Below are 1,153,433 nucleotides of genomic sequence, written 5' to 3'. Positions count from 1 at the left end.
GAGACACAGTGCTCCCAGGGGAACTCTTAGAAACGGCTTGTGCCTACCCTGTACTCCAGAACTATTAGACCTTAGCACCATTATTTTTGTTATAAATCTTCTCGAATGATTCTCATGCCTGCCACCAGTCTTGAGAACTTCCACTGAAGTGGAGAAAGGTGATCTGGGGAGTTAAATTTATCCAGGAATCTTCCCCAAAACAACAAAAAGTTCCACTCTGAAAATGGAATGATATGAGGAAAACAGCAATTATTTGTGAGTTAATCTTGTTGCCAGCTCATTAGGAATTGGGATCGCTATGGAACTGTACCTCTGGGTGTGTCTGTAAGGGTCTTTTCAGACAATCTGATTTTAAGGCCAATCTGGTCTGCAGAATGAATTCCAGGACAAGTGGAGTGATGTATTGAGACAGTGTCTTAGTTAGGTTTCTACTGTTAGGAAGAGATATCGTGACCATGACAACTTTTGTAAAGGAAAACATTTAATTAGGTGGTTTATAGTTTTAGAGGTTTGGTCCATTATCATCATGGCAGGTATGGTAGTTTGAATGTAACTGGTCCCCATAAGCTCATAGGAAGTGGCACTATTAGGAGGTGTGGCTTCGTTGGAGTAGGAAGTGTGTCACTGTGGAAACAGACTTTGAGGTCTCATATATGCTCAAGGCAGCCCATTGTTTCAGTTCACTTCCTGTTTCCTGTGGGATCAAGATGTAGATTTCTCAGCTCCTCCTTCAGCGCTATGTGTGCCTGCATGTCACCATACCTCCCCATGATAATAGACTAAACCTCTGAAACTATAAGCCACCCCAATTAAATACTTTTCTTAATAAGAGCTCCTAAGGCCATGGTGTCTCTTCATAGCAGTAGAAGCCCCAAGACAACAGTTGGCCTGGGGTGTTGCTGTGATCGGCCTGACCATGCTTTTGTTTGAAGGAATATGGACCGTGGGACTGTGGATTAGAAAATCAGTTGAACACTTTAAGTGCTGCCTAATGGGTCATCCTCGTAGAAGCATGGAAGACAGTGGTGTTGAGGGTGATTTGAACCATGGGTGCCTGGATCAAGAGGTTTCAGAAAAGAATATTAATATGTGACCTAGAGATCATTCTTGTGATATTTCAATGAAGAATGTGCCTGTTTTTTGCCCTTGTCTGAAGAGTCTGCCTGAGGCTAAAGTGAGGAGTTTTGGATTAATTGCATTGGCTAAATTAATCTAAAAACAGCCTAGTATAGACTCTGTCATGTGGATAATCTTCATTAGTAGTAACTAATGAAGTAATGAAAAGGAGCAAGCTCAGAAAGGAAAAATACACAATTTGAGGAGAAAAGGAGCACCAGGAAGTAGAATAAAGTTAAGTCCTGTGTTCAAGAAGATAAATGGATTAAGAAATAGAATAAAGGGAGTTGTGACCTCAAGGCAAGATCCCACCAGCTAAGCTTCCAATTTGCCCACATTTTGGAATGGTAGTGTAGATTCTGTGCCAGTATGTGTTTCAAGTATGTGATCTGTTTTTTGATTTTGATTTTATGGGGTATTACTTTGAACTTGGGACTTTAAACATTACTAATACTATGTTAGACTATGGGGACTTTTGAAGTTAGACTGTATGAATTTTGAATTATGATATTGTTACAAGTTTATGTCTACCAGGGAGTAGTATGTGGTTGTGGCCCCCAAAAGCTTAGGATGTGGTACCATTAGGAGGTGTGGCCTTGTTGAAGGAAGTGTGTCACTATGAAGATAGGCATTGAGGTCTCATAAATGCTCAAGCCACACCCAGTGAAAAGACTTGGTAACTCAGCATGCAGTTCTAAGAACTGTTTTAAAAGTATGTGTGTGGGGGAGGGTGAGCTCATCTGGCATGGTTCCTTACACCCTTCTTATGTCTGGTGCATCAGAAAGCTGGGAGCTGGGGGCTATGCTTAGCCCCTTATGCACCTGACTATCAACCCTGTGCTTCTTCTCAGAGGTGAGGTCTTAGGAGGTGTGACTCTTGAGTTGAATATAGACACCAATCACATAGAATTGATTTCTTATAAAGTCAAGTAGGTTCTCTTACAATTCTTCACATTAGCTAAGAGACTAAGTGTTTCTGCACTAATCAGTGCCCTAGGGAAATGCCAGCTTCTTCCTGTGCATAGCAAGCTGGATTTGATTAAAGTCACAAGATACTACTTTCATCATCAAGGACATTTGTAGTCATGGAGAACTAGATCCCTGTGAGAATCAAGTTCCAGTGGTGCAGAAGTTCAGGTATTGGATGTCAGCAGTTCTTGTGGGAGATTCGCTTCATCTTGCTGGGAATCTCATTTTTGCTTTCGTTCCTTAGTCTGCAAAGAATTAGAAAAACCACTTATTTTTTCCTAAGGAATTTCTGACCAGTTCCAGGAGCCTCATGACATGTACATAATGAGCCATATTGTAGCACTCTAATTGTAATTAGAGCTAATAAGAGGGCACTTAAGTCTATGTAAATATCATACAGGAAATACTGATTTCCAGTAGTTATTTCTGTCTGTCTGGTGTCAGAGGGTCACAGAAGCCCATCAAGGGAGTGGGTCACTATGGACAATAAAATAAATCAATATTAAATATGACCAAAGTGCAAAAGGAACATCCTCATGTCCATATTTATATAAACACATAAATCATTGGGCAAAAATGACAATCTGTTGAGCAGAACACTAAATCCCTTATAGAGCCGCCTCATCCCAAGGGTGTTCCTCATCCCAAGGAAGTGGGTGTTCCTCCCCACTCTGTAACTTTGCACAGTGGCTTCCTCTCAGAGTGCAGTTTGCATGGGAAGAAAGAGAAATTAATGAAGACACCTGAGCAGCTAATCAGGACCTGTTCACATCTGCTGTGCAAGGCCACACTGACAGTATATCCATCCACTGACAAGAAGACGACCCTCTGCCTTTATGATTTTCCTCCCTAAGATCCACAGCCCCAGGATAATAATGGGACAACAGGGGACAATTCAAAGAGAAGAATGTCACAAAACATAGCACAAATCCTCTTTAAAATTCTAGTGTTATAAAAAAAACAAGAGATTCAAGAAACTGCAGGGATGGTTCGGTGGCATCCCTCTGCCCTCACCCCAATAGTCTCTCTGTAGTAGATTGTAGGTACAGAGACGTATAACTGGTCCAATCGCTGAGCTCTAAATGGGTCATTTATATCACATCTCCTCCCCACAAGGCTCAGGGATCATCACAGAAGGGGGAGCAGAAACTTTGTAAGAGCCAGTGGTGTGTACATCTGTAGAGAAACAGTTTCTGCCAGACGTGAGAGTGCACTGCACACACACAAATGCACTGCATGCATGCGACCTGCACTAGATCAAGCCAGTCAAAACCCTCGTTTGGATGGGGAGAACCTCATAAATCCCACCCCTCGCTGAGGAGCTGTCAGCAAGTTACGGTTACTGCGGGGTGAAGAGTAAGTTTTCTGCAAGGATGTGACCCCTGAAAGGCTACCCACGCTCCAGAAGATTGTCCTGTACCTACGTGCACACAGGCGCCACTAAATGGATTCAGTGGGTTCAAACACACACACACACACACACACACACACACACAGAGTTGGGAGATAAGATTGGTAGGAGGGATGGGGAGAAACTGGAGAGGAAGTGATGGGGAGTAGATTTTCTCAAACACATTATATGCACGTAAGAAATCATCAAACAGTTAAAAAACCGGAAACTGTCACTGCCTAGAGAAAACATGATGACAGAATATAATGCAGTATTCTGGCTGGAATCCTAGAGCAGGAAAAGAGCATAGGTCAGAGGGTGTGAGGACCCCTGAATGAAGTGTGGGCTCAGCTAATTATGACGCATCAGTTCTGGCTTCTAACTGTAGCCAGTACCAGTGGAAGACAGCATGATGGAAGAACTCTGAAAATTAAAAACACGTCTAAAAGTTGTTTAAAAATAAAGGTAAGCTTATGTAATGTGTTTGTTCTCAGAGAAGACAAGAATGGTAAAAGCACCTACTGTGCACTGGCACCTCACTGTGTGCTGAGGTTTATGTAGCTGTCTTTAATGACAAGCAAGATGGGAAAACAGTTGGAAGTAAGGGAGCATCATTTCCTGAAAATCTGATTCAAATTTAATTTACTTATAAGAACATAGGTAAATAATGAAAATAATATAGATTAGAAGAAACAGAATTATTTTATAATGGTATTAATGGAGATATTTTAATGAACATCATTAAAAAAATAGAAATATTAAAGACAGACTTAAGTTGAAGCTATAGGAAAGAAATCTTTCAGAAAAGCAAAAAGGCCCATAAACACCAAACAAGAAAGATGGAGATGGAAAACAACTTATAAGTCATTAGAGTAGTTTCCTGAGTAGAGAGAGAACTTAAAAACACATTAGAAAACTGGCCAACTAGGCCGAAAGAACAGTCAGCATTGCCAACTAACATCTACAGTGAGAAGCCTGTCAGTGGCTCTCATTCAAGTGATAATATACACACTTTCATGCAGTAAAAGAAAAACAAAGTGCTCCAAACACCCCAGAGTCCCAAAGACCTAGTGTCTCTGGTGGTACCCTGAGAAAATGAGGGTGCACACAAAGAAGATGCAGGACGCAGGATGGAGCAACTCAGCCATGTGGTAGCGGAAATCCTCCATGCCCAGCCTGGACCCTGTGCCCTTAGGTTTCTGTGTGGCCTGGTTTCAAGTGTAGTCACCTGCTGAACTGCAGGACAGTTGTCACCAACTTACACAACCTTCCCGGAATACCATGCCTGCTAAGGACGTGGTAAGAACTTTACAGATAGTGGAGATAGCTGGTGGCTCTTCATATCGTCAATATATCGAGAAGAAAATATGACAAGCTACCAATAGGATGTGATCTGAGCATTCAGAAAGCCTGGGGTGGATACCGAGGGATTACGTGACCAGGTGGCTCGCCGTGCAGTCTTTGCTGTCAAGCCCTCCGAGCCATTAGCTTGCACAGACACGGCAATATCCCATTATACAGTGAGTGGGGGCCAAGCTTGTGACCAGCCAAGAGTGTGCCTGGAGGGGACAACTAAATTATGTCAGCTGACACCCAGCTCCACCCATTACCCAACTTGTTACAGCAATGTCTCTCCCTTAGGACACATCTACGACCTCACAGAAGGGCTCCTATAAACATCTGTCAGAAGATAGAATTTACAGTGCAGATTCATAGATGCCTAGTCTCTGAGCTGAAAGAAGAATGCTTATGCCAAGCAGTCCCTTTCACTGATGGCCATGAAGATATCAGACAGGGGAAGCTGGCTCGTGGGAAGAGCTTCAGGAAGCCCCTCTGGCCATGTGCAGACAGACAGGGTGAGTTGGGTGGATTCCAACCCTGCAGATGTGCCCGGTGATCTGACCATGTCCTCTCCACTGCCTTCCAGCTGCTTAGTGCCTGTGCGGCTGCCACTCTGGCCAAAGCAACCCAGGTTTGCACAGGTGTGCCCCTAAGAGGAGGACTAGTCTACAAACCAGGTATACAGGACCTTTCTCCCACAGTGACCACAAACATGTGATTGGCTTCTAGATGTTTTGTTTAGAGGTGTCTACAGATTATCCTGCTGTTGGTAGGCCACAGGCAGCTGTGCCTCTGCTTGGCCCTTGAAGTCACTGATCCTAGAGAGAGAGAGGGTCATTAGCCAGTGAGTGCCCCACAAACCTGGTGTGATGTGGGATTCCCCTCTGTATGCTGGGAATATCATTGGTTAATAAAGAAACTGTCTAGAACCCATGATAGGGCAGAAAAGAGCTAGGCAGGGGAAAGTAAACTAAATGTTAGGAGAAGGAAGGTGGAGTTTAGAGAAGCCATGGAGCCGCTGCCAGAGACAGACATGCTGAAACCACACTGGAAATGGGTTAATAGTAGATGTAAGAACTAGCTAACAATACACTTGGGTGATTGGCCAAGCAGTGATTTAAATAATATAGTTTCTGTGTGATTATTTCAAGAGTCCTGGCGGCTGGAAAAACAAGCAAGCGGCTTCTTACTACGCTGGTGTTCACCCTGGAAGACATCTGGACAAGCTTCCAGAGTTGGCTGAGCAGGTCTGAACTCCACCCACACATAAGAATAACTGACCTGCAGTGCCCTGTATTGAGTGCCTTCCCTTCCCTGTCTCGTCTGCCTTCCCATACTGGACTCTTTTACCACCCAAATAACCATGTGCATTTAGACCCGTGTTTCAGAGTCTGTTTCTAAAGGAATATGGTAAATTACCTTAGTAGTTTTAATTCTAGGACTTAGCCTCAAGCTATGTAATAGTGTTCCACGTTATAATACATGGGACAGTAGAAGGCTATAGAGACAACTCTGTTCCCAAATGATTATCTTGTCCGTCGATGTCATGGCTGTAGTGTGGGTACATTCTCAGTATCCACACATGCAGACTGTATCTCTACCATGGAGTGACACAATACTGCACTCACATCTGTGCCCAAAGTCATATGCTCTTTCAAATAATATAAATATTATCAGGTGCTTATGATTCAGGCAATAAGGTACTCCATACATAGTAACTTGATCCTCAAAATACTCACTTAAAGTTGCTATTCCTCATTTCACACAAAGGAAAATCGGAGCATGTGGAGGCTAACTAGATTTGTAAGACTGAGGAGAACAGATCTGAGTGCAGACTCACGGCTCATTCTCTCCCCACTCTCTCTGCATGAACATCTACTGGTCTGCTCACCGAAGCTCCGTTTGCTAACAGGTGCCTGTCAGTAGGAGGATGGCTATGTAAGTTAAGGTACTCCACATCGTAAAGTGTTCACAGCTGTTGTGAATAAGATTGGCACACTTATATTGAGAGAATCCCAGGAAATTCCAAAGTGAATAAAAGTCAGGCACAAATATAAAAGAATAAAATGGACCCATAGGTCATCAAGGACAATAAGGTTCAGAAAGACAGCTGTCTAATGTCATCTCACACATGTGGAATCTCACGGGGAGATAATAAAAGTAAAAACAGGCTGTTTAGGAAAATTAAGAGATCACAACAAGGGAAGGAGCACAAAGAATAAGTAAGGTTGATCAAGGCACATCATATGTATGTAATAAAATATCCAGAAGTTTATTATTCTGTGTAATCAATCTGTGCTATTATATATGGGGACAAGATAAAACTGCTGGTAGGGTACAAACCTTAAGTTATCAAAGTATATATGAATCAACATGAAAAGAACAATCCACTGTATCCAGAAGAGTCTCAAACCCCTGAGAACATTGTACCATTAACCCATTCAGGCAGAAGCATGTTTGAGAGGTGACAGACCTCAGGATGGGACCTCACCATGATGGAGATATGTAGTCAATTTTATTAGAAGCATGGTGGAGTTAGGTTTTATGAAGCCTCAGGTGTTCATGAAGAACCCGTTTCTCTTCCTCAGCTTAATTCCTTGCTCCATACAAAACAACCAAAATCAAGATTGGGTCTGGTCTGGCTTGTGAAATGTGCTGCTCACTCCCACGTATCTTAGCTGTTCAGGAAATCTGGGTAAATTTTGCTTTATATGGTTTCTTGTTAACAACATATTATGCTGTCTGCTGATGGCAAGTTATTGCCCGTCAATCTGGATTCAGCCTCAGCCAAATAAACGTTTGAGAAAGAAACTCTTGAAGGAAATCCTGAGTCCCTGAAGAATATCCTGTGTCCATCATAAAGGATATTTAAGTGTGGGAAATAGGATATCCTGTGTCTACGTGTGGAGAAAGAAGGAGAGTCATGACCCTGGAAATCCCAATGGACGTTCTCCCCAGTTCCTTTAGAACAAAACTTGCAGAGTTTCTCATGGGCAGAGTGTCTCCTGGAACAACGGCTACTCACCCTTCCTCCAAGGGTTAGTTTGCTTTGGGGCAACAGCAAAATGCCTGGAGCTAAAAGTACCTCCCAACTTTCTTCAAGTTGTGCCTAAGGATGTAGTAGAGACATTTGGAACAGTGCAGGACCCATGCCACACCTTCTCCAACAAGGCCACACCTTCTACTCCTTACCAACTGGGGACCAAGTATTCCAACATAGGTGCATATGGGGACTGTTCACATTTAAATCACCTCAGTTACAAGAACTCCTGGTAATAATCGAAAACCCATTGTTGTCATTATAAACAATGGGTGTGAGCACTAATAGGTGCACAGGCCCCTCCCACACCTGTTATGGTACAGACACTGGGTTGGAGACTTATTTACGGTATGATAATCTCTTTTTCTGGCTCAAAGAGTTTATAGCATTAAACAACAATAAAATGATTACTAAAGAATTAATTACAAATACAGTTTATAGCATTGCATTAAATAGCCTTTGTAACATTTAAATTGAGGACACTATGGCAGTACCTCAATTTTTATGAGATGTATAGCTTGATTTTAAAAAGTTGTGTTTTTAATAAAGAAAAATTGGCCAAGAGTAGTGGCAACACACCTTTAATCCCAGCATCTGGGAAGTGAAGGCGGATGGATCTCTGTGAGTTAGAGGTCAGCCTGGTCTACATAGTGAGTGAGTTCAGGGACACCCAGAATATCATAGTGAGGTCCTGTCTCAAAAAAGCCAAATTAATGATGATGATGATGATGATGAAAGAAAATACTATGTCATAATTTCCAAATTTCAAGTCCAAATTGGCCAAATTTAAGGACATCAAATTTTGATTGATACAGCAAGGTGATGAGACAGTTTAAGCTGGTAGACCAGTCACTCGTCTCTTCTTCCAATTGGTCCAGGCAGTGCTTGTTGTCCCTAGGGGCTCTGTTCTTGCAGGGGATGTTTAGCCAGGGTGATGGGGTTCAGTGGGTTTGGGTGGCAGAGTGGGTCCAACGGGTGGGACAGTGGTGGAGAAGCCTGCCATCAGGACTCTTACCTGGGCTCATAGGGCCTCACAGAGACTGAACCAACAACCAGGGAGACTGCATGGGACTGACCAAGGCACACTGCATGTATTTTACAGTTGTGTAACTTGGTCTTCTTGTGGGGTTCCTACCAGTGGAAGCTGGGACTGTCTGTAACTCTTTTACTCATACTGAGTTGCCTTGCCCAGTTTTAATACATGGGAAAGTGCTTAGTCTTAGTGCAGCTTGATATGCTATGTTTTGTTGATAGTTTTGGGAGATCTGCCCTTTCCTAAACAAAAAGAGAAGAGAAGTGGACTGGGGGTGGGAACAGAGTGGGGTGGGAGGGAGGGACTGGGAGGAGAGGAAGGGGGCAATTGTGGTTGGGATGTAATATATATATATATATATATATATATATATATATATAATATAAAGGCGATATACATAAAACATTTCATGTTCTGGGAAACAGAGGATCTGGAAGCAGTCTCTCTGGCATTTTTAGTGGCCAGGCCAAGGTCAGCAGCGTAAGGACTAACACCCCTTGATGTGCTTCATTCCTAGCCTCTTCCGTGACATCCACCCTCAAGGGGCATTTTCCCATTTGCCTTTGAACAACAAGAGCTGTGCCTTTCGTATCCGTTCTTCTGTTGTCTGCTGTGAGGGCTCAGGAAAGATGAGTGTCAGTGAAACTGTGAAGTTAAGTCTATCAGCTTCTCTTTCATGTCCTGCTTTTCTCCCCACCTCCACCTCTTCTTCTCTTACTCTTCTACCTCACCGCTTTCTCCTTTTCCTCATCTCCTCTCCCTCTCTCTCATTCCCTCTGTCCCTTTTCTCTTTCTCTCCTTCATACTCCCACCCCCTGACCTCTCTCATACCTAGTTCTCAAGCAGAATGGGACTAGGTACAGGTATAATTTGATCCTTATTCTGGCCTTTGATGTTGACCTTATAATTTTTTTTTCCCCGCCCCGTTGACCTTATAATTTAGGTAAAATTATGTAAAACACCAAAAGTGTAGGTGGGGAGAGGAGGAAAATAAAGTAATTAAAATTAAATGAGTAATAATGGAAAACTGGTGACATATTGACCACATCACTAACTTAGTCTTGGCCACCCTGGTTAATCAATCACCTTGTGACACAGATGGTATTGAAATAGCATCTCTCACCCTCAGTCAGGTCCAGTGGTGAGCTGGAAAATGAGTAAGGAGATAATTCCCTCTGAGTTCCCAGAAGTCCCAAGGAAGCGTCCTTATCTCAGCTGCCCTTTGAGTTCCTGGTAACTGAGGAATAAATAATGCTTTCCACTCCCAGGACTTTATTTAGTCTTCAAGAACTCCAGCAGAAAGAGGAGGGAAGGCTTTTGCATGAGTTTCTCTACAGGGGATCAGATGGTTGGATCATATGGGTAAATGAAATGTGGCAAGAAGCAAGGATGCTGACTTCTCATGCAGGTTGGAGGACACTCTTCATCTGCTATTGAAGACCTGTTTCACATCTTCTGACTTTGGGACCCAATCACATTTATATCCAAAGATCAGGCCAGCTGTTCACTACAGTCTGTTTTGCTGTAGTCGGGGAACTATGGTGCCTGAGTAGGGGAGACAGAGCTGACTCCACATCTGGGTATAGATCACCTTGCACGGCCCTGCCTCGGTGAACCTGAGCATCTAGAGTGCCTCCTTGGGCATTGTACCTATCCTAAGTCTTGATGTGTTTGACTTTCTCTTCTTCATGTCTAACCCATAAGCAAAGATTTAACCTCATTCCCCCATCTTAACCCCATTCCTTAATACCTACGCACTTACCTATTATTGTATGTTTCCTTTATCATGTGTCTTATATTTAATGTCATCTTTCCATTACATTATTATTTACTTCCATGGCCATGCATCCCATCACTGAATTATGGACTCCTAAGGGGCAGAGATGTGTTCTTGTGCCTCTGATTCTTGCTATCTCATCTCATTTGTATTAGAGTTCAGCAAAGAGTTGACAGAGCATAGATGGATGGATGCCCATTGTCCCTCAGGAACCCTGTGAGTCTCCCTTGCCTCTGCAAAGCCTTGCGTTCTATTAGTCTAAGACAGGAATAATCTGCCTCTCTCTCTCTCAGTTCTCACATTTTATTTACTGCTTGTTGCTGTCATCGACTTCTCTGTTATTTGGTTTAATTTGATCTACCCTGTTAGGAAAGCTCTGTCTTCTCTTGACATCATCTTCGTGTGTAGTTCTGGGTTTTGTAAAGGTCTCTTATTGGAATAGGTACACATTGACTTTCTCCCTCCACCAGTAGACAGTCCAGAGGTGGCTTCAGACCCACATCTGCAGAGACAAAATAGACAGGTTTCGGAGTCAGGAAGGGTGAGCAGCTAAGAGGCTTGAGAACTCAGGTGGTGCTTCCTGGTTTTGAAGATACTCATCCTTCACATTTTTGCCTTCAGGGTCTCCTGGAAATAATAATTTCAGAAAGCATGGTGAATTTTTATAGTTCTTTTGTTTTTAACTAAGTACATAGGGATGAGTTCATTTTTGGTACATACCCACTGCACACTGTACAGGGTTTCATAAGATGGTCTCTTCAACTGTAACAACCTTTCTCACACTCTTCCAACCACCTCCCCAATTCCTATTCCTTTGAGTTTCCTTCTTCCCCATCTCCTGCTTGCTTTCATGAACTACAATCTGTGTGATTTTTATGTATCTTTATAAAAATAAGAGGAAACATTTGATGATGATGTTTCTGAGTCTGTTTTATTTTGGGTGAATGTGATGCTGCTTTACCCCACCCACACTCCTAAAGGGGGCAATAGCTCCAGATCCTGGAAATAGCCAATGCAACATCTTTGAGAGATGACTGAAAATTTAAGACAGGTTCTCAGTGTTGAAATCAACGGTCACCTGGAAGAGCATGTTGACTCTAGATACTGAGGATCAGACCTGTAAGCATCTCATCTTCCTCACAGTGACAACAACTGTACCTTCCATGGAGAACTTCTATGTTTTAGACTCAGGCCAATCTCACAGAAGTTCTTATTTATGTCACTTCACAACACCATGAAGCAAGTATCACCTATAGATGAGAAAAGTAAAGCACAGAAGTGTTCAATAATTTACTCAATGTTGTGTAGTTATCACATCAACACAGGTGATACAACATGGGGTATTATCACAGGGCCCAATTCAATCATGATCAAAGCTCACAATGGAAAATCAACTTCCTTTCAAGGACCTATTGTGAGTGTGATTGACCCACACTTGTCACAGTGGCTGTAAACATGACTTTATTCACCCTAATTCATCCAGGCAGAGAGAAACACATGCAACCAATTCTTAATTATCTAGAAAAGGAAACTCAGGAGACTGCACACTGAACTAATCACAAAGCAAGGTAATACCTGCTAACCCCAGCCAACACTGACTAGAGCTGGAAAATTAGCTCATCAAATTATCTCTCTTCTGCCATCCTATACCTCTGAGAATAATGACCGCGAGGAACGTATATCAATGTCAACATGTTGAAGCATGAAGGAAACACACATGAAGGAAGCTTGGTGTTCTGAGCTTCCCTTCAGGGTTATAGCCACTTAAGCTGAGGAAATGCCGTTTGGCAAAGACAACCTTCTGACAGATTCCCTGGCTGCACTGTTTTTCCTCAACTCTGCACTTGGGGACCTTGGTACGCCATTTCCATATTGGCAAAGCACCTGTTTACCCCCAACGTAACTTTAAAGCTGCAAACTATAACCGTGCACATGATCAAGTGTAAGGACACACAGGCCTCTTTACAGACGTGTGATTCAGATCCCGTGCTTACTGATGTAAAGATAGACATGTGTGGTCACTACATAAGATAGTCTGTCACCCAAAACGTGTGAAGTATGCATTGCAAAACGCTCTCCAGAATGCTTCTAGTAATGAAACTATCATAAGAGAAGTTGGTGGAGTTTCTTACAAGCCAGTGGTTCTTACCCTTCCTAGTGCTGCGAACTTTTAATACTGTTCCTCATGTTGTGGTGACCTCAACCATAGAATTATTGTTGCTTCTTCAAAACTGTGATTTTGCTACTGTAATGAATCATAATGTAAATATATGTTTTCTGGATGGTCTTAGTCAACCCTCATCAATGGATTGTTTGATCCCCAAAGGGGTCTAGACCTATAGGCTGAGAACTGCTGTTTGTCTCTGCCATTGAAATGAAGACTTCCTCTGGGTGACTTCCTCCAGCCTGATAGATCTAGACTTTCTCTCACTGGCTCTTTGAGATGCATTTTGACCACTAGACCAAAGAGACCTATCTCTCACACAAAACATCATTAAAGTTAAATGTGGTTTATATTTTAGAGGGGAAAGGAGAAAACTGCCTACAGTAAAGCCACAAAAATGCCTCAGTCTTAAAATAAAGCAGATTCGAGGCAAACAGTTTAACGAGTGATTGAAGAAAAGCACAGTAAAGGCCGAAATCATCCATAGTCCAGCAGTCCAAACATCTTCTCACTAACTTCCCTTTGGTTTGTCTTACATATGTAGAATGCAGCAGTGTGTCTTTGTCCTTTTTGCCTGCTCTTTCTCTTTCTGCTCAGTTCTTATAAACAGAAATCACAATAAATATATCATCTAGCTATTTAGTGTATTTTAGCTTAAGTTGGAAATAGAACCTGGACCTGTGCCTTAGTGGAAAGACTGTCTGGATTAGTTGAATTGATTTTTAACTTTGAGCATAAAACACTCACAAGTAAGTTCTGTGTTGAGCATGTCCTTGTTGGTAATATTTATCCTTGGCTTAATTGTTTGTTTTATTTTCAACTTGTCATTATATTTTACAAATAAGAAGGGCATCAGAAGATACCTTTTGTGAGGCATGGTATTAGTACCCAGGATATCTAGGATTACCTTTGGTCATTCAGAGTCTACCTGCACAGGTGTTTTCAGTGGTGTTGATGGGCATAGTTACTACAGAGAGTGAAGCCTTGAGGTGAATGAATGACATCTAGGACATTTGAGGAAACTTCTAAAGAAGGAAGGCACACCTAGGCTTCAGTCTTTACCAGGCTGAAAAGAATGGAAAGCAAGCTAGGAAGAGGAAAAACAAAATCTCCAAGGTGTGTGTTTTCCAAGAAGAGGGCAATAGCAGCAATGTCAGGGCAATGTTCTGGATGGGTGTTCTCTGGTGTTCTGGATGGGTGTTCTCTGGTGTTCTGGATGGGTGTTCTCTGGTGTTCTGGATGGGTGTTCTCTGGTGTTCTGGATGGGTGTTCTCTGATATTCTGAATGGGTGTTCTCTGGTTCCAGATGGATGTTCTCTGGTGTTCTGGATGAGTATTCTCTGGTGTTCTGAATGGGTGTTCTCTGGTGTTCTGGATGGGTGTTTTCTGGTGTTCTGGGTAGGTGTTCTCTGGTGTTCTGGGTGGGTGTTCTCTGGTGTTCTGAATGGGTGTTCTCTGGTGTTCTGGGTGGGTGTTCTCTGGTGTTCTAAATAGGTTTCTCCAGTGTTCCAAATGGATGTTCTCTGGTGTTCTGGATGGCTGTTCTCCAGTGTTCTGGATGGGTGTTCTCTGGTTTTCTGAATGGGTGTTCTCCAGTGCTCTGGATGATGGCAGGGAGAACAAGGCAACATGGAGAACAGGCACTGTGGTGCTTCATTCTCTAATGACTCATGACTGAATCAAACAACAGAGCATTAACTATAGCTGGACTCTACCCAGGGACTTCACTCCCATAGTGTAGTTCCAGAATTCAAAACATTTAAACTCTGTAAACTTCTCATAGCAGAAGAAGAGAGACTGAGTAGATAAAATCCAATTGAGGAACAGAAGGAGAAGATTTCACTCCAAAGTACACACAAAGTGGCACTGCCTTTGTAGGTTCTTCAGCTAGACAGTAGAGAGAAACCAATCTGCAGGATTTTAGGAAGCTGGGTTTCAGTTTCAAACCACATGGGAGAAGAGAACAGAGGAAGCTTAGAGTCTGCACAGGTATTAAGTACTAAGTTAATGTTTCTTGAGTATTAAGTCATGCTTGTCATAGTGAGACTGTGTTATTTGAAAGGTGTCAGGGACGACCCCACCTGCCAGGAATATCTACTGTACACTTAGCATAGTCCTCAAAATTACACCATGGCAGAGTCATGTGAGGACTTGTCTCACACGGATTACTGGATAACAAGTCCCCTATCAACTAAAATCTAAGAAAGTTGATAGCTGACAATTAGTTGAAAGTAACATCTCTATCAGGAAAGAGAAGGATAAAAGACCAAACAAATGAAATAAAATAAAAATACACTTTCAGAAGATCTTATCCAAGATGCATCTTCCCATTTTACATGTTTGACCAGGGCTCCTTTGGCCCCAAACACGGTTGGGATCATTTAATGATACAGTTTGAGGTTAGAGATTGGTATTGGCATCAGAGTAGAACAGAAATGACTGTTATTATAAACACGTTAAGGTTCAGAGGAGGGGGATTAGCAGGCGCATCATGGTAGCTGCAAGATGAGGCTGGGATTGGTGTGCAGTAAGCTGCTGTGGGAATTATTTATTGTCACTAAAGAGACTTTAAATTCTATTTTTAACATAGCATGCAATGTTCCTAATAAACCACAGGACATCAATTATTTACATGCCATTAAGAAGTAAACATTTGAATGTCTGCAACTTAAGTTAGTACTTATAATGTCGCATGAATCACCAAGACTGAAGAGACTCTGAAGCCATCATCACTTATGAGCTTAGGACAGTGTCATTTAAGCCATCATGTCTCTGAGTAAGTCATCACAAACCATGCTACTTTAAAGCACTCACCCAAACATACAGAAACCAGAAGGCGGAACAAGTGGTGGTGGGGGGAAGAGGAGGCAGATGATGGGAGGAGGAGAAAGAGGAGGGATAGAAAAAGGAGGAGGGAGAGGACGATGAGGAGGAGGAAGAGGGAGAGAAACAGGAGGGGAAAGAAGAAGAGGGGAGGAGGAGGAGGAGGAGGAGGAGGAGAGAAAGAGGAGTGGGAGGAAGAGAAGGAGAGAATGAGGAGGGGAAAGGAGACGGGGAAAGAGTGGGAGGAAGAGGAAGATGACGAAGGGAACGAGGAGATTTATCTTACAAGAGAGTCCTTTCTAAGTCACGTTACTCTTTTCAGATCTTGGTACTTAGCAGGGGATGACTGTTGCTTCCTCAAGCACCAAGACAGAACAAGGCTGGAGTAAGTCTTCTGCCTTCCCCCTCCATCTCTCAAAATTCTCTAGGTTAGATTCACCACTTGTTTTCTGTTTTGTACAAGAGAAAAAGAACAAATTTGTTGGCAGATTTCCTAGCAGGTTCTGGTTATTGTTTGGACAATTTCTTTAAGGCCCTGAGTTATTCTTGGTAACAATAAAATGGGTGTTATTGTCTCGTTTTTTCTTTATGGAAAAAATGAGATTTAATAGAATCACTTTCTAGTTGATAAAAGAGAGGTTTGGGAGAAAGTGCATGAAGCAGAGATATTTCCTGCAAGCTAGATTAGGACCAGTACACAAGACAGCACTAGAATTTCAGCAGAAAACAGTATTCTTGTCTACAGTCCTGCTTAATTTTATGATTAAATGAAACGCTTGAACTTGGTAGACTGTGTTTCACTTAAACACACTTTGACTTTGTTTCTGGTGGATGGGAATGGAGGGTTTTATAGACATCTTTGAGAACATGACTGTATTTATGGACTTCATTCCTAACAAAAAGTCAATCACAAACTTGACCTCAAATCACTTCACAGGGTTCTCAACCCCCTAATGTCCATATAGAGACACACAACAAGGGCTTTACCTACTGATCCAACCTTCCGGCAAGTGTTCTGTTCTCTCTTACCTTAGAGACTAGGAAGTTAATTCTACGATTTCATTCCCACCATGTGGGGTGTTCTAGCATCTGAAGTGCTCCCCACAGGCCCTATTTTGTGGAGCAGAGCCCTTTCCAAGGGTATAGTCCAGTATAGCCACCACGTGAAGAACTGCTCTGTACCCCACTCACACACAACCCCACCGGGTGCTTCTCCAATGCAGTGAGCCAAATTAACCCTTTCTGCCCCTAAATCATCCATGCCATGGTTCCGGACATGAGAAACACGTAAGTACACGGGGTAAGTCAATGCTAGTTTGAATGTAGGATATGGACCTTTAAATATGAGATGAAGTATGACAGCTTGAAGCCAAACCAACAGCTCAAACACTACATAGGATGAATTGTTTTGAGAAACTATTTGTACTCTTTATTTGAAACAAAAAAAGAATAGAGAAGGATTATAAAGAATATTTTAAACTTTTTATTTTATTTATAAGACAATGCCATGTTACTCACGCTGACCTTAAACTCCCTATAGCAAAGGATGAGTGTGAAGATCTGGTCCTCTTGCCTCACACCCAACTGGAGATTAAGCCAAGGTCTGTGCATACTAGGCAAAACCTCTACCACTAACGTTACACCTCCAGGTTTAAAGAATGTCTTATTTAAAACACTTTATGGTATTAAAAAGAGAAAATCAAAACTCAGAAGAGTGAAAAAGAATTAATACCCAAGAATCAGTGCCGAAACATCTTGGAATTGATGTCAGGTTGGATGACTAAAAGATGCAATGACCACAGGGGCTTTCATCACAACTCAAACATAATTTGTAGGTGATGTTTGCTAAGTTATGATGGTTTACATAATGTACCGTACTAATCCTCTCCGAAAAAGTTATTTGGGGAAATACTTGATAACAGTGCTATTTTAAAATATTTACATTTCTTTGTATTAACATCATCTAAAATGTCAAACTTCCTCTAACATCAGGACAGTGTGTAGGGTTTTGATATTTTTCATTAACAGTCATTTGTGACCGTTCTCTAGATCACATGGCTGTCTCTGCACACATGACTGTCTTTACTGCAGCACTAAACCCTTACTCCTGCCCTCATTTGAGCAGGGTATGGAAAGTACACGTTTAATTGGGTCATGGCTTTAAGAAGGAAGCTGCTGCTATCCAGGATGCCATAGAGGGAGGAAGTGACCTCCTCTATGTGGGGGGAGGAAGTGACCTCCTCTATGTGGAGGGAGGAAGTACCCATCTCTCTGTAGAAGGAGGAAGTTGGCACCTCTATATGGAGAGAGGACATACCCACCTCTACTTTGTGTACTTATTGTTTGTTATTTTATTTTCAAATTCCTTTTCTATTTCTTTGACCTTATTTTTCACTTCTCTGTTCTCTTTTTCCTTTTCAGTGAGTTCTTATCAGAGCAGGTTTAACCCTTAGACATGCATTTCATGAGGACACCTGCTCATGGCAGTAGGGCACAGACAGTAAGAAAACCCTCTTGGCGACTTATCTTATTGTAATATTTGAATCTCAGACTTTTAAAGGCATGCATTTTCTCTTTTTTATATTAAATGATTGGAAAATAGCTAAAACTCTGACTTGTGATTAGACATACTTAAACTGTCCCTTTTGACTCAAAAGCCGTTCTGTTTAGACTTAGCATAAGAGTTTTGAGGCATTGCCATTCTCAGAGTCTGTGGGCACCGTGGAAGTCATCACACTTCTGGTCACTGTAAATTTTATTTTTTCTTTCATGAAAATCTGATTCTGTATTGGATAAGCCATCTAGATCCTTCCAAGGCCTCAAACTCACTGTGTTTTGCACTGAGCCCTCTCCCATCCGTTCCCCTTCAGTAACATTGCTAAAATATTATTGCCCAAGCCAGAAACTGTGGGTTTATAGAATCTCCCTTTCCACACCTCCTCCTAAGACATCAGTAGTGGCCCCAAGATCTCTACTACTGAATGTCACTTTCTCTGGTTCAAAATTAACAAAAACGCCCAGCTTGCCAGCAGGGTGGCAGTAACACACACCTTTAATCCCAGCACTTGGGAGGCAGAGGCAGGCGGGTCTCTGTGAGTTCAAGACAGCCTAGTCTACAAAAATTAACAAAGACATCTCTGGGGATCATGTCTCTGCTTTGAATCTTGCTCTATGAACCTGTCTCCATGTGCTAGCAGCAATATATTTAAAATTTAAAAAGAGGTGGGTGGAGTACCTCTTGCCTGCTGGCAACCCAAGCACCACTCAGAAGCTGTGGAGGAGGAAAGCCTACCTTCATTCACACTTGTTGGTTCAACAACTGCCTTAATTGCCCTTATAACTTCATCTCTTTACTAGTCTCTTTCTCTCATGTGTCCTAAGCTCCACCAAACCAAACCAGCATTCCGAGCTCAACCATGCATGCTCTTGTTTTTATGCCTTTGTTTCTGCTCTTCTGTCTGTGGGAACATACCCTCCCTGCATAACCCTTCAAGATTACTACCCTGGAAATTTCCTCCCGTCCCTTGTTTGGGCTAAATTCTATACCCCCCCCCAAACTTCATACTGTGTAAGAAAGCACTAGACAGAGCTATATATAAAAAGAATGGCTTGAACTGATGGAATTGTGGTTAGACAGGACTGAGGTCCTGAAGAGGCTCACGTGGGGACATGTGGCATTCTTCAGATGTTACCCAGGTGTCTCAGGGAAGGAGACGGCTTTGGGGATTCACGTTCCCGATGTAGCTGAGTATACCCCAGCCAGTTGTGGAGTTCATGGGTAGGAAGTCAACCACAAGTGTCTCTGACTGTGGCTTCATTTGGAGATAGGGCCTTCAAGGAGGTAATGGAAGTTAAATGAGGTCTGACTGCTATCCTCATAAAAAGTTAATTTGGACACAGAGACCCACAGAAGATGGATGGGCACGGGGTATGGAGAGAAGGCAACCCTCTAAGCCAAGGACAATTCACAGAGGGAACCGGACATGTTGACATTTGATCTTAGACTTCAGCCTCCATGGTGGTGGGAAGCACCCGGCCTGTGATATTCTGTGGTGCAGCTACATTAGCTCACAAAACCCCCGGGGGAGCATTGATCCTCTCTGCAGCTCAGTGTCCCCAAATTTCCCTGTTCCCACTCACTGGTGTCCTTGTTGGACTCCTTGACTAGCCTGTAGCTGTGGGAGAAGCTTCCTTAACCCCTGACCAGTGAAGACATTCAGTGCTGAGGTCCCTTTCACTGTCTACCTCATCTATACATCTGGCCTGGGTGCCAGACAGTACTGATTTGACAATCAGGGGCCATGTTGGAGTCTCTGCCTGCCTCTCCGCACACTTCCTGAGTTGAGAAGATGAAGGTCAGCTTCCTAGCAGCAAGTTCTTTCTAGTAGAGGTGTTGATTGTTGCAGTCAGTTCCTTCTGGGTGTTTTCGTCAACATTCTGTTTCTGGGTAGAAAGTCTAAGGTGAGCATACCCTAAGCTGGAACTTCCACACCCAGGGATGGCTTTATACACAAGCTCTGTGCCCTGTTTGGGTGGTTTGACTAATAAAATTCTATTTCACAAAATTTGAATCAAGAACTAGAGAAGCTAATATGTATCTCTCCAGGATTGTGGGGGCAATTCTGAGCATTTGAGAAGTAGCAACACCTGACTGTAGGGAGGCATACATATCGCTCTGCAGAGAAAGTGCAGAAGTAACTCCGATAGGGGAGGAAGAAGAAGGGGGACTCACTTTTGTTCTGAGGCATCACACTTCCTGCTCTCATATTCCATCAGATTCTTCGAACAAATCTTACTTTGCTGTAAGCTACTGCAATGGCTTTCCATTACTGGCTTAAGTCCATTGTTTGGTATAGCTGATATCTGAGACTTTGAACACCTGATGAATTCTCCCAGGAGTCTGATAACTTAATTTCAGATGTTCTTTTTAGGTCACTTTACTTTGCACCACCAGGTTAGCTAGGACCAAAGCTGGGGCAAGTGATCAGCTCACAAAGAATTTATGGCCCATGCTGAATCAGTATTTTCATCAGTAACATTTAGAGGAAGTACTGAGAAACTGTAACAAGTGGAAATCCTTCTGAAACTGTTTAGTGGTCAGGGTGGCAGCCTAGAGCAGGGACTTGATTTTCTTTGTCTTTATCCAGTGTTCATATTCTGATACCCGCGTGTCACTGCATGTCTAATTCACGTAACTTGAGCTGAAAACCAAGACAGTCCTAGCACCCTGGAGGGACTGGTCACAGTGACGACTGCTGCCGGTGTTTGGAAATGCACACCCATCCATCCCTCACTCCCTGGGTCTCCAGGCCACTGTAACTTTGTGAAAAGCCACACATAATGTTTTTAGTCTGTGATATTTACACATATACACATAGTAGCTTTGCATGATTTGACTTGTAACAGGTTTTTTTTTGTTTTGTTTTGTTTTTTAAATAACAAAGCTTTGCATTCTCAAATGCTGGTGATAGCAAGCAGTTTAGCTATGCATTGCTATGATGACTTCTGTTCCATATCCAATTGAAAAGAAAAACTCACAAGCAAGAAAAATTCATAACAGAAAGAGCCATATTTACCATTTGAATTACTATTTGTGAAAACATTTATGGAAGAAAAACTTAGAACTCTGAAAACCCCCTTCCTCGATACACGTCTAACATGTTTCTCTTGGTGCAACTGAAAAATCTACTGTCTATCTCTCATTGTTGATTTCTTGAAAGTTGCGGAGCACTAAATATTAAGTTAAGATAGAGGTGGAGGAGGCTGGAAAGACGGCTCATCTGTTAAGAGTGCTTCCTGCTCTTCGAGAACCCGAATTCCAGTCCCAGTACCTGTCTGGTGGCTCAGCACTGCCTACAGCTCTAGTTCCGGTGAATCCGATGTTTTTTTTCTGTCCTTTGAGGGGGCGCATACACATTCTCTCTCTCTCTCTCTCTCTCTCTCTCTCTCTCTCTCTCTCTCTCTCTCTCACACACACACACACACACACACACACACAAGCAAACAAACACATCCTAGGGCTGGAAAGCTGCAGAGGTTAGGTGCACTGGCTGCTCTTCCAGACAAACAGTTCTATTCCTAGCATCCACATGGTGGCTCACAACCATCCATACCACCAGTTCCTGGGGGTTTGACACCCTCTTCTGATGGCCTTGGGCACTGCACACACATGGTGCACAGGCGTGGTAAAAACTCCAGATACATAAAATAAGAATAAAACAAATCTTAAAAACACAAGTCTTATTTTAAAAGGTGGAGGTGGATTTAGTAATACAAAGTCAGAAATTTTAAGCATACAGTGAACACTGAAATGGGTTTGTAGAAGGGACATTATGAAAAGACCTTCAGGTAGGCTGTATTTCCATTGAGACAGTGTCTAAACTGAGGTAAAAGAAACAAGGAATCTTGGGATGGTATTGCCCTGTGACTCCCCTGACGCCTTACCAGGGAAGATTCCTGAGGTCTCTCATTTGCAGACTGATGCCTCTACTTGAATCTTCCCCTTCAAAACCCATACTGTACAACGGGAGCTATAAGCACGATCTCTGGGTTTGTACTATGAGGCTCTAAGTCCCCACTTCCACCACACACTGCTTTGAAATCTAGACAGTTACTCCTTTGCTTGCCATGCAGATACCTGGAAAATTCTTGAGACAGGCACTGTTTGAAACTTTATTATTTTAATCTTAGAAGAAAGAAAAAGAAAGAGAAAGAAGGAACCCGATGTGTGTCTCTCAGCTCACAAGTGAGTAGATACAGAAGGAGCAGCAGGCAGCTCCATTCCTGAGTGTGTGCTCCTTGTCCTTACACAGTCTCTTGTGCTAAAGCATGAGAGACAATCAGACAATTGTGCTTCCTCCTGGCTATAGGTCACTAACTTCAGATAGTTTCTGTGCAACTGGCTATCAGGTGGGGCCTGGGTGCTCACGGGGGGGAGAGGGGGGCTGTCCTGCCAACATGACTTTCTAAGGCTGTTTACACACCTGGATTTTTTCTCTCGCTTTTCCACCTGACTTTCCTGTTTTCAGCTGTGTGTCCCAGACCTCTCCCAGCTCATTTGGCTGGGGTCCTGCCTGTCTTCAGTGCTCAGGTGTGCATGGTCACAGGTCTTGTTTGTCCGGACTTGCTGTACTTTATTGATTTTCAGAGTGAGTTTCTCTGTGTCCTTGAGCTGTCCTCCATTCAAATATAGCAGATGGAGATGTATTTTCGCTGTTTTCTAAGTGCTGTTATGGGCACCCCAACTCTTTTACATTCTTTTCTAGAACTCAGCTGGGACTGCTAATGCTTACACCACAGAATCCAGCTATGGCCATAACGGAAGCCACAGGACTGCAGCCCAGCAGAACTTCACAACTCTGGATAGAGCTGCATGCTTGAATTAAAACATTTCTTAGAGTAACTTCAAATGCATCTCTAGTTTGTCCATGGAGCTGATCTATGTTTTTTTTTTGTGTGTGTGTGTGGGGGGGTAAAGTGTGGAAAGAAAGTTTTCTATGTGGGAGAGTTTTACATACACACAGAAAAACACACATACATGCACACACATACACACACATTCACACAAGCGCACACACATATACACACATGCATGCACACAAGCATATAAACATAAACATATACATACACGCACACATACATGTGCACACACATGCATACAAACACACATATACACACATGCACACGTACATATTTGCATATATACATGCATACATACAAACACATACACACATCTACAGACAGAAATGCAGAAGACAGAAATTCTCGCAAAATCCTGGGAACAGCCCCATTCCCCGGGGATCAGCTGTCTTTCCTTATGAAGTGTTTCATAACGTCCTGTGTACAAAGTACACCCAACTCTTCCCTTCTGCTACAAATTGTTTTCTGATGTAAAATTATATAAATAGTATTAAACAAACCCCACACCTCTGTGTTTTCCGAAGGGATTAAGGACCTCCTCTAGAAATGTCCTATAAAATCAGAATTGAGACCCTGAGGAGATAAGATTATTCCAGACAAAGTGGCAGGAGACTCTAAATCAGAGCCAAGAATTGGAAGTGGTTGAGGAGTGAGTTCAGGGGAATCATGTAGTTGGATGGATGCTAAAGACTCGGGTGGATTTTAAAGCTGCCAAGACTAGCCAAAGAGTCTTGCTGATTTTAGCCAGACTGATCAGATCTGAGTCAGTTTGTTAATACTTTCTCTTCCTATTTAAAACAACTGAGAAATGAATATATACACTGAAGAGACTGCTGATAAAAATTCAGAAACCAAAAATGAATTAAAATTCTGACAAAAAGTACTAAATTTGCAATGAAGGTTTAACAGTTAATCATTTTAGACACATCAGAATCAACTGATAGCTAGTGTCTTGATTTACAAAGAGAAAAAACAAACTTAATAAATAGCATAAACTGTTAGGAGTTATTAACAGGTGTCATGTACAAAAGGTGTGCCGTACTTATGAAATTTAAATATTTTAGCTCTCAGTGGAACTGAGGCTAACTTTGTGATTTTGTGCATTTGATTTTCTTACATTCTTTAAGTCTGAGTTTGGCTTTGTTGGAAAGCAGCGATTGTCAATGTAGCATCTGCTTCCCTACCAGGGTGGAAAAATCTACTTGATGAGTTTCTGATGAGAAACTTGTGGTTGGGAAAGGTAAGAAGTCAGCCGGAAGTGGTGGCGCACACCTTTAATCGCAGCACTCTGGAGGCGGAGGAGGCGGATCTCTGGGAGTTTGAGGCCAGCCTGGGCTGCAGAGAGGAGTAGTCCCACAGTAGTCGCAGCCTGGGCTACAGAGAGAAGTAGTCCCACAGTCTTGCTAAGCTCTTCATGCTCCACTCCTTTATCTGGGGTCTGCCTCTTCAGGTAGAGGAACAAATGGAGACAGACTTTCCTGTCCCACCAGCCAGTTCCTAAATAACTATACAGATTAATAGAAATGGGCCAATTTAAGATGTAAGAGTTAGCTAGAAATATGCCTAAGCAAATGGTCAAACAATATTGTAATTAATATAGTTTCTGTGTGAATATTTTGGGTCTGGGGAACCAGGAAATAAACAAGCAGTCTTCACCTACAAGAAAAATATTTAATTTTTTAATTATTTAGTCTTTAACTCCATAAAATACTCCAGAAAGGTGCAATATTACCTAACAACTGGGACATCTGGCTGCCTGGACAGTCACCCAATATTCTTCTATAATATTGGGGCATCCAATTTTGGCCTACGGGCCTAATTATATCTGATGGACATTTTTGAGAAGCAGGGAATTTTGAAGGACTGTCCTACCATGTCTTGGCAAAGGTTGACAGTCACTTTCTTTTGTAGCCTGCTGGTCCAGTTTGGGCCGTATACTGCCAGCAATTGAAGAAAGGATAGTTTCTTGTCCATATGGTTAGCTTTTGCCATAAAGGAAGCAATCTCCATACAAAGGTTCTTTGATGCCCATTCTCTTTTGAAGTAGATTGGTACTGTCAGAAGCAGATGTGTCTTGCTGTCAAGAAATGTCTAAGGTTATTAAACATCTTAAATGCCATATTTTGTAGGTATTTGAAGTATTTAAAGACCATCTAGCTATCTAAATATATCTCTTTAACTTTGAAAGCATACCTAATCTGACTACTAACCTGTATTTTTAAGTGAGTTGCATAAGCAGAAAGCCAAAAGAGTAGAAACATACATACAGTATAGCAATGTAAAATATTTTGAGATTATGGATGTTTTTTGGATTAAAATTGATTCAATAATCTACCTTTCCCCCTTTCCTTTCTAGATCATATCCCCCTTTTTTTTCCTTTAGAAAGAGATCTTTGAAATTAACTCTTCTGTTTAAATTTTAACTATTCATTTGAAAAGAAACCTTTGTAGTTCTCAGTGAACTTCAAAAAGACATCACTGCTGGGGCAACAGTTTCTATAACAACACTATCCCCATCTTTGCTAAATAAAGGTCAACATAGGCTTTATAGATTTTGGAAAGATAAGTATTTTGCAACTTCAGGATTTGGAGTTAGAATATGCTAGACCTGCCCAAAAAATTTAGATACTTAGTTTAAAAATCCATGGCCTTGGTTTATTGGAAGGGTCAACAAATTGACCAAGCATTCCAGATACTTTTCTTCTACACAAAATACATTAAAGTACTCCTAAATTTCTTCCAGTTGGGGTTGTAATATCACCATGTATCTGAACATTTTCCTGCTGCCCATGCATACATCTTGTCAACTCAGAACCCACCCTGCCCCTACCCTAGGCCTGAACTGGGTTGTAAGTGACCAACTTGTTTATGCAGCTTTGCTAAAGAATTTGCCCAGATCTGCCCCTGTTCAGAACAGCCCTGGTTGCTGATCTGCTGCCCTTGGCCGAGTTGCTCGGCCCTGAGGTAAGTGGGCTTGGAGTTGCTGTTGCTCATCCTTATTCTGTGTTTCTGGTGAGATTCGGTGTGGATTCACAATGCTCAGGACATTACATCTCTCCTTGTCCTCAGCCCACGAGAGTTTTGTCTTTCCCATCTGGCACATATACTTTCTCTCAAGTTGGCAGGGTACGTAGCGTATGGTGCTGATCCATTCTGGAGTTTGCCCTTGCCACACGAAGATGCCTAGCGAGGTCTGACAACCTCTCTTGTGTGCTTAGGTTTGAATGGCCCTGGTTTAACGTGTTCTTATGCCCCTCCTGCCCTCTGAGCTGAATCTTCTCATTTGTAAAACTGTCAGGGCACTGGACTGGGCAGGTCTTTAGAGAAGATTTGAGGACACTTGTATTTGCTACAAGTGCCACGGGATATTGACAGGGACTTCACAGGGCCATGAGGGGAGGGGATACTATTGCCGTGTGACTGTGGGGTCCTAAGAAGTAACAGAGCCCCTCATCTGCTCTTCATATTGGTCCTCACGGCCGTCGGCAGAGCCCATGCAAGCTGTGCTGCAGGGAAATGATGCCAGCTCATGGCTTTTAAATCACCCACTTCACACAGAGTAAGTGGAAAAGTTCAGACCCCAAACTATAGACCTCTGGTGTCAATCATATTATCCTCTCTCTACCCTTACTATTGAATTTTCTTTGTGTCTAGACAAGAAAATTCAATATTGTCTGGGAAGTATTTTACTCTCAGGGAGCAAAGACAGTTCTCGTTAGTCACGTAGTGGGAAAGTGTAATTCTGTTTTCTATATTTATCCAATGGCTTAAAAAACAAAATGAACAAAAGGGGGAAAATAAACTATAGTTTCTTAAAATGATATGAATGGGGTAGTGTCCATCAGGGATCTATATTGTAGCCAGTAAGAAAGAAAGGATAGAAATGGAGAAGTCTGTTCAAAATCTCACCATTTCTTTAAAGAATTATGGATGTATTCTCATGACTGATGCACTTCTAATGGCTTTAAAACAGGAAGTAAGATAGCATCCAAACTAATTAAAAGTTAGTAAGTTTTAAATATTAGGAAGACCTTGAAAGTTACTCTCAAAATGGGACTTGGGCTCAGACATGGGAGTGGCAATCCTGTGACCTCAGTACCCAGGGACTGGGGCAGAGAGTCTTGAGTTCATGGTCAGTCTGAACGACACAGTGAGACCTTGCCTCAAAACAGACAGAGGAGTTTGGAGTCAGGCAAGTGGGCTCACATTCTTACTGCATCGTGTAAAGCCACTGACCTCGGGAGACGAAATGGGTCAGACCCCCGAGTCAGAGACAGATCCTGAAGTAGAAGTTTCCAGCAACGACCCCCTGGAAGGGTGGCAATTAGGGAGAGAGCGGCCATGAACCATCTATTCAATGGGATTTAAAATGCGGAATTGTGTGGTTTTGGAGACTCCCTGTTTCAAGTAATATAGAACAGATTTCATTCATTTAATAATCAAAGGAAGAAAGAAAGGGAGGTGGAGACAGAAAGAGAGAGGGGCTTTTCTTTTTTTTTTTTTGGTTTTTCGAGACAGGGTTTCTCTGTGGTTTTGGAGCCTGTCCTGGAACTAGCTCTGTAGATCAGGCTGGTCTCGAACTCACAGAGATCTGCCTGCCTCTGCCTCCCGAGTGCTGGGATTAAAGGAGAGAGGGGCTTTTCTGACCCCATCTGGGAAGGGTACTGACTAGAGTTTTTGCTGTTTTTGCCATCTATAGGAGGGATGTCCACGGCACTCAGTGCACACCCTCCCCCACACTTTTGGGGAAGGCCACTTTGAAGAATTTATTTGCTCATCTTTTGCTTTTTAGTATGTGGTGTTGGAAATGGAACCCAGGGCCTTTCACATGCTAGGCAAATGCTCTACCCCCGAGGGGCAGCTACAGCCCCAACTCTTGGCTCACCCCGGTATCAGAGTATTGCCAGCTGGTATGGGGCCAACGCAGTGACGACTGGGAACACAGAAGGACACGTAGATATAGAAAGAACTTTATGAATATTGCTCAAAGCGTCTTTATTTTTCTGAAAACACTTGCATCCATTTTTAGAACACAGTACATGTATTTCCAACTGAGATTTTTGTTTTAAAAGTGGGGGGCAGAGCACATAAATGTGCTAAAATGGAGAACAGCTGAAAGTCTTACAGCCACACACTGAGTCAGGTGAGACCAGCAGTGTGTGCGTTAGACAGGGAGAGCTGTTTTCAGTGTGGCTCTCAGTGGCTCTCAGTGGTCACCAAGGCCTCAGGAGGAATTGTTGTTGGAGGCTGCAGGGTCTGGGAGAGGAGCTGATCAAACTCCTGAAGAGACTCGGACCTGTGAATGCAGTTCAGGTGTGAAGAGGTGCAGAACTGTAAACTGTAACCCCAAACAGCTAGAGAAAACAAGGCCAAATTGGGCCTCCACAGCTCTGCATCCGGCAACAACCACACACCCAGAGCCCTGTGTGAAAGATTTTACAGCTCTTTAGTTGTCCTTTTTGAAGTATGTGACATCAGTTTCCCTTAGACTGTAGCCCTACGCGAGACTATGGCTCTGACCTAGACCCTGTCATGCAGAAATCTGACATTTAAAGTTGTGAGATGAACTCGAGTTGAAAACTTAACTCCTCTAAAAATGTCTAGAGTTTTCCATCTTCCCCAGCATGGAACACTCTTAGTTTGATTTGGTCATTTAAAATCTGGCATAAACAACACAAGCATCTTTCTATCACATGTTTATGAAATGTGTATGACTTATTTTTTTTATAGAGTAATACTCCAAGTATTTTGGAGTCAGATGTCTGATTACTTTTGAATTGCCTATCTAAATTGCAACCAGGGCTGACGTAGATTGCTGGGATTTTTTACGCCGTGCCTACATCCAATCTTCACGGCAAGGGCTGTGAAACACAATTGGTCCTTCAGTGAAGAGCTTCATTCTCCCTTCCTGAGTCCTAATGACGCTGTAAGTGCATACACCAGGATGATGTAGGCAAGGCCATAATCAAGTTTTGCCAAAGCTATGTAACGAGGGAACCTTTGAGCAAGGAGGCTGTGAGATGTGAAATGTTAAGGCAGAGTGTGATGTACTTACGTCACAGCATGTTACCCAGGCTGGGACAGGCCGCAGGACAAATGGTAGGAGTCAACCATGCCAGAACCTTGGTCTTGGAATTTTGGTCTCCAATACTGTGAGGCTAAGTTGTCCCTGTTTAAATTACTCTGTGGTCCCTTGTCCCCGCAGTCACAGAAAGCTAAGCACCTTTCCCTTTGAGACTAGCAGATACCCCTGCCACATTGTGGGTCCCTCTCTGTTTCCACTGTACTCTAAACCAGAATGTTTGCTATCAATGACCTCAAGAGTCATTCTCAAAACCCAGGGTCATTTTACAAATGGGCGTCGCTCCTCCTGGCCTTGGCCTTCCAAAGGCAAAGAAAGGAGGACGATACAGCTTCTCCTCCTTTTGAAAACCCTCAAAAAGGTGTAGCTATGCTACCTATGTATTCTAATGTTGAGAGCCATGTGATGGAGGTGAGAGCCCATACCTACAGCGACCAGAGCTGGTGGGTGCTCCAGTGCATCAAAGGATGTCAGCTGGGAAATTAGGGTAGGGAAATAAGAAGTCTCTTTGATGTTGAGGTGAGAGAGGATGTTACAGATTAGTTAAAAGAGACATGCCAAAGTGAAGCCACTCCTTACAAAACAGAAAGGGAGGCACTGATGCCAGGAGGGCAGCGTGCAGTTCCTTGACTTGAGGCCTTTCCTCGAGGAATCTTCAGCCATTCCCAACTTCCTGCTCTCAGAGTCATATATGACAGTGGAGGGGATTGGAGCTAGTTCTTGTGCACAGACAGCTGATGGCTACCCCACCACCCTGCCGGTCACCTGGAGTTTCTCATGCACAGGCTGCTGGTGAGCACTGTGAGAAGCTATTACTCAGTAGCTCTGAAGTAGGACCTTCCAGCCAGTGCTGAGGTGCTGGCTGAAGTATAATACAAAGATATTTTCAAGGAAAGAAGCTCAGTTAGAGTGTGCAGTGGTAGAGGGCTTGCCTAATTAGCAATCAAACCCTGGCTCAATAAAAAAAGAAAAAGCTGAACTGGAGAGGTGACTCAGATGTTAAAGGCTAGGCTTACAAGCAAAACAGGAAAAGGTTCCTTGAGGGAGTGGTTTCTTTACCTGACACACGAGTTAGGGTTTTCACATAGGGATGAGGTTGGAGCCCCCAGTGTGTAGGGATAGTAGGTGCAAGTTGCCCTCACTAGAGAGCAAGATGAAGATGAAAGACACAGATGGTAGAAACACCATGGACCACATTTCTGCTTTGAATTTTATCCTGAATCTCACGGGAGAACAATGTAAGGTTAAGAAAGGAGACAAGTGCGTTTTCAGTTTGTGAACAAATGTGACTGTGGCAGCTGATACAGAAGATGGTCTGGGGGTCCAAGATCAAAAGCCAGGCCCTGTAATTCAGGTGGGGAATGAAGGATGCTTAGATTGAATCCTGTGGTAAAGATGGAACCGAGAGATGCGTAGAACGGAGTCTTCATTCTGTGAGCTCGAGGAAACACAAATGAGTTTGATCTTTCCTTCCTTTTCTAAGACCTCCTACCTCTCCCTATTTCCTTAGAACGACATTTATTTAATATTGCTTAGAAACCTCTTTCATATCCTTTATCACCAAAGCCCAGGAACCTTCCCCCCACACCTTAGAACACTCAGTGAGTCTTTTTTTTATAGAGACAGGTTGTCAAACCATACTTAGAAGTCTTCCACATTTTATCATCCTCCTTGATTTAATCTTCAATGTTACTGGGAGCCCTTGCTTTTTTTATGTTGAGATTTCAGAGATGTGGTTTATCTGTACACATTTCATTTCCTCTCCCCTCCCTGGGCTGTGCATTTCAGTGCTTGTTGCTCAGCTCTTGCTTTAAATGTGTAGGCAGAATCGTATTTGCTTTCCCCAAGTGCGGCTCCACATAGGAGAATTTGGCATTTGAGCCAAACGTTAAATCGATAAACCATTTCTGTCAATCACCAAAGAAGTAAACTGAACAGTGACACTGGCTGATGTGCTTATTTCTGAGAAGGAACCCTACACACTAGCCTAAGCCCTCTCCAAGTGTTATCTCAGATGCAGGTTGTGCTCCGCTTATCCTCTACGCCTTATGTCCTCTGCCTTCCGTGGCTTGTAGGACCCATGCCTAGGGAAGGCACAAACCTTGGTGAATGGTCTCTTACATGTAGGCTCACGTTTATTTCACTTTCTATTAGGATAGTCACTCCCTATTAAAACATATTTATAATTGTTCTCTGTAAGAAGTCTAGTGACGTCATTGGTTTGCTCAAACCTAAATAAAGTCTGTCCCAAATGGCCCAGAGAGGGCATGTGTAAATCATGTTGGCAAGTTCTCATGGGTGTTCACTCTGGAGCAGACTGCACAAGCTGCTTGTTCTCTCCATGGCAGACCCAAGCTTGTTTATGTCAAGAGTCCTCCAACAGGCCCTGCCCTATCCTGTGTCAAGCTGTTCCCTGGCTCTACGATGGGAAGAAAGAAAAACACTGTGCCCTTAAAAACTTCATTTCCAGCCAAGGTTAGTATTGTCTATCCCATAATATAAAATTGTCTACGGTGAGGATGGGACGCTCATCCATAGAGAGAAAGCTCATTAGGAACTCCAGCTGACTGCCTCAGCTTCCCAGTCAGTGCCTGATAGCTGCGGTAACCATCCAATTTAGTCACGGCATCTTTCTGATACTTGCTCTTTCACTTGGAAGTCACACCCGAGGGGACACTCTGCCCTGCCTGGAACTCACTTGGGAACTCCATCTGGCTGCCTCAGCAGGGCTTCTTCAGTCTCCCTCTGCTGGGTGTTTTCAGCCCCAATTTGATGATGTTGCCTTTTCTTGCTGTCTCAATTGTGCTCCTCCAGTCATCCCTGCCAGATGCTGCGAGCATTGAATCCGATGTCGGCTGCTGCTTCTCTCTAGATGCTACTAACTATCGACTCCTTTACCTTCTCTTGCTACAAACTCAATAAACTCATTCGAAACCCAAAGCACGGTTCTTGTAGATCATTCTCTATGCTGGGTAGGCAGGGAGCACACAGAGCTTAGTGCCAATTAAATGTCACACGGTGACAGCTCAGGGGCTTCGGCACCACTCCCATGTGCTACAGTCAGATCACAGACAACTATGTCTTTACTGGTCCCTTCTATTGGATCCCAAGACACACAAAGGCCAGGTCCTGGAAACCCACAATGTGGCCAGTATTCAAAAGCAACTATAAAGGATATCAGAATGGGCTTCACACAAATTATCTTTATATAAAAAACATTTCATTTAATAAAAACCAAGCCTTAGGACATAGATAAAACAAGAACCACTTATATTTACAGTATTGTCTAGACATTAAAAATCAACAGAACAGTTAGTAAACTGCAGATTCCTGAAACACATAAGCACGAATCAAGACAAGGACATAGTCACGTCATTATAGCAAGTAAAATATAGTGAACAGAGCCTTAAGATGCCCACACTGTGACAGTTATCTTAACACGCCCCAAATACAGTCCTAAACATTGAGGGTATGGGAAGACTGTGCCGTTATAAATATATTCTATACACTTCTATAGCTTTCGCTTCATCTTTATCTTAATTTTCAGCTTTTCTTATAAATAATAAAAGAGCAGATCAATTAAAGTCTGAATTTTCTGTATCTTGTAGACTCCTATATAACTACAAGGCGCATATCTACATGCACCTGTACAAGGCAATGGATCTGCTTTTCTCTTCTCTCCTGTGGAGATTGGGACACATACAGTTTTGAATGAAAGCCCCATCTCCGAATGCCAGCGCAGCTGCTTTCTCCAGGCCTGGCTCTTACAGCAGGCTTGGCAGCCTTTCCCGTTATCCTGGCTCACATCACAGAGCCAGCCTCGTGGACTTTTCTTTGCCCGTTTTCATTCACACTGGTTTGTGCTGGTGCAAGAAGACAGCACTGGATATTGGACTTTTCAGTAACTCCTTTCCTCCAGTGCAAATGCCAGAGGGCTAAAGTGATGCAAAACATACTACATGCAATACACACAGGATATGTTCGATATATGTAACACGTGATATGTCACACACGGTAGCTTACATATTTGTTACATTATATAAAGAACCATACACATAATACATGGAGTATCTTACACAAATATATTTCATATAGCTAAAAGACTCCGTTGCATATATGTGAAAAGGGGCAAGAACTCGTGTCTGCACATCCACTTAGCACATTAATGTTACACAATTTCACGTGTTTAACCCATAAGTATTATGGTTGGTGTTATAATTGGTTTAAAACCACTGATCAACTCCGCTTCCCTATATGCTGTGTGTTGGGGCAGCAGCTCAGTGGAGCTCAGTGGTTTATTGGGAGGATTGGCCCTTGTGTCAGCCCCGTTACATCATGAGAGTGTTTACTGATGACACCGAGGACAAGGACCTTAGAGCTGATTCACGCGTCTCTGAACCACAGCACGAGTGCACGGTGCAGCAGAATCTGCTCTGCAGTAGGTGTTTTCCCCGAACAAAAAGGCGAAGGGTCCTTTGGATTCCACTCAGCTTTGTTGGGAACCTAAACCTGCACTAAAAACTAAAGCCTGTTTTTTAAAAGCAGCACCAGGCGTATTTTACACAGACCACATACTTTTTCTCTCGGAGTTTAGGCGAGTCACGAAAGGGCCAGTCTGGTGTCTGGACATCACCTTTGTCAAACTTTTTTTTTTTTTTCAGTTGCCTCATTATCACTTACGTCCACAAAAGGAGCTTTACACCCTCGTGTTGAACTGAGTGTGATTAGATCGCTTGGATACAGACACAAAAATCAGAAAGTTAATAATGGTGATATGGAAGCAGCTTCCCACCGAAGTTTTTCTGATTACAGACTGTAGTCCTGTACATAAATGTCACCCTGCTGATAATTAAGTAGCTCAACAGCAACTTTCTAGATGTCTGATAACACAGAGCTAAGAGATAGATAAAGACAATATAGGAAAGGGGAAAAACCACAGAGAGTGAAAGCGTTTAAGGCAGTGTGCTATGATGCTGTGGGCTCCATGTAACATCAGGATGAGGATGCAGATATGAATTGTCCAAGGACAAGGAGAGAACACATGGGGCGTTCTGCAACGGTAGAACTGATTCCGAGGTCTTATAGATACTAACACATGGGTTTGAAGTGGATTCTGTCCACGGCATTCAACTCCAGGCAGTAAGGAAGTCAGATTGAAGTTGAAACTGAGAGCTCATAGTAAGTACTTGAAGATAATTCTGAACAATGAATTAATCAGTCAATGCTTACTGATCTGACACATTGCATATGCTTCACAGAGGTCATCACAATAACCCTACAGGAAGCATTGTTTTCAGCTCATGCGTAGGATAATTTGAGACCCAGTGATATGTAATAAAGCTTTCTCAAGGGCACAGACAGGGCCTGTGCGTGGTGTATGGCGAGTCAAGTCCAACTTTGTTTCAAAGCCCATGATCCTGCTACATCACCTGGTCCTGTAAGTGGGGTGTCATTGCAGCAAACCTTAAGTGATGTCCTGACGGGGAACACTGTCCAGACCTCGGCCTGTGGAGATGAAATAGTAGAGAACAGCTAGACACCCATGGCAGTGAGCGGTGGACATTCTCGTGGTGGCATTTACCCTGCACTCAGTGGTGGTCACTGAGCTTAACTCTCAGAAGTGCGTGGTAAAAATGACCGGCTAACGGCTACTGAAAACTGTTGTAAAAACAGATCAAAATGAAGCTGTGGGAGTTGACAGCGGATTCACAGACCACACCACTTAGTTACAGGTAGACAGAGTGCACCCAGTACAGGCTCCGAGTGCGAAACAACAGATCCCAGAGTCTCATCTTTTCCTGAGACGCCCACGGAGGTGACAGCGTGGTGCTGTGAGTGCCTAGGCAGACACTGAATATCTGCTGAACTAAGGGAACTGGGGCTGGGGAAAGAAATCCAGAGGGCAGGTTGAGGAAAGAAAAAGAGGCTGTTGGGTTTACAAGCAGGTAAAGGTGTTGGACGCTGTTAAAGAACTCAGATAGTTTTTAAAGTTCACTATTTCAATATAGACGAAATTATTTTATTTCATAAAAAGTCACAGACTTAGTTAGATGTAGAATAACTGATAAATAATTTAAAATCTTATTAATTTTTCCCTTTTTGTGTGTGCTGCCTGAGAACAAATTGTGAGAAATCTTAAGTCGATGTTGACTCAGAAGTAAGATTGAACTGGAACCATAGCTGGCTGTATCTGGTTTTCCTTTTTATGGCTTTAACTGAACATTTAGTCATCTAGCCTTGGAACTGTTAGTGACACTTGGAAGGCCCCTTAGCTGAACGGCTCCCTTTAAAAGCAGAGAGACAATGTTGCAATTCGTGAATTACTGAAGGGCCTATCCCCAGAAGCCTCGCTGAGGACACACAGCTCTGTGGTGTCCCATGCCAGCTTGGCACAACACTGTTTGCACAATACCCCGCTTTCTCATGTGGCTTTTTTTTTTTTTTTTTAAATCTCGTTAAACTCATAGTTTATTATATGGACAATTGCTCTCAACACCTGAATGATTTCTTGTTAAAAAGTTACGTTGCCTTTTCAAACTTATGTAGAAGAATCAAACTGCTAAAACACGTGACTACGTGACTACGTCCCAGCCCAGCTGGAGTTGGAGACACTGCTGTACCAAGTCCGTCTGTCCTGCTCACCAGATGAGTCTGTGCAGTTCTGCCCTACTTATCAAGTGCAGGCTCCCAGTCCTTCACGGGGGCCAATCAGCATCCAGAAGTTCCGGGTCTCCGTGTGTTTAATGACAAAAAAAAAAATTAAAACCTGTGGCCCAAAGAAGGAAAAAAATCCAAAATATTCTATTATCTTTCTCAGGGGGAAGAAATTCACAGACGCAGGGAAGCAGGGACCGCAGTGAAAGTCCACCTTGGGTGTTTGTCATCTGTCAAAACACAGAGAGACCTGTAAGTACAGTGGGAATGATTATTAACATGTTTGTGCATAGAGTAAAAGTAACATATAAATAAGAAATGCATATGCCATCTATAGCCGAAACACATGTGGGTAGAAATTAGGTGTGCTTTGTAAATAAGGTCACTTACGGGTACGTCAAATACAGATTGTCTTGCATACAGCAAGTCTCAAGGAGTATATAACTGTTACATTCTAAATTCTATTCTTTTTTTTTTTTTTTTTTTTTTTTGGTTTTTCGAGACAGGGTTTCTCTGTGGTTTTGGAGCCTGTCCTGGAACTAGCTCTTGTAGACCAGGCTGGCCTCGAACTCACAGAGATCCGCCTGCCTCTGCCTCCCGAGTGCTGGGATTAAAGGCGTGCGCCACCACCGCCCGGTTCTCTAAATTCTATTCTATTCTATTCTAAAATAAGGAGCCCCCTGTAAAACGCAGCCTTTCTCGTATCAGCTAAGTTCTTCTGCCAGATTTTAAGGTAATGCGCCGTGCTGGTCAGAGTGAAGCGACTCAGTTTCTCACTGACAGAATTTCAAATCTTTAATTCTTTTAGAAAGCATTTTGACTGCACATGGTTTTCAAGAACATTATATACTATGCACCACAAGCTCCTTCAAAGCCTTCTTAAGCTAAAATAAAACACAAGTATATATATATAAAAAAAGCAATCTCATAGCTAGGTATGATGTCTCAAGCTTGTAATTCCAGCACTCAGGAGCCTAAGAAAAGAGAATCCAGAGTTCAAAGCAACATAAAGTGTTTGAGATGAGCCAGGACTGCAAAACACCCTATTGAACAAACACCACCACCACCCTAGCCAACTAAACAAAGCACTGACAGCAACAGCAACAACAAATCCCTCCACATTTGGGCTTCCAGTTATAGCACCAATACTTACATGGTACCCAAGGTGACTGCAAATTCTGGGTGAGGGAGCTACAGTGTGCTCCTTGATAAACTCTTGGGTACAGCATATATTAACTTTCTAACGTGTTTTCAAATAGTCTGAGAAGTGCATGTTTTACATCAAAGAAATGAGAATAAGATTCAAAAAAAGCACAAGTAACAAATGCCTAAAAATCCATGCAACAAATATACCAGATGAAATTTTTAGGAGTACAGAGAGAGACTGGAAGGACAGCTCAGCTGTTGGAAGCACTGTCTGCTACTGCAGAGGACCTGGATTCAGTTCCCCAGGGCTGATATTGGGTGTCTCACCATCGCCAGTCACTCCAGCTCCAGGGGATCTTATGCCCTCTACTGGTCTCTGTGGGCATCTGCACTCACACGTGCGCGCATGCGCGCGCGCGCGCGCGCGCGCGCACACACACACACACACACACACACACACACGGTTTAAAAAGTGCCAAAAGAAGAAAAGTATATTAGAAAGAATGAAAAGGACTGTAAGTCTTGATGACTTGATGGCTCTCTGGAGCTGAGGAACTAGAGCCCAGCAATCACCCTCTCCTGGGTTATTGGCTTATTTGTTGCTGCTGAGGAGGGAGCCCACCCCTGAACATGCTAGGCCAGCACTCCACCACTGGGCCAAATCCCCAGAGTTTCCCATTTTTTCCACTTTCCAAGGTCTCTATGCACAGCCTGGCATAATTTTTTATCTCTTTAAATAAGGCAAAACTATAGTCAAATTTATTTTAAAAATTAAAGACAAGGGCCTAGGGAATTGATTTAGGGTTATGATTTCTTGCTGTGCAAAAACATGACAAGAGTTTAGAACTCAGCACATACAGAACAAGCCAGGAATACTACACATCCCCGTGCCCTCACAGAACAAGCCAGGAATACTACACATCCCCATGCCCTCATTAGGCCTTACTGATTCCAGCCTAGCCAAGAGGACATGAGCTGCAAGTTCAGGGAGAGATCCTACCTTAAAGGAATGAGTAAAGTACCTGGAGAGATGGTGCAGAGGTGAGGGAGGAATCAGTAAGGATGATAGGGGAGGACACTCATTACCCTCTTTTGGCTTCCATATGCAAATATAGATAGACAGGCACACAGACAGACATCTACACACAGAGACACATGCACAGACATATAAACACACTAACAAAATAAATGATATTTTTAAAAGCCTTAAGGTGAAACTAGCAAAAAAAAAAAGAGGTGGAAATAAGTTACTCTCTGTCTTCCCTTCATGCTCTGTAACAAGGAAGAACAGAGTCACGGTATGCCTGGGTGTGCATATTTGATCTCACAGATGCTAAATGAAGGGCACATGTGCATAAGTTTGGTACCCACAGAGAGAAGAGTCAGATCCCTGGAGGTGGAATTGCGGGCAGCTGTGAGTTGCCTAACATGGATGCTGAGAACTGAGCCCAGGTCCACCCACAAGAGGTGCCAGTGCTCTTAGCCACTGAGCCTTCTCCCCAGCTCCAGCCTTACGGCCTGTAAGCTTTCCTAGAGTCCACCAGCGTATTCTTGCTGGACTAGTTTCCAGCTTCATGGACAAACATACTCAGTTATTTCCTTTGTAAAACTGAACCAGTTCTCTCTCCGTTACCACAACCAGGAGGTGATAAATGGCAGAGATATTAAGCTCTTGAACGTCCACATTCACAGTAACACCATGTACTGAGAAGAGGTTACTTTTCACATCCAGAAAACCAGAGAATGAAATACAGTGAGCACACTGGCTTTCTACTTGCTTGATAAGCCGAGTGTGTTGTCTTTAAAAACAGTGAAACCCTTTTCTTCACATCCTCTCTTTTGGACATAGGTTACAGAGTACAATCAAGTTGGCTGACTTCATTCAGTCCGCCCATGGCTTTGGAGTCCCTAACAGACACACGGAAGACAGTGTTACGGGGGAGAACTGATGTTCTAAATTTAACAGCGTCAACCACGCATCTTGCTCTTCATTTTGCTCTGTTTTCCAGAGTGTTTGTTCACTGGAGGACACATTTCATACAAATCAAATCAAATCCAAAGGGGGAACTGAGAGCATGCCGGCCATGTGGCCAAGACATTGGGTTCTGGTGTCTAATTAAAACACTGACTCGGTCGTAAAACACTTATTATGCATCTTGTTATGAGCGCTCAACGGAGGGGTAGAGGAGCTGATTTGTCGTAAGTCCAAGCTGGAACCAGTCTCTGAAAGGAGGTGTCTGAAGGGTTTCACAAAAGAAAGCCTCTCTGTTGAGTTTGGCTTTCCTGGATCAAAATGTGTGTGTGTGTGTGTGTGTGTGTGTAGGTCAGGGGAAAATCTTGAGTGCTGGTCCTTAGGTAACTTCCCCCTTTTGATTGAGACAGTGTCTCTCATTGTCCAGGCTAGCTGGCCAGTGAACTCCAGGGATTCCACTGTCTCCCTCCTCCCATCTTTCTATCACTGAGATTACAGGTGCACACCACACCCGGCTTTTAGCTTGGGTTCTGGGTGTTGAACCAAGGTCCTCATGCTTGAGGCAAGCTCTCACAGACTGAGCCATCTCAGTCTTTGCCTTTTGATTCTCAGAGGCATTTTTGCCTTTGCATCAGTAGATAGACCCGAGTCAAGGACGAAAGCTTTTCAGTCAAGCTGGCTGCCCCTCCGTCTTACCTTTCCAGCTGGTCACTCCACATCAGAGCCGAGGAACCTGGGCGGGGCAGGGAGGTGGAGCTGGAAGCATAGTTGGTGTGGTTCCTGATCTGTGGACAGACAGAGGTGTCAGAGGACAGAGCTACTCTTGGGTTCTTTGTCTCAGGTGATGTTCCCTCAAACGTGTTGACAGGAAGCCAAAGCCCACACATTGACTACAGTGGGCATGGTAAAGAAGAAACGTGCTTTAGACTGTCTTCCCAAGACCATCACTCTCCTACCATCACGCTAAGAATGTGAGACACTCTGCTTCCTCCATATCCACGTGTGAAATGATTTCTGTCTCTAGAGGGGTTACTAAGCACTTGTTCAACCCTGAATAAAATGTAATACACTCTGAAAACATAGTTCACATTAATGCATTTATCAGTAACGTTCTTACAAGAAAAAGCAGAATGGAATGAAGTTGTCGCAATAAAAAAAAAAAATCCAGAAAGAAATGAAGTTGTTTTGCTACCCAGAGCATTGGTCTCAAAGTCACCAAGACTAACTGGGACAGCACACCTGTGTGAGACACATGACATTGCTCAGCTTGCCAGGTGAACTGGGTGAGCGTAGCCTTCCCACTCCAGCTGTGTTAAGGAAATGTTGGAGCCCGTGGAGTGGATCCATTCTACCTTGACCAAAGGTCAGAGAGGTCAGGCCTACTCCTGTTCCTTGAAGGTTATGGCAGGAGAACTGACTGACCCAGGGTATAACTACCTACAGGATGTTTGGCCTAGGGTGTGGTCACTGCACGTCCTGCCTAAACAACAGAATACTTAATTTAGGATGTTTTGGGTATTGAAGAGGTAATTTGCTCTTTGTTCTTTGTATCTCGGTAACGAAGTCATTTGCCTCCTCCCTCTGCTTTTGGAGTGGGGTGTATAAACCATATGGAAAATAAATGCAGGCAAATTCAATATTCACTGAGTTTCCCTCCAGACTCTATTCTGTGTCTCTGTCTGTTTCTTTTGTATCTCTGTTTTGTCTGCCTGACATCTCTAGTACACACGCTCCTACCCTGCAGTGTACACACCCATCGAGGCTGGACCCCAACGGATGTTGCCCCAGCATGGGACCCCAACGTGGAAATGGGTGAGCTTATACGGAAAGTGAACCTGGATACCTAGGGCATGCACGGCATCTTTCTCACAGTGCAGAGAAAACAGAAGATTGGCGACAGTGTTCATTCAAACACAACACTGGGTCAGTGGTCAGACTAGGGAGCAAGCAGTGTGCAAGGCCTCCCATCCTCCTTTTATTCTTGTAGGGAAAGAAAACCCTTCTTCCATCTGGGGTAGGTGTATACGCAGTCATCTGCATCATCTGTGTATGATGTAGTCACGCCAACCGCCTGTGTGCATGCGCTAGGCAGGTTTTTTAAAACTGGACGGGCCATCTCCCTCTCTCTCTGCGCACCGATTCCCCAGGCCTGTTACACACCCTCTCTAATAATCCCCTAAGTGGGTTTGTTGCTTGTTTTGTGGTTCTTTCTCTCTCATTCCAGGTAATTTTATTGGTGCCATGACTCGGATGGGGCTCGTGCATGCACACAGGGGCTTAGCTGAGTCGTATGTGGATGTAACCACGCATGCATGCATGTGGGTCACACAGGGGCCGTTTAACATTCAGGCACTTCTGCTGAGGGCTTGTCTGCACGTGCATGGCTCTAGAATCCAGAAGTGCAGCCCTATTTGTGACTGAATAATTACAGTAGGTTCTGGCCTTAGTTGGCCTTGCTGATCCTCCTGTTGCCAGTCAAATAATGGTCCTTAATTAGAGCCCTGCTTCATGATGTAAACACATTGGAGCCTGCCACATTGGTCGACCACATCCTAGCGGTGGGCAATCAGAATCTGGTATCAAGCAGCAGAATGGGAACATTTCTGTGTGGGGCTGGGACAGTGTGTACTAGTCCTTGTCTATCCATCCAGGCCTACAACTCATGCATCAGTCATGAACCTAACATGAGCCACTGACTTGGAACAGTAAGGTATCAGGGAGAACACATCAGTTGTAATACGTGGTTAGGACAGCAGTCATGGGTGCTACCATGAGTGGGGGAGAAGGGTAAAAACTTCCTTCCACTTCTTCCCAATTCTGTTGTAAATTCCCATAAAAATAAGTCTGAAGTAGTTCTATATTTGAATGATGGATGGTCTAGCCTAATAAATGGTTTTTCAGGTAATGATTTATCTTCCATATTTTTCTTCTCTCAAGCATGCCCTCTATGAAAAGACAAATTATCAGTAAGTCCTAAAGATCTGTCAGTTTTTGTTGTAATCAGCTAGAGCTCTGATACACCCAAGTGCCACCAGGTGGTTATAGCCATCCCTGCTCCGCTCCCTCAACCTGTTATAGGATTGGTGTGTGAAGTGAGGATGAAGGATGCTAGCTGCACCTTTCAGTAAGCATCTGCACGGCACACTGTGCGCGGTTAGCAGTGACACAGGCTGAGGCTCTGTGCAGCAACAGGAAGGACTTCAGAAAGGAAGCCGGCCATCAGCCAGCACCAGATGAGCCCTGTGGCAAGTTATGCTTAGCTGCAAGTGGGAAGGGTGCCTGTTTTAAGAATGGGGCACTCTGGGAAGAGTGTCTCATGAAAAACAGCCTTCTCTGACCACTGTGATCCATTCCTCTCAGCTAGAGGTTAAGCTTTTAGACTATGTTGAGAAGTGGTGTTTAAAAGTTCATTAGCGCTTGGGAGGCAGAGGCTGGAGATTGGAAGTGTATGACCAGCCTGGGATTTAGGATAGGGGAGAATTATAAAGTGGAAGCATCCTCTTGAAGCTTTCCCTGCTTTTAATATCATTTCATGTTTAACTCCTCAAATGCACCACCTCCCACAACACCTCCAAAATGGTACAGTTAGCTGCAAATAGACCTCTTAGATACTTCCGCTCTCCACAGCGGAACTCAACCTTTGTATTGACAGAGGGCTTCCTAGAACTAAGCCCCTCAGTCTGACTTCCAGTAATCTCATAGGGTGGCAAAGTGTTTCCCCCACCATTAAATGCAATGTACCCTTTCCTCTCTGAGTAGAGAGCCCAAAGTTCCAGTCAGGTGTGACTTGTGAAGATACATGAAGGACATGTTTAAGAACCCAGGTGAGTCCCATGTGCATGCACGCGAGTGGGAGGTCGACTTCCATGTGGTAACTGTGGCAAGAGTGTCAGCATACCAGTCCCTTGACACAGCCAGTGCTGGGTCTCCTCCGTGGGTGGCCTGAGGAGCCTGTGGCTGCTGGGGGTTTGAGGGGTGACTGACACCTCTATTTGTGGATCTGATAATAGATTAGAAAAACCCTACCGAATACTCAGAGACTATTTGCAATTATACCAGACAGTAATCTTGGAACTTAACCATCATTTTATTTTCACAGGATCCTATAGAAAGAACATCACCCCCATGACAGCTGGAAGTAAATCTAGAAGACAATGTCCCCTAACCCAACAAAGTTTGCCCTCAGGGTTAGGGACATCATTTAGGGGTTGATTATAATTTGTATAGGGTTGGGGATGGGGAGAATTATGTAAACTCAGGGATCTCTTTTTTTTTTAAAGAGGAAATTGGATGGGATAATAGATAAGTGTGAGCTTACTCACACTAATAATAATAGTGAGTAATAGAGTGAATACTTGTGAGCTATTATTTATAGGCACTTACATTGGTATAGATTTTTGTATATTGATACAAACTTAAATTATATTGAATATGTTCCTATTTTAGTCTACAATATTTGTATATCTAGGCAAAGTTATTTTGTCATATTGTATCCATGCATGCTTCTACCTCTGCTTAAGACATTTTGTATAATATTAATACAATTTTAGGATACATTTATCATATTACAATATACATTTCTACCTCTGATCAAGATACTTAAACATTATTTACATGTTGAGATCATTGTCCTCATTTGTTGCACAGTTTTTTAAAGATTGTTTAATATTTTAATATGAAGTCTTAAAGTTATATAGGTATTAAGATTCATTGGTCAATAGTCATCCATGCTTGTCATACTTATAGTTAGACTAATCAGGTTCTTTTGATACATAGAGATTTATTCTGCATAGATAGGTAATCTTCAACCAGTTCAAAGAGCTGTAGAATATGGCATTTAAATAACTTAGGGTTCTATTGAAGAGAGACACAATTGCTCCTGGCAGCACTGATCTGTTACCAAGAGAATGTTGAGCACCAAAGACACTCCACTCGGAGCTTGTTTACGTCTTGACAAAACTGGCCTTTGGGCAAGGAACTGCCCATGCATCCACCACTGACAAAATGCATGATGTCTGGACAGGACAAGCAGGATACAAGAAAAAAAGACTGTCAAATCTTGCCAAGACAGGGTAAGACAACAGTTTTGAAAAATTTCCTGCCTCTAAAAATGGTCAATTACTCTAGGCCTTAGCCAAAGTTGGTTGCTCCAATGTTGCAAATAAGACTTTGGGTGCTTGCCCAGGTAGCCAGTTGTCTCTGACATTTGTTGCAAATTTTGGAAGTTGCTTGATTGCACTTCCTGCTTACTCAAGTAATATTATTTCTCTTCTTGGGCCTTGATGAGGTTGAAGACTAGATAGATGTAATTAACTTTCCTCCCATGACTTGGCCAAGTTATTTATATATAAGACTTAAACTCCTTAGGCTAGGATAATTATTGAAACATTTATCACATGTTTCTTGCTTGATATTGTTTATACTGGTTGTAATTCTAATTTTTATACCTGATATTTGTTCTTATTGCATATAATTTTGTATTAGGCTTAGAAATTTCTTATTTAAACAAAAGGGAGGTGCTGTAGGAACTCCCCCCACCAGTGGCAGTTAAGTCACCCACCCACTTGGGTGTGGCCTCTTTTCCTGTATATGCCTATGTAAGGCGTTTGTCCCGCCTCTTTTCTGGCTGTGGGATTCGGTTGCTGTTCCCTGTTCCAGCAGAGGGTTGTGATCTGTGAGTCTACTCCTAAATAAATATCCCTCTATTATACTCACTTCTGAGCTAGTGTGGGATTTCTCTTAAGCATCTTTCTTCTTGTTTGCTCTGCCTCTGTGGGCTGAACCCCGTGCTAGTCTGTCTGTGAGATGCTGTAGTTCAAGGACCCTGTGTGCATGGACTCCTTAACTAACTGACTTATTCCATCCTGGTCCTGGCATCTCAGGGCTGGGACAGTCTACACAGAGGTCTAGGACTCATGTAAACATTAGCTTCATGTTTTGAAGAGGCCTGAGAGGAAACTTGTAGAATTCTCTCCTGTTGTCCCTAGTCACCTGTATTCTTATTACAATTATGCTCTCCCATAGCTGCCCACCCCTCTTCTGCCTCCTGTTCACTAGCCCCTTTCAAACCCTTCTAAATATGAATTATTCTCTTTGATTCCTTCCCTGAAAAACCATAATCATAATGTACTTTTCCTCTGGTAAGCATCGTTCTAAGCATTTTACCAATCTTAATTCATTTAAATATCACCGTCTTCCCGTGAGATGGGAGGAACTGAAACACAGAGAAGTAACCCAGGGTCACCGACAGGATGTGCAGAGTTGGATTCAAGCCACACAGGGATAATGATACACTACCAGTCTATAGCTAATATCACGGATGTGTTACTTCCTCTAACTCCCTCTCTGGATTTCACTCAATGTTAATAAAAGTCGATCTGCTAGTAACTTTCAGTATTTATTGCCATTTCTGGTGCTGCAGCTGTCAAGCTAAGTATGCCTGTTTTGTGGATTAAGCTCTAACATTTATGAACTCGGCTCTCCCTTTTTATATAGAAATAGCAAAACTTCATTATCTGGAATGAAGACATTGTCCTGAGGAGGGAATACGGTAAATTTTATTTATATGACACTTAAAAGAGAAATTAGCCATTTGATCAATTAGTAATTAATAACTAAATATACATGATAGAGATGGAATTGAAGGGAAATGTAGGTACTTTAGGATACTGACATGGAAAAACAAACCCCTCATGGCCAGTGGCTTTTCATAATTGAGACAGTAATATACAGGTACACACACACACACACACACACACACAAGAATGTATGGCATGGTAGAGAGTCCATTGGGAAGACAAGAAACAGTAGAAAGGGGATCTAATTGCAGGAGAAGAGAGCACAGTGGAGCCTGTCTTCACCCCGAATTGGAACTCGCAGCTCATCCTTAGGGAGAGTCTGCTCTTAGTCACAGGGCCAACTACTCAGAGCAGGGCGGTGATCCTGTGAGTAAGCAAAACTGCACTTTTCACAGCTAGAAGGAGCTTTGGGGATCACGGAATCCAGCGCCTTTACACATGGGGATGTGAAGCCAAGTTGTTTTTATGGTAACAAAGCTGGATTTTAGTAAAGGTTTGTCCAGAAGCCAGTTTCCTCATTTTTGTTCCACATGAAGCCCAAGAATAGATCAGCAGATTTCATCTACTTATAAACAGCCCAGAGCATAAATTGTCCAGTATAAAAGAGAAAGGAGAGAGCAGAGGAGGGGAGGGGAGGTATGGAAAAGAGAATGTGAATTAATGACCAGAATGAAAGCTGACCGGGGACCTGGCCCAGGGCTATTGTCATCAGCTCCAGATGTCCATCGGTTTTTGTTTGTCGATGCCTCTGAGTGTCTAGCCTCTAGGATACTGCAGCCTGATTACTCCAGGGTATTCAAATGAGTGGTCTTGTGTTTTCACCTAGTATCTGTACGCAGACATTATTAGCTCCACTCACACGCAAATGTTGCTGATCATGGCGCTTCAGTGAAGTAAGGGAGTTGCTCAAATCTAGATCAAGAACCACAGCCTCATGGGCTCTGCTGCTCTCTGCAGAGGTTAAGGTAATGGAATAGTTTACAGTGAGAATAGGGATGGTAAGTCACCCCAGGCAAGGAACAGCCTCTTGTCAGGTTTGTTAACTCTATCCTGGTCTTTCTGGAGTGAAGTTATCATTCTGGCCCACTCTACATCGAGACCACTTCAAACCCCTCAGAGCTTCCCTGCTCCTTCCTGCTCTTTTCAGAACCCAGATCACTCTGAGAGGGAACAAGAGGGCCTCCCATGCAAGGGCCTTGGCCCTGGCTGCTGACTCCAGACAGATCAACATTCCTCTCCGTCATGGAGTGTCTGGAAGCGCACAGCCTCTTTCACAGTTCCATATGCTTCCCTTGTTTCCCCGTTTTGTGACTCCAGGACCACTACTTGAATCTGGGTGTATCCAGTGGTATTCTGTGCTTTTGCAAAAACACTAATGTGCATTCTAAACAGAATAAATCGTCATTATGCTTCTCGTATTAACATAAGTTCACGATGCCCTGAGATCTTAGAGAGGGGGATCTATAAAAGTGATTTAGGAGATCTGGGGCTTCCTGGGAAATGGAAAGAAGGATGGTGAGGAGGACTGCAGAAGAAGGGCTAAGTTCTTAAAGGCACAGTGGCAGGCCTGAGCCAGCACTGCCTGCGACAGGGGCCATTTCACAATGTCCTAAGATTGAGAGAGGTGGATGGTGCCTGGTGAAGCACAACACCTCCCCTCCATGTGAGCCCAAGACTTTCACACACATTTGAGGGCCACATGTAATAATTAGCTGTAAAAGTCTGAGGAGGAAGAAAGTCCAAGGTGACGTCAATTATCTTGTAGGAGGAGCCCCTGGGAAAAGGCTGGGGAAAGCCATCACCTTTGACCTGTGTGACCACACCTGGACTGCTTGCTTTCATACCAGGACCATGGAACCTGATGCTGAGCATGGCTCTCATCCCAGAGCTGTCTTCACTTTGCATTGTGAAGTAGGAGACTTGGTGTTCTCCTTGAAAACCACAGCATCGTCGCAGAAAGCAAAGGAAGCTGCTTGTTAGTGCCCAAAGCTGTGAGCAGCCCTGTGTGGAACTGCCAGAGGCAGGGGATTCTCTGAGAAGAAGTCAACAGTTGTTCCCACAGAGTTTGATAAGTATCTGTAGACACTATACTTCCACACTGCAGTGAGTTTTCACTTCCTCTTCAAGTGGTTATTTTCCAGGAGTATATGCATGCCTTATTTGAACATTAAGTCATTTAAAAATCCATATTCCAAAATAGTGAAAGAAAAAAATAAGAACATTAAAAATACTTATTCCAAATGATTAGCCCTGAAATTATATACATACAAGTCACTCTAAATAGACTAAGGTTATATATGTGTGTTCACATATGTGTGTGAACTTATATATTAATAACAAAGAAAAAGAGATCATGATTTCAAGAGAGAGCGAGGACAGGGAAATAGGAAGGGGTAAAGGGAGAAAAAGGAAAGGGAAAATTATACTTTAATTTTAAAAGCCAACAACAAAAATTTAATGCAGTATCTAAAGCAAGCTTGCTATAATGGAATAATCTCAGTTTAACAAAAATTGAAGGAATTAATTTGAACATTACCCTAATTTTTAAAATGTCAACAGGCAAAAAATAAAACAGAATAAAATACATCCATATGCTAACTGACAAGTTGAAATGATTCTTATCTTTTAAATATTTGTCTGTGCACGGGGGTGGAATACATGTCTGTGTGTCACATATGTACCTGGTGCCCTTGAAGACTTAGACAAGGGTATCGGATCCCCCAGAACTGGAGTTACAGCTGTGAGCCTCCACATGGGTCCTGAGGACAGAACTTGGGTCCTCTGCAAGAGCGGCCAGTGCTCTTAGCTGCTGAGCGATCTCTACAGCATCAATTCTGTTTCAAAAAGAGAAATCCTGCTGGGGCATCTCTTCCTCCATAAACCATGGCACATTTTCAGTTCCTTCTTCATGTTCCCTGCACCATCATGCGGACACAGGCTCCTTCAGAAAGCAGCTTGTGTTTTGTTGCCTCCGGTCTTTGTTATCCTTGCCCACATCCATCCCCGTTTAAGAAAGCCAGCAAGCAGTGTTTCCCCCATGGATCCCGTCCAGACGCCTCTCAGTGCTGAACTGTGTCCTGAAAGTGTGAGGCCAATAAATCTTCTCCTCCCTCAAACTGCTGTTTCTTACAATGGCAGAGTAGAAACTAGAACACGCCATATGATTGTGTGTAAGCCTGAAAGGGTTGGACTGTCTGAATTGCTCGGAACAAAACTGAGAGTGTGGCCCAAGGTAAGTGCTCAGGAGAGTTAGCCAATCCCTTTCAGCTGTGTTGGATACGGTATTTATTACCCTGCCCACAATTCTAGAATCCTGTAAGGGATAGTCCGTAGCCATCACATCGGCTGAAGGGGTAACCATGAGTCTCCCTATATATTTTGTATAAGGATTCTGTCCACTGCTGCCCAATCGGACTACACAGGCATGCACAACCAAGTCATAAGTTAGTCAGTGACCTATGACCTTGTCAATCAAGCAGCAAATTGTTGATGCTGGTTCTTATTGGTAGTCAACCTGAAGAAAGAAACCGTTGAGAGGTCCATGAGGGAGTTTCTAGATTGGGTAAATTAGGGAGGGGAGACCCATCTTGGCTGCGGGTGGCACCATCCACGGACAAGAACAAAACAAGCTGACTGTGGATGCAATGTGACCTCACATTCCTGCCACGGTGACTGTCATAGTTTGGATGTGAAATGTCCACCTGGGGCTGAGGTATCATCAGAATCTTTGGTCCCAGCATCAGTTTTAGGAGCCTGATGAGCTTCAGGAGGGAGGGCAAGGCTGGCATGGTTGGGTCATGAAGGTGTCTCAAGGTTTCGCGTCCTCTCAAACCATGAACCAAACTAATCCTTCTTCCCAGGAGCTGCTTTCTATTTGGTTTTGGTCACAAAAACAAGAGAAGTAACTGACCAGAGAGCCTAGTGACTCACAGCCTAGCTATCGACTTTCTTAGTTACTTTTTTTGGCAAACCTGGAAGTACAGGGCTCAGGCAGAACTGGGGACATGCCCAATCAGCCCCACAAGAAGGCCCAGGTCCAAAAGGTTACACAGCCTTCCATAATTGTATTTTGTTTGCTTATTTGTTTTCTAAAGAGAGAGGGAAAGAAAAGGCATAGAGTTGGGGGGATAGGGAGAATCTTGGAGGACCTGGATGAGGAAAAATCATGATCAGAATATACTGCATGAATTCAGTAAAGGAAAAAAAATATTACTGTTCCCTGCTCTCCCACATGTAAACACCTTTGGACTGTAACCAGAGGGAAAGGAAAAGTATGTGTAGCTGAAGTGCCAAGGGAAGAAATTGCAGACAAAGACCCTACTTACGCTGAGTGACAAGCAGGGAAACGATGTCCTCCATCCAGGACGGGTGCGTCAACATCAAACGACATGAGCGTGTGAGGGAGGCAAGACCAGGAACCCCAAAGAAGAGGAAGGAAGGCTCTAAGCCTTTGAGGACACGCAGCAGCAAGGTGTCTTGGTGTTTGTGTGTGAGGTAAAGGGGAAGTTGATGAGGATGCTCTCATCTCTCCTGGCTTCCTTGAAGTCCTTTGGGATTAGGGAAGGGACAGAAAGCTGGTGGATAGAGACCAGCATAGGGACGCTGTGGTTAGGGTCAAAGAGTTGTCCTAGCAGAGGCAGTGTTCCTACAGGTGAGGAACCCAAAGCAGTATCTAGACTCTAGAAGGAAAAGGTTGCGCTTGCAGTGACTTCTATACCAGAAGGAGGACGGTAGTCGGAGTTGAGTCCACAGGACCTGGGATTCCTGATGTGTAAGGAAGTGACCCTCAGTTTACCACAACTCCCTTGCTTTCACAAACAGGAATCACCTGTGGGTAGGTTACACTGGTCTGATTGGCTGAACCAGGTCTACCTGTGGGCAACCTTCTCTCCTCTAACAGGTAGTATGGAGTATGTAACAGCCTGCGCCTTCACACTGGTACCATCTAGCAAGGGAAGGGAGAAAGGGAGAAACAAAAAAAAAAAAGAGAGAGAGAAAGAGAGAGTACCTTCAACTGTAAGTTTTGGAACCCACTGTGTTGCTCTCCTGCCTCCCAGGCCCTACCACATCAGTGGAGAACACAGATCAGTGCTGATTGGTGGTGATGTTGCATTCTACACAACAAATATAGAAATAGACATTTAAAAGCTGCTAAAATCACACTCATTTTACAATCAGTCTTGTTACAGTCATAGCAAACCCTAAGTTGTGGAGGATGTGTGCAACACCTCCCTCCTACTAGTTAGCAGAAAGGAAGAAACAGACGCCATCAACTCTGAATAAATACAGCAACTGCCCTTATACATTTGTAAACATTGACCTTTCCCCCAACTTAATGCATTACAAAAACAATCAGAAAGAAATCCAAAACAAAATTAAAATCTCTGCCCAAAATGAAAAATAAAAAAAAGCCACACTATTTCCAAACAAACTAGGAATGTAGAAACAGAGACAAATAGAAGTATACATAAATTGTATAAATTGTCACCCAAAAGTCTATTGAGGATCTCTTTGCAATTTCCTATGGTAAACAGATCACAGGAAATTCAGCTCAGACAAGAAGCAAACAACCCCAAGGCTCTTATTTATCACCAAGTCAGTAGCTGAGAGGCTCAAAGAAGATTAAAGGCTGTCGTGAACATGGTAATGTGTGAGAGCCATGGATTTCCTGATAAATCAATCCTTATCTTTAGGTCGGAGCAGGTTTGATTAATACCACTGCGCTTGTATACACTGGAGGGTTTCCTAGTCCCTGATGCAGGCGCTGCAGTCAGCAGAAGTGACCCCTGTGGTTCCTATGTGCATCATAATCACCCACAAGACAAATACTTCAGCCTCATGATGAAGGTCAACTCAATCAGCTCTTGCTGATAACATATTCTATGCAAAAGATGTTGTCCAGGCAGTAAAAACATTTTGACTCAATAACAAGAAAATTGTTGCAATTTGTTCATGATTAAAGTGATCATTATACAGCATACACCCTATGGGTTGATTGGTTATGATAAGTCTAAACGCAGGGCACCCCCATTTCTCTTGGGTAACAGAGTCACCCAAAGAACAGTCAACACAACACCAGTTCCAGCATGGGTATCTGGAATCTGACCCAGAAGAGAGATTTCTCAGTTTTAAATACAAAACAATGCAGTAAATCATCATTGACTGGTATTTCACAGTCTGAATGTCACAATAACTATAACCCTCAGGCAGAGTCTGAACAGATTCTTTGACGTTTACTAACTCACACAGAGAACAGGCATCAGAAGGTCACTCCCAATCCTGGCACAATATTTAAGGATTGTGGCTCCTGCAGCTACTCTCCCTTCTGTGTAACAGAACCCATTACTAGCTGGATACCAACTAACACATTGCATTCCCAGATCTCTGTGGTAGGTGTGGCTATGTGAGGAAATTCTGGCCAGTTATATGTAAGCAGAAGTGGTGGGACTTCTGTAAAGTCATAAAGAGAAGAGGCACGCTTTTCTTGACTTCCTCCTCCCTACCAGAAAGTAGACTGATAGCTGGTACTCAAGCAGTTGTATTGGACCATGAGGCAGTAATTGAGAGTGGCAGCTAGAAATAGCTTCATTTCTGATGACCAGGAAATGGCCAGATCAGTCCGGGGCTACCTACAACCAGCATTTATCTGTGCATCAGGGAAACATCTTTCAGTCATTCTTTTCTTTCCTCTCAGTTTTAAAATTTTGTAGAGAAGTCTGCAGGATGTGTTTTAAGAGAGCAGTGTGTGGGGGACTATATGAACTGCATAATATGGTTGGCAATAAAGCGTCTCACACAATCATTTCTTTGGACAACGGGAGAATTAGCTAGTTTTGAAAAGTTACTTGAGTGAAATGTGTGACTTAGTGATTGAAATCTAAATGCCAGACATAACAAATTCCTCTCAAGCAGAATCAAACACTCAGGCATTTTAGAGAACAGAATTCATTTTGTAGCATTGAATAATTATCAACTGTCATTAAAATGACCTAGAGCTACAAAGCATTAAAGGACCTTCTGTTGACAGTTCAGTATCTGCATTACTGAACCCATCGATAGGCACCACCCACAGATAATAGGGAGTCAATGAGGACACACACTCCTTTGTCCCTGAAGAGTTGGACTGTAGCAGAACACAACCTGATGCAATTCCACTCTACAGACAGTGAAGGTTGGAGAAAAATCTGATTTAATGGGAAGTAGAATATTGACATCCATGTTGGAGGACTCTGGTAGATTTTAGGGACGCCCTCCCAACAGGCACCTAGGTGGCCCAACTGCCTTGGGATTAACCTTAATCATGAAAGTCACCTGATTTAAACTCTACTTAGCCCCCACTATCTACTTACTCATATACACACTGACACACACAAACACAGACATAAACACAGGCACACTCAGATACAAACATGCACACACACAGTTATACAGGTACACACACATAGACACATGTATATACAGAGACATACATCTATGCACACACACAGAGGCGCACACATATAAAGATAAACATAAACACAAAACTCACATATATAGACACAAAGACACACAAACATATAGATATATATGTACACAGATTTAAACGTAGACACACACAGATGCACACAGGTATAGATACCGACAGACAAGGGAACACACAGATACACATACATACACAAACACAGACACACACAAAGGTACTCACAGATAGACACAGATACATGCATGGACAGACACACAGACACACACGCTTGCTCCTTTCCAATATGACTTAGGAAAATTCAGCTCTAAAGAATACAAACTTGCCACAATCCTATAGATTTCTTGAGCACAGTGCCCTTGACCTGGGGCTGTCTACTGCCGCATGCAGCCACAAAAGTCTGAAAGTCTGTGTTTAACCCTGTGGACACACTTCATAGCAAGATCCCAAAGTTTGCCCCCTTCTCCACACTTCATTGAACTGGAACAGACCTAGAGCCCTCAGAAAAGAGGCCACTGTTCAGTGAACAAGGAAACTTGCTTCATTTTTTTCCCACCAGTTTCCCTTAGGGCTCAGATAAAGGATGGGTAATTTAAATGTTCACCCTGTACAGTGGATAAGGCACACCAGAGGCCCCAGATTAAATACCGGCTCTTGGATACAGCCAGGCTTGAGGAGAGACTTTCAAGGACCAGCATTTCAAAGGGATTGATGATGGTGGCTGTCTCTGAACAGCATCACATCATTTCCCTCTCTGTGCTTTCTCCACTGTTGGGATTTCACACATGAATATATGTTGTATATGTAATGAAAAGTATAAACAAGCCTATTTCTATTTTGGGAAAATATTTAAGCTCTAAGCATAATGAATAAACACCAAAACAGTTTTGAAGAATCAGACAATCTTTGATTGGTATGTGTGCTGACAAAGTTCGGTTCCTGGGGATGGAGTTCCACATTAACCATGTCCATTAAAGATTTATGGAGACTTAAAGAAACCAAACAATCCATTTGTAATTAAATTGGTAATCCAACCCTACACAAACCAGATATCCCCATACATATCCCTTCCTTTACAGAAACAAAACCAGGGCAGAAGTGGGGTCTTAAAGGATTGTTTAGAATCCAAATGCTATGAGACTTGTGATTGCTTCCATCCTAATCAAACCCATTTAATGGCCTTTTATTATGTTATTCTCAAATGCAATGTGGTCCAACATTCTTTGATAGTTCGATTTGCTAATTAATCCATCCCTAGACAAACACAAAAAGAATGATCCTGTGTGCATACAAAGTATTGCTTTGCTTTTATCGTGATAGGTCTGTTGATGATTTTATACATGAATTAATGGCAACAATTAGAATGCATAAGTACTTTATCAAGAGGCCAGCCTGTGTGCCAACAGGTTTGCCTCTCTAAAATAATGCAGTTCCTGTAAACTAGAATTCATGAACCTAGTGTCCCTTGGCAGAGAAGGAGGTTGAGGGGTGTGTGTGTGTGTCTGTCTGTCTGTCTGTAGCAGAGGTGGATGTCATGCCAATCTGCCCAGCTAGTACTGAGCAAAGGTCAGTCAACCTGACAGGAGAGACTGGTGTGCCTAAGATGGGGAGTGTGAGTCGAGTTCTGCAGAGGGAAACAGAAACAGGAACTTCTCAAATGACCATTTTTGAATTGTTACATAGTTTCTTATCTCACAAAGACAGATTGAAACTTGAATTATAGCCCAAGCAAGGTGGCTCTAATGTTTGTAATCTCAGCCCTTGAGAGCCTGAGGTGGGAGGGTCACCAGCACCAGTCAGTCTGGGCTAGATAGCAATAGTTTGATAAATAAAATAAAATTAAGATCTCAGATATGCATGTTTTGATGTTTCCTATAAATTCTCCTACTTTCTATGGAGCTGGTCCACATCCGTTCTCTCCTCTCTTATTCTGAGGTGGGTGAGGACAGTGGTGAATACACTTAGCTTCATTTGAAGACTGGAGACCACTTGTCTTCTAAGCTTTGCTTCAATGCCAATAACTTACAAAAATGAAGCAACCTTACTGTGTGCTTATGTTCGCATTATTTCATGTAATTCTTACAATAAATGTGTTCTTATATAAAACTGTTACATCCACTCATAGCCAAATTCAAGATTAGAGAAATGACATTTGACTAAGATCACCCAGTGAGTAAATTAACGAAGCTAATTTTATGCTCCATGCTCTCAAAGACAACATTGCATGTTTAGGTCTCTGAAGACAACAGCAAGACATGAGTCCTGGAGTCAGGATATCTTTCTTCATGCGACTGTGCGGTATGATGGATTTCTCAGGTTTGCTCCACTGCAGCTGCCTCTTCTTCCCCCTCTGCTAAGCAGCAATACCCCCTCCAAATTGGTGCTCCCTCACTCTTCAAAAGATTTATATCTCTTTCTTTAATTATCACAGCTGCCCTATATGACAAATGCAAGTATCTCACTTCTTCCTACAAAAATCTTACGAGCATTTACACCGCTTCTTTCAAATCCCATTGTTATTACCTCAAGTTTGAATCTTAGATGATCCCCAAAGACATGTTTTCATTGTCATGGAGGTTCGCTGAATGAAACACTTCCCTTCCAAACACAGTCCCCACCAGTCAACTGGCATCCTGCTTGCCTCTTGCCTCTAGGATATTCTTCTCTTCCCAACGGTGGTGCTAGGAAAATGTGAAGGGTGTTAATGCTGAGTCTGCCTTTCCTTAGTCAGAGAGATGCAAGACTGTGCTTTCTTCAATGAAACCATGAGGTTCAGTCTTTCCTTGCTACTTCAATTTTTTTAACCATTGTCTTATTAAATCCTGCTCCCATAAGATGAGGTCCATCAATTATTATATAATTTAAAAATTATATAATTACTGATAACTATCATGAAGACTTCTAGACGCCATATCCAATGCAAACTGCATAGAAGCTGGCCAGCAGAGGGAAATCATCACTAATTTTCCCCTAAGCAGCTCATTTAATTTGGTTTAATTAACTCTAGGCTGATAAAAACAAAATTTTAAATAAATATAAGAAATGTGTTAAAGCCACTCGAAATAAACTTCCCTGGGTTCCCAAGATGCCTGAGAACTTCAGCTTATGTTGAAGTAGTCAAAAGCTATCATAAAAAATGAGATCAGCTATAGATTCCAATGTGTACCGATTTTCAACTCACTAACACTCTGGGTAGCTTGCCTTCAGAATTCACTGAGCAATAACAGCAGAAATTGAGTTTAGAGATGTTGAAATTTTATTCCCTTGAGAAAAAAAAATGTTCTCCACTGGTCTAGTCAGTGTGACCAGGGGACAGGAGAGCAATGTGCTGAGACAGCGGGAGAATAAAACGCTAAACACACCAACAGGGAAAGGAAAACTCAAAAAGAGAGCCAGGAGTTATTTCTCTTTCTCAAAGACAAAATACAGTCTGCACCCAAAATTGCATTTTGCAGGAAGAAGTGAGAACGAGTTTCAAAATTTGGCAGAGGGGATGATTTCACTGCTGACAGGGGCTGGCTCTCCTATCTTCAGTCCTGAATGCCACCCTGTAAATACGAGGCTAAGCCTTTGCTTTTCAGCTTCTCAGCAAGTCTGCTCCCAAGCTAAAGACTGGAGATGCAAAGAACACAGGGTTGGGAGAGAGATGTGGTCTTGAATAAAACAATTGTGACAAACATAGCTTCTGCAAAACCCACAGGCCTGGGCAGGAAGTGCCTGCCACTTCTGCCAACCACCCACCACCTCCGGCAGGTCTCCCGTCCACTGCTCACGCATCTAGCAAGGAAGAGCCCCGCAGTTTGCAGCTCTGTGCAAATGCTCAGATTAGACGTATGGGCATACCAGTTTTTGATGAGAGTCTTGTTTGCTGGTCTAATAATCAATCCTGTTGAAAAAGCTGGCTCCTTGTGTCTGCAGAAGATGGGTCTGGCTTTTCAGAATGTCTCAGCTTCAGTGGAGTCAAAGACTTCCTTCAGCAGAGCTTCTGAGAACGCCTCTACCTTCTACCCTCAGAGGTAGACTCAGAGCTTCAGAAAATGCCTATAGCTGCAATCCTTTGGGGAGGGATTACGTGATATTTAAGATGAGAATAGGTGTGAACCCCAGCACTGCTCCCATTCCATCTGTGGACATGGTTGGGTATTTACTTCTAGTGACCCTCAGACTCCTCCAGCACATCCTGATGATAGACCTACCTCGTCTATAGGCACAGGGTCTGCAGGCCCGTGAATAACATCATGAAATGGCGTCTACACTGTCATTATCATTGCTGTTCCATTTGTGTGCATTCATTTGAAGATTCCCAGGAATGCTAAATTTTGTTCACTTATGTTTTGTGATAGGGTCCTACAGTCCAGTCTAGTTTCAACTTCAAATCCAGCTACCTCAGCCTCTCCAGTGCTGGGATGACATCCATCTGCCACCATGCCCAACTGAGAGTTTGGCTCTTGACACATTTTCCTAACGAGAAGCCCGTTTTGAAAGCAAATGTGATAAAAATAGTGGATGATTTAAAAATTAAGACATGGTGTCCAGAGAACAGGGAATTCAATAAAGAGAGATAGAAGGATGGACTAAAAATGTATTCTTAAAAAGAGATAAAAGGATGGATTAAAACTGTACTACAAAGAGAGAATGGATAGGAGACAGCCGTGGTCAGTGTGTGGTGTTTGATGATGTCAGCATAAGCAAGCAACACACACATTAGTCAGAAATAAGCTATTGATAGAGGCCAGGAAGGAACAGTGTGGCGGTGTGGGGCTAGGGTGGGACTGCAGGCCTCACGGTGAGCCTCACAGTGAGCCTCTGGCACTATTTGATTTCTGTAAACCATATTTATTGGCACATTTGTTGCCCATAGTGAAGGGCTTTAGAAACATAACTTCAGGAACACCATGTATTTTGACCAGATTTATCTCACAACATCCCTTTCCTCTGAGTTTTTCTTAAGAATTTATACATTTATGCCGGGTGGTGGTGGCACACGCCTTTAATCCCAGCACTGGGGGAGGCCGAGGCAGACAGGTCTTTGTGAGTTCAAGGCCAGCCTGGTCTACAAGAGCTAGATCCAGGACAGGCTCAAACAACAACAACAACAACAACACTACAGAGAAACACTGTCTCAAAAAAACAAACAAACAAAAAAAGGAATTTGTACATTTACCAAAAATTATTTAAGAAAAAACATATTTAGAAAAATCACACGATGAGTTATAATGGACAGATCACACACACAGAGGAATACACAAATGTGGTGTATTTCCATGACCTAGTTTCTGAGGTGCGTTTTCTCAGGCATAAACACACATGAGGACACACACACATATGCATGGACATGCACACACATGCATGCACATGAATAGAGTATGCAGCATCTGACAACTGAAAATGCAGGACTGGGAAGTGTGGCTGGATCTGGAGTCAAAGCATTGTCTTAGCTAACAGAAGGCCCTAGTGTTCCAGAACCACGCAGCTGGGTTGTAAAGGAGGTCAGCATCTTACAGCTCTGAGGGTGGGAACTAAAAACCATCCTGAAGGGAAAGCAACCAAACCATGTGCTGTCCTTGCTCTGTCTCCTATGAGTTGCTACGATATGTTTGTGTTGTGTAACTGGGGAAGAAAATTCATGACATTTTCAGAGACTAAGAGTTTCCTCATTTTTTGGTGTGAAGATGGTTCATACGTGTATGAAGTCCCAACTTTATGGATAAATCCAAAAGAAATGAAGCATCTTTTCTAAGAGGACTTAAGTGTTCTAGTGAGAATGTGAGTGCCTAACCCTGACAGGAGAAGCTGCCGGGTGAGCTTGAGATGGGACCGGTTACAGATAGTTCTCCAGTGGGAATGGCTACAGTTAGTTCTCTGGTGGGAACAGCTACGGTTAGTTCTCCGGTGGGAACAGCTACGTTAGTTCTCCGGTGGGAACAGCTACGGTTAGTTCTCTGGTGGGAACAGCTACGGTTAGTTCTCTGGTGGGAACAGCTATGGTTAGTTCTCTGGTGGGAATGTCTACGGTTAGTTCTCTGGTGGGAATGTCTACGGTTAGTTCTCTGGTGGTAACAGCTATGGTTAGTTCTCTGGTGGGAATGGCTATGGTTCGTTATCCGGTAGTAACAGCTACAGTTAGTTATCCGGTGGTGCTCCTCTAGTGAGAGGAGGGTGATAGGGCAACAGCAGCCACCAGAATAGCATTCTTAGCAGTATCTGAGACCTCAGCCTAATAATCGTGGCTTGGCTGGAAAATTCAGGTTCAAAAAGACTCATTGACTTATCAAGAACCAATAAGCAGTAAATAACCAGTCCAATGGTTAGACTCCTCTCTGACTCTTTGCCCAGTATGGGAGACTTCCTCTTTTACTTCTGCTCACAAAAACTTAGAAATCATTTTTTGCAAAATGGTTTTATTTGAAGAATAGTTTAGAATACTTTAAATTATTAATCTTCTGAACAGATTGTATCAGGAATACCAAAACGGCCACGGAACAGGGAAACCTGCTGATGAACAAGCCTAGTTAAGGATGTACAGCACTTAGGTTAGTAATCACTCTCAGCCATATATTAATATTTCTATGATAATTTTCAGTAAGAATTACTTTTGTTACCATGCCCCATAATTTGGAAAATTACGATGTTAGGAGAAGTTTTTACATGGCCATGAAATACCAGCAGGCAATCATTTTCCTCCGAAAGTGACCTTTGGGGAATCTTTTATAAACCACTGGCCCTTGAGAATCCCCATGCAATGTCAAACACACGCTTGTACAGCTGTGTGAGTCTGCACACACATCCTAAATGCAGAGTCTGCACACACATCCTAAATACAGCCCACTTCTGTATTAGAGAGCAATTTCTAATTGATGCGATTTTTTTATAAGGCTCTAAGATTTCATTTCCATCTTCATTTATGAAGCAAGAGCAACGCAGAGATAAATTTCACAAAGCACTCCATTCTTTTTCCCAGAGAAGCTCAGACCATAAAATATGGTGCAACTCTCTACTGAAGGCAACAGCTCAGTGTGAAAGGTTGGCCCAGGGCTTGACCGATTTTACATTTGCAAGGACATCTGTGGGCTGTGCCCATGCAAAGATTCGACCGCTAGGTCATTTCTGCTGCCTGCATTTGAAATAGCAGTGCTATGCGCAGCTGGGGTTCACACAGAAGTAGCAATAGCTCTGTGTTCGCTTTACCTCTTAATAACATGGAGCTACATTCTCATCGTTAGCCTGTTTGTGTGTAGACTGTACTCAGGACCAGACCTCGGCTTCTCATTGAATTCTGAATATCATCCTAAGTCTTTCTTGCTGGAAGAAAAGCACACAGGAAAAAGCAAAAGAATCCTCTTTGTGTTAAGGCAAATGAGCCATTGGATAACGTTTACTTAAAAAAAAGAATTGTTTCAAGAGATTACCCATGGAGGACGATGCTCTCCAGACAAGCACAAAGCCCTGCATTTGGTTCCCAGCACCAGAAAGGAGAGAGAGCGAGCGAGAGAGCAAGAGTGAGAGCGCGAGAGAGAGACAAAGAGAGAGCGAGAGAGCTAGAGCGAGAGCGAGCGAGAGACGGAGACAGACAGACAGAGAGAGAACTTGGTTCTGCTCAGATCAGCTCTTCCTAGGGGGGGCCATGCAGCAGCAGTTTCTAAGTGACAGTAGCTTGGCGAAGTCACTTTACCCTGCGTGTTCCTGTCTGCTCCCATGGGTACGGATGGAGACCATCATGGGGTGTCCATGTCCACCAGGAAGTAACTCGGTTACAGCTTCAGCTTTGTTTATAAAACAGGAAAATTCACTCAGTCCCTGACTCATGAAGAAATTCAGTGAGATCCCTTCACCACGTACTTTCAAGGAAGTCCAGAGATGCTCAGTTATGGTAATAGAGTCAGCACTGTGTTCTATATGATACATCTCAGAAGTCCTCTTACTGTGCACAAGGAGGGGATCGAACTTGCAATCAAAGCATTTAGTAGAAATTCTGTGTTTGAAGGACCCAGCCTAGGCAACTCACTCACTGACCTTTCTTTAGTATCCACTGCCTGTGACAGAGATTGCCTTCCGAGGAAATGCATGTTCTGTACTTCAGTCATGGGCACCAGGCAGATGAGAGACCCCTTAAAGAATGGCTCTACAAGGACCCCCTAGGAAACGTGTCCTTAATTACAGAGACTCATATCAGCGATCGCTTGTAAGACATCAGAATAGATGTCGGGGCGTCAACAGAAAGACAATACTCCTGAGAAAGCGTACCTCTTCTTCTGTAGGCTTGCAAGCTTATGGAAGCTGGTCAGACCACTCTGAAGCCGGTCAGACCACTGTGACCCAGGCATTGTTGATGTGGTGTTGCTGCAGTTTTGTGCAGCCACACACACACACACACACACACACACACACACACACTCCAGTGCTTGGCTTCAGGGAACAGCACCACAAGGGACACAGACCCACCTGCATCCACGGTCCCTTCTTCAAAGCCCAGGTTTCTATTGGGGTCCAACATGTCCTCCTGGTCTAACTGGCAAAGCCCGAGAATAATGTTTCTTGCCCTTGTTAGGGGCATATTGCTGGCATGCTGTGAGTGAAGGCCAGAAGGCTGCATAATAAGCCGACTAAAAAAGCCAAAATCTGCCCCAGTGTCTGCAGTACCCAGCTGAGTGGCCTGGTCACTTCTTCTGTCTGACAAATACAAAGAGAAGGGTGGGTCTAGTTAGAATCAGTCTGATAACCTCGGAAGCTGTAAGTTTTGGGAGACATGAGGTGAAAAGTTCTCTAAATCCTCTCTCCAGGCTAGCAGAGTCTGCTTCTCCAAAACACAATGAAACGTTGCCCGTTGATTCACAGGGCTCACATGTCACGGTGACGTTGTCATCAAAATTGCTCCCTTCCTTTCTCTGGATTGTAAGTGCAAAGCCTGAACTAGAGTCTACTGCAAAGTCTGTGCGTGTGTGTGTGTGTGTGTGTGTGTGTGAGTCTCTGTGTGTGTCTATGCATGAGTGCCTGTGTGTGTGTTTCTGTGTGTGACTCTGTGTGTTCTCTGTATCTGTATCTGCTGCCTGCCTGTCTTTCTCTCTGTGTGTGAGTGCATATATGTGCATATATGTGCCAGGGTTGCATGTGGAGATCTGATGACAGTCTCCTGGAGCTGTTCCTCCCTCTACCATGTGGATCTCCAATCCCCCTATCTGCTCAGCCATCCCACTATACACCCCCCAAAACCTGAATTTTTAAAAAATGAATCCTGGTATTTCACCACCTACAGAGCTCAATGTGAGACAGGTACACATTCTCATCAACACTAGGGACTGTTAGGCAAAAGCTCTGATATGCACAAGGACTGTTCTTACCTCAGGGGCCAGTGTTTACAGCAGAATCCGCAAGAGCAAGGAATTTATGAATGGGGTTTTGTGTTAAAAACAGCAATCTGGAGGTTACAACAGAGAGAGAGAATATACTGAAAATGCGGACAGAGCATCTCTCCAGTGTGGAAAGAATTAGTGATGTTCTGCACAGGGTTCTGGAATCAGAATCAAAACCGACCAGTCGTTCCAACAGGACATGGCTGTTCCAGGACACTGAGCTTTTATCTGACCAAGCAGAACAAGTAGGAAATCAGAAAGATACCATAGTAAAGAAGATATCCCAGACAAGAAAACATTCCTGTGATCTAGAAATAAAGACAGGGACATTTCAGATCATTTGTTTTATTTTCCATTGACAGACTCCATAAATAACAGGCATTTATTAAATACACAGAGAAGCTGTCCTTGGATGCAGTCATAACTCTGATATACATCTCATACATTCATTCTCTGTCTACATAATATCGAGTATCGACTGTAAAACACATGAAAGGTATATTTAAATACACTGCAGAGAAACACCCAAAAAGCTTACACAAGGTGGTAAGACGCATTTTCCTGCATTGCTGAGCATGTGGGGAGGACGCAGTGAGGAGAGTGGGGAACTCCCTGTTTGCGCTCTGCAGTGGAGCTTCAAGTGCCGATGTGGCCAGAACCACACACCAGATTGTGGGATTGTGTTTCTTGGTTGTGAGCCGACCACAGTAATTGCTGTGACAATAGGTTCAGTCCTCCAACTCTTTCCCTCTTCCTCCTTCCCTCCCTCCATCCCTCCCTCCCTCCCTCTCTCTCATTTAGTGATTATCTGAGTGAATAAGTTTATCATTTTCTTTTACAAAAACAAGTCCAGGCCACACCTCCTTGTCTTCAGGGTGAGCAGTGTGTAAGGGTAAATGAAGTCCATTCCTGTCTCTGCCTCTGAGTCAGCCTTAAAAGACCAAGAATTTTAACGGGTTGCAGTGGACAACTCTCCGTACTATCTCCATGTTCTCCACTCTCACCCCACACCCACATGGCTACCCTTTCTAAACCACCAAGAATCTTGAAGAGTATGTAAATTGCATACATCTCCCCTGGCTTCTCAATAAATCTTGATTTTTCCAGAATCTAAAAACTATGCAAGGAAACACACACACCAACAAATGTAAAAGAACAAAGTTTTCTTATTTCCATCTCTGGTTTGCTCTCAAGCCTGAAGTGCTATTGAATGACTGAATAATTTTTATGCTGGGAAGTCTGACAGCCAGTGACTAATTTAGGGCCCCAACCAATAACACTGTGAAAACCATTGGTAAAATAAAGAATCAAATCCATCTAAAGTTCAAGCAACAGGATACAGCCAAGGTGCCACCAGTTCGGGTCCTGCCTATGAATTTTTAGTCTTAATATATGGGACATTTTATAATATTTTGCTATAACTCAGTCAAGAGATCTTTTATGAGATAAAGAAGAATTAAGCAGAAATATGCATATACTTTCATTTCAGAATAGTTTAAACCTATTGTGATTAAACATATTTGTTTAAAATATCTTGGTATACAGCATTAGGCAAATTTGATAAATCTCATTGTTTTGGTGGTGTTGTTTTTTGAGATGCAGTCTCTGTGTTGCCTGGCTGGCAGGAAATCACCCCTTAAGCCAGAGTAGCTTCAATTTGGGGTGATCATCTGGCCTCTACTTCTGTAGTCTGAGAAGTTACAGTAACACATTTTGCTTCTCCAACTGAAGATATTTGCAAAGTCCATTTTATTTGAAACATTAACTCTTTGTATTTGACAACGTATCGTCTCTGGCATCTATGACATAACATGAAGCCTAAATTCATTTGAAAACCATAGACACTTATTAATTTTAAATGCGTCTCTACATTTAATTCACTTGTTCTTTCTGTGCGGTTTTTTTGAGATTCTAATGAATACTTTCAAGTTCAGAAAAGAGCTATAATCTATGCATGCATTCTTATTCCTGTGGATACATATGCATGACAAACCAGCTGTCTGGGAGTAAACTTCAAGGCCAGTTAATCAAACTCAGAGATCGAGATGCCACCTTCTGCTGGCAGAAGCCCCCTTTCTCCACAGCACATCACTGAACTCCAACCATCCCAAGCTGAGACTGTGGAGGATTTTTACTTCCTATCCAATTGTTTCTCAGATAACAAAACTTACAGTTTCTTCCCTTTCTGACTCCTTTTCAAGCTTGGTCAAAAACAGCCACTCATTTACTTCTGCTATGGAACCCTTGGGCAGGAATGGGTTTCGTAGCCAAGGGTACATTTCAGCCTGATCTGTGTTTGCAGCTTGATGAAAAATGATGTCCTTTTGCTAGTCGTCTCTTTACCAGCTGAAGATGCATCCTCTAGACAATGAATACAGATGGCACGTACCATACAACCATACAGCAAACTTTTCTAAGGGCAGAGCTCTGTTTACTCAACTAAATAAGAAGCCATTTGCCTTAAGGCTGGACAAGCTGTAACAGATGTGTCATCTGCCCCAAGAGTGAGCAGAAGTTTTTGGCAGAATCTCATTCACTCTTCCACTGTACAAGGTTTATTGGAAAGTCCTATATTCCAGATGCTACAGTAAGTGAAAGTGAAAGGTAAGTCAGGGAAGCAGCAACAAAATTACATTTCACCACTCAAATCCAGCAGTGTGTATCTACTTCATCATAGAAGGTCTCAGAACACTTCAAAGGCAAACAAAGCCTCTTTTGGATACAGTTGTTTGAGGATGGGGGAGGATAATGTTGTCCTATACTCTATGAAACATATCTAAGAGAGATTTTTATAACAAGGCTAGTATATATAGCCCTATATTTATGTCTTTGTTTTAACATCTGGATTATGGAGCCATCCCGGGTGGTGACAGCACCTCCACTAGACTTTATATTCTGACTCACTTTTATGTGATCATTTAGACTAATTATCCTAATTCATCCAGGCCAGTGGGCATAATTGACCTAACAGATACATTGTAACAGTTACAATCAACTGTCATCCAGACTGGTACTAACCACAAAGAAAATGCCACTATGTAAGAAGCAGAAAGAAATCCCAAGCTTTGAAGAAACTAGGGAGCAATAAAGTACAAATCAAAATCTTCACATTAACTGGCAAAATTATTGAACTGGCAAAATGGGGGTGTGTGACAAAGAATAAAGGCAGTAAATGGGATGGTCCTGAAGGAGCCCAGTCTTTGTGGGGTAACTTTTAACCCTTCAAATCCCAAAGCTTCTGGTTGTAATTGACCTGTGCCACAAGAAGACACTAAGCCAAAGCGTCAAGCCGTGTGCCCTTATAGCGGTGTGAAAAGCCAATCCAGCAGCAGAACTGTGTAATAGCATTCACCAAGGGCAGGGCAAGGGGGAAGAGAAGCCATCATTAATATTCCTATCTTATAAGAAAGCTGGCACGAAAACATCTCTATTTAGTTTCTATATTCCTGTTGGCTCTAGAATGAGAATTGGTATTTAAAGACCAGAGAACATTAGTTGGAACAGTTCTCAATCCAGTCTTTAGGTAGCATTCTGAAATGTAGCTTCCTGACTCTCATAGATTAGCTATGACTCTCCCCCGGACTTCTGAGAATGCAAAATGTATTCAAAGGAAAGAACATTCAGCAATGGGTGGACAGAAACTTTTGTATTTGGAAAAGTGGAACCAGTTCTTATATAGTTAAGGAGTAAACTCCCTGACCAACCCAACCAAAAGTTAAGTTTTGTAGGGTTATGAGTTAACAATGTATTGAACAATATTTAATATTTAAATAGCATCAAAGCAACACATTTGTGGATAGTGGATAGCTTATACACTTTTAAAAACACAACTAGATTCTTTAAAATTTGAGTGAAAAAATGGAGGAAGCAAAAGTCACAGAAACAATGATGAAAGAGAACACAACCAATGTTGTTGGACAAAACAAATCTCTATGGCCTGGTCCCCTACCCAAGGGTTTACACTCCAAACTCCCCACACACAGTGTGCTGTGACAGCAACTCTCTGTACCCCAAGTAGCTCAAGGTCATTTATCATAAGTGTTTCAACACATAAATAACCCCATATTCAGCCACAAATGGCAGAGACTCAAACTGCTAGACTAATATTAACAGATTTTCCTCTGTTTGTATTTCAAGATTTTGGCACAAAAGGGATTATCTATGCTCCTCAGACCATCCAGCTTTATATCAAAAATTCCATTCCAAAGCATAAACAGCAGCATACCACAGATGCCGCGGTCCGAGGGATATTGGCTGCAAAAGCTGTGTGCACATTGGCTATGTTCACTTTCACGGCCCTGACTGTACGATTTCGTTAGACAATGAGATGGGCTGCCCTTTCTGTACATCGCTAGAGCAGCTGGAGACGGCATTTGCTACCTGACAGAACTTCCGAAGAAGGATCTTTCTTAGCAGCAGATAAACCCAGGGGTCCAGGATCTGGTTCAGCGAAGCCAGGCGAACTGCAATGAGGAAGGAGTTGCATTCTCTCTCCTTTCCCATCTGTGTCTTGCAGTGCTCAACGGACGTTTGATTGAAGATCATTCTCAGCATCATTATCTAAGAAAGAAGGACAAACAGTTGTTGTCGTGAAGCTTGACAAGGTCACAGGCATTTCTGCAGAGGACTCCACGCAGGCCGTCTGCATAACCTCACTGCTAAATCGAGGGTCAGTCCAGACACAGTAACAGAATCCCACTCCGAGTTCAGGCCGTTCTACAGATTTTCCCACATTTTGGGCAATTTGACATAATGTAGTTTTGTAAAACATGTAGGTTCTCGGGTTCTTGGCTTTTGAAACTTAAAAAACCTGGGTATAACAGATCTCAAAATCAACCAAATTCATAGTAGGTTTGAAGCCAAATGAGACCTAATACTTGAGCAATAATGAATACACAGTAAGTATAATATTCCAGTAATTCTAACTAAAATCTATCATTGAAGAAAAATTAGAATGAGTAGAAAAATACAACCACATTACTGTGATTCCCATTGTTGTTTTTTGTTTCTCTAATATGGAATCGTGGGAAGTTATTCATACACATTTAGTGCATAAAAATTGTGATTATTACCGTTTCCCTTTTACAGTTACAGAACACATGATTTAATGATGTGAAATGGCTGAGCCAAACTCAAATTTAAGCTCATTAAACTACAGGCTGTGGGGTTGCAGAGATGGCTCAGAGGCTGCGAATGTTGGCTGCTCTTCCAGAAGACTTGGGTTTGATTCCCAGCACCCACATAGCAGCTCACAGCCATTGGTAACTCCATTTCTAGAGGATCCAGCATCCTGTTTGCTCTCTTTAGACACTGCACACGTGTACAATACATACATGCAGGCAAAGTACTTGCTCACATACAGTAGATATAAAAAACTTCATCATACATGGTATTTTATTTTTATTTTTGGGGGGAGGGGGGTCCATCTACATGTTAAAACAAACTCCAGGATGGTGGGCATTTGGGTCTAGACCAATATTTAGCAGATAGCAGACAGACATCCAGCAGATGCTTATATTTGAAGGACTATATTATAAAATACATATATGAATACAACACTATGGTGCATAAGCAAATATATTTATATTTGAATTAATAGGCCTATTAATTAATATTTGTTATTTTCATATGAAGAAAAATGTAAGGGTTCTGATGTTCAAAATCATTACTCATCAGAAAAACACAAATGGAGGAGAAAGAAGCATTTCATACCCACAAGACTTAGTGGCCACTAAAAGAGTTACTGAGCGGTGGTGCAAAGAGGATCCCTCCACCCTATCCCACTCCCCCCACCCCTGCACACAGGGGGATCAGGGATGAACCCAGGAGCAAGCACAAAAAGAGCAATTTGCCTTTATTTCTTCAGCCCAGGAATGCTAACCACACCACTGGGCCTTTCTGAGCAGAAGTGATGTGTGTCACCATCCCTGACAGAGCTGTTTACATTCAAAACTCCAGTTAATTAACATAGGCAAAGACAGGGGCTGCTTCACCTGCCTAGACTATATAGCTCCTGATCATGTCCTCACAAGGTGTCTTAGCATGGTTTCTATTGCTTTGGTGAAGCCCCATGACCAAAAGCTGGGGAAGGAAAGGGTTGGAAAGGGTTTATTTGGCCTAGACTTCCACCTGAAGGAAGTCAGGACATCACTGAAGGAAGTCAGGACAGAAACTGAAGCAGGGCAGGAACCTGGAGGCTAAAGCTGCTATAGCGTCCTCTGACACCACATTTGAGTGGTAGCTCACATAAGCCAACATTCACTTATATATAACACACTCGCACACACACACACACAGCCTTGCTGCTTATCCACTTTTCCCCAAGAGGAGTCCCAGTGAGGGCCCAGCATCAATAGCATAGCAGAAGCCAGAGGCCTCAGACCAGACCAACGACTCTCTGAAATGCACACTTGCAAGTAAGGATACACGGACAAAAGGGTTTATGTGTGACTCACAGTGTCACACTACAGTTTCCATGACGAGATTGATTCTTTCCTTCTCTCTTTTCTCTTAAGTGTGGTGGGGGCGGCTGCAAGGGCAGAGGGTGGATACAAAGGGACTGGGAAATGAATGGGGTGGAGACGCATGGTGTGAAAGACACAAAGTCTAAGGAAAATGAAATAAATGTGGCTGTGCAAATTATAAGCATGTGGCTTGTGTTCTCTGCTCACAGGACGTGTCTGTGGACACGACCTCTCTTGGGGTTCACCGTGCTGTGGGTGTTCTGTTGGAATGTCCCGGATTTAATTAGACATTCCTTAACAATCCAAAGACTCCCAACCGCACATTCTCTTTCACAACACTTGAGAGTCTCCCCTACACTGTTGCCTCACCCTGCGCAGCGCCTTTCACTCTGACCACAGTCTCACCCCCGTTCATGGCCCTCGCACACACGTTTAAGTGGGAGCAGTAAGGGTCACCGAGGCTGGTCCAGCCATGCAGTGAATGTCTGTGTTTTCTGGAGCTCCTGTCTGCAGCATCAACACATGTTACGGTGCTGGACCTGGTTTTTTAGAGAGGCAACTCAGTTCTTAGATGAGATCGAGAGGGTGGAGTTGCCGTGTGTCATCTGTCTGGCGTCCCGCCGCCCCTTGTCCTGTCCTGTCCAGTGCTATCCCTGCCCCCCATTCCCCCCACGCTGTACTGGGATGGGGGAGTGAGAGGTACCAGGTCCTGTCCTAGCTGTGAGGATGCAGCCTGAACTGAAGACAGGCATCTGTAAGACAGAAAACTGGCTTTCATGAGGATCTAAACCAGGAAGCTTCGGGACCTTGGCGTTCCCAGTCTCCAGAACCATGGAAATGCACACCTGTCATTTAAGGTACAGCATCTTAAACTGTGGGGTGTGACCCCATATGAAAACTGGTGCAGACATTGGAGATTCTTCAATAAGCTATTAATAATTTGCCTTATGACCCAGCTGTACCAAACCTGGGCATACACCCAGAGGCCTCAATATCCTGCTATATAGGCGCCCACAGACACCCACTTATCCATGTTCATCACTGTTCTACTCTTAATAACAAAGGCATGAAAACAGCCTGTATGTCTGTCAGCTGATGAACAGATAGTGAAAAACATGTTAAATATCCATGATGGAATTTTATTTAGCTGTAAAGAGAAACTGTTATTATATTGGCAGATAAACGGAAATGGAAAACATTATACCAAGTAAGGTCACCCAGGCCCAGAAAGGCAAATGCTGCATCTTCTATCTTATATGAGGGGCCCAGCTTCGAATCTTCATATTTATGTGTTTAACGTGGAGTACTGGTAATTACCAGTAACTAGAAAGGGGCCATGGGGAGAGTGGGCGAGTAAACATGAGTGATATGAAGAGGGAAGGGGATAAATGCGGAGGGAAGGCAGGAGGGAAGGGGGTGGGAAGGTGGGGCACGGGAATGGGGCACACAAACTAAGGGTGTTTGGAAGAAGCATAAGTGTCCTAAAATGTATACGTATATAGGAAAGGGTGTGGTTGGAGCCACCTACACGAAGGGCTAGGGGACGATATTCCTCCGACCACAGCTACCAAAGAGCCCAGCACCAGGTGCAAGAAACTTCCTGTTGAGTTGCTGCTCAGGAGGAGGTGTCCTAGAAGCTACCCACACAATCACCATCCCCTGTGTTATCGGGAAGAGCTTGAGGACTTATTGATAAGGATACCACTTGCTAGGTTCCTTGTACCTTAAACTGGTTAGTGGTTGGTAATTTCCCACTGGCAATGCAGTGGTTATAAAATTATGAGTACATTCTCTAAGCAATAGCTGGTACCCAGGCAGGCGCACCAGCTCTTCCCAGGAATGATGTGCTAGAACACACGGATAATTGGAGTTGAAGGCAGCGCCCATACTGCTCCATCTCCAGCTGACTGTAGACAAGGGAGCTGGGCCTCAGACGCCACCTCTGGAATAAGAGTGCCCGCTGGCATCTGCCTGTGGGTTTCCTTACACTCAAGGAGCGAATCTGTGATGGTGATATTTTTCTTAAACCATTCAGACTTTGAGAGAAAACTTGAGTATGCATCTACGACTTCTGGTAGAACCAATTGATGCAGTTTTGCTCTTTGCTCAGGGGAGAAGGAACACAGAAAGCATATTCATCTCATAAAGAAGGGATTTTATTTTTTCTTTTTAACCAAATATATACATATGTGTGTGTTTGTATTGTATATATACATGCATATTGTATGTACATAAATATACATAGGATATGTACATATATATGTTTGAATATATATGTTTAACCACACACACACACATATATAAGTATATATATATGTATGCTTTGATCACTGCTCTTTCTGAGCAGCCACACATAACATGGGATCTGGCCAAGGGAGTAACGTGGCAGCATCCAAGGTTCTTTGCCTCTCCCCTGAGTGTTGGCTGGAAGGAGAAATCTCTACACTATAAATGCAGGAACAGAACAGAAAGAAAGCAGTGACTTTTATGTTCGCCCCTGGTCATAGCCAGGTGGGACTCTTGCAACAATCTCAAGGGAAAACAGTCTGCTCCTACCCCATGGCCCTGCTCTTTTATGGATGTGAACACAAGCCAGCAAGAGTAGTCTTCATATTATGCACTTGGGTTTTACTCTGAGAGAATTTCAGAACTAACCCTCATGGTTCAATAATGCCTTGCCTTGAGTTGTCGGCTAATTGTACCGTTGAAGTTGACAGATGAGCACACCCAGACAAACTAATTTGCGTAGCGGAGATTAAAACTGACAAGCCGGTCTTAGGCGCCATGATGGGACATTTACACATCCTTACTTCATTCCTAATGTAATTCTTTAAGAGAAATTTCCCCGCAAGCCAATTTTTATCTATGATGTTTTGCTCTGGGTTCAGTTGGGCTGCAGCAGAGCAACCTGCTCCACTGGAAATCCCCTGCCCTTTGATGAACACGTTGTGCTGAAACCAGTTTGGGCCGTTTCAAGCACCTAATTGCATGGTGTGAAGGATTGCTGGAGGGTTGGGAAAGAGTGACGGCTTCTCCAAGCTGCCGCTCTGCTCTCTAGCTGGTTCAGGTCACCTCTGGGTCCCACTCTTTCTGGAGCTCCCCTTGCAATTATCACGGCGACACACCACTCCCAAACACTGAAAACAAGGTTGGCAGTGCCCCCCTCCCTTCTATTGCCAGCTTCAGGAGCATCCTCTGCTCCCTGAGTTTTGCAAACCACCAGCTGAACTAGAGACCCTGTATACAGCCATCTGGTTGGACACTCTCTGATTAATTCTGGAATAAAGTTGGAAGACAAAAGAGAATTGATTTGGAAAAGAAAATAAAGACAAAGGAAGAAGCTATGAAGTGAAAATCAATTCCTCATGAGAGAAACTTTACATCTTTGGGGTAAATAAAGGAGAAATACAAAATCCAAAGACTGTAAGTGAGTACTCATGAAGCTATGGGAAAGGTGGTCTCAGGAGCAGAACTGTAGGCTGTAGGCTGCCTAAGAGTTAAAGTCCTTTCATAGGTCAGATCCAGTTCTGATTGCAGCTCAGGACAGGCAATTAGTTTGGATCACACAATTCCTCTTCTCTGATGCAGGGCTCACATCTTTTCCTGGCAGTGAACTTTCAAAGGCGACAGCAGGGAATCATGTTGACCTTCAGCCTGTACAGTGCACCTGCTTCCGGCCCAGGGTTCTGTCCCTGGAAGGCACAGGCTTCTACAGCAGAATCCTTGACATTCAGAGACAGCACAGTTCAGGAGAGGGGACATGCGGGAACAAACATGTCCTCGTGTCCTAGTTCCTTTTTTATTGTGACAAAGCACTGACCAAAACCGGCTTGGGGAGGAGAGGTCTTACAGGTCCCAATCCATCGCCAACGGAAACCAGAGCAGGTGCTCAAGGCAGGAACCAGTGAGAAACGCTGCTCTGTGGAGTGGCGCTTCAGGTCTGTCTCCAGGTTCTTGACTTTCTTATTTCTTTAAATATAATTTAAATAAAACCAAAAATATTCAACTCTGCCATTGCCCACCCAAAGAAACATAGTCGTGCTTAAAAGAAAGAATTGAAAATGTGGGTTAATTTAATATGCAGAATCCTGACATCAACATAAAAATGTATAATTTTAAAAGCCTAACTTTGGAAAAGTAGACACTACGTGTGTGTGTGTGTACGTGTGTGTCTGTGTGTGTATGTATGTGTGTGTGGTAATGTGTGTGTCTGTGTGTCTCTGTGTGTGTATGTGTGTGTCTCTGTGTGTGTATATGTGTGTCTCTGGGTGTGTATGTGTGTCTCTCTGTGTGTCTGTGTGTGTCTGTGTGTGTGTCTGTGTGTGTGTTGTGTGTATATGTGTGTCTGGGTGTGTGTGTGTTTGTGTGTGTAGGTACAAATGTGTCATGGTTGCATGTGAAGGTCAGAGGAGAACCCTGGTCATTAGTCCTTGCTTCCCGTTTTGTTACAGACAGGTCTTTGTTGATCAGCCTTGTGTATCCCAGGCCAGCTTTCCTGTGAGCATCCAGAAATTCTCCATTCTCTGCCTCCCATCTCACTGTGGAGTGCACATCACTGGGGTTGAGCACACATGCTCCTGTGCTTGGCTTTTCCTGGATTCAAGGGATCTGAGCTCAAGCCATCATGCTAACCAAGCCCACACGTGATCGCTCTAGTCCTAAAAATGACTTTCGTTGGGTACATAATGTATATTTGCTCTAACACTGCCATTTAAAACCAGGCTTTGGAGACAAACAGCATGAAGAAATATTCAGGGTGTGGGAACAGAAGACACACTGCGACTGTAATCAGTTAAGAATAAATTTCTGTGTATAGAAACAAAGTATTAGAAGGAGTTACCAGTGAGCAAAAATTGTCGATTTCTATTATCTTTTCTGTGTTTTTGTGGTTTCTCAAACTCTCTACAGCAAACGTATTATTTTTATATTTAGAATACTAGTGTTCAATTTAGAATATTGTTAGATTACTAAGCTCTATAAAACAATCTAGTAACCTAGTGAAAAATTAATGCTTGCTCCTGTCTAAAACGATAATGTGAGCATTTTTGTTTGAATTATATGCAGCCAATGGCTGTATAATTTAACAATTAATAAGAAAACACTTTAGTTTGTAAAAAAAAAATTGGCTTAGCCAATGTATTCATTAGGGTTCACTAGGGCAAAGGACTTCTTCTGGTACATATTGGCGTCGGTTACCACCACAGCAAACTAACGCATCTCTTCCCATGCTGTGGTCATGGGTTAGTGATCGGATTTCTTTTACTTTATTAATTGTTTAGGCGAGGTGGACTGGCCAACAAGTTCCAGGGATCCTCCTGCCTCTCCCTCCCCATACAAGCCCAGGTTGCTGTGCCCAGCTTTTATGTCAGAGTGGGTGATCTGAACTCAGGTCCTCCTGCTTCAACAGCAAGCATTTCACCAACTTGAGCTATCTTCTTGGCCATTGGTATTGCATACAAAGGGATAGGTTTACTTACAGCATTTTCCAAAACTTTTTTTTCTAACCTGATTGGACAACACCATTATTTAACTTTGTGTCAAAAAGACAGGGTCTACACTGTGGGACACCTTCATCTTACAGGAGGATGTAGGTAGACATGGAGTCACCTCTAGGTTCACAGTCCCACCTGCCCCCCACAATCCCTTCAGCTCCTCCACATCCATCCTCCAGGGGCATTACATAAGCTGACCTTGTCTCCCCTCCAGGGCATTTCCTGTCTGTGCTCCTGGAACACCTCCATCTGGAATCCAGAACATTTTACCCCACTTTCTAAGTCCCTCAGAAAAACAGAATTTCACTCTGTTTTTGGATTTCCAGCTACCATTTCAACATGCCTTGATTTCTGCTGACTTATCCTTGCCTTTGGACCTTAGAGCATGGGTTCCTAGTTCTGGGAAGTCCCTCCTCCTGCTTTGCTTGAGTAGTTTTGCCTCGATTCTGTAAGGACGTGAAACACCAGTCTATCTGGCAGGCCAAAAGCCAGCCTTGCTGTAGCCCGAGCCGAGGCTGATACAGAACCCTCTGACTCTGTTTCCCTTTCATTGAACCTTTTCTGATGCCGTTTGCTTTTTTTAACTGGTCTATTTATTTTAATTGTAAAAACATTTGCTCATCAACAATGTTTTCAGATTCCTGGCGTGTGAGTGTTTGAGTTTCAGGAACAATGATTCAGTATTTCCAAGAGTTCTCATAGTTTTCAAAATTATGACATTTTACATATTCTCCTGACAGTCTTCACTCTCTATAATTTGTATAGCTAAATCCCCGTTTAAAGAATGAAATACACTATTTGGAAACTTCAGACAAGTAATAGTGGTTCACGCCTTTAATTCCAGCACTCAGGAAGGCAGAGGCAGTTGGATCTCTTTGAGTTCAAGGCCAACTGGTCTATAAAGTAAATTCCAGGACAGTCAGGGCTACATAGAGAAACCTTGTCTCAAAAAACAAACAAATGAAGAATAAGGAAGAGGAGAAGGAGAGGGGAAGGAGAAGGAGAAGAAGGAGAAGCAGAAGTAGAAGGGGGAGGAGGAGAAGGAGAAGAAGAAGGAGGAGGAGGAGAAGGAGGAGGAGGAGGAGGAGGAGGAGGAGGAAGAAGAAGAAGAAGAAGAAGAAGAAGAAGAAGAAGAAGAAGAAGAAGAAGAAGAAGAAGAAGAAGAAGAAGAAGAGGAGGAGGAGGAGGAAAGAAGAAAAGCAACAGCCTCGTACATGTATCATGGCAAAGACTCGCACAACAGCATACTTTGTAGACAATAAATACTTTTAAATTTACAAATGACTGATAGCCAAGGGTACAGTGTGTAATCTCCATTTTTGTGGTAAAGAGTCTGGGGTTTTAATCTAAGAATCAACCTCACATTTAGCTTCCTAACTCCCTCCTTCTCTCTCTCCCCTTTTTCTTTCCTCCTTTCTTTCTGAGTCACAGTCAATCGAGATTCAGATGGACTTATTCAGATGCACCTCTTCCTATCACTCATAATTTTAAACAGAATCTTCTGGGATTCAAATCACAGCAGCAGTAGTGACATGAAGCGGATGGACTCCGACTGATGAATAAGAAAAAAGTATATGCTTAAAATAAAATATCTTGAGTCATTAGAAGAATTTCTGTTTTCTGTTCATTTGTTAGCACTTTCTCCAAACATATACCCCAAGGAAAAAGCAGAAGACACACTGTGTATTCTACGATACTGTCCTTAGTATGGATGCTTGCTGTACAATCTTAGTACTCCATGTCAGCATCCTTCTACTGCCGGGAGAGTGCTGTGCATGAGTCCAATACTCACGTACAACCAAGACCGCTATTACAACAAATATTGACATGGCTACAGAGCCTGGGGAGTGACACATCGCCTCGTCTGCTCTGTTCTTATAACAAGATCTCACAGATTAGCTTACTGTGGTAGTTTGAATGTCAATGGACCCCATAGGCTCATAGGTTTCGTTGTTCGGTTCCCAGTTGGTTGGACTATTTAGGGGAGATTAGGAGCTATGGCCTTGGAGGAAGTGTGTCACTGGTGTGGACTTTGAGGTTTAAAACCCCACATCAAGAGGCCCAGGCTCTCCCTCAATCTTCCCCCTCTCTCTGTCTCCTGCTTGTGGATCAGATGTGATCTCTCAGATCCTTCTCCAGTATCGGCCATGCTCCTCACCATGATGACCATGGACTAGCACACTGAAACTGCAAGCCAGTCCCCAATTAAATGCTTCCACTTATAACTTGCCTTGGTCATGGCGTTTCACCACAGCAATAGAAAAGTAACCAAGACAGCCACTCATAAGCACTAGCCTGGTGATCTGTGGTTTGGGGCTAGGAAGTTTAAGGGCACTGTGCTAAAATCTAGAGAAGATGTAAGGAAGGCAAATGAAGTCATTCCAGTCAGAGAAGAAGCCCTGCTCCTTTCTATCAGGAACCTAGTAATGTCATGATCCAGCTTTAATCAATCAGGAGGTTGGTCCCTCAGACTAACCCTCTGTAATTCCACCTAAATGCTGTTACAGTGGCAACACGGATTTCAGAAGGGCATTCATACCACAGTATCCACCCTCAGAAGTCAACTGGCTTGCAAATCTTCCTGCCAGAGTTAGGCTTCTAGTCATTAAGGATATTGGAACTTCTAGACTCCATAGTAATTCATTTTCTTTTTCCCAACACCAAACACATCCTCATGGAATTGACCATTTCGCTCATAATAACTCTGGTCATGTTGATTGTAAGCAGGAGCTAAGCTATCCTTCAAGGTCAAATCCACAGCTTAAGGGGCTGAAAGTATCTCAGTGGCTGATTTTCCCTAATGCTAAAAGGCTCTGTGGCCTGACAGGAGGGGACCCTCGGTCTCTAGTGCTTCCTTCATTCTGTTAATTGGATGGGACTAGCTGCTGGCAAATGTTTTTAGTGCTCTGTCTCCTCGTGGGGACATTGGAGACACCAGCCTCAGAGATGCCTATTCACTCACAGGTTGGGAGTGTCTGGTAATCTGAGTGTCAGTTAGACTTTGGGCAAAACCTGTGTGCTGGTTGCTGTCTATTGTGCTTGTATATTATGAGAAAGGCATTAACGTGTCTTCATTGCCATCATGCAGGTGTATAAACTCAAGTGAGGAGGAGTGTGGCCATGACACACAATGGATGAACATCACCTGCTGTGTCCCTCACGGGTGCCTGTCCTTTCTTAGTCATCATCCTCTAAGATGTCATGCCCTTGCTGTCTGTCAGTCTTTCCTTCTGGTCTCTACATGGGTGTCAGGTGGAAACCAAGTGTCATTTGGTATTTCCATACAAATAGTTTGTCACAGGGGGAAAGAGCCGCTTATTGGTTCCTGGCTGCCCAGCCAGGACGTAACCACACTGTTTGACCAATAGCTTAAGTATATTTCTGGCTAAACTCATATCCTAAACTAACCCATCTCTATTATTTTGTATATCACCACGTGGCTGTGGCTTACCAGGTAAAATTCCGACCAGCGTCTGTCACTGGCAGCTCTATGGCATCTTTCTCTAACTCCGCCTTCCTCCTCCCATGCTATAGGCCAAGCCAGTTCTTTATTCATTGACCAATAAAAGCAACACATAGACAGAAGGACCTCCCACGCCAATAGTAAACTTTAGGTGCTCATGGAAACTCTTGTTTGTTTTCCAGGAAATCTGACTTTAAGACATCACTTAAAGTATGATCAGCACTTGATTTTATGCCAGGTTTGAGAAACTTAAGAACGATTAAAATGCTATATTTCATAGAAGATGGGCATTTTCAATGAATCTCCATCTATGTTTGCTGTCTTGGTGAGTCTTTCTCTGGTCCATTGGCTTACCAGAGTTAATATCATTTAGTTCAGCAGCAACATAGCCTTCACGCAGAAGGTGGTACAAGAGGGAGACAGTTATTCTCCCAAACTCTGACTCCCCAAGGATCCCACCATGAAAGCAAAGATCCATCACCTGAGTCCATTATCTCTTTCTCTCCTTAGAGATGAACTCTGCAATCCATTCTCCCCACAGTACTTATCCTCTCAAAACAGAGCGTAAGCACGCAATTACAAAACTATCCTTGCTATTATCTCAATGAAAATGCTTCTGGAGAACTCGTTTTAAGTTGTAACATCGGTATTTTCAGGAATGGCTTTGCAGGACTAGGGGATAGAAGATTTGGACATATCTGACCTTACGCGAGCAGAATTTCATATTTCTCTAAAGAGACTTATAGACTAGAATAACAAGCAACTAATGTGAGCCGCACCATGCATTTCAGCCTTCTGGTAGACTCGTCTTCAATGTACCTGAATGTTAATTTCAGCATGTATTGATTCTAAAATGTACTGAGATGTTTTGCATTTTGCTTTTTTGTATCCTGGTCATAGGGATGTGTTTAGGTCAGGAATAACACACTGATCAATGAACAATAGCAACAAAACCCTCTAAGTAGTCGGTTGTGGTGGTTCATGTCTTGAATTCCAGCACTTGGGAGACAGACAGGAAGACCTCTGTGGGCTAGAGGGTAATATATAGAAAATTACAGGAAAGCCAGGGCTACAGGATAGAGCTGTCTAAAAAAAAAAAAAGAAGAAGAAGAAGAAGAGGAAAATGAAAGAAAGAAAGGAAAAAAACCCCAACTTTCAAAACCTTTTACAAATAGTTTAATTCATCCTTGACAGTTCATATATGTACATAATGCATTTTTATTGTGTTCACCCATTGTCCTCTCTCACCAACTCATTCCAGGCCTTCTTCCTAACAAGTCTCTGCCCCAATTTCATGTCTTTTTTTTTTGTTGTTATTTTGTTTTGGTTTTTGATTTTTTGAGACAGGGTCTCTCTATAGCCCTGGCTGTCCTGGAATTTGCTGTATAGACCAAGCTGACCTAGAACTCACAGATATCTGTCTGCCGCTGCCTCCCAAGGGCTGGGATTAAAGGTGTGTGCCACCACCATCCAGTTTCATGTTGTTTTATTTAAATGGCCCACCGAGTTTTATTAGGATTGCTTACATGAGCATGGGTGTGTTTTCACATTACCCATTGAGATAAAGTCCTTCACGGAAGCTGAAGCTTGTTAAGGAGATAGTGTCCTTCACAGAACCTGAAGCTTGCTCACTTTGGCTGGGCTGGTATCCAGAGAGCTTCAGCTATCCTCCTGTCTCCAATCCCACCCCTATCCCTGGGGTCGCAGACACACAGTCACACTGGGCCTTCTCCTGGGTTCACAGGAGTCGACCGCAGATCCCCAAGTTTGCACAGCAAAGCTCTTGTGCCATGAATCATCTTTCCAGCACAGATTATTCAGTTTGGGAGATTAGCCGAGAAGCCTATGCTGGCTACCCTCTGCCCATAGAAGGTCATGGTTGCAACAGATAGCTACAAGAGCAACATACAGGGAACCTTCTCAGCCTCTGCCAAGAAGCATTCTCCATCTGCTGTCTTTATTGTTTCGCTGTTACTGAATCTCCCGCTCTTTTGCCATCCCCAGAGCACCTTTCTAGACCTCCTCTTCATTTTTCATTCTGTGGATTCCAGGCATTGGGACAGCTGTTTTCTATTGTTCTCACTGCTGCTTCTAATTAAGTCCTCCCTGTTACAAAAGTCACATTGTTTCTCCCCTGCTTATCTATCCTGAAGGTATTTTTTTGTCTTTCTAAGAGCTTTGATTCCATGTAACAAATTGGAAACATTAGTAACCACTACAAAAACAGTATACTATAGTTAACGTGCTCATGACCTCAGGTGGCAACTGCATGGTCATTCATTAGCACAAGTCTAATTAGTGCTTTGGAATAAAAGCTGTGGTTTGGGTCACTAAATACCATTTATGGGGTGTAGGCCTTAAAGCATGCTGTTTAGTCAGAAAATTAAAAAAAAGATGAAAGCATTGCTGCCATGTTTCAGGATTAATACCAATATTGAAAACCACCCAGTACAAGTGAAACTCTGAGTGGGGATGTGTCGATGACCTTCGACTCCAACCCTTGCCTCCTTTCAGGGTGTTACAACCCCCTTCTTCATTTATCCCACAGGCGATATGGAGTGGCTGTTATGGCCACACAGATACATCATCAGTTATGCTCCACTCTTAAGCAATTTATACTTTACAATGAGCCAGATAAACACAAGAATATTGACAAGAAGGAAACTATGTAGCTTGCTTGCTAATTGCAAAGGCAATAAAGCTAGATAGGTTAGATATGAAGGCTGGCTTTGCCTTTTTTTTTAGCTTTGTGACCTGGAAAAGTGCCTTAGTATTGAAAAATTATTTCTTCATCTGTATACATGGTGTGGTTGACAAGACAAAGAGGCTGTGTCCAAATGTGTAGTTCTGGCCCTCTAAAGCAAGCGCTGGCCAGCAGAAGGTGCTCTCTTCATTGTCAAGGCAAATATACCTGCCTCTAAGGAGTAGAGGGTGAGGGCATGCCAATCACTCCCCAGGTGAAGGAGGAAAAAACAAAAACAGCTGGTAGTTTGGAGGATTTGGGAAGAGGAAGAGTTCATATGTCTCTGTGTGAAGACGTGTGAGTTATTCTTAGAGTTACAAGTCTTATGAATGAAACACGGGACAGGGCTTCTCTGTAGTTTTGGAGCCTATCCTGGAACTAGCTCTTATAGACCAGACTGGCCTCGAACTCACAGAGATCCACCTGCCTGTGCCTCTTGAGTGCTGGATTTAAAGGCATGTGCCACCACGGCACAGTGGAAATAGAACCTTTTAACGAAATACTGATAGACAAAACTTCCATCACCCTCTACGGGAATTTTCACAATATGTTTCTGAGAAACCTGTGCTGCTAAGACTATCATCGGTTAACAAATTGCTGGATATCCCAGAAAGTCTTTACATGGTGGCTTGCTGGACTGGACAGGTTTTGTGATTTTATTTCACTGTATTCTTCCTGATGAAGTGATCTGAAAGTGTTTAAGCAAGATAATCATACAATGACTGATGAGACAGGGTGTACAGAAGTGTCTGGTCCACTGATTGCTGGATGTTTGATCCAGAAAGGACTGTAATTTGAAACTTCATGAGTGCAGCTGAAAACCATGGGAATGGGAACTCCGAATTTGTCTTTGTGAAGGTTAAATCAGATACCATGAAAGGCAATTCCCTTAAACTGATGGAGAATCGCTCGGCATACAGGAGTCTTTTCTTCCTGCCTTGCCTCTCTTCACAGTCCTCTGCTACTTCGTGTCTCCAGCAATACACATACTCCAATGCTAATAATGTTTCTGAGTGTTGTAATAGACTCGATGGTAGAAAAGAACTCTGTCTATTATTGTGATAAACACCCTTTAGGAAATTTCCTTTTCCTCCATTCCAGATCAGAGGCAGGGTGCCTGGTGCTTCTGCTGACCCCTTGGCATGGCCATGTCTACCCCAAATCTTCAGGAACGCTTGCTCATCAGCATTGTGCGGCAAACATTGTCTGCCAGGGGAGCCTACATGGTCAGCAGCAGCCCAGCCTCCAGCTTCTTGCTGAATCCCGAGTCCCACATCGTCCCAAGATCCCATTGTTTGCTGGCTAAAGCCAAGTCCAGGGAGGAGACTGGGGCTCTAAAGAGCAGATTTTTCTGTCTCCTGGCATTGATCAGTAGCATAATTTAATTGGAAGTGGATGCCAGAGGGAAGAGCTTCAGAATTTCCCTCATATCTTGTGTAGAACGAAAGTTAACGTTAAGAAATTTACTTTTGGATCCAGGCTAATCTTGGAGGAGGCCACTATCCCTAAATAATGTTTAAAAATCTGCCGTCCAGAATGCTGGCCTCGGCACAACCGCTAATGTATCAAGAGAATACAGACTACAGGATTCTCTTTGTGGAAAAATCAAGAACTTTTCTCCTTTACTGACCTCCTCTCTGTGGCACTTAAGGATTAGTTTTGAGCATTTAGAGGCTCACCGCTGACCTCTTGATAAACTCCACTCAGTTCAGGAAGATTCTCAAGCTGAACCCCTTCGTCATAGCTTTGCAAAACTCATGCAAGTCTTTGAAGACGATGAGGGGTAGTGAGACATTTTGTCATCTCTAACTGTCTCCTGGGAAAGAGCAAAACATAAGGGGGATAAGGGGGGAGGGAGGGAGGGAGGGAGAAGGAGAGAGAGAGAAAGAGAGAGAGAGAAAGAGAGCTAGAGAAAGAGGGGGGGAATGGGTCTATGGTGTTTAAATGGTGCTTAAGGACTACATAGTCACTGAAATACTGTATTGCTGTGGAAACAATAAAGCTCCACTTGCAGACGGTAAGGTAAATATAAGCCTAGAGACGTGAAGCTGTAAGCAAAGCTGGGGCTGGCTCCTGAGAGCAGGGACTAAACTGGGGATTTGGACACTTGGCAATGCACCAAAGTCAGAGATACATGAGGAAGGCTGTCTCCAGCCACTTCAGCAACTGACAACCCTTGCTGTTCCTGGAGCCAAGCTTGTGACGTGGCCCCTAAGTTTGCCCTGTTTGCCTAAAGTGGTTCTCAATAGCTCCTGTTGTTTGCAGTCTCACAATGCTGATTCGAGATGTATGGGATATGAACCTGTGAATCATCCCCCACTTGGAAAAAAGTGGGTGATCCTGACAGCTAGCTTCATCACAGATGCAATGAACAGTTCCAGCTGAGGTCTGGCTTGCAGATGCACTCGGTCTGGACCTTATGCGGAGGAACAAGTGTCTTAGGACAGAGTATGTTTTGTAAGTAAACTGTGCTAGCCTGCATGTTTCTGAGGGACTGTTCTGAGTCAGGCCTCAGAAGGGGAACATCACCCCCCCCCACACACACACACACCAAATGCCCAAAGGCTTAGCAACCATGAGCTCTCAGGGAGTGGGAAAGCCATTTGGGGAGAGCTGGCCACCTCCCCTCCAGAGGCCCAATGAGGTGGCATGGGCTCAGCTCTAGTCACAAGTCACAGTCAGCTGACTGGGATAGAGGAGCTGAAGAGCTGTGGTAATTAATTCACTGCTCACAAGCGCTTGTGTATACGCTGTCTCCACTCCATGCCTCCCTGCTTCTGCCGCCCCTACCACCTGGACACAGCAGCCTTCTCACTGCTTTGACTACCCTAGTCTTGCTTTCTGCAGTCCGGTCTCCACTGCTGCCACCTAAACTCCATCTCCTGGCTTCAACCCTTCCAATGGTTCCCAGTTCTTAGGCGGTGTAGAAATGAGCCCTCCACTTTGGTCTCAGTCCAGTCGTGATAGCTTTCTGCATCTGGAACGCACTCTCTGCGTCTGGAACGCACCGAGGAAGAGTGCTCCCACAGCCTAGAGCTCTGGTTCCCAATAAAAGCGACCGAAGACAGGGACGGGTTTCTCTCGATTCATGGTTTAAGGGCACCATTCATCACAGTAGGAAGGAGGATGGCCGGAGCACATAGGGCATCAGGAAGCCAGCGCTAGCCATCCAATCACTCCCTCCGTTTCTCCTTTTCATTCAGTTCAGGACTCCAGTCCATGAGCGAGAGCCACTCACATTCAGAGCGGGTCTTGCCTCTTTAGGAAAAACTCTGGGAATACCTCAAAGACACACTCAGAGTTGTGTCTTCTAGAAGATTCCAAATCCACTCAAGCTGACAATGAAGATGGACCATCTCGCTTTAGAATTTCCAGTCTTTTTGGTCTAGCTTAGACGTGACTTTCACAGACATTTTCCCTGAAAGCTCAGCCCAAGAAGTCTTACTTCCTACACTTCACGTCGTGTGCCTTTACTCACGTCTGTCACAGTGAGTGGGTTCTCAGCTCCATTTCATGAAAAGTGACTATGGAGAATAATATCAGTCTCAAGACAGCCTCAAGTTTCTCCAGAGACCCACAGTGGAGGCTACAATTCTACAAACACAAGGTTCATGGGGTCGCTCTACCAGGCTGTAGGACAGTAACTCACACACAATTGATGTGGGATTCCCCTTTGCATGCCGTGAATATGTTTTATTGCCATTGCTTAATAAAGAAACTATTTTGGCCTGTGGCAGGAAAGAATATAGCTAGGCAGGAACACTAAACTGAATGCAGGGAGAAAGAGGCAGAGTCAGGAGACAACATGCAGCTGCCCAAGAAGCAAGATGTGAGGACAAACCATTAGCCTCATGGTAAAATACAAAACAACTAAAATGGGCTAATTGAAGATGTAAGAGTTAGTTAATAAAAAGCTAATAGACCAAAGAGTATGTAATTAATATTAAGCCTCAGAGTGGTTATTTTGTAAGCGGCTTTGGGAGCAGGCGGGCAGAGAATGCCCAGTGCAGTAGGACCAGCAGGATGGAGCAATATTTGTAGAAATACACAGTCAGTGTGAATGCCTGCAAACTGGAAGCCTTGCCCACAGAAAGATCCCCTCTTGGGAGGGGATCCCCAAGAGTCATGTGACTTTCAGGTGCCAAAGTTTTGTGAGGAAAACAAAGCCATGTACTTTAAAAATGAAGACAGTGCACTCTCCTGAAGTCACATCTACAGTGTCCAGAAGGGACTGAGAATTGGCTTCGTCTGGGTCGCCTCTCTATCGCAAAGGAAGATTCTGCTCTGAGGCCCTCTTGGATTTTTCCGGTTTGAACCAGCTGCGTCCGTTTCCTTCTTGCCAGGAGTTGAGGAATGTGACTCAGAGTCCTGTGTTTAGGTGGCTGGAATGTGCGTTCCCTACTTGCACGTTTCTCAAAAGGACAGCTCTTCCAGTCCAGGAGCAGCTGCCCTGCTGAAAGCGCTGGTCTTTACACCCCACACTGTCAGGTCTTTGCATCTTACCATACAACGCCCCAATTGCTCAACCTACAGCAATAAGTGCTGAGGATTCTTAATATGAAAAGAAAAAGTTACCTTTGTCCTATAAAACCAAGGAATAGTATCCAAAACCAAGGGTGGGAGCAGATTCTGAATCAGCTGGTTTAGGGCAAAGGAGATTTTTCTATCAGAAAGAACAACCCAGGAAGCCCATGCTGGCTGAGTGGGCCTGGCCATGGCCTCCCAGCTTGACCTTAGCTCCCTTGTATCTCTTGAACTGCAGGTATTGATGCCCACCACTTGGTGGAGGTTGTAAGACATTTGGAAACTCTTTTGTGCAAACCATCTGGCACAGTGCTCAGGTCTGATAATTCCATTTTATTCTTGAAAAGTAGCAAACACTGTCTAAGGAAAGGCATTCACGCAAAGCTTGATTTTCACCAAGAATATCCCAGAAAGAGGTCAAAGAGATGCTTGGCTTTCCGATGTGGTCTCCCTGAGTTCTGGGAACAAAGAGGCAACACAACTTACCCAGAAAGCAATGGGGATTCTCATTCCTAACTCCACAGCCACCTGCCAAGGTACCTGCCCCTTTGGTCCAACTTGACCACGATGTGTCTTGACATTCCATGACTTGGTTTCCCCACTGTGGCCCCCCTGTCGTCCACACTGTGCCAAATGGCTCTCCTTTCATCTTTTACAGAAACTCTTAAGGGAAAAGGGATTCCTCTAATTGCTTTCTCTGTATTTCTCTATTGTCAGACTTGAGGGCAAGGATGTCAGCCTCTAATGCACCAGGGTATCCTCCGTCCTCAGTTCACACCACTGCCTTACTCAAAGATCTACAAGGCTGAGTGTGCTAGGTTACAGGAATAAGTATAGCAGTCTACCAAAAGCTTCATGAATGAAGACGATGTGTGAACCTTACCCTTACCACCATGGCTATGATGGAGTTGGGCAGGATGCACTTGAACACCATAATGTCTACGACAAAATAATACCTCCTAGAGCTGGGTAGTTGCCTAACCCTTGCCCCTATGAAGCAGCCTCCTGACTGCGTATCTCACTAGAACCATCAATGTGTGGGGGGCGGGTAGTAAGTGTTCATAGATACTCACAGAGAGACTGGATAAAAGACTGCAGCCTTGTCCATGACATGTAGACTTCACTGCTTCTCCCTTAGAAATATGCTAGACACCTTCTCCTTTGTGCCCAACACTGTGCCCATAGCAGGGACACATTGGTCTGTTTAGTGCCACAGGAAGTCAGAACTGAAGAGAAGGTCAGAATGGACGGCGATTTTGTCTCACTGGTGAGAAGAGGGAAGAGCAGCAAGATAAAGCGGCTTCCGACGCGTGACAAAGGAAATAGATGAGTGTTTTTGTGGGCCCCTGCATTGTACACTGGCCTGGGGCTGCAGGGGAAATGAGACCTCTGTGATCTGCCAGGAGCCTGGTCAGATAAAGTAGCAGGCAGCAAGAGTTACCAGGGGATTTCATACACCAAGATAGTCTCCATTTTGAGGATTCCCATCAAGGCATCTTTTTTAAATTTCTCATTCTCATCTTGAACAATGTACCTCTTTCCCCCCTCCCAAAATTTTCTATTTCAACATGTACCTCTTTTTCCTCCCCAAATTTTCTATTTATTTCTTACTTATTAATTTTGAGAATTTCCTTGTTTTTGTTTTTTGACAGAGACTACAGCTTTTTCTCTTTAGCTCAGGCTGGTTTGGTACTCACGGTAATGCTTCTGCCTTCACCTCCCAAGTGTTAGGATCTCAGGTGCAAGCCAAGATATCTGGCTTCAAGTTTGCAAGCCTCACACCAGTAACAGCAATATATCCTCAACTGTGAAATGCACTCAGTCTTCAGAGAGACCATAAGACATGGCAATCATAAGAAATCTACTTTTAAGAAACTACAAAAGCAACAGAGTGTGCATTTTAAAACCTGCTTTTTTTCCATTAATAATTGCTGAACACAGTGGGCTTCCAACTCCAACATGACCTGTATTTTATGGCATGGATTTTGCCAGAATTAATAACCACCTTCCTTCCTTCCTTCCTTCCTTCCTTCCTTCCTTCCTTCCTTCCTTCCTTCCTTCCTTCCTTCCTTTCCTTTCCTTTCCTTTCCTTTCCTTTCCTTTTTCTCTTTTTTTTTCCCCCCAGAATTAGGTGGTAAATGATCAAGTTTACCTTTCTGTGTCTGCTCCTATTTTTCACTTTTGGTCCTTTACTGACATGAAGTCTGCACTGGTGAAGCAATGTGTAAACTCTTAGTGAAGAGATCCACCCCTAAGAACCCCTCCTCCGGGCTGCTGTCCAGGGACTATCTGAGCATACCACAGAACATGCTTTCTCCGCTCTGCAAATGATACCATGTGCTGGAAGTGCCTGGTCAGCACCAGAAACAGTGAAACTCGAGCTCCCCACACTTGGTTAGACTTAAGCCTCATACTAATTCAGCTCTGGGTTTTGAGTCAGCAGAGAGGCTCAGTTTGGCCCTGCTGCCTGTGACTATCTGCAGAGATATCTCTACAGGCTCCACCCCGAGAAGTCTGCAAAAGAGCCTGGCCTAGACAACAGCCAGCTGCACAAAGTGAAGTCAGGTCTCTGTGTAAAGAATCCCTGACTAGAGAAATTCCCAGGAATCGACAAGGATGGCCCCAGCTAAGACCCTAAGTGATAAAGGAGAGGGGGCCTGAACTGGCCTTGCCCTGTATTCAGACTGATGAATACCTTAAATATCCATAGAACCTTCATCCAGCAATGGATAAAAAGAGAGGCAGAGACCCACATCAGAGCACTGGACTGAGCTCCCAAGGGTCAATTGAAGGGTGTGGGGAATAAAAGTATGAGCAAAGAGGTCAAGACCATGATGGTTACACTCAATGAAACAGTCTATCCGAGCTAATGGGAGCTCACCAACTCCAGCCAGACAAACATAGGACCAATCTAGTCCCTCTGAATGTGGTTGACAGTTGCCTGGCTGGGGCGGACTGAGGAGCCACTGGCAGTGGCACTAGGATTTATCCCTACTGCATGTACTGGCTTTTTGGGAACCCATTCTCTTTGGGTGAATGCCTTGCTCAACCTAGATATAATAGGGAGGGCCTTGGACCTTCCCCAAAGCAATGTGCCTTACCCTCTCTAAGGAGTGGATGGGGGTGGGGTGTGGAGGGATTGGGAGGAGGGGAGGCAGTGGGAACTTGGATTGGTATGTATACTGAAAAAAGAATCCCTGACTATAAAAAAGCCCCACAAGGTGTGGAAGCAGAGAATGCAGAAACTCACCTCCAGCCCAGAGAAGGGCTGCTGAAGCAGGAGGATGGGCTGCAGATGAGCCCTCCTGCTCTCACAAGCATGAGGAGAGCACAGGGTTGTGATGATCCCTTTTCCACTAGAGAGGCAACTGGACTCTAGCAAGCTTTAAGGAAAGGGAGGTCCTGACAATTGTCCAGGGACGAGAGAATGAAAGGGGTTGTCAGCTCTGGATGTAGCGAGGAAAGGGATCATGAGTCACATGTACAACGTGCGCAGAATTTGGTGTTTCTCTTTACATGCAACATGTGCGCACAGAATTCGGTGCTTCTCTTACTTTAATGCAACATGTGCGCACAGAATTCGGTGCTTCTCTTTACATGCAACATGTGCACACAGAATTCGGTGTTTCTCTTACTTTAATGCAACATGGATGCTCATAATTCAGTGCTTTTCTTACTTTTGTCTCTTTTTGGAAATGGTAGATTTTCTATCATGTTTTCTGTTTTGTTTTGAGTTGTAAAACACAAACTCCATATTTTCAGGTTTGCAACAATAACAGGGATGATGATGTCCTACAAGGCAGGATATTGAAGAGAATGCTGTCATTCAGTGAGACATCGTGGTGACATCCTTTATGGAAGAAAGCCACCAGCTTGCCAGGCTCAGAATAAAGCACCACGCACTGCATGTCCGCTATTTTCACACGCACCTGCCTAACTTTTCATTACAATCCTGTAAAATGGGCTGGCATTCTTATCCCTGTTTCAAGGTAAAGAGGGAAAGAAAGGAAAATAGTCCTACAGGTAGGTGCCAATCACTTGCCTGAAATGTGCTGAGGAGGAGCATGAAACCAAGAAAGGGGAGAGCTCCTTTAATGGTGGCCTCTCACTGGCTGGATCCGCAGCCCGAGAGGATCTGTGGAGTGGGCGACAGGTGGAAAAACAGGACGCGGCTCTATGTAAAGATGGCAGCAGGCAAGTTCTCCAGCTGTCCGGCTTCCCCCACGTGCCCCACTAAAAAAGCCGCTGTCCTTCTGCCTCATCTTGAAAGAGTGAATAATTGCATTCCTGCATTACTGTGGTATACTTACTTAGGTCAAGACCTCAGGAAAACCCGCTTCCCATCTTTATCTATGGAAGTTAGCATCTCGGAGAAAGTGGGAATTTAAGAGCCATGGCTGGTGGGAGGACAGTCTAATCAGCCCTGTTACCTCCAGGATGAGGAATCATGGGAGGGAGGAGGCAGCCTCAGAGCCCAGATGGAGACAAAAAGTTAGATCCCCCGCATGGTTATAAAACACTGCACCTGCTGAAGGTCTGGATGACTTCCTACTGCCCTGGAGGGCAGTGTTAGGGCCGAGAAGGGAAGCTCTGCCCTAGATGCTTCCACAAAACCCTGCTGCACCACAGAGCAGCCCCAGGTGTGTTCCCGACTGTTAGCCCTGTGTGGCTGACCTTTGCAGTTTTTCGGTGAGAAAGGCTGGTGGCTCACAGCTCTGCGTTCTGTGGACACCCGACCCCCTCAGATGTTCAAGGAGCACTGAGTTACTGCATTCTCACAAACCCCAAATTTAAATGTCTACATCTTTAGTTCTGATTTATCTCAATCTTTTGGTTATATTGGCCTCCAGCTGTATGGTTCAGAGAACTCTCTCCCTCCTATGTACTCAGCCCCATGGGCACACAGCATGGAACCCAACTGTCCCTTGTCCAAACTGCAAACCTGGATGCAATGAACGGTGATTCTCCCAAACGAAAGCACTCAGCCCCAAGAACACTACCCTGGCAGAAGGGCCACCTCTGTGCAGTGCAGATCAGAAGGCACAAGGCTCCCCATGCTGTGGTTGAGGCTAGAAATCCCAGGCTTCAGGCAAGCAAGCAGCAAGCAAACCACAACCAAAACCGAAAGTAAAGTCAGAGGTGGTTCTAATTCCATGGAAGATGGTCACTGAATTTTGGTGTTGCAGGAGCTGGGGACAGTCTTAGAGTACTCAGGCTGCTCGTAAATCCCTGCAACAACGCTTGGGATTCCATCCAGGAAGCAGGATCTTCTTTTCCTTTAGCTAACCAGCCTTCCCGCTCAGTCTATCCTAACAATAAAGTGACAGCCAGCCTCACCATCTCCAGCCCTCATATATCCACACGCCAGAGTCCTGCTAGTAATTGTTTTCCCAATCTCCACACATGGGGTTCTGCTGCTTGTCACCCAAGGGGGGGGGGGTCTTCATTCTGTCATCTGGGTACAAACTAGTAAGTTTGGGTCTGGGGAGATTTTACATGCATCCCCTTAATCTACTGTGCACATCGTCCTCACTGACTGTGCTTCAGAACACACTAAGGTCAGCCACGAGATTAAGCCATGCCATGGGACCTCTGAAAAAGGCATGAATTCCCGCCTATCCTGCATCGTGGTTTTTTTAGTTGTTTCACTCATAAGTGTGGAAGTTTACTTCTCTGAGAAAAAAAACAACTTAGGTGTATGGGTGTTCTGCCTGCACACACAAATACACATACACGCACACACACACACATGGAGATACACAGAGAGAGAGAGAGAGAGAGAGAGAGAGAGAGAGAGAGAGAGAGAGAAAGGGAGAGAGAGAGAGGGAGGGAGGGAGAGAGAGAGACAGACAGACAGACAGACAGACAGACATACCAGTGCTCAGAATAAGAAAGAAAGATGGGGGAGGGAAAGAGAGAACCAAACAGTATATTATATTGAAGTAAACCCTAAAATGTAATGAATTTTGAGTACTCTCACTTCATAAAACAAATTATAGCCAAATCTTCCTAAGGTGCATATCTGAATTTTTATTTCTCCTTGTGCACCATCCAAACATGGAAGGATCTACAAGTAGAGATAATTTGGGGTTGGCAAAATATTTTTACATGCTGTAGAATCATATTGTCACCTAAAATAATCTACTAAGTCAAATATCTCTTGTATCTTATTAAAACAAATGCCAGTTAAAATACGTCTCTACTGAAGTATTCCTGAGGATGTGTGGACACCGAGCAGCAATGTGGCTAACCCAGGAATGAGGAAAAACACTTCCAGGCTTCTGTGTCCAGCCCCAAGGCTGAGGACGAGCAGCTGTTTGCTTATCAGACCTCATCCTTCATAGCATCCGTAGCTTTGGGTTTATTCTTTAGTGGCTGCAGTATTGGTCACATTTCTTTGGGGGATATCAGGCTACAAAAATATAAAGTGTCTTCCTGGCCTTGTCTGAACAACATCCTAAGGGTTCCTGTGTCTAGGAATCTGAGGATCATGTCAAATCACTGGACTACTACTTGGTGGGCAGGGCTCACGAAAGATTTTTAAAAAATCGTAATCAGTCAAGAGGTTGCCGAGTCAACTGGCTGATGCCAACGAAATGACAGTTTGATGCCCACTAATACAGACTAAACGCAGCCCCGTTACCCAGCAGGGCACTTCTTACTGATTTCATCACCTTGACAGCTTCACGTCTTGTAATCTGCAAAGCTTCTAAGTGGGAGAAGCTCTGTCTTTCCCTAGGACATATGTGGTGGTAAGGAACGGCAGCTGTGCTTTGCTCTGGAGGGGGACAGCCTGTTCATTCTTTCCCTACAAGATGCTGCTTCTAATCTGTTCTGTAACAGTAGCAATTATTATCAGAGAAGCTTCAAAACAAGATAAACTTACAGTCAGATAGAATAGGGGTAACTAGATCAGTATCCTATGAACAATTTCTCTAAAGACAATAAGAATCCCACATTTTACTCGTCGTTAGAAAATATGCAGACGGCTTCTTAGGGTGACAGGTACAGGTGAAAATACAGATCACAGGGTTCTTGTAACCCCCTCGCCTACCAAAAACTCTAAATTTGTACCATAGCTCTTTCTGACACTGTGCTGATAGATATTTTGATGTTACACCAAAGAAATGTAAATGATTTTTTGCTTTTCTGCGTCTATTCTAGGACGGGGAGGGTGGTTGTGTGGGAAAAGCACATGTCACAGCATGAGGTGAGGACCAGAGTTTGGACCACCAGCATCCAGATAACTAGTTGCGCAGGCGTGGTGACCAGGGCAACCCAAGTGCACGGTAGGCAGAGGAGTCAGCAAGCTGAACTAACCAAAGAAGAGAGCTCTGGGTTCCAGGGAGAGACCCTGCTTCATAAGGTGAAACATGACCAGAGAAGACGACATCAGCCTCTGGCCTCCACAAGCAAAGGCACCAAACAGTGCATGGGCACACCGCCACGTGTGTGCTCTCACTCACATACATGTGAATGTGTACCACACATACACACACAGAAATACACAAAATTGCCTGTTTCAAAACTGAGTTTCTCCTCTGGTATGATCTCATGTTGAATTCAATTAAATCGTTTTGTGAGAAATGAACTTTTAAAGTGTTAGCTAAAATGCTAACACTTCGGATCGTCCTGTGGCCAGCCGCCCCATTCTTGTGTGGAAACAGCACCTCTATGCACTGGACCATAGGGCGGGATTCCTGACTCCGGACAGTTGTGATAGGTTGGGAAAGTGTTTGCCTTTAAAGCTATGCTTTAAACTTCAGTGAAGTGTTTATTCTTGGATCTTCGTCTTCCTCTGCTTGGCTACCTACACCTCATTCCTCAACCAAGGCAGTAAATGTCTAAAATTGGTGCTGGTTCTGGTAAACATGATGATGACATCAGCCTGTGTTCCAGCTCCAGAACAGTGACCACTCAGCCACTTGTGGCCAGTTAGGTCCCAGCAGCACTGCCTCGTTTACACAGGCTCCCGGACAGTCACCATGGGCTTCTCAAAGGCTTGCTTTGTCACGATCAGGGATCAGGGGAGGGTGGAGGAAAAGTAGAACCACAGAGCTGTTTCAAGGGAGATCTAACATCAGGTCGCACTGCAATATAACATCCCTGACTTCACTGAACTGTACATATATGATAACTGGCGTGCTAAACGTTGTGAAAAGCTGTGCGTGTGTGTGTGTGTGTGTGTGTGTGTGTGTGTAATGGATAGCAATTGCCCACACCGTGGGGCTGCTGCTCTGCTCATCTGTTAAGTCAGGTTGCCTGCATCCTAAGTAAGCATCCATTCTTTGCCAATTAGCAAACCGCCCTTAACCACAGAAGTTTCTAGCTACAAGTGCCCCAGAAGAAAACCTCAAAAACACCATGTGAGAGTAAGGGATAGGGATCATGCGGAAGCACCGCTTCCTCTGGCTAGTTCTTTGATGGACGGTGTGGGGAGCCAGGGACTGAGGCATCCTTACCCCCTGTCTCTGGGATCACATAGATTTGTCCTTAGGAGGACAAGAAGACCCCAGTGATAGCTCGCAAAAGGGAGGGTGTTACCAGGCCGAGAGTCCTCCACTGTGGTGTACACACTGTCTACTGGCTTTCCAGAGGTAGAGACGACTGTGCCTTCCCACTCTTCCCCACAGACAGTAGCTAACTGAGGAAGGACCTTTAGCGTCTGTGCAGAACTACAAGGAGCCAAGGTTAGCTGTGGAATGGAGGGGCGGCGGAGCACCTGAAGCCCTAAGAGCGGGGACCTGCCAGGCTCTTGGGTACTGAACTTTGTTTTGCAGCAGAAAATCGAGTTCAGGATTAGAACTAAAACACGGGTCGTTCCACTAAAGTTATCACATCCGTGTTCATAACGCAGGGGGCAAATGTCAGGCTTCACTGGCCCTGAGACGCCCCTATAGACCTCTGCGCCCAGGTTGTCCACACTTTCATGTGCTCCTGAAAGGTCCGGGCAGGCTGGCACTTGCAAGCTCCACAAGCAGCTGAGACGCTCGGCTGGAGGTTGCCACCCGAAGCTGCAGGAGCAGTGGCCTGGCCAGCACTCGGGGTGCCACACACTTTCAAAAGTTTCCATTTAGCGCTCGTCGCTACTAACGCTCCACCCTCACAACTACTTACCAATAGTGGAGACCAGCAGACAGACAGCACACACATGATTCCCATGAGTTGGATGGCGGTCTCGGTGGTAATCCGTCCCCACTGGGCGCTGGACTGCGAGGCGGCGGCTTTGGCCCGGCAGCGGGATACTAGGGCTTTGATGGTCGCCAGGTTGCAGGCAAAGGTGACTATCAGAGACAGCAGCCCCAGGCATGCAAAGGCGGAGGCGAAGGCCACGTTGCCCGGCTCGCGCGCAGGGTCGGTCTCGTTGCCCACGGGCCCGGTGCTAATGAAGCACCACGTGCCGGGCCACTGCACGCTGTAGCGGCCCACCCCCAGCACCGGCAGCAGTGCGAAGGCGAGCACCGCCAGCCACACGCCTAGCAGCACCGCGCGCGTGGCGCGAGTCTTCATGTGGCTGGCATACCAGTGCGGCGCACGGATGGCCAGCGCACGCTCCACGGCCATGGCACTGGCCACCAGGAGCGAGGACAGCCCGAACACCGTCATGGCCAGCCCGAAGAAGGTGCATAAGCGCCCTGACGGATCGAGATGCTCCCAGCGCCGCTGCGACAGGTACACGAGGATGACCACCGGGCTAGTCAAGAGCTGCCCCACCATGTCGGTGAGCGCCAGCCATCCAATGCACAGCAGGAAAGACTTCTTGCGCTTGCTCTCGCGGCGCCGGTAGCTGCGCGACACTAGCAGCATGGCCAGCGCGTTTCCCACGAAGCCGGTGACCATCATGGTAATGGGGAAGGCCACGGACACCGAGCCGCAGTCCTCCGCAGCGCTTGACAAGTTGCTGCGCGTTTCGGCGGAGCGACCCGGAGGCCACATGCCGGCCGGAGTAGCGGGGCCGCGGAAAGGCTCGCGGGGCGAGGGTCTCCTGGTTCAGGTGCGGGGAAGCGGCGCGCGCGGGGCGACGGCGCGGGCTCGGGCTCTGCTCTCCATCACCCGCCGCCGCCCGCGCCCGGCTGCGGGGTCTCTGCAGGCGCCGCCCGACGCTGCGCGAGGCTCCACCCGCGGCTGAGAGCCCGAGGGGCGGTGCCGCGCGTGGGCAGGCTGAGGGCGGTGTCGGCCGGGATCACCTGGTGCAACGCCCCTCGGCCACACTCAATAGCTCCGGGGCACTTCCCGCGTCCAACTCTATAAAGCGCTCAACCGGTTCCACGTCTGACACCGAAGAAAAGTAAGGGCGAACAATGCTAATTTCTAATCACGTTTGACTGCCATTGAATTCTTTTTGTATTTGTTTTATTTAGGAAAAATAATACTTAACAATGAGACCCACAGCTGAAAAGAATAGGGATGAGCTTGCGTTTTAAGTCCTCTTCATATTCATACTGCCTTATTTACTTTGAACCAATTCCAAATTCATATTGGAGAAGTGTTTTTCTAGGATAATGTCAGTTTAAAAGTTTAACAACAGCTGACGTCATTCTTGGATGTAAAAGCAAGCAAGCACATGGATGAGAGTACACACTAAATTCACGTTTCCAGCACCGAGTGAAATTCTAGTATGAAAATTTTAAGAGCATTTCAGAATTCATTCATCAAAGAAAATAATGCCATCCTATAGTTAAGTAAAAAAAATTATATTTATTAATAGAATCATAAATTAAACTCTATTAATTTGTAATATTAATTTAATATTTATATAATCTCCCTCTCTATCCCCTGTCCCACCGTGTGCGCTTGCGTGTGTGTGTGTGTGTGTGTGTGTATTTGTGTGTGTGTTTGCATGGAGGTCGGATTTCAACACTGTGACTCCTGGTGACTATCTCCCCACACCCAAACAATGGGGTAATAGCACTGCAGCTAGGTTTTTACTCAGGTGTTGGGAAATCTCAATTCAGGTCTTCATGTTTTCATGGCTAGCAACTCTTATTTACCGAGCCATCTCCCCAGGTCCCAAAGCTTACTGAGAATGCCCACAGTGTCTCTTCTTCATCTTAACTAAGTTTCAGTAACCCTTTCCTGTTACAGCATTTTTCTATCCCTAATTATCTACTTTTTAGCTGTTCATCTTGCAAATAAACAACTTTGAGTCTCTGATGGTTGGCTTCCTGTTGGCACTTTTTGCTATCTGCAAGAGTTGGCTGAGTTCATCTGAAACAACACTCCCCTCTAGTGACTGAAAGGCTAACATGCACTCAAAAACTTTTAACCTTCATTGCTGTGGCTCTATAATAAATAGAGTTTGATGTCAGGGATGGTGATGCCTCCGGAAGTTCCTTAGAGAATAGTAGAGAATTGTTTTGGCTACTTCTGGGTTTTTCCATATGAAGTTGAGTATTGTTCTTTTGATGTCTGTGAAGAATTGTGTTGGGATTTTGATGGGGATTGTATTGAATCTGTTGATTGCTTTCGATAGGATTACCATTTTTACTATGTTGACCCTACCTATCCAAGGGTGTGGGAGATCTTTCCACTTTATGCTATCTTCCGCAATTTCTTTTTTCAAAGACTTAAATTTCTTGTCGTACAGGTCTTTCATTTTGTTGGTTAGTGTTACCCCAAGATATTTTATGTTATTTGTGGCTATTGTAAGTGGTGGTGTTTCTCTGATTTTTTTTTCTCTGCCCTTTATCATTTGCATATAGGATGGCTACTGATTTTTCTTTCTTTTTTTTTTTTCTCTTTGAGTTGATTTTGTGTCCTTCATCCAGCAATCGATGAAAGCAGATACAGACTACAGTGAAGTACTAGGCTGAGCTACCGGAGACTAGTTAAAGAGAATGAGGAGTGATAATATGAGTGGAGAGGTATGATGTGGGTATGATGGTGATACCCACAGAAACGGCTGATCTGAGCTAGTGAGATCTCACTGACTCTGGACTGATAGCAGGGGAACCTACATAGGACCAAACTAGGCACATTGAATGTGGAAGACAGTTATGAGGCTTGGGCAGTCTGTGGGACCAGGATTTATCCCTAGTGCTTGAACATCTAGGAGCCCATCCCTATGGAGAAATATCAGTCTAGATATTGGGGGGGGGGGCTTGGTCTTGCCTTGAAGTGAAGTGTCAGACTTTGTTGACTCCCCATGGGAAGCCTACCCTTTCTGAGGATGGGGGAGGGGTGGGAGGAAGGGTGAGGTGAGAGGAGAGGGAGTGGGAATGGGGATAGCTATGTAAAATAAGAAAAGTGTATTAAAATTTTCTTAATAAAAAAAGAAAAAAATAATCTTGTGTGGGTATATGTGTAAATGTGTTCATGTGTGTATGGATGCCCATGACTGTGGAGGCCCAGGGACAATCTGGGGTATCATTCCCAGCAATGCTGTTTGTAGTGATATTTCATTTGTATTTTAATAAATAGAGTTTGCCTGAAGATCAGCCCTGCTGGTCAGCTTTACAGACCAGATAGTGGTGACACATATTTTTAATCTCAGTAGCCACACTAGTTTGCCATAGAAACTGGGCAGTAGTAATGCATGTCTTTAATCCCAGTCCTACAGAGGAATATAAAATGGGAAGAGACAGTCTCATTCTGAGGATTCCTGGAGGCAGAATCATCATTTCGAACTGAGGTAGAGGTTAAGAGCCAGTGACTGGCTATTTTGCTTTTCTGACCTTCAGGTTGAACCTCAATTTCTGTCTCTGGGTTTTTATTAATCGCGCTACAGCTGTTCACTTCCTTTGAGGCTGGGTCTCTCATTACCTGGAGCTCACCAATTGGGGTAGAATGACAGTGAACTTCAGGGGGTTTTGTCTCCCGTCCCCCAGTGCTGGATTTATAAACCCACACCACTAGACAGAGCATGTCCACATGGGCTTTGGGGATTGAGCTCAGCCTTGTACTTGAAAGGACACCATCCCCTTCCTCGTTAAGGACAGTTTGCCAATGGTCACTATCTGCTTTTCTTAGGGAATATGATTTCTTTCTTAGAAATTTAGTCATTAGTAACAGTAATCATTGCCCTCACCCCGAGTTCACAAACTTGCATCTCTGATTTGCCAACAAACCAGCAGAGACTGAAATTAAAGGGCCGTATTTTCATGTTTCAAAAAATTTCAAGCTTATATTCACTATCATCATATTTTAACATTTAATGTATACGAACTTAATTCATATTGAACTTCTATAGTAACACTAGCCTCAGAACTAGACCCATTGCCTGTGGAGAACCTACAGTTAGTACTGAAGTGTATTTTTCATTCTTCGCCCATTTGGTGAGCACTCACTGGGCACCTGGTCTGTCAGATACTGTCTTAGTCTTAGAGATACCAATCAACACATTGAAGTTTCTACAATTATCAAATTTAACATTAAACCCTTGATTTTCAAAAGCCCCACGAAGTAAGGGAAGGATTCAGATCCCAGAGGCTTTTGTCTTTGTAGAGTGATTTGTTCTGGAGGTGGCATCCTATAACTTAGTGATTATACATTGTAGTGACTCTGGATTGCACTTGCTTCCTCCTGTGGACACTTGGCTGTCCCACTGGGAATTCCTGTCCTGAGGTTCACACCTCTATCTCTTTCTCTCAGACCTGCTTTTATGGCTGTGTTCACTGTAGATGTATTTGCTCTATGCTTCTGTAATTTGCTGGTCAGTGATGGGGACCACATTCTCTGGTTCTGATTCTAAGGGTACTTCTTTCAATCTCCTGCCATGTCCTGAATTGCCCATGGTGGGTAGACACTCCTTTAGAACCATCCATGCTGTAGACATAGTCAACAACTTAACCATGTCAGGTCTGGCTTGTGACTGCTCAGTACTTGTGTTTCTCCTTCATGGAGTCTCTGCTCTTTGGACAAAGTTGAGCTGTGAAACATGGATCAGTGTGGGTTCTTTTGCATTTCTTCTGTGGGCCCAATTGTGAGAATCTCTTGTTAAATCTGTGACTTCAGTACTGGCACCTTTCACCTGTAAGGCTATGTCTTCCTTGGCCCTGCTGTCCAGAGTGTTCTCATGAAGGTTGAGCAGCAGCCTCATTCTAATAACGGTTCTCAGTCCCAGGCTTCCCCTTTTCTTTTAAAATTAACCCCATTTTGTCTTGAATAAAATTTAATTTAAATATTTTTGATATTTAAAAACTAACATTTATTGGCATCTTCAAGGCAGTGTGATATTGGCATACAGAGACATTGCTCTTGTTAAAGCATCAAAACGTCTTGTGATGGTTTCAGAAGTAAAGCATATATATCCTTGAGCATACACTATTCTATCCCAAGTACATGGAAGGAACTAAGGTAGATATAAAAGTCAGTGAATGTTCTACAACTATACAAATGAAATAGATATGAGTATGAACTCTTTATTACATATACACACACCACAGTAATTCAATGTTTTTTTGTCACAGATGTTAAAAAGAACAGTCTCCAACAAATGCTACTATGAAGTTGATTATGGTACTGCACAATTGCAATCTCAGCACTGGTGAGGCTGAAGCAGGGGAATTTCCATGAGTTTGAGGACTCTGGTGAAGGCCATGTGACAAGATCATGTCTGAGATAACAAACCCCTGGATCAAAACAGATTATCTGCGTAGAAATAAAAAATAAATGAGCCTTCCTACACATAGAATGAATAAAGATTTAAATGCATGTTTGAGGGCTAGAGAGATGGCTCAATGGTTAAGAGCACTGGTTGCTCTTCCAGAGGTCCTGAGTTCAAGTCCCAGCAACCACATGGTGGCTCATAACCATCTAGAATAAGATCTGGTGCCCTATTCTGGCATGTAGCCATACATATAGGCAGAATGTTGTATATACAATAAATAATCTTTAAATGCATGTTTGAACTATAAATCTATACTAAAACAAAAACATTTTCATAACTCTTCAACAACTCTAGGAGAAGCCCTGTCACATATTTTTAGTAGCATATGATCACCCCTTTTGGCCAATAACTCTGAAAATCTTTCATCCTTCTTGAATGCTAATAATCTGACCAATTATTTCTGAATGTTTGGTAATTTATTTTTACTGCCAATTTAGTATTTAGTTGCCTAGAAGACACACCTTTGGGTATGTCTGTAAGGGTGTTTCTAGAGGATTAACTAGGGATGGAAAACTGGCTCTGAGTGCAGGCAGCTCTACCTACTGAGGGCCCTGATAGAAATGGGAGAGGAAGCCAGCAGATCTAGGAGCATTAATCTGCTTCCTGACTGTGGAATCATTGTGACCAGCTGCCTTGCACATCTGCCAGGGTGACCGCACTGCACAATGGACTGTTTCCCCACCCCACCCCAAACAAACAAAAGCTGTTGTGTGCTGGAGTGGCTAAACTGGAAGGTGGATCTGCCAATCCTGTTGGAGGCCAAATTAAGACAAGTTCCTCGGATGCTAGATGCTAAGATCTGATGTTTGCCCTGCTGAGTTTTGGTCCCACTTTTATCCAGTTTCCCGTATGTCTCCTTCCTCCCTTTTAGAATGTGAATGTTTATTCTGTGCTGAATATTGGAAATATTTTAACTTACATTTTGATTTTTGTAAGGTATGGTGATTTGAATAGGAATGTTCCCCCATCGACTCATTTGAATGCTTAGCCCATAGGGAGTGACCTATTAGTTTTGCCTTGTTGGAGTAGGTGTGGTCTTGCTGGAAGAAGTGTGTCACTGTGGGGCTAGATTTCGAGGTCCCGTATGCCAAGCTAGGCCTAGTGTCAATTTCACTTCTGCTGCCTGCAGATAAGGATGTAAAACTATCAATTCCTGAAAAACAGTAACTGTCTCAAACCAGAAGAGAACAAAATATTTAAGCAGTATTCTTGGTTGGTTCCTGGTATAGAAAACAGACATAACTGTAAATTAGTGAAACCTTATTAAATCTGGTTTAATAATACTGGTTTCTTAGACATTACCTATGTACTTATAAATAAAACTGGATGAGGGCATAGGGAACTCTATTGTGAGACAATATTTTTGTACACTGTAAGATGTGTCTCTGCCCAAGGCACCTTCTGTTGGTTTAATAGTTGAATGGCCAATAGCTAGGCAGGAGAGAACAGGCAGGATTGGCAGGAAAGAGAGGAACTCTGGGAAGAGGTGGGAGACACTAGCGTGACACTGACAGGAAGTCAGACATATAAAATGGAGAGGTAAGCCACATGGCAGAACCCAGATGAATAAAAATAAAGTTAAAAATAAATTTAAGTTAAAAGAGCTAGTTGGGAACAAGCCTAAGTTAAACCCAAACTTTCATAATTAGTAAGTCTCCACGTCATTATTTGGGAGGGGGCTGACGATCCAAGAAAGTCTGACAAAAAAAGACCTGCTACAATTTGTGTCCAATGTACATGTAAATCCACACAGAACCTGAGAAAGTTGCAAAAAGTTCTAAACATGGAGCCAGACACGGTCTTGCAATTACTGCAGATTCTCATGCATTCTTGCAGCTTGGGGACATACAGAGGCATGGCTTCTTTAAGAGGCTTTGCTGTTCAGCTGTGCATTTGAGCTGTCAGCTTGCTACTTGATGCTAGGAAACCCAGACTCAGCAATTTCCCAGAGCTGGGACAGCTTGGTGTGGCTGGCATTGTTAGGTCAAATGTGGTAGGGTCAGTCACCAGCACCATGTGCTCGTGGAGCCAGGCAGTAGGTGTTCTAGCTGTTTAAGATTTGTCTCCCATGGTCAGAGACTGCTATAGGTGCATGGCTGCAGACATGCAAAAAATCAGGCCCAAACAGAAAGAAACCTCTTAAATAGAATGTTTAAAATGTGCTTGGGTGCTGAAGAAACTGGGTAAGACAGTCATAGAAAAAGTTTAAAAATAATAGTCTTTTAAGAGAAAGTAAAGTAATATAAAGTCATGTAAGGATGAGAAATACACAGGGCATCTGGATCCTCTTTGGTGCTTTGTTGACTTTGAAGTTTTAAAATGCTAATGAACGAAAAACCAGCATCTGCTGATACTGGATTGTGGGGGAAACTACTGTATTAAACCAACCTACGTATTTTAAGGAAGTCCTAACTTTATAAAGGAAGTCTGAAAATGTGTTGCATCAAGGGAGAGGTATATAAGGTTAGAGGCATAAAAGCTTAAGTTGTTTATCTAAGAAAATAAGCTTTAAAGATATTTTTAGGTTGCAATACAAATTATGATAAAAAGTGGTTTAGGAAATCTTTAATAAAAAAATAGTGGTTTAGGTATAAAACTTTGGAATCAAGATAGGATTTCTTCAAATTTGCCAAATACAAATCAGCCATTGTAAATGTAATTTTTTTTTCTGATAACTGTTCTTATTATAGTTTTACTGTGTTGGAGTTAAAAATCTTTTTTAGACAAAATGAAGGAAATGACAGTTGATATATAAAATTTGAATTCAGTCACCAATCATTGCCTTGACTCAGAGTAATCATTGATTTCTGTTGGAGTAGCTAAAATATGGTCTTGATTTTCATGAAAATTCTTATGGTAAGTATGATCTGGACATGGTCTGCTATGGTAAGTTGTCAGCTCTAAAGAATCTATAACCACTTGGGTTAACAGTCCTTCTGGATGTCTACTGGAGATTAACCTGATCACCTTAACTGTTGGGTAAAGACTCATCCTAATTATGGATGCGGCAATTTGCTAAGCCAGGAATTCTCAAGAAAGGGAACTAAGTAGCAGCAGGCCCTGTGGCTTTTTGTTCATTCTCTGTGCTACTAGCTGCTTTGAGATCGTGCTGCCCTGTCTGGCTATATATTGAATTCCATGAAGCTACTGTTAGGATATTTTTTAACCACAAAGACAGAAAAAGTCTATATTCCTTAATAAGTACTTGGGATAGTGTATAGGTCATTTTGCAGTGTTCTTCAGCAACTTAGGGCAGATCAGTTGGTGGTAGTTTTCATAAACCTTCTGTCCTTTTCTACTTAATTACATCAAAAAGAAATCTGTATTTACCTTGCCTTGTTGTAGCTAACTTTTGCTTTATGTTCTGAAGGTAAAGATGTGTACCATGAAATGCCCTTCAATTGATTGATCTTTTATTATTCACAACTTCCAAATACACTTCAGAAGCCAACTCATTTTTTTCTTCAGATTTTTTTCTCTTCCCTCTTACTTAGAACCCATTTCCATACAGTTTAGCAGACAGGCACAACTTTTCATTAACTGAGGTGTTTGCATCATCACTACCAATACTGTTTGGCTTTACCCAAAATACGTTTCTCTGCTGTACTTCTTTTCAGAGTATGCAGGATTACCTCATCCACAGGTTCATTACCTTTTGATTCCATTTCGAGGTCGATTTGGGGCTCAGTGTAAATTAGCTTACATTCAAGATGAGCTGGATCACAGTACCATACAGCCAAAGTACAAAGCTTACAAAAGCATATTTCAACTTCTCCCTTCCTCAATGGCATGTTGCATACTTTACTAGTACATATGAAATCTACCACAGATTATGCTTGCTAAACATGAAAACTCAATGACAAAAGAGTATTTCACAGGCTTTTTCAGAGACCTAGTGGTGAATTTTTTTAGCTCTTTAATAGTAGTACCACATCTACACTGTATTTTAAATTGCATGCTTGGCTTGCCTTGCATCTGCTCAATCAGCTATTATCCTCTTTAAAGACCATCTTTCTCTATTGCTGGCTTCATTACACTTTTATTATTCCATTAGCGACACTGGGTTTTATCTATTACTAATTTGTCCAGTAGCTTGGGAGCACTTATCCTGGTATCTTTCATTGTCTTACAAAGTCACATATAGCAACTATTGTATCTGCAGGCAGCAGGGTCCAAACTCCTGATAACACACATATCAGGCAAGGCTTCTTTGAAGCAGTCTCCTAACTCTACTGATAAAGGTCCCACTCACACCATTTGACAGTTCTTCCACCTACTTTCCTTTCCGCTGGAAAAGCGAAACACATCAATGGACACATAAGCCAACCTGAAAGAATTCTCAATGACCAAATATAAAACAAGTGACAAGTGTAGGCATGTGAAGAGATGAGCAGATGGAAAAAGTCTGAATAACACCTCCAACAAGAGGTACATTTTGCCATTTCTTTACTGGTTAAATACACTTATTTAAGAATGCTAAGGGAAAGGATCAAAATGCCCTAACTAAATGCTGAGGTTAACATTCCCAGGGAATGTAGGCTTCATAGACCAGAAGGGAATGCCTTCCCTGTGGTGTTCTTTTAAACCTAAAGCCCTAGTCCAAAGGGAGAAAAACAAGCCTAACCCAGTGGGAGTAGGAAATAGTTATATGTGGTGGCTTGAATAAAAACGGCCCCACAGATTTACAGGGAGTGGAATTACTGGAGCCATGACCTTGTTGGAATTGTCACCAGGAGCATGGGCTTTGAGACTTCAGCCACTGAAGTCTGGCCTAGTGTCTGTTACCTGAGGATTCATTAATATGTAGAACTCTTGGCTTCTCCAGCACCATATCTGCCCCCACACTGCCATGCTCCCTAACACGATGACAATGGATTGAACCTCTTAATTATAAGATAGCGGGTATATAAGAAAGCTAGCTGAGCGCAGGGCCGCCAGTGAGGAGATCGTAAGCAAGCAATTCTGCCTTCGGGTTACTGCCCTCCCTCCTAAATTGCTTTTGTTCAGAATGTTTTATCACAGCAACTGAGATTAAACTAAAATTGGGAGCCATTTTTCTTCAGCAAGCTAGTTGTTGGTAGGCTGAACCATGCTCATGCAGCAGTGACTGGATTGTGGGTTATTTTTAAGAGAAGGCATGAAGGTGGGAAGGGATCAGGTTAGTAGGGTTCAGGAACTCGTGGGTGGATGTGGTCAAAATCCTTGCATATATGTATGAAAACTAAATAAAAAATATTAATAAAAGAAAAAGCAAACAAAAGACATTAACTCACTTATTTCTTAGTCCTAACAAACATGGACCCACAGTATCAGGAAGTATTGGAAATGGGAAAGTAGCTTATGTATACAATCTTTGCAACTTTTCTATGAACGCAGTTATCCCAAAAATGCCTACTTACTTAAAGCTTCTTTACCAAGTTATTATCCTAAAAATATGTGAACAGTTGGTTTACTAATTGTAGATGTTAATTTGTTTTTTATAAGAAATAATACTGAAATTTGTCATTAGACTTGGCTCTTCTGGTTCCCACAAACAAGTTTTTAATTGCATTGTTTTAATCTTACATGACTGCTGTAGTCTGGCTGGTGAGATGGCTCAATGGGTAAAAGTACTGGTCATCCAACAATCTAGGACCAACCATGAAAGTGCAGAGAATGGACTCCAAAGTTGATCTCTGGCTTTCACTTCCATACTGTGGCAGAATGTGTACCCCACTGCCTCATACACATCAATAACAGAAACAAAAAAGTGTTTGCTATTTTCCAAAAATAATATAACTTCCAGGTCAATAAAACCATGATGGCATTCTTATTTTAAAACATTTAACACCTGGGTCAAAACAAAAAAACAACAAAATTCCCTCCTTATCCTCTACCAGATTCTGCAATAGTGGTCCTGAGTATCAGGCAACCAGGAGAAACAGATTGGCAGCAAGCACCCAATCATCTTCCCACCTGTGAATAGATGGCCTTGTACTGACAGCTTGTTCTGAATTACACTGTTGAATGGTAATTCTAGGACACTGATATTCTCTAACGGACCCCAGAAAGTGAAGTCTGCAGTGTCCTGGTAGTAAGTAAACACAGATGCAGATTCTGAGTAACATCCCTAAGCAGTTACCATGTTTGTTATGTCTGAAAGCAAGGATGATAAAGCGATCAGAAAAAAGCATAAACAATTAACAACAAAAGAAAAACCACTATGATCTTAGAAGTGAACATTCATTCAACCAGAGCTTAAAATTTTCTAGTTTATTTCTAATAACCAACACTTGATGCTTGACTCACAGATTTTATTTACATTTGTCTACAGTGTCATTTCCTTATGAAATGAACTAGTACAGCTCAATTAAACCAAATCAAATCATAATCATCTGAATTGTTTGTAAACTCCTATTAGCTAAATTTATAATCTTATATTTGCCTAGTACAGCCCAAGTGTTAAATACAGAAAGCACAAGAACAAACGAAGGCTAACACGTCGGATCTAGAAGATCTGGGCAACTGAGAAAGTCGACTTTTGAGAAGTCTGAGGCACAATTACAAGAGAGTAAGAGTTTGTGTGCAACCTACAGTAAATGCAGCAAGGAAAATAAGACAAAAAACACAGGAAAGCTTGTAAAAATATTACGAAAATATTTCTACATACGATATTCTGTTTTTATCTTTAGATCAATTGAGGTGAAAAACACTTTAAAATAAAAACATTTTGTTTGATCTATCTCTAAACATCTTAGAATGCTTTACTTATTTAAACTGCAGCAGACAATACTAAGGGAGAAACAGGAACCACAATTCCTGTAACAAGGAGCTCCAGCACAATTGCTGGTCCCTTGTATACTTACCTTGTTTTGCTGCGGGAGAGACTGTTAGGAGAAACCTTTCAACTTTTAAACCAGAGAACAAAATGGATCTCAAGTGACCAGATTTTAATTTTAGAAATAAAACTCTGAAAGCATTTTAAGCCATATGTTTTTTCAGGTGAAAAAAAAAAAAAACTTTCCTTAAATCATGCAGAAATAAGGATTCTGTTACTTAGATATCTACAGTGTTGGAAAAAAAAAAATCAGACATCTCAAGGCAAATCACTTAAATTCGCGTCTCTGTCAGCCTGTCACTGAGAAATAGGCTTCAAAAGCTTTCTTCAGTTTGCTCATTAACTATGATTTGGCCTTTTTTAAACCTTTATCAATCAAGCACAATGTTTGTTAACTAGATTTTAAAATACCCTATTTCTTAAACTTTTATTTCAGAGACATTCTGAATCAGGATGGCTAACCTACTCCTCTGCGAGTGCTAGCATCTGTCCTCTTGCGTTAGAAGTGGTGCCGAGCTGATGAGATAAGGATTCTAAGGCACCCTCAGTAGAGAGAACTCAAAGTTCCCGGTTGTCAGCTTTGTGATGTAGTTGATTTCTGGTAAGAAATTACCGGCACAAGTAAACAACATAACCGGGTTGACCACTCCTCCCATATGAACATGAATTGGTTATTCCAATAAGTTTATTAGCCTTGCCCACGTGTCTGGAGTCCAGGCAAGCCCAGGCAACCCTGTCTCAGTCAATAGGACATTTAGAAATGAAAAGGACAAAGAAACCAAGGACTCAGTTACAGCTGTCTTTAAACGAAGCGAATGGTTGTAATAATGAATAGAGAGCATTTGTCTGGGGAACAGTATGGCTTAAAATGCAATTTACTTCAATTTCACAAATAAACACAGTTGTACTGTTTTGAAAAGCAATAAAGGCATGCACCTCTACTAGCAAATGTAGTAGCACTTCTGACCAAATGAGACATCAACTTCCTAAAAAATATGCTTCATGCACTGTATTCAATGTTTTTAAAGATGTAAATTTTAATACATTATTTCTTTTTTGAACTTGAACGGGAACCAGAATGGGTTGATCCAGAAGACGACCTGTGGTGCCTGTAAGACACAAGAAGAGCAGCACAATATGTAAACAGCACTGAGCCGAGCAAACACCAGAAAAGAGCAGAGCAAACACTAGGTATCTCGATGCTGGCAGGAGTAATTAAACCTAGGATGGCTGATATACACTTTTGGATGTGAGCTCAGAATTGATGTGATTTTAACTCAAAACTCTCTACAAGTTAAGCATAAACACTCGCTTCAAATATAGCCACCTCTCAATTATTCCAGGAACGAAGGGGAAGCCCTGAAAAAAGCCTGCAATCATACACATGTACAAGAAAAGCGTATAATGAAATCACACCAGGTCTCTATGCACACAGCAGGTTTCTGGTGTATGAGAAGTACACTCAAAGCAGTGAGGTTTTGGAAGTCTAGATCACATAAGGTGACTGTAGAATTAGCTAAGTGCTAGAGTCATGCAGCCAATGTGAGTAAGTCAGTATCAACCTGGGCAAAGTGGTGGTGGTCTGCAGGGGCTGGCCCTGGGCTCAGGGTTGTTTAATGTTTTCACCAATCACCTGGCTTATGAAATAGAGAACATGTGAATTAAGTTTAGATGATAACAATGGGGGTTTATATGTGGCTAAGATAAAAATTTGTAGAAGTGGTAAGAAGGCATCAGAATGAATTTCACTTAAGTACAGAGTAATTTTCTTATAAAGAAACAATGTACAGAAAGAAGACTGGGCATAATCTTGAAGTCCAGGTATCAAGGATATCTAACTCTTTGAGAGCAGGAATAACATAATCCCTACCCACTGACCCTGGCCGTCACCAGACTCTATTGATCATTCTTTTCTTTCACAAGCTGAGAAGATATGGAAAATTTGCTAAGATTACAAATGCAGCTACAAATCATAAGATATTGAGAACCAAGAGAAAATTAGTGAAACCGAGTAATCAACTCTGTTGCAGGCTGACTATGCGCATGACAAGTGCATTGTAGGTACAGGCAGGCACCCAGTGAAAGTCCTTTGCAAAAGAGAAAAAATAGATCTGGATGGCAAGAAGAAAGAGGTGCTAACTACAAGGAGTAATTTCCAAGGACATAAGAGTCACTTGCTATGGAAACACACTTATATATATGTATTTAAATGATAGATTCCAATGATCTTGCAAGTTAATCCTGATTAGGTCCCCTAGAATCCCTACCATTTTGAGTATTTAATTTAAATAACAAACACATAAGTTATTTCAACACACAGCTTTTGGATTTCAATCTTTGAGAACACATAAATAACCGAGAGTTAGCTATAATAATATATACATGGAAATAAAAATTCAAACAATAAAATGCTCAGCGAATAGTCTGTCCCGTAAGTTTTTCTAAAGTTATTAACAAGCTAAACAAGTAATTTGATTTCTGAAGTTTAAAGATGAAAAATATAATTTAAATAACAAAGGAGAAAGAAACCTAACCCTTGCTTAGAAAGTCCATCTACTCAATACACGTAAGAACACCCATTCTTATGCTACAGAAACCCAAACCTTTCGGGTGACCGTGATCTCGTTCGTCTTTTTTTGCGAACGGCGGGTGAAGAAGGTCTAGAGCGACTCCTCTTCCTGTCTCTCTCAGGAGATGATGAAGAACTCGAGTAAGATCTTTTTCTTGGGGAGGAAGAGCCCCTGTGGGACCTGGAGCTGGATCTTCATTGATTGAGAGACAAAGCAGACGTTTCATTAAGGGCAGAAGTGCAGACTGTCCAGTTCCCAAAAGCAAACAGGACTGTGACTATGAGAGCTTTGTAAGAAAGAATACTTACTGCTTACTCAGCAGAAGACTTCTGGGTCAACCTTCAACATGTTCTATTTATACACAACCACTTTATCTTTTAAAAAATTCTAAATATTTACCCCTTGTAATTAAAAAGCAGCTTACGGAATTATGACAGAATAATTTTATAATTGCTTATAGCTTTACAACTGAAAGTATATAATTAGTGAAATCAAGACATAACTTCAATTCTGTAACTTCATGGTCAGAAATCAGATCCTTCCATTTTGGGAAAATCCACACTATGTAAAATCTACTGAGGACAATGAACTTAACTTCTTACAGGTAAGATGCAGCAGAGAATCCAGGGACACAGCCCAGAAAGACAGAACACTATGTTGTAAGTAGTCAAAGAAAATGGCAGCTTTAAAACTTGGTTTGTGCTTAGATCTGTGCCATGAAACATGAAGTTTTGACATTCACGTTTTAGGTGGAAGTAGATGTAAAAATTTTTAAATGCAAATCTATCTTCATTTACATATTGTGGTTGAAGGAATTTAGCTCAAACTTCCCAAAAAATTCACCTTTGGGCTTAAAATAAAATGAGAAAGCCCAAAAGGAGAATTCTTTGGAAAGTTGTAAGCAATTAAAATGTTTGGGAAGGATATGAAGGCCTACAGTTCCCAAAGGGACCCACCGAGACTCAAGGGTTTGAAGGAAGCCCCGACATGTCAAGACACATAAGAAAGCACCTTTGCTCTACTGTACTGGCTCAGTGAGGGCACGCACCACTCTCCTCCTCAGTGGGACTCAACGGTAGTTGCCCTCAAACGCTAGAATGGACTCAAGTAAGTGAACCTTTCTCCAGAAGAGCTGTTAGGAAACTTCAATGTGAATTCCCACAAGTGGGATTTTAGAGGCTTTCGTGTTAATGCTGCGTGCCTGCAGTAGACAACAATACAGTGACTTAACATAAAGGCAGCATATTTTGATGAAGTACAGAAAATTTTTTCAAGAAAGCAAAAAACTAGCGTTTCAATTGCTTCTTTACCAATCATTTCCCTTTGATATCTGAATAAACACAACTGAAATGTTTACAGCACGGCTTATATCACATATGAGCTAACATCCTATTTGACTTAAGTTTTAAGAGGGATGATTGTAACACAGATAACTTGTAACAGTCTTTAAAGTCAAGGAGACACTCAGTAGAAACTGAGATAAAAATGGCAAAGCAGTTTCTGTAAACAGCTGCCTGTAAAAAAATCTATTCTGAAAACTGCATACTGGATTGGTCTTCCTTTTTTGTTTTGGCAACAATGCATCATTTGTATGTCAAATTTAATTAACGACTGCAAACATAAACTTACTACACTAGCTGCCTGGTGGAGTAACTTGGCCTCACCTCCCCACATTACACATCTTGGCTATGGATGTCCTGGCACACACTGTGAGGTGAGACTGAGCCCAGGCAAGGGCACCAGCTTCCTAGTGCTAAAATACAATTGCAAATAGAAGCCGTGATGAGGGAAAGCAGCAGAGCCTTCGGGAGCCTTAAGTACTTTCCTCTCTGCCTTACAGAGAGGGGCTACCTCATTCACCTTGATTTCGAACCACGGGATCTGGAATGTTCTCTGGAACCGGAGTGAGACCTTGACTGCGAGCTGGAAGAGCTTCTTGAACGGGACCTGGAACAACACGGAAGCATTTTTTTCCCTAGGACATTTTTGAGCTCTGTGATATGAACACTGAAAAAAAGACATATTAAAAGTGCATTTTTCACATAAAAGATATCTATGCAAGATTTTTCCAAGCAAAATACTCAAAACAAGGTTTCTTATAATAAAGATTAAGCTTAAAACAAAACAGAACAGAACACAGTGCTGACTTTCTGCACCAGATCAAATCTAAGGCTCCTAGACCGGAACACGACTGCTGCAGCACACCTTTGACGGTCACTCCACCTGTTTGTCCTGGAGAACTAAAGATAACGAACCTAGCAGTGCTCTACATTAATTATGTTACTGGCAAGAGCATAGCCCAGGAAATATAAGATTTATAGTCTGAAAACCACAGTGACATCTCTGACACCATCTTGTTTGTCCCCACAATGGAAACTGTCACACTTTTATCTCAAAATTATTCTTTTTTCTTCTTCTTCTTTTTTTTTTTTTGATTTTTGAGACAGGGTTTCTCCGTAGCTTTTGGTTCCTGTCCTGGAACTAGCTCTTGTAGACCAGGCTGGCCTCGAACTCAGAGATCCGCCTGTCTCTGCCTCCCGAGTGCTGGGATTAAAGGCGTGCGCCACCACCGCCCAGCAAAATTATTCTGTTTTAAGGAAAGGGAGGGATTTGAGTTGAGCCTAGGGCCCCATATATGCTAATAAAGCTGTATCACTGATGTATATTCCCCAGCCTTCAAAATTACTCAAATAATATTGTTAAGCTGTATAGTACTAATTTAAGTAGTTGGTAACACATTTTATTCTTACATATGTTTAAAAATAATTAGTCATTAATTCTCAACTGTATAATACACTTTTTATTACTAAATACATATTAACAACAACCTAACATCCTGCTTTAATTTCTGGTTACTTGAGAAGCATTAAGTACCCAATGGCTAGATTTCTTCCTTTATTCAGAAGAATACCAAAATAAATTATCAGAAATTTTGCAAGTGTCATTAATGGCCAGATATCTCCAGCTAAACCTCTAACATACTGAAACAAATATCCACTTCATAATGTCTGAACATATGCTATCTACTTAAGTATATATCACTTACACAGTGCTTTTGAACTTAAGTTATTCTAGTCAAAGCCAAGAGGGTGACACAGAACAAGCAACTTCTAAGATTTGAAATTTCTGAAAATACAGGGCAGTATCTGTAGGGTACAAAGATAAAGTCTAGCTAAGGTGACTTGACTGAAATATTTAAAATAAAAGGCGTATTTAAGTAAAATAAGGTTATAAGTAGAAAGTTAGATACTGACATTTTGACTGGTGTTACCCTTGGCCTGCACCCGTTTACCTGGACCTGGACCTTGAACTTGAGGGGGAGGATGAGCGTGATGAAGATCTCGAGTGAGATGATCGAGACTTTGAGCGACTCCGCCTATTGGCTTTCTTTTTGTTACTGTCTTCTTCTTCACTGGCATCAAGATTATATTTTGAGAGATCAGCATCATCTTCATCCTCATCCTAATAAAATTTTAATTCTATTTAGATATTTACATATTAAAAATAGATGAATCTTCATTATACAGGACATTATCAGATGGAATCTGTTACCAAATGTTTCAATGTAAACTTGTTTTCCATCTGAGGGTTCACCTACTAAACTCATTTGATAGAACCGACTTGAGAACTGGGCAGACAGTCTAGACAAGATCCTAGAAGCTACCCCACTGGCTCTCAAAATATAACAAACTGTCAGCAATTCTTAATTTTGGCTTGAGTTCTTAGTCCACCACTACCAGTCTTAGTTTGGAACACCATTTTCTCATCTCTCTGCTACAATAACAATTTGCTTGGTTCTGTGCCACTAACACTTCAAGGTGCTAATCACATTGAAAAATAGGCACCCACTCTTCCATCAGCTTGGCTTAGAAGACTAAAAGATTTAATATACAATAAAGAGATAGACACGTGCCATTTGTTTCTTAAAACACAAAACCCTTACATTCTAAGGTCTGGACTTAAGATAGCTGGACCATAAACTCATACTATGGCGCACTCCTTAACTCTTTACCTCAAGACACCACCCTCCACCACCACCACCCAAGCAAGATAGTGCTGCAATGGTCCAGGTGTCACAAGAGGTACCCTGAGCTTCAGAACAGTTCCAGTAAGATAAAGGGGAATGAGGGCAGGGTCGTTACCTCATCCAGCTTATACTTAGACAGATCTTCATCCTCATCCTCTTCTTCTCCCTCTGATTCTTTATCTTCGACTTCCTTTAATATAGATGCAGGACCAACTGCCTTCCCCCTGTATTTTTTCTTTTTACGTCCAAACTAGAGAAAAACAAATAAAAAATATGTCTTTAGGCTGAAACACATGAAAATCATTTTATTTTCTAACACTATTTGTGTCCATGTGGAAAGACAGATGTTGAAATTTGAGCTTGTAAGCCCCTGCACTTGCAGGTGGAGATGGAGGATCCCTTACTGGCCAGCCAAACCAGCCAACAGTTAAGTTCTAGGTTCAATGAGAGAACCTGTCTCCAAAAACAAGGTAAAGATACCAATAGAGGAAGACCTCCAGTATCAACCTTACAGCTTCTACAGATGCACAAATATGGGCACATACACGGCTACTACAATGCACTCATGCAAGAGCACGTGTGCGCACACATACATACACACAGCTCTTCTGAATTCCAGGTTATCCTATTTATTTTTGATCATTTCTCTAACATAAAATGTAGTTTGTACACATCTATTGAGAGCTTACCTCATCATACTCCCCATCAGATTCTTCTCTTTCTATATATTCAACATTTTCTCTTTCATTAAAACCACCTCCATATCCTTTAAAAAGAGGGCATAAATTGCTGTAACAACTCAAATAACAAAATTTGTATGCTCATACTATTCCCAACTAACAGAAAATGAAAATCTAATCAATGGTAGTTGTTTATGTAAATAATAATTAGTAATCTTTTACAAGTTAAAAATTCTGATAGAGAATAAGTCAGATCTACTTTAGCTGTAAAACCACAGTAGAACTTACAGACCTTTCCAATTTAAACATTTCCTATGACAGGTCACTCATGAAAAATATATGCAGAACATCTTCTGCTATGACAAAGTTTTAGACAGAGTTTCCTCTCCAGTATAACTCTTCTCATAAGAACCAGAATTAAACTCAATATTTATCTGACAACGCAGAGTTTGAAGGTAGGGTTAAGATGAACCATCCAACCGAGGAGGGCACATCCTGGTGTGGGCAGCACTAATCACAAGATACAAAACTCTTCAAGGGACCAGGTCTTAGGGGGAAATCACAAACCCAGCTGGGATATAATGAATTGACAATTACCCAACAATGTAAAATAAGTAACTTTATAGGAAGGTCAAAAATATCACATCTGGAAAAAACAAGTTTGGGTATTACAGTACATCTATTGTTACTTAAGACTTTGGCTTCAGAAGAAAACAAAGGCAAGAGAGAGGGCCCAAGGTAGATCTTTAAGGTGGAACACAGAATATAGCAAGAAACACAGAGCACTGAGAGGAAGGAGATAAAGTAGAACTTGCAGAAGGCAAAGCTGCCTCTGGAAGTTAAGAGGTGGAACCCCAGGAAAGAAGAAAAAAACCACCGAGAATGTTATATAGTAAGTGTCTTACATATTAAGAATTAAAAACAAACAAGCAAGCAAGCAAAGTGGGGAAAGAAAAGCTGGAAGGACTTGATTAAAAAAAAAAAATTGATCTACCACTAGGCCCCTGGTCCCCAGAAACCAAACAGGGGCAGTGGTGTGAAATTAGTGAGAAAAGGCAAACAGGGGAACAGTTTTACCAACTTAAGAGCCTCTCATGCTGAGTATGAACACTGTGACAAAATCACATCTCAAGGAGATAACAGTTAACTGCTGGCAATGGAAAATTACATTCTGCCAGAGGCTCACCATCAACACACAGAAACAACAGTAGTCAACAACTGGCAAAAACCATCTACACAATGACGAGGCTTTGGGACCTGTTCCCCAAAGTCCAATAGCGGACACAAGTATAAAGAGTTTATGATGTTCGCACAAAAGGCGCCACAGACTTGAGTCACAGGACATGGAGCTATCAAGCTGGTGCTGATCTGAAAGTTTTATTCTTACCGGCTAATTTCATAGTGGCAGAAGTTCCTACACTCACTATCCAAGGAAGAAAAATAATCAACAGTCTTACTCAGCTGCAAACCCTGCTAATCATAATGAGAGGCTTTTTTTCCAGATATGCCCTGTGGTGCAACAGCAACACAATGTTATGGGGACCATGGTCTGATAGGATTCACAGTTCTCTCTAGCAGACAAGCAAAAAACCCCATGGCTCGGTACACAGGACCTGGGGAGAGCCTGATACAATTACTCTGCTATATGGACAAGAGAACATGTGGAGGGCTTCCCTTTGAGCGGCACATACCACATCCTTCCCCCTAAGGCCCAGTGATCACCAAAGAGGGATGGAAAGACTAAGTGCCAAAGGGAGTGCAGCACACGGTAGCAGAACAGTTATTTGATGGACCCAGCTGCACAGCTGAACTATGGACTCGCAGTGGTTCTGACTGTGGACACACTTTCACAAGATCAAGCCGCCAAAGTCCAGCATGGATTGGGGAGGGGCTGTTACTGCCGGCTGCTAGGAAACAAGGGCCCACTGGGCGTCACCAATGCTCCAGGAGACCCATATACATACAGTCAGCACTAACGGTGCTCAGTGGTTTAAAAAGGAAAGAGAGAGCACACGAGGCTGAGGAGTTAGGAGAGGAACTGGAGGTGAGGGAATGTCCGGCCTGTGAATTCCATCAAAACACAAAGGCACATGTGAAATTTGCAAACAAAACTTCAACAACAACAAAAAAGAATTTACATCTTATGCTCTGTAACTTGTAGTTTTAAAGTTTTTCTGGTAATTTAGAAATGTGACGAAGACTATGAATAACCTTTTAAGTTTTACAGGATGCCTTTAAAGGTGTTCTTTACCTATCTGTCACACTAGGACACATCTAAGCTAGGAGAGGGAGGCAGAAAAGCATTTCTGAGTACCCTACGATTCCAAATGCTAGGGCAGGCTGCCTAACACTATTTCATAAACCCAGTGAATAAACCAGGTGTGGTGGTTCATGCTTGTAATAGTAGCACACAGGAGGGTGAGGCCAAAGCTATTACTGGTTATACACTAAGTCTGAGTCCAACTAAGGCTACAAACAGAACACACACACAAAACAAACCAAAGAGAAGACAAATTCCTTTTTCTCCCCTGTGCTCTCTTGAGAAGGTAGTAACTTCCTTTAGAAATTGCAATTAGAACGTGGCTCTATTTACCTGTTCTTTCTTCTAGCTTAGCATACTTTGGAGTATTACACATGTTACACTCCGATCTTCTGGCCCAATTCACATTACTGCAACTATAATTGTAAAAAAAAAAAAAAATAACATCAGAAGGCTCCCAAACATTGAAGAAATATTATTAAAAGAAATAACTAGAACCAAGCAATGTTCATAAGAAGTAATGAAAATTAAAAAACAAAACACAACATTGTTCTAGAGAACATGGATTCCCAGAACAGCCTGAAGTATGTAGGCAGAGAACAAAATCTATTCAATATAAATAATAGTTCGAGAAGTGACATAACTAGAGATTCGGCTACCTAGGGGAAAAACACTAATTAAAGATCCCATTATTTATCATCTCTGAATCCACCTTACAAATATGGTTACTGTTCTTATTCCCCTCTGAGGACCCCTTTGCAGTACACTAAATCCACTGACTTACATTTGTTTCTTAACAATTTACTTGCATAGATTCAAGGTCTATCTATAGGACCAGCGCTTTATCTAAGATGCTTTTCTTTTTTATATATGTAGGATTATCTATATTCTATAAAATGTGGAGACTGGAAAAATCAATACAAAATGAAATCTAAATTTGAAAGACAAAAATATTAAGAAACTTAACAAGAACCACTTTTCATGGGAGGCAATTTATGCATCTCAAGTGACTTTCATATTATAAAGAGGCAATTATCACTAACAGGAAGTAGACTACTGGGGTGCTGTCAATGTCCCCATCCCTTTGGTTATCAGCTCATAAACACTCCACCACAGAAACAATTGGTAATACCCCTGAAAGATAAACATTTCCTTTTCACTATAATTAAGATGAAGACCAATAAAGCTGCGGCTGAAAAGGATACATTGTCTTGTCATGGAATTAGTAAGAGTTCATCGTATTAACGAATGGTGATGGAAGTATCTTTACTGTGGTAACAGACAGCAATCTGAAGCACATACGTTTTGCATTGCCAGTCATTTGCACTAAACAAGCCCCGGCTCTTCTCTGCCAGTGTCTTTCCTATTTCTGTGCCCCCAGCTTTCATCATCTTGGCCTCAGTTGTTTTCTCTCGACCACATCTGTTACAGCTTGTTCTCCTAGCGAAGTTCACATTTCCGCACCTGCAAATAAAATGAGAAACACGTAAAGAAGTGATTCCTAAATGTTAAAACTGTCTTCACGACACCCTGGAACACAGAACAAGCTTACCCTATCATGTTCATCAGCATCGTTTGAGAGAAACAAGGACTGGATAAAAATCTCAACCTTGTATTTTCAACGACAGTAACCACTTCGGGATTTAAACCTTTCTACCTCCAGACTAGCACGTGTCATTAGCTACATTAAACTCCCCTGTTCCAAAGTGCCATCTGACTCTTCCTCAACAACTAAGGTACCAGAGATGGAAAAAGAACACCGAATTAACTCTCAGTTAAAGCTGTGATGAACTTTAGAAGCACAATCCTAGGGATGGACCCACCAGGAAACAACAGGTACAGAGGGGCTCCGGAGAACTGATGAAATGTCCTTTCAGAGGTAGGATGTGGGATGATAAGAGAAAACAGAGTATGTTAACTAAAAGTATACATTAAACAGTAAAGAAATTTGAGTAGTATAGTGTTTATCAAACCTAAAACATAACGAAAACCAAATCAAACCACAACCAATGAAGTCAAACCTTAAACACTAAAGATTTTATATTTTATATACTTATAAGACCTTACTTACTGATTACCAGTTAATGCATGTTAGATGCTCCAAATAGCATTTAATGTTTAAGAAAAACAAGGGACCACCCGATTTAAAAAAATGAATGTCAATGGAAGTGTAACACTAAATTGAACGACACCATCCAAATTTTAGGTTGCTTTTCTGTTAAAAAAAAAAATACACAAGATCCGAGTAACCCTAAAAATATGTTCTGAAAAAAATGTTTCCCTGACTTATATATTCAGTAGAACATTTTGTTTCTGTCAATGAGTTTAGGTGCACAGAACTACGAACGAAGTGTCCTCCCGAAATATCTGGGCTGGGTTTTCAGTAAGAACACAGAGAGCACATTTTCTACAAGTCACGGAAGGCACCAAGTCAGAAGCTGGTGTCCTGATCTCTGAATGGTTCCAAAGTGTCACGCCGTTCGTCTGCTAGACGGTTATCAATCAGGTGAATGTGAGCGTCGTCATTTCCTTGCTCTCCACTCACACTACCTATGTTATTTCGGTGTTTAACTGTAAGCGAGCGGAGGGGCTTCAAGTTAGACGCTCGGCAGCGGAGAGAACTGGCAGGACACCCGGGCTTCCTCCAGCTTTGGCTCTGGCTAAGAGCACGAGCTGGTACATCCCGGAAGATTTCCACCGCCACCAGCCGAATACTCCGGCTTCACAGCCACGTACGCGCCCTGGCCTCTGCCTCCGGGAAGGAGGGTGCGGGGAAAAAAAAAAAAAAAAGCCAAAGTCACTGGGAAGGCTCGGCAGGCCCGAGAGCAGCCCCGGCGGCTCCCGGGCCGGAACGGAGGGCGCAGTGCAGCGGCCGAGCTCGGAGGAGGGCGACCGAGCGCAGAGCGCCGAGCTCAGGGCGGGGGTCACGTGCGGCCCGCCCGCGACCCGCTCAAGGCCGGCGGCGACCGTCCCGCCGTCCCCTACCCAGGCCGTAAGCCCCGCCGCCGCCTTCACGAGGGCCGCCCTCGGCCCCACGCCGCCCCGCCGCGCTCACTTCTTGTCCGGGCAGATCCAGTCCCCGTCACTGACTCGGAAATTCTTGGTCGACATCGTGGACGCCAGCAGCACAGCCGCCCGCAGCGACGTCCCCGACCGGAGCCGCGGGGCCTCGCGCCGGGCTGCCCGCGCGCCGCCGGACCCGCCCTCCGCTGTTGGGGGGGGGAGGGGTCAGACGACGAAGGCCACCCGGGCCGCGAGCCTGCCGCCGCCGTGAAGAAACGACGCCCGAGACCCCGTCGCTCGGCCCGAGGCTCTGTCCCGAGGAGGCCTCGCCGCGTTCCTGATCAGGCGCTGAGGAGACAGCCCAGCCTGGTGGCGATTGCGGCGTCGCGGGCGCGGCGGAGTGTCCCGTAGACTTAAAGGACCCCGGAGCGATGCGCTTCCGTTTCCGGGGTGGGGCTAGGGTCGCGGAGGAGGAAGTGACTCGGCGGGGCTCGGAAGCATGGGCTTTGGCGTTGCCTAGGGTTCACTGGGGCGAGCGATAAGGTGGGCGGTTCGAGTCTTTGGAGAAGATATTTTGAGTTTTGAACAGGATGTGAGACTAGTTCAGGGCGCCCTGGGTTTCACTGTGTCGTCCAAGCCTGCCCCGAACCTCCCTTAATCTTCCGTAGGCCACGCCATCACACCAGGTGTTTCTCCTGTTAGGTCCAGCTGGCTTCGAAATCTGCGTAGCCAGGCTGCTTAGTATTTTACTAGAAAAGTCGTATTAATAAACGAAAGCAACTCTCTTCTTTGGGATGTTGTTTAAAAACTTAGCTTTTAAAATATGTAATCTGTGTAAGAGATGCCTGGCACAGGCTTATCGAAAGGGAGCTATCCGAAGGTTTTTAGAAATAGGACATTGCCAGTAGTGGTAACGATTACCGGTGTCTTCTGATGCCACCCCACTATCTCTCTCCAGTCTTAACGCTGGCCCTTACTTTGAATTTATTCTCTCGCTTTTTAAAAGATTTAGTTAATGCACCGTATGCTTACTTTTTTTTAAGTGAGAAATAGGAATAATTTGCTGTTAGAGAGGGTGGTTTATAGTTCGGCATGGTTTCTGAGTCTGCAGGTCGTTGCACGTAGCTTACATTTGTTTCAGTTACACGTACAGCTGCCACGTCTTTGTGACAGTTAACTCCCCAACCCCACCCACACCTTGTTGCTGTAATTAACCCTCATGTGAACATTCTTAAGCTAACCCCCAAGCCCTATGTTTGCCACTGTAATCAGCACACGTGAACATTCTTAATGCACAAATTCTGCCACTTACATGAGAAAGGTTTTCTAGCATGTAGCTTATGTCTAGGAGAAAAACCGTTAAGCTATGTTTTGGTTTTAATGTCTAACACCTTTGATAATTGTAATATCTTGAACACCTCAGTTGAAAACTTGGTTATCTTTTTATTTTGACAGTTCTTCACATCTTCCCAGTTATTTTGTATTGTATAATCATTGATTTTTTTTCCTGATTTTTTTATCCTGGGTAATGTGGAATTTTTATTTCCTTTTAGCAAGCAATCCTTGCGTTGGCATCACAGGCTCAGTCTTGCGTGTGAGTACTGGTTCTATATCAGTTGACTCCTCTGAGTATTGCTGTGCTTTAAAAAATTTTTTTACATGTATGGGTGTTTCGTCTGCATGTATGTCTGTGCAACGCATGCATGCTGTGTGCCCTCAGGTCAGGAGTAGGCGTGAATCCCCTGGAACTGGAGTTACAGATGGTTCTGAGCTCGGAGCTGTCAGCACTCTGAACCACTGAGCTGTCTCTTCAGCCCCTGCTGTGCTGCTCTCTTGAGTCTGACCTGTACCTAAGCACTTGGATTGTTTGGGTACCTTAGCAGTACTTTTAGCTGTAGTTTATTACATGAATCATTCCCATCCTGCTTTGATTTGTTCTGCACACACTCAGTTGAGATGTGAGTGCAGAACATCAGTGAGTGTGAGTTCATACTAGATTTGGAGGACATGCTTTTCCATCTTTTTTTTTTTTTTTTTTTTTTTTTTTTTTTTTTAGATTCTGCTCACGTACTCTGTCTTGCAGTGCTATTTTTTTCTGGTCATTTTGTAAGAAATAAAATGTTTCCCTTGAAGTTTTGGCAGCTTGTCATAGCTATAGCATTTGATCAGGGTCCTAACATAAGGTGAAGTGGTGAGGGAAAAGAGAACGGTATGGGATTTTTTTTTCCTTCACACTTAAGACTACAGAGATTTTCTTTCCTTGTTTTTATATAGAAATATAATTTCTCCTATACTCTCACTCTTTGGATGGGAGGAGAGCTGTGAAGCAGTTTAGTATTTCCTTACAAACTGGTAGCTCACAAATGTGTCTTTCCCCAGTTCATATGCCTAGAAAAAGAGTATTAATTAATTATTACAGATTGTGTTGTTACTACAGACTTCCTAGCTGCCCAGTCAGCTACAAGAAAGAAAAGGAAATGAAACAACTGTCAACGAACCCATACCACTAAGTTCTGGCCCTCTCTGCTGCTATTTGCCCATTTTTATTTCTTTCTTGGTGTCCTCAGATAAGGAAGGGCTTTGAGTATTTTATCCAGGTTTTCCTTGTGATCAATGGGAAAGAGAATTAACAGTGGGCCTGCCCCATCCTCTGTTGCTGCGAGTCAGGGAATTACAAATTAAACCATAATGAGGTGCTAGTACTCATCTATCAAAGTGAACAAAGGAAAGCTCAGGTAGTCCAGGAGTTAGGATGACTAGAGTCCCCGTGGACTGCAGGCCGCGTGTTCCTTCATATGGTACCCAGGGTAGTAACAATGAGATAGCATGAAAGTGGAGGACTTAATCTCTACAGTGTACAGTGTCGCTAAGCTATGGTGCTCAGTCAGTTAGGTATAGTCAATGTGTTTTCAGCTTACGATTGGTTTGTTATATGATATTTTCAATCCAGTGAACTTTATGCAACCTCAGAACAAGTCAAGTAGCATTTTTTTTCCCCTCTGGAAAATACTTGTCACACTCTACTAAAATCTGAACAAATGCATCTGAACTATGACCCTGAAACTCCTCAGGGTGTTCCCTAAGTCCTACAAATTTTTATACTGAAGATGCAAATAACAGTGTTCATAACTTCATTATTCATGATGTTTCCAGTTGGAAGTTTTCTGCCGTTCTAATGGTAGTCAGAGTAAAGAAATAATCATATAGTTGTTTAGTGAACTACAACATGCAGCAGTAAGAGTGACATTGAAGCCACAGTGAACACTGATTGTCAACCGAAATACAATATTGAACTGGTAAATCCAGACACAAAATGGAAAAGTCTATATCATTCCATTTATGTTAAGTTCAGTAACTTCAGAGTTAGTCTCCCACAGCGCTTACCATTGAGAACTGGAGATAGTGACTGAGGCTAGTAAAATGGCATGTAGTTACTGTAATAAAGGAGGGAGTGTAGCTGGTAAAGCTCTGGGAGAGTCAAATCAGCCGAAAAGTGGAGACGGATTTTTCTGTCCCTCCTGCCAGCTCCCAGATCACAACATGAGACCTTGTTAATTATAAAAGTTCAGCCAATAGCTTAGGCTTGTTACTAACTAGCTCTTACAACATAATTCATTTTTATCAATCTTCTTTTTGTCTTGTGGCTTTATTACCTTTACTCTGTCCTGCCCACGCTGCTTCCTTTTCATCTGGCTGGCGACTCCCCTCTTCGTCTTTCCAGTGTCCTGTGTGTCTGAAAATCCTGCCTAACTGTTGGCTGTTTAGTTTTCTATTAAACCAATGAGAATGACACATCTTCACAGTGTACAAAAAGATTACTCCACAACAGAAGAGTCCTTTACAGTGAGTCTGGGATAGAATAAGTACAGTTGAAGAGTATGTCTGCCAGTAATGGCAGCAGGTGAGTTCAAAGACCATAGGGGCTTTTCAGGGAGGGCCATTCCTAGAGTAGAGAGTGAATTTCTTTGTATTAGCATGAAAGAAAAACCTAACTACCCATTATTTTTATTCTAATTTTTTGATTAGTAATTTTGTCCCATCTCCTGGGTACACTTAACCTATCATGGTCAAACATTCAGAGTGAATTATCCATGCAAGTTACTCATACATGAAGCTATATTTATTGATTGATAAATAATCATGCAGACAAGCAAATCTTGGTCCCTAAGAGGTTAATCAGGTATGGTGGACACATCTGAGATTGTGAACTTACATAATAAAAAAATCTGTCTTTATTTACTCTGTTAGGGCTCTCTCTACTTGCCAAGAACCAACAACAGAATATATGCTTTAACCCCTGCCCCCAAAGCCAAACCAAAACAGACCAAAGAGCTGGGGAGGTGTGTTGTGAAAGGTAGCCTCGTGGAATGCTGAGGCGGAAGTATCGCTCAGGTCTGAAAAGGGCTAAGAGAAGCTCCTGTGTTTCAATAGCACATTCATCTAAGACAACTGTTTCTGTCCTTAGTTTACAACATTCTCAGGCTGCACTACAATGCTTAGACCCGAGCAAGCAGGCTCTTAGCTTGTCCTGACCCCATGTGCGCTTTGGAAAACCTTCCTTGTAGAGATCCTGGTCTCCTGTGTCTTGGGCCACACTAAACTTGGTCCTGTGTGGGTCCTATGTGATAGGAATCCTGGTGTCTTTCATTACCCATGGTGGTAGTGATGGGGCACTTAGGTTGTGAGGTTCTCCAGATGCTCTCTTGTGTATGGTTCCAGCAGATGGTCCGCAAGCTCTGGGGCTGGCTTCTGTGAGGTGAATTAGTGATGCTTGGCCATGGCAGGCCCTGGAGGGAGGCTTGATTAAAGTTCCCACTCACCCAGGGCAGAAGTTGTTTTTTTTTTTGTTTTTTTTTTTTTTTATTTGATGGGATCATACAAGTTTGGACCACTGATGTGGTGCTGATTGACTGATTGATAAGTGATATATTAAGAGGAGTGTATAGTGGACAGGCCACTATACACTTTCTATGAAACACGATTAATAAAAACTCAGAGACTGATATCGGGGTTCAACCTGAAGATCCAAAAAGCAAAACAGCCAGCCACTGACTCTTACCCTGAAATGGCGATCCTGCCTCCAGGAATCTCAGAAGGAGACTGAGTGAAAGCTGTCTCCTCCCGTTTTACAGTCCTCTCTAGGTCTTAGATTAAAGGCGTGCACCACAGTTTCAGTGGCAGACTAGTGTGGCTATTGGGATTAAAGGTGTGTGTCACATTGCCTGGTCTGTAAGGCTGACCAGCGGGGCTGTTTTACTCTCTGATCCTCAGGCAAGCTTTATTTATTAAAATACAAACGATCTTTGGACCTGAAGTCACCTTTGTGAGGTTGTGTGGACTCTCCTCTTTCCCCAAGGGAAATACAGGTAGTCATAGGTCCCTTTAATTTGCCCCACTGCCGTTATTTCTGCATCCAGGGCTGCAAGTGGCATGCTGGGTAGCATTTTTTTTTTTTAATGGTTTTTCTTGTCTCTTCCCAGGGCGTTTCCTGACTGTGGTAGTACAAAATCAGCTTGCCCCTTTCAGCCATACCTTTTCTTGCTTTTAATTGTCGCAGTATCTCCCTGCTCTCCTAGGTGGTTGAAAGTCTTGTTCAAATGATGGGCATTCCTTACCTCAATAAGAAAATGCTTCCTCACCTGCCTAGGGCCCCTCACCTGTCCTTACTGCTGGTAACTGTGGAGAGAGCCAGGCTCCCAGTTGGCATTGCAGTGTTCAAATTCCAGGGTTGCCGTGAGGAAGGCCCAGAAGGGTCAGGAGACGATGTGGATGGAAGATGGATTGCCCTGTAAATGTAAACACTACACATTCTATAAAGACCAACAATTATGTTTTTCTTCATTTTATGGTGACACTTGTGTTTGTGGTCCTCTTCCACAAGTTCCTTGACAGTGTTCTGGAGGCCATTGTAAAGTGGCTCACAGACTGCACAGTGGATGTTGTGGCGTATGTGTAGTGACTCAGTAGGCACTGAGCAGATGGCATCAGAGAACCCAAGAGGCAAAGTAGCTGTACTGTCTAACTAAGAGACTGTAAGAGGGTGTCACTGGATAACACTGTCACCATCTTCTCCTTGCAATAAGGGCTGTGACATTAACCAGGAATGGTATTTCCAACAAAACATAAACAGGTTCCTTCTGGGAATGGGGAAAATTTTCATGTGTACTGACTCAATAAATAGAATAGCCATGCAGTGTGTTTTTCTTACCCCACACATTTATCAATGAGTTGGTACACCTCAGGTGGGCCTTATAGCTTGTAATTACTTTTATAATCAAATTGTTGTTAGAGAGCTCTCCTCCCGACGTCTTGGATGTCCTCATAGCATTGCTGGGCAAGGCACGTCTGTTAAACAGTCTGCACTCCTCGTTCGTTCAGACTTCAGTGCAGTATCTTCCCTGTAACTATATTTCCAAAGGTTCTGCTTGCTCTGGTTGGTCTCTGTGAGCACCTGTGACCCAGTTGGTTATGGTATTCAGGGCCACAATAGCCGCTAGGCAGTGCCATTTGAGAAAAACCACGCAGGGAGAGGTAGCTTGTTTTGTTTTAATTAATTGATCTTTGTGTTTGTGTGCTGAATAGCACAAAAATTTAATCTCACAGTTTATGTGACTGAGAAGGTTGGGAGGGGCTTAGTTGGTTTTCTGCTCAGTGTCTCACCATGCAGCTATCAAGCCGGCTGCAGCAGCTGTGCTGGCGGCAAAGTCATGGGTGAGTAGCTATCTCATGTGTTTGTGCCCCACATTGGGCGCAAGGTGATGTGCTTATCTAATTATCCTTATCAGTAAAAGACCAGGAGTCAGATATCAGGTAAGAACCTGAAAGATCAGAGAAGCAGCTGAGCAGCCCCCAGTGGCTTCCTACCTCTTCCATCCCTTCCTCTAAAAAGGGCCGAAATCTCCCCTAAGCCATGCATTAACTACTTCAGGCCTCTAAAACCTCTGATGTTAACCTTGGTCAGCTAGTGGCTAGCTCTACCCTCTGATTCAAAGCAAACTTTGTCAGAATGCAATCAAAACATCACACTACAGTGTAGATTTGTAGTTGCAATCCCAGCTGAAGCTTGGAGTCTTTTTCTGAGCTATTCTGGTTTTTGGTTTTATAGAACTCTGAATACTGAGGACATTGTTTTCTTTGCAGATTCTGGCCAGGGCTTTCTCGCAGCTCCTAGAGACGGACATCAGCCGTGCATCATGTGGCCCTCTGAAAGCATGGAGCTTATTGCTCCGAAGCCAACAGGAGAGCTTCTCCCAATTCTGCTACTATTGCTGTTGCAGCTGCTTACAACAGCTATTATTGTTGCTAGAGTCTTATATTCTATGTGACATCACAGGCGAAATGATTCTACTCTGTTTGCTGTATTACATAACCCAATAAAAGGAGGGACATCTCGTTATACTCCTAAGTGTGTCAGGAATCTTAAGAGCCATTTTTAGGTCTCACCAGCCATGGTTCTTGAATGGGTAACTGCTGTCAGCACATGGAATCCTTCTTAAACATTCTTTTGGGAACAGCCACTAGTTTATTAGTGTACAAGTATGAATTTCCAATGTGAATCTACATCGACACTCATGTCTCACAGACTTCAAAGGGACATCTCTGAGCATGTTTTGTCATACAGAGTTTTCATTACAATTTAAAATAAATGTACTATAAGAAATGATTGAACAGTGTGTATTTAATGTAACTTATAATTGACATTTCAGAAAGTCACTGATAGGAGACTGGAATGCACACACATGCACACATACTTCATAACCCTTCAACTTAACAGCGTTTTCTCATTCTCTAGGAATCATTGGTGAAATTTATTTGCCAGCTGGTGTTTCAGAGTCTTTTATAAATTAATTATAGTATTTACTAGCCGTGCGGAGGTGAAGAAATCTAATTAGGTCAAGGAGGCTGTCCCTGCTGGAGACCCAAAAGCAAAGCCGGGAAGGTGTCAACTGCAGATCCCTGTTGTGCTCTCGTGAGTACATGTTTAGGGGGTGGGTAGTGGAACAGCAGAAATAATACATAAAAGTTTACAATAAAAATAGTTTTGATGAAAATGATTGAAGTTGTCCATCAGTAAATGAACAAACAGACAAAATTCGAAAACCTTTTCACTGACCAAGGCCTTCTCAGGTGTTCTGTTACAGTGTAAGAACTGGATGTACAATGCTAAACGCATAGCCATGAATTTACTCCCTTGATCATTGAACAGAGCTGGTTGTGGTAGGTAAAGAGGATTGTATCACAGTCTCCTAAAGGAGCGCAAAGGTGGCAAACACGTCTGTATAAGCGTGAGAGAACTGGGTTTTAGGCAGACTTAAGGGTAGGGGAGGAAAAGCATTGATGTTACTCCATCACAAGTCTCAGAACTTAGTCAGACAAACTTTAAAGGGTTGGGAAAGGAGCAAGGTCACAAGAACACAGAGCAGGTGTGGGGCGCTGATCCTGGAGGCATTGCCTGGTTGCTGAGCCTTTTCCCACAGCTCCCATCCTCTGACAATGTTCTCTCTCTCTCTCTCTCTCTCTCTCTCTCTCTCTCTCTCTCTCTCTCTCTCTCTCTCTCTGAGAGACCTTTGAGAAAACTCATTCATAGTAAATAACCTAGTTTAGCATTTACATTCTTATAAGGGATTTCCAAGTTATCAGAAATAAAGTCTCAAAATCGGGGGTCAAAACCCTCAAAATTTACTGGTGTTTGTCGTCAATATAAATGAATGGCTAAGGGCCTGAGTAAGACACTGGGGAGTGAGGGGGACTGTGCCAGACTATTTGAGGACATGAAAACCTGGAAACAAATGCTGTTTCAGCTGAAGCAAAAGTGCCCGCTGGATGATTATATCAGGCCATTAGTTGCCCCTGTATCCTGCCTTTAAAGTTAAGCTATGTTTCGAATTTTGTGGTAGAGAAACGGATCCAAGAACAGGAGACAGTGTGACAAGCCCTGCATACAATATTCTTCCTTCACCTGAATCTGTTGGGGGGAGGTTCTGGCCAGCATCCTTCCAGCTCACTGTCTCACAGGCCCCCAGTATCTGGCCCGCCTTCCTGTCTATTACTGCTATTTGTTTTTCGTTTGCTGTAACCTGAGAGCATCAGAACAGATATGGAGACTTTTTGCAGACAGAAACTACAGGGAATAGATGAACTAACTGTGGGGCTTCACACCATCAGTGCTCTCCAGCTTCTCGTCTGTGCGGGAGCTGTGTGGTCAGCTCCCGCTGAGACCCTGCCTGCTCTAGCATGTCTCCAGGCAGTTCACACTTCTTTAGCCTCAGGCACAGTTTTGGATTTTGGGGCCCATGAAGCACAGTCAGAATATCTAGTCCCCTAATGAGGAAGAGGAAAATTAGCTTCTCCATAGGCCATTCACTTTCTTTCCTAGAAGGGTACCCTAGGGAAAAGAAAAGCAAGCTGACAGCCGGGTTGAATCCTTTGGTCAACAGAAAACCCTGCTAAATGGAAAAATAGTTTTAAAAAGGAGGTTTTGTCTTGTTTTTCTAACACCATCCTGAAGGGGTCCCCTGGAGCAAGGATTAGTGTTGAGAGATATTTGATTGCACTGCGAAACTCCGAGACTGTTAAAAAAATTAACTTTGGATTGGGCGTGGAACCAGCAAGTAGTTGACAGGATTTAGCCATAGAGAGAATGGAGGAGCCAGGAACACAGATGAGTGATGCACAGGAAGCAGTAGGGAGGGACTTAGAGATTCCTGGTCATTTTGGTTTGCGATGAGTGGAGAGACACTTCTCTTGTTGGGTCTTCAGGTGGTTGCTTCTCGACTTCTCTGACTCCAGAGTCTTTAGAGCAATAGAGAGTTAAAACCCACATTTGGGGGCCTTGACCAAAATGGTACTGGTAGAACGAAAAATCCCACCAGAGTGCTGACTCTGAGGCCTCGGGGCCCAGATGGAAGTTAAAATATCAGCAGACTTAGGTGTGGCTACTAAGCCGACAGAGAAACAGCAGCTTAGTTCTAGTCAGTAAGTATGGAATCTGTTGTCCCGTGCAGCATGGCTTTCCTGGAGGATGTCGTAGGATGTCACAGCACTGTACACCTCTAGATGTAAAATGGAGATGTTTCAGAAATCACATGCTTCCATCTTGTGAGACAGTGCAAAACCTCTACAGAAAACTCGTACATTATCATAGATCATAGGAAGGTAGGATCTGGAAGCCACCTTCTACACTCCAGAACTTTCTCTGCTCTGTCTTTGTCTCTTGGCTGCTAGCACTCCTGAAATGCTTAGTAAAGTTTGAGGCTGTCTCTGATTTTGCAAGATTGACTTGAAGGAAATACCAGTCAGATTGTAGAATTTGTTTGGGAACATTGGGAGAGTTCTGAAGTTCTGTCTTCAGTGGAATTGCTAAGCTGATACATGCGATTGTGAAACCTACTTTCTAGAGCGTTTACTCACAGAAGAAGCTATGCAGAGACAGTAAAGCTAATAAATTAAATCAAGGGAAGGAGAGAAGGGGGCTTGAATACAGCTCTTGAATTTCTGAATTTAGCTTTGCATAAGTCATGTCTGCTAACCAAAATAGGAGTGTTGAATATTTAGTATAGCACACACTCAGTAATAACCCCTGTAATACTTGTGTTAACAGGTAGACATCTGTACCAATCTGTTTGGGTTCTAACCCAAGCTGTACTGCCCATTGTTTGAGTGACTGATCCTGATCAGGTTATATAATGTCTCAGGATCATCTGTAATAAAAAGAGAATAATGATAGCATCCGCTTCCTAATGTGGTTTGAGGTTTCATTGCCAAGGTCCCTCTAAAGTAATAAAGGCAACAGCAGGCGAACAGCACACAGCCAATAAACCTGAGCTGCCGGTACCTCTCTCAGCGTCAACCCCTGCCAGTGGAGAAAGTGATTATGTCTGCTTGTCCGGGCTGAAGTGTGGTAAAATGTGACGGTGCTCATGGAAATAGCTAGTCAGTGGTGGGCACCTGATAAATGCTGGCTTTCGTTTCCTGTTTTTGATTCAGTAGACAATGCAGAAGTTTATGATGCTTTGGGGTTACAGCATGAATGCCAACCTCATCTGTGTGTGATTACAGGACAGAAAAGATAGATGGAATTTTACCAGTGACACGTATTAAACACTGTTCACTCAATGGACTAATTCATTGTCTGGTTTTCTTCTCAAAGTAGCTTCATCAAGAAATATCCAATAATTTTTAGTTCTTTTGATTCTGGTCACAGATAGGGCGATTTACTCTCTGCAAAGAAAGATGGAGAAATAGGTTATTTTCCAAGTTTTTGGTGGCAAACCTTGACACACAGCCTGCAGGAGCTGCAGGAAGGTGCTGTCAATCACAGGGTAGTCAGGGAGCTCAGGACTCATTACTTCTGGTTTACTTCCAAGACTTACACCCGCAGCTTTCTAATGAGCATGCCCTTTGGAGACAGTTGGCACTCTGCAAGGTGCACGCCTCACTGAGCTGCTTCTTGTTTCAACTAACTTGTCTTCATGGCTCTGTTGGTCAAAGTCTTAAATGATGTGAGAGCCTTTGCTAAGGCTATAATTGGCTGAAACAGTTTTTAACTGGTCTACAGGAGCACACACTGATGGAACTGGTCTTCAGAAGCACACGTTGCAGGACAAAGAATGTCAGGATTCGGGACATTGTTAACAAAGAGCTGGGGGGGGGGATCTTCAAGGCGTTCATTGAAGAGAGAAGTTTATAGCAGATAATAAGATGTAATAGGCAAGAAGTCCAGCAGGTGGCAGCTTAGTAACATATAATCACAGGTCGTTGTGGGAACTTGGTGTTCAGGCTCTTAGAAAAATCTCAAACTATGTATCTTAAACATTGCGTATTTATTGTAAGTTTGTGTGTGTGTGTGTAAAAGTTAGCACATACCATCTCTACCTATGATTTATGCTAGTTTAGAAAATCAGAATTGTCATGTGAAGTAACTCAGCTGAAGGGACATTGACGTTTTCTTAAATTTTCTACTGTATTTTGAAACACATATATGTATTTTTCATGTTAAAAAGATGGCAAACTTGAAATCATTTCTCAAGAAAAATGACATTGTAACCAACGATCACTTTGAGAACTTGGCTATCCTGAGCAATGAGTGTTTGCAGAGGTTTTCTCTTACATGTACCTGTATCTTGATTTCATCGTCATTATTTTGTGTGTGTCATAGTTTAAGAACATTTTTTTAAATTAAAACATGTTTATTATTTGATAATTCTGTACATGCATATTTTATTTTAACCATATTGAACCTCTCTCCTCCCCCAGTTCCTCTCAGATTATACCCTGCACTTCTCAACCCCTTCCAAACTTTGTGTCTGTACACACACACACACACACACACACACACACACACACACACACTCTACCACATTCAGGTTGTGCTGCTCATACACCTATAGGACAGACTATCCACTGGACTGTAGTCTACCTATTAGGGTCCACATCCTTGCAGAAAACTGACTCTCCGTCCCCCAGAAGTCATCCATGTCAGTAGTCCATCAACTTGGGATGGAGGCTGGCAAGGCTCCTCCTCTATGAAACGTTGGCCGTTTTAAGGATGTAAAGATCTTGTGGAAGGAACCACAGCTGCTCTGAGTTCATAAGTCTAGTGGTCCTGTTGTGTTCGGGAGACACTGTTTTACTCATGTTCTCCCTGACCTTATGCTCTTATAATCTTTCTACTCCCTCTTCCAAATTTGTCCCTCAGCTCTTTTGGGTGAATCCGTGACATAGATGTGACTTTGTGACTAGGCACCCACAGACATTTATCCTCTGCACTTTGACCAGTTGTCAGTTTCTGAGTCAACTGCCATCTACTGTCCAAAGAAACTTCATTGATAAGACCTGAGAGCTGAACTAATCTATGGGCAGAGAGATAAGAATTTAAGGGGTGGTATGTTGCTATGTCCACTGAACAAATAAATAAAAGTAGGAGCCTATGACCTCCCACACAATGAGTTCTTGGCCAGATTTATAGTATCCGGCAGACACCCTTGACTAACAGCTTGAGGGGAGATGTGTCACAGTGGGTATGGGTCTTTTTATTTATCAAGCTAAGGTCACTAGGGCAAGCATTGCCACTTTTGTAAGGTAACTCAAATTAAACACATATATGCATCTATCACGTATATACATACACACACACACATGCACACATGCAGTTTATAGAATAGTAGACTTCCTTTTGGCTTCAGTATTAGTGATCCCTCTGCCCCACCCTCTCTTTCCTTTGCTCCACTCTCCCTCCCTTCAGCACACTTAAACTTCCCTCCCCATTTTATCTCCTTTATCCTTTATCTCACCCATTTTATTCTCCCTCCTCCCTTTAGGTCTTTCTTCCCTATCAATGGCCCGTTCTTCTTTCCTGTATTCTACAGGGCTCCAAGTTGCACACACAGATCCAAAGATTCCATGGTAGGATCCACACATGAGTGATAATTGTTGTTAATGTTTAATGATAAAGGGCAGCATTAAGTTACAGGTCCTTCGTTTGTTCATTCATCTCGACAGACATTTATGAACCATCTCACATGCACTGAAGACTGTAGCAACCATGGCAGGGACTGTTAATGCACAATGAATACCTCACTATGTGCATCTCTTAGAAGGAGCTCGAGTTATGAAGACAGACGAGCAAATTAATGGTTATACATAGAGTGATAAGGGCTATGACATGTTTGTATATGACTATGGAAAAACACACAAAGGAGCAGTCTGTGCCACTTGGGATTCTGTGGTGACAACAAATTAGAAATCACATTTGAGGTAGGCCTTGGATTAGAGCAGGAATTCTCATAAGACAAGAGACAGTTCAGGTTGTAGGAAAGGAAACATGCAGAGGCAAGAAAGCATGTGAAATGTGATAGTGTAAGACAGGAGAAAGCAAGAAGACATGGGTAAGACAGGGGAAGGCAGGAAGACATGGGTAAGACAGGGGAAGGCAAGAAGACTTGGGTAAGACAGGGCAAGGCAGGAAGACGTGGGTAAGACAGGGGAAGGCAAGGGGACATGGGTAAGACAGGGGAAGGCAAGAAGACATGGGTAAGACAGAGGAAGGCCAGGGGACATGGGTAAGACAGGGGAAGGCAGGAAGACATGGCTAAGACAGGGAAGGCAGGAAGACATGGGTAAGGCAGGGGAAGGCAAGGGGACATGGGTAAGACAGGGGAAGGCAAGGGGATATGGGTAAGACAGGGGAAGGCAGGAAGACATGGGTAAGGCAAGGGAAGGCAAGGGGACATGGGTAAGACAGGGGAAGGCAAGGGGACATGGGTAAGACAGGGGAAGGCAGGAAGACATGGGTAAGGCAAGGGAAGGCAAGCGGACATGGGTAAGACGGGGAAGGCAAGGGGATATGGGTAAGACAGGGGAAGGCAGGAAGACATGGGTAAGGCAGGGGAAGGCAGGAAGACATGGGTAAGACAGGGGAAGGCAACCAGTAAAGACTGTAGACATCAAACACTGATGAGCTTGCAGGGCTGCTCAAGGAAATAGGGAGCTAGTGACAAGCCCTGAATGTGTTTCAAAGGAGATGGCCTGGTACATGCATTGAAGAAGTTATCCCTGGGCATAGTGTGAAAGTTAGTCTGTTCTAGTAATGGGTAGCACGTGGTATGTTCGGGTCCTGTAGCATCACCATGGAATGATAGTGGAGAAAGACAGATGTTAGGATGAGTTTTTAGAAACTGAAATGACAAATCTTGATGGTCAGTTGCCAGGGAAAGGCAGAAATTAAGGAGAAAAGTCAAGATAAACTTAGCTAGGTCTAGATCACATGATTAATTTGAAGTTTAGATAGGCGTTTACTGGATCATGTTCAAAAGTTTCTGAAAATCATAACATGAGGCTCTCCAAAGTCGTTGCCAGTGGAAATGCCGTGAACTTTTGTGTCCTCAGACCATATGCTTGGTTCTAATCCCTGCACAATGGTGTTTAGATTGAGGAGGTAATTAGGATTGATGTTGTCATGGGTTCTCACAAGGGGATTAGTGTCTTTACAAGAAGAGGCCAGACAGACAGCTTTCCCTCTAACATGTCAGGATCCAGCAAGAAGGCAGCTGCCAAAAGCAGGCCCTTGCCAGAACTGGAATCGACTCGTACAGTAACCCTGCATTTCCAGCCTCCAGAACTGAAGTCATGAGATGTGTGCTATTTGTCACAACAGGCTGAGCTGAAGAGACTAGAATTATCAAGCTGTTAAGGACTCATGAAGGCCATACAATCTCTGACTGATTCTGAAATCTAACCTCTTCACTGTTCTGCATTTAGTTCTGTATCTGGTCCAGGGAATACAGGAGGAAAAGCACTTTTTTTTTTTTTTTTTTTTTTTTTTTAGGGAGGATAATGTGTTCTTTAACATCTTGAGGCTGAAGGACCTTGTGGGTTAGGCAGTAGATATATTCAGAAGCAAGCTGGAAATAACAATCTAGTTTTGAATCTCAGGAAATAAACAGAGGTCAGAAAGTTAAGGTTTAGGAGAAGTGAACAAAGTCAGAATAGCAACCCTGAAGGCCCAGGAAGTAGACTTAAAGTGAGAAGAGAAGGGAAGAAAATTGTTCTGAAAATTCCTGAGGCTGTGTAGCGGGAGGGGTCAGTGGGGGATACTGAGAGGGATCACGTAGATAGGAGGAGAACTCCTTGTAACTGTGGCACGCATCCACACAAGCCTGAGAAGAGTTGCTTTCTCTCCTGTGGCCACATGTTGAGTAGAAACTTGGACCAGATTCTTAACTGTCTGATGTTTCTGTAGGAGCCTTATTATAACTTAAATTTCTCATCTACAGTCTCTTCACATCGAATTTCCCTCCACATAGATTGTGTAGTCATTTGAGGCTGCAAGCTCACACCTCTTCCGTGATCCTCCAACCCTCCCATGAACTCCTGGGCGATATGTGAGCCAGTTTCACTCCCACCATCTTCATGTCTCTGTGAAAGCTCAACTTATGGAATGTGTTTGAAATTCCCATGGCAGAGCACGTATTTCTTCCGCTCGCCCACTGACTTCATTCACAACATACTTTAGTTGCATTATCGATATCCTGTCACTCAACAATGCCCCCCATCAAACATCTCACATTCAAGAAGGAAGCATGCATCCACGTATGATTAGTAAAACGATGGTGGCGTATTACAGGTGCGGTGATGTAGGAAGTTAGAGCGGTTGTGCCTGAGTTGAAATGGGAACCATCATTTAGAAGTTTAAGTTTTAAATTCTGATCCTCAGAGCAGGCATTGAGTACAGATAGAGCAGGTCTCACTGTCGAGGGCCTGTGCTGTCTTTATTCTGCCCAGCCTCTCCTGTGCTCTTAGAAAATTTTATCAGCCCATTCCCTCTGTGGACATACAATCTCATCACGTTTTCAGCTTTGTGCTTCGTAGATCATTTTTCTACCTCACCAAGACAGTCAGTGTTACACACTTTTACATCTCTGCCTCAAGGTCGTTTGCTCGCATGGCCTTGCTGATCTCATCACTGTGGTAAAGTGTACCTGACCTCCCACCTCCTCTGAGGTGACTTGCAGCTCTCATCATCATTATCTTCTGCCCTTCTGACACAGTCACTCTGCTTTCTTGACTTTTGCTCCTGTCCCCAAACTTCTACCCCTGGCTAGATGTTGCTCAGAAATTATGCCATTTATTATATGCTCGGCTTCTGTCTTTTTACAAGTTTCCTTTCCCTCCAAAGCATGTGAAAGTATTCTCTATCCCAGATACATCCGTGTTCTCTCGTACCCTTTGCCTAATCCTCCTTCGTTCATGTTTACTCCTTAACAGCCTGGCGCTTGACTTCAGGTCTTGACTGAACAATAACTGCTCAATGCACACACTACGCATGTGTGTGTGTGTCCGATTTTCTAGTTGTGTGTTTGTTTTCTCGTTTCCATACTGTGGTAGAGTTTTCGTCTCCATCTTACTTGTAGTGGAAGATGGAGTACAAATCCAGTCACAAGGAACCTGCCCTTAGAGCAGTGGGAGTTGGCTTGGCCATACTCACGTGAGGGGTGAGGCCGACAAAATGCCTTTCAAAGCTCAATTGCATTTCCTTGACATTTGATTTTCAGAGCCTGTGCTGCATCATGGGTCAGTGAGTTGAATATCCCTGTCTCCCTCTTTGCTTACGGCTGCTTCTTATGGTATAGGCACACTTAGGGAGTGGTCCCATGCATACTAATCATCATTATTTTATGACCTGTGCAAAACATGGTGCTTAGTTGGTCCAGGGGAATCAAAGACTTTAGAGTCTAGACTTTCCCCTACGATAGACAGATTTCCAAAACAGAAACTTGGCACAGAGGAAGTGATGGGAGTTTTTTTATGGATTGTAGAGATGAATATTTTTATAGGTGACACAGGGAATTTCTTGCACACACACATAAAATATATTTCTGATATTTTAAAATATATTTGTTATTACTTTTTGAATTTTTCTGTGTCTGAGTGCTTGTCTGGATGTATGCTTGTGCACCACCTGTGTGCCTGGTGCCAGAAGAGGAGTTAGATCCCTGGCATTGGAGTTAAAAGTGGTTGTGAGCCACCATGTGGATGTTAGGAGCGAACCCTGGTTGTTTGGAAGAGCAGCAAAGCGTCTCACTGCTGAACTGTCTCTCCAAACCCTGTTTCGGATATTTTAAATCAAGTATGCAATCCATTGTTACGGCTGAGAATGTTCTAACATTCTGACTATTGTGCTATTGTTATTGAAAGGAAAATACAGTCTACAAATCAGGACAGCAATTCACAGGATTTGTTTTCTATGGTAAATCTCATGTTAGAGTGTTTAAATGCAGTCTACCTATAAAAACACACTAAACTCACGAGGAGTTTGGACCATAGCAAGAAAGCTAGCTACTGACTGAACCTCACTGTATGTGACTTTCATCTTGTAGCCTGTAAGCTCATTTAACAGTAGAGGGGCTGGGATCTCAGTCTCTCCACCCCTTTGGGAACTTGCTCTCTAACATTGACATTCACTACAGTCAACCTGATGCTAAAATGAACCATTATCCCACAACACTGCCGTGCCTTCCATTCTCCTCACACCCCAGAGCCTGGCTGATGCTTCCTTTGGGTCGTACATGCACACACAAAGCACTTCATCAACAATTCTCTGCATTTTCTGTTAAATTGTGCTTACTCTTCTTATAGGAATTTTCCCCTAGGTCCTTTTTTTTTTTCAAATAATATATAAAGTATTTGAGGTAAACTAAAACTTTGTAATAAGAAACTCTGTGACTATAAAAATTGAAAAAAGAATATTGAAGCACAATTTGGAAAAATTATAAAGCAAAAAAACTAGTCTTAATATTAAAATCAAAATCTCCAAGAGGCAGTGCTCCTTAAGTTGGGCTTCTTTGGTGCCTACTCCACAAAGTAGATATTTTACTATCAGAATTATAATAAAGCAGAGCTGCTGGGGAGCTGGTTCTGATGGTAAAGAAGATCTGAGTTCAAATCCCTCACATCTGCATGAAGAGTTGAGCTGCTCACCTGTCATCCCACAGTAGAAGAAGGCAGAAACAGGAAAGTCCCTGGAGCTTGTTGGTCAGCAAGAATAGACAGCCAGTGAGCTTCAGACTCGGGGAGAGACTATGCCTCAAAAATAAAGTGCGGAAACAATTGAGAAAGTTAAACTGACCTACTAAGTTAAAAAATTCCTAAATTATGTTCCTTGGAAGTTTTATCTCTTATACACACACACACACACACACACACACACACACACACACACACACACACAGAGTGTAAGTCTTGGTCTTTACTCCTGGATATTTAGTTTTCATAGAAACTATCTCTTATACTTGTTTACTTAGAAGTCTCAATTTTTTTCTTTCTTTGAGACAGGATTTCTCTGTGTAGTCCTGGCTGTCTTGAAACTCACTTTGTAAACTGGGCTGGACTCAAACTCAGAGATCCATTGTCTCTGCCTCCCAAGTGCTGGGATTAAAGGTGTGCACCACCACCGCCTGGAAGAAGTGCCTGTTTTTTTCTTTTACTGAAAATGAGTGCTTTCTCTTCAAGCCTTATACTATTGCATTGTAGAATTCTTGAGTTACTAGAAAGTTTTAAGGGCAACTTCAATAAAAAGCTTGGCATATTTTTATTATATAGATAATAGATTAATTAAAAGTTACATGTTTGCAGTTTAATGAAATCATCACTTTTTAAAAATTATTTCCACTCTTTGACAATTTCATGCGCACACGGGCACACACACTGAATTTTATTTATTTTCATACTGTTTTCCTCTCTCATACTGCCTTCTGCTGTAACTGGCCTTTTCCTCAAGAAGTCACCCCCCATTCCATGTCTTTTTGGTGTGTGTGACCCACTGAGTTTAATTATGTTTCATTCATTCACTAATTAGCTTAATTAGGGTTGTCTGCATGAGCGTGGTTGGGAGGCTTTTTACCCGAGCATGGGCAACGTTGCAGTGGCTCTACCACTGAGGAAAGTTACCTTGTTTCCCTCAGATGCCATTAATTGCCAGCTGTCCTCCTGGGCAGGGTGACCCTCATGAGCCTTCCCCTCGGTGATGACATCTTGTCTGGTAACCCCAGCTGTACTAAGTTCACCAGGGCGGAGGCCATGTTACACACAAAGACTGTGTTTCACAGTAGCCCCTCTCCCTGCAGCTTTCCTGCAGTGCTCCCCAAGCCCTGCAGTGAGTGATCTCAACATCCCCTTTAGGGCCAAGCGCTCCACTGTCCTGTAGTCGCAGCTCTTACACCATACAAAAGTCTCTATATTGACTGTCCCACAATAACAAGATGCTTCTGTGATGAAGGCTAATAACTTTGTTTGGAGGGACATCTAAAGAGCTGTTTACCTTCAAAAATACAACCAACCTTTAAGTACCTGTGAACTGTCATTGTTTTTTAGAGCTCCTGTTTTCTGGAGTGATCGCATTACAATAAAATATGTATTCATAGGTTACGTGTGTGTGAGTGCCTGTGTGTGCATGTGTGTGTGTGTGTGTGAATGAGACGTGGAATCCTAGCCAAGTAAATGAGACCAATCAGAAGGATTTTGGCGAAAAATTGTAGTGAAAACATTGTCAGAAAAGCACTAAATTCTCTGTGAAAGTGACTCAGCTACATGTGTGAAGGTTGGGCACTGCCATTTTTCAGCATGTCTTGTACCTACTACCATCACCTCTCCTTCCTGTGTGTTCCCTGGTGGAAGATCCCTTTCCTGCGTCTTTGAAGTCAGGCTTCTGAGAAACCTTGTCAGGACATCGTAGGAGGGAGCACTGAGGCGTCTGGCTGTGGTTCCCTGACATGAGGACCTCCGCTGGAGCTCTGCCTGTGCTGTGTGCTCAGAACTGGCCCTGCAGCAAGCTTGCAGAGTGTGCTGGTGTTACCAACCTGCTGTGCTCTAACTATGGGGACTGTCGCTCCTGAGGCTTCCCGTCTTCATCAGCACTGTGCCTTCTTAGGTCTCTACAAACCACGTGTGTTCTACAGACTCAAGCCAAGCCCTCTGTGAGTGCTGCACGGTCTGCAGCCAGAAAGGCTTCTGTCCTGCTATAGCTCTCCCCACTGCTGTCTGCCTGCTTCTGACCTGACCTGCACTGGAGCCCTACATTTGGAGTGCACAGCAGTTCTGGTTTGGGGAAAATCAGTTCCTTTCAGGGTCACATCTATTCATTCATTCATTCATTCATTCATTCATTCATTATATCTCAACCACAGTTTCCCCTCCCTCTTCTCCTTCCAGACATTCCATCCACCCCATCCCACCCCACCCCACCCCATTCACTCCTCCCAGGGAGATCAAGCAGCCTTGCATCTCAAGTTGCAGGAAGCCTAGGCACCTTTTCTCCTATTAAGGCTGGACCAGGCAACCCTGTAGGAGTGGGTCCCAAAAGCAGGCAGCAGAGTCAGAGAAGCAGAGCCTGCTTCTACTGTTTGGAGTTCCATAAGACCAAAATACAAAGCTGTAACGTGTACAGAGAGCCTATTTCAGTCTTAGGGCTACATCTTAAAGGGTCTTAGACAGCCTTGGAGTGGGGGGGGTCTTTGCCAATTTGTCCTTGCACTCTCCTTCAGCCCAAGGGCACCAATGAAGTCTGCTTATATCTCATAGTTATTCCCTTATCGTAGCTGACAATTTGTTGTGCGGAGCTTTCCTTGTTTTTCTCTCAGCGTGGCTTGTTTCCAGACTGGATCTAGGCTGAAAGATTTGGTGTCAGGCTTCCAAATGTATTGCTGGGATCACTGTCCTCCTGGCTTTGTGCCCCCTGGGTTGTAGCCAGCTTAGCCAAACTCCTTTCATGTGGTTTCACATTTATTTATTTTATGACTTTGATGAGGTCAACATTCCTTTTTCACAGAAGCCACAAATTCCAGCAGTTTGCCTTGGGTTCCATGCATACCACACACCCACAGTGTGAGCCGAGGTCTGGACTTCTTCCTCTCTGCTGATCTGGACTCTGTGAGAACCACATTTCAGGGCATGCTACTTACAACTCACGGCTTCTAGCATTGGATTTTACATCAGTTTTACAACAGAGCTTTACTGTTGCAAGTGGCATTAACTCACCCTAAATCAAAGAGAATTTACTGGCTCATGACCCCGAGAAATCCACAGGTGAACCTGGATTTGTGTGCTGTTCGATTCTGAGCTCAGATGATATTCAGAGGCTCCCCAGGGCTGCCCATCTTCCCATGCTGACTTTCCACATGAACACAAAGGACAGAATAGCTCCAGGCTTCTGAGCTTCAGGCACAAAGCAGTCAAGCCAGAGTTTCCCTTTTCCTGAAGTAGATGTCTCAAGGGTTGCTATCGTAAGGTCTGAGTTAGGAGGTCAGTTGGGATGCTGTTATGGTCAGCTCCTAAGAATAATGTGGCAATAGACTAGCTAATCAGAGGTACTAGAAATGGTGGAGTTGAGGTATTAATTCTGTAGCATGTGTCTCCAAGCAGCAAGGTTGTCAGTGAGCAAAGTGTGAAGTTGATGCAGTTATCACGCTTATACTTAGGTAGCGATCGGGATAAAATCTTAGTGGACCTGAGAAGGTGGAGGAATTTCACTGAGACTGTTTTGATTCTGAAAGACACTACTTGACTTATTAAGCCACTTACCAGCCTAGTGTTTGAATTTTTGACCCTTGTTATCTTCCAAGACTAATTTTCACTGTTGGTGTTGGAAGATCATTCTTGGAACATGTGGGGTCTTTCTGGGAAGGAAGACCTAGGGCAGTGATGGGCAGTTAAACCTCCTCTCCCTCAGTGAACTCGGTCTGAAGAGAAGCCTTGCTGCTACCCAGACCTGACAGTCATGGTGTAAGGAGTAACTATGGTTTGGACTCACCTGGTCTGGTAGTTCGGGGAGCCTCAGTTATACAGTTGTGAACATGATTCTGTCAGTTATACAGTTGTGGTGAACATGATGCTGGTCTGGGTGTTCTCCTATTACACTGTCATGAACTGTGTTTTCTCCTGTTTTCACAGAGCACTCACAGTTTAGAGACAAGTGCAGAGGGGGGCACAGATCTGCCCCAGGACCAGCACCCACCTTACCTGAATCACGTCGCAGCCCAGGTGTGTTATTGCTCTGGCTGATTTATTTGTAGACACTCCTGGGTTGCCTGTCTAGAGGAGCCTGTGCAATTATCCTGTGGCCTCATGTGCATTTCAGTACAGCCTTTCAGATAGAGGCTTGGTTTAATATCTTTAGTGATATTTCATCTGCCGCTGTATCTGGAAAAGTATGACTACTCATTAAACTGTTTATATTGCTTCTTCCAATGGGATGGCTTTGACAAATGCTTCATCTTAAATTTGTTCTTTCCAGGACTGTGACTGTGCTTTCATAGCTCACGGGTGACACTAACAAGAAACAGAATTAATAGTATCTTATATCTCCAGCTACTTTAAAATTTACAAAGCACTTTTTACATCCATTATCCTCCATTGCTTCATGAGTGAGGTGTTATTACTTTGTTTCACAGATCAAGAAATGCAGGCTCAAGGACATACACAGTGTCACAGCTACTGGCTTGTGGAGATCAAATCCGATTTCCTAGTGTGAGGCTCAGTGCCATTTGGCAGTGACTCTGCCGTGATTGTCTTTCGTATCTGGCTGCCGATTTCCCTATTATCCTTCCACTGTTAATCAGAAATACATTCTTGCCAGGTGAGGATTACGTGTATATTGAGTACATAGCATTTGACAACAACAGCAATTCTCAGAATTAGCAGGTTAATTTACTAACTGAACGCAGCCACACATTCGTCTTCTTGTGTAAACTGTGCCTCTTACTGTCTTTCCATTTACCTCAGTAATCCTTGGACAGTGTCAGCGTAACTCTCTGGGCAGTTCGGGTTTGGCCAATGTGACTGAACACCTGTCATGGCTCCTATGTGGCACTCTTAAGAGCTGTTACCTTGGCCTGACTATGTCATTCGAGAGTTGGCTTTCATCCTAGTCTAAGAATAAAGTCAACACACATGCGACAGTTTTTCTCAATCCTTTTCTTTGAAAATAGAGTCTTCTCTCACACAATTCCTCCTGATCACAGTTTCCCCTCTGTCCACTCCTCCAAGCCCTCCCCGTCTCCCCTCACTCCAGGATCCACTTAGTATCCATCTAACTTCAGAAAAGAGCAGGCCTCCATGCGACAACAACGAAGCATGGCAAAACAAAATACAACCAGAGAAGGGATTAATTTGGTAATAGAGTCACAGGCTCGGAATAGAGAAACATTGCAAGGTGGTCCTGCTCTCCTTGGCGTGGGGATCCTCTCTATCTTCCATGGAGTAGTAGCCAGCTTCTCTGCTGTGATCTCTGAGAATAGTCCCTCGTCCCACTCAGTAGCCCTCACTTAGGATTCATTTCTGTCAGCACTGCATGGTTTTCTCTGCTGCCTGAGGCTCAGTTGTAAAAGCCAGTCGAGGTCCTGCCGCACCAGCAGCAAGGGTCCTGATGAGACCTGTGCTGGATGGGGCACAGCAGTCGGCTTTCTCCCCTGAGAGACTTCGCCTCTATTTCCTGCTTTCAAATTCTTTAAATGAATCGCCCTGGCTTTTCTTAGTACCAAACCGAGTCTCCATCAATTCTGCGCATGACAATCAACTAGGGAATGTTTTCAGAATGAGAATTTTCAGACTCGCCCTCCTGAAGCGTGTAATTTAGCTGCATAGAGTGGCACATGAAGCCAGATGACAGCACATTTCAGGGGGCAGAGATGCAAGCAGAGTCCACGCTGGACTGAAAACTCGTGTTCAGATGCTAGAACTCAGATTAAGGTGGAGAGGATTACCCAGTGACTCCCAAAGGTGTGAACCTCAATTCCTCCCCTCGTTCAGCAAGCCAGCCACAGACATTAATATATACACTGTGAGCACGGGGGTGATAATGTCCTCAAGACTGAGGCAGAGAAATCACATCTGGATTCCTATGTCTCGTGCGTGGCAGGCATTTTCAACAGCCTTAAAAATAAATGGACAGGTGCCTACGCTGTATGTCTCTGTGTTCCATATTCCTCCAAAGTTTACAGTCTGGAAGTTTTTTATTATAGGCATGTTACTTCCTACTGGTTAAAAACAAAAATAAAAGCAAAACCAGTAGTCTCCGCTCTAGTTGGTTGGGTTTAGAAAAATAATAATATTGAGTCACACTAATCTTTCGGATTTGAAGAAAAAAGTTCTGAGTTTTACTTCTCACTTGGCTCACAGATACACACAGATGCAGTAGGGCACCTGCAGGGCTGGGGAGGACGTGAAGAGGTTCAGAAGCATCATTTTGGAGAGTGCAGGAAAACAAGTTTATGTGAAATTAGTCTCAAACTTCATGATTTTAAAAGTTATTTTAATATAAATAACTGATCTTAAATTTGAAGATACCCTTATATCCCTTTTTATTGACCTCTACAATTTCTCATTCTAAACTTAAATAATTATAAAATGTACAATCTATGCAATTCCTAACACAAAAACTTATCTTTTGAAAAGAGTCTGTTTAGGATTAATCAAAGTCCAGGTTAAAACACTTCAACAGATTCATCTGTAACAGGCATTGTATATTCCCTCTGCCTAAAAGTCCTTTAGGGATCTTCGCCTTCCTGCTGTAGAAAATGTGTGCCCATGAAAAGGAAATTAAACTCTGTGACCATGACAAGTAGACGCTAACATTTCTTCTGAATTAAAACTTCAGTATACTTAAATAACACACAATCTAAACCACCTAAATACTCTTGAATTCGGATAAAGATAAAAGTGTATTTCAAACATCCATCCATCGTTCTGACAGTCGGGCTATTTTTGTTCAATAAACATATGCCTCTGAATATCACTTATTGCTAGAAGGAGACAATGACAGCATCAATCTATTCCACTTCTTTTTTGTGGATATAAGATCCGAGAAGATGCATTTCCATAAATAAGTAGCTAGGAGTGGAGCATCGGTTTAGCAGAGCCACTCAAGCCGTTGAGCTCCTTCCAAGTTCTATGCCCACAATCACATCACTATCTATCATCAAAATTATTTTTAATGATCTACCAGCTGTCAGCTCAATTAGGACTTCTTTCAACTTTATTAAAGACAAAGAACTGAAACAATTTCAGAGCCATTATTCAGTTATTAGAGTCGTTTTCTTTCTCAGCACAGTTCCAATATTTTGAGCCGTACTACTGTTTGCAGTTAGAGATTTTCCCACTTGCTGTCAACATCCATTAGTAAAGTGGCCAAGGGTACGATACACTCCACCCCCTCCCCCTTTTTAAGTGTGACAAAGACAGGAGCAGCCAGCATGAGTATTCTCAGGAACGCATCTTAAGTTCATAATACCGAAGTTATATTTTTGAAATCACTCACACATCCAGAGTGTACAGATTGCAGTTTGAAATATGCTGGTCTGAGTACAGCCCCTTAGAAGACAGTCATTACTCATGTGTGAAAACAGACAACTGGGAGCCTGTAGAGTCAAGATCTCCTTTCCCAGGCTCCTCAGCATGCGCTGTTGCAAGTAGAACCTGTCCTTCCTTGTTTTGGACTTGGGTGTCGGCTGTGTCTGTGATGTTGAATGGCTGGCTCATGAGGCTAGGTCATTAAAGGAAAGTTCTGTCTAGTCTTGGAGACATACTGCACAAAAGCCAACCTGCAAAGCAAGGATGCCAAAACTCTTTTAAGTAATACTTTTCCTCCTGCTCCTTTTGTATCGACACTCCCTTCCCCCTCACCAATTAAGGGTCCCCTTTCCCCCCTTTCTTCTTCCTATCACTTAAATCCTGGTATCCCCCCTCTAATGTTCTTCCCATTGTCCTTTTTTACTTGCCTGGTTTCTTCTGTTCTTCCAGGCCATAGACTCACATCTGAAGATTTGGAGCTAGGAGCTCCAGATGGGAGAGAACATGCTACACTTGGCTTTATGGTTCTAGGTGTCCCTACTCAATATGATGGGTTTTGGTCCCATTCATTTACCTGCAAAGTTTATGATTTTGTTTTCCTTTACTGCTGAATGGTATTCCATAGTGTGTTGGCGGAGGCTGCTCATTCAGTTCCTGGCTGCCCAGACCTGAAATAATCCCTCAGAAACAACATTAATTAAAATATCACTTGGCCAATCACTTAAGTGTATTGCTAGCTAGCTCTTATATCTTAAATCAACCCATTTCTATTATTTTATATTTTACTATGAGTCTCGTGGCCTACAGACAAGGTTCAGTCTGGCAGTTTATGTCCTTCTCCTGTGGCGGCTACACGGCATCTCACTGACTCTGCCTTATTTCTCCCTGCATTCAGTTTTGTTTTCCCACCTAGAGAGAGCTCTATTCTGCCCTATCATGAGCCAAAGCAACTTCTTTATTCATTAACCAATAAAAGAAACACATATACAGAAGGACTTCCCACACCAATAGTGTATATGTACCACATTTTCTTTATCCATTTCTTGGTTTTAGGACATTTGGGTTGTTCCCATTTCCTAGCTATTGTGAATCAATGAACATGGTTGAGCAGGTATTCTAAATCTTCGGGTATGTGCCATGGAATGGTATAGCTGGATCAGATGGTACATTTATTTTTAACTTTTTGAGAATTCTCCACACTGATTTCCATATTGGCTACACCAGTTTCAATCCCAATAACAGCAAATGAGGGTTCCATTATCTCAACATTCTCTTCAGCATTTGTTGTTGGTTGTTTTGGTGCTCCTAGACATTCTGATTAATCTTAAAGTTCTGATTGCACTTTTCCAATTGCTAAGGACAGTGAAATTTTTTTATATATTTATTGACCAATTTTTTTGAGAAGTCTCTTTTTAGATCCCAGGATTATTTTTTAATTAATCAATTTATTTTCTAAAAAACACTTTTTCATTTTACATATCAATTCCAGTTCCCACTCCATCCCTTCCTCCCAACCCCCTCCACTTTCCCTCACAACCTACCCCACATCCTCTCCTCAGGGAGGGTAAGTCTTCCAATGGGGAGTCACCAAAGTCTAGCACATTGCTTTGAGCCAGGACCAAGGCCCTCCCCACTATATCTAGGCTGAGCAAGGTACTCATCCAAAAAGAATTGGTTCCAAAAGTCAGTAAAAGCATAGAGATAAATCCTGGCCTCACTGCCAGTGGCCCCCCAGTCCGCCCCAGCCATGCAGCTGTCACCCACATTCAAGGGGCCCAGTTTGGCTCCCCCACTGTCAGACTAGAGTCGGTAAATTCCCATTAGCTCAGGTAAGCTGTTTCAGTGAGATCTTTTTTATGTGTAGCTTTTGAACTTTTTTTGAGTCTTTACAGTCTGGATATTAGTCTTCTGTGGATGATACGTAGCTGACAAGACTGCCACCTGTCCTGTGGGCTTCCTCTTCACCGTGTTGACTGTTTCTCTAGCTGTGTCACGGATTTTTAGTTTTATGAAGTTCCCCTTTGTCAGTTTCTGGCCTTAATTCCTGGGCAAATGAAGCCCTATTCAGAAGGTACATCTGTTTCTTTTTTTTTTTTTTTCTTTTTTTTTTTTGGTTTTTCGAGACAGGGTTTCTCTGTGTTTTTGGAGCCTGTCCTGGACTAGCTCTTGTAGACCAGGCTGGTCTCGAACTCACAGAGATCCGCCTGCCTCTGCCTCCCAAGTGCTGGGATTAAAGGCGTGCGCCACCACCGCCCGGCGGTACATCTGTTTCTTGTAGGGTATTACCTATGTTTTCTTCTAGAATTTTCAGCTTTCACATTTAGGTCTTTGATCAATTTGGAGTTTATTTTTGTGCAAAGTGACAGATACTAGTCAAATTTAATTGATTCTATGTTCACAACTTAATTAAAATGCAGCCAGGGATAGACTTTTATATTAGAAATATTTTTTCCTTAGAATTCAGAAAGCCTTTTCTCTTAGCTTTTTTAGCTTTATATACTACGGTCTAGGAAATCCAAGATTAAGGAACTATGGGTGTATCCGTGGGACAGTGTCATGATTGTTAACTGATTTAGGTGGACCTAGCCTGCTGTGGGTGGCAACATTACTATGGGTGGTCCTGGGCTGTAGACGGAAGCTAGCTATACATGAGGCTTTGAGGGAGCTGATAAGTAGCATTCCTTCATGGTTTCTGCTTGAGTTCCTTCCCTGACTTCCCTGGACTATGACCTGAAGTGTAAGTCAAATCAACCCTTCCATCCTGTTAGCAGCTTTTGCTCATGGTGTTTCCACAGCGAAAGGATGAAGCCGGGACACCCTGCTTTGCTAGGTTCTGCCATCTCTTCCTGCAGTTGTTCAGCCTGACGCTCACTTGGATGTCTGATGATTGGTTTCCATTTATGAAATTTTTTGTGTCTTATCCTTCATGTTTTGAAACTTATGAGGGGCTTTGATATTGGTCTTTTAATCATGTACTGTGTTCAACTTCAGTGGTAAGCTTGCAGTATGAAAAGTTATTTTTATTATTTCTGAAAACAGTTGTTTTTTTTTGTTAAGTTTGGTAACTTTTTCTTTCTTATAAACTTCTTTTTTTAAGATTTATTTTTTTATTATGTATACAATCTTCTGTCTGTCTGTATGCTTGCTGGCCAGAAGAGGGCACCAGATCTCATCTCATTACAGATGGTTGTGAGCCACCATGTGGTTGCTGGGAATTGGACTCAGGACCTCTGGAAGAGCAGTCAGTGCTCTTAACCTCTGAGCCATCTCTCCAGCCCTCTCATAAACTTCTAGTTGGATGTTGGGCCTCCAGCAACAATTACAATTGCCTGATTTAAAATTATATATTTGTTTTTCTACTTTCCATTCCTTTTCCTTTACATTTTCAGAAGAACATCCTTAAATTTATCACCTATCTTTTTATTGACTATTTTCAATATTATTTAAAAATTACCATAACTATTTCTTTTCTTCAAGCCTTTTTCCTCCTCCTCCTCCTCTTCTAGTTTAATAATCATTCTGATGCTATCGATACACTGATTACTCTTATCCCCCTAGAGATATTTGAAATGTAGAGAGAATTTCTGATTACCTTATTTTCTCTGATTTTTCCCATTCTTTTCCTTTACTTTAATTTATGTATTTATTTCTAGAAACTACTTCCTCGTATCTCTTCATGCTTTGGCATTTAAACCTGTTTGAGGTAGAAAGATCTGAGTAGAAATTTCTGGTTCTCTGTGTGGAGGGAGCTCGTGGACGACTGCAGAGCCATCTGCTTTGCAGGGGGAGGAGAGCTCTACAATGTCAGCTCAGTGGATATTTTCTCTCAGGCCTCTAAGTTTCCCTGCTGGAGAGTCTTCCACTTTTCCTGGAGGGCAGAACCCAGCTGGGTTCGTTTGGACAAATTGGTTTGTTGCTCCCTGGGGTTGGGCGTGCCAGTGTTTAGTATGAAGCATATTTTATCACTACCTCCAAAACAGGCTTCATTCCTAGAGTCAATGCCATTGTTTTGGGGACCTGTATGCTGCATTCTTGGTCATCTTTCACACCATCCAGAAGACACACACATTTACACATTCACACACACAAGTACACTCTCATACCCACTTATATGCACACTCCCATGCACACACTGCCCTGCCTCCCATGGCAGAGACCCATGGGAAAGCAGTTGGCAAGGAAGCCTGTCAGATGCAGTACTCAGGCTCCAAGCCATGCTGTGATACAGAGGAAATTCCAGAAGGCTGGGAAGGCTTCGGGGAGCCAAATGACTCCCAGCCAAGGCAGACGTTCTAAAGGAAAAAGCAGCAACTGACTTGTGAATCTTACTTTCCACGAAGGCACGTCTACCTGGCATTTCCTCCCAGCGAGACACATTTCTAAACACATTGTGGGTTTTTTCTTTTCTTAATAGTCAGGGAGACTTTGAGAATAAAGTCTGAACTGCTTGTAGCTCCGAGGTCTGGTACCTTTCCAGTTGTGGAGAAAATGTTACTGGGTGATGATATTTCATTGATTATTTTAGCATTTTCAGCACTTTTCTCACACGGGCTGTTTTTATTGACATTTGCAGAAATTAGAGCAAGCATATCAACTTAACAGGTTGCTAAATGGGATTTTCCCATTGTCTCAGATTTTGGGTGAGGTTTAAAAAGTGAGTTTAAGAGTTGTTAACTTCAAGGCAGGCAGTGGTGGTGCACCCCTTTAATCCCAGCACTTGGGAGGCTGAGGCAGGTGAATGTCTGTCGGTTTGAGGTCAGCCTGGTCTACAGAGCAATTTGCAGGATAGCCAAGGATTCTCTTGTGAGAATCCCTGTCTCCAAAAGTCAAAATAAGGAAAAGAAAAAAAAGTTGCTAAATGCCTCATATTCTAAGATCACTGCCAAGGCACCAAAATTAGTTTCAGAAATGGCTGAGGTCCAGAGGCCTAGGACTGGGGCCAAGGCTGTCAGTATAACCTGTATGCCTCTCCCACCTCATAGTGTCCTCCTCTGGCCCCAGCACGCAGGTGAGTGGAAGTTGAGCAGGTTTCCTCCTTGGGTTTTGTTTTGTTTGTTTGAGGCTCGGTCTCTGTGTAGGCTAGGTTAGTCTTGAATCCACAAATTCTCCTGTCTCCACTTTCTGAGTTCCGGGATTATAAATCCACACTAGTCCACATTTTTCCTTCTGAAACTTGATTATTAAGGTATTTTTTTAGATGAAATATGTGTATTTTTACTACTTAAGCAGATGGCGAATAGAATCCTGATGATCAGCTTGTAATCCTAGAAAACAAACGTGTGTGAGTGTGTTGTCTGGTTCATGGTAGACACCTATGGGCTTCACTGTGAGACCTATCCAAAATCGCTTTGGAAATGAAAACTGTCTTCAGATGCTTGTTTTGAAAAGGTTCCTCAATATTTTTCATTTTAACAAAAGCTGGTTTATTGTTTTTTAATGCAGCTTGATGGGATTTAAATTCCCTCTTTGTCCTCATATTAGAGCTGCAGACACAGAAGCATTCCAGGAAATAACCTTTCTAGACTAACATGGTATCTGACTAGATGGACCAAAAGCTCTTGTTTTGGAGAAGTTCAGTCCAGGCAATTGAAACAGGATGGCAGACTGTGTTCTAGGAAGGCCACTCTAACCATTAGCCAGTCTCCTAAGCAGTTTTTAAAAACACAGTGCAAAATAAAGGAAAGGTTGTACGTTTTTACAGTCAGGATGCTCATTCCACCCACTCATCGGCTCTGTAAGGATTCAGCATTATGATCTGTAGTTCATAGGACAGACAGCTGAGGCCCAGAGGATCTAGGGAGTCTGTCTACCTCCCCCGTGTCAGTCATGGCAGAGGTACGTTGTAAACACATTGCGCTCGACTCTCTGGCTCATAACCCTGATCACCACTTTCCTCTGATGGCTGGGAAATGTCTTTGTCCAGGATAAAAGGTGTCTTTCAGATGAATCTTTGGAAAATAAATGTCTATGCTTTGCAAGGGGGGCTTACAGTTTGGCACTCCACACTCCTTCGTAGAGGTTTAGATGCCCCCAAGTCACTCCAGATGGTGCTGTGGCTATTGTGTTTACTATTGGGTCTGATCATTCTCTGGTGAGAACAGTGACTCACTTTGTGTGTACATGTATGTGTGTGTACACACATATACACATACATATGTGTATATATGTATATGTAAATGTATATATATACACACATGAGACCTATGATTGACTTGTTGTTGGAAACAAATTTTAAAATGTTGTAATAAAGCTGGGTGGGGTGGTGCACGCCTTTGATCCCAGCACTCAGGAGGCAGAGGAAGGCGGATCTCTGTGAGTTTGAGGCCAGCATGGTCTAGAAAAAAAACTTCCAGGACAGTCAATGTTGTTATACAGAAAAAATCCTGTCTGAGAAATCACACACACACACACTCATCATGTTTTAATAAGTGGACACAGGCTATTTTGAAAGGACTGAAAACCCCGGATCAGGTGTATTTCTACTCTCTATTCTACATACATCTGTGATTTCATCAGGATATTGTTTTGCTTTGGAATAGTGAATGGAGTTATCTTTACTTTAATAGTGAATGTGGTGAGTGCCAGGCGAGAAAGCCAGCTGAAACGCTGTCACAGATTCCTTTGTTTTCCTGACAGGAGGTGTCCTGTTCTCTCCATTCCCAATGTATGGAGTGTGAACTGATAAACAGTTGGGAGATGAAGCTGTCAGTCACCATTAGTACACTCAAGCAATTATCTTTTCTGACGGCTCGCGATGTTAGCCATGAAATTTAGGTTCTGAGTTGTGGAAGCAAAGAAAAAGTAAATAATAATGATAATAATGATGATGGTGATAACACAGATGTGATCAAAGACGGAATAAGGAGTAGGAAAATCAAGGGCTGCAAAATAGGGAGAATGACTTTCTGGTATTTTAGAGACCATTAAAGAAAACAGAGCGAGAGAGAGGTGGACCAGGCTCCTAACGCGATGGAAACCAAAGCAAAGCCTGCAGGGAGACTAAGGATGATGAAGCGATATTTGCGGCCACAAGCAGCAGCTCCTGGATTTTCCACTTTGGCTTCTCTCCCACTGTATATCTCTTGCCGTTTTTGGTCCTGTGGGAGCTCCATGCTTGTTTTTGAGGTGCAGCTAAGGACGGGTGAGTGGAGTATACATCTTATTTAAGTTCAGCAGGGGTTACATCTCTGTATTTCTCATCGTAACTGCCTCCTCACTGTGGCACAGCCGTGCCTCCAGACACATCATGTGGTCAACTTGATGAGTGCGGTTACTCCCTGGTTGTGGCCAGAGACGAACAAGTATGTGACATGAGTACATCTTCAGACTCTGAGTGAGCCTTGAAGGCACCGGTGTACGCAATAGAACCAAGGTTTGAAATGAGCAGAGCTAGCAGCTAGTCTACGGAATATCTTTCTTGTATACACACACACACACACATATATAAATAAATAAAACTATATATATAAAACTGTGATTGGATTCCTCAACTCCTATTAGTCAATATCCTCACCTGTCAGGCACATACTTAATAATGCACCATGAAAAAAATTATATTCTTGCCTTTAAGAAGAGATAGGGTTTATATAAAATAGAATCTACCAGAATGGTTACAAGCCAGCTTGCCTCCAACCTGAGGCTGAAGATAGGTGGGGCAGGAGTGACAGAACTTTGGAGGTGCACGGCCGGGACCTGGTTTTCATCTGTGGACGACTGTCTGCACTTGAACGTGGGATGGGCCACTGATGGAGTATTGTCAGCATGATGGCAGGAGGTGAGCTTACAGTTCTCAGAACAATGAACTGCACCCAAAAATGCCTTCGCAAGGAAGCCAGAATGGAGACAACAGCTTGGTGGGATGCAGAAATGGGAGACCTTGGAAGACAGCAGGAGGGTCATTCATATTCCATACACTTCTGCCCACACTGTCACATCCCACTACAGAGCAGATGTCCCAATTCATCTGACACTGTATCGCCAAACCCTGACCTAGTGCTGGGAGGGAGTCTCCCATGCTCACAGGCTACCCATGGGCTGGTCCCTGTGGAAGCAAGGCCCAACATGCAGCACCTTGACTCACTATAAAGACTATGCAGTCATGTGTGCTTCCTGCTTAAAAGTATGCCTTGGACAACTGAGAAGAGTTCAAGGAGCGCCAACGCCCGGAGTTCATACACAACAAACTCTCCCAAACTGTAAAGGGAGGCTGAATTATTTAGGACCTTGCCAATCCATTTAATCAGGAAAACTGGATCTCTCTCTGTCACATTTAAAGAAAGATCCTTACTGAAGACAGGGTGTCCTATTTTTTTTCTTTTGGTTGCCTGAGGAATTAAAAGAAAGTCTAATTTAGGAAAGCTTTTCTGTCTTAAGAAAAATCAAACTCTCAGTATGTTGGAAAGCATCTTTGAAAAGTGATCTTTATCTGCATTGCAATTTTATTGAAAATATGAAATATTGAGATGTTATGCATTTAATTTACAGTCTACCCACTCTATAGAAATAACATTACAATATATGTTAAACCTAGTGATTTGTTTTTCTCCTAAAGATGAATAAATTATCCTTGGGCAGTTGCCTAATGGAGGGAAAACACCTCAACTTTGTATCCAAGCTATAGTTTGGAAGAAGAGTTCATTTTAAATCTGATCTCTAAATTTGGTAATTGATTGAATGCTGTGATTAAACAGGATATTTCCAAAGATACTCAGGACACAGATGAGCTTCTCATTCTGTTTTTAATTAGTTGCACGGTCTACTAATGTCCCAAGGCTTTTCTGTTTATATTCCCTTGAGATTTACAGCATATGTTGAAACTGACAAAGGCACAGTAGTTTTTCTGGGTGTGGTTGGGAGGACATGGGAGATTAGCATGATGGCCAATGACAAGATAGTAAAAATATAAGTTGTAATGAGGAACATTATATTCTCAAATGGCCTCTCCACTTAAGAGTGGGTTTTTTGCTTATTTCAGACTCCCCATTTGGTTGTCCACTGGATGGGATTTTGTCTTTATTTTAATATTATTATTTTTTCTTTCTCATCTGAAATGCAATGTAGTGTTTTGTTGATCCACTTTCTGGACTGATCTTTTATTGACCTGACCTTTTTTTATAAAGTAGAGAATCTCTTTTTCCTTTCTCTTCTTGCCTGACTGATGCGATTTCTCCTGCTTTAGCTTTTATTTTGAAAGGTGGTTGAACCAAGATGAGCATATCTGTCTTCCTTCCCCAGATTGGTCTTCAGACAGTAGTTTTTATCCTGGCACCCTTTGCCTCCAGCCATATGATGTAACTGCAGTCAGCAGTGAGGTAGTCACACACTCATCTCCTCACTACTCTCCCCAGCATGGGCCATCACACAACAGGCCCACACTTCTGCATTGTTCCTCCAGTTTCTCCTCAACTCATCCTGTTTACCCTGCATCATTAGCTCACTCCTCTCTAAAGGTGATATTTTACAGAAAACACAAGCTGTAAAATAAAATGGATAAATTCCTTTAAAGTTCATGAATAAAATTGCTCCTTGAGAGACATCACTCATAAGATGAAAACGTAACCTATTTGCAAAGGACTGCTAGACATATTAACAGGTTTTTAACTCAATAAAAAACCATAATCCAACAAGAAAGTAGATAGAAGATTTGATTAATACTTGGTAAGGAAGATCTACAATGACATCACTAATCATAAAGATAGTGAAGATTAAGACCATGATGAGTCGTTAGTGTGATTGGACATGCTTACGTTATTGTAAAAATGAAAACTATCAAACGTCCTAAGTGTTCAGCAGGTGCAGTGGCTGGGATGCTCTGACAGCATTGGTGGGAACACATATTGCTTAGTTCAGAAAGCAGCTTGGCAATGTGAACAAATGCATGCCCTCAGACTGAGAAATTCCACTCCTCATCTTCCACGCAAGAGGAAGAAAAGTACATCCCAAATTATTACCATTGATGATGATAGCTGAGAAAAAGATAGAGGGGGATGGGGAAGCAAGACTTCTAATGAACCTGATCCAAATAAACATCCGTTATTGCTGAGTAAGAATACCATGCTACCTCCATGCTCTCCAGTCCTACTGCGCAACAGCAAGGAAGGCCCATGGCTCATCTTAGAACATCCTGCTGGGTCCAAGAAGCCAGACAGGAATCTGTGCTGTGCAATCTCATTTACACCACGTTTTTAGGGAAGGTAAAACTGTAACAATGGGAAGCAGATCCGTGAGCAGGGGAATTGCAGGGCCCAAGAGCACTAGGGAGCTCTGGGAAGATGGAGTATTCTACAGGCTGCGTGTGGTTATGACCACCCACTTTATACACTGGTCAGAATCTATTCAACTGCATCTTTAAACCAGTCTGTTTTTTGCTAAGTTTCTCCTTCCTTTAGCTGTTTTGATAAAGGGATTCTTATCATGGATAATTTGAGAAACCACAAAATACAATGTGTAAAAGAGAATTCATTTTACTGTTGTTTTTAGAATAGGATCATAATATAATTGCACAAGAAGTGCAAGATCAGTCTGTGCAGCCCAGTGGATGCCCACACATGTGAGATGGTGACTAAACCCTAACGTATCACTGCCCACCCCTGCCTGCTACCAGATACCCCTGTGACGTGACAACACAACTTAGCTTCTGGATTCTTGATGTTTAACTGTCGGTTCTGTGGGATTACATGGAAGCTTCATTCCATACTTGGGTCCTTGAGCTGCAAAACACTGGGCAGGGTTTGTTCATTCATTGTCTGAAAGCTCTCTCTGTATTGTTTACAGTATCGATTGCTGTTCAGTGCCCCTGGGATCAGTGCAATGGTCTTGTTTTCATCCCTGTAATCTCTGCTATCTTTCTCTTTCCCTTGCTTAGTGTTGTGACTAGGGGGTTGTTGATTTTACTGATTTTTAAAGCTACATTTTGGTTTGTTGATTTATTTTTTACCGTTGATCTCTTGTTTATAAGTTGTGTCTTCATTTTCATTAGCTACATATTTAAACTTTTTCTTGAGATTTATCATTTGAGTCTCCTAGTCAGGCAATGCCCTAGCAGAGACTTTCCCTGCATTAAAAGGGTTTCATGATGGAAACACTCTTAACATATGATCAGTGAAAGTGGTTAACACAGTGTTTGGAATTTAAACCCATATTGTTATTGTCTTCCAGGACTATTGTGTAGGAGCTTTCCATTCTTTTTTTTATTGACTTTATTGAGCTCTACATTTTTCTTTGCTTCACTCCCTATCTTTCCCTCCATTTCAACCCTCTCCCATGGTTCCCATGCTCCCAATTTACTCAGGAGATCTTGTATTTTTCTACTTCCCATATAGATTAGATCCATCTATGTCTCTCATAGGGTCCTCATTGTTGTCTAGGTTCTCTGGAATTGTGAATTGTAGGCTGGTTTTCTTTGCTTTATATCTAAAACCCACTTATGAGTGAGTACATGATGATGTTTGTCTTTCGGGGTCTGAGTTACCTCACTCAGTATGATGTTTTCTAGATCCATCCATTTGCCTGCAAATTTCAAGATGTCATTATTTTTTCTACTGTATAGTACTCCATTGTGTAAATGTACCACATTTTCCTTATTCATTCTTCAGTGGAGGGGCATTTAGGTTGTTTCCATGTTCTGGCTATGACAAACAATGCTGCTATGAACATAGTTGAGCACATGTCCTTGTGGCACGATTGAGCATCCTTTGGGTATATACCCCAAAGTGGTATTGCTGGGTCTTGAGGTAGGTTTTTTCCTAATTTTCTGAGAAATCACTATACTGATATCCAAAGGGGCTGTGCCAGTTTGCAGTCCCACCAGCAATGCAGGAGGAGAGGATGTGGGGTAAAGGGAGCTTTTCTTCTTGCTAGCCTGCATTTAATGGAGTTACCAAAGTCATTTCTCCCAGTGGACCAGCCCCAGGCAAGGAGATCTCAGCTGAGATTCCTCCTACCCACATGACTCTTTACGATCTTAATGGTTTTCCCTGGGGCTGTAGTTCAGTGAAGGAACAACAACGAAGAAGCCCATCGAGTTTTAGTCTGGGTAGCTTTTCTCTTCTAGTAAGAATGGAATGAGGACTTTCAAGCTCAGCCTGATATGGTGTTGGGAATAAAACTGTGGTCTTCTAGAAGAGCAGCAAATATGTTTAACTGTTGAGCCATCTCCTTTTAACAGCCTTGCCTTATTGCTGATTTTATTAACAATTAGACTTGTCATTAATTAATCTGGCAAATCCTAACAGCTCCCTATCTGGAGAGACGGACTTGGACCAGACTTCTGCTTTCTGTGTGTATTTACTTCTCTGTCCTCCATTCTGAGAGTCACTGATGCTTTGTTTAGGTGATTTTGTGCCTTGTGATGCAGGGTTGATGAACTCAGCTGAGCTTGATGCATTGGATTCCTTTTTTTTTTTTGCTTGGACTTTAATGCTATCAGAACTTCTACAGCAAATATATTGATTATATTCCACTGCAATCTGCAAAAACACTCAATTCTCCTGAAAAATATAAACCAAATAGAACAGATGGATGAGACTTTTTTATTGTTGTTGGATTTCACTACTTGCCTGTACCTGGCTAATATCCGTATTCCAACGAGTTCCATCACAACACATCACTAATTCTGACACTTCTTATGGAATAAGAACATTCTTATCTCAACCCTACAGGTAGGGAGCTAGGGATGGAGGCTGGCTGCCTTGGTCAAGGTCAGTAAGTGAACTGAAAGTGTGGTTGGCCAGGATACAGCCTAGGTCTCTTGATCTTGGGGCCCACGTGCTGGCCTCACTCTGCCATCAGCAAGTGATTGACCCCACTGTCATCATAGCTGGCAGAAGACTCCTGGGCCAATGTCATTTCTGTGACTTTTATATGAATTATGTTGCCATCCAGCCAACTTTGCAGCAAAGCAGTATTTTCAGAATATGGAAAAAAAATTTCTGTAAAATGCTTTTTAAAAGATAACATAGATGGGGTAAAAGAATTCATAAAAAAATATCAAATCTTACAAGACATAGCTTCACAATAACAAAATAACTCAAATGTGCTTCAAAATGGAGCTGAAAACATCCACGATGTACATACCCCACCGCCCATTATAGATGTGTGAGGCCAAACCAATCTTTCTTTGGAGCATGTCAATTATAAATTCCACTGTAAATATTATGTCCTCACATAAGCTCACTTGGTTTAGTGAAAATATTTATTATGGTCCCAATGTAAAATATCTCCGCAGTGTTTGTAGTTCCTTCATGACCAGGGTGTGGCTGGAAGGAGGTGAGTCACAGGGGAGGCCTTTGGGGACTGTAGCAGGTTCCGCCCTGGTCTGAGCTAGCTGCTGAGATAGGAGGACCCCCAGCCCAGAACATGGTTTTTCTCTCTCATATTGCTGGGAATTCTGCCCATCTGCACCCTGCAGTGTCTTCAAAAGTGCCACCAGAACCCTCTTTTGCTTTGGCTTCTCATTCTTTGTCACTTAGATTATTCACGACAACGCCAGCCTGACTAAGCAAATCTCCTGATCTACTGTTCCCACCACCTCAGAGCTCACAGGGTGGAAAGGGCCATTCTGAAGAAGGGGTGAAGAGAAAGAGCTTTTAGCAAGCCACTAGCGAGGCTGTTAACCTTAACTAGAGCTCCTGAGGGTCCTGGGTGACTTGGTTTAGCTCCTCAGCTAAATCAGGTGTGGTAACAGCTTGATCCAGTGCTGAATGGAGACCTCATGACTGAGGACTTGTTACAACATTTCTGGACTTTCAGAGTTTAGGTCATAATATTCTCTAGTGGAGAAGACTGATTTTTACTTTAGTCTTTTTACTCAGTACTTCATGAAAAGCTTCTCTATCTCCTCCATTTATCTGTCTGTCTATTATCTATCTATCTATCATCTATCTATCTATCTATCTATCTATCTATCTATCTATCTATCTATCATCTATTTATCTATCATCTGTCTGTCTGTCTATCTATCTATCTATCTATCTATCTATCTATCTATCTATCTATCTAATCTATTTATCTATCATCTGTCTGTCTATCTATCTATCATCTATCTATCTATCTATCTATCTATCTATCTATCTCATCTATTTATCTATCATCTATCTATCTATCTATCATCTATCTATCTATCTATCTATCTATCTATCTATCTATCTATCATCTATTTATCTATCATCTGTCTGTCTGTCTATCTATCTATCTATCTATCTATCTATCTATCTATCTATCTAATCTATTTATCTATCATCTGTCTGTCTATCTATCTATTATCTATCTATCTATCTATCTATCTATCTATCTATCTATCTATCTCATCTATTTATCTATCATCTATCATCTGTCTGTCTGTCTATCTATCTATCTATCTATCTATCTATCTATCTATCATCATCATCATCATCACCTATCATCTGTCTGTCTATCTATCTATCTATCTATCTATCTATCTATCTATCTATCTATCTCTATATCTATCTATCTATCTATCTATCTATCTATCTATCTATCTATCTATCTATCTATCATCTATCATCTGTCTGTCTATCTCTATATCTATCTATCATCTATCATCTGTCTGTCTATCTCTATATCTATCTATCATCTGTCTATCTATCTCTATCTCTATCATCTATCATCTGTCTGTCTGTCTATCTATCTATCTATCTATCATCTATCTATCCATCCATTTGTTAATTTATTTAGCACATCTGTGTGGAACAACACTGTGTGGAGGCCAGGTGGCAAGCACTTTTACCTAATGAGCCATTTTGCCAGCTCTAAAAGCTTATTTGCAATGTTTTTGTTATTTATTAAGGGCAAATGGGTAGCATCTTTATATAGCATCCACATGAATCAAATAATCTCTGGATGAAGGAGTTTAGAAAATGGCCTCAGGAACAGAGAATAGTAAAGGGCTGGCCCTGGAAATGAATTCACAGGATGGCAACAATAGCATAAGCCAAGAAGAAAAACGTGAATGAAGTGTCAGAGTAAAGGGGGCACTGTACCAATTAGGGCTGGCGTGGATTGGGCATCTCAGAACCGAAAGATTGATCGGACCTGGCACACCACTGCAGAAACTGAGCAGTACCAGGGCCTGCCATCTACCAGTTGGAGACTAGAGGAAACCAGTGATGTAATCAGCCTAGGTACCATGACCTGGAAACCAAAGAGCTGGTAATGTCACCAGTCCAAAGACAGGAGAAATCAGGTGGTGAGATGTTCTATCCTAGGTGAGGAGAAGGTAGAGGGGGTCAGTTTCTTCATGTCCCCTTTGTTTTACTCAGGCTTTCAGTGATCTGGGTGGTGCTGCTTTGGTTCTGAGATGTGCTGAAGGCTTCCATCCTGGTCTGGTGCTATGGATTTGGAGTGGAAGCTGTAAGAGGTGGGGCCTAGTGTGAGAAATTCAGGTCATTAGGAACCTGCACTTGAAGAGAGTTTTTGAATTTTGGTATCTTCTTCATTCTGCTTTCTTTGACTTTCTGGGCGTGAAGTAAGCAGATGTTTGCTGCACACTTCTGAGGCGTGAAATCTAATTGGCCCTAATAATAAAATCCCGGAGTCAGATATAGGGGTCAATGCTGAAGGTCAGAGAAGCAGAGCAGCCTGCCACTAGTTCTTACCTCTACTTAGGACCAAAGGGCCAATTCATCTCTATGAATCCTCAGATTGAATACGCTGAGCTCCTGTCTCTTCCTTCCTTACATTTCTCTCACTGTCGAGCTACATCCCTTCCTGTCTCTACTTTCCTAGAGCTGGGATTAAAGGCATGCGACTCCCAAGTACTGGAATTAAAGGTGTCAGCCACCATCACCTGGCTCTGTTTCTCTTTTAGGGCGGTTCAATCTTGTATAGCCCAGGGTGGCCTCGAACTCAGAGATCCATCTGCCTCTGCCTCCCGAGTGCTGGTATTAAAGGTGTGTGCCACCACTGCCTGACTTCTATGGCTAGCTAGTGGCATAGTTCTACACTCCGATCTTCAGGCAGTCTTTATTTGTTAGATCACAAAAAATCATCACCAAATACTTCTGCCATGAGATGCTGCCTTTCAGAGACTTGAAAACAATAGGACCAGTCCATTGTGGACTAGAACTTCTAACAGTCTGGGTAAAAATAAACCTCTCTTTCTAAATTACTTACCTCAGGCATTTTCTTATAGTAACAGAAAATAAATTAAGAGAAGCCAATCTACTCTGAAGGTTCCACCAATTTTGCCTCTCACTCAAGTGTCCTCATAGATGCACACATGTAGAAATCATGTTTGATCTGGACACTCCACAACCCACTCAGGTTGATATGTGAGTTCCAAAGCCCACCCTTTGTTAGCACACACACACACACACACACACACACACACACATTTCTTTAACCATACATAGCCTCCAAGTTAATTCAGTAACCTCATGGCATCACCCAGATGATACAAATGTCCTGTGTGAGTTAAACATGTAGAACCCTTCTCCCAGAAGCAAAAGCAGAGTCCTTACGTGGTGGTCACTTCTCTATTTGATGTCTGTAAATTAGTTACTACAGTGAAAAATTAACAATACTTAAATTATGTGGACATAAAACTTTAAACATGCCATGTTACATGATGATTGGCCAAGAGAAGACAGTAAACACACACAACTTTACACACCAGCAGGGCTTGATTGTGAGCCGCTGGCCAACAGAATACCGTTCTTTCTTCAGGCTGCCACAAGAGGAACTTATTACAGTTGTGTTGGGAAGTGTAAGTGATGTGTGTAAAAGGATTGCCTTGCTCTCTCCAGGAGTCTCTCTCTTTGGCTTGCAGATGGTCACCCTTCTTCTGTGTCTGCTCTTGGCTTTTCCTCTGGCACACACATCTAGGGTTTCTCTGTGCAATCTGATGGGCTTGTCAGGTTGGGTTAGGGTCAACTACCTTTCTAAAGGGCCTGTCTCTGACTGCAGCCATGTTTAAGGTACAGGGGTGATGTCTTCAGTCTTGGGATTTGTGGGGAGTATGATTTCCTCTGTATCACAGTGTGGCAGATCTTTGTAAGACAACACAGGCTTTTTCCTTACCGTGGGTTATTTCCTCCTTAACTGAGAAGCAGTGATGGGTGGCAGCTAAGGCTGGGACTCAGACCAGCAATGCGGGTTGATGCTGGTCACACTGTTCACTAGGTTTGCATCTAAAACAAGTATCTCAGCTTCCATGTACAGAAACTAGAGGTGCCAACAATAATTATTTCCATGGATTGTTGAGAAGTTTAGGTGGGCAAATACACATAACATGTTCGTGAAAAGCACACAATGCATTCTCAGTAAGTGTGAAGTTTAAAAAAGAAATCACAAAATCGGTCTTAAAATCCTATACTTTCATACCCATACAGGATAGTGCTCATAAATAAGGATTTGTATTCTGTAGAGTTGTCCCCATTTTTCATCAAATGTCATAATCAGAAAGAAAGATGTATAGTTCGAGATGAATACCACGGCTACTGTTTGTGCCACTCGCTGTTCACACGCTCCCACGCGGCGTACATCTGCCTGACCATCTGTGTTTCTAAAATAAACCCAGTGGTATTTCAGACACCTAATATTGTTAATAATGAGAGCTCTTTCTCTTGCTTCTGTGGTGATAACTTCACGCTTCAGCCCACTGCTCCATAGGCCTCGGCTGCCTTGTCCACCCCTCCCCCCCTTACTTACTAACATACAATGTTAGCTGTGTGGTCGGTTGGCCACTTGGCACTTCCCACATCTTAAGTCATTCAGTTCTTACAACAGTCCCTGACATAGATACTATTCTCTCCGCTTTACAGATGTGCAAACTGAGGGTAAGTCACCTGCTCTTCACATCGCAAGTCAACCATGGGGCCATCAACAGACCTATGAAATCCTGGTCATGTTTTAATTCTGGGTACTCTATTTTCATTGGCACATAGAATACCACAGCCACATATAGCCAAAGGACATTTCGGTCAATGACAGATCACATGTTCAACAGTGGTGCCTTAAGATTACAGTGGACACTGTCATCATTTCCTAATAGTGCCACTCCTCCGGGCCAAGCATTCAAACACATGAGACTATGGAGCCATCCCTATTCAACCACCAAAGTTGTATTTGCTATGACGCTCCCATGCTGAAGATGACCCAAGACCTCACCATTCTGGATGTCATGGCTGTATCATTGTGCCTAGTATTCAGCGACATCGTGGCTCGTGGAGATCCAAACCATGAAACCCACCACAGGCCCCATCTTATATGCCTCTTAGGCAAGCAAAGAGTCACCCACAGCTTCATTACTGCTGGAAATCAAGCCAATACCCTCCTTCTTGAAAATGTTCACCATCCCATCTTTCTTTCACAGAGGAACTTGGCATGCGGAGGCGTTCACAGGAGGCCTTCCTAGGAGGTGTGTTAGGGGGCTGTGGACCCCCAGACAGTGAATTTCCTGTAAACAACTTGTTATGCTTGCAACTGCTCTGGGCAAAACAACTTGTTTTCCTGTGTTTGCAGCTGCTCTGAGCACGAGATCCTGATGGCAGGGGAGTGGTTTCTGGTGGGTTTGGCTGGGGCGTGGCTATCAGTTAAGGATCCCTGTATGAACTGCCCTGGAACACAATAAAGAGGGCATTTTTGTTTCAAGGATGACCCGTGTCCCCATGTCTCTGTCTGTGCGTGTATGTGTTTAAATCTCCAGCTCCCTTTCCAGGCTCATGTCCTGTCCCATAGTGCAGGCGCTACAGAGGTGGTCACCCATCAGTTTTGATACCATTTTTATTTGTTGGTAAGCAATCTTCTTTGAAGAGTGTTTCTGACACAGTTGAAGGAAGAATTGAGTCTTTAGGGAAGGTATGAGCTTGTAGCTGGAATCTGCAAAAGCAGGGGATGGCTTATCCACACTGGTGATGGAAGAGACATCTTCCGTGAAGGTTCGTGATTTGGACAGTACTCCTAAATTATTGATTATCACAATGAGCAAAGGTCTCTCTCAGCCTAGTACCTGTTCACTCTTAGAAGTTCAAAGTCTTAGAACAGCATTGTCTTGAAGCCTTTAAAGGGCATCTTGGACATCTTAGAGAAGAGGACGGATGACCTTGTGTCCCTGCCTGTGTGCAGACCCTGACCTTGTGTGTGAGTGTAGGAACTGTGTGAAGGATTCTGCCTGGCAGGAGGGAAGAGGGGTGACAGTGACAGCAGCATGGTTTACTTAATATGCTGCTCTGTCTCTCAGGCACATCAGGGCAAATCTTTTGTTATTCTGCTTGTTCCCCCTGACAAGGGTGTGATGGGACAGTGTGGTAGGGAACGGCATGACTCTTTAAAAGAACACTTACCATTTATAACTTTTAAACTTGAATTAATGCCATGAAGAGTATATTTGTTTTAACCTATTGACTCTTAGCACTTACACACTGCTGGCAAGATCCATCTGCGGGTACGGAACCTGGAATCCCTCGCGGTTTGTTAATGTGTCTCACTGCAACATTTTGAATGCCATTGTGAATTAAACACAGTAGTATCATCTTATATTCCATTTTGAGATCTTAAAGTTGACATTTGCTTTTTGCATATAAATTTCATTTAAAAAAACCTGGCCGAGTGCTGAGTGCTACTCTGCCTTGCACACCTATGCTTCTCCACCAAACACATCTATGTCATTTTAATCTTTTCCTTAAAACCCCAAACAGTAACTTGGGGACAGTCATTTCTTCATAAATATATATCAGGGAAGAGGAGATGCCTCTGTTAGGAGATATTTAAAAGGTAAATATAGTTGTCACTTTTAGGACAGCCTCCAAATAAAACTTCAAGCTTAATGACAATTGGTCCCAGCTGACTTAAGTGTTGCCTCCATCCACCGACTGCTTAACAACTCCTGTCTGTTGGAGCCTGTCTAAGAGGAGCTGGGAACATGTGCAGAGCGAGGGCTCCACACTCCAGTTCAGCCCTTATCTCACCATAACATCAGCCTAAGTGGGTCTAATTCAAGCACTTTTAACTGCATTTGACACAGTGTTGCTTGATCTCATGCTGAAGGGAAATTCATCCTCTTTAATGTCTCTGGCCTGCTTTTATTTTGTAAACCGGTAGAGTAACTGCACAAGTTTGGTTCACATGCTGAAGGTGGATAGGGTTCCTGTTCTGAAGACCGTGGACTTTCCTTACCTGATAGCAGAAGGTAGCTATGTGTGTGTGCGTGTGTGTCTACTTGTGTACAAGTGAGGGTGTACATTTGTGCATATATACATGTGGAGGGCAGAGGACAACCCCTGGTATTGGTCCTCACAGAATTCCACTGGCCTGGAATCTCGCTGGGAAGGCTGCTCTGGGCCTCGGCTTCCCATCTTGCCATCTCAGGAATACCATGTTCACCATTACGCCCAGGTTGAGTGTGAGTCATAGAGATCAGAACTGAGGTCCACATTGTTGGAGGCAAGAGTTTTGCAGGCTGAGCTGTAACCCAGACTAAAGTTTAGCTTTTGTTCTTGACAAGTGACCTTAGGGAGTCCTGATTCATAGATCAGCTTGACTCATTCAGTTAATTTGGAAAAGTGCCTACCATGTGGTCTGAAGTATTGAAGACATTGAAGGGGCAATGGCAAGCAGAACAGACTAGGCTCAAGCTCACACAGCTCATGCTCTGGTGGGGGCGGGGACCAGGTTCAAACTCGGTTCTGATGGAGCAGAGACCCAAGTTCAGGCTGTCATACAGTCATGTGCTGATGGGCTGGGAGACTAAGCGCAAAACTCTGTGAGCAAAGAAGAGGGTTATTAAGGAATAGTTAAGGCAGGGTTCAAACAGAGGCTTTGAGTCTGGTTAGAGTTGACACTGGTAATCAGTGTGACAGGATCTGGAATCACTTAGGGAATATGCCTCTGGGCACATTTGTGGCAGAGATTCTAGGCTGGGTTAAAGGTCCTTGGCTGACTAAAGGGGAGAAAGTGAGCCGGGCACCAGCATCCATCCCTCCTGCTTCCTGACTGCAGACACAATCAGCTGCCTCACACTCTGCCTCAGGACTCCCCTGCCATGGTGGACGCTGCCCTTGAACTGTGAGCCAGAATAAACTCTCCCTCCTTAAGTTGCTTCTTTCATGTTTTGTCACCGTGGTGAGAGGCACCGCAACACCCATTGACCAGGATGGCTGAGCTCCACGTAGCAGCCCTTGCTTACATGAAACCTGCTTCTCGCTAAACCTCCATCGTCACTAGAACTCTAGCGATTGCAGCCGGAGTTCTGCTCAGAGATCGTGGGAGAGCAGCGGCATGAATGCAAACACAATCTCTAAACACTCGCCCCTCACTCGCGCCTCACGGCAAGTCCTTAGCACTCCAGTACAGCTGTCTTGGGCTGTTAAGAATGTCACCATCTCTGCCTCCTGCAAGCTCCTTAGATTTTATTAGGGCAAATCAGCTCTAGTATAAAAACCATTTCTGTGGTTTGATTTTCCCCATCTCCTGTCAATGCTACTATAAAAGCTATTTTCACAAAGCTCATCACTTAAATCCTAACTTCTGAAGCTCATTCACCCGCTGTATCCTTAGGTAGCTCATCAAAAGATGCCGTGAATTGACCTGCAAAACGATTAGCGATTCATCAGACTGTTGCCTCACACTTAGAAATCAAAGCCATTTAGAGTCAATTAGTTATGATGCATATAAATACTGAAGTAATCTCACATTATGCAAAACCTTCCTCAACCTTAGAAAAAATATAATTTTATGGGCTTTATTTTCAAGTTTATTTAAATAAGAAACAATAAATAAAAGCATATTTCAGAAGGTTGTTTATTGCATGCAGCTGAAACAGTAAAGCCTGCAGATAGTCGAGGCAGCAAGGTTCACATAGATTAGGGAAACACGGTATTTTGTGCTGAAGACGGCCAAGAAGTCAGGAACATGTTGAAGAAGGGAGTGTGGTCCAGTCCCCTTGTCACAGGGCTGGAAGAGTCAAGGATAGCAATGCCTCCTAACTGCCTCAAAAGAAAAACATTGAATTCCAGAGCCAAGAAAACACAAAGGGCAGGTCAAGCCAAAACAGTTTTCTAGGGTTATGGACTTGAGATATTTTTACAATGGAAATTTTCTTAGTGAACGGATTTCATAGGATGTCCTTTAGTTTAATTTGTGTGTGTGTAGTATGAACATGTGTACTTATTCCTGTGTGCACGTGCATGTGGGTACATGTACGTGTGCGTGTGTTTACAGGCCAGAGGTGTGGGTGTCAGCTGTCTTCTTCGTTTCTGTTTTCTTTGTCTTCTTGAGGCAAGGTCTCTCAGTGAACCTGAAACTCAGTTTCACAAGACAGAACTCAAATCCTATGCTTGCTTGACACTTAACTGAGTCATCTCCCAGCCCCAGGAGTTCCTTTAAAATGTGCAGAAGATACATCCAAGAATGTGAGCTGTTTTTGCAAGTATAGAATGAAAATACAGTATTAGAACCAAAAGGAGAAGCCCTCTCCTACCCTCCTGTCATTGAAACCACTTGAAGAAATCTTAACCAGTACTGTGGATGAGTGGAGAGGGCACTGTAAGCTTCACAACCTGACGTAAAATCAAGGTATGGCCAACTATATCACAATAGAGAAAAACGCAGGAAAATCAGTGAAGCCACGAAATATGATTATAAATTTCAGTGGGAGGACAAAGGGTGAATGAACATTTAAAAAAATCAAGAATGGTGCTGGTGACACAGAATTCTATGGTGCTGGAGCAGCAAGATGGGGTGAGCATGAGAAACAGTGAGGTCAAGCAGGAGGAAGAAGTATGTAGTAGTTAACTCCAGAAATGATCGCGAGGGTTTCTGTGTCCAGATGTAGCACTGTAGAATAACTGTCTCCGATGAGGACCACATCCTGAATGTTCCATGCTGGTATGGTTGTTCCTCAACCCAAGGCAATGTCACCATCACCATGGAGAAGGTCAAGGGGCCAAAGAGTGAATGAGGAAAATGTAAACTGCCCACTTCTGGTTGTTTCTTCCAGGAAGTGACACATGACTTCATTTTCATTCTTTTGACCAAAGGAAGTCACAGGACTGTGTCATGAGCAGCAAGTGCAGTCTCTGGTGTCTAGGAACAATGATTTCCATGCGCGTGTTTGAGAACTAGGCTAACTGATTAGTGCCAAATGGTTATCCCTGAAAATTTACATACAAGTAATATTTTATGGACTGAGCAGGTTATATTATGAATATACATATAAACACACATTTATGCATTCTGTAACAACTGGTGAAAGAAGAGGCCATGAACTTGAAGGAGAGGAGGGAGGGATCTATGAGAGAGTTTGGAGGGAGGAAAGGGAAGGGAGGAATGTAATTGTGAGATAATCTCAAACAATAAAAAACAAAGAACCAGGCTAACAAGTGTGGGTGACTGAAGAAGGCTTTAGCACAGGTCCTGGATGTGTTTGGAACACAATTTTAAGAGAAGCCAAGTGCCTCCCAGATCAGTGTGATGTGTAGGGGCAACCATGACCCCACTGAACGTTTGATGTGTGAAACAGCAAAAGGGAGGAATCTACGCAGCACATCTTCTGATGCGGAGTTCCCGGCCCCACTTTCTTCCGTACAGGAAGTGTGCTGACTGATTTCACAATATGACTTCCTTCACACCCAGTGGTATGCACTCTAAATGATTTAGCTGTATGAACAATGTTGCAAGACTGTTTGGGACCTTGTTTGGATCTGGATGTTCCGAGACAAAGGTGTGGTGGTTTGAATGAAAAGGGTTCCCGCAGGCTGAGAAGCTTCATCACCAGGAACTGTGTGGAAGGGGTTAGATGTGGCCTTGTTGGAGAATGCGTGTCACTGGGAGTGGGCTGAGACTTTAAGAGCCTCTTCCAGGCCCAGTCTCTTGCCTAAAGATCAGGATGTAAGTACTCAGCTCCATGCCTGTCTGCCTGTTCCCACACATCTTGCCATGGTGATGACGGACTAAACCTCTGACCTGTAAACAAGCCTTAACTAAATGCTTCCTTCTGAAGAGTTGCCCTTGGTCATGGTGTCTTTCACTTTAATAGGACAGAGACTAAGACAAAGGTTTTATTTTATATTCAGTAACAACTGTCAATTCCCAAGAATGGTTCTCAGCATTGGTGCCCATCACAGCTGTTTGAACCTGAAAGAGCACACGTGAACTCTACCACAATGTATTCTATGTATTCTATCAGAATCTCAGTGGGTGTGATGTGTGCACAGAACTTTGGGAGGTTTGTGGGGCACATTGTAATTGGCATTACAGTTTGACAGACACTGGTCTTCAAAGCATTCATGGCTTAAGGAAGACAGAGAGGCCAGGCCACCTCAAGGGGACCTATGTTCAAATCTTTCACCCCAATTCCAAGAAAGTAGATATTGGCATATGGGTGGTGGAGAGTTCAATTTAATACGAGGGAATAGGGAAAAGAACTTGGAGGTGTTTGGAGTTCCAACGAGTGGTCTGGGTAAAAGGTTAAAATCAAAGAATAGTGTTTGGCATTATTATTTTGGTGAAAAAGATAGAATCCATGTTTTTTTTTTTTTTTTTTTTTTTTTTTGTTTTGTACTATAAGTCATCCTGGTTAGTCTAGAGACTAGTGAGCAGTTAGGCAGGAGAGACAAAAGGTGGATCTGTTCTCTTTCATATGCATCGAAGTTGGTACATTTTAGGTGACATTTCGAAGGTGAATGGAGCCTTCTGTATGCAAACTTTGGTGAGGAAATGTTAAAGGAAGCTGTGTCGAACCAGGAAGTGTTGGTATACAATGCTGGCTTTTAAATGCTTTGCTGCCAACCAGTGTGAAGCCCAGTGTCACTGCCAACCTGAGGTAGAATGCAGCTCACCTCTGAAATAACCTTCTATCCCACTGCCGTGAGCAGCAGAGAATTCCTGAGAGCACCAAATGCCGAGTTCACTTTATAGCGTGGAATCGGTCAGAAGTGTGAGCAGGACCTGCCGTGGGCCTTGGGTGACCAAGAGCACCCTGTGCTTGGGTGGGAAAGAGTAAAGCAGCACGGAACGATCTGAATGCTCAGCTCTGGGCTTGCCAGGGGCGTTCCATGCAGCATCCCACCTAATCTCTGTAATCACCCTCCTGGGCCAGAGTTATTAACCCCATTCTTCAAAACAGAAAATCAAAGCAGAGAGATGAAATAGATGGTTGCTCTAATTGTCCACTTGACACAACCTAGAGTCATGAGAGGAAAACCTCACTTGAGGAATGGCCTAGGTCAGACTGACCTGTGGGCGTGTCTGTGGCGGGGGTTGTCTGTGGTGGACAGCCCCAGGCAGGTGGTCCTGGGCTGTGTCAGAAAGCTACCAGAGCGTGAGCCTAGGGAATGATCCAGAAAGCAGTGTCCTCTGTGCTCTGACTGAAGTTCTTGTCCTGACTTTCTTCAACATAGCCTGGATGTGTCAACCAAATAAAGTCTTTCTCCACAAGTTTGTTTTGGTCAGAGTGTTCTTTAATCACACCAACAAAATGGGACTAGGACAGTCATGAAAGGAGAATTTGAACCCTGGTCTGAAAGCCTCAGAAGCCAAGCATTTGCTGCCATAATGCATTGTTAGGAAGAGAAAAAGAGAATACACAGAATCTAACATCATGGTGCTGTTGTCCCTAGGACTTCCCCAACACTCTGTGCTTTTATTAGATTGCATCAGCAGCATCAACGTAATGCAGGACAGTTCCAGCTTCAGAATTAGGCACAAGTATTTACTAATCCAGGAAGAAATTACGATAAATTCCCAAACCAGCTTTTATCTACAGGCCGAAGTGGGTGTGAGTAAGCATGAGTAAACTGTGGCGTGGTGACCCAGGAGAGTTTTAGAACAACTGGGGAGCATACGCTGGAGGTCCATCTGAGAGTTAAAATAGGTGCCAGAAAATACCCCTGCATGGTTGGTAAATGGGCCTGGCTACAGACATGCCAGCTTTCTCCAGCTTTCCATAAAGGTAGCATTTTCTCACTAGTCTTCTCTTGAAGCTATTTCAGAGCCTTCTGTCTTCAGATGCATTATATCATGGCCAACATCATCCAAGCCCAGCAGGGACACCCTCACAGTGTAGGTTGCTTTTGGCATTGATCAGCTTTCTGTCACCATGAAAAATACTTGGCATAATTAACTTTTAAGGAGGAAAGGCATGCCATGACTTTAGAAATGCCCTCTAGAAGCCACTCATCCCCATCAGTTTGGGCCTAAGGTGCTACAGCCATCTTGGTGGGACTGTCGATGAGAGAAGGTCTGTCTACTTCATGGTTGCCTAGAAGCAAAGAGAGGATGAGGGGAGACTTAGGGTCCCAAATATCCTCTTCAAGGGCATGTCATAAGCATAGGACCTAAATTATGCCCTAAACACAAGACCTAAATACATGCCTCAAACACAAGACCTAAATACATCTAAATACATGCCTCAAACACAGGACAGTGACTACACCTACGTCCTGTAGGTTCCACCCACTCTCGTTAGCATCATGAGCGTATACCCGAGCCTTCAATGTGTGGGTTCATCAGGATCAGTCCAGAGCTCACCCATATCATCTCCTGTAAAACTTTTACCTATCCTTCCTCTGACCTAGAGACCGAAGCTGACAGTGTTGTTTAGGTAGGGTGTCGCATGACTGGATGAGCAGCAGTCCCATTTTTACCTTTGGGATAGTCTCAAATCCTCCTCTTTGACCTAGTCACTTGGTAACTAGTCGCTCTGAGGAGCTCTAGAAGCTTTGCCAGTGAGACCGTATCAGAATTGTGAACTGTATTCAAGACCAGAATGGAGGTGTGGAAAAAATGCTCTCACTGGAGCAATATACTGGATTTTTTTCTAAATAGGATCACATGACAATATGTGCATGGTTCTTGTAAGTGCCATGTGATAGGTCCAAGTTGTGACTGCAGACAGACTTAGGTCCAACTCAACTCCTGCTTGTGCTGCATGCCTAAGTTTGTGCATCTGATCTTACACAACTGTGGTTCAATGTCTTTGTCCTTCAGCACTGGAAGACTATGGGGTTGGGGTGGGCATCTCTAACACTGTGTACACTTTATCCTCCCCTGACAAGAATGGTACCCACTTTAGCATGTCTGAGTGTCCTGCATTGGGTACCAGGCGGTCTTCCTGAGACAATATTCCTTACCTTCTCTGAGAGGTTTCTAATCAGTGTCTGATTCTGGTCGGTGACACTCCTATGTTCTCCCTGGATAATCTTAGCTTGTGCTTGCTCCGTGATGGCCATTCCTCTGATTAATGGGGTCACTCCTTTCACCTTGCCTGGGGGCTCTTCAAGTGTTCTCCCTGTTGGTGGTACATGGAAGACAAAAGTGGCAAGCATCCAAAGAAATCACAATGGAAATACGGAAAAATGCTGTAGGTTCAACAGGAGACATGGTTGAAGAAGGATGTTCCTCCGTTTATATTATAAAATTTTGAACAATGAATTTAATTATCAGATAATGAATTATGATACATATCTCTCTCAGAATTCTGGGTTAAAACCTCATCTGTGACCATCATCCCTGAAACATGCTTTGAGAGAGTCACCGGAAGCCAATATTCACAGGTGGCGCGATGAACGATGGCATTATTACATGACTAATGATGTAACCAACATTAAATAAATGGCATTGGGGAGCTGTAGAGGCAAGAAGATCTATCATGTTTCACCTCAAAAGGCACAAAAGAGTCCGGCACTGTGAGAAATAATAGCTTTGGTACATTTTTCTCTTACCTAGGAGATGTGAAATTAACTTGGGTAAGAGCAATCAAAACAAGAAACACAGGAAGTGTATTTCTTGACTTGACTAAGATGATCTGATTGGGCCTGGACACAGTAAAGAATCTTCCCATGCTCCAGTGAGATAGAAAGAAAGATGTTTCTCCCATCTCTGATGTTCTGAAGATAGGTAACTATAGACAACATGGACTTGTGAATTTCTAAACACATTTGAACGTTAGGTTGCCTCATTGTGTATAAGGAGTATCTCACAATGGTAACACACAATTCTGCCTCCTGGGTGTGACTGAATAGTCCTGGATGGAGCTAGAAACATCACAAGAACTGATACATGGCACGAGCAAAATACACAGTGCTGTACCCATCTTGTTATAAAAACAAATGCTTTTGGAGAGAATCACTGACACCTGATCAGTAAGATGAGGCATGGGATGAAGAAAGAATCACCAGTCATAGATCAGGGGAGCCAGTTGGAAGCAGGACTCTCAGTGCCAGGAGTAAAACTACAACGTCATCATTGTGAGCATTCCGTATGCACAGTGCTCAGCGTCAGCTGAAAGAAACGAGGTGCAGCAATAGCCCAGACCCTGCTTACCTCTCCTGATGGGAGTGAACCACAGCACAGAATACTGACAACGTGAGATCATTCACAATGTCGCATTAGCTTTGTGTTTCAATCTCTTTCACAACTGCTCTTCATAAACCCGCTAATGAGGAGTAAATTAGACTGACAGGTTTTACTGCAGTCTGCTTCTTGGGCTAGTCTTTAGAGAAAGGGACTAGGCTGTAGTCCTCATGGACAGCACATCGTGGTGGGACTAAAGTGGCTGGAGTTAGTCTGAGCTGTGCAGTCCATCGTCTGTGTGGCCCTGGGCAAGGAGAGCAGATGGATGAGCTGTTCACAGACATCTCCCAGGTGTACCCACTCCAGGTCCAGGTGGGACCAGTTGACCAGGTAAGCCTCGAACCTTCCAGAGACCAATGTGTAGAGAGATAACTGGAAGATGTCCTGAGAAAGTTGTTATAAAGTCACAAGCAAAGGACTGTGGGAGTCCAGGGCATGGGTTGGTATTACACAGGGAGAGCACTGACAAGGCTATAATATGTCCTTATATCTGTAGTACAAGCCACTCAAGTCAATTTCCACATTTTCAGGTAACATTGAAAATAGAGAAAAAGCACAGATGAGATTAGCCTCAATGTGTCTTATTAAACCTCATAGGCAATGGATACAAACTGCATTTCAATGTTTAATGTATTCCAAGTTCTTCATTGATGAGATAGCTTATGGTCTCAGTTTGGAGGAACCACAAGTCTTGTCAGTAGGGTCATTGGTGCACAGAGCATCTTGAACACCACTGAATCTGCACATCTTTCCCAGAGGCCTCCAGTGCATGTGCTTGTTCAGTAAGGACTCCAGGTTTAATGTGGGGGACACACAGAAAAGGCCTGGAGACTTCAGTGTTGGGTAGTCCTGTGCTAGTTCCTGCCTTCACAGACTCACACTGGGCAGGCTCCAAGATCCTGGAGGACTCTATATTATGTAAAAGAACTCTTATTATTTCAGGCCATCTCCAAATTGGGGAGTATCGGTGAATCAGATCAATAGGAGTTATCTGTTGAAATCAAACCAGCCATTGTGCTTCAGGATTCTCTCAGGAGGGTGTCACACAGCTCTGTCCTGGCTGTGTATCACTGCCATCTGTGCAAAGTGAAGGACATCTTTTAATGACTCTTTCCATATTTACCAAGCAGAAGCTCATTGAGAGGGGCCCAGACCTCTCATTTATATACCCTAGGAAATGCTGTGTGTAGGCAGACATTTGGAAGACGATCCCTTGCAGACTCCCAGGGATGTCTGGGGCTGCTGCTTTCTCTGGACAGACTTCGTAGTGGTGCACCACCAAGGGCTGCATGGTTGATGGTTTCTGCAATCCTGATTTGATATGTGGGGCTATGTCTTCTTACCAAGTGTGTGGACTTGTTATTTACTATGTCTGAGTCTCTGTTTCCTCATCAGAAAAATGGGGAATTCAACACCTATCTCTGCTCACAGTGGACTGGAGCTCATCTTCGTTCTTTCTTGTGGTCACCACTCTTCAGGAGCTCAGATAGTCTGTGGCTCTACAGCAAATGACTCAAAACTAATCCTCCAATTTTCCCTACTTTTCTAACTTGGCTGATTGTACCAACCTTTCTACATAGCATCTCACTGATTCCTGACAGGCTCACCTGTCATAACTCCCTTCACCCCGGTGTCTAAAGCCAGTTTATAATTCACTGCGGAAAAACAGAAACGTCACACAAGTGTCTGAACATTAAGGCTGTAGGCTTTGCTGTTGTCTTCAGGAGTGAGTCTCACCAGCTAGTGATGATTCCAGAATCTGCTCATGTCTTTCAGATTACATATTCCCATTCCACTCATTTCTTGCCTGAATTATTTCCGGAGCTCTTTCCTCTTTTCCTTGCTCTCTTCCTCCCTTCCCACTCACTCTGTCTGCTCTCAAGAGTAGCTTCAAAATCTCAGCTCTGTTTCAGATGCCTCCCTTCCCAGAGTAAAGCCAAGTCCTTAAAAACATTTGTTACACAGGCTTTCTCTCTGGAGCTTTGTATCCTTTTCATAGGGAGTCTGATGCTGTGTCCACTTAACCTACTAATAATAGTGTGTTCACCTCTACACCCTGTGATTCTCCTACAGATCTACTGCACCAGGCGTGTGTCCTTCCTTGCACGGGACCTTAAACCACTCAGAAAGAAAGTGGTTGCCCCTGTAACATTAGTGCAAGTATTGCATCTTTGGACATATATTGTTGTTCCCGTTGCTACTGTAGCCCACAGGTTCACATCGGATTAAGACTGTTGATGACTTTTCTCTTTCGGCAGCCTACGTAGCACCTTTTTTCAGTCCTAGGAAAGCTTTGTGGTCAGCACCAACTTAATTTCATCATGTCCTGTGACCGTTGTGTATGGTGTTTTTGGTAATGGGTCTTACCACCAAATCCAGGTAGGTAACCAAGAGCAAAGGCTGTATTATTTGGGGATAGTGTCTCTGGGATTAACATTTTGAGTTGAGTTATACCACACAGACAAGCAGATATCTTAAGAGAATATTTACCTGGGACATTGAATTCTTATTCCTATGGTACTTGTGCTGACTCAAATTTGTGCTTACATTCCCATTTTCTTTCTCCTACTGGACATTTGTTGAACCCCTTGGTCTTCCATCTCTAGGAATGTTCCTCCTCATGACTCACATGGTTGTAGAAGAAGCTGTTTGTGTTAGTAAAGTATGATCTTATCCCTGTAAATGTGTTGGGATTGGGGGTGAATGTCTTCATCACAAACACTCTTCTGTAGAGTTGTGACTTGGAGCTAAGAGAGCTGAGCAACATGTATGCAGGAACTTCTTGAGTATATGCAGGTACTGAATTACATTTGTAAAAGGAAACCCTAACCTCTGAATCTACCAATGTGACATAAATGGGAACTTCTCAAGGACAGTAAATTAAATGGGGAGGTCTACAGAACAAAGGAAACTCAGCACAAGGAAATGATGCTCCCAGGACATGAGGAAGCAGAACAGACCTGATGGCAGCCACGTTTCTTTTTTCTTCAGCCACTACTCACAGTTCCTTGTCCCGACTTTTTCAAAAATCCTTAAGTAATCTTACAGTAAGTCTCCAAATTAGTTGCTGTTGGATTTTATTACTTGCAGTCAAAAGGATCTCAATCAATGCATGTGTAATTCAGAGAGATTTCATTTGTAAATAAGCTTTTCCCTGGGGAATTTTTCATATTTGAAGATATAAACCTCTTGTATTGTCTAGTTTAGCAATACTTAAGCCAAACAGCTTACTTTCCAGGACCTAGAACAAACCATTTGTGTGAAACTTGAGAGAGACTGTGTATCTGTAAATATTTTTTAAAAGTTTGTTATCACTAGAACTTCTCCAAGTAGCTCAGCTTATTCAGAGGCATTTGCACAGGAGCCCCTTCTGAGCTGTTTCAGTAACTGGCAGCACAGAAGAACTCTCTGTAGACTGGAGGAACACACACATGTATGAGGCACCAAAGCTTTCTCAGGAATTTGGTGAGACATCCAAACATCACGTTAAAAGTTAGGAGGAGACAGTAATGGGGCAGATATTTGTAACCCACACACTTAGGAGGCTGAGCAGGAGGTTGCAGATTTTGAGGAAGTATGTGGTCTAAAAACAGTAAAAGCAAAACAAAATAATCGATAGCAAGACAATAAAACAAGAGTGGAGGACTGTGTGGAGAGTGCTGCCTCCAGTGGCTCAGGGGAGTGAGATTACGGAGAGACAAGTGCACTGACTTTTGTTAGATGGAGACAGGTGGTCTACCTAACTGCAGCAAGCCTAGGTGAGGCTTCCCTGTTGAGCACTCACCTAGCTTCCTTCTCGTCTCTCCACTGGACTGTGGGGTCTCTGAGAGCAATAATCATTTTGAATCCTTAAAACGTGCCATTTGCTATGCTTGGTGGAGAGAAGCAGTCAATAAACGTATTCCACATGAATGGATATGTGCAGCTTTGTGAGCACGCCACACACAGGATGGAGCAGGAGGGCCATTCTCTGTTTCTATGATGTTAAAGGCTATCAATAGTGAATGTTCTTGCAGTTTTACTCTTACATTAATGTAACTAGCTGGTCTCATGTTTCTTCCTGTTTGATTTGACTAGCAAATTCTCTCTTTTGCTCTCTTCATCCAACAAAGAAACAAACAAAAATAGTTTGACTGATTGGCCCATCTTTTCCCATTAGACCACACAGGTCATTGAGTATGTGGGTGTCAATCATGCAGAACTACATGAAGGTTCTGGAGTCCATGCAGCATGATCTAGATTGAGACAGTTTTACTTAGAAGAGAGAGACAATGAGTGATCCTTTTAGACTTTTCTTCCAAACAATAGCCTATGTATAAATGAAACAAAGCCATCCTATCTCATTAATTTTGGCCCATTAGAGTTTAGTAGAGAATCCTCAGTGAATCAGTAGATAAGCTGGCCAACCGGGATAGAAATTCTGGTTGATAGATCAATGTGTTCAACCTAAAATCTGGCTTTACACCCATAAGATAATCTTTTTGTTTCACTCATCTTCCATGTTTTCTACTCCCTGTTTTCTGAAAAAGAACGTTTTTTTTTCTAGATAAAAATATCCTCACCATTTTGCATAATGATAAAAACATCAATGACATTCAGAACTCACACATTAGTGTATGGTCAGTCTTTCACTTTCCTGGCTATGTTTGACCTCTCCATCGACATAAGCACATGAGTTCACACTCTGGCGTTATGGCTCTGGGTATGAGGGACCCCATGCTTTCAGGTAACTCATTGGAAGTCTCCTCCCAAGACCACCATTGTGGGGAGGGACTCCATGGGGCCACTGACTGTGAGTGAGTACCTATGGCTTTTAGAGAGGCTTATGGGATGCTACGATGAGGTGAAGAGGAGGCTGGGCTGCCCTTTGACACACTGAGGAACACTTGAAATCCATCAGGCAAGCTACTTCTGCTCCACAGTTCTTGAGTAACTTTTATTTTTTTGTTACAAAGTCTCATGTATTGTATTCTAAGTTGGCTTCAGATTTGCTATGTAAACAAAGATGGCTGGGTGGTGGTACCCACACCTTTAATCCCAGCACTAGGGTGGCAGAGGCAAGTGATCTCTGTAAGTTCAAGGATAGCCTGGTCTACAAGATCTAGTTCCAGGAAGGGCTCCAAAGCTACAGAGGAACTCTGTCTTGAAAACAAACAAACAAACAACAACAAACCCAAAGACGACTTTGAACTTTTGGTTCTCCCACCTTACCTCCTGAGTTCTGCATCTTCGGTGTGCCATTACACCCAGTTCATACGGTGCTAGAGACTGAACATTTGCTAGGTAACCACTTGAACAACTGAGCATCCTCTGTCCCTTTGGGTGATTTTTACAAATTCACCTTGTAGGTCTACTGCCAATAAGAAAGCAAAACCAGTTTCTTTAACCTTGGCCCGAGGCAGCTTGGTCTGGGGTTTCGGTGTTTGTTTGACTAACATTTTACAGTTCTGTTTGACTATGTTTGAACACTGCTGCTTCCTGAATCTTGCTGTGTAGACAGACTCAGGGTAAGACAATCATCCTGCGCCACTTCTGCTCGAACTGAGATGTAGAAAGGATGGAGTTAGGATTCTCCCCAGTCTACTGTAACACGGGACAGTGGCGCGAGGCTTAGGTTAGGCTTTTATGAGGATAATTTGCACCCCCTTGACTGTACTCTATGACTATAGATGCCCTGCTGGAACAGTGCTGTGGATTGATTTTTGTTTTGAGTTGCGTTCTTCTGTTTTGATTTTGAAAGATTTACAAATGAGGACATCAAGGCATTTCTCTTCTCCGAGTTCTGCATTTCCTGTTTTACACCATCATCTGCACTAGATGTAAGTAAGCTGAGCAGCAGATGGGGTGTTTCTCACAGGTAGATATTTTAGCTAGTATTTACCTTTTAAAACAAGGTAGGGCAGAGGAGCTTTTCTATGAAAACAAGATCTCAGGCAATTTAATCTCATTTTATCCTCACAGGCGATTTTTGGTGTAATAGTGTTGGCTTTATTTTTGTACTAAATAAATTGAAAAGGAAGTGTAAAAATACTGTTTATGAGAATATATATATATACATATATATATAGTATACATATCATAAAGATACAGAATGATACATTTCACAAATGGAAAAATCTATATAAACAGTCCTACTCTGAACATAAAATATTAATTTGGTATGTTCAGAGACCTGTCAACTTCTCTCTAATCTCTGCTCTTCTCTCCAGAGGACACCAGTTCATACCCAGAATCATTCTTGGCTGTTGTTCTTTCTTGCATGAACCTTAGAGCATATGCTGTTTGTGTCATGGTTCTTTATCCAGTATTTTGTGAATTTCACACTTATTATTTCATATGGTTTAAAATGGATTGTTTTTGTTGTTCTGTAGTGTTTCACTGAATGACTATATCACAATTTTTTATCCATTTCACCTCATGCTATTTAAAAAATTGGTTTAAACTTCTGGACAAATGCTCTCAAATTTGAAAGAACAAAATTCTCATGGCAGAAAAATAAGTGTGGTTAACATACGGGGAAAGAGTTCCTTACTTAGCTCTTGCAGTTTTGTTTCGGATGCACGTGTATGTCAGAGCAGTGAAAGACTTGTCAACTGTTTGAAGGGGTTCAGTGTAACGTCAGCATTCAGCTCCTGATTAGCATTCAGGCTCAGGGCCATTATCATGGCCCACTGACCGTCCTGTGCTAAGAAGCACCAGGCTGGTGTCTCACTCGCTCTGACTCTTCTGACAGTCCTCAGCAGGACTGTGTTGATCTCATGCTGTGGGATAATGCTCTTGTACACTGTAAAGATTTGTCACTCATATTGGTTTAATTAAATGCTGATTGGCTAGTCACCAGACTGAGAGAATTCTGGCAAGAGGAAAGGCAGAGACACAGTTATAAGTCAGACACAGAGGAAGCAAGATGAGATACCTTACTGAGAGAAGATACCAAGCCAAGTGGCTAAACATAGACAAGAATTATGGGTTAATTTAAGTTGTAAGAGCTAATTAATAATAAGCCTGAGCTAGTAGGCCAAACAGTTTATAATTAATATAAGCCTCTGTGTGTTTCTTTGGGACTGAACAGTTGTGGGACCAGGCGGGACAGAAACTTTCATCTATTGTTTTTATTATTATCACTATTATTTTGCTGTTGAGTTGTAGACATCCCACATATGGTTTTGTTATCAATGACTGATCATATACATGGTTTTCAGTGTTTCCGCCCCATGCCTTTTCTGTAATATCTCAGCTGTGTTTGTCAGGTCCATGTATGAAGCTTTTCACTTGCATTTTCTTTGAGGAGTTTCACAATTTCTATTCTTGTATCTAAAATTTTAATATGTTTTTGTGTGTGACATGAACACAGCATTAAATTTCATTGTTTTGTATGTAAATATTTAATCTTCCCAGAACGCTCAGTTACAAAACAAAACAAGCTAATCCTGCCATGCTCAATATGGTGAATAAATCTGGAAGATATTATGGTAAATGAAATCAGCCAACCCCAGAAGGATGGATACAGCAAGATCCCCTGCATATGAAGTATCAGAACAACCAAATCAAGAAACAAGAAGGGGAAAGGGACAGCTGGACTGGCCGTGGAAAGCAAGGAGTTCCATGGGTGCAAGGTTCAGTTGGTGAGGTGAGTAACTTGTGTAGACCTTCTGGGTGGTGAAGTTTTCCTTCTCAACAGTGAGCCATGAATTTAAAACTTTAGGAGTTGGGTTTCATTGTAAGTGAACTCACATAAAACATGTATGAGGAATGAAGTAATTAATAAGTCAATTAATTAATTATCCTACATGTAGAGATACGCATGAGGGTCTGGGCCAGAATCCAAACCCAAATACTGTGTTCTTACTATAACTTGTTCAATCCACCTTGATAAATGAAAGCTATAACTCATTACGGAATTCATAGGCGCATAGAATCCTAGGAAAACATACCAAAGAGACATCACTGGGGTGGGGGACACTTAGAACAGAGCTTAGTTTCCAAAGATCAGAAGAGGAGTTACCTGTGCTGAAGCATTGACTGTGGAGTTGAATTCGTGGCCCAGAGCTGATGCATCCTCACCAGGCTGAGTGACACCATTTCTGAGCTCAACCTGTTGAGACCTTCACGGTTTCTCTGTCTTTCTAGGTCTCTGAGTTCCACTGTCTAGATATAAGTGGTGGATTTACAGACAAATAGAAGCAACGCATAATAAGTAAAGCAAAGTTCTGTTTTGCCTCCTAAGTATTGACAGTTTATAGAGTACGGGTAGAATCAGATGCAGACGGCTATGTGTCCAGCAGATGTCAGCATCGGGCTGCTTCTATTCATCCAGTGGCCTCCATGTTGTCGTCGAAGAATTGTCAATATTCATGGCAGAGCGTACTGAGATGCGAAATAGCAGGTGCAGCGAATCTATGGCAAGGATGCATTTGAGGGTGAAGGATTCAATATTCCATCCTCTAAGCAAACAACTGTATATAAAACCCCATCTGTAGCCTTAAAGCTGTGTCCATTAAAAAAATCAATTTATTTCAAAATACCAGTATTCTATTTTGTAGATGATAGCTTTATACAATTAGGTGACAAAATGGATTAAAGCCATTGACAGAAATATAACTATCTGAGTAATTTTAGATCGCATCTGCTTAAACCAGAAAGAAACACGGAAGGATTCAAAGGGTCTCTTTAGGATATAATTTGAACCATAAACTTTTTGGCAAAATGAGTTTTTTAAAGTCACTCTTCCCTTCTCAATACGAAGAATCTCGATCATTTGGAGAAGATTGAAATATGGTAAAATGCACCAATGAAGCCAAGTGGATTGCTGGCCAACCTCAGGTGAAATGTTATTTGTATAATCCATACCCTACTGGATTGTTTTACAGGTGGTCAGCACATAGAACAGACATGTCCCCAATCACGTCTCAGTCCATGGCTGTGCAAGATCAGACCTTGCACCAGACATAAGTTGACTACATTATTCCTTAATTGGGGAGTCTGATGGGTGCAGCTTATGTGAGTTACTGTATTTAAGCCTATAGCTGTCCATAGAGCATCCTCATATGGACACTAAGAACCAAAGAGGCAGAGTGGCCGGCAGGAGGCTCCAGGGTGGGCATGGGGCACCAGTTTGCTTTCCCTGGCCCCTTATTTTAGAACAAAAGACATGAGAAAATTCTACTGTTATTTCCAGAGGGAACTAAAAGTTGTCCTTGCACCCAAGGACCTTAGATGAAAGGATAATTGAGTGAGCAGAAGCAGTGATCATACCTCAAATGGCATTTTTCAACTCCAGAAGCTATGGTACTCCTGGGGTGTAGATCAGGAACACTTGGTTTATCCAGCACCTTTATACCTCCTATACACTGAGCTACTTCTTATTTGAAAATTCTTCCAGAAATCATGTGAACCAAACTCAGAAATAAGTTTCATGACTGGAAGCATTTCATTAGTAAATAGGATCCAAAGTCAAAGTGATATGTTTTATTTTTTTTCCTTTTCTTAAATTTGAGGATAACTCTATCTTAATATTTACCAAACGCTAGTAGTGTCTGTATTACAGTTGTCTCAAGGATTAGGATTCAGAAGATTGGGTGGCCTAAAGAAAAGAAAAATCAACAGTAAAAGCATCAATTTCAAGGCACAAAACCAAAGGAACGGCTGCTCTATTCTATAACCACAGTGTCTCACCATGAGACCAGGAACATGCACTCTGTCACTGTGATGAATGTGATTTCAGCCCTGTAAGAGAACCACATTAGATAGTTCATACAGAAATCAAAACCATAACCACAACCCCATCTACAGTCTGTCCTCGTGCACAAACCCTTAACAGTGTGCAGTGACTCCATTCAAAGTGAGTGACTGACCTGAGGCATTAGCAATGTGTATATACAGTCATTAATATGTTCAAAATGACATTAAAAGCCTGGTCCACTTCACATTTTGTTAGGTGCATTCAATGGTCATGCAATGCATCGCTTTCTAGAAATGATGGCTTTGTCAATCTTTTTCTTACTTTTGTCTGAATGATGGCAAAGAAGGTCCTTCTTTATGGACACTATGCCGTATTCTCAACCACCTCTTTTCATCTCCTTGGGGCACTGCCGGGAAACACATTAGGTCATAACTCAGTACTGGAGGGAAATTCTGATGATGAACCTTACTTTCCCAGAGACTCGCTGACATTAATCTGCCATATGTGATCACTGTGTGTGAGATTGAAGATGGTATTTCAGGTCTGTGTACCAGAACAAGCCCATCACAGGACTCCCTCAAACCATGGGAGTTATGTCTCTCAAAGCCTCAGGCAGCAGCAGGAGTAGTGGGTAGGTTCCAGGGACGACAATTACCTGTCTTCCAGTTCATTGTGCCAGGATCAGTGACAAAAATTATTTTGTATTTCCTGGGTTTCTGTGGTCTGGATTTGTCACATCTGTGGGAGGAAGAAAATGTGCTTTAAGACCTGAGAATATTTGCATTTGTATTAACTAGAAAGCATTCAAAATGATACCTTTGGCACACATTCAACACCTCAGTGTTTGCATGCCCAGGAAGAAGAGTGTGGGTGGAAAGATGGGAGATGGTCGGTTGTATGGTACTCGCTACCCTTTGTGTGATAGGCTTTAGAAACAAACCAACTTCACATCTGAATGAACTCATGTGAATTTTTTAAAGACTTATTTTATAGGCTTTAAACATTTAACACCTAGGTTTTCTGAATCTGAGTCTATTCATTTATCCCGTTCTAAACAATAATATATATATCAGGTATGTGTGTGTGTGTGTGTGTGTGTGTGTGTAGTCATGGATATTTGTGTATAGGTTCTTCTGTGTGCTTGTGTGTTGCATTGTGGTATGTGTTTGTGTAGGCCAGAGTCAATCTTTGATGTGTCATCCTTCAGGAGCTGCCAAACTTGTATTTTGAGGTAAATCTCTCACTAGCACCTAGGACTCACCCATCAGGCTAGGGTGACTGGCCGACTGGCTGGCTGGTGAACCTCATGGATTCTCCTGTCTCCATCCATCTCCCAGCATTGAGATTGCAAGTGTGCACCACAAAGCCCTGAGGGATGAACTCAGATCCTCATGAAAACACCTTACCAACTGAGCCATCTCCCCAGCTACCAACATGAATATTTCAAGAACTTCACCAATCTTATCTTGTTATATATATATGGCACTTTCTTTTGAGTTCGAAACCCACAAATTGACAGAATATTAGAGACTTGGGAGTTAAGACTTCTAGAAATCAAATATTTCTTACTTGGATATAGTACAAATTCTAATTCGTATTAATAATACAAACCTAGAATCGGATATAGGGGTTAATGCTAAAGATCAGAGAAGCAAACCAGCCAGCCATTGGAGAGTTCTTTACCTCAACCAATGCTCAGTCCGAAGGAGCAATCCTCTTCAGACTGTCTTGTTGTGTGATGTTTTACTCTTAGTTTTTTGAGGGGCCTACCACCCAGCTCTCAAATAAATCATACACAGAGGTTTATTCTTAGTTATGAATGCTTGGTCTTAGCTTGGCTTTCTTCTTGCCAGCTTTTCTTAAATTATCCCGAATACCTTTTGCCTCTGGGCTTTTAATTTTCTCTATTTTTGTATACCTTTCTTTGCTTCTTTCTTCATGGCTTGCTGTGTAGCTGGGTGGCTGGGCCCTGATGTCCTCCTCTCCTTGTTCTCTTGTTTCTCCTCATTCTCTCACCTCCCAGAGGTCTTTTATTTGTAGTTTTTGCCTGCTAGGCCCACCTATCCTTGCTACTGCCTCACTCTTGGCTATTTTTCTCTTTATTAGAACCATCAGGTGTTTTAGACAGGCACAATAACACAGCTTCACAGAGTTAAAGAAATGCAGTGCAAGCAAAAGTCACACACCTGAAAATAATATTCTCCAATGCTGTCTTCTCAGACTTCATCCTCAGACTGCAACTGTTTCCACCATACCTCAGACTACACTGCTTTCCTGTCTCCTCCCACCTTATATTCCTCTCTCTGCCCAGCCATATCACTTCTGTCTCCACCTCCCTAGTGCTGGGATTAAAGGCATAGGATCCCAAGTGCTGCGCTCACCTTTATGTGAGCTCTCTTTCTCTCTCTTTTAGATTAGAGTCAATCTTGTGTAACCCAGGTGGTCTTTAACTAATAGAGATCCCTCTTCCTCTGTCTCCTGAGTCCTAGGATTAAAGATATGTGCCACCACTGACTGGCAGCTAGTGGCTTAGTTCTGCACTGTGGTGTTGTCCTTCCTTGTCCCACAGCCATTTAGTCCCAAATAAACACACAGAGGTCTACATTAATTATAAACGGATTGGTCTATTAGCTCAGGCTTCTTATTAACTCTTATAACTTATATTAGCTTATAATTCTTATCTATGTTAGCCACGTGGCTTGGTACCTTTTTTGGTGAGGCAGTCACATCTTGCTTGCTCTGTGTTTGGGTGATGCTTGCAGACTGAAACTTCCCTCTTCCCAGAATTCTCATTGCCCCACCTCTACTTCCTGCCTGGTCACCTGCCTACACTTCCTGCCTGTGTTTATTTAAAATACAAGTGACAGGGTACAGACCATTGTCTCACAGCACTCTGGTCTTCAGGCAAGCTTTATTTGTTAAAATTCAAACAAAATATCACAATACTTGGAGAATGAATTCTGCTTTTTATATTGGATTTTAGTCAGCTTCTCACATTCTTGCTCAATGATGGATATTGAGTATGAGGTTGATGACAATGATTGGTTGTAATGGATGTAATCTCAAAGAGAATATGGGTCAGAGCCCATTGTCTCACTGCTATCCAGAGAATCATACAGATACTGTTGTCTGTTGGGATGTAATCTCTAGGATCAGTCTGTTTTTAGTGTTAACCAAAGTGGCCTCAAAAGTTTTTTTTTGTTGTATGCATATGTGTATGCATATGTGTCTGTGTTTGTAAATCAATCTGTGTGTGTGCATGTGTGTGTACTATGTATGTATGTGTATGTATGTGTGGTGTCTGTGCATGTGTGCTTATGTGTGTGTATATTGGTCTTTGTGTGTATGCATGTGTGTGCGTGTATTGTGTGTTGGGGTGAGGAGGGGCGGTTCAGGACGTCTATGTGAAATGTATTCATCATAAAAACAAAAGGTACCGGCATACCTTTAATTTGGCACTAATTTTTTAAAAAACTTGATTTTCTTTGCAAATCTTCTGTCAGTACTTCACAATAATGAACAAGTGGTTGACTTCCACACAGGAGTCCAGGTGGCTGTAGTAGCTTGTTATGGGTGTGCCTTTATAATCCTGAAGTTTCTATTTAGGATAACAACGAAAATGAATATGTTTTAAATACATTTTTGCCATGCTTTTCAAACGTTGTTTTGAAAACGACAAACGGTAAAGTATTCACCTTGCTGTGGCTCTTTTGCATGGTTGGTTCTGACAAGGCGCCCTTCCTTAACACCCCGCTTCTCTCTCTTCTCTCCCTCTGCCCCTCCATTCCCCTCCACTTTCTCTCTGTAGAGCTCATTATGACAGCAGCCAGGAGACCTGGCTCTCAAAGCCAGCACTCTAATAAGCACCAAAGGGCTGTTCTAAGAACAGACACAATCCTGCATGGTGGATGCAGGGGTGGAAGCCTGTTTTGAATTTTTCCTGTGTATGTTCTTTAACAACACCTGGAGATTGTCTCCTGGGTTTAAATGAGACCAATCACATCTCCACCTGTGATAAACACCTCAGATCACTTTGGAATCATTTTAATGTGAACATGAGATATTTATTTACTAAAAGGATAAAGCAATGCTGCCTGACTGTTACTATTATTCATTTAAAATACAAAGAGTAGGTGACTTTTTTTTATTAAAAATAAAAACGGACAATTACTCACTAAATAGTAAACAGTGATTAGAGCTTTACTGTCAAGTGTAAGGCAACCGTGTGTGGACTGCTTTCGGGCCCCAGTCAGGGATGAACTAGAGGCCCAGATGTCATTGTTGGGAAATGAAATATATTCTAGAGTCAGTCATATGGGGTCCGTAGGCTGCCAAGAACACTCCATGTCAACTGTCACATGGGCCTTCAAAGCACGAAGGTGGTGAAGGGAGACCCCTCCCCCACCAGCAGGCCATGGTGCTTCTTAAATAAAGGAAGCAGATTTCAGACACTGCTGTGTTTGGTTTTGGGAATCCTTCTTAATAACAACAGTGAATAGCCATTAACTTTTTCACTTTAAGTCAGTCTTCCCATCTGAGTATTGTAAAATCCTATGGGAAACTTTGCAACTTTAAGTACCACAAATCCTTAATCCTTTGCAATAAAAATGCAGTCTCTCAAACAACATTCAGCAAAATCATAGTCCCCTGTTACAGTTCTGTTTGCCCTGAAATTGTGGTGGTCTCCTGTACGTTTCTTAATCATCCACCCTCAAGCTTTATGCCAAGAGACTTCACTGCTTGCACAGCTTCCTGAGAATGAAGCTTTATGGAGATATAGATTTTTCTCACAAAGAAATGAACAGTAATTAACTTTAATTAACAGTAATTAATTAATAAAAATATGAAGTAATTAAATACCTTACTATTCTGTCTCTTGAGTTATTCTGAGTGTATGCATCAAATATAAAGTTTCTTAGCCCCAAGGAAGGTTCTACACCCATGACTTAAGTTAGTTCAGGGGCCTATTCACTATTCATATTTTACCCATGGACCAACAAACTTGAAATGTAAATTTTTTGAGTTTTTGAATATAAGAGACAGAATAGACATCCATGATCCTGTAGAGAGACATGTCTTCCGTAGTACAGAAAGCAGCCAAGCAGCTCCCAGACCTTCTCTTCCCAGAAGACTGTGACACCAAGCATCAATTAGAAGTCATTTCACTTAGTTAAGCTCACATTTTATGACACTGACGTGTTTAAAGTTGTTGACAGGTATCATACTTGGGGACTTTTCAGAGGTTGCGTGGACCTCAGACTATCGCCTGTACACATGTTCTCCCACGCATGTGGTGTATGATGCATGTGGTGTATGGCTCAGACGCTGCCAACACTGAACCCCATGCTCATTGCCATTGTGGCTGTTTTTAGCTTGGTGCTGAGGATGGTGATTCTGTGTCCTGCAGTTGGGATTCCTCTAAAAGTAACTTTCTCCAGAGCCAAAGACTCAAGGGTAATTCACTCCTCAGTGGATCCCAGGAAACACTCTATGGAGATGAAAAAGGCATTAGACAAAGCCAGTGTGTAAAAGTCCAGCTTCATCAAGCAAGTTACCATTATTCGTAGTTGGGCAACTGTGGGGACACGTGGAACATGTATCCCAGAATTAGCCCCTTATCTGTTCTGTCCTGTAGGTCCTTGTTACAGGTGCCTCTGTGGTTCATTAATTCCCCCGTACATCTGGCCAGCCCTCGTGCATAAGCCCGGGATAGGGTGACAGCTGCTTCTCGGAGAGGACAGTCAAATGTGTACCACATATGGGAGGTCACAGACAGCATCTGCCACCCTAGGTCAGAGAGAAAAGGTTCAAAGACCTTGGCTCCATTTGGTATCACGATAAAATCATAGTTTATATCTAGGTTAAGTCTCACAGCCAGATTATAAGGCAAATGTTACATAGAGCAGAATTGCCTTAGGAAATATATAAAGATGATGTCTTTTTAGATATGGGTACATAGATTTCAATGGATCCAACTTCTGGGTTCATGCTCAGGATGGGCACACAGTACTGTTTCTCCCCCTGAGTTTTGATGAGGGACTTGTCTTCCATATGGGAGCAATGTTATGTGAAGAGAATTCTATATTTGAACACTAAGATCACACTCATTTTTTGAGATGCCCATGAGACTTGAGACTGAAGAAACACCGAAAGTCTTGTTTTTCACACTTAATTTAGGACGTGATTCTTGGGTGTGTGACAAGTAGAATCACCCTCACTGCTTGACTTCTTTCTCCAGAGGAATGAAGTTAATTAGATGTGATTTAAATATGCGTATAGTGTGACTTTTATATATATAAAGACCAAACTTAATAGGATCATCAATGGTTCACTCTGCGGATGCAATTGGAAAAAGTTGTGTGCTTGGGGGTGGAATGGAATGGATTCTAATCACTTCAGCTATTAATAACAATCAATTAAAGCTCTTTTTGACAGCATAAATTCAAGAACTAAGCATGTATAAAGGTTTAGCCGCTAAGAGGTAAACGTTAGACTCTGCTCTTCCGGATGTAGCAGAAGGATTAGGAATTCAAGCAGTGTTCATTTCCAGTGAGATGTGGAAGCAACCGCAGATTTTAAGGCAAATCTTATTTCCACGAATGGACATTAGGGGAAAGATAACCAGACTGGAGCAGCAGTAGCAGAGAAAATGAAGAGAGGCAATCAAAGAGGGTAACACTTCATATGCTCAGCACCTCAAGAGTGACCCTGTTGACCTGCTGTTCAGAAGGGGAACCTAAATTGTTTTAAGGAGAAAGATCCTCACATAACTGCCCAATAGCTTGCACCATCCTCAGCAGTTGATATGTACTCTGCTAGCTAATTTGTATCCCGGGTGGATTATTAGGACAATGGGGTGCACATCACATAGAGGTTGAGATGTTTGCTTTGCCCCTTGCAGTATTTCCAGGTCCCAGAGCAATGCTTCTCAAAATGTGGGTTGAGACACTTTGGGGGCCGAATGACCCTTTCATAGGGGTCACCTTTGGAAAACACAGATATTTACATTATGATTCATAAGAGTAGTAAAATGTGTGGCTGGGGGTCATCTCATCATGAGGAACTAGGAAGGCTGAGAACCACATACCAGAGCAATGTCTGATGTGCAGGGGGGGAATTAATAGCTTTTGGCTGGTGTGCTAAGGAGACACCTTGCCGAGTTCCCCACCCCCCTCTGTTCTAGGGGCTTCTTTTGAAAGACGTCAGCACCTGGGTATGGAAAATGAGATTCTGGGATCTTTAACCCAGTGAATTAATGCAATGTGGAAAAGCTACAGTGGGTCATGGGGAAAAAGGTTCTGTGAGAGGAAATAAAAGATTCGGTTTTCCAAATTCATCGTTGGTCTTTAGTGAAGGTGGTTCTGCAAGGATGTGAGATGGAACCTGAAGGCATTTTGCTCCCTCTGGGCGTGTCTCCAGACCTCTGTGTTCTGTGCCAATCTAATGTGCACCACCTTTTAAAAACTGTCATTTTAAACAACTCTCTCTTTTAAAAATTCTCTTCATTTTTTGAGATTATAGTTGCAGCATTTCTAAATTCCTTCCCTGCCCTCATTTCCAGTTCTCCTACACACTCTTTATTGCTCTTTATCAAATTCGTGGCCTCTTTTGTCCATCAATTATTTTTACATGCATATATGCACATGCATGTAAATACATATATATTCCTTGATATAATCTGTTTAGTTTGCATAGTGATATGCAAAGTCCTTCTGTATATGTGTTGCATTTATTGGTTAATGAATAAAGAAGCTGCTTTGGCCTGTGATAGGACAGAATAGAGCTATGAGGGAAAACTAAACTGAATGCTGGGAGAAAGAAGGTGGAATCAAGGAGAAGCCATGTAGTGCCTCTGGGGACAGACATACCAAAACCTTACTGGTAAGCCACAGCCAGGTGGTGACACAGATTAATAGAAATGGGTTAAGTTAAGATGTAAGAGTTAGCCAGAAATACGCTTAAGCTATTGGCCAAACAGTATTGCAAATAATATAGTTTCCGGGTGATTATTTGAGGTCTGGGCAACCGGGAATGAACAGGGGCTTCCTACTACAGCATAGTATTACTTTTATGTATGTTTTCAGGGCTACAATTGGCACTGGATAACCAATTGATATGATCTTCCATGGAGAAGAATATTTCTGGCAAATGCCATTATTTTTGCATCCTTTTGACTTTTGAGATAACTGTCCAGGACCTACGCTCAAGGGAGGTGACTGAGTGAGCTCTCTAGCCACTTTCTAGCTTGCACAGAGATACTGCCCATGAGGAGGAAGTGTTAAACTTCAGGCAGGCTCTGTCTTAGAGGTTTCCTGCTATTGTACCTCAGCTCTACCTTCTGCCTGGGGAATGCAACTCCTCCTCGGTGAGGCCTCTCTGGCTTAGGAGCTCTTCTTAGGCTCTGGCCGCCCAGTACTTACCGTGCTGTGCAGTGACACCATGGTGATGCTTCATGTCCCCCAGGCTGGAGATCACTGCAAACAGTTGACTCCAGGCTCACTATTTTGGATTCTCCAGAACTCAGCATCTGTCTTATAATGGTATGCAAAATGGAAAGAGTGATCTAGAACCTTGGACCTGAGTTCAGGCTTGAGTATATGCACTATCCGGGGGTATGCCTTTGTCCCAGGTCAGAAACCTGTATCCATGCCTCCTCTAGTTCATGTATTGGTAACAGTCCTTCTGCTTCTGTCTCAGCAGTGATGATGGGAACTGATGCTTTGAAGTACCTCAGTGTCTTGAAGCCTTCACCTCGCCTATAGAAATAAGATCGGTAGCTTCCTAAGACTTAAAATAGTGGAACTTTTCTATTTTAATTGTTGTCTGAACTTAGCTATGTGTGCTTTGGTTTCATGGTTTTTTTTTTTTTTCCTTTTGAAACATGGTCACCTGCCACGTGTTACCTGGACTTGTCAAAAAATAAATAAATAAATAAAGGGCAAAGGAATGTTAACAGTGTGGGAAGGACGGAGAGATTCTCTGAGTTTTCAATCTTAATGCCAGTTGGTGACACAGACAGAGTGGGCCCATGAGCTCAGCTTGCTTTAATAAATAGATAATTAATTTTAACACTTAGAACATTTCTTCATTTCTTAACGGCTGTCAGGATTTGTTATGAGTAATGCTAATATCAGATATGGCGGTGGCTGAAAGACAGGCCCAGTTCTCAATTCCACATGTGCCCTCTGGTTCTTTACTACATCCTGGCTGGGGCCGCATTGTTGGAGGGGCTTCTCTACCCTTGATTGTGTCTTTCCTTGTTCAGCGACTTGCAGGTAAAAAGCCCAGTGTACTGTCCCTAAATATAAACCAGAAAGGCTTTGAATGCTTCTGTTTCCTCGAGGACACCCATCAGCACCACAGAAGATGCTCTTCAGGAGGAGGGACATTCCGTGACTCTGCATTCCCTCGTCTGACAGCAGCCTTCAGCAGTATCAGCCACCGCAGCTCGAATTGGGAGCACTTCTGCTCCCAGGCCAAGGCAGCGGCCCTTACTGCTGATGTTCAGCTCTGGCTTCCACACACAAGCATGGATACACACACACACAAACACACACACACACACACACCCCAAAAACAAAACTCAAATTCAAAAGTCATCTTATGCAGAAAACCATCACAGTTACATGCAGAATAATGTTTACCCTGATCCCCTGGCCTCCCTGTGGCCCATGAAGACTGGCAGGCAGAGGGACCCATCACTCTTTGACTTGGGAAGTAGCCAGGGCAGGATTTCCAGGGGAGGCTGAGAGTTATACTGAGTCTTAGAGGAGAGCATGGATGATATACTGAGTACTCAGTAAAAGCGGCTTTCTTTCCTATCTCCTTCACAAGTCATGAGAATAAACGTTACTTACTGCCCATCGAGAACTTTCTGGGACACAGAGCATGGACAACTTCCCCGCCTTCTTTCTATGACACAGGAAAGAATTGTTGACTCCTGTTGAGGGGAGGGTGACTTCTGCGGTTTGTTTATAGTTGCTCAGCATAATTCCACCCCAAACAGTGTGCTTTCGGGTGTCTCAAATCTCCAGTTGCTGTTTACTTATGATGAGAATTTACAGTGAGTTCTGTTATCAACTAATCCGACCTGCCGAGACGCACCACACTGGACATTCCCAGACACGCCTTTGCTCCCCGGAGGGGAAGCTGTGAGGGTAGACTGGTAATCTCTGTAACAGGATCAGCATGGGGGAGATTGATCACACCTAGGAAAGTGACCTCTTTGAGGAACTTTGCAAAAGGCACACCTTTCCTGTTGATTGATTACACATCAGGGGGACCAGCCCTGGCTGAGAGGCTCAGTGTGTGACTCACCTTCTGCTGGCACATGCACTTTTTTCAGTTGGTGGTGTTCATGCAAGATTGATGTGGAGCAGCTGTGGTCGGAAGGGCCCAGAAATTCATACCATGAAAACACAGCCAGCTTTGAAAGGAGAAAGGAAAGGAGATTTATTATCCACAAGCACAATTACAATAAGCTCTGTTTAAAATGACGATTAAATTTTAATAAACCTATAGAGGGTGGTCCTCTTTGCTGAGAAAGGGAGCGAGGTGGATTCACGGTAGAAAGTCTGCTTCCATCTACATCCTGATACACAGCTCTAGATCCACGTCAGTGGCTGTCTTGATTCTCCAAGTCTCATTCCAGACCACAGCTCCCGTTTTTCCATAGAAAGTCTACTTACCAAGGCTGCCTCCACTTCCCACGCCACATCACCAGGGTCAGCATCTAACCAGCGGCTGCTTCCTCTTCCCTCTCTGGAAGTTGATATGGTCTCCGTAGCCTCACCTACCCGCTCTTCTTCTGCCTACGGCCATGAACACAGGTGAGTGTGTCCAGGTGGTCTGGGTTCCGTGACTCCACAGTGCAGGGATCCTTGCCTCATTGGCCAGCTCCCTCAAGGGGTCATCTCTCCCTCCATCACTTCAGCTGCACAGTTCTGAAATGTTAACTCTGACCACATGTTCCCTTCCTCTCCTCTCCTAGAGTCTCCTGCTGTAACTGTTCACAGATCTGGCCCGGAAGTCCTTGGTCTACTCCCTTTCCTCATTCTCTTCCCTCCGTCAGCCCCTCCTGCTGTCCTTTTCTGCTCCCAATTTGTTGTTTTTTCCTCACATCCTCTGTTTTGCTTTCCAACACCTCAGCCATGTGGAAACCTTCAACTTTAGATCCATCTGATATCACTTTCTTTTCTTTCACTCTGCTTAGGGGCTAAGCATTAAAATTAAAAAACAAACAAACACCAGATCTCAATTCTGGAAATCAGCTTGGTTTGTCTGTCATCAACAGCAATCAACTCTGTGTTTTCCCAGTTCCTGTGGGCGGTGCCATCTGACTCCCCACCTAAGGATTTCTCATCACCTGTGCTGGATAGTTTTATGTCTACTTGACACAGCTAGAGTTATGTGTAGGATGGAAACCTCAATTGAGAAAACATCTCCATAAGATCTAGCTACTAGATCAAGCTCAGGCTGCCATAATAAACTACCAGACGTGGAGTGACTTAACAAAAGTTCAAGGTTACGGCAGGAGGAGCTGGGGGAAGACTTTCTCCAGGCTTGTTAATGGTCGCTATGCCCCTCCCCACATCATGGTCATTTATCTAAACATACACACATTTCCTCTTCCAGGGAGACATCATCTCTAGGTAAAAGTTCCACCTTCATGATCTCACTTAATAACCTCCCAATGATGGCACCATCAAAGACAGTGGCACAGGGGGACTGGAATTTCAACAAGTGGATTATGGGGGAGAGAGTGCAGTCCACAGCAGACTCTAAGTTGGACCAAACAGTTAAAATGTAAGTCCCAAGTTCAATTAAAGCAAATACTTTACAAAACAATATTACTTTTGAAAGGAGAAAGAATAAGTTACGTGTGAAGATAGAAACACCCCATGTGTTGGTTCTTCAAGGAAGGCTGAGCAGCTAAGTGTTGTCTGCTGATGGGCTCAGCATTAGACCATTAGTGCTTTTCTGCAGAAAGCCTCTTGTTCGGGGTTCCTCAGTTCCTAGGGTGGCCAAAGTTCAGAGGCATAAGGGATGGCTGTTTGGAAATGGCAGACTGCTGTGAGACAATGGTCTTTTTATCCTGTCATTTGTATTATTTTTAATAAAATGCTGATTGCTCAGTATCCAGGCAGAAAGAAGCGGCAACAAGAATTCTGGAAAGAGGATTCAGCAGTCAGCAGTTGTGACCCAGATGCAGAGGAAGCAAGATGTGATTGCCTTGCTGAATAAGGTACCGAGTCATGTGGCTAAGACAGACAAGAATAATGGGCTAATATAAGTTATAAGAGTTAATAAGAAGCCTGAGATACTACGCCACTCAGTTTATAATTAATGTAGACCTCTGTGTGTATTTCTTTGGGACTGAACGTTGCAGGACCAGGCAGGACAGAAAACTTCTGTTAACAGCAGATGGTGATGCTGGAGATTTCCCAGTGGTTTTAGGACCTTCCCTCAGCCTCTGCTTTCTGAAGAATTTAGCCTACGACTGGTTTAATTCAGTGTCACATGACTTATTGTTACATACTTATAGAGGATGATCAAACACCAAAGAATGCAGCCACTTCTGCATCTTCACTAACACCGGTGTTGCAGCCTGCTTCACTGGACTTAGCTATGTTTCCAAGAATTCTGCATTTTTAGTGCAAAAACTCACTGTGGTGATATTTTGTTTCTGAGAAACAAAGCTTGCCTGGAGATCAGAAGGCAGAACTAGTCATCGGTCAACCATAGAGGCCACAGTGGTGGCACACACCTTTCATCCCAGCACTTGGGAAGGTGAAGCAGAAAGACCAAGGTCACCCTGGACCACACAAGATTGAATAAGTCTGAAAGAGAAGCAGAGCTGGGCAGTGTATATGTGCCACACCTTCTTTATCCATTCTTCTATTGAGGGGCACCGAGGTTGTTTCCAGGTTCTGGCTATTACAAATAGTGCTGCTATGAATATAGTTGAATAAATGCTTTTGTAGTATGATTGGGCATCTCTTGGGTATATTCCCAAGAGTGGAATTGCTGGATTCTGAGGTAGGTTGACTCCCAGTTTCCCGATCAGGTAGATTTATGACCCACCATCTCACATTGTAACCTGTTATCTGTGAGTGACGAGGATATTTAAGATCAGCTCTCTCAGCCAAATTCAGACACACAATGTATCTCTACTAAGTCTACACAGCACCCTGTCAAAAGTCTGTGTTAGTTATCTATCCTACAACTGACAGCTTGGGTCCTTTGATTACCACATCTGCATTGGCCCCTACTCCTAAATCCTATAACTGTTTTCTCTGTTATCTTCACGTTGATGTCTTCAGATCTCACACGTAAGTGAGATCTCACAGTATGTACCTTTCTGCTCAAGTTTCCACCCATAGTAACACCTTCTGGGCTCATCCATGCTGTTACAAATAACAGGCTTTCTTTTTTCTTTTCTGAGGCTAAAAGATATTCGATTGCATTCACACATATTTCCTTGTGATAGTTCCTCTATCCACTTATTTGTGGACTGGTACTTAGGCTGTCTTTACCCCTGTGAACGGTATTACAATGAGCATAGTGGGGAAACTACTTCTTTGAGGTAACAATCATATTCCTTTGGATAGACATACATGGGATTGAGATGGCAAGAGAATGTGGTATTTCTGTTTCCAGTATTTGGGAAAGTTCTCTATTGGAAACTTGCATTGACATTCATTGCACACACCTTTAGTCTTTGAGGGTAGTTTAACATTGTCCTCTATCCTCTTCCTCAGGTTCTTTTGTCTTTTATGAAATTACCCATGCTGAAGAGTCTAAGACAAATTGTTTTGCCAAATGGACTTATATTCATACTTGTTTCTGGTTATTTCTTTATAATTAGTTAGTATTAATGGATAGCATTGTGTCTCTTTGACAGTGTTAATGAGCAGAAAGTCTTTCCACAATAAAGACTTATTTACATGAAGCAGGTTTTGGTAAAGATTTACAAAGATGGAAGCTCACTCTCTCACATCTGAAGTTCTTTGTTTTATTTCTCAGTTTCCCTCCTCAAGTCATTCCACCACATCCCTTGATAACATGATGGGGACCTTGTCAGAAGATCTGGGGACAGTGAACTTATAAATGGGCATCCTTCCCCAATGGAAATGCTTGACTTTTAAAGTAACATCAAGTAATCTTATCTTTATATTGTGGCTGTCTTTCATCTGATGGCATGCAGTCTGATTAAAGATACTTGTATCTTTTCACCATGGATTTGAGCGTGTCTGACCTCCTGCGACCTGAGATATTGCTTGCATCTGCACATGTCCTCCACAGTATTTAGGAAGTCAAAGATCAGATGGGCATCCACATCACATAGATCCTTTGTGTCCCTAGAGACCTGTGAAGCAAACCTTAAGAGGGTGAGAGATACCACAGTGCAGATTGCACCTGTGGCCTGCACCAAAGTCAGGGCTACAAGGATGCTGCAGATGATCAAGGAGATGAAAAGTGGAAGCATGCATGGTTGCATGTGTGCCTCAACCTCCTGACCATCCCTTCCCAATGCCAGTGGTCTATTTAGTTTTTATTTTCATTAAGTTTTTTTTTATTTATTTTACATCCAAACCACGGTTTCCTCCTCCCTCTTCTACTCCAGTTCCTTCCCCCCACATCCCCTCTGCACCCCGAATCCACTCCTCTGTTTTTGTTCTGAAAGGGGCAGGCCTCCCATGGGTGTCAACAAAGCACGGCATATTAAATTGAGGAAGGACTAAGGTTCTTCCTTTGTATTAAGGCTGGACAAAGCAACATGGTAAGAGGAACAGGCTCCCAAAAGCCAGCCAAAGCGTTGGGGAAAGGCCCTGATCCCTCTGCTAGGAGTCCAGCAGGTAGACCAAGCTGTACAACGATCACACATATGTAGAAGACCCAGGTCTGTCTCATTCGGACTCCCTAGCTGTCAGTGCAGAGTCTGTGAGTTCCTATTAGTGCAGGTTAGTTGCTTCTGTGGGTTCCCTTGTGATGACCTTGACCTTCCTGGCTCATACGAGAGCTCCGGTCAGTATGTGGTTGTGTATTTCTGCATCTGTTTCCATCAATTCCTGGATGAAGGTTCTCTAATTGCAATTAGGGAAGTCATCAATCAGATTACTGGAGACGGCTAGTTCAGGCACCCTCTCCATTGATGCTCGGAGAGACTGAGTTGGACTCAGTCATTTTGGATTCAAACTTCTGACTTTTCCCTTCTATGGATATCTGAGGTTGGACATAATACTTATTAATCAGAGGATCTTTCCTCATCTCATAGATGGGATAACAGCCCCTACACTGTGAAGCTGGAATAGATGCCCTATTCCTTGTTCTAGTAAATATCAGACACACAGCATGTACTTAATCAGTATAAAGGAACCTTTCTATGGTGTTTGCAATGTACAGATAACATTCATGTTACATTACATTTAAGTCTTGCAAAAACTACAGTGATAAGTGGATTGGTAATATTAGCAGATTGCCAAGTCATGTGTGTACAGAGGATCACCTGTGACACTCATCCTGTTCACTAAACTCCCAAGAATTCATTGAGTCATGGCATAGTGTTATCTTCCTGCAGGAATTGGTTTAATATCCCTCAAGTAGACCAATGGCTGCATACTCTATGCAAATACCGACATCACTGAAAGGAAACCCTCAACTCCAAATCAAAGAAAAATAAATCATCGAATGGAATTGTAAGAAACGATATTTCTTAGATGTAAACAATTATATCAACACCATATCACAGAAGACATGGCCTTCCAGTGTGTCTGCAGACCAAACTGCCATTCCTTTGTCTTTTCTAAGAACTACAAGATAGTATCAGGAACGTGAGTATTGTGTCCTAGATCGACTTGGCAGTTTTTCATGCTTATAACAGAATCAGCTGCTGTTCTACTTGGCTCACTGTGTACTTGTTTATACAAAGAGGAACTAATTAATTATTCAAGCGGTTAACTATTTTAGTACATATATACTGGTCTATACTTCTGTAAAATTGTTGTATCTACATGGTTTTTAAATCTACCAAAAGATATATATGTATGTGTATATATATAAATTATTAACCAAGTCTCAACTGTGTTTTTGTCCTGTGTTCAGCCTGAAAGGAGACATAGCTAAAGTGATTGCCATTCATCAAGGACAACACAAATAGATAAAGATGTAATTAAATGTACAAAGCACAGTGACAGCTCATGACAAATGCCACAGAGTAAGATGCTCACATTGTCTCAGGACCCCAGAGCATTGGGTTGGGTAGAGAGCTACTTCTACCGTAGCTGTCGGAGTCAATAATGATGTGTCACCTCCATAACAGGGAACAGCCACTCTGTGAGATGTGCTCATTGGGTGCTTCTCACCCGTAGTCCTTTCTCTGTTGCTAGGAGGGAGTTTCCTCTCGAGAAAGCGGAAATGACTCTAATCCAGGCTGACGCTGCCTTGCTTTTCAGATGGAAAGTTTTGGGTTATGTGACTTCTGAAAGATTCATCAAGCTGCCCACCTTTGAATTGGCACCAAATGAAATAATTGTTTTCATAGCAGGTTTTAGGTCTCTTGATTTGCTTTTTAGATAGGATAAAGATGGTATTGGATGAGGGTGCTCACTGCAAATCAGGTGTCAGAGAAGCATGTTCTGAGGGCTGGGGTTGCAGCTCCGTGGATGAACACTCAGCTTTTGTGTGCAAGGGAAGAAAGTATTCTGGTGTCTGGACAGAGGTGATCCCTTCCGTATGATTTTTTTTCTTCAATCACGCACTTCGATAATCTGCCAAAAAATTAGGATTTCTGTGTTGCAGTTCTTAAGAGTTTATCAAATACTTTCGAGGATTGCCTAAGCTGTCTAGCAGGGAAAATAGGGTGTGCAGCCTTTGCTTCTGAGAGATGGGGAAATGGAGGAAAGGCTTATTCAGTTCACCAACAACTATATAGAGAGGAGGGCTGAGCTGAGAGCAAACCTCACTCAGGCTCCCAAGCCCAGCTCCACACAGTGCCTCTCAAATGCCATGGGCTCAGGGTCTCTACCCCACTTCCCCCAACCCACCTATCCTCTTATTCCCTTTCTCTCTGCTTTCTTTATGTCCACACTGTGTTCTCTACCCCAATCCACACCTGTCCTCTTTTTTTATTCTCCTTCATGATCATCTGCTTGGGGTGTGTGACTACATCGACACTTGCCAGATAAGGGCAGGGACCTCCATCAAGCTGTCCCACCACATGGTTTGAACCGGGTCTCTAACTTACAGAAGCATGTGGGGTGTGAGGTCACCTTGTAAATAATAAATTAGCATATGGGAAACATAAGGCACCTTCTATTTCCATACCCATGCTCTCTATCTCTTTAAAATTAGCACTTGTTGAGATTTGTGTTTGAAAGTATTTTTGGAAATAACGGGTGCAGGCAAGAGCTTGAATAGCATGCAGCCCCATCTCTCCAGAGTTCTGGAATCAGTTCCCCTGGAGCGAGCAACTCCTTTCCCCATCTGTGCATTTGGTCCCCAGACACCAGTGCACTGCCAGGAAAGGGAGATTCACTTCAGGAGCCTCCATCCTCTGAACACAAAGCCACTGGACACAGAGTGAGAAAAGCGTCTGGATTCTGAATACAAGGTTGTGCACCCTCAGGTCCTGGATGAACGGTTGTTTCTCAGAGATAGGTTTACTGCTAGGTAAAGAGCCTGGACCAAGACATGGCTCTGAGACACTGTAGGCACCGTCTGTAACTACAGAGCCTGTTCCTGGCCCTTGGGTAGATGGGAATTGTGTTCCTGCTTTTCTTTCATTGCTCTCGGCAATGACATGAGAAAACAGATGTTTTCCAGGACTGAGGAATGATAGACCAAATTGCTATAATAATGTTGCTTTACCATTCCATTCTGGGCCATTAAGTGCCATTAAGCACACCATGTGCCTTGTGTTTTCCCTGTGCTGTGACACAACTGCCCAGGCACTGTTTCTTCTCCTTCAAGCTCGTCATTTGAGTCAATGGAAGTGTGAAATTTATTTCCAGGTCACTTGTGGAGGAGACCACAAGGTTGTTGGCTCTCATCGAGATGCATGGCTGCGGAAGTTGAGACACAGAGCAGAAAGAGGAGAGATGATTCCCACTACACTGTTTAAACAGTTCCCCCGTGGTTCTACCTTCAGCTCTGTTCTGCTTTCAATTTAAACATTCTCTAGTAGGCAACTGAGGTTTGCTTGTCTCTTGGGTTGTTTTCACCGTTCTCTCCCCTTGCATAGGCACTTAGTTCCCGTTAGTGATAATGGTTGCTGTTCATATATAGTGCCCAATAACAATAATGGAAGCTCTTCCTGTGCATCCACAGGCTGTGTTCTCAGTGCTGGGACATCTTCAGAAAGACAACCCCTTCCCTGGCATTTGCTATTATCAGGTCTTTACCGTGATGACAGTTCGTGCTGTCAGGAGTGACCATGGTATAAGACTCTACAGCTTTTCCATGGGGAACCCGCACAACAGACTAAAGAGTCTAGGTTTAGAGTGTGTGTGTGTTTGTGTGTGTATTGTGTGTTGTGTGTGTGTGTGTGTGTGTGAGAGAGAGAGAGAGAGAGAGAGAGTAAAACAAATTTAAGCAAAAACTTGTTAAGAAATATAAAACAGATCCAAATCCTTTAATTCAGGGCCAAGAGCTGGCTGAGTCAAAAACTTTAAGGCTTGTAATTAGGGCAGATAATATTGCCTCCTTCAGGGTAATAAATAGCACAGATTTGAACAGATGGAGAAAATAATCCATTAAAATATAACAGAGTGCTATTTATGCAGCAGTAACGACATCTCTGCAGATACACGTGCCTCAACCCATAGAGACTATTTCTACCACAACGCGTTGCTGAAAAATGGTGGGCCAAGGGTGATTTTACAAGGGGCATGAATCACCAGCTCATTACACTTAGAACGAGCTATGCAGAAAGAGAATGATTCATCACTGTTTGTAGGAGTGTCGGATGGACTGGCATCGATGCATCTCAGCGGTCTGAGCATTCACCTCTGCTGCAAGCATTTCCCCAATGTCTGATCATAGGAAGTCTCAGGCCTCTGGTCTTGGGGAGGTGGGTCAAGCATTGGGGTCTGGGTGCTTCGGAGGGACCCACCTGTGCTCAGATGTTGCTCCTGCCTTCAGGGACCTTTTCCCACTTCTGAACCCATGCCATCTCGTTTCTGAGGTGAGGATTTTAATTCTCAGCTTGTGGTTGTTGTGAGGATTAAATGATATCGAAAACTGCATTCGTAGAATTGTTATCAGCAATTACTTTTTTCAGGGAGATAAACTCCTGCAGCACTAGAGAGAGCCAGATCACAGGAACACCAGTTGTCCTAATGTGTTGTATATTTTAAAACGCAATTTTAATTTTAATTGTTTAATTGTAGACATGCCTGTCATAGCCCCTGCTTCTGTTTTCAGGGAAAGATCCACATAATATTCCCAGGGAAGACATCCCAATACTTAGGTTGATGCCTGTCCTCTGCTCTACCCACTAAGTGATACCTTGTATCTCCTCTCTCTCCGCACTGTCATTGTGATATTGAAAAGGCAAGAGATTTCTAAACAGTGAAGTTCTTGAAAATTTGTCCCATCATCCCTCAGCTCCTGTGGGGAATGGTTACCAAGAGTCCCCTCCCTGCCTGCGACGATACTCCCTTCCCATATGCAGAGCAAGACAGCATCTAAATCCAACCCATCCACAAGCTCTATATGCTGTCCATCATCTTTGGTTTATTTGTAATCCCGAATACAATGTCAGCACAACATGAAGAGTTATGAAACTGCATTGTGTGTGGGAACAACAAGAAAATATCAGTGCTTAATAAAGATGCTTAGTAAAACATAAAAAAAATGTTTTCTAGCATTACTTAGTTGAACTCATGGACGTGGAACTTATGGGAACAGACGGAACTAACTTTGTGTGTGTGTGTATATATGTATATATATATATATGTTTTTATACATACATATACATATATCATGACGTGTCATATATAACACATAAATAACACACACATATACATATGCATATATGTATTTAGTTACTCCCTTAGAGATATTGAGCTGTCATTTAAAAATATTGATTGAAACTGGGCATGGTGACACACAACTTTAATCCCAGCACTTGGAAGGCAGAGGTAGGTGGATCTCTGAGTTTGAGGCCAGTCTTGTCTACAGAGCGAGTTTCAGGACAGCCAGAGTTACACACAGGGAAACCCTATTTTGATAAACCAAGACTCTACCTATGTAACTCATGGAGATCCTCATGTCTGAGCCTTTGGGCTGCTGTGACTATAGTTGTGGGACATCATGCCTGACTATTCAGTTCACATTTGGTCACTTAGCATCTGATAGTGGGAAGGTGGCTACAGGCGTGACGTTTGGTCTCTGTAAGCCCGAGTCTCTCAACCCATCATACGAGGACTGTATTATGTCAAGGTTAACTTGAGCAAATTAAATTTCAAATAACACAAGAGCACCTTCAGTAGCCCTGATTATCTAAAGGAGTTCTTGAGATTGGAGCAGCAGCCTTGAGAAGGTCCCAGCTTCAGCTGATGAGGAAATTGGGTGAATGAATAAAGGGTTGTGAATGAGGACGGTTCTAGAAGGTGGCAAAGGGCAGGCATTCTACTGGTTACTTCTTCTTTTCTGTTTGTTTGTTTAGGCCAGCATCACCAGCTGTAACCAGAGCAATCTAAATTTTAGAGGGTGCCCCTGAGTTTGGAAGGGTAAAGCTTATCTTGAGAACTTCTCTGCTTGGTCCCAGGACAGATAGAGAATAGACAGAGAATAACCACTTTCTCATGGCAGTGCCTACCATTAAACCCCTCAGTTTCGGAGAGATGGATTTTATTTTCTAGCAGGAAAATTGCATTTATCGGCAGTGATTGGGTTTTTCCTTTTCTGACATGTCTATTTGTTGATCAGGAGTTATCAAGTTGATAAACAGCTTCTACATTTGATACAGTCTGTTTTAAAGGTTTGTAAAAGAGTTAGAGTTTTCTTTTAGGAAATATTCAATTTATACTTTTCTGGTTATTCATTGAAAACACTGAATGTAGCTTTTGCATCTGTGAGTTCAGGCTTCTGACTATAGCTCACAGGATTCTGCATGTTATTGCTGTGTGTTCTGACCTGCTCAGGAGGAGATAGGGTCCCTCCGAGACAAGTAATTGCTACCCCATCTCCTTGTTTTACCTTCTGACTTTTTAAAATTAAATTTTGTTCAGACAAGCTCTCACTGCATAGCCCCTGCTGGCCTGGAACTTGCTGGGTAGATAGGCTGATCTGGATCACTGACCAGCGCACAGGAGGCGATCCATTTTCTGTGGGGTTGTGTCTACTTCATGGCACAAGAAACCACCTCAGTCTGCTGGACGGATGCAGGGGTGAGACTTGCCTTTCCCATGAACTGTGTAGACATGTCAGTTAAGTTCCACAACCCACTTCCCCTCCACAGCACTGACTTCCCAGCTTTCTGTAGACTATGTTGTTGGTCTCAGGTAAATGCAGTGAAGCCTACATTTGACAACTGCGTTTGCCTTGTTCCAGCAGCTTTGCCCAGTTAGGGCTTTGCTCTAGTGAAGGTCACTGAATTCCAGCCCTTGCAGGCAGACAGAAAGTCCAGCCAGCTGCATCCGACCCCAGAGGTGTGCACTGACCCTTCCTCTGACCCATCCGACCCCACAAGTGTGCACTGACCCTTCTTCTGAACTATTTGACTTCCACTTTCAGATCCTTTGGCACCAGAGCACAGATATTTTTAACTTGTGGCACATAGTAAATGTTGGAAGCCTAATAAGTTCATAATAGTCTTCTATCTTTTGTTTGTTTCAAATTTCTTCATACTATTTAACAACTGTTTTACTTCCTCTCTAATTTATGAGTGTTGTGTTGTAGATCATTATTTTCACTGTGTAAAGGTGTGTTACATTTGTTTACGCTGCAGAATATTACTTCAACTGTGTAAAGGTGTGTTACATTTGTTTATGCTGCAATTTTTTTAAAGTTGTAAGAATGTTTTGAATGCAGATGAGAGAATGACAGCTTCTGATTGACATGAGACTGTAACAGGGACTGCTGAATTAAACCAGCCTAGACACTTTAGGAATGCCTTAACTTTAAAATGGAGTTAAAAATTGTATTGCTCTGAGGAAGAGGCTATGCTTTTGTTTCCACAGGAAGTGAAAGGCTGTGGGTTCATCCAAGGTTGGTAGAGATCAGGTTTGACTGGGAGAGATCCCCTGAAAATCTTGGCTACAGACATAAAGAAATAACCCTAGAAAACTCCAAGAGAGCTGATGTGTATTTTTTTACCTGCTCAAATATAAAACAAAAAAATAATCTTTGGCTGCTTGTGTACAAATCACAACCCATGTTTGTGTTAATGTAGATATGTATGTTACCTTTGAAAGTTTGGAGGTTTTCATAGCAGGTGGACCACACACCAGTGACAAGGGGTAGCCTAGGTGATCCATCCTCTCAGAGTTCTGTACACAGAATAACTCTGAGGCTGCTGCCTGAAATGGTCCAGCCCTACAGACTGTTCCATCCAAGACTGTAAAGCCTTGTGCTTTCCCATTGCACAGGGACTGGACAACAAATGTTATAGCAAGTTTCCTTCGGAATCAGGTTTACTAAAAAGGTGCCTTCACCCACAGACAACAAGCCGTCAAGAGAACACAATGCCCATACTCCCATGTAATGGGTGATTTTTGGTAGGTAATGAATGTTTATCATCACTTTGTGGGAATAAAGGAATATAGGATAAAAAGACATCTATTAAACTCAAATATTTTGCATTGGTTTGGATAGTTGTATAGTGATACAAATTTAAAGTTATTTTTGTTTTACTGTATATGTTTCTAATCTTGTTTAAGGTATTATACCTATGCAATTCCTTTAAAATATAATTATAGTTAAGAAATGCAAGTTAGTAGTTAGTCATCTATAATAATGAAATTTGTAGTCATATTGTTATGTTTTCAAGGTTAAATAGATATATTTAGATACATGGTTTTCAACACTTCTGTATGCTGTATTTGTTTAATGATGTAAGGATGTGTTTCATTATGTAAAGATGCTTGCATTTGTTTCACCTTGCCTGCCTAAGGCACCTGACTGGTCTAATAAAGAGAATGTCCAAAAGCTAGGCAGAGAAAGGACAGGCAGAGATGGTGAGCAGAGAGAATAAGTCAGAAGAGAAATTCAGGCTCAAACAGAGTGAGAGGGAAAGAAGAAGGGGAGGAGAAAGAGGGGGAACATGCCCAAGAAGTCAGGCAGCCATCAACAGGGCAGACATGAGAATCAGTGAAAATATAGATATACAGAAGAACAGAAATGTAAAAAGCCCCAAGGCAAAAGGTAGATAAGGAGAAACTGGTTAACTTGAGTTAGAAGAGCTGGACAGAAATGAGTCTAAGCTAGGCTGAGCATTCATAACTAAGAAGTCTCTGTGTCATGATTTGGGAGCTGGTTGGTAGCCCAAAAGAAAAAGCCTGGTCCATTGCATGTTTTACATTCATTTACTTATGGTGTACTGTATGTAGCGCGGGAGACTCTGCTCCCTCCTTCTACCACTGAGTTCCAGAGTAGAACTCATGCCATACTTGACAGCCAGAGTCCCACCCTTGTGTTCCTCTCCAGGATTTCCTAGAGGGGTTGCACAGCCCATGCTGCAGAGTGGTGTGCTGTGGCGGGGTCCCCATATTGCTTTCCTTGCCACCATTAACTCTTTTTCTGATAATTTCCCAAATGTTTTGCTCATTTTGAATTCAATTAACAAGGCAACCTCTTCCCCTAGGAAAGTGTCCTTAGTTCTTGATTTATTTAGATATAACCACATCATTAGAGATTTAAGAAATACAACAAGTATGAATGACAATAATTTATGCTTTGTGTGGATTTCTTCCCAATGTGATGTTTAAAATATTTCATAGAATACATTTAAAGTCATTTCCTTGGATATTTTCTTGAGTGTTTCCTAATCAATCTCAGTTAATTTTATACATGAGTAAGATGAGACAAACTTTCATTTAAAGAATTTTTATTTATACAATTAGGGGGCTGTAGGGGGCTGGAGAGATGGCTCAATGGTTAAGAGCACTGACTGCTCTTCCAGAGGTCCTGAGTTCAATTCCCAGCAACCACATGGTGGCTCACAACCATCTGTAATGAGATCTGGCGCCCTCCTCTGGCATGTGGGCATACATGGAGGCAGAATGTTGTATACATAATAAATAAATAAATCTTAAAAAAGTAGACTGTACAACAGCTGGGAGAAAACTCAACATGAAGAATTAAAATACCCTAAATAGAAGGATTACCTGCTTTCTAATAGCTTCTTTGGTTTCAAAATTTCTTCTGAATTTGATCACTGGGGGAAAAGACACAGCTGCCTCAAGGCCTTGGCACCCTGAAGTCAGATTCACCTCTGGGGTTGCTTCTGTCAATCCTGAAGTGGGCCACCTTGGACAATATATTTAATGGTCCTGCCCTGAGATTTCTCTTGTGTGGAATGGTCTATCACAGCTGTATCTACTTTCATGTGAGATTTCTATGTTTTAAACAGTGTTAGTGGACAACAGCACCTGGCACAGATCAAGCACATGCTGAAAACTGTAGAGAGAACCTCTCAGTCAGCCCCAAATCAGATGCTCTTGTTTCTACATGCTGACTAATGCCACATCAACAGTAACTCCTTCTGAGTCGGGAGCCTGCGCCTTATTAACTGAACTGCTTCCTGGTGTCTGCAGGACTTCATGTGAACTAGGGGAAAATGTGGAAGGTTTGATCATAATCAACACCATAAGGAAACCATGAACTTGTGCTATCTGAAGCCTTAATGTTGAGTGCAGCCTTCTGCAGAGTGGAGGCAGCAGGTGAGTCTGTCCTGAACTCAGCTTCTGGTCAAAGACTCAAGCACGATATCATAACCAGATGCCATGGATACAGTGGCAGGGGAACATTCCAGAAGGAGACAGAAGTCTAACACTCTTCATCTGCAGCTTATTTGTTCATCTGTCTAGTGATTGTTGGGGACCTTTTGCGATCTTAGCACTGTTGATGCCTAAATAAACAACATTACGAGAAGGGGCAGAATCACCTGCTGTGGAGCCGAGATGCATAAAGATAGGTACTCAGAAAGAGCAGGGAGGATGGCAGAAAACAGAGCAAGGGCAAGAGGGAGCACCTTAGATACAGCCAAGCGGAGTCTCTTTAAATGAGGGTTATTTAAAATAAATAGGGAAGAAGGGGGTACAGCTGAGTTCTGAAAGAAAGAGCCCATTAAAGTGGAGGCTGATGTGGGCACACTGGAGACGAGAGCCCCGGAGGCATGCTAATATTCTGTCACCCCTTGGAATGGATATTTAAAAAAATGACTTGCTCAATATTTATTTCTGTGGGCCGGGGGGAAATTGACTTTTCTATTAAGAAAAATTATATGCAAAACACATTCAGTTAGTAATTCGCCTCAGCTGGGTCAAAGCAGGGGTGACTGTGGAGCTATTCAACAAAATGTTCCCGGTTTTCTTCTCATTCTTCAGTGTGCTTGCATTTTCAACTAGGGAACTTTTTGGCTGCTGCATTAAAAATGAACAGTTTGATAATGAAACAAATTACTGGCCACTGATAAACACCACCGTGTTACAGGTTATTTGGTTTTAAAATCCAGCTTCGTGTCAGCTTTCAACAGTCACTATAGGTTTGTTTTGCTGAAATACTAATGAGTACGTTTTGGGGGACTAGTGGGATATTTTTATTGACTTTTAGGGGTGATAGTTTCTTTCCCAGAAGCAATGCCAAAGTCAATTTTGTTAGAAGCAAGTGGAGACTTACGTTAGCACCACAGCTTGTCTAGACCCTCAATCAAGTTCTTAAATAAAGGTCCTGGGTGATGGTGGGAACTGGGTAAGTGGAGCCTGGCTCTCAAGGTCCTTATGTGGTGTGATTGGATTTTTGCCATAGGAAACCTGAGACCCCTGAAGGGTGTGGAACAGAAATACTGAAACAAATCTTATAGAAGGATCTTGTCTGCCTCAGAGTGGCCCAATCGCTGAGGGGAAGCTGGATCTTTAAAGGGAAGATTTCTGAGAGGATCTTTGGAATAAAGGAGGGAAGAAATGTCAGTAGGTGACACGAGGAGTCCAGATGTTTTGATGCAGGGTGCTGTGACCAGAGGAGGGCGTCATTGGGTGGAAACTGTAAGCTGGTAGCAAAGCTCCAACTCCCACATGGGAGTTCAAAGCAAGACTCCAGTCTGTATTGTATGTATGTGTGCTAAGATGATAAACCCCCAGAGGGTTCTTACAGGAGCCCTGTGGTGGACTGGACATGCCAGGTGAAAACTGGGTGAGATCTAGAATTACCTGGGTGTCAGGTTCTGAACGTTCTGGGGAGATCATTATGTTAACTGAAGTGGGAAGACCCACACACTGTAGGTGGCACCGTTATGTGGGTGGGATCCTTGGCTGTATAATAAGCAGGAGATGAGTTTTCATCATTTATTTGCTTCCAATAATAGATGTGATGGGACCTAGGCTCTAGCTGCTATACCTTTTTTGCAGTGATGCACCAGAACCTCCCCCTGTGAGCCTAAGTAACCCTCCCTTTCCCAGGTGCTTTTCCCAGGTCCCTTTTGTCATTAATTTGTAATTAAGACAGACTTTCAGGAGAAAGCGAAGAGGAAGAGAGATGAGTAGAGGAAGTTCTAGGTTCTGAGAGGATGTGGGTACTCAAGGGACTCTCTGTCTGAGGACTTCAAGGCTCACATCCCTGTATCAACAGATTAAAAGAACCGGAGAGACTAGAGCATTAAGAGCAGACAATGGTCAAGCATTGTACATACTCAGTCTTTGCTTTCCTTCACAGAGAAGCCAGAATTGGTCAACGGCACATGATCTTTCCTGCCTCTGATCTAAATGACAGGGACTTTCTGCTCCATCCATCAGGTTCAACCCATTGCATGTTCAATGACATCTTTACGGTTTGGTGCCATGGTAAAATATTCCCCATTTTAATGTGTTCAGATGCATTGCTTTCCATGTCAGAACCCCACTCTACCTTCAAATCCTGCCTCCTCAGGATATTCTCTACCACACCCTTCCATAGCTTTCTCCACTTCCTTTATAACTCTTGGCATTGCGATTAATCATTTTGGAAATGATATCTTCACATTTGTCTTCAAGAGCAGATTGTAACCCACTCTCCTGGTCTGTTTTCTAATCCTGTGATGCATGCAATGACTGTAGTAGCTTAAATGGGAATGGCTCTATAGCCCCACTTACTTGTGTGCTTAGTCCCCAGCTGATGAAATGTTTGGGAAGGATTAGGAGGTGTGGCCTTGTTGGAGGAGGTGTGTCACTGGGAGTGTGCTTTGGAGTTTCAAAAGCTCACACCCATCTCAGTCTTCCCTCTGTCTGCTGCCTGTGGATCAGGACTTTAAGTTCTCAGCTCCTGCTCCAGTTCAGTGCTTGTCTGTTTCCTGACATGATGGCTAAGGGCTAATGCTGTGAAACTGTACTATAGGCTTTCTTTAGAGAATCACTGTGGTCATAGGGACTCTTCATGAGAGAAGGAGAACTAAGACAGTGACCAAAAGCAACTCAAGGAGGAAAAGAATTTATTGTATTTTGCAGTCTATCATGAAGGGAAGTCAGGATGAGAATTAAAGGCAGGAACTTGGAGGCATGAACTGAAGCAGAGGCCATGGAAGATGTATGTGGCTTACAGGCTTGCTACCCATGGCTCTCTCAGTTTTCTTCCTCTTCCTCCTTCTCCTTCCCTCCTCCTCCTCCTCCTTCTCCTTCTTCTTCTAAAAATATGCATCTGGTGGCTGTGGAGTGGTAGCACATGCCTCTAATCCCAGCACTTAGGAGGCAGAGGCAGGTGGATTTCTATGAGTTCAAGGCCAGCCTGGTCTACAGAATGAGTTCCAAGACAGGCACCAAAGCTACACAGAGAAACCCTGTCTCGAAAAACAAACAAAACAAAACATGTGTATGAGTATTCCACTGTATATATGTGCATATGCCACATGTGTGCCTGGTGCCTGGGAAGGCCAGGAGAGAACGTAGGATCCTCTGGAACTGTAGTTACAGATAATTGTGATATGACACATGGCTGCTAGGAATTGAACCCATGTCCTCTGGAAGAGTAGCCAGTGTTTTTAAGTAATGAGCCACTTCTCCGGTCCCCCAGTTTGCTCTCTTTCCATAAACCCAGGGGTGGAACTGCCTATATAGCATGCTGGACCCTTCCACACCAATCATTAAACCAGAAATGCTGCACAGACTTCCTACAGGTAATTGACCAACGTCATTTTCTCAGCTGAGGTTTCCTTCACCCAGATGTCTCTCTTTTGTGTCAAGTTGACAGAAAAAAACCAGTACAGTCACCGTGAAGGTCCTGGGTTTGCTTATTTTTGGTCTTTCACCAGTGTAGTGTATGACTTGTGTCTGTCTCCAATAAATACTTCTTGAGGGAATAGCTGAATCCTTGGATATTTTCATATACATTGTAGTCATGATTTTTTCCTTAATATTCCTTTCCCTGGACAGGGCCTAGGGCACCATCACAAAAAGCAAGCACCTCTGGGTATGGCCTTTTCCCTGCAGACATTATTTTGAATCAGTGTTCAGCCGCTTGTTTCATTTGAGCAGAATGTCTCCTCTATATCACAAAGAACAAGTGGATGGCTAAGACAGAAATGTACCCCAATCTCAAGTTTTCATACTGAGAAGAGAGTGGGCACAATACTGTATTTCTTATTTTAAATTAATTAAATCTCCAAATGCAGATATTCCTGAGCCTAAGAAAGATATTGGTCAGAGAGTTTGTTAATATGGGTAATTTTTCCTGAGATGGCAAAGTTTCTCTTTGAAACTTGGTGACTCTGTCCCTGGCACCAGCGGATGACAACTTCGGCTGCTCCTTGGCAGACTTTGGGCCATGGTTTGTGACTTCAGCTTCTCAGAGCTTCCAGCTTGTCCCACATGGTCAGAGTTTGAATAGAGGGCATTGCTGTCCCTGTGTGAAGCCAAGAGAGATAGGAGGTTCCCCATGGGGTGAAATAGGAGTTTTCTCATGATCTGTGTTCTTCCACATCCACAGCCAGCAGTCATATGAAGAACATGGGTAGTGAAGAGGAGGCCTTTAAAGGAGGTGGACTTTGTTTTGCATACCAGCTGCTTCCAATCTTTGTCACAGATGTGTTTAGAGTGAGACTGTTGCTGCACCTGATGAATTTGCCGCACATAAAAATGAGAAACTAATGGACAAAAGGTCTATTGTAAAAGTGATAGTGGAATACTTAAATAAAATTTAAACATAATATCACACAGGCAATTGACCACAATCCTGTTTTCTATTACCTATTTCGAATCATGTCTCATGGAAAGGGGCATTGTGTATTGTAGACATTGTTCTGTCTGAAATTTGCGGATTATAAAGTATTGTGGCCTATTTGAATAAATCAAATCCTCTAGCTCTGTAATTGGAAAATCGCACAATGCGGCAATACTGAGCCAACAAGTTTTTACATATTCCCATCACAGTTCATTGCCCATCCTGTCAGAGATAAAAGACAAATACTGACAAATACTCAGAGAAATGGGAAGTGAAAAGTTGGTTTTATCCAGAAGTCCCTCAGACGTCTAATTACACAGAATGCCACATGCTCTAACTCATTAGCAAAGAGATAGGATTTCATTTGCTCTCCAGACAATTTGTGCTCTGGAGGGTTTGTCAAGGGAGCCACTAGGTAGAGAATCACAGGTACAGGGTTCTTGAAGCAAGAGAGAAACTGAACTCCAAATGGTCTTTATATTCAGAATATGGTTTTTGGATCAAATCTTGTTTAGTTAATTTATATTCTGATTAGAAATTTGTTCTGATAATTCTGATTTAATTGAGTCCTTTCTACCAAAGACATTTCCAAGAATGCTTCAGGTCTCCTGTCTACCATGGGCCCCATCGAGCTACAACCTTCCATGTCTATCTGGTTAGTGTGAGAATTCATGTAGGAAGATTCTCACAGGGAAGGACATACAGATTCCTCAGGATTGCTTCCCCTTTCTTCTGGGTTTGTGGGGCCCTGGCGTGCTGCCCATTCAGACACTGCTGCGTCCACAGACTCTATTTCTGCTTTTTCTAGCTTCGCCTTCCCGAGATTTTGCTGACTTGGCAGTTTTCAACTCTATGCATTTCCTTTTGCTCAACAAAACCAGTTTAAGCACCTTCCCCATTCGGTCACAGAAGGAAGATGTTTAGACGGAAAGAGCCTGAGAAATTGAGAACTATAAAATTATTTATAGAATGAGGCAGGTTCCTAACAACATTGGAGTGTAATGTTGTCAACATAATTCATCCACTAGGGATAAATATCATTCCCACAGGTATAATGTTTCCAGGGATGAATTTCTTGGACTAGGCTCAGCTGAGAGAGGGAGGAGGCTGCCAATATTCTTCCTACTCACAGTCTACAAATCTTGGGAGAACAATTTTGTTTTATTATTTTATTCATTGTCCTGTGTAATTTAGATTTCAATGCTGAAGATGCCACTTTTTAATGGACAAGGATGAATAGCTGTTCCCTTACAGTTTGACAAATTACAGCTAAGTGGGTTAGTTGGTCTGAGCCTGTTTCGTGTGTACGGGGTGGGGGTGGGGGCGGCTGTGAACTAAGTGTGAATTGTTCTCAGTTGTAAAGAAATCGTACTTAGTCTAGAGAAAAAAATTCTACCATCTAGTATTGTGCAGTTTGCTGACTCTTGCCTTAAAACAACTGAAACAGGGATAAGGGCTTGGCTTAATGATGGCATCTGAACCCAAATAAATCCCTACACCCCAAACAAATTATCAAAAATTGAGAATATAAAAATTCAAGAATTTTCTGTCCTTTATGGGATCTCATGCATATTAACTTACAAACTTCTTAAAAACTAATGAAAGAGTTAAGAGATCCCCATTTTAGGAATGAGAAAACCAAGACAGAAGGGATTAAAATTATGTATGTTTTGGTTTTTGGAGTCTAGTCACCGATTATTCTCTTGTCACAAATTGTTTTAGCCAGTGCCACCTCGGACATTGGTCTTCAAGTCAAACTGGATGGTAGTTAAGTGTTGCTCATGTGTGAGGTGAGGGATATGTAGTCTTACAATCATGGGAAAGACACCATTACCACATAGGAATGGGCAAAATGATGCCCTGATCACAGCAAGGTCATCAGTGTCATACCCCTTTCCATTTCCTCACTCCTGGGGAGTCACCTGACTGGGTGGTGGCTCTCCCCATGGCCATTTATTCTCCACTGGAGTTTCATATCTTATGGTCCTTTATGAGTCCTTGCTCTAGAAATTCATGCCTGGATGCTCAAGATTTGAAATAACTATGATTGAAACTGCAAAATATTCCTCAGAACTGTTGGAGGACTTCAAGGGATTCAAGATCAACTGTAGATATGTTTGTCTTTTGAAAGGTTAGTCTCAGGCATATCCCTGCTGTAGAACAATCTTTGTACATTGTAAATATGTATTACTCTCATTGGTTAATAAAATAGCTGACTGGCCAATAGCTGGACAGGTAGAGGTTAGGTGGGACTTGAAGATAAAAAGTGAAGAAGAAGAAGAGAAAAAAAGTCTCAGGAGTCATGAGGAGATACAGAGAGAAGCAAGATGAACTTGCCATGTTGAAAAAAGGTACCACTATGTGGCAGAGTATAGATATGCAATATGGGTTAATTTAAAATATAAGAGCTAGTTAGTAATAAGCCTGAGCTATCAGCCAAACATTTATAATTGATAATAAGTAATTTGGGAGCTAGTTGGCAGGACAGAGCTGACCAGTGGTTCAGACAGAAAACCTCCGCCTACATATTTCTAAATAGTCAGGGGGCTGATCTTTTCTGATAACATTTTTTTTCTTATTATCTGTATTAGTTCCCTTCCTGGTAACAGTAACTTAAGGAAGAAATGATTCCTTTGGCAGATACCTCCAGGGTACAGTCCATCATGGCAGGGGAGTCCTGGAGTTAGGATGCCAAGGCAGCTGGACCCTTTGTACCTGCTGTCATGGAGCAGGAGATGAAAGTGCTCCACTCCCTTTCTCCATTATCAGTCCTGGCTCCAACCCATGGGATAGAGCTGCCTCTACTTGGTTAGGGTTTTCACTCCTCAGTTTATTAAATGTAGAAAACCACTCAGGCTAGTTTCTCAGAGACTCTAAGACCAATCAAGGTGACAAGTTTAACCATCATACAACTGATCTCTGCCTGTCCATTCAGTAAGAAGCTGGTTTCTCATACGTAGTCTGCACCCCTGATACCATCTTCTCTGATGTCCCCATTACATGTCATCCTTTTCCAGGGACCCACAGTCTGAACACAGTCAGGACTCCCTTGGCAATACCCTTTCTTTTATGGATATAAAGACGAAAGAGCTTGGAGATGACAGGTAGCGTTAATGTGGGGGCCGCTTTGAAGTCCTTAAAGGCCTGTTCATGTTCCTCAGTCTGTTTCAAAGGGGTGTTGCCCCTGACAATAGTAGAGTACAGGGTTTGGCAATTTCAGCAAACTCAGGTATCCAAAGGTGGCAATGGCAATATTCAAGGACTCCCATAAATCCCTTAACTTGTTTTTTGGTGGTTGGAGTTGGGATTTGCAGTATGGCTGCTATGTGGGCCTGGGACAGCAGTCTTTGCCCTTCTCTCAGGTCACATCCCAAGTATGTAACCCTGGGTGAGCAAATTTGAGCTTTATTTTTAGAAACGTTATAGCCTACATGGGTTAGAGATTCTAAAAAGGCCTCTGGTGGCTCTCAAGCAGTCCTCATCTTTAGCAGCCAATAATTGTTTGCATATTGAATCAAGGTTACCCCAGGGTACTTACTCCAGAAAAGACTTAAGTCCTGGTCGAGTGCTTCATTGAAGACGGTGGGAGAGTTTTTGAACCATGGAGTCAGCATGGTCAAGGCTAGTTGTCCTAATAGTCTCAGTTCAGGGTCAGCCCACTCAGATGCAAAAATGGGTTGACTTGATCTTGACAGAGGGATGGAGAAGAATGAGTCTTTTAAGTCCAACACAGTGTAAACTTTATCCTCCGGTAGTAACGAAGTGAGAAAAGTACAGTTAGGTATATGGATTCAAGGAAAAATTGGGTAAATGGATTCTTCCCTCTTACTTACTTTCCTCAAGTCTTGTACTTGTCTAGTCTTGAGTTCTAGACCGACTGGCAAGGAATAAGCATGCCTGTTTCAAAGGGGTACCTGATGTGAATCTTAATCCCTTCCCTACTTTTGAACTGATGAATATTGCTTGGCTCAAATGGGCATTTCCTCAGATATTAGCTGCACGATGATGGGTGAAACATGTTTTGTCAAGCCAGGAGGATTGTTCTCTGCCAGAATTGTAGGATTTTCCTAGATCATGAGATTTGTTCTTTCTTTCCCCTTCCAGGAAATGGGTTAGATTTGGGAGAAGCAGATATTCCTTGTTTATTTGGGCAAGTTATAGTTAAAGCCTTAGCAGGCATTAACTACTCCCAATGGCAACCTGGGAGATTCCTGAGAATGGTATTGTTGCCTGGAACTTGTTCAAGAGGTCCTGCCTTGAATAAAGGAATGAGTTACCTGTTCTTGTCCTAGGTTAGCAGTCTGGTCAGTGGTCCATTTGTATTCTTTGACATCCGCTGTTGCCCCCATATTTCCGCTGTTTGGTTGGTAAGGAGTCCCAAGGGCCCTTGTAATACTGAATGAGTATCTCCTGTATCCACCAGAAATTTTACAGGTTGGCCCCCTAAGGTGAAGACTACCATAGGCTCCTGGGGGCGTAGGTTGAAGGAGCCTTGGCTTCACTAATCCTCCATAGCTAGGTTTGGTTTGGCTTGGGAGAGAGCTACCTGTTTCTGGCATGGATATTCATTTTTCCAGTGACCAATTTCTCTGCTGTAGGTGCATTGACCAATTTGTAAAGGTCTCCTCTTTTTATCATGGTGTTGATGGGCAGAGCTGAAAGTGGCTGGGACTTGTATTGCAGTCGTAGGGGGCATGCTCCATGTTCTTTATCAGAAGATCTTCCTTTCTGCGCCTGACACCAAACACTTTCTGGGCTATTTCCTCATAGTTCTGACCTGTTCTTTCTTGCAATCCCCTCCATATTTTGTATCTTTCTACATATGTCAGGGTTTGGCTGAATAATAAAGGTCAGGTTAAGAGCCTTGGGATTTGCCAGATCTTCTGGGTGTATAGGAGTGTGTAACTGATAGGTGTTCAGGAGGTGCTGCAGCAAACCTGAAGCCAATTCACATCTGTTATATAGGCCAGTAGACTTTCTGCTCTCAGAACCTGGTGCCATTCACTGAGTGACATGCTACCTCTCTGTATTGTAGTCCCATTGGGGTCTCCTTGGCAGAGCCCTGTCCATCACCTCTGCCCTCTGCTCTCAGTCACTGAAGCTATTCCAGGGAGTGCTTCAGCTGCTTTCATGGAAATCTTTTCCCTTTCTTTGGTAGTGAAGAGAGTACTGGGAGATGACTGAAGAAAAGATGAAATCAATTAGAGAAATTAAGGAATTGGGACTAGTGCCGTAAGTGGGGTCTGATTCTTCCATTTGTAGAGATCTGTGGTGGAGAAAGGGACATACAGGTAGTGATGGTCAGAAAAAGGCTGTAGGGGAGCAAGGACCAAAGGAGGTGTCACCCCAGAACCAGAATTGGAGGAGAGGTTGAGAGGGCCAGATGGGACTCCCTGTTGAGTTCAGAGAGGGGGAAACAGGGAGACATATGGAAGAGTTGGGGAAGGAGAGGAGATAGGCATGTTTAGAACTTGGTTGGGTGGCTTGAATCTCACTGGGGCCTCCAGAAAATATTAATCCCATTGGAGATAATAAGACCACTAACACAATTTGAGCCAAATTTGAAGCAAGCTTGATTTTTATTGGAATGCATCCAAGAGACTACCTTCTAAGTCAGGTTAAAGAGAGCAGTCTCACCTGGTGGTGGCTCACGCCTTTAATCCTAATTAGTAATCAGGAGGCAGAGACAGGTGGATCTCGGTGAGTTTGAGGTCAGCCTAGTTCCAGGACAAGCTCCAAAGCCACAGAGAAACTTGTCTTGAAAAACAAAAACAAAAAAGAAAGAAAAAAAAATAGAACAGTCTTGGTCCCATGTCTTGGATCCCTTCTAAGGAGCAAAATCATGAGTAGTTTATAGAAGAGAGACAATGGGGCAATAAGAAAATACAGAAAAAAAAGTAAAAACAAAAAATAAAATCATGTGATTACCCTGTGATTAGGGAGGGTTCAAGGAGGATCAGGGAGGGTAAGGGTATTTTCAAAAACAAGTCAAGGTCATAGGTTGGGGAAGGTCAGATTCCAGGAAACAGAGAGCAACTGGGCTTTTACAGTAATAGAAACTAATGTTTTAACAATACAGCATAATGGCTCCTTCCTTCATTGCTGAGTCAGGCAGGTTCCTCGCTATATCCAATATTGGTAAGTAGAATCCATCAAAATTTTTGTGGCCAGCAAATAAATACGAGAGCACACCAGCAGGTTTCTAGCAGTCATGCTTTATCTTATTTCTTTAACTCTTTGGGAGGTCTTTCCATCGTCTCTGAAATTATGACAGAAAGAGTATGCAAGCAGGAGCCATAGCAGAAAACATTTGGGCAAATACTGTATTTCTTTTTGTCCCAAGAATAGGTAGAAGCCTGTGCAGTGGGAGGAGAAGAAGAGGCATAAAGAGTATACCATGATGTCACGGTCAGGCGAGTCTAGCATCCCCAGTGGCTAACCCCAGGGGTCACCAGGACTTCTTATGGCCGAAGCTTGGCATCTCCAATCTCTACTCTAATTTAGAGTGGTGCCTATCAATTATTTAGGCAGCTCTTCAGAATCCCTCCCCGAGGTTTTGTTTAGTTTTTAATTGATCCAGCCAGAGGGAGTCTTTATTTTCATGGCCCAGAGTAGGCTCTGTCCACACGAAAGAACTAGCATAAATATAACTGTAGATCAGTGAATGGCAGAAAACAAGTAGTTCACTTAGAAGGTTAGCATTTAAAGAGTTTTACACGTGTTTGAAGTCTTGACAAGCTTAGGAGAAAGAATTCACAAAAGATAGCAGCAGCAGCTTTACCATTGAAGAGCTGAAGGGTCAAGGGGAGGGGGAGGTCCTCCCTTTACCTCAGGAGGGGGTCAGGGATCATGTGATAGCAGCTAGTTTCAGCAATCCACCCTCACTTCTCCCTAACCCTCTGAACTTCCTAAAGTCAGTTCCTGCCATGACTGTTTATTTTAGGAAAGAAATATCATACAGCTATAAACTGTCTCTCACAGGATTTGACCTAGAGAAGTCCTTCTCTGTTCTGGTGGAGAGGGGCCAGTTCTTCAGTTTCCGACCTACTAAGTACGAACACTGTCGTAAAATTAATAAAAGCAAACAATAGAGAAGAAACAGGCATGCAAACAAAAGCCGTGAGTGTTTTCCCAGATTTGTGTGATTAGATTCATAGAGACAGAATCACTCTGAAAATACTGCAAAACACAGTCATGCAGCTTGTAAAGTCTGTTCTCAGGAACATTTGACAGATCATACAGCAGGGCCCAGCAGTGGCATTTAGACAGGAGACCACAGCAGGATAAAACAAAACCACAAAAAGGGACATGAGCAGTGTCACCAAAGGCTGATGTTCACTTTTCTTTATCAGCGTTCTTAGAAACACAACAAATTCCTGGTTTGATATAAATACCACAGGTAAATCCCTTCAAAGTCCACAGCAGACTCCTGCACAGTACAGGTTCTGAGAAGCCTAGCATTGAAAAGTCTCCGTTTAAAGCAAGCATTTCTCAAGCTTATGTAACTAATGCTTCTATTTATTTGTTTGTTTTATGGAATTAAAAGCCATTATGAGCTTTGAGAACTATCAGGATACACAGACTCCCGCCTAAGGAGGGACACTGTTCTCTTGACAGTATTCCTAATTTTATGCATCTATGAAATGTTCAGAATTAGACCTGTCATCAAAGATCGTCAATTTCTTAAAAGCAAACTTGTTTAAACTGATTTTTGCATTTTATATTCTCCACTTTGTATGCATGCTGTACTGGGGAAGAATCGAGTCAGATATTTGTCAGTGCAGCAATTTCCTAATTCCTCATTATCATTTCGTTGCATAGGAAACCTGTGATTTAAAGATAACCTCAAATATATCAGTAAAGGCTTGTCTGTTGGCAAGCTTCGTCCGTGTCCAATTCTGAAAATTTATCTTTTCTTAACTGTCTTTGAAAACAGAACTGTTGAAATAGCAGTAAAGGATACACCATTCACATCAAGCCAGGAATAAACCAGTGTGTGGCTCACTTGCTCAGAGGAAAAGCTCTCAGGTCAGGTGGAAGTGCTCGGGCCAGTGGGGGCAGAGGACAAACCTTGGCAACCAAGTTCAACCAGTCAACGTGGGGAGGCAGTTGGAGGATGTTTGGCTCCAATTCTGCCAGTTACATCTTAATACCCAAATCCTCCGGGAACAGTCTTGGTATAAAACCTTCAACACACTTCATCTTAAGTCTCTTTTGGGCTGCTGTAACTGTTACTTGAGACTGAGTAATTTATGAGCATCATAAATTATTTTCTTACAGTTTTGGAATCTAGGTGTGGGCAGGCTCTGTACATAGTCAGGATCCCACTCTGCTTGGCATGTGGAACGCTGTACTCCTTGGGGGTTGTCACTGTTCCCCAATATAGCAGAGACTGAAGGGAAGGAACACTCTCAAAAGCCCCTCCCTTGTGACAGAGTGGGCATCAAAATGTTTTAAAATAGATTTTCCCATTCCCTTTCCTCCCTCTCTCTAACCCATGTAACCCATCCTGCTCGCTCAAATTTATGGCTTTTATTCATTAATTGTTACACACACACGAATATATATATATATATATATATATATATATATATATATAACATGTTTTAAAGTCAAGAAATTATCTTCTATAGCTGGAGGCTTTGTATTCTATTCGCCTAAATTTCTCTTGTATACCCAATGCGTTTATACTAGTGGCTGGAGATACATGGCCAACCATAGAAACCTCTTTTGTTGTCTATAGCCTAAACTAGAAATTCTATTAAGATTTTTTTAAATTTTGATTTGTTGTGGTTTGAACCCAAAATGTTCTCTGCAAACTCATATTTCAAATGCTTGGTCCCTAGCAGGTAGCACTATTTTGTGGGACTGTGGAACCTTTTGGAGTTGGGGTGTCTGACAGGAAGAAAATGGGTCTCTAATCTGCATTCTGTTTTCTGTCCTTCATGACGTGAAGCTTTTACTCCATGGTCCCATTGCCATGAACTCCAGAGTCTCCCTGCCATGGTGGGCAGAGCCTTCTGAAACTAAGAGGCAAAATGAATGCTTCCCCCTAAGCTTTCCATATCAGGTGTTATGGTCACAGTGCCACAAAAAGAAACTGATGTAGTTTTCAAAAATATCACACTGATATAACAATTTCCCCCATGCTCAGAAAGACCATTTTAGGGGCACAACAATCTTGCACTTTATTGGCCCCTATTAAGTAATACTCTTAGTTTATTTAGGCACCTAGGAGTCTGTAGGAAGCTGGAGAAAGTGTGTTTATTTACCTGAGTATGTGACATGTAAGGACGTGTGAATCCTTAGATCAAAGGGGTGAAAGATTATATGGTAGCGATTGTTGCGGGAGAATTATCCACACTGCTACCCTACTGTGCCAATAAAGCCACCTTGAATCACAAATGGAGTCAATGATGGCTGGCCAGGATCAGCCATAGAGTTGTTGAAAGACTGAGAAAGTCAAAGAGAGAGGGACAGGAGAAGAGAAGGAAATTTCTGGGGCTTTGGATGGGAAAAACATGGAGAGTAGGGTTAGGGCCATTATGATTCAGGTCAAAAATAAAAATTATATGCTATTCTCATGGTATTAGAATTTTCCAGAGCATCTTAATATAGTCACTGCCTGTCAATATGCTAAAGAGTTGTTGTACATATTGAACCAGTAAACTTACTCCAGATTATTCACAATTAACTCTGTATTTATTCAATTACAAAAAATAACCAGGAATAGAAATTTTATAACCCTTACCTTTTGCTTAGACAAAAGGTGAAAATATTGTGGGAGAATTGTTCCCATTGTCACCCCACTGTGCCAGCGATTGGCTGACTAGGATAAACCATAGAGTTTTTGGAGGACTGAGGGGGTTGAAGAGAGAGTCATAGGAAGAGAGAAGGAGGGGCTGAGGGGAGATTTCCAGAGGTTTTGGATGGGAAAAGTGTGGAGAGTAGGGTCAGCCAATTTCCCCTCCTTTGTCTCTTGAATTTATCAGGTTTTTGTCTCAATTTCTGATTCCTGGGTTTTGTTACTACTAGAACAGTTTAGGAAAATGCCGTTAGTGATTTGATCACCCACAGCACGGAAACTGTGGAATGACACTTCCACAGTAAGAAATGGCATCATTTAAGGGCAGAGTGTTTGTAATGAAGAGTATAATCCTCAGTAACCAGCTTGTATGCGATGGTGGGGGGGATGATAGCTAATTTTCTACTGCAAATACTCCCATCATGGCTACTTTCAGAAGCAAACACAAGGCCAATGAGCAGTGTTAGGAAAAATGTCTTCATTATCAAGGTGCTCTCTTGCCATGAAGGAGAAACAGACTCAGAAGCTCTGACAGCGATATAGTATAACCAGATACATAGATAGTAATGTGCTTTTAGTAGGTATTCGCAACCTTTAACTTTTTAAAGTTAGCTCTGGATGTCAGACTCAGGTCTTACAGCTAGCTACCTTGCTACACACTTTTCTACCAGCTGAGCCATCTTCTAGCCATTCCTACATTTTTAAATATGACATTTAATTGTAAGCTTATATAAATTTTTACTAACAGGTATGTTTGACATACAGCCTGGAACATTCCTGAAAATGGTTGTCTTATGTGGGATTCCCCTCTGTATGTTATGAATATGTTTTGTTGGCATTGATTAATAAGGAAACTGCTTTCAGCCAGTGGCTTAACAGAATATAACCAGACTGGAAAAGATATATATATATATAAAGAGAAGGCAGAGTCAAGGAGAGAGGCCATGTAGCCGCTGGAGAATAAGATGCCTATGCGTCTCGTGGTAAAATATAAAATAATAGAAATGAGTTAATTTAAGATTTAAGAGCTAGTTAGGAATATGTTGGAATCATTGGCTAAACAGTGTTGCAATTAATACAGTTTCCTGTGTTATTATTTTGGGTCTGGGCAGCCAGGGAATGAACAAGCAGCCCTTAAATGGGTCCTCATGTGTCCCTGGGTAAGAACACAAGGCTGAGGTTGGTTGGATATGATTGAGAGTCTGCTGTTTGGACCTGTGCTGCCAGGGGAAGTCTCCTTTTCTTTTTTACACCTTAGTTTTCTTGTGTTGGAGATGAGAGCAGAAAGTGAGCCTTTGGGTTGTCTTGAGCATTAAATTGCATTGATCAAAACTGCTCTCCCTAGAAAGTGCGATTCCAATGCTAAATATTTTATACAACCCATGCTGGAACAGTGCTATGATGCCTCTTTTTCTTTTTTATTAACGAAGGACATGCGTCTTCATCGGCCTGTGCTCTGCTCCACATAATGATGCGATTTACATAATTCAAGGGAAGAGAGGTTTTCTTAAAGGGTGAAGACCATGTTATCACTGAGAACAAATATCTTTCCTCAGGATGTATTTGGTTTGGTTCCAGCAAGGATTGCTTTTGCTCTTAGAGTTAGAAATGTAAAGAAGGTCCTAATTATGGAGGAATTTATCATTTCTTGAGACCAGAGACCCACAGGTTCCTGAGTCTGATTTCTTCATAGTTAAGATGTGAGCAGAAACAAAGATCACATTAGAAAACGGAAGGGGTGGCATGAGGATGTTGTCAGGGAACACGATGAGGAGCATAGAATCAACACAGAGGAACCCAGTGCAGGGTTCTGTTCCTGGGTGTTGGGCTGTTTCCACAGTTACAGACTGTGCTTCTCATAGATTTTACACTTGGCTTGTGAAATCAGTAAACAAATATTCCTTATATACTGGTGAGTCTGGTTATTTGATGATTCCCCCTTTCCCTGCATTCAGGTTTATGGCTCAGGACATAGCTAATGTATCACCATTGAAAAGTGTTTGGATATCAAGGACCTAATGGGAAGTCCTGTGATTGTGTGTGTAGCCTGGAAGGGGACTTGGTGACTCTGGCCCCTTCCTCTCTCTCTTTCTTCCAGGACATGTGTTGATGTTTCTCCTGCCACATTCTTGTGATCATTGCCACCCCCTCCCCTGCTTCACCCACCAGAGGAAAAAAAATTAGCAGTTGTCTGACTCATTGAGCTGAACTGAAGCCTCTATACAATGAGCTAATATAAACCTTTCATCTTTGTAATCTTCACAACCATTTAATTATAATGACAGCAATTTGACTAATATGAACCTACTATGTGTTATATCTGGAGAATAATAGGAAGGACACTTGATACTAGTGAACAGAGAATGACCCTCATCTGCACTGAGCTTGAATCTACTGGGAAAAATGGATTATTAGCAGCTAAATTGATAAAATAATAATTGCAAGCAGCAACAGGTGCTTCAAAGAAGAAAGATTTTTGTAAGATTGTGAAGGACTTTATCTTCTAAGAGCAATGAATATCACTGAACAAGTTTAAAGATGCCTTGGACTTTGGCATCAATTTTGAGTGAAGAATTGGTTGGAGGGAGGGAGCACTCTTGGATGCACAGAGCATTGATAAGAAACTATTGTCATGATCCAAGAACAGTTTCACAATGAGCTGTGCCAGTGTGACCACCAGAGACACAAAACCAAGTTGAGGGAGACTCAGACAAAGGCGCTGGAAACAGGAAAGGTGACTCAATTAGCTTCAACAGTTTTGTAAACAACTCGCGTGTTACCATAGAAATTATATCCAGAGGCTTACTCAAGAAGCAAGATATTTTTGTGTAGGTGCCTACCAGCAGCTTAGAAAGACATCTAGAAAAATCTCGCAAGGTTTTTTATTTGTGTTAATTTGTGAAAACATGGCAGCTATTTACCATACCCGACTCCATATCTCCTTTGCTGCATACCCCTGAGGAGTCTGTACATTTTGGATATGGAGGCAGAAGGAAGTTTGACTGGGTATGGTTGGGCTCAGCGATTTTAAGTTACGACAAGCTGCTTTTGCCCTGTGGAGGACTAATGCCCCAGAGAACTCCACCCCACACAAGGACAGGTTAGAAGTATAACGTTGTGTGAAGGTGCCCTCCAGCATCAGCCAGAGAGATACTGCAAGATACTGCGAGAGTCAGGCTTAAACACGTGGGAAGCTGGGCTATGGAAAGCTCTTTTAATCTCAGTGCTATGGAATAATTCGTCTGTACACTGTGAATATATATTACTCTCATTGGTTAGTAAAGAATTGATTGGTGAGTAGCCAGGCAGGAAGTATAGGTGGGACAGTCACACTGAGAATAATGAGGAGAGGGTGTAATCAGGGGTGGGGGGTTGCCAGAAGACACAGAGGGAGCAAGACATGCTGGAGGACAGGTAAAGAAGTCATGTGGCAGTACACAGATGAACAGAAATGGGTTAACTTCAGATGTAAGAGCTAATTAGTAATAAGCCTGAGCTATTGACTGAACATTTACAATTAGCATTAAGTCTCTCAATGGTTATTTGAGAGGAGCTGTGGCACAGAAACTTTCACCTATATATCAGACATGAGCAATGGTTCTGGTGACAGAATTTCATGAATATTTACCAATAATAAAACATCCATATTATAAGGAACCTTAATCTACATAATTTATTTTTAGCTCAATGCAATAGAGTTGTCATTTGAAAGGAACATTTTAATTTAATAGGGAGGGCTTAGTGGTAGCCAGAGACATAAGCGGAAATGAGCAAAGTGGATGTGATATCACCATTTTGAAAATTCTATCATAATATTACAGTAGGAGCAATGACCTCACTGTAGAGATTATAGAGAAAGAGAAAGAAATCAGACTATGAAGATTTAGATGTTAGTGATGTCATTCACACTTGGGAGGCTGAGGCAGGAAGACGGAAGGGTTAAGTCCAGCCTGAGCTGTGTGAACAGGTCTGTTTCAGGCAATAAAGAGAGAAAGGAGAGATGAAGAAACAACAAATGAAAGGGCATCTCACTAAAATTATGAGGGTTGTGAAGATGGGACACCCCTTCACAAAAAAGCAGGCCACTAACCTCCCTAAATCAGAAAAACTAGTAAAGTAAAGCAGAATTTTATGATCATGAAAAGCTACCATGCTGTTTTGGTGAAGGAATCTTGTTTATAAGCACAATGACCTCTTATTATGGTATGTCCTGTTGAGAAATGATTTTACTCAACCCTGCCTAAAAGTATAAACATATATTTCAAAATTATTTCCAATAACTTGCTAGAAAACCAGAGTCTAGATGGATGGAAGCGCTACCCAGACAGACATTCATGAACAACAGTAGGGATGCCTGTGGACCCAGACTGGTTCTTCCCACAAGAATAGTCTCATCTATTGTGTTTAAGTTTCTTTTTAAAAAATGTGTGTTTTTACATTTTTATGCATGTGTGCAGGTGCCTGTGGAGGCCAGAAATAAGCAAAGATCCCCAGGAGCTTTTGTGAGCTGCCTGATATGAGTGCTGGGGTCTGAACCTCATGATTGAGCAGCAAGGACTCTTACATGCTGAGCCCTCTCTCTACCTCCTGGTTAGTTTGCTTTTAAGGACACAGGCTAGGGGTGCTTCCTTTGAGAGAAGAGCGTCCCTGCTGGATGTGTAGAACTAGATCTCCTAAAGTCCCAGGGACTCTGCAGTGCACATGAAATCCTTATTTACTGGGATCACAGGTAAAGCAAACACAATGTCTCTCACCTGTAGCTTGTCCTGTGTAATAGATAAGCAGGGAAGAGTATCTGGTACGAGAATTAACACATTCTAAAGTGGAGCACACTCTGTCAGAAGAAATATAAAGACTGGATTTCTTCAAATTAATAAATTTGATCCCATTTTTAATTCACAGTTATGAAAATGTCAAAATTTAGATGTTAACACACCCCACACAATTCAAGAATTATTGCTAATTATAAAATTATATGAGAAATGAACTAGTTGTTATGCCCAAATCCGGGAAGTCCTGCATAAGCCAACAAGGAAACCAAGAGTCCTGTATGTAAAAGCAAAGAGCCTTTATTTTAATCAAGTGTGCAAACTCAGACATGTCCAACGTATTGGAATATCTGGAGAGCTCCGAGCTCAATTATAAATGCGTTTTTATAGTAATAAAGGTGGGGGTGAGGGGCCTCTGCGGTTCAGAACCCCTGATTGGCTGACATTTGTCTAGGGTGTCCTGGTGAATGTGCCCTGACAGGTGTTTCTATCTACAGTGATTGGAATGCCAGGCATTTCCTTTAAATGCTCTGCTCTTGGGTGGGGGTTGGTTATCTCAGCTTATGGTTCTCCCCCCCCCCCCCCCCCCCCCGCACCAGGTATTGCTTCAGGGTAAACTACTGAGACTTGGGCCTCTTATTAAATTTATTGAGGGCCAGAGTTCTACTCTGGCAGGTGATAATGGTTGGAAGTAAAGAATTTCCTTTAGGTGACCTGTGCATTCTTACCTTATCATGCCCCCGCCCCACACACCCTAGTAAACATAAAGACACAAATGTCAGGTCAGTGTTTCAGAACTGAACACAAAACTGAATTGTAAACTCCAACTTGAATAACTTTAAAAAACTCTCGTATATACGTGGAAAATGCCTGTGAGACAGGGGTTGCAGCTTAGAAGGAAGGAGAGAGCTCATTCCAGCCTGCTGTGCAAGGCTGGAATCATCCCTGACCAACCCAGATAAAACAGAAGAAGAAAGAGGAGGAGAGGAAGGAGGACGAAAAGGGGGAAGTTCTGTAATTTTTAAGTTCAAAACAATGAACAAACTTAGAAGTCAGCTACCAGCTATTGGAAGCTGAAGCTGTAGTGTGCATCTCGGAACCTGTTCAGAGAGGTGGGGGTGCGGGGTAGAGAGTGAGGGGTGGGGAAGGGCTGGTTCCCTAGTTCCTGAGGAGCCTGCAAGCTCACTGGCATCTGGCTGCTCAGTCCCTTCCCTATCAGAGGTGGTAAGGAAAACCTGTGACTTGTTCTGAAATTGCTGACGGCTTCAGTTTCAACAGGCATGCTTTCTTTCAAGATTTACTCTATAGATGAAGTATTTCAAACAAGGAAATGTTGAATCAGTTTATATTTTTTCCACCAAGTCTCAATATAAAAGAATTTCTGTCATTATAAAGAGGCTTGAGCTTTACATGATTGATAGTTTTTAAAATCTACTTTTTCCCTCCTAAAAGTTTTATGTAACAAGCTGATCTAAACAGCTGATGAAGCTTGATATGCCATTTTAACCATGCTATTGAAGGCATTCTGAAACGTTTCAATAAAACAAGCAAGAAAATACAGCCTCTTGATTGGGGAGTATGCAAGATGCACCATATTTTAACATCTAAGTTTTTTTTTTTTAAAGTATTGAAAGAAAATCTTGAGAAAAACTTCAAGGAATCTGACAATAGCTGAAGGATGCCGTTCGCAGAAGATTCTCATACTGAGAGGAAAGGCAGAGCCCCCACTGTCAGCCCAAGGCCCTTGAGGGTCGGCTGACATGCTCCACATTTGAACCAATTCCTCTCCCCAGCTCATCTCAGATGCTGGGCAAAATGACCGTTAAGAGCAATTGCCCCAGGATGGAAACCAAACTCACCTCTTTCCTTCCAGACAGTGACTGTCACGGTGCCAGCAGGACCCTCTGACACAGACTGAGGTCATTGCCAGCCTGGTCAGTTACTGACTGCACCTTCTTAGCCATACACTGTTGTGTTGTGGTCCATACATAAGGGAAGGTAGAGCTTCCTGTGGTTGACTATCCTTCATGCCACAACCCTCCCACTGCCCCTACTCCCTCCTCAGGCTCCCCCTCACAGGAGCTCCTCCTGCTTTCATCTTGTCATTCTCTGTCATTGCCTCCTCCTGCGGAGACCTCTTCTTCCCCTTTCTACTTTCATGTCATATATCTGACTATGAAAGCGTAAGTCTAGATGCCACATCCATGGGGAACAGGCACAGCTTGTCTCTGAGTGAGTTCTGGACTTCATACACACCTTCTGCTGCTAAAACGATGTGTTGAAGGACCTCCAATCTCAGAGGAAAGAGCTCTTCCAGAGCATTCCATTATATGGAGACAACACAGTCCACCAGAGAAGAGGCTGGTATGACTGATCTAAAGCACACAGGGAATGCGTTAGGAAGGGCGCAGGTCGGGACTTGAAGTAGGCTTTTCACAACCCTCTTTCTGAGCTAGCAGACCTTTGTAGGGAATGGCCCTGAATCTGCTCCCATCAACCAGAACAATAAAACCTGCAGCAGCATGGCAGGGTCTCTTGGGTCCATCTCAGTCCTCTTTGTGTGCCTGCAGCCGGTTCTTGCTCCGTGCTCTTTTGCAGGAGGCTTCTTTTGGCGCATAGTGAGAGACATAGACTTAAGAGCTTCTGTATACATGTTTCTGCCTGGTTATAATTTTATTTAATCTTTGTCAAACTAGTACCTTCATACATTCCAATGAATACTTTTTGGTATTAAATCATGAATATTTCTTCATTCTCTCAGTCCCCTTAAAATATAGCCACACCAGCAATAACTTCTGTGTGTAAGAAATTAGCGCTTGAGGCGATAAGATTCCTCAGTGGGATAGGGGCTTGTCACCCAGCCTGATGCCCTAGATCTCTAGGATCCACACGGTGGGAAGGGAGCCCAGCCCTGAAAGCTGTCCTCTCACCCAGTGAATAAGTAAAATGTAATCAGTTGAAAAGAATTTAAAAGATAGGTCAGTATTTGGGGACCAACACGGTTTTAGACCTCTCTACCATATTCTGACTCTGGTGTTCACCGTCTGGAAGGACACCACTACTTGGCAGTCAGCCACTTGCTATGGGCTGCGGCTCTGAATGTAATAATTTGTCTGACATTCTTTCTTTGGTTACTGTCCACCCCTTTCAGGTTAGTCAGCCTCCAGACAAACTTAGAAATTTATACTGTGCTCCAGGCTCATATCAGAGAAACGGGGAGACCCTGAAGTTTCCCTCATCAAATTGAATACGTGCTATATAGGTAAAAATAGCTACGGTTAATTATAAACTTAAATTGCAGTTAAAAATCAGTTCCTGCAATATTATAGAAACCAGGGCGAATATCTGAGAGAAAGAAAAAAATAGATCAGGAACTGCCATGAAATTCACAAAATGAACATAATTCTGCAATTGAGGCTGCCCCACTGAGTTCCCTGCAGTGCTGCTGTCCTCAGGTATGTGAAATAATTAGGATTTCCTATGCAAAAGCATTTGCAGACTCCTGGGATGCACCTGGCAGACTAGGGGAGTATGAGCTGAACGCTTTGTTTCCTGAGTGCAGAAAGGACTTGATAAGGAGCCTATGCAGTGTGGTCACGGAGTGTGAGAGGAGGAGGTACGTACGGGGGAGCCTTTACAGCTTCATTCAGTCCGCCTGACACGTAGGTGCTCAGTAAATACAGTTCTGTCAGTTGAACTGAGCTGTACTGATTATGCCCATATAAGAGGCCACAGTGAGATAGCATGCTGTGTCTTGTCTCTCAGCACTCTGGTGACGGACAGATGGAACTCTCTGGAGCTAACTCGTCATTGAACATGCCTTCATTCAAACACTTAGCTTGTTCTCCTGAATGCTGAAATCTGTGTCCCACCTCATTTCTGACACATAACTGGCTTATTTAATTTCACTAATTTGGTGAATAAGTTAGCGGCTTGGTGCTTCCTGGGGAAAGGTGAATAGATGTCCATTTACCCAACACAGGGTACCAAGGACAACCAAAGGAATGTTTCCTTTCCAATCTGCCATGCTGGACCTAGGACCACTGTTGACTGCGCTAGCTTCAGCTTCCTTACCCAGTCCCAAAGGCTGCATCCCAGAAGCACAGCTTGCAGGCAGCTCCACAGAAGACTCTTCACCCTCACACCGTATTCATTGCTTGTATAACCTCCGGTGAGGCCCTCTTAAATCCTGTCTTGATTTTAGCTTCCTGGGGGAATCTCATGAGTGTTCCTCTTCCAGGAGGGAATGTTTCAATCCAGAGGGGAAAAAAACCCTACAAAATATACTCAAAATAAGTTATATGACCTTACTTCTTCATTTAACATTTAGAATAATTTATTAAAAAACTTTGACACTGAATACAACCCCATTTAATGTATCTGAACCCATCACTTTATAGTTATGCAAGCCAAGACACATTTCCTAGCATGCATATATCAAAGTTTTCTTTGTTACATAACAAATTGCCACAAAATTAGAGGCTTAAAGAGCCCACATCACTATGGTCCATGTTCCCGTGGACTTCATGGAAGACGAGGATTGCCAGGTAGGGGGTCTGGCAGACTGTAATGAAAGTTTCTGCTTGGGTTTGGTTCTCATCAACCCTTCCTAGGTAGGGATCTGGTTACAGAGTTTATCAGGTTTTGATGAAACAGTGAACATCTTGTTTTTAAAAATGAAATTAGGAAGAAGGCACAGATAGCCCTGGAAAAAAAATTTTACAATGTGAACACCTGGTATGCAGTGCAGAAATCCGAGGGGCTCAAGCTCAGGTCAATTGTTTTGCATGAGGTTATGTTAAACACCAGTTCATGTTCCCTTTTCATTGCGATAAGCAAGAGCAACTTTCAGAGATCATTAGGGACCTTGATAGGTGCTTCTGCCCTTGGCATGCGGAACACGAGGGCCTGAAATTGCCATCCCTAACCAGTGCCTACGGATTTCTATTACAGAAGTTCATCCACTCGTTCATTCATCGGGTTTTTATGCTTTCCTCGAGGGAGGAATTGTCCCTCGTGATGTCTCATCGTGAGCAAACAAGGACCTCAGTTCCGACGGGCATCTCCAGCGTGTCCTGGAGCACTGCTCCTTCAAGTCCCTCGGAATCTAAAGACCTCTCTGTCTTGTCAACAGGGACAGTAGTTAGGATGATATTAGTCGTCAAAACCTCTGTGATGTAGAACTCTGTATCTGAACCTTCTTACCCCTTCTCAAGTTCCCCAGTGTTCTAAGGAGACCGGCCACAACTACCTCATCAGCTGTGCACAGTCCACTTCCTCTTTAAGGGCTGCTGACAATTCTCCAGCTCCTCTTCAGCCTTTTCTTGTCTATTCCTCCGTGGGACTCTTTGATGAAACCATCCACTCATGGAGAAAGGTAACCTGTGACACGTGTGAAGCTCCTGCCTCATCACTCTTAATTTTTATTCTCGGTCCCGGCATAATTACAGTGACAACAGTCACATTTGCTGTGGAAAATAAAGGCAGGGGAGGGGGATTTGCCTTTGTATGATTACATGTGGATTTAACCAGTGTGTAATTTCTACTTTAAGTTTTCAGGAACTTGAGAGCATGGCCTCCATGTTATACACTTTTCAACCCCTTCCAAACCAGCAGAATTGCATATTTATGAACTTATGTATTTCTCATGGATTATTGTTGACCTTCTGCTGCCTGCTAGACACTGAATAGGTTCCAGGGCTAAGTGCTGTGATTTGGGAATCAGAACCTGAGGTCCAATGCTAGGCCTGTACTGGTTCTGAACAGGGTGTGCTCCCCTGAGAGTCAAGGTCTTTGCTTCCTCACCAGCTAAACAGTGAGATGTGGAATCAATCAGAGTTCATGTCCCACTCCCTCCCCTGCTGCTTAGCTGACCTTCTGTAAGTTAATTCATACAAAATGTCTCATTTTCTTAAGTTGTTCTTTGACTAATTGTTAATAAGTTTCTTATTTTAATCTCCGTGCTTGGCATTCAAATCACAATCACCCTGGGACTCCGTGAAGATGGCTCCAGAATCCCTGGGTGGCAAAATTTGTAGGTGTTTAAGTATTACATAAAATGGCACACTATCTTCACATAATCTACTATCCTCTTAAGTGCCTTAACTTTTATCTGTATTATTTATAGCATGTAATTACAATATACATGCTACGGAAATGCCCAATGTAGTATGCATGGCATGTGACTATTTATTATGCCATATTATTTATGCAAAAATGAACAGAACAGATCTGGACACTACACATGTTTGTATACTTTATACATGTATGCACATGCATACTTTAACTTTTATCTGTATTATTATTTATAGCACGTGATACAATATACATGCTATGTAAAGGCCGAAGGTTATATGCATGGTATGGGAATATTTACTATGCCATATTGTTTATGGAATAGTGTCCAGAACAGATCTGGACACTACACACATGTTTGGTACAAAATATACCCATGTCCATGCACACACAGTAGTCTTTGTTGAATTGAATTTCAGAACATGGAACCTGCAGGTTGGTGGGCCGTCTATGGGGTCTTCCCTTTCCTTGGGGGTCATTAGCTACTGGCCAGTGAAGGCAAGAGAGCAGAAGCAGTGAATGACAGAAAATACTTCCGGAAATCAGCTTCAGAGAAACAGCTCATCTCATTGTTTCAGGGGTGAGGTGTATCAGATTCTCAGGTTACAGACAGGAAGGGTTTACTAGTCATGACACAGCACCTAATTATCATAGGGGCAGGAGGAAGAGGTGGAATTTAGGGCCGAGTCATACAAGGAGCACTGTGCAGGGTCATCCTCCAAGTAAGGCCAGGCATCTGGGCTTAGAAACACTCTCCAAACAAGGTCAGGTAGAGAAGGGGCTGAGAGCTATCCAGACACAGTGAACTGTGTCTTAAATGCAGGATTCTACAAACGGCCATCTACACACAACAGCTTAAAGCAAGATCCCCATGATCTGGCTGCTCCCTGGCTACCACGCTCTAGTCTGCCTCTTCTTCACTGACTTCAGAGTCTTGAATCTAACAAGCCAGGCACTTCCCCAGTCATTATGCCAGTGTCTCTGAAATGACTTAGTCACCAAGATCTTCTTGTCCGACTTCAGCAGTGGTGACCCTGCTTCTATCTTCTAGCCAGCCTGTCCTTCTGACCATGTTCATTACATGACACATTTATGCTTAGAATTATTTTATTTTATTTGTTTGTTTGTTTGTTTTTGTCAGGGTTTCAAACAGCCCAGTCGGCCAGAACTGACTCTGGAATCCAGTTTGGCTTGAACTCCTGACTCTTCTGCTTCTGCCTCACAGGTTTGGGGCTCCAGTTAAGTGGTCCTTTATCTGATGGCGTGTTTATCATCTATTTCTTTTGCTGGAAGGAAAGTGTGATGTTCGCCAATCTCTTTGCTTGCCTGGAACATTCTTCAACCAAAACAAGTGCTCCCCAAACAGGATTGGCAACATCAGCAAGGAAAAATGCTTCACAGGTTGTTGGAAGAATTAAAGGAAGTTTAGTGTCTGGAAGAGTATGTGATGATTGAGGGTGGCTGTTATTGCTGTTAATGAAAGATGGGCAGAAACGTCTAAGCCTCTGCCAGGAGGATGTGCATTTGGCAAATCAAGTCTGGCAATGAAGAGGGCAGAATAGGGCTGCCTGATAGGGCTCTGTGATGTGAGGCCACGAAAACGTCTTAGGAAGTCCTTACACAATCTCTTCATTACTACTGAACATTCTGAAGAAGGACTTCTGGAAACAAGAACAACATAAGATCTGAGGGCGGAGCCCATTCTAGTCCTTCAAATCTGAATTTCATGTTACTTTCAGAGTTGAAGACCGCTCACAACGGAGAAGGGCTTACGAGCACTGGCCCTTGTATTTTTGTTGCCTCTGTCTCCTGCTCCAGAAGAGTGGCAGAAAAAGAAACATGTGATGAAGAACACACCTATGATTTCAGGACCATCTCCCCTCCCTGCGCTGGTACCCAGGAAGGATTTTGGGGGCATAGACCTCCCATAAGTCTCCCTGAGGCCTTCCCAAACTGGCCCAAATCAAAGCCAGGCTAAGTGTTGTGTGTGTGTGTGTGTGTCCTACTATGGAAGTAGACTCATCTTCTGGCCTCTTATAGCCTTCCCTTACACAGACATTAGAGCAGTCCTTCCCATCTTGAAGTCATGTGCTTGGTTTTACACATTGCATATTTACCTCCAAAGACTGCACCATTCTTCTCCCGAAGAATCTTTTCTGTCATGATAATTTTGTGCTTAGGAAATGCTTTCTTTTTAAAATATCTGCAGGGCTCTCTGTGGTGAGCAAAAGTGCTCTCCCAAACTTCCTGATGAGGATCCTTATCCATAACATTTCCATGCTGTAACTTTCAGCTGGAGCAAAGCAGGCTTTACTTTTTCCACCAGGGGCTTCCCATCTTAGCATATGAAAACTCCCACCCAGAGGGTATGAAAACTCCCTCCTGGAGCGAGCTGCTGCAGGAGCCTTTTCCTTGCTGATCTCTCCCACATGGGGCATGTGCACCAGCAGGGGCCAAATAAGAACCTGAATTGTATTTGAAAATATGGAAATTGACAAAGCGATAGTTTGGTGTTTTGCAGAGAATGGACTCCTGCGGGGGGTGTGTGTCATCTCTTGACATTTTAAGATTGTTAGCTCTGCATCCACACAAGCTAGACGATCACACAGAGTAAGTGTGATGAGACCCTGGTGGTGACCTTGCTGACCATGATCCTCTGAACGTGGAAGAGTCACTGAGAATCTGTGCTGAGGCTGTGAGAGGCTTAATGGGCCACTTGAAAGAATGCAGGGAGAGGAGCGGCTGTGTGAAGTCTGGGTAAACAATGCTTTCAGTCAATTAACCTTTAGAAGGAGTGAGATTGGCCATAGCCACCAGGTCTCTTCAGATTATCAGGCAATAGATTTCCTATGAGTGACTTCACAAAGAGTTCTCCTGCCTCGGAAGAAGCTTAAGAGAAAAATCCCACAAAAAGAGGATGTATATCTGCCAGGACAGATTTCAGGTGGTAATTACTACAATAATTATCACACCTTCTGGAGCAGACAGTGGACAAACAGCAAAATAAAAGCAGGCAATATCAGAGAAGGTGAGGGGCAGGCGATGGCAGCTGAGAATCACTTGGCGTGTAATGAGAACTTTCATGTTCATTATCTTATTAATTCACACAACAAATACAAAGATAATGAGCATGTAACAGAGACAAGAGGTGTGGATCAGAGGGATGCTTTTCTGAGGCCACATTCTGAACCACAATATCTGTTCTACTGAAGGGTTGGTTCTGTTGCTGTGATGTGACAGCGTGGAAAGGAACTTAGGGAGTAAGAGACACTTCATCATGGAAGGTAGTTAGGACAGGAACCTGGAGGCAGGAACTGATGGAGAGGTCAAGGAGGGGTGCTGCTTATTGGCTTGTTCCTTATGGCTTGCTCAATCTGCTTTCTTATAGAACCCGAGACTACACCAGCCCAGGGGTGGTACTATCCACTGTTGCCTGGGCTCTCTCACATCTGTGGTCAATCAAAAAAATGAACCACAGGCCAATCTGATAAAGGCTTTTCCTCGGCTGACACTCTGGCTGTCGAGATGACAAATCTGGCTAGCACACTATCCTCTTTCTTCTGTCTGCCCACTCCGCAGCTCAGAGAGCTGATGGGACTGTTTATCTTTCCTACATCCCCTGAATCCAGCAAAGGATAGGGCCATGATGCCTTGTATGTGACCCCTTTTTAAGCCCACCACCTCACAGCTTCCTTCCATCTTTCAATGGCAAGAAAGTTCAGGCAGTGAAGAAAAACCCACCCGTCGCAAAAATGTACATTGACTATATATTTCACACAGACAAATTGGGGGATCTTTTATGTGTGTATCTCTATTGAGGATTCATTCCCTGTGGTTCCCAAATGCAGAGACTACTTTCAGAGGATTAAACCCCACTGACCTCTTTAAAAATTGTTATTTTTATATTTTTCATGGTAAATCATCCAAGACTGAAAGAAGCAACCTTGGAGAGTGAAAGCTTCAGTCATTGGATATTTGAGTTTGTGTCCCCTCCCCCCCCATTCTACGTGAACAGTGAGCTACCGTGATAGCACCCTAAGATTCCAATAGTGGGCACAGCCCAGCGTGGGAGATGCCTGTGTCCTGGCAGGGATGGCAGCCTTCTTGTTCCTCCCGACGCTTGGCCCTCCCGCACCTTCCTCTCACTCTCCTTTAGCTAACCACAGACGTCAAGACACATATGTATTCTTAGGATAAACAGTTTACATTTTTTTATTGGCAGAAGGCATCCTGAACAGAACCTTGTCTTGAACAGGCCTTGTTGTTTTGGCTGCACCTGTCTGTCTATATGTATGTCATTGGCTCGTGTATGGGAAAATATTTTGACACCATTTCTCTCTCTCTCTCTCTCTCTCTCTCTCTCTCTCTCTCTCTCTCTCTCTCTCTCTCTCTCTCTTTGACTTCTTGAATCATTTTATTACCAGGATGACTGCTCTCCAGGGTTCTGTATAGCTCTTGGTACTTGTGTTTTTCTGCTCCTGGATTTCTAAAAAAATCTCTTTTTGTAAATGGAAATAATATGGAAGTGACTTATTCAGTCTGGTTTTCAAGGCCCATTCTGTATAGTTGCTGCATCTGAATCTTCAAGCGCACACATTTAAGACAAATCAAATTTAGATTCCTATTGTAAGACTCAAATAAGCCAGTCTTTTTCATAGCTGAGTCAGGTCATCCAGGGAAGCAGACTCCCTGGCCTATGAGATTCTCTAATGTGTTTTTTTCCATCGACAATGGATGAACAGAGCGAAGGAGGCATCGTATGTGCTCGGGTGACACCTCCTTGCCACTCTCACTGTTGGGCAGAGATTTTAGATGGAAAAGCAGCCATCAGGATGTGAACTTATGGAATAGATTTTAGAAGCTTCCATCTGTTCGATCACTTACATTCAGATGCTAAAATCAGCTGCTCTCACAGGGCAGCGCCCGCCCTTGGAGATGGGGCATGTTCTCACCCATGGTACAGCATATGTTCTGGGCCCCATCACCGTCCATTCTGATGAATCACTTCTGCTTCATTTGTGTGTATGTATTTTGTGTTTATGTATTTTTTATATCACTTGTCAAAGGCCAACTTTCTGAACTCAGTCCTTGCTTCCCCTGAGGATCCTGGAATAGTGATCTCAGGTGATTAGATTCAGAGAAAGTGCCTTGACATGCTGAGATTCCTTCTTACAGGTTTTGGAAAAGCTTCTGTCTGATGGGACATTTAATAGTCCAACACAGAAAAGCCCAAAGACCTGTCTTAGTTTTCCTCTGGTGTGAGGAGGCACCAATGACCAAGGCAGCTTCTTTTAAACGTGTTTACCTGGGGGCTTACTTACAGATTCAGAGATCATTGGGATGGAAAGCAGACAGGCATGACACCGGAGCTGTAGCTGACAGCTCACATTTTATCTGCAAGTTGGAGGCAGAGAGAGACTGGGCTTGGTGTGGGCTCTTGAAACCTCAGTAACACATCTTCTCCAAGGTCACACTCCTAATCCTTCTCATGCAGTTCTACCAACTGGGGTAGAAAATATTAAAATACATGAGCTGATGGGGCAGTTCTCATTTGAGCTTCCACAGGACCAGAGCTGTGTTGACCAGTCAGTCTCCCACATGGTCTCCTGGAAGCACCTTGGCAGCCACTGCTGCTAGGGAACATTCAGAGAGGCCGCCGGGAGGGTGCTTGACATTTGGCCTATAGAAAATTCAGGAAATGGAAGTGCACAGAGATTTTTATCAGGTTTTACTGGAGCTGCATTTGCTATAGTTGCAAGATTTCAGAAGTATTTCCTAAGACATCGATCTTATCCAGACGAGCCCATTTTAAATTGGACTCATTAAATCATTTTCTGTCACAGCCAACAGCTGTGCGGAGGCTCGTTAACAAATGAAAAACGAGCCTTTCGGACTTGTTTACTTTATATGGATGCCTTTTTTTTTTTTAAATTTAGTATGTCTTTTTTTATTGTTGTTTCTTCTTTTCTCAGATAACACATCCGCACAGGGATATTGTTACACTATTACCTGTAAGAATAAAAAGTGTGGATGTTGGAGATGCTCTCCCTGTTAGCTTTTGTTTACATTGTTTTGGCAGTACTGGAGCAGAGAATCTGAGCCTGCCTTCTCCTTTAAAGAAGGGAGCCAGTTGGAACCTCATTTACCTTGCTAAAAAACTCAAGAAAACACCAGATCCTTGGCAGGAAACAAGGAATGATGATTCCACATACATGTCTGAAGTTTTTTCCTCCAAGACCTGGGTTGGGACGGTTGCTGATCAGGGCTTTTTCTCATTACCTCCTCCATTAATCAACCCTTGTGAGATGCTTTTGGTAATGTGGTGTTTCCCTTCACTACCTGTGATAAATTAATCTGGGTTTGATGTTAGCCTTGAAGGTTCTGTTGCCCTTGGGTTCTTACTTTTTTTTTTTTTTTTTTTTTTTTTTTTTTTTTTTAGAAGAAACACATGCTTACTGCTAGCTCCATTCCTCCTTTCAACCTTTGCTCTCAAGTGGTTAAAAGGCTGTGGCCTCAACTCAGACATGTTTTCAGTGGGAAGAGAGGTCTTCTCTAGGACACTGGAAATTCTTTGGAGAACCCCACTTCCTCTTCTGGCCTCTGCACTCATGTGCCCACATACAAAAACATGTGCACAAAACTGGAAATAAAGCTTAAAAGAGAACTGATCACCTCCTCTTGGTTTGAAGCTCATATGGGTGGTTTTAGTGTACTTGATGGTGGATAGGGATGCTTTGTGTTCATATTGTAGGAAGGAACATCCGTGCATATGGTACCAACAGCTTGATATGTGCAGTGGTAGCAGTTTGTTTGCTCTGAGTCAGCCCTCCAACCTGGTGATGCCAACCAAAGAGGACATGAGGGAGATGTGTGTGTGTGTGTGTGTGTGTGTGTTGTATTTAGAGGTGATGAGGGAAAGGCAACATACCATGAGCCTCAAGAGCATTCTAGAAGGATTAGCTGTTTTGTGCCTTTTTGTGCATAGCCTTCTGGCTGGAGATGAGACACAGTGGTTTATTTTGACAGTGTATTAGCCTTCCACCTTATTGTATCTCAGTCTTTCTGAACAAAATAGCTTCAAAATTTGAGTCCTCTATTCACTGGTATTTGTGATGATGAATGGTAAGAATCTGCTGTTCTGGTTACATATTGTGGGGTGTCTCCTACATTAGAGGAGATAGACTTTCAACTTCAAAGTCATACATGCCCTTCTTATCTCTCTGTTCCCAGTGTTTACCAACACTTTTTGATGCAATGTAAGCTCACTGCTTGAATGACAAATAGATCATACAGAGAATTTTTCTGTCCTTCTCTATTGACTTAGAAAGGAAAATTTGTTTGAAAATGATAATTACAGACTACCCAAATAGTATAAAGAGGAAATTGCCAGTTAGTCCTAGCTTCTTGAAAAGGTCTTATGAGTGAAGATTTTGGTCTGTGGTTTTAAAGTTTGGGTTCTTTCTGAATTTGAATTCTTTCACCTTTTGGGTTGAAAATAAACACTGCATTTCCCATGGCATTTCAGGGAATGAACTTGGTAATTCCTGGCAGTGCTATTTTGCTCTTTGAAGGCATTCAACAGCAAACACATGCCTGGGAATAAATATCACCATGCTTGAGAGTTCTATCAGGATTCGGTGCTGGCATCAGGAGAAGAAAGACCGGACTTGGCAGTTTCTCATTGACCTGCCTCATGATACCACTCTGTTTGATTTTAATGGTCCCAGCTGCCATTCTGGCCGTCTAGGGGTTAACTGCTTAGTTGAGATATTGTACAATGGGTTAGAAAAGGCTCCTTACCTTCATGCTCTTTCTGTGAAAGAAAATGCAATAGTGGATGGGTCAATCACCCTCAACTCACAAGTGGCTGTGAGAGCACAGAGCAATGAAGACTTGTTCAGAGGAACCAAGAGACTGTGGGAAACACAGCATCTCAAACTCCAGGGAATATTATTCTTCCATTTCAGCACATTCTCTGTAGCTGGAGGGAGATGGTTAAAGGAAGCTTGGCTCAGGACCAAGACCAAGTTCTCAGCACAACGGAGATGTGTTTGCTCCAGAGGGAAAAAGGGCAGGAAATAAGAGACAGAGACAGAGGAAGAAGGGAAAAGGAACAAGGAGAAGGAAAAGGGTATTTGTTCAGGGAGTGAAAGGCAAAGGACAGCCTCTGGATAGAGAGAAGACCCACATGGCCTTCAGGCAAATGGTAGTTTATAAAAGAGAAAAGGGAAACCCTGTGTTAGGATGAGTTGGTTAATTTTATTTGGACGTATTAATCTGGATTACCAAAAGGGGAATTTTGATGGATGCTGTGGGATAATGCTCTTGTACACTGTAACAATTTCTCTCTTGTGTTGGTTTAATGAAACACTGATTGGCCAGTAGTATGCAGGAAGTATAGGTGGGGTGACCAGACTAGGAGAATTCTGGGAAAAGGAAAGGCAGAGATGTAGTTGTAAGCCAGATGCAGAGGAAGCAAGATGAGACTGCCTTACTGAGAAAAGGTACAAAGCCACATGGCTAAACATGGGTAAGAATTATGGGTTAATGTAAGTTGTAAGAGCTAGTTAATAATAAGCCTGAGTATTAGAGCAAACAGTTCATAATTAATATAAACCTCTGTGTGTTTATTTGGGACTGAATGGTTATGAGACCAGGAAGGATAGAAACTTCTGCCAAAGCTGGATTTGAATACTTGGATAGCTAGCTCTTGGTGGTCATCCTTAGGAAGTGGCCAAATAATGGGGTAGACTTTAGTGGCTAGCTTTAGGAATGTAATCTAATGGTTTGGCAAGATAATGGGAATGGAGGAGAAGGGCAAAAGGTAAAAATTGTCAGCACCATGTTTGCCATGTAAAGTTCTTCAAAGGGCACTGTGTTTTGTTGTGTTGTTGGCGTTTTAAGGACCCTTGTTCCTTCTAATCTCTCTGCCTCAGAGTGCTGGGGTTGAGTACACACACACACACCCTTATGATGAGCTCATGGCAAAGTCTACACAGTACATTTATCTGGATGAATGCTTGCAAAACTGATTAATAGCAGAACGGGCTCCGACTGATCTGAGCAATAAGCAATGGCTTCCCAGTTAGCAGCCGTCCTGAGGACCCACAAGTGTGTGGCATAAATCACTACAGTATTCCCTAAAGGAGCTTCAAAGCTTCTCTTACTGTCTTATTAAAAGGTGCCATTTACAATTTAGTAACATAATCGGAACACTCATTAATGTAACACTTAAAAAATCAGAAATCAATTACATGTGTGAATATGTGGAGTTAATGATTGGCATTAAAGGGACAGGTTGTCCCTTCATCAGCTCATGTTAAAGACAGAAAGAGGACAATGTGGATACTTTTAGGTGAAAAGGTGAACAGAAAGCCACTTGACGACACATCTGGTTCTCACCTGCTCCTGGGTCTGCATTTCTTGCTGGGTTTTGCTTTCATAAGTGATGCTCAGGTGTAGGACAGGAGGCCACAGAGTGAGGGTCACCTCACCAGCACCCTGTGATTCCTTGGCCTCAAAGTTTCCCCCAAGGCAGAGCCTTCTAAAGGGTGACTTTGGAACTGAATTTGAACCACAGCTAGATTCTTATTAGTACTCTGACTTTGAGCAAAGACCTTAAATTCGCTGACATTTGACTTTTTTTTTTTTTATCTATAAAACAGAAGTAATGATTACCATCTTGCAGGGAGCTTGTAAGGATTAAGTAGGATGTAAAAATTCCTTTTGTATTATAAAGGTTGGTCTCCAAAGAGAAACCTTGCACAGAGCGTAATTACAGGAGTGCACTGTACAGGGAGTCGCGTCCTGAGAATGTTCTACCGTGTAATGGAAGAGCCAAGGAGCCTCAGGGAAGGTTTCTAAAACTTGGTGGATTGCATTGGCAGGCTAACACTAGAGAGGAGTCCAGACTCTGAATTTCCCTGCTTTCAGGAAACCAGAACTACAACCAGCATGTCTGGGTGAGTCGTGGTGCAGACCAACACTCCTAAAAGGAGACAGAGAAGAGATTTCCTATTTCATTCTCATCCCACCCCTAACATCCTCAGCTGGGACCCAGCAGATACTGAAACTTGCTGGAGAGGATTCTGAGAAGGCAGGGCATATGGACTCCGATCACATAGGGGCTGGGTGTTGTCCACGTAGCCTTAAAGCTTGTGCCTGATTGAGGTGACATTTCCCTCAGAGGAGTCTTCTAGATCCCCAATTTTTATTGTAACTGCAGCAGATTCATGTGAACAGCAGGCACCCCAAACATTTGATCACATTGGGAGTTAGAATGTCTTCTACAAAACAGTACCACTTAAAAAATGTGGCTTCCCAGGTCTCCAACAGCTGGCGTTCATAGTTTACATGTCTGACTTTTCTACCTTATGCAGGTCATCAAAACCCACTGTGTCTGAGAGTGAAAACAAAACAGATAAATGTGTGACTTTACAGGCAAGCCAGGGTTTTTTTTTTTTTTTGGTGAAGTGCACAGTGAATGTTCCATGTGCAACCATAAATGTCTTTCTGATGTCAACTGCAATTCTGTGGAGCGGATGAAAGCCTTATATGTTGTCTCTGGCTGATATGTAACCCACTGCATCACAGCAACAACGAGGTGACTGCAGCCGGGCACAGTTCATAGTAGTTTTCAGTTCCTGCCCTGGCTCATGTAGCCTGCTGTAGCTCGAATTCTAATTGATCTTAACAATAAAAATTTGAAGTCAGATATTAGGGGGTGAAAGCTGGGAGATCAGAGTAGCAGAGCAGTCAGTCACTTGAGAGTTCTCACCTCTACCAATGTTCAGACCAAGTGGGTGATCCTGTCCCTACAATCCTCAGACTGCATGCTGTCTCCACGAAACCTCAGACTAAATCTGAACTCCTGTTTCCTCCTGCCTTATATTCCTCTCTCCACCCAGCCATATCCCTTCCTGTCTCCACCTCCCTAGTGCTGGGATTAAATGCATTTGACTCCCAAGTACTGGAATTAAAGGTGTGAGCCACTACTATCCAGCTGTTTCTCTTTTAGACTGGATCAATTTCACGTAGCCCTGCATGGCCTTGAACTCACAGAGATCCATCTGTTCTGTCTCCGAGTGCTGGGATTAAAGGTGCATGCCACCACTGCCTGGCCTCTATGGCTAACTAGTGGCTTAACTCTGCATTCTGATCTTCAGGTAGCTTTATCCATTAAAACACAAACAGCCTGGCAAACCCATGTGCTGAATACCAGCTTGCTGCTCCCAAAGGTGCCCCTTGCAGCTGGGTCCTTGCTTGCCATTTTCCAGAGCTCCTTCCAAAGCCGCATTTCCTGGTACTCTTCACTGGGCATTCCCCCCCCCCCCCCACGCCTCTCCAGTGTTTGTCCTTCTCTGGGCCATAACTTGACCCAAGCTGATGTTTAAGGTAAGCCTGGCTTATCTTTTTTTCTAGACTGTAAACACCTTGGGACCAAAGTCTTCGTCAATTCTTGTTTTTTAAAATGTTTTTTAAAATTTCCTATAAATTTTAAATGTATTTCTATGCATTTAATAAGACTTTAAGAATACTGGTTTGAAATTTGAAATGCAAATCTCATTGTAAAAATTATGTCAATGTCTTAAAATTTGATTACATGGAATCACAACATTTTTAGTCTAAATTTAATATATACTTAACAACTTGTCTGTCTCTAAGTGAAGAAGACCCACAATGTCTTTGGTTATTATTAGCATGACAGGAAATAAAGAAGACATCTGCTTAAGAGGCATTCCTGCAGAACTCAGGCTGAACTTGAAGCAGAGATCAGCAACTGAGCAGGAAGTGAACAGAGACCTGGCCTCCAAAGCTCTTACCTGGAGGATCGTCACGTGACCAGTGGGGCGACCGTGGTTCTCAAAGCCCTTTTCCCATCCCCTGTCTGGCTCTGGGCTGAGAAGCTGGGTCTATGATTTCTGAAGATTTGACTTTGAGACCAACACACATTTCCAGGTAACAAACAGTAATTTCTCGGCATCACAAGGAGGAATGAGAACGGGTTATTTCTTCATCCTGTTCACTCTGTGGCTGCATCAGCAGGGAGAAGAATGAAGCAAATCCCCTTTTCTGCACACGGTGCACATGGCGGGCTGCACCGTCTCACAGAGAAAAGGAAAACACTGGAGACAATGGCTGAGTGGTAAAGAGCACTTGCTTTTGCAGAGGACCCGGGTTTAGCTCCAGTCATACACATGGTGGTACATACTGTCCTATTACTCCAGTCCCAGAGGATCTGATGCTCTCTCCTCGCCTCCACAGGTACCTGCAATGCAGCGCACACACAGAGACATAAAAACACATAGATAATAAAAGTACAACTTTTAAAAATATAGAAGGATGCAGGAATAAGTGTTTTAAAAAAAGTAAGCAAGGATGGAGCCACATAATAGATGCTAACAAATATTCGCTTAGTAAGTGGTAATTATTGCTCTAAATCTAGCCCTTGGTGAGTACACGCTAGTTCATAGTTATAAAATGACCCAAAGAAGCATTAAGAACTAATCAAGCCCAGCAGTGGTGGTACACGCCTTTAATCCCAGTACCTGGGAAGCAGAGGCAGATGGATCTTGAGGCCAGCCTGGTCTACAGAGAAAGTTCAAGGACAGCCAGGGCTACACAGAGAAACCCTGTCTCAGAAAAAAAAAAAAAAAAAAAAAGCTAATCAAAATACGTTTGGGGGCATTCCAGGATCCTGTCCATCATGTAATGTAAATAACACATTAAGTAACACAAAGTTACTTTTATTCACAAAAGTACCTATCAGGAGGGCTTTTGGTTTTCAGAACCGGAGCCTCACTATGCTAGGGAGAGCCCTGTTACTGAGGAACATGCCCAGTCCTATGTACTGGGGAACTGAATGTTGCGGTTGTAGATGTGCTTTGTCCAAAGACAATCAGTAGATAGTCAGGACTCCAATTCCAGGCTGGGTACTAAACACAGAGTGGCCCTCTGAAGCTGGTTTCTCTCAGGATGATGCACAGAATTCTCTACACATCCCTGCCACATGCTTATCTTGTCTTCTCGACACCACAAGAGTCCGCCTTCGTCCAGCTGTGATCGTTGACCTGTCCACACGGTCATCACCACAACACTGACGATTGCAGCCTCATACAAACACAAATTCAGATGCTTCTGGAAAACAAATAGGTTTCATAGGCGCAGCGCACAGTTCTGTTTTACTTGACAGCTTTTCCTTTGCTGCTTTCGTAATGACCAAACCCTGAAACTTACATCAGACACCCGGAAACCAAGGGTCACAGAGGCCTCTCACGTGGTCAGGATACCAGAATCACGCTGTTTCAGGCAAGGGCTCAGACCCAGGTAATTACAGAGGTGATTCCTAGGATGTTAAGGAACACTGCCCTCAAAATGTGTGAGAAGGTAGATCTTAGTGGTTTACCCCTTTCCAGAACGTGGCTGTTGGATAGTGATGATTCTTGAGTTTTCAGGGACATCGTGCCAATTGTCCCTTGTAGCTTTCATGATTATTAGGCAAAAGCACAAGAACTATGAGTTTGCCTTTCTGAGTGAGTCTCTAGGTGGTTTAGTGTGGCTCACCTGGAGAGGATATAGGAGTGAGTTGTAGTAAGCCTAAACAAGCTACAGCAGAAATTGAAATAGTTGTCTGTGGCTCAAACTGTGTCCCTGGATTAAGCTAAAATATCACCAGTGTCCTTGAGGAGACAACAGGAGAGTTGTAATCTCAGATTTAACCCTCTCTGCCCCCAGTGACCTCTGTACGGAAAGGAGGGAACCAATACCTCCTGAGGAAATTCCAGTGAGCAGGGCATGCAATCCAGGGCAGCAATAAAATAAAGGCGAGGGAAAATTATTTGCTCTCTAAATTATAAAATTATGAAAAGCTGTTGTCAGGGAAGTGACCCTCCTCGCAGAGTAACAAAGCCTGCTTGGCTCTCCTTCCCAGTTTGCCCTGAGTAAGCCGAGCTAACACTGTTTCCAGACACACACTTTATTGTTTATTTCTATAACTGGTGAATAAATAACTCTTCCCGAAGTCTGCGTGGCCTTATTTAGTACGTACATATTAACGCCTTAAATTACATTTCTGCTGCATATCCAATGAGTACACCAATAAAATCACAGTCTCTTCAATGACCTTGAGCCTGAACCTCAGTCCTTCACGGGCAGAACTTAAGACTGAATGTAGAACAGGCATGGGAAAGATGGCCCAGGAATAGACGATTCAAGGCATACACTTATCTCTGGGAATATATGTTCCTGAAATGTTAATATTTAAATGCACACTTTCCGAAAGAGGCACTCTCCAATACTCTGTCAGCTAACAAAGTTTTGCAAGCTGCCAATCTATCAGTCAGATCGCTTGACTAAGCTAATGTCTGTAAGAGTGACCGCCAATCCCTAGACCCTTGATTCTCCAGCATGATTTCCATGGACAGCCAGAACCCACATGCAATCTTCTGAGTGCTGGGAAGAGAGGTGAAAGGTGAGACCGAGTGACTGGTTCTAGAACTGCAAAGGTGCACAAGGGCCAGGGACAGGAGCTGCAAAACCAAGAACCCAGTGTCAGAGACGCCAGCTTTGGTTTCTAGGACTGATGACTGGTCTGACAGGTGGAGGCATTGAAGCCCCTCTAATGTTTGGTACTGCACCATCTGATGGAGCTACTCCCCAGGAGTAGGGGAGGAGGTGCCGAGGCTTGGTTTGCGACTGATGCAGCACACAGTAGGTCCTGAGTTTAAATCACACTTGTTACTCAAACCAACAAAAGCTGGAACTGAGGCAGCTCTGAGGTGGAGATGCTTTTGTTTCTGCAGTATTCTTTCTGATGCCCCCTAAGTCATTGCCCCTCAGCTCCCAGAAATCCCTGGGAAGGAAAAGAGCCACTCTGCAGAGACTCCTGCTGGGGAAGCAATACAGGAGTGTGTGTGTGTGTGTGTGTGTGTGTACAGGCGTGTGTAGCACACGTGCATGCGTCTGTCTTCCCTTGCATTAAAGCCAGCGATAAGCGTGATTTCCCATTTTTTCCCAGCCTGACACTTACACTGGGGGATTTGAAAAGTGAGCAGATAAAGAAGCACTTTCTTGGTAGCTGGTTTTAGTCCGTCTGCTGTTTTGAAGAAAATGACAACAGAGACAACAGAATAAGAGAAAAGGATGTTTTCCAATTATTTGCATTTAGCTAAAACACCATTAAAAAACCTGCAAGTTATGTTCTGTTTAAGATTGAAGCAGACAAGATGGAAATAGAACAAGAAATAAATTAACAAGATCTATATTTGTCAAAGAGGAAGGAGACAGAAGAGAAGGAGTGAACATTTTGGGTACTAATGTGTTCTGCTTCTAGAAAATTCTGAACTAAAACCTCACTGACTATTTCAGACCTAAAAGGGTGGCAAAATTATTTTGTATGACAGCAGCTTCATTTGACCGCAGGACTCACAACTTTTCATAGATTAAGGTTACAGATGTTGGAATTTTGCCTATCAAAAATACCTTACTGACACTGTCTCAGATTTATAATAGATAGTAATCTTGGGAATCATGAATGAGAAATCATAATTTCTTGGAAAGAATGATTAACCACCGTTTTCTTATTTTCCCTACATGCTGGTTTAAATAATGTTATATGACCACAATAATAAGTAGTGAATTCTTTTTTAAATTACATTTTTAAAAAATTTACTGGCATCATAAAACAAGTTTGGGGATCTTTCTTCCTTTTATTATTTATTTACTTATTAGCTTTTTCTATACAGGGTTTGTTTGTTTAGCCTTGGCTGTCCCAGCTCTGTAGACTAGGGTGACCTTGAACTCATAAAGATCTGTCTGCCCCTGTCTCCCATCGATTAAAGGTGTGTGCAACAATGACCCAGCTGACTTTTCTTCTTCTACCCAATGGAATAATGTGAGAAATATCTGTTAATCCTTTGAGGTTCTTGTAGAACCCAGAGTTCGTCTCATCCTGGGCCTTTTTCTTTACTTAGTCAGGGGATCTTTTATTTTCCTTACCTAGTCAGGGGATCTTTTATTAGTGTCTTTGTCTCATAGCTGACTATGGAACTGTTCAAATTATTTATTGCATCTTGGTTTAATTTTGGCACATTGTATGCATCTAAAAATTCTTCCGTTTCTGTTAGATTTTCTAATTTCACAGAACACAACTTTTTAAAGTATCCTTCTGAATTTCTGTACTTCATTGGTATCTGCTGTAACCTTCTCCTCCTCCTCCCCTCCCCCCTCTCCCCTTCTTCTTCTTCTTCTTCTTCTTCTTCTTCTTCTTCTTCTTCTTCTTCTTCTTCTTCTTCTTCTTCTTCTTCTTCTTCTTCTTCTTCTTCTTCTTTCTTCTTCTCCTTCTCCTTCTCCTTCTCCTTCTTCTTCTTCTTCTGTCACAATACTTTATTTTGGGGCATACCTCAGAGCCCAGTTACCAAAACATAATGTCAATGACAAAACACCAGACACATAGTTCATAAAGAAAACCCCAGATCCCAGAGGCACCTCCATGCCACTATAGCCGTGTGATCCCCATAAAGGTGCTAAAGCAACCACAGGTGCTAAGGTAGACTGTCCAATAGGGATCCCGGGAAAATGATATGTATTTGAAAGATCAAAATTGGATCCCGAGTTTAGTATGAACACAACTCAGCTCAAAGTAGGTACTAATTTTCTTTCTTTCTTTCTTTCTTTCTTTCTTTCTTTCTTTCTTTCTTTCTTTCTTTCTTTCTTCCTCTCTCTCTCTCTCTCTCTCTCTCTCTCTCTCTCTCTCTTCCTTCTTCCCTTCCTTTCATTTGTTTTGCTTTTCAAGACAGGGTTTCTCTATGTAGCCTTGGCTGTCCTGGAACTTGCTCTGTAGACCAGGCTGGCCTGAAAGTCACATAGATACACTTGCCTCTGCCTCCAGAGCGCTGGAATTAAAACCATGTGCCACCACTACCCTTCAGTCAGTTCTTAATTCTAAATGTGAGTTTTGAGTAGGTGAAATAACTAGAAGAAAACAGAGGGGACCTCTGTTAGACATTCAGATAGGTCATAACATTCTAGATACGACTATAAGAACACAGGAAAACCACACAAATGACATATCATGGCTCTCCATTGAAAAACTGTCCTTTAGTCTCCGGTGAGGCTGAGCAGTTGGCTACAACTCTAGAAGATCATAACTGGAACCAACAATGACGGCAATGACATCAGGATCACCGATTCCTTCATTTGTACACTACAGGCACAAATCAATGGTAAGCAGAGAAAAGTTCTAGACAAATTAACGGACCCTCTGCTATTGCTATTGCTGTTACTAGATTGCACACAGTGTGTATGAGCATCTGTAGAGGATTGAGATCGTGAATACATCTACACGTTTTCTGATCTGGTACTTTGCCCTGGAAGTAGAGTGCTTTATGTTACATTCTCTTTGAGAGATGAAATCAAATGATAGTTAGCTCGAAGCCTTGTTATTGGTGTTCAAAGGTAGAGAGGAGTACCCTTAGGAAAGGATCCGCATGGGTTCTTGGACATGACTATTGGTTATAGTTTTTTTTTTTTTTTTCTGAGCTCTACAATTTTCTCTGCTCCCCTCCCTGCCTCTCCTCTCCCCTTCAGCCCTCTCTCAAGGTCCTCATGCTTTCAATTTACTCAGGAGATCTTGTGTTTTTCTATTTCCCATGTAGATATTAGATCTATGATGTCTCTCTTAAGGTCCTCAATGTTGTCTAGGTTCTCTGGGATTGTGATTTGTGGGCTGGTTTTCTTTGCTTTATGTTTAAAAACTATTTATGAGTGAGTACGTGTGATAATTGTCTTTCTGGGTCTGGGTGTCCTCTTCTTTTCTTTTACTTGACTCTGTAAACTTTCCTTTCCAGCTTCCTTCATTGTGCCCTGTAGACTTCATTGCATCAACTCCAGGAGATTCCTTCAGTGACTCAGTTATGCTAACTTCCATGTGTTTATAGTCTTCCTGTAGGTTTTATTATGTTGATGTCTGCTTTTTTCCACCATTTTCTTATTTTTTTGAGAATTTCTTTGTGTGCTAATATGTGACCAGTTTTGGAGAAAGTTCCTCAGACTGGAAGAAAGATGTCTATTCTTTATTGGTTGTGTGTAATGTCCTGTGCAACCCTGGTAGGTCCACTTTCTTATGACACCATTTGATTGATTTCTGTTTAGTTTTGTCCAGGGGACCTGTCTACTGAGGAGAACAGAGGCTAAAGGAACCCATTATAACCATATTTGGATTTGTCTGTGTTTTATTTTTCCTCTGATAGATTCTTTTTGAGTTGGATATACACGTATTTGGTACATAGCCTTTTGTTCTGTTATTCCTATAATGAGATGAAGTAGATTACTTCTTAGCTTTTTTTGACTGATTTTGGCTTGAAGTTGATTTTATTAGTTATTAGAATGGCCATTCATACTTTTCATTAACTTCGGAAAATACTTTTTCATCCCCTTACCCGAAGAGAATCTGTTCTTGGTGGTGAGGTGTATTTCTTGGAGGCAGAAGAAAGATGGATTCTGTTTTCTGGTCCATTTGTTAGTCCATGATTTTCATATATTGACCCATCCCTGCATCTCTGGGATGATGCCTACTTGACCATAGTCAATAATATTTTTGATGTGTTCTTAGTTTCAGTTTGCAAGTATTTTACTGAGTAATTTTGTATCTGTGTTCATAAGAGGAATTGGTCTGTCATTTTCTTTTTTTGTTGGGTCTTCATGTTGTTTGGATACCAAGGTAAATGTGACCTCAGAGAATGAATTGGGCAGTGTTTCATCTGTTTCTATTGTGTGGAGTGGATTTTAATTTTTGTTGTCTTCTAGATTTGATGACACCTCTGTGGTCCCTTAGTCCCTTAAAGAACATGTGCAAAAGTGTACTCCATTTCAAGTACAGGCTTTGAAAGAAATGGAGGGTAGATTCCTGTTCCTCCATGGGCCTCTCTTGATCTTATTCCTGAATTTCCATATGTTTAAAGGTCCTGAAGAGTGATGGGGAGGCCAGAAAGGCCTCTGACATAAAGAAGTCACCTCCAGACAGGAGAGAGAGTCACCCATCACAGATCAGCCATAGCTGTGAAGAAACTTTGGAATCAACTTTCTCTTGCTGTTCTGTGACTTTAATGAAGTACCTGCACTTTTGTGTTGTTGTATTGTTGTGTGTTTCTGTGTGTCTGGACTGAATAGTTCCCTCCCTGGGGTCATCTGGGAGACCTGAGGCCTGGAAGCACCTGCTAAGTCCTCCAACTGCTCAGGGAAGCTTCTTGCTTACTGCAACAGGTGCTCACAAACCTACACAGATGTCTCTCCACACTCCCCAGTTTGCCTGTGTCTCAGAAGCTCACAATAAAGTCTATAAGTTTATCTACATTTAGGGCTCATTATGGAGGTAGCTGATAGGCTTGGGGGAGGGGCTGGCTTGTAGACCTAGGGAGGAGCAGATGCTTGTCAATACAGCATCTTTGGTAGAAGCTGCATTTAGAGGGGTGGACTCAACAGATTTGCTCAAACAAGAGGTAGATGAAGCCACAGTTAGAGCTAAGTATGGAGCAGATACTAGGAGGCCAGGGCATGGAACAGCACTGGGCCATTGGATAGAATCAGAGAATCTGAACTATGCTGGATGGATGGATGCTGGAACAGTAGACAATGAACAGATAGCTGCAGTAGGTCATTCGCGAAGCAAGAGTGAGGAATGAGAGAAGTGGAGGACCCAACACTACTCTACTATTAGATAGACAATGACATCATTGAGGGATGCAGGAAACAAGACCAAGGAACATGAGATAGATCTGCATTTGGGAGCAGCTTCCTGGAGCAGGTTGCTGTGTTGTGCGGAATTTTATTGGCATGGGAGAAACACCAAGGGTGGTGGCAGATGAAGAGTTAATGCTGTAGATAGCTAAGAATAGAATATGGAGAATGTTGTAAGCCTGGGCATGAAGAGGATGAAGGGAAAAATAAGGGGTAAAGCAGAAGGGGAGAGATCTGGCACTGTGTGCTTTGTGGAATTAGGAAATTGTATCTCAGAGATATTACCCACTGAAGGGATACCCTAAGAGTAGGGTTATCACTGACTAAGTCTTAGTGAGTAGGACAAAAAGAAGGTCATTGCTAGTCTGTGCTCATTCACAGTATGTAGGAACACATCTGAGTATCAGAAACCATCATACATGAGGATATTGGCCATGCAGTTGCATGTCCTAGTGGCTCAAGGAGGAGATCTGCTCTTAACACCTCAGACCAACCTGAAGAAATGAACACAATGATCAACAATGGCCAGGGATGATATGGCACACCACAGCCACCCACTTTGTTCTTGACACTGTCTGAGGCAACTGCTTGGGGGGGCGGGGAGACTTCAGGGGAGCAGTTGTGTAAGAGACAGACATGTGTAGGAGACAAGCTCCCCCAGCAGGCTTTACCACGTATGCACCTTGTGGCTGTGACTGAGATGTTCCTGCCTTGGGACTGCAATGCAACCATGTCTGAGATTCTAGGTGTGGGCAGCCAAGCAGTTAGCAGTCAGGGGATACTGGTACCAGGCATGACTCCCTTGGGTGATGATCCCTTCAGCCTGACTGAGAACCTGCCAGGCATAGGGCTCCTGCTGGCTCACTCAGCTGTGTTGCTATTTGGGAAAAGACCCAGTTTCTTCTCCTTGGTCCCTTGCCACGCCCTGCATAGGACCTGCTGTGCTTCTGAGGAACTTAGGGAGGGAATCTGGGGCCTTGCTCGTGTTCTTCTGCACCTGTCCTTTCCTTAAAACACACAGAAACTCGATTACTTCACAGAAATCCCACTCTGCCCTTCATTTTTGTCTTCCTGGGGTTTCAGGAAACAATCCCATGCTGTTGCTTCCTGTTCTATCAGGTGCACCGTAGGGAGGTGAGCAGGCTGGGCTGAGGAAGGACCCACACCTGCTTGTTGTTCAAATGTGGAAAACGGAGGAAAAGGCCACTTGTAATTTCCATCATGTAGCCTTTGAGTAGCTTTGCTTTTCTTGCAAATGATGTTTTAGCTGGTTTTCAAACCTCACCAAAGCAGAATTTATTAACATTTTCTCTCTTCATTTTTAAATTAAGCCTTTGTTTTCAAATACACACGAGACATCTGAATCTATTAACCAAAATATATAGATGCTATCATGAGTACATTATAAGTAAATCTCAAACAAATGACCCTAAAGACACAGGAGAACAGCCTGATAAAAATCAACCAAAAAAATTCAAAAGTGTCTCTCCTGAATGAAAAGAAAAGCTAACTAACTAGTAATTAAAAAACCTTGGCTTGAAAAACCAAAAAAAAAAAAAAAAAAAACCAAAAAAACAAAACAAAACAAAAAAAAAAAACCTTGGGCAGAGTAAGTAGCCCTAGCTGGAGGGTTAAAGTCCAGTGGGTTCTCTACAGTGTTTTTAAATAAGAGAAGCATTAGCAAGTAAAGAAGCCCTAGGAGATATGCAGAATTAGGTGGGAAACAGGACGATTTCCTTGTTTATAATGGGGAAGAGAAGGGTGGTTTCCCTGTTCGTTACTCACATCCCTAGCTGCTTTCATTAAAGCTGAGCTGCTTTCAGCGTTTGCAAGGATTTTTCACTTCTGATAAGAGCCCTCTTTCCCTTCTCCAATTCATGGCGGCACAATGGAATGGAATCTTAGAAAGTGTCTGATTTTAAAAAATGATATTTTAACTTGACATTCTGCAAAATAATAATTTTTCCATGATTTTTCTTTTTATTTTGCTTGCTTGTTCCCCCTCTACATCTCCTCCTTCCCTGCCGTCTTTTTCCTTTTGTTTTTTAGCAGATTTATTTTTTGTTATGCACATCTGTGTCTGTGTATGTGCACATGAGTGCAGTGTGGACAGAGGTAGGAAGAGGGCATCAGATCACCTGGAGCCAGAGCTAGAGGCAGTCAGGTACTGTCCAAGTTGGGTGTTGGGAAGTGAATGCGGATCTTCTTCAAGAGCAGCACCTGCTCCCAGCAGCCTATCTATCTGTCTCTCCAGACCCTTAGACTCTTATTTCATGTTTTTAAAAAGGCTCTTGGGATAAAGCACAGGCTGACAGGAGCAGGAACTCATCAGCTCCAGGGCTTTTATGTTCTTGTGTCTGGGACGGGTTATTAAAGGAGGAGTTTAGAGGTGACCAGACCTCAATGACAAAGGATGGAAAAGGGCTAAATAAAGACCACAGTGACCTTTTATATGTCATCAGCACAACACTCCCTTCTTCAAAGTTCCTATACTCCCATCCCTTGGCTGGTCGACTGCAGGCTACCCATCCTTCCCCCTGATGCCCCTTTGCCAACCTCTGGAACATTCTTCCCTACAGTTCTGGGTTCTTCTGCCTCAACCCTGCCTGGACACCCTTAGTGTTAGAGTTGTATATGCTAGAACAGTTTTGTTTAACGTTTTAACTCTACAAATGTTGGTTGGGGCTTCACATTTTCTGGGCACTACAAGCAGAATTCAGTTAAAAAACAAAAACAAGTAAAATAAAACTACCTTTTTGTTCTATGCCAAAAGCTACCAGCAAAGCAATTTTCTCGTCAAAATCATGTGAGATTATAACTTCTTTCTGTTTCTCCTGCTGAAATACTTTATCATAAACATATTTTCACTTTTGACAAAAGAAAATAGGTTTAATTCTCACCGCTGACAACTTCGGAGCTTCTTCTGAGGCTCTTGGATTTGTTTGCGTGTGGCTGCTTAGTCTCTCAGTGTGCTCAGCTCTGGAGGGAACCTCTGGTCTTCAGCCCTCCCCACTGCCCCTTGCATTATTCTGTTTCTTTCTTTTCTAGACATTTTGCTGAGAACTCACCTGACTATTGATGGGCATGGTCTCAGGGTCTAAATTCCATTGATCTTTCTAGCCTTTTATCAGATGCCAACAACAGTCACACTAGAGACTGTTTTACCCAGTGCCTCGGTGGACGGCTGAGGACTCTGGATGCTTGCTTAGAATGTGTAGAAGGAAGAAAGCAACATCTGTTACATGAGGTGGGATGTAGAATGAATAATACAAATCCAGAGGCAGAAAATGGGGTTCAACCCCCAAACCAGAAAAACAAAGCAGCCAATTTACTAGAGAAGTCTTACCTCTACCCAGGCTGGGTGACCACAAACTAAACAGCCTAAGGCCCTCTCTCCTCCCAGTTTAGATTCCCTCTGGTGCTGGGATTTAAGGTGTGTGACTCCCTAGGACAAAGTGTGAGCCACCACCACCTGGGTTTGTTTTTGCATGGATGTTGTGTAGCCCAGGGTGGTCTTGAACTCACAGAGATCCATCTGCCTGTCTCCCAAATCCTGGGTTTAAAGGTGTGCGTCACCATTGCCTGACCTCTAGTGGCTTTAGTTTTGCCTCTGGCCTTCAGGCAAGATTTATTTATCAAGATACAAATAATATACCTCTACAGGGTATCACACCCCAAGCTACACGCCAGCTGGCCATTAGAAAGGGACCACACAGCCAGGACGACAAGAGGCTGGCTTGTTTCTTAGCACTGACCATAGTGGTGACTGTTGCATAAATATGAGGAAGCCTATTATCACACAATTCTTCAGGAGCAAATGGCTCCCAGGCAGCGTGGTTGTTTCCCCTCTGCAGAATACACTAGTGTTGAGTTCAATGAGAAAGGCAGGGAGGTGAGGCTGATTCCTCACTTCCAGCCTCTGTTTAGATGCTTGCAATTCATTTTTCTGAGATCACCTGAGGCCGTACTTCATCAGCTGGAATGGGAAGCAGCAAGCAGGCAGCAGCTCCTTCTCTGGGATCCAACTTCTCAGCCTACCCCACTCCTCCTTTCGGAATCTCCCTTCTACCTCCTAATAATTAGCACATGTCAACGTTCAGATTTTATTACTAGCCATAGAATTAGGGGTCTACTTCTAAACATTTTTGTTGTTGTTGCTGTGGTTGATTGTATCTGCTGGTTTAGGCCTTTCGTATCAATTGTGTGTTCTGCCCCAAAGCGTGTAGCCTTTAAAACCACAGTGCACTTTGCTAGCACGTGTTGAGTAAAAGACAGGAGATGAGGCTTGTTTTCCATTCTGCTGGGCTTATACAGTCACTTCAAAATTCTGATAATTTTCCATCATGTCCTGCAAGATTTAGTCATTTGTGTAATTATTTTCTACTATATTAAAAAAAAAGTCAGATAGGATATTGATTTACCTTTGATGACTTGGATACCTCAGAAAATACCACAATATTCAGTGTCTTGATTCTGGAATGCAAAGTTATTCTAGACAGTGAGGATCCAAAGAAACAACCCATACAGAATCTCTGATTTTCAGGATCACTAGGCTCTGTCTTGTTCTCATACACACACTAAAGATCCATGGCTGAGAAAGCATTCTGCTCAAGTGTGAGCTGACAGACTTACATGGCAAAAAGAAGGGAAGTTGTTTTCAGCTAATCCAAACGTTGTTTTTAGAAAAGACTTATTTGGTCTATCTATCTATCTATCTATCTATCTATCTATCTATCTATCTATCATCTATCTATCATCAATCTCTCTCTCTCTCTCTCTCTCTCTCTCTCTCTCTCTCTCTCTCTCTCTCTGTCTTTACCTATCTATCATCTATCTATTCATCTATCATCTATCTTCAACCTGATCTATCTATCTATCTATCTATCTATCTATCTATCTATCTATCTATCATTTGTCATCTATCTATCTATCTATCTATCTATCTATCTATCTATCTATCATCTCTCTCTATCTATATCTCGTTCTCTCTCTCTCTTTCTCTCTATCATCTATCATGTGTATGCATGTGTTCCTGTGTGAATATATGTGCATCACAAACATGTGGATGGCAGTTAGAAGGCATCAGATTCTCTAGAACTGTAATTATAGGTGCTTTTAAGCCACGTGGATGGGTACTGAGAACTAAACCATGGTTTTCCACAAAAGTAATAAATTCTCTTAACCACTGAGTCCTCAATCCAGACATTGGGGGTGGACTGTAAATTAAGTGAATAGTAAATGCAATCTGTACTGATGGCTATTTGAAAATGTTGTTTTACCTGAGTTTTAGATAAAAGTTGCTAGATGAAATCTAGAGAAAGGTTGCTGTACTACAGACCCAAGAATAGAATTCATAATTTTGGTACTCTATAAATACTACAAATTGTTTATTGGAAATGATAACAAAGAACTGTTCAGCCATTGGCCATGTAGCAGTACTAGACAGAAAAATAAATAGCCATGACTTTAAGAACTTAAAAGAGAATCAGAAGTCAGGGTGAAACACTGAAGGACAATCAGTACATGACATCCCTAAGCCCATTTTCTCAGAAGAAAAGCACAGTTACATTTTGTAGACTTTGATTTTGGGACAGGACCCACTAAGTGCACCTGATGACTGGATCCTGACTTAGTTACTTTTCTATTGCTGTGATAAAATACAATAACCAAGGCAAGAGTTTAGATGGATTTGTATATTCAGAAGGTTTAGAGTTCATGATAGCAGAGAAAAGGTAGCAACATGATAGCAACAGAACATGCTAAGAGCTCACATCTCAACTGCAAGCCGAAGGTGGAGAACACACTGGGAATGACATGAGCCCCCTCCCCCAGTGACCCATCCAACAAGGCCACACCTCCTAATCCTTCCCAAGCAGTTCCATCAACCGAGTACATAGTATTCAAGCATATGAGCCTATGGGAGGCATTCTAATTCAAATCACAAGTCAGAACTGAGCTGTGAGGGAAACACCACAGAGATTGAGGAGTCAGCTGCTGGGGTGATGACTTCACCTCTTGACTTCAGAGCTCTAAAAGCCCATGATGCCTTGCACCTGCACTGAGGTACTGCATGTCTAGAGTGGCTGTCACAGGGCCAGGACTCTGCTGTGGTGGTGCTAACACCTTCGTGGAGGTAACATCTCCGTTATGTGTTTGGGCATCATTGTGGGTCCTCAACCAGGAGTTTCTCCCTCAGCCTCCACTGAGATCAGTCTAATGGGAGGAATTCTGGATGACATTAAAGTTCCTTGTGTGGTCCTCTATGGCTCATCTGTACCTCTGTGTTCTCTCCACCTTACTTTCTATACCGACAAGAAAGTTTCCATCCTGATTTTAAAATTTAATTTTTATACATAAACATTTTAGTTTGTGTATAGCTCCTTAAACACTCACTAGATATAAATATTATTTTATATGGTGCTATTTATAGATGAAGGACAGTATCCTCTAAGTATCCACTTTCTCCTTATGTAGGTATTTTTATGTGCTTAGCTTTGCCAGCTCAAAAGGTACCTGGGCTGTTTTATTAGACGTCAGGTTGATCCTCTCTAGTGATTACTGAGGTAAACCATCTGAGAGAAATTCTTGGCAAATATTCTATTTTATCCCTCACTTTTAATATTAATGTTGGTGTGTTATTTTGTAATATTCTGGCAATATTTTGTTTCCTGTTACATTTTGTTGTAAATATGCCTTCCAGGTCTGAGTCAGGCCTCATCTTTAAATGTCTTTTGACTCATAAAGCTCAAAAGTGATGAGGTCACCAAATTTAGCTATAATTCTTCTGTGGCTCTGTGTCCTCTAAAAAGTTTTCTCTCCTGAAATTATGATAGCCTCCATGTAACCCTCTAGAAGTTCTACAGCTTTGGTTCTTATATAAGGTTGTATATCAGTTGGTGTAATCAGAGAAGCAATGTCGCTAAAATTGCTACAGAGTAAGGGGTTCATTTAGGAATCTTACCTGTGTCATTAGGGAGACTGATAAATTAGTCTACATCTGATTCTGAGTTCAAAGGCACAGGGAAGCTATGGAGGGGAGGTAGGAGAGGGGGAGGGAACAGAATGGGAGGGGGAGCACAGGGAGAGCAAGGGGGAGGGGAGGGACAGGAGGGGAGGTAGGAGAAAGGGGGAGGGAACCGACAAGAGAAAGGGAAGGGAGGGTAGGAGAGGGGAGAAAGAGGGAAGGAAGATAAGAGAAAAGGGTAGGGAGGTGGGAAGGGGAGAGAGGGAAGGCAGGCAGGAGAAAGGCAGAAGGAGGGAGGGGAGGTCAGGAGGAAGGATCAGGTGAAAGTTCTCACTGTAAGGAACCATCTCTCATGGATGCCTTCAGTTCTCAGTGGGTCAGCACTGGTTTTGCTACATCTCCAAGCCTCTAGTCCTTTAGGTAAGGGTGTCCTAAAGGAGATAAGGCAGTCACCCCTCCACAGAGTTTCAGGGAGGAAGGTAGAGGGGGCTGTCTGATGGGATTTGGGTGCCATCTCTGCCACTCCCTTGCCTATAAGGCTGGCCGAGCAGGGACCGTAGATGGGCCTGACTCACGGTGTCCTCTGGCTTCAGGCAGCGATAGGGCACTGCTGCTTTCTTTGTCTCTGCCGTCTTGGTGTCCAGACTTAACTACCAGGAAACTACAATAAAGGAATTCTGGGTAATAGTTTGGCGTAACCATGTCTGGCTTTATAAAACCATTCATGAGATTTATCCTGTGTATTTAAATGCTAAATAAATTATTTTCCAGATACTGAATGTTTTATTTTATGCCCCACTCATCTGCAAATCCATTTTTGTCTAACATTAATATTCACCTGGGGGGTGGAGAGATGATTCTGAAGATAAGTTCCCAAAACTCACACTGGAGTCTCATAACTGAAATGGATCTGATGCGCTCTTCTGGCCTCCTTGAAAACTCACATGCGTGTACACACACACACACACACATACACACACACTACACACACTTTAAAAGAAAAAAGCTCACTATATTTGTCCTTCTGTGTTTATGCTTACTTATTGATTTCTGTGCTTTTAAATCTATCCTACCTTCTTAAAAAGCTTTATTTTTAAAAATGTTTGCTCATGTGTATGTCTGTCTATGTGCGGGCCTGACTGCGGTGCTCGTGGAGGCCGGAAGAGGACAACAGGGACCCTGAACCAGGAGTTACAGGTGGCTGTGAGCCGCTGACATGGGAATGGAACCCTGTCCTCTGGAAGAGCAGGAAGCCCTCGTAACCCCTGAGCCATCTCTCCAGCCCCATCTGTGTGACCTTTAAAACGCTGCTTTATAAATGCAACACTTTCAGTAACAAGTGCTGAATATTGATTTTCAAATATGTGCAAGACTTTCAGTGTGTAGAACAAATTATTTCAAAGATTTATTTTTACCTTATAGACACATATGTAATAAAAAGCAACAAAACCATGTTTGTTACAAATTTTTACGAATTTTTATCCTGAAGTATACCTTCATGCACTCTAATAAACAATTTGAAAATAATTTACAGGAGAGTCTATGTTTCATGCTCACAGCAACCACTGGATTTGGAGATTGGCCATGTTTTACTAATGCCACATCATTTGCAGCTGCTGAAAATGCATGTTTATGAAGGGCCGTACTTTGCTTCAAGCTTGGACCTGATAAATTGTCTGTGGTCCACTCAGTGTATCCTTTTAAGTGTTAAGCATCACTTTGAAAGCGTGGCATGCTGACCCCCTTTGTATCTCGAGATGCAATTAAAAATAATGGCCTAAATATTCATGTCGTGGAGAAAGTTGGCAGCCTGATTCCAGTGCTACCCATTTGACCTCTTTTGTGGCTTGCAGGAGTGCGGCTTGTTTTTAAATGGATGGCATGTTCAAGATCTGAAGTCACGCCATCTCCCCCTGACAATTACTAAGATAAAGAAGGAAAGTTTCACGAAGAGAGATTTCCAGCCGAGCTACTGTTCGCCAATCAATAACCCCCAGTCTCCCACAATGTAAATAAGTGGGGAGCCCATCTCCAGGGACTGTCCTGAGTCCCTGTCCACCAATCAATACCCTCCTGTCCTCCATGATATAAAGATGCTAGAAGCCCATCTCAAGGAACTGGGCCAAGGCCGGCTTTGCAAAAACAGAGGATTTTTTTTTTTTTAATTGAGTAAACAGTCCACGAAGAAAAAGTGTTTTGTAGTTCTTCATAGCGCCTCTGGGTGTTAAAAATGAGGTTGTAGACGGAATTTATTAAACATGTTAGAAGAGAGGACTTTGAATGTTTCCCTATATGGACACCATACATGTTTAAGAAGGATTATGCTAATACCCTAATATGATTATTGCTCATTGTGAATGTGAATTGAAGTGTCATATTGTACTTTGTAAGTATGTAAAATTACACATCAATCAGAAGAAAAGAGAAGAAAGCAAAGCATGCTGGGTCATGCCTTAATCCTAGCATTTGGGCATGGAGACAGGAGGCATCCTCAGCTATATAGTGAAATGAGGGCTAACATGGGCTATGTGATGGAAGAAAATCTGCCCAAGGGTTGTTACCCTAGAACCCTGGAGCGTTCTGGTTAAACGTCGTTCATCTCAAAGTTTCTGGTCATTTGTTTAATGCAAACCACTTTATTCTCACCCCTTTTCTTTTTTTATGGTTCACCATGACTTAAATGTATTTCTTGTTTGGTTTCTGATCATATGAATAAAGCTTAGGTCCAGACCAGCTTACGTGTTTCCAGTTTACCTATCTAGATAACTCCAAAAATTAGCACAGTGAATGGTTGCTTAATAAATATAATGAACTGATGGAAAAGGACGAGCAAATAACTGGTGTTGTTAACTGGGAAGTAGTTTATGTTTTTTAATTGCAGCAGTATGAAACATCACTGCAGCGGGAACCTTAGTGCCAAAGAAAGCCCTGCGTAGACGTGGGCAGCTTCTAGAACCCTTGGGCGACTGAGCTCAGGCAGGCTTAGAACTCCCTCTGTAGCCGGGATGACCTTGGCAGTGCAGTAGCCCTCTTGCCTCAGCCTCCCCATGCTGGAATTACAGAACCACAGGCTTGAGATGCCATTACTGGCAACCTGAGCTTCATAAAACTATTGTTTTCTTTGATTACCCTCTTCCATCCCTCTTCTTGTCCTCCATTTTAATTTTGAGTGGTCCAAAATTTGATCTCATGGTCCAGATGCCGTTTTCCTAACTGTGTCATTGTTTGATATTTGAAGAAACAAAAAAACAAATCCACCGAATTCTGGTAGGTTCTATAGCGTCCTCGCATCTGTCTTGTCAGCTTTTTCTAACAGCAAAAGACATACTGCTCCATCTTGATTTCATTCCCCTACTTAACTATCAGACACAGTCTTCCTACATAAGAGAAGGCAAAAGCTTTGCTGAAACTGCCTTCTACTGCAAGGTAGGAGCTCTATCCTCTGATAGCTGATATGCTTTCTTCTGTTCTTTAAGTGCCCATGTGGCCTCCTCAAGGCCACGTGCATCCTCCCTTCCCAGGGTATGTGCAACTCATCGATACTGATGCTCTCCTCAAGGCCCCCGATCTCTCAGTCCCGGCACAAGTACACACTAGTACGTGGTGTTTAGTGACGCATCTGTCTCCCAGCTTCACAGTTTAAAGCAACGGAAAACACACATTATCTTGCTTCTCAGCAAATAAGAAGAGAGATTCATTTTGGGGGCATGGAAGATCATTATTCTGTTGCTGAAAGACGTTTATTTATTTAATTCCTTTTAGATAACCTGGCTGGTATCCCAGACTGGCCTAAAACTGTGGTTCTCCTACTTCAGCTTCCAGAGTATCTGTGGTAATGGATGCGTTGCCAATGCCTGCCTTTAGGATGATACTTAAATTTCTCCTGAGAATTGGAATATTTGTAGCCATAGAGGTATATGAATTATAGTGAATTATTTTAGATCCGTTTTTTCCGTAGGAAGAAAGTCAGAGAAATGCAAAAGTTTTGTTTGTCAAGAACTAGAGAGACACAGGTATTATTCAAGATTAAACTTTATAACTTTAGATGAACTTTAAAAATATTCAGTGTTCATTTTGTGTGCATGGATGTTAGATGAGCTCTTGATGATTCTGTCTGTTTTGGCTGAAGGAAAGCAGCAGGGATCATTTGCTAAGAACTATCTAGTGGTCGACTGAGAGAATGGCCAGGAGTTCAATGCAGTTTTTTTGATTCTGGATTTGGTCATCGCAGATGAGGGCATGGATAGGATGGACTGGAATGATGCGGATAACCTAATTAATTAAATTTAGCGGCCTCTTTGAAGAGGGAGTGCAAGGCTGGTCTTTTGTTTCTCTCTCGAAGCTGAGACGCCCTGCAGGAGCTGAATAAGAACAATAGATAGTTCAGGCTCATCTCATCTGCACTTCCATCTGATGGAAAGGGAAGATTTAATTAAAGCTGGACTTCATTCAAAAGGAGGGACTATTGATGCAGGCGTAATGAAGCTGCTTTCCCAGGGTGCATGGGTCAGGCATTCCTCCCTTTATTGTGTTTTACCTTTAATATTCCTGATTGCATATTCATAACAAACTATAAATTTTCTACCTCTGTACCAGGTGTTATTCATCAGCATCAGTGAAGAGCTCTCTAATAATATTCCACCTTTAGAAATCTCCAGAACCTTTTTCTTCCCTAATCATTCTCATTTTTTTAATCAAGTAGTAGATAAGAAATCATTTTCATTTTTTGCAAAAAGTGTGTGTTACAAAGTTAAATAGTGTTCTGTGTTTATTTTTCTTTCATCAAAATAAAAATTAAGTAACTATGGATGCAACTAATTAGTCCTCTTACTTCCACAAGGAAGAGTTACTAAAAACAAATAAAAACCCTGGAGATGTATATAGCAATTTGAATTGTTTGAAGGCATGGAGTAGAATTGTAAAGAAAAATATTAAGTAATAATACAACTAGATCAAATGATAATGCCTTTTAATTGAGGTAATCTTGTCAGAAAATACCTGTATCTAATAACTGTGATGCAGTGCATGCTTTCTCTGGCTGCTTGGCTGGGGCTGGGGCTGGGCTGCCCTCCAGGTCTTTCAAGGTAGACTGTTGGTTGTTTATTGTTTTCTTCTCTATCCCTGGTCCTCCCCCTGCAAGTCATCTTCATGAGAATTTCCTAATTTAGTACTCGGGGGTTTTAATGATTTAATTTGGGGCAAAACACATGTAAAGGGACAAGACAAAGTACTCATAGTCTCCCCAATTTTTCTTTACATCCCCATTACGTTTGACTCCCTCATAATCAACACGATGATGCCATTCCCAGTGAACATGTCTGTTTTGAACTTTGTAAATTTGGCCCTACTTTTCGATTAGGAATATTTCTTAGAAGGCTATAGTTATGAATGTTTGAGAAGAACATTAATGAGTACATAGTAATTGGTCTTGTTAGCTTAAAATTGACTTAGCATTTGATTTTAGACATGTTCCCTTGGCTGTATTAAAATAAGACAATTATTTCTCTAAAACATACATCTTTATTGTAGAATGTGTATGTATGTGTGTGTGTTAAATGTAAAGAAAAATGGGGGAAGACGTGAGAATTTTTTTCTCTTCAGAGAGATCCTTTCCTATTGATTCTTAAGGTTTAATCAAGTAAGGAGGTCCCTCCCGTAGATGTGTCTGAATTACATAGACTCCAGTTTAATATCTTTCGACGTCATAGTGATGTCTTTTGGTCATATCCTTTGGCCGGTAAGACATCAGCAGGATGACACAATTTAAACTCTACCTCCACGATGAGGCAGCAGACCCAGATGGTTGTCTTTGGGAGCTTGGGTGCTATGTGTTTAGAAGGTCCTGCTCACATGCTGGAGATATAGGTCCAATGGACAGGCTTTCAGTGAAGCAAAATTGCAGGGTGCCTTGCAGAAGTAAGAATAATTAAAGCCACAGTCATCTCAGTGTCAAGGGCCAATGTGTGAGAAAGTGTCTGGAGCCTTCCATCAGCTTGTTCTGCTCTCTATAGCCCTAGAGTGAGCCCAGTGGTCAGAGCAACACAAGCTCCTAGGGCTTGTAAAATAACGAAAAATAATGTTTTTTGTTTTAAGTTTTGTGTTTATTATATGTAAAAATCCTGTAAAATGTTTATTTTAGGCTTCTAGGACGATTTCCTTTTTCACCTAAAGTCATTGTTATGTAAAAACCAAAATGCATACTGCATTCACTCTACAAAATAATTCATTTTCAAAGTATGTGAAAACAGACGTTAAAGTGTGGACTTGAGACCCTTTTCATAACCTTTTCTTCACCGAGATACATTAACTGTAATGAAACCGTTTGGTAGAACTCAAGTCATTCTTCATAGTATTAATTTGATCCGTGAGAAGTGAAGTGCTATGCAAATGTCTGCTTTACCTCCTCAGAATGGTCACCAAAGGATGTATATCCTAAACTGGAGGAATAATGCCAGGCTGTGACTCGGGTCCATCAGTCAAATCCTGACCTTTTGTAATCTTCAAAAACAAACAAAAACCAAACCAACAACCACAGCAAAAACTTCTGCTCATAGAAATTGCGATTGTGTTGAATAATTCTCAGATGGTGGAGGAGTCCCGAAGTGTAGGGTTGGCTGCACCTGGGGCGGGAAGCATTCAGCTGTGTGCCCGTTCATGGTACAGCCCTGCCAGTGCCGTCATACAATTTAATTGTAAATTCACATCATGTAAAGGCTATGCATGTTAAATATACAAAAGCAAATGCTATGTGTACTTAAGGTTATACTCACTAAACACCTAAGTCCTCTAGAGCGATGAAAAATAGTCTCAGTTACAATTAGTATTTCTATTATTTGGAACAAGATTTTATAGTGTTTTATTATTCTAAAAGAAATATTATAGAGTTTAAAAACATGTCTGTATATCTTGGGATAACCACTTAGCTATTTTTATCCTGTTCATGAATAAGATTGATTACTCTAATTTGTATCTGTTGTTTTCTTCTTAACAGTTTTCTCTACTCTGATTTTTTTTTTTTTTTGTGTGTGTGTTTTCTTGAACAGCACAACCTGGTAAACAGGTCTTTACAGATCTTTGAAAGGTGATCAATTCTTTGAATTTTAGTTTGTTAAGTGACATAATAGATTCAAACTGTTTGCTTTGAAATATGTCTTTCTATAGTTGTGGAGCCTGGGTACTGAAAAGAAGCCAGCATATCTAGCCTGGTATTGTGTTCGGTGTTGCTAGGATAGTTACTCAAAAAGATGCTTATTGAACTGGGGAGGTGGTTCAGATCCTTAGCCAAAGAAAAGCTAAGTGTGGTAATGTGTTTCTGGGCTGACTAGTTCTATATCAACTTGATACAAACTAAAGTCACCTGGTAAGAAGGACCCTTAATTGAGAAAATGCCTTCATGCAATTAGTCCATGATTAAGCCAAGAGGAGAAGCCAGTAAGCAGTGTTCCTCCATGGACTCTGCTTCAGTTCCTGCCTCCAGGTCCCTGACTTCGGCTCTTTTTAAAAATATAACATTTATTGGTTATTTGGGAATTTTACATAATGCCCCCAAATCACCCTTACTTCCCAGTCTTTTTAGGTCCGCCCTTGTCCTTGTTCCACCCCTTCCCCCCCAAAAAAAAGAAGAGAAGGAAAAAGAGTCAAGTCTCTTGCCAACCCTAAAATGGCTCCCTTAATTAAGATATATACTTCCCTGCTCCCATATCCACCCTTCCTCCATCCCAGCCATCCCATTCCCCCAAGCTCTCCCCATCCTCCCCTTCTCACTTCTCTCTCGCCATCGCCCCTTACCTCCACTCCCCACTCCCAAGCTCCCAATTTTTGCCTGGCAATCTTGTCTACTTCCAATATCCAGGAGGATAACTATATGTTTTCAGGATCAACCTACCCCAGGATCCAGCAATACCGCTCTTGGGAATATACCCAAGAGATGCCCTATCATACTACAAAAGCATTTGTCCAACTATGTTCATAGCAGCATTATTTGTAATAGCCAGAACTGGAAACAACCTAGATGCCCCTCAATGGGAGAATGGATAAAGAAAGTGTGGAATATATACGCATTAGAATACTACTCAGCGGTAAAAAACAATGACATCTTGAATTTTGCATGCAAATGGATGGAAATAGAAAACACTATCCTGAGTGAGGTAACCCAGACCCCAAAAGATGAATATGGTATGTACTCACTCATAAGTGGATTCTAGCCATAAATAAAGGACATTGAGCCTATAATTCATGATCATAGAGAAGCAAACGTATTATTTTTAAAGTATTAAAAAAACACCAAACCATGGTTACAGAGTACATGCAGCCGTTTTTCTTGTTTTGAAGCATCCGTCGGACACAACGCACCCAGCAGGGACTGCTGCTGGAAGTGTATTTGTGGATGTGAAGCAGATGGCTTGGAGTTCACTCTTCTCTTCTGTGTAGCATTGTTTGTGTCAGAATCCAAGCTGTACCATTTTCAAGATTTAGTGAAGAAAATATTCCACAAAATACTCTTAACTACTGAAATGTTTTTTAAAAAATGTTTCATTAGGAAGATTGAATATTTCTGGGTCTTAAGCAATACAAGGAGGCTTTTGGAGTTTCTGTAGCTCTAGTAGTTGATATGAGAAAGCTTATTTACATGTAACAATGGGAATTTTGACAGAATATAACATGGTATTTTGGGGGCTAGACAAAGTCATCTCACGCTAATATCAATATTTAGTTGAGACCTTTCCAACAATAATGTCCATAATCAGTAATATATGAGTGAAACTTGAATTTTTAAGGACATTTTCCCGTAGAACAGCAGCTCCTTTGTTGTCAAGTTGCAATATCTTTTTGTTGATTTTCATGTTCTTGACATTTCAAGTCTTTGTGCCCAAGCTAGACAAATGACAGATCCACAAAGGTCTTTCCCTTGCTTGGTAACCACCCTAACGACACTGTGTACCCAGTGAGGGTCAGAGCTGAGGAGGGCATGGGGTGTGTGCAGTGCTGACAGAGAGCCCTGTCTTAGAAGGTTAATAGTAGCTGTGAAGCTGGCGGTGAAAAATCAAGGCCAATGCCTAGAATAATGCCTTAAAGTTCATTACATGGCACGGTGCCCTTCACTGCCCAATTAGAAGGAAGCGTAGCCCGTCTCTACACTGCTGACATGGATTCCGTTTAAGGAACAGCTATCTTTCTCCTTGAGATGTTCCTGGAGTTAGGTGAGGTGTTTGTCCATCCTACATTTGACAGTGCAAGGAGGTTCGCTTGTTATGAACAGTTGTTTCTATAGACAGAAAACTCCTCCCATTGTTTCTCATGTGACTGCAGCCATGAGCTCAGAAAGGTCAGTGTAGAGAGATATAAAAACAGCTGAGATGAAGTAAGTGTGCCTTTCGATAATAATCTTGACTCTTGCTGTCCAAACTCAGCAGTGATATCCCACTCTAGATATAGACTGCTTCTTATACAAAAAGGTGTCAATTTTCCATGATGGTTGTCATGTAACCCCAGTTCTCAAGGCTGCCTGACTAAAGTGAATGATCCTGCTTCAAACCCTCCCCACAAACAATAATAACACTCAAAAAAAATTAGTCTTCTGATTCACTAGTTGAATTGTTATAAACATCCAGAGGATTAAATTAGCCAAGATTCTGCCTTGTGAGTTGTGAATCTCTTGGAATGGTGGAGTCTCACTCATATGAGAGCCCCTCTTAAAGCATAGCACTCTCTGGAGGCCTCGGTCCTTACCGCCTTCATGCACGTGACTCCAGGTTCTGGCCTGGGGAGCAGGGCAGAGGCTTGATGATGTTTCCTCCTCTTCTGAGTCACTGGGATCCCGAGTCTTTGCTTTATCATCATGGTTACCTCCTTATTGAATCTTGGCTCTTTTTCTCTGCTCTCCTTGGCACAGCATAGGTGTTCATTCTGAACTGGCACACTCCCTCCTGGAGGAGGAAGAGAGCGCATATAATTCAGAAAATGAACAAAACTCTGAACCTCTGGAAGTTCATGAAGTTAGAGATTCACAGGGGTGCTCCTCAGAGCACACTGAGAAAGGAACTGTGGGGAGAGGAGTCTCCAGTGGACTGTCTGCCAGGTCAACAGGGTGCTCCAGGGTGGAAGATTTTATACATTGCTACCTATTTTAGTCATCCGGCTGTCTGAGTCACAGGATCTCCTGTAAAAACCCAAACAAGCTCGTTGGCTATCCACACTGTCACTGGTGCCATGTTTGGGGTAAATAAATGTCCCTCAACATCTCTGTTCTTGTCATTGCAAGAAGAATCTCACAGAGTACACTTCTAAACAAGTACTACCTCACTCCCAAGTCTTGCATTAAACATTTTTATGACAAGTCCGTGTTTTTGCTTATACTCTTGGAAGAAATAAAATTTTGTAATGAAAAAACATAATAAACCTTCTTGATTTCTGTAGTGCGACTTGGAAAAATGCTGGGTGGTTCACAGTAACAAGCAAGGGTGTTTGTTACATTAAACATATCTGTAGGGGAAAAATGATGGCCTTCCTTTTTAGATCTTCAAGGAAGTGCAGCCACCATTTCGGTAAAATGGGGGCATGTTGTTTAATTTTATACTTGGCAGGGAAGACTGGATCTCAGTCTGGTTATCTGATACAAGCTATTGCAATATCCATTAAAAAGTCGTTCTGCTAATGACAAAGAACGTGAAAACGCTCCTTCGTTTACAAATGATGAAGTGCTTGTGATTATCCCATTAGCCGGACTCCAAGCAGTTTTTATTTTGTGTGCTTTTAAGAAAATAATCTACTGTTAATTCAAGACCAGCCTCTCCTGGACATCTGCGAGAATTCTGCAACAGGAATGCTTTTATTGTCTTAATGGTGGTAATTAATCAATCTTTTTAAGGTGCTCAATTCAGACTTGATTTTTACAATGGAATTGATGAGAATTAACATTATAATTGAAACATAAAAATATAGCTGGCATCAAAACTAATTTGTAGCTTACTGTTTCATTAGACTTTTTAGTAATGATAACAAAAAAATTGAAAAAGTTCCCTTTAATGGTCTTAATTCATGTTATGATTTTAGTTTTAAATCTGATTGGCATGAGATAAGGGTCGTTATTGCAAAGTGAGATGGTCTTTATCTTTCTCCTATCTATTTTAAAACTGAGGATGTTTGATACTGAGAGTTTTGGGGTGTGTGGGGAAAATGTGGTGATCTAGGTTTGTGCCATGGTGCTGTGGAAAAGGTAGCACTGAACCTCCAGTTAAATTTCAAAATTTACATTTCAATTTCACTTGTTGATATATTTCACTGTCTGTGTAGAGACGTAACAAAGCAGAAAGCATGCCACTTTAAATGCTACATAATCACCACTCCACCAGCGTTCCCCAGAGAAGAAAGAATGGCGTGTGAGCTGACTGCTATGTATTTTGCCTTTTAGTTGTTGCGCCCAACAGTGAAAATCATACTACAGTTATGAAGTCTTTTTTATAAAGATCCAAGTTTTACGTCAATTCTAAGTCATGTTTATAAAAGAAGACCATGGGTCTTAAAATTATATAGATGAATATTTAATGTTATAATTGCATGGTATTCATGTGGCATTTATTACATCATGTTTTCATTGTGTTACTTTTCTTAAATGCTAACAGAAAATTGCACACAGAATACACAGTGGCAGCTTGGGAGAAGAGCGGAGCTGAGTGTGTGCATTGGCAAGGACTTCTGGATTATTTTCCAGATGTCAGCTCAAAATAACAAGTGTGTAGTCTGCATTCCAAACTCTTTGTTTCTAAAAATTAATTTTAAGACGAAGAACCACATAATGATTCATTTAGAAATGAAAACCATGGGGAGTAGACTGTCCACTGCTCAAATCAACCAGAAAAACTCTTTTCTAAAGAACAACTTAAGAAACCAGGGAAGAAAGAGTGTGGGAACAGTGAAGGCTCGACTTGCTGTCACAGGGTGTGGGCTGTGTTGGTGTGGAATCACAAAAGTGGTGCTTTCATCCGTGAGAGGTTCTGAAAACTGGTAGGCTCATGAGTCTGGACACTGCTGGAGCATGGTCAAGACAGCTGAGCACACTGGGGTGCTGGTGGTAGTTGTGGTGGTAGTGATTGTGGTGGTGGCAGTGGCCTCTGTCGGTCTCCATCCTTGACAAGTCAGCTGGCCTGGGAACTGTTTGTCATCATCCTTAATAAGATGAGGGCAGAGGTCAAGTGTGGGCATTCATAGCACCTTAGCTTTGTGGCGAAGTCTAAATGTGACCAGTGGGAGTTTTGTCACTGAAAAAAAATGAAAATATTTTAATTGGATAATTAAAATAATCGAACTGTCTTATGTATATCTTACTTTGCATTTTTGTTTCATTTTGTAACAAGTGATTTTCATCACATTCCAATATAGTGGTGATCACAGTATTGGAAATGAAGAGAGACATAAAGAGATAAAGACAGAGACACAGTGAGAAAGTTCTCACTATAGACGGTTTTGAGAAGAGCTAATCTAATGCCAAACATTGACTTTCCTGGAACCTTCAAGTCCTAGTCCTAGTGGATGTGTCAGGGTTGTCAACACTGAAACCCTGGTTAGCTGGCTTTAGGCAAGATGTTGCTATGGTAACAATGGGAATTGCTAACCCCGTAGTTCATCATTTCTCCCCAACTAATTTCGGGTAGAGTTTACCCTGCAGTGATGGTGGGAAGTGCCAGATGGAATCTGGAGCCCCTAGTCTAGGGTAGTTCTCTCTTCCCAGCTCATCGCTGGGGCTCCATGTCTGTGGCATTGAGTGTGTAGACTGTAGTGAAGACCAAGGACTTTCCAAGGGCCTGACACAGTAAGGATGAGGAAAACATGTTTTCCTCCTTTCCTGGTTGAGCATGCATACAATGGTCAGAGCTGAAACTGACTCAAATAATCCCAACTAACAACTTCTACAAATGCCAGTTTCTGAGGGACACTTGTGGTAGAAATGCTATGTTTTCTTGCTTTTTAATTTTTTTTTAAGGCAGATTGCTAAGAATACACAACTGAAGGAAAGATCGAAATCTGTCAGACTTTTTTTCCTGCCTGCTAAGCTCTACTGGAAAGCCGTGACAATGGACAGGGATAATATCATAAGCCGCGGCTACGATCTCATCAATGAAACAATATATAATGATCAGGGGGCAAGCTGTGTGCTAATGACAGAGTCATCCATGCAGTCTGGAACAGCCACATGGGGTGAGGAGTCACATCCTACTGCTCCTCACCTATTTATAACTCAATTATCTGGTGTTGCTGGTAAGGGGGGCTGTTTTCTGATTGAACCATAGCTGAGCTATGCTGATGGCAAGAATAAAACCTGTACAAATGCGTTTATCGGTCGTCTTACGTCTGACTCTGCAGCCTGTGCGTTTGCTTCACCAAGGAACTGGATTAAATGAAGTGTTTGCTTTCTTTTACTTCCTGCGTATGGGAGGATGCCGAAATCCGGTGACCCCTGTAAGAAGGTGGCTGCTCCATCTGGTCGAGGAATGATTAGCTCTGCTGAAAGAGATGCTGTTGGCTACTGTCATTACTATATTTGACGCCCACAGGAGTGTTGGTGCTGGGCACAGTCCCCACCCATTTCTTCAGTGGCTCACTGGACCCGGAGGTGGGCAAATGTTCATTTCCATTAGTTCAAGTACTGTGTTTCCCTTTAGTCTATTGTATGTTTGGGCACACGTGTAATACAGATTTTATTTTAAAATTTTATGTAACTATATAAAATCTAGGATCCACAAATGCTATAAAAATTGACATTTATGTTTCTGATACTGAATTTGCTTAGCATCTCCAGGTGCATCCATTTTCTGACAAGGGATAGGACTTCATTCTTCTTTAAGGCCGACACACACCCCACTGTTTGCATAATTTATTTCCTTTCCCATCCTTCACTGATGGGCACCAAGGTTGGGTCTACAGCTTAGCCCTTATGAGTGAGCAAGTGCTCCATGGTGTATTGACTTAGAGTCTTTTAGATGAGTGTGCAATGTGTACAGTTGGGTCATGTGGTAGCTGATGAAGAAAACAAATGATGACACATGCTGGGGGTGAAAGAACAAGATAGAGCTCTTACACCTGTTCGTGGGGACATAAACTAGTTAGCACAAAGGGTCCTCAATGACAGAAATGGGCTTCACATATTTAACAGCAACTGAACAACCTGCCAGTTTTAATATTTTTCTATCCTATAAGATTATTTGACTGTGAAGCTGAGTAGCAGCTGCAGGGCACTTGAGAGATTGGAATGCCCTGGAGAAGGGTTTTTTCCAAGAACAGGGCGGCCACTCAAGTGCCTTGTGCCATGGCACTCTGAGAAGCCGTTTCTCTCCGAGGCACACAGTGTGACTTTGGTCTCATATAGCTCAGCTGGAGGAAATGCTGTAAAGCTTGCCATACAAACAGATCTTCAGAGGCACTAGCGTCTGATCCACAGAGGAAACTGCCTTAGTTGGCCATGGGTAATTAGCGCCAGTTAAATAATGACTCATTCATCAAGCCTTAAATTAGAATACATTTAAATAATTTTGTGTTGTGAAAGTGCTTAATACATTAAATAAACGATTTCTAAGTCCTTTAAAGTTTACTTAAAATTCCCCAAGACATAAAACACTAATAAGGAGCAATGTTGGAAACCTGGATCCATTACCAGACTGATAAATGAATCAGCTAATCGAAAGTTTGGAAGATTTTTAAAGCAAGTACTTATTTATGTTAAGCTTTGCTCTACCAAATTCAATGGGAAGGCCAGCATTTGATACAACTAAAAAAGTCACTTAGTGTACTCTAGATGTTAATGAACCACACGCCAAGTCATGGCCTCAGTTAGGTTGTAGCTCTGGTATCGCTGGTATCAGAATCTGGTTCTGTTTTTTTTTTGGCTTTGTGCTCACAGCAAACAGCTTGACAGAGGAGTCATGGAGTACAAAAGAGGTACATATGCCCAGGGTAGGGAATGGACTTGGTGGGGGAGTGGCCATCAATTTAGTGCCCCCTCCCCGCCCCCGGGTTCTTTTGTGTGTATATGTGTGTGTTTTGGTTTTTTGAGACAGGGTAGCTCGAAACCTGTAGCTTTGGAACCTGTTCTGGAACTAGCTCTTGTAGAACAGGTTGGCCTCGAACTCATGGAGATCCACTTGCCTCTGCCTCCCGAGTGCTGGGATTAAAGCCCCCGCTTCCCCCTTCTTACCCTCAATGTCTGCACCATAACAGGGCATCTGCTACAGTGACGGTGGGTCTTGGAAAGCTCATGGTGACCTGTACCCATCATGTAGCAGCATACCAAAAAAACATTGCTTCCCTGAAGCTTCACTCCCTGCCTGTTCCCACCAACCTCTGGGACTTATGCAATTTCACGGGTTCTTTCTTCTGGAAGAAGAATCCATTACATTTGGCCTTTTGTGATTTATTTCTCTCACTTGAAAATTTTCATTTAACTCTCCTTTATATTTCTTTGTGACTGGATAACGTGTGTGTGTGTGTGTGTGTACATGTGTGTGTACTTAGAGGTGAAATGAAAAAGTTGGATGTGGTACCTTAGGAGCTGTGTATGAGCAATGGAGTCCCAGTGGTCTTCCTGTTTCTGCCTCCCTAGGAAGGGGATTACAGCATGAGTCACCTCCAGTTTGTCTGTTATTTTTAAATAGATGATTGTGATTTGTTGGAATGATAATTTGGTATTCAATTTTCACAGATGCCATTGAGCTAATGATACTGATTTGAAATATGGCACACACAAAAAATTGTTCCAACTTCTTTCAAAAGTTTGCCCATGACATCTAAACTGTAAAACTTGTTCAAACATCATTTTCATTTTAAACATCATCTTCATCCTAAGCAAAGTACCTGGTATCGACTGAAGTTTGGTGCATTAACGTGAAAACTGTGATGGCCTCTTAATCAGACCATGTGCAATAATTAATTGTCTCATGCCTTGACTGGAAACAATGGAATAAAACAGCATTCTGTATTTACTCTTTCATTTGCGAAAAGGTTCATATTGGGTTAAAAATGCAATTACATTTTATAGCAACGAAATGATTTCAACAGGACTGTTAAATCACCTCACGATGTAACCAGGGCATTTTACTGCTAGCAACAGCTTGTTTTGCAATTATCACATGGGACATTTTTCCTAAACTCTAATTCCAATAGATATTGGTTTAATTTATCAGAATTTCCCATTATAGAGTTTCCAGGTAGCTCGTCAAGTTATTACTCAGACACAATGGTGTCTGGGTCCTTAAGTATTCCAGACTGAATGAACAGAGAAGAACAGAATCATATCTCATCCTAATGGAAGCAGCGAAGCTTCTTTCACGGCTTCCTGGGGGAGGCCACGGTGGTCCATGCTCAGCTCTCTGTTTGTGTAGCTAGTTAATCCAGAGGAAGCATTCATTAACTCTAATTTTTAAAGTCTGTCTATCTTTAATGTTCTCTTTTAAGATCACATGATACCTAGAACTCAAGAAGTAGAAGGAGGACCCAAATATTCTCTTAAGTTTACATCGATAAATACCCCCAAGTGCAGAGACTTGTACATTCCTCTCTCTTCCAACTTCTCTGCTGTTTCATTCTGTATGTAATACGTATGGGACAGGAAACTTATGTGGTTGCTTCTAGTGCCTGTTTCACACCGATTGCCATGGGTGTGGTGGAAATGATGCAGGTTTGCCATTGTCTGTTATTTTTTACAGTTACAGAAGTCCAAAGTGACAAGTGGGTTTAACTGGGCTGACCTCAGGTACTGTTAAGGTTTTTCTTCCCTGGAACTCGGGGGGAAGCTGTTTACCAGATTTCTAAACAGCATTAAAGTAAGAACATAAAACAAATTAAGTGGTAGCATCTTGTTTCAAATTTCAAGTTTTTTTTTTAACCAAAAACTCATGATCAGACTGAGTTTCAATGATTCAGAAGTTGGACACTGGTATTGTAGGTTTTAATACAGAATAATTTTAAATTCACTAACGCGGATGAAGTCAATGAAGAACCCACTGCGACCTGACTCTTCATCTCTGGTCTCTATAAACACTGGCCTGGAAGTCACATATGACAAGTATCTTGTCACCTCAGGAAAAGCTTTGTCAGTGTAAGTTCCTGACATCTGTGACAGATTCCATGGGAGAAGAGCGGGTCACTCTCCCTCAGAAGGTGAAGTTGCTGACAAAGACCTCTAGGGGCCGGGATGAAGCAGCAGGTTGGGATTTGAAGGTCAGCCTTGCAAGGTTCAATACTACCCCATGCACACTTGAATGAATTCTTTTGCTCTGTTTGCCCACTACAGTAAGTTCCTGAGTCCCCTAGAGGTAATAATTTACAACTAACTCAATGTGGCTGAGATACCAGCCCTCAGCAGGCTGAAGTGAACTGGGTCAGCCTCATGATTATCTTAGAAATGTTAGGATTTGCAAATACCTCTTAGGAATGAAATGTAGATTGGCAGGATGGTGAATTGTTTGGCCTGCTTTAAACTGGATTTTCACCTGCCCAAGCCTTAGAATCTTTATTTCACACGATCCCTCTTAGGAGATTGTAGGGAAAAGTGAAAGAAATTGCCCATGATTTGTAAGGACCACAGCCCAAATACTACCATTTCAACGAACAATTCAACATTATTCTGTAACTTTAATCCAGAGCTGATGTGGGATTCCCCTCTGTATGCTGTGAATACCATTGGTTAATAAAGAAACTGTCTTAGGCCTGTGACAGGACAGAGTAGAGCTGAGTGGGGAAAACTAAACTGGATGCTGGAAGAAAGGAGGTGGAGTCAGGGAGAAGCCATGGAGCCACTGCCAGAGACAGATGTGCTGGAACCTTGCCAGTAGGCCACACTCCACATGGTAAAATATAAAATAATGGAAATGGGTTAAATTAAGAAGTAAAAGCTAGCCAATAAGAATTTAGAGCTAATAGACCAAGCAGTGATTTAATTAATACAGTTTCTGTGAGGTTATTTTGGGGTATGGGTGGCTGGGAAACGAACAGCCTCCTACTACACAGAGCCAGACCATAGTCAAGTTTGTGCTCAAGAAGAAAAAAAAAACAGTTTAAACTTTTCTTTCAATTATAGAAACTTACAAGCCAGAAGTAGCTGTTATTTTTAAGACACCAGTGTTTAGGTAGAGAACTCCAAGAAGAAAGAAAAGTAATAACCCTGATTTTGTTGTTAGAAGTAGGCAAAGAGACAAGATGTTCTTAAATTTCATTAACAAAATATGTGCATTGAAGAGTTCAGAATTTCAATTCACTAAACTTTGGCTTTCATACTGAAGTCAGCTTTTGCTTTCACAGAGCATAAATTTAAAAGATATTTGCTTACAGAAGTTGACTCTAATAGGCAATCTGCGTCATTTTGATGCCAGGTGCAGATATTTTTACGGTTAGTACTGCATCTAAGTAGAAAGTGAGATTCTAGATTGAATGTGAGTATTGGTGTGGTGTGAACACCTGAGTGTGAATCTCAGTGTGGTGAGTGTGCATCTTGGTGTGGTGTGAACAACAAAGTGTGCGTTTTGCTGTGGTATGAACACTTGAGCGTGTGTTTTGGTGTGGTGTGAACACTTGAGTGTGAGTCTCGGTGTGTTCTTAGTCAAAGAATGGCATCAGGGAAGCAGAGGGAGACATGAGGTGGTGTCAGCCCAGGATCCAGAATCCTCTGGGGCTTGTTCTTACGTAGAAAATAGCCATTTCTCCCTCCCCATTTTCTTGCTGTAGTTTCCTTTCTGTTGCTGTGACAAACCCCTGGAAAGAAGCAATTTAGAGGGGGCAGGGTCTGTTTGGCTTCTGATTCCAGCCCATCATTCTGGAAGGCAAGGTAGGAACTTGAAGCAACTAGTGCAGTGTAATAGCTGATGCGTGGATACTTATCCATGAAGCTCACTTCCCTTGCTTTCTAGTCCAGGCTAGGCTCCATGAAATCATGCATCCACATTCATGTTGATCTTCTCACTTCAGTTAACAAAATCAAGACCCATCTCTCACTGAGGTTCTCCTCCAGGTAACTCTAGATTGTGTCTGTATGGACCGTTAAAACAAACATCAGAACTGTGCTTACTGTGAGGTGCCTGGGTGCCGTCCTGTACCAGACCCATCTCCTTCCTTGTCCTTTTGATCAAGTGGAAAGGTCACTCTCAAGTTTGTCATGAAGACTGTTTTTCCCCATATGCCAGAGTCAGTTCAGTATCTTTTTATCATATGTAATAATGCTGTGGGGGAAGATAGGGCGGTTCCCATTGCTAGCATAGAGTGGAGCCCTTAATACCAGCAGCAAGGCAGCTGGGACAGGGTGGCCTGTCTGTGCAGAGCTGGGCTTTCACACTTCTTCCTCATGATGCTGAGTTTTGCTGTGCTCTTCAGACTCTGATCCTTGTGGCTAATGTAGCCATGAAAACCGATATTTAGACAAAGAAAGGATGTGGGAGATGCCATTGTTCTTTGTGCCAATGGTGGACTGCTCTGGAGAGTCATCTCAGTATAAACACCATGGGGGAGAAAAGTTACGGGTCGCTATGAGGCCACCTGTGGGTGCCTGTGAGTTTCTATTGTAGGTTTTGTAACTACATAGTTTGACTCTCTTAAAGCATGTTTATAATTTATCTTCATAGGGCACAAGCTACACTTCTTTCTGCCGAGAAACATATGAACCTCTTAGGTGGATGGAGATCCTTGAATGTGCATTCTTCGGAGAAAATGGCTGCTATTCATCTCAAGTTTATGTTGTCCCCAATGATAACTTTTAGTGACAAATGGAACTTTCTAGAGAAATGTCACCAGAAACTGTACTGAACACTGATATAAAATGCTTAGTTAATTAATGAGAAGCTGCAACTGCAGTAGGCATATGTCTGGTATTCCAATTTTAACTTCGGAAAGAAAAGTTTTGTGACAAATTCTTGTTATACTTAGCGTACCATGTAATTTTACTTAATCTGTAGTGATGTTTTCAAATATTAAACAGTGCTTGGCTTGACCCATGTCAGATAAATTTCACAACTAGTACTCTAACAATGTAAAAAGTAGGCTGTTTCAGGGTTTGTTTTAGCTCCTCCTTCTGGATACTCCTTCCTCTCCTCTTAGATACTAAATGTTGCCTACTTATTTCTAGTTACACTTGAGTTTGTATATCTATAAATAATATGCACACATGGTCCATGCTAACACTGAAAACTGTCATTTGTAGTGATGTATTTATCCACTCTGCAGTTTTCTGTTGAGGGGAAATCTTCCATGTTCACTTTTTACCTCATCAAAAATCAATCAGAAGATTATTAGGAACCTTAACAACACATGTTTTCCTGTAAATAGTCAAGCTATTGATCTTGATTTGTGTTAAAACATCTTGTCAATATTTCCATTTTCATCAACAAATTAGTATCAGTTCTCAAACAGTTCTCAATGGTTTCTGCTGGATGTTTTTAGAGGCTATTTTAAATCAACTTCACTCTTTCTCTTCTGCACTGATTTAAAATCCCACTTTCACATTCCACTCAAGTATTTATGTGTCCACCTAGGATGGCTCCTTCAAAGTTGGCAGGATTGCCTTTCATGCCACCCACAAGGTCCATGTCTGTTAACCTTAGCAGAGCTGTGTGGCTATGAGAATGCTCTTCTTGGATCTGTCGGTAGGCACATGGGTACATCAGATAAAAGCAGTCAACAAGTCTAGAAACTTGGCCAACTGGAAGTTCATGAGTGGTAGCATAAGTGTATCTGTTACCTGCTGTTTGTCAGATGCCCTGGTGTTGACATCATCAGTGAAGCTGCTGGGCAGACAGGGGCAGTGTAAGCGGCAGAGTCTAGAATATGTTCTCTCGGCACCAGAAACATGCCGTTTGTATCCTTTCATTTGCAGAACTAATTACATAGGTATTGGGATCTAAAAGAACTTACAGCTATCCCGTTCACATGTCAGCCCTAATTAAGACCCATCTCAAAGTTATTAAAATCGGGCCCAGCTGTTTGACATCTCTTTCAATAGTTCACCTTTAGATAAAAAACACTGTACTTTGTAATTTTTTTTCCATTTTTACTTTTTGTTGTCTAATTAATAGGAACTGTTAATTTGGAGAGATGAATTTAAAAATGAAATGAAGAGTATAGTCTTTGTGTAATTCCCTAAAGATTTTCCCATGCCATAATCAAGGTGAAAAATGCTTATTGAAAATGTTCTGCCTGACAGAATTATGTATTTAAAACCACGAATTCTGTGGTAGCTAGGTTAAATAAAGTGTAGAATGAGGATAAAGTAAAATAGGGTTGGTAGATGACTTAGATAAAATGCTTGCTGTGCAAGTGTGAGAGCTGGAGTTCAGACAGCTTGTACAAGATGAACAGTCAGGGTGGCCCTCCTGCAGTCCCAGCTCTCTAGAGGCAGAGGCAGGGCATTCCCAGAGTTAGCAGGACAGCTTGGCTCATCAACCAGTGAAAGATCCTGCCCCAGCACAGATGTGTAGAGCATGAGGAAGACAGCTGAGGTCAACCTCTGTTATGCACATGCACACATGCATGTACAACCACATACAGGGGCACATACTTATGCATACACATGTGTACTCACACATATGAACGTGCACACACATGTATACACAAACATCAGCTACATATCACACTTACATATACACATGCACACACAAGCACACACAGATATGCACATACCACATACCACTACATATACAAATAAAGAAAAAAGAATTTGGGAGCCACTTCTTGTTCATTTTTCTGTAGTCAAAAGGAACAAGCTATGTGTGTCTAGTATGAGTCTCCAGGAAATGCATTCACATCTTAGCTTGTCCTGGTCATCTTTCTGCTAAAATGCTACTAGGTACTAGAAGCTTGACCCTTCTACATTGGAGTCCATGCATGGGACTCTAACTCCCTGACATCCTCCAGCTTTTCCTCCATCTCTGTCTACTCTTGACTTCTGCAGGAAGAATTCTGAGTTCCAGTGATTTGTATGAAGATGGAAGAGTGCTTGAATTAATGGTTTTATCCTTTCATTAAATAAAGTAAACATTGTCATAGAAAGTATTATTATTTTACTTCTTAGTCATCCCTGTAAGGACCATAGCTGACTTCTGTGTTCTCATGAATCATCTTATTTTTTAAATATTCACTTTCCGCACATCCTTGTTTAATCCTCAGATTTCTTAATATTTGTACAATGGAAATTGTGCCATTAACTCTTCATAGATGATGACATCATAGAGTAAAGAAAACTGATTCGCAGGGCTGTTATGGAAAGCATGGGGAAGAAGCATTTGCATACCATGTGAATCAAAATCTGCGCCAAAAACATAAGGCATGAGGAATTATTTCTGTCCCTCCAAAGACACTTTTTTCCCATGTTGCCATTGGCAGTGAGGACAATTCTCAGAAGCTGTTTTCATACTATCATCATGACAACCTTGTCTCTCTGTCACCAAATACTAAAGTTAAATTCAACTCCAGCCCATAATAATCCTTCAGATTTAATCGTTGCAGCAGAAGATAGCCAGATCCATAGCCAAACTGCGTCTCAGCCTTTCTTGAAGATGGGTGTGCTCACGGGACCACGGTCTGGCTCACCAGACCATAGGCCATAGAGGAAGGGACATCTCCCACTTCCAGGTCTTAATCAAGAGATGAACAAAGTGAGGAAACAAAGAAAAAGAAGGTGGAAAATGTGACCCTCACTATCTGTCTATAGCAAGAGAGAAAGCTGGCATGGTTGGCAAGGCTACTCAGTGAGGTTGCTCTATTGTTATGCGCTTCTGCAGGCTGTGTGCTGACGCTGTGTGCACAGGAAGTTGGATCCACATTTGAGCTTAACAGGGAGGTTTTGTGTTTACTAAGATACTAAACTTGAATCTGGTACAATTACCAGAAAGGACTTTAGGGGAAAGAAACCTATAAGGCAAAGGGAAATGGCTATTTAGTGACAGAACAGATTAGGTAAATCTGACCAAACCTCTAACTTGCAGCCTTATTTGGAAGCAGGTGTTGCTGATAGTGTGTGTGTGAACTCCCACGAGTCATGAACAGGTCACAGGCCGTACCTCAGATTCATACATGAAAAGCTTCATCCTGCTTTCTCTTCCCTCTCTTTGACTTTGCAGTTAGATAATGTCAGTTTAAACACACATTCAAAGAAGTCAGAGCTATATGCTGGAATCCTACAAGGGGAGGGAACCTCTGACTTCATCTTTGATGAAGCGTTCTGTAACAGGTGGTCTTAGTTTGGGTTTCTATTGCTGCAAAAAAACCCCACCATGGCCAAAAAGCAAGTTGGGGAGGAAAGGGTTTATTCAGCTTACACTTCCATATTGCTGTTCATCACCAAAGGAAGTCAGGACAGGAACTTAAGTGGGCAGGAATCTGGAGGCAGGAGCTGATGCAGAGGCCATGGAGGAGTGCTGCTTATTGGCTTTACATGGTTTGCTCAGCCTGCATTTTTATAAAACCCAGGATCACCAGCCCAGGGCAGCTCCACCCACAATGGGCTGGGCTGGGCCCTCCCGCACTGATCACTAATTGAGAAAATGCCTTGTAGCTGGAAGCATTATGGAAGTATTCTCTCAGTTGAGGCTCCTTCCTTTCTGATGAAACGGCAGTGTTACATGCAAGGTCAATCACGGAGGTCTGTGTAATTTTTTCATTAGGGTAAGCAATGCCAATTAGAGACGTGAATGCAAATGAAATGGGAGATTGATGAGGCTCAGCTGAGTAGGGCTTTACAGACACTAGAAAGAGACTTGAGAACATCTTTCAGGGCAAGAACACTGACATCTGCTAACCTCCAGGCTGGCTCTCTGCATGTCCACACTCTAGCTAGAACTCCAGCCTGGGCAGAAGGGGCTTGAGTATTTACACTCCAAGGACTGCACTTTGTCATGCTATTTAGAGATAAAGTAGAAAATATTAAGAAATGAGCAAACAAACATTAAGAGGAATGATCAGAAAGATAAGCATGCAGGCTCCATGGGGGCCAGGAGAGTGTGGGCTGTGGTGGCTCCCACTGCTGTCAGTGGAAGAAAAAAGTTTGAGAACTTGTGATTAGATTTATCACAGTTCAAATTGGAGACAATGCTGAGTTTTGCCCAAGGGGTAATGACAGTAGCCTGACTGGAGTGGATTCCATGGGATTGAGGATAAAGAGTTGTGCATTCAGGGACATAAGGGTGGCACACAGGCCATGCATTAAAATAAACTTCACTCTCTTGACATGTGTTGGTCCAAAGGAAGAGTCCAGATTAGGTTTTCCAAATATTTATTACAGTTCACAAGGGCCAGGAACTGCTACATCCCAAGATCTAACATTTGATGTCACCTCTTCTGTGAAATTCCTCCTGTCTTCCAGATGGTTGGTTGATCACTGTTCTCTGTCCCCAATATTTCATATGCACATTTCCAGAGCTATTTTGCATTGGAATCATTTGTTTATACACACATCCCTCTGATTCCACACAGAGAGCCCCTCTTTACCCATCAGCCCACTGTCATTTAGAGTGAATTCCACAGGTGCAGTGTTGGAGGGGATGGATGAGCCTCACATTGTAAGCCCGTCTAAAGGACACAGGGCAACCCAGATGGGAAACATGAAGTGTTAGGGGTGAGAGGTACGTGTGCTGTTCTCAAGATAAAAATCCAAGGTAAAAACCCAGTGTGTTAGGGAGACAGGGAGGCCTGTTCTCTAAATGCAGCTTTCTGTTGTCTTTATCGATATAAAACAAAGACAAGAAGCTACCACCCAATAATCTCGGCTTCACATGACCACGTTCACATCTGCCCTCTTCTCACTGTGGCATTCATCCACACCAACTCACCATAAATAATAGCAGAGAATCCAGGTGAAGGCATGGAAATCTGCAATTTGGCTCATACAAATGTTTTAGACTTCTTTGTCTTCCAAATGCCCCAGCCCTCAAACTAACATGTCTGTAGCTTCGCTTTGAAAAGAAAATTGACAGAAAATATGAAGCTGCTGTGTGGAGATATTTTTCTTTTTCCCCTCATTGGTGTTTTGCCTATATATATGTCTGTGTGAGCATGTCAGATCTTGGAATTACAGACAGTTGCTTGCTGCTGTGTGGGTGCTGGGAGTTGAACCCGGGTACTCTGGAAGAGCAGTCAGTGTTCTTAACCTCTGAGCCATCTCTCCATGCCCCCAAAGATACTTTCCTAAAGTGATTTTTTTCTTTATGAATTTGAAAGTTGAAAGTTTTCATCTATGTGATTTTATTCTCTAATAAAAATAAGTTATTAAACTTATAAAACCCTTTCTGACCTCAAAGCCAAACTGCTCCAGAGAAAGGCCTTTCCAGGGCCTCGGGTATGACTTCGTGGTTAAAAGCACTGGCAACTCTTACGGAAGACCTCAGGTTTCTCTTCCCAGCCACATGGTGGTGAACAAACATATGTGATGCACAGATACATGCAGACAAAAGAGACATACATGCATACGCACACGCACGCACACATACACGCATGCATGCACCTAACACTATGCTCATTTTGTCTGTTTATACATCTATCAATCTATTTATATATCTACCTACTCATCTATCTATCATCTATCTATCTATCCATCTATTTATTATCTATCTACTATCTATCTATCTATCTATCTATCTGTCATCTATCTAGCTACCTGGTAGTTAACTATTTAAATATTTTTGCAATTAAAAAATGTCTTTATAAGATGCTAACTTTATAATTTCTATCAGTTTTTTTCAAGTTTACATCACATAAAATGTAACATTAGGATGAGGTGCTCAATATATTTATTTGAAGAGCAAAGAATTTGTATATAGAAAACACTAAGCCTATAGGAATCACTGAATCTTTTTCTCCAATTATGGTTTAGGAAATTGTTATTAAATGATGGAGAAGCAAATATGGAATGGCTTTCTGTGTTCTATCTACTGCACATCCATGTGATCTTGGGGATAAGTTATGAATAGATAAATAGTAACACAGGTGGACGTGTTTGGAAATGTGTGTGCATATCTTCTAACAAGAAAGGGCTACTATCTCCATCTCTAAAGCTCGCCAAAGTCATAGGGAAATGGAAGTTTGATCTCTTTCATTATCTCTCAATGAACTGTCTCCATATGTCCTTTAGAAGGAGGTAGGACGACTGACTGATTAAGATCTAATTTCAGGTGAATCAGCAAACTTTTAAGGAGTCAAGGAGTGATATGACATAAAACAATGGCGTCACTGCGTTTACTGACTGTAAACGTGGAAACTGAAGCCACTTTGCAAAGAGAAGCCATTGCCTTCACTCACACAGAGGCACACCACTTGCACACCCCTCGTTCTGATCCTCTGTTCCTCTATTCCCTCCTCCCTTCCCTCTTCCCCTTCCTCTGTCTCCATCCCTTACCAAGTCCCATCCTCATGTCCTCTGTCTTCCCGCCCTCTTCAGCCTGTCACTCTTCACTCTTTGGTCTTAAGGAGAACTTGAATGAGAGAAGCTGCTGCTTTTGTCTCCGTGTTTACAGCTGGGTCTGCCAGGCCACTAAATCACCCTTGATTATCTCTGAGTGAATGAATGATTGCCACAAGAACATTCCAAGTGTCGGAGAGAAATTAAGTCAGTTTTCAGCCTGTGTTGATCAGGGTTTTCTAGAGGAACAGAACTGATAGGATTAATCTATCTGTCTGTCTGTTGGTCTGTCTGTCTAAAGGGGGATTTATTAGAGTGGCTTACTGGCTGTGGTCCAGCTAGTTCAACAATGACTTACCAACAGAAAGTCCAAGTATCCATACTTGTTAGGTCCACAATGCTGGATGTCTTAATGGGATTTCAGGCTCTAATGCCAGTGAAGGATTGGAGTTTCTGGTGAGAGCCAGAGCAAGCAGGCAAAGAGAGCAAGCTTCCTTCTTCTGTGTCCTGTACATAGGATGCCAGCAGAAGGTGTGGTCCAGATTAGAGGTGGGTTTTTCCACCTCAGAAAAATTATATTAAAAGAAGGTCTTTCTATCTCAAAAGATCCGGATTAAGGAAAACCAGGGGTGGGGAGTGGGAGTGGGTTGGGGGAGAGGGGAGGTGGGTGGAATCTAGTAGGGGTGGAGGGAGGAGGAACTGTGGTTGGGCTATATTATACGAGAGAAGAATCTATTTTCAATGAAGAAAAAAGGTCCCTCACAACTGTATCCAGTAGCTAGGGTTTGAGTCAATTCCAAATGTAGTCATGTTGACAACCAAGAATAGCCACCACACAGTCTAACAGTTAAAAGAATTTCCAATACACAGCAGTGTTTCTGAGATGCTGCTGGTCTGGGAATGAGTTCATCCTGACAACAGAGCAGTAACAGGAGGCCTTGGGTTAGTTATGTACAAACTAGAAAGCTCTGTTGCCACACTGCGAGGATTGAATTGTGAGAAAACACACTGCTTCATCTGTAACTTAGATCTATACGTTTCCAAAAAAAAAAAAAATCCCCATTCAAAATGAAACAAAAACACAAACTCATTCTCCCTTCTTTACACCATTTCAAGGCATTTGACAGAAGACATCCCGAACATAAGCCAGTTGTCTAACCAACAGGAGAGACATATTTCCAGAAACAAAGTTGATTCCAATTTTTTTGAAAAGTGTGTTTTCTCCATGTCAGAACTGAGAGCAGGTGCTGCCTTCTGATTAATTAAGTCACAAGATGTTCCTCATGCTAAAGTCTGAGAAAGGAAGTAGAAACAGAAGCTGCGGTTTGCATGGTTGTGAGTTTTTTTATTCATTCACTTACCTATCTATGTATCTATGTATCTATGTATTTAATCTATCTATCTATCTATCTATCTATCTATCTATCTATCTATCTATCTATCTATCTATCTATCTATCTATCTATCTTCTATCTATCTGAAATTACCCAGAATTCCACATGCCACATGCTCTGCTTGCTAGCTTGTCTTCTAGACCATTGAGGGCAGTGTGATTTTTTTTTGTGTGTGTAAATTTTGCAAAGGACAACAGCGTGAAACAGTTTCAAGTTTCTACTAATCACTTCTTAAGGAGACTATTATAAAGAGCCATTGACCCCATTTTTGCCAGGTCATTTGTCAACTGTGTTACAGGGAGATGTGGAATTTCTAGGCAACCATTATCTCCATCAATGAAGCTACTTAGCAAGCCAAACAGGATTTCTATGGCCCTACTAGGTGTGGTAGAAGAACCAGGAACCTTTGTTCTTTATTGTTACCCTGGTACAATCTTCAAGGACTATTTTCTAAGTTCTCTGAGTTAAATCCCCACACTCTTGTAGGAATTCACTGCACCTGCTGTACTTGTTTAAACACAACTCTGATCTGCAGGAAGTGTGGATCGGCCTTGGTTAGTGTTAAGTTAATGTTTCGAGTGTAAAAACGTCAAAATTTTTAACAAAGCTATTGAATTACCAGTTCCACCAAGTAACTTCCTAATGCTTTTAGTAATCCACTTGACAGGAAGGAGGGGAGCACCTGGGTGGACCCCGCGTCCTTCTGTGGCTCATGCCAACTTGGAACACATGGGCTCATCAGTCCCATCAGCCAGCAGCCTCTCAGCTCCTGTGAAGGAAGCCTGCAATATCCTCAACAGTGCACTGGAATGTGGGTAAAGAAGTCATGCTATCTCATCTGTTACTCCATGTTTCTTGTTGATGTAAAATAATTACTTCATTAAGAGCTAGATGTCCTCACATACAACTGCCCCCAGAAGAACTTACCTCTCCTTCCTTCCTTCCTTCCTTCCTTCCTTCCTTCCTTCCTTCCTTCCTTCCTTCCTTCCTTCCTTCCTTCCTTCCTTCCTTCCTTCCTTTTTGTAAACAGAGCAGGCCCATGAAGTGATGTAGTCCCTGTAAATTGTTTTTAAACCCCTTTCCAACCACTTTCCAAATGCTCCAGACCTGAGCACTAAGTGGTGGCTTACAAAATATACAAACCAAAGAGTCATTAGAATACAGGGACTTGGAGTGTCAGATATATGAATAACCTAGATTTTGGTTTGTCAGTTACTGAAACTGAGATTATATTTTCAAAGCTCAAATATTGGCAATTTATTTAATTGAACTGCTTTGATAATTTTTTTTTTTGAGCCAGAGTCTCACTATGTAGACCACTCTAGCCTCGAACTCGGAGAGATCTGCCTGCCTGTGCCTACCCAGCACAAGGAATAAAGGTATGTGCCACCATGCCCAGCTGCTTTAAAATGTCATATCTCATAACTTTAGGGAAAATGTTGTTGCTGTGAATATGCCTGTGTAATTTAGTCATTAACACCACCGCTCACCCAACTCCGATTTATGGGGTCTCTGAACTTTTCCCGACATTTGAATTCTTCAAAGTTTTATATAAAAGATGTTGAACCTCTGTTATATGCAGTAGCAGCCGCTCCTACAGATCATGGTTCACAATTCACCTGGACTCTCTTCACTCCAAAGTATCCATTAGCATTCATTACTCACTCCTGTCATAAGCACATTAATGGAAGTCATTTTGACTATGGAGGTGTGTGTCTTTGGACTGTCCTGTTATCTGGCTGTTATATCTCTCTCCAACTCCCTCAATAGAGAATTAACATGTTCACTCTTTACATGCACAAAACCATGTTTTTTATGACTTCTAAATAAAAGTGACATCTGTGGGATTTGCAACACACTCATATTTTGAGGAGAAAGCATAAATATATTCCCCATATTGCATATAGGATGTATTTAAGCCTCAGACCTCATGGGAGCTTTGGAAAATGGAATAGCTTGTAACCAATATATGCATCCACAAATAAATCTATATATGCATGTATAAATAGGGATATTTATCTAGATGCTTGTGATGTATCTTTTCTTGTTTGGGTGCTATTGGGGAGGGACACGCATTGGAGAGGTTTGCAATCCACACATATCTCCAGCATTCCATTTAGTAGACTGTCTGTCTCCAGCCACATGAGACAATAATGGTGTTTTCTCCCTTAGATTATTTGAAAGCATTGTGAAAGCCAAGGCATTGATGTCTGTTGAATGTCCTTAGGAGAAGCGAAGCACTGTGGTCCATTTTAATATGCCTTGGATGGATTTAAAGCTCACCAATTTGTAGGTAAACATGAAGCCAGGTCACCTGTTTTTCCAGAACCTGGCTTGTCTCTCACTTCTGGTTTAATTTAGGGATGGAAATTACAGTCTGCCATGTGAGTTATGAGATACATCAGAGAGAAATGTGAGATCTAGAGCTTGACACGTTAGATAAGGCTGTGAGTTATATGGATCATCTAGAGCTCCAGGACACGTTAGATAAGGCTGTGAGTTACACAGATCACTGAGCCCACGTAAAGTGTAAACTGAATGACAGGGTGGGGATTGATTGGGGGTTGTGTATAGGGGAATTTGCCTGGGGCTATTAATACCATGTAATCAGCAAGATGCTACCTCCCTCAAGTTCTCAGCCAATGGGAAGAGGGAGCAGAGAATTGTGATTAGGGCTTTAGTAGAGCTGGTGCCCAACCATGCAGGATGCTAGAATAAACTGACCTGATTACACTACTGAGTCTCCAGAGCTCTTACTGTGAATCTCAGTTCTGACAATATAAAACACAAGATGGGTGTTAGGCCAGAGAGACTGTTGCTGAGGATGGGTATCTTGTTCTTGGAGCTGGTGGTGCTTCTAGAGGAAGGCATTGACGCTGTTTGTTGTATTTCCCGACTCCTCGGGTTTGCTTGCCAGTTTGGTATATGAATTCCTACACACGTTCCGGAGTCTGGAGTCATCTGGCGAAAGTGTCTGTGAGTAGGGAAGCATCCACACACTTCTTAGGGATAAAGGACATCCTTCTGGTACTTGAACATCTTAGATGAACTATCCTCGGAATTATGTTCTTTTACTGTCCTCACATTTCGATAGCTGAAGTGAGTGTTTATTTCCTGCTATGTGCGGGTAGTATTGAAAGTGTAGGTGTTCTTACCTGCTGTATTCTTGACATTGTAATCTCAGGCTAGGTGCTTGCAGCTTCTGTTTCCCTTGCATAATTGAATTCAGGACAAACATCCAAAGGGTGAGAAAACGAATTAGAGGGAAATCAGACATGTTAGTGTGCCCCACTTTTTGTGGGAGGCAAGGTTTGATGATGTATTCCCAGAACCACAGTGATAAACGTATTTCTCAGTAGCCTATTAAACCAAGAGGGGATCCTTGTCATGATTTGATGTTTTGTTTGACCCTTTACATAGTTCCAATTTATCTGTAGTTTGTTAATGAGTATTTTAGTGTGTGTGTGCATGCACACACATGTCTGTGTGCATGTGTATGGGTATCTGCATGTAAATTCAGTACCTGAGGAGGGTAAAGGAGGGTATCAGGTCCTTTGAAGCTAGAATTACGGACAGCTGTGAGACATCCATTTGGGTGCTGGTCATCAAACTTGGGTCCTCCATAAGATCAAGTTCTTAACTGCTCAGCCATCTTTCCAGCCCCAACATTCCAGTTTAGTTTGTTGTAACCAGAGATAGGCAGACTTAGGGAAGAGTGCTTAAGTCCCTCTTGTGGAATGGCCTCATTTGCATATTGTAGTATCCATAGACCAGGTTTTGTTTAGAAAGCAAGATGTGTAAAGAGATTTTATTTAGATGCTCTAAGGGGTGTTACCTTATACTTATATTTCTTAAGAAACCAGGGGATCTCCTACAGGCATTTGGCTTGTCAGTTTGCATGACCGTTGGATTTTATCCCCAGACTTTACCCAGAGACTTGTGCCACTTCAAGTAAAAAGATTATAGAATGATATATCTCCAAAAATGATTTTTGGACAGATGAAATGCATATTGTCAGACTTTTAGGGAATCATAATAGATCCAGTGTGGAGCCCTTGAGAGCCATAGCATCCAAGCTCTCATACCGTGTTGGTATGCAGTGCAAAACAGATGTGAGACCGTGGGGCAGCAGCCTGAGCTACCATGTATTCATTTCTCTAAAACTTAAAGAGTTTACAATGAGTCAAATACATATTTTAATTGATAAACTGACTTTATATTCACCTATTGGAAACAGTACAACATATTTTACATCAGATTATGAAATATGGATTTTTACTAAAGACAGGAAGGGTGTTTTCCAGTCTTTAAAGTAAGTACATTTCAGAGGATCTTAAGGCAATACCATTTATCCATATTCATATCTATTGAAATACTGTACACCCACACACTTCAATAAATAGTTAGAAACCTGACCTCTTTTTTAAATCATTTCTTGATTTCAAAAAAAACACAATTTTTTTATTGAAAAGATTAAATAGGTAACTTTCAGCTGTGTTACAAAGCTAAGCACAATGGGTAAATTAACAATTATTCAGTAATTTGACCAATATCATTGATTGATTTTGATAGTTCAGTTGCTCAGAGTGTTCAAACTTCACAGATTGGGGTACTTGTTTATATATGTGCAGTTTTGTCCTGAATTATCTGGGTACTTCTTTACTCTCCAATCTACTTTCTAGACATAGCATAACTATTATGAGAAGATAATTTTTCAGTCAAGTTATGAACCTCAAAATGACTTTATATTTGAAATACTTTCTGTCAAATCTCAGTGTCTGCACAAAGAACTCAGTAATCTGGCCTGGGCAGTACTGATCACTAAGTGAATTCTGACCAGCAGGATCTCGGGGCATAACAAGACTTAGGTTTGTAATACGGTCATTGGGAAAAAAATTAGGCCATCTTCAGTTAAACCAAGAAGGCAGACCAGCAGATTCATCATCATCAGAACAATCTGGCTCTCCCTCGCTCCCCCTCCTGTCTCTTCCCTTCTTTCAGTCTTTTTTTTCCCCCTTATGTCCCACTATTTTTTCTTCTTCTCCTCCTTCTTATTTCTCAATCACAATTTTCTTTCCTTCTTCCTTTGAAAATTTGGGGGCAACAAAAGGAATCCCACAGATGGGTATTGTGGAAAACACAATGCTCAAGTGAACAGCTAAAAAACCGTATAGATCAGAAGATAAATTAACTTCGTAAAACTGCTGTTCTGAAATTGCAACAATCTTGTACAGTCAGGACTGATAAAATGAAGCAATCAGACATTTCAGGTGCCTGTAAATGTAAAACCACCTACTTGAACATTATATGCAATACATCCACACAAAAAGCAAATACTGTAGCCTTATTTGAACAATACTGAACTCATAAATACTCATGATTTCACTCTGTCCAGGAGCCTAAGGACTATGCCGCTGTAACACAGAAAAACATAGTGGATGCCTCCTCTATTAAAATGTCACTCAAGAAAGTCTCTTCTAACATAAAGGCAAATACATGTAGCTACTGAGCTATGACTGTCCTTTGTCACACTCTATGGGAAAAACACCGGACTCCACGAATTCGGAATCATGACGACACTTAGAACTAATTATTTGGTTCATCTGTATTTTTATACCTCAGTTTACCTCACATGTACCCTACACACCTTACAAAGAGGAGGCATTTTTATCTCTAGGGAAACGGTCACTGTATAATACGCATTCTCCATCTTTCTGTCTCCCAGCACAGTGGTGCAGGTGGCCAACACTCCGTGGTAGCACCGCTGTCTTAAGAAGTAGGTTACTGTGGACTGCGCTACGTTAAAGCTGCAATACAAAGAAAGCATTTGCTGCTTGCTCACTAATTCCACAAAGAACATTTTTTTTAGTAGCAAATCAGCTAGAAATTTAAACGCCATATTTTTCAAAACTCACTTTTAATACACCAGTTGAAATGACACAAATTTATTACAGCTACTAAATTTAATTGCAGAATGCCACATTATTGCCATTTCATGGGAAGACTGTGTATTTATGTCCCCTCACTTATGATTCATTTTCCTAACTAAAACAGATTTATGGTGTCTTTTGGGGTCTAAATTTTATTTAGAAAAAATAATCACCATTTTAAAGCCATCCTTCTAGGGCAAAACATGAACTATCTAAAATAATCACTGTGAAATTTCTTGCACGTGGTTTTGAGAGTAGGTCTATAGTCAGTGTGTGCAGAAGGTCACCGTAGAAACTTCGGCGTGCTGAAACTAGCACCTTCACCAGATCTGAAAAATGGCTTTCAAGGCTCTGGCCTTTCTTTGGTCAAAAGCAAGACCATGAGCCTATTCCTGTAATATAATAGTTAGACTAACAGCATTTCCTCCAAAAATGTAATTTTGTTCTTTAAATAGAAAAAATGTAATATTCACAATCATCCAGTGGCTAACATATCCCATGATGCCCTCCTTCTGGTGTGTCCATCTGGTCACATCTCACGTGTGTCTCACAGGATGCAGGGGAGCATGGTTACATCCTCAGTTTTAGCGTCCGTTCAAATGGAAATGACTACCAAGATTTTGGTGAAGAATTAGATCCTTCAGGGCTGATCTGTTTTGCACCAAATGCACAGTATGTGTTAAAATGCATCTTGGAATTTTAAAGAACAGAACATGCATTTCTATCAACCGAATGACAGAAAATCAGGTGGAAAATTAGTGTCTCTGTCATCCTAACTTACTGATGTCAAAACCAGATTGATCTGAGCCTTCACCACCCCGAATTAGTGGGTGATAGGACCGCAGGTCCATGTGGAGAAGCTGTCTTGGGACATCAGCTTGCCTTGGTGCAGGAGATTGTTGCATTACTAGGGGCCTTTTGAACAGGCTGTGCTGTCCTTTGACGGCTCAGACTTTCCCACAGGGGCCCTAACGTTTTGCCTCAACTTCAACTATGCTGTTTCATCAAGAAAACTGAGATGCTGTGGGCAAAGTTCTTAGGCTTAGCTTATCGGTGTAATTTACTTTTGCTTCCAAATTGCAAGGTTTAGGAAAACATTATGTGTTTGTCAGAGACAAAGAGAGGATTATTTTGTGAAGGCACACCCATGCTGAACTTAGAAGGAGAAGCACAGCGAGTTATATTACAAGGCTCATTTCCAAAACCTGGATGTCATGCGAGCAGGGACATCTAGATATGTGTTATATTTTGAAGAAATGATTTGAAGGCAATATTATTTGATTTTTTTATCAAAAAAAGAAAAAATGCATCTTTGTAAATGTGGGTTGACTCTTATTGAAATTGGGCACTGAACCCTTGTATTGCGGCCTTAAAGAATCGTGTGTTCACTGCAATATTTGTCATGTAAACTACAGCCGGAAGCCTGGCAGACCACGACTGAACGCTTTGAAAAGTTGTAGATTACAAACATGAAATCACAATTAATATCCTCTAAAAGTAAGTTCAGAGCTTTCACATCTTAAAAAAGGACAAGGTGCAGTGCTTCACAAGGTCGTGTGTCTAATCAAAAGGAGAGGAGAATGAAAGTATTTACACAACCAGCGATTGCACAGACGGCGTCACCCTCGTACAGACAGCCGATTGTATCCCACGCTGCGTCCAGCCAACCGCACCAGATTGGATCCAGCATCAGCACTCTCGGAGACTCCTTAAAAGCCTTTCATGGGTCTTTAAATTCACTGTAGGACGGCGTTCTTTAGGTAGGATATACTGATGACCGAGGACAGTGTCAACACAAGGCTCCAGCAAGAGAAGAGGTCGCAGGCGCTCCCAGTAATTCCATACTGGGCTGTGCTTGGAGCTGGAAAGGAATGGAAAAGATTCAGTCAACGATAGCTCTCATCATCTGGTGTTCTTGACCATTGCCAAATAGCAGTGAATGTTTTGGGGGTGGTGTTGGGGGCAGAAAGGGTTAGGCTCACAGGGCCTATTTGGATTAGCCTCTTGAGGTTCCCTTTCTCAAGGGCCGAAGAGTAATGATATAGTCCACCTGGTAGAGCTGTGGTGTGAACTGGAGACAAAACACACCACACTGGTGTAAACCGGAGATGAAGCACATCACACTGGACCAGAACGCTGCTGGAACCAACCAAAGCTAATTGACACTCTTACTCCTCTTACATGTATTGTATTTGTATTCATGGGCAATGTTCACTTATGCATTTATCTCAAGAGGCATTCATCCATCAGCCAAATGCTACCATTAAATGCTAGAAAAACAAAAACAAGCAAACAAACAGAACAGATTCTCCTTTCCAAAGACTTGGTTTTACATGTACGAGCACATAAAGACACTTAAAAAACTGTAAATATTATTACAATACCATGCAATAATAGGCTTGCATATGCAAATTATACTGATAGAAAAGTATCTTATGAAGCTGCCTGGGCAAGGAGAGTTGCTTTTTAAAAGTTTTATCAAAGGGAACCACTCTTTGGATGCAGTAAGTAACATCCTAACACTATGAAGAAAGAGACTATGGCAAGAAGCTGGAATCTTGACATAGGTAAGTCTTGCTGGGCCATGAAGTTCAAGGCCTGAAAAAGGTGGTTTTGGAAATACAGCTCCAGGCAAGGTAATGGGGCCCATGATGACACAGCTCAGCACAACTGAATGCACACATTAGAAATGGATAGGTTGCATGGGTACATTAGAAAGCACAGCGTGACACACAAGCCCCGAAAAGCCACCAGGCTTAGGGCATAACTGTTGTCCGCCAAGCAGGTCCACTACAGCTCCCAGGAAGGACATTGTTGTTGGCTGTGTGGATCATGCTCTTCTTGAAATGGCTTTACGAGTGCTTGGACTGGCTTGGGACTAATTCTTGTTCATCACCATATAATAGGGGAACGTGTCTGCAGCTTGCTTCTAACTGCCTTCTGATGATGAAAGCTGCATTACAAGTCCTACATTCTTGTTGAAGTGGAATTCTGTAATAAAGATTGTCTACATTTCATCCCCAAGTCTACATCTCAATCCCAGGAACAGTCTCCATTGCTCTGAGTTTGAGTCACCAGCAGTACAGTTTGAATGAAATCTTCATAAAGGTCTAGGTTGCCATGGAACGGGAACAATTATGTTCTTATACTTCTAAGAAACTATAGTGGCTGAGGGAGACACTGGCTTCCCACAGGGGGAGGGCAATGTGGAGAGTGTTGGTTCTTAGGGACCGAGTGTTGGAGGTGTAAGCAGAGAACATGATGCCAAAGCAGCTACTGAGTTGAGTCTATCCCAAGACGGTGTTTTTAATGAAAAGAGGAGTAACCCAAGTGTGCTGCTAACAGAGCTTTTCCATGTGTGATACTTAAGATAGCTAACATAAAAGTCATGGAAATCCTTATTTTCTCTTGATGAAGATCTAGAAGAGAATCTTAAAGTATCATTACTTAATTGCTAGCCTACTTGAGAGTTTTTTTTTTATTTTTTTTTATTTTTTTTGTCATGACGTATTAAGGAAGGATCCACAGAGTGAATGATGCTCAGAGGCCTGTCTGTTAACTCGCATATCAAAGCATTCTTGTCTAACTTTTGGCCAGCCTTTCTGTGCAGCATCAAATAACATCCTCTACAGGCCCACTAACATTCTTCATTGAAAATACTTGCTTGTGGGCTGGAGAGATGGCTCAGAGGTTAAGAGCACTGACTGTTCTTCCAGAGGTCCTGAGTTCAATTCCCAGCAACCACATGATGGCTCACAACCATCTGTAATGAGATCTGGCGCCCTCTTCTGGTGTGTGGGAAGCAGAATGTTGTACACATAATAAATAAATTAAAACAACAACAACAACAAAAAAAAACGTTTAAAAAAAGAAAAAATGGAGCACTGGACTGAAGTCTCACGATCCAAAGGAGGAGCAGAAGGAGAGTGAGCACGAGCAAGGAACTCAGGACTGCGAGGGGTGCACCCACACACTGAGGCAATGGGGATGTTCTATCGGGAACTCACCAAGGCCAGCTGGCCGGGGACTGAAAAAGCATGGGACAAAACCGGTCTCGCTGAACATAATGGACAATGAGGACTACTGAGAACTGAAGAACAATGGCAATGGGTTCTTGATCCTATTGCACGTAATGGCTTTGTGGGAGCCCAGGTAGTTTGGATGCTCACCTTAATAGACCTGGATGGAGGTGGGTGGTCCTTGGACCTCCCACAGGGCAGAGAAACCTGCTTGCTCTTTGGGCTGAGGAGGAAGGAAGACTTGATTGGGGGAGGGGGAGGGAATGGGAGGTGGTGGCGGGGAAGAGGCAGAAATCTTTAATAATTAAATTAATTAATTAATAAAAAAAAGAAAAAAAAAGAAAGTACTTGCTTGTATGTTTATTTATAGCATCATTGGTATTTCATTTATATTTCTATTGCTCAAAAGAATCTGGGCACATAACAGATGCCCAAGAAATGCTCAATGTACAGTTTCAATGTGTACTTCGACCTTACATTTGCTCTCTTCTGAATCAGGATATGTGTTTATGTCCTAGATCATAACTGTATGCTCTTCCCTTCATTCATTCAGTAGTTTTTATTGAATCAGGCACTAAAGAAAATATTAAGTGTCTGGGATATAATGGTAAATTGCTATAGCCACGGCCCTGGGATTAGTTAGTTCTATGTACATCCCTATTTTGGTGTCTATCTGCGATGCCATCTTTCTTCCTAATGCCCCATTTATTGTTTAGCTACATCACCTTTTTTTTCTTAAACATGACATGCATTTTTAAATCAAATCAACTAGTTTATAATTAAAACAACATTCTTTTACACACCCTTCATGGCACATAGCAATGCACTTTTTACTTTACTCGTGAATGAAATAGCATGTTTCTTCTAGAATAAAACAGAGGCTGGCTGTCTCCTTGTCTGCAGAATAGCTACAATCAAAAAGGCAAAAATGGAGGGCAGTTAGCCAAGGACTTTGAGGCATCATTCCTAACTGTTCATGATGATGTTGCCATTCAAATCTCAAATGTCACCTTAGATCAAGCCCCAAATCTCTTTTCCTCTCTCTCATGCTAGGATTGATGCACACAAAAGCAACATGCAGACAAAGATATGTAGACTCAATTCTCTCCTTCAAGAAACAGTGCTTGTTCTGGCACTAGTGAGGTGGCTCAGAGGGTAAAAGTTCTCGCTGCCAAGGCTGATGACCCAAGTTCAGACTCTGAGACCCACATGGCAGAAGGAGGGAACAGATTCCTGTAAATTGTCTTCTGACCTCCACACTTGTTATGTGGAATGTGAGTGCACACACACACACACACACACACACACACACACACACACTGAACACACACACAAATATAAAAAAAATCAAGCTTACTGCCATCACTCATTAATCTTAATACATCTGCATTGAACATACTTAATTTTATTAATAATGAGTGCAGAGGCATACAAGATGCATTCGAGGGGACACTCAGGCTTAGTCTTACATAGACCTGTGCAGCTTAGACTTTTTTCCTAGCACACCACCTAGTCAATCACACAAGAGGAGACCTGCAAGTCATAAGAATTTCACTGCAAAAGACAGTGAGTGGGCCACAGAGGGTTGGCATTGACCTAGAGTCTGTTGGGTCACCTAGGGTGCTTCTGGTTTAGTGAAGGATGCTGCAGCTTACTAAGAGAGAGGCCAAATGATCAGAGGCTGAGCTGGGTTGTGGAAAGGGCTCTTATTTATGTGAGCAGCCATGCGAGGGGCCATCTGTTAAAAATCATGATTTTATGACTAGGGTTGGCAGATTTGCTGCAGGAAGAAAGAGTTCAAGGATACTTTGACTTAAAATCTTCATGACTCTTAGTGGGAATTCTCCTGGGGAAAGCCAAAGCTTTCCTCTTTCTCCACCTCCTTTACTTCCACATCTTTCTTCCGATTTTTTTTCTTGATGGTAAACAGACAGGGCCTTACTAGGTCTAAGTCAAAGCTATGGTCCAGTATAAGGACCATAGGCCTCTTTTCTCTGGTTATATCTGGCTCAGACACACACTGAGTGCCTGTCACTCAAGCCTTTTTCTGAAGACATGGGCTGACTTATCACCTCTTGCCGTGTGCACAGGCTGCAGCATTAAGCCTGCACCCTTATGCCCTTCTCATCATCAAATACCAAACGCCGCCTCCTGTCCTCATCAGACTTTCTGCTCAGCTCATACCCTGCCACAGAGCAGGAACATTGCACTTCATTGCTACCCTATATGTGTTAAAACACTGTTTTAACAAAAATCCTCTCTATTCTATCATATAAAAACCAGCAACTCTTTGAGTTTGTTTTCTTGGGTTCTTGGATTTTATTTTAAAATGTGCCCATTAGCCTGGCTCACTTCCCCACACTACAGGTGGGGCCCATTCTGCTCTAGATTCCCACTTTGCTATAGATTCCAGCACATGGGGTTTCAGAGAGCCATCCTAGTATGGCCACTCTCAGGCAGGGAGAGAAGTGTCCAGCTTGCATGGTGTGTGAACTTGGTGTCTTTCCTCTGGTGTGACCAAAAGACCTGTCCTAGGTTCTAGCTCACCCCACAGCATATCTGACTCGAATGGTCATAAACAATCACTTTAGCTATTTTGTTTTATTTTCAGCCTTAGTGGTTTTTCTCTTGTATTGCTCTAGTCTTTACTACAAGAAAAGAGCAGATGTAAGTGAAAAATATTTAGTTTTGGTTGAATACTAATTTACCCGCCCAGGCAATTTTCTTAACTTACAGAAACAGCTTTGAGTAGATGTTTAAGATTCATGTGGTAACCTTGGGATTACTTAAGTCATATGAATTCTGCTTCTGCAAGACAAAACTGGCCTCCACTTATATATTCCGGAGGAAGCTACACCTTAGTGGGAACCGAATGATTTACACCCAGTTAGGTCTCATACAAAGGAGAATGAAGAATGGGGACCAGAAGTAGAGCATCCATTAGACACAGAAAAACCAGATTCCATTGGGTATGTCACCCTGAGAGCATGACTCTGCCTCATCACACAGTGCAGCGCTTACTCAGAAGATATCGTTCTCCTGTCCTAACCCATGTTCACACCTTACGCCACCGGCGGGTGCAGGGATAGCTGGAGGCTGTGATTACAGCTGCGCACCACACGGCCAGCTAAACGAGGCTTCTCACATTTCACCTGATAGTTGTGGCACCTTGACCTCCTAAACCAACAATGTACGTCTTGCGCCGTGGAACCTCCGGGACCTTCTAGTGAAGAAGGAGGCTTAAAAGAAATCCCATACTAGCCCAGAATTGAGAATAATATTTATTTAGGGGTAGACTCACAAGTCACAATCCTCTGCTGGAACAAAGAACAGCAACTAAGCCGGGCGGTGGTGACGCACGCCTTTAATCCCAGCACTTGGGAGGCAGAGGCAGGCGGATCTCTGTGAGTTCGAGACCAGCCTGGTCTACAGAGCTCGTTCCAGGCCAGGCTCCAAAACCACAGAGAAACCCTGTCTCGAAAAACCAAAAAAAAAAAAAAAGAACAGCAACTGAATCCCGCAGCCGGAAAAGAGGCTGGACGTGTGCTTTACATCAGCATAAATAGAATAAGAGGCCACACCCAAGTAGGCATGTAACTTAAAGGCTACTGGCAGTAGGAATTCCTACAGCATTCTGGACATTGGTGTTAGGGAATTGAATTCTACCACTGTAGTATAGTGGCTGTGTGGTGGAGCTAAAAATGGCCACATTTCCAGGACTAGTTTTACCCAACACAACATCATTATATACCACATTCTGCTCTTGGGCATGCAAAGACTCACATACCATGTACCACTTTGTAAATAACTCTTAGTTTGGTAGAGTATAGCCTAATTTACAAGTCCTAATTCACCACAGAGAGTTCTGTAGTGTCTAACAAGGTAATACAAGAAAGAGATATATGGCCACTGATTCCCAACATTCTCCTCCTGTGTAGAAGGAATTGGGTTGACAAGTTTGGGTTGGTGTATTTTTTTTTTTATAGTAGGGGCCTTCGGTCATAGGAGAAGCTCCCAATGCTTTAGATTTTTGTTTTCAAAGTGTCCTTGTGGTCAGCAGGTAATTTTCCCTACAGAAAGCCTCAGTATTAGTTACTTTTGTGTCTCTATGGCAGAACCTGAGAACATCTTAAGGAAGGAGGGTTCAGCTCATGGTGGAAGAGGGACTAGACTCTGCTCATGGTGACCAGAGATTCTGATGGAAGGCAGTGCATCATGGCAGTGTATCAGAAGACAGAGAAAACAGTCAGAACCTGGGGAGCTCTGAAGGGAACCAGAGCAACCTTCCACACAGCCCCAAAGTCAATGACCAAGTAAGTGCTCGGGACAGAAGCCTGTGGGAGACTTCCAGATTCCTATGGGACTGTCTGTATTCTGTATGCTGCACTGAAACAACGTGGAGAGGGTTGGGGGAAATCACCTCATTCCTCTCTATTCCTCTCCTCCTGAGCACAGAATTGTCCTCCCAGCTTGTTTCTGGCTTTGACTATATTATTGTGTTTCAGATCACTGTCCTTGAATCCCCATCTGCCAAAGTTCCTGCTGTATCATCCAGTCTCCCAAGTCTCTCTGACACAGTGGTTTTAAACACAAATCCATCTGCATTATTGCCCAGATTCAGATATATGTCCATTTGTAGATAAATATTTTTATCTGCTCAGAGTCACAGGAAACTCCCAGTCTGTCACCTCTAATGTGGGATAAAGAGAATTAAAAAACAATCAACTAACCTTAGACAGGTTCTGCTTATTCTATCCATTCTAGACATGCAAGTAAAATCTCAAGAGTTTAAATTTCTCCACAACATCCTCTATTTAGGCTTGTTTTTGTTTACTTCCCAAGAACCAGAAGTAATGTATGTGGACATGCTAGCTCTGGTGTGAAGTAATGTATGTGGACATGCTAGCTCTACATAATAGACATATGAAGTGTCTATCAGTGTAGGCTGCTTCGCATAATCCTAAGTGGCTCTGAAACTGGCTTGGTCCAATTTTGCAACCTTATGCATCTCAGATTGGCTTGCAAACATTTTTTCTAACTGTGCTGGGCATATTTTGCCGTGTGTATATATGTGTCTGAAATGCAGTCTTTATTGTACACATACAAAAGATAATATAATTGTATTTTGTACTTCAGTATATAGGCTTGAGTTTGGGTCTTTAAGTCACGATCTTGCTTAAAAACAAAAACAAACAAAAGAAGACTTTACAGAGATGAAAATAGAAGCCCAGCTATGTTCTTAAGGTCACCGACCATCCTGCCACCGAGCTGTGTCTTCACTGCTTTTGTGGGAAGAGTTGGTAGAAAATTCAAACTGGCAAAGAATTTTTCAAATTTATGGTATTTTAAAGATTCTTTCTCTATATACTTATGGCTTTTGGGATATGAAATTATTTAGGTTATTATATAGTGTTCTGAACATGGAGTCTTAATGATGACACTATCTTCCTTATTATATTTTATTCTTGACATCGCGTGGTAGGACTTTCCAATCCAAACCGTGTCCTGTTCTGGGATCAAGAGCTTCATAAGGTTTGATTTTGATAGTATTTTCCTTTTTAATGTATCCTTCACCTTCTGTGTTACTTGTGGCTTGTCAAAATCCAGGAAGGGCAAGTGACAACCTGAACTGTGGTTCTAATTTATTTAAATGGTTCCCCTCTTCACGCACAAGATAGACATTCCGCTTTTCCTAGTGACTTTGCAATAGTTTCAGCATGTTTTGGTTACTGAAAATGTCCTAATACCATCTAAACAGTGTGTGGGAAACCTGAGGTCTGAATGGTGTATAGGGAATCTGCAGGCTAAATGGTGTGTGGGGACTTTGAGGTCACCTGGAACCTTTTAGTACACCTCTTCAGCCTGGCCCCCGTCTGTGCCACCCCATTCTACAGGAGACACACATGAGAACACTCTCCACGTCATTACAGCCAGACTCCGTCTGGACCGAGTTTCTGCATCCCTCTCCACTGCCACTTGAAAACATGGCTAGACTGTTCCAGAAATCTAAGGAGTTCACCTGCTACAGCCCTACAGCCATATGGACAAGGCTGGTGGGGGTTCAGCGCTGTGCTCGTGTCACACGGAGGTGAGTGGATTCCGTGTTTCCACCTCTGTGCACGTTCCACGAGTCACATCCTATGATGACTGGAATCAGCCTGCTGCCCCAGCCACCCCTGCACCATGACCTGCCCTTTCTACTCCCACACATCTGCTTTAGGAGAAGGCCTGTGTTTCTGGAAAGCAAGAGCCTTATTTAATTTACGTCTGATCAAGTGCTCGGTGATATCAAGCATTTATAACAGGGAACAGATGCTTTAACTTTTGCATCTCGTGTAGTTTTGCCACAGATCTCAAGCAACAGAGTGGAGACAGCACTGTTGAGAGCTCAGGACTTAGGAGGTAATCAACAGTAAAGAGGAGAGTCCTGTTTTTCTGGTTGTCTGTATGGCCTACAGTTGTCATACCCAAAACACACAGCAAACACTCACAGGAGAAACACTGGAGACTCACTGTTGTCTATGATCCCGTTGGAATATGTGAGTAAGGAGTGGAGACCAAGCATATCCCATTTCTCTGCTTTCTTGGCTGACTGTAGAGGAAATGGCTACTGGTGTTGTGACGGTCAAACCAGAAAACTAAGTACCATGGTGCTTAGCTAATGGCAGCTCTCAATATTTCAATATTAAATATCATCGATATTTAAACCAGAAGGATCCACGATGCCCTCCCATGACTCCCGGAGAGATATCTGCTTTCTGGAACGCAGTCTTATGTAACAGAAAGGTCTGGAAGTTTGAGAAAGCAGCAGTCACACAGAAATGTCTTTCAGAACTGTGCAGATGTCTCCCAGGCCAGGCTTGTACCTGTGATCTTCAATGCCTTCTCTGGAAGCTTTGCATCCTGATTGCAACTTTCATGCTTTCTCTCTCTGGCTGTCCCTCAGTGTAAAGTTTATACCTTGCTTTCCTTTCTTCTTATCTTCCCTGGTGGCATTGACAGTGAGCATGTGTGAAAAATATAACTGTTCTCTGTATGTCTGCTTTTACCATTTGCATCTCGCCTCAATCTCATCGACTGAGTGCTTTAGCTGTTGCCATGTCAACCGGCTGTATGTGGTACGTGGAGCAGGCATTTGAAGTCAACTCACATGGTTCTTCAGAGGCTCCAGAAGAATGGAGCCTGGTTACCACAGCAAGAACCAGTCCAGCAACACAGTTCTGAAATGGCTTTTATTTCTTCATTTCACTGAGTCTAGTTTCCTGCCTGTGTGACTTAAAATCCTTCCTGAGTTGTTCATCTTGGGAAACATTGGAGTAATCTCCAACTGTAAGCTCTACACAGTCACTTGAGAAGGGAGTCTCAGTGAGCGATTGACCAGACCATATTTGCCCTAGAGTGCATCTTTGGGACAACGTCTTGATCATTATTGATGCAAGAAGGTCCAGTCAACTGTGAGTCACACCATCGTCTGGGCAGATGGTCCAACAGTGTGTGAGCCTGTGTGTGAGCCAGAGGGTAGCGTGTGAGCCTGCGTGGGAGCCAGAGGGTAGCGTGTGAGCCTGCGTGGGAGCCAGAGGGTAGCGTGTGAGCCTGCGTGGGAGCCAGAGGGTAGCGTGTGAGCCTGCGTGGGAGCCATAGGGTAGCGTGTGAGCCTGCATGGGAGCCAGAGGGTAGCGTGTGAGCCTGTGTGGGAGCCAGCGTGTAGTGTGTGAGCCTGCGTGGGAACCAGCCAGCACTATCCTCCACAGTTTCTGCTTCAGTCTCCTTGAGGTCCTGTCCTCCATTATGAACTATGACCTGGAAGTATAAACCAAACAAATCTTTCCTTCTCCTAAATTGTCTTTAGTCAGAAACACAGCAACAAAATGAAACTAGAACAGGGATCCTTAGATGAAGACACTGCTCTTGCATGACAAATAGGAAAACGATCCACGATAAACACTGTCTGTTGCACCTTCGTATCCTGCCCGATGTATGGTGCACCACACACAGTAGGGATAGAGTAAACTGATTTTGTGTAACTCAATCAATTGAAATAAACAATTATCTGCCCCTTGACAACAGTCTATTGACTAAAGATAATCTTCAGAGCAACCTCGTTTTATGAGGTCTACATTAACAATGCCTTTAGTGGGCACATGCTCTCAGTCATAATGACAGAGTCTTAAAATTTTAATTAAATCTTATTTTTCCTCATAGACTTTATCCCAAGAACATCACCCACTGTTTTACGCTGCATCTCTTTGGTTCCTGCTACCCCAGCAACATTGAATAATGAAAAATCCTGTCTCTTGCTGTATTTCTTAAATATTTAAAGGCACTCATGGTCCTTATACTTTTTATGACTCCAACCATAAAATGCTCCCTTCCCACAACTTTCAAATGCCAGTGCTTCAAGGCTCCTTCTGCCTACAGCCATGCGACTTGTAAGACAGGAAATACAGTAGTTAGGGAGGGAACTTGGAAGCACATGTGGGAGTCAAGTTAGGCAATTCTCATCCAAAGAAGGGGCAGAGAGGAAAAGAAGAGAAGATCCACTTTTTCCAAGGCCCGCAGTGGACGGGCTCACACTGTGGACTGCAGCTGGTTTCTGTGTGTCAACTGCAAACAGAGCTTATATGTAGCTCGTGGTTTCCATGGACGATGGTCAGGATTTAGTAACAATAAAAGGGCCTGCCTTTGTAAGCTTCTGTACTGAGATGTCAGAACTCTGAGCTGTCTTTGTGGATATTCAAACTTGGGGGTTTCCAGCACTATTTAGAAGCTGTCCAACACGTCCGACATCAGGTCTTCCTGGCTCCTGCCTTGAGCTATGTACCTATGATTCTTTAGTCACAGACCATTAAGAAAATCCATGATCTTTTATGGGTTTGTTTCATTGAGAGCTGCCTTTACTTTAGGGTTTGTTCAATTATCATTCACCTAAATGTGTACCTTTAAGCCTAAAATTTGGAAATTGGGCTTTAGACTTATACCAGAAAAATCTTCTATTAAAAAATGGCTGCTTTTGATAACTGTGATCACACTATGTGTTTGCCGGGTGCTTACTTGTGCACTCTGAGCCTGGCTCTGTGCCTGCTGTTGAATGTATGGAGACAGGCCAGATTCTTTCTTGACTTTAAGGAACTTGAACATCACCAGAATAAAACACGCTTCACTAGAAGAAAAGGTGTCATTTAACCCAAGCCATGTGTTACCAGAATTCTAGAGTGGAGATAAACTCTGAATCTATCCTTTGTCAAAGTACAACTAAACCAGAAATCTAACAAGTAAAACACATTCTAGACTCAGGTCCTGTCAAAGCCATCATGAGTTCTGGAGTGGAAAGGCAATCAGTGTCTGTCTGAACTTGGGGTGTGACATCCTTCCCGGTCTGCTGCACGGCCTATACTAACTTATTTAGCATCTTATTTTAGCCTTTCACCACGCTTATTGTTTTTAATATTAAATGCTGGTAAATAAATCTTAAAGTATCTCTAAATCTAATATGATCAAAGTAATTTCCATCTTGTAAATTATCCATCAGATGCATCTTTAGGGATTTTAAACTATAAATAAAATATAAAATGAGTTTGTTCTGTATATTTATCTCTTCCCGCTGAATTCAGCTTGGACCTTTCAGCATCTCAAACACAGGAAGCCAGGGACAAGTCTTTCCTGGTCAGGTAAAAGCAACAGCTGAAGAGCCATCCTATTAGACTTTTCCTGTTCTTGATTGTCAGGAAGAACTGTCTTTGTATTGGAGTAGGTCAGGGGCACTGTCCTGACTGTCTGATTCATCTGTCTCTGAAGTCCAACAAGACCTGATCCCCAAAGTCAGCATGGTGTGCACAGCCTACAGGAGATGCGGCTGTGTTTCATGTTTGTTGTTTTCGAGTGAAGGAGAAACTTTGTTTTATTATTCATGTTGGAGGTCATGATGTGAGAAGCTGAAGAATGGGAAAGGATTAGGGGAATGTTCTATTCTTGGGAGGAGAACATAGGTGTGTCAATTTGGCTTAATTGCTGCATTTTCCACCTCCCAGCACAGCCACCTGTAAGGAGTGTCTGAGTGCAATCCTTCTGAAGCCAGAGCCAAGTTTAAACTCTGTGTTCTAGTGTTCTAATATGCTCCTCATTCCCCACTCACTTTAACTAACCTCATCTTTAGAGGGAGCATTTGAAACCATACATGTTCAAAGGTATTTCCAAAGTCCCCTGTTAGGTTTAGTTGCAAGACTTAAAAGCATCAAATATTTTGGGATATTCTCAGAAACAAGTCATTATAAAAAGGTTCGGATTACATCTTTGCATTTGAGTTAACTCTTTTAAATCATGAAATTAGACTTTTTTTTCCTTCACCAGGAAGGGAAAAGATGTTAAATGTTAGCAATCATCAAATCACCAAAGATAACAGATGTAAAAAGGATACATTTCCACCCCCACCACAGATAAAGGATCTAAGAAGAGTACAAGACACCCTGGAAATTTCCCAACAACCTTCTTGAAATTTCCTTTGATAGTAAGCTATTTGTTGTCTGTAGTATTTAAGTCACTCTTTGAATAGTCTCCTAGAAAGAGGGTGGTTGTGCATCTCTTGCCGTGTTTAAGCATCATGGCACCTGTCTGCTTCCAAAGAGACAGTAGAAATGGAGCTTCTCATCAGGTCCTGTTCCTGCTTATGCAGACTAATTTTTTTTTTTAAATTTTAATTTAACAGTGGAAACAAATTCCAGTTCCCGCATCTCTTTGGCATAGTTTGTTGTCCTGTGCATGATGTATAAAAATGGCATCAATGTCAATTGTTACGGACCTGGCTTATCTGTGTACCGCTCTGATCAAATTGACAGGGTTCAGAGTCTTTGATGAGATTCATAAACTGACTAGTTCAATATCCCTCAATTGGTCATTATAGTTTTAGCAATTGTTCTTGAGATTTCTATAGAGCAATTCCTTCTTCCTTCTCTTTTCTTTTTGCTTTTGTTTTTTATCCTCTAGGCTCTTTCTGTCAGAAATGCTAAGGGAAGGCTCTAATATCAAGTACAAAGTCTCTTAGCGGACCAAGCACATCACAGGTTGAGTTTTACCCCAGCAGCTGAGGGCCTTGCTCAGGAGAGGCCTCCCTGCATTGCTGTCACTGACCCTGAAGAGGAAGGCGGTGTGAAGGTACCTGAGAAGAGTTTTGCTGCTGAAAGTCTGAGAAGATGAGAAGAAAAAGCGAGTACGGAAAGATTGCCTTGGGAAGTTGGGAGACAGGAGGTCCATGATTGAAAACTCTATCAGAAACAAGCACACTCATTTTTTATCCCTGTAATTACAACTTTTCATGCTGGGCCTTCTGAGTTCCTATCCATTACTAGGTAGGTTACTAAGCTGTGTGAGCCTACTAAGTGTAATGTCTTTGAAAGCCCTGAAAAACAGCACACTCTATTGAATTGTACATGGATGGACATTAGAGGTTTAGCGGAGAATTCTGCCACTAGTATAAACCTGCTTTTATATCTTCATCACTGAATCATGAAAATAAATCTATTTTAAAGATATCCAGCTATTTTAAAGATAAAAACAAAGCTACAAACTTCATGGAAGAATAGCAAATTTTCACTTCTTTGGTGCCAGTTTGTTTGAGGATGTTGCTTCTCAGTTGCTCCACTATGGAGGAGAGACTGTGGTCATTTTCTAGGGGGTGAGGCAGAAATGCTGGGAAAACTGGGCTCCTTTATATTTTATTCCTGGGGAGACAAATTGTCTGTGTGTAGTACAGAGGTGAGATAGCTGTCACATCACAGTTACTACACTTTAAAGCAGGGTCTATGAAGCACACTGCAAAACAAATGATGCTAGTTCTGACTTCACGGACACACCACTCTCCTCGTCCACTTCTTCATCCTCCTCCTCTTCTTTTCTTTTTTCTTCTCTTTCTTCTCCTCATCTTCTTCCTTTTCCTTCTCTTTCTTATTTGCCAAAATAGGCTCATATAGAAAATTTTAAATATAAAATAATTAAGAACAGCAAAACGCTGAAGTACAGTGAACCTCAAATTTCTACCCCCACAAAGAGGTCACTGACGCTTTTAAGTTGCTGTGACTAAGGACAGCATTTGTATCCATCTTTACATATAAAGTTTGTAAAAGGATCTGATCCTAGTGTGGAATTCTCAGATGCTGATAAGTGGGACTCTGGGTCAAGGGCATTCCTTAGGAATGGACCTGGTCCCCTGTCTCTCTGACAGCGTTTTGACTTTTAGTCTCTAGCTCCAGCTACCTAAGGAGGAATGGTCCATTTTCAGAGATGCCTATGTGAGGAAGCTGATCCCTCCCCTTTTCTCAAAGTCAGCTTAGATGTCAGCAATTACAGGGAAACTAGGACCCTAGTCCCACAGCCACATGGAACTAGATCCTGACAGCAGTCACAGTGAGCAGGACAGTGAGCCCACAGGCAGGAGCAGATCTGATCAAACTGAGCAGATTGCCTGTGCTGATGTAAGAAGGCCTGGGCATGATGTGAATGGATGCACCTCTGGAGTGACAGCAGAAAGGGCAGAAGCTCAAGGTCATCTCCAGCTACATAGCACATTCCAGGTCAGCCTGGGCTACATGAGACCTCATTACCACACAGTACACAGTAGCTCTTGGCTGTCAGAAGGAAGTGTTTCAACAGACGGCCAATTCTGAGCAATTCTTCCTATACCAGGAGGTCTCAGTACCTTAGAAAGCGTGGCAGGACAGATGTTCTTGTGGTTTAAATAATGCCCCATAGTCAGGGATTTTTTTAGATAGCATCCCATAATTCCAGGCTGTATCTATCACTCATCTTTTCTACAAACCTTTCCCCACCCATGAAAGTGATATCAGAGACTCAGATCAAGCCAATGTTCCAATGAAAAGAAGCAATCGCCAGCCACTTACAAAGCCAAGCTTACTCTGGTCCCTCACCATGCCCTGGAAGACAGAATGTTTCCATATACACACATGCTTTGCACAGAATTCAGAGAGGAAGCTTGACTTAAACCCCATAAACCCTCACATTCCTGCTCCATGTAATAAACCCATATCTGAACTTTTCTCAAAGAGAAACTAACTAATCCTGGTCAGGACATAGTCATGCTTGTTTTTCTAATTCTTTATTTTTTTTTGTTAGATAGCAAATACAGATTATATAAAAAATACAGCACCGTGACAAAGTTGTGCAAACAGAATTGAAAAAGAATGACATAAAGGATAGTCAAGCATGGAGCTCACAACACATAGGCAAAAATCAGGACAGAAATCAAACATTCCCAGAGGCTCACGATTGAATAAGAGGGTCCTGGGGATCCCAGCACTCCCTCCTCTTTCCCTAGCCATCACAAGCCTATAACTAAAAGATGCTCCACTTGGACCACGTATTGTTAACAGCAACTAAAGCATCCATTTACAGAGTGAAAGAGAGAAGGCCCTCAGCTCACTTCACACACACACACACACACACACACACACACACACACACACACTAGAAAGACTCATTCTTCCTGCGAAACCTCAAGTTCAACGTGGTATCTAAATCATCTCGCTATTTCAGCTGCTCTTTAACGCTTCTGGCAGGAATAGAACAGGGATGGAATGAAGGAGTGCAGCTTGGATCCCAGTGTTCCTGCCACGTAAGATAACAGCACATAAACCTCACAGAGAGACGTACGGAATCAACCTAAATCTTTTTACGTAGAGGTAAAATGTGGCCTTCTTTAGAATTGTTGCTTTTGATCATAGCAGTGATTACTAAATCACCATGACGAATGAGCTCATAGTTTGAGAAGTTAAATTAGAAGACAATACACTTCTCTGTAGGTGGCCTTTCATCTCATCATAATAAACACTCTTCCCAAACATAAAAGATACTCTCGACAGCAGAGTTCTGTAAGCAAGCAGAAAATTATGTAAATCTGATTTTCTTACTGCGTGCTTGCTGTCTCTTTAAGATTACCAAATCTGATTCAGGTCTGTAAACACAAAAGCTCTGGATCCAAGATACATTAGCTTCGCAAACACTCAGAATGAGAACAGGTATTTTTCGAGGTGTCACTGAAAAAATCCTATCAGCTTTCAAAAGCTAACAAATCAATGGTTGTGTGAGATGAAGAAAAAAAACAAACCAAAACACAGCATCACCTCTTAACTTATCATAGGCTTAATTGCCTCTTCATTGCCCTCCAATGCGTTAACAGTAGGCACAGCACCTGCTTTGAAAGCCACCCTCAAAGGCACACCAGTTAGGAGCTGCGCTCACCTTCTCCCCAGCTCCTGCACCTAGCGGCTCATATTTAACTGGGGTTTGCTGTCCTCATTAATCTGAAATGTCACCCCTGCCTGGGCAGGGGCACATGTGTGGGATCAGGTATCTCTCTGAGACTCTTCTCATGTATGGAGTTCCCTGCAGAGTGGAGGAGATGGACAGGGAACCAGAGACACGAGTTTGCATCATTGATCACCGAGCAGAAGGGCTTCTTCTCAGCCTCCCTTTGCTCTGGAGAAGAAAGCCTTTTGGTGCTTATGTTAATCCATTCAGTTTTATGCTATTTTAGTCCCAAACCAACATATTCTAACTGATTTTGAAATTTGTGTCTCATATTTTGTATTCCTCTAACACTAACCTCTTACGATGCATTTACAGGAAGGCAAAGATACCTATATCCTTTTGTATTCCTATGAACTGCTGATAAAGTACATTAGTCAATCAGTTTAAACTGTACTGAAATTTCTAGCTCTGTTTTAGTTAATACAAAGACATAATGTTTCTTTTTCTTGAGACTTGTGGGAAAAGAAAGCCAATGTTCTCACTCCTGGTGTTACCAATGTGGTTAAATGTGTGTTAAGGAAAACATTCTTATTCAGTAAACTCAGGAAGCAATACACATAAATCTGGTTCCATATTAATGAATTGTGCCAACTGTAAGATGAGACTGTGACATTCTAATTTGAACATTCTGGAATTTAAATTACTAGACACATAATGGCATGCACAGAACACGTAAAGATAGAACACTGAGCATGGTGTGGTGTCCAGTGCCAGAGACAGCAACCTGCAGACATCAGGACATAGCAATGAGAGATAGTTCTCATGCGTGATGTGTACATTCGTATATGGGGCATAGAAAGAGCAACACCAGACACACCCACATCCACACACATGCACAACAGTAAACACACACACACACACACACACACACACACACACATATATGTGTGCCTACTCTTCAGACACAGACAAGGGGGGGATTGGGACTCACAAGATGGATCTGGATAGTCCCAGAATGTGAGTCTCAGGGTGGTTCTCCAGATCATGGCAAGAGCCTCCCATGTTCACTGCCGAAGGAAGGGTGGGGGGAAGGTCTGCCCTGGTGCATAGACTTCTGTCAAGGGGCCTGGAAGTCGAGGGCCACGGCTATTCTGTGGGCTTGAGTCCCATCTGATAAGTGTGTGTACACTACCACATTTCAGGCCCATGCTTCACAAAACAATCCAAAACAAAAGCTGGCTCATTTTCATTTGCCCATAACATTTCCCTGTGTCAGGTCAGTGAGGATAAACTTTAATAAACCTGGGTATCAGGCATAATTTTAATGCATGTTCAATGGAGAGAAGATGTAGGGAGATGGATGATTGATTGATTGGAGGCAGCTGACATTAAGAACAGATCAACCAGGCAGCTGGTCTTACAGAAACTTTTACTCAAATACTAGTCTAAGAATTCTGCATATATACACGTATTTATGCATCAAAATTCCATGTACAGACAGGGAATATTGAGATATGGGGGTCATAGATTTAATCCATCCATTGTAACACTGAGATCTCTGTCTTTTAATACTCTTAATATGCTGGTTTCTCAAGGAGAAGCAAAAAAATATAAAAACCTTAAAAAGCAAAAGTAAGGGCTGGAGAGATGGCTCAGTGGTTAAGAGCGCTGCCTGCTCTTCCAAAGGTCCCGAGTTCAATTTCCAGCAACCACATGGTGGCTCACAACCATCTGTAATGGGGTCTGGTGCCCTCTTCCGGCCTTCAGGCATACACACAGGCAGAATATTGTATACATAATAAATAAATAAATAAATAAATAAATATTTTTTTATAAAAGCAAGAGTAAGACTTTCTGTGCATCCCACTTCCTTTTCCATTGCTGTGATACGTGACCCTCGCAATAAGCAACTGAGTGGGGAATGGATTGATGACAGTGCACAATCTGAATTCCATCCATCACTGTAGGGATGCCACAGTGACAGCGGCATGAAGCCTCTGGCAACATCACACCCACAATGGAGCAGGGAGAAATGCAGGCATGCCTACTTGTTTGTGTGTCAGTCAGTTTCCTCACTCAACTGCAGTCCAGGATCACCTGCTTAGGAAATGACGCCGCCTGCAGTGGACAGGATCTTCCCACATCAGTTCACTTAGGACAATGCCCCATAGACCTGCTCACGAGTCAGCCCAATGCAGGCAGTCCCTCACTGAGATTCTTTCCCAGGTAACTCTGGGTTTTGTTATGTTGACAAAGACAATCATAGTATTGGGTAATTTAGGAAAACTTTTGATAAACAAATATAATCCAGTTATTTCCAGTGAACTTAAACTTGGTGAAAAATGGTTTCCTAAGTAGAAGGAAACCCACACTTTGTATTTAAATTGGTTTATGTGCTGTAGAAGATTTTCTTAGTTTGCAAAAAATGTACAGTTAAAAACAAAAGGAAAGATCTAAAAGTTGACCTCAAGGTTTAAATTGCATTTCGTCTTAATTCAAATACACAGGGGAGTGCAGGATGAAGTCCTCACTGATGAGAGGCTATGTAAAACTTCTCTTTGCTGACAGCCAGAGTCACCACTCAGAGTCAGCGGCCTCTAAGTTGTCAGCCCAGTCACCCATGAGAAACTCCCCATCTGTTAGGTCCTCTGTACAGTCTGGTCCAGTCCACTTTTTTCTTACCCTGGGAACTTTCCAGCCTGTTCTGAAACAAAGTTCACTCTCCTCTGCAGTCAGACAAATGGTAGCCATTAAAAGGTTGCAAGAATAACAAACCATGGCCACAGCTGAGGGAGCCCGCCCATCTTAATGACCACATCTTTGTGAGGACAGCATTTGAAGATATTTTCCTTGGACTAAGGAAATGGTTCAGAAGAAGAGGTCCTTGCCTTGCAAGTCCGAAGACCTGAGTTTGATTCCCAGAATGTCCATTTTATAAAAAGCTTTCCATGAAAGCACTAAGAATTATTTATTCTAGAATTTTAGATCCACTATAAATGGATCAAGAACAAGGAAAAAATATATTAAAAGTAGGGAATATATTTACCTGAAAAAGCTTCCTCATAAAGTTCATTATGAAACTTTACAATTCATTGTCTATGAATTGTGCAGTACAAGCTAATAGAGAGACAGGAAGTTAGCGACCCGTGGCTCGGGGCTATGAGAAATGTGGGATTGGGGACATTTACAGTGAAATAGTTCTTTTGCAGGTGACATTCCACATTAAATGCTGGGGATGTTTGCATAGCTTCATGACTGTGTTCACCAGATTGTATTTTTTAGCGGGTGAATTATATGTGCATCGTACTCAATAAAACCACAGCCCCTGCATATGGAAAACTATGAGATGGCCCCTATCCATTAGAAGTCACAGTGATGGCACTGTTCCTGGCTCATGCCTAGTGCTTATACAAGTTTGTTTAGAGCACTTAAGAGCTCCCTGTCCACTTGGTGTTGGTGGATCATCACGTCTACACAGGTATTCATGTGTTTTGTAGTTGGAAAAATGTGAGTATGAGGGTCCGGCCAAGTGTGAGATATTTGGAAAGAAGGAGGCTCTTTGTCTAAGCTTTAATTAAAAGTTTGGCTGGCATGTACTCGAAGCTGCTGCCAAACCAGGGATCCCTGATTAAAATGAAGGATGGATTCCTATCAAGGTAAAAGTAGGAGAACTAAATGGAATATGGATTTCATATTTTAATTATATTTTATTTCTATCTTTTTCTATGGTACTTGGAATTGTACTTAGCTCTGTGTATGTCAGTTAAGTACTCTGAACCAAATCGTATCCTCAGCCCTGAGCATCCATTTCAACAAACAACAGGCTTTCAAGGCGTGGGTAAGATTCAAGTCAACAGGATCTTCCTTTTGGAGAGGCTTTCTCACAGGGGCTGCATGCCTTGCAGCACATGTTGGCTGAGTATGGTTCTGGTAACTATGACCGCTGCTTTGCACTTCTAACCATGCAGCTACTAAACCATGTAACACAGTGAGGTTTACTGGCGACAGACAAAGCCATGTAAACTGTCTGGAGGGATTTGAAGGCAAACAAGTGTTTCCTTCCAAGCCTTTAGTAAATGATTGCTAGGCTAGCAGTGTACAAATACAATATTGCAGGTGTCCTCATATCTGGGGTTGTGCGCAAATTTGACATGGGGAAATTAATAGATCTTTTGCAAAGATACTTCAGTTTGCATCTTATGAGAGAATCCATCAGCACCGGGACCTCTTTCCCTTGTGAAGCATTTCTACCTAGTTACGAGGACACTTCAGGAATGATGAGTTCCGGAACCTTCATTTTTTGCATGATGTTGAAACAGTACTTTGCATAATAATAAGCTCCCTAAGCAAACATAATCATCCTCATCCCACTGAAAGGAGGGATGAAGAACTTCTTTCAAGGCAATAAAGAAAGACTTTTATGTGTATATGTTTTTTTTTCTTTATTTTTTTTTTTTAGGCTGATGAATTACATAAGCACAGTAGAATTTTATAGTGTCTTGAAGATTCAGAGACCATAGTTCTAAGTTAAGGGTCTGTTGTGAACTGGTGAACCCCAAGCTTACAATTCTGGCTGATGAGAAAGCCTAAAACTTCCATATTATCTTTCACAAGAGAAATGAGGCCATGTAGTCATGAGATAACCTGACACCAGTTAGTGAGTGTCCTCTTTGTCAAAGCCTGAGTGTGTTGAACCCATAGGTTGGGGGGTTGGCTGGTCAGTGATGGCACAGTGGAGCAGAGTCCATTGGCGTGTAAAGGAATGAGGAGCAGTGATGGCCAGAGACACACATGGATAGGTTCGGACTCCCATGTTTTCACCACCCTTAGGCTGTCACTCACAACAGCATCAAAGTCCCCCACAGCTTTTCAAAGTGAGCACATTCACAAATTCTACTTTTTTCTAATCTCCATTCTTTATTGTGTTCTTATCACTTATTTTATTCCTTTGTGGACAACAAGCATCCTATTTTCTCAGCAACATACAAGGCAGCAGGAGATTATGAGTGAGTCTGTATGTATTCAAAGATCGACTTACTTGACAGGCCCCCACACTTCAAAAGGCTCCTGGAAGAGAGATGCTCAGGCAGGAACAAAGATGGGAGGTGTCGACTACAAATTATCAAGGGTTTCTTGTGTTCAAATAGATGCTGAGGCATTGCCTATTCTTGGGTGCACTTTGCAGTACATGAATGCATGTACCCAAGATGGCTGCACATGCTTACCTTTGAAATTTTAAGAAAAAGGGCTCTGCTCAGGGATTCTTATATCAGCCAATCTGACAGTCCCCTGCCCCTTCCCCCACCCCCACCCCTCACTTTGGTTTGTTCTTTTTTTTTTTTTTTTTTTCACTCTCTTGCCCTTGTTTAGAACTTGTTTGAGCTTCATTCGGAAGGGATCTGTGTGTCACCCATCATGTGATGTGCAGTGCTCTGTCCCAGGAAGCACTCAACATTTAATACCTTCATGGCACTACATTGTACTTTATTCCATGAGTAAATTATTATATGCTTTAGTCAACGTAGCCGATGATTTACTGTGGGTTGAGAAATTATAAACACATTCTAAGTTATTTTGTACATTTGTCTAATTGACTTTCTGTATGTAATTCACATTGCTAGCAACTAAATCTAAGATAGAGAGTTAAAGTCATTGCCCTTGCATGAATAAGGTGTCATTCTGATAAGTGATATGTTCCCAGAATGCTAATTATACTAATTATCAGTGAAGAAAAGTATAGCTGGCCTCTGATACATCAAACGTCTCAATAGTAATATACACATTGATGTTAATTCTCATGTATTTTTAAAGTGAAATCACTGTATGTCTCACTAATTCCTTCAGATCTCACCATTCACGTAGTCCAGGCACCAACAGCATTGGCAGCAGTTGGAGCTTGTAGGAAGGGACAAGGTTCAGGTCTCATTCAGATGTTTGCATATGGATCTGCATTTTAACAAGATCCCCAGATGGTTCAGAAGACCATCAAGGTTTGAGAGACCTGGCATTGGTCTGAATTTCTGTTATTGGAACTAGAAATGCCATATTTGTGGACAGTAGTCTTATGTCCATGTTTTGATTGGCCCTATAACCTCAATCAACTTGGCTGATGCAGGTGGGCAGCTTCGTGAGGCTTTGAATATTAATATTCTCAAATGATCAGAGTCATGGAAACTTAACAGTCATCCAGGTTTTAGAACAGGACAAGGCAGTCAGTTAAAGGAAGCAACTGTGGGTTGTTCACTTTGTGTGTTGTGTCTGCATTGCTGCTCAGGAACAGGCAAATGCATCTAGTATCTGCAGTTTTGTCCAGGAGACATGTTTCTAGAAGTTATCGGCATGACTGTGTCTTAGCATGTGGTCATGCACAAGACCAGCATGTAGGCAGGTCAATAATTATTTTAGGTAAAGTGAAGATAGTAACCAATTTGAAATCTATGTGGCTGAGCACACAGAGACGAATTAGAAGCCAATAAATTCACAGACATTCATATGCCATTCAGATGTATATGATGGTATGATGTGGCAGATGCTTGTGGCTCAAGGCTCAGTTTTCCCTTTATCTGTAGTCTTCCCCATGCACCTTTGAGGACCCTTCCATGGAGAGAAGTGTGTGCTTTTTTGACTCAAAATTTAGTTTAGCCACAAGGCTTTCTTTGGCTAAAGACATGACATAGAAATTAGAACTTTCACTTCTCCATCTCAGCCACATGGAGAAGCACAGTCTGGAAGGTCAACAATTCCATGAATTCATGTTTTTTTTTTTCCAACCTCCATTGAAAGCTTACTTATTTTATTCATCAAATGCCCTGTGTGTTTTCCACATTTCAAATTCCTTGTGTGAGTTGCTTCCCTACAGGAAGCCTTTGCTAAACACTTTGGGTCTTTGAGACCTGCCATCTCCTTATTTGTCATCTTGCTTATTTGACTTTTGGCAAATTTCTTGCTTTCTAATGTCTTTCATTCTAAATCTACATAAATTCTCTTCCATTAGTTATGAGTGATTTCCCCAGTTACAGTGTGGCTGGGGGTCAGAGGTCATCCCTTATACGTCTGCCACCTATGATCCTTTGGCACTAGTATGTCATAGACACCCAATACTTATTACTTTGAGGAGGTGTCAAAGGCAAATGTAAGAGAATGTATGGATTTGTGGCCACCCCATCACGTCCTGAGTGAAATTATTAAATCACTGCGCTTACAGACATAGTTGAGCTGGAAACCTGCTTCATAGCTCAGATTGTCTCCAGAGAAAGCTTGCAGTGGGCTGAACCTTGTCTAATCTTGATAGGAATTTTTTTGTGTGATAAAGATATTTTCCTTTTCTGATGATCACAAGTAATCCCCTTCTGACTTGTACAGTTTACAGAAGATGATAACCTACAGCTGACTTGTGGTCAGCTCTTGTACATCTCCTAGCTTTTGTCGGCACATCTGACTCTCAGGATAAAAAGACCGTGAGTGAAAAGTTCATTTTGATTTTTGTGTTAAAGCTGACAGAGACAAGATGCTTGTCCATACTGATTCACATACATCTTTAATTCCACCTGTCAGCATCATTTCCGTGTTTGATTCTTGGATCAATAATTACAGGTAACTGTCTCACTAAGGAATATAAAATAATGTCTTTTTTCTCCTGTATCATTATCAAATTTAATCATAGGATCCACAGTTTTCCCCAAACTAGGGATTTGCTTTTTATATATTTTGAGGATATAAGGATTGTTATGACCAGAGAATATGAAGATTCCATGTCATTTGTAGCTATGGTGTCAATACCGAACTCTACCATTACCATGCAAATGTATTCATAGGCAATATGCAAATGAACAGGCATAGCTATGTCCAGTAAAATTTATTTATGAGCACTGAAACTGTAATCTCATATAATTTTCAAGTGTCATGGGATATTATTCTTCTTTTGATTTTTAAAAAGCATTAAAATGTAAAACCTATTTTTATCTCAAGAGCCATGCAGAAACAGAAGAGGGATGGATGGGTACCTGCCTGCTTATTAATTTACATGTTATCTGTGGCCACTTTCGTGTGACCATTTCAGAGCTGAGTCTTTGCAGAAGTGTTGCATATTTGTCACTGATGCCTTAAGACCTGAAGAGGTAAAGTATTTGCCATTTGGCTTTAGGAGAAAAGTTTGCCGCTTTCTGGTCTAGATACTGATGCCCATTGGTGTTCACCTGCCCTGCCGTGGGGAGTACAATGGAGAAGTAAAATGGTGGAGTATGATGGTAAGACCCCCCCGACACCCCCCCCCCCCGACAAAATCGTGATCACAAGCTCAGATGGCTGTGCTCTGAGCTGCTGCATGGACCATGATCCCAGGCTTTAAGGAGTTACAGCACAGTCTGGCAACCTGTGTGACTCTGCTCTCTCCCTGTTTACACTCATTGACAGGAAGTATATATGTATCTGTATAGCCACACAGGAGCATGGTTCATGAGTGTAGCACTCCACCAACGTGACTTTCAAATGCTCTGACGTCTGAACCAGATTGATGTGGGATTCCCCTCTATACGCTGTGAATATGATTTATTACCATTAGTTAATAAAGAAGCTGCTTCGGCCTATAGCAGGGTAGAATATAGCCAGGTTGGAAGCCTATAGCAGGGCAGAATATAACTAGGCTGGAAGAGATATTCAGAGAGAGTGTGCAGAGTCAGGGAGATGCCATATAGCTGCAGAAGGAGACGGGCACGGGAACCTTACCCAGTAAGCCACAGCCTCGTGGCGAAACACAGAATAATAGAAATGGGTTATTCTAAGATATAAGCGCTAGTCAATAAGAAACCTGAGCTAATAAGTTGAACAGTGTTGTAATTAATATAGTTTCTGTGTGATTATTCAGGTCGGAGTGGCCTGGAAACGCAGGAGTAGTCTCCTAGTCTCCCTCTATACCAGATGAGAAGGCAAGGTGAGGGTGTCCACAGACACTAATATTTGCCTGCATGTTACTGGTCACATTCCTCAGCAACATATTAAAGTTGGAGAATAACCTAGAAGTTAAGACATCAGCTCATTAAAAATATAAAAATAATCTGGGTTGCTGAGATGGTCTTAAAGCAATGGCAATTAATGCCAGTAATATAATTGCAAAGTCTGGAATTGTTTGAAGAAATCCAATGATAAAAATCTAAAATGTTGTTCCGCTCCCAGTTAGCTGAGGACTGATGGCTTCTTAGGAACAGGCTGTGGACTATAAAATCCTGACACAGTAATGGCAGGAAGGAAAGGATCCATGTGGTCCTCACACAGATGATGGAGAGTTCTAGGGAATCCTCCAAAGGTGACAAATTCACCTCAACTGTGGATCCTAGTGGTGAAACACATTTAAAATGCTGGGAGAAAAAGACCAAGGAAATGTTCACAAATAAAGGCAGAAACCCCTGACAGGCTTTTTCTTATGCTGCAGCAAGCAGGTTCATGGTGAAAACCTGTGGGGACAAGCCCAGTGGCCAAGCCACACTCAGCATCCTGGAGTCGCCTCTGCTTCCCAAGCCAGGAGGCAACATCTTCCTGGTGTAAGCCCGCAGTGCAAAACCCCAGTCACCGAAGGTCCCAGAGTCCTATGACAAGAATCGTAAGAGAGGACAGAGACCACATCACACCTGAGCTTCAAGTTCTCCCTCACACTTTTACACACTAAATTAACCATGCATAAGAAACTGCCAAAATGGCCCTGAGATGAAGACTCCTAGTGTTTTTAAAAATCAAAGCAACTCAGAAACTGAAATTTGAATTGTACTGCCACAAGACAAGCTTCAAACCCATTAGGAGACCCTTTCTGTCTCCTTCCAGAAGCTGCACTGCCTCGATGGAGGCCAAAGCCATTGTAAATCATTTCTCAGAAGCCCATGGGACAGAGGGCACAGGAGGCATCCCTGTGGCTTGTGTGCCAAATGGATTCTGTTTGTCCTAAGAAAACAGAGAGAACACAGCTGGAGCTCCCCCGACACTCTAGAAACACGGAAAATACACCACATTTTGCTAAATGTCAGAGGATGGTGAATTATTCCGGGGAATGGGGAGGCCATCCTGGGCGGCAGGCTCATTATTTTGAGGTGAGAAGAATTGATTTTGACAACGCTGGCTTTTAAGACTTGTGGATTCTACTACCCAGGAGATGCAGTTCAGAACAGACATGTGGGACATGGGTCAGTTCTTTACGACCAATTTAAGGGGCTACAGATTTAGCTGACAGGCTTGAATTTTAATTAAAGATAAGGCCATTAGGCTGGTGTATATCTGTGAGAGAAGCTGGCCACTTGCATTCTTATATTCAAGGTTTCTTTTTTCTAGTTTTTAAAATACACACTTTTAAATTGCAGCATGACAGAAAAGTACACAGAGTGTAAGAATACAGCTTGATAATTGTCACAAAGGAAATGCTACCACACCCTTCAGCTGTAACAAAGGAAATGCTACCACACCCTTCAGCTGTAACAAAGGAAATGCTACCACACCCTTCAGCTGTAACAAAGGAAATGCTACCACACCCTTCAGCTGTAACAAAGGAAATGCTACCACACCCTCCAGTTGTCACTTCTTTTCCTTCTAGTAACTTCTATTCCAAGAAGAAACTACGGTGCTAATTTTGTCTCCGTTCAAAACTTCAGCAAATGGGACCAACCCCATGGCAGTTTGTCTGTACTGAGGCTGAGCTATGCAGAGCTATTCTAACCATTGCACTTAACTCTGGAGACTTCCTGTTGTAGGAACCCTGGGGCATGGAGTGGCTAGTTCATAGGCAGGAGCACATGTCCTTGAACGGTTATAGAATGTTTTAGTAAAGTTCAGGGTTGTTTGGATCTCATTTTTCACTTTAGACTATTCCGTAATGAGAAAAACAAAGATTTCAGGAAAAACAGTGCAATCACGAGGCGCCCAGCTGAGCCACAGGTTTCTGCCTGCTCATGGCGCTGAGGGTGGTGACGCTAGGCAGTGAGTCATCACCAGCGCTCTGTCCCACACTGGTGTGCACATGCGAATTGTAACATGAGCTTTATGGCAAGTGTTTAAATTTCCTTTAAAATAGTATATTTCGTATCCAATTATACCATTGAATTATACGTTAATCCTATTTCACATTCTAATAAAAAAATTTCATAAAATAATGAATCTCAAGTGGTTTGATTTTCGAAAGTGAAAATTTTCACTATATGTTTCAGGGCAGAGCCATGGTCATATTATACAGGGCTCTAGGATCATTGAGGCCTTCTATCTCCAGAACTGAGAGGGACTTGAAATTAGCCCTGATGAGATATATAAAACTCATTCTAAAGTCTTAGGATAATTCTTCCCTATTACACTGAAAGTAGTTGCAATTTTATCACAAGGTGACAAAGCCATTGCAATCTGACAACTGTCAGGTTATAAGTCCCTCCCCCCCCATGGGTGTGTCTGTGTACACCCTCATGGTTACACACAGGTAATCACCAGAGCCACCCTCTGCTAGTTTAAATATTCAATCGGATGGCTGCTTTCCATTCCCTTAGTCATCTCATGATCTAAGGTGCATGGGGAGGGGCTCTCAGGGGATGGGAGAGGAGATAGCATTTACTAGTATATAAAGAAATAATGGAACAAGAAGGGTTAAATGGAGGTGGGGGAGTAGAGGGCAGGGTGGAGTAAGTAACGTGGGGGAGGATTAAAATCTCTAGACAGCTTTTGATGAAACACCCACCCACCCCCCCCCACACACACACGTATATGTGCGCACACAAGAGAGAGATAAAATGGAGTTACCCTATACAGGACGATAATGTGCCTATTAAACACCAGATGTTAACAAATAAAAAACCCAATATTAGAAATGGGTTAATTGTTTTGGTGCCATTGGGCCATAATTCTGCAGTTATCTCCACTGCTCTAGGTCACTGTTCAGAACATGGTGGTATAAGGAAGACTCCATTGCTGACTTTACCACATCTTTGATTGAGTCTAGAACATGGTGAAATCAGGACAGCCTTGACCTGGGCACTTACTCCTTATGGTTAGCCTTCATGCTGCTGGAAGGTGCTATACACACACCACCGGAGAATAAAAGCTCTCATCACTTTAACCCAGCTATGAACTCTGAATGCACATTAATTGCAGGCCTGGAAAGACATGGCCAACAGTGGCACAAGCCTCAGGGGAGTAAACAACCACTCTATGACTGGATTTAAGTCCTGTTCTACAAGATGAAACCCATCTGTACCTGGCAACATTGTTGGGCTAAGAAGCTGTGAGTGGACATATCGTAGGCCCTGGGGAGAACATATCAGTATGGTACAGAATACATGTAATAGTAAACTGACTCTTAATGACTTAGCCTTGTAACACTAGATAAGTGAACTTCTCAGCCTTCACCAGAGAAGCTTCTATTTGTGGCAGATGGTGATAAACACAGAGACTCAGAACTGGCCAAGGCGCAGAGAACAGCAGACCCCAGAATGCTCAGCATTAAAGGGAACATATATACAGTAAATATACTATATATGTACTGTACCCTTCCCCAACACTCAGAGATCATTGCAAAAGAGGGGGTGGAATATTTGAGAAGCACAAATTAGTCTTCTTGAAGGGATTTTTTTTAAAAGGACATAAAGTTAGGTGGGTTAGGAAGAGGGGCTGTACCTGGGAAGAGCTGTGGGAGGAAGGTATGATCACAGCATATTGTGCAAAACTGGAGACTCTCGAAGAACAAATAAAACTAAGAAAATAGTGATGTAGATCACGATGATGCTCAGAAGTAATCCCTAGCTTTTGTAACTAAAATACCAGAGGTTTTCAGTGACTGCTCTGGACCTAGAAGGGTTGGCACTGAAATATGCTATGAGCTATTTTAAATGTGTTCAGAGAAGACAATGCCATGAAGGCACATGCCACAGCCCCGAGTGATTGTTAGAGCCGTGTTCCTGCCTCAGGACCATGTGAGGTGTATGCCCATTGCCTCCTCAATGAGATTCAGAAGGTTTTTCTGACTAAAGTCCCCATGTAAGTATTTCCTGGTTTGCAGATTAAATTATGAGATTTCTGGGGGGGCGGATAATGAATTATTAATGATAAAAAATAGATCCCATTTACACAAAATGACTTGGAAGTATACATAAAATAATTGCAAGAGAAACACAAAAGATAACAGTGCTGACTCTGGGTGCAACGCCACTTGTGCTAACAGCTGCTGTAAAACTGTCTGCAGTGGATTTATTTGGGCATCACAAACACAGGAAGAGCCCTTTGGCTTCCAAGAAGATGAAATAACACATAAGTTGTGAATACCTTAGTTTTATTCCTATAATTGAAAGTATTTCACCAGTTCAAGAAGTATTTATGAGGCAAATTACTGGAAGAGTGCAGAATTAAATTCAGTTTTATATGGCACCTTTCATACCCCAAGTATCTCAATAGCTTTTGGAAAGTACAGCAGCCTGGTAACAAGCAAACAATATGACCTGCAGAGGTCATTATACATCTGGGGGGCAGGTGGTACAGGCGTAGGTTCAGAGCCTGGCTTTATGGATACAGCATATTTTCTGATTCCTCCCTTAGTGTTACTATGACATCCTTACAGGTCTGTGTGAGCTTGCACCATGGACAGTTAGGGAGGTGCCAAAGCTTTGCATGGTACAATCTGTAAGTGGGATTCACTTCTGGCATTTCTATACTAGCAAGCTATTTTAGCTACTTAATTGGTTTGGGAAGTCCTTCTGTATATGTGTTGCTTTTATTGGTTGATAAATAAAGAAGCTGGCTTGGCCTGTGATAGGGCAGAGTAGAGCTAGGAAGGAAAAACTAAACTGAATGCTGGGCAGAGTGGTTAGACGCCATGTAGCTGCCAGAGGAGAAAGATGTGAGCTGCTAGCTGGAACCTTGTCAGCCTCGTGGTAAACATAAAATAATGGAAATGGGTTAATTCTAGATGTAAGAGCAAGAGATAGCAAATATGCTTAAGTTATTGGCCAAATGGTATTGCAAATAATATAATTTCTGTGTGGATATTTAGGGATTCTGGACTCTGGACAGCTGGATAATGAACAAGCAGCCTCCCCCAACACTTATTATTAAGGATTTACTTTTTAATCATGTGTATGTATTTGTCTATGCATATGCGATCAGAAGAGGAGACATTTGATCCTCTGGAGCTGGGGTGTACATGGTCATAAACCACAAAATGTGTGTGGATACAGAGAACTGAGCTCAGTCCTCTGCAAGAACAGCAAGGGCTCCTAACTGCTGAGCCATCTCTGCTCCCTTGAGTTTCAATTTAGGCACTGACTTTGAAATTATCCCATTTCTGGCCCTGTGGAAAGTGTGTTATTTTGCCCCAAACTTAATTTAATGTCAAATGCCATCTTGAACCCAGAACATGAGGAAGTTCACAGTTACTTTCAGGAGAAGACAATATTGGAATTTCTATACATACATGGTGAAGAAATGGAAAAGCCAGATGTGCGCGCACACACACAGGGAGACACACACATCATCTTGTTTCTCCTGGTTGGAGAAGGTCCTAGAAGAACACTGTCACTGCTGTGGTGTTAATGTCTTGTGTGCTGCTTGCTGGAGATTGACAGTGCAGTCAGAAGAGGTGTAGACAGGACAGATCAGATACAGGTTGCCTAGGACTTTGTCTAAAGCAACATGAAAGTCTCCTGCACTGGGGACCCACTTAGACCTGGGCAAAGTGGGATGCTGGTCTCTGCCTTGCTGCTCCCATGGAAACCACTGGAACATTTTCCTCCCAAGGCTTTGGAGACTTATTCCCTCTCACCCTGGGGTGGTTTGAATGGGAATGGCCCCCATAGGCTCATATGTTTGAATGCTTAGTTAGCAGAGGGTGGAACTATATGGGAAGGATTCCTTAGAGGAGACATGTCCCTGGGAGTGTGCTCTGAGGTTTCCAAAGTACACACAAGTCTTAGTCTCTCTCTTTCTCTCTCTCTCTCTCTCTCTCTCTCTCTCTCTCTCTCTCTCTCTCTCTCTTTCTCTGTCTGCCTGGGAGTCAGGATGTAAAGTTCTCAGCTATTGTTCCAGGGCCATGTTTGCCTGCTCCCCACCATCATGATCATGAATGACCCTTCTGAAACTATAAACAAATGCCAATTAAAGGCTTTCTTTTATAAGAATTGCCTTAGCCATGGTATCTCTTTACAGCATCAGAACAGCAGAACAGTGACTAAGACATTCCTTCCCTTTCTTCTCCCTTCCTAATTGTGATAGCCAGATGCTTTAAACCTCTCAGAGGGTAAACAAATAGTTCTAGAGTACTGGAAAAGGAAGTGGGATTTCATATCCAGAGAACTTTTTAGCATGCTCTTGCTTTGCAGATGCAACAAGAGAATGAACATTTCAGAGGCAGGAGGATAATGTTCTGTCTGTTCTATCCTACTATGTAGGTTCTTGTCAATCAAACTCATGTCACGAAACTTGGGCTGTAAGCATCTTTATCTGTAGACCTATCTTGCTGGCCACATAGTTTTAAATCCTCACAATAAATGTGTGGAATTGGATGTGGTTTTATTTTATGAAAAAGGAAATGAAAGTTTAGATAATCTACCTTATCACCAAGCACACAGACAATGTTGCCCAGTGTTTGCAGACTGCAGAGCTGGTGTCCGGTGCTTGTCCCACTAGCTTACTCTAAAGAGTTCAGGCTCCTTCCTGACCCAGATGCCTTAATGCCTTGGAAGAAGAGAACTCAACAACACCATCACATGGTCCAGCTACAGGTCTGGTTGCTCCCAGAAGCCTTTGCATCCTGTAAACGACCTGAGTCCCCATGTTATCTGCACAGTCCCTGTGTCTCCACATTGTATTTTGTTCTGTTTTAATCTGCTCATGTCTTGCAGGCTTTCAAGTTCTTTGATGATTGCAACTGAGTTACATGTTTAGCAATAAGCCTCGAAATCCAGCACACCACAGCATTCTATAAACAGGTTCTCATTAAATATTCATTTTACTTGGCAAATGTTGCATTCTACATGTTGTTATTCAGTTTGCTACCTTGTTGCTCAGTTTTGATATGGCTCTAATCACACAGAAGTCAGAAATGTCAGGGGGTTGGGACTTCGGGATCCAGTTCCTACCTCATGGTATAGAACATGGGGGGCAGAGCACAGTCACCAAGCAAAGGAGACTCCAAGGAATGGCTTCACCTTATTCCTGGTAATAAGAGACACATTTTCCTAGGGCCAATTTCAAGTGTTAGTCAAATACATCTCTGTCATAGAATTATATTAGGTTCAGAGCTTGGCCATTTGTTGCTTAAATGACTTTTGCTTTTCTTTATCATGCCTCAGTATCTCCTAATATCCATCGGCCCCATGTGTCTCTGACAGAGTTATCTTTTCTCTGCCGCTTTGAACAAGTCGTCTCATTACTCAGAGCCTTCCCCTGACGCGCAAATGTCACCAGCTCACAGACTTCAAGCCTCAAGTTCTTTATCAGCTCTGAACATTTTCTTTCTTTTTGCTTCTTACTGTTTGGGTGCTGTGGTTAAGTAAAATAATAAGCCCTACCTCCTTCACCTTTGAGTCATTACCCTGAAAATACTGCCTCAACTAACTGACACCTTAACTCTAAACATCAGTTCTGAGATTTTGAAACCATAAGGTCTTCCCTGACCCTCACTAAAGAGAGCAGCAACACATTCTCCCTGAAGACCCCAAGCCAATCCAAGACAAGAGAAACCTTAGTTTCTTTTTATAGGGTTTATACTTATAAAGATGTGGCTTCAACAGCCCACCCATGAACCTCACCTGACAGTAACCATAGATGATTGGTCTGGCCTCACTTTTGTCTTCCTGCTCCCCTTTCATGCATGACCCAGGCAGCCTTTCCCTGAGCCAAGCTGAGAGTCCATATTTCCCCTGTTAGAGGCCAGGGCCAACAACACTCACTGAGAAGATAGGTTTCAGGTTGAAAGAACCTGTCTATTGATGGCAGCTGTGTCAGCATTTGAGGAGCGCTTGGAGGAGAGTGAAATTCAGGGATGGGGAACAGAACCTGGATTTCCTCTGAACTTGTTGCTAGACATGGCCAGACTCTACACTCTTCTTTTTCTAGTTCTTCAGAGTCCCCTTCGTGGGAGAGAATCAATCTAAAAAAGATTCAAGTCATAGCTAAGCTGCCACAGTAAGGAAAAAAATAGCAGAATGAGATTTGAACTCTTCTGTGACACCGAATTCTCATTGTCCTGTTTCACCATCCTTCATGCTGGAATTATGAGGCCTTAGGGAACAAACTCAGGTTTGTACGTGGTACATAAAGTGAGCTCAACCCTAGCCCCCTACACCCTGTTTTGGGGTGACAGGGATATTTTACTTTTGTATGTGTGTCAGTGTTTATTTTCACTATCTGTATAGACACACTATAAACACATAGTTCGTGATAGCTTATAAATTAATACTCAAGAAGAAAGTAAGATGGAATTGCTTTCAGAAGTCAGGCATTTGGGGCATACATAAAGGTTAGTTTTTTCTTTCTGTCAAGTAGACAACAGACCAGTCTAGTAAGAATTCATGGAGAGGCCCCAAGTTGGCCACAGTGTGACGGTAACCTGCCTATACCTGCCAGTTTCAGGTGTCAAAACTGAAAACTGGACACGAGATGAAACCTAGGTGCTCTGAGGCCATCACTCATCATTTGTGGACTTCAGGTGACAGTGATGCCTCAGGAGTAATTGCTAATTGAGTCCCTTGTTTCTCAGTGTGCTGAAAGTAAGTCATTTTTAACAAAGCAATTTTAACGAATTATTTCAGTTTAGTAGAATTTTTTTCTCATTTGCATTTTGACAAATATTTGTGAGTAGTATGGATAATTAGAAGCTGCATTTTCCAAAACCACTGGAAATCTCAACTAAGGATCAAACATTTGTGGCTTTTGACCATTTATAAAATATTATCCTGTTTGAAGCAAATTGCATGTCAACATTATTGCAGTCTGACCAAGGGGGATCTCCAGTGTGTCCTCAGGTTATTTACAGCATATTAGAGCTGTGGTCATCATTAATGTCCTTGTAAATCAAGCTCATTGGCTTTTTACTAGTTAAAAGGAATTGTATAGCAGATAGGTAATACATTGTTACAATATTCTAGTAAACTGGGAGAAGTTCATACATTGTTACAATCTTCTAGTAAACTGGGAGACTTACATTGTTACAATAGTCTAGTAAACTGGGAAACATATATTGTTACTTTTTAGTCTAGTAAACTGGGAGACCTACATTGTTACTTTTTAGTCTAGTAAACTGGGAGACATACATTGTTACAATAGTCTAGTAAATGCCAGAGGTTTAGTACGCTTAGTTAGTATGCCTTCATCTGAGGATGAACACCTCTGGTTGTTTTCCTATAGACTAAAATCAGAAAAGGTTATGAAATAATATCATATAATGATAATCTTAACAACTTTAAGTGACTTGGCAACTTTTTCCTCTTTTCTAAATAACCAGAGAGGAGAGGTTGTATATATTATAGTTGAGTCTTTTTTCTGTGCTTTAAGGATTCATGTTTACTATTTTCACCCTGTGCTGATGTGTGCATCTGTCTGTGGGTTTTACAGTGTGTGTAGGGGCCTGGCAGACCAAAGGCATCAACCAATGTTAATAGTCTTAATACCAAAACCAAATAAGGATTATTCTAAGATGGCGTCATCCCTGACATGGAGAAAAATATCTTGTGAAGAGACCTGGAATGAAAGCATCCCCCCTCCCTGGAGGGTGTGTGGTTCAGTTTGGAGGGGACCTGTGCTGTATGTGCTTCATCTGTGCTGCGATAGACAATGAGGCAGAAGGGCACCACCTAAGTCAGAGCTGTAAAACAGCTCCACAACCCATGGCACACGAGATTTGTCTAATTTATATTTCTTATGAAACTACCCTCACATTATGTGGTTGCCAGCATAAATAATAAAGCATGTTACTTAAGCAATTTTACATTTACTGTATTGGTGAGTAAATGCAACGGCCACCCTTATTCTCAAACAATAAAACCTACCCAGCCTTCTCATGAAAGATGATTGCATATGCAGTAAAAACCATAACTCATCAAAAGTTTAGCTATTTTCTCTTAAGATGGAAGAACATTTTTGCTTGAACACCGAACGTGACATTAAATATTCATGGAGCTGAATAGAGTTTAAAGACTCGCTGGAACTCTTAAATTCTTTTCAACTAGATGGAAACTCTTTGAACCAGCTAGGTAGAGGCTTCTGTGAATCCGAAGCTGGGACAGGACGTGGAGGATTGCTCAGCGCTCTTCAGGCTCCAGTCATCAGGATCGATTCTCCTGAAAAGCCCAACATCCTTTCAAAGTGATTCATGATAACAGCCTCCGTTTGGGTCAAACAGCATTTAACCGCTTGTAAATTTTAATTAAAAGATTTGTCACTTGAACACATAGTTTGTCATCTTGCAACTAAGCGATGTGTCTTTATCGGAAAATGACTCCGGGGAAGGCATTTGTCTAATTTGTCATCTGGTCACCCATTAAGATAATTTGGTTGTTGCACAGGAAGAGTTAAAATTTGTGAAATAGAGCCCACTGTTTTTTGTAAGCAGGACGACAGTGGAAACTACTTAAAAAACATAATTTGTGCGCTAATTAAATTCTAATAAGCACCTTACTTCTGGTTATTTTTCATTAACAGATGTTTAACTTTCTCAGTAGAGAAAAATTCTTCAGAATCTGCAGGGGAACAGGTGGCTGCCCAAGTAGCAGAAAGTGGAATTAGAATTATCTAGAGAGAAGAAACAAACTCTGATCTGAGGCACTCAGCCCACTGCAAACCGAGCTGAAAATCTGCAGCTTGGGACACAATCAGAGGGGATCCGACGGCCCAAAAGGGACAACTGAGGAACGAGCTGAGAAGGCGATGGAGGTTGAACTTCTTCCTCTAAATTAGTGTATATGTATATGAGGTAAAAATGAAGACATTAAAATGCACTAATTTCAAAAGTAACACGAAAAGACTTGGGATTTTTAAGCCAGTTGGGCTAAATCAAGTTAGCTGCCTCTTTATACATAGGGTAGATGTTTTTCTCTATCGAAAAATTAGATATAAAGTATATATTTTCAAGGAACTTTAAAATGAAATCTGCTTTTGTTGTGTCTCGAGTGCCTGTTCCCACTCTGCACGTCCTCTCCCATCGGCCTTCTGCCCACCTTCACACCCAGTCCTCCGCGGCCCCCAGCCTTTTGCCCACCTTCACACCCAGTCCTCCGCGGCCCTCAGCCTTCTGCCCACCTTCACACCCGGTCCTCTGCGGCCCCCAGCTCTAAGTTCTTGTCCTCCCTCTGGTCGCACAGCTTAAGCTCACTCTGCATCTACTCGGTGCTCACTTGGTGCCCACTCCACACCCACCTGGCACCCACTATGAATCCACTCTGCACCACCTCATATCCATCAGAACCCATTCTGCATGCACTCCGCACGCACTCCGCACGTACTCCGCACATATTCCCCACAGCACGCACTCCACACCCACTCCGCAACACTCTACTCGCACTCCGCACGCACTCCACACCCACTCCGCATGCACTCCACACCCACTCCGCACACACTCCACACCCACTCCACATGGACTGCACACCCACTCTGAATCCACTCCACTGGCTGCAGGTCCCAGTTCTTTCAAATAATCCTGCTCCCTGTGAGGCAGTGGTGGTCATTTTCATTCAAACTACCACATGGCAGATAATAAATAATCATTGTTTATATTTACTCAAGCAAACTATTAGGTAAAGTTATCTCTCTGAATACTTGTTCATTTATGAGTATAGAATGTAAACACGAGTGTGTGTTTAAGTACATGTGGTGTAGGTCATGGAATCAATAACCCTGTGATGGCTTGAATGACAATAGCCCCGTAAACTTGGTCCCTGGTCATTGGAACTACTCAGAGGAGGTGTGTCATTGTGGCCACACCATTCCCAGTGAGCTCTCTCTCACTCTCGTGTGTTCCCCCATTCCCTCCTCCCCCTCCCTCTCAACTCTCATGGTTGTTTACTTCACATGTAAACTTCACAACCATGTAAACGTCATGGTTCTTTACTCAGTTACTGCTCCAGTACCATGCCATCCTGCTAGCCACAAACTCACATTATTCCATTATGGTGATGGACTAATCCTCTGAAGCTGTAAACAAGCCCCCAATAAAACACTTCCAATAAAATATTGTCTCTTCATACCAATAGAACAGTAACCATGACAGAGATTGATACCAGGACAGGCCTGACTTCGCTGCTTCTTAGTGGAATGCAGACTTTGTGACTTTGGACCAGAAAAGTGGCTGAAGGCTTTACATGGGCCCTAACGAGCCATCCTAATAGGAACATGGAAGACAGTAGTGTTAAGAGCAATGTAAACTATTGTTCCCAGCTAAGCAAACAATAGTGACTGGGATAGAGATAACTCTTGTTATATTTTTGTGAAGATGTGGCTGCTTTTTCTCTTTTTTGAAAAGATGCTTGAGGCTAAATTGAAGTGTTTTTGGATTGATATCTTTGGCAAAGGGGATTTCAAGACAGCTAGTATAGATAGTGTCATGTGATCACGAGGTGGTTGAATTGTCTAGGAAGGATTAGGAGGTGTGGGCTTTCTGGAGGAGTTATGTAACTGGGGGTGGGCTTTGAGTTTTCAAAAGCCCACATTCAATCCAGTCTTTCTCTGTCTGCAACTTTCAGATTAGAAGTAAACTTTAAGCTACTCTTTTAGGACCATGCCTGCCACCACACCCCCTTCCATGATGATCATGGACCAATTAATTCTTTGAAACTATAAGCAAATCCCCACTGAAACGCTTGCTTTTCCTAGTCATTTGGTCAAGGCGTCTATTCACAGCAGTGTGTGGGAAGACCATACTTTTTTTTTAAATAAACATTCATAAATTATTCCTTGTATAGCCTGGTCTAACTTGAAAATAATAATTAGGTGCTGGATGGGTTCTCATTTGAGTGGCAGGAAGAGAATGTGAAGAACATCCTGAAGTCTTCACAGATAGGAGCAGCCACCCCCTCTTTGTGAATATCTGCCTTTTCTACTCTCAACTACCAGTTTTGGTAATAAAAATTAAAATTCAAGAAAATAAGATACAATTATTGTTGTGCCAAAAGATGCCTGGTTTTGATGTTGGGCTGTGCTAATGTCCTTAACCTTCTGTGGTCTACCAGCTCTGAGATATGGCAATAATGTCATTTTGGGGAAACTTGGGTTACAATGTATCTTTATGACCCCCTGAGGACTGGAAACAGGTCAGCTTGGGTTACAATGTATCTGCCTGACCCCCTGAAGACTGGAAACATTGTAACTGTCAGCCTTGTGTTACAATGTATCTGTGTGACCCCTAATGGCTAGAAACAGGTCAGCCTTGGGTTACAATGTATCTGCCTGACCCCCTGAAGACTGGAAACCTTATAACCATCAACCTTGTGTTACAATGTATCTGTGTGACCCCTAATGGCTGGAAACAGGTCAGCCTTGGGTTACAATGTATCTGCCTGACCCATTGAAGACTGGAAACAGGTCAGCCATGCTGAGAGTCATGAGGCTGCCTGAACGAGTCATCACAGTCAGGTGAGCCTCCAGGGCTGGCACAGCTCCCGGTGGGCTGGGAAGGTGACACTGGGAAGGCTTCTGGGGGAGGAAGCAAGAGGAGACTCACCCATGAACTTTCGCTGGATGAAGCCTGCTGTCCTTCGCTGGACTGATTTTACAGATTAAATTTTGTTTCTCCATTCATGTGTCTGGGAGTGGGTTTGCGCACAAGAATGCCGGTGCTGACAGATGCCAGAGGAGGGCAGCAAGGCCCCCACAACTGGCTCTACAGATGGTTGTTGTATTCCTCATGGTTTCTGGGTACAGAACCCTGGTCCTCTAGAACCGGTGGTAGTCTTTACTGTAGAACCATCTTTCCTATTCTCCTTTTCATGTGCGTTCACCAGCTGTAATAAACTGTACCCACTGACTCGGATTCCAGTGAGTCCTATAAAGGATTTTAGTGAGTTGCTAAACCAAGGGTCCAATAGGGATCCTCCAAAGTTATTCAGGCAAAAAAACTTTCATAGTTTCTGATCATGCCTGGAAGGAGAAGGAGTCCCTTCACAGAGCATGTCTATAAGGAGTGAGGGTTTCTCTGTACTAACTTGATATAAATCATTTAATTTGAGCCAAGCTTTTGGTGAACAGCCCATATACTAAAAAAACTGCTTGATTCATTCAGCTTAAGAAATATTAAAAACAGGCAGTGCTACTTAATGGTGGTGATAAGAGCCACATTTTGAAGACTGCTTTGTGTGTTTTTGCAGTAAATTTTGTTGGTATTCACTGGAAATCCTATCTTTAGGGCAGAGAACTTGGCAGGTACTTCTGTTCATCAGGGTCCTTGACAACTGGGCATGAAAAGCTATTTTTTTTTTTGCCTTTCACAGGGGCTGGTGACAGTGCCTTAATTGTCTCCCTGGAGACTGCAGAGTGTTGAAGGCAGGTTAGCAACTGTCTCCTCCAGAGTTATGCTCATGCTGGCTTCCTCTGCTGTCATTGCCTGAAGCGAACACCCTCCCTGCACTGGGGCAAAGCCTTCTTCCCACCTCTAGCTCAGTCCTGTCTAGAGAATGGAGGTGTCTAATCACCTCAGTGTAATTGCTGCAGCTGGTGGCAGTGATCCTCGGGGAAGGTAGGACTAGCAGGAGACTGAGCCCTCACTGGAATTCCAGAGCCTTCTGCTTGTCCTTTGGGTCTCCTATGGGTGACTGGAGCTCATTGCCTTTGTGTCTTGCATACATTTTGACACTTGTCACAGACATCTTAGAGAAAGATGTGGGAGTCATCCCCGTGACCAGATAATGATGGTATTTATAGAAAGTTTCTTTCAGAATCCACAGAGGTAAAGATTAACACCTGTAGGGAGCCTGAGGGTGTGAGACGTAAAAGTCACTGAAGCTGTCAAGACCCTTGCTGCTGAACTGCAGCCTCCACGGGTCCCACAAGACGAATGTATGCTTTCTCCCTGTGTCCCATTTTGCTTTGTTCTAGAACACAACATTCACTCTATTGATCCCTTTTGCTACAAAAGACACGATTACTGCAGCTAAGAGGCAAATGTTCAGCTTTGCATGCACATCACTGGGCTACTGCAGCTGGCCCTGCACAGCCTGGAGAGCCTGGGAGGGTGGTCCTTTCATGATCATCCTTCCAGATCTCGGGTTTGAGGCAAATCCTAGAAAGCAAAATCTAAAAGTCCTAGCATGATGTTTAGGGCATTTCATGACCTGGCCCATGAGATCCCTTTTCAGCCTGGAGAAAAATAATGCAGTCTGTGGAGCATCTGCCGATATATTGACTGGCCACCACCTACAGCATCTGTGGATATACTGGCTTGCACCCTAGCTTGGGATGCTTTTAGAGGCCGTTAGTCTGGCCTCCAGAGGAGGTTCTTGTGGCTATCTTAGTCCTGAGATCCAGTTACTCAGGGTTTTTTAACACTTGCTTGGAAACTCAGCTCTCCTGCTCAAAAGGTTGTGTAGGAAAGACCCTTCTCCCTGTTCCCTCTGCCTATGGTAAGCAGTTAATGAGCAGGAAAACAAAAGACACCATCAGCATCTCACCAAGGCCAGCTGGACAAAAGCCAGATGCCCTCCCATCCAATGGGATCAATCTGGAAAACAAAGCTATCAACAAAGTGGATCTCACCTGCTTGTTTGTCTTCTAGGCAGACTAAATATTTAATAGGAATCTAGGCATTATTTATTCACTTTTATTAGATCTTTCTGTCTTCCAACCTTGCATTGTGATGGGCAATTAAGATAAACACATGCTCACGGAAGAGCCATTTTCACATCAATCCTGGTCAAGTTGAGCAATGGCTTAAGCAGTTCTGCGGGCAAGCTTTATTTGCTGTGGCTTGGATGATCTGTACCCTCTCACTCAGGAGAAAATCAGACTCTTGTAGGTAAGGATTCCTTTCCGGTGCTCACATGCATTTACTATTGCCTTTGGTTTCCTTGTCTACAGAGGGCTTCTGTTTATTAAAATCTGTTGCCTTGCTTGATATACTGTACATATTTATGAGTGTCCGGGCTCATGTAGATTTAACTTGGATATAGAATGTTCCAGTAGGATTCACTTAAAAATATTTTCAACTCTTTGTAATGATCAAAATTGGGTAAGTAAAATTGGAAATACAAAAATGATTCAAACACTTTTCAGACAATTAAATAAAGACACTGGACCCATTCAGACTGACAGTGATTACAGCCAACACCCACTGGGTTTCTATGCCCTGTCCACCATTGTTATTTACTCTCTCTTCCTTTTGTTTACTTATTTATGTATTTGTTTTGAGGCAGGGATGGGCTAGAATTCACTACAAAGATCAGACTGGCCTCACACTCCAAAAGTTCCAGCTGCCTTCCATGGCCAAGTGCTGAACTGAAGGCCTGCAGCACCACACTGGATGCTTGTGTCTCTTTGAGATGGGGTCTTACATAGCACAGTCTGTTGTATTAACCCAGCATAACACTGAATGCCTGGTCCTCTTGCCTCTGCCGTCAGAGTTCTGGGATTTTAAACCTGTCCTACCACATCCAGGTTTTACTCTTTTAACAAACTGACATAGCCAATAGTACATTAAAAAAAATCTGCAGTCTAATAATCGTGGATATTTATGGGCTAAAGTGTGGTAGTTCAATGCATGTGTGCATGATGGAATCAATCAAACTGTAATCTTCCACACATGGCCCCTCACACCTTCTTTTCTTCCACAAGCCTCTAGGGAACAGGTGTCCCTTCTGTCCAACATCAGGCCAGGGCCACCCCATTCACTACAGCGTTTGCATGCATTTACGAAGCTCTTCTCGGCGCATCCCCACCTTCTGCTCCTATAGCCCCGATTCTGCTTCTGTTTCAGTGAAACTGCATAAGTGTAAGACCACGTTGACTGCTTCATCTCATGTCTACTGGGGTGTGAGTCACACTGCAGGTGTGAAGAGCAACGCACAGTGTCTGCCCCACAGTTTCTTGGTCTATTTGACCACTGGCGTCTTGTTGGCTCTGTTTTGGATTCTGGAAACTTATGAGCGTTTATGTGGTTTGATAACAACTAAGCAAAATGGGCGAAATCATACTCACCCATTGCCTTTATGTAATTCTCCTACTTCCTCCTCCCTTGTTCTGCAATAGTGCCTGCTGCTCTTTGCCTGAATGTGGTCCTTTTTATTGTCTGGTAATCTCTGCAGAGAGACCATGAGGACCCCGTCTACATTTGCTGCTCTTATCAAAGCGCTCAGTGAGGTTGGCACAGGTGGGCGTCAATGCCTGATTGCTAACGGAATGAATGGAATTGAGGACCAGAGAGGAAAACACCCACTGTCAGAAACAGGTAGAGTTCCAAGAATTCCCAGCCAGTCAGGACTATATAGAAAGGCCCTGACTCAGAAACAAAACAAACAAACAACATAAAACAAACAACCCCTCTTAACCCCCCAAATGAACAAAACCAGGAATCATGCCCACACTGGCAACACTGTATCTTTGGTAGCAGACCACAGAGCCTCTTGGGAACAATGAGAGTGGAGTGTTTTTCCTAGATGCTGGTGAATGAAACAGGAGCTTGCAGAGGCCAGACAACGTACTTGAACATCATGTATTAGGACCAGAGTGGAGATGGTTACATCCTTTCTCATGAAGCTCCTTCCATCACAGCTTAATTCCTTTATTTCAGTAATAAAATGGGCAACATTATTAAAGGGCAATCTTCCCCATCACTGTTTTGTGTGATTATTTCAGGTAACAAATTCTGCTTCATAAGTGAATGAGGTATGCATCCTTATTAAGCCTTTCTCAGAAAAGGAGGTTGATGTGGCTTTAGTTTAGTTGGCAGACTGCTTGACAAGCAAGTACCAAGTCCTGACACAATCTTCAGCACATGTAAGCCAGGCATGGTGGGATACCCTGTATCCCCAGTACTCAGGAGGTGGAAGCAGATGGATCAGAAATTCCAGGTCACCTTTAGCTGCATAATTAGTTTGCGGTCCATCTAAGCTACATTACACCGTCTCTCAAAACAAAACAAAACAAAACCTACGATAAAACAAATGGCAGCAGCAAAGCTAGTCAGGGGCTGTCTTTGGGCCAGTGTTAGTGGAATCTCAGATGATAAAGGCAACCCTTCCAGTGTGGTCCTGTCCTGCCTTTCCCGAGTCACCCTGAGAGCCTCGGCATAGAGTTGGGGTTCAGAGACAGAACATCTACCTGAATTACTAAAGAAGTCTGATAGGAAAAGCTCGCAGAGACAGCCCTGTAACAATGGACATCTTTCCTCCATTATGACAGTCTTTGCTTGCTGTGACCTTTCTTCTTGTTGGTCCACATACTCAGAGGACCTGAGTGAGGCTGTCTTTCCCCATGGGTTTCTTTCCATTGTACCATGAATCAAACAAAGCAGCGCTTGAAGCAGCTCAGAGCATTGTTGACATAACTAGTCCAGGTATCCCTACCAGTGAGCACGTTTTCTGGTGTCAGTAAACATTCTCTAGACACGCACTCAGACACTGACTGTGTTTGTGTGAAAGGCTGCTTTGTGATCTTTGACTTGCTGGCCCCTTAATTTCCATGGTTCATCTGGTGAAGACAGGGCCCTTAGCAGCTCCAAAGGTGAAATCCATAGCCGTGCTTCTGGCTTACAATGCCCCAATCTTCTCTCCACATTTTTTTCTTTTCACTCACCGAGGCTTATTTTCTCTCTGGCTTTATATCTTTAGTGGGGGTGGGGTTTCCAGATTCTGAAGCCCCCAGATCTAGTTTCTACAGCCAACCTGAAGTCAGGGCTGGCACAGTCACTCAGTGTCAGAATATGATTGTTAACATGGGGAGGAAAACACCTGCCATAGATCATCTTTCTAAGCAAAATAGAAAAATTGTTAGGTGCCAAGAGACAGCAAAGGAAGGTTTACTAAGCTCTCTGTCTCTTTTGTAATTAAGAAATATGTGTCAAGCAGAAGTTACCATTTTAAACAAATCCGAGAACTGAATGATAAGCCTCAGCCATTTTTATGTTTGATTTTCTATTTTTAATTTTCATTTTAGTTTCTTTTATACGGGGATTTTTTTTTATACTTGGAGGGTGTTTTGAGGTTACTTATTATAAATGAAAATCTTTTCATATAAATGATTTCCAAGCCTCAAGTAGAAGGAATGAAGAGGGGACAGAGAGAAGTCACGTTTTTGGGGTTTGTGGTCTGATGTTATGCCACATCCAGAGGGGTTAGGCAAGCAAGGGCCTGAAGTACACAGGAGCTGTGTAGCAACTTGGGCATGTGCTGTAGACTATAGGTAAGCGACGGGAAGTGGGAGGTCACAGAGTAGAGACCCAGGCGTGATCTATCCTTGGACCTGTGCAGAAGTCACCTTGAGTGGGAGGCAGCAGGCAAGGGAAAGGCAATGAAATGATCATGGGATTTGTTGGTTTGTGGCTGTTGCAAGGTCTCTGGCCTCTGTTCCAAGTGAAGTGAGCAGTTCTGAGGATCTGTGAGACAGGAATGGGGTGATAGATGTCAGGTTTAGAACTGGGTACTGACTTCAGAGACACGGCAGAAGTGATCTGAGACCCCATCAAGAAACACCAGAGCCACAGATGACAGAGAGTAGAAACCACAGCGTGTCTCAGCCTCCACTGAGGTTCGGACTCCAACTCAAAATTATTTGTGGGTTGTGGGTTCATATTCAGTGTGAATTGCTATCTATGGTGGAGTGTGCCAGGCATCGCTGGCAAGGAGTGTGGGCACTCAGAGGGAAAGGGCCCAGCTGTGATGACAGTGCCACTATCTGTGTTCTGTTAGGTGACCAACAGTGTCTGGCTTTCAGGTTTAATGGATAACCTAAACAGAGTTTCCTCATCTTTAATAGCAATTCTTGTAACAATGATTTCAGAGGTCACTCTCATGTAGGACGTCATTCACTGTAGTTTTTACTTCTTTGTAGTACAAAGAAAAAAACCCCAGAAAGCTACAGATTATAATTTATATTGGAAAGTATCAAAGTTGGAAATCATGTGGGTGCTCCTCTTTCTTTTCCTTCCTCCCTCCCTTTCTTCCTTCATTTCTTTTCTTCCCTTCATTTGTTCTTCCTCCCTCTCGTCTCCCATCTTTTTCCTTCCTTCCTTCCTTCCTTCCTTCCTTCCTTCCTTCCTTCCTTCCTTCCTTCCTTCCTTCCTTCCTTCCTCTCTCTTGAGAATTGATCAACTATTCCTGTACCCTCTAGGTCATGACTTTGGACACTGACCCCTGGGGGGAATGGTTTTCCAATATGAAGCATCTACCCTATCTCAGCTTCCCACATAGAGATGTGGCACTGATTTCCAGGGTGATTTGCCCCCTCTAAAGATGACTTTGTTTGGACACATGGATGAAATAGGAGCCATGTATTAACTTCTAGAACCATCCAGGTATAATTTGCCCTTCATACAATGTTTTGTTTTTCACACCCCAGCGGCAAGTTATTTTATTCATGGTTATTGTCTCTAACCCTTAGACAAACTAGAATATCCACGGCTCTGTATATAAGAGAGCCTGGAAATGCTTTTCTCAAAATAGGGATCATTTGCATTTAGTTGGCAGTGTAAATTTATCTTTCTGTATAATGCTTGCTCCATCTTAAAAAGGCAATATCATAAATGAGATTATCCCTTCAGAAAGCAATCCCAGACTGGAATAAATCATGATCAGGAAACCTTACAAATGGCCTTTAGTATAATGGATATTACCCGAAAGTGTGTGCAACTGAAGTGTTCAAAACAAGAATTTATTGCTGGGTTCTCAGTGTGGGCTTCCCCTGGATTTGTCTTCACCCAGGGGTCTTAGTAACCTCCCACCATTTTGCATCTGAGAGAGCTGGTAGAGGGTCTCAACCACAATCTCCCAGTTCAACTCCCTTCTCAGAGAAGGAGACACTGAAGGCTACGGATACTCAGAAAAACACAGTCAATGGGGAGAGGAAACCCCGAGAGCATTTTATGGCCACTATGATGAGCTCCACATTTCCCTGGGACACTAGAATCTTTCCTTAGTTGTTCCATAACTAGACATGAAAGGACACCAAGAAATGCAGGGGCTAATGGACCTCTTGCCTCTGACTGCATCCTCTGCATCTAATATTTTTCTTGATTGTTTTGATTTTCTAACAGATTTTTTATTTTAGAGAAGTTTCTTGTTTCAAACCAAATCAAGAGGAAAGTAGAGAAATTTCCCATGTGCTCACAGTACACATACACATGCAGCCCTCCCCACAGATCTGCCTGTTCTGGTGCTTCACAGTTTATGGTTCCCTCATACGTCATGGTCACATCAATTCCAAATCTCCATCAGAAGTCACGTCAGTGCAACACACGCTGTTGGTCTGGGCAGGTGCAGCAACATGTATGATCACATATGTGTGATCACATCCATCCTCTCTTATGCTTTCTCAGCCCCTGCCCTTCTATGCATGCAGCTCATTTGTTTTGGGGGGATTGATCAACAGCCTACTGTCTGGGTGCGACATAGTTTATCATCTGTGAGTGGATTCCCACTTGTCTCCAACATTGATTAATCATGAAGAAAACTGCTTCATACGTGTTAAAGATGTCACGTAGGCAGTGTGGAAGTCTTTTGTGAATATTCTCAAGAGATCAGTGGGTGGATTTTAATTTACTTTTATGAAGCCCTGTCAAGCTGCCTCCCAGGGTGACCAGGCCATTTGTACCCTCAGCCATCAGTGAGTGTTTGTGTTGGTCTACGTCTTGTCTGCACTTGGAATAGACAGGTTTTGAACTGTGATCATGATAACAGGTGCACATTTACTCTGTATTCCTGATGACATATAGTTTGGATCATCTTTTCATGCAACTCCTTTGGTGTGTGTGTGTGTGTAGTGTCAGTCCCTTTTATAAAAGGTGATACTTTTCATGGCTAAATTAAAAATAATATTATTTTTGCAAGAATTTCTTTATCTGATATGTACTTTTTCAAAATTTATCCATCTACTCTCAATCATATATGTAGTGTCCAGCATGAGGGAAGATTACACCTTCCCCATCTCTTCCAATGTGGGGAGAACAAGAGGGTGTTGGGGCCTCCTCCGTGGCCCACACTTGTCATGGGAAAGCACATTGTCAAAGGAGGAGGCAGACATTCAAGTCAAACATACCATGTGGTACTGCAGATCTAACTAACTAGCAAGGCTATTTTTCTTTTATTTTAGCATGAGATCATTCTTTTAAATGCATGGCTAATATGCATAGACATTTTAAATAATGTTGAGGCAACAATGGGGCCCCTACCCTGGAGGGTATTTAAAAGCCCTCTGCCAGTGGTTTTCCCTTGTGTCCAAGAAAACCACTTGCAGCATGGGACCAAGTTCCAAGCAAGGGTCTTTTATCCAACTCACCATTGTTGTCTAAACAGTGACTATTTATTATTATTATTATAAATTATTATTATTATTATTATCCTCCCAGAAGCACACAGTCACTAAATTCTTGAGTTGCTCCTTATCCCCACTGTGTTGAGACAAAGAGTGCAGAGACAGTGGTCAGATGGACAGCTGTACTGAGTGTCTCATGTAGCATGGAGGCTTCACAGTGGTGAGAGCCTTGAGTGACCCAGCTCTACAGAGACAGAAATGCCAGAGGAAGAAACAAAGCTGTAGGGAGTTTTATGTCTTTTAAGTTATTTGAAATGAAAGACTTTCCACCAAATACCAAGTTTTTCCAGCAACAAGAGCAACTTATAATTTTAGGAAGAAATAATAGCAGCCCAGAGAGGAAAATCAGAAATTTTTGATGAAATTGTCCGACAAGGTAACTCCTGGGGGCTTGGATTCAAGAAGTTCCCCGAGGAGACTCATAAGTTACAGGTCCAGTTCCCCCAAACAGTTGTGTCTGGCAGGGCTGCAGGAAGTGGGTGAGTCATGGTGGTGCTGATCAGTCTGCTGTGTTCTTAATTGATCTGCTATTGGGATATAATGGCTATGTTGAAGGGACCTTCTAGAGGGTCTGTCAGGGGTAAAGTGGGGGCTGCATTTTGCTTCAGTTCCTTCCCTCCATTGTTGCTTCTGGGCTGCTATGGGCTGAGTGGGGTCCAGAGCACACTTCTGTGATGCACTCCTTTTCTGCAGGTCCAAAGTCACAGTGACTGTGGAGTGGGAGTCAAGGGAACCTTCCTCTTTCCTAGTTGTTTCTCTTGGGGGTTTTGTCACAGCATCAGGAAGCAGGGTAGGCATACCCATTCTTTGTTTGATATCACGGAGCATCAGGTGAACCCTCTTCTTCATCAAGGGCAGAGGCATCTCTGCTTGGTTTCCTCATGGTCTCCCTCAGGCAGAGGAGTTTCTGAGGTATCTGCAGCCTCCAAGACAATCTCTCTCCTCACCTGCCCTTTGCTTTCCTCAGTCTCTCTGGTCATTTTGTTTGCAGAGATTTTGACACATGGTCATGCTAAATTCTTGAGCGGCTATTCACCTTGCATCCCTGGCCTTTGGGTCTCTGTGTGTTCACACACCACTCCACACTATCCCTACATCAGCCAAACTGAGTTACAATGGAAATAGTGGGCCAAAAAGTAAATATTGCAGATTTATGAATGGCAAAGTTTAGCTTAGAAGCAAAGTTCAACTACTTTGTTGTGAACTACATACATACATTCTGTTAAGAATGAGTGAATTTTCCTTTTGTAAGGATAAGGAAAGTTACCTTGGATCTCAGAAAACTTTATTCATTCACTAATGTTTATTATAATAAAATAAATTTGTGTTGACTGTTCTATTCTCTGCACTTGAAATAGCATTTTAATGAAATACATTAAATGTATATTTACACATAAATGAAGGTGCAGCACAACATACAACATGTTAGCTAACTTGACACTTTATATAGCATCTCTGTTTTCCTTGTTTTCTAGTCACTGGAAAATTAAAACAAAACATCATTTCCTTATTTCATTGCAGTTATGTTTCTGGGCCTGGCTAATGTTTTACAAATCAAAACTTCATATAAGATTCAAACTCAGGACTTCCAAGAGAGGTGGGCAGAGTGCTGTGTGCCCCCTCCCCCTTGGGCATGGGATAGTTCTGAGTTCTTAGGGATGGTTACTTCTTGCTGACTCAAGACTTTCTAGAGAAAGGAGTTTTCCTGATGCCTGGAGCATCCTGATGTTGGGTGAGGATTGCATGGGTGTGCCTGCTGGGAACATGGTCCTAGAGAGTAGGGTCCTCCTGGCCCAGTTTGATACCACCACAGACCTAACATCTGGCCAGTTGGGTCCAATAAATTGTCTTTTTCTGCTTGGGAGACAAGAGCAGTTTTGTAATAATCATGCTGTCATTTGAGTTGGAGGTCCTGAGTGACTTTGGATCTTCCTGAAACTATTTTATTCCCTGGAGCCCAGTCATTCTTAAATGTGACTGTGACTTTTGACCTCATTGTCACTTGGTAGATCAGAGAATCAGATGGTTCATCAAATGTTTGTCTAATTAACTAATTCTGTTCACCATCTTTACTGTGGCTTCCCATGCACTGCCCTGATTCCCAAGTTCATGAGTCCCTCTTGTCTTCAAACACCCTTCACATCACGTTAACTCATCTCAGACAACTGTCTTTTGCTTAGAGCCATTGGTGCCACCAGAAATGCTGAGTTCAAGAGTCACTAAAAGTTGAGATCCTTTCTTACACCCCCATAAAGACGGCATGGTACAATTGAACAAAACTATAAAATGTGGAAAGAAATGGACCCAGATTTAGAAACTGGCTTCACCATTATACCACGTGTGGATATTTCCAAGAAAGCGGTTGAAGCTTTTCCAGTTTGTTTTGTGAGAACCACAAGCTTTTGTGATGTTTAGGTGTCATGCTGTCTATGAACACTGGGCACACTGATGGAGGTGGGTCTTGTATTAATCTGTTGCTTTCATTGGTTAATTAATAAAGAAACTGCCTAGGCCCATTTGATAGGCCAACTCTTAGGTGGGCGGAGTAGACAGAACAGAATGCGGGGAGAAAGAAGCCGAATCAAGGAGTCGCCGTGATTCTCCCACTCCAGACAGACGCAGGTTAAGATCTTTCCCGGTAAGCCAGCTCGTGGTGCTACACAGAATATTAGAAATGGGTTAGATCAATATGTAAGAGCTAGCCAATAAGAGGCTAGAGCTAATGGGCCAAGCAGTGTTTAAAAGAATACAGTTTCTGTGTAATTATTTCGGGGCATAAGCTAGCCATGCGGGCGGCTGGGTGCTGGGGACGCAGCCCCGCCGCTCATATTACAACAAAACACTTCTGCAGAATTGCTTCTCAATTTGTCTTACTGGAAAGAACATTTTCTTCTGGCTTAAGCCAGCTAGAGTTGGGTTTCTCCATTGTTTGTTGTCCACAGCAAGTGTTCCATGAAGCTCTGAGCCTAGTGTCTGGCCTTGGCATCTAGCCAACTGGTGTTTATTAAAGGAGGATTACATTTGGCAACATTGCAGACATGAAGAAACACAAAGGCATTCACATTTACGCGTGCTTAAGATGATAACTGTGGAGGGATGTGCTGGGGCAGGAGATGAGAAGAGGAAGTTCCAGACCCCTTCCGACTTGATCTTTGAGAACACAAAAGACTCACAGTGATGCCAGTCATCCCTGAATGACACAGCTCAGCCTATCCGTATTTCCAGTTGTGGTTAAACGTTCTTCACCCCTAAAAGACTGCATCTTCAATATGTGAGAATAGGGCTCCCATCAAATATGGAGGAAAACAGAAAAAAATAAAAACAATCTGTATATTTCTTTCTGTCAGCATTCTTGCAGGCAGAATGTGATTTGACCGTTTGTTTCACAGGACACTGTGATTTGAACACAGCTGCTCTCTGAAATTCTAACTGCTGAGCCATCATCTCCAAAGGTGAGGCCTCTGCAGGGCTCTGAGGATACAAGCTCAGGACTGGAGCTAATGAACTGAAAGAAGTTTCTCTGAGTAGTGCCATCCCTGTCACTGCTACTTGAGCACACAACACTGAAAGAATCCACTCATATGGAAAGACCAGCCCTTACCAGGTGCCAAAGCTGCTGGTACATGACTTGCTCTATTTGAACTTCACCTCACTCATGGTATTCTGTTATAGCACAGGATCAGGTGAACACACAGGGCACAGATGGAATACGGGATCATAGGCTTCAGGCTTTTCAGGTGTTAAGTGTCCTCCTGGGAGAACGCTCCTCACGGGAGGGATTTACCTACGTCTGTGAGTGCCTCTTTGTAATAGAACACTCTAAATAATTTACAGGATCAGTGCCCATCAATAGAACTTTATTAAAACACTGCACGTCGTCTCCCCATCCTGATACCACACTCTTCATCAGCCAGTTCATCCATCTTGGATGGTGTCTCTCCCTCTGAATGTCCCCAGTTTCTCCAGTTCCATCAGCTCTTTCTGTTCCCGGGGGCTCTTGACTCCCTGTGCTTATCTCAATATTCTCCTGTGTTCAGAGTCATGGTTTCTCTCAGACTTTTATTTATGAATAATTTAGTACATAATATGTACTAAACACACACACACACACACACATATATATGGTTATATATATATAAGAGGATGTGCAAAGTTTTATAAAGGATCTCACCATTGGTTTTGAGTCAGACATTTACACAAACTGGTAAAAACCATCGTGAAAATTTTCCAGCAAAGCAGCCACCTTCATGAGGGCACAGCCTGAGTTGTTTCTCACCTGCTCCCTACCAATCTACCTTCCTTTCACTCTCACTATGTTCAAGAAAGAACTCACCATCTGCCCTGAAAAAAAAATTATTCTCACTGTGACATCCTGTCTCTGCTAGGGGTTTCCTGACTAGCCTCCTCACCAGAGTGTGGGGCTTGATGCCTTGGAATTTTCTGCACATTTGAACACCTGTAAATGCTTAATCACTTTTCTTTTTAAAAACAACTCTCATCTTGCTTGTCATCATTTTCTATCACTTGCCTCTCAAACTGGATCAACCTGTGTGCATGTCCCTGCTAATGCTGCGCTGTCCTAGGGGACATTGCAACCTCAAGCCAATTCTACACATTCTGGGATACCAATGAATTCAGCCTAATGCAAAACCATAAACTTATAACCTCACATGATATTTTAAAAATTTAATTGCATGATTGTTTTTGAGTGTGACCTTTGTAGATGACAATATAATGTCAAAAGGTTGTAGATACCACAAAGAAATCTCTATGAATCATTCCTCTGTGTAGAATAGCTGTACACAACCCGAGTATTTACCGATGGGAAGTCTAGTTTCTAAAAGTTTCTCCTTTAGTTACAGATTATTTTAACTGGTGAAATATCCTCCTAATTGGGTAATTCTGCACCTTTCCTGCTCTGCTTGTCTCCTCAGAAGCATATTAACTTTGTTAAAGTATTAAACTTTATGCTTTAAAGAAAACTAGTTCATGTCTTGAACTCAAATGCAGAAGTGTCTTCTTCCCTGCTTTCCTCCTTGTTGTATGTGGACAGGACTTCCCACTGTCCAACTGTATGCTAACCATTCTCCTGTCTCTGCTCCCAGTAGTGCAGCTATGGGCATGCATGGCCATAACTGGCTTCTTACCCAGGTGATAGGAATTCAAACTAAGCTTCAGATGCTTGTAGGGCAAAAGCTTTTACTCCCCGAGCCAGCTCCCCAGTCCTTAGATAATGAATTTCAGATTTTAGTTTCTGGGTTGCCTCCCTGTTGGTATTTTAGACCTGCCAGTGTTGTGAAGAACGTGGCATCTGTGGGGCTGCCATGATGACTCAGTAGGAAAAGGAGTTTGCAGCTAAGCCTGTTGACCTAAGAGTGACACTAGGGACCCACATGGTGGAAAGAGGGAACCAAGAGAACTGAATCTTACTCATTGTCCCTAGATCCACTTCCAAGATAGATGAATGCAACGCTAATTAATTAATTATTGCTGTCAGGAAATAAAGGAGCCACTTCCGGTATTCTTTCTATATAACTCTTATCATCCTATTCCCTTCCCAAATTCAACAGTCTTAAGTGTTCCCAGGTTTTGTTTCTCCCAAGCAATGCTAGTTTGGCCAAGCCTCACTTGATGTCCTAGGCCACCCAGCATCCATGTCCACTCTAGCTGAGCTCACTATCTCTTCACTAAGTACATTTGACTTTGGCAGAGGTGGAAACATCTCCTCAGCTTCTCCGTATTGATTCCCTCACATCCTGAGTGGCTTCTCTGAAAGGACATCTCTTCACAGTGCCTTGATCCCCTTTTATTTCCTTTACAGCATCACTTGAGAAGGTAAGGAGAGGGCTTTGGTTTCACTGCAGGGAAAACCAGACTGTTGCCTATGTCTGCAGGAAGGCATTCTCTAGTCCTCATGTTCCCCTTCTGATGGTGTTGTTTTTATCAGGGTCTTTGGCCTCCAGGCTAACATGTGGCTGTCAGTGAGCACCCTCTCTACAACTGTATCAGCACCGACATTGTAAATAATCTACAGTTGAAGGCCCTGGCCCTAATGAGGGGTGGAAACTCAAGGGCAGCCACATGGGGCACTGAGACTCAGTACAAATGCTGGACACTGACTGTGATATCTCATTTTCTGATCTTTGTTCTGTGATAAGTGAAGAGAGAAGCTTATGCTAGTGTCTGGAGTGCAGGGAGACTCAGGGTTCAGTCTTCACATGGCCTAGGTAGCAACCATCAAACTCATAGCGTAGATGCACAATCCCACTTTGATCACCAGGATGCACCTGTGTCATTCGTATTAGATTCCTTCATTGTTGCAGAATATTTGCTTAAGTATGTAAAGACGTGTTGTTGTTTCACCTTGCCTGCCTAAGGCACCTGACTGGTCTAATAAAAAGCTGAATGGCCAATAGTGAGGGAGGAGATATATAAGTGGCATTTCCAGGCAGGAGTAAGGAGGAGGAGGAATTTAGGCTGGGGAGGAGAGAAAGAAAAGGATAAAAGAAACAAGGAGACAATAGGGGCCAACCAGACACAGAGAAAGCAGAAAAGTAAGATATACAGAATTAAAGAAAGGTAAAAAGCCCCAAGGTCAAATTTAGATGAATATAAATAGGTTAAAATAAGTTAAAGAGCCAGTTGGAACAAGCCTAAGCTAAGGTCAAACATTCATAATTCTCCATGTCTTTATCTGGGAGATGGTTGGTGGCCCAAAGAAAATTCCAACTACCCTACATTACACGTTATTATCAAGAATGAACAACTATATTAATCTTATTAAACATCAGAAGCTTGTAGAAGATGCAGCCCATTGGAGGTAAATTACTAGGTAGAAATCACACCAAACGATCAACAAACTTTAAATTTTGTAAGATGGAAAAGACATAATCTACGAATTTCTGAACTCAGGAGTTTCATAGTTGACCTTGGACATCAACTTGACAGGATTTAAAGTCACCATGGGAACAAGCCCCTGGACATGTCTGTCAGTGCATTTTTAGGCAGTTAATTGAGGTTCAATTACCTTGCCTAACTGTGGGTAGTCTATCCTATAGTCTGGAGTCCCAAACAAATACAAAAGAAAAAGCAAGGTGAGGACCAGTGTTCATCTATTCCCTGGCTGCGGATGCAGAGTAACCTCAGGTCCCTTCCCCATATGATGGGCTGTGTGAGTCTACATATCCAACTCTCCATGCTCCCTGGCTGTGGATGCAGTGTGACCCCAGACCCCTTGCTTATATGATGGACCATGTGAGTCTACACATCCACCACGATGGACTGCATGCGCCTACACATGCAGCTGTGCTTGTGAAAACCAAGCATTATCTTGACATCTTCAATCGTATTTCCCAAGAAGACCTTGCTTTAAATGAAACAGTTATTCAGCCAGCATTTACTGAGCTCGAGCTACCACTCCCCAGGGATGAATGCCTGATTGATGTGTGTGAGAATCTCTTTGCCACTTGTCTGTATGTGACATAAAATTATTCCAGAGACTTCGTGCTTAGGAAGGAGGTCTCTCTTTTTCCATATCTCACAGTTGTGGCTGACTAGAGGAGTCTGACAGCTTGGGACCTGTGATGATAGTTTGCCTTGTAATTGTAATTTTTCCGACTTCTTTTTCCATAAACAGAGTTTGGCTCTCATAGCAAGGGATAATTCTAAGTCATGTGACACACCCTAAAACAGTGAGAGAAAACAAAGTGTTGTACGAGCCAAGCAGTGCAGGAGCAGAGCTCAGGACCAGGAGGGAATGGAGAGTCTGAGGCCAGAAGTGGGTTCGTGCTGACCTGGGACCAGCTGTGGGACAGTCGCAGCAGTTTTAAAGTCTTCGGATAGGAAATGCTGACGGATCTGGGTTTGGCTTCAATGCAGCAGCAGTTGGGAGGGAAGAGGATGGAGAGGATGGGGTGAATGTGGACCAAATTCTGATATCCTTTCCTTGTCAAACACATCCTGTCTTCTTGGAGTTACTCTGACTTCTTCGTAGATGATGAGGAGACATAGATTCATAGTCTTTTGTGTCTTGGACTATGATGATTATGACTGCATTCTTTTTTTCTAATCTAAATGTGCTTTCAACAAAGAAAAGCATCTGAAGTAGGCATCCTGGGGCCGCTGAAAGACCCTAAATTGGAATAGTTTTATAAAAATGAATATTTGATTATCTTCTATTCTGTTCACATGACAGGGAGATGTGCAGTAACAAGGCACAGATTCATTATCTACCACCAGGGGAACCTGTCAGGGGAACCAGCGTACAAGCTTCCCATCAGAGAAACTCCACATCACACTACCCTTCACAGCCCCTTAAACTGCCTGCGACTTTGCGAACATCTCTTCCCAACACCGGAGAGGAGAGCCAATCAAAACAATGCATCAAGACTCTATGTGCTTAATCTGGGTTTTCTTTAACACTAACTTCAAGGGATCAGACAACCAAAGTATGATGTGTCTGGTTTCCATGACTCTGGCATCCCATGTTATCAAGAACGGGCGAGAAAGCTTTTAATATCAAAAATGCCAATCACCAATGGAGTTCTAGCTAAAGTGGTATCTGCTAGATCTTGATTGAACAGGGGGCTGATGAACCAACTGATGTTGCCTCGTTCCTGTTTTCAAGTACACACACACACACACACACACAGAGAGAGAGAGAGAGAGAGAGAGAGAGAGAGAGAGAGAGAGAGAGAGAGAACATCTTCTTTCTGACCACAAGAACTGTGTGAACACTGAACACTGCAAGAATTATTGGCCATCTTTGTAGTTTTCTCTTCTCAAACCATCTTCTGAAATACTATATGTGTAACTGAAAATCACAAAGTTTCTGAATTGCTTTTAAGAAGAAACAATACCATTCTATACTTTTAGACCCTTTTCTGGCAGCAGGATTTTGAATCTATTCTTATGAATAAATTACTGTCAGTGCAGTTGATTCCTGGGGGGGGGATGATTTGTTGGTTCTCTAAATTTCATCTTTTAAGAACTCATGTTCCTCCTCTACATATATAAGCTATGGGTCATAAAAAGATAAATAAAGAATTAAATAGAAGCATAAAATATTTGGAGGTAAGAACACATGCAGTGTAGGGAAGAGTGTGATGTACACACCTAACAAATATCTCAAGATCTTAAACAAAACCCCTGCAGTCCCCAAGTTCTTGCTAGAGCACTTTTTACTATGTGTTAATATCTGGTTGTCTTCAAGGTGGGTATGTAATTCTATATGTCTGGGTCTTGTCAAGACAGCAAGCACCCACCTTATAGCTCCATCCTTCCCAGAGACAAACTATAGTTAAAACCTGTTGTTCATGAGCATGGGCTGTCACTAAAACCAAACCACAAAATACAGGAACAGAAGCACACAGCACACTCTAACAGCCTAGAGGTAGTCCTCACCCCAGGATCCCTTCCTTGGGAGGGTCCAGCAAGTCTCTGCTCCCATTATGATGAAGTGTACGGCCTTCAGACTCACGGCATTGTAAAACACACCAGAATATCCTCCAGACTAAGAAGGTTCTAGCAAGGAAGCCTGTGTGCTGAATGGTTGACATCCATGGGTCTATTAAGTTACAAAGTGAAAACGAACATCTCATCATCATACAGACCTGGTCTGCAGTCATCAGGGAGCAGCTGTTCATTCTCCCTGCTTGTCTACTGCCCTAAAGAGGGACGGCTGGGGTCTGCAGCTCCTGCCTGCAGCCCTGCCAAAACCGAGAGATGGGAAGCACAGCCGTGAAAGGTCCAGGCTTGGCTCCCTTTGTCTGTAAATTATGGGAATGCAACTCCTCCAGCTGCTCTGGCTACCTGTCCTCTGCCAGAGCCCCCCAACCCCCCACTTTTGTATCTTCTGCCCAATGGGTCTGGCCATTCGTCTCCAAAAGCTAATGTGTAGCTGATCACAGAATGTGCCAAGCCCAATCAGTGTGCTTACTCATGGCCACTCATGAGCTCATTCGCCGTAATCACAGGAGACCCTGGGGTCATCCCTCAACCACAGGGACACTCAGTGGAGAGAACGTGGATGCCTTTCCCCAGCTGCCTGCCAGGTCTCTTGGCTTCCATTATTCTCATCATTTGGATGTAGCTGATTGTGCTCAAAGTTGTTTCAAAGGCAAATGAGTTCCTCCCTGTATAAGTCTTTGGTTGACAGCTGCTTTTGAGGCCGCAGAATAAACAAGAGACCAGAGACACCACAGGATCCAGACCTCCTTTGTTTCTCTGTCATATTCCAAAATCTATGTGGTGTTAGTTTTAAACAAGAGTTTGTTTTATGTTGGAGAAATGAACTTTCCTTGGGTGACTATCAGCGCAGTCTCTTAGAATCAGGGCTTGACTTGACTTCTGATGTCTCTCTCTCTCTCTCTCTCTCTCTCTCTCTCTGTTGTGTGTCAGAGCAGTCTCTTAGAATCAGGGCTTGACTTGACTTCTGACGCTTCTCTCTCTCTCTCTCTCTCTCTCTGTTGGTGTGTGTGTGTGTGTGTGAGCAGTCTCTTAGAATCAGGGCTTGACTTGACTTCTGATGCTTCTCTCTCTCTCTCTCTCTCTCTCTCTCTCTGTTGGTGTGTGTGTTTGAGAGAGTGCATTTGTCTCTCTCTGTGTATGAACGTGTGTGAGTGTGAGAGAGAATGTGTGAGTTTATAAATAGAGGTCAGGTGTCTTTCTCTACTGTCCTTCACCCTACTTTATGGGAGAATCTCTTCCTGAACCTGGCCTTGTCGTGTTGGTTATACAGGCCTGTCGGTAAGCCCAACAATCCTTCTGTGATCCCCTGTCCCACCAGGGCTTGCCTGACAAACTCATACCACCGGGCCTCACTTTCACTTGGGTGCTGGGGAACTGAACCCTGACTCTCCTGCCTGTGCAGTAGGCACATTATCCACCAGCCTGCCATGTTTACAGTTTTTAAATTTTGAAATCTCTCCAGAAATGGAGCCACTTGTTATATCTCAATCCCCACTCGAGGATTGAGGCTCAGTACTTTTGGAAATGTACAAGACCCACATTGGAGAAGGAAAAACAAAGTTTCTACCCCAAGGCTCTCCATGTGAGGGTGGTGAGAGTCTCCAATTTTTGGTGTAGATAGTCACTGCCAGTCAAGGTGTTTAGACACACAGATAAAATTTTGACAATCTCTCATCTGTCATCATCTACTACTGAGAGAGGAATAAACAGCCCACGAAAACAAATAATGCAGTGCGTTTTACTGAAATAAATAAAAATTAATCAAGATGTTTTTCCATCATAAACTCCAAGTCAGCATATGTGTGGGCCACAACTGTCCATCATGGCTCCTACTGTCTTATTAACTCAATGACTGTAGAATTCACAAACAATAGCATTCTTTCCATAGAAGTAGGATTCGATTTGAAATGTATACTTTGGAGTCTTAATGGTCAACAGAGGAAATTGTGAATTTAGAAGCCAAGAATCCAATGCAACGAGACTCGGTTGGGCTGGAGTTGGGCTCAGCCTGGGAAAGTGCTGACTGTGTGAGCCTGGTGACTGAGTTTGAATCACCCAAATCCACATAAAAGCTGGCTTCAGGACAGTGAACCTACAGAATGGAAGGCAGAAACAGCATCTAGCTGGCCTGGTGTGTGCTGCGGCAGAGACCCTGTGTCATGAAGGTGAGGGCTATAACCCTAGGTTCCCTCTGACCTGCATGTAGAAGTATGATGTGGGATTCCCCTCTGTATGCTGTGAATAGGTTTTATTACCTTTGGTTAATATAGAAACTATTTTGGTCAATGACTTAGCAGAGTAAAGCCAGAAGGAAATCAGAATGTAGCTCGAGAGGGAATAGGCGGAGTTAGAGATGCCATGTAGCTGCCAAAGGAGAAAGACACCTACCAGTAGGCCACAGCCTTGTGGTGATACATGGATTGATAGGAATCAGTTAATTTAAGATATAAGAGCTATCTAGAAATATGCCTGAGACATTGGGCTAAACAGTATTAATTAATAGAGTTTCTGTGTGATTATTCGGGTCTGGGCAGCTGGGAAATGAATAAACAGTCTCTGTTTACAGATGTACATGGCTACATTCACAGAGCATACATCCTTCAACACACACACACAGACCTGCAGAACAAAGTCAACGACCTGAGCTAATACAAACGAGACAGTTCTGTAATAATTCCCTCCTTCAGTGCCACTCCAAACATGCCACCAGGGCCTTTGTTTCGCTTTCCAAAGGGGAATGCTTGAATTCATCCATGATGAGGGAAAGATGATTTTATTTAAATTTCAGGTTTATTATAAGCTTGAATATATAGTTAGGTCCACACTGTGGTTATTGGAGCAGAGGTCAAGTCTCCCAGCAAGGAAGCGCAATGAGTGTCTGAAGGCTAGCGCACAGTCTCCAGAGGCCATAATTTAGCTGTAAAACTCCTACAGCTGGTAACAGTGTAAAAATGAGTCTAGGACCAAAGTTTGGACCTGGCAGGTGATTACAGGTAGAAGCAATGGTGTACTTTTGAGTTGCGCCTTGGAGGGCAGGGGATAAAATGAAGACAGCATTTTGACTCTTTTGTAGTTATTTTTTTTTTAACTCCAGTTGACTCCAGCATACACTAAATACATTACCTTCTGCAAAACTAGTTGTTAGATAATGAGGGTTTGTACTTGCCATGTCAGCGAGCTTAGAGAATCCCATGTACAATAAAATTTTCCAGGTCTCTTTATTTTGGGGTGTGAAACTTGCACCTTTAAGACAATGATGCAGAATTCTAGGCCCCGGAGTCTATTTAGCCAATAAAGCCATATTTGTTAAAATGCTCTACAAAAGGGGCATGTTTGTGAGATACACTAACTCTCTTGTGCGCCAGGTAGCCTTTGCTCCAAAATTGTGCATGTGTGTTGCTTCAATTGCTCATTGCAGGGTTAGCCCCACAGGGTGGGAAAGGAAGTCTCCATGCACGTGGCAGTCTTGATGGGCCAGTCTGTATACTGAAGCAATATTTTTAACATATTTTTCTATGTAGCTCATGGCTGGCTCTGTCATAATGAATTTTTCTGATAAGAACTGCAGTTATGGTCATGTTGACATGAACTGAAATCAGAGTGGCGTGTCCTTTTCCTAATATTCTTAGGCTTGCAAAGTATTAGCAGCTGTGTTTTCACTGAGGAGACAGAGGCCTATCAACCCACTGTTCAAAAACAACATAGTGAAAAAATTAATAAGGATTTCCCTTCTTTCTATACACTCAAACTGGCCAGATTATCAGGGTTCATATTATAACTTCATAGTATAGTATATTCTGCCAATATAGGTAAATTATTGAAAATGTGTTGGAAGTTGGAATTATTAAAATTTTAGAGGAAAGCAATTGACATATTCAACTAGCAAGGAACTCGCTAAGGTACCACGTTGTTCTTTATTCTCAGACCCAAATGGTAAGTTCCTCCTCAAAATACAAACATTTCCTCTTCTGAGAATAGTCAAGTGTTTAGATAGTTTTTATTTACACTAAAATGTAGCGTTGCTTATGTAAAATGATCTCCACTGAGAATATTAATGTGAAAAAATGGATAAATAAGACTCTGGGAATAAATATATGGATGCTACCATTTGACATGATTATCAATAAGTTAGTCAAGTTATTTATATAGTTAAATCAGATGAGAACTATCACATACATATTATACACTAATAAATATCACAGACTAATTTCTTACATCAAATGAGTTTATAACTTCAATTAAAATATACAATTTAGACCCTGTGAAGCCAAATGAGTTTTGTAGAAATCTGCTTTATCACTTTGCAGACTTTATACAGGACTCTAAACTCTGAAGCTCTTCTGCCTCTGTTTTAACTGGCTGTATTCAGCTTTCCAGCTGTCGAGTGATTGCCGTTCTATTTGACTTGTACAGAAACTTACCCCACCCGTTAAAGAGTGTAAGTCATAAGGAAAAGCTCACAGAGTGGTGAGCATCTCCGTGTACCTGCCAGCTCCTCGTCAGTGTCACGAGTGTGAGTGTGACAGGAAGGAGAATATGGGACAGGTGGGGAAACGGGGAGGTGGTCAGATATGGCCGTGGAAGGAATAATTCAGCCAGTTTTCATGTTTACCGGGCTTTGGCAGTTATTTCATCACAACTTGGCTAGCGCTGATGTTTGCACTGGCCAGAGCTGAAGAACTCACTGGACAGAGCTGAAGGACACACTGGCCCATGCTCAGATGGACTGACTGCAAGTATCCACATGTGACCGAGACCCATGCTTCTGAAACCACACCAGATTAAAAGCCAATTTAGCTGTAATTTGTCTTCTGTGGATATCCTAGTGAGCACTCCTATAACATGGGAGTTCACAAAATCCTTTCTTCTCTTGTGCACTTGATTCCAGGACCTTTGATTGAGGGGTTAGATATTTGTGACATTCTGAAATCCTAGATTCCATGCAAATCCCTTAGGGCACCAAAGTGCTCCGGTCCATCTGACTGGAAACAGTCAATTTCAGTAAGCTCATAAGGGATACCGAGGCAATTTCACAGCTGATTTAGGCTCGCAGAGCTTTTACACCTGCTTTATAGAGCTCTCATAGAAATTAAGAGTTGAAAGGGAACTTTAAGATTATCTAACCTCTCATTCCCCTTTAGGATGCTGTGTTCCCAGGGGAGTGGAGGTTTGCTGATGAGGAGAGCGTCACATTTTGTTCTAGTGCATTCGAATGGGTCCCAGCATGCCTGAAGTTCAAACAGGACTGACAGGACCACAGAACTTGTGGATGACTAAGGATCCTAATCGCTGTGCTGTATTGCCCAAGTACATCAACCTATTTCACTAAGACCAATACAAATGAAACATTAAATACAAACAGACTGTGCCGGGCAGCTGCCTCCACAGTCAGGCAAGAGGACTGATTTTTCCAGTTTTCATTTGGCAGCGAGTTAGAACAGTTTCAATATGTCACTATTCCATTTATAGAAGTGATCCTTGTTCGAGGGATTAGTGCAAATCACAGCTTGACGAAATAAATGTGGCTGCAGAAGCCGAGATGTTACCAGATCCTAAAGCAAACCACAGTTCACACAGAAAGGTTGCTTGTGAGTATTCAGTAGGAGACAGCTCAGAGGTGCCACCTAGTGACCCTGGTTTCCTGTCCATGAAAAGCAGAGAGATACCCTAGCAGAGAAAGAGTTTGCGTATACTTCAGGCCAGAGTCAAGTGCATAATACCAACAGCCTTTTCACAGTTCACTCTGCCTGATCTAACTCAGAAGATACCACGAGTACCAAGCTGAAAGCATTAGTAGGACACAAGGACAACAACGAAACCCACAGGCTGCGCCTCGAAGGCTTTGTGCCTCCCCTGCACACGGCTCTTCAGCGCTGAACAAATACAGCAAACACCGATTCTCCACACGAGAAGGGGAAAACACATTCCTGACTCTACAGTTACACCTTCAGATTGTTTTTTTTTAAATGGCTCATGTTTTAATTATGTTTTTATTGCTGTGAAGAAACACCATGACCAGGGCAACTTGCAGAAAATAAGCATTTCTTGTGCCTTTAGAGTTTCAGAGGTTGTGAGTCCACAACCACTGTGGCAGGGAACTTGGCAGCAGGCAGGCATGGCCCTGGAGCAGCGGTTTGACAGCTTATTTTGTGAGGCACAACCACCAGGCCAAACGAGAGAACTAACTGGGAATGGCAAGTTTCAGACTTTCCTTTAGTACCTGAAAGTTCACTCCAAGAGACACATTTTCTCCAACAAGGCCACACCTCCTAATCTTTCCTAAGCAGTTTCACCAACTAGGAACCAAGTATTCAAACATATGAGGCTATGGGGCTATTCTCATTGAAACACAGTGTAAATGGTAATTGTGTGTATGCTGTGATAGATACTGTGTGTTTCTCTCAATTTAAGGAACTCCAACAGAAGGAGGATAGTGGACACACTCAAATTATCCTAGCTACCTACAAACCATGTAGGAAGACTATCTGATTACAGTCTCATTTTAGAACCTGAGAGAAATCAGAAATCAAGGGGGTTTGGTGGTTCAAGTATAAGAGAAGGTAGAAAAACACAGAAATCCAGAACTGCATGCTACCATGTATGAAGTAATAGGTCAAGAGCCACATGCTATTATGAGTGGAGTAAGAAGTCAAGAGTCACATGCCACACCTGGATTCACAGGTGGATTCAGTTACATATAGAACCCAGCCAAGTTGCCATTTTCACTGGTGACCTGGGAACGAAAGACTCTCCCTGATACCCAAGCAACACAACAGTAAAAATGCACACTGCCATGTATGCAGGCTCTCACACACACACACACACAAACACACACACACACACACACGTGCGCGCACACACAGTTGAACAGTGGTTGCATCTCACTACTGGAGTGCTGGGTGCATCTTAGGTGGGTTGGGATAACCATAGATCAGGGATAGAAGGTCCATGAGCCACTCATCAGCCAAAGCTTTTCTGAAAAATCACTAAGAATGTCTCTTTAAAACATCTAAGGCACAAGGCGTGACCTTAAAGATGGTAGGTTCTGTCTGTTGAGAAGCTACTGATCTACATGTCAAGGGGCTGTTTTTGAGAAGCACTTTCAATACATTCAGAATAATTTATAACTGTAAATCAACTTGAAGTGTGGGCACAGATTCTGTCACCTCCAAGCAAAGCACAGATCTGTCCTGTCTAGTTTCCTCTTTAATATCATTATATAATCTATTGAAAAACATCAACAGGGTAAATGCAGCTACTCTTACAGACCAATAAGTTCTCATCAGTTCAACAGTGCAACTCCCACTATTTCAACTTCTTTGAAAATCCCTTGGCAGGTGCACACAGGGTTATCATCATCAACGCTGTTGCAGAAGCAAGAATTTAACAATTGATCAGCTGGACACTCCATAAGCATTGTTCAGTCCAACCACAGGCACCATCGGGCCTCCCTACATAACAGTGTGGTCTGGGGGATACTGGTAGCTGCCCCTGAAAATCACCCTGAAGTGGTAGTGGAAAGCAAAGATCCAAGGGCTCACCTAATCTTATTCTTTAAATGTAAAATTTCAGCTAGAACATTTAGTTTGCGTTTGATATTTTCACAGTTAAAGCCAAGTTAGGATCTCTGCATTTCTACTTAGAACAGCTACAGACAGGCGTCTGCTCACTGGTGTCTAGAATCCCAAGTCCAGAAAAGGAACTATTTCCTACATGTTCTATTGGAAAATGAGCTAAAACATCATCAGCTCCAATCCTCTCAAAATTAGCTTGGTTTCTGGTTCTTTTCTCTAATTGATCCATTATCCATCTGGGATTTATCTCTTACATTAAAATTTTGTACTTTTATCTTAGTATGGGCAGATACATGTGTATGTGCGTCCATGCAGTGTGTGCATGTGTGTTTATGTATAATCTAAGCTTAGTTTATGAAATGTTGAAATATTATTGAAAATAATGTAGTATTACAAACACATCTTTCTAATTTTTTTAAACTTTTCTATTGAAATGACTGATAATAAATACAAAATATAAAACTAAACACATAGAAATAATCTGGTCTCTCAAAACTCATGACCTAAATACTGCAAAAATTCAAGGAGGGTTGGGTAAGCTCTGAGGCCAAGTTTTAGAACTAAACTGAGTAATTACTTGTTTTGGTATGAGAGGCAGAGCGGCAGTGGCCAGAGGTTGAGGACCTGACTTCTGGAGCCTGTGTTTTCTCTGCCTTGGGTGGTGAAGAAGAACGATAACTTACAAAACACTGAGATTATAAATCGGTGTTGTTTGATGTTTTCATGGCTACAATCGTTTCTTATAGAACCAAGAGAAAACTCATACATTTATAAAATCACTTGTCAATTTATCCATCCATTGATAATCAGCCAAAAAAACCCTTGTATATTTTTTTAAATGTAATGTACAGACACATTTATCTCATCTACAGGGACGCTCATCCTGTTGGCTTCTTGGCTATACTGGATGGAGAATTATCTCGGCCACACATTAAATATCTAGTCGGTGTTAGCTGAGGAGAACTGCCTTTTGTTGCCTTTGCCATAAAGTAGGAATGATAATATAATGAATAAACTGATTTTACCTCAGAGATTTTTGGAGAAATTCTACTTTTCACCTCTGGTCTCTTTTCAGGAGGATCATCATGAACCCCCCTCCAAGTGTAAGCTGGGCTGTGTGCTGGGTGTGGAATAATTGTTTACTAAAGACAAAGTACACATGAAGTATGAAGTCAAGAACTTCTGTAACATATAGAGGTATGAGTTCCAACTGTCTAATTCCTCACATTACCCACTCACTCATCAGGGTATCAGGCAGCATGTTTGTCCTTATCATAACCCCATCAGCCTGTCAGATATCCTCGAGAGAAAGACAGGAAGTGATGAATGTACAAATCCCTGAAGGGTCTTGCAAACCATGGGCGTGGCAGGACTTCTAATTCCAGATACAAGGTGTGAAGGGTACCATGGATGTGACGTAAATGCATAATTTCTCCCAGATCTTGGGGTACCTAGTAAGTGCTTCACTGAGATTCAACATCACAGCCGTGTGTGTTTCATATAAAGAAAGCAGTCACGAGTAATCACTTACAACTCTAAAGCGTCTGCTCTCTGTACACACAACAGTGGCTTAACATACTAAGAACATGTGATCATATCAGGCATATTTCATAATGATAAATTGATCGATAATGTTGGTGGTATTTAATATTGGACTCTAGATATAACAGAAGAGCTTAAATTATCCTTTGGGACAGACCTGAAGGTCTGACAACAGGGCAGGACACAAGTGGAGAGAAGCAGAAGCTAGTGAGCACCCTAGTTTCTCATCCTCAAAAGCCATCATGTGCTAAATTATATACAAGATTTTTTCTGTACTTGTATCTGGAAATTAATCTGCTAATTATGGATAATTATAATTAATATCTGAATTCATTATTTTGAAGCATATTAATTGGAATTTGAAATATATTCTGAACTGTCTTAAATTTCTCTCACGCTAACAATCAGAGAATAATGGAAGCTTGATTGTTTCAAATTAGGAAAAAACTTCCACAAATCTTAAAATAAATTTCAAAATAACACTATGTTGGTTAATGATGCTGTAGGAACCCAGCTCAGCTTGTAGGGAGGTGGCTCTTCACAGATGGGCTCCTATGAGATAGGATCAATCCAACTCATTTTACTTCCGTGGGCCTCAGTCCTCTTCACCCTCATCCTTCATTTTCTTACGTGTGCAGAACTGTATTTACAAAGCACATCACGATATGCCTCTGTTTCAGGCAGTGGTTCTCAACCTTCCTAATGCTGCAACAGTTTAATACAGTTCCCCATGCTGTGGTGACCTCTGTGAAAGGGTTGTTTGATCCTCAGGTTGAGATCCAACTGCTGGTTTAAAGCAAGATAAAGCAAAGCAAGTCTTTCCCCAAACAGAAGGATGGAGTTCAAAGCACCTGCATGATGTCAGGGATGTGTGTATAGGTATTCTCACCATCTGCAGAGAGAGCTGGGAAAAACTCTGGTTCACGCTGTCCTCCTCAACAACCCTGTCCTGAGCTCAACAACATGATAGGTTTTTCTTCTGACAACCTTCCCTCCTTTCTTCTTGCCCTCTTATCACACATCAAGTTTTCACATGACCACCAAGGTACTGAGCAACCCAACAGTCAGCCTGTGCCTGAGGTTGAACAGACCAGGGTTCCAGACAAGGTGTGCAATACCCTCTGTGTCCAGTACCATGGACTCTCTGAGTGCCGCCAAGCTCTCTGATCCATTTACACTTTGAGTGTTCTTACAGCTCTATCCAAGCATAATGGACTGGTTTACATCTCCTTTGACTGTGTTGAGCGCTCTGCATATATGACTCTTCCCTTGTTCCATACTTTACCAAAGCCAGGAATGACTTTGTCTAGAAAGTCTTTTCTGGTAATCTTCAGGCAGGAACACAGTTCCCCATTTCATGTTAGTTCTTTCTATTATATCAGACACTCTCATGATACAAACCTCTTCTACATCCCTGTCTCACTCACCTACTAAACTGTGAAAACGAAGTGGGAAAGTCACCTTTGCATGCCTCCTGCAAGGCATGTCATGTGCCTTGTTCAGATGGCCAGTGACTTCTTAGGACGTGGCAGAGACACAAGCTGGCCCAATTTGGTTCTATCAGTTCCAGAGACTAGCCCTACGCTCCAGATGGAAATCTATGCTGTTTTCATCCAGCCAACCAGCCGTCCGCCATCCATGCACAGGTCCATCCATTTACTCAAATATCCATCAATTATCCACACATGCATCCACCATCCATCTTTTCTTCTACCCATCCATCCTTCTATCCATCCATCATTTATTCATCCATCCATCACTTATCAATGCACTCACCCATCATTTATATATTCGTCCATCTATTAACTCATCTTTCAATTATTTATCTACTCATCCATCTATTCACTTATCCATCCATCTGTCCATCTGTTCGTCCATCTGTCCATCCATCCATCACTTGTCACAGGGCTCCTATCCATACTGTTGTCCATGGCTAGTGAGGCACTCACATTCAATAGAGTCATTGCAATGTATTAACTTTTATGTTTAATAATGAAATGGTTAAATTATTAGATTTTCATACTAGACTGATTTTTGATAGAAAGATTTTACTGCTCTCCACCTCTGGATGTTTTTACTGAGGCTCCTATGAGATTCTTTTCATATTCCAGCTTTAGCTTTTATAAGCAACTTATTAATTTGTTCATTCCTCAAGGAACGGTAATTTTTTTTCTTTTTCTTTTTTTTTTGGTTTTGCGGGACAGGGTTTCTCTGTGGTTTTGGAGCCTGTCCTGGAACTAGCTCTTGTAGACCAGGCTGGTCTTGAACTCACAGAGATCCGCCTGCCTCTGCCTCCCAAGTGCTGGGATTAAAGGCGTGTGCCACCACTGCCTGGTGGTAATTTCTTAATATTGGCTTTTTTTCTAGCATAGAATGTGATGTTGTACCTTATAAGCTTATATAATATCCTACTAAAAATGCATATAAAAATTCTAGCGTTCTAGCATAAATAGTATTTTAGGAGCCGATACAAGAAAGTGAGTGTTGGTTAGACTGGTAATGAATTAACTTCAACTTTTGTTGGAATGACTGTTTTTTAGATGAGTGTTGAAGAGAAAAAAGTTAGGCATCACCCATTGTGAAGGGAAAGGTGTTAGGTCAATCATTGTAAGGAAACCTGGGATGTTTATGGCCATGTGTCAGCTCAAATCAAATATGCCATTAAAGTGCTTTCATTGATACCATCTGGTGTTTGTGGAAGACAGAGCATGGGATTAGCTCATGTGAATGAAGAATTCAATTATCCACCACCCTCCGCCTTCTATAGTCACTAGCCATTGACTTTAAGCATCCCCTTTGCTTGATGTGTGTAGTAATACCCACGTTTGGCATAGCTGTTCCTAATTTGTGAGGACACCTCACACGTGAAGACTCTCTCCAGGCAAAATCATATGCTTTTCTCCCTGAACTGGAATTATGGAATATATTATATTATACTAGTGGTTAATAATATGCTGCCTCCTAAGTGGGCCCAACCACCCTTCGGTTATCCTTATGCTCTCAGCACTTACATGGAGCCCAGCACAACTGTAATTCAATGAATGCTTGCTGTATGCTCGCCTGTGCTGTTCAGAGGAAATGGGAAATTGGGAATTCCTGGGGTAACGAATAAAGGCATTTTCGCTTTTGAGAAAACTCAGCCAGCAAAGAGAAGGTTGATTTGCCAAGTGGATGACTCCAACAGGAATTTATTGAGTTTGGGAGTTCTTTGAACGGCCTGGCATCTCCCTGTGGTGCAGCTCTGTTTACAAACATCGGTTTTCATGTTTTCACTACTACTTGCCATTGTTTAGAGCTGAGCATGCGCACTTGGTGGCAGGGTTCCGGGTGTTGTTACATGGGGTTCTGCCACATATCTGCTCAGTTCCCTTTGGTAAATGTTCTCTTTCTCTCCTTGGCTGTCAAATGGAACAGTTTTCATTAATGGTTGTAAATTCATGTTTAAATACTAAAACATATTAAACAGTAACACTTCAGAAAGGTAGTGGGAGGACTGTGTTAACAAGTGGCTGATTATTGTACAAAAAATCATATTTTTACACTTTCCCGTTTGTCTAAGGATAAGTAGATTCATTTTACCATCAGTAAATAATAACGGTATTCATTTGATGGCTGCTAAGTAATATTTTCTGGAGCCAAGTGAGGAAGTTTCCAGGTGGGGCCTCGCTGGCGCCTTGAACACACCCAACCTTGTTCTTTTCTTTCTCCCTAAGTGTTTGCCTGCATGAATGTTTGTTTTGAGAGATACACAAAGCCAAGCGGATGCCAGTTTAACGGAAATTTAATTTTCGAGGGGCCACTGTGAGGCTGGGCAGGTGTAACCTGTAAGTGTGAGATCAGTGTGAAGACATCACGGTGGGTTGGTTCTGGCCTGGGAACTTCAGCCTTGAGCCACAGAACTGAATTCTCAGCAGAGAGCAGTGTGGGCTTAGATATACAGGCTGCACTAGGAAACCTCTCCTAGTGTTAGGGACAGTAGCCTGTCTATTCATGGCACCCCGCCTTATCCTTTTAAAGAAATAAAGTTCTACTATTAAAATATACTTCAAAGATAATTACAAAATGTGTTTGCTTTAAAAATATTAACTAGAAACGGTGTACGTGTTTGAATAGACGCTGCTCTTCTCTCTCTGCCTAAAGATGGGCATGCGTCAGCCTGGACCATTACCCAGAATAACACATTCCAGCCAGGCAATTATCATAAAAGGAGACTGGATTCTCAAATTCACCGCACGTCTCCCTCATCATGAAAAATGGCCTTTACCTCTCTGACGCTGAGGCTGAGGTGGATCAAAGAATAGTTTTCTTTTGTTCTCATTGCATCCTCTCTTTTGTGGGCTTTCCTTGAATAATGACGTTAATAATTCAGTTTCCACTACCGTCAATTGTGACACATTTTGACTTTTCAAGAATATATAAAAATATAAGTTATGACTTTGAGACCTTCATTTCTTTAGACCGTTCCGAACATGACCGATATAAATCGGTCTCTCGCCAATCTATCCTCAATGTGCCTGGCATCCCTGCAACCACATGTACTTTATCTCCGCTGTAACTCTCCAGCAGTGATATCAGGAATTATGAGATCTGCTTCAATTCTGTTTCTATTCTTTCCCCTACTTATGTCGAAGAAGCAAATTGGATATTTCTGCTGAATACTGTAGTGAGAACTTTCGCTTTCTTTTGTTCTTTGGAAGGCATTCTCTTAAAGCTTGGTTCATTCAGCTGGGGCTCTCAACATTTGGCTTTGCTTGTAAAAACCTTTAAGGGACATTTGCTTAGAGCCATACATTGCCGACCTTCCCCACACCATGCTCAGCACATGCCTGTCCTTTTAAGGTCATTTGTTTATTCTTTAGCACCCTGCCAATCCTGCTTAAACCACCCAACTTCTAAATTCCTGCCCAACCACATTGGTCGTGGGAGCCTTTATTAAAGGCACAATTAACGGAAGCCAAGTTTCATTGATAGCTCTGCTTGTTTTCTGTCCTTCAGTTCATTAATTCAATTCAATTCAACATGTATTTATTAACTTTCCCTATAGTGAAAAAAATTTTTTTTTATTCTTATTGTTTTTTTTTCTTTCTTTTTTTTTTTACTTATTTATTTTTATTCTTTTTTAATTAAAATTTCCACCTGCTCCCCATTTCCCATTTCCCTCCCCTCCTCCCAAATATTGCCCTCCCCCCACTTCCCTCCCCCTATCCCCACTCCTCTTCTCCTCCCCCCACTCCATTCCCCCTCCCTCTCGATACTGAAGAGCAGTCCAAATTCCCTGCCCTGCGGGAAGACCAAGGTCCTTCTATCTACGTCCAGAAAGGTGAGCGTCCAAACAGGCTAAGCTCCCACAAAGCCAGTTCATGTATTAGGATCGAAACCTAGTGCCATTGTCCTTGGCTTCTCATCAGTCTTCATTGACCGCCATGCTCAGAGAGTCCGGAATCAACCCATGCTTATTCAGTCCCAGACCAGCTGGCCTTGGTGGGCTCCCAATAAATCAGTTCCACTGTCACAGTGGGTGGGTGCATCCCTCGTGGTCCTGATTTTTTGCTCATGTTCTCCCTCCTTCTGCTCCTCATTTGGACCTTAAGAGCTCAGACCGTTGCTCCAAATTGAGACTCTGTCTCTACCTCGATCCATCGCCAGATGAAGGTTCTAAGGAGATACCATCTTACACCTGTCAGAATGGCTAAAATCAAGAACACCAATGATAGCCTTTGCTGGAGAGGTTGTGGAGAAAGAGGCACACTCATTCATTGCTGGTGGGAATGCAAACTTGTGCAACCACTTTGGAAATCAGTGTGGCGATTTCTCAGGAAATTTGGGATCAACCTACCCCAAGATCCAGTAATACCACTATTGGGAATATACCCAAGAGATGCCACATCAAATGACAAAAGTATCTGTTCAACTATGTTCATAGCAGCATTGTTTGTAATAGCCAAAACCTGGAAACAACCTAGATGCCCTTCAATGGAGGAATGGATGAAGAAAGTGTGGAATATATACATATTAGAGTACTACTCAGCAGTATAATGAAAAATTTTAAAGCTTACATTTTCCTTCCAAAGGTCATACTGTGGGGGAATTCAATTTTACAGCAATGGTTTTAAACCCAGGCAGCTGGTTGAAATTCGATGTTCTTCAGCATTATATGGAGAGATAGGAATCTTTATACTGATAGAAACAATTTCTTTGTTTGCTTAAAACAGGCTTTAAAAAAATGAGTCCCCTCTACTGACAGTGTGTGGCACAGTGCCTGCCGAGCATTACTCTTGGCAGTTTCCACCTCCAAACACAGAAAGGAAGTATGTACTTAAATGGGACTAGATGCCACTTCTCAAAGTGGTTTGCATCCCATGCTTTACTAGAGGGACTAAAGAAAATACCTTAAACTTCTAAATTAGCAAGTCTTTATGCAAGAAATAAGGCCATGGCTTACGAAGGAAGCATGTGCTTTTTTTTTTTTTTATCTGCTAAGTAGCTGACTGAACTATACGGGAATCACTTAACATCTTTTAGAACTGATAGGAAAAGAAGATCAAAAGGTATATTCATACATTTCATTCTAAGACCTCATACGCCCCAGGAACATGTCACCCCGTGAAGGTTATGGGTACCCACAGGAATCAGATCTTTCATAAGTTGTTATAAGGACGGTCAGGTTCGGATTTACTGTGAATGTTATGCTCAAACTTCAGGGTTATTACTTTCATCTAAAACGGGATACCATGATTAACACTGTCATGTAAACTTCGCCTATATCAGTGGTAAAATAGTATCAGACGATCTATCCAAATACGCTTCATTTTGAGAAGTTATGAAAATGTATCCTATAATTTGAGCAGAAAGTGTCGCACTATGAGACTCTTTTAATCGTGAGTCTTATCTAGCTCGTCTCCTTGTGGGGGTGGGGCATTCATAATCACCCAAGCCAATTTAAAGCATTTTTGATTGATTACAATTTGAGATACATTTTTTTCCTTTCCTAAACCTCTCAGTTTCTCAGATCAGCAAATCCCATTTTAGACTAAAATTTAGTGCCATTTATGGAACAAGAGACAAACAACTATTTAACTAACTTATACCTCCTCATGGTAGGCGGCATCCAAAACCCTTTTACTCAGCGGTTATAGAAGTCCATATAAGTTCAAAGCTAAATGACTTCAGTACGTTTGACTTTCTTCTTGAAATAGCCGGCAGACAATGTTCAGAATGAGCCACTAAATTTTGGTGTAACAGGATAAAGGTTGTTTCTAATATCAATACTTTTATCTTGATTTTTTTTTGTGTCATTCAGAAATGTTCCCAGTCGAAAACAACTCTTAAAAACACTCTTACAGCAATAGCCCATCTTCACAGATGAATGTTTGCAGTTGAATTGGGAACAATCTGAAAATAAAGGCCACAGCCAAAATCAGTCCTTTGCCTTGACAGTTCAAGAGACCAACGTCTCCTTCTGGAATTTAGTGAAAATGGGAGAACCTGCCTTCCCTAGATGATTCCCTGTGGAAACACTAAATGCTTTCTTGCCTCATAATGATTTTATAATAATATAATACCAAGCTAAAGTAAATAGTCTTAAAATAGCTACTCATAAATCCTTGGAAACTCTCGCCACTCTGTTTGTGTAGGCAGAGCATACCTAATCAGCTTGCATGGCTTCAAATGTGACACAGAGCCTACTACATAAAGTAACAATGTACACCACCACCAAGTCAGACACCACACACAGGACCCAACGTGAGAACACATCTGTGAGACAGATTACATGACAGACACCAGAGCCACACCCATGACTGGGGCTCAGAAGCAACTGGTTATGTTTCTGTGACAATGCGGAAATCTTGGTTGACGGAAGAAGTACCCAGACATACTTTGTAAATGTATGTGGATACTGACCTGGACTTGTGACAGGACTAGAGGTAGTAGGCTCAATAATTTCTACAAAAAGGGAAAAAGGAAAGAAAAGAAAAACATTGTGTGTATTAATCATACATAGAGACAAACACCCATGAAGACAATCAGCAAGCATGCAACAGGTACTCAGCAGGACTCTGATGTGTGACTTCCCTGAGTGCGGAGCAACTGGTAAAGTCTTGTGTCTGAGGCTTACAAAATCCCCGTGATGCATTTGCTGTTAGGCCCTTTCCTGTGCTGAGCTACTATCCAGGAGACATTTCTAGCTCAGTTTACAGAATCACATTTACCATGCCAAGGGCCAGAACATGCTCTTGGAGTTTTCAGGCAATGACATGTGAAGGGTTTTCTTCTACTAAAATCCTACATGTCATGTTCTGGAGGGCACACTGGCCCCTACATAGCACTCAGTCGAGATTTGCTTAGCATCTGCTGAGAACTCAAATCATGGGGAAATTCCAAATGATCCCAGTTTGTAATTTTAAAGATTAAACGTCATTATTTCTAAGCACAGAACATGACTGCCCAGTCATTTTCACATTAATGTTTTGGAGTAAAAAGTAGGCCTTTACACACATACCCATTGTGGTGGTCAGTGCTGTCCACTTCACTCAAACCAGAACCAGCTGGGAAGGGAGTCTTAGTGAGGGATTGTCTAGATTAAGTTGCTTGTGAGCATGGCTATTGCTAGGTTCTTGTTCAAATTAATTGAGGCAGTGAGACATGTCCACTGTGGGTAGTATCATTCCCTAGACAGAGGATCCTCAGTTGTATAAGAGTAGAGAAACTGAACTGAGCACTATCAGGCATGCATTAATGCACGGCTCTCCTGCTCTTGACCATGGATGTGTCTAGCTCCTTCAGAGTCTTACCACCTTGACTTTACCTTCATAGACAGTAATCTAGAATTGTGGGTTAAATAAATCCTTTATCCCTTAAGTTGTTTCAGTCAGCATCTAATCAGAACAGTAGAAAACAAGAATAAGACATCCATACACTATGCACATGCACATACAACACATATGGAACCAGAGTGCCTGAATCATATGGTCCTATGGCCAGATGCACAGATAGCTTCCCAATGCAATCTCCTTGCAAGAGTCTAACCAACTGCGTAGCACTAAGATCACCGCCACACCTCCACTCTAGATGGTCCTTTTTAAACCTTCTTTTAAAGAAAGTCTTTTCATTTGGCATGTGTTGGTGACAATGAAAATAGTTATACAAAGGTCAGCTTTGTCACTGGCAATTTAAATGACAGCAGAAGATCCTTAGTGACCATTCCTGAAGAGACAGAACTCAAATATTAGCCACATCTTGCATTCTTGAGGAACTGTGGCCTGAAAAAACAGCCACATTTTATTTTTACTATAGAACTTGGTCCTCACCAATTTGTCACAATATGAAAAAGACAGCACTAATTCTTACAACTGAATACATGGAAACTAACGGTGGGAGTAAAAGTAGAGACCCACATTCAAGACCTTGCAGCTGGGAACAGTTGTGCAGGATTCCTGGGAGATGGTGCTGAGTGGACAGGAAAGTAGTGTCTGTGCATGTATGTATGTATGTATGTGCACATGCATGTGTATAGGTGTGTGTGTATATTTGTGTGCATGTGTGAATGTGTCTCTGTGTGCATATGCATACATGTGTGTATTTATGTGTGTGTTTGATCTGCCACTGTTTGTGGGATCTCTTTTTCTTATAGGGCAAAGCAAAGCAATCTGCAGTTCCATTCACAGCAAGCACATTAAAATGGACAATCTATATGAGTCTACTTTGGCTATTGGTTTTAATAATGAAAACCTCACGTGGCAGGAGATATAAAGTAAGCCTTCCAAAGAAAACATTTTTGATGTTTAGCTACTTAAATAATCCAAGCATGTGTTTGTCCCATCAGCAGGGTGACTCATCTGGGACGTGGGCCATTTTCTGTTTCTGGGCCAATAGACCCTGCAAAATATTCAGACAGCTAGAATATATGATAACCAGATCTGGGAGTGTTCACACCCGTCAACAGAGGCGTCCTCGGATGGTGAAAGACTGTAAGCTATAGCTAAAGTGTGGAAGCCTAGCCATCTGTCTGACCGTGGGAGCCGTGCAATTGAGAAGTTTTGAAATGTAAGAATATAGCAATTTCATTAAAATTCTATTGATCATAAGAACTAAGAACTAACAAAACCTTACATAAAAATCACAATAGAAGAAAGATGTTCTAGTGGACAATTTGTTTTGGTGCAATGATAAAAATTAGAATACTTTTCCTGACTATTATTCTTTTAAATTTAAAATATTCTCCTACGACATCTTGGAAATGTTAGTTTAATGTTATAAAATAAATTCATCAATAGAAACTTATTGTACACACTCAGATAAAAGAATTCTTTATATCAAAAGAGAAAGGCAAGCATTACATGGGTCAGACAACCGCCTAAAGGAATCTTCATGGGCAAACTGCATTCAGTGGGGCAGAAAAAGAGGCTTCTATGGTCAGTGATCAGGTCAACTGGTCTTCACTTTCTCTATTTGTTTTGAGTTTGTAAGACCGATCTGTATATTTGTGGAGGAAGACTAGTGACATCCAGCAAGGACGTCATCCCAATGAGAGGATGGGAGAGACAAAGCACTATCCTGCACCATCTCTTCAGCATGTTAGTTTGCTTGTATAAAGCCACATTGTCTCACAGAGCAGGTTTGAAAAGAACGCAGGAATTTAGCACATGAAAAAGTGTTACAGGTAAGATCTGTCCTGTGGATTCTGCTTCACAGCCAATTTGACATTTGTTTGTTCTCAAATAGAGTCAGACAAGTTAGGTTCCCTACTGAGGCGAGTTTATGAAAAGAAATAATTACAAGCAGAGGATTTAGTAGAGGTCACATGTATGCCTGGGCGTCATAACCAAAGAGAAACCAGGGTGAGACAAAGTGCTATGTGTGGGAAGTCCTGCTGCCCAGGAGGAGAGACCTTGGGTGGTTCCTGGGTGTAAGAAGGCCCATGAGTTACACAGACTCTGCTCAACTAGGATCATGTCTCTTACCTGCCTCCATTTTGCATGTGAGGACCAGAAGTTAATGAAACTCTGAGCACAGCTCTCTCACTTGTGAAATTTAGCTAGAACTCCCCATTTTGTAGATCATGGGAGATGGCTAAGCGCACCAGGCACAGAATAAACAACCAAGCAAGAGCGGGCAGGGTGGGGATGTATTATTAGGAAGGAGCTGGGAAACGACTGGGAATCCGAAGAGCTTTCAGTGAACTTAGGGGCATGAATTTGCCACCGAGAAGAGAAAGTTGTGAGAACTGCATACATGTAGTCTACTCAGAAAGTAAGCAGGTGTACTACTCCCAATTTAAAAAGTGAATGTGGTGGTCCACCCACTGAGACAGTGTGCCTGATCTAGTGGGAGCTCACCAAATCCAGCTGGACTGGGACTGAACGAGCATGTGATCAAACCGGACCCTCTGAATGTGGCTGCCAATGGGGGCTGCTGAGAAGCCATCGATAATGGCACTGGGATTTGTTTCTACTGCATGTTCTGGCTCTTTGGGATCCTAGTCTATTTGGATGCACAGCTTCCTAGGCCTGGATGGAGTGGGGAGGGCCTTGGACTTCCCACAAGATAAGGTACCCTGCCCTCTCTTAAGGAGGGAGGGGGAGCAAGGAGGGAGAGTGGGGGAGCAGGGGGGGAATGGAAGGAGAAGAGGAAGTGTAAATTTTTGAATGAAAAAATAAAAAAAATAAAAAGTGAATATGGGTATTTCAGCAGTTCTGACTGAGATACAGTTTACATTGTAAATTTATAAATCCAGATACAACAATTGTTTTAAAAAAGTATACTTTAACCCTAAAATGGGAGTTTTGTGTCAAATTATAGGGATACATTTCAACACATATAAAACATGATTCAAAATGATACTCTCCTTTGTGTCTCTAAACATGGGAAGTAGCTGCTGTTTTTAAAAGGGAAACAATCGTTTAGAAAACCTTTTGAGTAATAGGTGAATTAACTATCTCCATTAAATCTACCCCGGATTTTTTACGGGCCATTGATTCAATATTTCAGCAATTATTTATTCTTTATCTATTATAGCAACAGTAATTACTGTTATATTAGCTAAAATTGGAAAACTTATAAATTCTTAGTATATGGCAGGCATGAATACATGTCATGTAGTATCACATGCTGCTCTCCTAATATCTCTGCGAGGTGGGTGCATTCCCAAGTGAGGCATCCCAGGTGAGGCAGATGCTGTCCCAGGTACGTACCCAGGTGAGGAAAAGGAGCTTAGAGAGGTTAAAAGTTGGGTCATAGTCAGGATCTAATGAAATAGAGACCGGAGACATTGTGTTTTCATTTTTTGCTTGCAACATTCGGCTGCATCTGGAATTACTTCAGTAGAACATTCAAAGCAAAAAGCAGGCCACCACTATGGCCTTTGTACCAATGACTTTTTTTTTCACCAGCCTGGAAAACAGGCAGATTCAACCCCTGCCACTTCAGGCAGCTTCTCTAATAGATTTTTGCTTTTTAAAAAACCAACAGCAAGATTTACCACGACTATCCTTTGTACAGTTGCTGGGGCGTATCCAGCTGGTATAAGGCTCAGTGCCATAGAGAGAACGTTCAGTGAGTGCAGAGAATGTCATCAAGACAGAAGCACATGGCTGAGGAAGGTCTTTGTACTTACAAGCCGCCACTCAGCTAGCGGTGGTTTACTGAGAGTGCTTAGCTTTCAAGAATGTCGCTGTTTTTATGGGGATCAGATGGGAGCCACCGTTCTGCACCTTAGTCATCAACTTGTGAGCAGAGAGATATCTTTCTCAAGGTGGAGAGTGCACTCTCCTGATGAGCCTCAGAGGCCCCACGAGTCTTCTTTTAGCTCATTAGCTGTAGCATCAGAGCGAGCCGGGGAGGGTTAAGGGCTGCGTGTATCATCGAAGTCACCGAGGGACTATGGGATTGGCGGTGGCAGAGGGGCAGTTTTGATTGTACATAAAACAGGGTGAAGATAAGTTCACCCAGACAGACATTTTAAAACAGTTATTCAGAAAACAGACAAGGTGTAAAAACAGAAATATTTTCTTTATTAAATGCAATTTTGTCCAGGAAAAAAATGTTAATTAAGAAAGTACAGAGAACCAGTGAACCACTGACAAAGAATTTTTCTGTAGACTACGCTAATTATTGTTCACTACATACGTGGCCTGGTACCAAATTCTCTGGTACCTTCACATCTACTTATTTTAGGTCCCATTTTGATCCTAGGTTGTTTTTTATGCTTATACTGTGATATCGTGGTGATATGTGTGCACGCTATCTTTTGGACTGTGGAGAGATAACAAGACTGAGTTGCAGAGACAAGGCAGAAATTAATCCTTTTGGTTGCCATGGTTTCATTGAAAGATCTGATTGCTGTTCTCTGTGGTGCTGAGGCAGTAGGATGAAGAGCACGCAGCTCGCCGCATCCAAGGTTAGCATTGATAGGAACACAGAAGACAGGCTCTAAGATGGACACAGAAGACAGGTTCAGAGATGGACACAGAAGCCAGAGCAACCATCAGGACCCACTGTGAGCTCTGGAGTTTCCCTTTGACACACAGGTCTGCAAACCATCCGCAGGCTGGACAGAGAAACAGGTGGTGTCGGGACCACAGCTTTACCTCCAGAAAGAAATGCATGAGCGATCTACATTCACGTGTTTAGTGGATCCCCAAGAGCGGGAGCCTCTTCCCAGTACACACTGCAGTTTCTAGGCAGCCAGGAGATGCAGCTTTCATCTCTGGAGCTCTGAGGGTGCGACACCATGCCAGCTCTGGGTTGCATGGTTCTGATATATCAATACTAGGAACTATCAATTGGTCTTCCTACTTCCCTGGGTGACTTGGCTTCCAACTCAAGGGGATTAAGGATGGACATTTGGGGGAAACTGAGTATGGCCATGTCTTAGATCTAACACTCTGAAGCCTCCACTGTACGTACGTTTCTGTACATACAAGCACAGGTGGAGCCATTTTCCAGTCAGCCTCAGCGGGGAAAGTAAACACATACAGGGCACACAGTGCATTGACTGCAAATATCTATGTCATTGTGAATGGTAGTTTGTTGACTTTCGGTGTGTGTATGTGTGTGTGCATTGCACATGGGTGTGTATGTGTGTGTGCATGTGCACATGTGTGTGTGCATGTGCATACGTGTGTATTTTTGTGTGAGCATGTGTGTTTGTGTGATATGCATGTCTGAGTATGCATGAGTGCATGTAGGTGCATGTGTGTGTGTAACTTCGGGATTGATATTGAGCTGTGCTCCACCTTATGTATTGAAGTCTAGTCTCTCACTGGACTTGTGCTTGGCACCTCAGCTCCTAAGCTAGCCAGCTTGCTTTACCCACACCTGTCTCTGTCTCTTGACTGATGGGTTTATAGGCGGTCACTGTATCAGTCTGGATTTGAGGTAGATTCTGGAACTCCTGAAGTGCCCATGCTTGCTGAACCATCTCTCCAGTCCTCTAGGTTATTACTCTTCAAATTCAAATGATAACAAATGTCTTTAAAAATCATTGTAGCACTATTAACACTTTATGCTGTTATAAATGGCCAGCACAAAATTCATTTTCTCAAGAAAACAATTTCTATTAATGAAATAAGAATATTCTAAATGCCTGCAGAATAGCAAGGCTTCTGTGTCTCCCTCGGCTGCACACACACACACACACACACACACACACACTGATTTCCAGAGATTTAAAAGGGCTATTGACACTAAAATCAGCACAGAAAATTGGGCTGCAAAGCAATATAATTCCTTCTAATCTAGAGGAGATCTGAGAGAATTTCTTTTCCATGAAACTTATTTGACAGTAACTGTAAAAGCCAGCAAAAATCCTTCTGCAGACAGGCCTTCCAGCGACGGAATTCAGCTGAGGCCCTGCAAACCCAGCAGGGTCCTCATCCCAGTTCCCTGCAGAGCTCAGGGTGCACTGGGCCCTGTATCCTTTCCCTGTGTTCTGTCTCTGACATCTAATAACCAGTAGTCTTTGTGGTGTGTACTAACGAATAAAGGCTGCAGATGGAGCCAGACAACAGCCATCTGCTCACACAGGAGACCTGACCCGGTACACAACATTCTCAACTCTTATCTAGGCGCTGACCCAACTCCCTTTGTAGTGACTGGTTTGTCAGCTGCTTGGTGTGCTACCCCACGTGTGGGAAGATGCAGCCTTGAAGAGGAATGTTCTCCCCCACTGTACCTTGATGTGTGCTATTACAGAGCAAACTGAACTTTGATGGAGTTAAAAACTCTTCTTGAAACCGCGTGAGCCTTATCTAGCCAGACTTCTTCCCACTCACATCCCGCCAAACCTTCCATTCTGGGCTGTCACTAGATAGAAAACAATGACGATTGCAATCTTTGGTACACAATAAACATGCAATTCATCACATTAACTATCTTTAAAATGCCCATAATGGACCAGGGACTGTACTCAGATCTTTACAGAGATTATCTTATTTTAACAATCACCTTGAAAGGTAAGATGTTGTTTTTCCTGCTTTGCAGCTCGGCAAACTTAAGTTCAGAGGAGTTTAATCTACCTAATGTCACCACTGTGGCATAAAGTAAGCAGATAGGATGTGTTTTTCTTCTTTATGTAGGTGACAAAACAGGTCCCGAAGCCTGTGTGACTTGGCCACGTAGTCTAAGCAAGTGAGCATGCAAGTCATACTCATACACAGAAGCATCCATATAAGACACCAGGCAAGCGGTTGAATCACAAACACAGAGAAGTGCTCGGCAAATGGGGACTTGTAAGTGCCTAAATGAAGGGTGCTTAGACAGTGCTCACTTCAAAGGCTAAGTGTGAGGCCTCTGGCCCGGCATAAATTTTATTTTCTACCACCTATGGCCTCTAGATAGATTTAAATAAAAGTTGATGTTAATTTATCAAAATACACACTACTAAATGGTTCAGGACAAATGAACATTAAGAGAAGATCATTTACTTAAAAGATATATGGCTGAACATTTAGTGACAACACAGGAGAGGAGAGTCTGTGGTTGGAGGAAGCTTGGTGACTTTCCAGTCTAGGCAGAAAACTGTGCAGATAAAGTTGGCTCAACAGCTGCAGCCTCCTCTGGCACAGCCACTAGGAAAAGGGGATTATAAACACTCACAGTAGGTAAAGAAGCCTGCCTTTAGGGATTCCTGATATCAGCTCAGTCTGCACAGCCAATGTCTTCCTTTCAGGCATGAAGGCTTGAGTTTGAGCCCCTAGTCTACATATGAAGCTGGGTATGGTGGTGCACACTTGCAACCCCAGCCCCCGGGCCATTGAGTCACCCTATCTGTGAGTTCCAGGCTTGAGAGAGACTTTGCCTAAAAGATCAAGGTTGATACAGAAAAGACTGGAGGAGGAAAAGGTTAATGGTGTGGTACAAGTGATCTGATAGGGGAGGGGTGGAAGGAAAAGGGGGAGAAAAGTAAACACAGAAGAAGGAGGGGTGGATAAAAGAACAGCAAGGACTTCTGAAAGAGTCACAAGGAATCATACTTTTAACTGTTAACAAAAAAGATAACAACAAAAGCTACCTTACAATACATGTAACTATACATGTAGGTGTGTATTTGTAGTTTTAATGAATTTTTCTCATCTTGGCAGACAATGCTCCCTACAAGAGCCAAAAACCACCACTTAGTAAAACCCCAATAGCAGACACGAGAAGCCCTCTTTTGAGTGGCAGGCCAGGGATGTATGTATGTATGTATGCATGTACATAGATGTACATACATACATACATCTATATACGCTAGGATGACCATATATATATACATAAATATATACATAAATATATGTGTATATATATATATATATATATATAATTATATAGCCTATTGCCATTGTCCTAAGAAGCAGAAGGTAAGTCCTTATTGCTGATTCAGAAACAAGGCCCCAAAGCCCTGAGCTGGATCTGACTGGAATTCCCTCTTCCCGAGGACTAGCTTTCATAGGACTAGAAAGCTACACACAAGTTTTTAGAGGATTGAGGCGACCTCAGTTCTGCCCATTTATGGTGCCTATGAACAACATCAATGACCAGCACGGCACAATAACCTTAAAGGTTCAGTATTGGCACTAATACCTTGGGGTAACCAGCTACTCTTTAATTGGATTTAAGACTCACTCAACAGGAGGAAAACCATACCTAGAACTCAGAACCTAAGCAACTACTCATCGTTAATGAAGTCAAGGTTATTGACGGGGAATCCACGACTAGGATTTACTAAACCAGCACAATCCCTTACCAACAATCTACAAATATTTGCTCTTAGACCTACAGCTGAGTAGTCTTTAACCCTCACCAAAAACCTTCTCTTTGCAACAGAGACCACTGCAGACAACCATAATGAATCAGCATGCAGAGCTGCGGAGCACAGTCTCCATGGATGTACGTACAAACATCCCCATACCTAAGGCCCAGGGAACATTGTTGACGAGGGTGGGGGAGAGAGAAAGGGAAAGGAGAAATGCTGTAATTAAATTATAATCTCAAAAATAAAAAGGAGAACAATCAAGGTGGGCAGTCTGGAAGAATGAGACTGAGATTAATCCTTAGCTACCACGTGCACATGAACACATATGTCTGGTATGTAAACACATAAGCTCCTGTGCACACATATGAGCGCACGCGTGCGCGGGCACACACACACACACTGCTTTGACTTCTTATAAGACCGAAGACCTCATGGTATTCTAAACACTACATCCAGTTTACCCACTTGCCCTCAGCTCCCAGGAGTTTAATTTCGTGTGCATAAGAAAAACTTGCTTCTTTGAAATATGTATGTTGGGTAAGGATAAATCATCACTGATATTTTGCTCCAGTCAATTGTTTCTGAGATGATTAAAGGTCCTGGAATTTATAGCTTATTCTGAAAGAATCTAGACCAATGAACTTGTAGATGTGCTGCATTTGATGGAGCTTGGCTCTCGGGCGTCCAGCTTATCTGAGATCATGTGTGTTTCCTTTGTGTCCCTACAATAGCTTTGCACTTAGGACATGTTTATGTTCAGTCTTTATGCCTCCCTCACATTATCGGCCTTTTCTCTGCTATAACAAACCATTTTATAATTAACTGAAGGGCAATGAAAAAGAAATCATGCCATGGCCAGAAGAGCAGCAATTATCTTGGCTGGATGTTACCATTAGTATTTGCACAGTGAAAACTGGTTTAATCAGGTCTTTACTTTTAAAAGACGCTTAAGAGAAGCTCACATATGTGAGCACATATGTGTCACCGTTCCTCTAATAAGTAGTCATCGAGTATTACTAGGCCCCAGGAATATCTTAGCCCTTGAAAATGAGATTGTGAAAAAACCTAAGTTTCTAACGTTGTGAAGTTAACATGTTGTGAGAAAGAGAATAATAAAAGACAAAGTGACTTCCTTGTCTCAGAAAATCACAGATGATTTCAGGCACATGGAGCATGGTCACCTTCCACACTGGTGGAAAGGTGTGTGCATGGGGTGGTGGTGCAGTGTAAGGGAGAGGGCACACTGCCCTGTAGTTAGATATCTCCCGGAGTCAGTGGGTCAGAGTTGGGGGCCTTCAGCCACCGTTCTTCTTCCAAGAACTAGGAAAATCAATGGTATCATGGAGAGAGATGGTGAATGCTTTAGCTCTGGTGTTTATCAAGGGGACTTGGCTCCAGTTGATTCTCATAGTTAGGATGATATTGCTGAGTAGTACCCTGTGCCCTCCTCCTCTCTGTTGCCAGCAGTTTGGGAGTGCAGAGATGATGTTTCTACTTCATTCCTGTGGCTTTCTGAATGTACAAGCTGTAACTGCATCTGCCCAAACCTCACTAGCATCATCTGTCAGAGGAAATGGTGAGATCAGAAAAGTCTCTAGAGTTCCTTTGGCACATCACTGAAGATACAGCATCTGCCTCCTGCCTCTCAGTGCCCCATACCTTTCAGAGCTCTTACCAGTGCAGTGTAGCTGAAGTCCGACTTTTCAGTAGGTTTAGTAACACCCAGCCAGCATGTATCTGCCTTCTGCTGTCTCTCAGTATAGACGAGCACATTGTTCAAATACAGATACCATGATGTGGGAAGTCCTTCTATGTGTTGCTTTTATTGGTTAATGAATAAAGAAACTGCCTTGGCCTGTTGATAGGGCAGAAGTTAGGTAGGCTGGGAAAGTTAAGTAGATAAAACTGAATGCTGGGAAAAGAAGGGCGGAGTCACAGAGAAGCCATGGAGCCGCCAGAGATAGATGTGCTGAAATTTTGCTGGTAGGTCATGACCTCATGGTGATGCACAGATTAATGGAGATGGGTTAAACTAAAATGTAAGAGTTAGCCAATACGAATATAGAGCTAATGGGCCAAGTAGTGATTTAATGAATACAGTTTCTGTGTGGTTATTTTGATTCTGAGCAGCTGGGAACGAACAAGCAGCCTCCTTACTACAATACCATGATGTAGGAGGGTCAATTTGGAAAAGTCTCCCTGATCTGTGGCCTCTTGCCCTGACGTGCCCTGTAGTAATTTCCCACAGTTCTTACTGATGGCCAGCATGTCACTGATTTGCGGTTTGCACTTGGTGTCTTTCTCCTTGTGGAGATCAGAGGAAGCACAGTGTCAGGATAATTGGCCACTCCCCTCAAAGGTGCATTGAAAAGGAACAGAGATCCAGAGTTCCTGTGGCCATGCAGCTCCCTTGTCCCTCCCTCCTTAGTCACTCTGTTGCCTGAGACTTGGTTATCTTTCCATAACTAAGCCAAGAGAACAGCTGTCCCTGGCAGACCTGGCTTCCTGCATGCTGAGTCATGGCCTCATTGCTTCAAAAGGAGCTCCGGGAGGCCTGGAGTGATACAACCCTGACAGCCTGTCCTGTTCCCAGGGCTCCTCCTAGAATCTGCCCTTCTCCTCTTGCCTCACAGACACCATCCACAATAGAGCTGAACCTTCCTGCTCTGAACCTGTGTGTCCTTGTATCTTGTCTTCAGTAAGAAAGCTCACTGCCCAGTCTCACACTGGCCAAGAACTCGACTTGCTTTGCACAATGGAAAGGGTGTCTGTGATATTGGGTTTATTTGACTTTATATAGCACTTATAGCACAAGGGGGAATGGCTCAAGGTGGCAGGAAGACACTGTATCAGGAGCCAGGGGTGGGTGTGGTTTCACAGTCAGGAAGCACAGGCCACTTGAAGCCTTGTGCTTGGCTCAGCAGCTCCTTTTTATTCAGTCTAAACTGCTAAGGGTGGGTTTTCACTGAGTGACCAACCTAATTTAGATAATTCCTTACAGACATGTCCAGAAAGTTGTGTCTAAGGTGATTCTAAATCCCAAGAGTTGACAGTCAAGATTAGCCATCAGACCGGCCATAAGCTGTCTTGTCAAGCACCACCAAAAGACAGTACCTCACCACAGCCCCCAAACAAGACCAACCTACCATGGAATAACACTTCCAAAAGTGTAAGGCAGAATAGACCCCTCTCTTTGAAAGATGATTATCTCCAGTATTTGTTGCCGTCCTAGAAACCTGACTGACACATGTAATGCATGTTTTCAAAATCATTACCTCATTTTCATTAATAAAATGGGATTTCAGTACATATGTGTCTGTATACTTATCTACCTATCTGGAATCACTTTAAACAAGATTACAGATGTCATGTTATATAATGAAATGCATCTGTACATTTGTCCAAAACTTAAAGACCTGCTGTGCAACCATCGACTATCAAAACTGCTCTTAAGACAATAAACAATAATTTCCTAATTTATAATACTAGTACATATTGTTTGCCCCTAATTATATTTTATAGGTTTTTTTTAAAACAGGGCAATCCTGTATTTTTAGTGGATGGCATAAACCTTTTGGATCTCTTGGACATAGCCTAGTTTAACTTGTTTTTCACACTGTATTTTGTTCTGTGTCAGGGAGATCCAGAACCTGAAATGTCACTCAGGCTTGTATGAATGCATATAAACACGCAAACAAATTGGGACGGATCTGCCGAGAAGGAGTAACAAAAGAAGAGGCTGGATTCACAAAGTCACTGTCTGAGGATCTGAATCTTTCAAAATCTTAAGCTTAGGAAGATAAAATTGATCACAAAATAAAAATGCTAACACGTGGCACTCAACTCTTCTTAACACTACGTGAGTGGTCCTGCATGCTTTAATCAGACGTTAAGTGAAACAGGCACACTGTGACTGCTTAAAAATATAATTTCCTCTCTTTTCCCTCCCCCACCCAATCAAGCATTCAACTAGTTCAATCCAGTCAGCTCCTGCTAGACTGCACACCCTAGGTGTGGGATTTCCTCTGGCTGACGTTACTGCCCTGAAGGTGCTCTGAGAACACGAGACAGAAGCAACAGCAGGAGAGGGTGTTACAGTTACCATACGGGAAGGGGTGGGTATAAATGGCACACAATTAGAAATAATCCTCACTATTTGGAAAAAAACTATGGCGATTCTTAAAATACCTATTTATCTGAGCATCTGTCTTTATTCCTTAGTCATCTATAGTTCCACAGTCCAAATGGTGCCTGGAGATGACTGCGCATTCAGCTTGTTGCAGAAAAACTGGATCTAGGTCACAGAGAAAAGATACGAAAATTTGTATACTGTAATGTGTGTGTTATATATTCCGTTACTGTTCTAGGTGTCTTATTTTACTTACTCATTACCAAATCAGACATTTTAGATAGCTATATAGAAAAATGAAGGATTTTGGAAAATAAAACTATTTTTTTTGTTTCCTAAATGTAATTTTGCCCAGGAGAAGAAAAAAATCAAAGTAATGAGGAAATAATTTTTCGTGTGGATGTATATATACCCTCTTGTGTGTGTATGTGTGTGTGTGTGTACATATGGAGATCAGAGGTCAATGATGGGTCTTATTTCTCATCATTTGTTATTTTGAGACAGGGATTTTCACTGACCTGAAGTTTGTCAACCAGCGCTGTCTGACTTGCAAGTTCCAGGGACTCATATACTCCCCCATTCCCCGTGTTGTGGCACTAGCCATCATGTCTGCTCGATGTGGGTGCAGCTGACCGTACTCAGGTGCTCATGTCTGACAGCACACACTTCACCAGTGGGCCAACGTCCCACCTGTGACCTCGTTTCCATGAATAACTCGCTGCTGTCATTCGGTACATCCCCTCTCCCTCTCTTGTAATTTCCTTCTCTATTCTCTCTTGTCTCTATCTCTTTCATTAGTAATATTCGTCCAGCCTTATTTTTGTTTAAAATGATAAGTGGTTTGTGCTACGCTGCAGACATTCTCTAGTGATGAGCCGGCCTATGTTCCCATTTCATGTGGAGGTGAGAGGCAGGGAGGGGAGAAACCCAGACCCTGGAGAAAATCCCGGAGCTGTATGTAGAGGCCAGTGCAGCAAGCCACTGTTTCACCGTGGATGAGGATGGAATTTCTGCCACTTCTTCACGATGTGTTTTTCAGTTTGCATTCTGCCCAGGCATCGGAGCCTGGCTTCCTCTGCAGTGCTCCTACCAAGCTGAGTATAAGGTAGTCCAACCTGGAAATGTTGTTAGACCATGGCTTCAATGATTAATCTTATCTGTGAAGAGGAATCTATGTCTTATAAGTACACAAGAGATAAACTATGAAAGGCAAATCATTTTTTTTTAATGCTACAATGGGTCTTTAGCCTCCAGATGTTACTAATCCCAAGTTATTTAATCCGTGTTTGGCAATACTTAGCATGGTATTACATGGGCCAATCATTTTTTTGTTATAAATAAATTCTGAATTTTTATGGCAAAAGTATTTCTCCCAAATGATCACTTATTTCACTGAGGTCAAAATAAAAACCTGACATTAAGGAGTACAGTTGCTTAATTCACCTGCAATTCATGGATTTGTAGACTGAAAAGAGAATAGGACCCCTGAATGTGGGTCTAGTGCCATACAAACAAATGCTGGGCTAGAAGGTAAATAACAGCATCCAGGCACCAGTTAAGATGAACTACATGTGACAATCTAATAACACACACTTCTACAACAGGAAAGGTCATTTTGAATTTTAAAAAGATGAAGACAGTAGCATGTGTACCATGAGGCAACATTTTGAGTTATAGCCTATTTGTGGCACTTGAGAGGTGCGGCCCTTGGGGCGACTGGGAAGAAAGTTACACCTCCTCAAAGGAAGGATCTGTCCATAGACTGGCCACCGAATAACTGATAGTGTAGGAGGACCTCTGTCACACACTGGTACATCCCGGCCTGCTTGGCATCTCCCAAGTGATGCCTGGCTCTGCCCTGTGACCTTGTGGGGTTTACGCTGTGAGGTGTTCACCAAAGATGGCTCCTTTGTTGCTGGGCTTCCAGAGTTCTAGAGGAATGAATTTCTCTCCTTTATAGATTACTCAGCCTCACATATTCAGTTACAATAAAAACGAGCAGACTAAGACAAGTGGATACTGTAGTCACTTAGCAAGGAAGCACAGAAAACATGCCTTGTTCACCCTGACACAGGGAAGAAAAGTGTGGGCAGATTTCACACCCCAGGGTCTGCCTCTGGAGACTTGTCCTCAGTGCTGATGACAGGTCTTCTTAGGAGGCTCCGGGTCAGAACAGAGATCAGTAAAGCAAGTAAAAAGACAGTTGCGTAACTTGAACCATTGTAGCACATGCTAAGACACAAATCACCTACAGGTTTCCTACAGAGAGGGAGGCTTCAGTGGCTGATGCCTCCCGGAACATTTCTGGCCCTGGTCTGTGGACAAGGAAATAATCGAGTGGGCCCAGTGAACGTCTCTGGTTCAATCTGCCGTTCCAGATGCTTCTTCTATTTTTGGCACAACTCTTCTGAGCATTTTCTAAGGCTGATATAAACTGGTGGGTAGATGTGACTCAGAACTTTTATATTTTTCTTCTTGACCATTTTGCTGTTTTTGATGTATTCAACAGCTAAAGTAGAAGCCACTTCTACCTGAGCATTTGTTTCATTGGCTTTGCCTTGTTTGATGCTGCCCATATAACTTGTTTATTGGTCCACATGGTGGAAGAGCCCAGGAGGGATTTATCTGGGGTGAGATTGCAAAGGAGAGTACATGTAGACAGGATAGCAAAGTCACCAGAGAGGAAGTGATTGGCTCTTTCCACGACTCAGTCTGTTCTCGAATCCTTCCTCTTTAGACAATGGTTTCTAAACCCCAGATTCTGGGGTCTCACCATTGATCATGAAGAACAGAAGGAAGAAGAGTGAAGGACAGAAATAGAACATACAGGAAAAGATGTGTCAACGATTTCAAAAGTAAGCACAAAAGATTAATAAATGGAAATTTCCCCACGACTTATTCTGATGTGGGAAGGTCATTTGTCAATCTCTTGTTTCATTGGTTAATCAATAAAGAAAACTGCTTGGCCTGATAGGTTAGAAAATTAGGTAGGTGGAGTGGACAGAACAGAATGCTGGGAAGAAGGGAAGTGAGCCAGACGCCAGGCCTCTCCTCTCTGGTGCAGAGACACGATGAAGCTCCAGCCCAAGATGGACGTAGGCTAGAATCTTCCCTGTAAGTCAAACCTTGTGGTGCTACACAGATTACTAGATATGGGTTAAGCAAGATATGAGAGTTAGCCAACAAGAGGCCAGATATAATGGGTCAGGTAGTGTTTAAACGAATACAGTTTGTGTGTTGTTATTTTGGGGCATAAGCTAGCCAGGTGGCCGGAAGCCGGGTGGCAGGTATGCAGCCTGCAGCTCTTATCTACATCATTCTATATAGAAATGAGGATGGTTGTACATTTTACAAAATTTTATCATGGGGTTGAAGGGTAAAGTGTTTGCCGCACATGTCTGAGGAGTTATGATCAGATCCCTGCACCCACTGGACATGGTAGTACACATCCTCCATCCTAGCATAGGTGGAGGGAGGCAGGCAGATTGCTTTGAGTGCACTGGGCAGCCAGGTTAGCCAATTGGTGAGTTCTGGGCTTAGTGAGACCTTGACTCAAAAGATAATGTGAAGGGTCATAGTGGAAGACACCCAACATTGGCCTTTGGCTTCCACATGCATGTGAAGACATGTGCACTCCTTACCTTTGCACCTAAGTGTACATGCATACATACATGACATGTATACACACACACACACACACACGAGAAAATCCAGCTCAGACAAAGGGAAAGCAGTGGACAGGCACCATCTTGCCTTGATAGCCTTGGCTTCTATGACAATCTTCTTTCAGCATGGGTCCCAGCGACCACAACTCTTGTTATTTATGATGGTGTAATAGTGTTGGTGTGTTTGGTTGATAGGACAGAGACTATGGCTTGTTACTCTGCTGGGGTAAAAGAGACATCGCAACCTCTTATGTCCTGTTGTCTCACCCTCTGATCACTCCCTAAAGTGGGGAAAGGCGCTCCACCATCATCTTTATTATCATGGAAGCATGTCCTCCAGGATTGCTTTATGGCCCCAACCCCATCTGCCATTGTGATTGCAATGACTGTGTAAGACCCCAGTCCAGAGCCACCCAGGTAAACACTCCTGAAATTCGGACCTAAGGTAGATGACTATGGTTTGAAGCTACTGCATTTGAGATAATTTAGCATACAGCAAAATATAATGAATAGAGAATGGAGAAATGGCTCGATGGTTCTTGCTGTGTAAACCTGATAAACTAAGTTCAACACCCAGCACCCACACCAAAAGCTGGTTATGTCAGTGTATCTCTGTAAGCCTACAAGAGGGGACATGGGGTTAGGAGGCTCTCTGGGGCTTGGGGACAGCTAGTTTTGCCAAATTGGTGAGCTTTGGGTTCAGGAAGAGACCCTGTTTCAAGAAATAAGGTGGAGAATGACAAAGCAAGACACCTAATGTTAACTGCTGGCTTCCATGTGCTAGGTACACATGTATACAGGAACCTGCATAAACACATGCACATGCAGACATGTACATATTCATACATAAACACAAGCACATACAGGCATGTACACATTTATACACTAATCAACAATAACCCCACCACATATACATTTTAGTATCTCTTTTCTGGAGTTTGGACTGTATTTACGGACACCATTAGTTTCTCCACAGTAGTGACTTCTCTGAGCAGCAGTATTCTGTGCCCCTATGCCCTATGCTTCCCTGCCATTGTTCACCATCCAAGGGCCATAGCATATAGAGAAATCATGGAGGATTTAGGGGCTCAGCTTCCAAGCCCCACATTGTGCCCTGCATATCTCAAGTTTCAGAGAAGACGACAGCTTTTCAGGGATCGAGCTCCCGTCTGGATTTGACTTCAGCTTTCTGTCGCTGTTGCAACGGCATCTTGCATTCTTGGATATTTTTGACGTTTGAATCATGTGTCAAGATGTTGTTGACTCTGGTGATGGCAACGCTTCCCCTCATATGCAGAGCAGATTGTTAAACATGCCCAGGCTCGGGCTCCCTTCATTCTGCTGTTCCTGATTTTATTGTCACTTCAGAAATAAACCACAACACATAAAGGCGCCCCGAGAAGGCAGCTTTAAGAGCCCTGGGGTAGAGCTAAAAGCGGCTCCTTGATTTTATGTTTGAGCATCTGGTGCTTACATCAGCTACCACTTGTTTTCAAATATATATTATTTGTGACTTTGTTGAGCTGAATAACATGAGCCCCTTTGGTACAGCAAATATTGTCAATGTACAGTGATTTAAATAAAAGAAGTAGCTAATCATTTCTTATGAGTCTGCAGATCTAAGGAGAAAGCTTCTGTAGACCCAGAGCAGGAAAGTGTGGACACTCACAGAAGTAGCTAAACCTCTAAGCCTAAGTTAAGTCCTCTAAGAGAAGGCACTGTGTCTGAGGTCAAGGCTAGCATGTGTAGTGTGCTTACTATTTCCTAGGCCTTCAACTTAAACACTTCAAATGTTGTATCTAATCAGCTTATGTTACAATAAATCAGATAAAAGGGATCCCATGTTTCTAGGAATTAACCTAGAAGACATTTACCTATTTAGGTATGGCCGGACATAAACATTGGCGTACACAGAGTCATCCTTCATAGGCCAGATAGCCCATGTTGCTACTGTCTCCTGTGGAAACTATCACGTTTCTGTCTTGTGTGGGAGAGTAAGGGGGCCCAAGCCATGGCTCATTCATGTTTCTGTCTAGAAATTCCATGTGTCAAATCCCATGTGTGACCAAAGAATTATTGGTCTAAAGAGGTCACTGGATCTCATCTAAAATCTTCCTCAAAATCTGGAAGACAAGAGCAACTAGAGAACGAAGAGTTTGGAGAAATCTTTTAATAGGCTCATTCGCAAGTGCTGATACTGTGGGGCAGAGGTAAAATGAGTTTTTAAGGCCACGATCATCATTTGGTCCAATTTGTCTCACAGGCTCATGGGTTTGAACAGTTGGGACTCTTCTTTGGGGTGCTGTGGAACCTTAGGAGGTGATTTTTGCAGGCAGAAGTGGGTCACTTAGGGGTTTCCTGATCTGCTCATATGTGACCAGTCATAGACAGAGAGCTCCAGGCTCCAGGCTTTCCCAGCCACGGTGGACTTTATTCCTTTAAGCATGACACAAAATAAATCTCTCTTCTCCTAAGCTGCTTCTGTTGGGCTTTGGTCAAAGCAAGAGGAGTAATTAATACCCATGTTTAACTGACATGTGCTAGGCCTGTATTAACCTAAAGCACAAGGCTGGCTGGGAGTGGCTCAGCAGCTGAGTGTGTGCTGCTCCGCAGACGGCCCAACTTCTTAGCACCCACATCAGGTGACTCGCAAAGGCTTGTCATCCCAGCTCCAGGGTACTGATGCCTTCTTCAGGCCTTGATGGGTATCTGTACGCATGTTCATAAACCCACATGCATGCACGTGTGCACATGCATGTGCATGCACATGTGCACGCACACACACACAAACACAAATAGATTACACCTTTAAAAATCTCCAAATCCAGGGCTGGAGAGAAGGCTCAGGGATACAGCAACTGGCTGCTCTTCCAGGATTCCTGAGTTCAATTCTCAGCAACCACACGGTGGCTCCCAACCATCTACAATGAGATCTGGTACCCTCTTCTGAGACATAGGCATACACACAGGCAGAACACTGTATACATTATAAATAAATAAATCATGTTTTTAAAAGTTGAACAGGATTCAAATGTATTTTTTTAAAAATCTAAATCTCATGTTCTCCTCTTCCCCTGATTGATTTGTTATTATTAATTGTTTTAGTTGGGTTTTGAAATAATGGGTTTCTAAGACATTTCAAACGTACATATTATACTCTGCTCATATTCTTTTGGTACCCAATCCCCGATTCCTACTTCCTCGTCTGGGATGTGGTGGATCTTGGGTATCTACTGTGTCTGAATACATGCTCTCTTCGAGGACCTCGGGTACTTATTTCACAGTCCTGCGTGAGGACAGGGTCTACTGGCTACCACAGGAAGCTCCAGCTCCCAAGGCAGTGAGTTCATGGACCTTGACACGAGTTTGGTGGATTTGGCTGGAGTTTGCTGGCTGGATGCTGCCCTTCCGTAGTCTTACTATGCAGTACGGTGCACAGTAGGGTACACAGCTTCTTTGTGGACAGTCAGGGTGTTTTTAATGATAGACACTTCATCTCTCGCTTACATGGCACAACAATAAAGACAACCTGCACAGCAAATCATTCTCTTCTTATGAAGGCAGGGGCACGGTGACAGCAATCATTTGTGCTGTCCCAGGCAGGATGGCAGAGTCTCAGTCTGAACCACCCGTGAGTGGTGCTGGCAGCCTCCGTGCTCAGTGCTGTTGAGACATTTCCAACCCTTGTCACTGACGTGCTATTTTGCAGTTTTTCACAGATCTTTTCCATTTGTTTTAATATTTAGATGACATAGGATTTTAAACATGAAGTTGAAGATCTGTCTGTCCTCCTAGGTCCTGGTGTGGTTTCTTTTTAGAGTTACTGTGCCAGAAAAGGGTCCTTTCCAACTCCCTCTTGCTTCATATTCCAGTTATCTACCTGGCCTTTCCCTATTTACTGCTGTAGGCTTTTATGAAACCTGACTCTCCAGGCAGAAGTGTTGTGGCCACAGGTATGGGGCATCCACACTAAAGTCCAGGCTGAGATATACAGCGTACCATGTCTTTCCCCTTTCTGTAAAGGACTCTCCACCAACCAGCTTCTCAGATTGCAGTATAGACCATGTGTAAGGGGTGCCTCCCAACACCCTGCTCACATCCTAAATTCTGCATCAGAAAATTCAAACTACAGAGCAACAATCTGCTTGTCGGAAGGGATGCGTGAAGTTGGTTCTTCGCGGGATGTGGAATTGTACTACCTGATGCTGAGTAACGCCTGCTTAACTCTCTGTATGGACAGTACAGCTCTCTGAGAATGACGTGAAATAGTGACATCATGAGGATTTATTCTGACTCAAAGCCCAGTGCTAGGAGGGAACTCACCATCCCTCAGTGTTGTTCTCTACATTTCATACATATTGCTTATGGGTTCTTCAATAAATAATTTCACACTTCCCACCACCACTGCCCGTGGAAACATCTACCTCAAAAGAGAAACTTCATGCATCATTCTTTTATAGTAAGCAAATGTTACCCCATATATTAATAGGCACACACACATGCATGTTCCTGGGGCATAGGTATGCATATAAAGACAGTTTATGCAGTTTGGATGTGGTATACAAGAGAAAGATTGTAAATCAGGCAACCCAGAGTCTTGCCTTTCTGTATAATTTTATTCAATTTCTTAACCAAATGATTTTGTACAGCAGCTATTGAAAGCTAATCAGGAAAAAATATGTTTGTTGAGTAAAACTCCCATACCATTAATTAGTATGAGTGCTCATTCCTACTGGCTCAGATGCTGTTCTGAAAACATTTTTGAACTTTGGACTTTACACAGGTACTTCAACTGATTTGAGTTTCTGAGGAGGAGTTGCTTACTGAGTCTGGGTCTCACTCATTCAGCTAGGTTGGCCAGTGAGCTCCAGCCAACCACCTGTCTGTGCTGGCCCCACAGACTTGATTGCACACCTGATCTAAAGTTCATCAGCTGACTCAGATAGAGATGCCTTTGTGTATTTTCCTCACGCTCTCTTTTAAGTATACACATCAGGCTGGTTGGTGGTGGCGCATACCTTTAATCCCAGCACTTGTCATTGGCAGGTGGATCTCTGTGAGTTCGAGGCCAGTCTGGTCTACAAGAGCCAGTTCCAGGAGAGGCTCCAAAGCTATAGAAGAAACCCTGTCTCAACAAACAAACAAAAACCACAAAAAACAAACAAACAAACAAAAAACCAAATAAAAAGAACACACATCAAAATCAAAAAGATTCAGACCTGGAAGGACCCGTTCCTCACATGTAGAACAACTGAACAAGTGTACAACCTTTATTTTATGTCTACATTCTTCTCCTCACTCTAGAATACAGCATGTGCCTGCAAAATCTCTGGCTGAACCTTTCTGGTCTGGTGGCTGACACCTTTAGGTTTCCACCTTGGCTTTTGTCATTGTTGCAATGACTCTTGGTCAGTGCTGAAGATACCTGTTGGTGCTAATGACTTTCCATACCTGGTCAAGTCCTCACACTCTGGTCTTATCTGGACATCCCTGCCTACTTTCCATGTGCATTCTGTGAGGTCAGCTTACCCGGAAGGCTCCGGCCCACCTGCTATGCCCTGATAACTTCCAGCTGTTACTATGACGCCCCATTTAAATGTCTGTGAGTCCTCATGCTTAGCAGCCATCCCATTCCATACTGAGGCCTTTTTCATACTGCCTGGGCCAGATCTGTTTTCATTGCTTCAGCAACTGCCGGCTCTGAATTTTTTTTCTACCCTTTGATGTATACGTAAGCAAAAATGCATTTTGCTTTACAGCAGATTCTCAGGAGAATTCAGCATCAGAGCCCCCAAATCTCCCCACGCAGCAAGAATCACATTGCCAGGAAGAGGCAGTTCATTGCATTTGACCTGAATATGGGATCTGCATTGGGCTTTCCATTTTTAGGTTTGTATAGCACACAATTTTATTTACTTAGCATATATATTCCCAGATGAGAATCATGTCAGCCAACTTAAACTCCATGTACTTACAATGTGATTTCTCCCTTCCCTTTTTTCACCTATTATTAAAAATTATTAGTATACACTTTCTAGAAATAAGATTATATTATAAGAAAAAATCTTCTTTATAGTATGTGTTTATCAACGTATGTACCAGAGCATATTAAATTATGATTTTTACTTATTATCCTTAGAATGACCAGTCTCATCACTATGTTTTTCTGTCTTTAAATAATAAGGCTATTTAAAGCATGTTTGAATGAATAATTAATCACCTAGCCTGGAATCTGTCTGTTACCAAAGTATTAATGCCTGAATTAATTCTCAGCTTGTAACTGTTTTCATTCACACTTCCTCGGTGGTTATTTAAGGCAATTTCATCTTCCCTGTCTGGGGCTTATAAGTTAATGTATTTCATTTTAATGAACATGTTTAAGCTGCGGAAGTAGGCCAGACGCAACCAGACTGTGTCCTAGGCAGGGTCTCTGTCTTAAAGTTAAACCCTTTAGATGAGAGTTCTCAAAAGGAACGATACAACAAGATATTTATATTAGTAGCTGAGACGTTCCTCATCTGACATAGATGGCTGTCAGAGCTTCTGTCTAGTTCTTGGTGTGTCTCTTATACCTGAGACTCTGACAGGACTCAAGCAGTCTGAAAAAACAAAACAAAACAAAAAAAACATTTTCTACCTTGACGATTTTTCAAAACACCCTTTTAATTGAACTTACAGTTTATCTGAGTGTATAGTGAGGCTCAAGTATCATAACACACTTAACATATTAAAATTATTATTACAAAAGGCTTAACTAATACAAAAGGCTTTCCGTAGTGAGCAATCTCACTTTTGTTAATATTGAGTATCTTTCTCTTGGACGTTGATTTAATAGTAAGCTAGGCTGTGGAGAAGTGTACTTCCCTGCACAAACTAAGTCAGCATCCTGCATGAAAATGCATTGTTTTAATAATATTTCAGAGGATTAATAAAAATAGATTCACTTTTTGGCTTTATTCTTTAAACCCTTAAATTATTTTAGGTACTAGGGAAGTAAAAATGGTTTATTATAATAGTTAACTTTTTAGCCTTAAAGAAATTTCATTTTCACAATATAACTTTTTATTATTGAAAAGTTGTTCATTAAATGGGCATAAATGACACAAGCATCAAACAAGTGCTAATTGCATATATTATTTTGTTAATTCGACAATATTACTTAGCTAATGAAATACAACTCTATTAGGATGGAATGCGGGTATAAAAATCAAATTATAGTATTACTCTCGCAGGAAATGACACCACTTACACATCCAAAATGAGCTTAGGTAGCTTTCGGTTGCCAGAGAGCTCCTCCAGATGGAGCAGGAACTCGTCACAGGTGTGTCGAGGATGAGGCCTTTGTGATTGCAGTCATGCCCTGTGCAGCAAGTTTTTTTCCCTGTATCCTCTTCTTGCCCTGAGGTGTGGAGGACCCCCTGCTGGGCACTGCTTCTCCGCTCCTGGACAGACATTACCAGAGACCCCACTGTGCTCATGTTTGCTCTTGCCTAGAAAATCTAGAGAATCTATAAATAATACTTCAGGTCTGATTTCCACTTCTGCTGACCTGAGAACTGAACACAACATCGAACACTTGGTTTCTTCTTCTCAGTCACACACAGGCTGCCTGGGCTGTGGATGGAGAATCTGCTAATGGGAACAGTTGGCATATTTCAAGGGGAAGCTTTGGACTTGCAGGCTGTCCAGCCAGGACTGCTATCAATGAGCCCGGCACATGGCAGATGACATCGAACAGCAGGGTCAAAAGTTGTGCACTCCTGAGAGAGTGAAGTCCCCAAACGCCCAACAAAGGCTCTCTCTCAGGGGAAAAACCAAAGAGGCTGCCTCAAAATACTCATCTGTCTTGCTTTTTTTCCACTCTCGCCCAACATAGTAACAGGAATCTTTTCTTTTCTCTCCAAAAGTGACTAGTGGCTGGCATCATATCTCTTTAAGGGCAGACACTCAGAATTTCATTTCAGACTATTGTTAAGTGATAACGGCCATAGAACTTCCATTTGGATATTTTGCCACTTCCATCTCCCCAATTACATATTGTTGATGTTTTATGTGGTATCGCAGCCCCAGCCACCTTCAAAGCTCTCTACGCAGATAGGCACTGCAAAAAGAGAGGGTCCAGTTGCTTTGCAGTGAATATGGACCACTGGGTGAAGTAGCATACAGTTCAGAAGTTGATTAGCAATGCCTGCCCAGGTTGAGGGACAGAAAGAGGCTGTCCCCATGATGTCCTCCCTGCGTTTGAGAGTCCCACTCTTCTTTTTGAATCTTGTTCATGATATAATTTGTAACCTAAATTTAGACAACTAAAACGCTGTTGTTTGTAGAGAACACGGGAAGATGACACAGATGTGGTCTCTGCTCTCAGGCATGAAGCACAAATCTCTGAACAATTGATAAAAATGAGAGAAAGATGTCCTCCCCTCTTAGCCATTACCACCTGTGGCAGTTAGGAGAGCTGACCCAGGGGTCATACGAGTGGGAGACTCTAGTCTTGACCCTCACCCTGTCTGGGCAGCACACTAGAACTGACCCGTATTTCTCAACCTTAGCAGCTAAGAACATCTTCAAACACCCTTCACTTTCACTGCGGCGTCAGCAACAGACAGGCTTGAGGAAGGCAAGTCTTTTTTTTTCTTTGTCTTATTTTCTCAGATAGTAGTGTATTTGATAATATTCTTACCTATCAGCCAGGAAAGTCAGAAAGACTTAAGTCCTAGGAAGAAATACAGCCCATCATGTGTGATGATTTGGGTTCTATTCCCCACACTGCTACATAAATAATTAAATAACAAACAAGGAAATACATTTTCTGTGATGTTACCTATGCAAGAAAATGTGAACACTGACAGTTAAGCTGTGACTAGATCATGAAATATAAAAAATTCTGGCATGTTTACAAACTATGAAGTAAACTATAAGATGTCATTTTTTTCTAGGTCGTTTGTCTTTAAATGAAAATCAAGTATCCTTGGATGAATTCTGAGAGCTGAGATGCATAAAGCTTTAGTGCATGCTATCAGTCTCTGAGGAGAGGTTTCTCTGCTGGGCTTCAGGTTCTGAAGCATAGTTAGCATGACCATGAAATACACCTGCACACCTTCCTACCATGAGTGTCTGTAGTCATTGGATCATTTCCCAGTTAAGAGATTAACCAAGAAGTTCAGAGCAGCAGTGACAGGTGAACTTAGTTTAGTTAGATATGGAGAAGACTCTCTGAAGGCCAGAGAATTAATACAACGTGACAATAGTATCATATTAATTATGATTTACTTGGTAATCCCAAAAGCGTTTGCTGTGATAATGCGTGTGTCTTCATGTGCATTTTCTCACATATATACCCACCATCCTAATAAGGGCCATGACAGTGTGGCTTACCATTCTGTCTGGATTCTGACAATGTTTAAAGTGGGTTTCTGTCCACATCCTATGAGTTCACAGACATATATTAACTCGTACACAACAAGCAGTGGGAACAATGCACAGAGGCAGAGAAAAGGAAGAGTGGCTTTCCCAAAGCCAACCTTGCTGCAGAAGGAAGGGTATGTTCTGTTTTGGAAGCAGACAGGAATGTTCAGTTCGCTCATCTCTAGTGCCTGTGTGTATGTGTGTGTGTGTGTGTGCGTGTGCATATGTATGTTGTGTGTGTGTGTCTATTTATGATGATAAATACAACCAATCAGAAGGGCCTTGAGACAGCAGATGTGCAGGAGAGCAGAATATGCACGTCTTTTTATTCTAATGAACAGTATGCGAAGAGTGCAGCACACTACAGAAATGTCTTGCATTGGGAAAGGCATGGTTTGGAATGGTTTGCACAACACTGTATGGATTCCTTTAAAGCATCTAGGAGGGACATCCCTGAATATAGACCCTCAAGTAATCTAAAGCCGGGCAGTTTATAAAGAAGCAGTCACTTAAAGGAAGTGTAGTTCGTTTTCCTTTGGGGACACAGACGCTTTTGGCAAGGACATGAATGAAGAATATCACAAGAAATCATAGGGGTTGTGGGAAGCCAGGGAAATTCAGCTCAGCTCCAGGCAAAATTAGCTCCATGATATGTAGAATGTGGAGGGGAGGGGCATCAGATGCAGAATTATTTCCAGATTAAAGTCCCCCCACCCCATACATTTGAAGGAAATAAAGAGAAGGAGAAATCCAAATCTGGTACTTCTTATTTAGTCTATTGTGCTAAGTCAAGCTGATCTTTTGATATGACATCAGACACCAATACCAGGGTGCTGGTTGGTTGGGTCATTCCTGGTGTGGCAGTGTTTCTGGGTGCTTCAGCAGACAGTGTCCGGAAAGGTGTGTATGAACATTAGCCATGAATAAATGTGTCCTCTCATCACTACTCAGACATATGTATATACATATAGACTCATAAGATTTCATATTTCTGTTACCAACTTGAATCAAATTCCCTTTGGTTCATTCTAGCATCTTCTATTGCTTATTTATAACACTTATCACAGTAGAAAAACCAGTTCTATACTAATTATAGTATAGTTAGTTTACTTATTTGTTTAACCTAATATATAGTTGATATTACTATCAAGCTTGGTATGGATGGGGCTGGAGAAATGACTCAGTGGTTAAGAGAACTGGCTGCTCTTCCCGAGGACATAGGTTTGACTCCCAGCACCCACATGTATAGTGGCTCACCAGGCACTCTTGTGCCCTCTTCTGTCCTTTGTGGCTACTGCATTCACATGGGGGCACAAACATGCATGCAGGCACTCACACATACACATAAAATAAATCTTAAAAAAATTGCTAGCCTTAATCCTATAAAAATGAATTTTTAACTATTATGATATTTTTGTCTTCAGTTTGGCAATATCAAATTTAAAGAGAATTTCATCAAATTGCTTAGATAAGCTCCCACATTTTTTTTTTTAACCTTAGTGCCTACACAGCATGGCAAATTTATCAGGCTCTCCATTTTACCCTTGTTTCTCTGAGATCCTGCTTGATTTTTAAAATTTGCATGCAATAAGGTTTGCCTTCCATGGTGTCCGTGAACGGGGTTTGATAAAGCAGTGTGTTGTGTATCTACCGTCAGACTACAACATTGGTTTAGTTTCCAGGAAACACTTCTGAGAGAGAGAGAGAATGCAGACAGATCCACAACATTTCCCTTCAGCTTTCACCACAGCCTGAAAGCGTGAAGAATGTGATGGCATTGACTTACTGACCCCACAATTCTCAGAGTCTACGAACCCCCAATTATTACCAGCACAGTCACTACTAATACATCTTCAATCCTAAGATCACCATTCTAGGACCTAAATGTGTCTATTTCTTGATACTTACAACAGTCACAAGACCTAGGGTTGGATCTACTTTACCAACCTATTGTTTTAACATCACCCTCACTGGCTGGTCTCAGAACTGTCGATATTATCCTTCAAACATCTGCACCACTGCCCTTGAAGTCTGGTGTCCATGGTAGTCACCTATGTAGCTGCCAGTCTAGTGACTAAGGTCTATGTAGTTGATGATGAAAATACAATCACACCTGTCTTCAAAAGTCTTCAGTCATAAAATACCATTACAGGCTTCCAGTCATCGCTACAGTGATCTTAAAGGACACCAAGGGCTCCTACATTTCAATCTCTAAAAGGAAAGATAAGGAAATTGAGCCCCAGGTTAAGTCAAGGCTAAAAAGTTAATAAATATCAGAGCTAGAATCAAACCTTGTCTTCTCTTTCAAATTTCTTACTCTGTTCATCATGTACGCTGAAGGTTTCAGTGCTCCTGGGGAAAGAACACATTTATGACCCCAAAATGTCCTAGGTGGCGTCATTTTACCCATTATGTTGCTCAGCAAATTTTCTGTCATTCTTTAAGAAAAAAAAATCTATCTAGAGACAAAACTGTTTGTCACATCTTCAGGCTTCAGATCTTTGCTATTTAAGAATAAAGCCAACTTCTTCCCAATAAAACACCCATTTTTGGTCTTTGGTAAAATACTTAGTGTTATATTTATCTCTCAAGACCAGAGTTGTTTGTTGCATGAGGTCCTAATCCAGACCCTAACTTTACTAGCTGAGTGTGGGCATGACAGGGAAAGAGTGTGCTGAGAACCCACCATCTCACCTGACAGGGGAAAGTCTCCTGAGATTTGCTTTCAGTCCCAAAATCTCCTAAATCAGGCAGGGGACCTTTAGTGAGGAATAGACTTGAATCCCCATCCTGTTTGTATATTGTATGAATTTGACTATGTCATTTTGAGGCTCAATAACTATTTAATGCAAACAATGAGAGCCTATTTCAGGGACAGATTAAGGATTAAGCAGCAAGGCTCATGATGTCTGCAGTGCATGTCTGTCCCCATCATGAAAGAATGCCCAAGGGCGGTGACTTATATTCGATCTTCCTGTTAGCGCACAAGGGGTCCAAAGGAGTTTTGCCTGGTGCTGGGTAACACGGACCATGAACATGCTAAGCAGCCATATGGCTGAGCTACATCCCAAGCTAGTGCTATGAATTTTGATTCAGCATTAAAATTCTACATTCTCCTACAGTGTAACACACAACCCCCAAATACTGTAAATTTACTTTTAGTGGGGGTCACACCATGATGCATGAAACAATCAACGAACAACTCACAGAATTTGACTCTCTCCTTCAACCCTGTGAGTTTTAGGTCAGGTCTTCAGGCTTGCTTCCTGGCAAACACTTCTATACCCTGAATCATCTCACTGGCCCCATATGAAATTTTAAAATAGAATTATACCACTTTCTTCCCTGTTTCTTCCCTCTCAGGTACACTCCTTCTAACCCTCCCATTCCTCCACTCTCATTGATGGCCCCTTTCTTTTGATTATTATTGTTAATATATGTATGCATGCATATATGGTTAAATATATAAATACAGTTTGCTGAATCTGTTTTTGTTGTTTGTGTCTATGGTTTAAAGGCTAATCAATCTGCATTGGGACAACCAATAAGGGAGCTCATCCTCAAGAGAGCATACTTCTCCTCCAAACAGTCACTTCTTACCTGCAGTTCTTTGTCTGGGGTTGAGGCTGTGAGATTTTTGCCCTCCTCATATTTTTTTTTTTTTTGGATTCTCATTTCCTTCAACATTCTTCCCAGTTGGGATGATAAACTCCAGGATAATGCAATTAAATGGGGGTGTTTTGACCCTGAACTCACTATCTCCAAATTATAAAACTTAATGCATAAAGTTGTATGTATGCTCACACTTAGATAATACTAATCTTAAAATAAACTTGAATGGATAACGCTCATTTTTTTTGTTCAAGGAAAATTATATGGTTAGAGCAATGGTTATTTGAGACAGAAGCATCTAAGGCTGATGCATGTTTGCATCATGATCCTCTGCACAATAGAAGTCCTGGAAGCATAAAGCATGGTGTGGACCTGCAGGCTGAAGCCCAGAGTTCCCAGCATTAAACAGATGGCAATGGTGCACTTTTAGTTTCTGTTCTTCCCACATCAAAAAGCAGAGGGGGGTGGATAATCAGTGCAAAACATTCTTTTTGGGCCTTTCTTTCATAAATATGAATAAATATAGCAGTGTGAATCACCGGTGTAGGAGACTAATTGCATTCTTGTTAGAGTCTTTTAAACGCACGAGCAACCATCCTTTTGAATCTAAGCAGTTTTGCTTCCATCTTTGAGGTCATGTGTTTTGATCAGTTGCATTGCTGGGTTACAAATGGAAGGGAAAGAGAGGTGTGAAGATGGGCTAAAGACGGATTCTCGCGCTTCTTTCTGTTCTGCTGCGGCTGAAAAGCTTCCAGAGATCAGGTAGGTGCTAAGGCCTGATTTATGTTATTAATAAACATCAGGCAGAATTTGGTGCGATAACAAGAATAACGGGTGGCCGTAAAAGGAAACAATTTCTCCGTAACAATTTGCCCTGCTCCGTCACCTTCCTGTCATTATCTTGACCCCCATTTCGCAGTGTGAATTGCAGGAGGCAAGGCAGAGATCTTATTTCTTTCTTCAAAATATTGTGCACACGGCACCATGACACCTTGTGGCCTTTCTTGGATATAAGTCAAAAACATCAAGTATACAGCACCATCTACCATGACCCCATCACAGAAACACAGATGTTAAGCAGCTGGCTCCCTGTGCTGACCCATAGTGATCTCTACCCCAGCACCCTGTCCTTCTGACCCACAGTGTACTCGACCCTAGCACCCTGTCCTTCTGACCCATGGTCATCTCCACCCCAGCACCCTGTCCTTCTGACCCATGGTTTATTCCACCCCAGCACCCTGTCCTTCTGACCCACGGTCATCTCCACCCCAGCGCCCTGTCCTACAGACCCACAGTATACTCGACCCCAGCACCCTGTCCTTCTGACCCATGGTCATCTCTACCCCAGCACTCTGACCTTCTGACCCACAGTTCACTCCACCCCAGCACCATGTCCTTCTGACCCATGGTTTACTTGACCCCAGCACCCTGTCCTTCCAACCCACAGTGTACTCGACCCCAGCACCTACAGGCTCTTCCGTAGCTGTACTCAAATCTTTATGAAATGTATATCCTTTCCTGAATGTTGATTTACTCAAGCAGAAGCCAGAATGTGACTTGGGGATTATCATTTACTTTAGAAGTTGCTGTTGGGAATGACTTAATAGTTACTAATTCACTTTATTTTCTGTAGTTGAAGAGCTCCCACTTCCCTTCTGTAAAGCTAGCTTATATGGACAAATACTGATTCGCCATCTGTAGCCAGATCGTTTTGTGCCACCAATTAAAAATCTGTGTGTCCAACCACAAAATATACTTCTTGTTCATCTAGTCTATGTATAATGTGTGTATGTGTGTATTTGTGTGTGTGTGTGTGTGCATATGCACGTGTGCATATATGCATTTGTGTTCTGGAAATTGTGCTCAAGATCTCACACATGCTGCTCAAGTACTCCACAATGGAGCTCAGTCCTCAGCCCTCCTGCACCTCGGTGATCACTGGTCATTTTGCTCTGGACTCCAAGTACACCTTGTCACAACCTTCTTATCGCGGAGAGGAAGTCTGACACACACTGTTAGGAGTTCTGATGGCTTCTGCTTAGATAGGGCATGCCTCACTTCTGTCATCTCATTGGACAAAACAAGTCTTCTGACCACTGCAGTGGGAGGAGATCATGCCTATGTCTGCAAATGAATGGAGATACACTTAGAATCCTCTTACAAGGGATTAAGTGATTCTTGTTGGTAAGAGAGTCTCACATAGAACATATGTGTTAGCTGTGCTTCAACTGTGGAGCACAGAGATCCTCTGGGGCTTCCCTTCTACTCTGGTTCGGCACGAGAGGGTAAGTCTGAGAGATTCTACATCCTCTGAACATTCCTGTTTGCAGATCTCTGCTCCGAGCTGGTAGATGAACGCCTGTGTGTGAACTCACAGAGGATTTCTTCCCATCAGTGTGTATAGCTCTGCACCTGGACTCTGGGCTGGATCAGCTAACGCCTGTGAAACATTTTGCAGGATAATGTCCTAAATGCCACATAATTTTAATTACAGACCAAATGCAAATGGATAATTTAAAATATGTTCCAATCATACCAAGGGAGAATAATTTATCATCAATTATTGGCTGAGAAAAATGCTTGCTCAGCCTTTGCTATTATTTAGAAAAAGAGAGTTTTAAAATATAGTCAAATTATGGAAGATGGAAGCAATAGAATTTTTGTTGTTACATCTTCTTTAAGACTCAGTGTGTGCCTGTGTGTGCATGTATTTGAGGCATATGTGTGTAGGTGCACAAAGAGTCCAGAAGAGGGTACCAGGTCCCTTGAAGCTAAAGTGAGGGTTGGGTGCTGATTTGGGGTTCTTTACAGGAGCAACCAGTGCCCTTAAACACTGAGTTTTCTTTCTCCAGCTTCTGTTATATTTTTTTAACAGAGGAAAGTTTGAGACAAAGAAAAGATAATTTTACTGGAAAATGCCTGACTAACATATAAAGAAATGTGGAATTTAACCAATATTTTCAGTCTTTCAACCTGGCACTGATGACCAGAGAAAGAGATGACAGTGGCCTGTGTTAGATCCTGCGAACCAGAACTGACTCTTGTAAATTATAATCTGACTGTTGATGGAGGTGGGTCTTGCATTTATCTGTTGCTTTCATTGGTTAATTAATAAAGAAACTGCCTAGGCCCACTTGATAGACCAACCCTTAGGTGGGTGGAGTAAACAGAACAAAAGGCTGGGAGAAAGAAACTGAGTCAGGAGTCGCCATGATTCTCCCACTCCAGACAGACACAGGTTAAGATCTTTCCTGGTAAGCCAGCTCATGGTACTACACAGAATATTAAAAATGGGTTAGATCAATATGTAAGAGCTAGCCAATAAGAGGCTGGAGCTAATGGGCCAGGTAATGATTAAAAGAATACAGTTTCCGTGTAATTATTTCGGGGCATAAGCTAGCCATATGGGCGGCTGGGTGCCGGGGACGCAGCCCCGCTGCTCCTTATTACAACAGACTGTGTTTTGGGGCACGTGTGCACACGTGCACACACACACACACACAATGCACTCACGTATGCGCACACACACACATACCACCATCACCACCACACACACATACAATCAGCCAACCAATCAATCAGATTTAAAAATTCTAAGGAGCAGCTCAATCAGCGGCTGTTTTGCATGATAATTTTATAATGCAAAGAACAGTCCTGGGCTCCTATTCTCAAGGCAGCCAACAGTGCCCTGACGGCAAGGCATCGGGCAGCATGAGCAGGGGGCAGGGTGGGGGGCGGCACAGGCCCTCGAGGCTGTCAGTGAGGAAGCTGTACTGTTGCTGTTTTGAGCTCTTCTGTGGGTTTTATCCACATGCATGGCTGGATCAGATTTCTGCTGTGCTGTCAATTGACTTAATCCTTGGCTTGGAGTGACTGGAGATTTAAGGCACATTCAAAAAAAAAGGAAAGAAAGGGAAAATAAGCAGCTGGAGTGTGTGCTTGTGCACGCATCTCTGTCTGTGAACATCGTCTATGACTTTTATAATTCATGTCATTTCTTGTAAACAGACCCAGTGGTTTGAGGAACAACCCACATCTTCCATAGGAAAGCAAGTGTCTCTCCCTGTGGTTTCCAATGTTGTGTTGGTCTCTGTACGGAGCACTGTCCTTCCTTGAGAGTACAGGCTTTCTGCACAGGACGGAGAAGCAAGCATGGGCATGCAGGCAGGACCCAAAGGAGTGGCCGCTAATGCTCAGATTCTTTGCCAGGTACAGAGGAGAGGCAGAAGTGGCTGAGCACAGTGGTGGGGCACAGGACAGGACAGAGGACTTAGTAGTCAGATTGGAGACAGAAAATAATGCTGGCATGAAGGAGCCACTTTAAGCTCAAGGGGTTAATGGTTTTGAGGGTAGGAGAACAACCCTTAATGACTTTATACAATTCTTCAAATAAGTATGTGTTTCTTTATAAAGCTCTGTATCATTTAATCATCTACTCCTGATCTGCTCCCGCATAGGTGATGAATTATAAAACTATATGCTGGGCATTCACTTGTGTCTCTCACATGGAAGGGAAGGCAGTATGAGGAGAGTGGTAGAGATAAGATTGGTGCTGGCACAAGCCAAGGAATGCCGAAGGTCGTTGGTGATCCCCATAAGCCAGGAAGCTTTAAGCCAGTTCCCCTGGGCTCAACTATGAAATGATCCAACTGCGCTTCCTGTCACTGCCACTTAATTTTAATGTTTCTAAATTTTTATTATGCCATTTTACCATTAAAAAGGGGTATGAACGAAATGGAGCAGAATATTCTGCAAGATTTTGTAGACATTAGACATGGAGGAAGCAGCTGGTTGGATCATTCTTAGCCTACTTTTAAAAAATTATCCACTTAATGCTGTTCTCCATCTCACTGAGCTGGAGGCATTCCTGGACGCCCGGGTGCTCTCCTCCGTGAGATGTGCTTTGTAAAGTGGGCAGCTGCTTGGAACAGACGCAGGGGGGTGTCAGAGGCACAGCCTGCAATCACGAAATTGAGACACAGTTGTGGAAGAATCAATGGGCACAGAAAGGCTTTAGGAAACAGAAGGTAGGTGGAAGCTGGGGAGAAACCAAGGAAAGAGAGGCCAGCGGCTTCTGTGTTGAATGTGCCCTCAAAATATCTCCACTGCCACACAAGCTGGTGGTGGCAAGGAAGGAACCCCACTTCCTTTCTGATGATGCATCTTACACTCATACTTAAACCACGAGTTCATGTTTCCACAGCTGTGGAGCCTCCATGGACCTGAACTAGGTCCTCCATATGTGGGAGACGGGGTGAAGCTTGGACTATCTGTGACGACCCTGGCAGTAGGATCGGGATCGATCCCTGGTGCATGAGCAAGCTTATTGGAGCCCCTTCCCTATGGTGGGATGCCATGCTCAGCCTTAATGCAGGGGGGAGGGGTTTGGTCCTGCCTCAACTTAATGTGCCAGACTCTGTTGACTTCCCAAGGTGCCGCGCACCGCGCACCCGTGTCCACGCTCTGTGCGCTGGCACCCAGTTACCGAGCTTCGGGCAAGGGGCTGGAGGTTAAAATACACAGACACACACAGACAGAGAGACAGCGACACGGGTCATCCTTAAATTCCCCAAGAATGCCCCCTTTATTGTGTTCAGGGGCAGATTATATAAAGATAGCCACGCCCCAGCCAAACCCACCAGAAGCCACTCTCCTGCCATCAAGAACTCCTGAAGGTCTGGTGCTCAGAGCAGCTGTAGGCACTCAGATCAGGGGATTACAAGAAATTCAGGTTCTGGGATCTCACTGCTCCCAACACCAAGGGAGCCCTTACCTGTTAGGAGGAGTGGATGGGGTTAGGGATGGGGGTTGGGGGGAAGGAGAGATGGAGGGGGGAACTGTGGATGGAATGTAAAATGAAATTTAAAATAAATTTTAAAAAAACTTTAACTGTGAGTTGAGCATTCTCCCAGTGAGTCTTTTTAGCTGACACACAGAAGACCATGATGGAGTAAGACATTAAAGGTGTAAGCGTCGGGGAACCGTCTTGGTCTGTTGGGCTGGTAGAACAGAACCCCGCAGACTAGACATCGTATAAACAGCAGGGTCAACGTACTGTCATCCCACCAGGAGATGAGTGAGCAAGCAAAAGTAGGGGATTTGTAAGGGTCACCCTGACAGGCAATCCTGACTGTGGGGAGGGCAGATAGGGCCTTTTTCAAAGGAGTGTGGATTCCATTTAGTATTTGATTGCCCGCCGGCAGTCAGGACTCCTGGTACCTTGGAGTTGGGATTTTCACACGTGAGTTTCAGAGGGACATGAGCATCACATGAGTCTCAAGAGTGTTCTGATTCTCGGAGGACAACTGAGGGATGGAATCACATCTTCATTTTACGTAGGCCATGTGGACCTACTTCTTCACTCCTTTCCTTTGCCCCTCTTATCTGTGTGTCTGTCATATTCGCTCACTATGAGCTTGAGATAAAACTGATTCAGGATTGTGGAGTTTGGTGCAATTTCAAAAGTGTGTTTTTTATAAAATCTGCTTTAAACGTAGTTGCTGAGTTTTAGAAAAGTAGCTTGAGGAAGATTGTTCTAAAAATAATATTTCTAGCAAAAGGCAGAAATGATACAGGAATTGATAAGCCTTCTTACTGCCTACACTTTAATCTAATGGCCGTCACTTCTTTTGAGCAGCTGAATTCTTTGATAATAATGCTTATTTGTGACTGTTTTTCTGGTTGTTTGATACTTAGGACAAATTTCTAGTGAGCTGTGCACATACATTTCACGTGGTGGCAATATGTGTATAATATACATTAAGTCTATGTTTATGTGGGAATTCAGAGTTCTCTATTATGCTTTCTAGATTTTTCCATTATTGATCACTTCACAATAAAGAGCATCAGTAAAATAAACATCAAATGCTTGATCACTCCACATTTATGTGTTGAAATCTCAAATCCCAATATAGAGGTATTAAGAGGTGTGACTTGGGTGAGTAATGAAGTCGTGAGTCTCAGAACTGCAATCCCTGTCTTCCTTGTGTCTGGAGTACTAGAGACCAGACGCAGGGGCTAGTGCACACCAGGCAAGCACTCTACAGTCCTAAGCATCAAGATTTGTGTCCCTGTAGAAGAAATCTTGGAGATTTCTCTGTCTTCCTGCTGTGTAAGGACCCAACCCAAAGTCAAGAGCCTGTAAGCCAATAATGGCTTCATCAGAAACAGCCGTGCGGCATCTCTGTCCTGGCCTTGTCTCATTTCTCACCCAAAGTTACAGTCTTTGACAGAGCAGCTCCAAGGAAGGTAATAAATTTCTATAATATATAATTGCACAGGCTCACAATATAACAGCATTCCATCCCACCCACCCAACTGCATCGGACACCTGAAGAAGAGGTCTCTTCTGGTCACTAGCAGGTAAATTATTGATTTCTTTAGGTGAGAAGGGGGAGTCGCTTTCTTTACTGGCCTGCTCTTCAGGAAGCTGCGTTTGTTGTTATACACCTGGGCTCTTTAGACTTAGGTGCTCTTTTTCAGGTGACACCAATGGTGCCAGGTCCCATGGAACTATATGTTCATCCTCAACATCTTAGACCGTAGATTGTCAATAGTCTGAGTTTATGCTCCAGTTCTTGTCCATTAACTGGAGTGGTGTCTGATATCTATATGGCTTCAAAGTAAACAAAACTGTCTACATTTAAAAACTGGGAAATTACATGTAACTACCTCCTGGTAGCTTCTTATTTTACAAAATATAACACAAAGTCAGTATATGAACATCTTTCTTATTTGAAAACATATTCTTCTGTAGTTAGTTTATAGTAATTTAGTTTATAGTAATTATTTACTATTTCTCAAGGAAAACTCTCTAAGATTTTTGTGTATGGCTTTAGCTATTTCTTTTAAAAATATATGAAGATGTTATAGTTAAGTCTGATAAACAAGTTATTATGGGCCTCTAAGGAAGCCATCCTAAAGTTTAATCAAACTGATGATGATGATCAAAACTTCTCTCATTATTCCTTTGCCGGCAATATCTTTATGTGATTTTCATAGTTGTATTTGCTTCCCCCCTTTTTTCGTTTTTTTGAAAATAATTATTTTCATATAATATATCATGTACAGTTTCTCCTTCCTCATCTCCTCCCCACCTCTCTACCTCCCGACTCAAGCAATTCCACGCCTTCTTTCCCTTGTTTTCATAATTTACATAGACACCATGAGGTGATGCCTATTGTCTTATTTATTTATTTTTGATGCTGGGGAACCAGCTGAACCCAGACCAAGAGGCAAAGTCAATGGTGCATCATTTCCAGAGCTGTGATACCTGTCATTTTGGGCAGGCACGGTGGCCTAATTGCTACACTAAACCGATGGAGTGTCAGATAGTCAAGGGAGGCTTCCGTTTTAAGCCATGTATTAAATAAAATTTATTACTGTGTTAAGGCCTCATATATCTTGTGAAAATTAATAGCAAGTAGGATACATTCTGTGAACAGAATTTGTCACCCCATCTTTCTCATCCGTGCATATATTCCGAGACAGACTTATCTAAAGTTTTCTGAAAGCCAAGATGAGGGAGCCCTGTGTTTGGCTGTGGAGGAAGCAGCTAGGCAGTCTGGCATGACATTGTTTAGCCCATGGCCTCCACCTTTGTAATTCCCCGAGGTTCAAGTCCATCCACAGTTAATCACACTCCGAGCTGGTGTCACAATTTGGCATTCTAAATTTAAAATTAAAAAAATCTGGCAGGAGTTTTCTATACAATTGATCAATTGAGTCTGCCGAGATCCATGTTAACACACAGAACTACCAACAACGGTGAGCTTCAGCATCTGAAATGGGCACAATGCATTTACATTTCTCAAAAGTCAATGGTGTGAAAACAGCAAGCGCTTTACTGATTTGTCTCCCACACAGCTGATTGTCACATGATACAGGACAGGGCAGGGTGAATGATCACCCACACTGAATGATAGGGACAAGTCTCAGCCACACTTTGGGGGCATTTCTGTTGCAAATGAACTTCAAGGATCAGCCTTTCCCTTTTATATTTAAATATTGATCATTTCTGGGTTTCTATAGACTTGATTTCAGCCCTAGTGCAAGTTATTCATTAGGGTTGAAAGCTCTTGCAAGCCACCAACGCGTTGCTGGCCTCCCCCACCTCCATCCCTTGTCTTTAATCACAGCCACTGAAAGCGCCCATTAGGCTCATGACACGCAGCAAACTTCAACAGAGGCGAAAATGAGCCTTTGAGATTCTGAGAGATTCTAATTGTTCTTAGGGAAGAAGTCAGTAAACATCCGAAACGTGAGGCTCTGCTTGGATCCCGACCTGAGCAATCTCTGCAGTGTGGAACACGAGGACTAACTTGGAACGCTTGTCAAGCGTTCTGAACGAAAGGAGCAGTGCTCCACGGTGCTTCCGCCATTATGCATTAACTCTTTCTCATGACAGAGAAAAGCAAATCCGCCAGGGCTTTCTACTGCCAGGTGTTCTAAATTGCTGCCAATCATATGCATTGATTTCTTTTTCCAACATAAAGCATGTATGTTTGAGGTAGGACAGCTTTACCTAGCAGGCTTTTTGAGAGGATGGTTGCTGAAATACATCTGTGTGTTCAAGCTTGTTTTGCAAATGCTAATCACATTAAGCTTCCTCGGTGTCGAAGTTATTGCCATGGAAACACTGCCAGTTAATAACTGTGCCTGACTTCTTGTATCGCCGTGTGAGATACTAGTCAATGAATAGAAACGGCACCTTCGTGTTTGCTGTGTTCCATCCTCAGAGGGACCCTGGAGCAGAAGCTAGTGCACACCTGATAAAGAGTGACCATGTTGGTCTGCTGACTGATATCGTCTTACAAGCGGTTTTCTATTACTGAGAAGCCTGGCAAAGGAAGTACCTTGGAGGAAGCCTGGGATAGAAATACTCAGAGGCCATGTTCTTACAAGAAAAAAGGAGATTCCAGATAGTTCTCAAGTCCTCCTGTGTATAAAATCACACAGTGGTTCTACCTCTGATTGAAGGACATTTGGGTGTGTTTCATTGGTTATGGAGTCATCATCTACAACGAAGGAACAGCTGACATCTTGCGTTCAAGTTCTATCTCTGAGAGAATGACCTCTCATTCTGAATCATGGACCAATTCACACCATGGTGTGACTCCATCTGTGGTTTCATTGTACAGAAAGAATGAGCCGATGGTGCTCGTAGGTGTATGATACTCTGGGCTGAGCACCCTAAATCATCAAACCTGTGCTCTAGGGTTTCTCTGCATGCATGCTTTGCTCTTGTTGACTTTTTCAGGCTGGGTCAGATCACCACTGTCTCCTAAATTCTAGGGAACAAATAGAATCTCTGGATTTTTGACAAACATATGCAGAATGTCAGAGTCTGAGCAAGCCTATCTGAAGGGCCTGACTGTGTGACTCAGTGTGGCTCTGAAACCTGCAGTGTCTCCTTCCCCAGGACCTGAAGGGTAGAGCCTTCAGCTCCCACAAAGAATTGAAGCTTTAGTCTGCATTTTTCACACAGGCTCCAGTGCATTGGAACAAGAATTAGAACTTGAAAATATAGCCACCATCTTTATCTCCTCTAACCATAGGTGGTTGGGAGCCACTCATTCCTGGCTCTCTGGCTAAATGTTTTATTGTTACTGATTTTGTTGGAAATGTTAAGTTTAAAAAGTAGATGGCCTGTTTTTCAGGCAATTTCTTGTAAGGTGAGGTAATGTCCTGAAGACAAAGAGAAGTCGCCACTTGTTGCCCAGCCCTGTTTCTCTAGATTCTGTGTCTAGATTCTAGAAGCAACAGCCTGGCAAGTGGTCACCTAGGAAATCTTGCTGCTCCTTTGGCATTTGAAACTAACGCAGAAGGCTCACTCTACTGCAGCTGTTTCTGCTTTCGCTGTGAGAAACAGTCTTGTATCTGGCCCAGAGGTCTTGTGCTTTCTCAATTATCTATGGGCTTGTGTCAAGAAGACATCACCGTATGGGAAGGGAAAACACTTCAGAGACTCCACAGACACTGACACAGAATTCTGTGGTCTTCTTAAAACACAATTATAAAAAAAACAAATGTTAGGAGAACTGGATTCTTATCCAAGTTCTACCATAGATGAGTTACAGCAAGCATGGTTGTTAATCCTTCTCCCTGGAGTAATTTCTTCTCATCTAAAATGAGGGGAGGGCCTAGAAAGTGGACTCAATGATGGAGGTTTTCTGGACAGTATCTTATGGGCATCATGTCTTACAAATTCGTTGTTGCATCCTTTCTTCTAAGAGTCAGCACATTTTGTAAATCCTGGTAATATAAATTTTATATTCTACTCAGCCTATGGGACTTGGGAATCTTTTAGCAAACTTTAAAAATTTATTTTCCCTAGCATGCTCCAATTTTATATCAAAGGCTATGAATATGTTCTCTGTATGTGCGATGCCTTATTTAGTGAGGATAATTTCTCAGTGGATTCAAAATTCAGGACTAATTTTGACTATCTCCAGGGTTAGTTCAATTTTGATAATTTTCAGATCTGATATTCGGAGTACTATATACTGCAGACATGTTTAGAAGATGAGCTGTGTCCTCTATTTAATACAAACCCTTCTGAGATTAAGTCTATGGTGGGATAATTTTTGAAGAAGAAAGAAAAGCAGAATTGATAAGGCTGATGTGTACCTTGAGCTATACCACTTTCAGTGCCATGAGCTACGTGCTGACTGCTCTTCAGAGGTGCTTTTTCTCTAAGGCAATGCCACTGCACTCTACAGTCTATGCTGATGGGAAGTCTGGTCATTTCTATCTGGAAACAACCAAAAAGTAATTATTTTATCTCCACTGAAACAATAAAGACGTGCATATAACACATAAAACTCAGTATAAAATAACACCAGCATATGTTCTGTGCAAGCCTGTTGGCTTTGAGGACACAGGCAAGACCAAAGTCACCTTAACCTACCCTCATTATCCATGGTTTTGTTTTCTAATATTTCAGTCACCCCCAGTCAACCATGGTCTGAAAAGAAATTTCTAGAATGGAAAAGTACTGAAAGAAACAACTCACACATTTTAAATTGCATATAATGCTGAGAGAATTATGTAAATTTGTGCTCTCACTCCATCTTCCCAGAGGACTATTCATATCGTGTCCAACCATCTAGAAGTCACATAGATTCTGTTGGTCCCCAGATCTCAAGCTGTTGTCTTCCACTGATCCCTAGTTTAATTCACGATGGTCCTAAGAATAACACCAGCATATAATCACAGTAGAAGTGATGGAAAGAAGGCACGAGGCACTTCTGTACAGCTAAGCATGGTCATGCTCCTGAGATTGGAGAGTGCAGAGTTTACAAGTACTTACAAAAGGAGGGTGGAAAACTCCTCTCTTTCCTCTTTAGCAAGAAGCATAAAAACAACATCCGGACTGTTATGTCCTTCTTTGACCTTGGTGTAACCTTGGGAATGGATGCTTGCTAATGGAATAGGAACGTGGAGATAGGAACTACTGACTATATACTGTGATGTTGTTCTTGTGTTGAGCTATCAGCTGTAGACTTCCATGCATGAGGGGCACAGAGCTGTGTTTTCTTCGGTCATTATTACTTTTGCATTTCATCTCTTGTGACTCTTGCTAATCTCAGGAAATGCAAATGTTTTAGAAAACTGGTCTAACATGTTCTTCACCGAATTTTAACTTCTTTGTCAGTTCTTTCCTAGCCTCACAGGATTTTAGTATTAATGAATAAAAATGATGAATTAGGTTCTGGAAAATCCCTGCCCTTCTGCTTTGCGTTGATAGAATCTTAGTGGTAAAATAGAATATCCATAGTAATTTGTCTTTTATTTCTAGACCTTTGGTTTTGACATTGAGAGTCTTAAAATCATTTTAAAGAAGACAAATGTCAGAATTTTAAAGCTGTACAGGATCACCCATGAAGAAGCCTATGGCATGGGCATGGGCGCAACTTTCTGCGAGCTGTGCCTGCACTGGGTCCTCAGCCTCGCCCCTGTGAGGTGAGGTGCATGAGTGAGTTGGGAGGTGGTGTGGGAAGGGGTGTCGTTGGCACACGCAATGCTGTCATCAACATGGGGGACTTTAGGTTTTAATGTTTGCTCTCACAAACATATGCACACATATACTGTGAGGTTATTTCCCTCGGCATGGTAATTGGCCCGCTTTCCAGCTGACACCTGATGTCATCTTAGTTTGTAGCTCTGCTGCACTCTCTTCTGTCTATAAACAACACTGAGGATGACAACATGACCACATTGTATCTCATACTGCATTCATTACTGTGAAGTTGCAAGTGCTGACTCACTTGCTTGGGTGGAGCCCTTTGCACCCATGTGGCTGTGCACACCTTGACCTCCTGCAGCTGTGGCTAGCTGAGTCCAGGCTGCATAGTGATTCGCTTGGCGTTGCCTCATTCACTAACTGAGCTTAGATGGTGAAGCTGACTCGGCACCAGGTCACCTTAGCAGAGCCTTTCCTTTCCCCACCTCAGTGTGTCCACACAGGCATCTGCATTCTACTCAACTAACAAAGCAAAGCAAAAGAAACATCACAACAAACACCCTTTGGCCGACTTAAAAGTCCCTCTTGGTCTGGATCTGGCATCAGTGCACACTTGGCCAGAGAATTTTTTGGCTACCATAAACCGTAACTAAAATGATAAATGATCTTTATGGACTATTTGCTGAGAGACATAAATAACATTTATTAATCAGCTATATTCTTGTCATTATTAATCAGGGAATTCTTTAATCATAAGACAAGGTGTTATAAATCTACATATTGAGGTTCTCTCTTGATTCGTTCAGGGTCAAAAGTATTGAGTTTTATTACATCACTCAGAGATGAAGACTTTTGTGCTTAAGTGTCTTCGGGGGCTTTTTGCCACATCCTATATCATTTGAAAGCAAGAAAGACTGCCCCCAACAATTACAGTATGGATTAGTGAGTAGACTCACAGCAGACTTCAAAAAAGTTGAAGAAGCCTACATTAGTAAAAGGTTACATAGCTCATTAAGTAATGTAGCATTAATTAAATCACTCTTTGATCAGCATAAGAGTAATATAATTAATTTCACAAAAGAGTAAAATGACTGTTCCACTTTAAGTAGTGATCAGTGAAGGCATGCACACCGCTAGACCACTACCCGGCACACATGAGGGAATTGCCAGAGTGGGACAGAAATGAAGGCAGGGATGTTGTGCTGTGGGAGGGTGACAGCAGGAGACGTCTTAGAAGCCAAAGTATTAGAATATTCTAGCAATTATGTATTTCTATATGGCCACTCACAGTTTGAAAGCTCTTGATAGAATGTGAATAGACGTTTGGAATGTGAACATTTTCATAACATTGTTAAAAGCATCATTTCCTCCCAAGGTCATTCGCTGCCTTCCTTCCTCCCGGGGCCTAGGGCTACTGTACATTTAGTGAGAACCCTGCCGGGCTCAGGCCTCACAGGGTTTTCGTCATTCACTCCTATAGAGAAAATTCACAATGACACTGGAATGGAGAAGTCTATTTCTGGACAGGACCCCCAAAACCACAGGAAAAAAAGGAGAAATAGATTTTTATCAAACTAAGAACCTTCTGTCAGCAAAAGAAGCAACCAACAGAATGAAGAGACAACCCACAAATGAATGTGTGTGCAAACTACACTTGCAACAAAGATTAGTAGCTAGAATATATAAGGAGCTGGAAGGCAAACAGTGGACCACACTTCTAACAAGAGACTGACACGAACTCCCAAATCTTCACAAGCAGAAAGAAATGATGGTAGATACTGTTTTCAAAGGAAGACATCTAAATGGCCGAGAGGAATGTTGAAAAATACCCAGCATCACTACTGCCAGGGGAATGAAAATCAAAACATAAAGATGTGCAAGGCCCCTCAGTGAGAATGGTTATTATCAAAGTGAGGAAGGCATTTCCGGAAGACGGCACGCTAGGAGCCCTCACACACAGTGAGACAATGACTTAGCAGCATCACTGTGAAAAGACTGGCGAGTAACTTCACAGCAGCTTGTCTGGGAATGCGTGAAGCCATAGATCCCAGACTAGAAATAGGGAGAACAGGGAGGGAGGTATGGAGGGAGGGAGAGACGGGAGGAGGGATGGAGAGAGAGACAGGATCACTAAGTACACATCCTAAACGAACTATACAGCTTTGCTGACTGTTGTTTCATCCTTTACAGCAAAGAAATGAGTAGAATTTCCCACTGGCTCATAAACAGATCAGGAGAGCATGTGTCATATATGCAGCAGAATACAATCCAGCTTTAAAAGGTGGACTCTGTCATCTGTGCCCCTGGAGGTCATCATGCAGAGGAGTGGGGAGTAGGGCAGTGGTCACCAGAGGCCTGGGGGAGTATGTGCACAGAGTTCCAACAGTGGGTCTAAGTTACAGCCTAGGAGAAGCAAGAATTTACAGCAGGACCACGGGGATGATGTGTGTATTTCAGGACTCCAGTGCAGAGTAGATGAAACTGACCACTGTGACAGCCGTAATGTGATGGGGGAGGCAAATACGCTTAACCCAACTGAAACATCTATGTTATAAACACACATGACATTTATCAGGTAAAAGACACATCCCTGAGGCATTGAAAGGCATAATTCAAGCACACTTGGCTTTGGATGAGTGTGACTGCTCACCGTGACACTCTGACCACACATTCCGGAGACGAAGTGAGTGGAGGGTTGCTATGGAGCTTGATTCTGCAGAGACTCCTGGGAGATTCTCTTGCTGCCATCACAGTAAAAACAATTGCAGTTTGCTTCTTGACCTACACCCTGCAAGGTGCTCTAGTGTCTCCACCTGTGTGATAATTGCACTGTCTTATTTTCCCACAGATTTTCTTTCTCCTAGATTTTGGCACATACTTGAAAGGACTGGAAGTCATTTTCTCTAAGTCAGAAAATATTCTCAGTGGAAGGAAACTTTTATTCAATCCAAACAAACTAAAAAAAAAATAAATAAATCTGGCAAACAAAATACCCTTTGGGCAACCAGCTTCATGATGAAGTGAATGTTTTTGAAAAGTAATTCTGACCACCCACACCACCCTGAACTTATGAGAAAATCTACTAACACATTCGAAATAAAACCTAGTCACTTGTCAAATAGGCCATTTGCACTCTAGGACCAACACTGTGAAAAATGCACGGATAGCTTGGGTAATTCGATTGCTTATGGGATCGATGCCGGTGTGAAGAAACCTGGTCAAAGGTGGCCCTTAGGCTGTCACTTAAATCAATTCAGGGTAAGTCAAGTCTGATTACATTTTCAGTGATGAAGCTTCCAAAAAGCAATTTTGAACTTGCCTATTCTGAGGCTGTTTGGTTCTCCCCAAATCTATACTGTTGGTTACAGAGTAACTTGCCTGTCTTTTTTGGAGTTGATTGACTCTTGGGGTTGAGAGAAAATGAAAAAAACTAGAACAATGGGAAAGACGCTAAAAGTACAAAATTTAAACAAACGCTAAAAGTACAAATTAAACAGACGCTAAAAGCACAGAATTAAACAAACAAAAAACCAAAATAGATGAAGCTTTGACTAATGGTATCAAAATGAGGGATATTTTCATCCTCACCTCATTTTTTTTATTAATTTAAACAATGAGAAGAAAGAGAAGAAAAGAGAAGGAATATACTGGCAAAGAGAAGTCTGGGGGAGAGTCTCATGAGGGTTTGACACAGTGACACACATCCATCTTGGCAAAGCAATCCTGTTTCTTCAGGTGTAGCTGGCAGGTGGTTCTGTGTCACAAACAGTGTCAGAGACGAGCATCAGCATGTGCCCTGCTCTCTGCAGAGAGATAAACCCACTCAACATATTCTTCCAAGTAAACGAGGTTTGAAAAATGCTGCTCACATCTCCTATAACTTTAAGTTAGCCAAATTTGTGCTAACTCATACAATGCCACTGGATGCGTGGCTTAAGGTTAATTTGTTTTTGTTTACATGCATGTGTGAGTCTGCTCACATGTGTGCAGGTGCCTGGAGAAGGCAGAAGAGGGCAGTGAGCCCCCTAGAGCTGGAGCTGGAGCCTGCCATGAACGCTGGGAACCAAACTCTTAAGAACCAGCGACACTCTTGACAGCTGAGCATCTCTTCACTCTGACAATAGTTTTTGTACATTGCCCAGCACACATCCATCCATACGCTGCCACCCTCCTAAAGGACCATAAGTCGTAGAGAAAATACAGGAAATACAAATGTTGCTGGAGTTGTAGCTGGTGGTTCTTAAAGCTTTGACCATATCCCTGCCGGTTTCCAAGAGCTGTGCTGTTCGTTCTTCCTTTAAGAAGTTTCAGAAAACTATAATTCCTTCTATGTGGCTGACCGCGACCTGCTTGGCTCTGGCAGGAATCTCGGTCTGCCTCACTAATTAGGCAGTTCCACATGTGTGCTAATTGGATTGAGTCTTTTACAAAATCAAAGGAAGGAAGGGTAGGAAGCGATCTAAAGCCATGTCTCTGAGCTAGGAGCTCAGTTGCTTCTTTGCATTAAAATTGTTGAACATTGAAGCTTGCTTTTTCTTTTAAAGGTAAAATTGGAAAAAATCCAAGCTATCTAAACGCTGGTGATAGCAAGGATGAAATGCCAATTTTTTGTTTGATGTATCACATCTCATTGAAGTGCACACTGCGCAGGTAGTTAATGTGTGTCTGTAGAGAAATTCCAATAGCACACTTCTGCATAAAGGAGGCCTCGACCACGCTGACCACCCTAGCAGCTGGGGTACTACAAACTCATGGTGTTTTGGAGAAAGAGAGTGCCATGGATTACCGTCACGGCTGCAGTAGTCTCCCCTTCCTGCCTTTATCTGGAAATTAAAAAGGTCTAAAGGGAAAACAAAATGTGAAGCCAATTTCACTCCACTCTGTCTTTCTGAGGAATGTTTGATAATTATGTCATATACTAAGTAAAGTAGGGGTTTGGTTACAGCGGCACCGACAATGCTTTTGTTGGCATATACGCCTGGGTCTCTTAATAGGGAGCCACATTTCCATTTTCAGAGAGAATGAAAACACAGGGCCCTGCACAGGTTGAAAAGCTGTTTATGTGCTGCCGCCTGCTGCATGTTGCCATGGTCTTTAGGCCATGCTTCAGGTCTGGTCACAGCTGTTGGGAACATGGTGCATTTTGGGTTATGATGGTGTGATTCTCAGAGATCTCTCATAAATAATAAGAAAGAAATATGGCAGTGTCCTCCAGAAGGACACCCAGAAATGCTTGGCTGTGGGAAGGGTCTGGTCATGCATTGACTCTGGACTCAAATGCTGTCATGACTTCATTCTGCAAGAAGCCTCATAGCAGCAGCCCTCATGTTCACAGGGGTGCATTTGGATTTCATTGTTCACAGGACTAGGGTTGTGTAAAACAACATAGGAAACCATTAGGTCCAAAGCAGGTCTTTTCAGAGACTGTAGGCGGCAGAACATCCCAGCATCCCAGGGAACAGAATTCTCTGGAGAGGACGGAGCATTAAGGCTAGTGCTGAAGCTACCCTACAAACCCCGAAATTCACCACAGAATCTAACACATTCAAATGTAAAATATTTTCGGTCAATAAAAGTAATTTTGAGTTCACTGATAAAAACAGTATGGGAAATATTAGTACAAATATACCTTTAAAATAATCAATACATTCTACTCTTCCTCTGTAATGTTCAGTGTGCATAGCACCTTAGAACATTACATCTGATGAATGTGGAGATTCAAATAGCCTTATCACTTATAGACGAGGAGACTGAGACCACATAGGTGAACACAAAGACCTCTTCAATGTAGGGCAGCATATCTCAACAATGGACCTCTGGGATCTGAGTATATGGTATGAATAAAGTTTTACTTTTTATGGTCCTTAATTCCAATAAGTTTTCAGCCTTTCAAAATTCATGGATAATAGTGGCAAAGATCAAAGTTCCTTCTCCCTTTCCCTCCTGACTCTTGGTCAACTCTGGGCATCATGTGTTGTTCACAGCAGATTGAAATGCATTTGTCAAACTGCTTCTTAACCCAGAAGAAAAACAAAGGTAGAGTAATTAATCTCCTACAGCCCCTCTAATCAACCTGCCCACTCCCTCCACTCATTACAAGTGAATACTTATGTGCATGACTGATTTAATTAATAATTCTAATAAGGATGGTATCATAATTATATGCATTGGCGCATTAAGAAACAAAGTAAAGAACCAGCTTTGTTTGCTCAAATACCCAGAGAGACAAAGTCACAGCTCTTCAGCTTATGCAGACTTTAGTCTGTTTATGATTGTCCCTACATATTTGTATAATTTATAACAAAAGATGAAAAAGGAGGTGGATGTTTCATGCATACTTACTTTGTAGTGTGGGGACTATTGAGAGTATTTTGTTTACTTTTATTATTTATTTTTGTGATATATGTAGTGTGTGTGTATGTACGTGTGTACATGCCTGTGTGCAGGTGTGCATGTGCATGTATGTTCTTGTTTATAGAGGTCAGAGGTTGACCTTAGGTGTCTTCCTTAAATTTTATTTACACATCAAAATTTAACCAACTGAGACATCTCTCAGCCTTATTCTATTAATTTTAGAACCCTCCATAAAAACAAGGTATTCTTTCCTCTTTCATAGGTGAGATATATAAGACTCAAAGATTGAGAGGACTGTCATAAATCCTTCAGTTCAGATCTGCTTAACTCAAAGTATTAGATGCTCCACTTGGAGAGTATGTGAGCTTTGGATGCTTATGTGTGAGCACTGGTTCATCTCCTTTAGTCTCTTTTGTGAAGCAAAAAGTTTGTTCTAGAGCACAAATTTTCAAATCCAATTCTTTGGAATGTCTTGCATTTTGGCGGGCTTCACTTTCCCAGTGCAGTGTGTGAGAGAACAAGAAGGGAAAGCTCTCCCAGGCTTCATTCCACATCAACCAAACTAGCTCCAGTTTTCTTTGCTATACACCCTCAACACTGTGACTTTCAGCCAATGTTGGACCATAAGGGAGATGACTGTCCCGTAATTCTATTAACAGTTCCAAAGTCTAGTAATACCATGGTTTTCATAGCATCAACACAGTAATGCAGTCTCACTGGCTTTTAGTGGAACGGATGGAAAGGACCCTGTTGCAGAGTGACATACAAGTGTCACAGTATAATGGCAAACTCCACATAATCCTTGAGAATGTTAATGAATGACTATGCTTCCTGCTCTCTCCCCATTATAAGTGCAATGCATATTGGTGTCTTGCCTGTATGTGTGTCTATGCACCACGTGCATGCAGTGCCCACAGAGGTCAGAAGAGACTTTTGGGTCCTCTGAGAATTGGGGTTATTGATGGTTGTGACTTATCATGAGGGTGCTGGGTCCTCTGCAAGAACAGACAGTGTCTTCACCACTAATCCATCTCTTCTGTTCACTTCTATGCTTCTTAACCATTGCTTAGAATTTATTCCCCTCTACTCAGGAAAAATGAACATAACAAGAAATATTCTGTAGTGTTAGTCTGGCAGGATTCTCATATACATCTCACAGTTACTATGTCTTAATTGCTGTCTTGAGTTCTTCATGTTTCCCTTGCATAATTTGGTTTAACCTCATGCTTTGTTTACCAGAGTCCTAGGAACAACATACTGAACCACAGAAGAACCACATAGCTTAGATGTGTGTTATCTTACATGACTGATGTTTGTGTGAATATAGCCTGTGAGATTGATGAATCATTATGCCTTTCTCAGAATTTATCCCCACCATTAACTTATTTATTACTGAACACAGCAAGAGTTTGAAGAAGGCTTCATTTGGGAGAAGAAGGGATTCTCTTGCTTCACCAAATGGAATCTGTGAGGTCTGACCCTCCTTGTCTGCATCTCTACAGTTCTACCATGGGTACAAATGGCTAAACGTTGTCAGCATCTGTGCTTGCTTCTGCTGGTAGCAATCTGGTAGCCTGGAGCACCCCAAACTCCAGCAGTCTCTTCTGTTGCCTTGTCTCAGGAGGGGCCATATTTTTGGTGTGGTATGGGATGGCCTTCATGTTACATCCATCTTCTTGAGAACTCACCCCAGCTCTAGCCATCGTCTGGGGAGGAAAGGTCTTCTTGTCTCCATTCGCACAAAGTCAAGTGCTCCAGTGTGTGTTGATCTGACTGTATGGATCCAGATACTATGCCCTTGCATGGACTCTTGTTCCTATATCCGAGTTTGTGAAAAAGCTCCAAACTAATTCTTGTCAACATTTACTTTGAGAACACCTAGAAAAAGCTTCCTATTAACATCTCAAAGCCACAAGGATAAAGGCCTTTGGGGTCACACATCACAGTGCGTCCTCAGAAGTCTCTAAAAGTAAACTGATGACTTTATCTTTCAGCAAAAATGAAATCCTACCCCTTTTAAGTTGTAAAAGGAAGAGTGTCGTTGGTGTTTACTCTTTACTCTTTAGGAGCCCTCCATCCAACTCCCAACACAACCACACACTTATAAATGCCCAGCCTTAGCTTGGCTTGTTTCTAGACAGTTTTTCTTAAACGATTATGTCTACCACTTTGCCTCTGGGCTTTTATCTTTCTCCGGCCTCCGTGTATCTTACTTTCACTCTTACTCCATGGCTGATGGGTAGCTTGGTGGTTGGCCCCTAGCGTCCTCCTCCCCTTGTTCACTCATTCCTCCTCCTTCTCCTGTTTGTTCTTTCTTCCTGGCAGCCCTGCCTATCCTTTCATCTGCCTTGCTATCGTTGAGCTCTTTATTGAGTAATCAGGGATTTTAAGCAAGCAAAAAATCACAGCTTCACAGAGTTAAACAAAGGCAGCATAAACAAAATCAACACACCTTAAAAGAACATTCTATACCAGGAGAGCAGAAGCATTAGTTTCCAGTGAAGTTAATCTGAACTTGGTATACCATGTGATGAGAGCAGCTGCCAGCACCAGTCTAGACCTGGTTGTCACACTCTGCATCCTCTAACCTTATGGCTTCTCTAGAGAAGCTACCGATGGAGCTTTTAATTCAAAGGAAGATATTTCCCATCAAATTACATAGTCAGAGAACAAATACTATCTTAGAGATCTTCTGGAGAGTGGAAAAGTAATTCCCATGATAGCATTAAATATTGGAAATTTATTATGGTCTCTCCCAGGGTAGTCAAGGTTGGGCAGTTTTGTTGAGTCTTTGACATTTTAATGTACATTGTTTTGGAGAGAACACTGTATGTCTTTGAACAGATGTAGGCACATAGGCAAGAAGGCCCCACTACATTGCCAGGACTTATCTTCCAGAAAAAGATCTACAGGATATTTGGGAACATTTGGGGAGGGGGGGTTGACACCTACATGCCACAGAGATATCCCTATTTAGTCTGTAAACAGTTTCTCTCTTGCTTTTCAGACTGGACTTGTCCCATGCATGGCTACACGTTGGGCCTCAGAGAAAGCTGAATTAACGCAGACTGGACTTGCACCATGCATGGCCACACGTTGGGCCGCAGAGAAAGCTGCATTAATGCAAACTGGACTTGCCCATGCATGGCCACACGCTGGGCTGCAGAGAAAGCTGCATTAACGCAGAGCCATGAGGATCACGGCTGCATCTGCTTCTGCAGCTTTCTTCTGCTCCAATCAATTCTTTCCTCAACTTCTCCATAGATGTTGAACTTTTAAAAACACACACCCTGAAGTCAACATATGCTTTGGTGAAAGGAAAGAGCAAGGTTCTCTCCATGGGCGGTCCGCAGAGACAGGACTGTGGAGATGGAGCCCTTCTCACACAGCAGCCAGCCCTCGAGGAATGGGACCCAGAGATGGCAGGGTGAGATCACTCAGTTTCCTTCCTTCAAGGAGCAGACACAGAACAATTCTGCATTTCTCAGAATACAGGTGAAAGCCAACAATAAAACATGCAGTTTTGAGTCCCAGAGTTTGCACTTAATAAGAAATTCTATGATGGATACCTGCCACCAGTCATCCCTTGTGAATTATGTCAAAGCGCTGAGCTACACAGGACTGCAGAGCTCTCTCTCTCTCTCTCTCTCTCTCTCTCTCTCTCTCTCTCTCTCTCTCTCTCTCTCCCTCCTGCTTTCTCATTTTCTCATTGTCTATTTTCCCTCTCACTTGACAAGGAGTACTCTTATACTTAAAAGTTTAAAGTCATTTTATTCACAAAATTACTAAAAATCTCTGCTTAAAATTATAGCTTCCTTTACAATTGCAACCTAAAGCCCTAAGAGAAAGGGTTCCCAGGTGGCAACATGTGGAAATCAAAGTCCTTCTTTGTTTCTTTCAGAGCTCAAATAGGAGAAAGAAGAGTCAGGTGAAAGGAGGTGGATGCAGGAAATAGCGCCAAGGTCTGAATAGGAAACTCACCAAGGCCAGGGCAGCAGCTTTGCAGGTCAGAGAGTGACCCATACGGACTGAACACGAGCCCATTAGCCTCAGCAGAGCAGATGCTCCGTGGAAGCGACCAGAACGATGGCTCTGATTCTCCTTTACAGTCTAACCTCCAGAAAGTGAGCATTTTACCCATCTCACCTCCTGCATCTCTATGTAACCTCAGTCTATAGAAACTTGCCAGCTACTCCTGGTTTCCCACAGAAATTGCTCTAGAGAAACCGCTAACCACAGTGGCTCATCATCAGCCTTCCTCTGGTCTGAGTGGTAGACGGCTTGGCTTCCCCTGGCTCTCCATGGTTCTCTTGTGCCGGGTGCTTCTCTCTGCTGTTCTCGCTTCACGGGAATGTTTGGATATCTTCCGTTCATGTAGTTCAGTGTTCATGTGTTTATGAGCAATCTGACCTGTTCTCATCTCTGAATCTTCATCCTGTTCTGATATCTTCCAGAACGTCTCTTTCTGAAACTCTAGTCCAACTGCCTACATGACGTTATCTCAAACTAAAATGTCTGAAAATGAACTCCTCATCCTTCCAAGTGCTAAAGTGATGGTCCTCTATCAATTCTCTTCTGCTGATTAATGTCACCTACACTGACAGCCGGGAGTCAGCTAGAGTCCTGCTCCCTACCCATTTCTAGTCTCAGCAGACCTGGCCACGACCTCCCACCTCTTCCTTATCTCTCAGTTTGCATTGTTGGCAACTTTGTTTTGCTCTATTTTTCTTTACCCATATTATTTAAAGTTTATGCGTGGCTTTAGAACTCACACCGTCTAATGAAGTCTTTCGTACAATCTGCTTATATAATTCCTTTCTTACAACCATCCAATGACTCCAAGCATAACGTTGAAATGCCTATGCGAGCCTGTCCTGGTGGTTTTCAGCTAGTCCAGGCGTCCTTCACAGCCCCACTGTTCTTAGCCTCCACCACAGCACCTGGAAAGCACCGGCATGCTCTCTGCTGGGTCCGGTTGTTCCATCCTCCCTGCCATCACATGAGCTGTTCCTCATGACTCTCTCCTACCCAAGACCAACCAGTTATGCCCCTAGCTCTGGATCACAGCCTCCTGTCTGGTCTCCAGTCATCAAACTATCATTTGGGCCATTGTACTCTATGCTCGTGATTATTGTTAAGTGAACTTTTGAAAATTCTGCCTGGGGGAAAGAGAAAATGATGGCTCAGATGGTGTTTTGAGCTGTATATTGGTTGCTTAAAATTCAAATAGTGATCCCAGCTTCTCTAGGGGGACAGTCCCTTCAGAGCCCTTGAGACTGAATTAGGAGCCCCTTCTCTACTCGAAGGTGGCACTGTTGAGTGTTCTGCACTGGACTCACTCACTCTCCTGGTTCTCTACTCTTACTTGTCTGAACTCTTGTGGTGGACACTATCAATATTACCTTAAGCGGTAAGTATCCTCCACTCTCTCCAACACGTGGCCTCTGGCTTTGAACACTGCAGGCTGTCAACACACGTATTTGAAAGCGGTTGCCATGACTGAATCAGCCACACAGGAGCCACATCTTCACACTTTGAAAATCCCAGATGCCTGAATTGTTGTGCTGTGGACTGGTCATTTAATGATGATTTAACATCCACAAATCCCCGTCACTGCATTAAGAGAGCATGAAGCAAGCTTACAAGCTAGATTTAGGAGATTATCTCAAGCCTACTTTCCTCCACCTTCCGCACAAGTGGATTGTTTACCAGAGAAGCCCTAGGGCAAGCAGTAGATAGACAGCCATCAGATGAAGTCGTTTATCGCCAGGATGTCGTAGTGTTCTTTCAGATGCACTGAACTAAGCGTTTGTATGTATGATGATACAGATGACTACCTCCTGTGTTCCAGGCAAAGGGACTCTAAAGACATCTAAATTCCTACCCTGTGAGGTGGGAACTATGATTGTTCTCAATTTAAAAATGAGTTAACTAAGGATCTGAAACCCCTGTAACGTACACAGAGCCACACATATCCGATGTGTAATAAAACTTAGATTTGAATAAAATCTGTTTAACTCCCAGGATATAACACACATGCACACATTCACACATATTCTGTTCCTGTTGGGAGCAGTGAGATCCCAGATCCTGAATTTCTTGTAATCCCCTGATCTGAGTGCCTACAGCTGCTCTGAGCACCAGACCTTCAGGAATTCCTGATGGCAGGAGAGTGGTTTCTGGTGGGTTTGGCTGGGGCATGGCTATCTCTATATAATCTGCCTCTGAACACAATAAAGGGGGATTTTTTGGGGAATTCAAGTATGACCCGTGTCGCTGTCTCTCTGTCTGTGTGTGTTTGTGTATTTTAACCTCCAGCCCCTTGCCCGAAGCTCGGTAACTGGGTGCCAGCGCACAAAGCGCAGACGCTGGGGCGTGGTGCACGGCATGTTCCTCCCTCCCTTCCCCTCCCTTACAGATGTTCATGACCCAGTGCACTGGCTTTCCTCCTACATAGTCTGCTCCATGGCTCACCCTGAACTTACAGCTTGTCCTGTATCTCTTTGATGATCTGGAAAATGAGAGATTTTGCAAACCAAAAGTAGACTGAAACAGTCTCAAGGTTTATCCTAAAGACTACAGACAGTAGCTGATGAAACCTATACACAGAGATTATTTTTAAACTATGTTTAAAGTGACCATGATCATCTTCCATTCTGTGGGTGGTTTTATACTCTTAGATTTAGGTAGCAGGGTAGCATGACTCAGAGCTTGAGTCTAAGAGGCAGACAGCAAGGACTCGAGCTTTAACTTCATCATGGTTGAATCTGACAACCTTGGCCACCTAACATACTCTTACTAAGTTTCCTTATCTGCAAAGAGGAGCTTGGAGAACCCCAGCTTTGAGTTGTGTGAGGATTAAATGGACAAATTCCTGTATGAAATTAGGATAGAATCTGGCGGGGGCCAGAGTACTAATGAATGTCATGGGTTGGTATCTCCGGAGGCTAACGAGGAAGCCACAGCTGAACACTTACTCGTCCGTTCGTTTCCTTACTTGGTGCTTAATTTCTTTCTTCATTAAAAATTCACTAATTATCTAATAAATAGTAGGCACTGTGCTTGATGATACGGCAGCCAAAGCGATGATGGGACAACGATGCCGTTTAAAAGACCACAGGGCTCAACAGAAAGATACAAAACGGTGTAAAAATAACTATAGCGGCTGGAGGTGTTGCTTCCTAGGATGTGGGAATCATGGATTCGATCTTTATTCCCACACAAAATGAAATAAAACTTGAAACAAGAACAATAATTACAGCGCAGAATAGAAATGCTTAGTGTAGAAGAGGTTCAGATATCGCAGGGAAGAGTTCTACAGACAGAGTCACATCACCAACTTCCAGGACCAACTCGCAGCTACAGACCAAGTCTGTCTTTTCTGTCTTTATTAACAAATTATTAGAAACATGTTCATGGTTAGGAGTGAGGTGTGTGTGTGTGTGTGTGAGAGAGAGAGAGAGAGAGAGAGAGAGAGAGAAGAGAGAGATATTGATTCTAGCCCCATTTCCATATTTTTTTATTAATTAATTTATTTAATTATTAAAGATTTCTGCCTCTTCCCCGCCACCACCTCCCATTCCCTCCCCCTCCCCCAATCAAGTCTTCCTTCCTCCTCAGCCCAAAGAGCAAGCAGGTTTCTCTGCCCTGTGGGAGGTCCAAGGACCACCCACCTCCATCCAGGTCTATTAAGGTGAGCATCCAAACTACCTGGGCTCCCACAAAGCCATTACGTGCAATAGGATCAAGAACCCATTGCCATTGTTCTTCAGTTCTCAGTAGTCCTCATTGTCCATTATGTTCAGCGAGACCGGTTTTGTCCCATGCTTTTTCAGTCCCCGGCCAGCTGGCCTTGGTGAGTTCCCGATAGAACATCCCCATTGCCTCAGTGTGTGGGTGTACCCCTCGCAGTCCTGAGTTCCTTGCTCGTGCTCACTCTCCTTCTGCTCCTCCTTTGGATCGTGAGACTTCAGTCCAGTGCTCCAATGTTGGTCTCTGTCTCTGTCTTCTTTCATCTCCTGATGAAGGTTAATATTCAGGGGGATGCTTATATGTTTTTCTTTGGGTTCACCTTCTTATTTAGCTTCTCTAGATTCACGAATTATAGTCTCAATGTCCTTTATTTATGGCTAGAAACCAAATATGAGTGAGTACATCCCATGTTCCTCTTTTTGGGTCTGGCTTACCTCACTCAGGATAGTGTTTTCAATTTCCGTCCATTTGTATGCAAAATTCAAGAAGTCATTGTTTTTTACTGCTGAGTAGTACTCTAATATGTATATATTCCATACTTTCTTCATCTTCCATATTTGAAGCACTTTTTAAAGTCACATACACTTAAATGAGTGGCATTTGTTCCTAATTTGTCAGTGTTATTCTTATTTCGTTTTAAAAATAGGCTGTGATTTACCAATTTTGGTAGCTAGTTAATGTGCTGTTAACCCTCAAATTTTCTTTGCTTTTAAAATTCACTTATTCTCTCAGTCTTTTGAGTATTTGAGCCATATAAAATGTTTACAATAAATCAGGACTCAAATGGCTCCTGATATTTTGTTACTAATCATGACACCATAAAAATTGTCCTCAGGAGAAAAACCTAGGAAGGATTTTACAGAAGGCCATTACATGTCAGAGGATGTTTTCCTTTCAAAATCAGTGCTAAGAAATATTAGGAAGTACTGAGCTCACAAATCATAACGCAAGCACACTTCAATGTGGTTCTAAGTGAGATGGAACATCTTTATCCCCTTTCAGTTTCTGCAATGGCGGAATGTCCCTGCCTGTGGTTTTACTGGGTGAGTTGTCACGATAGGCTAACATAAGTGTGTGTGCCATGCTACAGTAAGAAAGCTAACTTTAGAAGGAGAGGAATTCAGATAACCTTGTGGAGCCGAGGAAGCCGTGGGTCTGCATTCTGCTATGAATATTTTGAAAATGACTCAATTTTAAAATGAGTGGTATTTTATGGCTGTAACGGCTTGTAAGTCACTCAGGTTCCAAAAGCTACTAATCGCAATTGCTGAGAGGAGCATTAGTGCAGTTTTTGCCCTCCTGCTGGTCCCCAGGCTTGCTGCTCATTCACTCCTAGTCCCTGAGATGCATTAGTGTGAGCTCTGAAGACAGGCAGACACCTTGAGGGCAGATGCACTAATACATTTCAAAGTATCCCTTTCTTTCATCTGCTACCTTACAGAGAAAATGGAGCATGCCCAAAGGTGCTCATGTCTGCTTTTTCAGTCTTTGGAACAGAAGTCACTGACCCCGAGCTAAGCAGATCCTGGATGGGCCAACCACCTTGCCTTTAAAATCTATGACCTTAAGCTGAACATGCTCAAAAGTATTCTGCTCACATGGCAAGCCTCAAATTCTTATCCATGTACATAAGTACAGACTCTTTAAATAACAACCCCACACTTCCTTTGTTAGACAGGAGATGCTGCTTTGTGAACAAGCCCACACTCTATCTGCAGCAGAGAATCCATGTTCTTCCCGTTTTGACTGCTTGGTCCTGCTTGTTCTTGGCTGAAACTCACCAAGAGACAACCCATTGCCTTCGGATGTGTCTACAACATAGCATTTATCTCAGTCAACTCCTACAATGTATTTCACAATATAGTTTTGACTAAACATGCTGTGTAGGCAGACTGAATACTTTCTCTATGCTTGTTTACCCATTATTCCATTTTATTTACAGCATGTGAATTTTTGATGACGGCACAATGAGTGTCTAAAGAACAACCAAGAGTAAACGCAAGTCATGGCTTATTCCATGCTTTAAAAGAGAACTTTTAAAAACAAAAACAAAAACCAGACAAACCCTATTAACCATGTTCAATCAGAAGTGTTCCATCTATTTCTGTGACATCCCCCAGGGCAGATGTTATAGAACTCTAAGACAGTTTTATATGTAGAGGTTTACAGGTATTATAAGGTTCTCAAACACCCAGATAATTTCAGAACAAACTTCCAGCTTCTGAGGTACTTGTATTAGGATGAGGCCTAAGGTGAGCACACTTCATTCTTGGGCTTCATTTCTGCTCATGCAGAGAAGCCCGGCACTCCTGGAGTATGCTTTATTATTTTATTACTTACGGTTGAGGGGCAGGCTCGCGTTCGTTGTGCCCAGTTTATTGGCAGCCACACAGGTATAGTTGCCGAAGTGCTCCTGTGTCACATTGGTCACCGTGAGGATGGACCTTGTGCTAAAATTCTGAATGATGATTCCTTGTTGGCCATTAAAGAGCCTGGAAGACAGAATACACTCTAGTAAGTATGGATCTTGAACATCAGTTTCGAGCTCAGTTTAAGCAGAGTTGCTATGGAAATCTGTAAGCTTCAGTGTAACCACTTCTACATGGACCTCAGCAACATGGTGCTAGCTCTGTTCTGAGCTGTCCTTTACTCTTATGGATTAGCTTGCTACATGAGAAGCCAGACCTTGATCTTCATGTGTACTCTCCCTAGTGTACGAATTAACCAGCAGATCAAATGCTTCTCATCTGTCAAAGCCCAGGAAGAAGAAAAAGGACATAGATACAGACACTGGCTCAAGAGCTGGGTCAATCACATCTGTATAAGTTGACTGGTTTATAGGAGCCTAAGACATTTTAGATGACATTCATGGGTAACTCCTCTGAAATCATATGTTACAACTGTGATAGGATTCAAGTCAAAAGTCAACGCCATATAGCAGTTGCCATGGACAACCAAGGCAGAGATGACTTCCTTCAACCTAGAGAGAGAAGCATAGCAATGCAGAGAGAATCCGGAAGCCAGCAGCACTTCCGTCCCATTTTAGGATTGACTTCTCCTTTTTACTATTGACTTCCTGAATGTGTCTTGCCAAACACAGCATCTCAGGCCCTCATTCAAGTGAGCTGGCCCAGGTCCATGTTTTGGTAACAGTAACATCTCTCAGTTTCTGTCTCTTCCTGATTCAACCCTTGGCGCTCATCTCCTACTGTTCCTGTTGCTCAGACCTCATGTCATCTGGTCTGTGTTTTTCTGTTGTTTCTGAAAGGACTCTCTTCCCTGTGCAACCTACTATTTCATTGCTCTTCAGTTGGCACATACATGAGGTTTCCTGGACAGACTGAATATTTTGAAGCTCCTAAAAAAGTCCAGAGTACAGGGGCATGCTTTGTATGACGTTGGAATTGTGTGCCATTCACAGAGGTGTCCCAAGTACATGTATATATAGGTCAATGGAGTCAGGGTACATGAGATGAAGCCAAATGGAAGACATTTTCTTTATAAATATAGGTTATGCCTCAATGAAGATAAAGCCAGGTTTTACCTTTTGTTTGGCTAATCTCAGACTTATATAAAAGAGACACAGTAATACAGGGTGGGTAAATTCCCCCTGCAAATGGCCAGGTAGATTTTCCTCTCGTGTATGTTTCTGTACCATACATATCTGGTCATGAAGAAGCTCATACATGGCCTCCATGGAATATGCACTGACTTATGCTCTCTAGCTCACACTGAATCATGACAAACCATTCTACTTGTAACAAAAATCAGAAGTAGCAAGATATGATTACTCTGGGCATTACTTCAATTTCCTTAGTAGTTCAATTTGACTTATTCAAAATGTAAACTTTAAACAGATTAATAAAACTTTAGTAGAATAAAGATTAAACAAAACTTAAACATCAACAGTAATAATGATCCCCAATTCTAAATAAGAATATAGGATGAAAATCAAAACGAAAATGTGTGATAAATTCCTAGTGCCTTATCATAAGCTTTCATGCCTCACATTAATAACCTTTAACCAACGGATTAATTAATTAAATAATATAATTTGATGCCTGAGATTGAACCCAGAGCCAAGTGAACACTCTACCAATTGGGCAACATCTACATGCATCCCTTTAAATTCTTTATTTGAAAATGATTGTATATAATACATGTTCAGATCAGTTTCATTTCCCTGCCTGCATTGGTACTGGGATTTAAGTCACTGTGGCCATGTCTGTTATAGATACATTTTCCGAGGGCTCTGAAATTTCCTGGATTTCTGAATTCCTAATGTGCCCCAAACCAGAACTGTGTTGTTGCTACAGAACTGAGAAGAAATGAACTAGAATCTTCTGCTTGAACTCTGAGATGTTCTCAAGGGAGCACATTCAGAAGCTCTCTTGCTTGTCTTTGCCATGGCTTTCTCTCTGGGTGCGTTGTCTTTCAGTTTCCTGCTCTACAGATGTCGTTGAGTCAGGTACCAGTGTGCCCACGCTCTGTGCAGCCCCTGCTAGAACATCCCAGCAGTAGCATCTGCACCATCACCACAGCAGCACTGGAGAGCACCAGCCCACCAGCCGGGAGATGATGAGGACGCTGAGAGAGAAGCCTCTTCCCTCAGGACTGTCTCTGGGGGAAGCTGCTTTCCTGAAATTAATGAAGTCTATAGCTAACTTCCTTCTACAGCTGGAAGTTGCAGAACAGCCGACCCCGTAAACACCCTTTAAGACATGCTCCTCCCCTGGAGTGCTTTGCAAAGCTGTCTTTGAGACAGTGCAACTACCGAAGTGGTTTGTGTGTCCAGAGGATGTGCCTCGGTGATTTTATCACAGGGATCTTGGCCTGAGAGTTTTATCAAAGATTCAATCAATTCTGAAAACATTTGCTAAGTCATTATGGAGGAAGGGGGGTACTAAGTCAAGGGGTCAGAAATTAGATTATCATAAAGTCTGGCTTTCTAAAAGCTGAAACCAAGGAGAAGAAGCAGCTCTGACCACAGATGAACCCTATCCTAGGTACTGAATGCCAAACTAAGAGCCCGCTTAAAAGCTCTAGCATGAATGACATTAATGTGATCAAAACCAAATAGTGAATATTTTAATTGCTGACTTATTTTTCTTTTTTAAAATTTATTTCAAGATGATTCTCTGTAACTATATTCTTTATGAAGAGACTTTCTTAGGTGAGAACCTAGGGACGTTGGTTCGGCACTGCTTGAGAATGCAAACCTGGGTTTGATCCCCAGCCTTTTATAAGAGGGGTGTGACAGTACACACTTCTAATGAAGTGGTGGAGACTGGGCAAGCCCTCTGAAGCTTTAAGATCATCCTTAGTCCTGTAGGAAGGTGGTGCCTAGCCCGGCCAGGTGAGGTCCTAAAGATAAAGAGATAGAGTCAGGGGGTGGTGGCGCACACCTTTAATCCCAGCACGTGGGAGGTGGAAGCAGGTGGATCTCAATGAGTCTGAGGCCAGCCTGGTCTACAGAGTGAGTTCCAGGACAGCCAGGACTGCTATACAGAGAAACCTTGGGTAAAGCCGAAAGAATAAAAAGAAATGAGATAGAGATAAAAATATAGATAAACATTCTCTTATATTGTTTTATACTGTCTGATGATTGCTTTCTTGTACCCTTTCTCTACCAGGAAGAGACTCTCTGCTGATGTAGGAGTTAACATCATGCACCAGGCTTCCTGTTCTGACAAGGACAGCCAGAGCGTGTGGTACTTACAGGGAAGGACCTGTCCATTTATCCTTGTTGACGTTCACCAGGAGAACTGGGGTATAAGATCCTTCAACTACTCAGACCCTGCTGTCCTCCACTCCTGGTACCAGGCAAAGTTAGCTTCAAATTGAGGGCCATGGCTCTGACTCTCTGTCTTTTGCCAATGCCTAATAAATCTGGGAGCTGCAGGCTGTTTGCTTTGCCAGCATCTTCCGTGGGCCACTGAGAACACAGTCCCACAAGGTATTAGAGCAGAGTCCTATAGTTTCCAGCGCCTGGGGTAACACATGGAAACCAGGGGCACTTAGCCACCAAGTGATCACAAATTATGATCACTACCTCCTTTGGGCTATAGCTATCTAAGGTGACCAGGAGATCCAGTAGCAATGTCACCAGAGAAAACGCAACAGCAGTGTCAGCATCAACGGCTAAGATTGCAAACATAACTAGGGCAGTGGCATTGTGCCTCACTTGGTCTCGGGCCTTGCTCCATTTTGGGGACTATTGCCTGCTCTTTCTTTCCAGGCCAGAATTAACAATAAATGCCATTGGCCCAGAGTCATGACTGTATTTCTATTCTCACCATGCATGGGAATGCTTCACATATATGTGGAGGTGGTAATTGCTCTCAAATACATAACTGAAAATCTCCAGTATTTGTACATGAACGTGTGGTGTCAAGATATTCATTCAGTGAAAGCTTGCTGAGAATATGAATGGATGTTCTTGGCAACTGTGGGAGATAGGTGCTATTAGTCCTAGTTCAGAGAAGAGGAAACAGAAGTGTAGAAGGATTAAGCTAATTCATCTTCTACCAATGTTCAAATCAGGCTCTCCTCTGACTGTAGATGTACACTCAACACAGCAGTTAGAGTTGACCTCTTCAAGGAGAAACTGGGTGCTGTGTTCAAGTCCAGGAAACAGACGCCTCAGGAAAGCTGAGTTGGGCCATGGAACAAAACCAGCAGAGTGAAAGAGCGAGCTGACATGCTGCAGCCACGCCAGGAAAGGTGGGCTCTCTCCAGGCGGAGAGTCTAACGGGGTAGAAAGTCACTGCACAGCAAGCTTTGATTCTGGGAGCTTCCTGGATATCTTTCTGGGCCTTGTGACAAATTCTGGGACTTAGTTCTGCCGTGAGTGAGGCTATGCACACAGCTGCACTGGCCTCCCCTGGAGTCAGTCTCTCAGGCTGCACATAGCTTGGGGCTACAAATGCTCTCTTCCTCCCTCCGGGAGCCGTGCCCTAACACGCACCCCACTGACAGGAGTTACTGCTTGTGGTTTAATCTGTATAATTGGGGAGGGGATAATGTCTCCTTGTGCAACGTGGTCAAGAATGTCAGCAAATCAATCATGGAGCAAAATTGTGACTTCTTTAGTTATTAAAACTGTCCCCAGAGTTCAAGTTCTGTAGAGTTGTAGTGTTGCTGAGCTCAAACCTGGCCTGGCTGTGTTAACAGCTGAACGTCAGTCACATCTCTTCATGTGGATTTAGCTGCACATCTTCAGACATTTTTTGTGCATACTTTGGATTCCTGTCCATCTTGCCTGTGAGTGTGAAGCTGTTTAGTGAAAACATTTCTCAATGCCTTTGTTGTTTATTGTATCCTAAGCACGTTGTAGGATAGTGCTGGCCAGTTAAAGCATGGCACACAGTGATTGTCACAGGCTTGGCTACGTAAATTAGTCTGTTACATCCTTATAAATCTCCATGCTTTTGTCTGTGAAATGGGCGAAATTAGCCCAGTAGCCACCACGGGTGCAAAAGTTGTTTTTAAATGGCGATGTGTACTCAAATGTGTACCTCAAATGTAGCAGACCAGAGTAGGACATGGGAAACCACTGTCCAGTGACAGGGTCTGTTCCTTAGGAAGGACACACTGCTTCTCAAACCACAGTCACATATTCAATATTGAATATACAGGAAATTGTTTTTAAATATTTAAATTATTTTTAAAGCCAGGTAAGCGATGGGAAATATCACAGCAATGTGACTTCAAGACATGCCAAACTCAGTATCAGTCATGTGCCCATTATCAATCTCATCCAGGCTTTTTGGGGGATCCCCAGGGAAGGCAAAAGAGACCAAAAGTGAAAAGGAGAGCGGCGAGAAATCGGTGGGGAAGGGAGTTCCATGGCTTGCTGTTGCAGCCACCTTTTACTCTGCTGTGAGGCTTGACACTTGAGGCTGGAGAAGAGTAAGGTAGCGTTTATTCCTGGGAGCATTCTGAAGACTATTATGCATCACTGTCTGAGCCCTAAGGGATATCTATCTTTAGTTGTGCATCTGAATAAATTAATATTATTATAATACATTAGGATACTTTAATGATTTTAGACTTTATTAAGCTATTTAAAATGTATGCCTTGTTTACTCTATCAATTTTAATGAAATTAATAAATTTAGATCACAGACTTTTGGGCTGCCTTATGAGGGACAGTTTGATTTACTTTGGGGGGGACCCTTGAAGCCCCACATGGAATAAATAAAGGCTACAGTGTAGGGCCACCTCTCGCAAATAACAGTGGGTCCTGTACCCTTGACAACCTCGGCAATGACTGAATCTCTTCACTCTGCTTGAACTGTTTGCTTTTTTTATTGATTTTTGTTGAGTTCTACACTTTTCTCTGCTCCCCTCCTTGCCTCTCCTCTCCCCCCTTCAACCCTCTCCAAGGTCCTCATGCTCCAGATTTACTCAGGAGATGTTGTCTTTTTCTACTTCCCATGTAGATTAGATCTATGTAAGTCACTTCCAGGAACTGCCACCAGCATCATCTCCCTGGCCATGTGAATGTGTGTGTGCATGTGTGTGAGTGTGTGTGTCTCTGTGCATTTATCTGTATCTCTGTGTGATTGTGCATATCTGAATGTGTGTATCTGTGTGTATGTACCTGTGTGTATGTATCTATATATGTGTATGTTCATGTGTGTGTCTATGTGTATGTGTTTGAGTGTGTGAGTGCTTGTGTGTCTTTGTGCATTTGTGTGTGGTTGTGCATGTATGTACATGTGAGTGCATATGTGTATATGTGCGTGTGATTGTGAGTGTCTGTGTATGCATGTCTGTATGTGTCTTGCACGTATGCATCTATGTGTTAGTGCATATGTGTATGTCTCCGTGCATGTATATGTGTATGCATGTGCATATTGTAAGTGTGTGCATGTGTGTATATATGTGTTTATATATGCATGTATGTGTGTGTATGCATATCTGAATGAAAATTTATCTTTGACAGTCTTGGTGTAAGAGACATGGACATTTGTAAACATTTTCTTAATTACAAGTAAATCTTGTGTAGATTATTTCTGAATGTTTATAGAAGGGTCGCTGATGAAAGATTTCTGGGAACCAAAGAGCTTGCAAGAACTATTCCATGCTGGTGGAGTCTCTGACAGAAACTTCCTCCTGGATAAGGTCCTGGGGGCTCAAAAGAAACTCTGAAACCAGATATATCTGGCCCTATGGCATGCATACCTAATCCCATTTTGTTTCTGGCTCCTTAACTATAATCATTGGGAGTTATTAGTGAGTGTTTCTCTGAGACATCTTTTGTTCTACAAATCAGTAACCAACCTGAAATGTTATTTCTCTTGGTGTTTTGTCTTTCCAAACTATTTCTGATAGACTGTGGATCCATCCTGAGTGTCAGAGTAATGGGGTTGACCCCATGGACACTGCCTGAAGATTTATGAGACTCAAGCTCTGCCACCAACTGCCCCAACTTGCGCGGACAATTAGGAAATGGTTTGCTTTCTGCAAGCAGAAGGAAGGGCATGGGCACCTGTCGGCACTCTCTCTTAGGAGCCAGCGTCGATCGGCAGCTCAGAGTGCCCCCTCATACAGCAACGGGTGAGCTTCACTCTGAGGAGGTGAACATCTGAACAGCCCAGGCTGTCAGGGCAGATCACCTATGTGCAGACAGGTACTGTAGGTAGATCCTTGACTCTCCTGAGTTCCACAGAGAAACTGCCTTGGTTGTTTGAGAGGACATTATTGTAGCACTGGTTGGGAGTTTGGGTATTTCTTCAGCTATAGCTCAAACATGGTAGGCGTGCACTACCTTCTGAACTGACTGTGTTTCTACCTTTCATATGTGCATCTGATTGTGACATATTCCACATAGGTGTGAGTTTTGGAAACGTTGGTGGGACTGGAGCTTCCTGCCTGCATAGACTACATCCCATTGCTGCCTTCACTACAGGCTCCAAAGGTCCCCCAGGATCACTGGAGCCGTTTGGCTATGTTAAAGGATTTGGGAGGGGGCACGACTCCAGAGCATTAGAAGCGATTGGAAATGAGGGGAGCATGGACAGGACCCCATATTTGGAGGACAAGTGATTCTTACTGTTAGCTTTTAGGAGCTAATGGCCACAGATCCAAATCTGAGTTTGAAAGACAGGTAAGACAATCTTAATCAGCGTTAAACTACCTTTTATGGAGAACAGGAGGCTCGGGGCTCTGGCAGAGATGTCTTAATGGAAGGAAGAATTGAGGCTCCATTTACTGCAGATGTTGACAAGATTGCCTCATGCTCGTGGATATTTCTTGGGCAACCAAATGAGATTGAATCTGAGCAGAGGGCTTTGTGACATTCAGAAAGCAGAGCAGCACTCTCCACGATAACAGTCACACAGATCACCACAACTGAACTTTCCAACCTGGGTTTCCAGAACCATACACAGGCTATCTCGGAGGATGCACCAACTCAGAGAGCGGAATGAGGGGAACTGCACACTGACGTATCTAACCCTGCCATGTTTAAGCCATGGAGACTCCTAGAGAAAGCCATTGAGAGGAAGATTTAGAATTGTGGATAGCATAAGTTAATTAGAGAAATGATTGAGAAACTGAAACTCTCCCCCATTACAAGACATGTATATAAAACATTTCCAAACATTGAGGTAAAAACATGGTAGCTTAGAAGGAAGCATGCTGGGACAGCCTTCATCATTGAGATAAACCTTCTGTTGGGATGGGAGGGTGCCTTCAGCATATCAGCTTCTGATTCTGATTTCAAAAGCATAAGATAAGGAAACAGCTAAGGGGTAAAGCACTTGCTGGTCATTACGGTCCATGTTCACTCCCCCAGGAAAAGTCGGTGTGGTGGGAAATGCTTATAATCTTGGAACTGGGAAGACAGGGGTAGGAGGCACCTACCAGCCCAGCCAATATGGCAAATTCTAGTTAGGTGAGAGGCTATGTCCCAGAAACAAGGTGGCAAGATCTCACTGCCTCTTCTGTGGAAAGGGAATGAACCTGGGTATGGATATTTGACCTCCACATGTACACCTAGGGGTAAGCACACTACCCACACATGAACATGCATACAGTGTTCACGTGCAAATACAATAAAGCCCAGACAACTGTTTGCCTCACACTCATGCTCATTCATTGTGACCATATGCAAGTTCTTGTGTGGCTTCACGGATTTCCTTTACAGATGTCAGCTGAGTAGTTATGATTGTGATCTGCGTGTGTAAATCCCAGACACAGTGCTTAAATGGAACGGCAGAGAGTGTTTAGTTTAATACAGCAGCTTCACAAGGTTCCACTTACCCTTTTTCTTGGTTATATTCTTTAGATTTGGAGGAAAATATAAATCTATAGAGGATAATACAAACTCTATTCCGCATTGTAGCCTTCAGTTAACCCACCACAGCCTTCACTTCTGGCTTGGTAAGAGCTACTAAAGAGGTTTGAGTGAATCTACTACTGGGAAATAAAGTGAAATCTCTTGGCTCATATCTTTCCTTGCTCAATAGCTCATGCCAAGATTTCTGGGACATCCCGAGGGCACAGCCATACCAAGCAGAAGTTAAAGAGTGGTGTTAAACCCCTTGCTTAGCTCTCTGTTTGCATGCACGACTTCTCCTCTACAGGCCTGACGAGAGAATATTAACACACAAGCCTATAAAACAAAACATTAAACTTTCACGTGGTAGAGTAAGGCAGGAATAAGACTTATTAAGGAAGCAGAGTACAGACTGCAACCCCTATTGCTTTTGAAGTGTCCTTGTATAATCCATGCCCAGGCCCTTGAGAGGCATGTTGCCTCTCAAGTAAACATGGTTTCTAGGAAGAGAGAGACAGAGCAGGGAGAGGTATCAGCAGTGGGACATCTGCAAGCATCTCTGAGATCACAAGAGGCAATGCGGATGTTTCTCCTGGAAAGCTATTAGCTCCTCAGCCCCCGCGAGGGCCCTCCATTCTGCTTGCCCATAGGGGATGCTGAGGTTCAGTCAAGCAAGTTGCAGAAACTGCTGAGAGTTGGTACTGGCACACAAACATGAGCACAAAGTGCTTGAAACAGTGATGCTCACAAGGCCCTTACTTCTTCTCTCCTTTGTACCATTCGAAGGCTGGCGGCGGCACACCTGCACCCTCACATCTTATCAATCCACTGCGTCCGGGGGTCACGGTGCCAGACTTAATTTCCTGAATCGTAGGCGCAACTGAAAAAGAAACAAAAGCACCTTGGTGGGTAAAGAGAAGTAATCTTCGGCAAAGATGGCACAGACACACAGACACACACACACACAAGCACGAATACACGCACACGAGCACGCACACACGTACACGCATGCGCGCGATTCAGTGCCTTTTATATTCAAAACAATCTCATGCCTGGCAGTCCAGTGCATACAAGCCCCTGTGTTTTATGCTTCAAACACAGACCAGTCATTTTCGGCTCCATTTTTTAAGCTGGACAATAGATGAATGTTCTCGGGGAGTACAGAGTAAATACAATACATTTTAGCTGGGTTTCTATTGGAAAAGTAGCACAGTGAGACGACCACCTCATCTGTATCCCGGTCAAACCGCACTCCATCTAATCCTCCTTTATTGAACGATCAAAGGCAGCTGGCACTTGCTGGCTGCTTCAGGTTCTTGATTTTCTCACATAACGCTCTGAGCTTGGATGACATTATTCCCATTTTACCTACATGAAAACCTAAGTGCAGAGACATTAAACATTGATTGAGGGTGAAACAGCTACTCCGATGCACAATTTGAAGTCAACCATGGTGACTTTCGTGATGAGGGACGTTGTGATGTTGTCTTGTGTTTCCCGATCCTCTCCATTTCCAAAGCTCTGGAGTCAGTTCTGGATGCTGTGTCCTCCCTACTCCTCCCTGTGGCTCCAGCTAAAGCAACTTTCTCTGCACTGAGTGATTTATTGGAATTTCTGAATGGGTATTGAGCCTTCAACATGTAGCAGACAGTTCTCAAAGAGCAACAAAGTCAAATTTTTCACACAACTAAGCATGAGTCATAGATAGGGTGGGTGAGTCAGAATGAGACTACAAAGAGCAAATGTCATAGCTAAACGGTTTAGATAAAATGCACAGCGTTAGGAAGTAGCAAATGGACTGTGGTGTGTGTCATGCATTGGTAGCGTACATGCTAGCATTTCGTGGGCCCCGAGTTCACAGCAGCATCACCAGAAAGATATCAAGGAAGGCAGCGCAGTTTCATCTAGGCATCTCAGGTGTTCTTTCTGGTGTGTGTGATTGCAGAAACTGCGAGTCCTCCCTGAGAAGGAAGAATCTTGAAACAGTAGATGGGGATGTGTGTGCTAGCTTTGTGGATATCTGACGAAAGCCTCATAGAATAGAGGAGACCCTCCTAGAGAGTAGCTAAGCCGTGAGACCCCGAAGCCACAGTAATTCTCATCTTGGTGAAACAGAGAGGGGATAGGGTCAAAATGGGTGCAGGATGGAGGCCAGGAAGGACCCTACGGGGATCTAAAGAAATGGCGCACTGTAACACAGGGATATCACCTGACTTGTGCCTCACAAGGGCCATGGGATGCTGTGCTGAGGAAGGGCCTGTCTGAGGTCAAAAGAGACGAGAAGGGAAGCTCTGGGGACGGCTGTGAGGGGCACGATGTGCTGACACATGAGGATGGGGAAATAGGTTTGGTGCACATTTGCTGGGTTCCATCGAGAAGTTGGGGCCAACAGAACTTCTTGACAGAAGAAAATAAGACATGAAGACACCAGGAGGCAGGGGTTATTGGCTTAGAATACTGGAAGATTTTCCAGGATAGCTTCTTGGTGTTATAGGAATGGTCAGGAAGAAGATGATGTCCACGCAGTATGATGGGAATGGTCAGGAAGATGAGGATATCCAAGCAGTATGATGGAAACAGTCAGGAAGAAGAGGATGTCCATGCAGTATGATGGGACTGGTCAGGAAGATGAGGATATTCATGCAGAATGATGAGAACAGTCAGGAAGAAGAGGATGTCCACGCAGTATGATGGGAATGGTCAGGAAGAAGAGGATGTCCATGCAGTATGATGGGAATGGTCAGGAAGAAGAGGATGTCCATGCAGTATGATGGGAATGGTCAGAAAGATGAGGATATCCAAGCAGTATGATGGAAACAGTCAGGAAGAAGAGGATGTCCACGCAGTATGATGGGAATGGTCAGAAAGATGAGGATGTCCACGCAGTATGATGGGAATGGTCAGAAAGATGAGGATATTCATGCAGAATGATAAGAACAGTCAGGCAGAAGGGGATATCCATGTGATATGATGGAAATGGTAAAGAAGAAGAGGCTTATGGGGGATCTTGAGAGTTGAATGAAAATATCTTTTCATGAGTATTTGCAAGGTTTGGATTTAACAGATTCTAAATGACACCACACAGAGGAGTCCCTACAACTAGAAACTTGATGTACAAGTAACTTAAAAGTATGTCCTGGGTAAGTGTGTACTAGTGATACATTTGAGGTTTCTGTAGAAAGCAATAAAATCTGGAGACTTTAATGTTTGACTCCAGAATCTTGTGATCATGGAAACAGTAACCACTCTTACAGGAGAATATTGTCTATCCTTTACAAATATCTGCCAAATTAATCATTTTCTGTTTCTGGTACTTCATCTTGAAAGAGTAACACCTCTATTATCTGCAGTAATTTTATTCTCAATAGTAAAGTTTAAGTTATACTCTAAGGAAAAAAATGTAAGGTAATAATTTTAATTGCTTTAATAACAGTAAAAATAATGAAAGAGTGTTTATCAGAAATGTTTGAATGAGAAAATAATATGAAGTAATATATGTATGCATGTAATTAAAGATATGAATGTACATGTAGAGGCAGGCATACAATATAAGGAACAATTAAACAATCCATTATTTTATTTTGAGTAGAGATGGAGAGCGCAGCTGAAGACAAATGAGGCTCCTACCAGAGCATCAGTAGCTCTGTGCCTGCCTGTTTGAGAGAGGTGAAGGTAAGGCATCTTGCTGAGCTGCTTTTCTGAGCCTCTCATCATCATGATAACAGGCTATAGTCTCTTATGATTTCCAACTATCATTGAAGACAAAATAACCATATTCAGAAGCGATCAAAAGCTTCTGCTGATGGTAGGGTTAGGGAAATTAGTCTCCCATTTGTCAAGGGGGCCATGACTCATTACAAACAAATGCATGAAATCCCAAACATTGCCTGAAAACCCAGGTGTAATGAACCAAAATAAGAATCTAATTCACCATTAAAAGGCTTTTATACAGTCCAGTGTGCAGATGGCTGGGCACTGGGTGCTTGACAGTCAACGTTAAAGAGACAGTACCCTATGTGGGATCATGTAGACATCTCTGCAAAGACATTCACCATGGCACGAAAATGCATCGATAATGAATAAAAATATACATTAGAAAATGTCCCAAGTACTTATCGTGTGGTTGAGAGACTCAGAACTGAGGGCTGTGGGGTTCTACATGAGCAGAGAGCTTCTCATGGGCATTTTGTTTCATGCCTACAGCTATAAAGTGAGCTAAAGTCTCTATTGATTTTTCTTAGAAAAATGAAAATTCATATTATGTTTTAATGCTATTGTTTATCTTTTGCAAACACTTTGTGGGGAACATGATTCACCTAATTATTCATTTTCCCATCAGTATTAAATTAAATTAACTTCTTAAAACATATAATAAATATATAAAATAAATATATAATAAATATAAAAAATAAATGTTAAAAGTCCCCTTGTACAGCTGGACACAAATTCCAATGCACGTGAAAGCAGTTTGAAGGAAGCTCTTTTATATGGATCAATGGCCGAGCTTATTACCTCTGTGGGAGGAGTTCAGTGGAGAATCAAACTTTGGGAAAAGTAGCCATGAGTGGGGTCTACACGTAAGTGAAGCAGGTCAAATCCCAGAGGATGGTCAATGACTTCCATGGGACATTTGAGAGAACATGGTGAGCTGGGTCTTGAAGCATGTGATAGACCAGCATAGCGGCTTTGGATAATGTGCCACGGAGACGAGCCTTGGCAGATGTTTGAGCAGAAGAGTGGTATTTGCTTAGATACATGCAGAGTCATGGGCTGCTGGCTGGAACAGCGAGCCAAGGCAAAGGAACAGAACAGGCAGACTTGTTGGGAGCTGCCCTGAAACCCCTCAGAAAGACAAGAAAGCCATGGGTCTTAGAGAAGGTAGGTAGGATTTGTGAAAAACAGTTAAATAGATCAATGGCCCTAGGTGGACCTAACTAGTTGGCCGGTAACAGCTAGATGGTTTAGGGAAAGTCCAGGTTTACAGTACTTCTAACCCCAGGAGTTTGTTTAGACCCCAGAAATTTCTGGAGGAGCCAGGAAGGATTCATCCCCACAGTGTTTCTTGGGGTTCACACTGGCAACACAAGTATGATGATCATAGCATTCCAGAAGGACTTGTATGGGCTACTTGTGGGCTTCTGATTTCTTAAGACATACTGTGGTCTGTCAGGCCTATACTATGCCATGGGTCACTGGAACCATAACTTGTAGAAGCCATGTGGCCTTTAGTGACTTTGAGTAAGGAGGAAGTTACAACTATTTGCACTGAGGTGGTAGGGTTACCCACTTGTTCGACAAACCTTATGCCCAATTAAATTTCCAAATGAACCTGTAACAGCTGAAATCATAAATATGTTGGGCCAACTTGTGCAAAATAGCAATTCTATAGAAAAATGTTCTAAGTTTAAGAAAATGGATTAGTCTCTGCTTTGGAAAATGGTTAAATGGGGTGACCGTTCTGTGAGTTTCTTTCTGTGCCAGCCATGAAGATAGTGTCTAAAGAGGGGACACACGCATTGTCAAGTGCTTGTGTTTGAAAACCATTCTTTTCACAGAAACTCTTTGGACCCATTCAAATGTAACATTTCTAAGACACTAAAGTGGCAGAGAAAGCCAGTGCTTGAGCCCTCAAATGCTATGAGTACAATGGTGTTCCTTGTGACTGCATTGGGCACATTTGAGCACAATGCTCTTTGCCAAGTCTTACATGCCTGTAAGCTAGAGCAGAAGCACAAAGAAAAACAACCGATTTCAGAACAATGTCATCAGACAGATGTTAGGTACGTGCTAAGAGCAGATGCTGGGAAAGCCAGCACAAAAGTCAACCAGGGGCCGTTCAACACTTGTATGATTAGATGTTCCACAAAGAGGAGTCTTTCCTTTTCATTGTCTCTGTGGGGTTAATTCCTTGTGTTGTGGAGCCAGTCACTTCAAAAAGACGATAATGAAAGGTTCTTCGTCAAATCTCCAGGCTGTGCAGGTGCAGAACGCAGAAATGCTCTACTTGGCACCCGAAAGCCTAATCAGACTCATTTGCCTAGTGACGTGACAGCAGCCCAGAGGCCTCCTTGTCTTTTGCCATCCTCAGTCGGTGATCCGGCTACTTATAGCCTTGCCATCAAAAACACATGCACGCCAAATCATCACTTCAGTAGATTTCCTCAGCCAAAGTAGGTGAAATGCAACTTGGGAGACTCAGTGCCCAAATGCTGCCAACTCTCCACATACCTCAGACTGATGAGCAGTGGTAAAGTCAGAGTCTTAAACAACTGCAATAAAAAAGCACACCCAAGGAGGAATGGGAAGTGTAGGCTCACCAAAGAACAGGACACCAGGAAGTATCATCCTGACAGAAGCTATGTAGGCAGGACAACAATGATGCCGTTGACTTGGATTTCAGAATTAATGAATTAAAATAAGGCAGTCTTTGAAAATAAAGTTTTCAGAAATCACAGCATAGAAGACATGTTCAATACCCCTTTCCGTGTGTGTGTGTGTGTGCATGCACACAATTGTGGAATTCTAGCTGAAGGTTTGGGCAATTAGAAATGTAGTTTAACACATAGCCGTACCATAGCTCTTCACTATATTACCATTACAGACGAAGAGAATAATAATTGAAAATATTTTCTCTGAAGACAGTAGAATCTCAGTGCACAAATACCAACAATATTTCAGTATCTATTGATCCACAGAGGAAAGAAACAGACCAGAAAACTTCAAAAGAAAGTGCGTTTTTGGTTTATAAACAAATTTAACTTCAAGGGGAGCCAAGAACAAGCATGTTATTGCTGATGGGTAAAGGGTGTAAAGAATTCATATCATCATAATGGTGACAAAAATCAGATCAAGATACAGCTGAATCTTTAGCTGCATGATCTGAGGACTTTAGCATTATATTCAACCTCTGGTCAGCATTCATCTTCAGCTTTCTATGAGATTAAACTTATAGACAGTGGTGAAGTACGTGACAAGAAGCCTTCTCTTGCAGACATACGTGGCCCTAACACTCGTTAAATTAAATGCTTCTAAAGCTCAGTTTCTTCATCTATAAAATAAGAGCTACCCACTTCCCCAAAATGCTGCATACACGACCACCCCTGAAGAGTTCAGCTTAGTGGTTTGCACTGAGTTAGAAGTCAATAAAAACATCCAAAGTGGGAGTTATCTCAGGGGAGCAGGAAACATGGCCACACTCTCTACTGAGCATGCTCTGTGTCAGGATACAGACAGGAAGCAGAGTTGATTTGTAAAGGTTTTCTTATACTAGAAGCCACCAATTAACTGAACTGAAAGCTGGTCTAGGATATTATTTCTTATTCTACCAGAAATCCATATACATCTCCTTTTTAGCAGTTGGTCTACTTAGCAGTCAGATAGGGTAGACTTTGCCTTACATATGTTTGGCCTAGGAATAAAAGATTTGGCTTCAGAATGAGACAGAACACGAAAAATGCATGTAGCACTAAAGTACACCATTTAGAAAAACATGCACGGTGCTGTGGAATCCTTTGCTTGGGCATTTCAAAATCAATGCATTGATTCAGTTAAATATTTGATGAGTTCACTTTCTTTTCCACAGGTTAAAAGTACGGCCCTAATTAATACATTTACAACAAAACCCCGGTATGTAAGCTTTGGGGAACATTGTGGAAGAGGAGGTGAAAAGATTTGAAGAGCAGGGGATCAGGACGTTCAGTCAAAAGGAGACTAAAGAAAGCAGGAATCTCTGAGGATTGCAGGGGGAGAGTAAGACATGGAATGCCTAAGAATGAACAAAAGTGTTATAAAAAATTTCTGCTTATTGTTTAAATAACACAGTATTTTTAATGAAAGACCAGTATCAGTTTCAAAATGAGGTTGGTCTGGATTTCACATAACTAAGATTTTTTCTTGTTATCAGTCTGAACAATATTGGTGATAAATGGACTCCTTTGAGCTCCTCATGGGATCATTTTCTGTCTGACCTCAGCTTTACCCAAAACTGCAAACACAAAATATCAGGGATGGAACTGCAGGCTGGAGTGGTTTCTGCCCTCATAGAATAAGGACAGAATCAGTTTCTTAGTTGACTGAATGGTTTATTATTTCCTCTGGTTGCTGTGGTCTTCAATAATCTTAAAATAGAACATTAAGAAGTTGATTAAAATTCAGTTATTAAATTGTTTAATTCTGAGAAATGAATAATTCATATTGCTAATGCATTCTAAAGAATCCCCTTCCACACACAATCTTACAAGAAGAGAAAAAAACCATCTGAGCGTCTAGAAAGAAAAAGAGAAATTAAAGAAAACTGCAATTTATATCATAGGAAGGGGTTGTAAACTATTCATTTCTCCCTTCTGCCCTCTACATCAAATGCCTGAGGGAAGAGAATAGAAATCTAACAAGATTACAGAAAATGTGTCCCATAAAGAACATCTCCCTCCACAAAAGACACCAGTTCCTGGGGGTATTTGGTTACTTTCCTCAGTTCTGTGATCAGACACCGAACGACATGTCACTCTGGGGAGGGGAGATCTCTGGCTCCCCTGGGTGTTGGCATGGCTGTGGGTGGTAGCTACCACTCACACGTGCAGGAATCCAGAAGCAGTCATAGACCATGAACATGGCAGGCATGAGCTCAAGGCCAGCTCCATAGTGACACACGAATCTGGCCCTAGTAAGAAAATGATCCTGTTAACCAGAATCTCATTGACTCCTGTATGTTGAGTTCATCTCTGCCTTCTGGAGGAAACTGTGTTGTGGTGTTTCCACAGGTTCAGAGACCAAAGGTACAGAAGGGTGCACAGACTTGTCATGGACCCACAGACAAGAACCTAGTAGGAAGTGGGATCAGCTGTAGAATGGAGAAAGAGTTTTTTATTCTTATTTCAAACATCTCATGTTTGCTGTTCTGCTCATATAGGAAGAGAGGCAAATGAGAGTAAACTTAGGGAGGAACAAGAACCAAAGACAAACAGGAGGTTTATCACCCATAAATACTGAGTCACAGGAAACCAGAAGATGAGGGAGGATGGTGGGAAAGAACACTAGAATTTTCAAAAGAGGTGAGGTGAGTTTATTTGAGACTAGGAATATTTTACAAGGGAAAAAACCCCACTCTTCCTACAGTGATTAAATAGAAACATGGCATGACAAAAACTGCCTGACTGCAGAGTAATTTGACAACTGAAGAGTGTGTCAAGAAAGAAAAAGTCTGACTGACAAAAAGAAACCCCATGTCAGCAAGAACAACACATAAATAAACTGCCGGGAAGTGCCCAGGTGCTGCTTCTCACCAGGATCTGTGTAATACAGCTGACACCCTCTCCCTGATCTCAGTCTTATTCTGCACCCCCATTGCAAATCCCCAGGTCCTTTGTGTTTGCTGTGCCAGCTCTGAAAAGCTTGCTTGACAGTCTGTCTGTGACCAGTTCACTGTTACCCTCAGAAAACATTGCCAAGTTCTGAGAGACTCCATTCTTGTGTTTAAAATACAACTGTTTTAGGCACACAAGGGCATTAGCAAAGGAAAGTTCTTCTCAAGTCAGAGGACTGAGTTAGGACATCTTCCTGGCCTACATCAACATAGCAAGCATTTTATAGAATAGAAAACTGAGTGGCTACTTTTTTAAAAAAATCATACAACGATCATGATGTATTAGGATTTATCAAGGTCCTGATTTCAACCATTGGGATTGAATGATTTTTCTGTGGACTACATATTCAAACAAGGGGTAATAACTACTAACAACTGTGATGCATTGATTATTGGTTTTGGGTGTGACTTCTTAGTCAGAAGTCATGGGTAGAGGTTATTGGGGTTCTTATCACACATGAGGGTGAGGGTCTTTAAAGGACAGAGGTTACAAAGAATGAGGAAGAAGGCCACCATGCAGAGACTCAAACAATGGACATTCCAGACTGAGGGGTGTCAAGAATTAAGGCCTTGGAAAAGGCTTCTCAAATATCATAGTTTAAATGGCCTCGGAGATGGTGCCATAAAAATGACACAGTGTGGCCCTGGGGACGATAGGCAGCACAGATTTGGGGCTGCACAGGTCTCTATGAACTGAACCCGAGTTCCGAATAACAGAACAATGTCATGAGCTCACGAAGCAGGTCCTGCTCTGCAGGGATGGAGGATTTTACACACAGTAACAGAAAACCTGGGTGTGCTGTTCTGAGAACAACATGTAGACACAACAAGGTTGAAAGTGTGAGGGCCAAGGAGAAGCCAGCACCTCAAGCTGAAACAATGTAATTGGGGAGATGGAAATGTCTGCAACACCTGGCTCTGCGTAGGTGGAGCAGTTAGCATACTGTGTCCAGTTCACAGACAAACTTTGTGTCAAATAAAGTTTTAAATAAAAATAATAGTGTTAGCTTTCATGATAGTTGTAAGTATCTAAGTGGAAGACATCCTAATGCCAGTCCTCTTGCCTTCGACAAATATTCCTGCTATATTGTGTGCTTAAATAAGCATCTAGTGTTAAACAAAACAAACAAGAACCAACCCTTTCTCAAGTTCTCTAGCACTGTGGGCCTCAGGAAGGACCAATGCAAAGTTAACATTTTAGTAAGTCTTCCTGTACAATAATGTCTTACATTTTGGTCTCTTTACACACACACACACACACACACACACACACACACACACACACACACACACACATAATTTATCATATTGAACATGGCACTTAGAAGTGACATGAAGCAAAGGATTTAAAACACCTGACATTAGACTCTCATTATTGTGTCTTATATGCTATTGTATGGAACACTGTCAACACGGATGAGGGGATGTTAAACACCACACTCAGGGAGCAAAAGTCTAGAAGATTATTGCACTTTGGTTTTTATGTGTGGCTCCCACTGATATGTTTCAAGAGGAAAAGAATCACAGACAACCATGTGGGGAGAAATGATCTTTAGTCAGTCATGGCCACAGTAATGTGACCTTCGTAGCAGATAATAACCAGAATCTTCCTCTCGCTAGGGTGTCTGTGCTCTGTTGCTGCCCTGCTGTAGCTAACACAGTAGCATGACCATGTCATCATCTGTGGAGCTGGACAGAGAACAACTCCTACATGTTTGTGTGTGTGGGGGGTGCTTGCGATATTTGCCACAAAATTATACAGACTGTTTTCTATAGGTAGAGGTTTCCAAAAGGCATTTGTGTCTAATGTCCCTTCTACACCAAAGGCAAAGAGATGTGTGCATCTGCCCTCAGAGTTTGTTTTATTATCTGTTAAGGTGAAATATCTAAAAGAAATAGTAGACTCCAGAGTAGTTCAGAGTGGAAAATATGTACATGAAGATGTACACAGAGAACAGGCTGGCCCTGGAGTCAGGAACGACAGTGAATGTGTGTGGTTTGGGAAGCAGGGATGGTGAGGCAGGGCTCTTGAGGTCCCGGGCAGACACTGCTGAAACCCATCATGGGGCATCTTCAGGTCCACAAGATCATGTGGATTGCACTTGCAACATAAACAGACTTTTATTTCCTTGTGTCTTCCAGTAACTCCAAGTTTATTATGTTTATTCGTATTGTTTTCTTCTCTTCACCTAATTCCTCTGTGGCCAAGGGCTAAAGCCATGGAGACCATAGCGAAGCTGGAGGTGCTAATGGGATGAGGGACTTCCTGGTGTGAGGGATGGCTGTGGGGTCCTTCAAGGCCATCAAGTGTCAGGAACACTGTAGACACCGTAGATTTTGCTGAGTAAGTGAGCCATGAAGAACTGCCTGCCACTCTGGCTCCTTTTATAATTCACCTCCTCCAGAACCTCCCTTTTAAAAATTATTTTATATTTAAGAGTGCGTGTGTGTATGTGTGTGTGTGCGCGTGTGCCTGTATGTAGACATCACACATGTTATGTAGTATGACCTTTACAAAGTGTGTGCATGTGTGTGTGTTCCTGTATGTAAACATCATACATGGTATGTAGTACGACCTTTACAAAGTGTATGTCTGCGTGTGCCTGTATGTAGACATCACATACTGTATGTAGTATGACCTTTACAAAGTATGTGTGTGTGTGTGCGTGTGCCTGTATGTAGACATCACATACTGTATCTAGTATGACCTTTACATCATACTCTCTGTAGAAGTCAGAGGATGACTTAAAAGAGCCAATTCTTTTCCTTCCATGTGGACTCTTGGGATTGAACTCAGGTCGTCAGGCTTGATTAGCATGTGGCTTCATGGTTTGATCCATTTTTCCAGTCCCCTTTCCAGATCTTTTCAACTCAATACATAGCCCAGTTCACAGAGGAGTTCTGATTACTGTGGGCTGTGTTCACAGAGTAAAATAATAATAAAAGATATTTTACTGCATGCTTTAATACGTATAACAATGCCATTTTCTAGTAATGTACATTTCCAAAAGATGTTTAACTAGTAAAGATCTAGAAATGGAATTCCTTTTTTTATTATTAGCCTATAATTTCATCGAAAGCTGAAGCTTTTCCTGACAGTATGTATTATAGATGCAGGGAGCACCATTGCAATTAAATAAATGGATATGCTTGTTAAAGATATAAAGTTTATTTTGACTGAAACAGTTCTTTTATTAACTGAATCTGAATTGTATTTGAATTTGTGGGATCTACTTCGTGTGTAAACTGAAAGGTGGGATTTAAGCCCTATCTGTGTACAATGAGGACATTAAAAACAACGTGTTTGCTTATCCAAGAGACCAGGTAGAGGATCTTGAAGCAGGGTGAGCCATGCTGCCCTGCCCCCTGCCCTTGACATTCCCTTCATGTCCCCAATGTAGGTGTTCTGTCTAGAATCGAGTTCACCATATTCTCATGTGAAGTTCACAGTGGGAGAAACGTGTGACTATGTTGCAGACAATGAAGTCTGGCTCAATGATGTTCACAGCAGACTTCATTCACAAATACTTTTCAGTGTGCCCCGTGGTATGCCCATAGCCTAGCGGCCCAAGGCGGTTTTATATTATTTTCCTGAAGAATTATTTTATTGTAAAGAGAGATTGTGCATGTGTGTCTTTCTGTTTGTGCATGTGTGCGGGTGCCCATGGAAGTCAGAAGAAGGCATTGACTACTGTAAGCTGGAATTTCAGGCAGTTATGAGCCATCGACTTCAGAACTTATCTCCAGTCTTCTGCAGAAAGAGCTCGTAACTGCTGGACTGTATCACCAGGCTCCAATTTTACATTCGTCATACTGAGGGAATCCTATGAGATGGACTGGCCATGTTACCAGATAATACATCTTACTGTGATCTAATGTAGTATGTGTGCATGTTTGTGTGTGTGTGTGCATGTGTGTACACACTGGCTTGCATGTGCGTGTGCACAAATGCCCACACATGTCTTCTATTTCTTCCAGAATGTAAATAAACCTGTATTTGGTAACTGAACTAAGTGTCCAAATGCATAATTCATAATTATGAAAATTCAGATTACCCAGCGCTGACTTACCTATACAGAATAAGCAGGAACATTGGGTAGAGCAGCTTTTGTCTTTAGCGTTTTAATGAGCTTTGGGACTTCCGTGCATACTTGTTATGTTGCCCTAATTACTCATAATAATTCTAATGTGCATTTTATATTTAATTACAATGCTTATAAAGATTTGGTATGGACAGTAAGTTATTACAGCAAGCATGTACATAATGATTATGAACTGAATTTATTAGCTTTTACACCAGCACTCAGTGTTGGTAAGTTCCAATTTCACCTCAGCGATTAACCACATTGTCTGATTAAGCAAATATTTGTGTGAAATTAATTACAAATGCCAAAGCAGTGTCCATGGATTTTTGCTTTTGCCAAACTTCATCAAGCCACATTTTCAGTTTCCAGAATATTCCATTACCAGAGAAACTCATTTCACAATATTAAATATCATTTTTCTCAATTATTTAAAATATAGTCTTACGCTAATTCAGTAGGAAGCCTGAGATCAGACGTGTAACGTTTTGTGAGATTAGCTATTTATATTCCAAACACAAGATACACAATTAAACAATCCTCCCATTTGTTAAACTCCAAGAATAGTTCACTTCTATCGATAAGAACTCTCTTCCCATCTGGCACAATGCATTTCTAGAAATCAGATGGGATTTTTTTCCTTGCAAAATTGTTCACATGACAAAGCAGAACAGAAGCCAACACAGATTCATTTTCTGCCCTTGCAGTGGAGTGCAGAGCATGAGACCAGTGGGCATTCAGGGCATGTTCTTCATAATGAGGATGCCGTAGTTTCTTACAACAGAGCCCGGTTACGTAGGAAGAGAACTCTGGTGGAAACTAACAAGTGAGTGTGGCTGCGCCTTCCCTCAGGTGAGGTCTGTTTCTTTCTTCCGGATGGCTGTGTTTGACTCAGGCAGTAATTAACATCACTGTGCAGAAGCACGTGTAAGAGACAGGAAATAATACCAGAATTAACAAGGAGATTTTATCTGAAAAAATCATGCGTATTGATGTCTATATAGTGTATCAGTTAGGAGCTTTGTATTAAAAATAAGTCCATTAGAAGGCAGCTTAGTGGTGGGAATGCAAGCTGGTACAGCCCCTTTGGATATCAGTGTGGGGATTTCTCAGAAAAATTAGGAAACAACCTTTCTCAAGACTCAGCAATATCACTTTTGAATATATACCAAAAGGATGCTCAATTGTGCCACAAGGACATGTGCTCAACTATGTTCACAGCAGAGCATTGTTTGTCATAGCCAGAACCTGGAAACAACCTAAATGTCCTTTGACCAAAGAATGGATAAGGAAAATGTGGTACACTTACACAATGGAGTACTATGCAACAGGAAAAACATCTTGAACTTTGCAGGCAAATTGATTGAGCCAGAAAACATCATTTTGAGTGATGTAACCCAGACCTAAAAAGACAATTATCACATGTACTCACTCATAAGTGGATTTTAAACATAAAGCAAAGAGCCAGGCGGTGGTGGCACATGCCTTTAATCACAGCACTCGGGAGGCAGAGGCAGGCGGATCTCTGTAAGTTCGAGGCCAGCCTGGTCTACAAAGGGAGTTCCAGGACAGGCTCCAAAGCTATAGAGAAACCCTGTCTCGAAAAACAAAACAAAACAAAAACAAAAACAAACATAAAGCAAAGAAAACCAGCCTACAAATCACAATCCCAGAGAACCTAGACAACAATGAGGAGCCTAAGAGAGACATACATAGATCTAATCTACATAGGAAGTAGAAAAAGACAAGATCTCCTGAGTAAATTGGGAGCATGGAGACCATGGGAAAGGGTTGAAGGGCGGGGAGAGGTAGGGAGGGGAGCAGAGAAAAATGTAGAGCTCAATAAAAATAAAATAAAATAAAATTTTAAAAAGGCCGGCTTAGGACACAGGAAGGAATGAGACACAGGCAGTCATGTCATTTTATAGTGTATGTGTGTGTACGTGCGTGTGCGTGCAGGTGCACACTCAAGTGGAGGTCTGAAGACCACCTGCAGGAACTGATTTTCTCTGTTCAGTATGTGTATCCTGGTGATTAGATCCGGGCCTTTTGGCTTGGTTGTGAGTGTCCTACCTGCTGAGGCATCTTAATGGTTCCAAGTATTTCAATATTTTGGTACTTTAACTCTTTCCTCCACAACAAAAGAATGATGAGATATACCCTAAAGACCCATGGAAGCAGATGAGAGTGTACAAAAAGCAATAAGAGCATGTAACAAATACCAACATCCTGCAAAAGTTCAGTCACCTGTGTGCTCCCAACAACCGAATCAAACAAGCACTTGCTGGTTTGACAGAGGTCAGACATCACCTTCCTAAGACTCCAAAACAATCTGTGTTGGGCTGGTTGTGATGTGTGTGAAATGTGCTTGCAGGTTACACGTGGAATAGTCATAGTATGTGAGTGTGCATGCAGGCTACACACAAATGTTCACATGTGCACACAAGTGTGCACGTGGATACATGGTTATCAAGGCCCACCAACTGCCACTACTGGGTATAGCAGTGTCACATACGATGGGTGTGAGTTGCTAGGTTGCTCTTCTCATACCTTTAAGACCAAAACCATCTATAGAATCATCTAATGCTTACTGACCTACGCATTGAACTGATATAAGGTTTTATAGTACCCCGATAATAAAATGTTATAGATAACTTATCTTATAGAAATTATATTCCAGAATTATAATCATTACTGTAGCATATCACTGCAGTACCATTATTAAAAATTAGAGCAATTGTCTCCTTAAATGAATTATCACCTCTGAGGTTGGGTTTAAGTCCTCATTGTCAAGTTCTGACAAACATTTATTGGACATTGCTGAATGTCGATTACACAGAACAGGTCTTGCAGCTGGAATCCATACATACTCGCCATACAAAGCACACTGATGAACGGATTTTGGGGTTTGTGAGATTCATCCACTGATTTAAGGAAGGATTTTCCATGGTTATTCTGTCTTTGAAAAGCTATGTCTGTGGTAAAATGGAATAAGGAAGGTATCTGGCAAAACTTCTCTTCAATCCACTCAATATTGTCACAAAAACATTCTTTGATTATTCATTTAGTTTCACCAGATGGCTAAATGTGTGTTTTTATGTTACTCTACCCGAATTAGTGCTGCATCCAGCCTTCATCAGAGAGGCTTCTCACAGTGGTGGGTGGGGTTGATGCGGAAACTCTAGCTAGCCAACACGCTGACAGTAAGTGGTGGGAAGATACTAAAATCACCCCTCCAAGACTCGGGCCATCACAGAAGACATGCCAGGATGAATCCAGGAAGCAGAGGTTGGGATATTTGCAACAAAATGATGTCTTTTGAATACGACATAGTCATCACGTGTATTGACTCAGTGCAGCTGTGGTTTCTTTCACATGACGTGCTCCAGATTGGGTACCTCAACGTTTCCACATGGAGGGGGTGGGGTGTGGAACCACGCACGCCTCCATTGAAACCATGGGCAATTAAAAGCTGTTGGGGAGAGTGTCTTTTTCAGTGGTGTAGCCTTGGTGAGTTGCCTTTACTCCAGGAAATAACATTCCACCCATGGTGGGCCAGGAAACTATAGTTAAACTCAGTGACTCATGCATTTTTTTAAAAAAATGGAAAAGCAGGAAGAGGATATAAAGAGGGATATAGGGGCTAAAAAATGACAAACATTGCATAAATGCCTGAAGTTGTTAAACAGAAGAGTATCTGTGCATCCCTGAAAGCATCTCTGTTGAGTCCTGTTTTTAACTATTTCTTTGGCATTCATGAACTCAATGCAACACCTCCAATCCCAAGGGTAAACTACCTGTTTCCATGGTTTGCTTGTGCTTCCTCTTTTCTCACTGTCAGGAAATGTTGCTGGGGTCCTTGCCACCTCTTTACTGACTATATGGTAGTCCCTCAGGGATCAGAGTGAGTTACCACAGTCCCAGTATTCACTGAGTGCTTTGAAAGCCCCATTAAACTTACTGATGATAATTCTCCTGTGGTCTAAACTCTTCTGAGCCAGCTCAGGAACCTGACAGTCTGAATAAAATGGGAGCTACCAAGGAAGGTGTTTGCTGAATCTGCGTCTAAGTACAGCTCTATCCCACTGTATCTGTATGTCATGAGAACTTCATTTCTCACGGCTCTCTTCCTCACTCTAAAAGGAGGAATGACTGATGTCCGTAAGCACAGGTCCATAGATGGCCCCCTTAGTACCCTCTCTCCTGGGAAGGAAAAGGGCACATATTGTTTCCGTAAGGGACAGAAGTCCTGTGAGCTGCATCTCGCTAGAAGTCAAGTCCACCTGGGAAGGGTGGTGCAATCTGGTGCATGGGGCTGGGAGCCACAAGACATACTGACACGTTGATGAATTAGAACAGAAAAATAAGAATGTGGAGATGGAGACTGGAGGAAATACTGGGTCACTGTGACTGGAGTTTGCAGGTGTCACATGAGGCATTCCTATAGCTGTTTGCCTGTCCAAACAGCTCTGAGCACAGGAGTGTGTGCCCCTCATGGGATTTTCACACTATCTTCTTGCAGCTTGTGTCTATTTTCTGGGTGGACAGATGGAGTCATTTGTCCAGGAGTGGCCTGAGCAGGCCTGTGGGCCATGCCTGACCTTAAGCAAACAGCAGGTGGACCCAGCGTGTGGCTTGGCAAATGACTCCTGGCAAAATTGTCCTGGCCAACTGTTTGTGAACACAGACAGCAGGGGGTGGTGGTGGGCACCATTCACACTGACTCTGATGTGTGGGCAACTGAGGGTTGGCTTTGAAGTTTTCTGGCACCTGCCACCTGTTGGGTAGAGGAATTGGGATCATCCATGTTGTCATTGTATTATTTTTTTCACCCAAGTCTGCAGATTGAAGGCCAGGTTCTTTGAACCACAGTGACTCTGTGTCCCCCCAAGGGCAAATCCTTCAGTTCCCTTGCAACCATTTCAGTTTATATTTTGCTTTGAATTGCTATGATAACTGAAAGAGGAGATTACAAAAGAGCTAAGCTAGAAGCATGAGGCTATTTCACAGATCTTAAAGGCATTGCTATGAAGGTCTCTACTTCTTGAACTCTGTGAGAAAAAACTTAACAACAGAAGAATGCAGATAGCAAGATTTACTAAAACAACAGCATTTCTGAAATCTCTGAGAGATCCATGGAAGGGAGGATCCCACAGCATCTGAGGTTTCCTCTACATGTATCCGGCCAGTTCTTGTCTGTCTTATGTCAACTCGCTCATTACTAGTGAATGTTTCCTTCCTACCGTATGCTTCCTCAGAACCAATCTGAGCTAGAAGCTGTCTTCTCCCTTTAGACAGTTCCTTGTCTCGGGGTTAGTCCTACCACTGACTGTCGGTTAGGACATTGTCACCTCACTGTAAAAACATCCCATTATTTTAAAGTTGGGGCTTTACAAGGAATGCTAGGACTGGGGATTCAGGAGTTTCTCAGGTACACAAACAGGAGACAAGGCTTGTATTGTCTTGTAGATACCTCGTTCCTTTCTCCCAAATCCACCACTCATGTACAACCTCTGCCTCCCAACTCCATATTATTGTGGTCTCCAGTTGGGTCTGTACTTATTCAATCTTATAAGATGGATTTTGATTACTGAGATCCAAATGCACCTTTATTCACTAGTTGGTCTTGATTTCGCTAACAGAAGGAATGAGGATCCTTATTACAAGGGAAACATTCTATGGAGATAGAGAATCTAATAACATTGCTGCTGAGTTAAAGATTTAAAAGTCAGGCAGAAAAGACTTGGCAGAAGAAAAAAATCAGATTGGTTCGAGGAGTCGGCAAAGAAACGCTAGATCTATCATGTAACTTGAGGAGCAGTAGATAATGAAAGCAGAGAAAGCCTGGAGGACAGAAGAGGGAAGAGACTCTGAACAAGTGTGGCTGAAACTGTAGCAGGTAGTCCAGGCAGGCATTAAGGGACTGGAAGCCAGAAGGCAGTAAAGATGAGGAAAGAGTATCCAGTTCCTGCTGCTCTTAATCAGGAAAACAGGGATGGGCAAGGCACTGGGGCAGAACAAAACAAACAACCTCCCACAGACAGCAAAAAATAAACCAAACCGGCAGAACAGTGAAGATAAAATGGGCCTTTGGCTGCAGCTCAGGACTAGAGGTGTGGCTGGTGCAGAGCTGGAAGCAGGAACACTGAAGCAACAAGCTTAGCATAAGAAGCAGGGGTCTAGGGACAGGTATGCAACATGAGAGAGGGCTTAAAGGGGTCAATGAACAGGAAGAAGAAATCGAGTGTGGAGGGGCAGGGTGAGGGGGAAGGGAAGCTGCAGGTGTTATAATTAATCACTCCTGGGTTTTCAGTTGGGTGCTCACGCCGGATCACTGCAGAACACTGAGTCCTCCATGACACAGCTTCAGCTTGGAGTCTGACACGGCCTTGAGACACCAGAAGTCAATGTTAGATGAAGAGACGTGTAGAAAGGTCTGGAGCCCGGAGGAAAAGTCTGTCCTGGTGTTAAGAATGTCTGAGTCACTGGTGTTAATTGAAGCCATGGGTCAGATCTCAGGAGTGACACAGAGCTTTTAAAATGAAAAAACAAAAAAGCATCTTCTATTTATTGGATACATTTAGACTGTCTCATAGCATCTGATTAATTCTTGAAAACTGACAAGGGTTTTAGGTTTTTACACTGTAAGGCATATGATTCTACAAAATCAGAGAATGGTAAAAATTTTTCAAGTAAACGTGTAAACACTCAATGATGAAGCAATGTAAAGATGGAATTTTAAAGTGTTTTTTAACAGCTTTCACAGAGTTATAATGATTCTGTTAGACAAATACTGGTGATTCGTTTTCATATCTTTAAGCTTTTTGAATAGTAATACTTAGACTGTGGGTATTATGGTAGAATTGAGTAAGATATTGGCTTTGACAAAGGTGATGTTAAATATGGAAGTAGTTTTACAAAGAGGTATGGAGACAAACCATTCTTATTTTTAATTAGTGTCAGGGAAATTTATCATCCAGATATTATTCTGTAAGCCCACCCTACTTCCATATTAAGCAATTTTTATTCATTTAGTTTTATTTTTAATCATCAAAATTATAAAATTGTTCTTGAATGGGAGGGCAAATAGAATTCCACGGGACAAGAAAAACAAAAACAAAACAAAAAACTCTTGAAAGTTAAGCCTCTCTACCAGGCAAAGATTAATCACTGTGTGAGACTGAGCAACTGACAGGAAGTAGTACAGTCACTGCCATCAAAAGCAAGTGCTTCAGTTATGAGAGGAAATCCATACCAGTCTGCAGATCTGAACGGCTATTTGCTAAGAAATATCACCAAATAATATCTTTCAGACAGTTAGGGTCCATTTTGATTCAGTTTTATGAAAAGCCCACACCATCTTGAGTAATCATACTGTCAGCCATTTTTTAACTTGCACAATGGTTATTTTCATAGATGAACGCTGCTCAGGGGAAAGATTAATAAAAGCTATAAAACATGTATCAGAAAGGAGCACATTCAGCAGCAAACTACATGGTGCTCTTTTACATGCCCTTAGGTCACTGATTTTCTGACCATATTCCGGTATCTTGAAGTCAAGGGGAGAACTGAATGAAGCCAGTGTGTAGACCCACACAAGGATTTGTACAGGAGAAGGTAACAAACAGGGAGAAATTCACGTGTGACATTCATAGCATGGAAAACACAAGAGTGATGTGTCTCCTCCCCTGTACTATGAGGGCAAGCTAGGCTTTTCAGAGCGTACCATTACTTGGGGTCATGTGGCTGTGGTGTGTAAATCCCATGTGTCCTGTTGGTAAGCAATATCTCACTTGCCCTACCTCTCACGCTTGTGCAACAGGTGCATGTGTGCACTCTTGGAGTTCATGTTTGCTTGCTGTATATTCAAAGAGAGGCATACATGCTCAGAACTTTTGGCCATTTATGGATAAATGAAGTAGGTTTCCTCCTCCTTCAAAGACCCAAGATTTCCCCCATTGTTCCCCAAGGTACAATTACACCCATCGTAGAAAGCTACAGTGCCCTATTCTAAGCTGGCAGTCATTTTGCTTGTCTTATGAAATTCTATTTACCCTTGACATACAAAAATGTCTCTATCATTCCAAATAAAAATAAAGCCCAAATATGCAAAAAATGATTTAATAAAACAATAAAATTAAACGGTGCTTAATTTAACCAAGGTAGACAATAGGATCATGACTGTCTCTATGCAGTATGTATTACACAATGGGATTTATGCATACTCCAATGTAGTAGTCATAGTTTAAAAGTCTAAAGGGTTTTCCTTATTGAAGTCATATTGAATTATTACAACACTATGTGTTATGCAATTATAGTCTTACTGTGATGACCCTAGGAAAACTGCCTCTCTTATGTCACAATGTTTGGTCAGATTTACCATGCATATCTTTCTCTAAAAGCAGAAGAAAGGAAGAAAATGAAGAAGGAGAAGAGGACTCAGAGATTCCCTAGTTACGGGCTTGGGAGAGGTTACCACAGATTTCCACAAGAGCACAACACACCGTCTTTGCACTCACTGTGTCCCAGCTGAGCAGCAGTACTGGTGACGAATTATGTGTCAGACCCAGCGCTAAGTTCCTACAACGCACTTTCTTACTTAGGAGCCCGTGTGTGTCCCATGCTGGTAATTTCCAGCTTTAGATGAGACATTAACGAGGTTAAGTCATCCAAGTTTCCTCTGTTGGAAAGATAGATTCACATCCAATCTTATTCCCTCAATATATTCTCACAGTCCTGACTAATGTGGTGCTTTTGACACAGGTGCATTTGACAGGGCAACCTCTGCACAGCCAACGCCATCTTGAGAAATATTCTTTCCACCTCAGTGAAGAGACCATTATTGCTTGGAAGCCCAGCTAGGACCTTCCACAAAGCTGCACCCTCCTTCCAGGGTAGCTCATTTGAGACTTTCATGCTGACAGTCTGTTAAGTTTTTGTTTTAGTTACTTCTCTGTTGTTGTGAGAGAAAACAGGACCAAAAGCAACTTATGGAAGAATTAATTTTGGCTTATGGTTCTGGATAGATAGAACCCATAATGGCTGGAATGACATGGCAGCAAGAGCAAGGAGCTTGCTGACAACATCTTTATCCACACAGAAGCACCAGAAACATAGAGGACAGGAAGTGGGTTGAGACTTTAAACTCCCTGTGATGTACTTCCTCCAACAAGGCTTCATCTTCTAAACTTCAGGACCTAAAAGGTTCTGTAACCTACCTAAACAATGCCACAAACTAGGGACCCAGTGTTCAAATACATGAATTTATCAGGGATATTTCTCATTCAGACCACCACAGTTTGGAAAGTAATTGAATGCTACTCAATACTCCAAGACTTTTCTGTAACTATAATTCTGTTAATTCATTACAAGGTCATTTAGAGAGTGGTAAAGATTATAGAGCAGAGGGATGAGACATTTGAAAGAGCAGGAACATACCTAAACATAATTAAGGCAATATACAGCAAGCCAACAGCCAACAGCAAACTAAATAGAGAGAAACTCACAGCGATTCCACTGAAATCAGGAACAAGACAAGGTTGTCCTCTCTCTCCATATCTATTCAATATAGTACTTGAAGTTCTAGCTAGAGCAGTAAGACAACAAAAGGAGATTGAGGGGATACAAATCAGAGAAGAAGTCAAACACTCACTGTTTGCTGATGATATGAGAGTTTACATAAGCGAGCCCAAGAATTTTACCAAGAAACTTCTACAATTCATAAACACTTTCAGTAATGTAGCAGGATACAAGATTAACTCAAAAATATCAGTAGCCCTCCTGTACACAGATGACAGGGCTGGAAAAGGAATCAGAGAAACAACACCCTTCACAAGAGCCACAAATAGCATAAAATATCTCAGCGTAACCCTAACTAAACAAGTGGAAGATCTGTATGACAAGAACTTTAAATCTTTGTCTCGCTCCAGAAAGAACCCAAATGAGAACAATATGTGTTAGCATTGATGCTCCAGGTGGGATATGAGCTACTCCATAGGAACACAGACTGAGCACTTAGTCTATGCCATAGATCTATGTCTTTTCACTTGCCAACTCATTTAGCCTTCACAATCTGCTAAGTACTGTCATAATTTCCATTTTAGCTGAGGCACAGGCATGTTCAGTGTTCAGGCTGGACTCTTAGCCTCTACTGTCCTGTGGGTGATAAAGTTTTGAGTTTAAAAACTTTACATTCCCTGAGGATAATTTTCCTAGCTATGTCTGTTGGGATAGTATTTGTGTTTTCTAGAGCCCTCCTTTCAAGGTATCCTTTCCTTATATATTATATTATTCAGTAATAATGCCATAGTGATTCAATATGGAGAGAAGACCCCTCCCTCTTAACAGATATGCTTATACTCATTTCATTCATGAAAAATAAGAATAAAATGAATTATCATAGATAAAAATAAGCCTATGCTCAAATGCAGACCCCTGGTAAGTGCCTAAGCTGATTCACATAGCCAGTGTTCCTACGCCCATGCTCAGCTCCTCCACCATGCGTGCTGACGTCAGGATAGACTCTGAGTAAACACAAACATCAGCCATCTCTGTGCAGATGAACAGATGTGCAGGAAAAATAAAAAGGTCAGCATGCAAGTCCCCTGTGCCCAATCATGGGCTTTGTCACTAGGTGAGTTCATGCTTCATGGCTCTCAGCAGATGTGATTACTGAGTGCTTCCCAATTCTTCAGTGTGCAGCTACAAAGAGCTGGCTCAACAAAGTCCCTTTTCATCACAAATGTTTGTTACTGGGTCTTTTGTTGCTGCTCTTGCTGAAGACATTCTGTCAATATTTTCTCAGCGACTGTGTGTCAGATGGCTTGCAAAAGACAGTGTATGATGACCTTGTGACATAGTGGCAGGAAACACACACACACACACACTGTATATGTTTGTCTGTGTGTACACAGACATGTGCACCTATGGAGTGAGTTGGAAGATGGGGGCAGTCCTTGGACACTAGGTATAGTATTATATTTTTCAACCAATATAGTGCTCTGTTGAAGAGGGAGCTAGAGTCACTGACCATTACTCCCCTGTGTTTGGGCTCCAGGCATCTATAATCTGCTAAATAAAGTAGTGTGGGCCCAACAGACCTGTGTCATCCATGAGTCTTGGTACCAAAGTCAGCACAAATGAGATGCATGCTTTTATTCAAGGTATCTTTATCATGTGCAGAGGAGTGAAGGGAGGAGATGGGCAGACATAAAGCCAACAAGATGTCCAAGAAGAAAAATTAGGTCAGTTGTCATAGCATGCATTTCCTCTAAGTCCTAGGAACCACTGCTCTTCCATCTCTAGGCAAACATTATGTATCAAAGGCTGAACAATCATGCTTCTTGTTCTGAGGGTTGATTCCAGCCATATGTGTTACTGGCTTCTGTTCACACTGTATATTCATTACCAACTGTGGATCGAGGATATTTCCTTTACAGTCACTCTAAGTATGAATAAAGTCTGTTCTGCAAATGGTTGCTATCTAGCCAGGAGTTTCCATATGGGTCACACTGCAGGCATCTTATGTGATAAATGTATTCTGCTGGGGATTCGCTCATGCTTGATATGTGGCCTCACCATTACCGTTGTGAAAGGAGGATCTTGGCCATCAAGAGAGCTGTGCAGTGTTCAGGGTTTTGACTCTGTGGAGACTTGTGGTACAGACTCACAGCTGCCTGGAGCATGGGGCTCCCTTAAAGCTGAAACAGTTTTGGCTCCCAAAAATTCTTGGTGACAGAGAAGATCTTTTTCAGAGTGTCAAAGTGAATTATTCTTCTTCATACCTTTGCTAGCCTTCCAGCCAAATGAAACCAGGGAAACAACCTGAACAGAGTATCCTGGCAACAGTGGAAGGGAGGAAGTTTCTCTCTTTGAGAGAGTGGTAGAACACGATGAGCTGCTGGTAGTGGCAAGGGTCTGAACTGGATGGTCTATTGCTTTAGGTCAACCCAGGTTGACCACTATGAAGAATTTCCTCAGTAACAGCTCAGCATTGGACTAGAGGAGTTATCTCAGGAGCAGAAGGTAGGAGAACATAAGTGTAGAAGTCAAGCGGAAGAACAACGCTGTCATTTATTATATTTGAGAAGCACTAAGTGGATTTTGTGGGTTATGAAAAAAACCCATGAAGTTGGGGGGTGTGTTTGAGAGCTATGTGGTGAGTCACAAGGGGAAATGTGGGGTAGAGATGATCATAATCCTCTGTATTCATATGCTAAGCACTTAAAATAAAGAACACTTCTTCAAAAATTGAAAAATGGAATTTCTGACCAGACAGTGTCTAACAACTGTGGCCTGGGGTGTACAAGTATGTGCTCTGTTTGTGAGGCCAATAAGTGAAAATAGACATTTTTATTTCTCTGTATTCATGTTTCCTAGAAGAGGGTTGCATATGTCACAGGAGCTCAGTCCAGGATGGTGGTGTAGATGGCAGATAATGGCTCACCTTTGGATAACTAACCAAAGTATCCACAAGAATGAAGTTCACCCAGAGTCTCCCTGGAAAGTCACTGTTTCTGCATATTTTGATTTTGCAGAAACCTTGAAATAAAATATGAAATTTGCCAACTGAGATGCGGCTTCTCAGGACACTGCACATTACCACCATGTTGTAAATGCGAGCACACAAGTCGCCATTAGCACAGAACAGATTGGGTAGCAAAGGCAGCAGCTGCTGTGGCTTGAGAGTGTACTTGTTAGGGAAGCAGCTTTACTGACAGACGCTTGATGGAAAAACCACTGTTCTCTGACAGTGTGTTACAGTCAATGAATATACACATACATCTCAAGAAAAATCAGACAGCTGCTGAGCACCATGAAAGTCTGTGGAGCCACAGCTCTGTGAACTATGCAAGAAGGGTGAAGTTCACAATCAGCAGGATGCTGACACGCACACACACAAGCACATACATTCATACACATGCATACACATATGCACACACATATGGATCAGCACATATATGCATACGCATGCATGTGCACATGTGTACGCATATACACATATACATGTGCACACATATGCACATACTTATACACATGTGTAGGGCTGGAGAGATCATTTAGAGTTAAGAACACTGCCTGTTCTTCCAAAGGTCCTGAGTCTACTTCCCAGCAACCACATGGTGGCTCACAACCATCTGTAATGAGATCTGACGCCCTCTTGAGGAAGAGACCTGGTCAGTCATCCTCATCAACTTAGACCATGAAACCCAATATGGACAAGTTCAACTAAATCACCATACACGGACTACCCAGGTATACTTCAGCATTGCCAGGGCATAAATTTCATTCAATTTCAGATGTATACATGTGAACATATATACACACATAAATATTTATGCACATATATGCACATGGGTGCACATATGTCTATACACATGCATACATAAAAACCCATGTACCCATATATACATGTACACATATGTGAAGACATACACACTGACACATGCCCATTCACACATACATATGCACACACATATGCACATACACACAAACTCCTGCATAGATATACACGTGCACCTTACCCGTGGGCCCCTCCCCCCCGGATACATGTGAGATTGTAGCGTGTGGTGCTGTCAGCTTTCTGTGTGTGCTCTAAGCTTGCCGTCTGTCACAGGGGCTTTATTTGCAACCAAACGAGGCTGAGGTGAACATGAACCCTCAGGAAAAGAAAACTCATCACACCTCTTAAATCTGCAGACTGTCACATATGAATTGAGGGGGCGGAGGAGATGTCACTCTCAATATTAATTCTGGAGTGGAGGAGCAAGGGCTTGGTGTGTGTGGTGGGCGGCGGGTTGACATAAGGAAGCAGCTGGTCCTTTGGAATGCAGGCAGGTAGCACACACTTGACAGGGCCCTTCAGTGTGGAGCAGCTTTTGCAGCAGCAGCAGCCGCAGCAGCACAGGGCCTCTGCCTGAGCGGAGCCCTGGGGATAAGAATAGTTCAGATGTTCTTGGGTTACTTGAAAAGTGACAGGATGACATGCCACAGGAACAAGCTGGCAGACTTGCTCATTTGGGCTGGTCTGCGAGGTTCACTAATTTGCACTCCCTGAGCTCTTCCTTAGAGTGATCCATATGCTCTGGGCTGTAGGAGACACAGCCAGCGAATGCGGTGCCTGGTCCAGGCTCCCATTTGTCATCATCATATAATTGGCAGCGTTTCTGGCCTCTATTCAAATGAGAGGTGTCAGCGGGATAACCAACCTGCCTGAAAGCCTGTGAAGGGCTTCAGGAAGACAGGGGCAGCACAGGGATGGGCGCTCAAATTTGGCAAAGCCAGCCCTCCTTAGCAGGCATTGCTGCTAATGACTGCAGCATGGCCCAGAGAACAAGTGTTTGCATTAACAGCAAACTGCTTCAGCTGTGGGATAAAACGGAATGTTCAAGCTCCACGTGCTTTTATTAGTGGGGAATAAAATGCCGGGACTCGATGCAGATCCCTGGATGTTTGCCTCCTTTTTCCTTTGACCTGACCTGACATTTCCGCAGCTCTTGCTATAATGTGAGGTTGCAAAAGAATTGCGAGAATGAGACACAGTTGACAACACATATTAATGCCATCGACTAAGGCAAGAAAGTCTTAGGTCTTTGACCACACGGCCTTTTTGAGGCGACATTGGCCATGCAGTGGGTTCAGAGACTAGCTTAGGATAGAAACAATGAAATGTTCAGAAACTAATAGTAGAATTTGAGAATATAGTTAAAATTTAGGCTGAAAAAATAATTAGACAAATATTGCTCCAACTTTTCAGCTCTACCCTACTGCTCTCTGAGAGACACCTATCACAGCATCTGGTATGCTGCTGCAAGGTGTGGCCAAGACCTCGTCTAGAAAGTGGGGTTGGCACAGGAGAGAATCAGATGACAGAGAGGGAAGATAGTCTTGTTTTTGAAATGGCCACTTCTGCTAGCATGTTCTAAATACAAATGTCTGTGCACGTGGGTGGATGCTGTAAAGTCTGGGCTTCTTGAAATTGAGGCTCAGAAATACTGTAACTTTCCTAAATTCAAAACAACCTCGCAGAATCCAGAGTCATTTGAGGGTCAGCTGAAAGCTTCCAAGTTGATCCTTGATGTGTTTGGGAATAGAAAGTCAGTAGAAATAATTCCTTAGCTTTCCTCATGGAATTTTGTGGAAAATGGAGTAAATAGCAGATAGCAGTTGCTATTACAATATAGAAACAGAATTTTAAGTTTCCTGTGAAAACCATTAACTAGCCACAGGAAGTAGCAGCCAACACTGGGGTGTCCTTTTCCTCTAAGTCACAGGGTCCTCCATTTGCCCAGCACTCACATGCTCCCAGCCACCCAAGCGAGTGCTGCTTGATGCTGGGAGCAAAAGCTGAACAGCCCTGCACAATCTCCCAATGCAGCACTGGGCCACTTATGACTGGCAGCCTCTGATGTTCTTTAGACCTGTTTCAGTCACGTAGGTCACCATGGATCTTGGCGGTAGAATATACCTGGAGGGAATGGCCTCCCTAGATGGGTCACAGCTGCCTCACCTTGTCCCTGCTCACACACAGCCCTTCTCAATGGTTCTGTAATACTCTGGTTTCTCTTCAGATCGTATAAATCTTTCGCCTTTTACTCAATGGTTCTGTACTGAGTAGTTCACGGCAAATTCTTTCCTTCTTCTTCTGATAAAGTGAATGCTCCAAGAATCTAGGTTAAGGTTGATTTCTTATTTATACACTAATCTTCTACCAGGTGGATACTAAAAGCTTTTTGAGTAAATATAAGGGGTTTGGGGTCTTTAAAAATGTACTTGAAACCCAGGCCTCGGTGCTTATATTGCTTGCATGGTAATGGCTGACATCAGAGTATTTCCTCTCAAGTTCTGGTTGTTGTCCTAAGGACTGTCACCAGGGCTGATATTCTCGTGCCTGCCCACCAGCAAAGAAGTCCTTATCCGGGGGCCTTTCTGCTCACTACCATAGTCAGCATCCATGTAGACACTGTAAATGAAGAGTTCTGGACAATCCCCCATGATGTCCTATTCACCCACTTGTTTTCCTGCTGACATCTGAATCTGTGTGTAGCTCTGCTTGCTCAGTTTGCTACCTTGACAGTCAGTCCAGTTAGAGGGTTCTCTCAGGTCCCAACCCTCATCTCAAATTAGGAACCACCAGATAATAATTTGAGCTTATGTGGCACCCTAAAGTTTTTCATATTTTTTCAATTTGAGGAGAGTTATTATTCGAGTTATTTATCGAGGACAGTTATTCCCAATTGGTAGTTATTTCTAGAAAAAAAAATCACACTTTTTTTATTTTGGAAAAACATGTCTTAGAACGCTTCACACATCCAGTATGGGAAGGTCCCCTTGTTGAGGATTACGTTGGCTAAACCCTCCGTTTTGAGCACAGCTTGGTGTCCTAAATACCCAGGACAATGGTAATTCCTCAGAAAACTGTATCTTTGATGCAGAAAGCAATTGGGGCTTAGTGAATCTCAGTTGCCACCACTAACTTCCCCTTTTAGGGTACCTTCTTCAGAACATAAGATGGTCCTGAACACCCTGAGTTTCCTTATTCTGAAAGCCTAAAAAAATAGTCATCTTTCAAGAATTATTTTTATAATGCAGCAACAAATGAGGGAAATATAACTTTACCATAGGACTTTCTCTTTTTTGTGTGTTTTTAATATACAGAAGACCCATTTTGAAACCCTTGGTAAGATTTAGTATCTGTCAGAGGAAATGGCAGTGTGATGCTTTTGACTGCTTGAAGAATATACTAGAAATAAGAGGCTCCTATATATCTCCATGATATCCTTAGTCCTCTGACAGATTCCACAGAGCAGGAAAAATAGATATTCAGTTTCCATCAGTGTCAATCAGCTGACACCGTGCTGTGGAGAAGTGTGGTAATGACCGTGAACTTTCATGCTCAATCATTGCTTGGCTGCCTTGTGCTGCATAGGTCACGAACTTTGGGTGTGCAATTCTGGAATGCAATATTAATAGGAAAGAAGAATTACTTCCCAGAAATTTATGATATTCTTTTATTGCATCCTCACCTTATATGGTGAAAATACAAGCAATGATTTGCTCATGGATGCAGAAAGTTTGCCATGGCAACATTTTTATCTTTCTAGACTATTGCTGTATTCTTTGTTACTTCATGTCACATGTACGTGTGTCCATGTGTGTATTGATGAACATACATGTAAATGATTATGGATGATGTGTGATGACAGCTAAATCTTTAGCAGAATTGATTTTTCTCCTGTGTTACTTTATCAGGTCTGAGACCAGGCATAACATCTCCTTTAAGAAAGGAAAAGTACTAGTAACTGACACCACCTGGAAACTAAGCACAGCTCCTTACCCTGGAAGATCTCCCAGAAGTATTCAGAATTAACTGATATCCCCAGGTCAGATGGATCTTAGGACAGACATCTTGATGCTGGTCTGTGCTGTCTCTTACATTATGATACAACAAGACAATCTAAAGAAGAAGGAATGGTGACCGAGGGGTTTGAAGAGTCAGCTCTCTCCTCATGATGGGAAATGCCTGTTACTCACGGAACTAATCAGTTGATCATTGGCCAGAGGTGGGGGCAACTCCAGTGAAGAAGCTCACCTGGTTACAGCTGCATCACAGAGAGGACAGACTTTCTAAAAGAAAACAAGAGCTTACAACAGCTGAAGAAAGCAATTTCTAGACAATTGGAATGCTTTTTGAACTTATAACATGGTCACTGATACATTAATAGTTTAATAATAATAACAATTATAGAAACAGATTTGCTGAGTTTCATTAAGGCATGAGTTAGCTATGGCTATGATGTTCAATGTGGAGCAAAGGTATCATTTTTAGAATATGTTGGTTTAGGCTTGTCATCCTACTATCATGGGAAAAAGATAACTCAAGGGATGGCTTATCTGACAAAGAAAAAGCTAAGGGAATTAAACCTTTGTGTTCAGGCTGCTGTTGACTGATTCACCTTCTTTGTGAGTTCTACCCAGTCTCACACCTCTGCTAAAGGAGAGTGTCTTTAGAACACTTCATCTCCTAGTGTTCTTAGAACATGTTTCTGTCTTCAGAACCTCTTTGCTCAGCGTTTGAATGTTCCTACCAAGTCATATTCTTTACCCAACCATGGCCGATTAGCCTATGTTGTGGATTAGTTTAAGATGTGTTACATTCCAAAATATACAAACAAATCAAGAAATTGGTCATCAAAAAAACAAATAATCCAATAAAAATGGGGTACTGACCTAAACAGAGAACTCTCAACAGAGGAATCTAAAATGGCTGAAAGACACTTAAGGAAATCCTCAACATCCTTAATCATCAGAGAAATGCAAATCAAAATAACTCTGTGGTTCCATCTTACACCTATAAGAATGGCCAACCAAGATCAAAAACACTGATGACAACTTATGTTGGAGAGGATGTGGGGTAAAGGGAACACTCATCTATTGTTGGTGGGAGTGCAAACTGGCACATCCACTTTGGAAATCAGAATGACGATTTCTCAGAAAATTAGGGAAAAACCTACCTCAAGACCCAGCAATACCATTTTTGGGTATATACCCAAAGGATGCTCAATCATACCACAAGGACATATGCTCAACTATGTTCAGAGCAGCATTGTTTATCATAGCCAGAACCTGGGAACAACCTAAATGCCCCTCGACTGAAGAATGGATAAGGAAAATGTGGTACATTCATACAATGGAGTACTTACTACACAGCAGAAAAGAACAACATCTTGAAATTTACAGGCAAATGGATGGATGGAGCTAGAAAACATCATATTAAGTGAGGTAACCCAGAGCCAGAAAGACAATTATAAATGTACTCACTCATAAGTGTTTTTTAAACATAAAGTAAAGAAAACTCAGCCTACAATTCACAATCACAGAGAACGTAGATAACAAAGAGGACCCTAAGAGAGACATACATAGATCTAATCTACATGGGAATTAGAAAAAGACAAGATCTTCTGAGTAAATTGGGAGCATGGGGACCATGGGAAAGTGTAGAAAGGGAGGGGGGAGGAAGGAAGGGGAGTGGAGAAAAATATATAGTTCAATAAAAAAAATAAAAAATTAAAAAATGTTTTAAATACATTTATGCCGTGGAATATTGTTTAATGGTGAAAAGATGGGTTGCATTCTTCTATGCTGCATTGGTTAACTCTGTAAAACTGTGTTACTGTGCCTGCCTAAAATGCCTGATTGGTTTAATAAAGAGTTCAATGGCCAACAGCTAGGTAGGAGAGGGACAGGCTGGGCTGCCAGGCAGAGAGGATAAATAGGAGAGAAGGCATGAGAAAAGGAGGGAAGGATGCCAGGGGCCAGCCACTGAGTAAGAAGGAAAGAAAGGTATATAGACTAGAGAAACATAAAACTCCAGAGACAAAAGGTAGATGGGATAATTTAAAAAAAGACATCTAAAAATATAGCAAGCTAGGGCCAGGCATTCATAAGTAAGAATATGTTTCCACATATTTATTTGAGAGCTGGGTGGCAGGCCTCCAAAGAGCAGAGAGGAAAAAAACCAATTCTAGCTTTGGGGACCAGTTTCAGAAGTTTGATCCTGGGAGAACACCCTGAACTCACAGAATCTGCACTGAGGAGAAACCTCCCACACACACATTTGAATCATCCGGATGTAATGAACACTCACACCACACATGGTACAGGAAACTGCCAGTTGCCCTTTTCCTTGTTGCTACCAAAGCCTCCGCCATTTGTTCTTCATCCTCTTTCACGATGCATGCCTCTGTTTCCAGAAAGGAATGAAACCAAGGACAGGTCCTGAATGACAGATTCAAGCTAAGCTTATTAGCATCTTAAGAGGAACAAAGTGATTGTGTCTTGTCTGCAAATAAACGATCAGCCTCTGAATGGTATGCGCACACAGCATACAGGAGCCTGCAGTACACTGATCCAGCTCCAGGAAAATGAGTCTATGGGGCTGGCTACAGTGGCTCAGAGAGGAGAGGGGCTTGCATGCAGGTCTGACTAAAAGGTGGTCTTTCCCAGATCCCACAAGGAGGCAGGAGAGAGCTGACTCCCGAGTGCTGTGCTCTGACTTGTATGTGCTTGCACACCTCATAGCCCCCCACACTAAAATAAAAACATTTCAAAATTAAAGTCATATTTTTATGGCATGACTCCTTCAAATGTTATCGACAAAGTATGGGCTGAAGAGATGTCAGTGAAGTTCTTGCTTTGAAAAAACGGAGACCTGACCTCAGTTCTTAGCAACTGCTGCTGCCTCATGGCTAGAGAGACAGAACAGGAGGCTCCAGGGAGAAGTGGTGGGGAGTTCTGTAAGCAGAGTTAAGTGCTGAGCTGCAGGCTTCAGTAAGAGGCTCTGTCTCAAAAACAAGACATGTAGCTACTGAGGAACAGTGCCTGGGGTCTATATACACATGAATCCATGAGTGTGTGTGTGTGTGCACGAATGCTTGCACACACACATATGTGTGCATGCACATACACACGCACACACCTACATAATAATAATGAGTTAAGCTAAAATATAAGACATACATGGATTGTGTGTGTGTGCATGCATGCATGTGCACACGCATATGTGTGCATGAACATACACACGCATACACATCTACATAAAAATAATGAGTTAAGCTAAAATATAAGACATACATGGATGTGTGTGTGTATTCACAGATGTAGGTATAGACACATACTTTTAAACTTCTAATATCTATGTGGAATAATAATGGAGGGCCATTCAATTCCAATGAAAAAAATGGCAGTTAACATATTCCACAGGATTCCCTAGAGATAGAAAATATGTAGTCAGCTGGCACTGTTCCCATTCACAGATGTTTATGACTTCCTTAGAATGATTTAGGGTCTAGCATACCTTATAAATCATTTTCGCCAAAAAATAGTTTTGTTCAGAGAAACCAATTTAGACACCCCACCTGCCCCGCTCCAAAAGATTGTTTTCTGAATCACCCGACAGCAGGGCAGAAGAACATGGTTCAACTGTCTGAAGCTGTGCAAACAGAGATGCCCAGATCTTTTCCCTTCAATCAGGATCAGCATTGCTCTAGAGCAGATAATTTGAGGGTGAAACTTTACACAGATGAAATCCAATATCTATGAGAGCAAGATGGTCCATTTATTTAACTGTTCTCCCATTTTAAAGATGGCAAAACTGAGTTTCAGAGAATGTAAGCAATTCATTCAGAGACAAATGGAGTCTGCTCAGCCTTGTAACAGTCCGGCTGGAGGAGACCCCAGGTGGAGCGCTCAGGGGCTCGATTCCCCCGTGGTAAGCTGAGGAGGAGCATCTGCATTCTACTGAAGACTCCCAGGGCACAAATGCCTGGATGTCCCTCCATATGTGTTTCCACAAGTATTTTTTCCTAGTTTTGTTTTGCTTTCAGACTGGGTCTCGTGTTGTTCAGGTCTCAGACTCACTATGCAGCTGAAGATGATCCAGAATTTCCGACCTTCCTCCTTCCATCTCCTGAGTGTGAGGGTCACTGTTTACTTGGTACTGGGGGTCAGATCCAGGTTTTATACATGCTAGTCAAGTTCCCTACAAGCTGATGCCTGTCCAGAGACCCTCTACATGTCTTTATTACTGATGTGAGCCCAACCTTTCCTGGTTACCACTCAGGTTTGGGAATGTTCCATTGACTCTTGCAATCTTTCCTGTGTATCTCAGTCACATCCAGTTTCTACTATGACTTTTTCTTAATGAAATCCAAATCTTTCCACTTCAGTTGCTTTTCCCACACTTATGCCTTGAGCTGCAATCAATCATTTCTAGTATATCACATTGTCACATATATATACATATATATGTATATACACATACACACACACATATATATAATGAAAGTTATGAATTATATTAGGAATCCCACAATTATTAGGGTTAGTCAGGATTATTTTCCAAAGGACAATTTTGCAACTCAGGTGCCGCGGGTTAAAATGCATCTCTGGTGACCCACAGATTCCAATCAGAAGGAGCTGCCCTAAGGACATAGACAATCACATGCCAAAGAGCAATGAGTAAGGCTTGTCATGAAGTGGCAGAAAGCAAATGGGAAGTGACCTTCAATTTACAAGGTGAAAAGCACTTGTAAATTCTAGCAGTTACACAAACACTAGTTAGCCACCAGAAAACACGTTCATCTGTGAACAGGATATAAATGCCATCCAAGTAAACAAGGTACCAAGCCTCATGCATAAATGTGCAGGGTCGTAAAATCCAAAAATGTCTATAGGGATTGTTTGGAATAAATAATATTTTTCTTCACCCTCTGCTTGCTAAGATGGATAGAGAACTTGCAACAGTAAGAAGTGAGACTATAAAATGGATGCTTTCTTTTTTTCCAGCAAACTTTTCCTTATCCAGACAGTCTAACCATTGACTGGGGACTGGGCAGTTTGCACTCCTGGTCCTGCTCCACGTGAGCTTAGGCAGTCAGACAGCCTCCCTGACCTTCAGTCTCTGCTTCTTAAATCGGCTTAGTAACGGATTCTGAATTTTACCTTGATAGCATTCTTAATTCTATTGTGAGAGCCAAAGTTACATTTTAAGTTTTAATGACTACGCCTTAGAGATCCATGGAACAAAAATGCCTCTGATCTGTAAGCCCCTTGCTCAAGGACAGACAGTTTCTGAGATGTTGGAGGATATTATTTATAGAAGATAACAAACCACGTTTTCACTCCCCTAAACAAGTTTGTTTGACCCATGTACACTGGATGTCCTTAATCACACTGTGGGCAGGAGGTTCACAGGCAGGAAATACATCAGCATATGTTTGCCCCCAAACTGAATGTAGGCTGTGCATCAGGATATACACTTGCCCATGACTGGGCCTGATGGGAAATGCAATGAATTATGGGTTTTTCTTCTTAAGTTGCTGCAAACTATGATACAGGGACATTTCCCAGGAACCTGGGTATGAACCTGGTCAGAGACCATCCACCTGGTCAGTATTTAATTAAAGCTTGCTTCAAATTTGGCTTTAAATGATGGTAGTGTTCTTGGTCTTAATCCATGAGATTAAAATGATCAATCAGCTAAAACTATGATGTATGATGCAAAGAGGAACATCAAAAGTTATATATGTTCCACATAAGGCATGAAACACACTAATAAACATGAAGGTAGGGGTTGGTTGAATTAGAAAATATTGCATTCTTAAATTCAGTAGTTCAGATCTGTGTATGGGTACATGCGCACATGTGTCTGAAGGCCAGAGGTCAACGTCGACTCTCATTTGTTAGTTTCTACCCCCTTGTTTTTTTTTTGATAGGGTCTTTCCTTCCCTACCTCTTGTTGTAGGTCATCTGACCAGTGAGCCTCAATAATCCTCTGGTCTTGGAATTACAAGTACATCCCACATACCCAGCTTTTCCTGGTTCTGGGGATCAAAACCAAGTCTTTTTGCTCAGACAACAAGCATTTTTCAGACTGAATCCTTATTCCAGCACTTCACACCTTAGCCAACTTCAAACAGAACAAATAAACAGATGCACAGCACGAAACCCTTGTTTCTGTCTTCCTTGCTCACTAACGAGGAAACTGTAAACTTCGGAGTCAACCCAGGTACAAGGCTAAGGTGGACAACAGAAACTTCAGTGACCCTGGACAGCAGGATCTGTGACCCCCAGAATTTCTGGTGCTGAGTGGAAGTGAGAGCTTACGCTATTTATGCTGAAATGACTCCAGACAGATGGGGATGTTGGATCAAGTGGAGTCAGAAATTTGGATTCTAATTAGACCCAGCTGTTCCACACACACACCAGATCTTTATCTTCGGGACTTACTACCAGTAAGAACAAGTGTCACATTTTAAAACTCAGTTTGAACCTGTCAACATAGAAATACAGAAATGACAAATCTTGAAACGTAGCTGTGACGGCCTCATTACAATAGAACCCGTGTTCTCATTTCTGTTAGGGAGCAAAGGTCGAGCAAGCTTTCTGCCTGCTGCGTGCTCACTACTGTGTTTACTTTCTTTCCTTTTGGACTTTGAATTTTTCAAAAAACAAACTTTGAACAACAGGGCTTTGTTTTTTAAAGGTCTATTTTCCTCAGCTTTGATTTAAGTAAATGCCCTGTTATTGCTGTGTTCTCTAAAACAAAATCATATTTAGGGTAAAAGGGAAAGGCCATTAGCTGTGTGATCTCGGTGTGCCTCTTAATGATTCGAGGCTTCTCTGCTTAATATCTTTATTTAGGGAACTGGGGTGATAATTAGGTAAGAAATGACTTTGTTCCTCCAATGGAAATATTAACATTGTTTAGCTAATGTATTTTTAGCTTGATCTTAAAAATACTTTCCCAAAAAACAAACAGAAACCAATAACTGTGTCGTCAATATCCTTACCCATTTCCTTTATTGAGATATATCAGTCCCCGCACAGTGCCTGCTCCACAGTTGGTGCAAAGAAAATGAAATTTAAGGCTAGGCTTTTGTTGGGGAACAAATTTGGGACAAATATTTAGAGTAAAATAGAACACTTGACCTCCTCAGAGGGATAAACTTTGCTGGGTTCTGAGGGCTCCTCTAATCTGTATGGCTCAAGTCAGCTTTAGGAGGAACTGACTTCTGTCAGTCTGCTCATCCTTCACATGACCTCAGCAAAATCACGTGACCCTCACATGACCTTAGCACAGCCAGCTGATTTGTCACATGACCTCAGCACAGTCCGCTGATCCCATGCATGACCTCAGTACAGGCAGCTGACCTTCACATGACCTCAGCAAAGTTCCTGATTCTTTTGGGCAGGGTTGTTTTAAAACCTCAGAAGAAATGTGTGAATTATCTAGACCAAGAAACAGGCTCACCCTTGCACACTCAGAGTAACTTCCTGCTTCTCTTGCCTCTGCCATCACTTTGTCATTGCAGCCATGGTTGACATCTCTGATGTCATTTCCCTGTGTGTTCCTGCTTCCTGCATCAGATGCATTACTGCATCACTGAATTATGGCATTTGTTGCATGCCAGTACTAGCCATATAAGAGTCTCTCATGCATACCTCTGTCCTGCGCACTTCTCTTTTTAGTAACAGCCACGTGACAGTGGACAGCATCCAGGGGTTGCTGGATGTCCAGTGGCGCTAGGTGTCACCTACACATTCCCTTAGATAGTATCAGTGATGCCATGAGGGGGAACCAACGCTTTTGATTCCTCTTTCTCTGTGGAAATCTAAGTTCTTCAACAAGTGAATGATTTCCTGTAAATTCTTGGAGTAGGGAAGCTATATTCCAAAATTTATACTGTGGTTCTTAGAAGTTCTCTCATTCGGAGTCAATAACACTTTCGCGATGTCAGCTGTTTTATAGAGACTGAGATGAAGGCTTAGGGAAGATAACACACCTTTAGACTCCAAATGAAATAAGATGTAAAACAAAGCCTTTCTAGCCTCAGATCTAAGCCTGCACCCTTCCACTGCGCAAAAAGCAGTGCTATCTTATTCCCACCAAGTTTTGAAGAAATAGTTATTTATGAGGTTTTATTTCTGTCAGGCTTAGTGGCTCATGGCTGTCATTACAGAACTTGGGAGGTTGAAACCAGAAGACTAAGAAGTCAAGGTCACCCTAGAGTACACAGTCAGATTCTGCTTCAAAGAACATGATAATGAAGCCTACCTATCTTCTCATAGATGCAACTCTCATTATATGTCATAATATTATCTTTGTCATTATTTACATAAATAATTTGTTAGTCTTTAGTGCCATTTGTCATTTTTTTTTGTAGAAAACCAAGCAAAATATTTCCTGGTTAATTCTGCTTTTAAAAAAATTCTAGATCAAAAGTCAGCTTGTGGTCACATGCAGTGTTTGACAAATATCAATAAATTTTTACTGAAAAACAGCACTTCCATCGGCTTGTATGTTTTTGTGGGTACTTTGCTAAAAAGTTAAGAATTTACCATAAAACATGCAACACATAAAATTGTTAACCAGAAACAAGTTAACTGAAGTTATAAGAGCTGGCTGGAAACAAGTCTAAGTGAAGGACCAGCTTTCATAATTTTTAGCAGCTATGCCACAGCCACGTGGTGATACACAGATTACTAGAAATGAGTTAAATTAATATGTAAGAGTTAGCCAATATAAGCTAGAGCTAATGGGCCAATCAGTGAATTAAATTAATACAGTTTCTGTGTGATTATTTTGGGGCTAAGTGACTGAGAACAAACAAGCAACCTCCTTGCTACAAATTGGCACCCAGTCTTCAGTCCTAATGTTTTTTTTTTTTAGCATCAAGCCTTTGATTCAATGAAAACAGAACCTGGGGTGTCTGTGGAGACATGGGCATATAGTAGGGAAAAAAGGGTACAATTAATAATTTAAAACCTAAGTGCACAAACTTTTTATCTGACCACTTCGAAACCTTCCACTTCAGAAACTCTGCCCAGCAAGCTATAGCTAAAAAGGATGTTTTCCTATCTCATTGCTTTTTACTGTTTGGTTGTCTGTGTCTTAGGATTCTTTGAGGTATTCTGACTTTTCTTTATTGTGGCTCTGTAGGCTGACCATACAGCTTTGCCTGACTGTGAGTCACTGCTGGTCTAATCTATGCACACCATAATTGATCTTTTTAAGCACGGGCATTTATCAGTCAGAGGCCGCACCCTTGAATGCTGCATCTGGTGTTGATCTGTACCCTTCACAGCTGTCACTTATGCTGCTGCTGACAAGGTGGCTGCCCTAAGATTGTTCATAGTAATTTCTTATCACGAACATTAAAGTTAGATATGAATACTTTCCATTTGATAGGTGACAACTTACAGGGCTAAGATCTTCGGCAAATCACCCAAACCCACACTGCTAAAACATGCCAAGCCATTTGAAAAAACCCCTGACTATCACTTAAGATTTTACTTATTCTAGTGCAGGGCACGGGTAGCCCCTCCTTCTTCACTGTAAAACGTTATTGACATGGACTTAAAAAAGAAGATCCACTGAGACACAAAAAGACAGAACAAAATTAAATATATGCCACCAACTGCAAAGAACTGGTCTGAAAAGATTACGCGTGATTCGTGTTTGTCTGAAGTATGTTCTTCAACACCCAAAGTGGTGAGACTATAAAAAGAGCTGCAAATGGCATATATGTTGAACACGTGACTCCCAGAAGCATTGCTGCCCTTTTGTGCACATTGCTTCTGGAAGCCAGCATTCTGCCTTCACCAAAACCTTAATAATTACACCACTAAGCATGATTCTAAAGTGAATGTGGGCTTAGCGAACATGAATGCAAGAATGTCAGTTTACTGATTATGATACTTAAGCCACACTGATTGGAGAGCTGATATCCTGAGAGCAAAGAAATGGGATGGGGGTGAAGAGGTTTACAGAAATTCCACAGTTCTGTAAGATTTCTTCTAAACTGAAAGCTTCTAAAAATAAAGCGTATCCAAAATAAACTAAGCAAATAAATCACTGATAAACCAAGTCGCCCCTTACAAACTGATCACATTCCTTTGTCTATTTTAGGTGCTCTGACTGTTGTTTCTGTAACCTCACCATAGTCGGTATTGCGTGGAAAAGCAGAGCAAGGCGCAAGTTGGGACAGGGGATTTATGGCAGTTGATGTCAAGCAGGTTACGTGATGGACAGTTTTCAAACTGGACCTGAACAGAGATGACACGTGACCCACTTAGAGCAAGTGGGCAAATTCTAAGCATTAGTTGTATAAACTCTCAGATGCTGGCTTTCAGTGAAACAGAAACTTCAGAGGGGTCCAACAGGCATGTTTAGAAACGGGACACTAAGGCCTTTCCTACTGACAAAATGCTCTCTTGATAAGCAGTGATTATGGGGTTTATGGCAGATCCCACAATGTGAAGTCTGACCTTAAAGTGGCAGTGAAATCACCCATCAGCGCAGTCAGTGTGGACTTGAATTTGGGTATTTGTCATCTTCAGATCTGTTTTGGAGTATGTGCAAATGAAACTTCACCCATAGTGAAAACGACAGGTCAGCTCCACGCAGGGAAGTGCACTAAGTTCACTATGGATGCTTCCGTTCACCTGTTCCAGATTATTAACTGTCTTCATTAAGGCAGAATCCAGAACTAATTTCTTTAAAGAAATCATTCTGAACCATTGATGAGTTTTCAAAGGAAGCCGTGGATCTTTCACAAACAAAGGGGTGATAAATGTCCAAGAAAGTGTGTGCCCAAGAGAGGGACACACCCGAGACGCTGAAACGGGAGCCTATGAAAATGACATCACCTCCAACTTTTTCAGTCTGTGTTCAAAAGTACACTCAAAATCTCAGGCTTACTGGGGAAGAAGGTCAGAGGGCAAGAGTCCCAGCTGAGGAGCTGCTGGAGAGGGAGAGGGAGAGTCAGCTTCTTTCAGGGAAACCGGCCAGGTAGGTTGAACAAGTTGCAGTGGGTGACCCTACACCTATGAATATATGACCAGTACTAACCGGATATAGTGAATTAAAGATTGGGGTTGGGAGGAAGTCTCAGTTGGGCCAATATGTGGGAGGAGTTGAAGTGGGAGAGTGGCAGGGCTGAGTATGCAAAAATATCCGAGAAGTTATGTGCAGTTCTTAGATGATAAATGTAAGATGTACTCTTTTTTTTAAAAGTATACTTTCCAAATGAAAACTTCATGCAAACATCTTCTACTTTAAGAAGCTTGATTATCCCTTTTCTTTCTATGGAGATATTCCTTTCATATTACAAAGCCCCTGACTTTGCTGTATACAATATGGGATTTAAAATATGATAGTGAGCAATCCAGGTCTTTGATCTTGTGGGGTTCAGAGACTTCAGTACAGGAAGCACAGGAGAGGATCTCTCTCACAATTAGCTATAACATGAATCACACCAAGAATGAGAGAACTAAGAAAAATTCCGTAATGGTGTATTCCAGAGATCTAGGCTTAATCCTATACCAGATTTGTTACAGGGAATGCAGGAGGAAGCAAGAGTGTTGAGCAGGGATCCTGTGGAGCGGGGCAGTTTGATGAAGGAGATCTGAGACAGCGGTCCACAAAGAGAGTCTTGAAATAGCTTCACACTCAGACAGTGAGTCACAATGGTATAAAGAAAGAGTGAATTCGTCAAAAGGCAAACACAAGCTGATGCGTCTTCACAGGGGCCAGAGCTGAGATTGGGCTTCAACAATGGTTCAAAGGGATTCTGTCTCGACCTTTACAAAAACTGTAATAAGTGAGGGGAAAGCCTAAAGATCAAGAGCAAAATGACATTCTCTGCCAAACATCTGTTCTATGGGGAGTTAAATACTCAGCTTTATCTATAAACACCATACGAGTAAGCAATGTGAGTACATGCTCTTTATTGCCTTGTGTTTCTGGAAAAGCAAGTCACAAGCTGTAAAGATGTTCCTAAGTTCTCTGTCCATATTTAGGAAGAAATACTGTGTTTCATTCTCAGAAAATGTTCAACATGAAAAGCTCACGCAGGAAAGCAGATTTGAATAATGGCAAAGATTAAAAAATCATGTTATCATTAGGGTCTGGCTTACATCAACAAGTGGGAAAACTAGCTTAGCCAGGAGGGCTGGGACTGTGCATGAGCTTTGCATATTCAAGGATGAGGGCTTGATCCTCCAAGGTGGCTGGCTTCGGTAATTGATAGCAAGGGAAAAGTTTGCTACAAGCTATTTGTACTGCTTAACCAATGCTGTCACTGTAAAAAATACAAAATGTTTTTAAAATCTGTAGCTGAGTTTGAAGTATGTAATTAAAGCTACATGGCTGACGTTAACCACAGCAGTCTAGAGTTCTGTTGGCAGACATATCTCCTTGATTGTCCTTCTCAATCACAATTCAAAGGTCATCCCTTCCATGACCTCTGCACACCCTATGGAATGTGTCATCCATTGCTTCTTACTCTCTGCATCGATTTCATCACTGGCATACCCCACAGCCCACTGAAAGTTATCACTGCCACCCTTTCCTCCACATTGAGAACGGGACGTTGGGAACATTGTTTATTAATCATTGAATCCACATAATATCATATTTCAAAATGCACAGAGCATTAGGTAAGTTGAAGAGATAGTTGGTTGCTTAAATAACGTAGAGATATGCTGAGTGCTTCACCAAATACACTGCTCTGTAATGGTCTGTTCAATAATATGGCAGTAATTATCTTCCCTGTGCAGGAATAAACCATATCTCTCTTCCTGTGCTGAAAACTATACAAGCTTGCATTTTCAAGACTGCCAGAAATCCCCCCTAACTGTGGCATCTCTTCCAGTCACTTAACATGGGTTCAGGCTGAATTATTCACGAGTACCAATGGGAGATCATACTTTCCATCTCTCCCATGGACACAATTTACTTTTATTCTGGAAAGAACATTTTAATCCTGATTATGTAGGTCTACTCAATAATTTACCAATGATAATAATCAGCGATTAGAATAGAACAGAAAATTAAAAGTGTAAAATAGCTAGTGTCTCTGGAAAAAGAACAACCCTCACTTTATATACGTAAAACAAAGCAAAAAAAAAAAAAAAAACTTCAGAAACTCTTTGGAGTTTTCTGAAAGTTTTACACTTTAAAATAACACAAAAATGCTTTATTTTTTTAGCTATGAAAATACTACACAAACTGTTTGTTGAAAAAAAAAACCCACAAATGTGAATTAAGAACTCTCATTTAAGAAGGAAATAAGCAAAGCCTTTGGAACCATTTCTTTAAGTGTTCAGGCCTCTACCTCTTTAGTGTTTTGCAGTTGCCTTGGCCTGTTCTGAGGCCCCGTGGTTGTGGTGGCAGGCCATGGCAAGACACTGGCCTGCAGACGCTGGCCCTCTCTTGCAGGCCATCTTTCTTATTTGCTAGCAGTTTGACCCAGGTCAAGCCTTGCTATAAATTGCTGGAGACTTGTAAGCTTTAGTGTTATTAGAGCAGGTCAAACAGGGTGCCTTATACAGAGGCACCATAAGGAGAATAAGCTATTTGAACAGCAGATCGTCCTTCCGTGGCCAAAGCACCCTCTTGGACTCCCACACCAGGCACAGAGGGCTGGTTTATTCTGTCTCTTTCTGCCTACTGGCATTTACACTGGGGTCTGTGTCTTTGCAAATGTCAGCATCACTACACTGGCCAGCTGACGCCCTTATTATGATAAACACGATAAAGAAACAAAAGATGAGAGAACCTCCCTGTCCCCAGAAACCGTGACTATAGAATTCTACACATATGGCACAGCTTTAAGCATCTTGAGCTTTCTGGGACAGTTCATCACAGTGAGCACTACACAAACAGAATCAACACAGCGTGGGGCAGCTGATCAAGCTTTATTCTCCTTGAACAATGTAAGTGATGGTAAGCCCATGGCTACTGCACATTGCCTCTTCTAATTCTGTAAACTGCTGAGTGAACGGTCCAGATGTCTGTCCAAATGATGGGTCAGCAAGAACGCATGACAAGCTGTTACTATGTACCAGGCATTTATGCCGCCCAGCGGGTTCCATGCAGCCCTCTCCAATACCCATGAATATCTCCTTGGGTAGCTGCCACTTCGTCCATCTAAGACGGGAGCTGAACTCAAAGAAAATAAGTAAACCCTCACAGGCAGATGGGCCGCACGTGAAAATGAGATCAAGAAGATACTTGATGCCAGGTTCTTGCCTTTCCACCCTGACATCTCACCAAACTGTTACAAAATCTAAAATGTTTGCCTCTCCTTTTTGCTTTTTCTAAGCTCTATCGACTAAGGCTGTATTTGTAGAAGGAATGCAACATGAAGCTTAACATTTTAGCATCAGGAATAATAAAGATTTAGATTTAAAGCCTATTAATCAACTCTGTGGCCGTGAAAAAAAAAAACAACACCAACAATCGCTTTTTGTAGCTCAAGGACGATGGGGACATTCGCATTTTCGATTTGTTGAAAGGAAAAAGAAAATAACGTGTGTAGCGTGGTTAGCATCCAGTTGGCACACAGTAGGTGGTCAGTGTACATGCAAGAAAGTTCTCAGCCTGGTGTTGAACTGAGAAGGTTTGGGAGGCGCAAATAACCTCTGCTTAAAATCCACATCTGGTCACTGACGGTGTGAAACCCTGAACAACTCTGTGTGCCCCAAAAGACCTGATTTTCTTTCTTGGTAACTGAAATACCCAATGCACCCTACACACAACTGCTTGTGTCTAGAATGCTCCAATCCTGGACACTTTGGCCATTTTCACTGGGGTCAGTGGCATCAGGAGGGATGTAACAACAGCTATGTCTGTCACGTGGGACTAATTAAACCTCAGCTGAGAAGGCCTCAGATAACAAAGTATAAATAAAACCAATTTGGTATCATTAAAGTTATATAAAAGTATGACAAATTTCTTATCTTTATGGAAACACCCCATAAATATTAATACTGTAACCTAGTGCTATTTGCCCACTATCTGGAATCAGTAATAACAACTTTTTATTTTTATTTTTCTAGTGACTATATAAACAACATTAGTGCATTGCTTTTTGTAGCTATACTTAAAGTTTGCATACCACTTTTGGCCATAAAGTGTGAAATATCTTTTTTTCCCTTTACATTCCTTTTTCTATTCTGCTTATGTGTTTGTGAGCATGTATGTATGTATGTGTGGATGTCTGTGCCTGTGCATGCATGTGTAGACGTCAGAAGTTGAAATCTGGTGTCTTCCTATACTGCTTTTTACCTTATTTACATGTGCGTCATATGTATGTGTGTTGTGTGTGGCATGCTGTACATGTACTTACTAGTCCAGATGTGTTCAGGGTCTGCCGCATGATGCTTCTGAGCTTTGAAAGTGTGGCCATTTTCTTGTGTTTTTAACTTCATTATTTTTCTATTTTACCTTTATGTTTTTCATTTCAACTAAGGTTTGCTTGTGACCTCCAGCTTGCTTCTACCTACCCTCCTCTTCTTCCTGGGACCCCAGTGATTATCACATGTTAGTGTTATAAGCGACTTCATTTCTTTAATACTTTCTGTGGGGATTTAAAGAAGAAATAAGGTAAATTGTGTTAGATTTGCTACTTTATACTATATATGAAAGACATTGCATGGTATGCTAATTTTGCCCAAACTAAAAATGTTTAGGTGTCTTAGATGGCATCACATATGATTAAATCACATAAATTAGTGCCATCCTCAGGCTAATGGAGGAAACCCAAACACAATTTTATTTAAAAAATAAATCGATAATTCAGCTGAAATCTTCATTGGACAGAATGTCGATGTATTTTCATGTCCTCCTTACTGTATAAACATAACCAAATATCATGCACAGACGATTTAGAAGTATTAAATCTACTAAATTTAGAAGTATTAAATCTACTAAATTTCCTTTGGTGTATATTTTAAATGAAATCTTGTGAGAATTTGTCAACTTCCTTTTCTTCTGTGTATCAAAACCTTGCCTGTGTTATTTAGCCTCTTAGGGAACAGAGAAGATCCTATCTTCCTGGCAGGCTTGGGTTTATTGTACACAGTATCTCTTTGTGTTTCTGACACTCCCCTTGCCTTGATCTGTCTAGCTTGATCCTATTATTGCCACAGAACAGTGGCCTGCCATTTGGACTTACTTTATCTAGAGAAACGCAAGTTTCTAGGATAGATAACCTTTAATAAGAAAGTATAAACACACGTTTTCTATCAAACCCTTCTTTGGAATAACTACCCCAGTGTGGAAATGACTGAAATTCAACAATATCAGGCCAGAGTAAAATAACTGTCAAAGGTTAGGTCAGTAAAAGAAAATTTAATAACAGCATATCAAATATTTACCAAAGCTATTTGCAAAGTTAAATCATTCATGAAAACGTATTAAACACTTCAAGATGGGCTTTCACGTGACAAAGGAGGACCACTTAGCACAGTATTCGGTGATAATAAAACTAATTTTTATAAGCCTATGCTGTGCCCCTCAAGTATGATTTTTATATATCACGACTATCTGGAGGCACAATACCTATGAGTTTAGTTACATTCTTAGCTCGGAGGACTTGCTACTTATCCGAAATAGGGAGTTGGTGAGGCTCCTGGAAGCAAGGCAGATTTGTAGGTCAAGCAGGGGCAAGTGAGGGGCGCTACAACCACCAGCGAGGCTCCCTATGGTCAATGGTCAATGCCTGACTCACCCCACACACTTGGTTGACTCTTTCCACTCTGTCCCATGGTGATAGAGGTAGGATATTTCATTTGCTTTCCCTGAGAGGAAATTGCCTTCAGCTCACCTTGAAAACCTGTAGAAAAGTGATCTTGGGCTCTGGAGTGGAGGCTGCTCCAGTGTGGCACAAATCTAATTCAGAATATTCTTTTTCTTGTAGGTTGAACTCTGTTGTTCTCTATGAAACTTGTGTTCTTGGTTCTGACTCTTCTTTGGATCTAAATAGATATTTAGTCTTTGTTTCTTGTAGAAGAACCTCAATTATTTGTAGACCAGTTATCATTTTAAAAATGTTTGTTTTTCTGATAAATTATTCTGTGTGATTAAATTGTGCCCCCTCAGAATGTGTCTTCTAGGAGTTGCATTCCTGGTGCCTCTGAGCGTTCAAATTTCTACACAAGCTTGTCATTTCAAGTTACTGAGTGTGCTTATTTCGTTGACCCTCTATCCTGAGTGTTTCAAAGAAGTGAGTTGGAGGTAGTTTCGTCCTCAGTGAGTCAACAGTGGAGGAGCTGGTTGCATTTCTTGTCACATTACAACTCCATGAAGCAGTAATCTCTGTCCCGCCAGGAAACACACAAATGTATCTACAAAAAGCTTGTTTTCCTAAACATCTCCACTCAGGGACATACAACAGCTCTATCTTTTACACTAGTTTCTTATTCTGAACACACTGAAAACAATTTTAGAGTTTCCAATACTACTTCTAAGAATACTCATTTGCACTCAGATCATCGTATTTAAGCCAAAATAATTCCTTTATAGTCACATGCTGAAAAAAATCTTCTCAAGGGAGATTCATTTGTCTAATTCTGATCATATGGAATAGAAAAAAGACCCACCATGTATACAGAAATAGCCAGTCCTTTTAGAAGCCTAAATGTAAGGACCCAATCAGCAGTGGAAATGGAATGTATGGATTCCATCCAGAATCAGTAATGGGAGGCTGTACATGTGCACATGTGTGTTTTAAGGAAGACATCCTGGACTCGCACAAACATCTGTTCTGGACCAAACCCTGATGTGGGATTCACCTCTGTATACTGTGAATACGATTGGTTAATTAATAAAACAAAAACTGCTTTGGACCTACAGCAGGGCAGAACTTAGGTAGGTGGGGCAAACTTAACTGAATGCTGGGAGAAAGGAGGTGGAGTCAGAGAGAAACCAGGTAACCCTGCTGGAGACAGATGCCAGAACTTTGCTGGTAGGCCACGACCTTGTGGTGATGCACAGACTAATGGAGATGGGTTAAATTAATATGTAAGAGTTCGCCAATAAGAAGCTAGAGCTAATGGGACAAGCAGTGATTTAATTAATACAGTTTCTCCTTGATTATTTCAATGCTAAGTGGCCAGGAACCAACAAGCACCTCTTTCCTCCTACAAAACCCAAATTGTCATTACATTAGAATTGACCTCAAATCTACCTATTTAGAAGTCAGAGTTCCAATGTCTTTTGTTATGCAAATCTGTTTAAAATTGATAGCTCTGGGTGTGGTATTATCAGTTCCTCAGGAGGGATATACAACCTCTGTGCTTCATCTTTCTCTAAAACGTAACTCTGAATGATTTTCTTATTTTAAAAATAAATATATTTATTATATACCTACATTGTAGTTTCCCCTCCCATTCCCTCTCCCCCAATCTATTCCTCCTTTTGTTCCTGTTTAGAAAAGGGCAGGCTTCCCATTGAGATCAACAAAACATGCATTTGAAGTTACAGTAAGACTAAGTACCTCCCCATATATTAAGGTTGGGCAAGGTAAGCCAGCATAAGGACTACATTCCTAAAACTCAGTCAAAGAGCTAGAAATAGCCCCACTCTTACTGTTTGGAGGCTTGCAAGATGGTCAAGATACACAGTTGTAATACACATGTATAGGGCCTAGATCAGTCCCATGTTGGCTCCCTGGTTGTCAGTTCAGACTCTGTGAGGTTAGTTGATTCTGTGGACTTTCTTATAATGCTCGTGACCCTTCTGGCTCTTCTAATCCTTCCTTCTTCTCTTCAGTAGGATTACTTAGCTCAGCCTAGTGTTTGGCTGTGGGTGTCTCTTCTGTTTCCATTTGTAACTGAATGAAGAGCCTCTCTGATGATGATTAGGGTGGGCACTAATCATATTTGTCTTTCTGGGTCAGGTTTACCTCATTCAGGATGATATTTTCTAGGTCCATCCATTTGCCTTCAAATTTCATGATGCCATTGCTTTTAACAGTTGAGTTACACTCCATACATATCTAAACAGAGAATTCTCAACAGAAGAATCAAAAAATGACAAAGAAACACTTAAATATTCAACATCTATAGTCATCAGGGAAATGCAAATCAAAATGACTCTGAGATTTCATCTAACAGCTGTCAGAGTAGCTTAGACCAAAACCCAAGGGACGGTTTCTACTGGAAAGGGTGTGGGACAAGGGAGACGCTCCTCCATTGCTGGGTGCATGGGAACTCGGACAGCCCTTTCATCAATCAATATGGTGGTTTCTATAAAAATTGGAAATTTATCTACCCCAAGATCCAGCTATACCACTCTTGGGCATATACCCAAAGGATGTACATTTATACCACGCGGAAACTTGCTCATCCATGTTCATAGCATCATTATTTGTAATAGCCAGGTCCTGGAAACAACCAAATGTCTCTCAGCTGAAGAATGGATAAAGAAAATGTGGTGCATTTGAATGATTTTCTAATATTGACTTGTAAACCACATTCCATTATGAGATTTAGTTTGCTTCTAGGACAGTTCCATCATTTCTCAACTACAGAAGCCAAAACAATATCTCATGACCTCATATTTAACAAATCCATTTGCAGTATTCTGCTGGCATCTATCTGCAAGTGTTAACAAATACTTGATCCACAATTAGCAGGTGGAGGTTTACCACACAGCACCATTCTACTGCAGGCTCTTCATGATCACTGGGCGTAAGTGAAGTACACAAAGCAAAGGGGATGGATATGGGCAGTGTCCACCAGTCAAGTCATGTGCCTGGCAAACAAGATTAACAGACTCCAAGAATGCAGAATGCATTCCAAGAGAATCCTTTACTACTTGGGGCAGAGGAGCTCCGTCTCTGATGTGACCCTTGGAAGTCAGCTGAAAAGAGCGTCCTGCATGTTTTGAGTAATTGATCATGATGACTATCGAAACCGGGTTCTCAATTTCCATGACAAATTTAGTACTTCTGTATAACTATGCTATAAAACCAAGCTCTGTGAAATGCAAGGGAGAATGTGACTATCAACTTTAGAAATATTATACCAGATGGAAAAATTACGACTGCTACTTGGCTTGATGAACAGAGGTTGTGATGGGGTCAGGACATCAGAGTTTAAATTCTGGTTTACATATCCAAGTCTGGGGCAGAGAGAAAGCTGTCTAAATCTAAGGAATGAGTCCACAAGCACTACTCAGAAGATCTTAAGTAAAACATTATTTTGTTTAAAATTTTGTTGATGGTAGCATTAGCTTGGAGTAATGTATCTTGAGAGTTTTTTTGACAAAAATCTTACAGAAACTTTTTAATTTCATTGACTAAGATTGTGGCACTCAAACCAGACTGCCCAAATGAAATGTGTTATGTTCACTGTTGTGGCCACCAGAACAATTCATTTGCCTTATCTTAGTGGCACCTGCAATGTAAGATCAGCCTGAAAGAAATGAGTGTCTGCTCTGTGCTCAGGGAAACGCTGGGTAGGCTCAGACACAAATGAACTTTAGCTGTTTTCATTAAGATTAAGAACATTTAGGAGGTCACAGTGGGTTATAACCAAACCATAGGGCTATTTTCAATACTTTGCTTCATTTATTTATTTGTTGCTGAGTTTTTTAAATTCAGTTTTTATTTATCTCTTATTTATTTATACAACTTTAACCTATTTAACTACTCCCACTGAATTTATTTTTCATTTTTAATTTAAAAGGGAAAATTTGTTTCCTGTTTTCTGTGGTTTGTGCCGGGTGGTTGCTTCAACTCTCATCCCTTCCTTCCCTTCACCTGTGAGATGCAGATGCGGTTTTGACTGAAGGCTGCACTAGAGATATTCACGAAGTTAACACATCTCGTGATGCACTGGCACGCCATGGGCCTCCCGGGTCCTGTTGGTGACGCCCACACATGCTTCCGGGGAAGCCTTTGTCATCTCTCCCCACTCTGCTGCTTGCTCTCCCGCCCCCAAGATGCATTGCTGATGGTTCCTGCTTAAGATAAACTTGTAACCTTCCATCATGTGGTGGCCTCATCCTTACCATACACCTTTCAATGATTAACAACCGACTTCAATATCATCTTTTAAATCCAACTCAAGGCACTGTCAAATGATTATGTTCCATAATTAAATTAATGGTATTGAACTTTCGTTTTTGCTGCATGGCTGCCTTTATTTGGTGTCTGCTCTTTAATTGAGTGAGTGAGGACTGGGAACTGGTGTGAAGTCACCGTATTTATTTTACAGTTGCAGGGGAACAAGCCTTTACTATAGTTTTAAAAGGTACCTATAAACAGGGTGCCCCCCTACATGACCTTATTTGGGAGTTCAGTTTGCTATTCATTAATTTAGGGTTAGACAACTTAACATATTATAAAGTAAAAGCCTGTTTCACAGATTGCACGTCTCACCCTTCCCTATCTCGGCTGAACCACATTGATGTGGACGTTCCATGATGTCCTCAGACACCCGCGGCAATCCACAGAGCCAAGGCGGCCTATACATGCAGCCTTTTGTCCCATGACACTAACATCTTGTAATTCAGAGACTAGTGATGTGAAGAAAGAGGGATTATCAACAAGAAATCAGCATTTGCCTCATCAAACGTAACCGAAAATGCTAATGTGGTTTCCTGACAATAGGAAAGTGGATTCTAACTTTATCTATTCAAGTCAACTTGAAAATCATCCCCACGACTTCTGTTTTGACATGGACAGGGTCAGGTGCTCCCAGACCCTTCTCACAGAGGGCAGACGTGGGCAGGATAGTTGATTTATGAAGCTCAGTAATGACATTATGCACACACCTCTAAAACAGTTTATGTTAACAAGTGAGGAATATGTATGCGTTATTATATTTCCAGCATAAAGAAAGACAAAGAACCGGTTATTAATATCCAGCTGGAAATAATGAGGAGATAACGGGAGTTTTAAGCCAGAAGATTTTTGTATATGCCCCTGAAACACCGTGGGGCTGTGACATGGACGAAATGAACCCTCACAGTGAAGGTTTTCCTCTTTAGTGTATCACTCCGAGACTCAGCATGAATTTCATTTGTCAATTACATGGTGTGGCAAGAATGTGATTTATTCCATAATGAAATGAGTATAATGCAGGAAGGAGGGAAGGGCTTATTCAAATGTGTTAAATGCCACACGTGAACACCTTTTGGGTGACTGAGAATCAACACGTTTAATAACAGCCCTCACTCACTGGCTGTCAGTCTGCCCACAGCAAGTCTACAGTGGCCACATCAAAGTCGAGGGGAGTACACATTGTGCCTGCATGGCAGGTCTTTCCCCTCTGAACCAACTGCCAGGCATGAGCCTCTTTGGACTTATTACCTCCCTGTTTTACTGGAGAGCTCTTTCCCAAGTGCTAGGCACAGTGCTGAAGGCGCAGTACAACAGGGAAATAAGGAAGGGGATTACTCAGCCAAAGGAGAGTTTAGCTCAGGGCAGAGGTCTAGAGCATCAGGAGCAAGGTGAGAGGACAGGGAAGGGCGTGGAGCAAAGGGCCAAGCCAGTCAGGGATTCCTGTGTCTCTCATGGGAAACTATCTTAAAAGCTAACAGGGGTAGGAGCAGGCCCAGAAAGTAAGTGGTAAATAACACTCTGCAAAACGCGTTGAAGGGATTGGAAATTAAGCCAAGTCCAATTTTAGTTTCTGCTGAAATTCCTGCCTGCTAGGTTTTTGTTTCACTTTACTTTGACTACTTTTGAAACAGGGTTTCATGCATTCCAGTGTGGCCTTAAACTTGTGGTGTAGCTGAGGATGAACCTGAACCCTGGACCATCCGGTTCTCACCTCTCGAGTGCTGGAACTATAGACCTTTACCATCCGGTGTGATGATACAATGTCTGAGATCCTGCAGAGAAGCGTTTTGCTAATGGAGCCACAGCCTGAGCACCACACCTTGCTTTCCTTCCTATCTCTATTTTACTCCAGTATGTCTCCCACCAGTATAGAAAGTCTGCTGTCACGAGGCCACTCGACTTCAGTCCAAAGCTCTTCCTTCTTTGTGCTGCCTTTAATGGCAGTTAGTCAAGCTCAACAAAAATACTTGCTGAGACCTTCATTCAAAGCATTTAATTTGCAGATTATTTTGACAATCGATCATTTTGCCATTTCCATCAAAAGATTTGGATATATCCACTGTGTAGGAAGGGTTGGTGGCTCCCTTGTATGCTTCATGACATAGTCATTCTCCTAAATGCTCTTAGTATCAGTACTGCTGCACGGGGACTATGTCTGATGTGCATTCTGCAGGGCCATGTGCAAAATAAAGACATTTCTTCTTCCCTTTACTTGTCTTTTTCCTTTTCTGAGAAATTCCACTGAAATAGTGTCTGTAATGATGGACAATTCTTTTTTTTTTTTTTTTTTTTTTTTTTTTTTTTTTTTTTTTGGTTTTTCGAGACAGGGTTTCTCTGTGGTTTTGGAGCCTGTCCTGGAACTAGCTCTTGTAGACCAGGCTGGTCTCGAACTCACAGAGATCCGCCTGCCTCTGCCTCCCAAGTGCTGGGATTAAAGGCATGCGCCACCACCGCCCGGCTGGACAATTCTTTGGTTCCTTGATGTGAAGGGAAAATCACCTGATTCTTTAATAGTAAGCAACATATTTGATGTAAATCTTTTGAATGGTCTCATCAGGTTAAATTCCATTCTGTTTACATTTCACGAGTTTATTGGGTATGGAGTTTCACCAATTCACCCATTGAATCTGTTAAGAATGCCGATGCATTTTCCTTTGATCTGTAACATAGACCAATTGTTCAAGTCCTAGGATAGCGTCAGCCTGATCATGATTTTCCTGCATTTCTGCTACCAGCATGCGGTCTTGTGGTTAGTTAATAGTCTCTGCTTTCATTTTGAAACAGGGGGCTCTACAGTGCCCCTTTCTCCTGCCCTCCCTGTGTGATTCAGTCCTGAAGAGCTACTGGGCTTTCAAACATCCATTTCTTTTTGTACTGTCTCAAGCTCTTTTGTGCACATCTGAATTTCACACTGTCATTTACGAAAGAGGCCTCAGTGACCATCCTGATTTGGGAACCTTATAATTTTCTCGTTATTGCAGCTGTTAGAAAATGAGATCTTTAGGATCTCATTTCAGCGTTGCTGCATATTCTAGAGATGTCCTCAGGGGCAGCCCCTCCAGACCTTCAGAAACCCAGCGGCATCATTCCGTATTCTTTCTTCTTCTCAGTCTTCATTGTGCCACTTGATAGCTTCATTCACTTTTGATTAATTTCTATTTTGTCTCTTATGTCGGCCCTCAACATGGTTCTTAACTTGCCCTATTCTATTACATGCTTCTATTTTATTAACTTTTCATCTATAATAAACAATAGGCTTGCTGTTTTCCATGGCAAGGACTTTAGAACCCAGACCACTGCTCTCCTCCCATCTCTTGTGTTGTGGTCTCACACTGGTTCTGGTCTGTTTTGTTTCACAGATTAGACTTTAAAAAAATGAAGTTGGGAAGGAGTGGGGGGCTTGGGAGGAGTTGGGGGAGAAAATGTAGGGTGGAAATGACGTAAATACAGTAATCATACATGAAATTTCTCAAAAATGATAACAAAACAAATGTATATATGTAATTAATGATTTAAGTGCCAAACCATTTTCCAATGGCTTCTCTTTACCCAGTTATTTGTAGAATTGTCATGCTGCAGTAATACAAATATCCCCACTTTTAGTGGTTTGTGTAACTTGTCATTCACCACCCTGAAGCCATTTGTTGGTTCAGGCAAGTCTCCCAAGAGCCTTCCGTATGCTGCACTGTGTCTCGAACTTCAGCTTATATCACTCTGTATCAGTACACACATTGATCATATGATTATCAGCTTTGTTCAGGATGGGGCTGGATAGCGGATGCCAGCATTTAACTAATTCCATCTAGAGCAGCGTATGCCTCTTGTTTTACTTCAGGAGGGATTCCACCCACCTGAGGGAGGCAGGATAATCTCCCCTAGAACTGACTGAAGAATTGGTGTTCAATACAAATGCTCCTGTCAGATGCTGGGGTCATTTCATGACAGTCTTGGGGATCTGCTGTGCCTCAGCTTTCTCATGTATTGGGCATTGTGGGTTCTGAGTTGTCTTCTGGGACAGCAGCAGCTGGCTGTTTTGTTGCTTTCTTCCAGCATCTATCGCTACTCAGCACCAACCATCAGTTAGTGTCCTGTTCCTTTCTAGGTCATCAGTTCATTTCCTTCCGTTTCCTGTGGCTTCCATTGCAATATCTACACACAGATGTGCATTAGTTCTCATTTGTATTGACTTACACCGAGTTAGTTTTCATAAAACCTTTTTATAAATATCTAGTTTAGTTTTAATTACATCATATGCGTGTGCATGTAGGGCCTACACAGACCAGAAGATGTTCTATTCCCTGGAGCTGGGGTCCTAGGATGTTGTGAGTCATATCACACAGGAGCTGGGAACCAGGTTCGGGTCCTCAGGAAGTGCAGCAACGGGTCTAAACCACATTCGAATTGGGATATATTATGCATTTCCACAAATATTTCCATTTCCTCTCCCGTCCAACTTGTCCTTCTACTCTTACCTCTATGTTCTTGAAGAAAAAAAAATAAATGAGTAATGATAAGTATGTAAATTAATACAGCCATTATGGAAGTCATCAGGCTATGTGTCAATATTATGTGTTAGATTTCTAGGGATTCTTCAGTTTGATAATTAGATTTTAATAATTACTGTAAAAATTCTACTATTTTCCCTGACAGTTGCCTATTCTCCCTCTCCTTTTCTCTATAACTTATACATACGGAACCATATTTACACATGATGCATAGTAATGTAATGTGTCTTGAATCTCTGCAATCCCTTCTCTGTATGTTGTTGGGGATTAAACCTTCTGCACCCAAGCTATGCCTTAGCACTGTATGTCTCTTTCCAAATTCTGCCTTTGGAATTTTACAACTGTTTCCAGCTACATCTTCCAGTTTCTCGATTCTCTGCTCAGCTCCACCTACCTCGCTATATTGCAATGACTCTGATTTGCATCTTTGGAAAGTCTGTGTGGACACATTTCCTCAGATAACACCTCCACTCCTGCTTCCTTAATGTTACACCTGGTAATTTTAGCATAAAAAGTCCCAGTTTTACTTTTTTGTCTGTGTTGTTAATTCTAATTTTTTTATACAAAATATGTGAATTCTGACTCTGAGATATTTACGGGCTTTGCCAATAGAGAGCTTGCTATAATTATAAAATTACACTTCTCTAGAGATTTATTTATTGACTAATCTTCGATGGATCCCACTACTTAAGTGGAGAATAAATTCAATTAATCATCGTAGAATTTTAGAAAAATAAAATCAAAATGTGACTCCATGTTCCAGATTTCACGTCCCTGCACATCCCCATGTGAAATCAGAGCCTGGCTTGAGACAAGACACCTCACACCCCGACCCCCACCCGCTGCCACGCACACACCACGGGGGAGCAGTTGTGGCTGCCTGGGGTGCTGCATTCTGGAGCAGGGTTTCAGGGTGCAGGGCTTTGTGTAACTGGTCCTGACTGCCCCTTGCGCCCTTCCTCCTTCACTAGCATTAGAATGAGTGCTTGGGTCTCAAGCCCTTCGGAGTGCCTCTTGAGGAAGACAAAGCCTTGCACTGTCGCACCTTGGAGAGGTTTCATGCTGATTAATTTCAGAGTTCAGTGTGTATTTTGTTTTAATTCTATAACCGTGAGGCATTTTCACACATTTCAGTCATTCTATCCAGCTTTCTGTCTGTTTCAGGCCTGGAGACCTAAATTATCAAAGGGGAAAAAAAATTTCTTCAGGCTTTGGTTTGGACTTTTCAAGATGAAAACGGGTTGTTTTCTAGAATTCTTCTCCTTTTTTGATATGAGAAGCTAAGCAGTTTGCAGTCCTGCTCCTGTGTGTCCCCTGTAGCTCAGCTGTGCTAGGCACCGACGTCCCTCCCGATGCCCACCGCCTACGGGCTCCCTCTCTCATTTGAGTATGTCTAGTCTGTCTCCAGGGTCCCACAGTGTCGGCTTTCTCAGTTCTCTGCAGTTTGTGTGCTTTATCCCTCATGTATGAAACTCTTGGTTGAGAATTCATGGTTCTTGACTTCTCTCTGTGCCAAAGTCTTGGATCCTGCTTTAAAGTGTAGCATATACAGCCTGATGCCTTCTCTTCTGTTGAACGTGTAGGTACCAACACTGTTGGATCACCTTTCATCATAACTGTGCCCTTGGTATCCTTACATTCTGCAAATGGTGTGAGTCCAGACCCAGCGAGCTTCATAGCTAGGAACTCTCAGAAAGATTTTCCCTCACACAAGCTCTCTTCCCTCAGCCTCATGTATCACGGTTGAAATGGGTGAAGTGGGGCAAAACATTGATTTCAACCCTGTTTTGCTACTGGAACATACTGGCCTTTGATTACCCCTCTTTATGACCGAGACTGACTGATGCCATCTTTCTCTCATAAAGGGCCAAATTTTGTCTCCAGTCTCTCAAGACTGATGAGTTAGCACCAAAACCTGCACCTCCACACAGAACAGCAACTGGAAGATGACTCTCCCAGTTTGTGTGCTGTCCTGGGAGAGACATAGCCCTGGCCCAACGCAGTTCTCAGCAGTGTGTGTTTAACCACACGAGAGTTTTGTCTATATTTCCAGTATGGTCTGTGGCAGGAGAAAACATATCATCTTTCTTAACCACAATGCATCATTTCAAATATAATGCACTCCTGAGTTTTTCTCTAAGACTTTGATCTCAGTTTCACTTCCCCCCCTTCATCGCTCTGTTATATTTCTATGGAGGAAATATCCCCTTGCTTAATACTAACTTTTCTTAATTCTAAAAGTCCTTCCTTTTGCTGCAGTTAAATATGATACTTCCAAGCTTGGAAGAGCCACCCCTTTCACTGTTTGGCATGTATGTGTGCATGTTTCCCTTGTTCCCGTCCTTGGCCTAGTCCTAGTTTGAATGCGTGCTCGGCAGTGTTAGACCTACAGTGTATAATTGCACCATCCTGCAGTTGGTCAGATGCATTTCCCAGGCCCAAATACAGAGTTGCCTACAGCCTCCTCTCTTCTGCGTCTAACAAGATTAATTAAGCAGAATTCACAGGACCAACTCAGTTCCTTATTTATCTCTGTCCTCGATGCAGGAACCAATGGAAAGTCACAGTTCCCAGCACGGTAAAAGCATTCCCTCTGGAACACAATGAGACGGTTGATAAAGGAGCTGGTGACGGCTGGACTGCCTTGGAGGCTGCGGTCTCACACAGGGGAAATAGTCTGGTTGGTATATTTTGGAAGTTTCTTAGGCAAAAGAAAAGGACCTGATGGAGGAAAGTGAAGTCCTCTGTCTGTCGGGGCAGGGCTTTCTTCCAGGAGGTAAATCAGGGTGGGCATTTTTCAGTTAAACTCCTGAGCCTTTTGCAGTTTGTCTAAATCCCTCCTGGACTCTGGCTCTGTAGGTTTGGTTTGAGCAAACACTGCTCTGTCCCCTGTGCTTCAGTTTATTTTGTCAGGAAGGTTCACAGAGGCTAATAGTCAGATGTTATTTTGAATCCAATTGTGCTTTGAACAAAATCATACTTGGCTTCAAAGGCTTCCAACGACTCACAAAATCTGCAAACAGAAATTCAGTTGGTTCTGCTGCTCTGGGGAGGTGGAGGGACCTGTGCTCCTCGAAGCTTTTATGGTTTCTTGTAGGCAGAACGTTTGAAGTAGGACAAAAAGCATAAATGTTACATTTTATCCAGGGTGTTCTTGCTTGTATCCTCCATTACCTTAGTCAGAGGAAGCTACATTCTGTGAACAAAGAGACCCAGGCAGACAATCTGTTGGTAAAACAGCTTAGGGCTCACTCACCTGGAAGTCAAGAATACTTTGTCTCAGCACAGGGAGAGAAGCAATATGGGTGGGGAATAACAAGAATCCATTTCTCTGTGCACTCAGAGCCTTGACTGAAGTCTAGTGTAAACTTCAAGTCATGGCTGAGGTTTATGGGATCAGGAAGGGAAAAGCACCAGGGCAGCTCACATAGGAGGGAAGGAGGAGCCCTGCTTGGAAGTGGCCTCCATGTGTCTGTTCAGGCTGAGGGTCAAAGGTCCTGCAGCCTGGCCAGACCACGTAGAGGGCTGAAATAAGACTCCGAAGAACCATGTGATGCTTCATGTCACGCCACTGCAAGCATTCCTTCACAGTTCTGGATACTCAGTGTTATACACACCGAGCAGCAAACACTCCTGACTATGATTCCTTCTCTCTGGCTGAGCAGAAGGGTTAATGAGACAGTTTAGCAAAGAGTGCATGCACAGGTGGATCATACATTTCCCAAGTCCTTTCCCATCAGCAGAAAGAAACTGAAGGGTTAGTAGAACCAGTTTGCCCACTTGGATGAAGCGGCATTAGCGAGGCACTGGCGGACTTCTAAACACCAACAGGACGGGCCTGCCGTGGAGTGCGGGCTAGAGAGGTGCGGTACATGCACGGAACACAGACCTGCCTGCTGCAGAGTGCGGGCTAGAGAGGTGTGGTACATGCACTGGGACACTGACCTGCCTGCCGCAGAGTGCGGGCGAGAGGGGTGCAGTCCATGCACCAGACACTCTCAACATTGTTTAGGGTGCAGATTACTCATTTGTTTAAAGTCATAATAGGATTATTGCAGAAAAACTCACTTGTGTGAAATGAATAGATCCTGTTTTATTACTTACTAACTTAAGAGATTTTATCCAAATTATTAGCCCTAATTTTGAAACACTTGAGGGTAAACCCACTGTTCTACAACCGCCTCCAATCCACTTCTAAACAGATGATGCCTTGAGGCCAACGGAGCAGAGCAGCACATTCAAAACGATCCACTCTGAACGTGTTAAGTAGGGCTCTGTCGTCTTTCATTTTACCTATGAAATCTAAACTGCTTTATGCTCCTGGCTCAGTGGGAATTTTTCTAAAGTTTTTGTTTTGTTTTATTTTTCAGCAATGCAGTTAATTTCACTGTGAGGCAGCAGGCTGCATGGGGTTGAGGCTTCGTTATGCGCCCCATTATACAAAGGCTCTCATTTCTGAAGATTCCCGAACAAAGCACTCTGAGTGTCACATGATTCCTAAGGATTATTTATTATGATTGTTTTCTTTATTCACAGAAAATACTCATCTTCTCTCTCTCCACAATTTTTTTTTCAGCCCCATCCATTCCAGCAGCACCTGTGCCATTCAGAGGAATCAAATCTTCTTCTCGCTTGGCAGTCCCGTCTTCTCTCCTTCAACCTTCATCTTCCTAAAAGTCTCCAGAGTTAGCAATTTGTAAGAAATAATTAGGTTCCCTTTTCAATTTCCTTGGAGTCAGGAGTTACAATGAAGTAGCCACAGCCTTAAAGTCAGGCTTTTAAGGTTTGGTTCCAAATCCTTCTGTACCATGAGCTGTGGTTTCGAAAGCTATTGAAATCTAATTGTATCCATCCATTCGATGGAAAAACTTAGCTGGTTGTCAGGAATGTACTTTTTGTGTATGTATTTTTATTTGTCTAATTGGTCTACAGGCAATGTCTAACTACGTGGTGTTAATATCTATATTCGCCGAGTCACTGTGCATGAACTCAGTCAATCCCCACAACCCCAACATCATAGTTGAATAAATTATCACACAAAAGCATCAGTCAGTTCACTTGGTTCCAGTAACAGCCAATGGCAGGACTTGGATTGAAGGCTGGGGTGACCTGCCACAGGTCCTGTGTGCGGAACCCTGTGCCCAACTGCCTCGAACTTGGGGAGGGGCATGGATTAGAGCTGTCTCTTTGTTTTCATATATTTTGCTACTTAATCCTCAAGAAGTCTCTAAGACTGTCACAATTACCTCCAGGTTTTTATGAAGGAGCCCCTGGTTCCTGAGCACTCTAGGAGCCCCTGGTTTCCTGAGCACTCTAGGAGCCCCTGGTTTCCTGAGCACTCTAGCCTTAGCAAGCAGCCGAGGGGTGTGGGGCCTATGTGCATGTGACTCCAAATTCTGCCTTTCACCTCACCTGCCACTTCACTGAGAACTGTCATACTAATTGTATTACTCTGTACTTTATTTCCCTTTTGTTTTCCTTGCTGCTCCCAGGAATTAGTACTAGGGAACAAACAGCCGGCCTAAGTTTCCTGACAAAACATCAAAGAAGCAAATTATCACAGTTAATTTCTCTATAAAGAGGCACCAAGCAAAATTACAAGGTTAAAACACCATGAAGTAGAACAGTGTTCTTAAAGCTTTGACTTGCTACCTGTTGGGTGCCTGTCCATGCTTCCAGGAATGAATCAATGCACATCAAAGGAAGACATCAGGATCTCAGGTGTGGGTCAAACCAGAAAAGGTCTCCATTATTTTATAATGGAAGAATGAATTCAGACCAACATGCTTAAGTATCTCCTCCAAAGTTACAGTCAGTTAAAATACTAAGGTAAAAATATAATACAGATGCTTAATTTTCTGTTGGATCTTAATCTCTTTATCCCAACATCCCCAAACTTAAGACTTTATTATGATTTAGTCAATATTCAAAAAGCAATTGTACCCATTTAGTCATAGTAAATATAATAAGATCAATAATTCAGTAATCAAAATAATGTATATTAAATATATTGTTATTCCTCACAGCGAAAATTATTTCCCAGTGTATTTTAATTTTTTTTCACATGTGGGAAGAAATGAGAGAAAAGGAAAGAGGAAAATTTTAAGTGTATAATCAAAAGAGTGTAATTAGCTAACGGTGAAGGAGAGAGAATAAGGATAAATAAATGCCCAAATAAGTGGGGAAGGAGCATGCCAGCTTACATACATAAAGGATGCTTTCCACAATATGGTTCCTATTGTACGAGTTCTAAGTCTTAATAATAAAATCCCGGAGTCAGATATTGGGGAAAATGCTAATCAGAGAGACAAAAGAGTAAAATCACAGCCACCTTACCTACCCAACTTCCCAGCCAAAAGAGAGATTGAGTTTCTGTTTCCTCTTGCCTTATCACTTCCTCTTCCCCTTCCTGTCTGTCTGTACAGACCTCCAAACCTCTATGGCTAGCTAGTGACTACCTCTGCCTTCTGATCTTCAGGTAAGTCCCTTGGCGGCAATTTCCCTTCCAAACTTTTGGGCACATTGACATTACTGCCGCAGACTCTTCCTCTGGCCATTCATTGACTCCTTCACACACATTCACATGCTCTCAGACACAAGAATGTCAGCTATTGTTACAGTGTTTAATCGCATCAGCATCAATGTAGTCAAGATTCAAGGCTGATTTGGTATCACCCTAGTCTACAAATGGCTCTCAAGTGTTGAGTTAAAAGTTTCAGTGCTCTGAATTATGTGGTAGGATACACATGCTACCAGAGGGAACTGCTGATTGGACGGATTTAAATAAGGCCAGGTTTATAAACTGCTGCTTTGTATTGGTTGATGTAAAGTCTGAGGCCTGTAGGTCTTTGAAGAACTTACAGTGAGGTCATTGGTAGTTTTCAGAGTCTGGCCTTCTGGAAGCACACCAGGAGACCATACATCTAGATGAGAAGCCCACACTGTTGTTATCTCTTTCTTAACTTTAATACTTCAGTTTAGCATGGAATAATTTCCAACCTCAAGCATCGCCCTCCTGTATGAAATTGCTTTCGTACCGCACGTGTTTGTTCTGATGCCACTACATCTACAGCTTTTTTTCCTGACATATATGTCAATGTAGAAAGAACTAGAAATTAAACTCAACACACACAATCCTCATCAAGAAAGATTTGCTCTTGTACTGAAGCAATAAAATGACTCTATATTTTACTTTCAGAAAGTGCATATCTAATTCCCATGGAAGTGTTCTCATTTACAGCTAAACAGGGAAGATCCTTCACAGGCCTTTATCACTAGAACCCCTCCCAGAATTCACTGAAGGGCTTGGGGGAACACATTTGAGTTCTGGACTCAGTCTTTTAAAGCCTCCTCATGTTTAATTGAGTACTTAGCTGCATTGCAGGAATATGTGCACACAATGACCTTGGACCTCTATTACCGCAAACTCCACAATGAGGAAAGGGAAAGTTCAGTTCTAAGTTCTTTGCAATATTGTTCTTTGGGAGAAGATTTACTGTTAAAAATGTTCCCTGTGGGCAATGAACCATTCATTGTCAAACCTTCTGCAGTTTGTCCCAGACCCCTGAGCTGCTCACAGCTTGTAGCCCTGTGTTTTGCTCTTAGTATTGCAATTTTAGTCAGCTTTATCCTTGCAATGACAAACCAGAACTCTCTCAAGCCTTCTCCACAGATGTAGGGAATAAAAACATGTAAATATACTTACTTAATATGCAGATGTTTCTCTGAATAGTTAATCACCCCAAGTTATTCTTTCTTTGATAGCTGAACACTGGATCTAAGCATCCGTACTGAATTCACAAACTCCCAGCTGTGTCTCTGCTGAGGTTCTACACTTCTCAAAGGAATCCATCGTCTACTAAGGTACCCTTCCTGAGGTAGCCATCCTGCTCTGAAGGAGCGGTCTTCCTCCCTTCTGTTGGCTCCCTTCTACAGTACAGCCAGGCCATTTCAGGCTGTCTGAAAGGGAACTTCCTGTCCCCTGCCTCCTATCAGGCTAAGCAAATGCTACTGTTGCTGCTTTCATGTAGTGGATCCTCTATTTGTTCTTAATAATAATAATTTATTTCAACATCGAGTTCAGTTTTGCCCTTCATGGTCAAGGCCACTTAGACACTCCAAGGTTGTGTGGTTTGTTGCTAACAGTCATGCCTAGCACCTTAGGATTGGTATAGTAACACACTTGCCTTAAATTATAAATAACTATTTAATTATAAATATACCCCCTTTCCTCTCTTTTCTATATAATTAGCTTCTTAAAAACTTGGTCTTAGCCTGAGCCCTTGACAGTAACTAGAAGATAAAGAATTAAGTTAAAACAGAAATATCGAGGTGCTTCATAATCCTTCTGGAGATGATATATGAACCTGTACTTTTACTGGGAGATACTCCTCTTTTTTATGCCCCACACTGTTACTGTTAAAAAAGTTGGAGTTTATTAGCCATAAATATAATAATGGAAAATGTACATTCAATTTGGCCTTAATTATCATCAGATGTAAAAGAAGGGATAAATGAATAGGGGCTATTATAGAGGAAGAAATAAAAGCCAGAGGACTAACTAGTAATTCAGTGTCCTGATGCAGATATCTGTAGTCTCTTCGCTCCTGTCAGCCCCTGAATGTTGAGTCCTCTCTGTATCAAAGTGATGGCTCCTGACATCTCCAATTTCTTCCAGTCACAAGTTTGACATCTGCATAAATTGCCCAAGGTATTGGGAAGAACTTTATGACTAGTCTAAGATCACTGGTTACATTCCTCAGAGATCCTTCTACTGCCTGTTCCCTGTGGCCCCTCACTTCCAACTTTGGAGCCACTGTACTAAGTCAACCTAATTGGAACATTCTAGTCCACATGTTTGGAGCTAGTTATACTGGAAGATAAAGTGCACATTTACACAAATGAATATGCAGCAGATGCAAAATTATGCACAAATATTCACCTTTGAAATGTCGGATAAAAGCATGGTACCCAGCATACCCAAAAATGTCTTTACTATTTATTTTATCATAGAAGGACCACTCAATTCCATTTACTGCAAATTGTGAGATAAATCATTCTAATACTGAGTGAAATGGTCAATACATGAATTCATCTTTGCTAAAGTTGAAGTCGTAGACAAATATTTTTTCACTTGATTTGGTTGAATTTTATATGTTTATAGTTAATTATTGTATTTCCTTATGCATTATATATTGTTTGATCAGGAAAGACATTAGATATTTAAATTCTCTATGCTTCAACTGTCTTATCCTTATAAAATGAAATTGGTGTCCCTTCCCTCTGAACAAAAGCACTGTGTGAATATCAGGGTATCTTTATTGACCCCACTCGAAAATACTGATATAAAAATGGTGTTAGATCCTTGGTATTCTTGTGGGATGCCTAACCCTTCAAGTGGGATTGCCTCTGACTCTTTTACCTGCTCTTGGGGCCCTTTTCTGTTCATTGTGATATCTCACTGGGACTTGACATGAGGGTTTGTACCTAGACTTGTTATAACTTGTTATGTTGTGTTGGGTTGATAGCCCTTGGAGGCTGCTCCTTTCTGAAGGGAAACAGAGGAGTGGGTCTCGGGTGGGGCAGGAATAGGAAGGAGCAGAGGGAGGGGAAAGAGTGGTCAAGATGCAATAATGTAGGAGAGAGGAATAAAAAGTAAATAAAATAATGAAAGAAATACTTGGTCCATATACTATCTGTGTAAAAGGTTGTAGGCAAACCTGATAATTCTCTTTTGCTGGTAGAATGATTAGACTGGGAGAATTCTGTCTAATGATGTAGTGACTCAGCAGCTCTGTGCAGGGTCTTTTGTTGGTTCTGTGCTGTGCTAAGTGAGGGAAGCACTTGCTTTCAAGGAATAGGAGACCCTGTCCACATAGACCTCACTTTACACAGTCAAACAGTCTTCCTTCCTTCCTCCCATTCTTCCTTCTTTCTTTCCTTCCTTCCTTCTTTTTTCCTTCCTTCCCTTCCTTCCTTCTTTTCATCTTTTCTTTCTTTCTTTCTTTCTTTCTTTCTTTCTTTCTTCCTTTCTTCCTTTGTTATTTCCCTTCTTCTTCTTCTTCTTCTTCTTCTTCTTCTTCTTCTTCTTCTTCTTCTTCTTCTTCTTCTTCTTCTTCTTCTTCTTCTTCTTCTTCCTTCTTCTTCTTCTCAAGGTTCCTGTGTGTAGCCCTGGCTGTCCTGGAACTCAATCTGTACACCAAGATAGCCGTGAACTCACTGATAACCTCCTGCTTCTACCTCCCTCATGCTGAGATCAAAGTGCATGTACCACTATGCTTGGCTCTACAATCAATTTCACATTTTCCTTTTTTAAAATTAAGTTTTAATTTATTTTACATACCAACCACAGTTTCCCCTCCCTCCTCTTCTCCTGTTCCCTCCTCCCTCCTCCCTTCTACCCCCACATCCATTTCTTCTCTGACATTCAGAAAGGGTAAGCCCTCCTCCATCGGAGTTAACAAAGCATGGCATATCAAGCTGAGGCAGGACCAAGCTCCTTCACACTGTATCAAGGTTGAGGAAGGCATCCCACCATAGGACATAGGTTCCAAAAAGCCAGCTCATGGACCAGGGACAGGCCTGGTCCCACTGCTGGGAGTCTCATGACCAGACCAAGCTACACAACTGTCACCCACCTACAGACAAACTCTTATTTACAAAATATGCACATAATTTCATATGTACATATCAGTTTTGTATGCATGAAACATGAACTACTCATTACAACACATATAAAATACATGTCCTTGATTTTCTAGAAATGGAATTTGAGGCTCAGATAGATGAATAAAGCTTTCCTACGGGGTTGGATGTCAGTTGGTCATGGAAAGGCAATTTATCTGATAATGTTCAATCGCAAAAAAATTCCATGAACTCTACTGTACTGTGAGGACCACATTTCCAAGACACTCTCCACTAGATGATCCCTTCCAGAAGGAGAGATATTCAGCTATTCCTGCCCTTGCCACTCAGTACCAGCATGGCCATTGAATGGCAGGTCTTGGCCTTCTGCACCCTGAGATCTGAGACCCAGCTATTTTTTCACCAACTTGCATTGCAATATCAGCCTCGACTCCTCTCTATTTAGAAGGTCCACTCTGCTGTTTTCCACTCTGCTGTTTTTTCTTCTCCTGGCCAGAGCTTCCCTGGTTATGTTCCTGCTTTCCTCCTTCAGGTCAACCCATGGGTTCTGTGAAATTAAATCAGCCTTCTTCTTCATAATTAGTAAACATGGGCCTGGAACTCGCTAAGCTGTCAGTGAGAATGGAATACAAATGGCAATAAGAGAACAAACCTGTCCACATAAAAACTCACTAGCTACTCCTAGGTTAACAGTGTCTCCACTCTCCCTACCTCTCCAGTGGTGTTCAGTGCACACGTGCAGTATGTGTGTGTCCAGGGTGTCACTGCATGTGTGTGTGCTTAACGTGTGTATACAGAACTCCCCTGCATGGCAAACGTGTGTGAACAATCATGCATGAGAGGGCACCGCTGCCCATGCTTCTAGAGGCCTCTGCCTCTCATCAGGAGTGTATGTTTCTAAGTCTGCCTGCCATGCAGCTCTGCTGGTTCTGCAGTTTTGTGAAATGGGCGGTGGCTTTGGCTGCTGTTCTGTGTGAAGTCAGCTCAGTAAAATCCACAGGCAGCTTTCGGGCCTTGGCATTGGAAGGGACAATTTCACAAGATTACTGCTTTGAAACTTTATCACAACCAAGAGACACAGTGCACTTATGATACTGCACACACCTGCACCTCAGACGGTATGCAGATCTGTGCAATGCTTGCTCGGAAAATAGTGAAATTCAACCAAACCGAGGTGAAGCACCTTGTTCATGGGACATTTGCAAACATCTGAGCGACTGAAACTATGATTTAGAGAGAGCTAAAAGAGCAAACTTTGCAAAGGCAGCGAGGATACAGGAAAGAGGATCCCTTATCCACACTCCCGTGAGTGTAAACTGTTTCCCATCCCTGCTGTGGGATTCAGTGCAGAGGTCCCTCAAAAGCTAAAAACAGGTTGACTTTGTGACCCAGCCACCCCACACCTTGGCCCATGCCCAAGTATTCTTTGTCTAATGTGAGAGACACTCCATTGTTTGCTGCTGCTCTGTTCATAAGAGCAAGGACATGGAGTCAGCCTAGAGGTCCATCGACCCATGAGTGGATTATGAAAATGTAGCTTAGGTACACAATGGGATTTTATTTATAAATGATAAAGAAAAATGCCTTTTTAGGTAAATGCTGAAAGGAGAAAATAAATGTCCCATATTCTCTCATATCCGTGGATCCTACTTTCAACTCTTTATATTTGTGAGTTTTACTGGATTATCAGAAGTTGGTAAAAAGCGTTAGGGGAAAATGATGCTTTAAGGAATGGGAGATGGGATGATAATGAGGGGGCTGAGCTGTGTCACCTAAAACCAAGAATGCATGAACAAGTCACATGGAAATTTAGTTTACTTTGTATTTAATTGCTTTGTAAATCAATAAAAAATATGTTAAAAAGAATCTTGTTATGTGTACTTCAAAGTGAGAGGTATAAAGAATTTCCTTAGTAAAAAGTCCACTTATAACTATATCAATGTTAAATTAGTTATTTAAAAGGAATTTTTGTTACTAATTAAAAAATAGTTCCCCATCTTCCTGCCCAGTTCTCTGTTTCCATCCTGATATGACTATTTTATGTGATCTAAGGCTTTTTTTTTTGTCCCAGCTGTTCCAAGATCCTTCACACACTGACTCAGCTTCCTTCAGCCTGTGGATTTTTGTACAAACTTTCCCACTTCCATCTTATGCACAGGAAGACAGCTTTTAATGGGCCCTGTCACTTTATGTATTGAGGGCAGAATGCTGGTTTATAATATACTTCTTGTAACCGCATGATCTAGACACAGTGCTGCTGTCTCTGCGGAATGAAGGGCAGACCTGCATGCAGTTTGGTGTAATAAGGACATGACTCGTGGAGCATGGGAGGGTTTTGTTGGTGACCTGTGATCAATCCTGTGTCCTAAATCCAGGTTCTGAGACTGTGGTGTAAAGTGCTGTGTGCTTAGTAATAACCCAGTCTTCCAGTTAGTGGTGGTCACCAGAAATGGGGCAAATGACAGGCATTGTCAATACTCCTCCTATGATAGTGTAGTGGGGAAGAAATTGACTTTGGTTTCTGCTTCTGCCAGCACCCCTGAAGCTGTCTCACAGCCTCAGCTCTGAGTTATGACTCATGAGTGCCCATATCTGCTCTTTTTCATGGACTGGATCCTTTTCCCCACAGAGACTTTCAGAGGGTAACATAGTTTAGTTTCTCTCTAGGCCTAAAGTTTCTATTTGTCTAGGGAAAAATAGAGAAGAATGGAAGAGTTGAGTCACAATGAACTGGAGGTAGGGTGGGACAGACAGGACTGTGTGAGGAGAAAGGAGGAGATTATCACGGGGGATGGGATCGCCCTACTCCATATAGCCACGGGCCTTCCACATCCTCATCAGAGACATCTTTTCAAAGACCAGGTGGACCAGAGGATGCATTGAGGGCTCAGAGTTTCTTCGTTGACAGGTCTGACTGTATTTTCATTTCTTAGTGCTCACTCCTTACTTGTCTCTTTCATCCCAATCCTGTAAAAATCAAATCAGCAAATACACCTGATGACTTAATCACCAGGATCTCTCATCTGGTTTGTTGTCTTCCACTCCTGGATTTCAGAGGGATTAAACTGCAACTCTTTGCAATAAAAGTCCTGAAAATCAGGGGGAATCTTCTGTAATAAGAGTCCTAAGAATCTAGGACCTCCATGACAACTGCCATGGGATGCTGATTCAGCTAGGGTGAGGTGGTGCTGGAAGTTGTGAGCTCCTCAAGGCCTGTTCCAATGGCTCTGCTTTTTCTCTTCACAGAATTCTGAACATTTCCTCCCGAAACTACCTACTGGTCAGGCATGGTGTTCACTTGCTCAGTCTCAGTGAGGTATTTCACCCAAAGTATGCAGGTTAACGGCTGACAAATGCTGGCTAATGGCAACGGTCTGTTCTGGCGGGTAGCTCGATGTCAAGAGTGTTTAAGAGAGTTAGCATTGGCTTCATGAGACTGAAAGAGTCCTGTTCACATAGAGTAACTGCTGGTTGGCATGAGTGTTTATAGATATGTTTAGAACAGTTCCATGTGATCTGGTTGGCAATGCTACACAGACATTACCAATGGTCATATGAAGAAAAGTACATAAATGGAGTGAAAACAGAAGACAAACCTTGTGTATTTTGGTTAAGAAGTGCTTATCCTCAAAGTACTTTCTTTGAAAAATTAAATAATTAAAAACAAACCTGAAAGAAAGACTTCAGGTATATTGTGGAGAAGAAAAGACAGCTTTACTCACAGGTCAAGAGTACTTACAACTGCTGGTCTTATTTTTCCATTTTGAAAAAGCATGTGGTGTCACAGTATTGGTGACTGTGTACATGCAGCTCATATGTACCTTCACAATGATAACATTTGTGGGAAAATAATCTGTCAATTTCCCCAATATTTCCAAGCAAAATAGAATTCCATATCCACCTGACCAAGGCTTACATCCCTACTCTTGTCTTTGTGTGAAAGGCTTCCTCCCTGTGCCTACCAGGTCAGATCAAGTACTGGATGCTGGAGCTCAGGATGGTGTCCAGCAAGTGAGAGCCAGGAGGAGGGCACAGCATGTGTGTGCAGTGCTTTAGAGACAAGAGTGAGGCCACTTAGAGTGACGGGCGTGAAGACAACCCTGGATGACTGCAGTCTGCACAGCGTCCAAACCATGGCTGGGATCTGCTGAGGCCATTTCTGTGCGGATGTCTGGCCTAGGTAAGCGACAGTCACCAGAGGACGCCGTGAAGTAAAGCAGTCACAGCAATCTCAGACATTCCCCACTTGCTATGGCGATAAGCGGGAGAGACTTACAGTTCACGACCACTCTGACTTTCTTCACGTCGGGGAATGAGACGTCGTTCTGGGCGCTGCACTCGTACTCCCCAGCCTGGTCCCTGGTGATTCCATAAATGTCCAAATACTGTCCATTTTCAAATGGTTTTGCTACAACAACAATAACAGAAAAGATACGGCACATTTAATTGCTGCTGCCACAGGCTTCATTCAAAGAAAACAACCTTAACAGCTCCTACCAGACGTTTCTAATCAGACAACTCCAAAGGTGGGGGCGGGGGAAAGCAACAGCAGATCAAGGGACCCTAGAATAGGGTGAGCAAGAGTTCTCCTGAATCAGTGGTAGTCTCCAAGCTCTTCACACGGCATGGCCCTGAACCACGTTCTTGCTGTGTAGACGGAATTCACCAGTGGGGATCGGTGTATGTCAACTCACTTTTGTACAGTGTAAAATCGCAGCTGGACACTTCACCTAACTTGACGTTACTTTTCTCCGGGGAAGCCTTCCCTCCACTCTCATGGTTTCAAGCCAGATGGTTCGATGAAAATACACAGGCCTATAAAGCCAGTGCCAAGCTCCCCCATCCAAAATTGCCAACGCTCCCAAGCAAGTCACACTGCAAATGCTATATGCAAATCATTCAGTGAATCCCAGGAAGAAAGCTTAATGACTTTCAGCTAAGAGTTAAGTGGTTACACAAACAACCCAAATTATCTTTATTTTTCATTATTCTGGGGGAAAACATTCTGTGTGGCTAAAAATAACAGTAGATTAACAATATAAAGTCATAATCACAGATGGAGGAATATTCCCAAGTTAGTGAGATTGGAAATCAAGACTTCTTTCTTCAGTAATAGGATCTGTACTCAAACAAAAGCAGAGTCATTGGGCAGCCAGGGTCCTGACAGTTAAGAGTCTCAACAGAGAAGTTGTGGTGCTTAAAGCTCAAGTCCTCCCTCCCTGTCCTTTAGCTGGTTGTGAAACGCATTCACGTTTCAGTGCCCACAGACGAGGTTGGCAGTCAGGGAGTTCTCCCACTCAACAGCGTTTCCCAAAGTCAAGGCTGCCTTTGTTGTCATTTTGCCATCCTTTCAGAAACACAATGATCCAGAAGTTAGAAAGTTAATGGGATTCACTTTCAATAAATCTAAGGAAATTCAGTTACAGCTTTCAAATCTAGAATGCATGTCAATTAATGTATCCCCCTGTGGGTTTTGCCCAGGGCAGTGTTTGGGCAAAATTGCCCTCTGAATGATCATGACTGCCTTGAAGAGAAAGGAGTATTTTCAATAAATACAACTCTTCCTCTATTTATCAGGTTGCTCTCAATTTGCAGAAGGTGAGACTTAAACCGCTGAGATGGTTAGTTGGCTGACAAACTATTTGAGGAGGTAAGATTAAAAAGTAGTAGTTAACTTCACAACCCAAACTGCTGAAACCCAGGCATGGTGAGCGTTTGTCATGAAGGCTAGAGCCTTGTCACTCACTCTGCAAGGACACAGTGCCCTTTCCTATGGCTCCTTTTCTGTCCTAATCTCCCAACTCCGCTCTGTTAAAACAAATGAAACTTGGAAGATGAGTCCGCATCCACACCAGGCACATATCGCCACCTACCCGAATGGTCAAAGTTCATGCAACTCATTAACCAAGCAATTAAACATGGAATCTATACACACATGCTCTTTGGTTCTTGCTGTTTAATCATAGCAGGAATAAGAACACTAGCCTTTAAAGTATTGAAGGCTGGGGATAAACACAACAGACCTTTGATTTTCATTTTAATGATTTTATTAGCATATATCAATTATACATGATAATGGGATTCTGCCACATGCTTTTTTTTTTTTACATGTATTTGATATATTCTGATCGCATTCACGTGCCCTCTGCCATCCCTATATGTCTCCTTCCTCCCCTCCAGGAAGCCTCTCCTCTCTTTTATGCTCTGTGTGCTCTTCAGTGGGGTTGTTTATAGGAGTGTAAGTGGTGGTCTAGTTACAGCAGCTTGTGCACGTATTAGGGGCTGCACCACTGAAGAGAACGTCCCTTGCTCCGTCACTGGAGCATATACACTCTATATCACTGTGTAAATGCTCATGGAACGGTATATCTCTGGAGCTCTTCTTCCTCCCAGGAGAAGATAGCATTATAGTTTATTTTAAAAAAATACATACCAGGATCAATAAATATAATGAAATGTGAGAAGCAGTAGGTTCATGGTAAGCATCACAAACTGTGAGAAGAAATATAGGATGCCGTTTATGGAAATGTCACTATTGCACGAGTTGGCTCCAGAGATGCCATTCAAACCTACTGTGTATGTGTCCCTGGCATCGGCATGGATGACACAGTCTATAGAATCACCTTGGAGATCTTTCTTCACCCTGCCACAGAGTGAGGTCTGAGTCCACAGCAGCCAGTGAGTGGATGGTACAGTTAGATCTCAGTCAAGCGACCCTAATATAAAGCTGCCTTCCAGGAGGAAAACATACCACTGGGGCATCTTGAGATTCTCACCTGACTATTGGAACTTTATTTTTTTTTTATTAATTTTATTGAGCTATACATTTTTCTCTGCTTCCACCCCTGCCTCTCCCCTCCCCTTCAATCTTCTCCCAATTTACTCAGAAGATCTTGTCTTTCTCTACTTCCCATGTAGATTAGATCTATGTATGTCTTTCTTAGGTCCTCATTGTTGTCTAGGTTCTCTGGGATTGTGATTTGTAGGCTGGTTTTCTTCGCTTTACGTCTAAAAACCACTTATGAGTGAGTACATATGATATTTTTTTTTCTGGGTCTTTCTGGTAACTTCACTCAATATGATGTTTTCTAGATTCATCCATTTGCCTGCAAATTTCAAGATGTCATTATTTTTTTCTGCTGTGCAGTAGTCTTTAAATCTGATGTTGCTCCTAATCTTCATGCCATGAAAGGTAGGTACAGGGCATCTGCCTTATGTGGGTAAGATGTCCTTTCTGTACTCACCTTAGCTCAGTTCTAGGGCTGATCTTTCCAGAACCGAATTCCAGATTGGAAAATTAAGAGCTATGTTTGTCAAGACATAAACATTCTAGAGGAAATTTCAGTTCATCAATATAATTTAGCTCAATCTACCCCAGAGTGGAAGAGAAGGACTGGGCTCAACGGATGTGGAGAGAAAAGCCAAAGACCATCACCCTAAAAGACAGGGTCTGCTCAGTTCTTGAACAACTTCTACAGATGTCACAGTGTGATGATCTTCATCTCCTGACCATCTGCAAGTAGTGTGCATTACCAGTTCCCTGGTCACAGTGCCTCCCCTCCCACCAGGGAAGCTCCTGTTCTGCTCATTCTGTGTACTGTCATGTCATTCCATGTGGCATGTACTTAACAAATATCTATTCAACCAGTAGTTATAACAACAACTGAGAATTAAGTCCTGAGCACTAAAACCCACATTGGAAGAACTCCCCACTTCACTTTCACCGTCAAGCAGAAGGAAAAGAATCTTCAAAAGAGCTGTCAAGTTGATTGACATCCTGACATGACAGAAAGTGACCAGTTAAGAGCAAATCCTGTGGAGTTATTGTAGATCCTTTATAAGATCACAAAGACAAGAAAAACATTAAACACCTCACTGTGGGATGAAGATAAGCACTGACTGTAGGGGAGGAGGTTTTCTTTGCATATAATCTCTTCCAAATAGGGACATATGTATCTAAATAATAGACAAATTAGATAATGAATGAATGAATAAGCAAATAGATAGGTAGAGGACTGGAGAGATGATTTAGTGCTTAAAAGCACTGGCTGCTCTTGCACAGGAACCAGATTTAGTTCCCAGCATCCATGCTGTGGTTCACGGCTTTCTTATTCCACCAGCTTTACCCCTAAGAAATTCTCATATCTCTTCTAGGAGCCTCTGACCCATCTCTCTCTAAACACAGTTAATATTGTGGTGCATCAGTAGTTAGCAAACAATCTTCAGAACAACTTTAAACAGTTTCCAAAATTTTTTCTCAGAAAGACTTATCACACTTGTTCAGGGTTTCTTGCGGAGAGATATATCATTCGTCTTACAGTCACCAGAATTCAATGAATTTGTAAAATATCTTTACAGTAGTTCATTTGCCCATAAAGGAATAGTTATTTCTAAACTGCTTTTTATCCAACCTCATACTTGAGGTCATGAAGTGTCTCTTATAGGCAACATTTCACGCTGTATAATCAGGGATGTGGGCCAATAACCCAGCTCCATCATTCCTGAGCTATGTAACTCATCTCTGGATTCTTCACTATTGGTTAACCCATGAGCAGTGTGTGAGGACAGCAATGGAGCCGCCTTGTCAGGTCATTCTGTGGAGCGAGTTACACAAATAAATCATTTACAACACTGTATGGCACACATGGAGGGTAAAATACACATTATCTCTTATGATAATGCACAGTGTTGGGTATGCAAGAGAGTTTAATGTGGAGATTGTTTCCGCACTGACAGGTTACAGTATTTAAGGACTGACTTCTGCCTTATCAGGGTCTTTAATACATGTGGGAATTAGGAGGCTGAGCAGGAGACACTAACAGCATTGACCAGCCCTGCTCACCTGTAATCTCAGCAGTTAAATAAACACACACATCTTGTCAATTATCTGTTAATAGGACTGTAAGCTTATCCATCATTGGAGGGACTTCTCAGGGACAAGGTAGTCTTCCCCATTTTTGTATGTTTGTTTATGAGTTTGCATTTGTATACATACATATATGATGGTCTGAAAATTTTCTAGTATAAAAACAGCACCTTGAAGCAAAACAAGCCTCGAAGCATTGCTTTTCTGATAAGACTGATAGAATGATTTATCAGGCAATCGGGTCCCCACCAAAAACCTTCAGCTAACAAATAGCAATCCCAGTGCCAGAAATGGACTATGTCACTTGCTGTTGTTGGCCAGTGAGATCCCACTGACCATCAAATACTACAGGCTCTGCCACCTTCTTAGCTTCCCTCCAGATCTGAATGGTAGCTGAAGTTGTTATGTCCTTAAGTTAGGATATGGAAAAAAATCAAGCTGGAACTGTCCTGAAAACACCATCCCATAGTGCTGTGAGGTGCTTTGCTGTTTGTGATCTTGGAAAAGAAATCACCAGTCTTACATAGCTGTGTGCCCTGTGAGCCACAGTAGAGTCTAGATTGGCAATTTAGGCAACAGTTGCATCATGGAGTAACCAACCACTTCTGATAGGAGCAAGGTCCTTTTTCACAAGGTGGAACCCATACCATGCACCATAGGTCCTAGGGGAGGAGCTAATTCTCTTATTCTGCTCCTCCACCCTCCCAATTTTCTCAGGAGACCTTGCCTATTTCACTTTCCTGGGGGATACGTGTATGTCTCTCTTCTATTTTTCATATTAGGGATATAGCTATTGATTACGTTTTCATGGGAAAACAAGAAAATAGAAAGTCCTGAGCAGTTATTATTTCATTTTAAAAGATGTTATCATCGTTATTAAAATATTGTGAAAATCAACCGGACCATTCTGGATTAAAGCACTGGCATGCTTGGTGGCCAATGTTCTGGCAGAGTTTTCATTACACCTTGGGAATCCACTTCCACATCCACACAGCACTTTCCATATAATTCTCAAAGACAGTAGGAGATAGAAAAGTTCTCATGGTGTAATTTATGAAGTTGCTGAGGTCATTAATCCTTCCGAATAATACAAGTGGGTTTCAGGGAAAAAAATGAATTCAAAGAGAACATTCTTTTTGAAGCAAAAACCTTTATGAGAATGTACTAAAAATATATCAGTTAATGCAATTCTGGGAAGTGTTGTTTGAGCAAGGAAATAATGGAATTTGAAGGTGCAATAAGAGAAGGGTTATTAGGAAAGATGAAATTATGGAAGTTACCCCTCGAGATGATTCTAACAGGGTTCAGAAGCAAATAAAACAACCAGTAAATAAAAAGCTCAGCTTTTTCAGTTTTTTTCTTTGATATTTTCATAGCCTGCCAGACAGTGGCGAGGGAAATCTCAGGGCACAGCCATTGCTTTCCTTCCAGACTGGCATTTGCTGCTTATGGTTCCACCATGCATTCTTTCAGGTGACAGTGATCACACCCCGACATCTGGGCAGTACACAAGAGCCTTTCTACTTCAGGAAGTGTAGCTCATTGTGGACACAAAGGATTGAGAAGGTAATTTTAATAAAGTCCAGTAATTGCTGCCTTTGACATAAATGTAGGTTGCTATTTGTCATCATCGTGAGAAGAAATTATCCTGAGTAAGACACTGGAAACTGGATTAAGTCTGGACATCAGCTTCATGAGAATGGGCAGGGGCGAATCTCAAGTTGTAAGCAGAAATCATAGGCTAGAGAGACTTAAACTCTGCAAAAATAATTCGCATTCTAGCTGGGAGAAGTATTAGTTCTGTAAGAAAAGGAGTGCTTAATATATTTAAATATTCTAATTTTAAAATTCTACTTCTGGATTTCCATTCCTTACTCTGTTTAGGACCAGTGATCAAGTGTATCATCTTAATAGTTACCCCTTCATGAATGACCAAAACCTGAAATCCAAGTCTTTCATACTTTAGACAACAGAAAGCACTGGGTTAGGATCCCTTGTCATACACAGTTGTCCTTCTGGAGGCTAACTCTACTCTATGGAAGCCCCACTGCCTTGCTGAGGAGAGGAATGAGAGGAGAAATCAGGCTGCGTGGGTAACACGAGGTTATTCTGTCCGATGTGACCATCAAATCAGCAATGTCTGTTTGCAAGAGCTCATCATGAGGCCCAATGACCGCTGACATCCACTTAAGGAAGTGAAGGCTGAGACCCCTTGTCCATCCCAGCCATTCATAAGTTGATCTTCTTTTTTTTTTTCTTTCTTGGCCTTCAGGACTTGGGAAGTGCTGTGCTGATAATCTGAGGAAGTTAAACAAGGGAGGAGACTCCATCTGTGCAGCTGTAGGGAGGCCATAATCCACATTGATGGAGATGGAATCTTACTTTGGGTTATTATTGAGACCTTTAGGAAGAAGGAAATATTGTTTGTATCTCCCTAGAAAAGGGATTCTCATAAGTTCTAAGGGAATGAACCTACAACCTACACAGGCAAAAAGTTTGAAAAATCAACAGGTCATATATATTTTTTATGAAGTGCTGTGTAATATAGTCACTGGGAGAAATTCTTCAAAGCTGAGAAAAGATAAGATTGTACTTTTTTTTTTTTTTTTTGTTTGTTTGTTTGGGTTTTTCGAGACAGGGTTTCTCTGTAGTTTTGGAACCTGTCCTGGAACTAGCTCTTGTAGAACAGGCTGGCCTCAAACTCGTAGAGATCTGTCTGCCTCTGCCTCCCGAGTTCTGGGATTAAAGGTGTGCACCACCACGGCCTGGCATCGATTGTGCCTTTTTGTAAGAACACAGAAATAGGAAAAACTTCTGATTGTTTGTCTGAAACTACGTAAGCTAATTACAGTGGAACACCACCCCACAAGGACAAGATCCACTATCAGTGTGGCGAATTACAAATTAAAGCAACAACAACAAAAAAACAAGACACACTTTCAGTCAAAACAGATTTAATAACGAAAATAATAAGGAGAGCTAATAAATAAAATTTAAATGGACAATCAGCAGAAAATCAATGAAACAAAAAGTTGATCCTTTAAAAGATCACTGAAATAAATAATTCTTGACTAGACTGGCAGAGAATAAAGAGAAAGATAGTCAGGCTATGATCACTAACCATGAAGGAAGCCAAGACTGATGTTCTAAGAAGGTTTGCTCCTGAGCAAAGAGATGCTGGTGGATGTCATGGGCCAGGTCAAATGACAGAAAGACAAAGAGGATATAGAAATCTGCATATTTAACAGCTTTCAAATGTAAGAAACCAAATTTCCTCCGAAATAACTTTCAGTTTTTCAAAAGAAGTAATACATAACTTGCAGAAATTCTTTCTGAAAGCCCAGAGGACCACTCTCTAACTCATCATTATATGAAAATATTTTCATACAAACATCACAACAAATGACATAAGATGCTAGTCATGAACACAGACCTGAAAGCCTTTGAATAAATATTCAACAACAAATCCAATACTGAGAAAAAAATTAATGTGAACAGACCGTGGATTACCTGAATGAAAAATTTAGACAATGTGATCCACTATACCACCATGACCACCACCACTATGACCACCACTATGACCACCACCACTATGACCACCATAACAACCACCACCACCATCACTACCACCACCACCACCATCCCACCACCACCACAAAACAACCACTACAATAAAATTTGTATTTTCATATAGATAAATCATTGAAAGAATTCAGTACTTAAGTAAAGAAAATAAAATTTCGGAAAATGGAACAGAGTTTTCTGGAGTTGATGGTTTCTATGAATAAATGACCCTTCCCCAGGATGTGATGACCAAAGGCTAAATGCTTCCCATCTCCTGTGATCAGTTACAGGGTCTACGCCAAACCCACTCACATTCCACTGTATAACGAAAGTGAGCATTCACCACTGAACTCTGACTGGGAACCTACTAGGAAGAAAGGAAGGGAGAGCACTATGTCTTTGTGATGGGCAAAGAGATCTCAGGTAAACATTAAATACATAATCCACCTGAGAGATATTGTTAATCTGGATTCCATCACAATTAATAAACCTTGTTTGGGAAAGGACTCAATCAGATTAAAAATCCAAACCACATAGGAGAGAAAACATTGGTAAATCACAATGCCAGACAGATGCCAGGACTTGTGTTCACACTCGTTAAATAAAAGTCACATAGGAAACCTTCAGGCCAGGTGGTGGTGACTTATGCTTTTAATCCTAGCACTCAGGAGGCAGAGGCAGGTGAATCTCTGTGAGTTGAGATGAACCTGGTCTACAGAGCAAATTCCAGGACAGGCTCCAAAGCTACAAAGAGAAATCCTGTCTCAAAAAAAAAACAAAAACAAAAACAAAAAAAACCAAACAAACAAAAACAAAAAAACAAAAAACAAACAAACAAAAAACCCAAACAAACAACCCCCCAAACAAACCAAACTAAACCAAACCAAACCAAAACAAAAAACCCTTTGGAACTCAGTAGAAATAATGCAGGCTTAGTAATGTGGCAGAGGTGGAGTCTTGTGTAAGCTACGTGACCTCACTAGCCCTGGGTGGTAGGCTAGGTTTCCAGTACCAGGAATTATTTACCTCCTATTGAGTAGGCCACAAATCAATTAGACAGCTGCTAGTTACATGTACTACTTTTTGCTCTTTGACAGATATCTTGCCATGCTGGTCACTGCTATGGTTCATAGGTATCGCAGCTGGAATATTGGTTCCTTCCCTCCCTTGGCAGTTTACACAGTATTTTTTTTTTTTTTTTTTAGCTTTCGCTATAAAAGCAAGACTGCAGGAACAGGAAGGTCAGATTCCGCCGCTAAAGGCATGCAAATCCTGTGTCTTCAGCAATAGGTGGCCCTCCTCAACCCCTGAAAGGCAAACAAGGGGAAAAGACACTGTCTATGTTATTTTGGAAGTCACTTGAACTACCCGACTAAGTATTCAAACAGACATTTTTCATGCCTGATACTGGGGTTTTGTGAGTTTGTGGCTTTTTGGTAGAGCATTGTCAACTCTAGTAATTTAACTTCCTTTCTCTCTCTCTCTCCCTCTCTCTCTCTCTCTCTCTCTCTCTCTCACACACACACACACACAATGCACAAATTTGGACCAGCATATCTCTTTACTACCCTGTTACTCTTATCTACCTCACAGGTGAACGTAACTTTCGGTCCTCACCAAAGCAGCCTCTCTTTACTGCAAATAGAGACAATCACAGAAAACTTTAGTGGGACTGAATGCAGAGGACAACAGAACTAGCCCAGCGGCAAAAGATACATCTACACCACAGTTTCTGCATATGTGACTCAGAGAGCATTGTAGAAGAAAGGGCAGATACGCTGTAAGAGCCAGAACACCAGGAAGTCTGTTTTGAAAGAGTTTGTTCTGTCCTTGTCTGCATAAACAAGGCTGGAACAACGGCAATAGCGGTGAACATGGTAACACGGAAGAGATGATTCTGTGGGGTCTCACCTTGGACAAAGAAATACAGGAAACCAATTACTCCTGGGAGACAGAGAATAGTCTCTTTTAGGAATGAGCCCCGGGTTTTTGGTTACCCAATGCAGAGTGACCAGCCCTCATACCATGTTCACAACGCAACAAAAATGGGTTACGCAGATTATATTTACATGTTTCTACATATTTATGTGTGTAACAACTATAATGAAAGAAAAAGAAGCTGTTGATTTAAGAGTGAAAGTCTTAGAAAGAGTTGGGGAAGGGAACCTTAAAGATCTGGGAGGATAAAGGCAAAGGAAAGTGATGTAATTGTATTTTAATTAAAAATGTATAGACAACTCAATCTTTAAAAATTTAAAATAAAAATTTTAAAGCCTCAATAGAAATACAACCCAGCCAAAAAATGGATAAAATATTAGAATAGAGTTTTATTAATATGGCAGTCATGTATAGGTAGCAATTAGCTTTATCAGTAGACATTAGGATGACCAATCAATCACTCTGAAATCAATCATTCAGAAATTTGATGGTATTCACACATCACATAGTAACTGACTAGGTTTATCAATAGACGTTATGATGATCAATCATTCTGAAATCAAAGATGGCATTCACATATCACATAATAACTAGGTTTATCAATAGATGTCAGGACGACCAATCATTCTGAAATCACAATGTCAAGGACAAAGAAATGCTACCACAAGTGATTTTGAAAGACTCAAACAACAGACAAGAGGACTAACGCCCCCAGACAATAGAAGTCTTCTACACTGTTGAGTTGAAGTCACCTTGGAAGGCTATCACTTAACAGATCATCCAATACCCTCATTTCACTATCAACTAAAAGCTTTAATAGTTAAACAAAACTAAATGTGAATGAATAATAACATTATTCATTGATTGCTAACAGCACAAACTGCCCCAATAAACCTGTAGGTACTGAGAGAACCATGTTGTCTCCTTTTCCCAGCTAACACATTATCATTTAGCTATAAAATTATCCACACATACACCATGGATGAATCATAAACATACTTCTCTAAATTGAAGAAACTAGACTCAATGGACTATATATGATATAATTTCACTTACACTAGAATTTGGAAATTAGAAGAGCATCACGTTGAAAGCATTAATTTTCTGTCAGGTGCTGGGGTAGGCAGGCCGACTGACCCTAGAAGGGTACACCTGAGGGGGCTTCACGACAGCGAGACTTGCGTGTCTCCATCAGAGATGTGGGTGCGTGACTGCACCCCTGTCAAAAGCCTCAAACCACTCACTTTAAAGATGACTTAATCAGACAAAGGCTTATGGAAACAGGGCCTCACATCCACTAGCCTCCCAAATCGGAAATGTTGGTGAGGATGCAGAGTTCATAGCACAGATCTCCTAAATAACAGGATATCCCCCTGCCTTGGTCCTGTTGGTCCTACAGGCAATGAGGGAATTTTTAGTATTCTAATTGGTTTTTGGTTAACAATGCTTGAGACGGTCTACAGAGGCGATGTGAATTACAATCCATGTCGGTATCTGTCGCCTCAGGATCCAGGGGTTTCATGGTACTGTCCTGCTGTATTAGCTTTGTGACCCAGGGCTCTGTGTGAGTGATGTGCTCTGCTCTTCGTGGAATGCCTGGATAATGGAACCCGACCTTGGCTGGTCTATTTGTATTGTCAGTTCCTGCAGAGAAACAAAATCATTGGAGATTGCCTGTAGGAAACCCATTCACTTCTTTACCTATTTTAAATTTTCTTTTCCAGATATTAGAAAACTGACCTTTGAGTGCCTTACTTAAGGACATTTAAAAATTATCTTTAAAAGGCTGGGTCTTGTGGCACGCACCTCTCAGCCAAATATCCTGGAGAAAGGGCAGGGTTACTACAAGTTTGAGGTCAATCTGTACATAGCAAATACAAGGTCAACCTTTGCTACGTTGTAGCAAGATAGAAAGACACTGTCTCAAAAACTAAATAAATGTAACCAAGAGCTGGGACCATAACTAACTCCATGCTACATTTCTTGTGCCACAAGTACAGAGCTCTGGGCACTATGACTAGCATTGAAGCAGGTAAAAAAAAAAATCTCTTTTTAAACAATTATTTCAACAAAGAATATCCCTCTGTAGCCCAGGTGAGCCCCCAAATTCTAGCTCAGCCTGGCCAAGAATTCACGTTAATTTTTTGAGGCAGATTCTGTCACTGATCCTAGGGCTGTCCAACTTAGCCAGGTTGGCGTGCAGGCTCAGGATACCCCTGTCCTGATTTCATCCCATGGTTTGGGATTACAAATGTGTACTAGGACCATTGCACCTGAGTTCTTGTGTTGAAGCCGAACATCAGATTTAGGCTCACAGGTACTTAACAACTGAGCCACCTTCCCCAGTTGTCAGTTGACATTTGACCTCCTATGGTCATTTTCTTCATAAGGTCAACATCTACTTTATAGTGTCATTATGAACATGAAACTTGAAAGTATTATAAAGCCCTAATTACAATTTTTATTGATATAAATGTATTGATAAAATTAATGTTGAACTTAACGCAGTTTTGTGCATTGGTTAGGGTGTCTGCATCTAATAGGTCAGAATTGTGTTGTGAAAGCACCCAATAGAATTTAATCTGTGTCAACCAAAGTGGAAAAAACAGCTCAGTGGCTCTTAACTGATGCCAACTCCTTCTGAGCAGAGAGAACCCTCTAACTCCAGGTCCTGAAATCCCCCTGTGTCAACTTCCTTCGTGCTGGGGTGATGGGCATGAAATGTACACAGGTTCTTTTCTGGTTTGACTAGAGCTTCTGATTTGTGAACTACATCCATTGTAAGCTTTTCTGGTCTTAAAATCCCTGCTGTTTAAGCATATTGTGGCTGGAAGCAGCTGTTATTACAAACTCTCGTGTAACATGTACGGACAATGACATTAACGCTTGAAGCCTGCTTGTATGCACTTCCTGTAAGGCCTGGCCAAACACTCTGTGAGGTAAGGAAATCATTGACTTTATTCAACAGTCAGGATGTTTATCTTTGACATATTTGTTGTGCCCAAGGATCTGTTCGTGAGAGAAAACATTCAACAGAAATAAACTAGGCCCATATTTCTGATTTTTGTTTGTTTGTTTGTTTTACCAAATATATGTTTGGGTGTTTCTATACTTCAAGTTTGTTGTGATTTGTATGAATGTGAGCACAGTTATTCACAGTCTTTCTGCTTCTGTATCTTTTTGCTTCATGAAATTAACTGTTAAAACTATTTCCTTAGACCTGGGAGATGACTGAATAAAGTTCTTTCCATGAAAGCAGGAGGTCTGGGTTCCCTAAACCAAATAAGAAACCAGGCACAATAGCACATGACAATAACCCAGCACTGTGAAGCTGGAGATGGGAAGTCCAGCGGGTGGCTTGTCAGAGACTCTAGCCTAATTGGTGTACTTGAGGTCAGAGAAAGTTCCTGCCTCAAAACACGAAGAACAAATAGAGGAGGAACCTGACTGTCCTCTGACATCTGTGTGCACACAGGTGTATGCATGCACATGCACACACACACACACAAACAACAGGGAATTTTAAAATGTATAAAAAGTTCCCCTTGCTTTTAGCAATGGGGGCCGGCAATTGGTTATGCAAAGGAAGAATATCCTTTCGCTGTTGGAGGTGAAAGGAACCTAGACAGGGTGGGGAAAAGTGTTAATTTATTTATGGATGACAGAAGGAAATCAGCAGCACTAATATTTTACTAATTTACACAAAATCCACTGATCCTCTCAGAGATTTAAGTAAGTCTATTTATCTTATAAGCTGTGAAGAGAATTTATAACCCCCATCTTGCAGACTGCTGATCCCAGTATCTCCACCAACTTTCCTTTAAAACCGCGTCCCTTATTCTCACACCATACGTGGGGATTATGCAGTTCAGTGGCAGAGGAGAGCTGTACAGACTCCCGCTAGGTTGTACCTGACTTGACATGGTAGGTGTCAGGAACCCATCTCAAAACCCTGACTGATAAGCAATCTGTCCCGGGTTGGGCAAGATCCCCAAGTGCTCTCACCATAGGCACAGAACAACCGAGTGAGAAGCGCAGGCTCTTTACAGGGATCAGGGACATGTTAATGTGTGTCTCTGTGGGTACATGCCTGTGTACTGGGTAAAGTATATGTGTGTGCGTATAGGTATGTATGTGTATGTGAATATGTTTTTGTGGTTGTCTGTATGTGTATCTGTTGATGTTGTGACTCTGTGCATCTATGTGTGTATGTGTGTGCACTGACCTGCATATTACAGCGTCTACAATATTTTTGGTTGGAACCCACCAACGACCATCTTGCCTATCTCGAGCGTTCTGTCCTTGGTATGTCCAGTGGTCCCTGGTCTCTACTTTCTTCTGACTTGAGGGACAACAGACTGATCGCCTAAGCAACATGAAAAGTCATGGCCACAGGGGTCACTTTGTTGGAGATCTGAACATCAAGGTTGGGGTACCTTGTGAAGACCGCAGGGAAAGTGCTCAGAGTCAAATGGGGGCATTGTAGTCTCTGCAGAAGAGCAAAAGGAGCATGAGGGGGCCCAAGAGCCATGAGTGGGTGGATGGCCATTCACATGCTGATTATACCAGGGTAAGAGGTCGTTTGCATGCTCAGTGTTTTCACTGGGTGACAGTTACTGTGGACTTTGATGAGCATTGTTTTCAAAACCTTCTTGGCTTTTAAATGCATTTAAGTTACTTGAAAACTGGCTTTTAAGATTTTTTTCTTCTCCAGTGGGACCAACTTAAAGGTCAGTCTAGACCTAGGAAGCCCCCTCCTACACCAAGTGACACAATTTAGATCCTGCTGTGCATTTCTTCTGCAGCCATTGTCAGTCAAAGGGGTCACTCTGCAGGTGCCCACCTGTCCACCTTAATGGCGCTCCCCACCTCTGTCCCACCATGTCTTCTCTGCCACTGTTATCTGAAGTCTGCTTTCCCTGGATTCTGCTTTCCCCTCAGAGAGCCTCAGGGGTCTATCTGGATCTCACTGGATTCTGCTTTCCCCTCAGAGAGCCTCAGGGGTCTGTCTGGATCTCACTGGATTCTGCTTTCCCCTCAGAGGGCCTCAGAGGTCTGTCTGGATCTCACTGGATTCTGCTTTCCCCTCAGAGAGCCTCAGGGGTCTGCCTCGATCTCATTGGATTCTGCTTTCCCCTCAGAGAGCCTCAGGGGTCTGTCTGCATCTCACTCCTTGCCTCCCAGGCTCTCTGTACAAGAAGCTGTGGCCACAGGAGTCTCATTTCTTCCCTGCTTCTGTGGAATCAGCATCTTCCATTACTAAGTCTCCAGTGTCTCCCAAACTGGTATTTTAGATGCTTGGCCAAGATTTTGGTTATTTGATTGAAACACTATATATGGTTTTTGTTATTTCTTGGCTGGGAACACAGCAGGGTGTTTTGAAAAGATACAGCCTAGGGAGGCTTCTCAACTAGCCATAGAAGCCTCAATTCAATATGGGTCAGGTCTGTACGCTTGGTCTTGGTCTAAAGGACACTAGCCTCTTTGTGTGCACAATATTTCCTCCCAGTGTCCCATTTTCAATGATTCACTCCTTACGAATGCAGCCCCAGCATGATGGCCCTGATGAGAGCCATCAGGAAATGGGCTGGCCACTCGTCACTTGTCAGCTATTTCTGTGACCCTTGTAGCTTCCCACATAGTCTTTGATTAGGAACATGAAATTGCATTATGAATAAATCGACTATGGTTAGATTTAACAATAAAAAACCTTTGGTTTAATTGGCTTTTATTTGGAATGAAATCAAAACAGATGTTCTAAAGCACACTAGGGGCTGTAGAGCTGGCATAAGCTGCTCTGGCAGAGGGACCAGAGATGTGTTCCCAGCACCAGATCAGATGGCTCGTAACCTCCAATAACACCAGCTCCAGATGACTCTGGCCTCTGTGGACACTGGGACTCACATACAGACACACACTGAAAAGTAATTTTAAAATTAGTGTTGTAAAACACAATGGTGGTTTGTTCAGGATCTCTCAAAACTTCACATGGAGAGCCCATTCTCTGAGAACCAGAGTTTGGGTTTTGTTGTTATTGTTACTGCTCTCTCGGGAGATAACTGCTGTACTGGTCAAAGCTCATCATCCTTTCTTTCTGATACATCCCTTAATTAGTATGGGTTACAACACATTTTTAACAGTTGTAAAGCTTAATTGGGCAGTGGAGGTACACACACCTTTAATCCCAGTACTCAGGAGGCAGAAGCAGGCAGATCTCTGTGAGTTTAAGGCCAGCCTGGTCTACAAGAGCTAATTCCAGGATAGGCTTCAAAGCTACAGAGAAACCCTGTCTTGAAAAACCAATATATATATATATATATATATATATATATATATATATATATATATAGTAAAGCTTTGGAGAATACGCCAAAGGAGGCCAGTGTCTCTGTTGTGATAGGGGAGCCGACTCTATCTGTTCAGTGCCCCTCTTCTTCTAATAAATGGCATTTGCTCTTGTGTCTGTCACCTAATTTGAAAAAACAATATCAGAAGGGCTGTCGTCAGCAAGTGGACATGTGCTGGAGAATGTGGTGAAGTCAGCATCTGTGTACTGATGTTCTAGCATAATGTCTGCGGCTTGGAGGTGACTTGGGAGATGCAGAGAATACTCACGGGGTCTGTACTGAACTACAGCTGTTTCTGTCAGGACTTAGCTGGACTGTGCTTCTGTTCCTATGAAATTCAGACTCAGAGATTCTCTTGTGATTTTTGTCAGTAATCATACAGTATGGGCTTTCTTTTTTTCCCACTGTCTAGTTTTGGAGTGAGCAGAAAGTCTTTTTCTGAGCCCCTCTGATTGAGCTCTGCTCATCCCACAGATATGGCGAGTGCTTCCATGAAGGGTGTGGTCCTGGGAAGGGTGTGATGCAGCAGCTGCTCAAACTACAGTTTTCTTCCATCAGAAAGATGTTATTTTCATTTTGCTTATGTGGGTCTGTGTGTGTGTGTGTGTGTGTGTACGTGTGTGTGCTCACCCATGTGCAGTGCCCATGGAGGCCAGAAGAGGGCGATTGACCTCTCTGGAGCAGAAGTTATAGCTAAGTATCTGGAAGCTTGTGCTGGAGACTGAACTGCACAGAAGCAGCATAGATTCTTTCTTACCTGCTGAGCTGTCTCTCCAGCACACATGATGCTCCTTCTAGGAGACAGAACCTCAGTTCAGACTACTTAATGGAAAGGGGAATTTTTGTCTAGTAACTGAATCAGGGCCAGAAGTTAGATGCTCGCACCAGGAACTCAGACACTGGACAGAGTTCACAAGGGCTGTTCTTTTTTGGTAATGGCTTCTATGTGTTACCCCTAAATAGGTTCTGTTTGTGGCGTGGAGTGAAGAGAAGATCCCAACCCTGAGCTCTCCTCTCCTGTAATGGCTTTGACTTGAGAAGGACTCAGTACCTACCCCTTTATACTCCTTCTCTCCCTCCTTTTTTACACGTATGTGTATGTGCACATGATGTGCATGCAGTGTGCATGTAGGCATGTAGGCCCAGTGGATCTTTACAATTCAAGATATGCTAAAAGATACACAAAACCAGTAAATCGAGGGGCCACTTTTCTAAGGAAGGATTGGCTCCACCTTCACACTGTAGGCACCTGGTAAGAATTTAGGAGGATCTAAATATAGCACTAAGCCATTAGTGGGAGCACCAAGAGATGCCACTACCCACCTCACCCTCAGCATGATCATTAACAGATCTGAAAGATGCATAGGTCCCAAATGAAGCACAGGGACATGAGGGTTTTGTCAGAACTTTCTTGGTACTGTGGTGTAAGAATGGCCTGCAGTAAATTCATAAATGGATGCAATTCTCATAGTGGGCCATTATGGTAAGCACAACACGGCTTAGAAGATAGAGAGAGATGCACTCACTGCACAATAGGGGCCAGTAGCCCTGCTTCACTTCTGTTTGTTGGAAGCTCCAAGTCTTGAAGAGAGAATTATGGGTGCTTATTAGTGTGTGAGGACCACACAGAGGGCTTCCGGTAGAACATGAGCCTTTGTTGGTATGAAAGCCTTAGAAGTAACAGGACTGGCCAAGATTAGAAAGAGATGTGGTGGAAATAAGTTGAGACAGGGAGCCAACAGTCACATTTGACTTCTCAGGACTAAAACATTCTCTCAAGTCCAAGCAGTGAACTAAGCACAGACTCTCAGTGCCCAGTCAGAGTGGTTACAGCCAGACTGGAAGCACCTGGTGAAGAGGAGGCACTGGCTGTCGGTGTTTACAGGGGTAGGAATCTGAGAAACCCACAATCGACTCAGTTTATCAACGGGGCAGCCAGGTTCTGGAAGGCACAGAATTGTGAAGAAAACCTGGAGATGGTATGAAGGACAGAGTGGGACCCAGTCAGAGGAACCTGGAGAGGAAAGAGAGCTGAAAAATACAAGGCAAACTGGCATTGCCATGGAGCTAACTGTCTCATGCCTATGTTTCCTCTTGATTCACTTCTCCAGAAATGGCATGGAAGTCTCTAAGGAGATCACAGACCTCCGACACTAGCACAGATCTGTGTTCGATGTTCTAGTTTTTCACACATGTTCTCAACATATTTTTATTGATGTTTTGTATAAAAAACTACTATTATCCATCTTTACCACACCTACCCACACCCACTCCTTGATGTCGAAGTAGCTGACTCAATTTGGAGGAATGGTGCAATCTCCTCTGGAGGGATGAAAACCTTGCCGAAGAGAGACATTCAGAGTAGCACAGCGGCCACACTACGCCCTAGTGCACAGCCCCAGGCTGCAGACAATGTCCATTCCCTCCAGCTCTTCACTGCTGTGCCATCTCCTCCTCACTTCCACTCACTGACACGAGTTGAGCCTGGCAAGGGCTGCTGAACCCAGCTGCCCTTTCTCTGAGTCTGTTCCTTCCCAGCATGAAACCCGGTGGAGAGATCACCTGGGAGCCAGGCGAGTGTTGAAGTGACAGCCTGGATTAGATGTAATGCGAGACAGACTGGAAAGTTTTCCCCAAGGCCCAAAGCCTCACCATCAGCCTTGTGCATTCTCTTGGGTCACTGCTGTTCAGACTCTGTCCCTTCCCTTCTACTCCAGCCTCCTCAGCATCTCCATCCCTTCCCAAGTGTGAGGCTCCTGCATCACGGGCCAGCCTGGCTGCTGTCTCTGTACTGAATGCTTTCAAACACCTGTGTGCCTGAGTCTGTTCCTTTACATCATTGGCCAAATGCCACCTCCTACGTCATGCAACCCTAGAGCCATGTTTAAAGAATAGCTCTCTCACCTCTGCTCTCAGTCGCCCTTCAAGACATCATCACCTCCATTCCTTGTCCCTTCTAACATAGCATAAGTCACTAGAATACTAAGCATTATCAACAGTCTTCCTTACAACCGTGAAATTTCCACGAGAAAGGGAGCTTTGCCCATTGTGTTCACTTTACACACTGGGCTTTGACCGTAGGTTCTCACACACTTCTTAGATTAATGGAAGATGTGATTGACTGGAGAAAGATGAGACCTTCACATTAGCAACTTGACAAGAACCATTAAGAGAAGAAATGAACAGTTTCAACAAGAGTTGAAATTTGCTTTTATTGATTTGGAGGTTATCCTTAAAAGAGAGAATCCAACACAAACTTTGAAATCAATATGATAAAAGCCAACTGAGATGATTTCTAAGTGGCAACATCACTGTAGTAGAAGGCCCAGGAGGTGCTCTGGGAGATGGGTAGAGACTCTGAAGTCAAGGGTCATGGCTTTACTATAAAGTCACACACGCAGCTCTCAATTATCTGTTGGAAAAGGAACTGCATTGTGCACAGTTTAATGTGTATGGTTTCTGTAGAATAAATACGATGTAGTCCAACAATGAGGTGTTGATGGAAGATGCCAGTGCTTGCTTTTCACACTCACAAGGGAGAATGTTGACGGTGGCACTGTCATGCTAAGGTATGATTTTGGCAAAGAGATAAAATCACAGCCTGCGGATGTGGGGCTACACAGCTGAGCTGCATCTCCTTCTGAAGGGGTCATGGTGGCTATGATTTTTCAGTACTCTTTTGAGTAAAGCTTGCAGGCTGATTTTGTCTTCTGCTTGTATCAGATGCAGATTTCACACAGTCACCCTTTTTTTACATATATTCAGACACTTTCTGGGAAATATGAAAGGCTTCTCAATCTTTGAAGGTATATTTGAAAAGTTTTTTAAGTTCTTCCAAAATGTTACAACATAGAAAAATTTATATATTGTTATTATGATAGGTCATGAAACATAATTAAAAGTTCTCAATTTTCATGGATGTTTTATATAGTTTATTGTTTAATTATATTTCAATCTCAGTTTTCTTGACCTGTGTGCAGTATATGTGATTATGTCTCTGAATATGATTTGGTGTTGACTTATATGAGATTGTATCTATGCAAGTGCTTGTTGAGTGTGTGTGTTTGTTGTGTAGTGTAGGTTATTACACCTTTGCAGTGTGAGTGTTGAGTGTGCCTTTATAATCTAATTATATAAAAATAAATCATATTAAGACTTGATCATGAAAAGACAAAGATCAGCAGCAATTAAGCATGCTTTTGCCATGATTAGAGTTTTCACTTCTACATTTCTAAGAAACACTGGGGACCAGAAAATATGAAGCTGTCAGATTTTGTTCTTTACGAGGATTAGTGATTTCAGGAAATCAATGAAGAAAAGATCATGGTTACAGTTCATGTTAATGAAGCTTAAGCCAGGAGGTGACTTTGCTGTTTGGTCTTCACGTGGTCTTATTCCCCAGCCTCCCTTCTGGTTTTGGAAATGACTTAGGTTGTTTGGTAGAACAGGGCAAGCATGCCCTTCCAGGCACCCACTTGTTTTCCGCCTTGGTGCACAGCACCAACACCTGCGGACCGTAGACCCAGCTCTGTGGTCCCTGACATCTGAGATAGGAAGCCACCTGTCCCCGAAACCACTCAGGGTCTTCTCCAAGAAGCAGAGAAAATGCAACAGCTATGCTTTTGTGGTTTCTTTTTAATTTAATACAACTGTTGCTAATTAAGGATAATACTTTTGGTTAGAACAATAATAAAATAAGGAACAATGTATTTGTGTTACAGGAACATACGTTCTTGTGTTTTTTCTTCTCATTTTTAAATTTATATTTGTATTTATTTTTAGGAAGAAATTTCATTTAAAAATTACACTGCTTCTTTCTTGGCTTCTACCAGTGGAGAAGGTAAAATTGGATTTCCCTCTAACAATTGCTGCCAGAGTCCTCTGCAGGGACAGGTAGCTATGACATACTGTTTTCATATACAGGGTCTCCCGGAGGATTCTGCTCTGCAACCCACAATGAGATAGCCCTAAGGTATCAGCTAGGACTTCACACCAGGGTGGCCTGGAGGTCAAAGCTCTAACTTCATAGATAGTTCAGTGTTTTATTGTGCTTATATGTGAACAAGGGTGAGAAACACTTTAGACAATAATCAGACGTCTGCTCTACACCAATCATGAAGGTATCAATAAATCAAGCTCATGTCTCCAGTCTTTGTGATACCTGGGTATCTATCAGTAACTGTAAAGAGTTTAGACTCCACAAATGTGGTGCAGTGTTCAGCTCTACAAGGACATTACATACTCTCCTCCAAGGCTCAAGGACCATCGTAAAGGCACCAATAATGCATCAGGTCCACTTTGCTAACTTCCTCTCTATCTGGGCAGGCGACATTTGCAGCTCTTGCATGGGAGGCCTGGCGAAGAATAGAGGCATGCCTGAACCAGGACAAACTGTACTCAGAAAACAGACTCTGGGCACAGCAGCACCTCTGAACTCACACACGCACATCAGCTGTCATTGTCTGCACGTGAGCAAGCCAGTCAGCATTCTAGGTGCACGTGGAAAGAGGCATCGCTCCTAGCTGAGAGACTACAGACAGTTGATAACTTCTGGGGGAGGGGCGGGAGAGTCAGTTTTCTTAAGTGGTATGACTTCTGGTAGTTTAATCATGCTCCAATGGATGACCTCATCTTCATGTATATACGGGCAGCACAGATTGGCCTCACTGAGATATAAAAATATGGGGAAGACATGAATTTTGGAGAGGGACATGAGGAGGGCTTCAGAATTTAGAGGGGGGAAAAAGGAGGGGAATATGATCTAAATACATTGTACGTGTCTAGGAAATTCTCAAAGCATAAACAAAAGCAGTATAAAAGAACCCCCAAGGCAAAATAATATAACCATTCATAATATTTCAGAATTCCATATGAAACTGATGATATCTGGGTTTTACTTTTAAATTAATTATTTATGATTTCATAAATGTGTGACTTACAAAGATGATGTAGAATTGATGAGTCAACTTTCTTCTGTTTTTTTTTTTTGTATCAGAAGTGCAGGACCAACTGACATGTTGGCTGCACGCTCACCACTGCCTGCTCTCCTCTGCATGTTGACTGCATGCTCACCACTGCCTGCTCTCCTCTGCATGTTGGCTGCATGCTCAGCACTGCCTGCTCTCCTCTGCATGTTGACTGCATGCTCACCACTGCCTGCTCTCCTCTGCATGTTGGCTGCATGCTCACCACTGCCTACTCTCCTCTCGCTGGCACCATGTGCAACACACAGTACTGACTGCTTAGTGTGTGTGAACCAAGTTCTGTGTCATGTGCTAGAGACATGAGGCGTGGCACATTGCTTACTAAATTAATTGATAATTTGGAAATGCATGATGGGAACAACCTAATGCAATATCTCCTTATGAAATTAAAACTTTCTGTTTAAATTATATTAAAATTTCTGCTTGGTGTTTCTTTGTTTTGTTTTTGCAATATGGTTCTTACCCAGGGCCCTGGTATGCCAGTCAAGCCTCTGAACACCCGAGCTTCACTTCCTGTCTACGAGCTTCAGGAGAGGCTCCTGTGCCAGCACTGACAGGCTGCAAATAAACTCCAGCTCACTGTCCTCACAGGTCTCTAAGGATTTCCTGATTTTTAGGAGAAATCTAGTTTAGGTTTCTGACAGACGCGTTCCAAAGATTTACCCATATTCTATAGCTAAGGGTGTGCATTGGTATGCCTGAGAAATAATACTGAGGGCTGTTGGGTTTCTCATTAAGACCAAAGACTGCAACAGGATAGGCAGGATGAGAATACCACCAGCAGCAACTAATTTTATAGGATGTTTATATCAAGATTACAGAGAGAGCAATTCCCAGAGACCCAAGCAACACTGGATTAAGGAGAAAAAAAATTCACAGCTCCTTATTGCCAAACTTCCAAGGCCATAAGAAGCTGCTGAGCTATGGGCATCTTGAGGACAGATATGTTCAGTTTTTCAAGTCCAGTATATCTCAAGACAGCTCCTTATTTCTGTGTTTTGTGCATGGCTAAAAGGATTCTGAAATGCTGTCGAGTTCTTGTAGCGTTAAAGATTAGACAGGGACTTAAAAGGCCAGTGTACTTCCATTTAATACTCCAACATCTGATACATCTGGTTTTCTTTAGAAAACATCATCTTTGGGGAAAATGATCAAAATCAACAAGAGTTCCGCAGGGGGGTGTGGACTCCACGGGCACAGTCTACAGATGTGCATTTTAACATCCAAGTCTAGATGTTTTGACTGTGAAGCTGAATTGCATATGTTAGCCAGAAGAGAGGGAACATTTCCCTGGGATGTTAGTCTGTTTTCTGAGCACAGTTTGCTCTGGTACAGACATGCCTTTATTCTCCACCAGGCCTCGCATGCGAGAGCTCAAATGTCACCTGCCCAGATAGAGTGGAAGTTAGTAAAGTGGACCCTGGTGCATTATTGATGCTGTGGCTTCAAGTCACACTGCCACCGACGGCCCAAGGATCTGAGAACATTGCAGTAAAGCAAAATTCCTATGAATTGTTCAGATGGAAAAACAGATGAAACAGTCAGGATCCCAGAAAAAGTTTAGTAACACAGACAAGTCTATCAAAATTCATATGCTAAAAACCAAATGCAGTCTCTCCTTCACACGTCTGTCTCTGCTCTCTCTCTCTCTCTCCATCCTTTTAATCTGAGGATCTCTGTACCCTACATCTGACTGCTGGGGTATCAACGGAAGATTCTAGTAAGTCACCACATGCACTTAACTTCCAGTGCGATGGCCCATAACAGTCCTTTCCCCAAGTTTCAGATGGTCGGAAGGCACAGCCATGATTGCTTCTCTTGTTCCCACCTCTTTTCCAGTAACACTGCCTGGCTTTTCCCCCATAATTTCCACTCTTTAACAGTCATTTCCCCAAATCTCCCTCAGAATCTTTAAGTGTAATAAATATACATTCGACCACCTCAGTCACCCCCTCGGTTGTACTTTGTCAGCTTCTGAACTTGCGTCCCCAGACATCAGATGCTTCCTGCTTCTTGGTTTTCAGTTAGATTTACATGAAGTTTCCACACTGACACTCGACTGCTACCTCCCTCAGCATGAGTTTATCCATTCTGGATACTCTGAGTCATTCACTCTAATGATAAATTTATTTAGTTAGCTATATATGTTTATATTTAATCTGTGATGTGTATAGTATGCATATGTTGTATTGTGATCCTATGGTATACAGATATGAATGTGTGGGTGAACACCATGTTCACAAATATTCAGAGACCAAAGGTGGATATTGGGTGTTTTCCTTTACCATCATGTTTTGAGACAGCATTGCTCACTGATCTGAAAGCTTACAGTTTGGCTAGGCTGACTTGACAGTGAGTTGCCCATCTTTACCTGCCAATACTAGGACTATGAGCACACAGAGTCAGGCATTATTACTTCATACATGGGTGCTTAGAATTTGAATATATATTTATGCTTGCAAAGAAACCACTCTTAACTACTGAGCCATCTAGCCCAGTTCTAATGGTATGTCTTATTATTTATGTTTCAAAAACACATTTCATTTTGAATCTCCATCACAAAGACCCCTCAGTTTCAAGTTAAATATTATAATTACTACAAAATCTGCTTATTTATGGTATTTTTACCTGTGCAGTAATTTTAACCACTGGTAACTATAAACTGTTGATAAATCAAGACATATGATGTAATTTCCAAAATGCCTAAAAAAACGAAGTGAACATAAATTTGATGTGCAACGAGAGGGTTTGAATTAACCGAACGAATGAAGGAGACATCCTCTCCTGCAATGATGGAGAAGATGCGCCAATTACGTGATTTGTGCAAAAAATGCACTGGAGCATGATAATTGCAGATATTAAAGTAAAAACGTAAGCAAGATTTTAGTGAAGACTGCCAAGTGAATATTTTACATGGCATATCTACATAAAATTAACTGCAAAGTAAACAAAACACCAATTAGCGATACACATGCATGAGTGAGTGCATGTAACATTTAAAGTTTATTTGAGGTTGTTTAGATCCAGCCTCTGTGTTGTTTTTGTGAGCACAGTGTCTGGGGGCAGTGGCTGAATAGCTCACTATACAGTAATGCTTTGAGCTCACAGGCATCTGAGAAAAATTACTTCAGGACTGTTGCTATGAATCTGGGGACTTTGGGAAAGATGGAGAAACTCATCCACTTTGGGTTTAAAGTTCTTACATTCTATTCAAATGACCAAATCGGAAGGGAGGGTAGCCACAGAATGTCTGTCAATACACTTAGCAGACTACCGCCACTGTTACCACTTAAATATTTCTTCATTTTCAGTATAGAAAGCTCAGAATTATGAAGAACCATGATCAAAGCCAGGTTCACTAATATACAAGTATCTTCTATATCATATTAGCTTAGCTATCTATTATAGTATGCTTTCTTCTGTTTGTTGATCCACCACAGGATCTAGGTTCTGATATTTAATGGTCTACATGTTCATAAAAGTTATTTTGTCTTCTTTTGTTTGCATAAATATACATAATCAATAATTTCCCTTGAGTGAGTCCAGTTCCTTCAATCATCATTTTATGTTTCTCTGACTCACACCAGCAGTGATCCTGGTAAGGCCAGGATGTCTTATGGGACTCAGTGATGAGCGAAAAGTGACATAATTAACACAGTACACAGTTTCCTGAAGACTTGGATTTCCTGTGTGGGCTGATGGTAGCTGCCACCTCACTGAGCAGGCTCACAAAATCCCTAGAATGAAGCTCTAGTGGAATGGAAGGTCCTGCAGGATCTGGGGTTCTCCGAGACACAATCTGTCACGAGGAGCCCCACTTTCGCCCACACAGTTCTTGCCAGTGTCAGTTGGAGAACTGGATATTTGTTGAAGAATTAAATGTATTTTTAGACATGAAGGAGAAATTAAATATGAATAAATATTTGCCTCTTTCACAATTAAGAGAAACAAAATTCTGCAACCATGGTAAAAAAAGAAATCCAAATGATGTTAGACATCACAAAGGTGCATTCTGAGTGGACTTTGTTGAAGGGGTCAGGTGGAAAGAGTGGAGGAAACAAAATGATGAAGTTGGGTGCTTCCTAAAATTGTTCCTAACTACAGGATGGGAAAAACCAAAAATCATTCATGCATAGGTTAAGAAAAAAATTGTATGTAAAAACTAGTCATTTGGCTGTAATGATTCTTAAGAGATGTTAGAGGAGAAGCCTGAATTTTAAAAGAATTTTCTTTTGATTTTTCAGTTTATGAGAAAAGAAATGAAACAGCCTGGACCATATTACAACCCCAAATGACTGCTAAATCCTATTCTTTTATTTAACCAGATTTTCAATCGTTTTAGAACTTAAAATTCATGTCTTGCTTTCCCTGTGTATTTCACAAGCAATCTTACCCTAGGGCAGAAGTGAGAAAACTGTTGTTTTTTTACTTTCTCGGAGGCGAATGCTAGGGAGGCTGTTGTCCTCCCTCACAGTGGAAATGAAGTCACTGGGTGCTCCTGTGGCAGAACCACGAAGGTACGCGCTGCGGGCAGTCAGAAGAGTCCTCTCACACTGTGAGGGGCTCATCTATCATGTCTTCAGCTGGCTTCTTATTTTTTAATTGGGAGGCATAAGCACACCAGGACGAAAAGAACGTAAACACAATTTTATACATTCCAGTCTCTGTCCCCATGGGTGAAGAAAAGACAAACAATTTTCTCATGGGCCCGTGTCTCTGAAAGCTGCAGTTGGATTCAATCACAGGCTGGTCGCTGCCCTGTACTTTCCGGCCCTGTTTTAGGTCCTTGCTGGCTCAGATTATTGGGCCAGTGGGTGACAGGGACTGTAAGTCACTTAGCTAAAGCCCAGCTTGCTGAGCGGAGTGGTTGCCTGGCAGGCTCACAGCCACGTCCCAGCCACTGTGCCCACTTACTCTCCTCTGAAACAAACCTCTGAAAAGCTTGTCCGGGTTACCTGTCCCCTTTATGAATTTTGGGCTTTCTTTACTTAAAATATTTATGATGGCGTGATGCCATCTCTCTGCCCTATTCATTCCGTTCCAACTCTAATCTGTGTTTATAACTGGGGGTTAAAGCCAGCAGCATACAACTTAGCAGAGCACAGGTTTTCTACGATCGTTCTCCATCCTGTCCACACAGCTGGCGGTTCCCTCCACCTCTCCACAACTGCATTTCTCCCATGATTTATAGTTATATCTCAAATAAAAGTTGACTTTCCTTCCATGGCCCTCACAAAACCAGGAAATTGATTCATCCACTCAATAAGGATTTTACCGAGCGCCCATTGAGATCTAGGTGACAGGAGAACAGGTGGACCAAGCTGGGAAAAATCACCGCCTTTATAAAGTTAATAGATTCTTGTCTTCAGGTACCCATGTCTCTGCAGGTTTGATCTCTATAAAAGCATGGTTCTGCTAATACTATTCAATGCTCAGAAGCCTTTAATGGCTTTCAATCTTCACTGCATAAAAAAAAGTCTAAAATCTCCACCAAGCACTAAATCCCTCACGCCGTTCTCTAAACTCTACTACATCACTACTCCTTGTGCCCAAGCTCCAGACAGTCTGCCCTTTCTCCTTACCATGTTAGCAAATTTCACGATGCCAGACTTACATGTGCCCTATCTGGATAGGGTCCTCTCACCTGTCATAAGACTTGGAACATTCATTTCTTCAGCATGGGTGCTTACGCCCTTATCCTGCTACTGAAACAGTCAGGTGTGGCTTGTTTTCTTCCACACTCCTTTTCTCTCTTTGGTTCTCTGATGGAGAATAATTTTCAGTGAATTAATTCACTATTAAAATGTAATATTTGAAGTATTCTTTAGGCATTTTTATCCATCTGTGCCTTGAGCAGTTAGTTATCTGACACTTGGGTGAACATACATTTTAAAAAGAAATAACGGAAATTGTAGAATTTAAGTATCTACTTGAAAAGCATTGGTGCAAAATTACATTTTGGACACACGGTTAGTTTGGCTCAGAGGCTCAGTGCTGAAAGATTTTCCTCTGGGAAATCCCATGTCAAGTCTTACTCATGTTTTATTAGAAGCACGTTTAGAGGGAACTTTGGACTTTAGGCTTAAGAGTTGACCTTGGAACAATGAAGTCTCTGGACTCTGTTGAAATGGAAGAAATGAATGTAGCTTCCAAACATGAAGGACATTAGTATGAACAGCACAGGTGGGATGATTTTATACCCAGATGTTCACTGGGGAGGTTCTAAAGCCCCAATGGGGACATTTCAGAAGCTGTAGCTCATGAGTGACAACTAATCCTTGAAAGTAGTGAAGAAGAGTCAGGGGAGATGAACCCCCTCTCTCTCTTCTTGCATGAGGATCTAGCAAGAAGGTATCTTTGGAGAATCAGGAAGATTCCACCAGAAATATAGTCAGCCACATCTTGATTGAAGCTTCCTGCTCTCCCCAACTCAAGTAGTATTCATGGCTGAAGCAACTAGTCTGAGATATATATATGTGTGTGTGTGTGTGTGTGTGTGTGTGTGTGTGTGTGCGTTACTGACAGAGGTCAAGAGGGGCGGGGCCCATTGCTTCTGAACCAGCAGTTAAGAGGAAGTCAGAATTACATAGAATAGGGCTACTTTTCCCTGAGAGAAATACAGCTGGATATTCACATAAAAACTCCGTGGCTGGCCTGCCCTCCAGGGAGACTTTGATTTGAGTCTCTTCAGCACTCAGTGGTTCTCCCAAAGCCTTGAGGAAGATTTCACCCAGAGTTTTCACAGCATCAGCCTCTCTGCTAATACAGGATTTAATTTTAACCAATGCTGAGCACTTTGGATAAGAAAGTGTCTGTGAGTATGTTGTTTTCAGAAATAGTTTCTCCCATGCCAAAAACAGAATCTTATTTATAGAGTGCCTCGAACCGGCATGGTGGTACTTCTGAGTTCTGCTATCGGGTCCTCATACTCTGCAAAGGGGCCCTCAGTGGGTCGACTCTGTTCCCCAATCTCTGTGTTGCTGTGGCTGAAGCTTGAGGCGGAAGGTCTCTGCTGCCATTGCAGATGCTCTTTGGTCTTGAAATGGGCCTTGTGGCTGAGACTCTCATCTATGTAATCACTATGGAAACCTCATGAATTGAGTTCTCCTTCAGTCAGAAACTGAAGGCTTCTGTAGACTCTGCTGCTCCTTCCTTACACCGGGAGGAATTTTATATTTAGTATAAAATAAGTATCTTTATGTTAAAAGTTGGAAACATGTTTGGCATGATGCAGATACCTCTCTTCTTAGCTCTAAAATCTGATTTTATGGTTGGTTTATGTGGCCTAAAGATTAATTGTCAAAAAAGTAATGATGGTGTGCATTTACAATGCTAGATCTGATGCTGTCAAAGTATGACAGGGGACATTTGGACTTTATTATTTCATTTTTTTTCTATTCTCAAACTCATGCGAGAGTTTGAGAACATTGCCTTTATACAAATAAGGCTTAGGGTCCATCACTAGATGCAGTCTTTGGCCTTAATTTTCTCTCTCTAAAAGGAAACCTGCTCATTGTATGTTCCAGTCAGCTAAAGAAGATGTCAGTACGTCATTCCTGCAAATATGGTCCCACAAAATACTGGCAGTGAAAAGGTGTTCTGCAAAATAAAACCATGCAAATAAACAGCAGACACCCATATTCATGGCACACAATTTAGTAGGTCCATCACATTGTAGTTCATCCAAATCTTTAAAATCCAGATGTGAAATTTCCCATAAAGAGCCAGTGAGCAAATATATTAAAATTTGAATTTGTGGGTATGTTGTCTCTGCTGTACTTGAGTAGGTAGCTATGCAGCGAGAGTGGGTGGGAAGAATATCCAGAACTGGTCATAGATGCCCATTTGTGGAAGTGGGCAGGGTACCCAGCAGCGGGACTTTTCTTGTTGATGAACCTCCAAGATGTGTTTTGCTGACCCTCTTCTAAGTCACTGGGCAATGTCTGCAGAAACCTCTAATCCACTAAATGTTCCTAGATCCAGTATATAAAATGGCTAATGCTGGTCCATTACTCTTCAATTACAGAAAATAAGTGAGGTGAGAAATTTATAATGATTCCTTTCAAACATAAAATTATTATTATTTTTTTAGCATTTAACAATTGACCTCTGATAGATACTGGGAGAGGGAAGTCATTTTCTTCACTTGTGACTCTGCCGCTGAACCCACCAGACACTAATGGGTAACCTTATACCCAGGGCCACACAAGCGGCTCTGGTGATCTGGTGGCTGAAGAGACAAAATGGATGGACAGAAATATGAGACATATGAGATAGGAAAAGTCAGGTGTGGTGGGGGAACTGGAGAGGGTGAGGGTGGAATGGCCAGTGTGTGTTACCTAGTATACATCAACATAAAGACAAACTCAGGAAAGACATGTTTGGAATGATGGGGCGGGGACAGGACTGACGTGGATGAGGACGAGCAGGGTGTGGGAGCAATCAGAATGCATTACATACATGTATGAAACCATCAAAGAACAAAGGAAGCTAACTGAAAATAAAGATTAAATATTAAATAAATAATTATTTATTTAATATTTAATCTTTATAATAATTATTATAAAGATTTAATCTTTATAATTATTAAATATTTATATAAATATAAATTATATATATAAATATAAAATATAAATATAAATATAATATTAAATATTTATATAAATATAAATATTTATAAATATTAAAAAATATTTAATCTTTATAATAATTAATAAATAAATATTAAATATTAAAGATTTGTAATATTTTCTTTCCTCTATCTTCTTTCTTTTCCACCCTGTTTAGTTTAAACATTTAACTGAAGGACTGCTGTGGGTTATTTTGAACAATTTGACTTGGTCCCATACACTCTGCCCATGTAATCATTGCTGGAAAAAGAAACCCATACACATTCAGGACCCACAGAATACAAATTAATATCTCTCTGAAAGAAAAACATTTCATTATTAGATGGTAGAATTCTATTCTGGCATTGGCTAGAGCCTCGAAGGACATTCAATTCCGCTTTTATGTACAAATGGCTGCTCTTCCTGCGTCATGTGTCCCATACGAGTTCCTCATCTGAATGAAGGGCGTTAACTTAGAGAAGCGTTAAAGACCAGCTAGAGAAGTGGCAACTTCCACAAAGGCTGGTGAACTAGGATAATCTGTTTCTGAGAGTACAAAATAATCTCTGTCTACTAATCTGACTATATCTGAATGCTATAAAATAGCCCAGTTCACCATTTTTAATAAGAGGTAATGCCCTTGTGTCTGTCCACTGCTTGTTACTAAAGCCCATTGCCGACAGCCACCTGACATTGTCAGGTTTCAGCACAACACAGACACCAGTTTCCTGTCTCAGCTCTGTCCCTTCCGTCAGAACCAAACAGTGTCACCCAACAAAAAGGAAGGCGCACATGCAAATACATTCCTAAGTTTCCCAGATATACATGCGTGAGCGAGCACTTCCTACAGTTTCATTTCCCCTTGAATTACACAGCAAGCTCCACCTCCCACGTGCCTCTCAGGCAGCCTGGATATTAGTCATGAGGGATGGAAGAGCCCTTGTCTCAATTACAGGGAGAGCTTATCTGATTGTAAGGGTCACTGGAGTTTTCAACCCTCTTCTGAAAATAAAGGCTACAGCCGGTGTGAAGTTTCCAGACGCATCATTCGCTCTCACGTGACTATCAAATTGAGCGTGGGCGGGAGGATCCTTCCTTAAGACTAATTCCTCCAGTGAGCAGTGAAATACCTAAGCTTTTTATCATAGGAAGGGGCAATTGACTCGGTGACAAATAGATACTCTGGAAGAGAGCTATTCAGAAGTCAGGCACATAAATCTTAGCAGCAACTAAGAGAGGATGGAGCGTTTCCTCAGTGGGCAGATATTTCCTGGACGGGATCAGACTCAGAAAGCAGATCAGTCAACCTTCTTCCATTAAACCCACCTTGTGAACAACTGGGGATCGATAGGAAAACAGAAACAAATAAATTTCTCAGAGATATTTCTTAATAATCATTATAAAATAATAGAAGCAGTGGACCAGGAGTGACAGTAGGCTCCGTCTGTCCACAAAAGTCTTGTTTTGCTTTCTATCACTCTGTACTCTGTTGTTATTCTATATTTGACCAGGAAAACAATAGTTTACAAAGTTTAAGGGGAGGAACGGAGGGTTGGCAAGATTAAAGGCATGTGTTATTATTCAGGGCCTTTTAAAATTTAAATGACATGATGAGTCTAGTCTACTGGCAATGTTTGTAAGATAGTTCAAGACTCCTAGGTCTGCATGTGTGGTAAATGACTGTACTCTTGATTTTACAAATGTATCGATGTCTATTATGGCTGACTGTCATTAAAACAATCTGGAGAGGTAAGTGTGACTTTGCATTATCAGAAGATAAAATCTCATGTATTGACACCACAAAGATCCCCGTGAAAACCCGAAGGAATATGCCTCCAGTGTTCTCTTTGCTTCTCATCTTTCCTGGTGAACAACAATGTATTCTTTTCAATCTCTCCAGTAACACTGATAAAGATTGTCCTGATTCACAATGGAGTTTCTTTTCTGCAGTAACTATGAACTTCATTATTGATTAAAGCTACGTGAGAGCCAGCATTACTGACCCACTAAGGTGTGTGTGTGTGTGTGTGTGTGTGTGTGTGTGTGTGTGTATGCCAAACTCACTCTTGTTCTTCTAATTGAAAAGGCAGATTGTTAACTTCTGGTATTTTAAACCAATGCACATGTGCAGGTAAAGAGAAACAAGATGGTTGTATTCACACCTTATCAATGACTTACGGACTCTGTATTCTGGGAGGAAAATAAATGCAAAGTTCAAAGGCTATTGCATGGTTTGATATTTCTGCCCTTTAAGTAGGCAAATGATATATATATACATATATATATGTATATATAGATATATTCCATCTCTTAAAATATTTTATCATCATTTTCAGAAAAAAAAGTATCTATGTGCTATTTTATGCTCACGTGGTGACACAATTTAAAACAAATGAAATCAAACACAAATTCTCTTTGGGATGAAAAATGGACAGTGGGCCTGGAGCTTTGATACACAGAGAGACTGAGTCGTGGAAAGGTGATGATACGTTTGTTACGACTCAATGCTGGAGAAGCAAAGAAAGCCATTTAGAGACTGATCAAAGAAAATTATGTAAAAAAAGATAAAACAGAAATATCGCATGTGGAGATGGAGGCAGTAGGAAGGAGGTTTTTGTAAACAGGGCAACAGGATTATAGCATTCTACATTTTCTGAAAATCAAACAGGTTGGTTCAAAATAAGAACAATACTTTCGTTACACCCCCACCAACACACATGCTCCACAACCAAAAACGAACAGAATAATTTTGCTTATGACCCATAATCAGGGACTGAGTCCTCTGAAGCAGTATGTGGGGCATATCTATTCTTGGGTATTGGGGTGCCGCAGTATTTACAGAGAGTTGTTTAATTTAATCTCAGGTAAAACACTGAATGCATTATAATTTTTTTCTCAATGAAAAACTTATTGAAAATTTATACAAACAAGGGCTACACAGTTTCTGAGTTTATTATTTTTACTTAGTTTTTTATATATAAATACAGCTTATTTGTGAGTAAAACGGACAGGATGATAAGCCACCATACTTCTATATTTGCCTGATATTGGTAACTACCTCCTTCTTTTCCTCAGCACAGGACTCTGCTGTGTGATTAGTCACGAATCCTGCCTCCTAATCTCTGTGTCTGATCCCATTCTCTCAGCTTGGCCAACATTACTGAAGCAGCTACCCTGGGCCAGAATTCCCAGCTCCTGCCTCCAACTTCACCTCTGCTCAGAGCTTGCTACAGACCGCTGTTGTGCTAGCTCTTTATCCTGCAGTGTATCAATGCAGCTAGCTGCTCCCCCTTAGCATCTACCAGGGATTCAAACAGCACTCTCAACTCTGCTTTGCTGACTGCTGAGGGTCCCTTGTGAAATGCCTCTGATACATTTCAAACGTTACACAAAAACCCATCTTTCCTGATCAGATGGACAATACACTATTGCATAATTCTGGGCTCCATGGACCAGTGTGTTTCATACTGAGCTTCTGATTATCCTGGGAAATGAAATGTTATTTAATTTTGTATTTAAAATATTTACATGCACTATACATCAGATTTCTTTAAATGTCTGAACCTCTGAGCATATACATACGAACATAAATATAAACCCAAGTTTCTATATTTAGGACAGTGCATTAAGAAGTGATGCTGTATTTACAATATGAATTATATATTACCAGAGTCATAGATTTAATGGATTTCTAGGTACCTTTGAAATTGTCTAATTTCTTTGTTTTAGGTGTGAGAATGTATTTGCTGTAAATTTACCTATGTTTGCTTTTTTTCTGATATCCTGAGTAGGAAGCAGCACCCACCTGACTGCATTTCAGGTTCAGGTTTATGCCCTCTCCAGAGGAAAACTCAGGACCGAGGCCAGCCCCGGATCTGTCATCTTAATCTGCCAGTTCAAATTTATTTACACAGTTTACTCATTTCACCACCAAAGCACGGAGACGGTGCTTCCTACAGGTTAGACTGCAGTATAATTTGAACACATCCAGGGGAGTATTGGACTTACAGGACCGTGAGTGATGAACATTTAACACAATGGGTTCCTGCGAAGGGTGTAAGCGGCTTTGCGGAGGACATCACTGAGGATCAATACTATTAAATCACACATTTTTCCATTGTTTGACTTCCCAAATCCTAGGCAGAGACCCTATTGATTTTATTTGACAGTTTTCCCCCTGCTGTTTGTTTCTTGTGCTTTCTCTAGCCAGTGGGTGTTGATCAAAGAATGACTTTTATCTTACTTTGCAGGAACTCTTCAGCCCAGTGCTGCTTTGGTGGCTGTCACTCAGTGGAGCCGACAGGCCTCCTGGGCAAATGTGCTAGTTCCCAGCTCCTTCTCTAGGAGGAAAAAAAAAGAAACAAAAAACCCTTCCTAACTCATAAGAGGCTACATAAATTGGCTCAGAGCAGCACTGTTCCTTGAGAGAGGTTCAGTGATACATTTTATCTATCAATAGAAAAACACAATCAAGGATGCATCCCTTCAGAATTGTGTAATAAAATCTACCCCTGACATAGGCATAGAGCAAAGTGTATGAAAGAAATATTAAATATCATTATAATAACAGGAGAATATGAAATCAGATTCAGAGAAGTGGAGAGAAGTGGTCATTATTATGAGGTTTGGTAGTTAAGTTGAAGTTGGCAAAATAAAATAATGATTTATTTAGTGGTTTTGTTGTATAACACTTGGAGAAGTAGATCTTTGCTGGGATTACAAAATACAGTGGCAATTTTAACCATCCAAATATTGACCTTGTCAGATGCAGGGGGAATTCAAATACTACGTAAAACCCAGATGGGAACAAATTGAAAATAGGGGTGGGGACTTTGTTTATATGTAGGATAAGTCAGCAAACTATTTTTGCAATTGCAAGACAGTGTATGTCTTGAGATGTGCAGGTCCCAGGTTACTGTTGTAACACACAACCTGCTGCTGTAGCCTGAGGTCAATAGAGACCAGGGACCTAGGGGCTTCACTCAGTGAAACTGTTTATAAAGATGGCAGGAGAAGGGATGTGTCTAACAGACAACATTGTCCTCAGCATACAAAAGATAACACAGCTCCTGTTTACTGGCTAGCTAGACCAAGATGAAGGGAATCATCTCCCTCTCTGGCCACTCCCATTTTGCTTTGGATTTTCTAAATGCAAGCCCATTTCTTCTAGCCCTTCTGCATCCTTTGTTCTGAAATGTCATAAGCTAATGGAGAACTTTTGTTTAATAAATTACTTTGCTTGCTATTATGGAGGTTTTGGCCTCTCTCTATAGAAAAAATTCCAGACATATGAGTCAAATGTCATTGAGCCCATCACTGATGGACCTTCTGAGTTTCATAAGCACCAGGACTCAAGAAGGCAGCTGTCCAGATAGGGCGCATGCAGCCTGCATTTCCACGTAACAGTAACTCCCATATTAACTAGATTGCAAATGTATTTTGCACTATCTCTCTTTGTTGGAAAGTAAAAATCTTGGCTGCTCTGATGTCAGCATCAATTCAAAATATGAAGTCAACATGCAGAGATTCTCTTCTACTGATCAGGGTTTGGATGACGTTACCACCCCATTAAAACTCTACATTATCCATCACACTTCGTTGTGGATAGTAACTCACATCCTGTAAGTTCCTCAGTTGTAGCTAACACATTTTTATGTTTTTTTCCTATGGACACAGAACAAAGAAGCAGAAAGGGAAATCAGAGAAACATCACCTTTCAATATAGCCACAAATAGCATAAAGTATCTTGGGGTAACTCTAACCAAGGAAGTGAAAGATCTACTTGACAAGAACTTTAAGTCTTTGAAGAAAGAAATTGAAGAGGATACCAGAAAATGGAAGGATATCTCATGCTCTTGGATTGGTAGGATCAACATAGTTAAAGTGGCAAACCAAAAGCAATCTATAGATTCAATGTAATCCCCATCAAAAAATCCCAAGAAAATTCTTCACAGACCTTAAGAGAACAATAATCAACTTTATATGGAAAAACAAAAAACCCAGGATAGCCAAAACAATCCTATACAATAAAGGTACTTCCGGAGGCAGTACCATCTCTGGCTTTGAACTCTATTACAGAGCTACAGTAATGAAAAAAGCTTGGTATTGGCATAAAAACAGACATGTTGACCAATGGAATCAAATTGCAGATCCGGATATTAATCCACAAACCTATGGACACCTGATTTTCGACAAAGGAGCTAAAATTATACAATGAGAGAAAGAAAGCATCTTTAACAAATGGTGCTGGCATAACTGGATGTCAACTTGTAGAAGAATGAAAATAGATCCATATCTATCACCATGCACAAAACTCAAGTCCAAATGGATTAAAGATATCAATATAAATCTGACCACACTGAACCTGATAGAAGAGAAAGTGGGAAGTAGTCTGCAACACATGGGCACAGGAGACCACTTCCTATGTATAACCCCAGTAACACAGACAATAAGAGCATCAATAAATAAATGGGACCTCCTAAAACTGAGAAGCTTCTGTAAAGCAAAGGACACTGTCATTAAGACAAAAAGGCAACCTTCTGAATGGGAAAAGATTCTCACCAAGCCCACATCAGACAAAGGCCTGATCTCCAAAATATTTAAAGAACTCAAGAAACTAGACATTAAAATTCTAAATAACCCAATTGAAAAATGGGGTACTGAACTGAACAGAGAATTCTCAACAGAAGAAGTTTAAATGGCCAAAAGACACTTAAGGTCATGCTCAACCTCCTTAGCAATCAGGGAAATGCAAATCAAAACAACTTTGAGATACCATCTTACAACAGTCAGAATGGCTAAAATCAAAAACACCAATGATAACCTATGCTGGAGAGAATGTGGAGTAAGGGGAACACTCATCCATTGTTGGTGGGAATGCAAACTTGTGCAACCACTTTGGAAATCAGTGTGGCGGTTTCACAGGAAACTGGGAGTCAACCCACCTCAGGATCCAACAATTCCACTCTTGGTAATATACCCAAGAGATGCCCAATCATACTACAAAAGCATTTGTTCAACTATGTTCATAGCAGCATTATTTGTAATAGCCAGAACCTGGAAACAACCTAGGTGCCCCTCAATAGAAGAATGAATAAAGAAGGTGTGGCACATATACACATTAGAGTTCTACTCAGTGGTAAAAAAAAAATGACATCTTGAATTTTGCATGCAAATGGATGGAAATAGAAAACACTTTACTGAGTGAGATAACCCAGACCCATAAAAATGAATATGGTATGTACTCACTCATTAGTAGATTCTAGCCATAAACAAAGGACATTGAGCCTATTGTTTGGGTTCCTAGAGAACCTAAATAATAAGGTGAACCTAAAGAAAAATATATATAATATGAAGTAGACAATATTGCCAGGCAAAATTTGGGAACATGGGGGTGGGGGTGGGGTGGGGGGAAGGGGAGATGGGGAGAGAGAAGGGAGAAAGGGAGGATTGGGGAGAGCTTGGGGGAATGGGGTGGTTGAGATGAAGGAAGGGTAGATATGAGAGAAGGGAAAAAGATATCTTAATTAAAGGAGCCATTTTAGGGTTAGCAAAAGACTTTGCTCTAGAGGGGTTCCCAGATGTCCATGGGGATGTCCCCAGCTAGGTCCTTGGGCAGCAGAGGAGAGGGTGCCTGAACTGGCCTTCTCCCATAGCCACACTGATGAATATCTTGCATGTCACCATAGAACCTTCATCTGGTGATGGATGGAGATAGAGACAGAGACCCACAATGGAGCACTGGACTGAGCTCCCAAGGTCCAGATGAAGAGCAGAAGGAGGGAGAACATGAGCAAAGAAGTCAGGACTACGAGGGGTATGTCCACCCACTGAGACGGTGGGGCTGATCTAATGGGAGCTCACCAAGGCCAGCTGGACTGGGACTCAACAAGCATGTGATCAGATCAGACTCTCTGAATGTGGCTGACAATGAGGGCTGACTGAGAAGCCAATGATAATGGCACTGGGTTTTGATTCTACTGCATGTACTGGCTTTTTGGGAGCCTAGTCTGTTTGGATGTTCACTTGGATTGAGGGGGGAGAACCTTGGACTTCTCACAGGGCAGGGAACCCTGACTGCTCTTCAGACTGGAGAGGGAGGGGGGAAGGGGGAGTGGGAGGGAAATGGGAGGAGGGGAGGAGGTGGAAAACTTTAATAAATAAATAAATTAATTAAAAAATTAAAATGTAATGTATAATTAAGAAATATAGGTTAATTTACCTATATTTACTATATAGGTTAATTTACCTATATTTACTATATTTACTAGTCAAGTTTGTAGTCATGTTAGTTAGGTTTTCTAGATATATAGAGATATATTTCAGTTAGATAAGTATTCTTCAAATTTTTCAGAGAGCTTAGGAATATGGCATTTAAAATGTTTTAATAACTTAGGACTTTACATGACAATGAGACACATCTGTTCCTGGCATCTTCAAGAGGAAGATGGGCATCGAAGATGTTCTTTATGGAATTGGTTAGTCATTTGGGCAAAAAACTGCTCTTGTCTTGAATGCTTGATGAGCTGGACATGTAGAACCCACAGAGAAATGACTGCTAAACTTGCCTAAAGATGAGATGATTCTTGGGGTTTCCTGCTTCATGGAAGAGTCTGCTAGACATTCTGCAGGACACAGAAAAAAATGACTGACAGACTGCCAATATAATTAGAACTGTCTTTGAAATTTCCTACTTCATGGAAAAGTCTTCTGGATATTATGGACCTATAGGTTGAAGATGGATGTCCCAAAGGTACAGAGGAACTTTGGGTGACTGTCCGGGCAGTGAGATATCTCTGTCCATTCTAGAGTTTTGGAAGTTGCTTCCAATGCACCTCCTGTTAACTTAGGTAATATTATATCTTTCTGGAGTCTTTGATAGAGTTAAATTTATAGTTATAATTATAGTTTTCCTTAGTTATGATAAAAGATGAAATAGATATAAATATTGTAATTGTAATTATTGCATGATACTTGTTTTTTTATCCATAATTTTACTATGTTGAAGATAAAGACTTCCTTTTCATTTAAACAGAAAAAGGGAGGTGATGTGGGATTTCTCTCTGTATGCTGTGATTACCATTAATGAATAAAGAAACTGCTTTGGACCTATAGCAGGGCAGAACTTAGGTAGCAGAGAAGACTGAACTGAATGCTGGGAGAAAGAAGGGCAGAGTCAGAGAGATGCCAGAGACAGATGCAGGAACTTTAGCCAGGAAGCTACAGCCACATGGCCATACACATATTAATAGAAATGGGTTACATTAATATGTAAGAGTTAGTCAATAAGAAGCTAGAGCTAATGGGCCAAACAGTGATTTATATAATACAATTGCTGTGTGATTATTTCGGGACTGAACAGCAGGGAACCAAGCCCTTCCCTCAACTGAACAGCTGGGAACCAAGCCCTTCCCCCAAAAAGGTACCCTTATTTTCCTCTTTGTTTCTAGAATTTGCTACAGTTGTAACTTCAGCATCCTTTACTGGGTACATTTCAGATCTGTGAATGTTTGGAGATATATGTAAAATAAAAATGTCTCAATAATGAGTGTGAAAACCCATCTTCAAGAAAACTGACATTGAACGACAATCTGAATTGCATCAAAATCTTGCTTAATGTTTAGTCTAGACACCATGATTAAAGATGATTATGTCAGGGCCTTAACAAGCCCAACATGTGTCCTTCAATTTTGTGGGTTTGTAGAAATCACACTCTATTCAACCCCATCACATCTGATTACCTCCATCTGTAGGAAGGACTCCCAGAGAGGACAATTTACAAACTGAAGCCCTACAAGGGTTTGAGATAGGATTCTATTACCAAACTACATATGTCAGAGTTTAATTTCATCTTTATAGTTTCAGGCATTGTTGTAGGCCTGACATAGCATGTGGAGGAAAACGTTGGGACTTTCAACATGACTTTAATGGTGGAATGGAGATACCAGGTACACTGAACTCTTTCTCTCTCTCTCTTTTTTTTTCCCAGGTATGAGTTAATTGTATTTGGCTGAGAACTTTTATCTTAGTATGTGCGACTTTTCTTGTACGTGTGCACATCTGAGTCCATAGGTGTGAGGCTGGTTGGACACATCTCACCTTGGTGTTTATCTATAGGCACCTGTTTCTTTTCCTTCTTTCTATTTAACAGTTTGGAATATCCAGGGGGAGCTGATGGCTGTAGATGACAGCGAAAGGTCTCTTCTTTAGAAGATGTCACCGCTCACCACAGATCATAGGGACAGAAGGGGCAGAGACTCATCAGAGCGATAAACCGACAGATGTGAAGTGGTGACACCCCAGGGCTATTGGTGGGGCATAAAGTATGCACCTTATCTAAAAGAAAAGAGCAGGGGTCTGGAGATGGTTCAGTGGACACGAGCCCTTACAGAGGACCCAGGTTCAGTTCCTAGAACCCATAGGGTGGTTTCTAACATTCCATAATTCCAGTTCTAGGGGACATGAGACCCTAATAAACTCAGTGGCTCACTAAGCAAGACATGGGTGGACTCGGTTCTACTGTCTGTCATCAGTACCCTATCTTGTGTGAACAGACATGTTCACACCTCCCCTGGAGAACTCACAAAGCAGTTAAAGATAAGCCCTCAAAGCTGCCCTGTTTAGAGTCTGTACTTAATGTGTAGGTGTCTCTATTTCTTGTCTGAAGGTCAGACATTGTAAATTTTTTGAAAACACTAGCTGATTTTCTTTTTAGCACTGTGCTCCTATCCCCTGTGGTTTGAGGAGTATATTTGGTAGATAACTTTGGAGAAGAGTAGATGTTGTGAAATTGTCTATGACGATTTTAATTTTTTTAATAATGAAGTTGTCTTTTCTCACAGACTTGTAAATTAGATGGAGAGCTTCACACTATATTTGTATCAGGATGAAATTAAGCCGCCCTGCTTTTTTAATATACCAGAGGAATCTAAGAACAATTTTCACGAGCAACTGGAGTTATTGATCACTCCTGACAGCTCAGGCTGGAATTAGCACATGGTTGGAGAGTATCTGGAAAGAGCTGGTTGATTTGTTGTGGTGGAATACATTCCAGTCATCTTTTGTCTCTCTTTCTTTATGTCTGGATATTGTAAAATGTCATCCAGGAATTCTTTAAAAGATTTCAGTCCTTTCAGCCCTTCCCATTTGAATACAGTAATCTGCTGGGCATCCGCAGAATATAGCTTTATATATTAAATAGGTAGAATCGCTCATATGCCCTTTCTCTAAATCAATCCAGTGCCTCAAAGATGGATCAGGCCTGCACTGAGTTTCAGGCAGAGGTTGTAACTGAAAACAACATTTTATCTTTCAGATGTGTCTTTAAAATCCACAATTATTCCTTATCATGCCACAGAAGGAAAACGGAAAAGAATTCCATGAGGCACCCAGCCTCACAGAGGCTCTTGCCGGTGGTCTTTTCTTCCCCTAGACTGGCTTTTTTTTTTTTTTTTGTCATGTAATTGAGTTGAATTTTCTTCTCAAGCCAATCCTCCTAGACAGCTTCTCATTTGAGAGCTCTGGAGATGTATTGCGCTAATACGTCGTCCGGATGACGATGTTACGATGATGCATGGGAAGGATCCATCTTCAGAGTTCCAGTCCAGAGACAAACGCTCACTCGGCACCAGAGGCCTTCAAGCCTATTTCAGACAGAAATGTTTAAAACTGGCGATAAGAGAAAGGGGGAGGAACTTTAAAGAAGAGAATTCTTTTCATGAATCCCATGATCCTCTGCACGACCTGATTGGTGACTTTGTGAAGGAATGCTCTCTATACATTCCTGAGGTTTGTGATAAAATTCAGCTATAGTTACACATACACACTGCCACCCTACCTACCCCCACTCACCCCGCCCACTCACTCACATCTGTAGCCCCACAGAGTATCCATCCCATTTACATCCACACCCATCTCCCTCCCCACTCCCACCTTCACACAGTCCTTCACCACACCTATGTACTCACACCCCCTCCCCCCACATCTACTCCCCCCACACCTCAATACCCCCACATTCATATACTCCCATCCACACCCACACACTCATACACCCCCACAGCCCACACTCATCCAGACACACCCCAGAAGTAAGAAATACAGATTTTTAAGTCACAGTATCTCAGGCAAGATTTACATACAAACTTTAACGTGCTATCAATGTTGTAATTTAACCTCCTTGGCCAGACTGGTAAAATTAGTCCCTTCCTACTTCATGAAACATTTCATTTTGCTGGGAGACATTTCACTAATCTTGATCCTTTTGAAAAAAAAATTCCCTTTTTAACAATTGCAGAGAAGGTGGAAAAACTGTATTATGGTAGAAAATGCTCACTCTTGTGGTGCATAGTAAACTAATATCAGATCATTTACAGATCAGGATGGCACAGGGCCACGGATGGCCTTGCACTGACTTCTGCTCATGTGGTTCTTGTCATCCCCACACGTTAGCCCTTTCCACTGTTAAGCACACAGAAACCTTAAGGAGGTTTGGTTCCTTTATTCTGTTCTTCAGCCCTCAGGAACCTGTGTGCAAGAATCTTTTCTTCTTTATTTTATATATATTTTTTCTACAATACAGAATAAAACTAGGCAAATATTTTCCACAAAAATGAAAACAAAAATTGACACCAAACAAACAAAACTCCATGTCCTTCTTCCAGTGCCTCGGTCAGTCTTGTCCTATCTGTTTACTCATAGACTGTTGGATCTGAATGAATAGTTTAGAATTTGTTTCTGGAAGTCATTCTGGACCTTGCTCAGTATGCATTTTGTCCTCCAATTTATATTTAGAAAAGACAAACTTTTAGATACTACCTCATCAGCTTCTAAATGAAATTGTTGCTTCCCATTGATCTACTTCATCATACAGAAACATTGTATTTTATTGCTCCTCCAACAGCTTCGAGGGAAAATGAAATATAGGAGAAATGCTAACAGTGAGACCCAATATCATAGATTCTTAGTTGGTCTAATTTTATTTACATTGATGTGGTAAAATATACTGAAAAGTAACAATGTAGGGAAACAGGGGACTTATATTCCAGTTTATAAGTCCAGGTTACAACCCATCATGGTTAGGAAGCCAAGGAAGGAACTTCAAAAAGCTGGTCCTATCTGATCTGCAGTCAACAGAAGAGTGAAATGGATTCATGTGTGTTTGCTTGTTTGCACTAAGTTTTATTTCTGGCCTTCACTTTTATACCTTTCAGCAGATTTCTGTGCCTAGGGAATGGTGTTGCTCTCAGTTGGCTTGGTCTTCTCCACCAATTATACAATTAACATAACCACTCATAGGCCGACCCAATATACAGAATTATTTATTGAGACTCCCTTCCCAGATTAGTCTAGGTTGTGCCAAGGTTGGCAAAGTTGACATTGGTTTGGAATGAATGTCCTTTTAAATTCTTTGTCTATAATATCTCTTATATAATTTTTTACTTATGCTATTATCATCTCCATTTCACAGATGAAGAAACTAAAGATACAATCTACTTTAAAATCCTTCCCAAGTTAAGCATTTGGAGTGGCATGGGAGGGAACTGAAACCAGGTATCTAAGTATTAGCAAGGTCCTTCTAAGCACTGAGTTATGTTATCTCTTTAAGAAGATCTTGATAATTACAAAAAAAACCAATGTTTGCTCTTCTACAGTCTTATTAGGAAGGATGTAGTCACGTATGTGCTAAATGCGAAATTAGCTCTCCATATTAGCTTTGAAAATATTAACCAGTAAATGTAGGTTTATAAATAAATGGTAAGACTATGGAGTCCTGAATTTTTATCACTTAACAAATTCAATCAACAAATATTTATTAAATGAGTTCTCTGCAACTATAACTTCCTAAACCATATCCGAAGCTGAGTATGAAAAGGACAACGTAAAAGTAGGGTTTATTAGAGAGTCGATGACCCAAGATGATTAGAGTCATTCCAGTTCCCTAGTACTGATATTGATTCCTAGTTGAGTTTAAATAAATGTGTCATTTAAAACATGTCAGAGTACAGTTAAAATTCAGAATTGATGTGTGTTGTTCATTTGGAGAGAAGGAAAATGAACTTAGTTCTCTTTTCAGAGAAACTGCTCTAATAAAATCTTTACTCCAAACTGATCATATGACCTTTCTACCATCTATTGTCTACTGATGACTGTCTACTGTTCTATTGGCAGGAACACTTTGGGTGTTGAGTTTTTTAAAAAATAAAAATGCTTGTTAAATACTATCTCTTTCTTTCTCATGAAAATCTCAGTGTAGAATTAGGAACACTGTAGATTTCCCTGACAATTCCATTGTTTCTTTACTAAAAGCAGCTTCAAAGAACACAGTTTTACATTTATGAGGGTGAAGGATCAAACTGTATTTTCTCTCATTGTATCGAACAGTGTACCTTGGGGTGAAATGAACAGTCTAGGTGCCTTTCTTTGTGAACACAGCCCACGATTTATAAGACTATATGAAAATCAATGAGCAGATATTATGCCTACGTGTTAGAGCTTTTCCTGGAATCAATGAAGTAATGAATAACCACTGTTAAATATCAGCACTGCACAGATGCTTTTTGTAGGGTTACTCTGTTTTCTCCAGTTCTTCCTGGATCTTCAGAATGCCTTTTTCCCATGTAATCTGAACTCAGCTTGAGTTAAAATAAGATAACTCATAAGAAATCAAAATTTAACCAAGTTAATTACTGCTTTATACATACTCACCTATGACCTAAACATATAATTTTGAACGCGTATAACATGACATTGAACTATTGATGGAAGGCTCTGGCAACTGCTTAATTTTCTGCTGCAAATTTCCCTTTATCTTCTTTTCCAATCTAGGACATTGAGAGGAGACATCACCTCTGATGTCTTTTTCTTTTGCATTACCCCGCTTTTTCAGCCTTGTACAAAATCAAGTTCCACAAAAAGGGAAGAGAAGAAAAAAGGAGGGAAAAGAAAAGAATCTTCTGCAAAATGCTTGATGGCTTTTTTTTATCATGTGGATAAGCACTTTCCTCTGAGAATGGGAAATTATTTTTTACATCAATTCATTGTATCATCAGGCCCATTGTTTGGTCTTATATATGTGTTAAAATACTAAAATTTTCCTGCTTTCTATATTTAAACAGCAGGCATTAGCAGTTCTGAATACAAACAATCTTGCGCAGCCCACCAATAACCAGAGGAAAGTAGCGGGGACTTTGCAAACAGACAAAGTTAAAATTATAAAGAAAGTCTCAGAACAAAGAGGCAATTTTAACTGCATCTGTGAATTATTGGTGTCCAATCTTATGGTAAAAGTTTAACTTGGCATCATTATGCAGATTCATTCTTTATATAATTATCCATTATGCAAAGCCATTATGAAAATTCGCAGAAGCCCCACATCCAGGCTACTCTACAATGGAGCTGGAACCACAGCCTGCAATCTCAAGATCTAGTATTGTTGAAATATCATCAGCATAAATTGCTAGTTTTACTGATTTTTTCCCTTCTTTTTGAACATCAGCAAGCAAAGTGCAATGTCAGGGTTGCAAACCTGAAACGGTGTTTGGATGACAAGTTGCAGCTTGTCAGAGCACTCAAGGCTCGGCAGAGTGCAGCTTGCATGGTGTTGGCCAGGGTTCTCTCCCACAAAACAGAGACAGTGGATTGGAAACACTAACGAAAACTAACACTTCTGGATTGTACCTGTGGTGACTTGAGCTAATTTCACAATTATTTTTCAATAAGAGATTGTCATAGTATATATGGTTTTTAAAGAACCACTTTCATTTTTTAACAGTCTTCCATTTTTCTGATAGCTAGTAATTAGTATCTTCTGTCCTTGGGTTTTAAATTATACAACTTTGGAAGCTGATATGGGAGAAACTAGAAAACAATGTTTCATGTCCAAGTGTCCTCTGGCATGGGAGCCAACAAATCTTTATTTTTTTTAAAGATTTATTTTATTTTTAACCATGTGCAGGTGTGTGGTTCTTTGTACGGGTGGATGCTGCAGTATTCATGGAGACCAGAGGTGCTGGATAGCCCTGGTGGTTGTGATCTGCCCGACTTAGTGCTGGGAATCAAACTCAGATCTTCCTCAGGAGCTGAACATGCCCTTGACAGCTGAGCCATCTCTCAGCCCTGACCTTTTCTTAAAGCCTAAGACAGTAAAGGTTGCTGCTTCCCAAGTGCTCCACTCCAGTACACACAGACGCCAGAGTAACAAGGAAGGTAAAGAGCTACCTACATCTTATCAGGAGGAGGGCAGGTGTCCCACCATCTCACACACATGGGAATTCATTCATGGTTTATCCAGAAACTGCTCTCAATAGGACTTCAGCCTATTCAGTAGACACTTAGTAGGCTCTATGTGCTATTGTGCTACCCCATCCTATGTCAACAAATTAGAGTTACTTGAAAAAAAGGAACCTCAATTGAGAAAATGCCTCTATAATCCGGGGCTGTAGGCAGTCTATAAGGCACTGTCTTAATCAGTGATTGATGAGGGAAGGCTGTGGTGGGTGGGATCACCCCTGGACTGGTGATCCTGGGTTTTATAAGACATCAGGCTTACAAGCTATAGGTTTCTGTCCTGTTTGAGTTCCCATCCTGACCTCCTTCAGCGATAGACAGTGATGTGGAAGTGTAAAGCGAATGCTCCCTTTACTCCTCAAGATGCTTGGGTCATGGTGTGTTTATCACAGCGATGGTCACCTTAATTAAGGGCAACTGTATGCTGTCTGCAACAGACTCATTCAAAATACCGTGTCCAGATTGAAAAATAAGCACAACGCTTCATAGGTTCATTTTTATGTGCAAAAATGAAAAATGCAAATATTCTACAGTAGGTGGCTAAAACTGAACCTGGAGTCCATGATTCGTCTGGGCAGGTTGCTGTGCACACCCTCAGGGCACTCATCCCCGGCAGCAGTATCACATGCATGACAGCTCTGTGACACTTTCTTTGGCTCTATGCGTGTTCAGGGCATCCCAACCTACATCCTCATGCTTGTACAGCAAGTATTTCACTAATTGACCCACCTCCCAGAACTAAAAGTAAGTTTTGAGTTTGCAGTCTCATTGGGTGAAGCTGTGTGGATTACACCCAAGAGCCACCAATTGGCTCCTCAATTTTAGGGAGCTGATGGAAATTCTGTGTGGCCCAAGCCACAAACACATTTCAGTAGTGTGTTTGCTCTCAGCCCTGTGAAATGTTTCCTCAGGTCATGTCCTCTGTCGTGTGCTCTGAACTGGCCATTTCACTGGCTACTGTGATTTGGGTAAAAGTGTTACCAACATTTTATATTGGGAACATAATTCACTCATTAACCCATAAAACAGGAAGTGCTAGCTCTCAAGCTCAGTGTTATTGAGGCAAAGTGCAGAGTCTTGAGCTTCTCACTGCATGCACCTCGGGGTCCTGAAAAGTCTCCAGGAAAGGAATTGGCCAAAGAGCGGAGGAAGCAGTCACATCATCCACATCAACTGTCTATAGTGCAAGCAATTATTTCTCATGTTTTGTCTTTGCTTGTAATTCCACACATGCTTACACACACACACACACACACACACACACACACACACACACACACACCAAGGACCCCATTTAGGGCTGTTCTATCAACTAAATAAAACGCTTTTCTATGTTTTCTTCCTTTTTTATACTTCGATTTTTTCCTTTCATAGCCTTCTCTTTCTTTCTTCCTTCCTTCCCCCCCTCTTTTCTCTCTTTCCTTATCTCTCTCACACACCTTTCTTTCTCTTTAGTTTAATTAATTAATTAATTTTTACTAAGAGCAAAAGTAAATGCTTGAATTTGGATGCCCTCCTCCCACCTCCTCCTCTCCCCATCTCCTTAACTCCCAAACCACTTAAACCTCCCCTTCTCCTGCACTTTTCATTTCCTGTCCCAAAGTCATTTACAGTCTGCACTGTACTAGAACTTCAGAGGAACTCATCTGGACAGCTGATTTGCCGATTACTTTACCATTGCAGAGCAACGGTGCCCCACGTGTATCCTGTCAGTTGGAGTTAAGTAAGTGGTTTATCCCAGAGCTGGGGCAGGACCTAGACAATAGCCCAACCCTCTGCAATGCCAGGTCACACAGACATATGGCAGGCACATCATATAAGATCATAGACACACAGACACACCCCTTAGTGACTAAGTTAAAAACAACTTGAACATCTAAATGATTAAACAGCAATGAATTATAAACAAACATGAACAATTTTCTAAAAGTTGCTAATCTACCAACAAAAGTAAAAATAAGAAATTGAGTACCATGAGTTTCTTGTTGGCAGCACACTATTAGGACTAACTGGTACAGAAAGGAGGGTTAGTGAGCTACAAAGAAGCCATCAATTCTATGAGCAATGGAAGGCGTGAATGATGAAGGATTCACAGTAATGTCACCAAGAAAGGGAAGACCGACAACAGAGGACAATGGTCTGTGGTCTCGTGAACTCTCTCTCTGCTGCTTAGTGGAAGCATAGGGTGAGGGAAGGAGAAACCACAGAGTGTAGAAATCAATTAGCGCCCTGATTGGTAAACTGAAATTAAAGCTGCCAGCGAGGGAGGGATGAATGTCATGTACTCTAAAGTAGGTCCCCTGAAAAAGGACACAATCTACGTAGTTCCTGATGGCCACAGCTATCCCATAGCCGGGAGGAAACAGGATATATTCTGAAGTAGGAGTATGCTGTTTTTTAAAAAAGGATCATTGTTGAAATTGTCAGGAATCAAAGAAAGTCTGAAGAATCCACTTCCAAAGTGGAGGGTGCTAACACTGAACTTGGGGTAAAAACAGTGTGTGGAACTTACTCCTTCTATATTTGACAAAAATGTCTTCTCGTGAGCATAGTGCACCCTGGATTCAGTGACTGGTGTGAGATTCAATGTTGAGTTTTCTGGCACTGAAAAGCCATGAAACTCACTGTGTAGAACAGGCTAGCTTTGATCTCATGGCCATCCTCCTTCATCAGCCTCCTATAAGATGGAATTATAGGCCTGCACATCCACACAAGGCTTCAAGTAAAGACCCTTGAGATTTTGTAAATTCTTTATAAACACAAAGTGAAATATCTAGATATATAGAAAAACAAGAAATATTCTCAAATCACCTTATAATATATATCCGTGACTTAATTACAGTTCTGTCCGGGAGCTTTGAGGATACCATGCTGCAGAAATGATACAGGCTCAGGAGAAGTAGCTTGAAGGTGGATACGTAGTGTATATTCTCATGAGAATGTACCAGAACAGGTCCAGGGCTGCCACACTGTTGAGCTAAGATGCTGGGTGCATTAAGTGTACCTGGATGTACCATGTGCTCTTCCTATTATAGATGGATCTGCGTGTAACACTCTCATAGGTTTCAAGTTAGCTTTTTGTCAACGTGACACAGCTAGAATCACCTAGGAAAAGAAAATATCAGTTGAAGAATTGCCTCCTCAGATTGGCCTGTGGCCAAGTCTATGGGGCATTTTCTTTAATGATGATTGATGTGGAAGGACTCTAAGCCCCTGTGGGCAGCACCACCCCTGAGCAGATGTTCCTGGGGTATATAAGAAAATAATCTGAGATGGGGAGCAAACCAGTAAGCAGAGTTCCCTTGTGGTCTCTGCTTCAGTTCCTACCTCCAGGTTCCTGACTTGAGTTCTTGCCCTGATGTCCCTTGGTGATGGGATGCTGAGCCAAACGAACCCTTTTCTCTTCCAAACTGCTTTCAGTCACAGTGTTTATCACGCCAGAGAAAGCAAAATGGGGCATAGGCTGAGCAGCTTGCAGAGAAAGAAGCCATGGTTATAAATGAATTAAGAATTTATCGATCTAAAATCTCAGTGAAGCACACAGCAGATGGAGGTACAGGAGGGTGGCGACTCCTTCTGCCTCCAGGGGTGCCTGGGGCATGATCATACCAATACACAGCTATTGATCAGGGGAGATCCAGAGGAAGCCACCATCCTGAGACCTGAGAGGAACCATTCAATCAATCACAAATGAGACACTGGGAATTATTAAAAAAAAAAAAAACAACAACTAGTAAACAGAACAATACAAGTACATTGCATGTGTACAGAACTCAGCCATGGCTTCTGCAGAGAGTCCTGGAGCTGGTCATGGCTGGCGGCTGTTTCAGCCCATTTTACACAGCAAAGCAGAACTGCACAGATAATGCAGGACATTGATGTTTTCCAGGTAAAAAAAAATAAATGGATAAGTGAAATCCACTTTTTGCTTTCAAGTATAAATATATAAGATAATAGGATTATCAAGCATGCTTCCTGAAGCAGTATTGGAATATAGAACCCTTAACCCATTATTATTCTAAATTTATGAAAATATTCTCAGAGTCCGGCTATTCATAGATAATTATTAATGTTTATGCTAATTTTACTCATTTTCTTGGTGTGCCAGGATCGGAAAAATGAATCTGAGCTGTTTAATTTATAAACCCAATCTGTCTTCTTTTCAGTTTGTGATGCTATCTGCAGTCTTTATTCTAATAACTTCAGTAACTGGCATTCTTGTTATTTAATTAAACTAAAATATATCTAAGGATGTATGAAAAGGCAAATGTGCACAGCAAGCAAGCACAGCGAAATGGGAGCGTTAAGTCCAAAATATTAATCTAAAATTATATGTAGATAGAAATTGTGTACTTCATTCTTACAAAACCCATAGTGCCATCAGATTTTATCCATGGAGAGATATCTGTACATTTGAATATCACCCTATAGTTTTCAAGACACATTTATGTCTCTTATTTCTCTCGTCTCATCATATCTAGATGCTAAGCTAGAAAAAGAATGTTAGGTCCTGTGAGACAGGAGGAAAATACAGATATTACTGCACACTGTAACATATTAATGTTCTGACATCTTCTTTGCAATCTTCCTTTCTTATTTTAAAATGTATTTACTTTTTAATTTTATGGGCAGTGGTGTTTTACCTGCAGGTAAGTCTGTGTGAGGGTATTAGTTCTTGGCATTACAAACAGTTGTTAGCTGCCTTGGGGGTGTTGGGATTTGAACCTGGGTCATCTATAAGAGCAGTCCGCGCCCTTAGCCAATGAGCCGTCCCGCTAGCCAGCCCTGGTACTGTTACATCTTGCTCTTAGAAAATGCAAAGGGAATGGAGTTGAGGCTTTCATAATGAAAACAATGGCAACACACTCAATAGCCGGCTGGTTCTAACTGTTTGAGAATGCATATGCTTCAAGGTATCGCATACCTGATAAATATACATGACTCTTGTCAATGTAAACAATAACTAGAGATCATTGTTATACAGTTTTGGAAAGTAGGAAACACTTGAGGACAGTGGAGAGCCAGTCAACGACTGGCTGAATGCAAGCGTAAGCATTTCGGGTTAGAAAGCGGTGCATTCGACGCCGGGTCTCAGTTTATGTGCCCACTTCCGGCCTATAAAGAGCCTGCCATGTGATCAACGTTCACATGTCCATTCTGTGGCTTCTGTCAAGGGAGGTGTTGTCAGTCAACGATACACTCGAACTCCAGCACTGTTACAGGAGCTTAATGCACATGGCAAAAGTGTGTGAAGCCGGCATACTGATTTTTATCTCCCATTAACAGCAATTCTTAGCACCCGGTGTGGGTGATTCTCATTAGACCCTCTGCACAAACGAGGCAACTGGAAGACACTTAAGGAATGAGCGATGTTAAATAAAGCATTAGCAGATGAAGTAGATGTTCCAAGTGTGCTCTTTTCTACGCCTACATACAATGTTCCTTTCTGGTTTTATTAAGAGCAGTCTCATTGTTCGTGCCAGCTTTGTGGAAGTTTTTTTTTCTTCCCAAAATAAAAGGAAAACAAGTGAAGTAAAATTGTATTAATCTAAAAATGTGCTGTGTTCCTAGACAATAAAATAATATTGTCACTTTCAAGAAATTCTCAAAGTTTCAGGTGAAAACTTCTTTCTTTTTTTTTTTTATTTATTTGGGGTGGGGCTGTATGCACAGGTGTGTGTACACACTGAACCCAAAGGCAGACTTTTAGTGCCTGCTCTATCACTGGCTTTCTCCTCCCCAGAAACAGGGTCTTTTGGTAAAGCTAGAGCCAGGCCCTTGCGAGCCTGGGGCTTCTCTATTACTCCAGACTCACGCTTTGGCATTCCAAATGCAGACACAGGCCTATTTGCATGAGGATTGACTGTCACCAACTTGCTAAAATTGACTTCAGGTCTTCTGGATGATGTGCACAATGTAGTCATATAAGCCACAAGTACCTAGGAACATCCCACAGACCTCATGTCACCAGTTACGAGATCTCTGTGTATTAATCACTTCCATATGAGGACTTTTGGATCCCTTCATCAAGTAAAGATAATTCTAACTCCTAAACCCTTGATTCTGCACAGCAGCTTGGAATCAGGCCTAGCAACTCACAGTCTGTATAATTCCACTCTCTCCTGATTACCTCAGCCGTGCCTGCCGGCTATCAACATGTGATGCTGCAGAATAAGTCCCGCACACGTTTAAGTGAACAGGGTTTTTTCCTGTACTAATAATTCCATTCGAGCCCTTTCTATTGATTTGTGACTACCCAGAATGTTACAATGAAAACAACGTTGCCTAGGAATCAAGAGGCCTTATTATGACGACTTGGGCAGTTCATTCCTTCAGTTTCCTTGAGCCACGCTAACTGTAGGCGCCATCTCATGAAGGAAGAGGGAAATGAAAGGGGTTCACTCACTCTCTGAGCTGCCGATGCTGCAGGCTGACACTCACCTGATGGGGAGATATGCCTCCAGGAAATGGCAGGCTCTGGCTTCCCAGTGGCCAAACAAGTGAGGGTGACATTGGTCCCTTCATTGATGGTCATGTCATTTGAGATGTCATATATTTTCGGAGGAACTGGAAGACAAACAAACACACAGAGGTGAGATTCAGTATCTGTAAGGCATTGTTGGAATACCCTTGAGTATTCACTAAATTTGTTCTATGGATGACTTGTGCTGAGTGATTTAGAATATGGACCCATCTCCCTAGTGTATCTAGAATCATTACCGTCATGAGGGCTCTGCTTTGAAAACAGTTAATAACAGACCCACTGTGCCAGCTTGCTAACTTCTGAGCTGCATGGAGCAGTGTGGGGAGGAAATGGAGGGTTGGCTTAGGGACACAGAGGTGCATGCAGCTTCTGCTTTGTTCTGAAGATCGTGGGGCTGGACATCCTTGGAGCCAGTGTTCTAGGGAACAAAGGTCGTTTAGTAAGTACTCATATTGGTAATAATAAGATGAACTCCCTGGAGTAACTCATGGCAGGGTTTGCCTGCCTGTCATGCCCTTATACATGGGGTCTTCACAAGAGTGATGGGGAAGCATACTGGGAGCTTTCTGATACATTAGACTTAAGAAACTTTTATCCCAGAATTTCTTCATGAAGTATAATTTGTTAAATGAAAAGAAAATTTAACTAAACCATTAATCAAAAAATAAAAGAATCTTTTAGGATTAAATTGTCCTAGTCTGACAAGCCAGTTGGTCTGATTTAAGACTCTACAGTATAGATCTGTGGTCTGAGATGGTGCCTAGTCTTGCAGAACAAGCACTGTGAACTGTCTTAGCCTCAGAGTCTTCATTGAGATGCAGAGACAAAAATTGGACCAATAGTCCATGGCCACGGTGGGAGTACCTGGGTCAGCACAGGTTCAGAGGTAAGAAAGGAACCTGGCATCAACATCATGATCTAACTGAACGGTGTGAAGCCCACATGTGACATTGGGGTTTAGTTTCAGAAATATTCTCCAACATCACCATCCTGGCAGTGATGTCATCACTCTGGCAATGATGTCATTGCTCCGACAATGTCGTCATTATCACTTTGGCAATAATGTCATTGATCTGACAATGTTGTCATAACTTAGACAATGCATTTTCACTTTGACAATGATGACATCTCTTTAATAATGTACACAGCTGTGATGTAGCAACTTAGCTCATGCTTGACTTTAAATAATTGCGGTATTTTGATGACGCCAGGGAAATCTAAGTAAAAGAGAAAGGTCACCATGATGTATTAGAAAACTGTCCCTTCCTGAAGCGTCATTTGAATTATCCCATTCTGGTCTGTATTTTTCATCAGTTATTTAAAAGTCCAGGAGCTAAACATTGCAATTTTATAACTTACCCATATTTTTTATATTATCTTTGATTATTTTGTAGAGAACCAGAGCTTGACCACAAGAAAATCAAGCTGCAATATTTGTAATCATAAGGCATTGGTTCAAGTGACTGAGGAAGAACATGGCTGCTGAGCATATACTGTGTGAGCATGTCCAAATGACACATTTTAAATACATTATCATCAGGATCTTTACTTAGCTTTTCTAAGGCAAATAACAACAATAACAACAGTTCTAAACTGAATTTTATTTTCAGTTAAACTGGAATGAACATAGAGAACTCAATGTTCTAGTAAGAGGAGAGACAGTAGAGTTACTAAAAATGAAGCTATAACACCAAAAACACATCATTTGGGGTTCTAGAGGTGATTCAGCTCTAAAGACCTTTCTGTATGAACAGGAGAACCTGAGCTCGCATCTCCAGCACCCATGCAGAACGTCAGGCATGGTGGCACATGTCTCTAAATGCCACTGCTGGGGAACAGGAGATGTGGGGTTCCCTGGGGTTTGCTGCTTACTGCAGCTGAATTGTAAGCTTCAGTTACTGTGGAGAGGGAGGGATGAGGGCACCGGAAATGAACTGTTGGATCTCTCTCTCCACACACACACAAAATAGATATATACATACACACATATATATTTACATATACATATACACACAAACAAGCACACACACACACACACACACACACACACACACACATATATAGGGCATAAAATGCCAATGTCCACTACAGAAAAATGCAAGACAGTACTTACACAGAGTTTTAATAAACTATGGATAATGTGCTAACTGATTCAGCGTCGGGCCAGGGTAAGTATATTTAATAAAAGCCCTGCTACCCTGTAGCAATCATTCAGTCTCGTCCACTACAGTGTCCTCTTTCCGTCAGTGCCATCTGAGCCTATATCACCTGCAGCTCTGGTGTTCATCAGCCCACTGAGTTCATGCCAAGCATTAGTCTTTGACTAACTGGGAAGCAGCCCAGTCTCCTAGTCACACACTTTGACTGAACATTTCACAGCTAGGTGTCAGTGCTGAGAGGAGGCGCGAACCCACGGAGTCACCTGTCATTTCAGAGATGGCGATCGCCTCCCAATATGTGCTACAGAGAAGGCATGTCTGGAACACGGGTACTAAGAAGAAAAGAATTCTCTGGCTGAGTTCTTTCCCAGGATGTGTCTAACACCAATAGCAGGTGCCTTGTGGAAATACTGGTGACCCCCATTTGTGCTGTTGCTGGTGGAGGTGAAAACAAGTGAGTATTGTCACTGAATATTCAAAACCATTGCACATTCAGCTTCCAAGTCTTCTGGTTTCTACCAAAGACTGTGGAGAGAATCAGTCTAGACCTACAGAAGATGCAGGAAGTTAGAAAGATAATCACCACCTCTAAGACATTTAAAGGAGAGAGCAGATAAGGACGTTACTGAGAAACTGGCTTTCCACATTGACTTCCACATCTTTGCCAGTGCTGCTTTACAAGTTATGTTATACAAGTGAGTTGTATAACCATTCATGTAGCTCAAGCTCAGCCTGTAAGGGAGGAAAGCGTCCAATTCCTTTGCCAGACAGCTAAGGGGAATGTGAAGGAGGGGTCAAATGGATGAAAGTCATAGTGGTCAGCTTTCTGAGAAAAATAAGGTGGGTGCCAAGAAGGGTTCAGGAGCTTCACAAGATGCACCAGCTAAGGAGGAGGAAGGGAAAGTAGCTAAGGCTCTACCCATGATCAGAACAGGGAAAGATAACACAACCCTCTGAAGCTCAGCTGTGAGAGGTGATTCCTCCAGCAGCTTGTGTGTCTCAGTGACGGAGGCCGCATGTGGGAGGAATCTTGAATATTCAAAATATTTGTGAGGCTCATAGTGAGCCCAGTATTCTAAGTGCTTACATACTGCCACAGAAAAAGACAAATAAAAGACACTTAATATTCTGTATACACCTTCTTTTTGTTAGAATTTTACTTAATTTTTATGTTTTGTGCTTATTTAAAGTATTAATAATTCTCTGGGAATTTTACAGCACATGTTCGCATCCTATATACCTAGTTTATCTTAACTCAGGTTCTTTCCTACAGATGTATTCAGTCAATGAATGATTTCAAAAACATTAGCTACATACCTATAGGTTTTAAGGAGTTTCTTAGATTGCTATGCACATTGTTTCTGGATTTACAATTTGGAGCACAGAAATAATTTATTTTTTTCAATATTTATTCTTCTAAATGTGACCCATTAAAGCATGACAGGCAAGAAGCATGTGGGGGTGTGCACCAATTACTGAGCAATGTGGAGATCCATGGGCAATTCTTCTTCCTCCGTTTAAAACTGAACTCAGGTCACCAGGCTGAGGCAAGTATTCTTATACATCTCTTGGGTCCAAGGTTAAGTATGTTCAAACTCACATCCATTTACAGTAACATAACCTGTCTTGTCCCTATGTTGTGTGTGGTCCTGGAACTCAGTTGCTCATTTGCACCCCTTCTTCAACCGTTCTTTGGCCTTCAAGACAGGAGATGAGTCATGTTTAGAGGCCTCTCTGGATTTAGATTCTCTAAAGGTAATTTACTTCCTGTTGTAGATTTCACTTTACCAAAACAAATGAGTCCGTCTGACCTGATGCCACCGAGTCATCTGTCAGTGTTCTCAGCAGGGCATTTGGTTGGCATGGAAGAGTTCCCAGCATGCACATTCAAACTGGGAGGTCACACGCGCCACACAGAGACTTAGTATTAACTCACTATTTGTATTGAATTCGTGAATAGATGTTTTAATTTTTCTTTCTTTCTTTCTTTCTTTTTTTTTTCCGAGACAGGGTTTCTCTGTAGTTTTTGGTTCCTGTCCTGGAACTAGCTCTTGTAGACCAGGCTGGCCTCGAACTCACAGAGATCCGCCTGCCTCTGCCTCCCGAGTGCTGGGATTAAAGGCGTGCGCCACCACCACCCAGCTCTGAGAGGACTCTCTGAGTCATTGACATGATAGATGTTGCTGAGTGTGTGCTCCCGACTCCATGTTTCCACCTCTCTCAGATTTGCACAGTGAAGTCATAACTCCATAGCTGATGGGGAGAGGAGGCACTTCGGGAGTAACGTGGTCATGAGTGTGATGAGGGCCACTATAAAAGAGACCCTGCCAGTTTACACCCTTGTCCTCTAAAAAGATGCCACATATAGGGAAGGGGTCCTTTCTACCACGCGTGTTAGCATCTTTGGCCTTCTGAGCCTCCAGAGAAGTAAGAAATAAATTTCTGCCACTTACAAGTGACTCTATGCTCTCTGTACCACTGGTATTCATTTTATTTATTTATTTATTTATTTATTTATTTATTTATTTATTTATTTTCATCTCCCTTTAGCAGAGCAGAAGTCAAGGCCTAGAGTAGACCCCTCTTTATTCATCTGTAACCAGAAAAGCTCTGGCATCTATGAGATGAATATCTGTGTTTTTCACATAGTAAGCTAAAATTTCTTCAACTTTTCTATGAAAATTCTCCATGAAACTCTTGGCAGAAGTTTCCAGTCTGCCAACAGCTCCCAAAATACCAATACAGAGGCTTATATTAATTATAAATGCTCAGTCAATAGCTCAGGCTTAATTCTAACTAAGTCCTACTACTTAAACTAACCCATTTCTATTCATCTACATTCTACAGGTAGCTCATGGTTTTACCTGTCCTCCAGCATATCCTACTCCTCCTCTGATTCTGTCCTCAACATCCCAACATTCTGTCTCAGACTATTTCTCCCAATCTTTTCCTGCTCAATTATTGGACAATCAGCTTTCTATTAGCAATAAAATCAATACATATTTACAGTGAACAGAAAGATTGCTACACAGAAGAAACCTCTGGTCATCATGAGAAAGACACAATATAATTTTGAGAACGTGCTGAGGAGGCCAGTATCTTCTTATCTTGTGGATGAGCCGAGCACAAGGTCCCCTTTCAACTCATTCATTCACATGGTTTCTCCTGCTCAATGCCTGTCAAATCTTTGTCTCTCAACGTCTGAGATGTAACTGGACAATAATCATACATATTTACTTTAGCTAAATGGGATGTTGAATTTTAGGTAGTGTTATCACTAGACACAGTGATTTTTGTTTATTTGGTTTGTTTTTGAAGCTGTGCAATGGTAGACTAAGAAAACAGGCTTTGGGCGATGGCGGCGTGGGTCGAGTGTCAGCTGTGTGAGCATGAGAACAAGAGTTTGATTCCTGGCACTCATATGAAAAGGGTGTGGCGGGTGCTTCTATTCTCAGAGCTGGGGCAGAGATTGAAAGACCCCAGGGGCTTTCTGCCCAGCCAGCTTATGGAATCAGCGAGGTCCAGATCCAAGACAGATACTTGTCTCAAAAACTCACAAAAAAGTTGGTTAGTGACAGAAGAAGACCCTGACACTGACCTGTGCCCCCACAGGTCCAGAGCACATGCATGCCTCCATGCAGAAACATAGCTAACAACTTCCTTGTGTATTCTCTGCGCAGTGTAGCGGCTGTTAGTTCAGAAACTGTATTTCTGAAGCTTTTCCAAGCCTCTTGAGTCAACAAGCTAGACAGAACCATATATCTCGGGAGAAATGAATTTTTCTTTTCACTCTTATATCTGGCAACGGCTGGCAGTATCAAAAGAACATTCCTCCTTCCACGGGGTTGGCACCTCCCTTTCCTCTTGGCCAGTCCCCAGAAGGTGCGAGCCCATCTCCGCTTCACAGTCAACCTTCTGGAAAGGTGTTGTTCTCAAACAGAGAGAAAAAATTGCTTCATGACTTCTTTTCAAAATGTGCTTGCGGGTGCTTGATGGCTTCATGGCCCACATCTAAGCAGCAAAACCACTCTCCCAGCTGACAGACTGCAACTGACTTTATAGTTTATGGCATTTCAGAGATGTGTGTGGCTTCTCTTCTCATCCCATCACTCAAAGATGGTGAAAAGAAAAAAAAAAAACACCAGAGCATAAGTTATAGATGTAAGTGTGCCAGATTCATGAATTGCCTACTGATGGCATATGCCAGAGCGACTTAGGAGGTAAAGAACATGTTTGAGAGAAATGCGTCTACCTCCTCCAGCTTCAACTTTGAATCATGTTGCAAACTTTAATATTTTCCTCATCTGAAAGTATGCTCAACTATTTCTCAACCTACCATGTTCCTCAGGACACAGGCTATTAAACAAGACAAAACAGCAATCACAAGAGCACCCAGATGGCCACCCTTACACTCACCAGTGGATATTTCCCTGGTACCTGCGGCATCAGAAATGGAGTCTCAAAAGGTCTATCTCTGTGGCGTTAGAAATTCATATCATTGTAATTGTAATATTAAGCCACAACACCTACAAAGAGGTGCCAGCACAATGTTTTGGGACTATAAAATTACACACTGATTTTTTCTGAAGGTGAGAATAGGCAAGGATGCTGATATTTGACCACATTTTCAAACAGAAGAAAAAGTGAGGAGGATGTGCTGATTAAAACTGTATTGTCTTATATCCAGGTAGTGAAGGGGTAGAATGCAGTGAGCTTTTCCCAAACCTGAGTGGGAGGAGGAGCAAACAGAAAGATCTGAGAACATGGGTATGTGGTCTAGGTAATGAGAGTTGGAGGCAATCAGATGGCTCCTCCTTAACATCTGTCCTATGGTTGGACACTCGTTTCTCTATGATTCCTGCCATTGTTCCTTGTGTTCACGGTCTAGATGGGAGGGAGCTTAGGTGTTTGCAATTTGTTTTTGTTTGTTTTTTTGTTTTGTTTTTCGAGACAGGGTTTCTCTGTAGATTTGGAGCCTGTTCTGGAACTAGCTCTTCTAGATCAGGTTGGCCTCAAACACACAGATTCACCTGCTTCTGTCTCCAGAGTGTTTGCCACCAACACCTGCCTGACTCTGCAATTTGTTTTTAAATGGTAAGATTAACAAGGTACATGAGGAAGGGCAGCCACCTGGAGATCCTGGGCAGTTTTTCCCATTAGGTTATTCCTTCCTGAGCAGTCAGTAACAGGTCCTCTGAAGCAGTACAGAAGGTGTGGGTGAGGGTGGGAGGGGGTGGGCTCCATGCACATGGAGTGGTGGATAAACCCGGCATGAACATCACTTTATCTTCCTTTCTTGCCCTTGTCTCTTGCCAGTTTAACGTGGGTGCAGATAAACTCTGGGATAAGAACACGAAGGAGCTTTAAATTTTAAGACACATTTCTTCACTGAAAATGTTCTTGGGCTACAGCTCTTCAAGGGCAAATTGAAACAAAAGAGGCTTAGGAGAAGGTTGAGTATACATGGAAGCTAAACATGATCAAAGAATTTGAATAGTCCTTTGGCCTTCAGAAGATTAGAAGCCGCTAAGTAACAGTTTTCGTGTTTTTATTGAGAGGCAGACTCCGTACTTGCTTTAAAACACTCAAGAAGTAAAATGAAACATTGCTGCCTTAGAGTTTTCATATTTGGGTGGGTATAGGAATGTTATTTTTGTTTCACTTGGGTTTTAGCATCAATAGCGGCTGGCTCCTCCAGGGAATGTTTGCCCACTGCAGTTCAGACCCCTTGTGCACCTCAGGGCGGCATCAGCATTAGTAGCATCTTGAATGTTCAGACATAAATACAGGATTGGAATTACTGCAGAAGCAGCAACAGGAAGGCCATGACACACTGGGCAAAGCTGGTGTCACAGGCTCAGGGAATAGCCTGTGAGTCTGAGTTGCCACTGAGACTGCTCGGGAACCAACCCCATGTCTCCAAACCTGCTGAGATGGTAATATTTTATTAAGAATTGATAATGAGTATTTTCCTGGCAACCATTTGGCAAAGTATTTTAAGAACTTTAGAAAAACTGTCTGGGTAGCTATGATGTGTCCCTTTCCAGGAATTTAGATCAAGAAAAGAAGGTGCCTGTTTTTAGTATGGTCATTCTTCCCATAAACCTGCTTACCAGTTTTGGAGCAGAGCCATAAAGTGCCCTCTGCATCAGCTGAGAGGACTTCTTGCCTCCTCCCTAGTACTTGGAGTGAACCATTTTCCTGAACCAGAGAAAACAGCACATCTGTGTCGAACTAGAACCCAGATGCCTGCTATGCAAACATTTCCCATAGCAGAAAGCTTGCTCCAGGCTTTTTAGAACCCAAGGGCCTGAATGCACCCTTGGAGCTGTGGGGTACTTATACACCACCTGCCTTGATTCATGAAGAATGTCCACTCTGCTTCACTGGGTTCAATGTGCACTCCTCACACGCCCAGGGCTCGGTAGCTGCTTTATTTTTACGTTTTTTTTTCCCCAGACTTTATGTCTAAAAGCTGCTGTGGTGTTCTTTTGCTTGCAAAGCAAAGGTGCCATTTCAGCACCATTAGACAAATAATGTCTTCTTTGAAGTACACTCGTTCCTTTGTTCTTTGTAAATAATATTTATTATCCTAATTATGAAGATGATACCCATTTGCTGAAATTAGTGGGTGAAAAAACATGTTAAGAATAAGAAGGAAAATATCATAGATTGTAGCATCTGAGATGCACTTTGGTTGTTAAAACAAAGTAGTGTTGCGCCGTCATGTGACTGACTATCACACCACCATTAGGGGTGATCATTATTAGCAGCTTAATGTATTTTATGTGGGTACTTTCAGGTATCCATTTTTACATAGATCCTCAATATTTCCATGGGGTCCACAAAGCTCACTGGGAATGAAGCTTTGGGTGAAAATAAATAATGCCTCCTCTGACTGTGTAGTTTTGAAAGTGAGCTGGAATGGTATTGGGTGGAAATTGAAAATGTTTGCCTTGGCTCTCTGCCTTTCTTTTTGTTGGCAAGTGCCTGACAGAGGGTGCCTACCGCAAAGGTGAAGGGCTGGTAGCTGGTGTAGCTTGTGCCACTGAACAGAGTTCTCAGCGCCCAAGATCCTACTCCTCCTATGCACTCACAGGCCATGGATTCCTAGAGTCCCTCCCATAAGGATGGGCTCCATCCATCCCCACTCTGCTTGCTCTGAATTTGGTTTGCTACTGATGATTCCAAAAGAAGAGCTGGAAGCTGAATGACTTCCAAAGTGGGTTATAAAGTAATGGGATTTGTCTCCTGTCCTGGTCTCCAAGAACACTCATTCTTGGAGGCTTGGAAGACTGTGTAGTTCGTCTGATCACCCTGGAGCTACCGAGCTAGAGACAGCACATGGAGATGCCACATGTGAAAGCCACATGGTGAAATGCTGAGACATCAGGGGTTTAGCCATGATGGTTTACAGCTTATTGAGGTTGGAATTAGCCAGTTCAGCCTGGTGAGGCTGTAGATGGGGCATCCAAAGAGCTCACACTGTAGTTTTGCTTGCAAGACAAACTGTCCTTGCTCTTTGTATGCATTCAACTTTGGAATGGTTTTCAGATTAACACAACTTGGAAGGTTTATGCTGCTTGACTTCATGGCATAGGAAACTACCTCAGAAAAGTGTTGTCTGTGAATATAGGCTGTAGAGAAGAGACTCCAGAAATAGATGCTCAGAGGTGGCTTGGTCAGAGCTGATCACTCACACTGGGAATAAAAGTACTTCTAGTGAAGTGGGGGTGCACAGAAGTTGGTGGTGCAGAGTTCATCTTCAGACTAAGCTGTAGCTCCCCAGTGAAGGATGCTACACCACAGAACAGCAACCACTCATGATTTCCATCTGAAGAATGAAATCTAACTAGGTCCTCCTGCTTATTTTTTTTCTTTATTGTTAACCAAACACAACCTCCATCACGTGGACCTTTGTTAAGAATTGTCTCCATCAGATTGGCCTACAGACATGTCTGTGTTAAGGTAAGTAGGAGGACCCAGTCCACTCTGGGTGGTACCATTTTTAGGCACCCAGTGCTAGACTACATAAGCAAGCTGGCTAAGCATGAGTGTGTTAATAAGGTAGAGAGATGGCCAGAAAAGACTGTTCCTCCTTGAATTTTGCTTCATTTAAGCTCCTGCATAAGATTCTGCCCTGGCGTCTCTTGGGGATAGGTTGTGACATGGAAATACCAGCCTAATAACCCCTTTCCTCCTAAGTTGCTTTCGATCAGTCACAGCAGTTGAGAGCAAACTAGAACCCTCAGTACTCTTCCGACTTGAAACTTTGTGCCCTACAAACCCCATGGCAGTATCTGCGGGATTAGCTTGACATCAACTCAAACTGCACCTTCAGTGGCTACGAGAACCTTGCTCTAACAGAAGACCCTTGACCTTCACACCCAAGACTATTCCTTATTGCAAAATCTTCCCATTCTCTGAGAAAAAACAGCACCTATAGAGTTATGTGTAGAAAGGGTTCATCGTGTGCTCTGTGCCCCGTATGGTCTAGACGCAGCTGGGAAATCATTGCTTCCTGTCTCTCTTAAATTCATAGACCCGTTCAACAGCTTTCACCCTGGAAGACCCAAGAACCCATTTCCACATCACAATCTCCTGACTGCAACCCTTGCACTATACACTGGTGTGTGGCTCACCTGTCAGGGAGTGTGTGCCTCGACCCCAGGCGTGACTAGAGCATCGCCTAAGGGAGTGTTAGGGAACAGAATTTATTCAGAAACACGAGTGATAAAACCATGGTTCCAGTTAATTTTCTGCTTCCAAAAACAAACATTCCTATACCATTTTCATGATCTTTATTATCTCCTTTTCACAAAGATAATGAGTTGTGTTTTTTTCTTATGTTACAACCAAGCGTTATCAGGCAACCATATGCCCACAGATAGCAGTGCTGATGGCTATACGCACAGATCCTCTATGAAATTGGGTTAAAAGGTAATTTTCCATGCTACTGGCCTCCAGGTCATTAGCCACAGTGGCCTAAGTGCGTTCTCTTTTAATTCAATATCAAAGAAATTGCTTTTCTGGCATTAACTGTATTATATTCAAAATTATATAAATTATTGAAATACTATGCCTCTGCCAAGATATAAGACAGTTCACATGGGAAAGAGAAGCTGAGTTCTAAATTACTCATTGGGGAAAAGTCAGTCTCCTGACAGAAATTGTTTTATACCGGGGCTAGCTTCTGGGACTTGCTTTAGGGATGAGCCACACAGCTGAGAGCTTCTGGAACTAATGATTTTGTTAGCCTTAAACAGGAACTTGTGTGTTTGAATGCTTGGTTTTCCTGTGTGAGACAGCATGACACAGAGTGTCTTGTGCCTCAGCGCTCTTTTAGGAGCATTTTCATTGGTCATCTGATCTCTGATGCAATCACTATAAGTCATGGTTCAATGCAGTCAGGGATTTGTCCAGAAATACTGAAATTTGGTGATGTTGCTTTTGTATTTTGACTGAAATATAATTCAGTTATATACATATGCCTATATAATTAATACTTACATTACCTGTATTATACTTAACACAGGCTTAACATATGTATAGTTCTGTGGACACGTGTGTGTATTGGTGACACAGTTGAACATTTACTATATACTTATTATATTGAAGTTGGTCTTTGTGCTTCTGTCTGATAAGAGAAGTATAGTATAGGAGATTCATAAATCATAAACAGTGTAACCTCGAAAGGGCTCTCTCCTTTATACTTGTAACACATTCATCTGAGCTGAAAATTTTCATTTATCCCTTGGTATGCACTGGGGATTGCTCTAGATGTTAGTGATTTCAAATTTAATAACAGAAAGTTGCTGTTTTCTGGCAGGATACAGACTGTGGGAGGAAACAAACACAGAAATAGATTAAAATATAATTATAGCAAGCTTTGTGAGAGAAAGGCATGTGACCTATCTTCCTCTTAATGAAAATGCATCCAGACCATATACAGATGGAGGCAAAGTGATAGCGGAGACACAGGGGGCCATTTTTGGAATAAGATACTGAAACCATCTAAATGTAGGCGCACACATAGGTGGAGACACCTCACTGCTGGGAGACGTCAGACAACTCAGTGACCTCTAAGATATACTTATGACCTGACACACTTAAACTTAATTCCTTTTCTATTATGCTACTATAGAATTATATTCCTTTCTAAAAAGAATAAGTTTCTTCTCTTTCTGCCTGTCTGTAGAGAGCAGATGAACACAGAAACCACTGAATGTTGATTCCCCAGTACTTAGTAGGGACACACTTTGCATACAGTAAGCATCATCATTTCTAAATGATTCTATTTGAGGATTTGGTTCTCAACGCGATGCTAAAATATAATTTCCCCTTCGATTCACTACATTCTGAAACACAAAAGGTTTTAACAAAATTTCCCTTCTGAATTAAAAGTGCACCATGTGTGAGGACTCCCCAGGGCAGCAGGATGCTTCTTGAGTTCTCTACATTCCAATGTCATGGGTGCCCAGCAACAGGCTCCACAGCTACCACCCTAGTGAGAAGCTCAGGAGGCAGGAACCACATAAATTTAGGGTTGAGGGTGAGGACAGGAGAATGTCAAGGACTATGCCAACACAATCTAATTTACCTTTTTATGGGTTACTACTTAGAGGATAAATGGGATGCTGTGAACACAGAGTGTATGTGATACCAGGGACATTGAGCAGCAGTTCCTGATTGTCTGATAGAGGCCACGCAGCAAATGGAGTCATTTCTGACTTTTTAATATCGGCAGCACTGGCAGTGAGTGTTTCTGGGAGCTGAAAAGATCTTAGAGACATTCCAGAGCAACTGTGGGTGGTCTCTTCCTCCACTCAACTATAACCAGTGCACGGGTGTATGGGAAACAGATTGACAGGACTACCCTAGGGGTTTGGGTTCACCATAACCTGTTTTGTAATGAGAGGCCATCACCAATGGTAAAATTTTCAGAGACAAAGAGACGCAGGACACCTATGAAGGAAGTGGGGGTACTGACAGGAAGCAATGCTCAAGGGTGACAAAGGCATGGTTTGTTCTGTGCTGACCTGGTGGACATAATGGAGGTAGATAATGAGGCATCCTGAATCAGAAACGACATTCTGGAAAGAGAGAATATTTACAGGGGATGCAAGCTCCTTGTGAGTTTCAGACATAATGGAAGATTGTGTAAGGAGAGAAGGGATGGCTAGATGCATCCAGGGACACTGATCTTGGAGATTTTCCATTGTCAGGTCCTGGATCCTGCTTCACTCTCTGGATGTGTAAAGGAAGAAGAAAACTGGAATAAAATGTCACCAGCACATTACAAGGCCAGAGAGATGAAGGGACTAAGAGTGTGAGATGGGAGGGCAAGTGATGAGCGACAGGGACATAATTCATCGCAGGCTGGCAGAGTGGTGGGTGAGGAAGAAGAAAGAGGAAGAGGGAGGGAGGGAGGGAGGGAGGGAGGGAGGGAGGGAGGGAGGGAGGGAGGGAGGGAAGGACGGGGAGGCAGAATGAAGAGCTGAAGCCCTTCACACGCTTCTGGATTTCCTGGTAGGTCCTGTCCCCTGCCATATTCCTACACACTGACATAGCCTTGCATTTCTTCACCAACCACACATGAATGCAGCTGACACCTCATCAGGAATCTAATGCTTTGATTTTTAGTAATTTTGTGACTCACATTTTAAGCATAGCCATCACTAGACATGAAAATGACATTATATTAAACTTAATATATATGTAATATACAAAAATTTTTATTAAAGACAAGAGTTGTAAACACTCAACAGTTGGGGGCTAGGGAGATAGTCCAGAGGCTACGAGCAATGGGTACTCTTGTAAAGGACCAAGGTTCAGTTCACAGCCCCCACATGGTGGCTCACAACCATCTGCAACTCCATTTCTAGAGGTTCTGATGCCCTGTTCTGACCTCCCTGGGCAGCAGGCATGTATATACACACATGTGGGCAATACACACACACAGTTAAATAAGGTAAAAAGAAGTTTTGGAAAACTGTCACAGGCACACTCCTGACACTGTTACATCTTACTTTGCTGCTCTCAGTGTCCTCCACACGTGTGAGAACTACCCGGTGGGAATCACTCCACCACTTCCCTCTTCTCCGTCCTACATCAGTGATGCCATGGTGATAGCTGTGGAATCGGGAGTGAATTAGCATATGCTACACTTCATGACATTTGTTGAACTGCTTCTTAAATATTGATCAACAGCCTCAGGACCTTTACCTATCCATATGCAAAGGCTTCACCTACCATGGAGGTTGTTTATGGGATAAATATTCAAATGTCTTATAGCTAGAATATTCTATAGTGCTTCATCTCTTTCTTTCGGGTACTGAGGTGATAAAATGGAATCAAAGATACACAGTTGCCCTCAAATAGCTCTGGGCTTAGCTAAGAGGGATGAGGATGCTAACACCTGTATAGCCAAGTATTAAAGCCCAAGATGATAGGAAAGTGTCAGAAACAGAGATGAAGGCAGGAACAGCAAGACTTTATGGGTAAGAAGAACAGGTGGGGTGCATGATGGTACAGACTTGGAACAGGATTCAAAACTTAGACTCGACTTAGAACGATGGATTAAGTTTCCAAGTATGGGAGTTATGTGACCACATCTGGGATGAAGAAGAAGGGTCACATTAGCTGTGGAGGAACGTGGATGGAAACAGGGAAATAAGGATGGGAACATCTTGGGGACAAGATGGAAAGAAGAGCAGAGGAATCACAGAGGACTCTGAGGCAAGCATGACTAAAACAGACAAGTGCAGATACAGGCATTATACGTGGTGATTTACTGTGTTCTGTGAGAGGTTAAAACTCAACCACCCCACAGAAGTTCCTGCTTGATGCCTAGACTGGAAATAACATCTTAAAATTGAATTAACAGATTAATCAGCCAATTAGTTAATTAATTGCTTGTAGTGACATTTCAATTGTATTTTAATAAATGAAGACCGCCTGAAGATCTGAGAGTAAACCAGTTCCACTGGTCAGCCTTACAGGCCAGGTTATGGTAACACACACCTTTAATCCCAATAACCACCCTGGTTTCCATAGAAATCAGGTGGTGCATATCTTTAATCCCAGTGGTGCACACCTTTAATCCCAGGTCTAGAGACATAAAATAGGAGGAGACAGCTCTCAGACACAGTCTCATTCTGAGATTCCTGGAGGCAGGATCGCCATTTTTGGATTGAGGTAGAGGTAAGAGCTAGTGGCTGACTGCTTTGCTTTTCAGATCTTCAGGTTGGACCCCAATTTCTGACCCTGAGTTTTTATTAATTGTGTTTAAGTTGTTGTGTGTGCCCATGTGAGTGTGCCATGGCACAGGTACTGAGGCCAGATGACAATTTTCAGGATTTGATTCTCTCCTTTAACAAGTGGCTCCTGGGATGGAATGAGGTCGGTGGGTTAGCCACAAACACTCTTATCTGATAAGTCGTATCACAGGCTCACAAATGACAGTTGATATACATCCGTGTAGGAAATTGTTTTCTGCCCTTTGAAACGCCACTGGCCACTGTCCTTCTCATTCATCTTTAACATGAATCTCTTACGTTGTGTTTATGCCTAAGTAAGTTAGGATTCATTGTATAGCTCACACTGTATGGATCCAGATTGACGTGTTAGCATAAACATGGAGATGTGTTTCTCCTCTGATGAGCAACACACAAGGCCTTCCGATCCCGCTTCTCCAGACGCCAAGCCCACACACTTTCTGCTCATCCCTCTTTTCCTCCCCTCTTGCCTCTGAATCATTTTGAGTCTCCAGGGGTGGGCGACAGGCAGTCCGCCTTGCAAGCATCTTGCAGAAACAGCACTGACTGCAGTTGCTTCCAGTCAGTTGCTCACTGTTGTGAGGAAAACAGTAAGCAGAAGACAGCAGTCCCTAGTCGGTGGGATCTGCTACGTCTGACAGGGAGGGCTTTGCATAGGGAGCTGGCAGGACTACTCTGTGAGGGTTCTCTCTGCCATCACCATCAGGCTGGGGGCACGCACAGTTCAGGAGGGCCTTTGGGAAGAGTGTCTTTTGCTTGCTACTGACTGATATTTTATTTTTAAAAGGATTAAATAAATTGTGGGGAAAGCAAAACCTTCTGTAGTAGATTTAGAAATATAGTCTGTTCCCTTTGGGGTAAGTGTTCAAGATCACTCCCTCTCTTGGTGCACAACTAGACAAATAGATTTTGTTCTTCAAAATTCTTTGTAGTTTCTCCAGTCCCAGATTCAATCAAGGGGTTTTGAGCAGAAGTGTTTTGTGATTCCCTGTGCTAATTGCCATGAATTGTGGCATGTGAGCTTGGAAACCACAGACTGAGAAGAGCAGAAAGCCAATGTAGAAGGCGGTCAGTCTGGACAGCAGGCAGGCTGCCTGCAAAGAGCACTTGTTTTGAATACTCGATGAGTGAGAAATATGTGTTGGAAATGTTGAAAGAACTAGCTTATTATATATATATAAAACAATTCATGTGAAAAGGAGTCAGAATTCAAAATTTACGGCAACATTTTTATCTTATTATCCTCTTCTCCAAAGTATAATGAGGAGCATACTGCCAATTCGTAATGTGATATTAAATAGGTAAAAAAGACTGTACATGAAAAGCAATTTCATTTGAGAATGCAGAAAAGTTATTTTTCTGACAGAAGTCAGCAACTGACTCCAGCGAGGTACATAAGCATCGAGTCTAAGTAAGATACCTCACGTCAAGGGTGAGAAGAGTCTTTAACAAGTCATTAACTTAATGCTTTATAGAAATCGATCACAGGAGAACTGTAAACATATGATCATGTCAATCCACAGAGGGAAGCATTAAATAAGAAAAAATACTGTCACTTGTAGTGAAATGGAAGATTGGCGGTAAAAAGACCTTATCTTGTGATAAAGAGATATAAACTGCATAGTGCCTGTCCCCTGGGATTGTGGTGGTGGAGAGACGTCATTAGAAGCAAGGCCAGCCACACTCATTGCTCATCCAAAGTTTCTAACCAATCAAAACTCAAAAGCAAGTCAGAAACTTAAGAGTCGGAAGTTGAGCAGATCAGCAACTCAGTGCATAATGTAATTTCAACAGAAACCTCAAGCCATCGCCAGGAGAATTCACTTAGATTAGGATGTTAATTCTTCACAAAGTAAATCTATGTGTTTGATCTCATTATGATAAAAATGAATTTATTAACAGAATCAAACAAGAATAATTAATACTGTAAGAAGAAAGAAAAGCTGAGACTGCCCTAAGGAAGAAAGTACAGAGAAGAATTTAGTCTGTGATATCCTGAAGACTAACATAAAATCTCAGGCAGGGAGGCGAGCAGAGAAAAATGTAGAGCTCAATAAAAATCAATAAAAAAAAAATCTCAGGTCTGGGGCTGGAGAGATGGCTGTTAAGAGCCCTTGCTGTTCTTGCAGAGGACCTGAGTTCAGATCCCACTAACAAACTGGGGAGCTCACAATAGCTGTAACTACAGGAGATTTGAAACTCACTTCTATCCTCCATGGCACCCGTATTCATGTTCACAGTCAACAGAAAATCTATGGGAGTAGGATTTGCAACAAAAAACTTGAATAGAAAATTATTCAAAATACTGTTAAGAAAGTCTTTGCTATTAAAACACTTAAATAATTAAAAATTATCTTGAAATCTATAATATTTCTACAACTTTAAATATCAGATCATATGGGATAAAGGACATCAGAAGATAAAAAAGAAAACCATACAATTGAAAGCAACCTAAATCTTCAAATAACTGAAATCAGGAACTGAAACCAAGGCTCAGGGGTGACATTTCAGTTTCGCTCTCAGTGTTTGCCGACAGACAGCCTTGCTGCCCCACAGAGGCTCCGTCATCCCTTTTAAATCAGCTGCAATGTAGCAGCCTCCCCAGGTGAGTCCTTGCTGAGGTCCGATGACTAAGACCACAGCAGCAGGTCTCGGTGTGGACAGGATCCCCTGAGATGTCCTTAAAATTCCCAGTGGAGATGTCTGCCATAGACAAATGCAGTTGTATGCACATCCCCGCAAAGCTCTCTAGATGATCGCACTGTGTACCCGCACAGCAGAGCCTTGCTTCAGTACAACCATTTGTCACCTCAGGATGGGAAGACACTCTGTAAGATGTGTGTAGAGAACACCGGCAATGTGTGAGCACCACAGACCTACAGACACAGGGCTTCAACTCTCAGCTGTTGAAGGGAGGAGCCGCTTGTTGGTTCCAGGACGCCCGGCCAGCTTAGACCCGAAATAAACACATAGCAACTTTATTAATTAAATCACTGCTTGGCCCATTAGCTGTAGCTTCTTATTGGCTACCTCTTACATATTAATTTAACCCATCTCCATTAATCTATGCATTACCAAGAGGTCGTGGCCAACCAGCAAAATTTCAGCACGTCTATCTCTGGCAGCTCCATGGCATCTCTCTAACTTTGCCTTCCTCTTCCCATGCTATAGGAGGAAACCAATAAAAGCAACACATAGACAGAAGGACCTCCCACAACACTGTGTCATCAGATATGGTCAGCATACCACGGATGGGGCCACTGTTGACATAGCAGCTATTGCATTATAAACCACATGCTCATAAAAACAACGTCCACAAATAGTGAACGAAACCAGAGGATGGAACACATACACAGGGTGGCTTCCTCTCTTGGAGTCGTCAGGTATGACGAAGCACCGAGCACTGCTCTGTAGCTGCAGCTTCCTCTAGCGGGCAGGCCAGGAGGTCTGGTTCCTCACCATGTGTGCCCAGAGGCCATTTTCCAGCCACCACATACAGCTTTTTAAGTGATGACTGTGTTTCTCTGTTCTCACAGCAGGAGGCAGCACAGAGCCTCCTCTGCATGAGCCTGGACAGTCACACCACTATGGGAGGTGGGTAGAAAGAGGGGACACTCTTCAGTGTACTGCAGATGTGATCCATGAGGTGTTTGGGCTTTGAAGTCTTTCAGGTGCAGACAAAGTTATTTTTTAAACAGCATCAGAAATGCATTTCACTCCAGTGTGCATTCATGATGGTCTAATATCAGAAAACAGCATGGTATCAGAAGCCGAAGGGTCAAACCATGTGCATGCATGATAGACTATGAAGGCTAGATTGCTCTGCGATGGCAAACGCAATGCCACGTAGATAATATGAATGGGGGGAGTCGTCAAAGTGAATTCAAGAACGACAACCTCTCAACAATTTTCCCCAACAGCATGCCAGCAAATATCTATGGGAACAAAGTTGCCAAATAATGGAACAGGTCCAATGGCTTGCTCTGTCACTGTCCGCCTTAAAGACTTGGGAACTGTGCCCGTAAAGAGAGGCATCAGGAAGAAGCCAAGAAATTCAACAACTAAAAAGCAAGAGGAGAGTTTGTTCTGAAAGAGTTCAGACGGAACTTTTGCTTGGAGTGTCAGGAAGGTGCAAGCTGGGATCGCGGAGATGCAGTTGTGGGGTTTTTGCTTTTACCACAGACACTTACAAAACTGCCTGTTATTAAATACTTGTCCAGTGGTAAAGAAAGGATCTGTGCCATCAAGGAAAAGAGGAAATAGTTTCAGAGAAATTCCCACAATTTCCAGCCACAAACCTCACAAACTGATTTCATGTTGTAAAGGAGGGATTATCAAAGCCATTCTAAGACAGGAAGAGTGTGAAACCAGACCGATCCTGTGCAGCATGGTCAGGCCACACCCAGACTGCTTCCCACAGATGTGCTTGGTATAACATGCATGTAACCTCTCCTGGGATCCCATTTCCATCCGACAAGGTTCCCAGGGAACATGTACTGCTGACCCAGAACGAGGTTCCTTGAAATCTTATTACATCACTTTGATATAGGGAAACCAGGGCCCCTTTTCAGGGTTCCCTTCTTTAGGTTCATGACTAAAAGAATTTAAGAACAGAAATAAAAACACAAAGCCTATTTTTTCAGAATTTGAAAAGAAAAACCCCAGAGCAAGCAAACAGTATGCCTCAGCCACTTCCCACAGGAGGAGAAGGCAGGCAGAGGGAAAAGCTAATTCACTGAAGCAGGCATGGGGGTCAGAGGCAGGTGGAAAAGCAGCCACACTTTGAGGTGGGAGGGAGGCTTCAGAGCAGCAAGTCTCAACCCCAGCATCGTGACCCCTTTGGGGTCGAAGGACCCTTTCACAGGGTTGCATATAAGATATTTGCACCATGACTCATTGCAGAGGCACAATTATAGTTAGAAAGTAGTAACAAAGATAATTTTATAGTTGGAGGTCACCACAACATGAGGAGCATTAAAGGGTCACAACTTCAGGTAGGTTGGGAGATTCTCTACCCAGACCATGGATTCTATTCTTTTGACAAACAGTTTTTTTTTTCTACCCCAATATCATTTGTGGCTTATATTTTCTGATTCTTAATCTAGTTTGTAAAACATAGATAATTGCAAAATATATCATGACACTTCTGTGAAAATATGTAAGGTAAGGGCAGAAATAGAACGTTACTTGACGTGAATTATAGACATGACAAATGTCAGCTTTGTGGAGGCGGAATTTAAATACTCTTGCATTAGACATCCCCCATTCTTTTCTGGTTTCTATTTTCTTTTTTTAAATTCACAACAGTTCTGAATAACCTATACATTTCTCTTTATCTATTCAGCTTCTTTTATTTCAATCGCACTCCTCAGATTCCACTCTTAGATTTGTTATAAACAGGCATTTTCGATCTGTACTTACCATTTTCATTGGACACCAAATAGGAAATATAAGCAGAACTGACTTTGTTTAGCCCAGGCCACTAGGACCTGGCTGTAGAAGTTGTTTGAGCAGAAAGTCTTTGCTGCTGCCTTGCTATCTTTTCTTTTCAGAATAAAAAGCCCGAGTTCCCCAAAATAGCCAATCAATAGACGATGTCAAGGGATACAATGGACAAACAGCTAGGAGATTTCTCCTTATATAGAACAAGCAACACAGCTGGAGAGGAGAAATCGGCAGTGAAGGCAGGCGCTGAAGCTGCAGTTAGCTTTTCAATATTGCCACTGACTATAGCAGAGACTCAAGGATGGTCAGAGACCTGAGAACAGGTAGCTATTGAGTGGTTCAGCTTTAGGAAGGACACACATGAAACCCTGCTCCAAGGCTCAGAAACACTGGACGATGCAGCAGAAAGATCATGGGAGCAGGCTAAGGTAAAGGAGGGTAGGGAAATGTGGCTTTAGGGACATGGTGTCACCATGGCATGCACAAAGTCAGGGCAGCTGTGACCGTTTGCACAGGCCATGCAGGAGACCAGGACTCCACACATGGTGTCACGACACTATTCAATTTCAAACACTTAACCTGTTTCACAGATTAAATTGAATCTGACCTCAGATGGGGTTCTAACTAGTGTCTCGCCGCCTCAGAATTAGGTTTTATGTAAAGGAGACATTGAATTTAGAACTGATGCTAGCTAGAAAGAGATGATGTTGTTGTTGAAATGGGGTGAACGCCTTTCATTGTGAAGTATATGGTTTTGGTGAGGGGTGGGAGGCTGTGGGAAAAATTATAGACTCAACTGTAGTACTTACTGAGTCTATGTGCTAAGGCTCCCATCCTCAATATAATTTTTAAAAAATTTTCTTCTTTCTTTCTTCCTTCTTTCCTTCCTTCTTCTTTTTATATGTTTAAAAACAGTTTCAGTGTATAGCTCTGGTTGTCCCTGAACTCACTCTGTAAATCAAGCTAACCTTGAACTCACAGAGATCTGCTTGCCTCTGCCTTCCAAGTGCTGGAATTAAAGGTATGAACCACCACCATCAGGCCCCAATATAGTTTCTAGATTAAAGACAAAGAGAGAAAATAAAAGATGAGGTTACAAGGGTAAGAATCTAAACAGAACATGAGCAGGGATCTTAAGAGATAAGGAGGGGGTGTCAGAGCTTTTCAGAATGCATGGAAGACGTGCTAAGGAAAAACTCATTAGGAACAGGATAGCATGAGAGACCTAGAGAGGAGGACCAGGGTCCATCTCTACATCCCTTTGGTCTTAGAACTCCCTGCTCTAGAACTGCAAGAAAACAAATGCCTGTAGTCATAGTCATATCCCGAGTAGACCTCTGCAGACCCATGACCAGAGAAAAGGAAGGGTTCCCTTCAATGACAGGCTGTGTCTTCTCCCTCCCCTCCCCATCACCACTGTATAACAATGCTTTCTGCTTCTCACCAGTCCATGGGTGTCCTGACCTTCTGACATGGCCTTCCCAGGGCCAGTAGCATTTCCTCAGCTTGGACTCTTCCTTATGAGTCATTCATCATTTGTCCTTCATTCTCTTAAAAGTCTTTATTCAAATGTCACTTCGTCAAACCCAGTTTCCTGATCATCCTATGTGTGCATGTGACCTGTCTGCGGTCCCTGAGAGAGATCAGTTCATAGAGCTCATCAACTTCTAATGTATCATAATTATTGTTTAACTTTTTTTTTACTTTTACTTTCACACTCATTAAAATAAAAGTTTCTTGAATCACAAATATCAGAAGCTTGGTTACTGTTAGCCCCATTGCATACGACAGTTTCTATCATATGTTGGGTAAGATGCATCTGTAAATCATTGTGATGCATTCATTTTTTTCTTAATAAAGAACAACAATCTTCACGTTAGCATTCATAGCACTTATATGGTAAACATAAAATGTGTTGTATTTGTTAAATTTCTTATGTGTTTTTAAATATAAATGGATTAACATGAAATAATGAACCGTTAGTCTTAAATATTGGAGATTCATAATATGAGGGAGAGGAATTATGAGTCTAAGACTCAACTCTACCATTTTAGCCATCTTTTCTATTTAGTTGAATAATCTTTCTTTCTGAAACAGTTGGAAATCATTGCTAGGAATGATGGCACTCACCTTAGGCTGTGTTTGCATGTACATGTGCTACAAACTTGGTGACAGACAGCAATCAAAAGTTCTGCTGCCATACCCCACCCCTGGGAATGCTGCAAAGTGAATTAATTAGTGAGAACAGATGTCAGAACATGTTTTAGTCGATGCTAGCCGGGGTCCGGTGTCTGGCCTCACTTAGAGTATGTACATTCTACACACACAGATGCCACCCAGTTCATGGTCACATGTGAACTGTAGAGAGGGCTACACACACAGATGCCACCCAGTTCATGGTCACATGTGAACTGTAGAGAGGGCTACACACACAGATGCCACCCAGTTCGTGGTCACATGTGAACGTAGAGTTGGCTTTTTTCTCTTTTAAGACTTCACTGTCTAAGATAATAATATATAGCCAAGTCTCAGCAATAACTGCATGTTGTATATCAATAGAGATTTCACTGGTGCTCATCAAGGTTTGCAAACACGACTTCCAGTTTCTCATGTTTTGAAATGTGTATTCACTTGGTGTATTTAAATGGCAATTTTTTTAGTCTGTGTTCTAAGTAGCAGGCATTGGAAAAACAACCAGAAATTTAATGGCTAGTGACAGATGAATAACAGAGGAATTATTAGAGCTAATATCTCCACTTTCTTTTATTCAAATAAAAGATAGAAAATAAACTCATTATGATAAAAGGATATGAATTTATTGCATTTTTCACACAGAAAGTTGTGAAAATTATCCACATCACATTTACTAAGAAATTTCCACTGTTGTTTCTAAATTCAAGCAAGATATGAAAAGTCAATAACAACAGCAGTGGTGTGGGCCACGAATAACCATAACAACAACAGCTACACCTGAAAACATCTCCTACTCCACCGTGCACAAGTGGCTGAATATTATCCTTTGAAATATTTTAAAGATATCACTTTTTCCAAACAGATCATGGCTTAAGTGACTGTAAGAAAAACTTTTGTCCTCTAACATATAGAATTATGAACAGCGTGATGAAACCGAACACCCACCTGAGCCCCAGGAATATTCCTGTAAACACTGAAACATGGAGTCTTTGAAAGGAAATTCACTGTGAGCTCATCCGGAACTGAGGACACAAGTCACCCAGCAGAGAAGAATGACACACGTCATGACTTTTTAAACTTCATGAGACTCGTTAACACTTCAAATTCTCCACCATCTATGGAGGCGTCTCCAGACCCTGCTAAACAGTTCATCACTGGTAGGTTCTCTGCTCCCTGTCACCAGCTGGTTATGGTGGAGGCAGCATACATACCCCTCCATTACCTGGGTGATTTATGTCTTCCCATGATCGTAAGCTCAGCTCAAGGAGAGTGGCCAGCCTGTCAGCACTGCACTCAGTTCTGCGGGGACATGCTACAAAGAGAGTTTGTTATCCATGGGGTCACATGCCTTCTGGAAGACAGGAGAATGCACCGCCTGCTACCATCAACACCAGTCTCGAACTTCTAAAGCATCAAAGTGAAAACGAGCAGGACTTTGTCTCCTTATTAAATATTTATTGTCAGTGAGAAAAAAGAGAGATTTCCTCAGAGCGGTAGATGCCCCGAGAGAATATGCGATTTCCCCCTCTTAAACTATCTAAAGCTTTTAAATCAATGCTCAGCAAATTAGCTCAAAGCAAATAAAGATGACAATAACAGCCCGTCTGGCTGTTGCTCGCTTCCTGTATGTGTCAATTCGTCACCGGCTTGCAAACCTAATAAGAGCCTGTGTTTGGTTTTCTCCATTTCCATAATGAAATCTTTAACAGCGCCGTGATTGAAGAGCGTCCTTTGAGGAACTGCACCTATTGCTTATTAAACACACATCTCCGTGTGAGCGAGGCTGCAGCAGCAGGGGCACTGACAAGATGACTGATAGCTGCACAGAGAGGAAAAATAGCAACGCCTCCCCTCTCTAGTCTGTTTCCAATTTATCGGCGTTGTGGGAGCCCGTGGGCCCAGGTAGGAAGTTGTGCTTCTAAGAGGTTCTGATTAACCTGTATCATCCGGCTTCTCCTGCCATCATTACACAAGGTGCCTAAGTAAACAGGTATAATAGGCCTCAGTTTCATCTCTAGGAATTTACTGCCATGGAAATCCACCCAGCTCTCTCTCTCTCTCATTTGTCTCACTTTTCAAAGAGTGATTTAAGGCCACCCACGTGGCAAAATAACATAAGCTAAATTGCTTCCATGGTTCATTCATTCATAAAAGGGTTCCCCCCACATCATCTGTTTGCCAGGTCTTGTGCTAGGCACCAAGGCTATAAAGATAAATGTGCCTCTCAATTCCTTGCAATGTTATAAATCTAGATCATCAAAATATACTAATTAAAATCATTTTCTTTATTGACGGCATCTGTAGCAATAATAGGTAGCAATAAATCAATATATGAGAATGCCTCTGTTGAACTCACCCTATTCAAATGGACTCCATCATTGCATTTGGCATGTAACTTTCTCTTAACACAAAGTCAAAGCAAATAATTTGATGTGTGTGTACATGTGTGTGTGTGTGTATGTGTGTGCGTGTATGTGTTTTCTGTGCATGCCCAAGACCTAGAAAGTATTGAGTAATTTGTATGCAGGCTTGATACAGGGAAACAACGTAATTTTCTAAAATAAATTTTCTTCTTGTGATCATGAAGTAGTGCTTGGTTTGAACAAGCCAGGTGAGCAAACACGAAAGTGTCCCATGTTGTGAGAAACTTAAACCTTCTGAGACACAATCTTTTAAAAGATTTCTAAAAGGGTTTTATTGTCAGTTAACTGGGGTAGCTGAGCCAACCAGGTTGCTCATGAACCAAGAGCTGCTTTACATCAGAGGAAACGAAAAATCTTCATTTATCCAAACTTCAATGCACCGTTATTAGTTATAAAACACACCGGGAACCAGCAGCAGGAGAGAGCGGTGGCTCTGGGAGGAGGGTAGAGGGTCCTGCACCTGTGTTTAGCTTTGCTCTGCATCCTAGGCCTTCACAGCTACTCCCTGACTCACTTTAGATAAAATAATGTCCACTTCCAACCTGGTCACAATTTTAAAATCGGTTTTTCTTCTACTGAGAGAATACAACTGTCAACATAATACACACCTCCCCTCTCCCTCTCCAGCTTCCTGTCAGTCATACACCTGAGAGTGAATTTGGTTCTGACCGTGCTCAGTTCCCAACACAGGAAAAGAATTCTCACTGCAACACCATGTCAAAAATAGAACAAGGAAACGTTAAATACTTAGCAAGAAAGACTATCATTGACATCCTGTTTGTTTGTTTGTTTCCTGGCACAGACACACTGGACAAAGATTCTGATCTTGGCCCTGAACCTGCCCCATGGAAACCCCAGTGATGAAGTAAGCAAGCAGACAACTCAGATTTGTCATAAAACTTCCCAAGAACCTGACACGCACAAGAATCCAAACTCCGGGGAACTGGGTCACATGCCTTTCACTTTTTATGACAACATTTGGAGGCATACAATCACCATTTATTAACGAATGAACAAAGGCACAGAAAATTTCAGTTAGTCATTAGGGAAGGCAGATTCCCCACGCTGCAGCACCTGTAGGCATTGGAGGCTGCGCACTGTCAGTCAGCTCTAAGCACCGCCTTATCCTTCTTAGAGTCTACAGGGCTCTGCCCATCGGAGGCATCTTGTTCCAGGCATTCGGTTTCGAGTGTGTGATGAACCTGAGGCGTTTCTGGCAGGGTTCACAGGTGTTGCGCCGTGAGAGGTCTCCGTGGCCGGAGCTCTTGACCCAGAGTGTGCACAGTTGCTCTGAACTTGTCACCCCACGTGACTCCCGTGAATGCTGCCTGCAACACCTACAGCAGGTTCAAGACTACACAATGTTTACCACACACAAAAATTGTTTCTCTTGTGTAGAGGCCTACGGTCAAGCTCTGAAAAACAAGGATTTTTACTGTTTCCCACACTCATCGTTCCTCAGCATTTAAGTATTAAATTATCACATCTTTGTATTGAATTATGACAGAATTCAAATTTTAAAAATTGTTGTTTTGATTGTTGACTTGATTTTCAAACAAAATTATTAAATGAATTTTGGCATGATATTGAGAAATAATTTCCAACTATCTATGAAGTGGTGCTAAACACGTGTGTTATTTTATACCACATATTAACATAAAGTGGCATTCCCAGCAGGACAATTAGAAAATGGAAATATCAACCAACCTAAAAAATACCAAAGATATTCCATACCCTTCAGCACCAAGATTCAGCTGGGAATTAATTCACTGTATAAAAGTAATCATGCATTTCTGCCCTAAGCATTCAAATGCCCTTTCATAGTTAATAGTAAATTTATACATATACCAAAGAATTGTTTCAAGGTAAATTTATCCATGATTTATTGTCAGTCAATATTTGATTTGCATACCTATGTTATATACTATTTTAACTGAACTACATGAAAATGTCTGGGTCAAAGAACGATTGGTAACTGAAAAGTGTGAGCCCATCTGCTCAACACCGGAGACTGACAAACCATGTTCTCCCACAAACCTCCTGGATGTCACCTGCCACTTCATTCCTCTCTGTATTCATCTGCACTTTCATGTCTTGCTCTGCAAAGCCTCTCCTGTCTGGAGCACAGCGCACAGACTTCTCTTCAGGGCACACACGCTTTCTAACTCCCTTTTACCAAAAACACAGCATCTTTATTTTTCCTCTATCAAAGTCCAGCTTTTAGTCCTGCTAGTACTACATCCCCACGTCTTCCCAAAAACGCCGTCTGAAATCACTTTTACACCAGCCAACAGGACTGTTTCTTTTTTTTCCTTATTCTTTAAAATTGACAAAACTGCCTTGAAGCTGCCTCCTGCCTCCTGTCCCACTCATTTTATTTGCAGAGTAAACTGGCTTTCTGAGTCCTCTGTTCCTACCTCTCCCCAGTCCACTGCTTGTGCCTGGGCCTCCTTTCCTCTGGTGGACTTCACATCTGAAGATCCACTGGCCTCAGAGTCCACACGGGGAAGTCCTGCCTCTGTTCTGCAAGCGTGGGCTCTCAGACTTCACAGGTTACATCGACTGTCTTTCTCAAACAGCCTACGGCTCGTGACCGAGGGAGGTGGGAGTATAAAGTCCCAGACACTTCACGGACATGGACTCATTCTGGTTGCCACCATAACTCTACACCTTTAGCAGCAAATTTGATGGTACACCTCAGGCGACATTGATCACAGCTTGACACCTTTCTCTTTTCTTCTCTCTTCCTCTCACAATGAACCTTCCTACTATGCATCTTATACCCACACTGATTGTCTGCTTCTAGAAATCAACCCGAGTCCGTTCCAGAGGTGAGAAGACAGGTTTTGTTTCTGGGTTGAGAGAGACCATGTGCTACCTAGCAGGTAATGATGACCTCACTGGTAGGGTCAGCCACAGAGCGTACCTGTGGACTGTGGTAGATCATTAAAACCTCCACCTTTGGAGTCTGGTGAAGTGCAATCACAAATTTATAAAAAAAATCCCATTAGCTAGAATGGCTACTCTTGTCTTATATGGAGAAAAGAGTGCCTACAAGTATTTCAGGAGTATGTGGCCACTGCAAAGTCCTCTGGTCCTTCATAACAATGCCACACAATACAATGGTCACTAGTGCAATTGGCTGGTGCTGACTGGCAATATTATAAGTTTAAAGTTAAGATGCAAAATGTGGCTAAAGTCACAATAGCTGTTAGAGAATCAGGACAATAAATGCGAAATATTTCATTGCATTTTATTCTATGTGCCAAAACGTTGTGGAATAAATAAACACATCAAAATTTGGTTTTTAAAACATCTGAACTTTAGAAATAATTGAATATACATATATGTCTGGTAATTAATTTCTAATGTACAAATTTTCTTTATAGTTAAAAAAATAAAAGAAAAAGAAAAGCAAAACAGAGATTGGCTAACAGGCCAGATATAAAGCTAGTGGGCTCAATAGGTTTTAAGAGGTTAATGTCAATAATACTCTATTAAGATGCTAAGAAGATATGGTAGCCCAGCTATGAATTTAAAGGTTTAAATACCAATGGTGGTCATGATTAGGATGTAAACACTGTGGTACGTACTCCAAGAAACTCTAGTTCCTCGAACCCTTGCTTTTCTGAGCCTGTGATTAAGTCTTCTTTCCCTGTCCACAACTTGTGTTTAAATCACTCCTGAGTGAAAGACAGTGCTGAGCTCTCTGTCTTCTAAGGTGACCAGGGTCTGATTCATATTTTCTGTGTTCTAGGGCATTAGGTCATAGGCCGTACACATCATGGCCTACTCTCTCCTCTTTGAGCATTGACTCAGGTGTAACAGCCCAAGAAATCTGAGATGGTCTGTATTCATAGACCCCCCAGACACAGATGGAATAAGGAAGTCTGAGATGGTCTGTATTCACAGACCCCCAGACACAGATGGAATATATTCAATGCAGTTGGATAACTGGTTTGCCATTGTACTCCCAAGACTATTTTTTTTCAAATGTGGTAGGAACAGAAAATGGAATAAGAAAAGATTTATTGACCTGGGTGTGTCTTTTTAAGGTACCAGAGGTAAATAGTCAGGATCCACCCCGAGGGATCCTGTGAATTCCATGTCAGGATGACTCCTAGAATCTTGGCTAAAATGGTGGTACACACTGAGCAGACATAAAATGCTGATATTGTCACACAGACTATAGGGAAAGGAACCACACGGTCATGGACCAGCTGGGACAGATATCAGATGCATCACTGATAGACCAGTAGGTGATTTCGTTCCACAGAAAGCTAAAGGACAGACAGAACAAGGGGATGCGGTATGTGTTAAGGGAGGATGCCAGCGTCAGCATCATGTGGTAGCTCTCTGGACCAGGAATAGAAGAAGCTGTTATATATTGTGAATCATTAAATTCACTGGGAATTATGACTTCAAGATACAAAACAATGAAGTTTTTGTAATGAAAATTATATCTGAATGATAGCCAAGGAACTCTGACCCATACCAAGTTATGAAGCCTTTAGCAGAACATAGCACCCACGGGGGAAAATGCCAGACTGCCAACAGAGCACTGCTCAGCTATGCCAGCAAAATTTCCAGCCTGTATGACCAGAACGGTGAGGACTGTATCAATAAAACTCATCAAACTTTGCCAAGTTTCCAGAAGGAGTCAGCTTTCAACCAAGTCCTGCTACATCCGGCAGGAGAAAAAAGAAATCCCACAGTTTTATCAGGACAGGAGTGATTCCTATAGTCTTCCCTAAGTTGACTGTTCATTTGATTTCAGAAGGTAAATACATAGTTGCTCATGGGACTACTGGGCACAGGATGGAAGCTGGTGTTAATAATCCAAAGACAATCATTATGGTCTCTCTCATAGCTAGAGGTTGTAAAGGAAGCAGAGACGGATAGAGCACACTGGATGTGGTGACTACCAATCTTACAGCTTGTATACTGATGGCCACTTCTCTCATCTTTACATGTGCAATCAGGAAAACCACTAAGAAGTCAGTAAAACACGTGCATTGCTCTTAGTAATAACTACGTGAGAACTATAGTCAGGCAGGACATGATCAAGTAAAGGTTTTCAACTTCTTCCCTCCTTGATAAGTCAAGATAGAAAATCAAATTTAGGAATTCACCCTGGGAGTGGTAGACAGATTGGACATTAGTATTTCCTTCACAAATAGAAATATTCCTGAGGTATTTCTTCTCATTGTATCAATATTTAATTCACTAGTCTGAACTCCAGATAAACAGGTTGGGCCTAGGAAGATAGCTGCAGGCTTGCCCCAGTAAGAGTCCCTCTGCAGCTTCTGTACCAGATGTGGTACATTTACTGGAGCAGATTCATATAGCCTCAGGATTTTTGGATGAAGCCATCTTTCTGGAAAAAAAAAATCTGTTCTTTTCTATCTCAATCAGGAAAGACAATCATAAGCAGTTCACATTTATATGGATTCAACAATATTAATTTACAGTTCTGCCCCGGGGCCGTGTGAACTCTTCTTCCCTCTGCCATAATATCGTCTGAGAAGATTGGCACCATCTGCACAGCCATGGCACTTTTCATCAGTCTGTTTCACTGCTGGAGCTGAACTGGCAGTAGCCAGCACTCTGGAGGCCTTGTTAGAACATGCGCATTCCAGAGGGTAGGAGACAAACCTGTGAAGGTTTGAAGCATGCCAATCATGGGTGAAAAGTTGCTTGCACCAGTTTGTCCAGCCATGTAATCATGGTGTTCTAATAGGTTTAGCATGGCAATTTCACTCAGACTCTAGTGAAGCTCAGAGCAGAAACCATTGGGGTTGTTGCATAATATCTCCACATGGAGGTTTCATGATTGGTTATATCTTTGTGATAGGGGATCTATCTGAAGTGGGGAAGGATACAACTTGTTGTTTTTGGCAAAACCTACTGGGATTATCCCAAACCAGACTCCCTGTGTTCTGATGGGATATCACACCATTTTAATGGAAGAAAGACAACTACATTTCTTGTTGTTTTATAGGGTTCTAGTATATGCAGAATACCTGGCCATGGTACACTAAATGATGCTGACAGGAAATGACATGATTATGAATTTAGTTCATGCAGACACAACATGGCTGTTGCATTCCTTCCCATGACCTTTATACGGAGTAGTTCATTTCAGATGAGGAGTAGCAGGGCTGGAAGACACAACCAATCTGCATGAGCAGGATCAGAGTCCAGGGCAACATCAGTACACCTTCCTACCCAACATCTAGGCTAGTTAGGAGATATTCACGTAGGGGAGGAAGCACCAAACTGATTTCCTTGCATAAGAATTCTAGCCCCAGACTGACAATCTCTACTATGTGGTCCTGTCACGCACCAGGGAAAACAGTATTAAGGAAATATTTGCTGCCTAATGAGTATGGCCTTCAGGTAGCGAGTGTGGCCATTCAGTTCATGTAGAAAAGTGCTACTCAGAAAACAGAGAAGAGAAAACCCAGACAAATGGCCTAGAAGTAACAAACAAGATGATCCTTAGAGAAGCATGGAGACACAGGCTCCAGGATGCTATGGGAATCTTTGAACAACAGGCTAATATCCGCCAAAGGACTTATTCGTAGAGAGACACTAAAGAACACAGCAGATAAAGTGATCTGGCCAGATATTGCCAGCCAGCTCCTAGCGTTAAATGAACATTGGCCTGATGAGCACATAAACCAAGGATCATGTTGCCACAGGAGTGTAACGTAGGTCTATCAGCACCACTTACCACAATTAATCCAGCTCTCTTACTGTCCAGAGCTCAACAGCCCACAACAACCAATGTTGAGCCCTGGATCTGATGCCTTGCTTTTAGAGACCACTCACGACAAGGATGGAATACAGGGATGCCCTTGTATCCTGAGAAATCAGTGGTTTATTCCCAAAGAAACAGACACATGTTTTTAGGCTGACTCTCTTGACTTTCCTTGGCATATTGACCATTTATCGTGTGTTTAGTCTACTTCCATGGAACTCTAGTGAACAGGAAGGCTTCTAATGGCAAATGGGACATGACCTCATCCTTGGTTAGGACCTACTGGCTTTTTCAAATCCTTTATTCAGACTTTCTGATCTGTTGGGACAGTCTACTGGGGCAGAGGAGAGGTAACAAGTTATAGGAAATATTTTTGGAGGAGAGGTGCCATTCCCCAGGACCCAGGATTTTATCTGTATTGAAAACATGTGGTGCAGAGTCCCATACAGAAAGAATAAATGGGTATAAGAATCAAGAGACTGAGTGCTTAATGTTACTTTGTGAGAAACTACAGATCCCTGTGACTGTTACAATGTATCTTATAGGGTAGGTCTCAAACGGTATATTTCTAAAGAGTAGCAGACAGCTAAGGGTGTAGCTCATGGATACAGTGTTTATACAGCATGCCTAAATCTTTGACTTCATTCTCAGGCACAACCAAAATTAATTAACGAATTAAAGGTTAGTGAAGACATTTTCTCCAAAATCCAAATTCCCATGACATTTCTAGCACCATTACTATTTCTACATAGGACAATAGACAGTAAATATATGCAAACATATTTGCACCCATAATATTATCTCTAAATCATCTAATCTTGCATCATCCCATCCTGTATATAAGCAATTATGATAGGTAATAAGAGTTTGAGCGTAAATGAACTTTTACCATTTAGGGACTATTTGCTTTTCTGTGAACAGAGAAAGAAATCAGACACTGTATTTCAAGGGGGATTTTTTTTTTCTGTAAAAACTGGTATAAAATGAACTTGACCGCTTTTATCTGCTCTTTCTTCTGTCCTCAACCTTCTGGTTTTCCCCCCTCTATTTCATAGCGTCTGACATCTCAGTCTACAATGCAGGGATGCACAACCTGAATTTTAGAAACCTTGCAGCTTGAGTTTGCAGGCTGTGTTTTGTTTCTTCTACAATATTTCCAGAATTTTTATTTCCTTAGGAAAAGGCTGAACAGATAAAGTGTTGAAGAAACAGTCATAATGATAACAGACTTGCACCTGCCCACGCTCGACTGCAGATTTATGGCCAAAACAGCCGATTTTGCCATCTGGGTCAAAGTCATATGTTCACTGGAAATATTTTGGTAAGTTATTGCTGGTGTTTTTCCACATTGCAGGTGGTGATCACATGGGTTTATGGTACTTTCATGATGGTGTGCCTGCCTGGGGTACTCGGAAGTCGTGAATGCTTACTGAAGCTATCTGAGAAGATGAAATGTGTTCTATTCATCCTGTTCAGCCTCACGAGGGACGCTCCCTAAATATAAAATGTAATCCTGAGCAAGGTGCCAAGCCATTCTCTTTTCATTCACTCATTTTCAGAAGCAGAGGGTACTCAGGAACAAACAAACCAAAAAATAAAAAACAAAACAAAGCAACAACAACAAAACCACCAGTTACTTTGTACATTGAAGAATTTATCCAAGTGAAGAATTCAGATAGGAACCCGTTTGTCTGCTAGTACAGTGAAAGGCAACTAGTTACATTTGAGGATTCAGATTTTAAATTATTCTTAAATGGAGTTATTTTTGTTACTGAAAATACTATAGGTGTTTCTGTTTATTTATTTTGTTAATTATATTAGTACATTGGGAAGGAGGAACAGGATTATAGGAATAAAGCTAAAACTAGGAAAAGTAGGAGAAAATACAGGGCATGAGTATGCTGGTGTAAGTTCTACAACGCGCATCTCAGCATAGCCACTGTCTGAAGTGGAGAACAGCAAATACACTGTTTTGAAGTGGGGAGTGTAATTCCAAGGAACCTATTTTATGCTGTCGGCTAAAGAATTCTGACAGCAGAACACTGCTGCACACCCACTTCCCACAATGACTTTGGAAAGCTCAGCAGTCCCAGAGTTAGCCAAGGCTCTCTCTCTCTCTCTCTCTCTCTCTCTCTCTCTCTCTCTCTCTCTCTCTCTCTCTCTCTCTCTCTCTCACACACACACACACACACACACACACACATCAGGCCCCCCTCCCAAATACACTGACGTCCGTCACTTACAGTCATTTCCTTATCACACCTGCCTGTGAGGCTTTTTTTGCAATTAATATTTACTTATTCCAGTTACTGAGTGGTATACGGATATAGAATATGGAAAAATCTGCTAATCCCGTCCCACTGACAGGAATTTGAGATGAGCTGTTTGAGTGTCTGTTATTGTGTTGGTATTCATCCACAATGTTTTGTGGATACGAATTTTCATTATCTTCAGGTAGAGTTTATGTGTGGAAATTCTAGGTTCCAGGGTACATGACTGATTGATGCTGTACCATACTGCCAGACGACCTCCACAATGACGGACAGGGGTTCAATTACTGTGCATTAGGTTTCCTCTGCTCCACTCTGGGATGTGTGCGACTCTACCTCCTTCTGTCCTGCAAATGCATCTCCCAGATAACTGTGAGAGAGGAGCTTCTTCTCATGTACACAGCACAGAGTAGACACAGGACAAGTGTGAAGGAAACAGCCCATTCCTTTTCTCTGTTTTGCTCTCCCTCAGCAATTTACAACTGACCCCTGTGACTTGTGAAGCCCACAGAGCTTCAGTTGCCCTTACAATCCAGAGGACCCAAGGATGGTCTTACCTGAGGAAAGATTTTGATTTAGAAATGAGTCATAGGCTTGTCCCATAGATATCCTGTAGGTTTAGGATTAACATGTATGTTGTCTGAAGGAATGGGAACATGGAACAGTTATGAAAAGTATTGATTTAAAGATAAGGAAGAAAAAATGCTAGTTCATGTTGATCCCCCAGGAGATTTTGGGATGAACATCTTTGACCTTCAGCCTCTTCAGTTTCCTCAGATGTAGCTATAGGCTTACAGGGGCCGTCTCTGCATTTAGTGCACACAAACTCTTGCCTGTATATCTAGTGCACACCACAAACACCTGCCTGTACATTCAGTGCATATGACAAATCCCCTCCTGTACATCCAGTGCACACCACAGACCCCTGCCTCTGCATCCAATGCAAACCACAGACCCCTGCCTCTGCATCCAGTGCAAACCACAGACCCCTGCCTGTACATCTACTGCACACCACTAACCCAGTGCAGATCAGAAGAAAGGGACAATGAAGGATTCTAATTCTAATATATTAATACATTTAATTCTAACATATTAATATATTTATAATTAGGAAAGTGGTTGTCACACAAGAGTTTATTGCAATGTATTAATCTATTTCTTTAAAAATTACACCTGTTTGGGATGTTAAACTAATCACAGACTCTGACCGGCTCTCAACCAGCCTGCCTTACCAGTTTCATCTGGCTCGTTCACCCATAGTGTTTTCCTAGGTCCAGATCTCAACATTCTCAAACTTCACAAACCAAGTAGACAATGGGTGAGAATAGGTAGTCTGACAGCTTTGTGAAAACGGGGATCTTAGGATAATCTCTGCCCTCCCTCAGGTGGCTGGTCTAGTGTTGCCAGGTCTCTGCTGCTGGATTCTCTCTGACCCTCACCTGCTTCTATCCGTTCTGCAGCAATCCTCACAGTGATAGTTTTGATTATGAACTTAAACTTTTCTTAACACAAAACCATCCTCTACCTGCTAACCGTTCCTTTCACCGAAACTTTCCTCAATATTTAAGTGAAGAGAAGTCATTAGAGCTTTCCGCAGCCTTTCTCTTTTTGCTCTTCCCTGCTTTGTGATCAGCTGCAGGTTCTGAAGCAGGCCTCCCATGCTTTAACGGCTCTTCAAAAACATCGCTCTGCATGCTCGCTCAGAAGAGGCGTGGGTTCATTTCTGTCGCCTTCTCATTTCGAGAGACTGCAGAAGTCAGGGAGGAAAATGTCTCAGGCTTTTCTGTGAAAAGGAGGGATGTGAGGCTTTGGCTATAACATCACAAGGCAGCGCACGGCCAATCATCCTTGTTCAAGGGATATACCGCAAAATATAAATTGGTTTTGAGTTGTTGAAATTTCTGCTCATTGACAAGGAAGGGGTTAGCTCGTCTCTAATGTAACTGCGTTCCCTCAATGCCAAAATAAAATGACTCTTTTCATAGAATATTTTGACACATTTGTGAGACGAGGGATAACGACAAAGGTAAAGAGAACACCAATTAAACTAATTGGACATTTGTCTACAAATAAGCCTTTATCATCAATGACAGTTAACATCCCTTCAGTGAGGAAGGGTGCAAACATCCGGGTTTCATTAGCGGGGACCTCAGCAAGCCTCCCCTTCGAAGCCCATATTTCTGCCCAGAGCATTTGCTGTCATTGGCTTTTCTCTTTGGACAAGGTTTTCTCAAAACACAGGCTGAGATGCATGGTTACTTACAGGAAATAGCCAGTGGCCACACTGAAAAAAGAAACAAAAAACAAAGAATTTCACTTCTGTGCCCTGCTGTATCTGATTTTAAGGGCAGATGGAGCAGAGGAAATAAAAGGAAATCTCCCCCTGGAAACACAGGAAGCCTTTTGCTCCTGATGGATCCCACCCAATTTTGCCCATGAGGGGTGAGACCTTATAGGCTGTTGGAAATTCTCAGGAGAATGGCTGATCTTTATTTTCTAGGTGAGTTGTGGGGTCCAACACTAGGCAACAGCCATTCTGCCATGCAACCCTCTCACTCAGTGAAGGAGCTGGGATTATAAGGCAATTGTCCTCCGTGATTCATTTGTACCAGAACCCAAGAGAAGACTGGGGCTAGAACTTACCTAATGTTTCTTTAATTTCTGTTGTTTTTTAAATTTCAGGGTGTGTGTGTGTGTGTAGATATGCCTGTGGGAGATGCGTGTGTGTATGTGTGTGTACGTGTGTGTACAAGTGTGTACAAGCATGCACAAAACAGCAATAAACCTCATGCGTCCTTTCTCAGGTACTCCACACCTTCTTTTCTGAAACAGGGCCTCTCTCTGAACTTGAGCTCCCTCATTTGGCAAGACTGGCAGTCAGGGATCCCCAAGGCCCTCTTCTGTCTGCCCCTAGCACTGGGATTGCAGGCATTAGCAGCAGACCTAACTTCCTCCATGTGTCCTGGGGACAGAACTCAGCTCCCAACACTTGCCCAGTCACCACTACCCTGATGAGTTTTCTCTCCATCTCCTAGTTCTTAATTCATAACTCAGAAAAAATAGAAAATGAATTCAGAAGAAAACATTTATTTCAAGAGTAAGTATCTGAAGATAAGTAAAACAACAGAAACAAAGCAAAAGCAAAACAAGACCCGTACATACAGTTCTTCCCTTCTTTCCCCTCAGAAATTTTATGTAACCAAACCGAAAGGTAAACAGGTATTTAAAAGGTTTTTTCTTTGTTGCAATTAACACAGGTAGAAATAGAAATCCTATTTCAACTCTAAAGATACAAAAAGAAAAGAACAACATCTACAGAGTCAAATTAAAGCTAAAGTAACGAAGACAAAAATGGGTATTTTTACTTTTGTCAGCCACTTCAAGACATTCAAATTCCTTTTTAACACACCGGAAATCTCAGCATCAGCCAACGGGCAGAGATCTGTGCAGTCAGAGGGCTACTGGATTATGAGAATACACCTCGAAAGAGTGTATAATGAGTATGATAAAGATTCTATGGACTGATATTTTGGATGAACAGAAGTAAGATAAATCCTACTGCCCCATTATTGTTATATTTTCTCACTCCACCATGATGCCAGGGCTATACGTGTGTGTGTGTGTGTGTGTACGCATTCACATATATATATATGTGTGTGTGTGTGTGTGTGTACGTGTGTGTGTGTGTGTATGTGCATATATGTTTGCCTTTGTTCTATTTTCACTGCTTTCTTGGTGATACAGAAGGCAGGACTACCAAGGAAGGGAAGGAAGGAAGGAAGAGGAGTTAGCAGCTGTACTTTGACTTCAGTAGTGAGCACCATGGAGCACCGTGCATTGTGACACAGGCTGTTGATCTTCTCCAATAACAGAGTTTCCCTGCCCCCTCTTCATTGTCCCTCTACCTTGGGGTCTCTCCCTTTTCCGTCTCTCTCCTCCTTCCCCTCCTCACCTCTCCCCTTTGGTTTCTCCTTTTTCCCTTCCTGTTTAGTCTGCAGCCTTCACAGTTCCTTGCATCTTTGCCTGTCTTTATCTTCTCCCAAATGTTGGCCATATCTGAGTGACACAGTGAACCTTCCTAGTGTTTCCCTGGTAACCAAGGCTGACTGGCACCAGGTACAGAGTGTCTGGGTTTCTAACTTTCTAGTGCGGATCTGCTTCTCTGCCAACTACAGTAGCTGCGGCTTCTCCCAATCTGGTGCCACTATTTACCACAGTGGGAACTGTGCTCCTTCAAGGAATAAAAGGTGCGAGGTTTATGTCTCCTTCTCTGAACAGAGTAGAGACAACTGATGAGACAAGGGTGAGGACAGAGGGATCTCTACTCACTGGAGAGAAGGAAGCATGGTCACAGCTGATACCTGAGGTCTGAGCATCAGGGAAGTTGGAGCAAGACTCAGTATACTTTGTGATCCCTCCTTCTTCCTCTTCTCTTCCCTCCTCTCTCTCTCTCTCTCTCTCTCTCTCTCTCTCTCTCTCTCTCTCTCTCTCTCTCTCTCTCCTTTTGATTAATGGTTCCTGAGTTAGTTAGACACAGGAGTTTTTTTGACTTGGCAATTCGGTGGATTCAAAATGAAATCAATTAGTATTAAATCCCCAAAGATGTTTTTTGTCATATCACAAATTCCTTCTGGTTTTTCCTGAAAAATTAAACTGCAATCTCCATCTCTTTTGAGGTTTAACAGATATTGGATCCAGTGAATCTCTGGCATCACCAACCAGTAAGTAAGACCCGATACATTCCCAGTAGTCCTCCAAGTCTCAACGCAATAAGCTCCTATCAACTTGACGAGGCAGACAGCCAGGCCTTCTCAAAGATATCACACTCCCATTATTTCAGGCAGGAGCTTTGGTATATAATCAGGACTGCTGTGTGCAGCTCCACAGGCCCTTGGCTTTGTGGTCTAGGGTTCTAAAGATCCTTTCTGCCTCAACCTCGACACTCTAGCCCAAACCTCGATGATTTCCACCCAAACCAGAAGCCATAAAAGCTTCCTTTTCTCTGTCTATCACAGATGTCAGAGAACAGACTTTTCTCGGTTGTATTGGTCTGCTGTGAAAAGTCAGGAGTTCTCCATCTTCCTCAAGCTGGGAGGTCAGGGATATATAAGTTCAACCATCTCCGCTGTGGGCTCATCCCCCTTTAGTCTAACAGAAACAGGCACTTTCAGTTAAGAGAATTTTATTGAAAGAAGTTAATTAATCATTTCCTCCAGACTAATCATTAGGACACTAGGACATTGTGAGAGGTTTATACAAATCAATCCACAGTACAGGTTAAATTCTCTTCCATAGCCCTAGCCGATAGCATCTACCTCAGCATTTCTGAGCATTTCCAGACACAAAAGACACCTGGGACAGGGGTGGTACAGTATCTGCTGAGTTTTCTCTGACTCATTAATTGTTTTATCTCATCCATCATTTACCGAATCTACAGGTGTGAGAGATCGCTTGACCGAGACTTGAAGATTATTTTCTTGAAGTGATTAATAATAAGTATTTTCAGCTCCATAGGGCATAAAATCATTGTTACAAGTGTCCAATTAGATCATTGCTGAAGGAAGCAGCTGTAAAAAATATCTGCTATAGGAATAGTGATAATGGTCAGTAAACCCTAAGGAAAACAAACGAGGCCTTGGTCAGAGCAGGGCCATAGTATCCTGCACTGGCCTCTGCTTTCTACATCAGTGGCAAAGAAACAAACATCCCTGTGATGTGGGCACTTGGCATCAGTTAAGTATAAAGAAAAAATAGTCACACCACAAAGTGCCTGGAACCATGACTTCTCCAGGGCGCCCTATGCTTCGTTCTGTGCTGACACTGCTTTCTCTCGGACACCACAAAGTTTTGCTCTTAGCTGTTACAATTTGCCTTTCACTCAGAACACATCAACTTTGTATTTATCATGTGCAAGGCTCTTATATTATAAGAAAACATAATTACGTGAGCCAAATTCCCAGCCTTTAAAAGACCACATCATCAGTGCAGCAAACAGTCTGTGTACCACCAGCATAATCTGGATACACATCTAGGGATTTGTGTACCAGCTGAGTCAGGAACAATTTCTAAATGTTGAGGTCTGTGCTCCCACATCCATCACATAGAGGAATAGAATAAAACATACTATAGTTTCCTTTGATTTGACAGATCTAACAGCATAAATGAAAAGCCTCGCTGGCTCTCCTAGGAACTTCTGTTGGCGAGGCTACTCTCCTTCCTCCTCCCCAGGCTGCTCCACCCTGCCATCCTTTACCAGGGTTCCTTGAGAAACCTGCTGCAAATTTCGTGTCTGGTGGTCAGCCCAGAGACTACTCATAGCAAGAGATCAAACTCATTATCACCCTCCCAACCTCTGCTTTCCAGACCCAGGAATTCTGTTCATGCCCTCAGCTCTATGACATGGGACCTCCTCAGCCAACTTTGACTTGGGACACTCTGTTGCTTCCCACAGGGAAAAGCAAGAGACTACTTGCTTTAGTTCCATTCCTCACAGTATCTCCAAACTGCCCACCCCACTGCCACAGTACAGACTCTTTAGTTATTCATGGGGTCCTGGTGAGAGATCTGTTTCCCTATTCCAACACTTTGGGATAGCCTGCCACCCAACCTGATGATCCGAATATGATAGCTTCAAACTTTATATCAAAAGCTATAACCAACATCCCCATTCTAAATACCTGAATAAAGGACAATATGTAACTACTAAAGACCACAAACCAAGTAGTAACTGTCCCCAGTTGGATCAACTTTGAAAAACATTGATTTCAAAAGAACAGTTATAAACATGTTTGAAGAATTAAAAAAAATCAAAGAAGACATGAAATAACATCTGAATGAAATCAGAGGACAAGAATAAACTGAAGTCTAGGAAAATACAAATAGATGACTGAATAAATAACAGGAATAATTCAGGATATAGAAATGAATTTGATAAAGAAAGATAAAGAAATATTGAAGGAAACTCAAAGTGAAAATAAGTTTAAATGTGATATATTGAAAGACTCAGTGGAAAGCCTCAACAACAAAATAGATTATGTAAAAGACAGAGCATCGTGTCTTCAAGCCATGACATTCAAAGACAATGATAAATTTTAAAATATCCTCTTGAATGGAACACACAGAAAAAAATAAGATACCCTAAAAGATAGAATCTATAAATTATGGACTTGGAAGAAGAAGAGTTTAAGTCTAAGGCAAAGAATGAACAGGCAATGGAAACAGAAGAAAACACCCCAAATCTAGGGAAAGAGATGAGGCGCAAGCATTACATATAAACATATACTCATTGTGGTACAAACATTACACACAACGTCAAGTAGTAAGACCAGAATATAAACTCCTTATGAAACATCCTAGTTAAAACACTAAATATAATAAAACATGGATAGTATTGACAACAGCAAGAGGGAAGCCCAAGTCACAAGTAAGTGGTGTCCCATCAGTACAGTCCCCAATATCCAATGGAAGCTTTAGGATCCAGAGAAGCATAGAGTTTTCAGATTTTGAAAGAACACAGATGCCCGCCCAGACTGCTTTGCCATGGAAAGTTAGACATCATAATGCTTGGTTAGAGAACCATCGTTCTGTGATAAAAACAGGCTAACAGGAATTTATGGACTCCAAGCCAGCATTACAAAAACTTCTAGAAGGAATACTCTAGACTGAAGAGAAGGCTAAGTGCACCCAAGAAATTGTGCAGAGAAAGAAATGATGCTAAGACAGTCTGTATACCAAACACGACTGTGAAATTTCAACAATCAATACAATGTTAATGATATCAGTTTTCCAACCAACAGACACAGGTTAGCTAACTGGATCAGAAAGCAGAGCCCACATTTATGCTGTCTTCAAGAAATACTCTTCGCCCTCCATGACAGAGGCTACCTTATAACGAAAGAAGGGAGATCAATACTCTAAACTAATGGAAGCTGCCCACAAGCAGGTGCCACTGTTCTAATAGCCATTTACTACCACTTAATATTCCACACATAGATATGGAAGAGAAACTTCCCAACTCTTTCTCTAGAAGGTGAATTGCTCTAATAATAAAACCAGAGAGAGGCACAGCACAGAAAACTATAGCTAATATCCTCAAGGAATATAGACGCAAGTATTCTCGACAATACACTTGATAAAACAAAGATATGCAATATCCTAAAGATCATTTTTATTGTTATAATGGCTTTATCTCAGAGATGCTAGGATGGTTCAATATAAAGAAATCAGTAAGCAATAATAAATCATATGCCTGGACTTAAAGACAAAAATTATATGATTTTCTCAGTATATAGAGAAAGGTCCCTTGACCAAAATCCAACATCCCTTCATGATAAAAGTCCGAGAGAAAGCAGGATTGGAGGAAACAATCTCAACAAAATACGTTTATATATGACAAACCCAGAGTCAACATTCAATTCTCCAGCCACCAGGATTCCTTCCCACAGTTAATTGCTACCAATAAATCAAATCACAAAACATGGTTTCCACCCCTAGACAGTTTTATAGACTAGTCCCTTAAGTAGGCTGAAAATTTTCATGAAAGAAAGCAACTTTCATCTGAGGTCATTCATGCTGACGATTGCATTCATTATTAGAGCCACACAACATAAAACAAAGCACTTCTATTCTCTTACAGGGGTAAGCATTTACCAATGGGGAAAAGTACTAAATATCCTGATGTATTTGTAAGGAGAATATTCTGGAAATCAAAGGCCTGTTTTGAATGAAGGACACAATTCTGTAAGGAAGCATTCCCAGGATCATGTAACATGGCCTGTGGAAGGCAAGCATGCCACCAAGGCAGAGTGCTGGGACCCCAAACAGCTCTGTTCGTAGACATGGGGAAGAATGGGGCATGCTTCGGTCTCCAAGCACTCATAAGCTTCTATCAGACAGGGAAGACAAAGAAAATCTGGAGGTGGTGAGAAAGCAGAACAAAAGAAATGCAAGGGAGGTGAGCATGCTGCCTCTGAGTGCAAGAAATGCAGCAGAGGTGAGTAGGTGGCCTTGGAGTGCAAGAAATGGAGCAGAGGTGAGCAGGCTTGTCTTTGAGTGCAAGAAATGCAGCAGAGGAGAGCAGGCTGCTGGGGCGTCAGACGAGTAAGATCCTGGTATGCAAGGACTAAGATACCAATAGAGATCAGTTTTGGCAGAGTACGTGGTTCTGAGTGGCAGAAGTGGGAGTGGGCAGGAGGAGCTCCGAGAGTCTGGACTGGCGTGAATGTAGAAGTCGGGCTGCAATCACAGAGCACTGTGAGAACAATCATTCAGCCACCGCCAGCCTCCATACCTGTGACCACAGAGGGAAGAGAGACATGCGGGGACTGAAAGACAGTTCAAAGGCAAAATGACAGGACCCGATGACAGGCTTGAATGAGAGGGAAGAGCACGAGATAGTGTGGAAACATGGTGACAGCAGTGACAGAATCAACACGGCACTCTGAGCTGACAAGCCGATGATCAAAGCGACAGAGCGCTCCCTCCTGCCATATGTCAGCGTGCTGGAGACGCCCAGCTGAAAGGAGGTTTTCCCCCCTAGATTCTTCTTGCTGGGGAGTACATGGGCGAACGGCAAACTCTTACAAAAAGAAGCTCTCTCAGGTACTTGCTGATGTGACCTCGAGTGTCAAAACAAATTAAAAGCCCACAGAGCGAGGGTCAGCTCTGATGTCCACACAGTTTAGAACTGCAAACGGCCATCGCTTTCCCCTGGCGAACTTTCCCGAGGCTCACCAGCAAGCCATAACAAAGGATCCAATAACATTTGGTTGCTTCTCGGTGAAGATTTGATGAATGTGTGTAAGGATGAGGGGTTAACAAGAGGCCAAGGAAGACCTACTCTCTACTCCTGTGGGTCACCATGTTAACAGAGTGGAGAAGATATGTAGCAATTCACAACACCAAGGTGCAATCCTGTAAACAGGAACAGCTACTTCTGAAAGTTCCACGCCCAGCATGGTGGAAATAACAAACAGAAACATGACTATCACCTAATGTCATTTAACGACTTAGTGCGAGCCCCTATCCTGTGCTTATCAATACACACAGCTGCAACAAACTTTCAGCCCTTGCTGTGGGTTGATGGGGGTAGACCTGGTGCCAATTGTCTGCACTATAAATAAGCATTCCTAAAGCAAACGGCCACCTTGTCTGAGGTTTGTTTCAATTTCTGTATCAATGGATGGCTTCCCTGGAGCTGTACTGACTGTAACTGACAGACTAAGAGCATAGCCTATTAGTAAATAGCTGTGTGTCTATTCGTGAGAAGAACTGAAAGGAACCAGCCCTACCTTGGGCCTTGACGTTGCAAAGATAATTTATGAGAAGCTGACCGGCGTGTCAGCAGTGGTAACTCACAGAAAGGTATTCTGACCATTTCAACTAACAAGGAGCAGCGGAAGATAAAATTATTGTTTGCTGTGCACTAACTCCAATAATATAACTGGAAGTCAAATATTGATCAAATTTTATTTTATTTTTTATTTGAAAAAAGTACTTCTGTAGCTGTCGGTGATGAGGTGCTGGGAGTTTTAACAGAAAAATAAAATGAGCCTCATAAAGTTCCGAGCCAGATAGTGTTGTCTAAAACAAACACGGCTAAGTCTTCTCACAGAAGCCTTCCCTTTCCAGGGCACTAGGAACATAGCATTACACACCAATGTTTTTCCACGGTTGGTGAAGCCTGGTTCTCTAGAGCGAAGTTTTTCTGGAGGAAACCTGTCCTTGTATGAGCTGCAGGCAGTGGAAAAGAACCTGACACTGAGGCCAGATTCCATGGCCAAAGTCACTCTGCACTAATCCCATCCTGGTACTTAGGGTGAGTCACTCTGGAGCCTGTTTGACCTTTGACCTCTTGGCTCTGGCTTATAACAGAACAAGGACCAGAGCTATAGACCAGTTGTTCTGATTTGTAGCTGGTCTCCAAAGTGTGCCTGAGGAAATGGGGATCCACGTATCTTTTCCCCGCTGGCTGATTATTATAGACAAGGAAGACAAAAAGTCCTGGTGGTTGGAAAGGCATTATATAGTATGATTTGTTAGAGTTATAATTTGCCCAGTTATAACTATAGTACAGGCTTGGCAGCTTATGCTTTGGTCCCTAAGTTATTCATTTGTTTGTTTTTCCCTTAAATGCAGTTGTGAGCTATTAGAACTGCAACATCCATGTCGGTCACACACTAACTGTTTATATGTGGAGCTGTGGCAGAGACCATGCCAATTTTTGTCCAGTCCTCATCATTGTCTCATCTCTTAACTATCACAAGCTACTGACCTCCGACTTATGTTACTTGTGTGTGTGAATATGTGTGTGTGTCTTCATGTTAAGTTCACACACGTGTGTGTGGGTACCCGTGGATGCCAGAAGAGAGGATCAGATCCTGTGGAAATGTAGTTACAGGCAGTTGTGAGCTGCCCTGATGTGGACACTGGGAAGAAAACTTAGGTCTTTTTGCAAGAGCAGCAGGCAGTTCCCAACCACAAAGTCATTGCTGCAGCCCCTTCTGAGGCACTTTCAAGTGGAAGCAAACCACGGATATTAACTCTATAAACCATTTAAAGGGCATTCTGGGTACATGATGAACTTACTGCTTTGTAGTTTGTATTATAAATTATGTTGGTATCTCTTATTGTTCAGATTCTGTTTTGGTTTTTATCGTCATGGTTTTATATAACTCCTCTGTAAAACCACAGAAATAGATTAACTGTATAATTAAATAGCACATAAACACATCAGCCTAGCCAAATAAAGCAACTTTGAGCAATTAATTAACTTATAGAGTAGCAAAAAGAAATATTTACCATTATTATCTGAAATAAACACTCCTTTGGCACAGAGAGTCGTAGAAACAATGTATGCTGGGAAATTATTATTTCTCCTGGTTGCTGTCACGAGTGGCTGTGACAGAGTGTCGGTGTGCCACTAAAACCCAATAATTGGGAATTACAGCCAGCCCCAGCTACACAGGACCCAAAACCCAGTCTGGACTACATGAAATCCTGTTGCAAAACAAAACAAAAAAAAAATCAAGAAAAAAATTGGAGAAAAGGAATTGTGGAATTTCCAAATTTAAAACAACAAATATTAAAAAAAAAAACCTGTCTTTGAAACATCTCACTCTTGTCTAGGCAACACTGAACGAATATTTATGCCCGCATGAAAATGTGTACAGCACTCCTTGCTGTTGGTCACAAAGAACAATAAATAAAACATAATGAGGTGGAATTCCTGGCTTGTTGCCTTTACTGCACATCTTAGAAAAGACAGAGTGTGAAGTTCGGATTGATAGCTCAGTGCCCTGCAGGGTCACATAGCTGCATCCAGCAATGTTTCTAAGGAGGAAGGATGGAAGGGATTTGGTAAGAGGAGGGAATCTAGGATGCGACACATGATTTTCTTGGCAAAAATCTGAACTGTGTTCAGTTCACCATCGTTCTTGCCTCTTCTGTTTCTCTGTTTTTCTACGTCCATCAGCATTAACCTACTCATGAAGGACCCATGGTTAATAATCCCCGAAAGGGGCTCTTGGAGTTGGCTCTGAAATTGCTTGTTCAAAAAGTTTGATAAGGATAACCACAATTTAAATGACAACGTCCATGCCAGGAATGCTATCCTGTCACCCTTGCTCCCAATCATCATAAGGCAAAGCGGATCCCTATTATCCCACCTTTCAGACAAGAGAGGTCCGTGTTGGCCCAACTGGGAAGAGGATCTGGGGTCTCCTGAACTTTGGTTCTTTAGCATTTGGACATTGGTACCATATCTCCCCTCAGCCTCATTTTTTAGTCTTGCCTAGAGCACTCAGTCAGGCTTGGTGCCTTCTTAATACTCTCTACGTTTTCTGCTGTAATAAAGATTATTCCAACACTCTGCTACCCATCTATGTTAGTGGAGGGGAGATGACTCAGGCATTAAGAGTACTGACTGCATTTCTAGAAATCCCAGTTTTGATTTCTAGTGTCCATAATGTAAGGTGACTCACAATCACCTGTATCTCTAGTTCCAGGAAATTCAGTGTCCTCTTCTATCTTCCACAAGAATACAGATCCATGTACAAACACCCATATCCATAAAAAAATAAACATTGAAAAAAATAGACAAGATCTCCTGAGAAAATTAGGGACACTGGGGGTGGAGAGAGAAGGGAGAGCAGAAGAGGAGGAGGCAAAAAAGGGAGTGGGGAGGAGAACTTGAAGGAATGGAACGGTTGAGATGGGGAAAGAACAGAGATGGAGAATAAGGAAAGAGATATTTTGATCAATGGAACCATTATGTGGCTAGCAAGAAACCTGACACTAGAGAAATTCCCAGCAATCCTCTAGGATGACCCTAGCTAAGACCCTAAGCAATAGTGGAGCAAGTGCCTGAACAGGCCTAGCCCAATAGTCAGGTTGATAACTCTCTTAAATGTCATCATAGACCCTTCACCCATCAACCGATGGAAGCAGATGCAGAGATCCACAGTGGGGCACTGGGCTGAGTGCCCAAAGACCAGTCGAAGAGTGGGAGGAGTGAGAATATGAGCAAAGACATCAATACCATAATGGGGATACTCACTGAAACAGCTTACTTGAACTAATGGGAGCCCACCAACTCCGGCCTGACAGTGAGGGAACCAGCACAGGATCAAACTAGGCCCTCTGAATGTGGGTGACAATTGTACAGCCGGGGCAGACTATGGGCCACTGGCAGCGAGACCAGGATTTATCCCTACGGTTTAAACCGTCTTTTGGGAGCTCATTCCCTTTGGAGGGATACCTTGCTCAACCTAGATATAGTGGGGAGGGTCTTGGTCCTGCCTCAAAGCAATGTGATAGACTATGTTGCCTTACCCTCTCTGAGGAGTGGGTGGGTTGAGTTGAGGGGAAGGTAGAGGGAGGAGGAGGAGAGGAGGAAGTAGGAACTTGGATTGGCATGCAACATGAGAAAAGATAGCTTTTAAAAAATAAATTAATTAATTAAAAAGGTAGGGAACCTTATGTTTCCTATGTATGTGTAGTTTTTAATTCATTCATTTATTCATTTACTTTACATTTAAATTAAAATATAATTTCTTCATTTCTTAAAACTAAGAGGACTGCATAGTCTCTAACATCCTACAGTAAGAATGTTAGCCAAGTCTTCTGTTTAAGGCTCATTCCTTGAGGAACTTTATACTCTAGATAATGCCCTACTTCTTCATAGACTATGAAATACATTGAGGAAACTATATCAGTTTTCAATTGGCAGGGTCTGTGCATTTCAATTTTCACCTAAAAAGGGTATAACTTTAAATTACTCATTGTGAAAATAAATGTCATCTGGAAAAATCATAAATTTATGCTTTTGAGAAATAATCTGAATTTCCAAGAAATAAATTTGGCACCAAGAATCCAGGAGCTACATACTCGGGGGAAGATGGACCACACAGAGGTCAGATGTAAATTATTGCTGAAGTGCCAGCATGCAGGAAACGTGGGGCTGTGCATTTTGGGAGGGCTGCAGACTCACTTGAGAACTAGCTATAAAACTGCAAATAAACTCTTAATGTAAAGGAATGCTCTCTCTTCTCCAAACTGGCTCCTTTACTTCTCTGATCTTTCAGCATTTACCCCAATATATGACTCCATGTTTTATTATTAAGACCAATTAGAATTTGGGCTACAGGCTACTTCTTCACAGAACTCACCACATATTTAGACAACAATTCAGAGGATTTGATTCTAACCAGGACATTTAAACTTTTCTCATAATGGAAACTCCATCCACATTTCTGTAAAACTGATTTATTCTCACAGAAAATGTATTCTGGAAGGTTCTTCAGTGTGCATCCTTCGCAACCAACATTCCCAGAGCCCTGCATTGTTCTTTGAAGGAGACTCTGAAACTTGAGTTACATAATTACAGTTTGCAAAATAAGGCCACTATTCTGAGATCCTTGCTGGCGATTTCTCCCTACTGGTATTAGAAAAACAGCAGCAGAATTTAGCTGCAGGTGACGATGTAAAAAGATACCAAACAAGAATGTAATGAGGCTTTTCCATTTTTAGCAAATGTGATTATGTGTATTATCTCTAGAGTGGATTTCTCTTTTTTTTTCTGTAAATATAATTCCTGGAAGCGCTCACTTTAGGGAAGGGTTATAGAAGCAGCTGAGTTGAGCTTCTCTATAAAGCCTGATTTAAGAAACCCAGGAAATACTGTGTGTCAACATCCACTGGATGATGCACAGTGCATAAAACGCCACTAAACAGATGCAAGTTTGTCAGGCATTTGCCTGGATAGCATTCAAAGATCTTCACACCTATCCCACCACTACAAAATGTTAAAACTCATTACTTTTACATATCTCAAGTGAAGAATGTATTTTCAACAGTTCACTCTGGTGCTGAAGAGGGATAGGTCTGTTCTCAGCAACACATGTGTGTCTTTGTTATTTCGTGTATGAAAACAAAGGCTTTGTCTTTTCTGTTGTATTGAAACACAAATGCTTTGATATTCACAGCTTATTTTGGTTGAAAAAAGTGAATCCAACTAAAATACGTAAAATGAGCTCTGAATAACACCAGGGAATTTAGAAGACTTGCATAGTTTGACATTAACTACAAATCTGCAATAGTTAATTTGCTAGGTCAACTTGCCTGGGGCTGTGGTGCCTACATGTTTGATGGAATAGTTCAGATGTTTCTATAAGAGTATTTTAGATGAAAATCGTAATGATAAATTTTGGATAGTACACATGCTTCCTGTGCTAGTCACTTGAAAGTCTGACCGGAACAAAAGATTGACACTCTTGCTCTGGAGGGAAGTCAGAACATCTCTAAGACACAGAGAAGGACAGGAACTCTCTCCTAAGTCTCCAGTCAGCCAGCATCCAGTCTCTATAATCACGTGATCAATCACTAAAAATCTTTCTGAATATATGCAGGCTCAACTGGTTCTGTTTCTTGTTGAATTCTGCATAGCTGTAGTGCACCACGCCCATCTGCACTCTATGTGCTACCATACGGTTCGTGAACCTGCGAGGGGCTGGAGATTGAAACACACAAAGACACACAGACAAGAATGACCCAAGAATACCCCCTTTATTGTGTACCAGAGACGCTTATATAAGGATGCTTAACTGATAGCCACGGCCCAGCCAAACCCACCAGAAACCACTCCCCTGCCATCAGAAACTCCTGAGGGTCTTGTGCTCAGAGCAGCTGCAAGCATTACAATTGTTTACCAGAAATTCAGGATCTGGGAGGTTCACAGCTCCCAACACATAGCCATCAGACATCTGTACAATGGAGTGAGCAAAGGTTTAACTTAGGTTACCAGGCTAGGACATTGATCTGGTCCATTAATCAGTAACAGTGGACAAAGTCACCCAATCACTTTGTTTTTATGACATATGGTATACTTCATCAAGTAGACTCTTAAAATTATCACAAGGTTGATCTGAAGTAGGTACCAATGTCCTCACCCGTAGGAGGAACCTGAGGACACTTTAAGAATCAGCACTGGAATGGCTCACTGGGCTCCACAACAGTGATCTCATTGGACACCACCTTAAGCATCTCAAGGGACGCATGAGGAATCTTTAGTGGGGTGAAAAAACACAATCACTCTTCTGTTTCTGCAGAGTGACAGGACTTCAAGTGTTAACTTACACCTCAACCTTGTATCATGTTCAAAAGACAAGGCTCTCCTTTGGGTGGGGAGGTAGGATTAGTTGTGACAATTGTGATATCCAAGGAATGGTTTTCAAAGGTGGAACTCACACTTGGATTCTAGTCATTTGTTCTATGAATAGAATTGTATCAAATCTTGTGTTGATTAAGAGATATTTCCTAATTTATTATCCTTTTCAATAACTTGTGTGTGGTCGTGTATATATATATATGTGTATATATATACACAATATACATATACACATACACATGCATATATGTGTATATATCTGCAATTGGGAACAAAGCACTATTAAGTTAGTCTTGGCTCCAAGGAAAATTCTGAGCACAAGCAATCCCTGAGTGCCTGGGGTTCATCATCTGCAGAATACAAACAAGACACCGACCTGAAATGGCCAACATAAACACACACACCACACTCAGCATCCCCCACTGCAGGATTACAGTCCCTGCTGTTATCCTCCTTTCCAGGAAATTTTCCAGCCCACATACCACCTAGTTTAAGGATATTAATCTGTTTAATTTGTTGATAACTGTTGATAATAGTTCCCAGCTATTGTGTTCTTATAATACGTGGAGTGAAGCATTAATACAATCCCCAAGTTGTTTTAAAATAGTCACTAGTACCCTGCTTTTGATTGAAGAATTCGAGGCTATGACCTACGATGGAGACAACACTGAATTCAGGTCTATATCAAAACTATTTGAGTTTTACTCTGCACCTGATCACCAGCTTTCATTGTTTGATTTGTTGCAGGAATTTTCATCTTGAGAATTTCTACGGGAAGGCCCCCTTTGTCATGGTTAATTTTCATTGTCAAGATGGAAAGGCCTACTCTGAATGTGGCTGGTACCATCCCCTGGGATTTGGCCCTGGACTAAATTAAAAAGAACCATGAAGGATTCAAGCTAAGCTGCAGCATTCATCGCCCAACTTCCTGGGCACAGACAAAGTGTGCCTTATGCGCCTGTAGCCATACTGTCCTCCACAAGAGACTGAATCGTCAAATATGAGCAAAAGCAAGCCCGTCCTTCTTTCCATTGCTTTTTGGGTGATTCGCCAAGGCAATGAGAAAAGTCACGAACACACCACTGACCACAATGCTCCGGCCTTTCTCCCCTCTGCACACTGCTCAAGGACCTCCTATGTCACAGTCTGGGGGCCAGGCAGCAACTGGTCTGGTTCCTTAGATAGTGGAACAGAGTAAAATTGAAGGTTATGAAAGCCTGGTCCCCGCTGATCCTCATGAAGGAAAAATGACTCCCTACCCCTTAAGCTCAATTTGAGATGCACCATGGACCAGTCATGGATAACATTTATCTCTCCATGCCGGTTTCCTGGAAAAATAAGATGGACTGTTCTGAAGAGTCGTCCACCTCTTGAGTTTGAGAACTTAACCAAACCAGGAATCACCCAGAAATGTGCTTAAAAATTGAAATATATTTTATTATAGGTGATAGAATCTTTCTTAACATATGCTGACAACATTTTTTGTTTACAGCAATAAATGTGTCTTTCATTTTTACATTACATCTTCTTGGATGCAGTTTTATTCATAGCATCATCAGAAAATTTATGTAAAACAAAAATACTAAAACTTTTGCTCGATCTCCATTATTATAGCGTGGAATGACTTCATACATCATCAGATACCTTCCAAGGTAACTCGAGTCTGCCATTTGAATTCTAGGATGTACTTAACCTTGTGGTCACTTTGTGGCCATCATTATCCTCTGGCGACTCAGGACAAAGTGTTGTGGTATTTACAGACCGATGCTTTACAACCCACAAGATATGTCATCCTCAAATATGGAATTATGCTGCTAAGCTAAATGTGAGATGATCCTAATATCATTCGTGAGATGGAGGATTATTGCATTTTGTGAAAAACGGCCTAATACTGCTATTTTTAAAACTCCATGACTATGGATAGAAATTCTGCCTTTTTTATTTTGTAAAATTTTTGATACTTTTTTTTTTTTAAAAAGAGAAAGCAACCGGAGCCTTGCCTTGGGTGTCACACCAGGTGGGTGCACGTATCAAGTGGATTTTAGCGGTGCCCATTAGGTAGCTCACCCTGAGGTGACACGCTGAGGTAGTGCAGCCTTGGCTACGGACATGCAAAGCCCTGTCCTACAGAATGTAAACATGGGCTAGCTAATCATGGGACTCGAACACGTGAGAGAAGTGCAAGCAAACGGGAAGGAAACCTGTGGCTGGTGGAGAGATCCAGATAAATCAATTTACAACAAGACTGTACAAGAGCAGACACTGAGCACATTCATTGCCTCCTGAACCCTGAAATGGCACCAAACAAGGAGACTTTGTCACTTTCAAAACAAATGACATACAAGGCAAGAGGGTGCCCATGACCAGCTGTCTACCGTCTGTGTGTTTTGAGAATAAAGAGGACTCAAAAGCCCGAGTTATATCCAGAGATTGTAACAGACAATAGCCACCAAAGGCAGAACATCCTTAAAAATAGGTTTAAGCCCAAAAGAAGAGAGGGGGAAACTCACGAGTGAGGTCTAAAGCCAATGTGAAAACTCCAGAAACGTCTTTATATGAATTTAGGCTTGACGTTTGAAAGTTTGAAATTGGCCTATTTCCACACCTCATTGTTTGTCTAATTGGAAAGACAACTTAGAAAGCTACCAGGGATGACACTGTTCTGTTAGCACCATACTCTGCGGGAAGTAGGACCTGTCTAATTGACAGGAGGCTCGGAGTTTAAAAGCGGTGGCTGTGGTCCTGTGCAGGGGTTTTAACAGCCTCTCCCTGCCTCGCTTCCGTTTCTCCCCAAAGTCAGGCCATCTTTTTAATTGAACTGAGAGAGAGGAAAGACGCTGTCTGGCTGTCTTTTCTGATGAGTTTCTTCTGTGGTTGTCACTCTTTCCATGCGGATGGCAATGGGACTAAGGGGACAGGTTCAGTATTTTAAAAAATTACCTGCCATGTATTTTTTTCCCCAAATGTCAGGTGGCGGCCTCTATTAGAATTATACCATTCATCAAATTAATGAGAACTATGGATGTAACCAGCTCCCCACAAAGACACAGTACTGCAGCGGGGAAAAGGCAGAGAAGGGAGGGGCTTTCTGTAGCAGCCTTCCCTGGTGGCCACTTAGGTTTGAGTCACACCTCTGTCCATGGGGGGGGGGTCCCTTGATTTTGTAGCAGTTTAGAGCAAGAAACTGTTACCAAATCAAACTCAATTTTATTTATGTTTAAGGGAAGACCATCCCACTGTCTTTGCCACATTTGAGCATCGCAAGGCCAACCATAACGACCAGCACTTGATGACCAAAGTCTTACATTCCACAGAGTCCTTTAGAAAAAGGAAGAATCTGAAAGGAACCGTGAGATTGTCCTTCAGTATTTGAACATGATCAACATGTTTGAATTCTTCCTAAATATTAAATATAGTCTAACAGGGACGAGTAAAATGAGGACCCATGTTTTAAGATTGAATAGGACGAAGAAGTTCCTTGACAGTCTTTTTGGACATCTCACAGTAGCTTATGAGGGTTTGGAAAGTTTGTCCCATATCTTTATTTTGTTCAGTATAACATGCTAGCATATGCCTGCAATTGCAGTACTAAGGAAACTGAGACATGATTTCTAGGGCAACCTGGGCTACATGTGAATTCCAGGCCAGCTTGGGGTATAGAGGGAAATTTTCTCCAAACAACCAAATAACAAACAAACACACACACACAGTTTTCTTAATATGATTACCTCTGATTCAACCCATATAAAGCTTCACTGTTAAGAACAATACAGAATGTATATCTTATTCAAAGAAATTTAAATGGAAATTTTTCTTATGAAATAATCACATTATTTTAATTGCCGAGTATTCAGCCACAGAGGAACACGTGCTGTGTTAATTTCCAGATAACATTCAGAGAGGGTTAGCTCATTTTCTGCCCTATGTTTTGATAATTGATGATGTGGTTTTATATATTTGCACAAAATAAATTTCACTCCATAAAATCATTTTGTATATGCATAAGAAGCTATAAACAATAATCAGATTAGTTAATAATTGAAGTGAAAATTACTGTTACTATAAATTCAGATAAGGGGTGGGGGCTCAAAGAGCATATAAGAAATGAAATCCTGCGTTGGCGAGCTTGTAGCTCCGGGGAAGTAACCAGACTCACCAGTTTCTTCATGGTTATCACCAGAAGTAAGCAAAGCACTGAGAAGTAGTATGGGCCGTATTTGCCCTATGCCTTACTCTGCCTCAGCTACTTGACATTCAACAGTGCCACAGTGCTCCTGGGGGCCTTGTTGGTTAGCGAGTGAGGAGACTGAGGCTCAAGGAGATGAAGCTGACCCAGTTCTCACAGCAGAAAGGCAGGAGACCAGACTCAGACAGCACTGTCCCACAGCCTCATTCTCTTTGCTGGAGTAGGCACTTGGGAGAGTGATTCTCCTTTCTCTCTGGTTCTCTTTGAATGTGCAGCTGAGTGGAAGGAACATCTCTCTTCGTTGGTAAAAATTCTTCCCACAGAGATAATTTCTAATCCTCAGGACAGAAGTGTTCCATCAGCTTTGTCTATCTAATCCAACAAGGACTCTTTCAAACTCGAACAGATAATGACCGAAGCCATAAGGCTAACTATAGAAAAGGCTGCATCCATGGATCTTTTATGAAGGGAATCATCTTGAATAAGAAATGAGGCAGGTCACTATTTACTTGTTATTTTTTTTTTAAATTAGAGATTGTGCTTATTCATATAAAACATTGTGTGTGTGTGTTTCTGTGTGTGGGGACACACACATCAGGGCGGTGGCCATGGAGGCCAGAAAAGGACGTCAAATCCCCTGGAGCTAGTGCTACAGGAGGTTATGGGCAACTCGATGTGTGCTGGGCTCTGAACCCTGGTCCTCTGGAACCATCAAGCCATCTCTACAGCCCGCACTTCTTATTTCTTATGTGCTTCTCTCTCTCTCTGTCATCCTGTCACTGGGTTACACAGTCCTGAAGAACCTCGGACAACCAGAGACTGACTAGCTGCCTGTGCTTCCTTACAGCAACACACTTCATCATAGTCTCTTTGGCCTGTGATAACAACAGACTTGGAGTGATTTACAAATAATAAATTTCTCACAGTTATGAAATCCAAAACAGTGTAAAGTCAAGGTGACGTCAAATTCTGCATCTGGAGAGCCTGTTCCTTTTGACACCTTCTGTTGGACCCTAACACAGTTGGGCAGAGCCCTGACCCTTTGAGTTCCTTTTAGAACTCAGGCTTTGAGAGAATGTTTTAACAACTGGGCTTTTGGGAAACGCTCCTAACCAGGGAGCACTACATTCTGGAACACATCACACCCAACGTGTTCCTCTCACCCAGTACTCTACTGTCAGAAAATGAACACCACTTCATTGTCTGACACCCCTCCTTCTCCTCCAGACTTTTAACATCAATAAAATCCCCCAATACTTAGGAGAGGACAAATACTTTAGATCCCAAATCAACAGTATAAAGCCAAGAACAGTTAGCTACCACAGGGAATAATATTGTGACCTCATTATGTCTGTTTAGATTGTTACTGAGAATTTATTGTTCTCTTATTTTGGGAAGATTTTTTTCCCTGGGGAAACATAAACATTTAATCCCTCCTCATATGGCCCCAACACTAAACCAACATATCATTTCACCAGAATTCACCTTGGGTTTTGTTACAGAGCATAAGTAAGGTTGATGGACAGGAACATAAGGGACCCCCAGGAGCTACATTGGAAGATCTATACTCAGGATGAATGATGTTTCCCCAAAGCCACATAGATGAAGCCCTAACCCCTATCCTTTCCCAACATATATACTGGAGTTTTTCTCTGAGACATAGAACCATGTGCAATTAGGATAACCATGCCAATGACTGGGAAGAGAAGCTGGGTTCTAGGTGGTCAGGGTCCAGTGAGAGACAATGATATCAGTCCACACATCCATGACAAACTCTTAAAATAAGACACAGCTCATCTCCTGATTATGGTCATCAGTTTAGTTCACAGGACAGCACCAAAGATCACTGTTACATCGCAGTTGACAAAGATTTGCATATATTCAAAGGGCAGAGCAAGACATCCTGACACCAGCAAACCCAGAGGAAGAACTGAGTCAATCTAGTCAGCACCAGCTGTCGCGTGTATGGACCACTTATTGCGTCTGATGAGAACACCGGCAGTATACTGCCTTAGCATAGAACTTGTTAATTATACAAAACAAACTCCCACACTCCCCAGCTGGGGCACTGTGTACACAGCAGTTTTTAGGGAGCTCACGTGCAGAAGCCTACGTGTAACTTATTTACCTCATTCAGGCTGGAGCAAAACAGAACGATGTAGATTTATTTCAGTTCTCATACATTTGCTTTTCTAATGGTTTCTCTATCTCTCTCTTTGTCTCTGTCTCTGCCTCTCAAGAGAGTAGCAAAGTTGGAAAGATTTGGCATCTGGCATTCTGGCAGTTTGACTTGAGGACACCTAGGGGGTATAATCTTCCTTATTATCTGGGGTAAAGACCATGACAATAATTTGGAGACTTTTCCTGTATAAAGTATACTTCAAAATCAGCCCAATTCTGAAGACCTCAGGCTGAGACTTCGTAAATACTCAGGGTACAGTTTAAAGTCACTTGTGAGTCATGGATTGGGGCGGTGCTAAGGGCCCAGTGGACAACAGGAACCTTGGTTTACACTGAGGGTTTGAGATAGGCCTAGTGTCTGGGGGACCCTGAAACTGCAGATTGTTATTCCCAAGGAGAAGGAAGCTCCCTCCGCCCCCAACAGATAGGCTGGCCATCTGCGTAACAGCAAAGGAGGCTTTGGCAGCAAACCACACAGCACAGCAAGGCATCCTGGTTTGAACAAAATGTTTTCATGCAATGTGTTGCCATGGGGACTGTTTGGCAGTTGACATTACCGCCCACTTGTGGGCCTGGGTTTACTTCCTGACCAAATGAAGGTCTTTGTTTTTTTATTCCTTCTTAATATTTTAGAAATACATGGTGGGTCTGTTTTCTAAATGACTTAATGAGCAATGTTGATGGATTATACTAATTAAGACTTTCAGTCACAATCATTCAGAAGGGGCTGAGGATGAGGCGTTTTTTTTAAAATGCCCTTTATTTTTAATTAATATTTTACTATACTTAGACACAGCACACTGCTTCTATCAGAAGGCAGAAAATGTTTAAATCTTATGCATTTTGCTAATCTCTTTCACTACCATTTTGTCAGGGTCTGTACACAAGTGTCTGTCCATGGGCTGAGAAGCTGGGTTAGATGTGCCATGTGGGTTTAACAGAACAGAGAAGTTCAGTAATGTTAAAAAAAAAATAGGCTCGGGGAAACGGGGAGAAACATCGAAACAGATGCTGTGGACTGATTTTACAGTCTTGAAATCTAAGCAACAGCAAAAGGTTCAGGACCACACACCCTAAGAGCTGACAACCTGGTTTCCACATCCAGTTACATATGGACCACACTCTATCTGTTCTAAATGACACTTTAAAAAATTAAAAAATAATATTAAAAGGCATTTTACAAAAAAACTATATAATTGAATACAAAAGCAATCAGTGTGAACTAATCCCCCACAGAGATCTGCTCTGGCCCATGCCAGAGTGGCTCTCTTATTCCCTGTTGCCTTAGCTTTACCTGATTTCAAGCATTTTGTTACCAACATGGCTCAATTAGGTTCTCAACAATGGGCCTGGCCTGATTGCTCAGCATGAAAAGCACAGGTATTTTCGGAAGTGTTGCTCCTGCGCTGGGTGGATTAGGTCATAGAGGAACTGGAGTGGGCAGGTAAACACAGGCTTCGGGTTAGTGCAGGCAATGCCAGAGAAGGCGGTAATACAAAAGCCGTTTCAGAGAAAGGCTTGAGAGGGAGAGACAAATAATTACCCCAAAAGATGGGGTTCCATAATGGTGAGAACATAAAGTTATAGGGAAGTGTATAACAGCAATGGTGTCATCCAGAGATTAGGCATCTCTGTCTCCTTTTAAAAATTTAGTTGATTTGTTACTTTACAATTCCATACACATATGTGAGGCTTTTGCATTACTCTCCACCCACCGCCTCTCACTTGGCCTGCACCCCTCCTCCCGACAGACCCATTTCCGGACTCATGTCCTCTTGTTTGGTTCCATGATCACTGAGTTTAAGCAGGGGAGTGTAGGGTCACGCCCTACTCACAGCCCATTGCTTTTTTATCTTTTATGTGGATGCAAGAGCTCCATTAAGTCCTCACAGTGACTGGATGAGGCAGGGATTGCACGCTGGGGTAGAGTCAAGTTGTGCATATCAACCTGAGGAGATTTCCAGGAATCATGAGTCATGATGGTAAAGCTTTGCTGACCTCTGCGAGACATCTGCCAGTACTGGTCGATAATGATACCATGCGAATCTTCAGAAGGAAGATGAAAATGTGTCTATTACTGTGATATAAAGATGCTCTCCTTGGTAGACACTCCCAAGGTAAACTTGGGGGACGCAGATGAGCCACAAAACTGCATCTCACAGATGACTCGGAATGACTTGCAGCTTCCAGAGCTTAATGAATTGTCTGGTATTGTTATTCTTTTGTTAATTATTCCACATCAATTAAATAATGGGAAGTTAATGGGACTTTAGTGAACAATAACTTCTCAAATACCAAGCCATGTTCAGAAGCCCTCTAGAGACATGCTGATGTTGAAAGTTCATGTCCACTGAAATGGGGTGTACTTCCCTCAGATTCTGTCTTGGAAGTTCTAGAAGGCACGAAATATCCCATAGATTTAATTCATACAGAGTAGCCTGAAAGGAGGGGAACATAGGGGCATTCTCTAGAGAAATGGATGGCTAACTGCATACCTTGTTTTGATTCTCTTTAGCTCATTCTTTGCATCTCTGAATTTATTTACTTTTATGCAAAAACAGCCAGATCCATAAAGGGCTTATGACTCTGTAAAGAAAACAGGTAGGTTTATTAAAGGAAATGTCCTTATAGAAACTACCAAAGACTCCTATGACTTCTGGAGAGGACCCCTTGGTAAGCCCATTCCTCTGGGCTGCTACCACTGTAGGGGCCGCTTGAATGTAGGAGCACCGGTCAAATGTACAAAGGCAATGGCTAAGCAGGGGTTGAGCTGGTGGACTGATCCCTCAGCATGAGTGTCTGGCAGGGAGCTCTTGAAAGGAGCTGAGGATTTGACTTTCCCCTGGGATGCTTTCTGGGAAAGTTGATCTATCCTGGGACTTTTTGTGCATCCACGCTGTGTTCATTCTGCTTTGGTCCATTCTCTTAACCTGGAGAACTCTTACCCACCCATTAGGAACAAGATCTGAGACCCTGCTTTTGTTATGAAACTTCCCTTAACTCTTCCTACCAGCATGTGTGGGCATTTTCCCTATGCCCTTATTTCTATATTTAGTGTGCTGAATTCTTGACTATTAACCATCTCTCTTGTGGGCTCTAGAATTACTTCTAATTTTGAGCTTCCATTGTTCAGTCCAAGATTTTACTTGTCTCCATATTATGAAAATAGATAATCCTGCCAAGAATATATTCTCTTAGATAATTTAGTAAATTAAATAAAAACATATATGCATACAAGCTTCATGTTTCTATGCAGCACCTGATGTGTAGCTGACATTAAATGTATACGAAACCCAATAACGTACATAATTTGACCAGTCAGAAAATTTTAAAAATTGTATTCTTTTCTCTGAACTGTGTCCTCAGTCTGTAGCCCAGGCTAAGCCATAAATCACTATGGAGCCTAGGATAGCCTCTGTCCTAAGAACATCCTCCTGTCTCAGCTTTATGAGTGGTTTATAGACATAAACTATCAGGTCATGTGTGTGTAGGGTTATACTATTAAGTATCCATATAGGACTTTCCACAGACTGTGCTCACAGGCATCAAGTTTCAACAATTATTGTATAGTAGCACAGGACCCCTTTATGAATCCTGGAACCTACAGTGTACTGGAGCTAAGCCTTAGGCTCTTCCACACTTACCTTTTAAATCCTCTGAAGTGAATGCATACTTAAGGACATAGAAGTTCTAGAAAGAGCTTTCCTTGCATTAATTCCCCATCAAAAAATGTAACATGGATGTATACTTCCTCCTGTGTAGCCTGTCAGGTCAGATGGCAACTCGCTTCATTTTCTCTCAGTAAACTCAACTCCCTGACTTGCCATGTTCCCCATTGGGAGGTGCGGCCATCAGGAAGCAGACGGAGTTATTCAATCAATACACAATTGCTGACAAACAACATTTGGATAATCTCTGTCTTTCCTGGGCAGCCCAGGATGGAACTTCATTTTTTATCCAAGGGTGAAGCTATTAGGAAGGCCCTCAATTCTAAAACGGAGATGAATGAATCTGGGGACTCATTTGGTCCTAGAAGTAGAGCGGTTGATTTACCAAACAGAAATAGCCAACTCCAGTCTGGAAGAAGGCACCATAGCCATTTAACCTCTAAGGAAAATTAAAATGTCCTTTATAAGATATGTGTATTGACATTTGAAAAAAGCTAGAAATTAATCGAAAAGATGCCTAATTCTGGACCTGAATGTTTTAAGAACAATAAGGTTGTGATTTTGATTATACCAATCATCTTTATGGTACAGTAACTGCAGCTCTGAATTATTCATTCTTAGCAGTCTTGAAATTAATAATGCTCTCTTAAATTAGCATTATACTTTTCTGTTAAGGTCCTCTAAGCAGTTTAGAGGACACAGGCTATACTTGTGGTACCATGAGGAAAATCCGCTGTTCTAAAGGTGAAGGGTAGTGTCGGAAGTCACCAGATCTACTGCTAGGAGTCTTCTGCAGGGATGTGTCAGTGTCCTGTGTAACAGGGATCCTGATTCGGTACCCACGTCTCACAGCTCCAGGTTCCAGCCTCAGAGTTGCTTCACAGCTCCATGTCATGGCTACACCTGTGGTCCCAGTCAGCTCTGACCTCCAATCTCACAGGGCTCTCTGGCTGCGACTAAGCTGGGACAGAACCAAGGCTGATGTTTATGAAGTATCTGTATTCAGAGCACTGAGCCCCAAACCTGTGAGAAATGGTTATCTCTAGTCAAAGAAGGTTCGATCTATTGGGGAGTCTGTCTCCTCAGGGGACACGTTGGTGGGCGGAAGAGCAAAGCACCCACAGACATAAGGAAATGCCCCATGCAGTATCTGAGGGAGAGAACAGAGATTGTACTGATGGCTGTAGCTAGAAGGGATGTACCGGTTATAATGTCCTTCTCAGCCTCATTATTTTATCTGCTTACTTGTCGATTCAACCAACATTTTTTGACGTGGTCAGTGATCAGCAAGATTTAACTCCCTGTTTCAAGGAACTAACAGCGGGATACCCCTCACACTGTGGAAATAACCCTGAAGTTGACAGCGCGGGCTTCTGCAGGGGAGGTGCGGAGGCAGCCGTGAGTTAGACAGAATGTCCCACCTGTTACGGACACCACCCCACTCCAGTCATTTACTCTTTTGTGCATTTAATGATTCTTTTTGATAGTGTGCCAACTCTTGTAGAAAACATATAAATCTACATGATACAGTTTTGGTTTTATTGAGGGGAAATGTGAGGCATAAGGGAGACCTTCAAAGTAGTAAAGGATGCTTTATATTTTGTTAAAGTTGGTATCTCTTGGATCCTTGCCATACATGGCAGGCATCTTGGGAGAAGTAAGCAGATACAGTTTTTTTTTTTTAAATGTGTGGCTTTTCATGGTGTGATAGAAGAAGTTGGGCCTTTGAAGTCAGAAAGCCAGAATTCAAAACCTCAGAGAATATCTTGAGATAGAAGAGGGAAGAATTCAATAGTTGGAGCATGGGGAGGAGTGCTGAGAGATGCTGGTTTCTGGCTGAAGTCACAGCAGCTAGACGTGGCCTAGCCATTGAACCCACAGCAGCAGGATGTGGTTTAGCCACGGAACTCATACCAGCTGGATGTGGCTTAGCCACTTAAGTCATAGCAGCTGGACGTGGCCTAGCCATTGAACCCACACAAGCCGGATGTGGTTTAGACACTGAACTCACACCAGCTGGACGTGGTGTAGCTACTGAACCCAAAGAAGCTGAACATGGCTTAGCCACTAAAGTCACAGCAGCTAAACGTGGCCTAGCCACTGAAGTCACAGCAGCTGTGGTCACCTGAGTAAGATCAAACAAGATAAGCCAACATTCCAACAGGAAACACTAACTAGGCTCTCTGGGTTACAAAAAAGGAAAAAAAAGAAAAGATATGACCTGAAAGTGGTGTTGGGGGTATCGGGAGAGGCCATGGAAGTGGCGGGAGGAGTTTGGGCTCATATGATCAAGATGCGTTCCTTGCATGTTTAGAATTGTCAAAGAATCAATAAAACTATCCCTTCAAAGGTTAGAGTTACATTCTCCTCTACTCCTGTCAGAGCACCAAAGACATTTTCTCACATTGTAAAATGGACAGAGCCCACACAGTATGTGGGGAAGACTGGAAACACAATGCCCCGGGATCCAGGACACACCCATTGCTTCTGGGCAGTTGCAAAAGTACAGTCCTGGATATTAGCATAGCCAGCTTCTCTGACAGGATAGGGAACACAGTGCTGGAAAATACCTGACAGAGGGGATTTCAGAAGCCAGGTTCTAGGACTCAGCCCATAGCTACGCCGCAGTTCCCTGACACACAGTCGACTCCTCCTGTGGAAAACATCATGGCGCACAGGTGTCTTTGGACTCCCTAGGTAACTTATATGAAAAGCTGAGTAAATTACAGAGCCCTGTAGGAATTCACGGGATGACTGTTTGTCTCTTGGTAATGACATACCATCTCCACGGAGCTTAGTTTCCACATGGTATAAACTCTCAGCCTATCTCAAATGTTTGTAAAACTCTGCACCACCCTATAATTTCGGGAGAATAACTGATGGTTTTAAGGATTTCTGGGCGAAGCCTTTCCCTTTCTTAGAAGGCGGGCGAGTCTGTGGTGCTAGGCCCCGAGTGTGGCAGTTTTGTCTTTGGCTCTCTCCCACCAAGAATTGTTCTTGCTTTCTGCTTTCTTGTGGCTGATTATCATCTTTTTTCCCAGTGCATGACTGAGGTAGCCCTCACAACGGCCACTCTGGCAGTACAAACACCCTAATGCCTGGTTGATCCCTCTCCGCCCACAGTCTACAGAGCACAGCTGAGGTCTCCTTCAGTTTCTCAAGATAGAAGATGGTAGTCTCCCCTTTCATTTCCTTTTGAAAACATTCTTTTGTGAAACTCAGGACCCTGCTGCTCAGACCGAGGTTTCCAGTAATCCTTGCAGGTAAACACTGCACACCATAGCGTCTTCTATAGAGGATAGTGCGGCTGACACAGAGCCACACCAAAGCGTCTTCTATAGAGGATAGTGCGGCTGACACAGAGCCACACCATAGCGTCTTCTATAGAGGATAGTGCGGCTGAAACAGAGCCAGACCATAGCGTTTTCTATAGAGGATAGTGCGGCTGACACAGAGCCACACCATAGCGTCTTCTATAGAGGATAGTGCGGCTGAAACAGAGCCAGACCATAATGTTTTCTATAGAGGATAGTGCAGCTGACACAGAGCCACACCTTTCTATAGTCCATCCCTGAGCCCATCATGCAAACCTGGAGCCTGTGGGTTCTAATGGGAAATTAATACAGTGCAGCCTTGTTAATTTATGCCAGTGACGAAGACTCCTACTCCAAATTGATGCATTTCTCAGTGGTAATTGAAGAGATGGAAAGAACCTGAAGCAACTGAGCTGACCCTTCCTCCAATTCCAGGCTGCCTGAATCCCACAGTGTGTATTGCTGTCCCATGAGCCTTAAGGAAAACAAATGAACAATTTTAAAGCCCTGATTAGAAATGCCTGGTGACTGGTCCAGACATGTGTGTATATACACATGCAAATATATGGAAGAAAACTATATACTAGAAACATTACATTAAAAAATTATCACATCCAAAATGGCATGATTTAACTAGCCAAGCTGAAGAAAAGCAGCATTTAGCTACTCTTTTCTATTTATCTTTCTGTGTGTAAAACAATACATCTAAAATGTAGCATTCCTCACTATGTGGGCTTCTACTCCCCAGGCCAGAATCATCCAGGACCTGGATTGCCTAGACTTTTGCTACAAAGTCTCCTCTACTCAAGCTCCAGCTAGACCCAACCCTTCAATGACTGCACAGCTGCCTGGCAACACAGACCCAAGAAACTGATGACCCAGAAGGCCCAGCCACAAAAGTCTGACCCTTCCTCCCCATCTCGATGTCTCCACCTCCCTTTCTCTGTTCCAGGGACGCTGGCCTTTCTTCTGGATATATAAGACTCTGAGCACTCCCCTGTCTCAGAACTGTGAACCCAGCTTGCCTCCTTTGTGGTTTGCAGTCTTAGCTCTCAGCGGCTTGCCCACTGGCTATCCTGGAGCATTGCACTCTACAGGCGTTTTCTCCTGACGTTATTCCCCATCATTGCATTCAGAGGCCAGCAGAGAACACAGGTGCAGCCATGTGCTTGCTTTTGGTTATGCACTAACAAATTTCCCTTACCTCTGCTCGGGGTTTACAGACTTGGTCCATGATTGTATTTTCTGATCTCAAATCTAACATAGATAACTTCTTTATCTGTCTTATTGTAGTCACATGTTTAATGAAGATTCCATAAGAAGGGTTTTGTTCTCTATAACAGCACCTAAATCATAGCTGCTAACAACAAAGTGGCACACACACATACACACACACACACACACACACACACCAGGGCATGTTTTAAAATTTGTCCTTTTAGTATCAACACTATGAACACACTGCAGAGGAGAACATTAGACGGGCCCCACCTCCACAACCTGCACTGGCTTTCCCTTGGAACACAGACAGGGGCCATCTGCCACACTCACAGTGACTAACAAAGGAGAACGCGATGCCAACAGTCTGTTTTTAGAGCCTTCCTCTTGCGTGATTACGACTGAGAGAACTCTTCCCAGTTCAGGTCAGCCCCTCCGGGACAGACATGGGCCTGGTATCCTTACAGGTAAGTCAAGAAATCCCAAGAAGATGCACCGAAGTGTAGAGGCTGTGAAAGACGAGCAGAGCACGCTGCATTGCACGGTCATAGCTGCCTCAACCCTGGATCCTGAGGTCCTCAAGCCAGATTCATGCTTGTTCCCCGTTATGTCCTCTAGGCCTCACCAGTGAACATGGGACTCATCAAGACCCAGAGAACAGACCTGTACACTGCCCTAGCCTTAGCTTCAGTAGCATAATACGATAGCAATGTGGAAGGAATAACTCATGTTCGTAAAGATGGCTAAAATTTTTAAATAGCCATCGTTTTCAAGCATAAAATGAAATTAATTTTGTTTTATTGCAGAGGAGACTTGAGTAAACTGTGGTTATTAGGGCTTAAAGAACCAAAGTAATTCAAGCTAATAATTATCACCACCCATCCCCAACTTTCTTTTCACCATGTCAAGCTTGGCTGGATGGGGTTAAAGAGACCCCCTCCCCCAATAAGGAGAAGCTGTCTGTTTGGATGGAGGAGCCTTCTCTTTCTCATCAGTAAAAAGTGCTCCTCACATACTATGGTACATTCCATGAGTTTACAGATACAGCATAAAACACTGAAGAAATAATTTAGTTGTTTTAGACAAGGGTCAGAACACATTTATATCTTAATACTTTAATAAAATTTTTTTCTTTTACATTTTTGTGTATTTTATGACAACCTACATGCAATTCACGGTATTGCCTTATTTTTGTCTCATTATAAGCAATAGTTATCTTTTCTGAATCATGATTTTATGAGAGTCCTCTTCTGGTAAGAAAAATAAATAGGAACTGTAACTTTAAATCTTCGACATTCTAATTAATTTTTAGTAAAGGAGAGCTGAATCAAAAATAAAAGATAAACCAACAAAAAACAGCCAAAAATGAGAACAACCAGGAAGGGAGGGTCACCCATCTCTTGCCCTCCCAATGCTCTTCTCCCCTCAGTCTCTCTTTGCTCTACCGCTTAGCAATGCTGACCTCATAAGTGTGAGAGGAAGCTTCCCCAGGAAGTGGGTGCCATTCTCTAAGGGGCTGGTGGCTCTCCTCTATGATTTGTGCACTGTGGATTATATTTAATTGAACTCAATCTATGTCTCTATCAGGAGGGACCCACTTCTCCATTTTTGAAACCCATCATTTGCACCCCAAATTATATTTGATTGTAAGTGACTAAAAGACAGACTATTATTTTATTCTCTCTCTTTTTTCAACTAGGTATCTCCCACACCACACATGGATAGGACCCTTCTCAACCAAGGTATAGAAGTACCAGCCTTCCAGAGCATCCCTTGAGAACACAGTGCTGAATACACAGGACCCAGATTGATTGTTGCCCACAAAAAATAGACACCATGAGTTAATAGCAAATTATACTACCAGTTTTGCATTGATATACTGAGAATTTTATAGCTACAATATTTTTTTTTAATTTGGCATTTTTATTTTGTGTGTATGAGTGTCTTACTTGCATATATCTGTGCACCATGCATGTGTCTGGTGCCCATGGAGCCCAGAAGATGGTTCTGTAGCCCCTGGAACTGGAGTTACAGATGGCTGTGAGCTTCCACATGGGTTCTAGGAAGAGAAATCAAATCCTCTGCCAGAGCAGCTGGTGCTCTTAACCACTGAAACACCCATCCATGGTCTCATATAACATCCCCCAGTGCATTAATGTAACATGGTTTTGACTGACGTGATTAAAACTAAGAAAAATAAGTGACTTTGCTCAACAATACAGAGCAGAGCTCGGAAGTCATGCCACATACTTTTGGCAAGAAAGTTTGGTCAAGAATCACTGTGTTCTGTCCCTTCTCGGTGGACAGCACCAACAGGCGCCACCTGGCTGTCAGTAGGAGAAAACACAGATACCTCCAGGGTGTACCGGATCCAGAAGTCTTCCTTGGGGTCACTCATGTTAGTGACTTAAGTCTGTTGGACTGTAGATCAGCCCATGTGGAAGACAAAGCCATGCATCTCCTTCCATTGACCATTGAAATCAGGCTTGTCCCTTCCTCTCTCTCAGACTGCCTGCCACTCCAAAGGATGTTTTGTCATATTCCAAATGGGTTAGCATGTTTGGATCTTGAGACACCATGTGTGTATTTCAGGATAGTTTGATGACACCCAGAAGGAGGTCTGAGTAAAATGACCCCCCCCACACACACACAAACCACTGATAGACGTTGTGTTCCAGGCAAAAAAGTGGCAGGTAGCATTTTTCATACCTTAATTTAATGACTGGTGCCCTCCAGCCTCCACAGCACCTCATTTGACAGAAGCTAAAGAAAATTTCAAAGCAAAAGGCAGCACAAGACTGGAGCTGTTTCCAGTCCAAGCAAGAATAGCAGCCATAAAGAGAAAACTCCCTCCCAGAAAAACACAATAAATAAAACATCAAAAGCACAAACAGAAGAACTCAATTAAAATATAAAAGTTTTCAGCCCTTCCCTGAAGGACACAGGCATTATTATTTATTATTTATACATTGTTCCAGGTGCAAATGGCTTTCTGTTCCAGGATGAATGTCATCTGAGAAACAGAACAGCATCTTGAGGGGCTGATTGAGGGAAACAGCCAGGACAAGATTTGACTATTTTGTGAAAAGACGGGAAAATGCATATAACATTTCTGCTTTTAAAAAGCTTTGTCTTTATCTTTACTCGGGTGTAGATGTGTGTGTATATGTGTTATGTATGTGCATGTGTGTTCATGTCATCTAAGAGAGGTGGAGTCACTTTTCTTTGGGGTTTGGCCACCGGTAGGTTGATCATGCCTTAGTGGAAGACCTCACATCCGTGTGCACATGGGTGAAACTAATTGGACTTAGTAGATTTTTTAATTATTAAATACATTTATTAAAAATCTAGGATAAAAATGCACAAAATTCAGTAGCATGTTTATATACAAATGACAAACATACTAAGAAAGAAACCTGGGAAATAACTCTAGTCACAACAACCACAGTAAACAATACCCTGAAGTAAATATAACCAGACAAACTAAAGACTTGTATAATGGAATTGGAAAAAGACATTGAAGAAAATAGAAGATGTAAACACCTCCCATGATCGGTAGGATTAATATTGTGACAACTGTTAATCTACCAAAACTATCTAAGGATACAATGTAATCCTCATTAAAATATGATCTTTCCTCGATTTTAACAATAAACTCTAATAAGATAAAATAAGAACTATCACATTGGAATTAGACAAAACAAACAGCAGGAAGACAGACCAAGAGAAGGCACAAGAAAGAGATCCACTTGTTTACACACGAAGGAATTCCATAAGCACACGGAACTAGAGCCATAATGTTTCATGCAGAGGACCCAGTAAAAATCCATGCCGTCCCCATGAATGCTACCAGAGACACAGCCTCAAACATGCTCATGGCTGCTCTAATCACAGAACAGAAACTGGGACCAACCTCGATGTTCCTCAACAGGGAACATCTTGCTGTTGTCCTGGGTTTTTTAAGGGTTTTTTTTTTTTTTTTTTTGGCATAACTTAAAAGTGGGTGGGACAAACTTGGGAGAGAGGAAGAATATGATCAAAATATATTTAAGTTTAAAGTTTATAAATTATTTTAAATAATTAAAGTGGTACATTCACACAATAGAGTATTACTCGCCATTAAAAGATAAAATCATTGATTTTTTTTTCTTTTAGGTAAATGGGAAAAAACCATCCTCAGTGAGGTAGCCCAAACCCAAGAAAGACAAATACGGTATATATTCAGCTAGGCGTAGATGTTGATTGCTAAATCAATGAAAAGCAAGCTATACTCTATAGCACCACAGAGGTTAGATGAAGAGTAAGGAACCATGGGGATGGATATAGAAGAGACAGTTCTGGATGACTGGGGGACTGATGGAACCAGAAGATCAAATGGAGAATGGGAAAAGAAGGCAAAATGAGAAATGATGGCTAAAACCAAAGCCACTGAATAACCCACTTCAGACGGTCATTTTTTAAAAAGTAGAACAAAATTTGGAGGCCCATGTGTTAGGAAGTTTGGGTAGAATTGGATTTAGGATTTAGGAAGTAGGCATGATCAAGTTATGGAATACAGAGATGGCATTTTCTACAAATAACAAAAATATAATTAAATATCTAAAGGAATTATAAATATCTAAAGGAACTTCATATAACACGGTTCTACATCAATTAGAGACAGTATAACTGATTATGATTAAAAAGTGAAATTATGACATTTGAAGGAAAATGAATAAAGCTGAGTATCATTGTGTTAAGTGCAATAAGACATAGGAAGATACCGACCACATTTACTCTCATATGCAGAGTGTGCATTGTACACTGCATAGCTAGGATATGGAAATAAAAGGGGGATGAAGGAGCCTGAAGAGAGAAGTGGTATGGGGAACAATAAGGGAAAAGGGGATTAAAAAGAAAGACAAATGTTACATTCTTTTGAACAGGTAAAATCTAGAATTATCTAGACAAACATTAATGTATTAAAGTAAAATGAAATGAGAGCAGAGACAGAGGAAGGGGAGAGTGGGGGTAGAGATGAGCTAATTATTTCAGCGGTACCTATGAATGCATCATAAGGAAGTCACGATTTTGCATGCTGAAATGCTAATTAAAAAAGAAAACATGATTTTCTTCTTGTTTATTTTCAGTATATAGGAGGATCATTAATCTTTTTACATTGACCTCTTATTTGGAATAAACTTGGGATTTTCTATATATATATATACATACATGGATCTGTATATATCTATATATGTATATATATTAATGCTACCTATGAATAAAAACCATTTAACTTCTTGCTTAAAAATAATATAATTCAAATTTCAGAGTTTTATGTAGCCACGAAGTTGAAACGATGGTGTTATTTCTTATATAGTTTTTGAATTTCACAAAGGATTAAAGGGATCAGAACTCAGCAGACACAAGTGGGAGGATGCTGCCAGCTCAGAACTCACAGATGAAGTTCAGCGTTGGAGAGCTAGGGCTAAATAGTAAGACCCTTGTTAGACAAACAACCAGTAACATTACATTTCCTTTGAATATAACTGATGTATAAGCCAATCTTAAACAGCATTTAAGCGCTGATAAACATAAGTTTAAAAAACAGATGTGAGGAAAGCATATAACTGACTTTGAGATCTATCATCTATTTATATCATCTATCAATGTTCTATCATCTATCTTTCATCTTCTATTCAACCATTTGCCCACTCTTCACCCATTCATCTGCACATCCACCCACCTACCTTCCCACCTATTGTCTGCCTATCTGTCTGCCTGCCTGCCTATGTATCTATGTATCTATGTATCTATGTATCATCTATCTATCTATCTATCTATCTATCTATCTATCTATCTATCTATCTATGTATCTATCTATCTATCTATCTATCTACCTATGTATCTATCTATCTATGTATCTATCTATCTATGTATCTATGTATCTATCTATCTATCTATCTATCTATCTATCTATCTATCATCTATCTATCTATCTATCTATCTATCTATCTATGTATCTATCTATGTATCTATCTATGTATCTATGTATCTATGTATGTATCTATCTATCTATCATCTATCTATCTATCTATCTATCTATCTATCTATCTATCTATCTATCATCCATCAATCACCTTTCTGTTTGTCTCTTACCTACCTGTTTATCTGTCATCTATATACCCACCAATCATCTACAAGCCATCTCTCTATTTATCAATCCTCTCTCAACCATCTACATATCTATATGCCCATGCTGCTACAGTCAGCTCAAGGGTCTTAGAAGGTTGCTCAGAGCACAGAGTGCCTCTAAAGCTGAGCTGTCTGCAATGCCACAGTAATTCCAAATATGGTCTTCGTTACAACGGAGGTTCCTAGCTCATTGATCAGTGTACTTACTTATGGTTCACTGTGTCATCTTTCCGCACACTGGTGTGTACATTCCTCCCTTTCTTACCCCATCCCTTCGCCCCTCTCTCCTCTCCTCCTTCTCCCCACTCTCCACTTTGCCTTTGGCTCAGTCTATCTCATCCTTCATATTTTATTCTTTTATTTTTTATTATTTTTTTTTGTTTTGGTTTTTCGAGACAGGGTTTCTCTGTAGCTTTGGATCCTGTTCTGGAACTAGCTCTGTAGACCAGGCTGGCCTCGAACTCCCAGAGATCCGCCTGCCTCTGCCTCCCGAGTGCTGGGATTAAAGGCGTGCGCCACCACCGCCCGGCATCCTTCATATTTTAAAGCAGACATATGTTCTGCTCAGACTGTCCCTTCAGTTCTCTAGTCAGCACAAACTTTCCTGGTGCCCTAAACTGGGGTAATTTTTTCTAAAACCTCCCTACTGCAGAAGTTCAGATTCTACTTGAGCAGGTTTCCGCTGTGTCTTGTTCATAGATAGTATTCATTACTAAGTGTTTCTCTGGGATTAGAATCCCCATCCAGGGAAATATTTTCTAAAAGAGCAAATCACTGTCAGGAAGGGATGTTCATTAAAGTGAAATAAATTAATATTAGGTAAACAATTAGAAATTCTCCAAGCCTTGATTATATGAAGAGTCAAGTAGATATACATTAAAAAGGGTGAAGCCACAAATTAATCTTATGATAAAAATAATTAGTGATTACTCATGAAATAATAACTTGTAGAATATGGCTAATAGTTAAAAACATAATCCTGATGGGAAATGTTGCAGGCAAAATTGACCGCCTGATGGAACGCTGGGAGAGAGAAAATAGTCCACAGGAAAATGCAGTTACTCTCCATCTTACTGGGTGTGAAGGACACTGACTCCCTATGGACAGGACCACGATTTTAAGGTATTTCATTGTGGAAAAGGTAGATGAGAGGAGCAAAGGCTGGGGATTTTTCCAGATCACATTTGTGTAGACAGATGTCAAAATTTGATTTAAAAAAGGAAAACATATGGAGTTAATAAGAAAATATTTTCTGTAAAGAATAATGAATCCTTTACCTGTCACCCAATGATGTTGAAAACTGGTAACATCCTTACAATACACTGTTATATGTCACAGAGACCTTGCATACTACTGGATTGCTTAGGCTTGTTCTGAGAGTTTTATAGCATGCTTATATACTACATTTTTAACTAATTAAAACCCAAACCATATATCTTTTTGGACATAGTAATCATATTGACAAAGATTTACTTGAAACACTATGGTTTTATAAATATCAATTTTTCATGCAAGGGATTAAAATAATTCGTGCATAATTACATTTAGAATGCCATTAATAGAGATATGATTGATATATTCTTCCCTAAAAACAAGTGAAAAAGCCAACATCAGTCTGAAATCATCACCCCTGATCAGAGAAAATCTTCCTAAAATTTAGAAATCTGTCAATGAGACTGAAAACCATGGACTGAAATAAATTCATACTTTATTTGGGTCCCAGTTAAAACTAAGGTGGAGGCAGGCAGGGATTGCTACTTGATTCCTAATTCTAGAATTTGCTATTGTAAGATATGAAGGATTAGGTGATAATTGTATCATCCATTCTGTTACACAGTGTGAAACTATGTTGCCCTGGAGCGAGGATGAAGAATCAGCCTACGATGTGGCTATTACCTGGCTCTGCAAGTCCCTTTGTATTCATTCAAATCTGCGTGCAAAGTGAGCTCATCTCAGGCTCATGAGAGGTTTTGTAATGAATTGCTAACCTGGAGGGGTGGATGCTGAAAACACTGCAGAGGCAACATGCGCCCAAAACGCAATAAACCAACACATTTGTGTATGTGCCTTGCTAAGTAGGATTTTGAAAATTCACCCTGGAGGCTGGACTGTTCTGTTTATAAGAATCTTAGATTGCCAGTGAGACCTGGGGATAAGAGACCGGCGACAAGTATGGCTAACAGGAGCTAAATTCTATTTCAGGGTTGCACTGAGTAGAGGGCCCTTGGAGAAGTTGCATTTCTGTTTTTTTTTTCTCCATTGCGTTACAAATATCAAATACTCTATTTATCATCAATGTTTCAGTAACTCAAGGGTGAAGCAATGTCTTCTTAAAAGTCATTTTTTTCAGGCTTACTAATTCAGGTGATACATTCGTTATACCGAGAAAAGAAAACACAGCCCTGTAGGAGCCGCTCAGAAGAGAGTGACAGTCATTATCAGATTTTCTCTAAGCCTGGGATCCCTGAATGAAAGGTCAGTGTCTCTGTACCCGCTACATCAACAAAGCAGTATTTTGGTAGATTTTGTGATGTTGTTGGAAGGTTGACGATAGTTCTGCCTTGTTGAGGAGTTTTAATGGCAGGATTTTAAGTATCACGAGAAATTTAATGTCAGCATTACTCATAACCAAGCCCCTTCTCTTGTCACTTCCAGGGGGTAAAAGTCACTGAGTGTTCATTTCAGGGTCAGAATGTGACTATCACAAGGCCCCATCACAGCCCAGCCTGAAGCCTGGTGGTGTAGTGTCAGAGGAAATAGCAAGCTTTATATTGGTGTGCCAGTGTAAGTTAAACCAATCTATTCATGGTGATAAAATCCTATCTGACTTTCAAATGGGCAAGGAGAGACTTAACTCACATGATGTTCACACCGTTATGATAAAAATATTTTATTGAGATTCATATGTATTTTTGTTTACTTATTTTAGAAAATGTCATAAACTCTACCACTTAACCCGGTTCCTTTTGTTACACTGGGGCTATTCATTCCGTTATGCACTGAGGTTTCCCTCACTACCGTAGATGGTCGATGTAGATTTAGGGATAGCAGAGATAACGACTTCTCCTGGAGAGGGGAATCGTGGGGAAATATCGCATCAATGCGAGGTTTTGTTTACACTGGATCCTCTACAGTCCTTGAACATTTGGACTGTGAAGCCAGTAAAGTTACTGCTTGGGCCAAGTAACAGAGAGAAATGAGGGCAGTCATAGGCAAGTTTAAAATGTTTCTAAATAATAATGTTACAAATGTTTCTAAATAATGTTACAATAGAATGCCTGAGTGTTGCCTAAAAGTCACATCAAAAGAGAGACATTTTCTTGAAGATTCACCTGTGTGGTGATGGCTTTTAAGTCCTCTGCTCAGGCACAGGGGTGCCTGCTCTTTTCACTAACGCTGCATCTCAAGACCCTCCCTGCAGGCTTCAGACACACATGGAGCTCAGACGTGTGCATCTGGGGTCTGACAGCCAACCTAACATGGATTATTCTTTGTCCCTCCTGATGTCATGAAGGACCACCATTACAGATGTTCTCTCAAGTTCTCAGAATATGCTCGTTCTTCATTAAGTGAAGAACTTGCCCTCTTTCTGTGACAGGAAGCCATGCCTCACTTCTCTTGGTAAGTCATGGATCACTAACACATCTACTGCTGTGCTTTGGAGTTACTGAGCGAGGGTGACCTGAAATAATTGTGATGCCATGAACAGCCTGCGAGCTGAGGATGAAGGGTGTGGGCATACCACCCCTTGTAAAGGCTTAACTCTGCAGGCTGGACAGAGATGGGGGTCCCACCTAAAAGTCATGAACTCTGTATTTCTGATATCACAGAAAGCAAACTTGAACACCCCTTCCCCTCTTTTTAAATTTTAAAGCTCTGTGGGTTCCAACACACTTGTACCCGTTGTTCTGAGAACTACAGTGGCTCTGCTGGGCTGCGGTCCTTGTCTCTGTGTGCATATTCTATAGAAAGTCGGTTACTGGGGTGTTGAAGTTAGACAACACAGGTGAGTGATGAGTGCCTTTTCCCTTTTGTTGGAGGAGTCTAAACATTCCCCCCTTTTCTGACAATGGGGTGATGATTTTCTAGCATCTAAAGCTCAGAAACTCTCATGAATAAGGTCCTTTGTGCATTGTGGTCCCAGCACATCCCAAGTAACATGGAGTATGAGCCCAGACCATGTATGCGCATCAGACCACATCAAACCTCAGTGCAATGCTCCTTTTCATAAGAATGACAGCGGCGTGTGGGGATGACGGTGAACATGTAGATGGCCACACGCTCTTTTCTGTGTTTCTCTGTCTATTCTCCGCTTTGTCTTTATATTTCTCTTGTTGAGAGTTAATGGTAACTGCAGCACCCACAGGCTTCAATGATGTTTTATGTTCAAAACAAAAACAACCTCCTCTCGCAGGTCAGATTCTACCATTCCTCGCTGTATCTCTGTCCCTGTAATTTACAGCTGAAAGACTGAAGTACATTGAATTTCTAAATGAATAAAGAATACAGGATGAATTGAAGGTGCTATTTTTTATATATTTTTTTCCAATGCAAGAGTTCACACATCCACTTCCACAGAAGAACAGCTGTGCCCACAAAGTGATTTGGGCTTAAGTCTAAAGAATATTTAAATATTTGAACAACTACACAAAGCTTATAAAGCCCATGGCTGAACATCATACCTGCATTTTGTCTTTTATTGTAAAGTTATCAAGTACATGCTGGTAAGGAAACACAGCTGCTAAATATTTTTAAAAAGAGATTTATTGAAATGTTTGGGGTGCAAACGCTTTGTTAAATTTTTACTTGTTTTAGCAGTTGAGTCACTTGAGGGACCTTGAACCAATTAATTAAGGCATATAAAATGGTTTCCTTCTTTGTATTATAAGGAAACGACATCAAGATATTAATAAACATAGCTAAAATGCATATACACTGTGTGTTCTAAACAACCTGCACACCCTTGTGCAACTGTTTCCGTGTACTGCTGTTGTGCATGGCTGCTGTTTCCACATCAACCTTCTCACACATCTTTCTCCTCCCAAAGCAGTGGCAGTGCCTGGGGAGAATGGGATGGGCGAAGCCGACAAGGAGTCAAGTTGCAGTGGGTGTTGCTGTAGCTCCGCCGCGGCGGCATTCATCATCATCGCTATGGTTGAAGATGTGCATTTAGCTGTGGATGAATTGTTCCCATCAAAACAAAACCTCATCTGTATTACAGAAACTCTGCTGTGTTGGGCTTTGAACATAATCCAAGACACTGACGACGGGAGCAGAATCGGGCATTTGGAGAAACCCGAGTAAGGAAGGCATTCTTCATTTTTGGTGCTTATTTGCTTCAAAGGGCGCTCTGATTTTGCTAATTGCTCAAAGAGCGCTTCGATTTGCTATTTTCTGCAAACAGTATTCTAATCCAGTTTAGCTTCTGGGTTGCAGCTGTGTTCAAGTGGCCTAATAGGTTTGCTGCATGCCGCACTACGCCGCAATTAATTCACTTGGGGTTCTTCATGTGAAATGATTTACACCTATTTAGAAGTAAATTGGAAGCCATTCCACTATTGCATCTGAAGTCATTAACACAGCTTTTAGGCAACATTAATATGCACTTAATCCTTTTCGGATAAGGATCTCAAAGCGCTCCGAGTTCATTATCATTAATGTGGAGAGAAAATTGAAAGCTGTCTTCAGAAGTGACTTGAAAGGTAGGAAATAAACAGAAATTCATTTTTAAAAGTATGACAGTTATGGTTAGTTTTATTTCCTGCAACTCCCAACTTCTTGCTTTCTTGAAACTTGACCATCTAAGTTTGTGAGTCTGCTTCTTCAACCAACTCTTAATGCTCACATCAAACTTATGGGCCCATATTGTCTGCGTTTTGAACCTTATATCTTCCTCAATATTACTTCCTGACTTATCTCCACCTAATATTATAATACTATAATTTTTGTGATGGCACTGAGTAGCAACAGGCTGAGACGGCTGAAGTGGACCAGTCTGTTGGGTATGTGTGTTACCATGACAGCAACTGTTACTGACATAATCTAGAATCGCCGACAGACGAACTCTGAATATGTATCTGACAGTTTCTAGGTTGTGATTGGAAAAGTTATTAAATGACATAACTCAAACCTTTGAGTAAGGATTCTGATGCTGCCTGTATCTTGGAATGTAAACGGCAACGGGAGGATGCTTAGAGCAAGCAGGCCATGCAGGAGGAGTCTTACAGTAGACTAGAATGAGGGACAGGTGGAGGGTGAGGGGCGGGTGGAGGGTGAGGGGCGAGTTGAGGGTGAGAGGTGTGTACTATCAGAGCATCAACGAGCTTTATAGGGATGACAGGATGTACATCAGAAACAAGAAGCCTGCCAGGCGGTGGTGGCACACGCCTTTAATCCCAGCACTCAGGAGGCAGAGGAAGATGGATCTCTGTGAGTTCAAGGCCAGCTTGGTCTACAAGAGCTAGTTCCAGGACAGGCTTCGAAGCTACAGAAAAATCCTATCTCAAAAAAAAAATAAGAAAGAAAGAAAGACAGAGGAGAGAAGGAGGGAGAGAGAGAGAGAGAGAGAGAGAGAGAGAGAGAGAGAGAGAGAGAGAAATAAGAAGCTCGAGAGTAAGTAAGCAAGACAGCAGGAAAAGCCTTGCATAGCCTAGACCAAGCAGAGACTCCAGGGTGCAAGGGAGAGAGATGATTGGTCTACTAGGGCTGACTGACACATTGCACGTTTTCATTCCATGTCCTATATGGTTACACACCTGAGATTAGAACATGGTGACAGACTTGGGCAGAGGACTGTCTCTCAGGCTTATAGATGTGTATATTTTTCTGATGTTGTGTTGGTGCATGTCTTCATCTTGTCTCACAAGCTCCCTGTCATACTGATTAGTATTCACTTGTATAGGTTCCTTAAATTAAAGCTAACAAATATCCTATTTCCAAACACAGCTGTATTAGGACAAAAGGATTAAGACTTTGCCATATAAATTCAAGGAGAGCACAATTTACAGTGGCCAATAAAATCAAATAAAAAAAGAGGGGGTTGTGGTTTCAGTTTTATTAGTATTATAGAAATGACAAGAATCATACTGGGTTTCTTGACCAATGGTCCCCATCCAAAGATGGTACTCATTCTGTCCAGTGGGAAGGGCCAACTCCTTTGACCTAGATTGACACCATCCTGTCTATTTTATATCATAACTTAAGAACTGCAGAAAATATACTACTGCCTCTCTGGCCCGAGCTCCATTCAGAGACGGCAGAGTACAACAGAAAGGACTAGAAAATCTCACCCCATGGAGATATTTTAGGCAAAAAAAAAAAAAAAAAAGCCTCCTCTTGCCATTTGAGTTTTGTAATCTGAATACAAATTTTCTTAGGTGCTTCATAGTGAAGTTGATGAAATCGATGAAATGCGTGCATCTCTTAGGGAATTTTTAATAATATACCTGTAGAATGAATGGCTATTCCTAGATAAGATGTGTGAGTTTGAACAAAAGAAGCAGAAAAGTTGAAAACAAAAAGAATAGGGGCGGCATCTTGCCAATTGTCCATCCTTTATCAGATAAATAATAAGAAGTTCAGGATGATAGTGAGATGTGCTTTATGGTCTCTAGCTAAAGACCAAGGTGAGGAAACTAGATATCCCCCCTTACCCTAAACACCTAGGACAAGGAGGGCTGGAAACCTCCTCTCAGCAGGCAAGTGAGTCTGTGTGTGAAAGGGGCAGCATTTCCAGAGACTGAGGTGCCTTTGGGAAGTCGAGGTCTACCAGTTAGCTAGGCTGGATGAGCTGAGTGTGTGTGTAGCTGCTAACTTGCTGACCAGCTAACATCAACAATTATGGAATACACCCTAACAGTCACACAAGAACCTCCCAGATATAAGAGTCTAAGATCCCTAACTTTTCACAGACCTCTAATTCATACACAAGCTATGAAGAAAATCTTCTTTTTACTTTGGGAAAAACAATTTCACTTTCTCTTCCCTGAGGAAAAATAAAAATCACAAGAAAAGATCTTAGAAATGCCAATGTTTTCATGTGGCATTTGCAGTTTTCCTTGAGACTGGATGCCTTTGTCTCTATCTACATTCAGGTGGCTCATTGAATAAGGCTTTTTTTTTTTTTTCAAAAAACCTAAACATTAGTTTATAGGCAATAGAAGCATAAAAGCATTAAAACTTGCTTTGCTAATGGCCCACTTAAGAAAAATTAGTCTGATGAATAAAACTCCAGTGAGGAACCATGTTGGAAGACATGTTTTAGAGCTGAAGCTGCCATGGAACTTCTGCAGGAAATCTTACCAGGGTAGAGAATGACGTCAGTGCATTTCCTCCTCGGTAGTTTCAAGTATATGCTTTCCTTCAACGTAACCTCAGCATGGAAAGATACTTCAGGGCTTACGTTTGAAAATACCCCATATATGAGGGAGGGGATTTTGATTATAGGCTTCAAGCTGATATAATAGTTTTATGAATAAGACTGTGTTTAATTTTAAACATTTTATTGATATATTTTCTGAAAAGTAGACCGTTCATATTTCAAGGAAATATCCTGAGTTTTAAACTGATATTTGGTGCTACCCCCTTATGATTTGATAAAATTATTATTTTTAGTATGTTTAAAGAGCTGGGTTTTTTTTTTTTTGACAAGCCAGCATCAATGGGTGAAAAGGCACTTAGTGTACTATTTTGTTTCTTTATGTTAAAATCTAAGATTCTCTTGCTTCTTTTCTGTAAATGTGTTTAACTCCTTTGAAATGAACTCCAAGCACTTTGCTATAGAAAGAGCCTTATACTTGAATGGACCTTTGCACAAATATAGTCTTTCACCCTCTGGTAAAATATTATTTTTCTGGTTTATATGATGATAACCCACTGCCTTCAATCCCGGATGCATGCATAAATATTTTCCTTCATACTCTTAAATGCAACATTTCAAAGGGAGTGAAGAACTGTGAGAACAGAGTGCTTGCCTGCTGGCAGCTGCTGCAACTCTCTTTAAGATGCACGTATCACCGCAGTGAGGGCTACATAGGTGGAGAGGATTAATATTTATTTAATTATTGACTAGTATTTTTAGATTCAATTTATGGCTTGGAATTAAGCTTCCTGGAATTCTGTAAGAGTGATAGGCAATTTATTTAGTCAGCGCAATAATAATGTCAAGCATGGAAGCCGAAGATGAGTTGCTGCCAGGTTCTTATGTAGGAGAAATTTATTTCCCAGACTCGCACCCGCCTGGAGTTTTGCTCACAGTTTTTACCTAAGAAGGATTTTTCAAAGGAGTTCTGGTTAGTCAGAATCCCTCTAAAGTGTGACATATTTCAAGCCTCGAGGGAATCGTTTCTCTAGAAAATTTAAGGTAATGGGATCTTGAAATATGCAGATGTTTTGTGAGGAGCTTTTGTCATGGACAAAAGGTTCTGATTCAAAGAGGAGACATGAACAGGAGAGTGGTGGTTCAGGGAGGAGAGTGTCTGTCCTGCAGCAAATTCAGCTTTTGATAAGAATACTATTGATAATTTCTTCCTTCCTGTGCCAGTGACGTCACCGACTCTTTTGACACTTGCACACAGATTCCACAAAGAGTCTTAAATCTTGCTCTAAAGTACATCTTGTCTGCTAATTACCAAGCAATTAGTTCTTCCAACTAATTCTGCATCTGTATTTCCCAACTCATCTCCGACCATGCTCACCTGTTTTTTGAGTTACAGTATGCTTCAGGGTAATGTCATGAGCAAACCACTTCCAACAAAGGTTCTGCATGATGGCTTGCTTCATTTGTTCCCATTTGGTTAGCCACTGCTACATTTATTGGTGTTTTCCTGAAGATGCTGTCATGTGACTTTTCTCATTTGAAATGGTGTCCGATTACTCTGTGTGTGTGCACGCACGCACATGCGCATGCACGTGCACGCATGTGCATGTATTAGATCATATATTTTCCCTAAGTATCTGTCCTCCCAACTACTTTTCACTTGTGCTTTTAAGGGCACATGCTTATTCTTGCTCTGTAGGCTACATCTGTTTACAACATGAAGCAACAGACTCTTTGCCTGGCTGATAAGCTGGTGGAAACTGCAATCTCCATTTTAGAGAAATACATTTCAGCTGTAGATGTTTCCAAAGGTAAGGAGATGTGTGGGGAAAATTAATCTGTACCCAACAGATGTGCTCCCGTGAACACAGTTGAGGATGCGCCTTTAGAAACCCATGCCTTCATGTGTTACCCGACATCACTGCCCCTCTGTGCGTTAGACCCCTTCTGCCCAGCATGAACATGAAGAGGGTGTGTCACGAAATCAAGAGGATGCCAGCCTGTGTGCTTGTAGGGGACTCTTAAATCTACTGATTTTACACCCTCTCATTTTCATTTAGCAGTGTGGCTGACAATGAAATCTTGGTCATTCCTTATGGATGAACTTGAACCAACGTGGATCAAGTTGTCCATATCTAAACCCAGAGAGAAGATAAACCTTGGTTGAGGATTCCGTCCTGAAACAGCATCTTCGGAATACCCTCTTTGGGAATGGTTCCCCCCACAGGACTTTTATTATTAATGGGAACTGCCCACGTGCTATGAGGGAAGAATGGACTTCCTCAATCAGAAGACCTTTTGAGAGCATTAACAGGGAATTTATTCTTTCATTTAGGGAAGAGAATGCTTCCCACGAGAACCCTGAATCTTTCATGGCTGGCGTTCTTGCAAATACAATGTGTAAAACTTTCAGTACCTTAAAAATTAAACAGACACTGTGAAATTTAATAAGGCTTAAAGGGGACCTGTCTTTAGCATCCCTGTGTTCTCACTGCCCAGTTTTCTTGATAGCAGGGTGTGGGCTTCACAGAGTGAAAGATCTTCATCTTCGGGGGGAAAGGATGTTGAACACTCCTAAAGGATTCAGCCAGAGTGGGTCAGACTAGTCAAGGATGTGGGAAGGGATGCCTTTCGCTTGGGTTTTCTAGCTATGGGATTTGTGTACAATTTCCTTTGCTTTTAAAGGTTCTGAAATTCCATTTGGGAGGCAAGCTACTTGCTCTGTAGGCTGAAAGATTAGAGATAATATATGTGAAATACTAAGCACATATGTAGGTATTTACATGAACATTTTGCAATCATGTGCTTGTTGGCACAATGTTTGCTTATATTTAATATAATATAGCATATGTAAACAAATACTGTAATATGTTCTTTTACTATGCAGCCTCAGGGTATTAGTCTTTCTGGGCCTCAGTTTCCCTGTTGATAGAGTATTATTGAATGGTCAAAAATCACAGATGCTTACCTGGTAACCACCACAGCTTCCAGATTTACTAATTATGGAATATATTTTCTTACCTATGTTCTGTTTTGACACAAAACTCACATCTTGATTCTGTAGTGTTTAATATTATAGAAAACAAAATAATTTTGACTTGTCCCACATAGTGGAAAGCCCCATATCTGTAGAATCGATTAATATCCTACCACTGTTGATGATCTTCATGTTTACAAACCTTGGATTTTTTTGTTAATAGAAAAACAAAAGGAATAATTTTATATTTGACAAGAAACTGTGTTCTAGGCAGATGACTTGCACAGAAATCCCCAGCAATGGCACTGCCTGACTATCAGAGAAATAATGACAGGCTAAGGTACAAAACCATACTTTTTATTTTCTTGTAAAGCAACTTCAAGGAAAAGTTTTCTTAAAGCTCACATCAGATCAGTTTGATTAGCACAAACAAAGCAGAATGGATGGCTGTTGGGAGTGAAGGTTCCAGCAAGATCAATGTTCTGAAAATACTTGGCAAAGGAGTTAATGAAATTAAAATGGTTTTCCCTCCTCTCTCAGGTCCATAACTCTTGTGTGTCCTCAACCACAACACACTTCCCTCTTTATGTTTTCCTCTGATCAATGAAATTAAATTGCTCAATCTGTCTGCAGGGCCCCTAACGTTTCACAGAAAGTGTTTGAGCCCACCCCTTCCTGCTCTGCACCATTCTATAACTCTGTCTTGGGTGACTATTGTCCCCTTTCCTTTGGGTCATCTGCAGACTATTCCTTGCTTTTCTTCTTTACTCGTATCTTTGTTTCAAGATTGATCTTTCCTAGTGAGATAAGAACCTAGTGGATAAGAAACTCTGCTGTTTCTGAAGTGACCGTGCCTACAGCACATGATACCCATCCGTGTAGACACTCCTAGTCTGGACACAGCTTTGCATGCCTAGAGCACATGATACCCATCCGTGTAGACACTGCTAGTCTAGACACAGCTTTGCATGTCTACAGCATATGATACCCATCCGTGTAGACACTCCTAGTCTGGACACAGCTTTGCATGTCTACAGCACATGATACCCATCCGTGTAGACACTCATAGTCTGGACACAGCTTTGCATGTCTACAGCATATGATACCCATCCGTGTAGACACTCACAGTCTGGACACAGCTTTGCATGACTACAGCACATGCTACCATCCGTGTAGACAAATACAGTCTGGACACAGGTCTGCATGACTACGGCACATGTTACACATCCGTGTAGACACTCACAATCTGGGCACAGCTTTGCAGGCCACTAAGCATGCAGCCATTCAAACCCTAGTTCATTTGGTCAATTTGCTTCTAATTCACTTAGTTTTGGTATTTGGCTAGTAGGTCTATAGAGCTACAAAATAAATACTAATTAAATGTACAGAATTATATATGAGGAGGAACAAAATTAAATGTCACTAATCAGTATCAACAGTATATGTCTTCCCACATGAAAGGCTTTGGTTTCTTACTGAAGATCTCTGGTACCCAAGGTATTGGCATGTGAACTTGCAGGCCGAGTGACACAGTCTCCACTTTCAGGACGATAACTCACCAGGGGAAATGGAATCAGAAAGGACATTTAATGACATTCAGCAGGGACAGGAAACTTGCCACCAGTCATGATACTTGAGGAGTTAAGGAATTAGCTGATAGGTGTTTTAAATGCACATAGACGAGGTTTAAAATCTTCCTTCATTTCTTCCCATCGACACTTCTTTTTGTATCTGAGACAAGAATGCGAAGGACTTGGAAGCAAATTCCAGAGGCTCCCTGTTTTAACAAGGTGTGTCCCCCACCAAACATTAACCTTAACCTTTTGCTGTAAACCTATGATGGCTTTGAGTCCTGCCTTAGTCAAAACAGACTCACAGGACAGCAATGGGAATTCATCGAAGTAAAGGTATTAGTGATTTCAGTCTGATATCCCCCACCTGGGTGATTTGAAAGATGTCACCGAGTAACGAGCACAGCAAACAATTAGCTTCATCCAAGAAACAATCCTCAAATAGTCCACAGCATCTGTTCGTCCCCAGCTCCACAGCTAATCAGAGCCAGGACTCCCCAAGGCATTCTCCCTCTCGAAGCTTTGAGTCTAATTAAGCTTCCTGAATTCTAAGCCAGTGAGGTGCTTGCGGCTCCAACTGGAGAAAACGTCCATTATTCATAGTAGAAAAAAAAAATTGAGAATCCCTGCCTACGTGAGAAGAACGCCGCTTGCAAAATCTCCCCAAAGACCTGATGCACAGAAGCCACTCTTCCTGTGGGATTTCTCCTTGTTTGGAGTCCCTGCCCCAGTCAATGTTTTTATCATAAGAAAAATCTGCACACTAGCTGTGTTTAAGTTTCTATAGTAAAAAAAAAATTAGAAATTTAAGTAAGAGAGTTCCAGTGAATTACAAAACACATGCAATTCACACATAAAAACTAAAATACGGAATAAAATGCATAAGTGTCCCAGTGAATGGTTCACAAGAGATTAAGTAATCTCATGAACAGAATGTTTCCTGTTCACACACAGAACATCAGAGAATAGAGTGCTCATATTTTAGGGGAATTTCTTTTTGGTTGATTACATATATTAGCATTATTGCAATTTATCCAAATATCTGGTGAAATAGTATGGTTTTCTTTTCATTTGTGTCTGTTCTGGAGTTGTATGAAGACTTTTTTATTTTGAAAACCAATATCTTATTTATAGTCATTGTGGAAGTAGATAAACCATGTTTTTTCACAAAAATATCTTTATATGATAAAGCATGTAGAGAGGCTTTTGATAAGCAGGTCAAAGACTCGGATGAAAAGATTTATACTTAAAATGCTAATTAAATTTTGACATAGGTTTTTGTCAGAAGCTGACAGCTTTTTCACTTACATGCTTCTGGGAAAAGTCTACCAAGCATTAGCAGTCCCAGGACAAGCATGAACCCCAAGGTCTGTAAGCTTTCAAAACAGTTGATAATTACATATCAAGCAACTAAAGTTATTGAGGTTGGGAACAAAAGGGCTCAGAGTGATCCATGGACACTTCCTGACTTCAAATTCAGCTAAACATCTTCTCCCCAGAGAATCACCACTGTTCTTTAGGCTCTGAGAAGAATAGCCAATGGAAGTCTGTTGACTTGAGCAGTATCTAAGAACAGTAAGGCACAACAATTCTATCTTCATTTCTTCCCATAGTATTAACCTGGGATTCCTATGAGAATAATTGTACATTATTCTCATCGGAGGCCTCAGACTGCAGGGTCCACACTAAATTAAAATTTACTGAAAAGAAAGTACTGGGAAGGAAGACATGGAAACAGAATGCAGTCTTCAGCAGTGGGTTGGTCCTTATTTCCTCACATCCAAAGAAGAAAAGATTTTATTTTATCTTCTTCTTCTTCTTATTATTATCTTGTCATATCTCCTGTTTCCCAGGCTCCCTCAAACTCACTATGTGGCAGAAGTTGGCCATGAATTTCTGAGTACTGACTGAGGGAAGAAGACTAACTATAAATGTGGACAACATCATCCCCTTGGCTAAGGTCCTGGATTAAATCAAAAGGGAACAAAGGAAAAGGCAGCTGAGCGTCAAACATCCACTCTATTCTTGACCTGCACCAATGTGAGCTGACAGTCTCACGCTTCTGGCACCACAGTCACGAGCCAGACCCACTGTCAGCCATCCCAACTGTGATGGACTGTGTCTCCTGAACTGTGAGCTGAAACCCCCCTTTCCTCTTTAAGGTGATTCTTGTCAGGGATTTGGTCAGAGCAGTGACAGGACTAACAAATGAGGCGTGCAGATTTCCTATAAAGCAAGCTAGTACTATTAATTAGACTGGCACTACTCTTATTTTCCTTTTAAAAAGCTTGTCGTGAAGCAAACACAGACCCCCTCCTCCCCAACATGATCTGCTTAGAAGGAAGCTCAACATGACATAAGCATCAGAGAGTAACCTATACGAACAGAACAGAAGCATTCTTGGCTGGGAACAGAGTGGTGAGGATAGTGCTCTAATTACAGTCACGTGTCTGCTTGTCCTGAGATTAAATTCTTCAACTCCCTCCTCCTCCTCCCTTTCCTCCTCCTCCTTCTCCTCCTCCCCCTCCCACCCTCTCTCTTGATTTCTCGAAACAGGGTTTCTCTGTGCAGCTTTGGAGCCTGTCCTAGAAATTGCTCTGTAGACCAGGCTGGCCTCAAACTCACAGACATTCACCTGCCTCTGCCTCCCAAGTGCTGGGATTAAAGATGTGCACCACCACTGCTCAGCATTTTGTTTTTAAAGGAGATGTCCAGGGAATGGGGAATATCATGTTCAGTAAAATGCACGCAATGTTTGGAAGTCTCCATGAGAATAGCCATTATAGGCACATATGTTTGGATACTTGGTCCCCAGTTGGTATAACTATTTGGCAATGATTACTGGAATGAACTTGTTGGAGGAGGTGTCACGAGGGGTGGGGTTCAGGGTTTCAAAAGGTCATGCTATTCCCAGTGAGCTCTTGCAGCCCCACAATTGTGGCTCAGATGTGAGCTTGAAAGACCCCCGGTAGGGACCTTCCCTCAGGTGGAGACCCCCAGACCCAAAGACCAGGCCGAGACCATGAGTCGGATGCAAACTGCAAGAGGTTTATTAGGTAGACACAGGTACCTGCGGGTGGCAAAGTCTTTTGGAGGACTTGCGCGCCCGCAGACTGGGTGAGGGTTCCTTTTATAGCAAAAGCAGGGCACAGAAGCTGATGCATGGTTACAGGGATTCCATTGGTCAGTACAAATAAGGCGAGGGGTTCACCCTGAGGACAAGTTCCTCAGGAACATCAAGATCTGATAATAACTGACTTTACTCTATCTAGGGTGCAGGTGGGTTTCTCCAGAATTTTCCATTCCCCTCCCAGGTCAGATGTCTGACCACAGACATTCTGTTTGGCAACCTCTGTTTGGCAACCTAAGAGTACTAACCCCGCCCTGAACCTATATTTGTTTGTGTGAAAGCCTTGCAAAATGGCGTTACAACGGCTAAGCTGGGTTTAGGCAATATAGCAGGGCTGGGGGGCTTTCAAGCTCTCAGCTACTCCTCCTGCCTGCCTGCTTCCGTGCTCCATGTCATGATGGTCATGTACTCTAGCCCTTTGAAACTGTAAGTGCCCGCCCAAACTCTTTTTTCTATAAGTTTCCTTGGCTAATGTATCTTAGCACAGCAATAAAAAAGTAACTATGACATCATGTAAACATGAGGACCTCAAACCCTCAGGAAGAGAGGGAAGTTAAATTCCTGGAGATCAATGACTGGGAAACTCAACCTAATCTGGAGATATAGGTCCACTGCAAGACCCTGTATCAAACATAAGTTGATAACACACAAGGAAGGAAGCTGATAGTGACTAATGCCCTCCAGATGCAAGGTGCATATGTTATAAATGCACCCCCATACACATGTATAATACCAACTTGAAGACAAAAATATCATAGGTACACACACAATGATACTGAAATATTTAATGTTTACTTTTTATTTTTAACTCTGTTTTGAGATATATTCTAGTAAATCTTATAAATTTATATTTAAAGTTTATCTGAAATAGAGACAAAAGCATACTAGCCCTACAATGTTAATAGGATTGATTCAGACCTTAGATCACAGAATGTCTGCACTGTCCAGTGCTGACAACTGTAATTGACACAAAGAAAGGTGGATCTACAAATGAAGACATACATACTACAATACATGAAGACCTAAAGGAGTCACTCAAAATTTTGTCAAACATTTGTGCTAAGCCCATATAAAAGTTGTAAGAATGTTTATCCACAGACATATTTAAGTAAAAGTTTCATCTGACAAATTTTAGTAATACTAAATTTCCAAAAACATTAATCAATATTGAATTTTAAAGAACAAGCCACAATTTATCCATGAATTCAGGTGAAAAAAATTCCAGTGTATTAGTTTTAAGTTCACAGTACTAGTAGGAAGTCAGTGGACACTTTTTGGTTGGGAGTACCATCCTTTCAACAATATGATGTGTCAGTTCTGAAATGCCGCAGTCTTTATTAACTCCTGGCCTTTTGTTTGAGGACACTCACTAAGTAGGTCGCACTGACACTATGAGTAGATGAGACACTCGGTCTGACATTGTAAAATCACCCTGGTTTGTTCACAACTTCCGTTTTCAAGAATGTTAATAAGGAGCCGGGCGGTGGTGGCGCACACCTTTAATCCCAGCACTTGGGAGGCAGAGGCAGGCGGATCTCTGTGAGTTCGGTGATGGAGGAGTTACTTTCATTTAATAAAGAAACTGCCTTGGCCCATTTATAGGCCAGCCCTTAGGTGGGTGGAGTAAACAGAACAGAATGCTGGGAGAAAGAAGCCGAGTCAGAGAGTCGCCATGATTCTCCCACTCCAGACAGACGCAGGTTAAGATCTTTCCTGGTAAGCCAGCTCTTGGTGCTATACAGAATATTAGAAATGGGTTAGATCAATATGTAAGAGCTAGCCAATAAGAGGCTGGAACTAATGAGCCAGGCGGTGTTTAAAAGAATACAGTTTCTGTGTAATTATTTCGGGTAAAGCTAACTGGGTGGCGGGACGCAGCCCTACAGCCGTTCATATTACAACAGTTCGGGACCAGCCTGGTCTACAAGAGCAAGTTCCAGGACAGACTCCAAAACCACAGAGAAACCCTGTCTCGAAAAACAAAACAAAACAAACAAACAAACAAAAAGAATGTTAATAAGTGCCTTCTCAGTAGAATGGCTATGCCTTTTAATATTTCATCCCTTGATGCATTTTTACCCAGTCTGTCTAAAATGGGGTCATTTCATAAAATGTTTATATTCATCAAAATCATGGGCTTTCCTCAAAGAAAAAACTGTCAGGCAGCTTTTTTAAAAATAGAAGTCTTCGTGTTCTAATCAGTTTTTGAACATTGTAAACATTTCCTACAATAATTGAGACTAAAAGTTCTATACTAGTGAAAAATAAAGAGCGATCTGCTCTCTAAATGTCCAGAATACACAGAAAAGATGCTGGAGATGCTTTACACAGTCCTTTAGGGAGGACATTCGGCAGCTTTCAGAAAAATTTAGACATTAAAGCTTTGTCTCTGGCACCAGTGCCTGCTAACAGTGCTAAGTGCCAAAGCATTTCTCACCACTTTGTAAATGACCTACACAGATGTGGGACAGGTAAAAAATAGACATATAGATGATGCATGTCATAGAGACAGGTGATAAATGATAGACACATAGATGATAGATAGATGAGCGAGAGGGAGAATACATATATGAATACAGTATGCAGATCCCAGATGGACAGGAGAAAACAGGCTTAGGTGACACAATGAATTTCAAGATATGGAGGGTTTAAGTAGGCAAATGGTACAAGTAGGGAATCTTATATAGGATAGTTCCGTGGAGGGCATCAGCTCTTAGAAGTTCTTCTACTAGGCAATATCAGGAAGACTGGTAATCAATGGCCAGAGATTCATTTGTAAAGATTCCGTTACTATGTTACTCTCAAAATAGACTGGGAGAAACACTGACAAGTATTACCAGCTCATGTGCATTGCAGCACACATGCATTGCAGCACAATGCATTGCAGCACATATGCATTGCAGCACACGTGCATTGCAGCACACATGCATTGCAACACACAGGCATTGCAAGCTCCAGCTCCTTGAAAGGTTTGAAATGCATTTTAGACTTCAGTATCTGCAATGAGCCTGATTTACCCAAATTAAGAGCAATGTTTATATTCTAATTAAATGTGATATAGTTTATTTGTGGAAATGCTTTTGAATTGTGTGGGGATGTGCCTTTTCTGAGGTTAGGCTATATATAATTATAAATGACAAAATCCAGTGGAAGCAGAAATCATATCTTCACAGAATATTGGTTCAAAATATTCCATTTTTGCCTGCTAATCTCATCTCAAAATTAATAAAGATGAAGTATTTTACCATATGCCCAAATGATCGAGGACGCTGGTTCAGGAGCCTCTTGGCGACTGATGATCACCTTCTAGTCTGCATTTCTCCCTGTCCTTCAGCTGGAGCACTGGTGGGAATATTCATAGTGGCCAGGGGAGGAAAGCCCTTGAGGTGCACACAACCATTACACCCTAAGACTGATCACGGGCTGCTTAGAGTTTCCATTTCTTCTTTTAGAGATGAACAGTACAGTGGCCCACTGAGTATGAAATCCTGTGTATCGAGGCTGTGATGTGATGCGGCTTCTTTAGTTTGATACATGGGGCTTTTGTCACGTGACACATGGGGGATCTGTGATCATACCTGGATTCCAAAGAGGGACTGAGTCGACCAAGCTACAGTAAAGTGTGACAACCCTGACGTAGAAGCTTAAAAGCATAATAATCCCCCCATTAGTCTGTTTGGTAGTTATACAATCTATTCTTTATCACAACCATGCAAATAATTCCATTACTTATTGTTATTATGACTTTAAATTATTTATTTTACTCATTTCATTATATTGAATTGTCCAATTATTTGTTGAGGCAATTTCACAATGTAAAAATCCCTCAGCATATTTATTTAGTTTTTTGAAACAGAAATAGTTCATTTTCATTTAATAGTATTCAAATCATCTTAATTGCATTCACTGATACATGTAATGTTTTGAATCTTAATAATTAGAGTTATTTAACTTGCAGGGTAGCTGACTATGCGCTGGAAAATGAGGGCAGGCCTCTAATTAATGGAGGAGAAGAATGTTTGCATGTTTTAATAACTTTTAAGAGGAAATGTAAGATTTAAGCTGTCCACTCAATTATAGATGCTAGAGACAGAGGCACATTTCTTTGCTTAACTTGTCTTTAAACATGCACAGAATTATTCCATATAAAATAAGGTTTTCTTTAATTAACATTAGTTAAATATTGTGCCAAGGAAAAATACATTGGAGAGAAGAACTCTGTAAAACACTGAGGAAGATCTATAATGGGCTATTGTTGTATTTAGGTATGCAATTAAAATTAAAAGAAAGCAGATGCCCACTACCACAGTCATTGTACTGGCTAGCTGGGTAAAGTTTTAGTAATCCAAAAATTTTGTTTGGTCAAGTACTGGGCTGGTACATGATTCAATTATATATCCATCTGAGCTCAACACTAAATTTTTGTAGGATAAACTCAACTGTGATGATAGCATTGACACTTATTGAGGATTTGCTGAAGATGTAGAATGCAGCAAACATGTTTCAATTTTTTTTTTTGAGAATAATAGAGGGTTTTTTATTTAGGGGTAGACTCACAAGTCACAAGTCCTGGAACAGAGAACAGCGACCAAATCCCACAGCCAGAAAAGAGGCTGGATGCTTGTTTTACATCAACATAAATAGTGTTAGAGGCTCACGCCCAAGTGGGCAGGTAACTTAAAGGATTTCCTATAGCACTTCCCCTTTTTACTTAAATAAGAAAATTCTAAGCCTAATACAAACTTATATACAATAAGAACAAATATATTAAGCATGAAATGTGATAAATGTTTCAATAATTATCCTATCCTAATGAGTTTAAGTCTTGTATAATAAATAACTTGGCCAAGTCATGAGAGGAAAGTAACTACAACTATCTAATCTTCAACTCCATCGAAGATCCAAGAAGGGAAATAATATTTCTTGAGTAAGCAGAAAGTGCAATCAAGCAACTCCCAAAAATGTACAACAAATGACAGAGACAACTGTCTACCTGGGTAATCACCCAAAGTCTTATTGGCAATGTTGAAGCAACCAATTTTGGCTAAGGCCTAGCATAACTGACAGACAATTTTCAGAGGCAGGAAAAATTTCAGAACCATCTTACCCTGTCTTGGCAAGATTTGACAGTCTTTTTCCTTGTGTCCTGCTTACTCATTTCCAGATACCATATTCCTTGTCAGTGGTAGAGGCATGGGCAGTTCCTTGCCCAAAGGCCAATTTTGCCAAGAAGAATACAAACTCCAAGTGGAGTGTCATCCGTGCTCAACATTCTCTTGGGAATAGATCAGTGCTGCCAGGAGCAATCGTGTCTCATGTCCACAGAACCTTGAGTTATATAAATGCCATGTTCTACAATTCTATGAAGTGGTTGAAAATCACCTATCTATGCAGAATACAATCTCTATGTGTCTAAAGAACCTGATTAGTCTAACTATAAGTATGGCAAACATAGATGACTATTGATCTATAATTCTTAATACCTATATAACTTAAAGACTAAGATTTCGTATTAAAAGATCATACAATAAACAACTGTGCAACAAATGAAGACAATGACCTCAAAATATAAACAATGTATAAGTATGGAAGTTTGAAAACAATACCTGTGTTCCAGAAAAAGTAGGTAGAACTAAAATGATCCAAAAACAAGGAACAAACTCTGCACTTATTTCTTAGGCTGAACATCTTTGACATTGTTGGTACTGCTAACCACAATACCAGAATTTGCTACAGGATGAGGATCTCTGAACATTTTAATAACTTTTCAGAAAAAAGAAAAGATTTAGGTCACCCCCACGGATACAGATGCTAAGACAGAGGCACATTTGTTGGTTCAACAAGTCTTTAAATATGTGCAGCTAGAAGATGATTTCCTGTTTGTCCTACATCTATTGCTGCTGGAATGTACATCCCACATAAGCAGGCTCCTGGGGTTTTCCTATAGAATGCTAAATTAACAGCTCTCACCCTGCACTGGGTAATAGTAAGTGATAAATGGGTGTTTATTGGTAGCTTGGTGAATCTATAGCATAAATGACTGGATTATCGAAGTTCATCAAGATGTCTCACCAAGATCACAGTCCCTGCCGGGTGGTGGTGGCACACGCCTTTAATCCCAGCACTTGGGAGGCAGAGGCAGGCGGATCTCTGCGAGTTCGAGACCAGCCTGGTCTACAAGAGCTAGTTCCAGGACAGGCTCCAAAACCACAGAGAAACCCTGTCTCAAAAAAAAAAAAAAAATCACAGTCCCTGCTAAACAGAATGTGACAATAGGGTTCTGATGACAGCCTGTGCATAGGTTCCTTCCCTTAGAAATGAGATACAGATATCGTATATGTGGTTCTTGCACATAAAACACAAGAGTGGAGAGAAAATTCAATAATAATGAGTCTTCCTTCAAAATATTTTTTATCTTAATAATTGTATTTAGAGGAAAAATTAAGCAAGAAAAACCTTATTTTATCTTCAGACTCAGAAATGTGAATCAGGCAAAGGGCTGGCCAATGTTCACAGGCCCAGAGGATGATGGACCACCACCACCACCACCCATTGTCGATCTACTCAATGATAAATAGTACCACAGTGCCTGTGACTGTGTAGTTTGATGTTGGGCAAGCATTAGAATATACGTCAAGTGAAGTTTGATGTTGGGCAAGCATAAAACATATGTCAATTGAAGCTTGTTTGAATACAAGGCACCTGTTAGCTCATGGATTTTTATTAGCACTAAAACATTGACAAATCAACAAAGTTGAAACATTTTTTCTGTAAGGTTTGTTTCTTAAGTTACATTTTAAATCACCTCAATACAATGGACCGTGACTGATCCATCATACATCATAGCCAGAATATTTATGTCCACTGGCATATGAGTGGAAACATTGACAAATGTTTACCAAGAATTTATGCTCATTAATCCATGCCTATTTAGTATCTACACACATTTTCAGTTACATTCAAAATAAACATTGTAAATTTTAATTTTATTTCAGGAATGCTTTATTGCTCCCTGATAGGTTATCTAATACTAAGCAGTCAGCCCTAAACACATAAACATACAAGTAACACTAAATACACTCAGCAAACTGTTTCTATAACTATCTTTATCTATATCAATATCTATCTAATCTGTCTTTGTGTATGAGTGTTCCTGTGTGTGTGTGTAGGTATGTGTGATATTAGGTAAAGAAAAGATCATAAATTTGAGATGTAGTAGGATGCTAATGGCAGGAATTGGAGAGGGAGAGGGTAAGATAGGAATCATGAAAATATATTACTCATATATGAAATTCAAAAACCTTAGTCAATAAGTTCAGCATTGAAGTTAACTCCTGTGTTTCATTCAATGCCCACAGGCTAAGTGCCACAACTCTGATTACACTTGAATGTTTTCATGGCTAATTATTCAAGTCATATGACTTATAAATTATTTTTTTTAAATCTACCTTTTAAAATAACATGGCCACCAACTGATATTATTGCTAATTTAAAAGTATACTTTGGAGGGAGCATGGGAAAAGGCCAAAGGGAACAGAGAGGAAGGGAGGGGAGCAGAGAAAAATGTATCACTCAATAAAATTCAATAAAAAATTAAAAAGGTACACTTTCTAATATAAATTAAAGTACAAAAAGTTATTACTATTTTCTGGGTTAACTATGCAGAAGTTGTGATTTTTTAAAATCATTTTTACTCATTAGCTAAGTTATCAGAATAAGGAGTATTTGTGATGATGAATTACTGAAATATTCCCATTCCCTCTTCTTATTTCCCATTTCTAGTTTATCAATTTGTGATCTCCAGGTTTTAAGTGTAGGGATTTTCAGATTTGATGAAAATGAAGACTAGAAAGATCAGAAACCACATCTTACTTCAGGTCACTGTGACTCAAGCCCATGTAACCCTATCAGCACAAGTGTTATTGACTTTTGAAGCCACTGTGATGGAGTCTAACCAACTTTTTAATGTCTGCTTAAGTCATTAGTGTGCTTAATAAAAATGAAAAGATTTATACGCTTTTGTCTGAAAACTATAGAGGGGACTTTAGCTTTGACACTATTTCTATGTACTTCACACTCAAATACTCACTAAACTCAACAAAAAAGTTTTCTACATTAATGACAGCTCACTAACTTAGTATGTCTGATATTATTATCTTCAAATCAGCCAGTGAGCATGGGTGTGATTTCAGGCTTTCACATAAAAAAGCCCTAGAAGCCCGTAGCTAGGGTGAATATTTAATCCTGTAGTAAAAGTCATTAGTTATAGATTTTGGAGTGCCCAAATTTATTTCATATATATGTATGAGTGTGTGTATATATATTCTTAGGTTTTGTTATGTAGAGTCAGATCTCAAAATGTACATGTATATAATCTCCAAGTATACTGGCATATGTAATATTCTAATTCCCAACTCTCTATATCTATCTATACATTTAGATATATTCTTTCTCAATGTCTTCTCTTTGTCTCCTGTATGCCTATGTATACACAGCATTTTTTATTTCCATTAGTCAGGAATACATATAATCTGCACGCCATTATTTATTGACTTTAAAGTTAGTCCACAGAGCAGATTTTTGCACTTATAATTTGTATGAGTCTCATTCTTTCGTTTAATAAAAATTGATTTATTACTTGGCTGTTCCTATCTGCACAGGATGAGAGCACACAGCGATCACTCCATGTCATCACACTGCTGTGTATTATATTACAGTCCTTTAGTGTATCTTTTATCTAGCCAAAATGAAATCCACTCTGAAGCTGTGCCTCAGGGAACAAAAGCAATTGTAGCTTTGCTGAGGGGAGCAATTGTATCCATCAGCATATACAAAACCAGGGAGATGGAACTTGTTCTCCAGTAGATACTGTTTAATGAAATTAATTTATATTGTTAATCAAAAAATGCACTCTAACCCTGTAGGCTGTCACTATTAATAACTCTGACATGCCAATTTCACCCAATGGACAACAATATTTGATATTTTTAGTCTTACTTTCAAAACACAGTTGCTTGCTTTGTGGTATTCAGCATCTGTACAACTTTAAATAAAAGATAATGTGGCCGCCACAGGACAGAATCTGCTGTCAATTGATATGAACTTAGAGAAGCAGAAATCTCCCTAAAACTTCCAACTGCTGCACTGGGGATTTAGCTCCCCTCTCTTCCAATATGGGATCTGGCGAGAGAGGCGAGGTGTCTTCTCCAGAAGATATGTGAACATCTGCCCCTTTAAGGGGGCGGAGTCATCACAAAAAAGGGCTGTACACACCATGACTGACAGTTAGCCTGGAACTGTAATGACCTTCTAGTGGATGGTGACATTTATTGGAAGCTCAATGCATTTGCTACCTATCCTTTAGCTCTACTTTATAAAAAATTCGACACCAGGATGCAGTTGAATGCAACCATTTGCTACTGAGGTCCACATTTCACAGGACACAGAAATGAGATCTGACAGCAGATAGCATGCATTTCTAATGTTTCTTGTGCCCAGCCTCCCATCTTGGAAGTCCTTCCCTTCTGGTTTTAGTCAGTTCCTCTCTATTGCAGCCAATCAAAGAACACTGCACTGGACTGTAAAGAAACTCAGTTCTCTACAGAATGAGAATGTTCTCAAGACACTGAGAGGACTTTCCCTTTAACCAAGGCATTTTCGGATTCACTGAAAGGTGTTTTCCATATCTGTGTTCTGAGTATAAAGATACGAAACCAACATCTAGTTTGAGATGTTTGAGAGGGTGCTCATGTGGATCAAGTATCTCAACTCAAGCAAAGCACTTATTGATGGACAACTCAAAATACGCCTCAGCGTTTCTTTCTTCTGCATATGTACAGAAATACTTCTTTCATTTTAAAGTATATTTTCAATGAGATATGTCATATGAACCAAAAAAATAGAACTCCCATGTCATAATATTCTAGGTAAAGGATTTTACTCATATTTCTATATCATTCAAACTAAGGAAATTGTTTCATGGTAATTCTGTTCTTCCATTGGCCCATCGTAAATAGAATCAGGAGAAGTGAAAATCACGGCAGTTATTATCGTTAAATCATTCATGCACTTTGTTGTCCAGCTGAGAAAAATCTGTGATTTAAGCTGCTCACGGGAACTCTGAACCTCATAAAGCTGCTGTGTTGACGAGCCCTTCTCTAGTCAAATAAGCACTATCAAATTTAATTTGTCTAAGGATTTTTCCTTTAAGCATTCTCACTGGAAGTATCTGTCCTATTAACTCTTTCCAGTTTACTAAGAGGCATGAGATCAAGAGAAGTGATTATTTCACATTCTGCTCCGTTGGTTGCTTAGATTTATGAGCTCAAACCAGCTTCTCTTTATACCCTCCTCATCCCCACGTTTGGGGGCAGTCAGTGAGGACCTCCATTATAAAGACTGAATCAATATATTAATATTAAGGAGGCATTTGAAAGATCTAATAACTGTAAATAGCAAATACTGTATCTGAAATCATAAACATGCTTGAGAGGGCTCATCAACTGTTGTTCTGTACAGAGGTGGTTCAGTGGTTTGCTACCGAGTCAGTCTAGTCCGTCATGAGATCGTGGCTTAGAAAACAATACAATCGGGGATGGAAAGTGAACTTAACAAGAGGACAAGATCATGTTTTGAAAAATTTCTTTCCTTCATCATTGATTTTATTCCGTGTAACCCCGTGAACTCAGACACAAAAAGCTTCCCAGTTGACACTCAGTGGAGGCTCTCATTCATTCTGTGGTAACTGAACAGGCCGTGGAGGCCAGACACCATGGTAAATTCTGGTGCATCTCTTTAAATACAGCATCAGTCTCAATATTTCGCAGACATTGATTCTTGTGCTGAGGACATTCACAAGCAGGGATATTTTATAAAGGCTTTTAGTTCTAGCCAGTGTTGTAATCTAGGGTCAATCAAGTACTTATATCTTTATGGAGGACCAGCAGTCCAAGGTCAAGCAAGTTATTGTCATTTTACAGAAGAATGAACAATTTGATTGATGGTGCTACTTCCACTTGTTTGCTCAAGATGATGGTGTTAACCACGGTAGAACGGAATTTAGGTCCAGACATTTTAAGTAGCAAAATTAATTATAAAGTTTGACAACAATGCTTGCCATTCAGTTCATTTAAAAGTTATATCCAAAGTTGTATTTGGATTATCTACCAAAGTCCTAAACTCCCAGAGTAGGTTGAGAGATCTTATGAAGACTTTTTGGAGTTTTGGATAATGGTCAGGAGTTTCTCTCAAGCTTTCAAGCTTTAAACATCACTCTGATGGAAGAAGTTTATTTTATGACTTTCTTAATAGAAGAAAACCATTGTGGTTTATATGTAAGATACATACATACATTAATTAAATAATTAATTTAAAGAGAGAGGAGAGAGAGAGAAGAAAACATAGATCTCCAATGTGTCTCATTGAATTGAATACATCCTTCAGCAGACAGAAACAAGGCCTTAGTAACCACTGTGTACTCTGACCTGATTATCATATAATTCCATGGAGCACCGTGAAACGAGCTGTGTGGGAGGAGGAGGACACACAGACCAGGCTGCTCTCTGCTACTTCCTATTTCTCTGTCTGGGCAAAAAGCCCAGCTTTTCCACACTTATTCTTATCTGAAAAATGGGAATAGGATCCTTTCTCATGATAAGTATAGATAGATGATCTCTAGACAGATGATTGATCATAGATACATCATTGATGATAGATGATAAATAGAAGATATATAGAGACACAGTGCTTAGATGATAGACAAATGGGGAGATACTAAAGTAGACAGATTAATGATATATATTTGAGAGATTAATGATCAATAAACAGGTATGCTATGTGCACATCTTTCTGTATCTTTATAGAGTTTCTGATAATTTTCATTTTTTCTACCTAAAATCTTGTCTAACCTTTCATTAAAATATATTAACTGTTTGATTTTAAAGCATGTTCTCTAACCTTTTATTAGACCATGTTTAACTCTTTAATGCTTTATAGTTCTCTCGTGTCTTGGTTTACATGCGAATGTCTCTTGTAAGTTTCCCACAGTTGAGTGTTTGGTCTTGTTGGAGCTGTTTGGGGAGGATTAGGAAGGGTGGCCTGGCAGGAGGTTGTGTCACTGAGAAGGGCTTTAGGGTCTAAATGAGTAGTGCCATTCCTGTGTGCCTTCTCTGCTTCCTGCCTGCTGACCAGACGTGATGGGCATCAAGTTCCCTGCTCCAGTGCCATGTCTGCCTGCCTACTCCACCATGCTCCCTGTCATGATGGCGACGAAATCCTTCTGGAGCCATCAGCCTGAATAAACCCTCCCTGGTCTAAGGTGTATGAGTCATAGGGTTTTATTCCAGCGACAGGAAAGTAACTAATATGCTTGTGCTCACTGGAACCTATATCCACGCATTCTCATGATTCTTTCCTGCATGTCCTGCTGCTGTTTACTATCCAAAACAAAAGAAAGGCATCCTGCATGCTGTCACCTCTAAACTCAACTGTGTCTCACATCCCACGCTGTTCTTGCATTAATGGAAGGAAGATCCAAGGCCCAGTGGCTTCCTTGGTCTATTAGACTTTTCCTTCTATTATCGTATCCTGACTAAAATTCTAATTGTTTTCTTTTTAACTGTTCAGCACTTTCTAATCTTCTAAGAGAAATGAATAGATAATACACACACAAAATAACAACAACAAAAAGGAGCTGGCATTCCTGAGGCTCATTGTTCCTGAGACATTAATGCATGGGTGCAGAGCTGAGTAACACAAAGTATTTCCTTGGAAGAAACAGAAATGAAGGCAGATGGAGCCTTCATCTGCAACCCCCAGTGTTTGCAAGACGGTATTTTCCCAGCTTGTCCCAGGGCCTCTAATCCCTCAGTGCCAAATGATTCTTTTTGCAGGGTTGATCACACTGCCATCATCCCCTGCCATTAACATAAGAATGGTTAAATTTGAAACAATAACATTTTAATTTCAACAATATAAGAAGATTGTGAGATATTTTTGGCTCTGGGGACTAGCGCTTATGGTCAACCTACTGCATAATTCTGAAATGCCAAACCTGAGTAGGAAATTAACTCTTTCTATGCCAGACAAACCATGTCACATTCTGTGTCCACGGATGATAGAGGCAGAACAGTTCCGAGAACAGCACAGTTTTCCTTTCTTCATAACAATCCCGGTCTAATCTCACCATAAAAAGATTACATCCAACTTTGATTTCAGCCATTAAAATTGAGCTGATGTGTTACTAATTTTGCTAATTAAATGAATCCCTTTTCTTTTCGCTCTCACACTGAACAGAAATGAAGGTAACCTGAAGCTGTTGGCTCTAAGTAAGTTAACTGGAAACCCATTTGCAGGAAGTCATGGAGTTAATAGAAGCAGCTACTGCTGACATTGTTCACAGGGACACAGCAAAACCCACTTGAATTTGGAAAACACATGTTTTTGCCATGATAACGAAGTTCATGAAAATCAAGCCTATGTAAGTGCACATTTTTACATTAACTGTGTATGTACTTGAGCACACTCTATTGTGATGTATATGCTCTCCTCATCTATAAACTTCTCAGGATCATTTGACACCTACACGGATGTCATTCTGGCCACTAAGTACCGCTACCCTCGGACCATTCCACCATTCATGAAACTTGCCTTAGGGACACTCTTGGTGGAATTGCTCCTACTTAATGTTCAGGTACTTTTCTGTTCAGGCAATTTACAGTTCATGCCCTTCATCTTCTCCACAGAAGTATGGAGGTGTCCTCTTCCTCAGGTCCCAGTACGATCCACAGCAATCTATTAACTACATCCAGACCCAACAATCAAATCATAACACATTTTAAAAGCAGCACTATTGAATACTTAGGAAGACCTTCCTGTCATGTAAGTCTCGAAAAATCGAAAAAAAAAAAAAAAAGAAGTACATCACAGACACAAAGTCATTTAGGCCTTGAGATTATACCATGTAAACTTTAGCCAAATCTAAAAGAGTAGGACCTTTTCTGCCCTAGAGACCAGGAAAACCTTCCTAGGGGTGTGGAGCAGATGATGCTCCAGGCAAAAGGTGAGTCCTGGAAGTCTGCTGCCTGCTGACACTTGTTCCAAGCACCACAACGCCTCTTCATTAGTTAAACAAAAGCCTTTGAGCAAAATTGTTTCTGTTTTTTCCATTTGTCTAGAAAGACTTTCATGGGAACTATATCCAGGAATCTCAGTAGGTCAAAAGCTTCAAGGATGACTCTATGGCACTTTGAAAGAACACACAGAGAATTTCTGGTTACACACTATCAGAGTGCTATCTGTTTTATCAGGTGAGTTTTCTGCTTCCTGTTGGCCTGACATTTCGGTCTTGGTCACTCAAACCCCAGTCCACTAACATATCCAGAGTCAAGGTCACTACACTTCATTCTACTGTTTGCTCAGTGCGGACCATATGACAGACAAGGGCTAAGGTCAAGCTGATTGATTAAAATTCACAGCATCTGCGTCTCTAGTAAGCCAGGGTAATTGACTCCCACACAGCCTAATCCAGAAGAATTTTTCTAGATGCAGCAAGTTTGACAAAATGCATTAACTTTGCATAATTTCAGAAAATTACTAGATGTAACTGACATTAGTGCTCATTTTTTAAAAAAAAAGTTTTATATGTATTTATTCATCTACTGTTTGTATGCAGACACATGCATGCCATAGTGGGACACACATGTGAAAGCCAGAACACTGTTTGTAAGAGTCAGTTCTCTCCTACCACGTGGGGCCTGGGATGGAGCTCGGCTTGGCAGACTTGGCAGTCAGCATGTTTCTGCACCTGTTGACCAACATCCCAGTTCGTTACCCCACGTTCTCCTTCAGAAGTTACACGTCTCTGCCCTACACCCGTTCCCCCACTTCCAAGGTCTGTATACTAACTCTCACACTACTGTGCGAGTGGTTGGCCAACTGGGACCCTTTCCTCAGGAATTTCCACCTTAGACTTATTCTACCCACATCAAAACAATTGACACACTGCTCCTATTCTAGGCTCGTGTGAAAAAGATACACACAGAATCCCCTTTAGCCCAAAGTTCCCTCTTTATCAGAGAGCTGAAGCAGGTAATGACCTCCCTTGTTGAGCTAGCTTGTCTGATGCTGTGTCTCCTAGGTAAGTTGTTCACTGTTACCAAGTTCTCTCTGGGCCCATTTTCTCTTCCTTCTTCTTAGCATAGAAGATTTAAATTGAATTTATTGCTGGAAGCTTAGAAAGCATCTCCATCATCATCATCATTATCACCATTAAAACCATAGCCACCTATTTATGGAGAAAGAAACTATCAAAAAAAAAAAAACACTGCAACTTACTTATACTTTAACATACTTTTTGGCGAAAAAATCTATTAATTTCAAATTAAATTTTCTTATTTGGACAAATATAGAGCTTTTTTGTAGTAATTTTTTTCCTCATTATCTGCAATAAGAGATACAGCAGCAATCAAGGAACCTCTATTTGGGTTTGAAAAAGTTGTTTACAATCTCAGGTTTATATTGTCGCCCTCATCCATGTCCCTCAGACCCTCACCAGCATCATGATGTCCTGGAGCTATGTGTCGTGTCCGGGCATTCCTCTTGTGGTGATCTTGTACACATACCCCTAGCGCTGTTGTTCCCCATGGCTGAAGAACCTTCATTGTCCTCAGTTACCCCAAGCCCTCACCCCCTCTGTCAGTGCGATGTCACACTTCCGATGGTTCCTTGGCACCTTCAGGATATTAAAGTCATTGCCCATTCAGCTTTGTATCATTTATTATCTCTAAGAGTGACTTCTAAGAAGAGCCTAGACTTTCACTTATTATAATTAAATTTCTCTCTCCACCAATTATCTGGCAAACATTGGTGGTGATGCCAAGATGAGAGACCTTGACCAAAGGAACGTAGACGAGACAGGAGTTTATTATGATTCCAGCTTACAACCCATCAGAATGAGGGGAGGGCAGGGGTCACAGTGGTATGGTCTTGAAGCATTCAGTTACAGTGAAGAGCAGAGAGAAATGAATATAGAAAGGTCCACTACACTGATGGCTTCCATTCCTAGATTTCAAGGGATGCTGCTGTGGCCTGTGTTCTATCCAAGTGTTCTCACACTAGTAAAGAGAGTTAAGACAATTCCCTTAGGTAGGTCCATAGGCAGGCTGATCAGATCTACACCATCTTCTTGGAGACTCTCCATCCAGGAAATTCCGGATTGTTTGAAACTGGCAATTAAACTAACCATCATGAAGACCCTACATCAAACGTGGTTGTCTCTGTCCTGTCGTTACACCACCTAGTCCTTTTCACATCCATCATTCACTGATCTCCAGCTCTAGGAATTGTGCCTGGGCTTAAGCTCCTTGAAAAAAATATTCAATCTGTATGTTGTGTTTCAACACCTGCAGCAACACCCAGCATGGGAAAACATCCAGAGAATGTGCTGTGGTGAAGGAGCTCCTGCCCAAATTCAGTTAGTCTCTTTGCCAGGGAAAAGTCCCCAGTTGCTCTTCAATGTTTTACCCAGAAGGCACAGGTGCAGCTGTAAAAATCATGGGCCAGAATATTTCTGGTCAGCCCCACTTTCCAGGTAGATAACAGACTTACAGTCACACTGTGTTGGCCTCTTGGGGGATTTTTCCTGAAGTTGCAGTCAGGGCATATAATGGAAGACTTCTTTTTCTATTCATACCACATTGTATTTGTAGCTCAAATATTCATTAAAGAAGCGACTGAAATGCTAATGATAATTACACCCAGAAAGGTAATAAACAGAAGCCCAAGGCTCACATAAATGCCAACATTTAATAATTATGCATACTTTTAACTTTCCTCCTACATTTATCTTAATTTCTGATAATTAGTTTAGTAAATCTGAATTCTCAACATATGTGTACTTAATTTTAAGATTTGTTTTTAGGTTTGCTTATTAGACTTCGGAACAATATATACTTTTCTTTAATGTGAAAAATAAATTACCTTTACATAGAAGAAATGTCTATATAGAAGGTTTAGTAACACGACTGTTGAAAACAGTGACAGGAAGGAGATACCGAAACCCTCAATCACTACCAACCAGAAGTCATTTATAGAAATAGAAACAACCCAAGTATTAATTAAAAGGGAGCTGTTTCTCAAGGGAAGAAAACCCCCAAAGAGCATGCGGGATGGAAGGACAGCTTGGGTTTGCTGACAGGAACAGTTGACATCCCTGAACATAGGCAACCCAGAGTTCATAGGGTAGGTCTGCCCAGGGCTCCATCCTTAGTCCAGCATGAGTTGTGCCCGAGGCAGGATGGACTGTCCAGCCGGAGCTGGGGCTCAGCACAGTCATGGAGAAGCCCTGTTTCTCAGGGAGGAGGAAAGAACCGGCCTCAGAGTTTACTTCCTCCTGCCTGCCTGTCTCCTCTTCTGGGTGAGACTTGCCCAAACATAGAAAAAAAAATGTAAGCTGGGGTCTACTCTTGGTAGAGACACAGAGCAAGAAAAGAGCACAGGTGGGTCCAAGAAGTAGATGGAAGTCAATGCACAATAGCTTTCTCTAATTTTAGAATAGCAATTTGAGTATAAAATATGGAATTATTTCCAATTAGTCTAGCTCAAAACCTTAACATTAGTATTAATTTATTACATCCCCCTTTTCCATAGAATTTCCCCAGGAGAAAAGAGAGTAATTAATTTTACTAATATTTTAGTTTAACTTTATTGTCTATCCTGGTAAATGAAAATCCCTAGGAATCAATGGGGGCAATAACAATGGCATCCTGATTCACAGAGAAAGAGGAAAGGGCTTGCTTGCACAAGGCTCTCTCTCTCTCTCTCTGGACAAAAGAAACTCATAATGTTCTCTGAATGTGTTCAGTCAATGAGAAGCTGCTAGAAACATCTTAATGTCCAGCTCTTCCCGACATTTCCACTGCAAACCCGAGAACTGGCTTATGTTTACACCTCGGAGAGACAGGTGCTTCTAGGCAGGAGGTTGGCAGGCCTGTTGCCTCACACAATGTTATTTGTGTTTGTCAGATAGCCAGATGAAGAGGTGTGGCATGGGTGCTTACTAAATTAAAACATTTTCTGGGGTACTTCTTGGCAAAAGCAGGGAGCAGGTAATCACAGAATGAACTGGAAGTGGGGCCTGGTGATGAACGTCTCGGCCCTTCTTCCAGTGAAGCTCCTGGTCTTAAAATTCTACACCCTTCACACAGCAGCAGCAGCAGCAGCAGCTGGGGACTGAATGCCCAGCACGTGAGGTCATGGGGACCCTGTTCATTTAAACCATAGCAGTGGGCTGTGCTTCTTTTGAAGACCGCTAAGTAGAGCAGACACAGGCCACAGAGCAAATTTGACAAATGGATTTCTGTGGTGACAAATGACTTGGGATTCTGTCCCTTTTGTCTTCAGCATCCTGTCCCCGGCTTTTTAATGCATTCCTCCATCCCTGTGCTTAAGCGAAAACTGCAATAATGAGTAGAACTGAGAGAAATTTTAATTGTGTGTCTTTGGCGCCTTTCCAATGTAAATCTCTTCTTGTGTTTGGTTCTAAGGCCCTTGGCTATGACCTTTCAAACTAACTCTGTTTTATGTAAAGCATTTCTTTTTCCACCCAAAGAAAACAGCATTGCTAAGACATTTTGTCAAATGCTGGTATCTCATTTATTATTTTTTTTACTTCAATGTGCAATCACCAGTCTGTATTTGTGAATAGCTAAGGATTAGCAGGGGATAAAGATGCAGGACCCGGAGTGAAAATAAGCAAGTCGAGTCATAAATGCAAGGCTAATCCCTTGAATTTAAATTTTTCTTGTTATGTCAGCATTCCTGGTACTAATGCCTTAAAGATAGAATCTCTACATTAAGTCAGCTTAAGCAATGGGCTGGCATAATGCCATCCAGGGAGGAAAAAAATGTACCTGTGCCCAATCAACAAATGTGGCTGAATCCTCATTTCCCAGGTCCTATCCTACATGTTTGTGAGTTAAAAAGGCTCAGAACCCTGGTTCCTACCCAGCAGTTGAGACAATGACAGAGCAGGGTGTTTTGGAGCTACATGCCAATGCAACATTGGAAATGTCTGCTAAGAACACAGAGACAGGAGGCACAGGTCTCACACTCTTCAGATTAGTTCATGACCACAGAGGGCCTGCGACGCACTGGGTGGGAGAGCTGGCAGCTGGGTGCTGGCACAGCCCACCTTCCCTGAGACTTCCCACTGCTCTGTCCATGTCACTATTCAGAAAACACTGAGGGATAAGAGGGGACATGAATGGGGGCTGCAGACCCTGAGGCAGAGGGCACCCTGACTCTCCAAGAGAACTCTGACAGTGGACATTTCTGCACATCTTCTTTTTAAAACTGCACATGATAAATTCTTATTTGTCACAACCCACAAAGACACACTATATATAATTAACCGTTTTTCTTTTCTCATGTATTTTATTTTGCCCCCCCAAATAAAGGTTATAGGAGGCCTGGCGTTAAAAATTTAACTAAAGAAAATAGCAAGATCCTAATCGCCTCTAGTAACAACTTAATTACACATATGAATTGAGAAAGAAAGACAGATAGTATTTTTAGAGATGAAATCATGTTACAATGATCCTAGGAGAAGGTAATTTATTCTACTGACTTTGGTTTTATTTGCAGAGTTTTTTGAAATAAGGGCAGGTAATGTTTGGTAATGTTTTATTTATGCAGAAATTTTCATAGCAGTAGTGCACTTTGTATTAGGATTTGACAAGTATAACATGGTTATTTTTCTCCTTTTTAGGAAAAAATAAGATATTATAAGATGAGTGAAAAAATAACCATTGTAGAATGGAAATGCAAAACACAATCAGTGTTAACACACACAGAGACATCACACATGCATGCATGCATACACACAGACATATACACAGACACACACACATTCATGCATGCATGTACACACAGACATATACATAGACACACATGCATCCATGCACAAACAGAGACATATACACAAACACATGCATACATGCATGCATGTAGACACACAAACGTATATACAGACATACACAATAAAATACACACACAAAAGAATGTATACATACAGACATATACACAGACACACATACACAAAAAGACATACACATGTGAAGCCATGTTCTAAGCATAAGAAACTTTCTAAGCCATGAGTCTCAAAAATTGTCATAAATATTCACTTGCCATTCAAAGTTTTTAATGGCCGAAAATATTTCTTGAATGTTTAATCTAAAATTCACTAAAATTTTTATTTGATATTCATTTTATTTTGTTTATTTAAGTGTGTGCCTGCATGAATGTCTATGCTCCCTGTCCATCCAGTGCCCATGGAGGGCAGAAGAAGCATGGGACAGGAGTTAAAGACAGCGTGAACTACTGCATGGGTGTTGGGAACTATGTTTTCTATAAAAGCAATAAGAGCTTTTAATTCCTTGGTTCTCTCTCCATCCCAAGTCTAACTACTGTAAAATATATTCAAATGCTACTCTGAAGTATTTGTTATCAGAAATGGCAGCACCGTTTTCCTTGGTCTCTAGATTAATGAAGGCTGCATCACAATCCCTCTCTCTGCACACCCATTCCCAGATACTGTCACTTCATTCTAGTGGAGTGACTGAAAACTTAAAGAGACGGAAGACACAGGCAGAACTTCTGATCAGCCCTAATTACAAATGATAAAACCCACTGGCCTCTGCCTCTGCCACTTCCACAGTCTATTATCGAGCTCATAAAGGTGCCAAGGCATTGAAGTGTGACCTTCCTTCTTGGGGCAGTTCGTAGTTAGAAAAGTGATGTTGAGAAAGCTCTGAAAAGATTTGTAACTCATATTGGTTTAATAAAACACTGACTGGCCAGTAGCCAGGCAAGAAGTATAGGCAGGGCAACCAGACTAAGGGAATTCTGGAAAGAGGAAAGGCAGAGATGGAGTCACCAGCCAGATGAAGAGGAAGCAAGATGAGAATGCTGCATTGAGGAAAGGTACCAAGCCACATGGGTAAACACAGACAAGAACTACGGGTTAATTCAAGTTGTAAGAGCTAGTAAATAATAAGCCTGAGCAATAGGACAAACCGTTTATAATTAATATAAGCCTCTGTGTGTTTCTTTGGGACTGAACGGCTATAGGACTTGGCAGGGCAAAAACTGTCCACAGCAAAGGAATTACTTTCACATATTTTGCATTATCTCCACTTTCTTCTATAAAACATCATATGGGAGCTGCACTGTGTGTTGTCTATCCATACAATTTGGATAGCTCCATTCCAATGTCTCTTGCTGTCAAATGAGCATGAACATTTGTAACAAAGTTTCCTGCACTCTTTATACCACCTGGGGAACTTTCCGACAGCTCTGGATAGAGAGGTTTATAAAGTAGGTGTATTTTTAAACATTACTGACAACAAATTAAAAAAATTCACTTTAAAAGAATTATTAGGCCGGGCGGTGATGGCGCACGCCTTTAATCCCAGCACTTGAGAGGCAGAGGCAGGCGGATCTCTGTGAGTTCGAGGCCAGCCTGGTCTACAAGAGCTAGTTCCAGGACAGGAACCAAAAGCTACAGAGAAACCCTGTCTCGAAAAATCAAAAAAACAAAAAAAAAAACAAAAAAAAAACAAAAAGAATTATTAGCATGACTATAATTTCATCAGTTTTAAGGACGAAACATTATATACTAATGAGGTAGATGTGTTTCTTAGTTTTGCATGAAGAATTAAACTTCAACTGAATATTTTATATGCCAGGATACAAGTATCTTCACCTTTTGTCAGAGTTGACCAATATTTTGACTCTGAACATGTTATCCTCTTCACATATATATGTAGTATAAAATGGCAATGCTATACTTATCTAATTTCAGAAGTTGCTGAAGATTCTATCCAGATTGCAAGCTAATATTCATCTATTAAATGGTTGTTTATGAAGCTTAAGCAGGCAACACTAACAGCACTTTCTTAATCAAATATTCTAACAAAGTTCAATCCACAGATACACTAATTTCGCACTTACTTTCTGAAGCACAGTGTAATAGTCTGAGCTGCTTTTTTTTGTGCTCAGAACAAACACTGTGAACTCACGTGATGCAACAAAGGTAAGAGCTGCTGCTTCAAACCCTAAAGTCATTATGAGATTCTAGAATTAAGATTTGGTCATTGCACAATCAGAATCCTTTTAAAGTCTGCAAGGTTTTCTCTGACCCCACTTTCAGCTACATGACTCGAGATGGGCTACTGAAGCTAAACTTATAAGAAATCACACCAACACATGTGCACTTTGTGTATAGCAGTGATTACAACCTGTAAGTAACAACCCCTCTGGCAAACATCTATCTCCAAAAATACTCGTGACTAGTTACAATTCATAACAGTAGCAGCATTACAGTCATGAACTAGCAAGAGAAATAATTTTTATACCTGGGGGTTACAGCAATATGAGGAACTGTGCATACTAAAGGGTCACAGCATTAGAAAGGTTGAGAGTCACTGATATATGGTGATTAGTACATTATAGATTTTTAGCAAAAGTTTTCTAATATCAGAGTTTTTGTTAGTATTTAAATTTTTACAAACTATTTTTTGAGTGGGAAAAATGGCACTTACAGAAGAATTTTTTGCAAAAGAAAAATATCAGCTATTGATATAAATCCTCTTTCAATTTTGTCCTTTTATCTCAATTATAGAAAACTAATGCTTAGTAATCCTACTTTCAAAAATATAAAAGAAATAATACTTAGAAGAAAATTTATCTTGTGGATAAAACCAATGTTTGAATAAGGATTTTACTAAAAATAGCTCTTTTAACTGTTTTTTGTGGATTCTTCTAGTTAAACCAACAACTTCAGTTACGTAGGTGTATTTGAATAGACAGAAGAGAATGTTTCTTAGAAGCAGATCTGGGCAACCTGCCTTACAAGCATAGCTATTCTCATAGGGTGGGCTGTGGGAAAGGGAAAGCCATAAATGCCAACCAATGTGTTTTACATTTTAGTAGTTAGGCAAAAGGACATTGCCTAAGAACATGAGCTCTTTCTAAGTGCAGATGATAGACCTGAGCTAACTGGGAGGGTTTTAGTGATAGCTCTGCTGAAGTAGAGTTCACAAAAGGACCGAAAAGACACTACCCAAAGATTCGTAAGTCAGCCATCATTCTGAACTGTATTGGTATCCGACATGACCCCTACAACAAAGTCTCAGATATTTCAAATATTAGATATTTCATAGGAGCCCAAGTACCTCAGAATGGAGGTGGGGAGGCCATCATATTTTACTCTACTATTTTACCTTTTTATCTAAGCTGTAAAGATGAGGATGTGATCTCATTATGGGCAGAGGGCATTCACAGACCATCACCAACAGTTATATACAGATGTATACAGAGAAAACAGTATACAAATATCAGAGTGCCAAGACAGATGTATTCCCAATGTTAAGCTTTGTCTTTTATCTAGGAGCCTACTGTGTAACATTGCCATCTTTTTGGCAAGGCATGAGATTATAATGCTTTAAGGTAAAGGATCTAGGGCTAAACAGATAGCATTCAGCAAATTTATGAAACAACTGATATTTTTAACCTTTAGCTATTTGACTGTTTGCTTTTACGCTGAAAATCCTGTCTTGTCTTATGTATATTTGCCCACTTCTTTGTGTTTCAAGTCATATCTAACCTGGGCTCCTGGGCATGAATATCCTTTCCCCATGAATATAAATTAGACTTCAGTGTGGGGTCATTTATGCGCCATCCACGAATGTGGGGTCTCTAGTATGTTTTCCTCGTGCTGGTAAGTTTTCTCTGTTCCTTCTTGTTATTTGTAGAAAGGTTTGAGGTGTTGGCTGCTACAGAGGAGGGGCTGCCATGACCTGATGCACCCAGCGTCTACACCTGTGGTTTCTTCCAATTAAACCTCTCGGGAAGGAAGGCCATGGCACTGGGTTGCTCTTTAGGTATCTACCTAACCTAGAACCCGCGTGTGCTGTCACTGGTCATGCTGTGCGCAGCCAAGTCTTTAAACACCATGGGTTTACATCCATGTCCACACTAATAGCTTGATGGTTAAAGGGAGTTTTAAGACACCGGCACTTGATACATGGAAGAATCACTGAGATAAATGAGCTGCTCGAAGGTCACCTGGAGAGCATTAGGTTCTAAGATTTATTTCTAGGTGAAGACAATAACCGAAAGATAACCGTGTGTTATTAAAATGGTATCTTATTGAATTTTACTTATTTAATTTTCACTTCCCTGTAATGAATGACGCAGGGGCTGACACTGTGCATCTTGCCTTCCTTACTGCTGAGATGATCCTGACTTCATGAGAGTCTGGAAGACTCTCCGAGAAGCTTCTTTCTCTCTGAATAACAGCATCAGGGCACCAGGAAAGTGTTTAACCTTATGGACCATGAAATGAACAGTTGATCTTGTTTTCCTCCCTGTACTGACTGCTAGGAATTTCAGGGCTAAATATATACACACATATATATTCATAATGCATATTATATATGGGATATATATACATACATACATATATATATATATATATAATCACACAGATATTTTACTATGTAGGTGCACCTCTGACTACATCTCACTTTCTTTATCTTGGCTCCTATTTCTTCTGTTTGTTCTGGAAGAATAAATACTTCTTTATAAGCCACTTAAAATCCCTTCCATAATAAAAGTGTTAATAATGCATGGTATTTGAATTTTCTATCTTCCCAAATGCATTTTGCCAAACATTGTCTCAGTCAAGCACAAACCTCACTGTTGTTATAGTTTTGGATAGTGGTGTACAACTCTCTGAAAGAAGAGAGAGCTATGGTATCGAATGGGAAGACCCTTGCGGCTAACCACTGCAACAAAAATGAAGACACAGACAGAGCTGCAGAGACAGGGAGTAGAGCTGCTCTGTGCACTGGACAGTCGCCAGCTGTTTCAGAAGGTGCTCAGACTGACACCGCCAGGATACTTATCTCACAGTGTGCTCAGGAAAAAATTTCTTGTGCTAACTGCCTTAAATCCCCGAGTTGACTCCTGGGCCCTCTAAGCAGGCCCTGATGAGTCTGAATTGGAAATGATCCTTGAAAGTGTCCCCCTCCCCCTGTGCTGCCTGCTGCCTGCATTCCAAGAACCCAGAGATGCCCATGACAAGTACCTTATGCCATTCTAACAAAGATTTATGTGTTTTCACGAAGGCACCTAGAATATATCCTCCATAAAGGGTTAAGAGATTGTTAATAACTTGGGACAGTTTGATCGAATTGACAAGTATCCAGGTGAAGTCTGGTTGTGGCTGTGAAGGCATTGTCTAGAGATGATTAGATCGTGAGGGCTCTGACGTAGTTGATGATTTATATCATTATGAAATTCTTGAGGGATGACGAGACCTATTTGGTGGATAAGAGTCATTGGATGTGTCCTGGTGGAAGGCATCTTTCAATCCCTGTCCTCTGTTCCTTGAATTCCATGATGGGAATGGTTTTGTTCTACCAAGATATCCCACAGTGAAAGACCCATCAACCTTTGAAACTGGAAAGCCAAGTGATCCCCCCATGTGTTTCTGTTTGGCCACAGAGATGAGTCACTAATGTGAAAAATTGGCTCCAGGAGTTGGTTCATCGCTGTTTCAGAAGCTATATACTGCTTTGTGAGAAATTTTAAAAAATTCAGGCTAGATAACCTAGAATATTGTAAGGAGGGGTAACATGAAATTTTAGGAGACTCAGAACCTAAAATTCTGACAGTACTGTGACCAGTAAAGGTTTGTGCTAACAGAGGACAGAGAGACTGCCCAGCAGTTAAGGCATACCCTGATCTAGCAGAGGACCTAAGTATGATTCCCAGCACACATGGGGCAGCTCACAAGCACCTGTAACTCCAGTTCCATGGGATCTAATACTTCTTACCTCTGTGGACACCCACTCACAGTTTCAAAATTTAAAAAGTTAATGTTTTTTTTCTAATTGGGGCTTTGGCCAGCATAAAAATATTAGAGAATTAAACAATAAGACTGTATTAAAATGAAGATCAGAAACCATATATTTTTTCCATGTCTTAGGTGTTTTTAAATTTTTTAATTACATTGAATTTAAATATAGAACTCAAGAAAACATCAATTTGAATAGAATTTGGGACTTGGTATAGTGACTGCTCTTTACTTTCAGACATGTCTCTGGTGATAATTAAGTTTAAAAAGCAGAGATAAAGTAAATGACAAGCAGTGCGCCCAGAAAATGGGTGGTCAGAATCTGTGGACACAGGATGATGGCTGACAAAAAAATTAGTTAAACAGAGGAGGATCCATGCCCTTTTCATGGGAGTACATCAGAGATGACTGAGGTGCACTTGGAACCTCAGCAGACCCCATCTAATGCAGGATGCAGGGTGCAGAGTTGTCAGTGCATGTGGAAGCCTTTCCCTCTGCAGCACAGACTGCTGGAGGGCCTTTCTTGACAAGCGACTGTCTTTACATGATTGTTCTGGGTCCTACACTCAGGTATTCAGAAACTGACATAGCCTTCATACAAGCTGCAGTAAGAAGATGTCACATTGGCAACAGATCTTGACATTATCTTCATGAAGTCGACTTTGCAGACATAAAACATGTCAGAGCTGTGGGGTCACAGAGGCTCCTCCACAGATTTCAAAGCAAGACCTAGGAGCCTGATCTAAGGATGGCAGGTTTTGTGTCCACGTAGACAGCCTTTAAGATAGTTATGCATCTAACCTCAAGGTGAATCATGGGTGGCCAAGGCAACTTCAGGGAGTTAGGGACACTGGAAACCAAAGTTCTTCCAAAGTGCGTAGACAGTACAGAAGCCACATAGTCTCCTCAAATGACAACATAGAGCAAGGGCTCTCTGGAACCACTGGGTCTCGTATTATCACACCATGTACCCCAGATGCTGGACAATTCAAATCTAGCTTGTACTATTTTTTTTCTTACTCTCTCACCCATCCCATATAAAATGTAAATATCAATTTTGTGACAGGCATACAATTACATTTTTATTTTCATAAGGATTTACAACTAAAATTTTTCCTCAAGTATCACAGAAGATGTTGGACTCTGTCATAAATTAGAGTTACTATTTCATGTGGTGAAATGACATGACCCAAAGCAAGCTGGGGAGGAATGAATTTGTTTTCCTTACAGTTACACACCATAACCCATCTTTGGAGGAAATCATGGCAGGAACTCTAACAAGAACAGGAACCTGGAGACAGGCACTGACAAAGAGGCCCAAAAGGAGTGCTGCCTACTGGCTTGTTCTCATGCCTTGCTCAGCCTGATGATTTTCTATAGGTCCAGAACCACCAGCCCAGGGATGTCACCAGCACAATGGGCTGTACCCTCTCCCATCAATCACTAATTATGAAAATGTTCTAGAGGGTTGCCGGCTTACGTCCTGATTTTCTGGAGGCATTTTCTCAATTGAGGTCCACTTTTCTGAGATTACTCCTAGTAATGGAGGATCTGGAGCCTGAACAAGCTATTCTTTGTAGGTAGACAAGGCTTCCAGATGTGGGACTGGGATACCAACCCAGTCACAACCTGTAATCTCTTTGAACTGTAAGATGTGCTGGGATAATGGTGGTGCAGATCTCAAGGGAGTAATCAACCAATTACTCCTCCAATTTGAGGCCCATGTCATATTCAGAGAGCACACATCTGAAAATGCCTGGATGGCCAGGAATCTGAGGTTGGATAGCCCAGAAACCTAGGAAAGAACCAAACATGGTTGACAAAAGCCAACCAACCAACCAACCAAAACAAAGAAAGAAAGAACCCCCAGAACAAAACATGTCAATGAAATGATTCCTAATGATATCCTGATATACTCATAGGTTGGTGCCTTACACAATTGTCATCAAAGAGGCTACCATCTGCAGCTGACAGAAGCAGATAAAGAGACCCACAGCCAAACATTAGGTGGAGAAAGAGCCCAAATTGGAGATCTCCATTGAGTCCCTACTCTTAAAGCTCAGGGAACCCAGCAGAAGAGGGAGAAGAAATGATGCAGGGGCCAGAGGGATTGAGGACACCTTTCCTTAATGTATCACACATTTCCCACCATGGTGGTCTGATGCCTCTGACATCTTGAGCCAATATAAGGTGTCCTTTCAGATATTCTGCCACAAGGAGGAAAGTAATTAGGTACCAGGCCCACACTGGAAGATCAAATTCCATAAATGAGCATTTAACATGGAATATCTTTGTGTGTCATCTTTGCACTATATCCAATCTTCCCTTTGTGTAACAAGGATGAGGGCAATTGTCTGGAGGATTACTGAATTAATTCCTTTACATGAAGAACTGAAATGCTGTGGAAAGAGGAGATCACACTGAGAAAGGGAAAGTAATCGTGCTATCACTATAGGATAGAAGAGGCCTAAGTCTAGAAAATCCCTTCAATGGGCTGCACTGGCTTGGGTGTTTTATTTGGGTCCCTGGGTTCTCACCTCTTCTCCTTTAGCCTTTTGGGAAGAAGAAGCCATCATTTCGGTGAGTCTGATTTCACTTTCTTGTGTGCCTGTGCTCCTCTACGACACCTTCATTTATCCATTTTGGAATGCTCAAAGTAGAAAATATTAAGTCGTATACCCAAAAAAGTATGATTTAGATTTCCTATTTCCCATCATCCAGAATCATCACTGGGATTTGTGACTTGAAGCCACACTTTCATTCCTTTGTATTTTTATTCTTAGTTAGCATTGCTTCACATGGTCAAAACATTCACATGACTCAAGATTTCAATCTATCCACACTATATTGTATATAATCGATGAAAAATTAACCTATTATTGACCACATTTGCTAATCTTCTATATTAATATCAACTATGACATCACATTCTTTGAATTTCATGGGTGTATGAGTTTAACTCAAGTGGCTTGAATAGTTTTTCTAGTCAGAAAACTAGTAGTCATTCAATTATCCACTTTTAAGGGAAATTTGGGATTAGAATTTAGATGTGCTGAGTTTTACCTCTGTGCTTGTTGTACGGTTTCTCTCTGTATGTTGTGAATACCATTGGTTAACAAAGAAGCTGTTTGGGGCCTGTGATAGGGCAAAAAAATGGAGTTAGATGGGGGATATTAAAGTAAATGCTAAGAGAAAGGAGGCAGAGTCAGAGAGAAGCCATGTAGTCCCACCGGAGACAGCCAGACGCCAGAACTTTACCTGGTAAGCCACAGCCACAGCGATACACAGATTACTAGAAATGAATTACATTTAGATGTAAAAATTATCCAATAATAAGCTATAGCTAATGAGCCAAGCAGTGGTTTAATCAAGACAGTTTCTTTGTGGTTATTTTGAGAGACCGGGCAGCCAGGAAACAAACAAGCAGCCTCCTACAACAAATTGGCAGTCTATGTGGGGCCAACATGTGCTCATTCCTCTATTGTTCTATTTGTTCATATACATAATTTAAAGGCAGCAACAACAGCAATAAATTCCCCACGTAGTTTCTGTGTTTATAAGAACCTCTCTTTTTTTTAGTCTATTTTCTAAAATAATGTTTTAAATCTAGGTCTCCTAACTTGTAGTTAGGCTACACAATGAAAATGAGGTTTGTTGACAGGTGTGTGACAGAGGAAACCGATGCATTCTTCCCTCAATTGCTCAGTTTCTTTATCTTGGTGGATGAAGGATAGACAAATCATTTGGCAAAGGGTATATCCTTCAAAATTATCCAGATAAGCCTGAGTGTCTATGACTATCCATTTATTTTTGCTCATTGAGAAGAAATGTAACTTAAGTAGGATTAACATTTTATGGCATTTATTTAGTTCTTGAGTTGACTGACAAGCCTATTAATGTATTCCATGAGCTTTATTACTGTAATTGGAAAATGGCCCACATGTCAATCAACTTATAATAAGTAATTATGTTCGTAAATACTGTAAAATTATTAGCTTTTAATTTGATCTCATGGCATACCTTCAAAACAGTTGCATGTATTTTTTTTCTATTTCTAAAGGAACAAAATATACTGACAAGCACTCAGCAAGCTCATTCTTAACTGCTCAGAAGTTCATGATCATCAAATGACCTACAGAAACTATCTGGGAAGGCAAACAAGCTCTTTAAAAGTGCTTAACTGTGTAAAACAGTCTCTGCAGTAAAAAAAAAAAAAAACAAGTTGAAAATAAACACCAAAGGAATTAAATGGGTGCTGGGAAAGGGCATGAGTCCCCTTGTCCAGTTTGCACACAGGCATGTGACATGGGAAGATAGAGAATAAAATCAGGATGCATTTCATATTGAGAAATGCAGCCGGGAAGCCTACAGGTTGTAAAGAACAAACCAATGTCAGAGCTTCACTGCCTTATGCATCGTCATCCAAATATTTACTCTTTTTTTTCCCTGGAAAAGGCTGAAAGGTCAACAGCTAGGCAGAGGAGGGTTAGTCAGTCTGGTCAGTAGAGAGAAAAGGGAAGCCACACAGACAGCTGGAGGAGCCAGCTAGACACAGAGGAGGCAGGGAAGCAGAACGGGCAGTACATAGACTAATAGATATGGGTTAAATTAAGTAAAAAAAAAAAAAAAGAGCTAGTTAGCAACAAGCCTAAGCTAAGGCTGAGTGTTAGTAATTAATAGCAATTTTCCATATCATGATTTGAGAGTGAGTTGGTAGCCCAAAGAGAAAAGCCTACACATGAGTAGACCATGCTGTCATTCATTCCGTTACTACTTTTACTCATGATTGTCACAGCATCATTTTGAGATCCAGAAAGCAAAATGCTTCCATGCAGCCAACACATATAAACTTAAGGACAAGTGCATTAAGGTACAAAACTATGCAAATTTCACTCTCTCCGATCATGGTCCTATGTTTTCTTGAAGGATGTTTGCATTGGCTAACTCGGGCTCTCACAGTTAAGTATGAAAGTTCAAAAAATATGTCTTTACAGATTACTGGCTGGCTAGCACTGTTATCCACTGAAATTCAATCAAAAGGCACCAGGGAATATCTTTCCAGTGACTCTGTATTTATATCTAACTTGAGTTATTCCAGAAAGCTATACCTCACATTGTCTCTCAAATGCAAGTGGAGAGGCAATGTGTAGGAAGGTTGGGGAAGGTGACTTTTAGAGTTACCACCCACAATTCACAAGGCTTTCACTTCTCAACTTCTCTGCTCTGGGTTTTTAAGTATTTATTTTAATGTACCAATTACGGGTTCCCTAAGATTTATCTCAGAGATGACTCCAGGGAAGATATGCAATATATCATATACAAAAATCGTAATGTGGCATTAATGGCTATTGCTTGTTCTTGTAAGTGGGGATTCCTGGATCTACATAGCCATTATCCTTTAATGGAACCTAAAAGATAATTCATAGGATAATGACAACATTTTGAATATTGGTAGCTGCTTCTGAGTCATCTCGATATCAATGTTAAATATTTCACATGTCAAGTTTCACAGGGCAGCCCTCCTAAAAACATATAAGACACACATTTTTGGTATCTTAACATTAGACATTTTGAGCTCAGCCCTCCACAGCAGCTCATCAGGAAGCACTCACCTTGCACAGTGAGGTGGACCTGCATGGTCCTGGGTGTGTGCTGGGTCTGCACAGAGCAGGTGTATGGGCCATCGTCCGTCACATCCACATTCTGTATCTGCAGGCTGTAGTCTCTTTTATTCAACGTGGAAATGGAAACTCGAGGATCCACGGACCACTTGTCACCTCCAGCAAAAATGATACTTGACCTGTTGAGCCAGGCGCCCTTTGAAGCTCCATCTTCCAAGTAACACCTAAACAGGGAGGGATGGGGGAAGGGTAAGGGTGATGGAGGGAGGAAGGAAAGAGGAGGGCAGAGGGGGAAGGGAGAGAGGGAAGGGAGGAGAGAGAGATGGAACTGTTATTCAAAATGAGAATGGATAATATCATCTTTGTTATGCATGTCCTTTCCACACAGTGAATAGCAAGAGAGCAGCAGATGTGATATCATACATTTAGGAGATGTGAAGCTGCTGATGCTCACTCATCTTGGATGCACAGTGCACTGAGGCTCAGTTTACTGATGCTCAGTACAATTCTCCATGTTTATGAAATTTATTGTGCATGTGCTTGAGCTCCAGTTCAGAGCCAAACTCTCATCCCCTTCTCTCTGTTTATATAATGATTCCGAAATATAAGCAAAGTCCACACACGTCTACATGAAATACTGCTTCTTTGACACTATAGGAGCAGAGAAGTCTGAGTGAGAAAGCTCTGAGCTGGTCTAGCTCTGAATAAAATATACCATCTATAGAAAGCCAAAGAGCACCACAGAGCTGATAATCCTAAGAAAAATCTGCTGAGTAGCAAGCTTGTAAAAACTTACTATGACCTTCAATTTACAAGATATAAGCTGTTTTCACCAAGCAGCGGCTGTCATCAGTGTGCAGCTGACTTTAGTGACAAAACTGTGTTTCATTTTCAGTGAAGTGGCAACTAGGTTGATTTTTTTCCCCTGTGAGACATTTACTTAACAAACTGCTATGTAGCTGGGAATGTGCATGGTCCTTGTTCTCTAGAAGTTGGCACCCGGTAACAAAAACAGGAAAGCAGTGTTTAGTGACTGCACAGAGGAGAGGAGGTATAGATGAAATCAGACAAGGTACACGAGAAACCCAAGGCTCTCAGGCAAACAGAGGGTGTCGAGAATGGATACAGCAAGACTTTCTGGATGGTGGGCTAAGATGTACAGAGGGATGTGGAACTCACCATAACACAGATATCACTCTGTGGACCTTAAGGGAGAATCAGCTTCACAGAAGCAAGAGGTGTGGAGTAGGAGAGAGGAAGGATAGGACTGGAGACAATCCGGAGATGGCCAATGACAACAAGCATCATACAGCAAAACCTGAAGCTTGCTACTCAAAGTGAGATTCTAGAACAAATGCTTAGAAACCCAATCCTATGTTCAATAGAAGGCGGCAGGATGAGATAGGAACAGAAGGCTGGGGTCATACGCCAGTGATTTTGCTGAGGCCTGAAATTCAATGTTTCATTTTGAAAATGTTCTGTTACAAATTAAAGACTAGTTTTCTTAAATGAGTACAAAGCACTGCTACAGAAGGAGAACACATTCATCCGAACAGTCTGACAGCCTTTCCAACGGAACACCTTGGGGGATTGAACACAGAGTCTGAGATTGCTACAAAATTGCAAGCTGAAGGCAACTGGCAGCCACTACCAAGTTTATGAAAGTAATCAGGGGGCAAACAAAGAACAAGGTTCCAGAAGAATCTAATTTGCAGCCAGCTTCCCCATCTACAGAATTCAAAGCGGTGGGGTTGTAAAGGTCATTTTTAATTGAAAAGCTATTCCTTATGTATTTAATGAAGAAAATAAAACCTCTTTAATGCTATAATTAAACAATTGCAGTGTGTTATTAATTCTTAATAATATACAGAAAGAAGATAGAGGGGACATATTTCTCATTAAACAAGATCATATCCATTGCTGCTCTCAGGTTGAACTCTATATTTATTGAGTGGATCCTTCAAATGCTCCTTGTGTGACCTCTGAATTCCTGGCATTTTATATAGAAAGGTGCTTATCATAGCCCTGGAGGCCATGGCTTGCTGCACCATTTATCCCTATAAAATAAATAGAGATGTGGAGGTTATGAGTTCCCCAAGACACTCCATTGTCGGGTAGCAGGATTGCATTTGCAAACAAGTCTTTTAAAAACCCACATCTGATGCCCTTTCCACAGCAATGCAGATCAAAGACTTAAACATTTTGGATATGGAAAGATGATTAGGATGTTGCAGATGTTACTGCGAGTAATTTCTTATTTAGTGAACGTAACAGATTATTTAACCTGTCTATTCTAAAGGAAGCAGAAAATTCATTAGGGATGGGTATTTTGCCATGAGATTTGGAGACTCTTCTGGGCAGTTCTCTTTCTCTGGAGACAGGCAAAGCTTTGCTTGCATCTGGGGTCAAGAGGACTCCCCACATTAGCTAGCACAGCCAGACACAGACTTCATCCCTTTTTCTGGAGCTGCAGAGGACACCACAGAAGAACTGGTTGGCCTTTGCCAGAGAGAATAGCGAAAAAATGTTCTGTTATGTGTCCTTGGTTGGAAGAGCAACAGACCATAACTATCATTGGCTCCAACCCAATGTTCTTCACGGCACATGCTTAGAAAATTGTTCAAATGAGAATCAGACAAAAATACAGCTTTTGATCAGTTCCATGTATTTCTACACCTTTATTCTCAATAACACTTAACAGACCCTCATAAACTAAAATTACTGTATGTGGAATTTTACAAATTGAGGATAATCAGGCCGGGCAAGGCATGGGGTTTTCTAAAGCAACAGGCTGTAGGTAGTAAATGCATGTAGCTTTAAGGTTAAGGAAATGGCTGCATGAAACTCATTAAATAGGCCAAGTCCACACACACACACACACACACACACACACACACACACACACAGTGTGTGCTGTTGTTTCTAGCATTATTATACTAAGTCCTTGCAAATTTGACATTTCATAGTCATGCTTACTTGTCTTCCTCCTCCATCAAAGCATTTTCCTTTACAACACAAGGAGATATTTATGAGTTAAGAGATTCACTAAGGAGTTGAGGTACACTAGGTGTAGTGGGATGTGGGTGACAGCCACATGAGGAACTCTTATAAATATCTATTTTTCTGAACTCTGGTGCTTTAATATTTTGATGTTGTTACTTTGTTTTATGATATCTAGAATCCACAAATAAAAGTCCCCATAAAACCTAATCTATATAGGATTTATAATGTGAATGGCACAGCACACCCTGAATTGTGAATTGTCCAGACCAAGAAGTGGGAAATATCATTCTGACTGTGTATCCCTGCCCCCAACTGACAAGCAACCTCCTCCAACAGCCAACACCTGTAGCCAGGGCCCTTTTCCCCTTAAGTCAGGCCAAGTCGAGGCCTCCTATTTCACTCTAGAGAAAAACACAATTGCCTGTGGTATCCAAGACATTCTGTGTAGTGAGGGCCTCCGTGTATTTATGATCTTACTGGTTGTTATGGTTGTTTCTCTGTAGCTGTTCTTTGCTTCTTCATAACTGTAATTTTGCTATCATGAATTTTCATATAAACAATCTGACATATAGGCTATCTCATGTGTGGGTCATGACCCACAAGTTGAGAATCGCTGCTCTAAGCTGATGACATGCTTGTGAACATACACAACTGTTCTGTTTGACTTAAGGAGCATTTCCAAACTACGAGACACTGTGTGGAATGTTACATACACTTCACACCATCGGGTGTGTGAGTCCTGCCATCTTTGCTTCACAGATGCAGAAAGAAAGAGACAGATGGCTTCTGACCTAAGCAACCGAGCCACGAGCCATAGTGCCATGCTTGCCCTGTGGCTTCGTGGACAGTTTGGTTCACTCTGCAGGGACATTTTTGCAAAGGACACATGGTAAAGGGAAAGCACTAGGGTGAATAAAAATGTGGTGCAGACCAGGACAGAACTCTAAACAGAGGAATCCAAAGTGGCTGAAAGACACTTAAGGAAATGCTCAACATCCTTAGTCATCAGACAAACACAAATCAAAACAACTCTAAAATTCTATCTTATTCCTGTAAGAATGGCCCAGATCAAAAACACTGATGACAACTTATGCTGGAGAGGTTGTGGGGTAAAGGGAACACTCCTTCATTGATGGTGGGAGTGCAAGCTGTTACAACCCCTTCGGATGTCAGAGTGGTGATTTCTCAGAAAATTAGGAAACAACCTTTCTTAATTCCCAGCAATACCACTTTTGGGTATATATGTAAAGGATGCTCAATTGTGCCACAAGGACATTTGCTCAATTATGTTCATAGTAACTAGCATTATTTGCAACAGCCAGATCTGGAAACAACCAAAATGCCCCACTACACTTAAAAATGGATAAGATAATGTGGTACAATTACACAATGGAGTAACTACACAACAGAAAAAAAAGTAATGACATCTTGAAATTTGTAGGCAAGTGGATGGAGCTGGAAAACATCACATTGAATGAGGTAACCCATACCCATAAAGATAAATGTCACATGTACTTATTCATACGTGACTTTTAGACATAAAACAAAGAAAACCAGCCTACAATTCACAATACCAGAGAACCTAGACAACAATGAGGATCCTAAGAGAGACATACATGGATCTAATCTATAGGGGAAGTAGAAAAAGACAAGATCTCCTGAGTAAATTGGGAGCATGTGGACAATGGGAGGTGATAGAAGGGGAGGGGAGAAAAAGGGAGGGGAGCAGAGAAAAATATATAGCTCAATAAAAATAATTTAAAATACATATAATGGAAGAGTGACTGACAAACTGCCAATATAGGTGAAACAATCTTTCAAATTTCCTGCTTTTCATGGAAAAGTCTGCCAGATACTATGGGCCTGTAAGTGAAGACGGATGTCCCAGTGTGATAGGAGAACTTTGACTGTCCAGGCAGCAAGATGTCTCTGTCAATCTAGAGTTTTGGAAGTTGCTTACAATGCACTTCCTGTTAACTTAAGTAATGTTATATCCTTATGGGGTCTTTGAAGAGTTGAAGAAAGATAGTTATACTTTTCCTTAGTTATGATAAAGGATGAATTAGATATAAAATTTTAGACTCACAAAGATAAGATAGATGATGAGTATTTTCCTTATATTGCCAAATGTAAATGGACTAAATATTGTAACTATACTTCTTGCTTGATCCCTGTTTTGATATGTGTAATTTTACTATGTTAAAGTTAAAACCTTCCTTTTAATTAGACAGAAAAGGGGAGGTTATGTGGGATTCTACTCTGTATGCTGTGAATATGTTTTATTATAAATTAAGCCATAAATATTCAATCTGTGTTCAACTAGAATAATCCACATGCTTATGCAATAACACAGTGATGAATTTTACTTTAATTTTTCTATATTTAAAAGTGATAATGCCAATGTCGTAGGGGTCGTCATGCATAATTTGCAAATAATAGAGCATTAACTTCTCTTAAGTAAAATGGCAATAAGTGGTGGGAAATCCTCATGTACTGAGAATAAAGAACTCAGGAAATTCCCGATGAGCAAACGTATTTTCTTTCATTTCCAAACTGTGACAGAAGAAACCATCTTGTCCTGAAAACAAGGATGTATTTCATCAGGGGCATGGCCACCGTGGGCAAAGACACATGGGAAAGGCCTTGCATATCATCTCATCTGAGGCTTGCAAACAACCTGCGAAGTGACTCCTAGCACCCCAGTTTTCAGGTCTGTGTGCACGAGCACAGGAAATGATCTTCTAGAAGGGGAGGCCTTGCATACGGAGAAGCCCACTCACGGCTTCTAGTTCTGATGGCTTTAAACATGCCTCACGTCAGAAACACCTGTCATTTCCACACTTCAAATGTTGGATTCGGCGAAGCCAGCTTGCCTTCTCCCCACCTGGACTCAAACGTGAGATATTCAAATCGGGAAGAATGTCTAGTCTTTTGCTAACTGGCAGGTGCTCCAAATCTTTGTGGGGATTTTTGTCTGCATTGCTGTCTCCCTGACAGATGCTTCTGGAAGAAATTGGACTTCCACCTCACAAGCTACAAAGGGGATCAATGCTGCATTCAAAATGCCTGCAGGAGGGTTTGAGGTATCAGGGACCGGCAGGAGAGATGGAGACTCAGAGGACTGTTCCTCCAGCCTTCCCTGTAGACCTCACTCCAGAAGCAAAGACAAAATCAGGATATGCATTTGCAGCAGCTTCTCTCACTCCCATCAGCCACCTTCATATCTAAACCATTAGGTGGGTTGCAATTGCATATAAACAACGTCGGTAAAAACAAGCAGTTTACAGTGCGTGGAAAGCCAGACGCTAAAAACCAGCAGGAAAACGCTGCTTTCCAGTATCTGTGAATATTGATGTTTGAGAACAAAGTGAATTTGCTTTTCTCTCCTACAATTTTTCAGGTAAAAAGTATTCTGAGTGCAGATTTCATTTTTTTTTTTTTTTTTTGGTTTTTCGAGACAGGGTTTCTCTGTGGTTTTGGAGCCTTTCCTGGCACTAGCTCTTGTAGACCAGGCTGGTCTCGAACTCACAGAGATCCACCTGCCTCTGCCTCCCAAGTGCTGGGATTAAAGGCAGATTTCATTTTTTAAACAAGAACGGCTCACAGCACAAGTGATCAAGGCCAGGTTTGTAAACTGCTAAGTAAGAGGCTGCTAATCCATATTTTTCTGTCCTTTCAAGAAAATTAAATAAGCCATGATTCAACACGAGCTTTGTCTTAACATGTAAACCAGGGGTATGACCCAGAGGAAAAAGTGAGTGTGCTTTTTTTCCCTATTATCTCAGACATCTTCCTGGAAACAGTTTTAAACTAAGTATATACCCTCCCAAATAAAATAATAAAAGTTGGGAAAAAATTCCAAATTTAAATTTTATTAGATATTATTTTTTGACAAAGGCAAACAGTAGTGTCTTTAGTTAACACAGAGGCTCAAGTGTCTTTCCTATACTTTAACCTAGAGAAGCTAATTTTCCCTAGTTTTTTCACCCATGCAATGGGGGTATGATGCATCTCTACCAGACAGTATTGTCAAGAGGACAAAGTATATCAGGATTGAACCAGGTGTATGTATGAATACAATTAACTATTATCATATTGCCTTACTGTTGCCAACTTTAGGCTTCAAACCATGACAAACATGACTGTGTCATCTACAAGAAAAATGATATAAATGTCATTAGAACAAAGGAGCCCACTCATAGAGCAAGATGTGATTCCAGGACGTTTGCTTATTTCTATGGGGCACTGGTCTGTCGGGTTTACATTTGGACATACTCCTGAAAGCACTTCTTGTCCTCCGAATTCCTAGAAGAGTATTTTTGGTGCTTTTCTACTTTCTATGCCAGCTACGTAGACAAAGGCACCATTTTAGCTTCCTGCAGTCCAAAACTTGCATAAAGAAAACAGCACCTGGTTTATAAGCGGTTGTTTGGGGCAAGCACTTCCATGTCTGCAAAGCCTTTCTTTCTAAAGTAGAGATAACACACCATTTCGTAAATAACTTGGCATTTGGAATGGGATTGAATGGTATGTAAAAGGAGTGTGGTTCTCAGCGTCAGGAAGTCGTAAAATGAGCTATGAGCATACGTACTTTATCACGCTTTATGGTTCAACTCTTCTTAAACCTCCGGCTATAGTTAGGAATCTCCATTCACAGAGGGAATGGACAGACAAATCTCAAGTACCCTGAGGTGAGCTCAGGGGTTAACTGTTCTTTCTCTTGCTTTTATGATACATGACATAGGTCTGCAATCTGCGCACAACTATAAACTTGACATCTGGAATTTACTCCACATTTTGGTCTTTTCAAACCTATAACTTCATATTAATATAGCTATGTCTATTCAAAAAGTATTTTTTTCACTTGAAGTAAATCCAAAGAAATCTGAATAACTGTGACATGATGTTTATTTAAGTTATTTTAATTCTATTTATTTATTTATTTGGTTTTTCGAGACAGGGTTTCTCTGTAGCTTTGGAACCTGTCTTGGAACTAGCTCTTGTAAACCAGGCTGGCCTCGAACTCACAGAGATCCGCCTGCCTCTGTCTCCCGAGTGCTGGGATTAAAGGCGGGCGCCACCACCACCCGGCCAGTTATTTTAAAAAGTATATAGATAATTCTTATTTCCAAAGGAAATGCTAGATGGTTTATTTTCTTGCCTCAAACTAAAATGACTTCCACTCTTAGCACATAATTCATTACTAAGTTAATTGTTTAGTATTTAACACCTTTTATTGATGTCCTATCTTCTCCTCTCTAAAATTAAATACACAAGCCAGCATAAAAATAACTGATCATAAAAAACTAAGACAATATTGCAAGTAAAATAAATGTCTTATTAATAACAGTATGTAACTAATCAAAGCACATATATTATGGTAAATATTTGTTAAATATATTTGTGCTTTAAGAAGTAAATAATGTTTGTATTAATGATGACATTTATCTAGATACATGGAGAAAAAATTTCTAAATTTTGCTTGTGCAAAATAAGGGTTCAGAATTAAATCTTCCTAGATTTTGCATTTGTTATTTGGAAACTCGGAGAAAACCTGTTTTCTACGGGTACACCTGCCATGACACTCCTCATACCTTCTCCCTCCTAAATAGCTCTGTTGTTGGTGCCCACGGATGTGCCCTTCCAGCTGAAGATCCCATTTTATTTCTAAAGGGATTCTTGCTAAAATTACCCATAGTACAAAACTCCTCACAGTCTCAGATATTTACCATATTCTTTTTTTATTTGTTGGTTTTCTTTTTCTTTTTCAAAGCAGGGTTTCCTCCGTGTGGCTTTGGAGCTGGTCCTGGAACTCTGTAGACCAGGCTGGTCTCAAACTCAGAGAGATCCTCCTGCCTCTGACCCTTGAGTGCTGTGACTAACGGCCTGCACCACCACCTGTATTTACTGTCGCAACCACAGCGTCTTCAGTAATTTCTGCTACATGTCCAACTGTTTGTCTGGCTCCAGAACATTTTAGACTGAGGTTCATAAAACCCCTTTCTGCTCCAGAGGTATTATGAAAAATGACTCTGAAATATGATGTGGGAGCACGAGCCACAACTTACAGGTGGATTTCCAGGCAGGCGGTGCAACTTAGGAGCAAACCTTCCCTTAGCCGCTCCCGCAGTCCCCGGGAAGCCTCCCTCACCGAGGAGCAGTTGGCGTTCCGTGCATACTGCTTCTTTTTTTACTTTTTTTCTGTCCGTATATTTCCCTCCAGGCTTCCCCTTTCTAGGGTATAGTTTCAGCCTACACAGAGGGGTTAAGAGTCATACGTGGGAATCACCGTGATGTCTACAATAGACCAAAGCCGTGCCAGGAACACTGTGAAGGAGAAACACCATTCTGAGCTAAGCCTGTGTTGAAAGCAGCATTTCTCAAAATTAAAACACAGCAAACGGGGTATTGCGGCCTGGGCTGTAATAGTCCATGCGCCAGCTACTGAAACCTAATCTATTTGGATTCATATTTGATTCAGACAATGTGATATTTTTATTGTTTTCCCCATGACCTCAAGAAACTGCAACTCGGTAGAATCGTCTTTGTAGTGTGTCTCTCAGGGATCCTACTTCATGGGTCAAGGTTCAGTCATTCATGAGAAAAAGGTAGTTACTCAATGTCTTCATGTTCACCTACTTTCCTTGCTAAACTCACCAGTAATCACTTTAGCATAATTTATAATTAGTATTACACATATCTGAGCAATGTAATTAACTGTAAATTGGCAAATAAATGATGTTAGGGAAGAACAATAGACTTTTTAAAAATTAAAAACCACAAAACATCATTCCTTAAATTTCAGTTCTTTGTCCTTTGAAATATTCTTATCCCCAAATGCTGTTTTATTGTTGAACTGGTTTCCCATGTAAAAGGCCCATACTGTATTCTCAACAATTCTCTACCTCAGCCATTAATCTCTCCCGGGAAGCTGTCAGAATCCTTTATGAAAATCGAAATGTACTGTATCCACTTTTCTTATCTTTCACAGTGTGTTATTTTGAGCAGCCTGGCAAGTTGGTTAAGCACAAACCACAGTGTAAAATTACGTTAGGAATACATCCACACTCCGATTCCGTTACTACACCCATGATGGTCTCTACGATCGATGCCGAGCATGCAGGTCTATTGTTTCTTGCTTTTCTTGTCTCCTGGGCTTCTTCATTCATGATTTTGTTTATTTCAAAAGACTCCATGGATGCTAAACTGTTTAGACACACTCTTTTTTTCTTTCTCTAATTGGCCTCTGTAATTACGAACCCTTGGAAGAAACATTGTATTTCCTTCTTCTCTTTTTTTCATTAAATAATTAGTTAATCATTTTTATTTGTTCAGGATTTCAGATCAATTGTGTCCAATTCGTTAAAGGCCTATCTTTTTTTTTTAGTGTGTATCCAGTTCAAAGGAAGAGAGAGATAGGTTATAAAATATAGACTTTATGGACAGTTAATATATTTTAAAGTGGTATTTTATTGAGTTCTAAATAAATAGATGGATAAAATTTTCATTTTTAAATACACACTAGTCCAATAATTAAAGGAAATGGATTTTGGCAGATTGTACTTTTGATTTTGCCAAATGCCAAATTGTCTGCCACATAATGGGAAACATTTGCTGCCATCTTTAGCCGTGGCCGAAAGTCATTATTATCTAGCAGATGCGGGGTGGGCCTGGAGAGAGGGGTTGGTCGTCATCATGAGGATCTGTGGACAGAGATCATCAAACTCCACTTTTATATTTAAATGGAGAAAACAGGGTAAATCAGATGCACTTTTCTTATCTTACAAAGAAACGAAAATATTCCAAATGAATGGAATCGCTCTCTGTATCCATTCCCACTTCACTTCCCTCAAGTACTTTCTTTTTGAGATCTATGCGAACAAACCAGAAGATTAAAGGATATAAGAACACATTTTACTTGCAATGTACTGGCAGTCTTAGAAGAAGCTAAGTCAAATACCCCATAAGACCACCATGATATAAGAAGCATCCTAGGATGCTCCATGGTTGATGAGCACCAGGAAGGAAAATCATGTATCATGGCAGCAGAATGAGAAAAACTAACTAGAGAATGAACATGGGACATGACTTATGGTAGGTAGGAATCACTTTCAGAAAAACAGATGGGTGTGAAAGGTGAAAGACAGGCAGGAACACATGTGATGGAAAGAAATATGAAGGGCAGTTGTTTAATAGCAATATGACTGCACAAGATGGAGAAGGAGGGGAGAGGGAGCAGGGTCCAGGACACTTCTGCTTGTGCAACCTGGATGGATGGATGCACATGCCACAGGATTAAAACGCTTTCAGTAGGGACTGTAGGGACAGTCTTGAAAAAGCATTTATGAAGACAGTTTTTAGAAAGTATATCACAGAAATGGGACAGTAAACTAAATAGAATTTTAAATTTTATATAATCTTTTTATAAAATTAAATTTTATATAATCATTAAGTGTATTACTATTGTTTGTTTTCTGTGCTTACAGAAAACAAGTTTCCAGAGCTAGAGGAACTTCCCCAGTGTAGGAGAACCAAAAAACATTAAGGTTATAGATGCTTTCTTCATCCACCTAATCCAGCCATTCATCTACCCACTCCCCACCCATACATACATTCATGGCTACACCTATCCATTCAGTCATCAATCCACCAATCACACATACATCCAGCCATCCACCCGTTCATTCATCAATCCTTACTCATGCATCCTCCATCCATTCAACCACTCATCCATCATACATGCCGTGTGTATCCATCCATCTACCCATCTATCTACCTATGAATGCATCTATTCATCCATTTATTCAGTCATCCATACATCTACTGTACTATTATTTTGACCCAATTCCTGTTTGCCAAAGTGGAAATGAACCTAGAAAAAACAGGAAGTCACAGAATAAGGAGATGCATACGCATAAATGTATCATAAGAACATCCCATTGAAGCAGTATAATCACATAGCTTCACATACAGTCTATGATAAAATTAGGATTTTTAAAACAGAATACTGACTTAGAAGAAAGGGTGATCATCTTGGCCAGTATCCATGACAGCCTTGATTGCTTTGCCAACAACAATGCAATTACAAAAAATTAAGGTTGAAAATCCATAATCAAGATCCAGTGTCTTGTCCTGAAAGCAGGTAGAGGTCTTTCCAATCAGCAAAATGTAAATATGCAGACACCACCAGTGCTCCTTAAGTCAGAATAGGTCAGTGGGGTGAGTGCCAGGCGCAGACAATGGCTTTCTTCTGAAGCATAGCCTGTCAGTTATGGGCAGCATCACCAAAGGAAATGGTTATCAAGTAATTATGAATCCAGTGTTCAGTAAAGAGGAATGTGTGGGATTGCCTAGACATTGGTACAGTGATATCACACACTACAAGCCTTACAAGCAGAAACGTGAAGATCCAGCAGGCTTTATGTTGAGAACAAGAAATATCTTTCAACACAAAATCCAAGTTTTAAGCAGGCACACTGCTCCTCAGGCAGAGGAGCCAGGAGATTGATGGAAGCAGTCAGAAGGATCCATCTTGTGCAGCTTCCCAGAGCACTCCCAGTGCATGGGTGACAGAATGAGAAGGGAGACTTCAGGGAGAGGATGGAAGGCAGGAGCAGGGACAGGAATACCTATTCCCATCACTCATCAAGCTTGGTCTTCTTAGGAAGGAGTAGAGTTGTGCACAGTAGAAGGTTTTAATAGTTTTCCAACCTCAGGTGGCCTCACTGTATTCTAATGAGTCTAAGTTTGCTTCCTCTGCTGTGTTAGTGGCATACAACAGGTATTGTTTACAGAGAAAACTGCTGTGGATATTACCTGTATGGTTTGTACTATTTGTAGTACTGAAATCACACATTACAAATGTCCTGTTTGCCTTTTGTTGAGTTGGCAAATATCATTTGATTCTTAAGAACTTCATGTTAAAAATTTTGTTTACAGTGTATCTCCCACACCTGATATTATTTGCACTAATTGATGCTCTGTTATCAAAACACAGTTAAGAAATGTTTTCCTTCCATGTCTCTTAGCTTAGGTTTATGGAGACCTGAAGCCACTTGATACCACGGGATCTCTCCAAAGAAGCTCTGCATTTTGGCTTTTCCACTTTTCAAGCCGGTTCTTTAAGTCTGCCTGTCTTCACTCTGCGTGCAATACCAGGATTGCAGGTACCCACAGCCAGGTGACTGGAGTAATCAAGATGTTTCAAACAAAATCTATATCAGCACATCCCTGCAGGTACACTGTGCAATCATAAACCAATTCCAATAATAATAATAATAAAGCTTCAGTCTGGTAGCTGTCAATCACACATGATGGTTGAATAAAGGTTACCATCAATTTTTCTACCATTTATCTTATGAAATGTACTTTGTAATGCTCTGGACACTATTTAAATATACAAAAGTACTTTACAAACTTGGTATTGTTGCTAAATTTTACTAAAGAACACATGAGAATTAATAGCTCAAAGAAACAAACTGGGTAGAGCTAAGACAGTGGCTTAAATGGAAGGACAAAGGAACCAGAGTTACCTGTGTTTCCTACCACTCTACAGAAGAGACCAGAAAATGAGAAAGGAACCCTATCTACCTTCATGTCACCGAGAAACTCACTGTCCCGAGTAACAGCTACATCAACGATTCTAGGGATAAAGCCAGGATTTTCCATAGTGGGGTCAGTTCATGAATGCCATGAAGACAGCACACAAAGGAACAGGAGAATACAGCCCTGCACGAGAGGCATGCTTTGAAGTCTTCAACATTCCCTTTCCAGCTACAGATGTACCTCTAACAGGTTCAGAAGCACCTCTGACCCTGGGCTCCAGGCCTTTCTAAGATGACAGATCTCAGACTCCCTGAAGCCTGGACAGAAGCATCACTGGCACCGAAGAATGAACATGCCTACACGTGTGCAGTTGCTTGGATCTGCACGTTGCCTGTTCACCTGAAATCTAAGACACTGCGGGCAGTATCCATCCTGCATCCTCCCCAAGGGACAGCCATCAGCATAGTGGCAGCATAGCGGTATGGCTTCAGTTTTAGCATTGAAAGACCAGAATTCAGACATCTATAACTACACTTTGAATTTATCACTAAAACTATCAGCGTTCTGTCTGTCAGAACATTCCAGAGGCAAATCAGCAGTCATACTGGCCATCATGCACAACTCGCTAAGATTCCTCAGTTCCCTTTGTGGCTGAGGGCGCAAAATTATTTTTCACAGAACCTCCCACCTGGGTCAGTCAACCATGGGCACACCAGGCATGGTGTGGGGACCTATGCATACAAACACTGAGCCCAAGTCACGCACTGTGAGCAGGTAAGTGGAGGACACACTGAAACGGGTTCATCAGTTCTTCTCAACAGTTTTCCCAATAAAACTGTGTTAGAGACAGACCTGGGGCCTCACGGTAGGCTTTCGAGGGAAAGGTAAGCCTTCTGAGACATAACAACAATAACAGACAGAAAGTGGATAACGAGATTTTATTCATAAATTTTGTCATCAAGTTGAGGATAGAAGTGAAGATCAAGGTCTCTAAGCCTCTGAACCTCAGGATCTACTGTGAAATCAGCAGCATATTCTACTGTTTTACCTTCTGTTGATTTTTATGGTCACATAAAGCAGGAGGTCTAAGGTACAACTGGTCCAAGGGAAGGAGAACTTTCAGTAACAAAGCCTGCTACAAAGCAGCTGAAGAGTTGAACCTGAAGATGGGGACACTGTGGAATTCTCACTATGGGATTTGTGGATGCCAACTCTCCACAGGTGAATAGGACCAGTCTTTCCCAGAGGACGCCCATGGACCAGCAAGTATCACTTTAAATTATCCCTTCAAGTAGACAAGAGAATTAATGATGGTTCCTCCTTATGGGAATACTCTCCTCATTCAATAGGAGAAGATCCATGTAGTCTCTCCAAGAGAAAGGAATAACACACACATACCCTCGTACATCTTAGACTTCACACTCAGCATCTGAGGTTAATCTAAAATTAGTTGCTGGGATGACTGTGCCCAGCGCACACTGCGGTTCCAGTCTCACCTTGTCCATTACACTTCATCTAGAGATTCAGTCTGGAGAGAGGAGTGAGTGGAGCCAGCGCTGCACCAGGACTAACCCCGAGGTAAGCAGCATGTCATCCCATGTGCTGCACACAGACCATCTCATCCTGTGTGTTCCACACAGGTCATCCCATCCTGCGTGCTCCATACAGGTCATCCTAAGCACTGACATAACCCCAAGACACTTCCAGGCAAAGCATTAGCTCATGATCCATGAAAAAGACCTGAGCCAAAGTGTGTGCTATTGCTTGTTCTATTAATTAATGTAAATTGTGTGTTATTGCTTTGTTTTACTAATTAAAATAAATTAGTATAAGGATTTATACTAAAATGTAAAATAGGCTTAGGTATAATACTCAGTGGCAAATCAGTGGTCTAGTAAAGGGGAGCCCCTTGATTCAATTCCACATACCATGTATATGTGTGGTATTCCTGTGTGTGTGTGTCTGTCTGTGTGTGTGTCTGTGTGTGTATTGTAAAGACTAAAGTTAAATTACTCTGTTTAAGAAATGTATAAATATATAAAACAAAATACCTCTAAGCTGTCAGCCCCATTTGCCCAAGGACAAATCATTTTCTGTAATTCTGGGGGCTGTTGCTCATGTAAGTTAACACACCACATTGTTTTCACGTTTGTAAACAAAGATGGTTGCCCAAGTGCACAGAATATGCTCAATCACACATAGGGAGGAGGTACATAGGTAGGAAATATACCAGGACGCATGCTTGCCTGCAGTGGACAAAGACAGGGAGTATGGAGCCTTCTCAGTTTGCCTTTATAAGCAAAGCAATGGACTACAGTAATTCAGGGCCATTCTCTGCGAGTCCTGGGTATGGACCTGGCCAGTGTCTATCTTCCCAGCCAGGATTTAGTAATTGCTACAAATTTGGCTCAAGAATTGTGGTAGTCATCTTATTCTAATCTGCTGGGATTAAGAGTGTGTGTATGTGTGTGTGTGTGGGGGGGGGGCAAGAGCAAAAATTTAGAGTCTGTAATTCACGTGTCCCCACATCCCTGCATCCCTCCCTGCCTCTACTTTTTGGATCTGGCAACAGGCACCTTTGCTCACTGAGCCATATCTCCAGCCCCAGATTCTATGTTCCAATATAGTAGCTGTGTAAGAGCAATATATAACTAGGAAGCGCTCATGCTTCTGCAGTTGAGCAGAATAAAGTATGGACTTTAAAAGAGCCTTAGAATACTAATAGATTGTCCCTGTCTGTGGTTAGAACTGTTCTCCATAATTATGCTCACGCAGACACCACATTGAAAATGTTAATTGGGTTTGAAACGAATTGAACATATCTACTTATCTCATTGTTAATACAAAATTATTTAGCATGGATCAAATGTCCATGTGAATAAACTATTTCTGGCAAATTCTTGCGTGTCTGGACAAAATGCTACGCCTGACTCTGCCGAGCTCAAAGGGAAAATTCACAAATAAGACACAATTTCCACAACAACCTCCTCTCCCGCCACCATTCTGCCCACTGATTAATTGTCTTGAATTTCTACTCTGGTTACACAGCTACCGCTATCCATCAAACAACCCCTCGTGGCAAAGAAAATCAAATTCAAGGGCATTGTCCTGGAGATGACGCTATTTTATGACCTGACTTCTATTTACTTCTGATCCATTTTACCTTAGAACCTTTCCCAATGACCGTTATGTAACTCAGAACTGTGTAATTACCACACTGAACCACTAACGACAGCTTTACCTGAAACACCCGCATCCTATTTGCCACACCTGTTTCGAGTTTCACAAGCTCCTTTAACGTCCATTTTAAAATCCTCTTTGACGTTCTCCTTGCTTATTTTGCCATTTGGACAGCCTTTCTGCTGAAGTATGTGTAATTAGTGCAGGTCATGGAAGACCTTTCTAGAAAGTTTCTCTCCGCCCACATCCACATAGCATACATAACCAGGACATTTTAAAAGCGGAATCGTGAGATGCATTTAATGCTTGCACACTCCTTCCTACCACAGTTCCCTTAGGGCTGCCTAGCTCTTAGTAAACACACGGCTGTGGTTTGAATGTGAAATGTCCTCTACAGACTTGAGTGTTTGGACACTGGTCCTCAGAGGACAGGATGGTTTAGAAGGCTGTGGAACCTTTCAGGGGCAGATCCTTGCTAGAGGAAGTGGACCCCTGGGGTGGGGCTTGAGATTTTATAACCCAGCTCCACTTCTAGTCACTCTCTGCACTATGACCAAGGGTGAATGTGACTGGCTTCCACCCCCTCCTGTCATCAAGCTTGCCACACAGTGGGCTACTTCTCCTTGAGCTGGGAGCCAAAGTAAGCCCTTCCTTCTTCCAGGAGTTTTATGTCAGGCAGTTTGTACAGCTACGAGGAAAGTAACTAATCCATAAGCCTTCCGTTTTCTTATCTCTTATGAGTCTGTATGTTAGCCAGACATTTGTTGTTTATGCTTAATGCATAAATGGAAGTATTGTCTGATGGAAATAAACATTTTGGGCATCCTTAAAAAGGTCTAGATAAAAAGAAGTAGAAGAATGAGAAGAAATAAAGAGACTTGAGTTCCAAGGAGCCCTAATACTCCCATTGTGGTGACCTAAGCATCCATCATTTCTAGCATCTGGGTGAACAGAAATTCCAGGGGCTTGAATTCTCCCAGAATGGTGTTTCCCTTAGGGCTTCTCTCAGCTGACAAGCTCCCTTTATGATTTAGATGCAGCCTCTTAGATGTGAGGCTGTTATCTGTGTGAGGCCATCCTTGCCCCCCAGAACTGCCCTTCACTCTTGAATTAACTCTCAACTAGCATTTCCACAATACTGTTAATTTTTGCCAATACAATAAAAGTCAGTTCTGTTACGTCAATAAAAATGACAAAGCTCGTACCTCTGTTACTATTGATAACATGTTGGTCTCCAGTTCATGCTTGCAGCTAAAACCCCCTTCAAGTCTAGAGCCCTAGACAGGGGCTCTCAAATCACAAGCAGAGTTAAAGATCTCACCCATTGTTTCTGCCTTCTAAACCTTCCTACCTTCAAGATTCTGTCAGCTGCTATAAAAGTCTACCACCTCACATAACACTTTTTTTACTGGTTAATTCTTAATAAATTACAAATATCAATAAATCTAAATTCTAAATACTTTTCTTCCCCAAACCTCTTCTTTCTTTGGCAATATTCTTTACTGGAGAAAAGCATTTTTTTTCCTGGTGAATAAAACATTATTTTAATACAACCCATTAGTTAAGAAGGCATTAGACAGAGTTTTTTATTATTCTTTTGTCTGTGATCTATTTTTAGGTCTAAATAAATTGAAGTGACCATTTATTTTTATGATTATTTTTAATATTTATTTTATGGGTGTGTATATATGCCTGAAGGTATGCCTGGGTACCATATGCATGCAGGAAGTCTGCAGAGGTCAGAAAAAGGGGGCAGGATCTCATGGAACTGGAGTTACAGGTGGTTATGAGCTGCCTTCCAGGTACTGGGAATGCATATACTGTTTAGCTAAAAGGGACACCATGATTGGATTCCACCACACAAACTTCTAAGTGAATCTACAACAGATTTTAAACAGTTTTCAAAACCCTATACTCCCACAGTGACCTTCATTGTTTCTTTCCAATCATGTGGATCCCAGGGACTGAACTTGGGTCCTTAGGTTTGGCTGTTGGTGCCACTGAGCCACATCGCCAACACCCCATCAGTCAGTTTTTAAGTTTATACTTCTGAAAAATGTCACTATTAACAAATACCTTAAATACTTGTGACTCTATGAGATGTACATGAAAACCTCTGGTAAACGACACCTACCCTCTTAATAAAATGTGGTGAACAGCAGGAGTCTGAGTTCAGGAGATCCCGATGGAGATCTTATTTTGCCAGTTATCATTCTATGCCTTAGAAAGTCATATGGCTTGTCTGAGCTCCATGTTGTTGTTGCTTTGAAACCACACAATTGGGCTAACTTGGCACCATGCTCCTGATGTCATGGTGATCTCCGCTTTGGGGATGCTTTGATTCCTATTATTCACTAGAAAAGTCATGAGAACGGAAGCAACAAAGCTGATGCACCAAGTCAAAGCAACGGTTCCGTGAATGCAGCGACGTGTCTCAGAAAGTGATGGATGCCAAAATGTCAGGACCGACTGAGGGAAGCGTTCCTCATTACCACCCCTTTCCTGAGGATGGAGCCCAGTGCGCACTTGTCAACACTAAAGGTTAGCGAGAACGTGGGCATCCTCTCAAAGGTTATTAGAAACAAATGAGAAAGCATGAGTTTGCTCCAGTTTTGCATGATTATGTCACAGGGTTTAGGTGCGGGGAAATATGTAATCAGCACGACAGAAACCCACAGGGTTGCCTTTATAGACAGTCTCTTTAAAATGATTTCTTCCCTTATTAAACTACCATTTTGCATTCTCTTAAGTAAAATGAGCAGGAATGAACATTTACAAAGGAAATTAAACCCTCTTGATCTAGCCTGGTCAGTGGTCAGGCTGTATAAGTGGGGAATTAGCCTGCAATCATAGATATAATGATACCGCACTATAATGAAAATCTGCCCTGGTTGGCTCCATTCAATATACTTAAAAATCCTTTAGAAATTAAGTTGCACCTATCTCTCGGATAATGATATGTTAAATCAGATCTGATTATTGCATTTACAGATGCTAATTTGGGAGGATAAAAGTGGCTTCTATGTATTTTTCTCAAAGGATCCACTGTTAAAAAGCCCAGATTTTTAGTCTGCTCTTTCCAAATTTTCCACATACTTTTTCTAAGCCTGTCTTTTATCCTCTCCTCTCACTTTTGAAATGCGTTGCCTCACTAACCCCAGTCCTGAAGGGACATCAGAATCACACATGGTTTAAATAATCCCTGCTGCAAAGTAGCCTGTAGAAGGTCTGCTTAAAAAACGAATGCCTGGGGCTGGGGAGATGGTTGGCAGACCAACCGTCCATGCTGTCCTAGCAGAAAACCTGAGCTCTGTTTCCAGCACCAAGTCAGGCAACTCCCAACCTCGAAGGAATCTTCTGACCTCCATGGGCACCCAAATGCTGGTGTAGACACACACACACACACACACACACACACACATGCACATAAATTTTAAAATCCTTTGATATGCTGAATGTTCATGATAAGAAGAAACCATGTAGGCAGAGCCATCAGTTAAAACTTTTATTGTCCTTTCAATGAATTGCTTACTATTTATTGCCTATATTCCTAAAAGTTATGTGAGCAAAATATTCTTCCACGCGCACACTCATTTTAAAACGTTATTCCACGCGCACACTCATTTTAAAACGTTAGCATAATAAGAACATCTCATGTGTAATGGAGGGTAAACAGCTCACTGTTCTCCTTGGGATATCCAACCCAATGGTGATCGCCATCATTCTGAGCTGCCTATATAAAGGGATCCTTCCTTTAATTTACTTGAGTGCTTACCCACAAACCGAATGCAGGAGCTGACCGAGATAATCCACTTATTGAGCAGGGGACACTACCAGGAGGCAGCTGGCTCTGATGCTATCCAGAATCATCCTGTCTATGATGAGGAATGAAAAGCACTGAGAATCTGCATTCTGTTGATCTGAGACTGGTTGATGTGCCATCAACGGTAGCCGTGAGGTGGCCCTGCAGTCTAGGGCAGAGGGTGCTGCTGCTGTCTGAGGCTTTGTAAACATTTTCTTCTCTTAACTGACTTCTTAAAAGGTATGCTAGTTAATAGTCCTGCCACCCTGGCACTCTCGGAGTAAGTTATGAAGGTATAAATACACACATATATACTCTATTGTAAGTAAATACTTTTGTAACTTATTGCCTGGATATTTAGAATTGTGTGTGTGTGTGTATGTGTGTGTGTGTGTGTGTGTAACACCCTTTACAAAGGAAGAGGAAATGAATTTGAGAGTGAGTGAGGAAGGGGAAAGGGGAGGCAGTGCTATAAACACAAATATGATGGTTTGAATGAGATTGTCCCCCATAGGCTCCTGTATTTGAACACTTAGTTCCCATTGCCGGTGCTCTTTTTTTGGGGGGGGAGGCTTAGGAGTTGTGGCCTTGCTGGAAGAAGTGTGTCACTAGGGCTGACTGTGAGAGATTCAGTCCTGCCCTACCCCAGGCTGCCCTTCTGCTTTATGCTAGAGGTCACAGATGTAAGTCCCTGTTAATTGGAATTTTGCATATAACTCTCTATGCTATAATATAACAATTCACTTCAAATAAGCAAATATTCAATGCTGTAACAGAATCCAACATAATAAATTAGGGAGACTATGAAAACTTGCCTTTGGGAAATGACTTGAGCTCAGCTCAATATATGCTGGAGAGTATATTAGGATAGAAATAGATATGTCTGCATTAGATATCAGTTTCATTTGATCATTAAGAAAGGCAGGGAGAGAAAATAAAAAAATCTAATATATTTATGGGGTAAAGGTCATGGCAGTATAGACATGGAAGGGTTATGTATATGTAACATGATAAAAAAAAAGTCCTTCTGAGAACAAGGCATTGTATTTGTCGACATATTAATTCAATAGCCATGTACAGCACTGATACAGAACACTAATAAGATGCTATCAGAATCCAGGACTCAATATCAGCCATCCAAATAGCGTTCCCAGCCCATGTATGTGTGCTGAGTATTTTAATCTCAAAATGAATACTTCTCATAATACCCAGGTCAGTAACTCCTTGCAACCTGTCAGTGAAACAACTTATTTGAGTGACAGCTACATTTATGAACGTATCCAAGTTAAGATGTACATATGAACTTATTAATACATATTCTCTAATGCCATGATTTAGATTGTATATGTGTATAGGACTGGAGAGACAGCTCAGTGGTGAAAAGCTTGCTGCTTAAGCATGAAGACTAAGTTTGATCCTAAAACACACGTTAAAAGTTGGATTGTGGTGGGTACTTGCAGTCTCAGAATTGGGGACACTTTGGGGCTGGCCATAGCCAAACGAGGTATCCTGAACCTCAGACTCAAAACCACAGCGGGAGGTGTTCCCAAAGATGCCCTATAAGGCTGTTCTCTTGTCTCTACATATATGTGTGTGTGCGCGTGTGCGTGCATACTCACACACACACACTGTGTTTATAGATGAAAATTTCTTAGATATCATGAGCAAAATATCAGAATAAGCCCCATCTCCTCCCCAAGTCAGACCAGTAGTCCTGTTTCTGCCGTGGGGCTCCTGGACCAATTTTTCAGAAACTGAAGTCCATTTGTGAATCCCCTGTTCAGATTTCTAAATATGAGCTTGCCTCCTGATTCCAGTCACAGGGATTACAGGTGCTGCTACCATACCCAGACTTTCTGCATGTGTTCTGTACAGTCAAACATTTACAGACTGAGCCATTTCCCTATCCATGTGTATCTATATAAAGCATTTGGCAAATTATGAATATCCGATTGTTTCTAACTTATATAAAATATTCAAGTGGCTATTTAAGAAGCCAAGTGTGATCAAAAGATCTCAAGGCTAAACTTCATGTGTAATAAAGACATCTTTTACGGCATGCTGAAAGTCAGCCCTGCCTCAGTCCCATGGGAGAGAAAGTCAAAAGTCCCTGCCAATGATGCCTACTGATGAAGGTGGTGGATACTCAGTCTGACATTCTGCACTGTGGCAGAGAAGCATAAATGAATACAAGAAAAAGTGATATATGGTTTGAAAACATAGAAACATGGTTGGACAGGCATAAAGGACACAAAAACAGTCTTTAAAAACATACATAATGGGCTGGCAAGGAAAGATACTTGTCCCCAAGTCTGCACTTGAGTTCAATCCCTAGGACCCACACGGTGGAGGGAGAGACCTGACTCCTGCAGGCTGTCCTCTGATTCCCGTTTGCATGCCGTGGCATGCACATAACCACACGCATTGACACACATGTGCGTATGTACATACGTATACACACAAAGAAATGAGTAAAGTAAATAAGACCCTCATGATGCCTAGTGTGATTATGCTAGCAGAGACCGTGCAAGTGATTGTTACTTACTTTATTTATATTCTATAGGCTAAATCTGAGCTCAACCAGCTGGGTTATTAATGCAGGTCTTGAAATAATTGGCTCTATTTGTTTGTCTTTTAGGAAATCCAAGTGGAGTTGGGAAATGTTTGGGGCTGAGAAAGAAACATAATTTCTCCACTGGTATAAGAGGGTCAACTGCTGTGCTGCAGTGCACTTATGAGAAGGTAATGGATGGATAACTGATATCACTTTGGAATTCAGAGAGATGCCACAACCCTGCCAGGAGTGTATTGTGATGGCAGGGAAAGGCACATGGGGAGTGCTCCCTATCACAGCGCATTGTCAGGAGAAAGCAGAGAGCTCAAACATCCTCCTCTCCTGTGCCACGCACAGGAAGATCGCATCCGTGTTCTCCATCAGTACAGAATTGTGTGGGAAAGAGAAACTTAAATTTTTTAATTTTGAAGAATATGAACATATTTTCCTTTGAATTAATTTAAAAGATGGGCCAGTTTCAGAAGTGACAGATGTGCATGATTAAAATTTTGCCACACAGAAAATTAATAATAGTTTATAAAATAAATAATTATGTTTTCTCAGTAACTAATAAGCCTAGCTTGGTAAGTTCCCAACGAAACAAAAATATGCAAAATGGTGCTCCATTCTGAGGCTGTGCTTGCCAATATTCCTCCTCTGTGTATGCAGTTCATTTCAATGTGAATAATTCCTAAGTCTCATATTTTTCCTGAGTGTTTACATCACAAACATTTGATGGTCCTCAGGTCTGTACGGGTGATTAGAGGAGAAATGGAAGCAGGTACTACAGAGAGTGTTGACGGCCAGTGTTCTCAATGTCACACAGCACACTGGTGTCACTCAGGGATCTGTAGGCTGAGATGGAGCCACTTTACAGGACAAATGGTGGTCAGATGCGTAGATGACACAGTCAATGGCTTTAAGTAAGGAGAGCGGCCTCAAGCAAACATGGCAGATTTCTCAAGTTCTCATGGTCAAACATGTTTCCCACAATGTCTGGTTCCCTTGCCAGCCTAATGTTTTACTACTGTAGTCTGCTGCCCTTAGTAACCATGGGACTTTACTGGCATACCCTTCAGAAACTAGGTGAGTATAATCATCTGTTGCACAGCAAGGGACCGAGACACACATCATTAAGATCATCAACTGTTCATTTTAACAAAGACCTACAGGAGAACCCACCCATATCATCCTCAGAAGGATCCTCCCATCTCCACTCATAGGTCAAGTGAAAACACAGGCTCATTTAATTAATGCACAATGTGTGGTGAATAATAATATGAAATGATGCTGGTATATCAATTTACCATGTTTTTGAGAGAGTTATTATTTCAGTACATTTATTCCATAATTATTTATTTAATAAAATATTTACAGGGGGTCATTAAATACTCAGTGTGGACACTAGAGGCAGAATATGGGACAACACATAAAAATGCAATGACTTTGATCCACTCAGAGATTCCTGATTCATATTATAGGGAAATAGTCTTTGATGTGTTCCTTGATATTATTAAGGAAAGAGATGTACCGTATTGAAAACTATTATGTAAATAGTCTAGAAAAAATACAAATATTGTGCTTTTTGTTGCTGGTGTTTGTTTTGTATAGAGGAAGCTTTACGGATTTTAGTGCTAACACCAGACAAAGCATTGCTTAGATAATGTTTAGGAATGCAGTCTGTCTCTATCCAGGCTTATCTGCTATTTCTAATTGCAAACAGCTCTCTTTCAATATGTGTAAAATTTCCTGTTAGACTTGTGGCCACTTTGCAGTTTGGTAAAGCATTTTATATATTTAATTTTTTTTTGTCAAGAGATCAATGAATGATAGGCCATGCTTGAGGCAAATAATTTTGTTTCCTCATGAAAAATGAGCTTGCTGAATTGAAAATACCATATTTTAAAATGTTACTCTCTAGCACAGAAGAAAAGGGCTTCCTAAGAAGATACTAGGAGAGAATGATCATGAGCTACTATACATTGGGGCTCTGAATCACCCATGGAAGGATGTGTGTAGCATATTCTTGTAAGGACTGAGATTGTCCCACTGAGCTGCGTCATACACACCATACTGTGTCTGCCTTAATATGACCTCAGTGAATACTCCAAGCATATGCCATGTATGGCTGGGGCTTCTGCACAGTGTGATGTGGGTGGCTCATGACCAGGAGACTCAGCCAGTTCAGTTCTTCCCTTACTGCTCTTCCATGAAGATCCATTTCTCACCTCTATGCTCTGGGCTTGGTTTTTCAAAACACACAATTGGAATGGAAATACTCAGCATGAGAAAACACAGCATTGTCCCATAATTCCCGCAGGCTGATTAGGAGACTCAGAGCTTGTGAGGAAGCAGTGACTAGTAGAGGAGCCTTTGGTTCTCAGTTGCTCCCTGGGAAGCCCAGATGTTCCTTTCTTCTTGAGGAACAGAGAACGAGAAACTCAAAATAAGCCCCTTCAGCACCAGATGACGACATGAGTCACGCTAGGAGCCAGGCTAGTTACTAGGAGCATATATAGCGACATTATTCTGGCGTCAATTGGTCTTTCATTCTGATCATTCTTTATCTGATACGTATTTTAGTGGCAGCTGCTGCTCTGTCACACAGTATGCATTAGAATGTATCGAGTAGCTATGATAAGGATGCAGCTGAGATTAGAGGCGGGGCAGGGGTTACTTCCATGCCTTAGAAGGCCATTGCGCATGGCAGGTGACCACAATGGTCAGGATAGATATTACCATCACTACTGTGTGAGAACAAAGGCCATTCATCAAACCTATTGCAAAACACCAGAAGAGACAGTTCTGTTGAAGGCACAGTGCGGAGAGACAGAGTGAAAGGTGTTGCAGGCAAAGGGAGCACCATGGGAGAAAGCTTGGAGGACCAGGGTGGGCAAAGCATAGATACTTGGGAGGACAGACAAAGTATAGCATGGGAAGCCAGCAGGAGCCAGATCCTCCTAGGTCCTAATGACCACCCCATGTTAAAGATGGTCCCAGCACATCAAACAATCAGTCAGGGAGCAGAAGTTAAGCTTTGGGAAAGTCACTCTGAATTTGACAATAGAGCCCAAGTCACATGATCTTGGACATTCTTACATTCAAAGGGAGCAGAGTCACCTGGGTCACTGGGATAATTTTTAAATGAAATGTATCCCGGAGCAGTCACAAACAGAGAGGGAACAGATTCCAAGATGGTTCATGTTTGAATTTAGAGCCCACATTCCCCGTGGCAGTGATGTGAAGCAAGCCTCCGAACTTCACACTAAATTCTGTTTAGAGCTTTAGATCAGCACTTGGTATAGAAATGGGTTCTTATGAGATGTCATTGCTTGCATTTGCTGAGATAAAATGATTCTGGTTTTCCAAAGAACAGGTACCAAAATAGAGATGCATAAAAACTAAGGGAGAGATCAGAATTCTATTGCCAAGAAAGGGGAGCCTGGGACCACAGAACCAGAGATAAAAGGGAACGTTTGTTCTCATGAGCCTTGGGGAGCCACCAGGATAATGGCAGTTTTGTGCCCTGTGGACCTGACATAGAATAGTGCATTTCTGCTTGTTTAGGTCTTCTGATGATGGTATTGTGTTCCACAGACCTCAGAACCTCAAGGAAGCCAGATACTCTTGGTGTTTGCTAGAATAACCTACAGCTTTCTTTGTGTCACTTTCCCTACTTAGTAAAACTAGAAAACGACGTAGTCCCCAGTGAGTGGGGCGGTTTGAGACTATACCTGTGAACTACATGGGGCATGTGTGTGTGGCACAGCTAAGCAAGGTTCCTTATTGCAACTGGAGTGGAATGCACAGGCAGGAAGTGAACAGAAATGATGAGCAATGGTGCTGGATCCCAGCCAAAAGGCCAAGGAGTGGCAGAAACGTCCAATGATTCAACACATTGTTGCTTACCATCCATCACATCTGGTCTGATACTTTGTAATTAAGTTGTTTGCCAACGACACATTCCATATTATTGAATGTGGGAATATGCCGTTTTATTGTCAACTTAATAGATAAAGTATTTCCAGTCTTTAATTAAAACATGACCATGCATTTTTAGAGAGAATCACTGACCCCTCCCAGCTGTGTATTGAGCCTCTCTGGCCACACTTCCCAGGATGTCTGCTAACAATGAATCAGTCACCCCTTTGCCCTCCCCACCCTGTAAGGACAGTTCTATCCCATTATCACACATCACAGAAATCCTCATATTTCTACGCAACCCTCTGGAGGCTGTTTTTAGGGAAATAATAGCATACGTGACAGAAGTGAACTACCCACTGCAACACAATTTGCCATGGAGGGTTGCATGTCATTACCCCAGGAACACGCAGTGTGGCAATCACCCTGAGCAGTGATAATGCATAATTGTATGCTAGTCATAAATTATAGGTGAACGGCAGCTTGAGCTAAGGAGTGCCAAGCTGCAGAGCGGGTGCTGTAGTGATTAGAGGAGATGTGGCTACGAATGCATTAATTGCTGATGTATTACAAAGCTTTTCAAATATAAAATGGCAGGTTATATAAGTAGACACTAGGCTGGGTGAACACTTAGATGAACAAAGTATCACACCTCAAGAAGCCTTGCCGTCTTGCGGCTCGGAGGGGCTAACAACGTAAGGAAGGGTGGATAAGACAGAAGTATCAGCTGAGACCCAAACACCCAATCTGTGGAGAAAATTTCCTCAAAAAAATTCCTGCCAGATTTAATTTATTAGGAATCAATTTAGAAAGAAATTGGTTATATTTAATCTCACTTCTGTTTTCACCTTCTTTTACATTGTAAATTTTATTTATGTTCTTCTCTGGTGAGGAAAATACCATTCTTCACTGACTGGCAGTCAGTACCTATTCCTCTAGAGGAGATTTCAAAAATCTTTTTGTTTTGAAAAGCTATAATTTTATCATTTTACTTCTTGTTTCATAGATATGGTATAAAACTGGCATGCTCAGGGTGCTACAAAATTTCTGTTTATCCTGAAGCAGCTGAACTCTGCGGTAATTTATGTGTTAGAACTGAAACTAACGATCTCACGACTAATCTCTCCTCCCCAGTAGACGGATCATTGTAAGATACATTGCAGAGTTTAGCATATTACTGTTTGCTTTTGCTTCGGATTCAGAAATGCAATAACTGCATATTCCTAATAGTTGAGATTTTAAAATGTTTTCTCCAAAGTCTTATAGTAACAGTTATCACGAGATGAGTGAAATCTGGGCATAGACAGAGCCAGGCACACAGAGTGCTGGGAATGTGTAAAAGTTTCTCTCATGTTGTAATAAAGTAGAAAGTGTTCATAGATATATTTAATCATTCTGAGTTGTCTGACATCAGGTAATATTTCCTATCTAATTCTCGTAAACTGCTTTTCTGGGATATTCAGAGTCTCTCTAGTAATAGTTTGTGCAAAAAAAAAGACAAAGAAAAGGTATATGTCACAGTAATAATGGCTTTCCTGGAATTTCCTATGTCTGTAAATTAGCCCTAAGTCTTCAAAAGCCATAACCTTTCCATGACCTCACTGCAAATGCTGCTGCCATCGGTCATGTTTTTATCAAAACACAGTCTGGAAACTTTTATTCAATGTTTTCTTGATCATAAAATACATAAGAATTCTATCATAAAATAACCAATTTTAAAACAATAAATTGATTTTTTTTTCTGCTTTGAGTTTCTGTGTGCCAACAGATCACGTCTCCCTGTGTTCTTCTCTGTGAAATGTGTCTTTCTCGTCACCAGCCCCTTCAGGACAGAGCTTTGTTACCGGAGTGCCTTTTCCAGTTGAACACAGCATCTTCAGCATTAAGTGTCTCATATTATTTATAGAATGAAACATTTAAAGTACAGTTAACTTTTTAATAGACTAGAGCTCCCCTAAGCTGACATCTCAGGAGACTGGAGGCTGTCCCCTCTTTTCATCATCCACCACACAGATGTTTAAAATCCTTGCTATCAAGCCAACATACACTGGGGGGCTTGTCTTCTCCAAAGCAGAGCAGGAGAAAGCAAACATTTATGTCACCTTCATAACATACACTCAAGACCATATATGAAGGTATTTTAAATGGTTTAATAGAAATTACTATACTGGAGCTAGTACATTTATAACAAATACTATACCTTGGGATATGTTTTAACTCATCAACTTGTCTAGTAGATGTGGTACTAAGATTCTTTTTTTTTTTTTTTTTTTTGGTTTTTCGAGACAGGGTTTCTTCTGTGGTTTTGGAGCCTGTCCTGGAACTAGCTCTTGTAGACCAGGCTGGTCTCGAACTCACAGAGATCCGCCTGCCTCTGCCTCCCAAGTGCTGGGATTAAAGGCGTGCACCACCATGGCCCGGCAGTACTAAGATTCTTATATTGGCTCATTTAATGTTTCCAACTGCCTCATGTTATGGGGAGTTGAACACATCCAATGTCAGGCCTTTATCATGCCAGATCACACATAGGGAAAATACAGAAAATTGTGTGATCAAGAAACTCCTTGAAGCCACCACAGATGGTAAGAAATGCGTGAGTCTGCAAGTGTGTGCAATGATTGTAGGTGATAACATCACTCATACTCTAAAATGAATGTTTTCAGCCATTTTGCACCACTGCCTCCTAAGGTATACTGACAGCATCTCATTAGCTTGGATATAAGAGGAAAGATTTTATTTTATTTTTTTATTTATTTATTTATTTATTTTTTTTGTTTTTCGAGACAGGGTTTCTCTGTGGTTTTGGAGCCTGTCCTGGAACTAGCTCTTGTAGACCAGGCTGGTCTCGAACTCACAGAGATCCGCCTGCCTCTGCCTCCCGAGTGCTGGGATTAAAGGCGTGCGCCACCACCGCCCGGCAAGAGGAAAGATTTTAAATAAGAAATCCAAATGTTAGTCCCTAAAAAGACTTAATTACTAGACTATAGGAATAATATCTCATTTGGACAAAGATTCCATGGAGATAAATTTAAAGAGTTTGAAACACAAAGATCTACTCCCAGCTGGTCTGGGATTTCCCTCTGTATGCTGTGATTTCTGTTAATGAATAAGGAACTGGTTTGAGCTCAGGGCAGGGAAGAACAGAACTAGGTGGAGAATACAAGGCTGTATGCTGGGAGAAAGACGGAGTTAGAGAGAAGCCATGGAGCCATGGGAGACCAGATGGCACAACTTTCGCATGACGATACACAGATGAATAGAAATGGGTTCCAACAAATTGGCACCAAACGTGGGGCATCCAGTGGACCCGGGATGGAATGGCAGCATTTTATAGAGTAGGTTCCCTCCTTGTACCAAAGTGAAACTGGAGAAAAGTGAAGAAAAGACTGAATATTTGGAAGGATGTTCCAGGGAGGCAGAACCAATGAGGAGAGGGCCCAGGCCAACGTACATGGAGGGCAGCAGAAGATAGAGGGACCAGTATAGTTTGAGGAGAGTGTAGTGCTCTGGCTTCACTTTGATTTTATACAAAAATACCCATATAGGTTAAGACAATAGCAGCCTTGACTAAGGCTTCGTTAGTAGGAGGATTCATGAGGAAATATACTCCATAGCTCTTCTCTCTTCCTCTCTTTCTCCCCCCTTTTCTTGCTCCTTTCTCTGTTTTCATTTCTCCCTTTTCTCTCTTCTCTTCTGTAGTAGGTGATTCTAAACTTCATGCTATATTTTCTTTTGGTTTGCTTGTTCATGTTTTATGATAAATGATAAATAAACTTTACTATATGAATTTATCCTTGCCCAGAAGGCAACCGCAGCAGTAAACTTAGCAAATCTGTCCTCTCTCCTCATCAGGGCATTTTATCTCCTCCCTGCAGACACTCACACCTCCTCCTAGGCAAAGCCTCCTGAAAAATATGGCCCAAACCTCATCCAGGTTCCCCCAGAATATCCAAAGGATGAGTTTCCACACAGTGATTTTTTTCTCTTGAAAATTACCCATTATCTGTTTTGCTGTTCAAGATAATTTTGGAATTTTCCTATTTTAAAAATATTTCAACCTAATTACAGGACCCCCTAATGCATAACATATATTTTTATGTGAAGAAATAAAATGAATAAAATAACAATTATGTTTATTTACTTTGGGGATTATAAATGCTTTTGTATAGATTCTGAACTACATTATTAAATTTGTTTTTCTTAGGATTTTAATAACTATTAACTATAACTACTTTAATAATAGTAGTATTCAAAATAAAAAATATATTCTACATACCTATAAGGTTTAAATTTTAAGCACATACCACTTCCTAGTTTTGTATACAGCACTAATGAAATAATCACTAAAATTTATAAACTTAAGGGTGGCATATCTCAATCTGTTAGAAGTATTTAACAATCATTCAAGAGCAAGATACTTCTCAATCTTATATAATTAATAGTTCTTTTAAGAAGAAATTAGCCTATTTAGTATGCAATGGCAGAGAAATCATTTTCGTGAAGTTCTGCAACTGATTTCATTACAGATTAGCATCTCTGTGTATTCTATAAATATGACAGACTAATCCTCTGACACATTGAGCGTGTACACCTGGTTCATTCTGCTCAAGTTCTCACTGAATTAATGGCTGCTGTAGTGAGCATCAGAAGAGCACTGGCAGAGATGATGCCTTCATGGTGTTCTCGATGTTCAGGGTGGAGAGCAAAGAAGAGACATCAGATTTACGAAGCTCCATGAGGATGCCTGACATTAGAGACCACATTTCCTTCCTTCACTGTCGGTTATTCCCTAAAGGGCTGTTTTCTAAGAGATTTAAGTTGGATCACTCATTACACAAGAATTATGACGCTTAGTTAAATGAGATTTTATAATTTTTCCAGAAAAGCACCTAAAATACTTCAAATGTTTTTGATGGCAGGGTTGTAGGACACGGTCATCATCATTTCAAAGGTTGAAAGCTTGTGGGACTTTGAATGGAAGGCACTGGGAGGCCATGGAAAGTTCCTGTTTTCTCAAGTCTTATGCCTTCATAGGTACATCTCCTTGTTCCTCAGCCACATCATTAGGGTGTGCCTAAGGACCTTAACAATCTAGAAACCCAAGGAGTGCAGAGATCCTCCTGGGAGGATAGAGGGTGAGGTAGACTGTGGACCCAGCCTGGAACTCTGCTAGGACCACGGACTGTCCCTCCATCCTGAGCCTCCAGCAAACTGTGGTAATCTGCACTACTCTGAAAGACAAGTCTGGGCTTTGTAGAAACCCCTGAGTCTAGAGGGAGTATTCTGGCTGTCCTCATGTCCTGTGCACTGCAGTGTGTGAGCTGTTGGCCATGTTCTTTCTACCTTAGTTCCTTTACTATAAAACAGATATTTTAGGTGGAGTAATTTTTAAGATGACTTGCTGCTCACATATTTGAAAACACACACAAACATGCACACACACACACACACACCCAAGGCCGCTTGTTTAGAGATAAGGAATGCCATTAGATCATTCATCTGGTTTGTTTTAGGAAAAGAAAAACTAACAGTTCTAGGGACAGAAACGTTGACTTGGCTGTGAGAACAATGACAGACACATTGCTGCCCTTCCCTTAGCCCATTGCCCTCCTTCAGTCTGTGGACTCCTGATTCCTGATGAGATTAGAATGAATATCAGGAAGGATACTTGTTGTATCACAAAAACCAAAATAACTTCAAATCTTCCAGAAGGAGTTGATGTTTTCTTTTTCCTATCTTTGTATTTGTTTTTGTTTTTGTTTTTCTGAGACAGGGTTTTTATCAGTGTAGCCCTGGCTGTCCTGGAGCTCTATAGACCAGGCTGGCCTGGAACTCTGTAGAGCAGGCTGGCCTGGAACTTAGAGGGATCCACCTGTCTCTGTCACCTAAGTGCTGGGATAAAGACATGCACCACCACCATCACCCAGCAACCTTGAAGGCTTTATAAAAAATATGCAGCTTTAAAGTTTTTTTTTTCTTGGTATGCTTGACATGTTTTACTAGAAAGGTTTTTGTCCCAACCATGGGTTTCTCTGTGTAACAGTCTTGTAGACAAGACTGGCCTCGAAATCAGAGAGATTCACCTTCCTCAGCCTTCCAAGTGCTGGGATTAAAAGCATGCACCACCAGTTCCTGGCTCGAGAAGTTGATATTTTCATTCAAACATTTTTTATTTAAGTGTTCTCTTCCACTGTTTCACTTCAAGAACTCACATGAACTCAGTATAAACCCCAACAGTCAAGAGTCAGCAACTCCTCCACCCTTATCCACTTGTGGGAGGCACATGGGAACTCAGAAAAGAGCAGCAGCTGGGCGGGGGGGGGAGGGGTCTTCTCACTCTGAAATTTCAGCTTTTTGGTTTATAGATAAATTTACTAGACGGTTTTCTGTGACTATGCAAATTGTAGACACAGGGTCTACTTGGTTTTTCTTTTTAATACCTGATAAGTAGATTAGGTAGAAGGAAATTGATGGGCTACTGGAGATGCTGGCAGAATTGGGGGCAAGGTATGCAGAGTGTTTCGTAATAGGTATGTATGTCTGTATGTGTATTTGTGTGGTTTTGTTTGTGTGTGTGCTTCTATGGTTTTGTCTGTATGTTGTTGTTGTTGTTGTTGTTGTGTGTGTGTGTGCCTCTATGGTTTTGTATGAATGTTGTTTTGTGTGTGTATTCCTTATGTTATTTCAAGTGCAGACAACTAATTATCTTTCAGTGTTTGGATTTAGGCTGTTTTAAATTTTTTTCTTCTCAGACATAATTTTTCTATGATTTGCTGTAAAATGCACCTGCTTTCAGGTCTGTGTGGTGGATTCTATTTTGTGCTGTTTTGCTGAGAAGCCTTTCCCTTCAAATGTTCTAACTGCATCTCCTCTGAGAGCAACAGATATATTTTGAGTAAAAAGTCACTAAAATAAAAGGAAACTTTCAAAATATTTTTAATAGATTTGAATGGAAAGTTTGTTCAAATTACATCAAAGTTGAGGGATAAGGTTTGCTCAGCTTCCTTTTTGGTAAACTAATTCTGAAACCAGTGCTAAAAATTGAGTTTACTATGGAAAATTTATAAGATAATTATAGATGCTAAGGCCAGGGAGATATAAAGGCTAAAACTAGAAAGTTCCACTTTTCCCCTGAATTTCAAAGTCTTTGGGATAATGCAGGCACATTCTGCTATCACTGAGATAAACCTACTGCCTGAGGGGAATCTGTGAACCTTCAAAATGGTCCAAGAGAGAGTGTCACACCCTTTGTAGTTTGTCTCTTAAAAAACTCCCTGAAAAAGCTGCACCTAAATGACCTTCACTTTGTAGTTATCTTTGTTTCAGATAATGGACAGATGGCACACACCTACATTCACCACCACCACACAACAAAGCATTATCAGGTCGCAGAATTTTCGTGTCTTATTAAAAACTTAAAAGAATATTTACTTTGTAAAAATTGTAGTGGAAAAGATTATAAGAAATAAATGCAAGGTAAAAGACAAAATAAAAACAATTCTTAGCGGTAGGATAGAACAGAAGAAGAACAAAGGTGGCAGAGCCTCCTCAGCCCACACAGCCTGAACACACTTCTCTTATACAGTTTCTCTTGACTATTGACTCGAGTGAGGTGGGGCAAGCTTGAGTGGTTAGGAACGACAGGACAGTCCAGGAGAACCATCTAAACTAGCATCATTGGCCCTTAATAACCTAGTAAGTACCTTCAGCTTTGGTAATCAGGGCTGCTTCATCATGGTGATGGAGAAAGGTCCATGTGTATAAGTGATTTGAGAAACTATATGAAAAACAATGACCAGTGCATACAGGACAGAAACATTTTGTGTTGAGGATTAAATGTAAAATTTAGATGAAGTAGATGTATCTTTGCATTTATGAATCTTTCCTTTCTTTCTGATGCTAAGTTTTTTCCCCTGTTTGTGTTGTTTGGTGATGAGTTCCCAGCAACATGTCCAATTTCCACCCTGGGTTCTGTGACTCACTGCAAAGAGAAATGGAGATGAACTGAAATGTCAGTTCTGAGTGAGTATCTAATACCCACCAATCTCAGCCTGAGAAACCATTTCCTCGTTCACCACAGAGATAGTGTCCACTCGGTGTGCCAATTGGAGGTGAGCTTCAGAGCAGACAAACCCAGCAAAGAACTGTGAAACTTTTCAGTTCAGGGTTAGAATTCTGGATTGTCCTGGGGCATGTTACTAATGAATCTCAAAATTAGGTGAAAATGTTAATAAAACAAAAAGAACAAGAGTAAATAGAACAACATGAGCAGGACAGCTCCATACGATAGCGTGATGGCAAAGCCTAATCCATACAATAGATAAATTAAAATGAAAAAATATGTTCTTTCAGGTTAGGGGGAGACTTTTGATCCATGATGAAAAGTCGCTGGATGAGAACAATGCAGTGTTTCAGGAAAATAAACAAAACATGCATAACACAAGCAGAAAAGCCTGAAGACAACTTAGAATTAGAATCTATACACAACAATGCAAGTGAATGTGGAGCATTCATCAAATTTGAAGGTTTCAAAAAGCTTTAGTTTAGTCGTGGTACCCTCCGCTTATTACAAGTGGTTTATAGCAGTTATACTGAGGATGCTGGCATCCGGCAGCAAATGGGACAGGACACGAGAAGAGCTAACTGCAAACAGGACAGCACAAGACAAAACCAAACACACAAGAAACGCTTGAAATTGAAAAGTCTCTAAATAGCATATGTGCTAATTATTTATAACAAGGTGTCACACGCAGGAAGAGACAGAAACAGGTGTTGCAAGAGTAACTTCTGAGGAGCCCAAAGTAGTATTGGGAAGGCTTTGATTAATCGTTGACTTTTGAATAACGTATGTGGATTGCTTTGATAAAAGAAAATTTTTATCTAAAAATAAAACAAAAATTCAGATGTAAGCTGTTACTATTTCTGACTGTTCATCGTGGGAGCTGTGCTGCTTCACAGAGACTATGGTTTACAAAGATTACTGTAAATGCTCCGTGTGTTAAGTGTGTGAAGATTTGATGGAAATTATAGCAGGGAAGACACTATCTAAATACCGACCAAAGCATGCTATAACCTTCGTGTGACCTCATCCAACTCTCTAACAGTGAGTGAAAGACCATGAACTGTGTTTGAAAGAGGGTCACCTCCTCACCCCCAAAACAGAGCATATGGAAAGATAGGACATCAACACACCTGTGCTATGAGCCTTGCATTGTGATTCCTGGGCATGTCAATTACAAAATGAGGTCCATGTCCCTTATCTCACAAGAAAGTGTGATGAGGTTTAACTTCCAATAATCCAAATGCCCAACTCTGTCCTGAAACTTTAATGTACTGTGATCCAGTTCCTCCACTAAGTACCAAGCACCCTTCCTGAGCCCAAGTCCTCTAGACTCCAGAATAATCTTACGCCATTCCTCACTCTGAAGGGCTTTCCTGTCCTCCACTTTGCTCTTCCCAACTCTATAACATTTAGATATCCCTTCCAAGATCATCCTGACTCTCCCGCTGAGTTTCCCAACCTGTTTCTTTTAGCAGCAAAAGATGTTAAATTTAGTGTTTTTCCCCAAGAACTTCTGTGTACAAACTTGCCTTGTTCTTTGCTGTAGAGAACTTAGAAACCAACAGAGAGCACAAAGATCACAGGGAAGCTGTCATTCTAGACAGCCATAAGGAGTTCCACAGGAAGTGGAAGGTTCTCATTCTTCGAGAATGTGTAGGAAGAGGTTATTGCATGAGGAGCTTCTCAGGAGAGCTTAGGGGTCCATGATGCAGTGAAACCAGAGAATGCACAGCTCCGTGGAAGACACAAGGAAGTCTTACAGGGGAAGATTAGCTGCATTCTGATACTATGAGGGGTGCAGGAATTAACCTTCATGTCCTGGGGTATCATTCACAGAGTTGGGCATCTGAAGAATTATCCAGAGGGTATACAGTGGATAGCAATGGAGCAAGTGATAACGGAGTTGAAAAGGTGATTGAACAAAGTAAGTGCAACAGCACCATATCAGATGCAGCAGAGAGAATCAGAGGAAGACTTTGGAAGCCCCTCTTACTGGTGAGAGACTTGCTAAGGTTTGGAGAAAGCTGGGGATGGAGAAGCTGTTATGGCTGCAGTGTCTGAAGGACACAGCATGTGGCTAAGAACCTGGTCCATGTCCAGTGGCTCCAGTCTCAGTGGAGCAGGAAGTAGAAAGTGTCTGCCGAGATCTGGACAGTGGAGAAAGTTCTGTAGAGCACAGGGGGAAGATGAGGTACATGGATGTTTGTGACTTCAGCACACCTGGGACAGGACCGTGCAACCTTCAGTTGGGTTAACAAATCATGTATGGGCTTTATTTACACTGGGGGTCAGCAATAATATGTATATATTTTTATGAAAAAAATTTATAATATAGTGAATTGTGATATCATTAAAATCTAGCTCTTTAAGTCATAAAATGTATACTTTTAAACACTAAGAAAAATGTAAAAGAATTCCAGGATCAGTCAAATATTCAATAATATTTAAAAGCTTGAGTTCCCAAAGTGAAACCTTTGCTTCTTCAAGCACTAAAACTAAATTTCAACTTGTAATATGGGATTATTGTCCAACTTTGAACTTCTAAAGTCAATACTGAACTCACAAATACTTCTGTGCCTTTTTCTTGTGGGCTACTTCCATCAAGCAAAACAGTGTTCTCTTGCACTCACTCCCATGCCCCTAATCACAGAGCCACAGTTCCTTCACCCTGATACATTGTGTGGGCAGTGAGCAGAGTGTCTTTAGATTCCGGAATAACCAGTCTAGAGTTCTGACTCTGTTCACCTCGGTTGAACATTCCATGCCTGAATTCACACGGCTATTAATTTTAAAATGTCTGGCTTTTGTTTCCCTTTGTTTCCCCAGATTTGTAAAACTAGCCATGGCATTTTTGATTTCCTTCTAACAATCCCCAAATTCCTTCGTCAAGGCTGAGTGTTTATCTGAATTTCATAAATGGTGATTGATTAGCTTGGAACAGGCTGCACAATGTTTGGATACAGTTAAATCTCCAAGTAGTTTCAGACACGCAAACAGAAAGACATAAGGAACAAGACAGAATTAGCTCACTGAACTTTGTTCAGTTAGAAAGTGCCTGTTACTGAGATTAATTTAGGAAGATAACAGCAATTATAAACACAGTGTAATTTACAAAAGTATCTTTTAAGGGGAGAAACCCTTGAAGGGATTAACATCCAGCATGAGAACATTGTCATCTTTTATTAGTACAGATGGGAAGATGAGTGTTTCTATCTTGCTTGTGAGCAAGGGGCTGGCACACTGCCTTCAAAGGACATTCATTTCTATCTCTGGGGATATACATGCAGTCTTCATGAATTCTGAGAATACAGTAAAATCCATGTGCAAGCTGCAGACATTTGATAAATCTGATAGAACTGTTGCATCATGCAAGAAACATGGGTCATGATGATCCTTAAAAACACTCTGCAGCAAAAGGAATTTTTCCAGCTCTTCTTGGGAAGTGTCTGCAAAATTCAGACAAAGATGGATTCAAAACTGGAATTATTTCAAAATATAAGTCACCATTTTACATTTACAAAGATACAGATAATTTGACACATGTAGCCTGAAAGACAAAATGGCAGAAAGCACTTATTACCACTTCACAGCAGCAAAGTAAACTTTTAGGATTTAAAATCTCAGTAGAGACTCACGAGAGTCTTGAGGATGGGGTTTGTCCCTTTGGATCATGGGTAAAGTGTGCTCTTCCTGCATTTGCAGGGCACAGTAAAGTTCACTGCCTCCAAGAATCTCTGCGCCTGGAAGTTTAGTCAAGCGTTCTATCCAGCAACACAACCAAAAGCAGTCATGCCATTTCCAGTTGCCCTCACAGAGGTTTTGTCTGTACATTGAACACATCATGCTTCAGAAACAATAAAAGGGTCACAGTGGAAAGTGAACAGTGGAGATCATCTGTAATGACCGAAGTGTCTCCACACATGGGAGATGCTGATCTCAGCTGTGGTACCCACACAGCACACAGATGAAGTGGGCGTACACAGTGTCTCCACACATGGGAGATGCTGATCTCAGCTGTGGTACCCACACAGCACACAGATGAAGTGGGCGTACACAGTGTCTCCACACATGGGAGATGCTGATCTCAGCTGTGGTACCCACACAGCACACAGATGAAGTGGGCATACACAGTGTCTCCACACATGGAAGATGCTGATCATCTCCGCCATGGCGCCTACATAGATACAGTGTTGCATACACAGTGTCTTTGTACAGGAGTGGGCTGCACTGCCACCATGTTTGTTTGTGATCAATTAGCTTTTCCTCTCTCTGTAACTTTCTCCTACCTATAACTTATCCTAAGGAACTTCCCTGTCTGTCGTGTATTTAACTGAAAATAACCAACTATTCTTCAAATGGTTGCCACTTAAAGCATTCATGAAATTATTCTATGAGTCACGGACTCACGATGTCAAGACTTCTATAATGCAGCCTGGTTGACTATGTCGTGTTCTTCTACTGGGGTACAAGTCTAGCTCGCAGGAAAACTTGGAGGGATCAGTCATTGCAGCCACCACCCACGATTTATGCACCTTCCTCTTCATCCCTGATCCATCCTGCCTCTACCTAGTAATCTGGGTCATCCTTTTGCTCCACAACTGAGCTTACCTAGAATGGCCCAAGTCCCCAGAATTCTTTTGCCTAGCAGAATAATCAGCTATACTCATGCACGCATGTGAGTGCACTCTCACATACAATATATGTATATATACACACATACAAACACACACATATAAATATACAGATGCACACAGATACACACATACAAACACATATATATAAATATACAGACACACACACATACACACATACAAACACACACATATAAATATACAGATGCACACACATACAAACACACACACACACACATATATATATATATACAGACGCACACACATACATACATACAAACACACATACACATATATATATATATACAGACACACACACATACACATATAAATATACAGACACACATACATACACACATGCAAACATACACACACGTACTTTTAAAACTAATATACATCCATAATTAGCAGCTCAAAGGGCAAAGAGAAAAACAACAAAATTAAGAATCACACAATTCTAATGGCTGCTTTGGACTTGGACCAGTTTGAATGGAATTTTGGGAGCTTTGGCAAATGTTTCAGTCCTTTCCAGTCTCAGTGAGATTAAATGAGCACAATGTCTCACCTCACCTATCTTCAAAGAAAAGACATCACAGAATTCACAGAAAACACTTGAGAAAATGCCCAGTGTGAACTGAGCATCCATTGAATGTTCCATGATCCTATGAGGGAAATTTCTGAACACTGATGTTTCTGAACATTAATAATTTTTTCTAGCAAGGACATGATTCAGATTTGTCTTAACTATGCTCTGCTATTATTAACATAATTATGCTAGATGATAACAATAATCATATCAAATTAAAAAGTATATTCTATCCTCGTTTGTATAGTGGTGAAAAAAAAAGTATATTCTAGAGCAACCCAAACATTACTATAAACCTGTATTATGTTTTTAACTATTTATACTCTCCTAAAATCCACAGAGGGGAAGCCTGTCTTCTCCTAACATTGCACAGGAAACCTCTAGATAGAGTAGTTTGGTCACCAGAACTCCCTTTAATGAGTGCCATGGCCAGAGTCTACTGGAGCTAAGCTCTCAGTACCATGTTAATACCGTGGGAGGCTCTTGGGCTCTTCTTTAAAACATAAGAATAATATTTTCTTCATAAGAGAAAGCATAACCCTACCTACACATCAGCATGAGTCCTAATTGTCTGGGAAGGACCAGCTCTGCTCAAGTGTTCGGAACACTACAAAACACAAGGCGTGCTGAGTTTCCCTTGAACTGTCTCCATTCCCTTTCCTTTTATGTCTTGAAAACATTTCCTTATGAGTCTATGAAATAAAAAAATGCTCACATCAGTGTGGTAAGTACTTTCTGTGGGGAAGATCGTTTAATCTTCAGAGGGTTATTATGTAAGGAAACTGGGGAATATGGAGGTTAAGTAACTTGCCCAAGGTAACACAAACAGACATCCCTTTAATTGGAGTTTAAATACGGACAGACTAATTCTGGATTCCACATGGCTGATAAATTTCCCAGATTTTTCACTGTGGTGAGGAAGGATGCTCATTCGTGAGTTTATTAAAGTCACAGCTTTGAAAATGCATAGATGCATACAGTGAATTACATATATGCTCATCTGTTAATGAATTTTTTATTTCCTGCACATGAATGTCTTGCCTTCGTGTATGTTTTATATCACATATGTGCCTAGTAATTTTGGGGACCAGAGGGAGAGTTGAATTCCGAGAACAGGAGTTACAGATGGCTGTACACCACCACATGGGTGCTGGGAACTGAACCTGGGACCTCTGCAAGAGTAGCCAGTGCTCTTAACTGCTGAACCACCTCTCCAGTCATACACATAGTCTGATAATGTCTCGACAAGGTCACCAGGGTGGAATAGACACAGTTAAACTCAGGAAGGACAATGTTGAACGAATTCCATTTATTTTATACCAGCGACTGCCCAGACGCTCTAGGAATACGGGCATTTAGAGATTGCTTAATCACTCTCTAATTGGTAGACAACTGGCATTGTTTTAACATCCTTGTCAATGTGATATACTCAATAAAATACATTTCTTTAGCCATCAGTTTCTCGTGTTTAAACAGGGGTAATTTCCTGCTTAACAGGGAAATTAGAATGGGAAACAGTTGGACCACATTAGCTAAGGTAGAATAGAAAACACTGTGAAATAAGAAGGTGGGAGAACCTGCAGGACATAGGAATCCTGAAATACTTTGTATACTTCTATTCTTTCACCTCAATCTTATCTGAAGAGACACAGCTAATTAAATTTGGTTTCTGTGTGTGAGAGTTCTGTATGTGGAAAAGGTAATTGTTTTTTATCATTTCATAAAACATAGCTCAGCTACAAAAACATTTAATCCTCTAAATCCAGGATATTTATCACTGGCTTAAAGTTGGGCTCCAGGCCTTCCCCACAGCTGGCCATTAATCTCCCAGATACACTCCACACAGCAGTGCATTATGGGACTTTAAAGAAGCATTTGTCTTGGCTGAGGTAACGCTAAAGTGAGACTCTCCTCTGCAGTTCTTTCCTGTCCCCTGAGCATGTATTCTACTCCCATGTCACCTGGTTCCCACTTTTTTTTCCACTTTTATTTTTAAATTTCCTTCCTGGAACATATGCCATGAAGGGTTTTCAAATTCCAGACACAGGCAGAGAACTCCAGGATTGTGATGTGTGCTATCGAGATGTTCTAAGAAGAAGGGTGCTTCAAAATATTCTATCCTCTCAATTTCCTGAGCTACCTCTAGTATGAAAGAGATCTCTGGCAACACTCCGATGTTCCAAAGATGCTTTCCTGGAGGATCCAGATTCTAAAGGTCCACTCTGTCTTGGAAGCATTGTTTTTTACTATTATGATTCTTCCACAGGCAACTCAGAACCCTTCAACAGCTGCAGTGTCTGAGGACAGAAAAGGAATAGGAGACCCATAGCAGTGAGTGGCAGGAAGAATCCATCAATACAATAATCTATATGATTGAAATCTAGATTGTATGTTTTGATATTATCATGAGGCAGAAATATTTTATGAAGAAAGTTTAGTACAATAGAAACAGAAGTTTTCATGTTTTGGGGTCATATAATTTCCAGAAAGAAATGATTTTACTGTCTAGGAGTCATACTGGAAGAAGCAGCCTTGCCATTTTAGTAAAGAAGCCTTGTTAGCCTCAAAGAGTTAAGGTCCAGTTCTCCCCAATCTGCTCAGTCCAATATGTTCTTAAGTCTTAGCTAGCTGAGTCCAGAAAAAAGAAACAAGACAGAGAGTGGGCAGGCACTGAAAGAGCTTCTTGAAGGTCTCAACTGAGGCCTGACTTTAGCTTCATGTCTGACACAGGAGATAAAGAGGCAGAGGAGAGAGAGAGAGACAGAGACAGAGAAAGACAGACAGAGAGGGAGAGACACAGAGGGAGACAGACAGACAGAGATAGAGAAGGAGAGACACAGAGAGAGACAGAGACAGACAGAAACAGAGAGGGAGAGACACAGAGAGAGACAGACAGACAGAGACAGAGAGGGAGAGACACGGAGAGAGAGAGACAGACAGACAGCAGGGACTATGAGGAAATACATGGCAGTGATCCAGAGATGGGTTTGGGAAGGGGGACAGTGTGGACACGAGACTGAATAAAGCTAATTGATGAGTATACAACTGACCAAAGGTGGAAGGTGCAGAAGACAAGGATTCAGTGACCTCCGCACTCCTGCTGCAGGGGCAGGGATGTGCCTAGAGTGTTCTGCAACCCCCTTTTGATTAAGCAGGGATAGCACATGTTGGAGAAGACACCAGCTGAAGTAAGTTCCCCACAACGATGCAACTACTGAGTATCAAGAAAATAAACAGCCCTGTTTGTGGCACAAAAGGGAAGAAAATTACATCCATTCCTGGCCAAAGGAAAATCTTGAATGTGGGGATGAATCGGAAAAATCAGGAGATTTCTATAAAATCTGGTTTATCAAAGCCATTTATTTTCTGAGTCTTTTAGCTGCTTTTCTGTGTAATTAACTCTCTGTGAGTTTGTTTATAACATAATCAGCCTTGCCACATGGAACTTGAAAGAGTAGTTATTCATTCCAAAAGCATGCATCTTGGGTATTTTAAAATCATTAGGAGATTCTTTTCCAGTCCTAAGCTGCTAATGAGAAAAGACTCGTGTCTTGTTCACTAAGGCCACTCTATTCCAGGCTACAGATGGACATGAACAAAAGAGCAGTTGGACTCCTGTGGACGATGCCCTGTAAGAGCAGAGGCAATTGTGGTCCACCCAACATAGCATGTTGGCCACCCAGGAATCAAGTGTCTGCTGGTCACTGAGATGCTGTCAGGTTGAGCCCAGTACTCACTCTAAATCACAGAATACATAGATGTCAGAAGTCACAGCCTCATTTGTAAAGGACAAATTAAAAGCACGTGAGTATAATATGAAAGGCGAGAACAAGAGAGAAGGAGAAAGGGGATAGCATTCAGGTTAGGATAATATAACAGGGGAGGGAGCACAAGATTATGAGGAGAAAATGGAAAGGCCAACATATACTACTACGTTTAATATAATAAAGTTTCTGTGTGGTTATTTTGGGGCTGAGCAGCTGGGAAAAATCAAGCGGCCTCCTACAACACATGCATACAAGGAAATAAACACACACACACACATATATGTATGTATATATATATATACACACACACACACATATATATATATATATCTTTTTTTAAAAGAATAAGAGGCCATTAATTTGAAGGAGTGGTTATATGAGAGGATTTGAAGTGAGGAAATATAACAAAGAAATAATGTAATTATTGTTTCAAAAGCTAAAATGTTGTAATAAGATAATAAGAGATAATAAGGAAAGGCTACACAACCTCCTGTCAGGCTACACTTGAGTCTTGAACTCATGTGAGTCACTGCTGCTGTGATTTCTGCGTGTTTTGAAGTTCTTAACTATTTCAATGATTTATAACATAAATGAAGGACCCAAAGGCTCAAGCATGAATTGATTAGGTGCAGAGAATTGAGTTACTGAATTGCGAAAAGAAAGAAGACAAGCACAGCAGAAGAAAATGGCATTTAAGAGTTTAAAATCCCTAAAGCAACACCATAGCTCCCTCCGGTGAAGCTGTGCCCTGGTCCTCGGTCCTGCTGCTTTATGAAGGCAGCACTGACTGCGGAATGTGGACTATCAGCCCAAGGCCACACACTCTACCATGCTCAGTAGAAAACCATTCCCATTCACTATGAAAGACTTCTAGAAGGCAAAGAAAAAAAAGCTACTGCAGTTTTCTTCTTATTTCAAGTATCCAAATTATTCTGAAAAAACCAAGTGGCAGGAAGAGGAAGATAATCGGAATATGTGGGGTCGGCTCTGAAAGAAAAAGCAGTGGATGGAAGCAGCAGAGGCACCAAACACTGCTTCACTGTCTAGAGATGTTTGCCTGAGCCATTCCTGGAGGAAGTTCTCAGAGGTGGACAAGTCCCCAAGTGCACACGAGCCTCAGCCCTTGTTTGCTGGCTTTCCACTCACAGATGTTCAATGGGAACAACATAAATTAGATCCGCATTTTAAAAATGCTCCCAGTAGCTGTTTGAAGAGGGAAAGCAGACAAGAGGCTGTTTCGAAAGCTGATAGACTGGGTCAGAATCCTCAACATATGATAAAAACTAATGAGCCGCTAAGATCCAGCTGCAGGTTCGATCAATCCAACAGCAGCGTTTTGTTTCCTGAGTGGGACCAATGAGTAATGACAGCCCTGGCTGGCACGAACAAGACTGCAAATGTTATTAATTATTTTAATACATCTTTTTAAAATGACCCAAGTCCATTAAATAACCTACCAGCTTGCTTCTTAAATTTCTGGAAAAAAAATGAAGTTTACAGCTGATCATATATTGCACCAGTAAATACATTACAGAGAATATTTAATTGTATGTTCAGTAGATGAGTCTGTATATTTCCCACCAGCCTAAGGAGAAGCCTCTACTTTTCTTTTGTAAAACACTAAAACGAAGACAAATTGGAAGCATTTTATGATGTAGCAACTACATTGGGTTTCTCAAGCAAGGTTGGTTTTCTCACTGTTATATGTGGGACTGTTTTTTCTAGATTCTGGCTACATGTAAATCCGAACATATGACCCTTTCTGATCTCTGATGTATAGCCTGATGCCAATTCTCCTAAGTTGGACGCACCATTTGATGTATGCATGCTGTGTCTGCACAGCATAGTGTCCTGCTAACAACTGGGGCACCATCAGCATGAGTCTCCAGTGTGTCTGTACCACTCTGTTTCCTGTCAGAGCCAAATAGCTGTTTAACAGAGATAAAAAAAACTTCTGCTTTTGCCTTGTGTCTTGTGTGAAATAGTTTCATTCGTGGAGTTTAGGCAGCAGTTGTTACGACTTCAATGGTACATACCCACACACACTTCCAGAGAGTCCATCGTCTTTCCCGCTTGCTTTTATAGGCATCATCATAACTGATGCTCATATCCATTATGGTACTTTGCAAAAGCATGTTGGTCATAGACTAAAAATTCCTGCCAAAATGGATTTTTATAGTTGATCTATACAATTTTGAATAATATTGTGTTTCTTGTCATTTATCACTTCTAAAATGATGATAATTTAGTGAAATTATATTTTAAAATATTTCTTTTATGACAGCCCTGTTCTTCAGGGTCAGAGCTTAAATCTGTAATTTGGTAAGATTGACAATAAGAGTTCTGACTGGATATGTCATTAATAGTCTCTTGATTTTCACCAGAAGGTTTAGTTCCCACTAGGGTGGCTGACAGGAAGATCATGGACAGTCTCAGCTACATAGCCTGTCTTGTCTACACAGACCCTGCCTGAAAAACCCAAACAAGGAAAGGAAAGCTTAGTTCAAGGCTGCTTTGTTCTCTCTGTTTTGTTATGACGGTTAAAGAGTTGTGAGTGTTCTCATCACTTCACCTTCATGTGACTTCTACAGTGATGACGCTCCCCTTTGGCATGCCCATGCCATCGTTGGAATTCACAACCAGATGGTGTTCATGGATTCTGCTGGTTCACTTCATACCCTGCAACAGTGTTCCCTGGAATCAGTATTATTTCCTTGTGTCTATTGTCTTTAGAGCTGTTGCCATATTAGAGAGACAAAGAGCTGGATACCCTCTCCATTACAGTGTTTGATTGTTCCTGCCCACTCCTAACAGCGCACAAACTTCAGAATTGCTGTCTGAGCTATTGTGGTAACCTCCCGAGGAAGCTGTTCACCTCTACACTCCAGCCTCTCCCGTACTCTTCAACTGGAGTTAGCACAGTCACGTAGCCAGCCTCATCTCTACTGCTGCCTCTGCTATCGTCTGTGTCCTCTTCTGAGGACCAGAACAACCTTGTTTACACCACACAGCACATCTCGCTCCCCACACATCATGTTCTGACATTCTTCCCTGGCACCCTCCATACCTGGGCTGCCTTCCCTGCTCATGTGATGGTTTCCAAGGGTCCTCAGACCTCTAAGGAACTGGGTTCTGCTCTTTGGAGTTTCTTGCTCACTGCGTACACTCTCAGGATGAGTTATGTAGGTCAAAACGAATTTACCTGCACTCTATTTACTCATTCATTTAACTCAATGAATTACAAATTATTTTAAATAATAACCAAATATCAAACTTTATATTCCAAATGAACCTATTAATAGCTGTTTACTGAATGACAATAAATTAAAAAAACAGGGGAACTATTACGTTTATAGTATTATTCTTCATTTACTACAAAAATAACTGGCTTATGTTTCATTTTGGGGAAGAATATAAAAATTATAGGTTGTATTAGTTAAATATTATAGCAACATACCTCCTAATTTTATTGTAGAAATTGAATTACATGTGATTTTTTGCAAACATGAAAAATAATATAAAAATATGATATTTCATAAACTATTGCAGGATCCAAAGATTTTACCATTAGAAACATATTAAATATGTGAAGGATCCACTAAAGTGTGATAGTCTTCAGTGTGCCTGTAATTACAGGGAGAGAGTCTCTTTATACAGACTCATGCCTAATTATAAAATTTATAGTAGTCTCGGTTAAACCACAGACAATGAAACAATTCAGATGACATTAATTTTTGATAATACACTATTTTAGCTCAGTATATCTAAAACATTATTTCAGCACATGATGACATAAGATTATTAATGAATTAATGAACTAATGTAAAAACTATTTTTACATTAGTTCTATAAAATGTAGTGTGAATTTTACTGACACCGTGTAGTTCAGCTCAGAACACCCATCTATTTAACACTCAGTCATTACAAATAGTGGTGTTTCAGAACATGTGAGCAAAACAGTATTGTCAATGACATTCCCAAAGAGTACGTGTCAAACACCTGAGGTCTATAGGGCATTTTAAAACAATAAACAAAAGTCACTTCACTCAATTGTGCTAATATCTCAACCCCTAAGTCTATCATTCTCCAAATTGTTCAGTGCCAAGTGTGCAAAAAAGTTTTCTGTTTCTACAGAGTTTGGAGGTGATTATTTTTCCAAAGTGGCTTCTGTCCACATACTATGGAGGGAACAAAAGTGTCAGCAGAGTTCCAGGGTCATGTCCAGAGAGACTGAGTGCCTAACACAGTGCTTGGGATTCTCTGCTGCAGAGTCAGGTCCTCCATGAAGGAGAAGTCTTCAGAACCTGTTCTCATGTTTTCACACTTGCCTGTGGCCTTGGTATCTGGCCCTTTTCTCATGATGCATGCCCTGTGTTCACATGCCAGAAGGCTTCCAGAACAATGTGAGCACTGGATGCGATTTAGCCTAACTGTAAGAGAGTGCATGTCTTCTGAAACAATAGACCATGTGTAGGGCTATCCTACACCTGAGCCCAGCTCACACCACCATGTCCTGGATGCCAGCACTGGGGCTTCACAGTGTGTTGATTTTCCTACTGCACGCCATGGATGTTTATGAAGATGTCTTTTCTAACAATACCCCTCACGCCTTGCTTTACTTTGTGCCTGTCTACATTGTGGTTTGGTTTTGTAGGGCTCACAGTTAAGTGATCATATCTCAGAAGACACTGAAATTTTAAGCATGGCTCAGACTGTAAGAATATGGATACTTGACGTTGGATGTTAAGTTGGTAACAGGAAAAATTGTGTTGGTCGATACTGATTGTCAATGTAACATGTTTTGGAATCACCTGGGAGACTGATGCAAACCTCTGGCTTTGTCTGTGAGGCAATGAAGAGATTAACTGAGCATGAGGAAGATCCACTCCACATAAGGGGGCTTCATTTCATGGATGGGTCTTAGTTATAGTGAAAGAATGAAAAGGAGTCAGTCAACAACATGTATGAAGTTGAGTCCAAGAAGGTCAGGAAGGTGGGAGGACAAGTATGGGCATTTTCATCAGAGTGTACACTTTCTTGATTTTCAGTCAGTTAATGGGGAATTGATGAGGTAAATGCTTTTGGGAAGTATCCCCAAAGAGTAGCCCCGAGACACTGTTCTTGGAAATACCTTATGTTTGATATCACACTAAGAATAACAATGCTGTTACACATATCTCAGAGGTGTGTTAAAATCGAAGGAAGATTTGAGATTAACGTTTTTGAAGAATAATCAGGATATAAGCAAATATATCTGTTAAATAATCAAGTAATTATGTATCTGAAGAGGTGGGGATTACTAGATTTATAACCTTTTCCATTGACAGCTTCACCCTACAGAACCCATAGAAATCAGTTCACAGCACCAAAAGCCTTAAGATGTAAATTTGTGTGTGGTGTTGCCCATCCTCCAGCATTGGAAAGGAGTAAGGTCACCCTCTACACTCAGTGAGACAGATGTCAGCACAAGCTACACGACACCACTATAAAACCCAACCCCCCCCCCCAACCAAAATGTAAATGTTTTATCTTGCCTTTTTTTGATCTGTTTGATCTTCCATGCTGAAGCAGTCTCAAAAACAATACTGGAAAGATATAAAGACCAGCCTGGTCTACAAGAGCTAGTTCCAGGACAGGCTCCAAAACCACAGAGAAACCCTGTCTCGAAACGCCCCTCCCCCCCGCAAAAAAAAAGTTATAAAGCTTGCTTTCTCTGTGTAACTAGTTATAGAGGAAGGATCATCTCATCTCCTAATGCCATTGTCAGTCAACAATGTCTTTCTATGGTCACTTCATCAGCCACCAATTTCAATTCCAGCATAAGATTCTAGAACAGTTTTCTAAATGAAATTAAATTGAATTTCTGTTTTAATGGTATTCATGAAATTCTAATTTTATTTCCTGTTCCTACTAGCTAGCTTTAATCTTGATGGTTTGGCAGTGATTTTTTAAAAATAAATTTCCTTTAGATTAGGAATATCTCTGTACGTACATCAGTCAGCTTTGCAAGTTATAAAAAGAGGTAGGGATCAGCCATTAACCCAAGGAAGGGATAGTACCCAGACGAGCCACCAGGGAAGTCCTGTGGACAGGAGGCTCTTCTGTGCATCTTGGAGGACGGCTTTGGTTGGGTGTGTGCAGCAAGGGAGTGAGCAGCAAGGTCAAAAGCAAGACCAAGGCAGGGAGTCTTTTGACAACAATCAGTTTGCTCTTCTTCAAACCATGTGCTATGCTTGTCTAGGTCAGGATGTGAGATTCTACTTTTAGTCAAATTAGTTGTTTGTAAGAGGTACAAGACACAATACTGTTTTCATTGAGATGTGAAGACCATGCTCTGATGTAGGACTGGGTCTGTGCTGTTTCTTCGAAGACAGTGGCTCTCGCTCTCAACCTTCCCAATGCTGCCACTTTCACACAGTTCCTCGTACTGCCGTGACCCCAAACCATGAAATTATTATTGTTACTTCATAACTGGAAGTTATGTGACTGTTATGAATCATAATGCAAATATCTGTGTTTTCAGATGGTCTTAGGCAACCCCCGTGAAAGGGCTATTCAACCCTCAAAAGGGCTCGCGATCCACAGGTTGAGAATCAACACTCTAAAGACACCCCCCCCCGCCCTTAGAATCTAAGGGTCCACTTTGCTCTTCCTCACACTTCCTCATAGTGATGCTTTGAGGCTTACCTAAGACTCTGGTGACCCGAACCACCCATCACAGAAAATGTCGTCATCCTGATGTTGATTATGACTCCCTTTCTAATCACCTCAGACACATCTTGCATTTTCCTACAGCCTCCCCTCAAGCAGCTACCACCCTCTTTTCCAAGGCTGGGGCGATCTCACCCCCACTATCTTTCTCCTCCTCAGCAGTCTTTCCCTGGGTGACTCTTTACTCTTTTATCCCCACAAAGTTCCCGGAACTATAAAAGGATCAAGAGACAGGACAATAAATAAGAGCATCTTTGCTTTCAGATGGGGAACCTGCTGTGCCACACACATCCTTCACTGGTGAGCTTTGACCCCAAGCATTCTGGGTAAGTGCTTTCCAGAGCTGAGGCTGGGCTCCCAGAAGACCTCTCTCCAGTCTTTGTTTTCCTTTATCCTTTTAAAAACCTGTTTCTCCTTTTAGTCTCATAAAACAGCATTTTCTAAATTATCGCCGCTTGCTTCCTCCAAGATGATCGTGTTCTCTTTCCCTCTCACTCTGTTTATTCCTAGAGGACACCAGCATGGCAGCAAGGCCTCCTCTACTTGATGTCTCTCAATATGGAACTCTTCTGTTCTTCAGTTCTATGTTACAACAAGTTTCCATTATCAGTCAATATGGCTAAAATCATATTACTCCAAAATTTCTTCACTTTTGAGGTTTCCAAATATCAATAAAGTCCCAGTCACCCAACCTGGAAATTGTGTTGCATAACATGAATTTCTGAACTTTCAATCTAAAAGGTTTTTTGCTGCTGCTGTTGTTGTTGTTTTTTTTTTAAAAAAACTTATTTCCATCAAAATTGTTGCAAAATGAACAGAAGAGATGCCAAGTAGAGGAGGCCTGGCTGCCATGCAGATGTCATCTAGGAATCGTCTGATAATTTTTATATAAGTTCCGACACCGCACCTTTACTTCTCCATAGTTATATCAAGTATTCCTCTTTAATTAATATTCTTACATTGAAACATTTATTTCATTTATAGAACTTAACAATTTTAAAATAAAGGTTTAATATCCTCAAATTTAGAAATGAATATCAGGGCTGGAGAGGTGGCACAGGTGTAATAGAGTATGTTAATTTTGAAGCAGACATAGATTCAGTTCCCAGCACCCACATGGTAGCTCACAACTAACCGTAACTTCACCTGTGGGATCCAACACCTTCTTCTAGCTTTTCCACGTTCCTGCATGTATGTGGTACAGATATATTCATAACTCTCTCTGTGTCTCTGTCTCTCCCTCCCCCTCCCCCCCACAATACAGCTTTTAAAAAGCAGAAAAGAGCTGGGCAGCTTTTAAAAAGCAGAAAAGAGCTGGGCGGTGGGAGCACATGCCTTTAATCCCAGCACTCGTGAGACAGAGTAAGTAGGTGGTGCATCTCTGTGAGCTCCTGTGAGTTGAAGGCCATCTTAGTCTAATTACAGGCTCCAAAGCTATAGAGAAACCCTGTCTCGAAAACAAACAAAAACAACAACGGTTTCTATCCGAGGGGTAAGCACGAGGATATATTTTTCAGTGGAGTTTGAGTCTATATATTTAATCACTTCATATTCTGTTGTAATATGGAAGCGGTGGGCTGCGTTCCTGGTGCCCGGCTGCCCGCACGGCTAGCTTTTGCCCCGAAATAATTACATGGAAACCATATTCTTTTGAACACTGCCTGGCCCATTAGTTCCAGCCTCTTATTGGCTAGCTCTTACATATTGATCTAACCCATTTCTAATATTTTGTGTAGCACCATGAGCTGGCTTACCAGGAAAGATCTTAACCTACGTCTGTCTGGAGTGGGAGAATCATGGCGACTCACTGACTAGATCTCCCAGCATTCTGTTCTGTTTACTCCACCCACCTAAAGGTTGGCCTATCAAATGGGCCTAGGCAGTTTCTTTATTATTTAACCAATGACCTTCCTCCATCAATATTCAAATCTTACATTATATGTGATTACATTATAGAACATACATAAATACTATGCCTATTAAATGCATACATATTATTCATGTCTATCCAGTATTACATAATGCTCCACATGTCTATGAAGCATATCCACTTGGGATGACTCTTCTGTTTGTGTGCTCTGTGAGACAAACATCTTGATGCAGGATCTGAAACATCACATGATCAGGACTATTTTCTCAAATGTGGAAGACATGATTGAATAGGTTGTCCTTCCCATCTAGGAAGTGCACAGATGGCAAAAATTTATCTCCTTTTCAGTTTTGCGTCAATGGCAGAAATAAATTTCTAAGACATTCTTTCTGAGTTCCAATTATTTTGACATCACAGAATTACAGTGCTAGAAAAGAATCTAAGAATGCCCACTCCAGGATTCAAGGAGGCCATCATTACTCGGGGAACTCTCTTCTATTCTTCAGAATTCAACTTTGTGATCAAGGTATCTCCCCTGCCAGGTAAGTATATAGGGTTTTACACCCTGTTCTATTCCCTCAACTTTTGAAGTTTAATAATGCCCGTCATTAGTTCCTGCAGACTGTCTGAAGACGACTTTTCATGCTAATTGAACCATCACTTCACCCTCTTCCAATACCTTTTCTCCCCTTTCTTTTCCAGAAGATGACACAATACCAGAAATTCTAGGAGATGTGGATTGGCCAGAATATGCAGCAGGGACAAGTGGGTCTCTGCTCCAGCTCGAAGCTGTGGCTGTGTCTAAAGCATCTGTTCTGCTCACATTAATTCTTCCTTCTGAAAATGTCTACGGATTATGTTTCCAATTTCCATGGGCCGAGTGTATGTGTACCTAGAGCCCATGGCTACCCTCTCATCTCTGGGCTGTGGATTCATTCCTCAGAGGTCACATGGTCAATAGACACTGGCAACTCCTTGTGTATGGAATCCAAAGCTTTCTCCCTGAGCTCCAGGCATTGGCTATAAACCTGGTTTGCTGTTGTTGTGACTAGTGAATCTGTTTTCTTTGTGTCTCTGTGTCGGATGCAGTCTGTTTTCTTACAAAGTCTTCTGTTGCAAATGTCAACTTCATGACTGAAGCCTATGGTATGTTGGCCACTGTTCTGTGAGTTGTGTGTACTCTGCATGCCTTAGTTACCATGGCATGAATTAAGATGAACCCAGTGCTGAAGGCAGCACTCACAAGAACTGTGCAACACAGCCTAGGTCTTCAATGTGCATTCAAATCTAAGCTTGAGCCTCTGATTCTGAGTGTCTGATCTATTCTGAAAATTTCAGCATCATGCTGTCCACTCTTTCAAAATGTTTGTGACTTGTGGTCATTTTCTTCATAAATTGTCTTTAGTTTCTATGTAAGTTTGAACTTTGTGTAAAGTTAATTATTAATACAATTAAAACAAGTATCATTGATTGCATCTTTACTCAATATTAAATACTCATAATAATTATGTTTGATTCTCTGTAATAATGTTTTCATTTACAGATACAGTAGATCTGGGGGAAATTGTTTAGAAAATTTACACCTTTTAAGCTCTATCAACTTACTGTAATTGATAATATAATTTGAAACTTCACTTCCACCTAAATATATTCCATTGCTTTTAGACTTAAAAGCACTTTTTGTTAAGGTAAATGGTTACCACCATACATCAGAAGGGGAATTGCATTTAATTTTATCACACCTAAAGTTTGAAAAATTACTTTATTAATTTTTTAATGCTATATGTCACAAAGGCCATTTTCTATTTAAATAGCACCTAACAGGGAATCGATGAGAAATTTGCCAGGCCCTGTAAAGGTGATTTTTTTTCTGCAGCATTTGCCGTTTGCTTTACGGTTTGCTTTATTCTTGGGCTCCATTGGTTTCAGCACATCCAGCCTCTGAGACCTGATCTGCTCTGAGAACAAGACCTGAGGTTTCATTCTGGAGCAGAGTCTGCATCGCAGGAAATCAGTGTGCCTGTTAATACTGAAAAGCTTTCTTTCAAGCGTGGTGCTTTGCAAGATCCCAGCACATGGTGTTCTACAAACAAAATCCATGGAAATGTTGAAAATAGAAATATTAATAATGTGCTATCTAATAAAGGACAATGGAAATAAAACTCGATGAAAAGCAGGTACTGGGCACTGGCCAACTCTTTGACAGTGCAGAAGCTTGCTGCAAACACTGATCGCAATCTTTTCATGGAGTCGTCAGATATCAAGGCCTTGAAGGGATGGAAAGCCAGCTTCCAGGGGCACAGGGAAGAGGGAGGGAGAAGTTCTGGATTCTGCGGACTCGTGGTCCATGGAAGATGTGGTCCTCAAAATACAAACATGCCTTTTCCCCAAAATCAACATTAGAATCCACACTACAATTTTTCCAGTTGCAGAAAATATAAAGCTTTTTAAAATAATTTTTTGACTTTGAAATTATGAAAGTAATAAAAAATTCCATTCTCTTCTAGTTAAAGCTTTTTTCCCCTTTTTGTCACAGATTTTCTAAGATTAACATGGTGTTTTCTTCTGCCCGCATTAAAAATTAGCTTCTTTAGAAGAAGATTAATTTGAGCCTGCACTTATACTTTTCCTGCCCCGACTTCACATCATTGTACGTGGGAGATAAGCCACATTAGGAATTGTCAAAAATCATTTTTATTGATGACCAATATTATTTTAGTGAAACATTTTTAAAGATGTGGAAGTTGTTATGAAATTACAGAAAAATGCATCCCCGGAATTTTAAATTGGGCTGGTGGGATGACTGCTGACAACGTTGTGGTTCACTGCATCCTGTCATTTCCATTGAGTTCTGAGCAGTGTCTACCTTGCTGTGGATGAGCAATGCCACCTCAACAAGGAAAAATCCTGACTGACATGAGGGAGCACAAGTCACACATCTCCTCATGCCATCTCCTGGGGCCTGCGGTCCAGTGAAGATGTAGAGATGGTTTCTGTGAGAGACTGGAGAAACGTGCACCTTGGAATGAATGCTCCTTCCATAGGGGCCTGAAGGATTGGGTGGCAGAGTGCTGGAGTCACAGAACCATATAAGATAAGGAAATAATATAAAAATTTCATGGCTTTATTACTAATCAGTAATGCCATATTGATTGTCTACTCTTAAATGCAAATCGATACTAACTTTTAAAAATGCAACTCAGCAATTCATTAATTATTCTTTGCAAATGGCAACGGAGGGTTTACCACAGATCTCTTGTGGCTACCTCAAGCCAAGGCAAAGGACGCAGTCCAGAGCTGTGTGTCCCTAGGCTTGCAGGCAGTAATGGCTGCTAATGGGTCACAATCTGAAAAAGCACATGAAGAAACAATATTGAGGAAGTTGCACCTGCTATTCGCCCATAGAGTGGTTTGAAAGTAGCACTTAGGAAAAGGCAGAGTTCAAATAGCTGCTTTTGAGGTTCCCGAGTCTCTGTCTCTGTCTCTCTGTCTCTCTGTCTGTCTGTCTGTCTCTCTCTCTCTCACACACACACACAAACACACATACAGAAACACACTCACACATGCGCACACACACATGCACACACAAACACTCAAGCACACATATACTCGCACATGAACACATGCTCTCACACACACACGTTCTCTCCCTCTCTCTCTTACACACACAGACATACACAAACACACACTCACATGCACACATGCTCACACACACTTGCACTTTCATATGCGCATACACAAACACTTATAATCACACACACTCACACACATGCTCTCTCTTTCTCTCTCTCTCTCTCTCTCTCTCTCTCTCTCTCTCTCTCTCTCTCTCTCTCTCTCACACACACACACACACACACACACACCAGTGATGCAGAGACAAAAACTAAGATCTGGACTCAGATAGTCACGTGCCCAGAGCTATGTTTACAGAACACTAGAAAGGTCGAGGTTCTTTCCTTGGTGTGAGTGTCAGGCTTGACGGCCCGGCCTCTGTTCTGCTCTGCCGGGTACAATATTGACTTTTGCAGGGAGCCTTGTAAATATCACAGTTGTGTACCCGAACCCACGTTGAAGCAGTGTGGCGGCATCCAGACTTCCAGCAGACACCAGAGCCACTCGGAGAGCACCCAAGTAACACTTAATTAGAAAGCCAAATAACCAAGGGCTGGCGGTGCTTATAGACAAAATAAAACTCAAGAAAAGAAAGCAGGGTCAGTGTATTAAATAACCTTAACAAAACCTAAGAGCTAAGATTTGGTGTTTTTAAGGAGGTGGAAAATAGGAGGCTTAGGAAAGGAACAGTCTAAGGAGAGGCAGTGATGGCTGCTCTGCAGGACTGAATTTTCACTTGCACACACAGATCTCCCACTCATTTGGAGCAGGTTCATATAAGCTTGGTGCAGAAATGACAAAAAAAAAAAGCATACAAATAGATACATAAATAAATAAGTAATCAAAACCACGTATTCTGTGGAATTTCTCAGACTCAGTTTAACGCAGAGGAAACTCAACTGTAAGAATGCCAGAATGGAGTGTTTTATTCTATTTCATGATTGTCATAAAGCCTATGATTGACTTTTTTTTTTTTTTTTTAAAGTATCTTATCACTATCCTGGTGCTCGAGCCCCTTTCATGGAGTTACAGGTCAGTTCACAGACCAATGAATCAGAAAATAATGGGTAGGAAATAAGGGCATCCTTTATCTCGTTTATTGATTTCTGGGTGACCAAGCAAAGCTGAGACATTGGAGAGGAAAGAAGCAGAGGTGACCATTGGTTGACCAAGCTTCCCATAGCCAACGGCGGCTTTACACAGCAGCCTTTGAATCCATTTTCCATCCCTTCTTTGTCCATTGTGTATTATATTCATAATCATTTAAGTTATGGCTTATTACATATACAAGTTTTATATATACACATATATTGTATATGCATGTTTTATATAGACATATATAAAAATATAGAGACGTATGGATTCTGGACAGCAATAAAAAGACAACAATTTATAATAACTGGAAGCATTTCAAACTGCATTATAGAAATTTTATGACATTTACGCAGACAGTTGTGATATACACATATACCCTCACCTACTTGGTATGGTAAAATTTAAAAAATGTTTTAATATCTGGAAAAATCATCAATAGTGCTTTGGTTTAGAATATGGCAATTAGGAAAAAATGTGATTCCATAATCATTTCAATGCCCTGGAGGTCTGTGTACTTTGGGTCTAAGGACTCAGCGTTGGATTAATAAGAAGGAAACAAAGACGGCTTACAATTACTGTAGACGGCACACCTAGAAATAGACTCTAAGGTGGTGATCTGAAGAAGAACTCACAACTCCTTCATCCTGGATCCTGGATTCCAGGTAGAGACGGAGATGTATGGATTCCTGTCGGCCTCACTGACTGCTCTTTACGGGTCAAGCCCTGGCAGCTAAGGCAGCCGCCATTATGCAGTATGGTCTCGCCAGGACAGAAGAACGGATCTGAGTGCTGACAGCGAGCCACTGTTCTTCTCAGCTCTGTTTGCCGGGCTGTGACACCGGTCTCCTCTAGAGAACTAAGAAGAGCGGGAAACAAGTAAGACGATATGGGCACCGTGAATTCAGGATATCCCACCGTACGCCAAGACAGAAGGAATGGCACAGGACACCAGCGGCGGGACTGCGCAAACCTAAGCCTAATTTACATTCTAACAGAAAAGATGCTCTCTGTCCTTAAATTGCAATTATTAGATGATGGAGGAAGGTCATTGGTTAATTAATAAAGAAACTGCTTGGCCCTCATAGGTTAGAACATAGGTGGGTGGAGTAAACAGAACAGAATGCTGGGAGGAAGAGGAAGTGAGCTTAGATGCAGGGCAGCTCCTCTCAGAGTCAGACCCGATGAAGCAAGCCGCCAGGTCAGACATGCTGAATCTTTCCTGGTAAGACTGGTGCTACACAGATTATTAGAGATGGGTTGATCGGGATATGAGAATTAGCCAGTAAGGGCTAGAGCTAATGGGCCAAGCAGTGTTTATATGAATACAGTTTGTGTATTGTTATTTCGGGGCATAAGCTAGCCAGGCGGCCGGGAGCCGGGGCTACAGGAACGCAGCCCGCAGCTCCCACAACAATTAGAAACCATGGCAATCCACATTATTAATGATTTTTAAATTTGGTAATTCATGTTTTAACCTTAGATAGATCTAAAATTTCCTTTTTCAGAAATATATAAAGGGTGATGATATTTTGTTTGTGTTATAACAAATAGAGTTTGATTAGAGATCTGAGGGTGGAGCTAGTCACTAGTTAGCCATAGAAGCAAGGCAGTGATGGCACACAACTTTAATCCCCACACTTGGGAGGCAGAGGCAGAGGCAGAGGCAGAGGCAGAGGCAGAGGCAGGTGGATCTCTGTGAGTTCAAGGCCATCTTGGGCTACATAAAATAGATCCAGTCTAAAAGAGAAAGAGAGTTGGGCAGTTGTGGTTCACACCTTTAATCCCAGTATTTGGGAGTCACATGCTTTTAATCACAGCACTAAGGAGGTGGAGACAGGAAGGGATATGGCTGGGCAGAGAGAGGAATATAAGGCAGGAGGAGACAGGAACTCAAGGAATTCAGACTGAAGATTTGTAGAGGCGAAATCTTACCTATTCAGTCTGAACATTGGCAGAGGTAAGGACTAGTGGCTGGCCATTCTGCTTCTCTGATCTTACAACTTTCAGCCTCTAATATTTGACTCTGGGTTTTTATTTAATAAGAGCAATTAGGATTGTGTTACAATAAATGCCTTACCTATTCAGTCTGAACATTGGCAGAGGTAAGGACTAGTGGCTGGCCATTCTGCTTCTCTGATCTTACAACTTTCAGCCTCTAATATTTGACTCTGGGTTTTTATTTAATAAGAGCAATTAGGATTGTGTTACAATAAATGACTATTTTAAAAACACAGAATCTGATTGTTTTGATGAGTTATCTTCCATGTAGTTTTGTAAAGCTTGATTGTGATGAATGTTGAGGAAATCAGGATTACATATCACCACCATTTGGAAAACAACTTAGCGACCTGTGCGACGCTTTCAGTGATATCAGTCATGACGTGACTTTGTCAGGACACAATCACACATATAGATTTAGGAAAGCTGTTTGGAAGGAAAATCACTGAGGAGACCTAACTGCATAATCAGCCGTATCCCTTGTCACCACTTCCCTGTATCTCTTGGACGTTCCCTCGTGAGTGAGTGCTGCATGCGGTTTTCATCAGTCATGCCTTCCCGTTCCCAGCCATCTCCTGTGCCCTGGTGCTCATTTTCATGGGGCAGGTGTCATTATCACCACACGTATCAAAGGTTTAAATTCCTTTGGAAAGCTAAACTCGCAATGGGCTGCCAGGTTTGCCATTATTATGTCTGCCGTTTAATCATGTCATTTATTTAATTTCAAACCTCTCCCAGCGAACTCACACATATTGAAATAAAATATGCAAATAAATTCCATCTCTGGAGAAGAGTAAATTCACCCGTGAAGCAGAATGGATTTCCATTTCCCTAATGCACATTGGCACTTCTGGGCGTCCACTTCCATTAGCCTATAAAAGTGTCCCAGCTATGTCAGCACCAAGAGCCTGTGAAGACGATAAGCTTACCTAGCAAAGGACTTCCAAGCCTCACGGGCAATGAAGAAACACCTAGTGCATTTAAAGTCCTAGAATCAAAATTCTCTACCACAAATGTGATACTTTTTGTTCTGAATGTTAGCACCACAAACCAAGTGGCCTGCTTATATTCAATGGGCAATGCATGGCTCAGGAGGGTCACCTCTGTGTCAGGGAGGAAGGACAGGGCCACGTGTGTCAGATAGGTTGTCTGTTTTGATGTCAATCTCCAGATAATTAGGCAGGAGTCTAACTGCATAATGAGATGGGGAGTGGGCATGACAATTACTCTCAAGAAGCTTTTCAGAAAAGTTCCACTGAAAATGGTAACATAGCTGCTCCAATCCTGTGTGGTGAGTCCAGTTTCTATTCTCCTGACTTTTTCCAGGCAACCATGAGAAGACGTGTAGTGTGGCTGCTTGCCATAACTGGGCTAGGCTGCCTTTAAAGAGTTCCTGCAGACCTGGGTTGATTGCCTCTCACAGAGACTTAAGCGTGAACATGGATGATGGAAAGGATTCATGAAAGGACAAAGTAAAACATGGTGGTGGAGTGTTGTGATGGCCAGTGTTGGTTGTCAGCCTGACTATATCTGGATTGATAGCTTGACTGTATCTGGGATCAATGAAAGCCCAAGCAGCTGGGCATACCTGAGAGATTTTTTTTTTTCTTGATTGCATCATTTGAGGTGAGAAGACCCATACTAAATCTGGCGACACCTTCTGGTGGCAGCCTACATAAGAGGACATGGGATAAGGAAGATTTTGTATTTTGACTCTTTGACCTCATTCATGTAGGTAAGTTCATCTATCCTGACACTGAGACATGCCTTTGCTGGAGTTAGGAGCTAAGACAGTTGACAATTCTATTAAAATGGTCTGAACAACTACTGGATTCTTGGCCTATCCATCAAATATGATCATTTTTGGACTAGTCAGACCATAGCCTACAAGTCACTCTAAAAGGATCCCTTTTGAGATACACAAACACACATGTGCGCACACACATACACACAAACACACATATATACATATATATATGTATGTATATCAGAACTAACAAATATACTAGACCTAATATATAGTATATATTAGTTCTGATATTAGTTTTATTATTATTATTAGTTTTGATATATTTTATATATGTTATCTAGAGAAACAGAACTAATATATATTATATAATTTATTATACAAGGGTTAGGGCCCAAATTTTGCTTTAGTTTTATGTTTTAATGAGCTTCTGCTTCTCCATATTTCTCTTCCCCTTCATGGAATCTAACTCTAGTCCATTCAATGTTCAAAATATTTACTCTAAATAAACAACCAGTTCTTTACACTAAAATGGACTGGAGAAGCTCACAGTTAAAAGAAATGCATGCTCTTGCAGAGGACCTTGCTATTGAGGTTTGCATTGGCATGTATCTTGGTTTATTGATACAAATTTAAGGTCAATTTTGTAATACTGTTTTGTTATATTTAATTTTACTATGTTAAAGTTAAAACCTTTCTTTTTATTTAAACAGAAAAGGGGAGGTGATGTGGGATTTCCCTCTGTATGGTATAAATACCATTGGTTAATAAAGAAACTATCTTGGGCCTACTCAGGGAATAGAGGTAGGTGGGGAAAGCTAAACTGAATGCTGGGAAGAAGAAGTCAGAATTAGCGAGAAGCCATGTAGCCCCGCCAGAGACAGACACTGGGAACTTAACCCAGTAAGCCACAGCCATGTGGCAATACACAGATTAAGAGAAATGGGTTGACTTAATATGTAAGAGTTAGCCAATAAGAAACTAGAGCTAATGGGCCAAACAGTGATTTAATTAATACAGTTTCTGTGATTATTCTGGGGTTCAGTGGCCAGGAACTAACTAGTGGCCCTATCACAACAGCTCCTAGGGCAGGTTCCCAGCACTCTATGATGGCTCACCACCAGAGATCCACCACCCTTTTTTGGCCTCTGTAGGTACTGCACACAGATGGTACACAAACACATGCAGACAAACACCCACACACGCGGAAAAGAATAAAATAAACAACCCAGGGGATTTTTAAAAAGATGCAATTTTTAAACAAATTTAGACTGCATCAGATCTCATTCACATGGGTTCATGTCCTGGAGTTTAAATAGACGACTGGTCATTTCCTTCATAACTTTTTACACATTTTTAGAGTTTGGGGCTCCTTTTTGAAAAGAGTGTCTCAGAGTGAAGACAGGCATTAAATCCTTTTAAAACTTCTCCTGCTCTTTCTAAGTCCAAAGAGTAAAAAAGTGCACATAAGAGCGGGGGCCAGCAGGGGGGCAGGAAGAAATTTTCTCTTTTCCCGTGTAACTGCTTTTCTGGGTCAAGCTCAGTGTGAGCTTTGCTGATTGGCAGCAGGGAGGCCAAGGTGCTCGGAGGAGGCTCTGGTCTCCAGCCAGCATGGGTTTCTTCTGGCTGGGCCACGTTAAGCTGCAATTGTCTATCGCCACTGGCTTGCAAAAGTTAGGTATTGTAGGCAGCAGGAGAGAGGGGAACAGGGCAGAGCTGAACAAGTTCCTACACAAAAGTGAGTTTTTGAAGAATCCACTATTATTCCTTTTTGTTAAAATCGTGTATGTTTGGAACTTATAAGATAAGAATAATTCTGTTTAATTTGTTCAGGGCATATTTTAAAGATCCCAGTCATTAACTATCCATCTAGGAATATTTCTGGTTTATTCTTCATAAAACACATTAGCATCATTAATTCGATACTCTGTGCTTTGTCTGCTTTTTTTTTTTCTTTCTGAGGCTGACAAGTCCAGTGGACTATTTATCATCGAGTCACAGGAGGCTTGTGGGTGTGGGGGAGAGAGAATGAAGGAAGCCCACTATGTAGGTAAATGATCTAATTGTATAAATAAATGGAGACATTTCACCTATAATTTCACTAAATTGAACTACAACATCACTCTATGCAAAACTGGGGGCAGATGTCTGAGTTCATTGGTGATTTGAATGGATGCCAACTTTTATGAGCTACCTCCATAAAAGAGAGTAAACCGAGTTTAGCAGACTTACTGTGCCCAGGTCTCAGCTCACACACAGACGTGTTAGAAACGTCCTTGCAGTGGCTCCGGCCCAAAGACGAAACCATCAGAGCCTCTCTGCTTTCCTTGTTATTAGCATCTTTCTCTTCCAACACATCATTTTCGTTTCCCTCTCATGAGTCGTCAGTACAGGTCAGCACATCCCATGTGTTCTGTGCAACAGTCTAAGGCTCAGGGTTTCACTTCCCATTTATAATGCTTAGGGAGATGGTGCCTCCCTCACTGGGAGGTTTGGAGGTTGCAATGAGATCACAGCTCTGACTACAGGGCCTGATGAAGGATCACAGCTCATGAACAGAAAGACCATGGCTTTGGGTTTCTCTAAGATGTACCATTGTGAAGTGGCTAAAGCTAAATGCTGGTCTGTATGCTGTACTGTGTGCAGCTCCATATTAATCTGGCACTTAGCATAGCTTGTCCAGAGTGAGAGGTTCACGGTAACTCTGAGAATAAACTATTTCGCCCTGGGCCATTTTCAGTATCTGCCAGATGACCTGCTGGGTTGAGTTTTGTACCCTCAGAAATCACTTTGGGTAGAGCACAGAAGTGACAAATCTTCATCGGAACCTTTTCCTCTGCCAGGAATTGCTAAACCCACCTGCCTGCCATGCTGTGTAACAGACCATCAGCTGCTTTCACAGTTCCCTGTTGCTGCCATAAGAAAAATAACCAGAACTCAATTACACAGGCCCTTATCATCATCATCATCATCGCCTCAGTCATCAAGGTAGCAAGTCATCCGTGTTCCTCACATGTTAGGAACGTTGCCTTTCCCGGGTGCTCTTTGCTCGTGTGAATATTCACATATGGATTCTTACATAAGATTCTAATTTTAGTTTCATTTAAATCCAAAAGAAGCATACTTTCCCCAAACTTCTGTTTTTCTTCCTTCTTTTTAAAATCATTCCACTTTTAAATGCTGTTTTGCCATATTTATCAAAAGCACAATCTTCAGATTAAAAATAAACTCTAGATAGCATACTCCTCGGAGTGCTTCCCAGCTGTCATCTGGTAATGGACATGTGTGTCCTAAAGTCTGAGGCACTGAGAGCAACCCACGAGGCTCTCCATTCAAGACCCCGGATTCTGCTCCCCTTTGCAGCCCATTAATGCTTTGGATTTAGGAGGTGTTACATGCCAAAACACTCAATAGTGGCAGTCAGGTGCTTTTCCTGTACTTGGCTCCAGCATCTGCCAATACAGACATATCAAAGGCATTGTGATCCTTGGGGATCAATGAAACAAATCCAGGTATTGTAATTTAAGGACAGATCTAATTGTAAAGTGAGGCACAGCAAGTTACTGCCAATTAAGTCAGGTAAGTGAAGAATTCCTGTCTCCTAAAAGCAAAGATTGGATATACTATAAAATCATCTTAGCTGTCAAAAGGACACATAGAGGAAAGACAAGAAAGAAAGCATGTGTGTGTGTGTGTGAGAGAGAGAGAGAGGGGGGGGGTAAAATATAATGACTGAGAACTAAGTTCCTGATGCCACCCTCCTGCCACCTGTCAGTCGTATTTGCTGCTGGACAAAAGGAAGGAACAAGAGTTAAAACAGGTGTTTTTCATTTAATGGCAAAAAAAAAAAAAAAAAATCAGATGAAAGCCAGTCTTTGACAGCCATAAAGAACTCTGACCACGTAGGTAGGCCCACATTCCACACTTGTAAGTCAGGTAAGATGTAGTTAGAGAAAGATGAAAAAATGATGCTCCTCTCCTGTATATGGAGGAGGAAGACAGGGTTGCTGGGCAATAGCAGAAGGGGAAAAAGAAAAAATAGTGTCCATAAAATGTCCAATTTCATAACTCGTATTCTTGTCTCTATCTTTTTAATTAGTATAAAGTCATACTCTTTCTTTTTCCTCCTTCTGTTCCCTGAAAAGAATGTGGTGGAAATGGATAAAAATGTCACTCTGCCTTATGTGCAGTACACAACTCTATGTACCTGCCAGGCTCAAATGAAGCACTGGGAAGTTCTCTCCTGACTATTTATATCCCCTCTCTCAGAGGATGGCAGGGATTTTCTCTGCAAGCAGGGCTATCTGCAACTCTAAAGAAACTTAGCTTAGGCTAAGGGGGTCAGTCTTAGACACTAGAGGGACTGAGGCTTGGCATGGCAAATCTTGAAAACACATCCCTGGCTTTCCAGCCTTGCCACAAGGAGGAGCTAGTCACAGAAGCCCACTGCAATGGATAAAACAAACAGAGGAGAAGACCATGGAGTCCCGAGACAACAGTGAGAATTCAGAGGAGCTCAGCACATCCAAGACGCTCATTACTGGCAAGGACCTATGTAGCATACAGTGGATATTAGAATAATTGCAAGAAACGGGGGGTGGGGGGTGGAGATAGCTCAAAGAATGGAGAGTTTAACTTATGTAATAACACTAAATTTACTTATTGATGACTGAGCAGATCAAACACTCTCAGAGACTAGGTGGTAAACCCAGAAAGCTCCCACACCTTCAGGCTAATCCCCTGGATGGAAATACTTCCTAACAAACACACAATGAGGTCATCACAGCCAATAAAAGAGCTCAAGCAAGAATCCACAGACATGCCAGGAATTAATGAGCGGCAGTGTTTGCCCTCAAACATCTGATACTTCCAGGCATAGAAAGGAACTCCTACTGACGACTGTACAGAGTGTATGCTCTGCAGATTGTAGAAATTGGAGCTTGAAATGGGGCATGGCGGAACTTGATGGCATCCTGGTTTATGTAAGGACAAATGACTTATGTTCTGTAGACAGGACCATGGGACTCAGAGAAAATCAACTTTGGCTCCAAATCAAAGGAGTTTGGAAGCTTCCAGAACTGGCAATGTTGAAGTGGCACCCTGAGTTGGATATAGAGTACATAAGAGCTCACAGAAGAATAGATGTAAATAAAATGTCCTGGAGTATATAGGGACCCACAGGAGTAGGAATTTCAGGACCTTTGGAGATAGTTTGGAGCATAGAGTGTGCCCAAGGCCTTACTGTGTTAAAGAACTTGGAGTAACACTGGAAACAAAAAACCAACCAACCAACCAATCAACAAACAAACACTACTGTCTGTACTTTTGCTTTCATAGTGAAGAAAGTGTGTTTTCTAAAAGTGTAGATCGCTAGACCCATTACACTAAAAGTAGGACAGAAATAAACCGGCTTGCTACTGTAAAGTCCAGGGAAGAAAGTAATGAGAAGAAAGGCCACCACTTGGGTTGCTCTGAACTGAACTCTAACCATGGGAAGAAAGATCAACACTTTCATCATCCATGGATAGACTTTGACCCAAAGAGAACAACTCAAGATCTAGTACATTCTTGAGGCAAAACAGACTTGGACATACATTGTTACCAACCTATCTTTCCCTTATTTAATCACTTCCTGTTCCCATCACCCCCTGAATTATTCTTGAAGTAAAAGACAAGCATTTTTAACCACACTCCTCTTTGCAGAGATTTTCCACAGCTGTGAGTTAATAAATTAGTCTGTCTTTTCTCATGTAATCTTTGTCCTTTTGTCCATGGTGGGAGGGAAATTTCCCTGTGTAAATGTCCATGCTGAAGTATGTGTTCTTGATAATATACAGTGTTTGCAATCAAACATATCTACAAAACCGACGGTAGCAGTAGGTGATATTACAAGTTATCAGTTAGAGGTTATGCTAGAACATCTAGAATATCCTGAGATACAGTGATTTTGATGGAGTTAAAATTTTCCCTAAAATAATCTGGTTCCCTGATTGAAATCATCATGACCACTCACTTGTGAACCATCCTCTACTCTGATATTTGATAACTAGCCTACGTTTTGTTTAATTTAAGCAGCTGAAAACTAAGCATTCTGAGTTTTGCATGCATGGTGATAATAGTTATACATTTTCTTAAGAAATTATTTAAAAATTATGGGGGGATACCCATTACAAGACATGTTCTGTGGGGAAAAAATGGTGTAGGGTTTTCATAGTTAAGTAAACTTTGTAGAATTTCAAGAGAGTCACAATGCACGTTAACATTTTTAAGGCTCCAGGAATCACTGAAGGTGGTTTTAATAAGCAGTTCTACTATCCTGTAGGCAGTGTTTCTTAGATGTACTACTTACACAACATCTCCCTCGGAAGTGGTACTTGTCAATACTGTCATCGTGATAACTGGTGTTTATTGATTGCTTAGTGTGTGTTGTTCAGTCTGCACTGTAAACATTACACTGGTTCCATTTCAGCTACATTATTATACCTGGTCACATCTCAGGAAGGCTTCGCTATAAAAGAAACTACTAGAAAGCCTCCAACTTGAAAAATGATAAAGTTGGACTCTGTTAGGAGCTCCAAGTTTTACCTAATAAATACCGTTATCATTTTACACATTTTCATTTCTTTTCTACCTTACCAGCACACTAAAAGATGTGGAAGGGGTGATATCAAGACTCAAAGACAAAAAAAAAAAAAAAAGACTCAAAGACAAGGCAGGAAAAAAGATGCCTCAGTCAAAGAAAATATTAAATTAAAAAAAATCAGACACAAAACATCTAGGGAATCTCGATCACTATGAAAAAACTAACTCTATGAATAACAGATATATAAAAAGCAGAAGAAATCCAGGTCAGAGGTAGAGAAAATATTTTGAACAGAATTGTACAAGAAAGTTTTTCTAACCTAAATAAAGAGATGAATATCAAGATGCAGAAGGCATACAGAAAAGCAAGTCAACATGGGCATAAAAGAAATTCCCCAAAATGCACTATTAAAAAACCACTAAATGTACAGAAATAAAAATATTAAAGAATGTAAGGGAAGGAGCCCAAATAACATAAAAGATGACCACTAGAATAATACCTGACTTCTAATGGAGACTCTGAAAGCTAGAAGGGCCTAAATGAATGTTCTACAAACACACGGTGCCAGTTCAGACTACTGTACCAGCAAAACTATTCATCTTTAATTAAAGGGGAAAGAAAAACATTTCACGATTAAAACAAATTAATTCACCTGGAAAGAAAGTATTCTTAGAACTGATACCATAGTCTTTAGCTGTCATTGTTAGTACTATTCTTGATTGAGTTTAAGCTCCTCAGGAAGCAGAAGAGGGATTATTTTCAATTCACATGCTTGATCCCAAGCCAAGGTTATCCAAAAAGACGCCATATCCAAAACCCACAAATAAATATTAAATAAATACTTGTATTCTTAGGTTAATAGTGATGTCATCTTTGCACAGGAATATCTACTAATTATAGGGAGTCTGACATGTAACCACTCTTTTTATTTACCTGAGCTTAAGCTGTCTAGAACAAGCCACACGGATGAATTCTTTCACAAACACAGCACCAAAGCACTGACATTTAGCTGTGATTTACACAGTATTACAATGCTATTTTGTAAGGATGTATTTTGAGAAGTTCAAGTTAGACTGGGCTGCACACAGTACTATGAGTTCTCAGCATTGCTGATATCCACAGAGCATCTCAGACAATCATACCAGTAATTTTTGCTTCTCCTTTTTTTAAAGAAGGAAACACAATTATATACCTCCGTGTGTGCATATAAACATAATGTGTATATGAGAATTTGTCATATGAACATAGAAGCTACAATTACTGAATATAATTACTCTTTTGGTGCTTTTATGACTGTAAGTGAAATCAGAAATTCATTTTTCCTTAAAAACAGTATGAAATATGCGATGTACTAGTGTGTTTATTTTCTTTGAAAATAAACACGTATTTTAAAAATACAATGATAAAATATGTCTTTTATTATCCTATCAGCCTGAGTGTTCACATCTAGAATGTTCTAAAAGCCTGTGATGGGCAGCCAGCACACTGTGAGCACCGCTCAGCCTGACTTCTCTTCCCACCATGGGCAAGATGACCAGGGGTTCACAACTGTAATGTCAGAGAACTATGGTGGTCTCCTACTAGATAGTACAGGCCAATGCTGAGAATATGTCTGATTCACAATAGAGCAAAATCAGCAACTGGGGCTTGTATTTTAAGCCAATTTTCTCAATTTAGAGAATTCATCTTCATTCTGGATCACTTTTATCTTGCAGTTTTATATTTAATATCTGTTTAAACCCAGCAAGTTTCTTAATGTTTCCCTGGCTGGTTTGGTTTTGTACTTACAGAAATAAACAAGCTGACCTGATGAGAAGAATAGGAATTTAAGCTGAAAGGTAAGAAATAAAATCCAAGGAAACTGAGCATGAGCAGGACTCACACTGGCTGCTCGAAAGGCCTGGCAAATACTTTATCGCGATCATTAAAGATCTGTCAGTGCATGACTGAGTTATGGCAGTGAATCACTGCTCACCATATGCGTGCCCCTCTCAAAGATAAACTGATTTGAGAAGTTGGCTTGGCCGGATGATCCAAGTTTGAAAGTGATAACCACACTACAGACTAAGGCCTAGGCGCCTCTGCAACCCCCTCTCCCTTCTAAGTCCATTGGTCTGCAAAACACAAAAGGCTTGATAACCACCTGGAAGATGACACACACGGGTAGGCTGTGGAATTTAAAATTCACAGAGCTGTCCCTATCAAGATGAAGGTAGTATAACCATGATGTATGATGCTTTAACAACTAAGTGCTTTTACCTATGGGGACATTAGCCCTAACACTGGGAAGTTGGTACCAGCTACTTATAGAAGCTTACACTACTAACCCTGAGGCGTTTGGGTTCAACCAAAGAGTGTTTATTGTGTACTATAAGTGGTTTGGTCTTTCTAGAAATTCCATTTTTGTGCCCACTTAACTCTAACTTATGGTTTTGTTATTTTTTATTGTTGTTATTTTGTTTTGCTTTTGCAATTAACTAAATTATCAACACAATTATTCTTAAGAGGATATAATTAGCTTCCTTTTCAGCTTTGTGTGAAGGACAAAATAGTGATTTATTGAAGGAAGCGTTGCATGTCATATTGCTGTAGGTATAAACTCCCATTGTTTCATTTTATAGGGAGAACATGAACGCTGTGCCATGAGTCGTGGATACATACAACTGTAAGTTTAACACATACATTGACGTACATACGTAGAAGTCAAGGGGATTTAGAGGAGCAGGAAATACAAACAGACAGATGGCGAGAAAGAAAGCAGTGTAGGTCAGCTGGTATGGAGCAGCTTGAGCACCATGGAGCCGCAAAGCATGCTGGGAACTGGGGAGCTGCAGGCAGAAGAGAGTCCGGCTTTGCCAGACTGCTACATTGTGCCAGCCATCAAAAGGCCTTTGACGTGTATTTGTCACCTAGATAGCTATGCTAGAAGACACCCCACAGTGTCACCAAACGTGTGAATGCCTTAGGGCTTGACAGGGTACCTGGAAGCTTTTCACTTTGAAGAATGTTTACTGAGAAAATGAGTTACAAAATAAAAACTGAAGAATCGTTTTTTGAAAATTCAAATGAAGTTTTATACAATCCAATATTTTTTATCTTCTAAGGTATCTTAGGAGTTTCACCTCAGCAGGATTTTTCCCCTGTGGAAAAGCTCACAGCAGACAAAAGCAGTGGTTATTTCTAGTGACTCTATCACAATCTAGTTCTTTTCTTTTGCACATAATCGGTTTTCTATTAATTAGTCATAGTTTAAAGAAAAAAAAAGTGTCTTCTGAAGTGGCTCTGAGATGTTATTTTAAACATCTCCACAAAAATAACAGTTTCAATTATAATGAATTAAAGAACAGGGACTATTTAATTTCATGATGATTCCCAGATTGGCATAGATATTTCTATTTACAAAATTACAACAGTTTATAGGAACTCACCACTGTGGTGAGAATGGAAGAGTCTTTAGGATAAATTTATTTGTTGATCCCTGAGTTTTTGACAATTTATATTTGTGTCTAGCTCATTTGATGTATATATTTCTATAACACATGAACAAATGGATGTAGAAGCACAAATTTCAGAGCTTCTCACAGCCACTAACAATGCTGCACATTTTTTTTATTCTTCATGGAAGGAAATAATTGAGGGTAGGAAATTGTGAACACCCTATAGAAAGTCTACTTTAACACAAGCAATGTTCAAGGTCTAGGGATAGAGAACAAACATTCACAAGCATGGTTTGCTGCATGTAGAAGAAAACAAGCCAAATCGATTGTTGATCTGTACTCCAGAGCCTTTAAACAAGAATTAAAGGCTGAGTTCTCTCTCTCCCCTTTCTATTGAGGGGTTATTATTGAGGTTTTTCTGGAATCGGGTACTGAAATAGTCTACTGTGTTACATGCACACACACACACACACATGAAAATACACATACATAATTTTCATAACATCTCAGGCAGTTGTGATGTACAGTTAATCTGTGAAACATATAAAATAAACAGTGTCGCTCACAATGATAAAACAAAGATCCCAAATACGGCAACTGTCATGAAGAAGCTAATGCAGAATAAGGAAAAACTTATCTTGAGTGACTAAAGAGCAGGTGGAAGCTGATATTAGAGAGAAATCCTGGAATCCCAGGAGGCTTCATGGTTGTCTGGGGACATATTTTGTCAGGATTTCATTGTGCATGATAAGAAGGTAGAAGGAATTAAAGTGGAGAACAGGTAAGGTATCCTCAGTTCCCAACAGTATTTAGTTGCAAAGAACATGGACAGAGAGTGGAAGCAAGAAATCTCCTCGGAAGACAGAAGGAACAGGCGTCAGTAAGGAGTTTGAGTACAGAGGGATGGCCTATGGTCATGGACCAGATATGAAGTGTGGTAAAAGCAGAGGTGCTGATGTCGATACTGGGGTCTTCACTCTAAGCCAGAGACAGTGGGTGGGAATGACAAGATGTATCTAAATGAAGAGACAGAAGATGGGTCTCGGCGACTATAGCACTGCATGACAGTCACATGTGCACACGCAGCATTCATCACAAGGACACAGGATACAAGGCCATCAGCATTACCAAATGCTAAGCTACAAATCACCCCTACACACTAACAGAGAAAGCAGGATAGAGGGCTGATGGAGGAAGGTCATTGGTTAATTAATAAAGAAACTGCTTGGCCCTCATAGGTTAGAACATAGGTGGGTGGAATAAACAGAACAGAATGCTGGGAGGAAGAGGAAGTGAGCTTAGATGCCAATGCAGCTGCTCCCCAGGGCAGACGTAATGAAGCTCCAACCCAGCATGGACGTAGACTAGAATCTTCCTGGTAAGCACACCTTAGGGTGCTACACACATTAATAGAAATGGGCCAGGCAGTGTTTAAATGAATACAGTTTGTGTGTTGTTATTTTGGGGCATAAGCTAGCCGGGCGGCAGGAACGCAGCCCGCAGATCCTTCAACAGACGGCAGTGACCACACCTGTATCAAATTAACTAAGAATAATTAAACGGATTCTTTTACAAGTAAAATTACCATTGATGGAAAAAATAAATCTAAATGAATACATCTCCACCAACAGGGACTCTCAGGCAGAAAAGGCATCTCTGAGCTGACTCTGCCGTGTTCTAAATCTGGCACTTCTTTCAGGAGATCTGAATCAGTGGTTCTCAGCCTTCCTGACACTATGACCCTTTAATACAGTTCCTCATGATGTGGTAACACTCCAAACATAAAATTATTTCTGTTGCTACTTCGTAACTGTAATCTTGCTACTGTTATGAATCACAATGTAAATATTTTAGAAGATAAAGAGTTTTGAGAGGGGCCACCACTCACAGGTTGAGAACTATTGACCTGGATGGCCATTCAGATTCATCACTCAGTTAAGAGGCCGTGTATCATATTTCTGTACATGGTCCCGCACCTCATTGTAAATCCGAAAGAGAACACACTTATTTAAACTATTTCCTGACCCATCAGCTTGCTTCTTCATGAGAGTCATTCTTTGATAACTACAATAGGCTCCCCGTGGATGTGAGATCACCACTTCAGGTACTGAAGCTAAGTCCCAGACTTCATGCTGCACAGGACTCGTGGAATCCCTGCTTTTCCAGTGAGGACACCGAGGGACCAAATCAATAGAAATCAGAGCAAGGCACTTACAAAAATCATTTGAATGTGATGCTATGTTACTTGAAAGGCCTTTTCAATATTCCCTGTTTGTTTCTAGCAAAAATTATTATAGATTGTGAAGAAAATAATCCCCAGGTGGAAAATAAAAAAAATATTTTAAGTATAGTTTAGCAGGAGGAAAGAGAAGGAAATCCTCAGAGGCCAAAATCACAATGCTGTATAAGGCAAGGGAACTGTCTCCACATTCTGAGTATCACAAAATTCCTAGGACCTAGGAAAAATGTGAGGTCAAAATGAGAATCAACCCCCATAACATAATTCTAAAAAGAGCACTTTTATTACATTGGCTAGAAAAACAAAATGTCCTTTCAGATGAAGGGATGGTGAGGGTGTTTGCCAACATCACCCACAATCAGAGGAAACAAAACCGTAATAGATAAAAATATATATGTACATATCCAAACCTCACATTATCACAAAAGACAGACATAAATGTGGAGAAGGGGGAGGCTTAAGGACATACTGAGGGATGGAAGGAGGGGAGGGGAAAGGGGAAGGAACAGGAGAAGGGGAGAGAGAAAAGAGAAACCATAAAAGGACTTTGGTAATTAAAGTCAAGATAAGAAAAGTGTTAGGTAAATTCTTAAGAATCTGCCATAGTTAGTACCAAATGAATCAAAGTTTAAGTAACAAATCAAACCATCACATTACCACCAACGAAGCCAGAGAGACTAAGTTTGTATTTTTAGGTCTGTATCCCAGAAAATATACAAAAGGTCTAACTGTGTGTGGAATAAAACACAGCAGGGGGACATTTAAACATCAGATTGGCATGGCTCCTACGATGCAATAATAAACACCATGAAAGCAGTGGGTGTCTCCACACTTATTCTGATAATTACCAAATTAATCAGATCTGAAAAAAAACCAGGTAGTACACAAAGATGTGAACGAGTTCATTAATTAATGAGATTTAGTCAGTGGTTATAATTGATCAGTGATTCAAACAGGAATAGAATGAATCCCCAAGAGCCACTGAGATGGTCACAACTTCAGGGCACCCTCTCCCTGGAATGTCCACAGGAGGCCGACAATGGGAAACAAGCTGGACGCTCAGCTCCGCAGATGTCCAAATCTCTTAGATAAAATGACATCACATTTGATTATAACCTGTTCACACCCCACATACAGCTCTACTCCACACAGTCTATAGTGTAATTGCTGTTCAAATATAACCAGCACATAACATTCTTGTTCTGAAATCTACAATTGATCTTGCATACACAGATATGCAAAATAGACATCCCCAAAAGTTCCCAGGGAGAATTAGGGACTACACTGACATCAGTGAGTGCAGTTGTCTGACACAGAGGCATAAGAGTCTATGCTGCAGTGGACAACAATGTATGCACAGCTCCACAGAGCATGACACATTATTCCCCTGATATCATTCCCAAACAATACAATATCCCAGCAACTTAAAGCATTCATGTAACACTACATATCACGAGTAATTCAGAGATTATCAGGGATCCATGGGAGAGTGAGCAGAAGTTGTTTGATAATAGTAAATTATATATGTGAGCCTTAAACTTTGGAGTTTGGTGTCCACAAAGTTCCTGAGCCTCCCTCGCCTGCACAGCAGCTGGAAAACATGGCAGTGACTGTACTGGACATCTCCTCTTCTGAGCACATATAACTGCTGGACATCACACTGAAACTGCCGCGCTAAGCTTTCTTTCCTTTCAGGGGCAGCATGTAGCTAGCCTGGTGCTCAGATGGTGGCAAATTTAAGTTTGGAGGGTCAGAACTGTGGAGGTCATAGTTTCTCTGGAGATTTTAACCCACAATTGGTTGAGTCAATAGTGTGTAGCGCAGAGTTATTAAGTGCTGACAGTACTAAAACTCTCAATGAATCCTTGCAATGACTGTATTCTGACAACAAATATATCTTGAATAAAAAAGAAGTTACATTTGTAAAACCTCCTTTGCATGGAAATGTCATAACAAGAGTTCTAACAATATATGATCAAAGAAGGAACTATAATGGGAATTTAAAAATAAATAACTGAACTTAATAGCCAAACAAAAACAAAACCTTATTGCACCTGAACATCATATTATTAAAGAGAACACTTTGAGAAAACAATCATTCACTAGTCATAACTGAATACTGAAAAGTGATAGCCCAAAATCTATATCCATAAAGAAACATGAGATAATAAATTTGAGAAAAGCAGAGACTGATTTCAATAGGAGCAGAAAACGAAGTATTAGGAAGTCAGAAATAACAGTATTGTAACATCTCAGAGCCCAAGAGACACATGAATCTCCTGACAGGAAGAAGTTACCAAAACCATACTCCAACTGAGAAAGAAACAAAGATATACTATTAAAAATAAAACATTTCTGACAACTTCAGGAAGACACTTTAAGTACCCATTTAAAACAATAGTTGTTCTATATTTTTTAACTAAAAAAAAGTTCGGTCAAAAGGAAAATGAAGAAAACTAATAATTTTCAATGAACTGAAGAAATTAAATCACAACCAAAGGTCATGTTGCAAGACTAGCTGGCTCTCTGATTTATGGGAAAATCTCATCCATTATTGGAAAAACTCTAAACCATTGTTAAATGAATTCAATTAGATATAAGCACAAGATTGTACACTTGTGCTTTGATTAACCATAATTTGGATACCCAAACCAAACAAGGAAACAATAAGAACAGGATATTATAAATAATTCTTTTTATAAATGTAAATTCAAAAATTCCACAGCAAAGTATCTATTTTATAAATCAAGAACTATAAAAAACAAAATTCAAATATTTATAACCTAGTTCCAGGAATCATTTTAGATTAGTAGAATACTGAAAAAGAAAACAAAAAAAAAAAAGATTCATTCAACAATTCACATTTATTTATAAGAAAAGATGTGCAAACTTATAGGAGGCATACTGTTGATTGACAAAAGCCTTTCCTTCAGAGAATCTTAGCATGATATCTAATGGCATGATATCTGCCATTGCTTCTTAAATGCTTGGAGTAGTTCATCCATAGCAATATGGCAAGAAAAGAAAATGGGGACTACGGGCATTGTCACTATGCAGTTTGTTGTTAACTATTATCGATTTTGAGGCACTATATGAATATATGTTTTCATAATTAAATAAAATGATTACTTCATAGGGCTGTTGGTTATGCATTCAGTGCAAGAGAATCCAAATAGCTTTTACATAGTTGCAAAAATACACAAATTAATACTAAAATGTGACTTATGTGACTTAGATATTAATCATGATACAAGGCTTCTGAGAATAATTTCACAGCATATCTAAGAAACAATAATCTTACTTTTCAAGGCTATACACTTAAATCCACTGATCTTGGCTTGCAAGATTCTTGAGGTTTAGCAACCACACCTAGGTCTTTAAATTTTATCCAAATATTTGAAGACAGCAAAGATGATAAAAGGTGATAAAAATACATAAAATTGTAAGAATAAATTGTTTGCCTACCCTTTTTATTAACCATTATTTCATTTCTACAAATCATTTCCTCTGGTTTGTGATGTCCTGAAACAATAAAAAACCTGGAGATGTAAGAGTGAATTAAGAAATAAGGTACCTTCTGTTGCTACAGGAATTCATGGTCTGTCACGTGTCCTGCCCATGTATACAGTAGTTTCTCTGCATTAGAAATCAGTTGTCATACCAGACCCTGTGCAAAGGCCACTGGTTTCATCTTTTTCATGGCAGGATTGGAACCTGAGCAGAGCTCAGCACATGTCCGACTCAGATTAAGCCCAAACCCTTCACACAAATAGAATTCCCTCACTTCATTTGCTCATGTGTCTGTTACCTCAGAGCTAAGAATTCACAGCTTCTCCCTGTGTCTATCAACTGAATGAATCCTAAAGTTGATTTATCAGGGGAATATTAAAGAGGCTTAGTGGTCTTTAAAATGCAGGCGCACATTTCTCCACACAGAGAGGAGAAGAGACTTGTTTTCGTGTAATGAGAGCCATAGTACTTAATCCCCCATAATGGAAAGATCTTGTAAGTTAAAGCAGGAATTTTTTAAAGTTAATGTAAAGCTTGCATGATAGATTACACTTCATGTTTAAAACACTAAGATGAAAAACTTAATAAATAACAACAACAGATATTAGAATAACAAATAAGAGTTGAGCTATGTAAAGCTTTAAAGTGAAAGAGAAAACCATTTAATGGACCAAGGAAAAGAGCATCCTTGGGGTATTCGAGTATACCACATGCTGGTATGTGTTATTCTATCTTCCTATAAGATCACACCATGCTCTCCCGCCCTGACACACCGAGCAGAAGAGGATGTGCTCAGTCCAAGACAGAGTCAGGAGGATGTTGGCTGACAACTGCAGTGCAGGCCGCTCTCCTCTTCATGTTACAAATGATCCTAGGTTTTCACAGACGTCTCAGTAGATAAAGGCACTTGCTGCCGAATCTGGCAACAAAGTTCAATCTCCTGGACTCATGCGGTAGAAGTAGAGAGCCAAGCCTTACAAGTTGTCCTCTGACCTCGCCAGACACTCTGTGGCATAAACACGCCTATTTACACATTTGCATGTCTACAGGCACACACAAACACATGGAATAAGAAAAAGAAGGAAGGAAGGAAGGAAGGAAGGAAGGAAGGAAGGAAGGAAGGAAGGAAGGAAGGAAAAAGGAAGGAAAAAGGAAGGAAAGAAGAAATGAAGAAAGGAAGAGAGAGGATGATGATGTTAAAAATAATGTTTAAAAACACTAAATATGTGCTGGGCCGTGGTGGCGCATGCCTTTAATCCCAGCACTCAGGAGGCAGAGGCAGGCAGATCTCTGTGACTTCGAGGTCAGCCTGGTTTACAAGAGCTAGTTCCAGAACAGGTTCCAAAGCAACAAAGTAAACCCTGTCTTGAAAAATTTTTAAAAAAAGCACTAAATATGCTAATGTATAACCTAAGACATTATTTATAATGTGTTCTTATATGAATGTATTCTTTTTCAATGAGAAATTATCATTGCAAACTTTAGGTTAAAGTATGTTATTTACACAGGTGATTCTCAGATACGCCCAGTCTGGCTACATGTATTATGATTGAATAACAGATTAGCAAATTCTAAGGAAAAATCCCATGTCCAAGACTGAAAAATTAGCCCCATTTACTTGTGGTCACTCAATTTTGAAGCAAATTCTTTTTGATAAACTACCAGTGAACAATAGAAACAAAACAACAAAATACCAATAAGATATAAACTAATTAAATAAAAATTTCTTGGTACAAGGTGTCACAAAAAAAAAAAAAGACAGCACTGTAGTCCATTGCGGATACATCCTCGGGAAGATTTTAATTTACTGGTCCACTTTCACACCATACAAGCACAGGGCTTCACAGTTATCTCTTAATGACTACGTTTCCAAGTATTTTCCCCAGTTGTTATGAACTTCATATTATAAGTAAATAAATAAATAAGCAAACATTAAGATCCTTTCTAGAATGTTCCCAGAGCCATGCTGTATTACAATAAGACAATTTCCACACCCATCTCTGTGTTTACTCAAGGGGAAGAGTCTGCCATCATGAGATTTAAAAAGCTTTATCTGTCCCAAACCTGACACTTACAAATCTTAGGAACTTCTCCTAAGGCAAAACCTGACAGGTATAAATTTACCTCTTAGGTTTTTGATTTGCTTTTTTTTTTTTTTTTTTTTTTTTTTTGCCATGGTTTCTCTATATAACAGCCTTGGCTGTCCTGGAACTCTCTTTGTAGACAAGGCTGGCCTCAAACTCACAGGGATCTACCTGTCCCTGCCTCTTGAGTGCTGGGATTAAAGGTGTGCACCACCACCACCCTCTGTGATTTTTGGTTTTTTGAAATTTACCTGTTAGAAATACACTCTGTACTGACGTTACAGAATGGAAAATATGTCTCTGTGAGCATCATATCCACGTGAACGTGACATAACTGGTTCTCCCTTCAGGGTAACAAATCAGCTTACATTAACATGCCTACAAATAGTTTCTTGAAATGATAACACTTCAGAGATATAGTGACAATTTTAATGTACTTTTATGTGGATGAAATATGATGTAAATCTCCAAATATATAGACTCAGTGTTTAAAGGATATATGCCAGTTTAGACACCAAATGCTACTCGTGATCCATCTGGTACACTTCTCTGTGATATAATGACTTTACCACAACAGCCAGAATGTACTTGCATTCTATGTATATTTAACATTTAAAAAATATTACTGTAATGAAAAGTAGCCTTAATACTCAGCTAAAATGATTATAAGCAAGGACGATAAATTATTGTTTGATTTAATAAATAAATAGGGAATGCTTTTCTGTTTTCCAGTTATATGCTTATCCATAGGAATAAAAAGTTAATGGAATTAGTCTAATTAAGTTCACAATCAACCCCAGACCAGTCAGAACACTGTACTCATATGTTACTGAAGCTTCTTTGTGTTGGTTATGGTTGAAACCTTGAGAATAAGTCAGGTCTGATCCCCTCTGTCTACCTGCAGACATCTGCCCACTTCTGATTCCTATTAAAAACCTTGTAACAAATTATTGGTGAGAAAACATATTTAGCATCTCATAACTTCCTACCAAAAATCATGGTTCAGTCCTAAGGCACAATCTCCCTGCAAGTCCTGATACATAATCCCATGCAGTCACCGAAATTTTCTAAGTCTTCAGAACTCAGCGAGGTGATCACGTAGCTTCCACTGCCCGCCATCCCCGCCATCAGGACAGCACTCAGATCCACCTGTGTCCCATTTATTCTAGATTATCTTCCACACTCTCTGCAATTGTTTCGAAGGAAACCTGAATCTTATTTTTATTCTTTTGGAGAAAGGATTTTGTATACAGGATCTATTCTGACAAAGCAAACCCAGCATCCATGTAAAATGAGCAGTTGGTCTCCTCAGAGGCTGGAGAGCTAGCTGGGCCTGAGTACAGGAGCACCATTATTAGTTTTCTCTTCCTATAGGATAAAGGTGAAATTACAATCCTTCCCTTCACCCCTGTCTACCTCTCTGACCACTTCACCCCAAATTACAGCTTCCTGAGCACATCACACTAAGTTCATGTCAGTAAGTGATTTCGGGTCACTGTCCTTATCCACACAGACATCTTTACCTAGAGGGACTTCTGCCCTCTTGCATCTGCAATGTCTACATAACCTTCACAGTTCTCCTCAAAGAGTTCCGACACTGCCAATGGTTGTGACCTTCTCAAGTCCACCTCACCGCTTTCATCCTGGTGCCTCACTTTTCCTGCATTACCCTATTAAACCAGTTTGAAAACTGTCAGAGTTTCAAAGTTTCTTCCTTTGACTGAAGCCGTATTTAAAGGTATGAATCTGGTCTATCTCTAACTCAATGGGTTATAAGAGAAATATTTAAAAAATAAAGTAGAATGAAGAATCGGATAAGCATTAAAAATATAAAATGTTAATATGAGCCCCTATGAAACCACCAATAAGAAAGAAAATGAATCAAATGATTGACTAACGAGTACCCAGCTATTTACATTGACATGCAAAGATTAATGCTTATAATTCACAAATATAATTTGAAAATACAGAAAAAGAGCTAGTGATAAACAATAAAGATTTGGAACATGAAAATATTCATTTGAGGACAGATGAAGAAAAGGAAAGAATCAGAAGCACTTGGGGTCTGAACCAAGGAGGAGAGAAAACAGAGGCCACAGTTTGGGCACCTACGGCAGGTCTGCAGCTGGCATGGCACTCAGAGAGAGATCTTAATGATCTATTACAGAGTCTGCCTATTAATTGACATATTAATTGGCAAATAATGACATCTTCTACATGAGCACATTAGACAAAATGGGTATTTCAATAGAAAAAATGGATCAAATTGAAAAATTATTCAAACCATTACTCTGTATAACAAAATGGAAGTGAAGGGGGCTATAAAGGTATAGGGACTGTAAGGTTAATTGGTGTCAAGAAATTGCCAACAATTTGTGGAAAATTAAGGCCAAGTAACATCTTGTTAAGGAATTAAAAACACCTAAGAGATAAATAAGTAATAAAGTCAAATTTGAACAATTCTAGTCCACCTCTACTGTCTACTTGTAAAATAACATATGCAAATAAAAAACTTTTTTATTGGAAAGTGTAAATTCCTCTTAATAGTTGATAGGAGTTGCTTGCTTTCTTACCCTGAGAACTATGCAATCATATGCACTCCTGAGTCAAGTGGGAGCATTGCAGGGAGGGTGGGGGTTGGGAGAAGAACAAGAAGGACTGGAAAGGTCAAGTTGGGGAAAGGACAGAGACAGAGAATGAGGAAAGAGATGTCTTGATAGAGGGAACCATTATGGCGTTAGTGAGAAACCTGGCACTGGGGAAATTCCCAGGAATCCACAAGGATGACCCCAACTAAGACCCTAGTCATAGTGGAGAAGATGCCTTAACCGCCCTTCCCCTGTAAGCAGATTGATGACTACCTAAATTATCATCATAGAACCTTCACCCAGTAACTGATGGAAGAAGATGCAGAGATCCAAAGTGAAGCACTGGGCCAAGCTCTTGAAGTCTAGTAATAGGGAGGGAGGAGCAATAAAATAAATGAAGAGGTCAAGACCAAGATGGGAAAATCCACACAAACAGCTGACCTGAGCTAGTGGGAGCTCATCTACCCTAGGCTGATAGCTGGGGAATGTGCATAGGACCAAACTAGTTCCTCTGAATGTGGATGACAGTTGTGTGCCTTGGAAAGATTTGGCAAATTACTGGCATTGGAACCAATATTTATTCCTAGTGCATGAACTGGCTTTTTGGAGTCCATTTTCTATGGAGAGATACTTTGCTCAGTGTAGATACGGCAAGGAGAGCCTTGGTCCTGCCTCAAGTGATGTGGCAGACTTTGTTGACTCCCCATGGGAGGCCCTGCCCTCTCTAGGGAGTGGATGGGGGGTGGGAGAAAGTAGGAGGGGAGCAGGGGAGGGAGAGAGGACTAGAATAGTATGTAAAATAAAAATGATTGTTTTAAAAATTAAAAAAAAAATAGAGTAAAAAAATGTGTGGAAACGTGGTATAGCCAGGCCCAAGTCACTTGGGAATTCCTGTACTGGGGAATAAAGAAAGAAAGACAAACACAGAGCTTTGGCTGAAGTCTACGTACATTCTAAGAAAGAAACCATTGTGTAAAACAATAAGGAAGAATGGCTGAAAAGTCTGCAAACATACTAGGAAAGAAAGCATTGTGTAAAGCCGTAGGGAGAAAGTAATTAATGCTTGTCAAGAGGCAGCATTACCCAAACTTTGTGTTTGTGTATAGCTTCATAAAACTAAGCCTTTTTAAAAGCTCAGGTGCCTTCATTATTGCAACGAGTTACCTGCCGGCTCTTCTAGATGATTCTCGACCAGTCACCAGAGTCCTCAGTTCTGTCCACAGTGCAGTCTGCACCTGCACAGACAGGGCCTTTTCTGACTTGAGCTGCTACAGAGAGGTGCTTATGCCACTTGCCAGAGTGATTGCAAGATTGTCCTTAAGAGGTAGGACTTGGCTTCCTGCAGTGGTTTTAAAATTATATCTGTGAATCTCAAGTCTCCAGGGAGCTACAGGAAGGACCCCTGGCAACAGGAAGTGTTACAGGTAGAATAGATCTGATGTGAAGAGAGAAGGAAATACAGCTCAGAGCTGACTGGACCTCTTAGTCCAACCCTTTTTACTCGGGGGCTGTTACAATCCATGAGGGTTACTTGTCAAAATTCTGCTTAAAATTTTGTTTGAAATTGAGCGCATATTTTACTGGAAACATGATCTTTAGAACTGTCTGCCTAAAGTAACTCCTGACATTAAATGACAACAAAGTTTGGAAGGGAAATTCCTAGCCGCATGAACATTACGGGCTTCAGAGCATCTGGTAAAATGGGAAAGACTCCAGCCAGTGAGTAAAAAGCAACCCAAAATTTCATATATAAGAAGAGGCAGAAGAATAAATCTTGTGAAACCTATTTCATCATTTAAAGGTTGACGAGGGTATGGAGTAGTTTGGCAATTTGGAAAGGGCTTTGTAAGTCAGGCCCTGTTGGATACAGAGGTGAATGAGGAACAAAAGACGTGGCCTGGACAAGGTCGGTAGAAGGGAGGAGCATGTCTAAGAAGTCTACGAGATGTACTTTCAATAGAAAGACCTAACTACCATGTGACATTGCTTCCACCGTAGGAAATGTTCAAGAGAGCCTGAAGGATTTTATTACGGAGCATCTGTAACACATCTGTAAATTCACATTCAGCTTTAACATTGACATCCACAGATCAGTTAGCTGTGGATTTGTCTTCATTCCTTACATCTAATTTTATGTAACCAACTAGAGCAGTTTTAGGTAGCTGGATGTGAGAACTCTCAAATCTCTAACATCAAGTTTCAGAGTGTGAGCTAAGTACAGTGGGCCATCCTAGATACCCCAAAGAGAGGAAATGCAGGTGATGGGGACGCCGGGATCTGACAGAAGGAGGAAGGGCTGAGGAAAGCTTAGCATGGAGAACAAGGAGCAGAGTATGCAGCTGGAAACACCATACGTAACACCTTCCAGCTTCAAAATCATGCCTCTCATCTACCTCCCTAGTTATCCCCAGGGTATCTCACAGAAGAGGCTACAGAGAACACATGTCAGCCATTCTTCTGCTTCTCCAATTCTACTAATCATCATGAGTCTTTCATTGATCCCCCCACATATATAATACTTAATTATTTGAGAAAAGGTGTACCTTTGGCTGTTCTGGAACTCACTCTCTAGGGCAAGGTGGTCTCAATCACACAGAGATATGTATGCCTTTGTCTCCCAAGTGCTGAAATTAAAATCATGTGCCACCACACCCAGCTTGACTTAAATTTTGAATTTAAGATATTTTTAAAATATGTAGGTTGGTTTAATCCAACAGCATTTATAATCAAATGTCTTTTAGCACCTGTTGCTCCTTCCTCAGCAATCAAACAGTTGAAGTACAACATAATAACATATAACATTGAGTCCCTGTGTATTTTCTATCTTTATTTTTTTTAAAACTCTACTTCTTTTATAATGACTTTATCCCTTTTCTTTTCTCTCCCAAAGCTATATATATTTTTACACACACTGTAAACTGTTCGGAGGTTATTTTTAGTCTGATTCTGTCTTTACTGTATATCTCTATATTTTTCTGACCACATGAGCTTTAATCTGTTAAGCAGCATGGCTAGGATTAAAGCCGCAGTTTTGGCGGCTTGCACTGCCCCATTTCTTAGCTTTCTGAGAGTCTAGCATCATGGTAGATATACAGACAGGAGTCACATTTATTGCCACAACTCTGTGGACTTTCTAGGTCTATGCCACCACCAAGACGAAAGCCATTGGCTGCTCATAAACACCATTTAAATGTTTGGTGGCAGGCCCTCTAAAAAGAGCCACATGCAGCTTTTGCTGCTAATGCTGAGTCAGGAAGCCTCTCTTAAAGGAGCCATGCCTCTACTTGTTGCCAGCAAATACATTCTACCAAAGTAAAGAATCCCTTTTTAAAAACTTTCTTGGGCTTTATATGGAAATTCTTGCCAAATTTTGGGCACCATTTGTATATAGAAGTTTCTGTCCCACCAGGCTCTGCATCCGTTCAGGCCCAAAGAAATACATGGAGGCTTATATTAATCATAAACTGTTCGGCATATTAGCTCAGACTTATTACTGACTTGCTCTTAAAACTTAAATTAACCCATAATTCTTGTCTCTGTTTAGGCACATGGCTTGGTACCTTTTCTCAGTAAGACATTCTCATCTTGCTTCCTCTGCCTCTACCTGGTGACTACACCATTGCTTTTCCTCTACCCAGCATTCTCCTACTCTGGTTGCCCCAGCTGTACTTCCTTTTTGGCTACTGGCCAATAAGCATTTTATTAAGCCAATATGAATAGCAAATCTTTACCATATACAAGAGCATTATCCCATAGCTGATAGAATCTGCCTTAAAGTCTTGTTGCAAGGTATTTAAACAGTCTTGTATATAATGCTCATTGTGTGTTAGCACTCTTATTCAATAATTTATTCTTAAACTTGTATCAGCATTCCTAGAAATCACAAGGAAGACTGTGCAAAGTTTCTGAGGGTAAGCAACTGGCATAATCAAGATTTTGTTACCACCTAAGAGAGAGTCTGAAAATAATAGCAAGGGCATTTTCATAAGCACTAAATTACACTCCAGGCTTTGACTCCATTATAAATTAATATATTTACTTAGCTTAAGTAACTATGAAATCTCTTAATATATGTGTGGGGCATGCCTGGCATGAAGAGAGGAACATCATTTTTCAGAATCACATATTTTATTGAAGAGCCTTTAGGCTATTTTAATATTCAAATCAGCTGCATATTAGCAGCAATAATGTAAGACGAATATTTGTTCAGGCACCTGTTTCTCTAACAGCATGCATTACAGCTATTACCCTGCGATAACGGAGGGAGGTTTAAAAGCTCTGTTAAAGGGAGATCTTGGTGCAGGTCGAACTTTTATTCTGCCATGAGTGTTGTGCTAACGACACCTTGTCTTCAGGTAAAATACACATATTGCCACTTTTTTAGTACTCCAGGTGCCGATGGATTCACACCTTTTACATTTTAACCACATTACTGGAGATAATCACATCATAATCAATGGCTTAGCTTTTATCTTTTAATTGGTTGTAAGAAATCTACCAAACTTTTGATACATCAAAAATAGAAGGCATCTAATTGGGTTTATGAGCGAAGTGACTTTCAAGAGCTGGTCTTTCAAGACTCTATTGACACAGTGCTGAGTGCGCTGCCTCACAAAAGCCTGGGCCAACTCAGGTCTCTCTATTTGTGAACTCCATTTCAAAATAACTAATACAACCGTTCCAGGAAGCACATCTCCAGATTGTCTCATGCCACAAATGTGGAAGAAGCCACTTGGACTCAGCTTAGAAACAACCCCCAAGCTGTGCTGTGATTATCCAATATTATTAATTACACAGAGGTAGTGAGATCTTGTTTGTTTGATTGATTTTTGAGACAAGCTTTCTCTGTGCATCCATGGCTGTCCTGGAACTCACTCTGAAGACCAGGATGGCTTCGAAACCAGAGATCCACCTGCTTCTGCCTCCCAAGTGAGAGCATTAAAGGCGTGCACCATCATAACTGGGGTGAGAGTTAGTGTCTAATTTTCACACAATTTTTACTTTAAACAAGAAAAACAACAAAATGAATTTCCTCCACTACAGAATACATGTTTCAATCATAGTAAATATTTCAGGAGGCTTGGTTGAAGCTGAGTTCCCTCCCTGTGTCTTTTTTGCTTTTTAGCTGTGAGACTGAGGGACTCTGAGAAGCATGCAGGGTGGAAAGGCTGGCCTTGGTTTGTATGTAAAGATAGATTCAGAATACTCCTGTTTGGAACACTTGGCCATTGAGCACACAATGTCTTGGCCCAAAGCACACGGGTGCACTGCCTCCATTTCTTACTGTTTTATGCCTTCCAACCTCAGAAAACACTAGAAGGGCTCTACTGTGCATGCAGGTGTGACCATCCACCATGGTGTACAGACGGCCTCTCTTCAGACTTGCAGGACAGGAGATGGAAAATGTTTTCCAATATTTACATCTATCCTTGTCTCTAATTAACTGGGTGATTACATTGGAAAAACACAAGCTGTAACTCTTTCTCTCCTCTCCTCTCTCTCTCTCTCTCTCTCTCTCTCTCTCTCTCTCTCTCTCTCTCTCTCTGGATTTCCCTCTATAAGCTGTGAATATGTTTTATTACCATTGGTTAATAAAGAAGTCACTTTGGGACTATGGCAGGGAAGAACACAGCTAAGCAGGAAATCTGAACAGAGATATAGAGAGAAAGTAGGTGGAGTCAAAGAGACACCATGTAGCTGTGGAAGGAGACAGGCACCAGAACTTTAGCTAGTAAGACATAGCCTTGTGGTGATACACAGAATAATATAAATGGGTTAATTTAAGATGAAAGAGTTAGTTAAAATAAGAAGCCTGAGCTAATAGGCCAAGCAGTGTTGTAACTAATAAAGTTTCTGTATGATTATTTCTGGTCTAGGAGCTAGTCAACGAATGAGTAGCCTCTACCTACATTTCCCTGTGAAAACGTCTTCACCTTTTATGTTACTCACCAGATCTTGCTATGTGACAATGTTAGACAGAACAAGCTGAGAATCTCACTGGTCAGGAAACTGAACACTTGAAAGCTCATGCTGCCCCTTACATAGCTAAAAAGGCCTTTGGAAGAGTCAGTACAGGCATTTACCATACTGGGCCTACTGCAGAACAAAACTAAAAAAATCAGGTGGGTTACATTTTACCAGCAATTTCCACAAAATTACCAACATCAAGATCTGCTTGCATTGATCACCTCCCTGGCCTACACATTATGTTCCCTTTCCCAGAGGATCTCAGTCTTAGCAAGCCCAAACAAAGCATTTACTTAAACTCGGGTAGTCAGCAGATATAAAGTTCAAACTCAAGCAGCTTACGGTTCCATCACGTAGAGACATTTTCCCACAAAACATAATGCTAAAGTGAGGACAGGTGACCATGATGGGGACCCATGGACAGACAGGGGGGAAGCAACCTGCTCCCATCACAGAGTTTGATAAAAACAGAAATCATTGCAGGACTCATCAAGTCCATGTCCTTAAACCCAGCGTATGCTGGGCAATTTGTCACTATTTCTTCACAAACCTCAGCCACTTTTTTTGTTTCTGTTTTAGCCTAGAGCAAAGACAGAGCCTGCAGGCAAAACAAGTGTTGGAGCATCACATGGCCACGGAGCCTGTGGAATCAGCCTTATCTTCACACCACGTCCTATGAGCTTCAGAAGTCACACACTTTTTAAAATGACTTTGAATGGAAGAGACCTCACTGCAGTTGAGAATATTAAAGGTATCTGACTCAAGACTTGTTCGTCAGGGTCCAAAATGGTGAGATTCCTTCAAACAGCAAGCTAACAGCTTGTTATTTTCAAACCGCTATCAGGGTTAATGTCCGTGCCAAGGAGCTGTGAGGAAGGATGCAGTCCCTGACGGATGCTAGCTTCTGCATATGCTTACCCACAGACTTAGCTTTGTAGCTCAAATGTCCACAGGAAAATCGGGAGAATTCTTAATACATATTTAACATTTGTGAATTTCACAACTGTTCAGATGGCCCTGTGCCCACCTAGGCTATGATAAAAAAATAGATATTTAAATCACTGTTAAAACAATACTAAAGTAAAAATTTGAAAAATGTTAAAGATCATATTTGAAAAAAAGTGTCTATTGTGACATTATAATATTTAAGGAGAAAATGTGAGTATTTCTAAATTGATTGCTCAGCTGGAAAACTTAATACTCAAAGATAAAACCTCCCATAAATAGGACAAATAACTAAATAATTAATGTGACCTTTTATCATTTTAATTTCTGTTATAAGATGAATTCAAAGTGGTCATGATTGTAGAAAGACCATAGAAAGCTGAGACAGACACAAGAATGATGTTATTTGTACTTGAAGGGAAGCTTGTGAGCCCACTGCTACCACCTCCTGTGGGGAGCAGCTCTCACACTGGGCTCTGCCCACATTATAAATCAGATCAGACTGGAGTCTTTCACCTCTTGTCCCATCTCTACCTCCGATATTTTAGAGTTAAAATCTAATACACAAAGAACAAGACTGACTTTGAGTAGACAGGTTTTAAATATACCTAGGAATATATATTTAATATGAAAAATGCAAAGACATTTGAAGAATCCATTTGAAAAGAATAATTGTCACATTTTATTCAGCGCTTTCAAAACCCCGGCGCTGCTAACAGGGTATTTTGTAGTTTTCTCACTAATAGCTACAATCCCATCAGAAAATCAATAGCATTGTTATTGTGACTTCTCAAATGAGGAACTGTGCATGAGCCATACATCCAGTAACGAGTTCACCAGGAGATGATCGGAGACCCCTGCAGAATAGGCCGGGGTCCTCTGTACCCAGTACACCTTACTGTGTTCTGTCAGATCTTTGGAAAGCTCTTGGCTTTTCTGTCTCTTCTTTAACTGTTTAGTGACACTCATTTTCCGGGGCTTCTGCTTCTTACTAACATCAGAGACAAAAGCAATAAGGATGAAATAACTGAAACCAGCCAACCATTCCCTGAATTTGTGAAAGACTGGCCTACTATGGAAGCATCTAAAACAACCTCACTATGTGTGGCAAGGATGTTCAGCATTGCATAACAAATATCAACAAAGCAGAACCTCACTAGTGAATGTACAATGAGGATATAAGTTCTCCAGGTCATTAGCTGTATTTACTCCCTAGATACTCTGCAATCAACTGTTCTTTCCTGTGTTCTGGTGGCCCCAAAATGCCATTACCAACTGCCCTGTTCCTTATCGTGTTTTCCATCATTAAAGAATACTGGTCTTACTGATCATTTTCTAGATACTAGGGCCATGCATACCTAGTTTGAGCTCAGGGGTCAAGTAATTGGTAAGTAGTCAAATTTAAGTGGTTTAATGCAAATTCAAGCAAAATTGCACCCCAAGTAACTCAGGGGTCTCCTGCTGTGAAACTCCTTTCATCTCCTTGGCTCCCAGGCTTTCCAGTGCTTCCTCTGAGGGCAGGAGAAGGTTCTTCACACAGCTGTGGGATGACTGTCCTGGAACATCATTCAGAGAAGACTCTAGTGAGAGATGTCTACTTAAGTTCAGCCATGGTCACCTACACACTGGGGGTTTATACACCTGGATCTGGAACAAGGTCCTTTCCCAAGCGAAGATGAAGTGCCTTTCACTAAAGCCCAATGCCTCAAAGTACAATCGCCAAGGTCAGGGACACAGACTGGGTCTGCACCCAGTGAGTCTGCACGCAGTGAGGCTTCACGCAGTGAGTCTACACACAGTGAGTCTGCACACTGTGAGTCTGCACACTGTGAGTCTGCACTCAGCGAGTCTTCACATTGTGAGTCTGCACTCAGCGAGTCTGCACTCAACGAGTCTACATGCAGTGAGTCTCCACACAGTGAGTCTGCACACAATGAGTCTTCACTGAGTGAGTCTGCACACAGTGAGTCTGCACACAGTGGATCTGTATACAGCCTGGATACTGTGCTTGACACAGACAGAAGACACAATATTTCTAAATCTCTTTCACACAGGGTCACCATATGAAAATTATTCCTGGTCACAAACCATCAAGGACAAAGATAGGAGAGAACATCTCAGCCTCCCAGAAGCTTGAGACCTTTTTGTTTAATATTAGTATTTTTATTTTTTAAAAAAGAAAACAAATTATCTTTTTTCATTATATATACCAATCCAAGTTCCCACTCCCTTCTATCCTCCCTGTCTCTCACATACCCTCCCACCCCACTCCCATTCACTCTTCAGAGAGGGTAAGGCACATTGCTTTAGGGGAGGTCCAAGGCTCTCTCTACTACATCTAGGCTGAGCAAGTCATTCATCTAAAGAGAATAGGTTCCCAAAAAGCCAGTACATGCAGTAGGGATAAATCCTGGTGCCACTGCCATTGACCCTGCAGTCTGCCCCAGCCATGCAACTGTCACTCACATTCAGAGGGACTAGATTGGTTACGTGCTTGTTCCTTCCCAGTCCTGCTGGAGTAGGTGAGCTCCCATTAGCTCAGGTAAACTGTTTCAGTGGGCGTACCCATCATGGTCTTGACCTCTTTGCTCATATTCTCACTCCTCCCACTCTTCAACTGGACTTTAGGAGCTCAGTTCTTTTAAAAAATAAGGCTTCCCAAGTGGGCAGTGCTGGTCAGGTGAGAGAGGATGCTGTAAGGGATCCCACTGTCTTCTCAGCACAAAGGGAAGGGTATGAGAGGGTTTCTTCTTCTGTTTCCAGTGCAAGGGATGGAGCCACACTGCTGGCCATGCACTTTATCCAGGACTCCATCTCCAGGGCCAGTGTTGCATGAGGGATGCATGCTTCAGGGCATGGGGGCTTTTTATCTAACAGATAGCACATGTTTCTAACTTCCACATCTGCCAGGCTGTGCTAAGTTCAGTCCTAAGTGTAAAGAGAAGCTGGGGTTCAATGAAAGAGAAAACTTCCTCTAAAGGGAAGTAAGGAGGGAAGGCAAAGCTGATTCAGGGAACCATCCTGAGGTGACAGAAGAAATGGCTGTCTTCAATGGTCAGCAGAGAGTGAGCCCGGGAACCCACAGGGTGCAGATGGAGAAGAAAGGAAACAATGAACCCTGTGGTGTGCATCTGATTCAGTGATTACCCAGGGGCCAGTGGGCAATACCATGCCAAATGCTCACAGTGAAGGAAGTAGAACTTTAGTCTCTGATATCTTCTAGAAGCGACTCATTGGGGTTTCTGATAAGGACATAGGCCTGGGTAGTTCCAAGACTCAAGACTGTGAGGTAAACAAGGTACCAGGTGGACTAGAGGCAAGACAGGCCTCTGCTGGAAGCACACACAAGACTCCCCGGCAGAGAGAGACAAAGAACCAGCAGGAAAACAGACACATCTGCCTTAGTCTCACATAGGAAGCAACAGATAGAGAATTGTGATTCTCTGAGCTGTATATTCCAACGTTAATCTGCTTTGTGCCAACAGTAAGAACACAGGGCACACTGGGGAGAAGAAACATGGAAATCTTATGTGGTACCAGGCACAGGCCAACACTGAGATCAAGACAGCGAGGAAAGCTGGGACTGGGACCTTGCAGAGAGCCCGAAGGATGTGAAGGAGGCAGGACAACTGCTGAGCAGCTGGGTAAGGGGAGCAAACACTCAAGGGGCAGGGAGAAATTACACTGGTATGCAGAACACAGGATGTTCTGCAGCTTCATTCAGATCCAGTCCCTTGATGGCCCCGCGGCCCAACATTCACTAAGCTTTTACTAAAACAGATGCCTGCTGATATTTCTAAAGTATTTAAGAATATGTATCATGAAGCCGGGCGGTGGTGGCGCACGCCTTTAATCCCAGCACTTGGGAGGCAGAGGTAGGCGGATCTCTGTGAGTTCGAGACCAGCCTGGTCTACAAGAGCTAGTTCCAGGACAGGCTCCAAAACCACAGAGAAACCCTGTCTTGAAAAACCAAAAAAAAAAAAAAAAAGAATATGTATCATGAGACACAGCCTTGATATTATGCACTTCATGAAAAAGAGCATTTTTCACATATTCCAAAGTGAAAGAAACAGGCAGAAAAAAGCACACCGATGTATAAAACAGTAGTTTTATACCTTCGGTGCCGCTGAGAAGACATTGTGAGATGCTTAAAGCCTCTGATAATTTCAAATATGAAAAATTAAAAAAGCTATTTAAACATCTATGTAACATATTACTTAAAGCTGTCTGGAATATATATGAGCCTTTGTTCTATTATGTGTAATAGGTCATTTAAAACCCCCAAAACAGTAGAAGACCCTGATTGCAAAGACTTTGTCACAGCCATCACCTAAGTGCCACATCGTAGCTTGCAAAGTGCTGGGTAACACAAGCCAGAGAAACACTTTTCGCAGGAGAGGTAAGGGAGTCCCTGATGAGTCTGCAGCAGAAACGACAAGAGCTGGAATCACTGGAGAGGACTGTCCTCAGCACTCACACAGGGTAGAGCCAGCACTTAAATTCCACTTAAATAAAAACACTTTCTTGAGTGAATTGACGACAATAGACCCTGAGTATGAGATGGAAATGGAGTAGATGCTGATTATGATGGACCTGTCAGCCTGCTCTAACCCTTGGCAGTCAGACCCAAGTAAGAGCTCTGACAAGAAATCAGAGAACAAAGCCATCGGCTGGGAACCTTCTTGAAAGGGAGGAAATAGAATGTGTGTGTGTGTGCGCGTGCACATGCACTCGCCTGCCCATGCATGCACAATTTGTGCGGGAGCCTTACAGACAAGAAAAGGAACATCTTATTGTCACAAAGCTCTTGCTGTAAGATATGCACCTGAGTAAAGCCTACGATGAATATCAATTGGATTCCCATGGTGGAAAGTATGCAAATGCATGGGAAATTTGGTCAAGAGTAAAACCCAGATCCTATTACAACTAGGAACCATCTCCAGGACATGAATTTCACAATCTTTAATGTAATATTTTTCTACTAACGACTATGGACTAAAGGTAGATACAAACGGGAGGGATCTAGACCTCTCTTGATATTATATAACAAATAGGGTTCTGTTTGGGTTTCTCTATATCCAAGGACCATGTTCCAGGTACCAGACGCCAGTGATGCCCAAGTGCCACTCACTACAGAGGAAAAATGTGATTGTAATGATAGTAATATCACAGATGGGGTATTACTAATTTAATCTAAAAGTTAACTCATCCATCGAACATTTTAAGCATACCTTGAATATGCCATCTTAGCTTTGGGCCCTAGATTTTTCTCACACTCATTTGGGATGTGTTGTTGACTCTTGTGCCTAACCTCCTAATCATCTGTTCCTGGCTTCCCTCTTTAGGCCCCTTAGGTCTCACATAAATGCTTTTCTTTTTTTTTAATTTTTTTCACATGTAGTTACAAAGGTTAATTGTATCAGCAATGCTTACACTTTGATTAAAATCTCTCAGATTAGTAGGCTTTGTTTCTTTTTATACATTTCCTGCCCCATACTTTCTCATCCCCTCTGAAAGACTTTCTTCATTTTATCACCTGAAGCACATACACTAATGAATTTTTCCCTATATTTCAGGTCTTGTGTTATCCAAGTGTAAAGACAAGAGCCTGGCTAGTGGGAGCACCCCTGATTTCCACTGTGAGATTCTGACCTCCTCCATTCACCAAGAGGATTTTCCTAAGGAATATTCTAGTGATGCTATTAGACTTTGTCACATGCCCAACTCAGAATCACTAAAGGGATGGTGAAGATATAGCCTACAGTGGGTGGGGTAGGGGACAGTCTCCACTGCAGGTCAGAGGACAAAGTCTTCACTTCTCAGAGGTCAAGGGGTGGGTCTTCAAGCCACAGAGATGAAGGATTGCTAAGTTACCATTCTGTCCCTCAAATGCAGCAGACAGTGTGGTTAAACTAGGAACCCTGCACACTTTTTCAGGTTGAGTTTACTTCAGACAGACCTCTTGTGGCCTGGATGTAGACAAAGACAGCCTGGTATGGCAGTTAAGTTCTCTGTCAGAGAACTGCCCACTGAGTCATCCAGGAGGTATAGAAACTTTATGATACAGAGAAGCTGGAGGAACCCAGTCAAGAACACTCATCCTGCACACGGAGAAAGGCAATTGGGTATTTCCAGCGCAGATATGTCTAATAAATCTGAAGTGTGAGCTTCTGTTGCCTGTCAAGAACCAAGCCCTCACGTGCTGCACCAACCTACCCTGAATCAGTGAGGACGATGCCTCCTTTTAAGGGTCATAGGCTAAGGCCCCATAAATCCCCATACTTTCTTAACTGCTTCACCTGGAATTAATTATCCTTGCTTTTCTCTTCTGCCTCTCTTTCCTGCTCTACTCTTTAAAAACTTTTATAAAGTATTAAATGCCCCAAATTTTTCTCTGCTTCTGTTTTACTGTGGCTTAAATGATGGCGCACCCTGGATCACTTATATCTGAATAACAGCAGGCGCCAGAGAATACAGTTTATAAGCATATCGTGAGACATTTTTCTTACAGATTATTCACAAACAATTTAAAATGACTTCAGGATAAATATCCAAAGACTAATTTTAATTCAGCCTAAAAATAAATAAAAGTCACATCATAAGCTACACTCTCTGAAATGAATTGCAGAGTCTGTAATAAAAGGATGGAGTTATTGTGTTAGCATTACACAGAACCATATGGCTATGCGTTTTCAATTACATATTATTTGAAGCTTTTAAGTGTGGGTCTTCCATCACGTTCTGAAATGGTCTGAAAGGCACTGGATAAATGAGCCCTGTATTGACTTCCACGGCAAGGTGCTTGTAGCGTTCAGTGGGATGTACACTGTTCAGTTGCCCGAGCTGCAGGTACTAAATCTGGCAGGGTGACCTAGCCCCGAGATGTCTCTGTTGAGTTTGCCATGCTTCTTCCACCACAGAATAAAGTAACTACCTTCTTTTGGGGTAGGGGAAATCTCTGTTTCATAAGAACCTAAAACTAAAATTAACCTTATACTAAGCATAGTTAAATATAATATAAATGTCTTACACCTGTGTGTTGTGAAGTCCCTCACAGTGATTGGTGCACAAGAATGGTTTCACAAATGATGCTTCAAAAAATATTGAATCTCTCTGTGCTTCAGTTAATGCAATTTGTTCATAACTACAGTGCTCACTGGACAGATTCAGATCACTTGATGTAGAATGGCTAATATGGATAAGATTTGACGACTGAGCATGGGCTGAGAAGACAATGGAAAAGAATAATGTCCTCGGAAGAGAAAGGAGGGCTGTGGTGCTCTCTGCAATGCAGGCTGGTCCACAAACACATACTGATGGCACACGTGCCCTCAGCACTCCATGTAGGACTGGATTTCACTTAGACAACAAACAGCAGTAGGCATAGATGAGTTGGGTCAACGACCACTCAAACAATTCAGTTATTATGAGCAAGTCACAGAATCGTGATTTCACTCCCCAATATTGGCCCCTGAGCAAATTCCTTAGGTTCCAGGGAAAGCACATCCTTGTTGTAATCACCAACTAAGCACTGTTCTGCTTGGTCATAGAGGGAAATTATAAGATGCATGTGGGTCTTTTAGTCTTCCAATGAATGACTTCAATTAAAGTCACTTCATTCAGGGTTTTCCACCAGAAAGAACAGCAGAAATGAAGAACTATTTCCCAAGAACACATGATTCCCATCCCTGGGTACTCAGAGTCAGGGTAGGCACAGAAATCCGGAGTCTCGGAGTCCTACTATTCCTCTGACAAGAGCCAACACTGTGATTGGATTTCTAGCCTTGTCTAACACAGTTCTGACATCACACCACAACATGTAGCTCTGCTGGGATCCTGTAACTCTGACATGGTTTCATTTCACAGTCAAGCTGGGAATTCTTCAAAGTCTCTTCAATAGTTTGTAGGGAAAAGGGAGCGGTGAGCTGGAGTTCCCATCATGGTTCGCATTGTGGGGTTTCTATCAAGGCACCTGGCATCACGCACTCCAGGAGGGGTCTTGGAGTTTCTCACGGTTTCAGAGGCTCAGCACCCTGCCCATGGACCTTACTCGGGTGCAGTCTGGGTCCTGAGGCTGAGGTGAGGACACACATGGAGAGTGTGGAAAAGCCCACTCGTAGTGGCCAAGAAGCAGACAGAGAGACAAAAAGAGCCTGTGAACAAGACACCTTGGAGGATTTAGCCTAGTGACCCAGTGATCCACCTTCTGAAGTTCTTGAAAGACATAAAACATTATTTTGTAGCTGGGGACTTTGTTTTGAGAACACAGGCTTTGCCCAGAACAATACCATACGTGAGATATAACCCTCCGCCTGCAGCCCACTCCTAGAACGTGAGTGCACAGATCTATAGTTGAAAGTATTTTCCACAGGATATAAATCAAAACCAGAGATTGACTCCAGAGAAAACAGTCTTTACATCAGCTCAGTGACATTGAGACTGGAGCGTTCTAACTCCAACACAACAAATAAATTACGGGGTCAAAGCTATCCCCTGATACATGACTTGAAACAAAGGCATCTATTTTGGTACAGATTAAAGCAGGAAAGGGATTCATGTATTCATCAGAAAATGAAGTCATCTTAGTTGTTTAAAAGTTTGGCCATTAAATTAAGTATATCAGAAGAGGGTAATGAATATACCTTTTGTGAAGAAGAAAGTATGTTTACAGAGGTCTCTCTCTCTTTTTTTTATTTATTAAAGATTTCTGCCTCCTCCCTGCTACCGCCTCCCATTTCCCTCCCCCTCCCCCGATCAAATCCCCCTCCCTCATCAGCCCTAAGAGCAATCAGGGTTCCCTGCCCTGTGGGATGTCCAAGGACCACCCACCTCCATCCAGGTCTAGTAAGGTGAGCATCCAAACTGGCTAGGCTCCCACAAAGCCAGTATGTGCAGTAGGATAAAAAAAACCATGTAGGATGCCTGTTTGTGAGTTATCTTTGAGTTTTCCAGAAGTTGGTCAATGAGAAAGTGGGGCACTTTCAAACCCGAGGCATGGTGTTCAGTTACAGTAGGAAATGTATCCTCTAGAACTGTACTTACTTCATCTGTAACGTCCAAACACAGGAATTGGTCACCAAGGAAATACACCTTCAGCATAACTTTCTAATGGTTTGATAGCATCATTACTGGGATATTAGTGAACTGACATTTCAGTAGTTACAAATAAGCAACTAAAATGTAGACGCTTTAGATTATAATAGTAAATTTTCCAAGGACCAGGTGGAGTGTTTCATCAGGTATAGGTATCGTCCTCCAAGCCAGTGACCTGAGTTTGTTCTCCAGGATACACATGCTTGGAGGAGAAATGATTGTCTGAAAGTCATCCTCCACAGCCACTCAACAGGGTATGTGCCTTCGCCCACTCTACGCCTTCCCCATCACACACAAATAAAGGAATATCGAATTTTTTAAATTATGAAATATATGTCATAGTTATTTTTGAATGACCAGTCTTGGTCAGTGTTTGTTTTAAATCCATAAGCAGTTATTTCTGTCTTAACCATCACCAAAATTTATGAACTAGCAGCAAGAAAAAAATGAAGAAATACAATCTTCAACCTGAAAAGTCTATATATTTTTACTGTGTGAAAAGTTCTTATTTATTGACAAGGATTTCTCTTCATATTTTGAAAGCATTCTTTATCAATTCGTATCACTAAGGTTTTATTACATTTTGGTATGTGTAAAGTCTTTTATTCTTCAGCAGGGGAAGTAAATGTAGGATTTTATTTATACATAAAAAAATAAAACCTAGTCTTCTGAGCTTGACAGTCTCTGCGATCCAGTGTTGTATGTACCACAGGAGCAGACCACAGAGAGACAGCTAGGGCTTGGGCTCCTGCTTCTCTCGTATAAGCTTCTGTCATGGCATGAAACGCAAAACTGGAACGAAGTTCAAAGCTCATGTCAACCAGAGAACCAATCACCAAAAGTAAACTGCTAAAGCATGCTCTTAGAAAAGAGTAGACTCTATCCATTCCATTTGCTCACAGTCCTTTCTACACTGTATTTTAGGTAAAAATAAATAAATAAATAAATCAACGGGCTCATGTGTGTGTGAGGCTCAAGTGTGTGTGTGTATGTATAAGTGCACACGTGACTGCAGCTGACCATGGAGGACAGAAGAAGGAGCTAAAGCTGGAGTTACAGGCCGGTGTGAGCTCCATGTGGCTGCTGGGAACTGAACTCATATCCTCTGCAAGAGCAGTAAGTGCTCTTGACTTCTTAACCACTGAGCCATCTCTCCAGCACCACTCCTCCTGCCTCGTGTGTTGAACAGAATCTTCCTATAGTCTATCACTGCTATAAAAGCCCAAGCTCCTTCAGGTTTCACAACACCTCAATACATGTTTATAGAGGGACATTTTCACAGAAAGACAACAGTTGATAGAGTGAAGAGAAACTACATCAGGAGCCACTGCTAAGGGTGATAGACAAGATGCTTTCCCAGGCCTCTCTGAAAACTATGGTTCTAAATCCTAGGACATCTTCAAAGTGAGCACTCAAAAGTCTGATTATTTTCTGCCTTGACCATCTTCTGTACATACTGACATTTAAATCAAGCTATTAAGTAATTTTATAGAAGCAAAACAAGAAATCTGAGAGTAAGGGCATGCTATAATAAGCATCTTCATATGGCTTGCCCCAATATTTTATGCTGGTTTCACTCTCTGAGGAAGAAACCAGCAAAGTGCTCAACGACTAAACAAAAGCACAGTTTTTATCATTTTATTAAATATATACCTGATAATTAAATAACATGTAACAATGGGTTTACGTTAGATAGAAGTGTCACTAAATGATCTCTGAGGAACTTACTTCAGTGGACACTGGAATATGAAATTAACCAACCTTAGGGCACAGATGGGGAAGCCATGTCAGGGAGGAGTAAATAAAAATTGATAGTTTTGTTCACGTAACCATTAGGAACTGTGTAGGCTTGACCAGAACCTGAGGATTCCCAGAGTCTGAGATGAAAGAAGAAAGGCATGCTCTCTCACATGGAGGCAGAGACAAGCCTTTCCTCCATCCCCCAGGTGAATAGGCCAGCCTCTCACTCTCCCCCACTGAGGATTAACACCTGCAGGTCAGCGCCATCTCTTTGCAGCTTGGGTCTTGGTAGATTGTGTCATTAATAAAAGCTGAATTGCTTTACTCTTCATGTAATGTGGTCTATTAAATACAGACTGGTTGAGCCTTTCAAAATAGCAGTTTGGAAAATCTAAGTCAGTATCAGTTTGTCGGTAGGGTAAGCTGAAAGGAAGGCCTTCTATGTCTTCTCTGCATCTTTTGTTAATTCATATGTAGTTGGACTATTTTCATTGAGATGAAGAAAACTGACTGTTAATATAGGATTAGAAATTAAATGATAATACTTACTCAGATAAGATAATATTTTCAATACTAAGATAAAAAGTAATAGTTTCAGAAAGTAATAAAAACTCGAAATTAAATAGTATGCACTAAGTGAGAATAAATTTGTCGATAAGGCTTAATATTAAAAACCATCTCACTCAGGCATGGTGCTGCACACCTGTGATCCTAGAATTTTGGAGTCTGAGGCAGACAGACGGTAAGGTCAAGGCCAGCCTGAGCTACATGTTAACTGAAGAATCATCTGAAAAATACATTGAAATCCTTAGCACAGTGAACTATTGCAACAGAACTAGCTACACACACACACATACACACACATACACACACACAAACATTATTCGGTCACTGAGAGGCATTATTTTATAATAGGAGTATTTTAATTTTTCTGTCAATAAATGAGAATCTTACCCATGTTATGCAAGCCAACGTATACCAAGCTCACAAGTAAAGAATGTCATTTACATTTATTTAAGTCACAACTTGAGGTCAACCACTCTGTCCACACATCTTCACAATAATGACCAAGTAGTTACTTGTCTGCTCCTGTCTCTGCAAGTTCTCTAACACTGACTTAACCCGCAGCTTAAAGAACTAGATTATCCTCTGGGGATGCATCTTCTATTCATTTCAATTGCTGTTAACTTGGGCAAAAGAGCATTTCCTACTGTCCACCCTTTCCTCTAGCTATTGGATTGTATAAAGGCAGCTCTGTATGTCAGTCATGTGAACCAGACTCCCAAATCTCTCAGCAACACTTGCCTTCTGAGTTCATGGCTTCCTATCTCACCCCATCTCAGCTAGCAAAGCTGACAGGACACAGCAGGGTATCAGGGCAAGGACCACAAGTACTTTTTGAGGTGAGAATAAGAGACATTGAGTTCTGCATTGCTATGTTGAGTCGCTCACTGTCGGGAGGGGGTGAAGCAGCCATGATGAGAGGTCAACACAGAACAGACTGGGTGCCTTCTATGAAGATAGCAGCACAGCCATGAAGAGAGGTCAACATGGAACAGACTGGGTGCCTTCTATGAAGAGAGCACCTGCCATGTATGAGTCATTTTGGAATTGCTTCAGATCCTCAGACCAGTTAGACTTTGAGCTTGGAAACTATACAAAACTAGCTATTCTCAAAATATACAATACAAAACAGAATCACATGCTTGCATAATACAAACCCACTTTACCCAACTAAGGGAAGTAAAAAAATATTATATACTTCATGGATAGACTCTTGGTTCATGGATTTCAGAAACCTTTTCACTGAGCTCTGATTCTCGAATTTTCACTTTTGTCCATTTCCCCTAAGATGTAATTTTCTACCCCATCTGTCTTCTCACTGTCTTTACATTCCCAATGTACTTTTCATTTCTCAGTATTGATTGTGATATTACCTAATTGGGTCCAGCTTAGGTCTTCTCTGACCAGACATTCATCTGCCAACTTCAGGGAACATATTAGCATCAGTGCACAGCAAGGTGCAGATCAAAGATCAGACAGTGCTACCACACCTTTGCTTGTTAACAGTCTATAAATAAAACCAAAAAAAAAAAAAAAATCTTGAATGCTATCAGAACAAGACCACTTGCTTGGAGAATGGTATATTTATACCTGAATTTACTTCTTTTGATTTTTAGGATCTAAAACATGGTTGTTCTCAGCATTATATTCACGAAGGAAGAAATAATTCCTTGGGTGCGATCATGACAATGATGTAATTCCTGCTCGTTAATTCATTTTACTGAAGATTTCATACTTTCTAGGGACCCTTTGACAATCATCCTTGAGCATTTAAAAACTTTCCTGGCCAAGGAATGACCGAGCTTAGAAGTAAAAGCCTATAACCCAGAGCTCTAAGTACATTCTTGAAGCTTGGAGATATCTACAGCTCCCCAGCTTTGGAAAAGAAAGGAACTTTGCACCAGCATCGGAGAATACTGCTAACAATGCTCAAGCACTTTGGCCTACTGCAACACTACTGTCTTGTTGGTTGTCGGTGGTATGAGAGTCAGGCTGTTGAACAGTGACCATTCAGGAACCATTTCATGGCAATAGAAAGAGAATACAGAGTACTCCTGTCCTATGTAAGTGTTAGCATCCTGACCAAGGCTGTGGCTCACCTTCAGCAAAGCATCCAAGTCATAGAAATCACTTTGGAACCATCTATGAACCTGTTTGTTCCAGGAGCAGAAGTGGCTCTGTGAGTAGTGAACAGTGCTTCCTAGATAGAAGCTGTAGCTTCCAAGGAAAACGGTCTAATTACAACGTCCATGATTCTTCAGGGTTGGAAGGGTCCAGAGTGAAAACATCTTGAGCTATTTTTAGAACCCTACAGAGCCATATAGTCTGACTCTGTGTGTGAGTCAATGTCCTTGTGACTAACAGGCAAGTTCTTTGGAATATATGATAGACACTTAGCTTCCAACAGCCCAAAATCTAAGAGCCTCACCAGTTAACAACTGAGGCCCATAGCAGAGACTATCTGCTTTGATATAACATCCTACCTTGTGATCCCACCAATGAGTTACGAGTGTTGATTCCTGAGTTTCTATGTTATGAACTGTAAAAATCTTCAAGAAATATCTGCCCCTCTGAATCACGGAGTTAGTAACAAAGTTAATCTTTATTCTAGAGCCACAGTAACTCCAAATTTGACCCAGAATAAACTATCTTCTATATACTTATCTCTTTTGAGGTGAGAGTCGGTTTTTTTTTTGTTGTTGTTGTTGTTGCTGTTGTTGTTGACAAATGCCTTCTTGGCATGCAGGAAGCCTTGGGTTCTATCTCTAGCCCCACACTAACCAGAGCCCACATTTTCATTACCAAACTTAACATGTGGAAGCAAGAGAATAGAGGTTCGGGTATAAGAGTGAGTTCTCATAGTAGCCTAGACTAAAGGAGAAACAGCCTCAAAATGCACACATATACACATATTCACTGAATATATACATGCATATACACATTCATATATATATATGCATATACCCACAAGCCTATACATGTATGAGTGTACATATATAAATGAATAAAATAAATAAAAATCAAGAACTTGCTGTTTTCATTTACTTAAAGACTTTGCTATATTTCACAAAGATGAGTGCTATCATTGGGCCCAAATCTGACCCTCATCACTTGCTCAATGAATACAAATGAAAATAATCTTAGAGAATGCTTGTGTCCTGGAGAAACAGCTAGCTGATCAGAGACATAATCTCCTTCAGGAGAACTGACACCTGGGCATGTCCTGCCAGGCTCATGTATTTCCAGTCCAGGGGACACACATAGATGTCAAGAAGATGTATGCATTACCAGTGCCCACAATAAAGCACAGACTCAAATATATAACCAAGCAGCCATCTTATAGGGAAAATTAACTTTAAGCTGAGTTAAGGTTTAATTTATTTTTAATTTGCATGAGTTTGACTTCCTGTGTTTAAATCTTGTTTTTAGAATTGGGCCATTAACTTTTCCAGAAAATAGTGTGACAGTATTCAAATAGTTTAACTTGATATAGAGCTAAGCTAAAGCGTGTGCTAATCCATCACAGAGATTTCATCATGGTCTTGCCCTTTCACTTCAGCTTCTTTCTCTCTAGTGTGGGTCTCCACAGTGACTCTACCACAGTCCTGGTGGGTTTGGCGGTGGAGCTAATTAAGAACATATATCTTACGCTTTGCAGCGTTTGCCTTCTTCCCAGGCTGAGCCCACACGGCCTATCTTTATATGGCCATCCATTTCTCTTTTACTGTGTTGTGGTATTCCTTTTTATGTCACAGGACTGTGGTTTATTCAGGACTAAAAGGACCAATTTCTGTTTTGGTTCATGCATACACTAATGAGTGTTTCTTGGAGATGGTGAAGGCTCACACAGCCTACAGGTGGATAAACACAAGTAAATAAGCCCACTTCTTTGTTTTGATATTTTTTGGGGGAAGCTTGTGTGTGAGAGACAAATGGTTTAAAGCAAGAAGCATTTTCCATCTTCTTGTTTAGTGAAAAAACATTCAGCTGGAACTCAGAGCCGATATTTACTTGCAAGATGCTTGAAATAGTTTAAGCTTTCAGGACATAATACTAGGCAAACCATCACTTTTAAGTAAAAAATATACTTACCATAATTTTTAGGTTAGATCCAATGGCTCATATCAAATATAAGCAGTGATTTTACTATTGCCAATTAAATTAGGACTCTGTACAGCTTGAAGGTGTTTTTAAATCATCCTTTAATTTTAACATCATATAAATCACACTTGGCTCTGGATATAGTCAACTTGATCAATTCTTTAAAAGCAATTGCCAAGAAACATACAAAGTAATTAACATTAAACTCAAAGGCCATGCATACTCAGCCAAATTCTAACTATAATTAGGGAGCGTAGATAAATTAGAGAAAAAAAAAAAAGAAATGGTTATTTTCTGCCCTCATCCACTCAGACTTTTCCAATCATATGTTAGTTCTGGGCTTCCTATTTACACCAGGTGTCAAAGGATATCAAGTGAATCTAAAATTAACAAGAGCATTTTCCCTAGTTCAATTTTACTTAAGGTTTTCTTCACCTGAAACATATTATAACCTCAACTAAATGTTTGCCGAACATGATTGAACAGTCCAAATATTCAGAGTGAAGCCATCTCTTTTGACAGAAGGCGTTGTTCGAGCAATTAGAACAATATGAAGCCATAAGGTGGCAGGCTACGATCTAAGCCTACTGAAGTTAATTAGCTCTGGGGAATAATTTTGAAATAATAGGTACATTAGGTAGAGAAGATTACAGTGAAATATCTTCTGGATAAAAATAAAGCTTCTGCAGCAAAAATAAAACTAAAGAAAACTGCCTTTCTGTCTTCCCGCTGGTACTGGAGCCATGGTGTTGAAGCTGAGGTCTACAGAAGCCAGGGCAGGACCTATGGAGGCTAGCCTCCACTTAGGCATTCAGTTCTAGCTCCAACTTTCAGATCTTCACGTCTCTTTTTTTTCTTGATTTTGCAAAAAAATATTTTGGGAACTTCAAGTTTTAGACGGCAGACTCTGGAAGAGATGATAGATGGTTACTTCCCTGGCTGAAGTCTACAAGCTACAGATTGTAATTCTAGGCATCTTATCCGTCTGCCTGTTTTTTGCAGCTCAGGTTGGTCTCAAACTCTTTATGTGGTTAGTCAGTCTTGAACTCCTGGATCTCTTCCCTCCAGCTCCCAAGTCATGGCATTACAGGTGTATCTTATTATGCCTGGTCACACAACTAATTTTTAAAAGAGAATTTTGTTTTAAACACATTTAATCTATTGATGCAATGTGTTGATATTCCACTTATCAATACACATATACTGCTTTGAAGACAGACTTGTCCACATCATGCTACTATGGGCCCATGTCCACATTATCTTCATGGCGACTATCCTATTTATCTGCATCTAATATTTGACTTCCCATCTGTAGCATGCACATAAAATGGTTTTTGAAAAACTTGCCCCTTTCCTTATCCATTTATAAAATAAAATTTTCTCTGCTATCCATACAGAGAAGAATACACACACACAGAACACAATCTTTATACAATAGAACATAGGACTCCTGCTATAAACTAAGGAGCTATGGTTTACAATTTCAAGAGAGGGCAAGTGGATGTTAATTATCCTCCAAGATCAAAGGTGGTCATAGTATACAATAATGATAAAGCATATGGCAGCATTCATCTTCAAAGGCTTTTTTCAAACACGAAGTAATTAGCAAGATTGCACATTCTGGGGGTAACACACGAATTTCATAGTTTTCTTCAAAACATGATTTGGCTATGGAAATCAGTGTATATAAAAATTTCATTGCTCAAGACCAGTACTTGATAAATATTTTATCTCTGTTTCCTGTTGTGAATAATTGTGCAAGCTATATAAACTGGAAGAACATTTAAAACTTTAAAGCTAGAGATTTATACTGAAGACAATGTTTGCATCTTATCTTTGATATATAGACTAGCAATTTTGAAGGAGAAATTTTCAATCATTTTTTTTAGCTATTTGAAAAGATAAAAAAAGTTTCCCATGACAAACAAGTTATTATCACCTTTGTCCTTGTCTGTCTTTCCCCCTGTCCTGCTTCCCACTGCTGCATAGCTTCCTCTAGAATTCATGACTGTTTAAATACATTCTTTCTCTCAGTGTGTATTGGAGACAAATTTAATCTTTTTGTAACTACATGAGAAAATGACAATAGGCAGAACATGACTGATTATATAGATTGTACCTTGTTTTCTGAATTTATAAACAACATTTACAAACAAATCTTGGATAAAAGCGTGCTAGCCTATCGCTGCATGCGTGAAAGGCATATGCAAAACACTTGGAAAACTGGAAAACAAATACCAGTTTGGATGGGTTCGGGAAGCTTTCAATACAACTGGGTCAAAACCTATTTTTCAGCAGTATTTACATTATACACAACCCCTCTCATTTTTAAAGACCCTTTGGAGACATAAAACACAAGTACAGAAATAATGTTTAGGAGCTCAGTCATGCCCCTGTGCCTTTTGGGTTCTCGTTCTGGAATGGCTGTGCACCCTGCACCCTCACAATGCTGATTTCCACTCCCACTAAGTGGTCCTACGATTCTGAGTTAATTCTACTGTGTTCCCATTGGAATGCTTGTAACATCTTCTCGATAGCTTTCATGCCTGTTATTCTTGGCAACTGGGTGCATCAAAGGTTTCTTTGAGGCCTGGATACAGCCAAATCTCCTGGTTCTGTTTGAACAAGGACCTGTCCCTGTAACATATCACTTCTCAGAGTCCACATCCACAGACCAAGAGATCAGGCCACACGTCTGTAGCTCTTTCTGGGGTAGAGTTAAGAAATCATCTGTGCTGGAGCCTGGTGGCAGGTCTAATCTGTGGACCTAACGAGCACCTGGCTGTTCCGTGCTTTTATTCCTGTCATATGGGCTATGTTAAATTACATCATGTGAACAATACTTCCTGCTAATCGAAACTTATAGAAGACTAATATGCCTATATTCTTTGGATTGTTGAAAATTTCTCAGAAGGCTGATTTCCTCCCTGCATGGGTACTTTTTCTGTCAACATAAGGAAGCTGAATTTGCTTATGACTATGCAGAATTTGGTTGGCTTGGGATAAGAATCTAAAACGGCAATTTCCCCATCTCACCCTCTTAGTTTTAGTCCTGCTGGCATCCTTCCCCAGGACTGTGTAAACAAAGGTAAAGCCGCTACCTGTCACTAAGGTGCTACGGGACCCACAGTGATGGGGCGGGAAGCTCAACATTATAGATGACAATGTAAGCTTTTCACCGTATTACCATATTAAGAAACAAGTGTTCCCATTGTTCATTAATAACATTATTCTCACTGATCTATGTCCTTAGATTATATTTAAACTATAGCTCAGTAGCTAGTAATTTGTTTTTAGTAAATTAGTTCCTTTTCATTACACACAATACTGTTTTACATATGAACTAATAGATTGTCAAAGTTAACTTTGTTTTGAAGTCTATTTACACTCTACTTCCTCTATTTACCACTAATAAGCTCGATCAATCACAGATTTCTCCTGCCTGTCTGCACACAGATGGTCTGATCCCAGTCACATGGGGTCTGTCCATGTCCATGACTACAGGACTCGCAGGCCGATCTGTACCAAGCCTCTCACCACCCACCATCAGAAGGCAGGACCACATTTCTTTACATCCCAAAGTTGTGGACAAGGAATGTTCTTATTAGCAGATTCTATCCTGATCCAAAAGTTGCCCTGTTTTCCCTTGATTTCTAGGATTTCCCAGCAGCCACACCAGGGCATTGTCAGCTTACCACGTGCTCGGGGGAAAGAGTGTCCTTGGTGTGTAATTCAGTTAAGTAATGATAAAATGAATGAGAAAATAATGAGTGCCACCATCCACGTTAAGAAGCAAATTCCTACTTAAATGGAGCTGGAATGAAGGCTCATGACTGAGAGCACACGCTGTTCTTTAGGGAGCCAGTTCAATTCCCAGAAACCACATGGCACTCACATCCATGTCGCTCCAGTTCAGGGGATATGATGCTCGCGCCTGGTCTCTGTGGGTCTGCATGCATGCAGTGCTTTTATGCATACATACATACACATATAATGCATGAACTTCAAGCATGTGGTACACATGCATGAATACATACATACACATATAATACATGAACTACAAGCATTGGTACATATACATGAATATATGCATACATGCATATGGTATACATACATACATATATCATAAATACACACATGCATGCACGCATTGCATGCATGTGGTATACATACACATATACACACATGGACTGCAGGTATGCAGTACACATACATACATGCACACATATATGAACACACTGCATGCATATGGTACATATGCATAATACATATATACATAAATGTATATGTGCATGCATACATACATACAGGCAAACCCTCATATATAAAAATAAAAATAAATAAGTGGCTTAGCTGTACCATTTAGATGGTACATTATTGGAGCATCTCTTATACTTCGATCTAGTTTTCCCACTTAAGATTGGCAAGGTCGCTACACTGGTAGCAGACTTCCTCACAAACTTTTCTTACACCCGTCATAACATTACAAAATTCCGAGGTCCTCATTATGAGTAAGAAATTGTTTGCAGCCGGGCGGTGGTGGCGCACGCCTTTAATCCCAGCACTTGGGAGGCAGAGGCAGGCGGATCTCTGTGAGTTCGAGACCAGCCTGGTCTACAAGAGCTAGTTCCAGGACAGGCTCCAAAAAAACCACAGAGAAACCCTGTCTCGAAAAACCAAAAAAAAAAAAAAAAAAAAAAAAAAAAAAAAAGAAATTGTTTGCAATTCACTTAGCTTAACATTTGGAAGAAAGAAAAAGATTCATGCCATTGCATTTTCAGTCTCCTTCACTCTCAGGCCAGCCTTACAGGATGAGGGCAGAGGAACGGGAGAGACGGCATTGTTGTGAGTGTCCCACAGCTCAGAAGCAGGCCTCTCTGTCTTGGCAGCAGTCACAGAGTCTCCCGGACTGGGTGGGGGTGGAGTGAGAGATTTGACTTGGCACATTTATTTTCTCCCTGGGAACTGGAAGGCTTGGACACTGTCTGGTGCCTTGGGGACAGGTGCCATCCCTCAGGCGGACGGCCACTGCTTTGTTTGTCTGCTCACGGTAGTCAGATCTCTTCTGTCTTCCTTGCGATGTAAGGCTGCCATCCTCCTGTGCTGGGACTCCACCATGCTGGCCTTCTGCAGAGCCACCTCTTCAGTGTCTTACCTCAGCAGTCATACCGGGCCAGATTTTGTTGACAGATGGTTCCACAGATAACATACTACATGTGTTTTCCTGGGTAGTCCCGACTTCTGTGGATAGACCCACATACTATAAGCCTAAAGAACCAAATTCATTTTACCCAGGATGCCTTTCTCATCAAAGCTGGGATCTTGTGACTCCCTCCATGTGAGTTTACACAAGTCTCTCTCAGGCAGAAGTCTCTCTGTGATTTGACTGTCTCTAGCCGGGTGATAACATAGCTGGGTCATGGCAGCAACATCATCCATGGTGCAAGCAGCAGGTGATGTTTTACTGCTGGGGCCTGGCCTGGTTCCACACGGGGAAATGATGAGGCCATTCTAGGCATCAAGCCTGGAACTGAAGCCCTTCTCCCTGGCCCAGCTACATGGATTCCACCCCCGTGATACCTGCTTTGCATCAAGCTAAAAAATTCAAGATTCTCAGCCTCTAAGAACAACCCAGTAAGATTTTAAATTCACTGAGCTTAGAAGGAACATTTCAATGGTGGGTTTGCTTCTGTCTGTCTTGATTCCTTGAAACTTTAAGGAAGATGCTCACGTCAACATCCTGTTATTACTCTCCTGACCTGGGTGTGTCCTGCAGCCCTGCTTGTGATTTTATTATGAGATTTGCAGCTGACTTAACCATGCGAGGTGAGCTCTGCCCCCAGCAACACTGCCTGTTTATTGTTCTCAAACAAATCAGTATATATTTCAAGCTACACATATAATTGTTTTGTGTTTTGTTGTCTACCTCTTCTCCTTAAAATGCATGAAAAAAATTAAAATGTTTAAATTGTTTCCTTTAATTCCCTCTATGTACTTCAGTGGGAGGAATTAACCTAAGCACTCTTTAACGGGACTGTGTGCGTAATATTAAAAAACAGATCATTTCCTTTCCTTTTTATTTCTGCTGTGGGGACAGTGAACACCAGAGGTTCTAATGAAGACTCTGGTTTCACAGCATCACGGAGTGAAAAAGGCAGATTGGAAACAAAACGGGAAGCTTGTCTTTGGATTGGTCCCAAGATCTCCTGCAACACTTTTCTCTTGGCCTTACTCTCGCTTCTGAGGTTGTGAGCAGAGACGTCAAGGCAGTAGTGTAGAGTCCAGCATCTTCTTCCTCTAGCCTGGGGCTCTGTGGTGTCCTCCTCTGATATGCAGGTAAGGCGGTGGATACAGCTGATGCCAGATGGCTGACTGAAGGCAAGATCAAGCTCAGAATGTGGTCTGAGCATCATGGTAATCGTGGGCTGTGTGAGTCTATAAGCTGGTGTTCTAAGAGGGATCGAATCAGCAGGGTGGATGTATCGTCAAGGAGATTATTAAGCTTTCACACTGGGGCATCCACCAAGGGCTGCCACACATAACAGAAGCCAGAGCAGCCCCAGCCTGACTTGAACCCGGAGAACATCCAGGAGCTAAAGGTCTTTAGTTCAGATTGGGCACCCAAAGGAGCTGGGCTCTGACACCAGAGGGGATATTGTGGCAGCAGAGGAGACAAGTTGCCATCCGGAGTGAGGACAGGCAGACAAGGAGCATGGAGGCTTTCTCTACACTTCCTTTCCTTTGGACTCCATTGTGTCTTTCTCTACTTCAAATAACCTGATCAAAAAAATCTGACAAGAGTGCCCATAGCCTGTCCTTCAGCTGACCTCAGATCTAGTCACATCATTCATGGCCTGTCCTTCAGCTGACCCCAGATACAGCCATGGCCTGTCTGTCCTTCAGCTGACCCCAGATACAGTCACATCGTCCATGGCCTGTCTGTCCTTCAGCTGACCCCAGATACAGTCTCATATTGTCCATGGCCTGTCTGTCCTTCAGCTGACCCCAGATACAGTCACACTAACAACCATGGATAAGATGCACTGTCTCTTTACTTCCCTCCATCCTTCCTTAAGCCTCCCTCCCTTCCTCCCCTGAATCTCTGGGATAGGGACTCACTTGGTAGGGCAGTCTGGTTTAAAAAAATTGGCAATTCTCCTGCCTCATCAAACCAAAGGTGTCATTGCAAATACAAACCCCCACTTCCAGCCACACATCTATCCTTTATCTCTTTGTTTGCAGATTCACAGAGCACTCCACATTTTGTGAGCAGGGATCAAATGTCATTTTTCATGACAATTTGTTATGTATTCAATCCTCCTTCAAATGAAACCTTACTTTCTGGAGTTTAAGAGCTGTAGAATTTAGTCAGTGGATTACTTACACAGTTGAACATTATATGTATTTTTATAGCTTATATGACAATGTACAGAACCATGGACAACAACAGTCCTCTCTATTTGGTCTTTTTCTCAGGCACAAATGGGCAGAATTTTCGTCTTGACTCTAAAGCAGATTGAAAACTCTCATGAATATTCATTCAACAAGCAGGCCTCAATCATCATGAAATCAAGGACTAATACATTCAGATACTATGGATGTTAATTTCTAAATCATATTTTTATCAATGGATATTCTATACATAAAACAACCTAAAAAATGCCCATGATAGAGAAGAAAGGATGTCCCTACTAGACTTTAAATCTTTGTTGCCATGTGGCCCTGTGATCTCCAGGACAGCACCTTAAGCATTTTAGATTTTATCATGATTTGGTCAGAAAGTCAGACTTAAAGAATCTATCTTGTAGTCCTCTGACAAAGTAATTGGCTGGAAAAATTATAATAAAATTTTCATAAAGTTCACATTCATGAAGTGGCAAAAATTGCTTTAGGAAATTACCATATTAATAATTTACACCCTTGTCAATAGCATTTTCCAGATAACCCCCGGCTCTCTACCTTCACGACTAGCAGCTTCCTTGACCCCAACACACACACAGTTAAATATACTGAGGCACACGGAGATCTGCGTCCTGATTACTCACGTAAGACAGCTCCTTATTTAATTAGAGATTTATCATTTTAACTAGCCATATCACTGCTCTGAATTAGTTTTCCAGGGTTTGTGGAATTAAGGATGGTGAAAATTGATGAACACTGACTGCATTTCCCCCCAAAGGGTATAAACTTTTATTACATTTCAGATGCAAAACACTGTTAGCCTGTAACCTCATCCTGTTAATCTCCTCACTTTGGGCTTATGTGTTTCAGCTTGTCTCGAAATTTTTAATGAAAGATCTGTGACTTTTACAGGCAATTTTAATAACCTCTTTGTTCACACCACTACCATTGTTTGGAGGAATTAACACAACAAGATCCTGGATTAGAGAAAACTTTTAAAATTGGGCGTAAGTCAAACACCGTGACACTGAATTGGGGAGTTGTACTCAGCTTGAGACAGACATGAACAATGAACACTCTGTTTCCAGAAGTTTCCATGTAATTAACTAAGGATGACAGAGGAGTCATTTGTTATGCTCCATCCTGTGGACTACAGATGTCTGGTCAATATGCTGGACTCTTGATACAACTCGATTCAAAAAGAGAACAGATTCATTCCCAGCATTAGAAGCTCTTTAGAGGCTGAAGATTCCTATCTTTCCCCAATCACAGATTAAATGCTGTTTGATCTGAATATTTCCATAGAACAATACACCCCATTCACAAACTGTCTCTCCTTTCTTTTTTTTTTTTTGTTTATGTTTTCCTGTGTGTGTGTACGCACCTACCTGCTTACCTGTTTTGTTTTGCTTCTTTGTTTGTTTGTGGCAGGAATCTTTATATTGCCTGGATTTTACCAGGGAGCCCACGATCTTCCTGTTTTTGTCTGCCCAGAGCTGGAGTAACATGCATTTTACCACGCAGCGTGTTTTACACAGTTGGAGGACTGTACTCGGGTCCTCATGTTTGACAGGAAAGCACTTTACTGACTGGCATCTCCCTGGGATTTTAACTCTACTTTTCTGTTGAACAGAAACTGTGTTGAGCCAAGAAAAACCTGCCCCAAAGTGGATAAAGTCACCGGTGCGTGTTCAGTCAAGGTGAAATGTATAAAATATTTGCATGCAGTGAATCGTCTGAATGCCATTGTCGCTCACCTCACCCTTGTGTCTGCGTTTGGTGTGCTAGAACCCAGTTACCGAGCTTTGGGCAAGGGAGCCGGAGGCTAAAATACACAGACACACACAGACAGAGAGACAGCGACAAGGGTCATCCTTGAATTATTGTGTTCAGGGGCAGATTATATAGAGATAGCCACACCCCAGCCAAACCCACCAGAAACCACTCTCCTGCCATCAGGAACTCCTGAAGATCTCATGCTCAGAGCAGCTGTAGGCACTCAGATCAGGGGATTACAAGAAATTCAGGATCTGGGGTCTCCCTGCTCCCAACATGCCATCTTGGGCCATTGAGTTTTATCTTTTAAAAAGGATTTAACTCAAACAAAAAAAAAAAAAAAAAAAGAAAAGAATGCCTTCTCTTCCCATCCTAGATTAGGTATTTCAAAGTTGGCTTCTGTTGTCCAGAACTGCCTAAAATATAGGAACACAGTGACACATGTAACCTCTCTCTGACTGTAGGGATGGGCTAGTAACAATAACAGCTTCATTAGAGCTTACGTCTATATCTATATATATATTATATAATCTAATAATATATGATTACAGATATAATATTCAATATATATCAAATAATATATATTCAATATAAATTAGTAATAACAACAGCTTCATTATAAGCAGGGTATGAATATTTAATGATATTAAATACAGAGACTCTGCCTCAAAATTGCATTTGCATGGATTACCTTGGGACATTCAATGGAGATTGTCTTCTCCTAAAATGTTGATTTTAAAAATAGAACCACTATGGTTTATCTTAATATAGATCACCATTTCTACTCTCCTCAAAGTGAGATTCTCATAGGGAAAATGGACCTCCAGCATACAGTGAACAAAATCAAATACATGGTTGAATAGACAGTTTTACACACTGACATACATGTAAAAGAGTAACTTAAGGAAGTATTCACAAACCATTGAGTACTCAGCTTTGGACTTAACATGCAATCCACCCTTTCTAAGACTCACAGAGAGGGTGTGGAAAGAATAAAGTACAGAGCAGGTAGAAAGGCTGTGAAATGCTGTGTTCTGGGCATGGCACAGCCAGTGATAACATGAACTCAAGCTGTGGATGCTTGCACAATACTGTGCTCATCAACAGCCATTCATGGATGGGGCAGAACTTATGGGGCCCTGATGTGGGGGTCCCCTCTGTGTGCTGTGATTACCACTAATGAATAAAGAAACTGCCTTGGCCTGTTGATAGCACAGAACTTAGGTAGGCAGAGAGTACTAGACTGAATGCTGAAAGAAAGAAGGATGGATTCAGAGAGACACCATGGAGGCATCACTGGAGATAGACATGCTGAAACTTTGCTGGTAGGTCACAACCTCATGGTGATATATAGATTAATAGAAATAGGTTAAATTAATATGTAGGAGTTAGCCAATAAGAAGTTAAAGTTAATGGGCCAAGCAGTGATTTAATTAATACAGTTTCTGTGTGATGATTTTGGTTCTAGGTGACCAGGACAAACAAGCAGTTTCTTGCAACACTCCTCCTTTCTCACAATGGATTAGGATTTCTACCCCCAGGGTCCTTTCCCTTCAGTCTCTGCTTCCCAGTGTTTTCAGTGATCATTTTCTGCTGACTGGACTCAGCCTCATTGTTTCCTGATGTCTGTTTCCAAACAGCTCCCATGTCACCGCTCCAGAAACAAAGTCCAAATTATTGTGTGTTATTTGATGTTCTTGTTTCCCAAATGGCTCCTGGGATTTTCTTCCTGAATTACCACTCCAAGTGAGACATGTTATGTGCTTACAAGGGAGTGGCCCAAACCATGACATTGCCATGACCTTTGGTACGAATGGGAAGCATTTTTCTTTTTATATACTGCAAACCTCTTGCAAGGTCATCCATTCTTTAAAGGCTTTTAGAAGATCACAGCCAGAATTCACCATTCCTTAATTCTGTGATGCCATAATACACACTAGGTCCATTTATTTATGAGCACAGCTATGTCTTGCATTGTTAGCTGGATTTACTGGGTGTTATATTGTATACACTGTGTCTTTCCCTATTATGGGCATGAAAAGTATATATTTATTTGACTTTAAACACCCAGTATGCAGAGCAGTGTAAGGACGCAGAATTAGTGAAATAAATTCAAACAGAGAATGAAATAAAGTTGCTACAGAGAACTTTGGGGACCAGAGTGACAATTCACCCAGGTATTTGTCTCCCTGTATTTCTCCACCCCAAGCACTGGGGCAGGAAAGCTTGGCTCAGGTCTCCTCAGTTGCTCACTGGGACATTATTTTGATCTGAAGTGAGCTTAGACTTGTTGATTCTTCTACATCCGGTGATGGCCAATGAAAGGAAGTCAACAAAGTGGACTTTGCCTGCCTGTGAGATTCCAAGTTGTTCTTTTATTGGCCACAGATATCAGTCATAGATCAGGATATATTATTTGTTTTGAAATAAATGTCATCTGTTTACTCTCAGATCACTTATCAAACTGTATCAATAGAAATCATTTCATAGTATCAATTTGTGCATTTTGAAGATAAACAACTTCCTTTGCAGGTCCTTTCTCCCAGTGGCATGACAGATACTATTTTACATACACGGTCTCTAATCCTCTAAAATTTTGTAGGATAGATGATGACTTGGGGACTCAAATAACTTAGGAGACATGTCTTACATCAGACAAGCTTCACTGATTTTTGAAATCTTCTCCCCCAATACATTTTAAATTAAAGCATGATAGCTGTTATGAAGTTAGCTGTGTAGACTTGAGACCGTATATTAGAACATCAGCTGCTTTTGAAAGTCTCTCACGAGTCTAGGAGTATGCCTCACCCAGGAAAGTCCTGTCTTGCAAATCTGAACACCAGAACCCACAATGAAAAGCTGGGCATGGTGACAGACACTTGTAATCCAATTACTGGAGAAGCAGAGACAGGAGGGTCCTTGGAATGCATTCTGCAGTCAGCTCAGACTACATGGTGAGTTCTAGGTTCTATTAAAAAATCCTGTCTTAAATATCAAGGTAGACACTTCTCTAGAAATGATGCCTGGGGTTGAGTTCTTTCCATGTGTATGTGCAAAGATGTGTGTGTGTGTGTTTGTGCAAACACATGGACATGCACAATAAGTATCACATATACTCTTCCAAAGAAGAACCCAGAACTAACACACCTTGCATACCACTATATGATTTTTCCTCTTCTGTGAACTTTGTCTGCAGTGTTCCTCATGCTGGCTATGTGTTCTTCCTAAGACTTAATTCTCACAGAATCCTCATAGAAGATGGAGTCTACAGAATGTGAGGTTTAATGCAGTTTTTGACAGCTACTGTACTATAAAGTAAGGCTTGGTGATGAAATGGCTTATAGACTCAATTTCAGCTTAAAGAGCATTCCAACAGGCACATTCTTATAAATTTTCTATATTGGAACAAAAAGACATATCTGAAAAGTATATAAAAAAGAAAGGATCATTCCTTCTTGCATTTGTTTTAATCGAAGGTGCATTAGATAGAAGAGCAGGGCTTTGAGCCGATGCTGAGAACTGGTGGGTAATTAAGGTTCTTCCACTTACTTTGTGGAGAGAAGAGTTTATCAGAAATCACACTGCCTTCCTAGGCTCCCAAGGAAGAACAATTTTACAGTGCCTTGTTCTCTCCATTTATTAAAAGTAAACCCTTCGTGTAGAGAAACCAGACAGTTACCAAAGACAGGGAGTCACTGAATCCTTTCCCTGGGCATGTTGAGGAAGCAAGGGTCCTTTACCTTCCAGTTTTTTTTAACTTCACCAATAACTCGAGAAAGCCAAACTCAGACTGAACAAGGAATGTATAGACAGTGTCTAAGCCAACACCTTGTGGCTGAGTCAGCTGGGGTTGAATCACAGTGCCCTGGTCTTGAGCTCCAACAGTGCCATTTATATTGGTCCTATTTTTCATCACTCATGTCAAAACATGGGCATTCTTGCAATTGTAATAAAGGAAGTACTTAGTTTAAATATCTTTCCAGAATACACTTTCAATAGGCCCTGTGTTGTCAAAAGATGGGTTCTATGAAAAAAAATCAGGTAGACACCAATTCCCAGAATAGAAAACAGAACAATATTTTATGCTTAAAACTGAATCTAAGATGAGATACTTGGGCCACTCTTTAAATTTAACAAATCATTTTTTCCCACCTTGCACGATTCCTTAAGCCCATGTGAGATACTGAAGGGAAGGATAGCTCCTGTTTCCATGCCACACGGAGAGCACACAGAGCCGGGCCTAGAGTCACAGCATTCGTTGTCACCATTGACTCCAAGCACGTGTCATTACTGTTAGCATTATTGTAACCTTCAGATCAAGCAGTAGATAATACTTTCAAAATTCCCAGGGAACACAAGCCCCAATTATCCCAACATGGTCACTGTTGGTTTGGTATATGTTGGTCTGTGTATATGCATTCCATGTGCACACATAATGCAAGCAAGTGTACAGAAACTATTATTTTCAAGTGTACAGAAACTACCATTTTGTACTAGGCTTCTTCACACATGAACTCAGAGTAGTTGTGACAGCACACACCAGATGTGTGCAAGCCCAAGACAAACTAAGTCCCAGCACGAAGAGGAGGTGGACACAAAATCCCACCCTAACCTTGAAGCATCATATTGGCAACTACTATGGGCTGGTAGAAGGAGAGACATTTTTTTTCCTAAGAATATTGCTCTGATATATTAACCACTCTTCAGTGGAAGACCACAAACCCGAGAATATTAGGGCAAAACTAAAACAAAAACAGAAAGAAAAGAACAAAAAATCATAGACATAAAGTTCAGTGTTTAGGGAGTAGGGGAAATCTGGAAAGAGATGGACATCTCAAAGAACCAATAAAAATCAATGTAAAAATAATTGTAGTATACATGAAATTGTTTAGAATAAGTAGAAAACACTCTACTACCACTACTACTAATGATAATAATAGTTTCCAGGTTAATATTCAGGGGGATGCTTATATGTTTTTCTTTGGGTTCACCTTCTTATTTAGCTTCTCTAGAATCACGAATTATAATCTCAATGTTCTTTATTTATGGCTAGAAACCAAATATGAGTGAGTACATCCCATGTTCCTCTTTTTGGGTCTGGCTTACCTCACTCAGGATAGTGTTTTCAATTTCCGTCCATTTGTATGCAAAATTCAAGAAGTCATTGTTTTTTACTGCGGAGTAGTACTCTAATATGTATATATTCCATACTTTCTTCATCCATTCTTCCATTGAAGGACATCTAGGTTGTTTCCAGGTTCTGGCTATTACAAACAATGCTGCTATGAACATAGTTGAGCATATACTTTTGTTGTATGTTTGGGCATCTCTTGGGTATATTCCCAATAGTGGTATTGCTGGGTCGAGAGGTAGGTTGAACCCGACTTTCCTGAGAAACCGCCACACTGCTTTCCAAAGTGGTTGCACAAGTTTGCATTCCCACCAGCAATGGATGAGAGTGCCCCTTTCTCCACAACCTCTCCAGCAGAGGCTAACCTTCATCAGGCGATGAAAGAAGAGAGAGACAGAGACCAACATTGGAGCACTGGACTGAAGTCTCACGATCCAAAGGAGGAACAGAAGGAGAGTGAGCACGAGCAAGGAACTCAGGACTGCGAGGGGTGCACCCACACACTGAGGCAATGGGGATGTTCTATCGGGAACTCACCAAGGCCAGCTGGCCGGGAACTGAAAAAGCATGGGACAAAACCGGTCTCGCTGAACATAATGGACAATGAGGACTACTGAGAACTGAAGAACAATGGCAATGGGTTCTTGATCCTATTGCACATAATGGCTTTGTGGGAGCCCAGGTAGTTTGGATGCTCACCTTAATAGACCTGGATGGAGGTGGGTGGTCCTTGGACCTCCCACAGGGCAGAGAAACCTGCTTGCTCTTTGGGCTGAGGAGGAAGGAAGACTTGATTGGGGGAGGGGGAGGGAATGGGAGGTGGTGGCGGGGAAGAGGCAGAAATCTTTAATAATTAAATAAATTAATTAATAATAAAAAAAAACTTGGAAGACTGATTTTCAAGGAACTAAGTCTTTCCAGGAGCCTTCTGTAAAAAGTTCACACTGTGAACTACATTCTGATTCCATGAAAAGATAAGATTCATCTCACTGAACCTCTGCCATCAATCAGAAGACAAAACAATATTTTAACAGCATGGTCATTTCTTACCGCATGAAAAGAACTTGCTTAGATGTCAACTCCAATTTTAAAAATTACAACTTACTCAACTTATAAAATTTTGAAGATAAGGTGCTACAATTTACCATTGATTTACTAGCTGCAGATCCTACCTGAACTAAGGTTTTACACCCAGTGATTTTTCCTCATCTTAGCTCTAGCTTGTTGTCCATTCTAACAAAAACCACAGTTAGTGATGCATAGTAATATCAGCTTGGTGGATTTGATCAGACTTCACATCTGAGGGGAAAAATGTTCTTAAAACGTTTCATTTCCATAGATCTGTTAACCTGTGCATTTCCTCAGCACAGGAATAAATAACTGATAGGTGCTTTCGAATTATTGACATGGATATAATTGCAATCAGTAATTATATCATTCTCAACATTAAAGTCATCACTAAATGTTTGGTGCACACATCTTCACGGGAAGCATGGCTTCCTCTTGTCTTAGGTAAACACCTTGGCATTTTGGCTATAAAATTGTTATTTGAAAAGTTCTTTAAAAGTGAACAATTCAAAGGGAATGAGCTTTTTCCAGGAAGATTGTCTCTTGGCAGCTACTTTAAAAGCATAATTAGAGACTCACTGGCTTCTGTTCTGTGGGCTGTGGCATGTGGATGGACAGGTGGGTTATGAGAGTGATGGCTTGAAAAAGGCATGAATGTTTAGCGTCATGCATGCACATCAACGTTCCTAAAAGATCTCCTATGACAACACAACTGCTTAAAACAATTCTCTTTAACTGAGCAGAGCCTGCTTTAGCAGGGTGGTTGGCAGTGTGGGAAGAACAACCAACTTCACCTGCACTGGTCGGGACCGATGGTCATGTACTAACAATTATATGGTCATTTCTTATCAACAAACACTCAAATTCCTGTTTGGGATTATCATTTAAAATGTTTATTAAAATAATTTGTTTTAGGGGGTAGGAAGAGGGAAGAGAGGTGAGGGGAAGAAAGGGGAGCAGAGAGAGAGATTGACTGATTGAATTTTTGGATACATGTACATAGGCCATGACCCAAATACAATTATGGAGGTTACAGAACAACGTGTGGTATATGGCTCTATTTATCCATATATGGGTCCCAGGAACTGAACTCAGGTCTGCAGGCTTCACAGCAAGTGCCTTTACCTACTGAACCATCCTGCTGGCTCCCATTTGGGATTACTCTTAAGTGATTCACTGTCAGCATATATAGGCATCTAAATAATTCCATCTGTGAAACAATAAATGTCTGTTATCAGAATCATATTATTTAACAGTTAAAGCTAGAGATATATTATTCCCAAATAATGATTTTGCTTAGAGAAACCACCATATTTCCTAATACAGAAAGCTAAATATTTTAATCATTATTTAACCATTATTTAATTAAACAATTAGCCTAAATAATGCCCACATTTCAAGTATTGCTGAAGGGCATAAAATATCTGTCTTTCTTGAGGAGAAATATTAACTAATAAATTTATGTGGTGCTGGACATACAACCCATCCAATGGAGCTCCTGCCAATGCATGCCTGCCTGTGTCCCTTCTACCAGCACACACAGGACACACCCACCTCTCTTTCTGGCACCTTTGCTCACTTTATTGAGAAGCCTTTCCCAGAACTCACCAAAGTGACATCCTTGAGCCAAGGAAAATGATGTCCAATTAATATTAGACAGATCTGTGCCTGCATCTGACCCACTGTAGTGACGCTGAAGCTGCTATAGAACATGTCTTTGATACTCTGGAATCCATGGGGGAATACATGGATCAGAACAATCCAGGCACGTCAGAATTAAATGTGTATCTTTCCACATTTACCTCAGCAGTTTTGACCAACTATTCTCTCTCTAGACAGGATTTCAAAACCAAGATGGGAGTTCAAGCACCTTTCTCTTTATTTTTCATCCCATTCAAAATACAGTCTTGCTAATTTTTTATGACCATATGTAATTCTTGATAGTAATATGATTCATTTTTTTCATAATCTACATTTGGTGACAATTAAAACTGAGTCTCATGCCACAGATATAACTTTAAGGTTCTTTTTTATTTCATGGAAAAATACAGAGGTTTAAAAATACACATTGCAAAATACCATAAATGCTGAAAGTTGATTCACAAGTTATGGATTTTTCCCTATTAAATAAACCAAAAGGTAGATTGCATTAATTAAATTGGCTTCAAGCTTTCTAAGGTCTCTAACAACTTCTGTAATTATCACGTGTGTGTTTTTCTTTGCACTTGCAAAATTAAAATCTTAGTCCCGATGGCTGCTTCTTGAACTTGGCCTCAGTTTTCCCCAAAGAGGAACTCCCTTCCCCAAACAGCACTCTCCTTCCAAGTGCTGTCGATATTAGCTATCAGGAGTGATTTACTCAAATATGGTTTTCTGTTTTAACACTTCAATTTCCTGTGCTTTCATTTTATTGTTCTACATGGTGGGAGTCTGGGGTGTGATTAAAAAAAATCTTTATTGTAAGTAATCAAATATACAGGCTCAAGCATCAACAGCTAAATATTAAGTTGGGAACACTAAATCATAAGGTATTTTTATTAAGTTCTATGCCACTGTGAAGTTAAGAACAAACTAGAACTGTGTGTAGATGCTGGTATTGGTGTTCATGGACTTTGCAAGGAAGGAAAATAACTGTTCTCACCTACCACATACAACCACACTGCAGTATGGTTGCTTTGTTCAGTCATTTGCAATCTTCAGAAGATACTGGATAAAAGAAAATTATGTAATAGCATAGTTATTAGCAAATTAAAAATTAACATGTCTCCTCCAGAGGCGGAGGCAGAAAGAGCTCTGTGAAGTGATGTCCATCTGCTCTACACAGTGAACCACAGGGCATCCAGAGCCACATAGTGCAACCCTATATAAAATAAATTTAAAAACTAAAACTTAACATATCTCAAAATATAAAATCATGTTTTTAACCTAAACATCTGATATAAAATGCATATCTCCATCAATAAAGTGTTCTTTCTAATTCTCTCAAGTTTACTCTCCATGTGTTATCTAACAAGTAATTGTAAATAATCATTCTCTTAAGTACTACTGTCATAATGTGAGATTACTAGGGAAGCTGCTTTGGTTAAGCAGTTGGGAGGAACATCCAGAGCTTGAAGATATAATGTATACATATGTCCACACTGTCATCAACATCATGAGAAATGGCCCCAGACGGAGAAACTATGGCAGGTCTGACTTCATTGTTCTTTCAGGATAATAGTACTAAAGTCTAGAGCTGTAGTTATTGAAGAGAGGAAAAAAACATGCACTTCATATATTCCAAAACCATATTAAATTCAGCTGAAGAAAAATTATATAAGTTTAAGATACAGATCTAAAGAAATTATTCAGCGATCCTCAAGAAGAAATCAATAGGAAACATTACAGAGAAGCTTAAAGACGTGGTAGAAAGGAGTACAAAATCCAGGAGCCTAAGAAAGAAAGTGAGAGAGGAGAGACAATATTTGACCAGGTGATGATCTTTTCCTCATTGGTAAGCAGATCATTAGCTCCTAAGTTCAAGACACACAACGTATCCCAAATGCATAAATAGGTAAAAACACACCTAGATCCAACTGTCACCACAGAAGACGCCACATATTTCAATGAAAACAAAAGGAAAATACCATCAACTAAGATTCTGAGAATCATCAATATTCACAAAATGTGGCACAGTAACCCCCAAAGCCTGACAGAGAAAGCAATTTTTACTTTACAATTCTAAGTACCAACTCAGAACCTTACACCAAGAAAATATGACATAAAGGCTCCGGAGGATTTAGCATAAAGCGATTTTGTTGAAAAAAAAACCTACAAAGGGTGATCTTCAAGAAGAAAATGATTCTAAAACTGCATTTATCTTTTGCTTCTGTCTTGTTTCAGCTAAAATAATAAGAGACTCCACATCCTACCAACTCAAGATCCTCCCATCCACATCAATAAATGACTCACGAAAAAAGAAAATACAGCACACACACAAACGTTGACATTTTATTTAGCTAAGAAGAAAAATGAAAGCAAAAGACGTGCTGGAAAAGGAACTGGAAAAGAGTCTTTTCACATAAGGTGTCCTTTGTTAGGAGTTGGATTTTTCCCAAGGGCTCTTGAGCCTGAGATTGGGCTCATAGTGGTGTTAGGAGGTTTTATGGCCTTTCAATAGAAGGAGCCAGGAGCATGGCCATGGGGGGAATTGTAGACCCTGCAACATTCCATTCTACTGTGTTCCTGGTCCTGAGGTGATCCCATCTGCTATGTTCTCCTCATTTTTTGATGGTAATATCTCTGACTATAGCCAGAACCTCATCATGGATGAAATCTCTTGAGCTGTAATGCAGGGAAACCATGTTTCTTTTGAATTAATTGTCTTAGGTATTTCATTACATTAATATAAAGCTTGGTGCCTAAGTTAAAGCTAGGATTTTGACTTTCATTATTTGAGATTTGTATGGTTAAATCTTGTGAAACCAGTTGAATGACAATAACCACCAATTTTATTCATTATTACATATGTTATTGGCTCTCCTAATATACTTTTAATTCTTTTAATTCTGTAATATCAAATTATTCAGGGCTTTGTGTATAGAAGGTAAAACTACATTTTTATGATTATAGTATAATTATGTCTTTCCCTTCTTCCCTTTTCTCCCTTCAAATCCTCCACAAATTCCTTCTCACTTCCTTTCAAATTCATGTCCCCCCATTTTCATCAATCACATCCGAATAATCACATATTATTTACATGTATATATGTACATGTAGAATTCTAACTGTAACCTGCTCAGTTTATAGAATGTTAATCTGTATGTTTTTAGAGTTGATTGTTTCTTATTGGAAAAGCAATCAGTGTGCTTTCTTCTGCAGAAAACTATTTCTCTTCCTCCCAGCATTCCTCAGCTGTCTAAAGTACTTTGTGTAAGGTTGATAGCTTGTGGACTTTCTTCCCGCTCCCGGTTCAGCAGTCAATTGGCATCATCCTCATACAGTTTACATCTGAGCAGTCATGCTGGTAAGGCTGTACAGGTGTAGAGTCTGATGGTACAAGGATATAAAACCTCATAGCAAACTCCCCGACTCTCTTGTTCTACAGTCTCTGCATCCCCTTTGTGTAATCTTCCCTGAGAGTTAGATGTGGGAGTATTCATGTGTATCCCGTGGGACTGGGCTCCAAAACTCTGCGGCTGGATTTGTTATGGTTTTATGTAACGATCTCCATATTTTTCAAAGGGGAGTTTTCTTGATAAGGGTTGAGGACTCTACTCACATCTAAAGATCTGAAGCTAGCCTCTTATATACTATGCAATTTACAAGGGAGATTAATATTCACATATTGCAAAATTCAACAAATAAGATTTCTCCATTTTGGGGCTTACAATATTTAATTCTAAATTAATTTATTTATAATTTCCATGGAAGTCTTCCTATTTCTTGAAGAAAATAATCTGATAAAAACAACTCAAGGGAGTAACACCTTGTTTAACCTTACAGGCCAAGAATGCTGCCAGTTATGGCATGGAGGTCAAGGTGGCAGGAGCTTGAAGCAGCTGGTCATGAATGAGGAATGCTGGTGCTCAATGGTCCTCTCTGTATTTTATAAAGTCCAGGATTCCCATCCAAGGAATGACCACACCCATCTTCAATTAACCTACTCAATATAATGGATCCAAGCAACACTAAACTGACTCGTAGGCTGTTTTTATACATCTAGTCTCTCTCTCTCTCTCTCTCTCTCTCTCTCTCTCTCTCTCTCTCTCTCTCTCACAGACACACACACACACACACACACATGCACACATAAAAATGTGGAAAACAGAATGCATTTATCAATTTGAGAGGGATTGGAGGTATGGGAAAGAGGACAAGGGAGGGGTTGGAAGGAGGAATGGGAAGGAGGAAAATGCTATAATTATTTTTTAATTAAAACAAAACTTTAAGAGATAATTCTATACAAGCACCAGAGGCTAACTTTAATCTAAATAATCATTCCCATGTGCACCTGGAGGCTTGTCTCCTAGGTATGTCTAGATTCTGTCAAAATGAGAACTGGTGATAGCCATCAGTCCTCTTAATGCTTCTAATTTAGGTGAGAGTTTATTATTTCCAGTCATGTAGCTAAAACATACATTTTGTCTGACATTCATATGTTTACCTTTGAGGACAAAAATGCAAATGAACTTCAGTTTAAAATGTTGAAGTTGATTCTATCCCTAAATATAACCCCAAACCACTAAGCATGTTAATATTTTTTCTATAAATTACGTTAAAACTCTAGATATTCTTGAAGTTATTATCATATTTTAGGCAACCATACAGTCGTAGGAACACTTAACAAGCATTTAGTTTTGCATATTAGAGACTAGATGATAGCAGAAGAAGCAGAGAAGCAGCATCTAGGCAGCAAATGAGTTTTCCTGGATTTATAGGGAAGCTTGTGGTCTAGCTGTCTGCCTATAGCATACCTAATTCAGACAAGTGGTTTAGGTGAAGTAGACTGTGTTCATTTATATTCTGCCAGACACATTTTCCATTCTCCTGCACCTAAGGCTCAGAGAACACAGCAGAAGAAAAGGAAGATATTGTAAGAGCCAAAGGATCAGGTCATTTGGTGTGAGGCTGTGGTTCCTAGTAATTTCAAAGACCCATGAAGTCTTACCAACATGACTATGAAACCTGAGCTGGACAAAGATAATAAGAGATATGACAAAGTGGATGTGGAAAAGCACATGGAGCCTAAACCCGATACAAAGAACAACAGGAATTAGGGAATTCTGAGACTGAACAAAATGGTTCCCCATAGAAGACACTACTAATTGGCTGTCCAATACCAAATGTTCAACCCTGAAGACAAACATATGAATAGCATTAAACAGATTGAGAAGGTCACATTTAGAAGTATATGTGACAGACATACATATATGCAAGCAATAGTGATTAATGAAAAAGAAGGTGATAGGAGAGGGTTTGGACAATAGAATCAGAAGGGAGAGATGATATAATTATAACATAATTTCAAGAACAAAGGCTTCCAATAATAGCCTGCTAAGCATTGTGCAAGAAAATCACGAAGAATATTTACTGGAACTAAAGAAAATGTGTAGTAGACTAGCTTTTCTCTGTTTCAAAACAATAAAAAACTCTGAGCTTCAGGCATGATTTCTGAAATTACTTTAGCAGTGTCAAGCTGTGAACCTTGTATAGATCATCTGCATATCCTAATTTTCATCCAGATTTTTATGATGCTGACCATCTGGAGGGATGAACATGAGTGGGGACCACCCCAGTCCTTTACACAGAGGCTAAAGGCATGCCTAGTACTTGTAACCATCTATCTCTGTTGAGCCTTAGGAAGTGTCCTCATCAATATGATGGAAGATGGGAGCACGGTGGTGTGTTCTGTGCAGCACTCCTCCTCTCTGTGCTAATCCCGTCAGCTGCGTGAACAAGAGTGACAGTTCCCAATGACTATCAGAGAGAGCAAGAGGCCAAGATGGGGTCAGCATGCTAGATTTTGGATGATGTTATATGGTTTTCCTGATGTTGGGTTTGTGAATCTTTGTTTTCATGACTCTTGTTTTTTTATTACTCATTATTATTACTTATTCGCTCACCTATTCATTATCATTATCACTTGTATGTGTGATGACTATAAAGAATTAAAGTGACTTATTTTAAAGCATAAAAAGAGAACATTGTAGACAAAGTTATTATCCTGGAGTGGCTATGAAACATACACTAACTGTCAAATATTCACACTTGCTTAGTACTAGATTATATGCCTCAAGTATATGACATTATTTTTGTTTAATTGGTTACATAATTTAAGCAAGAATAACCTTAGAAGCAAAAGAGCTACAAAACATACGAGCAGCTGAAAGAGTCACCCATCCATAGACGTTTATGTTGATGTGGGGTGGAACAGTCATAAGCAGCAGCCCGCACTATTCAGGTCTAACATCTACTCTCCCTTCCTGGGTAACACACATAGGTACAAAATTTTATGGACTGGTTTCAAAGTACAAAGAACATTTTTTTTTACATCTTTCTCTATGAGAGAAAGAGAACCCCTTTAAATTTCTAGAAAATAGAAATCATATGGTAAGAAGGAAGGGCCCTCACTTGTTAAGGAGATAAAGCAATTGGCTTGGTGGACCACAGGCATGACAAACACTGCACCACACTGGAGAGTAACTCTAGAATGAGAGTGTAAACAGAAAGATGCAGACAGAAAGAGTGAAATGTCCTTCACTCCCAAACAGCATCATCGAGGATCGAGCCTTTTGACTAAATTCCAGTCTGTAGACTTCTTGGCTGATTCCTCTTCTTTGGGGACCACTAAACTTGTATAACCCAAGGAGCCCCTACTGCACTGGTAACTTCAGGCCTCTCATAAGGTGACTTAATTAACAATCTTTGCAAGGGGCCCTGATCTACATTATTGAGGTATTGTTCATGATAAATGATTTGACAGAAGTCTGTCCAGTGGGACCATCCCTGTCTAAGCACATCTAAATCACTCTACCTTAGTGTTCCAGAACTGAGCCCAGTGACAAGGTGTCTGCTTACCCAAGCCCCATGATCCCAGTGAAGAGGGAGCTGGTGAAATCACTTCCTAATTTGGGTTGTTCTGTGATCTGAGAAGAAACCTTCTTCCCTATCTGATGGAATCCTGAATGATTATTCATTTCCCTCTATTAAGGCCAGCACAGATTCCACACACTCCCATCTCTTCCTACAATGGTTAGCAGAATGGTTAACTAACCCTCACCAGCACACAGCCCTACACAGGGTCCTCCAGAAGACAGGCTGCAGCCAAGGAAAAGACTCTTTTGCTGTTCCCCACAACTGTCACTCATCCCACTTCCCCACACTGCTTTTTCTAGCTTTTTACTCATCCCCATTAAAGAGAGTCTTTTGTCTACTTACACATTGAGATATTGGAAGGTTTAACAGCCTGTGTGCATTTTGCACAAGTCCCTAGACTTTTAGGAAATGGTTCACATACCCCTATTTTGTAATGATGATTTGATTATCCAAACTCGGCTTTCCTTTCCTCTACTGTCTGTCACAGAAACCGCCTTCCACCTTCCACGTCGCTCCTTTTCCTAGGACCTCTACCTCTGAAATTTGAAATTTAGTCCATATTTCTTATCATTTCTTGCAACTAGTGGTACCAATATGAAATGGATTGGATATTTATAGTCTCATAACTCTTACAATAAAATTTAACCCCAATCTGAAACCCTAAGGTGGAAGAAGAAACTATTGGGAGGTCATAAATTCTCATTATATGACAGGGTCCTTCTAGAAGACACAAGAAACTATGCAGCCTCTTCCACCTAAAGAGGAGAAACATGGCAAAATAGAAAACAGGTTCTCACCAGATTAAAAATCTGTTGGCATCTTGAATCTGGATTTATTTTTTGGTGTCCAAATTTGTGAAAATAAACATCTTTGTTTTTACAATACATAGTTTATGCTATTTTGTCTTAGCACATTCAATACACAGAGTAAGAAATTTGACCTGTTTTCTCCTATCCCATATCACGCTCAGACATGATTGACAGTGGTAGCTATTCCAGATTTCCATAATATTCTTCACTCAATAAATAATTATAATAATTGCATACATATTCCATCATTCATAAATGTACACAGAACATATACCTATATTCATATTTACAGGATATGCATGTAAATATATGACAGACAATCGATGGCTAATAGATGATTGATATATATTACGTAGGCTGATAGATGGATTGATGATAGGTAGATAGATTGAAAATAGCTTGAGAGGTAATGATGATAAACATGATACATGGATGATAGAAAGAAAACGATAGCTAGAAGACAGATTAGATAGATAGATAGATAGATAGATAGATAGATAGATAGATAGATAGATAGATAGATATAGACAGACAGACAGACAGGTGATTGATAGACAGTTGACATACAGACAATAGATAGACCATGTTTATTCCTTTTCTTTGGAAATCAAGACTAACACATGACACAACAAATTCTGGTTTATGAGAGCTAGGCAAAGCTGGTATTCAACATTCAGACACTATGAACCAAAGGAGAAGTGTACTTTTCTTGTATCTTCTTTGCTGTTGTTGTTCACAGTCCCAGAATGTCTGCAGTTGGAGCAGTCACACTGGACACCGAGATGCATTCCCTGTGTGTACACAGAGAGGCAGGACAGAGAGGATGGAGTGAGGCCCCAGGGAGCAGAACTAATGCTGGTGGCAGCACACGATTTCAGCTCTTCTTTCTCCACATAAAATCACTACTAAACTGTTGTGAAGAAAAAAATAAATCAAAGTGCCTTTCACCTCGGGGTAAATCTTACTCAGTCATACTGAGAAAATAATTTTAAAACCATTCTTTCTCAAGCTGAGTATAAAGCAAAGAAATGGAAACGATCTGAATGGTTCATGGTCCTTAGAAATTAAGACAAAGTGGCAGTTCTTTTAAGTCTTTATCTATAGTTCTGATGTGGCAAATGATTTCAAATAACCACAGCTGAGTACAGATATGGGGCAGACACCTGCCCTGTTGAAAAGATGAATTGCTTATTAGCTCAAAGTTACATGGTCTGGTTCTAATAATATAATCCTGACATCTCTATCCATTATAAATAGTTTGTTTTTGTTTCGGAGAATGTCTTGTAATACAACCCTGCCTGGCTTCAACAAATCTTCCCCAGCCCCCCAAAAGCTGAGGACAGGACCATCTCTACAGCTGGGAAATTTTGATCTTTAAAGTGAAATCTCATTATAATGCACATACAGTATTTTTAGAAGGTACACATGCACAAGTACATGTACACACATTTGTGTACACAATTGTGCACATATACACATATTCTAATATGTGCAAGTTCATAGTCATTGTCTATATACACAATCTTCCTACACTGAATGACATATGTTTAGAACTAAATGTACATAAATTACAATATGTCATTCATTGCCGAATTTGAGATTATAACTGATTCCTGTGTGACATTAATTTTTTCATTATCAGAGTTAAGATTCACAACCAACTTCACACTGTCATCTCTAGACTGCAGAATTTTTAACCAATCATTGTGTCAGTGAGAGCAGAAATCCACCAATTAAGTCACTGTCCCAGTGATTAGAATTTATATAAAAACAATATGCCAGGTAATTTAGTATTTAAACCAGTATCAGATATGAGTATCAAGGTCTCCTATTTCAAAGTCTAAGTTAAAAAGACAGGAGGGAGAAAGAAAGAAAAAAGTAAGGAAGGACTCCAGAAAAGTATTAAGATTTTCCTGAAGACTTGAAAACATAACAGAATCAAATATTATAATAAATATGCATTTTATGTCTAGTATTCAGCCAATACAGATATAAGTTGGATAGGTCACCTGTGAGCTATTACAGAATTAATCAAAACTTGTTCTGCCCAATTTTCTTTTACATTTAGAATAATTCAAGAGAAATGGCCACACTATATACCCCTGTGATCTATTATATTGAGAAGAATCCTAAATTTTTCTTTTAGATAAGAAGCAATGCTTCTGTATTTTTTGATGCAGTTCTTAATGGCTTAAAAATTAAATATGAAACATTTGAACTATGTGACTTGTATTGATGAATAAATATCATTCAAACCCTACTATGGTTCCTTTCATCAAACAGAAAATCATTGTTTTAAAAAAATCAAAACAAATAGAAGGTTTCACTGTGTTCACCGTTGAGCCCATATTCTAGGGTACAGATGACTGTCCTCTGAGGCACCCGTACAGAACCTATCACTGCACAGAATGGGGGGGGGGTCAAGGGAAGAGAAGGAAAGTAAATTATAAAAGAGTTTTCCTTGGAAAGTGTGGGTGATCAGCATGCCTGCTCACTGTCTGCCACTGACACATCCCTAACAAGATGGCAACGATGAAAACCATCAAGGCATGGGATAAAGATGACAAGAGCTTTAGTTTCCAATTAATTCAACACAGACATGGAGATGAACACAGGGGATAAACACAGGTGTGTTTGGGGACACTTATGAAGGCTCTGGCCCTTGCTGCTTGGCCATGAGGCAACATACCACTTCTGATAGTGCAAACTTCTGATAGTGCAAATCCACTCTCTTCATAAAAGGGTGATCCAAGATAGCACCACAGCTTTTGCATGTCTACATCTAAGTGCCAGTACCTGCTATGGGGTGCCAGCTCTCAGAGATTGTACCACTTCCCAATAATACTACCCTAGGCACCAAAACTCTAACATATGAACTTTTGGAAGTTCACAGTCAGAATTGCTATCTAGTTGTTGTGATTCAGATATTATTAATTTATGCAATATCCACATGCAGATTCTCATTCACAGTAAAGACATAGTCATTATTCTTAAACAACCCTACCTTAGCTAGAGGCTACAGTCACAGAAATGGCTCGGTTGGCAAAGTGCTCACTATGCAAACAGGAGAACCCACGTTCTAGTGATCAACACTCACAGAGAAGCCTGGATCAGCCTGCATTTCTGATCTCAATTCTAGGTGCACAGAGAAAGGGAGTGCCTGGTGGTCACTGGACAGGAAGTTTAGTGTTCCATTTCGCTCTCTGTGGTACAGAGAGCGAAATGGAACAGTATATCTACTCTTAGTGTCTGGACTACCGTGAGCAGACATCTACACAAAGGCATGCGTGCACACACAAGCACATGCAACCTTCTCATCTGAGGACATACCAAAGGAAAATCCAGAGCAAAGAAACCTCGCATCTATTACATTAGCGTTTCATATTCTCAATGAAACTCTTACCTGGGTTAACCTCAGATAGCTTTGTGGGAGCCTAGGCAGTTTGGATGCTCACCTTACTAGACCTGGATGGAGGTGGGTGGTCCTTGGACTTCCCACAGGGCAGGGAACCCTGATTACTCTTCGGGCTGACGAGGGAGGGGGACTTGATTGGGGGAGGGAAATGGGAGGTGGCGGTGGGGAGGAGGCAGAAATCTTTAATAAATAAATAAATTTAAAAAAATAAAAAAGAAAAAAGAAATGGATGCAGGAACTTATATTAGACAAATACAATATAGAAAAACAATATAACTGAAGAATCACAGTGCAGCAAAAACAGTTCTCAAGGACTTGTTACACTCTCATGTTAACATATGGTTTCCTAAAGTTTTCTTGACAAAATTTGACATTAACTTCAAACCTAACCTCCCTCACAGACAAGAGGCCTGCCATTAAAATCAAACATGTGAACTGAGGGTAGAAACACAGGTTTCCACAGTGGACTGGGGGAATGTGGGAGAACTTCTTTGAGGAGAGTGACCATTGCTTCTCTTCCCTACAGCTCACCCCCAATGCAGAACAACTATGTATGTATTTCAGTGTTAAAAATAAAGTAAAATCAATTGAAATATCAATTTTACATGATTTGAATTTCTAGGTTCAATATTTCTGTATTATAGAAACAAATCAAAAGTGCTAGTGTCCCCTATGCTATTAATTATGGTTAGCATAGTTCATATGGATTGAAAGTCAAGCAAAAAAATTTACAGAATGACAGATTCTGTACATTTCCTTAAAAAACCTACATAAAGATGATAATAAACTATTGAACCAGATTGAACAAACATAGCTTTGTCCTTCTTTATTTTAGTAATTACAATGCAAGGATTGCTTCTGTGTCTCTGTCCTCAATATGTCCCACTCTAGGCCACAGTGGAATATTCTTTAGACTCCATGAGCCCACAGTGTTGTCCTTACCCCTCAATGACAGCTTCCTCACTGGGGTGGACTATTGGTATACATCCTCTGGGTTAAATCCACACAGACAAAGTGCATTTATGACAGCTTATCAGATGATTGTGCAAAATGATAATACACACACAAAAGTTTACATCAGATAATTTTATTATTATCAAAATGTTTTAAATAAACATTGTACATGCTACTAAATAGCATGTCATGGTTAGTTGGTAAGTCATGAGTGTGTGCACATCTTCACAGATTTTTAGGTGAATAGTATTTATTGGTAGTACTATTATTGTTGTATTTAGATACAAGTTTACTTGTTATAAAGGTGTCAGAGGTCATTTTCAGGAAAAATAGAAATAACTGAGCAATACAACTCTTAGTGTATGATTTCAGTATGGTTTTAACTTACTAAATCATGAAAAATAACATTTCCCCTACAGAAAAATGTCTAATTTAAAGTTAGTGGAACAATAAAGTTAATTCCTTTATGGGAACTGTTTTGACTTCAAACTCAAACTACATGTTCTTAGCTCTTAATTCCATATCCATCAACAATAATGTGTAAAATTTTCACACACCCCTCTTACTTTTCCAGATATTCTTTTCTATAATTCTCATTAGTTTTTACCTGTGCCTACTTTGAGTGATTTAAATAATACCCTGCCCCAGAGACACATGATTAAATTATGGACTATTAAATATATGTAGCTAATTAGCCAAGTGATTATTTTTAAATTTGGTTGAGATAAGAAACACTGAATTATATGTAACCTCAGGGATGCGCACTATGAAGATTATCCTAATTTCTTAAATATAAAATGATTAGTATCACGTTTTGAGGCCAGTTTCATTGTGGGATTGGTGAAATTGTAAATTAAGGTTGGGTTGGCTAGAAGACCAACAGCAATTAGGTTTCAAATTCTACCAAAAATTAGAAATGTAAAATGGGCAATGATTTCTCCAAACAACTGACCCACATAGTATTAAAAAGATGTTTGTGACATAGACATGGAGAGTTACACTTATAAGCCCATTGCTTGAGAGGATGAATAGGAGTTGATGCTATTCTGGAATACAAAATGAGTTCCAGACCACACTAGGCTAGACAGCAAGACCCTGTCTCAGAAACACCCAACAAAGAAAGAGGGGGGATGAAAGGAAGGAATAAGAGAAAGGGCAAAATGAGATGGGTAGGAAAAGTGGGTGGAGGGCCTGTGAAATATTCAAATATACCCAGGCACAAAAGACCCAAAGACTCAGTCTGTTTGCCAGGACCTTGCCATTGAATCCTACAGAATGACAATAATTGTTATTAGGATGCCAACAGCTGACCTTCATCAAAGAGAGTTCTGTAGCTGAGATCAGACAGGGCAAAAACAAGAGGAATATAGTTATTCACAATTTAGTTTTTTTTTTCTCGCTAAAAAGCACAAGCTTCCATGATGGATAATGCAGAGAAGGCTTATTCCATAATTAATATGCACATTAATTTACACCTGCATTTACAGGAATTACCTCTGGCTTTCATATTGACAGAAGAGGTTTCTTAGTTTTATGAGCCTAAGAAACCCATCTATGTATCTAGCTTTTCTGCACTGCCTTTAATTAAAATAATTCCAGATAATTTGGATGATATTTAAAAAAAAAACCAAACAAACAGGAAGCAAGCATACTCACTGCACATACTCCTAAGCTTTTCTGACACCAACTCATGGATCTTGAAAATAAAGTAAGCTTGCTCTCAGGAGGCCAAGGCCTCTCCAGAACTCTGGAACACTTAGACATCTGTGCTTCTTTAGTAGACAAGAGAACTGCGAGGCTTTGGGAGCTCTGCAACCTCCAGATCCAGTTCTTCTAAGAAAGAAATTCCTCCCTGATGTGGGATTCCCCTCTGCATACCATTGGTTAATAAAGAAACTGTCTTGGGCCTGGCAGGGTAGAATAGAGGTAGGCAGGGAAAACTAAACTGAATGCTGGGGGAAAGAAGGCAGAGTCAAGGAGACACCATGTAGGTGCTGCCAGGAATAGATGAGCTGGAACCTTGACGGTAAGCCTCAGCCATGCGGCAATACACAGATTAATAAAAGTGGGTTAAATTAAGATGTAAGTCTATCCAATAAGAAGCTAGAGCTAATAGGCCAAGCGGTGATTTAATTAATACAGTTTCTGTGTGGTTATTTTGAGTCTGGGCAGCCAGGAATGAACAAGGAGCTTCCTTGTTCACGCACCTCCCTGGACCCAGGAGGTCCAGGCCTACCCACATGCTGAAAATGAGTTTCTGCCATTGTCACACATAATGTGTCTCCATGGAAGGTGATGATGCTCAAAACCTTCCCCTTCTCATCCCTGTTTATTATTCTCTACTCCTTACTTCCCCCATTTTTCCTCTCCCTCCTTTTTCCCATTTCTTCCTTCTTTCTTCATTTATGTCTGTGAGAATGACTATAAGTTTGATATTACCAAGAATATCACAAGAGGGATGAATAAATAACCACAGTGATCAAAGTGTACCATCACACCATGTTTGCATGGAAGCTCCATAATGGTGTAGAACACAGAAGAGATCCCTGGATTAACCTCACGGTGGGGAAGGGTCTTTAATCTTTATAGAGAAGTTTTATTCCATTCTGTCCAGAGACTGAGTGATGATATCAGTCCCCATAAGACAATGTACCACAGACTGCATAAATTAAACAAATTTAACTCTGTTCTCCCAGAGATCAACTGCATGATGTTTTGGCCTGGTGGGACCTTTACAAAGTACTATAGATTGAAATCTGAAAAAACCCAATGTACTTCCTGAAAGTCAGGAGGCTGAGCAATCCTCTGAATGGTTTGACTAAAGTACTTAGGTTCAGAAGGACCTTCTGTTACTTTGTCATTGACTGCTATCCCCCTGTGCTTACAAAACCTCGTGTGTGTGTGTGTGTGTGTGTGTGTGTAAGTATGTGAATGTGGACATGATCAAGAAGTGCAAATAATATTGTGGTGTTTTGTCTCATATTCACTCCATAATGAATGGATCAAAGCCCAGATTATCTTCTTCTGATCCCACAATGCACCATTTCCTCAGATTCTTATCATCCCTGATGAGCATTTAATTTACTTTGGGATCATTGAAAAGGCTTGTTCCACCACTAAAGTCCGTTAAAGCAAGTAGCTCATATGTAAAAGCAAATATCTAAGTATCTAAATATTATGCATGTAACCATTTTGCATCTTCCCTCAAAAAGTTACAAAAATGGCTTTTAAGTCTTCGGGATTTGGGGAAGAATTTATTTGCAAGTCTTATTACCCACCATTCAGTGTTTACAAATGTGCAAAGTCAAGATTATTCTGTGGTCATTATGTTTTATAATGTCAGGTATTTATTATTCTGAATATAAGCTATATTTACATATCAAAACCTAATGAGATATGAGAACGTCCTGACATGGAGTTATATCTGTAATGCGTTTTTTTTTACCTAGAAATATGCTTAAAAATGGGATTCTCATTTAGGTCATTACTTAAAAATCAGGATTTTTACTAAAACTACAGCTTGATTAGATCAAATTTATAAATCTTGTCAGTAAATATTCTCAGTATAACCTTCTGATTTCTTAATGAGCTTCTTGCAAAAGAAAGGCTTGGATAATTAGCATGCTGCTTCTCAGGCAACACACATCCCAGTGTTTCCAGGATGATGGACTTCAGGCTTGAAAGCAGAAAGGGAATCAGATATGTGGGTAGACCATTAAACAAAAAAAAATTAACAATATAAAGCATTTTGTACAAGTTTGCTAAAAGTTGGTATTCTAACATGTCAAGTTTTAAGGATTTTGAATTCTTTCCTACATTTTCCTGGTATTTAATGATTAGTGATTACTTCCCATTAAATAAAGATCAGACAGTGCTATAATTCAAAACAGTATGTGCTTCATTTCTGACGCTCTCCAGCGCTCACAATCCACATTTCTAATGATTTCATAACTGCAGATTAAAGTTGAAGGATATGGAGGACGATGTCAGAGTATTATTGTAGAAGAAAGCAGCTGATTTACCTGTGGTGAGATAGGTATTAGTGAATAGACAGTACTTGGAAAGGGGCGAGCGCTTGTCTAAAGGCTCTGGATCTAGTCAGTGAGGAGGCTCCTCATCCTTCTATTTCAGAGAAACCGTTGTAGGGTGCAGAGACTGCATATGCTGCGGGTTTCCACAATGTGAGCTGGCAGACACCCCACTGATTAATTATGGAGCGTGTTCCCATGATGGAGTGTAGCCCTCTTTTAGACTGACAAATGAGAACCCCAGACAGAGTTATTAGACTGGCATCTCAATTACTTTGTCTAGGTAGTTGCTTATTTATTGGAGATATAGACTTTAAGAGAAAAGAAACTGATGCATTCTAGGGCAAAGGCATGAGGGGATTAAAGGTCAGTGCACTGGGGTGGGGGGCAGCCATGCCTAGGCAGTGACTTGGGCCCTTTACTGCTAGTTCTAGATGCATGGTGTAGTCCTTGTCTCCAATCTCCTCAGAGCAACTCTGGGAGTCCATGGATGCTTTTTAATTGCATCTTCCTCATTAAGACAATAGCTTCTGGAAGTTTTGATAACTTAGAATCATTAGAAACATGAACACACTTACTTACAATTGTCATTCAGTCTCCAGGTGATCTCTCTTGACTCAAAAGTCATACCAGAATAAGATCCAAGATGCTTCCCTAGATGAACCGTGCTTCCTACTGACTCCAGAGAGTCTGAAGGTCACAGTTAAGAACCATGGCACATCCATACACGAGTCATCTGCTCCTCTTAGCATCTATTTTTCAAGTATTCTGTGCCACTGGTCCCTCCTCCTCTTGTCCCAGGAAACTGTAGGAACTCCACTCCCCCTTACCCTCCCCTGGCCAGTCCCACCTCTGCTCACATCTACCCTAGCTGGGTCCTAGTCACTGAGCTGAGAACTCTTTGCAGTAACTACTTTCTAACTCCTGACAGACCATCTTTTTCCTGACAGAGTTCACCACACCTATGCCACGGCAAATGTCACCATGAATTGTTGAATAGTCAATCGACTCTTGGTAACATTAAAAAAAAAATCAAAAAACAAATCAGTATAACCATAAAATGGGCTTCTCAAGAGATATAAGAATTCTCCTTCTCAATCAAAATTTAGTCAAACTGATGGCAATAACAGTAGAGATATTTTTTTGCAGCAGAACGCAAATGTATTTAATCACAGCACACTGCACACATCACTGCAACAGGATAAATGAATAAAGCAAGCAAGACATAATTAAAACCTGATGTCATAAAGTTCATACTTTCACAGTGCCCATGACTGATGCCATACACCTCTCCTGAACTTGTCCAACACTGGCATGAGATTTGGTCACAGTGTCACAGAACATCTCTAGCTGATGTTCATTCTCAGTCCCTGTCTCTGTCCCATGCCTTACGCGCTATGACAGGGTTACACCTCATTAGCCCAGGTGGTTCACAGTGCGTCAGTGCCCCAGGCTGCTCTTTTTCTTAAGATCCTCTTACCTCAGCTCTCAGAATGCCAAGATTGGTTCTGTAATAACAGTTTAATAATAATTCATGTTTATTTTTACTCCAGAACACAAATTCTGCCTTGAAAATCTATTTTCTGTTGCTTAGAATAATTAGACTGTAGTCGTATTTTTCTTACTTCAGAAGTGATTTCTTACTTGCTACTTTACTGGGCAAAATTATTCAACTTTTTAGAGTGTAATTACAGTAGGAATCAAAAGGAATATTTAAGAACACTTCTCCTAATTGAGTAGAACGGTATACTTCCGTTAAATACTTTATATTAATTAGCAGTCTCTTGCTCAGTTCTCACCCTGCACTAACAATACATTATATCTACTCCTGGCATTTTGTGAATGCTAACTTTAGTACATTGGTTGTATTTCTCAAAATCAGAATATGTTTGCTTATTGTTTTCCAGATTGTTGGTCATAATTTTACAAATAGGATTCAAAAAGAAGCTCTTGTTTTAGGTTGTTGTCTATTTCCTTGGTCCTTTCTTATATAAATTTTCACATACTAAAGCATGTTAGGATGCTACTGCTTTGAGTTCTGTTCCCAATCCCAGCCAGCCTCAGCAAATGATGTCTATGCAGGTTTGATTTTAAGCAACAGGACTTGGTTCTTTCTAGGCCATGAAAGTACTTCTATTTCACATTAGTCTTCCACTTCTCATTCTGTTCCTACACTTACTTTTAATTCTCAAAATAATGTATTTAAATGTTTGTTTACGTGAGCTTTGATCTTAAGTGTCTGATTTTTCAAGTATCTGGTCATCTTGTTAAGAGGACACACAACACAGGACTTTCTTGCCGCTGTGGATCTTATTTATTCACACTTTAAATATGAGCCTTTCTTATTTTGGTTTTTCAAGTCAGGGTTTTTCCGTAACTTTGGAGCCTGTCCTGCTGTCCTGGAACTGGCTCTTATAGAGCAGGCTGGCCTCAAACTCTCAGAGATTGGCTTGACTTTGCCTCCAGAGGGCTGGGATTAAAGGCGTGCACCACCACTGCCTGGCTCAAATATGAGTCTTAAATGATCAATTTTCCAGTAAAGGCTGAAAATACTCCAAATCAGTAGAAATGATGTCTGATGCTCCAAGGTGAACCTGAACATATCATTTTAAATATTTTTAAAGAAGCAAATGTCTCCAACAATTTCAGTTTTAAAACCTTCAAATTATATTACTCTGAACTTATATAGGATCAGAATTTTGACAAAATAAGCATGGATAAAAACGAAGCAATTGGCTAACTCAGGGCAGTTAACAAAGTGAAGAATAACTCTAAAGTCAGTGACACTTGGGGCTTAGGAGATGGCTCAATGAGTAAATTACTCACCCCATGGCTATGACTTCACACTCTTTCAAGCATATGCATAAAGAGCTGGGCAGGAAGAATGTCCTGATGTGTCAGAGGCCATGGGAGTTCCAGCAGGTGACAATTAGTGTCCAGATGTCAACCCACCAGAAGAATGATTCTCTGATGGAGGAGAATTCTATCCAGGAAAGGCTAACGGGGTCCCTGACTCTGGAAACTCTTGGTCATGTCTGTAATTCCACATGTGCAAAAGCAGCTCTGGAGTTTCTCCAATACCTACACTATAGTGTGTAATTTCACATGATATGTATACATAATCTCATGATTGCATCTCAATCATATTGGCACATTTATCTGTGGATGGTCAGGAAGATAACTTCTCACTAATCTGTATGATTTTGATATATTGAAAAATACTAGGATATGCTTCATTTCTAAATCTATTGTACCACAAAGACTATAAGACATTTAAAAGTCTCTTTCATTCCTTTTATTCAGACTAACACAAGAAAACAATAATTTCTCCCAAGTCTAAGACAAGTTACACACAATCAGCTTGTTTTCACTTCAGAGCAAGTTCAAGCTAGACTGAATGTTTCTGTAAATGGATAATTAGTTAAAAATCTCACAGATAGGCACAAGGTCAGAGTTATAAATACCTAACCAAGGTTACTAACACAAAGCAACCTAAAAATATCAGACCAATACTTTGCTTGCTAAAATTTGCCTGATAAGACCTGACTCTGTGCAGATCTCTCTGCAGCTTGTCTCACCAAGCACTGTACTCCAACCTCTGGTCACAGTCTCATACCTGGAACCTTGATACCTTGCAATGTCATGGTAAATGCCTTGGATCCTTATCATTTACCAAAGGAATGTGCCATAACCAATGAGATGCTACTCTTGTAACTTTTTTCTTTTTGCTAAGATTCTTGTAAAGAATATATTGAAGCTAGGTGAATGGAGAAGCAAGAGAGAGTTGAAACAGAGAATTTGAACCAAGGATTTAAGATAGAGACAAATAAAACAGGTAGAACTAGGAAGAATTAGAACTTCAGAGAAAATTATAGGGCAGGAAAAAAAGAATAAAAACCACAACTCGAACAACATGTGTGTGAATTTATTTCATAATCTCTCAGATAAAAACCCTATGCCTGGTTTTGCTTCATTGTGGACTTCTTCCTTGAACCCTGGAGGTTGCCTTACAGAGCTGGACTCTCAAGCTACCATTGCCTATGATTGAACCACAAGAGAAGCAGAGGCAAGATGGTCCCTAGGACTTGCTTACAGTTTGGGTAGCCAGATCAGTGACTCTTTCTCCAAAACTAAATAAGATGGACAATGATATTAAAACCTAATATTGACCTCTGGCCTCCACATTCACATATAAAACATCTACATACATGCAAAAATGTGTACACACACATCACTGTGACTATACATGTTATAAACTGATACTTTTAAATACCATTTTGTATAGTCTTCCACAGATGCTCACAGTCTTAAATTTCATTTTTGTGTAAGGCAAGGCATTACCCATATTTGTATGTTCATATTTTATAATAGTTAAAAATAAATGTTATAGTGGACTGTATTTAAAATCTGCTACAGCCACCTTGAAGCCAACAGGCATTTGGAAATTAGTGAGCCTCTCTATCTAGGAAGGCAGGGACCACAGCAGCCTCACCCTCCTAAGGGTTTTGTGAGGATTGACATGGAGGAACAACACCCACATCCAGTGGGAGGAGTGGCCCAGGCCAGGTGTCACCAATGTGGCAGCCAATTTCAGCAAGACTGGGGAAATTTTCTGTGCTGCCCCTGACTCCTAATACACAAGTCTCCAAGATCTACCATTGGAACACCCAATGTTAAGACACCTATACTTCAACTCATCAAGTCTCTTCCCAGAAAGTCAATCTGAACTACTTAATAGGAAAGGAGGTGAATTCAGTCATAAGTTGAGCTCAGTAACTTTAATCACAGATGGAAATGGCTCCAAAATGTGCTACTTTGTGCTCTACAAAGGGCTCACAAAGCGGGGGAGCTGTCACTGGCTTTTTTGCAGAGAATATCAAGGGACAGCAGATAATTTCTCTAAGACCAGACAAAACATCCCAGAGCCTGCATTCAGATCCCCTAAGTTGCTCTACACTTGACCTGGGGTGCACAAGTTGACTCTGACAGCAAGAACATTACCCCACCACCCTAAGAAGATCTCTAGGATCGAATATGTGGACAAAGAATGAATACCCCTTGGACAGTACCCCGTTTCTTCATAAACTTTGCTCTTGGTAACAGGGCCAGTGTGTCTGCTTATTTGGAGCAGGTTTTACTGGTCTGTGGCTTAGCCTACCATTCTCTTCTCATCTGCCTACATTGTGGGACCACTGTGACTCTTACAGACATCACTGTTTTGTTAAGGAAGGGCATATTCCATCTGACTTTTCTTGTGAAGCAGGGACATAATTGGTCTTTTAGCGGGAGAAAGAACAGATACCTGTAGAAAGTCACCTATCTGAGACACTGATGTATCAAACATCAAACATCCGGTACCTGTGTGTGCCCTGTGTGAGACCTGATTGACTCTTTATTCACCTCATTGGAAACCTGGAAGAATCATCACTTCTTCTACATGCAGGAATTAGGGAGACTTGACATTGATCCTTTGTACCCACTGACCCACAGTTTTATATCAGAGCACCACCTGACCTGAATGGTTATCTATTACTTGAGATTTAATTCTCAATTCACTCAGATGAGATTCCTTTGTAGGCCCTTTCTGATTTTCTGGTTTGGAACAATTCCTGTTCATATTTGAATGAATTTTAAACTTTAGCTTTACCATGCTAACAGTTTCCCTAATAATTCAGAGGACAAAACTTTATGGACATTAAAATGTAATAATTGCGGATAAGCTGAGAGTTCTACATGGATTCTAGAGATCTGAGCTCTGTTGGTCACATATGCATACTAAGCAGCTCACTCTCCAGACCATCTTTCAGTTATGCTTTGTTTTAAAGCCATTCTAGTCTATAAGCCTGTCTTACAGATGCTTAAATAATCTGCAAGTGCAGAGATAGGACAAAGTTCATCTTTAGTAGAAGAGGTAGCATTTTATTTTCATGTAAATCAAAATCTAAAAATTAAAACTAAGACAACTAAGCATTTCATTAAATTCTCCCAAAGCATTTAATTTTAAAAGTGGCAGCAAGATAATAATCAAAATTTCAAATCTTATCATTCTCTCCAACTCTTTCATACTATTATATTTATTATAGAACACTTAATTACATAATACATCTTCACTATCACATTGATTCTGAACTAGAAAATTTGCAATGATAGAATGATGTCTTTAATTTTATTTTAAATTTTAAGTATTAAAGTTTTATCAGATAATTTGCAGGAACCTCAGGATATTTTGAATAATGAACTTCTTAGCATTTTTTCCTATCCCTCCTCATTTCTCACTGCAGCAGACTTTAAAGTTCTTTTGTTATGCTTAAGAATGATTTTTCTTTCGAAGTAAAATTGCTTCTTAATCTGACATACATTTACTGTATAGTATGATGCAATTTGTCTTAAATACGAGTGAGAAGTTTAAGACATGTCTAGTCCACCAGTCTTGTAAAGTTTTGAGATTTTTCTTTTCAGATGGAAAGTGCAAAAGGCAGTTGAATCTAAACTTCAACCAAGTTTACCTAATTTGGTACAAAAATGACTAAAAAAACCCTTTCTGTACTCACGAGCTGTCTTCTTTATTAGCGTAGAGAATCTTCTTCACCATTCATTGTGGTCTTTATTAACAAAGTTGGGGCATTTTTATTTCACTGTATAAAATTAGCTTTTGCTTTTGTTTTCTTCTTAAACAGGGATGTGGCATTCCTATCCTTTTAACTTTCACTTTCTCACCTACATAATTCTTGCTCATAAAGCTAACATTCAACTGCCCTATACATTTAGGTGTTATTTTAAAATTTGATCTATCCAAATGTCTTGCTGTGTTTCCGAAAATATTCCCAATCTCTTTTGGTTGATATTGCCTTAAGTAAATAAAAAGACAGAGTATCTATATGCAGTCATAACACTAGAATTGGGTGTGAAGTTGACAGTGTTTGTGTCTCTAACTGCATGGTAATGAAAGATAAATAAAACAGAAATAGTGATCTCTGAATTGCCAATATAGAATAATAAAATTTAAGCAGTATAGTGCCAAAAATAAAGCAATTTTATTTTCTTCTAAAGACTATAAAAACTTTTAAAAATACACTTGTAATTTCCATCTCATTGATTCTCGATTTTGGAGAAATATAAAGAGTGATTTGGAGCTATGGCTATGAAAGGACCCAAGAACAGAGCTAAACGCCCAATCAATACTTAATTTCCAAACATCCATGGGGAAAGTTAAAAAATTCGACCCAAACTTTCCACAGTGGCCACGGCAGAGAAAACCACACGCTGGTGTCCTTGTTTAACTTTAAATCAATTTTCTCTTACTTCACGACTCCCTCCTTTCTATTACCACAATTACACTACAGTCTTGACTCAGTATACCTTAAACCCATACAGAATATCTACAGCTCCACCTTCATTCAGTGATTCAGGGCTTGTGTAGAACCCACCTAATACAGCTGCATTAATCTGAATCACAGTTCACTGAACTTCAGTTGTCCACAGTCTGGCATGGTCACCATCATAAATACAGATGAAACAACTCTAGGCTACTTGTAAACACACCCATTAATGGTATTTTGTATGGTGTGAGCATGCTCTTCTGAGAACCAAAGGGGCCAAGGAAGGAAAGAATGGCCACCTCTGGGTTCATGTGTAGCCTCACACAAAATGGTTACTGTCATAACAGAGCGGCAGAGACTGAGCTTCTTAATAACAAAAATTATCTTTTCTCAGGTGGAGCTTGTACACACAAGGTCCTGATGCTCTACTGGGCTTGCAGAGACCACCCTTCTCTGGCGCTCCTTGGCCTTGTTGCTGTTGACATATCCACCGATCCTGCTGTGGCTATCTAATTCCTGTTACTTCTCCCAGGGTCTCTTCTATGACTAACACCGGCTTGGGGCTGAGGACTTCAGCCTGTGGAATCTAAGCACGCTTTTCAGTCCGCAACACTTCTTAAGCACTGTTTTTGAAGGTTTTGTTTTGGTGTTTGTTTTTTCTGCAGTGATGGGACTTGGTAGTTACCCTGAGTTACATATTGAGGCCCATATTGAAGGAAAGAAAGAAAAAAGGAAAAACGGGAAGAGGGAACGTAAAAGGCGGGAGGAAGAAAAGAAAAAAGTCAAATGGAGCTAGAATTTCTTCAGCCCTAGTGCCCTAGTTTTCTTGACAGCCTTCTATGAATCCTGTCCTATGATGACACCCACAACAATCTCCTCGCAACAATCTCGGGGGAAAAAAAAACTACTTAGAAATTTGATGAATCTGATGCCAATGGTGGTATTTTAAGCTCCCTCTCAATTCAATTATGTTCTAAAATATTCAGAACCCAATGGTAGGAATGTTCCATGGTCTTTGTGATTACGACCTTTAAAATTAACATGCTAATTACAAAAGAAATCACTGATTTGCATAAATATTGCAGTCTAGCTATTTTGTAAGGAGTTGGCAGCAGGCGGCGGCCTTCCATATAGCTGTGGCCTTTGCAGCTGCAGCGTGAAAACACCTCAAGCTCCATGCACACTCACACTTGCACATGACTGAGATCAGCTTAGCTTTGTGGATAGCCTGCAGGTGGTGACAGCTCAGGGAAGAGCTATGCTAGCAAGGGTTTTGGGTGGCTTCAAGCATTCCCAAGCAAACTAGACTGTTGCAGGGTATTGGGTTGATAAGATTTAAGATGTAGTCAAAATACCATCTACTAATGTTTCTCCTGCTGATTCTTGTAGCTTGATTACAGAAAACTGCATAGATGTCTACCCACAGGTAATGGACGTAGGCTACCATCTGAATATCACATGCCAAAGGCTCACCATGAAACTGCCGGCACCCACACTGTTAACTCTGCTTTGGGTTTAGACAAGCTTCCATTTGGAATGCCAACAACGGGGTATGGGAAAGTGAAGAATTTCTTTCCATTTCCGAGACTTAAATTACTTCTCTTCTCTGCTCCCCCAGTGTGTGATCCAGCCTGAGAGAGGTGCAGGGGTGTGGAGAATGACAGAAGGCAGGGGAAGATTCTCAAAACAATTTAACCTCTGGGAATGCAGATGATAACCACAAATCAACAGAAAACTGTTCCACACAGAAGAAATTTAATCAAATATTACAGATTGTGTGTCCTAGGAAGGAACGCCATATACTTAATTTTTTAAGTCACAACATATTATTTTCGTAAAGGACTAGTAATGACTGTAAATGTCTTGGTGGTCCCCAGACTTGACATTTGGTCGACAGATTCCATTCTTCCTTCCTTCCTTTTCTCTATCTTCCATCTCTTTATCCTCCCTTTGCTGGAACCTTTCTTCATTCCTCCTTCCTTCACCGTACCCTCTTCCACTTTATTTCCTTCATTCCTTCCTCAGCCATACTCACTCTCATTTTTTTCTTTTTAAAACCATGGCATAACTGCAGGGGGAAAAAGGTGTTTTGATTAAAAAAAAAAAAACTCCTTAAAATTTAGATTTGTAATTCCAAGGAGGATCAACAGGCCTCCAAAGAGATATGTGTTTAAATTCTCTTAAATTATATATGGATACAATAAATGGTGAAGGTTATTAATGCAAAGTCTCCAAACCTGGAGTTACTCTTAGACTGTGCGTTTGGACCCAGCATAATTATAGAAGTGTATTAAGTGAAAGGCCAGGGACAAGACGTGGAGGAGCAGATGTGACCACCAGGCCGAGGTACAGAGACTCAGATGGCCTGGTGGCTTTGAAGATAAAATGAGGCCATCTGACAAACACATGGGCTTTCTTGGTTTCTTAGAGGAGTGTGTCCTTGTGACCTTGACCTCCCCTAGGCCTCAGGCCAGACTAAAGATCCTGGTGGCACAACTGTACTTTTTGTTCTGAAGTCACACACTTGTGGCTGTATAATGAGGGGATTACCACCCGCAGCCAGATCCACAGTCATCGCAGCTGCAGCAAAGCTGATACATTCTTGATGAAGCCCTGAATTCATATTTCTCAAGTGTTTCATTTAGTTTTATAGAACAACACTCTGTCTCCTTTGTCTTTATATATCTTCATTTAAGATTATTTTAAATTAAGTTTCCTAATTACAAAGACAATTAAATTGGCATCTGTAAACAAATGTAACTATTCTTTATAAACACAACTCAACCAATAGAAAGAAATACGTCTGAACTCATTAGGAAGAAGCTGTTTGCCCAGGGATAGTACCACAGCGACACCGACAATGTGGATGAGGGCTGGGCCCACCACTCTTCCCACGGGAAGACTTTGCCACAGACTTGCCTCAAGATACACCACTAAGAATTAATAATTATGAGACAATCAGTGCTCTATTTTGTTATCATCTGTCTCTCTCTGCATTTTGTGTGTGTGTATCTACTGTACCTACCATCTCTCATCTACCTCTCGACCTGTCTGTCATCTATTTAGCTATCCACCCATTCATGTGTCACCTGCATCTATTTATACATCCTCCTGTTTATCTTCTATTTTTCTTTTCACCACAGATCCTGTCTTTTCAGATTTCAAACCCTTTCCCACACTTTCTCCAGAAAAGCCTTTCTAGACATAGCTCTGATCTTTTTTGTTGCCATCCACAGTCCTTTCAAATTAATCCAGGTTTTTTGGAGGCTACCACTGGATTTGGGTTTCAAAACATGGCCTGTCCTCCACAAACACACTACGTTCCAAGTCTCCCCTGACACATGGAGCCTTGTCCTTGCTGGGTTTTCTGAGCATCTCAGAATGGGCCTCTTCTTACAATGTCTTTTAATCCTGTATATTTTATAGGCAATGCCTTATACCTCGAGTCTCTCATCCAGAGGGTATTTCTGGTTTTCTTTCTAAAATCTTTAGCCAACCTGATCCCAGGTTGATCCCTACTATCAGGCTTCAAGTTTACTCCCCACATTCAAGGACAATGAATCTCAGGGTTGGTACGGCAGTGTTCCTGCTCGTGCTCAGGACCAATCCAACTGTCAGTCAACTTTTTTATCAATGTATTAATTCAGCACATTTATATGAATACAAGTATGTTCCACTAGATCTAACAAATATTTGACAATTTTCATTCAAACACTCTAATCGAAATAAGTAAATATGTATTCTGCATATTTCTTAATAAATGTTGGCATTATAACTCTGCACCCTTCAAAAGCATTCAGTTTCTCTAGAGAAAAATATTCTCCCTACGCCAGTTTCTGTTTCTGAACAAGATAAATACTAATTTTAAAACTCATAATTTCTCCATGAATAATTATTTCAATACAATACAATTAATTTATTTTCATTAACCATGAAATGTGTGCTTATCCTATACCAGAAGTAACACAGGAGTTAGAGCACTGGAAACATTTTACATTTTAAATTTCCTTATCCAGCCGGGCGATGGTGGCGCACGCCTTTAATCCCAGCACCCGGGAGGCAGAGGCAGGCGGATCTCTGTGAGTTCGAGACCAGCCTGGTCTACAAGAGCTAGTTCCAGGACAGGCTCCAAAGCCACAGAGAAACCCTGTCTCGAAAAACCAAAAAAAAAAAAAAAAAAAAAAAAGTAAATTTCCTTATCCACGAGATGCTGGTCATCACTGTATGCCAAGCATTCACAGGAGGGGAACAGCCACAGACACCCAACAGTTAACCTGATGACAAGACCAGCTTCTGTTTGAATTTCCCTCCATCTCTTCTTAAGGGACAATTAGTCAAACTCAAAGCTCTCAGAATATAATATCCCAAATTGCAAAATAGAGAAACAACAATTACAACCACAAAACCCCTCACTGTGATATTTGATAGTTTCTTTTCTTTTTTTCTTTTTTTTTTTTTTTTTTTTTGCACACAGTCCTCACTTCTGGGAAGAATGTACTCACTCTCTGAGTAAGAAATATTCAAGTCTAATTCCTTATCTGAGCAAAATGCATTTATCTATATGAATTTCCAATAAAACAAACCTATAAGTTAGGATTTTCAAATATGACCTTCTTAGGCCTTTTAAACTTGCTGATGGCAATTTTGCCAAACAGTGTATATAAAGCTGGGGAATTGACACAAAGATGTTCCTTTCTTTACATTCAGCCTTGCAGTAACTTAGGAACGCAGTCCTGGGTACAGAGGGCAAGCAGAATGCCTTCAGTCAGTGTAAATCATAGTAGCAGAACTGTTTCCTGGCAATGGTCAGTTCATACCTCTGGTTTTTCTTTCAGGCCAGGTCCCTGGACCCTCTAGATGTAGAGCAAGATGGTTGAAGTGACATGTTAAAGGGCAATTCTGTCAGAAGGTTAGGGATTACCTTAGAATTGCACTAGTGAGGTTACAAGGCCTTAAACAGGTCGAAGACTGCAGAAATGCTAAGAGAAACCTGGGCACTCATTGAAGACAGGAGAAGGAAATCAGGAAAGAGGAACCATGGTGCTCGAGTCCAAATTGGTCTTAATAATAAAAACCTGGAGTTAGATATTAGGAGGGTGAAAGCTGAAAGATCAGAGAAGTTCATACAGCCACTAGTTCTTATCTCGGAGTGAATGGGGTATCCTGTCTCTCCAAATGAATGCCCTCTCTATGAATCCTCACACTGAATGCATTGAGCTTCTGTCTCCTCCTACGTTAAATTCCTCTCTCTCTGCTCAGCCATATCCCTTCCTACCTCCAAGTCCCTAGTGCTGGGATTAAAGGCATGTGACTCCCCAAGTACTGGGATTAAAGGTGTGAGCCACCACCATCTGTCTCTGTTTCTCTTTTAGAATAGATCAATCTCGTATAGTCAAATTTGGGCTTGAACTAACAGAGATCAGTCTGCCTCTGTCTCCCAAGATCTGGGATTAAATCTAGAGACCACTGGCCTCTGAACTGTGATCTTCAGGAGAGCTTCGTGTATTTGTTCACAAGCAAAATATCACCACATAAACATTCCATGATTATTCTGTATCTTAAGAGCAGCAGCTTCATGGAAGGCAATATGACTTTCAGGTAAAGTAATGTGCCACCAAGCTCAGAACTTAGGCTTGATCCTTGAGACCAATATGGTATAAGGAGAGAATTGAATCCTCTAAATTGTCCTCTCAAGAGGCATGTTCTGTCTGCAGTAAGCATGGATACACATGCATGCAGACACATACACATATGCACGTGCACACACAAACAACTAAATACAAATGTGTGCACACACACATTCACCCACACACACATGCACATAGCACACACGTGCACACACATGCACACACACAATTAAACACACACAGATACACACACAATTAAATGAGATGGAAAAATGAAAAGAGTAGCAACTATAGTAATAATTCCATTATTCACAGTTTTCTGAGGGCAGAGGTAGTCACACACACCAGAGTTATAACGAGCTGTCACAGTAGTGATATATTGACAGAGTGGTGGACTAAGATCACAACTACTCCAGAACACACCCTCGGAATGCACACTGCAGCAGCACAGGAAGGCTCCGAGCACACTGACCATGGCCCCTCTGCCTGCGATACAACTCATCGAGCATTCCATGGGCTTTTCACTCCTTTTCAACAGGTGAGGTCACATGATCTCAGCAGGATAGCAGATGTCTGGCCTTGCAGAACCCCTGGTTGACATTGTTCAAAGCTGATAGCTAAGCTCCGGTGTGTGCTCTCAGGCATCACCGATGTGCCTTCTGTGTCATTTGACATGACTGTGTGGTGACAGATCCTGCTTCTGCACGGATGCAGAGCAGAGCACGGCCAACCCTGGCGTGTCACTAAAGTCAAGCCAGGGCCTGAGATGGCTATTTCTCTCCCACAGTGGTCCTTATCCTAAAGAGTAGCAGTGTCAGAAGACTCATCAAGTCTGTAATTTGATAGGAGAAGAAGATCCTGCCAAGACTGCACTAAAGACGAGAGGGTACATAAGGATGAAGGAAGCAGCATCTGGTACCCAGAAGAACAAACACAGAGATTAAAAGTGAAACCTGACTGGAGATTGAGCAACTGCAGGGCTTTGTAAGAACATGGGTTCCTTGATTTCAAAACTCTTCAAATGAAGGAAATCCTCACAAAAAAGAATAACTCTGCCACTGATATCACACAGCCAAAGAAGGAGAATACCGTATAGGCAGGTCCATGTTAAAGATCTTTAAATGCCTTCACAGAAAGCTGCTTTTCATAACTATAAGGGGGTAGGTGGTTTTACATGTATTGAGGACAAAAACATTTAGAAACATTTAAAGAAAACACAATCTAAAATTTGCCAGAGAAGCCAGATGGATGTTAAAACCTAGATGCAGCTAAGAAAAATATGACTGATCCAGAATAGTTATGAGCTAAACTTAATTTCTGAGCAAAAGAAAAACAAATTAGTTCATTTCTTTGCTAAAGTTATTTTATTGTTTTGAAAAAATATGTTAAGATGGGTGAAGATGAATAATTACTGTAAACTAGTTCCAGTCATAAGGAGTTACCAACAGCAACGCTAAGGAATGTTTGCGAAACAAGATCCTTGCCTTGAATACTGTTAGAACAACCCTCCCAATAGAGCATATCAAACGCTGGCTACCAGGCAAGGGCAATGGACGTGTAGCGTCTGGACAAAGACTGGACTTCACAGTCATCGTTCCCCATTACTCTGCTCTGTAGCATGGAAAGGAACAATGGGGCTAGGATCTAATTAGGGAAATCACTCACCTGAGAACCTACAATATAGAAATTTCACTGTCTACTGCCCCCAAGTTCTTTGCTTATACCTCATTGTATAGGAAAAAGTTCAGTAGGCGTTGCTAACTACATCCCCTTAAGTTACTCATAATACAGTTGAGATAGCAACTTTTAATCACAACTATGAAATAAGGAGGAGGTGAGAAATAACACAGTCGTAAATAACAAGCAGTTGGTTTTCGTGACGGTTGATTTACTCCTCTGCACTAACAGGTTATAAGTGTCTTCCCGGGTCCTAGAATGGAAAAATTCAATGGAAATGTGACCAAGGAAGATGGAGATGACTTTTGAAGAATAAACCTATTGATGTTTTTAATGGAGAAGAACTGCCAACCATGGTTGTATGAGATGGCAGATTAATTTATTGATTTTAAATTTTGGATAAAGTCTTAGATATAATTTGTAAGCAACCAGTCCTTACCTAGTGAACCAGGGTCTCCTGACATGTTTGATGAGGTTAGAGTGGTCTCAGCAAGATGGAGGCTGAGATACATTAATTCCAATCAATCAGACATTCTATATACTTATCAAAGCAGCTTACCACGGCGCTCGCCATGCTAGAACTAGACAGGGTACACAAGATTAACGTCCAAGACTAACTGTGCTGCCAAGCGTCTACATGTTGCACCAAGCTCAATGGAGCACAGAGCAACACAGATGGGATGAATGCTATTTGTGGGAGTACCTCAGTTTCCCCAAAACTGAAAAGCAATCAGTGCTCCAGGAGCTTCTAATCTTCAAAACCTCTAACACATGCCTCCCAGAGCAGCTGAGCAGGACAACGTGAGTCCCTGCAATAACTGGCTGTTTTCACTAGCACTGCAGTGTTCTCTGCCTAAAGTTAAATGCACAAAGATTCCGTATTTCCTGTAACACCAGCTGGGAGACTCATAGAGACTTAACACAAACCTACAAATGTAAGAGTTATAAAGGGTTCAAATTTATCTGCAACACGCTCGAGGAACAACTTTTCTGAACTCTTGGGCCTCATGGTAGGACCCATGCCCACAGTAAGTCAGCCTAACAACGCACAGGAGCATCGAAGGGAACACACACGCCATGCAGCCTCATGACTCTTAGTCATGCTATACTGTTGCCTGTGTCTTTTCAGTTTTCCATCTTTTATTTGCTTTAAAGGGTGGAGCCAGAGGCTGATATGCAGACTTTCTGATGACGTACGTCAGTACGCAGACTTGTCAGGATGTACTGAGAGTCAGTGAGGACTTGAGGGTTCTGATCTCCCCAGCCTGATTTGTGTTTGCCACACAACAAGGAGTAACCATGATTCCTAGTGAGGATTAAGGCTCCTAAGGCCTGGAGCGGCTAGTGCAGGAGAGTGAAAATTATTATTATTTTATTATTATTATTTCATCATCATCATTATTACCTATTGTAAAACACTACAGATTATGGAGATATATGTATTCTTACATTTTCCAATATTAAAGCATTCTAAGAATATAATTAAAATGTTTCCATTAGGATTTTAACTGTCTCTATTTTATCATCTCTCCCTAGGTTTTAAAGGAACTAACAATTTAATCTGAGTGTTTCTTTTCTCCCCTCGAAGGGAAGCAGTACAGGAAGTAAAACCATGGGAAAATAACCAGAGCGTGATGGTGCCAGCAAGGACACGGAAGGCTCTGTTTATTTCAGACACGCATACTTATTAAGCTTGGTGTTTCCCACGGTGCGATCTGTAAACAGGAGCTGGAAGGACACAGTTGGGGTGATGACACTGGCAGGACACCCACTTTCTGCCTTAATCTGGAAGTCCTCTTGTTATTCCCCAAAGGACCTGGACCACTGGATGTAGGAGGGTAAACAAGAGTTGGGTCTGCAAGCAAGCTCCTGGGAGAGGTGTGGGCATTGGGAGAGGCCACGGTATGCTAGGAACTCTGTGCGCACAGCATGCAGGGCAGTGGTAAGACGTGAGCCTGAGGGTTTGAGTGCCCATTTTCTTCTACATCCTGGAATATTTTACAGCACTGGGAAGCTCAGGCCACTTCTTGGTGTTCTTTCCCATCTATCAGGAGGGGCAATCTAATTCCTGACACCTGTCCTCTCTGTCTCTGCTCACCTCTTTGTCTTATTTTTCCTTATATTATAACCTATAAGTACCTGAAAATGCAAAGCAGTTATGAGAGTCCATCCACATTATATCTCCATTATAATTTCTATCGTCTTAATCTTTTCCCTCATTCATAACTATTCTGTATAATGGACTCGTTCAGGTTTTATTTCATGGTATTGCTTTCCCCTTCTGCAGACTCACCTGTCCCTCATAATTAACCAATTCTTTAGGGCTCTGATGATACAGTATGCTAATGACCACTGTGTTTTACCCTTTCTGAAGGAATTAGCCAATGACTTCAAGGAACGAGAGACTTGATCCACAACACAGGGAGATTTCTTTTTCCATGTTTTGAAGTGTTTTTCTCAGGATTTTAGAAAGTTAGGAAGTTAGAAAATGAGGTTCAGAGTGAGGGGTCTGTGGTAAATAAAGATAACAGTTCCTCTGGCTTCCTAAAGGCAAGGAATACCAAGACTCCATCTCCCGACTGTAAATAGAACAGATCGCATTGCATTAGGTTCCTATCGCAGCGTCTGAAACTGCTTTTCAGCTCCACTTCCCTGATTGCTCAGTCCTACTCTGGAAAGGTCCTCTCCCAGGAGATGTACTTTGAAAAATATGCAAGAATTTTAGATCTCAACTGTCAGCACACATTCTGATTAGTGTTACTGACCCTTCACATATGGACTTTCTATCCTGTGGCTGCAATGGGGGCCACACTTACACCATGATCCTTTTCTCATCCCCCTCTCAGTGCAACTGTTGAGGGTTGGAGGGTACACGATGCTGCGGGGTTCCTCCAAGATAGGTCTAGCATCATGTTCATGAGCCCTAGGCACAAATTCCTTCTTTTAGGATCTGCCTTGATCCTCTCTTGAAGATTTGTTTTTGGTAACCCATCTCCACCATCATTCATATTTCATATTTGAGTAGACTTCTGGCCAGCAGTTCTGGGAATCTGCATTGTGAATCAACCATGTCCCATTATGCATCAAGAGAGGTAGTGACAAGTTCAAGAGTCAACCCAATGTGTCAGTCCTGTTGTGTCTGTAAGACACTTCCTTTGGTGTCATCCATTCCCAAGCAGAGACGATAACCCACAAGAGCAAAGAGAAACTGACCATGCCCAGAAAACCAGGGCTCAGTGTCTGCCTAACCTTCTGAAATTGTGAGCCAACTCAACAGCTATGGTATCCAGGGAAGTTGTAGGCTAGGTTTATTGTTAATAAGGTTGAATGGAAACTCATAATCGGAAATAAGTGGAAAAAAAAAGAGTAAAATTGCTAATCAAAGCAAGAGGGGCTGGGAAAATAGGAACAAACCTTCATATAAAAAAAGTGGATTTGTAAATTATAAAAATTATGTAAATATAAGGTTGTTAAGAAATATATGCTTGCCGGGCGATGGTGGCGCACGCCTTTAATCCCAGCACTCGGGAGGTGGATCTCTGTGAGTTCGAGACCAGCCTGGTCTACAGAGCTAGTTAGTTCCAGGACAGGCTCCAAAGCCACAGAGAAACCCTGTCTCAAAAAACCAAAAAAAAAAAAAAAAAAAAGAAAGAAAGAAAGAAAAAGAAAAAAAGAAATATATGCTTAAAGGAATATGGTTACAAATGTGTGCATGAGTGTTGTATATACCTGCACGTGTGCATATTTATGTACGTACATGTGCATACATACACATGTATATTCACATGTTTTGTGCATGTGTTATGCTTTTTGTGTTTCTGTGTTTACATATGTATTAGTGCATGAGTGTTAGCATGTATAATGCATGCGTGGATTTGTGCATGTGTGCACATGTATATGTTTATGGTTTGTGGATGTTTGTATGTAGGTGTATGTATGAGTGTGTTCATGAATGTATATGTGCATAAGTGTTGGTTTGTGTGTGTGCATATGTGTATCCATGCACATTTATGTGCATGTGTGTGTTTCTGAGGGCTGTCAAGAGAAGAATAAGAGAAGCAACATCAGAAGGGGAATAGGAAGTGACAGACAGTAAGTAAGCGGTGGGGAAGGATGGAGAAAGGTGAGGACGGGAGAGGACATTGACCTACGCGACAACGTATTTCAAATGACTCTTCCTGATCTGATTCAGACTGTGATATTTCTCTCTATAATCCTGGATTTTGTGTGGAATTTGTCCTCTCACAGTGAGGTGGCTTTCATTTTCCTCAAATACCACCAGACTGACAGTTTCTCAGTCAGATACTGCATAGTTCAATTCTTAAGATAGCATTCGACTCTTAAGTGTTACAGCCCCAAACGCTGCTTTATCAATCAACCCCTGATGCTCATGAGTTCTCCAGGGGACCTGCTAAGCCCCTTACTGTTCCTGTGTATTGACACTGCGTACTATTGTCCTCTCACATGCTCATCAATACAATACAATGTGACTGTCTCTGACAAATGCATCACAGTGTTCATAATCGTCTGTTGAAGCAGGTGTTTGTGTAACAATATACAAGGACACACACATAAGCACATACACACATGTATGCACACACACACAAGTACACATATGCACACACACAATAGCATACACACCTAATTACATATAGGCACACACACATGCATACACACTCTTTCACATACACAGACACAAGTGAACATGCACACTCATTTGTGTATGCACACAATGCACACGCACATGCTCACACACACAGGCACACACACACACATTACTTCTACTTCTATGGACCACCTTCTCTAAGATGCTGAGGATGATGTGGAGGACTCAGAATCATTACCTAGATAAAAATAGTCTTTTGGTTGGCATTTTAGAAGGTCCTTTCTGTTTGCCTCTCCAAAGGGAAGTCTCGAAAGGTGAGACCATGCCCTTTATTTAGCTCTACCTCACCATGCAGGGAAGAACCAAGCACACAGTTTCTTAGAGAAAACTATTCACACAAGAGTCAGGTTACAAGTTGACTTTACCAAACCTGTAATCCATAAAGATTAAAATTATTTATGTGTATTCTTAAATACACTCTGCTTCTGAACAAAGTCTAACCTTTTTAAGGGAATATTTATTACTCTTGATCTTTATGTCCATGTGTGGTTTGAGCTTTATTTATAGGCAATTTACATTGGTATAGATTCTTGTATATTGATACAAATTCAAATTATATGAAGCTTCTGTAAAGCAAAGGACACTGTCACTAAGACAGAAAGGCAACCCACTGACTGGGAGAAGATCTTCACCAACCCCGCAACTGACAAAGGTCTGATATCCAAAATATACAAAGAACTCAAGAAATTAGACCGTAAAAGGTTAATCAATCCAATTATAAAATGGGGCACTGAGCTGAACAGAGACTTTTCAACAGAAGAAGTTCAAATGGCCAAAAGACACTTAAGATCATGCTCAACTTCCTTAGCAATCAGGGAAATGCAAATCAAGACAACATTAAGATACCATCTTACACCGGTCAGAATGGCTAAAATCAAAAACACCAATGATAGCCTCTGCTGGAGAGGTTGTGGAGAAAGGGGCACTCTCATCCATTGCTGGTGGGAATGCAAACTTGTGCAACCACTTTGGAAAGCAGTGTGGCGGTTTCTCAGGAAAGTCGGGTTCAACCTACCTCTCGACCCAGCAATACCACTATTGGGAATATACCCAAGAGATGCTCAAACATACAACAAAAGTATATGCTCAACTATGTTCATAGCAGCATTGTTTGTAATAGCCAGAACCTGGAAACAACCTAGATGTCCTTCAATGGAAGAATGGATGAAGAAAGTATGGAATATATACATATTAGAGTACTACTCCACAGTAAAAAACAATGACTTCTTGAATTTTGCATACAAATGGACGGAAATTGAAAACACTATCCTGAGTGAGTTAAGCCAGACCCAAAAAGAGGAACATGGGATGTACTCACTCATATTTGGCTTCTAGCCATAAATAAAGGACATTGAGACTATAATTCGTGATTCTAGAGAAGCTAAATAAGAAGGTGAACCCAAAGAAAAACATATAAGCATCCCCCTGAATATTAACCTTCATCAGGCGATGAAAGAAGACAGAGACAGAGACCAACATTGGAGCACTGGACTGAAGTCTCACGATCCAAAGGAGGAGCAGAAGGAGAGTGAGCACGAGCAAGGAATTCAGGACTGCGAGGGGTGCACCCACACACTGAGGCAATGGGGATGTTCTATCGGGAACTCACCAAGGCCAGCTGGCCGGGGACTGAAAAAGCATGGGACAAAACCGGTCTCGCTGAACATAATGGACAATGAGGACTACTGAGAACTGAAGAACAATGGCAATGAGTTCTTGATCCTATTGCACGTAATGGCTTTGTGGGAGCCCAGGTAGTTTGGATGCTCACCTTAATAGACTTGGATGGAGGTGGGTGGTCCTTGGACCTCCCACAGGGCAGAGAAACCTGCTTGCTCTTTGGGCTGAGGAGGAAGGAAGACTTGATTGGGGGAGGGGGAGGGAATGGGAGGTGGTGGCGGGGAAGAGGCAGAAATCTTTAATAATTAAATAAATTAATTAATAAAAAAAACAAATTCAAATTATATTGAATATGTTCCTATTTCTGTCTACAATATTTATATACCTAGACAAAGTTATTTTGACATATTGTATGCACAGATGCTTCTACCTCTGCTTAAGACATTTTGTTTTTTTCTATTTTTATTTAATAAAAGTTTTATTTTTATAAAAATTTTAAATATCAATGAGAGTCACTTTGTTATAAATATTGTCATTTTCTCCAATTAAAAATATTTTTTTCATTTTTTACTTTATGGTATTTTTGTGGTGTGCATGTATACCTTTGTATAGGAGTTCACTGACTCCTGTATATGAGTGTACCTATGTGTATAAGCACACTCATGTATGTATGCTTTTCCTCCTCTACATACCTATCCATGCTTGCATGGGTATACCTTTGTATAGGGGCTCACTCATTCATGTATGTCTGTACCCTTTGTGTGTAGGAATACTCATACATTCATGAGTGTAAATCAGTGTGTAGGGGCACTCGGCTAGGTATATGCAAAGTGAATGCTTAAGACATTTTGTATCTTGATACAATTTTAGTATATATTTATCATATTATACTATACATTTCTGCCTCTGATCAAGATACTTATACATTGCTTACATTTTGAGATTATTGTCCTCATTTGTTGCACAGTTGTTTAAAGATTGTTTAATAGTCTAATATGATGCCTTAGTTTTTAAGCTATATAAGTATTAAGAATTATATGTCAATAGTCATCCATGTTTGTCATACTTATAGTTAGACTAATCAGGTTCTTTAGACACATTGAGATTATATTCTGCATAGATAGGTAATCTTCAGTCACTTCAAAGAACTGTAGAATATGGCATTTAAATAACTTAGGGTTCTGTTGAAGTGAGGCACAATTTCTCCTGGCAGCACCGATCTATTTCTGAGAGAATTTGAGCACTAAGGAGATTCCAGTTGGAGCTTGTTTTCTTCTTGGCAAAACTGGCCTTTGGGCAAGGAAATGCCTATGCCTCGACCATTGACAAAATGCATGGTGTCTGGACAGGACAAGCAGGACACAAGAAAAAAGACTGTCATTTCTTGCCAAGACAGTGTAAAATGATTTTGAAAAATCCTGCCTCTGAAAATGGTCTGTCAGTTACTCTAGGCCTTAGCCAAGTTGGTTGCTCCAACATTGCAAGTGAGACTTTGGGTGACTACCCAGGTAGCCAGTTGTCTCTGTCATTTATTGCGCATTTTGAAAGTTGCTCGATTGCACTTCATGTCTACTCAAGTAATATTGTTTCCCTTCCAGGTCTTTGATGGGGTTGAAGACCTGATAGTTGTAGTTACTTTCCTCTCATGACTTGGCCATGTTATTTCTAATGCAAGATTTGACTCTTTAGAATAGGATAATTATTGGAACATTCATCATATGTTTCTTGCTTGATATTGTTTATGCTGGTTGTAATTCAAATTTCTATACTTGATATTTGTTCTTATTGTATATAGTTTTGTATTAGGCTTAAATCTCTCTTATTAAAACAAAAGGGGAGGTGCTGTAAAAAAAACTCCTTCAGTCAATAGCCTTTAAGATATCAGCTCACTTGGGCATGGCCTCTTATACTACAAATGCAAATGTAAAGCATGTGCTTGTTCTCCCTAGTTCCTGTTCCCATTCATGCAGATGACTGTGATCTGTGAGTCTACCCCTAAATAAATAACCCTCTATTATACTCAATTGTGAGTGAGCGTGGGATTTCTTTTTAGCATCCATCTTCATGTGGGGTTCATAGAATCATGAAGTAGTTGGTTTCCAAGCCTGGATCATTTTATTATGTTTACATAACTCATCTCTGAAGTGGGTCCTAAAAAGTCCCATCAATCTTGACATTAAAAATGCTTTTACATGCTTCCTCAGTTTAAATACATGTGGAAAATTACCAGCCTCAATAAAACAGAAATATATATGCATACATATATGCATATATCTATGTATATGTACGCAATGAAGTCTGGGGAGTTGATGCTAATCTGTTAGCATGGACGGTCAACAATAGGGGAGATGAATGTTTCCATTCTCAAAATATAGATCAAAAATCCCCCTCTGGGAAGTATGTGGAGGTGGCAGTAAGTGATTTTTCCCCTGGCTGTGATGGTATACTCCTTTAATCCCAGGATTCCAGAGGCAGAGGCTAGTGGATCTCTTTGAGTTCTAGGCCAACCTAGTCAGGAGAACAGACAAGGCTAAACAAAGAAATACTGTCTGGAAAAAAAAAAACAGAAAGAAAAAAGGATTTATTTAGTTTATTTTATGTGTGAATGTTTCTGTGCATAACTTGCATAGGAGCCTGGGAGGGCACTGGATGGCCTTACACTGCAGTGGCAGATGCTGTGAGGCATCCCCTGGGTGTGGAACTGAACCTGGGTCCCCTGCAAGAGCAGACAATGCCCAGGACTGCTGGGTCATCTCTCTAGCCCAGGATTCTTACTTTTTATGTGCTTTTTACATTCTGTGATTTTGTGTGGTCCTAACTGTGCACATTAGAAGACACAAAGGATGTGAAGCCATAAGCCATAGCTAAAATACATGTGTTCATCTCATCTCTTTGCTAAGTACCTGTGATCTGCAACATTATATACACATTGGGGCTGACATTTGAATCTGCTCTGCCAATGAAGATCCCCTCTCAACTGTGAACAAAATCAGGCAATTTACAATGTCAGATTTAACAATCTGGATTCCCTGAAAGCCATAATGATTTAACTTTGTACTCATTAGCACAATTGTAGTGCATATACAATATAATCAATAAATATTTGTTGAATAAAATGGGCAGAAGTGGTTCTCAGCTAATTACAGCTAATTTAATCCCTACTTAATGAAAATAAAGTTTCCCAACATAATTTCCATGGTGCACTTCCTACAAAGTTGTTTTAATTGGTTTGCTTTATGCAGAATATTTATGCCGACTTTTAGATAATAGCTTAATTAAAAACACATTTAAATTACATAAATAGAGATAAACACTTAAATCTTCAAATGAAAGAGTTTTGAAAAGTGGTGTTGTATTATTTTTTTTATCCCTTTCTTTTGGCAAAAATTGCTAACACTTACTCCACCCCGATATTCATATTTGCAGATTTTTTTCACTGATTTTTATAAGAATATTAATTTAAGTGTATTAATGGACATTAAAATAGTTCACTAATAGCTGAGCTCTGAGAACATGTCTGATTATTGTAGGGCTCAGTGCAGGGCTGGAAGCTTTTGCTGTTTTCCATGAACTTTGGCTTAAACAGAAGCGAAGCAAAAGAAAAGCCATTTAGTTTAATGGTTTTTCTTCTCTCAATCTTTGTAGTTTTATCTCAATTGATGAGTCGAAGATGGGGAAACAATGGATACCCATTTTTTACATATTATAACACAGGCTCCTAAAGCACTGCATTTCCTCTTTATAAAAATTGTCTAATTAAATCTTTCTTTTATTAAAGTTGAAGCTGTCTACGCATGACTTCTTATACATAACAATCCCAGCCACAAGGTTTAAGGGATGTATGTATTTGTGCATCTGCTATTCATATTAAGCAGACTTCGAACACATACCGAAAAGTTACCTCCTTGGAACTAAAGACTGAATGAAGGGAAAGCAGAATTTAGCAAGGAAAGTGGTTAATTCTGTCTTGAAATTTGTCAGCTTTCAATGCACAAAAGAAGCATCCAAGATATGTCCTCGCAGGGAAGTGAGACAGAAGAGACAGGAATACATGGACACACTTCATCCCCAGACAACTATAGCACAAGAGACAGACTGTCTGCTTGACACAGAATCACTTGGTGACAGTGTAAGGACATTTCTCCTTGCTCAGTCCCAGAAGCCAGAAGCACATTCCCTGAAAGCAGGAAAATTCTCCTGGGGAGGGAGCTGAAGACAGAATGTGCTAGGCATGGACACTTGGTGGTTTTGTGTTCTTAATACAGGCCAGGCTGTGAGCAGGATGCTCACTTGCCTTGAGGTATTTTTGATCCCCAAGTACCACCTGCTCTAGATACTGCAGCCAAGTGTTATTTAAGAGACATGGCAGAAGGTACAGCAAGGAAACCTTGAGCCTCCACAGTGGTGTCTAAACATGGTAGCTGCTCACACAGAAGGACACCTGCTCTCTTTTCTGGGACTCGGGTGAATGGGGTGCAGGGCAGGCATGGGACAGAACTGGAGACTCTCTTGAGTAAGAGTTTCCCCTCTCCTCTTCCCTCCCCTCCTCTCCTCTCCCCTCCCCTCCTCTCCCCTCCTCTCCCCTCCCCTCCTTTCCCCTCCCTCTCCTCTCCTCTCCTCTCCTCTCCTCTCCTCTCCTCTCCTCTCCTCTCCTCTCCTCTCCTCTCCTCTCCTCTTCTCTCCTAACCTCAATTCTCTTCTCTTTCCTTCCCCTACCCTGGTCTCCCTCGCTTTCTCCTCACCCCCTCTTCTGGAATTCATGCCCCATCACAAGCACTTAACAATCATTTAACCCCTCTGCAAATGAAGAGTTTTAAAATGCATATTAAACACAGTGGCTGTTTTTTTTTTTTTCTCCCAAAAATTATAAACTGTGAACTACCAGGCAACGAGTTATTAGACGGGTTAGCTGAGAAGATCACCAGAAAGTTGAAAGAACAGTGAGCATTGTATTAGTTCTTCTTCAGTTCCTGGGATAGATATCAGTGCCAAGGTAACTTATAGAAGGAACTATTCATTTAGCTTAAGTTTCCAGAGGATCCATCCTGGCAGGGAGGAGTCGCAGCAGGGGGCAGACACCATGGCTGGAGCAGAAGTTGGAAGGTCATATCTTGAACCATAAGCGAAAGGCAGAGAGTAAACTGGGAATGGTAAGTGACTATTAACCTCAAAACCTGTTCCCCCAGTGACATCCTTCTTCCAGCAAGGCCACATTCCCTAATATCCCCAGATATTGCCACTAACTGAGAACCAACAATTCAAGCACTGGACTCTATTCTACGTGGGAATTTCTCATGCAAAACACCACATATGTCCATTGCATTTACTCCTTTATACCCTGCGACTACCAACTGCCATCCACGAATTGATTCAGCTTTGCCTCGATATATAATGGGATCTGTAGCAGGAACTGAGGAATAGTGAATATATTTCATCTTTGTGTGTTTACTCCATTAAGAATGTTAGAAAAGAAAAAAGATGAAAATGTATCCTTGGAGTACAGAGGAAGTGGTTATGCATTTCTCTATGATGGGATAGGGGATGGCTTTGAAGGATGGGGGTGTGTGTGTGAAATAAGTGAAGTACAAGATGAGAATACATGTCAGTTCAGAAAAGCCAAGAATACAGATGTGCAGTACAACTAAGTGCTATGAATTCAGTACAAATTTTAATAGATCGTCATCAGGTAAAACTGATGTCCAGATACTGACCATATAATTTAAAGCAAAAATAATTAAATAATTATCATATATTTTTTCAATTACAATGATGAGCTAAATTTGTTAAGAAATAAAAGACAAAGATGCACTAATAGATTGATGCAGATTAAAATGCATCAATACCTTCCAAACTGTCTTTTAAGTAAAAAGGAAGACACCGTCTCAAACTGTAATAAATATGTGCCTGAAAACACAAGAAAAAGTAGTAAAGGCAAAGAGGCCTCTTTCTGTTTGTTCAATCAAAGAGATAGCTAGCCTGGGATGTCATCTTAGAGATAACCTGGGCTATCTATAATCCTGGAGATAGTCTCAGATGTCATCCTGGAGACAGCCTGTTATATCTATCATCCTGGAGCTAGCCTGGGATATCATCCTGGAGTTAGAATTGGGTATTATTTGGTGATAGCCTGAGATATCATCCTGGAGCTAGCCTGGGATGTCATCCTGGAGATGATAGTCTGGGATATCTATCATCCTGGAGCTAGCCTGGGATATCATCCTAGAGTTAGAATGGGCTATTATTTGGAGCTAGCCTGGGATGTCATCCTGGAGGCAATCTGTCACTGGGCTCCGTTTACACTGCTGTGGGTCTCAGGATATTTCCATAGTCCTCAGCATGTTACAGTGAACCCTGCCATACTGGGGGCAGCTGACAGCATATGGGGGGGAGTTAAGCTCCTCTAAGTGGATGTCACTAACCATCCTACAAGATCCAGGACGTCCCCATAACTAATGCTTTCCAACCTAAGAGAAAGCTTTCTCTGAATTTTATATATTTTGAACACTTCAATGTTGTTTCTTGGGCTCCACAAAACAGAGGAAGACTGAAGATAAATAGTCCAGATGAGGGAACACTTCGTGTGGGGGGCTGGAACCAAATTCATTAACATAATAGAGTTCAGGAATGTTGGCAAGGGTGGTTGGCTGTGAATTCTTTGTATACAAAGTCAACTAACTGCTTTTCAGAAAGCAAAATCTAAGGTACAGATGCATTATGGTGACAAGAATGGTTTGGTTCAGTGGTGAAAGAGAATGCTTTAGGAAACTCTGCTATTTAAGGGTAAAGCTGGAAAGATAGAAAACATGTGTTCTGGAAATAAATCAACATTCACAGGTGAAAGCCACCACTGCGCCAAGACTGTGTTAATGCTTCCTCTACCTGAATGCAATTTAACAGTTCACAAGATGCCCCATTAACAAAATCCATACTTTAAAAGATGAAATTAAATCATATTATAAATTCATTTCATTTCCCTATTACACTGGGTAGCTTTCAGTGCCTGCAGTATTATATGGAATCTGTATGGTTTAAATAGTTACAGTTCGCTGTAATGTATGATGGTATAATACAAGTTTTTGTGTGTTTTTTAAAGATAGGCAATGAAGGTGCCAGCCTTGAAGCCCTACTCACTGTAAAGGCTTTAGATAGGCTCCTAAGCCAGTGTGGACACATAAACTACACTTCAGTCTAAATTTTGTATGATGAGATCATCTTGTTTTCTTATTAAAGTCATTTTCTTATATTTCATTTATTTAAACTGTTCCGGGTCTGCCCAGTGCCGTGAAACATTCTCATCTTGACATTTACAAACAAACCCTAAGTCCTACCGGTACCTTCCCAATGCAAAGGTCAACCTTTGGGGGTGTCATCACACATCTAAATCCTTTCCAGCTTTTTTTTCCATTTCTGAAGTTTTAAAATTAATGGCACAGAATTCTCAGTTGACATTTAAAAATATAATACAAGCAGGGTTGGGGTGATTGCTTAGTTGTTAAGTGTGTGGCTTCTGAGCCTGAGACCCTGCATTCTGATCCTCAGAAACCTACATAAAGGCCAGATGGGTGTAGCAGCCAGCCTGTCACTCCAGACTAGGAAGTCTGAGATAAGATATCTGGAGTGGGCTGGGTGTCACAGCACAAGTCTGCCAGCTCCAGGCTGGATTGGGAGAGCCTGCCACATTGAACAAGCAGAAGAAAAACAAATATTCCCGATATCAACTTTGTCCTCCAGGTACACACACACAAGAGCCCCACACATGTCATATCTGTGTCATACATGCACATCACCAGATGAACATGGGAAAATACTGCAAGCGTATTAATTATGCTCTAGCACACTCAAGCTTGTACACTAAGCAAATACAAAAGTATAATAATGTACTTTCCCAACACATAGTGCTCCTTATCCTTTTACCAGAATGTAGATGAAGCTGGGACTTGATTTTCCCCCAAAGCTGGTGGGAAATATCTTTGAAGATAGAAATTCCCTGTGACTATGACCAGTAGAAGTTCACAAATGAAAAAAGCAAATTATGTTGGTTGGTAAAGTCCAGTGGACCTTCCTTCCAGAAAACAAAAAGCTTCTTTTCTAAATATTAGTTCAAAATCTGTCATAGTGTAGAAAAAAGATTAGGAAAAATTTCAAATTGATCTACGGTGATCAAACACTTATTATCTTGGCCTCTTTCAAAACAGCCATTGAAGTCACAGAATTGAGTGTAACTGCTGTTCACAAAAGTGACTAAAGAGAGCCCAGCTGTGTCCTGAAGCTGGTTTGCTGTGAGTCACACAGAGCTCTCTGCAAGGGAGCAGTCATCCCTGGCCAATGGAAGAAAGACACCAAAGATATGAACCCTCAATGTCCAGGCTGAATCAGCACCTGACTGATGATGTGAACTGAACACACAGTCATCCATTTGCAGAAAGTGAACCACAGCCTCTATGAGCAGCAACTCTTTGTAACTTGGGATATTAGTGATGCCAGCCATGGGGCTCCACACAGAGCATTGGTGGTGACAACCATGGGGCTCCACACAGTAGTGGAGCAACAAGGAGCCCCATCTAGTGTTACCCTCCGTGGGACTCTGTGTGTTAAGTAGTCTTTGTACCAATAACCAAAGTATATAAGTTTCAAACTCAAGGGGATAAAAAGAGAAATAATTTGTGAATTATACTTTCAATGCATTCAGTAACTTCTAGTGCTTTTACAAACACAGGTAAACAGAGCCTATGACCTTGATTGCAACATGATCTGTGTGTGTGATGTGTGATATGGATATATAGGCAATAGATTTAATTCTATTGAAGCCTGTGTGAAACCGTGAAAATCCACAGGAATGCTCTGGCAGCAGCTTCAGAAGACAGCTCCTCAGACTGCAGTACAGTTCCATGACTCTGGCAGACACACTGAACCTAACAAACTCTTTTGAGGAAAAACAACTCAAAAGTCCATAAGCGAGATGAGATTTTTAGACATCATTTCATGGTCGCTAAGCATAGCCCTTGACCCCTCCTGAGAATTCCTATTTAAAACTTCCACCAGTTGCTCCTCATGTCATTTAAGAAGCCTCACACGAGAGCATTTATTTTGGGAACACTATTCAATCTCTGTGTAAAAACCTGTAAATTCATGTAAATTTGGAATTAAAGATTCTGTGGCCTTTTCTTAAATTGTTTACTGTCTTGAACATGTACATCCAACTCATGAACATTTTAATTTAAAAACCAGTGTGACACCAGACAGAATCATTTACACACTACTATACAAGATAGCATTGCTAGAGCCCCTGAGACCACAGCTCTCTCAGATTCCCCATGCAGCCAAGAAAATACAGAGAAGCATTGCTATTGAATAAATGAAATGCCTTTATGTGTAACATGGACTTGAGCTTCTAAAATGAGTTCCCCTCCCCATCCATGATGGGAGTTTAGCTGTCTTTGTCTTATAAAGATTTTTTACATGCAGTCACAGTCACTGTTACCTCACAAGACAACAACATCCCTGCCTGTCGTGGTTGACAATACTGTTTGCTTGTAGGGTCTTGCTCTTATAATTTCTCTAACCCCCTTTCCCCAATGATCCCTGGGGGAAAGAGCAGAAGGGTATACGTGTGTGTGTGTGTGTGTGTTTGTATGTGTGTGTGTGTTTATGTGTGTGTGTATATGTGTGTGTATGTGTGTGTATGTGTATGTGTGTGTATGTGTATGTGTGTGTGCGTGCCATTTAGAGCTGAGCACTCTACATTCTCTCATTGTCTGCACATTTGCAGCTCTGTGTATTAATCACTAACTATTGCAAAAATAAGTTTCTCTGATGAGGGTTGTGAGACGCAGTAATCTATGTTTATAAATTATATGCCTTCAAAATATATTCAGAATGTAATCACTTTTTACCATAGAGCAAGATCCAATTGCAAAATGAGCCAAGATATTAACCTCGCCAACAGTGACCTGGGGTGATCTTCAACAGAAATAAAGTCACTAAACAATAGGAGTCATTATTACAGAAGCCACCCCCTTGCTTCTGCGATGTCTTCACAGACTGTCCTCACAACCTATCTCCAGAATAACCAGTGACTCAGACGTTCTCTTTTCTGTTTAAACATCCGGTGTTTCCCAGTTTGCTCAGACACAATTCCATGTTCCTACACAGTGGTGGGAGGCTGGTGTCCCATCCCCAGATTACTCTTGTCTTCTTTGGGCTAAAAGAAGTGTACTGATTATCTGGTCTCATCCATGGCCCTGCAGGCTACACTTTTTCCCCTGAAGATTGGTTCCCTGAAATCTAGGTCTTGGACATTTCTTCTGCATGGATAACTCTGTCTGAGCTGTTGTTGGAAATGTTGAAGGATCAAACTTTCAAATACACAGAAACTTGACTTAACTGTAACCAGCATCCTTTAGGCTCCATATAAACCATACGTAAAGTCATACTGGGTACAGCATTTCCATTCTGTCAGAAGGCTGGTGTCCTATGAATCTGACTTCCTTTACTGAACACTTTAGACATTGGGTGGTGGGGATTCTCTTGTAGAAATCATTGCGCTGTCACTTCCTTGTAGACAGTAAAGTCTCACACCTAAGACTGAACTCAACCTGCAGGGCTTCTGCTCTCATGATCTGATCCATGTAACTGCTTCGATGTCGCCAGTAAGCCTGGAATTCCCTAAAGACCCATCTCTTGTCCCTACCATGGCATCAACAGTGTGAACAAATCGCATGAGTTGCATCCCAGACACCTTGCTGATTTCTAGAAATGCCACACACTTACTGCTGGGTGCCATGGCAAATTCTTGCCACCCATGAAGTTGAGCATTTGAAACAAATGAATCATGAGTTTTGAGAGTTTGAGACCAGTTTGGGCCACATGGTGAGCTTCTACCCTGCCTATCTATAGAGAGAGTCCCTGTTTCCAACACAAAATAATTTATAATTAGCAAATGAAAAAAATCCAGACATTGCAGAATAGGTGGCAGGATGAGGTCAGAGCCAGCGGACTGGGACATCTGCTACCAGGAAGTGTCTCCTTGTCATGACCCTGATGTTGCACACATGAGGACTCAACAAAATGGCCACGTAAACAAGACCTGAAACATGACCATACCAGTTAGCACAGCAGTTCAGGCGTGAAGCCTCCCAAAGCTCCATCCCTAGATGAAGAGCTACAGGCAATGGCTGCTGAAGAGAGGGAGAATCCATCTTCTCCCAGGAATAGAGCCACGATTGGTGTTCCAAAATGGTCAGGCCCAAACATGTGTCTGTGCAAGCGACAGTAAATGGGTTCAGCAGGTTTTATATATGTGCGTAACAATAATTATAGAAGAATACACCATGAACTTGAAGAAAATTAAGGGAATGTGGGAGGAAATGAAGGAGGAAATCAGAAGTTTACAGATGATGTAATTATGGTATTCATGTATAAAAATCTCAAATACTTAAATAAATAAATCACAAAAACACAAACCTATTGTGAAGGGTGATGGTTCTTTGATTTTTTTCTCAGCCCATTTATCATCTGTGTAAAGAAGGGGCTACTGACTTTTTCTTTTAGTTAATCTTGTATCCTGCTACACTGCTAAAAGTGTTTATGAGTTCTAGAAGTTCCTTGGTAGAATATTTGGGGTCACTTATGTAAACTATCATGTCATCAGCAAATAGTGAGATTTTGACTTCTTCTTTTCCAATTTGTATCCCCTTGATCTCCTTCTGTTGTCTTATTGCTCTAGTGAGAACCTCAAGAACTATATTGTAGGCAAATGGATGGATCTAGAAAACATCATATTTAGTGAGGCAACTAAGGCCCAGAAAGACAAACATCACATGTACTCACTCATAAGTGGCTTTTAGACATAAAGCAAAGAAAACCAGCCTAAAATTCACAACCACAGAGAACCTAGACAATAATGAGGACTCTAAGAGAGACATACATGGATCTAATCTACATGGGATATAGAAAAAGTCAAGATCTCCTGAGTAAATTGGAAGCATGGGGACCATGAAAGAGGCAAAATGGGAAGAAAGAGGAAGGGGTAATAGCAGTGAAAAATAGATAGCTCAATACAGTCGAGAAAAAAAGAAAAGAAAAAAGAGGATAGGATTTTGCAAAGTTTAAGAGACCTATAAACTCACAGATCCAAACAAGTCAAAGAAGTAAAATAAAGTGATAATTATATTCTTAAGACCCAAAGTACAACCCTAAGGGAAATAAATATAAAGAGCCACAGTCAGACTGCCAGAGGCAGAGAAAATGGGAACTCTCTTACAGAGTAGTATGTGCCCTAAAGAACAGAGGACATCCTTCTGGAACAGGAGGATACAGGAAACCCAAACCTTTAAGGTAAACTAAGTCACCAGACTGGATAAATATATACATGGATCTGAGCCAGCATCCCTGTCCCCCTCTTCTGCTGCTGATGTGGTGAGCAGAGCATCCCCTGTCCCCATTCAGAAGGAATGGACAGATGGACAGTCTGTCCCTTCAAACTGCTGTGAAAAAGAAATAAACCCCCAAAAATAAAAGAAAAGAAATAAAAACACAAACTTCACATGTTGTTTTTGTTCTGTATCTTCCTGAAGGAATGAAACAAGTAAAAAATACTTTGTAGTCTTGGAATGATAGGGCATTTTACAAGGAAATTAAAATAATAGACAACAAAACTTCACATTCAATAAACAGGATCTTCCATGCAACTTTAAGGCATGCAGCCTCCTGATCTACATTTGGAAAGGTTATTAAAATTTAAATATGTTGCTCAATTAAGCTGAAACTACAATCAGACATAAATGTCCTTCAATTTATTGGTACATTTTTATTAAGCTTCCCTTTATTAAGTCACTAACAAGAACACTGGTCAAAGTGTGACAGCTTAATTCAAGCAACATAGTTCTTTAAGAATGACTGACTAAACTCTGTGCACAGAGGATGGCAAAACACCCCATCCAACAACAGCATCGCCTTGAACTGAGATCACAAAAGCAAAGAAGCTGTTTCTCCAAGATACTGACTGCTCGGTGTAGTTTATGGCCATCTACCATGCTAGGCTTGCAGAAGCAAATCCTCCTAACTGCTAGTCAAACAAGGACAGTTAATAGAAACTTTACCAGAACCATCAAAGACATAATTAAAAATTTATAGCAGAGAGAAAAAGACAGTATAATAATAATAATAATAATAAACAGTCAGCTGCTAATAAAAAGGAATGCAGTAAGCACATGGACAGCACATCCTGAAGAGACCATAATGTGTACAGAGACCCCTCTTAGAAAGCATCTCTGGGGCTGAAGGGATGATGCTGAGGTCAAGAGTGCTTACTGCTCCTACAGGAGAACCTGTGTCCAGTCCCCAGCACATACCCCTGTACCTCCAGCTCCAGGAGGTCTGACACCCCCTTCTGGTTTCAGCAGGTGTTGTAATATGAGCGGCAAGGCTGCGTCCCCGGCACCCAGCCGCCCACATGGCTAGCTTATGCCCCGAAATAATTACAAGGAAACTGTATTCTTTTAATCACTGCCTGGCCCATTAGTTCCAGCCTCTTATTGGCTAGCTCTTACATATTGATCTAACCCATTTCTAATATTCTGTGTAGTACCACGAGCTGGCTTACCAGGAAAGATCTTAACCTGCGTCTGTCTGGAGTGGGAGAATCATGGCGACTCCTGACTCGGTTTCTTTCTCCCAGCATTCTCTTCTGTTTACTCCACCCACCTAAGGGTTGCCTATCAAATGGGCCTAGGCAGTTTCTTTATTATTTAACCAATGACCTTCCTCCATCAAGCAGGTACTGCACTCACAGGTGAACAGTCTGCTTTTATTGACACATAATTAAAAGTAATGTAAATAAATCTTTAATAGAACACTCTTTGATAAGAGGCCAGCTGCAGATGGGAAGAAATGCATTCCTCATTTTCTATACCTTGGTTCTCCATACTCCATCCCTGGGCCCTCCTGTCTAAGGAACTAATTAGTACTTAGATTTTATAATTTAATGGTTCGTTAGGTAGGGTTCTACACTGTAAGGATATTCTATATTTTATTTCTTTTTAAGCAAAAAGGCAATTCTGAATGATTATCAGAGACATTTAGAAATTAAAATACATGACCATAAAAATGTACTTCTGTTTCCAGCATTGGCATCTGCTATTCAATCACTGAACGGTGGGTGGCAAAAGCCCCCCCCCCCCCAGGAGGCCTGTATTTCTGCAAGAGAGAGAATTTTCCAGGACAGACACTGTAGTTAGACCAAGAGCCATGAACATTAGCTCGCTGGTGTGTGCCATGGTTTGGGAAGATGTTCTTCAAGATGTATTTGTAGCAGAGTCAGGTAGATTTTTCCTGCCATGCTCTAAGCATCTTCATGGTGTTTCCATACCCTGCTTCTTCTATTTGATTTCAGAAAAATTAGGCCATTTCTTTCCAGCCTCCCATAGAGGCTATGACAGGCTCACTTTATCCAGGTCCAAAATCAAAGATGAAAATCAGTCATAAATCTCCAAAGTTAGATGACTAGATATCAGAAGGGTGTGTTGTTTTATTTATAGTTATGACATATATGGTTTGTTTTAACTGGTTTTGTATTTAGTTCAAGTCCGTACACACAGGGGTGTACTTGTTATATATGACCTCTGCATGCCTTACTGTACAGTATAAACCATCTCTAGATCATTTCCAGTGAAAAGTATATCATCACTGTATATAAGATTATCACATTGTATTCTTCAGAACACAGTGATGATAATTAACTTCCTAGATTCAGTATCAGTGCGATCTCACCACAATGTTCCATCCACTTTATATTCTGACTGTCTCTAGATCATATAGGAGACTGTAGTGGTAATTATAATTTGGTATAACATACGCTCATTCTTTAAAATGAAGAAACCCCAATTCTCTGTATATTTCCCAAATCTTAGAGTCCAGGGCCTCGGCACCCTTCTTTGCCCACTTGGTCTGTAGCTCAAACACTAACACATGGCAGACAAGGTGAGCAGACTGAGAAGAATGTCTGTAAAGCCATGTGGTGGCAGCCAGTACTAGGCAGCTCCATGAAACTCCCTAATTGGAAGCAAACACTTCTATATTAGCCATTAAAGAATATAAAAAAATACAAATATCCCTAAACAAACAACAAACAAAAATGAAAACAGAAACAAGGAGACCATTCCCCACCCATGATCATGACCTTCTTCTCCCAGGCTCTTCCTGGCCACTCTGTGTCATCGAGTTACAGGCACCAAGTCCAGGTTGCCGGTCCTGACAGTGTCCCAGGTTCAACATTCAGTGTTCTGTGAGACATGTCAACTTACTGACCTCAATGCGGCCTCTGCTTCTCTAGTACAGATTAAGAGAGGGCCTAATTTAAAAAGGGGATTATGATAATGTCTGTCGCAGATTTTCAGGAGGATTATAGAGATAATATGGAGGACTTATGTTCAGCCAAATAAAGATTTATTCACAATGCATAGAGGATAAAATGGAGGCTTTACCAAGGTACTGGTGAAGCTACTGAGTTTCAACGGTGACTAATCAGCATTTTGCAGCTGATACGAGTTAATTCTCACTGTGGATTAACAGTAGAATAAACGTTATTTGTAAATTGTTTGTTAAAAATATATTTTCATAGACATGCTGTCTTTAGGTTGGTAGAATTGCTTCCACATACGAATTCAGAAACATATCCAGTGAAACAGAATAATATTCCCATTCACAATCCTGCCAGAGAAGTGGAGGTGTAGTGGGAGCTGCCACCACAGCCCAGAGCCTAAAGACAGTGCTGGGGTAACCTCCTGTAGGAACAGTAACCCCGCTGCCTGTGTGGAGGCCCTGTCAAACCCGTATTCAGTGTCTTGTCATATCATTGCGCCCATAAACAACCCATGGCTTACAGAAGTGTTGGGAGTCGTCTTACCCTGTAATTAAACAAAAACATAGTGATGGCTAATCATGGGCCTGAAGCAGAGAAAGCATTCTGTCCGCATTTTTAAACAGCCTTTTAGATTTTCATCAGCTCAGTTTCAGAAAGAAAATGAGAAGGTATATTGTATACTTATTCCCTACAGTGAGAGGGGGTAGTTTTGTGAGACATGAAACCAGGAAGCTGCAGAAAGGCAACCTTGCTTATTTCTCTTTGGCTAATGCAACCATGACCATTAGCACCTGTGGAAGATACAGGCACACCTCATGCATGAGCTGCAAACCTGAGCACGTGTGTGTGTTTACTGTGAAACCCAATAAGTAACATACATAAAAAATGTTTAATAAAATATTCAGAAGTTAAATTAAAATCAATTTGCTAAATTTGTCCAAAATTATATTCTGACTAGGAAATAAGATGAAAAATTAAATTCTTTAAAAAATTAACCATTTGTATGTGTTGGCAGAAGTTTATGTTGGGTGTTGATCACCCTGATTAAGTTTAAATCACCAGACCACAGTCATAGTCATGGGTTCAGATCAAAAATTCATTTTAGGGCTAACTTTGAAGAAATGTTTGCTCATATATAACAGCAACATACTTTCGATCTGAAAGAACCAGCGTCTTTATATAGCTTCCCTCCCTGTAGGATAGAGTCCATTACCCACAAAGACCCCTTCAGCTCTCCAAATGCAGCCAGACCACCTTGTATAAAAACAGAGGCAGAAACCCACAGTGGTCTTGACCTGGAGGGAACAAGGTGGATGAGATTTCAAATAAATGAAAAGCCATTTAGCTTCTAAATTTTGTATAATTCTTAATAATTATACTAATGTGTGAATTTTATGATCAACTTACTTATAGGTGTTTTTAATATTATGATTAAATATTCACTTTTTTTCATATCCACAAGAGAATACTCTCTGAGGAAGATATTTTTCATCTAATGGAAAATATACTTTAAGTCATTACGGAAAAGAAGTAGAAAATCATTCCTTGCCAACATACACATAGACAGACAAATATTCAGTAACTCTCGATTGTAAATTGAGGTCGTTTTGTCTTTATAAAGATGCCTTGAGAACTGAGAAAACCATTTTAAAAGCCCATAGTCAGTTATTCGGGGGGCAAAATGGCCAGAGGGGAACTTGCAGATGGACCTAGAGTTTTCTCCACTCTTCTCTTTTTGCATCGGTTTTATTTTTGGTAGAAATCATATTCCTCGGTGTTCTGAAGATTTAAACTAAATAAAAGGCCACTGCTACCTAAGGAAATGGGATTCTGAGGAGGCAGAGCGTGATGTGAGGGACAGTATCTCTCAGGACAAGCCTCCGGAGAGCCTGCGATTGCGGACGTTATCCCCTAATGTAGGTGGCTCTAGCAACCTGGGTGAGGCTGATGGAGGAAGTGAGATCAGGGATGAGCAGACTCCAAGGAGCCACTCTCTTCTTCTCTACCTCAGGTTTGCTGTGACCAGAGACACCTAGCTGATCAGAGCTCCTGTTGACTGACAGAACATTGCAGCAAAGACTTCCTTCCCTGTGTGGCTTGTCAGCGTATTTTGTCATAGCCCAAGGAATGGAAGAAAAGCAATGGACATGGTCAAGTATGAGCAGAATGTGGCAGAAACACATGTGATTTCCCAGCTCAAAGCACAGGAGTTTATCAGAGAGTGTAAGTTATAACTTATTCATTTATTTAAAATGACAGACACACACCTGCCCATGGGAAAGACACTGTGTTTTGTAGTTTGTGTTTGGGTTTTATAACGAAGATAAAAAATCTCCAAATTATAAGCAACACCATCATAAACAGGTCAGCAGTTAGTCATATTCATGAAGAGAATCTGCCATGGGGTGTGAGTGGGAAGTTCAGAATCCAGCATGCACACACATAGCAAAGGCTCCTCTTTGCAAAGACAGACATTTCACATGTGGTGGAGTAAACAGTAATGTCGCAGAGTTCACTCAATTGGCGACCTTTAAGTCCTCACTGTGTAACCAACATGCACAGCTGAACACATTTCTTCATGTCAGCCTCTACCTTTGCACATTAAATCTCCTCTGGATTCTCTCACTGCCCTCTGCCCGCCTAAGAACCAACTGACTGTCTTTTTTTCTGATTTTTGTTGTTAGGTCTCTCCACTTAGCAAATTGCAGTAGATGTAACTCTGGTCTTGGGTGGTCCTTTTCTGAGTGGTCATTCTATCAACACACAAGGTAGACTAACTCCTATAGAAAACAGGCACCGGTTATGTGGTCACAGAGGGAGGAGAGTCACTAACATATCTCTCATGACAATGACTCTGGCTTTTATAAAGAGATACAGGGTGTGTCCGGGGCCTTCAGAGAAAGAACAGAGAGAAGTAATGCAAGACAAAACCTCTTCAGTTTCATGGGATAATGGTGAGAAAGACACATATAAAGGCCATCTCCATGTCAACACCAAAAAGCCATGCTATATGTTCCTCTGGGTCAATGGCTGAAGCCATGTGGTTCCCATGCTATTCTGAGCATTTTAATCATACAGGATCATCCCAGTGAATGTGAGGAGGCAGCATCTACCCCTGATGGAAGAACAAGACACAGAGTGTACAAGGACTCAGGAAGTACAGGGTGCTAAGCAGAGAATGGAGGGGTCATGTACACATTTCAGATGGCAGACACACTGCTACTCCAATATGAATGTTTTCTTGCTTCCTTGATGCAGTGGATGGTTTTGACATCATGTCTGGGTGCGATGGGGTTGTGTATTTGTTTCCTAAGAGGCATTTTCAAAGTTCAAATCCAATACACTTGAGTTCATTATAAATAGTAGTCATTCGAGAGATATTTAAATTTAAAATTGACACAAAGAAATAGTGTATTTTCCACACAAAATTCTTTGTGAAACAGGAATCGATTCTCTCAAGCTAAAGGGTTTAACCCACTCTGAGACCAATGAGCAGTCTGCCTGTCAGCACTGCTCTCCAAAGGCCTAAGCATGTCTCTCTGCACTATTCACGCCATACAGCACTGCTCTGAAGGCCCTCATGATTTACCCAGCAATAATTCATTTTTATGATCATTAAAGTTCCAGGGCTGAGTGTCTTCGGTCGGCAAACTTTGCAGACTTCTGCTTCCTCTTCTTTATTACGTTTTAGTATTCATCGGAGCCACCACCGGCCCTGACAGCTGTCAGGAGCCAGAGTCTTTCAAGCTATGAGAGCACTACGAATTTGTATCTGACACACATTGACTTGGAAGGAAGAGCCATTAATCACTTCTTTTAAAAGAATTTGTAATAAGAGTTGAAACCTGGTTGAGATTTCCCATTAACCATGTGAAGCTGAGGAACTAGCAGAGAAGGCAAGCTGAAGTACTGCAAAAATGAACTAAAAGAATAGAAGAGAATTAGCAGAGATATTGGAAGACTGGCGAATGAAGCCAAGCGAGATGACTAGAAACTGATGGAAAGCCAAAGACAGGCATCAGAATAGACGGCTTATTTAAAAATCTTAAGTTCAGAATAGGACATTTTGGGTATATTTGGCTAGTATTTACATCATGGAAAATAGGGTCATGGTTTTAAACATCTGAAAAAACAAGAAAGTTGGGCACATGAAATTACTGTCCAACTTAAGAAATAAGACAATTCAAAAAGGCTGGCTGGAAAGTGAATCTACAAAAAGATAGCAGAGTACCAAAGACTCTGTGCAGACTGTTGCTGACAGCAGCAGGTCCCTCAGTTTTATCCAGCGGACACACCTGTGAAGATTATTAGAAAGAGTGCAACACCCATCACATAAGGAAGTAAAGGTGAGAGCCGTACATTTCTGAGAATACATGTGACATTATCTTGGATCTATTTTATGGTAAATAATATTGTCTGAGAAGAATCAAGTTGTGAGACAAATGATGGCTGAGTGCTCATCCCTAGAGAGGATAGACATACCACACTCTCTAAGGCCCGGGGAACACCACAGAATGCTGTGGGGCAATGGTTTTTACCCTGTAAATTGTATTTTAATAAAATGCTGATTGGCTAGTAGCCAGGCAGGAAGTAGAGGCAGGACAAACAGGCAAGAAGTAGAGGCAGGGCAACAAAAACAGGAGAATTCTGGGAAGAGGAAAGCTTGGCCCACAGTAGTGACCCAGCCACAGAAGAAGTAAGATGTGACTGCCTCACTGAATAAGGTACCATGCTATGTGTCTAACATAGATAAGAAAAATGGGTTAATATAAGTTATAAGAGTTAATAAGAAGCCTGAGCTAATGGGTCAATCCATTTATAACTAATGTAGACCTCTGTGTGATTTCTTTGGGACTTACCGATTGAAGTAACTGGGAAGGACAGAAACTCTGACAACAACAGAAAAGGCAGAGAAGGAATCTAAGAGCTAGACTAAATATAAAACACTGTTAGCAGGATGTCATTGCCATTGCAACCAAGATACTATAGCACTGAGCTGTCTGCCCTGCCCTGCCGTGCAGAAGACAGACCTGTCAATAGCCAATCATGGATCTGAGAGGAACTCACAGAGATCCACCCCTCCCTGCTGAATATTGGCTATTGAAGGATTCTGGGGAAAGAGCAATCATTGGCCCCAGTGATGTGCCCACAGGGGAGCCCACCAGACAGTTCCAAACATATGGTCACATAGACACCCAAGGTTAAACTCAGTGGATCAAAAATAGCAAGAATGCACTAATATAAGAAAGTGATTGTAAGGAGAACTTCTTGGGGGGGGGATAGGAGGAGTTTAGAGCAGCAAAGATGCATTATACATACATTTAATAGAACATTACAATTATAAAATCCGTTTCTGGGGACATTTTACTATCAATGTTTAGATATATTCAGAATGATGTTTTGATTTGAATGAATATTTCAAACACTGTTAGACATATGTAAATGGAGGAATAAATTGAGATAAAACAAAGATGACAGATGACCAGTGCCCGTGAGTTTGTGTGTGAGAGGCAAAAGGTGTGGCTGGAGGATTCATGTTGGTGTGATTATGCCTTAGGGTTTATGGTAGTCATTCAAGTGAGGTAAGAATTTGATGTAAGCATAGAGCTGATGCATATCATAGCTACTAAAAGACAGGTTAAAAAAATTTAACAGACAGGAAGAAATTCACGGCCAGAGACATCGTGAGTACCCGAGCACTAAGCAGAAGTCACAGGATATACTCACCTGAGGTCAAATATGTGAGTGATTGGCAGCTGTCCATCAATTCACAATGGTGAAGAGAGTGGGGATATATATATATATATATATATATATATATATATATATATATATATACACACACACACACACACACACACACACGCACACACACACACACACTATCTACTTCCCTGCTCCCATCATCAGCTTAACATGGGAAACTTCCCTCAGGACCCAGGGGATACAGGCATAACAGGAAAAGGTCTACAAAATGATTCTTTAGAAATTATTTTTATATATAAATGTATGCATGCATGTCTGCTTTCCTTATGTGCATAATACATGTGCAGTACCCAGAGAGGCCAGAAGGGAGCACCAGATCCTCCCACAGCTGCTATGAGTGAGCTGGAAACTTAACCTGTGTACTTTGTAGGACTGGCAAGTGCTCCTAACCATTGAGCAATCTCCCCATGTCCTATAAAAATCCTCCCCATGAGAATATTGCAGCAATGCTCATCTCAGGTTAGAACTCATCAAATTTTAAATAAATTTGCAGCTGGTGAAGACATCAAAATAACACTGGTGTATTTTATGAAAAAAAATCGACAAAATTCAGAATGTGAACTTTCAAAGTGACAATGGATGCTTGCAGTAACATTGGAGTCGCATCCTAAAAGGACCTTTAGGATAGCAGTTCTCCACAGGGAAGATCTGAGCCCTGCTGCTTTAACAGTTACCATGTGTCTACAGGTCACGGAGTACATTAATGCATTAATAAATTAACCTTGGGATGAATGTCAGCAGAGCATGTTCGAACAGGAGAGATTAAAATGAGGCTGTTGGAGGAGGAAAGACTGAGTTCTGCATGGTTTGTGTGTGGCGAGAAATATAAACTATATCACATGCAAGGACATGAGTCCACTAGAGGAATAATGTGTCATGATATAAAATACTAAGACTTAATCCGGTTTTGGATTTTAAATATCTTTTCTCAGTTTTTGAGTGACATATTCATTGTGCATGTGTGTTCATGTTCCTATGTGTATTGGTGCACACAAAGCCCAGATGCCCACATTGCATGCCTTCCTTTGTCACTGACCAATGTCTGTTACTCCATCTGGAGTTCACTGATTCGGTTCTCAGGCGTGGCCCCAAGAACTCTCCTGACTGCCCCCAGCACTTGAGTTATAGGTGAGCACTGAGCATCCTCCCCAGCTTCTCCTGTGGGTGCTGGAATCTAACCTCACCCCCTAGAGAGACATCATTCTGACTGAACATCCACCATCCCTTTTACAAACATTATTCTACTTCCGCTACAGAGGTTTAAAAGTTTTAGGATGTTCCAGAAGAATCACACCTCTCAATTATGCCATGAGAACGCTCTAATTGTTCTACCCTTTCTGTCATTGCTAAAGCCATGGTGACTCCTCGACACAGTGGCTCTGAGAGCATCTCTCAGGACTGAAAGTGCTCGCTTCAAATGTGAACAGGCAAAGGATGCTGAGAGGTGAGCTATCAGCTTCGGGGATAGACTCCATCCCTAATGGAATCCCCAAGTCACCATTTAAGGGAAGAAATGTCAGGAGCACCCGAGGCGCGTCACCTAGTGGTTCAGTCAATTATCCTAAAAATAATCCAATTTCCATTTTGAAATAATTAACATTTTGGCAAGAATGGTGTCTCTTTATAGCTAGTCATTTTATTGTGACTCAGGTTATTTAAAAAACGAATTGTTAACTGTGTGGCAATTTTATGTAGTTTTGAGTACTGTCACTAATTCAGGGTATAAATTCAAAATACAAAATTTATCTTCATCTCCCTACTCTATTAAATACTTTAAATATAGTTGCTAAGTCGAGCATCACACCTAAAGACCTGGCTCAGTCATTGACTCTGCAGTAAGACCTGGCTTAGATGTTTTTTGTACAGTAAGAACAGTCCATCAAAAACATGAATATAGACTTTTGCAAAATCCCATGTCTGCTCTAACCCTTGGTTTCCCTGCATACCTGGTAAAGAAAACAGAAAGGTTTTTAACACACAATGAAAGAAGAACAAAGCTGATATCACTGTGGTGTCTAATACAAGAACAAGTCCGAATGAGCAGGACTAAGCAAGAACCTCAGACATTAACTTGGCAGAGAGTCAGAGAACCTATGGGGAAACAAGTTCAACTAAATGGCCACACTTAGACCACCCAGGAGTTGGCCGAGTCCACAGCAGCCTTGGTGGGATGTGCACGGAGCCTCCAGTGTAGCTCCAGCTCACGGTCTTGATCTTCTGCACTCTGCGTCATTAGGATATTCACTGACAGAGAACAGAAAAGGGTTCTGGCTTCTTCCGTTCTCCAGCTCCCCCAAAAATCTAATACAGAGGCAGGAATTTCATTTGTGTCAGTTTACAAACTGAATATTGGATATCCTGAATATCCAATATGTTCAAAAGGATTCCAGACATGCGTGTTTTACTGTACAATGATGTGTGGAGAACAGAAAAGTCTGTGTAGATACTCAAGGGATGAGCATAAAACTCCTCAAAGCAAGGACAAGTCTGCAGGGCTATGTGAGGTAGACATAGCCATGATCCCTTCCTTTAGTTCTTAGGAGTTTATGGGTACTGCAGCTCATCAGTGTGCCTTCATTTTCACATGCGCCTCCAACCAAAGGGAGATAACTTAATCAACACAGGCTGTACTAAGATCATTGAGATGGAAAAAGGCTTGACAAGTTGAAGTAGAACCAGAGGTCTCTTCAAGAAAGAATTTGACATGTAGGAAAAGTACCTGCAGTCTGTCTGAATCATCATACATATATTCAGAGACTGCACGACACTGGAGATGCTTGTACTACTATGGGCTGAGTGTCTGAAGGACCTCAAAGATAAGATCTAGCATTGCTTTTCATTCTGTCTTATATTCTGAACATCTGAGTCACACTGTAAATTTCCATTAGCATAAAAACCACTCTTAAGCCTTTGGCTATTTGGGGCTTTTGGAACCAAGGAAGTCACTTAACTCTGTTGTATAAGCCTTCAAAGGAATTGCTTAATGTGTCTGAAGCAGAAAAGAGACCTCATTCCATTTGCTTATTTATTTATTTATGGAAAGTGATACAATCTTCATCTTATTGCTACTGAGAGTGTAGTTTTATATTTCAAATGGACTTCACTGTTGGCAGATGTCATTTATCCCCAGAGTGAGTTTGGCTTTTCTAGGTAGAACTGCGCACTGTGGAGATGGTCAAGGCACAGACCAGCTCTCTAGCAAACTCTCCTGTGCATCGTGTGTGTGTGTATGTGTGTGTGTGTGTGTGTGTGTTTCTCACTGTTTTAACCATTGTATTCTTATTAACCAAGAACTACAGCAAATCTGTGGAAACTTTACCTACATTTTACAACACCTGTCCAATAAGAACCAGTTAGCAGAGTCAAAGGAATACAAGGTGTAGGAGTATAAAATCTCACACTTCTAGGGAAATATCATGGAAGTATTTCCCCTTTCAATTCTGAACAACATTATTTCATTTAATTTGGGTACATTAAAAAGGATTTATAATGAAACACTTTCTAAACTTCAATTCTAGGAGAATGTTCTACCTTTCAATGGCTTATTGTTCGCCATGTAACAAAGTGCTTAGATGGGCATTTGATCTTAAATTGCATTGATAAATGGCACTGGCTTCCAAAACAGAAAGATATTAGATCCATATATCAATGGTAAAAATATGTGTGTGTGTGTGTGTGTGTGAATGCAGTTGTGTAAGTGCATGGTGTGTAAGGAGGTCAAAGAACAACTTTCATGAGTGAGCACTCTACTTCCTCTTTATTGACAAGAGTCTCTCTTGTTTCCACTCTACTATGTCCTCTGTCCCCACAACCTCTCACCTCACTCTAGGAGTGCTGGTTACAGGTTCACAGGAGACTCAGGGACTGGAATTCAGATTGTGAGGGCTGAAGTTCAAGCACTTTGCCCACTGCACTATGCCAACTTTCTGGACCAGTATTAGCCTCTCATAAAGAATGTTTAGTGGCCATGTTCCCCAATCCCCGGCTTTGCCTTCACGTCACCAACTGTGATGTGATTTCCAGATTCAGATGCATGGTTCTCATGCTTCCCACACATGGATTTGCAAGGCAGACTAGAAAACTGAGCCTATGGTCTCACCACCCTTACCCTTACAGCCGGTGTATGTTCATAAAGTGCCAGCTTCTTACGCAGAGACGGTTCTCTGAATCTGAGCTAGACTGATGACATGAGCATGCCTGCTGGGCTCTCATGATGGAAACATCGACAAGGAGACTGTGGCACCTGGGTAAGAGTAACTGCTTGCCACAGATCCATGGTGTTGTGGGGTTGTGGCTTATTAACATTGACATATGAGATATGAAATTCTGTTTGACAGTCAATACTGACACTTAAGAACAAAGCTGCATACCCACCAGGCCCTGAGAGTATAGGAAGTGGTCACCTAGGAGTGAATGTCAAGGGTAATTTGCTTGAACACATCTCTCTATTTATAGTGTCTGGTCACAGCAGTACTGTGAAAGGAGTCAAAGCCTCCTCAAAGTCATATGAGGGTCAACATATGGAAATCATGCCGAAATAGAGAATAGAAATGACTAGTGATTTTGGAATATGGCTCCAGTAGCACATTTGAGAAACCACTAAAATCCAGACATTCTACATCACCTCAGAGACTGGGCTGCTCTCCTTGGTGGAAATTAGGGGTTTATGGAGACTATAGGGTTGAATCTATATGTAAAGACATGCTAGGAGTATTTTAATGGAGATTACATGCTTCAACATTGGTAGCACTGAAGGATTCACTGTGATGAGGCATTCCAGGAAAGACCATATGTTTCAGTCACTGATACTTCTGTGAGACTCTGAGATCTAGGGACACTTCTGCCAAACTCTCCTAAGCACACAGTAAGACAGAAGCCACCTGGCTGTGCTGCTGTTGAGGGGCATGGTGGCCCAATGACCCAGCCAATGTATGTGTGACCAATTTGGTGACTCCTACCACCATGTTCCATCTGTCCTTCCTCTGATAATCCATTTGCTTCTAATGTTCTGGGACACTGCTTCAAATAAGCCATATGTTAAGAGAGAAATCTCTAAAACAACAGAAAGGAAGCCCGAGCTCCATCCAGGTCACTGCATTCCGGATTGGAAAATCATTTGTATAATACACTGAGCTACTATTTAAAAATGAACGGCAGGGAGGATAATAAATGCCCCTTGACTATCTCACAGTCCATCCTTTATCTGTATGAAGTGTGCAATGATCATCACAATGAAGATATTCCTGGTTTTAAGCACAGTTAGCAACCTGAAGTTTCTGAGAATTCAACTGATGATAATGAAACCTAGGGACACTTAGGTCAAAAAGATAAACGAACCTGTAATCAAACAAAACACAGGTGTCAGGTCCTTGTGCAGGTGGAGAAAACCTCCTGTGTAATGTAAACTCAGCCTAATTCCTCCTAAGCATCTGCTGGAGGTCAGACAATCACCTCCTCGTGCACTCACAGCCTCCAGGTCCAGGTTTTGCTGCAAAAATCTACTAAGTTATAGGCTCAGGTGTAATTTCTTATTCCTGGCAAAGATCCCAAGCTTTAAGATACTGAAAAGTGCCTGAGTGCCCTTAGCGTCTTTCACTTTCCATCCTTCATAGACCTCTATCTCTAAGAAAACAAAGGCTGAACATGGTTGATTAAACACAGTGCTTCGAGCATTGCCCTGAGGTACAGCAGGCACACAGAGCATGGGTGCAATATTGGGGTCACATCTGTAAGTACATGGGTCACTGGATTCTGTACAACACAAAAGTTTCCTATTCACCTCAAGGACAGTTCCAGGCACCAAATGTATCCAGTATTACAGAATAACCGGGAGTGGTTGTCACCAAGGAATAATGTGGCAAGGCCATACCTATTCTCCACAAGCTAGACACCTGGTGTTCACAAGTTAAGATATAATAATGGATGAACTCAAAGTCTGTACTTTTTAATGTTTTCTCCATGATCCTTTATTTGAATATAATTCTGATATTTTGAAGAAAATTTATGACTGAATGTAATTCTGATTATTTGCATACAACTTATTTCCTGCCATATTTATTTTGTTTTGTTTTTCTTTTTTTTGTTTGTTTGTTTGTTTTTCGAGACAGGGTTTCTCTGTGGTTTTGGAGCCTGTTCTGGAACTAGCTCTTGTAGACCAGGCGCTGGTCTCGAACTCACAGAGATCCGCCTGCCTCTGCCTCCCGAGTGCTGGGATTAAAGGCGTGCACCACCACCGCCCAGCTTTTTTCATTGTTTTGGTGAGATATTATTGGGGCAAAAGTTAGGTGATGATGCAAAAGGGAGAGATGAGCAAATATGCCTTATCCATGGGCAGAATTTACATCTTCTATGTCTGAATAAATTTAGTTTGAGAATTAGAATACATACATGGTAAACATCTAGAGAAGTTTAGATCTCAGGAATATCAGACTGCCATGAGATATCTAGAGTAAAACCATATTTGAATTAATTGTTTTGTAATCTATTCATCTTTTTTTTTTTAAAAAAAAAATTGACATCTTACATCCATGTTTGTGGTGGCTTTTTAAACAAGTGACCAAAGTTTCTGCAAGTGATGTTTGTCCTCTGAAAGATAAGCAGGGTTCTCAGACACTGGCTTAGCTGTTTACCCCGCAGCACTGAGTGTAAGGTATCAAGGTTTCATTCCCTGTTCCAACTCCCGCACCTGCTACCATCACAGAAGGAGCAGGTGTCCAAGTGGGAACAATATTAGCACTAAAAAGATCAGGCTGTTTGGTGATGGGGACTCTTCTCAATGGAATGATACATCAAAACACTTCTAAATTCCCTAAAGTGCCAAAGTGGGAAGGCAAATTAAACTTTAAAAAGTCTAGAACTATAAGTACCTCTGAAGTTTGATTAATTTACGCCCGCAATACAGATCCAATATGCAATTGTGAGGCATTTATAATGGGAAGTTGGATTCGTATAGGACAACATATGAAATATTTTTAAAGAAACATGTTCACTTCAACAGTAATCAGACCTCAGAAGCAACAGACATGAGGTAGATAATCTAACTACTCGAGTCTAAATTTTGAACTTTTAAATAACCCAAGTTTTAATGATCTATTCTGATTTCATTAAGACAGAATCACTGAAAATACTAAGGAAAACAGATTTCATTTGAACTTTTTATTCATGCAAGAGGTGCTTGAAAATCCACTTGGGGCGGGTGGGTGGTGCTGTGGAGAAGGCTCAGCATCTGAAGGCAGTCACTGCCATGCTTGATGACCTGAGTCCACATCCTGGGATTCACATAACAGAAGGAGAGACTCAACCCCTTCAGTTGTCTCTGTCCTTCATACATGTGCCTTCCCAACACACACTGGACAAAGCTGCCACAATGCTGACACTATACACGTTGATCCCAGGGAACTGTTCTGCGTTTCGTGGTAAATGGAATTCTGGGCAGGGACTGGAACAGCTTTTATCTAGTGACGTCAGTGTGGCAGGTGCTTCTGTGCCATGTTCAGAGTTGCCGGAGTTTGCTCTGAGCAGTGCTTCAGAAACTGTGGGACTGTGATCAAGGGTGACCTGGGAAGGCTGTCCCCTCACAACAGAGTGACCGCCTTTGATCCTCAGACTGGTGCTCAGAGCGCACACTCTCAGTCCCATTTTTGGATGCTTGTACCTCACATCCAGACCTGCGTGTGTGTGGAACAGCCTGAGTGGCCGGGATCGCCCCAGGGGGAGTTTGGAAATGTATTAAGATAGTTTCAGCTGACGTGACTTGATGTGTACAATGTGCATAGAAGGCAGAAGTCATCTACACACCTCTACACCCTGCAACGTGAATCATGTTCACCTGTTCAGAGAATGAACACCAACCACAAACTCAGCACTTCAGATGCACCACTGGCCTGGATGCCCCTCACAGTCTCCGAAAGTTTTTATTGAACTAGGGTTATAGATTATCGATTTGCCTTAGTGGTGATATCAGAAATTATGGAAGAGTTAGCCACCACAACCACACATAGGTGATTCAATTTGGTTAAACTAAACAGTATACTGGGCATGTAAAGAAAAATCAGAGAAATAGAAAGGCATTTTGCAGTTGTTCAAGTCAAATGAGAGCTCTCAGTGCAAAAGACTTTGCTCAGCAAACTAATGGCATCCTGTGTACTCAAGCAGGAAGCACAGCTTTATGGTCATGGAAAATGAAGCAAAGAACATAAGGACAGATCCAGGACATCCCAGAATTTATGAGGAGATAAGTTGAGCCCTCTAGACGAGTATCTTGACCAATAATTCAGGGCTGAAGCCCTATCCAACGTCATCACATAATCTTGCATAGGGTGCAGTAACTACAAGCACTAGGTAACACTACACTCGGTAGCTAATATTTATACACATACTCCTACAATACAAAGTGAAATAATAAGAATGGCAATGCTCTGAGCCCCGAGAACACAGTGGTTTAAAATCACCGTTTCTGCTCTCTTAAAGATAACATTAACAGGCCATTGCAATAATGAACACCTAAGTGTTTTAACAGCTTGTCATACTTAGTGAGGAAATTATTAGTGAAAATCATTATTACTCCAGGAAGACACATTTTCCTGATAAGATGGGAGGCCGCTATTTCCCAGCAAGGTTACAGGGAGTAAGTGGTTAGGAAACACGGATTTACATTGCCTTCGATTTTGACATTCGTGATGTATAACCAAATTATAATGTTTAATAACACATCACTTATCTCTGGGTAAGGATTAGAAGGCCAGTATGAGAGCTCCCGTGGGGCTGCAATGCCCTGCACACTCTTGTCCTGACTGTAACTGGATGCTCATCATTCCGAGCCTGTCGTCTACCATAGCAGATGAGGGTAAGCACCTCTCTTGGGCACTCGTGAAATTATCATTTAATTACTGTACTGGACAAACACAATGAGTTAGTAGGGGAAGCCTATGTAGGTTTGAGATGGAGGCTCATCTCTAAATCTGCAGGTCCAAAGCCAACCACACATGACGGGAAGCTGACTGTGAAGGCTTGTGTTGAGTGTTTGCCATCCTTCATATTTATGTGCATACTTCTGTTTGTGTCCCACTGTCTGAACCATAAACACACAAACATACTTGGGAGAGATTAGCTCCTAATATAATTAAGCTAGAAATGTGAACAAAATGTTAACTAAATAGAGATAAGAAATGTAATTGCAGAAAGATTAAATTCTTAAGTGAGGATTCACCATAGAGGTAGAACACTTTATCTGATTTAACTACAATACTTCTATGGGCTGCTTTAAAAAAATCCAGGTTAAATTTTCCTGAAATATAAAGCCTATGGAAAGATACCATCTTATAGCCAAATATAAGAATACAATTTTTATTTAAAAAGAGTTTGGAGGGAGATACCACGTGGGGCTCGAAGAAAGAATTCCTAGGAACAGTGGGTTATTGTATTAAAAATACAGTGCACAGTGCTGGATGCCTCCTTATGCACTGGTGGTCACCGAAGCCCTCGAGGCCTCCTATAGTTCAGGCCCCTGCCATTTTTCTCGGATGCCCAGGAGGGCTAGATGACAGGACCCTATAGTTGGAAACGCCACACTTCCTGGTTGTATAATATAAGATATCAATTGGAACAAGCTAGAAGCTTCCTCACTTCTAGCTAGTTTCCATTATTTCAGAAAATACGATTCAGGCTACTGGGGGAAGAGGCATCACTTGCCAGTCTTGTCCAGCTCTGAACTCTACACACTGTGATACCAACTGGATGGGCGACGGGTCCATCCAAGCAATGGTGAACTGCACTGCAGGGTGACCAACCTATTCCTCCACCAGAGGGAAGCTTTGCTTGGTCTTTAAAACCCCTTATGGGAAGGCCACAGGCTCCACAGGGGTACTTGAGTCTTTCATTTAGTTAAACTGATATAACACTCCAATATGTGTTTATACCTATACAAAATTGCTGCCCTCAGCCTTACTCAGAGAAATCCCTCATTTCAGTTAACTAAAGGAAGACAAAAATTCTGATTGCACCTGTTGTTGAGACTAAGTGGTTAATCCTAAACAAAACATTTATCACCTCTGTTTTTTGCCTGTGTGTGCAGAAAAAAAGTGGGGTGAGGGTGGAAAGACCACAAACCTCAGAAGAGTAGGTGTCTGGGAATGCCATCATTTGGGAAAGACAGAGGCATTACAACCGTGAACTTCTAACAACTGCGGGTGCCTGTGGGTCTGTACAAGAGTGGCCCATTAATAGCCAGGCATAGGTGGAAGAGAAGACCATGCACCCTATGTCAAAATGCTGAACTATTTCATACAGGCAGACTTGGAACAGAGGAGTCATTGTCTTCAAGGTGAACTCACTCCCACTGGTGACTTCACCAGGTTCTAAAGGAGAGTCCTAATCCAGTGGTCATACAGATGGCCCTGGTTAAACTTTATGGAATACAAATCAAAACCAAAAGCCACGAATCTGCAATTCAGAAAGGTAGGAAGGAGGGGGTTGACGGAGGTGAAAGGAAGGTGAGATAAAGTTGTAGGGGAAGAGATCAGAATGCCTTGCATACGTATCTGAGATTTACAAAGAACTGACTTAAAAATTATTTTCTGAAACAAATTCTGTCCTTTGACATCACATTAGGACAGAGGATAAGCTGTTTTCTTGACTGAAGGTGGTAAAGAAAAGACAGATGAAAGATAAATGACAGAGGATAGGTGATATATTAGAGCTTTGCAAATAGATCATATATGAAAAATAAGAAATAAATAGGCTATTGCTTTTGATAGATGACAGATGGTAGATTGTAGATAGCTATACATATGGATAAACAGAAAAATATGGATAGGTGATTGATAGCTTATATATTAAAGACAGATATATAGATGAGTAATAGATCATGGATTATAGATTAAGATGATGTATAGATGATACATAGATTGATAGGTACATAGATGATAGGCAGATGGTAGATGATGCATGATACACAGATTAATCAGTATTGACAGACAGAAAATTCAGAGATATACTTATAGATGTGCATATAATCGTAAGTAGAAATAAAATGTGTTAATTAACTGTCACTTCCTAAGTCCTGTTTCTAACAGAAGCTGGCAAACAAGGACTATAAAAAAGTAATAACTCTCTCTCTATATATATATGTGTGTGTGTGTATTTATGTATATATATACACATATGTATACATATGTGCAGCATTATATGGGTTGAGCAGAAGGTATTTATGCATATATATGTATATGTATAATGTACACACATATAAACACTTAAAGAAAAAAGGCAGAGGCCATGAATGAGAGGGAGGATACATGGGAGGGTGCATGAGAAGGGCTGGAGAGAGGAAACAAGAACTATAAAGGTAAGAACGACACTAGAGATATTGAGCATTTTCTTTCAATTTAAAGAAACACTTTTTACTCAGACCATAAAAGTGCCAGCTCTAAGGACAAAGGAAATACAGTAACTCACTCATAAACCTAGGGCAGCGTCCCTTCAAGTTTAAAGCTATGGACAAAAATAGAAGGTCTTGTCTGAAGAGGCTTCTGTCTGCGACTGAGAGGGAGGCAAACAAGAGCCTTAGGAGGCTTCAGTGTGCCGATTTGCTCTTTAGCTGAAGCTCGGTGTGCTGAACTGCTGCACTGAGACCCTAGATGACCACTAAAAAGAAAAAGAAAAAAACAAACAAAAAAATAATCTAACTCTGAAAGAAAACAGCTTCCACGTGAAGCATAGCCAATTGGAATCATTTCTCTTTTTTTATTTTCCCCGTCTTTGGCTAAAACAGGCCTCTCCTTGACTGACCTAAAGCTACCCGTCCATCTTCTTGTCTTTTTGCCTGTCTCCAACTTTAAGATCTGCTGGCACCCAGCGCTTATCTCACACACATCGGACCAGATCTGATATTTCACCAAATGTCTCCTTTATTCTTTGTTCTCCCATTTCAGATGATAGCCTTCTTTCTTCAGCCTTCTCTGCCCTGCTACTAACAGGGAGGGTGAAGTGAAATCCCTGGGAAAGCAGGGATGGGATACAGTTCAGGGAACAGCACTTGCTTGACCACAGAAAACAAACAACAATGAAAACAGAACAAAAAATAATCGACCTTCCTTAGAATACTCCATAGTTAGCGTTTTTGGTGCCAGCGTCCTGGATGTTTGCATTCACAGCTGTGTTTATTTTCTCGTCTCTCCTCTTTGTATTACAGAAAGAAAACCAGGCTTGAGAAACCAAATGAAGTTTATCTGCTTGGATTTTTCAGGCTGAGAGAGCAGTTATATGGACGGATACAACACAAACAATCTGAGAACGAGAGACATGCTTTACAATTATTCCTGGCTTAGCAAGATGGCGAGGTAGGTAAAAGCACTTGCCGGATAAGATTGACAACCTGAATCTAATCTCTAAGAACGACATAAATCATTCTCAGACATCTGTAATCTCACACTGATATGAGATGGGAAAGGGAGACAGGAGAATTGAATGGAGGCTGATGGGCCAGCTAGCCTGCAGTTTGCAGCATTGTGGCCAGAGGGAAAAGAGACCCTGCTTAAAGCAAGGGGAAAGGAGAAAGCAAGCCATCCACAATTGTCACTGACCTCCAAATGCTGACCATCACACACGTACGTTCACACACACACACACACACACACACAGAGTGAGAGAGAGAGACAGAGAGACAGAGAGTCAGAGACAGAGAGAGACAGAGACAGAGAGACAGAGAACAATAACATGTAATGAAAAAATCCTGGAGTGAGTTAAATATCATTAGGAAAACATCCCACTCAAATGCAATCTAATCTTTTCTCTTTCCTGGGTCCTTCATCTATTATATGTTTCCCATAGTTCATCACATTAAGCTTAGCTGTGGCTGTTATGAAGTAATTACAATTTTTCAGAACATCTCTCTGTAAAATCTACCATTAAGAAATCAACCTCTATAAAGGGAATGAGGGGACAATAACACTTGTCTCCAACTATAACATTAGAGCCCAGCAGGGTAAGTTCTCTAATTAGAAAGCTCAGCCATGTTCAGAAACCGTTCAGGGTGAACCATGTTTTGATAAACAGAAGATATCCTGTAGGTAGAGAAAAACCCTTGGTCCTAGCTTTTAGTAAATACACAGACTGACATGAATGAGATTTCACAGAGACATCAGAAGGAGAGCAAGCACAGCGTTCAGGACTCTATCGCAGCTGGGTCATTTGGTTTCTGAGAGCTTTGTCCAGCAGCACCCAGAATTTTCAAGAGTGCACAGTAGCCTAGAAGGTACATCTCTGGTGCACTGTGTACATGTTCCTGCGGTAGGGTGGTACCACTTGCTGTGCACAGCACACCGACACATCCCACTCTGCCTTCCAGCCTGGCCATAATCTTCACGGTTGCCTACAGCTCTGATCTCATTCCCGATCATATACAGGCTCCACTCTTGAAATAAAGGACACACATTTGTGTCCAGATATGGCTCTACCATGGAACTAGCCCTCACACTGGCTTTGTGAGTAAGGGCTGTCTCTGCTTTGAGAAGCATCCCTTCTCTTCAATGCCAAGGCTTCGGTCCCCACAGTGACCTGGGTGTTTGCACAAGCATGGGAGAAAGTGGGATGCTCTGTAAGGACTGTCTCTGCTTTTAGAAGCATCCCTTCGCTTAAATGCCAAGGCATTGGTCCCCACAGGGACCCGGGTGTTTGCACAAGCATGGGAGAAAGTGTGATGCTCTCTTTGGCTGTCTCAAGACACCTGACTCCAAGTGTCTTAGATTCCATCTGGACAGTCACGCCAAAATGCCCACTCTGTATGCTCAGAGAGGGCGACAGGTGTGTGGAGTTGAGTAAAATTAGCTATGTTCTTCCTCCATTTATTTCTTTTCTCTGGACTTTGCTCTCTCAAACGATATCTTACAAAGGAGGACGGCATGAGCTTGTAGTGTCAGAATTCCCACCAGAAAACTAGAGCCTGCCACCGGATTTCAGAATCGGTGTCTGCTCATCTGTAAAAATAGCAACTGAGGTCAGGATGTAAAATAAATAAATAAATAATAAAAAGGGGAAAAAAATCTTAAGAAATAATGGTCCCAACTGCTTGGTGGGTGTGTGACTCTGGACAGGACACTAAAACTCAATAAACTGAATCCCTACACAGTGGTGTTTTCATTAAAAACAAAACCCAGATAACTTCAAGATGACACACATGGTGGCTTAGTAAATATGAGAAATTTCCCCAATACTTTTGAATCTCTAAAGCAAACAATACAAATTCAGGTATTTTTAATTTGTCTGTTTCCTCCTTCTGTATCTTTGCATCTTTTCATTAAGGTTTTTTTTTTTCCTTCTCTAAACCACAGTTTATTTTAATTTAGTTTTCTGGATAAGGTAAAATTAAAAAATAAACCTTAACAGGAGGAACTCACTTAATATTTTTTAATGAAATGTCAAGGGTTCCATGTAGTTCTCCTGTGTAGCTGGTTTATATGAGTTCAGTTCCAAGGCATCGACTTTCCAAGTTTACAAATAAAGTTTAATAAAAGGTGTTATCCAAACATCTGAGCTGGAGATACACAAAAACGTCCATCGCCGGGGAGCAGGCTGGAGGAATAAAGGGAAGTTAGCTTCATTTTCTCTCCCTTTTCTTCTGTTGGGACACATGGTGTTGATGCATCTCCAAAACATGGAGGATGGAACAGACACTGGCTGTAAATCTGTGATGCTCACACAGGCTGGGGTAGAATGATTAACAACGTATTTCCAGAGACGGAGGGGTACACATCTGTCTAGACCGCAGGTCTCTTTGGAACACTGACAAATTCACTGTCCATAGGAAGACTGATACAAAGCCAAGGATTTTTAAAAAGATTTGGAAGATCTGTGGAAAGGTTTTAGAATTCAGAAACTATCAAATAAGAGAAAATGATCATAAATCTGGGTTATAAGAGATGAAGAGAGCAGAGTGGATGTAAAAAAAAATTTTAAAAATCTATCATAAGAAAAACTATTAATATTATTCTTCTCAGTCAAACAATTGAGGGAATTAGCAGGAAGCCTTGCATATTCAAAGCTCATTAACAAAAGAGAATATTAACTGTACATTTCTCCTCATCTACATTACAAAGCTGATGGATGTAATGGGCATTTAAATATCATTTACATTTTCACATCATCTTAAAATACTCTATTTTCATGAAAATAAACAAGGTATGTCTGCCAGTACATTGTGTTCAATAAAACCACACTGAATTTTGAAAATAGTCACAATTTATTAATTAACAATTTATTGTATTGCATACTAATTTGGTCATACACATACTCCTTAAGTAATTTTCATTCTGATTTTAGTCTCATCTACTATATGCTATCTTGCCTCAGGCCTAAACTTACTATATAATCTCATAATTTAGGAATTAAGCAAATTATCTCCACTGAGTCCTTTATGGTTTTTAATATTATTTCTGCCTCTGACCTTTTACAAGATTCAACAGGTTAATGAAGTATAAATTCTCCAATGGTAACCCTTATGCAAATACTGCTTTGCCTCCTGCAGGGCCCAGCATGAAGCCAGCTCTCCACTGAGTGGACAAGTCCTAATAGCTCCCTTCCCCCACTGTTCTTAACATAAAATTACGCCTGAAGCTTCTCAATCTTGGAGATGAGCTTCCAAATTTAGTGAACTTTAGCAAATGTCAGATAAAGGTTCACTGACAAATTAGAGACGAGCGGAAGACAAATTAAATACTACACAACTGTTCAGCATGAGAGAGCAGGCGCTGGAGCCTGAGTCCAGTCTCCGAGGGTGTGTAACCACGTGACCCACTCGCCAGATTCCAGGATTCACAGACTCCAAAGGTCTGTTTGTGACTAACCATAAAACAACTCACAGAGATACTGAAGACTCGGGAATGAACTGTGTGTTTACAGCTTTCTAAACCTGCTACCAGGACTACGTAGAGGCAGAAGCACCCGCCCAGGGCTCACCCAGGCATAGCCTTGACCTACACAGAAGCAGAAGCACCCACCCAGGACTCACCCAGTCACAGCCTAGGCCTACACAGAGGCAGAAGCACTCAACCAGGGCTCAGACAGATGAAATACTTTTGTTCATGCTTTCATTCTCCCCAAATGCACAAAGCTCACAGGTCAAAGGCATCTGGATATTTTTCTAATAGAATGGATGTTTTCTACATCTTTGTTGCTTTGTGTATGTGTGTCTGTGTTTGTGTGTGTGTGCGTGTGTGTGTGTGATATGTGAATCTACTTTTTCATAACAATATTTTAGTGCAAGCACTCCTGGTGGACGAACCTCTTTGGGATTACAGTGCCACGATTATTCTTCCGCACTCATTTCATAATAAAATAAAATGAAATGTCACTGCTCTCTGACATGCTGGGTCTGATGTGTCTGTCATTGATTTCTCTGTTTTCTGTCTCCAATCTAGAAGTCAAGCTCCATGAGGGCTGGGGCATGGGATGCTGTTCCCTACAATAAAGCCAGTGTCTAGTACTAAGTAATTATCCATGTTATTTATCCAGTGATGAATTTCCAGAGTGGAAAAGATTAGGGAACCCACAAATCTTTCAGCTCAGTGACTGCTGTTATCCATTGGGATCATCTAAATTATTTAAAGAGATAACTAATAACTCCAGATCAATCTTTTTTACTTATGCTATTTTCTATCACATTTCATCCACATTTTCAGAGCAGAACGTGTGTCTCATGTTACTGAGGTAGATATTCTAGATCACATCCAAGACATATTCATCTTACTAGCATGAAAGTTTTTACATCATCAGACTAGCTGTGAAGAAAGAGAAGCCATAGCTGATTTTCTGAGGATTTCCCTCAAAGTAAACAAGGTAATGAAACTGTCCTCTGTGTTGAAAGGGGGAAGCAAGTCTCTCCCAAAACTATTTATAGTGTCCTAAATGAGAAATGTTTACAGAGAGATTAGCTATGCTTTATTTATTTTTGTTTTTATTCTTTGGAGACAGTCTCACGTAGGAAAATATTTTTATGTATCCTATTACCTTGTTAATAGGACCAGAACCCATGGCTGCATTTCTGCAATAGGGCTCGGTACTTCCTGCAATGATATGAGGTATAAAAATTTGCTTATGAAACCATTATGTAAGAAAAGCCTAATTCTTGGGACAAACGTCACTATAGCTGTAGAGACCACATAACAAAGGTATTAACCATGTTGTATCTGTAAATCTGAAAGTACATGTTGAGCATCAACACTGGCTTCTGCTTTACACATGGAAGCGTGTGTGTGTGTGATTTTTGGCATTAACATGCTAAGTAAGTATATCTCCAACTAAGAGCAAATATACATATCACTGCTAAATGTTTTACACTTCAGTTTTAGAGAAAAGGTCTTACTCTATAGTCCAGATTGATGTCCAACCATGGCAATCCTCCAGCCTCAGCATCTTAAATGGTAGGGTTACAGGCATGAGCCACCACACCACTCAGCTTTAAATATATTTTGACTTAGACTGAATATACTTTACTCTTCTGTTTTCTCTGAATAAAGAATAAAATTAAACTATGTTTAAATTCCAACACTCAAACCTTAACAAACATTACTAGCCATCAGCTCTGCACTCCGTATTATGAGAAGTTCCAGATATTTCTAACACTTGTTTAGGGCTATTTTCTGAAGGTTTATGAGAAAAGAGCAAAGTAGATGAAACGCTCACTGCCTTTAACATTAAAATACTGTTTCAACAACTGAACATCCTTTGCCAAGTTATTGCAACCTGGATTGCTTTGAAATGCAGCCTAAAGACAAGTTAAGACCTAAGTTGTCAGACGATGAGTTTGGAAGCACAACTCTCTCAGATGGACACTGTTGGTAAAATAATATTAGTGGGCTGCAGCTAAGGACTTTCAGAGCGAAAAACTGTCATCAGGAGTGGGCGGCAGGGAGAAGTGGTCACCCTTCATGATTCCGTCATTGTTTACATTGAACCAGGGTGATTTATTTTCAATAAAAGCATCTCCCATACACTAGATTTCCAGTGTGATACCCACACTGGGTCTTCCTTCAGATCAAGGATTTCAACTATTGGATCACTATAATCAAATGTCACAAGTGCCTGTCATTCTCCCTCCAATAATGTCTTACTTTTCTATATTCAGGGAAGCACAAGAACTCAAGGGGACACCACCGTGAAACTTCATAGGACTCTTTCAAAGATTTCCCCATCCGCTGCAACGTAAACACACACTGCTGATAACCACGAGGATATGTGCAGAAACCCCCCATGTCAAATGCAACTTGCTCAAATGTGCCTTTAGTCTTTCTTCTGGAATCCTCAATCATTAAAAACGATATGTATTTTTGTGTGGTTCCGGACTTAGATTTATTTCAAGAGAATTTAACACAACATTCAAAGTTTCAAGGAAAACTGAAAAAATTTATCTTAAATTATGATTTTAAAGGTTATTTTTTTAAAGAAAGAACATAGAGGAATTGACTCCCTTCTCTCTTTAGGTCACTTCTATTCTAACAGGTTCATCTGTAACTTTAACTCAAATCTTAATTATATTTCTTATTTGTATTGCTATTCCCATTCTGCTAAATAACAAAACATAGGTAAAAAAAATCAAATAGTGGAAGTAATAATAAAGTTGGAATTATCTAGAATGCCTCTAATGACTAAACTATTTCCAATTCTGTAATTGTTTTAAATGATCTTCTAACTTGGGTATCATGAGCTGTTTTAGGAGATAAAATTTTTAACATTTAGTTTTAAGATTTAATGAGATACTGTAGTACACATTATTATCCATTTTTTTTTTACAGACTTTCTGGTAGGGAAGTTTTCAACTCAGAAAAAAATGAGTGGCTAGGCCAGAAGTTTCCCACGAATTCCCTGCCACACACACAGAGCCTCTATCCCCGGTGATACCCACAGAAGAAACACATGGAACTGATCAGTGGCACATTCTGCTCCTCACTGCCACTCAGACTCAAGTCCCCATCACTCACTGTTGCCATGGCGACAAATAGACGACGCCCAATAGATGATGCCCCATTTCCCCAACACAGCTTCACAGGACGGCCTCCAAAGGCCTGCGACTCTGAGCCTTGGATGTCATCCTCCCTCTCTCCTTACTCCAGCCATCCATGACTTTTGCTGTGCTTGATGATTTTAAACCCTGTGACAAGCGCATTCATAGGCCTTTCCTGAGCCACCGAATCAGTCAAGTGTGGGGATCTGAGTTTAAACCAAGATTTTCTAACACCTCATGCATTTTAAAATTACCGTCATCCTCTTCGCCATTGATTTCCTTGCATCCGTATGTTGATGGATACAAAAGCAAGAGACTTCTCTTTTTTTAACAGCTTACAAAACAGAGGTAAGAGCTGTCGTGCCTTAAGCCTCGTTTTGTTGCGGACTACGGCCTTAGAGAGGCGATGTGGAAAGTGGGGAAAGGAAAACGGAGAATGTTCAGAGTTAGAAGAGATCGCACATTATTAAGGGAATGCGATTACAGGTAGGACTTAATCGCCTCATCTGTCAGGTGTATAACATTATCAGCGACCAAACGCTGCGAAGTCTAGGTTCAGACATCGCAAACTGAAATCATGGCCACGTGACAAACTCCTTCCAGCTGCAACAGAGCCCTTCAATCACCACAGGCCGAGAAAAAACGACTTAAATGGATGAGGGTTTATTTTGACTTACAGTTTAAAGAATCTGCAGTCCATTGTAGCAGAGAAGACAGAAAGGCTGTATCTACCCACAGTGAGGCGTCAGAGAGCAGGCGGGGGAAGTGGGAGGGGCTTAGTTAATCCCCAAACCTACCCTCAGGTCTCTCTTCCTTCACCAATGCTCTGACTCCAAAGGTGCTACAACAGCGCCACCATCTGGGAACCAAAGACTAAAGCATTTCACATTCAGCCAGGTGTCAGTCATTATCTGAAGTTCACCACGATAGAAGCTAGGTTCCCTAGGTTTCCCAGGTTCTCCTAAGGTCAGAAAATGGCAGGCCCATTGGCTGCTCCTCTGTCTGCAATAGGGATAAGATTAATAATCTAACTTGACTTTCAAATGCAGTTCTCAACTACCACTTAAGAGACAAAAATCTTTGTTCTTCTCTTTACAGAATTCTAAATTTCATACAAAAGCAATGGATTTCTGTGCTGTCATAATTGAGATAGATCAGAGAAGCATGACACTGTAGCATTATTTTGAATACACAATCTAAAAATGAGCAAGGAAATGGAGGTTTTTGTATGCTCTAGGGGAAGTTTGTGAGCATTAGAACATAGCCATTCAACATAACTCAGGACTAAATCCCTTTTAAAGATTGTCTAAGAAAAAACATGAACTGTACTAGTACTAAACTCATATCAATTATCTCTTACAAATATTCAAAAAATTAATTCAATATTTAATATAAAATTACCCATAAACCAACTGTCAATTTTTTAACCAATGTTTTTTACATGTATATTGATGCGATGTGGAACTTCCTATAAAATTTTTGTCTCATCTGAGTTATCTCTTAGGGCTTCACAAACATTGTATTTCATAGACATCCTTATAATTTCCCAATAGTGTACCTACTTAGTGTTTTTGTTTGTTTAAAGTTCTTGTAGGGGAAGCCAGCGTGTTCTGAGCACTATGCCAAGTCATAGAATGCACAATCTGTATCCGACACCAATGGAGATGGATCTACCACAGTCCATATGAGGAGATCACAGGAGCAGTTACACACTCACAGTCAAGAGTGCAGTGCATGAGTGTCCATAGAACAGACATCTACAGAAGACTGTCTCCAAGGAAAGCCAGCTTCACTAGGGTAATGTGCTAATGGGCAGATGGTCAACACGTTGCTGATGTTCTGCCTGTATTCTGTGAATATGTGTTGCTCTCATTGGTTGATAAATACAGCTGATTTGGCCTATGGCAAGGTAGGATAGAGCCAGGCAGGAAACCCATGCAGAGATACAGGAGAAGAAGGGCAGAATCTAGGAGATACCAGTCAGCTGTTGAGGAAGCAAGATATGTAAAAAATGAGGTAGCAGTCATGAATCACGTGGCAAAGCATAGATTAAAAATATGGGTTAAGTTAGATGTAAGAGCTAGTTAACAATAAGCCTGAACTATAGGCCAAACAGTTTGTACCAATTAATTGTATTAATCAATATATATACTACATATATTGTACGTAGTATATAAATTTTATATATAAATAATAGCATATAAATTAATATAAGTTTATGTGTGATTATTTGGAACCATGTGGTTGGGACACAAAAGAACCGCCTCTGTCTACAACACGTACTGTCAGTGTTAGCAGGAGAGGATTGTTTTGTACATTTGACAGACTGAGGTGCTGGTTTAGGAAAAGAAAATAAACTGCCATTTTAAAAGAGAAAGAATCAACACTTTAGGGTGGTAATATGTGAGCTGGAGGCAGACTGATGGAGTAGCTTTCACTGGCAACCGGAAGCAGATCCTGGAAAGAGAGGCGTCTTCACAGGGAGTGAATGGGCCAGGTTACAGAGGAAGGCCATGGAGACAGAATGCCACACGGGGAACAGTGAGAAGCCTCCTAAAGAAAAGTCAATGGGCATTTTCTCGTGTAGCACCGTGACTCCTGATCTCTGAGAATCTATGGTTTGTGTTGCACATGTGAAGCTCACGTGGTCATGGCTAACCATCTGGTGATGGCGTCCCTTCTTACTACTTCCCAAATAAAAACTGTCACAAGAAGGTGAGGAACTTTCGTCATGCCGCCTCTTATTGACAAGTCAGGATTCAGGTACCAAGGAGGCTACAGGGACAGCACCCGGCCATCACTCAGTGTCTCCTTCTGACGCAACCCAAGATGCTCACCTCAGCCATGCAGCACACACAGCGTGCCCTAAGCTTCCCTAGGGCTGGGCTTTCACTTCATAGTCTTGACTTTAATTTTTCTAACACTGCATTGAGAATCACCGTGTATATTCATTCCGTGTTTAATCTCACTATTTAAATGTTTATCTGGACAATAGATCTGGCTAATAATTCTTCAAAACCCTTTAATTCAGTGGTTACTTCTGTCCTTTCCCAAAGCGTTGATATTCTGGCTTCCTAGAAAACCGAAGCAATAGTTTATTTCTTTTTTGTTGTTGTTGTTGTTTTGTTTTGTTTTGAGGTCCAAGTTTTCTAAAACCTTCAATGTACTCACAGTTATTTTCACACCTTACAAGTGTGTCACAGAGAGTGAAAGGGCCAGTGAACCTCTGTCAGAGAAGTTGACTGATGTGTGGAAACCAGGCTGTTTTTTTTCTTCTTCTCCACATCCTAACTGTGGGCTTTGATAATTCCACTTGCCAGAGTGTCAGAATATTACAAATGAATGGAAATATTAGCTTATAATTATTTAAAATAGAAAGATCATTTTAGCCTCCCATGCAAAGAATGAGACAAGAAAGCTGGTGGTAGAGGGTATTAAATTACGTTCTTCTCAGTCGGTTTTCCTTTGTTTAGAGAGAAAGGCTTCAGCTCCAGGAGACAGCTTATCCGTGTTGTTGAAATGAAGGTCACTGCTTCTCTTTTTGTTTTATCCTCACTTAACTTTACCCTCAAAATAATTTTACTAAAAATATCACAGCTGTTGGATGTGTGTCCTTACCCCATCACATGTGGTTACTTGTATGAGTCACTCCCACGCCATGTTATCCTGTCAGCCGCTCCCTTCCTCTCCGCCTCTCAGGCGCCCACTGGGTGACCGAGGCCCAATTAGCTCTTCTCAGAGGCGTCTGTTAGGGCCCTTCCTTGTCCTCTACTGATTCTGTTTGACAGTTTCTATGACCCAGCAGGGTGAATCAGGACAGCAGCGACTCGCGGAGGCCTCTTCTAGCTCAGACTGTGCCTCTAGGAATCACAACTCGCCGCTTTTCCAGAGGCTAAAAGAATTCTAAGATCTTGGTATCACCTGCGCATTAACCTTGGGCTGCATTTCTGGTTTTCCTTCCAGATGCAGTCTGTGTTAAAATTTTCAGATACAAAGAATACTGTGGCAATGCATTGGATACATAATTCCCTGAAGGTTCAGGAGCTGAATGCAAATATTCCCATTCTTCTCAACTCTTTTTCTATGCTGCAATAATGGTTTCTGAAGATTCCTTTCTCTTGTGACATGCTACTTCCACACTGTGCTTAAACTGGAGTCACATTTTGCAATGTTTTCAGCCAGGCACAAGATGTCCTGCAGGCTATGGGAGACCTTAAACTCTTATGCCTCAGTTTCTTCCTCAGAACGAGATGGGACTCATCACATCTGCATGCTGAGTTGCTCCTCCTCATGGACCATTCTTCCTTCTAGATCGCACTTTCAGAAAATCCCATGGTGGACACAGCCTCCAGCACAGCATTGTGACTGCATTCCCTTGCTCTGACCCACAAAGAGTCAAACACGTAACACTGTCAAGCCTAACATTTAAATGGACTCTAGCACTCTGATTGGAGTCTGGTGATCTTGAAATTACTAATGGAACCCCATTCCTAGCTTACATTCTGTAAGATGCCCAATGAAAGAACCTCAATCAGCTTCACGTCCATGATCTAGGAATAAACCAAACTAAATTTGCTTATTATAATTCCTGGTGAGTACTGAGTTAACTATTGTGGGGTTAAAAACACATTCTGAAGGTATGTGGCCTAAGGATGTAGCAATATGGAATGTCTCTGATTTTTGTTTTGTATGTTTTTGTAGAAAAGCTACTTTCTGGAAATGGTTGTTGCACACAGTATTTTGTAAAAAAAAAAAAATCCTTTAGTCTGAGTGAACTACTCACAGTGATGCTAGGTTCGTGGAGCACTGGGTTGTCATAGAGTCATGGAGATTCAGTTTAACTTCTACAACCCACATGGACTCCTGTAGTATCAAGTGTTTGTAATCCTAGTGCATGGGGTGGGTGTAGGACACAAGCATGTTCTAGGGCTCTCTAGCTATCCAGCTTAGCTGTTTTGGTGAGATCCACCCAGTGAGAGTCCCTGCCTCAGGAAGACTGAAAGCTCAGGAGACTCAATACCCAGCGCTGTCCCCTGGTTTCTACATGTACACACACAATCACATAGGATACAGGCTTGGACCAGAGTTGGTGACAATATTCTGGGTAATTCTGGAAACTTCAGGCATGGTGCCTCATCTGGAAAACTGGGTCACTGAGTGCATGCTCTTCAAGGGTGCATGGGTGCATTTCATTTCTGGCCCCTCCTCCTCATTTCCTCTTCTCTATCCATGTGAGCTGTGGAGCCTCTATGACAGGCTCCAGACTCTGCGATGTTCTGATTCACCACGGGGAAGCACGCACGCCTCCAAGGTCAATGGCAGAATCTTCTGGGCCCAAGGGTCGAAATCAATAATTCCTCTTTGTAAGATGTTCATTTTGTGTTTTGGTGACAGCTCCAGAAGGCCTGTGCACTGTCTGAGGTCTATGCTAGTCATCCTCCTTAACTTTCTATAAGTTCACCTACAAAGATTCTGCATCCTATCCCTGAATGAAGACTAAATCTTCAAAGATCTAAGCAAAGCAGCCATAAATGATCAAAAAGTGACTGGATAATGCCAGGGGTGAAGTGTGTGACAGTAGGAACACCTCTAATTTCACATTACAAGATCCGGTCTTGGTGACGACTCCATCACCTCCAGTGCACGTCTCTCTGTCCCGTGATGGAGAGATCTACAAGGTAGAGAAGAACATAACACTATGCTACTTATTCTGCCAGAGGATAAACTATGAATGATTTTACAAATAAGATGACATAACATTTGGAATTAGAGTTCAAGTCCTAGTAATATACTCTAAAGAAAAAAATAGAAGAAGGAGAAGGAGGTTGGCAGGTGGCATTCCTAACGGCAACATCAGAATGGACATAGGCAAAACTGTGTAACATTAGAAGAATGTTCAAGGGATCTCCTGACACCTTAAAAGTCTGTCCCATTGCAACTGAGCCATTGTGTAGATGACACCTCTGGGGCTAAACTTGGTTGATTCTCTTTCTTTCAACATTTCTTTAATTGTCTTGACAAAATAAGTATACCTCCTTTCTGCTGAGCATCCTTCCAGTCCGGGATAATGAAAACTACCTAGACTTGTTGGGAGGAGACAGTAGATAAGCAGGTAAGGCAACACATAAGGAGATGTCGGAGCTCCTCATGCCATGGTTGTACTGGCAGAAACTATAACAGAAGACATTTGAGTTCTTTGTGCTCATAGAGTTGGGGAGCAGCAAAAAACCCACTGGCAACATCAGAGCACTCAGACACTGAACACGGATGCTGTTAATGAAGGGCAGGGGCGACAGGGCACCTAGCGGAGGAGATAGCAGACTAGTAAGCTGCAGAGAAGAACAGAGTCACAGACAGTGCCCAAGAGCTCCAGCCAAAAGGTTCTGAAAACAGGCAGGAAAAGTAACCTCTATGAATCTTTCTGAAAGGGTAAAATTGTTTCTGGAAAACAAGTCATTGAGGAGACAGAACATGGTGTTGGGCACCAAATGCCAAGTTCAGAAGTCTCACATGGTGCTCTGAAGTAGCAGGGAACTGGTGGTATATCCTGACCATGGCCTCAGCCAGAAAGTCTGAGTTTTCCTTCTTTGTCTGTATTTCAAGCACGGCTAAGGTCATTTTCATTGGTTTCTTTTTTATCAAGGACACTGGAGTAGACATCCTAATCCTCCTGTCCATCTGGACACAATTACTGCGTTCATGCTCCACCTTGGAATTCTGTCGATTCTTTAACCCTTCACATGGTGCTTCTTTACCACAGTGAAGAAACAACACCTCTTCACTCAGAAAAGTACTATTAGTACCTCTGCAATACTTCACAAGTATCTCTGCAAGATGCGAGAGCTGGACTCCACATGCCAGTCAATCAGAAGCCAGTAAGCCTCATGCAACTGACATCATAAATGCAGCCATTGCAGGGCCGCTCTGGAAATTGAGGGACAACAGGCTTCCTTCCCCAGGTGAACGGCAGAATGGCTGAGTGCTAAGTCAGGGGAGAAGGAAAGTGCACAGATGGAAATGGAACTCATTGGAATGTTTCCATGCATTAAATAACATTTTCTAACATTAAAATGATATTTTCTGCTCTGGGACAACAACATAGGGGAGAGACAAAATGAAAAGTATGAAAATATACCTGGTATTTTATTAGGTCAGACACTGAGGAAAAAGGATGCATCTGGCAGAATTATTCTCTAAGATAGTGGTTCTCAACCTTCCTAATGCTACAGCCCTTCAACACAGTTCCTCATGTTGTGAGGACCACCCAACACAAAATTATTTCATTGCTACTTCACAACTATGATTTTGCTACCTTGTGAATCGTAATTTAAATATCTGATAATCTGGATATCTGATATGTGACCCAAAAGGGGTCACAACCCAGAGGTTGAGAACCAGGGCTCTAAGGCTGTGTGTATGCATCTCAATCGGCTGTTCAGCTTTATGTGTAGAAGACCAACATTTATGCTGTTTTCCTGAAGAACACAAGGCAACTGAACAATACATACAATGAGAAAAATACATAAAGTCTTATATCTGTCGTCCAATAAAATGCTACACATATTTTCATCGAGGCAGGAAAAATCACGACTCTTCAGCTTTGGACTTGGATATGTCACGGTCCTCGAGATCTCATTTTAAATAAAAATTAAAAATAAAAACGTACAAGAGTGTTTCATTAAATGTGTACTACACATTATAATTATCTTCAGAATAATCAGATGTAATTAAGTATTACTTTCTGTAACTCCTCAATCCAGGGATTCTAAGAAAGAAAGACGGCAGATGTCCCTTCTTATAGTAAACAGAGGTCTTTCCTATCAAGGCAGATTACTAGTACATGTTGAGGCACTCCCTGAAAAGATCCATCCATCTTGATACCTATTGGTTCCTCCCAGTACAACACGCTATTTTGACAGCTTCCTAGATCATTTTCAAACTTTAACCATAATCATTTTCTAGGAGTTAACTGTGCAGATAATTTTTTCCCTGAGGCTCACACAACCTTCCCGTGCATGCATAGTCTCTTTCTTGTGTCTTTGTTCTCTTCTCTGTTCAGTAAAAGTGATTTTGTCCCATACTTGCCTGCCGTGGATAGTCCATGACTCCTCACCTCAGGTGCTGCGTGTGTCCTAAGCCAGCACGGTGGGGGATGAGACGGTAGGACAACGTGACCAGGTATGAAAGCCCACGTGCAGATGCTAACAGAGTGAGCACAGGCTGAAATCACCTTATAAAATAATGGGTCTGAGCACAGCATCCAGATTCGTCTATCTCATTTACTGAACCTTGATAAACTAACACAATTAGTCCTAATCTTAAATCCTATATCGGAGGCTTCCTGCCACTTAATAAATTACTCATGGTACTGTGTTGTGTTCTGTCTTAAGAATCTGACACCTAATTTCAACTCAGAAATGACAAATCCTCAAAGAGATCTTTGAGAGTGCAACAAGATTAACATTTACAAGATTTACAATATTTGCAACAATGAGGAGACAACTCTGAAATACCCATCGAGATCCACCGGGCGACAGAACTTCTCTGCAACTGCAGGAGCTTAACTCGCCACTAGAGGGCAGTGACACGCGCAGTGTTCTTTTTGTTGGGGCTGAGTGTTTGGCAAATTTTCTCAATTGGAAAAAAACCTGGGTGAGTTTCCTCTTTTCTCCACCCTTTAAGCATTCACCTCCTCACCTAATGGACTTCTGTCTTTTAATGTAAGTTCAGCTTGAGCACTTGATGAACTCTCAGCTAGGGCCAGGTTTATAGTAAGACAGCAGAGGCAGCTACCAGGGAGAACGGACAAACTTGTTGGGGTGTGGGAAGCTGTGCTGTGTGAATCCATACAGGATGTTTAAGGTTTGCTTAGAGTTTATCTTCACCTTCCTGCTGGAGTTCTTTAACCCTTGAAGGTCCATCTGCCTTTTTGGAGCTTTTCCCACCCATAGATCACTTGACATTTCTGTGACACTTTCCAGAAACAACTTACTGAAATGGCGGAAGAAATACAGCATAGATAGTTCTTGGAAGATCTTCACTATCAAATGTTCATTTTTAAAAACTTGATTCTAAATATTTTTTGCTTTGACCAGTTGAATCAAAGATTTGACCTTGGGCTCTTAGTGACTGTTACTTAAAATATCCAATTACTTATTGATTTAAGTTATCATATGCTTTCCCTATGTTTCTCTTGGATTAAAATGTAAGATTTCAAATGTTTTTCACACTTCTTGTTATTGTTGTTAATTAATATCCAGAACCAAACAAAACTGAGGAGAAAAATCAACCGAACAAACAAAAATGTAACAAAAAGCATTAAATTAACAAATTAAAACTTGCAAATGTTATTCTTAAAAACACCACGCAACGTGTAATCCTGAGCTAAGTACATATTTATTTTTATATCTGTGTGTGTGTCTGCTTGCCCATATGAGCCTCATATGCACGCCGATATCTTCAGAGGCCAGAGCTTCTGTCACAGGTACTATTGAGAAGCCATGTTGGTTTAGGGAACCAAACCACAGTCCTCACTCAGCAGGAGTAAGCAACTGCTGTGAACCACAGCATCATCTCTCTAACCCCTTTCCAAAGAAAAAATAACATCGTAAGATGGGTGGGGTTTTGTGTGCACGATCTTAGCTGATCTGTTCCTGATAGGTTCACATCATCTTTTATTTCTAGCTTGAGGATGAGTTAAGGGAAGATAGAGCCACATATCAAAGTCAAGCATATTGGGCTGTGGCATATGAAACGGGATAGGGCTTGCTTAAGTGTGTCCTTTGGGTGGTATTGTTTGCATTGCCCCATTGTGGCCAATTTAATAAATGCATAGGACAAAGACTAACACCACCACACATATGTAAGTTCTTTTACACATTAGAGTTGTGTGGGTTCATGAACCCCCTGAAGTACTAAGTGGTATGAAATGCTGACTGACTGTCTTGAGATGAATTGGAGTATCAGGGTCACCTCCACAGTGCCCATCTGCATCTGTATCTCAAAACAGTCAGACTGGCTCAAAGTCAGATTATCTGAAAAGATGGAAACTTCAAACTAGAAGTGGGGAAGCTGGGTCTCTCTCGGTATCTCTGGCATTTCCCATTCGCTGTGTCCATCGATGTCCCTGCTTTTAAATCTCTGTATCACCACAGCCTGCAGACACTAACCATTCTAGGATGGGAACTGTTTAATTTTTAGCAATAGTTAATTAACTGGGGTAAAATAAATCATACTTTTTTGCTTTTAGGGCTGCTTGCTTTAAAAATGAGCTTTCTTTCTTATTTCTGAATCAATAGAATTGATTTCTGTTGAATATCCAAGATAAGATTTATAGCTTATTCCTAATGAAGTGTCTTTTATAATTATTATAACTCTCCTGTTTCTAAACTGTGTGTTATTTGCACACAAAACACAGAAGTCTCAAGACATCATCTGGTCAGTATACAAAGTAAGATTTTGTTTCTTGTCTTGTACCTTTCAAAACAATAGTTTCTTTTTAAATGCTATAATCTTATTTAAGTGAAGCTCAAATAGCAAACCAGGATAGGCTCTTCAGTTTAGAATGGTTCAAAGGTGGCTGTGGATAGCAGACACAACAAAACAGGAAATAAATTCACCCACATTTGGTGTTGCACCAATATCTGCTCTTAAACACATTGATACATTTCCATTAATACAAATTCCTTAGAGTCTGAATCCTTTGCTCACACTTGAGACATACTCAATATCTGACATTCATTTGTTTATGTTGCAGAATATTTGTTTAACTATGTAAAGATGTGCTACATTTGTTTAATTATATAAGGAGGTCTTGATGCCCAAGACACCTGATTGGTCTAATAAAAAGCTGAACAGCTTATATTGAGGGAGCGGGGATAGGTGAGAATTCTGGGCAGGGAGAGTAAGGATGAGGAGGAATTCAGACTGAAGGAAGAAAGCAAAAGAGATGCCAGGGAACTACCAGGGGTCAAGTGATTCCAACATGGAGGTAGCAAAAAAGTAGGAAATACAGATTGAAAGGTAAAAATCCCCAAAGCCAAATGTAGAGGACTAGAAACATGTTAAATTAAGTTACAAGAGCTAGTTAAATTAGGTTACAAGAACTAGTTAAACATGTTAAATTAAGTTACAAGCCTAAGCTAAGGCTGAACATTCATAATTAATAACAAGTCTCCATGTCTTTATTTGGGATCTGGCCGACATCCCAAAGAAAATCCCAACTATTCTTATTAAACATTAATTCTAAAGTAATTTGATTTGACCAATTAGCAAATTTGGCCTCAAGAACTTTGTAAATGCTGCTTAAAATATCTGATCACTTGTGATTTAAAGTAAGTTATGCTCTCCTGGGTTCTACAGGGCTCCAACTGCTCAGAGAAGTGCTGAACACCCTTGACTATTCTCTAACAAGGAAACAGTATTTTGCTGACATAACACATGGCTATATTCATTTTTCATAGCTTTCCAGAAACCAGCTTAATTCTTGCAATCCCCCAAGACTCTCCCATTCAAATGAGAAGCTTTACTTTCATTGCATTCTGAAAATCCATGATTGCAATTTCCCTTTAAACATATACATATCTTGTTGACCTGGAATTAGTCTTTGAAATATTCTCCCCCTTCCATAAAAGGGAAATACTGAATTTCAGGAGAGTCACATGTGTGTGTCATTTAAGTGACACTCAGTGACCGGTGAGTGGCTGGGTTGGTGACTCTGTGTGCAATCGCTCACACACAGCAGGTCTGGCACCGTATCAGAGGTGTTACTATATCCGATGCTCCAGTCAACAAGGAAATGTCACAGAGATCCACACACAAGCACTGTGTGACTCACGGCTCTTCCTCAGCTATTCCTGAGGGCTATTCCTCGGCTCATTTCCTGACCTGTGTTCAGAGTTCAGGGGTAGAAAACCAATGGTCAGCCACCTGGTGAAAGGGTCTCACAGTTGAAATGAGCAGGACATGTGCTTCTTCCCTCTACTGAAACTTCTCTGATCTCCACAACCTTCTTCCATTGCGCGTTAGCATTAAGCAGCCACTTCCTTGGAAGATCTTGGTCTAGTAATTACCTATAATATTCTACCAAAAGAAACCTGGCACAATGACCAAACAACGTATGAATGAGTGGAGAACATGACTTCTGTTTCAGCAATAGCTATATTAAGAATATATAATTCTGCACTTAATATTTATTTTGTTACATTGAACCTGCTTCTTGACTTTTATAGTTTTATAGTTAGACTGGATCAATTAACTGTATAATGCTCTGTCGTCTTAAGAAATGGTTTGTCGAATAAAAGTTCGACGTGATGACTCAGAAACCGTCAGCCTTCCTGCCTGCAGAATGACTGTTGTGGTCTTCTCAAATCATCAGTACACATGCAGGCTCCCCACACCTGATGAGCAAAATCGTTCTAACAACTTGAGATCACAACATCCCTGTATCCACTTCGGACTCACTTAGCAATGTGCACATATACCATCAGAACATGGGCTCATTTGCCTTACACTTTTAGGTTGTTTTTCTTTCGGTTTTCACAAGTACTTTTTGAATTTTATTTTATTTGTTTATTGTGTGGGTGTGTGTTCCTGTGTGTGCACAGTGTGCATGTGCACACCACAGTATGCTTAGAAGAAGTCACACCACAGTATGCTTAGAAGAAGTCAGAGGACAACTTCAGGAACTGATTCTCACCTTCCACCAGGTGGGTTGCAGGGATAATGCTTTGGGCTTTAGAGCGGCCATTATTACCCACTGAGCTTTGTCTAAGACCGTTTTTAGCTCACAATATTTTTTTTCTCTGTGGCCAAAAGTTCAACAGCTATGTCTTAAAATAAAATGTTATCATTATGAAGTGACATGTGATGATTTTGTTGAGTATCTCTAAAAGAACTGGTTTATCCATTCCAGCAGCCTCATTTCTCGTGTTTACATTTGGACTCACGGTCAGTGATCACTTCATAGAGAATTTTCTTTCACAGTGAGAGGCAAGGGCCACATTTAAACAGAATATCGATGGAGGAAAAAAAAACTTTTTACCAAGTTCGTATCAACTGTCTTGCATCTCAGATTACTTTGGCCACAGGAGATGAGGACAGAGGGGGCTCCATGACCCCCCGAAGGGAACTAGTGACACGGGGTGCCGCCCTACCCTGTCAATTTTTAGGAGCCTCTAGTTAGCCCCGTGGTATCCTGGGAAATCCTCCATGAAGATGGCCCTGCTTATCAGTCAATGCAGATACGATTTTTATGACACTTGAAATTATAGAGTTTACTTGTTTTATCTTGAGAAGGTGCATTTACAAAATACTTCTCGAGCACTACAGATACTTTATTTAAATGGGTGACTCAAGCATGTTGGCTTAAATTAAACCACATGTCTGGGATATTTGTGGAGTGGTGCGCAAACTATATTTTATGAAAATGCGGGGTGCTGAGCAGAAAAATTTAATCTGGAGGGCACTAGTCCGCAGTCACGCGCAACAAGATGTATTAGCCCTGAATGACTGCGGCAGCACACTGGGTTTCTTTAATTTTCTGAACCGAGACTGTAAAAGTTGCAAAACAGACTCCCACCGGTTGTGGCAAAGATGTGCTCAGAGACAAAGAATAATTAATCTTCCGCCGTGAAAGAGCAGTTTTGGCAGATAGTAAAACGCATTCCAGTATCATATACTTAAGGAAGACTATTACAAAATATGGATTTTTCCCCTCTTAAAATTTTAAGAGAAGTGAATAAGTATACCTCCCCAAATAAAAGGTAATGATAGTACTAATTGCAAATTACAAATTTTAAAAATGTAAATTACAGTCTAGGAGGGCATATGCATATGTCTCCAAGAGATATTCCCTAGCAGTGATTCAGTAAGGAGAATAATATTTCACTTAGGGAATTAAAATAGTAATTAAGCTTCAGGTATTCCGACTATTACTGCTGCTGCATTAGATGGGGCCCTGCCAGATAAGAGCAGCATGGAGTTTCTCCAGGCCCTTTTTCTGAGCTAAGGTCTCAGCACATATAGCTTTCCCTAAATGCCTGGAGACTCCGTCCTTTCATGGTGGGATGGTTTTTACACAGTTAGGAGTTGCAGCATTTTGGTTTCTACTCTGCCTATAAAGATTTAATGTTTTGTTCTTATGGCTCTCAGTACACTTTCTCTATTCTTTTTTTTTTTGTTGTTGTTGTTTTTGTTTTTGTTTTTTGAGACAGGGTTTCTCTGTGGTTTTGGAGCCTGTCCTGGAACTAGCTCTTGTAGACCAGGCTGGCCTCGAACTCACAGAGATCCGCCTGCCTCTGCCTCCCGAGTGCTGGGATTAAAGGCGTGCACCACCACCGCCCAGCTTCTATTTTTTACATTAAGATGTTTTAACTTTAACATGCTGTTGGAATTTTCTTATCTAGCTGTTGTCTGTTAGGTGATCTGTGTGCCTCTTGTATCTGGATGGATGTCTTTCCTTAGTTTTAGGGAAGTTTTCTTCTATGATCTTGTTGAAGATCCTCTCTATGCCACTGACCTGGGATTCTTCTCTCCCATCTAGCCCATGATTCAAAGGTTTGATCTTTTCATGGGGTTCCAAGTTTACTGTTTGTTCATTTTCTGTGTTTTGTCATATTCCTTGCTCCAATGAAGTACTGAGGTAGATATCAGGGGCTCCCCCAAAAAACTCAGGCTTTGCTAAACGCTGTGGGACACTCACGAGTAGATAGTAGAATGCTATTACTGAAGACATCACAGATTCTGGTTCCAGCACACAGCTACATCAAGGTGCAATTAAGCTGGAAGCCTCCTCCACAATGGCTAGTATCTTAGGTAGGGTTACTCTTGCTGTGATGAAGCACCATCATCAAAGTAACTTGGGGAAGGGGGATTTTGGGCTTATACTTCCATATCACTGCTTGTCACTGAAGGAAGTCAGGACAGGAACTCAGACAGGGCAGGAACTTGGAGGCAGGAGCTATTGCAGAGGCCACAAAGAAGTGCTGCTTATTGGCTTGCTCCCCTTGACATGATCAGCTTGCTTTCTTATAGAACCCAGGACCACCAACCCAGGGATGGCACTACCCATAATGGGCTGGGCCCTCCCTCATCAATGAATCATTAAGAAATGCCTTACAGTCTTGCCTCATCTCATGGACACATCTACTTGATTGAGGTTCCTCCTCTCAGATGACTTGAACTTGTGTCAAGTTGACAAAGCTAAGCAGCACAGCTGTATCTCACAGTGCTGAAGGTGATGTATAAGGGTGAGAGACGAACTGACAACCACTCCACTTCAGATCTGAAATCCTACAACACTAACTTGTGAGGCAAGATGATCCCACCGCCGCAATAGTAGGACAACAGTTTTGGGGGGTAACTGACCACTTTCTGAAAGGATGTGAGACTTGATCCATAGGAAGAATTATGGACCAGGTCACAGAATAAAGCACACTACTGATATTAAGCTAAATAAAATGGTACCCAAACTGCCTTCACAACACTTACATTTACGCCCGTAGACTAGAGCTACTCTCCCCCTCGGATGAATGATCTTTCAGCAGCACATGGAAGTCAGCACAGAGATTCAAACTTGGTCAGAATGCTGAGGATAGATGACTGATGAAGATATCTCTGCAACACCCAACCCAGCCAAGAGCTAGGAAATGTCATTAGACAATATCCTAAGAGCTGAGGTCTGGAAAGTTCTGTGGAATGCTGTCTTTTGGGTATGGTAGCAATGACTGCCTTCACAAACCTGCATACTTACAAGCAATCCATGAGAGTTGGGAGAAGACTAGTTAGAAAAAAAAAAAAAAAGGTCTGCACTTTTTTTACAAGGCATAAAATCAATTTTAGCTAAAATTATTTTTCCAAGATACAATAATCCAGTTTCCTTTCAATCACTATGTAATCTATTCTCTTAGTTAAAACAGTAGCTGCCCTGTAAAGCCAAGATGTAAGCTCTAAAAACAGTGGACTTTACAGGTGTGAGCTAAATGTTTTCAGCTCTCCTTTCTCTTTTTACTCTGCATAATGATTCTCAGATCTCATGTCTCACCATAGCTGACTGTAAAATTCAGGGAGACATAAATAGAAGGAAGAGTGATTGACAGCTTCCATTGACACTGTGTGACATCACGTCTCAGACGTAGCCTTAAATTACACGGTGCTACACACTCTGTCCTGAAACGCAAGGTGAGTTGCTGTTCACTCTGTGGCGTGGTGGTGATTTAATTTGAAAGATCCTGAAAGTAGATGCATTTCAGACATCCGCTCTCAGAAAATTAATGCTTTCCTAGTGTTCCAGTCTCCCCTCGCCTTATCCTCTCATCAAACAATTTATCTGAATATTAGAAGCAACATGGCCTGTTAAGAACAAAGATCTCTGAGCACTGGATGCTGCCTCCAGGATGTGAACAGAAGGTATGAGCCTTAGTTTCATCTTAATGCATGCTAAAATTCTGAATATGCATGCTTGTGAACATAACAAAGAAAGAGAATTCTGTGTTTAGGAGTGATCAGTGTGGGAGAGAAAATGACACACATGTAACTACAAGGGAAGGATTTCTGGCAAATTGAGACAATAAAACATTGTCCTACTGGGAGACATTTTAAAAATTGGAAATGAAATTAAAAATTTAATGACTGTTTTTCAGTCCCTGTGTGCCATATAAAAGCGGTATGCAACAAGGACATCCTTACACGTAATTGGAAATAATTAATCAACAACCATAGTTGGCTTCAAATTTCCATTTCAGTACAATATTCAATGCTATTGCTTAGTCTATGCAGCTAAAATTACTAAAAATCTGGGATCCATTCCTCAATCATTGGTAGATGAAGGAAACAGAAAAACACACTACTGAGAGCCAGCATTTTATTGCTCTTCCCCCTAAAGTGGCAAGGTAACCAAATATGAGAAGGCAAGAACTCACATGAATTTAATCACACAACTGTTAAAAATAGAAACCAATTATTAGTATATAAGATTCTATTTTCATTATTAAAAAATTCATACCAAGAAACTCCGTATAGAGTCTTCATTCATTCTGCTCAATAATCACCAAGTGGAAATGTTCAAAGCTGAACTTTAATTAACATACACCAAGTGGCCATCATTTTGCTTTTTGAATTCAGTGTAATATATGGTATATACTGAACCTTGCAAAACTGGTTTTAATCAGTGAACTAAATCAATAGCTAATGAATTATCAGTTATTGAAAATGTAGACTATTGTAAGCTAAAAATCAAATCCTTAAAAATGTTTCCATAACGATCAATCATTTAGATGCAACTACTTCATCTATACAGGGACAGCGTCCTTCCCGTCCTGATTTCTTGACCCAACCACTTACAATGAAGATTAACCACCACAACACATCTTGCTTAGGTAAAAATGTAACATAAACTACACAATTACAATATGTTTTGAATATTTAGGAGATACAAACAGAAGAGGATGTTGATGTTGGTATAAAATCTAAGTGCTACTATGAGTTATATGACCTTTCAATCTAAAGTCAGTAAAGATAATTTCTGTAGTTCAATTTATATGATAAATTACTTGAATTTTCTACATTATCTTATTCATAAATTCTAAGATGACTTTAATTATAGATTTAAACCAATGGTAAAAATCCTTCCTGTGTACCAATAGAGGATTAGAAAGAAAATGTATTTGATACATTGATTGACTGGCCAATGTTTTCTCTACTTTCTTTGAATGAAACTGGTAGCTATTATTGTTTTAGACTTGTATTTCATGGAAACAATAAATAATTATGATAGTTTTGATAAAATGGCTGCCTAGGTCCAGAAGTATGACTTGGCCCACCCCAGCATCCTCCCCATCTGTGATCTGCTGGAGCACATGAAGGGACCAGTCCTGCAGACCCAAAGCTGCAGGATTTCCACAACAAACGATTGCAACAGGCTATCCAAGAAGAGTCTCTGTCAGGGCCCAGCATCAAGAGAAACCAGAGACCATTGAACCAGACCATTGACTCTTTGCAAAGAACATGTCCAAGTAAAGATATGCGGACAAAAGGGTTTACCGTGTGTCTCACTGTGTCACACTGCAGCTTCCGTGACAAGATTTTTAATTTTTCTGTTTTTTTTTTCTCTCAAATTTTGTTTTATTTCTTTTTTGGCCGTGTAGGCATGCCAAAGACAGAGGGCAGATGCAAAGAAACAGGGAAATAAATGGGATCAAGAGTCACGATGTGAAAGACACACAGAATAAATAAAAAGAAAGTTAAACAAAAGCATGTCCTTATCTGACAGATTGCCCTTGGCTAAGTTTCTTAAGTATCTATGTATATATATATGCTACTGCCACCCACATCAACATTTGCTTCATTGATGTTATTTTGCCTTGGGGTTTCCAGAGAATGAGATTTTCCACTTTCATTGACCTATCATTTGGATATTTGAGGGGAATCTGTGAGTTCTTTTTCTTAGTACTGGAGATTAAACCCAGAACACTGCTGTAGGACTCTCTTGCTGAGCTAGAACCCTCTAAATGGAAGTCAAATGGCCAATTAACTATCTCCTGCTCAAAAATGCTTGTGAATCCAGGAAGGGGTTAAACTACAAAGCACTCCAAGGAAACCAATCCACATCAAGGCGAGGTTTTTGTTTGTCTGTTTCTTGCTTGACTAACCAGAAGAGTGAGGTTACAAGGACAGTAATGTGTTTAAGTTTCCAAGAATTTTTGCTGTCTTTTTCCCTTATTTTACCTCCTGACTGAAGTTTCCCCTTCCTCCTCTCCTGCCAGTCCCTCCCCCTACCACACCTCTCCTCTTCCCACCTCCATCCACTTCTTTTCTATTCAGAAAGGAGCAGGTCTCCAATGGATGTCAACAAAACATGGCATATCAAGTTGCAAAATGACTAAGCACCTTCCCTTGTGTTAAGGCTGGTATTTTCAAACTGAAGAAGAGTAGGGAAGTTTGTTAGAATTGATGAAAGCCGGAGGCTAACTTTTCACAAAATGGTTGCCTCATTTCATGCGCCAATGTCGACGGAAAGATTCTGCTGAGTCACCCAATTATCACAGAAAGGTGTGGAAAATGAAGTGGGAACGGACACAGTCATGGAGCTCGCTGGTCTTACTGTGACTCTGCCATGGTATTACAAACATTCATAGAGAGAAATCATAGGGAAAAAATGTCCAGATTTCCAGACTGTAATCTGTATAAAGCAAAGCCACACAGTGAGCTCTGTGATTGCTTGGGTAGGTATATGACCATATAATGCATTTCTGCACTAGACTCACAAAGCCCAATTGGTTTGATGCAAAGATCTAAAGTCCTTTCGCTCTTTAAAATTTTTATTTATTCCTTTCTCATACAATACATCCCGACTCTGGCTTCCCCGCCCTTCACTTCTCCCAGTGCCTCCAGCTCTCCTCTCCCCCAGATCCACTCCCTTCCCATCTCCCCAAGAAAAGAGAAGGCCTCCCAGACAAATCAACCAGACATAGTCCTACAAGAAACAATAATACTAAGCACTGCTGGGTGAGGCAACCCAGGAAAGGAGAAAGGGTCCCAAAAGCAGGGAAAAGAGTCAGAGATACAGCTACTCTACTGTCTGGAGTCCCCCATGGACACCAAACTACACAACCATATCATACATGCAGAGGACCTAGCTGAGACTCATGCAGGCTCTGTGATTGCTGCTTCAGTCTCTGTGAGACCCCATAAGCCCTTCTGTGGGGCTCTCCCAGTGTCCTGAACCCTTCTGGCTCACAGTTATTTTCACGCCAACCATTTCCATGTTTTCCCTTGCTGTATACACCAAATGAAATTTAAAAAAAAAATGATTTCTAAGAAAAAAGACTCATTAGAGAGGAAAGGCAAATAAGCCAAGAAATGCTTATGCATCTGGCCCTTTTAGACGCTCGATCACTTATCGGTAGAGCCCTTGGACAGTGATATCTTTTGAAATTGAAGAATGCTGGACTTCAAAAGGGAAATCTGCTGATGCCTGCCATCTTTCCCAGCTCTGCGGATCCCTTGGAGTTCGCAGCACGGGAAACAAGGCAATCTGTTTTCATACAGCCACACTAATTACATGTTGACTTCCTTCCAGTATTGTTACAGCCTGGGTTGCAAGGACAACGGAAAAGCAATATAAAATAATTGAGACCCTGTTAATGAGCTGTAATTTATACATACAATCGAATGCGGATTCTCTTTTCTCATTCAACGCTATTGTACAGAACAATTAAGAAGCTATGTTTAATTCTCCAGTGAGACTACGTGTTACATAATTAAAGATGTTGGTGGTGACAGTTCCTAATTCAGATTTGTGATCAACACAAAAATTGTCTCCAGGTTCCCTTCTACAACTTACTGTGATAAACTCAATCCGATGGTTAGATCTGTAAGGGAACAAAGTGCTGAAAACGAAATGATGCACCCTGGTGTGATAAAGCAGAGAGCAATAAGCAAATATGAAACACTGTTGATGAGAACGGAAGGTTTGGGAAAACTTACTCAACTATATTTAGGAGAAATTCATTTTGTAATAGAAGAACAACCTTGTGGGGCAAATTGCTAAAGGTAATTTTGAGTCTGGCTCAGTGCGGAGAGACCAGGCGACTCCTTTAACAGTCTATGATTCTCACTCTTTTTGTTTGTGTTTTTCCAGAGAGGGTTTCTCTGTAGCTTTGGAGTCTGTCCTGGAACTCATTCTGTAGACCAGGCTGGCCTCGAACTCACAGAGATCCACCTGTCTCTGCCTCCTGAGTGTTGGGATTAAGGGCATGCGCCATCACTGCCTGGCTATGATTCTCATTCTTACGCAATCTAAGCAGCAGAATCTGACCCCTTCTCTGGGTAACCACTAACTATATGGGTTTTCAGGATTAAGAAAGTGAATGAGGTTGATAATCAGTAAAATTCTAAGAGCCAAGAGAATGAAGGGCTAGCTCTCACCATCTTCTACACAGTGCTTCTATGTATTTACCCAAATCCATGCTAAAAGCACAAGTTTGCAGAAGGGAGTCCTGGAGTTTGGTTCTCATTAGTGCTCTGGGATCCTCTTACATCCACAATCCCATGGGGCATTCCAGTCATTTAAGCATTAGAGCCTGATAGGTAACAGGTGAATTTTGTTAATTAAAAGCTACTTCCACTCATTTCCTTGATTGCTTTTCAAAACAATACAGATTCTGTCTTACTGAATGCCTGCGACATGTCAAATACAATGTCAGCTGCTGGGGATATGGAGACGAAGGAGACATTTCTACTCTTGGGGGCTTGGGGTTTGGTGGAGAAGACAAAGAGTTATAGAATAGATTCAAATAGGATGTGATATGGTAAATGTTATACTAGATGTGTAATTAAATCCTATGTGAACCCAGATGGGATGATTAATTCTGTGGGGAAGGTTAGGCAATTTCATATGTGTGCGTGGAAAATGCTATTTTTAAAAACATCAAACACACATTATTAACAGATGATTTTATCTGAATCTTGGCGCAAGCGCATTTCAGAATCAACAGGAAACTATAAGAACAGTACAAATAACCTCAACATTTATGACACTATCTTCACCAATGACTGATCGGGTACTGTAGAAACCCCAGTGTCCTGATCCTCACAGCAAGCACACACCCAGACAGAAACTGCACAGACAATCAACAGACTCTTGTGGTTAACTCAGACAATCAACAGACTCTTGTGGTTAACTCCGCTGTTAAGCTAGCCTGGTGTCTTTCCACACTATAATCTATGTTTATACAGTGTAATTTGTATGTGTGGTGCTGAGGATCAAGCACAGAGCCTCATGCACGTTAGACATAAGTTCTACCGCTGAGAAACTGGCTGGGTCACTCACTCGTGACCTTGATATATTCGGTTAACAGTCTTCAGTGCACTGACCTAGACCTTTGTCCACTTTCCTGCACACTCTTATTTTGAGACAGGATTTCATTAATTAGCCTGAGCCTCTCTAGACCTGAAATTTGTCCTGTCTCAGCTTTCTGACCATTAGAACAGCAGGTATGTGACACCTTGGCTGATTTTAATAGCTTCTTTCCTCAGCATCTCGGGCGGATGCCCAATCCCCATCGTTACAATATTCATTAAACCTGGAAGTGAGGTAAGCTGCATTGTTTTATGACCTCGGTTTCACTTTTTACTCTTGGGAACTGTAATAGTCAGATATAGATATATAAGATATAATAGTCAGATATATATATATATATAGATAGATAGATATATAAGGGACAGATATAGATGCATAAGAAGAGATTTATAGGAAGAGCTGGCTGCCATGATCGAGAAGCTGACTGAATCCAGGATACGCTACGTTTGAGCTGAAAGGCTAAGGAACTCAATATAATTTAGCCTGAGTTTACATGTCCAAGATCCTGAGTGGCCAGAGACATAGAGACATTGGACCCAAACTTACTGATAGTGTACACAGGATTTAAATAGTGAACTTGGAAAAATATTGACAAGTTACAAAAGGGGAGTTAACAATTATGTTGAAGTTAGTCGCAAAAATGTAAAAGTAAAAAAATAAAAATAAGTTTAGAGTGAATATTTTTTGTTCATTATATAAAAAGAAAAACATTAATATGCAAAATGTTATAATAATAGTAAAAAGATACAATAATAATTCACCAATTAACATAACATAATGAGCACACCAGTAGATTATGTTTATATTAACCACAAGTTATTAGGCCAAAGTAAAAATTCTAGAAATATGTATTTGCATTTTCTGAGTAACTCCATCTATGAAATCTGAATTAGAAAAATATTTTATGTTATACTAATATTAGCACTTTGAATATATACTATTTGAGTCTATGTAAATTTGTGCATGCATTCATTTTCTTATGAGATTTTAAAAATGTCAATAATTTCAAGGTGTGTTCTTAATTCACCTTAAACACTAAATATAATTATATAGAAAGCAAGAGTTTTTGTGAATGATACCAAATGACAAATTTGTTTTAAAATATGTGTCCAGCTTTACACAAATGTCCAGCCAGCAGGATCAAAGCTCCAGACAGGAGCCCTGCTGCTGACATTATCCTCCTTACTACCTCATTCATTTGCCAGGGCCTCCAAGTGCCTCATCATTGGAGAGTGAGAATGCAAACATCCTGGAGAAAATTATTTAGACGTTTTTGAAGATAATAGTGTCATTCACTTGGAATTGAGTACTGTTTAACAAAATAATTACATTTATCCACAGATATAGAGTTCCTAAATATCAGTATGAAAGAGAATTAAAAATGACTCCTCTGGTGAAGGTGGACACAAGGCTAAGGATGGAAATTTGGGGACACCTAGGTTAAAGGTACAGGTGGAGGATAACATAGAACAGAGTGAATATCAAAGAGGACAGGCATGGAATGAATCCAGGAGGAACTCATGGCATGAATGATAAGGGCATCCAAGGAATATGAGTTTACAAAGTGTAGGCACCAGAGGAGCAAGTCGAAGAAAAATTGAAGACGTGTGTTCTTAAAGGCAGCGTGGGTTAAGCTATGCATACAGAAGCAATAAGAGAAAAACATCCAAACAACCAGGTATCAAACAGGGAAGGTGCAAGCTGAGCAAAGAAAAAACAAACATAAGAAAAGCAAAGAAAGCAAAGAGGCAAACAAAAATAGACAACAGGGAGCTACTTCCCTCACCTTATTACAGAGTGGAGGAAGAAAGAACAGCTTAAAGTAGAAAATGTCACAGGGATGATACCACATCCTAGACTGCATTCACACAGAATTTAACACCAGCAAGTGCAAGAAAGGGTGCTCTCACACAGACGCCTCTGATCCTATCTTTAAAATCAACTCTTTTTATTTAAGACATAAAATTTGTAAAAATGTGCTAAGCTGGAGAATGAAGATTTTGAAGACGTTCATAGATAGAAACAATGACAAGCAGCAAAACAAAATTTTCCTCCGAAGCATTGATAAGCAATGATGACAGAGACCTCACCCATAGTATGGTGAAGTATTCTGCTTAATATTTCATGCAAGAATTGTACAGATACTGAAATCCAATGGAGTGCAAACCGGACAACACATCCTTCTAACACTTGCTTTGGAAAGTTGACTGTTGAGGAAATGATAGGACAGAAAGTATTGATGTCTTATGCTGCTAATGGGGGGGGGGGGTCAACCATAACAGAGGACATAGGACGACATATGGAACATGTACTCCAAAATCTAATTTTAAAAATCCTTAGAAATAAAACCTCAGCCAAGAAAGATATAGCTTCCAACTATGAGCTGCCATGTTTTATAGAAACAATTTTCTATTCTGTCTCCTTGGTGTGCTTTAGAGAAAGTCTAACAATTTCCTTCATTTAAAAAAAAATGAAAAACAAAAATCAAAAGAAAACAAACAAAACAGTAAATGTACCTGTAGCTTTGCATGAACCTATTTCTTTCTTTTTTTTTTTTTTTTTTTTTTTTTTGGTTTTTCGAGACAGGGTTTCTCTGTGGTTTTGGAGCCTGTCCTGGAACTAGCTCTTGTAGACCAGGCTGGTCTCGAACTCGCAGAGATCCGCCTGCCTCTGCCTCCCAAGTGCTGGGATTAAAGGCGTGCGCCACCACCGCCCGGCTGCATGAACCTATTTCTGATAAACTGGGATGACATGGTTGCCATTGACTAATTAACAAAGATAGGGGCTTACACTCACATCCACTTTGCTCAGTTCAGTGACTAACATAAGTCAAGGTTTTAGCATTATTTGTAGGGATTTTAGTATCTAGAAAAATATTAACAAAAAAGTTCTTTAGAAAGATAATTCCAATGTATTTTTAAAATTTATTCATTTTGTCTTATGTATATGAATGTACTACATATATGCCTTGGATCCTCAGAGGTCAGAAGAGGGCAGTGGGTCCCCTAGAACTGAAATTGTTTATGATTCTGAGCCACCATGTGTGTTCGGGGTAATGAACCCTACATGTGCTGTGAACCCTCATACCCACTCTCCAGACAAAGAGAGAATTCTAGTTTTTACAAATGAAATATTTGACACAATCAAGATTGTTATTATTTAAAGAATAGTAAGGAAAATTCTGTTTAATTTAATTTGTATTAGTTTTCTGTGATCTTATTTCAATGTAAACATAAATTTGATTTTGAACCTCTGCAAAAATTTACAGGATTTTAATCTATTTTAGGTGATCATGAAATTTAACATATTGAGGTATTATTTATAGTCAGTATTATCCTATAGGCACAGAATCATGCAGTCAATTTCAACTTAACTTTGAAGTACATATTGTCAACGTGTTAAAAAGACTATATTCTTTTAAAGTTAGGTTTTTGTAACCTGAATTTTTTTTAGCTGCCCCCAGTTAAAAACTATACCAAATTATTTTTCTTAGGCTGACACTTAACATGCAAACTTAATTGCTATCCAAAAAATATCCCTAAAAATCTCATTAGCAAAAACAGGATAAGGCAAGGCTATGAGCTTCCCCACCACAACAATGCTTTACTATTAAGTGGTTTCTAAATGTTTCCTTCAAGTTGTATCTTTGCATCAACCTTGAGATGCAAAAGCCAGAAGAAAGGAAGAATGCACTCCTGCAATTAGACACTTGGTTTGAGTCAACTGTGCTGAAATGCCATGAGTCATTGGGATTGAGGACCCTGTTGTGTGCCCTTCTCACTTCCATCTTGTAATTCTACTTAACTGTTTAATTTTCATTAAGGAAAGCTGAAAGACGTGTGAATTAGGAAAATAGTCCTTGACATTTTTCTCAAAAAACATTTATAAGAAACCACCATCAAAGTCTGAAAATGCCCGTGATTTTTATAACTCCCACAGTTCTTCAAAGTCTTATCATCCTCTGGTTCTTTGACCAGGATCTTCACCACTGATACCACAGTCACCATCAGACTCCATAAGATCCTTCTAAACATGGTCCTGAGCACTCTTCTCCTCCTCTTCTATTTATTGGATGAGTTTTCCTCTCATATATCAATCAATCAATCAATCAAGACACAAATATTTCTAAAAGTTTGAGCATATGCTCCACCAGTTCAGTGAAGATCCAATATGACAACGAAGCCGGGTTTTTCTTCAACATTTCTTGACATGTAGGAACAATTTGTATTTTGATACTTATATGGCAATAATTAAGTATTCACATCTAACCGCCTTAAATATGTTTCTAAGTACTAAATTAATTTTTAAGAAAATAATGAGTGTATGGATTCTGCGATAATCTCTTTTCTTTAGACTTCTACCTGTCAAAGTGGGATAATGGCGATTCTTGGGGGCAGGGTTATTATAAAGAAACATTGACTTTATAGTATCAGGTCATGTGTCACACATACTAAGTACTCCATTAAAATAGGTGCAGCTATTATAACTACTTGTTTTTACTTAGGCTAGTACCCTATATTAACCAAAACATATAAATGTGATTCTTAGAGAATTCCATTTGGTCTTTTGATCTCATATTTACTCTCAGAATACAAAATGAAGATAATGAAGAATTGAACCAAGTTTGACAATATGTTCCTAAATATATACTATATAATATGTTCATAAACATATACATATAAGTGATGTAGCATTTCTAAAGCATAATCCATATTAAATAGCAGGGACCTGGGTATCATTTACCTAATAAGTAATTTTACTGACATTCTTTGTGAATGATGGCTTCATGACATGGTTGTCACAGTCATGAACTCATAGTGGCTGTGGTCACTTGAGCACAAACTACACAAGATCAGATCAAGCCAGCCCCAATCCTGGCACACATCAGGTTGTTGAATTCCCGACCCCACCCCTTACTGACAGCTTATTGGCAGTGGATAGTGGGGGAGGGTATTGCCATTGGTAGTTTTCCAGTGCTCAATAGATGTACCATTCCTATGCATATGTGGGTAATGGGTTATCCAAATAATTTAATAATAATAACAATAATAATGATGAAAGACAAAGTTGGGGGGGAGTGGGTATTGCTGTCATATTCCATTGTATAATATGTGAATTTCTCAAAAATGAGAAAAAACTAGTAATTTAAAGTTAATAATTTCATTTACTTACATTTCATTACTATTTACTTCATAACAATATCTATATTGCCACAGAATTCTCTTATTTTTCAATATGTTGACATTTGTTATTTTTCAGTAAGTAACTCCATGACATTGGTCTCTCTGGTGTTATCACTGAATGTGACGGCAGACTAGCAACAGACAGTGCATGTTTTGCTGTCCACTGGATGAACAGAGCTAATGGGCAAAGCTCTTTATTTTAGTTACTTTTCTCATCTTCTGAAAAAGTATCTGATAGAAGCAACTTGATGAAAAAGAAATACATTTTGGCTTGAATTTGGAAGGGTGCAACTGATCATGGCAGTAGAGCCTGGGAGTGGGTTTCTATGGTGGCAGGAGCTTGCATCTCCACGTTTTTGCATCTTGAAGCAGCATGCCACACACACTGGAAGCTGGACCAGCCTGTAACCCTCAAGTCTCATGCCCAGAACCCAACACCTGCCAGCAAGGCCCTGTGTCCAAAGGGTACAAAAATCTTCTGCAGTAGCACCAGCTGGAGACCAACTGTTCAAACTAGAGACATGGAGGGAGATATGCAACCTGATATACACTTCTTTTGTGTATTTAAGTGCCAAGATGATCCTGAAATAGCCCCTGGGTGATTGAGACAAAAGCTGAATTAGCCACATTTTGCAAGAACAGCAGTTTTCCTTGAAGGAATAACTGAAAGATAATATTTAAATTAAGTGAGGACAAGTACTTGGGGCATATTTTTTTGAAAATAAATCTTCCATGAGATTTCTCTTAAAATTTTGTAAACTGGTGACAACTTAAGTCTGACATCCTGTGACTATCAATCATTGAATTTTAAGGTGACAAGGCAGAGAACAATTATTAATGCGTTTCACATTCTAATTGACCATTTAAACATAGTGAACATTAAAGCTGGATTAGCTTAAAAGATATGGTCACAGATGTACATATTTCAGAATTCAGGGAGTGGGATCTATCCACTGTGTGAAGCTTTTTTAGTTAAAATATCATTACATAACTTACCTCTTCCCTTTCCTCTCTCTAGCACCTTCCATTATGGTCTCTTTGTCTTTGGTTATTATTGTTACATATGTGTGCATAACTACATATTTAAAACCTGCTGAGTTTGTTTAGTGTGGCTTGCATGTAAAAGACAAAACATGTGAGTTTTAAATGTATCAAATATACCTTGATAAAGCTGTGAAAGCCCCAACAAAGATTCACAGTGATCTGATAAAGCTTGTAACTGACTCCTCTTTAAAACCTGTAAACTAGAAGGCAGGAACTCCTTCTTGTGCACAAGTCATTACTGCATCATCACAGGTAGGACGTAGATCGGGGCCACAGGAGAATCCAGCTGTGTCTATAACCACAGACACTGACAAGAGACAAAACAACAGCACTGATGACAGATGTGCATGACCGTGTTACATGTTACAGAGAAACTATTTATTTACAGATTAATAGTGGATACTTTTCAATGTCTCGGTTCTGGTCTCTCATAAGCTATGCAATGATAAATAGAAGCTACCTAACTTTTTCATGCCTAAATGTGTTTTAAAAGTGTGAGAAAATCAACAGAAGTCGCTGTGCACAAACTGCTCACTCTAGATTGCACAGGCAGTGATGGACAATGCCTCACAAAAGTAGCCAGGGTTTCTCACCACCTCCCAAGGAAGGTGTTTGTTAAATGATTCATCTGATGAGGAGTGGAAGACTGGTCTGACGGAGCTTGAGGACTCTTTGTTCAGTCAACCACTGCTTTAGTAGGATATAAAAAAACAAGGGATCCTCCAAAGGCATGCTTATACCTAAAACGCATGGCTCATCAAATATGTTACGATGGCTACCATTAAGCAAGTGGGGACTTTGTGAAGATTTTTATATAGTTTTGATTCAGTAAACTTTAAGTGTGCTAAAGAATTATGGTAAATCTACAGAGAAAAAAGATTAATAATTTGTATTGGAGTTTTCTCTGCCAATTTGTCACTGAAATTCGCAACCATGCCACATTACAATGTTTTATTCAAATGTCCTGCAAATTCTATAATTTCTCTTCACAGTGTTATGCTTTGAAATAACTTCTTCTCAGCCTTTCTATGTTCAGAGTGGCAGATGGCACACTGTGTAGGTGCTATCCTGAAATGGACAGGACCAACTGAACACATTTGGCTGGATTTCATCTCAGGAAGCTAAGTTTGGTTGTGGGCAGCTGGACACAAAAGTTATCCAAACTTTAAGAACACCCTATGCCAAGACATTTGTGTCTCAGGACACAAATGCTCCATTTCTAAGGATGGAGCACTACTTATATTATCCTTAACTGCCATTCAAATCCAGAGAACATAACTGTTTACAGATTTTCTTATCTCACTACATGGAACTATCACAAAGGAACTGGTAACCAATGCAGCATTACAGGGAGGAAGGATTACAAAATATGTAGTACTACTTCTGATCTCTCTTCACACACAAGAGGATAAACAGTTTGCCATGTGACACACACAAAAAAGAAAAGAAATGGAAAATACCACGTTGCCTGAAGCTAAGGACAACTAATATGAAGGGTAACACATACTTGCCATTGAGAATATAAAGCAAGTGGTCTGGAGAAAAAAAAGAAAAGAAAAGAAAGCAGGCTGTGTATCGAGTGTTGAGTGCAGTACAGTATTGTCGAGCACCCAGAGAAGAACCCATGAGAAAAGCCAACTGGGGAAACACAAGAAGGCAAAGGAGGATTGAAGGAAGGCCCTGGAAGTCACTTGGACAAAGACACAGACATGAGTGGTTCTGGAAGAAGTCAGTACCAGCCACGTCTTTCGTGCCACACTATTGAGATGTGGAGGACATGTATGCAAATCTGTAAAACTTTGACTGAGAACCAATGTTCATACTGTTCAGGACCACATTTTGGAGCAACACGAAAATCAGCATCCTGAGAAAGTGAGGCATAACTGATTGGGGTAAGTAAAAAGTGTACCCAGTGTTTCTGAAGCCTGATATATATTTATCCTGTTGATTCTGTAAAACATTTGCAGAACTGACGTGGTCCTTCTGTACATGTGGAGGATTGTTTTTTCTCGTTTTTGTTCTTCCTAAGGAAAACATGCATGGATTGGACATGTTGCTAAATCATACACTTCAACAAATCCTTAATAAAATGTTCATGTGGGATGGTGGGAAGATAGTCAATGAAAGCAATTCACAGGAGTCTGCTCACAAGCATATCTCTGGGGCACACCACATCTTAAGTCATCTTTCTACCAGAAAAAACCAGCTCTTGCATATAGTTCAGTATGTGAGGGGTGGGAGGAGTTAGCTAGTCGCATATTTAGTATTGATCTGTAAATTGGTTTGCTAATGCAGTTTCACTAAACACATTAAAACAAATAATTTATTTGCAATAATTCAGATATATCCTCCATAAAGTTATATTTCCAGATAAAACAGTATCCTCAATTTTATGGATTTGATTTCACATATTTTATATATATCTGAATGTGATTATTGGTAACTTTTAGGTGCTATATAACCATGTTATTATTAAGTTTAAGGTCAACAAACTCATGTTGCTGTTTTGGTCTAACAGATATAAAACATGATTCTGCTATTTTAATGACTGCATTTAGTTTTCCAAATGGAAGAATCATTTGGACACTTTTTCACATTTCAAACTACATATTTTCAACATAAATATTTATAATAAAAATACAACTTCTCACTCCTCAGGGGTTATTGGTAATTATTGAAGAAATAGAATTAATACATGTTAACTTTCCTTGGAGATAGGTTAATGGCAATGGGTTTTATTTGCACCACATTACTAATATTCAGTCTTGATTGGAAACAAAATATTTAGGAATAGATATATTAGATTGAGTTATTTTTCTGGTTTTATTTTGTAATCTATGTTTAATTGAAACATAATTTCCCCCCTCCATTTCTTTCCTCAAGTCCCTCCCAGCTCTCCCTGGGAACCTTTGTAATTTAACCTATTTATGCAATGTGTGATGATTATATTCACCCTGCTTCCCTCTTGCACCCCTTCCCTGTCTAATATGGGAAAGAAAAAAGCAAAATTAAAGGATTATTTTACTGCTACTAATCTCATAATTCTTTGGTTGTATTTCTTGAGGCATAAATATTATCTAAAAATTTATAAGATTAAATATATATTTAAAAGTTTTTATTGTAATATTAATGGTCATACAGAATACTAGTTTAGAAAAAGACTTTATCTAGCTTCTTTTTTTTTTTTTTTTTTTTTTTTTTTGGTTTTTCGAGACAGGGTTTCTCTGTAGCTTTGGTGCCTGTCCTGGAACTAGCTCTTGTAGACCAGGCTGGCCTCGAACTCACAGAGATCCGCCTGCCTCTGCCTCCCGAGTGCTGGGATTAAAGGCGTGCGCCAACACCGCCCAGCCTTATCTAGCTTCTTGTACACGATTTCGAGTTTGATTCTCTATCAGGTAACTAGGATTTAAGTTTTTGTACTCTAGATGTACTTAACAAATATTGATTCCTTCACCTCTTTGAAATCTGTTGTACATGACATTTAAAATGTTTGCATTTTCTGGAATGAACTAAGACCATGCCTAACAGTGACATTTGAAGTCTCCAAAAGGAGTATGGAGCCCCACACTGGTGATTCCACTAGGACCATGATACCACCACAGAGCTGAAAACACCACCTCAAGGTCAGCTTTGGACTACAAACTTCTCGGAACTATTTTGAGGTGGCTGAGAAAATCCAGCTTTAAAGACTGCTCTAGCCAGGACTTGAGACAAGCCCCGCACTTCCCACTATGCAGAGACTGGACTGAGCAATAAACGATACAGTTACCCCTTCCAGCACTTGCCAATTAACCCAAACTTTTCTTTTCAGAAGCCTCTAAAGATGCTGTTGCCCCTAGACAACAGGAAGTAAATTTAAGAATAGAATGCCCACATTCCCAAATGGTGAGGTGGGTGATTTTTGGTCATTCAATAGGTTATGCGTTTTATCATTGTTTAGGGGGATGGGTTAGAAGTTGCTGTTGGTTACAGCCAGGAAGAAAAAGTTGAAAAAGAGATTAGAATCAGAGATCTTGTTTTGAAAAAAGGGGATAGGATATAGATATAATAGAATAGAAATGTAGATTATTGAATCTACTCTAAAATAAAATAAGGGTATAAGGGTAGATCACTGAATATACTCTGAAAAGAAATAAGGGGGAATATAGAAATAGGATTAAAAGGTAGACTATTGAATCTACTTTTAAACCAAAAAAGCAACTACTAATTTTTAATATTTACATTGGCTTGGGGTTTTTTTGTGTATTGATACAAAGTTGAGACTATTTTTGTTAGAATATACTATGCATACATTTCTAATCTTGGTCAAGGCATGGTACCTATGCATATAAAATTTTATGTAACACAATGAGAATGAATGGGAGCTAGATCCTGATTTGGTTGGTTATTTTAAATTATCACACACACACATACATGCACAAACTGAATTTTCACACCCCACCAGGTTCCTGCTTCTCCCCCTCTGACTCTCATGTTGTTGTTTTCTCCCGTTGGGTTTAACCACAGTTGTTCACATGGCATGATTTGGATTATTTTCTGGAGCGTGGCTTAAACCTCAATGACTTGACTTTGCACAGTGATAGTCTGGATAACAACAACTGAACCCCCTGAGGGAGGCAAAGTTTTCTTCCAACACTTAAGGAATAAGCACATATTTGTTTTACAAAATGTTTTCTACTAAAGTATATGACAAGAAAATATGATTATCTTTTAGCCTCAAATTTCTACAGCTAGATATAACCATGTGAAAAAAATCAGCGAGGAAGTGTGTAATGATTTTCTTGTAATATTTACAATTTAGATAAAATATAATAATTTAGTTACAGAGAATTGGTGAATTTTGAAGCCTAGGAAATCTTCATGATGTCACAAGATAGTACAGATAGTGCTGGCATCATCAACATTTTGTTTGGACAACTTACTTTATTAAACTTACATTTAAAAAAGAAGTCATGGTTTGAGAATTTTAGTTTCACTGACATGATTTAAAACTAAATTACAATAAAATTAATTGCATTAAAATTCTGTCAAGTTTAATAAAGTACATTCTTTTTCTTTGGTTAAAGACAGATTATTTCACAGAATATAAAAGCAGAAATGAAAGTTGACTGAGAAACCCATTTCTCAGTCATTCTTCTTCATCTCTTATAATGGAATGTGTGCTTGCGTCTCACGTAAGAGAAAGTGAATGCTTACTTCTTGTGGAATAAGACATACTAAGTGAGCAATGGCTTACTGATATTTTAAGAATGTGCTAAGAAAATACTGGGAGAATATTATGAACACGAATAACAACAGTGGTCATGACTTTCACCAGTTTTCAATACAATATTTACTAATTTAATTTAGATATGTTGTGAATTTTAAGAACTATTATCACAATATTATGAGATTTGTATTATAAAAATAATTGGACAATAATCCAGGACTTCAAACAACTAGATTTACAATCAGAAGATTATTAAAGCTTCACTGAAGAAAAGTATAAGAAATCAAGGACTAAGTCTCCTTTATCACACATTCTATGATTCTCGGTTGTTCTTTATTACTAAAAACTCTATCAATTACATTTTAATTTGAATTTAAATTAATTCTCTCTTATGAAAGATTGTCCTATCCCTGTGGATCCTCGCGTGCTCCACAGATTCTCTTCTACTAAGCAAGGATTCACCCAGCAGTCACTGGCCACAGTCCTTCTCATAAACACAGGTTCACGTGTACATAGCCTTGGCCATCAATACAGCAGCTGAGAGCACAGCCTTCAGTCTGACCTGTACAGATAAATGTTACTGACCCAATCCTGGACCAGTCCTTGTGCAGCCAATTAACCCAAATACAGAAGTCCTTCACTCATACTTCTGCAGACTCATGAAATAGGCCAGTTTTCTCAAGCGTTCCAACAACAATTCCATGAAATATAGGTTCTGGTGGGATTGCTGCCAAGTTATTCCATAAAGAAAAGCAGTTTACAGTGGCTAAAATAACCTCTTCTTCAAATGTGCATGCGTAACTACACACAGGGGAGATGGACAAGCTGGGAATTATGGCATGAGTTAAAAGGAAACAAGAAACAGCAGCCACTACTCCCACAACAGTTGATAAGGGTGATCTGCTTGATGAATAATTCAAAAAATACATATCTTGTGAAATTTAGCACCATGTATGAAATGGGGTTGATATCTACTATGCCACATATTGGGAGTGGTTTTATTATTAGATTCATGTGTGGGTTTGTTATTTGTTCAATAAAGAATGGTGAGATAGCTTTGTGTGCCTTTTTAAGAGGAAGAGACCTGGTCAGTCATCCTCATCAGCTTCAACTATGAACCCAATATGGACAAGTTCAACAGAACTGACATACAGGGACTGCCCAGCCATGCTTCAGCATGGCTAGGGCATAAATTACATTCATTTCATTAGTGAACAGATCATTCCAAATTACCTTTTTCTTGAAAGACAGGTTAATGAGTTTTCCTCTCTTATATCTGTTTCTAACACTCTCCAGAAGCACATTCTGTAGTGATAAAACTCCCATGCCTACTTTATTCTCTGACTAGGTATCCCCCTCTATGCTCCTCTTGAGCATCTAAACTGTAGATGGCAAGACTAAAGGTCTTAGGCTCTCTAGTGCTATAATAAAACAACATGACCAAAAGCAGCTTGGGAAGGAAGAGGTGTGCTGTATCTTATAGCTTGTAGACCATCATCAGGAAAAGTCAACGTAAGAACCTGGAAGCAGGAGCTGATGCAGAGGCCATGGAGGGTGTTGCTTACTGACTTGCTTTTCATGGCTGCTTAGAACCCTGAACCACATACTATAGCAGCCTGAGTCTTCCCACATCAATCATTAGTAAATTAAACTGCACAAAGAGTTGCCTACAAGCCAATTTTATTGAGGCATTTTCTCGATTAAGAGTATGTTTTCTCAGGAATGTTTAGGTTTATGTCGAGTTGGCAAAACCCAACCACGGCCCAAAAGAATGACTGTAAGTATTTCCAGTTTTACTCCCTCCGCAGCTCTCTCAGTCTCTGTTAATTTGCCAGGATTGAGACGCAAAAGTGAGCAGCCCTGCTTTGCCTTGTCTGGTTTCATAACCTGGAGATCTTATAGGTGTGGTCACATCACTTCACAAGGTTTGCAGCAATTTCTTATGCAACAGCAGGCGACTGCAAAAAAATCCAGCTTCTTAAAATTAAACAAATCAGCTTCAAGGATGTATGCTTGGTGCAAAGATGTCTATAAAATCTATAGAAAATATACAATACAGGAGACGTTTTAAAAATTCCGGCACATGCTTTGGCAGGCTTTTTGGGAACCCATTCCTAGCACTAGGTTGCCTTACCAAGCCTTAATATGAGGAGAATAGCTTAGTCCTACCTCAACTTGATATGTCATGCTTTGTTAATGCCCATTAGAGGCCTGCCCTTTCTGAACAGAAGCAGAGGAGTGGATTAAGTGGGGGAGGGAGAGAAAGAAGGGGGGAAGGAAATGGGAGGAGTGGAGGGAGGGGAAAGTGCAGTCAGGATGTGAAATAAATTAATAAATTTATTTTTGAAAAATCCTGTCAGAAAAAGATTCTTCTTGCAACAAAGTATTAAATTTAATAACTAAAAACACAGTGAACCTGACATTTCCTTCCGATGTGATTCATTCCTAGAGGATGTTCGTTAAGTGGCCTTCAGAGTGACTAATGCTATAGGTCAAACAAAGATTCTGCGTACTTTATAAAACTGCCACTGGTTAAAGTAAAAATTTTAGGAACGCGTTACTTACACATGAAATTCCCAGTGGTGCATATGTGCTAACCATTGACAAAAACATAGCAAGACACCATCTCCTTATGCTTACTGATGGACCTTCTTCCCCCCCTCTTAAAAACATTTATTTTCTTTATCCATTGGCCTTGCCCTCTAGTCAGATCTTAAATGTCACCATAGACCCTTCATCCAGCAACTGATGGAGACAGGGGGAGAGACCTGCAGCAGAGCTCTGGGCTGAGTGCTGAATAGTGGGAGGAGTGAGAATATGAGCACAGAAGTCAAGACCATGATGGGGACACCCACTGAAACAGCTTCCCTAAGCTAATGGGAGCTCACCAACTCCAGCTGGACATGGAAGAAACCAGCACAGGACCAAACTACTTCTTCTGAATGTGGGTGACTGTTATATGGCTGAGACAGACTGTGGAGCCACTGGCAATGGCGCCAGGATTTGTTTCTGTTGCTTGTACTGACATTTTGGAACCCATTCTCTTTGGATGGATACCATGTTCAGCCTGGATATAATGGGGAGGGCCTTGATCTTTCCTCAGAGCAATGTGCCTTGCCCTCTCTGGGGAGTGGATGGGAGGAGGGGAGAGAGTACAAACTGGGATTGGTACGTAAAATGGAAAAAGCTAGCTCATTTTCTTTTGTTAAGACATAAAAAAATGATGTGATTCATTTACCAATTAAGTTTTTGATATGGTTTGTTAAAATATCCTTTGCATGTTGAAGCAGTCACTTAGTAAATTAAAGGTATCAGAGAATGAAGTAGTAACATAACTGGAAGATCTGTATCGCCTGGTATCTTAACAGTGTTGTTAAGGCATGGAGTCCCCGAGGGAAGCCTCATCCCCAAGATGCTGATAGGCACCACTGAGCTTTCTGAGGAGCTTTTAAGGATGCTATTCTTCCAGCTCATCAACACCCTCTCAGTGGGATGAGCTTTCAGCTACAATTCGTTAGAGCGACAAGTAGCAAGATCACAGTTGCATGACAGTGGCTTCAATCAAAAATAATTTTTTTTGGCCAAAATAAAAGAATGATTGTAAGATTGAGTATGCCAATATGACTACAGAACTGTCTGTGCATAGAACTCTTGCTCTTACTAAAATATGTAGTCCAACATTTTCTGCGTTCTGAGGAGGAGAGCCCCCTTCCAGAACGTTTCTCTAGAGAACTATGCCAGCGGAAATGGCCCTGTATGAAAACTGGTTAGGGAAGCTGTCAAATGCCTTTGTTCTTTTTCCTAACAAGCAACCATATTATTTGAGATGGAATGAGAAGAGGTTGGGAAAGAGGTGGATGTTATTTTAAATGAGGTTGGTAAAATTCTTTCTTATGGATATCTCTGGAGGGTGTGGATATGGAAATGCAGGTGCCTCAAATGATCTGTTCTTTGCATTCAGTGTTTAAAGAAACCTCATAACTTGCAGTCCTATTGCTATTCCTTATTACTAGGTATATGTCCAGGAGATATAGAGGCCTATATAATTAACCTGTATATTACCCAAGGCTACATAGGTACATATGTCTGAGTCTTTTAACTGAGTACATTCTCCTAAATTCAGAATAGCACAACCAGAGGGTGTGTGGGGCTGACTGCCATGTTCTATATTTTAATATTTTGACCTAGTCAAATATTTACTAAAAATGCAACAGAATACACATGTTCGATTAACTGTATCACATAATAAATGTGTATTTATTTTGTGTGTTGAATTAAAATTTTTCCATATATCCGAGGTTATAAGACATATGTAAAATGGTATCTTTTGTACATAACTGAGATATCACACTCATGATCTCACAGTCTCTTTGCGTCCTTTGAAAAATCCACTAGTCCAAACCCTGGTAGAGGGTAGATATTCTCCAGGCCCAATCCTGTATTAAAGAGCTACTAATGTACATAGTAGCAGGAGGAGAAAGGGTCATTCTTTTGTAAGGATGTGTCCACTGGCAGGAATGTGTCGCATATTCCAGTGGCTGCCCACACCCATGCACTTGTGTGCAACATGAATTGAATTCAGTGAGTTAACAAAGCAAACAAAAAATAGGCATGAATTTGGGAGGTGAACATATTTGAGGGAACATAGGAGGAGTTGGAGGCAGGAAATAGGGGGGTAAATATACACATAAGGAATTTTCAAATACAAAGAAAGACAATGGAAAATAATTTTAATTCATTTTAGGATTTATAGTCTCCTGCAAGTGAGTGAATATAAAGATATGAACAACTAAGGGAAGACTGGTTAATGAGAATCTCTCAGTTAGGCTGCAGATGCGAAAGAGATATCCATTGTAAAATAAATGATCACTCACATAGAAACATACTATTGATACTTAACAATTATCTTCGGCCAGAGTCCATGTATAACAGCATGGAAATCTAAAAGCTTCTTATTGGAATTATAAGAACATTATTTAATCTTTTGAACAAGATTACGTGATTATGTGGTAATAAAATGTATAGCTACTGTATTGATCAGTATGTATATATTCAAAAGTTTCAATCGATACATATATTTTTCTCTGAAAATCTGATGTTAATGAATAATCTAACTGGATTATAGGTATAAACCACGACTCCTAGCTTAGAAAGTCACATTTTCATCACATAAACAGCACTCAAGATTGTCTAAAGTATAACTACAATCTGGAAAAAACACTGAAACCAAATTTTGGGACATCGAGCATTGAATTCATGGTAATTAAGATGCATTTTATTTATTTTGAAAAGTTGATTTATGAAGAGAACTAATAAAGTTTCTAATGTATTCTAAAAAGTGCAGAATTGAAATTGGTTTAGGGAATTAGACTCATTCTCTCATTTCAAAGATGTTTTCCCAAATAAGTGAAAGCTGTTCAAACAAGTGATGAAAATTATGCTTTTAAATCCACATTCTTCTCGGACCCTCTGCTGCCGTCAGAAAGCAAATTTTGTACAATGGATGGAGGGCTGTGTAATTTCTCCACTCAGTCCTTTCGAGAAGTTAGTGAAATGAACAATCAATCCACATGATCTTCGCACAGAGGCCCAGTGTGTTGGAATATATCATACAGATAATCACTAGGACAGTAGGGGTTCTCTGATTGCAGAGGATTGAACTGTCTGAGCGGGCACAATGGGTAGACTCCTCTGCAGACCTCACTGCAGGATATGGTACTGATAAGTCACTTCTCAGTTGGATTCTAGCAAAGAAGGCAGATTAGAGTTCACTTTAAAAGTCTAGTCCTTAGAGACGGGTGGTGGTGGCGCATGACTTTAATCCCAGCACTCGGGAGGCAGAGGCAGGTGGATCTCTGTGAGTTTGAGACCAGCCTGGTCTACAAGAGCTAGTTCCAGGACAGGCTCCAAAGCTACAGAGAACCCCTGACTCAAAAAAAAAAAAACAAAAAACAAAAAAAAAAAACAAAAAAAAGTCTTGTCCTTAAAGTTATTTATATTTATATTTCGTTCAGAAATTTTATTAGGTTTAATATGATACTTGATTGCTAAAAATTATTTGCACCTAATGCCTAAGTTAAAGAGAAAGGTAGGGCTGATTGGTTCAGTGGGATGGATGAAGTGATTTTTTTGGCCTTGTTAGAAATGGATATTCTTATAGAAGTAAACCTGGATAGATTTCAAATGCATTTACAAATTGTCAAATATGTAAGTTAAATTATAATATTCTTCATCACAAATGGAAATCTTAACTCCTGCCTGATGCACATAAAGAAGTTAATAACAGCCACGAGGAGTTATTTAGCCTCAGATTTTTTTTTTTTAATAAAACTTGGCTCTTCACAATTGTCCATCTTTCTATTTTTCTTGTAGCTGAAGTTGACCAGTCTGGTCAAAGATTATCTGAATTCTAACCATATCATATGAAGAATTCTATCAGACATGACCAGCGTTCTGTTATCCAAAATTTAATAAGTCCATTCTAGCTGAACCATCTCCACTGGTTAAGCACATGAAAAAAGCGGATTCTGCAGCTAAATCTTTCCAGATATCAGATAGCATGGTCATTGGGTCAATGCTGAGTTGTCCATAAACATACACTTATTAAGTTATTCTAGTAATTTTTAACCATCCTCAAGTTTTCTGAATTTTTTCTCCATAATTTGTAAACGTCATGGAAGGAGCCCAGAGGTATCCAGCGATATTTTGTCTCTGCCTAGCATTACAAAGTTCCAATAAATGCACAGATATTGCTGGTTAGAGAATCAGCCCACAGACGTCGTACTCAGAAGAAAGTGATGTCTTTCACAGTGTTTATTCCCATTTCACATCTATCCCTTCAGAAGAGCCTTGTCCATCACTCCCACAGCTTCTTTTCTCTTCATATCTATACAGCTGTGATGCAGACACCTGTCTTACACACCCAACCCTCCTTAGAAAGCATTTAAGATATTTACATACAAGAAAATGAAGAAACATAAAATAGAGAAACTCCCTACTATTCTTTTCTTCTGTCTCGTGACTTTTCCATTCTTTTCTCTACCAGATAAAAATTGTATTTTCCATGAAGCACTTTGATTGAGTACTAGTTCAAGACTAGGGTTCCTGGATAGTATGCCTTTCCATAATTAAAGAATTACAATCATGTCCAAGTGTTTCACCTCGCTTAGCTCCCGTCTCTTCAATTGAACTAAGTTCAAAGGCACTCTGAATGCTGGCAACTTCTGTGTCTGAATGGTTTTGAAGTTTTTAGGTTATTTTAAGCCTATGAATGTTTTGTCTGTGAACCATGTATATACCTGGTGCCAGGGATGTCAGGGGACACTGTCTATTCTACACGAATTGGAGTTAGAGATGGTTGTGGGCTACCATGAGTATCCTAGGAATGGAACCTGGATCCTCTGCAACAGCAACTGAACTTAACTCAGCCATGTCTCCAGCCCCATGGCTGCTATTATTGCAATTACTGAAAACATGTGATATTTTCTCTACCTTGACGGAATTCTGTATAACCTTTATTGACAAATGACTTTTAATCTATTCTGGAATACACACTTTCATAATTGTTGCTAATTTGTGTGCTTCTCCGCTAATGACACGGTAAGAACAGTAGCCATATTACATTTATGACATGACCTTTGAATGTCAATGATGCTTATTTAATCAGCTAATTTCATTTTTTAAAGAATGGAAAGTTTAAGAAATAAACAGGGCAGTGTTTATAAAGTACTGCAGAGCTTGGTCTTGTTTCTGTAATACAGTAGGGGAGATTCTCAGATAACTTGCCACGGTTCTTTCTCACTCACAGATGCATGAATAGCAGTGCAGACAGGGTGCGAACACACCAAGTCAGGACCTCTTGGCATTTATCTCTCAGCCTTTCTTTGAATAAGCCCCCCAGATACGTGCTGTGTGCAGTCTCACACGCCACATATCTCACGTTAACCCTTTCGGCAGAGTATATCTTGATTATTTATAGAGAAGAAACAGGAAAATCATTTTAGGCTGATACTGAGCTGTGGTATTATGACTATAACTGTGTTATAATCTGGCCCTGACAGGCCACGCCCAAAAACATGTGCTCTGGGAGGCAACAATAATACCTTTCCTGTAATGTAATAGGAAGTGGTGTCAATGGCATTATAGTGTCCCATCTATCATTTTTATCAAGTTCTTCTGTGTGTGTGTGTGTGTGTGTGTGAAGATGAGCAGAATTCCTGTATTTTTTCAACCCAGGCAAAGGAAACACAGGGAACATAGTTGACTAAATCAGGGCAAATCCACAAATCTGCAAGTACACCATCTGTGCCTCACAGGATTGAGATATATAATCTAACCTCCTTTATGCCTTCCAGCAAAGTCACTCAGAGTATATGAGATAGCTAGGAAAGGAGGAAGATGGTGTCGAATTAAAGTGGTACACAGTAAACTAGCTATGAAGAACCATTTTGAGCTCTCATTCTATACAGTTATGGGGCAGATGTCTGTCTGACACACCCAGCCCTCTTTAGAAAGCATTAATATGATATTTATATACAAGAGACTGTAGGACCATGAAATAAGGAAACACATAATATAGTCTACATCTCCAGAGAACCAGAAATCTACAGAGAAAACAAAGCAGTCACAAGGTTATGTACCAATGTGCAAAAGGCAGTCTTTAAAGGTTGAGATGGGGTGAGAAGATAGGAGCATCCCATCAAGGCTCTTGCAGCAGAGAAACTTTGATGGATGAAGTTACTATTACTCGTGACCTGGAAGAGTATGTTGAATATGAAGGATAAGGAGAAAGGGTGGAGGCAGAAAGTAACCATCACACTTTTCAGAGATAGAAGACAGCATGGTAACTGAAAAGCAAAGAATTTCCTTTTTAGACAGAGAGGGGAAGTGTGTGGTCCAGAGTAACAGGGAGTCTGCTGGGAAACAGTCTCTCTTGGAACTACGCATTGACAAGCCAGGACTAGACAGTAGCGATGGATATTCTGATGTGGGAGGAGGGACATTTGTAGATTGACACCTAGACAAAGGCATCTAGTGACTGCTGGGAGAGCGACAAGTAGCCTCTTCCAGGGACGAGTCCTTTTACTGGTTGTTCAGTGAAGTGTTGTCTGGTTTGAACCAGTATACAAACTAACTACAAAATGGACCCAGCATGGTGACGTGTGTATGTGTATCTGTCCTATGTATGTATTATGTATGCATGTACATACATATATTTGTGCACACACGTATATGTGTGTATAACAAGTAGAAACATAGGGAAAGAGACTATAGCTTGGGAATGATGGAGGGGCAATGAAATGGCCTGGAGGGAGTACAGGGAGGACAAGGAGAAAGGATGCCGGTGTTGAATGAGTTATTCTAATCCCATTTCAATTGCAAACATTTTACAAAGGAAGTTCACAGGCAGCACTTTAGCTGACACTCTGGAGGGTGTGTGAGGGCTACCTTGTGAAAACAGATTTGGTGAAGCTGAGGGATAGAGGGGAGGTTCTTTGCAGGAATAACCTAAGGAAATGTGCATCTTGTCAGACAGTGGAAATTTAGTAATATTTTATGAATGAGAAAATAACAGGAAGAAGATGGAATTTTAAAGAAGTCTCTGGAAGGAGGAATGAATTTGAAGATGAATAAAGAACACACAAATTGCAACTGTATTTGTGGATGCTTGTGTTAAATATGAAGCACAATGTACACATATAATTTGCTCATTTTTATAGTAAGGGGTAAACAGTGAGACTGACCTAGAGGCAAGAACTTTGGAAAACAGAACTGTAAATTACTTATTGAAGATGAATATGGCAGCAAAGAATGCTGGGAGACAAGAACAAAGTGAATTCTGAACCCATGAATCATTTTATTCATAACAAAAAGCCATTCCAGTTCATGCAAAAATAACCTGGTTAATATTATCTGTTGAGAGGAAAAAGTTGAGTGCAAACTAAAAATCCAACTTAACCAGTGAATAGAAAATAGTTTCAGTTACAGGTCAGGAGAATCTAAGACAATGTAAGCCTAAATAGCCATGGTCTTCAAAGTGAGTTTGAGTAGTGACTCAAAGGCCAGTCACAGACACAATCTCAGTGTGCCACAGGGTACCCAGAGCATCCCTGGAAATAATCCTATTGGTTTTCTATGTATTTCAAAGTATGTGCGGATATTATGATCTTCATATTCCAGTGTCACCTGTTGGCTATGGGCCATGGCTTTCTTCAAAAGTGTCATTTGTGCTGAAGCAGATGGAAGAAAACAAAGGCATTAATAAAGGTATCTCTGTGTTTGCTTTCCCTATGAGATGAGAAACTCTGAAAAAGTCCCTCTCAGTAACCTGAGCCATCTGTGAAGAGATAAGATTCACTTCTGTAATATTTCAGAGCATACTAAGTATGTAAAATAATCATGGAAGATTAATGTTACAAAGAAAGAGCTATTAAGATTCAAGTAACACTGTGTGCTTGAACAATAAGCCTGGGCTGAAATATTTTATTAAAGTTTCATTTTCTGTTTGCTCAGGAATGTCAGAAAATATTCTCTATACTATAGGATTTTTCATTTAAAGTACATTATTGACTTTAATTAGAAAGTGAGAGAATGTTTTTATTTATTATCCACATTTTCTTTTTCCTTGTCTTCAATTTCATAAGATTCTTCACATTGTCACACATTATATGAATTAAAATAGGGAACATCATGGTTAACATACGTATTTATCAGTGTTCTGTTCTTCGGTACCAAAGAATTGCTGGGATTCGAGACACATATGGAGATTCAAAGAAAACTGCAGGATATTAAAGCATGTTCTAAGGAAGCATTCTTTTTCCCTACAGAAGACTTGCTTATGGGATGCAAGGTTAAGAATAGGATTACCAATGTTATAAAACAAGTGTGACTTCATCATTCCCCATAGAGTTCACGCTTTCTCACAGTCTCCTATTCTCCTAAATCTGAAGACCTTTGTATAGATCAGCATGTCTCAACCCCTTTGGCAAACCTATATCTACAAAAAAATTAACATCACAATTCATAACAGTAGCAAAATTACAGATATGAAGTAGCAATAAATGTAATTTTATGGTTGGAGGTGTTCACAATATGTTAAAGAATCACAGCATTAGGGAAGTTGAGAACCACTGGGACAGATAAACCAGCAACCAATGAAGATATAAGGATAGGAAGGCAAGAACTGGGCTTGTAGGAAGGAGGAGGGATGGCCATAGGAGTTGAAGGAAGGCTAGAAAGGATAGAGGTTACAGAACTCAAAATGCATGTTGTACACGTATGGAATTGTCAGAGAACAAGTTCAGTAATAGTCTTAAATAAGTCTAAGGCAGACTAATATAACTTTCTGAATGCAACATTGGGTGGATTGGATTGGTCATTTACTATCATAGAAGGAAGAATCAAGAAAGCCCCAACGGAAAGGCATCAGTAAACACTTGACAGACTCTCTGGCTTGGCCAGTGGAAAGCTGATCTTGAGATGTGTGCATCACATTCTTGGATACAAATGTTATTTGTATTGTTTTCACATGTTTATTTGGAATGATAACTACTACATTTTGCAAACATGCTATTCTATAACTTGCTTTTATTATCATGCGATTATTGACATTAATATTGTAGTTATGTGAGTCCTTTTGTCTGACTTGATCCTCTTCTAAAGATGAGCACAAGTGATCCTAATGTCTGTAGTGTGTTTGGGGGCTTTCTCATAGTGAGCATCACAATATGTTCATCGGAGAAAGACACATCTCAGGTTCGTTATGCTTTAAGAGAGAAAATATTCACTCCTTAGTTTAAATATTTTTAGGAACAGCTCAACAGAACAGCTTTTAGTGTTTTTCATTCTTGGTATATGTAAGAACAGTCCCCCAAATCAATTACAGATACTATTAGTTACATAAGTTCATCTTTTGGGGCAGCTAGAACTAAGGGAATGAAGGATCATGACTTTGTTTAAACATTTTGTAACTTCAAAGATTTATCTGATAAAATTTTGAAAAGTTTAACAAGTGGAGTTTATAAAGACAGAAAATCACATCATTCAAGTCAGAACCAATTATTCTGTGCATTTGGACAGTATAACAAAATACTATAAACTAGATAGTTTCAGAACAAAACAATAATAACAAAACTTCAGCATTTAAAAAAAAACTGACATGTAGCCTAATACACCAAGTAGCAAGGTGGCTGCAGACTTAGGGCAGCAGAATCTAACTTATGCTTAGAACCACCTCAATGCCCCTTCTTTTTGTTACTTGGCAACATTGTTTTTGAAGGCTTTTGTAGGGTCACCAACCTTGTTCATAAGAATCCCACTCTCATTGCTTTGGGACTTTCCAAAACACTCCACCCCAGTACTCCAATATCATCACACTCGAAATTGGGATTTGCTGGCTGTGCAGTAACCAGTGCATAAATTACAGACTGAGTGCACTAAGAAAATGTGATTTACACATGTTATAGATGACATGGGAACACATGATTTAGTTCTGCAGATTATTTTAAGAACCCACAAAGGCCTTTCATATACAAACTCAGACTAAAGCTTCCTGTGTGTTGAGAAGATTCTGAAAACATACCTTGTTTAGCTATCTGAACCAATGTCAAGGCATGACTGTAGAAAGGAAGTTATTATATGTTTGAACTAATGTGAGTGTCCAAATCATTTCCCCTAAATACATCACCTAACCCAGAAAGCACTCGGCATTATAAATCCCTTTCTTTATTAAATGCTGAAAAGGAAAAATGAAAGCACAAATCTAATAAGACACTAAATTTTCAATTAATTGAGAACCAGTTACAAATATTTAATGAAATAAGAAGTAACTAGTTTAATAAACTCTGGATCTACAAGTTTATTCTATCAAATGAATTACTGAGTAACCTGTGGCATGGGTGTTTACTGTGTTCTTCAGTCAATGACAGACAGTTGTATGTCTGATCTTTCTCCTCCTCTTTTAGGGCTTTACATGGTGAAAAGATTCCAGGTGCCTGAAGCATCCCAGTGTTCCCTGTTTATGGGTGACACGAAATTCAACAACTTCATTGTGGGAGGATGGACCCTACAGGTGTGCCCAACAGCTGAAGGTAGATCACCTCATTACATCTCTTTGTCTACCTGTCGACATTTTCATGAAAGCCAATGGAAAAGCCATTGTGGTAACTGACAAGGATGTCCCCTAGAAGTACTGAGAACAGTACTGGACATGCACTAATATTCAAAACACAGTCGGGCAGACAATGGTGAGAACAGTTTTATGTGAAGCATTTGCTTATAGGTAGGGCATCTGATGGCAGTGATAAAGAGCATGATCATTTCCACCCAAATGGACAGGGAGTATCACGATGTATTTTTAACACATAAACTATTACTACAGAGGTGGGGATAGAACAACTGCCAACGCATGATATCCGGCCATCTTACTCTATGCTACTCGTCAATCAATAGAAGTAATTTATGAATTAAATATCTGTTCTCTTGAATACCATTCAGTTGGAAACCATACTTTTCTACATGGTTATTTCTTTAAGGTAACAAATGGATCCTCTCAAAGCCAAGGATAACTGTCCAGAGGCCAGAGATGACTACAAGAAAAGAGTGACTTCCAGACACAGCAGGGCAGCTGTACTTGTGAACTCACAGTGGTTGAGAAAATGTGCACAAGGCTTGTGTGATCCCTGGCAAGACACAGTTCCAGAATGGAAGGAAAGGGGAGGGGATCACAAATGCTACACCCCTAGCCAAGGAGCTATGGTAAACTGATGGCTGCTGGGAGGGAGAGAGTAGGTTTTCTTTAAGAACGTAGCCCTTGGTAGGTTAACCACATTCTAGCTGTAGGCCACACATCCAAAGGTATATAAGCAGCACAAAATAAATCTGATAGGTTGTAAAACAAAACTGTGTGGGTGAAGAAGGAGAGCGGGTGTGAGAAGAAATATGGAGGGGTGATATGATCATAACACAGTGTATTAATTTCTGATAGGCCTAATAAAAATGAGGGGATAAGAAGCTGAGGTATGAAATCCATTCTGTTATGGGAATATTAAGCTACAATATATTTCTTTGGAATCACATATGGCAAATAGAACTATGTGCATGTTTGGACTGATATATCTCATCCTTTTTGACTCAGAGTTTAAATCATACTGCTAAAATAGGAAAGGCTAGGTCTGCCTCTCTGAGACTCAGTGATGCTCATTGCTCTGGATGGATTTTAGGCGGATAGGATGGTGGAAGCATTTATCTCCTCATTCTAGAAGCTCTTCATTGATACGTCTGTTCATCTCTACTCCTCCCGACACACTCACGCTGTCAGGCAGGTGGTCTCACACTGAGTACTTGTCTGTACACTTTAGTTGGGCTCTTTAATCCCCAATGCAGAAGTATACGCAACTTTATGATTTTCAGTGCTATAATGAGCAAAAGGTACAGAAAAGTTAATCATATTAGTGAAGGCATTTGATTAGTGATAAAGCTGAGAATTAAACTCAGGCTCTTTCTTCTTCAGACTGCCCTACAGTATCACAGAGCACAGAAAAGGGACATTATCCCTTCCTGTAGCGACACCATGAAATAGATATGTCAATACTTTACAACATATTGCTTCCTGGTAAGTTATTACGGTCTATAAATGAAACTCAATTTCAATATAAATAAAAACTACCTTTCAAGTAATACATTTGAAAACCATCATATAATAGGATTCCTAAAGGTTATGTTTGGGTAGATGTAGTGGTTTATGCCTGAACTCCTAGGAGTAGGGAAACAGGGACCTGTGGATTTGCAGTGAGTTCCAGACTAGCCTAGACTACAGAGTGAGATTTTTGTCTCAAAAGCAAAATCAAACAAGGTTGAGCATCTGTCTCAAAAACAAAATCAAACAAAACACACAGGTATTCTACTCATAGTAAACATGACTTAAAATTTAATATATATAGTTATAAACTAAGTAAATAATAAAAGTAAAATACCATTCACGATTATATTTATTAAAACACCTCAGTAGCAAGATCTACATATTTGTAGTTCTGACAATATTTAATAATTAAGGTTTATTAATCAGTGTAAGCCATAATATCATTTGAAACGTTATCTATGCAAATTAAATGTGCACATTTCATCTTGGAATCACTGTGTCCTAAAATACTAAACTTAAAGAGCTACTTTATTCTTGTTGAAGTTAACCATCTCAGGTAAGATGAATGTCTTTCTTCTCTATGAGAGAGACATTTCCTGCAGATTGTTTTAACACTTAAAGAAACAATAATATTGAATTTGTGCCTACTTAATTCATATTTTTTTATTGACTATAAGTCAAGTCTAACAGAATGGAATCCCTATGTTCATGTTTAGGCAGCTATGAGCCTGTAGACAGTCCACTCTGGGCAAAAAACTAAAGATCTAAGATCAGAATGATATGTATGGCACATGCTGTAATCTCATGCAGCTTATAAAAATATGCATTCAGAAGAAGAAGAGAATACCGTGCGGGTGGAAGGACGTTCTCCCCCACAGAGTGATGTCAACATAAAACTGCACAGGTTAGGAAGACTCAGTAAAACAAATAATGAGACAGAATTTCCTTGGGATCAAGGACTAAACTTGGCGAACTAGAAAATCTGATTAGGTTTCTATTCTTAGATAAATCTGAAAGGATAAATCAGGCTTTCTCTATAAATCACCTATTAACCCAAAACAAAGAGAATTTGATTTCCAATTCGAATTGAAATTTAAAACCTTGTTCAAATATATTCTAATGGAAAACTGCTATTTATGTAAACTGCACATGCCACAGATAAATTAGTGTGTGTAGTCCTGAAATAATTTCATTTAATGTCAACTGACACTATAAATAATATAAAATTTTAAGTAAATGGGTTAATAATTGTAACATGAATAAACCAGAAAATGGGGACATCCTAAGTTCCATTTGTCTAGGCTGTTATGACTCAGTCACTAAGGATATTTATTGTTATATGATTTATCATGAGAATGAAATGTATTGCATTTAGGAAATATCTACACTGTTTCTTTGTGGCCACACTGTCTTTCTTGACCCTGGGCAGGTCTTGCTCATCTCATCACAGACATAGTGAGTTTTTGCATATGACTGCCCTGCTGTATGTGGAAAACTCTATTTCTCTATATTTGTTCACTGCCTCTGCCTCTTCCCTCTCTTATCTGATGATCTCTGAGCCTTGGAAGGGTGTGTGAGATAGATATCAAATTTAGGGCTGAGTACTCTATAATTTCTCATACTCTGTATACTGAAAAGCTGTGTATTTCTGTCTTAATTGTCATGTACTGCACAAAAGCCCTCCTTGACAGGGATTGAGAGAAGGAGTAATCTATGGGTATAACAATAAGACATTGGGAGTTGATTTAATACAATGGCCAAGTAGGAAAACAACAGTACTGAGCTCTCCCCTAGGAGCTGGGACCTATGCAGCCACAGGTTCTTGGCTCTGATAACAGCACTGGACGTGTGCTTCTACCTTGTGGAATGGGCCTTAATGTCTGTCAGAAAATGATTGATTGTTTCAAGAACATCTGGGCCACTATTGTATCATTTGGCATCTCTTGTTAGGCATGTGTGTTAGCTCACATGGTTGTCAGCTACATAAGACTGATAATTACTTTTCTTTCCAGTAGTGTGCATAGTGCCTTCCAACACTACGCAGGCTAGCCAGAAGGGATAAAGCTCCACCTCGGCAGCACCTTGTTTACTCCATGTTCTACAACTCAAGTATGTAGTGTATCCGGCAATATGGCATGTGTGTGTGTATTTAGGAACCTTCTACAGAAGGTTTCCTTGTAGCATTTCCAAAGGTCTTTAATGTGAGCAATCCTTCCCCGATTCTCCCTCCTTCTCCGTGCCCCCATTCCCCACCCATTTAACACTTCTTGCTCTGTTCCCCTTCACAGCACTTCCATTCTATTCCACACCACTCCCCGGTTGTTATTCATTTCCTAACTTCTCTGCCTGAATCCAAAATAAACACTCATATCAAAAGATTCAAATCCAGCATCCACACACGAGAGGTCATCATGCATTTGTCTTTAAGGGTCCAGGCTACCTTACTCAGGATTATAATTTCCAGTTCCATACATGTACCTGCACATCTCATAATTTTGTTTCTCTTAACAGATGAATAAATCCATTTCAGAAATGCACATTTTCACGATCCATTCCTCAGCAGATGGACATGTGGACTGTTTCCATTTCTTGGACAATGTGGATGAAGCTAAAGTCGGCATGGACTTCTGGATATATGTCTGTTTGACATGGAACTAAGGTTCAAAGTTTAATATGAAAGTGGGGAAACTGATTATCTACGTCTCTAACAATCCTGTTACTAGAATTTTTCAGAGTTTCTTTTTTTATTTTGAAACACTTTCATTCCCTGCTGTAGAGAATGTTGCACTTACTTCAGTGAAGTTGAGCCATGTAGATCTGACCACTGCTATAATCTGCAGGGTTATCAATCATGCATCTTCAGGGACAGCAACTGTGCATCTGCAAGAACAGCAACCATGCATCTGCAGAGATATCAACCGTGCATCTGCTGGGATAGCAACCGTGCATCTGCAGGGAGAGCAACCGTGTATCTGCAGGGATAGCAATCATGCATTTGCAAAGATTCAATCATGCATCAGCAGGATAGCAACTGTGCAACTGCAGGGATAGCAACCGTGCATCTGCAGGGATATCAACCATGCATCTGTAAGAATAGCAACCATGCATCTGCTGGGATAGCAACCATGCATCTGCAGGAATATCAACCGTGCATCTGCTGGGATAGCAAATGTGCATCTGCTGGGATAGCATCTGTGCATCTGCAGGGATATCAACTGTGCATCTGCTGGGATAGCATATGTGCATCTGCAGGGATATCAACCATACACCTGCACGGACAGCAACTGTGCACCTGCAGGGACAGCACCTGTGCGTCTGCTGGGATAGCAACCGTGCATCTTCAGGGACAGCACCGTGTATCTTGTGGCTGCTCACTTTTCCCTACGCCTCTCTTTTCCATAGCATACCCAACCCGATCACCTTGATGCTGGGATAATCCATGTCCCACAATGAAACACAAACTGTTTCCACCTGCCTTAACCATCACTGCATTATGCCCTTCTCTACTCTTCAGGCCCTTCCTCCTCCACTCGCTGGACACCAGCATTCAGACAGCTGTTTTCATTCCCTCCACACTCAACCTCAACATTTCCCTTTCCTTAACCCCATGCAAAGAACCTAACCACTTGCTCTAACATCTCCTGTGTTCTCCTTTTTGGGAAGCATTGATTGTTTCCACTTTAAAACATTTAACATCCATTTGGTGTCTCCTCATTATAGTGGAATAAGATATCAAACAACTCACAGTACCGTACTACTCATTAATATCCTTCATTCTGTATTATGCATTTTATAACGCAGTCAGCACTGTCCTTAAATCAAAGCTCATGACAATTAATTTCTTGCTGAGAGTCAAAAGAAAATCGAAAGGTCCTTTTGCTTATCCTATATTCACTGTCAGTCTTAATTAATACACAACATATAGTCATGTGATAATCTCAACATGTGATAATCTCAATCTTAAAGCTCAATAAGTATACTGGAAACAGAACTTAGTTTGGTTATGTGTATTAGCAACATACAATAAAAGAATTAAAACTATTGACAATTTGATAAGAAGTTCGTTATTAAATATCATTAAACTACTTTAGAATGTATATTTTTATTTTGAGTTTTTCCACTTTCTGCTTTCAGAACTCTTGAGCATTGAGCCACAAAAAGTTATATGCAATTCAATATGAGACAGACACATTCATGGGTGAGTGTTTCTATCAGCTGGGCAACCTAAGTCATTGAGCTATATTAGTTTATTGCTCCTGGCATGAAACAGATCAGTGTTATTATCTCTATTGATATGAGAAGTAAATATGTTAAAGACAAGAAGTTAAAAAGACAATAAAACACTTCTTTAAATTACTCTGCAGCATGGAGTAGCCATTATCCACACCCCCGTGATGACAGGTGAGAGATACCAGACTCTTATGAAACAACCACTAGACTTGAGCACAAAATTGTACTCTCCCTGGTTTTGATTCAACTAGGTTCTAACTGGCTTGTTCAGTCTAGATCCTCCCAATCTTACACATCACAGATCCTTTGCAGTCTTTATTAATTTTTCTTAAATATATAGAAGTTATACCTTCCAGACATAATCGTTTCCATCTGCACAGACACAGAATAAAGATATAATATTTCTGTGAGTTTTTCCAATCACAATTTTTGGATTTGTATAGCACGATGTTTTTTTCTGATAAATATTTGAAAAGTAGAATTACACAATAGATGATGCGGGTGACAGGCGTGATAGGTAATAAATAAGATGGACAGGTAGATAGCAGATAGGTAGGTAGGAAGAGAGATATTGACTTTGAAGAATATTAGAAGGGTCAATTGAACTTATTAGCAAATCTCACATAATCTGCATATTATGTGAGAACATTCAAAGCTAATCTCAGCAAATTTCAAGCACATAATTCATATGTTGTATCATGAGGACATGTTCACAGATCTGGATAAAAGATTTCTTGGTTATCGTGATTTGCTCAGTTTATTTCCACCATCTGTATTTCCTATAAATACAGAACTAAATAAAAAGCCTGTAGGAGATTAGCGACCAACATTTTGGGAAAGATTTCTTAGTGTTTGAGACTAAATACCTCCTCCTGGATCACATTAAGAACTGATAAACTGAGTTACGTCCTTTTGGTGGCTTAGAAGAGCATACTTAGGTATTAGTGATATGTTAAGGTTTTCCTAAAACTAATTGTGGATGACTTAATATGATATGACCTTTCAAACATTTTGTCAAGAGGAAATCTGCTTGTAATTACAGCTCACAAGGCTTGCAAAATGTGTCTCGTTACCAAGGCTGGTGATAGGCCGAAGGGAGTTAGCTACATTATCTTTAATATGGGAAATAATACCTCAAAAAGTATAAGTATTAAGTGTGAATTTTAAAACGGGGGAGTGATTGAGAAACACCCTCTGTTGTAATTCAAAATAATATATTTTAAGTCCTTAATAGTCTGACTAAAATGAATGTTAGGGTTAAAAGCATGAGGACCAGAGCACCAGGAGGCAGATAAGAAAGCTTTCAGTCAGACAGGAGCAGCAATGCTGAGAGATAACAGGAAGGGAGGGTCTGGTACAAATAACAGAATCAGCCACAGCTGGTTCTGACTGGTACCAGGAAGAAGTTCCTGGGATCTCTCCTGGTAATCTCAGCTCTGTGGGCAACTACATCTTTATACATATTCTCTCATCTAATTTCAACAGACTGAACTGTGGGTAGGATGGCATCTAAGGAGATCTCTGCCCATTCCAGGAAGGAAAATCACCCTAAGGGAGCACACGGACAGAGAAATGGTAGACCAAGATGTGCGAGTCCAGACGCTAGAGGTATCTTTCAACGTTGCCACTCTTAGAGGTGTACTGTACTTTAGCTTGCTAGCCTTGAACTATTTTGGAGATACTCGTCCCCTGTGTAAATTCTCCCCTCACGAACAGTCCAGCAAGAGTTCTTTCCTATGGTTGAGAGGGTAGGTTTGTCTCTTCATCCATAGTTAACCAGGACTGTATGTGTATTTAGAGAAAGCAATAAGGAAACCTATGTTAGTGCTTGATTTTAACTCACAAAAGAAGAAAAGTCCTCCAGCAAGAGTATCAATGAAACAATCTATAAAAATATACTGAAATTAACCCTTTTTCTATGAGTGCACTAAGTAAATGATTGGCCAGAGGATCCAGTCTTCGTGTTTCTGGTCTACAATGTCCAGATGTAAGCTTACTGTGTCTGTACATCTTGAGTTTGGACAAAGGAATGAAGGGATTCACCACATGCGAGAAAAACACACACTCTTCAGCAGATTACATGGAGTTCCGGAAGGACAAGTATCCTGTATATTCTTTTACTAACACTCACCTTTGTGTTGTTCAGGAGTTTGCATGCTGGTGAATTTTATTCTATTTTGTAAGTGCTTCCTTAACTTTCTATGGTCTGTGTGGATAAAGCATTAGGAATGTAGGTCAAGGGATCAGCACCAGCTCTTCCTCTGAAGGTGCTTACAGAAGGATCTGCTAATCCTTCGGGCAATCCACGTTGGCTCCTCTAGGCCACCTTCCGCATGCTCATTCATATTCTCCCTTCTCACTGGAGAGCTCACAGAAATAGTATCACTTACCTCAGTAGAAACCAGGTAGGATCCATGTCAACATACAGGCTTTTCATGGGATCAGAATTCAAGCTGTAAGCATACTCAAGACTCTTCCTGACAACATCACAACTAACACCGAGGATGCTATCACCCTGTGATCATAAGCAGCTATGAACAGACTTCTCACAGTGGGGGAAACAGTATATAAGAAGGCTTTGCTTTCTCTCACCCCAATTTATTATGACATTCCCTGGGTCCTTTGACATTTGAGAGGAAAGAGGTGGGTATAAAGTAAAGCCTTATAAAAATGACATTTCATTAGTGCTACCCAGCTTATAGGAGCAAAAAGGATGAACACTGATTTAAATTTTTATTTTCTGTAAGGTTATTCTGGATTGCTTCCTCGTGTGTTGGGACCATTTGGAGTCCTGGCCTCCAGCTGTTCTTCCTGCTAGAGATCTTTACTTTCCTTTTGATTTGAGTTGCTGAAAGCTGTGTCAAAGTTATTTGCCAGCTCTGCTTCACAAGCATGTGTTGCCTTGCCTTGAGGATCAGAAGACAAGGTTTTCACCTGTTGGCCCACCTGACTGTTGGGTATACAAACTTCCATGGCGTTATTGAATAAAGGGCTTCTTATCAGTGACTAGAGGTTTGTGTCTCTGTCTTTCTGTCTGTGTGTCTTTCTGTGTTTCAATCTCCAGCCCCTTGCCCGAAGCTCAGGAACTGTAAGGTAGCGCATAGAGCGCAGACGGGGGCCCTGCGCTGCACTCATGAACAAATGTTAATACAGCACATTCCCTTGCTAAGACCTGAATGCTAATGGATCCCAAATTTCTCATTTTGAAACCGAACGACAAACGTGGTAGTGTTGTAAAATGGGGTCACTGAGAGGGAAATGTCTGAAGAAGAGATCTCTCCCTCGATACCACAGACCTGAAAGAATTCCTCCCTGTGTGTGATGCAGCCCCTCTGTACCTCTCCCTGTGAGTGATGCGGTCCCTCCATACCCCTCCCTGAGTGTAATGCGGTCCCTCTATACCCCTCCCTGTGTTTAATATGGTCCTTCCACACAAGGTCCCTCTCGAGGTCATGTGAGAGCACATCTTCCTGTCACTGAGAACCAAAATGCCAGGAACTAAACGCCTGGCACCAGGATATGAAACTTCTTGCTCATCTGACCTATGAAAAGTAAATTTCTATTGTGTCTGTGTTTGCTTGTTTGTTTGTTTGTTTGTTTGTTTTGACTACTCAGTTCATGGTATTTTCACCATACCCCATCTGGACTGAAAACAACATTTTCTTATAATTAGTTTTAGTATCCTTAATAGGTGAATAAAAATTTAACACATTTACCACACTGATTTTCTGGTTTCTGATTGTGAACTTGGGTGTACCGAGTACTGCAAGACTCTAGAAAGAGAATGAAACAGAGATCTACCCAGTAGCTTTAACTGTATTAACATTTTTTATTTCTTTCATTTTTTTGAGATTATAATGACATCATTCCTCTCTCCTTTCTCCCTCATAAGCCTCCCATGTTCCCCTCCTTGCTTTCTTGTAAATTCAGTCTCTTCATTCATCAATTTTTGCTAAATGTGTCTCCTAAATACATAAATACAGCTGACTTTATTAACATTATCTATATAAGATTATACAATACATAATATATGTTGTATATTATATAATACCATATATTATGACCATTTATTAGATATTATTTAAATAATTTAGTCTATATTTATATATAAATCTATTTTATATTTATATGAAATTATATATAAATTTATTATATATTTATGTGTATAACATATATAATTATATATAACATTTGACATATTATAGATATTTAATTGCATATGATGTACATGTGATATATACAATGTATGATGAAACTATATATGATATTATCATATATAGGGCTGACCATTTGGAAAAACCATAAGAGTAAGAGAATGCCAGAAGCTACACCCATAAAGTCTCACTAACACGACTGCACGAATGTGAGCTGACATGCTAACATGGGCTGGGAAAAGCACATGAGGCCTCAACCCTACACAAAGAACTAGAACTGCACGCAATTGATGAGAGCTGAGAGCAGGAGAGATGCTCTTCCTCAGGGAAGAGCACGCTAATTGGCTATCCTGTAACAAATGGCAGGTAAGACTTTAAAAACCTGAGCAGAAAACATTCACTGAAACCCAACATTTACACTGAGACTTAAATTGGGTTGAGCTTACAGAATATAAGCTACAGGAAGGAAGAAGAAATGCTCCTCCAAACAGAACTAATCACAAAAGGCTGAGAAAGCTACATGGCTGGGGAGGGGCACTCTGTTGTCTTCCTCCACAAAGCATCTTAGCTCTGACTTTCCCTTGATTAACCTCTGATAAACACAACAGGTCTCACTCCCCATGCTTTGGAGATCTGCAGAGACAGCAGTCATTGATGTCAAAGTGGATTTTATCAGCTAGAGGCGGCTAACTCCCTATCACCTTGGCTGGGAAGTACCTCCCAGGCACCAGCAAAGCAGCAGTCTGGTTGTGATGGTTTTTCAGGTTTATCCCCTTAAAATGCTAGAAACCCAGCATGGTACACATGGACCTCCTCAGTCACCTCCCACGGGTTAAGGCCTTAGCCGTTAACACAGAAGTGTCCTGGAGAGGGAATCCTCCTCACACTGTAGGGATCAATGCTGTTGAGAGTCCAGCCTGCCTGCCACACTGCGCACTGTTGACTGGTTGGTCACAATGGACACAATCCTTCAACAAAGCCCTCCATTTCTGTCATCCCCCTAGTGTGTGCCCGTGTGTGTACATATGTGCATGTATGTGTGTACATATGTGTGCGCATGCATGTGTGTGTGTGTGCATGAGTGTGTGCTTGTATCTTATTGAATCAGTTTTCCTGGGGAATTCTGATTGATGTATCTCCTTTACATTCTTATCTAAATACCTTTTTCCTGGCTCCTAAAAAAATATTTCTTAAAGCTTCCCAAGTACAGGCACATTGATATACAATGATAAATTATTATAGAAGTAGCTCAATGTAGTTACATTCTAAACTGGGGACAAGGAAATACACAACATTCCCTTTACATAAAATCATTCAACATAATAGAACTATGTAAGATTTGGTGAGGATTTCCCTTCCATTTGCTTGTTCGCCTACAGTGCACATAGCGTGAGCCACTTTCTGATAGTCTCAGGACCCCGTGACACCTTCAGATGCTGAAGGGCTTTAATAGGAGCAGTCTACATTAGCCTATGAAATCCTTTCCCTTTGTCCATTTTTATTAGAAACTTAATAATGATCACATGCGCTCCCTCGACATAATTAAATAAAATCATAGCCATTGAAACATATTCAAATGATACAGAAACCAGAAAGAGTGTGATTTTCTGTGCCAGTAGCAAGCTGTAACAGGCCATTATCTACAGTCTGAAGAGCTCTCCCCACTGGGAAATCACCACTGCCCAGATATGGAGATGCCATTATCTCCAGGATGACCGGCTCCTTGTCCTGTCGTTCAGCATGTTGGTCAGCACTCTCAGATAAATTGAAAGGACCTAAAGATTTATGAACTCACAAATCCCTTCATTGTGGGAAACCCTGGTTGAAATACTGGATGGTTTCATGCATACAAGAAAATACTTCTGCAAAAATAGAAAAAGTACGTGGAGTAATGGGACATTAAACCTGACCCTTATTTAGTATAAATTCTCCTGTAAATGAGTCTAAAAGCTGAAGTCTGAGAGCACATTACACCTTGTGGGGTCGTACTATGCCTACAAGGGGCATTTTTAAGTAGCTGAACACCATACACTGTCTACAGTAATTCATATTTGTGTATTTAAACAAGGGCTTGTTTTAGACAAAACATGCTTTATTCATCCTAAAGAATTTTACTAAAGAACCATGTTTTCTATGAATGCTGGTCCAGTATAATAGTAGATTATCACAAAATATATTTTAAAAATATATGTTCAAAAGACAAAACCAAATTCACACTCCTTTGAGTTTATTATACCTGTGCAATAAACTGTCTTCTTTAAATCATTCTACAAATTAATTTCTTTTTGTTTAAAATGATACATTTTAGCCAAATATAGTTAAAGGGACTTAATTTAGAAGATTTTCATTAATTCTTTTTTATTCTACAGACATAATGGGAATTTGTCTGTAATAATTAACTTTACAAGTATAAAAGTGTGTTTTCCTTGAAGATCCATGGTTTTCTAATCTTTGTAAAACAGCAGTTTCTTATTTTTTACAGAGAAACTAGCTACTTACTATCTTACAGATTTGGCTAGTACTGTCAGATCTCATTCAATAAATGGTTTGCCACATTCCTTTGTCTGGTCTCCGGTCACTTCCAGAGTTTAAAGTACATCAGTTTTAGCATAGTGATGTGCACAGCTGTGCACTATGCACAGGTATCAATAATTGATGCAGGATATTCTACTGTATCTGTGTTGCTTTCATTGATTAATGGATAAAGCTGCTTTGGCCTATAGCAAGGCAGAATATAGCCAGGCTGGAAGAGATACAGAGAAGAGACAGATGCCGAATCCTTACCAGTAAGCCACAGCCTCATGCTGATGCACAGATTAATAGAAATGGGTTAATTTAAGATGCAAGAAGTAACAGAGGGTGAAAGGTCAGCCATGGTGGGAAAGGTGAGTCAGAGATGGGGATGCTTTAACTTGAAACTTCTGTGGGATTTAATTATTTAAGGAGGATTCTCACTCAGGGTCTTTGTGTGTTCGTTCCTGAAAGTATTCTGTGATTTTAGTGATTCTCAGTCCCAGTAGAAGACAATACAACTTCACATCTACCACATTGCTGGCTGAACATGAATGATCAAAGACATTTTCCAAGAAATCTTTATGTAGCTATGGAACGATAATTGGTGTTACCTATCTAAGAGGTACATATATTTTTAGTTTTTTGGTGGTGATGCTTTAAAGACTTTTCTATGTCAAACAAAGTAACAAGCAAATTACTAAAGTTTTTCGAAAAGGGAGCCCTGGCAATGGAGAAGATGAAAAATGTGGGAATGGTTCAATTTATTAAATTCATTTAATTGGCACTCTCACCTCAGAATTTACATTGAACTTGACAGCAGTGAATTTTGCTTACAATATCGAGCAATGGCATTCCACTACTCATCTGCGTTCATTTTTCTCTCTTTGGGAAACACTTGAAGAATTAGGAGGCTTATGTTAAGACACTCGGGGACTTTTAGGAAATAGTTCCATCTCATTAGGCGAGATGCCCAGAAGTTCAGGCAGGAAAGTCAGACAGTCAATTTGACATCAAGCCACAACACCAGGATATTTTTATGGAGTGACAATGAGCCTGCAGTGGGCTTTCATGATAAATCAACACTCATCTTCACTTCAATATATTAATCTTTCTGCCATCTCTTGCGTCATAGCCAAGAGGAATCTTTTATATTTAGCTACAAGAGAGGGGAGTATGAAGACCCATGGGAAACACAAAAGAATACCACTCCTCCTGTGAAGAGGAGAAACACACCTAGGGAAACTGTCGGGGTTTACAACCCCTGTTGACCTAGGGAAATGGGGCTCAGGAAACACTAACCCAGCTGCCTGTGTCCTCACCTGCAAATGGTGTCATGTTGATTTCAGAGTACAGCAGTGTTGAAGCCCTGGGCATTTTCAGCAAACCTGAACTGCATCAGGGAAACTTATTATCAAGGCCTGAACTTGAGAGTCAAGATCGATTCAACAAGAAAATTTGAAAGATAATCTTAATTTTCCCCAATTGCTATTTTTTCCATTTCAATTTAAATTTGGTAATTTCATATATAAGTACTGTGTCTTCCTTATAGAAATGGAGCAAAACATGGAAATCCTGAAATGGCTGTAGATGAATACTCACGTCTAAAAGACAGATATGTCCTGAGATTTTAAGTAACAAGTGGATTATAAAATTCTATATATTCTAGGGGGCAGCGTCTCTTTACTTCTGTGAGGAGGGAAAATGACTGTAAACAACTGTCTCAAGGCAGTCTCCAAATCAGGCTTGGATAATATTTGCAAAATGTCCTAGACTGACATACCTTCCGCCCTAAACCAAGTTCTTTACAGGATCCACATTCCACCCTAAATCTTCCAGCTATTCTGTATCTTCCTACCATCGAACTCTACAGCAACACCAAAACCAACTGAAAACAGAAACACCTCTTTAGTAAGTAACTAAAGTTTATTGTTAATTCACAACGTAAGTATTTCCTAATACTGAAAAATGTCACTTGGCCTTAACTATGAAGACCCCTACTCATCAGGGTGACTTGGTGACTGTGAAGTGCTATTATGTTCTAGCAGATATGCACATCAATCGTTAGGAAAACCACACGTAACTTTTAGGGAATGACACATGAAGACCCTTGAATTGTCAGAGTCCATCCTTAGGAATTTAATTTCCCAAAGATCATCCTGTACACTCCAGTTAGCATATAAGAGTTGTTTGCTGCCTTTAATATCTACTTGATTCACTGTACAACTCTTGGCAACTCTTCCACAGCTGATGCTACAATCATGTTGTCTTTTAATAGCAAAATCTTTATAATTTTCCCTCAATACCTACTGGAAATGAATGATTTGGGATACAATCAAAGAAATTCAAAAATGGGATAAAATGGGTGGCAGATATTGTTTCTGCCCCGCTCCTCAGGCAGAAGTCTTAAAAGCAGCTGAATTTTCAGAATGATATCTTAGTTCCCCTCTATGCATTTTATCAACAAATAAAATATTGATAAATTTCACAGATGTGCTGAAGTCAAGAAAAACCCTTTCCTCTTTAATAAATAACCTCACTTTTATGTCTGAATTCCCCAATGTCCGACTTCTAAAGACTTGTTAGTGCAGCTCTACAGATGTAGAAACAAAAGATGCATCTTCTAGGATGTTTACCCCGTTCATTTTTCAGTCTATGGAGTTCTAGATAACCTTTCAATATGCCATATGCCAGTACTACAGGAGGGTCAACACAGTAGCTTGCCCTTTGTGAGATTACTCAGCAAGGAAAACAAGTGAGTGAGTGACCAGAGCCCCTTCTAAAGAGAAAGCAAATGGAAACCTCCCTGGTACAATACAGGTTCCAGCACTTATGAAGGTCTCTACACTGACTGTGGGAGTAAATGTCAGTCAACAACAATTAAGGAAGAACTATCATAGTGAGCTTTGGCTGTCAACTTGACATGAACCTACAGTCGCCTGGGAACAGGGAAGCTCAGCTGAAGAATTGCTCCAGCGGACTGGTCTGTGGGTATTTTCTTGATTGCTGAAGAATGGAAGAAGAGTCACCCCCTAGGCAGGTGGGCCCTATCTTTGTAAAAATAGTAGCTGAGGAAACTAGCCAATAGCATTCCTCCACAGGCTCTGCTTTAGTTCCTGCTTCCAGGTTCCCCTCCCTGCTTCCCTTGATGTTGAACTGTAAACTGTAAGATGAACAAGCACTTTTCTCCCCAGGTTGCCTTTGGTATTTATTATAGCAACAGAAACCTAACTAGGACAAGAGCATTAGTGATGATTTGGATCATATTCACAAACACCTGTTATTTTACTTCCAGCAACACGGAGGGAGAGTTGAAATGTCTAAAAAAGAATATGTGCTGGATTGATACTGAATAGAAGAATAAATAAACAGGTGTTTAGGGAACAATGAAATCAGGACATCATAACTTGCCCTGGATACTAACAACATTGCTGAAATGACAACAGCTAGGAAATGAGACAATCAATGTCACTCAGCCAGAATGAGAAAGCAGAGAAACATGTGCTCCTCAACAAAGGGTGTTGATGGAGCGCAGAGACAACCTCTGTCTCTGGCTTCATCCAAATCCGAGGTTTGATTTGCTGCTGGCAGCCATACTGTGCATGAAAGACATCTTGGAAAATGAGCTCTCCTCTCACTCATTAGGTGTTGTGTTCAGCGTGAGCCGGTGCCGTCTCTGTGCAACTCTGTGCAGAGCTTACAATTTGCTGATTTAAGCCTGCCTGCCATCACTTCTCAAAAGTACATCTCAAGTTTAAAGACTGAAACTTCCACAGAGAAGTGGCCAATGTGCATGGTCTTTTCTCTAAAGTGAAAACCCAAAGTTACCTTGAAAACCAACCTAGAAGGCCGGGCGGTGGTGGCGCACGCCTTTAATCCCAGCACTTGGGAGGCAGAGGCAGGCGGATCTCTGAGTTCGAGACCAGCCTGGTCTACAAGAGCTAGTTCCAGGACAGGCTCCAAAACCACAGAGAAACCCTGTCTCGAAAAACCAAAAAAAAGAAAAAAAAAAAAGAAAAAAAAAAAAAGAAAACCAACCTAGACATATGTACGCATGTCACATTTCAAATAGCAATCATACAACTACCTGAAATGTAAGGAAGCTCAGAAGATGAACACAATAAAAATACAGACATCGGAACCCCATCACTGGCTCATTTGGTTTAGAGAAGATGTCACAATCTCTGATGCAGCTGTCCTATCAAACACCAAAAACACTCAGGCTTGTTCGTTTGCTTTTTCAGATTAACAGTTACATGCACATTGCACACACTGAATAGATTTTCACCTTTTTTTTAGTGAAATGTTGGCCAGATAATAATTAGTATCCACCGAATGCTCTTCAGACGAGCATGATATCATGAAGAAACACCCCATGTTGACATTGTGTTCTTCCTGCTGAGCTCCCAAATCTGTTCCCACTTCCCTTCACCAAGAACTCGAGCTGTACAAGCACTGCCTGGCCCTTTTCCTTTACCCCACCCACCACGAGGAAACAAAATTGTGCATTCTTTGGCCTCTTCATGCAGTCTATCTAGCTTAAATTGATGATGAGGTAGAAAATACATATTCAGAATTCAAATCAAATTATGAATTGTAATGCCTCCAACTATGAAGTATACACATATACATATTATACACAACAAACATATTGTTTCCGTCCTTCCATTTCATTGTTTATATTTTACAGAAGGAGAAGAAAAATAATGATTTGTAATTTTGTAAAAAGCTAGACTATAATATTCTGTGGAAATATAAAATTTTATTTTTCAACAGTCACGCATCAAATTTTGTTTACATGTTTAAGGAAACATGACAGTTTGGCCACAAAATTGTATTTACCTTAAATAATAACATGTAAAGTGAAATTGGTGTAACATAGTGATTAACAGAGCAGTGTGCAGGGTAAAATAGTGATCTAAGGTCCATATGAGAGTTCTGTGCATTTTCCCAACAACTAGGTGTGGTGCCTACAGAGAGACCCTCATAGGACAATGTGGGGACTGAAAAACAGTCAGCAATGGTTCAGACGGGGACACTTAACGATCTGAGATTGTTGCAATTTGAAGAAAGCACTGTGTGAGAGAAAGAATCCACGTGACAGAGCTCAGGTGGAAGGTTTTTTGTTTTTTTTTTTTCTTTTTTTTTTTTTTAATTGGGGGAAAGTGAATGGGAAAATGGGGAAGGGGGAGAGAGTCCAGCCTCTAGGGACAGAAATGGCAGAAGAGAAGAGAGAGGAAGAGAGACCGACAGGCAGAGACAGAGAAAAGGAGGGAGAAATAGGAGGTGGGCAGGACCCTTTTAACAAGGAAGTAGGGAATGTGCACAGGTGGTGCTCTTAATGGCTACAGCTGAGGACAGGCAAACCCCAAGGTCAGGCCAGCCCAGATGCCCGAGTACTCAGAGATAAGATGGAAAAGACTATGAACACTTTTGAGATGCAGGGACTGCCCAAAATTAATCAAATAAATTGAGAAGCTTTGAGGAGGCATTCTGTGAGCTTGAGCATGCCCAACATTCTCATTAAGTCTATCCAGGCGAGGGTGTGGCTTCCCAATGGCTTAAACCCAAAGGTCAGTAGGGAGGAGTGAGGTTGGCACTTAAGCCATGGTGTCTACAAGACTACATTAGTTGGGACCATGACCTTGAAGCCAGCATCAAACATGGGTTTCAGTGAATAAAAAGCATGTCCCAGATATGTAGAATTCACCCCCTAAAATTAAGAGAAAATCTCTTCCATAGATTAAATAAACTACTCTTTTAAATTCTAACTATAACATCTATTCTAAATACAAAACTGAAGATAATCTCCTATATGAAATGCATTGGCTTATTTTGTGTTTCATGAAGACAGCAGTGTCTTGGGAATACCTCTGGGGGTCCCTAACAGTGAATATGGAAGGTGTCTCTGCTGACCTCGAGGCTTTGTTTTTCACTCTTGCCCATGTTTAAATTGCTTTTTACTTTTCTTTTTGTATCATGTAACCTGAATCAAGTTGACAAAATAAAAGGTTCTAAGAAGAGGTCCCAGGATGCCAAAGTTCTCACAGCATAGCTTGCTAGTGTTTACCAACTTGACACAATGACTATGAGAAAATTACCAAGACCCAAAAAGCATTGTGTGCTCTAGCCCGAGATCAGCCAAGCTCACCTTATCTGAGATCTGGCAATGTCTAGGCACTGAGGATGGCTGGGAAGTCATGGCAATAGACCAGGACCACAATCAAGATAACACCCCATTGGGTCAGGTCATCTACATTCCCTGTCTTTTTTCATAATGGGTGGAAATGTATTTATTAGTTGTTCTGAAAAAAAAAATTCCTGAACAAAAATCCATGTGGCCTCTGAAGACGTGTTTTGGGAACCACTAAGGCATCACCTTAACTATGGTTCTAGTCTGTTCTATAGTATTTAAACACTGCATCTTAAAACTAAATTCATCCATGATGAGACCAAAAGGGTTTAGTCTGGAGTTATTTATTTTTATAAATAAGAGATGGGCCTCTTGCTGTGTTGAACCTACCATGGAAAGGGGGCATCCATGCTTCCTTTTACATCTTAAATCATTCCTAGGTTTCTGTTTGCTTATTCTTGAAACAGGCACAACCTTGCTTTGTAGCTGAGGAGTCTCTGAACTTTTAATCCCCCTGCCTCCACCTCTAGGATGCTGTATCACCACACCTTGTACATGAACTTTCCACAGGCTGATTAATCAGCTAACCCACTGAGCCACATCCCCAGGCTTTATCATTCCTTCTAAGGGAAAATTTTGTCTCCACTCAGACTGTGATGGGGAACAGCCTAGGAAGCATCGCTGATAATAACGAAACACAAAGAACATTATCCCTGTATATGAATTGTCTCGGACACACCTGGAATATTGTCAGTCTATCCTGAACAGTCACTTGTTTTATTATTTTTATTTTCCATTCCTTCAAAAAAATTATTCATACAACTATTTCAGTCACCTGTTTAGTCAAAAATATTTTAGTCATATAATTTTCCTTGGTACACGTGCTTCCATTTTAAAGGAGATTATTTATAGAATAGTTATAATGCAAAGTTTTGAAATAGCATGTGGACTCTTTTCCATGTACTGCACAGAGGACTAAGTTAAGTATCCAGACCACTTTAATATCTTAGCCTTGGGGATCCCCCAGTCTCATCCCTGCTTTGTGGAAGAAAAGCCAAGTGATGGCCTAAGATCTTAATGTGTAGGAAGGGACAGTACAGTCTTTGCTCCTTTACACAGCAAATAAATGCTGAAAAACCTCACCCCACAAAAGATGCTTATGTGATAAACAGGTGTCTTCCACCCAAATCCTAGAGTTGGTTTCTAATGCTAATCCTGGTTTGCATGACAATTTTTTTAAAAGCATACTTTACATTACTTATTAAAGTGAGTCTGAGCTCAACCACATATCAGGGAGCCAGGCTCTGACCTTCACAGGTGCAAAATATGTGATACTTGCCACGGAGCAGAAAAGCGGCTTGACTGGAGCCCATTTGTGAGGAAGCAAACGAGACGGGATAGAAAGAATTTCACCATGGAGACACAACAGGCATGCTTGCCCCATCACCTCTGTAAGGTTCTCTTTGCACTAACTGCCCCAAATGAAAGGCTCTGAGTCTACAGCCAGGAATGGTTCAAAGTAATTGATGGAGTTAGGGGATGTTATGGTGAATGAATTCTAAACAGAATTCAGTAGACCTCATACTTGAGTGAGTACTCCACCAGAATGTGAGGGAACCGGTAAAGTTCCCAAAAGATGGCATTTATGAACACGTTGTGTAACTACCACCTGTTCTAAAAAGTAATGCATGCCTTGTGTATTTTGAAAATGAAAGTTTAAGAAGAAGTTTAAACATAAAATGTTTGGGCACATGACACAAATCTTCCTGATTTGAGATATGACTGTAAGATGACTTTATCTGTACCTTATAGTGAGATGCAGTTTAGAAGGATCACTGATACGGTAAGAAAATATCATTGTAATTTCTTTTTTTTATTTTTGAGACAGGGTTTCTCAGTAGCTTTTTTGGTTCCTGTTCTGAAACTAGCTCTTCTCGACCAGCTGGCCTCAAACTCACAGAGATCCACCTGCCTCTGCCTCCCGAGTGATGGGATTAAAGGCGTGCGCCACCACCGCTTGGCTCATTGTAATGTTTTAAATCAAGGGAGGAAAATGTAGTAAGCATAATTTCCATTAGTATATATTATATAAAACATATAGCTAATTTATATTACCTAGGATGTAAAAACCCATGGGAGTGTTTCCAATCTGAGAGTAAAGAGAAGACAAGAGAATGAGATACTCATGGGTTAGTAGTAAGGGGAGGATCAGGAAATGCATACCCTTCTACATATTTATATCCATGTTCATTAAAATTCACTATGGACTTCAGAGCACAGATACTGAGGATCCTAGATTGTGTATTTTTGCTTTCATGTCTTAAAATTTTAAAATTAGAAGCAAATATTCAGATGTATGTATGATCATTCTTATAACTATTGAAAATATAAATTTCACATAAAAATTCAACATAAAATATGTTTGTTAAAACTATGGATTTATTCAGCTATATTTGGCAAAATGAATATTCAACATTTGTCATATTGAAGGTGGAGAAGTCTTACAATTAAACATTTTTTTCTGAAATTTAACTTATTCTTTCAATAAAACTTCATTGGCCACCAACAATGTGGTAAGCCTCAAATCATTCCTGGTCTCTGTAGTGACATAAACAACAGAAAGAGTTGGGCAAGAAGTTGCTGGAAAATAACATGATCATGATCTATCTGGCTGAGACATGGCAGTTACCTGAGGAAAGCCACTGATGTTAGTTAAACAAGGATGGCGTGCAGCCCAGGCTAGCCTAGAGCTGCTGACCTTCCTGCCTCTGCCTGTCCAGTGCTGGATCATGAGTATGATTCTCCTGCCTTGGATTCTCCAGTGCTGGATCACAAGTGTGATCCTCCTGCCTCAGCCTCTCTAGAGCTGGATCATGAGTGTGATGCTCCTGCCTCGGCCTCTCCAGTTAGATCACAGATGTGATCTTCCTGCCCACAATGCCCTGTAATTCCAGGAGCAGAAGATCTGACACTCTCTTCTGGACTCTCCAAGCACCTGAAGTCATGTACCTTTGTCCATTTTTTGTTTGTTTGTTTTTTGTTTTCAAGACAGGGTTTCTCTGTAGCTTTGGAGCCTGTCCTGGAACTAGCTATTGTAGACCAGGCTGGTCTCAAATTCACAGAGTTCCCCCAGCCTCTGCCTCCCGAGTGTTGGAATTAAATGCATGTGCCACCACAACCCAGCGCCTTTGTCCATTTTTGAGTGTGCATGCAGACATACACACATACACATGATTTTAAAATAATACAAATAAATCATAAAGATTGAATCCTGATTTCTCAGCAACCATTAAGTGCTTATAGCTCTTCACCTATGGGCAGGCCTTGATCTATACATATGGGTATATTTGTAACAATACTTGCTAAAGAAGAAGAGGTAATCAATTTGAGAGAAACGGGAAAAAGAGTGGAAGAATCTGTATGGAGGAATGAAGCAAGTATGGTAATTAAGTGTGAAATTATCAAAAAAGGTAAATAAAAAATTGTAATACCAGACATGTAAAATTTATTATAAACAACTATGATGAAAGAATTTTAAGTGAATATTCAGCTTTTACTTTTTCATTTAAATCATTGCACAACATATATGTGCCTATATATACATATGTGTGTGCACATCCCACCACTTCCTTCTAAATGAAGCATTTATATTAGCATCATAAAATAATAAGTATTTCTATGTTAACTTTTGTTGGCTCTCCTCCCACTAGGATCTCCGGCAATCACTTGTTCTAATTATGCAGGATGTGGGAGAGTTGTTTGCTTGTTTGACCACCAACTTATTTGCTGATACCAAATGAAGATAATTTAAAATAGATAACAAATTGAATCTTTCATTAAGAAGGGAGTTTTGTCATTCCTTAACTGTAATTAGTTTTGTGGTTATAATGTGCATTTCCACTTAATCTTCGAACACATCCAACTTCCTCCTTTGCATTTTTCTCTAAGGGAATTGCTTGAGATGCAAATGCCAGTTTTAATTGGACAACTAAGAATTCATTTCCATACTGCAGCCTGTCACCACTTGCTGTTCAACAACAAGTCAGGGGTTAAGAGTGGTTCAAACATTCAAGGAAATTCAAAGCAATCAATCACAGAATTGTTCATTGACTGTCTTACAGACTAGCAGTACATACTGGAGGACACCCAAACGAAAATGTTCTTTGTCTTTGAAACTAAACTAAGGACATTTTGTTTCTTGAGCCGATAAAACACTTAGAATTAAAATGCCAATCAGAAATGTACAAAATATTTGGAAAATCTACAATGAAAAGTCTTTTGCATGCTAGAATTTGAAAATAATTTTCTTAGGTTACAGGAAATGCACATAGGAAGACAACTGCCATTTCATATTATTCAAGGTAATGCTTCCTTCTAGAATGCATTTGGCCAGTCCTTTCAAATATGGGCTTAAATTTCTCTTCTTATACATGGCATCTTAGTTCATGACCCTCTACTCAAAATCTAGTTACAGGAAATTTATTGCTAAACTAAGCCAGAAATAATGGAACAATCTTGCAATTCCCACCCTTGGGAAGATGACAACAGAGTATCAGAGGTATGACCCGCCTGGGTTACATAGACAGATACAATTCAACAAAAACAACAACAAAATGAAAAAACAAACCCCAAGGAAAAGTGCATAGTTAATATTAAGCTTCTGAATAATCACTCAGAAGCAGCCACAGGACGGCGGTATGACGGAGAAACCTTCATTTACCTATGCCATCACTTGAAGATGATAGAAACACAGTAGAAAGGAAGAGCGCACAAATACAGAAAGAGGAGATTTGCAATTGAAACTTGGAAAGATTGGGAATGTTCTCAAGGAATTTGAGATTTTAAGACAGGACTTTGAACCCACAGAACCTTGGCTCAGCAACATGGCATGGGTAATAACATTGTGTTCCTTTTCAATGGCATGTGGTCTGGAGTATGTAGACATGAAAATACAATATGTGACAAATAGCCCCAATATAAGAAAATCTGAAGAAGCAAGTTTCATTTAATCAGTTCAAACAAGGAGCATTTCTTTCACTAGCTACTAGAAAAAGCATTTTGTTGATGTTACTCATTGACAGCAAATAGTAGAACATAGAATTTTGTAAACTATATATGTGCAAGCTAAGTGAAGCCAGGGTAGTCAGGTTTTATAGATCCGAGATATTGTTTTACCTTTCATCTGTAGTAAAAGCTCAGAGTGCTCCAACCTGAGAGGCCTTCTGTGATGATTCAGTTGTGAGTGCTACCAGAATCAGCTTTCAAAGAACTGGAACCTGGCATCTATGTCAGACAGAGACTGTTTCTCCTTCAAAAGCTGAGCACAGATTCTGGAGTTCCGCAGGCCAAATATGAAGCCCAGCTTGGGCAACTACTTTCCACAGAATAAGTCTAGAACATTTATTAGCATCTCTGGCATGCTTTTCCACACCATAAAGCAGAAGTGGATGCTTTTGCAATGATGTGTTGAAGTTTCTAATACATATAACAGTAACACATATGTATAAGCAAACTGGTATCTGTTAGAGGAGTGTCCTATTATTTAAATATTTATATAGATGTATGGATGCATGGCTCAGTGGTTAAGAGCACAAACTTCTCTTCCAGAGGATTCAGGTTTTATTCCCAGGCATCCATGTGGTGGCTCACAACTGTCTGTAACTCCATTTTCAAAAGGATTTGGTGCCCTCTCTTGGACTCTTGGGTCACTGCAAACAGAAGGCGCATGCGGGTAAAACACCCACCCAAATAAACACATCTCAAAAAACTTATTTACATACATTGTCCTTTTTGCAAACATATGCTACCAAAACAAACATCAATCACACCCCAAAAGCAAAACATTTTAAAAATAAACATCAGCAGGTCTGTAACTTGAAAGAAGGACATGCACCTATGTGGAAAGCAAGAGTTCATAAACTCAGTGTAATGCAAAGACCCCATGTCATCAGAAGGGGGTGTCGATTTTGGATAATTTACAGTATTAATTCATTCCCTCTCAGCATAGCTCTAAACAGCACAATTCCCAAGCTTCATTTTATGTCATTCCACATGACCTAGGTTTTAATTAGTATGATTTTAAGCACATTAAAATACAAGATTGCATTTTCCCATTTCATGGCTTTCTCCTTCCTCCTGCATCTCCCCTTGCATTTCTTCACACTGTGTTCAGAGTTCAGACATAAGCCACGTGACAAAAGATGTGATCGCCAGCAGAGCTAACAACTTTAAACAAATGATCCATTACTAAATTATTCATTTCAAACAAGATTCTACACAAATCAAATATATTTTCCTGTGGAAAATATTGTATCTATAAGATCAAAGAATAGTGACTTGAATATCCCATGGAAGAGTGCCATTTGACAGGACAGACAAGCATGATATTTACAAATAAATACATTTACATTTACAAATAAATCTCTATTTAGAAAGCCTGCCTAGAGAACCTCAAATTTTCACAACAGTCAGGGGAATGTTAGGCCCAGACACACTTGCAGGCAACGCCAGCTTTGGCACTGCAATTCAAGGCCAATTTCACTTGGCCTCCTCCCTTATCCCAGGTCCTTTCTTTAGCTCTGGTGCTTTAAAACTAAACCAAGACCTCATACTATTTCACCGAGACCACCTGACTTGATAACAGTTCCTGGATTGGAGCTTAAAATGGAGCAATAAGGAAGACATAGGAAGAGGCTAATTGAAGAGAGGTGTTTGCCTGTTTACAGTTTGTGAAGGCCTCTGCCAAGAAGAAAGAGATATGTTCATGTAGACTAGGCTAGCCTTCGGTTGCTATGGCTGTTCTCTGGAAGATAAGCTATTGACAGAGTTCTAAATAATATCTCCAAAGCCTTTTCACTATGATTAAATTCAATACAGCAGCACAAGAGAAAAGGATTTCTGAGACAGGGCCCTTTCCCACAAAGTGGTAGTGAACCAGAATCTGTATATGGTTCAAAGAAGTATCTAAAACTAAATGTTTTTTTAATCAAATTACAAAACATACAAAACAACAAACAAACAAACAAAAACTTCTCAGTCCTGGAAACTGAACATGTGTCCAAAGACTTAATTAAATTACATAAAGAACAATTTAGTTCTAAACTGAGAAGGGAAAAAAAAAAAAAACTTCCTTAAATTGAGCGAATTTACTAGCTATTTGGAAAGTACAGTGTGCTGGCTTCCATTCAAAAGCGCAACACTTAATGTTACCAACACTGCCAAGTCCCTTCTTTGCTCTCTCCTGCTTTCAGAGAAAGTGATTAAGACCAATTCCCCTGCCAGCTGGATGCTGGAGAACATCAAAGGTTCTCTGTCAGGACGCAGAACTTGGTGTGGTCTGGAAAGCAAAATGCTGATAGATAACCCCTTGGCATCATAATCAAACCGTGTGACCACACTAAAACCCTATCAGCTTCATGTGGTTTACAGAACTGTCAGCCTACGTCTGAGAAATGGCTAGCATCATGCAAACTGCTGGTCTTTGGGGTGCATAGCTATCTTTCACAGTGACAACTATTCACCTATCACAACGGCCAATTTGCTTTGCTTCTGTTGTGTCCACTGATTTTATTTAATTGTTGCCTTAGGGGAAAGAAAGAGGAGGTTCCATGAATTGAGTTCAAAGCCCATATATATATATGACACTTCGGATATGATACTTCTCAACTTTGAAGAGTTCCTGTTATCTGCATGGTGTGGTGTGAGGGTAAGGGACATTCTTCTTGTATGTGTAGTTATGGGAAATGAGGGTAGAATGAGGACCATCTGTGTGGTGAGTGTTAAGGATAAGTAAGCCTCCTGGGTTACTCAAAACCACAGGTCTTCTTTAGATTAGAAGTACAGCTTAAAATCTTAACAACTTAGATCCCTGTAATTTAAGACTTTTTTCTACTGAAATGTACCTTTGAAAATACATATTAAGTCTTGACAGCTCATACATCAATCAAAGCACAAATACATAATAAATTTGTTATTATGTAAAATGATTTAACATATATCTTACATAGGCCAATTTTTTTTTCTGAAACATGAGGAAAGCAATTCCACACACTTTTCTTGAGAATCCTCTTGTAGATTTTTTTTTTTTTTGCAATTAAAAAGCCCATCCTGTGAAGTGCTGTGCAAGCTATGGGAGAGGAACGCACTCGTCAGTCATTCAGATTGGAAGCCAGCAGGCGACAGAGATGACTGGCTTGAAAAACCTCGGCATTGGTGCAACAGTGGTATAAACATATTGGACACAACCAATCACATTCTTGCTGGATTTAAGGCCCATTCCACAGCATGAAACCCATACCTGGCAACACTGTTGAGCCAATAACCTATCGCTAGATAGGGCATAAGTACTAGGCAAGAATCTGCTATTATTTTGCTAAATGGTCACAGCATCAAACCAACCCCTAATGGCTTATTATTGTACACATAGATTAGTGCATATCTCAACCCTCATTGGAGAAGTTTGCAATAGGTGGTGATTATCACAGAGACTCACAACTGGCTAAGATACAAAGAATAAGATATTATAGAATATAATACAGTCCTATGGGGAACATCTATACCACACTCTTCCCTTCAGAGGCTCTAGAAATCATTGCAGAAGAAGCTACAGAAAGTACAAAGACCAGAACTGATAGGTGACTTTAAGGAAACAGCATCTCCTCGATACAGCAAGGTAAATGTAGATATAAACCCATGGTGATTGCAACAGAAAGCACTGCAAGCCCAAGTCAGACCAAATCCCAACATGAAGATGGAGTTCAGCACACAGTGATACTGCCAATTTGAGAGATATTGGGAATTGTTAGCTTCCAGGAAAAGACAATGAGTTTTCCCTAAGAGTGTAGACCCTGGTGAGCTAACCATGCCCCAGTGGAAGACAACACAGATAGGAATATTTCACAGCATAAACGGTTCTTGATATCTTAAGAGAAGAAACACAAAGTTGGGTGTGTAAGGAAGAGGAGTGGATGTGGGAAGAGTTGTAGGATAGGAGTGAGTCTGAGCGAAACATGCACAAACTCTAATAACCAAAGCCAGTAATTATTCTAAAGACTCTGGGTTTTAAAAGCTAACACCTGCTTATAAGAGAAAATGTGCAATGTGTGTTTTTCTGGGCCTGGGTTACCTCACTCAGGATGATTTTTTTTCTAGTCCATCTTTTTACCTGTGAATTTAATGATTTTATTTTTATTAACAGCTGGATAATATTCTATTTTCTCAATGCACTGTATTTTCCTTATCCATTCATCAGTTGATGGACACATAGGCTCTTTGAACATGGATGAACAAGTGTTGTTTGGGGTAGTAGGGCAAAGCATCCTTTGGATATATGCCCAACAACAGTGTAGTTGGATATGCAGGTAAGACAATTGCTCATCTTCCTGACTAACCACACATTATATCCATAGTGATTGTACAAGTTTTAACTCCCATCAGTACTGAATGAGTGTTCCCCTTATTCCACATACTCACCAGCCTAAGCTGTCACTTGTTTTATTGACTTTGGCCATTCTGCCTGGTGTAAGATGAAATCTCAAAGTAGTTTTGATTTACATTTCTCTGATGACTAAGAATGTTGAACATTTCAAGTGCTTCTCAGCCATTTGTGTCTTTTCCTTTGAGAACTCTATTTATCATTATACCTCACTTTAACTGGGCTACATGATTTCTTAGTTCTTATATATTCTAGAAACCAACCCTCTAACAGACATGTAGTTGCATAAAAAATTTTCCTGACCCTTTGCTTGAATAATGTCATCCTTTGCCATGCTGAAGATGCTCAGTTTCATGAGATTTTGTTTGTTACTTGTTGATCTTTGTGCCTGTGTTCCTGGTGTTCTGCTCAGAAAGTCCTTCCCTGTGTCAATGCTTTCAAGGCTATTCCTCATTTTCTCTTCTGTCAGACTCAGGATATCCATTTTTATGTTGAAGTCTTTGATCCATTTGGAGTTGAGATTTGTGCAGGTTGATAAGCAGGGATCTGTTCTCATTCTTCTTGTCAGCTAGTTTGATCAGCATCATTTGCTGAAGATGCTGTCTTCCAGTGTGTATTTCTGTCTTCTTTATAAAAATCAGGTGTCCGCAGGTGTGTGGATTTATGTCTGCGTCTTCATTTCTATTACACTGATCAACATGTCTGTTTTGTGTCAATATTTTGCTCTTTTTATTACTGTAGCTCTGCAATAAAACTTGCTTTGTGGGGATGATGATACCTCCAGCAGTTCTTTTAGCATTCAGCATTGTTTCAGGTGTTAAGCTTTAGGTATGAGTGTTTCCATAGCTACATAGGGTAGGTAACTAGTAAAGAAGCAGTGGCAATGACAGATTTTCCAAAGAAGGAGAAAGATAATATAGCGATATAAGAAGATAAAGTAGACACTAGAATAGAACTATTAAATGGGGAGGGGAGACGGGAGAACATGGTAGAAAAGGGAATAAGGGTAAGGATAAATAACAGTAAAGGTCTTGTGAAAAACCATTTGAAAACCAAGTACTGTAGAAGCTTCCATCACTCTTATGGACCAGTATTCATGGTACTGAAGATACTATGTGTATGACTGGGTGAGAAATGTAATCAATATCTGGCACGGAAGAATTATCTGTATTCTGTCAATCATATTTTGAATAAATACTGATTGGCCAGGCAGGAAGTATAGGTGGGTCAACCAGACAGGAAGTAGAGGCGAGGCGATGAGAACAGGAGAATTCTAGAAAGGAAAAAGCCCATTCCTCCCATTCCTGCCCAGACCAACAAGAAGCAAGATGTAATCTACCCAGCTGAGAAAGGTACCAAGCCACATGGCTAACATTGTTAAGAATAATGGGTTAATATAAGGTATAAGAGTTAATAAAAAATCCTGAGCTACTGGGCCAATCAGTTTTATAAATTATGGAGATCTCCGTGTGATTTTCTTTGGGACTTGCTGGGTACCGGACAGGACAGAAACCCCATCAAGCCAGCCCTCATGTTACAAATATCACCCATATATAAGCCTCGCAATCCACAACAGTGGCAAACCTTCAAGGCAGACTGGTACAGTAATGTCACAAATGTCCCGGGAGTAACCAATGGGTTTAAGACCTGCTCCTTGAAATGGAACTCATACCCGATACTGCTAAAATGGCCAAGAATTTGACCCTGGAGAACTCATGGGCCTCAGGGGAAACCAAATACTAATAATATTCAGCTAAATGAATGTATTGACAATCTGTTCTACACATCAATCAGTGCCTCACTCGTCCATCATCAGAAAAGCTTCTTTTAGTAGACAGCAACTAACACGGAGACCCATAATCATATAATGTGCAGAGTATGGGAGATTTTGGAGACAAAGGCCTAAACTGAATGTCTTTATCAAAGCCCTCCCCTTTAAGGTGCAGGGAACTATTCAGAAGAGGAGGAAGATATATCATAAGAGCCAGAGGTGATGGGTGACTCCAAGAAAACAGTGTTTTCCAGACACAACAGGACTGGAGCACCTATGAACTCACAGAGACTGTGGCAGCACCCAAGATCTGCACCAATTCAAACCACACTAAACCCCAGCCCTGAGAAGAGAAACTGAATGCAAAGTCCCACCACTAAAAGTTATTTGCGAGTCATACCTGCTGGGGAAGGTAAAATTGGTTGTCTTCTACAGAGTGACAGCAGTATATCAACCACTCTCCAGGACAGGCCCCATGGCCAGGACTAGCTAAGCCAACACAAAATGTACCCCATCACCCTTGTGTGTGTGTGTTTGTGTGTGTGTGATCATTGTTTTGTGTGTTTTTTGTTTATTGGTTTCGTTTGTTTGTTTGCATTTTCTTTTTTCTTAATATAAAGAGATAAAGAACATGAAGTTATAAAGAAGTAGAGAGGAGAATCTAGGAAGTGTGGGAGGAGAAAAGAATTTGACCAAAATATACAAGGAAAAAATAAGACAAAAATAAAATTCTGAATTTTTCCAATGAACATGCGACAAACTATGAAGACGTTCACAGAAATTAACTAAGACAAAGATTTCTCTTGGTCCATAGATTCAGTATATGAAACACTTTCTTTCTGTCACCAGGGAAGTCCAATAGCATTAAAGATACTGTTATGGCCGGGTGGTGGGGGAGCAAGCCTTTAACCCCGCACTCGGGAAGCAGAGGCAGGCAAATCCCTATGAGTTTGAGGCCAGCCTGGTCTACAGGGCAAGTTCCAGGACAGCCAGGGCTACACTGAGAAACCCTATATGGAAAAACAAAAACAAAAATATAAAGATACCGTTATTAAAACCTGACATGACTCACTAACACATAAATGCGCTCATTTTTCACTTATTAATTTCCTGACTCATGAATTCACATTTCCTCTGTGTTGCCCTCTCCTTCACACACACAGAAGAGTAGAGGGCACACAGAGTCACAGATGACCTACACAGACCACACTGCAGCCATTCGGATACACTTTTAAAATCAAATTATTAATTCTCACTCCATACAACACCTGAATTATAAAATCCAGTATTTACAATAAGTTCATTCATAGACTTATGTGCAAAAGAATTATACAAGATTTGTCACAAACAATGACCTGGACCTTTTTAAAGGCACTCGATTGTTCTGTAGTTAATGCATTGTTTAGGCTGCTGTGCCGTGTGACGTACCTAGGCATGGAACATCACTACACATGAAAATCCACCACTGTTCAGTTCTATGCTGGGAACCCGTTTTCCCAGTTCATTAGACGATCCATTATCCCGGCTGCCCTAGTTTCACTCTGTTGCTATAACGACGATCAAAAGGAACTCAGGAGAAGATATTTGCCTTACCAGTTGCAGTCTGTCAACAAGGGAAGCCAGGACAGGGACTGCTGGCAGGAACCTGGCGGCAGGTACTGAAGCAGAGACCATGGAGGACTCTTATTACTGACTTGTTCCCCTGGTTTGCTCAGTTACCTCCCTATTACACACCAGGCACACCTGCCTGGGGATGGAACTCCCTCATGTGGGTTGGTCCCTTTCATATCAATGCCCCACAAACACCCCCTTGGGACATTCTGATGGAGGCAATTTCTTCACGGGGTTCCTATTTCCAGGTGGGTCAAGTCAACAAGCCCAAATATGGCACCTTCATTCCTGAAGAAGAATTCAACATAAGAGCTTTGAAATTATGTTTTACATACTCTACTATATCAGAACATAAGCATTTAAACAATATCTAAATGTTATGAAATGATGACCCGTGTACTAAGAACACGGTGCTTTGGTATACAGGAAGGACTTGGCTTACAAGGAGACATCCCAATTGCCTTCCCAAAGGACATTTAATTGAGTTATTTACTAGTGATTCCACATCCTCCTAAATAAATCATTTATTACAACCAACAGTATGTGTTCCAAAGGAGATTATTTAATGTGGAATAAAATCAGCAAAAGTGTTGGCCTACAGCAATAAATACTCAAGGCACCATTTCTAAATCTACTGTCAAGACTGTATGCTTTGGGCAGAACGGTCCTCTGTGGAAGCATGTATTCTAGTACATCTGCATGGCCCTCTCTTCTCATAAGAAGTCTTAGTGTGTTACCCAGTGACAGACAGTCAAGTCCAGAGCATGGGATAGCCGAGTTGTGTTCGTTTTGTTGAAGTAAGAGAATGGATCACTTATCAGGGAAGACTTTCCCTTTCCTTTCTTTGATTAAAAGCATAAAAAACATAGACTAATTTACCTTGAATTAATATCAAAAGTGGTTGAAAATATACAAAATTCATGCAGAATGGTTGAATGAGAAACATACTGGAGAAAAAAAGGAGTTGAAATGAAATGTGTTTTAAAAATGCACAGTTCTGAAGAGGCTACAAATTAGGATGTTGTGGGACTGCGTACAAAGACCAGGAAGCATCTTCGATCTGGTTATCCAACAATACTTGCCAAATAAGTAGAAATAAAGCAATTGGTTGCTGTTTTAGTTATCACAAACACTGAAAAGCAATCTGACTTGTATGTAAATTTCAGAAGTGTGTCTCAGATCTTTGGGTCTAGCAGCCCTGGGACCTAATGCAAATCCGCTAGAGTCCTTGCTTTGATTGCCCTCTACTTCCTCCCCAAATGACAGCACAACTCAGACACGCCACACACAACAAAATGCGACCTGAGGACTGGAGGCAAAGTACGCCGTCCCATTTATCAATTGACACAATTTGTTAGGAACAGAATGACGTGGTTAAATCTCGTAAGGATTGATGTCTGTATTGACACAACTGAAGTAAGTATATATCATAGAGAACTACAAAGCACCATAGAAAACCATGTGTTTTTTAAATCCAAAGTTTAGGTAAGAGTTACTCTGCTAAACACATGTATTGTTAAAATCCATCCAGGAAGGTCCAAACAGTTCTATCTAATCTTCACAGGGTCTGTGTTGCAAAGCCTTCACTGGCCTGAAAAGGCAGAGGGAAGGACGGAAACCTTGGCAGACTACCCTATAACTCATTGTGTCTCCTGTTGGTGACATAAAAGGTGATCGTCAATTATAAGGTGGCAGATGGCAGAGAGCGGCAAGATGGATTCCCTTTGTGTTATGGCTCCACTCAAGGGAAGCTTCTTGTTTGTTTACATTTTTGTTATTCCCTTCCTAAAAATGGACTCCCTAGCACTTTGGAGATGGAAGGGAATCAGCTGACCTTTGACCTTGTCCTTCATTAACAGCTGCAAGACCCAATTACTGACTGGCATGTTTGAACTGTCAGGTTTTTAGCACTCCAGGACATTGGATAGCTGTTACTTCACTGTTCTCTCTCTGCGAGATGCTTTGAGGAATGGGCGTGACAAAAATAGAATAGATTGTCAACTCGTGCTATTAGGTGTTGGGTATTCAGTTCACAGACTTCCATGAGATGGGGGTGTGCATCTGCAGGATCGAGTTCCGTTTTTCTAATGACTTATATATAGCCTCAAGAATAATTTGAAACATATATCTCCCGTCGGGTTTACTTCTAGTGAAAACATGCCCCCAAGTTGGCCCCATCTGCTGGTAGGAGCCCATCAATGCCAGAGGCTGAAGTCACAGAGCACTGAGAGCAATCTTCAGTTTGCAATTGTGTCTAGCGCTGCTGTTCAAACTTCTAAAAGAAACCTACAGCAGGAGTAAAGCGGGGGGGGGGGGGGTTAATCCACAACCGCCCCATGATAAAATGTCCATTACCTTTGTCAAAAATAAAAAGTTGCTCTACTAGAGTGTGACAAAAATCCATTACTTCTGTGTCCCCAGATTCATAGCAAGAATAACACCTTATTAAAACACGACATTAACATGTATTAGAATGTATCTGACTTATTCAGATAAATTTATTCAACTGAGAGCAAATTTAATGAAGATGCAATTTCCTGTAAATAAACAAATCATCCCCCAAACTTGCGTAATCTAAAAGTTCAATAACTGGAGAATTCCTATAGAGTTATAAAATTAATATTAAAAAAGTAAAGCAGATAAAATATGCTCCAAGTGACAAAAGAAAATGGCACTGAAGACCCAGGAGCTCTACTCTGTCAGAGTAAAGGTCTCCAGGAAGCAGAACATGATCCTGATACTTTAATCGACCACACCACTTATTAAACCGCTCATTAGGAAAGGAATTGCCAAGATATATCACCAGGGTGACTGATGGCTCCAAGCCTGGTTCAGGCTGAAAATGGTGCTGCTTGCCACAGGTTAGACATTTGCTACTTCAAGCACAAACCTTTCAGTGTCTGTCAATTGAGACTATGTCTAAAGCTGCTGCTCAAACTTCTCAAAGAAACCAACATCCCAGTCAAGGAGGGAGGATGCATGTCTGCTACAACCATTGCCTTTGTCAAAAAAAAAAAAAAAGTTATCCTACTATAGTGTGACAAAAATCCATTGCTTTTGTGTTCCTACATTCATAACAAGAACGATATATTATTAAAACATGATATTAACATGTAGCCGAATGTATCTGTGAAACTGGCCTCAAGAACACGTAAAAAACTTTAAGTCATACTCCAGCTCACATTGTTAAATTTAAAACGTCGCCCGGTTAAGCAGAAATAGACGCCACTCTTCCCCACTTTCGACGGGCAGTATACTGGCTCTATGCAGTCTGTACTCATAAGCAAACTACCACCCAGTGGAGAGAGCGAAGATCCTTCAGGAAGATTGGAGAAGCCAACCAGGTGGGGGTGCCCGTGTAGGTGGGTCTATGTGAAGTGAAGGAGCAAGGCCGGTTAGCCAGCCCAGTTTAGCTCTAAGCAAGACCGGTCATCAATTATTTATATCCAATGGGAAAGGAAATCTTTCCCAGGCACACTTGGCAGTGTGGCTTATGGGAGAAACCGGGCTAGGATATCCTTTTCAGACCAACAAGCTGCTTAGTGAAAATAAGGTGAAGAGAAGAGATAAAACTGAAGGGAGAAGAGGAAGGAAGGGAAGTGGGTGGGTGGGGGGTGAACGTGTGTGGTGAGTGCGGAGTGCACCTTTAAATGCTGTGGGAGCATCTGAACGTGAAGTGATCCTTACAGTATGGAAGTGCCAGTGTGTGAGAGGACCTGAGAGCTAAGACGGAGTGTGCTCCTAACACCGAGGTTTATGAGGGTTTGCAAATGGTACCGGAATACGATGTGGGTGTGACGGAAAAGTGCATGGGAGATGAAGCTCTGTATGAGAGTCTGGAAGGGGAGAGATAAGGGCTATGGTGAGGACCAGAGATTGGGGAAAAGGGAAAGCTGGAGAAAGGGGGGGGTCAGAAATGACAGCGGTGGAACTAAGACCTAGTGTAAAACACTGAAAACAGAACAGAATGGGGATAAACGAGAGAGTGAAGGCAATGAACACTGAGTAAAGACGAGATAGAGAAATAGGGAAGGCAAAGAGGAAAGGGAGAAACGAGGAAGGAAAACCATTAAAAGAAAAAAAAAAAAACAGAGAGCAGAGAGCGGAACGGGGCATATTTGGATCTTACTGTTCAAGTGAGAGGGAAAATAAATGGAGCATAGAGCCAGCAGTTGGGAAAAGTCGCTTACGGAGTGAAGCCGAAACAACCCCTGTAAACTTGTTAGACTCCAGGAGTATCGCTGGCAGCAGCACAGAGACCCAGATCCAAAGTGGCACCTGCCCCTCCCTCAAGCACCACACTCCTCACCCAGGACTGCCCAGAAAGTGTCTCCATCCCTCCCCAACCCGGCCAGACCCCTGCCCCGGGGTCCGAGGAGCCCACGGAAGGGTCATGCGTGGGTAGCCAGAGGGGTGGTGTTTTGCTAGTGTGCAACAGCAGGATTCACGCTAGGTGTAAAACAAGGCGGAGAGAGGGAAGGGGGACAGAGAGATAGACTGAGGCAAGTGTGGAGAGGGCGCACGGTCCCTACCTGAGCACCGCTGTGTCACCTTTCCTCACCAACATGTTGTCCACGGCCGCCCAGGGGAAGTCCACGCTCTGCCCAACCGGGAGGCAAGAGCACAGGCTCAGAAGCACCGCCGCCAGCCACTGGTTCGAGCAACAAGCGCCCTGCGCCAGGAGCACCATGTCCGTGCCTGCCAGGCTGCTCGCTCTCCGGCAGCGTCGGCTCCCACCCCCTGCTGCTGGCGAGGCTGCCCGGTAACCAGGCGGCGCGCCACACGAGGTTTTTTTCCTCTTTTCCTCTTTCTGAGTGGGTGGGTGGGTTTCTTCTCTTTCTCGCCCCCTCCCTAGTTGTCGGGCGTAGTTTCCCTCTTTCCCCGGCCTCGCCTCCTTTCTGCTCGTCTGCAGCTCGCCTTCCCTCCCTCCCCTCCCGCCCCCTGGCACCGCGCTCCACCTCCTCCGGGGCGCCCGGCCGCGTCCGGAGCGTGGCTAATCCCAGGCGGCCGCACACTGTCCTGCGAGGCGGCGAGCAGAGCGCGGGAGGCGGTGCAGGCAGCGCGGGGCGCAGCAGCGGCCGGCGGCCCCCGGGCTCGCGCGCGTTGCCAAGCGGCCGTTTCCGTAGCAACCCCGCCCGGGGATGGAGGACCAGGCAGGGAGGGGGGCCGGGAAGCAAAAGAGATAGATCAAAAAGAGGGAAAGAGAGGGACAGGGAAGCTAGGGGCAACGGGGACTAAGCCGAGGTCTGGTCCGGCTTGGCAGCACCAGCGAAAGAGCTGTGCGTGCTGCTCGGTTGGGAAGTCAGGGCAAGGGGGCACGGCCTGCCCTCTGGTGCATTCAGCTCCGGGGCCTCCCAGGGCCCCCGACTTTAAAGTGCTCAAGTTGGGGTCGGCGCCATCATGACGCCCGAGACTGTGAGTGAGTTGGCTTTTTGTTGTTGTTGTTTGTATGTGTGCTTTTAAAATCTTGACTAGCTAATTGCGGTGTTAATAAACTGCCAGCTAGTACTGTTCTACTGTTCTCTCTCTCTCTCTCTCTCTCTCTCTCTCTCTCTCTCTCTCTCTCTCTCTCTCTCTCTCTCTCTCTCTCTCTCTCTTCTCTTCTCTTCTCTTCTCTCCCCCTTCTTCCTTCCCTCCCTCGCTCCTCGTCTTTCTCCGTGCGTCTCTAGTTCCTCCCCTCTGTTATTTTTCTTTAGGAGCTCGTCTTTACACCCTCCTATGGAGTTGGGCAGGGACAGTGGCGGCGCTGCTGCTTTGCGGGAACAGTAGAGCGATCTGGGCCTGATGGCTGAGAGCTAGCACGTCTGTGGGTCGCCTTTGCGGACTGGAGGACGCCTGCCCTTCTCTGTGCGTCTTGGTACTAACTTGTGCGTAAGTGTGTGTGTGCGTGTGCTGTCAGCACAGAGTGTGCGCGTGTCAGAGGGAGATGGAGTGTGCAGAGCGCGTGCGAGACCAGGGCGCGCGCAGCACGCAGGCGCGCTGGGAGGGATGGGCGGGCCTTGCTGGGATGCGGAGTTAGAGGAGGCTGCAATCAAGTGTTTTAATTGTGTGGAGCTAGGCGGTCCTGTTATGTAAGAGGCAGTTTAACCCATTTGAGCCTATTGGGTGGAAGGCTCGTACATTCGGATGGAGTCAAGACATTCCTCGGCTTTAAGGATTCCCGGTTGTATTTTCCTCACAACCTCCCAGCTGGAGTGGACCCGCATCCTTTGAGAGGCGACCTCAGCTCCCCAAGCCGCAGCCCCGCATCTGCTAGCCCACGCCCAGGTCGGGTAGAGCAGGGTCCGTGGCATGAGTCACCCCACAGTCCACTCATTTTGTTTATTTTTAATTTTTAATTTTCTTCCCTCCTGGCACTCATTTTCAGCCTCCTAGAGCTCTTCCAGTCGACTTGCAAATCAATGAGAGAATCTGAGCCCGAGCAGTGGTTCCAGGCTCCGTGACGAGTTTAGGATGGAAGTTGGGAGGGGGAAGGGTAGATAGAAAGAACTGATCCTCCCCACCTGGCCGCCCCCGCCCTCCGCCTGTAATGGTATTTTAAAGATAAATAAATGAATAATAATAATAAAATACATCCGTCTTTCAATGCTGTTCATTTGAACTCTTTTTTTTTTTTTTTCCCTAAACGCCAGCAGGCCCCGGCGGCAGAGCGCGCCGAAGCAATGATCTCTGCAGGGGTCAGCATCCGGCTTCCTCGCCAAGCTGAGCTCTTGACTAGGCAGGGAGGGAGTCATAGTTGTCGTTGGTACCCAGGGCGGCTTTTTAATTTTTATTTTTATTTATCACCATGTCTAAGGATAGATGGGATAGGGTCAGCCATTCCCACCTCCCGAGACCACCCAGAATGACTTATCCCGGAGCCCCTAAGCAACATCACCTCCCTGCGGAAGATTCCCTGCGAGGCTCAGCAATTAACCGCGGGGTTGGCAGCAGGAACTACTGAGGTGATTAGTATTCAGGCTTAATTCTCAGAACCCGCTCGGGAATTTAAAGTGCGGTAGTATTCAGCCGCATTTCGAAACATCAATAAAATGTTAGTCATTTGCGGATGAATGAAAACATTTTTCTTTACCGTCTGCTGTGCTAGAGAAATAATTGTCAAATGGCAGCCTCTCGCTAATACTGATGCCAGACACCTAGAGAACGTTCTCCTCTTGTTGACTTCATTTAACATTCTTGGCGGTGCACTCCAGAAAAAGCCTAAAATTACCAAGAACGAGGTATTAGAAGACCTGACTTCCCACTACGTGGCCAGCCAGGTCCATGCGGTATTATTTTGCTATCGATAAACTAGACGCCAATGAAAAGAGGCAGAAGGATCAGCTTGTGGCGTTGAGCCAAAGTTTAACGATATTGTATGCAAGAACAGGAGAGCCAGCGCTTTGGTGTACAAACCACTGAAAAGCATCTTTTCCTAACTGCCTTCCCCAGAGACTGACATCCTCGGTGCTCGCGGGTGGGGGCGTGGGAGGGGGGGGGATTTCTGTGGCCAAGGACGGAGCTCTGCAGCAATTTTAATATGTACAACAACCCTGCAGGCTTGTAAATCCAAACTGGAGCCACTTCTATTTAAAGGCAAGGAGTTTCTTTTCCGTGTTTCTGGTTCCTATCTCAGCTTCTATTCGATGATCAGAAAATATTTAACACTTAGAGAGCCGATTCAAATAAAAGCAAAAAGGATCCCCGGGTGATATGTGCGGGGATTTAGAGTTACTTATAGGTCTGTCCCAGTTAAGGGGTGCAAGAGTGCACCTCAGGCAGCTACTCTTGCCCCCTGCACTTCCGCTGTCCTCAACTAGAGGGGGAATTAACTCTAACAGCTTATTGTGACGTCTTTCCCCTTGACCCTTCTGAGAGTTCATATCCAAGTGAATTTTCATGGTTTCCAGCATTTGCTTCCGAGGTCCCAGAATTCCTCTCAGCAGAGATATAAATCCTGGAATTCTTGGCTATATTTGAGGGAATTTTGGAGGAAAACCAAATAAGAAAACGAGGACGCTAGGCAATCCAACTGGTAGAATAAATAGAAAGTCACACTGTCTTAAACATGTTAGATGGTGAAGACCCTATGGGTATAGTGGCACACAGGCTTGGTCAGAAGTCATAGAAAGTGACAGAAATTGTATGTCTTACTTTGTAACCATGTGCTTTGCTATTTCTAAATCTCAAGTTGTCATATTTGAAGGCTCATCATGACCAATATGGAGTTGATTTGGAACAGAAGAGGTGGAGTCAGAAAGCGATGACAAATAACTTTCCATTGACTTATACTTTTTCCCCCTAATGCCCTCTGACCTACATTTTAAAGCGCAAAATTGTATTGGAAAAGAAGCTGTTTGGAGTTTTCCTCTAGAATTCAGTGTTGCCAATGAGATTGCTACTGTGAGAATATAGGATAGAAATTCACTGTTTTATTTGCTTTTGCCAATGGTGAGTGAAGCCAGCTTCAACTTCCACCTCATTACTCCCTGTGCATAAAAAGGTTTAGGCAGGACAGGACCTAGGATCTAATTGAAAGAACTGAAAATAAAAACACCTTTGTAATTCCTGTAGAAGTCAATCAGCACTGTCTGTCCAGGAAATAGACTAACAGCTCTCTAACTTGCCTAGTGATTCATTTTGAGTTAAACCAGTTGAAGTCTGAAGCGTTTTCAAGTCATTGTGAAACATTAAAAAAAATAAAAATAAATAAATCTTTAGGTAATTTTTTAAAAGAGATTCTCAGCTTAGCTCCTAATATTTTGTTTGTTTTTCTTTTTATTTGTTTATTAAAAAGAAAACAAATTATCTTTTTCATTTTACTTACCAATCCCAGTTCTCACTCCTTCCCCTCCTCCCATTCTCTTTACCTAACCCCACTCCTAACCCCATCCACTCCTTAGAGAGGGTAAGGCACATTGCTTTGGAGATGGTCCAAGGCCCTTCCTACTATATCTAGGCTGAGCAAGGTATCCATCCAAAGAGAATAAGTTCCAAAAAAAGCCAGTACAAGCAGTAGGGGTAAATCCTGATGCCACTGCCAGTAGGCCCGCAGTCCGCCCCAGCCATGCAACTGTCACCCACATTCAGAAGGACTAGTTTGGACCTATGCTGTTTCCTTCCCAGTCTGGCTAGAGTTGGTGATCTCGCATTAGCTCAGATAAGCTGTTTCAGAGGGCGAACCCATCATGGTTTTGACTCTTTGCTCTTATGCTCATTCCTCCCACTCTTCAACTGGAATTTGGGAGCTCAGTCCAATGCTCCAATGCAAGTCTCTGCCTCTGTTTCCATCAGTTGCTGGATGAAGGTTCTATGGTGATATTTAAGGTATTCATCAATCTGACTACAGGGCAAGGCCAGTTTGGGCGCCGTCTTGTCTATTGCTTAGGGTCTTAGTAGGGTCATCCTTGTGGATTCCTGGGAATTTCTCTAGTGTCAGGTTTCTTGCTAGCCCCATAATGGCTCCCTCAATCAAAATATCTCCTTTCTTGCTCTCAACCCTGTCCTTCCTCCATCTCAATTATCCCATTCCCTCATGTTATCCTCCCCTCTCCACTTCTCCCCTCATCTTCCCCTTCCACCCTCTCTACTCTCCCCACCCCCAGACTCCCAATTTTGTCAGATGATCTTGTCTGTTTCACCTTCCAGGTGGATCTATGTATGTTTTTCTTAGAGTTCACCTTGTTACTTAGCTTGTCTAGGATCGTGAACTATAGGCTCAATCCTTTCCTCTACAGGTAGTATCCATTTATGAGTGGGTGTTTGTTTATTTTTCAAGACAGGGTTTTTCTTTGTAGCATTGCAGCCTGTACTGGAACTAGTTCTTGTACACCAGGCTGTCCTCGAACTCACAGAGATTTGCCTGCCTCTGCCTCCTGAGTGCTGGGAATAAAGGCATGCACCACCACTGCCCGGTGACTCTTAGCATTTTGAAATCAGGTAACTGGGATTGCCCTGGCAGATACTCAACAGCACCCCAGCCTCAGCAGGTCGTAGCTAATAGCATCAGGAGAGGATCAGTGTGCTATCATTCCATGACATTACTAAATATTTTGCTGTACAGGATCAAGTCATTCCCAGGTAAGAACTGACCCTTAGGGTAGGTGTCATTAGCATGAACACCTGTCTACATTCCTCCTCTTCCTCACCTATATTAAGGAGGCAGAGCTGTGGGCTGTAGTAGGAGCTGCGAGCCGTTTCCCACTGCCCAGCTCCCACACGGGTAGCTTTACCCAAAATAATTACATGGAAACTGTATTCTTTTAAACACTGCTTGGCCCATTAGCTCTAGCCTCTTACGAGCTAACTCTCACATCTTGATTAACCCATTTCTATTAATGAGTATAGCACCATGAGGTGGTGTTTTACTGGGAAGGATTTTAACCTGCATCCATCTTGGAGAGGAGGGCTATAATGACTGCCTGAATCTGCTTCTTTCTCCCAGCATTCTGTTCTGTTGACTCCGCCTACGTAATTTTCTGTCCTATCAAAGGCCAAGCAGTTTCTTTATTAATTAACCAATGAAAGCAACAGATAGACAGATGACCCACCTACATCAGTGGCCAACACCCCATACTGCTTTGAAGTCTACAAAATAGAAGTGGCAGGGCCGGAGAGATGGCTTGGTGGTTAAGAGCTTTGCCTGCTCTTCCAAAGGTCCTGAGTTCAATTCCCAGCAACCACATGTAATGAGACTTGGTGCCCTCTTCTGGCCTGCACTGTATACGTAATAAATAAATAAATCTTTAAAAAAAAATAGAAGCGACTCCTCATTAAGCCCAACTCCTCACTTGGTTCTGATTCATTGAGGAGACCTGGTTAGTACAATTGGGATTTAATAGTAATCACAGAAGGATTTAATAATCAGCTCCAACTGAACACCTCCCCATAGGAACAGATGTGCTAGGCTGTGCCATACACAGCCACCAGCTCTTCTCAACCCTTTGCTCCTGTGTGGCAAATGCTGCTGTGAAGTAGGTTTCAGGGGAGACTCTTAGATTTAGGGCAGAGTTGAAATGACAAGCCTCACCTTTCAGAAATTTAGCATTTTGTGACTTCTTAAGAAAAGTATATTTGATGTGATAAGCTTCCCTCCAGGAGGAGCTACCTCAGGCCTCTGTGTTCCTTGCATTAAATCAACAGCTACAAGGAAGGCAACCCAGGAAATGAACATTGAATAAAGGTGAGAGGAGTCACTGACCTGTGGATTCATTCAATCTAAACAGTGAGTAAGCTCACCACGGTCTCTGTGCTGCAGGGGTGGCTGGGTGGGGATGATGCATAGGCTGTTCCCAAAATGTTCTTGAGCATTCCCCAGAGAGACTCCACAAATGTCACCCAAGAGTTAAACAGGAATCCTCCTAGTGTGAGAGGAAAAATTTTTTCAAACACTAAAATCTTTGTTCTTTTGACGTGTAAGATGGGAGATTTAATTAACTATATGTCATGACATATTTTCATGGATTCTACAAAATTGTAACTTTCATTTAATAGTCTCAACGATAATCTCATTTCCAAAAGTCTATAGGCACATTCAATATATGAACAAAAACAAAAACATCAAACTTGATGTTTTTATTGTACTGTGAAGAGAAAAAAAAATCCCCAAATCCCAAATTAGCATGTTATGTTACTCTATGTCATGATTTGTTAAAAGGCTTTTCCTCAATGCAGTGAGAAGGCACTGAGGCTGACAACAACTTCTCCTTTTCCTCTTCTACAGCACCCAGGTCTCCAGCCCATGGATCCTGCCACCCGCATTCAGGATAGGTCTTTCTCCATCAGCTGACTGTCTCTGAAATACCTTCATAGGCACATTCCTTTGTTTCCTATGATGCTGTACCAAGTCAGTTGACAATAAGGTTAAACCATCACAACTAATAAATGTTGAGCATGGAAACTAAGTGAGGTCCTGACACCTTCTGATTAGAAGTTATAGGCCTGTGCCAATGAAAACAGTATAGTACATTTAAGCGCATTAAATAATGTAACAATACAATGTCTAGAAACAAATCTAAACAAATACACCAAGGTAAGTATCAACAATGGTACCCCCAAATTAAATAGATACTGCTGGAAACATTGACTTCTGACATACAGCAGAATATAGTTGGTTTTTGTCTTACAGTGTGCAAAATATCAATTCAGACGGACGAACTATCTAAACATAGAACCTAAACCCATCTCAATCCTTAGTAAAGGACATGGAGGGAGGTGTCCTTGAAACTGACTTTGACATTGATTGAGACAGCATGCCGAAGTCTTAGGACAAATCCAAGCATGTCACTTTAAGGAGCTTTCAAACTAAAAGTTATCAAAATGGAAAGTAGCTACAGAATAAGGAAAATATTTTCAAGTTGCATACTTAATGATGGATTGATATTCTAAATTTAAACTCTTCCAGTACAATAGCAGGAAAAAAACAACTGGATAAAACTGACCTCAGGGTGAGCAGACCCAGACCTCTCTCTAAAGGAAACATAGGATCGATGCTGTCTTTATCATTTACGATTCCTTGTTTCTGTCACTCTTGTTGCTTGTTTTGTGTCCTTCATAATAGTTCTAGTTCACTGCAACTCATCTGTAACTATGGCTACTTCAGGAAAGCCCCATACCAGAGAAAGATGAGGAAGTACACGTTCCGAGTGGTGAAGCAAAGTCAAGTCAGTACATACCAGGAGGAATGTTCTCCACAACTGACTACACTAGAGGACCCATGTACTGAAGCCTCTGGTCTCATCACACTTACCCACTTTGCAATGAAGGACCAGGGATGACTATGGCTTTGGGCTCCCCTTTAGCTCTGGCAAGGCAAAAATGGGATACTGTTCAATAGGATACTGTAGAATCTTAGGACTTCTTTCAGAGTAATCTGATGCACCCTATATTTAATTGCTGAATGTTTAGGCTTTCTACTGCAGGTCATGGTCAGTACAGACCGCATCAACAAAGGAGGTTCATTCCTGGGCAGTCAATAATAACTCTCTAGCTTCCAATTCTTCTGGGCAAGGCTCCTAAACACAGGCAATCTTGACAAGTGTTTCCTGTTTCATTATTATAAAACATTTTACATCTATGTGACTCCTGAATTTTTTCTTCCCTGGTAATTAAAGGAGAAATTTATCAGAACAGTAACATGGGTTTGTATATAATACATGGATAAGTTAAAAATAATAAGAGAGTCAAAAAAGTTGTCAGAATGAAAATACTTAGAATTTACCTACAATTTTAATTTTGGGAGAAAACATAAAGCTTTACTTTATCTTGTCATGTTTTTTGTTATATTCACACATGCTATTTATAATATGTAATAATTAGATTTATTAATATTAGGCTCAACACACTTTTTGAATTATGCTTATTGTAATAGCCTCACATTGGATGCAAGCACTCACTTCATGTAGTATTTGCAAAGAACTCACAATTTATGCATAAGGCATATAAAGCATGATTGTGAACAAAAACCAGTGCTCTTTATTTCTGTAAGTATCACCTTAAAGTTACATTCACTCTGGCCTGGCAGTGTTATTTAGATTTATGAGTTATAACTGATCTTCCATCACTTGTGGGTAATATAATTTGCTGTTACCCAGGAGCAAGCCCTGACGCCATCAGAGCTCTTGATGCTCTTCTGTCCCATTTCCCAAGAGAAAGCAGAGAACGACTCATCTTACCAAATGCTCTTTCTGTTCCACTTATTGCTTCAAGACCAAGCTTGGCTTTCTCAAATGACTCACTTAGTTGGGAAATTTGTATATAATTGTGTTAGTTTCCAGTGTGGCCTCATGTGGCTTTTGAAGATGAGAACCAAATTTTCAGGTGAATTATTTCCACAAACTTTTCAGTGGAGTGTGGAGGGATAGCAGGGTAGTCAGCAATAATCTCCTCCCTCACAAGATCTATATTAATGTTTCCATGATTCAATATCACTTATGTACTCCTTCCAAACAGATTTGTTGTAAATGGCCAGCAGATTCTTTAAACCAACTTGTGAGCTACAGAACAAATGTCATCATTTGTAGAAGCAATTAGAAGTATTCAAATCAGGTGACAAATAAAAATTTAAGCCAAATCAGAATCAAATGTGTGGAAAAATTTCAAAACCACCACCTCCTCTGACAATTTATGTGTCAAACTCTGTAAGTTTTAATTTTCTTAACTCATTTGAAATATGCTTGGCTTCGATAAACATAACCAAAAGCGATTAAATACATTTTCTAGTCCAATCTGTGATATACAGTCTTTTAAAGCAACTTAATACACAGGATTTGGCATAACATCCTTTTATACCCTATTCATTTCTTCCTGTTGAAATCAAATATTAAATTATCATTATTTGATATATCTATTAATAGCAAACATATTTCAAAACATTGTTTGAAATTGTTGAGGGTGGTAATGTTGCAGTTAGGTCTCATGTGACCAAGGCTAGCCCCAATGTAACTGTGTAGTTGAAGATTACCTCGAACATCTAACCTCCGTACTTCCACCTCCAGGGGAATGTTAAAAGCACAAAAGAGTACAAGAAATCAAACCCAGGGTTGTGTGTCTCAGTAAACATTCTAGAATCAAGCTTATCTATCCATAGCCCCAAGTTTGGAAATCCTTGATTGATAATATATTACATCCTAAGATGTTTTAAGTTGCTTTATTTGTTTATTTATTTTGGTGTGTCCATGTGAATGTGAATGTGTGGCCCTCAGAGGACAACTGGATGGCATCAACTCTCTTCATCCACCAAGTGAGTCTTGGGATCAAGTACTGTTAGCCACGGTACTATCTAGGTAGCCCACGTCCTAAGGTTTCTTCTTTAGGAAGAAAATAATAAATCCTTCTCTCTCTCTCTCTCTCTCTCTCTCTCTCTCTCTCTCTCTCTCTCTCTCTCTCTTTCTCTCTCTCTCTCTCATAGTGAGTGTGTGTGATTTTTATCTCATTTTGTCAAGGAGGAAATTTTAAATTCAGCATTGCTTTTAACTAGAGATTCATGTCCTAACACTCCTTGCCTACATTCAGTCTAATACTTCAGAGAAATCTCTTAAACACACATAATTATCCTACTACATATATACTTAGGCCCACACAATACTGGGAGGGATGACCCAAATCATCAACATGGATCAGAATCCAGGATCTGACTTCTCTCACCCCTATTAGGCCCTCAACCATGGGGTAATGTAGTCATTTTCAAGGGTGACTGGTACAAAGTTTAAGAAGCAGGGACATGCATTTTTTTCATAGTTGGGAGGATGAGAGTCAAAGATACAGGTCTTACAGGGTGAGTTTCTCCTGTGTCTTCCTTCATTTGCTGGCAGGTAGCTTTGACATACCACAGGGACAGATAATATTCCTTAAGAACTGCTAGTTATTTGGAGCCCTTTTGGTGGTTCTGTGGATAAATATAGACATTGGAGTAAGGTGTCAGCATAGGGGTTTTAGGAAGACAACTTTCTGGCCATAACAATCTTTCTCCCTTAAGACCTAAGCCATATCAATATCCCCCAATATACTACAACAGAGGGGCTGGTGATGCCCGCTGAAATAACAAATGTAATCAACGTGTCTCATGTATATCTGAACATTCTAATAGAGTTCAGAAATTGAAAAACACAGCTCCTATTTTCACTGTGACCTGCCCGTACACACAGCATTTTTTCTTTCCATGGCTTTTCATTTTACACTCTTCCACGTTCCATTCTTCCATCTCCTCATTCCTTTCCTCCTAAATTAAAAGTCTATATTTTGTTTTCGTGGCATCTTTGCATCATTTATTCCTCCTAAAATTTAACAAATATAGTTACCTACATATCCATTTTCCCTGAAATTCCAAGATTCTTTTCTTCTGTAGCCTTGAAAGTTCTTCCACCACGCCTGTGCATCACAGGATCTTCATGTATTTATCTCCTACAGAAAATATGCCTAGGCAATGTCTCGCATACATAGGTTCTGAATATTCCTTGAAAGATTATTCCTCTTATGGAAATGAGGTGATATTTTCTCTTCTAACTGAATTTGGCTTGAGTTCTGTCTTACTGGTTATGGGCATATCTGCCCCATATTGCTTTGGATTCCGTTATTTGCTACAGCATTTGTTATCCTTTTACTTTCTGTCTTTGTAGCCTCAGACTTGTTTACCTAGGTGAATTTCTTGTGGGCAGCATATGGTTGGGCCATTAAAAAAATAAAATCAGCCAGGGTGTGTCTTCCTTCCTTCCTTCGTCCTTTCTCTCTCTCTCTCTCTCTCTCTCTCTCTCTCTCTCTCTCTCTCTCTCTCTCTCTCCTTCTCCCTCTCTTCCATGTTTTAGGAGCTGGAGAGATGGCTCTGTGACAAAGTGTGTGTAGTGATTTTGTAGAGGATGAGAGTTCAGCTCCCAGAAACCATATTCCACAGCTCATAACTATCTACAACTCTAGCTTTTCCCTTATAGGTTAATTGTGGAGCATCACACATGTGGCTGATCATGACCTAGCTAGTTGTCAAAAAACATCAGTTATTATTATTATTATAGGCATATTCTAGTCAAATATATAATGAAGACTGACTCTTACTATATGTAAGGCACCAGGGAAGGAACTGACTAGCTCTATGTACTTACTGTATACCATGCACACTCCGGCTCTGTAGCAAGCAGTATCTCATTTAATTCTTAGCTAATATTAACTCCCTTGTATTGTTTTAAAAAGAAAAAAAAGTTAGGTAAAATGATAGAAGAACTCACTCAAGACCCTGAAGAAAGGAGCAGAGCTTCTGGTGGGAAGCTGGGATTGTCTCATGCTAAGGAAGTTCTCTGTCCATTTTGTTCAGAGGAAGGCAGTACTGGAATTGTGTATCTTGCTTGGATTCTGAAACTTCTGAATCCAGTGTGGGAAGTCAAGTGTTGAGACAATTGTCAGAAACCAAAGAGCAGGAAGTTCCACAGGTTGAGATTTAAACATAGTCTAGTTCTCGAAGTCCTGTGTGTTCTGCCAGTAGGTTTGTGTGTTTTGATATGATATCTTACGTTAGGAGTATGTGTTACTTTTAATAGAACATCTCACTTTCTCTCTAGGGAAAACAAGAGATACGCTGTATTCTGAAAGACCACAGTAGCTGTTTTCCAGGCGTCACGGAGTGATATTGGTAATGTACTGTCTCAAAACCCGAGCAAAGTCCACTCAGAGTCTTGATAATTGCTCCGCAGGATTAGAACAATGCTTTTTCATAAAAAGCTCTTTTAAAACAATGCATATTTATGTCCCTGTATGTATAAATGAAGCTGTCCAAGGCATATTAAATCCTGATGACTTTGTTAATTACATATTGGAATATGGCAGGACTTAAGCTTAGGAATAAAGCCAGGTCTCAGTCAGAGAACTCAATTAGAATGTGAAACATGGTCAGCAACTAATCTCTTTGCTTTCTCTTCTGGTATTGATTTTGTCAAATAACTTTCTAGTGAGATATGGCAGCCTAAAAGGTCATAAATGTGTCTGTCGTATTATGTACTAAATAAAGCTTTCAATGTCATCCATTTAAAATCTGGATACTAGTTCTGAAACAACAGAGAGGATAATACTTTACTGTACACTAATATTCATTTGATCATCACTGTGAGGTCAGGTGAGATATAAACCATATAGACTGTGCCAGCTTTGGCCAGTGGGAATGTCTCATGATGTAACGGGCACCCCAGACTTTAATAGGCCTTCAGACTTTAGCACAACTAACTCCACAACGGAAGTATTATTCAAGGCATAAAACTTAGCACATAGATTGCACCATCTACCAAAATGAAAACAAAGACTCAATCAATCAAGCCCAAAGTTCTGAGAAAATCTCTAAATGCACTAACCTTGCTTTTGGCTTTTGTAGCTCTGCTTCTGCCTAACTGTCCTTGTTAATCGAAGTATAGCAACTCGGGATATGGTTTCTGTGCTTAAGAACTAACCCCAAGAAAGGCTCATGGATACAATGGAATCCTGAACATCCACTGTATTTGCTAGCCCCTAGCCAGATAATAAAGATGTTCTATTGGCTTAAGCCTGTGTCCAAGTAGTCTTCTCTGGTGGATACAACAATAAGAGGGGAATCTCCTGAGATGAAAGCAGTCTATAACCATTGTCTACACATCATGACTTACATATTATCATTCTAGGGAGATTGCTTAGTATTCATATGTTCAGATTTAAACCTCCTGTTCTACATAGGCATATCTTTTCTCTCAACTATCTCCTCCCCTCAATATTTTGTGTCAATTTGCAGAAGTGGGATATGTTGCTGTAGATAAAGGAAGGCAGAACACTTGTCCACTGGAATGCACCTCGCATCCATGCTTGCATTGTTCCGTAAATGGAGCTCAGTAGCCCACAACACTGCCATTTACGTGAAGGAGGCCCCACCTTGTTTGGCTTCGGTGGGCACATGGTAGGCACCAGAGATGCTGAGTAAGGCTGGTGACTGGCCTCCCTATTAGAACCAAGGGAATACCTTCCTCTCTGGGCTTGCAGACTGACATTTACAAGAATGCTTTATAAGGATTGGTGATCCTCAGTTTGATCCAATCCATTGATTTCTGATACATCCCCTTCCACTAGGGTATTTATACAGAAGTCTACAGACTACTGTTAGACAAGATGGAATTATATATATTTTAGAAATCAAATTCCTGGAAATGTTTGTTTGCTTTTCTAAATTAATACATTTTATTATTCGCTGCAATTATACTGGAGCTTTTATGTCAAAATACTAAATTACTAAAAAGCAAATTACTTGTCATATTAAAACCTAAAGTGTCATGTTTTTAATGCTACATATATCACAAGGGCAAAATTAATTTTACAAGGGTAATGCTCCTGATATTTCCATGAAATTAATTTTACTCAACCACTAAATATATATGTATTTATATATATATTTAGTATAGTTAAATATATACAAACATATATAATTTACAGATATACATGAAAATTTAGTTTGTAGCATAGATTCCAGACTTCTTGTTTATTTTTTAGTTATAATGTAATATAGACATTTGCATATAGACACAAATTTAACTAGGACCCTGTACAAGTCAACGTCTGTAACGGGTTCTAGATTTTAGAGCAAAACTGTAATTTTTTTCCTATCAGTCACACTGATAATCTCTGAAATGGTTTCTCCAGCTGCTGATGACAGATGTGTTTTGCAGGAATGAAGAGTCATCACCACATACCTGACAGTAAATGAACATACTGAACAATTCACACATGATACACAGTGCCTTTTGTCACTAATAAAACTAATAATGATCATATTCAAAATGTAAAATTAGGGATGGTACTAGCCAATAATTGGTGATAAGTTAATAACACAACCAGTAATAAAGTAATCAGAAAGTAATAATATATTTTAGAGAGCAATGCTCCTCCAGCTAATATATTCATTCTGTGTACACCTCATTGCCTAACTGCCATCTCAAAATTAAACTAATTATTTTACTAATGAACATATCTAGAATCTGAAACAAGGATATCTATCTTTTGTAAATTAGGAATGCTTGCAGTTTGAATAAACAAAAAAATCTTGTTTTAGAAACAGCCCATTTATCCTAGAGATGTTTAGTGAAATTAGAGTCAGAAAAACAAGAAACGAAATTGATTTCACATAAGTGTAGGCATTTTAAAAACAGGAATAGAGTTTGTAGTTTGACTTTTACATGAAGATATATCATTTTGAAATTTGTTTTCTTATCTAGAAGAGAATAGCTAGTTAAAATGATTGTTTTATTGAAAGAAGAAAGTAAAGATTACTCTAAGAGTATAATAATGAACTTTGATTTTTTTTCTTTAAAAGGACAGCATGAACTGGAAATGATTACATCACTAGAATGTGTATTTAAGCCACTGACTCTTCTGTGAAAGCAACAGTAAATTAACACAGAATTTCAGGGTCAAACAACTCACGACTGGATCAGTAATTTGTTGTAATGATCCATTCATTGACTTGACTGTCCTGGAGGATACACAGACCATTGGGGAAATGTGATTCTGAGTGTTTTTCAGGCTCACTGTGGAAGAGGCTAACATCTGGATCAGTGGGGTGAGGAAAGAGACCCAACCTCACCATCAAGAGTGAGCATCCGCTTGCCATGGAGAGACCCTGACCAGCAAGAGGTGGGAGGAGGGAGTTGCTCTACTTCTGGGATCTCTTCTTCTAACTCAGGATTTATGCCAGGCCAGCACACTCCCCTCCCACCAGGCTTTCAAACCTTTGACCTTAAAATCAGAATCAGATCACTGACTTCCCTGGTTTTCGGGGCTTTAGAATTTGGCTGCTTTATGTTGGTAGTTTCCCCGGGTCACCAGCTTGCAGACAGTAGTATGGACTTTTCAGACCCTGCAAGCATGGTGTTGATTTTGTAGTAAATCCTCTCTTCATTGTCTGTCTGTCTATCATTCTCAGTCCTTGCCCATCTACTGATCCTATTTCTTTGAAGAAATATGATAGCAGTCATATACAAGGAAAAAATACATATCAAAATTCAAAAATATTTATTGTGTTTCAGCAATGTCACAGACTCTTGGATATCCTCTGTAATCATAGTCCCTAAACACTGAATGACACAAAATTCAATATATATTGTGCCAAACAAAAAAGAATTTGATAGCTGCCCTCTACATGCATGGTGCACAAGAGGGGATCAACAGTATCAGAGATAGAGGAATCCTCTTCAGAGACCCTCATAGACAAGTTTCCAAATGTGTAGAGTACAAATACCCAGGTACTGAAAGGATTAAAGTCACAGTCAGTTTTATCTCATCCAAGTCCACCCCAAGACATGTCACAGTTAAACTCTTTTGGTAAGTACCTACAGAAGATTCTCCAGGTCAGAAATGGCATGCATATGCATAAAAGGCCACACAGTAACTGTCAACAAAAACGTATAAGTATACTACCCAGGAAAACTATCCTTTAGAAAACAGGAGAGATTAAAACACAGAAGGAAAAAAAAAAGAAAGAAAGCAAAGAAAGGCATCCCAATAGATTCCTATTATAATCAGCACCAAAAGGAGCTTATCAAAAGAAAGAAAAGAGATGTTAGTGAGTAGGAGGGAGGCCTTGGGGATGTTAGTTATTGGCCAGAGTAGACAGATAATCTCAGAATGTGCATATAGTATGTTAAACTCATGTGTTTGCTATGAAGACTTAGAAGCAAAACACTGAACCATAATCCAAGAAAAGCTACTTGGTGCAAATGGTTCAGAAGAAGTATTGGACCAATTCAACGTTCATTCATAAATGATTCTTAACAAACTCCCTTAATTGATAAAATTCTCATTAAGAAATTAAGTATAGTTTCTCCAGTCTACAAGGAATATACCTACAATTTAGTGTGCTTTTGGTACATTCCCAGAGTTCTGCATACCCAAAGCTCCCCCTCCAAGGTGTGTTTCAGGTTGTTATGGATAGTAGTTTAAATGTAAAATGGTCCACATAGTCTCCATCACTTGAATACCTGGTTCAAGTTGGAAGTGCTATTTAGGGAGATATAGGTGTTGAGACTGCGTAGGAGGAAGTCAGTGGGGGCCATACTTTGAAGGTAAGAAGCTTTACATCCCTGCAGTTCACCCATTCTGCTTCCTGCTTGTTATAAAGGACGTGAGCTCCCAGCTTCCTCCTCTCACCACCGTGGGCCACCTGCTGCAGTGCTGTTTCGACCATTGTGAACTCATCCTCTGGAACCTGCAGTTAAGATTCACTCCTCTCTAAGCTACCTTAGTCATGGTGTTTGGTCACATCAATAGAAAGGGACCTCAGACACCGGGTTCTCTAGGGGACGGACATTAGTAGAGGATGCCTGTGTTATGGCTGACTTTGTGGCAGAGGAAGAAGCCCATGATGTCTCATGAGAGGCCTGAGTCCTCAAAGAGGAGGGTAGTACATCAGCAAGCAACTGGCCCTTCGCCCTTCTCTTAATTTCCACCTGCCGTGGGCCAGAGGTCTCTCACTGAAGATACCCACCCAGTAACCCATAAACATACCCACACAACACCCCATAAACATACCCAAACAACACCCCACAAACACACCCTCACTGGGTCCTCCAAAGACATGGGCACATGAGTCAGCTTCAGATATTTTATGCAGAGCAAGACAAGATGAACTGAGAAAAATATATGTTGAAATATTTGAAAGCCTCTGCCACTATTTAAGATTGCATAGCTAATTAGAAAAGAAGAAATAAAGCTTTTTATTTGATTATGGCATGACAGTCAACATAGAAAATATCTGAAAATATCAACAAAAACACTATAAAATTTAAGAACAAGAGGTTAACACTCCAAGGAATGAATAAGTATCATTTCATCTAAAGATGCAATATCATTTATATTAGCACCTTCCAAAGTAAAATACTTAGGCATCAATCTGACAAAGCACATATCACAGATAATGAGAAAATCCCTGAGATGATACAACTATTTAAAAAGGAAAAAAATGAAGGAAGTTCATCTTCACAAATGCAAGATTTTGATATTGCATCATGTCTTCATGACTTAATCTACAGATACAGACAAAGTAATTTTAAAGTTTACATGCAAAAGCAAAAGGAATATTGACATGATGTGAGAAGAGGAAATAGAGTCTGGATGCTGAGCTGCTCAGAACTTAGAGATATTTGGGTAATTGAACATTAATATGAAAATTTAAAACATGCAAATGAATTTTAAAAATCAATTCAACATTTATACAAATAAGTATCTGAAAACTTAGACATTCAAAATGGAAAAGCTAAACTTTCTGGGTCTGCTTTGTGTTTTGTATACCTATTTCTGTTGAACTTGGTAGAATTTTTCCCTCTTCCTTAGAAACAAATTGATATGAGTGATGGGACAGTAACTCATCGTGTCCTTGACCTCGAGCACCATGGTATATACTGGTTTAATTCTCCTATATAACTCTAGTTGGGTCTGTTCTCATTCCCTTGCCAACTTGGCAACTTTCTCTCTCTCTCTTTCTCTCTCTCTCTCTCTCTCTCTCTCTCTCTCTCTCTCTCTCTCTCTCTCCACAGATAGAGTCAACGATTGGGAAATCCATTAGAAAGCAATAATCACTATAGAAATGGTTTGACAAATTGAGCGTGTCCCCTACAGAGTGGATCTCATAAGTGATTTCTGCTTATACCTACTTTATTTAGCCCACAGAGTGGGGTCTGCAAGATTTCCCATCAGTTGAACAATTCTGAACATTTAAGTGGAAGACTTGAGCCCCATGCTTACGCATCACCGGTACATTTGCCTGGCTAGTGAGTGACTTAGAGACAGTTCCAACCAATGCACCCTGATTGCAAGGGCAATGTCATCCCCACCCCCCTCACCTCGGCGTTTTTTTGGGAAAGGTAGAATCATCTTGAAAATAGCAGAGTTTGTGAACAGTGTTTGTAGGTGTATGGATTCTTAAAAATATCAACCTCTAAAATACGCCTCTAAAATGCATCTTCACAGACTACGTTGTACACTTTGGCCGAGACAGAGAACAGGAGAGTTTCCCCTAGTGCTTGCACTGAGTACTAAGTCGCGACACACATGGCTGTATTTTAAAGGGTTGCTCATTACAGCAGGATTTGTCATATTCAGGCAATTTCGAATGAAGAATGTAGCATGTGGGCCAATCCTACAATGCAGAATGGGGTAATTTGGTCCTTACCAGCTAGAATTTTGCTTGTCCTAGGATTTTCCTGACAACTATTACTGACTGAATCCAATGATAGCAATTTACCTCCTTTCTGTATATGTGTTATTTAGAGTATGACAAATGCAAATCAGAACAAAGGTGAGTGCTTCGTGTTCCAGCATTGACTCCTATACACAAAGCATATCAATCATGAGTAATTACACTGTCAGTTCCTAATTTAGCAAAAACTATTCAATTCTAATCCAGCAAATGCAAATATCAAAATAAATGAAGTTTTGGGAAACAGAACACCATGAAGACGACCTCTGTTTGAGCTGTCAGTCAGTCAGGATCCCTGTTCTCTTGTTTGTTTTCAGAGTGGAAGAAGCAGGGACTGTATCATCAGAAAGAGGGAATGTGTCTCGTGCAAACCATTTGCACTGAACCTGGGAAGGCTTATGTCCAGCCCTGCTTGGTGCCAATATGATGTTGATCCTTGGAAGCAAAACATGGTTGACACTGACCACACACTTGAGCTTATGCCTCCTAACATACAGGGGCAAGTCAGACAAGTGGAATAGACACACACAGCCACTCAATTCGATGTGCTTTTTGGACTAGTCACATTATGGAATTACTTTTATTGACTTAACCGCTTTCAGGTTAGAGCTTTGAGAGAGTCTGATCACTCCATATGAAGCTGCTAATTACTTCTGCATGGTTTTTTTATGCCGTATCAAATGACAAGCATAGGAAGCCTCACTAAAAACCCCCTCAAAAGGTCCTGAAACAAAGTTTGAGGATGTTAGAATTTTTTTCTCTAAGTGAACTTTAAATGCATGTTATTTATTTATTTATTTATTTATTGGAATTATTTACTGAGAAAGGCAGGCAGGCAAGGTACAGTTTCATGTTTCTGCATTAAGGGAATGAGTATGTTTTAATCCACTATCTAGAATAAGTAGGATTAGAGATAACAGAAATCTCCCAAATATGTAAAGGTTCCTCTGTAAAAATGAACCTGTGTCTGGGGGTTGGAGGGTCTTGAATCTCTCTTTGTTGGAGGGGGTCTTTAATGTCAAATATTGACTCTATATTGCAATTGACTGTTGGAAAAATGGAAGGATTCAAGTCAGGTGAGAAGCTGTTTGTTTGGAGGCATTTTATAAGAGTGAAGTCATCACTTCTGAAGGATATTAACCAAAATGAAGGGAAATTAAAACATGAAAAGGTTGAAATGGCAGAAACCAGGAAACCTGGTCTCTGTTGGAATGACAATCGCTTGTCCCTTCACAAAGAAGAAAATGCACAGAGGATAACAATCAGGCTGTGGAGATGAGGCTGAACAATGCCTAGACTTTAGAGGAACTGAGGCAGAATTTGTCAGAGTCACACAGAATTTCCCTCCATTTCAGTGGAGCTAAGCATTCACAGGGACCACGAAGACTCCTGTATCATACACAATGTCCCCTCTGTCGCTAGGGAGAAAGAAGATCCCAGAAGCTAGTGCTTCTAATTGTTTTCACTTTGGAGATTTAATTTTTCTCAAAGTTGGTGAGATTTAACCATAAAGGCAAAGAGTCTTCAAGTTTTCGCAAATGTTATTTCAATTGATTTACCTGAATGAGGCAGCAGAGAAATAGCAGATCGAGCCTTCCTCATCAAAGCATGAAGTACTAATTTACGGGAGTGCAGGGGAACACGTATCCCATAGTGACTGTATGACACTTTCTAAGACAATATTTTTATGACAAAAATTCATCTGGTCATCACAGAAAAATAATGATGGCTGAAAAATCTGACATGAAGATGCTTGTTGCTTCAGAAGTCTGTGTGAAGCTTAAGTGTATTTGAACTGAAATCAAGAAAGCATCATAAGCTCAAAATGAACACAGAAATATGGCCTTCCTGTTACAGTTCTAAATCTGAGTTTTCTAATCTCTAGAAAAAAGTTTGTCTAAGCCTTGAGAAATTTCAATAGTTATGCCTCCTTAACCATCAAAACTCATATTTGCATTTTATTCAGTACATACTTGTTAAACATAAACATATATAAAAATCTATGAAAGACTTAAAAGGTGTGTGTGTGTATGTTTATGTGCGTGTGTGTTCAGGCATCTGTGTATTCATTTGTGTGGGTGTTTATGTGTGGATGCCAGAGGTGAACCTTAGCTGCCATTCCTCAGGATCTATCTTCTTTATTTTGTGAGACAGACTCTCTCACTGGGATTTGGGGTTTGTGACTCAGGCTAATCTGGCTGGCATCTTCCAGTCTCTACCGGGATGGCGTCAAACTTTCAAGTACACACTGCAATGCACAGCTTTGACATGGGTTCTGCGGCTCAAACTCAGGGCTTCATGCTTGTGTGGCAAGTGATTCATTCTCATATCTATAGATGCCTCTTTTCCTCTTCATTCTTAGCATGATTTAGACTGTTTGAGGTCTTGTAGTAGAAAGTAGAGTGTGGAAGACAGAATTCTAATATAGCCCATCAAGGCTTCTGGGTCCTGTGTGTTCATTAAAACATCAATCCAGATGCTCCTCCGAGGAGACCTAGCAGGTGTGATTATAGCCCTCGCTCAGTATAATTTCAGATTATCTCAGTGGGTTGTGCTGACTGTAGGAGGTGTTTATCAAGACAGATTTCTTTGTCTGGTTGCAGAAAGAAAGAGTTTTGAAATATAAAAAGACTTAGAATTTCTCCTGTGTTTGACTATAGACTTGAAGGTAGACTGTAGGGTTTAGGAGTGAAGGATGGTTAACAGTCAACCAGGAAACAGAGCTTCCACTGAAGAACCAAAGAGAGCATCTTTTGCCTACAATAACTTCAGCACAAAACTGCACCACTGCCACCCAGAACTTTCCCACAAGCTAGTCTGTGCAGATCCTGGATTTCTACCTTGTGATGAAGAATAGAGAACTAATCATGGTCATTGTCAGACTCCAACCAAAGCCCCATGAGATAACATAGGCATTGCTGCTGAGGTTGCAGGGACAAGCAGATAGCCTGCTGCTCTTGCTCTGGGACAACCTTTAACTTTCTGACTTCTCTGGAGTACACAGACTTTTCAGGTACTAGGACCAAAAAAAAAATAAAGACATAAAAATCATAAAATAGATGAAATATTTTAAAACTGACCCAGATTTAGACACCCCGAAAATGGCAAAAGAAGCAAGTCAATGTTTTGGTCTGCTAATTAGTGTTACATTAGCTTTTCAGATGAAATGTTTCTCATTGTTCCCTCTCAGAATGAGAAGAGGGCCTGTTATTATAACTTGGGTTGCTGTGGATGCCCTGCTTGCTTCAGAGGACTCAGGTCAGATTTTCACCATTACTTTTTCATTGTCTTTGCTCTGTACTGCTAATGGTAAGATGGTGTTTAGTATTTTTTGTTTTTGTTTTTCCTGAGGCACTTCTGACTTTTGTTTTGTTTAATTTTCTTCTTTTTTCTTTTCTTTTCTTCATTTTTTTTTTTTTTTGAGATAAGGTCTTATGCAGCACAGAGTGTCCCTGAACTCACCATGTTACTGAGCCTGGTCTTGTGTCCACATCCCTACTGTCAACACTGCTCAGCACCAAGATTACAGTGACATCAGACAAACCGAGCAGTTCTCCTGGATCTTCTTCATGTTACAAGGAAACAGAGCATCTCCCAACTCCAGAAAGAGAATTATCTGTGCTTTCCTGGACTTCCTTAGCCTGAAGATTAATGTCCAGTGTTCAAATTCAGTTCATAACAATACTGGAAGGATCAAGGCAAGTCTAAATGACTCTCAGAGATGTATGGAGCTCTTTTGGGACACTGGTCTGTTTACCATACCTGGCTTTGTAGAGTCAGTGGTGAACCAAGAACAAAGCACATTTCAAGTCTTACTACAAAATTACTTTTTGCTCACAGAATCACATGACGTTGCTTGAAGGAACACGAAACAGTGCTTGCCAAACATTAGGAGTGTGGGGAAATGCAGAATATACTGCTTAATGGTTACCTTAGTTAGGGTTTCTATTACTGTGATAAAGCCATGACTGAAGCAACTTGTGGTGAAAGGGTTTATTTGGCTGCTACTTTCATATCACTGTTCATCATCAAAAGAACTCAAACAGAGCAGAAAGCCAGAGGCAGGAGTTGATGCGGAAGGCATGGAGGGATGCTGCTTACAGCCTTGGTCTTATTCATTACTGCTTACTAAGACTGATTTATCATATACTCCAGGACACCAGTCCATATGGGGCATCAGCCACAATGGGCTGGACCCTCCTCCCCATCAGTTAACAACTAAAAATTGCCCTATAACCAGATCTTATGTAGGCATTCTGAACTGAAGTTCCCTTCTTTCAGATAATTCTTGTTTGGGTCAAGATGACAAAAAAAAAAAAAAAAAACATAACCAACACAATTGACCCCTTGTCAATTTGACATGTGAACACATCAGTTCTAAGCTATAACTTTCCTTTCTTCTTATTCTCCAAGATCACACATTGATACAAACATTACATTATTAACATTTCAAATTATAAAAGTCACACAGTTTTTAAAATTTCAAATATTTAAATATTCAGTCTCTTTAAAATCGTCTCTTTTAAAATCCAAAGGCTTTTAAAGTTTAAAATATTTCAACTGTGGGCCTCTTTTACAGTTTCCTCAAAAATCTACATCCAGGACAACTTCAGAGCTGCTGAGAGAGTTCAGCCTCACAGACTGCTCTCACCAGGACTTCAAATAAACCCTAAACTTTAACATTATACAAAGACTGGACAATAAATGATACAACTGACTTTCCCAGAACTTGACCATCATCTCTATTTTCTCACGGTCTCCTAAAGATGCTCCTGCCCTCAAAGAGCAGGAACGAATCTAGAAAACACAACACTCACATTTTCAAGAGACGGATTTTTGGTCATTCAGCAGGTTATAGGTGTTTATCATCATTTAAGGGGTTAGTTGCAAGTTGTTACTGGTCATGATAAGAGAGGAAACTAAGCAAGAGAGGTTAGATTTAAGGACTTCTTTATGAAAAGAAAAAGGGGTATATAGGAATAAAAGGATAAAAGGGAAGATTATTGAAACAAAAGTCACTATTGTTCTCAAATATGTTAAAGTGGTATGAATTTTTGTGAATTGATACAAATTTAAGGTTATTTTTGTTTTAACATACTGTGTATGTTTCTATTCTTTTTTAAGTTATTGTACATATGCAGCTCATTTAATAATCAATGCATAATTAACGAATTAAGTTTAGTAGTTACTCATCTATAATAATCAAATTTGTGGTCATGTTAGGTATGTTTTTAAGATCAAACAAATATATTTTAGATAGACAAGTGGTCTTCAAACACATCCGAGACCTTCAGAATATGGCATTTAAGTTGTTTTAATAACATAAGTCTGTCAGATATTCTAGGCCTTTAGGCTAGAGATATATTTCCCATTGTTACAGAGTAACATCCCAGGCAGCCAGATGTCTGTATTTTCTATAGTTTTGCAAGTTGTTTGCTCTGTACTTCCTGTTTACCCATGTAATATTGATGTGGGATTCGCCTATGTATGCTATGAGTATTTTATTACCATTGGTTAATAAAGAAGATGATTTGGCCTATGGCAGGGCAGAATAAAGCAAGGCAGGAAATTCAAACAGAGATGAGAGAGAAAGAATGCAGAATCAGGAGACACCATGTAGTTGCTGAAGAAGAAGGATGCTAGAACTTTACTGGTAAGCTTCATGGTAAAACACAGATTAATAGAAATGGATTAATTTAAGTTAAAAGAGCTAGCTAGGAATATTCCTAGGCTATTGGCCAAATAGTTTTGTAATTAATACTGTTTCTGTGTGATTATTAAGGTATGAGTGGTTGAGAAATGAATGCACAGTCTCCGTTTACATAATATTATAATCATTCTTGGGTCTCTGATGGTGTTGAAGACTAGACCATTATAGTTACACTTTTCCTTCTTACAAAATTCTGACAAGAAACTCATGAAGTGTATAAGATTAAGAGAAAAAAAATTCTTAAGTTATTTATCTAAGAAAATGTTTCAAGGCCTAAAAATATAGTTTAGGATGGTAATACAACTTATGATAGAAAGTGACTTAGGTATAAAACATTAGACTCATCAAGATAGGATAAACTTATTTCTGCAAATTTGCCAAATATAGATGGATTGGACATTGTGAATATTGTCTTTTATTGAAAATTGTTCTTATTGTATATAGCTCTACTGTGTTAGTGTTGAAATCTTACTTTTTTATTTAGGAAAGTAAAAAGGGAATATGTTGTGAAATATTTTAGCAAATTGTGTAAGTCCAACTACAATGGCATCAACAAAATGCTGGGGTTTCTGCTATAACTAGGCAGCACTTTCACCAGTAACCTCTCATGGGTTCCCATTAGAGACACCAAGCCTTCCAGATAGTGCCAAGCCTCAGCTGTTCTCCATAATCTATTCATACCTTCAAAACCAGTATCACCTGGGTGACTTTTGCACTGTCAACTTCTGCTTACAGCCTGAGGTACAATGTTAGCTACTTCAGGAACACACAGTGTGTCTTGGTCATATCTATGCCTTACGCCTTTCCCTCCTCTAGATAAAGATGTAGCTTGAAAATCACTTTTTATTTATTTTTTCTTTTTGCCAATTTACTGCACTAGCATTTAGTTGATAGTTATAATTTCATCCATTGCTTTGCCATCTATAAAATAAAAATACTTCCCAACCTCAAAGAGACTGTTGTAAAATTAACTTTTAATGAGTATTTTAAGTTTAATAAGAAAATAACCACATTATTAAAAAACAGGCAAAGAAAGCAAAATGGAAACTAAGCCTTTGTGTCACTTGTAATCTCCATTTTCAATGCAGCCTTCAGAAGCAGGAGTAACAACACAAGACAGTCCTAGCTCTGAAAGGGTTAGTTGGTAATTTGCAAATACCCACTGGTGAATGTGGGCGACCCTCTCTAATTGGAATATATTAGACTGTACATCTTTTTAATTGCTATGTGTTTTCTGGCTTCCTGGTCAACAAAGCAGAGACACTGATCTAACACCCAATGAACAGAATCCATCACCATTGCCAGGGAGATGTCACTGGGATGAAGCCCCTAGGCAGGGCATCTTAAAGATTTGTGATTTCCGTGGTGACTGAGGGAAAATTAAAAAGAGATTCTCTAAGGTGGGATGAGAAGGCTAAAATCTTATTAAAGACTCCGTTCTGTATGCAGCATTTTATTAATGCTGCACCTTTAATGAGCTTTCCTCTACGGGCTCAGCAGCCCTTGTTTAGAAGAACAACACAGATGGTAAACTTGGCTTGAATAAATTGGCCACAGTCGGTCATGATTTAATATATTAAATGGTTGCATTCAAAGACAAATTTTAAAGCACAAACACTGTAGCATCTGATATCTATAAAAGTATTATTTGTATCCTAATTTTCAGACAGGTAAACAGTTTCAATGGTCTAATCTCCTTTGCCGAAGATCATTTCATAGAGAGGAAGCCAAGTTGGAACTGAAAGTCTCTCCCCCTCCATCCTCCCTCCTCGCTCCCTCATTTCTTCCCATCCTGTATTTCCTTCTCTCTTTGTCCCTCTTTCCTTCTCTTCAAATCCTCCTCCTTTCCTTGCTCCCATTCCCCTTTCCCCAATTCTCCTCTCACATCTTGTCTTCCTCACAACCTCTTTCTTGTTCTGCCTTCACAAAGCAGGTACAAAATAATTTCACTGCCATTACAAAATTTTATTCCTTTAGAAATGTGTCCTGATTTGCATGTCACATTAGATCAATTTTCATGATTATATGTCTTCCTGTCAATCTCTCTTCTTAGCAAGCGACATGCAAATACATACAGTTAGCATACTTTGAAATTATGTGATGAGGTCTTATGCTTGTGTTCATGATTTAATGATTGTAAATAATATTTATGGCCATTCCCTTAGAACTTTATCTTTTGATTAGATGCAATAAAAATCTCTGCAAATATTTTGGCTGACTAATCTCTGCCTTAATGATTACTGCATCTGTTATAGCAAATATAAAATATAGTGATTCCCGATAGTTCAGTACAGTTTTTCTAATTTGCATCATGTTTTCTAGAACTCTTAACAGTACAATATATAGGCTGGTTCGTTCATATCATGAAAAGCTCCTTGGAATAGTCACTGAACTTACGGACTATTTTCTCTCTCCTAACCCTACTCTGCATTCAGTCCTCCATCAGTGCTGTATTGGGAGGGATACTTAGTTTGTACACAGGGCAGTTACCATTTGTATTAGTCTGACTTCTGTAGACAAACACAACAGATACAATAAATTTAGACATTAATAGAGGAGTTATTGTGTTACACAGCCTGCCTGGGTAGTCCAACAATGATTGGTTTCACAATGGAGAAGCCAAGAACCCAGTAGCTACTCAATCCAAGATGCTGGATGCTCAGCCTTCCTGACCAGGGTCTGAAGACTTGGGAGATTCCTGAAGAGCCACAATTCTTTGTCTTCAGGACACATTGGGAACCTGGAGAAGCTGGATCCTGATGTCTATAATGAACAGTGGCCATAGAAGCCACAGGAGAGGCAACAACCCAAACAACATGCGAGAGGATCCCACAGGTTAGACTGGACTGCTCTCTGGTCACTGATGCCCTCTCTATTCATTCTTCACACCTACCAGAGCAATTTACTAATTTCACAGAAAACTCTCACAAAGGAGAACAGGTTATGAGATTTGAAAATGAGTGAAAAGAAGCCAGCACTAAGCCGCTCCAGTCTGCAGGACTTGTGCCGACGTCCACCTTTGAACTGCAACTTCTTTTCTTTCAGCTTGTTGTGATAAGAGAGAGTCAATGAAATGTTGCATTGTCTTAGAGCCACAACAGAATCCACAATGGGCTTTTGCCCATTTCTTGTCCGGGCAGCTTGTAGATTGTACTCCCCTGCCTGGGCCCCTCTCTGGAATTGATACAGCTACAACTGATGTCCGTAGGTCATTTCCAAGCAAGAAGACAAGGAAGTATGATTTTTATTAATTTGTTTAATTCTTATAATTATAGCACAGTGATTATTTGAGCTGTAAATATTTTGATTTGTGTTTTGAAAAGTACAGAAGTCTCCAGTTATGTTTAAAGCCAAATCCTTAAAACACAATACATTTCTTAACATTTCTGAAATTATGTGTGTTTCCAGGTGTGGTCTTCCTCACGGTGAAGTCACCTTGTACGTAGAACTTAAGGCACTTGCTGTTAATATTATGAGACAATGAACCAATATTTCATCAACTCGAACTACTGCTGAGTGCTTCTTAACTTTTTGTTGTAGTATGTTCCCTTCTGTTGTTATGAATCCTGACACGGAGCCAGGGAAAGAGAGTATATGTTCAGAATATATTCTACATTTGAAATATTTGGATTTTTCTTCAGCCTTCAGACTGGATGTGCAAATATTTCCTTCTGTGGAACCACTCCTCTATCTTGCACTAATACCAGTAACTAATGTGTCTAAGTCCCATGTAGAAAGCATGTATACAGCCTGAATTAGCTCCACCTGACTTCACTACTTGTTTGGAATGGTACAGAATTCTTCAGAAACAAACTCTTAAAAGATAAAGTAATGATGATGCTAGGAAATAAATCCCTTAAAGAAGCTGCTGTTGTTGAGGGTAAAATGCAATATAGTCTGTGTATTTCTCAGAAACATTAATGATTAAATAGCTTTTAAAATTAGAGTTACCTTACAACCAAAGTCACCTCTCTTAAAACATTTTTATTATAGAGATGGAGATATGGCATTTAGAACACTGGGTTTGATTCCAACACTCACGTGGCAGTGTACAGCATTCACTATATATATACTCATAAATATACACTCTTTGAGAATGTCTTATAATGCCCTTGATCATGCTTGGCCCTTCCCCAATCTATCCTATCCACTTTTATTTTTCTACTCACCCAACTTTTCCCTCCATTCACTCTAGTTTGTGTCACCCAACTGCACTTAGGAGCGGGGCCTGCCTGGAGCTTTGCCAACCTAGCAGGAGTCACATCATTAAGCAAAACTGATTGTCTCTTTCTCAGGAGTAATAGTTTCTCCGATATTGTTGGGACTTCATGCCCACTTCCCCAGACTCTCCATGCCAGGAGTTTTTCTGGTGTGAGCTGGAGCAGGTCTTGTGGACACTGTTAAGATTGCTGTGAGTTCATATGGGTAACTACTCTTAAAATCTTTCCTCCCCCTCTTCCATGAAGACTTACGAGACTTGGCAGTACAAGTTGGAGTTAGCTGGCCTATTTAGGGTTGAAAACTCCATATTTTATTCTCTGTAGCTGGAGGTCTCTGTGTTAACTGTCAGGTAATACAAGGAAATGCTTCTCTGCTGAAAGCTGAGACGTGCCAAGCCATTGGTGAAGCCACCTCTTCAAAAAAGTTTTGACATACTTTCTACTTGAAGGTTTATCATAGAACCTAATGATGGCTTCTGTGAAAATCCAGCTTATAAAATGTATTCGTTGAGATGTGTTTACATTTTGTTATGTTTCAATTGCAGTGAAGCAGTTGAACTCCTAACAGTAGTGTTAACAAAGATTTTATTAGATTGCTTGTTTCATGTATAACTGACAAATCTTTAAGTACTTTTGGAAATACTTACTTTAAACCAGCATCATTAATTTGTATAAGGATGTATAATTTTGGTAACACTGCTTTATTATTTTAATTTTTAAAGACTGACAGTCATGTTCCAGATATTGAATAAATTAATAAGAATTTATATTGCTGTCTGTTCATTTTCCTGCTAAACCAAATTTTTGAGTACATCAAAAATTCAGATGATGTTGTTGCCATGAGAAGAGAAGTTGTCCTCAGTATTCAGTGACATTCTTGCCCTGACCTTGGTGCCTGGGGCTTATCCTTACACTCTTCACACGTCAGTACTGAACTTCACTGTAGACGCTGGCCTTGTTCAGAGCTGTTTTCTTCTAGCTGAGTAAAAACAAACACTGGCATCATCTAAGAGCTCCTCATGCAAGTCACAAGCCTAGTTTAGAGGCCACATGTACCCTTTCACAAGGTTTCCTGGGGCCGTAATAATGCTTTCACCTTCAATGTATTGCGCTGTGCCAGGCACACTCATTTACACCTCTGTCCCGACCAAGGTGAGCAAAACAAGGTAGTCTCCAGAGCCTGGTGCACGTTTTATCATGAAAGGACCCCAGGGCATGACCTACAGTAAGACACTACATCCTGGCAATGAGAACTATTCCTCAGCTAGCCTAAAACAAGACCATTTTCTAATAGCATTTCAATTGGAGATTGGCCTACTGATACAACTAACTCACATGTCTTGGGAATTTAAATGGGAGACCAAAAGACTGTGGGGATCATACAAGGAGGTGTTTAAAAAAAAACAGGAGTCATGTAGGCTACTGCTACACTATAGTCCTTAAGTCTGGGTCCTTTAAATTGGAAGTAGAGCTATTTCTTACAATTTTAGGAGACAAGAGGTCCAAGAGAAGAGACCAATCAGGTGTAGGATGTCTAGTTTCATGAGAATATGAAAAGTGTAGGCAGGGGGATGCCATGGGTTATGTCCAGTCTTCTTTCCTATATTGCTTAACCCTATCATTACAATTCTACTCTCAGGACCAGTTAATACTAATCACTTCATTAATACCCCATCTCCAAACATCAGCAAAATATGAATCTGGAGGGGTAAATTTCTAATGCATAACTTTTAGGAAGTTGATTTTAAGAACAGCAAGAGAAGAGCTATAACTTGAGTTTGGGAGAATCGAGTTTGGGAGTGCATCAGAGAAGGGAAAGTTGCAATGACTGATGAGCCTATCTGGATGTCCCAGAATTTATACTTCCTGAGGGTGGCAGACTGGCCAGAGAGTCTTATCATTGTCCTTTCTTAGGCTCAGTTCTTTTCATATTGCTTTATAAGAACTTCTTTCTATAATTTAACCACTTCCAGTCTGTCCTATCACATCATCTGAAATCTAAACCAAAAAAAAAAAAAATACGACTGCATATTTCATTCACAAACACAAGGTCTTAAAGCTCTATCGGTTTAAATACTTGTGAGTTAACTGCAGGCCTCAGGAGAGCCTAGATGAATGACTCATTTCATAGACTGACTTCACAGGTAATCTTAAATTCATAGCCCTGAAATCTTTGTAGTTGGAACTGAAGATTTTACTTTCTTGTTTTAACTAAATATTATCATTTCAAATACACAGATCAATAGAAAGATATTAGTAGCTAATGGTACACTTCATCTTTAGTAAACTCAAGTGTATAGGTGATATTTTGCTCTTTTCAAGTAGACATTACCGGTAGTCCATGTGCCATTCTGTCTGTGACATTCTACTCCCAGAAGCACCACCACAAAACCATGTAGAGGCAACAACTTCTTGTCATATAGAGGCAATGACTTCTTCCATCCTTGGGTAAGAAGATGTACAGTGCAGGAGTTTGATTTTATACTTAAAGAGTATGCAGAGGCCTCAAGATGTCTTAATTGGGCAGGATGCACGGGCGGTAGTATCGGACAATAACCTCTGTTATCTCTTTGTGCCAAAGCAGTCAGGCTCACTGTGTCACAGGCTGGGTGGGGTGACAGGAATTCCTTGGGTGCTAGATAGAATTCCATATCTGGAGTCCGTTGTATAGGCTGCTGCAGAGATGAGTAGGTTTCATGGAAAACCTTCTAGGTTATTTTTTAAATAAAAGAGCAACACAGTGTTAGGGATTTTTCACAGCACATCTAGTTTCAGACATTTTGTGTTATTTTTTATTTGATCTAATTTTGTCTTTTGATAGTCAGTATAACCTCAGTCATAAAACAAATGAAATTTTCATTAATTTGCAAATATTCATTTAGTTTGAGATAGATATAATAATTATCTATGTTGGCAGTTTCTTAGGAGGTTCCCATGTACCTGTTTAGGAGGTACCCAGATATTCAGTTTATTCTTCCTGAGTGAGTGTCAATGTTTTAAAATATGACTTGTTAATCTTACATACAATTTCAAATTTATATCATCATGATTATTCGGAACTATGTTATTTTGATTTGGTGTCATGCTGTATCTGTATTTATTTCTTCCTATTCATGATATGTTAAGCTCAAGGTTTCTTAATTTAATTGACTCAAAGAGAATTTAGAATTTTCATTTATTTTCTATGTTCTTTAAATTCACCGACTTCATCTCTTTTATACTCCCTTTTTTACTGTGAGATTTAAAGTGTTTTCTATTTTTCTCATTAACATTTTAAGCAGGTGAATAACAATGACAATTCTGTGTTGTTTATTCTTTCTACCACCTGTGTTTGTCCTGGGTGGATATTCTCCTACTTTCCGCAGACTTTATGAGTGTTCACCCTCCATTTAAGATATGGGCTAAGTTCATATTCCCGTAATTGGTTTTGAACTCTTGTCTAGGACTTAGTTGAGTAACTTGAACATAGGTGAATCTTTTCCAGCTCTGTTTTTAGGATTTGTTCAAAAGACTGGGAGCAGGGCTCAGTTAGGGTTAGTGAAGGGTCTGCAATTGACTGGTCCTCTTGGGCATTCTACCTCACTACCTCATGCTGCTTCTGTTTTTGAATTTTCTCCAACAGTATCATAAAAATACATTTATAAATCTTAATATGTATTTATGCAATTTGCCATGTCTTAGTTAATGGCGATTGGCTATTTTTCTTTTCATTTCCAGGGTTTTGAAAAAATTCAATGTTTTATATATGTTATCTGGCATTCTTTCAGCAGGTAGATAAACCTGAATTTTGCTAATTCATCTTGGTTAGAAACAAAATATTGCATCATACTTAAAATGATATTTATTTATACAATTTAAACTCAAAGATTTATACTTAAATTCAGGGATATTTAGATGTTTATAAAGGTGCACCTAGAATAATAAAAATAGAAAAATGTGTAAATCTTATTCATTCTTCAAAGGAGTCTTCCTGTGACATAGAGTACTTAAATCACAAAGTTTTGTAATGGGTTTAAATAAAGTTATATTACAGTCAATTAAATGTTATTGTTACTATTAAATTATATGTTAGTGTGAAAAATTGCTTTGATACTTTTTTATTTATTTGCACCTTAAAAATTAGTTCTTTGATAACATCATACAATGTATTTTGATTGCATTCACCCCTCCCCCAACACTTCCCAGATTCATTCATCTTCCCTAACACTGCATTTTGTCCTTAAAAAAATCAAGTCCAATTTGTTCTGCCCAATTGTTCTTGCCCACATCTACTGGAGCTTGGTTGACCTATCAAAGGGATCCTATCATTAAATAAGAAAAAAAAGAAGAAAGGGAAAAAAAGAATGAGAGAGATAGAGAGAGAGAAAGACAGAGAGAGAGAGAGAGAGAGAGAGAGAGAGAGGGAGGGAGGGAGAGAGAGAGGGAGAGAGAGAGAGACGGGGAGGGGAGAGAGAGAGAGAGAGAGAGAGAGAGAGAGCTGACTCTCCTCTCCCAGAAACCATCAGTTTTCATTAGCTCCACAGCTTGGGGTGGGATTTCCACCTCCCCTATCCATGCTGGGATTTTGACTGATGTGTATTCTAATGCATAGCTGCCTAACTGTGTCCAAAAAGCACTGTTTCCTTGGAGTCATCCACTGCCTCTGACTCTTACAATCTTTCCACCTCCCCTTCCACGGAGTTCCCTGAGTGCTGAGTTGAGGAGATATAACATAAATGACCCATTTAAGGCTGGGATTTCAGTCTCCTGTTCTCTGCATTTTGAGCATTCGTGAGTAGGTGTTAATGGCCACCCACTCCAAGGTGAAGCTACGGTGATGAGGATGGAGACAGGCATGGACCTACAGATATCTACATGGGGATCTACACATCGAATGATAAGTCCTTAGCAGTGGATTTACTATTCTGTAAATAGTAAGAGTAACAATAGTAGGACCTCCCTCCATGGCAGATGGTTCAAATAGAGGCTCTCAGAGCTATAACCACCATTATGGGAACTTCAGAAGAATATCTGTGATCACGAGAAATACATGTAAGTTATATGCTTGCTGAAATGTTGTTGATACAAAATGGAGACCAAAATTCACATATAGCGATTTTGAAAATGCTTTCTTTCCACTTAGATGTCTTTGTTAAGTTTGCTTTTATATGGTAGTTTTTATATCAATAATGAATAGTTTTAATACATGCAGAAGAATTCAGCTAGTAAAAAACCTCCCTTTCAAGTCCTTGGTGACAGATAACATATAAATACTACATCAAGTGTCGACAGTTAGCCTTGTAGATGTGTACCCGCGCTTCCTGTTCGAAACAAGATGTTGCTCAGAGACGTGTTTGCTAGCTACAGCAGTTTGATGTGCGTGCATTTCTTTTCTGCCTGCAGTAACATAAAGCACCGGATTTAGACAGGTAGAAAGTGACATCACAGGAGCAAAATATGAGAATGAGCATCCTAATAAAAATACCGCATTCGTCTCTCATTTTTATTAACAAATAATGCCAACAACTTTCTCCATTATTTTGCTCATATTGAAAGGCACAAAGTGAAAAATGCTTCCCCAAACAGTCCTATTTGGGAGAACAATATTGCTGTAAGTGAGAAAGCTGAAGGTAACTGTCAGATTCTGACAGCATAGTTTCTAATATATCTCTTCAAAGGCGAAATCTAATCATGCCCTCTCTTTCCCCTGCTATTTAATCCCTCTCCTCAATGCTTCCTGCCTCCCAAAAGCTGTAATGAAAACCCTCATTCCTGGAAAAGCTCTCAGCTCCCTCACCTCTCATTAGCTGAACCCAGCTTTGTCAGATTTTATTTCTTCAGCTCTCTCCCATGGCCAAAGTGAAATTTATATATATAGGAAATAGTGGGTTATTTTTTCTCAGAGGAAATATATTGCAGCTTAATAATATGTTGGGAACAAGTAGCCAGGTCAGCCTGTTATTTATCTTCTTGGTTAGGGTGTTTTGTTTAGAAGTCAGCAAAATGAAACAACAGCATTCTGCATAGAGTCAACTGACCCATTATGGCTGTCTATATTATCAAAAGGAAGAAGGAAAAAAGAAAGCCTCAAAGAAATTCTTTCACGCTTTTACAATTTCATATTACTTTGCCTCTAATTTTCTTGACAGAAATTAGGAATATGATGGAAGATATTTCTCTAACAACTGAAGCCAGGGCTCACATAAAAGAATAAAATATACTTTCTAATAAACAAACTTCTCTGCAAATAGAATAAGTTGTCTGCCAGGAGTAAGATATATCAGAAGAATTCTTAAACAACTGCCACGGGTTCTATGCTGGTCAATTTGACACAAGCCACAGTCACCTGGGAAGAGAAAACCACAGGTGAAGAATTGCCTCCATAACTGGCCTGTGGGCACGTCTGAGGGCCCAGCTCACCAAGGGTAGTTGCAGCCCTGAGTATTTAAAAGTACAGCGGCAGAGCAAGCCGGTCAAGCAGAAGCAGTGTTACTCCATGGCCTCTGCTTTGGTTTCTGAATCCAGGTTCTTGACTTAAGTTCCTGTCCTGATTTCCTTCCATGATGGATTAATGGAAGACAAAAGACAAACTAAACCCTTTCCTTTCCAAGTTGCTTTTGGTAATATTTTACCCCAGCATCCGAGAAACTAATCTAAGGTGCAGTGGTCACCAACCTAAGTGGTCATGCCTTTTTTTCCCCTCACCGTTTCTCCAGCGTACAGCCTTCCTCAATCTAGACAACCAATACAAATATTTAATTTATTAACAGCAAGATTACTGTGCAGAATTTAACAAATAGTGTTTAATATTGATTCTTAATATGTATTAATGATTTTTCTCATTGAATATTTGCAGTATCACAACAAAACAGTATAACTCTCCCTATGTTCATTAGAGAAAATTAGCATAAACTCTTTTAACTAATGGTGTGCATATGTGCACAATAAACATACATTAACCAATGCATATAGAAGAAATAAATATAAGGACAAACATATATATATATATATGGAAGTTGGACTTGGTAAAATATGAAATGTGTTCTTTCTCAATGACTCTAGGACATTTAGTACCTATGTCTATATATTTAAGATAGTAAAGATAGTAAAATTATATTTGTTACTGTTCTGGCTTGCTTTTGCTAATGTGACAACCTGGGAAAGGGGAACTTTAATCAAGGAATTACCTTCATCATATTGGCCTATTTGCCTGTCTATGGTGTTTTCTTGATTAATGGTTGATATGGGAGAGCCTACAGACAGACTATGAGCAGCACCACCCCTGGAGAGTTTGATTCTGGGCTAAGGAAGCAGGGAGCAAGCCCCAGGGAGCAAGCCATTCTGTCATTAGGAAGCATTCCTCCGTGATTTCTGCTTCAGTTCCTGTCTCTAGCTTCCTGATTATGTCCCTGCCACAGCTTCCCTCAGTGATGGACAAGATGTATAAGCGTGAGCTAAAAAACCCCATAAGCTGCTTTTGGCCAGTGTTTTCTTAAAGCAAGAGAGGAGTAAACCAGGATAGCTGTCATCAGCAGCCATTTAACTGTTTTCTAGGCACCTTTTGCCATAATTTTCTCAGGTAGCACCCATCAGTCATTTCAGTTTCGTTGCTATGAATACAAGAGGCAAGAAAAAAGATCTATTGTGTAAAAACCTATTCACTTGCAAATTTAATTTATCAACAGACTTTGGATTCGCAATTAAACTTCTTTCAGTAAATAGTGAGCCTCAGCATGACCAAGGAACACAATGAAACTTTCTTATTTCTGGGATAAGTAGGCCATAGACTCACTGAAAGGGCTTCTTCCTAGCTGTATGTGACATCAAGTGTCCCTGCTGTTATGTTTTACACCAAATTGCCAGTTACATGGCATTATTAAATAGCTAGGAAGTGATTATCTACTGAGACCAGTGTGATACAATGGAGAAAATACAACATTGTAGTGTGTAGATCTGCCCCTGAGGAGATTTAAATGTTATATTTTTGTTCTATTATTAAGATTGCATTTCTATGGTTTATACATAGGGATTGAATTACATATAATTTTTGAAGGTTGTATTTTGGACTTCAAATATTCCCTACTTATTTAATCCCAGAGCAAAATAAGGTTGGGGAAATAAATATATAATGTACAAGTTATAATTAAAATAAAGGCATGTGTTAGTAGGACATCAGTATTTATGAGTAAACATACGTTTTATATAGTAAATTCTGCTGTATGAGATCCACAAGACATTAAGCACTGGTTTTGAATCTTTCCTGAAGTCCTTAGTGAACTTAGTTTCGTGGCAATGTAGGTGGCAACATCATGTGGTGAACACAGAAGCAGGAATGAAGAAACAAGGTGGAAGAATCAGGCAGGAAATGGAATGAAAATGCTAACTACTTAGCCTCAGGGTTTCTTTGATGTGTACTTTACCACCCATGTAGGGACAGTAAGGTGTTGCTTGCATGGCTTTGCAGTTCAGCCTCCAAAAGGAAGGCAATGTAAAGAGCCTGTGGGTGAGAAATGAGTGACCCCATCCTCATCTGTCTTGTGTAATTGTGCTCAACTTCAACTCTTTTCTGATATATTCTGTGATGAATTCATGCATGTATGTAATACACTGTGGTCACATTTATTCTTTTATCTTCTTCTCTTTTTCCTTCCTACTCCGGTATCCCTCCATCTCTTCCCAATAAGTTCGAACCCCTGCCATGCCTTTTGGTTTTGTTTGTTATTTGCTTTGTGACCATAGTTTAGTTAAACCTGTGGTATGAACGTGGAGTTACTGAGGACAATGGCTTTTGCTCCTCCATCTGCTCTGCCATTGGTTGCTCTGAGCAAGGTGAAACCACATGAAGCCTTCTCTATCTATGACTGTGATTTTGGATCCAGTCTCATGTATACCCTATGCAGTCAACCACAGCTACTGTGGGATGTGAGAGCCATGGTCATATCAGGAACATAAGAGAATTCTGAAGCCTTCTTCCACATTGTCTGTTGTTTGTTTGACCTTTACTCATCCTACTTTCTATAGTGTTCTCTGAGCTTTGCAGCGAATTATATGGGCCCAGGCTCATCATTCAGCAAACACTTGTTATTAGCACTTTGGCCAACCATGAGTCTCTCTGATAACCACTGAACACTTTAAACAGACATTTCTTTTATCAGAACAGATGCCAGCACTACTATGAAAAAAGCATAACTATTTCAGAACCAGCTTGGCTACACATCCATTCAGCAGAACAAAACCACTCGCAACTCGTACTCCAACTTGCTCTTACCTCCATGCCGCTACCTATTAGCTCCTAACTAATGTTGTCCCTGGACTCTCTCTAAAACCATCAATAGAGAATAGCTTACGTAATGGTCACAAGATGCCAACTGAAAGTTAAGTTTTGTGCTTTTGACAAGGCAGCATGAAAGTGGTTTTAATTAGAATGCTGGGGGGAATGTAGAGTTCGCAAGCCATTAAAATATATAAATAAAAGAGATATCCCTTACCATAAGTTTAAATAACTGTAGACATTGAAAGAATAAGGGTTTACTAGAGTTTAATTGAGAATAGTAAGTACATTAAACATGATTTCTTCAACTGTAGTACTGAGTTTATCATGTAAAATATATTTAATTAGTCATTTCAATGAATATATCATTATAAGAGTGTTATATACATTTTGTAATAATGATTGTGATGTTGTGGCTCATTAGTATTTATGATTGGTTATAAGTGGGTAGTTAAATAATTCTAAAAGAAGTATGTATAACCCCCAGTTTTATAAATGAGCACAGCTTGGCAAACATCACAGAACCCCCAAAAATAAGGTTGTTGAAATCATTTTATTTTGTATCAATGATTGGTCAACTTCTCTGCTCATATTTGTACATACTTTCTAGTTTCTCATAAATCTTATATATTCTGGTCATGGTACTATGATTTTATATTATTGTTATTAGAAATCAATTTGGATATTTCTCAAAAAAATAGGAAATTAGAACTACCATATCATCAAACTATTCCACTCCTATACATATACACAGAGAACTTCCTATCCTACCATGGAGATATTTATATCCCTAGGTATGTGGCTACCTTATTCATTGTAGCAAAGAATTAAAATACGTGTATCTATCCATTAGCAGATAGATATATAATAAATGTATGTAAGGGTGAATATTCATATATATATAATATACATATATACAATTTGCAGGAAATGGACAGATTTAGAATATGTAATGTTAAGTAAGGCCATACAAACTCAGAAAGAAAGATCATCTCTCTCATATGCTGAACTTAACCAATACTATATGTACAACAGCAAGCAAACGTGCATGTGGGTGGAGGAAGAGAACAAGAGAGGCTAAATACTAGGAAGGACTAGCAAGCAGGTAACGCAACAAGTTATGAAGGAGGATGTAAAGCTGATTCTTAGTTCTAACTCTGTGATGACTTTTCATTGTGGGTGGTGGATAAAGGCATAAACATGTATTTGATAGTTCAAGAATAAAATCCACAGGTTCAGGACAGGTATTTTTGCTGCATAGAAATTAATTAAGAAGTATAATCTGGATCTGGTGAATATCATAGAGTCATTTTTTGGCAAGGACTTTAGAATAAAGGTTATTTTAAAAATTAGATAAGACATTTCTAAATTAATAATTTGTGTAGTCTATCTCTAGCCTCTGACGTTTTGGATTCCCTTTGTTTAGTTTATGGGTGATGCTTTCCAATGAGGGTGTTTCTTTATTGGATAAACAGATTTTTCATTCTAAAATGATTTTTCCTGCATTATTATTTCTGTAATTCATCTCCCATTTCCTATATTGACTTCCTTTTTTTCATTCAGATGTTTGTATCTATTTTCTTTGAGTTCATTAAGGAGTTTGTGTTCTCTTCAATTTCATTCAGTATTCTTATGATCATTCTTTAGTTCTTTGTCTGGGATTTAATCCAGTTCTCTATTCTGTCATCCATCACCGCTGCATTAGTAAATTTTAAAAAGTTATATTGTCTTGGTTTTCTATGCTTCCTGCATTTCTGCATTGGATTTCTGTGTAGAGTACTTGGCCTTCATTAGTTTGGCTGCTTTTAATCACCGTTAGTATTTCAATCGCCAGTCCAAACCCCTAGAGACCACTTTTCATTAAATTCCTTGTTTCCCTTATAAAAGAATTCCAATTGATTTCAGCGTTTCCATATCTTACTCTACCTTGCAGGCAGTTCTGTTTACAACATGCAAGAATATTTAAATATTAGATCTTTTCGATTTCCCAATTAAATTCTCCTAGATGTCCATTCTAACCCAATAAATGCTTACTCCCTGCTTCTACTTCCCAAAAACCTTCCCTCTCAGGTTACTTATGAGGCTCTAAAAATATATATATTTGCTTAAATTTGTCTCTGTCTTTAGAACATCTCTTCATCAACCCTGTGCTCTATACCTAGTCCCCTTTCTGTGTTTGAACCCAACCTCCTGGCTCTAGAGCTCTGTGTTCATTTCTTCTTCCTAAGCTGCTCTTTGTAGTGGTCTTGTTATTTGTGTGGTTTACCCATTGTTTCTTTCCATTATCTTTCAACCTTTCCAACAGCTTTTCAAGGCTTCATAAATCACACCGATAATGAGATCATTCATTATACATTATGATGAGAATTTAGCAACAATTTGAATTATGCACCCTGTATGAAAACATATAACAAGAATCAGTATTTTGTACCAATTTTCTTTTTGTAAGTTTTATTGGCAAGAAACATTCCTTAAGTCGCCCCTATGTGTCTGGAACAGTTAAAACTGGAAACTTCTTTTCTACGACAACTGTCTGCCCTATGCAGACATCCTTCATCTGCTTCAGCACATTTGACTATTCTTCAAATTTCTTTTCTCACACAGTTTTAATTGCCTCTTGTTCTTCCTTCAGAGAGTGTGTAAGTTCTATGTGCCTGGACTCCTCCGTATTTAGTTGCAGCCACGTTGCCTGAAACATCAGCATAAGAACGTAGTAAATGCTTGCTGAAGAGTGTGCAGCTTTCTTTGCTCGCCCTGTGCGGTCTCTATTACAGTGGCATTATCCTGTCTCGGTTGCTTCAATTGCTAATCCGTCATATTTTGAGAAACTTGCATATATTCTTCCTCTGTTTTAAACACAACACGTGCCCCAGAATATGTTCGGTCTCATTCAGTTCCATCCATGTTCATGTCAGTGCGCACCCGTGCGTCATCTCCAGAGAACTTACCACGCTGTAGGTACTCCACAAATGCACTGGGGCATCTCATCGCTCTCTCTGCAGTTTGTCTGTAAGCAGTATCTTCCCAAGTAAGTAAGTACTCTCTCACAGATAATCAAATAGATGATTTCTATTAATAAATAAAAGAGGATCAGGTACTAGGAAAAGTTTGCCCTAGAACATTATATAAATTGACTATTTGCTAGAGGATTTTTAACAGATTTTTTAAAATTAAAATTCTTAAAATTTTTAAATTTAAAAATTAAAATTCTTGAAATTCTTCTCAAGGAGGCTGCATCTGGGATATTAAACAGATGAATAAGAAATATTTAAGGAAAAGGAAACAGACTTCAAAAAATTCCTCTAAAGTTTTTGGGTACATTATTTCTGAACAAATGTTTAAAATGCTTATAAACTCCAGCAGGCTTTGGTGTTACTATCTCACAAATATTTTTTTTTTTTGTATTTCTATGTGTCAAATAAAATTGGATTAATGGTATTATTTTGAATGGGTCTTCATTCATTAATTTAAAAGTAATCAAGTAAGAGTGTTCTTTGACCTCTCATGAGTTGGTATAAACCATCATTTCAAGGCTCAGGGATCACTGAGGAAGGGGAGGTTGAAAGTTTGCAAGAGTCAAGAGTTGTGGATGACTACAATAAAGCAGTGATTTCTAGACACAGCAGGGAGCCTGCACTATGAAGCCATGGTGGTGGTGACAGCATGCACAGGACCTGTGTGAGCTTAAGCCTGACAGATACCAGCATGGAGAAGAGACATGAATATGAAGTCCTATGCCTAGCTGAGGAGCTTGAGGCAGCTACAGACTGCTGGGAGATGGACCATCAGTTTCCTTTAAAGATATGGCCCTGTTAGTTCAACCAAACTCAGTGGAAGGCCCCTCACCAGCGAATATGTGGGCAACATTCTTGATAAATTTTAAAATTCAAAAAAATTAAAGAAAGAACAAGACAAAAAATTAGATGTGGAGAGATGGTGATACAGATCTGTGAGGAATTAGGGGAAGAGTGGCAAATAGAGTTAAAATACAGACTTTTCTACAAAAGTCTCAAAGAACTGATAAAATAATATATAAAGGAATGAAATACTAACGTGTTATATAAAAATACTAACAGCATCGCTTGCTAAGTTATGTTTGAAATGTTTTCTCTCTAGTCTGTCGGTTCTATCTGTAGAGCAGAGTCAGTTGCTGGGAGAGTTTTGCAAACTTCGTTTATGCTTTGTTTGAAATTGCTAACTCAAGGCCAGTGAAAGAAATGCATTCTTGTCTATGCCTCGCATTTATGAACCGAGTATACTGATCTATATTTAACTCCAAACACTTATGAATTTATACTAAAGAGTAAGAATATTGAAATTATCGTTGTTTGACTACTCAGGGTTAATAAAGACATAGTAAAGATATAATATTTGTTCCTTCTTACTAGTATTTTTCGACAAAGTACATTGGAAGAAATAACTGAGATTTCTTCGTTTAGGATGCAAAGCTTTACCCAAAGGCAAATGGAGAGGGAAAATGGAACAATGAACTCAAATATAAGATACAAGCAGAAACAAGCAATCGTTCCCTGTCTGCACAGAGAGGGGCCAGTGCAGTGTGGTCTGGATTCCAGTCTGCAGTTTCAAGTTCCTCTAGGCCGCTCTGGGATCTCAGCAGGACTCTGTGTGTAGCTGCCTTGTTGAGGCCAAGGGAGAAAAAAAAAAAGCACAAGCAGGTGACTCCAAGCATAATCCCAGATTGGCCTCTCTTGTTTTAATTTTGTCCTGGGTGAAAGCCAAAGCATTCTTCTCTTTCTCCATCTCCCTTTTCTCTCTGGATTAAGTCAAGATGTCTTTGTGAACAGGTAGACACTGTTGTATTCTGGCACTGGGAGCCTGAAGTTTTCTGCTTTTCTACTTTCTTTTCCAGTGTGCCTTGTGGCTCTGATATCACACTGCGATCTCCGATCCCTGATTTTAAATATAGGATACAGAATAATATGTCATACAAAGATCCTGCCATGAGTTGCTTAAAGGACTCCCATATTTAGGGACAGATATTTCTTAAATAGGTTTGATGATACTTGTTTGCACTTCATGAGAGGTGAATGTTGGACTTTGTCCTTCATCTACAGAGTTTTTTCCCCACTAATTATACATGTCTACTGAATATTCACAATGATAGACACATCATTACCAACACTGCCAGGAGTATGTCTATAAAGTATTATATATATAAATCTACATAATAATGCATATAGTATATATTAGAATATGTATTTTCTATATTATTATATATGGCATGAATTACGTTTTATATATTCCATATGTAATAATACATAATTATACACACACACACAATGCAATTCTAGAGATCAGAAATTATTCTACATAAAAGAAGAGACATCCAGGTAGCTAGAAATGCACCAAACACTTCCCAGACTTCATTTTAGATGTAGAATGATTTAGCAAAGGAAAAGAAATATAGCAGCAACAGGAGACCACAAAGGAACTCATAATAAAAAAAAATGAGTTTGGAGTGAGCGTCTAGTGCATATGAGGGGACTCACTTCAAAGCTTGGTTGATTATCATTTTGGAAAAGAAAATTCAGACTTGGAACTTAGTGTTGGACGCAGAAGCCATGTTAGATACTATGCCTTCACTAGTTAACAGGTTTCAATGGAAGCTGTGAAGATCATATTAAAATTCAGAACCCAGGGCTGCTCCTCCTATGCCTGAGGTCATGAATAGGACAATATACAGCAGTACAAAGGAACCAGTCACTGTGAAGCAGCCAAGCTCCCGAGAGGTGCTTTAATTAACTGTCATTTAATTATTGTAATCAGACTTAGAAACATTTCACAGACTAAGTCACTGTGAATTCATTTGGCCAATAAATGCAACAGTTTATATAAAAGTAAACCAAAGATTTTATCTCATGATCTTAATTTAAAAAAAAAACTTTATTCCCTAGTGTTCACGTTTTATAGATTATTTATACAACGCACAACACCATGCAGACCTTTTTGGTGTGGTGCACTTTGTAAAGTGCTCTTGTGTTTGCTAACTTTAGATGACAAGGGGATATTGTGAAGCTTTTGAACTTTTATTTCAAGACAGGGACAGGGTTTCTCCATTAACCCAGGCTGTCCTGCAATGAACTCTGTAAATCAGGCTTGCCTTGAACTCACAGAGATCAGCCTCCCTCTGACTCCCCAATACTGGGATTAAAAGTGTGTGCCCCACAGCTGAACCAAACTTTACTTGTTAATGTAAGTTTTCAAAAAGTACTTCTATGATTGAGATAGATTTTCTTAAAAATATGACCTTAAAATACCTTGCAAATAAATCCACAAATCTTTTCAGAATCTGCCAACCAGATGCAAACAGCAATTGGGTAAAGTTTGATAAGGTAGCTCTCAGGGAACATTAAAGATTGAGAGGCATACTCTGACACATTCAGCGTCTAAATTCTTAACTCTCTTTCTCTTATAGGTTCATGAGATGGACTGTTACCTGTCCCATCAATCCCAAAACACAGGCTATAAATGCAGAGGGCATGACCATCCCTGAATATAATCTAAATCTGGGCAAACTGTGGGAGATGGAAAACAAACTCTATTTTATGTTTTAACAGTTCTCCCCTACAGCTTAGAATAGTTGCTTATAAATAACACTAGAGCAAAATCGCTCAAAACAAAGTTTGAAACTCTAACCATTGGTTCAATTCAGGTATCAAAGAGACACCTATGTTCTGTCAAACAACTTTCAAATCCATTATTCCCTCCTAGCACTAAAAATCTCGCCTATATTCTTTTTGATTGTTTGTTGTTTGTCTTTTTTTTTTCTTTTTTTCTTTTTGAGAGAGAGAGAGAGAGAGAGAGAGAGAGAGAGAGAGAGAGAGAGAGAGATATGGTTTCTCTGTGTAGCTTTGGAGCCTGTCCTGGGACTCACTCTGTAGAGCAGGTTGGCCTGGAACTCACAGAGATCCACCTGCCTCTGCCTCCCAAGTGCTGGGATTAAAGGCGTGCACCACCACCACCTGGCAAATCTCCTCTAAATTCTGCTATAAACTTTTGATTTTATGCTGCCATGGCTAATGTTCTTCCAGAAGGTTATGTGGAGGGTGCAGCATCTTTTACATGTAATAACACAGATCTTACTCACCCGCTGCACTTCCAAAGATAAATTTGCTAATATACAGGTTTGGGAACATGAGAAGGACTCTAACCAAAGTTTTCATGCCCAAGCAACATAACTCTTCTTTACCACAGAGTTAACTAAGATATATAAAGGTCTTGGCATCTTCTGGGCATGGCCATCTAAACACAATAATTAAGGTTACACTGTGTATATTATATTGTAAGTATGTCTGTGTGTTGCCTGCATATGCGTATACTCCTCCCCACTGCTGGTCTTACAGCTTTTACAGGAGCACTGGGATTCTGAACTCAGATCTCCATGAAGCCAGTACTTTCCTCACTGAGATATTTCCCCAGCTGAAGTATTTCTTTTTTATACTAATGTCAGACTTTAATGACAGACTAGAATGAAGATACTGTATGACTAAGAAAGTAATTTTTTTCTTGTTCTTAAACTTTTGTTTGTTATTTAAAATGCATTCAGATTTAAGTTATTTGCTTTTTCTAAATCAGTTAATTGTTCTGTAATCAATGATGTGATATAAATCAATGATTTATATTCAAGAAGTAGTAATTGGCCACCTATATAACATAATGCCAGTATACAATAGTCAGTTACTGAACTGGTCATACCAGGCTGAAGCCATTGGTCTCCTCTTAATCCCAGTAACAGATTTTGTTTGGCTCAGTATAATTTAAGAATCAAGATTGACTCTTAATTAGATTTACTTCATGGAAACTCCTCTTTCCTCCCTCTCTTTTGTTGAGAGCAGTCTTTTTGCTAATTCATGCAGGTTCTTCTTGAGTTCTTGCTTCTTCTTGCAACCATGTAGGGCCTACATACCCAGGCACAAATAACATTTCTGTCATGGAATTTAATAATAAAAATGCATATGTATGAAATTATTGACATAATAATGTTCCAGGTTTCTATTAAAGGGCTCGAAGGACAGGTATTGTAATGTATCTCTTCAGGTGTTCTCAACATTCAGAACAAGGTGTTTTTAGTTTGCATGTGTTTACTGCATTTTGATTGGGCAGATTAAAATCTAGATAATAGATTCTTTTATTATGATTTTAAATATTTTTAGAGAAAGTATTTTATGGTTTTACTATTTCAAATAGATCAAAATAGTCCACATTAAGATTAGCAGACATTTATGAATCCTGTTAGGAATGCTTTCTTCAAACAGTGTTAATGACCATTCTAAATCAAATCTGTGTCAGCTTTAGGAAAGTCACGTCTATCTCTGTACCTGACAGAGATGTCAGGATTACAGCCAGATATTTCTCCTAGCTTCTCTGTCATTCAATATAGTCTATAAACATAACCTCCCCAGAATTTCTTGGCGACTTGATTTTATTTAAATATGTCTTCTTAAAAAAAAATCTTGGTTTCAGATCTTATTTAATATTCACCTTAGGACTGTAAAATGTGTGTGGATATTAATATGAAATAGAATGTTGCTCCTTGCCTCATGGAAAGAAGCTGAGAAACAGGGATGAGAAGGGGAGTGGATAGCATTGTAAGTGATGACCATCAGCCTCGCTGCCTCAGCCCTGCCTGGCAGACAATGCTCCATCATTATGATGACCTTAGCTGCTATTCTGGAAAAATAAAATAAAGACCTAAAAATACTAATGTCAAATGCATGCCTCTGCCTTGAAAATATTACCAGCAGATAATCTATAAAACTTTCGTGATGCAGAATGTGCTGTCTGCTTTCCCTATAGTGATGGTGACCTAAATTTAGCACTTTGGTTACCTTTTATATGGACACGAGATAAGTGTATGACATTGCATGTTTGTGATCTATGGGTTTTTTGTTTAAAATTACACTTGTTTGATGCTCAATGTTTTTTCATAAAAATGTGATTTCAATACTTGTCAGATGCATATTCAGTGAATATTTTGCCCAATTCTGTAGGGCTGTCATTTTGTTTGAAAGATGGCATCCTTTGTCTTTTTTTTTTTTTTTTTTTTTGGTTTTTCGAGACAGGGTTTCTCTGTGATTTTGGAGCCTGTCCTGGAACTAGCTCTTGTAGCCCAGGCTGGTCTAGAACTCACAGAGATCCACCTGCCTCTGCTTCCCGAGTGCTGGGATTAAAGGCGTGCGCCACCACCGCCCGGCTCCGGCATCCTTTGTCATACAGAAAGTTTTCAGCTTCATGAAGTCCCACGTATAACTTGTTGATCTTAGTGCTGTACTATCAGAGTTCCTTTCAGAAAGTCTTTCTCTTGCCAATGAGTTCAAGGCTATTCCCACCTTCTCCTCTATCAGACTGAATGTATCTAGTCTTATGTTGAGGTCTTTGATACATATGCAGTTGAGTTTTGTGTAGGGTGAAAAGTATGGGTCTATATTCATTCTTTTCTTTCATTCATACAGCCATCCAGTTGGACCAGGACCATTTGTTGAAGATGTTGCCAATTTTTTTTCAGTGTGTTTTGTTGGCTTTTTTTTTAATCAGGTGTCTGTAGGCATATGGACTTATGCCTGAGGCATCAGTTTGATTCCATGGATCTGTGTGACTGTTTCTATGCTGATACCATGTTGTTTGTCTTGGTATAGCTCTTCATTACAACCTGAAATTGAGGATTGTGAAACTTCCTGCAGTTCTTTTATTATTCAGGACCGTTTCAGTTAGCTACCCTTGGTTTAATTTGTTTCCATTTGAATTGAAAGTTGCTTTTCAATTTCAGTGAAGTATTATGCAAAAATTTTGATGAGAATTGCATTAAATCATACACATGAAACTTCAAAATTATATGTCGCTTACAGAGGGGAATATCTATGCAACATTAAATAATGAATATAGCATATTTTATTTTATGGAACAGAGAAAATTTTCAATATTGGTTACCCAGTTACATTTCTCTCAATGTAATTTAGGCTTTATTAGATTCCAAGTTGGTAATATTTTGTACTAGTTGTTAATCTCCAACATTTCAGCAGTTTTCTATTATACTTTGTATTTGTGTTATGCTTTTCTCACAAGTTTACTATTGTCTACTGTATCTTAAGTATTACATGCAAGAAAACATTAGATTCTAAGAAATAAATACTTCAAATTTAAAGTATACATATCATGTATAACATGTTTTATTTGGCAATTAGACTCTCAGTGGTTCCTATAGTGTCTCATGTTCGCTGTCTTCAATACAAAAAAATCCATATTTCTTTGTAGGCTTAATGATCTTGATCTTATTTCTAAAGTCTGCAGATTTCCAGTGCAGAGGTATTCCATCTGGGCAAGAAGAAAATTATCTTGTTGGCAAGTTATACAGTAGCTAAAGATAAAGATTTCATTCTGTTCTCTTTCCAGATTTAGAAGACACCTGTCTTCCCTGTTGTTGTAGCCACAGTCACTACAATTTCTCCCAGGAATTTTGGGAAGCCATTTGTGCTCATTCTGGAGAAAAATAAGACTGTAACTATGTATTTGTAATTACAGATCTACATGTTATATGCAAATTAGTAGTCACCCAGATTTATTAAGCAAAAATATGAATATTGATTAAGAAGCCAATTGTGCTTTTCATAACCAAATGTAATACACAGAGAAAAAGGGACAGAGGCAGCACATGAAAGACGAATGCCAATTACCACCCAAAGGACCAAACAGAAATTTCAGAGTGTAATGTACAGTTAGGAAACCAGAACAGAATGTGTTTTCATTATAGAGAAAAAAAATGAAAACCCCTACATTTACTTAAGCAGGGACAAAACACGAAGCTGACTGACTCAGAGCAGTGGACTGCCTATGAATGAGGAGGACTGGGGGACTTTAGTGACTCATCTCCTTCCTCTATAATGGGCTGCATTGATGTGTTTGCCTTAACAATGAAATGAATTCAGGGAATCTGGAACTCAAATACTAATTTTAATTTCTTGTGTTTATGTACTAAATTGCACTGTGTGTCTATATAAAAATACTATATTTTTTCTACCAATTTTGTGCGTGCATTATTGGAATAAGTAGAGCATGATGAATACTATACAAATAGTTCACGATCCATATATTTATCATGCTCCTCTCTAGGGCATAAGATATTAAAATACCAAAACTGCTGGAGCTTGGTGTGAAGGTCTTTCCAAATGCACTCTGGATGTTTACAGAGCTTTTGAAGTCCAGAGATATGTATGAGGAATTATTTAAAAACCAAGATCTGATGGTTGTGCATGCACACCTGTAATCCCTACAATCAGGAGCTAAGGCAGGAAAATTGTTGGTTTGAAAATACCCTGGACTGTATAGCAAATGGGAAAACAGTAACAAGAGGTGGGCTGTAACTCAACAGAGTGCCTGATTAGTTTATAGGAAGCCCTGGGTTCAGTGTCAAGCATGGAACAGCAAGTACATACCTGTAATCCCAGTGTTGGGGAGGTAAGGCAGGAGGATCAGAGGTTGAAGACCATCCTTGACAATAAAGTGATATTGAAGTCAGCCTAGGATTCATGATAGCCTGCCTGTCAGTTAATTAATTATTTAAGTAAAAAAAATCAAGCCACACTACCAATTAGCTATATAAACTGCAAAAACATTTGGGGTATACAAATTAGAAGACAGACTTCACAGTCATGTGAAGACTCCATGTACTTTTCATAAATTTTAATGGTCAGATTTCTGATCCACAATATTGTATTTAAATTGCAGAGCTGTGTTTATCAATTTAATCTTTGTCAGCATGCTCAGGGAACAATTCTAGCAGACAGTGCAAACCCAACACCAAAGATAAATGAGTTAAACTCAATGCAAAGGGCTTAGAGTCCCAAAGTTCCTACGACACTTTGGGAACCTCTCATGTGTGACTTTGAGAGCTTCAGATCATGAAAAGCTGTTCCTACTTCCAGGGCCACTTGTTTTCTAGCACACAACCTAAATGGTACAAACTGTACATATTGTTGGAGCTCTTGGTAGAACTTAAAAAGCTTAAGTCTAAGTAATGAGAGAAAAAAAAATCCTTGTTACAAACCTATAAAAATACCCCAGGACCTATGGAAAGAGAGCTATCCCATTTCAAATCGGAGACTTGGGATGGTTCAATTGTACGTAGGTTGTTTTCAAGAAAATGAAGCTAAGATTTTTATCCTCATTACAAACTAAGGAGCATACAGAACCATTTTCCACCTTCTACCGTCTGACACAATATCAAAACAAAGCCATGTCTCAAATTACACTTCTCCCTTGGAGAAGTCAGGCAGTAAAAGGAGGGTTCAAAGAGTTCTCGGCTCTTGCCTGAAATTTTCTGGAAGCAGAATGCTGTGGGTACTGAAGGCATATTCCTTGCTATCCCCAGCTGACTAACAACAGCGGTAGCTTTTGATGTCAGTCCGAAGACTTTTGATCGTAGCGCAGATCTTGCTGGTTGTCACAGACAGCAGCCCTCTGGAAGAGCCGATGGAGCACTGGCAAGGCAGCCAGGCGTTCAGTGTATCTCGCTGACAGCCCTCCGGATACCCTCCTCTGTGCATCAGTTTGCTGTCGCAGATGAGTGAATTGGTTAGTACTACATGTTAAACACAGATTTTTTTTGGAGAGTTTAGGTGGTCAGTAAATCTTTTGAATTGCTCTTTACAGACTCTTCCCCAGATCATGATTTAAAAATGGTTTTGGAGACCAGTGGTGGTGGCACACGCCTGTAATCCCAGCACTAGGGAGAGAGAGGCAGACGGATCTCTGAGTTTGAGTCCAGCCTGGTTTACAAGAATTAGCTCCAGGACAGGGTCTGGGTCCAAAGTTACAGAGAAACCCTGTCTCCAAAAAAAAAAAAAAATGGTTATGGAAATTTATAATATAATCATGTTTAAAATAAAAAGCAAAAGTTTCAACTGTCATTTGCTTTAGGGTCACAAGAGGTGATAGGATTACCTGGAGGGCTAGGACATGTTTCTTTAGTGGCTGTCATAGATATAACAGAGAAGCACTATGTTTCATGTCCTTATAAAAAGGATTGTTCAAGGACTGAAGAGATCACTCAGCGATTAAGGACACATTGCTTTTCAAGAGGAACAGAGTTCAATTCCCAGCACCAACATCAAGCACTTCCCACACTCCAGTGACCTTAGCTCTGGGGATCTAATGACCTATTCTGGCTTCCCTGGGTACACATACTAAAATCTTCTTATAAAAATATGACATAAAATAAATATGACACTCATTCGTTAAGACTGTTTCGTGACAATATTAACATCTTAGTTACTAACTAATATTTACAATGATCAGATTTTTGGTGAAGGTTGGAAATTATTTTATATTGTTGACACTGGATTGTATAGAAATCTCTAGCTTGGGAAGATGTTCTATTTTGCATATACATTTCATTCTTAATTATTTTTAGACTTCTTTACCTATTCCATTTTGGATTGACCTACCCTTTCCTTTTCCAGCCTCTGGAGGCATCAAGGATGATCTACTAACAAGTGACAAGTGAACCAGGGTTCTGCTTCTGAGCTACCTGGCCGTTGCCACTCAGGCCTTGTCCTCTTCTGCCCCAAGCTCTCCCCTCTATGGCTCTCCAGATTTTCCTTTGCCACATTCTCTGTAATTACCCAAGGCCCACACAGATTACTCTGGAGAAACAGAAGACCCTTCAGTGAGCTACATGAACAGACTCCCTTAGCCATGTAGTGTAAATGATCTATAGGTTTCAGCACAATGTTGACAGCTTTTGGGTCCATTATTGTAGCCAATCAAGGGAGGGAGATACGGAGCAAAGAACCTAATGAAAGAATAAAGAAGTCAACAGCTTACAACTTCTTCTGTAGATTTTTATTTATATTTTATAGAAAGTATTATAATGTGAATTTTTAAATGTTTACATTACCTGGCTCACAATCTTGTTTTTTTTTTTTTTTTTTTTTTTTTTTTTTTTTTTTTACATTTCATCTATTTACTTGGTTGCTTCTTTTTTGTTGATTTTCTCAATAACTTGACATTTGTTTATGTTTAAAGGAAGGGCACATCCAATTTAGTCAGAAATGTAAAAGATTCAGATAAGAGTTAACTACAGATACTTTGGAAATTAGCTCTATTACATTTCATTTTCACAGTCTTTGGAAAACTCAGATAAATAGTGAAAAAATATGCAGCTTTCATACATTTGATTATAATTTTTTTCTGGGGTGATAAGCTCTTCTTTTTGGAGTTATGGCTTTTTGGTTGAATAAATTTCCTCTTGCCTTGACCTGTTGTGGTTCTACGACTGTGAACAGTGCTGTTTTAGGCTAACACAGCCGTTACTTCACTCCACACAGCAGAGAGAGGGGAATCTTTATCAGGCTCTACACGGATTGGGTTTTTACACCACAGTTTACGTCTTTCATGTTCAGACCACAGGGTAAACACTGAGAGTTATGTCAGATGATGATGAGTGCTGTCGAAGAATGCCCAACTGTTTATAGTTCTGTTTCCTGTGTACTGCATGATGGTTTCCCAGCTGCCCAGACCCTAATACTCATACAAAAACTATATTAATTACAGCACTGCTTAGCCAATGGCTTAGGCATACTCCTAGCTAGCTCTTATATCTTAAATTAACCCATTTCTGTTGATCTGTAAGACTGTGGCTTACTGGGTAATATACTAGCTTCTTTCTACTTCAGCAGCTTCATTGCATCTCCTTGCTCCACCTACTCTCTCTATATATCTCTGTTCAGATTTCCAGTCTGGCTGTACTTTCCTAAGCCATTGGCTGAAACAGCTTTATTCAACAATCAATAAAAGCAACACATGAACAGAAGGGCATCTCATATCATCTCCCTTTTTCTTTCTAATTAAAAAGGAAGGTTTTAACTTTAGCATAGTAAAATTACATATAACAAAATAAGTATCAAACAAGAAGTACAGTACAATATTTCTCTGTGAGTCTAAGGTTTCGTATCTAATTTATCTTTTATCATAACTAAGGAAAACTATAACTATCTGCTTTCAACACCACCAAGGGCCCCAGAAGAATATAATATTATCTAAACAAACAGAAAGTACATTGTAAGCAACTTCCAAAACTCTAAAATTGATAAAGACATCTTGCTACCTGGACAATAACCCAAAGTTCTTCTGTAATGTTGGAGCAGAATTTTCCATGGCATAGGATTTTGAAAGACTGTTTTGATTTGGTTCCTGTTACCTGTTCGTGAAGAGGACTGTGATCTGCGAGTTCCCCCTAAATAAATAACCCTTTATTATATTCTGAGCTAGTGCGGGTCTACTTTATTCATGTTCACCTACATGTGCCCCCCAATGTGGGTATGAGCCCACACCTACTGGGACTGGTTTGTCACCTCTCACTGCTGTGTTCCCACCTGCAGCATGCTTCTGCAACCTCTCCAGCTGACCAGGCATTTTCCCCACTGTGACCACCCCCCAGCAAGTGCCCTGGCTGCGCACATGCCCTGTTTGCCGCTTACGGCTACTGGCAAACATTGAGTTTCTTAGTATTCTGGCCACCAAAAAACTCTCCCCTTGTATGGAATTGCTTTAATTGTTATTAATAATTGCTCTTAATTTGTCAAACAAATCATATTTGTCAGTATTTAAGCAGGCTCCAATGCACAAACCAAGCAAGACCATTTATGCCACTGCTAGTCAAGTTTCTCAGCCATGTGGCCACAAACATGACACTTGCTGGTCAATAAAGATTATTATACCAACAACAACTCAGCTAACTTTGATGGGGCCCCACAACAACAACTCCATCTGGTTAATATGATGTCATGATGTTGATAGTGCTAGCTACTTTAAGACCAGTTTTGGGTACCAGCTGCTCAAGATGATTCCTACTTGGCTAGCTGAGGTGAGCACCTTTCTATAACATTCTGACCACAACTCCAAATAAAAACTTAAAAAAAAAAAAAAACCCTATCGACTACTCAGAGACTAATCAACTACTCAGAGACTGTTTGCAACTCTATATATCTCTGTTCAGATTTCCCACCTGGCTTTACTCTGCTAAACCATTGGCCAAAACAGTTTTATTCATCAACCAATAAAAGCAAGACAATATACAGAAAGACCTCCCACATCAGTTTCTCAAAGATATCAATTCTGTACATGTTTTATCTTTGTATAAGAAATACGGGAAGTAAGCAGATAGACACCAATTTTGTCAGGGACATAGGATAACAAAGCTCTCCCTACATGCTAGACCATAATATTTAGAAAGCTCTAAGCATCTATCCATTAGAGTTTCAAAGCAAACACACAGGGTAGACTTTCTCTTTCTTCTCTTTAAACTTCTAGAAATTCGGAGAAATAGAACTCAAGAAACTTTCCTAAACTCATGTTAGTTTCCTATAGACACAGAAGAGTGATTTGTGCTGTCACCCAGTTTTTCACATCCGAACTCACATCTTCTTGGTATCTTTATCTACTAATAGGCATACTTGAAAGAATTTTCCTTCTTATATGCTGTCAGTTGGCCATCATAGTGACACATTTTGCCGGAGCACCAAACTCTCAAGTCTGAAATTATCAATTTTCAACACAAAGCACAAAGAAGTTGAGATGTCCCTAAGGATTGCCTGAAGTTTAAAGTCAACATGTCATCGTGACATTGCAGTCTGCAACTGTTGCAGCCCCCTCAAAGGCTCAGAGCGGAGCAATGAACAGTGAAGGAAGGCGTCCCCTCATTGCTGCTTCTTCTTGAAGAAGCCCCCATGCTAGCAGGTCTGAGATAAGTCATGAAGAATCTCTTCATAGTACGAAATGATTTTGTTTATAGTGATTATTTCCAGCATTTTGTTGTCCAAACCATTGTAATTCTTACTCATTTCACATAGAACTGAGAGGAAAAGGGGCAAAATTCTCTGCAAAAGCTGTGGGACAAATCACATAAATCCCTTATTGTCTTGTACTTATGTATTTTAAAATTAATCATTTAGTTTATGAATAACTAAACAGATCATGCAAGGGTGGCTCTCTGGGCAAAGGTTCTTGTTACCACACCTATTAACTTAAGATCCATTCCTTGGGCCCACATGTAGGAAGTAGAGAATCAGTTTTTACAGGTCTTCCTCTGACCTACACACATACACACATAAAAGGTAAACGTCAAAAGGCAAAATACAAAATAAATTCCTAAAGATGAGGGGTCCTCTTCAGTACTCCTGGAACCCGAGAAGTAGAAGAGTGGTCTGATGTGAGATACTGCTGTGTCATGGGCCCTAACTGCTCTGGGCCCTTGATTGGCTGGGCTGTCTTTCTGAGCACTCTCTTCTGAGTGTAAAGTGACATCACCTGCCCCTTGGTGCCTAAGTGCTGACTCATTGTTTGTGTGCTGTGTGGCACAGATGCAGTGATTAACCCTGTGTTCTGGTTTGCTCATTGGTATGAATACAGCAGCAATCGGGAGGAAAATAAGAGAACTGGTGCCCTAAATGAGGCAGATATGATATTATACAGGCCCGAAATTTGTATAGATTCTCACATCTTCTCTGTGGTGGTTGTTAGGATCTGGCAACAGGGGTCTCATGTCTGGTTGATACGGGACCAAGAAATATTTTAAATCACACAGGATAGAGAGGAAGGCAGTCAGTGTTGGTACTGAAACAACAATGTTGGGCACAACGTAGATAACTGTGATGTGCTCAAGATACTTGCCAAAAAAAAGAAAAGAAAAAGGCAGGGTTGGAAGCCAAATTGAGTTACCAACCAAAACAGGCAAGTTAAGAAGCCCCAGTTGAAGAATGAATAACTAGATCTACTGGTGCCAGCTGACAGTTTTGCCTAGAGCTGTTTAATAAGCCTAGAGATCATGACTGTGGACCCTTCTGTCAAGAGCCACTTAATGTGATCTCCTGCATCATACAGAGTCAAAGTGCTAAAATCACGGATGTTGAGAGAAGGTCATGAAATCATGGAAACTCTTGCATTTTCCTTTCACACTGATGCACCCACTTCTATACTTCAGGAACACATTTCATATCTAGGGTGCTGACCATTCTAAGATCTATTGCGAGACATAAATAAAGGAGGAGCTTTGATCTATGTACCATGCCTTAGCTGAGATACATTTTACCAACAAACAACAAGAATGGCACATTTCTATTTCTTCTTAAAATAAAAATAAGAAAGAAACGAATTCCTGAAATATAGAAGAGAGAGGCATTTTACAAAATGGCTTTGATTACAAATCACAGAATCAGTGTCAGAATCTTATTTTATCGGGTAAAGATCAGATGTTCATTTTATTAATACCAATAATACCAGTTTTAGACCATGAGCATGTGACTACATCTTCTATAAAAAGTACAAAGAGTAGATGTGAGAGTTTAGTTTATAATCTTGCCACTCACATGTGGCATTCAGGGAAAAGGGTGGTTAGGAGCAGTGAGAATAGGCATGAGGGTTCCCCACAATCACCTTAAAGTGTAAATGTCAAACCATACAAACTTTATGAGCAAGCAGCTCCCACTACTTCTGAAGGCTATGCTAGAATGCATGAGGCAGTCAACTTCATTCAGGACTCTGTTTTATCACAAAATCAAGTAAATTATCCAGGCAGTGGCTGGAGTGTGGGACACATTAGGCGTGATTAGCTGTATTCGTGAATCCACAATCACACCTGCAAATGAGGAGGGACTCTATAGAAATAGGAATCTTTTCAGGGCCATGAATATGCATGCAGCAAGTACTTCCAGAAATATCATAATAAAAATAGTTTGCAAGTCTTCAGGATCCAGCAAACTGCTTTTATTTCCCAGATGTTAGAACTCAGCTATTTTGACAAAAACACGGCAAAGCTGAAGCTCAGTGTTTAGAGGTCAATACCCATCATCTTTATTTCATAATGTTTTGTTTTAGATGTGCCTGAGAAACTCAGAAAACCTCAGGTAATTGTGCAGCCTCGAGGGCCTGTGAAAGAGGGGAAGTGAGAGGAGAAAATATAAGAGAAGACTGGAGAGAGGAAGGGAAGGAGGGAGAAGAAGTGTGGAAGCAAGAGGAAGGGAAGGAGGGAGAAGAAGTGTGGAAGCAAAGAATAAAGGAAGGAGAGAAGTAAGAGAGGAAAGAAAGGAAATACGAAGGACCCGAGAAAGGTGGAAAAGAAGAGGAAAAGGAGGCAGAGAGGCAACAGAGGAAGGAAGGGAGAATTGGAGGAAGAGAGGGACAGAAAGAAACAGGAAGGAAGAATGAATGGTATGGACTATATATTAAGAAGTGCCTGAGCTTCCTTCATTATTGCTATAAGTTTATTATATCTTAATTTGGGGAAAGCATATCTACAAATTTATTTAAAATAATTATTTAAATCTCCATAAGTCTTTTATCTTTTAAATAAAGGAACTGCCAATTTGTTATCAGAGAGATTTTCCATTGAGAGTGGTAGATGGTAGATGTAGTGTATATAGTGTATATATATATATAGTGCTGGGACCGCAGTCAGTTGTCGGTTGGCAGTATTGTCATTCTTTCCAAGTACATGTCTTATGGATTCTTGGAGACCAGTAGCATTTTCTAGACCCTCCACATTCTGTTCATAAGACTACTTAATATCTACACCACTTCCTAATTAACAGTAAAAGAGAATTAAAGGTGTAGGAAATCCTGGGACTTTTTCTGAGATGAACAGGGGGGCAGTTAAGACAACAGAGACATTGACAAATTAATTTTATCTTAGCTAATCACATTGATTTCTTCTTTCTAGATTTAGGGCTTATATCACCAGCTTCTTTGCGTATCACTCATCCATGTCATCTATAATCATTAGCGTTACCAACCTCTGGGGCAGAGTGGTAGCAGTGCTGCCCAAGATGCATGCTACTTTCTGGGACATTGATTAACCCAATAAATAGAAGCCAAAGGGGAGGGTTTCACTGGCTTCATTAAATGCTGTCTCATTACCATCTGTACTTTGTAATCTATTGCATCACCTTGCTATCTGGATAAGACATACTAGTTAAAACAATAGGAACTATTTCATCCCCTTAACAAGTTAGCCATTTTTAGAGAAGGTGTGTGTGTGTGTGTGTGTGTGTGTGTGTTTGTATACCTTCATTTTATTTTGTCTAATTTAATTAGTGGTAGATACTTAGGTAATGATAGAATGTGATTCAAACATTGTAATGCTGAGATGTTGGGTGATCCTTCCCAAAATGATATCATAGGTGAGAAAGATGAGGTACTGGTTAGTTTAGTCAGTTTGACACAAACCTAGATATATCCATCCGGGAAGACAGATTGTCTCCATCAGATTGCCCTGTAGAAACATCTGTAGAGCACTTTCTTAGTTAAAGATTGATATGGGAGAATTCATATGGATAGTAACACCTTAGGGGTGGTGTTCCTGAGATGTATAATAAAGCAGACTGAGCAAGCCACGGGGAGCAAGCCAGTAAGCAGCACCCCTTCATGGTGTCTGCCTCTAGGTTTCTTCCTTGAGTTCTTCCCTGACTTGCCAGCAAAAGGAACTATGAGTTGAAAGCAGCCCTTTCCTCCCCAAGTTGTGTTTGGTCATGGTCTCTAACACAAGCAATACAAAGCAAACCAGGAGGGATGCCAAGCAGTTTAAGGAAAAGACGTTATTAAAGACCTAATCTAGACTGTTTTGCTCAGACATGTGCTACACTGAGCAGTCAGTGACGAAGAGAACCTGATTGCTCACTGCCTGTGGTGAGAGATAGCCTGTGCTTGCAATCCACTGTTTCTGATGGACGCCCATGAAAAGACCAGTTTCTACACTCCTGATCAGCTGGGGAGAATATGAAAGCAAGGCAGGAAGATTTCCAAAGGATTTCTTGAGTGCAGTAATTTCAAAGGAGTTTAGTGATATGAGGTGGGTCTTTTAGAATATACTTTGTAGGTTATTAGTAAATAAAAAGTACATTTTAAGAAAAGGCATCAAGAATTTGCAAGAAAAATACGGGGTATACAATGGATAGTTTCCAATAGGCATACTTGACTGATCGATCAGTTCATGAATAAGTGACTCTAGCAGATCCCATGTGCTCTCATGATCACAGAAACTTACTTAGAAAGCTGGTTTTTCTGCCTAGACTATCTAGCAAGAGCAGTTGGCAATATGTCCCCAGAAATGCTTTATTTTTGTGAGTTTAGGCCACCTCCTGGGCAGTGCTCACAGCTTCACCCTTTTCTCTGAAGTGGCAAGAGTTCTTAGAAAAGTCCAAAGCCTGTGATGACCATGTTCATAGAGGGTATAGCTGAGCACCCCTTACTGTGTTAACCTCACACAGGTCGTGTCAGATCAAAGCACACACATCAGCAAAGGTCAAGATGTACATGATAAAGGTATTCCTGGATCTTGCTGCATGCCCCATAGAAGAAAATGGTCATCTGAAGGTCAAAGTCTAGGAAAGCCTGTAGAAACAATTCCTTACATTTACATCAGAGGCCGAGGGCCAAATAGGTTATTGCTTTGCTCGTATCAATGGATGAGGGTATGTCTCCAATGGCTGTACTTTCAACATATACACAAAGTGCTGAAATCAGGGTGTTAGCCACTATATAAAATCTATGGTTCTAATATTTTTGTTATGCGACATCATTTAAAAAGTCCTTACAAACACAAAATCCACTTAAAAATACCTTGATCTTCATAATTATATTCAATAGTCCCTGATTTTTACTTATTTTGAGGAATTTACTTATCCTGACAAATGTATTCAGTGCTCACTTGCTGTGTATGAAGCATCGGGACCAGATATAAAGCATGTACTAACATATACTTGGTTCCTTCAAGGAGCACACAGTTTAACATACAGTAGTTGAGCCTGGAGGAACATGCCCTCACTGCCTCTGGCATCATTCAGGGTATATTTATACAACACTGACATGTTGACAGTAAAGGGGTAACAGTTCCAGAGCTAACTGACAAGGGGCAGAATTAAATATTATTTCTTATTTCATGTTAATAAATAAAGATGCAAGACACTCCAGTACAAGGCACAGGTACAGGTCCTAGAGTAAGAGTGTAAATCTGCAGATTACATCAAACTTTGACACGACTTCATTTGCTGACTGCCCCGGTGAAAGCCTGTCTTTAGCATCAGAGACAACAGGCTCATCTCAAGTGTCATGCCCATCAGTTACAAATGGCCAAACACAACAGGGAAGAAAGCTAACCTACCATCCTTCAAATTTAACCTGCTGACATCTGCCAAATAACATACCATTTAATCCAGTTAAATACAGTGTGACTGCTTTCTTCTTTTCTATTTTTTTAAGTAGAAATAATATGGAGAATGATTGATTGGTTTCAGATGAAAAAAATGAAGAAAACAGTTCAGTCTCAACTTGTGCCACTGCATAACAATTTAAATCACTAATATGCCTCAGCTGTGTTTCTTTTTAAGTGTACTGAGTATCGAATTTTCATAAAGGAAATAGTTTCCACGATCCAGACAGTAACTATATCCAGATGGAAAAAAAAATACAAGAATATGTAAGTATTTGTACTATTTTGTACAGAATTACAAAAACAAATCTCAAAGTGTTTCTACAAGTAATAAACTGGAAAACTATATATGAACATTTATTACTTCCTGTTAATTTGATCATTAAAACCTTCAGAGTCAGAAAGAACGACGGCAAATTGTATGCATTTGTGAAATTCTCAACAAACGAGATACTCATTAAAAACATACACTCAGAATTACATTGTGATTTGCATAAAAGGAAATAGCCAATAGCTTCTTTTTTCTCAAACCTCATTGTGTGCTGTGCCCATCCATGTCTCAGTGCTTTACGAGCACACATACACGTTTCCTGGGACGTGGAGGAAAGTATCCCTATCATCTTTATCTAGACGGTAAGATGAAGCAGGGACCAGGTGCTGGATCCAAGGAGTCCCAACTCTAGTTTGGCCACAGCCTTGACCCTAACATTAATGCTGTCTACAGAGCTGGAGCTCAGAGAGCTTTGTTTTCTCTTGGGTTGACTACTTTCTCCACGTTGTTCTGACTCCCAGGAGCACGAAGCCACAGCAGCTACGTGGTTTTCAGCTGTAGCCACAGAATGTGGCTTCCACATATCATGGTAGCCATAAGACATCCAATCAACGCAGTGCCTGTGTAAGCCCAGACATTCTAGAACAGCACCTATGCAAAGAATAAGTCTTATAGGATCATTTTGAAATTTTTTAAATATTCAAAGCTGCAGTCTGACTTGACTTTATTTAATCATTTTAATTAAATATGAACTCAGTTTCCTTAATCAGTTTCCTGAAATTAATTGAATTATGATGAATTCACATTCCGTGGGATAATGTAAGCTGCTCCAAACAGCTTCTGCATCCTTTCATTTCACGTGTTTAGGAGACAGAGTGGTTACTCTAGGCTGGGCCGCAGCTCTAGCTTCCTTGCCGCTCTGACTCTGTCCGCTGTATTTTAGAACATTCTGATGTCTCTCCCATCTTTAACATATGACCATTGTATCTTTCCCTGTTTTGTTAGAAAACAAACCTTAATGTCTGTATCCTAAAACTTTATCTATTGAAAACTTGGATATATTCTTTTACATTTTAATAATTAAACATATATTATAAATTTAAATGATGACTACTATACTCATATTTAAAAAATTACATAATTACCATATAGAAACATGTATATTGCTAAGCATAGCTAATTCTAAATTAATTTTTAACATGAAACCAACCAAAAAATCAAACAATAATTATCTAATTTTACATTCATTTGAATGTTTTAATTCAAATTTACACCCCTATTTACAATGACTAATGTTTAACTATATTTTATTATCTCATGTAATTATATACAATTTGCATAATACATGATTTTTTTCTTTAGTTCCTAGTTACAATTCTTAATATGAAATGTATCATGAATACTGTTATTTTATCTTTACAAATTCAATTATATCATATTAATTTATTTAGGATATTTATATTTATTTCATATTTACCAGTTTTCTTAAGTGCCAAGCATTTACTAAAATTTATAAATAATTCTAATTTATTTCCTGGGTTAGACAATTTAAAAGACTAGCAATGCAGTTTTAGTGAAAAACATTTGTAATAATTTAGGTCAGCAAAGAGTATGAGCTTTTGAGAAGATGCCTTTGAAAACTGACAACATGTTTTCACAAATATATCTTTACAAATTACTCACTAGTCAGTTACGAGAATGGTGTTGAAAGCGGTTGAGTACTTCATTTCTGTTTGTTTTTTGAGACAGGGTCTCACTTCTGGCCTGGACCCTAGAGATCCCCCTGCCTTTGCCTTCTGAGTGCTGCGATTAAAGGCATGGTGGCAAGCCTGGTTCTGGATACTTTCCAGCATCATGCAAATGTATTTCAGTGTTGTAGGGTGGAGCTGCTTATTCCTTCAGGCTGCCCAGCTAGCTTAGCCCCAAAATAACAACACAGAAATTATATTAATTAAAACACTGCTTAGCCTATTAGCTCTTACATTTTATTGGCTAACTCTTACACTTAGATATAACCCATTTCTATTAATTTATGTATCACCACATGGCAGTGGCTTACCAGGAAAGATTCGGCATGTCTGATTCTGGCCACTCCATGGTATTTCTTTCTGACTCTGCTTTCTTTCTCCCAGAATTCAGTTCTGTCTTTTCTGCCTATCTAAGTCCACCCTATCAACTAGGCCAAGGCAGTTTCTTTATTCATTAACCAATTAAAGCAACACACAAATAGAAGGAGCTCCTACACCATCTCAGGACCTCCTAGCAGGGAACCTAATGCAGTCACATGTGGCATGATACAAGAAACTATCTGGAACCTTGCTGTGATGTAGGATTGTCTTCTGCATATGTGTTGCTTTTAATGGTTAATGAATAAAACTGTTTTGGCCATAGGCTTAGCAGAGTAAAGTCAGGCAGAAAATCTACACAGCATATAGAAAGAGAGTAGGCAGAGTCAAAGAGATGCCATGTAGCTGCTGAAGGAGTCAGATGCCAGAACCTTTCTGGTAGGCCACAACCTAATGATGATACATAAATTAATAGAAATGGGTTCATTTTAGATGCAAGAATTATCTAGGAATATGCCTAATTTATTGGCCAGACAGTGTTGTAATTAACATAGCTTCTGTGTGATAATTTGGGTCTGGACAGCGGGGAAGCAAAAGAGCAGTCTCCTTCAACACTGGTGTAAGACTTCACAGTCTTCTTGCTTGTGAACTTTACAAAGTCATTCCGCTACTGCTGCTGTTGTCGCTGCTGCTGCTGTTGCTGCTGCTGCTGCTGTTGTTGCTGTTATTGCTGCTGCTGCTGTTGTTGTTGTTGCTGCTGCTGCTATTGCTGCTGCTGCTATTGGTGCTGCTGTTGCTGTTGTCTAAGTTCTGCCTTCGCTTGAGGGCCTACTTCCCTTCCAGCTTGTCTGCTGTGGCCCCTATGTGCCTTTCCTGCTGTCCCTGGGCAGCTGTTTGTTAAGAGAGAAAATCATCTACAGAATTCAGAACTCAGGTCTCTCTAAATTATTTGCCTTTTTAAATGGGCTTTTATTTGGCAGATCTCATTATCAGGGCACCAAGGTATCAGGTTTTTCCTTAGCTGTGCTAATTGCCTTTTGTGCCTTTTAATTCAGTCCAGGGCCACGGCATCCTGATGATCAGGGTGTCTTTAGAATGGGTCTTCTCCCCTCATTAAAACCTTTCTAGAAAGAGCCTCACAGATCCACCCATCCAGAGGTCAGTTATGATTGCAAATTGTCAAGTTCACAATGACAATCAACCTCCATATTTTATGTGCAGTGCTATTTATCAAGGTCAGCATGTTATAAACCAATAGTCATAGATAGTAACTACTGATGCAATTAATAAGAGACAGACTGAAGAAAACTGACAACTGTTATTCACAGGGCTTATGCATCATAATTGATGATTTATGTGCTACTATCTTTACTCTTTGAACATGGGAAATATAAAAAAAATCTTCAGGATATTTAACTTTAGACAAAATAATTTAGATATGGCAGGTCCCAGAAATAACATCAGTTGTACAATATTTATTTTCTGAAAAAAAGAATATATTTTAATACACTGGTATTTCTATTAGGGAGAGTTTTATTTTAAAGGCATATATTTCATAAAATAGCAAACCTCTAACTACTACATGTGATGTTACAGTAGTAAATTTGAATATTGATCACTGAATGTCATGGGAAAACCACCACATCCTCCGTATTTCTTCTTTAACGGCAAAGACGTAGAGTCACAGTCCAATGAGAACAGACTCTCAGCAGTGGTTTGGTGGGGCTGATGTCCTGTCTACTGCTTCTGACCAAAAGAGCTGTGTCACTAAAGCTAATCTCAGGTTCACTTCAGGACTAGACCAGTTTCTTTTCCTTACTGCTTTCTCATTTCCGTTTTTAGAATTGGCACCTACACACAAAGAGAATCATACAAAACTATGTATCTCTTCTAATTCTCTATCATTCTGAAGTTCAGATCTAGCAGCTGACCTTTTAATAAACTGACAATGCTTAATGGAAAAAGGATCATTGGAAGTTATAAACGGGAACAAAAAAGGGTGACTTAAGAATTCCGAAGCAAGCCTACTTGATCATAATGGATAACTTTTCTAATGTGTTCTTGGATTCGGTTTGCCAGTATTTTATTGAGAATTTTTGCGTCGATGTTCATGAGTGAGATAGGCCTGTAATTCTCTTTCTTGGTTGGGTCTTTGTGTGGTTTTGGCATCAGGGTAACTGTAGCTTCATAAAAGGAATTTGGCAATGACTCTTCTGTTTCTATATTGTGAAATACATTAAGGAGTATAGGTATTAGCTCTTCTTGGAAGTTCTGGTAGAATTCTGCATTGAAACCATCTGGTCCTGGGCTTTTTTTGGAAGAGAGATTTTTGATAACTGTTTCTAATTCTTCGAGACTAACAGGTCTATTTAGATCGTTCACCTGGTCTTGGTTTAGGTTTGGTATATGGTACTTATCTAAAAAAGTGTCCATTTCTTTTGCATTTTCCAGTTTTGTGGCATACAGGCTTTTGTAGTAAGATCTAATGATTCTCTGAATTTCCTGTGTCTGTGGTTATGTCCCCCTTTTAATTTCTGATCTTATTTATTTGCGTGTTCTCTCTCTGTCGTTTAATTAGTTTGGATAGGGGTTTGTCAATCTTGTTGATTTTCTCCAAGAACCAACTTTTTGTTTCATTGATTCTTTGGACTGTTTTCTGTGTTTCTATTTTGTTGATTTCTGCCCTCAGTTTGATTATTTCCAGTCTTCTACTCCTCCTGGGCATGTCTGTTTCTTTTTTTTTCTAGAGCTTTCAGGTGTGTTGTTAAGTCCCCAATGTATGCTTTCTCCGTTTTCTTTAAGTGGGCACTTAGTGCTATGAACTGCTGGAGCGGTTGTGGAGAAAGGGGCACACTTCATCCATTGCTGGTGGGAATGCAAACTTGTGCAACCACTTTGGAAAGCAGTGTGGCGGTTTCTCAGGAAAGTCGGGTTCAACCTACCTCTTGACCCAGCAATACCACTATTGGGAATATACCCAAGAGATGCCCTAACATACAACAAAAGTATATGCTCAACTATGTTCATAGCAGCATTGTAGTTTAATTGGTAGTTTCCATGTACTGGTAGTTGGGATATACTGTGTTATAGTTTGTTTTTCATGTACCTGCCGCTTCATAGTTACAGACATGATTTATAATCTATGGCACTTTAGGTGCTGTAACATCTAAGCACAATGTCTAAACCCATCTAGACATGATGACTCTTGAGCGAAAGCTTATCAGGTAAGAGCACTTGGTTTTGTTAGTTCGCTTGTTTGTTTTTGTTTTGCAATGGACCTGAGTTCATTTCCTAGCCCCATTGAGTTAATCACAACTACCAGCAACCTCACCTCTAGCTTTTTGCGTCTGTAGGCACGAGCGCGCGCACGCGCACACACACACACCCCTAACAATAAATATAAATAAAAAATAGACTTTTCCTCCTGGTAGATAGAGGGGATGACTAAACATGGAGACTAAAACCAGCAAGTAACTAGTAAAAGTGCAGGTGGGCAATGAGGTTGAGTCTAAGTGAGGCACAATAGGACTAGAATCATGGAAAAAGCCCATGAGAGACAGCTAGAATGAAGTGAAAGAGACAGTTCACCAATGTATTCATCTGTCAAGGGGAGACAGAAAGAAATATTATAAAAATAGTTGGCAAGACTGTTGATAATTGCGGGTTCATTTCTGAAGCATATTGTGATTGAGATGTTAAGATTGGGGGACATAATATGAGAAATTGCTCATAAGTGAAAAACAAAGGAGCAGAATATTCTCAGATATTTTGTGGATCCACAAATGTTGCAGGGGGAAGGGCTTGCTTGTTCGTCCAGGCTGCCTGGCTAGCTTAGCCCCAAAATAACCACACAGAAATTGTATTCATTAAAACACTACTTGGCTCCTTAGCTCTAGCTTCTTATTGGCTAACTCCTATATTAATTTAACCCATTTCTATTAATCTGCATATCGCCACGTGGCAGTGGTTTACCCGGTAAAATTGCACACATCTATCTCTGGCTGGGGATCCATGGTATCTCTTGACTCCGCCCTCCGTTCTCCCATTATCCAGTTCTGTCTCCCTGCCTACCTAAGTTCTGCACTATCAACAGGACAAGGAAGCAGTTTCTTTATTCATTAGTGTTAATCACAGCACACAGAGGGAACTCTCACATCACACAAATGTCACATGACCTAAGTAAATGGAGGAAGCGCTGCATATGCTGAAGTGTGTAAAACATTGAAAGAACAATGCACTCACAGAAAACCTATGTTCATTCACCACATCTTATATGTGTAGGTGTTTATGATAGTCTAAATTGAAAATTTTTCTTGAAATAATAAATTTTCCTTCAGTCTGAGATTAACATATCTAGCCCTGTTTCATTAGCATCTGGAAAGGGTGCACACAGTTGCTTTGTTGGAAGACACTCCCTGACACATGCACACATACACAAACACACATGCACACATACACAAACACACACGCACACAAACATATCACACTCACAAGCAGCAAACTCATCAAGTAGATTCTCTCAGCCAGGGCTTTGCTTGGTACAACTGCAACCCTTTGATGAAAATACATGATTTATTCATCGCGTTCATGTGGCTGTGAAGTTTGCAGACTTCTTTGTGGTAGAAACTGCCTGTTATTATTATTATTTTATTTTATAGGGGATTACAATTAAGAGATTGCAAGACTCTCAGAAGTGACTTCACAATTAAGAAGGAATTAAAATGGCATTTGAAAGAATGTTGAACCTCAGAGGTTTTTCTTTATGCGAAACATCACAGAAATTGGAGAGTTGAATTTGGGGAGCATGTTAAGTATTGACTTTCTATATCCACAATTTATTTAGCTATCTTGTAATAATCAGTAGTAGTTATAAAATTTGAACCTCTTTAAATTTTGAAAGTGAGAGTTCAATGTCAAATATTCCAGTGTCATAACATAAAAGTGTTCCCTAAAGTTAAAAATAAACAAACACAAATAAAGCCCAACTTTTTTTAAAAAAAAAATCTAGATTGATGTTCATTGTTTTATGTAAGATTAAGGTGTGTTAGATTCCAGTTGGGGTTAGGGCTGTGTTTATTCTGGGTTAGGGTTAGGATTAGAGTTAGGATGTTTCTATCTTGGAGTTAGGGCTAGGGTTAGGGTTGGGTTTGCTAGGGTTAGGGCTGTGCTTATCCTGAGTTATTGTTAGAGTTAGGGCTGTGTATAAATTGGGCTACCAATTCCTTAGATCTGCCTACTACTACACTCATTAAATTACTGTAAATTAAGACATTGTTTTATTTTGTTTTCACTAGCGTTTCCCTAACATTAAGTAGCTGTTTTGGACAGTGTTATGAGATGATCTGTTTTTGCTATCACATATGCAAAACACATATGGTGAGCATGGATTTCATAGAGAACCAGAGCTGGTTTAACTTACAGAAGGTGTAAAGTCACTGGGCTTTACTGGAAAGCATTAGTGGAATAGTACAAGTGGGAAAAAAACGGGGGGAAGTGTCAAAGACAAAGTTAATGGATTGTTTGGGTGGGAAGCAACACGGTTATTTTCTGCCTGGTAACAGAGCTGATAAACAGATACCTTAACAGATGGAAGCGGTCCCTCAGCATTTACTTAGAAATGACAGAGTTGGGGTCTAAGAATTGCATCCCAGGGAATACAGGTGAGCCTCAAAGACTCAGAGTAGTTAGAATACTTTAGGAAGAAAATGTTAATATTGAAAGAGAATTTAAAAACAGTCAAATGGAGATATGGAACTCACTGCAGAGAGGACAGAGGGCCAAACAAGTCATGAAAAATTTGAATATTTGTCAGAGCCTTGAGTTTTATATCTGTTTGACCTTGACTTTAGGTCAGATGATTCAAACCTATTCTTGCTCCTTAAGGACAAATGACAGAATATTTGGCCAAAGGTGTGGCTACTGAATGTCTTGGTAGTCAAAGACCAGAAAACAGGATGTTTGAGTTAGGGCTTGGTTACTAGGTGTTTTGAGAAATAAGAAGGAAATTAGGCTTGTTTTTTCTTTGTGTCATGGGAGGGAAGTCTTTTTGCCCTCCCTTTTTATTATAGTATATAAGGATTATGAATAATAAACTTGAGGCTATTACAGTACCCCTGGAAGCTCTCCCAACTCTGTGTTCTGTCTCTTATCTATTTCTTTCCTCAGTCTACACTCCTCTTTTCAAGATCGTGTGAACAGGGCAGACCAGACCAGAAAAACATTTCCTTAGCAAGACTTCTCATTGTATTTTCAACTGTAATTCATCTCTTTGTGCATGGTATGAACAGATGGACAGTTTTTCCTGTTATTGTCTCTCCCACCTTCCCCGAGTGGTGCCACCACAGTAGGTTGGTATTACTGTTCATACTTTTGTTTCAGGTAGCACTGATCCACAGCAGCCTTCTAGCCCTAACACTTGGTACCGGTCTAGTCTTTTCTCTCCACCCACTTGGAATGATCAATACTCTCTTTGCTTCTCACCTCTTAAAGTTTTACTAATTATTCTAGATTGTATTCATTAATTCTTTCTTCAAACACCTAAAATTGTATTTGTTTAGTAAACTTAGATGTACATAGAAACTATGTATACCTATCTCTGTTACTCTATCCCATCAGTTATTTGTCATTTAGTATCAATCTGTCATTTATTAGTCTATTATTTAATAATCTATTGCCTATCATTAATATATTTATGTTCATAATCCATTTTAATCAAGGCTTATCTAGCTGCCATCTATCACTAATCCCTCATACATTTATCATTAACTTATGTGTCATCTATAAACTATCATAGGGGCTGGAGAGATGGCTCAGAGGTTAAGAGCACTGACTGCTCTTCCAGAGGTCCGGAGTTCAATTCCCAGCAACTACATGGTGGCTCAAGCCATCTATAATGAGATCTGGTGCCCTCTCCTCTTCTGGCATGCAAGTATACATGGAAGGAATGTTGTATACATAACAAAAAATGAATAAATAAACTATCATATATCTACACTTATCATCTATCTACCATCCTCTTATATCTATCTGTATGTATATATGTCACCTATCAATTATTTATTTATCTATCATTTATCAATCATACATCTATGTCTATCATCCTTTCTTTATCAATCTATCATTTATCTATCTACTATCTATTCATCTATCTATCTCTATCACGTATAAATCTATCCTTTATCTATATCTATCATCTATACATTTATCATCTCTTATCTATCTATATATATCATCTATTTATCTGTCTATCATCTATTATCTATCTACATATTCATCATCTCTATCATCTATCTATCTATCTATATATCTATCTATCTTTCTATCTATGTACCATGTATCTATTTCTACCATCTTCTCTATATCAGTTTTCTATCAGCTCTCAGGATATCATCATCTATCTACCCATCATCTATTCTCTATTCATCAACCATCTATCATCTCTCTACTCATATTCTTGCCATTAAAATAAACTGATTTTGTGACCATGGCAAGGCTATTTATATTCATATTAAGATACAGGATGGATGTAGACAAATATGCTTTGGGGGATGTAATCATATACACTTGAAAGAGAATATTACTGATTGACCTCAACCCCAAACTTATGAATTGAATCAACCATTTTTCTAAAATTAAAAATCATATTTATATTAAATCTACTGATTCACTGGACTAAGACATATTGCTTGGCATCTGTATCCATCCTTTCAATTTTAATGCTTGGTTGGACATATCTAAAGGGGTGAAGACAAAGACCCTCATTAAGGCCAAATTAGTGTTCCTCTAAAGCTTTTCCTATCTTATGATATTTTGATGCACTTAAAAATGGAGTAAATTTGAAGAGTTCTTCAGTGTTTCTGATTCTAAAGATGGATAGCTAAAGCCAGTTCTCAACAGAATTATGGCGGTGAAATAATCGAGCAATTATATACTGCTTGCGCACATGTATTTCCATGTTCTTCACAAAGGTTGCCTCTGAAAAATAGGCACTTAATGAAATTCTTAGCTCAGGCCACAATGACTTCTTTGACAGAGTGAAGCTGTTAGGGAGATGTAAGCATAGCCATTATAAGCCGGTCATGATTAATAACAGTGTCTGATGAATACATCGCAGCTCTTTGCTGAACTGATGGTGGGTGATTATACAGTGGGACTGTTGTCGAATGCTCCCGTATAAATTAGATGAATGGATTCCTTGTTAAGAATTTTAAAAGGCAAATGATATTGACTACATTTATATGGCTAGAGGCCAAAAAAATGTTATTCAAATTCACAGCTAATGGGATATTCTAAGAACAGTACATTTCTAGATGGGCATGTGAATGTTGGACAAAGTTTTATTACTTTTTTTCCCTTTTAATGTATCAGACAGAGATTTTGTTCTGAGTCACAAGCAAGACATACTACAAAAATCTCTGAACAGGAGGTGAGTGAGGCTCCCAACCTCCACAGCTCCCTCCTACTGATGTACTTCATCCCTCCAGTTCCAATGACGAACTTTTCCTGTATGCCTCCACCTCTGAAGAGTTCCTAACCTCCCCCAACAGTGTGATCAACTGAAGGCCAAGGGTTCAAACTCTTGAGCCCAAGGGGGACATATCTCATTCAAATGGCTCAACCCTGCCCCTTAGGACAGATCTTTTCTTTCCCTCCAGTAGTCCTGAGAACATGTTTCCTGACACACTAATATACACATAAACTTTCAAAGACTCAATGTAGTTAGTAAACCTTAAGAAGAAAATATTAATATTGAAAGAGAATTAAAAAAACAATCAAATAGAGATATAAAACTCATTGGAGAAAGGACACAGGGCCAAGATAGTCATGAAAAATTTGAGCATTTGTCAGAGTCTAGAGTTTTGTTCCTTGTGTAAGCAAAAAAATTCACTAGGGTCTTTTTTGTCTTTATTCAGCTCCATTCAGTTAACATAAAGACCCTAAGCTGTTCACATATCACAGTAAAGGTAATGATTTCATCTTTGCAGATGAATAAAATTCCATTTTGCATTTGCCCCATTTCCTTTTCCACAGATAGACATCTGACTGCCTCTGTTTCCTATCTATTGTCAGCAGCCATGAATGTACATGTGTAAATCAATATCTCTTCCATAGACTCGCATTCTTTGAGGAGAATCTAGAACATAAAATGATATGGTAGTTTTATTTGTAGCATTTTCAGAAGCCTCCAAACTGGTTTTCCACAGTGTCTACACAGTTAACATTTTCATTGGTAGTGAACAGAAAACCTCCCTGCCCACTTCTTTACCAGTCCTTTGCTTTCTTGGTTTGAGTTTACCTGAAGTGAGTTGGACAATCAAGGGTGTCAAAAACAAAACCATGGGAAACAATGACACCACCATCGCCAACCTGGGAAGACTTGGTAGCCTCATGTAGAATGAAATAAGAAAACTGTAACCACAGTGAAGAAACAGCCAAGGGAGTGGAAGAAAAGTCATTGCAATTACCCACATGGCATCAGGTTGATATCTGGAATCTATGTAGAACTGCAAAGATTAACCACCATAAAAGAAAAAAAAAAAAGATTTCAACCCCCAACCCCAATTAGGTTGATGAATTGAGTAGACATTTTCAAAAGAAGAAACTCTAATGGCCAATATAATACTTGTAAACAGTGTTCACCCTCTCTAGCATCAGGGGAATACAAATCAAATATAGATATTTCTTTTTTTTTGTTTTATTAAAATTTCCACCTGCTCCCCGTTTCCCATTTCCCTCCCCTCCTCCCAAATATTGCCCCCTCCCCCCACTTCCCTCCCCCTATCCCCACTCTTCTTCTCCTCCCCCCACTCCATTCCCCCTCCCTTTCGATACTGAAGAGCAGTCCAAATTCCCTGCCCTGCGGGAAGACCAAGGTCCTTCTATCTACGTCCAGAAAGGTGAGCGTCCAAACAGGCTAAGCTCCCACAAAGCCAGTTCATGTATTAGGATCGAAACCTAGTGCCATTGTCCTTGGCTTCTCATCAGCCTTCATTGACCGCCATGCTCCGAGAGTCCGGAATCAACCCATGCTTATTCAGTCCCAGACCAGCTGGCCTTGGTGGGCTCCCAATAAATCAGTTCCACTGTCACAGTGGGTGGGTGCATCCCTCGTGGTCCTGATTTTTTGCTCATGTTCTCCCTCCTTCTGCTCCTCATTTGGACCTTAAGAGCTCAGACCGTTGCTCCAAATTGAGACTCTGTCTCTACCTCGATCCATCGCCAGATGAAGGTTCTAAGGTGATATGCAAGATATTCATCAGTATAGGATAGGGTCATTTCAGGTTCCCTCTCCTTAGTTGCCCAAGGTACCAGCTGGGGACATATTCCTGGACACCTGCGAACCCCTCAAGAGTCAAGTCTCTTGCCAACCCTAAGATGGCTCCCTTAGATAGGATATATACTTCGCTGTTCCCGTATCCATCCTTCCTATATCCCAACCATCCCAATCCCCCGAGCTCCTCCCATCCTCCCCTTCTCATGTTTCTCATCCCATTTCCCCTTTGCCCCATGCCACCTCACCCGCAAGTTCCCAGTTTACACCTGTCAGAATGGCTAAAATCAAAAACACCAATGATAGCCTTTGCTGGCGAGGTTGTGGAGAAAGAGGCACACTCATTCATTGCTGGTGGGAATGCAAACTTGTGCAACCACTTTGGAAATCAGTGTGGCGATTTCTCAGGAAATTTGGGATCAACCTACCCCAAGATCCAGTAATACCACTATTGGGAATATACCCAAGAGATGCCACATCAAATGACAAAAGTATCTGTTCAACTATGTTCATAGCAGCATTGTTTGTAATAGCCAAAACCTGGAAACAACCTAGATGCCCTTCAATGGAGGAATGGATGAAGAAAGTGTGGAATATATACATATTAGAGTACTACTCAGCAGTAAAAAACAATGACTTCTCGAATTTTGCGTGCAAATGGATGGAAATAGAAAACACTATCCTGAGTGAGGTATCCCAGACCCAAAAAGAGGAACATGGGATGTACTCACTCATAATCGGTTTCTAGCCATAAATAAAAGACATTAAGCATATAATATGTGATCCTATAGAAGTTAAATAAGAAAGTGAACCCAAAGAAAATCATATAGTCATCCGCATAGAGAGGGGGAAGTAGACTAGATATTTCTTTCTTAAGGTGATGACTGACTTTCGGGCTGCTGGGTCTTCTTGTTGCAGAATGTTTATAAGAACTTACCTCACAGATCAGATATATGAGACATCCTGCTGTTTCCCAACTAGCAAAACAAAAGAGATGCTTTTCACCTGGACCTTGGAGAATCAAAGAAACCCCATGAACCTTGCTTCAGAAAGAAAATAACTAAATTCTTTCACAGGTGTGATTGACATGCAGGAGGTGGCTCCGTAAGGCATCCTAAGAGTGAGCATCTCGCATACTCTTTTGATAACACGCTCTGTCTTTGGGGATAAATGAGCACCAAACTGTTCTTAAAGATGGTTTAGTAGGGAGAGAGCAAAACTCCAAGAGAATAAACTGTACCCTGTGGGTAGAGGTGGTGCATAGACTGAGCGATGCGCACTGTAAAGACGTTAAACCTACGTGCTCAGTTCCTGCTACCTACTTCTTTGCCCTTCAAGACAGGAGATAGATTCTAAGATTAGTTCTCTGCTACCAGGGAATCCTGAGCTCCCTGCAGCCGCACATGTGCAGGTCCACAGAGGCTGCGCTGGCTCTAAGGCACCTCACAGGCTCCCCAGGCCTCTAGGTCTAGCTTGTGTCCCAAAAGCAGCTCTAAAAGCCCTCTTCTCTGAGCCAGTGTTGCCGGGGGTTCATCCTATTCAATAGCTACCAAGGTTTTTTTATTTTTCCTTGAAAATGTTTCCTGTACTATTCTGAAATTCAATTTCTGTCAAGTATCCTGATGTGAAAACAGTTAACCTAATGAGCTTTAGCACCTTAAAGTAACATCTTCCAGCTGGGTGGTGGTGGTGCAGGCCTTTAATCCCAGCACTCAGGAGGCTACAGAGAAACCTTGTCTCAAAAAAAAAAAAAAAAAAAAAAGTAACTTTGGTCTGGTTCTCGGTAAGGAAGCAAGAGTGGCAGTTTCTGTAAGGCTGAGAGGTCATGGGTTTATCTAGCTAATAATCTGAGATTAGGAAAGGAACAGAGGAACAGATACTAAATCTTCCTTCCATTTGTTATATAAGAAAGTTCCCAGACTCTGTTGACATTTGGATGAAATGAAAAAAAACAGAATAGAATCGAAGATGAAAAGCCTGCTGGGTAACCAGGGGCAAGTGTGAGCCCTAATTCCACATTATCTTTCTGTTCATTTCCTTTACAAACCAAAATTCCAGACATAAAGAAGAGGAATAAATCAAGGGAAGAGTTTAAGTTTCATTATTACATGGGAATGAGGCAGGAGTTTTATTGTGTTTACCAACTAAATGGCAACATCCATCTATTACTTAATATTATTCTTGCTAAATTGTGTGGAACCTAATTGCAGCCGTAGGTAGGCTGCCTACCTCTTTTCGTGGGGCTCATGAGTAATAGGTAGATGGTTGAGTAGATCCCATAATTTTCTTGTTTTCAATTTCCTCACCTACTTTTCCTCTAGTATCGTGACTAGAACACTCATTGTCTAATCTGGCCTTTATGACCTGGTTCACCTTTGCCTTGTGCGTGCTCTGGATGGAGAGAACATGCTATACTGTGTGAGCAGATGCTCTGTGTGGGAGCTGAAGAGCCTATTTACACCTCATAGCCCCTTTCTTCATGTTTGACCATAGATATGGTCTCTTCAACATAACCCTCTAATCAAAGGGGTGACTACCCACTGGCTCTAAGGACAGACAAACTTAGTTTATAATTGGTCTTCTATCTTCACGGTTCATTAAGTCCAATGTAGAGTCATTTCACTGTAACTAGTGACCCTCAGAAGGGTCAGACCATGTCATGGATGCCGAGGGTCTTATGTTTGTCTGAGACTGGGTATTCGAAGCAGTGCCTGGCAAGGAAACTGACTAGCGCTGAGCTCTCTGTGCTAAACAAATAAATATAAAGAGTCCCTGAAACCTGGAGTAGGAGTGGGCATTTAAATAGCTGTCTAGACAAAGAGAAGCCAGAGGTAATAAATCTATAATGAACAGCTTTTAAGAATTACAACTGTGTTTTGCATAATAGATAAGTGCTAAAGCTGCCTTCCTGAATTGGTGAGGAAGAATTCTGATAAGCCACTTCAGGAAGAATGACTACCGAGGATGAAACCGGCAAGGAGAGCTCAGCAAGTCTAGGGCGTCCTGTATCAGAAATGTAAAGAATTAGAGACAGTGGCTCTCTTTAAGTATTCATACTCAAAAGCGAGAAGGAAATGGATTTCTGTTTTATTGATGGTATGTTTTTTTAAATTAACATGCCCACTAATAAAGTACCTTTCAATTCAAAAGCACTTTCTTTTCTGTTATCATTTAGTCCTTCTGACTACAGAAATCAAATTTGTTTTAAAATATTTCCGTAGGTGAAGAAAGGCCTATTTTAATAGTCCCTATATTATTTACACAGGCACTCTGTATTTTCAGTTACACGTCTCTACAGTATGCTTAAGAAAACCATGCTGAAATCTCCCTTCCAGAACTTTTAAGTAATTATGAAAGTTGGCTTTTGTTGTTGTATCTGTCTGGGTCATACATTCTTCTTTACATTCATTCAAATTACAGCAAATACAATCTACCACTTGCACTGCTGGAGGAAGAGACGATGTGGAGGAGACAGTCCTGTTCTGTCACTCAAATGAAGGCTTATAACTAGCCAAGACCATCTATGAAAGAAATTGCACTGCCTTTTACATTTCTTCAATTTTGATAAAATTATTTTTTTATATTTTGTTTGGTTTTGTATGCATGTGTGTACAGTTTCCTTCCGTGGACATAAGAGGGGTCAGATCACCTCAAGTGGATGCTAGGACCTGAACGGGGGTACTCTAAAAAAGCAGGAAGTGCTCCTAGCTACCAAGTCTTTTCTAACTTTTGATAAAATTATGCCAAAGGAAACATCAATACATTTGGAATGCATAAGTGTTAACAAGCTATCAGAAAACAGTCCAATTTAAACTACATCTTCAGGCTTTCATTGAAAAGAAATGCCTGGAGGAACTTTCTTAAACAGCCTGTGATTATTTAGGAGAATGTTCATTACTGTTCATTCTTCACAGTCAGTCACAGAGTCTCAAAAGCTCTGATGTTTGAGGGCAGCACTGCCCCACAGGTACTCCTCATGACTGATGAGTTCATCACCAGAACCCTTCAGGGTGATGGTGTATGTCACAGTTACTGAACAATCGGGGCATGTCTGGAGGCACCTATGATGAGGATTTCAGTTTTATTGATTATAATTGGTATAAATATAAATGTTGGGCTGGAACAATGATTCAGTGGTTAAGAACACTGGTTGCTCTTGCAGAAGACTTGGGTTAGATTCCCATCATCCATACAGAACCTTGCAAACATCTGTAACCCTAGTTCCAAAGTTGCTCTTTTCTGGCCTTCATGGACCCCATGGACCATACACATGGTATATGGATATTCATGCACACAAAACATCCTCCACATAAATTAATCTTTAAAAATTTAAAAATGAACATAAATATTAAGCATCTCATATGTCTAGTAGATACAGTATTAAATAGTGTATATTTAAGCTGTTTATAGAGCTCTGATCAAGGTAGAGTACTTCCCATGGTCTACTTCCAGCTAGTCATCAGGAATTGCTTTGTTTTGATGTTTCACGACTTGGAACCAAGTGCAGTCCTTCTAAAATTTCAATGTCACTCAAAGGGTTGTTGGCTGACTTAGCCAATTGATTCCTGCTACCTTGTACTCAAAATACTCCATGTAAACAACTTGCCATACTCGGTATATTAATTGAGGTCTCTGAATACTTCCAACAATGCCAACTGCTAAGTGACTGTATTTGTATGTGCTTTGGACACAGATGTAGACATTACAGCTTCGTAGCTGGACTTGGCCTTGAGGCCATTAGAGAAAGCAAAGCCAACAGCAGCAGTGCCTGGAGCTGCTGCCAGCACAGCACTGAAAATATACTTCATGTGTTAAAAGATAAATGATATAAAATAAAAGTATAGAATGGTCAGTATGTAGACTAATAGCACACTTATCATTATCACCATGGGCGAGCATTCCACACTGTAAGGCATTGCATGTGTTATACTCTTCTTAAATAAGGGCAGCCCCATGGGCTGGCTCATACTAGCGTCCACACTAACACAGACATGACTAATACACAGAGGCCGTATAATGGCTGTACTCATATCACAGAGCTTCACCATAGCCCGGCATAGAGTATAACAAAGGTTCATTTATTTGGGGATAAACTCACAGTAAGGTTAGTGATCTACAGTCCTCTGCTGAGAAAGGGGCTGAGCATCATCTGTACTTATAGTATATGAGACCACGCCCAAAGTGGGGATATTGGATTGATGGGAAATTTCTTATAAATCATTTATGCCTTCTCCCAGGAGCACTGCTTCTAAGCTTTCCCAGGAAAGCCTTGAGTATACTGCCCCTCCTGGTTTTAGGGAGATACCCTTATCTTTAAAGTCTTCCTTACTCACGGGGGTTGTGACACACATAAAGAAGCAGGAGATCTCTTTAGGAGGCTTTGAGATATTATTGAAACATCTGCTCCTGTTCTTACTCAGGAACAAGATAATTAGAACAAAATAAAAGTCTCTTTCTTCTATATCCCCAGGCGATTATGTGGTATACACAGCAACAAAGTTAGATTAGCAGAAGTTTACCTCTGCCCTATGTGGGAACTTATACTGATGGGCAAAGAATGGTGTGGAAAGCTGATAAAATAATGAGATAGCAGGGCCTCCCTTTCTTAGAAAAGTTAGCCTGGGCAGAGCCACTGTGGTGTCATGTAACCGAGGAGCCTAAGAATGCCAGGATTAGACATGTAATTATAGTCTATAAAGATGCACTGTGTAAATATTGTATTATGCCAGATATAGTACAGTAACTGCAACAACTTTGTCCTGACCATTAACAATTGATAATTCACTGTCTTCTCAGGACATGACAATCTTCCCAGGCCGGATTGGAGAGTCCTTCTAACATGCTTGAAGCAGCAAGAGCTACCTAGAAGTTGGATTATGTCTTGGTGAGTAAAAATGATCGGAAAAATAATTCTATTTTGTCATGATTTTTTAATAATGACTAAAAGGTATGAAAGAGGAAGTGAAACACATGTTCAAAAATGGAAATGATATGATCCATGTTTTGGAACAACATGACTATATCCCTGCTTGCTGAATTCTGTAAAAATAAGAAGAGCTCTGTCAGATGTGAGATCCTCCAGACCACCATGGCCTGGTTCAACCTCACTTACCAATTCCTGACTTCCTCTCTTGACCTGGCCATTGCCAGGGCTGAGCCTCAGCAGAAAAGCATTGATGAAATATCTGCAGAGGATGAGACCCCCAAATTGAATTTTACTTCTATTTGTTCATTGCTGTTAATTATTCATTATAGCATTCTCTTGACAAAACTTATATAAACAAAAGAAAGAAAGAAGGAAAGAAAGAACAGGAAGGAATAAAGGGAAGGAAGGAAGGAAGGAAGGAAGGAAGGAGGGAAGGAGGGAGGGAGGGAAGGAAGGAAGGAAGGGAACAAAATAAACAAGTAAGACATGTCATGATGCTCAGGGTCATTGTGATGAATGCCACAGCAGTAAGTTGTCCTGTTAGGCCTAGTGAAAGAGAACGTACGTGACACACATTGGGGAAATACTATAAACTAATACAATTGTAATGTGTGAACACGTTCATCTAGTAATAAGAAGTGAGTACGTGAACCGGGCGGTGGTGGTGCACGCCTTTAATCCCAGCACTCAGGAGGAAGAGGCAGGTGGATCTCTGTGAGTTCAAGGCCAGCCTGGTATACAGAGTGAGTTCCAGGACAGGCTCCAAAGCTACACAGAGAAACCCTGTCTTGAAAACCAATAAAAAAATAAATAAATAAATAAATAAATAAATGAGTTCGTGCTCACCTCATTCATCAGCTGAGCTTCTTTGACTTCCTGAATGAAACTCCAGCCTGAAGCAACAGTGGCCCTCAGCACTTTCCTTTCTTTTTTGAGATATTCCAGACTGGCCGCAGACTCATATTGTACTGTTGATCTGAGCCATGGCCTCCAACTTTCTCTCCCATCGGAAGAAAGAACAGACAAATTCATAGCAAGTTTAACGTTCAAGCAAGTCAGTTTTCCAGAGCAGAAGATTCACAGGCCTGGGGTGCTCGTGCAGTCAAGACTCCTGATATTCTGACAACTCCTGTAGATTGACACTTTGGGTGGGTATTTTTCTTAAATGAAGTTTATTCATTCTATTTTACTTCAGCCTAATTTCAATTACTACAAGACCCATCCCGGCCCCACCCCCAAGCCGTGTATCTCTTGAGCATTGGTACCCGATGTCCTTTAAAGTTGTGTAGAACTCATTTTGGAATCATGGAGTTTTTAGGCCATGTGTACTTTTAGACACCGAGATAAATTTAGCAATTGTGTGAAGTTTGTGTTCCAGGCTTGCTTACTACATTCCTGGCAGGCATTTATAGAACTGTCGTGCTTTCGCACATAGCTTGTGTGGAAAGCCAGGATTCCTTGACACGATTCTCGCAGCACTCTCCAGCACAGAATCAGAGTCAGACTCCAGGCCGGGCACCGTTTTAACTGGTTAGCATGAATACCCCAGGAAGGTAAAATGCCAGTGAGAGGCACAGTCTTTCACAAACATTTAGACAAGGCCACATTTTCTCAGCAGCTTGTTTTGTAGCCAAGGATAACCTTGAACTCCTGATCCTCCTTTCTCCACCTCCCAAGTGTTGTCAGTAGAGATGAGAGCCTCTACGGCCCTTCTTTTCTTAATTAAGAAGACAAGTTTCACCTTCTCCTTTAAACGAGAACACCATTGCTCCTTGCAGGCACATCTGAATTGCTCCCACTGCCTTCTGTGGTCATTGTAGGCGTTTTTATGTGCAGAAGAGTTTGCACACACAGCAGCAGAGTGAAAGGAGGACTGTCGATTTCGTTTGATCGTGGACACTCTGTAAAAGGAACAATTTGTGACCTCAGGAGGAGAGGCCAATGGGGGCAGGGTGTGATCATTTTACAGCAGACAAAATGAAATGACTAATTGATGAGATGTTCATATAAACTGTGGCTAGAGAGGCTATGATAAAGAGAGACTCTGCTCAGGTATATGGGAAAGGAGGGGCTGTGTGCCATGACCAAGCAAAACCAACCAACCAAGGCTTCACCGGATGAGAGCCCTTTCCTATCCCAAGCTGCTTTTCCTGTACTTACAGACCTCACTTTGCTTTCAGACACAAATTCTTTCCCCCGAAAGAAAATACATTTCATAGCCATGCCATATTCACAGATGAAATGTGAGTAACAAAACATCTGCTAGTTGAAAACAATATTTATGTAGTGGGGCAATTATCCGCACATCATTTAAAACTCCTGCGCTCTTATTTTACCTGTCTTCAGCATTTCTGTTATTATGCCAGATCTGGAAGTTGGCAGGCTTAGGAGAGCCGTGTACCTTTTATACCTGAATAATTTTAATTTCCTTTCACTCTCTCTCTCTCTCCTTACGTGTGTGTAAATAAGAGAGACATAATTTTATCAAATGTTAGAATATTAATTCATTTGTTAAGCTCAAGACTCCAACACTGAATAATTTGATGGAGATATATTTTTGTCTGATAGTTTCCAGTCAAATGCCTCACTGATAAGACAAGAAAAGGTATGTTTTCCTGTTTAAAATACAGCATCTTTCAAATTGACATAGATATCTTTCATGTGGCCTAAGATCTACAGCAAACAGCTCCAGCTGTGGAACCTTCCCACAGCATGGCCCTCCCTATAGCATCTTTGATAACAGGTCTTGAGTAGAAAGTGTCCTGGGTCTGCCTGCTAAGGTGTGGTAGCACTGGACTATGAACCAGATACCCTCTGAGCTCAGACTGTCACACCGGGACTCAGCTGGTGTTGCCTTCTAGATCACAGGGTTCATTCATAAGTTTATTTCTGGGTATTTAACATGTTAGATGTGAAAATTCTCTACTTCAAATTAAGGTCACATGCTGGTTCCTGATGGACTCTGTGTGCGGATGGTACATTTACACAAAAAGTATGGTTGTAGTGGCCTACATATTAGAAAGGACCTGTATTTCATATTATATAAAGAATTATATATGTTATATACATTATATATGTATAATATATATAATATCAAAGCACACTTAATTGATTTCAACGATTTTACTTTTTTATGATGGACATATAGAAAGCATATTCTGATTCTAGAAAATAAAATTAATAATACCCTTCTTGTGGTCTGGGATCAATGCCAAGACAATCATGATGGCTCTTACTAAGAACAGAGGGGGGTGAGACTCACCATTCAGTTGGAATTAGCAGATTCTAGACACAAAGGATGCTCCACAGCTCCTGCCATAGCACTGTCCCTACAGTGGAGGTTGATGGAAGTTGCCAATGGAAAGACATGGTGGGAACCAGTCTCAAAGCTCCGATGAGGGAAACCCCACAGGAACATATGCCAAATAGTGCAGTGTCTCCTCAAGGGTGAGTTCTGTGCTCTGCCCCCTCAACAGCTTTCTGAGTCATAGGGAAGCTGCCATCATCAGCTCTTCGAGGACAGATATTAAAAGACTGTGGTCATTTTATTAGGCAATCGAATTAAATTACGCCCTTAGAAGGGTGGCCCTAGTATCTTGAATTTGAGTTAAAATAAGGATGCTACACGGGCATAATTTGTCAGGACATTGCAAGATAGATAGCAGTTTATATTTAAGACATGAACACACACATACATGTAGAGTTGATTGAGCCAAAACTGTGACACAGTCTTCAAGTAAGGACTCGAGAGTCTAGCTCTCTTTACGGAGTAAAGGGCTTCAGGGAGAGAAACCTATTACAGTACTATGTTTCTCCATAGGAAAGTAGCAAGGTACATTTTTTATTTTTTTTATTTTTTTGGTTTTTTGAGACAGGATTTCTCTGTGTTTTTGGAGCCTGTCCTGGAACTAGCTCTTGTAGAACAGGCTGGTCTCGAACTCACAGAGATCCGCCTGCCTCTGCCTCCCGAGTGCTGGGATTAAAGGCGTGCGCAAGGATATAGCTAGATTATTTGTTGAAAACATTTATGCAACAACTGTGTCATTTTGAATGCAGAGATTGGTCTTATTTTGCTAAGCACATAGTAAAGAGGGTATATACAGGTTTGATAAATTGTAGTAATTATGTCAACCCTTCTTGAGATTGAGATTTTGAAGATGTGATGCTGGAGTTGAAGAATGTGATATCTGCTGGTTTCCACAGGGAAGCAGCATCTGGTATTTATGACAGATATCTTTGGATTATACACAGATCTCTTATTTTACAAGTTCAACAAACAAAACAGAATTTCAGCATTTTGTGATTTCCATTTTGGCCTCTTATATAAGATAAGGGAGTTTATAAAATATTATGCCACTAGAGACAAAAGCAGCTGTTCTTTTTGCCAATCTAATCCATGCAGCTAGTATTGGCACACAAAATTAAGACCAGAGAAACAGAAGGTACCATGACCATTTTTGCCTTCACAAAGTGAGAGGGGATTAGGGGTGCAGCTACTGAAGACAGAGTTTGTGCTGGGGCCTGGGATTCTCTGGGCTTTTAACAGTGATGGGGAGGTGGACACACTCTCCATTGGCTAAACAAAAATAATATGAGAAAGGGACACCTTTCATCAGGGAAAGCATGTGATGGGCAGCCATTGACAGCTCCAAACATTTCTTCATTGTCAATATAAACACTGGAGACTCATCATAGTGATAATGACAGATGCTTCTAAAGAGATAAATTTATAGTGACACTTATGTAACTCAATTGAAATTTTCTCTCATTTTTCATAAAGAGGGTTATTATCTTAGCTGTTTTCCCATTTATGTAATAAGACACCATAGCCAAGATGACTTATAGAAGGGTTTCTTTGAGGCCTATGGTTCCAAAGTGCTAGAGTCCATGACCGGTGTAGTGGGGAGCAAGGCAGCAGGCTGGGAGTCATAATGCTGGAGTAATAGCTGAGAGCTTATATCTGATTCTCAGGCATGAGGCAGAGAGTGGGAGGACCTGGTATGGGCTTTTGAAATGTCCATTTTCCTTCACCCCCAGTGACACACCTCCTCCAACATGACCACACCTCCTAATTCTTGTCAAGTGTTTCATCAACTGGGAACAAAGCATGAGGATCATTCTTACTCAAACCACCATGAGAAAAGCCAAATAACTGCTACACATGCGTACTGCATGGTTGCTGCATGCAGACTGCTGTGTCTTCCCTTTGGGAGGTAAGGTATATCATGGTAATATTGAGACCATGGTGTGAAAGCATCCACAATTGTTTGTTGTTTGTTAATTAGACAGGAAGCAAGCTTAAACATAAACAGATGATAAATAAGAGAGAGAGAGAGAGAGAGAGAGAGAGAGAGAGAGAGAGATGGTATTCCCAGGTACACATTAACAATGTCTGAAATAAAAAAAATAATCCAAAAATAGAAGAATGACATCTTAATAGAAGCAATTACAAGGATTATTATATCACAAACATGGAAGCATTTATGCGGGCCTTTCAATAAAGAAATACTGTTGGAGAGAGAGAAACCAAGGCTGGAAGAAAGAGACCAAACAGCATACAGCCACCTTAGAAGAGGACCAGTAGAAGGTTTGGCAAAAGACCTCACCATGAATTGTGTTTCTACCAATACAGGCATCATTTTAATGGAAAGACAGACAATAAGCACAAATAGTTAATGTCAGATGGTCATCAGCATTCTGAGTAAGAATAAAATAGCCCATATGGAGAAAGACTGAACAGCAACAACAACAGAAAGAGCAAAGATCGATCTCACTCCTAGACGATGTTGTTCAGGAGTCACCATGAGCCTAGACGGAAGTGAAGTGACAGCATGGGTCCTTGGAAGGCCTAGTGATGGAGGGTCCAGGTGTAGGGTGTGCAGTGTGACTTGAGGGTAAGCTGGAACCACAACCACAGCCAGTTCACTGGAAGTTGCAAGAGATCATCTCAGAGATGCAAGGATTTGGAGGGTCACAAGAAGTGCAATGTAGGATTATAGTCTTATATTTGCCTTTAAAATGTGCCTGAAATGTCCAAATGCATGTAGATGTGTTGGAGAAGAAGTTGGGAAATAAGGCACTATAGGTTCACAGAAGGGTCAGGACTGTGAAGCTAAGTATAGCTCATTGCAACATTGAGAGTTGGGTGCTCTGGAATTAAATAAAAGGAACAAAGCACCTAGGGTACTGTGCAACTTTTTCAGTTCGGCCAAGGATTCTGCTTAACAACCTGAAAAATAAAATTAATTTTCTCTGAAAATGAATCAGACCAGGTAAATTAAGTATAACACTTCCCATTGCATAGTAGTTATGATTTTTATTTTTTATTATTATGAATAAGCAGTGATTAAAACCATTTCATTGCATGACAGAAATCTAAAAATTGAGGACAAGCAAAAAAAAAGAGCTTGTAAGTATCAAAATGTTTGATATTTAGAAATGGAGGAAAGGTAAAGGTGGGTGATGGGTGTTTAGAAAATATGGAGGGGAGTCGGATGCATTGCCTTCGCAAAGTTAAGGGATCCTTCCTTAGATGAAGGGTAGATCAGCACTGAAAGGATGGGCAGGAGGGTATTCTGAAGAGTGATAATGTTGGGTGTTGCTGCAGGATCAGGTCGACTTCACAATCTCTGTCTCAGAACTTTGGATTATGTGCAGTGACAGAATAGAGGCAAGACTGTGGGGATGGGGGTACCTATGCTTTTTCCTGATGCTGTGTGACTTAAGAAACATGAGGGGAGGAGTTTATTTGGAGTCAGGTCCATCATAATGAGAAAAACATGGCAGCTGGAGTTTGTGGCGGCTGGTTAGTGTAATGGCTGTTGTCTACAGTTGGGGCAAAGAGTGATGAACACTGGGGCACAGCTCATGTTCTCCTTTCCCTCCAGTCCATTCAGGTAATATGATCTTCCCACCTCTGTCAACCTAACCCAGGTAATGCCTCACATGCATGCTGGAGGCTAGCCTAATCTACATAATTTTTCATAGGCATGCTGGAGGCTGACCTAACCTAGGTAATGCCTTACCTGTATGCTGGAGGCTAGCCTAATCTACGTAATTTCTCACAGACATGCTAAAGGTGAACCTAATCTAATTTCTCATAAGCATGACGGAGTCTAAACTAATTTAGGTAATCCCTCAAAATTGTTCCTGGTAGCTTATGCCCTGAGTAATTCTAGATCATATCATTTGACAGTCAATATTTATAAGTCCAAGATGCTCCTCAAGGACAGGTTGGAATGTGGCCTGTTTAGCTCTTTCTTCCCTTTGAAGCTGTGAACGGGTCTATGGTACATGTAGATGGTGTCAAAAACAACAGAAACAGGTTATTGGCATGCTGATGATTAAACCAGACCCAAAACTCAAGTAAAAGGCTGGATTTTAAGTAGAGATGTAATGAATGTGCTGTGAGCTTGTGAATGTAGGCAAGTGTGTGGATACAGGCATTGCTGGTAAACTGGAAGGAGAAAGATGTTCCTTTTTTGTTCATTGCTTATATTTTCTTAGTAAAATAAGAATTCAGGCAAAAAACAGAAATTTGAATCAGACAGATGATTAGAATAATCGGTTTTCTTTTAAACTGAGCCTAAACACACTCCGATAACTCTTTTGAATATGGCTATTATTTTTCTAAAATGTTTTGGGGTATATGGGGAAACCTAAGAGTTAATACGCACATGCAGATATCATGTTAAAACAAACACACTCGTTACATTTACGAGAGTGTGGAATAAATGAGAGAGATGACTTGGGAACGATGCCAACCAGCTCCTCCACGCGGGCGGATCTATGCACAGATAGGATGTCAAGAGAAATGAGGCGAGAGCTGAATAAAGCCCTGGACAAACACAACTGAAGAAAAGGAAGCATGGTTAGGCGTGAAAGCATAAAGCTCACAATGCAGTTAAATCATAAGTCAAGAGAGAAATTTCATCGATGGTTCGCTGACATATCGAGCTTCTAAAGTGGGTCAGATGGTGAAGATGTGCACAAAGTCTTATTCATGCCATCAGAAAAGTCTGGAGATGAGTAAGATCAAGTCACATCACCTGCATAGCTAGCTGGAGTCTTCAGTAGTCAGGAAAAGCTGTCAATTGCTGAGCTTCTGTGAGCGAATAAGGGAAAGTGAGATTTCAAGGAAGACTCATGAATCAACATGATGGATGGCTGTCGGGTCTTCAGTGAAGGACACGGTCACAAATGTGCTCAACAACAACTCATAGGAATAAAGGCATAAATTGTTTGCCATTGCCATGTAAGTATCACATTCAAATTTACTTGCTGTCAAACCCTCGGGAAGACAACATTTACAAGCAATTCTGAAATTAATCAGAGTTCACGACTATATCTAAAAATGTCTTCTGGCCTTAAAAATACAGAATCATTCCCTTGGAGAAGTACCTGTCTACTCACTTTCTTTTTAAATTAATGACTCAGGTTGACACACGAAACAATGGGTTCATCATGGCATCTTCATGCACATGTATCTCATGCTTGTCCCTCTGTAACTGAGAAGCTGTGCCAATAAGGACAGCTAAGAACAGTCTGGGTATTGATAATATTGAAGAATGGAGATAATTAGACAATATTCAGGAAAGGAACCCACAGTTATTATAACTCACCCTTAAAATAAAGAGGACATATTATGTTAGGTTAAATGTACTTACATAGTTCAGGAAAACATAAAACCAGGAAGGTATTAAAACTTCCAGTAAATTGATAAAAAATACTGATTTGAGCTGGCCCGACCTTATAAATTACTTCCTGAAAACTCTGTGATAAAAGCTGCATCTTAAAATTAAATGATGTTCCCAGCTAAAAGGGAATGGATTGAATTGTTACATAGAGGTTAAGTGCCATAAGCAAGCTTGATGGTTTAAAATATGTATTCCAAAGAAAATTAATAAAATGTCATAGATTATTTGAGCTGCTTTTTCTATGGGGTCTTAACTCACAAACATGAGATTCATAGATAGATGATAGATAGATAGATAGATAGATAGATAGATAGATAGATAGCTTAAATTTTATGTCTTCAGCTAATCCAAGCAGAGTGAAAATGCAGGCTACAAAGAGACTTCTACAAATAAATTCAGAGTGTATAATATATTGTCCTAGGGTTGTGCCATATATTTTTGAAGATGATCAGAACATTCTGAGTTCACATTAAATGACAAGGCTTTTAGGATCAGATTTGTAATATGTCATATATTGTGGTCTTCTCACTTTTGTGTTTATGTGAAAAGTCCATAGAGAGGTTTGTGAGTCAGACTTATTCAGTTTCCAAAGTGGATGAGCATGGATTGTTGAAAGTGAGATCTAGTGAAGCGTATGCTTTTGTAATTAACATACCTACTTCAGGCAACTGTCTATCTATTGCAAGACTTAGGACTCATCATTTTACTAACTGGTCATAAGCGACTATTGAGTTCTCTGCCGGAAAAGGGACAGTGATGTCATTAAGCCCTTCAAGAATGTGGTGCACCTTGGAAGAGGGCTGTCGTGATGAGAGGGGTGTATATGACTGGCAGAGAATGTGGAGGTTGTTGTAAAATGTCTTCTAGACATGACAGGGTCATTGCAATCATGAAAATATCACAGTTTCATTTTGCCAGGTAATTGTACTTATGGGAGGGGCACGTGAGGCCATACCTCTCTTTCCCTGAGGAATTTTGATGGTTAAAAGCTGCTGGGAGAGAGGGAGTTCTATACCTCAGTCACATAGCTACCATGTTCCAGTAGTAACCCCACCCTTGCTCATGCAAGTGTTGGATTCTAGTTAACAGTAAAAATTCCATTTTTGTTCCAGTACGTTGTGCTCTGAGCTGTTACCCAGAATTTCTTGTAAATAGGCTACAACCCCCAACCCTGTATAGGTATCAGTCCCCTTCTTAGAATAAGGTCAAACCACAAATGTTGAAACCCTCTTCTGAGTGAGCAGTCCAGAACCACGTCTGAGCCACCAAAACACATGACCTCTGATAGGATAAAAATGTACCACTATGGAAAGTACCCAATCACTACCTTCCCTGTATTACACTTTTTTTTCCTTTAAAACTGACTGCTGCCCCTCCCTTGAAGGTGTGGTTTTGAACCCGAACTCTGTTGCCTCCTTGATATCAATTTTTCTTTCTTTCTTTCTTTTTTTTTTTTTTTTTTTTTTTGGTTTTTCGAGACAGGGTCTCTCAGTAGCTTTGGAGCCTGTCCCGGAACTAGCTCTTGTAGACCAGGCTGGCCTCACACTCCCAGAGATCCGCCTGCCTCTGCCTCCTGAGTGCTGGGATTAAAGGTGTGTGCCACCACCACCCGGCTGATATCAGTTTTTCTAAATAAAACTTTTTGCTTGCTCAAACCCAGTCTTTTTGGGGGCGAATTATTCCAGGATTTTTGGGCCCTAACACAAAGTAATTTACACTACCTCAGTAAATTTTTTAAAAAGACACGAGAATAAAAAGGGACTAGTTATGGAGAGAAGGGACAGTAAGCATGGGGAGGGTGGGAGAGACAACAGGTAGGGGACATGATCACAATACATCACATACATTTATGAAATTGTCAAAAATATAGGAATAAGAAACAAAGAGAAAGGAAATTTGTGTGGGTTCATCAGTGTAGATAACTACATATCCACTGATCTGAGCGCATCTCTGTATTATTAGAATATTATTTTTATTTTCACCTGGCTAATAATAATGAGAATTAGAAACCAAGGCTCACTTAAGAACCAAAAAGAAGATCTGCAATAAGTAGAAAGGAGAAGGGCAATGAAGGAAGAAAATATACATCATGCAGTCAAGGTTACGAGGCTTTCCATGAATGGTCCTGAGCTGTGCGCTGTGTGCCGTCTGTGTGAATCCCTAACTCAGTTAAGTGTGCAGGAGTCAGGGACGGAAATCACAGCAGGGATGATTTAGCTCCACAGCATTTGTAGCCCAGACATTGATGAATTAGCCACATTATTTTCATTAAAGATCATAGAAAAGTTGTGAAGAATGCCACAAAAAAGATTACACTATTTGTTCAAAGCCACAGAACTAGAGGTGATGAATTCCAAGACCTTCTTGATACCACATAAAAGAAAATTGAAATACTGGAGATCAGCTCAGCTCCTCATCCCTTACGATAAGTTATATAGGTTGCTTGATGTCCTGTCATGATATATAAATTATTTCTAACTAATTAAAGGCCCTGTGGTGGTTTGAATAAAAGTGTGACCTTGTTGGAATAGGTGTGGCATTGATAGAGGTGCTATGGAACTCCTTCAGCCAATAACCTTTAAAATACCAGCCCACTTGGATGTGGTCTTATACTACAAATGCAGCTGTAAAGTGTGTGCTCCCTTTCCTGCTTCCAGCCGTTGAATTTCGTTACTGTTCTCATTCATGCAGAGGACTTATGATGTAGGACTGTGATCTGTGAGTCTACCCTGTAGTGGGGAGCTGCGGGCCTCTTCCCACAGCCCAGCTCATGTCTGCCTGGCTAGCTTATGCCCCAAAATAACGACACACAAACTGTATTCTTTTAAACACTGCTTGGCCCATTAGCTCTAGCCCTTACTGGCTAATTTTCATATCCCGATCAACCCATCTCTAATAATCTGTGTAGCATTAGTCTTACCAGGAAAGATTCAGCATGTCTGACCTTGCGGCTTGCTTCATCGCTTCTGGCTCTGAGAGGAGCTGCCCTGCATCTGAGCTCACTTCCTCTTCCTCCCAGCATTCTATTCTGTTTACTCCACCCACATAAAGGCTGGCCAATCAAATGGGCCAAGGCAGTTTCTTTATTAGCCAATGACCTTCCTCCATCACTACCCCTAAATAAATAACTCTTTATTATATGTGATTCTGAACTATGTGGGATTATTTTATAACTTCTGTCACCATCTATCTTAATTTAAGACCTCCTGAATGTGATATAGAAATGTAACTACTATGGGAAAGACTGACATTTTTAGTTATTATACAGTTTTTGTGTATAGGGTTTGTTTACATTCAACATAAATACATTATCTTAAACACTGAGGAAAGTTAGAATAGATAATACTGACATGTTGTGTGTTTAATCAATGCTAAATGCCTTCTTAAACACTCAGCGTGCATGATCTTTAATTTTAAAAGAAGTAAGTTCTTTATTATTTTCATTACATTCTATTGATGAAAAATCTGAGGTTGATGCAGGTGAACTAACATTATCAGGGTACAGGTATCAAGGGCCAAGCTGGGTACCATGCTCAAACTTCATCGCACCATCCTGCATTCAGTGGCTCATGATCTCAACCCTAGAGAATCCTGGGGTTGCCAGTAGTTGCTGTTATAGTCACATAACTACAAGGAGAGTAGAATTCTGACCAAATCAGTGCAGTAATTCTCTCTCAGCTGATGTGAATGATGGACACCACTGAGAATTTGTTTATGCAGATATCATAAGTAGTTGTAACTGAAATTTGATTTTCTACTTGGTGAAAAAATGCATATTTCTACAAAAAAAAACTATTAAAAGATGACTTATTCACTAAGAGAACATTTTTTTCCTTACTGCCCTCTTTTAACAAACTGTCATACTAAACTTAACCATTCTCCGAAACATGAAACTAAGCCTTTTTGAGCAATTTCAAACATTTCCACAAATGAATAGCCATGGCAACATGTCATGAAATATTTCCGTTACGATGCTTACACAACTTCACAATAATGGATTTCTTTATTTAAAAGCTATTTTATTGCCTCTTTACAATGTTCAACATGTCTTTCTCTCCTTGTTATAAAGAGCTGTGAAGTGAGGGAAGATGTGGGCTGAAGCTCAGACTGCAAGGCTTCCGAGTCCCAGAGAGCCTGGCCAACCACACTGATCACAACCTTCTGTGGGGAAAGGCTCTGTAAAATTACTTTTTTGCATGTGTTTAAATATTACTCACAATGGAAATTTTTTCGATGGAAATGCTTTAAAATAATATGCCTGCTGTTACCATGTGGATGCTTATTTATTTTAACAGAGGCTTTTATAATCCCATATACTCTTTATCCCTTTCCATTTCAGTTCTATCATGGCAGAAATGAACAAAATAGAAAACTCAGTATAATTTTACCACTCGCATTAGCAAGAGAACAATGGTGAGGGACTGTGAAATGCTCTTCCATCTGGCGTCTCTGCAACTGTTCAGATTAATAGATACAATAGCAGTTGAAATTTTCTGGGCTAGGGTTCAATGAGGTTCAACACCCCCTTGTGAAAAGACTCATCCACCTGTGGACAAAGAATCCTGCCGGTTACCATGGCTTTGACCAGAGGGCATGATATGGCAGAGAGTCTGATTCAAGTTGCTAAAGGAAGGACATACAATCCAGTTAACTACACTGTCTGCTTCTGGCACCCACTATGCCAGCAGAGATAATCAATGGCTTAGGAGCTTGCAGGGAGCTCCTTAGCATGCTGTTAGCTTGCTAGCAATCAGTGGCAGTATTCTAGCAGATGAGAAACTCAGTATATTCAGCTCAATAATAATAAAATGATAATCCTTGTCTCTCAAGATATTAGATTGATGTTCATTAATGTTATTATTTATGAATTCTACTCTATCAGTAAAAATAAAACTACATCTTGTTCATCCTAGATAAGGCATGTCCAGACGGACTAATGGCAATCATCAGTCCTTGGGGGAGGGGGTGCTATTTTCTTCAGTGATATGCATCCTTCTTCATTAAATAACACCCCGCTCATGCTCAGGTAAGCAACTCTTATTAAACTCAGAAGGTCGGTCACCCAGAGAAGGAAGACATGGAAGTGGGAGGGGGTTGTACAAGAACATTTCAGAGGTAGAGAAAGGGGTGAAGGAGTAGGTACTGCGAGGGGCACAATTTCTCTTCTACTTTATTTTTTGTTGCTGTGATAAAAAAAAAAAATCAAACCCAAAGCAGCTTAGAAGGAGAAAGGGTTGATTTGCCTCAGTCCAGGTCACACTCCTCACTGAGGGAAGTCTGGGAAGGAACTTATGCGGGAACTTGAAATGCAACTGGGCAGCCGATTTGCATCTTACGGCTGAGATGAGATCCTGCAAGACGCAAATGGTATTTGTCTTAGGGTTTTTCTTGCTACGGAGAGACACCATAACCATGGGAACTGTTTCAAAGGAAAGATTTAATTGAGGGACTTGCTTACAGTTTCAGAGGTTCAGTTTATTTTCAGGAGCATGTTGGTATGCAGGCAGACGTGGTGCCGGCCACATCATGACATCAGAAGGCAGCAGGAAGCTGACTAGCAGTCACACTGAGGGAAGTCTAAGTAAAAGAAACCTCAAAACCTGCCCCCACAGTGACACACTTTCTCCAACAAGGCTACATTTTTTTAATAGTGTAACTCCCATTGGGGGCCTTCGGTGGGATCACGCTCTTGTACCCTTTAAAGAACTGTCACTTGTATTTGTTTAATAAAGTGCTGATTGGTGCTGATTGGCCAGTAGTTAGGCAGAAGTAGAAGTGGGGTGACCAGACTAGGAGAATTCTGGGAAGAGGAAAGGCCCAGTCTGCAGTCACGAGCCAGTTACAGAGGAAGCAAGATGAAAATGCTGCACTGATCAAAGGTACCAAGCCACGTGGCTAACACAGGCAAGAATTATGGGTTAATTTAACTTGTAAAAGCCAGTTAATAATAAGCTTGAGCTATTAGGCCAACCAGTTTATAATTAATATAATAAGTCTCTGTGTGTTTTATTGGGAATGAATAGCTGTGGGACCAGGCAGGACAGAAATTTCTGTCTACAGGCGTTATTTTCTTTCAAACCACCATAGCATTTTCATGGAATGGTGTACAAAAGCATATTTTAAAATAAATTCTAGGGATATAATTCTGGAGAAAAATGTTGTATCATTTTAAAAGTTATGAAGTTATTTGATCTATGCTGTTGATTTTCTTTAATCATAAATAAGAAAACCGCACTGTGACATGAAGTCAGTCTAATTGGATGTATCCCTCCTTAGCAGGGGCAGGGTTTGCACCTGGCATCCAGATAGTCACTAAATTTTTGACTTTCTGGTTTTGATATGCCATTCTGCTGTGTTCTACCTTAAGAAGGAACAGCTGAGAGAAGTAACAGAATGCCTGTCTCAGTCTGATTCCACTTTGGGATGGTGGTGCTGTATCTGTAGGATTTAAATGTTCTCAGGAGTTGTCAAGTTTAATTGCTGAGTTTGCATGGTTCCAGTTTACTGGCGGCATCACGCTACCGAGATCTTTCCTCTTATCACTTCATGTTAACTCTGTGATTTAAATATTGCCATCTGTGAACAAAGCCGGCAGAATTAAGAAAACAGCTTCGGTAAATTAAAATCCTAACTGATGCATAATTTGGAGATTGCAACCATGTCTGTTGGACGATTGGTGTGTTCATTGTTTTTCCCTATGGCATCCTGTCTAGGGTATGTTCACTAAGAGGGGGCACCTTCTACAGGTTGAGAGGCTTAAGGATAACAAAGAATGGCAAAACTGAAAGTCTCAACAATTAAATAAAGACATTTTAAGAACAATAGAAACAACACAAAATATAGGTCCTGAAGTGTTAGGGGAGGCCACTTGTTGGGTCCCAGCTACTCAGAACTGAAATAATCATACAGAAACTATATTATTTGAAATACTATTTGGCTAATAGCTTAAGCATATTTCTGGCTAACTCTTATTTCTTAATTTAACCTATCTCCATTAATCTATGCATCACCACGAGGTCATGGCCTACCAGCAAACTTTCAGCATATCTGTCTCTGGCAGCAGCTCCATGGCTTCTCTCTGACTCCACCTCCTTTCTCCCAGCATTCAGTTTTGTTTCCCCTGCCTACTTCTAGTCCCTGTGCTGGCCAAAGACAGTTTCTTTATTAACCAATGATATTCACAGCATACAGAGGAGAATTCCACATCACTAAAGGACTTGATTGTGCCCCTAAGAACATCACAGAAACTGCCGTTGCACACCAAGTTCTCTTCCAAGACACATTTCCTTCCACTTCCTGTCATATACAGAATCTCCAGTCCATTTGTTTGTTTCTCTCTTTACGGGGCTTTTGGTCTGGGTATTGACTAAAATGTCTCTTTAAAAGCCACAGAAGGCCTTTCAAAACATCTTGAGTTTTTCTCCTAGTTTTCTCATTTATTCCTCCAAAATGTCTCTCCTTGAGATAGTTATCAAATTAATACAACTATTTAACAGTGTGAAGAACACATCTTAAAGCTAACATGTCCTGAGCTATACATCTCCAGTTCCCAAAATAAACTGCACAGTCCCTCACTTGTTCTTAACGTAATCCTTGGTGGGAGATGCTACTGTTTCTGGAGATCCGTCTGCCAAGGACTGAGGTGCAGAGCTTAAGTAACTTATGAAGTCACAGAATTAATTACTTTGGTGGCAGGATTGAAACCTAGAATATCCCATTCCACGGCCCAAAGAAAAAGAGCTTGTCGGAAAGTATTATGAATAAGGGTAGAAGACAGAAGGTGGGGAATAGGAAGCCAGGTGAAGGAAGGAGGGAACAAGGGAAGAGTGGAATGTGGCCATGGGAAACAGGTGATAGGGTAACACCTTTATTGTATTGCTGGTCATTTCCCTTCCAGTGATTTAAACCTAACACTGAATCTGTTAAAATCATGGAGCTATTTCTCTAAGTCAAATGGGATCACACTGTGCACAGGTCTTCCCTTTCTGATGTCCTAGTACATGACTAGACACAGGATTACAAGGCTACAGGACAGCAGGACTTGACTCTGGATTCAGAAGGAATCCCACACTTGGATCATGTGGCTCTCAAGTCTCCAGTGGCCATGGGTCATCTCTGAGTAAAGATCTTAACTGTGGAGCCAGGAAAATGATGCACTATGGAATGTACAAGAGTTTGTCATGTTCATGGGTTTGCCCCGGGGGAATTCTCACAACTTTGTATGACAAGTGGAGGAATGAAACTTATATAAGCTGCGTGAAAACTTAACCAGCTAGAAAATGGAAGGGTCAGGATTTGATCTCAGGTTGGCTCATTGAATACCAAATCCTTCACAGGAAATAGACCTTGTATGTGCTTGATGCATTTCCTGGATGCATCATCTGAATGCAGTGATTCTTCACAAAGTTGACATCTGTTAGCTTGCTCTTGGATTAGTGATTGCTTTCTTACACTCAACATCTATGTGTTAAGAGCTGTGATGTGACACCGGGGTCCCAAATAATGACCCTGAGGACTATCTATGTGGCAGGATGTCAGATTGCAGCTAAAATGGACAGCAGAGCTTCTTCTTAACAAAATGATACCCCAAAAGGCATTTTAACCACAACAACCAAATATTTGCTCATGACTATCAATCAAGCATCATGGACCTGTAGTATGATTGAGCGGACATACCAGTCCTTAAATAAATAATGAGGTTTTTTTCAGTTGTTCATAAGATACTCTTTGCACGATGACTAAGCACAGAGACTCAGCCTTTCATTTTTTCAATGATAAAAGGTACCAAGACAAATGGCTAATGCAGACAAGAATTATGGGTTAAAATGTAAGTGTTAGTTAATAAGAAGCCTGAGCTAATAAGCCAGCCAGTTTATAATTAATGTAGGCCTCTGTGTGTTTCTTTGGGATGGAACTGTTGTGGGACCAGGCAGGACAGAAACCTCTGTCAACAGAGTTAAAAGCAGATCTGATGAGCAGGTCCCAGAAGCCCATTGTGATTCTAAACCTGGAGGGGCTCTGACTTCAGTCATTATCCTCTTACGCAAATGGAGAACTTCAATACTGACAGTTCAGTGTCTTCGGCTATTATACAGAACAACGCAACTTCACTAAAAGATTGGCATATAGCCAACACTCAATTAATAGACGAGCTTATTAAAAGTACTTTGTGTTTTGTATTTTCGTCTTTGAAAACTTTCCAGCACTATGAGAAGTGAAGACAGAACTTTTCTTTTGTTTATCCCTGTACTATCATGTTTGGAGATTGTCAGAAAGTATTCAATATGGCTTTGCATAGTAAAATTAAAAAGGAAAGAATTCAACAAAATTTGGAGTCCAAGGTCCAATGAGGCAGTATTCTAACCTTCTTGCAGGCCCAACGCTCACTGGGACATGGGGGTATGTTTTAACTAGTCATGCCAATTTCTTTAGAGTATGTCTTCTTTCTGCAGGTCAAGGAGTCAGGCAGCAGTGTATCTGCCTTTCTCTAGATGCCGGCAAGTGTATTTTGTTCTCTCTGGAACTAAGATGAGGCAGCAAAGAGAACTCTCAAAGACTTTTCCTGCATAAGGAATTTGGGAGGTCCTGCTCAAGTTTTGTCCCGCATAAGGAATTTGGGAGGCCCTGCTTCCCTTTTGTCCTCCTGGTTATTGCTATAAAGATGGAGAATTCTTGATAACCCTCTCCTTCCTGCCATTAACCTTCCTGGTCCATGGTAGACCTGTATCTAAGCTATATTTCTTGTTTTATTAGACTGACTCTCAAGCTGGCTATCTTGCTAGAGACTGTGTAGCATCTGCAATTAGCAAGGAGGAGTGTCAAATCTGGGGTAAAGGGGAATGTTCTCTAAAAAGCTATTTGCGGTAGGAAGGTCTTTGAAGTCCCAGGGAGAGTGTAGAGAAAATTTGCATGGTGGCCTTCAGAGCAGATACTTAAAAAGAATGCACCCATCCTTCAAAGGGAGGAGTGGTGCACAGTTTGCTAGTTTACACCAACTAAGGTCAGGCATGCAGATAGAATCAAAAACCTGATAGAGAGGAGGGAGGTTGGTAGAGATGGAAGAAAGATATGAGAGGAAGGGAGAAGTTAAACAAAATGGAGCATAAGCATGCAAGAAATACACAAAGCATAAACCTAAAAAAATCATTTATAAACTTAAAAATTATTAATTTGTGGCCCAAGTCATCTGCAACTAACTATTCTGAGGCAGTCTTAAAATCCCAGTACTCCGAGGCTAGGAACTGGTACAAGTTGGCAGGCATCCTTGACTACATAGTATGTTCCAGGTCAGTCATGGCCACACAGTGAACATTATCTAACTTAAAATAAGTAGGAGGGGCCTAAGTCTATGTAAGCGATCAACATCATCATCTGCTTTTCTCTGTCACGTACAGATGTTCTTAGCATGGTCAGAAATGTTGGCGCTTTTGATACTCCAGTTCATCTGCATCTAAAGATGACGATGACAACAAGAAGCATCATGCTTGCATGTTCTTACTTTTGATTTTTGCAAATCTTAACCAAGATATGAAACAACAATTTAGAGTTGATTTGGTTTGTGTTGATAATCTCTGTATTAAAACGTACTTACTGGAAACAGGAGTGAGATGAATTTCATAGTTTCTGGTTGTCTCTTTCCCTTCATGACTATTCTCATAAAATAGTAGAACATAGCTGCTATATCAGAAAGATTTGTTCCTGGTGAGATCATGTAAGCCAGATTCAATAAGGGGACATGTCCATCTTCACAAACTTACCCATGAGTGATTTGTCTCTTAGAGCTAGGGTCAGAATATGTCCCCAAGATCCATACCTCAACTCGAACGGCTTTGAGGAACTATAGTGACAGAAGAGAATCTGACTGGCTTGATACTGAGAAGAGGGGCTTGTGAGTGTTTCACTTCCCTGCCACAAGGACTGTGCACTCAACCTTCCTCCACCCCTCACCAGGCTAACCTTGTTTCAGTGATCGGAATCATGATGTGAGAGAGGGTCTACGTAGAAATGACATGCTCTTTAACCTGTTTGTCGTTCGTGACAGGCTTGTGACACATCTGGACTAACCCATGAGGGAGGAAAATATCTGTGGAATCATAATACGACAGCAATATTTACACTTAGTCAGCCATGTGCTTTGCTTCATTCCTTCCAATTAAATACAAATTGATAGAAGAAGAAAGATGTCCAAGCCAAAGACATCTATTTGCTTAAAGTAAAAGGAATATTTCTTGTCAAATGAAGTATAGTAACAGCCAAAATAGTGTTTAAATTTTAAATTGAATCTACAAGAATAACTCTTTTAAAATTTAATCATGTTTCTGTTCAGGAGTATTGTGTATGCTCATGTGTGTGTGAGGGTATGAGAGATGTGTGTTATGACTGAGGGAGAAGACAGTGTAAACCACCTATGGAATCTAGGAAATTTCAAACATACACTGAAACAAGCAAATAGATACTCTTGTGTCTCTATCTATAGGCTCTTGGTGATTCTCAACCTCCCTAATGCTTTGACCCTTTAAGACAGTTCTGAATGTTGTAGTGATCCCCAGCCATAAAATTATTTTCATTGCTACTTCATAACTTTAAGTTTGCTACTATTGAGAATTGTAATGTAAATATCCGTGTTTTCTTTGGTCTTAGAAAACCCCTGTGAAAGGGTCATTTGACCACAAATGGGGTCACGACCAAAAGGTTGAGAACCACTACTGTAGGTGAAAATGTTCTCATAAATGAAAAGAGTTTTGGAGTATTTATTCTTCTATTAATGTATACCCAGTATTAATGCAGACCCATCACTCATGTAGCTATCAATAATTTCAGAATATGGGGGAGATACGAGGTTTGCTTAGGTTGACACTATACTCTAAGATACGAGGTTTGTTTAGGTTGACACTATAAGATACGAGGTTTGCTTATATTGACACTGTACTCTAAGCAGAAAATGGGTGTTTTAGAATCACTATGCCCACCTTTGGGGACTTTCGCTGACTGGATAATTGAATAAGAATAATTATAATGCAAACTATAGGATGTTTTGTGTAAATTCAGCTCAGTTATTTCTTACCAAAGAGGAAAATGAATCATTTTCCTTCTATTAGACACCAGGCATCCTAAATACACTGCTTTACACTGGCATAAGACTTTAAACATTGAAGTGCTAATCCCAGTCTCCTGCATAATTAAACAAGAGCACTTGCATCCTTCCCTGATTACTTCAGGTGGCAGTCTCTCTGAGCTCAGTGCTCACAGAGTGACAGGGTCTCTCTCCCTTACACATTGTGAAGGTAGCACATATGTGTTCATAGCTGTGACTTTATAACCCCCTGAGTGGTTGAGTGCATGTCACACGCAAGCCACGTAGTGACGTGCCATCGGTAATCATGAAGAAATAACATTTTTGTGGAGATATTCTACCTGGCTAAACAAATCACAGCCACATTCCTTCTGGCAGCTTCATACAGATTGTCTTGTTATTGTCTCTAACAGAATTAATGGCGGTGCTCTTTGCCCTGCTGACTAAACAGCCGAATTATCCTTAAAGGCCCCTCTACACTCATTTGTCTGACATTTATATGAATACAGGGTGAGCCCATTTTGTAAGAGCCTTTGCTTAGGTATAAAGAGGTTTTAATGAATAATTACTTTAGACCTCATGCCTTATCATTCACATTCAAATGGAGGCTTTGTTTTGAGTCTGATTTTCACCTAATATCAAACACCTGTAAATTATCAGTTCAGTGCTTATTATGATTTCAAAACTAACATTTGATTTATCAGAGGCTTTTGCTTTATTTTATTTGGAACTAATGTATAAAATTATGTACTACTTTTTTAACGTCAAATGACTTCCTAATTATGGAGTTTGAATTGTTGAGTTCTATAATATAGTGATTAATATCTGTTTTTTGGCTAAAACGCAGTTACATTCAGAAGCAATTCTGTAGAATACTGAGAGATTCTACTTGTTCACTGTATCCCTTAGGGATGTTCTTAGAGATGTATAGGTTCTTAGCAGAGAACATTCTGTGGAAAACAGAATGATACAGAGTGTATTTCCAAGGACAGAAGCACACACTGGCATTATTTATAGCTCATCCCATGAAGGTTTCAGAAAAAGAATGGAGCTGTGTTTGATTCCATGCTGAGTCACACGAGTTATCAAATGGACTCAGGCTGCAGACTGTACAGTGTCTAGCCCTTCAATGTCTGGATCAGCTTTACTTTGGAGAAATTCTATTACCTTCAGTGCATCAATTAACTTTTTCCGCCACAGATTTTTTTTGTACTTCCATATGTTGTTTTTAATGGAAATGGAATATAAACAAAATAAACTGGCGAAATAGTTGTTACAAATAGTTCTGGAAAATCAACTTTAACTTATTAATTTTTGAAAATTTCACATTTACAGTACTTATTTACATAATTTTATCTATTACCTCCCTCCAAGTTTTCCTGTGTTCTCCTCACTTTCTCCCAACTTCATGTCCTCTACTTTAAATATTTACACAAAGAGAGCACTGACACACACACACACATACACACACACATGTCTAAATAAATTCAACCTACTGAGTTCATTTAGTGTTTTTCCTGTGTTTTATGACTGACCATTTAGGACTGGATGAACTAGCAGGAATCTGGTCGCTGGAGAGGACCGATTGCCCCTTCCTCAGAAGCCATTTATCACCTGTAGCTCTGATTCTAGGGGTTTAGCTTCATAAGATTTGACACGTCCACACCAGTAGGGCTTTTAAGTGCTTTTATAAACTGGTAGCTTACTTTCGGTCCTATGAAAATAATCTTCTGGGAGAAGTTTTCCAATTCAGTTTCAGCTTGATTTCTCCAAGTTCTGTGTCCAGTGCATGTGGTGTCTTCAGCAATGGCAGCTGGTCTTCACATTCTAAGAAGCAACCAAGTAGAATGCCAGTGACTGTGTTGTTTCTGAAATGGTTAGACTCTGACATGATTCAAAGGGAGGTTTCTCATGCCTGGCAGTGGGTCTTTTGTTGTTGTTGAAGAGTCTATGGATTTTCAGGGTAGTATTAACACTGCAAATGGTATAATTTTATTTTAAATATTCATATGTGTATTCACAAATATTATCTATGTGTTTTAAACTAAACCTAATCTAATATGTCTCCTGTAGCCCTTGGTTTTGAAAACACCCCATGTTGGCCCCATGTTGGCTTTTGGTCTCTGAATCTAGTCTGAAATTTCATACTGAATCATTATCACAAGTTTCAGACAGGGGTAAAGATTTAGTATTGCGCCAGTGTCCTCTGTAATTCCTATTACACATTTTGGGACAGCCTAAATAAATAGAATACGTATAAAATGGCATTTGACCAAGCAATTTTACAGTGAATATTCATATTTAGATCAAAGTCTCCTTTGTGAGAGCTTTAAATCTTTCAATATTGCTGTATAGTAGGTCAAGAAACATTTGTCAGTCCCATAAAAGAAATGTGAATAAACGTGTAATTTGGTTGTGGGCCAGGCTTCTAACTCTTCATCTGAAATATCTGCTGTATTGCTAGGATTTCTCAGTGGTCTGCCATAAAGGTAAGAGAAGCAATGGCTCACTTGCACGTGTTTCAACAAATGGGTAGCACATGTCGGCTCACCCATTTGAAACGAATTAATAGATATGGGTTCATCATGCTCTTGGTGATACAGCTGTCTGGATGTCATCACAAAGGAGCACTGAAGGTTGGACATAGGAGACAGAGGTTAGTGTTGCACGTTAGCTGAGGGGAGGCTGAGCTGGATTTGAAAATTCTAACATTCTGTGATCAGAGGATTCCCTAGAAAGAAGGTAAAGAAAACAGTGCCTGGTGTGGGAAGTCCTTTTGTTTATGTGTTGCTTTTATTGGTTAATGAATAAAAGTGTTTTGGCCAGTGGCTTAGCAGAATAGGGCAAGGCAGGAATTTGAAGCCAAAAGAAGAGGAAAAAATAGGCAGAGTCAGGGAGAAGTCATGTAGCCACCACGGGAGACTGACGTACGGGAAGCTTGCCAGTAGGCCACGACTCTCATGATAAAATATAAAGTAATGAAAATTGGTTAATTTAAGGTATAAGAACTAGCTAACAATATGCTTAAGCTATTGAATAAACAGTATTGCAATTAATATAGTTTCTGAGTGATTATTTCATGGTCTGGGCAGCCAGGAACGAACAAATGGACTTTTACCACTGGCATGTACAAAAAGAAGAAATAGCATGCTATTAGAAAAATGTACTTTTTATGGTTTCAAAATGATAATTTTTGTGTGTTTAACAGGAATGCAAAGTAGGAGCGATAATTTCTCATTCTGTAACATTCTGAAACTTTTACTTCTTTCTTCTTGATTTGTCTTGTTTGTTTGTTTGTTTGTTTGTTTGTTTGTTTTTCCAAACAGAGTTTCACTATGTAGCCTTGGCTGTCTGGAACTCACTCTGTAGAACAGGCTGGTCTGTAATTCACAAAGATCCGCCTGTCTCTGCCTCCCTGAGAAGGATCAAAGGCCTGTGCCACTGCCGGGCTTATCATTGGCTTGTTGCTTGAATAAGTCATCAAGGCTGTCTTAGATCTGTTGTGATTTCTTGAGGTTGGGCCATTCTAAATTATCTCACTTATTTTTAACATGAATGTTTGGTGTGAAGATTTCATTTTCTGCTCAAGTTCCCTCCAAAGTGTTCTTCTCAAGGTTGATGTCTGCCTCCGAGCATGAAGTGACATCAGTCATTGGTGATGACTGCAGACTGAATCTTTCGTCTTCCCAGAATTCTCCTGTTCTCATTGCCCTGCCTCTACTTTCTGCCTGGTCACCCCGCCTATGCTTCCTGCCTGGCTACTGGCCAATCAACATTTTATTAAAATACAATTGATAGGGTACAGACCATTTTCCCACAGCACACTATGTATTAATGGTAGTAAACAAAGCCAGCCAATACAGAGAAAATAGCTGAGCTTGTAGATGGAAGTTTCTGTCCCACTCAATTCCACAGCTATTCAGTCCCAAACAAACACAGAGAGTCTCATATTAACTGTAAACTGTATGCCCTATTAGCTAAGGCTTATTATTAACTAGCTCTTACACCTTTAATTAATCCATAGTTCTTGTCTATGTTTAGCCAAGTGACTTGGTACCTTTTCTCTAAATTTGTCAAATTCAATTGGACTACACATTGTTGATATATTTATCTCCTGTATATATTGTGTATAATTATTGTACTTACTGTATATAGTTTTTTATATTAATTATAAGCTATTTTATTTTAGACAAAAAGAAAAATGTAGTGGCATTTCATCTGTATTTTAATAAAACAAACATCTTGCCTGAAGATCAGAGAACCAAACGTCCCCACTGGTCAGTCTTAAAGACCAGGCAGTGGTAATACACACCTTTAATCCCAGGAGCCACACTAGTTGCCAGAGAAACTGTGCATGACTTGAATCCTAGTGGTACACACCTTTAATCTCAGAACTAGAGAGGATTGTAATTTGGGAGAAGACAGCTCTCAGACACAGTCTCATTCAGAGATTCCAGGAGGCAGGATCACCATTTTCAGACTGAGATTGAGGTCAGAGCCAGTGGGGCTATTTTGCTTTTCAGAAACTCAGTTTGAACCTCAGTTTCTCTCTCTGAGTTTTTATTAATTGTGCTTCAGATATGAAACTGTTTTACAGGTACAAATACTTTCCTCTCTTTCCTTTTTCAATAAAATAAATCCTTTTTGTGATATCCCACACAAAGTCATACAAGATTTATTTTCTTATATTTCACTCATTTATTCTTCTATGACAATAACTGTATAGAATTTTAGTATAATACTATTTGAAACAAGCAACAAAAATGGACCCTGCTTGTCATTATTAAGAATTTCTTCTGAACTGGGTGGTGGTGGCACATACCTTTAATCCCAGCACTCAGGAGGCAGAGGCAGGCAGATCTCTGCGAGTTTGAGGACAGACAGCCTGGTCTTCAAGAGCTAGTTCCAGGACAGGCTCCAAAGCTACAGAGAAACCCTGTCTTGAAAAACAACACAAAACAAGAATTTCTTCTGATGACCTATTAAAAAGACAGAAAATAAATAGCAATAACTAATCATATGCAGTATATTTCATGATAAGGCTGTAATAAGCCCTTATGATCATCAGAATGACTGGTGGCAGTGGCCTGCCATTTTAAAGAAGCAGAGAACAGTGAGGGAAAAAGGGGGCCAATCTTTTGGAGACAGATTGGAACAGACAGTGCTACACACAGGGACCAGAGTAAAGGCCAGAGTGGCTGGTGCAGCTGGACGCAGAATGTTTTGCGATCCGGTGGGGAATTAAATAGTGAAGTGGTCTCACAAGAGCATAATGGAGAGTTTGGATTCCTTCTGTCAGAGAGATTATGGTAGATCCGAGGAATGCTTAGGCAGGATGTTGACACAATCGGACTCTTGTTGTTTAATCGATGACTCTTCCTGCAGCTCGCAAAATTGGCGTTAGGAGGGTGAGTGGAATCAAAAGATAAGGACAACTGCGATGACCGCTGTGAGGTTTTCCAGTCCCTGCATGAGGACGCCGATAGAGACCAGCAGGCCGGTTTGTCAGAGCCTTGGGAGCTGGAGCCGTGAAACTCACAGATGGAACGGGTGGGACGTGGAAGGATCACTGTGTTTTAGATTACACAAACAGTGGGCAGAGGAGCGATTTTAGATGGGGAAACAATGCGAGGTAGAGACTGGGAAAACTGGGAGCTATGTTTTGCTCACAAAGTCGGTTCCTCAAGTGTCTGTCAAACAGACTGAGTCAGAGGGAGGACAAGGTATGCTGGGCACCATGGGTTCAGCTTCCCACGGATAGGAGTCAAAACCTCAGAGAGAGGCACTGACAACTGGGCTATGGAAAGATTCCAGAAACTAGGATTCAAGATGAATACTGATTCAGATGGTGAGGTGGAAATTAATCCAGGTAATGGGGACTTTTATTTCATTTTACATTCCAACTTCAGTTTTCCCTCCCACCATTCCTCCTGTCCCACCTCATCTCCCCCCTCGTAGCCCACCTGCCATTCACTCCCCCCAATGGGTACGAGCTCCCATGGGGAGTCAACAAAGTCTGATATATTAAATTCAGGTAGGACCAAGCCCCTCTTACCTGCATTAAGGCTGGACATGACATCCCACCATAGGGAAGGGGCTCCAATAAGCTAGCTTGGGCACCAGGGATCGATCCTGGTCCCACTGCCAGGTTCGTCACAGATAATCTAAGCTTCACCAACGTCTCCCACATATGGAGGGCCTAGTTCAATACCATGGAGTCTCCATAGTTGTCAGTCTCGAGTTCCTGAGTTTCCACAAACTTGGTTCAGCTGTCTCTGGAGATTTCTCCAGCATGGTTTTGACCTCCTTTGCTCATATATTCCTTCCTCCCTCTCTTTGATTAAATTCCCAGAGCTCGGTCTGGTGTTTGGTGTGGATCTCTTTCCATCTGGAATCCAGACAGGAAGTATAATTCTTGGTTATGGCAGGTCAGCAAATGTTAAATTAATGTTAAGACACCTGCATCTAGTGTGTAACCCAGTCTGAGCTATCACAGTAGATTATTTAGAGTTTTCTATTACTGGTGAAATTTCCTTTTAAAAATCTGTCTATCAAAGAGAGAGTGGAGGTAAGAGAGACTGTCATGGCCCCTTCCCACTTTCAGGGAAAGTGTCCTTCTGGTCATGCTCCTGGACACAGGAGGGTGATGACGATGAGAGTCGTGACAGCAGGGATGGGCAACTATGGCTGCATGTCCATTGGACTTCGCAGATGACTCTTTTTGTTGTTCTATTTTCATTTTTAGGTGACATACTTCCATCTGTATCCTTTCAAACTTTCCAATAACTGTAACTTTGCAATGGGCTGTATTTAAACAAAGATCTCTGGACAGGAATATTTGTTTCCATTTTAGATTTGTGAGTTGACTTTATCCACGTTGTCCTTACTGACCCCATACCCAGGGTTTCTTGTTGTTTTTTTTTTTCCCACTTCCTGATTTAATTTTCCTTGCAAGGTTGTAAGTGGTTGGGAATACCTATTCTTAGATTGCTAGGAAAACCTGGCTTTAGTGCTTCTTAAGTAATCTTGGATGAGTCAGTTTCTATGTCCGCATTTGTTTTCTTTTCTTTCATATTAACGTAATAAAATAAAGGCCTGACATTCTCAAACCACACAAATCTCCTGTTTCTCCATCAGATCTGCAGTGGCACAAGCTGTGAACTTGTGACTGCTGCTTTTGTTCTCCCACCTCACTGTCAGCTTTCCAGCTCAGTGTATGAGTGATTTTCATTAGTGCCCGTCCTTAAATTACTGCTGTAGAATTCCTTTGACATTATATGATACCTGCACTGCCAAGCGGCAAGGTATGTGTTCGGCCTCTCTGCCCCAGGACTAAAGAAAATGCCAAACAGAAATGGTTGACACCTAGCATTCATGGGGAGACATGCTATCATACTGGTTTGCAACTCTAAACTAATGTAGCATTATTACAGTATTGGGGCAGAGAAAGAAAACAAGACAAGTCAAGGGTTCTAAGTCAAGTCTTCCTAATATGAAACTCTCACTCTCATGCATGACACCCAAAAGAGGTACTGCCCCACATAGGCTGACCGTCAAACAGATGCAAGGGAGGAGTAATGGAACCTTGTGTTGATACCTTTATGTGTTCACTGTGTGATAATGATAACCATATTATTTACATTCTACAGTCACTGTACATCGATAATGACACTCTGTAGATGTTGAGTCATTCCCTGGTGCAAAACCTCCCAAATCTCAGTTACTTTCTCTGTTAAGTGTGGTCTATCATGTTGGTCTATCATGAAGTCCTATCTATAATGGTTTCTGATGGCCTCTGTGCTATAACAGGAAACATCCTTTCTGCTAGACTCTCTATTCTTTGAATATAGAAAACCAGTTGTGATATTGTGTATCACTCTGGCCCAAAAATAGAACTGAAGGGTTGACATCTAAGGGGTTTGTGTGGAAAGCAGTTTGTCACTGTTAAATGGAGGCCCTTTTCCACCATTCATATTTTTGTTCCACGTCTATATTATAAATAAACGGAAAGATGCTTTTTCTTACAAAAAAATGTTTCATGTCAAATTCTTCCAGCCGCATTTGGGAATGTCATTGAATAAAATAATAGTAGGCTTCCAAGCTAAGAGTAATTATGTTGCATTGCTCTTTTTTGGCAGGCAGCTATTTTTCCTTGTAAATGAGGCACTTTAACACACGCTCACGGTCTCACGGAGAAGTGGAGGAGGGTTTGATGCAGATGTCGTTCAGCTAGGTACAAGAACATATTCTTCCCACTTCCATTTAGTGTAACAAAGTGATCAATTGTCTCATTAATCAATCCCTTGCTTTGGAGATGATCTCTGTAGCAGATAGCAATTGGCATTTTTAAAGAAACACAGGCTTAAAGTGGGGCCCACTCGTGATGCCTGAATATTGCACAACGTTTTTATGTAGAAAGTACTTTAATATTGCTCTTACTAGCATATTCTATAAGCAAAATTTTAAGAAAAAACTATTTTGTTCACTGTCATTTTTAGAGACATAAACTAGTTCACCTTTTTGAGTAAAGGCTCCCATAGAAGATGCACTAACTTCATTTTGAATTTTTGATAACAGAGGCATTTAATGACATCATGTGTCTTATGGAATTTAATTTAGACAACCTGAGAGTCAAGAAAAGTTGATATTGTAAACTTATGTCATTTTAAGGTTTAAACTATGACTAGAAACATCTAATATCTATAAATGAGGGAACTGAGTGTTTTCAAGATATATTTCAAATATGTAGCTCTTTTGAAAGCTATGTGGAAGAGGAAATTCATAGATTCTCTTCTATGAAGCCTTGATGAAGCTAACCCATATTGACAGTTCATGAAGGCTGCTGCATGTCAAACACTTAAGTCTCATTTGTGTTTCATTAAGCACTGAAGTAGTAACATCATGCTTTTGAAGATGAAGAGACCAAGGAAGAACATGATTTCCTAAGAGTCACATAGAAGAGGACTTGTAGGCAGGCACCAGAAAAGATGTATTTATTGCTTTAAAGATTAAACATCTAAGCTCAATGTACTGTGTGTCTCTCTGTAGTCTAACATGGGTAAGTAATACTCTGCACCAATACCAATATGTATAAAAAAAGGTGAGACACTGGTTTGTTGTTCTGAATGTGTTTTTAATTATATGAAGAATAGCAAAGTACATTCCTGACAGGAATGTATTCAAAGCACAGCATTTAAAGCATATACGTGTGTGTGTGTTTGTGTGTGTGTATAGTTGTAAAATAACACATCAGAAGAGGCAGACTCTGAATTCAGACCTAACTCATTCAGGAAATGTTGGGCATAGCATGATACACTCAATATTTAGTTCCATCAGTTGGAGACTGGAGTCTCAGGAAAGGTGTTCTCTCCCTGCTACAAAAACATTTCCAGTTCTTCTGTGGGAAGAAGACAAATTCTCATTAGGGTTTTCTTTATGGTGCCTTTTCCTGATTCCTGGCATATCATTGGTTACCAAATTCCTGATTCCTGGCACACCACTGGTGACTAGATTCAAAGATAATTTTACACTTTGAGTTGTGGTAAAATTTGGAGATACATTTTGTAAAAAGTTTTCTCTGGAGATTCTGAGCAAAAAATATTTATCCTTTATGAACCACATTGAGTGCTAAAATTATCCCAAAGCATGGGGCTGGGTGGTGAAAGCCAGCCAGTAGCCCAAACACTGTGAGCTTCACGCCTGCCATTTCGCCTTGTGTGTGATTTCTTAGGATGGGTGGTGAAAGCCAGCCAGTAGCTCAAACACTGTGAGCTTCATGCCTGCCATTTCACGTTGTGTGTGATTTCTTAGATTTTTGGCAGTTGATGGAAACTGGAGGTAAGCTCACTCTTTGGTGCAGACAGAAATGGCCTCTGACTAAGTGCGGCCCTTCACAAGACTTTATTGTTTTATAGGTTTCTAGAAATCTTTAAGTGACCAGTGTTATGAAAAGTGCTCTACAAAATTCTCACTGTTGAGGAAAATGGGTCCTCAGCAATACCACTTTTGGGTATACATCCAAATGATGCTCTATCGTGCCGCAAGGACATGTGCTCAACTATGTTCATAGCAGCATTGTATGTCATAGCCAGAATCTGGAAACAACCTAAATGCCCCTTGACCGAATAATGGATAAGGAAAATGTGATACATTTACACAATGGAGTACTACACAGCAGAAAAAAATAACAATATCTTGAAATTTGCAGGCAAATGGATGGAGCTAGAAAACAACATTTTGAGTGAGGTAACCCAGACCCAGAAAGACAATTATCAATGTACTCACTCATAAGTGGTTTTTAAACATAAAACAAAACAAAACAAAAAAACAAAAACAAAACAAAAAAAGCCTACAAATCATAGTCCCAGAGAAGCTAGATAACAATGAGGACCCTAAGAGAGGTATACATGGATCTATTCTACAAGAAGTAGAAAAAGACAAGGTCTCCTGAGTAAATTGGGAGCATAGGGATCTTGGGAGAGGGTTGAAGGGGAGGGAAGAGGCAGGGAGGGGAGCAGAGAAAAATGTAGAGCTCATTAAAAATCAATAAAATTTTAAAAAAAGAAAAAACAAACAAACAAAAATCCCACTGTAAGGGCTGGAGTGCCTTCCTCTGGCCAGGGAGGCTGTGGAAGACCTCACAACAGTATAGGCCAAGGATACCCACAATTGCATTGTCTGCAGCCACTTGGTGAGACCCTGGCCCTGAAGATGCCATGTGCTATGGCTGCAGAACATGGAGCAATCAAGCTCAAGCAGGGCTGAATAACGGCTCCTCCTCCCTGGTGTGTCCTCAAGGGGCCTGGAATAGACATACAAGTTGCTATGCACAACTGTCAACAGCTGCTGATTGATGGACCTGTGTGTAAAGGACCAATGTGCCAGGAAGAATGAGCCCACTGGGAGATAATGGAAAGTCTGTTGTGGGGACAATGATCTGCCTTCTAAAGAGATTCAAGTCTCCCTCCTAAGGAAGGAATTTACATTTGGTACTACAAACTCTGACAATACTCCATGACAGGGCAAGTCAAAGAGGCAACAGGAAAAGTCATTATAGTTTTGGTTAACAGTCAAGGTGTGGCTAACAAATTCCCATTTAAAAGTTATATTTATGCCATAGAACAGTGCTGCTCTTAGTTTTGGTTGGAGTCACTTTTCATTTATTCATTCATCAGTAGCAGTCCACATTGACAGACATAACTGTTCAAAGCACAGAAATTCAATATCTGTAGACTCCACACACATTTGTAAAAAGATACCTATATCTTCATATCCACAGTGCAGGGAACATCACAGAACCAAGGCCAGAAAAACATAAAAACCAGAGGCAAGGGGAAAAGAGGGGTAGAACACTGGCATCAGTCATGGCATGCTCTTTGAAGTCTTGAGTTCACAGCAACCATGATTGCCTCTGTAAGATCTGACCATAGTATCTGATTAGGGAAGAGGGATGGGTTTCTGGACCCCTCCATTCTCCCTGAGGTTTTATACACAGATACTGATGGGGAGGGAGAGGCATTTTCTTTAGTGGTGCAAGCCAATAAAGGGGTGCATGCTACTGTAAACAGCTTGATGAAATAGGATGGTTCACATACACAGAATAAATGAAGCAGAAGGGAGGCTGTCCTGGAAAAGGAGGAAAACTAGTGAAGAGGGACAGGGGTCCAGAGAGGGCAATGGTGGTAAATGTGATCAAAAAATACCGTGCACATACTTGGAAAAGTCAACAGAACCCATCATTGAACATGCGTATCTGCTGAGAGAAGCATTTCAAAAGATTCATATAGAGGGCCACTTTCTGATATTTTTTTCATATCCAGAGAAGAGGAAATAAAAGATGTACTAGAATCATCATCGATGGAATTAATCTCATGAATCTCTGTAGGTGCATATCCTCAATTATGTTCATCTGTCTGATACCAAGGCAAACTCCAGCCAATACCTGATTGCTTTCTTGTTGATTCCAGGAACTGAAATCTCAATTGGGATTCATTTTTCTATTTAAATGCAGATGTGACTTGCCACCTGAAGGGGAAAGAATCATTTTTTGAATGAAATACTAAAGGCCGTATCATTTACATGAATGCTCCTTCCCCACAAGGGAGGGCCTTTCCTTTTGCTATCTCCAATGTTCTTTGCAATAATTTTACCACCTTTTTCTATTTGTTTCATCATTATACATTACAACCTTATGAAACTAAATACAAATCAAGCTTTCAGTAAGTGACAGAAAGATGTAAGAGAGTTTTAAATTAGAGGGGATAAAACAACACCAACCAGCCTAATCAAAATTGAAAAGGGGTGACATATTGTCAGGGAATAAAATATACAGAGCTGTCCTACATCTCTCCTTTCTGTTGCCTTCTTTATTCTTTAAAATTGGAATCCTACAAAGAGTGTTTTAAAATATAGAGCTTTGGGCTACACACATTTATATCATGTATACCTGAGAGGATGCTTACCTCTCTGCATTGTGGATATTTGTATCCTAGCAAATCAGAATGGGCATAAATCACAGCTAAAGAGCAGGGCAGACCCCTATTAGATGATTCCATTTTTAGTTGATTATTAGTCAATGATAACTTTATCTCAGAAGAAATGTGTGGCATTTTCAGCATGTTCGAATGTTATGGTAATCTATCATAGTATGGTTATGTGTGTTGAATTAAGTATTAATACATAATAACCGCACTGCTTGGATAATACACATGAACAAAATTTAAAGTTAAAAACTTATATTTACTTCAGATTTTTAATAGAAAATACCACAAATTTAATTAAGATGTGTCTTATCTCTCAGAAGAGCTCCATTTGAAATTATCCCTTATCATTTATGATAAATAACACATCTTATCATTACTGAGACTTAAGCATTTGCACTTATTTGTCAAACAAACAAAGTCAATATAAACACACAAAGGATACGTGTTTTCTCTGCCACATATTTGAGACTGGGAGGCTAAGTAGCCAATCTTGAATCTCATGGCCTTACAACTGAGTGGAGAAGCCAATACCCAGAGTGTTTTATGAATTTTAGTTCAGAACATGTAAACCTGAAGAATACTGTCCCTGGTTTGTCTGATGTGTTTCTTGTTGGTTTTTTTTTTGGGGGGGGGTGATTTTTTTTCTGAGAGTTCCTTCCTAGCCTCCCTAGAGATCTGCATCCTTTTGTTAGTATCCATACCATCGAAAACCCAGCCAACAGTCATCCTGCCTGCCCTGAGTGGAACATCCCTTACCAACCGTCTGTCAGAGAGTACCATAGGTCAGCATGCTAACACTGCACAGGTACTCACTTGTGATAAAGTCAGACTTCGCATACAGCCTGGCTGCAGAGATTTCAAAATAATTCCAAGTAATCTTGGCATAGGTCATCTGGAATCTAACTGCAAGAAACATTCACACAAGAGCCAGGAAGATTTCCCATTTATTGCTAAGCACAGCTCTTCAGGAACTCAGTGGCATTTAACCAACAACCAAGTGAAAATGACTCTAGGTTGTATCGAATGTTCTGTATTCCCCACATCATGAGTATGAGTCCTTGAGAGTCCAAGTAAGTCACTCTCTTGGTGGTACCTCCAACTTTTCCATGAGTTTATACCAGCTCATCTTTGGCTCCTCTCCTTTTATCACCTCCTCTACTAACCTCACATCCACTTCTTATCACACAGTCTTAAGGCCTTACTTACTATTCATATATTGAGTCAATAATTTGTTTGGACCCACTTGAATTAAATTTCCACTCCACACTGTAATTGAGTACTATTAGTATAACCCTATCCCAAAGGAACATTGACAGCATCCTCACTGTGCCTACCACTCCACCTTGCCATATTGCCTTTCCTGCAGTCCTGTTAAATGTGGTATAGCCATCAAAATCCACTGAGAGTAAAGAAGAGGATGCCAGGGCAAGAGTGATCTAGAAGGCGACACTGGGTTTGTGGCCCCTCCTTCCTTTTTGCTTCTTGGTTCCCAGTTGGTTGGTTTCTTCCACCACCTTCATAGGCCAAGAATAACAGCCTATTCCTAGGCCCAAAGTAACCAGGAACCAGCCATTATGGACCAACCCCTCTGATAACATGATCTAAAAGCATCTTTCTACCCTTTGATCTGATTTTCTCAGGTGATTTGCTATGATGGTAGAAAACTGATGAAGGCAAGAGGCTACTTTGCATGTCTTTCCCTCACTAACCCAATGGCTTTATTGTTGCTGATACTTTGATCTCTTCCAACTCATTTGTCTCATTGACCCAAACACTGGGTGCAAACTTCATGGCATTTCTCCTTTGTCCTGTCTTCATTCTCATAGCTGAGAGCACCTGGCCTCCTTACATGTTCTCCTGAGGTGAAGAGTGCTTTGGGTTCTTCTTTGTCTGTTGATGTCCTTTGAGACAAGCTTTCTGTTACAGTTTCTAGCTGCCAGTACCTGACCTCTGATTTCCCCTCTGGATACTGTGAATATGTTTTATTCCCACTGGTTAATAAAGAAGCTGCTTTGACCTATGGCAGGACAGAACATAACTAGGGAGGAAAACTAAAATGAGTGCAGGGAGAAAGAAGGTGTAGTCAGAGAGACACCATGTAGCTGCTGAAGAAAAAAGATACCAGAACATTACTAGTAAGACACAGTCTCAAGGTGATACTTATATGAACAGAAATGGGTTCTTAAGATGTAAGAGCTAGGTAGGAAAATGCCTGAGCCATTTGCCAAACTGTCTTGTAATTAATATAATTTCTATGTGATTATTTGGGTCTAGGCATTCGGGAAACAAAAGCGTGGTCTCTGATTACAAGTGCCTGTGCTCCTTGGAGTTCTGTAGAGCTATTTTCCTCTCTGGATAGACTTCTTTTCTTTTAGCTCATCTCTTTAATGATGGTCGACTAAATTCCTCACACTGACCTTGCTGTGCCAATCACATTTGCTTCTTGCTTCTACACTCCCTCTTGACCTTTTGTTTTTCCATCTTTTACCAGGACTCCACAGAAACTCTATTTCTCACAAAGCTTTGCTCTGGTCAGTTTCCCCTCCTTGGATAGTCTACATATTCAATAAGCTGCATATGTCTGTAAACAGTAATTCTGTGGTTTTTCTAAGCCGATGGCATCGCTTGGGGTTTACCAAAAGCATCGTGATGTGCACCTCATGCTTTTTCCCTTTTGTTGGGAGCCCCCAGATCCTGAATTTCTTGTAAGCAACTTGTTTTCCCCTAATCTGAATGCCTACAGCTGCTCTGAGCATGAGACCCTCAGGAGTTACTGACGGCAGAAGAGTGGTTTCTGGTGGGTTTGGCTGGGCGTGGCTATCCCTGTATAAGCTGCCCCTGGACACAATAAAGGGGTCATTCTTGGGACATTCTGGCATCAAGGATGACCCGTGTCTCTGTCTGTGTGTCTTTGTGTGTTTCAATCTCCAGCCCCTTGCCTGCTTCATGAACTGTATGGTGGTGTAGAGAAGAGACGGCCATGGTGCACTACACCCTTCTTTACAATAGGAACTCTCTCAGGCAGCAAACACATGAGTGACAGTTGGAAACAGGTTTATTTAGGTCTCTCCTGTTTTCACTCCCATAACTCTACTCCATAATATGTTTGCCAACAAATTACCAAGACTCCCTAGGTTTCTGCAGTGAAGGGTTATGCTTGTGTATCATAAATCTTCAGGAGCATCCCGCAGAGTAGCAGTCGACGCTCTGCCGTAAAATGACCAGTGGACAATCTTGTACACCTGTCCTGAGACACGAGTGTCCCCAACACAGTTGTCCAGAAGCATCCACTGGTGTCTGTGGGAAATTATTCCAGAGTTTGCCTGTGACCTCTGCACATCTTCCGTGCACATAAAGTCACAGCTAAACCACATATAATACTGAATACACAGTTGATGCTAAGCAGAGTTGTCACACTGTGTTGTTAAGGGGATGGATATGAGAGGAGACTGCATACATGTGCCCTGCACACTCACAGTCATCAAAGGTGTCTTTGATCTGCACCCAGTGCAACCCACAGATGTGCATTCATGACCACATGTTGACTGTGTTCATCACATGAATCTTTCTGGAAACCCGGAATGTCCTGAGACCTTCTCTCTAGTTGGTCTTCCCTGGATCATCATGTATGATTCTACATATATGTGTGCAGGATTAAGGTGTATTTTAGTTAAGGATTGTTACCTTCACACACTGTGTAATAAATCATTGTATGTATACTACTAAGACTGAATAACACAGGTGTAATATAGACATTGAATAATATGGGCCTGACACATAAATAGCTGATATTATTCATGTGTGTTCTTATAACCTTAATTTTTCAGCATTATTAAAATGTGGGCTGGATCAGTGTGAAAAGTACTTCCTACTAAGCCTGAGGATCTGAGTTTGGTCCCTGGAACTTGCATGGAGGAAAGAGAGTGCTGACTCTCAGATGTCCTCTGATCTCCATATGCATGTGCCCATGCATACATCCACACGCCATCACTCACAAAATAAATTTTTTTTTAAAAAAACAGAATGGTGTCTGCTCCAATTTGAGACACCAAGCCGTTTCTGTGCTTCAACTCGCAATTCAAATGACTTCTTAGTTTTACTACTTAATGCAAGTCTACATGCCAAGATAGAACAAAATGTAGGAAATAATTGACAAATATTTTAAAGGAAGAAACTTCTCATGTTCATGACATTTTAAATGACTCTTTTCTTGCAGAATATTTAAAATGCAAAGCAGATAATACTTTTCAACATTTTGTTTTAAACCAAATACATTTTCAGAGAAGTCTCAGTATGTTTATATTTTAATGCCTCTTTCTCCATCAACTAATGCTGTTTTTGTAGCCCAAAGCAGCTTTGGAAGAGTGTAGTGTGGTAATTGCATTCTTCCGACAGCAACTCCCATATGTTGAAGATGTGAACATCCCTCTGTGATTGGCCCACTCAAATGTGAACATGCCCAGCGGGAAAAGGATCTCAGCCTGTTAATCATTTTGGAATATTTGTTGTTTGTGACATTGTTAATGAGGTTGTACAGTTTCTCTCCTCATGCCTCTCAGACCTAGTCAAGGTCTGATAAAGCTGTACGATAAGTCAGTTCCTCCCACTGCTAACCCAGGGCAAGGAGGCTCTTTGTCAACTTTTGGAGTCATTTCCTTTTCTTCAGGGCATCATCACCAGTGCGGTTTGCAGGACATCTTGGCTTTTTCCTGATGGACTTCTCAGACCCAGAGGCTTTGGGAATGAACTCACATTTACATCCAAAAGGCTCCTTCATCAAGTTCTCACTTTGATTTTTCAATATATTAAATTTGTGTGTTGCGCAAAGCAATAAAATGATTTCTAGCATTCTTTTAATTGACTTTGTTCATATAATTATTAAATTAAGATTGCCACGAGTGTTTCTTCATCTGAAATGATAATTTCAAAGATGGCATTTTACAAGCAATTTCAGAAGAGTGGCGTTTTAAACTCAATTTTGTTAAATAGGTTTTTTTTTTCTTACTGTGGGATATAGTGAAGCTGTATTGAATAAATAAAGTCAAAATGAACTCATAAAATGTTCAAACTCTTGGATATTTCAAGAGAACTAATTTGAATTTTAAATATAGACTGAGGGAGTGTCTACCTTCCTAGGCGCCGACTGCGACACTAGCAGTGGGTAGTAAAATATTATGGCCAGTGAAGGAACTTCACTCAACTTCAGTGTGCCCTGAGCACTGTTGGGACCAAGCACTTCTTTATTTTATAAGTAAATAATTCCGATAAATGGAAAAAATGGGGTTTCTTCTCTTAAGGCTTCATGAGGCAAATGCTTCAAGTGTTTTGAATTACTAAACAGACATCTTTCCTATGCACAAAGAGCAATCTGACTATGGATCCCAAACAATTGAAAGACATTGAGTTTGTTTGGGTGTTTATTGTGGCATTTCAATAAATACGACAGGAAATAAAGTTCTATAGTTTAGTTTATATTGCAATATCTCCATTGATAAATTGATTACAAAAGCAAATAGATTAAATTTATATCCAAAAAAAGCACTATGATCAATTTAAACGTCCATTTAAAGGGAACCTACCTCTGATGAACATTAATGAGGTATACAAGGTCTGACCTCCATTATTGCTGATACGAGCAGAGATTTGACCTTCCAGTTCCTCAGAAACCTGAGATAAAATGGTATTCTTCAAGTATGCAAGATAAAAGGGAACAGCTTATGTTTCCCAATTCATCTTCTGTGACCTGTCAGAAGTGGTCAATTCAGGATTATTAAGGACTCATTTTAATCTTGATTTCAATTTCTTTTCCCAGATACATTTGCCACAGAAAGCGTAAGTAGCAAAGATTCCTGATAGGATTTGCAATTTGAATCTCATTCTCTCTCTCTTTGCATCCAGACTAAGGACTAAATGTAGAAGTCCTTGGAATGATTGCTCAACGATTTCCATTTCCAATGTCCTTTTGACATGAAAAGAAATGGAATAAAAGATCACCAGTGGACTATGCTGCTCTCCAAGGTAAATTGACTCAACAATCCCAGGTTTCTGTTTAGAAATCAGTTTTTGAGCCGGGCGATGGTGGCGCACGCCTTTAATCCCAGCACTCGGGAGGCAGAGGCAGGCGGATCTCTGTGAGTTCGAGACCAGCCTGGTCTACAGAGCTAGTTCCAGGACAGGCTCCAAAGCCACAGAGAAACCCTGTCTCGAAAAACCAAAAAAAAAAAAAAAAAAAGAAATCAGTTTTTGTAACTTTGAGGCCATTGTGTGTGGCTTTTATTACCCGCAGCATTCCACTGGGGAACATCCAATATACTGTCCCTCTCCCTGATGACCTCAGTACTTAGTGTTGATGACTGGTTTTGTAGTCAGCTCAAAGGTGACTGGGATTATCCTATGGATGCCCTCCAGGTGGTCTTTGCCAATCCAGAACACAGACCTGGAAACTCTGTCCTTTTTTTTTTCCAAGGAAGATTTCAAGGCAAGTTATTTGCATCTACTTTTTAGCTTCCGTGAAAGACTAGGGAACTGAACCCTTCACTGCACTGCCTGCTTCCTACTTCTGTTCTTGAGTTGACCTGAGGGGCTCTGCCTTCACACTAAGACAGGAGACCTCCTTAACCAGAAACCTCCCACCTCCAGCAGCTACTTTAGGCTACACCATGGCCCTGTTGCTTCACAGAGAAGGATTGCCTGTCCTGTCTTCCAACTCCATAGATGATCCACTGACTTTCTCTCTCTCTCTCTCTCTCTCTCTCTCTCTCTCTCTCTCTCTCTCTCTTTCTCTCTCTCTCTCTCTCTCTCTCTCTCTCTCTCTCTGTGTGTGTGTGTGTGTATGTGTGTGTGATCGTGTCTGGTGTCTGTGTTTTCATTCTGGTTACACACTGCCTTAACATTTAGAGCCATCCTTAAACTGTTGTTGTTTATAAATTTACCCCAGCACCTGGACTATGAATTTTCAGCCTACTCATTGTCTCATTTCCTTTCCTGTCCAACCTACTTTGCATTAGCATTTGAGCTGTGTTTCCTTCTGCACTAGCTTACACTTCCTGGCACTACTCAGTGTTCTACAGGTCTCTTGGTTCTCTTGTCTCTATTGCAAACTGAAGTTTGCACATTAAACACTGGCCTTACCAGTACCTCCTGCTCTTCTGGATGAAAACAAAAGCAGCAGACAACCACTGGTAGAGCCTCCCCAGCTGTGTCTGAGTACCAGCATGGCATTCCTTGATGCGGTTTGTGTATTACCTAGCCTGCTACTGTGTTTATCATACCTTTGTCCTTTTCCAACAAGTACCCTTGCTCCTTTATGTAGCCTAGTTCCTTTCTCATCTCCTCAGATATCCTAATAGTCACTGTTATTTAAACAAATAAACACAAATTAAAAACAGACACTGCATTCTTCAGTGCACTTCTTCTCCTAACTCTGGCTTCATCTCTTCCCTCTCAAAGCCAGTGAATCAGCATCACCCAATACCACATAAATGTTCATTGTGCCTACAAGCTGTTAAATTCTTTCAGCATGGATTCCATCATAATTTTTCCATGGCATTGTTCTTTGGGTTAAACCAATAACTTCATATTGATAAATCAAATCAGTATTAAGAAGTATGTGTCACATTTAAGACATTGCAGAGTTTTATAGTTAATATGGTTCTATTAAAATTTTTTCTGTTTATATTTTCTTGACATGACATTTCGTCCTGTAGCTGACTTCTTCCTTGAAATTGTTTGTAGCTTGATAATTGTAAATCTCCTCAATTTTTCAACCCAAATCTCTCTGTCCTCTTATTTCATATTATTTTCCTTAGATATCCTCAGCCACACCCAAGGATCTACACAAACTATGCTCATTTTTGTCTCATTTCTCCCTGAGTTAGGCCTTGCAACTTTGAATCTCCAATCTCTTTCCTACAGAGATGTCGGAAAATCCCTTGAATGAGCATAGATATTGTCAATGTCCACACCACAGATTATTTGATTAATAACTGTTTCTTCCTAATACTGTTACAACTTTTCTGCTTCTCTGGTTTTTTTTTTTTTTTTTTTTTTTGAGGGAGTGGGGAATAAATCCTAATATCTACACAAAACCTAATATAAGAGCAGGTCAACACAAATGTCTAATGCAGGAATACATAGGTGATAAACTCTCTTCCTGCTGCACTGACAGACACATTCCAGGTAGAGGGGCAAGCTGATTGGGAATAGTACTATTTTGATTGAATGATAGTTGAAAGAAAATAAAAATAGAATAAATCTGCAATTTAGAATAACACATTTATAACCCATTCTACTCTGTACTTGATTCTTTTCAGACTGTTTGATCTAGCATTTGAACGAGCCAGGGAAATTCGTTTTCCTTAGATTAAGAACTATGGTGTGCTGTCCTGCAGATCATTTATCAGTGCCTCTCATTAGGGTTGGCTATTCTAGTTTCGGGAGAAATTGGAATGTCATTTGGTTGTACACTTGTGTCTGACCCAAACTAAATAATCATTTATATTTTGCACTATATTAAACTCTGGATGCTTGGAATTGAAAAGCTCATCCTGTCTTGGGAGTGTGGTACTGATAAGTATATTTTCCATATTCTACACAAAGAGAAATGGTAATAAATAATATACCATTCACTTTCCTAGGGAATTCTACAGCCACTTGTCGAAGGTGGCAGGCTAACAGAATCTAAAAACGGTTGTTTTTAAATGATGATTCATTTTGACACATTTTAAAGTTATTATTAGTTTGTGGCCTGTCATTATTAGAGGAGATTAGAAACCATAAGCATTAACCACTAATCACTAATTAAAGTCACTGATGGGAGAAATTTGGAAAAAATACTGTGTGTTGTTTTTGCTTTGGCAGAAAACTCAAAAGTATGGCAAGTCTTTCATTAAGGTCCCACACTTTGTCTGGTTCAGGATGACTAACACCCAGATTGTACACTCTGTATTAATTACCACTTCCGATTCAAACTTGAAAATACATCATTGCCTTTTTATTAAAAGACACTGAATGCCAATCCCCATTAATTAAAAGAAAGCACATTATCACAGGATGGGATTACAGAAAGTCCTTAAAAACTGCCACACTGATTCTGAAATAAATATTTTAACACAAACATCAATGAAATAATATTAAGTAATTAAAAGAGAAATTGAGAACTGCAAACATTGCTCTTCATGCTGCTGTAGAGAAACCATCTCTGGACTCATCTGCCCAGCCCCCATATGGCTGTCAGAGCTTGGTGTCTTCGCCTTTCACTATCTCTCCAGCATTCAATATCTGGTTACTTCCGTCAAAGGCAGTAGTCAGTCATGATCTGGATAGGCCTGCCTACTGCTCTAGCTTTCATTAAAGTAATTAGTGAGAAATAATTCTCTTAGGTCAATCACAATGACAAACTTTTCACCCCACTTCTTTCAGTCATAAACCACAATATAACGTTCACGGATTTTATTTTGTTCTCTTTTCCTCTGGGGTTAAACTCCTGCTTGCAACCTTTGAGCAGGTTTCATCGTTTCTTGACTGAATTTCTAGTTAGTATTAAAAAAGGTTTCCAATACTAAGCAGAATTATCGTCTGTTCACTACCAGCTTTGCCTGGGCACTGACTTCTGATATCCCAATTTCTTTGAGAACTCAGAGCAGCTAACAGCCAACCCTGGCCACAGATCATGATCATATTGTCTGCTTTTGAAGACCTTTATTCTTTTAGAAATAAATTTTTTTGTAATCACCCACTGGCCCTATCATATTGGATTCCTTTTTCAAATACCTTCCTAGTCATAGGCACAATACTATTGCATTATCCGGCAGCTACAGACGTATCACCTCATCCTGAAGAAGTTGAGTTAGATATGAAGAGAAATGAGAGATAATAAACAATTCCTCATTCAAATAATATAGAAATCTCACCTTCAAAATTACTGGTGAAGAAAGCTGAGGTCAGCAATCACAAACTAATGGCAGCGACGAAAACCCTCAGTTGACCCCTTTTGCCTCTACTTCCTATTGTATGGTTTCTGTTATCACAATCGATTACAGTACAGAGGTAAATAATTTCCAAATCGAAACTGTGCATAGTCTTGAAGATGTTGATAGCTCCAGTCAGACCTGCTCTGCCTGTGAGCAATGGTGGTCATCAGTTGGTCATGAACCCTCAGTATCCATGTGAGCCTACTGTGGGCACTGAGCAGCTGTCTAGGTTACCTAATGGATGGTGGAGTTACATCACCTTCATGCCACGAGAGCTGCAGCTTCCACTTCACTCAGCACCGTATGAGAGCACTATGCTGCTTTACAGCATTGCAAGAACTATAAAAACTGAGAGAGAGAGAGACAGACAGACAGACAGAGACGGAGAGGACACAATTTTTACAGTAATGTGTGATTATAATTTTGTTGTATTATCAGTTTCATACTGTGTTTTATTTATAAGTCAGATTTTATCCTGAGTATAAAATTTTGTAAATTTAGAAAAAAATGTATGTAAGATTTAGTTCTATGTAGTATTTTAGGCATCTATAGGGAGGTGTGTCAGAATGCAAGCTCCATGGGCATAAGAGGCCATGGTATTATAGTTTAATGTGTTGCAAAGCGTGTACAAGTTATACTTTGCATTTTACAGGTTTAAGATAATTCCATGGGCCAAAAGTAAAGCTCAGTCCCCTTTCCTCTATGTTCAGTGTCAATTTTGATGACAATATAGCTCATAAACTACATACTAGTTGCAACTCAGGTTTCAAACACTAAGACACAACCAGTTACTTTGATAAACTCATGAGGCATTTAATGAGGACCTACTTTCTGGGAAGGAAATACACAGCTAAGGGGCTTAACTGCTTGTGAAAATTAGTGAGTGTACAAGCACAGTCCAATCTCCTGGTGGTATAGCATACTTCACACCTGGCTAAATACTACCATTGTATATGGGGCCCGCTCTGTGCATGGAAGGTGACTCACTTCTCAGAAACCATTTTCCTGTGAACCAAAATTCTTACACAGCACAAATAATAAAATCACAGAGACAGATATTAGGGCTCCACCTGAAGATCAGAAAAACAAAATAACCAACCATTAGAGAGACCTTTTACCTCTACTAAATCTTCAGACTGAAAGGGTAAGATCACATCTCCATGAATCTTCAAACTCCATACTCCCCTGAGTTCCTGTCTCCTCCCTCCTTATATTCCTCTCTCTGCCCAGCCATATCACTTCTGTCTCCACCTCCCTAGCGCTGGGATTAAAGGTGTGGGATCCCAAGTGCTGGATCACCTTTGTGTGAGCTCTGTTTCTCTTTTAGACAGATTCAATCTTATGTAGCCCAGGGTGGCATTGAACTCATTGAGATCCTTCTGCCTCTGTCTCCCTGGCCTGTATGACTGATTAGTATGGCTGCTTTGCCCTCTGATCTTCTGGCAAGTTTTATTTATTAAAACACAAATAATATGCCACTGTATTCCTAGACTAAAGTTTTATCTTTAGAACAATAGGATCCCAGGAGACATCTGCAGCATGCAAGTGTCTGCATGAGGGTGCAACTCAATGGAAGAGGGGAGAAGGTTCTATGAGTGCTATCTGGTTAGTTAACATCATCTATTTCCTGTCCTAGACTAGAGGGGAAGACATTTGATTTGGCCCACAGCTTCTTCTAGAAGACCACTGATGCGATTACATTGCTCCAAAGGGAAGAGATGTGCTAATGTGTCATTTCCTAAAGTCATATCAAGTTCAAGGTAATTCTCTCATTATGTAACTCAACTCTAGCGGGTTCTTCCATCAGCTCATTCAGCTGGCTGAGCACGGGATGCTTGAATGGATTTCTTGACACACTTTAATACACAGTTGCTAGAGACAGTCAGTGTTCTTTTGTTTATAGTTTATAAATTCTGTGCAAATACTGTCATAAGAGAAAACTAGCTTAGAAACATATTTTTTCTACAAGTCTCATTCCTTTTATGGGATTTTTGAGGAGTTTTATTTTATATACTCATTCATTTTTGGATGACAAGGACTGTTACAACATGATGCTTTTTTGAGCTTCCTAATCCATTATTATAAAATTCTTTTAATCAATGTGTCTGAAGTATATGTCAAAGGGTGTTAAGGGCACATAGTTGAATAAGTGCACAGATTAGGCAGATCCTGAAAGAAGAAACTCTGGGACACTGTATTTTTTGAAAATCTGGTGTTGTTCCTGGACTTCTTGCTTTTATTCTCGCTCTTAAGATTCCCAAGATAGATGAAGAGTCTCCGTGTCAAGCCTGTCAATGGATGACTTGACTCACACAAGTGGTGCTGAAATCTCTAGTTGAACATTCTGGCAGGAGCAATCTTTGTGCTAGGGAAAGATTGTGAAGAAAGTGAGCAGCTAGGAAGAGTTGACAGGAAGTTAACGTTTGAGCACTGCACTGAGCACCATTGCAGGGATGTGACTCCAAGGCACTTGCAGAACTATGTCCAGAGAAGGTCTGTCTGATTTTCAGCTAGCAGTTGGCAATCACCCTAATAAGGCAACCACCTCTAAAGATGACTCTTTATTTTGAGATTTTGAGTTATTCAAATAACACACCAAATGTTTTATTGCAGTTTATGGCTGTTGAAAATAGCTCAGCTGGAATTACTAGCTAAATTGAAAATGAGCTGTTACTAGTTTTATTTTCTCAAGGAGAAGCCTTAGACCAATTAGGAAGTGCACAGAAATTACTAACATCTAGGCATAGAGTGTGCCCCAACTCCATTAGCCTGTGCAGACATTAGATCTACACTTGATCTCAATGATTTATTTAGCTATGAACTAAGGATCCTTTTCTCTGACTCCCATGTTCTGGAATTACAGTCAGGGCTAGCCACCTGCCTGGTATTAAATGGTGTTGAGGACTTGGACTCTAGTCCTCACCCTTGAATGGCAAGCTTTTTACAAGCTGAGCCTCTTCTCCAGCCCAGAAGTCCTACACTCCCATTACTCGCTTTCTACTTCATGATTGGCTCTTTAATATGTTTGCATTACCACCGGTATATAATTTCTCACATTTTATCTGTATTGCTTTTCTACTGCTTGGTGCAATTGGATAATAACTTCCAAAAGATAAAAATGTTGGATTACATGGAATTTTAACTCATAGTATTTCACTTTGTATTTTAGTAGCTTTTGATGAGTGTGTTAGTGAAAGTACACATGAGTGCCTACATTTATTACGGAAATAGCTCTGATTTGGGATGTCTTTCAGTGTTTGCACACTTGTCTACCATGGGTATCACGGGGTCTGATGCCAAGCAATACACAAAAGCAAGAACAGAATATCAACCCTGATTTGTATTTTTGTACTTGTTTGTACGGTGAGACAAAACATTTGAAACTGAATATACATTTTTAAAAATAACAATTTCAATATATTTACTGAATGAAGAAAACATAATCATGAAGTGACCATTTCAGCACACACTGATACTTGTATAAATGCAACATATGTGTTTATCATATATTTATATATCATATATACACATACCAATCAAGCGTATGTCCTGACGTGTGTATGTTTGATTGAACCATATTTTATTTTATCCTAAGATTAAACATGAAAGTTTCTAAAGATGTGCATTTAAAACACAAATTATTATCCAACTAAGTCAGAAGCAGTTCTTTAAACTCATCTTGAGGCATAACCAGGGGAATTTGATTGTTTTCTTTGGAGATTTTTGCTTTTTCAATGGAATGTAAATACATCTCATTTTTTTTCCCCATTTAACACTGACATTTGTACTGAAAAGTAAAATTTATTTTTGTGGCAAAGGTTGTAGCATCGGTCAGAGCATATCCAATAATTCCTGAAAGTATCTTGGTAGCCGAAGTTTATACTGTTTTAAAATGTTGGGTGTGTACTTGGCACTAAGTGTACAAATATTATCTGCATCCCACTCAGTACCCAGAAATATGTGTCGCGATGTTGCCCACTACAAGTGGAAAGCAATAAGTTTCTCTCCCAATGCCTTTCATTCCTTTGGAAGTGTCATCTCAAGTCACTCAGAAAATATTTACTTACAGGCCACAGGTACTGGTGATACCGTATGCGCTGAAGTGTGATCAGAAGAGGTGCAAGACATTTATTAAACTCTGATTTGCTCATTCCTGTGGTTTTCAAAGTAATGTCTTTTCCAGAACCAATCCCAGTTGTGCGTTCATCTCCGTGTATCACATGTTTTCATGTCAAGATGGTCATTGCTCAGTGAAGTGAGATAACAAGATGCGTGTGCAATTCTAAGAACCTCTAAGTATTTCAGGTGTGATTCATATTCATCTAACTTGAAAATACACTCCAGTATTAGCTTTATAATACAATTGTTCTTTCTTTGAGGCATTTCCCTTTCCTGGCAGTATCTTTGCTAGTCAAGTAGTTCCGCAATGGCATAGATGCACTGTGCAGACTTTAGGTAGAGGTAGAGGGTGCGGTGTACTTAACAAGATTGGTCTTTAAATCTGAAGACATCTGCACTTTCAGATGCATCAAGCAGTAATTTGTAATTGACAGTTTTCTTACCTAAAGCCTTCTCAGTCAAGAGATTGTTCTCCAAAGACAGTCAGCTGGGTAAATGTCAGAGGCTCAGAAAGTAAATTATAGGGCAAACAGCGTTGATATTTCTATGAAATGGAAGAAAGGCTTATTTATTTTTAAAATATAGAATTTTATTTAAAACAAGTGAAAAACCTTCTCTCTGTGACCTTTCCAAGATTCCAAACAGTGACGAATTTGGTCATTACAAATAACCTTTTCCAGAAAGGACCTAAGCATTCAGGACTTCCATTTGGTAATGTACATGAATTAATTTCTTTTCTACAATATGACTCTTGACATTAAATTTTTATATTTTATCCCTGATAATACAGTTTTAAATAAACCTTGAAAGGGGAAAAATGTATGAAAACAGCTACATGGCAACCCATTGCTTTAACTACTGTAGGGTAAATCAGTCATGTTCGTCAATGTAGATGGCTCTGTTTGTGTACATTTCTGGGGCTTACTGCTCCCCAGTTTTCCTTGCAGATACCGGAATTCTGCTAGGAAGCTCCATGGAAAGTAGTTTCCAATTCAACAAACAGTGTATTCTGAGTTTGTTGACTGGTCATTTGCTTGAAATCTAAAACTCTTTTTTTATAATATGAATAATATTTTGATTTTTCAAATTGTTTCCCAAGTAAATCTTTACTGGTTTTAAACTTTTGGGGAATTAAAAGAGAAAGTGAATATAATATTAATATCATACATAAATAGGACTTCTGATTGTTTATATAAGATTATGAGGACAGATTAAATGATTGGAAAACATTGTTGCTCAGTCCTGAATGATGATGGTCTTGTGTCATGACATCTCTATTTGAATACAGTCTCTAAACTTCAGCTTAGAGTCCTAGGTCATACCCCATCTGATACATCTGCCCAGAATGTTTTCTTTCCAGTCCCACATTTCTGAATCAACAAAAGCCAAGATAATCCAGATTCCATTTTGCTCATTATAGATTCTTGTGCCTTTTCTGAATATGTCTGAATGGCAGGATACTCATAGAAGCCACAAAGGAAGTAGAGGTTTGGAACTTTCTTATGTTAAACATTACTGGGTATGAACTTGATTACATAGTAAGGCCACAAACTATTTTTCTATTATGTTTAAAATTTTTTTAATTAATAATTTTGTTACATTGTAAGGTGCTGTGGAACAATCTTTCTACATTGTAAATATGTATTGTTCTTATTAATGAAAAACGGATTGGCCTATGACTAGGCAGGATTTTTGGGACAGAGAGAGTGATCTGAAGAAGAAGGGTAGAGTCAGGAGTCGCGAGACAGACAGAAAGGAAGCAGGACCTGCAAGAGAGGTAAAAACCATAAGCCTTGGGGCAGTACAGAGATGAATAAAAATGGGTTAATTTAAGTTGTAAGAGTTAGTTAGTAATAAGCCTGAGCTATTGCCTGAGCATTTATAATTAATAATAAGTCTTTGAGTGATTATTTGGGAAGTGGCTGCCAAGACACAGAAAAACTTGACCTACAATAAAGTAATGGGGTTTACTGACATTTCACACATATGTGTCATCACACTCTATACTCATTTGGTGGTTGTTATCCCCATGAAGCATGTACTCCATCCTGAACATAGTTATTTACCAGGTAGTGTTTTTCCAGTTTTCACTACTCCACTGGAGTAAATGTACCTCTGATGCAAATCCATTTCCTGTGTTCTAATCCCCAGAAGCTAGGATTAAAATTGGCCTAGAGAAGGTACCAAGTTTGGTATTTTTAGAAGAGTGAAGGAAGAGATGTATGACTGAGTGCTAAAATGATGACTTCATTTGAATTTGAAGCATGCTTCACCCTAAAATGATGTTTATATTCATTTTATCCTACACCCTGCAAAGAACAAATGAATACTTTTTCATTTGGTGAACATTTTAGAGTGCTGATTAATGAATGATTGGTAAACAAGACATTGATGATCTAAATTAGTATTGTCTTTTACAACTCTTTATTCGTAGAAAAATATCTGTGTGTCATCTCACCCTGTACCTGACTGGAAGGCTACTGCTCACGTTTCGGCCTCCTGCTTTACAAATCAGCAAACACAGACAGGATTGGTGTGTGGGGAGAGACACTGAGATACAATAAACTGAAGAGGAAAACTATTGCAAAGCCTTTCATTTGCATTGCCAAGAGAAAATGTCTCAAAGAACAAAATCAGAACAGGGGAATAAACTACATTACAAAAGGGACTGTCTTACGAGAGGGGAGAGGAATCTAAATATGTTAATTATGCCTGAGCGTGTCTGGAAGGACAGGGTAAGAAGCTGCAGAGCATGCTCCTTTGGAGGTGACAGACTCCCTACAGGCTCCCTATGTTGAATGTTTGGTTACTCAGCAGGATCTACTTAGTAGGTAGAGCTGACCTAGGATGTGCCAAAGCTATGTGACTGTAGATTTTGTTTAGTTTGCAGTCTTGTCTTTGTTGGATGTCTCCTGTGTACCTCCTTGGAGACTCTCACTACTAAGTGGTCACCCCATACTAGAGGCTAAAAGCCCAATGCCTAAAAACTGAAAATACTTAGCTAAAAAGGCTAAGTATTAAATACAGAACATGAACTGAACTCAGATTAGTTACAAGCCTGAAACATTTATTAATCACCAGTTACAAATAAGAAAGAACTCAGTGGAAACATTAATTTTTCTGGAATGTTCTAGAGCATCTGAAATGTTTTACCATTAGAACCTGACATAACATGACACCAGAGTTCAAGAAAACTGCTCTGACACAGAGAAATATTCCTACAGGGAATATTCATCTACTGTGTGATATATCTTTTCTCCTTCTTCGAGTTGAATCAGTTTGTCCTTGTACTTTGAAATCATTCTCTAGCAGGGAGGTGTTGGGCATGTTTAGTGTCATATACTGGCTGAACAACTCCAAGTCACACACAATGGAACAGTTCTAATTTAATTACACACATGTGTAGCTTTTGCATGTAAAATGATTTAAATTTAAATTCCAAAGGCATCAAATAGTTTGAGATATTTTCTGCCAGTCTACTTCCCCAGACTTCAGTGAGTATGATGTGGTTGTAAGGACAGTAAGTAGGATATTAACAAGAAAATAATGATGTTTGTAGGCCACAGACATTTTCAGAGCAAATAGTTTGCAAACCAAACTTCACACAGTTGCATTTAGACTGAAAATAAACAAAAGGTACTTCTCAATGGGAGTTAATTTCCTCTCAATATAGTCAGCAGTTGACTGAAGTACCCATCTCCAATCCCACAGACATTTCAGGGAATAAGTGGTATTATCTATGCCTATAGAACTTATATTACAATTAGAAAGTTTGGACATTTCTGAAATTGAGGAAACCAGCAAGTTTTACATTTAGTACTATGGGTGTCTTCAGTAGTCTGTAGTCTTTCCACAATACTATGCTGACTCAATTTATAATCACGGGTGACACTCAAAATCAAATCACTTAGAAGTACCCCTTTAAGAACAATTTTCTTAAGGATCCTGTGCCTCCCCATCAGATGTGGTCTTCCTACTTAACAATTCACATCATTTTGCAATGCCTATCTCTTTCACACAAAGTTCATTTTGTGGAGTGACTTGTTCCCAGTCTTGGTTCTCTTAGTACATTGTAACATGCATTTTGCATAAAAATTAAGAATGTACTAAGGTAAAAAGCAAAGAAGCCCCCCTTAGTTAATGTTCCATTGTTGTGATGTAACATGATCAAGGGATCTTATTAAAAGAAGAATCTGATTGAGGCTTACTTAAGTTTCAGAGGGCTATAGTTCCTAATCATCATGGAGAGGAGTATTACAGTAGGCAGGCAGGGAACTGAAGCAGTAGCTAAGCCCTCACCACATTCACAAGTTGCAGGCAGAAAGGATGAACCTGGGTCTTGAGTGGACTTTAGAAACCTCAAGGTCTCTTCCAGTGACGGACCTTTTCCAATAAGGCCACAACTTATAAACCTTCCCAAATGGTTTCACCAACTGGGAATCAAGCATCCATACGTATGAGACTATTGATGGCATTGTCATTCAAACCGTCATATAGCCCATATAGGTCTGTAGCACAGCAAACTGCCTATGTAAAGGACATACACATGTTTTTGTAACTGGAAATTAATGCTGATTATGTAACTTTAAAGGGCATACATTTCTTTCAATTCTTCCTAAATCACACATTTCTTAATGGTGTTACATGAATCCTTCTGAATGTTGTTACTTGGTCTTATCTGCAGGCTAACAAGCTCTTTAAAGATGAAATCCTGTATGGTAACCAGAGCACTGACACCCTCTCCATCAGAGACATCTGCATCTTAATTCCAGAACATAGCACTTCTTGCATTGTTTCTGGAACAGAAAAGGGTAAGAAATTACTCTTAATGTCTCAGAAAATCAGGAATTTATTCTCTGTAGTCTTGAGGATTATTTAAGAACTTGGACATCTTCTGCTTCTCAAAGTCCAGAGCACCCAAGCTCCATGTGCCCAATCTGATTTTCGATACGTCCCTAGTAAAATGTCCATCATAAAATAAAAGCCTTATAGGGATATAAGAATACATTTCTTATAAGCGCTGATTTAGATACCTGACTTTTGGCTGTCCAATTCAGGATCCATGAGTTTACACACCTGTGTTTATCTAAAATGGAAATAAAGTGATGGGATTACTCTCTCATTGAGCACACTGCAGGGAAAACAAAACAACAGGCTAATACAGCAAGAAGAAAGATAGGACAGGATGTCACATGACCCCTCAGTCTTAGTAGAAAAATAAGACCCATCATAAGTGGTTGGAGCCAAATGTTTTACAGAGGTGACCTTTATCTCTATGTTTGCATATGTAATTGTTAACACCTAGAAGCTGCTTATTAAACTTGTGTTTGGGAAGGTCTCTCTCTAGGTCTCTCTCTCTAGGTCTCTCTAGGTCTCTCTAGGTCTCTCTCTCTCTCTCTCTCTCTCTCTCACACACACACACACACACACACACACTCCCAAGCAGAATGCTAATTGCCTCTGTTGATTGACTGTCATAATCACAAAAGTACAACAAACCACCTCACCCCTTGTTGACAGCGTCTGGTTACTTAGACACAGAGCAACAAAACAGGATTCAACAGAGAAAACAGACACGGGGCAGGCAGAGGTGGGAAACAGTGACCGGTGACAGCATGGGATGTTCTTGTTTGTGGAAATTAGGAGCTGGAATATTTTAGAAAAGCTGGAAAAGAGAATAAGAAGAACGAAACATTGGGGGAACTATAGAGAGTTCCGAGGTCTCAGATGACACCGTCATAAGGACCTCGTTTTCTCTGGTGATTTATCATGGTTTCCTCCCTGGCATGTGTTTAGGTAGCTCACTGTGAGGGCTGAAACATCAACACAGGATCCACTGCGTAGAGCTGTAGAAACCACTGTTAAATCAATGAAATAATTAAAGTCAGGTAAAAAATCCTGCTGCTTCTCAACAGGTGCTTCCAGAAGGACTCGACACATATGCTCATGTTTCAAGTCCTACGCGCTTTTTCGTTGGCTTAAAATTACACCTCTCAAGAAAGTTTGTATTGACTTTTTTCTTTTATAAAGGAATTAAAATCTATATGGGCAATTTAGTAGAAACCTGCCTTTTAAAAATACCAATCTCAAATAGCGAATGGATTTTATTAGGGCAATTCCTGTGCAATACGCAGCAGTGATATGATATGTTACTGCTGCTCATTACCATGAAAAAGAAATAAATCTACCCAGGAAAATCACAAATAATGAAGATAAAAGACAAAGGTGCCCAGCCCAAAAGCTGTCTCATATCTGCCTCCTTAATGGATGAGAATTATTGGTTTCAATGAGTGGGCTTTTTTTTTTTTTTTTTTTTTTTTTTTAATTTACACCCTAGTTTTTGAATTAGAGTCAGCTTGGATTCCTTCAGCCAGTTCTAATACCTAGCCTGACAAAGGCAATTAAATCTGATTTGTTTTTCATTGGTTGGTTGGTTTTTTTGTTTGTTTCTTTGTTTTTGCTTTATTTTGTTGTTGTTGTTTTCCAGTCCCAGAGGACAGAATCCATCTTGGCAAGGAAGGTATGACAACCAATGGGGAAGAAAGAAGCATGGCAGCAGAAACTGCAAACACTCTTCTTTTATCCACACCCAGGATGCAGGGGTGCGAGGAGGGAGGAGGGAGGGAAGGAGGGAGGGAGAAACAAAGACTTAGAGGGAGGGAGAAAGAGGGAGGGAAGAAAGGTAGCTTCAAAGCTAGATAGTGGTGATGTCCATCTTCCATGTCTCCTGCTAAGGTTTCTACAACCTCCCATAAAACACCACTAAAGGGACACTACCCCATTTGAGCACGTGGCTTGGCAGGTCTTACCCTTCTCTTATTCCCTCTGTCTTGCTAAAAAACCATTCCTAAAGCTAGCCAAGGCCTGTTTTCTTATTTGGTCACTTCCTCTCAGATGCCATTTAACCAAGCTGCAAAGAAGACCCTCAGACCAAATCAACTGAGTGGGAGGAACAGAAACCAGCTGACTGCTTGGAAGAGGTTTAAGGACACTCCCCAACTTGTTGAGCAGTCTACAGGCTGTGCAGTGCCCTCCAAGTTCCGTTTCCCAGGTTTGTGAGCTGGGCTGGGCTCTGCTGATGCAGCTGTCTTTGAGTCATTTCTGCTTCTGTAAGAAACCCTTCACCCATACTCCTGTAAACATCCCAATCAAACTCACTGGTTCATCAAATTGGACTTTGGTGGCATCCATACTTTGGTCTGTCCTGGGTTTTTTGTCTGGTGAATGTAGAGATGTATTTTTGGTCTCACCAAGAAAAGTTTTTACATAAGCCACACACTGTGCCTCCGCAGATGTCCTTAGTAGTGGCTTGCTCCTTGCTTACAAACATGACTTACTGAAACCACATTATACTGAAACCACATTATACTGTATAAATCTGTGCCTTTGAAAGGGGAGTTGTATGGCCTATGGACATTTTCTGTGCATAGTTTGTTTTCAAGTAGCAATAAAAGGAATATTTGCTTGTGGTACATGGGATATGTACCAGATGCACCATGACATTACTGAAAGCATGATCGTTGCATATAAACTAGTATAGGGTCCTTGATTTGAATGGGTGAGAGGTATCAATCCAGTTAGATCATTTTCACGATTTGACTGGCTATTATGGAGGAATGGAGTTAGTTTGCTTCTAATTAACAGAAGAACTAGATAAGGAAAGTGGGCTTCAAAGTCAATGTGGATTTCAATAAACAATGTTATCTACAGAAGTGACTTGCTCATTTTTGGCAGGGAGAAGCAATATGAATATACCATTAGGCAAATGCCTATGCATACGCAGATGGAGGTGTACTAATGGAAAAACCAGGCTGGAAAGCTGCGTCTTGCTTTGCTCAGATCTCTTAGAGCCTTTTAGCTGGAGAAATAATAAGAACAATTACACTACAGGAAGATTTCTCATTTTGTTTACTGACAGCTGGCTGGCACTAGGTAACGAGACCACAGCTATCTCAATTTTTTTCCGAGTCTCTTCAAACACATCTTTCCGACCTGGCAGCCATGTGTAGACCAGAGGTTATTAAAATATCTGGAAGAGTTTCCCCTTGCCCCATTTTGTTAATGAGTGGTGCTCTTGTTGGTTACGTATTTAATATTTATACAAAAATACACAAAATTATTTAAACGTGGTCCCTGCCCTGGTTTAGAAGTGTGTCTTAATTTGACATAAATTTATGCTTGAAATGCAGGTTGGTAAGATTCATGTTTGTAGCATGTATTAAATCTCTGCTGATGACTCAACTGCATCATGACAGCTCCGGGAGAAGGAGTTCAGCAGATGTAACCCGTATGTTCTTGTCAAGAAGGGTGCAATCAATGGTTAAGTTTCTATTATTTTTCAAACAATTTGGTACGATTTAGAAATTAATTGAATGAGACAATGAGCTTAGGAGTGTGGCTCATCAACACCCACCATGGCGACACCCCCACAGAGAGCCACAGTCTTGTTGTTTAATTTGGAGAAATTGGGAGTAGCAGGTCAGTTCCTTCATTAAACGTATAATATAAATAGGAAGCATTATACCTGCTCTTCTGTTGTCAACCATGGCATAATGGAAAAAAAATAGGAAAGTAGGCATTGCATTGTAGATATTGATATAATCAAAAGACGTGAATTAATCAGAGTAATTTATCAATTTGTTTGATTCTACAGGCAAGAAGCTTGAAGCCTTTTACACAATAAGTTGTTCAAATGTTTCTGTATTTCCGCATTGAGCGAGAACGCTTCGCTTTCTGAGGTTGTGCTGGCCTGTAATCCTAGCACTCGGGCTAAGGCAAGAGGTTGTGGAATTTGTGTCCATTCTGTGTTACACTGAGAGTTTCCTGCTAGCTAGGGCTATATTGTAGGATTCCCAAGTCCCTTCTCTACACCAGAAAGGGAGGGGGAGCGAGAAAGAGGGTGCTAGCTTAGTTCTTTGGTCAAAGAGTTGAAAAGGAGTAAACCATAAACTTCAAGTTATAGAGAAACGGTCCCATAAATACTGATTCCAACAAAAATTTAAAATCATGAAAGGTCTAGTCGGTGGGTGTTATGATAAAACTTACATGTCTTACTATTGAAGTTCAGATTCCTGTCTGCCTAAGAAGACTGCCGAGATGAATCTATGAATAAGATGTATCAATAGTACTGTGTGTATATATTAATAGGATGGAAGGGAAAAATAAGGAGGACATGGTACAGATAGTCACATTGAGTTCACCTTCATCTTAAATCAGCCCCCAGCAATGATACCAGCGAGCTAGTCAGTGAGCTTTGTCCCTAAGGGCAGACAGCTGACGTAAGAGACTTTAAAAAGAAAGAGAAATTATTACAGAACCCAGCTTGGAGATTTGCAAGATTATGACTTATTTACTTATGCATTCATTATTTATCTTCTAATTCATCTATGTGCATGTGCACATGTGCACACGTGTGCATGTGTGTGTGTGTATAATGGTAGCTGTGTAGTGGTCAGAGAACAGCATTTAAGAGTTATTTCTAAGCCGGGTGGTGGTGGCGCACGCCTTTAATCCCAGCACTCGGGAGGCAGAGGCAGGCGGATCTCTGTGAGTTCGAGACCAGCCTGGTCTACAAGAGCTAGTTCCAGGACAGGCTCCAAAACCACAGAGAAACCCTGTCTCGAAAAAACAAAAAACAACAACAAAAAAAACAACAACAACAAAAAAAGAGTTATTTCTAGCCTTCTACCTGGTTGAGCTAAGGTTTCCCTGTGCTGACACTGCACCATAGCCGGCCTGACAGCTTCCAAAAAGCCACCTTTTTTTTGTTTTGCATCCCTCTGTAGGAGTGCTGGCATTGCAGAGGTCCACCATTGCTTCTGGCTTCTTATATGAGATCCATGGATCCCACTCAGGTTTCCAGGCATAAGTGGCAAGTGCTTTTATTCCATGAGCCATTTCTCAGGCCTGGTTTGCATGGTGATTCAGCACTTTTGCTACTGGGTCTGTGGAGGCTGTTTAGAACATCAGGGCTTTTATGGCAAAAGAGCCAGATTAGCCTATGAAGGGGAAGAAGAAGAAAGAGCGATCTGATTGTGGCATCCCAATGCCTCCTCTGTGATCACATTACCATGACTGCTTTCTCCCACAATGCCCTACCTCTTCAATGTTTCACTACCCATTATGGCTAGCGTCAATTCTTCAACATACACAGGTGGGCATGTGGTAGCTAAACTGCAGTGGGCAAAATCCAATACAGTAACCTGTTATCTAAGCAAACACAGAGTTTCATGCCCAAGAAGAAATCATTGGGTCTTTCTAAATGTTATTTTCCTTTAACACTGAAATTTTCTTTCTCGCAGTTTTTATAGCTTTCAGGGAAGGTGTCCTTTGACTCAAGTGAAGACTGACTGTTCCCATTTCCCTCAGTGCTGTCCAGATACCTAGTCTCTGACTAGCTACCCCACAGTCAAACATCACCATGTGTTTTTTTTAGTCTCAGCTCTGTCCTGTGTTAGTTTTGGTCCTGACTCCTGCATGGAAGGTATTTGAGGAGTTAGAGCCTACATTTAGGGGGGCGTGTCAGGAGAGCTCTATCCTGCTATGCCTCTGAATGTGTGACACATTCTAAGGCCAGGCCTCACCTCTGCCAGCTACACATTCCCTTGCCTCTCAGTGTATTTCCTTGACGATCTCCCTGCCTTCTCTGCTGAAGAGTCTGGTTACTTTATAAGCAGAGAAACTGCGCAGTTTTATTTTTCATGCTGGCCTTCTCTGCACTTGTCACTCCTCTTTACTGTTTATAACAGTAAACTGGAAGCTAAGCCGACCAACTGCCAAAGGAACCTTAATACCAGTGCCCAAACAGCTCCACCAGGAACCAGCACAGCACAGCCAGCACTGCTCATCTGGGTTTTTGTTTTACATGGTATTCAGTAATTCAGGCAGGGAAGAGCCTAGCACTCTGAAAGCATCAGTGAAAGAGGAATTCCCAGATACAGAGTATAGTTTCATTCCCTACAATGGTTAGAAAATAGTATTTGTCTGTTATTTTAATTAAACAACTTTGTTAATAAATTTATCTGACACATCACAGAGTTAGTAGCTAGATGAACTTCAAATTATGGAAAAATACAGAACCATTTAATTTCTGTATTTTAGGAAGTTGTAGTCTAGCTGCAGAAGCAAAAACAAACACATACATGCACAGGGAGGCTTAAAGAATATTTGGTAATAAAAACATAAGGGTCTTCATGTTGAAAAACGAAGACATATCATTCTTTGTGCACTATGATGGCAGGAATGGAGGCACAACATTCACGATGAGAACAAACCATAACATTTTCCTTACAATTTGCTGGGTCTTATGCCTGCTGCTTTCATGAAGCAGAATGAGGAGACTGGCAGGCAACTCTGCTTTTGTTATATATGGACTTCTCTCTTGTCTCAGCACCTGGACGTTTACAGATATTAAAGCAGGGTTAGCACCAATACCCAGCGTGTGCCATCCACCCGATAGGTGAACTCACACACAATCAATGCACTTGAGCTAACCTGCTCAACAGTGTTTCGCCTTCAGTATTTTAAATCCATCTTGTATCTCAGGCAAACATTATTAGCCTAAACTACAAGAAACAGATAATGCACAAATTCCAGCATCTTGAGACCTTGGGAAGTAAACACCACTTCCACGGCAGCATTGTGTTCTAAATACTGATGATAATGATAAAATACAGCTGGAACGGCATAACTAGGGTGAGTATTACGACAGCAGCTGTAGAAGCAAAGTGAGGCCATCAGTACCTGTCAGGGACACTTGCTTCTCTCCTCCAAGTGCAGCAATTAATAAGCACCCTGCCAAGATGCCACACATCAGTGTCAGCCACAGCAACAAATAATAGCAGAAAAGGAGGCCCAGGAAGCCAGCTGGTGCATCAGAGAGAGACCAGTCTAACTTACAATCAGAGAAGCCGCTGGGGTCTCAGAGAAAGAGAAGCACAGCTCCCTGGGAGGAGCAGTGACTTGATTCAACACTGCAATACATATTGAGACTCATGAGTTCAGAGAGCCTGCTGAAGAGGCTGCAGTGGGCCTTTTCCTGCTGGAGTTGAGCTGGCGCTTACTTCCTTGTCTACACGTATGGTGGTGCAAATAAGAAATGCCTTCCAGAGGCACATGGACGCGAACACTTGATTCCTAGTGAGTGGAACTGTTTGGGGAGGTTATGGAACGTTTAAAGTATGGAACTTTTCTGGAGAAAAGCTCAGTTCACTGTCTGTAGTGCCATGTTGAGGATTAACCTCTCAGCTTCCTGCTCTTTTTGCTTCTGTACTTGCGACTTGCTGCCATGATAGGCTCCTACCCCACTGGAACTTAGACCTAACTGAATGCTTTATTCCATGGTTTGCTTTGGTCATAACATTTTATCACAGTCACAGAGTGGTAACTTGTAGAGCATGTGAGTTTCCCACACAGCAGTGCATAAGGACCTGGTAGAGGAGTGATCCTGGTACACAAGGCTTCTTTGATACTTTTCTTCTCATAAATAAGGCAAATCAAAATCACTGTGTCATAGGGTGTTGTGATTGTTAAATGAGAGACTGAATGGAACATATGCTGTCATGCATAGGCTGTGGTAAATACTTAGGAATATGCTGACATTGATACCAGCGTGGAGGGGACGTCATCTTCTAGAATTGCTTCCAGCTGTCAAGGGGGTGATGTTCTTTCTATGGGATCCTGTAAAAGTAAAATGACTGTTAAGTTTCAAGACTGCTGTTTTGTATAATAGCAAATGGTCTCTGAGTAGTTGATAGGGTTTTTTTTCTGAAGTTCTTATTTGGCGATCTGTCCAGAACATTGCGAGAAGGTGTACCATTTCTGCAGCTGGTACCCAAAAAACTGGTCTCCTAGTAGCGCTCTCAGCATCATGACGTCACATCAAACAGGTGGAGTTGTTGTGGGGCCCCATTTTCTTCCTGGAAGCTTCAAAGATTACTGCAGGAAAATCTACTGTTTATTGTTGAAAAGTTAAACATCATTCATATTGACATATATTCAATGAAACATATGATATAGACAAAATGGGCATGGAGAAAAGTAAAATATTTTCTTAAAATCTATCTTCTTTCTTTTCCATATCAGATGGCTCCTGGCATGAGACAGAAATTCTGAAATTTTCTCTTAACAAAATGTTTGAATTTAGGGAAGGATAGCCATTGTCCAACTCTAAAGTCAGCTCTGATTTTTAAGTAGAGATGTATACATGTCCACATAATCAAATTTTACCATGTAGATAATGCACCAGCATAAGTCAGATTTGTCTTTGCTTGGCGATCCGTACTGAATAGTTATCTTTTCATCTTTAGGCATCTAGATGTCAAGGTCTCTTGTCTCTTTGAAGATAAATATTTTCCTGCAAAGGTCAGAAGAACAGAACCCTGCCCCGACACTTACGTGGTTTTCTTACCACTTGTATGATCGTCACCTCTGTGGATCAGCTGTCATTTCTTTCTCAAGATGTTTCTTTCTTTCAAACTGAATCTTTATTAATTTTGATGGTATCCATAGCTTTTCTTCTCCTGTGGAAACAAGAGAGAAACCCCTTTCCAAATGTAGCACATCTGGTTTCCATTGTGAGGTCAGCACTTCCTTGAAGTAAACTGGTTGATTTAACTCAAAAGACTTTTCTATTATCCGATGTCTCTCTTCTGCTGTTGTTACTTTCTCATTAGCATTAAGGAAATTCAAGGTTAACAAAGCATCATGCAATTTCTGGTGGTATTTTCTATCCCTTTTTGTTTGTTTCGCATACCCTTTATAGTTCTATTTGATTTTTCTATAACTGCCTGACCTGTAGAATTGTTTGGTATACCTGTAATATACTTTATATTATAATAAGCAAAAAACTGTTTCATTTTCTTAGACATATATGCTGGACCATTATCTGTCTTTAATTGTGCAGGTATACCCATGATGGTCATAGCTTCTAATAGATGTGTGATTACTGAATCAGCCTTTTCTGAGCTCTACGCTGTTGCCCACTGGAAACCTGAATGTGTCAGTAGTGCCGTGTACATATTTTAATCTTCTAAATTCTGTAAAGTGAAACACATCTATGTGCCAGATTTTATTCCTTTGAGTACCCTTTGGGTTACTCCTTGCAGGTAACTGTATTTGGTTATAGAAAGAGTAAGGAGAACATCTGTTTATAATCTCCTTAGCTTGTTGCCATGTAATAGAAAGCTCTTTCTTTAAACCTTTGCTATTAGCATGTTTCTTATTGAAATTCTGAGGTCTTCAACACACTTCCAATCAATTTCTGCATTACCTTGAGCTAGAAGACCTGGAAGACCCATATGGGATCGGATGTGTGTTATGTATATGGGACAAAGTCTATTCCTGATCATGTCTTGAACCTGAATAAATAATGAAGTCAATTCTGTATCATCTAGTATAATTTCAAAAGTTTCAACATGCAAAACAATTCTTTCTGCATATTTCAAATCAGTAACTATATTGAGAGGTTCATTAAAATCCCTTAGTACTATGAGAATAGCATATAACTTTGCCTTTTAGACAGAATTATAAAGGTTTTTTGGACAGAATTATAAGAGTTTTATCCCACCTTACTTAATTCTTCTGATTTGTAACCTGCCTTTCCTGATTTATTCGCATCAGTATAAAATGTACAGGCTCCAGTTATTGGTACATCACATACAGTTCAGGAAAGAATCTAAGTAGTTATCTTTATAAGGTTAATTCTATCACTTTTGGGATAATTGCTATTAATTTCTCCACAAAACTAGCACAAACTTTTTGCCATGGTTCATTGTCTTTTGATAATTATTTAATTTCATTAGTAGTGTGGGTCTATACCTGCTAGTTGGGTCTATCTATACCTGCTAGTTGACAAATTTATAAATTTATAATTTATTTATAAATGCCAATAAATGGTACCAATGTGGACAGATAAATCTACTTAAAACCAGAGATAGTTTGGGAAGTAATTCTAGACATGAACAGAGTTAAATATGACTTCTTGGTAGCAGCATTTTCTCAGGTAAGCTCTGTTTGCTAGCACATATCATTTAAGAGAGGCTTCCTGACTCAGCTTTACCTGTGAAAACCTTGCAGATGTTTTAAGAGGACCTGACAGCAAATAATTAAATGATGTTTATGAAATGCTGACAGCATGCTTCTTGGAGGCAGCAGGGACCTTGAAACTCCATAGAGTTGTGGCAATAAACATGGCTCCTGCCAGTGCCTCCTCCATGAAGCTAGACTCTCAGAAAGCTAAGGAATCAGGTAGACCCAGTCATGAAAGTCATGGCTTTAATCCTAGCCATATTCCTTAGCAGATCAAAGACTCATGTTGTCAGAAAAAGAGAAAAGTACACTAAAGATAGATTCAGATAAAAAAACAAACTTCTAAACAGTTTACATTGTGTTTAAAAAATATATGTAAGTTTGGGAGAGAAAGAAAGGATAAATTTCTTAAAAAGATAGATAGAGAGAAAGAGAGAGAGAGAGAGAGAGAGAGAGAGAGAGAGAGAGAGAGAGAGAGAAGTTAGGTATGGCTGCACACACCCTTAATTCCAGCATTTGGGAGGCTGAGGCAGGCAGATCTCCGTGAGTTCAAAGACAGCTTGGTCTACAGAGTAAGTTTCAGGAGAGCCAAAGATACACAGAGAAACTCTGTCTCCTAAAACCAAAAATTTAAAATAAAAAGAAAAGAAATAGAGTTTAAAATAAAGCCACGTACATATGGAAAATACACAGAAAATTTGAATTCTGTATGTTTTTGTGTTGTCTTTGAATTGTTTGGCAACTGAGTACGAAACAACAGCTGCTAAAAGACATTTGATTATAAATGCTACTGGATTAATACAACATATATATTTTAAAAATGCTTTGACTTCAAAGTTTATGTCAAAAGATATGTTACTTTGGAGAAGAGGTTTTGTTTTTGTTTCCACAAGAAATGAGAAACTGTGGATTCATTCTGGGTTAAGAAAAATCTGATTGACCAAGGAAGACTCCTGAGAAATCTCTGATATGAGTGCATGACTCAGATGTCTGAGTTCTAAACAGCCTCAAGATTGCTGGCTGAGATGATCAAGACTTGCAGAATATTCTAGCCAGGACTTGTCCATAATCCTAAATTTTCTTTGTGTCCCCATAAGATTATCAAAGCACCCAATCAGCAGGAAGTACCCTAGAAAACTATGCCCACATCCCCCCAAAATATATTTTGGATCTTTGTCTTTGTTTAAAGTGTCGGTTACAAGTTGTTATGGCCAGAAAAAAAAAGCTAAACAAAGGAGATTAGATTCACAGTTCTTTTTCTTTAATAAAAGGGGGGTGCAGTGGGACAGTGGTCTTGTACCCTGTCACTTGTATTACTTTAATAAAAGGCTGTTTGACCAGGAGCCAGGCAGAAAGTATAGGTGAGGTGACCAGAATAGGAGGATTCTGGGAAGAGGAAAGGTTCAGTGTGCAGTCATCACCCAGATGCCGAGGAAGCAAGATGAGAATGCCTTGCTGATAAAAGGTACCAAGCCACGTGGCTGACACAAAGAAGGATTATAGGCTAATTTAAGATGTAAGAAACAGTTAATAAGAAGCCTGAAATAATAGGCCAACCAGTTTATGATTAATGTTGACCTCTGTGTGTTTCTTTGGGACTGAACAATTGCTCGACCAGGTGGGACAGAAAACTCAGTCAGCAGTTACTTAATCATTTGTTCGTAAACTTTTAATACATTCAATATCTTTATACATGCTTGATTTGTGGGTTAGTAACATGTTTTGTAAATGACCACAACTGGTGGCCAGCATCTAAGTCTTGCCAATTATAAGATAAACACCCCCAAAACATTCCAACCCCCCTCAATGACCAATCAACCCCAGAGGTGGTCACTTTTCTTATTTCCTCTCATGTCTGAGGTTCTGATCAGCATGTCTATGAGGGTATTTTTTTTTTTTGGTGTTGTGTAGTAGTTCATTAGAGGAGTGTGTAATATATGGAGTCACCAATGCTTTGTGTTCCAGGATACTAGGAAACATGCTGAATGAACATGTTCATACTTCTACACTATATTTACCAACTTCTCTTAGGAATGCAGTACAACAGTGAGCCATGTGGTAGGATGCATTAGGTTATGGGTTTACTTCCCATCCTGTTAGACGCTGGGGAGCCAGTTTTCATCAGTGTCTGATGTGTGTATAAGTGAGTTTTATTAAGCTCTGTCTATTTTGGTGGTTGGCTGGCTGTTAGAATCACTTACCATTGTTTTAATTTACATTTTCTGGTGATTGTTACATTAAGTTCTACTTCATATGCTTACTGGCTGCTGCATTTCTTCTCCTGTTAAATGCCTGCCCAGGTTTGCCTTCCATTTGGGAAAGTTGCCTGTTACTTACTAACTTGTTTTATTTGTTGAATATGATTTGTGATATGAAGATACTCAGAATCAAAATTAACTCCTTTTGGGCATCATTTAAAATGTGGATCCCTTAAAAGCACATTTTAATAAATAGTAGTTTTATACTCTAAAAAAACCAAAATTTTTCAATATTTACTATGCTGTAAGTTGAGTTTTTAAACCTTTTATGCGAAACCCCTTCAAGAATTTATTTATATATTAATGAATATGTCTATTGAAATATATGTGCTTATACACATATATTTATACACACAAACACAATTAAAGAAATGAGACCATGAATGTGAAAGAGCCAGGGCCTTTGAAGAAGGAAAGGGAGGTGGGAAATGGTGTAATTATAATTTCAAAACATAAATAACTTAAAAAAAGAACCCCTGTCAGTATCAAAGTCCTAAGGACTGATACATAATGCTCGTCAAAAGGTTTCTTCATCACCTTCCACCTTCCTCCTAGAATCTCCCCTTAACTGATTCTCCAGAATGCAGTTTCCAGTATCGATTGAGGTACACTTTCTTTTGTGAGAATACAATTGTAAATGGTTTATCAGAGTCCAGTCACATCTAAAGGCATCCCCTCTTTTTCTTTTGATGATTCTGTCCTAAGTTCTTTTATGGTTTTAACAATATCCCTCCTGCAGATCTTTCTATAAATGTGCAGTTCCAGTTACTAAGATTATCAATTTAAAATATCCTTCATTTAATCTACTCAAAAATAACTTCATTTGGGTTTGTTAAACAAATGCAAGGAGAAGAGAAATAATTATTCATGGTGATTGTGTTGTCCTTTCAGTGCGAATGGTATAATAATTATTTCATAGAGGTGGCCCAGCTTTTCTCTGACAGGAGACATATCCTAATCAATCCTGCTTATATATGTACTTTGCTAAACATTGCTATCCGCTCTTACTGTGATCATTTACATCTGCATTTAAAGTGGCTAGAAGGGTGTATCCCAGCCTTAAGCAACAACTGTTTTCTGGCATTTTGATTTGTTATTATTTTCACCTGAGCATTGACTCCACAAACACATTTTAAGCACTGGCTCAGTGTAAGACTCGCATACATTATACAGCAGACACAGTACTGCTTTGTGCTTCAGGAGATTACAGACTATAGAGTTCAATATCCCTGAGTGGCTTATCATACATAATTTATATATTACCTTCTTGTAATCTTTAACTAGGCAGAGATTGGCCTTCTATTTTCATGTAAGCTTGAAACATAAATAATTAATGAACCATGACATAGCAAATCAATAGCATCATGAAATTTTGATAGCTTTTTTCTTGTTATTGTTTGTTTGTTTTCATTTTTTGTCTTTAAAAAAATCTCCCTTTTCTGCAGAACAAAACCAACAACTTGGAAATTTATAAAAGTGGCCTGGTTAGTTTTTTGTCAACTTGACAAAAACGAGAGTCACATCGGAGACAGGATCCTCAAATTGGCCTGTAAGCAAGATTTCAAGGGCATTTTCTAGATTGAATATTGATGTGGGAGGTCCCAAACCATGGTGAGTGCCATCCCTGGACACATACTTGGTCCTCTGTACCTCGAGTAAACAGGCTGAACAACCTACGAGGAACCAACCAGTAGACAACATCGCTCCATAGCCTCTGCTTCAGTTCCTGCCTCCAGGTTCCTGCCCTGAGTCCATGCTCTGGCTTTACTGAGGAAAGGACGACAGTGTGGAAGTGTAAGAAGACAGAGACGTTTTCTCCCCAAGTTGGTTTTGGTTCGTGTTTTTCTTCACAGTGACAGAAGAAGAAAGTAGGACAGAAAGACCTGCAGTGTCTGCTGCAATTCTTTGTACAAGTTTGAGTTCTCTGTCTCATGACATAGCTGTACCGTGTTAACTGCTGACATTGTGTATGAGAACATGGATGATACAGAATCAGTTCAGAAATGGAGAGATGCAGGATTCCTTTGAACGGTGAAGTAAATGTGATAACAACTAAAGTGTTAGTTTCTCAACTGTGGATGTATGATGTCATCTAGTGAGTGATGCTGCTTTGTAAGAAGGACCGGAGAAAGATGCTTAATATTTATATGCAAAACAGAGTATGCAAAACAGAGGCAATAATAAGAGATTAGTTTAATATTGCAGGGCATATTGCAACAAGATACTTAAGTAGGTAAATCTCAGCTTAATTACAGCTTAGCCAGTAATTCCTCTTAGCTTAACCAAATAATATTGCTTGAGGAAAACTGGAAATATTTATTCAGTTACTTATTTTTGATTAGCATGTATTAATTGTATATATTAGTAGGACATAGTGCATTAATTCAATGTATGCATGCGGCATGCACTCGTAATTCTAACCTTCTTTTATCTGACATTGTTGCCCCTCACCACACAGCAACCTCTGCCAATTATCTGTCTGATTTTAGGTTAACATTAATCTTTAATTTTCATACAGAAGAAGTGAGCAAGGATTATTTTTCTGTGTCTGGCTCATTCCACTTAATGTAATGCCTACAGGTCCCACTTGATGCAAATGACAGGATTAATAAATACCCCATTGTGTAGAGACCAAATTGGTCTCCTGCCTCAGCCACGTTAAATATGAGAATGGAGCATTCCAGTCATTATGCCCATTTGCCTCACAAAAGGCAACTTGAGAGAGAACAATTTCCTTGATGAGCAGTGAGGCCTATACTTATTGGGTATAGGACAGCTATTTAGATTGAAGCTGCTAGGAATTATGCTATTTTAGTAAGAAGTGGTTGTAAGTTCTCCTCCAAGATCCATGACTTCACTGGTTCTCTGTGATTGACTAAGTTTCCCCACACTAGGCATGGTTTCCTCCTGTTAAGACCAATTAAAGAACAGTTGGTTACTGAGGTCTGTGTGTCACTTGCACCCTTGAGGATATTGTTTCCTGTTGGTCATTGTTGTGGTTCATAGGTATCCTAGCTAGATAGGACTATTGGCTGCTTCTATCCTTTAGACGTTTTCACGGTGCCTCCTTGTATCATGAAAGCTAGTCATCAGAGCAGATGCTTTCAGGTCAGGTCTGTCGGGTTCTCCAGCAGATAGGGCTGAGGCAGAGCCGGTCCTGTTGGTCTCTTTCTGGGGATGAGCAGGATGGTGAGTGTTGATGACCCAGACCTCCCTCTGGCTACCAGGGATAAACCTACATTGAGTTGGGAGTCTGTCAAAGTAGGATCTCTCTTTATTTCATCAGGTAGGAACTTATATAGGGCTGAGATGGGGCAGGAGTCTTGGGATGGGGTGAGGTGGAGTAAGGAATAAGAGCCAATAATAATCTGCCACGTCTGTGGTAGCTGGGCAGAGGCAGGCCTAGGTCAGACTGTGCTGAGTCACTCCTATGCGAAAGTTATAGCCAGAGACAGGTCACCAAACTCGGGTTAGGCTCAGGAATTACACTGGATCTCATGCCCAAGCCTCATGAGGCCCAACAAGATCCAGCTCAGGGGCCTTCTGGGTTCTGTGTCTGAAGTGCATGATGTCTTCATCAATAGGACTTACCTTCTACTTCTGGGGGTAATGAGGGGCAATAACAATAGGCTATATGTTTTGAGAATCTCAAGGACTACACTGACCCACAACTCAAATTAGGGCTTTTCGTGTCTGCTATTGTGATTTTGTTTGATGGTCTGTGTTTCTTTGAAGAAGTATTATGGAAAAGGACAACCAATAAAAATGCAGAGTGTTGGAACTTATTCCCAATGCATATATCTACAAAAGAACCCCACACCTAAGGCTGAGACATCACTGAAGAAGGGATGGGGTGCAGCAGAAAACTTTTTGTAACTGGAGGATCAGGGAGTTTACAGTAAGATTGTGTCTCCTAGTCATATAACAAGCTATATACATGAAGTTTCACCTCCAGGTCTTGACCTGAACATGACCTGAACAAAACAATAGACATGGTAACATATACTAAAGAAAGCATGTGAGGCCTTAATAGCTACAGGCAACTAAAGAATGCTAAGAGGAAGAAAAATATATAGCATGATTAATAATAACTCAGAGACAGAAATTGGGGTTTAACCTCAAGACCAGAAAAGCAAAGCAATCAGGCTCTTACCTTGACCTCAGTCCAAAACTGGTGATCCTGCCTCCAAGAATCTCAGAATGAGACTGTGTTTGAGAGCTGTCTCCTCCCATCTCATTTGCTCTCTAGGGCTGGGATTAAAGGTGTGCACTACTGGGGTTAAAGGCATGCACCTCCTGGTTTCTATAGCAGACTAGTGTGGCTACTGGGATTAAAGGTGTGTGTTATCCCTAAGGCTGAGCAGTGGGAATGTTTTACTCTCTGATCTACAGGCAAACTTTATTTTTTAAAATACAAATGAAATGTCACCATAGAAATAGTCACACCAGCTGATTATTGTCTTAGTTACTCTTCCATTGCTCTGATGAAACACTATGATCAAGGCAACTTATAAAGAAGCACTATGGCAGAGAGTGTGGCAATAGGCAAGTCTGATGCTGGGTCAACACCTGAGAGCTCACACCTGGTCCTCATGTTGCAGGCAGAAGAAAAGATAGACTTGAGAATGGTGTAAGCATTTGGAACCTCAAAGGCCACCCTTGGAGACACACTTCCTTCAGCAAGGTCACACTTCCTAATCCTTCTCAAACACGTTCTCTCTGGTGACCAAGCATTAAAATAGATGAGCCAATGGGCACCATTCTCATTCAAACCACCACAGTTTTCTGATACCAAGTGGTCATCCCTGAAAACATCTATACAGGTAACATTATACAGACTGATTTGGTTGTCTTTATGAATTTATATGCAACAATAATTAATGAATAAAAGAGGTCATGAATTAGAATGAGAGCAAGGAGGGGAATATGGGAAGGTTTGGAGGCAGGAAGGATAGGGAAGGGACAAATATTTAACTATATTATAATCTCAAAAATGAAATAAATGGTGAGAAAGGAAAGAGAGGCAGAGAGAGAGAGAAGAGAGAGAGAGAGAGAGAGAGAGAGAGAGAGAGAGAGAGAGAGAGAGAGAGGAGAAGGAGGGTGAGAGGAAGGAAGGGAGGGAGGGAGAGGGAGGGAGGGAGGGAGAGAGAGAGAGGAACTTATTTTGATCCATGCTTCAGAAAGATGTTGTCTGTCATGGAGGGAACATGGGGAAGGTAGGGGCAGCATGGTCCTCAGTGCTGTCAAGGAAACAGAATAGCAGATGCCGGTGAAAACCAGGCAAACAGGCTGCTGTGTTTTCTCTTTTTATACAACCCAGGACTCCAGCCACATCCAGGTGTATTTTCCCAGCTCAGTTAGGTGTCCCGGGAGACCACTTCCCAAGCACTTTACACCATGTATGTATTAGCAGGATTACTGCTCTATTTCAAACAAATGAGAGAGCTTTCCAATTTCCATTTCTGTGGCGTCCTCAAGCTATTTCATTAGAGCATTGCTGTTTCCATTGCAGAGGTCAGAGGCATCTTTGCATAAATGTATACCCAGATCTCTTGTTGCAGCCTCCATGAGCAGGATTGGCTTCACTAATTTTTTTTTCTTAGCAATTCCCTGTTGGTGTTGCTTTGAGTTTTGAATTTTATCTTAGAAGCGGTGACATTACTGAATTTGTTCGTTAGTTCTATTGACCTTGTGGTGGAATATTTAGAATTTCCTTGACATTGTGCCATATTTCCTGAAAAGAGAAGGCTTGTCCCGATTCCCTTTTTTTAATGAACTAGTTCTTTTCCTGCTCTTTTATCCCTCATGAAACTTCCAGTACTTTCTGGACAAGAGTGGTTAGAATGGGCATCTTTCCGTGTTCCAGAGTGTATATAAAATGGGTTTAGCTTTTGCACACTGGGTAGATGGCAGCTGTAATGTGCATTGCCTTGGTGAGACGTCAAGTGCTATTTCAACTCACTGATAGCCTGGCCCTGAATGTAGATTCGCCTTTCTCTCCCCAACTCAGACCTAAGAAAGCTCCTCTCAAAGTGTCTTCCAGGACTGCCCAAGGAGCAAGGGGGCAAACCAGAAAACAAAAAGAAAACCTGAAGTAGTGTTTCCAACATTGTGCGATGGAAACAACCAGAAGGCGAGCAATTTCTAAAAGATGTTACTGAGTGCAAAGAGAAGCTAGAAGCACACCTGTGCTCAGAACTCTTCTGCTGGCAGCTCCTGGCGGGGAACTCCAGTGTGACTGGTTCTGGCCTTCCCCCGTCAGCGTCTGCTCTTGTGACCTTTGTTGACTCCCATCTGCTTGATGCTGTTGAGTCCAGTTGGCAGCCCTTTAGCTGTCTACTGGTTCTGACATCATCTGCTTGCTGTTTATTCTGCTACTTTGCTTATTCTATGCCTAATAAACCCTCTTGACCTATACCCACAACACAGTGATTATAAATCATTTTTCTATACCATCTAGAACAATGGCTGTGGAATATTGATATTGATATGTGATTTCTAATCTTGACTGTAATCTTGGCATACTTGAGAAGAGAGAGCCTCAACTGAAGAATTGACTCCATCGGGTGGTTAGATTGATCTGATAATGCATTTATGAAATGTTTCTCTCCATCTAATGCGGTGATCACTTGATCACCATCCTTCATCCTGTTGATATTGTGTGTTATAATTATGAATTTTCTTGTGTTAAACTATCAGTGAATTTGGAGGATAAGCTCATAGTTTTGAGAATAATCCTTCTGACTTGTTGAGGGTTTCAGTTTACTAGTACGTTTTGTTCCAAAGTTCTTTTCTGTTGTTGTTGTCTTGTGTGTGTGTGTCTGTTCAACAGGGATGCTGGCTCCTGGCTTTTGCTTGTGGTTTTTGTCTCTTGTCTTAGTTTTGTTTCAGGTAATATTAGCCTCGCAGAATGAGTTTGCAAGAGTCATTTCTCTTTTAATCCCTTGAGTAATTTTAGGAGATTTGTAAATTCTTCTGTTTTGACTCTTTCTGCAGTGAAGACAGCTGGCTCTTTCCTTTATTGGAAGACTTTTATAGTTGCTTTAGTCTTGCTCCTCATTATTGGCCTGGTTAGGATTCCTGTGTTGCCCTTCCTCTATTTCAGTAGGCTATTTGTATGTAAATATTCACCCATTATTCCAGGTTTTCCGAGTTGGTATGAACTAAGTGTCTATAATTGTCACTAATAGTCCTTTACATATCTGTGGAATCCTTTGTGACATCTCTTTCATCACTGATTGTGTTTATTTGAGCCTTTCTCTTTTTCTCAGTCTACCTAGAGTTTTGTTGATATTATATTTTTAAAAATCAACCCATTTATTAGTATTTTCTATATTAATTGGTATTTTGTTCATTTCTTCCCTTTGTCATTTCTTCTACTTTTGGGTTTGCCTTTTCTAGATAATAGAATGGGCAATAAATTTTTTACCTTAAAAAGTTTTGGTTTGGGGACTTTTGAGACAATGTCTCATTTTGTAGCTTAGGCTAGCCTCAAACTCACAGAGACTTTGCCTCAGTCTCTCATCTATCTCCCACGTACTGGGATTACATAATCTATTTTTTGGCATAGTTGTTTATTACTACAAATTTACTGCAGTTGTGTTTTGTTTTGCAGTTTTCTGTAATTTTTGGGATTTTGTTTTTACACTTGTATTTAACTGCATGATTGCTTAGTTTTTTCTTTTGTGGCAATGACTTGCTATGTTGTACAGGGTGGCCATGGCCTCTCAGGTTCAGACAGGACTCCTGTCAAAGGATCCCTCACTGGGCACTATGAGTTAGCCTTTGTTTCTATAACTAACTTGTTTTGAGAAAATTTAAATTTTTTTCTTTGGAATTCTTTGAAGTTATCATCTCTTTTGTTCACAAGGATGGTCTTAAGGATCTATGGATCATAAATTCTTATTTTTTTTATGATGTTGTCTTCGAGTTTTTTCCTACTGTGATCAGAGACACGATTTTGTAATTTATCAAAAGTTGTTTTTAAGCCTAATATATGACCTTTCCTTCAGCGTGTTTGATGAGCTGCAGAGAATGTTCATTCTGTAGCCATTGGATGCAACGTTCTGCAATACTGTTGAGCCACTTGATCTACTGTAAATGTTAACTGGTCTTTTCTCATGAACCAAGGGCTTTGCCTTGTCAACTTACTATTTAGTTCCCACCAAATGTGAATATCTCCTTTCTTAGCAAATCATTGCAGGAAAAATGGTATTTGATCATTTTTCTACATTGTTTTAAACCGGTCTAGGCAAACACAATTAACATAAAAAAAAAACTGACTCCAATCTGGAATTATTTAGGAAAGTAAGAAGTTCTGTAGACTATACAATGAAGAAATTGTAGAGAAAACCTCAAACATGTCAATTGTTAAATGACTTGGCCAAATGTTCTCTGAGTCACCCCCTTTCTCCTGCTGCTGACTAACTTTAAACCTTGATAATCTCCAGCTTTTGTTCTTTTATGGATCCATCAACAAGTCATATGTCAGGCTCTCTAGGAAAACTCTGTACCCTCTCAGGATCCCTCTGCTTAGCTCAGCCCTTTTCTCTTCCCATTCCCCTTGATTTCACAACAGTTTGACCAAGCAATTATCTTGTCACAGTTTTGAAAGTTAATTTCTCAGAGGAAGCAATTGTCTTTTCCCTGCTTCTGTAGTCCCCACCTTGCTTTCTTTTTTTATTTTACCACAACTCATCTGACTTTGCTGGCACGTGGCTTCTACTAAGAACATGGCCAAATGACTCTTTCCTCTGCATCATTCATGGAACTGATCAATTTTCCTATGGATTAATCTGCTGCCTTTAGGTGATCATGGTGTCTATTGATTCCCCCTAATAGCATTTCACCGTGAAATGTATTTTTCCCCAAACAAATTTTGTTTTATAATTATTCAAATATAATGTTTCTTAAGTAGGCGCTACCGATTATTCTTCAGTACAATGTTTTTATTGTTACATTTTCAGAAATAATAGCTATTGATTTCTTGTGTAATAATGTATCCAGGTCCGTTAATGCATCTTTATTAGATTTCCTGCCCTATTTCGTATGCAACTCTCCCCTTCAGTCCATCATCTGTAGACTTCAGTTTAGTGTTCATTCATTTTACTGGAAAGTCAGAATAGATTATCAGATGGACCAAGGCTCTGTAGCCATAACTGGAGCTTCACTGGGAATGTCTTAGGTGACATACAGAATAGCCACTCTCAAAAGCACAGTTACGTTGTGTTCTTTTCCTATGGCTTCCTCAACATAGCATGGCACACCAAATAATGGATAAACAAAATATGTCATTTATGAAGATTTAAATATTATTTATGTATAAAAATAATGGAATCTTATTTTTGTGTGACATAATGAATATGAGAGACACATAAAGATGGGTCTGTTGTAATATGAGCGGCGGGGCTGCGTCCCCGGCACCTGGCTGCCCACATGGCTTTACGCAAAATAATTACACGGAAATTGTATTCTTTTAATCACTGCCCGGCCCATTAGTTCCAGCCTCTTATTGGCTAGCTCTTACATATTGATCTAACCCATTTCTAATATTCTGTGTAGCACCACGAGCTGGCTTACTAGGAAAGATCTTAACCTGCGTCAGTCTGGAGTGGGAGAATCATGGCAACTGCCTGACTCGGCTTCTTTCTCCCAGCATTCTGTTCTGTTTACTCCACCCACCGAAGGGTTGGCCTATCAAATGGGCCTAGGCAGTTTCTTTATTAATTAACCAATGAAAACAACAGATTAATATAAGACCCACCTCCATCATGGGTCCCCATGATCTCACTCAGATGAGAAACCTAAAAATGTTTATTTTCTAAAATTTGATAGTAGGATGGTGCTTCTCAAGAGCTGGAGGGAAGAAAGGGAGAGATGATTGATGGGAACTAAGATACGATCAGATGGAAGCAGGATGTACTGCTGCACAGCTGCACAGTGCATTCTTTATATGATAGCAATGTAGTTTTCAAATAACAGAGGAAGTTTTGAAAAGTTGCACACAAGGAAAGGGAAAATATTTGAGGTAATAGAAATGTTTGAGTTGATTGTAGCATTGTGTGAGGTACGCAGTGTCTAAACCTGGACTGGTTCTTTCTGAAATGCTCATACTTGATATTTTAGATGCAATTTACATCAATTTAACTTTAAACATCTAGCCAAATAATAAACCAAACCACAAATTTATTTTAATCAAATTTATGTGTGCTCAGATACAAAGTGATTTGGTTGGGACTTTTGCTGAGGTTGCCACAGGAGAAAAGTCAAAAAAATTAACAAGGCCAGGCCAGTTATACTTCTAGCCTCACACAAGCTATTCTGATAATTCTGCTACTTGGAATCTCTGAATAAATTCCCCTTTCTCTTGGCACTTCATCTTTAAATCAACAAAGCATCGAATTCTTCTGCTTCAAACATCTGACTTTCTTTTACAATGCCATCCAGAGAAATCTCTGCATTTCTGTGGATATTTGCACTATACTAACCCCACTGAAATAACATGAAACTATCTTTCTAATTTAGGCTTCTTCGTTTTCATGTGCAAAGCTGTCTGTGGGCGATGTAACACATTCAGGGAAGGATCACAAAGGGTCAAATACCATAGAGTATAAAATTCTGCCTCACGCTCTTATAAACCTGGAAGTCCAAGAGAATATTCAGTATATCATTTGTTATAAGAATAGGAATTTAGAAAGAGCACAGATACTCATGAGAGGAAAGTTGTGGCATTTGGACACCAGAAAATGTCCTTAATTAAAACCAAAACAACCAAAGCACAGCAGCAAAGGTGTAGAGGTTTAAACCTGGATTGAACTAGAATTAAAACTAAAAGTGAATGAAGTCATTATGAAATAAAAATGATGAACACGATTTAGGACAGCAGTAAAGAAAATGACAAGACCCAAAGGAAAAAGGACAAGGACAGATATGGGATGGAACTTTCTTTAAGATTTTCAATACTTTCCTTAAACAGACACCAATAGCTCCTGAACAGGGAAAGGCATCTGAAAGACCATCAGGGCCGGGTAATGAAACTAGTGAAGCATGCATCATACAACACAAATTCTGAACCCGGGATGACCTACAGGCAGTCTGTGTCTGTTTGTAAGGCAGCAGAAATGTATAAAAAGTGTATGTGGTTCAAAATTAATTCACAGGAATGCCAGGGTGATGGCTGTGCAATAGCACCCGGGGTCATGGACAAACATGAAAATGACTTATGAATTTGAAGTTTTGTTCCCCAAAAAGTTAGAAACACAGAAATTAATTGCATGGCTGGCAAGAGATGAGACAAAATGATAGTGTATTTTGACAAAAAGTTGGGAAGATGGTGCCGTAATTGAGGGCTCTTCTGCGTTTTTTTTTTTAAAAAAAATGTTGTTACTTTGTTTTCTTAATCTTGTCAGAAGTGTGGGGTAAGAGTAGCCCTCATCTGAAGGCATCTTCTCTCAGGAGGGAAATGGTCTCCTCGCAGAAGAACTAGGGGTACATGGATGTACATGCAGTTAAACTGGAATATTAGTGTGTGCACACATGTGGGCTTGTGCGTGCACATGCATGTGGGAGTGTGCATGTGTGTGGCTGTGGGAATATGCCACCCTGTGCAAGCATTGGAAAGTGTGAGAGGGTATTGGGCAATCTCCCTCTACCACTCCCCTTCTCCTTCACTTTAGTCAGGCTGTCCCAACAAACCCTGCTCACAGTGTCCTGTCCTCTGGCTGGCAGCCTGCAAGCCCTGGGGTGTTCTGCACCGCTACCCTAGTGCAGGGGTAAGGGCAAGCTAGCGGCCCTGCTGCCTCTGCACATGTATTAGAGATCCTCACTTATGTCCTCATCTTTTACCCACAGAATCAACTTCCCAGCCCTGCATAGTTAGTTTAGACAGCATTGATAAATCCCCACATTTTAATTTCACTTTCTCTAGTATATGAGTAAAACATAAAACCAAAAGTTGTAATATCAATTGTATATTGGGAGTTTGAGGGACTTCAGAATGGGAAGAATGGATAAAAGCAATATTTATTGGGGAGCTATGTTTAGATTTCCCAGTAGCTTTGGGGGGTTTAGTTGTGGCCAAAATTATTTCTAACAAGTCACAGGTTTTACTGTGCCAACTGATAATTCTGCATCAGATCTCAGACATGTCTATAATTCCAAATTATAATGTTGATTCTTAAAATGTAATCAAAATCAGAAAATGACACTGTCTGAGAGAAGAGGGAGCCCCAAGTATTGTGTTGATCATTTAGGAGCACCCACAAAACTGGGCGACAGTGTGAACCCCATCTTCTTTAGTGAGACAGAAGACATGGGAAGTCGGAGTTGGGCACGTTTGATTTTCATCATCACCATTGTTAAACAGAAAGTGCTGTTAATTATTGTGAGCTTTGCCTCATTCCAGGCAATAATTCTATGAAGATGACCATTCTAAGCCTTAGATGAAACTGAAGTAATTTCCCACTCTCTGCCTTCAAATCCAGGATTAAATTGCCCACCATTGTGGACCATGAGAGCAAGTCTATTTAGGGGGAGCTCCATGGTGACCTCGATCTTCATGTTTTGTCCAGGAGGTCACATGGTCAGGGGAAGCAGACTGAGCATCCTCAGAGTTCCTTCTGCACATCCTTTCCTGAATGGCACATTTATGTTATTGAAACTATGTCATGGCAAAACCACAGTGAAATCAATTTAAATTGTAGATTTTACCAAGGCACTTGGCAGAAATACATCCAAAGGGTGTTTGTGATCGGATGCTAGCTTTAATGTTCTGTCTCTCATCAACTCAAGTTGCTGTAGCTGGGTACCATGACCTGCGAGCCTGAAGTGACAGATGCTATCCTCACAACACGAGAGTCATACTCCTGGGACGGGGACCTTCTCAGTGTCAGGTTAGCATACTGGTCATGGTTTACAAGCAGCTGCTTTCTGACTGTGTGCTCATATAACAACTCACTTTCTTCTGACAAAGGCACCTGCTCCGTCATGGACTCTATCCCTGTTTTCTTTGCCAATTCCTGTACCTCCCATCACCGTAAGATGACCTCCAGCCTATGGATTTGGGGTGCTCTGGTTTCTTCTCCTGCTGCTGTCATAGGATACCCTGAAGAAACACCTTGTGGAATGATGCCTGTATTTTAGTTCACAATTCCAGGTTACAGCCCACCACTGCAGGCAAACTACAGTAACAGGAACCTGAGACAGCTGACCACATCATACCCACAGGCAGGAGCAGAGAGTAAAGGGATGCTTGTATGCTTGCTGCTTAGTCAAATTCACTGCCCTAATACAGTCCAGGGCCCACAGTCCAGAAATAGTACCACCACGCTTCTTCACACATCACCCCTAACATGGCCACAGTCCAACCCAATGTAGACAACCCTTCACTGAGAGTCTCTTACAGGTGAGTCTAGGACATGTCTAGATGACAGGTAACCCAGGTGAGTGTACAGTGCTTGCTTTCTTAGACTGTTCTTGCTTTCTTCTCTAAGACTCAAGCCACTGGCCTTATTTCCTGTGGTTAAGATAGCTGTGTCCAGAGCAGACCTCTTCCAAGTTTTTTAACTAAATTACAGAGGTTTTCAGTCTACTTTGATAATGCAATATGGTAAAATTATATAGTGCTTATTGGAAAAACGTCACAAATGGAAAATACAAAATCCTTTGTGTGTTTTCCAAGAAGGAACTTTACTGTTGTCCATTATCCAAGGTTTTTATTGGTCTCCATTATCCACCGAGAAATGTACTTAGACTGACCGTATCTGTGATGATGACAGACTCCAGCAGGAAAGACAACCTTCCCTGAATGCCTGTTTATTTTTAGGGAAACAACTCAGTGGACTCTAATTGAGTCATGTAAGTGAGATCTTACTTGCCAGTGAGCCTTTGGTACTGAGCCATTGATCTGAGTTTGCCTTTCTTCTGGGATGGCTAAAGTCCATCTTCTGTCAGCAAGCTGCCTCCTGACAGACTTTAGATCCACTGTGCTCTACTATGTAAACACAGTCACCAGACCAGGAGTGTGGCAATTCTTTCTAGAAAAACTCAAGATTTGCTTTGGGACTGTGCTCGGTGAGGCTGGGGTCAAGACTCCAAGCCATGCTTTCTGTTTTGTTTCCTGGTTACCCAGAGATGGAAGAGGGAGAAAGGCTTAACTTTGTCAAGATTTGTGCTTGTGTGTTCCTAGAATGCTTCTCGTTTCTGTGGACTTCATACTAATAACATTGTCAGTTTGCCTCATAGCAGCAATGGGGCATATAGCAAGGTTTCCAAAATATAGCACATCAAACCCTGGCCCTCAGCCAGAAAATACCAGCACCTTTACCAGGGTCTGTTCCTCGGGTTTGAATCCCAAACTCCAGGTGTCTCTCAAATTCGGTGTGCAGACACTATTCCAACAGCCCCCACATTAAAGTCTCCATTCTTCAGGTCTAACCTCATGCTTCTAAGTTTGATTATTCCAAACTTCTCTCTCATTTCTTTGACCAGAATTCTGTTATCCTGTTTGCTGTGGTGGATATGTCCATATCGAGAGTTTGCTTTTGATATTTTTTACTCTTATTATTAAAATGATGGCATTGGTTGAGGGTCAGAATTTGGGATGAAAATTTATTCAGTCCAGAGTGAATTCTAGTATAGTTCTCCCCTCTCTTAGTAAATACTAATGAAGCTGCTTCAAATTAAAAACAAAAATGTAGGCTTAGTTTACATACATGAGTGTTTACATGTATGTGTGCAACTTTGTGCATGAATATTTACAGAGCCCAGATGAGGATATTGGATTGTTGACAGAGGTCTCTATTTCACCTGGTCCCATAACTGTTCAGTCTCAAAGAAACACACAGAGGCCTACATTAATTATAAACTGGTTGGCTTATTAGCTCAGGTTTTTTTTTTTTATTAACTCTTACACCTTATATTAACCTATTATTCTTGTCTGTGTTAGCCACTTGCCTTGGTATCTTTTATCAGCAAGGCATTCTCATCTTGCTTCCTCTGCATCTGTTTGATGACTGCAGACTGAGCCTTTCCTCTTCTCAGAATTCTCCTGTTCTGGTTGTTCTGCCTATACTTCCTACCTGGATACTGGCCAATCAGCATTTTATTAAACCAATACTACTTACAAAACATTACAGGATACCAAACCATTGTCCCACACTCCCCCCCTTTTTTTCAAAACAAAAGTCTGAATCAAATCACCTTTGTTTACCTTTTTTCCTCATCATTATCCATAAAACTTGTAACCAACACTCTAAACAAAGAAAAACATCCATAATTCATTTTTTTGGGAATGTAAGCATAGTTTTCTAGGCTACTTCCTGCTAATTGGGGGCACTGATAATCTTATGGGGACCTAAAGAAAATTAAGAACTATGGTCAAGTCATGACTAGAATATTTTGTGAGGCTTGAACATCTCAGCCAGCAGTCTTGAGGCTGTTATAGATGTAGAACTCAGACATCTGGGCCATTCACTCCTATTGGTCTTCCTTGATGAAACCTGATTTTTCTTATCCCAGAATGAATCCACAGTCTCTCATTTCCTCTGGAACAAAAGCAAAACCTTTTTTCAAAGTAACACATCTTTTGATGGTTCTATTTTAAACTCTAGTTCTCTTATTTTTCTTTTTAATTTTTGGGTTTTTTTGTTACAAAGTTTCTCTGTGTATCTTTGGCTGTCCTGGAACTCACTCTGTAGACCATGCTGCCCTTGAGTTCACAGAGATCAGCCTGCTTCTGCTTCCCAAGTGCTGGGATTAAAGGTGTGTACCACCATACACGACTACCCTCTCTCTCTTTCTCTTTTAAGGATTTTATCCTTTTTATTTTCTCTCCCAAGCCTACAAATGTTTTTAAACACACTGTAAACCATTTAAGGGTTTTTTTTTTCCCTCTGAGTCTATTTTTACAGTATCTCTCTCCTTTTCTGAGCACACGAGTCTTTAATTTGCTAAGTGATATTGCTAGAATTAAAGCCATGGCTTTTATGGCTGGAAAAACTTTCCTTAGCTTTCTGAGAGTCTAGCTTCATGGCTGAAGTACTGGAGGAAGCCATGTTTTTTGCTACAAGTCTATGGACTTTCAAAGTTCCAGTCACCACTAATAAGCATGTCATCAGCTATTCATAAACACCATTTAAGTGTTTGGTGGTGGAGTCTCCTTAAAGACCTGCAAGGCTTTTGCTGCTAAAGCTGAGTCAGGAAATCCCTCTTAAATGAGACCCACTTGCCTCTAGCAAACAGAGCCCACCTGAGAAAATGCTGCTTCTAAGAAGTCAATCTTAACTCTGTTCTTTTGTGTCTAGAATTACTTCCTAAGCTCTCGTAGGTTTTATGTAGATGTAGTTGTCCATGTTGGCACCATTAGTTGACAGAAGTTTCTATCCCACCGGTCCTGCAGCCATTCAGACCGAAAGAAACACACAGATGTCTACAATATTTATAAACAGGTTGGCCTATTAGCTCAGGCTTTTTTATTAACTAACTCTTACATTGGACATTAACCCATTATTCTTGTTTCTGTTAGCCACATGGCTTGGTACCTTTTATTAGCAAGGCATTCTCATCTTGTTTCCTCTGCATCTGGGTGATGACTGCAGACTGAGCCTTTCCTCTTCCCAGAATTCTCCTGTTCTGGTTTCCCTGCCTATACTTCCTGACTGGCTACTATCCAATAACCATTTTATTAAACCAGTACAACTGACAAAACTTTACAGGGAACCAGACCATTGTCCCACAGCATCGAATCACTAGAACTGCAGTTAAAGGCAGTTATGAGCTTGATGTGGGTGCTAAGAATTAAACTCTGGTTCTTTGCAAGAGCAATCAGTTCTTTTAACCATTGAGTCATGATTGGTAAGTCCTTCTGTCTGTGTGTTGCTTTTATTGGTTAATGAGTAAAACTGTTTCAGCCAGTGGCTTAACAGAATAGGGCAAGGCAGAAATTTCAAGCAGATAGAGGAGAGAGCAGGCAGCGTCAAAGAGACACCATGTAGCTGATACCAGAGGAGACAGACACTGGAACCTTGCCAATAGACCACAACCTCATGGTGATACACAGATTTTAAAAAGTGGGTTTATTTAAGATGTAATAGTTATCTAGAAATATGCATAAGCTAATAGGCCAAGAAGTGTTGTAATTAATATAGTTTCTGAGTGATTATTTGGGTCTGAGTGGCCGGGAAATGAAAGAGCAGCCTCCATCTATAGAGTCATCTCTCATGGAATGCTAATTATGTAACAGACTTAGGTCTCTCTCCACTCTGTTTTTGTTACTTAGGAACAAAGAAAGGTTTACCTTACCTTTCATCATCAACAATTTTTTTTTCTTATAAAGTCATGTGTTGAAGTGAGAGCGGCGGGGCTGCATCCCCAGCACCCGGCCACCCGCATGGCTTTACCCGAAATAAATACACGGAGACTGTATTTTTTTAAACACTGCCTGGCCCATTAGTTTCAACCTCTTATTGGCTAGCTCTTACATATTGATCTAACCCATTTCTAATATTCTGTGTAGCACCACGAGCTGGCTTACCAGCAAAGATCTTAACCTGCATCTGTCTGGAGTGAGAGAATCATGGCGACCGCCTGACTCCGCTTCTTTCTCCCAGCATTCTGTTCTGTTTACTCCGCCTATCTAAATTCTACCCTATCAGAGGCCAAGCAGTTTCTTTATTAATTAACCAATGAAAGCAACAGATAGAAAGATGACCCTCCTCCATCAATCATGATTGATTTAAATCGCATTCTTATTAATTCTTTAAAAATTTCATGTGATGTATTTTGAACATATCCACCTCCATGTCTGTTCTCACCCCCTCCATGCTTCCATGCCTTCTCATCCAATTTTGAGATATTTTTATTCCTTCTTTTTCCTTTAAGTCCAGTCAGCCTATAATGTCACATTACTAGAAACCATGTCTTCTTCTCCCAGCATCTGTCAAATTCCCATAACTTCTCAGCTAGTGTTGCGATCACCTATTCGCCTTCTCCTCCATGCAGGGATTTTTGTCTGTCCTGAGTCTGTGCGTTCTGTCACAATCTCTATGAGTTCATTTGGGCATCTGTCCTGTTGTGCCTGGAAAGCACTCTTTCCACCTCTGCCCTTACAGTCTTCCTGCTTTCTCTTCCACAGAGATACCTGAGCTCCTGGGTGTGGTATGCATGTCAAATTCAGGGAGAGGGGTAGTAATTTGTTCTCGGCATGCTGGCCAGTTTGGGGCATGCCCCTGTTAGTTGTCATCTACTACAAAAAGAAGCTCCTCTGATGGGGTCTGAGGTGAGTCTTTTGGCTTTACTAGAGCAGATTAGTGAAGTGACAGAGTCCTGTTGCCTGTTGTGTACCTGAGTCTGCAGGGAGTGCTATGGTGAACCATTCTTTATCCTCCTTATGATTGGCAAAGTGGCTGTCCACCTGACTACAGAGCAGACATGGCTAACAAATTCGAGCACCTGTAAGAAGTTCTTATCCTTTGTGTGTCTGGAGGGAGCTGAACTGCCATTTCTTTGCTAAAGTTATAGCCACTAGGAAATATAAACATGGAAAATTTGCTGATGTTTGCCCCAAGGTTAAGTAGAAGGCCAACATAGGCCAAAGGAAGGCCAGCTCCTCTGTAGCTTGTCATCAGTAGAGATGTGCATCTGCAAAGGCCACAGATCAGCATTTTAATATACCACCCTGAGTAGAGAGCTTTCTCAGTTTTATGTTGCTTGATGTCATGAACCAACACACGCTGTTGTTTAGAGAATCTCGTATCATAACTAAAGCGACCTGGCTCTGCTTCTTTTAACCAAGTGGGCCTTCAAATGTATTGGTAAAACTTCAATAACATTTGAAATTATGGAATTGCAATACTGTTCATCATTGGATTAATGAATCATGGGGCAGTCATTTGATAAGGAGTGGACACCAAATTAAGCCTGTGAGGAATTCGATCATGATAAGGAAAGAACGAGCTTGGGAGAACTCAGTGAAAGAGAAATAAGTTAAAATTGTTTTACTTTTTTTTTTTTAAAGCAGATGATCATGTCTTCCCTGAGAAGGGGAAGAACCATTTGGAGCCATTATAATTGTACACCATAGAGCATAAAACGAGATGCATTTTTTCACAGTTTGATAGCATTGGGAGCAGGCCGTGCTGACTGAATATGATACCTGTTCATGTTATGGGTTCATGTTATGGTTCAAAAAACCCAGAATGCCAATCTCAAAGAATTTTTCTTCTTCTTTTAGTAAGCTTTATGTTTTGCTTTAAAAAAGTAAAAACAAATAACACCAATGTAAACATCTGTGACATCAGTAACCAGATTACTTACTTTGTCACTCCAGCTTCATTTTCCCTTGGGTTGCCTTTAGATGTTCCTATGTTAGAACCCACTCCTTGTTGGCATAGCCTGGCTAGTCCTGGGCAAAGCATCCTGCAGGGTTAGGTGGTCCTATATTAGAACCCACTCCTTGTTGGCATAGCCTGACTAGTCCTGGGCAAAGCTTCTACGGGGTAGGATGTGTGACTATACTTCATTCTGTGAACTTTGGTTTTAAAGGCAGAAAATGTGGTGATCAAATGTTGATGCTGATGGTATTGGATGTGCTGTTACTGTCTGGAGAGGTAAGTGTTTAAGCTAAATAACTGTAGAGTAACAAAAATGCCTAAGATAAATAGGAAAGCATCTAAGTCAAAATAATAAACAGAAAGTGGCCCACAAAAGCGGTTATTCTATGAGATTATCAAAGCCTTCAAAAGTTTTGCTATGCCACCTGTATTTAAGGTGCACAGACTGGTGGAATGAGCAAGGATCACGTGACTTTTATTAAATCAAATCCTTAAAAAATTGCTCCAAATTAAACCGAAAAGGAAAATGAGTATTGATCTTTGATATTTATGTGTTGTGTGCTATAATTGACGGTTTGCATAGTGCAGCATGAGCCCCAACATTTTCTCAAACAGAAAGCCTATGAGACCATATGATGGACAAAAACAAGCTTAGGGTGGAGCTCCCTGGTTTTCTGTGCACCCTTCATGTCTAAGAGTCGTAGTTCATTGTTCAAGAACAAATGCAATGCTTTGTTTAAAATTGCTTTGTACACTGTAAAGCTGAGGCACACATTGCTTTACGGTCTGCTTCCCTGCTATTCATTTTCCATGGGGGGTCCCAGAACAGAGTAGAAGACACTGGAGTGAAAGTCTGATCTGTGAAGTGTACAGTACTGATCGTCAAAACAGTATTCCTATAATACAAAGAGAGAATGCGAATTTTGTGTTTGTATCAGAAGCATGGGTTTCATCTGTGCGCCATAGATTTAGTGTACACTGCAAAATCCTGATTTTCAGACAAAGCACTCATTTGTAGAGTCATGCCCATTCAATTAGCTAATGCTGGGTAATGAAAGCATATTCTCCACAAATCCTGCATCTCAATTATTTCCCGAGATGATTGGGTGCTAGATTCTCTCCTGATAATGACTCTGTGGACACATTGCTTTGTCCACGGTGAGATAATCAAATTTGTTTATGTTGCTAGAGCTTCGGAGGCACATTGGTTCTCTGTGACTCTCTCTCATGCCCTTCTTGTTCTCGAGAGGAACTGTGAAGTGGTACCGGGACGGGGTGCCCTTGTGTAGAGCTGGGTTTTCCCATAGCGATGAGGGACACAGAGCCCAAATGAAGAGCTGAGATGCAACGCAAACACGGTGAGGAATTATCGAAGAGACTCCGTGGAGAAGAGCAAAGGAATAGCAGCAGCTCTCCTCCAGTCTGCTTTGCTGAGAGTAACGTGTAAGAAAATACTTTGGTATGTCTCCTGGACTTGCAGTGAGAAATACCCACGGAGCCTGGAGAAAAATCTACTCTGAAGATGTGTATAGAAGTTTTAAAGGCTGTAGATTCAGATTCAGGAGAACGGCTATTTTTTAAAAAGCAGAGTTCAAGCCTGCCCCAAATTAGCTGTGGAAATCAGCATGGCAAAAGTCCCCCATAGGCTCATGTGTTCCAACCCTGGGTCCAAGTTGGTGGTGCTGTTTTAGGAGCTTAGGGAGCCTTTAGGAGGTGGAGTCGGCTTGATGAAGTACATCACTGGGGGGCAGATCTTGGGGGTTTACAAGTTTTCCTTACTTACGCCCATCTCTCTACTTGTGGATGAATGTGATCTCCATGCTTCTGATCGTCAGACTGGCTGAACGTGTTCCTGCTACATTCCCCCCATGACCCACATCCCGTCTGGAACTGTAAACTCAAATAGGTCCCTTTCCCCTCTGAGTTGCTTTTAGTTATGGTACTTGACAATAACAGAAAATTGGCTAATGCCTAACCCACGTTACATTCTAGATCATAAAAGAAATAGATCTGTGTATTTTGTGGCATGACTTCTTATTTCTGTCCTCAGTTGAAAACAGTTTTAATTAATTAAAGAACATGTCCACTCCTCTAGGGTGCTAAATATTGAGTTTTATGTCTAAGTTAATATTTATATGCATCAATTTTGCTTGTTTAGTTTTCAAAATATCTAATTTCATTTTTGGGATGGGGCAGGAAAAATGCTTAATTCAAAGTCTCCTTGAACTTTAAAACTTACATTTCCCTAACACTGGAACAAAACATTTTAATAAGTCAGATTTGAATTTAGTGTCTCTAAGTTCATTTTTCCGTGCAAGTTTTTTAAGTTAAATATATTGCCACAAATTAGTTTGTATTTTGATTAAACTTGTCAGTACATAAACATTAATAGTATCAGGTCATTCCCAATAGGTACTTTAATCAAATAATGAATATTCTTTAGAAAACCATGGCTTTTAGCACATTATCTAAAAATAAATCTCAGCAAAGGCAGTGTTCAGTGATGTTTGACAACTAAAGTAAGAAACAATGTTATACTCCAAAATATATATAACAAAAGATCTGTGTAACATTTTCCATTTGAATTACAGTGAAAAATCCCTTTTTTCATGTAACATTTCATGATTCTAGAATGGACATTGAGTCTTCTCTTAACCATGGAGCAGTAATGCTAGACCAACTTCACCAAGTCTACCAAGGTTTTTCCCAAGTTAGAGTTGACACAATTGGACTTAATATGTCAAAAATTATACCCAAAGATATTTCTAAGATGAGTAAAATTTTAAAATGTAGCTTAATAAAAATAAATTTTATCTTCACATCTGCAGAGCTATCAAGACCATGATGCCTAAATGATTCTTTTGTTGCATTTCTTTGGTCAATATTTTGACACCTATTTTAAGTTCCCACTGAATTTAAGTAGCTGTGTCAAAGAAATCAAGACATATCCTTTGATTAAAATTTGGCAAATATGTTCTTTCTTTTCCATTTCTGCACATTTTTCTGTGCTAGCTTCTCTGGCTGGAATAGTTTTTCTGCCTCAGATTGTCACATCTTTTAATCATCCCTCAAGACATAGTTCCCATGTGACCTCCTGTGTGAATTCTTTTATTTCAGCGTCTGGGACAGCATTGTCCCCACTACACTATCTAGTGTCTTCTGTTCTGTCTCACAGCCCGAATGGACCCCAGCTCCTGTAAACCCTCACATACTGAGTTTGGCAAATGAGTATCAATCAGTACTGAAAAGTAGCCATGTAAAAAGCTAAAGATGGAAGGGCTGTGAGGTGTCCTGAGAATACAGTGTATTTACTCACAAAGACATTGGCCCTTTTGTAATTTTTTTTGTTTGTTTGTTTCTTTGTCACAGAGAAGCTCAGAATTACATCTAAGCTTCATGTCTGCAAAAGGACAGAGGACTTTCTGAACATCTGAAAAATTGGGAAATGATCCAGTCTTCACACTTTCATCTTTTCCCCCATCCTTGGTCTCCCTTTGGTCCAATTGTTTTCATTTGTGTTTATAGGAGAGCAATATTCTTCCAGTTTCTCTATATGTCACGTTAAAACCCCTTTAGGTTATGTAAAATATAAGTAAAACAAGAGTAACTTTGTGAAAATAGTTAAGTTTATTTGGAGGATGAAGTTTTAGGTTTTTGCAGTGCACAAGAAAATAAGAATCATGAAAATGTGTAGTCTGTATTTTAGAAGTGAAGAGAAATTAATCCTAGTAACATATAAACTATGTTCATACATATAATTTAAAATTAATATATGCATGTGTACATTCTTCCAGGTTAAGTGAGAGGTTCTGTCTCAATATGACAGATAGGAATGTTACAGGACACTGGACATCCTCCTCTAGTTTCTATAGGTACATTGGTGCACATATCTACACATATGTATATTATGCACCACACACCCCCACTCTACACATGTATACCAAAGCCATCATACATGCACATCATACATACTAAGCTCATCCTTATACATACACACACCATTTATACCAAATAGCACATCACCATAGATAAACACTGCAAATGTGCTCAGACACCCCAAACACAGACACACACATACACACTTAAACACACACATTCACACACACAGTCATACACACATGACTCACACACACAAACAGAAACATACACACACAGAAACACACACATACAAGGGTTCACACAGAAATACACACACATGTTCACACAGAATCATTCACACATAAAGCCTGAATCACCCTGCTTTGAACAATTGATGCTTAAAGATGCTACTTAATCTATATGAACCATACATATAATAATAAAAAGTAGCACACTTATACTGTGATGTAACAGAGGACAATCAAATCATAGACCAGGAAGTTTCTTGATTGAAGTATAATAAGCCTATTATGATGAATTATAAGCCTAAATGACTCTATAAGCCAAGGAATGTGGGTTTATAACCCATTTTATTTGTCTATCAGGTCACAGTTGTACTTAGATACATGTTCTGGGTGACATAGATGTTATAGAAGTGTAGTCCCCATTTCTAAAATAAATCTGAAAATTCTTATAAGTTTTCACTAGGGAAAAGATGGTGTCTCCATCCTAGTGATAATGGCATTCTTTTGGGCTTTCAAGATATGTATCATGTCTGTAAATACCCTTTGTATGCTAGCTACCTCTTGGTAAAGCCATGACAGCTTTTCTGGTAACCTTCTCTGGGTTAAGTAGAGAACTGTCTCTAAGTTCAGTTTCCTAGAGTCCATCTTGCATGCAGAGCTTGGGTGGAGGAATGGTATGTGGGAGAGAGTGCTTCTCTGAATCCAAACTGTTTTCACTTTAGCTGATGGGAGCCAGACATTCAAGCAGAGCAGCTTCACAGTGGCAGCAGAACCTGAGCCGGCACTTTCAAGTTGACATTGCCAAGTACTGGGCAAAATGAACAAACCTCCTTAATCTTATGTTTCTCTTTTCAGTGATTAGCCTCTGCAACATGAGGTAGCTGCAAACAACGTGGGTCCTTTACTTCATCATACATCAAACCCGGGGCATTGGTGCACACATGTCCTCCCAGTGCATAGAAGGTAGATGCAGTAGCATCAGCATTCAATATCATACTCAATTCCGTACATTTGAGAACAGCCTAGGCTATACTACACTGTCTCAAAGGAAAAAAAATATTGCAACATTCTATTAAAACTTTTATTCCTTTTTATTGTTTTCAATTCTATTACCATAATGCAAATTTTTCTCTTTTATTTCATAAGGGTGGCTAAGATAATCTATTACCCTACATACACCCTTCCCCTCTTTTCAAACTTTTTAGTTCACAAACAGTGGAACATTACTTTTATCCAAATCTTCTGCATAGCCTGGTCAATTCTTCACTGAATGAGATGAGATGAGGTGAGCTATTTTGATCAGAAAGTCATAGGAGTGTTTTTTTCTTGGGGTCTGGAGAAGTTCACCTCCTTGATTCTGCTGTAACTTTTATAAAGTAGAGAGGGTGCATATCTCAAAGCAGAAGAAGATATGAGTGTTTCTACACACAAGGGGTAGTTTAGTCTTCTTCATTACAGAAACACGTGAGGATCTTTTTGGAACAATGCAGCCAAGATCACCCTGCCATACCTCAGACACTGCGACAGCTTAAGACATTACACTTTCTTCAGGGCAGAAATGCAGTCACAGGACCACCAGCAGAACATTGATCTGCAAATTAAAACTTTACCCAGGGACACTGGGCCCAGTAAGTATCTCCCATTTTCTAATGGAAACATGTATAAATTTTTGAATGCTGATATTAACAAAGGGAATTATACATTACATTTTTGTTTTCTATGGAAATTAATGTTTGAAATCTTTATTCGTGTGATGGAGGGGGTAGTCTCTCAGTGTATTTTCTTCCCAAAGTCTCAGTACACACTTTTAAAATATCACTCAGTAGACATTTCTTTAAACAATAGTAGGCAGGAGATGAGAATTCTATTAAGGGAATAATGGCATTTTAATTTGTTATAATTATGTATCACTCCTGTTTTAAACCAGCCCATCTTTATAAATGAATTCAAAACTACAAATCTGAAATCTGAAGGCGTTTGGAAGGAGTCATTCACACACTGAAATCTCTTTGAGTTTTGGTTTGACACCTGTGGAGAAGTAAGTGCAGTTAAGTGCCACTTAGGATAGTTATCTTCTGAGTCACGGGTGTTCAAGCTTCACCAGTATCTTCTTCAACTTTTGACACTGCCGTGTTGTTAGGTAATGCCTGTGACCACAGGTTGAACAAACAAGAGAATTCACATATCCAGTATGAGACAGACACATTGGCAGTGGAAGAGAAAGGCTTTTACAGGAACACAAGTTAACAAGTTCCACTAAAGGAATTCAGCAGCTAATGGGAGACACCTGGGTATTGAGAGTGGCATTTCCTTATGCAGAAAAACATAGAAGGAGAGAAGAATGTTAAAAGTTTCTTGACGATGTTTGACAATTTCTTTCCTGTCTTCCTTCTTAGCTTAAAGTTTATTTTGGTGGTTGGGACATCCCAGTGATTGATCAGCACTCAGAAGCGTGAGTGTTCAGGTACATTTATGATCCTCCCTCTTGGAGAAACCAGGTATTTTTATGAGGAACAATGGTAACACTCTGTCTATAATTGCCTCAGGAATTTATGCCCTCTGACAAAGACTGAAAGTAACAGATACAAACCCCAGCTAGTGTGGACAAAGACACTCAGGGAGCATGTCTTCACCAGGGTGTTCTGCTCAGTTCTTCTCTCTTAGGGATTTCTGATTTCTTAGAATAAAATGCATTTCCCCATACTTTGTGTTTTCTGAGCTCTTTGTTAAAGTCTTGATTGTAGTACTTGTAGTACCTAGCCAAATTCATTGGTCATCACAAAAACAACCAAATAGACTGTGAAGCTAGCAATACAGAGCCTGGGACACAACTGTTTTCTAGACACAACAGCTTTGTAGACATCCATGCTTCTGTGAAGTGGAAATGTCAGTTTTGTGCATCATTCATACTTGTAATTTTGGGGCAGATAACTTTTCTTTTTCTCTAAGATTGGCATGACTCCAGAAGATGTGTGTACAATTGTTTCGTTTATATACTTGTTTGTTGTTTTCATCATGTGGGAACTCAGGTAAAGCTAGAGTGTGATCATATCACATTCCTATATAAGAAGGCAGCCAGCAATACCAACTTGCAGCAGTATACACCATCAGGGACTGACAGAGGTGTGTGCCATTTAAGAAGTTCCAGTGTGGGAATTGGATCTTGACCTGTTACTTGACTTCTTCCTGGATTTTTTTTTTTGAAGAGGAGAAGTGGAATATCAGATATGATCCATCCATTTTATTTTGTTCGTTCGTTCGTTTGTTTGTTTTTTTTTTTTTTACAGAGTTTGTTTTCTTTATGATCATTTTGATAGACTATCTTCTCAACCAATTCTTCAGCTGCCCCTAAAGTAATTATTGCTTAGTTTATTGTTGGGTCCTTACAAACACAGGAAAGAAAGTTGTCATTAAAAATACAGTCACACTCAAAAGATTTTGAGTTCTCTGAATGAAGATACAATACCATGTGCTTGACACTGCACGTTATAATTCAACACCTCAGTGATTTTAATGTAACGAATGGCAGATGTGTAATTTCTACTTTCAACTTCAGTAAGAGATGGGATTTCCTCTGCCACTTAGAATTTGCATTCATGTCTGTTGGCTCCAGGAAAGCAGTTCTAATACAGGAGGCATGCCAGTCATCAAAATATTCCAATTTATATGTGATTGACTTCGTAATTTTGTTCTATTTAGGGTGTTTATTTTCTTGGTCAATGTCAAATTGTCATATAAAGCTCCAAAGACATTCTCCTTAATGTTGATTGAGAGGATTTATTTCAATAAACAGAGCAAGCCACTCTTCTTTTTATTTAAAAATACTTCACTTTATTTAATAGTTATTGCCCACAAAAAGTAATACTCAAATGTGGTCCATGAAATCAGCACATTCATATCAGAGAATTTGTGAGAAGTGACAATTCTCAGAGCTGACCAAAAGTATTGCCTCACCCATGCAGAGGTGGGCTACAAGGTTGGGGTTTTAATGAGATGTCTGGGTAATTCTGGCCCTACTTTGGGAACAACTTGTATATGAATACAGTACAGCAAAAATTAGTAGTTCAAGAAGCAGATAATACAACAGGAATAAGAAGATACCAGGCCATTATATTATTATTATCTGCACCATTTTAACCATATAATTTTTTTCTGCATGTTGGTATATGCATTTGTAGTCTGTTGAAATACTCAAGATGTTTTATCCAATAGCTCTTTCATGAGAACCCTCAATTAAATGCCATGACCAATTCTCCTATACAACATTAGAACACTCTAGAATTTGAGTCGTCCCCCCCCCCCCGAAAGTCACTCAACTGTAGCTATTACTTGACATTATTTTTTGGCTATGGATTGTTCATAAAATTTATAATATATTTTGACATTATTAAAAAACCCATGCAAAAGAAGTACTAATGAAAGGTATGGCATAGGGGCATGTGAAATGACTCAGTGGCTAAGAGCATTGGCTACTTTGGGAGAGAACCCATATTTAGTTTCCAGGATCCACATTATGACTCACAGCCATTCAAAACTCCAATTACTTTGGTTTGACCACTCTCTTCTGAACTCTGCAGGTACCAGACACACACATGGTAGACCAACATACATGCAGGCCAAACACAGAACACTAGCACACATCAAATAAATTCAATTTGTTAAAGCACGGTCTGTTGGTTTCATTTGCATCTATGCTGTGTCTAACTCTGGTCATTGTTCTAGTGAGGCATTCAGAGACAAGACCTCCTTCTGCATCCATGCCTCAAGATCTGTGCGGTGTGAAGATATCTAATGTAGCCTTCGCCACCCAGTGCCTCTTCACTTACTGTGCTGATGTACTGAACTGTTGTAAAACTAAATTTAAAACTTAAAAATAATTAGCTTTATCTTTCTGGCTTCCTCACATTTTAATTTTAGTCAGAACGCCCCTCTTTTTCTTTTCTTTTTTTTTTTTTCATTTATGGGGCCATTTTTGATCCCTACTCTTGGACCAGTCCAGTTAAGAGAAAAATAGCCATTGTACCTTTTTAAATTGGATACTTTTTAAAATCTAGAGATAAAAGTCCATCACCTTGGCCTGAAGTACAGAAGCAGGCTCTCCTGTCTCTGCACATGCTCTTCCCTTTGTTACAACATAAAGCATTCCTTTGCTGTTAGAAAAGCAGTCATATCATTCCTCCCCAAACCCTCTAGAAGCTCGTCATTGCATCTAATTAAACAAAAGCCTTAAATCTTTCCCACTCAGGAGAAGTTTCAACACTTCCTAACACCTGCCATTCTGATAGGCAGTGCTGCAATCATCTGCTACAGTGAATTCAGCACGCTCAGTGTGTGCTCACCTCAGGTCCTCTGTCCTGGATGCTTTACCTCTGAAATTTGCATAGTTAACTATGTCATTCTATGGTTCTGTATTCAAATTCACATCATCAGTAGGCTTTGCTGACTGCCAGATTTTAAAACAGCAACACATCCTCCATAACACTTAATCCTTGCATCCCTGCCAAATGTGAAGTTCAAAGTACTGATCAAAACTTTGAGCACATGGCGTTTGTTCTATGTCAGTCATGATGTCTCCTTTTCATTTCACGTTTTATTGTATCCATTATTAGATACTAACCTTGTTTGCACCTGTTCTCATTATCTCATTCTACTAGAATCTGCAATGTTATATGTATTTTTGTCACTTAGAATATTTTGGTCACTTAGAATTAGAAGTTGGGGACATGCCAAAACATGCATTACAACAATCAAGTTCTTCTGTAATGAGAGACTTGATAATGGACACAGGATAGCTGTCCCTGAAGTAGCTTTATAACACCTATGCATGACGCATGGATAGGCTTGAATAAGCAGCCAAAGCAGCATTACATATCCACAGAGCAGGAGACTGTCGCATTCAGTTGTGGAAGTTGCACACATACATCTGGTAAGTACAGAAAACATGGGGAGGTGAAAATAGGGCAACTAGACTTGGGAAGAAGTGAATTACAGAACAGGTGACAGCGCTGCTTATTCAACGCACCTGTTTTCACTGGATGCTGAAGAAAAAGTTCAGCTTTGAGATATACCAATGCTCACGCTGTTTTCACGACTGAGAACGAATGATGGAATAGGGTTTTGTATGCAGAGAAAGACTGATGTGTTTGTGGGTTCGCCCCAATTCTATGGTGGAATATGTTTGTATGATCCATGCCGTGAAGCAGAGTTTATTACTGTTCTTTGCTATATCCCTACAGCATATAGCAGACTGTCTTTCATGGTATGAAGCACTTACAACATAGATAAGTAAGCAGCCCATAGATGAGCACCTTTCTCATTTAGCTCTAAGTTCCTTTCCACTTTGCTCTGTGAAGTTTGCTACTATCTATCTTTCTACCCACCAAGGCAGTTCTCACTGTGGTTTACCCTTCTGGAGCTGTGAGCTTTCGGTTTCCCTCAGTCATTGTTTTAACTTTGTTGCAGTTATGCAGTGTGGATGTGTACCCTGCAAGGGTGAACATGAGCCTGCTGACTGCAAGTATGGGAAGAAACTTCCAGAACTCTCACACCATGGGGATTTCCTCTATAAAATGGAGTGTGAAGAGGCATCTCCTGACACAGATCAGCTCGCTGTGGAGAATCTGTGTTTTTTAATATTCCATGAACATGAATCAAGGAGCATTGACTGAACTGGTTTTTGAGAAACACGCCACCACATTCAACATCGCTCATTTGTGTGATTGCTGGTAAACTATATGGAAAACAAGAAGTCAAATTCATTTTAATTAATAGTGGATAGGAATAGAACATGAATGCTGGTTTCTTTCAAAGGGATCAGAGCCCATACATGTGAACAGAGATAGAGAACAGAAAAAGATATTTATATTTTTCCCTCTTCTATATATATTCAATAATATTGTCAAAGATCATAGTATGGACCAGTAATGTGAAGTATGCATTCAAATGTTCATATTAATGATATAAAACAGAGATAACAGCACAATGCCTCAGAGAGTGGTGGTGGTGGTTATAGGTTAACTACTATTTGTGAATCGGTTTGAGGTATACATTTTCTGACTTATCCTTAAGCATAATTACCATGGCCAAAATTTAATATTAATGGTTTTACTTAAGTTCTTGATTAAGTAGTACACAAAATTTATCTCCCTCACCCAAATCCTATGAAGTTAGAACATTGTAAACAATGAAATGCAACATGTAGAAGCATAGAAATCAGAAAAGCAATCATGTTATCTTTGGAGGAGTATTTCTATAATTTTATCATCTACTTGGTATGTTGTAGTCAGACTTTCTTTGGATCTCCAGCTCCTAAATAAGGCCATGGAGACTTCTTATTAAGTATGAAAGCTTGCCTACAGCTTAGTAGCTTAGGCTTGTTCCCAACCAGCTCTTAAAGCTTAAACTAACTCACTTATATTAACCTACAATCCTGCCATGTGGCTCGTTATCTCTCCTCCATACTTTAGTCCTACTTCCCCAAGTCTCACTGGTGAAACTGCTCCTCTCAGATTCCTCCCCTGAGTTTTTCTTTCTCCCAGGAAGTCCTGACTATCCTCTCCTGACTAGCTGTTGCTTATTTGACTTTTTATTAAACCAGTCGGAATGTGCCTTAGGTAGATAAGTTACAACAATACACATCTTCACAGTGCACAAAAGATGATCCCACATCATCATATTGTTTTCAGCACTACAAATCAGTGCTGCCTTTAGGGTTGTCACACATAGGCAAGACCCCAGTTTGCAATCATTGCTATTAATATTGGCAATCGTTTCTGTTATTGGATGAAGAACATGCGTTTTTCAGTTAGGCCAGTGACTTTATGTGTGCTATCACACGGGTCTTCGCTGGCTTGTGATCTTATTACTGACAGCTTCATTATATCACCAATAGGATTTTCATGGTGCTCAGAGAGGTAACTCGACCCTGAGGACAGGCAGGTGAAATGGGACTACAGCCTAGGTCTGTCTGCCACCAGTTCTACAGATTTCATATAGTCAGGCTGGAGGGTACTATAAAGCCTCCCTGTAGGTTAGCAGCTTTCATCTCTCTCTTTGTTTCATTGAGTGATTTATTGTACCTTAAAAACTCAGAGGACCCCCTTGCCTGTTGTTGTAAGCAATAAGGTAGGACAGTAAACCTATGTAGTCATCTTGCTAGGAGCCAGCTCATAGCTCAACTCCAGAGAGCCGAATGCACCGTGGCAGCTAGGAGGGAAGAAGGCTACTTGGGCATCCTGACAGAAACTAGTTTAGCATTGAGTAACAGCCACCTGGATGAGAAATAACACACCAGCTATCCCTAAATGCTACTGTGTGGGCACCCGGATGGGAAATGGAAACTGAGGTACTGCATTGATGTTGTCTTTACCTGAGTGTCGAATCAAAGTGAGGAACTTGAGGTGGGGGCAGGATGGTCGTTTTCTCTACACTTCACCCACCTGAATACTTCAAGGTAACAATGGATGTATATTTCCTGTATCTTTTTTTTTCTTTAGCCAATTTAGAAGTCTTCCTCTTGCCACAGGAGATAAGAAAGTTGCTTATATAATTTACCGGTTACCTGATGGTATAAGATGCATATGTCCCCAGATATGCCTGTTACCCGATGAAGAGGGTATACACCACTCTGCCTACTGGTCCAGTGTGATGATGATGTTACCTAAGGGTACACAGCGAGACGCTGAAGAATCCCAGGAAGACAGAGGTGCTATTGACCTTGTGCACACGAACCACGGTTCAATATCTGTGCATGTTTATTGTTCTGTTGACAAAAACAAGTGGAACCAGCCTAGACATCAAGCTGAAGGTGGACAGGATAGTATTTCTTTCTCTTTGTTAGTCCTGAGTGTCCATATTTGTGACTTTTTAACTCTTCTTAACTTCCACACATTTATAAACTGACTTTTAAAGGACTTACATGTAGAGATGGCTCAATGTTTCAAGCATAAAGTAGCTTCTCTGTAAATAGTCATTCTATATTTTTCACTTGCTTTAATTTTTTCAGTTACCCCTATGAAAGTTGAGCTAACATTGGGAGGATTTAATTTGGGTCATTGCATCTCCTCCCAAGAAGCATGGGTTTTCTGGCAATGTGATTAGTGAGACTTCTGAAAAAAAGGTTTAGGAACCATGATGGAATGGGTCTCCACAAAGATATTCTTATGAGCTTCCTCTTCATATTTGACCCTGTTGAAAAGAGTTATGGTGTCCTGAGCATAGTAGCATTCTGTTGGCCCATTTTCTTACATGGAACAAGTATTTCTCCTTGAACAAATAAAATTCCAGCAATAAAACAAATACAGGAATCTTAGTAATTTTGTTAAAATAAATATTCTAGAGTTCATTCCCCTGAAAGTAAAGATGTATGTATGTGCATTTGCACATATAAACAGGGAGGCAGGAGGATGAGTCTTCAGTGAAATGAGTCTTGAAAGTCGGTGGGCCCTGAAGTAAAAGCCTCTTTGGTGGACTATATAAAACAGCATTAAGGATTTGAATCCTTGCCTGCATGACTCCTATACCTGCATGAAAACCTATACTAAGCACTGTCGTCACGTGGGTCAAATTATGTCAGTTCTGATCCAAGAGGGAAACCGGTTTCCAGACAGTATTCCAGCCATCAAAGCCCACACCCAGTCCCCAGCCCAACCCCGTCCCTTTGAATTCCCCTCTGGTTCTCCACAGTTCCTTGGCTGAAAAGAAGTCTTGCCGTTGAAAACTCATTGTCTCTGCTTTTATTAGCTGTGCCTCACTCTTTTGTATCCACTCAGTAAAAAACTATGACAAAATCTAATCAAAAGAGTATTAAAGGGAAATCGTCATCCTCTTTTCTATAAAATGTGAAACAATTGCTCCTGAGCTGTGCAGTGATTTATGGTATATCTAAGTGAGTGGGCACACTGGAAGAAAGATGTGTAAGGGAGATAAATATTCATGAGCATAGTTAACACTAAAGCATTTCTTCTCTGCTATGAACCCCACTTTTCTTATTTTCCCTTGCTACAGTGAGAGACATATTAAAATATTAATTTTCCGCTTTGCTGGAATGATTTCAGAGTTGAGCGCCATTAAGATTCTGAAAGTAAATATGAGAACTCAGGGATTGCTCACTCTAGTACTCCTCCGTGCTTCTTAAAACTATTTATTTGCTTTTTTTTTAAAAGGAGCCATTTCAAAAGTTCCGATTGCTCGGTGATATGTATACCCAGGCCAGAGTAAGCATCAAAGTCCCGTGAGAGAGTGTGGCACTTGGCAGGCAGCACCAGCTTATAAAGCAAAGGCAGTGTTCTGCAGGCAGGGCAGTGTGAGGTGGGCAGGCCCCGTTACACAGACATAGAGGGAGTCTCTGCTAAGTTAGTGCACACTTCTGTGAGAGGAACTAACTGCTGGAAACGTCCACACAGGTCATGGCTGTGTGAGGGAAGCAATTGCTTAGGCTTAGAAGGGGATGGATACACAGCAATTACAGGGTTAACCGCTCTGAAGAGGTTTATGAGTCATAAACTGTGAATTTGACAGAGGGTGTGAGAGAGACACAGAATAGTCCTCTGTTGCTCTTTTATTTTGATTTTTTTTCACTTTTAAACCTGACTTAATGACTTTTGAATTCAATTACAAATGGAATCGATTGTTTAAGCACACATTCACAGAAATATAGATCACTGTATTTTATTAATTGTACACACACACATATAAATGTACATATCCTACCTTGTTCTTATTCTACATAACAACCGCCCATTTCCTCAGCTCTGCACTTTCTGGTCACTTACTCCCTGCAAACAATTCCCCTTCTGCTTTCTGGCTGTATATTTCCTACCAACTTCTCTTGTCCCTCCTTTGAGCCCAAACTCTTCCTTCCTTCCAATTGTCTCCTCTCTACTTTTCATGAATATATATATATATATATATATATATATATATATATATATATACACACACACACATACAAATGCAATCTGTACTTTGTGTCTTTATGAGATATCCGTGTATGTGTGAACTTGTTTTTCTGAGTTCTCAATATACATGTGGACTTGTCTTTATGAGATGCCCATGTACCTGTGAACTTGTCTTTATGAGATGTCCGTATATGGACTTGTCTTTATGAGATGTCCATGTACGTGTGGGCTTGTCTTTATGAGATGTCCTTGTGTGGACTTGTCTCTATGAGGTGTCCATGTGAACTTGTCTTTGGAACTATCTGTGTGCTTCTTGTGCTTTTTTTTTTTTTTGCTATTCCTTTCTTTAAAAAATTGTTTATTTTTTAGATGTCTATTTTCTAGTGAGAGAGAGCAAGAAAGAGTCTGGATTTGGGTGGGTAAGAAAGTGGCGAGGAACTGGGAGGAGTTAGGGGAGGGGAAACTATAATCACAATATTTTTATTGTATTGGAAAATACATTTTCAATAAGAAACAAATTTTTTTTTTTTTTTTTTTTTTTTTTTTTTTGGTTTTTCGAGACAGGGTTTCTCTGTGGCTTTGGAGCCTGTCCTGGAACTAGCTCTTGTAGACCAGGCTGGTCTCGAACTCACAGAAATCCGCCTGCCTCTGCCTCCCGAGTGCTGGGATTAAAGGCGTGCGCCACCACGGCCCGGCTAAGAAACAAAATTTTTAAAAATCATTTAAATATCCTGCTTTGGTGGCAGCCCTTGGGACCTGAGTCACCATAGAATATTTATCCAGCACAGACTGATGAAATGCCTTATGCTCAGGGGGAAACTGCCAAGTTTTGAACTAGGCCTGGATTTAGTGATATTTGTTTGTAATCTAACAAAGCTTGCCAGAAGATGAGAGTACAGAGCTAATCCACTAGTTAGCCATAGAGACCAGGTAATTGTGGCTCACACCTTTAATCCCAGCACTAGGGAGGTAGAGACAGCACTGATGTGACTGGGTGGAGAGAGGAATATCAGGCAGGAGGAGGCAGAAGCTCAGATGCAGTCTGAGAATGTAGTCTGGAGATATAGTCTGAGGATTTGTAGAGACAGGATCGCTCCTTGGTGAGAACATTGGTAGAGGTAAAAGGTCTCTATAGTGGCTGACTGTTCTGCATCTCTGATCTCTCAGTTTTTACCCCCTAATATCTATCTGATATAAAAAAATATTGTTTTTATTACTAAGTACAATTAGAATTCATGCTACACCTGGCTGAGAAATGTCTCAGCAGGGACAGACAAGGGAACACACCGCAGTGAGGGCCCAGCTCCCTGACTTTCCTCGGTATACCAACCAAACTTGCATCCAACTAAAAATAGGCAGAAAAAACTTTCACATGGTCATTGTAAAATAGGTTCAGAGATCATAAGCTATCATTTAATACAGCTCTCACATCTAGTTTGTAAGATAGGCCAGTAGATATAATTTAATATTATACATGGAACCTAGACTTTATACAGTGGACTAGACAGGTTTTGTAAATGCAACTTGGACCCAAAGACCAGCAACCCAGCAACCTACACAATAGTCTTTTGGTGAGTTGATCTGTTGGAACAAGTATATAAGGAGCTTTCTAGGGAAAGACAAGCCCAACTTTGCTTTGGTCAGGATCTATGAAGTACTCATAGCAGCCATTTTGGGCATCCTCTGCTAGAATTTTTAAAACACAGGAGATAAAAAGGAATTCTCCAAGCAAGAGATTACTGGAAAAATTACTAGGGCGGGAACAAGGAAGACAACCCGGTAACAGAAAACCACAAGAGCTCAATGATGTTTTCCAGGGGAGGAAGGCAGAAAGACAAGAAGTCACATAGGTTGGAACAGGGAGAGAGGGAAAGAAGGGTGCATACAGACTGTGGTGCCTCATGCCTGTAATCCCAGCTTCTGAGAGGGTGAGGCAGGAGGGTCTGAAGTTCAAAAGAGAAGATGCTGTGGAATGAGTAAGCCCTGCCGCCTGCCGTGCCCCAGGACCCAAAAGAACAGAACTCTACACCTAATGTGCAGAAATCCTTCTGTATTTGTGTTGCTTTACTGGTTGATGAATAAAGATGTTTTGGCCAATGGCTTAGTGGGGTGAAACCAGGCAGGAAATCTGAACAGAGATAAAGACAGAGAGTGAACTAAGTCAGGGAGATGCCATGTAGCTGCCGAAGGAGAAGGACACGACATGCAGGAACTTTAGGTTCCTGGTGACAGCCTAGTGACAATACACAGATTAACAGAAATGGGTTAGTCTAAGATGTAAGAGCTAGTGAAGAATATTGACCAAACAGTGTTGTAGTTAATATAGTTTCTGTGGGGATTATTCGACTCTGAGTGGCTGGGAAACAAACAAGCATTCTCCTACTGTGTGTACCATTTTATCATAGTGGCCAAGCTTAATTGTAGGAAGCTGTGGAACCAGTTAACTAATTAAGCTGTGTCCACGCTACTGCCCTTACCTGTCATGGCTACTTTTTACCAGTGTTGTGGGATGCAGGTCCTGGAGCCTCCTCTGGTTCTGTGGCTGCCTGATTCTTAAATTTGTTTTCTTCTGTTTCAACTTTTATATATGCCATTACTCAAATGAACTATCCTAAATTGTTCTAAAGAATTTTCTACTTAGCAATGCATTAAGGAATTAACAATCATTAAGTAAATAATAAATAGCTACTATTATCGCAATATAAACTCATAACCAAATTTACCCATCTTTTCCTATTTACTGATATCTCTTGTTAATGAATATTCTAGAGAACCAGAGAAATACCCAACTGCCTGTCTCAAGTTTAGCTGTATAAAAAATAACATTTTCATGTACCATCCTGCCATACAATGGAGCAATGCAAGTAAACTTTCCGTTAAATAGTTTATTAATACCGTGAAAAAAATGTTCCTGTATTATTAAAATAAACAGTGCTTTGGAAGACTGCTACAAAAATATTTAAATACTGATTTTGAACAGGTATGAGAGAGTGAAAAGATGCAGGAAATGTTATAGAATCTTATATTTTGAATCCAAAAATTTTTAGATGTTGAAACTCTTACTTACCTTGGCAAAATGAATTAACCCTCATGAAGTGTGCTATAGTTTTCTCTGTAAGAATGAAACTAAAGACCCTAACAATTGATTTTCCAATCCTCTGTTCCAACAAAACACCTTCACTTAAAATCGTTTTGAATTTATGCCCTGCTTTGCATTATTATTTATAATGACAAAATATTTTGCAATTATGGTTATTTATATAATTGTGTGTAGTTTCACTTTGATGCCTATCAACATAGTAGCTCTGTGGCATCATTTATGAAGGAATTTTGTTAAATCACAGTAAGTCAAGACTGTCAGTGATAGAGCTAACTTCCCTGGGTGCCAGAGTAGGATCCACAGAGAATGTCCATCTAAGATCACCCTGATGTTTGGGGCAGGGGATGTGTGCAGACTCATCTTTGTTGTGAGTGTTCCTTTAATATTATTATCCATTTAATATTTTTCATCTTCCTAAGCTTCACACAACATACATTTTTGTCTTTATTTCCAGTTCTCTCACCATTATATCCAAAGCATTATCAGGGAAAGTTTAGTTTCTCTTGGAATTTAATTTTCTGCCTGAGTAGTTGTTGACCCTAAGGACAAACTGATTAGGTCAGACTGGGGTAGTGATTCACCATTAAACATTTTTTAAAAATGAATGTAAACAATTTATTTCCTCCTGGTGATTCAATGATTTCACACTGTCTGGTAGGATAGCTCAGTGGATAACAATGCTTGCCACCAGACCTGATTATTGACTGAGATTTCTGTCCCACCTGGTCCTGCAGCCATTCCTCTCAAAGAAACACACAGAGGTCTATATTAATTACAAACTGGTTTGCCTATTAGCTCAGGCTTCTTCTTAACTCTTACATCGTAAATTATCCCCTAATTCTTGTCTGTGTTAGACAGGATGGCTTGGTACATTTTATCAGGGAGGCATTCTCATCTTGCTTTCTCTGTGTCTGGGTGATGACTGCAGACTGAGTCTTTTGTCTTCCCAGAATTCTCCTGTTCTCATTGTCTCCCTCTGCTTCCTGTGTGGTAACCCCGCCTATACTTTCTGCCTGGCTCCTGGCCAATCAGCATTTTATTAAAACAATACAAGTGACAGGGTACAAGACCACTGTCCCACAGCACCTAATGACCTGAGTTTGCTTACTGGGACAGTCATGATGAAAGAAGAGAACCAGAACCCATGGATGAGTTCTCTGTCTTCCACACATGAACTGTAGCAATCATTTGTGAGCACATGAATGAACACACACATAAACATATGTACGTATATGTATATCACATGCATACACATACATGATAGATAGATTCCACAATAAAAATAATTTTAAAATAATATAGAGATTCAAGGCTATTTGTTGGTGGATTTAGGGGAGCAGGGTATAGAGCATCATTAATTATATTTTGTCTTTTAAAACTATATAATTTAAGTAATCACCTACATTTATTAAGCCCTATTTGGTAGCCAAAAGCACTGCTTTAGCAAGAAATTTTAAAATTAATAACAAGTTTGATTTTATAAAATGTTAACATTTTTAGAACATCCATAGTTCAAGTTATTATCTAGGTCTGAAGAAACCAGGTCCATTCCCAACCTCCTCAGATAACTGGCTGAGTACTGACATTTGACAAGCTTGGATTAATCAGTACTAAAACATTTTGCAAAAATCATGTTGAAACAGAAGTATCTAGAAGGAACTCAGATACTCTGGTCAAAGAAAACAAAGCCGCTCATTCTGGCTGTGGTCACATTAGTGAGATATATTTGGTCATAAATGCTTGGCTGTCAGCAGAGATTGTATTTCCAGTGCATACAAGAGGCTTTTTCTGAGCTAAAAATCCTATCATCTTATGTAATAAGGGTCCTCTATGAATTTTATGGCTGATTAAGATGTATTTATGTGGCTTATGTGATTGCATTAAAACCATTTTGTGTAGTGATGGCTTGAGCATTTTAAAGGAGAAATTCCCTACCAATTAGTTTATCCAAAGAGGTGTGCTGCCATCATTTTTAGCTTCCCATGTGTTGGGTTCCTATTGCCGTTTGCCATTAAAAAGCCATTTTCTTTCTATGATTCTGTGGCTCCTAATAGACAGATATTGAGATATTTATCTACCTGGCAATTTCAGGAATGTGTGTCTGTCTTAGTCTGCACAATCTCAACATAAAATGATTAGAAAGAAAGAAAAGAAAGAGAACAGACGCCCAGGAAAGCAGCTGTGGGCTAGAAAATGGGATGTTTTCTGTGTCCTCTGCTTTTTTGCTTACTTCAGGTGTTCCTTTCACATGGTGATATTTCTTACAAATAACCACATAGTTCCTTCACTTGTGTGCAAGATTGTTTTCTGAAAGGCACCTCACATCTCTGCTTGTGACAGGGCAATAGAATAAGAATGAAAGAGAAATTATGTGAATGCAAGATTTCAGAGAATTGAAAGACTGTCACTGTCTTCAAAAGCTGCCTAGGCAGATGAATGCTTCTGCGAGCGAAAGGAAGCTGGAATGAGTCAGTGGCGTGTCTTTGGGAGCTTTCTCCTGCATTAAACTGCAGGTCTTGGAGGCTGAGGCCATGGAAAGGGGAGCATTCGTGACTGAGATTGTGGTCCCAGCTACTGCCGGGGAAATTTTTTATCGTGTCTTTAGCAGAGCAGTAAAACTGCTTAGCTCGCACGACAGTCAGATTCTATGACAGCACAAATGTAAAGTACCCGCGAGAGAATAACTTAAAGGAAGGGAGTTTTTCTCTTCAATTTTCCATTGTTCTAGCCGGGCGGTGGTGGCGCACGCCTTTAATCCCAGCACTCGGGAGGCAGAGGCAGGAGGATCTCTGTGAGTTCGAGGCCAGCCTGGTCTACAAAGGGAGTTCCAGGACAGGCTCAAAAGCTACAGAGAAACCCTGTTTCGAAAAACCAAAAAATAAAAAAATAAAAAAAAAATCCATTGTTCTGTGGGTTCTGCCCATGTTTTTCTGAGCCTGTGATGGGGTACGTGGAGAGAGTTCTTCACCTAATGAAGATGGGGGTGAAAGAGCAGCAGGAATGGGTGGACACTAATGTATCCTTAATAAGGAAAACGAACAAACAAAGGCCACAGAAGGCCTTTGTGGGAGACCAAAGAAACTATCCACCCAGATCTAGTGTCCGGGTCCAGAGTTCATGGAGGTCCCTTACCAGAGGGAATGACTCAATGCCAGCTGTATCACCCAAGTCCTACTGCAGTGTGGCGAGGATTCGCTTGCCTGCATCCCTGAGCTTCATCTTTTGAACATCCCTATCAACAGCTTGAGCTTCCTCTCTCCAGTAATTGTTCTCTGATTTTATCATTCTGCGGAAGGTGCCAGTGAGTGCCTTAAGTCTGTCAGCCCTGGAATGCTAGTGTGCTCGATGAGCGTCTCCAAGCCTCTGTCTCAGCCCATGGAGCGCTGAGAGCCTCTCTCTTCTCTTCTGCAGGGCACAGGGCGTTTCCAATCCACAGGAGATAAGTTACACAGCTCAATCCCTGGTGGCTACAATCTCTCAGTTCTGTGAAAGGTCACACTCCTCCCAATGTTGTCATGGGCCAGTACCAAGTGTTTGGGGTTACTTCCTTTCAGGCACCTTAGCCTGACCTTACATGATCTGTCCATTTAGAGATTTAGAAAGAAAATATGCTATGTAAAATGAAAAAAGATGTTAGAATTAAAAGGAAGGTTAAGGTTGAAACCACAAAGCCTTAAACAGTTGGGAGCATAACTGGTTTGAAATGTCCAAGCTGATTATGTAAGTGGACGTGCAGGGCTATGGAAGAAGCAACCAGTCCTTGTGAGTTCTGAGTGCTTCCAACCATCCCCAAATAGAGGAAACAACTCAGACATTTGGAAAGATTATCCTATTACATTTCTTTAAAACAATTATTTCATTTAATTATTCATGTGGGTTTGTGTGTGTTTATTGCTAGCACCCATATCTAGCTGCTACACCTCTGGGTAAATTGGCTGCATGGAACTGACATCCTCTCCTGGCCTCTGTGGACACTGACTATGTATAACATATGGAAACACATAAAGACACATAAATACACATAACTGAAAAATTCTAAATCTTTACAAGTTAAACTTGGATATATTTGTAAAGAATATTCAAACTCCAAAACTATTGCTCTAATTTTGATGTTCTTGAAGCAGAAAAAAGCCATGTCACTGTGTAGGAAATAACAAACATTTTGGAATTTCATTCATTTCACGTCCCTTTTTCATGCTTTTAAAGTGGAATTTTCTAATCAGAGTTAAGTGGTGTGTCGCAGGTGTACATAATATTTTTGGATGAAGGTGTTTAATGAATATGGCATTTATTAAGACACAATTCGTTAAAAGTGCTGAGCGCAATTGTATCAATTTTTCCCTTGGTTTTTATTTCATGTGAGAATCAGACTAAGTATTATTGCCCAAAAGAAATCCTCTCATTTCTACTCTTTAATTCTATGAGAGAGATCTCATTTATTCTTGTGTGTTGGGATATTTTCTGTACTTAAACTTTTTGTGACCCTGTGTAGACATTAGAATTTAGAAATGGACATTAGGGTTATCAAAATAGTACATACTTAAGGGTCTCAATGTGAAAACATTCGAATTTCTCTTGTACTTTGTCTTTTTGGTTCAAAATTTAATTTTGTGACAGAAAACATACATCACATATGCACACAGACACATTCATGCACATACACACATGTGCACACTTACACACATGCATATTGCAACATGTGAAACTCCTGTCTCCACATAAAAATAAAATTGCCTGGGTGACTGAAAGGAACAAGTAGTTAACTGCCCAGGGGACTGACTCAGTTTCCCACTTCACTTGTGTAGAAGGTGTATCAAGTAAAAACTTCAGACAGAGAACATACCACTTAGTAAATGAGAGTCTGTCTGTGAATATCCAGTGATCAGGTAAGAGAGGGCACAAGGAGCCTGCCAGTCCCCTATGCCAGCAGTGAAATTGTGAGGTGATTAGTAACGAGAGGGAACTCTGCTGATCGAGTAGGAATGAGTGTATAAAGCAGATTACTTTTGCTAAAATGATTTTAATATTTTAATTTTATTATACTTTTACTTGTGTGTGCGTGCCGAATGAGGTCAGTGGGCAAAGTGGGTTCTCTGCTTCTGGCCCATGGGTGCCAGGGATCAAACTCAGGTCGTCAGACTCATTGGCAAATGCTTTTACCTGCTCAGCCATCTCATCTGTCCGTGGTTGATCTTTAATACATACACGTGAAATAATGGTCTATCAAAGTCCTCACCCTGATTTCTTCAAGCAGTTTGAACATAGTATGACATTAAAATTGCCCTGTTAAAGAAAAATAATAATAATTAAGTGATAAAATCAACAAAATTGTTCTGTATGGTTTCATACTGGCAGGTTTCAGTGCTATTAACCAGATTGAACTTCTGGGTCTCTACTAACAGACATAAGGACGGACCTGACATCCCCTGTGATGATGGAAACAAATGGTCATACTCAGACTGAAGGGTTTGGTAATTATTTTGAAAGCAAGTCTTATCGATCGTTTCATATTAGGAAAACTGATACCAACATGTTCAAATATTTATAAATTATAGTTAATGATAATAAAATGAAATCAATAATAAAATAATTACAAAGCAGATAGGCACAATTTATATTAATTATGTGAAAAGAAAACAATGGTCCCACAGTTGTTTACCAGGGCCGGTTTTAGTTTACTGAGCACATCAGTCATATGTCTAGTGCGTTCGCTGATCCTCAGAGACCACTCCACAGGATGCGGAGAAGCAGAGGGTTAGCTCATCAAGTCACTTATTTCAGGCCTGCCTGATCAGGATTGTTTCTAGTGAGCTTCTGGCTGTGCCTGCAACACAGCAAGAACCCCCCACCTCGCACTCATTTCTCTTCTTATCATTCTGAGATGCCGTGGCTCGACATCTACAGAGTAAACCCTAACCTTTCAAGAAGAGGTTTCAGCACTCGAAAGCTCTACTTTCAAGACACGGATCTTTCAGCCATAAAGTAATATGTTTCTGTTGTATGAATGTCTAAGTATCAAAGAAACAGCCAAACACACACACACACCTTTTTAGCTTTGCTTAAGAGAGAGTAAAAGGGACTAATTTATCGTCGTATTGTGGACAATGGATTAACAACTTACAGTTAGAAAAGAATGCCATTCAGGATACTGACCACCAGTCTGTTATGGACTTATAACTCATATAATAACTATCCCTAAGATATCAAAACAAAGGAACAACCTCACAGTCTGGCTAACGTAGTCCCTGGAGAAAGACACCCTGCTGTCCGTTATGCACAAGAAGCCCAGCAAGAGTCACTCAGGTTCCTTGAGTTGAGTGAATCTGATCCTTCAGACACCCAGGCTGTCAGGACTGGACTGACGCTGTAGCAGACGGGAGACTGCCACACCAAGTGAGACTGTGGAAGACCTCATGACAGTCTCCTTTAATATCCATGAGGAGATAATGGAATTGGAGAAGTGGCTTGCTGGGGGATTCATTTTGGTTCTTAATGGTCTATAGAGTAGTTTCAGCAATTGCTTTACAGGAACGTATTTTAGTAGTGTAGAGACTGATCTCTTGTACATATTTAAAGACTTTGGTGTATTCAATTGTGTGAGCTTGTCTATTAGCATATGAACCCTCTGGTTAGAACGTTGGTAATTGCCCATGTTTAATCTGTCATCTAGAAGTTTCCATCTCTGTGTTTACTATCTTTCTTATCTTACTTTCCCTCTAATTATTTAAGCCCTTTATCTCTGGGAAGGGTTGCATGCTCTTACCTAGACGGCTATTGCCTGTATTGCTTTCCTAGCATCTGCAGTTACTAAACAACCACAGGATTCTGGAACCAACATACATGGTGACTACTTAAGAGCATCTCTGTCTTCTGTAACCAAGAGCAACCTATCAGTTAGGTTCACGTTTCCAATCTCTGGTGCTCCTAGCATTCAGTATGTAGATGTGGGATTACCCCATCTGTCTCAAAGAATTAGATGCCTGTTCACTGAAGTTTAGAGGAGCCACTGAAGATTGTGGATAATCCATTTGTAATCTTTGTCATATCCTTGCAAAGTTCTTCAATTGTATTGTTATTAGTCGTTTAACTGTCTTTTCTCCATAGATAACTTAGTTGTATTTGTGTTGATTAAGAGGATATTGATTGAGAGAAAATGCAAGAGGAATTGTAATCACAGTTATTTAGGAGACAATGAATAAGGAGTCTGAATAGCATATTGAAAATATGGAAGATGCTGAAAATATGGGCTTTAAAGGTGTGAATTCAAACACAATTCAGGTGGAAGATAATAAAAGATAAAAGGTGTTCAGGAGTTTTTCACCAGGATAATGGCTATGAATGGACTTCAGTAATGTAGTGTAAGTTGTACTGGGAGGCACAGAGAAAAGCATGTTGCAAAACCAGTGTCTAGTATTATGAGATCATTATTTATGGATTAAAGATTATCTTTAATCTGTCTATCTACTCAAGTGAAAGATTTTGACTTTCTCTTAATCTATTTTACTTCTCTCTATCTAGAACAGGTCCTATATTTTCTGGTTTCAAAATCTAAAGATGGAAATTCTCATGTTAGTTCCCACCTTACTCAATAAAAATACTGTGTGTGTGTTGGGGCGGGGCTTCCATCATCTGCTCCCTTAGGACAGGTTAGCAAATTCACTCCGACAGAACCTGCTCAGGATCTTCAGTTGAGTCACATATTTGGCCTGCTCTGATATTCAGGACCTTGGTGTCATACTGTTCTCACAGGGGTGGCCAATACAAGTGCTGTACATATTTCCTATGGTATAGAACACAAACCTAGGCACAATATTCCAAGTGTGTTGTCATATGAACTTGGCCGTTAGTGATGAAATGGTGTGAAGTCATCAGTGCTGAAACATGCAAGCATTCTTGCTTAGACATCCTTAGAAGAAAAAAGTATGACACAAATTCTTTTCTAAAATAATATTACATTATTCATAGAGAAATATGCTAAAAGATAGTAAGATTTAGCCATCATTGAGGAGCAAACCTTTTACATTAGCACTCAGAGGCAAAGGTAGACAAATCTCTTTGAGTTTAAGTGCCATCTGTCTACATAGTGAGTTGTAGACAAACAAGGACTATAAAGCAAGAGCCTGTCTAAAATCAGCAGCAAAATAGGAAGACAATAAAGAGGGGCTCTTCATCTGACATGTGTGCATGCTCGATCACTATTTTTCAAGTATTTGCATTCATTGCAGTTATGTTCTACTTCATAACATTGCCACAGTTTTTAACCCAAAGCCCAGATGGAAGAAATAAGAAATTAATAATAATACACAAAAGACAAAAGCTGCATGCAGAAGATACAATTGAACATACTAAATATTCATTTCAGGAGTTCCTGAATTCATAGCAAACTGCTTGCAGATTAGGTTTGATAACACATAAAACATGTGGAGCCTTGTAAGGTCTGTATTCAGAGTTTCTAGGGAAGTGGAGGCAGGTGGGTCACAAACAGAAGGCTCACTTGGTCTTCAGAGGATGCTGAGGTTGTTTGAGCCATTCAATGAGTCTTTTTTTAAAAATTAAAAGTGATGGGGCTACAGATCAGGAGTAGCTTGCTTCTCCTTCTTCTTGGCCTCTTTCACAAATGGATGTCTTCCATATTGTGCAGTCCAGGTTTGCCTCTAAATCATTAAGTAGGCAGGATACCTCGACCCTCGGCTCTGCAGTGTCGTCCCAACCCTCCCTGCCTGACTGTTGGGTGATTTCCATTGCCACCCCGAGTGCATGAAGCTGCAGAGATGGGAACCAAGTGGAGAGCTTCGTGTCCTCAGATCAACTTAAAATTTTATTTTAATTCTGTAGTTAGTTTAAAGAATAAATGACTTAAAACAGTGTGTTTAGGGAGGAATAATTAAGGTCGATATTTTAAGAGTGTGATTGCTAAATGCAGACTTATAGGTGACTATATACTTAGTTTGATGTTGAATATTTATAAGTTATAAATAAAAGCCTGTGGTTTCAAAGGTGCAGGAGAAGTTTGTGCATCTATCCCAATTCTACCTGCCGCAAGAGGAACCTGGGTCACACTCTGTTTTTCCCAAGTTAGCAATCCAGGCTCTTGAAATCTCATAGAAAGACAACGAAAGAAAGGCAAGTGTTGTCAGGAAATATTTAAAATGCCCTGGCTTAGCATGACGTGTGCGTGTGTCGGTCGGAGGAATGAAGGAGTACTGTTTCACATTGACTTCCAAGTGGAACGGGGCTGGTACGACCTGGGAGGTGTGCATGGCTCAGAACACAGTGGGCTGAGAGCAAGCAGGAAACCAAAGACTGTCCGCCCTGTCCACTGTTATTCGCAGCAAGGTATCTCTCAAAGAGTCACCATACTGATTTTGCTGTTCCAGACACAGAGTTAATTCTAAGTGTGCTGTGTTCTCTTTTCGTAGTAATAAGCTAAACACCATTTAAAT

At 41.0% G+C, this 1,153,433-nt stretch overlaps 3 protein-coding genes and 1 long non-coding RNA gene across 6 annotated transcripts; 1 reads left to right on the top strand and 3 right to left on the bottom strand.

The window, feature by feature from the left end:
- Window positions 1–10,028: 10,028 nt before the first annotated feature.
- Window positions 10,029–95,110, bottom strand: Ptger3 (prostaglandin E receptor 3). Of its 3 annotated transcripts, none has more exons than XM_057793279.1 (4): window positions 94,117–95,110; window positions 66,694–66,873; window positions 39,623–39,711; window positions 10,029–11,168 (listed from the first exon to the last, which is right to left on the bottom strand). In XM_057793279.1, the coding sequence occupies exons 1-4, from the start codon at window positions 94,933–94,935 to the stop codon at window positions 11,024–11,026; spliced, it is 1,233 nt and encodes a 410-aa protein (XP_057649262.1). In that variant the 5' UTR covers window positions 94,936–95,110; the 3' UTR covers window positions 10,029–11,023. The 3 variants fall into 3 exon arrangements, with proteins under 3 accessions (XP_057649262.1, XP_057649263.1, XP_057649264.1); XM_057793280.1 differs by lacking the exon at window positions 10,029–11,168 and adding an exon at window positions 32,402–36,058; XM_057793281.1 differs by lacking the exon at window positions 10,029–11,168 and adding an exon at window positions 35,927–36,038.
- An 8,988-nt stretch (window positions 95,111–104,098) lies between these two features.
- On the bottom strand, window positions 104,099–119,227 carry Zranb2 (zinc finger RANBP2-type containing 2). Its single transcript, XM_057793181.1, has 9 exons — window positions 119,017–119,227; window positions 117,264–117,425; window positions 116,295–116,377; window positions 113,711–113,787; window positions 113,137–113,271; window positions 112,287–112,456; window positions 110,855–110,941; window positions 109,028–109,186; window positions 104,099–107,533 (listed from the first exon to the last, which is right to left on the bottom strand). Exons 1-9 carry the CDS (start codon window positions 119,070–119,072, stop codon window positions 107,470–107,472), a joined length of 993 nt encoding a protein of 330 aa, XP_057649164.1. The 5' UTR covers window positions 119,073–119,227; the 3' UTR covers window positions 104,099–107,469.
- Window positions 119,228–119,369: 142 nt separating this feature from the next.
- On the top strand, window positions 119,370–126,617 carry LOC130889446 (uncharacterized). Its single transcript, XR_009058560.1, has 3 exons — window positions 119,370–119,507; window positions 120,518–120,558; window positions 126,105–126,617. It is a non-coding gene; the product is annotated as an uncharacterized LOC130889446 (long non-coding RNA).
- A 164,828-nt stretch (window positions 126,618–291,445) lies between these two features.
- Negr1 (neuronal growth regulator 1) lies at window positions 291,446–963,228 on the bottom strand. The gene is made up of 7 exons (XM_057793773.1): window positions 962,874–963,228; window positions 682,435–682,667; window positions 562,933–563,058; window positions 509,176–509,307; window positions 438,650–438,770; window positions 428,944–429,095; window positions 291,446–295,036 (listed from the first exon to the last, which is right to left on the bottom strand). The coding sequence occupies exons 1-7, from the start codon at window positions 963,029–963,031 to the stop codon at window positions 294,912–294,914; spliced, it is 1,047 nt and encodes a 348-aa protein (XP_057649756.1). The 5' UTR covers window positions 963,032–963,228; the 3' UTR covers window positions 291,446–294,911.
- Between the last annotated feature and the right edge of the window lie 190,205 nt (window positions 963,229–1,153,433).

Source organism: Chionomys nivalis, chromosome 18, assembly GCF_950005125.1.
Source record: "Chionomys nivalis chromosome 18, mChiNiv1.1, whole genome shotgun sequence".
Classification (NCBI taxonomy): domain Eukaryota; kingdom Metazoa; phylum Chordata; class Mammalia; order Rodentia; family Cricetidae; genus Chionomys; species Chionomys nivalis.
The sequence above is the reverse complement of the archived record's forward strand: the minus strand, read 5'-3'. Positions and strand labels throughout refer to the sequence as shown.

Excerpts from the sequence above, each read along its gene's own strand:
- Ptger3 (XM_057793279.1), bottom strand. The coding sequence starts at position 94,935 with ATGTGGCCTCCGGGTCGCTCCGCCGAAACGCGCAGCAACTTGTCAAGC. Across the intron at positions 66,874-94,116 it reads TCTGCTGGTCTCCACTATTG|ATAATGATGCTGAGAATGAT; the intron begins GTAAGTAGTTGT and ends CTTCTTTCTTAG. Across the intron at positions 39,712-66,693 it reads TTCTTCGGAAGTTCTGTCAG|ATCAGGAACCACACCAACTA; the intron begins GTAGCAAATGCC and ends GTCTGTCCACAG.
- Zranb2 (XM_057793181.1), bottom strand. The coding sequence starts at position 119,072 with ATGTCGACCAAGAATTTCCGAGTCAGTGACGGGGACTGGATCTGCCCG. Across the intron at positions 110,942-112,286 it reads AGTTCAAGGTCCAGGTCCAG|GTCCCGTTCAAGAAGCTCTT; the intron begins GTAAACGGGTGC and ends GTGTTGTTCCAG. Across the intron at positions 107,534-109,027 it reads AGATCACGGTCACCCGAAAG|GCACCACAGGTCGTCTTCTG; the intron begins GTTTGGGTTTCT and ends TGTGTCTTACAG.
- Negr1 (XM_057793773.1), bottom strand. The coding sequence starts at position 963,031 with ATGGTGCTCCTGGCGCAGGGCGCTTGTTGCTCGAACCAGTGGCTGGCG. Across the intron at positions 682,668-962,873 it reads GGTGACACAGCGGTGCTCAG|GTGTTACTTGGAAGATGGAG; the intron begins GTAGGGACCGTG and ends CTCCCTGTTTAG. Across the intron at positions 429,096-438,649 it reads TGGTACAAAGGAGAGAAGAA|GCTCTTTAATGGCCAACAAG; the intron begins GTAAGGGCCTTG and ends TCTGTCTTCCAG.